A 1,125,493-nucleotide genomic window follows, 5' to 3' on the forward strand; every position below is an offset into this window, starting at 1 on the left:
AGGCGTTGGTTAGTGTTGAAGGTCAACAAAGACAGAACTGCTGTGTGGTGTTGTACACTACACAACCCTAGGGGGCACCATTCACACAATAACACTAGATTTCATATTTGTTTCAACAATTTTTCAGGAATATATCAAGAAAATATCTTATTCTAAGAAAGTAGGTATATCAGGACAAGTTTTTGACAAGTGGAAGAAGGGGCACCCATTTCTAACTCAGGAAAAGAGTGTATAGGGGCCAGTGGCAGCCCCCTCTTTAACTTCCTTTTCTTTCTCTTTTCCTTTTGATGGCTCTTCCCACCTGTTGCTCCAAATGGCTTTATGCCATTCTTTCTGGAAAGACCTCATTTCGACCTGGGAGCTCCATAGGGCCTCACACCTTTTTGTGCTGTTCTAATTGTATCCACTCTAGTTTCCAAGTGAGCCTGATGTGTTTAGCAATTGACATTTTAGAAGATATCCCTCATGTTCCACCTCATGGTTTTTCTGAGGAAGGCAGTGCAGATGTAAATATCCTGACTTTACAGATAAAAACACAAGGAGAAAGTGTGAGGACACAGTAAGATGATAGTTGTCTATAAGCCGGGAGGAGGACTCTCACCAGGAACTGAATCTGTTGGCACCTTGATCTTGGACTTCCCACCTCCAGAACTGTGAGAGTACATTTCTGTTGTTTAAGCTACACAGTCTATGGTATTTTTGTTAGAGCAGCCTGAGCTGACTAAAATAGTCTCGAAGCACTAAAATCAGGCTTTCAGTCTCGCTCCTTTCACTCAGACTGCTCTTGGCAAGGTCCCCTATGACCTCTCTGTTGTTAAATCCAGTGGTCACCTCTTAGTCCCTATCTTACTGCCCCATCAGCAACACCTGACAGAGTTGAGAGCTGGCTTCTGCTTGAAACTTGTTATTTACTTGGCTCCCAGGGCAACATGTCACCTGTGGCTCTGCTATTCCTTTTCACCGGTTTCTCATTCATCTCCCTGACCTCTGAGCAGGTGGTCCGTCATCTCAGTCAGCTTCAAGCTTTCTCAGAAGTCCTGTGTGCTGGGAACCCTCAGCCCCAGGCAAACCAGCAGAGCTGCTCACTCTACCTCTGAGTGTTTAAGTGTTTACCCTCTCCCCCAAAGCTGTTCTCCATACAGCCTTTCCAGTAGCAATAAATGACAACAGCCCTTCTCCAGTCGCTCAGGCCCCAGACCTTAAGACTTCTTCCGCATGCCTCTTGTGCTCTCTTACGCTACCTGTTGGCCAAACTTTCAAAATATATTCAGAGTGGGTCATCTCTCACCACCTTCTCTGCTGCCACACTGGTCCAAGCTACCATTATTTCTCCCTTGGATGATTGTAATAGCCTTTGAAAACTAGTCTTCTGTCAAACTTTCCCCCCATCAGTTATTCTCAACAAAATAACCAGGGATGTTGTCAATGTGAATAAAACTCACCAGCTCAAAATTCTTCAACAATTTCCATCTTATAAAGGACTAGAGGCCTGGTGCATGAAATTCATGCACTCAGCGGGGGGTGGAGGGGGGCGTCGCTCAGCCCAGCCTGCACTCTCTCGCAGTCCCGGAGCCCTCAGGAATGTCTGACTGATGGCGTAGGCCTTCAGTTGGACATCCTTAGGGCTGCTGTGGAGGGAGGAGAGACTCCCGCCAATACCCCTGCGCTCGCCTGCTATAAGCCCGGCTTCTTGCTGAGCAGCGCTCCTCCTGTGGGAGCACACTGACCACCAGGGGGAAGCTCCTGCATTGAGCGTCTGCCCCCTGGTGGTCAGTGCGTGTCATAGCAACTGGTCATTCTGCCGTTTAGTCGATTTGCATATTAGCCTTTTCTTATAAAGGATAACATGTTTCTAAAATCTACAAAAGCTTTCTGAGGCCCAGGCAATGGGTCTGCTCAGAGCCATCTGACCTCATCTCCTAGGGCTCTCCCTTGCCTGCTGTCCTCCAGCAGCAAAGGCCACCTTGGTACTGGGGACATACTGGCAGGCCTTGCCTCAGGCAGGCCTTTAATCTTGCTATTGCCTCTGCTTAAATGCACTTTCTCTGGGTAGTCCCTCTGCTCACTTCCGTTAGTCCTTCTGGTCTTTATTTAAACATCACTTTCTCAAAGAGGTCTTGCAGGGCTATCTACAATTACAGCTTCCTTTTATATTCACACACTTCCTAGTACTATTTCCTACTGTATTTCCCCCTTAGCATTTATCTAATATGTATTTATTTTTCTTACTAAATGTTTCCCCTGTTGGAATCTAAGCTCCACAGGGCAGACCTTTTTGTCTACTTTGTTCATGGCTCTGCCCCAATGCCTACAACTGTGTCTGGCACAGGATAAGTGCTCAATAAGCATTTGTTAAATGAATGAGTAGGTGAAGTCCATAAAGATGTGTAGACAAAATTCTACACATCAGAAGCACAGGTGACTTCTCTCTGAGGTTAGATGGGCGAATGTGACATGAGTTGTGAAGGAGTGGGCACTGTATTTGAATCTTGGAAAATATATTAGTCCATAACACCCAGGTGGCACTCAGGGTAATTTGACTTTTCTCTCCCCCCATAACAACCCTGAGGATACTTCCAGGCGTTCTTACTGCTTCGGACCCTCCACTGACACTTAGAAAGGCCCTTCTCTCCACCAGAAAATATTTATTATCTTACTCTCTTCCTGTCTGACTTTTAGCCAGTGGCCCATTAAAAAGGATCTGACGTCGGCATGGACTTCACACCGACAAAGGATGCTGCTGTAGTCCAGGCATTTCAAACATCAGTATGTCTAACACTTACCTGGAGAGTTTCTTGAACTGCATATTCTTAGTCCCCTCTCCCACGAGTTTGTAAACAAGCTCATTTTGATCCAGAGACCAAAGGACCACACACTGAACAACGCAGAGGAAAGAATTTGTAAGGGTGGCATCCCTGAAGGCCCACAGCGAACGTAATTTTGGTCAGAGTCCTCTTTGGGGTTCCTCAAATTGCTACTGTCTTCCTATAAACAATCATCTGTTTGTCTGTCTGCCCACCCATCCATCCAGCACCCAGCCATCCAGCCGTGTCTCAGTGTCTTAGATTCCGTTTGGATGTGAATTTTCCCACAGGGTAGCAGTGTGGGAGGAGCTTTCTCCTTTCAAACCACCTCCTCTCTCCTAATTACCATCTGCGCCTCCCCCAAAGCCAAACCGCAGCCTACGGGCAGTCTCTCCTAAGGTGCCAAGCAGCAATTTGCTGCCATTCCTACCTTGTGTTTATACCTAGCTGCTCCTCCTCCTCCACTGTCAGCCGGGCTCTGTTTCCATTCGCTCCTTCCCTGTTACCACTTCTCTCTCTATCACCTCTGAACAAACAGCCTGTCCCCAGACACCTAATTGTAGCCAAGCTACTGTGGTGAATTCCCACCTCCCTTAGCTGTGTTGTGTTTCCTGCCTCCCACACCCACTGCTCTTTATCTGGCTTTGGTTAATGTCAGCCAAATACATTGTCTAACCAAATTAAGAAGAGTGATGCATTAAAATATAATAACGTTGATAATTTACAATGAAATAAAATGCCGAAGGGAAAAATACACAGTAGAAAGGTGGACCCACCTTTGAACACAGTCTGTCATGCATATCCATAGGGGCAAAGTCCAAAATAAGCAAAATACCACAACTAAAAACACTGACAAAATTCCACCTGGAGGATAATACCATACAACGGTAGGTAAGCTAATAATTCAAAGACAATGACAATTCCAGTAGAGATTGATCGTGTTGCCACCAGATAGAAGAGCCATGAGATTCTGTGGAGGCAATAAAAGCTTGTGCTTGTTAAATTAGTTCACAGAGTCTCTATGCTACTGGCAGCAGGAATATTTACTCTAGCTGTTACCGTCCCATGACTTATTTCCCTCATTTCTCTGCAAAAATCTCTTCTGCTGTGGGGAGGTTCCTTGCTCTGCCAGGGAGGCCGTGGGTGAGCCTGTGGATCCAGCAGGCTGCTCTAAAAACCCTACCTTCCTCATCCTTGAGCATGTCAGCTCGCCAGGCACAGGCCGGTCTATTTTTGTGCGTAGTAAGACCAGTGCCCCCAGCCATCCAGCCTAACACAAGCACAAGTGCTTCCAGGTGAACAGAAGTGTCTGTTTGAAAAGCATATAAATAGATCTTAATACCCAAGGCATCCGCACATTTAGCCAAGTGGCTCTAGGACAGAATTTAATATTGTATGTGTTTGTCCCATCAAGAGAAAGGGTAATTAAATCCATGAGAAAGAAGGTTTTCCTTGCTCTGAGAATAACTTCATGTCTCACCATTAACATATGTGAGATTCTGTGCCATACAAAACTCACCCCTGAAAACCCCCTCTGGGGCCCATTACGTCAGCATGTGCTACACACCCGCATCTGCTGTCCAGGAGGCCTGACCTTGCAGGAGTCTGGGTACCTTCCCTTTCCCCTTCTAGCATGGTTTATCTTTTAAAAAGTTAAAAATAATTTGGTCCAGTACATTTTTCCCCTAGAAATTTGTGATCAGCTTTTCATAGGTATAGAAATAACCAGACCAAACTATAACACAAGGGGATAAGAAAAAAGTCAAGCATTTACTGAATGCCTACTATCCACAGAGCACCGTGTGCATGTATTTGTATATTTACAGTTCAGGTAATTCTCACAGTAACCGAAGGAGTTGAGTATCCCGGTTTACAAGTACCCATTGAGGAACCGTCTCAGAATCACACAGCAGTGTGTCTGACAGAAGTCTGTGCTCTTTCCCCCTTCCCAGGCTACCTGTGTTTGAAGTCTCTGTAAAACGTCATGCTTTCCTGCCCCTTCCTCTTGGCATCACTTCTGCCCCCTGCCAGGCACCTTGTGTGTTAGATGCTCAAGTTCTCTGCTGAATTCACACAATCACTCACTCACTCATTTATTCTGGCAGCCAGACTTACACACTTTCAAACTTCTATTGGCTGCTTTCTAAGTACTTTTCTGGGCACTGGGCATATAGCAATGAGTAAAACAGGAAAAAGCCCCTGCCTTCTCTGACATTCTACAAGGGAATTAAAATAAGCATGCAGGCTTTCAAGATGAAGTCTGATAAAAGCAGTTTAGAGGAAAGCAAAGACTCTGTGGCAGTCCAGAGGAGAGCAGGCGGCAGCCTACAGCGGAGGAGGAAAAGGGAGGACGAAAGGAAAAAGACTTCTTGGAAGAGGTGACCTGAGGGGAGTCCCGTGACCCGGTGGGAATTGTTCCCCATAGAATAGAGGAAGCTTGTGCTCGCTTCGGCAGCACATATACTAGAATAGAGGAAGCTCGTTTTCACTCAGTGAATGCCCATCCTCATGGCAAGTAGAGCAGAGTGGCAGGAACAGGAGGGTTGATAATCAGATGAGGCTGTTCAAGTGAGTAGAAGCCAGACTCAAAAGGGGCTTGAGTCTTGTTTAGACAAACTAAGGACTTTAGAATTTACACTGCAGGTGGCCAAGAGCTGAGTGGCTGGGTCCTTGAGTCCCGTGGTTGTGCTGATGGGTTAGAACAAAACCCCCAAAGAGGCTGGTGAAATGTAAACACAGGCGAACGTATAAATGCTGTTTCTGCTTCCTTGTGGAGGAACTCTTTTTAAACCTTAAGACAATAATGTAAAACTACGATTGCTCTACCTGGTTTGGCTCAGTGGATAGAGCCTTGGCCTGCAGACTGAAGGGTCCCAGGTTTGATTCCGTTCAAGGGCATGTGTCTTGGTTGAGGGCACATCCCCAGTAGCGAGTGTGCAGGAGGCAGCTGATCATTGTTTCTAACTCTTTATCCCTCTCCCTTCCTCTCTGTAAAAAAAAAATCAATAAGATATATTAAAAATAAAACAAAAACTATGATTAAAATCTTGTGGAAAACTCTATTGAATTTTTTTCTTTTTGTGTCTAAAATTGCATTGTATAAACCATTTGAACTATTTGGAATCTTGAGCCGCTGATTCCACATTATTGCGAAAGCATTTAATGGCACTTTGTTAAAACTCTTAGCATGGTGATTTTGTTTTTGTAACACGAAAAATTATGCATGTAAAGTGATAAACTTCTCTGTCCAAAACAAAATAAAGACATAAAAAATAAACTCTGAAAAATTATTTTGTATGAATTGGGGTTTCTCTGTAATTACTTTTATGTTTAAAATGTTATATTCAATTTCCATTTATATACTAGTACGTAGGTATGTGACTTTACATAAGTGCATAAATATATATTGTAGAAATATCATAAAGGATTAATATACTGAATATGTAAATATATAACAAAGCATACAGGCAGAAACACTTAAAATCATCCCCTCTGAAATTATCACTGAAATAATCATTGTACATATTACAATGTGTTTTTAGCTTTTTTTATGAACATATACATATATATATATATGAGATCATATATATATATATATATAATTCTACATACTGACCTTTTTATTTAAACTTAATGATATGCTGTATTTTGACATTTCACCTGTTGTTATGTATTTTTTGAAAATAGGATTTTAATGGTTGTAAAATGTACATTCTATGGCTACCATAATATTATTTAATTGCTTTTTAATTTTTGGACATTTATAATGTGGCCAAATATTTTAGTAGTGGAAATAATGATATAATAATATTGTACACAAAATTTTATATATTTTTGTACACAAAAATTTTATATATCTCTGATTGTTTTCTAAGAAAATAATGGATCAAAGAGTATGAATATTTGTAAGCATCTTGACACACACTGCTAAGTTGCCTTAAAAATTATTGTATTTTTGCAAAGTAAATTGAAAATATGTAGCAAGAGACATAAAATTTTTATACCCAAATGCAAAAATTGCACATATTAAAATATGTTCTAGGGAAATATCCCAAAATACAGAAGAAGACATACAAACATGTTTGTCATAGTGCTAAAATAACCAAAAAGTGATTATTTGTCTTAATTGTTCAACACTATGGAAATGCTGAGTATTATTTTGTATGACTTAATTATTATAAACATTAACAATGACATTTATTGATAATTATTTATCCTATTTAAAATTTGGATAATTAAGTGGATAACTAGGATGCAAAATGTAACATACAGTTTGATTTCAAATATGTTAAGAAATATTACAAAAGGATTTTTATCAAACTTTAATTATTTGGGGAAGGTAAGATTCTGAATAACTTTTTCTTCTTTCCAATTTACCATGATTTCCTTACCAATGTCCGTTTGTGATTAAACTTCAGCCACATTTTCATGTTCTAATGCTGTGTACCACTTTTTACATTTTTGAAAGAAATGATACTAGAACTCATAAGTGTTTGCTAGCTGCATGCTGCTTTGAAGTAAGCAGGCTGAACGTGCCTGCTAATTCCAGAATGTTTCACAGATTCCACCCGACAGATGGACATGGGGTTTAGGAAGGGAATCTTGGTTGGGTTCCTTACTTGCCGGAACCTCCGCTCCTCTTAGAAAGTAGTGGCAGGGAAAGTTCTTGTCTGATCTATGATTGATCAATGGATAAGTAGGCGGCAAAGCACGCCTGGAGCAAAATGTTCAGCTTCAGGCTGACAAAGCACTTTTCACTTCAAATCTCAAACTCAATTTCCATCAGTCAATAATCTGCTTTAGATTTTAGTTTGCTTTTATTTTTTAGGATGGGAGGGACAATTATTTGATGAGACATGAAACAAGAAATGTTTTGAAGGGGATTCACTTGGAGACTTTAAACATTTTTGTAAGAGATGAGGTGTCTCTGTAATTATTTTTTACATTTTATTTATTTTTGTTAATCCTCACCCTAGGATATTTTCTCGTTGATTTTTAGAGAGAGTGGAAGGGAGGGGGAGAGACAGAGAGAGAAACATCTATGTGAGAGAGACACATTGATTGGTTGCCTCCCATACACTCTTCGACTAGGGACGGGGATCAAACTTGAAACCGTGGTAGGTCCCCTTGACCAGAATTGAAACCAGACCCTTCAGTCCACAGGCTGATGTTCTATCCACTGAGCCAAACCCGCTAGGGCTTATGTTTTACATTTTTAAACTCAATTTACACGTATATACATGTATCATTTTACATAAATGCATAAATGGGATATCACATTTTTAACTGAGTCTTTTTTTTCCTTTCCATTTTTGCTTCCTCCTCCCACTAGCCCTTTACCCATGTTAACTACCTACCATGTAGCCTCAGTAGGAGACCTTTATAACTTCAGAATATGTCAGAGGTTTAAACACCCTTTTCCACTCAGATTTTTGGGTGAAGGTTACACTTCAACTGTAGCCAGGCTTGCAAGCTCCGTGGCAACGGCTCCTTATTAGTAGCTAGTCTGTGTGAAAACTGTACTCAGAGAAGTGTTATCCAATTTTAGGTTAAGAATTGAAGATCTAAATGTTTCTGGCAAGTAACCAGATTCATTGCTTCTTCAATTTAAAAATGTTCAAATAAATGTTCTATGACTTAAAAGGTATCTTCCTGTGGGCATTGACATGGAAGGGCACAAGGGAACTTTCTGGAGTGATAGAAATATTTTGTATTTTGACTGTAATGGTGATTACAGAGGTTTGTGTAGTCAAACCCTATTGAATTATAGACTTAAAATGGGTGTATTTTGTGACAGGTAAACTCTACCCAAATAAATTCACTTAAACTCCAGTTTTTTAGAATTTGCTGTGAAGACATTGTGATTTCTCACTACAGTCCGCACCCCTCCCCCATCTGAATTGACATGTGGATTTTAGATGATGTATTTTCCATGGGGCTGTTTAAGGGCTGAAAAGTGATGGAGAAGCAAAGGTGGCTCCACAGGTGTAAGGGTGCCACTCAAATAAGTGACATCAGCGCTGCTTGCATCACGCCCACATGGTGCCGCAGAAGCCACTCAGCTCTTTCCTCTTCTACGAGCAGCTCCCAAGTGGTGGCGACAGATGTAGAACAGTGGTTCTAAACCTTCTGGCCCTTTAAATACAGTTCCTCATGTTGTGACCCAACCATAAATTTATTTTCGTTGCTACTTCATAACTGTAATGTTGCTACTGTTATGAATCGTAATGTAAATATCTGATATGCAGGATGGTCTTCGGCGACCTCTGTGAAAGGGTCGTGCGACCACCACAGGGGTCGCAACCCACAGGTTGAGAACTGCTGATGTAGAAGGAGGCAGTCCTTGTTTTGGTGTCATGGAGACAGAGTCCGATTCCTTGTCTTAATATTTCTTTTTTTATTTTTATTTTATTTTTTTAAGTATATTCCACTGACTTTTCAGAGAGGAAGGGAGAGAGATAGAGTCAGAAACATCGATGGGAGAGAAAGATCTATCAGCCGCCCCCCGCACATCTCCCACTGGGGATGTGCCTGCAACCCAGGCACATGACCCTGACCGGAATCGAACCTGGGACCCTTCAGTCCGCAGGCCGACGCTCTATCCACTGAGCCAAACCGGTTTCGGCATGTCTTAATATTTCTATCTTCTCTCTCTCTCATGACTATATAAGCATAGGTCAGCAGAGAAATAGGTAGTAGTTAATAAAACAAATATAATGATTTCTGAGCCAAGCATCTCTCAAACTGGTTGCTACAGTATCTCTTAAGGCAGTTTTTACCTAAACTTAATTATGCTTTTTATTCTATTGAATCATGGTGAAAAATAAACTATTTTTCAAGGAATGGCTTTATAATGCATCTCACTCTAAAGTGCTCTGTTAGAAACAGTGAAATTTATTTTTTTATTTTTTAGTATTTTTATTGATTTCTGAGAGAGGAAGGGAGAGGGAGAAGGAGAGAGAAACATCAATGATGAGAGAGAATCATTGATTGGCTGCCTCCTGCATGCCCTACACTGGGGATTGAGCCTGAAACCCAGGCATGTTTCCTGACCAGGAATCAAACTGTGACCTCCTGGTTCATAAGTTGACGCTCAACCACTAAGCCATGCAGGCCAGCAGAAACAGTGAAATTTAGACTATAAAATGGATGAAACAATCTCATTTTCCCTACTCCCCAACATTTTGTCTAATACTGGACACTGTTCTTGAAGTTGTATGTTGTCGGCGAGACCCTGCCTTCCATCTTGGCTCTTGTCAAAAGCAACAGAGATGTGGTTCCCTGTACTCTTCATTCATTGTTGCTAAATCACACAGAGGGTCCACTCATCCTGGCTTCAGGCAAAGCTAAGGAGCAGAGCAGTGTTCACTGGAAAGGAGATCGTGTGGGCCTGGGAAGTGCAGAAGGCAGGAGAAGAGTGTGGCCGCCAGTAGTCTGAAGGGGAGCTGGGCTGGGAGTTGTAAGGTATGTGGGAGCACCTGGGTGAATGTGGAAAGCAGGCTACCTATCAAATGTCTCTAGTCACCTCTCAACCATGTTTCATAATTAATTTTTATTATTTGTAAGTTCAGTTTTAAAATGTCAGTTTTGAGAAACAATGCAAAAATATAATCTAATATTGGGTGTTTAACATAGAATAAGTAAGTTTATGTAAATAACATTGAGTAAATCTTGACTAAATTAAATGTATTTAGTAGAATCTGGAATATGGGGGTTGGTTGAAGTTTTTGCTAATATTTTTGGTAAGCTCTTTTTAAAAAGCTCAAGAGTTTAGATAATTTAGCAAGTAAGTAAAATTAAAGGGGGTTATTGAAGATACTTATGAGAAAATACTTCAACTATTTTGAAGAAAGTAAGAAGAATTGATTTGTGTATGTATGTCTGGTACATGTATACATATATATTTATTTATTTATTTTTAAATCTCTTCAACAAAATCCTTGGGCATTCCACTGGATAATTCTTTGTAAACCTAGTATGCTTAAGTAATAAATAATAAATAAATAAAAAGATGTTTAGGTAACAAAATAAATTATTCAATAATGCAGAGTTTCAATTTGTCCAAATTGAGTGAAAGATAATAAAAGATATTTACATTATAACACTTAAATATATACTAGTATAACTAGGGGCCCAGTGCACAAATTTGTGCACCTTGAAAGGAGCTGTGGGCCCTGAGGCTGCGGTAGGCACAAAGGCGGGTCTTGGCCCATCCTCTGTGCCCCCACCTGGCCACTCCTGCCATGGCCCCTGGTCCCCTATCTGCTGGCAGTCCTGCCACTCCCACATGCTGACAATGTGGAGCCATTAGGGCTGGCACCAGAAGCAGTGTGAGTGGGGCTGGCGCTGGGGCTGTCAGTGGGTGCAAGCGGTGGCTGCTGCCCCAATCACCCTCAGGGGCAGGGGGAGGTAGAAAATTTCTCAGGGATGATCAGGGCTGGCAGCCGCAGCTTGCAACCGCTGATAGCGCCAAGCAATTGGGACTGGTGCCGGGGATCGGCAGCGGGTGGGAGCGGGGCTGGTGCTGGCAGCAGGTGCGAGTACCGGACAGGACCACAGCACATGGGAGCAAAGAATTTTCAGTAACCACCAGAGGCTCGTCCCAATGACAGCGACTGGTGCCCTGCTTTGGTCTGGCACCCCCACTCCCCTGCTCCACCATACCATCATGGCTACGCCCGCCATGCTCCGCACCCCCCCCCCCCACCGGTGGTCAGCGCACGTCATAGTGACTGGTTGTTCGGTTGTTCCACCATTCGGTCTATTTGCATATTAGCCTTTTATTATATAGGATAATAGTACTAACAAAATGATGAATACTGTCAAAAGTCATCCAAATATCCAATTCGAGTTTGTTCTTTCCCATCTCTCTGGGCAGCATGCTCTGGCGGAAGGGCCTAGAACCTGCTGACACACAGCAGGAGTTTGGGGCATGATATTGTGCCTCTCCAGGTCTCAGTCCCTGTAGGGGCCCTTCCCCTATATGACTGGTGTGGTGGGTGTGCCTCCAGATGGAGCCAGTCATTTTTTAAAGGGTAATGCCTTCATTAACCACTGGGGAGTGTGCTTGGTGGTGACCTGGATTCTGAGAGGATGGTGGGGAAAGCCCCTCTACTGGAAGCTGGGGAGGACTCATTTGCTCCTCAGAGCGAAGAGAACAGCTGGGATGTGTGCGAAAGACTGAGGAGAGAGCATCCAGGCATCGACCCGTTAGGGCTTGAGGTGACCCCACCTTTGACTTCACATCTTGGTTTCTAGATTCATTAAGTACTTGGGGAGAATGGTATTTCTGTCTGTCTGTTTTGGAAACCAGTGAACAGTCATGGTTTTGTGCCTGGTTGATGTGGTGAGGCAGAGATCCAAGCACATGGATGTAGGTGCTGGACACAAGAGAGGAGCATGAAGAAGGAAGCCGCATCCACCTTTTTGTGTTTTTTTTTTTCTTTTTCTTTTCCTCCTTTTTGTAAAAAACCTTTGTGGGGTAATGACTCCAGTCTTACAATAAAGCAAAACCTTGAAAAGCGGAGCAGACAATGAAAACAATATCAGAGCCTCGGTGGCTTCACTGTGTACTAAGTCAGATAACGTCCAGAAACTTCTCTATTTTAGACTTTCAAGTTTTATGAAACAGTGCATTTCCTTTATTGTACGATCAGTTGGAATAGGATTGTCTGTCACTTGCAATAGAAACATCCTAATTGATACAATAAAGTATATTATTACCATATATGTAGGTCATACTGTTTAGATCCTAGGTGTACAAATAAGTAAATGGCTTATTTATTTTTAAAAGCGTTGGGTAAGCGAGTCAAGGTATAAAACAGCCCACTGACTTTACTTGTGATATAGGCATTGAATCACTTGATGTGGACTAGTTTTTAATGTTTTAAATATCTTTTATGAATGGTTAGTTGTACATTAGAAAGTATAAAAAATTACCTCATCTTAGCAATACTTTTAGGTCTCAATTCCAAATTTATTTTTATATATTCACAGATTTTTTTCATATACTGATAAAGCATGATAAATATAGTCTTGGATAAACTTCAATTAACTTCTCTCTCTGAAGTAGAAAATTCATTTCAGAATTACTCATAGTTACTCATGGACTTGTGGTGTTTAAGAGATGTGGATTAATTTCCCCAAAGTGCAAACTTAATCATTTTTCATGTACCTTTTATAATGATTCAGGTTTTTAAAGCTTCCGGAATGAAATGTTCCTAGTAACAAAAGTATTATTGGGCTGAGAACATAGGTAAAACCTTGCCATTTCAAGTACAACTTAATTACAGACCATTTGAACATTAGAAAGCTTAAATTTTCACCTCCAAACGGGAAGCAGTCCTGGGTATTTGAGCCCAGATCCATTTTCCCTACCGCAACTTTCATTAACCTTTAAGATTTGTTTTCTCATTTACTGAATAGCTGTGGCTTGTCCTATTGGAATCATACTTTTGTAGTATGATTCTCTGTTAGGGACTTGCTGCAAGAGAGAAAGAAATGGGTAGAGAGAAATTGACACATATGCATTCAGTGTTCTCTATTCAGTATTCTCCATTCAGTATGCACCTGTCCATAGAACATATGTATTTCTCTCTGTATACATGAGGAAGGATGGATTCAGGAAGCAGTGAGTCAGCCAGGCAGTTCTGGGAGGAACTGTACCAGAACAGGAGAGCTCATAAGCCCCACTGGTCACAAATGACAACTAGGAAGAAAGAGCATCAGCTTTACTGCAAGGAGATGGAAGTGCCAGCTGACCCCAAGGGACATCTTACTGCACAGACTCTATGTGTAGCACTCCAAGGAGAGTCTCTAGCTGACTCTTCTAATTAGAGTGACATGACACAGGAAAGAATAAACTAAGATGGGGCATTCTGTGACCAATATTTAAAGGACATAGGGATGGAAAGAAGAGGTTTCGGGGGCAGGAGTTTAGAGGTGCTGAAAGGGAGAAGTAAAGGTGGCGAGGAGCCAGACTCCGCACTGAGTTATGGTCTTGGCTTGGCTCCAGCTGGTTCCTAGCTCCCTGGAAGCAAGAATTTCAAGTAGGAATCTCATGAAAAGAATTCTGCCCTAATTTTGTACTTTTACTAGGAAAGACCCTGCCAAAGGTGGTTGGTTTAAGAACAGAGTGGCCAGTTCCAGTTTGTCCAGGGCTTTTCTCGGCTTTTTGCACGGAGAGTCCCAAGTCTTGGGAAACCCCTCAGAGGTTGGTCACCCTAGAGTCCTGTGGAATGTGATGCGGGGCTGGTGGTTCAGGCCTTACAGACAGGAGCTCTCTCGGCAGAATTACTGGCCAGGTCAGGTCAAAGGAGGAGCAATGGGGGCAAGTGTGACAGCATGGTTCACGTAAGAGATTTACTTTTCCTCTCATTTCAATTTGAGTTTCTAGATTCCTTGATCCAAAGAAAGGACAAAGCCATGCTGTTGAGGTTTCAGACCACACTTAGGTAGCAGGAAGCCAACAGACCTGTGCTTTGGTTCAGGGGACAGAGATGAAGGGATTAGAAATATGAGATGCAGGGGGTAGTAGTAGAGGCTTGGCTATGAAGTTTTTTATACCCCCACCTCTGACATGGAAAGAAGCTGGCTGTTTGTCCAACTTCACTCTTTCTCCTGACAGGAAGCAAAACACATTTCATAGCTCCTGTTGAAAGAAGCCATCACTATTGAAACATAGACATGGATGAGACAATCAAATTAAGAGAGGAAAACTTCCACTGATTTCAGCCAAGACATGTGTGTGCATGGGAAAGACACCTGGTGGAAATATGTAAGGAGATAAAGTGGTGCCACGGAGCATGTTAGAAGCAGCTACCGGTCCTTTAAGAGAATAAAACAATTACATTCTTTCACCAAGAAAAGGCTTTGCAACGCATGGGGTGAGCTCTTGGTGATGCCAATCCAGGCAGGATACACAGCTAAGGGTAAGGGAATCTGGAGAATCGCCAGTAAGCAGTGGTGCAGTAATAGTGCGGCAGGGGTATTGGGAGTGGAGTAGGACATAGAAGAAGAGCCAATTTACCTTTGAAGCTGTCTTGGTGGCTTAAAATTCTTCATTGGGACATTTAATAGTTATTCTTTGAAAGAAGAGTTTTGTGGTCAAATATGGTTAGGAAACACCATTTCCCTTAGCTCCCTCTTCAGCATGTACTTTAGCATGTCAAACTGCTTAACTTTATTTTCAAAAGTTACATAACCACCTAATTTTAGTTTATCACCCCAGGGAAATAGCGAGCCATAGAACATACTTGCAGAAATACTGCCTTAGAGAATTTGTTTCTGAGAATAATCTCAGTGAATAGCTCAGAAAGGAATTTTCTGGAAATTCTCTTAGGGATCAATGGCATCTTCATTGGTGGACTTCCACCATGGGACCCTCTCCCCAACCAGAGATACAGGACCAGCATCAATACCAACTGCTGGGGAGCTTGGTCTCTCTGTTAGACTCAAGTTTGACACCGGAAAACCTGTCTGGTCTTTTAGAAAGGAAGGCTTGGTGCTCTGCATGACTGAATCTGTGTGCATCATCTCTTTGAACAGACATTCAGTATCCAAAATCTAAAAGCACTAATCTAAATCTACACACACATATATATTCTACATGAGTCTTTTAGAAATGCTGCAAACAAGAAAGAGTGAAAAAAGCAAACATAAAAATTGAAGATCAGAATAGTATTTAAAATTAAAAACATTATTACTTGAAACAGGTGTAAAAATTCTTTCTAAAATTTGGATGGAATTAAAAACATGATGTTGGGTAAGGACCCATGAGGAAAAGGTTGCTATTTACTTGGGAAAATGGCTGAACTAGTAAAATACAAATGTAGTTGCTACACAAAACACTATCTTTATAATTGCTAACCTGTTGAAAGGGCAAAACATAGAAAAATTACTTTTATAAATATTTTATAACTAGAGAACTCTTTAGCTGAGCAGCTTAGACATAGTCTTTTAGGCTAGAAGCAATATACTCTTATTTTCTTATGATATAAGTAGGTTATCCATCATTATTTGAGAACACTTTTTTTTATACTGAATTAAAAAAAGAGGAGGCTTTATCCAAATGAAAGTTATCAATAGGTATTGGTTAAGAATAGTTAGGAGGAAAAATGTGTACTATTTTTCAAGAATTCTGAAGACTTATCTTGATTGAATTGTCTATTCCAAGATAAATGAAACACTGAAGAGGTTTGTTATCACTTGACTCTAGTATTCTGGAAAAATAGTTTCTGTCTAAGAGTAATGAGACAGAGGGGAGTTTGGGGAACCTATGTGCTCTTTATGGGGTTGTCACATTCATACACAGGACATGCCCAGGAAAATTGTGAATGGTTGGTTGTTCTTGGGGATTTCCTTCTCCCCATCTTAGTATCTCCTAGGGGTCCAGTCTTTCAGTTCTCCAGCTGCCAAGGGTCCCTTCTTTAGTACTGCATGCTGGCCTGCTTATATAATGCACCTTTCCTGAAACTTCACATTTTACCCTCTTTCCTATTTACAAGAGCAAAACATTGGAAAAAACACACCAATATGAAACAGTAAGAAGATTTAAAAAATAGATTCTGGTGAAATACAAATAAATCATTAAAATGGTGATTTTGTTTACTGAAGAAATGTTAAGTGAAAAAAAGATATAAATTATATGTATTGTATAATCCATATATAAAAATTCTCTATATACATTCTCTACACACACATATATTCTACATGAGTACTCTCTATACACAGTTACACATGCATGCACACACACACTAAAATGTTAAGGCACTTATCTCGGTATAATTATAGTTGATTTTTGTCTTCTGTATGTATTTTATTCCAAATTTCTTACAATGAACACACATCACTTTCCTAATAAGAAAATAAACTGTTTAAAATAACAGAACTATTGGTCCATTTCTTTGAGTCCCTGTTTTTTGCTAGAGGAACTGAATTTATTTGTGCAATTATGTTAATATTTGTGGCGTAGACCTTGATTTTCCTGTCAAAAAGTCTGGAGACTGGACCTTGCCCTCTGTGGTCAGCTGTGACCTTGTACAAGTTCCCTGGCCTCTCTGGGCCTCAGTCTTCACATCAATGAAAGAAGTTTGGAGGCAACGGATGACCCCTGAGGAGTCTATTGCTTTGACTCCCTCAAATAAGATACGGTCGCTTTAACGGGCTTGGGCATTTATCTCAAGGAATATATATATAAATGATAAACATTTTTGTAACGTAAGTGGCAGTCTTGTATGAGAAAATCTGTGGGTTTGTGAGCTTTCCCAGGCCCTTTCTTAATACTTTGGTACAATGGGTCTCTAACGTGAGCCTGCATTATAATCACCTGGAGCCTTGTTAGACCACTGGGCCCAGCCCACAAGCTTCTGATTCAGTGGGCCTGGGATGGGGCTGGAGAAATTGTGTTTCTAACAAGTTCTAGCTAATGCTGGTGGTCTGGAAGAAGCCAACCTTAAGAAAATATCCTGGTTAGGGGAAGGAATTTCTAAAACCTGTGTCTTTTTTTTTCCTTTCCCCAAATTATTAGGTAAGTGTTCTGAAGATTACTCAAGGATATCTTCAAAGCCCCTTTTAAGTTTTAAAAATAAGTTTATTTGAAACATTATTCCTCTGGATGCTCTTAGTAGGACAAATGAAGAGATTAATGAGAGGCCAGTGTCGGAGGGTGGGGCAGGGACCAGAAAGTGTGTTGCTTCAGTTGACTAGAGTCTCTTGCATGTAGCAAACACCCAGTCTTTGATGAATTAGAAAGAAAGTCAGATGACTTTTTTTTGTGGAGCACATTTAACCTGAACACCAGGATGGTTACAGGATGTCACAGTTACTTGATTGGTACTGGGTAAAGCCCTCACAGACATTTCCTCTTGCTTATTACTCAACTTAGGAAATCAGTGTCAGCCTGTAGGTGTGAACATGAGTTGGCAAACCCAGACAGGGATGCTGATGAGGCAGCCTGCTCTGCCTGAGGGACTAGTTCCCATTCCAGAAATGACTCATGTGTTGCCACTTCCCATGTCTTTTGCACACACCACTCCGTCTGCCTGGAGTGCCTTGGACTAAGCCACTTTCCTTTGTTCTTGTTCCAAGAGCCCTCTCTAAGTGACTTTCACTTACCCATCTTACTGGCATTTTTCAATGGTATGCTGTTTCTTCCAGGGAACGGGAAATATCGTGAATGTGCAGCTGGTCTTGGATTCAGTTGTGTATCTCCAGAACCTATTAGAGTATCTGGTAGTTGTTTTCTGTTCAAAATAGGGTCATGGATATTCAAAGACAAAATTTCACCTTTAATATACGTAAAAGGATCTATCAAACAAGACCATAACTCAAAAGTAGGCAAGCCAAGTGTGAAAGAGCAAATATCTTTGTACTCCCTTCTTGTTCAAACTAACAGGCCTGCAAGCCTCCTCTATTTCCACACGTTCTCAGCCCTCAGCTTCCCACAGTCTCTGGCTGCTCCAGGATCTGCCAGTGCTCTGTGGAAGTTTCAAGAACTACCTTGGGTTTCTCACCTGACTGCTCCCGTGCAATCTCTGAAAGGGGATTTCATTGTCATTTTGTTCTCCTTAGAGACAAACAGAGCCCCAAATTTTCACAAATAAATAAAATGGTGGGTAAAGTACTTGGTGCTTAAAGGAAGCTTGGAGATGTTTGATACTACGTTAGATTTTATTCTTGCTTTTAAAAGAAAGAATGAATATTTCCATGTATCTATGTAGCTATTTATTCTTACATTTGTATGTTATGTATTGAAAAGTATTTGAAATGATGTTTACCTCTTGTTAGTCACCAATAGTTTAGAAAGTTGGATTCAAAAGACTTTTTAAACACTGTTCTTTATCCTGGTCAGTATTGATTCTTATGTATTGTTTTTATAATTTCTATTTCAAAATAATGAAAGAGCGTACTGCCCCTGTAAGTGTTTAGAAGATCACATGCCTCATCGGATATCAATATGGATTTATCTGTCCTGTTACTCAGATACCCAAACATAGAAATGCATAGATGCAAATTACCAAACCACAGAGTAGAAAGGCGGCTTGTATTTATTTATAGCAGTTGACTCTGGAATTCCTGCTGAGCCGAACCTGTGTGCCCTCTCAGTCTGCAGTACATGGAGCCTCTGTGGGGAGGAAATCTGACACTTACAGGTGGATCGAGACGGGAATTATTTCAGTCAGTCAAGGTGGTTCTGTCTTTAGAATGAGTCCAAAGCAATGTTCTTTGTCAAACTTTCCCCCCAAAAGGCATGTGACCTCGTGGATGAGAAATAGAGCACAAGGTGGTCAGGACCTGAGTTCTCTAGGTAAGACATAATGAAGGATTGTTTTTCTAAATGTGCTTGGTAAAGAATCTTTTACATTTTTATCTGCATGACTTTATGGGATTTTGATGCTGCTCAGATAACAATATGAGTTGTGAGATAGAGTATCCTATAGGAAGTTCCAAGTGAATATCCAAAAATTATAAGCTTATTTTATATAAATAAAGTTTGTTTAGAAAGTATAACTGAATTTGATAGATTTTCAGTTCCAACTAGAAATTGTTTATAAAGAACCAGGAAAGAATGGCAGTCTGTTGACATGATATTTGAGAAGACAAGACTTAAATCAGCCATTACATTGTGACAAATAGTTTCAGAACAGTTACTATAGGTTAAATATAAACTTATTCTATATCTTGTCATCATAAAATTGAACATTTGTCTCTGTTTGCTATGAAGTGCATTCAGCTTCCTTAAAATATACGAGATACCAATTTGAGTAATTTCAATAATTGTTTTGTAAGTTTCAAATGTAATTTATTAGAATGCTGCAAAAACTGTCTTTCCACTTAAAACTGTAAACTGTTTTTCATGGAAGGTTGATTTACTATAGGAGGTTGACTGTTAATGATAATTAATGGATGGTATTATTAATCTAGCTCAAATTAATTCAATTAGCAAAGAAGGACTGTAGATTTTCTTAAAATTAGACACAATGGAAGATATAACTCTTCTTTGTTTACAAGTACAATCAGGAGTCTAAGACATTAACTTTGACACACTATGAGAATCTCAATTTCTTTGTATAGCATATAGTAACTTATACCCCTATTGAGTCAACAATACTCATTCGTATCAGATCTGACCCTGAAACCCAAGGATTTTACTGACCCATTTTGGTCTCATTACTTGTCTATGATTCAGAATTCTTTTTTGTTGTAATTTTATAGATAATTCCACTCAAAATGACTCAAGCAAAAGAGCTTATTAGCTCCCAGAACTATAAAGTCTAGGCAACATGCTAGGCAAGAGCCAGTGGTCATAGGATGGTGTTAGGTTTGGCTCTCTCCATCCTGGTTCCGCTTCCTCTGGGATGGCTTCATTCTCAGGAAGCTCCTCCCATCGGTGGTCAGATGGCCACTTAGAGATCTAGACGATCATCTTATCAGTTCAGCAATCTCAGTGGAAAGAAAGCTTCTATCCCAACAGTTCCAGGGAAAGTTCTGGATCTGAAGGTTATTGGTTCTGATTGGTTCAGTTTGGTTCAGCCCAATCCTGCCACAGGATTGAATTGTCATTGCTTTGCTCTCAAGAAGCAAGTTGTGTATTTTCTGTTACATGAATCATTATAAACAGCAGCTTTGGGAAGGCACTCTAAGGCCAGTAATTATATGGATGAAACAGAAAGACTGTATTCCAAGTGAGGTTAATTTTAGCAGAAGTCAGATAAAAGTGTTGTCAACAGCAAATGTGCTGGCAATAGAGCCAAAATTCCTGTTGCCAATGACTGGTTGATTGGGCTAGTCACTAGCCGCTAGTGGTTCACAGGGTGGTCACAGAAAGCCAGACTGGACCTCCTGGCCATCCCAAAGATGCTTTAAAGTCTGAAGTAAGTGTATGGGGCTTAGTACATAATAACCTAAGACATCACAAGGAGAACTTGTGTAATCCTGAATTAGAAATTAACTTTAGAAATTAAAGTTTGTGTGTGTCTGTGTGTCTATGTCTGTGTCTGTGAGTGTTCTGGGGAGAGGAGGGCTCAGGAACCTACATTGATAACTGACCCAAACTTCAATTTATTTTCTCATGGAGTAAGCTATTCTGTGAAGAAAATCTCTAAATAGAAGGAGGAAATGTTGATTCTCACTATGAAAGCAATTTAGATGCTTTTAAAAAAAATCCATGTTTAAATTTTGTTCAGGGTTCTGTTTTCTACAAAGGATACAGTATTTTTAGAAAATCACTTAGGCTCCTTGTAGATAGTGTCTCAACTCAGTTTACTGAAATGAATGTTACTGGATAATTAAACAAATGAGTTATTCTGGGAAAAGAAATTAAGGCTAAAAATGCAAAGGTAATTGGAAAAGAAATCTGCTACTGAAGAGTACTTTGGCATAAGAAGGAAAGGTGCGGCTACATTCTCATTGCAAAGATGCCACATGTAGCTTTTTCTTATTTTCCTTATGTGAAGAAAAGCAGAAATTCTGATCACAAAAAGTGTGAGTACAAAATAAGGTTTCCTCTATGAATCAGTTAAACCAGGATAATATAATAACCTGGCATCTGATTTATAAATTAGAGATAAGTTGACAGATAAACAATTTCATTAGTAAGCAAAAATATAAAAAAATCAAATTAGCCTAAAGAGAGTGAATCGACCTGTGATGGCAGTGAGATGAGTCTGCTTTAGTCTCTATCCATGGTCAGGCAAGACGGCCATTCACAGTGTGTTAGACAAACAACAATGGTAGAAAGAGATTAAATTTCTCAACATCCGCATGCCAACTTTAGAAATTCCCATAATTGTCTCTGATAGGGCTATATTCTCATGCTTGAAAAATCTCTGTGGTCAGGGGAATTAGTACTCAGATTGATCTACTATAGTGGACTGAATATCTGCAATCTGTGACTATGCTACCATACAACGTAAAAGGGACTTTGCAGATATGATTAAGGACTTTGATTATTATTATACTAGAGGCCCAATGCACAAAATTTGTGCAAGGGGCTTGGCCCTTGCAGCCCCAGCTGCCTTGGCCCTCATAGCCCTGGCTTTGTCTGGACGGCCATTCTGCTGTTTGGTTTAATTAGCATATTAGCTCTTTATTATATAGGATTTTTTTTATCCTTATCTGAGTATATGTTTATTGATTTCATTGATTTTAGAGAAGGGATAAAGAGAGAAACATCAATGTGAGAGAGAAACGTTGATCGGTTGCTTTCCATATGCGCGCTACCAAGGATCAAACCTGCAGCCTAAGTATGTGCCCTGACTGGGAAGTGAACCCACAACCTTTTGGTGCACAGGATGATGCTCCAACCAACTGAGCCACCTGATCAAGGAAAGGGAAGGATTTTGAAATGGAGATTATCCTGGATTATTTTGGCAGGCCCAATATTGTCACAAGTGTTCTTATAACAGAGAAGCCAGCTGTTTTAAAGTTAGGGCCCAAGATGAACAATTAATTTATATTTAGAATAAAGCCAAGAAGAGTCTCTCTCACACTTCTATAATTGCCCACAATTATTTTTTAAGTTCGATGTTTTTAAGCTGCAGTTACTTGTGAATGAGATCAGTGATTTTTGCCACATTCAAGCACCATCTTTTCTCCCATTAATTTTTTTGGCAACTAATTTTTTAACTTTACACGAAGGAAAGGCAATTATAAAAATCGATACATACATATTAAAATTTAAAAGTTTGTTTGCCGCCTAAAGTCATTTCAGGTATTACTAAGTTTTTTCAGATTTAAAACTTTTGAATACTCTTAGTTCACAGAGAGAATAGCTTTAATTAACTTTTGCCCTAAATATGCTGGTAATCTAAAAGCATAGACATCATGCGTTAGCTTCTAATAAAGGCAGAATGGTAAAATTTCCATTAAGAACAACAAAAAGTTTGAACAAAATATGAAAATCATCTTTTGAAAGCAACAGAGAGCTACCAAGGCTGCAAAGAATTACGGGCCTAAGATCCAGGGTAGGTAAACCCAGAGAGGTGAGCTTGGAATTTTGGGCTGCTTTTCCAAAATTACCTACAAAATCCAGAAACGGTTGAGAACCTGAAGAGCTGAACAGATAGTTCAACAGACTCATGTGGCTGGGAGAAAAATGGAAGGAAGCAGGTCTCTGATAAACCTGTATGCATTGAATTGGCACTTCACAGATCCATCCACTGCCCAAGTAAGGTGTGTAGAAATTAGGCCAGTGCTCTCAGGTGCTGAAGCCCAGGTTCAAATAATTTCAACCCCTTATTGTTTTAAGCGAATCCTTCATGGTGCTAACCAGAAGTAAAGGTAAATTCTTTTTGGAGAAAGATAATGATATCATAGGGCTCAAGTTACATCTATTATTTTAAATTTGTGATAGCTGGCATTCAATAAAAAAGGTATAAAAGGAAACTAGAGAATTTGATAAAAAAATACTAACTAAAACAGATCCTCACTGGATCTAGATAATAAAATTCAAAACTATATAATTTCATTAAGGAAATAAAACACAAGGTTACGAACTTTTGCAAAGACCTAAAAATAAAATGAAATGAGAAATACAGTGGCCTCATTTATATATGGAATCTAATGAACAAAATAAATTGACGAACAAATAGAAACAGAGGCATGGATACAAGGAACAGACTTGTCAGCTGTCAGAGGAGAGGCAGGAGGGGACTGGGTGAAAGAAGGCGAAGGGATTAGCCAAAGAACATATATGCATAACCCATAGACACCACGGTGGGGTGATGGCCAGGGGGCAGGGTGGAGGTGGGCAAAGGGGTGGAAATGGGGATATCTATAAAAATAAAGTTAAAAAGATAAAATCAATGGCTCCAAGGTTGTACTTTACAGAAGAGCAGATACCACTGAAGGGAGAATTAATGAACAGTGATAGATCAGAAGAAAATATTAGAATGAAGTACAAAGGAACAAAAGGTTGGAAATAAGGAAGAGAGTGAAAGACACAGAGAAGATACAGAGAAAGGTAATATATGTTCCACCGAAGTTCCAGGAGAAGGAGAAAAAGAGTGGAGCAGAGGAATTATTTGAAGATGTAATGCTTGAAAAATTTGCCAAAACTGATGAAAGACATTAAGCCTTAGTTTTTTGTTTTGTTTTGTTTTTAAATATATTTTATTGATTTTTTACAGAGAGGAAGGGAGAAAGATAGAGAGTTAGAAACATCGATGAGAGAGAAACATCGATCAGCTGCCTCCTGCACATCTCCCACTGGGGATGTGCCCGCAACCAGGTATATGCCCTTGACCGGAATCGAACCCGGGACCCTTCAGTCTGCAGGCCGACGCTCTATCCACTGAGCCAAACCGGTTTCGGCAAGCCTTAGTTTTGAGAAGCATTACGCCTTAAACAAGTTAAATACAAAGAAAATCACACCTAAAGAACTCATGGTAAAACTGCTGAAAAATAAATGATGACGATATAGACTGGGATGTGTTCTTTATACAAGAAAAATATGGAAGTTTTGGTGGATCAGAAATCATAAAAGCAATGAAATGATTCTAGAAAGCAAGCCATGGCTGGGAAACAAGAGGCAGTTTCTCAGATGAGGAGAGACTACCATTCCACTGACTGAACGCAAGCACTGGCTACTTTTTTATGCACTGAAATTTCAATATTACTAGTAGCTTCAAGCTGAAAGCAGAGGAACATGAATTAACCCGTCCATGCAGCATGTGTTTAAGTGTCTACATATGCCAGAGACATTTCTAGGTATTGGGGATCCATGGTCAAGGCTACACATAGCCTCTGCCCTTATGAACTTACAGTCTAAAAAGATGTTGAACGGGGGAAATAGACCCCCTCAAAAGTAATCTAATTAATTCATTAATATTTAAAATTGTGATAGATGCTATAAAGAAAATAAAAAGGAACTGAAAGAATAGCTAGACATGACTTCAATGATATGAGTTGGCCATGTGAAGAGCAGACGAAAAAGCAGGGCCAGCGGTTGGGGTGTAAGCCCTGTGCATTTGCTCAGGGCACCGAACCTGAACAAAGGGTCCTAAGCCTTGTGTGAAGGCTGCTGTCTCTATCTTTAAGTTCTTGATAAGGTTGGAAGAAAAATGCCTGCATTTTAAGTTTGCACTGGATCCTGCAAAGAATGTGCTGGTTCTGGGCAAAGCATTCCAATGAGAAAAAAACAGTATGTTACCAGACTTGAGGCAGGGAGGAGCTGGTTGTGTGAGAAGAATTGAAAGAAGGCCAGGAAGGCTGAGTAAGGAACAGAGTGGCAGGAGGTGAGGGCAGAGGGAGGCAGAAGCTCTGGCAGCTGTGGGAGTGGACTCTCTGTCACTGCCATGTACTCAAGTGTTTCCCGTGGCACAGGGATGACTCCCTTAAGAGGTTCTTCAGTGGAGGGCTTTCCAGATAATCCATCACTAAAATGGGGCTAAAGCCTTGGGTCACAGGCCAAGAGGAGATCACAAGCGGTTGGAAGAGAGCTAGCGCCTCGAAGCTTCCTGTCGATGTTCGCATCACCCGGTAGAGGCAGCTGGATCTGGATGCAGAGCCCACTGGGGCCATTGCTGGGATCCTAGCCTTTGGAAGCCCATTATCAGTGGTCGAGGAAGGTGCCAGCACCAAGTAGAGGGATCTTCAGAATTGACTGGGAATTGCTTTTCTCTAGGTTGTTGCTTTAAAGTAATGTTTCAAGTCCTGAATTCTTTCTTTTTAGGCAACTTGGCATTTTAACAGAGCCTGTTTTGATTCGAAGAAACAGAGTGGTTCATAAGCTGATTGGCTGCTACTAAGTTATGGGTACAAGGTTGTGCTATCAAGTGATGAGTATCTGAAATCACTTGTAAGTTTCAAGTGTTTCCCTCTATATCCAGGGTAGAACGTTCTAGATCATGTGTGAGAAGCAGCTATTTTAAAAAAATTCTTTATTGTTGAAAGTATTACATAGGTCTTCCTTTCCCCCCATAAACCTCTTCCAGCTTGCTCCCATTGTCCCCTCCCCAACCCTCCCCCACAGGCGCTCACTACCCCATTGTCTGTGTCCATGGGTTATGCATATATGCATACAACTTAATTGGTTGATCTCTTCCCACCCACCCTCCCCTGCTTTCCCTCTGAGGTTCAACAATCTGTTCAGAGAAGCAGCTATTTTATTTCTTAATTTCCCTCAAACTTGAGATCACCAGATATTCAGGAGACAGTGCTTTAACAGAGCTGTGTTAGAACTGGTAAGTAAAGAGAAGTTGCTACCCACTGCTAATTTCTCCACTTGGGAATCTAGGTGACCCTTGGAGAGAAGGCACAGGGCAGTAAGAAGGTCATGTTGGAATCACCTTGCAGGGCATTTCTCTAAAGTGTCTACATCTGAGGCCTCTCATCATTGGGGGACCCTAGGTCAGTGGCCTTTCTGAGGTCCCTAGCCTTCAGGTGGATGTAGCAATTGAACTGGTGCAAGGAAGCCTTGGTAAGTTGGTGGACTTACATACCCTCAACACCTGCTGTATCTCTATGAGGATGGGAAATTGCTTAGCAGGTATTCCTCTACTCATCTGAAGAATACAATTTATTATCAAGACTAATAAAAATGATACCTGCTATTGTTCACCACCCAGTGCCACATACTTCATGTACATTCTTGCACTTAATTTTCACAACAAATCAAATCCGTAGTTACTATCCTTCTACAGTTGCCAGAAGTGAATCTTGGAGAAGTCAGGTATGTTACCTGGGGACTGAGTTCTCAATGCCAGTGAGTGCCAGCCTAGAATTTGCACTGAAGTCTCCCTGATGTCAAAGTTCATCCTTTCAATGATTACCCCATTCCTTGCCCAGGAAGCATCTTCTCCCTGTTGCTACAGAACTGGAGCAGAGCTGGGGAAGCAGTCAACATTTGTCCTCTTCAAACTGGCTGATTCCTGATTGGCCCAGTACTTATAGGAAGCAGATGGAGCAGACACTAGGATCCTGCTGAGCTCAAAAGAGACAGTAAAGCCCTGCTCATTTAGTCTTGTGTACATGACATTTTGCTAGAATGGAATGGTATTAAAACCAGGGCACTTAAAGGCTTAGTTGAATGGATGTGTGCATTTGAAACCTAGGTTGGTTGTATTATGTTTTAAAATACTGGCCAGTTCTGCACAATTCGATTTGTTTTAAATACCAGATGGCGACAAATACCCAAGCAGATTGTCTCACGGTATATAGGATTTCTTGGCAGTTAACTGGGCATTTTGGGAGGTGTATTAACTCTTTCTGACCACTAAAGTGGTAGCTGATGCTTTTAAAGGGTTGACTCTCAAAAGGCTTCTCTAGAGTTAAAGACAGACTCAATCAGAGAATTCAGAGCTACTTCACTGTGTAAGTCATTATTAAAGTGAAGGAGCAAGTTACTTTCCAGGAAATTAAAACGATGTAATCGATACAAGAAAAGTATTTTTAAGTTGGACTTCATGGTGATCATGGAGATGAGTGAAGATGATCTAGCCACACTGGCTTTCTGTCCCCTGACTTTGGTGAACCCTTTCCAGCCTCTAGACTTTTGTTCAAGTGTTTTCTCTGCCTAGAAGGTAGTCGCCCCAAGCTCCATTGTGTGGCTGTCTTTTTCTCATCCCCTTGGTCTCAGCTCAGATGTTATGTCCCTGGAGAGGACTTCCTTAGGTATTCTCCATCACTTACTCTTAACCTCTTTACCCAGTTTGTTTCTCACAAAACAACATTTTGTTGTGGTTGTTCATGTGTTTACTTCCTGCTTCCTTTTCTAGAATATAATCTCTATGGGGGCAGGATCTAGTGTTTGGCGTAGTGCTGTGTCTTCAGCTTTTTGACCGTAATGCCTGGCACAATCAGGGACTCAAAAAAACATTTGCTAAAAGAATGAATAATTGATTAATTCAGAGTACTTTAAAAATGTCAAATATCTTAGGAAAGTCTGCAAATTTTATCTTTATATTTGATCATCATAGTTAATAATTATGAATGCTCAATTTCCAAAACAGAAATTAGAAATAGCAAGCAGATGTGTAGTACTATAGATTTTTTTCTCTTTTTTGAGGAAAAATATAAAAGTGCAATGTCACATGTGATTCAGGGCAGAGGGTCTTGAAGCAATAAAGACAAGAGTTAGCCTTTATGTTTGCCTGGGAGAAAAGAGTATGAACAGAAGAAGCAGAAAAATATTTATTACTACATTGAGCACTTGTATTGAAGGACTCTTGACTGAATTCTGACAGCAGAGATGAAAAGAAAAAATAGCCTGAAGAACAGCAGTGACTGGAGAATAATATTGTAGTTTTTATCTGAACTAGATTTGAAAATTCTTCATTGTCTAATTATTTCTGGCAGATATGTACTAGGTTACATTTTATGAGTCCAGGCTAGACTGTTAGAAATAGGAAAATAAATCCAGTATCCTAGTGTGATTAGAATGAAAGAAACAAAAATGATAGTGCAGGTCTTTCAAAGGAATTGGAGAGATATTAAATTCTATTGGACTTGAATTGAAAGCCTGAAACTCTATACTAATCTGGGTAAAGAAAAAGAACATTTAATTATACCAAGAATCACCAAGTTAAGAATGAAGAAAGGCAACAGATTTCAGGAGAGAAAACAATTATGTGGACTCAGTAATACAAAGTATTGCATATCTTTAGCTTGAATCTTTTTTCACAGTTGGTATGACACTAATAGTATGTAAAAATATTATGATAGATGGAGAAACTGTGTTTTTAACTATCCCAAATTTATCTCATTTGTTTCTATGCTCTTAAGACTAAACAAAGCTCACATTTTACATTAATAAGCCCAAGAATTTGGCATCTACATCTATCTTGGTATGGATAAGAACACATTTTATTTGAAATATATTGCTTGCTTGATTACTATACATTTGCCCCTCATCTTCAAAGTGCTTCATTGCAAACTAAAATTCCTCTCCCACACTTTGTTTTAAATCCCACTGAAAAGCCAGGCAGAATCTTCGCTGAAGGTCTTCCGCACATTATGGCACCAACTGTGAGGAATCCCATATGGTACTGTGATCTTCTCTCAGCTTCTCCAAGTCAGATTGCCCCAGTCACAAGCAGGGCTTCAGAACTGGAAGGGCACTGGGAACTGTAGTGGGGAGTTGCTGTTTTGGCCCCAGGGGGCTCATTCTCCTTTCTTTGGGTAACAGAACACACTCATTTTCTATGGGGAATCAGCCCTGGACATGACCCAGGCCTGGCCACACGGCACCTCCTGTCCTGCTGGCTGCAGTGTTTGGTTAGGGTGAGCACTCACTGACCCTGGGCCTTTCAAGGAGCTATGCTCATGTTAGCCTGGAGGCTGGAAGCTACCATGTAAACAGAGCCTGCTGGAAATGAAGCAACACAGAGATAGAGAGAGGCTGTCCCCTGGCAACTTTACTTGAGCAGGTGAATTCAGCCTGTCACTTGAGTTCTGACTGAATGGAGAGTCACGTGTCCCACAGGTTCAATGTTGGTTCATGGGCCAATGATTGTCTGCAATGAAGTTATCACTCATTCATGGTGAAATAAGAAAAATCGGGTTCAAGGCAATGAGTTTTTCAGAGAACTAGCTTTTCAATCTGAAGGACTGCTCCTGTTTCTAGAGTTTGGATGCTTCCTACAATTTTTATTTAAAAATGTCCTTTCTTTGTGATAGCAGATGGTATCTTTTTAAGTGTCCTCACTTGGTATATATGTTACGGTAAATAATGACAACTGCTGCAATTCTTAAATATCCATGGATTAACCCAATAAATTTCTTGTTTTCCTCAAGTGAAATCTGAATACAGGGAATATTACTTATGTCCACTCAGAGAACCAGCCTCGTTCCACCTTGTGGCTCTGCCCTCACCTAGGTCCCCAAAGTCTTCTCCATTCAGCCAGCAAGGGTAGCAAAAGAAGGAAGATTTAAGGAGGGAGCATTTTATTGGTCATGGCTGGAAGTGGAGCACATCACTTCTATTCCCATTTCACTGGCCAGAATTCACCATGTGGCCAAACTTAATAGCAAAGGAGGCTGAGACATACAGGTTAGCTGTGTGCTCAGGTGGAAGGAGAAGCAGGATTAGTGATAAATTACCTGATCCCTGCCATATTTGGAAATATTAACCTTTAGGCCTTTCATCATATCTTCTTTTGTTCTTTGAAAATTTAGTACTGCATAAGATCCACAAACATTTGGTAACCACTGACCCAGTTCATTTTCTTCATTTTATGAATTACTACTGACTGTTTTTCCTCCAAGACAACTCACTTTTAAAATTGAAATAAATTTACTATCCTGAGTCTTTTGCCAAATAGCTGAACCCCTTCATGGTCCCATATCTTCAGTCTGGGTGACAGCCCCCACCTGGCCTTCCCAGGCAGAGTACAATGGGGGTATTGGGTCTCCAGTAATGGGGGAAACGTACAATGGTTGCTCTAGTCCTGAGATTCGTTTATTGCTGCACTCCATCAGAATGTCCTTGGTCCTGGAGTTTACATGGGTGCTGAGGACTCTGGGAGACTTCCTGAGGAACCTGAGGTGTCAGATGTAGTGCTGACTAAAGGCGGGAACTCACGAATGGGATTCCTTACCTCTGTTTGTTTTAGATAAGTCTAGCCTCTTTTTATATGTATGGTTTTCAACTATTAAAATATGAAACAGCCCTGGCCAGGTAGCTCAGTTGGTTAGAGCATTGTCCCCAATATTCCAGGGTTGCAGGTTCGATCCCTGGTTAGGACACATACAAGAATCAACCAATGAATGCATAAATAAGTGGAACAGCAAATTGATGATATATTATCTCTCTCTCTCTCTCTCTCTCTCTCTCTCTCTCTCTCTCTCTCTCTCTCTAAATCAATAAAGAAAAAATATGAAATAATTTTCCTTGTATCAATTAACATCATTTAGTACCTCTCATGTTACATGGTCCGCACTTTGGGAAATATTGCCTCAAGCTGACAGCTCCTGGCTGAATGGTGCTTAGATTTTTCCATTCTCCATACACTTACCCGCCCTGAATCTCCTACCTGGGAAGTTCTCTTCTCTTCATTCCTTTATCCAAATTCTTTAGCTCCCAACAAGGCCTTTTCCCTAACAAAACCTGTCCAGCCCCCTCCGACCACAGTAGCTTCCTCCTCTTCTGGCCCCACAGATCCTCCTCATCTCCCCATGCATGTGCCTCCTGTAGCAAGACTGCACTGCTTCACCTTCAGTATCCTTGTCTATGGTTATTATTGACTTTTCATTGTCTCATATCATATAATCTCTATATCTGCACACATTTTGTTGATTAAATATTTATCAAGCAGCATGATAGATGTGATAAATGAAGTTAAAAGGAAATAAAAACAGTGATATCTCAATCTATTTATTTTTGTTAATCCTCACATGAGGATACTTTTTCCGTTGCTTCTCAGAGAGAGTGAAGGGAGGGAGGTGGGGAGAGAGAAACATCAATGTGAAAGAGACACATCAACTGCTTGCCTCCTGCACCCACCCTGACCAGGTTAGGGAGTGAACTTATAACCCAGGTATGTGCCCTTTACTGGGAATCTAACCTGTGACCCTTTGGTGTGCAGGCCGACATTCTAATCACTGAATAGCACCGGCCAGTGCTCAATCTACTTTTTAAAAAAGAACCAACACTCATAAAGATGGAAGATACTAAGGAGGCAGATAACCCGAGAGTAGAAATAGGAAATACCAAATGGCTCAAACCTATTCCAGCATATTAACAATCTAAAAATGATCTAGGAAACAGAGTGAAAAATGGTAAATCATAGGTAAAGGGAGATTGCCTTAATCCAGGGGTCCTCAAACTTTTTAAACAGGGGGCCAGTTCACTGTCCCTCAGACCGTTGGAGAGCCAGACTATAGTTTAAAAAAAAAACTATGAACAAATTCCTATGCACACTGCACATACCTTATTTTGAAGTAAAAATACAAAATGGGAACAAATACAATATTTGTATTTGCATGTGGCCCGCGGGTCGTAGTTTGAGGACCCCTGCCTTAATCCGATAGAAAAATTGGAGGAAAAATTGAAAATACAATAAAGTTGAATTATTCTGTCCATACTCCCAACTGCTTGGATTACTGGATTTGTAGCATTTTTGGCCTCTTCCCTTTCCTGGAACATTTTCTTGTTTGTTGGCTCTTCAATTAAAGAAATTTCTGTGCTGCTCAAAGGTGGCCATAAAGGCCAGATTGGGAGAGGAGGCTAAATCCAAACAATGACGTGGCTGGGCTCTGCAGGCAGAGAGTTCACCTTGTTCCCTTTTTGGAAGTACAGAGGTGTCTTGAGCTTGTCCTCTCATTTCTAATGTCCTTGAGTTCAGTTTGGGTTTGAAATGGGCTATATATCTATACTAATAATAGCCTAGGTGGTCGTCAGGCCCTCATGCCGTCACAAGGAGGCTGCGTGTGCAGTGGGCACACACAGGTGGGTGGGACTGCGTGTGTGATGAGGCGCGTTGGTGGGCAAGGACTTGATGCTGCGTGTGTGCTGCGGAGGTGGGACCCCCAGCTCCGGCCTACCTCTTTGGGACAATCCATCGAGGAGCCCTGGGGTCCCAGGTCTCACGCGATTTCACGTGCCGGGTCACTGGTGTGTGTGTGTGTGTGTGTATTCAGAACCTGCTGAAAGATACAGGATTCTATTTTATTTTCTGCAATTGATGCCATAGGAAAATATGGATTTAAAAAACTGGCAGATTTCCTGTTTATTTTATTTTTTTATTATTTTTAATCCTTACCCGAGGATATTTTTCCATTGATTTTTAGAGAGAGTGGAAGAGAGAGGAAAAGACAGAGAGAAATATCAATGTGAGAGAAACACAATTGGTTGCCTCCTGCACATGCCCTGACCAGGGCCCGGGCCAGGGAAGAGCCTGCAACTGAGGTACGTGCCTTTGACAGGAATCAAACCCGGGACCCTGGGGTCTGCAGGCTGATGATCTATCCACTGAGCCAAACTGGCTAGGGCTACTGTTTATTTTGTTTAAAGGAGGAAATCAAATATTTGAAATTATTGGAGAAATTAGTAAGGGTTAAAATGTATATATTTAGTTTTAAAATAATTTAGATCGGTTGGCAAAGAATAAAAACTAAGAATTTTTGTTTGCTTGATTTTTAGAGAGGAAAGATAGAAGAGAGAGGGAGAGAGAGAAACACATCTACGTGAGAGAGATACACCTGTTGATCATCCTGACCAGCGATTCAACCAAAACCCAGGTATGTGCCCTGACTGGGAATCAAATCTATAACCTCCTGGTGCACAGGAACAGGCTCTAACCAAGTGAGTCACACCAGCCAGGGATGAAAGCTATGCATTTTTGAACACTTATTTTATGCCAGATATTGTGATTCATTCATCCATCTATTCTTTCTTTATCAAATAGGAGATATGTTTGGTGGTTCAAAATTTGAAAGGTACAGAATGGTTCCCAGGGAATCTCCCTCTGTCTTTGAGTCTCCCACTTTCCCTCCTCCAATGTCACCAGAATAATAGATCCTTGTGAGTCCTTATAGTAATTTTCATATATATATATATATATATATAGTGAGTCCTTATAGTAATTTTCATTCATATATATATATATATATATATATATATATATATATATATATATATATATATATATATATCAGACTACAGTATTCCTCAAGGGAAGCAGGGTGGAAGGTGGTAAAGGGAGCCAAATATATGATGACAGAAGATGATTTGACTTTGGGTGGTGGGCACACAGTGTAGTATACAAATCATGTGTCATAGAGATGCACACCTGAAATCCATTTAGCCTTATTAACCAATGTCACTGCAACATATTAAATAATATAAACAAACAAACAAATAAATAAAATACAGAGAATTTTGTTGCTTACCTAAGGTCATGCAATGACTTACTACTAGAACTGGGTTTAGAAACTTGACTTTCTACTATTTCACACTATATTATACATGAAATGTGCTGGGGCTAACTCTCTACCTGGCTGTAACCTCAACTAGCAGGAAACAGGGAGGAAACAAGCAAGTATACCCATTGTTCTTCTCATTAGACAGTGATGATCCTCAGGTCTTTGAATATGGACAAGCAATCACATGTAAGTTCATAATAATGTTAATCAAGGATTTAAAAAAAATTAGATGTATATAGCTTTTGTTTCCCCTAAAGAAAGAGGCAACGCTCCTAAGAATTGAGGGCTGAGAGGCTATGGTTACAGTGCAAAATATAAGAAAGAGTCGAGTTGTGGAGAGCATACAAGACTACAACCTCCTTAAGGCATAAACTGGTTAGTTGTTCCATTTTAAAATGAATATTTGACTGTAAATAAAGTGTATGTATATTATAAAAGATTATAATAGAACCAACATCTGAAGACTTACCACCCAACACTGCCCACACCATTGCAGCTACCTGCATATTCTTTTCCCAGCCCACCTCTCTACCTTCCCCAGAGGCAGCACTATTGTGAATTTTGTGGGTTTTAAAATCAATTAGAATATATATATATATTCCTAAACAATACATGATTTATTTTTGAAGGAGTTTCATAATTCCTAGAACATTACACAGCTTAATAAATATTTGTTGAAAGAATTAATAAATCAATGAGTGCGTGGCACATAAGGAAGCTCAATCTATTCTCTTAGGTCAGCGATGGGAACTAGCACAGATGTGGTGAGTTACTAAAACCTCTTTTCTAAACAGTGCTCTTTTATACTTTCAAATGTATGTTGCTGTCAGTAACAATAGAAGACATTTCTATTATTAATAACTATTGAGAGTATAGTTATTAATAATATAGGACTCTTCACTCTTTGTAGGCATAAAGATGAATATTGCTTAGATTTGGGATATCTCAGAGGATCCCAGAACCTATTAAAAATAAAAAAGACTTTATGTTTTATGTGTCTAACAAAACTTTTCTCTTGTGAAAATGTAAATTATTTAAGTTAATCAAATACTGCAAACACTTATTACATTTCCCAAATAAAATGGCTAAATGTACCATAAACACACCAAATATAGCCAACACAATACGTTTAAGAAAGAAAGGTTCAGAAAAGGCCACATCTGTACTAAGTATGAGGTCATTGGCAAGTGTGACTAATTTTATCCCATTGTCACAGCCTTGCCGACAAGCTAATCAGAGAATGCACTTTCACTCAGTTGTATCAAGGACTGAAATGACTGTGTTTATTTCAAGGTCTTAGTTTACAATGCAGACTCATCAACCAGCAGCACTGTAATTAAGTCCTCAAGAAGTAAAAACGTTCTTTTAAAAAATGGTGTAGAATAGCTTGTCCTAGTAAGTTAGAAATAAGCAAGATGATTTAGGTGTTCAAAGCTAAAAACAAAACATCCTACGAAGGTACTCCAGGCAGTTCAGGACTTTAAAGCTATTAAAAGTTAGCAAGCGTTTTTCTTGTGCTGCTTAAATGAATTTTTAAAAACCCCGTACATTTCACATGCAGTTCTTAGGTCAAATCATGATAAACATCAAAGAGGAAGGTAAATACAAAACAACAATAATATTACAATAACAGCATTTAACATTTATTGAGTACTTAATATGCATCTGGCATTGTTTTAAATATTATTTCACCCTCAAGTAGATAGTATTACTAATCTCATTTTACAAATAAATAAATAGGAATAGAAATGTTAAGTAATTTTCTCAAACTCCCACCGGTGCTGAATGATAGTCAGAAACTGACCCATGTAATTTTCTATTGCTGCCAAAGCAAATGGTCCCAAATTTAGCATCTTAACCAACAAAAATTTAGTATCTGATGTTTCTAGAGGTCACAAGTCTGACAAAGGTTTCCCTGGGTTAAAGTCAAGGTAGAGCAGGGCTCTATTCCTTTCTGGAAGCTCAAGGGGAGAATCCATTTCCTTGCCTTTTCCAGCTAGAGGCTGCCTGCCTTCCGGACTCCTGACCCCTTCCTCCACCTTCAAAGCCAGCAAAGGCAAGCGGGGTCCTTTCCATGGTGTTGCATCACTCTCACCTCCCCACTTGCCTCACTTGTATACTTAAAGGACCCTTTTGATAACATAATTCAGGATGATCTCTGTATTGTCAGGTCAGCTGATGAGCAAAGATAATTCCCATCAGCAATTTTTTTGGTGTGGGGGGGTGGGGTGGGGCACAATTCTGGATACCACACAGTCTTATTCCAAAGATCATGCCCTTAACAATTTCACCCTGTAAGTAGAATATAGAAATGTTAGCATTCATAATTTTTGAAAACATGGTTTGCAGATTTTTGGTTATATATGGCCCAAAGTGAATATATCTTCAGAGAAAAATCATTGGAAATGATTAACTCAGTATTGTTAACTCATTGTTGCTTTAGTTGGCAATGTCGCTTTGTTGTAGGCATCTAAGCATGAACTATTTTCAGAATGTAGTCCATTAAGTAGACGGATGGCGCCCTCGCCACTGAATGGAAAGCCTGGGGGGCCAGCCACGTTCTGCTGGGAGAGAACGGCCTGTTTGTTCACCTGAGCAAGAGAAACTGTGCTTGACAGAGTTATAGGGGATCCGGCTGTGGGCCTGGGCTGAGTCCTCTCACTGTGGCGCTCCTGGGACGCTGAGCCATCCCGTTCAGCATATTTCTCCATCCAGATCTGTCCTCTCCCTCACTCTGCTATGACTTCATGGCACGTTCCCCTCTTCATTTTTCCCACTTCGCTGTGGAAGGGCAGGCCAGGCCAAGCATAAAGAATAAGTGGTCTGTTGGGTGCCGTCCAGGAGTCTGTGAGTCGTCAGGGGCTCTGAGTATAGGTCAGTTTTCTTCTCCATGTTCTTTTCGTTCTGTTCCCATGGTCTCATGACCTGCTTCTTCTTCCAGTATGGATCTTGGCCTTCTCCTTCCCCTTCCCTTCTAGGGTGGCTGCCACCAGCTGATACTTCCAGCCAACCTTGTGGCTTCCCAGATATGCAAATTCTTACATAGTGTTTAGGTGCACAACCTTGAGGGCACCAGAACGCACCACCTGCTTTTTTTTCCATCATAGGGCAACAGGATCCCATCAGACCTGCAGGGGGTCCAGGGCAGCCTGGCTTCCCTTGGTCTTGAGGGGCAGCGCACCTTGTATGGTCTGCCTTTGTTTTTGTAGAGATTGCCAGAAATGTTGATGCCCTTATAGTACACGGCCACCATCTTCTGGCCCAGAAGTACCTGCTTGCTCATCATGGCCCCTGGTGGCCAGGAGATGGCATCAGTCATTGAGCAGCGGGACCTACCTCTCTGCCATCTTTGGCAGCCACCTGGGAAAGTCACATATTTATTATCTTACAGGGCAAGAGGTCAGAAGTCTGAGCTAAATTTTATGGGGCTAGACTCAAGGCATCTGCAGGGCTCTGTTTCTTCTGGAGGATCCAGGGGGAGAATTTGCATCCTTGCTTTTTCCATCTTCTCGCAAACACCTACACTGTTTGGCTCATGACCCCTTCCTTCATCTTCAAAGCACACCACTCCATCTCTTTGCTTCTGTTGTCACATCTTTTCTTTTGTCCCTTAGGTCCACTTGGATAATCCAAGATAATCTCCCAATTTTAAAACTTTTAACTTGGTTTTTTTTTTTTAATATTTTATTGATTTTTTTTACAGAGAGGAAGTGAGAGGGATAGAAGAGTTAGAAACATCGTTGAGAGAGAAACATTGATCAGCTGCCTCCTGCACACTCCCTACTGGGGATGCACTCACAGCCAAAGTACATGCCCTTGACCGGAATCTAACCTGAGACCCTTCAGTCCACAGGCTGACGCTCTATCCTCTGACCCAAACCGGTTCGGCAAGACTTTTAACTTAATCACACTTGAAAGTAAGGTCACATATCCCCAGATTCTGGGGGTTGGGATGTGAGCATCTTTGTGGGGGCATTATTCTGTCTGTAGAAACTTTACATATGTAATGCTTCCAGTAGATAAAAGTTGTGAAATCTCTCCAATAAAATTAAACGTGGCAACAGTAATGGCAGAGAAAGTAAATTGTTGAAAAGATCCAAGTTTAGGGATTGTTAGGGTAGGGTTACGGTACAAGGTCAAGTAGGTAAGTACATTTTGGAAGCTGGAAGATATCATTGAGTTGATTGACTGAGGGGTCTGGTAGGAAGGGAAGGAAATCCAGGAGGGGCTTCATAGCTTTAGAGAAGAGTGAGATTTTCCTTCAACTCCTTACCTCTGTTTTCTCTCTAATATGGCTTATACATTTCATTAGCTCTCCCTCCCCCCACCAAATAAGTTTCTTTTTTTAATTTTTTTTTATTCCCCCCCCCACCAAATAAGTTTCTAAATGACTGCAATAAAAGGGCTTATTTGATTTCTATTATGAATATTTTCCTCTGTGTTGGTAACACTACAAAATTGTTGTATTCAGGTCATAGCAGTCAGTGTTTGAACTCAGGGGAAATTTCTGTGAGAGGTTGTCTACTCTACTCAGTACAGATTTCATGGCATCCCAAGAAAACTAATGGCATCAGACATGGGAATATAAGTTCTTTTGCTGAACATGAGGTTAACTCTGCCCATACATTTTTCCGGAATAATTAAGGGTTTTTATTCCTCTTAAAAAGAAATCCAGTGAAATTAGACCACTTTGACAGATGTTTTGTAAGTTGTAAAAAAAAGAAATCATTTTGCTGTTGTTTTCTCATAGGCCTTAACCAAGCTGGCCTTAAAGTTCCCTTAGCTTGACTAAATGTTAGACAGGCTTCTTCCTGACTCTAGGCTTCTGACCTCCCCATTTCTACAGCATTTACTGTAGAAAATGTGTCATTGTAAATTCTTTCTCTGTCCCTTTGAGAAGTAAATCTTTTTAAAAGCCTCTTGAAAGTTGTATGCCCAGGAATGCATTTCTCAAGAACCTGGGAGCCTTCCCTCTGAAATGTGATTGCTGAAGGCGACAGACCCCATCTCTCCCAGTCTCTGTAGGAGGGCAGGAGCCTAATTTTCTCTGGCATCTTGCTCCAATTTTGAAGGTGTGAGAAAAGTTTACTTTTCCTTTGGGTAAGGCCAATTAGCAAACACAGGTGGCCTATGACCCCCCCCCCCCCCCCCCCCCCGCCCACCCCATCCCAGCTCCTAAGAACTCTTCAGCCCTTTGTTTGGAGCTGGGCATCCACATGTGGTCTCTGCTCCCTCCCCTATAGTATCAGAAGAACACCAACTCTCTGCTCATCTTGTAGGGTGAGATTTTTTTCTCTAACAATCTCCTGAGAAAGTCAATTGAATAATCCTAAAGGAAGCGGGCATGAAGAGAGTGTGTTGGGTTAGCTGTAAGTAAAGAGAAGGTAGTAAAGAGCTATCATTTGATTTCTAATTTAAGTCACAGACAACTGCACTTGGATTTATTTCACCTAGTCCAAGGGCAGGTGGAATATTGTGCTACCTTATGAGCACAGGCTTTACTGGGGAAGGAATACCCCAGGAATGTTTTATTTTGTTGGGATTTTGGGGAAGGTGGATTTATTTAGCAGGGTGGTATTTCAGTTAGAACCTTAGTTGCAAATGACTGAAATCAGACTTCAAATGGCTTAGTCATTAAAAAAAAATGATTGGCCCATGTAATTGAAAAGTCTAGGGATAATGCTGTATCTGAAGCTCAAATATTTACCAAGTGCCTCCTAGGTGTCGGACATTGTTATAGGCACAGGTGATAAAATACTTGTCAGTAAAACAGGTAGCATTCTGAGAGCCTAGTGTCCATGTCATCAAGGCCTTTTCACTATCCGCTTGCTGGGTGGGTTCTGCGTTGCCTTCTGCTGGTGTGTGAGAGATCGAGAAGCTGGCCTGCGCAGAATGGGGAAAGCGAGGACCACGAGCCCTAACTTCTTAAGGAGACTTCCAGGCAGTCTTTCTCTGGCCAGGGTCCCATTCGTCTATTCCAGAGGTGCTGGTGCTGTTAATTCCTGAGACTGTAAGAATCTGTGATATAAATCTCGTTTTAATCTCCAGAGCAACCTCCTGAAGTAGGTAGGACAGATTATTCTGTCATTCCCATTTTACAAATGGGGGTCATGTAGGACCAGGGCTAAGGAACTCATTTCTCCAGCTAGAAAGAAGCAGAAGAAGGATTTTAATCTGAATCTTCTAGTTTCAAAAGTCACGGCTATTTCTCCCATGCAATATGTGCTCTATCTTGCCTAGCACCATCCTTCAGATAATAATATTTGGATGAATAAATTTGAAAGGTCCTGGAGTCAGAACTGATGTTCAAAAAGCAATAACCAGCCGAAACCAGTTTGGCTCAGTGGATAGAGCGTCAGCCTGCGGACTGAGAGGTCCCGGGTTCGATTCCAGTCAAGGGCATGTACCTGGGTTGCGGGCACATCCCCGGTGGGGGATGTGCAAGAGGCAGCTGATCGATGTTTCTCTCTCATCGATGTTTCTAACTCTCTCTATCTCTCTCCCTTCCTCTCTGTGAAAAATCAATAAAATATATTTTTAAAAAAAGCAATAACCATAACGGGGAAGAGTGACAAACATTGTACAATGTTTTTCTTCACTTCTTTGTTCCAACCAATTGCCCATAACGACACCAGGAATAATGTATCTCTTAATAAATGGCTGAAGTTCTAATTATTGTAAATTTTATGCTGCATATTGCTCCAAATAGTAAAAGGAGTGCATGTTTTCTTTTTTGATTATATTTGCCCTAAGTTGTTTGGAAAGTAAATCCATTTTTATAGAAACTAACTGCTGAATTGGATTTGATTTGCTGAACAACTTTTATAGTTGTTTACCAATTCCTGAAAAGTGAGAATGTACCAAGGCTGTCCTTACCTTTGAGTATGCGTAGATTGCAAAATATTTTTCATTCTTTATTACTGACTAATAGATAAATAGGTAATTAGTGGCAATGGATAAATGTCTGAAATGCTACTATTCATGGTGAGATTGGGCCCAAGCTCACTGTCATGGAGCTTCTCAGGAATCCTATATAAATAAAGCGTAATATGCCAAGTGTCCAACCTATCAGTCGACTGTTCAATCGACTGCTCGACCAGTTGCTATGACTCACACTGACCAGCACAGGGCAGATGCTCCAACCGGTAGGTTAGCTTGCTGCTGGGGTCTGGCCAATTAGGACTGGGCGAGAGGGCTGGGCACACCCTGGAGCCTTCCCGCAGTCCCTCCCCGGCCAGCCAGACAACCTCCCATGGTCCCTCCTCGGCTGGCCAACCCCCATCAGCCCCTATCGGAACTGGGCGAGATGACCCCGATCGGCCCTCAGCTCCAGCCAGGCCGAGGGACCCCACCTATGCACAAATTTGTGCACCAGGCTTCTAGTATAGTTATAAAAATCTTAAAAACCTTTGGGTATTTCTCATAGATGATTATTTATTGAATTGATTTGGATCTAGTACACCTTGACCAATTTGATAAATTTCTCAAAATATATTAGTACTACGCAATTCTTAGCCATATACCATGTCATACATTATGCCTAGAGCTTTTTGTTTGTTTGTTTTTAAATATCCTATATAAATAAAAGCCTAATATGCTAAGTGTCTGGTCGTTTGGTTGGCCATTCAACCAATCAAAGCATAATGTGCTAATGATATGCTAAGGCCGCTCAGCTGCTCGCTATGACTTGCACTGACCACCAAGGGGCAGGCCGTCAACTGGTCGACCAGTCACTATGACATGCACTGACTACCAGTGGGCAGACACTCCAACTAGTAGGTTAGCTTGCTGCTGGGGTCTAGCTGATCAGAACTGAGCAAGACGGGCCAGAAACACCCTGGAGCCCTCCCGCGGTCCCTCCCCGGTCCCTATCATGCACTGGTGGGGTCCCTTGGCCTGGCCTGCGCCCTCTTGCAATCTGGGCTGAGGGACCCCTCCCCCCCTGAGTGCATGAATTTTGTGCACTGGGCCTCTAGTCCTATACCACCAGGAATAGACGCCCCAACCAGTAGGTTAGCTTGCTGCTGGGGTCCAGCTGATCAGGACTGGGTGAGAGGGTCAGACATGCTCTGGAGCCCTCCTGTGGTCCCTAGCTGGCTGGCGGGCCCCGATCAACCCCCATCAGGGCTGGCGGGCCAACCTCCCTTGGTCCCAATCAGGACTGAGTGAGACAGCCCTGATCAGCCCTGATCGCTGGCCAGGCCGAGGAACCCCATCCGTGCACAAATTTGTGCACTGGGCCTCTAGTATATATGTTTTTTTATTGATTTCAGAGAGGAAGGGAGAGGGAGAGAGAGAGAGAGAGAAACATCAATGATGAGAGAGAATAATAGATCGGCTGCTTCCTGCATGCACCACACTGGGGATTGAGCCCACAACCTGGGCATGTGCCCTGATTGGGAATCACACTGTGACCTCCTGGTTCATAGGTTGACATTCAACCACTGAGCCACGTCAGCTGGGCATGTCTGGAGTTTTAATAACAAAAAAAGAGGACCCAGTTCTTTTGTTTTGATATTAGTTGATGGTACTTTTTTGTTTTTATCAGTTTCAAATAAACATTAGTTGCATTAGGCTCAGAGTGCATTTCTCCTCAAGGCAAGTATCCTTGGATAAGTGAGTTACTGTGTAAATAGAGCAGTGTCTAGAAATCATTTCTGAAGACTTTTAAAATTTTTATTGTAATAAAATACACATAGCATATAATTTATCATTTTAACCACTTTAAAATGTACAATTCAGCGGCATTTAGTACATTTATAATGTTGTGCACCCATCAGCACTATCTAGTTCCAGAACATTTTCATCACCCCAAAAGGAAACTCAATACCCATTAAGCAGTCACTCTCCATTCCCCTGATCCCAGCCCCTGGAAACCACTAATCTGGTATATGTCTCTATGGATTTGCTTATTCCAGACATTTCATATAAATTAAATAATTAAATACATGGCCTTTCATGCCTGGCTTATTATAATAAGTGTAATGCTTTTATTATTTATTTATTTATTTTTCTTTATTGATTAAGGTAAGTGTAATGATTTTAAAGTGTATCCATGTTGTAGCACAAATTTCATTCTTTCTTATGGCTGACTCCCATTGTTTGTATATACCACATTTTGTTTATTCATTCATTTATTGATGGATATTTGGTTGTTTCCACCATTTGGCTATTGTGAGTAATGCTGCTATGAATGTTTGTATACAGATATCTGTTCAAGTCCCTCCTTTCAACTAGTTTATATATATATTTCAGAGTAAAATTGCTGAATCACATGGTAGTTTTATGTTTAACCATTTGAAAAACCACCACACTGTTTTCGTAGTGGCTATACCATTTTACTTTCCTGCTAGCAATGCATGAGGGCTCCAGTTTCTCTGTATCCTTGCCAATACTTGTTATTTACCGTTTTTTGCTATAGCCACCTTGGTAGGAATAAGTGGTGTCTCACTGTGGTAATGTTCTGTTGCGTTTTATTGAAGATAAATGTACTCTCCATGCCACTCTGAACTGAGACATTCATTACAAATTGTAGAGCAAAGGTCATGTGAGTGGCACCTTGAATGGTTTCACTTGACTGAAAAGCTATCCAGGTGTGGGGGCTGGTGGAAGATGAAGCTGAAATATTGCACTGGGACTAGATTGTACATGGCCTTGAATGTTAAGCAGAGGCACTTCAGAGGGATAAAGGTAATTTTTAAGGCATGAAATGGAGTAGGGAATTAAAACAGTAAAAGGCACCATGCTGTAGGCTGAACTGGAAAGAACAGAGGCTGGGAATGATTGATTACTCCATTGCTGAAGTAGTTCCTAGGACTTTAAATATGTTAATTGCCCATGTCGTACCAGATAGCACCTTATAGCATCAAATTAGCCAGAATTGGTGGATTATTCCAGCATTCCACAAGAATGCCACATTATCCCCAGTTAGGTAGAGATGAATGTATTTCACACTCAGAAGTGTAGAATTCTTTCATTATAAGTAGGAATCTCCTTTGAGCTGATGTACGCTGATGTACATTCATTGTAAATTGTAGAGCAAAGGCTCAGGTCATGTCAGCCTCTGGTGTTCTAGAGAATGTGCTGAAAACCAGGAGACTTGACTTGGACCCTGCTCAAGTACCTTACCTTCTCTGAGTATGTCTTCTGTCTTTAAGATGAGTAGACCATCTAGCTCGCCGTGTTGCTGGGGAAGAAATTGAGATTACGCATGTAAAGTGATGGTGCATGTGAAGCACACAGCAGAGAGCCTGGCAGGAAGCGAGCGCCCAGGACAGAGCCACAAAGCCAAAGATACTTAGGTCATCTCCCCTTTAAGTCAGTGCCTATGTTATGGTTCAGAGGAAGGCCTGTAAGAATAAAAATCATCCTGGAATGTATAAAAAAGATATGAGAGAGAGAGGGAGTTAAAGAAGAAAAAGGAGATGAGAAGGGAGAGAAGGGGGAGAAGGGAGAGAATGACAACTTTGTCCAAAGAAAACCTTGGGCCACTGTGATGTGAGGATAACCTTGGAACAAAGAGCAGGTTGATGGGACCTGATTCAAGTCCCTATTATTCATCTTAAATTTGGCTCCTTTTTTATTGACATTAACTGACATGAACTAATCTGTCAGCTGAGATGATTTGCAGATGGTCTATGGTATAGCTTTTGTTTCGTTGGGAAATTAAAATCCTTGTTAAACTGTGACTGCAGTTTATTCTCAGAGCAGACATACAATGGTAGGCAGGGGATTGCAGAAGCGTGTAGCACATAGCTGGGCCTCTGTCCAGCTCAGTTCTCTTCTCTGAGAGAAAGAAGTAAACAACATAAGCAAGATAGAACACCATCCCTGCTGTTGGGAGGTGGTGGTGATATTTATAGTTCTTGAAAGTGCCGATTTGCCTAAAATTTCTAACTAGGTATTTGCCAGAAAATGTGACATCCAAGGGACCAGGAAATGCAGTTCCTGGTGCCAGAGTGTGTTACCCTCAGCTTCAGCCTGGCACTTCAGCTCTTGGCTGGGGTATTGGCTAATACTGCTCAGGTGGTTCCATTATTACTTACTTACCCTTTCCAAGGGAAATTCCCAATGACTAATAATGTTAGCAGCTATCACTTGGCAAGTGTCAGGCTGGGCTTTTACATGTAATTGTCATAACAACTAAATGAAGTAGGAAAAGAAACTGAGGCTCAGAAAAATTAATTGGCTTGCACACAATCATGTGGCTATGATCATGGAAAAAAAAATACTGTTCAAAAAGATGACTACAGTCATTGCATTAACATTCCAAGACAGCAATATATTTCATTTCCAGGGAAGAGAGCTTGTTCTGTTGTAAAGGCACCAACCACCAGTCTAAGATGAATTTTTACTGATTGTAAAGGAACTAACAGCTAGTCTAAGATGAATTTTGAGAAATGGAATGGCTCTGCATAATAAAGTAACAAATTTTTAGGTTGATCCTAGTGACTGGAGAGGAAGACAGGATTTCTGGATGACAGAGGAGTGAAGAGAAAGGAGAGACTGCAGGGAGACCAAATATGGCCAGGCACCTAGTAGCAAATCAGAATCTGAGGAAGAAAAGATCATCTGATTGGTCAACGCATGTGAGATATGCATTAAATTCGAAGCTGTATTTTGCACTATGTTGGATTATTCTTGGTTGCAGTCAAAACGTAGTAAAACCTTGTTACACTTAAGAGTATTGTGTTGCTAGGGCTTTGGTTGTGTGGCTCATGTTTAGGGTGAACTGAGGAAGAGAAAGAAGAGCAGTTACAGGAGAGAAGGTATGAGGGGGGGTGTTGAAAATTGAACTCAGAGCAAGAATTTAAAGCAAGAAAGAATGGAAACTTGAAGGTCTCTCCTAAAATTCTCAGAAATATTGGAGAGGTATTGGACCTCTCTCAGAGTATGTCATTTTATTTAAATAGTCAAAGAAAGCCTAATCCCAGAAAGTGAGAGTCTTGGACTTTTTTGATCACATTAGTGTGTGACAGAAGCTATCTTAAGGCCAGCTCTGCCTGTCCCCAAAGCCTAGTTCTGTCCATGTTGCTCAGTTGTCTGCACTGTGCCGACAGGATGAAAGGCAGGTGATTGATTTGCACAGTCTCATACTCTGTCTTGATGTCTCAGGCTGGAATGGACCCAACACTGGGGAATCTAAACGTTGAGCCACTGTCCTATCAACACTCTGCTAAGTGATGTCTATACCACGGTGAACAAAATAGACATGGTCCCTGCCCTCCTGGTTCTGGCCTCCTGGAAATTAAACTCTAACAAAACCTTTAAAATTATAACATTTAGAAGAAGAATAATGAATTCAACCTGCGCTTTTATACAGAGGCTAGAAATTAAACCATAGATTTCTCATAAGCATTTTTCATATTAACCATAGTAGACATCATATATTTAAAATGTCATGGAAAGGAAGACTGTTAATCTGATGTCAGAAAAAAAAAAGCCCCTTAAAAGACAAGAAAGAAAAAGGGGGGATAGTGTACAATTGAAAAAGTCCAGGAAACTCAAACAGATATAAATGGTTAACAGGTTGGTATTCAGGGATATTCCTGAGACTGGTATCAATGAATTCATTCTCCTATGGTGTTTGTGATTTAGAAATGAACTGCAAGGGATGCTGGTTGGGGATTGTCATCAGGCAGATTGGACCATCTTACATGAGGCCGTCTGACCTCTAGCTGAATGGGGCCATACCTGTGCATCCTGTCTTTCCTGCTGGGTTCGCTCTCTGAAGTCCTTGTTTGGACCTGAGTCACTGCTGCTCTCCTCTCTTTGTTGCTTCCTTGGCATCAGAGGATTTACATATGGAAGATGCTGAACTTTCTTACTGGCCTTTGTTCTCTCCTCAGGCCCCCCAGGAGCCAAACTGGCTTTTACAAAGAAAAAAGATACTAATTTATTAAAAGCAAGAAACAAACCTGAGGGGACTTAGTGATCTTGTAGATAGTTAAATATATTAGAAGCTTTGAGTCATTTTCTTCTTGTACTTAATTTGACTAAAATGCAATTAGTATGGAATAAATGCCAAGTTGTAGTGATATATATTTTAGTCTCACTTTTCTGGAACCCTTTCACTGGGTTAAAGTACTTTGCTGAGGTATTGAGAATTCTAGTTTCTTAAGAGCTAAAAACACGGGGGGGGGGGGGGAAATGGACACATATGTAATACCCTTTGTAATACTTTAAGCAATAAATAATAAAAAAAGAGCTAAAAACATTTATTTCCTGTTAGTTGTTTTGGGTTATTCAGATAAATTTAGCACTTAATGTGATTTGCTGAGACAATTGTTATTTACCTCTAAATGTGCTGTGCTTTGTTAGAATCAGGAAAAGCTTGTTTCAGCAATGGGGGAATAATTATCTCCAAAGTACAAAGCAGACACTAATCATAATAGAAAACTTTTAAAAAATCCTCACCTGAAGCTATTTTTCCTATTGATTTTTTAGAGAGACTAGAAGGGAGGGAGGAGAGAAAGAGAGAGAGAGAGGGAGAGAGAAAGAGAGAGAGAGAGAGAGGCATTGATGAGAGACACATCAATTGGTTGCTTCCCACTAAACAACCTGACCAGGGCCAGGGATTGAAGCTGCAATCAAGGAATGTGCCCTTGATAGGGAATTGAACCCAAGACCCTTTAGTCCACAGGCCAATGCACTAACCACAGAGCCAAACTGACCAGGCCTAGAGCTTGTTTTTTTCTTTTGTTTTTAAGAGAGGAAGACAGGAGTAGTGTTTTATGTAATATATTGGATTCTCATGTTTGTTTAATTTATATTGATTGAATTTACATTAAAAAAGAAGGGACCAACACCCAAAGAATCATGCTTACAACAATGTCCTTAGTTTTCTGATATTCAAAGAATATACCCCAGAAACACTAGTCCTATGAGCTGAAAGCACATCTTCTTTCTCAGAGAAACAACTTCCTTCATAAAGCTATTTGGGGCATTTTCCATGAACTGTGCCAGAAAAATATTTTAAAAAAATATATTTTATTGATTTTTTACAGAGAGGAAGGGAGAGAGATAGAGAGTTAGAAACATCGATGATAGAGAAACATTGATCAGCTGCCTCCTGCACACCTCCCACTGGGGATGTGCCCGCAACCAAGGTACATGCCCTTGACCAGAGTTGAACCTGGGACCCTTCAGTCACAGGTCGACGCTCTATCCACTGAGCCAAACCAGTCAGGGCTGAAAAATATTTTTATTTTGCACTTGACTTTACTGAAAAAAAAAAAACCACAAAAAACTCAGGGAACATAACACTTTATTTCATTAATTAACTTCTGAATTTCATTAGCTTAGATATTAATGTTTTTCATAGTTATAATTTATTTCCTTGTACTTTTAAATTTTCTTCTAATTTATATTTCATGTTATGTTTTATATATCCTTCAAAGTGACCAAATATATTTTGATGAAAGCAGACTTCAAATAAATAAACTAATAATTTTAAACAGATGCACATTATATTTTGCAGTCACTTTTAAAATGAACACCATTTTGTTACATATTTCCATATACAATATTAACAGTTTACCGACTTTTTATTTTAATGAAATACTGCATTTCATTGGTTGATGTATCATTATTTGTTTAACCATCTTCTTCCATCCCATGGTAAAGCACAGGTTTGGGGAAAAGAATGATGATCATCACCATTAACAGTATAATCTGGCATGTTTAATCCAGAATTGTGTACTTGAACATCTTTTCATGATGTCCTCAAAAGTAGAGCCACCATCTCTGTGAAGCATTTTCCCATCTCTCATCTCATTTAATCCTCACAGAAGTCCTGGAGTGGGTAGATATGAGACTTGGTGGAATCCTGTTTTCTTTTCATTAGCCAGAAAATAGAGATTTAGAAAGTTTAGAAACTTGACCCAACTGAAAAGAAGTAAGAAATGGTGGACCTTGAAAATGACTTCAGGTTTTCTCACTGCACAGAATATAGTCAAACACTGCTGCAGTTAAAGATTTTACCCTTTGTTCTCCCTGCGTGATCTACAATAATAATGTGCTTTGTGTTGATATTTACTGCTGCGTTGCTGACAATTATCTGAAAGAGAAGTTGGGGTGTTTCACTGGGCTGGGTAAAGTTTAGCTACATCAGAAAGCAGGTCTAATTAAGCAAGTTTATTCTATATATATAAATGGCTAAGTTGACACGTGCATGCATGATACATATAAAGCTCTCATTAGTGCCAATCACATGTTTGTGTTTCAACCTGTCATTGTTGATAGTGAATTGGTTGACATTTCTATTAGAGAGAAAGGGCAAATAGCCATATTAAAATATTTCTTCTAATTAATTTCCTTCTAATGTGTATGAATTCATGCACCGGCCACTAGTTGCTTTAATAACTGTTCTTTTTAAAGTCATACTAACTTTTGAATATAGCCACCAAACCTAGATACTAGTTGTGGTTCTTTTTCTCCTCTACTATTTGCTCTCCTTGACACTGTGAAAACCCCCTTATTTATGAAAATTTCTTCTCTCTATTAAGTTGCATGCTCCTGATTTCTGAGCCTCTCCATCTATCTGTTGTTGGAGTCTGTTTTTCCCAAGATTCATCAGTAGTTGACTTTCTTTGCCTTTGTGAATTTTTTTCGCTCCAGTATTACACATATTTCCACAATTTCAGCTATTAAAATTATTTTGGTGACTTTGAAATATATTTTTAACATTTTTATCTGAGCTCCAGATCTACTCAGAATCTTGAATATACTAAATACTCACTAAATATTTCTTGAATTAAATGTCTGTTCGCAAAAATCGCATTTATTCAATGGCTATTTACCGATTATCTAGTAAGTACCAAGCAGTGTTGTAGGTGCTTGGGATACATCAGTGAATAAAATAAAATGACCAGCTCCCATGGCTTTTATGTTTTAATGTCAGTAGACAGACAGTAAACCTTAAAAAAATAGAGTGTATATGAGAAACACTATGAAAAAGAAAAGATGAAAGAGGATAAAGGGAATTCTTTTTTATTCATAAAGTTAGCAGGAGTGGTGATGGGACTGCTAATGGCTCTCTTCTAGAAGGTGATCAAGGTTGGCCTTGCTAAGAAAAAAATACTTACAAAAGCCTTAAATAATGTAATATGGCTATTTGCCCTTTCTCTCTAATAGAAGTGTCAACCAATTCACTATCAACAATGACAGGTTGAAACACAAGCATGTGATTGGCGCCAGTGAGAGCTTTATATGTATCGTGCATGCACGAGTGAACTTAGCCATTTATATATATAGAATAAACTTGCTTAATTAGACCTGCTTTCTGATGTAGCTAAACTTTACCCAGCCCAGTGAAACACCCCAATTTCTCTTTCAGGTAATTGTCAGCAACACAGCAGTAAATATCAACACAAAGCACATTATTATTGTAGATCACGCAGGGAGAACAAAGGGTAAAATATGGGAGAAATGCATTTTGGGTAGAGGAATAGCCATTGCAAAGATTTTAAGGCACAAGAGTGTCTGGTTTATCCAAGGAATAGTGGTAGGAGAGAAGGTCACAAAGAAAATGAGAAATTAGATTGTGTAGGATCTTGTCAGTCCCTGTAGAGACTTTGGCTTTTATCCTTAATGTGGGAGCTATTAGAGAGTTTTGAACAGAGAATGACATAATGTATTTTACATGTTTAAAGGATCATTCTGGCTACTGTTCTGAGAATAGGCTATAGAGGTAAGGGTAGCACTGAGAGACCAACTGTAAAGCTATTGTAGTAATCTGGGCAAGGCATGATAGTGGCTTGGACCAGAATGGTAGAAGTAGTGTTGATGAGAGGTGGCCAGTTTGTGGATATATTTTGAAGAGAGAACCTAGAATTTCCTGATATATTAGATAGGTTTAGCCTGAGCAACTAGAAGGATGGAGTTGCCATCAGTAGAGACTGGGAAGGCTGCAGGTAAAACAGGTTTGATGGGAAAGATCAGGAGGTTACATGTGGACACATTAAATTTGAGGCATCTATTAGATGTTTAAGTGGAGATGCTGGATAGGGGGTTGAATTATAGGAGTCTGGGACTTAGGAGTGATATTGGAATAGAAATAAAAACATGACCATTGGGGGCACATAGATAGTATTTAAAACCACGACTCTGGATGAGATGACCAAGAGGATGAGCATGGATAGAAGAGACAAAAGGACTGAGGACTGAGCCCTGGGGCACTACAACATTACAAGTTTGGGGAGGAGAGGATGGACCAACAAAGGAGACTAAGACATTTATCTGTGAGGTAGAAGGAAAAGCAAGAGAGCACAATATCTTAAAAATGAAAACAAAAATTATCAGGGAGGAGAGAGCACAGTTGCATCAAATACTGTTGATAATTTGAGAGTGAGTAGAGAATTGGCCTTTGGCTTTAACAGGGAGGTGGTCATTGGTGACCTTCACAGGAGCAGTTTTGGTGAAATTGTAGGGATGCAAGCCTGATTTGTGTGAGTGACTAACAGTGGGTGACAGAAATTAGATACAATGAATATAGAAAAAAACTTTTGAATTGATGCAAACTCAAAGTGTGTAAAACTGGACTATCATCCACATCCTAAATCTATTTTTTCTCTAGAAATATATATATATATATATATATTTGCTTAATTAGACCTGCTTTCTGATTTAGCTAAACTTTTTCCAGCTTAGTGAAGAACCCCAACTTCTCTTTCAACCTCCAACCTCCCTGTCACTCATAGTCAAAGCCAGAGAGTCATCCTTTACTCATATCTCTCACTTGTTAAACAAAATTAATCAATGAGCAAGTCCTGTCAATTTTACTGAAGAAGGCAGAAGGTACATTAGAAAAAATATGCACTTTCAATTCAGACATACTTAGCAAGTTATTAATCTCTCTCAGCCTCTATTAAGAAGGATAATATTATTTAACTCCTAGGATTCTTGGGAGAATTACAAAAACTCATATATAAACACCTACAATAAAATAAGATCTCAATATGTGTTAGTTTCACTTGCCCGTGGGTTTTAAGACTCTTCCTTTTTGTCACAACCTGAATCCAAGGCTCTAAGACCCTTGTTACTCATCTCCTTGTCATTGCAATTCATATCCATTCTCTCATCTTCTAGTTTTACCCTTTAAGTGTAATCTCTAAATCACAGCTCTAACCATGTCACTTCTACACCTAAAAAGGACTCTAGTGACTCTCCATTACTTGGACATGCTGTATAAATTGAGCATACTGTATAAATTAAGTATGGCAATATCCTGCTTCTACATAATATATGGCTCATCCATCCCCAAACATTTGCCAAAGTACGCTGGACAAACTAGATCATCTGCTGATTCTTGTCCATGATCTTACTTTTCTACTATTGTGCTTTTACTTCTTTTCTTTCCTCTTTTCTCCATTTTGCATTCCTGCTCCTCATCTCCACTGGTCAAACAAAATCTTATCAAATTTTCGAGGCTTAGCTTAAGAGCTATACTGGTTGTGGAAGCTCCCTGACCCATATCACCCCTGCCCCCAATCTGCCAGCCAAAAATTCTTCCTTTTCTATCCCTCCACCATCTTTTATTTCCCTTAAAGAAAATGAATCATTCTTTATTATTTAATAGTTATTTGTGCATGTGTCATAGTTCCCTTTCTGCAAGGTCAAAGATCAGGTCTGACTCATCTTTGTGTCTACTTAGGACAATCTTTGTACTCTGGAAGTACTTATAATGTGTATGCTGAATTGATTTATTGGGTCCTTTTACTGCATTTTAAAATTTGAGATAGTCTTAAAAGTTACTCATGTCACTCAGTCTTCCTAGTTGTTCAGTTTACTACCAGAGAGAATAAATGATAAGAACAATCAAAAAACACTAAAAAAATAAAAGCCTTGGTTGAGGTAAATGCAATCCTACATCACCAAGTCTACTACAGTAAAATAGCAGAGTCACCTCTAATTCAAGTTGACCAACTGATTTCCAAACTAAAATTCTTTTTTATTCATTGCATGTAAAAGTTATATTGGTAAAACAATTGTATTTACTGTTTTCAATGTGTTCAACATAAGTAGTACCTATTCTCTCTTCCTCTTTACCTCTTATTGATTTCATCTCTTTTCACTGTAAAGTTAAGTTAGTTAAGCAAAGCAATAAAAAATAGTTGCTTCAAAATAATTGGCACAGTATCATAAACAAAGATTGTTAAAATGCATTTAAAATTAATATTTTAAAACCAAACTTAGGTTAGTCAGTATTTCACAAAGTTATATAATACCAGTTTTACCATCTTTTATTTATAGATTTAAGCTGCGAATTCCAGGATGTGAGTCTGGCAATAACCAGCAAATCCAAACTCATCTCAAGAGCTTTTTATTTTTATTAATTGTTTGTCACGTGGCCACTGAAAAGTTCATTCAAATAAAATAATATTTACTCATCTTGGCTGATTCTCAGGAGGAAGCAATATCTTCTCATGCAATGAGTATATAAATATTGGTATCTTTGTCTTTCCCCAAATTCATATGTTGAAATCCTAGCCCCCACCCTGGTATTTGGGGGTAAGTAGATTGGGAGATAATTAAGTTTAGATGAGGTCTTGAGGGGTAAGACCTTTGTGTTGGGATTAGTGTCCATATAAGCAGAGGAAGAGACCAGATCTCTCTCTCTCTCTCTCTCTCTCTCCCCCCGACCCCCCCAACCCCCCCCCCTCTACTTGCCCTGTGAGGACACAGCCAGAAGGTGGCCATCTATAAGCCAGAAAGAGATCTCTTGTGAGGAAAGGAATCTGCAGACACCTTGATCTTGGACCCCCCAGGGTTCAGAACTGTGATAAATAAATTTCTGTTGTTTAATCCACTCAGTCTATGATATTTTGTTTTACCAGCCTGAGGTAAGTAAGATAGTATCTATCTATCATTTATTTTCCAAACAAAAATAGAAAGACAACTTTTGTTTTTTCTATTTTTACTAAAAACCTAGGCTAGTGAAGTTAACTGTGACTGCACACACTGATTCACATTCAGGAAATGTTTCCTAAGTGTTTAACATATTCCAGGCACTAGAAAGATACTTTCACATGCATTAACTCATCTGGTTTTCATAGTAACCTAAGGTGAGCATTGGTACTCCTATTTTAATGATGGCGAAACTGCAGTTCAGATAGGTTAGTGATACAACTAGTCAACGGGATTGTTAACTCCATATGGAAAGCTCCGTTCTCTTGCATTCGTTGCTAGAATTCTAGTAGTCAGCACAGAGGTACTAGTATATCAGTAAATACATTGAGAGTAAGTAAGGGATAAAGCTGAATTCACACAAGGTCTTCTAATGCCCACTACATTATGTCCTGTATCAATGTATAGTTGATATTAATTAACATTAATATAGGTTATGTCCTACATTCAATTCTTTATTATTAAAAATGTTAAGGCTTTTCCAAATTGTCTTAAACTTTTAAACTGTTTATAGAAGGTTTTTATTATAAAGCCAACAAATGGATGTAAAGATCTGGCAGTTCAAAATTATGTGATGTGAGAAATCCTCTGTGCCTCATACCAGAAGTAAGAGTTAGGTGTGTTTTCTTTCAGGTGCCCTAAGTACACATATATGGTGTACATGTACCTACCTATACACTTTTAAGATAAAAATAGCATTCTCATGTTCTGTGATTTTTAAAATTTAAATATATAGTATAGTTACTTGTCATATCTTGCAGATTTATTTTAATGGCTATGTGCTATTCCCTTGTTTTTAACACTGCTATTTGACTAGATCCCTACTGATGAATATTTAGTTTCCAAATTCTACTACTATAAACATATTGTAATAAATATACATCTGTGAATATTTGTCACAACTATCTGTGGGACAAATTCTTAGAAAAACTTCCTATTTAAGGAGACCAACAAGAGGATATAACCTTTGGTTGACCCGATAACTAAGCCCCTCCCCAGCCCTTGCAATGTAGTTCTGTCGACTATTCCTATACAAGCAGCTCTTTCAAGGAGGTCACCTTGCTGGTGTAAGGCATTGTTGAGACCAGCTGAACTCAGTATGTGATTGAACCTAGTGAAGGCCTCTATGTAGACGTACAAGATTCTAGTGGGCCGGTGCAGAGATGGACTTGTCCTGTGGCCACCCAAGACAAGCTTCATACATAAATTCCCTGCTTGTTAAACCTTGTGAGGGGGCCAGTTTTAAAATACTAGCGGAACTCAGAGGATGTGAACCAACACTTCCTGGATCAAATGGTAAGCATTTTCAGCATCATATATAATAAAAGGCTAATATGCAAATAGACCAAATGGCGGAACAACCAGAACAACTGAACAACTGGTCACTATGATGTGCGCTGACCACCAGGGGGCATGTGTGGTACATGGCGGCTGTTGGCCGCAGCAGGATGGTGGAGCAGGTGAGTGGGGGGTGCCAGAACAAGGTGGGGCACTGGTCACTGTCATTGGGGTGAGCCTCTGGTGGTTGGCTGCCAGCCCTGATGGCCCCTGATGGCTTCTTCACCTCTCCCTGATCCTGAGGGGAGATCAGGGCTGGCAGCTGCCTCTTGCACTCATTGCCAGCGACGGCCCCACTCACTCCTGCAACCAGTGCCAGAGCTGCCACTCCTACCCACTGCTGGTGCCTGGTGCTGGTCCCAATTGCTTGATGCCATCAGCAGGTGAAAGTGGCAGCTGCCTGCCCTGATTGCCCCTGAGGGCTTCTCTACCTCCTCCTGCTCCTGAGGGGCAATTGGGACAGCAACTGCTGCTCACACCCGCTGACGGCCCTGGCCACTCTCGCGTCCACTGCTGCCGCCGGCCCCAATTGCTCCACACCTTCAGTGGGTGAGAGTGGGGCACAGTGGTGGCAGGAGCGGGGCGGCAGGCAGACAGGGGACTGGAGGCTGCAGCAGGAGGGGCTGGGCAGGGGCGCGGAGGGTGGACTGAGACCTGCCCCTGTGCCTACTGCAGTCTTGCGGCTCACAGTTCCTTTCAAGGTGCACAAATTTGTACACTGGGGCCCCAGTGTGTATGTGTGTGTGTGTGTGTGCGTGTGTGTGTGTGTGTGTGTGTAATATATATAATTTTAGAAGCCCAGTGCACAAAATTCATGCTCTGGGGTTGGGGGGGACTCTCAACCTGGCCTCCGCCCTCTTGCAGTTTGGGACACCTCGGAGGATGTCCGCCTGCTGGGTTAGGCCTGCTCCCACAGGAAGCGAGCCTAAGTCAGCAGGCGGACATCTCTCTCGCAGTCCGGGACCCCTTGTTCCTTACCACCTGCCTTCTCACTGCTCCTTACTGCTCGGTTCGCTGCTCCTTAGTGCCGCCACGGAGGCAGGAGAGGTTCCTGCCACTGCCGCTGCACTTGCCAGCCGTGAGCCCGGCTTCCTGCTGAGCGTCACTCCCCCTGTGGGAGCGCATTGACCACCAGGGGGCAGCTCCTGCATTGAGTGTCTGCCCCCTGTTGGTCAGTGCGTGTCATAGAGACTGGTCGTTCTGCTGTTCGGTTGACTTGCATATTAGGCTTTTATTAGATAGGATATCCTATCTAATAAAAGAGAAACATGGTAATTGGCATACGACTGCTACCCTTCCCATTGGCTAATCAGCGAGATATGCAAATTATCTGTCAGCCAAGATGGCGGCCGGCAGCCAGGCAGCTTGAAACTAACATGAGGCTTGCTTGCTTCAGTGACGGAAGACTCCAACGTTCCCCGCCTGCCTTGCCGGCCTCTGAGCCTGCAGTCTGAAACATTGTAACAAATATAGAAGATAAACAAAACCCCAGAAACCAGCTTTCAGTGAGCCGGGATCTCAGAGCTGGAGTTGATACAGTGTCTCGATTATAGAACCGAAATAAACCAGATACCTACTTTCAGCAGCAGAGGCCTCAGAGCTGGAGCCAGAGCTAAAGCTGGCTCAGAATTAAAAAAAAAGAAAAAAAGGAGCAGTTGGGAGCTTCAGTCACCCGCGAGCCTGAAAACAGCCACCATCCCCTCATCCAGGCTGTCCAGGCACCCCAGTGGGGACCCCCACCCTGGTCCAGGACACCCTTCAGGGCAAACCAGCCAGCCCCACCCATGCACCAGGCCTCTATCCTATATAGTAAAAGGGTAATATGCCTCCCAGCACCAGGATCAGCGTGACAGGGGGCAGCGCCCAAACCCCCTGATCGCCCTGCGGCTCTGTGTGTGACAGGGTGCGGCGCCCCAACTCCCCCCGCCCCCCACGGGCCCTACTCTGTGTGTTACGGGGTAGAGCCATAACCTCCCCATCAGCTCTGCCCTGAGTGTGAGAGTGGAAGCACCCCAACCCCCTGATCCGCCCTGCTCTGTGTGTGATGGGGGCGGTGCCCCAACTCCCCTATCGGCCCTACTCTGTGAGTGACAGGGGGGAGCTCCTCAACCCCCTGATGGGCCCTGCTCTGTGCGTGACAGGGGGTGGCACCGCAACCTCCCCATCAACCCTGCATTGAGTGTGTGTGCCAGGGTAAGGAGCCCCAACCCCCCTGATGGACCCTGCTCTGTGCGTGACAGGGTGCGGCGCCGCAACCTCCCCATCAACCCTGCCTTGAGTGTGACAGGAGGCGGTGCCCCAACCCCCCAATCGGCCCTACCCTGAGCATGACTGAGGGTGGCATTGCAACCACCCAATCCGCCCTGCTCTGTGCATAACAGGGGGCGGCGCCCCAACTCCCCAATCAGCTCTGCTCTGAGCCCGACCAGGGGCTGCACCTAGGGATTGGGCCTGCCCTCTGCCACCCGGGAGCAGGCCTAAGCCAGCAGGTCGTTATCTCCTGAGGGGTCCCAGACTGCGAGAGGGCACAGGCCAGGCTGAGGAACCCCCCTTCCCCCCCCCCGAATGCACAAATTTTTGTGCACCAGGCCTCTAGTATATATATATTAAAAGGGTAATATGCTAATTAGACCAGGCATCTTCCGGACATTCTTCCTGACGAAGCCGGGGCCCGAGGGAAGCCAGCCCAGGTCCCAGATGCCTGGGGGAAGTCGGTGCCGGCAGCCGGGGGGAAGGAAGGCCTACTCTTGCATGAATTTTTGTGCATCAATATAATATAACATATATATTATAGCTAATTTACCTTTACAAATGTGTTGCTGTTTGTACTTTCACTACTAGTGCACGACAGTTCCTTTTGTAAAAAGCAACACATGAACAATGTAGAATCCATTTAATTTATCTTTTCCAATATTATAGGTGAGACTATGTGGTGTTTAAAAATTTTTGTATTATTGAAGTTGTTACCCATCTGTACTTTTTTTATCTGTATATAGCTTATTTCCTATTCACTCATTTCTGCTAATTTTTCTATTGAGTTGTTGGTGTTTTATCATTAATTAGTACATTCTTTTTGAATGTTAAGAAGGTTTGTTTTTTGCCTCTCATGTATATTTTTGATATATGAGAATTTTGTGGGAGTGAAGTTTAATTTTCATTTTACCACACTTGGTGCTTACCAATTTCTTTTTTCTCCTCATTGATTTCTAGGTTTTCTATTGTAATAAAAAAGATCTGAATTCAAAGATTTTTAAAAAAATTATTCATATTTTCTACTATAGTTTTAATCTTTAATAATGTTTTGGTCTATGATTCATGCATTCATCAAACAAATTTGTTGTACACCCACTGTATCAGACATCATATATTAGTGAACAAAACAGAAAAATGTCTGCGTTCACTGAATGAGTTTGATTCACTTAGATACTCCCTTAATATATTCAATTTGATTTGCTATGCTCTTGTTAATTATTTTAGCATTGGATTATAGCTGAGCTGTTTGAAATTTATTTTGATAAAAGGATGAGATAGGAATCTATTTTTGTTCTGTTTTTCTCCATAGGATTGTCTATTTATCTCAACTAAATATTTTATCTTTTACTATTGGTTTTCAAGTAGCACCCTTTTAAAAACCTAAATACCTGTAGGTACCTGGGTTTTTTTCTACACTCCATTCTGAACATTGATTGGTTGTGTCTGTTCCTGCACCGGAGTTATACATTTAGTTACTGTAGCTTTATAATGAACTCTGATTTCTGAAGAAACTCATTTCCCTTTGATATCCTTCTTTAACACATTTAATCTTCCAAATAAACTTTGTAAGTATTTACTCATATTTTTTAAATTCTTGGTATTATGATTGGGATCATAGTGATTTTATGGATTCATTTAAGTAGAAATGATTGCTATTCAATAGTGAATGTCCTCACCCAGGTGTTTTAATTTAGTCATCTTTCATGTCCCACAGTAGAGTTTTAAAGTGTTTCCTTGTGTTGCTCTTGGGTTTATCTTATTTTGTTCACTTAGTTTTTATTTTTTGTTTATTATATTTAACAATATGATTTTTTCTATTTTATTTTATACTTTCTTTCTGTAGAAAGCAAAACTATTGATTTTTGTAGATCAATTTTATAGTTTACTCCATTACTGGCTTTTATTGTTTTCATGTTTTTTCCTTCAGTTTTTCAAGTACACAATTATATTATCTATAAATAAAGAATATAAAAATTCTTTTCAATATTTGCGCATTTACTCCATTTTCTTTTTAAAATACATATATTTTTATTTATTTCAGAGAGGAAGGGTGAGGGAGAGAGAGATGAAAACATCAATGATGAGAGAGAATCATTGATTGGCTACCTCCTGCACACCCCACACCAGAGATTGAGCCTGCAACCGGGGCTTGTGCCCTAACTGGAATCAAACCATGATCTCCTGGTTCACAGGTGGACACTCAAGCCGCTGAGCCACGCTGGCTGGGATAGTTCATTTTCTTAGTGAAATACACTGTTTCACTTGTGCGGAGCATGTAAGCAGCTGTGTTCTTATTTGGGGTCCTTGCCTTTTCTTGACTTGCAGAGGATCGTCTCTATCATTGCTTTGCTCTAAGGCAGTGGTTGGCAAACTGCAGCTCTTTAGCCCCTTGAGTGTGGCTCTTCCACAAAATACCACGTGCGGGTGCACACGTACAGTGCGATTGAAACTTTGTGGCCCGTGCGCAGAAGTCGTGGAAGAGCCACACTCAAGGGGCCAAAGAGCCTCATGTGGTTCTCGAGCTGCAGTTTGCCGACCACTGGCCTATCTCATCCCTTGGGTTGTGGGTGTTGAGCTGAGAGCCAGGGGGCTGGATGAGGAAAATGGCAGATAGATGTCAGGGATCCTGACACTGGGAGCCAAGGGAGGCTGAGTCATCTGGGACCTTCTCTGGGCTCAGATTCAGGTGGGAGACCAGGTCGTGTGAGTGCTGACTTGCTTGGGAAATGTCAGCAGGCAAACCAGGTCACAAGGGGCAGCTCCCTCAGAGCAGATGGGGCAGATGGCACTGCCTGCCCTCAGACCCTGACTCTTTCATCCACATACAAATTTCTAAATTCAGAATTTCTAAATTTCTAAATTCTGAATTTAGAAATTTGCATGTGTATGTGACCTTGTCACAAACATGAAAAGGTCACATCCTCTTCCCATCCACCCAGATTCCTTCTTAGGAAGAGTAACAAGGGAAGAGAAAGCTACTTGAGGGACAGACATATTGTCCCAGGAAGACTGCAGACATTTTCTAAAGGAGTTGTCTAAATAATTAAATCTCAATGAATGTTAAAATTTTATGTGTTTTTTCTCTACACTAACCTCTGGTTGATTAGTGTTACTTTAAAAGGAAACCAGATTTATTATAAAAAAAATAAAGGAGATGTATTTTTTCTGCACATCTGGATAAAAGTTAATAGGATGGATTTCTTTTTCTCTCCCAATACACTGCTTATTTGCAATGTGAAACCAGCCCTACAGGTCCCTCGTCTTCTTGCCATATAGCCAATCTCATTAATGTCCAGAAGTCCTATATAAAGATGACAGCCCCTATCAATGGTACATAATATTGTGTCTATTTATGACAACTATTTTTCTGCCTTAAATTAGTTTTTTACCCAGTGTCGGAGGAAAAGTGCAGAGTTCATGGGCATTGCTGTCCATCCTGAGCCAAGGTTGTGCAATGCCAGACCTGATGTCATTAGTTTAGGCTATGGTCAGATCTATCCTGACAGAAAAAAAACAGTTCTTGATCGTGGAGTGGTTAAGTTGTGGTTAGATCCAATCGGCTGAATCGTGGGACTGAATGAGAAGTAGATTCGCAAACACTGAGCATCATAGTGAATAAGGATGGCTCAAACCTAAGGCCCCCTAAAAGATGTTGCTGCCTATAATTACCTCATTGATCCCACCACTGACTTTAGAAGAGATCTGGGCCAAGTTCCCTTGAATCTTGGGTTCTTAGTTGTTCTAGCAAAGGCAGGCTACAGTAGCTGTACTATCTATATAATTTCATGGCCAGACTTTAGAAATTTGCATGTGGATGATGGTAGAAGTCAAGGTTAAGAATAAACCTGGGGAATGGACTTACAGGCTGTAAATCAAGGTCTGAGAAACCTATTTCAGCCAATGTAGTTTCATTCAAGGTAATTTTTTTCATAAAAGACATTATACTTGATTTTATCTTCCCAAGGATGCTTTTGTACACATTTAGGTACTCCATCTTTCCTTCCACTTCCTATTTTTCACATGAGATTCAGAGAGAAGTTCATCTCAGAATAAAACTCTACAAGAGTTACTTCTAACTAGTTCTTACTTGTGCATTTTCTAGGCAGGCATTTTTAAAACAGGGCTTGCCAGAAACGCAGCTACATTTTCAGGCACTGGTTTGAAATCAATCATGTATATTTCTTAAATAACCATTTTATCTCACTCAGAGAAAAATGTGTGAGTTAGGGGATTGGATTTGAAAAATAAGAAATGCCAATTGGAACCTGGAAAACATCATGTGAGGAAGAAATAGAGGAGCAGTATGATTCTAATTAGCAAAATGGGCAGATTCAAAATAACAGAGCGAAGAGGAAGGTCTGCCCGGTTTAGCCAGTCTCTCACTGTTCTCATAGTTAATGAATGTTGGTCTGTCTTGATGCTGTTACTTTGCAACACTGAGCCAGTTCCTCTGGGTTTAACACTGTGAATGAGGCAGTCTGGGAAGATGTGTCTTTCTTTTGGTCTACAACAAGGACATGCCAGTCATGATGCTTTGGGCTCAAGGCAACTTGTGATAAGCAGAACCCCAAAGACGTGCCTCCCGAAGACTCCTGTCTCTTAGCTACTCAATCAAATGCTAGTATAGTTACAGATGTAAAGGGGCTTTATACAAGTAGTTATGCTTCTTTTTTAAAAAATATATATTTTATTGATTTTTTACAGAGAGGAAGGGAGAGGGATAGAAGAGTTAGAAACATCATGAAAGAGAAACATTGATCAGCTACCTCCTGCACACCCGCTACTAAAGATGCACCCACAACCAAGGTACATGCCCTTGACCTGAATCTAACCTGGGACCCTTCAGTCTGCAGGCCTATGCTCTATCCCTGAGCCAAATTGGTTAAGACTGTAGTTATGTTTTCTAATTAACTGACCTTAACCCCTAGAGTGCGGGAGCGCTACCGCGCTCCTCCTGCAGTGTCACTATTAGATGTTAGTAGTTCACTCTTTATTGACAGATGGCACCTAAGTGCAGATTGCTTATGATGCCGAATGTTTGTAGTTCTAAAATTGACCACTGGCATTTATCTGCCTAATTTTTTACAGGTACTACGATTTTATGAAGTTTACTCAGATTTTGTAGCCCTAAAGCTTTGAAATGGCGTCCAGTTCTAAGTCTGCTTTTATTAGTGATATTGCTAAATATGTCAATTCTTGCTGTGAAGATGACGATTTTGTGGAAGATATTGGAGAAGGGTGTCCTTCTATTTTAACATTATATGTTTTGTTCAAATATTTTTCCTACTAGTATTTTATAATACAGTCAGCAAACAATATATGTCAAAGATGAAAACAAATGTAATAAAGGTTTCCTTTAGTTCTTGAATATGTAACTTCATTTACTTGCGATTCATAATTTTTTTCCTAAACTGCTGTAAAATCACCAAAAATGCCTTGGCAATTTTAGCATAGTTCCTAGGATATTGGTTGGCACTCAAAGGGTTAAAATAGGAACATTATGCTGAATTATCCAGGTGGGCCCAATGTGATCACATGAGCCCGTAAAATTAGAAGAAAGTTGAAGAGTCAGTAAGAGATAGGAGGCAGAAGAAGAGGTCTGGGAGAGTTGAAGTGTGAGAAGGACTCAATCTGCCTTTGTTGGCTTGGAAGACTAGGAAGAGGGCCATGAGCCAAGGAATGCGGCAGCCTCTGGAAGCTAAATGTGCCTCTCCCTCCCCCCATTCCTGGAAACCAGTGAGGAAAGAGGGATCTCAGTCCCCCGAGGGTAGGGAAGTTAATTTTGCCAGCAATCTGAATGAGTTTCGAAGCAGATTCTTCTCCAGAGCCTCCAGAGGGGAGCAGAGCCCTCCCAGCACGTTGCTTTTTGTCTTGTGAGACCTGAAACACAGGAGCCAGCTAAGTCACGCTGCACCCAGACTTCTGACTCACAGACATGGTAAGATACTAAATGGATGTTGTTTTAAGCAGTTAAATTTGTGGTAATTTGTCTTGACAGCAATGAAAGACTCATATAAAAGTCAGCTAAAAATGGCTAAAAATCTAGATAAATTAATTTTCTAATTAATAGTTAACAGATAACTACATGATGATAGGATCAGAGTTAAGGAAGGCTGATTCTGTAGCACAATGACATCATCAAGAACTGGGGCTGTTCCCATCTCTTTTTTGCCAACCTTGGTGTTCACTTCATCCTCACGCTTATAAGGAGAAGACAGCCGCAGTTCCGTGCATTTCACCAAATACCTAAACATGTAGACTTAAAAAGAAATCCTTTTGTGGTGCTTTTTCTTTATGAGTGAAGAAGTCCATCACATGACTACTGGTCTGTGTCAGAGTCTCCTTGTTCCCAGTATCCACCTTCCTCTTATTCCTCAGTAGCAAAACCCAAATTTTTAGCAAGTCACAGGACTCCCCAGAAGAAAGCTTTTTATGACTAAGCATGGCCATAACCCTTGGATGTAAGAAGAGTTGGGAAGTAACCTTAAAGTAGCGGTTCTCAACCTGTGGGTCGCGACCCCTTTGGGGGTCGAACAACCCTTTCACAGGGCTCGCCTAAGACCATCAGAAAACATATATAGCATATCAGATATTTACATTAGGATTCATAACAGTAGCAAAATTACAGTTATGAAGTAGCAACAAAAATAATTTTATGGTTGGGGGTCACTACAACATGAGGAACTGTATTAAAGGGTCGCGGCATTAGGAAAGTTGAGAACCACTGCCTTAAAGGAAGGTAGTTTTATTTTATTTTTTTTTAATAACAAAGTGATAAAAACATCTCTCTTGAGGACAAGCTTAACTCATTGAAAATGCTGTCTACATTTGACTTTTTAAAAAATTTCTTTATTGATTAAGGTATTACATATGTGTCCTTTCCCCCCATTACCCCTCCAAACTACCCACTCATGCCCTCACCTCCCTGTTATCTGTATCCATTGGTTAGGCTTATATGCATGCATACAAGTCCTTTGGTTCATCTACCCCCCTTACCCCCACCCTCCCATACCTTCCCTCTGAGGTTTGACAGTATAATAGATGCTTCTGTCTCTGGATCTGTTTTTGTTCATCAGTTTATGTTGTTCATTATATTCCACAAATGAGTGAGATCATGTGATATTTATCTTTCTCTGACTGGCTTATTTCACTTAGCATAATGTTCTCCAGTTCCGTCCATGCTATTGAAAATGGTAAGAATTCCTTCTTTTTTTACCGCAGTGTAGTATTCCATTGTGTAGATGTACCAGTTTTTTAATCCACTCATCTGCTGATGGGTACTTAGGCTGTTTCCAAATCTTAGCTATTATAAATTGTGCTGCTATGAACATATGGGTGCATATATCCTTTCTGATTGGTGTTTCTGGTTTCTTGGGATATATTCCTAGAAGTGGGATCACTGGGTCAAATGGGAGTTCCATTTTTAGTTTTTTGAGGAAACTCCATACTGTTCTCCACAGTGGCTACACCAGTCTGCATTCCCACCAGCAGTGAAGGAGGGTTCCTTTTTCTCCACATCCTCGCCAGCACTTGTCGCTTGTTGATTTGTTGATGATAGCCATTCTGGCAGGTGTGAGATGGTACCACATTGTCATTTTGATTTGCATCTCTCAGATGATTAGTGACTTCGAGCATATTTTCATATGTCTCTTGGCCTTCCTTCTGTCTTCTTTTGAAAAATGTCTATTTAGGTCCTTTGCCCATTTTTTGATTGGATTGTTTATCTTCCTTTTGTTAAGTTGTATGAGTTCCCTGTAAATGTTGGAGATTAAACCCTTATCGGTGATAACATTGGCAAATATGTTCTCCCATGCAGTGGGCTTTCATGGATTGGTACAATCAACATCATCAAAGTGTCCATACTACCCAAAGCAATCTATAGATTCAATGCACTTCCCATTAAAATACCAACGGCATATTTCACAGACCTACAGCAAACTTTCCAAAAATTCATCTGGAAAAAAAAAAAGACCCCGAATAGCTGTGGCAATCCTGAGAAAGAAGAAAAAAGTAGGTGGGATCTCAATACCAGATATCAAGCTGTATTACAAAGCCACTGTTCTCATAACAGCCTGGTACTGGTACAAGAACAGACATATAGATCAATGGAATAGAATAGAGAACCCAGAAATCAACCCAAACCACTATGCTCAATTAATATTCGACAAAGGAGGCAAGAGCATACAATGGAGTCACGACAGTCTCTTCAATAAATGGTGTTAAGGAAATTGGACAGATACATGCAAAAAAAAAAGAAACTAGACCATCAACTTACACCATACACAAAAATAAACTCAAAATGGATAAAGGACTTAAACATAAGATGGGAAACCATAAAAATACTAGAGGAATCCACAGGCAGCAAAGTCTCAGACATATGAGGAAGCAATTTCTTCACTGATACTGCTCCTAGGGCAATGGAAACTAAAGAGAAAATAAACAAATGGGACTACATAAAAATAAAAAGCTTTTGCACAGCAAAAGAAACCATCAACAATACATTTGACTTGTAATTGGGTCCATGTAGGGTGTGGTCAGCCCAGTTGATGTTATTATCCCTATTTTAGAGAGAGGAAATGAGGTCCTGAAGGCATCTGGCCTGCATTGGGAGCTGGGATGGCAGCCAGGCTCCACTGAGAAGAGGACGCCTGAAGTGCCATTTAGTTGGCACTTTAACTCACATAGTCCCATAAATGTTGTTTTCGTGCTTGCATTTATGTCCTTGAACTCATCAAGTGGACGTTGTGGTTCTGTTCACAACAGTCTTGTTGCTCGCCCAGGGCAAGGGCATAGATCGGTGCGTCTTTGAAGTTTCTTTCAATTATTTTATTCTATTTATTCATGCATTTTAAACCTAGGAAGCTGTGTGTTTTTGGAATCCTGTGGACCTGGGATCTGTTAATTATACAAGAAGTGACCTTGCAAGATCACTTAATATGCCTCAAAGCCAGTTCCTTTATCTATAAAATGAGCTTGCTGTGAGAATTACATATGTTAAAGGAGGCGAACCATTTAGCATCATGCTTGCGTGCCCCATGTCCTAACTATGTCTAGTCCTGCCAGTTCTATCTTCAAAACATTGCCTATCTAGAATTTAACCAGTTTCACCACTTCTCACCTGCCCACTCACTCAAAGCCATCACTGCCCCTTACAGGTAGTAACAGCTGCTGTCTAAACTATGTTCCCACCCAGTCCTCTCCTCCACTTTATTGTCAACAAAGAGGCTAGAGTGAAACTTTAAAATGCAAGTTAGATTATAAAGAAACTCTGCTCAAAGCCCTCCAGTGGCTTTCCATCCCACCCAAGTCCAGAGTCCTCACTGTTGCCTACAGAGTCCTACAATGATCGCTTCCTTAGCCATCTCTGCAATATCTTCTCCTCCCATCCTGTTTCTCTGTTCCATATACTTTGTTTTCCTTATCATTTCTCAAGCTGAGCAAGTTCCTGCTTCAGCCCATTAGCATTTAATGTTCCCTCTTCTTGGAAAAACTTTCCTTCAGATTCACTACTTTGTTCCCTCCCTCACTTCCTTTGGGTTTCTGCTCAGATATTGCACTATCCATCACCTTCCCAACTTCCGCTATTTCAATATGTGATGCACATATTAATTTCATATTAATTAAATCAATAGGTGTTCTGTCAGTGTTTAAGATGGATAGTAAATTGTAATAAATAGAAGAGGTAACATTTATTGAAGTCTTGCTATGTGCCACGAATTTTGCTTGCCTTTGCAGGTGGCCATCTATCTTATTAGTGTACTCTGTCGCCTGCAATAGGTCTTACCTCAAATGATACCTCCAACAAGAAACCTTTTATTAGTCAAGGCAGAAGTGACCTTCACACCTCTTTATTCCCCACAGGGATCAGATTGTACTATTCAGCTTCCCCTTGTGTTGTAGAGTTTTTATAAGTATCTTCTCTTAAATACAATAAGACATTTAATGACAGAGATCGTATCTAGTACAAATTTATATAATGCATAATTTGTAGGACAGCCTCACATTTTATAATCCATCTCAGATGTTTAGAAAGAGTTAAATATGCTCTCAAGTTGTGTAAATGAATTCACATGGATGGAGAAATGTGATTTGGGATCACAGATTTCAGAACCTGAAATCTCAGGGATAGTATAGTCAAGAAAAAATTTAGTAAAGAGAGAAGTGGAAATATTAAGGTATAAAAGTCAATTAAATGCATCAGTATGAGACTAAAGGTTGAATTGTGTAGAGTTATCTCCATGGGTCCATGGGCCCTTATCATATAAATATGACAAAATTGACATATTTATAAAGAGTTCTGGAAGAAGTAGTGGTCATTTCTTCTCACTTTTCTACAGTTAATTCTATATTTTTTTACTTTTCTTCTTCATACTTTGTTTACATGTCCTAGAAAAACTAATAACAAAATACTTTTCCTATGTTAAAGAGAAGAACACTTCTGGATATTTGCTGTTTCCTTTTGGGCTATCAGAGAATCTCTATATTCAGGTAATTTTTTGTGGTTGTGATACTTTCAACTTGCCCCTGTGAAAAAGTCTGAGGCACTGAGCTAAGTCCTCAGGGAGACTTTCTCTATATACATAAGGTAAGAAAACGTAACAACAAAATAGCAAAACCCCAAAACCCTTCCTATTGGGTTGCCAGATTTAGCAAATAAAAATACAAAACACTAAGTTAAATTTGAATTTCAGATAGACAACAGATAGCATTTTAGCATGTCTCATGCAATATTTGGGACATATGTTCACTAAAAAAATATTCATTGTTTATTTGAAATTCAAATTTAATTGGGTGTCCTGTAATTTATCCATTAACCCTTCCTCCATAGACACCATTATGGTAGCCTGTTTTAATGTCTCCATGGGACTTTTCACTGTTAGACATTGTGTTTATTGTCTGACTCACAGGCACTGGAAGATGAGCTTTATTAGGGTAGGGTCCTCTTTCCCTTGGTTACAGCTGCATCCCCAGAATCTATCAAAGAGCCTAGTACATAGTGGGTGCTCAATAAATATTTAAGTATTTGTTATAAAGGCAAGAAAAAATAGAAAAACGAAAAGGTTAGAGAGTCTGGTAACATCTCGAGGGCATACTGTTAGCTAGATGAGATTGGAATAGGCGTGGCGGGGGGGAAGCCCAGGTAACTCTTCCATGCTTTCCACATTTAGGGGTGCGGAGGGCAATGGAAGAGGGAAGGGGCACTGTGTCACCAGCCTTTCAAGAGACTCTCTCAGTAGAATTAGAAGACCCGCGGATCAGTAGATTTGGAGAGAAGCAAAGGCTGAATGAGCTAAAAAGCCTTTTCTATTTGCCTTGGCAATGAAGCAAGTGAAGTAACCACAGGGAAATGCAATTCAGTGAAAAGAACAAGATTCCCTGCGTTTGGAACGGGGGTCAGAGGCAGTGCGCATCTTTCCTGGCCTCGGCCACCTTAAACTTCCTGCAACTTCGGGGCTGGCCTTATTGTCAGACTCCAGAAATCTCTAGGCCCTGATCGTAGGAGAAACACTGCACATATAAATAAAGAGCGGGGAGGGGTGGAGGGAGATGAAGTCAAGGCAGAAGAAATCTAACTCTCCTTTTGGACCGGAGCGCAACCGGGCGGGGGCAGCGGTGTTCAGCCCCAGAACTCAAGCGTGTTCATCTCGCCTGTGGAAGCTCGGCGTCCCGCAGGACCCACCGCAGGCGCACGGTCTCCGCTCTAGCTCACTTCATCGGACCCAGACGATGGCTGGCTGGTGCGTCCGGCAGCAGCCCTGAGCAGGCTGCGCGGGGAACTGTGGCTGGAGCCTAGGAAGCAGTCTGGCTCCACCCGGCTCTCGCCGGCCCGTCCTCCCATCTGGGAGCTGCAGGATGGTCCAGGAGTCTCCCTCGGGGCTGCTGGTCCCGGGAATCTTCAGCCCCACGTTCCCGGTGGTGCGAGTCTCGCAGGGATCCAGTTGACAGGTGCTATCGACAGGGCACCGGGTGCCGTCCCTGGCGCACGCCCGGGGGCGCGTAGCCTCTGAACCTGGAAGCTACAAGGAGAGGGAGGCAGGGCGCGGCCTGGGGGACTCCGGTGGACTGGAGCCGTGGAGGTCGGAGCTAGAAACTTTGCAGGCTTGGCAGCTGAGACTCAGCGACAGAGCCAGCCCACCCGGGCAGGTGCGGGGGGGAGAGGCAGCGCGGGAGTCCCACGGCCGGAGAACCGAGGCAGCGGCGTCTGTCCCCCGCGCTGGCCTGAAGCCCCGGGGCGCTCCCTGCTTCTGCTGCTGCGCCCCTCGCCGCCGCCACCACCGCCGCAGGGCTCCGGGAGGAGGCACAGCCAGGGAGGGCGGTGGAGCCGGAGGAGGAGGCGGAGGAGGAGGGAAGAGGAGGAGCGGGGAGTGGAGGATGGAGCCCCAGGCTGCCGCCGCGGGCTCCTCCGAGCCTGCCGCTGCGCCCTCCTCCTTCCAGGCCCGGCTCTGGAAGAACTTGCAGCTGGGGGTGGCCAAGAGTAAGGGCGGCGGCAGCAGCGGGCGCGCCGGGGGCCAGGAGCAGCGCACTGCGGCCACCCCGTCGCCCTCCCCGCCACCCCCTGGGGGCAGGCGGGAAGCACTGGCCGGAGCGGGTGGCACGGGCGGTAGGTGGATCGGCTTCAAGAAACGGAAGCAAGTGTTGGACCGTGTCTTCTCCTCCTCCCAGCCCAACCTGTGCTGCTCCTCCCCAGAGTCTCTGGAGCCCGGTGGCCCCGCCGGAGGCGAGCAGGGGTCCACGCTGCGCCGCAGGATCCGCGAGCATTTGCTCCCCGCGGGAAAGGGGCCCGCGGCAGCGACCGGAGCAGGCGGAGCGACGCCTCCTGGCGGCCGCTCCCCAGACTCAGCTCCCTCTTCGTCCTCCGCTGCTTCTTCCTTGTCCTCCTCGCCTCAGCCACCCCCGAGGGGGAACCGTGCCCAAGATGAGGGTGCACAGCGTCGGGGCGCCGCGGCGCACTTGTGCCATCAGAAGAGTTCCTCCCTGCCAGGCACTGCCAGCCTGGAGCAGCTGCTGGAGCCACCTCCACCCCCGGCGGGGGCAGAGCGGGCACAGAGCTGCAGGGAGCCTTGGACCCTGGAGAAGGGTGGGGAGTGCGGCGGCAGCCAGGTGAGTGCTGGGTGCCCGGGCCACGCCTCCAGCTTTGGGGGGACCGAGACCCCGAGACATGCGAGGGGGTGTGGGTGCTCCCAGGCAAATCAAACCGTGGAAAGAAAACGTCCCGCACCTGCTTAGTGAAGATAAGTCTTGCACCCCGACTTTACTTTGGTCAGAAATAGCTTTATGTGGTGACAGTGAAAGAGGAAGCATTAATGGTCGCCAAACAGGGGAGAAATGAAGTTAGACATAATTCAGGGTACTTTTTGGAGGTCTTCTAGAAGGACTCTCCACCTTGTCTCACTTTGTCAAAAGAAAAACAAACCCCCAAACGTGAAAAGGATGACAACCATGGATGATGGTGGTGTGGAGGGGCCAGCACTGGACACACATGGTTTGCAGGAAGGAATAGAAATGCGAACAGGTGACTTAACGGTAAACGCGAGGTAACGGAGTGGGGAAAGCCTTCGAGCAGAGGTTTGCTGACTGACCCACACTCCCTCCCTGAAACTTCCCGGCAAGTGGGTCGCTGCCCAACAAGTGAGCAGCCTGCGCGCGTCTCAGCCGAGTTAGTGAAATGTGTTCCTGTGGCCTTTTCTAAGATGGAATAGTCACCTGAAGCGGCTGCGTTGTGAGCGCGCTGCTTCCTGCATCATGACTCGGATCACAGAGGTGTATTCGGACAAGAATCCAGTAAACATGTATGCAGGGCCCCAAGGCGCTCCGCGGAGCGGCTGCCTGCACTCCCTCTGTCTTCTGGAGCAGTGGTTCTCAACCTTGGCTGCACATTAGAATCACCTGAGAATCTTTTTAAAATCCTGATGTCTGGGCCTCATCCTCCGGAAATTCTGTTTCTTTGTTACTAATGTTGTGGCCCCACCCCATAACAAAGAAACAGAATTTCCAGAGGATGAGTCCCAGGAATCAGGATTTTAAAAAGATTCCCAGGTGATTCTAATGTGCAGCCAAGGTTGAGAACCACTGTTCTAGAGGGAGGCTCTCCTTTTGTAAATGTTATTAAAACTTTAACTACAGAAAACATAAAGCTGTGTTTAGAAGGATAAGATATGGGAATAGATGTGCTTTCAGTTGAAACTCTTCATAGTTTATTAGTATGGTTTCAGAAAATAGAGCAGAGTATGAGTGTTTTATTGTTTAATAAACACAGTTGAGTGCAGCAACCTGATGTTAGCTGATGTTGGAGGAAACTCCTGATGTTCTCAGAAGAGGAGGCAGGGATATTATTGACAAAAAGCCCAATTAAACCTACTTTTCCCTTCATCTTGAAAAAGAATTTGAGAAGTCCTGTTTCTGGTTCCAAAAGTAAAGTTAAAAAGTCATTTTAAAAGGATGTTTTAAATTCAGTAAAGATGAATACTATGTATTTAAAAAGTGTGGGTTTTTTTTTAGTGTGTACATAGCCTAATTATAAGAATTTTAGAGCTGGGGTACTGTTTACATTTGTTTTGATGAAATTTTGCAACCAAGAGTAATAAGACAAATAATAATTGGATTAGATTGGATGGTAGAGATATTACTGCAAATGTTAACTTATTAAATTACTTTGCAGCTCACTGAAGCAAGATATTTTCAAAGCAACAGCAGGGAATTCTGAATTGGTATTTATGTTTATTTTTACCTGAAAGTTTTCAGACACCATCAATATTTATTTCAAAAATGCTGCTGTATAAATATGAATTTCATATTCAAAAGACCTAAACCTATTTTGGAGAAGACACTAAACATTATTGTGTGTGCCTTCACCATATACTGGCCACTTTATAGCCATACATGGTTTAATCCCTGTTGCAGTCCTACATGATCAAAGTTCTTGTTTCCATTTTTATGGATTAGGGAACCAATACTTGAAGAAATTAAAATAACTTTTCTAGGGTCACATGATTGATAAATGATAGAGGTTTTGTAGTCAAGTCATTCTCCAGAATCTTTTCCCATGACTACAGTTACCTTTGACAAGTTTTAGAACTTATGTTTCTGAGATGACTTCAGTCCTATTGATTAATAATACTTGCAAGTTTATGTATGTCCTGGAGTTTTTTTTTTTTCCATCCCTAGAATCAGTCCTATGATGGATTCGCTATATTGTTCTTTGTTCTCTGTGATTCATTCATTGTTGCATATCTATTATGTCATATTTACAAATGACAGTCATACCATGTATAGTTCTAAAGAAGCTCTTAATGATAAAGAACTAGCATTTTAGTGAAGACACAGAAGAAATAAAAAAGCTAAAATATCGCCCTAACCGGTTTGGCTCAGTGGATGGAGCATCGGCCTGCGGACTGAAAGGTCCCAGGTTTGATTCCGGCCAAGGGCATGTACCTTGGTTGCGGGCACATCCCCAGTAGGAGGTGTGCAGGAGGCAGCTGATTGATGTTTCTCTCTCATCGATGTTTCTAACTCTCTATCTCTCTCCCTTCCTCTCTGTAAAAAAATCAATAAAATATATTTTAAAAAAAAAAAAGCTAAAATATCTTTCAAAGAATAGGTGAAAGGTGGGTATAGGCAGGACAGTAAGCCCCGAGGGGCTTGTCCCTTGCCGGACACAGTCCTGGGGAGAGGCACTGTTGGTGGTTTCCAACATCTGCTAATGGAGCCTTGCTCTCTGAGAATTGGACAGTTTTCTCTGTCACGAGTCACAAATCCAGGTTTGAGCAGCCCTTGCTCACTGATGCAGAAGAGAGGATTCCTGAGTCCTCTAAATACTTCTCTGCCCAACTCAATGGGCCCACTCATCTCTCTGAATGGGGAAGAGGAAGAAATAGGGTTGGAACCTGGAACAGAATGAGGACTCACCAAGGTGCCCAGGAGTAGGCTTAGCTCTGAAGCACCCTTCCAAGCTCCCTTCCCGTCTCAGAGATCTTCCCTGGAGCTCTGAGCACATCATCTGCAAAAATACTTGGGCATGGGATAGAGTGTGTAGCACATGTAGATTTCAGTTTTATTCACAGTTCACAAGAACAGATGGGAACACATGAAAGAAAAGACAATGAAAGCATAAAATCCATCTTCAGATGGCCAAGATAAAAAGAACTTTCTTTTAAGGGAGAAAGAACATTTGTTGCAAAAAACAAGACAAATTGCTCAGTTTTTCTCTTGTTCTCTGCTTGTTCCTGGCATCAGCCATGTTCTCCAAACATTCCCCACCTCTCCATCCCCCAGCCCAGCATGAAGCCCCAACAGCATATGTGCACATACTCTGACACTGGGTAGAGATGTCAAGCCAAAAATCAGATTGGGTTGCTGGGGCAAGAGATTTGGAAGTCAATGCTGAACAGTGATTAAAACGGAACAAGCTACCTCCCATGCCCCTGCCAACCCTCGTGCTGTTATGTTTTCTTTAGCCAAATATACCTTTGCACTGCACTATAACACATTTGATACTGTCTTGCATGTTATATAACATGCATTATTTAAAATAATCTGCTTTGGAAAAGAAAGAAACTCCTTTCGTCCCACTGATTCTCGTTCACGTGCTGGGCCATATTGTCACACCAGATGCATTTCATTTTCTGCAGCACAGATGGGAAAGATGCTTTCTCAATTTGTGTGCATATAAAAAATATGCCAATTTTATGTATTCTGTCTTGATGAGTTACTAAAATTATATTCTGCTAGAATCAGGGAATCAGTATTTTAAGATAAATAGTGAAGAATGAATATGTTGCATTTCTTAGTGTTTTAACAAAAAGCTTGTAGTGTTCATGAATGTTAAACTTTTATTGTTTTTCCTTTACATTTATTTTGTTAAAATTGTCTTCATAGAGGAATAAAAATGTTTTATTCAAGGTGTTATAGAAATGTTTCAAAACATAGTAAGAGGAATATTCATTCACTGGGATGAAATTCCTGAAACACATCTCTATGCCCTGACAAAAAGTGCCTGACAAAATGTGGAACAATATCTTCTTACATTCAGTCTATATGTGAAATGGATCTCGCTTTATTAATTAGCTGACCTTTTAAAGAAAGCCTGTGTTTTCAAAAATTATTTTAAAAGGTGATTTGAGTTATTTTTTTGCTGTTTATTTTCAGGTATCTTTAATATTACTTCAAAGAACATAACTTAATCTTGGGAAGGTCCAAATTAAAAAAAGAATTCCTAACAGAAATGATTAAAACCATTTTAAAAATCTATAATTACAAAAAGCCACCCCGAATAACATTAGTAGCTTTTTCAAAATGTGTGTGTGTGGGGGGGGGGGGGGGCGGTCAGGGGGGGGGGCAGTCAGGGGTGGGAGAGGGGGGCGGTCAGGGGTGGGAGGGGGGGCGGTCAGGGGTGGGAGGGAGATGAGACATTAGGACATTTTGGAGCAGGCTGTGCAACAAACATTTTGTTTGTTGTGTTGTAGCATTCTTGAAAAATACTGGGATCTTCAGGTCATTCCAGAGGAAGGGAGTGAAAAGCATGAGTAAGAGGGTTAAAGTGGGTGTTAAAAAAGCAGGGAGCTTTGCTGGTCCATTTAATTTAATTTCAGGTATTTTACTTGCTGTGGTGGCCAAATAGCTCAAAATTAACCAAGGTAGTACTGGTGACATAATAAGTGAACACAGTAAAAAAAAAAAGAAAGAATTTTACATTACTTTTGGTAAGTACACACACATTATCATGGAAAAATGAATAAATACTTTGAGGGATGAAATAGGATTAATAGATTTATAAAGGAACTAGAACAGACATTATCTCTTTTCTTTTGCCCCATTTTTTGAACATAAGGGGTGATCTCACAAATTAAAGGTTAATAATCTATCTTTGGTACCTTAGGAAGCATGTAGTGTAATTTCTTTGCTCATGATGATTATCAAAATGTTTGTCAACTCTACATTGATGAAGAGTAAAAAACATGCCTGGATGACATTGTAAGCATTGACAAAATCTGCAGATTCAGAAATTAGGATCATACATTTTTTTGTTGTTAATTCATACTATTTACAGTATCACAGCACACACCTGTTTTAGAAAGGGAGACATTGATCTTTTGAAATCTGAAACTTTTGACTTCTTCTTTTGCTGGAAAACTTACTAAAAATACATATTTCCCTGCCTCAATAAGCCAAGCATCCTAAATAAAACCCTTTCTTGATAAGTGGGGATCATTGTTTGAATATTGACTTTTGGAGGTTTTATTTAATGTGAATGAAATAATGTCTTAGAACTTGTTTTAGATAAGCTTCCCTGTTTTCATAAAATTACAGTATAAAATATACCTACCTATGACAAGTTTATCTTTCTATAAAGTTAATTATTGAAAGGTGTGAGGCATCCTTCCTCAAGCCAATTTTTCACTTGACAAATAATCTTTCCTGTATTTGTGAATTTTGATTTGTCAGCACCATTAAAAATATCATATATTTTATTTCCTGCATGATTAACTTTATGTGCCATTTTGATTTCCTTGTCATTATCAACCTTTCCTTTTAACTGACATTGTTTTTTGTAAATCAGGTGTAGAAAGTGATGATTATCCTTCAACAATTCAAGGTTTTATGCAAAGAGATTTTCCCTCCAGTGTAACCAGTTTCTTTCCTTTTTAATATGTTTATTTTATTTTATTTATTTATTTATTTATTTTTAAATATATGTTATTGATTTTTTACAGAGAGGAAGGGAGAGAGACAGAGAGTCAGAAACATCGATGAGAGAGAAACATCGACCAGCCGCCTCCTGCACACCTCCCACTGGGGATGTGCCCGCAACCCAGGCACATGCCCTTGACCGGAACCGAACCTGAGACCCTTCAGTCTGCAGGCTGACGCTCTATCCACTGAGCCAAACCAGTCAGGGCAATATGTTTTTATTGATTTAGAGAGAGAGGAAAGGAGAGGGAGAGAGAGAAACATCGATGATATAGAAACATGGATGGGTTGCCTCCTGCACTCCCCAATAGGTGTAGAGCCCCCAAAACCTGGGCATGTGCCCAGACCAGGAATTGAACTGGTGACCTCACCGATATACAGTTGATGTTCAATTAACTGAGCCACATGTAACCAATTTCTAATTAGAATTTTGTTTCAGCAGAATATCAGGCCATGATTTCCCTGATGTCTCCAAATATTTGTATTTAACATTAGTCTGAATGTAAGCAATGCAAAAAACTCTGTTTTTTTTTTGAAAGTCCTGCTTACTGCCTTCTTAAGAGAACAATTTTCCTGTGAAGTCTTTTTTCTGATATTTTATACCAGCCTAATTTCCATTCTCTTGGATCCTGGCTGATCTGGAAAATTGCAACACCTGATAGACAAATGGACCTCTGGGCATTTTAGGATCAATGCCTCCTCCTAATCCCACCATTTTCACCTATTCTGCTTCAGCCTGAGCTGCCTGCACCAGCACTGCTAGAGTAGAATTTGGCAAATCCTAGTACCATTGACCTATTTAATTGACATTGTAAAAACGGTTCAGGGAGAACCATTCAAAAAATGGTTGCTGCCGAAACCGATTTGGCTCAGTGGATAGAGCATCGGCCTGCGGACTGAAGGGTCCCGGGTTCGATCCCTGTCAAGGGCATGTACCTTGGTTGTGGGCATGTCCCCAGTGGGGGGTGTGCAGGAGGCAGCATATCGATGTTTCTCTCTCATCGATGTTTCTAGCTCTCTGTCCCTCTCCTTTCTTCTCTGTGAAAAATCAATAAAATATATTTTAAAAAAATGGTTGCTGAATGAATGATGCAATGAATGGATGGGCTAGAGCTGTTCAGAGATAAGGTCTCTAGAAAAGTTTTAAAATCCTTTACAGCTGTGTAATGCTGTTAATGCCTTCATGATTCTGAGTCTTTTTACGCCTGACAGATGTGGCTGATATTTCTCTCTTCTCCCAGCTGGTAGCTTGGCAGTTTTCAGCTTGCATTTTAACCTGGTTTATGCCTGTAAGCGTGAAGGGAGGACCTGAGCCTACTAAGTGGCTGCCATATTGTGCTCACATGGACTATGGGGGAGTGGTTTCTATTTCTGAGGTCTCTGGCTCAGGGATGCATTTCTTGGTGCTGGTCTCTAACTCCCGGAATCCGATTTTGCACCTCAGTCTCCTTGTCTGGCCTCTGCCATTGCACCCCCACATCTGGATTCCAGACACCTGCTGACTATCCTTACCTTATGATCTCTGAGTCTTAAACTCTGCTCTTGAATCTTAGCTCAAGATACTTTCCTGCTGCACTGCTATTTTTCCTCAAACCCATTTCCTTGCAATTGGTTAAAATCCCAGTCTTGATCAGGAGTCTTGCCCTCCCTAGCCTGGCCCATTCTGCTGCCTCTTGAGTGCCAAGGGTGTGAACTGGGGTTCAGAGACTTGGCCAGTTGCTTTTCATAGCAAAGCACATCCCCTGTCTAATGCTGAGACTATTTATAAAACATTAAAGCTTCTCTCCAGAAAATCTGCATTGCCAGTCAACTGCACTCGCCTATAAAGGGGTGTTTCTTCCTCCCAGGAACAAACTAGAGCTGATCTTCTGAGTTCCGTTCACTTTCTCCATGTCCCTTCTCTCCTATTTTGAAAGCACTCATATGCCCATTCTTTAGACTCACCACCTTTTTATTTAGTCCTGCCTTCTTTCTTCTTCTTTGTTTCTTAATATTTTCCCTTCTGTCTCTCTGCCTGCAAAGCTATTTTTGCATCTGGATCTGTGCTGTCCCATGTGGCAGCCACTAGCCACACATGGCTGTTGAGCAGTGGAAATTGTGTTATAAGTGTAAAAAACACACTGGATTTCAAAGCGTTTGCACAAAGAAAGTAAAATATCTAATTACTATTTTTATATTGCTTGCAGTTGAAATATTATTTTGGACATAATGAATTAAATAAAATATTATTAAAGTTAATTTCATCTGTTCTTTTCTTAAATGTGGCCACTAGAAAACTTAAAATTATGTATGTAGCTCACATGTTTATATTTATTGAACATCACTGATCTAAATCCAGAGTTCAAACTCCATTGATAACAGGGGTCAAAGCAAAGAGGGTTTGGTGGGGCCTGTGGTGAACCAGGAGCCCTTGCCCCTTTGAAGGGGCAGCTGTTTCTCAGCCCCAGATGACTGTCTCAGTGAAAAAAGCAGTGTTGCCAGAGTTTCTGCCTTTTTTGATAGAAGCCGAAAGTCTGAAATTTTGTGTGAAGTCTCCAGAATTTTGAATTTTATTTTTAAATTTATCTTAATGTTGAAAGTATTAAAGATGTCCCCTCTGTGTTTCCCTCCTGCCCCCCAGTAGCCCCTCCTCCACACCTGCCCCGTCCCCCCCAGGGCCTGGACCACTCTATTGTCTGTGTCCATGGGCTATGCATATATGCATATTACACTCTTCTCCCACCCACCCCCACCCCTGTCTTCCCTCTGAAATTCATCAGTCTGTTCCATGCTTATCTGTCTTTGACTAATAATTTGTACTTTTAAAAACACAGCACAAGGTAAATAAAATATATCTCTGGACTGAATTTAGTTATCAGTTTGAGGCTATCAGTTTGACCTTCGGACTCCAAGAGCTCATGTCTGATTTCTCCTCCCCTCCCACTACTAGGAATGTTATTTGGGACATAGTAGGTGTCCATACATTTTACAAAATAACAAAACCAGGAGCGGTGGGATGGAATCCGGAATGCAGTGTGTTGAGGGGTGCGTGGAAAGAGGAGGTGGGGACAGGGAGGGGGCCAAGCAGTTTGGTTCTATCCAGAGGATTAAAGAAAGTGGTAGTAGGAGAGTGAGAACAGGGTTGGGATGGGATCAGGGGAAGGTTTTTAGTTTCTTTAATGGATAGTACCTGAGTGGGCTGACGAGAAGTGTGTAGAGAAGTTGAGGTTAAAGGGGAAGGTGGGGGCAATCAATGGGATGAGGTCCCTAAGGAGATGTGTGGGGGTGGGTTCCAGGAGAAGTGGTAGCCTCAGCCAGAAGGTAGATGCAGGTAAGAAGCATGTTTGCTGGCAGCAATTTAAGGGTGTTTCCACCTGATGGCCTCTGCCTTATTTCAAAGTTCAGTTAGGATTTGGACATAGGGGCATGGGGGAAAGAATATGGTCCTAGGCACAGAGATGAATAAGTGCCCGGTGTATACGAGGAATGGAGAGTCAGTATTGGGCTGAGGCCCAGGGCGTGGGAAGGGGGGTAATGGGGATTTTAGGGGCAAATGGGCCAGACTGAGGGCGGGTAGGGAAGCCTGGAAGCATTTGAGCAGAGGAGACGGGGTCAAGTGAGCCTTAGAAGGGCCAAGTTGGGAGCAGAGGCAGGAGGCCATGCCCATGCAGAGGCCGCCCCAGTCCCAGTGAGAGCTGGGCAGTAACCTGACCTGGGGCTGGGAAGATGGAAAGATCTGAAAGACCAGCATGTGGCTGAAGCTTCAAAGGGAAAGGGGAAGGAATGAATCAAAGCATGTTTTCTTTTTTTGGTTCAGAAATGCTTTCCCTGAAAAGTCTTTTTCTTGGAAAGGGGAGGGAGGGTTGACTTCTGAGTGTGCATCATGCAGAGTGGTTGAGGGTGCCAACTCCTGAGTGGCAGATTGTTACTTATTAACTGTAAAAACCCATATTCTTTATAGTTATTTTGGATTTTTCTTGAATAAGTCTCCTTTTCTCTGCAGCATTAGGCATTGCATACAAAGAATGGAGTAAAAGAAAGGGCAAAATGTATGTTTGTCAGTTAAAAAAAATCAGGCAAAACAAGAAAACCTCTTATATATCCCTGTAACGTAGACTCCTATGGAGCCTGATATCAGAGTGGCTACATATTTGAAGAAATAGTTATAATTAAAGGGTTTAGAATCCATGGACTCTGTTGGAAATTTTTATTCTTAAGGCAATGTACTTCAAACGGTTCTCTCTCAGATGGAAGGTTGGTCTGTGCATGGCAAATGATCAGTTTTTGAAGATTGCAAGTAGACATTCTCTCAAAATGGAAACCATAGTCTATCTTTGCCTTTAAGTCACATTTGACTCCTATTCTTGCATCGAAATGTAAAATAGCGTTTGATAAAAGAAAAATTCACATTTTTAGGGTTGCCTTTGAATAATATTTTCACCACACCAAATTAGAAGTTTGAATGTTTTCCAAAATATCGTTTGAGATTGGAATAGATTTGCAGACAAGTTCTATGTTGCTACAAAGCTGTTGCCAGACCCCTGACCCAGAGCAGATATGGCTGCACCTTCCCCTCTCCTCTCTTTGCACCCCTCTATTTTTATAAGGAAGCTGGAGGTGAAGGACAGGGGTGGGGTCCAGCTGAGGCTGTGATCTCACCTGGTTCTCTCTGGTCTTGCATATATGCCAATTCAACTCAACAGTTTCTGTAAAAAACATTGATTTAACCATTTTTAACAAATCCTCACTGGAGGATATTTTTCCCATTGATTTTTTTTTTAGAGGAAGTGGAAGGGAGGGAGGGAGGGAGGGAGAGAGAGAGAGAGAGAGAGAGAGAGAGAGAGAGAGAGAGAGAGAGAAAGGTAGAGAGACATTGATGTGAGGGAGACACATCAGTTGTTGCCTCCTACAGTCGAGGTATGTGTCCTTGACTGGGAATCAACCCGTGATCCTTCGGTCCTCAGGCCAAGGGTATAACCACTGAGGAACCAGCCAGGCTGACTTAACCCTTTTGGTCATCACTCCCCAGCCCCTCTCTGCTCTTTTGGCCTCTCAGGCAGCATCCATTTACTCTAGACTCGGGCTGCTGCTTTTGTGACTTAATAGCTGGCTCTGTGGGAGTCAACTGAGCGAGACTCAGGGGAACAGGCAGGGACACCTTTATTTTGCAGTTTCCAGACCCCATACTATTTGCCTCTTTTCAAGGAAGTTAGAACTTTGAGAAGTGTTCTTATATCGGTTCCTCTCTACCTGACATTTCACTTTCTCTGGCTTCAACATTTTTCTTCCTGGGTATATGCCAGAATATGAGGGAGAACTATATGGAACTTGTCATGAAAGGATTGCTGTCTCTTGGACGGTCAGCCGTGGTTAAGCTACTTACGCCTCTGTCACAGGATTCCCCAGGTGGTGTGGTATTTGGTTGGCTCTTTATTCTCTGCACTCCTACTACTTGCCATTCAGTTATTTCAGTTCTCTTTCTTTCCTGGGAAAATTAAAATAAAAAAAGAAAAATCAGGAAATTTTTTTATTAAAGGCTTTTTATAACATAGTTTTTCACAATGAAGTTTAAACAATAGGCTTCTATGATGTTTTGATGTTTTGTGTGGCTTTGGCATATGCTGTACACACACACACACACACACACACACACACACACACACACACACATTAGGCCTTTACCAGGAATGGCTTATCCATGTACCTATCTTTTCACACACATCGTATTTTCCACCGGAGTCAAAGATAATCAGACTAACTCCAGTATTTCCCCACGTCTAAATTTAACCTGATAGTACTACATGTCAATGATAACATAGTATTTACAAATGGTTTAAGTTTATCTAGTTTGAGTGGCTGTACAGTAACCAGCTCAGCCAAAGAGAAACACACACACAGTTAGAAGACAGCTTTTGTGGTTTGCTACCGGTGCGTTCTAGCAAGGGAATGAGGAATCTTGCTTTGTATTTAAACTAAAGTGTAAAGAATGCCTGTTCTTCAGTAGAATAATCATTCTTCTTTAAGTACCTATCTTACAGCCACCACGGAAGAGAGGTCATTGAATTATTCCCTTAATCTTTTGAAACCTAGCTGTCACAATAACTAATGTCTGTCATTAGTATTTTCAAGCCTGGCCTGGCTTTACCATCACAAAGTGATCCTTACAAGTAAAAAAATAATGAGGCACTTTGCTAAGCTTCTTTATTGATATAATTCAGCTTTTAATTAGAGAAAAAGTGAGGCCTTTAGGATAATAAAGATGTATTGTCATAATCACAGGAATCTCACTTTTTGGAAATCACCTCAAAAAGAGGGTGGGAAAATAAGCTGAATTAGGAACCATGGGGTCTGGGCAGCAGAGCCTTTGTGCTATTTCTGTTAATGTTGCTAACAATTCTTTTTTTTTAATTTTAATTTTTATGGATTTCAGAGAGGGAGAGAGGGAGACAGAGATAGAAACATCAATGATGAGAGAGAATCATTGATTAGCTCACCCCTGCATGCCCCACACTGAAAATTCACCCACATGTGCCCTGACTAGGAATCAAAAAGTGACCTCCTGGTTCATAGGTTGACACTCAACCACTGAGCCATGCTGGGCGAGTGCTAATGATTCTTAGTGGCTCTTTTTAAAAAAAAGAAAATTTCTTAACACCATTTTATTACTTTATTCATTCTCTTAATCATATCTGAATTGCATCCTGAGTTGGTGTACAAGTGCCCATTTCACATTTGAAATTTTCTTTTTTTCTTCCTTTTAGGAGTATAAATCTAATGTGAGTTTCAAGCAGCTACACAAAATTTGTATTTGGTGCCAGAAATTGGTTGTGTGAATTAGTTTGCATAAGTATCCATGAACTTCTTCATAGTGGTATCTATTGTGGTAGGGTTTGACTTTTATTTCTTTGCTTTTGAATGAGTTTTGTTAAATTACAATGCATAGTCCATCTTCTGAAGTTGCATTACAGGAGGTAGGACACATCACTGTGGTCCTCCCCAGACCACTCTGTACTGGGTTCTCTTTGCTCAATTGTTCTTACTTCTGATGTAAGGCTAACTAGCAGGTGGGGCCATTTTAAAATGACACTTTAAAACTAGTATTAATCCTAGCTAAACGTACAGCACATCTATTATGTATCGGCACTATTCTAAGTGTTTTCTATGTCTTAATTGACTGTAACACTTTCTGTTGCATTTTCTACATGAATAAACTGAACCAGGAGATTAAGTGACATGCCCAAAGTCACACATCAGTATAATTGAATACAGGTTGTCCGGCCCTTACGCAGTACAAAGGAAGGCTGTCTGAAGTAGTTGTGCCTGAGATGCCCAGCTTAGGGAAACAGAACTCCAAGTGGAAGTTTGGGGTGAAGTTTTACAGTCTCATCTGCCTCCCCATCTCAGTAGTGATGTTACAGCTCTCCTTTGCCTCCACCATTTCCTTCCTATCTTTCTTATTTTGGAAGGTTATCTCACAACAAGTACATTAAATAAAAACAGATTTAGTGGAATAGTTAGAAGATTTTGGTGTCAGGCTTAATCCTGGCTCTATCACTTACTTCTTGCTGTTGGTAAGTTCTCTTAAGTTCTCTTTGATTGTTAGATACAGATATGGCTAGCAACTTTCACATACCAGGCCTACTTAAAATAATTCTTCCTCACCAGGTACCCCACAAATTCAATACTTCTGTTATTGATTTGTTATTAGAGACAAGTTATAAGTTACAGGACCCTTGTAATTATGCATTTTCTATATTCTGTAGTCTCATCTCTTAATATAACTGTGGGGTGATTAGGAAGACTGCTTGTTGAAAAATCTAAAGCATTTTGGTCATTAATGCTTTCCTGTTCCACGAAAGGAATGGTATCAGAGGAAAGAAACAAAATAGGTCTGTCTGCTAGGCATTCTTTATGCAGTATCTATATATATAAAAGCCTAAGCGACTGTTACGACAGAATGACCAGAACGACCTGAACAACTGGTTGCTATGACACGGACATGCACTGACCACCAGGGGGCAGACACTCAACGCAGGAGCTGCCCCTTGGTGGTCAGTGCACTCCCACAGCCAACCTCCCGTGGCCAGCCAACCTCCGCAGCCCTTCCCTGCGGCCAGCCAACCTCCCATGCGCCCCCCCCCCCCCAGCTGGCTGGCCGGCCAACCTCCAACTTCCCCCTGGCTGACCAACCTCCCAGTGCCCCTACCCCCCACCAGCCGGCCCCTATGGCCCATTGGACTGGATGAGATGCCCCGATTGGCCCCAATCGCTGGCCAGGTCGAGGGACCCCACCTGTGCACAAACTTGTGCACTGGGCCTCTAGTCTTACTAGATGTACCAGTTAATAATGCGGATTTTTTTTCAATAGATGGAGTTACACATATGTCGATATATATGCGATTTGATATGTATACTATTTTGTTGTATTGACAGCAAGCTTCAAAACTTCATATGTCAAATTTGCTGAAGGTGTTAACATCATAGATATTTTTATGCTTAAAAATGTTGAATTTCGTGCCAAAAAAAGAGCATTTGCAGAAAGTTTTAATTTATTACTTTATTTTGAAGAAAAATTTATCCTATACTTTGGGAAGCTTATGGTGAACATGCTCCATCTCAAGATACTTGTGAACGCTGGTTTAAATGCTTTAAAAATGATGATTTTGATGTGAAAGACAAAGAATGTCCAGGTCAACCCAAAAAGTTTGAAGATCAACAATTACAAGCATTATTGGATGAAGATGCGTGTCAAACTCAAAAACAACTTGCAGAAAGATTAAATGTTGCTCAGCAAACAATTTCTGATCATTTACAAGCAATGGGAAAGATTTTAAAAGAAGGAAAATGTGTGCCACATCAACTGAATGAAAGACAAATGGAAAACCGAAAAGTCATCAGTAAAATGTTCCTTCAACGGCACGAAAGAAAGTCTTTTTTGCATCACTGGCAATGAAAAGTGGATTTTTTTGAGAATTCCAAATGCACAAAATCATGGGTTGATCCAGGTCAACCATCAACATCGACTGCAAGGCCAAATTGCTTCGGGAAGAAGACAATGCTCTGCCTTTGGTGGGATCAGGAAGGTGCGGTGTATTATAAGCTTCTAAAACCAGGTGAAACTGTTAATACTGATTGCTACCGACAAAAAATAATCAATTTGATCCATGCTTTGATTGTGAAATGACCAGAATGTGCCAGAAGACACGACAAGTAATTTTGCTTCATGATGATGCATCATCACACACTTCAAAACCAGTTAAAGACACATTAAAAGATCTTGCCTGGGAAGTATTAACCCACCTGCCGTATTCACCAGACCTTGCTCCTTCAGATTACCACTTGTTCTGATCAATGGAACACACACTTTCTGAGCAGCACTTCAAAACGTATGAAGAAGTGGAAAAGTAGGTCTCTGAATGGTTTTCCTCAAAACAAGAAACGTTCTATTGGGACGGTTTCCACAAATTACCTAAAGATGGGGGAAATGTGTAGCTAGCGATGGACATTACTTTGAATAAAGCAGTTTTGATGTTTCTCTTGAAATTATCATGTTTTCTTTGGTTACAAAATCTGCTGTTATTAACCGGTACACCTAGTAAATAAACATTAAAGATTAAATACATTATCTTACTTAAAACCTCACAGCAGTTTTGACAGAGCGGTGTTATTATTTGTGGCATTTTTACCTGGAAAATGGAGAGATTAAGTAACTTGTCTGTAGTCCTGGTTCTATCCATGGTTAGTAAGTGGCAGAGCTTGGGTAACAGACATCTGATTTCTGCCAGGGCCATAATTCTTAGGGTACCCACTACTCCACCAATTAGTGAGGCCACATCAGGGCATTGCTATCAATTACAAGTGTGATAACTGATTCAGAGGCGTACAGAGAACTAGAGGAGTGAACTGTAAAAGGTTCCAACCTAATCTTGAAGGAAGGGGAGGGGCGGGGAAGACATTCCTAAAGAAGTGGCATTTAGGATGAAATAAAAGAAGGAAGAGGAATTGGCCAGAGTTGGGGGGAGAGGGGAAGTAAGGGATGAGGCAGATAGTTCTGGGCAGAGGAAACCACAGCAGAAGGCACTTAGAGAATTGCCCAGGCAGCTGGAGTTTGGTGAATAACAGGCCAAATGAGGAGGGATGGGTCTGGAATGGTTGGCAGGGGCCACATTATGCAAGGCCTTGTGGTCTGTGGGAGATTTTGGACTTACAAGTACTAAAGCAGTTTTGAGAGCCTGGGTGCTTGGCCATGAAGAGGAGAACCAGTTTCAGGAAAGTTCATGATCTTTGTCTGGGAATAGCTTTTCTTTGCCGCTATGTGTGGAACCACTTTGCACTCATAGAGTTGCTTTGTAAAGAGATGGAGAAGTATGTTGGGGCTACCATTCTTTACTAAGACAATGGTATTTAAAAATGTCTATAAGAATTAGAAATACCCAGTGGAGGAAAATATCTTTCCCTCTGAAAAAACATGCCATTTCAGTCTTCCTAATGGCTTTTTTTACCGCGCTCTACTGGCAGGTAAATGAAGGCAGGAAAGGCACTCTAACTTCCCATTGTCAGTGCTCAGGGGAGAAATGCTCATAGCACGTTTCAGCACCTCAGGATAGATGAAAATGAGATGAAGCTCAGTGATCCAGATGTTATAGCTGTAACTTATGGAGAACATATTTGTCATGAATTTCAAATTTCTTTCCTGAAGTTAGAATGTAAGAACTTTGGAAAGGGATTCTATAAGGAGAGGTATACATTTAAAAGTCTACATTGTTTGTTAACATAACTGTGGGGTGAGTAGGAAGAATGCTTGTTGAACATATCTAAAGCAAATAAAGATTTGATTTGTTTTATACTTTTCTATCTTTTTAGATAGAAAACCTAAATTTTATGTTTTCATGTACAGCCAACATTCACATTTATGAAACATATTTGTAAAGGTGCACCAAAGCAAGAAAGAAAATTTGAACTGTGTAAAATCTCACTGCTATATTTGTAAACACTATGTTATATCATGAAAAAGAGGAAATGTCAGAATTCCTCACTGAGACTATGGCAGCCATTAGCCAGCCTACAGCCTTTCTGTGAAAGCTCAGGATATAGATGCTAACATGCCTGGTAGGCAAGTGTACACGCTCAGGAATTGTACCAAGCCCTGCCCAAGGCAGCCTGGCAATCTGTGCTTGACCTCCTAGCCCCGTGGTTGGCAAACTGTGGCTCTTTGGCCCCTTGAGTGTGGCTCTTCCTAAGCCTTAGGAGTACCCTAATTAAGGTAATAACAGTGTACCTACCTATATAGTTTAAGTTTAAAAAATTTGGCTCTCAAAAGAAATTTCAATCGTACTGTTGATATTTGGCTCTGTTGACTAATGAGTTTGCCGACCACTGTGCCAATTACAGTAAAGAACAACCACCAGACAACATGGGCTGCCCTAAGCACCCAAGCACTACCGCCACCTGGAGTAGGAAGAGCATGTGGTAAAAACTCAATGACACAGCCATGTCCAAGTCAAAGTAGTATCTACAATTTACATATTCTTTATCTGCTGTCATGGAAACCTGTAATGTGTCTTTCTCTTTTTGGGAGCCTTCATGTAGCATTTTGCTGGAGTCATAACCAAGTAAGCACTATACAAACAGCAGAGAAATTAACATTTATTCTCATTTTGTTTGGGGATCACAGACTCTTTTCAGAATCTGAGGAAAGTTGTTGTTGCATTCTCCCCCTAAAGAAACACAGTGTACACAAAACCAATATTATACATTCACTTTCAAGCAAGGAAGTCCATGACTTTCAACCCACGGATTCCAGAACCCTCCTTTGGTATCCTTGGGATAAAAGGAAAACCTCAGTGATAATTTTCATGAAGTAAGATAGCCTCATTGGCACTAGAAAAAATTAAAACTTGAGTCTTTGCATTTTCAACGATGACCTTGTGTATTTATTTATCCCAGAACCTTACAGAGCCCATGATTGATTCTTAGGAAAGAACTGTGGACTGGTGTCCTAGGAAGAAGTGCAGTCGTGCCTACAAATAAAAAATCAGTTGTGACCTGTAGCTGTTTTGCTAAAGAGACCAGCATGCAATTAGAACCCTAATTTGGTCACAATTGGAGTTTCCTGTTAATATTGAGAAGTTGATTTGTATTCCCTTATTAGTTCTTATATAAAGACTCTTCTGTGGGTTTGAACCACTGAGAAGTCAGATTCCTGTACTAGAGTGCTGTAGTCATGTACCGTTAGGTAAATGATACAAAGGGAGTTCCCTATCTCAGGAGATACAGAGGCGTAATTACCTCACTGTAACAGCTGTTGGGATAATTGGTCTGATTTACACCAGCATTAGTGTGAACAGACTTTTATCCTCTCACCTCTCTCTACTCATTTCCTCTCGATGATTACATGGCCATCTTTTAGAAATAAATGTGCTAGAAAATGTAAAAGCTCACAATCTGAAGTCATTTTGAAGAAAGAGCCTTGTTCAAACCTCAAAGGTGGATAATTCAGAGAGATAAGAATCTGTACTGTGTGCTCTGGGCCTTGACAAATGGAAGTACAATGATTCCCTTAATAATAAACAGAACAACCACAGGCCCAACTCAGAGCTACTTGCCTGGAAGCCTGATTCTCTGCTTGGGCCAGTGGCCTTTGGGAAGGAAGATGGGTGGAGCTGGGGGTGGAGTGTAAACGCCTTTTGGAGAATTGATGCTTGGTGTAGCAGGATGAGGAGACAGACCTGCTTCCAGGGTTGGCTGCACAAGGGCCTTTCAGGCAGGCGAGACTTGGGAGTAGGAGAGGTACTCGTGGTTCCCATCATCATAATGTGAAGAATGGCGATGCCCAAGGAGACAGATGGAGCCCAGGCATCAGGGATGTCTTATCCAGGACTCTTTCCTTGGAAGTGACAGGAGCTCAATTTCTTCCTGGATCTGGCTTAGGTTTCTCTGTCTTTGCTCCTCACCTCCTTCTTTTCTTCCTTCCCTCAAATTTCTTGGCTTTGGACATCTTCTCTCTCAGATAGACTCTCTCTTCCTGGTGGCCCCCAGAAGTTCTTGGCCTATAACCTCCTTAACAGTTCTTGGGAGTGAGTCTTATTGGAATGATTTGGATCCATACTCTGCCCATCGTGGCCAGGGCTTGAGGAGCATGGCCAGGGCATGTGTGTACCCTTTGAGTTCAGGAGTGAGGGATTCCATCTAAACAATGTGGATTGAGAGTGGAAGGGAGGTAGGTTCTTAAAGGCAAATCAGATTGCTGTTGGCAGGCAAAAATCTCCAGTGTCCACTTGGGGTTTGGCCAATAATCAGCAGTTGCAGAAGATGAATGATCAGTCATTCAGAAAATCTATCTCTGAGTTGCTGGACCGAGCTACTGGACTGAGACACAGGGCTCATTCCAGCCATTCTGAGGGAGACTGTTTTTCCTGTGTTATTAATATAAAATGAGCATAGTGTATAGAATAAAAAAATATGTCAACTAGTTTTTTTATGCCTTCTTGAATGGATTATACTATTTACAAAGACAGAGTAATGAAATAACTAGTTTTAAAGTCAGCTGTGGTACGAATGATAGCACCCGAGTTAACCTAAAGTTTAACTCATTTATTGAGTCCTGGAATGTTGGAAAATAACCTATAAATCATACTCTACATTAGGGAGATACTGATCCTTAGGGGATAAATACACTAAAGATACTCTCTCTTCTCTTTCTCAGAGCCTAGAATACAAACACTTCCTGATCACGCCTTCTTTAGAAGCAATTTCATTTAAACGAATATGCTTCAGAGGTTTTCACCTACTGTCCCTGTCATCACATTCTGGAAAAAAAAATACAAAACGTTGCCTTTAGAGGATCTGTGGTTTCAGTACAAAGGAAGAGAAGAAATAGTGCAAAAGAATAGGCAAGTTGTATTCCAGAGCTCAGTAAGGCATTACCTCTCCACACCTCACATTTCTCTTCTGTAAACCTGGGAGAATAACATACCTATCTGATGGTGTTTTTAAGAGAGTCCACTGAAGAGTATAAATTCTTGGCACATGTAAGGGCTCAGTATATACTGTTGTTTTCCCATGTCTCTCCTAACGCATCATTGCTAATAGTCTGTTGATCTCCACCTTTGACTTAACAAGTAATTTCTTTTAAACTCACACCAGTGTCTTTTTGAGCCTTAAGTGATCATTCACACTTTAGCATAAATTAATTCGATTATATTCTTTCTAATTCCTGGATAGAAAACTATAAATTTGAATAAGTGGTGGAGTGGGTGAGATGGAAGTGAATGAGCTCAATCTATAGAATTTGTGGCAGTGACCTGGGCCTAGGTGGGTGCTACAGGACTTTGAACGAGGGAGAAGGTACTAAGAGACTGGAAAATAGGAGAGCTTTGAGTGGAGGGGCATGAGGAGAAAGAATGTTAACTAAAGACTTTCTTTGATGCAGAACTTCGTCATAGACTGGCTCTGAATATGGCAATGGACTGAGAAACTGCCATTTTCTCCTTCTGTCACTCATAAGTCTTGCTCCCAGAACTTCAGCGGGAACTGCTAGTACCAAATGAGGCGGTCTCATCGGCAAGCCAGGCTCCTTTTAGGACATTACTTCTTGGGCAAATGAAGTCAGTAAACAGCTTCCTAATGAACTTCTGGAAGCTCACCAGTTCAGGAAGCCAGGGGCTGCCTGCACTTTACAGATGATATTTTTATAATTATTAGCTTTCCTAAACGTGGCACATTTTATTTTTTACCATATCTTAGACTGGAGGGTCTCAGAAGGGTTCACTTTTAGTTACTTTCTTTGCTTAATATATGCCTTATACTTAGTAGATACCCCACAAATGTAAAATCAAATTGAATAATTAACATATTTTTTGTATTAATTGAAATTTTTTAAAATTTTTGAAGTACTAGGATAATTATTAGGGGTAGATGATATGACATAAATGGTCTTTAATTCTCTAATATTTATTGAATAGTTTCTTATTAATTTTATTAAAAATATCTCAAGGAACTGATTACCCATAAGTTTTAAAAATATTTTATGTTTCTTCATTAATTTTCTGATATTTGTACAATAGTGAACTTTTCCAAATAAAACATTTTATAAATCCTAAACTCTGTTTTTAAAGACAAGATTTAGTTACTATGTTTGAAATTGTCAGATCCAGACAATTACAATAAAATCTGAAAAATATCAAACAGATAAACCTAGCATAAGAAAGTTGAATACAAGCTTTTATTTTCCAAAGTTAAATAATCAGTTTCTCAAAATAGATGTTTTAATGTGATTCCTAATTTTTCTAAGCACACAGTCATCTATCTATAGGGTCCTCCCTCAGGTTTTTGTGCTGGGAACCGATTTAGATGTCTTTATCTCATTGTAGGTCCTTTCCTATATTTATATTTTAGTTTTTATGTTGTTTCCTTTCACTTCCTAAAAAATGAGTGTAATGCTTAAGAATAATGATGCTTTTGGTATCCTTTAAAGATATTTACAGAGTGCTTGCCTAGGTACTGTGCTAGGAATTGTCTGCGGGAGTGCCTACTTCCCTTAACCGGTTCACATGTTTGATACGAAAAACTATGTGCTCTCAAAGCCTCTTTGACTTGAGAGAGTGTTTTATTATAGATTTCATCTTTAAGAGCTTGATCCTATTAATTTCATATCCACTGGTGAGAGTAAACGAGCAGGCAAAGATTTAGTGAAATAGACATATAGTGAGAACTTTGATGCTTCACCCAGATCCCCTTGTCTGGTTGGTGGTGTGGCCACCACCCCATCCCCCGTCTGGTGGTTTGACCCCAGCTGCTGAGGTGATAGACTGTAATGGTTTCACAGCTGTGTCCCTCCCTGGGCATTGCCTTGACCACAGAAAAATGCCTCTCCCAAGGTTGTCCTGCTACAAGGGGATGCTCAGAGCCAATGACTACATTTAAAGGCCCAGCCCTCTTTCTTGCCTTGATTGGGGAAATCTCTGCATTCCCAGCTCCAGGCCTCCCTGTAGGATCGTGCAGGCCTCCATTGGAACCTCCATGTGGGTCACCTTCTCCCTCTCTCTAGTCTGGCCTCCCTCACTTCCTTACAGGTGTATCTCCTGGGGCACCCCGTCACCCCAATACACCATCTGCATGCAGCTCTCCATTGCGGAGTCTGATAGACATCATTGCTGATTTTCTTGAAGTGACCTCTCTGTTTTGGAAGAAACAGTTAGAAGTCATGGAAACAGTGACAGCAGTTTTGAAGAGATGGTGACACATGGACATTTTGAAGACAATGAAGGGAAGTTTTAGTGATGGGGTTACACCCAGTCTTAAAATAGCATTTATGGGAAGATGAAGCACAGAAGTGCCAAAGGAGATGGGCGTTAGGTGGCACCAGAGGGCAGGAAGTTAAAGGAGATGAAAAATAATGCAAATCTATAATTAATTATAGATTTAAAATGTTAAGTTTTTAAGTGTTTTCAAAGATCACCAAATGCTAATGTGGGAAGAATCTTTTTCAGTTACAAAATTACACTGTGGCCTGGAGTATCAAGTGCTGCAAAAACTTGTATAATAGCGTTCATATACACTGTCGTTGCAAGGATCTGGAAATGGTCTTTAGCTGTCCAATGGAAGATTTCTGTAAGCGTTCCTATATTGTGTATCAGAAGGTATAAGGTTTTAAGGTGGTTAAATGATTTTCCTAATAGAATATTTACCTGGTGCATAATAGCTACTCTGAATGAATATACACACGTCAGTGAATAAGGCTAGAAGCTGAATCCAAGTTCTGAACATTTTCCTTACAGTTTAAAGGAGCAGAACTTACTTAAGAAAAGTTGCTCAGCCCTAATCGGTTTGGCTCAGTGGATGGAGCGTCGGCCTGCAGACTGAAGGGTCCCGGGTTTGATTCTGGTCAAGGGCATGTACCTTGGTTGCAAGCACATCCCCAGTGGGGGGTGTGCAGGAGGCAGCTGATCGATGTTTCTCTCTCATCGATGTTTCTGGCTCTCTGTATCTCTCCCTTCCTCTCTGTAAAAAATCACTAAAATATATTAAAAAAGAAAAGAAAAGTTGCTCAGTCTAATGGGACTTAAGATGCTTTGGTTATTATTGCAGTTAGAGCTAATGTAGGTGAATGAGTTATTTTGACTTTTTAAAAAGTAGAAAGAATCTATAGAAATCTATTGTTAATACATAATCAAAGGTCTGACCCAAATATGTATGTAGAATTATTCTTCACTCTGTTACTTTTAACAGAGAAAATTTGGCAATGGCTCAAATTTTCATCAATAGGGAAATGCTTAAATAATTATAATAAACTCTCTGGGTTATTATGTGGGAGTTTAAAATGTTTTCAAAATGTTTTTGGTATGCATTTAAAATAAACTTTATTTTAGAACAGTGTTTGATGTAAAAAATATTGCAAAGGAAGTGCAGAGAAGTCTTAGGTATTCAGCCCTCAGTTTCTCCTATTATCAGCATCTCTCATGACTAAGGGATATTTGTTACAGTTAATGAACTGACATAAGTACATTATTATTAACATAAAGTCTAAACTTATTCAGATCTCCTTAGTTTTTACCTAATGTCAATTTTTTGTTCCAAGATACCATTGAGGACACCAAGTTAATTTTCATCATGTCTTTTTATGCTCCTACTGGCTATGACGGTTTCTCAGACTTCCCTCATTTTTGATGACTTTGATAGGTTTGAGGAGCACTGCTCAGGTGTTTTGTAGAATGTGTCTCAATTGGGATTTGTTTGATGTTTTTCTTAGAATTAGGCTGGGGTTATGGGTTTTGGGGAGAAAGATCTCAGAGATCAAGTGCCATTTTCATCATATCTTATCAAGGGTCCATACTATAACATGACATCATGGTTAACCTTAACCTTGACCCCCTTGGCTGAGGTAGTGTGTGTCAGGCTTCTCTGTAAAGTCATCCTCCTCCCCACCCCACACTGTACTCCTTGGAAGGAAGTTACTCTGCACAGCTTACACTGAAGGAGTGGGAAGTTATGTTTTATTTCTTTGAGGATGGAGTATTTACATAAAGTATTTGAAATTTACCACAGGAAATTTGTTTATTCTCCCCAATTATTTACTTATATCAGTATGAACTCATGGATATTTACTATATACTTTGGGTTATAACTTAATACGAATTTATTTACCCTTTTGCTCAGATTGTTCCAGCTTTGGCAGTTGGGAGCTCTTTCAGTTGGCTGTATGCCTTTGATATACTCCCATCATCCCGTGTGTTTGTTGCTTGAGAACTTCCTTACTTTATTACTATGGATGCTCCAGGCTCATCTGATATGTTTTCTGCCCTCTTCCTAGAAATACCGTTTCTCTAAGAATCCGTGGTTCCTTTTATTTGAGAATGGTATTAGAATCCAAGATCTGGGCCCTAGGTGAAATGATTACTATTGGGGAACAATGGCCTAGAAAAATGTTTATTATAATCCAAAATTTAAAAACCACATAAAACTTGATAAACAGTTATATGAATTGTGTCCATGTATAAGACATAAATATAAGTTCATAGAAAAATAAAGAAAAAATACTAAAATGTCAAGAGTTCAGTTATCCAAGGGTTGTGAGGTTTTTTTTATACTGCCCCAGTTCTGAATCATGAATGATCTACCTTGCAATTAGAAAGAAAAAAAAAGCTCGTTTTTAACACTAAAATTATTTTTAAAAAGTAAAATGTAGCAGATCTTGTTAATATTACCCATCTCCCCAGGCTGTATCTTTAGTAATCATTAAGCTCCTATATCCCACAAGTTCTCACTGTATCCACCAGGAATTATGCCAGAAGCTGTTATTAACATCTGTTTTGAGGAGAATTTGAGGACAGTTAATGTCATGATGGAAATTTTCCAGTAAACCACGATATTGAGAAATGTTCTTACTGGTATTGAAATTATTGAGGAACAATTTTATTTCTTATGTCAGAGTTTCTTAAACTGCATTAATTGATAGTTTCTACCATATCTACTCAATACTTGTACAAAATGTATTTAATAGTTTTCTCTAAATTGATTTTTAAAAGATTTACATTTACAAAAACCTTTTTCAAGTTTTGTAAGTAAAAATCTCATGTCAAGAATAAAACATAGCTCAGCTGGCATGGCATGGTGGTTGCGCATGGACCTATGAAGCAGGAGGTCACGGTTTGATTCCCAGTTGTGGCACATGCCTGGGTTGTGGGCTCAATCTCCAGTGTAGGGCGTGCAAGAGGCAGCCGATCAATGATTCTCTCTCATCATTGATGTTTCTATCTCTCTCTCCCTCTTTTTTCCTCTCTGAAATCAATATAAAATATGTTAAAAAAAGAAAGAAAACATAAATATAAAACAAAATGCAATGGAACAAAACAGTGTTATTAAAGTTAAAAGGTAAAGTGAAGGTTGTCCTGACATAAAGTCAACATGTAAAAATGCCCTAAAAATTCCTGCATGGTTTTGGACCCTACTTTATCACCTCAATCTTGATGTTTCTTGTTCCCTCCCACTAACCCACACTGTTCTTACTTTAGAGCTTTTATTGGTCATAGCCTTCCCTGCTATGCTGTTTTTTTTCTGTCAGGAACATTTTGTTAATGTCTACTCATTTTCCAGCTCTCATCTCATCCTCAGAGAAGCCATTCCCCATCTTCCAGACTCCGTCAAATCCCCAATTATCATCCTCTTCTTTACATACTCTGCTTTGTTTTATTGTTCTGAGTAGGAATCTTATAACAACGAGAGTATTTGATTGCCTATTTCTTTCCTCCTTTCCCTACACAAAGGTGTGGAGGGTATGAATCTGGACTTACTGTTGTATTCCCAGCTTGTCAGATAGTGCCTGGCTCATAAAGGAGCTCCCTGGATACTGAAATGAGTGAATAAAGGAATATAACACTCCCCAAGGTTTTGAAATTATAAATTAGTGAATTCCATACTTCCCTTTTGAGTTTAATTTTTTCTCTCTATTCAATTTGTTTCTCTCCCAGATTATGTTCAGCATGACTAAGCAGTAATGAAGGATAGGGAATATAAACCAGTTAGCTTTTGGTTCTCCTCAGAAAGATTTTGATGTTCAGGCTTTCTGGATCCTCCATTGCTCATGCTATTCCAGTTATTTCTCAAGTCAGTGGCCTAACTTTCCTATAAAATGCCTGTAATGTGGCACAGAGAGAGCTTTAAGTCATTTAAATACATGCATGACTGTTAAAATAGGAAAAAAAGAGATTATCTATGTACCCCTTAGAGTCATTTTGCATAGCTATAGTGGTATGCTTATCAGGCTGTGGGCCACAATGACTGTTATAATTTAAGTAATGAAAGCAGGGAGAAAAAGACTTTTAAAAGAAGTTATTTAGTCTACTAAAGAAATTATCTTATTACAATCACAGTTAATAGTGTACTGGTATTTTTCTTGTCTCTTTTTTTAGCACTGCTGCTGACGAGTTATGTTAGGGCCCAGTTGGAAAACTCATACTCCTCTGAGCATTCGAAGCAGAGGGAGCATCATGTGGGGAATTGGTTACACAGATGGTGGAAAAGCTGAGAAGCCAAACAAGGATGAATGGGGCAAAGCAAGAGTAGGCAGTCATTCTTACCTTTGGGCTGGACGGACAAAGGGAGGAGGTGATCGAAGCTCAGTGGTTGGGATCACCCAGTGAAGTAGGTACCACATTGGACTTACTGGGGAGGGGCCTGGAACCATGGGAGACACACACCCTAACCAGAGCCTCCTCCAGAGACATGGGGGTGGGAGGAGAAATCCTCTCGCTTCTCCCTTCCGTCTCCTCTCTCACTGGCTGAACCCCTCAGATGCCAGCTGACATACATTCATCAGGAGTGTGCCATGAATAAGAGGAGGACAAGCACTGGGTCTGCTGGCAGACAGGCCCTGGGCCATGTTCTACTCCTGGTGGAAGGGGTACACTTTTTACTCTCCCAGAGCTGCTCCAGAATACTCGCCTAACACCTACGGAAAGTGTATTTTCCTTCTTTATTTTTTCTTCCTTTCCTCTCTTCTTGCCTCCCTCCCTCTCTCCCTCCCTTCTTTTCTTTTTGGAAAAATATCAAAGAATAAATCAAGAAATAAAGCAAAGGAGGAAAGATGTAAGTAGATTTAAGTGTCACATGGCAGGACTTGGTGTGTGGATTTTGACCCAAAGAGTTCCATGAAGTCCAGTGTTTAGCCCTTTAAGAGCCTCCCATGCTTCTGATGTGGCATCAGTGCCCTGGGCTACAAAAGAACCACCTCCCTCTGTGCTGGTTTTTGACTGAACTTCTGCCTGCTCGGTGCTGGGATGCACAGATTGCTCAGGGAGAGCAGTGACTCACTGATTTCTCTGGAAAATGGTTTGAGAAGATCTGGGGGCTAGTCCAGGATGCCTTTAGATGCTAAGCAAATTAGTCTGAGCCTTTAATTCCCGGTTCTCTGACTCTGGTTTTTAGGTACTATATAAACCTTTGTTCTCTGTACTCCTTTTAAAATAGGAAACGTGAATCACAATCCTCTAATTTTATCTTTTCTAATAAAAGAGTTATCATTGGTGCTTGTCATTGGCCCTTGTTAGTGTCCTCAGTGCATCTTTCTAGCCTCAAGCTTTAGGACCTGCAATCTTCCCATTATTCACAGGGATGGGGGTGGATCATGTACTGGGGGGACCATCTGACTGTATGTCATTTGGTTTATTTTCTCCTCACTCTGAGCAGAAAGCTTTTTGTTCTGTTTCCTTCCCAATCCTACTATAAGGTCAGGAAATGAAAGAATGAATTCTAAGAATGCCCACTACTCTTTTCTTTAAGTTATTCAAATCCCATCAATTCTTTAAAATCGAGGTAAATTCTAATTTCCTAAAATTTCTCTGGCTATTTCCATTTACCATCTAGCTCTCCATCATTTATTGAAAACTGGCTCTGTGTTAGGCACTGTACTAGCGCTGGGAGTGCAAATATTATTAGTAAGACATGGTCGCCGCTCCTGAGAAGTTTAAAGTGAAGAGAAATCTATTTGTTCAGCTTTTAAAAGCTCTTTATAGGAATAAGAACTTCTAACTTATATTGTCTCTTTCAACACCTATCAGTTTGAAACATAACAGTGGCATTCAAACTTTCATGACCATGCCCGTAGTAAGAAATATAGTTTACTTAACATACTGTAAATGCACCCATGTACACAGATATACTTTCAAATTTAAGTAACTTACTAGAGTAATCTTGATATTTTCCATTCTACTCCATTCCATTTTTAAAATGAAGTGGCTGGTTTTGACCTATTTTATTGATTTTATGATTCAGCAATGGGTTGAAACCCATAATTTGAAAAAAGCTGATATCAATATAATTTGGAATTATTGTATACATCAGTGTAACAGTGTTCCCAGAAGCTAATTGACTTAGGTAAAGCACAGGTCTGGTGAGTGAAAGTGTCAGGATTGGAGCTCACATCATGGAGTTATCTCTCCAGCCTCTAAATTTCCATGGCACCTATATAGATAATTAACTTGGCAATCAATATACACAGTGGTTTCTGAAATGCATATTTTATTGTCTTAAACTTTATGTTTTTGACTTTAATTGATTAATATACTGAATTTATTATTTTGTCTCTTCTCATTACATTGTAAGCATCTTGTCATAGGAATCCATGCTTACATTCTCTTAAGTTGCCATCTTGAATCAGAGCCCCTGGAAGTTTCAATTTTTACAGGAACTTTCATGATTTCTTTGTGGGAATGGCATTTTATAATGAGACTAGAGGGCCGGGGCACAAAAATTTGTGCACTCGAGGTGGGGGGGCGGGGGGGGGGAGAAGGGGGGAGATCCTTCAGCTCAGCCTGTGCCCTCTCACAGTCTGGGACCCCTCGGGGGATGACGACCTGCTGGCTTAGGCCCGCTCCCCGGGGGATTGGGCCTAAACTAGCAATCAGACATCCCTCTGGCAGCCTGGGAGCTATAATCAGACATCCCTCTGGCAGCCTGGGAGCCCTCGGGGGATGTCCACTTGCCAGTGAGGAGCAGGCCTAAGCTGCAGTCGGACATTCTTAGTGCTGCTGAGGAGGCAGGAGAAGCTCCCACCACCACTGCTGTGCTGGCAGTCGTCAGCCTGGCTTGTGGCTGAGCAGAGCTCCCCCTGTGGGAGCACACTGACCACCAGGGGGCAGCTCCTGCATTGAGTGTCTGCCCCCTGGTGGTCAGTGTGTGTCATAGTGACCAGTCATTCCCAGTCGTTCTGCTGTTAGGATCAGTTTGCATATTACCCTTTTATTATATAGGATAGAGGCCTGGTGCACTGGTGGGAGCCAGCTAATTTGCCCTGAAGGGTGTCCCGGATCAGGGTGGGTGTCCCGCTGGGGTGCCTGGCCAGCCTAGGTGAGGGACTGATGGGTGTTTGCAGGTTGGCCACACCCCCTTTATGGTGGGGGATCCCCACTGGGGTGCCTGGCGAGTCTGGGTGAGGGGCTGAGGGCCGTTTTGAGGCTGGCCAAGCCCCCCAGTGATGGAAGCTCCCAGCCTCTCCTTTTTTTATTTTTTAATTCTGGGATTTATGTACCTTCTATAATTGAAACTTTGTTGCCTCTAGTGGAGCTCAGAGCCAGCCGTGGCAGGCGGGAAGCTTGGCTTCCTCCATCACTGGAGCAACAAAGCCTCCTGCTCGCTCCAGCTCTGTGGCTGCCAGCCACCATCTTGGTTGGGTTAATTTGCATATAGTCGCTCTGATCAGCTGATGGGTGTGGCTTAAGGCATAGCAAAGGTACAGTCAGTTTGCATGTTTGTCTTTTATTAGATTAGATAATTTTTAAATCTTCTTTTGCAGAAAAATTACCATATTTGCTTCTTAAAAGTGTACAACTTGATGAGGTTTTTAAATTTTTATTTATTTATTTTAAATCCTCACCCAAGGATATTTTTTCCACTGATTTTTAGAGAGAGTAGAAGAGAGAGGGAAAGACCAAGAGAAATATCCATGTGAGAGAAACACATTGATTGGTTGCCTCCTACACAACCCTGATTGGGGCCCAGGCTGGGGAGGAGCCTGCCTGCAACTGTGGTACATGTCCTTGACTGGGAATCAAACCTGGGACCCTTCAGTCCACAGGCTGATGCTCTCTCCATGGACCCAAAACAGCTAGACTGATGAGTTTTAAAATATGTAGTCCCCTATAAAATCTTCATTATAATCTAGATGTAAAAAAACCCACACACCATTTTTGTGGATCCAGAAATTTCCTTGAGCCACTTCTTTTAAAAAAAATATCTATTTTTATTGATTTCAGAGAGGAAGGAAGAGGAACACAGAGAGAGAAATATCAATGATGAGAGAGAATCATTGATTGGCTGCCTCCTGCACGCCCCCTGCTGGGGATTGAGCCCGCAACCCGGGCATGTGCCCTTGACTGGAATGGAACTTGGGACCCTTCAGTTCGCAGGCCGATGCTGTATCCACTGAGCCAAACCTGCTAGGGCCTTGAGCCACTTCTTAATCCCTCCCTCCCTTCATTCCCCATCCTGGGCTATTACTGATCTATGTCATTGTAGATTTAGTTTGCATTTTCTAGATTTTATATAAGTGAAATATATAGTATGTGTATTTTGTCGGGCTAGATTTTTTATTCAGTATAAAGATTTTGAGATTTATTAATGTTTCAGATATTAAACAACATAAATAAATTTCAAAATCTTTATACTGAATAAAAAAATATACTCATTGCTGAGTATATTCATATGTGGCTATAGTTCAATTTGTCCTTCCATTCACCTGTTAATGCATATTAGGGATCTTTTCACATTTGTGCTGTTATAAATAAGATCAGAATTATAAAACATTATGGCTTCCAGTAGAATATAATCTTAATGCTTCTCACAGTTCAGGGACTTAGGGACTCATTAGACAGACTGGCTTTAGATTCCAGGCATTAGCAAATTTTCAGAATCCCAATTAAATTTCCAAATGATTGAGTGTATACTTTTCCTTTTTGCTTTCTTTTATTTTTTTAAATTAACACTTCACCAGAAATAAATGGGAACAAAAAGGGAAAAAATGGTGAAGAGTGACATAGCAAATTAGAAAAATTTAGTTTTTGTTGATTAGAGATGAATTTGTTCATTTCTTAGATGAAAATTGCTCCAGAGTTGTGTTTTAAATGAATAAGGGCTTTTTCATTTGAATAGACTACAGGGTAGGGTAAAAGTAGGTTTACAGTTGTGAGTATGCAAAACAGAGTTTATTCTTGTATTATTATTCATTAATTTATTATATTATTTTCCATATGAACAACAACTGTAAACCTACTCTTACCTCACCCTGTATTAAAAGCATTTTTCTGTGGATTTTTCCATACTAAGCCTTTTGCATAGGCATTTTGATTCATAAAGATATTGATGTTCATTAAACCTTATACTCAATTTATATTTTTATATTCTCTGCCTATTTTCTCAGTGAGAGACCATCGTTCAGTTTTTCCTTTTTTGGTAAGTATGCCACTTTCTATCTCTTCAGACTATTTTGCTTTGCAGAGTTGTGTTTTAAATCTCCTCCAGAAGAGGAAATGACTCATTTCTATACAGTAGCATGTAGGTGTTGGATGAACATCGCTGCTAGGTAGAAATAGACGATAAAACTCCAGTGTGGAGTTTTACAGCTACTAAAATCTGAGGGATTTAAACTTTCTTAGGAATTTAAATTGGAGGAAAAATCAGGAGTTGGTAAGGGCTCTGTTATGAGGTAGAACTTTGGGCAAATTAAAAAGAGGTATGAATATTATAAAATTGCTGATGGCTTACTGCAAGAATGATATAATCTTTGTGATGCTTTTTCCCTCTAAAACATTGACTAGAGACTGTGCATGGTCCAGAAACATTGCAGGCCTGATGTGTCAGATCATCCAGATCTACTTTTCTGATCCATCATCAGATGTGTATCCATTGCACTACTGGTCCGCACCTTAGATCTAATTTTAAGACTTCTAACTATTGGGAATTCATAGAATCTGCCAGGCTATGTGTTCTTCAGATTACTGTGGTATAAAGAAATGAGGAGGAGACAACCAAGATGGCAGCATAGGTAAACACCTGCACTTGCTACCTCACACAACCACATCAAAATTACAACTAAAATACCTAACAACTATCATCCAGAACCACGGGAAAGCTGGCTGAGTGGAAGTACTACAACTAGAGGGGTAAAGAAGAAAGTGCATTGAGACTGGTAGGAGGTGCAGAGGCATGGAACTGGCTGACACCCAGGTGTGCCGCTGTTTTAATCGGGAGGGAGATACAAGCTCCCGCTTGGCTCTGAGCTCCATTGCTGGGCCAGTCTTGGGGGTACCCAGACACATACGGGGAGAAACTGGTCTGTCTGGCATCGGGGAAGGAACACGGGGACAGCTTTCTTTCAGATAGAGGTGCTTGCAAGGGTCATTGTTCCTGTGCTGGGACCTCCCAAGTACAGGGTTGACTGGCAGCCATTGCTGTTTGCTCTGCCCTGGAGATTCCCTGAGACCCTGCCCTACCCAATTTACAACCCCACCCAAGCTGTGCACAGCAGCTTTTGCATATGAATGGCCTGTCCTTTCTCAGCCTAAAACCTGTCAAACAACCTGCAGCTGGGTCAGGGGGCCTTCAAAGCTATCAAAAGAAGGCCACATTAGCACCAGCCTGCCTTGCTTTAGCACTGGGCCTCATCTGGGCACTTCCAGACCTGATACAAAGAGGAAGAATCTGCAGATCTCTCTGTAGCTCCTACTGGGTGGCCCCAGGCAGTGGCTGACTTTGCAGCTCCTTGGAGATTCAAGAGCCAGTGTACTCAGTGGTCAGTGTGAGACCATACCAGAATACAACTCTTCACATCCATAAGTGACACACTCAAGGGGCAGGCTCAGTGAGCACCAAAGCCCCAATGAAGCAAGTCCTGCCCCATAAGGGTGTCTCCTGCATAGCAGCTCTTCCAGTGTAGACATAGCTGGTCCTCACAGCCAATTGGCCTGGAGGTCAATTCCTCCCAGTGATACCAACAGCAATCAAGGCTCAACTACAACAAGACTGTGCACACAGCCCACAAAGGGGTGCACCAATAGTGTCCACCTCAGGTGATTGGGGAGGCAGAGACACTGGGCCCTATAGGACATCTACTACACAAGGCCACTCTGTCAACTCATGGAGACTTAGTAGCTACCCAATACATAGAAACAAACACAGGAAAGAAACCAAATGTGGAGACAAAGAAACATGTCACAAATGAAATAAATGGAGGAAAGCAAAATACTGGATATAGAGTTCAAACCACAGTTAAAAGGTTACTCAAGAATCTGCTAGAAACCTCCAAGGAACTTAGTGAGACCTTCAATGATCTTAATGAAAATGCTAAAAAAAAAATGGAAATGGAACAGTCAGAAATTAAGCATACACTGACTGAAATAAAGAATAATATACAGAGTTTCAACAGTAGACTAGAGGATCCCAAGATTCAAGTCAAAGATTTGAAATATGAGGAAGCAAAAAACACCCAACTGGAAGAGCAAAAAGAAAAAAGAATCCAAAAATATGAAGATAGTGTAAGGAGCCTCTGGGACAACTTCAAGTGTACCAACATTCGAATTATGGGAGTGCCAGAAGAAGAGAGAGAGAGAGCGAGATATTGAAACCCTATTTAAAGAAATAATGACAGCAAATTTCCCCTATCTGGTGAAAGAAATAGACTTATAAGTCCAGGAAGCACAGTGAACCCCAAACAAGAGGACTCCAAAGAGGACCACACCAAGACACATCATAATTAAAATGCCAAGAGCAAAAGACAAAGAGAGAATCTTAAAAGCAGCAAAGAGAAAAACAGTTAGTTACCTACACGTAGTACCCATACAACTGTCAGCTGATTTCTCAACAGAAACTATGCAAGCCAGAAGGGAGTGTCAAGAAATATTCTAAGTGATGAATAAGCAAGAATCTTCAACCAAGAATACTCTACACAGCAAAGCTATCATTTAGAATTGAAGGTCAGATAAAGAGCTTCACAGACAAGAAGAAGGTAAAGGAGTTCATCACCACCAAACCAGTATTATATGAAATGCTGAAGGGTATTTTTTAAGAAGAGGAAGAAGAAGAAAAAGGTAAAGATAAAAAATCATGAACAACAAAGTGGCAACAAATACATATCTACGAACAAGTGAATCTAAAAATCAAATGAATGAAAAATCTGATGAACAGAATAAACTGGTGAATGTAATAGAATCAGGGGTGTGGAAATGTAGTGGACTGACAATTCTGGGGGGGTGTAGTGTGGGGAGGGTGTGGGAAGAGATTGGACAAAGATCTTATATGCATGTATGTAGTACCTATGGAAGTGGACAGTGGTGTGGTGAGGGCCTGGGGTGGGGTGGGAACCTGGTGGAGGGAAGCTCTGCTGGGAAAAAAGAGGGACATCTGTAATAATTTGAACAATAAAGATTTTTTTAAAAAATGCAGCACAGTGAAAAGTTAAAGAAAAGAAATGAGGAAGTGGGTTGTACAGTTATCTTCCTCTGCAGACTTCTTCATGTTCTAAAAATAATGGCATTGTCCTTATTTTGGAGACAGTGAAAAGATGAGTTGCAAATATCACACTGTCTTTCAAAGCAGCTGCCATACTGAGACATGAGAATGAGCTTTACATGTGTGGAAAGGCTCATGTTAGCATTTTAAAGCACAGTTCTCACATGGATGGGGCCTATGGAATATGAGGGACAATGCTATGTAGTCACTATTTGGCTAATTAAAATATTTTTTGAATTTAAGGCAGTACCTAGAACTACACCTTATACACAGTATATACTTAATAAAGTTTCATAAAAATGGATAAGTTAAAAACTGAAAGATAGTGCTGAAAAATTTCAAGTTCTTCCTTGGGGTATGACTGGGAAACTATGTTTTAAACTTTGTCATGCATAGAAATACATGGAACCATTTTGATTTTTTACAACTGTTACACTTTTATTATTTTATTTTGATCATTTAAAAAGTGTATAGTATTACATGGTAGCATCTCCTTGGATTTGTGCAGTCTGGTCATGAATCTGAATTTAAGATCGATATGTGAAAAAATGGAATAGCTGGTTGCTTTAAAATAAATTATGATAAGAAATATTTATAGTATAAAATACCTACTAAAATGTTGTCTCATATGTGCTCATAATTAACATGAAAAAAGATGTGTGACTCTAACCGGTTTGGCTCAGTGGATAGAGCATTGGCCTGCAGACTGAAAGGTCCCAGGTTTGGTTCTGGTCAAGGGCATGTACCTTGGTTGCGGGCACATCCCCAGTAGGTGTGCAGGAGGCAGCTGATCAATGTTTCTAACTCTCTATCCCTCTCTCTTCCTCTTTGTAAAAAATCAATAAAATATATTAAAAAAAAGATGTATGTGTGTGTGTGTGTGTGTGTGTTTGTGTGTGTAGATAGCAAAGAAGGAAATATTTGGATTAAACTGGTCAGAATATAAGCTATACCTATGAAAAGAAATGTGAACAATAAGAGAATTGTGAGAGCGTTGTCTAAAGCTAGAGGGTTGTTTTGGTTAAATCCCAGATGGAGTGTTGCTAAAACTTCACTGTGCATGAACAAATTGGAATCTGTCCAGTACGTGCAGCTAGCAAAGATCTGTGGGCTGAACCTGCTCTCAGGTCTCAGCCTTCAGAGAGTTCAAGAGCAAATGCCCACTTACACTGTTTCTGTCAGTCCTGAACTTGTGTGGGAACACCAGGTTAGTATCATATCTCACCCATACAACATCTCTTACATATGCAAGGTATGGAATTCAAATTTAAGGTTGATGTCTGAATATTAACTCTTAAACATAGGTAAGCGTTGTACATACAACTTGAACTGATAATAGCCTTATATACTTTTTATGTTAAATGTTGCTGAATTCCAAATAATTAAGTAAATAGAGGAATAGATGGACAAATAGCACAAAGCTAAGAGATATGACATTAGCTAGGTAACTTTATAAGGGATATTGTATATTTAAAAAAATAGATGTTCATAAAAATATTCCATTTATATATATTATAAGAATTTAAAAACAATATATGAAGCAATAATACAGATGAGATCAGACTATATTTCTAATCTTTAAAAAAAAATATTTCTAATTTTTATAGAATTCCTAATCTTTGTAGAAACCTTTAGGACTCAGAATTTCATGATGAAGAAAAATTGCACAATATTGTACAACAATATCCATGAGAAATTTTTTTTAAATCAGACATAATAAATAACATGAAATGTGAAGAAGAAAAGTGGTATATCTGGAAATCTCAACTTATCTCTGTAGAAAGTGAGCATCTGCCTAGTAAAGTAGATGCAGCAGAGTAACTGTAGGAGCAATCTAGTGACTGTCAGAGCTGAGAAAAAAATTGTAAAACAAGTTTAACATGAAATTAAAATTATTCTAATATTAACATAGCTGATAAATTCTCATAGTTATTCTTACAGTCCAGAAACTCACTGTATTATGGTGAAATCGACATCAACCTTGTGGCTAAATATGCAAGCCAGAGAGCACAGCCAGAACAAAGGCCCTGACCTGGGAGCCTGACTGGGTGAAGGGAGCATGGAGGAGGCCAGCATGGCTGGGATGGGTGGGTAGGCGGGAGGGGAGTGGAAGGAGGGAGGATCATAAAGACAACACAGGACCAGATCGTATAGGGTTTTATAGTACTTTGTGAGCACTTCTGACTTTTCTTCTGTATGAAATATGAAACATTGGAGGGTTTTGAGCAAAGTAACGGTATGACCAAGTAATGACTTAGGTTTTAAAGAAACCACTATGGCTGCTGGGTTGGGAATAGTTGGGGGAGGGGGACATGTAGAAAGCAAGCAAAGACCAAAGACCATAAGGAGCCTAATAGAGCAATTCAGGGAGAGATTCCAGCTTTATCACCTGCTGGACCCTCAGCTCATGGCACATGTGCCCTCTCCACCTCAGGATCTTGGCACATGCAGATCTTCTCATGTAGTTCCCTTCTCCTTGCCATTCATCTTTGCCTCTTCCGGCCCTTTCCAATTTCTTTTAAACATCGCTTTCTCAAAAAAGAGGTCTTCCCTGACCATCTCTCAGGTATATTAGGTGCATGTTGTTATGTAGTATCAAGGCTCCTAGTGATTACCCTGTCTGTAGCTTGTTTGCAAATATATGAGTAATGAGTGTACACACCTTGGAGTCTTTTACTCTATGTGGAATTTGCACCTCATGAGGACAGGAATTATGACATCCAACAAATTTGCTAAATGAGTGGTGAATGAGTAAATGCATGATTGAATGAATGACATAATAAAGTGGAAAGACAACCAAACTATTGAATAAATTGGGCTCCTGGCGTGGTGAATGCAATGAGGAGGGAGATAGGGTATAATCAAATGTAAGGAGCCTCACAGGAGGAGAGGTCATCTGTCTTGACCAGCTATTGAAAGGAATTGCCCTTCGCTTTTCTCATTTTCCTTGGTCCTTTAGAAGTTAGAAAAACAGAGTTGTAAACATGTAACTGAATCTGTGTAACTAGGAATGCAGGAAAATGTCTATGGCAAGAGAAAATGATTAGCAAATTCATAAAATACCTTTAAAGTAAGCCAGATAGTTTCTGAATTAGGACATTCAATTTTTTATTACAGATCTCTAGGAGTGAATGCTGTTTGCATTTTATGCTTTATTTTCTTACAATTAAAATCCAGGTCTTATAATTCAAATCCAGAAATAGATTCACCAGGTATGTCCTGTGATAATAGCTTTAATTAAACTTTTATTAAAACCTACAGCTGTAAAATAAACCTCAAAACAAAGTAAATAAATATGAGAGGACTTATTTTTTTTTTTATCAGCATTACCTGGAAGAGAATTTTCCTGAAAATAGAATGCTTGGACAATGGTCATTATTATACATTGGGCTGATTGTGCTTCAGAAAGTTTGTGAACTTGAAAAACTCCAATCCCCTGAACCAACTTAATATTTTTTGTGCTGTTTCCACCTGCCTTTAAGAGCGTTCTTCAGGGTGCTTGAATGTACATCATAACATTTTCATAATTTTGCCACTGGAGGGCTCAGTGGCCTTTTTTAATGTTCTCTTTAGGAGACCAAATCTTATGTTTGTATAACAGTGAGACTTTGAGATAAATTTTCTTCACCCTCTTTTGGGGAAACCAGTTTTTTTGTTTTTTTTTAGGGGTGGTACATTTATGTGCCCAAATGCATGCGTCATTACAGCAAAACAGCTTTTGTAAGTGCCCTCAAAGATGGAAAGTCTTGTCATTGCTGCACGTAGATTGAAATCAGACTGGCTGCACTTATTTCTCTTACAGAGAATACAAGGAATCAAGATTATGCTGGGCATGTACATGTGCAGCAGCGGTGTGCCTGCATGTGTGTGCTGGTGGCAGTGTGGAGAAGAGGTGGAGAAGGGAGGGCTGGGAGATCTGCAGTAGTCCAGGAATTGTGATTAATGTCCTTGGGGTGGGAATGGGACTATTCTTAAGGACTAACTGAAAGGATATAGGGTGAGTGTTAGGACAATAGTGGCCTATTTCAGGATTCCTTGGTGCATATTCTCTTATAAAAATTGTAAGTGTGGTCCAATTTCTCTAGGGCCGATGCTGGAAGATGGATTAAGCAAAGGAATTCTGACATGGGTGCCACATCAGTTTGCACATAATTTTTTTAATGATATTTAGGAGGATTGCAGGGGATAACAATGAGGCAGTATGCAAAAACTTGGAGACGGTGCTGGTCCTCAAGTGGAAGTATAAAATCAACATAAATCAGAGAGTTGGAAATATCAGAATGGCTCTCTGAAATATGGTAAGAGTTAACTATAAACTAATTGAAGAACTAACGTATTTAAACACAAGTGATATGCCAATTAGAAGGGAACCTACCTGTGCCAGACCAAAACCTACATAGGCTTAGGAGAGAGTCAAGTAACTTTGGAGGGACTTGGCTAAAAACTATTCAAGAAGACTGGTCAGAAATGTCATTTCTTGTGATTTCCCCACCATGTGATGGATGCTTATGCCTCTAGAGTTCTGAATAATCAATGAATTCCCCTTGTTTTGATTCCATGCTTATTCAGCTACATCTAGTTTATGGCCTGACCTTCATATATTTGCTTGTTGCAGGGAATAGCATTCAGAGACATGTTTCAGTTATGACTGTCACATTAGCTCAGCATCTGCAAGTGTGGTGTGCTGAAGGAATCAGGTTCTGAGCTGGCGGAGTTGAAAGCAAGGCCCTGGGTCATGGCAAGGTCTCCAAGGTAAATGCCACTTTCTTAGGCTCTTTGCAGCTTGCCAGTGGTCCTGTCCTAATGACGACTCTCACTGCCCACCTTCCTTCCCATCTCAGAAAATCCCACTAAATGTTTCACAGAGTCTGAGACCAGGAAACTATGATTTTTGAAAGGAAATACCAAGTCCTTCAATTATAAAATGTTCTCATATTTTATTCATAAACCAGAGAAGGAACTAGTGAGCATTTACTACGGGCTTAACATTTTATGTTTTCCACATTGTGGTCCAAGGCAATTTTGCCAAGAAAATAAAGTGGCCGATCTCTCTTCCTTGGAAGCTTGGTTTTCTTGTGGAATAACAGCCACACCTTCTAGAGAGGCTCCTTGAGTAGAGGACAGCCCGCCAGGGGCTTAGCTTCCAGCTTCTACCTTGCCTAGAGGAACTGAGGCAGTTCCTTCACTCAGTGATTTGTGCTCCATCCTTCCAGACTGATTTTCTTCTGGGTGGTCCAAGCTTTGCCCAATTTAATGTGTTCCTACGAGCATATTTTGTAGCCACTTTCATCAGGTGTTTCTGGGGAACTTCAATCTGGGCTCAGCAATGGTGCCTGGTGGTTCTGGGGAAGCCACCACCTCTTCTAGATCGCGTATGTATGAATATCTGGTCTGACAGGGTGCCACCTTGCTGCTGGTCCTTAGAGGATCTTTGGGATTACTGGTTCAAGGAACATGCCATAATTATAAGGAAGAATCAGCATACCCAACTAAAACTGGCTTCAATAAGAAGGCCATTTTAAATCTCACTTAATGGCCCTGACTGGTATGGCTGAGGTAGTTGGAGTGTAGTCCTGTACACTGAAGGGTCAAGGGTTTGATTTCCACTCAGGGCACATACCCAGGTTGTGAGTTCAATTGCTGGTCGGGGTGTGAATGAGAGGCAACTGATCAATGTTTCTCACTCACATAGATGTTTTGCTCTCTCCCCTTCTCCCTCTCTCAAGTCAACGAAAAACATAACTTCAGGTGAGGATTAAAAATAATAATAAAATTAAAATCTCACTTAATGGGGAAATTTTGAAATTCCAGGGTCAGTTGGCAGCTCAACAGCCCTCAAGGACTAAGGTACTCTTATCTTTTCCTTCTGGGCCCATTAGGGCTTCATTGAAGTCTCCTATCCTGGTCATGGGATGATTCTGGCAGTTCCAATTGTCTTGTGTTTCTGGATGTGTTATATGCCCATGTGGTTCAATCACTTGAGGCTGATTCAGAGCATGGACTGGGCAAAGGAATTCAGACATGTGTACCATATCGATTTGGCATCTGCATATATTTTTGTATTTGTGAATGTGTGATTTTTAGCAGGGAACAAGTGGTGAATGTCTTTGTGCATCTCCCTTTTTACCAAGAAGGAAAATTCTTTCCATGATCATCCAGCAGACTCCATTTTAAGTTTTTTTGGTCAGAACTGGATTGCATGCCCACCTTTTAGCTAGTTAGCAGCAAAAACTTTTTATAGCCTCAATCTAGACCAATTGTCATTGACATCTAGGAATGGGCACATCATTCATTACTCAGCAGTCCTTTCAGAAAATAAAGGATGCAACATAAAAGGAAGATGGCCAGTTATTAACTATATTTTCCAAGATTTGAACAGAGAAAATTCATTTAAATGATGTTTAAAAGAATTTTGATAAAAGCTGTTGTGGTCTAATGAAAATAAAGGAATTTAGAATTACCAGACAATGTTTATATTAATTGATGTGGCCTGATTATACACTGGAGGCCCCAGAACACCTGTTGGGATTAAAACCCAACTTGCTGCCCTAGCTGGTTTGGCTCAGTGGATAAAGCATTGGACTGTGGACTGAAGGGTCCCAGGTTTGATTCCAGTCAAGGGCACATGCCTGGCTTGCAGGCTCGATCCCCAGTAGGGGGCATGCAAGAGGCAGCTGATCAATGATTCTCTCTCATCATTGATGTCTCTATCTCTTTCTACCTCTCCCTTCCTTGCTGAAATCAATAATATATATATATATATATATATATATATATATATATATATATATATATATCTCCTATATAATAAAAGGCTATTATGCAAATCGACCAAATGGCAGAATGACCAGTTGCTATGACATGCACTGACCATGAGGTGGCTGACGCTCAATGCAGGAGCTGCCCCCTCATGGTCAGTGAACTCCCACAGGGAAGCATTGTTCGGGCAGCAACCAGGCTCATGGCTGGCGAGCACAGCAGTGGTGGCGGGAACTTCTCTTGCCTGGCATCAACACTAAGGATGCCTGACTGCCAGCTTCAGACATCCCCCGAAGGCTCCTGGATTGTGAGAGGGTGTAGGCGACGTTGAGGGACCCCCTGAGTGCACAAATTTTGGGCACCAGGCCTCTAGTATAAAAATAAAACCCAACTTGCTACCAAATAGTAGCACAAATGGAAAGAATAACCAGGACCGTGGACCTCTTAACATTAGATGTGCCTCCTGGCTTACTCATTCCCATGACCTTGCAGGATTGGCAGAGACTACATAATAAACTAAAATATAAATTAGCTTTTTTTGTGTAGAGTCATTGGATTTCCTCCATAAATGATTATGTTATCTGTGAATAAAGACAATTTTACTTCTTTTTATTGCCTTTTCTTTCCTTATTGTGCTGGCATGAACTTCCAGATAAATACTATATAAAAATGATGAGAATGAGCATCCTGTATTATATCTTGTTTTAGGGGGGAATCATTTAGTATTTCATCATTATGATGTTAGCTGTAAGGACTTTTTTTTCTTTTGGGCAAATGCTCTTTATTAAGTTGAGGAGGTTTCTTTTTATTCTTATTTTGGTGAAAGTTTCTATTAGGAATAAATGTTGGATTATTGTCAAATGCTTTTTTTGCATCTATTGAAATTATTATTTTTATTGTTTTTGGGGTTTTTTTAGAGAGGAAGGGAGAGAGAGATAGACCTGTTGTTACACTTATTTATGCATTCATTGGTTGATTCTTGTATGTGCCCTGACTATGATTAAAACCACAACTTTGGTGTATGGAAATGGCCAGGACTTGCATCTGTTGAAATTATCATATGGGTTTTCTTTTTGAGTTTGTTTAATAATACAGTGAATTACATTAATTGTTTTTTAAATGTTATTTCAACTTTGCATTCCTGAGAAAACCCTCACTTTATATATTGATTTTTATATATAAAAATACATGTGCTAAAATTTTGTTTTAGACTTTACCATCTATGCTCATGAGACATATTGGTCTACTAGAGGCCCGGTGCACAAAAATTTGTGCACTCGGGGGGGAGGGGGGGCCCCTTAGCCCGGCCTGTGCCCTCTCGCAGTCTGGGACTCCTCGGGAGATAACGACCTGCTGGCTTAGGCCTGCTCCCTGGTGGCAGAGGGCAGGCCTAATCCCTAGGTGCAGCCCCTGGTCAGGCTCAGAGCAGGGCCAATTGCGGAGTTGGGGCGCCGGCCCCTGTCATGCACAGAGCAGGGCGGATTGGGAGGTTGCGATGCCACCTTCAGTCATGCTCAGGGTAGGGCAGATTGGGGGGTTGGGGCACCGCCCCTGTCACACTCAAGGCAGGGTCAATGGGGAGGTTGCGGCGCTACCCCCTGTCACGCACAGAGCAGGGTTGATCGGGGAGTTGGGTAGCTCCCCCTGTCACACACAGAGCAGGGCGGATCAGGGGGTTGGAGCGCCGCCACTGTCACACCCAGGGCAGGGCCGATGGGGAGGTTATGGCTCTACCCCGTCACAGAGCAGGGCCCGTGGGGTGGGGGGGGATTGGGGCGCCGCACCCTGTCATACACAGAGCCGCAGGGCAATCAGGGGGTTGGGGCGCTGCCCCCTATCAGGCACAGAGCAGGGCTGATCAGGGGGTTGGGGCACCTTCCCCTGTCAGGAACAGAGCAGGGCCGATAGGGAGGTTGTGGCCCCGCCCCCTGTCACACACAGAGCCGCAGGGCGATCGGGGGGTTTGGGCGCTGCCCCCTGTCACGCTGATCCCGGTGCCTGGAGGCCTCACGGCTCCGCTGATCCCAGTGCTGGGAGGCATATTACCCTTTTACTATATAGAATAGAGGCCTGGTGCATGGGTGGGGGCTGGCTGGTTTGCCCTGATGGGTGTCCTGGATCAGGGTGGGGGTCCCCACTGGGGTGCCTGGCCAGCCTGGGTGAGGGGATGATGGCTGTTTGCAGCTGGTCACACACCCTATAGGGTGGGGGTCCCCACTGGGGTACCTGGCCAGTCTGGGTGAGGGGCTGAGGGCTGTTTTCAGGCTGGGACTGAAGCTCCCAACTGCTCTTTTTTTCTTTTTCTTTTTTTATTCTGGGCCAGCTTTAGCTCTGAGGCTCCAGCTCTTAGGCCTCCGCTCCTGAAAGCAGGTGTCTGGTTTGTTTCGGTTCTACAATCGAAACTCTGTATCAACTCCAGCTCTGAGATCCCGGGCTCGGGCTCGCTGAAAGCAGGTTTCTGGGGTTTTGTTTCGCTTCTATATTCGTTACAATGTTTCTTAAACTGCAGGCTCAGAGGCCGGCAAAACAGGGGGGGAACGTTGGTTTCCTCCGTCACTGAAGCAAGCAAGCCTCATGTTAGTTTCAAGCTGCCTGGCTGCTGGCCGCCATCTTGGCTGGCAGTTAATTTGCATATCTCGCTGATTAGCCAATGGGAAGGGTAGCGGTCATACGCCAATTACCATGTTTCTCTTTTATTAGATAGGATAATTTTATGTTCTTCTATTGTCTTTATCTGGTTTGAGATCAGGGAAATGCTGGAAATATGTAGAATTAGTTGGGAAGTATTTCCCCCTCCTCAATTTTTTGAGAGGAGTTTGTTGTAGAACTCATACAATTTCTTCTAAATGTTTGCTAGAATTCACCAGTGAAGCCATATGGCCTTGAGTTTTTTTTGTGGAAAGGTTTCTGGCAAATTCCATTTCTTTATTTCAGTTCTAGGGCTATTTCAGTTATTTCTTTCTTCTTGAGTCAGTTTCAGTAGTTTGTGTCTTTCAAGGATTTTGGCCATTTCTTCTAAGTTGTCAATTGTGATTGGGATCATCATTTACAGTATTCACTCAGTATCCTTTCAGGATTTGTAGAATTTATAATTACGTCACTGATAGGTTTTAAATATCTATATTTATTCACATTATCCTGAAAGTAGACACAAACTTTCTGAGGCAAAGACAGACTATTATCACTTACAGCAGTAACTACATTGGTCACCCCTCTCCTTAGCATTCCCCTCTTCTTGGGAGATGAAAGCCAGAGTCACACAACATGAACTGGGGTCTGAACTGTAGTTGAAGAGCTAAGAAAATTTGAATCTGAGAACTGATGTAATTGTTGAGCCCTTCCCTCGTAAAACTGAAGTCAAAGCCTATCGTCTTTGCTAGCTCCTATCACATAGGAATCAGGAAAAAGCTTTATATCCTGAATTTAGGTTGATATCTGAAGACAAAACATTTTCTGTCTTTGAGCCATTATGGCTTTTTAGTGTTACTAAGCTGCAGGGAAGTATGGAGCATATATATATATATAAAAGACATAGAGAGAAGGAGAATTAGTCTAATTAAGAGTTGTTAACAAATTTTATTTCTCTGGGCAGTGTAAACCACATTAAGTTGCAGAGTATTGTTTGGAAGTTGTCCACCTTTTTGCTAATTGTGGTACAAACACACAGATACTGCATTTTGGTATAAAGGGGCCATACTCTTTGGAAATGAGAAACAATAACTCTGGGTAAAGAACTAAGGGGAGAAATTCTCCCCTTTCTTTCTTAGAGGCAGCGTAAGACTTGTGCCTTCATTTAGGCCAGTGGTTCTCAACCTTCCTAATGCCGCAACTTTTTAATACAGTTCCTCATGTTGTGGTGACCCCCAATTTCATTGTTACAAATTGAACATAATTAAAGCATAGTGATTAATCACAAAAACAATATGTAATTATGTATGTGTTTTCTGATGGTCTTAGGTGACTCCTGTGAAAGGGTCGTTCGACCCCCAAAGGGGTCGTGTCCCACAGGTTGAGAACCTCTGATTTAGGCCAATCTGTGTGCCCCTAAAATTGTATTGATTCAGGGTCATTGACTTGCTTGGTTAAATTTGATTTGCAGTTGTTTAAATGCAGAGAAATTGGACTGTGGACTGATTCTGGATGCTTCAGAGTGCTCTGCATTATTTGCTAATAGTTGAATCTAAATATTCTCATAGACATTGATAGGGCAAGGATGAATCTTGGAAGTTCTTTTGGTTTTAGCAGGAACTTGCCTAGAAGACTAACTCCCAGCTCTGAGAGGCTGTGAGGAGCTGCTTGTATAACACAGAACCCTTATCCAGGCAGAATTGGCTTACCTCCCTGCGGCCCTGTGGTTACTTGGTTATTCTGGGCCTACTGTGTTTGAAAAGGGAAATTTCATAACGTGCTCCTTACAGAAGCCACCGCTTATTTCAACATGCCATTTTCCATGTTGCTAAAGATTAGAGTTTCCTCTATTTGTACTGCATTTCTCAAAGTTTGTACATGATTTCCTGTTATTTAGATATATTTCCTTGAAATATATGAAAAAGTACCTAGAAAAACAGAAAAATGTTTCTATGCAAGCTGACCATAAATGTTTAGTATGATCTTTAAAAACATAGCAGATACACGGTTTTTAGGCAAAATACAGGTTATGGCTTAGAGACTTGAGAATTAATTTTTAGACTTATGATCAGGTTACCTTTAAAAAGGAGCTGTTTATAGAATTATGTAAAAAAGAATTATGGAACCATCATTAACAAATATTAAAGTTTCTGGTTAACTGTTATAACCAACAATGAGCCATTTGTTACACAAAAAGTACCTGGTTCCCTCCCCCTTAAAGGGGAGTTAAATGAGTAGTTATTCTCATAATGTTATTGCTATATAAAAAGGCACAATGAATATATATTATTTACATGTTTTTAGAATGTGAAAAGTTATGCAGAAAACTTGTGGCTAAAATATTTAAATGGTTTGTAGAAAAGTGATTATTTTAACTGGTCCTAAAATTTGAATTTAATAAAAGCAAAGGCCTTAGTATGAAAAGCTTAAAGTTTTAACTTTTATTATTTCATAAACATTTTACTTTCCCTTGCACTTTGTGATAATATAAATAAATAAATCCCTGTGGTATAATAAAAAATAAAACCATGAAGCTGAATTTCTTAAAGTGAAAAAAATAGGAAATTTTATTCTGGTACCAAGCTCAAAGAAACTGTGTTGAATAAAAGAGTTGAGAATCTATTTAGTAACCACAGACTCATGTTAAAATAATATTTAAAATTAGCAAGATTTAGGTATTAAAATATGATTCTTATTCAAAACTAGTTGCCCTCCAGCATCTATTTTGTCTTTCTTATTTAATAATAGACATACTAGATCCCCTAATTTTTGACTGGCACATGGATTACTAGAGTAAAGACCTTTTTTTTCTGTTGCCTTGTAGCTGGACATGGCCATGTGACTAAGTCCTGGCTAGTGGGCCCCAGGTTGGATGTGCATTGCAGAATCAGCAGCCATCTGGGACTATGAGGGGGAAGCCACATGCTGAAGTTGGCGGAACAACACAGTAGACAAAGCCTGGGTGCCTGCTATCATGGCATGCCATTCCAGACCGGGCATAATGACTTTCAGTCTTTTTCCTTCTTTTGGTGGAGAGAAACAAACTGTTTCGTTCAATCAACTTATTTTCAGCTACTGGATCTAGAGCCCTTATTAGGGTCCAGGGCTACTGATGGGTACATCACATCATATTACTTTTCTTTTTCATCACTTGTAAGATGATTTCCTATATACCAGTAAATACATTCCTTGGGGGTGATAAAGTTTAATGGTGTGTTCTTGGATCAACAACAACATTGAAGGCCTGTCTAACATGAAGAACTCATGTGTCAGACCTCATTGATCAGAGAACTCAGGTGGGTAGAACAGGTGAATGTGCCTGGCTTCTGACAAAAAGAGAACCTATACTGAGTTCATCAAGACCTTATACTCAGCAACCATTGTCTGTCACCCAAACAGATAAAACAGCCAGCATGTGTATTGGGGGCCAAGAGGGAATAAATATCTTCTGACATTAAAATGTTTTTATATTAAAACTGGGTTTAAAAAATGGGTCAATATTTCCCAAAGGCACAGGTTAGATTACAGACGTGGGCAAACTACGGCCCGCGGGCCGGATCCGGCCCGTTTGAAATGAATAAAACTAAAAAAATAAAGACGGTACCCTTTTATGTAATGATGTTTACTTTGAATTTATATTAGTTCACACAAACACTCCATCCATGCTTTTGTTCCGGCCCTCCGGTCCAGTTTAAGAACCCATTGTGGCCCTCGAGTCAAAAAGTTTGCCCACCCCTGGGTTAGAACATAGAAGATGGAAGTGTGGTGGGGGTGGCAGAGGAGGTGATGTCAATGTCTACTTTATTCTGCTACCGCTGTTACAGATGGTATTACTAACCACAGAAATGTCTTGATGTACCCCATTAGTCACCATGGGGCATAGAGGACAAACTCGAAGCCACCTGCAGCCTCAAGCACAGCCCTCCTGAGACACATTATTTCTGTTTGGTCCATATGCCAAATCTGCCCGGACATATGGCTCTGCCTAAATGGGAGACAAATGTAGGCTTATAAAAATGCTTTGGATGAAGCAAGTTTACTTGGAATAAGCTTCGTTAATGGAACTTTGTGTTCTTCCAATGTTACAAATGTACAAATCTAAACTTCTCATTGGCACTTTCTAATGCAATTATAGATCCTCCCATATTTATTAGAAGTTTTATACATATTCAGCTGCTAGTCCCCCCTCCCCCTTCAAAGAATGTTGGCATGTTACTTGAATATGAAGACTTGAAAGTGATTCTGGCTTGCATGTTTTTACATGCTGGTTGCAGCATCTATGCTAGACAGTATAATTTGACCCTTTAAAAAAATGTCACTTTCTTCCATAGAGTTAAAAAAGAATGTTTTGCTTTTATTTAAAGCATGTTAAGGTTTTTTTGCATAATTTTTCTTGCCTTTACTGATGCTTGCAACACTTCTCAATTTAATACCATCTGTGAATCCATCAGCTTGCTATTTACTGCCTCTTCTAGATCATTAAGGGATATGTTATGGTAATAATGCTTTATTTACATCTCACTTTTCCAGGAAACTCAAAGTATATCTATAAAGTTATTGCATTAAACAATGGCATCCATGTGAGGTAAAAAAAATATTACATTTAGGGAAGTTAGGGAGCATTTTAACACTATTATGAATTATTTTAAGTAGAAAGAAATATTTTAGTGATTCCAGAGTTTAAACATATCTGTTATTAGGTATTCTTGTTGCCCTGAGTCATTAAGGAAGTTGTTTCTGTAGTTTGGTGGCTGTGTTATTACATGGGAGGAGGGAGATTGGATTAGATTGATGAATGAGTTTTATATTTTTTCCAAGCTCCCTTTTGGCCCTCATAACAAGTCTTAATTATTGTGACATGGCAAAATGCTAATAAAGTTGGTATTTTGTGGAAGAGCCACACTGAAGGGGCCAAAGAGCCGCATGTGGCTCACAAGCAGCAGTTTGCCGACCACTGGTATAGGCCATTAGCAGGTGTCTAAGGAACCTCAGCTCTGGTTTAGCCTCTTTTTTATCTCTGGGTTTGAATGTCAGAAATTAAATGTCATCTGTTAGCAACTCATACTTTCTTTGCAAGTTAGTTCAAGAACTTTGGTCTCCCAATTTAGATAATGCAGGCTGTAGCTGAATTTAATTTGAGATCTATCAGTTACTTATTATGGAATTAAAGTTATATGCATCCAAGCAAATCATGTGGTGTTTAACAGGATTTCTAGCTGATATTTGACTTCTAAATTTATATTTTCTCTTATTTCTTCAGGTCATTAGTTAATTAGCTTAGTATTTATAAATTAGCTTAACAGTGGAGAGTCATAAGAATATGAGGGGACAGTTAACAGACATCTCTCTCAATCTATGTATATCTAATCTAATAAAAGAGAAACATGCAAATTGACCATACCTTCGCTATGCCCCAAGCCATGCCCACCAGCCAATCAGAGAGACTATATGCAAATTAACCCAACCAAGATGGCAGCTGGCAGCCACAGAGCTGGAGCAAGCAGGAGGCTTGGTCGCCCCGGCAATGGAGGAAGCCAAGCTTCCAGACTGCTCTGGCCAGCAGTGGCCTCCACTAAAGGCAACAAAGTTTCAATTATAAAAGATAAATAAATCCCAGATATCTGCTTCCAGCCGGCCTCCTCTGGGAGCTTGGGTGGCTGGGGGCTGTGGCCAGCCTGCAAACATCCATCAGCCCCTCACCCAGGATGGCCACACCCTCATGGAGTGAGGGTCCTTGCTGGGGGACTTGGCCAGCTTGCAAATAGCCCTCAGCACCTCACCCAGGCTGGCCAGGCACCCCAGCAGGACCCCCCCCCCTCTCTGAAGGGGGTGTGGCCAACCTGAAAACAGCCCTCAGCCCCTCACCCAGGCTGGCCCGGCACCCCAGTGTGACCCCCCCACCCTGATCCAGGGCACCCTTCAGGGCAAACCAGCCAGCCCCCACCCATGCACCAGGCATATAATAAAAGGGTAATATGCAAATTGACCCTAAATGACTGGGAATGACTGGTCACTATGACACACACTGACCACCAGGGGGAAGACACTCAATGCAGACGCTCAATGCAGGAGCTGCCCCCTGGTGGTCAGTGCGCTCCCACTGGGGAGCTCTGCTCAGCCATAAGCCAGCCTGATGGCTACCAGCACAGCAGTGATGGCGGGAGCCTCTCCTGCCTCCTCAGCAGCGCTAAAGATGTCTGACTGCAGCTTAGGCCTGGTCCCCGCTGGCAAGTGGACATCCCCCGAGGGCTCCTGGGCTGCCAGAGGGATGTCTGACTGCCAGTTTAGGCCCGATCCCCCTGGGGAGCGGGCCTAAGCCAGCAGGTGGACATCCCCCAAGGGGTCCCAGACTGTGAGAGGGCACAGGCCAGGCTGAGGGACTCGCCCCGAGTGCACACATTTTTGTGCACTGGGCCTTTAGTATATATATAAAAGCTGAAGAGACCATTTGACTGTTTGACCATTCGACGATAGCTATGATGTGTACTGACCACCAGGAGGCAGACACTCAATGCACAGGCATGGAAACATGGAACAGACTGATGAATCTCAGAGAGAAGGGGGGAGGGTGGGAAGAGATTAACCAAAGATCTTATATGCATTCTAGAGGCCCAGTGCACGGATTTGTGCACCAGTGGGATTCCTTGGCCTGGCCTGTGGGGATCGGGCCAAAACCAGCCTGGTGTATGGATTCATGCACTGGTAGGGTCCCTCGGCCTGGCCTGCAGGGATTGGGCCGAAATCGCCTCTCCAACATCCCCTGAGGGGTCCTAGATTGCGAGAGGGCACAGGTCAGGCTGAGGGATCCCACTGGTGCATGAATCCATGCAATGGGCCTCTAGTATGATTATAAAATTTACTGCAGATTTTGGAAAGTGGAGTTTTTGTATTTGCTCACCAAGACGCTGAAGAATTGAAGTGGATTTGTTTGATGGGACTTTTGACTCAGGTTGCTTTGTCTAATGGGGAGGCAGTGGCTTCTGGACCAATGGTTTGTTCAGTACACTGAGAGAGGGCTCTTTGAGAATCATCCAAAGCTGACATTAGGTATCTGTTGTTAGAACAGCAATGAGACATAAGACCCCATGTAAGGTCCAAGGCAATTAAAACAGCCTCCCAAATTTAATTAATTTGAGCATCATCATCAGATTTTTGCCATATATACACATGATCTTTATTATTCATCTAATGTTTTTCATTTAAGTCAACTCAATTTTGTGGGAGAAGGAAATTTTATATTACTATCATAAATTGAAAAATTAGTATCTTTTCCTAAATTAGGTGGTAGCTATAAAAGTAGAATGAAACCCAAAGTATACGGTTCTAGCTAGATGGTATTACTGGGCAGCTTGATAACACCTTTCTCCCTATTGAAATAAGAGTGGAGATATGTTAAAGACATCTAGCACCAAACTGAGATTTTTTTTTTCTTGGTATGAGAACATTGAAAAGGGAAAACTCTGTCAATCACTAATTTACAGTTTTTAATGTACCCTTACCACATACAGTGATATCCTGGACCACTCTTTGGGTGGATTAAAGAAACAAAGACCATAGATCCAATAGCCTAATCAAGGCATTCATTCATTCATTGAGCTTACCACGTGCCCCCAAATTGGGTATGGAGTGTTGAATAAAACACACAAATCCCTGGCCCCAATGGACTAGCCATCAAGCACAAATCTTTCCTTTCGATCTGTTCTATCATGCCTCCAGTACCACTTTCTCTAGTTTTTTTTTTTTAGTCCCAGCTTTTCTCTCTTTGTTCTCCCAGTCCAGTGTAACTTATTGTGAGGCCTAGAAAATACTTAGGGTCCTTGTTCTCTTCTGACAGCAAACTAGTCCCCTTGTCTAGGACAGTCTTGGAATGTACCTTGATTCTGACATAATCTGTATATATAAAAGGCTAAGTGACCCACCAACTGGCCAACCGGCCGGTAGTTATGATGTGCACTGATCACCAGGGGGCAGACCCTCAACGCAGGAGCTGCTGAGCAACAGCAACTTTGCAGAGTGCCCTCTCCCACTCTGGGGCCCCTTGGGGGATATTGGAAAGCCAGTTTCTGCCCGATTTCCACAGGCCAGGCTGAGGGACCCCACTTGCTGGAGGGACCCCGTTCACTCTGCTGATGCCCTTCGAGCCCCAGAGCTGCCCCAGGTGCCGCTGGCTAGGGAGGGACTGCGAGAGGTTGGCTTCAGGGAGTGTCTGGCCCCTCTCGCTTGGTCCCGTCCTACTTCTTTTTTTTTTTTTTTTTTTTTTTTTGAGGCGCTGGCCGGGGAGCGGCCACCGACCACCGCCCCCCGCCCCCCGCCCGGGCCCCCGCTCCCACCCAGGACCCCACTGCCCCCGTTCCTCCCCCGACCCCGGCTCCCGACCTCGGCTCCCGACCTGCACCCCCAGCCCGGACCCCCGGCTCCCTCCCGGGACCCCGCTCTCCCCCGTCCTACTTCTAATTAATTTCCTTTCAATGTGCACAAATCTGTGCACTGGGCCTCTAGTCATCTAAGTAGACAATCCAGTGAATCTACAAAAAAGCTACTTAAATATTTCAAGTTTCTTATGTACTTTTTGCCAGTCCTGTGAGATCAGAGGAATGAGAAAGCCAGGAGGCACATCTAATGTTAGGAGGTGCAGGGTCCTGGCTATTCTTTCTGTTTGTGCTACTATTTGGTAACAAGTTAGGTTTTAATCCCAACATGTGCTCTGGGGCCTCAAGTGTACAATCAGGCCACATTAATTAATATAGACATTGCCTGATGAAACTGTTTCACTGAAAGTGGTCAATACAAAAGATATTTATTTTACTAATGTTATTTAGTATATTAGTAAGTGCTTTTCTAGGTTTGCATTAATATCTTGTTGCCGGGGTCCAACCCCAGCGGGTCCAGGGGTCCCCAAAGGTGTGGACGGAGTCGGCGAAGAAGGAATGACACAGAGACAGTGTTCAGTTGATCAGCAGCCTAGCCAGGATCTCTAGCCAAGTTCTGGTCTCGATCTCCAGAGAGGTTCTGCTTAGGATCTCCAGCCAGGTTCTGTGTCCATGTTGTCTTGCTAGGTTCTCCAGCCAGGTTCTGTCTGAGATCTCCAGCCAGGTTTGGTCTGAGATCTCCAGCCAGGTTCGGTCACCAAGTTCTAGTCAGGCTCTCCTGCCAATCTCCGCAGTCAGGTTCAGTCCAGGATCCTTTGTCATGTTCTCTCCAGCAAAGTCCTTCTGTCTCTAGAGAACGTTCTGTGTAGGTTCTGTGCCTAGGCTCTGTCTCTCTTGGTCCTGTCTTCCAAGCCCTGTCTCTGAAGTTCTGTCTTATAAGTTCTGTCTTCTGAATTCTCTTCTAAGCTCTGTCTTCTAAATTCTGTCTCTCTGTCTCTAGCTTCTGAGTTCTGTCTTCTGAGTTCTGTCTCTTGCTGTCTTGTTGCATCTGTATTTATACCAGTTGATTCCAATCCTATCAATCTCTATTACAAAGGTTAGGGCGTTTCTTATCTCCATTCCAGGGAGTAAAGATTATGTAGCTTAAGCATGATTGTTCGTAGTTAAAGTGATTAATTACCCGCCTTGCACTTAGTTGAGGGGTTTTATCCCCTCCCTAACTTCAGGGGAAAATCCCTACCTGGGGATTCAACCTTTCTCGGAGAGGTGACCTTGGTTAAAACACAGTGCCAAGAAGGTGAGCAAACATATTAAGAACCGTATGCCATATATGCCAGGTCCCTTGAAACAGCAAGGATGGACCGGCTCCCGGCAGTGACCTTAGTTAAAACACAGCGCCAAGAAGGTGAGCAAACATATTAAGAACTGTATGCCATATATGCCAGGTCCCTTGAAACAGCAAGCATGGACCGGCTCCTGGCATCTTGTCTCCAGTGTTATTACCAAGCCTTAAAATTTCCTCAGAGTCAATACCAGTGAACTCCCCAGTTAAGTCTCCATTATCTTCATAGAAATAATTAATCACAGTGTAAATTATCTGATGTCATGAGAGTTTAATAACCTCATGTTCCATTTGCCAAAGGAAAGCAGTTGTGGCCAAGACCAGCTGTGCTAATACCCACCCCCCATCTTTTATTGGAGCAAATATAAAGTTGTCTGTAGTTACAGTGTAAAAATCCCCAAATTCCAGTTGTTGTCCTGACTGAATCTCAGAGTAATTACATAAAGTGCTTTGAGAAGAGGGTATACCTTTCTCATTATCTTTCTAAATTTAGTTATGATCATTTTTGACAGCCTCTAAGGGAAGAAAAATCTTGAGAACTCTAATGAAAGCAAACCCACGAACAAATTTAAAAGGTAATGTCAGTGGTAAATTCCAGGAAAGAAAAGCTATTTATGGTGAATGCTGGGAATTTGAAAACAATACTAGGAAATACGAATGTGCTAGATTGCATGAGTGTCAGTATGTTTTAAAGTTTGTAATTGCGCCAGTGATCGTATGTCTGAGCTATTATTTGGAAATGAATCTGTCTTGTTGCTTTTTAAAAGCTTTATTGTGCATGCTTTCAATTGTGGGTTCCACTAGGGCTGTATACAACCTATGCAACCTGGGGTAGTCACTAAAAATGTGAGCTGAAAAAGAGTTGACTTCCTGTCTTTTTATTTCATCTTTTTCTTCCAGGGATAAATTCAGGAGACATGATACTGGCTGTACTCTTGTACGTTACTAATGATAGTAATTTGGAGATGGAGTCTTTGAAAAACTTGGCATGTAAGACAGGGGAAACAGTTGCACCGCTTAGATTGAAAAGACAATAAGCACGTTTGTTTGCTGCCAGATTATCCATCAGCTTAATGCAGCTCTGCAATCTCTCACTTGGGTATGACAGTGTGTCTATAGCAAGAATTTATAATTCTGCCATCTCACTCCCCAGTGTGTGTGACCCGGTCTCTTGTGAATGGCTGCTTCTGAGAGTGCTGTGATGGTGGAGCAGGCCTTGACAGCTGGTGGAGTTTCCTCTGAGTGCCTTAGGAGAAACTGATGAGGATGTTTCTGTGGGGTCATCCCAGCAGGCACCTGTGAGCCTCAGGAGCCTTACTCTGAGCTGGAGAGGTGCCAAGACAAGAGAATAAGCGTAGCTATAAAAAAAGGACAGCTTACAGGATGAAGTAGTCTCTTAGTAATTCTCTGGAAAGGCAGGGAGTGACTTTCCCAGCTCTAGGTCCTTGGACCAAAGCCCAGGCTTCCTACGGACACATCATAGCAAGAATTCCTGTCAACAGAGCAGTGTCTCCAATTGTGCCTCACAAGGCATTTACAAAGTCATGACTATGTTATAGATAGCATTTAGTGTACATTTTTCTTCATTGGAAAAGGGATCTCTATTTATCATAGAATACCATGAAAAAATGTTTACAACAAATGCCAAACACAGACCAAAGGGTTAATTTTTTGGTGATTTATTTCCATTTAATCAAGGTAAACTCTCGATCTAACAAATTGAGAAATATATTAATTTGTGTTCATAAATATTAAGAAAATATTGCATTGTTTCAGAACTGTTATTCCTATTCCTTCAGGTAATATAAAGGTTTTTGTTTGTGTTTTTTAATTCTTTAGGTAATAAAACTGTGCCCAGGCTAATATTAGCCAAAGTGTCGAGGAATTCTCAGTGTATAACCTCCTTTATTTAAAGATAAATATTGTAATAGTGTGGTCAAGGCCTGGAGTGGGGGTCAATGGGGAAAAAGGGTACATCTGTATTACTTTCAACAATAAAGATAACTTGAAAAAAATGAAAATAAAGATTGTGAGCAGGTGAGCATTTAAATTTGGGGCGTTGAAGATGGTAGTTCTTAATTAAACAGAACTGAGGCAAATATGCCCTGAAAGTGTTCCTGGGTCAAACTTTACTAGAGGCCTTGGCTGCAAAGTAACAGTGGATTATCTCTGTTATTTGCCTTTAACATTCTAAAGGATCCTTTACTTGTCCTTGAAAAACCATCACTTATGGGGGGATTGGTTGAAGAATGAGAGAAATAAGTGAAATCTGAAACAGTTTTAATCCTGATTACTAGCCAAAGACTCGGTAGCATTGCATTGGACTTGAAGCCTTGCTTTCCATTTTTCTTTATAGTATCTGAAATTCCTGGAAGGGCAAATAGGACAACTCCTGAGCTATGACTGAATTCCAAGGTAGAAACCCTATTTAAGAGCAAGTCCGATATTAAGATGGTGGAGAAGCTAACTAGCATTTAAGTTGTCCTTTCTCAGGTCTCTAATGAAATAACTCTGAAAATAAATAGAACATTCAAAATGGTTCTACTAACTTAAGAGAAAATCCAGGTAGATTCTGTTGACTTAAGCATGCTCTATTCCCGCAGGATATAAATAAGAGGAGCCATGATTCAATGAGGAGTTGTATTCTTTCTATAAATGATCCCCCCCCGCCAACAACAACAACAAACAACCCCACATGATGGTCTAAATACTATTTTGTTTTATTTTTCTCACCTAACTAGAAGTTGGGAGGTAGGTGGCTGCTGGCTCAAGGATTTTGAATTCTGGCTAATTTAGGAGATTCTCCATCAGTGGGTTTGAATTTTGTCTTTGCTAACTCATACCTGTGTCTGTGTCAGAAGCCTGTGGAAAGGTGAAGTTATCAGGAATTGGGTAAGTGGATGCAAACCTTCAAAGTTTTATCCTTTAACACAGCAGTTCTCAACCTGTGGGTCGCCACCCCTTTGGCAGTCGAACAACCCTTTCACAGGGGTCGCCTAAGACCATCCTGCATATCAGATATTTACATTACGATTCATAACAGTAGCAACATTACAGTTATGAAGTAGCAACGAAAATAATTTTATGGTTGGGTCATAACATGAGGAACTGTATATAAAGGGCCAGAAGGTTGAGAACCACTGCTTTAACACATTAGTGGAGTTTTATTTTGGGTGAGAACAAATGCTGCAGGTTGATGAAAGGAACCAGGACTACCTTTGGATCAGGCAAACAGCACAGGGAGATGGGGAAAGTGGCAAGTGCATGAGGGCATGAGATGTATTGAGGACATGGGAATTCAAGGGACAAGGAGGAATCCTCCTTTCTCACAAAACCCTTTCATTCTCCCCTCCTCCCACTGTTTTCTGCTTGATTCGCTAAAATGAGATCAAGAGTCATTGTGTATTGAACACCTGCTATAACCCAGGCTTTGCTTTAAAGGTACCTCCATGTCCAACTTCTGACCAATCCAACAACAGTCCTGGGGAAACTTAGATGACTCTGCATAGCAGAATGGTCTGTGGTGGTGTAATTAGTGTGAGCTCCCGCCTCCTTAGTGAAAATTAACCCAGGTGATTATGGAATTAGAAAAGGTATATTCATTAGGAAGACTTAGAAATTACATATAGAGAAGTTGTCCATTCCTGTGGCTGGGCACATATATTTTTGGTAGTTTGTACTGAATTTATTTTTTCTTTGCCAAGTATTTTTTCAAAACAGAAGCGGAGAGAATTAAGTTCTGAAAATCTAATTACTTGAAAATTATTTCATTAGTCAACATGAGCAGGCATCAACTTTGAGGCCTTTACAAGAATTATCAATTACAGTGAGTCTCAGGTTGCAGTTCCAGTAGTTCCAGCATTTTCTACATGAATGCAATCTGTTTTCTGTATCCCAGAGGCCTGCGATGTTCCTTTGTGGTGTTCCTCTGCATGTAGTGCAAATGAATTATTTGATTATAGAAGTTAGCAGTTCAGTCTGTTTGCTTCAAGAAGAGGGGACAGTTCTCTTGGGACAGATCAACTTTCACCTCTGTATTATTAGGGATCACTTCTCTGAGAGATATCTGGTATACCACAGTACCCAATTTGTTGTGCTTTTAGGACTTTGAAGACCTTTATTGGATTGTTTCAGGTTTCTGATTGAAATTGAATTTATTGTAATTTTTCTAGACATAAATTATTGTTTGATAATTATCTTCATTAGAAACAAACTATGAAAGAAAATATTACCAATGTTAGTTCATTATTTGCACTCTGTTTTGTGGTTTTTATTTTTTTAGCTTCATTAAGTGGTCTGAAATAATGTGGAAAATAATTAATATGTGTTGTTGATAGAATTAATTAAGCATACAAGAAAATCTGTTTTTGTATTAGAGAACAGATTTTCTAGTTACCTACTTTGCATTGAGAGAAATTTATGAATGATAAGGTTAGGTATGTTTATATTTATTTTTAGTAGAAAAATGAGGTTTGTTTCCCAGAAGAAGACTTAAAAATTAAGCAGAGCCTGGCTGATGTTGCTTAGTGGTTGAGTGTCGACCTATGAACCAGGAAGTCATGGTTTCATTTCTGGTCAGGGCACATGCCTGGGTTGTAGGTTTCGATCCCCAGTAGGAGGTGTGCAGGAGACAGCCCATCAATGATTTTCTCTCATCATTGCTGTTTCTATCTCTCTCTCCCTTTTCCTTCCTCTCTGAAATCAATAAAATATATTTTAAAAAAATTAAGCATAGAGAAAATTATTATATAACATTCTGATTTATAATTTTATAGATTGTCATTTAAAAAGTGGACAAATGGGTGAATAAAAATATTATTTCTCTGACAGAAAAACACTAAAAATAAAGGTAACTCCAAACCAATAAACTCCATGTAATTAAAAGAACAATCTATTGTGAAATTTATAATAGATAATCTAATATGAATGACTTCACTGAAGTGTTAGTTTTTCTCTGGTGGTGAGTTATTAGTAGAGATAATTCAAATGGCCATTGATTCAAAGAAAATTATGAAATTTATGCAAGTGATGCCTTGGAAATTCATAAATTTATATTTCTTGGTAATATAATTAACACACTGGAGAGGGTTTTGTTTGTTTGTTTGTTTGTTTTTTTGGTTTTTTTTTTTTTACTTTTATGTGGTAATACTTTATAACATCACTTGTTATAGCAGAGGGTTTTGGGTCTCCAAATGGCCTCAAACTCATTGCAATTAAAACTTGCAACTCGTCTTTCTGTGTTTCAAACTATTATAAATTGAAGTTATTTATACTTGAAAGTCAAGCATTTACAGGAGGATGTCCCTGTTTAATAGTTTGTGCTCTCTCCTTTTCATACGCTGCTAAGATGTTTTCTTGTGCTCTTTTGGCAAAGGGGGACGTTAGCTTAGCACTGCCCCCCCCGACCCACTTTATTTCATTCTTTTAAAAAATCCTTAGTGTGTTTTTTTTAACAGCATCAAAGTAACAAAACTGGAAGAATTTGAATGCACAGTTATGGAGTCTATAGCAGGTCTAGAAAACAACCCTCAGCACACAAGTTAAAGCTGCAAGTCAGTGAGGAGACCTGAGCAGAGGGAGTCAAGTTTCTAGGTCTTACTCCTGATTGTATCTGAGGGTCATGAGGAGGAACTTTGAATAGAAACAACATCATAACTGGTCTTCTTTTACTCCTCAAAGTTGGTGTTGAATCTATAGATCAATTTGGGGAATATAGCCATTTTTACAACATTAAGTCTTCTTCTGATTTATAAAAATAGGATGTCTTTCCATTTGCTTAGGTATTATTTTTTTTTCAAAAATGTTGTATAGTTTCAGAGTATAAATTTTGTTAAATTTATTCCTAAATATTTTAGTTTTTTATGCTATTATAAATGGAATTATTTTCTTAATTTTATTTTCAGTTGTTCATTGCAACTGAAATATAATTGATTTTTATATAATCTTTTAAAATCCTCCCCTGAGGATATATTCTTATTGATTTTTAGAGAGATATAGAGATAGATAGATAGATAGAGACAGATAGGTAGAGGCGGGGGAGAGAGAGAGAGAGAGAGAGAGAGAGAGAGAGAGAGAGAGAGAGAGAGAGAGAGAGAGAGAGAGAGATCGGTTCTCTCTGTATGTGCCCTGACCAGATTCGAATCCACAATGTTTTGGTGTACAGGACAACACTCCTACTATAACTGAGCCACCAGCCAGGTCTATATATCAATCTTGTATCCTAAAATCTTGCTTAACTTATTTATTAAATCTAATCATTTTGTAATGGGTTCCCTAGGATTTTCTATATTTAAGATTTTGCCATCTGCAAATGAGATAATTTTACTCCTTCCTTTCCAATCTGGATGCTTTTTATTCTCTTGCTAATTGTTCTGGGAGGAATCACCAGTGCAGTGTTAGAAGTGAAAGAGAAGACATCCTTGCTAGTTCCTGATCTTAGGGGGTTGTATACAGTCCTTCATCATCAAGGATGATGCCAGCTATGGGTTTTTTATGGATGCTCTTTACAATGGTGAGGATGTTCCCTTTTAATCCTGGTTGGTTGAGGGTTACTATACTTCCTCTGCCTGGAATGCCCTTTCTTCTCTCTTCTACTTTGTATATCCCCTCTTATTCTCTAAGACCAGCTTAAATATATCCACACAACAAAGCTGATCACTCTTTTTCACTACTGACTTGTAGGGATATAAGTAAAAATGGATTGGAAGAAATTGACTTTGAATCACTTTAAAAGGCTTTTTCAATTTGGAAAATGTCAAATTATAAATTCAAGATACTAAAATCACAGAGCCCCCACAGGTAATTCTATTTAACCTGTCCTGGTATTGATTTTACAAGTGTAAAACTAAGACAGTGAGTTTACATAAATAGGAATATTTTTATAAAGTACAAATTGATACACTTCTGTTTGCACAGTTAGTAATCTATGCATTTGCAAAAATCTAATAAAAATATGTCTAGAATAATCCAGATCTAAAATAAGAAATATTGAATAACCTGTGATAGAAAAGAGATTGTGAGCTATCTGATTCAGTGAAATGAATTTTTAATTAAGATTATATGCTAATTGAGAGCTGAGGATTAATGGTTTTACTTACATGCATATTAAGTCATAATTCATTTCTGCCAGTTTTCTCAAATAGTGAAAGTATTGAGTTTTCCATCACTTGGGCAGATCAGCTTTTAACTTTGTTTTTTTTAAAATATATTTTATTGATTTTTTTTACAGAGAGGAAGGGAGAGGGGTTAGAGTGTTAGAAACATTGATGAGAGAGAAACATCGATCAGCTGCCTCCTGCACATTCCCTACTGGGGATGTGCCCACAACCAAGGTACATGCCCTTGACCGGAATCGAACCTAGGATCCTTGAGTCCGCAGGCTGACGCTCTATCCACTGAGCCAAACCGGTTAGGGCTTAACTTTGTTTTGATGGCTTTCCTTCACTCATTCACTTAACTTATCAATTCACTTATTCAATTAATTTAAAAAATATACATTTATGATTATTTCTGTATGAGATGTAGATAAACACAGAAATCCCTATATTACAGGAATTTATAACTTATTAGGGAAATTAAAATAAATAATATAATATGCAGTAGTTTATAGGAACTTCTAGTTCAAGATGGCAGTCTAAGTACGTGTGTCAGCTTCCTTTTGTCCCAACACACACACACACTTGCAGACATGCACACACATGCACACACACAAAGGGGAGGCAAGGTGAGAAAGTAGTCAAATATATAACCATAGAAATTTAATCTTGTTGTTTATACTAACTGGTATAGTGTGTAATTCACAAACATAAACATAATATGCTTTCTCAAAGTATATTACTATATACTTTGAGAAAACAAGAGCAAATGAAAGAACCAATAAAAATGACTCTAACCCCCCAAAAATAATTCAGGGAGCAAAACAGAAATTAAAAATTTTAAATTAATTTCTTCAGAAAGATTCTAATGTTTCTTTGCATTCATAAAATAAGACAACTATGATAAAATGACTATCAAAATTAAGAAAATCTGGGAAGGTAAATATAAACTAGTAGTAATCAATTGCAATCAAAATTTTGAATTGGCTAAATCACAAGATACTTATAGTTAAAAATAAAGTAAGAATCCGAAAGATAAAATCATGGAAACTGTATTCAGTTCTTAAGACTTCCATAACAAATGCCCTCAAAGAGTATAAAACAACATTTTATCCTTTTGCAGACCAGAAGTATGAAATCAGGTGTCAGCAGAGGGGTCCTTCTAGGATTTCAGGAGAATCTGTTTCATGGATCTCTCCTATAGCTCATTGCATATTTCAAAGAAATTTTCTCCAGTTAAATTATGTAATTCAAATACAAAGCTTCTAATATATATATATATATTTCAGAGAGGAAGGAAGTGGGAGAGATAGAAACATCAATGATGAGAAAGAATCATTGACCGGCTGCCCCTTGCACGCCCCACACTGGGGATCAAGCCCACAACACAGGCATGTGTCCTGACCCGGAATTGAACTGTGACCTCCTGGTTCATAGGTCAATGCTGAACCACTGAGCCATGCGACTGGGCCACTTCAAGTATATTGCAAGCAGGGATGTATTCTTTTTCTGGTGGCTTCTGGCAAGCCTTGGCGTTTCTTGTCTTGTAGATTCATCACTCCAAGCTCTGCCTCCATCTTCTCATGGCTTCAAAACCTAACAACATTAACAAGGCAATTTTCATGGCTAGAGAAGAAAAAAAGTCTCAGATATAATCTTTAACATGCTTCTGGGGTCTAATCGTTAGCACTGTTAACAAAATCAATACAGTAATGTGGCCCAGAATAAAAGAGATTTTAGCTTTTTCTTGAATATTCTCTAATTCCTCTCTGTCAATTGCCAGACATTTAATCCTGACCAATGCTGAGAAATAGGATGATAATATTTACTGATATTGTCATTTATCTGTTGGTTGGTTTATTTTTTTTGTTCTTTTACATTTATTAGACATCCATTTTGTGGTGCTCAGTAAAAAAGGAGGGTGTGTCCTGCTCCCACTGATTCCCGGCCATACTGAGACCCATCAAATTAAATTTTCTATCAGGAAATGAGCCTTGAACATACAAGTTTGCAAATGCAAAAGTTTGATCTTTCTTTTAAAAGGAGGCAAAACTGTAAAAATTCCAGGCTAGTTAACTTTAATATGTTGATTAAAAATAGAATGAAGTAAATTAATTTATGATTTACATGAAATTTTAAAAAATGTACCATTTTATTTTAATTATACAAGTAATATATTCATTATTATTATAGCAATAAATGAGGACAGATAAAATCTCCTTTGAATACCCCAATATCTATGCATTAAATGTGTATGTGTATGCATGCATGCATGTATGTATGTATGTATGTACATATACACATATGGATAAAAAAGGGATCCTTATGTAAATACATATGTGACTGGTTATGAGTAGGTGCTGTTTCTACATAATAAGTACATTTTTTTCATTAACATGTTTTGGAGATCTTACTATGTTAGTCCGTATAGATTGACCTATTGTCTTAAATTGTTACACGAGATCTTTATTGAACTGGTGCCTAATGGGTGGTCACTTATGTTGCTTCTAGCTTTTGCTCTTACAACATGGTATTGACCTCCTCGTGCATGCTTCATCGTGCCCCCCATGTGAGGATTTCTGTAGGGTAGCCACTGAGTAGTCAGGTTGCTCTATTATAGGTTATATACCTTTTATATTTTGTTAGATACTTCTAAGTTGCTAAATTGACTTGGTAGATCTAATCTTATCCACATTATGAAGTATTAAATCTTAAAAGTAGGCTTTGTCCCTGCTCAGTTTAATTTCCTCAGTAATAAACTGTGGCCCTGTAGAAAAGGGGGGAGAAAGAAAATCAATATATTTGAAGGGAAACTTTGGATTTGAATTACATAATTTTCTTACTAGCAAACTTGGGAAAATTGCTTTGAAGTAGACAATGATCAGACAATGATCATTTAGCTATAGTTCCAACACCAAAAGCCAGGAATTAATAATAGCATCAATCTGAGGGTTTTTATTTAAGTTCTTCTGGTTTGATACTCTTAATTTTTAAATGTATGGAATAAAAAGCAGACAATAAAACTGAACATAGCTTAAGAATAATGAGGACCTTGGGTTGTTTTGAAAAAGTGATCATTAAAACTAGAATCTTCTTCATTGATGATTCCATCCAATGATTCATTCCAGTGATGTTTCGAATGAATTCAACCAGCTGGATACTTTCCTGGCTGGATCCTTTCCACCCCCAGCTCTCCACAGCCTCCTTCTCATTCTACAGTCCAGTGCAGACATACCTGCCCTCACTTTTCATACTCAGGCTGTTAGTGCTGAGTACTACACAAGTCTTTTGTATTCTGTAGAATTCTTTCATACTCTTATGGGTTATACCCATTCTTTTTCCTATCTTTCCTCACTACCCATGTGGACTCCTAAAACAATGAACTGTGACTTGTTCATTTTTGTGTTCCCAGTAGGCAGCACTAAGCTTAGGATACTAGTGGTTAAGAATGTGGGCTTCAGAAAGATCTGTGTTGAAACTTCTGTTCTGCCACTTTCCACTTTTGGGTATTCTTGGGGAAGTTTCCTAAGACACCTATGCCTCTGCTTCCTTTTATGTAAATTTGTGCTATCTACATTAAAATATTGTTTGGGGAGGATTAATTTTAATATCTCCATGCTTAGCAGAGTATAAACAGAGAAATGATGGCTGTTATTATTGTTTTTGTTTTTGAAATATAGTTTAAGAAGAAATAAGTATATAGGAAAAATTCTTATGACTAAAAGAGGGGTCATTTATTATAAAAATGTAACACAAATTTCCCAGTCATTTTATTTTCCAATATAAGGAATAGATGTGAGTTACTTTTGTTTTCATCTGATAAGTTGTACCTCTCTGCATTTATTCAGCACAGACTTAGGGAGCTCAATGCAAAATATTGTGAGGTTTCTAAGATGTATGATTAATCTAACACTTAAAATTTGGCAGAGGGTACAGACTTAATCTTAATAGAGATGAAAATATCTAGGACTGACCCAGCACACCTAGTGTAGTGGTCTCCTATCAGCCCCAATGTAGAGATTTCAAAAAAATGAGAGGTCACAAATTATGGAAACAACGGAACATTTTCAGAATTCAGTCTTATGACTAGCATTGTCATCTTCCCAGATCTTTAATCCTCCTCTGAGAATCAACTCACACATCACTCTAACTTCTATACATATAAAATATTTATTCTTCCCACTAAGAGCTATACTGCTGTTTTTCACAATGGAATACTACTCAGCTGTAAAAAAGAAGGAAATCTTACCTTTTGCAGCAGCATGGATGGACCTGGAGAACATTATGCTAAGTGAAATAAGCCAGAGAAAGACAAGTAACATGATTTCACTTATATGTGGAATCTAATGAACAAAATAAAAACAAACTCATAGATACAGAGAACAGACTGGCATCTGCCAAAGGGGATGGGGGTTGGGGGTCCAGATGAAAAAGGTGAAGGGATTAAGCAAAGGAAAAAACCCTCATAGTTATGGACACTAGTATGGTGATTACCAGAGGGGAATGGGGGCGGGGGTAGTAGAAGAAGGTAAAGGGAGAATACATGGTGATGGAAGAAGACTTTACTTGAGTGGTGAACACACAATACAATATACAGATGATGTATTACAGAATTGTACACCTGAAATGTATATACTTTTATTAACCAATCAATTCAATACATTTTTTTAAAAATATATTTTATTGACTTCCTACAGAGAGGATGGGAGAGGGACAGAGAGTCAGAAACATCAATGACAGAAAAACACCGATCAGCTGCCTCCTGCACATCCCCCACTGGGGACGTGCCTGAAACCAAGGTACATGCCCCTGACCGGAATCGAACCCGGGACCTTTCAGTTCGCAGGCCGACTCTCCAGCCACTGAGCCAAACCGGTTAGGGCTCAATACATTTTTTAAGAAAAGAAATTTGGGTCTAGGAATTATTTACCTTTCAGTTGAGTTATTTTATTTCTACTCCTCTTTATGTTGTTTATTTCAGAGAATCCCCGGGCTCTATTGACTAGGCATTTGGATCCAAACCTGTACCTTTTCTATTGTGTATATTTCTTTTAAAATTCTCTCCTTCCTTCTGGAAAAATGCAGGCCACCCAGAGAGCCCCTTTCTGTCATTGTTCTGCAGGGAGCTTCTTTTCCTATGCTCCTCGCCCCCTTTGCTGAGCATCTTCTGCTCTTTATTTTCTCTTTTTTTCTGTCACAATAATTTCTCTCCTCTATTTATTCTCTTAGAAATAGATATGAAATATTATCTCACATTTTTCGAAGAGAGACTTTTTATTTTCACATCCCCTCCGAGCTTCTGTGGATGGTAGTATCAGGTAAGGAGATATTGCAGCAAAATTGTCACTTCCGGTCACGTTGCCTCGGGGGCAAAATAAGATTCTGTGAAGCTGCTGTGTCCCAAACCTTTCCCGGGAACAGCAACAGCAAGAACCTCTTGTTCTTCATCAGTCATTCTGTATCCCTGAACTGCCTTGTAGGGTGTGCTGTGATAAGGACATCCTCAGTGCCAGCTCCTGCATTTTGGTCACCTGCCGTCTCTCGTTCTCAAGATGCAAGGTCTTGTAGGCCTGGCTAGAATCCACCTCACACTTCTGCTAGTGCCAAATTAGCCAACCTGCCTTTCTATGTTGAACCTCCTCTGAAAGTGTCCCAGCAGTTTCTTACTGCCAAGGCCTCTGCTCCCCGTTTTAAAGCCTTAACGGCTTGCCTTGTCCCTCCCATCCCTCTGGCCTCGTTTGATCAATGGCCACCCCTCTTGCCAGGTCTTTGTTTCGGTGGGACTTCTCTATGTGTTTTGAAGATTCCCCCCATGCAATCTATGCCTACCATGATGATGTCCAGCCCAAATGCGGAGCAAGCTATTCTGGTTGCCTTTCCTGGGTTCAGGTCTAGGTACAACCCTGAATATGGGGTTTTATTTATTTTCCCATGTGGGTATCATAAAATAAGGATCATTGCTATCTCCCTGATATTCGTTGAAAACTACGGTATTGGATAGTGACTGTATATGTCCCCGAATACCTGCGTCATGTAGGGGATTTTTGAAAGCAGACCCTAAGAAGGAAACTCCTAATGGAGAAGAGTCGGTGAGGTGAATATTTTAGAGGTGTATTTCTTGTTTTTCCACTCAAATCATGCCTCTGGGTACCACCTGATCATAAGATAAGCCCTTCCCTGCCCTTTCCTTCTCACAGTTTCAAGTTCCAGTTCACACTAGTAGATTGCTTCTCCAGGCAGTAGAGTGGGGTTCGGGAGACGTTGTAGGGACCTGGGTGGAAGTCTCACAATGGCCATGTCTTAGGTGTGTGATGTCAAGTGACATTCCTTAATCCCTGTTCCGGAGTTTCCCTAGGCATAAAATGGGCATGATAATAGCACCTGCCTCATAGGGTTCTTGTAGGGATTACTTAAGTTAAAATCTGTCTCATTATATTGAACCAGATAAGTAAGTGATAAATTCTATCTACTTACTATCACTCCTATGCATCTGTGCTTCGACTGATAAAAGACTAAATTATTTTCTTGCGATTATGTACATTTGTTCTTTACTGGTCTTCTCCTTGTATGTTTGTCCATGTTAATAGTTTATACTTTATCCTGGAGAATAGTCCTTCATACAAATATTACTTAATTAAAGCTTTTCAGTGTACTCGACAATAAACTATATTGTCTCGGGTTTGCAAAGCTCAAAATGCCTAAATTTTATAGTCTTAATCAGCCTGATTTAACTCTGTTTCACATTTGGTCTATTTGTTAAATTCATCTAATGCTTATTATGTAACTCTGTTCTCACAGACTGATGAAAATTGAGTGAGGTCATTTATAAATGAAAATCACTTGTAAACAGAAAAATTCTATGCCAGTATAAAATATATTAATACCAAATAGCCATATGGGCTATTTTCTGGTGAAAGTTAAGCAGCTATAGTTAAATTCATGCAGTCAAAAAAGCCTTGAAAATGATAAAAATGTGCATGAGATGTTTGCCTATAATTTGCTGATCAATGACCGTGATTACTTATTTGCTTGTAAATATCTTTAAATATTTATTAAACTTTTACTATGTTTAACATGATTTTTAAAATATATTGAGTTTAGTAAAGCACAATTTTGTTGTCCACTGACATTTATTAGGGTACAGTTTTGAGGAAAAGCAGTGACCCTCCCTTCATCCTTAAGATAAATCCATTTACATAGCAGGTGAGACCTTCTGTGCTTTACATTTTCTAGCTTGCAGTTTCTCACCTAGCTTACAGTCACTGGCAGAAGACCTGGCCAGCAAATAGCAGTCTATTCCCTCAGGCTGTTCCTGCTGACATGGAAAAATAGGAAGAGAATGCCACTGGAACCGGAATAGGCCTTTATAAATCTTGGCTTCAGTATTGGCACAACCATTATGCTTTAAAATCTTCTAATATTCTTTAGTTAAAGGTCTCTCAGGCCTCCCAGTAAGCTAAAAGAAAATCTATTTTATGGAAGGTGGTTTTAAATGCCTTTTAAAGACATGTAAAAGTATTGCTCAACTTCTGTTAATTTTTATTAATATTAAAACTTACCTCCTTGCGCATGTTTTTTGTATGTATGCACTTTCATTGTTTCTTACCAGTTCCTTAAAAGAGATTTTAAAATGATCACGATATATAACATGTTCACAATAAAACTAATGAATTTTTACTAGACTGTAGTCTAGTAGTTGGGAAAGAAAAAAATCACAAATTAGTTTAAAAAGAAGCTAATATAGTTTTGTAACGAGGAGTTGGTCTGACTCTCAGCTTCCTGGAAGCCAGGTTATAAATGGAAATAGGCTGAAGTATATATTCTCAATATCAAATGAAAAAACATCAAATCTTAATGTCTTATATTATGAATGTGGTTATACATACATGATTCCTCTACATTGGAAAAGTCATGCCAATCCAAAACATAGTGTGTCTGTTTTACTAAATTTGCATTTTTAATCAATACTAATTAGATTAATGTGAAAGCTTTTCACATTCCTGGGCGTCCTTTGTCTACGTACTGTATACACTTTTGGTAGCAGCAGGCTGTGGAGGATAGGAAAAATTTTTGCATAGAGAAAAAAAGTGAAAATTTTGAGAGCATATAATATTTAAAATATTGGCTGTATAGTTAGGATTCTGACTTGTTGCATAGTAACTAGCTGACTCAATAATTGGGAAGTAAGGTTGAACAAAAAATAAATGTATTTTAAAGTTTGGGATTTATATAGGGAATGAAGGTCTGTATCTTCACTATGCCTACTTGGATTTTGATTCCTAAAACACAAGTTGCTTTAAAAACTTAGCGCAGGAAAAATATTTTATGCAATAGGAAGGGAAGATCAATGGATTACTCAAACCAAATATTGGGGTGAGAGTCCACTCAGGAAACATACCTTTCAGTTAAAATGCATGTTACTGATACACTATTAACCACTTCAGAAAGAATAGTGGGAAAATATTTTCCAGGAAATGAATACACTTATTTTTACCTTCCTAGAAGTGTTTGAAAAATTAAGCAAAGGAAAGCAACTCATAGGGACTCATAACTGAGGGCTATGAGATGAATAAGAGGGCGTAGTGGTAAAAAATAAAATAAATTTCTTCTTTGGGTGAAATGATGAAGACTTTGGTGGATGGCTTCTTAGATTAATAGCCTCCTTATCAGATTCACATGATAGAAAGTAGTGTGACTATAAATTGGAATATAGTGTATTTTCATTAGCAGCATTAAATCTTCTGTTTGAAACCTAGGGGCATTTAGAAGTTTCTTTTAAAAAATGTTTATTCTGCTTAAATTGAGTTTGAGTCTAAACACAGATAGATTTATGTGAAGTCTTTGTACAGATATTTGAATAGTGTTCCTTGACATATTTTAATAAATCATGATGAGTAGATTCTGTGTTTTCATTATAAAAAGTAAAATGGAAAGAATAGAGGACATTATTTACTTAACAATTTGTATGTATTTCTATTATGTACTTTCATCTTCCGAATCTAATAACTAGCAATAAAGTTTTGAGGTTTGTGAATTTGCTGTGAGTTATTTAACTCAACAAGACTTTTCTTTGTGTTTGACTGACTCGGTTTCCACACCATTATCTTACTCCTTAAAACCAAATATATAAGGTAATTTTTAACTCCTTTGGAATTTAAGAATTTTAGTCCCATGGAGTAGTATTATTTATTTTTGTTTTCAAAGGTTGTCAAAACAAAAGTGAATTCTCAAACTTTGTCAAGTATCACGAGTAAATCTATCTCTTCTGTCCAGTTTCTTCTCAAGTATGCATCAAATAGCTTTTATGTAATACTTAATATGAAATATGCGTTGTGTTTCATGTGCATTCATTCATTTGATCCTCTGAACAGTCTTGTCAGGAAGATAGGGAAGGAATTATTATTTTCCTGATTGCCATGTTGGAAGTTAACAGTATATTTGTCCTCAATTTTGCATGGTAGGAGAAGAAAGTTAATATCTATATATATAAAAGCCTAATATGCAAATTGTCCCCACGGGGGTTTGACCTGGAGACTGATTACTTGCTATGACATGCGTTGACCAACAGGGGGCGGCACGGAATGAAGGGAGGCCCTGGTTGGCAGCCAGCAACTGGGGAAGGGAGCCCCCGGCTAGCAGCCAGAAGGGCTCGATCGGCCCTGATTGCTGGCCAGGCCTTAGGGACCCTACCTGTGCACGAATTTCATGCACCGGGCCTCTAGTAGAATATAAGAGTTTATAAAGAAGAGGTTTAGCAGAAAGAAAACATAAAACATACATACAGAGCTTGGTGTATTGCTTTTAATAGTGAAGAACTGATCCTCCAAATTAGATAACAGACTCCGGAATAATTGAATACTGTCTTTATAGTCAACATCTCAGATATCTTTTCCTCATGCCTTAATTTCTTTCCTTTAAAAAATTAAGATGATGATGCAGTTTCCTAGAATGGACTCAGCTGCATGCTAGTGGGATATTCCAAGTATCTGGGCATCAGAATTCTATGGAGATTCCAGAAGACAGTTGGTGGCGAGCTGTTTGTATCTTTTCCAGATTGCCCTTCCTGGCTGTAGTGTGCTGCTGGAGTGTTTGTGTTAAAACACATGCTGTTGCTTTAAAAACACAGCAAAATCGAGGCGGTTGAAGGCCATTAATAAGAGGCTGATAGCTTCATCTTTTAAGCTTACTTTTCCCTGGAATGTATTTCAATCTCTTTGCCTCAATTTATATGTCTCTCCTGCCAAGCATGGATATTAAAACCACCAATCAATATTTTCCATGTCATTCAGTCTCCCAGTCTATTTGTTGTTTCTCTGGAAGTGCTCAGTAATCAAAAATGCACAGTCACGGGAGGGCATGATAAGGTAGGTATGTTCCTGAACCGACAAGTTTATTTATTTACATCATAAGCATAACACTAATTAAGCATATGTGGAAAAAGGCAAATTATAGCCGGTGCAAAGGATAAGCCACCATCCACAGTAACTCACTTAAGAGTAAGCTTTAGTGTTTCCATTCCCCATGGTGCAGAGAAGTATGATAGCAGAAGAGGCTTTATCTTTCATGGACTTCTTGGCTTTATTTTTTAAGCTTCACTGAGATATAATTGTCTTATAACATTATGTAAGTTAAGATGAACATGTGATTTTATTCATGAATATATTGTAAAATGTTACCACAATAAGTTTAATTAACATGTCCTTTACCTCACATAATTACCATTGTGGTGTTGTTGTTATGGCGAGAACATTAAAGCTCTACTCTCACAGCAACTTTCAAGTAAACAGGACAGTACTGTTAACTGTAGTCACCATGCGATGCATTGCATCTTGTACCTGAAAGTTTGTACACTATGACCAACATTTCTCCTTTCCCCCCAACCACTCAGGCCCTGGCAATCATCATTCTACTTTTTATTTCTATGAGTTTGATGTTTTTAGATGCCACAAATGGGTGAGATCATACAACGTTTGTCTTTCTCTAATTTATTCCAACCATGTTGTCCCAAGAGGCAGGGTTTCTTTTTGTGGCTGAGTGATGTTCCTCTCTGTGTTTTGGTGTGTGTGTATGAGTGATTAAACTTCTCTACATCTCAATCAGTGTTTGATGTTGTCCCTACTTTTTATTTTATCCATTATAAGTTTGTAGTGCTATTTCAGTGTGGTTTTCTTTATTTCCTTAATGGCTAATCATGCTGAACATCTTTCATGTGTTTATTTGCCATCTATATATCTTGTTTTGGTGAAATACCTTTCTTGTCTTTGTCCATTATCTGATTGGATTATCTGTTTCTTTCCTGTTCAGTTTGATAGTTCTTTATATGCTAATCATTTATTGATTATGAAGTGATATTTTGTATAATTATGGAAGAGCTAATTTTTAGAGCAAAGTGACCTAAATGAAGTGAAGAAATAAAGCATTGCTAAGATGGGGGAGGGGACTCGGGGAGGTATTTCATGGAGGGAAGAGCAAATGCAAAGTCCCAAAGGCAGGAATAAGCTTGGAGTGTTCTAAGAATGTAGTCCAGTGCAGCTCGAGTGAGCAAGAACAATCAGAAGACAAGTTGGAGAGGTAGGCAGAGGACAGATCATATCAGGCCTCATAGACCGTGATGAGGAGCTTGGATTTCAGACTTCGTACGATGGGAAGCCACCAGAAGGTTTTAAGCAGAGGAGTGATATAATTTTATTTGTATTCTTAGATCATTCTGGCTGCTGAACTAAACTTTGACTATAGGTCAGCTATAGGCGAAGCAAGGAAACCAGCTGACAGGCTTTTGCAGCAGTTCAGGTGAGAGAAAATTATGGTTTAGACCAGGGTTTTAGCAATAGAGATGGGGCAAGAGGGGAGCTCCAGAACTGAAGACAGAACTGAGCAGACTTGTTACTTGATTGGGTATAGGTTATGAGGAAAAGACAGGAATTAAAGATAATTTTTTAGGTTTTTGTCTAACGCAACTGAGGGTGTGACAGCATTATATACAAAGAAAGGGAAGCAACAGATAGAAATAGAGGATGTAAAGTTCTCTTTTAGACATGATAAGTTAAAATGCCTGTTATCACCTATGCAGAGCTTAGGGAAGTGATGGGCTAGAGATATAAATTTGGGACTCATCTGCTGGGGTCCAGCCCCAGCGGGTCCAGGGGTCCCCAAAGGTGTGGACGGAGTCGGCGAAGAAGGAATGACACATAGACAGCGTTCAGTTGATCAGCAGCCTTGCCAGGATCTCTAGCCACAATCTCCAGCCAAGTTCTGGTCTGGATCTCCAGAGTGGTTCTGCTTCGGATCTCCAGCGAGGTTCTGTAGCCATGTTCCCTCACTAGGTTCTTCAGCCAGGTTCTGTCCAGGTTCTCCAGCCAGGTTCAGTCACCAGGTTCTAGTCAGGTTCTCTTGCCAATTTCTGTAGTCAGGTTCAGTCCAGGATCTATTGCCATGTTCTCTCCAGCGAAGTTCTTCTGTCTCCAGGCTCCGTGTAGGTTCTGTCTTCTGAATTCTGTCTTCTAAGTTCTGTGTTCTAAGTTCTGTCTCTCTCTGTCTGGTTACATCTGTATTTATACCAGTTGATTCAATCCTATCAATCTCTATTACAAAGGTTAGGGCATTTCTTATCTCCATTCCAGGGAGTAAAGATTATGCAGCTTAAGCATGATTGTTTGTAGTTAAAGTGATTAATTACCTGCCTGGCACTTAGTTAAGGGGTTTTATTCCCTCCCTAACTTCAGGGGAAAATCCCTACCTGGGGATTCAACCTTTCTCGGAGAGGTGACCTTGGTTAAAACACAGCGCCAAGAAGGTGAGCAAACATATTAAGAACTGTATGCCATATATGCCAGGTCCCTTGAAACAGCAAGGATTGACCGGCTCCCGGCACTTATCAATGAATGAAATAAATTGGAATAAAAAATAGTTTGTGAGTCCTTTCATATCAATGAGCTCATTTGATTTTCTCAAGGATGCAATAATATTTTGAATAGGAGTCACCACTATTTAAAGAGAAGAAATGTAGACCCAGAAAAACTGTCAGAATTTTCTGTAAGAACTGAAATTCTTGACTCTTAGCCTGTGTGTTGTCTATTGTATCCTGATGTTCTGGTATCATTTTTGGAAAACAAAGGGGCAATATCAATGTCAGTTTTTCCTGTTTTTGTTTTGTTTTATTTTTGATAACTTCTTTTAACTTTTGTTTCTCTTGGGCTGAACTAAATAGGCTGGGCATATTGTTTAGTGGGTAGGAGTGTTGCTGGTGGAGGCTGAGCAGGTAGGAGTGGGTGGGCCTCTGACGCTCTCCTGAGGACACCTTGTTTATATAGAGGAAATCTGACTGCAGGAAGGCGTTTCCCTTTACACTTAAAATGCAATTGTGCTGAAAACCTAGACCTAGCCAGGAGCTATTTCAAGCAGACTTTACCAAAAGTCATCCTTTAGAATGCTGTAATATTTGATTTGAAAGTGGATTTTTCTGTAATAGAGGAGTCTTTTTTTTTTTTTTTTTTGCCTGGTAGGAGGAGGGTTTTGCTTTGGAGATTGTTCTAAGTTTCTTCCATGTGCCCCCAGTTAAAAATGTACTTCAATTTTCTCCACAGCTGAAAATATAGTTTCATGAAGAATAGAGATGAAGGTACTAATATTTGTTGAATGGGTGCTAATCTGCCACAATGAATGCAAAAGAAACCGAGTCTAAGAACAGGAGGTTGGTTTAAGCTTGCGCTACTTCCTGCATGTTTATTCTGCTAAAGGCAGCGAGTGTTCAAAGCTATCCCTCCTAATTTAAAATTCGCCCGACAGTAATGAAGCATGTCAGTTCAGGATGGCATTAAGAACTGGAGAGGTACCAAGTGCTTGTATTCAACACGGGTGACTGAACTGCAATCTCACAGGGTAGGTTTCACGTATAATTTTTAACTTAAAAACATTGGTTTTAAAGGACAACATGAGTTTAATTCTATTTTTTCCCTTTGTATCTGAAGAACAAGTATTGTATTCTTTTCTTCAATGGTATTAAAATTAACTTATTTATTACTTATTGAACTAATATTTACTTATTACTTATGCTGATTTACTTAAGCATGAATCTTGACATAAGCATAGCTATTTTCTTAACATTTGTGCCAATAACATAAAATGAATGTTGAAGTAAGGAAGACAGGGAGGCAAAATGAAAAAATATAATAAAGGAGAACTCAAGGTCTGGCTCATACTATGAAGAGAGAAGAATACAAATGGCTTTATAATAACCAAATAAAATATGTGTGTGAACTTAATAAATACCCTGAAGACACTTGCCTAAGGCCACATTGCTATAAAGAATGTATTTTTAACATTAAGCTAATGCCAACCAAGAAATATCAATACATGGCATATATATTGGTACTACAACACACTTAATAAACATTATCTATCTAGCCCCAAAGGTCACAATATATCCATCATCTTGGCAGCTGAGATCATGATCTTGATCCTGGGTGACAAACTTGGGCTTGTCTAAGCTTCTGCTTCACTATGCTAAATGTTTAAGTTCTCAAGAACCAATATAAAGCTAAGATATTTGGATCAAAATAGTAATTAGAAGAATGTATTTTTGATAGATTCACATACAGAAAAATTTCTGATGTGTAATTTTTTAAACTCTACAATATATTTTAACAGTCAACAAAATTAAAATTCTGAAGGTCTAGATCACATGGACTTGTCCAAAAGGCAAGAATGACATTCCTAATATTGCTTTCCAATTTTGGCCCTCTTTTAGATATGACTTGGTAGCTAATCCTAGTTCCTGCCAATATTGTGCCTTTGCTGAGTAGAGCCAGAATATGGTGCCAAATGATGCTGTCAAGTTTGTATGTAAATCCTCAGGGAAAAGCACAATGTTCAGTAATGTTCACACTTGACAGATTAATGTTGATGGTGACATGGAATCTCATTGTTATAGAACTAAGTAGGCTATTATTGAAGCTGGGAGAAACGAAAGTAATCCAAAATTTCCCTTGCCACCAAAATGACACGTGTGCCACTTTTACAGTGTTGCACTGGATCATGGCATTCTATTAATATTTTGGCTGAAATGTCTCATAGCAATGCAATAAGTCTTTTTGGAATAATCCTTTAAAATAGATTAATAACATTTAGCCACATGTGCTTGACTGTTTCCCTTATAGCCCATAAAGAATCTGAAAGAGGAAGTCATATTGCTTTGTTTTCTTTTAAGTCTTTCCCCCTTCCTGGCTTTCTTCTCCAATTGATTTTAAGCCCACAAAGAAGTCTTGAAAAATCGTGTCACGTAATTGTTACATTTCTTTTTCAAATCAATTTAAATTATCTTTTGATAAATGAAAGGCAGTCTTCTCTTTTAAAGAAATGAAATTCTATTTATAATGGAACAGATGGAGATAAGTAGATATAAATCTACATATATCTCTTATCACCTGGACATGTCATTATTACCTGTCCCCCAATATGTTTTATCTGTCTTTCCATTTTCCTTCTAATATCACTATTTTAGTTTAGGTCCTCATTATTTCTCACCCAGGATAATATGTCTTCCTGCTTCTAACTGGTTCTCCCTTACTATTTGCAATTTGTCTAATTATGTCACTTCATCCTATCTAATAAAAGAGAAACATGGTAATTAGCCATACCTCCGCTACCCTTCCCATTGGCTAATCAGGGCAATATGCAAATTAACTGCCAGCCAAGATGGCGGCTGGCAGCCAGGCAGCTTGAAGCAAATATGAGGCTTGCTTGCTTCAGTGACAGAGGACTCCAACGTTCCCCGCCTGCTGCTGCCGGCCTCTGAGCTTGTAGTTTGAAACATTGTTACAAATATAGAAGCTAAACAAAACCCCAGAAACCTGCTTTCAGCCAGCCGGGATCTCAGAGCTGGAGTTGAAACAGTGTTTCGATTATAGAACCCAAACAAACCAGATACCTGCTTTCAGCAGCCGAGGCCTCAGAGCTGGAGCCAAGCCTCAGAGCTAAAGCTGGCCCAGAATAAAAAAGAAAAAAAAGAAAAAGAGGAGCGGTTGGGAGCTTCAGTCACCCACCAGCCTGAAAACAGCCCTCAGCTCCTCACCCAGACTGGCCAGGTACCCCAGTGGGGACCCCCACCCTGATCCAGGACACCCTTCAGGGCAAACCAGCCGGCCCACACCCATGCACCAGGCCTCTATCCTATATAGTAAAAGGCTAATATGCCTCCCAGCACCGGGATCAGCGGAGCCGAGAGGCCTCCCAGTACCGGGATCAGCGTGACAGGGGGCAGCGCCCAAACCCCCTGATTGCCCTGCGGCTCTGTGTGTGACGGGGGGGGGGGGCAAAACCTCCCTATCCGCCCTGCTCTGTTCCTGACAGGGGAAGGCACCCCAACCCCTGATCAGCCCTGCTCTGTGCCTGATAGGGTGGAGCTCCCCAAACCCCTGATCACCCTGCGGCTCTGTGTGTGACAGAGTGTGGCGCCCCAACCCCCTGATTGGCCCTGCTCTGTGTGTGACAGGGTGCGGCGCCGCAACCTCCCCATCGTCCCTGCCTTGAGTGTGACAGGGGGTGGTGCCCCAACCCCCCAATCAGCCCTACCCTGAGCGTGACTGAGGGTGGCATCGCAACCTCCCGATCCGCCCTGCTCTGTGCATGACAGGGGGCGGCGCCCCAACTCCCCAATCAGCCCTGCTCTGAGACTGACCAGGAGCTGCGGGGCAGGCACCTAGGGATTGGGCCTGCCCTCTGCTACCCGGGAGCAGGCCTAAACCAGCAGTGGTTATCTCCCAAGGGGTCCCAGACTGCGAGAGGGCACAGGCCGGGCTCAGTGCCCTCCACCCTGAGTGCACACATTTTTGTGCACCGGGCCTCTAGTTAATTATAAAACTTGAGTAGCTCCACATGACCCATAAGATAGAATAAAAATTAACAGCAGTGCATACAAAGTCCTTCATGATCTGTCCTCCTGCTTACCTTTTCAAATTCTTGTCCTGAATTTTCCCCTTACATGCCTTCATTCCATACTGAGCTATTTGCAATTCTCCAAATATACCATGCCATTCTCCTGCCTTCATTTATTCCCATATGGATTGCCTCCCCCCCCCCCCCCCACACACACACATAATAACCTCTGTCTGCTTATCTGCTTGGTGAATTTCTCATTTGTTAATAGTCATCTTCCAGGCTACTTCTTCAAAGAAGCTCTCTCTGATCTTTTTGGACAGAATTTGATGCTTCCTTCCTCTATTTTCATTTTATTCATGGGACTTTCCTTATCTGTATCTATATGGTGTACATTCCAGATAAATAACTATCAAATTCAGCATTCCTAAGAATCATTAGTGGATCTTAAATTCAAAGTTATGGGTCCTACCACCAGAAATTCTAATTCAATGGATCAGGATGAAATCCAAGCCTCTATATATTTATGAAATCCCCATATGTATCTGGCGTACAACTACCTTCTAGGACCCTGGTTTTATTTTAGGTGTCTCTTTCCCTTAGAACATAGCACAGTATATAAAGTATATTATGTGCATTTAACAAATGTTTGTTGGGAATAAAATATAGCATTTTGTTTCTTGTGAGCTAACATACATAGAGATAGAATAGTTAATGTAGCTGGCACATGGTAGGTCATCAGAAAGTGTGGGATATTTGGACATCTGAATGAATGATTAAATGAATGAGTGGAAAGAGCTCAGGGAAGCTAGGTAAACTGTTAACAAAGCCCCTTGAATCTCTCAAATATTGCAAATATCACATATGATACCTGGACTTTGGGTAAGTGAGATTTGAAGTTAATTTGAGACATGATATTGTAACTTAGATTGTTTTTTGTTTGTTTGTTTTTACCATATGGACAGACACATGCTCTTATAAAGTTGACAACTGGTAAAAAATAAGCAGGTATCTTGACTGGAATTCTTCCATTGAGATGGTGTTATTTTACTTCTATGTGTTTGTAGACTAGGATGGTTGTTTGTAGGCAAAATATTTTTGCAAAACATAATCTTCTCAAGGATATGGATAAGTACTCAAGAGACACTAAAAAATTTTGCACCATAAAGAAAAAAAATAACATATTTAAGTTTTAACTATTTGCTTTTTAGCTTAACCATTTATCTAAAGTTACATAGGCTGTTTAAATATATGCCTTTTGAAAAATTCTGGGAATAGGCCTGCAGTTCCTTGGTGCTATTTTTTTCCCCTGGATCCTTAACAATAATGTCCTTAAAATATACTAGATTTAATTTTTATTACAAAAGCATTCTATAATTCCAAAAGTATCATGGCCTTTGTAATTTCCATTTTTTTTTAACTGTACTTTTTATCTCAGCCAGGTCCTAGAATTAATTTGCACACAGAGAGTTGTAAAATTTTTATGGAATTGTATTATACAAAGGACTATGAAGAACTGAAACCTATCAGGAATGTTTTATGACTAAAATATCAAGAGGAGATTTGTAACAAAGGAAAGATATGACATGACTTATATGTAGAACCTATGGACATAGACAATAGTGTGGTGGTGGCCTGGGAAGGGGGTAGGGAGGGTGGGTGTGGGTCAGTGGGAAGGGGAAGGGGAGCATCTGTAATACTTTAAACAATAAAGATAAATTTAAAAAATACCAGTGGAATATATTTATCATTTTAGGATGCTAACTAAAAAGAGCATAATTCATATTGTATGGGTCTGTGTTTGTGGAATCAATGTATAGTCAATATATAAAATTTTGGTTATGTATACTTAATGTCAATTCCATTTACTTACTTAACCAAAGACTTTATATAGGATCATGTCTAATTTTTTCTAGGTGTTGTTGATATGGGAGATATAGGCTTAGATGAAATGCTGATTTTGATGAACTAGCACAGGGATTGTAACATGTTTTCTGTGAAGGGTCAGATATCTTAGGCCATGCAGTGTCTGTCACATCTACTTAATGTTGTCATTGTAGCCAAAACAATTCACAAAGGAAAGGGTGTGGCTGTGTAGCAGTAAAATGTTATTCACACAAACACGGAGCTGGCCAAATGGGCCATGAGTCGTAGTTTGCTCTACATAATCATATTTTTATTCCAAAAATGAGAAGTGAGAAGAGGCCCTGATTGCATAGGGCTTTGTTTGTGCATTTTCTATTTATCTACAACTAGGAATCTTAAATTTTCTTCCTAGTATTTCATTAATTATATAAACAGTATATATAGTAACAACTATACTGAACAACTAAATATATCATTAAAATACTAGAAAAAACTCCTCGATCAATTTCAGATCAATTCAAAATTTAAATTCAATGGATTTTATGCAAAAATAAATTAAATGCAAATCAGCCCCATATCCTGGGGAGGGTGCTAAAGTTTTCTATTCCTCAGTTTTTTATATGGGCAATTGAATTCCTTTGATAGAATAATATAAACTAGAAAATTAATTTTCAATATCATATCTTTATCTAGAGTCAGTGCATATAAATCCGTGAAGTAAATTCATCAGTTATCTGTAAGGCAACCTTGGGTCCAGAGCCTCTATCCTGCCACAGAGCTCCCCACAGCCTTTATGGCGGCACCCTCTTCTATGGAAAAGCAGAAACTAGCCAATTGCTTAATGTATTTGAATGCCTAACACCTACTTTATAATGTATTTGAATTTCTATAGGCTTTATTAAGGCAATTTTAACCTGAGAAAGTATAATTCTCACTTAAATATGGATTTGTTCTTGCTTATTTAGAAATTTCACATATTTATTTCACAAAAGTATTTGGGAACAGAGCAAATCTTGATAGCAATATTATTAGTTGCCTTATTAAGATGATGTGAGAGCTTTGGGTTAAACTTTTAGTTACTCTAAAAGCATCTCAATGAGCTTGTCTGCTCTGGGAAGCCAGAATGCCTGAGAAAGTATGAATTAATAAAGGACCAGCCAAAAATGCATGAAAAAATATGAATTAATAACGTTTTACCAGTATAACATAGATTGGAGAAATTATATTTTATTGTCAAGTCAGTGTGCTGAAATCTTTAGTTTTTAAATTGTGTTGTTTTAGTTGACCAGTGACATGGATATAACAATCTCTATATTTTTATAGAACTATTTGATAGTTAATTACAGGAGGAGGGAAAATATAATAATTGGACAGATTTTGACAGCAGTCCAGATTTCTCAAGTTGAAATCACATTAGGAATGCATTCTGAAGTGAATCATTTATTCTACTTTTCTTTGTTCTTTATCTTCAGATCCATTATCAGGATGGCTGTGAAAAAGTAGATGAGAGTTTTAAAAAAATCCTGTAGAACATATCGTGCTAGTGAAGTGGTGTTTGTGAACAAGACTGGTTTTGAGTGAAGGTAGATAGAGAATGGTGATCATTGCTGAAACTTATCCACACTGGTGAGTAATGCATATGCAGTATAATTAAAACCCACAAAAGAGGTTTCCAAAGTGGTTGGGCATTTGATGCAGGATATCTCTAATTCACTTTGCAGTTGAGATCCAGCTTATGAGATGTGTTTGTTGGCCCTGAAATGTAGCACAGACACTCAAGTGTTGTTCATTAGCTTTCCATTGCTATGTAATAAATTATCATCAACTTAGGAATTTAAAGCCACGCTAATTTATTGTTTCAGTTTCCACAGGTCGATTCAGGCTACCTCTTTCCAGGGTCCTCCGACAGGGGTGGGCAAACTTTTTGACTCAAGGGCCACAATGGGTTCTTAAACTGGACTGGAGGGCCGGAACAAAAGCATGGATGGAGTGTTTGTGTGAACTAATATAAATTCAAAGTAAACATTACATAAAAGGGTACGGTCTTTTTTTTTTTTTTTTTTAGTTTTATTCATTTCAAACAGGCCGGATCAGGCCCGCGGGCTGTAGTTTGCCCACGGCTGGCTTAGAATCTCTCTGGCTGTATCAAGGTCTTAGCCACATTGTGATTTGTATCTAGAGCTGGGGGTGCTCTTCTAGGTGCAGTAAGGGTACTGGCAGAATCCAGTTACTTGTGGCTCTAGAACTAAGGTCCCTATTGTCTTGGGGGTGCTCTTAGCTCCCAGAGGCCAATTCAGAGCCAGCCATGTGGTGATCTCACAATATGGAAGCTTGGGTCTTCACAGTTGGCTGGAGAAAACGCTCTCCTCTGTGCCACTAGAAAGCCTTATGTAATGTAACGTAAGCAAGGAGTCACTGTCCCATCCCCTTTGTCACACAGTGGAACGTAAGCAAGGGAAAGTCTCTTCTATCATATTCACAGGTCCCCCCACTCAAGGGAAAGAGGTTATACAGGGCATGAACACCAGGGGGCAGGAGTCTTGGGAGCCATCGTAGAATTCCGCCCACCACAGTTAATGTGCAGTTTAGGTCTCCTTCCATGGCTTTGAGGCTGTGCAGGTTCTAGCCGTCTTGTTTGTAGTTTTTTCTGTGTGTGTCTTAGAATATGATTAAACTTGATGGACAGTCTTAAGTTTTTGTCTTTGTTACAGGTTATATTTTAGGCTCAAAGTTAAACAATTTTAAGGATTAAAGTGTCAGTTTGCAAAAAAACAACTTCTGATTTCCACCCTAAGTTTCCCTCTTTTATTAACCATTAAAAAGCAAAGTCATACACATACTGATTTCAAATGTTTAATATACACTTGAAGGAATTTTCTGTGCAAAGAGATTAGGTGAACAAGAGTTCAACAATCTTGCCCAAACCTTTCCTTGGAATGTAGGAATGTGTTGAGACTGATATTCTACAAACTATATGCTCACTGCTTCTGGCTTTTCCCTCCTTATAATATGTACCTCTGTAATATGCTTTTAATTTCAGCTCAACATCTCCTCGCCTATGTCTTAATGTTCTAATCATGCAGTCCTTCCTTATTTGTTAATCATTCATTGTATACACTGAATGATATGAGTAGAACTCTAAATAGCTAATTTTTCCTTAAAGTCTTAAAAGGAAAATTTGATTTTATTAATAATTATTGGTGTGGTTATATTTCTAATGCCATCTATTTTATTTCTGTTCATATAATTGAGTATATTAACTATTAAAATATGCAAGCTTATACTTTCTATTTGTAAAACATAGTTACACAGCCTAGTACCTAAATTATGATGACTCTCTTCCTCTCTATAAACCAGCAGTCGCTAACCTTTCAGACCTCATGGACCACCAGTGGTCCACAGAACACCGGTTGGCGACCGCTGCTATAAACCATATTACTCATCATATTTGTACTTTAACCATTTTTTTTTATCTATTGAAAAAGAAAACTTCAATTTCTCTAAGTATGATATACATCAAGGATAACCCTAATAAATCATGGGAAAGACAAAATTATCACAAAATTTATCCATCCGAGTCACACTTTTCTTTCTTCCTTCCTTTGATCCTTCCTTTCTTTCTTCTTTTTTTTCTTTCTCTTTCTTTCTTTCTTTCTTTCTTTCTTTTTAAAATACACACCATTCTGGTACTTAATTCTGTTATGAAAAATACATCATAAAGTTATTTTTTGATATTATAGGTGCTCTAATTTTTATTACCATTCTTTCTTATTTCACTTATATTAAAATCACTTCATGTAGGAATTTTGGTCAATAGTCACAAAATTTTAGTTATAGGATTCAGTTCTTTGCCATAATTACACAAAGCCCTAGTCTTCTAGTTTTTAGTTAGGATCCTGTATAATTTCATTTTGAGGGAGTTAATTTATGTAAGTTAAAAAAATTCTTAATTAGTATGTAAATGTGGTGGCAGCTGTCTTGTCCATTATGTTGGATACTAGAATTGTATAGCTAAAATGGGACTTAAAGTTCATCTCATTCTATTCCTTTATTTCACAATTGAGGAAATGAATACCAGGGGAGCTAACATCTGGTAGAAAAGTGGTCAGAGGTTGAGAATGGTCCCCTGGCCTCAGGTGTCCGTTGCCATAAAAACCTCCTTTTGCTGCATGAACACACTGCACTTTAGATTGTATTACCCTAAACCTGTGGGCTTCTTTCTGTTAGGAATGGTACATCATAGTTAAAGTTAGCTTTTCCAGTACTCTAGGTGCTCTGATTTCCAGTAGTTGCTCTAATTCTTTTATTTCATAGAAAGAAGCTCACATAATAGCTATTAGCAAGAAACAACTAAGTTCTGGGCATGCACCTAGTTCATTATTGAGGGGGACACCATGTGTCAAATATATGTTGGTGGCTGAGGGACACAGTGTGACAAGACAAGCTTAAACACAATACAGGAAAAACAACAGCACCACAACCACCGCAACTCAAAGGTGTCTGTCCACAGCACCGCTGTTATGGCAGCAGTGTCTAAGCCAGTGATGGCGAACCTATGACCCGTGTGTCAGAGGTGACATGCGAACTCATTTTTTGGTTGATTTTTCTTTGTTAAATGGCATTTAAATATATAAAATAAATATCAAAAATATAATTCTTTGTTTCACTATGGTTGCAAATATCAAAAAATTTCTATATGCGACACGGCACCAGAGTTAAGTTAGGGTTTTTCAAAATGCTGACACGCCGAGCTCAAAAGGTTCGCCATCAATGGTCTAAGAGCATAAAATGGCAAATTTGTTTTATCCAAAAGGAATGTTTCTTTCATCATTAAAAATTATTTAGCATTTCTTCCCGGCATGATTTTTAGAGAAGAGAGATAAAAAGTTAACTTTTTTAGAAGTATAATAAAAATGCTTTGACTTTAGAAAAGCAAACACTAATAATTCAAAGGCTTCTAATTTCTTTTCTGAGTGGAAAAAAATGCCTTAAAAACAAAGACTGCTCCAAATGAGGCTTTGGAATCCTGCAGACCTTCCTGGCAACTGAGAGCTTTTATTTCCTCTTCATGAGAAAGCATTTTGGCTCGCTACCTCTTGATCACTCTGCAGGGAGAGAACAACACAGCAGATCTAGGGACATGTTTTTCATTACTTTGAAACTTTATCTATTGCCATTTCACTGAGCTTTTCAAACTTCTATGCAAACATTCATGTTTGGGAGCATTTTCTCTCATTTCATTCTCTACTGTTGTCACCACACGATGTCAGTACCTGCTGTCCTGGGCACAGCGTATTGTGTACTTGGCTTGCTGAGCTGGTTAGTTCAACTAGCCAGGACTCAGTTTTGGTTAATTGATCTTATATGTACACAATGGTTAGTATAATTGCATATTATTGGCTATAAGGATTGTGGCTGTTTTCTTTTGTTTCCACTCAATGGAAATGACAGGAGTTAGAGGACCACATGCCCATATCCATAAGAATGTGTGCTCATCTCCTCTTCATGAGATGACTGGTGAGGAAAAGGGATGTGTGTATTCTGTCTATAAAGAAAAGGCTGTTTGGGACCAAGTTCATGTCTTTGGGATCTGTAGCAGGTGTATGAGGCAGCTGAGCCAACCATGCACAATGCATATGTTGACATTTATTCCTGTACCTGATTAGTTAGCATGGTATCTTTCCCCTTTGGCAAACTCCACCCAGACACAGAATATAAATAATTAAGTCAAACGCTATCTTTCCCCTGCCATCCTGTCCTGCAGGAGTATTTGCCAAAAGAACAAAACAAAGGAGGAGAATTTAACTATAATTCTTATTAAGGAAGCTAAATAGATCTAGATTCACTTTCTGGGTTCAAATTAACCACTTATAAAGTTAATATTTTCTCCATATCTGGTAACATTCTCTAGTTTCTAAATAGAGAATGATTCTAGATATTATCTGTTTATCCTGTGATGAACCTCCAAAAGTTAGTTTGAGGTTTAGGTCCAGGATGTGAGAGAGATCTTGTAACCTACACATCAAATACATTTTTCTGGCTTTTGGTTTTCAGTCTGCTGATCCAGAGACTTCCTGCCCAAGCTCATTTCCATTGCATGCCTAATTTGAAGATGCAAAAATAGTGGAATAGTATTTGAAATGATCCTGCTATTTTGATCAGATTTAAATTAGGAACAAATCCAAATCATTTCACATTTCTGAATCTTACTAGGGTAATGGAGAGCAAGTGACATATTTAGGCTTTAGTTCAGTTTTTCTTTAGTTACTGTTTAGACTCCATTGAATGATTTTAGATTTTAAAAACTGGTGTTAATTGAATTCATAATCCAAAGCTTTTTAAAAAATGCTGTTTAGCTAGTTTAGAGAAAAGATAAATGGCAAAGTGTTATCTTTTGCTATAATGTAGAATATTCATCAGAAAAGACATATATAAGTGTTGGCAACTGTTGGTTGTCTACGGAGGGAGCCATAGAGATGTGTGTGTGTGTGTGTGTGTGTGTGTGTGTGTGTGTGTGTGTGTGAGAGAGAGAGAGAGAGAGAGAGAGAGAGAGAGAGAGAGAACGAGAGAGAGAGAACGAGAGAACAAATGCACTTGGGGCTGTTCTGAGAGTGCTGGCATCTGTTTGGAGGCATTGGGTGAAATGATGGAGTACAGAGGAAATGCCAGGGACTTGACCTCTGCTCATCTGTGTAGAGAAGGATTTATCCTGAAAGTTAAAACAAGTGATAAATGGTATAATCTCCTAATCCCAACTGTCAAGTCAGAGGGAAGGAGGTAAGAGGGAAAACAGGTTGAGATAGGGATACAGCATTGCAGAAAGTCCAAGATGGTGTCAGTGGGCTGTATATAGTGATTAAGTCCATCTCTTGGGTGGAACCCTTTCAGAAGCTATCATATGATAATAAGGTTACTGCAATAATATTACAGTTAAAAATATAGATTGTCCCCATGGCATCATTTTTTAGAACAGAAATTCAGTTGAACTTGAGTGCTCTACTTTCTTAGAAGAAATGCTAAATAATTCTAATTTTAATATTTTTGTGGTGTTAGAAAATAGTATAACCATATTACCTAGTAGAAAGATATTCAATTTATTAATATGCCTATTTGATATTTTATTGTTTTTGTTAACTTTTTAAGTCTTTGTTTTAATCCTAAACTAGTTGGATATGACTGCTAATGAGGAAACCTCTCAGCTAAAGTTAAAGTGTTTACTCCTAGGCCTCAGATATGATTCATTGATTTTTAGTTAGACTATCATAGCATAAAATTCAATTATCTTTTTTTCCCCCCAAAGCTGATCAGAACCAGCAGTTTATAAGGAGTGTTGTTCTGCTAGAGACTGGCTCCATGACAGCAGAAGGTATAATCTAATGTCAAGAGAAAAGAGAAAGAAATTAGATAGCAGAGACATTCTTACATTAACAATAAAATAAAGATGCTTATAATGTCCTAGCCATCAATAAAATTTGATTCATCATTAGATTATATACTTAAATATGGAGAAGGGATACTACATTTTAGAAAGCTTTCATCAAAAAAGGTTAAAAATAAAAGCACTCCTTTTGTTACCTGAGGACTTGAAAATCTCCTTCCTAGAACTTTTATTTAGGTAGAACAGTTTATTTTACAACTTTATAGCAAAATGTGTTGTTTGTAGAGAATTGGGCCTATTTAAAGACTGTAAAACAGGGAAAAGTTTTTGTTAAAACCTATATGTCATGCTACCTCTAGGTTCGCTTGAATCCTATATAATAAAAACCTAATATGCTAACTATCCAACCATTTGACCTTTCAACCAGTTGCTATAACATGCACTGACCACCAGGGGCAGATGCTCTGACAGGTTGGTTAGCTTGCTGCTGGGGTCTGGCCAAAGGGGACTGGGCAAGATGGGCCAGACATGCCCTGGAGCCCTTCTGTGGTCCCTCCCTAGCTGGCTGGCCCTGATCAGCCCTGATTGGGACTGGGCGAGATGGGCCAGACACAACCTAGAGCTCTCCCACAGTCTCTTTCTGGCCCCAATCGTGCACCAGTGGGGTCCCTCAGTCTGGACTGCACCATCTCGCAATCCAGGACACTGCAGGGGATGTCGGAGAGCCAGTTTCGGCCCAATTCCCACAGGCCAGGATGAGGGACCTCACCATTGCACGAATCCATGCACTGGGCCTCTAGTAATTCAATAAAGAGGCACTGAGCTGCATCCTGTTCCTGTGTCCGTGTACCAGAGGTGAGTGTGTTCTGTGTGTGGGCACCTGTGGGAGAAGGGACTGCCGTGACACATGGCAGTCAGCCTTGGCAGAGTAAAGTGGGTGCTCCTTAGTAACCCATAGTTTTGTAACTTTGGCATTGGCCCTTCTGTCTTTCCTATTAAAATTTTTAATTTTCTTATTATGAGGAAATATAATACCTTTTATTTGCACAGTAATATTTATGGTATATATTCTCTTCTGTATCTGTCATCACTATTTAAAGCAGTAGGTTCTTTTTCACTGGCTTGAGTCACTCTGACTTTAAGCTGCATGGTTACTGTCTCTTGCCATGACTTCTCTTCTTGCTCTTTTAAATATTAAATGTTAGTGTGTATAACATAAAAGTTTCATGCTATACAGCAGAGGCTCAAGGTGAAAGGTCAGAGCAATCACTAGTCAGTGTTCAATGAGCTCTTCTCATTCCTATTGGTTCTAGAAAAATAGTCTCAATTTTGACACTGAAACAGGCTTTTAAGTTTTTTTATTAAACAGAATTTAAATGTATAACTTTTAAAACTTTTTTTATTGATTTCAGAAAGAGGAAGGGAGAGATAGAAACATCAGTGATGTGAATCATCAGTCAGCTGCCTCCTGCACGCCCCCTACTGGGGGTCAAGCTCACAACCTAAGCATGTGCCCTGACCAGGAATTGAACTCTGACCTCCTGGTTCATGGGTCTGTGCTCAACCACTGAGCCACACTGGTGGGGCTAAGTTTGTAACTTTTTATGACTGTGTTCTTGATTCGCAGTCGCTGATTATATTATATTATATTATATTATTTATTTATTTAATTATTATTTATTTTTACCCATGGTGACTATCATAATGGAAACACACAGTGGTAATTTTCGGTTTTCTGGGAACTGAAGACTTTGAGCACATATGCCTGCAAGGAAATATGACACAGGACCTAAACAGAATGAAATTTCCAAGCATGCCAAGTTAGTTTTTTTTTCTTGTGTAGAAATCTCATGTTTGATTTCTAATTATAAGCACAAGTTCTATTTGTAAAAAGTTATTATTTTTCCTGTCAGCTTTATTTCTTGGCAGGCAATTCAAATTAGTATTACAATAGAGACACATGATAAGTTAGGATTCTTGTTAACTGGCGACTTGGCAACCAGGAGAATCACATGATGACTTTCTGGAGACAGTGACCAAGCTCACGGCTGTGTTTTAAAATCCCTAATAATGGAAGCTCACACCGTGTATAGCCTTCATGAGGCCAACAATAGAGGCTTCAGACAATTATCTAATACAAAATTATAGGTACAATTCTAATGGCAAATCAATCTGAGTCAATGAAGAATGAAATTTTGAATACATTTTAAAAGAAATGATGTTTTAGTTCTTTTAATTCATAGTAGCTCTTCTATAAAAAAATTTGGGGGGCAGTATATGAATGTGGTCCTTATTGTTTAAAATGAAAACTAGTTAAAAGTAAAGTCTTATTGTGCTTATTTGGGTATTTTCTTAAAGTTTTAAAGTCTTTTTCTAAAGAAAAGCATTTTGACAAGCATCTTACTAGGTGTCTAACATGCTCTAATCATAATTCTGGTCTAAAGGTAAAAGTTATTATCAGTGGAAGTGGGGTGTCCACCAGTGGAAGTAGGGGATCCCTTTCCCCACTGGATGCTGGGAGGCAGGTCCTTATGATATGGCTCTCAAGGCAGGATGAGTGATTTTTATTTGCATGGAATTACATTCCTGGGTTTGCAAAATCACAGTCCCCTTAATTCGGTCCTGGAAAATGTGCAGCTGAGGCTTCGAAGATCTAAAGTCAAAGCCAGTGTCCAGAACTTCCGTTCCATGTTGGGACAGTGCAATTCAGCATTAGGCTAGCTTAGCTTGTGTTTCCAGCTGCAGTCCAGTAGTCCCCTGCATGTGGGGTCCACATGGCCATGGGCCATGCAGGTGAATGCACAGAAGCAGGAATGAGAGAGCCCCATGAGCCATGAGCCATGAACCAAGAACCAAGAGAGACAATTAGGGCAATTTAGGGCAGTGGTCGGCAAACTGCAGCTCGCGAGCCACATGCGGCTCTTTGGCTCCTTGAGTGTGTCTCTTCCACAAAATACCACATGCGGGTGCACACGTACAGTGCAATTGAAACTTCATGGCCCATGCGCAGAAGCCAGTATTTTGTGGAAGAGCCACAATGAAGGGGCCAAAGAGCCGCATCTGGCTTGCGAGCTGCAGTTTGCTGACCACTGGTTTAGGGGATTATGTATTCCCAAATTTTAATGGGCTTGTAGTGGCCCAACCCATTCTGGCCAATGAGCTCTATTCCCAGGTATGACTGTCTGGCATCTTCCCAGGTATCGCCCCTTTGTTGAACCCCTTCTCCCAGTGATCTGTGGGAACTGAGCCAGTGATTTCCTGGGGAGTGAAGTTGCAGCTTCCTGGTGAAGCTGCCCAGATGGCATGCCTATAATGTCTGGCCTCCCCTTTGTTCCTTTCCTATCAACACTAATAAAAGAGAAAAATGGTAATTGGCGTACGAGCTACCCTTTCATTGGCTAATCAGGGCTATATGCAAATTAACTGCCAACTAAGATTGGCAGTTAACTGCCAACAAAATGGCAGTTAATTTGCATATGTAGGCACAATGCAGGGAGGTGAAAGGGAAAGCAGGAAGAAGCCCCCTGCCCCTGACAGTGATTGGAAACCCAGGGGGGAGCCATGATCGGAGAATCAGGTGCCTTTTCCGCCCTGGCCAGTGATAGCAGGAAGTAGGGGTGGAGCCAGCGATGGGAGCTGGGCACGGTCGAAGCTGGCAGTCCCAGGAGCTAGGGGTCCCTTGCCTGGGCCTACAGTGAAGCCCACGATCGGGGGCCGCTGCAGCTGTGGGTCCCCGCTGCCCGGGCCGGACGCCTCAGCCAGAGGCATCCTGCAGGGGCAGGGGCGGAACCCGCGCAATCGCGGCGTCCCCCACTGCCACTGCAGGTCTCTGCTGCCCGGGCCGGAAGCCTAGGCCAGAGGCGTTAGGCCCTGGGCAGGGGCAGAGCCTGCAACCATGGGGAGCTGGGGATCCCCTGCCCAGGCCTGACACCTCTGCCAGAGGCCTCAGGCCTGGTCAAGGGGCTGATCCGGTGATTGGTGATCGGAGGGTGATGAGGGTCAACTCCTCTGGCCAAGGCATCAGGCCAGGGCGGGGGGCAGAGCCGGGGATTGGGGGGATATGATGGTCCCCTTGCCCAGGCCTGAAGCCTGGGTCAGAGGCGTCAGGCTTGGGTGGGGGGTGGAGCAAGCGATCAGAGGGAGATGGGGGTCCCCTGCCCAGGCATGATTCCCGGGCCAGAGGCCTCAGGCCTGGGCGGGGGCCAGAGCCAGTGATCGGGGGAAGATGGGGGTCCCCTGTCCAAGCCTGACACCTCTGGTGGAGGCATCAGGCCTGGGCAAGGGGCTGATCAGGCGATCGGAGGATTATGGGGGTCTACGCCTCTGGCCGAGGCATCAGGCCTGGGCAAGGGGCAGAGGCAGCAATCGGAGGGGTCTGGGGGCAGAACCAGTGATGGGGGGAAATGAGGGTCCCCTGCCCATGCCTGACGCCTCTGTCAGAGGCGTCAGGCCTGGGCAAGGGGCCGATCCTGCGATTGGAGGGTGATGGGGGTCAACGCCTGAGGGCTTCCAGGATGTGAGAGGGGGCAGGCTGGGCTGAGGGACACTCCCCCCCACACACACACCCAGTGCACGAATTTCGTGCAGCGGGCCCCTAGTTATTAATAACGAGCTGATTGCAATGATATCATAGGTACTTGTAGGTTTTTAAAAGACAATTGTCTTGACTGACAATTGTCAGAGGGAAGGGAGATTGGGAGCTGGATGAAAGAAGGTGGAGGGATTAGGTAAAAAAACATATATATTACACATAAACACAGACAGCAGTGTGGTGATAGTCGAAGGGAAGGGGGTGGAGGGTAGTTGGAGATGGGCAAAGGGGGAGGAAATGGGCACAGAAAGATACTAGTACTTTGCGTGGGGTGATGGGCACACGATGCAGTGTGCACATGATGTTTTATTGAGTTGTACATTTGAAACCTGTATGGTTTTGTGAACCAATGTCATCCCAATAAATTCAATAAAAGTAAATTAAAAATAATAAAAAATAAAATAAAAGACTGTTTTCCTGAGTAGCCAGCATATCCCCATTGGAAATTTTTTGCCGGGAGCCGGTCCATCCTTGCTGTTTCAAGGGACCTTTCATATATGGCATACGGTTCTTAATATGTTTGCTCACCTTCTTGGCACTATGTGTTTTAACCAAGGTCTCTGAGAAAGGTTGTTTTCCCCAGGTAGGGATTTTCCCCTGAAGTTAGGGAGGGAATAAAACCCCTCAACTAAGTGCCAGGCAGGTAATTAATCCCTTTAACTACGAACAATCATGCTTAAACTACATAATCTTTTCTCCCTGGAATGGAGATAAGAAACACCCTAACCTTTGTAATAGAGATTGATAGGATTGAATCAACTGGTATAAATACAGTTGTAACAAGACAGAAACACTCAGAACTTAGAACAGAATCAAGAAGACAGAACCTACACGGAGCCTAGAGACAGAAGAACTTTGCTGGAGAGAGCATGCCGGAGGATCCTGGAGAGGGACTGGCCTCGGAGCCTAGAGACAGAGCCTAGCGGGAGAACATGGCAAGGGATCCTGGACTGAACCTGACTACAGAGATTGGCAGGAGAACCTGACTGGAACCTGGACACTGAACCTGACTGGAGAGCCTGGACAGAACCTGGCTGGAGATCCGAACCAGAACCTCTCTGGAGATCCAGACCAGAACTTGGCTGGAGATCCTGGCTGGAGATCCTGGCTAGGCTGCTGATCAACTGAACACTGTCTCCGTGTCAATCCTTCTTCACCGACTCCGTCCACACCTTTGGGGACCCCTGGACCCGCTGGGGTTGGACCCCGGCAATTTTTTACCCTTTTTATTTGCTTGGTTAAGTCCTTTTAAAATGTCCATAATTAAACCAAAGGTTAACTTTCTAATGATAAATTCCAAATGTGTAAGAACCAAACTAATGAGATTTTATTAAAATGTCAAATTTTAAGTATCTTAGTTAGCAAGCTTGAGTAGGTTACAGTGAAAAAAGTTTCAACTTGGTACAATCCCATCTTTGAGGCTTTTTAGGAAAGAGAAATGGCATGGGAAATCACTCTCCCCTAACGTGAAGGGGATATCTGTGTTGGGTTATGTGCTAATTAAGATAAAAATTGTTGACCATTTTCCTTCTTAAGGAGCTTTCAGCTCAGCTTAATAGTGAGTGGGGTAATCGCACTTGATGCTGCTCATGAGGAGACAGCTTTTTAAAAATATGTTTGATTTTGGAGAGGAAGGGAGAGGGAGAGAGAGAGAGTGAAACATCAATGATGAGAGAGAATCATTGATGGGCTGCCTCCTGCATGCCCCACACTGGTGATCGAGCCCGCAATCTGGGCATATGCCCTAACCGGGAATTGAACCAAGTTCATAAGTCTATGCATAACCAGTGAGCCACGCTGGGCATGAGGAGACAACTTTTGTGCATCTGTAGTTACTTAGGTTTAGGACAGTGCTCCTGGGTAGGTAGCTACATGTACAAACATTTTATGTAGAAACTGATCTTTTTTTTCTGGGGAGCAAGAATTCTTATTATCTAGTATCAGGCTCAAAATATCTTTTATTGTTAAGTTTTTCATATTTTCATAAGGTTGATTTTGAGACTTCTTATAAAATTCCCTTGACTAAAATAGTTATAGGAGGAAGAGAGAAATGTAAAAAGAAGCTCTCCTGTTCCCAGAGTGAGAGGCAAAGATACTGCAACAGGCAAATCTTGCTCTCACCTGTACTTGTTCTCATTTGACATGCTGCAATTTTTAGATCATTTTATTTCCTTAAGAAATTTGCATTTGCCAGAAAGAACACCATGCAAATATCTGTAAATCACTAACCCTGTTCCTTCATGTTGGGTATATTCTTACAAAGCTCCCTAGAATACAAAAACATTAAGAATAATTTATTTAGTTGTATTTCATTTGTTTTGACCAGGACACATTTCTGGCTGTTGGCATGCAGGCATTAATTCTTCTGTTCTTAGCATTTATATTTTTAACTTTGACATGAAGATCTAACTTTTAGGATGGGTGTACTGAGTCTTGTTTACATTTATGAATTGATACTAAACTAATGAGTATTGAAAGATAATATTTTAAAGCTTTTAGACAAGTTCTAAATTTTTTGAAGATTTAAACTAATTTTAAGATAGGACAGTAAGCAATTCTTTAAAATATATATATATATATATATATATATATATATATATATATATATATATATATATAGATAAGTAAATATAAATAAAGTTGCTGACAAATGTAACACTTCAGAAAAGAATCTAATTGAAAATAACTGATAATGGATTGTCCAGATAGATTACAAGATACTAGTTAAAATATGTTACATGATTTTACATACATAACATAATGTAGTATATACCACTTTGTCCAGAGATTATGCAGATACCGGTTACAAATTGCTCATCCAGGTAATGCCAAAGATCTACATTTTACACAGCAGAGGCAATGCCAGTCAAAACAAACAAAGCCAAACCCAAACAACAACAAAACAAATTAAAGATAAAGTAGATAATTATATATTGTGATAAGGACTCCAAAGTTTGTTATGCTGGGGGACAGCTAGTGGGGTGAAGGCAACAGGAGGCACAGCTGTTTACATGGATTGTCAGAGAAGGTCTCTCTGAGAAGGTGATATTTGTTTTGTGAGCTGAGAGGTGAGAAGGCTTTTGTTAGCAGACCTTTTCCTAAACTTTTCTGAGGCCCTGCCAGACCAACACATCTGCTCCACAGAATTTCTGTTTAAATAGTTTGTTTGTGTAAGTCGGCATTTTAGAGAGGAAAACTGAAGTGAGAGAACAGCTGATTCTTTCTTTGTATATTTAGATAACTTAGTGTTCTGTCAGATTGTTCTTGGCTTTTCTAGAAAGTTGCAACTGAGTATAGTGAGAAGAACCTGGATGGAGACTAACGAGCTTTCCTTCTTGTTGAGCTCTGCTGTCACCATCTTCAGATCATATAAATTCTCTGCACCTTATTTCCTCATCTAAAGCAGGATACCGTGGCTCTCTCCATTCCTAGGCAGCTCCAACATTGTTGCCATTCTAATGGGGGCCTGACAGGAAAGCCTGTGAGTGCATCTTGGTGTGCAACCACGGTGTTCACTAGCAGGCTCAGCACAGCAGTTCTCCTGAGAGAATGAGAGGGGTATTAATTGAAATGATTCTGAAAGATGACCCCAAATGGGGAAAAACACTTCTCATTGAAAAATAAATTCCAAGTAATTTGAAAATCTTTAAACCTGCATAATTGTTTATCTAGAACTAGAAATGTAATGTTTTTGGTAGAGCTTTCATTTAGTATTATATCCCCTGTAATTCAGTATTCATGTGCTAATTCAGTGAACATTTTCTAATAACATGTTGCATACAGATCATCAAGTTCAGTTCAGGGGAAATCAACATGTTCACAACTTTAGGGGAACAGTCTTTCCTGATGGCTGAGTAAACACAAATAATACTATTCATTCATTTATGGTTTTTTATATATCCCACAAATTTGAAACAGCCTACAATAATGTATATACCAATTTAAACAAATAATCTGGGTGAGGGAAAATATAGATGGAATGGAAAGCAATGTTGGATGAGGGATCAGCAAGCAACAGAATTGCACAAAGCTGCTAAGGTTGAGATGAAATTTTGGTTCGGATCTTAGTAGTGACCAGGACTAAAAGAGAAGCTCAGTGTCCATAAAAGAAGTTGCCAGAGGGAAAAAGAGTGTGTGTGGGGGGGAAGGTGGGAGGGTTTGGAGGGGTAGAGAGGGTCAAATATATGGTGACAGAAGAGGATTTGACTTTGGGTGGTGGGTTCACAATGCGATGTATAGATGATGTATCCTAGAAATGAACACTTGGAAACTGTATAACCTTATTAACCAATGTCACTCCAATAAATGTAATTTAAAAAAGAAAGAAAAAAATTCAAATTGAATGTAATAATAGGAAAAATAAAAAAATAAAAGTATCTCAGCTCTTCAGGAGAGGCAAAGCCTTTCCTAGAATGAACATTTTAAATAAATTACATGGAATTTTTGTATTGAGGGATATGGCTTGATGACATTTACTGAACACTTTCTATGTGTGAGGCATGGTTCTAAGTATTTTACAAGCTTTTTCTCTTGTAATCTTCACAACCCTATGAGCTAGGGACTATCATGTTATTGAGGATAAAGCTAAGTCTTAGAAACTCCAATAAACTAAAGGTGGCATGGTAGCAGTTGGAGGTAGGGCTTGAAGAACTGCAGAGCCTTTCTCTTCGTCACTAGATTATAGCTCCCCTGTGCAGTGTTCCCTGCCTCCTCTAGCAGGGAGCAAGGTCACAAGCAACAAGCCAGCAACAAATACAGCATTAGATTTTATAAGTCTGTTGCTTATGACATCTCTGAAGGTAAGCTTGGAGCAACATACTGAAGGAATTTCTGCTACAAATTGAGACTCAGTAAGTCAAATACTTAGCAATTGTTTTTGTTCACTGAGATTTAAAATCTAGCCTATCTTGATGAAAAGGTGGGATGCACTTTACAAAAAAGTCTTTGCAAAATACAATTTCTCTGGATGTGATCTTGATAACATTGATCAGGAGACTGTTCCAGGCAAGAGTCTGGAGTTACTCTGTTGATTTTAAGGGCAGATCAATGTGAGGCAGGAATGCTTACTGGCTACTGCTCTGGGTGAGAATGTCTAGACCTTTGTTAAATCTCTTTCCTCCACCCTTTCTTAACTGTGAGATTCCGGATGAGGTATTTATTATCTCTGTGCATCATGCTCTTTGTCCAAAAAATAGGGATAATAATAGTATTTACCTTATTATGTATATAAAAGGCTAATATGCAAAGTGTCCCCTCAGGAGTTTGACTGGGAGATGGGGAGTTTGATTGCTTGCGATGATGTGCACTGACAAACAAGGGGTGGTGTGGAATGAAGGAAGGCCCCGGCCAGCAGCTGGCAGCCAGGGAAGGAAGGCCCCTGATCTCCGGCCAGGCCTATGAACCCTACTCGTGCACGGAATTTGTGCTCTGGGCCTCTAGTAAGATATAAGATTATTGTAAACATTAAAAAGACAGTGTGTGTAAAATCTACAGCTGGACACATTGTAAGCTCTCTGAAAGCTGGTGCTGTTCTTTTCTCCTCACTTCTTCTCCCTGGATTCCTTCTTTCCCCACTTTCCCCTCCTTGATTTTTTTCATCCTCTCCTCTCTCACCAACTTCTCATTTTTCCATCTTCCTTCTGCTCCTTCACCCCCATCCCCACCCCAAGGTCACCCCAGTTCTTCCTCTTGTCTTCAGTTGAGCAGATAGCTTGAGCTGACACCTTGTCATGAATCTGTTCTCTAACTCAGGTTCTTCTGAGTGGACAGAGCCATCCACCCAGGAAACCAACCAGAGGGGGGACAAGATCTGTTAGGAAGACAAAGGACCTACAGGGCTTTGAGTGTGGGACCTAGATGAGCGACTGAGCAGTCATCTTGGCTTGAGGTCACTCACACAGGAAGTGACATTTCTCTGGTTCTTCTGAAAGAAAAAGAATGGGTGCGATTGAAAAGAGGGGGAGGGGATGTCCAGGGGTAGAAATCATGATTGTCAAGATGTGAAAATTTGAAAAAATGAAGTGTTTTGTTTCTTTACGTTTTTTTATTGATTTTAGAGAGGAAGGGAGAGGGAGAGAGAGATAGAAACATCAATGATGAGAGAGAATCATTGATCAGCTGCCTTCTGCACATCCCCCACTGGATCAAGCCCATGTTCCTGGACTGGGAATCGTACTGTCACCTCCTGGTTCATAGGTCAACGCTCAACTACTGAGCAACACCAGCCGGGCAAGAATGAAGTGTTTTAATGCACTTGGAGGGGGAGGGGATTTATCAATGCAGGAGATGAAGATAGCAAAGTAGTTTAGAGATAGAGTTTTGAAACCTACTCCAATTACATTGAACTCTAATTGCAGACTTCCAAATGCATGCTAGAGACTGACTCTTAATGTTTGTTTATTTTCAGATATAGAGAATGCTTAATGAACTGGCTTGAAAGATAAACCAGGCTATGTTTTTTTCTCAGTTTATTGAACCAAAATACTATAATGCTCACTAAACCTAATAATGATATTTCGTTTGATTTGAGAGCTTGTTTATTTCATAGGACTTTCTGAATCCAAATTATAAATGTTAAGTCATAATTATCATTAGTATCCTCACTTTACCAGGATAATATTTGTTTTTCTATCTTTGTGGTTTTTTGTAATTCTGGTCCCTGAATGAAAAGTTGAAAATAAGTATTGTTATTCACTACATTTTTTCATAGTTATAGACACTGTCTCCATATTTGTTCTGCAAAAATACATTTTTTCCTTTGGTTTTATTTCTCTACATTGGTACTGGGGCTGTGCTTTATCTAATTAAATATTGATTTTCACATACCCCAGTGTCTGAGTCTGACCTTTTTTCTAATTTTGAAAAAAAAGTATTTCTTTTGCCATCAGAAAAGTGAATCAAGTCCCTAGAAAAGCAATAGAAGTTATAATAAGCCACAATTGCTAACATTGAGGTTATGATAAACCACAATTGCTATCCAGAGATTATGTACTATTTAGTCAAAGACAGTGCTTGCAATGGTATTTTTAAAATGGGGAAGAAAGATTATTTAATTTAATTATTATATTCTGTCTTAATTGTTAAAGTGATAGCCTTTAATTAATCAGGCCTCCCTGTATCAATGTCCTACTCTGACACTGAGATGACCATGCATTTCACTTTAACCAATAGGGTATTAGCAATATGTTGCAAGTAGCCTTGAAAAGCACTTGAGCTTTGAAACTGTGTTTCTCGTGCTGCTTTTGGAACCCAGGTGCTGTGTGTTTGAAGAAGCCCTGGCTAGTCTGCTGGAGACTTGTGGCCCAGCTAACAGTCAGTACCAACATATTTGAGTGAGGTCATCTGAAACCATCCATTCCCAGCTGAAAATCTGTCTGACTGAAACTTCATGAGTGAGTCCAGCAAAAGGCCTGCCTGACTGAACTCAGCCCAAAGTGCCAATCCACTGAACTTTGAGCTAGTAAGGTGATTGTTATCATAAAACAAGATAGAAAGGCTTATTACACAATACTGATGTATCATATGCCGTTTTTATGTTATCTTGCTTATAACATATATAAAGATATCAGAATTGAGGCTAGATTAAGTATCTGAATGCATTTAATGGAATAATATTTAATAACTCAAGATATGAAAAATAGAGTTTTTCCCTGACTGGTGTGGCATCTTCCCATGCACTGAAAGGTTGCTGGTTCAATTCCTGGTCAGAGCACATGCCTGAATTACAGGCTAGATCCCTGGCAGGAGATGTGAAGGAGGCAGCCAATTGATGTTTCTCTCTCTCTCATGCTCCCTTCCTCTCTCTCTAAAAAATCCATGAAAAAAATTAAAAAAAGAAAAATAGAGTTTCAAAAAGCATTAAATAATTAAAACACTTGACTTTGAAACAAATAATTGTCTAATATTTACTTATTATTTACACTCTCGCCTATTTGCAAAATAGATTTGAAGTATTTTATGTATTAAAACATGTAGACCCAAAGTAATAGGAAGCAACAAAAATTCATTTGAATGGCAAATCTTTTTTTTCATAGGAGAAATTTATGACATGGATCTTAATTGCAGATAATAGGTTTTGATTTTTTTTCCAGAAGATACACAGATATTTTTCTAATATACATTTCTTATAGTATCTCTTGAAAAAAGCATAATATGTATGATCAAATTTTATTTTATTTTATTTTCAGGTTTTTTAAAATTTCTTTACTGATTAAGTTATTACATTTGTGTCATTATCCCCACATTACCCCCACCCCCCCACTCATGCCCTCACCCCCCTGTTGTCTGTGTCCATTGGTTAGGCCTATATGCTTGCATATAAGTCCTTTGGTTGATCTCTCCCCTTTACCCCCACCCTCCCCTACCTTCCCTCTGAAGTTTGACGGTCTGATTGATGCTTCTCTGTCTCTGGATCTGTTTTTGTTCATCAGTTTATGTTGTTCATTATATTCCACAAATGAGTGAGATCATGTGATATTTATCTTCCTCTGACTGGCCTATTTCACTTAGCACAATGCTCAAATTTTAAAGCAGCTCAGGACCTCCTCAGAGGGACCTGATAACCAGATGTAATGATTTCCATATGAGCCAAAGAGCTTGGCTAGAATCAAGATATACACATCTCCAGTTTTCCCAGCACCTCACCTGCTTCCTGTCAGGCAGTCATCCCTTGAAAAGTGTGTGCAGAGTGGAGGAATGTATTTATTGAGCAGCTATTTGCACTGGGCCCATCGAGAAACACTGGAAGGACTACTAGTGAGCAAAACAATAATGGCTCCTGGCCTTGTGTTACATAAATAACAGTGGAGACAGGTTTGAATCAAATAGTCACCCATTCTATAACCATCCACTGTGATTAATGCTACAAAGCCAAAATAGAAGGAACCTAACATATCTGGAAGTGACAGAAGGCTCCCCTGAGGGAGCAACGTGGAAGCTAGGATCTGTTTAGTGAGGCGGAGCTACCAGATGAAGGGAAAAAGGGACAGCACACCTGGGAGAGGAAAGAGCCATTAACCAAGGTGCTGAGGCAGCAGAACCAAAGGCGGGGCAGTCAGGGAACTGCAGTAGGTGAGTGTGCCTGTGAGTGGAGAGCCAGAGTGCAGGTTGAGATGGAGGTGTGGCCAAACTGCCTGCCTCACACTCATTTCCTGCACACCGTGAAATTCCATCAAAACACTTCTCTGTTCTTTTATGTGTCTTTTGAGTGTTCTTTTATGTGTCTTTTGAGTTTTCCCCATTAAGCATGCAATACTTTTTTACTGGAAAAACGAGATTGTTTGTAAAAGGTAGCCCCATGAAATAGCTTCTAAAGATGTCACTTTGTTATTTTTTTATGCCTTTGCTGCTTCTTGTACTTCGTATCCTACACATCTCAGTACTTAATTAAATATTTTAATTAAATCAGCCAGAGATGGAAAAACACAGGTAAAAAAGAACAAACTCACTGTCAAATGTGATCATCCAAATGCTTCTTGAGAAGCAATAGTTATGTGTCCTGCCCCAAATGTTATATGCAGTCTGTACTGAAACTAATAACATTGTAGAATGTTGCTGGGGCTCTATTTCTTCAATTCTGGTGATTGTGCAAGGAGAGATTTTCATGGCTGTTTATTCTCTATGAAATTGTCACAAATCTTTGCCTTTTCAGGTTGAATTTGATTTTGGGTGAGAACTGCAAGTCATTTCGAACAAGGTTGAAAAAGAAAATAGATGATTGAACTAAAAATTAATTATATTGAAAAATAACATATAACTATAAGGTAATAAGACAATTTCTTATATGGCTCATAAACCAAAGATTAAGAAATTCTTATTTTTTGAGTAATGGCATCACTGGAATAAAGATAGAGCCCCCTCCCTAGGGTGACTATTTCAGGAGATGGCATACTTATGTAATTATAAATTCTGAAATACATGTTCAAGAATCAATTTACTTCACTTAATGAAACTTATATTCATTCACTCATTCTTCCAATCTTGAATGTCTACTCCAAAACCAGCTTTATTCTGGGTGCTTGGAATACATCAATGAATAAAGACAGAGAGACCTGCCCTAGAAGAATTTACATTTTAGTGTGGAATTGAGAGATAAAAAAAAGTTACAAAGAAAATGAAATTAAGTAAATCATATAGTATGTTAGAAGTGGTAGCTACTATGACAAAAAAGAAAGAGTAGAACAGAATTAGGGTTTGGAAACCTGGGACTCAGGTGGCAGCTGCGGTTAATTAGCTAGTAGCAAATAGTGATATTGTGATCATTATTGCTTTGTCCTCAATATAAGTTTATATGTTTAAAATGATTTCATCAAAACTCAAACCAGACAATTGACCTACCTAGAAGTAAATAAATATATACTTGTGTTAATCTGCTTGAGCTGCCATATCAAAATACCATAGACTAGGTGGTTTAAGCAATGGAAATTTATTTCACCACAGTTCTGAAGACCCAAGTCCAGGATCAAGGTGCCAGCACATTCAGTTTCTGGTAAGAGCCTCTTCTTGGCTTGCAGATGGTTGGCAGATGGTTCTCACATGGTCTTTCCTCTGTGCTTGTGCAGAGAGAGAGGGAAGGAACACATTCTGGTGTCTCTTCATCCTCTTATAAGGGCACTAATCCCCTTGGAATAGGGCCCCGCTTTTATTACGTTGTTTCCCACTAATTACCTCCAATAGCATTGCATTGGAGCTTAGGGCTTGATCATATGAATTTTGGTAGGACTCAATTCAGTCCATACAATACTTGAGTCATTAGAATACACTAAAAAGATAACTACCATCAATTGAACAAGCAATTAGGTTGGGAGGTACAAACCCAAGAGTTGCACATTGGACTAATTTCCTAATAATTAATGGACATCATTCCCCTACCTTCCTCATAAAACACATACATCCTAATGATTAATGTGTGTGAAATTTCAGTGTTAAAAATGATTGACCTTTTAAAAGGTTGGCTTTTTAAGGATAAAAGTCCAATGCACCCCAATTCTTGATTGCTGATCACTACTGAAGTATATTGAAAGAAAGATCTTATGTTTAACTATAATCTGTTCTATGTGAAGTAATATCTTTGATGTTTAGATAAAAGCACTTTTAAATTCTAAAACAAGATAAAAAGACATGTAGATGATGAAAGTCATGAGGTAATGTAAGAAGAGAAAGAAAAAAATGGGAGAAATATCTTTGAGGCCTCTAACAACCCTTTAGATTTTATTGAATCATTTGACTGAGTGGTTTTCATCATCATAAAATCCAGGATAATAGGATTATATATTTATGGGAAATAATAGAATGTGTAAGTTCCACAAACATAGGAATTATGACTTTGCTTTTCTGTAAAGGCTACGATAATATTCTACTTTCAGCATATGTATCATAAATGATAGTGATGGAACGAACAAGGATTGCAAATATGAGGATAATTTTAAAGAGAAAACATATCAGAATACAGTTTGGGGATCCTTCTTAGATTCAAACAAGAAAGAACTGCATTTCAGAACCTAAAGCATAACAGACATTCAATTATGGGTGTCCTGAAATATATTATCTGACTAGAGATGGCCCTAATACTGATTTATTTGAAAAATAATCATAATCTTTGAGAAATTCCATGTTTCTGCATGAAAAATGAATGTTTTAATTGAATAATGAAATATTTATATGTAACTCCCTGTGTATTAAAGAAATAATCAAATTCTTAAGTCAAATAATAACATTTTTAAGTAAGTTATATTAAAGTGCAACTATCTAAGGTGGAGAGAATACAAGAGAAATGTGTTATGTATTTTCTTTATATAAAGCACTGGAAGTGCTTTTGAAAGGATATTTTGGAATAATGCTGACCTGACTCACTACAATTTATTACTACAAATTTGAAATAGATGCTTAACACTGCCAGGTGATCCTACCCCTCTTATATAATAAAGTCACCTTCTCTTAGACAATGTTTTTACTCTTCTTTCTTCTCAAAACTCCAGAAACCTTTCCCAGTTGATAGTGTCTCAAAATATTTTCAGAGAAATAAATACACTTAGACATGCTGTACTTCATCTTCCCACTACCGAAATCTACTGACCTATGGCCCTGGCTGACCGTCTTCTTATGATGATGGCAGGCAAAGTCCTGCTCCATTTAGGCTCCAGATCCCAACCACTGCTCAGAGCTTGACTCTTGCAATGATCTCTTTCCCTCTTATTTCTGGATTTTTCCCCTTTTTCCTGAATAATTCCCACTTTGCATATAAACGTGAATTAATATCACTCATTTCTAATTAAAGGAGCAAAAATTCCTCTTTCAACTCATGTCATTCTCCATCTACGTTTCCATTCCCTTCATAGCTTCAAGTGTTTCTTCTCACTCTACGCTTTTCTTCATCTCTTACTGTCTCAATATAGTAAAGTAGGTTTTTATTCTTACAATGTCACTGAAATGGCTTCTACCCAGGTCAACATCTTGCCAAAGCCAAAGGTGATGATGATAATAATAATAATAATAATGATAATAATAATAATAATACCACCTCTATAATGCCTACTGTGTCTCAGGCAATATTCTAATTACTTAATCTATATTAACTAATTTAAATTTTACTATCACCTTTATAAGGTAGGTATGATTATAATACCCATTTTACAAATGAAAGCACGGGAAAGCTAAATAACCTGACAGAGGTCGCACTGTGTAAAATGATGCAGCCAGGATTTGAACCTGAAGCCGTCTGGTTTAGGATTTCTCCTCTGACTGCACTGTTCTTTATCAATACCCTACTTCCCATCTCAGCAGCACTTAACATGAACCACTTCATCTCTAGTTCTCTGTGAACCATCATATTTTAAATTTTATTTTAATTAACTCATTAGTTTTAATTTCTTGCTTTCTTGGTTATTCTCTCTGAGTCTTATTTGCTTGGTTCCTTCTTCTCCATCAGCCCTTCAAAGGTTGCAGTTCCCTAGGCTGTGTTCTCAGCCCTGTTCTTTACTTTGCACCCTGGTCTCACAGTGTAGAGTCCCATCTCTACACTGCTGACTCTCAAATGTTATTTTTCCCCATGAGCTCCATCCAGACTTTACAGTCAAAATCCTATGTGACTTCTCTGCTCTGATTTCTGTTAGGCATCTCTAACTTCACATTGGTCAGGACAAAACTATTGATTCTTCTCTCTACTCACTCCTGCAAAAATCCCCTTCCCTCAGTCTTTCAAGTCTCAGTGACAGAAAGGCCATGGAAAATGCATGATTATATCGAGTGAAAATTGAACCAGATTCTCTCCGGAGTGCTGCTGGGGATTCCTAGGGTCGGTTTTGGTGCTAAAAGCCTACGGGAGTGTTCTGGTAAGGGGGAGAGTGCCCATAATGCAAGAACTGGTTTTCTAGCCAGATACATGCTGCAGATACTTTGAAATGTGTACTTGGACACAGCATCACGGCCCAGAGGATTGGGAATCAAAAGCAGAGTAGTCTCTGAGATGTCAGGAACGCTTTAAAGCATCGTTTTGAGTCCTTTGTTTAATCCATACATTTTGAATCAGATTCTCCCATTTTATAGAGTGACGTTTCCCATTTTATATTTTCCCATTTTGTAAAGACAGTCTGACAGATATTATGTGTGTTCCCACACAAATCTGTCAGTTCACTCATCTTCATCCACTACCCCCTCCTATGGTTCAAATTTGAAACTTTCTGAAGCAGAGAATGCTAGGCGGCTGGAGGTAGTCTGGTGAAAACTCAAAAGTAAAAATTCGTCTTAAACCTTCATTTATTTGGAGTCCTAATCTACACCACAGCAGGCCACTGCTGGGTGGAGAAATGCAGGACTTCTGTGGCCCCTCTGAGGCCACAGGCAGGGTACACAGGATAGTACTCTTCAATTTGTACGTATAACCCTTAAAATTCTTTTCTCTTTTGTGCATTTAGACATCAAAGAATGTCCCAGAAAACCCTTATTTGTACACTGCTACTTGGCTTTATCCCAAATGATCAGATCTTGTTATAATCCAAATTATTTCTATAAACTAAAAGTATCATCTTGTTCTGAAGGTAAATTCTGCCTCTCCTGAAGCCCAGTGATGCTTTCAGTGAAAAGGCAGACCGACATTTCCCATGCAAAGAGGTGGGTGTTTTTCTTGCAAACCTCAGGGCGGATGTCATTTCTTTAAGGAAAACTGTTTTCTCTTCTGAAATACACTTATGGATCCTCAGTGACATCTAAACTTTGGGTAAACCCTGCAATGAGTCTAAGCTCATAAACCCTGTTTGTAATTGTTGTTTTTTTTCCTAAACCAATCATTAGAAAAATCAAACATTTTACATATTATATTCTCTTTTCCCAATTTTTTTTTAAAAAGAAGCTATTTTAGTTTTATTTTTTAATTTGCAGAGTTAATATATGCACATGGCAGTTAGCTCAAAAGGTACTTAAAGACAGTGAAGATTCTCTTTCCTATAGTGTATTTTATTACCCAATTCTCTTTGGAGGGAATCAAGTTTACCAATATCTAAGTATATACAACACTCTACTCTTGACCTTTGAGGTTATACTAACATAATAGTTAACATACATCACTAAAAATCTGACTATATATTATACTTTTAAAAGTATAGACACTATAATTATATAAATAATGATATTAAGAACAATAAGTAGACATCATAAAAGAAAATAGTTAACTCTTAATAAGTATTTCTTTCATTCTTTTCATATTTCCATGTTTATTTCATCTGACATGTTCTCTGCTAAGTAACTCATTTCATTGATTCTGAAATTAAAATGTTTCTTATAATTGTTGACATCTTACAATTAGTTGGCAATGCTTTTATTTCTTAATGGCACAATAAATAAATATCTTAGATTGGATAAAGTATAATTTGACTTCTTATTACTTCTTGGGGAAAAAAGACAAATTAGAATTGTGGTAGATAAATAAATGAGGAGGGTTTGCTAGGCTTCTATTTAGACCTCCAAACAAAAATTAAAAACATTTAACAAATTGCTCCCAATCTTTAATAATTTTCAGACTTTTGGCCACATTGTGATGTATGTAACTAGCATTTAAAAATATAATATTCTGATTTTAAAATGTCACCTAATGATGTAGGTGAAATACTGTGGAATAGTTCCAACACAACATCTAATAAGGTGACTAAGTCAGTATCTTTTTAAAATGCTAGTGTTTGGGCATTTATTCTAGTTACAGATCTACTGATGTTAACTTGAGAACTGCTCTCTGGCATTATTCAGAGCAAAGTTTAGTTATTAGGAAAATGTCTGGCAGCACCTCCTTGTTATGCAAGGCACAGAAATGGTGTCCTCACCTGTACTGAAACGTGGAAAGGGATTTTTTTCTGTAAGACATTACAAATGGGGTCCAGTTGATAGTGTTCTACAGTGTGTGTGCTTCTTTCAAAACATTTGTTTTAAAAATGTTTGGCTTGGCACTATATGAGGTAGAGATGTACAGAAAAGGCCAAGGTAAATTAGATGTGCTTCCTCAGAGCTTGGGTCTGCTGGTATAGATAAGCTGTGTGCAAATAGCTAGAAAAAACAAATTAAAGAGGTAAACAGTGCCATAAAAGGTACATCAATAAAAGGAAAGACATGACATCCATCAGAAAAAGATAAGGAAAGCATCTCGAAGGAAGTATTTTTACAAAACTGATAAAAATTAACACAGGAAATTAATTGGTTATTTTGTCACAATTATTGGAAAAACAATTTTACTGATTTTTTAATAATCATCACCCAATAAGTGAAGATTTTTTTCTCTCCATTGATTTTTAGAGAGAGTGGAAAGGAGGGGGGAGAGGGAGAGGGAGAGAGAGCTGATGTGAGAGAGACACATGGATTGATGGCCTCCTGCCCCAGCCTGGGATTGAATCCGCAACCGAGGTACATGCCCTTGACAGGGAATCGAACCCTGCAATCCTTCCATCCTTGGGCCAATGCTCTAACCATGGAGCCAAACCAGCCAGGGCTTACTGATTTTTAATGTTCAATTTAGGTAAGCTAGACCCTTTTCCAAGATCATAAGGTTTTTTTTGTATGTATAGTTTTAAGTAAAAAGTTCTGTCTACATCAAAACTCTTTCTGGGTAATCTCACCTTGTTTTTTTCAGAAGTGTGACACGAAGTTAAAATGGGTGAAATTACTTAAGGATTTGAGAATGTGAGAATGCAAGCAATGTCTGATATTAACTAACTATAAGCTAAGCTGAAAAATAGATTTTGGGTTTGGTAGGAAGTAGAGGGTCTCAGAATCATCATCCTGTCAGCCACATCTGTGACAACACTGTGGGACTCCACTCTTCCCTTTATTTCAAGCCTTTGGTTTTCAGCATGCCCCGTGGGAAGGCACCTTCCTGGTCAGATTTTCCTAGTTTAGTCCAAATCAAAAACTAGCGCCTCTATTTTTTTCCTTATTCTTTCTAAAGAGGGAATCACCATTACTAGTTCTTATAAAAGCATGCAAAATAGACAATAAACATTTCCATTGGTATTTAAATGATCATTTGAACAAAGACTTATTGGCCACAGGAGATTTATACCTTGTGTATTTTTTTAAATAAAAAGGAGGCACACGTTTAATTTTAGTCAGAACCTTGAACATATGAACAGGTTTTAGGACCTCATTTAGTACAGATTTGTAAGTTTCCAAAAGAATCTTACACCTTAGCACCTGGAATTAATACTTTCCCCCCCCTTCAAAATAGTATAATCTCTCACATGGATTTCAGAAACTTAACAGAGACATAAATGATAGCAGAAATCTAAAGTCAGGTGTTATTTTGTAATAAATCTTATCACTCACCATAGTGACAGAATAAAAATGTCTTTTTAAATGCTTGGCTTGACTCTAAGAACTTCTGAATTTGAGCTGAACTTATTTTAGCCTAGCCAGTGACTGTGATCTTGGAAGCAAGCTAGACAGGGGAAAAATCTTCTATATATATAAAAGCCTATGCAACCTATACGACTGAACAACTGGGATGACTGGATAGACTGGACGACTGGCCGGTAGCTATGACATGCACTGACCTAGACCTTGCTGCTGGGGCCCTGACAGCCCTGAATCTGGTTCACCTGCACCCCGGACCCATACTGGAGGGAGGAGAGAGCCTGATTCCTTGTGGGATCGGCCGTTGGTTAGCTTGCTGCTGGGGCCAACCTCTCGTAGTCCCTCCCCCCGGCAGGCCATCCTCTCCCCGCCCCGCCCCCGATTGGCCCCAATCTCTGGCCAGGTAGAGGGATCCCACCTGTGCATGAATTTCTGCACTAGGCCTCTAGTTTAATAATAAAATTGATATGTTCTATTCCTTATTTATTGGCAGCAACTAGTATCAGAATGTCTGCTTTGCCCATAGATGATAGCTAGTAAAGTCAATGTGTCACGTAGGGTTTTGCTAGTGGTTATAAAAAAATAAACAAAAAAAAGTCAGTGGCTTAACACAATAGAAGTTGATTTCTCACTCACACAACATGTAGTGTGTGTGTTTCTGAGCTTTCCTGGAATCCAGGTTCCTTTCATATTTGGACTGTTGTTTGCTGGGGGTCTTGGAATCCTCGTGTTTAGGCAAAAGGAGAAGGATAAAGGACAGAGAAGAGAAGACACAGACTCTTTCATTCACTTTGGCTATTAAGTGACATACATCTCTTACACCTACATTCTGGTAAAATATGGTCCCATCTAGAATGCAGGGGTTGCTGGTAAATGTAACTGGCAAGGCAGCTGCTTCCCAGAAAAACACACGAAGTAAGAGTGGGTAAGTTTGCTGGATTCACAGTATCTGTATTGTGGTGGTGGTGGTGGTGTTGATGGTGGGGTGACAGGGTCCTCAAATTTTGTTGCAGAGTAAGCTGTTTCTGTCCAGTGCAAGTTGATCCCACCTGATTAGAGAAGATTCTGTGGAAAGCCCAGTGGTAATTTGTTTTGAAAAGCCACGTTGCTTTGGGGAGAATATTTCATGCCCATTAGCTAAGTGTAAGAATTCTAAATCCAGTAACCTACCTACTCTTTTTTTTAAAAAATTTGCATATTCCTTCTAAAAGGAAATGGGATTTTATGCAAAAGTACTTCTGACTTGTTTTGCTTGTCTGCAAACATTTGAACTGATGAAGTATTGATATAAGTAAATTGTCTTCTGACAAAGGTATTAATTAACCTACAGCAGAATGTCATGACCAAGAACTGCTGAGCTGAGATATAAGGTAGGTGCATAAGAAAATGCTCCCTCAGGATACATATGTAATACTTTAAATAATTGAAAGGAAGGAAGGAAGGAAGGAAGGAAGGAAGGAAGGAAGGAAGGAAGGAAGGAAGGAAGGAAGAAAGAAAGAAAGAAAGAAAGAAAGAAAGAAAGAAAGAAAGAAAGAAAGAAAGAAAGAACTCCCTCGTTGAAATCAGTAGATTTGTCTTCTGATCTTATTTTCTGCTTCTGTGTGACCCTAGGCAAGTTCTCACCATTCTCAATAGTAAAATTAGACTTGAAATTGATGGTCCAGCTCTGACTCTTTCTGTACTAAATTTTTTTTCCAATCTATAGTTTAAAGACTTTGTAATTTAAAGGGATAGCCTAAAGGGGTAAGAGTAAAGAGAATATGGCTAGCAAATCAAGCACCTCACTTGGTGAGCAAAAATGTCCCCATCTTCTGAGAATTTGTATTCAGAATAAAAGATACTTAAAATGTAATTATTCTGATAATGATTTTATTAGTATCTGCCAGTTTGAGGGGGAAGGGCTTTTAGAATTTTATTGGGCATCTCAGCATTGTAAATTGACTCTAGTTTGTATCATTTTTATATTTCCAATGATATCTGCCTTGCTTTTTTTTGTTGTTGTTAATCCTCACCCGAGGATATTTTTCTATTAATTTTTTAGAGTGAATGGAAGGGAGGGGAAGAGACACAGAGAGAAACATCGATGGATTGGTTGCCTCCCCCATGGGCCCAAGCAGGTCAGGGCCTGCCACTGAGGTACAGTCTGACCAGGGCCCTGGCCTGCCACCGAGGTATGTGCCCTTGACGAGAATTGAACCTGGGACTCTTCATTCCCCGGAGCCAATGCTCTATCCACTGAGCCAAACCAGCTAGGGCCTGCCTTGCTTTTACTCAAAGAGTGCATCCCCCTCTATTGGGAAATATAGGTGGTTTCGTTTTTTTGTTTTCTGTTTGTTTGTTTTGGTGTTAGGGAGAACCTAAGTGATCAAGACTGAATTTGTTGAATGCACATCCCTGAATTCTGGATAATCTATGAGAGCAGCTGAGCCTCCTGATGGAAAAATGTCATGGACCTTAGTATGTGTGCTGGTTAATTCAGACTCTTGGTAAATTTGTGAATGTGCTGAACATGTCCTTACAGGCAACCCTCACGTGCCAGGCATCCACTAATTTTACAATGAAAATAATTTTACTTCTTTTGTGATTCCTTGAAATGCCATATTAAGTGTTGTTTTAATTTTTTTTTAAGTAAAATCAGTCATGTAGTAGATACTGAACAATACATAGCTACTTATTGTTTCTACCAATTAATATTTCTTTCTGGATTTTCATTCTTTTAAGGCTATGTTGATTGTTTTGGATTTCTTTTAGCCCATGTAAGGCTCCTTCACAAATATTTATCAGCACTCACTGTATGTGAGGGACCTTCTTACGTGTACTGGTGGATATTATGACCCATGAAACAGCACAGATGGTACAAAAGGGAAAGGTATGTGGTTGACTTACTAGTTGTTAGCAAGGCCATTCTTTTCTTTATGAGAGATGGGATCACTTTTATAAAATTGATTTTATTGGAAGGCTTTTGGGATGCTTATTTGTCTACAAACTTTACAAGCTGCCTCAGTCGTTGAGGTTCCATTGTAATATCCCATCCCCTTTGTTTTGCTCTTTTAAAATATATCGTTGGCTCGTTTCTGAGCCATAATACATTAAACTTACTATTAATCATTAACACCTGGCTGTGAATTATTTGGTGAGTTTGCTCGGTGCCAACTAATGGAGAGTGTCAGTGCCTGAGACCTGGAAGGAGGGAGCTGTCCAGACTGTTAGCAAAGGGTCTTGATTTCCATCTGGTCCTCCATGTGTGGTCCAGAGTCAGGCTGGCTGCTCCCATAACTGTACCTGAAGCAAAGAGCACTTGAAGAGAGTGAAACATCGCTTTCCTAAGGGCAGCTCAGGTAAGGCTCAGTCTTTTAAAAAAATTCCTAGGATACTGGAGAAAATAAAATAAACCCAAGGTATGGAAATAAAAAGGAATGTAGAGCACTGATGTCTTATTTTTCTGAACTGTAGTTCACACTCGGATTGGTTTGGCTGATTACTTTGCCCTGTTGTAACCATGTTATTGGAAAGTGAACTGCGAAATTCTCTTTTGATACAGCCATTCATAGTGCCTCTGAATGGTGAAACTAAATGGACAGAAAATTGATTGAAGCTTTCCTAGCCATATCCCACCTGAGGAAAATTGCTTTTCAGGCTCTGTACCAGCATATCATTCTTCCTTGCTTAAGAATTGTGGGTGGTCAATTCTTGGACAAAAAGGAGATAAATACCTTTAGAATTTGGAGAATTTTACAAATTAATAGAAGAGAGGGGCACAGGGCAGCTGCAGAATAGTATAAAATAAAGCTGAGAGCTCAGAAAAGTTAGGGCTAAAACCAAACTTTACTTCTTAGTTTTACTTAGAGTTTTCTTTTCACCGGATTTATTTCTGTAAAAGTTATATGCTAATTCTTATTTTATCTTTTTTATTACGCCCTACTTAAGAAATTTTTGTGATCAAGTGTTACTATTTATTTATAAATGGTGAATGATATTAATACAGGATCTTTGGACAGGGTCTCTTTGGACAAAGCTTGAAGTTCTCAAAGTAAATTATTTTGAATACAAAACTATGTACATGAACTCCTAAATTATTGTGTAGTCGTGTTTCATGCTCTATCTGAGCTAATTTTTTATCTCCCTCATAATTAACACTCAACTAAATTTAGTATGAATCTATTTTTCTATGTGGTTATATTTGGTATAGTGAGCTCTGAATTCAGTATTCTCTATTATGTTTTAGAATACTGTTTTTAGATGGTAAATATTGCTCCTGATAGAATAGTGTCACCAGGACAATTTTATTCTTTGATTATTAGTCTGAAAAACTACATAGCCAGTTTTATGTTTTCTAAAGCGTCCTTTCCACTAGAGTGTTATTCCCTCTCCTTGCCCTTCAAAATGACTGTTCTGGTCCAGTGAGATGGGGTCAGTACAGACACCCATGATTTGTGCTTTCAAAACAGCATGTGGCCTGCTAACCTGGAGGGAACCTCTGAATCTTGGGTTTACTGCCAAACACAGAACTCCCATGAGATGAGCAACTATATTTCACTCATATTGTAGTCCCAGCACCTAGCACAGGTCCTCGCTCTCAGCGGGTCCTCAATCAATACTTGCTGAATTGAAGTGAATAGAGAAATATAAGCAAGTCAGTCAGGATTCTCTGATTTTCAAGTGATGGAAAAACCAGCCTGAACAAAATGGGAATTTATTGGCTCCAGTATTTGAGCTATCCAGGGATACACATCAGACTTGTCAGGACCCAAGGGTGTCCTCATTGTCATCAGTACAAGGTGCTTCTCCCTTTTTCTTTCTGCCCTGGATCCTGCTGTCCTCTGTGTTGGCAGGCTCCCTGTATGTGGAGGCAAAGGGGATCCCCCCTGCTGCTTTGGACTTACTTGCCCCGACAGCTAGCCTGCTCAGGAGAACTGTCTATGTAGGTATCTTTAGCATAAGTCCTGGTCTGATCCTGGGAGTCTCAGTGGCCTTACGTGGCCTCATTGTCCCTGAACCCATCACTGTTTGCAGGGGAATAGTGTATTCTGGCCAGACCTGGGTCAGGAGCAGCCACCTGTGATCAGCTCCACTGAAATCATATGTTCTAAGAATAGGGCATGGTGGTTCCCCAGAAAGATGCCTGCAGGTGATCCCCACCCCCAGGAATTGTTACAAATAAGGAATGGTAGCAATTGGCAACAGATCACAAATGCAAAATAGATCGTAAGTTTGAAACTAGATTACTCTCCTTCTAATGAGCTCTATGGTCCTGGTACACTTGGTGTTTTTAGGGATTCAGTAATAGATTTAAGCCTCTACTTGGGATTGCTGGGCCTCTACACCTACTAGATGTGGTGGGAAAATGTATTCTCCCTTTGTGGGGTGGAGAATATTGAAAGCCTAGTCATCATATTTGTTCTGGATATTGTGCCCATTGTGAACCAAATTATTCTCTTGAAGATGAAACGTGCTGGAACAAACATCTACTAGCACCAGTTCTGCTTAGTCTGACATGTGTTCCAGCTGTTCCTGGTGGAAACTCATGTAGGGACAATTCCTGGACTTCCCTCTTAGCCGTGTTCCCAGGCTTGATGCTAGTGCCAGAAGCTCCTGCATGTCCCATTCTTCTCAAGAGGGTCTCCTGGAGTGTGAGGACGAGACACTGCCTTCCCTGCAGCCCAGCCTAGGTCTCTTGGGAACTTGGCAAAAGTTCCCAGTGTCCTATTTAAGTGTCCTTTTTGGGCTACAAGTGCTCGCATGCATTTAATTCCCATGAAAAGTTTTGAGGGTCCCAGCATTCCCCAGACAAGACAGACAAAAGAGGCCCCAATAATGACCCTAAGTTCCATGAGGAAGTCCATTTCTGAGGTAACACTACGCTGCATTGTCTTTACCAGGTACTGTCTTAGGTTCATGAGGTCAGGCTAAGTAGAAGCTGAAACTTCTGTAGAGTCATATAAAAAAATGATATGACTCTTTTCTCCCCTTGGCTTGTAAATACAAGATGCACTTTCAAGTTGTCTGGGCCCTCTATCACTCCTGAGGTAGTACTTCCTGGTAACTTGTGTATTTGCAAATGTCTGCAGAAATCATACTAATTAAGAATATTGGAAAGTAAGGTTCTGCTGTAGCAGAATATAATAAAATTTCAGTCAGCACTCAAAATACACTTGTTTTCATTATATCAAGATGTTGAGCAAATCGGTATGCTACTTTTATTTTGTTATGAATATTTTTATTTATTAAAGAAGATTAATTGACCTTTAAAGAATTTTATATCACTTATTATATGAAAGTAAAATAAAACTTTTACTAACTGGTGGAATATATAGTTATGATAAAATAATACTGTTTCATTTATTTTATCAAAAATTAAGTTTGTTAATATATCCACATGAATGTAGCAATACACTGCGCCCTGGCTGAGTAGCTTAGCTGGTGAGAGCGTCTTCCTGATAGGACAAGGTTGCGGGTTCCATACCCACTCAGGCACAGACAGGAATCAACCAATGATTGCATAAATAAGTGAAAACAATTGATGTTTCTCTTTCTCTTTTTCTCCCTCCCTCACTCTTCTCCTTCATCTTGCTCTCTAAGAATAATAATAATAATAATAATAATAATAATAATAACAGCAACAACAACAATAATAATGAAATCAGTAAAGTAGCAATACATTGGGAAAATTTTCTTTTAGAAAATTAATTCAAATTCTATGCAAGAACCTTCTCTTTTAAACAGACCCTTTTAAATAAAAAGTTAAGTGGTAAGTGTTAAGTCCACACCAACAGGAGCCAGGCCAAGAGATGTTGTGAGAGTTTAAGAAATTTTATTACATTCTCTCACAGTGGGCTAAGACCAGTGTTTCAGTGTCAGCACCGAGGGAGTGTTTCTGTTCTCTTACATAGGGCCTGGGTCAGGTTGCACCAGCCAGCTGGGGTAGCTGCCTGAGCAACAGGACGTCCTTGGAAGATAGCAAGATATCTGGTGGGCACACAACTCAGTCAGGGAGAGGGGAGTGCCTGAGTCAGTTGGGGAGTGTATCCTGTCTTCTGCAGGTGCAGGCTATTTGCTTCAAGCTATGGAAAAAAAAAGTATAACAATATATTTCAGAAAACATGTCCAAACAGGAGAGTCAGGGATATACTAGGAGTACTGGTTAATAATGCAGATTTTGTAATCAAAGAAAACACAATAATTTCAAGAGAAACATCAAAAGTGCTTTATTCAAAGTAATGTCCATCACTAGCTACACACTTCCCCCCATCTTTCAGGTAATTTGTGGATACCGTCCTAATATAACTTTTCTTGTTTTGAGGCAAACAATTCAGAGACCCAATTTTCCACTTCTTCGTACGTTTTGAAGTGCTGCTCAGAAAGTGCGTGTACCATCGATCAGAACAAGTGGTAATCTGAAGGAGCAAGGCCTGGTGAATACAGCGGGGGGGTTAATTATTCCCAGGCAAGATCTTTTAAGTGTCTTTAACTGGTTTTGAAGTGTGTGATGGTGCGTTGTCATGAAGCAAAATTACTCTGCCATGTCTTCTGGCCCATTCTGGTCATTTCACGATCAAAGCGTGGTTCAGATTGATTATTTGTTGCCGATCAGTATTAATGGTTTCACATGGTTTTAGAAGCTCATAATAAACCACACCTCCCTGATCCCACCAAACGCAGAGCATTGTCTTCTTTCTGAAGCGATTTGGCCTTGCAGTCGATGTTGATGGTTGACCTGGATCAACCCATGATTTTGTGCATTTGGGATTCTCAAAATCCACTTTTCATCGCCAGTCACAATTCGATGCAAAAAAGACTTTCTTTTGTGCTGGTGAAGCAACATTTTACTGATGACTTTTCGGTTTTCCATTTGTCTTTCGTTTAGTTGATGTGGCACCCATTTTCCTTCCTTTAAAATCTTTCCCATTGCTTGTAAACTACCAGAAATTGTTTGCTGAGCAACGTTTAATCTTTCTGCAAGTTGTTTTTGAGTTTGACACGCATCTTCATGCAATAATGCTTGTAATTGTTAGTCTTCAAACTTTTTCGGTTGACCTGTGCGTTCTTTGTCTTTCACATTGAAATCATCACTTTTAAAGTGATTAAACCAGCGTTCACAAGTATCTTGAGATGGAACATGTTCACCATAAGCTTCCTGAAGTATATAATAACTTTTTCTTCAAAATAAAGTAATGAATTAAAATTTCCCACAAATGCTCTTTATTTTTGGCATGAAATTCAACATTTTTAAGTGTAAAAATGTCTATGATGTTAACACCTTCAGCAAGTTTTGCTGAAGTCAATGCAACACAATAGCATACATATCAAATCGCATATATATATCAACATATGTGTAACTCCATCTATTGAAAAAAATCTGCATTATTAACTGGTACACCTGGTACATCCTAACCATAAGTCTTCATATTATCATTTGAATTCATGCATGAATGCATGGATTCATCAAGATCCACATGAGGATATGATTGTTAAATGTGTAGTGCTGGGTATGCCTTCTAAGAAATAAGGGATTCTAACATTCCTTAATAATAATAATAATAATAACAATAACAATTATTATTATTAGTTTGTCTCCTAGATTTCCTAGCTAGTTACTTGAGCCTCCACAAAGTTTTATCTTAATATTCAGCATGATATTCTTCTTTTGTTTGTTTGTGGAAGATCTGGTTCAGTACTATCACTTTCGTGCTATTTTTGCAGTTATCAGGGTCAAAACAGTTCACCAAAAAAAATAAATAAATGGCCATAGTAGACCAAAGAAAACACATGGCAGAAATACTGATCATATATTTTATTTTCTTTTAATTTCTTAATTTACTTATAATATTTTAATTATTTCTCCTTTGGTTAGTTTTTTTCATTGTATTGATTTTTAAAAATTATCACATTTACATATTCATTATATATATCACAGGTATATATATATATTTATAGACAGATATATATCACAGATATATATGTATGAAGATATATATATCACAGATATATATAGATATATGAACACACACATATATATCTGTATATATCTCACATCAAACAATAAAAATAATAATAGCTAACATGTACTAAGGACTTTCTCGGGATATCAACCTCAACTTCGGTGATAGAACATAATGGTTAAGAGCGAAGATTCTGGACCTGGACTGGCTGTGTTTGACTCTCAGTCCTGCAGTTTACTAACTGGACAAGAGCTGCTGAAATAGCTCTCATCGATGAGAATATCTCAAGTATAAGAATTACACGGAATATATACAGCATATTGGAATGGGTTGGTACAGGTCTAATTTTAGGAAACATTTTAGCACCACTTGAAGTAGCTTTCATTGGAGTACATGAATATGTAAAAATAATTTTTTCATAATGGATAATGGTGAAGGACAAGCTTAGGGATTTCAGTCATTCAAAAGAACATTATTTTATGTTAATCTCATTTATAGTCTTTCCTATTTAAGGGTACAGTTGATGAGAGACAGTTTAAAAAAGGAAGAAAGCGTCACTAGATGTTAGAAAAGATGGCCTAACTTTTCTAACCTAGTCAGACATTTGATAACTTCTGAGGATTTTTCCTATGTTATAAGAAAACCCATGGCATCTATTCTGTACTTGTTCTTGCAGTATACTTTGGTGTAGCAGATAAATTTAAAACAGCTAATGTGATAAAAGGGCATATTGTGCTGTTAATAGACACAAACTGAACACAAGTGTGAAACTTGAAAATATGGATCCACAGGTGAGGGTCCCTAGTGAAAAGGGTCCCTGTGAGCCACCAGTTGTGAGACTGCTGATGCCTGGAGATTGGAGAGGTGTCCGGTGGTTGCTCTTGCTAAACTGACTATTGTAATCCATACAATAACAAAAGTTATTCAAAGTTTTTCATGTTGGATTTTGCTCCTTAATAGTTTTCACTGGGATTTTTATTTTCCCAAACATTTCAGTTTTATGGGATAAATTATAACATGGCTCTTAATGTATGATCGGACATTCAACAAATTTCAAACTTATGAAATTCAGAGCCACAGGGTTCAAAATAATCAAGTTGAAATTTTGAAAAATTGTGTGGTTGGGTGACTGAGTTTAGAGAGCTATTTTTAAGTTTGGGTTCCTTTAACAATAGAGAAAATTTCTAACTTTCACTTCTGAGACTTGAGGATGGGGTAAATCTAAGTATGCAATCTTTGTAATTTAATTCTATTTGGCCTAAGTTATATAATATTATATAATGATCATATTCCTTTTATAATTGGTGTCTAAGGCATTCATGTTGGCAGTCTTAAGCACTAGATGCAAGAATAGAAATGGCACTTTGATATAATGGAGAGGGTAATAGGAAGGTGTGGCATATAGACACATTGGAGATCACAGGAATGGGCAGTGATCACTCAATATATCACTCAAATCTTAATGTTTAAAGCTTTGTCCATAGCATTTCTGCATCCCCCCATCTCCCAGAATTAGCGCTTCCAACCCATGATACTCCTAGAACTTGATCCATTTCCCTATAACAACAGTGCATATTGAATTGTGGCCGTTTGCTTCCAAGGCCATCTTATCTACCAGCCTGGCCGCTCTCTGAGAGCAGGACTTAGGTCTTGTTACTTGGAATCCCTTATGTTGGAGAAGTGCTGACATATACAGAAGGCACTCAGAACTTGAAGAAAGTTGAATAAATGAAATTGTCTCACCATTACTTAAATAGCAAGTGTTTATTTTGATTGTCTTCTAAGACTGCTGCATACATTAATGCCAAATAAAATGTAGCAATGGCTCCTCATTGCCTTTGGAATACTTTTAAATCCAAAGAAATATGTGCTTATTACCACAAAACAAAAAAACCCCAATAATAATAGCCTTTATTGAATAAATGTTATATGCTGGCACTATGCTAGTACTTCACATAGAATATCTCATGTCCAAGTACCAGTCATATCCTATTTTGCTGATGAGGAAATGAACACTTAGCTGAAATAATTTGCTCAGGTCCACATAGCTGATAATAGAGCAACCAGTAACAGTTATTCATATTCCCTTCCTCTACTCCAGTCTCATTTTTCTGGGCAGTTTTGTTTGTGGCCTTCTATACCTTTCTCTATGTTTGTATAGTACACACACACACCCCACAACTTCAGCTAGTTACTTCTGTTAATTATTTTTAACACTCAGTGAATGAGTTACCTCCTCATGGAGCTTCTTCTAATCTGGGTCCTGGGGATCTCTCACATCATCCCAAACATACCACTGTCTCGGATTGCCACGATATCTTGTGCAAATATAATCTAATTGTTTATCTCTTCTGCTATCTTAGAAGCTCCTTAATGAGAGGTACCATGTCTGTTCTCTCTGTACCTTGGTACTTAACACGCCATGGGCATATTAGATTATTCAACAACTATTTATTCAAATTGTGATATGTGCCTGCTAAATGTCTGGTTCTGTAGCAACCACTAAGTATCGTAGTGTACCAGTTAGCTTTTGCTGCATAATAAACCACCCCTAAACTTTGTGGCTAGAACAACAGCTATTTATTTAAATCTTAATTCTGCAAGTTGGCATTTCCGCTGGGCTGAGCTGGCTTTTCTTCTGGTCTGGGCTTGGCTCAGTCATGCATCTGCAGTTAGCTGTAGGGTCAGCTGAGGCTGGCTAGACTAGAGTGGCCTCTGCTTCTTCTGTCTTACCCTCAGCCAGCTAGCCTGGGCTTGTTCACATCAGCAAGTTTGTAAAAGCATGAAAGACCTTTTGGGCCCTGTGTTTGGAACTAGCAGAGCATTAATGATGATGCATCCTGTCATTCAAAATAAGTCACAGGCTAGCTTTCATTTAAGAAGAAAGAAAAATTCCACCTCTTTACAGGAGTAGCTGCAAAGTCACATTGCCTAATATGTGAATGCAAGGAGGAATAAAAGATTGTCACCATGTTAGCAGTTGACCACATGTGATGAAAAGAAACACACCATGGTAATTCCTAGCCTAAGAGAGCATACGATCTCGGGGATGAAATACTGAATTATTTGTAAGGTCAAAAAAATAAATATGCTCTTATATACTACCTAAAATTAGAAGCCATTGAAGCCATTTATTTAGTCTCTGATGGGGGTTCCTTAGATGAACTAACTCTTTAGCCTGTTTGTGTATAATTCAGATTCTCTGTGTCCATCCTCTGCATTGGCACATCTGCCCAGCAGAAGGCATTCCCCACTGGAGACCTGGGAACTGCAGGGATAGTGGGATCACCTTCTGACACAGCTTAGATCTGACTCTAAGTTACTTCTCTCCACCAGGTGAACTTAGGGCTCTATAAACCCTGCCCTTCGCTCACACACAGCCCATCACACACAGTCTGGACCAAGCTGGTGGGTGGACTAGGGTCTTGGTGGAGTGGGCAGGGAATCACTCACTCCCGTGGCTCTGCCTCAGAATCCCATTAGGTTTGTTGTACTGACCATGAAACATACGTACAGGAGAAATGGTATGAGCAGAGGCTCTATACTGCGATGTACATTGCTCTTCACACAATCGAACCCAAAGGATATTTTCGCCTCTCTGTATGCTATTTTGTCTCTTGACAGACAAAATATCTATTTTGAAATAAGAGGATTTTGTATCAGGATATAGAGCTTTATATAAATTTATCAGGTGTGGACTTTTTGTTTATATTTTAATTTTTTAAAAATTCTGTATTATTCTGTCTGTGTTTTTTGGCATTTATCTTGTTTGGTATTCTGAGAGTTTCCTGAATCTGTGGTTTGCTGTCTGACATTAACTTATAGAAATTCTCAGCCAGGACTGCTTCAAGTATTTCTTCTATTCTTTTTTCTCTTCTCCTTTTGGTATTCTAATTATACAACAGGGTACACTTTTTGTAGTTGTCCCACAGTTCTTGGATATTCTGTTCTGAATCTTTTTCTTTGTTTTTCGGTCTTTTTGTTCTCTCTTTGTTTTTCAGTTTTGGAAGTTTTTATTGACATAGCCGCAAGCTCAGAGATCTTTCCTCAGCCAGGTCTTGTCTAGTACTGAGCCCATCAAAGGCATTCTTTATTTCTGTTATGGTGGTGTTGTTGTTTTTTTTATCTCTGGCATTTCTTTTTTATTCTTTTTTAGAATTTCTGTCTCTCTGCTTACATTACTCATCTTTTCTTGTATGTTATCTACTTTTTCCATTAAACCCCTTAGCATATTGAATTTCTGATCTGAGAATTTCAACATCCCTTCCATGCCTGAATCTGATTCTGATACTTGCTCTGTCTCTATAGACTGTGATTTTTGCCTCATAGTACGCCTTTTAAATTTTGTTGAAAGGTGGACATGATGTGTGGAGTAAAAGAAACTCCAATAAATAAGCCTTTCGTAAGTGGTGAAAATGTGTGAGTGACTGTACATATTGTGTTCAGGTTCAGTCTTTTTAAAATATATTTTTTAAAAATACATTTTTATTGCTTTCAGAGAGAAAGGGAGAGGGAGAGGGAGATAGAAACATCAATGATGAGACAGAATCATTGATCCGCTGCCTCCTGCACTCCCCCTACTGGGGATCAAGCCTGAACCCGGCAGGTGTCCTTGCACATCCAGAATCCAACCCAGGACCCTTCAGTCCACAGGCGGATACTCTATCCACAGAGCCAAATCGTGTAGGACTTGGTTCTGTCTTTTAGGGAGCCCCTGCCCCTGGGCTATGAACTTCCCTAGTGCTTCTCAGTTCTCTCTCCGCCACTCCCCATCCCCCTTTAGATGGACAGGATGGCTAAAGCGGCTGGACCTGGGTATTTCCCTTCCTCTAGGTCAGTGGGACCTCTCTGATTAACTGGTTTCCCTTAAGGGCAGGCCTCATTAGGAACAGAATGTTCCTGTTTGTTTCAAAGTAATAGCTTCCCCCCTCCCTCCCTTCCCCCTGCTGGAAGCACGGGGGATTTTTCTTTGATATTCTGTGAAAGCTCATGGAGGTAAAACTCACAAAAGTCTTCCTCTACCCTCTTGACTAGGCCCATGGAGTTCGACTCACACGGAGCCTCCAGCCCTTTGTCAGTCAGTTAGGGTTTTCCTTTCCCTGCACTGCTTCCTGCAGAGGTTCCTGCTGGTGGGTTTTTGCTCAGAGATTCTCTGGATCCGCCTGTCTCTCCAATTTTTGAAGCATTGCTTTGCCGGGTGACTCCACTTCTCTGTCATATGAGAAGAGTAATTTTTTAGATGGTTCAGCATTTTACTTGTTGGGATGGTGTGATGACTTCCAAGCTTCTTATATGCTGGACTGGGAACCAGACACCCCCTTCTGTGTTTATCAGCTGGAATACTTTGCAAAGAAGAGCTTCCTTCTACCCCCTGTTCTCTCTCAAATACCTCTGTGGACTCATAGTTTAGGGATCTTTTATTCTTATGGCATAAACTGCTGTTCTTTTAGTGCGTTGTTGTTTTCTGGCATCGAATGTCCCAAATTCACCTTGTGCTTTCCCTGCCTCAGACCTGGAGTCAGTCATTTATTTAGGAATCTCTGGTTCCTTTTGGTGGAAATATTTGGAATAAATGTTTGCTCTATATGGCTGCATGCTCTATTTGATAAGCTGTTTGTTTCTATCCATATTCAATTTTAGTTCCTGCTTGATTTCAGGGGTGTGTCTTGCTTTCACCCCTAATGAATTGACTTGATGTTCTGAACCGATTTGATACTTTTATTTCCGATATATGTGGCGATAAAATGGAAACATCACTAGTTGGTTGGGGTGTTATGATCTGCCAAGTAAGTAGGCAGTGAAAATCCTGGGGGACAGAGCACTCAAAAGTAGTGCTGGGAATGATGCGGTTATTTCATGAAAGAATAAGATCAAGTCCTTAGGACCCAAGGCCACAAAAAAACCCGTTTCATGAATGATTGATTTAGTCTCAAATAGTTTGGAAAGATAAGTACAAAAAGTGAATATCCACTATTTAAGAAAGTAAACCTCCCACTGACCTATAAAATAGGATCTCAAATAAATAACAACAAAAACATAAATTATGTAGGTAGATAAAAAAGTCAGAAATCTCAGATGCTAGTAACTATAATTTGAAGCTAATTGTGTCTCTGAGCTCCTTAGCAGCTAACTAAAAATGAGTACAGCTTTGATAATGTATTTTTTATTGTGTCATGAAAGGACCTTTACTTATAAAATTTTGCTACTTGGTAAATAGAACCACTAAGCATCTGATTGCTTAGACTTGAGACCTAAGAATCATATTAATCCCTTCTTTTTCTTTACACTCTGATCTATTCTATTAGCAATTCATATCACCTTTATCCAAAATAGATCCTGAATCTTCTCACGTTCATCTGAGCCGACTGGGTTTCTACAGCACCCTCCCAACAGGTGCACCCACGCTACTCGTTTGTTTCCTGTGCTCTAACCTGCACACAGCAGAAGGAGCATTCTATCTAAAAGAGACCACGTGACTCCTATAATAGAAATCCCCCAAATGGAGTCCAATTTTATTTTCATTGTTTCTAAAACCCTTCACTATTAGGCCCTCAACCAGCTCTTCAACTTAAAAAAATGTTTTTATTATATTTTATTATATAGCTTTTCTCCCCCTACCAAAAACATCTCAGTAAGTCACAGTCTCCACAGTGTAAACATGAACACTCTTGTGTGACACAGGTGGAACACTGGTGTGTGCTTTTCCCATTTTACTTTGCCAAAGATGTGCCACTTTTAAATGTGTCTCTGCCCACAAAATCAGTGTGTGGTAAAGATCACATTTCTTTGCGGTCTTTAAATCTGCTTGGTTCTAACTCAGTCCCCATTTGGAGTGTCTAAGGTTCCACTTTTGTAAGTGTAATGGACCAGCCTTCCCCTTGGAGGTCTTGTCACCCCTCAGGGCTAGGGACCCACGGAACTCTCTTCACTGCCCACTGTGCCTTCCTCTATTTCAAATCCACTGTCACCCCTCCTCCCCCAGTGTGGAATATTAATTCATTGCTTTCATGAGTTTAAATGTGCCAGAAGTCAAGTAGAGTCATTAACTTCAGGCTACTTCCGCATTTAGCCTTGCTTCACTCCAGCATGATAAACACAGAGCAGGGACTGCTATTGAATTTCCTGTTCTTGACACAAATATAAGAGACAGGAAAGAGCAGAGTAGCCTAGAACTTGGGATCCTGAAGTCAACTTGAAAATGAGAGATCACAACACCTTCTTTTCCCAAGGGAAGCACTGTGATGGAGTTATTTTCACAATTCCCCGAGTTCTCACTCTCTACAAATAAACTGACCCCTGTTCATTTTGACCTTGCTACTCTGTCATTCACTTGTGATCTTTTCCTTCTAACTTTGTTGTTCTTTGCTATTATAGTGCTTGGAAGATGTTCATTAAAACAAAAAACACACACATTCACACACACACACACACACACACACACACACACACACACACAATCTCTGTATGCCAGGCACCTAAACCTCTTTGGAGGAAATGGGTTTTATAAAAATCTAATATAAATAATAAAAGAGAAAGTAGCCTGCCTTGGGAAGAAATAATTACTAAGAAGCAAAGCTGAAAAGAATGTGCAAATACCAAAAATTTGTTGCAGTGGAAATTTTGGAGTAGTTGTGTGTTACACAGGGAATAAAGAAATATTTTCCTAAATATTTAGAAAAAATATATAGTATTTTTTCTAACAAAAAGTGTGAAATCCTCAGAAATGGTAATAGCAAATATTATACTTGAATATTGAAAAATGCTTACAATGCTATGCTTTTATATAATAAAGCAGAACTATGTTTGTATTTACAGTTCAGTATTTATCAAAGTCAGATTTTTAAGGTTTAGGAAAAACAGTATAACATCTCTTCATGAAGAAATGTGTGGTGATTTTTCCAACCATAGTTTCTTAGTCATAATGTGTTTTCATCAAAGGTATCTCTCAATCTATTAGTACAAATTATTTTAACATTGGCAAGTGAATTAATTGTGTTACTGTTTTCCTCAGATTCATTTAAGGGAAATTAGCAGTATTGTTAATTTGGCAGTCAGTTTCACAGAATTTACCTGTTATGAGTCAAGACTCCATTAAAGATCCTGATAAAGGATCTTTATTAGAGATCCCAATAAAGTTCCAGGAATAAAATACTTTGATAACTGATTTATTAATTAAAATTTTAATGCTATTATAATGCTAAGAAATCATTTATGGCCTCAAGGTGAATACAGTTTAGTGGCAGAAATCCAAATGGAAAAATAATAAGAAAGGCTTGGGACATGAATTGATCAGCTTTATATTCTAGAAAAGAAATGGGGAATAAGGAGAGACAGAAGAGAGCAGGTAAGGGAAGCATCAAGAAGGTACTCAGCTACACATCATATATAACATGCTACCCCAAAGCTTACGATAGCATAAATCATCTATTTTGTTCATCAATATGCAATTTTGGTAGGGCTTGGCAAAGGAAAACTATCTCTGCTCCATGAAACATCATTCAATTGGGAGCTAGACGATCCACTTTCAAGACTTATCAAACACCTGGAAAGTTGCTGCTGGTCTTGGGCCAGGAGCTCAGTTGGGCTTCCTTATGGTATGGTAACTGGATGCTAAGAGCCAGCCTTCAAGAGAACCAGATAGACACTGTGCCAGCTTTTATGAGCAACTCTCAGAAGTCATACAGCATCACTTCTGCTATAGTCACAATCCTGTCCATGTTAAAGGGAAGGAATCTCTTATCACCTCTTGACAGGTGGAGTGTCCAAGTCACAGAGTGAGAAGAGCATGTGTAATGGGAGAGATCTGTGTGTGGCTTTCTTTGGAAGATGCACTCTTCCATAATCTACCATGCAGCTAAACCTCACATCCCCTCACATGCAAAATATACTCACCTTCTCTCCCAAGACCCTCAAATGTAAATATCTGCTTGGAGTCCAGTATTTTATCATCTCGGGTCCAGGGGAAGAGGAGGCTCCTTCAGTGCAGCTCCTAAATCGAGGAATTGTGACCAAAAAAGAAAAGTCATCTGCCTCCCTACCTCCCACAACCAACTCCCTCCGCCCCCCGCAGCTTTATTAAGGTATAATTGAAAAATAGAAATTATATATATTTATAGTATACAATATGCTATTTTGATCTATGTATACATTGTAAAATGAATACTACAGTCAAACTGATTAACATATGCATCATCTCACATAGTTATAATGTTTTGTATGTGATGAGAACATTTAAGATTTAAAATCTTGGCAAATTCTAAGTATGACATAGTATTATTAACTATAGTCATCATGGTGCACATTAGATCTCCAGGTCTTATTTATCCTGCATAAGTGAAATTTTGTACCATTTAACTAACATCTCCCTATTTCCCCAAACCCCCACAATACCCAACTTTCAGTGTCTAGATAGGCATAGGTAAACTGCTGTAGACCCACTCATTTGAAAGGACTGGGAAAGCAGGAGACAGACAGCAATCACTGGCCCATAGCAATCATAAAATCCAGCCAGGCTCATCCTGCCAGTTTCCTCACTAACGTGTGGTGTTACTGTTGGGAATTGTTGCTCCTAGCTCTTGGTTCCACTCCCTAGGCTCTTGGTTTTGCCCTTTGAGTCAGCCCTTGCCTTTCATTAAACAACAAAAACAAAAACAAAACAAAACTGCATTTGCAACTAAATAGCATTCTCAGCCTATCTACTATTCTTAGAGTGTCCGTAGTGTTCAAAGTCCACTTTTTTTGTACTGTTCTTATCTCTTTTAGTACAAATTAGTGGTTTCTATTCCAGGACAATTCTCTTAAATACTTTGTGGGCTAAGTTGAGAATTCTATGAAGTACTATAAGGCTAGGAAGAAGTATTACTAGGGGAATAAGCTATGTTTTGATGACCAGTCTCTCTCTCTCTCTCTCTCTCTCTCTCTCTCTCTCTCTCTCTCTCTCTCTATATATATATATATATATATATATATATATATATATATATATATATATATATATATATATACATACTAGGGGCCCGGTGCACGAAATTCGTGCACTGGGTGTGGGGTGGGGGGGGAGTGTCCCTCAGCCCAGCCTGCCCCCTCTCACATACTGGGAACCCTCAGGTGTTGACCCCCATCACCCTCCAATCGCAGGATCGGCCCCTTGCCCAGGCCTGACGCCTCTGACAGAGGCGTCAGGCCTGGGCAGGGGACCCTCATTTCCCCCCATCACTGGTTCTGCCCCCAGCCCAGGCCTGATGCCTCTGGCCTAGGCGTCCGGCCCAGGCAGCAGGAACCCACAGCTGCAGCGGCCCCGCGATCGCGGGCTCTGCTTTAGGCCCAGGCAAGGGGCCCCTAGCTCCTGGGACTGCCAGCTTCGACCGTGCCCAGCTCCCATCGCTGGCTCCACCCCTACTTCCTGCTATCACTGGCCAGGGCGGCAAAGGCACCTGATTCTCCGATCATGGCTGGGGGGCAGGGCAAAGGCGGCCCCAGGGCCACCTTTGCCCTGCCCCCCAGCTCTTAGCTCCCCCCTGGGTTTCCGATCACTGTCAGTGGCAAGGGGCTTCTTCCTGCTTTCCCTTTCGCCTCCCTGCATTGTGCCTACATATGCAAATTAACAGCCATCTTGTTGGCAGTTAACTGCCAATCTTAGTTGGCAGTTAATTTGCATATAGCCCTGATTAGCCAATGAAAAGAGTATCGTCGTACGGCAATTACCATTTTTCTCTTTTATTAGTGTAGAGATATATATATATAGTGTGTGTGTGTGTGTGTGTGTGCAAAATGGTTGGACTATTTTGGAGAACAGAGGCCTGAGAGAAAGAGAGGATTCTAGGTATGGTCCCTTTGTGTTCAATGCCAACTTATGCACTGGTTTAGTAGCATTCTCCCAGATGGCGGTTTCCTGAAGGAGTTTATGGACTGAGTCAAAAAGCAGGGACTGTGGGGAACAAAAGAGATCCAGGACTTAACGAGACTTTCTGAATTCAGGATGGAGTTACCTTGTTAGGCCCTGGATGAAAGGGTCTAAATTGCTTTAAGTGGCACAGGAACCAATCAAGGCCTTTTCTCACCATTTAAGTAGAAAAGTTTTCTTCACATCTACAATATGAGTCAGGTGTTATTTTTACCAAATCAATTTCAAACTATTATTCTCAATAAAAGTCAGCAATTTATGGATCTAAAAGTTCCATTTTAAGTTTAACAGAAAGTTTGGCTCAAAGTAGGCGGTAGCCACATCGATTTTTTTAAGTTCAATGTGCTTTTATTCTGAAATTAAACTTTTTAAGTTTCTAAGAAAAAATGACCTTTATATTAAACTCTGGAATATTTGCTTCTCCCTAGATTTCTCAAAAATTTTCCAGTCTTTACCTCTCAGGATTTATAAATACAGAAATAAAAAAACATTCCTTTCATTTCCTCTGCAGTAGTGAAGAAAAAAAATAGAGGCTTGAATTTGACTTCCTCCTTATATGTATCTTCTAAGAATGATATATACAGGACTGTAGAATTTTATGGTTATTACTTGCTCTGTATTTCTCAAATACAGAAGAATTTCAGTTTCTCTAGTTGGTATATAAAATAAAGAGAAATGATTTGACATAAAATATTTCTTTCCCTTTGTTTCTATCCATCCTCCTGAAAAATTGTACTTACAGTAGTGAGGTTAAAATTGAAAAATTTGAGTCTTTATTAATTCTTCTTAGGGAGCATTTTGTGAGTAGCACAGATGAGGAGCAGGGACTCTGAAGCCAGATTGCCTGGGTTTGAATCCTGGCTCTGCCACCTGCTAGCTGTGTAACTGTAGGCAAGTTAATGAACTTATCTTTGCCTCAGTTTCATTATCAGAATAGGAATATTTTAATGCCCATTTCATATTATAAGGAATAAATTAATTAATATTTATAATGTATTTATTTTTTAATATGTTTTTTAAAAATATATATTTTATTGATTTTTTTTACAGAGAGTAAGGGAGAGGGATAGAGAGTTAGAAACATCGATCAGCTGCCTCCTGCACACTCCCCACAGGGGATGTGCCCGCAACCAAGGTACATGCTCTTGACCAGAATTGAACCTGGGACCCTTGAGTCCACAGGCCAATGCTCTATCCACTGAGCCAAACCAGTCAGAGCTTTATAATGTATTTAAAACAATGCCTGGCATATAGTAAGTGCATAATGCATGTTTAATGTGTCTTATTTTAAAGTGAAATAAAATGTACAGAAACAGTGTGGTGTTTGATGTGCAGGCTTTCATACCAACTCATGAATGGCCACATTAATCTCCTTAAGCCTTAGTTTCCTCCTTTTTAAAATAGAATAATTGCCAAAAGTAATACCTACTTCAGAGTTTCTGGGGATTACATGGGATCGTCTATGACAAGCACATAGCACAGTGTTTGCTTCCTAGGGCTAATTATTACAAATACATTTTGTGAGCTTCCTGACCCTGTTCATTGGGTTTTATCTTTAACAAGAGGCCTGGTGCACAAATTTGTGCACCAGTGGGGTCCCTTGGCCTGGCCTCTGCCCTCTCACAATCTGGAACCCCTTAGGGGATGTTGGATAGCCAGTTTTGGCCTGATCCCCGCAGGCCTGATCCAGACAGGAGGGAACCTGATTCTGTGCCTTGAGCGTCTGTCCCCTGGTGGTCAGTGTGCGTCATAGTGACCAGTCGACCAGTTGTTTGGTCACTTAGGCTTTTGTATATATAGAGAGTCTCCACTTTACACTTCTAGGTCTATTTTGGACCTTCAGAGAACTAGGTAGGGGTGCTTTGAAAGGGATGGCCATGGGGGCAGAGTGAAGGTAAGTGAGGCTCTAAGAGAAATTATTGAAGCTCCCAAGAGTCCTTGTAGGGTGGACCTGTGTTAGGGAATTTGCCACTATCCATGGTCTGGCCCCAAAACCATGTGGGCCCAGAAACCTTACTTGTCAGCAGTTCCAGAGTCCATCCACCCCCCAGAGCTGGGCTCATATTAACAAAGCTCATACGACTAATGTACAGGATCAGAATGCCAATATTTCCATTTACAATAAGAAGTGAAACTGCAAAAATCTCAGAGGAATCCACAGGCAGCAAAATCTCAGACATATGCCGAAGCAATATCTTCACCGATATAGATCCTAGGGCAATGGAAACTAAAGAGAAAATAAACAAATGGGACTACATCCAAATAAAAAGCTTCTGCACAGCAAAAGAAACCATCAACAAAACAACAAGAAAGCCCACTACAAGGGAGACCATCTTTGCCAATGTTATCTCCCATAAGGGTTTAATCTCCAACATTTGCAGGGAGCTCATACCACTTAACAAAAGGAAGATAAAAAATCCAATGAAAAGATGGGCAACAGATCTAAATAGATACTTTTTGAAAGAGGACATAAGGAAAGCCAAGAGACATATGAAAACATGCTCGAAGTCACTAATCATCCGAGAGATGCAAATCAAAACGACAGTGAGGCACCATCTCACACCTGTCAGAATGGTTATCATCAACAAACAAGAGCTGGCAAGGATGTGGAGAAAAAGGAACCCTCATGCACTGCTGGTGGGAATGCAGACTGGTGCAGCCACTGTGGAGAACAGTATGGAGTTTCCTCAAAAAACTAAAAATGGCCCTAACCGGTTTGGCTCAGTGGATAGAGCATCGGCCTGCGGATTCAAGGGTCCCAGGTTTGATTCCAGTCAAGGGAATGTACCTTGGTTACGGGCACATTCCCAGTAGGGAGTATGCAGTGCCGGGGTCCAACCCCAGCAGGTCCAGGGGTTCCCAAAGGCGTAGACGAAGTCGGCGAAGAAGGAAGGACACGGAGACAGTGTTCAGTTGATCAGCAGCCTAGCCAGGATCTCCAGCCAAGTTCTGGTCTGGATCTCCAGAGAGGTTCTGCTGTTTATTGTCTTGTTACATCCGTATTTATCCCAGTTGATTTTAATCCTGTCAATTTCTATTACAAAGGTTAGGGCGTTTCTTATCTCCATTCCAGGGAGTAAAGATTATGTAGCTTAAGCATGATTGTTTGTAGTGATTAACTACCCACCTGGCACTTAGTTAAGGAGTTTCATCCCCTCCCTGACTTCAGGGAAAAATTCCTATCCGGGGAAACAACCTTTCTAGGAGAGGCATCCCCTCCCTGATTTCAGGGAAAAATTCCTACCTGGGGAAACAACCTTTCCCGGAGAGGTGACCTTGGTTAAAACACACAGCGCTAAGGGGAGCAAACATATTAAGAACAGTATGCTATATACGCCAGGTCCCTTGAAACATATGCTGTGCAGATGTTTCTTTCCTGCAGCGACTGTGTCAAGCAGCAAGGATGGACCGGCTTCCGGCAATGCAGGAGGCAGCTGATCGATGTTTCTCTCTCATTGATGTTTCTAACTCTCTATCCCTCTCCCTTCCTCTCTGTAAAAATCAATAAAATATATTTTAAAAAATAAAATAAAAATCATCATTCTCCCCTTTAAAAAAAACAACTAAAAATGGAACTCCCATTTGAACCAGTGATCCCACTTCTAAGAATATATCCTAAGAAACTAGAAACACCTATCAGAAAGGATATATGCACCCATATGTTCATAGCAGCACAATTTACAATAGCTAAAATTTGGAAACAGTCTAAGTACCCACCAGCAGATGAGTGGATTAGAAAACTGTGGTACATCTACACAATGGAATACTGGGCTGCTGTAAAAAGGAAGGAACTCCTACCATTTGCAACAGCATGGATGGGACTGGAGAGCACTATACTAAGTGAAATAAGTCAGTCAGAGAAAGATAAATATCACATGATCTCACTCATTTGTGCAATATAATGAACAACATAAACTAATGAACAAAAACAGATCCAGAGATAGAGAAGCATCGATCAGACTGTCAAACCTCAGAGGGAAGGCAGGTGAGGGTGGGGGTAAGGGGAGAGATTAACCAAAGGACTATAAGCATAACCGATGGACACAGACACTAGGGGCGTGAGGGCACAAGTGGGGGATGGGTGGGTATTGGGGGGAAAAGGACACATATGTAATACCTTAATCAATAAAGAAAAAAAAAAAGAAGTGAAACTGCTCGGGCCTGATAACTCGTGCTCCCACCCCGCCCATTTTTGCCTGTAAGCAGGCCACCTCTCTAACCAGGCTGTCAGTTTATTAATTTACTGTGCACTGGTGGGGTCCCTCAGCCTGGCTTCTGCCCTCTCACAATCTGGGACCCCTCAGGGGATGGCGTCTGGCACCCGTCAGTCAGCGAGGCAGTGCTCCCACTGTGGGAGCTCACTGACCACGAGGGGGCAGCATCTTCATTGAGCACCTGCCCCCTGGTGGTCAGTGAGCATCATAGCGACTGGTCAACTGGTTGTTCAGTATTTTGGTTGCTTAGGCTTTTATATATATAGACAATGAAGCATAGCTGCTCAGTTGTGCCTCAAGTCCCTCAAATTTCCAGCAAGTGCTCCCAGAAAGCATTTAGACAAGATACCAACTTCTAATCAGAAGCAGCTTGGTGAGTGTGGAATCAGAAGGGCAGTTTGTTTTTAGACTCACAGGTTTAATGGAATCAGAGGCAGATCTGCAGTAAAAAGGGACATGCCACCAGCCCAGAGCATTGTCTCTCAGCGTTTCAATGACCACTGCCTATGCTTGCTTCAGAGAGTGCTATGTACCTATTTTCTTGTCTGGACTCTGTCTTTCTATCAGATTCTTTCTATGCTGGAGGTTGTATTATTTAAGCCCAAGTCCAAGACTGGCTGTCCACAGGGCACATATGGCCTTCAAAAGCTTTTGCTTGTCTCTTACACTGTATAAAGACTAAGATTTAAAAATTCTGAGTATGCACATAACAACCCAGATCTCTAGCCTCTTTTGAGGAATCCAGAGAGCTGACCTACCTGGGCCTTCCAGGTCACTTCTCTGGAGCTGGGTAGAGGCTGTCCCCTTTACATGAGGCTTGAGTGCTCCCCTTCTTTCGGTTCACTGTGGTTCCTACCAGGTCCAAGACATTGATCTGCATTACTTACTGGTAATGTACATGCTTCTAGGCCAGCGATTTTCAACCTTTCTATCTCATGGCACACATAAACTAATTACTAAAGTTCTATGGCACATCAAAAACATATTTTTTGCTGATCTGACAAAAAATAGATACAAATTTGATTCATTCACATTGAATGGCTATTGTTGTGTTGGCTGTTGTCATTTTTTTATTTGACGATCTAAGGAAAAGAGATCAGTGCTCCTAACTAAATAGTCAGGTATGGCATGTTTTAAAAATTCTTGAAGTACACCCATAGCATACAGGTCTAGGCCTTTGAGTTTGCATCAATTAAAGTCGCCTTCATTTATCAATATGCTCTGACCTACTGCATTATTATTTCAAAGTTTAATTCCTTGATGGTAGTTTTATCTTCTCATTTCAAGGTTCATTTCAATGTCACCCCCAAGTATGGAGAACACATTTTAGTTTGTATGTCCAAAGAGTTACAGTGATAGGAAGACTGAAGTGTAAAGTTTATAGCTTAGAAGAAATCTTTCCTCAGGAAATATGTGATGCTGCTGGCCACCCTTCTCTGTTCCTGGATGAAGAATATTAAGGACCCCCATAGTCTATACTTTTAAAAAGGCTATAGATATTTCCTGCACTGACAGAAACATAATGTGAACATCATATTTATTAAACAGATGAATTTAGATGCTTGGTTTACAAATGTTTTACCTTGGAGTGTTTTCAAGGAACAAGAGCTTATTTTTAATGTCAGTGTTATAAATAATAATGGATACAGGAATATATTCCATTTGTTATGATTCCTAGGAACTACTGGCTATTTTTTAAACTTTGTCTCTAATGAGTGGAGACAATGTCATTGTGTAATTGAATTTCTGATTGTAAAAATCAATTTGTTTCTCAAGGAAGCATTTTTTCCCCAAATGAACAATTAGCCCCTTAATTTTTATTAATCTTCTAAATAAATTAGGATTAGTTTATGAGTGGTCTATTTGAGAAAAGAAATCTGCTTGAAAAAACAGGAATGTCAGTTGTAGATCTTACTACTAGTATATCTCATACTCTATAACCCTGGAGAGTTTTGCTTTGTTTTCTATTTTTAAAGCCTGGAGAGTGTTTACCATTGGAGAGGAAGGAAAGAGATGGAATAGAGAGGTGAATCTGGGGCCTTCAATTGTATCTGTAATATTTTACTTCTTCAGAAAATCTGAAGGAAACTTGGCATAACGTTAATGTTTTAAGTGGAGGCAAGAATGAAAGGAGAAAGTTAATAGACTCTGGAGTTTTAAGATATTAGGAAGTTTAGGACAGGAGGTTTAAGCTGGGCTGGTGTGGGTCACTGGATGAGCGTCAACCAATGAACCAGGAAGTCACACTTCAATTCCAGGTCAGGGAACATGCCCAGGATTCAGGCTCCATCTCCAGTAAAGGGGTGTGCAGGAGGCAGCCGGTCTATGATTCTTTCTCATCCTTGATGTTTCTGTCTCACTCTCCCACACCCTCTCTGAAATCAACAAACATATATTTTTTTAAAAAGACAGGAGGTTGAATATATTAGGATAAGTGGGATTCAAGAATAAAGTAGAGCAGGTATTGCTCAACAAACTCATCAGTTTGTCATTACTGTGTAAATTCAAATTCTGATTAGCTCTACTAAAAATCAAAAGGACCCTGAATCTCACCTCAGACCTAAGCATCTTTAGCTGTGTAAGTTCTAAAGAGGAAATGCTGTAGAAATCAAGGGAAATACAGAAGTATGAGGTGGTATGCACATATCTAAGATAATGTGAAGATTTTGGAGGACTAGTGCAAGCCAAAAAAGCAGCAAAAGATTTTGATTTTATGTTAATTAGGAAGGCAATTGTGCTCAATTTAGAGAGAAATTTTCCAGAGAATTGATAATAAGCAAGTTTATTTACTCTGATTCAGGACTAACAATTAATATAAGACATATTTTATACACATTTGGCTGTTATGTTGACAGTTGAATAAATCCAAGCTATATTTTATTGAAGTCAATAAAAGAGCTTTCAGAAGGCCAAGAAAAAAAAATCGAAGACCTTGGCCAATGTTAGAAGGTACACTGGAGATTTTAATGCAGCTTGCTGTCTGTTCCTGTCTCTCTCTGTCCTATCTTTGTCTCTCTCTTGGCAAACCCTTTAGCCAGAAAAAGACCAAAGAATACATAAATTTGGGCTGGTAAAGAATGGAGACAGTGGGGCAGAGAAGAGCACTCTTATTTGTTACATTGTTTTTGAAAAAATAACACTGAATAGTAGTCCCTTTAGAGTGCGAATAATGTAGTGCAATATGGAGGTATAATATATTAGTTATTTTATTTTAAAGAGTAACATATTTTCTCAAACTACTTGGAGAATTCATAAATTCATTTAATTTTGTAAGATTTGTGTAATAGGTAATACACTGAGCAATATTTGTCCTCCATCACTTTATTTCAAATTTCTTTCCCAGACATAACCACTTGTCCACAGTTGGTTTGCAGTCATCCAGGGCCTTTTCCATGAATTTACATATAAAAGTGTATGTACCATTAACTGGGATGATGTATTTTTCTGCAACATGCATGTTATTTCCATTTAAATGGGTAAATTTTTTTAGGGAGCTTTGCATGTCAGTGCATCTAGATAACCTGTTTTGGTTTTTTTGTTTGTTTGTTTGTTTGTTTTAATAGCTGCATAATATTCTGTAGTATGGTTAACCCATTTTTTATTTAACCCTTCCACTCTCCATGGCCTATTGCAGTTGCAGTTTCTCACTATTACATAAAATTCTGCAGCACACATTCTAGCACATCCATCATTACAGTAGAAGGTGGATGTGACTTTGTACATGGCCAGCTGTACATGTACAGTTGTGTTGTTTGGAATATGTCTTCTACATCTTTGACTTTGTTTTCCTCTGGATTGGCTTCATTTCCAGACAACCTCACTTCATGTAGTAGCAAATATATCAACCAGCAATTCCAGGCTTATGTTCTACAAACTTTACAACTTTTTTCCAAACATTAGCAAAAGTGGAGGGGTTGGCTCTCCCTGAATTAGCTGGGTCACATGCCCATTCTTAACCCTATTACTGTGTCTCTGTGGATAGTGTATATACTGATTGATTAGGCAGGGGTCACATAACCGCTTCTGGGGCCAATTCAAGATAGCCCAAAACATGTGAATTGAGGAGGAAAGAGTGGGTGTTTTGCAAGATAAAAATGAGGTGATGATAACATGAGGAGGAAGCACATATGCTGGTCAGGCAAATATATCAATGTTCCCTACAAACGTCTTATCATTTTATGATTTTGTGAGTAGGAGAAAAATAGACATCCTTTTGCTATCCAGACTTATGTCATAAGGACCAACGTATGCTTATAAGTATCTTTCCAAATCTTTTGTAGAGTAATAAAACAAGTATACTTACATGTAATATTATTGTACATGAAAATAAAGCATGTTATAGATTGAGGATCATTAACATTATAAAAAAGAGGTAATTTTTTCAGTGCAGAAAAGTATGATATAATATTTTGCTAAAAGTTTGGTGATATGATAGATCATTTGGCAAACTATAGCACAAATCCTATATTTTATTTACTCATTTATAAAACAGTCATTATTAAATTCTGCTATGTACTGGTCACCATGCCAGAGGCTGGGGATAAAATATTGTCTATATCAATATTTTACATTGGTTTCTTACATTATTGTTAAGGGGTATATATATATATATATATATATATATATATATATATATATATATATATGCCTAATATGCAAAGTGTCCCCTCGGGAGTTCGACCGACTGGGAGATTGATCGCTCGCTATGATGTGCGCTGACCACCAGAGGGCGGTGTGGAATGAAGGAAAGCCCTGGCCTGCAGCTGGCAACTGCTAGGGTCCCTACCCATGCAAGAATTTCGTGCACTGGGCCTCTAGTTATAAATAAGTAAACAAATGAGTAAAGGAGAAAATTCCAGACTGTGATGCACTGTGAAGGAAATAGAGGATCATGAGACAGTAATTGGGCAAGGTCAATTCAGGTAAGATGGGAGGGAAGACCTCTCTGTCTGAGGACTAAGAATGAACCTTAAGCTTTAGACTTATGCTGTCCAAGGTGGTCACTGCTAGCCATGTATGGCTATGGAGCAGTCAGATGTAGCTAGTTCCAATTAAAATGTACCATAAATGTAAAATCCACATCAGATCTCTAAAACTAGTACGAAAATGGTAAAATATTTAATTTTTATATTGATTACATGTTGAAATTGTAATATTTTAGATATATTGGAATAAACATTAAAATTAATTTTACATTTTTCTTTTTACTCTTTTAATATGACCACTAAAATTTTTAAAGTTACATATGTGGCTCACTTTATATTGAACAGTCTGGTGTAGATAGTTTCAGTCTATTTGCTATTATTGACATGTGTATATTCTTTTATCTTTTTGTCCTTGATGATGATGTTGGCAATTAAATTTATGTAGTAGATTTTTCTGCAAGGTGTAAGTCTGTCATATTTATTGGCTGAGGTGTCCAAATATAATGATTCAATGTGTGATCAAGCTTAATATGGCTCAGATTTAAGAGACAAGAGAAAGCACAGAAATTTGTTACATTTACTAGAGGAGTTGTGGCATTAGTCATATTCCTTCAGAAATGTTCACGAAACAGATGAAGGAGAGCTTGGAGTTGGAGAGGTAGGCAGAGGGAGCATCACAAGGTAATGACAGCGTGGGACAAGATTTCTGTGGGGATCAGCAACAGCAAGCCATGAAGATCTATTTCCAATTCTCTACTTAGTCAAGGAGATTTGTGCTGTATAGAATTGCTCCCTCTTACACATTAAAATATAGTTTTATTCTACACATTACCTTTTCACTGAACAGAATGTGAGTGACTTTAAGGTGCCTTTTTTTATATCTCTGTGAGGGAGATGTCGATAAGTTCACACAAATTTAATAACATTAAATGAATCTGCTGCAGATGTCAAGCAGAATAACTTTTCTTCGTGCCATTTATTATTCTCATTTCTGTTTGTGGCATGTGCCACAGAGAAGAGGTTAAATACTAAAAAAATGTATGTTGAACAGGTGAAATTTTAAGTGTTAATTTGTAAACACTTTAGGACCCCTCCAGCGTGATGTTTGTTATATAATCTAACAGTTTTTGAAGGGAAACTCTACCCCTACTGGTTTGTGAGAGAGTTGAGTCATATCCTGTGAACGTGAAGCGACGGTATTTAAACATGACGGGTTCCTCTTACTTTCATTCTGAGTCGCTGCAGTTCAGAGCAGCAAGTGCTCTCTGCGAAGAAGCAGCTAATAGTCTGGGAGGCGGATGGCCTCCCTTGCTGGGATTCAGTACGGAAAGCCTGAATATGCGGCTCTCTCGCTGGAGTGAAAGATGTTTTTTTCTTTCTAATCAACTATGCTAGACAGCTGCAAGCTGAAAAGTGCCTGCAATTTGCCTCTTATTTATAATAAGGTAAGTTCCACATTTTGGTTTACTCACTGTATTGTGGCAGCCTTGAATGAATGTGGCAGTTTTAGGACATGATTATACCTCTGAAAATGCCTTCTCACAGGGTGGTGTTTGAGATTCTAATGCAAGTAATTTTAAACTTACAGTGCAATCCACTTGCAAACTACTTAATTTAATAGATTGATATTCCTTTTATGATAGTTTTTTATATGTGCCTGGGATGTGGAAATGTTGTAGTAGAATATATATATATGTAGTACCAGGCCAGGACCTCTTTTTAAATTTATTATTATTTTTTGGTGCTACTCCTATCATCTCACGATCTTGCTTAAAAGTAAAACATGCATAAAATTTATATGACTATGCTTAGATTTTAGTATAAATAGTTATAGCTCTACAACTATGTATCTCCATTGAAGTAAAAAGTAGTCTTAGTAATCATTAGAAAATTCAAAGTTGAAAAGGAGTGGAAGTCTCTCACCCCTTCATTTTTGGCTTTCTATTTAAGTGGAAGGCCACTATAGTTATGCACTTCTGATTGATCTGTTCCTTTTAAAATGTGCATGGGTTTATCACCACTTCCTCAGTGGCTGTCAGAGACACTCAGATATAAATTGTGTGGATACAAACATCTGTGGATGGAGAAGTGAATTTCAAATTCTTTAAGCTGGGAGGTTGATGGGAAAGATAGGAATGTTGTCTTAGTTTTTACTTATTTATTATTATTGATTAAGGAAATGACATCAAATTAGAGCTAAAGGTGGTGTGTGGTGTCACATCACTTTGGACATTCATGTTTAAGGCCTTTTGATTATTTTGAGGTAGAAAAGGTTAATTTGAAAGATATTAATGAATTGAAGGGGTTTTATATGTTCAATGACAATTAGCATGATAGTAATTGCCTCACTATCATGCTTAGAGATGGTTTCATTTCTATTCAAAGTTATAGCCATTACAAAATTGCTACATTCAAACCACAAAATGGAAATTACTTTTTATTAGCTATATATTTAATAACTCATTTTTTTGTGTGCAAAGGTAGTAGGGTTAATGAACTGATGGAAACCATGTAGCTTTTCTATTCTTTGAAGGGAAAGTTAAAATTTGTTCAATTTCCAAACATATTTGAGGACAGTATTCCAAATCTGAAAAGAAAAACTGTAAAGGAAATGACTTAGTGCTGTGAGAACCTTTGGGACCTTGCAGAGTAAAAAGGTACATATCCCAAGAGATTAGAATACCAGATGTTATAAAAAGAATATCAGACTCCACTTCTTGTTTTGCCAGGGCAGGGAGAGAGCTATTATCATTAGTTAAGTAGTCTGCTTGAGAATTTTTCCTTATGATATATGTGAATTATTAAACATCAATAAAAAAGAATAGAATAGAATACATCTTTATTAGCATGTAGATGACAAAAGTATGTCTTATTGCACTTTGCATTGTTTCAGATTAATTATGGGTTATACAAACTGTTGTTATGAATGATAACTCAGACTGATAAAATGTTGTAAAATTAAGGTTTTATAGTATGCTGTTTTGATATGGACTTAATTATTTATGACATTGTGCAGCCAACTGGTAATCACCTGATTAGATTAGCAAGGCATCTTGTTTCTGCCCTTTCCTTCCTGTCTCCCCATCCTTTGGCTGTTTTCCTGATTCTTTGCTCTTCCAGAAGGGGTGTAGGTAATGGGCAGGGAGAGAGAAGGAAAGGGAGCAAACACAACGAGAGTAATGTTACTGTTTTTCATCTTTAATAAAGAAAGAGGTTAGATATATGGCAAAAATGAGTCTTTTAGAAACCAATTATTTAGGAAATTCCTTGACCTTTGGTGATGAAGCATAATGAATTGGATGCTTGGTTGGGACAGTCTTACCTACCTTATAGGGTTGTTGCAAAGATGAAATAATACCATATCTATTGTTATATTTTATTAATTGTAAAGTATTAAACATATTTCTGGGGCATTGTTTTTGTGTCTTCCTGAAGTGAGGAGCTGATAAGACATCAAAGATATTCAGAATTCCACTCTGGATTCAGACTATTTCTTTATAATAATGAGGGCTTCCTTTCCCCCCTCTTTGTAAGAGATCTTACCTGTGATTTTCCACCTTATCCTATCTAATAAAAGAGAAAAATGGTAATTGGCGTACAACGATACCCTTTTCATTGGCTAATCAGGGCTATATGCAAATTAACTGCCAACTAAGATTGGCAGTTAACTGCCAACTAAGATTGGCAGTTAACTGCCAACAAGATGGCGGTTAATTTGCATATGTAGGCACAATGCAGGGAGGCGAAAAGGAAAGCAGGAAGAAGCCCCCTGCCACTGACAGTGATCGGAAACCCAGGGGGGATGTAAGAGCTGGGGGGCAGGGCAAAGGCGGCCCTGAGGCCGCCTTTGCCCTGCCCCCCAGCCATGATCGGAGAATCAGGCACCTTTTCCGCCCTGGCCAGTGATAGCAGGAAGTAGGGGTGGATCCAGCGATGGGAGCTGGACACGGTCGAAGCTGGCAGTCCCAGGAGCTAGGGGTCCCTTGCCTGGGCCTAAAGCGGAGCCCACGATCGCGGGGCCGCTGCAGCTGTGGGTCCCCGCTGCCCGGGCCGGACGCCTCAGCCAGAGGCGTTAGGCCTGGGCAGGGGTGGAGCCTTCAACTGCAGGGAGCTGGGGGTCCCCTGCCCAGGCCTGACACCTCTGCCGGAGGCCTCAGGCCTGGTCAAGGGGCCGATCCAGTGATTGGTGATCGGAGGGTGATGAGGGTCAACTCCTCTGGCTGAGGCATCAGGCCTGGGTGGGGGGCTGAGCCGGGGATTGGGGGGATATGATGGTCCCCTTGCCCAGGCCTGAAGGCTGGGTCAGAGGCGTCAGGCTTGGGCGGGGGGTGGAGCAAGCGATCAGAGGGAGATGGGGGTCCCCTGCCCAGGCATGATTCCTGGGCCAGAGGCCTCAGGCCTGGGCGGGGGCCAGAGCCAGTGATCGGGGGGAGATGGGGGTCCCCTGCCCAAGCCTGACACCTCTGGCAGAGGCGTCAGGCCTGGGCAAGGGGCCGATCAGGTGATCAGAGGGTGATGGGGGTCAACGCCTGAGGGCTCCCAGTATGTGAGAGGGGGCAGGCTGGGCTGAGGGACACTCCCCCCCCACACACACCCAGTGCACGAATTTCGTGCACCGGGCCCCTAGTATAAATATATTTTAAAAAGATAAGCTCTAAAAATAAAAACCCAATTTTACCTAAGTCCCAGTACTGTCTTAAAATTTGCAATACCTCAAGGAAACTCATCCTCATGCAAAAGATATTTATTAAGTGGCAATTAAATTTTATTTTCAACCCCAAATCATCATGATTTCCCTCCATTAGGGACTGCATTGGCAGAAGCACATAGATGATATTTTTTCTTTCTCTTTAAATATTTTCCTTTTAAGTAAGACTTTGAAAGATTCGTGATGAGGAACCACCAGGTAGGAGGGAATTTTTTTAATAGAGCATTTGTTCTGACTCCTGAAAATGAAATCTTCCTGGGTGGTGCTTTAGATCCTACTGTCTCTAGAGAATTCTGCTAGATAACAAGGTAGCACACTTGCTAAGAAAAAAGAAATAGGATGACATCCCCACCCACCTCTGAAAATCAGTTATGGGGATCAAATGAGAGAGTTGGTGTGAAAGTGCTTTTGAAATCCACAGAGCTTACAATATCTCTATCACAAAGTTATATATATATATGTATAATTAGGCATTTGGAAGGGAATTTAGATGTCTTATTATATTTTCTCATTTCACGAAGAAAGAAACTAAGGCCCAGAAGGGTTAAGAAAGGTGTCTCACTTCACTTACTAGTATCTGAGTCAAGACCTAAACCTGGGTCTTTCTGTCTGCCCACTTAGCTTGAAGTTGATCAGAAGACTAGTGGTTTCTTGAGTCCTACTGTGGAGGGTTTTAAATAAGGTAAATAATATTCCTCAGATATTGATGAACATCCTTATAGGAAGGTATATCCTTGAAGAATCATAAAAGACATGTCTATAGATTTTATGGGCTGAGGATTTTCTGTTGAATCTAGTTTAATGGAGCATGGGTTGGTGGCATGTTTATCAAACTAGAAAATCTGACTTGCAATCCCTTAGCTCAGTGGTTCTCAACCTTCCTAATGCCACGACCCTTTAATACAGTTCCTCATGTTGCGGTGACCCCAATTTCATTGTTACAAATTGAACATAATTAAAGCATAGTGATTAATCACAAAAACAATATGTAATTATATATGTGTTTTTCTTAGGCGACCCCTGTGAAAGGGTCGTTCGACCCCCAAAGGGGTCGTGACCCACAGGTTGAGAACCGCTGCCTTAGCTTTTGCCATAGTAGAAGCATCCAATCCCTTACTGTGAGGAATTGAATTACAGAAGTAAATATTCACAATGGATAGGGGTAGGTTTTATAGTTTTAAAAATTGTAGGCAGTATGGTGGATTTTTTTTGGTGTGTTTGTTGAGAGTGGTTAGCAAAAAGGGATTCCCCAAGAGCTTACCCTTAAGAAGAAATTGGGAAAAATTTAAATAACCAATGAACTTTCAACCGTTTCTGTTAGAATTGATCTGGCTATTTTATATTTATGGGACACTACTCTTTTCAGCGAGATGAGATGGGAAAAGATGACTTTTAATCACTATAGGTGTTCATGACATATCTTACTGTACTAATGAGCACAATAGGTTTATAAAGACATTTGTTTTTTAAACCTTTTAACACTAAGATAGGAAGAGAGATTATCTAAAAGGTTTTGTTTTTGTGTTGGTGGTATTACTTGGGATCCTTTATTACTCCTAAGAATTCAAAATATGGTCACTATTTATTTTAGTTAAAATGTAACTCTTATGAAGGTAATGCTATTTTCATATCCTGTGCTCCAACTTGTATCTTCAGTAAATAAGTGGACTTTATTATCATGCTCTCTTATAACAAATCCTGGCCCTGCTTTGTAATAAAGTTTATGTTTCCTTTGATTCCAAAGTGAATCTGCCATGTAACCATTAAGAGATAAAGAAAAACAGATGTGATAAATAGATAAGTGTCTTAAAAACTTTACTAAATACAAATGCAATAGGATAGTGTGTGGTCTCAGGCACAGAGCACTGGGATAAGAGTGTGGTAGGAGGAATCAATATTTCTTTGTAATATTGACCCCTCCTGTGGTTTTGGAGGTGACAGTGAAATTCTTGCCTTTTTCTAATTTTGTTTTTTTCTATCCACAAAGTTGAAAAAACATTTTAATGCCAGACAGTCGTCCCACACATCCCATAGGTGCTTGGTAAATATTGAGCAGTAACCCTGTGAACACTCAGTTGGGTGAAGTGCTTTGAACTCACTCCGAGTCCATGGATGTGCCATTTGATAAGTGCCAAGGTTTGTAATGAGCATCCTTTTGAAGAAGCCCAAGTAAGGGAGCTTTGGAGATGGTTTGTTGGGTTTTAATTCTATCTTAATTTAGTAGAGATACTCAAATTAGTCACTTGGTCTCCCTTGAGTCATTGTAATGGTGGGATGGGATTAATAAAATTTATTCATGGTAATTTATAGCATACTCAAATATAACTAATCAAGTTCCAGATCATTCACTCTGCAGGTTTTTCTCCAGTATGAAAATAATAATAATACTTAACATTTCAGTCAGCCTACATAATGGCTTTTTATGAACTATGTAATTTATTTCTTAAGACCACCTTGTGAGATTTGGACACTATTATTATTATTCCCTCTTTTACAGATGGAGAGACTGAGATAAAGAGAAATTAAGTGACTTATCCCCGACATTACACAAATGACAGCAGAGTGACCAGAATTGAAACTAGGCATTCAGGCTTCAGAGACTGGGTTTTTAACTACATTCTATGCTTCCTCCCATTAGAATCCTTCATCCCAGTAATATGAAGTTTATAAAGTGCTACAGACAGAAAAAGAAATCTTTGCAATGCTACTTTATTTCATCATAATTTATATGCATTTTTAGGACTTCATTTTTGATGACTTAAACATTCTCATTCTTAGTGAAACTCAGGCCTTTATAAACCCGAAATAAACTGAGGTTATTTGGAAGTTCATGTAAGATGAGGCCAGTAATAACGCAAAATTTGTCTGGAATGAGCAGATATAACAGAGTTTTCCTAGGTGATCATAGCCTTTGGCAATGTGAAAAGATTTCTTTCTTTCTTTCTTTCTTTCTTTCTTTCTTTCTTTCTTTCTTTCTTTCTTTCTTTCTTTCTTTCTTTCTTCCTTCCTTCCTTCCTTCCTTCCTTCCTTCCTTCCTTCCTTCCTTCCTTCCTTCCTTCCTTCCTTCCTTTCTTTCTTTCTTTCTTTCTTTCTTTCTTTCTTTCTTTCTTTCTTTCTTTTTGAGAAAGGGAGATAAAAACAGCTTTCAATATACACATAGTCAACAGTCCCAGGAAAGCTCATGGGATTTTTGCATTTAGAGGGAAGATTAATGTCATGTCTCCTTTTCTACATGCACGTCCTAACATTTCCTGATGGAAGTCATTTGGGTGAAGGAGCACATTAAAGAATGGTAGAAGGAATTTAGTCCATTATGTAACTGGGTTCGTTTTGATCTGCTTTCTCTAGAGACCATACAAATTATGCTTGAAATTCTTGGATAGTTTTCAAGCCTTCATTTTTCGAAAGTCTTACAAACAAGAACTTGCTTGACAATGTTGTGTACTTTTAGTGCTACCACAGTGCCTAATACATAGTAGACTATCAGTTTGGCTTCCTGGCAGGTTGACTGGATGTGTGTGTGTGTGTGTGTGTGTGTGTGTGTGTGTGTGTGTGTGTATGGATTGCTGGGATAAACTGGAGCATGTCCAGATCTACTCTGAGTCATGGCTCATGTACCTGAGACTGGATTGGAACCAGACTGTCACTGAGCATGTGGGCACAAGTGAGTGATATATGAAAGAATTTACCTCAGATAATATCATACTTTATCATGTGATGGTTTTCAATGTAGAACTGACATATTAAATCATTTCTTGCCACAAGCCTTTCCCACTATTTCGTAGTAAAGTTTCTTTAATGCACATAGGAACCATAATTGCTTTACTCCCTTGAATCAAAAGGTAAATGTATGCAGATATATACATATATAATTTATATGCATTATACACATTCATAGAGAGATTAGGTAATAAAACTAAAAGGTCAAAGTAAATTTGAATGTCTAATTTAATGGGTATGTCAAAGTTTAACTATTTTAGAATTTCTTGTGAAAAAATAAAAATGCAGAAAAAGCAATTGAGGCAGAGTGTCAAAGGAAACAAGGTTATTTTTTAATGCTTATTTGTAAAAAATACATTTTTCAATCTTTGAACAGAATAATTGTGGTTTCCACACAATTTCATTAGAGAGTTCAAACAAAGAAGTTTGGGCAACAAAACTTGTTTATCATAATCTGTCAAATGTGAGGGATGGTTTCCAAAATGTACTCAGGGCCAGTGACTAAGGGCTTGGGTTAGGAAATGCAACAGATTTCAAGAGAGAGTATTAATATGGTTATTGTTTCAAGTTTTCCAAGGGCAAAAAACCAATCAAACACAAAATATATCCAAGTTTTAGACAATGGTAGAAACTCTATTGGAAAAATTACACATCTGGCCTTGACCCAAAGCACTTATTAAAAACAAAACACACAAAAAAGAAAAAAATTGAATTGGCACAAAATCATTTGATGGATTTTCTTTTCTCTGGTCCTAAACACAATAGCATATGTTCACTATTTGAGGATGTTTTATTCCATTTTGTACAGGTGCCTTTTGTTATTAGAAATGCATTTGATTCCCATGACTCACTGTTTTCTGGGAGTGATTTTCTGCCTCATAAATGGCATATTCCAAGTTGGCAATTAGTGGAAAGGGTTATTACCTGTGGCCAACGGCACACTTGGATTCTGCATTGTACAGTCTGGGCCTCATTTTTAATGTCCCTCAAATGAAGGATTCATCCTCTACCCTTCTCATATTTTCCAAAGAATGGGAATTATTTTAAGGTGGGATTATTTTTTTTTTCACTTTCAACTCAGTGGTTGCTGTGAATCTGGAAATCAATTCTGAAACAATCACTTCCAATTTTAGCCAAGTGGCTGAAAACTTTTTGCTAAGCTCATACCTGGAGTTTGAGAAATCTTCATGCAATAGCTGAATAGATGATAGATAGATAGATAGATAGATAGATAAATAGATAGACAGACAGACTAATGGACTCTCAAGGTATAAATAGCTATGAAGAATCATTAATACACCAGACAAAAGAAGACTTTGTAGCCTTATTACCTGTTTAAAATAATTGATAAATTACACAGTATATGAGTATTCAAGACTTTTTGAAAAGTACATTGCAAGTCCAGAGGTATCCAGATTATTACCAGGAAGCCACTGATATCAATGTCTTCCTATAGTCACTTTCAAGAGAAGATATTAAGGTGGTATTAAGGGAAGAAGAAACAGAAAATGTTCCTATAAAAATATTTGGTCAAACACAACTAAATAGGGTCAAAATATTTGCAAGTTTTACACAATGGAAATAAATCTATTGCAAAATTGTACTCCTTCTGGATCCTACAAGGCCAGTGCTTTACAACAAAGAGCAGAGTCCCCATTTAGGTTATTTGTATATATAAGATGAACTAAGATCTGAAATCAACTAAGGTCTGAAAACGATTTGCTGCATTAAAATACTTTTCCCATTCTGACCTCTTCTCCATGGTGTCTATTATTTTTATATTTCCATGAAAGATGACTATGACATTTTACTATTTTAATTGAAGTTTTTAAAACAAAAATTTAAGATAAGTTAACTAACAACTGAACATAATTTTTATTTTAAAAGTATAGTTCAATAAGTCAAATTAGTTAAGGGTATTATATCAACTGTAAAAGTCCCATCATTCCTTCCTTTACCTAAGTAGCATATAATTCATAGAAACAAAACTTTGGAGTTAGAAGGTCCTTTAGAGATCAAGTAACTCAACTCTCACATTTTTGCCATGAAAAAAATTCTGGCACAGGCAAATTAAATGACTTTTCTAAGGTTATATATACCTTACAGAGCTAAGCTGGACACGGGATTCCTAACACACAACTCTGCAAACTTTTCACTACGTGAGTCAGTGAAAGCATCATTATCTGGATTGGTATTCAAATGGTGCATTGGATTTTCACTTTTCATTACAATGTTAATTGTGCACAGAATAAATCAATTTAAGTTTGGCCTAATTTTATTTGGGCCACTAAACATTTTTTACCATATTTTTTAGAAGGGCATATTTTATCCACAGATTCTACATAGAAGCTTTTCCGAATACTTAAAAATTGATCTTTAGTTTAATCACTTGGCAGTGCAGATACACTTGTAATTGCAGAGAAAAGTTCACATTTAACCACTTGTGCATATCTAGGACTGGATATTGTTTTCCACCCCTTCCACATTTCCAGATCTTCAAAATAAATGCATACATCAAACTGACAGAAAACTCCATAAATGCAATTTATTCTATTGGTAGACAATATATACACTTATTTGAATCATTTAACCAACTAAATTGAAATGATTACTAAACAATGCTCTATACTAATAACTGTACTTTGAAATCAAAGCAGTAATGCACTGGAAGTTCCCAGCCCCCTAGCCTCTCTCGGCGTCTCCTTTGGGAGCTGGATGGACACACTCAGGAAGTAGCCTTCCAGATGCAGTGTCTCTACCTCCCTAGGGGAAGGTCCCTGAGGACATGGCCCAGTTGCAGACCAAGCCAGCTAATGTGGTCTGACCCCCTTCTTTCTAGGTGAGAACCAGCAAAGATTGTGTCTCATTTGTTTTCTCATTTGCAACTGCAGTGGGAAATGAGGGAAGCAGGTTTTTTCCAGAGTATTCTTCGGAATGCTAGTTCTATGAAAACGGCATATTGGATTCCCCCTTTGAATATTCACACTGAAGACAAAAGCCAAACACTTTAAAAGCGGGGTTTGTTTAATATTCTTTAACCCGATATATTCCAAACCAACCCATTTTCAAAATATTATCTATGCTCATCATGGAGCACACTTGGGAAACGCAGGTTAAACATCCTCCACGTGACTATTTCCTGGGAAGAGGGTGGATGTGGGAGGTGCTGTTCCCTCAGGGTCTCTGTCCCTGTAAGTCTCTCATAATGTGAGCTCAATACAGAGGATAATTTTGACTTTGAGATTTTCACCTCATTTTCAGTAATGTCAGAACCACCTAAGATACTGTTTTGCTGAACTGGTTTTCTCACAAAACAAAGGAAGCTCGGGGCAGGGAGTGACAAACCTCTGAAGTGGGAGGCAGAGATTTCACAGAAATGCTATTTAAGGTGGATCTATTCTAGAGGGATGTATTGGCATTTTCCAGGTGGATGAGAGCACAAGCAGCGAGGCCTACATGGCTTGGCATAACAGGCCTGGAAACTGGCTTAAAAGTCAGCAGCAGTATCCTTGGAGTGTACTAAGGTGGAAAGAGGAGAATGGCTGATGAGGAAGGCGGCCCAGGTCAGCTCATGAAGGTCTTTCAATGCTGTGCTAAGGAGGTTAGCCTTCACCTTGTAGGACAATGATTCTTCAACTGGATGGTTCATCAGATTCACCATGAATCTTTTTCAAACTGTGTATACCGAGGTCTTACACACAACACAACATGATTCATTAGGTTAAAGGCAGAGCTCAAGAAAGTAAACTGTGGGAAAAGCACTCAGGTAATTTCAATGAACACATCTAATGAAAACTTGAGGCATCAAAAAAGGGTTTCAAGGAGGGGGATGCTGCAATTGGAATTTTGAAGACTTTGAGGATGGAGGTTTGAGAGGTATAATTCTAAAGGCAAGGACACCCATTTGGAGGCTCTTAGAGCTGTCTGAGCAAAGGTGAGTAGGGAAACAAAGGCAGTAATGTGGGAGTGAGAGGGGCTGGATGCCACAGGTCTGGTCTAGATCTGACCCATAGTATTTGGTGGCTGACCGAACGTAGGTGTGAGTGAGGAGTGTCCGGATTCTGGGTGATGATGCTGACAACCAGGGCAGGAAACACGGAAGGGGATGCACCTCAGCTCCTGTTCATTCCTCACTCTTCCCTTCCCGCCTACCACTTTGCTACCTGTGGCAATGTAGCATGGCCCTGCCTCAGAGCACCGACAATGTCCTTCATAACTTTGCAGCCATCAGACCTCTGTGCAACTGAGCACGTCCTTATTGAAAAGACAACAGAGAAGCCATGGAATATTGGTAGAGTTGTCCTAAGACCAAGGGGGCACTTGAAATATGGGAGTAACCATATGGGAAAACAGGTGAATGAGAATCTTTGTAGGGGAACTCACAGAATACCCTGCACTGTGAACCTAGTCAGGGCTGTGATTAGTCACTTTCCCATTCCATACTTAGAGGTTGAGGAGGTGGGGAGGCGGGTGGAGGAGAATAGTCACAAAATGCTTAATGAATTGGTGCTCTCAGTCCTCTTCCAAGCAAGTCGCAGCAGCAGAGAGAAGGTGAGCAATGGGTGTGGGTGAAGAGAAAACCAATGAAGTGAGGAAGCTGAGATTCTGCTGAATAGCCAAAGAATAGCTCGGGCAAGTGTCATTTTATGGGCGTGAACCCTTCTTTTGCCAAGGATACAAGAGAATTAAAAGAAACAGTACTGTGAGGTTTGGTGAGTTCCCTGAAAGGGAGGATGGTTTATCTATACAGGATAGCAGGACTGGTGAAGGAAGGCCCCGTGAGCTGCAATGTGGCTGTGGGGTAATGTGGTGAGCTAGGTAACAAGGTGGTAGAATGCTTGAGAAAAAAATCTCAATAAATTCCATAAAAACAGGTAAGGAGTGGAGTCCAGATTTGTAACTGGAAAACCTGGGTTCAAATACAGACCCCAACACATATTGTGTGAATTTGAGAACATTATTTGCCATCACCAGGCTCCAGTGTCCTCCTTGTAAATTATAAAAAATACCTTCTTTGGAAGTAGTTGGCATAGGTTGGATGTGGAGTACAATGTGGGTCCCCTCATGCTGCCAGTATTTCCACCTGATCAGTGCCCAAGCCCATTCACATTATTACAGTTCCAGCATACAGTAGACTAGTGGTCTGTGGAGCAATCTGTTCATGTGAGACAGTTTTGGGTGAAAATTGAAACAGACTTTTTTGTATAGGATAAATTTGACAGCAGAGAGATTGATTAGATTGTTGTTTTCAAGCTCTTGTTTATGTTTCCTCAGCCTTATGTAATTTGTTTTGTTCAGGATTTATACAACAAGGGTTAGGAGGGTAGGATTGCATGCACTGCAGAACTGACAGAATGCTTCCTAATACTGATTTTACTGGAACACAAGGGAAGCTTGTGAAACTCTGTTCTAGAGAGAGGAGGGGAATGGGGTTTATTGGTGCCTCCAGAACCAAAGCCAAATATGCTTAGCATCAATATGCCAGTGACCCCCACAACACACACACACACACGCACATGCACACACACACACGCACATGCACACACACATGCACACTCAGGAGATTTGTAATAAGTAGTCTCATATTAGAGTCTAAGAAGTCCAATAGTTAAGAATCTGTGTATCAGTTAAACTGTAAAGGAAGATTTATTTTTCTCATGGACCTATTATAATTTCTTGAGCATGGAAATGCTGGAAAAGAGCACAAATAGGTGGACTTTTATATGTACATATTTTTATTTATTCTGTTTTCGTAGGAGCCCAGCAGAGAAGAAAAATATACAACTCACCTCTCATGTGATTGGTAGATTTTAATAAAAATATAGTCAGTGTTAAATTTTATTTAAGACAGTTTATGTGATCCTGGATGTTGTTCTGATTTTTAGATTTATTAGTCTGTTCAGTGGCCACAATACCGTGAAACTTTGAATGTACAAGGGCCTCTATACCTCACATGAAAAATTCACTGGTTGCTTCAGTACATTCTCTCCATGCATTCAAGAGTAAAAAATTAATTTTTGAAAGCTTTCATGCCAGATACTATGGGGACACAGTTAGCAGATGAAGTGTACATAGTGTATGCTAGCAAGGATCTTCAATCACTCTCATGAATTTCAAAGTATAAGCTTTGCTGAGTAACATTACATGACGTAGAAGGTAATATATAATATAATAGGGGATTATATTATTTTGATTATGGGCTCAGGAAAGTCTGCTCTAAGAAAGTGACTTTAAACTGAGACTAGAGATGTATAGAGTTAATTCTGGATATCCCCATTGTTTGAAAGTTTGTGAGGATTAGAGAAAACTTAAGTAAAGTACCCAGCACAGTATTTGGCACAACGGTATCCAGGAAATTCAGATCCACTCTACCTCCTAATCAATGACTATCCAGCCAGGCAATTCTCTGGGCTGCAGCTGCTGCCTTCACTCCAGGTTTGGTGAGTTGTAGGTGAGTCCCAGCTTAGCTGTAGACCTACCTGGCCCACAACATTTCTGGTGCAGTCTCACTGAACATGCTCTGCGTATAAATTTCTGCACCGATCAGCTCTGTTCAGGATTTCCCTGCAGATATGAGCACTCCTTCCTCTCCTTTACCCTGCATTTTCCAGTCCATTCGGCTTGGCTCGGAGTCTCTGCCTCCTCTGCCTAGGAACAGGTTCATCTCCTGGAACCCCGCTGCCACAGAAGACATTGTCATTTCCCAAATGAGAGATGTCAGCATGTTCCCCATCCACCCCACAAACCACCTTCACCAGGTCACATCCCTCCAGTGCCGTTCATAATTACGATCAGAATGAACTTTATCTGCCCACTAGACTTTGTGGCTCCTACTCCTAGGGAGATGGGACTAATGCTCCATGAATTCAGTACGTCACAGCCCAGGCCTGCCTAGTCCTCTCTCCCACAGTCAGCCTGCCCTTGATGATACAGCCTTGAACACGGCCAAAGTCTCGTGGGTAGCTGGTGAGGTCCCAGCATGTTGCTCCCTGGGCATGGCAATACAGGACGCCTCCCAAAGCAGAGGAGATGGTAGCAGAGCTTGTATTGGGCTCAGACCACACTGGACTTCCCTGAGGAGAGTGATGCCATCATCTGGAGTGGGTTAGAAATGGACTGGGTTTGAATGAGTTGTCAGAGGTTCCAAGGGTAATTATGGAAGAACCAGAGTCATTGTGGATGCACAGAGGTTTGGAGCTTCCTAAAGGTATTCCTCAGTCTGTACCATAGGACTAGAGTTCCTCCTAACAGAGAATGAGGGAACTAGAGGAGATGGAGCAGGCCTTGTCCTCAAGAGCCATCAAAGGGCTGGGGGCACTCCAGGCAGCAGGAAGCAGGTGCACTTCTAGCCTCATGGCTCCAGCACCTCTTCCCCACTCAGGGCGAGAAGCAAAGCTGGGATCTGGGCTATCAGGAGAGCAGAACTGGCTTGTGACTACAGACTAGTGGGCCTTTCATGGACTTGGTGTTGGTCGGTGTGTAAGAAGAGAAAAGAGAACTTAGGTGCCAATCAGAGAGTGCTTTGACATGGTGTGAAAATGATAACCCCCACCACAGAGAACAGGAAGGCAGTTTTAACAGTTTTCTTCTCTCTGTGGCTTCTGACACAGAGAGAAGAAAACTTTTTGTAGTTTCAAGGCTGCTGGGACCACTTATGGGAAGGGGTGGTCTTTGTTTTTCTGTCCGAAGCTCCCACAGTAGAGATGAGCTAAAGGACCAGGAGCAGCTAGAAGAGTATGCTCTAGGAAAGGATGCCTGAGCTGCTCTTCGCACGTGCTTCCTATTTTCAGAGTCACACATAGACAAGCATATCAGATTCTGCCCTTGCAGGAAAGTTCCCTGGCCTATTCATCATAATATAGCATATTTCTACCTGTTATTCGGGGTGGTGGTGGTGGTGGTTTTTAAGGCTAATGATTTCAAAGGCTGGGTTGAGTAGGGGATGGTCCTTGTTAGCAGTTCCTTTATTATTTAATTTATTTCTTTAAAGTATATTTTTATTGATTTCAGAGAGGAAGGGAAATAGGTAGGTAGGTAGGTAGGTAGATAGATAGATAGATAGATAGATAGATAGATAGATAGATGATAGAAACATCAATGATGAGAGAGAATCATTGATTGGCTGCTTCTTTAACACCCAGCACTGGGGATAGAGCCCACAACATGGGTATGTGCCCTGACTGGGAATCAAACCATGACCTCCTGGTTCATAGGTCAATGCTCAACCACTGAGCCATGCCTGCAAGGCTCCTTTTTTGTTTAATGTGATCAATTTGACTTCTGTCATGGAAGACCCACAAAGCCAGTGAAACTGTGATCTGCAAAGTTAGGAGTTCATCAGAATACCTATACTCTATGGACTTTAAAATGATTTTATAGTCAATTTATGTACACTTACCATTCACTGACCTACTAATAATATTAAAGAGCTCTAACCATGGCATCAATACCCTTCATCACATCACCCCTTTCATTCTGAGTAACCAGAATAGGCGATGAGAAAAACAGGACACATTTCGAGAAAACAGGTGACTACAAAAACAAGCACAGTTCTTTGGCTGTCAAAATTTGCTATGAAAATTAAGATTGAGAACATCGGATTTTATTATGTATGTAGCACAGACTGTTCTGTTGTTTCACAGTTTAAGAAAAAAGGAAAACAAAGAAGAGTTACCTGCTAGTCTTGTGATCTTCTCCTAAGTCTGATTTGCTTTTAGCTATAAAATGCTACTACTGATATTACATCAGGCTGTAAATGTGCAAATATAATGTAAAATTTATACAATTCCTTTTGCAGGCCCTATATGTAAGATTGGAGAGGGCAGACTAAATAGAGTAAACAGGCAGCTGAAGCTTTGAAATATTTACCATTTACCAAGTGTCCCCAGATGCTACTATAGAAAACTAGTCCAGATAGCTGCAGGGCCTGTGCAACTGCCCTCTGCCACCAAGACTTTAGCATACTAGACTAGACCATCTTGTGTTTGTTTTTTTATAATTTTCATTTCTCTTTAAAAAATAATTGTGGCCAAATTCCTACTTTCACTGTCCCCAAGAATTAAATATTTATTTTCTTCTTCCATTTCCATACCCTCTCACTTGTTCTCCTTTGCAGTAAGTTAAATCCATTTTTTCCTCATTGGATATTTCTTAAGAGAACCTATCCAAGACCTGATCCCTGCCTTTGAAAAGCTTATAGTCACATGTGGCTCGGTTCCTTTTGCAGTCTTGCTGTACATATAATTCATTTTAATTTGATTTGGATAAAGTAATAATTGAATAGAATATTTGCCTCTTTTCCCTATAAATAAAGTATTAAAAGATTAAATTAATTAAATTATTTGTTTTTAAATTGAGGTTAAGAAATGTTTAAAGTTTATTTTCAAAACGTATATATTTAAAATATTTGAAAATACATGCAAATATATTTTGTAGGTTAATAGTAAGTATACTTTAGTTTATTTTTGTATAATTATTTTTAGAAAGTTTTTAATTTTAATATATGATTTATAAATCCTTTTGAATTTTCAATAGAGACAATAGAGGAGATAATATATAGGTTAGAGATAGTTTATGAATAATATCAATATTTATTTCTTGTTGTCTAAATTTTTTAATTTTATTTTCATCTTTACCACTATGCTCAGGACCTCTAGTAAAATATTGAATTGAATTGATAGTAGTGGGAATCCTGTCTTTTTCTCTATTTCAAAGATGAAGATTTAATATTTTACCATATACTGCAATGATATTTGTTAACCACTTTTATCAGATTTAGAGAGTTCTCTTTATCAGGCTTGCTAGAATTTTTTTTAAAGAATTAATAGATATTAACTTTTATCAAATGCTTTTCCTGTATCTTTTGGGATGGATTTCTGGATTGAGTATTGCTGTTAGTGTACTGATGTTGTCATATTTGGTTGATCATGTTTATCTGTTGCAGCTATTCTCATATAAATTGCCATCAGTTTGCTTCATTATCAATTCCATTTGTAGTAGGTTATCTGGTTAACCCTATAGTGCATACTATATAATAAAAGCTTAATATGTTAAGTGACCGGTCATCTGGTCAGCCGTTCAACCAATCAAAGTATAATATGCTAATGATATGCTAAGGCCTCTCAACCGCTCACTATGATGTGCGCTGACCAGCAGGGGGCAGACAGTTGACTGGTTAACTAGTTGCTATGACATGCAATGACCACCAGGGGGAAAACACTCCTATTGGTAGGTTAGCTTGCTACTGGGGTCCACCTGATTGGGGCTGAGCAAGACAGGCTGGACATGCCCTGGAGCCCTCCTGTGGTCCCTTCCCAACTGGCCAACCTCCTGCATCCCTCCCTGGCCCTGATAGTGCACTGGTGGGGTCCCTTGGCCTGGCCTGCGCCCTCTCGCAATCCAGTATCCCTCAGGGGATGTCAGAGAGCCGGTTTCGGCCCAATCCCGCAGTCCAGGCCAAGCGACCCCACTGGTGCACAAATTCATGCACTGGGCCTCTAGTATATTTATAAACAGTTGTTGGAATCCTATAATTTTCCAATAATTAGACCTTAAAATGTGTTGTAGTTTGAATATAAACTATTCATCCATTTAGCGCTAAAGCTGATTTTTACATAATTAGGTCCACCCTGATACTTCATTGTTATCAGTCTTTCTTGAACCTCATTGCCCTGTCTCTCACTGGAAAGTAGAATAGGTAGGGTAGGTTGGCTGTGGAGTTAATTGCCTTGTTGCAATTGGCTTACTAGTAAGTTAACAACCTTTTGTGGATCACACTTTAGGGAACTGTAGGGGTGAACATTCTATGCTAAAAACTGAGAACTAGTGATTTTTAACTGAATTACCCAAAGGGGTAAAGTCTTGAAGATTGTTATTGCCTCTGAGATGTACTCTCAGTCAAATTGTCTGGGCTCAAGCCCTAACTTACTGGTTATGTGAGCTTGGTCATGTTCCCTAACATCTCCTTGTCTCCGTCTCTTTGTAGAGTCATTTGTAAAGATTAAATGAGTCAATATTTGTACAATGCTTAGAAAAGTGCATGACACATAGTAAATATTCAATAAACATTCATCTTTATTACTACTATTGACTATTTCCCGATATTGCCAAAAACTTTTTATTGTGTTGAATGTGCAATTGAATAAATAAATGCCTGCATATATGCTATAAAAAGTAAATATTGATATTTACTTACAATACTAGAAGAGGAACTACAAAACTGGAGGAGCCAGTAAATAAAGATATTACTAAATAGGAGAGTCATTGGAAATCCTTATTTTCCAAACCAGCACAAAGGAATTCCATTGAACATTTATGGATTACTTTGTAAATATCATGGTTCCAGAGTGTGTATCAAGTGATGGCAATAGAAATATACTGCAGATTTATGTTTTCCTTATATCTGTCATCTCTCTAAGGGTCTACGTCTCTTCTTATTTGTTCCAATTAGTACCGAGTAATTTTCTTCCATATAGTGGGGGTTTGACAGTCAGTGACTTGCGGGTGGGGGAGGCTTTCACTGTGATAAATCATATCAAATCAGAAATTAATCTTATCTAGGAGTTGTTCTCTAAGTGGGGAAGGGTAAACACTGAGGGGTGGGGATCTATTGTGGGTAGCAGATCTCTGTCACATCTGTCAAGTGCATGATACCTGGTCCTCAGAGATCTATGTAAGAACTGGAGGAATTTTCATTTATCCATTTTTATGTCTTCTGCAGGATCTACACAGAATAATGATTGCTAACTTGAATCATGATTTATTCTTTTAAAAATCTCAAGAAGTTAATCTTCCTGATTACTGTTCTCTGTTCAGAAATTATTTTATTTAGTTTTATAGTAATGAGGTATTCAATTTGGCCTCTGGGGACATGGAAACATGTCCTGACTCCACTAAAACTAACTGGATGACTGTGGACAGGCCTCTGCAGCGGTGGGAGCATAACTCTTCTCATCCATTCTGTTGTATAGTGTCTTATTTCTTGAAAATGTTAGAGCAGGCTAAGATCACTTTAAGCTTTAAATATTCAATATTCCTAAAAGAAAAAAAAACCCCAACCCAGTATTTCCTAAACTTATAGATTAGAAGAATGATCAAAATCAGCCTGGGCTCAGTCAGCAGGGCAGTGGAGCCTGATCAGATGATTCTTATGACAGGCCAGTTTGGAACATTTAATCATAGAAGACAATTGCTTTTCACTGGCTGCCTAATGTCTTTTTTAGTTATGAATTCAATCTTAGTATTACATAATACATTCCTTCTGCTCCAATATTCTGCTTTTTACCTTGGACTTTTGTGAATGGTTGACTGCCTCCTTGAATTCTCCTCAGTCTTTTGAGTTGTGGAGGCCATACCTGGGCACAATATCAGTCAGCGTGATTGTGTTTCTATTTGTGAATCAAAGTCCATCACCATCTGCTTGGTACCTAGTAGGTATTCAATAAGTGTCACTTTCCTCCTTTTTGTGCTCCTTTAGTTTCTCATATTCTTCTTTTCTTTCCAATTCAAAGAAAATTGGTTAGGTAGAGCCTTTCTTTTCAAAATGTGGTCTGTGGACATCCTGGGAGCTCAGGCCTCTCTCCAGATCACAGAATCCAGTCTGCATTTTGAAGAGGTTGCCAGGTGCTTCCCCTGCACATTAAGATTGGAGAAGTAGGAATTAGAGGCTATGCATGGGGATTCTCACAGTCCTCACTGCTACCCCCCAAAGAACCCTGCAGGCCCTGATCTATGTTCCGTCACGGTTTTATATTCATGTGAAAATAGCATATTCATAAGCACATTCATACCTTGAGTTGTGTCTACTTTGGAGTGCATGAATTTACAGGAACTGTGCAGCTTGTCATTCTGATTTAAGGTGGTGGAGATATGCTTATTTAAACCAATGGAAAGAATTCATGCTTCACATGCTCTTCTTAAAATCTGGAAAGAATTCTGTCACTTCAAATTTTGGTCTGCACTTCCCCAAGCATTGTTTTATTTCTCTAATTTAGATTAAAAAAAAACCTATGGAACATTCACAAATATATTTTTTGTGTCTAAAAATACATCTATTGATGTATTTCTTTGTCACATTTTACTTGCTATAGTAACTTTCTGAGGTAAAGAAAAGTATAAAATGTTTTTCCCTGTTGAGATATTAGTTTGTTTTCATTTAACTGTTGCAGGGCCAGAATTAAGTGAAAACCTCTGGATTTTCTCTTTGTACTAAAATTTGGGTTCAACTGGAAGTCTACTTTTATAAAACAAGCTTAATGAAATTTTGTGTTTAGAAACTATACCTTAAAAGTCCTATGGCATGGCCAGCATGGCTCAGTGGTTGATTCTGAGTAAGGGCACATGCTGAGTTGTGGGCTCAATCCCCAGTAGGGGGCGTGCAGGAGGCAGCCAATCAATGATTCTTTCTCTTATCATTGATGTTTCTATCTCTCCCTCTTCCTTCCTCTCTGAAATCAATACAAATATATATATTAAAGTCCCATGGCCCAATATCATAAATTTAAGCTGGGACCCCTAAGCAAACAAGTTGAATAGTGCTTCCTTTGTTCATTATCCATTTGATTTCTAGACTCTACTACCCACAAGAGCCACAATCCTTTAGTCTGGGGTCCCCTCAGCCTCCTGCTGCAGCTATAAGCAGATGTCTCTTAGAAGGTAGGTTTAGATCTTAAGATGTTGTAGCTATTTGATTGGAGACTGGAGATAAAGAATCTAATTTGTAAACATGTAGTAAAGGATTGTCAGGAGAATGTTCAAACCACCAAAACACTTCAAATAATTTCAAATCTCAAATTTTAATATGCATAACTATCTCTCTGGGCAAATTCCTGGATCCCCTCCCCAAGAGTCTGGTGGTAACATGTTAATGGAGGATTAGTGGACCACAGTTTGGGAACTACCTGTTAAAATATTTGGAATTAATCTAACTTGATAGTAAGGCTTACCAGAAAGTGTTTAATTTTATTTCCTAACTTCATAGGACTGAGAAAATAACTTACTTACTTTCCCAAATATTCAGATAAAACTTAAACTCAATGTTATGAATGCCTTGCAGTAAGGTTACCTTCTGTATCCGTTTGTACTTTTTCTAAGATGTGTAGAGATAATATTGGAGACCCACCCTTTCATAACGACTATTCTACATTTTAACCTTTTCGGTTTTTGCATCTCTGGGTGAAATATTTTATCATCCTTGCTTTCTCTTCCTCATTTGGTATTATTTCATTTACTTACACTATTTTAGAATGATTATTTAGCCTTTATGATATTCTTGTTTTTGATGTGTTCTCCTGAGGTCTCTGCTTCAACAAACTTTGCTCTTATTAGTGGGCAGTCATTCAAACCTCCTCAAAAGAGTTTCGGTTGTTTTCCTTGAATGAGAGTGTTGTTCCTTCGGGGGCAAATGTTATGAAACATAATGGGAAGTGCTACACCCAGAAGTGCTTTGCTGGCGTTTTGTTTTGCCAAGAAATGACCTCATGCTTATACCCAGCATCGTGCGCTCCTCACAGTTGAGTTTGGTGAGGAGAGTAAGACTCTGGGGGTTCCAATGCATCATTCTTTAATTAAAGATGATGCCATTAAAGAAATTAGAGGCGTGAGAGCTCAATGGCTAATGCCCAAACTTGGGAAGCTTTGCCACCAATGCCTTTTAGAATTCAGTTTGTCCCAGTATATGAAACATTTTTCCTTAATGCAACTACCTGGCTATCCATTCTCTTTTCCAAAGATTGGAATAAAGTTCTTTGGAAGTGGACTCAAGCAACCATGCAGCAAGAGCTCTTCTGTTTAACATTTGAATTCCTCTTTCTTTTCTGCAAAGAGGAAGAAATTAGCCTTGATCCTGTGTCACTCTCTTCCTCTCCCCAAACCTGCCCTCTGCTGGTAGTGAACCAAATTGTGGAACTCTATTCCTATTGTAACTTGCTATAATGAACACTCTTCTTAATTGAGGAAACTCTGAGTTGGACCCTCTAGTCACTCAGCCAGCAGCCATGGAACACTGTTGCTTGAAGTCAATAGCAGGAAATCTAGAATTTGAACATCTTATTCCTATTTCTTTGGTGTCACCTTAGTTGCTTAGTAAGTGGGAAATTAATATGTGTTTTGGCCATGGTGAACTTTTCTGACAATGAGTTATCTATTTTAATAGCTTCTCATCTTCCCTCAGGATAGGTAAGTGACATTTTGACTGGATTCTGTAACCACATTTATCATGATTATTTGGTATTCTCAGCAAACAACAGTGGGCATAAATTTGTAATGAAATTAATCCCAATGACAAAGGACTTGTCATTATAATGATTTGTGTCTTTTCTTCTATGGGGTGCAAATTCTAGTAAATATTAAGTCAGTCAAAATAATATTTTTTTGTAAAAATTTTATGTAAGCCATACGTTATGGGATTCTTTTTGCCATCTTTAGTTTATGACAGCAATTACAATTAATGGCATGCAAAGATTAAAAGTACATCAGAAAATTACTCATACTCTGGCTCTTAGATAATCTATAATTTTAAAGCAACAAATTTTATTCGTTTGTCTAATTTGTTGGAAAGAGAGGAAAAGTAATTATGCTGCAGTTAGTAGATTTGTATTATTCAAGCACAAATATAATAAGCTCTCTGTACTCAATGTATTTTAAATGCAGTAATGATCAGAAAGCTTACTTTGAATATACATCTTATTTAATAACTTTCCTGCTTAACATTTCATTACATTATATGCAACACCAAATGTATGAGCTCCCTAATGTGTGGGAGGCGTGGCTTAATCTATGTTTGTGTATCCATTCCCTAATGAGTGGATGGATGGATGGAAGGAAGGAAGGAAGGAAGGAAGGAAGGAAGGAAGGAAGGAAGGAAGAAAGAGCGGATGGGATAAAGAGGAAGAGAGGGTTGGCAGGCAGTTCAGAATTCATAATCCTCAGAAATAATGATAAGAATACCTTGACTTGGGGTCAAACTACTAACATGCCACCATTGTTAATTTCATAGGCGGTACAATGTTTTCATAGAACATAATGGTTATGGCCTTTTACTTTCTTTATTCTTTAAAACTTGCGTTAAGTTGTTATTGAGTGGAAAAAAACTTCAGGCATACCTTGGAGATAGTCCAGATGCTGTTTCAGACCACTGCAATAAAGTTGGTATTGCAATAAAGCAGGTCAGAATCTCTTTGTTGGTAGAGGATCTTGCCTTCAATTTGTAAGAAATGCAACATCTGTGAAGCACACTAAAGCGCAGAACAATAAAACAAGATATGCCTGTACTAGTGTTTATTAAAAGGTCCAAAGTACTGAATTTCCTCATTTTTATTAATTCAGTGATATAATATTTCAGTAGCGGCCAACCAACCATGACATACCATATGCTACCAGTTAGGAGCTTAGGTGACCAAAACCTCCTTCCAGGACTTGACTTTCAAAGGATTAATTGCCCATACTGAGGAGCAACATTCACTGGGAGAAACGTGAGTCTGTGAGATGGTGCCTGCGGAGTGTCCCAGGGACCATTTAACCAGGCTTATGTGAGCCACTACGCAGAGAGGATGTCCCAGGGGCCATGGGTACAGGCTTAGGTGTCACCTAGCAGCCACATTAGGCATTTTTTTTTTCTGAAGAATGAAAATATCTCTTTAGTTAGTTCTTGGTACTGATTTTTAAAGTTCTCTTCACTTCACACAATTAATATGAAAGTAAAAATGTTGAAGCAGTCTCCAACAAAAGGGACATGATGCACAAGTTAATCACTACTCTCAAGCAAATCCTGAGTTTCTAGCGAGGAGAACTTCATGCAACCTGGGACACCTGTACAAATGCAAAAACAATGTCCTGGCAGCCTGGTTCCAAGCTGGTGCTTAGCTATTTCTAAGGCTTTGGAAATCCAATCCAGTCTTTGGAAATGTAAATAAACCAAGCATTGTGTAAATTAAGCCACCATTGGAATAGTAAGTGAAACACTGTAAATTTGAATTTTTGTAATTTTTGCATATTAGGGTGGGACTGAATGCATGTTCATAGATGATCTACAAGGTGAAATGGAGACTAGTACATAGAAAAAATAAATGGTCTCATCCTCTACTTCCATAGTGGTTGCAACCTCTGGTTAATTCTCAGACCTGTTCTGATATAGGAACCATAAATTGCACTTTAGGTCACAGGTATCTTTTCTATTCATTCCTTTAATGTGTATTGAGTGCCCATCATGTCAGATTGTTGTGGATAAATACTGGAGTGAACCAAATAGATAAAAATCATTGCTCTCAAAGAGCTTTTCTTCCAGCAGAATGCTGTTTGAAACACTGTGTTAGTGTCAAATACTAAATATGAATATACTATACTAGTAGTCTTTTATGAACTTGAAATCAATTGATAAACCCTCATTAGGGTACCTGAGAATATGAGTCAGTCTTGGCCCTCGAATCTAGGAATTTATAGTCTAGCAGGGTAAGTAGTGCACTGTGGTCAAGAGTTGAAATGCAGTAAGACAGTAACAGACATAGCACAGAGTGGAGGGTAACTAATTGCAGGGAGAGGAGGGATTAGGGAGGGAGGTTGGTAGGGTAGGGATGGTCAGAAAGGCTTCTTTGAGGATGTTACCTTGTCTGGTGAAATTCTAATTAGCCTTTGAACACTCATAACTTGACGTTTTAAGGTGAAAGTGGTGAGATAATATTTATACTGGTTCTCATATTCATTTATTCTTTAGTCCTTGGATATTTTTAGCATTTCTTCCGAAGGGCTGTGAAAAATAAAGAATTGAGTTGATCTATAAGGAGACTACTAGCATAATTAAGTAACATCCAAATAGGTACATTTGTTTCTAAGAGCTCTATCTCTAGAGTTATAGAGGGACAATCAAATTGTGAAATTAGGTATATATTTCACATTACTTAGATGACTGTAGCTTTGTTCAAGGTTCCCATGCATCTTCTAAAGAAGTGCAAGCATGGCAAATTAGCCTTTCAAATGAATTCTTTTCAAGGTAATAATAGCAGTGAAATTATACCATCTCTACCTGTGCAGATTTTCATGGATTGCCTCATGTGGTTTGGTCCATGGAATGCTGTATGCTAGGAGACACGTTGCCAGAGTTCATCCTCTCCAAATACTGCCTTTCCTGCCATTTCTGGAAATATGACACAAATAGCTAACATTTCTTAGGGTTTACTATGTCCCTGACACAATTATAAGCATTTCGCTATTATTAATGCATCAAATTCTGGAAACCCACTGAGGTGTGACCTGTTTGTTATTATCTCCATTCAAAGGAAAACTGAAGTATAAAGAGGTTAAGCCACTTTCCCATGGTCCCATAGCTAGAAATGTGAGACCCAAGAGTCAAACTCAGGACACAGAGTTGTGTTTTTAACCACTGTATTATACTGTTTCTGAAGTACAGATTAAGGACTCTTATCATGAGGTTATTCTGAGAACTTTAAATATTAGACATTTCTATGTGACCATATATCAGAAGTTAGTATGTGTTTGCATATTAAAAACAAAGTCCCTATCTAATAACAAGGGCAACATAGCCTTTTAATCCCACTTGGCTCACACATGACCTCTAGCACAGACCCCCTTCACTCATGGCGCTGGTTGACACATGACTCAAGATTCACTTCACTTGTCCTGAGACACTTCACCGAATCCAGAGGGTTTTTCCCCTCTTACACTAGCTCTCCTATTCTGCAGAAGGAAAAAGAAGGAAAAGTGTGAGTGGAACAATATAATCAAGGGATTAGGAGTCAGGGTAGGAAGCAAAAAGGGACACACAGGACTCAAGAAAGAGGAAGCCTGGCTGGGCTGGGATAAATTGGTATTAGCAGGAAGTACTACTAAGGGGCTGGTGCGTGAGAAGATCTAGGGGGAGGAAGACCATCTTGAGAAGTGTTAAAATTAATTATAAATTGAATTAAAATTTTGATAAATGCAAATAAATAATGAAATTTGTTGTTTAGTTTTGGAACCATTTAACTTTAAATGTGACCTTCTGCAGCAGATTAGCTTATTGGAATTATCTGATGACATGTATTTTTGGTGTGGGATATGTGGGAAACTCTCAAGTACTGTTAGTGGAAATGTAAATTGGTGGGATATTTTTAGAGGGTTGGTGATTTGACATGATCTCCCAAAGTTAAAAACACAACCCTTTGATCTAGAAATTCTATTGGTAAGAATTCACCCATCGATGGATACAAAAGTGTACACCACAATCTGCATAAGATGAAATTTTTTGCAGCATTGTTTGTAATAGTATGAAAAGGTGTGGGTGTGTGTGGGGGAAGGCTGGTATCCATCAACAAAAGCCTGATTAAATAAATTATGGTGTATACATTTAATAGGATCCTAAGGGTCTGTTATAAAGGGTGAGGTAGATCTGAATGTGCTGAACATCAAAAGATTGTCTAGATGTTACTAGATGAAAAAAGTAGAGTGTACAACAGAGCATACAATATATTCATTTCTATATACATACATTTTTTAAAGGTATGTGCTAACTTCTTTTTCTGGAGGATACTCAAGAAAATGTTAATGGTGGTTACCATTGAGGAGGATCACTGGAGTTTATATGGGAGATGGAGATTTTTACTTTCCCCTTTACATTTGTGTACAGTCAGTGCGTATGTTTTAAAAAAATGACACCCTGAGACAGACAATGTGAATTCTACATATGGTGCTCCCAACTACATGTGTAAGCTCTGGTTTAGCTTTGATAAGAAGATGGTCTATCAGTCTATTATTTTTTAACTGTGTTTTTTTTCTTACCTATCACCATCTATAAATCATAACTCCAAGTAGATAGCAATTTCTGGATCTCCCACTGTTTTCTTGTAATGTTATGTCATTTACATTTGTTTACTGTTCAGTCCTGACAGTTTCCTATGGAGCCATTTGAATTGCCAAATGTATTAATCCTTTGTACGACTTAACGATAACTTGATGCATATATTGGCCCAGTAAATAGGCCTAATACCTATTTGATTTGATTGTATAAACAAACTATTCCTGACTGGCTTTGGAAAATAGGCCACTCGCTGTGAACATATTTGTGGGTATGCCAATTGTCAATAATTGGGAACTTCTCAAAGAACTGCACTAAACCGATAAAAAAGCAGCTGTTTAATATCTCAGTTGATGAGGCAGTGAGATTCAGAACCCAAGATAAGAACTCAGGTCTTCAGACTTTTGCAATTTGAACTAGAACTTCTGTAGAAAGTAAAATGTGAGTTCGCGGATAGTGTTCTGTCTTTGCAACAGAAATGGGACAGATTCTACTGTAGGTGTGAATATGTAAAAGAGCTTTAATAAAAGAAATGGGCAACATTTTCCTGTGATTTAAAAACCCTTGATATCAGAAATTTAAAGTACTTTTTCCTTAACCACAAGCAACCCTTTCCTTTTGATGTGAACTTTTAGCTAAGGAAAATTATATAATTAGAGTCTGAGAAGTTAAAATTGCCATCTAATGTCAAATGTCTAATTCACTCTCTGATTTTTTTTTAATCTGGGAGGAAAGTGCTAGCATAGTGGTTACAGCATGAGCTCCTGGTATTAGAACAGTTTGACTTTTACTTCCTCGCTGAAGCAAGTTACTCATCTTTTCTGACCTTCATTTTCCACATCTGTGTTACTAGGATAATAACAGTGATTATTTCTTAGGTGTTTATGCAAAATAAAGGAGATAATGTTTGTGCTCCATCAATGTTAGCTGTTCAGTCAGTTGGGATATTGTTGGTTGCAAGGAACAACACAACTCAAACTGACTAAAATTATAAAGAGAATTTATTGGCCCATATAACTGGAAAATATAGTGGTTAATTCAGTGGTTTAATCAAATTACAACAATCTAGTGTATTTATGTCTCTCCATCCAGCCTTCCTCATTGTTAGCTTTATCCCAGTTTTGTTCCACTCATGAACCCAAGGTGGCTACCAACACTCTCACGACAGGCTCCGTGTTTCCTCATTCTCTTCCAGGAGGATGAGGAGCCTGCTTGTCCCAGCATTCTCAGCCAAGTCCAGAGATTGACCCTGACTGGAGGAGCGTAGGCCACATTCCCAACCCGAACCAGTCATTGGAGTCAGGGGGTTGGATTGGCCAAATCTTTGTGATATTCTCTACCTGTAAGCTAAGGAACAGCAGCTTCCCACAACCACACTGGTTATCAAGAGGAAACAGAGCTCTCCCAGGAAGGGGAAAAGTAGAAATACCTGCTTGGAAGGTCATCAGTTCTTGCCGCCATCCTGATCACTGTTATCCAGGCACCTTAAACACAACTGCCCAGGCAGGATTGTATCCATGTCCCCACATGGGCTTAGGGAACACTTAGCTCCCCCACCAAAAAACAGACAACAACAAAAACTTGTTAAATTGCTATTAGAAGTCATTTCACAGAAGGAAAGCACTTGCTTGCCAACATGAACAGTATACATTTCTGTAATAAGTCAAAGCTTCCCTATGCTGAATACCCATTAATGAGAAACATTTGACCGTTTTAGATTAACATTTTAATGCTAAACTATGAGAAAATTTTAAAAAATTAGAAGTGACACCTACCATTTACTCATGATAGCACTTAAGTTTGGCAGTTTAGAAAACCTCTTTTTTTGCAAGTGGTACTGAAAAAACTCAAGCTATTGATCACTTTGCTCTAGCAAGGTTTTTTGGAATGCTTAAAAAGTATCAATTAATTGAACAATTTAAGTCACACATTTGTTATAATTGTATTTACTTAGCTATTACAGTCAACTCTTGGTAATTTCCAGGATCTATAATTTATCCTTAGTACATTCTGTTTTAATATTTATTAACCCTAAGGTTTGATTTATATATGGAAAACCCTTATAAAATACCTTTCTCTATGGCAAACTTGTGTCCTGAGTAAATACAATGAACACTCCTCCTGTGGAATGTATGCCATTTTAGAATTCCAAATCTCACAAACAAGTGTAAAAGCATATTTTCAAGAGGAAATATAAATGTATTTTTGATTTATTGTCTCTCTTTATTATTCATGACTTGGCCCACAGCCCTTGCACCCACTGTGAGAATAATTGCAAATGCAACACTTTCCTCACAAAACCGCACTCAGGTGAGAGTATTTCAATTTATGGTGAAGGGCTCTGAGGATCTCTGAAAACAGAGAAATCTCAATACTTATCCCTGACATGTGACTTCCTACAACTGCTCAGACTTTTCTCCTTTAAAGCACTTCCTTTGTGAATGTGTCTTAAAGTTTCAACTAGATACTAATCTATCTTTCACACCATGTAGTTTATGTTCTTATCTATAGTCATTTTGGGAGTACAAGGCAGGATAGAAATATTACATGTGTAATATAGGATACTAAGTGTTTCACATATATTATTTTACTTACTCTTTACGACAATTCTGTCAGGTCGGTACCATTTAATCCCCATTTTTAAAAATTTATCTTTATTATTGGAAATATTACAGATGTCCCATTCCCCTCCCCCCATTATCCCTCCACCCCCATTAACCCCCAGGCCTACCAACCAAACTATTGTCTGTGTCCATGGGTTATGAGTATACACATATAAATTCTTTGGTTAATGTCTTCCAGAACCTCCCCCCCACTCCACCCCACTCTTCCTCCCTTTGAGATTCGTCAGTATGTTGAATACTTCTGTGTCTCTGGATCTATTTTGTTCATCAGTTTATTAGATTCCACATATAAATGAGATCATGTAATACTTGTTTTTCTCTGATTGGCTTATTTCACTTATCACAGTACTCTCCAGGTCCCTCCATGCTGTCTCAAAGGGTAAGAGATCCTCCTTTTTTTACTGCTGCATAGTATCCCATGGTATAAATGTATCACGTATTTCTTATCTACTCATCTACTGATGGGTACTTGGGGGGTTCTAGATCTTAGCTATTGTAAATAGTGCTGCTATGAAAATATGGGTTTCCTCAAAAAATTAAAAATGGAACTGCCATTGGACACAGTGGTCCCACTTCTAGAAATATATCCTAAGAATCCCCAAACACCAATCAGAAGGAATTTATCCCCCCCTTTTTTTTAAAGGTGAGAACCTAAGCCACTGAGTGATGGAGCCAAAATTTAAAGAAGAAAAATTTGGACAGAACCTCTCTTCTTTTTTTATTAAAGCAAATTTGGGAGAATATAGATCTATCTCCTCTTTATACCAATGTGGAATTGAGAGTCAAAGAGAGTAAGTTATTTGCCTAATCTAATGAAGTTAGTTTTATGGAGGAGTAGGAAGTACACCCAAATCCTGTGACTTATAGCTTAATGTATAATTACTGCTCTACTCCTTCTCAGTTACCTGCAGTTTAAATGTTTACAGCAGCAGAACTAGCAAATTTATTTTTATGAAACATAATTTATATATGGCTGTACCCTTAAATACATAATCCTCAGTCTTCTCATCTGTTCTATGGTGGAAGGGAAAGGGGATGGTGAGGTAGATTAGGTTAATTTATCACTAACATGCATTCTATGAAGTTTATCATTATACTTATTGAACAAAGACCGAATTAGAATAGTTGTGCCCTACCAAACACTAGGTTATCACTCAAAACATTAACTATACAGAAACATTCTGAAAATTAAACTGTTCATTTGAGTATTTTTAGATTTACAGAAAAGTTATGAAGATAGAATGGAGAATTTCCGTATACCCCACATCCAATTTCCCCTATTGCTAACATCTTCCATTAGTATGGTACATTTGTCAAAACTAATGAACCAATATTGATATATTAATATTAACTAAAGTTCATACTTTATTCAGATCTTCAGTTTTCAATTAAGGTCCTTTTTGTTGTGCCAGTTTTGAGTAGCATTAGTCAGATATTTTATAAAATGTCCTTCAGTTTGGATTTTCCTGATGTTTTTTCTCATGGTTAGACAGAGGTTCTGTGTTTTGGAAGGAAGACCAGAGAGGTAAAGTGCCATTCTCATCACAAACTGTCAAGGGAACCTACTATCAAGTTATCAGTATTGATCAAACTTGAGCGCCTGGTGGAGGCAGTAGTTTCTCCATATTGTCCTCTTTGGGAGGAAGTCACTATGTAAAAGGTGGGAAGTTATGCTCCGCGTCCTTGAGGAGCAGAGCGACAGAAACTACTTTGAATTCTTCTGCACTGTAGACCTGCCTTTTCTCCCCCATTCAGTTACTTATTTGTTTAATTACTTATTCAAATAATTTGTACCAGTATGGAATCATGAATATTTATTTATACTTTGAGTTGTAATCCAATACTATGTTTATTTTGTTGCTCAAAACTCTTACACTTTTCTACCAGTGTTTGCAAAGATGGTATATATGTGCAGAAGCTTTTGTCTCAGAGGTTTTGTTTTTTGCTGGTAGATCTGCACTTTTTAATGCAGTTTGGTTTTCTTTGGGGAAGTAAGAGTATGCTTGGGAACTCACCGAAAGATGAAAGTCAGATGAGTTAATGCAAATAAAATCTATCAGGTCTGACAAATATTACTATAGTGAAATAGTAAGGATAACAGTGATTAAGTAATATGATAGTACTGGGAGCAGAGACAGCCCGAGTGTGATTTACTTTCTAATCTCCGATTAACCAAAGGTGAACACTAGCAACAGTGTATACAAAATATATAATTTGACAATAACAGGAAGAACCTACTTTGCATTTGTAAAATCACTTGACTCTTTATAAAACACTATAAATTACATTATTTCTTTTAATTTTGACAAGTCTATTTTTTAAAGAGGAAAATGAGGCCCTTAGAGCTAAAAAAATACCTTTCCTCTGCCTCAGACCAATTTCATAGTCCAATATAAACAGTAGGCCTGTTTACAGGTTTTTGTGATTTAAAAAAATATATATTTTTATTGATTTCAGAGAGGAAGGGAGAGGGAGAGAGAGATAGAAACATCAATGATGAGAGGGAAACATTGATCGGCTGCCTCCTGCCTGCCCTACACTGGGGAATGAGCCTGCAACCCGGGCATGTGCCCTGATCTGGAATCAAACCATGACCTCCTGGTTCCCAGGGCAATGCTCAACCATTGAGTCATCCCAGCCAGGCCAGATCTTTGTGTTTTGACTTCTATAATCTCTTCTTTATTTTACAATAGCTTTCCTTATCACCTGCCTCCAAATAAGTACTTATATTAAATAATTTCTTATACTTACAAAGCAGTTTTATATATTTTATCTCATAATCGAAACAGTCCTTAGTCACGTATCTATTAGCCCATTTTAAAGATTAGAAAACAAAGGCAGAGAGGGAATAAGTATTTTTGGCTGAAGTTACATGGTTGATATAATGCCTGCCCTTTATCATCAGAATTTGTAAATACAAAGGCTGTTTGCACAATCTAATTTTAAAAAGGAGTGATCCATGTACAGAGGATTTTGTTTGCTTTCCTTTGGCACGGGTTATTTTACAAACTGTGTGTGTAGGTGGACAGGATACCAGCAGGAATGAAATGATGCTGTGCAGAACAGTCAATTTAGCAGACAAGCCAAGGGTGAGTAATCTTGTTGTGGGAGTCCTGGAAAGGACGCTTAGGTTGCACTGAACTTCATACTTTTTGCAGCAGCCATTAAATATTGCCATTTAGTGGGTCCAAGATTTATAGGCCCATTTTGTTTGGCTTGGCTGTTGCAAAATAAAAATCCCAGAATTAACCCAGGATTGTAGTTTGGTTCCAAAACAAGCCATTGTAAACTTGATGTGACCAGAGAATTAGTCTTTTCTGCTTAGTTTATTTTTCTGGTGAACTGAAGGCTAACATATTAATTATTACAACCATGCATCCCAGTTTACCAGAGACTATTTTGTTTATGCCTTTTTATGCCATCCTATATAATAAAAGCCTAGGTGGCATCACGCCTGCGCGCGACACCCTCGTGCGACATCATCACAAGACAGGCACCACAAATTGGCTGCATGCACAGTGGAGGCAGGGCCTGGTGGCCGCTCCATGTAGTGAAGCCTGGGGGTCCCGTGGTTCTGCATGGCATGGAGGAGGCTGGTCCCGGTGTCTCCGCCACCTCGTGTGGAGAAGGCGGGTCGTGGCAGGGGAGGGCATTGTGGGCAATCAGGCCGGCAGGGGAGGGCAGCTGAGGACCATCAGGCCATCAGGGGAGCAGTTAGGCGTCAATCAGGCCAGCAGGGGAGCAGTTAGGGGGAGAACAGGCTGGCAGGCACAAGCAGTTAGGGGCAATCAGGCAGGCAGGCAGGCAGGCAGGCAAATGGTTAAGAGCCAGCAGTACTGGATTGTGAGAGGGCAGTCGGAAATCCCCCGAGGGGTCCCAGATTGGAGAGGGTGCAGGCCAGGTTGAGGGACACCCCCCGCCATGCAAAAATTTCATGCACTGGGCCTCTAGTGTAATTAATAATAGCACTCCCTTTCATTCTTTACAGTATCCAAACTTGAATGATAAATTATATGGGTACCCTAACCGCTAGCCTTTTTCCAAGTTCTTGTTGAAAATAGTCATAAAAACAAAAAATTTTCCTCACATAGTAACTGCAGAGCACTGACCTTCTTTGACCTCTGGGTAATGAGCTAGCACCACACAGGCATCTGTATGGGAACATCAATGAACACCGCATCGTACCCTGGAGGAAGAGGTTGAAGACACAGAGCAATTTCTCTCTGTAGCCTCTCTGTGCGGCTTTCTCCCATATCACTGTCTGCTGACTGCTTATGCATTTACTGAGTTACCTGGCTGCTTGCTTGTTTCTATGCTTCCTTTGCTCATTCTTGTTGCTCTTTTTGTTTCTCACTCCGTTCTAAGAATCAAAGATTCCCTCATCTCTCTCATACAAGGTCAAAGGAAGTAAGGAGGTGATGGGGAATCACAAAGATATCCAAGAACACAGAGCCCGGAGCAGATGCCCCTCATGACCCAGAGCCTCTCCAGGCCTCCAAAGTGGCAGTGCATAGATCTTCACTCTCCTGCCTAGGCACTGTCATATGCTGCTTTGGTTAGTTGGTCTGTCTGTATGTCCTGCTATAAAGTCACAGTCTGCCCTCTACTATATGTATTTTCCCACCCCCTACTCCTGCTTGATTATAGCACCTATTTCCTGATTTGGGGTTATACAAGGGCCATTATGGCCTCTCCAGTCTCTCTAATGGCCCTTTGGCTTTAGGAGCCACTTTTAACTTTTATTCTCTCTGAACTCAGTCCAAATAACCTTTGCCTAATAACACTTTTGCTAGAAAACTCACCAACCAGCCTATTTATTGTCTAAGGGTCAGATACCAAGCTCTAGTCTAATCACTATGAACAAGGGGCAGGAAATTAAGTTTATATAGAATCAAGCATAAGCTGTTCTTTCAGGTGGGGCTGTAGATTACTCAGGCTCTATGACTGATGTACCAATCAGGTGTGCTCATTGGTTGCCATGAATTTTCTCCATTCTATGTGGTTTCAGTTTTTAAAGTCATTTATTCATTTGATGTCTAAATAATCATGATGTTCCTTTGGCAAGTGGATCTCTGAACTTCATTGAGCTTTGAATATCTCAGTGACTTTTAAGTTCTGTTTTTGAAAATTAAGTTTTTCACCGAAACCGGTTTGGCTCAGTGGATAGAGCGTCGGCCTGCGGACTGAGAGGTCCCAGGTTCGATTCTGGTCAAGGGCATGTACCTGGGTTGCGGGCATATCCCCAGTAGGAGATGTGCAGGAGGCAGCTGATCAATGATTCTCTCTCATCTATGTTTCTAACTCTCTATCTCTCTCCCTTCCTCTCTGTAAAAAATCAATAAAATATATATTTTAAAAAAAAGAAAAAAAAAGAAAATTAAGTTTTGATTTCCATTGGAGATTTCACTGTACTAATATTTTCAAAGTCATTGAAACTACGAGAGATGACTAAGTAGAAACTAGTAATGACTAAGTAAAAATCCTCAGAGACACTTCTTGATATCCTTGACAGGGTTGTTCAATTTTAGAAGTTGAAAATGTAAAAGCTTTCATGAAATTTTAATTTTAAGGAGATTTTATTGACAGATAAGGTTAAAGCTAGCTGCATTGAGCATGGCCCAAGTGTATGAAACACATATAGAATAACTTAAGCAATACACAATCCCCTGGGCATGGCAATACTAGATAGAGCACCCAAGAAAATCCCCTGTAATGCAGACATACTTTTCCTTCCTTGTACAATGCTACACTAACTCTACTTGCTATTGACAATAAGGACCAACCACAACAAACTAACAGAGTAACCTCATTTTTTGCTTATAATGAAAAGCTACAAAAGGCCAGGTGGCACTCACAAGTTTGAATTCATCAGCACATTGTGTCTTCTATGGAACGCTTTCTTCACTCAGGGAAAAGGCCTCCTAAGCAGCAGAGCTCAAAGTCACAAGGACCCTCCGATCAATTTCCACACATGTTCTCCAGGTGTTTCAGGGTGTAAATAAGAAAAGTCTGGAAATTCTTCGTGGATGAGCCTTCTCAAAGACTGGCTTCTATTACTGGAACAATGGGTCAGGCTAGGCTGCATATTAAAATTACCTGAGGATCTGTAAGGAAAATGTCTAAAACCTGGGTTCCCAACCCACAGTTCCCTGGTCCCTAGCCACAGCCCTCAAGTTTAAGTGCTACTGTGATGTATAAAATGAGGGAAAGAGAGTTAGGCATGAGGAAACGTAACATTACCACGGATGGGAACTGCTGTGGTTTAAGCAAGCCAGGAACTGTAGAGAAAGGGCTTCTGCAAAAATGGTGACTTGCCCTGGCCGGTGTTGCTCAGTGGTTAAAATGTTGGCCCACATACTGAAGGGTCATGGGTTTGATTGCCGGCCCCAGTTGGAGCATGTGCAGGAGGCAACCAATCACTGTGTCTCTTTCACATCTATGCTCTCTGTCTCTCTCTGTCTCTCTCTCTCTCTCTCTGTCTCCCTCTCTCTCTTTTCCCCTCTCTTCCTCCCTTCCACTCTCTCTAAAAAAATCAATGGAAAAAATATTCCTGGGTGAGGATTAACAAACAAACAAACAAACAAACATAATGGCTTGGTGGAGTAGAAGAGGTGGGTGCTCTGGTCATAATAATCCTTCCAAATGCTTTCTTTCTAATTCTCAGACTTCCTCTCTTCCACAGTTGTTTGTTTTGTGTGTGTGTGTGTGTGTGTGTGTGTGTGTTTTCCTGACTTTCCCCTAGGTGACTGAATAAGGCAGTGTATTTGACTTATGTTATAATCTACAACTTCAAACATTACATCTACTTTTTGGCTTCAACAGCCTCAAAGTTTGAGTGTTGTCATAGAAACCTCCCTGATCCTCTAATTGTACCTAGAACTCTGAATTTAAAATTTTGAGATTATCATTTTTTTTTTTACATTCCCACTAAAGATGTACAAGAATTCCCTCTTTTCCATATCCTCACTAGCATTTTATCTTTTTTAAAAATAATAGCCATCCTTACAGGCATGAGGCATGAGATAATATCTCATTTTGGTTTTGATTTGCATGTCCCTGATGATTAGTAATGCTGAGCACCTTTTCATGTACTTGTTGACCATTTGTATGCATTCTTTGGAAAAATGTCTATTCAGGTCCTTTGCCCATATTTTAAGTGGTTTATTTTTTTTGCTACTGAATTGTATGAGTTCCTTATATACTTTGCATATTAACCCCTTATCATGTATATTGTTTACAAATATTTTCTCCTGTTTCATAGGTTATCTTTTTGTTTTGTTGATTATTTTGTTTTCTGTGCAGAAGCTTTTTAATTTGATGTAGGCATACTGATATATTTCTACTTTTGTTTCCTGTACTTTTGGTGTCATATCCAAAATTTCATCACCAAGGTCAGTGTCAAGGAGATTTACCCCCTGTGTTTTCTCCTAGGCATTTTATGATTTCAGGTTTATGTTTAAGTCTTTTATCCATCTTGATTTATTTTTTTGCATAAGGGTCTAATTTCGTTATTTTGCATGTGGATATTAAGTTTTATTAGCATTATTTGTTTAAGAGGCTATCCTTACCCTAGTTTGTATTCATGGTGTCCTTATAGAAGATTAGTTGACCTTTTATGTGGGTTTATTTCTGGGCTCTTTACTATGCCGTGCCAGCCCAGCCAAAGGTTCGGTGAGCCTGAAGAGGGGCGGTGAAGGATTAAAGAAAAGACAGAGAAGAGAATACAGCTGGGGCTCAGTGGATCTCCATGCCTGGATGAGGACACAGAAAGACCCAGCCTGTAAGCTGAGGCTTTATTTTATAGTGAGATCAAAACAAGGGTAGTGGTCAACCTGTTTACAATGTTCTTGTGAGTTTCACCTTGTTTTGGCAGCACTTGCTGTACCTCCCACAGCCCATTAGCTACCTAGGAAGAAACTAGGGAGGGCTATAAGGTTAAGCTTAATTATGCTAAGAGGGCTCTGCCCTACAAGCTGGGACTTGTTTGTGCCCCTGCCACAGGTCAGTCCAAGACTTACCCCTAGAGCCGCTCCCTACACTTTACTCTGTTCTTTTGGTCTATATGTCTGTTTTAATGTCAGTACCATAGCTGTTTTGATCACTACAGCTTTGTAGTATAGTTTGAAATTAGGAAGTGTGATGCCTCCAGCATTGTTCTTCTTTATAAAGATTGCTTTGGCTATTCAGAGTCTTTTGTGGTTTCATATAATCCAGCAATTTCATTTCTGGGTATTTAAGCAAAGGAATTTGCACAAGGATCTTGAATAGACATCTGAACTCCCATGTTTATTGAAGCATTATTCACAATAGTCAAGATGTGAAAACAGCCTAAACGTCCATTGGTGGATGAATGGATAAAGACAATTTGGTATATACATATTATCGCGGGGGATTTCTCTTCTCTGCGAGCAGCACAGAAAGAGAGTGAACCGGTTCTTTGAGTAGAGGCGCTTGGGATTGAGAAATGAAATAAAGAGACAAGACACAGAAATAGAAGGAGAAGCAGGGACAGAGTGGGCTTCTGTCCTCTGATGGAGGGACAGACAGGGGGCCCAGCACCGGAACCACGCGTTTAATTTATACTTGAAGTAACAGGAAGTTCCATCACATCTGGGTAGGCCTTGAGTTTCTGGTGACATAGTGAGATCCACCCCCTTGCACCTGGGCCGGAAAGGTCAGACTGATTGACGTCCTTGCCTTTGGGCTAGGACCGCCTCCAGGGCGTGGCTCTGCCTGCGCCCTGGGTTCAGTTGACAGTATTTTTAAGAACGCCCATTGTGCCTTGCCAGGGCACAATGTAGTATCCCCCACAACGTATGACAGAATGTTATTCAGCCTTAAAAAAAAAAAAAAAGGAAAATCTATCATTTATAATCATATGGATGGACCTGGAAAACATTTTGCTAAGGGACGTAAACCAGACACAGTAAGACAAACATTAAATGATCTCACTTATATGTAGAATCTAAAATTCTTAACCTCATAGAAGCGAAGAGTAGAATGGGGGTTGCCAGAGGCTGGGGGAAGGGGAAATGGGAGGTAATGGTGAAAGCGTACAATGTTTCAGTTATTTGGGATGAATGAATTCTTAAGATCTACTGTACAGCATAGTGCCAAACAGCTAACAATACTATATTATATACTTAATTTTCTATGGCAGTAGATCTCATGCTAAGTGCTCTTAACACACACAAAAATTATAATGATGATGATGATGATGATGATGATGATGTTAATAATAAAGAGAGCAGGAAGAAACTTTGAGAAATTCTAGATATGTCTGTGGCCTTGATGGTAGTGATGGTTCCATAGGTGTATAAACATCCCCAAACTCATCAAGTTACATACACAGCGTTTTACATATAAATCATACTTCAATAAAGTGGTTAAAAGATAATAACACACATCTAAGTGTGGGGCACGGCAGTTTAGGGAAAGGAGGGGTATATTTACAGTTCTAATAATATGACACAAAAAATGTTAACTTGGAAAAAAAAGATTTAAAATGACAATGTTTGTATTAGAGCTACAGTGTGCCTAGCATTTCAGATATATCTTTCCTAATACATACTTACATTTGGTAAGTTAAACATTTATTAAAAGGTACTTTATAATGAAAAATATATGTATTTCTAGTATCTCTCTATAACTGGCCTACCAGATTTCTTATTGGAACCATTCAGTGAGCCTGAGGAGAGATGCCTCTCTAGATCTACTTAAGTTCTTGATTTCCTTCTTTTATGGAGTTGGCAATATCCTTGGAACTAGACACAGTGGTGCTTTCTACTGTGGACATTACCATTCTCCCAGGAGCTCAGCTCAAACTTCTGAGTAACTCAGGTATCCATCCCCCCCCCCCTCACATCCTGTCAGTTGACACATTCAGCTGATTGAATCGCCTCAATATCTTTCTAATTCATCTTTTATTTCCATTCTCCCTGACAGATGAGGCCCTTATGACTTAAACCGGACTGTTATAATAAAACTTTTCAAATAATTTCTATATCCACAAGATTTCTCTGATCTCTTCCATCCCACAGAGAGAAAAGGCCCGGTTTTGTTCATCTGTGTAATGTAAGCACTTAGTCCAGAACAGGAAAGATGAAAGATAGGTAATACATGTGTGTTAAACGAGGCCTGGCTTTATTGCTTCTCTCTCCAAAGGCCTGCGATGCTGTCCTGCTGCCCACAGGAACTCTCCTCAGCCTGGCATCAGTGGGCATCAGGCATCCTTTCCACTGCATTTGTCACACATGCCAGGGATGCCCTGCTGGTGACTGCTCACCATTTGGCTCATGCGGATTGTCTCATCCTTTCTTATTTCAAATCTTCACTTGTCAAAATTCACATTTTCACACCCTGCTCTGTTGTCACCTCTAGAGAGCTCCTCAGATTCTTTTCCCGTTATAATTTGTCTTTCCTGTTCTCCTATGAACTTATAGCACAATCTGTCCTTATTATAACTTTTGAGTGGATGAAGTGAAGTGCCAATGTTGATCAGTTGGTAATGACAGCGTAGAGCAGTGGTCGGCAAACTCATTAGTCAACAGAGCCAAATATCAACAGTACAACGATTGAAATTTCCTTTGAGAGCCAAATTTTTTAAACTTAAACTATATAGGTAGGTACATTGTTATTAACTTAATTAGGGTACTCCTAAGGCTTAGCAAGAGCCACACTCAAGGGGCCAAAGAGCCCCATGTGGCTCGCAAGCCGCTGTTTACCTACCACAGATAGAGCATTGTATTGAGGAGGATTCTAAGGTTATACTTAGGTTCCTCACAAAAGAAGGTGCTAAGACAGATTGGATGCCTTACTTCAGTACAGAAGAAGTTAGCAAACTGCCCACGGAATAGCCAACTTTGTTACAGATCCCCATGTATGTGTCTACTCAGCTAGATCATTTGTCCTTAAAGGCATATTTCTGTCCTCATAGCCTCTATCACAATTTCTGTTGAGTTGATCCTTAAAAACTCCATTCCCTGATTTTAAAAGTTTACAGTCTAACATGGCCAATATAAATTTGTGATAGGATGTGATAATGGACAGAAATAAAACACAAGCATGTAAAGTGCTGATGAAATGGCCCTTGAAAAGTAGGTAGGAAGACATGGAGAACAGAGGGGCAAAGCAGCATTTAACCAAAGGAAATTAAATCAGTACCTTGAAGAGATATCTCCATTGCTATTCTTTACAGCATTATTCACAAAGCCAAGATATGGAAACAACCTACAAGTAAATGGCTGTCATCAGATGAATAGTCAAATAAAATATGATGCACACATAAATACACACACAAATGGAATATTTTTTAAAAAATATATTTTTATTGATTTCAGAGAGGGAGGGAGAGGGACAGGGAGAAAGAGAGGGAAACATCAATGATGAGAGAGAATCATTGATCAGCCGCCTCCTGCATGCCCCACACTGGGGATCGAGCCTGCAGTCTGGCCATGTGCCCTGCCTGGGAATCAAACCATGACCTCCTGATTTATAGGGTGACACTCAACCACTGAACCATGCCAGCCAGGACACAAATGGAATGTTATTCAGGCTTTAAAAAGCCAATTTATGTAAATTCAGTGAAGTTATCATTTAACAAGATGTTAAATTCTAAATTTTTCAAAAGTGAAAAATCTAGTATAGTTAGAATTACCTTTGAAATTTCTTAACTTGCCCATAAAGTGGGAAGGTAGATAAGGGTAAAAAAAGTTCAAATATATGGTGATAGAGGGAGACTTGATTTTGGGTGGTGAACACACAATATAATATACAGATAATATATTATAGAATTGTACACTTGAAACCTGTATAATTTTATTAACACATCACCCAAATAAATATAATGAAATTAGATGTATATATTTTTAAAATATGAAACCAGGTACTCTATAAATTATTCACTTTAGACTTCAAGTAGCACTGAATAGAGCAATGAAAGCTACAAATACTGATATCTGTGCATTCAATTTTTCCTGTAAGATACCTATCAAGACACTAGAGGAGGATGCAGGGTGGGTTAAAAAATGTCTCCTTTCCTATAGATTTTATTCTGGTTTTAGAAAGAAGTAAATCTATCTACATTTAATATTTATTGTTAGGTTAGGTGGCTCAGGAGGCGGTGTAAGAAATAAAGAGTCGGGTGAATCAGAAAAGGAAAGGTTTATCGCATCCCCGAGAGACCCACGGACCCCAAAGACAGGGCACGTGGATTCACGCCAACAGGGCGGGGGCACTTGTTTTATACTGTGGTTGTCTGCATGTATCTGATCCTGGGCTCTCTCCGACCTAACATTTATTAATGGATTTGTTTATTTTGAAATAATGTATATGAAAGAACCTAACGGAAGCCTTAGAACATACTCGAAGTTTAACAGATGTTCGTTGGATTTTGCTTTTGCTTATTGATTGGCCCCCATACAAACTGTTCTTGGAAAAGTAGTTCGGAAGCCCTTGATTGGCATCTTCTGTGTGGCCCAGTGAACAGCCAGCTGTTCCTCTCTTGCTGTTTACACCAGTTTCCAGACACCTTATCATAGTTCAGGAAATCTATATAAAGGAAGATAAACAGTTTTTTCCCCACAAACCTTGAAAATTAGTAACATCCTATGCTGGCTAGGACGTGAGAAATAGGCACTCATAACTTTCAATAGGAGTATGAAGTATTTAAATCTTTTGGGGAAGATTTATGTTCTAAAAAAATAAAAGCCCAAGTCTTTGTAGTGGCATATAGTGAAACCAACTCAGATTCACCAGTAGGGAGATAATTAAAGATATTATGGTATTCCTACACTGTGAAAAAATGATGTATGTAAAAGAAAAGTAGATAAATCTATGTGTACACCAGAAAAGTGCCATGATATTTTAAAATTAAATAAATTATAAAATAATAGACAAATATGCTCTTTGTTAGCAACAAACAAAAACTGAAAACTCAACCACAAAAAATAAACCTATATGTATGTATATTTGTTTATATAAGAAGACAAATAAAAGTGTGGAAGGATATTATTATCCTAAGTAAGCCTAAGGAGGTGGGACAATTAGATGTTTGCCAGAAGAGCAAGGCAATCATTTTACCTTTTGCTCCTCTGTTGTTTGAAGATGTGATCCAAATTAGTGGTAACAGGGAAATAAAAGGCAAAGGCAACTGCAGGATGTAATATGGAAATGGAGTGGATGGAATTTGGCAACTATTTGAATGTGGTAGAAAGGGAAATGAAGAAATCAAGGCTAGCTCATCAATTTCTAGCCTGAGTAACTGCGGGAAAATTCTGTCATTCATAGAAACAGAGATGTCATGAGAAGGAGTGAATTCTTTTTTATTGTTTCCAGAGGAGAAATGATGAGTTTGAGTTATCAGAGTTGCACTGTTTCTAATTTTAAATGATAATTTTTTCTATAGGAAAGCTTCTTTATCTTGGCCTTAAAACCTCAAACAAAATGATGCTTTATAGTTGTATTTCATGTAAATTTTGGAACTGAAAGAATCAGTCTGGTGTCTAATATTTTACCTTATCCATGCATACTATTCCAAAACAAAAGAACATTTATTTTTTATTTGGAAAAAAAATTATAATTTAAAATCATCTCAACATGTGAAAAAGTAATTTTTCCTGCTCTATCAGATTGACAGAAAGTATAAACTGCGACCTGTAAAATTTTTACTATATATTTCTTTTGTGTTATTTTAATACTAGAGGCCTAGTGCATGAATTTGTGCACCAGTGGGGTCCTTCAGCCTGGCCTGCGGGATTGGGCTGAAACTGGCTCTCCAACATCTCCTGAGGGGTCCCAGATTGCAAGAGAGCACAGGCCAGGCCGAGAGACCCCACCAGTGCACGATTGGGTCCAGGGAGGAATGGAGGAGGTTGGCCAGCCAGAGAGGGACCACAAGAGAGCTTCCGGGTGTGTCCGGCCTATCTCACTCAGTCCCGATTGGCCCAACCCCAGCAGCAAACTAACCTACCAGTCAGCGCATCTGCCACCTGGTGGTTAGTGCATGTCATAGCAAGCAGTTGAGAACGCTTTGATTGGTTGAACGGCTGAGCGGATGACCGAACACTTAGCATATTAGTCTTTTATTATTAAAGATAGTTATGCCTCTTCAAGTGTATTTGTAACTCAATGACTATTAAATAGAGTATTTTGTTGATATTCTATAGAAGTAGCCTTGAAAAGATTTTTAGTTCTAGCAATAGCTTGTGCACTTTTATTCCATAGAAAACAGCACTAGATATTGTCTCTATATTTATACTATTTGCTTGCAAATACTATCAAATGCTACGTGAATTTATTTATATATAATTATATCATATTTCATGTTGGAGCCAAAATAAAAGTATGTAATTTACCAGATTGAGCCCTTTTGCATAGATAAAGGAGTCAACAAAGTCACCTGAATGAATCATTTTAATTTTCAGCTCAGTTATGTGGAAATTAACTGCTCTTGCATACCTTTATTCTCTATTCATCATTGATTGTATTTTTACTTCAGAAACTATTCCTATGTTAGTTTTTCTTAGTTGAATTATGTGGGGCTTTCTCTTGGAAATGTTTTTCATATTGCATTTGTTATTTTTAATTTGAATTAATACAGGGATTCCTATAACTGCCATTTTTTATTGAGTCTGAAAAATTTCATGAATTTTAAAACCTTCAGAGAACTGGGTGATTATGATGCTGTGTGAATTCACAAATTATATGGACTAATTCTTATAGTTTGAGTTAAACTCTATATGGCCCCCTTTGGAGGAAAGAGAAGAAAGATAATTATTTTAATATTTTGTATACTTCTTGTTTTCCAGAAAATAAATACTTCTGGAACCAGTAATGCAGATGTCCCTCTGGCTGATCCCGGAATGTACCAATTGGATATTACATTAAGAAAGGGTCAAAGTTTAGCTGCCCGAGATCGAGGAGGTAAGGTCATAAGAAGAAGATCACTTGGAAGTTTATTCTGTGTGTTTTTGACAAAATTCTTTTTAATGGTTGCTTAAGTTCAAATAAATTAACTATAATATTATAATTTTTAGAAGGTTGGGTCCAGTGATGTGGTTTGAAATGTTATCTGACTCCTGTGACCACAGGAAGAGGTTATGATGCAAGTTTGCAACTCTGAACTGGACCCAATCCAGACAGCAAAATCCCTACAAAACTGCTGAGAAATTAGACTCTGAGTTATATGTAATTAGTGACACAGTTGGTGAAATAGGTGAGACAAATATTTGAAGCCATACAGAAGTCACTTTTGGCAGGCCTGACATTCGTTTTGCTGCATTGATTTGCTCAGTTGAATCGGCTAAACTTGCAGAAACCAGAACTAGCATCTCACCAAAACTTTGGTGATTCCCAGCAAGCAATTTTCTGAGACTTAGTTGGATCTGACAGTAGTCTCATCGTGGCTTAAACAGGTCTTTGTAGGCTATAATGAAGGAAAAGACAAGGCATTTGGAATCCTTAGTTCCTGGATTCCAAATCCCAAGGCAATCTGATGAACTAGCCTGGGCTCCTTGAACCCAAAATTAGAGGCAGGACCAGAGATAGAGATAGACCCTAAACAGACAGTATAGCACCCTTTGCACATTTCCAAATATCAGCTATTTAGAATGTGGAGAACTGAGGGCCCCAAGGGCCCAGAATCCCAGAGGAAACTGAATCTGGTCTAACTCCTCGCACTGGGACGGAGGAGAGTCCCTAAGCCTCCAACTCATTGTCAGAGCACCTGGAGAGCACTCCGGCATTACATGATCTTCTTCTCGTCCATCCCTATTGACATCCAGACCTAGGGAGTGGAAGGAACCAAATTAGGACTATAGTTTGTACTTTTATCTACTGCCTCTGAGAGAATAAAATAGAAAAAATAATATAATAATGTTTTTACACTAGAAACTATACAAATAATGGATTTAGTTTTTAAGGAAAAACTAGTAAATATCAGACATTCTTAACGAATGAAGGTATGATTAGAATTGTTAAAATTTAAACACATGGGGGGAAATTTGAAAATTAACCATTTGACTTAATGACTGAGGACAAATATTTATTGACTTTTTACTTCTTGCCTCAAAATAAGCTATAATTATATAGAGAAAGAAAATAATGCTATTAACATGGCTTTATTCTGCTATATTTATATATTTTTTTAGTTTTTAGAGTATTCTTCATTCCATTATATAACATCATTTCATCTAAAACAGAATTGAACCAGACATCAGGAAATCAAACTTTTCATCCTAGATGCGTCTCCCAACACTAGTAAATACATATGCACACAATTATTTATTACAGCACTAGAGGCCCAGTGCATGAATTTGTGCACCAGTGAGGTTCCTCAGCCTGAACTGCAGGATCGGGCCAAAACCGGCTCTCCGACATCCCCCAAGGAGTCCCGGATTGTGAGAGGGTGCAGGCCAGGCCAAGGGACCACACCGGTGCACGGTTGGGGCAGGGGAGGGGCGCAGGTGGTTGGCCAGCCAGAGAGGGATTGCAGGAGGGCTCCAGGGCATGTCAGGCCCATCTTGCTCTGTTCTGATCAGCCAGACCCCAGCAGCAAGCTAACCTACCAGTCGGAGCGTCTGCCCCCTGGTGGCCAGTGCACGTCATAGTGAGCAGTTGATTGGTTGAAGAGACGACCGGACAACTGGACACTTCGCATTTTATTATATAGGATTGTTTGCAATTATAAAATACCCATTAGTAGGAGAGGTGACTAAATAAACCATGGTGCATCCACATGATGAAATACTATGTAGCTGTAAAACAAAGAATAAGGAAAACCTCCAAGAATTGATATGGAAATAGTTACAGGATATATAATTAATTGCAAAGGTAAAGTGCAAAAGAGTATTGACAATTTGTAATATTTCATGTAAAAAATGAGTGTAAGAAATTATGTATTATCTGCTCACTTGTTCAAAAAGATATATTAGAAGTAAACTCCAAAAACTAATGAGATTGGTAGCATATATAATATAGGTAAGAACTGGTGTCAAGAATGGAAATGGGAATGGGGTAAAATGAGGAAGGTACATTTCTCTGAGAAAATATTCTTACGTAGTTCTCTTTAATCATGGCAATATTTCAGCACTGACTGACTGACTGACTGAATGAATGAATGAATGAAATCAAGCTATGATGTGTGAGGAACCCAAAATGGAATATAACTATAACTACACCTCAGGAGGATGGGGAATAAGATGATTAATATAAGTTATTATGTAAAACAATATTTTAATTATACACTGTAAAACTCAAGAGAAAAAGAACTAACTATGCACAAATAATGTACTCTAGAGCATGAGTATCAATTCTAACGCTATTTATTGTGTATGCTGAGGATGAGCAAATGTATTATAAATGTATTGTAGTTGAGTGTCAGGTTTCTCACTGTTGGAGAAAGAAGTTACAATATACAACAGGGGTCCCGGCCAGCATGGCTCAGTGATTGAGTGTTGATCTTTGAATTAGGGTGGTCATGGTTCAGTTCCTGGTCGGGGCACATTCCCAGGTTGTGGGCTCAATCCCCTGTGTGGGACATGCAGGAGGCAGCCAATCACTGATTTTCTCTCATCATTGATGTTTCTATCTCTCTCCTTCCCCCTTCCTCTTGAAAAATCAATAAAAATATATTTAAAAAACAATATACAATAGGGGAAAGAGGGGATGAACTTTGTGGTATTCACTGGTATCAGTATGAACTAATGGTTTTTAATAGAGATATAGGTAACAATTAAAATGGACAGAGGGGTGTGTGTGTGTGTGTGTGTGTGTGTGTGTGTGTGTGTGTGTGTCTGTGTGTGTCTGTGTGTGTCTGTGTGTGTTTACTTGTGCGTGTGTGTGTAGTATATTGTATTTTCCTAAATCTGTCTCCTGGGAGGCCCTCAGAGCAGTTATAAAGGTGTAATCAACACACCTTTGGCCCAGATCTTAGTTTCTAAATACAGTTTTCCCCATAAAAGTAAAGAGGGCTCCTGGAGAAATGGTTGGTTGCAGATGTAGGGCAGCAAAAGTACAAGATGAGCCTGGAACATTTTGCAAAGCCAGAGAGTAGGGAAGTACTCAAAAATTGATGGCAGAATGTCAAAATGATATAGGAGCCAAATTAAAGGAGCTCCTAATGACTAGAGCTGGAACAATTTTGGCAACAAAATAAATAATGGCAGCAATAGATTATAAATCATAGAATAATATAAATATATATGTCTTCTTACTAGTAAATCAATAATTGAATAAATAAATGGGCGAGAAGGCACAGCTTTTGCTTATGTTAGAATTGCAATGAGTAAATGTAGAAGGGTAAATAGAAATAGAAAACTGTCTTTTAATAAACAATGTAGTAACAGTTGTAGCAAAAATCACCAATTGATGCTAAATTTGTAGGTGCAAAATTACGATGAGTACAGGTATTTGCATCATTAAAAGTACTTTTCCACTAAATATGTATGAACTACAAAGAGGAAAATAATGACTTACAGTGGAGAAACTTGGAAGACACCACCTTTAGCAAGTAGTTAAAGACAAAATCAGCAGCAATGAGGCAGACAGATACCATGGACCTGCTGATGTGATGTACTGAGAAAGGCACATTACGTCTGTGGGATTCCGTCATGATGCATAAAGCCATTGTAATCATGAGAAGACATCAGGCAACTCTGGCAAGATATGATGCCAGTTTTCTGAGCTGAGTAGCAGCTACCGTTTGCTCAATCTTGTCCCACAGTTTAAAGTTTGGATGGCACTGTGCATGCACCTCTCCCTTTCTTAAAGGAGCAAATTATTCTCTAGAGATAACAATAGGAATTGTGTTAAGGTAGAATGAGAGAGCCATGTTCTTAAGAAAAATATTACTTTGTGGAAATAAAGAATATCCCAGTGTTTAAAATGCAAACTTTGATCCAACTTCACTATTTTACTTACTTGCCTGGAATTCATGAAATTTTTTATTGGGTTGATATGAGAAGATAAATTAAACACGGGAAACAACCTGAATTAAGTTTGAGATTGATTAAAATTCATTTTAGACACACCTGTGAAAAACAAATGTGTTAAGCATATGCTTATGTACTTGGAACACTTTAGATCTGTAAATATATACATATAGGATAACTAGATGTAGATTAATAGTTTGAAGTGATAAAATCAGTCAGGAAGTACTACAGTGATGTAAGAGTAATAGTTTTGAGGGTCTGAACCAGAATTATGGATGTGGAAAAGGTGGTTCAGGAGAATGACCAGTAGCACCTGATATTAATTTATGAGGAGGTTAAAAACAACAACTATAGAGCCCTGGCCAAGTGGCTCAGTTGGTTGGAGCATCGTCCTGTACACCAAAAACGTTTCAAGTTCGATTCCTGCTCAGGGCACATACCTAGGTTGCAAGTTTAATCCCTAGTCTGGGTATGTAGGGGAAGCAACTGATCAGTGTTTCTCTCTCACTTAGATGTTTCTCTCTTACTCTCTCTCTCTCTCTCTCTAAAATCAATAAAAAAGTATATCTTCTGGTGAAGATTAAGAAGCTATTGAGATTTTTAAGGCTGATGGTACCTGGAAGCCAAGTGGATTTTGGAAAAAGGTGAATATAAGAAGAAATATTGTATTACTATTATAATTAGCAGAAATTATATATTTTTATCATTCATTACATTGATGCCTTTACCTACTGCCCAGCAAAACCAAAATCCTATGACCCCTGTGTTCCATATTACCCCTGCACAGAATAGTGAAAGAGAAAAACTCATTTCCATCCTCATAATCATTGCTTGAACTTTGCATAGCCAGAATCTTCCTTCAAAAATAATAGACATTGAGTTTGGCTTAGCAGTCAAAACTGGTCATTGTTCTTCCATTTTTATAACCTATTTTGCAGAACAATAACCAGATGGCTTCTTGGGATGGGTCTGCCTTTTCCTGTTTTATCATTTCAGCTTTAAGAAGCCTAGTGGAGTAGAAAGCACACGATTTGGGGAGTCTGACACACATAGTTTCAAAGCCAAGCTCAGTATTATATTAGCTGTGTGACTTTGAGATCTGCATTTTTTCTGCTGAAATTGTAGGGCTCCAGATGTAGCAAATAAAAATACAGGATGCCTAATTAAATTTGAATTTCAGATAAATAGTGCATTACCTTTTTAAACAAATTCCATATTTTATCTGGCAGCCCTATGACAATTGTCATGTCTAGTTATATTTTAACTAGAGGCCCAGTACACAAAATTCGTGCACTGGGAGGGGGGGCGTGTCCCTCAGCTCAGCCCTTGGGGGATGTTCAACTGCCAGTTTAGGCCCGATGCCTGTGGGATCGGGCCTAAACCGGCTGTTGGACATTCCTCTCACAGTCCGGGACTGCTGGCTCCCAACTGCTCACCTGCCTGCCAGCCTGATCACCTCCTAACCATTCCCCTGCCAGCCTGATTGACACCTAACTGCTCTCCTGCCTGCCCGATCACCTCCAACTGCCCTCCCCTGCTGGCCTGATCACCCACAACTGTCCTCCCCTGCTGGTCATCTTGTGGTGGCCGTATTTGACCACATGGGGGCGGCCATCTTGTGCAAGGGCGTGAGGGTCAATTTGCATATTACCTCTTTATTATATAGGATTGGATTGGGCCTTTCAGGACTATATTATCATCTATCATAAGTTGAGTGTAATGTCTTGACATGATTATTTGTATTGCTAGAAAAATAAGAACAATCTTTGCAGATATATTTGGTGATAGTAATTCCCTATAATTGAACTTAAAATTTGTATTATGGAGGATATTTTAATTTCCTAGGGCTGCTTTAACAAATTAGTATAAAATTAGTGGCTTAAAACAATAGAAGTTTATTATTTCACAGTTCTGAGGTTCAGGAATCAAAAAATCAAGATGTGGTAGGGAAACACTCCCGTTAAAGGCTCTCGGGGAGAATTCTTCCTTGCCTTTTTGCTGCTGGTGGCTCCAGGCATTCCTTGGATGGTGGCAGCATCACTCTGATCCAGGGGTCCTCAAACTATGGCCCGCGGGCCACATGCAAATGCAAATATTATATTTGTTCCCGTTTTGTTTTTTTACTTCAAAATAAGATATGTGCAGTGCACATAGGAATTTGTTCATAGTTTTTTTTAAAAACTATAGTCCAGCCCTCCAATGGTCTGAGGGACAGTGAACTGGCCCCCTGTTTAAAAAGTTTGAGGACCCCTGCTCTGATCTCTGCTTCCATCTTCACGTGGTGGCACTCTTCTCGTGCCTTCATGTCTCCAGCCTTTCTCGCCTGTCTCTCTGAAGGACATTAGTCATTGTAGTTAGGCTCGCCCTAAAGCCAGGATCATCTCACCTCAAGGAGAATGACCAGTAGCACCGAGACTGCATCTACAAAAACCCCATTTCCAAATAAGGTCACATTCACAGGTACCGGGGTTTAGAACTTGGGCATATCTTGGGGAAAACCCATGTCAGTCCACTACAGAGGACAGTTGCTTCTCTTCAAATACTCAGAACAAATTTAAATCCTCAAAAAAGTGATCCATGTGAACTAGTCTATTGTGTTTCTACTAATAACAATGTTAGAAAGCCCTGCATCGAGTAGAGTGAGGGAATCTCAGTCTACGCTGTGAGTCTGATGTGTCAAATGTTAAAGGAAAGTGTTTCTGAGAATAATATTTTCAGGTTGGAGTAAGGATTATAGAACTGTGGGGGCTGGGAAAAGACTTACAAGGCTATCCCTGGCCAAGCTTCATTTTTCTCATGGTTTAACGAAACCTTGCTAATTGAGAAATGCTACTGATTATACCACAGCCAGATTTGAGAATAGAGGAAGTCAAAGGTTTTCCTTTTTACTCTATCACATGCACCAGGAAATCAATACAGTGAAAGGACAAAACATCTTAAATGGTTAATTATTGCTCTTGAAACACATTCATGTAGCATATCAGTAATGGAAAAAACTGAACAAGATTACATTTTAGCTTTTTACATGAAAATAAGGAACTGTCCTTAACATTTCATTAGCAAAGACAAAACATTTTATTTTAAATATGTTTTTATTGATTTCAGAGAGAGAAAGGGAGAAGAAGAGATAGATAGAGACATCAGTAATAAGAGAGAATGGTCAATCGGCTGCCTCCTGCATGCCCCCTACTGGTGATCGAGCCTGAAGTCCAGGCATTTGCCCTGACCAGGAATTGAACTGTGACTTCCTGATTCATGCACGGGTTGAGCTCAACCACTGAGCAACACCAGCCAGGCAACAAGAACATTTTAGATTTACCAGTGCTTAATGATACATGTCACTTTATAGATTTTTAATTTTGATAGCCTTGTAAAGACAAAGCAGTGCACATGCTATTTTTAAGAAGTCCAGCATAAGTGTAGGAGAAAAGGTCGAGAAAGTAATATGGCAAATCCCTAGGGAGAGACCTGGCTATCCCAAGGAGGGCCTCAGAGTTGGTAATTCTGGGATTTATCTAAGCTTTGGGGCTGTAGCTGAAGAACTTGTGGAGAGGTCTAGAAAATAGGATGTAGCAAACTGGTTCAATAAAATTGGGTTTAGGGCCTGTGGTATATGAAGAATTCTACATTGACCCCTGATGATCTGTGTCCTTATTTATTAACCCCTTCCCTTTTAGTTTGGGTGGGATCTGAGAATACAATGGATATCACTCCCATAATTATGCTATTTTATGTTAGTGTCAAAACCATGGAAATGTTTTACAAATGCACTTAGTGCCTCTAATCATTGACTTGGAATTAAAAGGGAAATGATCCTTGGTGGGCCTGACCTAGTCAGGTGAGTCTTTTGAAAGGAACTGGTGCCCTCTTTGAGATAGAGAGCTTCTCTTGCTGGCCTTAAAGAAGCAAACAGCCATGTGTGGACTGAAAATGGAGAGGGATGGCCTCTAGGAGCTAAGGGCTTTCGTCCTATAGCTGCAAGGATCTGAGTTCTGCCAACAACTGAGTGACCTTGGGAAAAGATCCCAAGGACCAGTGAGAACTCAGCCCAGCTGACACTTTGATTGCAGCCTTGTGAGACTGTAAGCAGAGCTCCCAGTTAAGCCAAGCCTGGCCTGCAGAAACCTTGAGATAAGAAATGTGTGTAGTTTTAAGCTACCTAAAGTGTACACTAGTAGAAAACTACTACAGGGTCTACTAGTAAGTTAAGCAGAGAGACAAAAGGACATTCACTGTTTTTCCTTTTATATTGTCCAAACTGTTTCAATTCTACTGGAAAATACTGTTAAAAAAACACTCTTTGAACCATTGGAATTAATCAAATCTTAAGTAGTTTCCCTTAATAAGGCTAGAAGGTAGCGAACCAAATGAATTAACATGTGGAATTATTAGATGCCAAGTTGCTTTAAAAAATCATTTTTACCACACCCAATGAATAGAATTGCTAAAGAGCACTTTCATTTCACTAAAAGATTAGCATTTGGAAAATATTAATTCTTGAGGTAGCAATCATTTATTTGAATACAATAGAAATCAATTGTCACATTTCTAAATGGAAATGAGGATGTTAGTGAAGGTTGAAATGACTCATCAAGGATACACTTTTATTCTGCGAAGACTTGTAAATCAGCCCAGACCCCCCAAAAGGGGAGGGGGGACCTCAATATCTGTTGGGATAAAGATTTTCTTAAAAGGTAATTCTAGCTCAAGAATATATATGAATATAAACCTCCAGAGCTTTTAGTATCCATGGAAAGTAGATTAGAAGAAACTGCTTTAATCAATTTATAGTGAAACAACTTTAAAGAAAACAAGTAAATCAAAATATAAAAATAGACACATATCCGAGGCTAAGAGGACACAACTGCTGATATTTGATTACAAGTCTGCCTTGTTGCAAAGTGAGGAGTATCTTTAGCAAACAGGATAAATGTCTTTGACAAAGGCAAAGAGAAAATCAGTTATTTGAACTTCCTAATTTTTACATAGTTTTATAATGAGAATGTAATTAAATATGAAAGGCTGAAGCAAACAGAGAAAGCCCATAAAACTCTTCTGTGTAAAACTGCACTCAACATTAGGAAGTTGGCCAAGCGATTTTATGTGTAACAGTGAAAGCTTTTGGGCTTTCATGGAATCGTGCATTTGACTTATCAAAAAACTGCACTGCCTCTGAAACACAGGTCATGAGGTGCAGCTACTGTTTTCCATGCGTAGGCAGTAAGTTGTGTGTTCAGGTTGTGCAGAGTCCCTAAGGCGTAGCCTCAAGTACTTCATCATTCAAAGACCTCCATTGTGCTATTTTGCCCCTGAAATATTATCCCCTGTGCCAATCTAAGACAGATTCTACTTTCAATCTGTACTCCCTTTTAAAACTTTATAAATGTGGTGTTTTTTAAAAAATATATTTTATTGATTTTTTACAGAGAGGAAGGGAGAGGGAGAGTTAGAAACATCAACGAGAGAGAAACATTGATCAGCTGCCTCCTGCACACCTCCTACTGGGGATGTGCCTGCAACCAAGATACATGCCCTTGACCGGAATCGAACCTGGGACCTTTCAGCCCGCAGGCCAACGCTCTATTTCACTGAGCCAAACCGGTTAGGGCTAAATGTTGCTTTTTCAGAGCTTATCTTCAACATAGGTCATAAGAATGCCTCAGACACCATGGGTAAGAAAAGGGTCACAGAAAAGAGTAAGTGTTAGGAAATCAGTTTCCAGCTCTGCAAGAAAAAACACCACACAAAATAACATTAGGTCACATCCTGCATTTCTATAGCATTTTTAAATTTTTCATACGTTAAAAATTTATTCTGGCTCCAGAGATAGTTAAAAGTCAGACCTACTCTATACATGTTTTGAGAGTCAAGTAAACAGAATTTATAAAGTAATTGTCACAATCACAAATTGATAAAAAATTAGAGAGTAGGACTTGGGTTTGGAATTTGTTTTTTAAATGAAAAGCTTCAGAACTGGGAGAATTTATAAATCTGAGATATTTTGATGATGACAGTGTTGTTACCAGTCCTTTGGGCAAGGCCTTTGATCTCTGTACTGAACTTCCAAATAGACATTGAAGGTGTGAAAATCTAAAGCGAAGAGAGAGAAAATAAAAATCTTATTTCAAACAATACAAAAATTGAAACCATTAATGAATGGGGCTGCAAATCATTGTTGCATTTAATACGGCACTCATATTCAGTTATCAGCACTGCTGAATGATGTTTATGTCACATATTGATATTAAATGGTCTGTTTTACTGGCCTGTTAGTATTTAAGGGAAGATGAGCTTTTATTCAGTCCCAAAAAGGTACATGGTTAAATTTACTTCTCATACACTTTTCCCCCCCATATCTTTTATTGTTTGATCAGATTTGTTTATTGGGATAATCTTTTAAGATCACTATAATTTGTTTGTTTTTCATAAAATATTATTTTTTCCAGCTTCACTGAAATATAATTGACAAAACTATATGTATATTTAAGGTGTGCAATGTGATCTTTCAATATATGTATACACTGTCAAATAATTACTCCAGTCAAGCTAATTAGCATATCACATACCCTTTATAAGAAAGTCTTTTTTAAAAAATATATATTTTTATTGATTTTTTACAGAGAGGAAGGGAGAGGGATAGAGAGTTAGAAACATCGATGAGAGAGAAACATCGACCAGCTGCCTCTTGCACACCTCCTACTGGGGATGTGCCCACAACCAAGGTACATGCCCTTGACCGGAATCGAACCTGTGATCTTTCAGTCCACAGGCCGACGCTCTATCCACTGAGCCAAACCGGTTTGGCTATAAGAAAGTCTTTTAGCCTGGCCAGTGTGGCTCAGTTGGTTCAGCATCGTTCTATGCACCAGGAGGCCTCCGGTTCAATTCCCAGTCAGACTTGATCCCCAGTAGGGGACATGCAGGAGCAGCCTATCACTGTTTCTATCTCTCTCTCCCTCTCCCTTTTATTCTCTGAATCAATAAAAACATTTTAAAAAATAAAAAATAAAGTATTTTATTCATTTCAACAAGTTTCCTTCAAGCTTTTTAAAATTTCTCCAACTATACTATAGATGTGCTTTTTAGGGTAGACACATTAATTTTCTACTGCTTTCCATGAGTTAAATAGCTTAAAACAATATCTATTTAATAGTTCACAGGTTCTGTAGGTCCAGAATATGGACACAGCATAACCGAGTTCTCTGCTCAGAGCCTCATAAGGCCAAAATCAAGTTGTCACCCTGGCTGAACTTTTATCTGGAGCTCAGGGTCCTTCCAGGTTCATTCTTGGTGTTGTTACTGGAATGAAAGACTGAAGGGGTCCATTTGCCTGTGCACATCAAAGTTTAATAAGACACAAACAGGAGTTTGCAGCCAAGAAAGTAAACTAAACCGGCAGTCAGACATCCCCCAAGGAGTCCTGGATTGAAGAGGGTGCAGGCTAGGCTGAGGGACCTCCCCCTCCCATGCATGAATTTCGTGTACTGGGCCTCTAGCTGTATTATATGTAGCTTATAAAACTAAATTTTAAAGGATGCAGTGTAGATGTAAATATGAGAACTGTAAAAATTCACATTCATTTTATGTGCATTATTAACCTTTAGGTTGGCTTTGTCAAATAATTTTAGACCAGCTATTCTTAAATTTAGAAATTACTTTGAATAATTTAAGAACACAATAGACTTACCCTTTTATAATTGGCCCTTTTTCAGGTGTTGGTATATTCTTTAATCAAAGGCAGATCATTTGACATTAGATAATGCAGTCTTAAAATATTTTTATCTATTTAATCATTTACTATTCTATTTTGACTTGAAGAAGAATTCCAAGTCCTAACCAGGGATCTGTAGATTCCCACATGATCTGTTATCCCACAAAGCTCTGACTTCTTCCACTTACTTTCTGGTCACTCTCTCCATCCACACTGGAAACCTTCAGGGCCTCTGCACTTCTGCTTCTTCTGCCTGAAATTTGCTTCAGGCCCTTTATGTGTCTGTAAGTGAGGCTTTCCCTCCACACCCTATCTAAAATAGCAGGTACCTCTGACCTTTACCTGTGGTTCTATGTTCCTTCGTGCACCTATCACCACATGGCATATTATCTACCTCTTCATTGGCTCCTTGCATGTTCCCCTTCACTAGAAGGAAAGTTCCTTTGGAATAGGGACTTGGTTTTATGCTCTGCTGAATACCTAGTGCCTAGCACACAATAAACATCTAGTAAATATTGTTGAGAACATGAATGTATTTTAGAAAAGAAAAAATATTCAGCTAGAGAATTTATAATATAAATCTTGTATTAAGAAAGAGCCCTGCCTTCTTTTAAAAAGTAGCAAAATGTCAATGGAAATGGAAAAGTAGGAAGCTTGGCAGGAAGGCAGAAGGCAAGAAAGAGTGGGTCGTTACAACGTAGTGCTTAGTTTGGTCCTACAGTTGTTCTTATGTTGTTCTACAGTTGTTACCATGCAGACCTAGCCTTTCCCACACCCCACTAGAGAGTTGAAGGGGGAGTGAAAGCAGAAAACACCTACTATTATCCCTAATACTGTCTTTTCTTCTAGCGGAGACAACATGCTTTAGAAGGATAATTGCAAGTTTTGAAGTCACTTGTCACATTAAACATTTATTAACTGTTTTTAGCCTTCGGGGCAAAGGTTTTTTCATTGTTCCTCAAGTATTTTAGTTACATGGTAGGTGTTAATATTTCACTTTGCTTATTTTCACTTGCTTATAAAACTTATATAATCATTGACACATGTCATCTTCTGGGTTTATATTCAATTGGGAGCTGTAGACCAGTTATGTGCCTGGGAAGAAGATAACATAGCTATTGCCAAGAAATGGCAGTCCTGGCAACAATCTACCTTCCTAGTCACCAAATAACTGGTTCACTCTTTTTTTCTGAATATAGAAGACATTCACCTTTCCCAAGGGAAATAGTCCAAAGTCCCATGAGGTCATTGTGTCCAGCTCTACGTGCAGGATCTCTGAGTAAAAGGAAATCCTTTATCAGGTTCAAATGTGGTTCTTGGGAGTCCATTGAACTATTAATCCATCTGCCACTTTGTCATACACATCTACACTAATGCCGGCAGACAGGGGAAGGAAGGCCTATTGCGTGAATCTTCTAGTCTAATATATAATGACCACAGAAGGCATGGGACACTCATAACAGTTACTTGTCTTTAGTAATTTTGAAATCCCAAGAAAGGCCACTTACCTGGAGGTTGAGGAAATTCCTTAGTTAGAACTCTACTATTTGGAGAGAATCCTCTTACCCATTGTTTTCTGAGGAAACTGGTTCTACCATCTGAGAAATTCTTCCTTATCTATTATTATCCTCTGTAGCCATATCTGAAATGGGTGTGAAAGAGCCTGCCCGCTTGGGCATATATAGCTTTCACATTCTGCTTCCTGCTGGCACAAGATCAAATATCTCAACCAGCTAAGCTCCTTTTCTCAAAAAATTTAGCAGGCTTCCATGTGCCAGTAGCCACACCCAATGTTCTTTCTTAGACATACTCCTCAAACATGATTTATTCCTTTGCTCCTTTTTAACATATGGCAACTACCTTACGACCATCATGCTTGGGTGGGAGAGCCAATCTGACCTTGGCCACTAGGCTGTTTTAATGATATTTTGTTGTTTAAAAGCTTTTTCAATCTTATTTTCTATTATTTGGGGCCTGAAGACAGTTTTTCCAGTTCTTTACATGTAAATGAGCCTATTTTCACCTGAACTCATTGCTTTCTTATGATTTCTTATGAAAGCCAACCAGTTTGAAAACTACACACCTTTCTTCCATGTTCCCTGAAACCTAGGTTCAACAGCAGGTGGTCTGCCTTCCAAGTTCTCACAGGAACAATATTACCAAATATTTACTATGGCCTAACAAGACTCTTGAGGCTCCCAGGGTTACCTTGCTATCCACTATCTGACTGCTAAGTCAATGTCATATATCTTAGGGATTTTTTTTAATAGCAGCTCACATTCTTGGAATTAATTTTTGTATTATTTAAAACTAGAAGCCTGGTGCACAAAAATTTGTGCACTCTGGGGAGTCCCTCAGCCCGGAGTGTGCCCTCTCACAGCCTGAGACCCCTAGGGGGATGTTCACCTGCTGGCTTAGGCCCACTCCCGGGGGATTGGGCCTAAGCTGGCAGTCAGACATCCCTCTGGCAGCCCAGGAGCCCTTGCGGAATGTCGACTTTCCAGCGGGGAGCAGGCCTAAACTGCAGTCAGACATCCTTAGTGCTGCTGAGGAAGCGGGAGAGGCTCCCACCACCACCGCTATACTGGCAGCCGGCAGCCTGGCTTGTGGCTGAGCAAAGCTCCCCCTGTGGGAGCGCACTGACCACCAGAGGGTAGCTCCTGCATTAAGTGTCTGCCCCCTGGTGGTCAGTGTGTGTCATAGTGACCAGTCATTCCCAGTTTTTCTGCTGTTAGGGTCAGTTTGCATATTACCCTTTTATTATATAGGATAGAGGCCTGGTGCATGGGTGGGGGCTGGCTGGTTTGCCCTGAAGGGTGTCCCAGATCAGGGTGGGGGTCCCGCTTGGGTGCCTGGCCAGCCTGGGTGAGGGGCTGATGGCCGTTTTCAGGCTGGGCCAGGCCTGGGGGCTGGAAGCAGGTATCTGGGATTTATTTAACTTCTATAATTGAAAATTTGTAGCCTTGAGTGGAGCTCAGGGCCAGCCAGGACAGGCAGGAAGCTTGGCTTCCTCCATTGCCAGGGGCAACCCAATCCTCCTGCTTGCTCCAGCTCAGTGGCCTCCACCATCTTAGTTGGGTTAATTTGCATATTCACTCCTGATTGGCTGGTGGGTATGGCTTGTTGGTGTAGCGGAGGTGCAGTCAATTTGCATGTTTCTCTCTTATTAGATTAGATAAGTAACATTAAGACCTGTCAAAGATAGACACCCACATCTCAGGGGGTTAACAAAATAAAAATATATTATTTATTTAAAACTTTATAGTGTAATGTAGATGGTGGTTCCATTCAGAGACTCCAGACTTGCAGGCCCTACCATCATCTAGGTTTCTAGTGTTGGGGAAAAGGAGATAGGATTGTATATGGAAAGATATCATGGGCTAAGCCTAAAAGTGGAATATAACTGACTTCTGCTCACATTGGCCAGAAGACAGTCCTCAGTCACATGGCCACACATAAGTAAAAGGTCTTTAAAATGTAGTTTAGCCTGGCCAATGTTGCTCAGTGGTTGAGCATCAACCTATCAACCAGGAGGTCACAGTTTTATTCCTGGTCAGGGCACATGCCCGACCCCTAGTAGAGGGCATACAAGAGGCAGCCAATCAATGATTTTCTCTCATCATTGATGTGTCTATCTCTTTCTCCCTCTCTCTTTCTCTGAAATCAATAGAAACATATTTTTAAAAAGAAAATGTGGTTTAGCTACTTGCCTGAGAAGAAGAGGAAAACAGCTATCAGTGAAGAGCAGTAGTTTAAGCCATAATTTATCTGTACACATAAAAGTAACTTTCCTTCCAAATATTTTGTGCAAAAACATAAGTTTTTACTGTATATTGAGTGTATCTACATAGTAGACATATGAGATAATAATAGATGTCATAAGCATATTCATTCACCTTTATCATATGGTTTCTAGTTTTGTTCTGAGTAAATCCAATAAATCAATTAAGTAAAAAAACTCTAAGAAGATTGCTACTAAAATGAGATTTTTTTAAAAAGCATTTTGTAAAACCAGGGTAGATTGACCATTTTTTAGGAATAACAATGAATATCAATTACTATAGTTTGGGAAAGTAGCAATGGCAAAATGCTTATTGTTGTAGAAAGTATAGCATAATGCTTTTGTGATATTAAACTTTATGTATTTCAGAATCAGTATTTGTCAATAACATTAAAAGGAGATCCTTAGACTCATAGTGAATGACAGTGGAGGGAAAAGAGTGGGATTATTGAGTATACAACTTAAGTACTAGTTACTTTATTAGCTTCTGTTATTAGGAGATGATACAGGCACTCATTCATTGAGCGATACAGGAGTGTTTTCAGTCAACCAACACTTTTCTTGATCACATATAATAACTTAGGTGTTGTTGCCAGACATCAGGGATCAGAAATAAACAACGAGGCCTGAATGTGATAAGAGCTGTTATAGAGGATGTTTGGGGGCATAAGACAAGAACTTGTAATGTCCATGGGATGGGTCAGGAAAGATACCCAAACAGCAAGGAGGCTTGAATTTAGTACTGGGAGAGGACAGAGGGTAAGGGGTGGAGAGGGGGCACACGCATTGGAGAGAAGCTATGGATTTGAGGTGAGGTATCCTATAGATGAGTGGCCTGGTGAGAGATGAGTCTGCAAAATTAGTAGCAGACCACAATTTGTATGACATACTCAAAAGTTTCAATTTATTCTGAAATCAGTAAGAAAGCAATGAAGAATTTTAGAGCAAGGTAGTAACATCAGATTTTTATGTCAGAAAATATACCTAAGCCTAAGATTTTGGAGAATGAATTGGAGTGGAGAAGACTGAAAGCAGGGAGACTAATAGGAGACCATTCCTTTTTTTTCTCACAAATTGAATATGTGAATGTGCTAAGGAAAGTATTATTCAATTACCATGCATTTATGAAGCCTTTTAATAATATTGTAATATAATTATCTTAAAATTCTTTCAGTTAATGATAGTAATCAATCAAGAGTCATAAAATGATTTTCAGTGTTATCACTTAGAGTTTTAATTGACAAAGAAGATTTTTTCTGTTTAGGGTTGTAATAACATTTTCTAATGGATGTGTCCCATGGGGCTCCAGTTATTTTCAGACACTTTCTTTTTTTTTTTTTTTTTTAAATATATTTTATTGATTTTTTACAGAGAGGAAAGGAGAGAGATAGAGAGTTAGAAACATCGATGAGAGAGAAACATCGATCAGCTGCCTCCTGCACACTCCCCGCTGGGGATGTGCCCGCAACCAAGGTACATGCCCTTGACCGGAATCGAACCTGGGACCTTTCAGTCCGCAGGCCGACGCTTTATCCACTGAGCCAAACCAGTTTCGGCCAGACACTTTCTTATACTACTGTTTATTCATGCAATGTTGATAGTTATTTACGGGCTAATTTTTTTCTTGATTTAACAAATCTAATAGAATTGCTATTTCTACACAACTAGGAAGGAGAAATCTGAAAATAGACATTATTTTTCTGCTATATATTCATATATTCTTAAATGATTAAAGAAAGTAGTGAAATAGTAAATGTTTTCTCAACTGAAATGAATTATACAACATACATTTTCAACAGATAATTTTTTCTTGCAAATACTGAACTTTGCACTTTTTAAAAATGCCAAAAAATTACTCATAAAAGTCAATAATCTCTGTCATTTACACTTTTTCCATTTCATGGCCCTAAAAGTGCCTTCTCCTCAAAGAAAGAAATTTTCTTAGTTTCGTTCTCTACTGCAGTTTACCACAGCATTATTTTTAATTCATCTATGTGCTATATCACAGTAATGCCATTTAAGAAATCTAAAAACCACTGAAATATTCATATTACTCATTATGGAAAAAGTATTATTTTATTATTTTATCACATTAAGCCACATGTGATAATCAACCTCTGGCATTTGAATTTTAATATATTTAATCATTTAACCCATGTAATATTTCCAGTGTTGGGCATTACAAATCTTCAACAAAAATGAGAAGGAATGGAAGAACTTTAGGAAATGATTTTAACACATAAATATGGTAGCTGTTTTGAAGATATAAAAATTATTCGTGAAAATTAATTTCCACTAAGACAACCTATTGCTGAGTATATTTTTAACATCACTGTTTTTACAAGCCTTTTTCTAGTATGAAGGATCTAATTATACTGTTACCTTCTTTGTTGTCTTCTTTTTTTCTTCTTTCTCTTTCTTTCCTCTGTCTGAATGTGGAGTGGAGGTACAGTGATCACCTAACCTTAAAGACATTTTAAGACAAAAACCAAACAAACAGGAAACTCCATAGAATATAACGGAATTTATTATAGGGTAATTTACTTACAGGGATGTAGGATCGGAGTGGACAAAGGACCCTAGCAGTTCTGTGCTGCCAGCTAGACAGTTGTTACAATAAATGTTCTCTAGAACAGCTGGATACCAATGATTGACAAGACAAAGAATGCAGTGCGGGCTGGGACCATACCTCCCGGTGGTGTTGTGGATCATTTACTAACTTAACATCAGTGTGATAGTCTCTCAGCTTTTATGTCTTTCTGGCCATTACTGACAGGAATCTTTATGGTTACATTGTGTAGGCTTGCAGAACACAGCTAATCATTAACTACAAGCCTGTGTGTGCTGGCCAGGACCAGTTAAGGCCAAAGTTAAATCAAGAATAGAGAAAGTGCAGGGTTTACAAAGATGGGGCTATTTTGTTCACACCAACAACCTATACATCCTCCTTCTCCTTTTTTCGATTTCTAATATGGGGACTGAGTTTCAAATCGGCATTGTTTTTATTAGGAGTTAGCATTATTGAAAAATTAAAGTTTCCTTAAATGATAGGTTTGGGATAAGATTGATTTAAACCTCCTAACCAGGAGGCTTATTTATTCTGAGAGTGGAAACCAAGAGACTCAGCATGGATGGCTATCTACATTTTAAATAGCTCTAATACCATTTTAAGAGAGGAGAGGCTGCCATCTTGTGTTTGCTGTGTTCAGTGCAGCACAAAAGGAGACCCATTCAAAGTTTAGTTCTGTTGGACTTAAATTTAGTTCTGTTGTTCTAACCCAGTGGTTCTCAACCTTCCTAATGCCGCGACCCTTTAATACAGTTCCTCGTGGTGACCCCAACCATAAAATTATTTTTGTTCCTACTCCATAACGGTAATGTTGCTACTGTTATGAATCCTAATGTAAATATCTGATATGCAGGATGTATTTTCATTGTTACAAATTGAACATAATTAAAGCATAGTGATTAATCACAAAAACAATATGTAATTATATATGTGTTTTCCGATGGTCTTAGGTGACCCCTGTGAAAGGGTCATTCGACCCCCAAAGGGGTCACGACCCACAGGTTGAGAGCCACTGTTCTAACCAATCACATAAAATGTTGAAGTGCTTATCAGAGCCCTGGCTCTGAAAAAAATATGAAAATTAAATATAACATTGGCACATGTAATTTTTTCCTACATTATATAAACCACATAATTCTTCTTTTTTAAACAATTTGATCTTAGGGTACAGAAATAAACACTTGATATTCTAAATTTTTTGAAGCAAGGAATTAACAATAATAAAATATTTAATAATGTTTACAAATAAATTCTGAAGTGAACGCTACCTGATAAAATGAATGTTGAAAAGTTGCTCTTGAATATGACATTAATAACAAAAGGCTGAATTTTATTTTAGGGCTAGCACCTCCTATTTTCTTCTCCCATGTTTACTTGCCTGTTTTAATTTCATTATTACCATAAAAAATGTTTTATGAGGGTCATGTTCCAGCTAATGACAATAAAGCACAGGAAAATGCCTGAGAACAAGTGTGCAGTACTGATGCCTTAACTTTGAATTTGATAAGTGTTAGTGCCATCTCGTGGTTGAATGCAATATTGCAACAAATCAACACAGGCACATGAATTTATTGTTTGGGGATTTTTGTGGTTTTTTGTGTGTTTTGTTTTTATACCAACAAACTAAAAATTTTGGTATAATATATTTATTAGAGATTAACCACATGTTAATGGCTTGGATTTATTGGGGGGGGGGTTATTGTAATAAAATTCCCTGATTTCATTGGGAAGTGTATTACAATAAAAGAACCTCCAAAAACATGTGAAACTTTCTGAACTACAAGATATAATAAGGTAGCATTTCCTAAAGAGAGACAGGGGATTATTAATCTTGAAACATGAGCTTAAGAAAAGTAGGCCCTATGGTCAAAAAAGTCTGGTAAATGCTGCATGTCCTGTCCCCTTCTTGGAGAGCCCATTTACTTATTGAAAGGCCATAAGGGGTTAATTTCCAAAATATGTAAAAGAACTTACACAGGAAGAAAACAATCCAATTAAAAATTATTGAGAGATAACACACATTGAAATAAAACTGCTAGAATAAAAAGAAAATGGGCAAAGGACTTGATTAGACACTTCTCCAAAGAGGACATGCAGATGGCCAACAGACATATGAAAAAATGCTCAACATCATTAGTCATCAGAGAAATGCAAATTAAAACCACAATAAGACATCACCTCACACCTGTCAGAATGGCTACCATCAACAAATCAACAAATGACAAGTGTTGGTGAGGATATAGAGAAGAGGGAACCCTCATACACTGCTGGTGGGAATGCAGGCTAGTATAGCCACTGTGGAAAACAGGATGGAGTTCCTTCAAAAAACTAAAAATGGAACTGCCTTTTGACTAGTCCTAATTCTGGGAATATATTCTAATTATCCCAAAACAATCATCAGAAAGAATATACTCACCCCTATGTTCAGAGAAGTGTTATTTATAATAGCTAAGGTCAGGAAACAGCCCAAGCGCCCATCAGTAGGTGAGTGGATAAAAAAAGATGTGGTACAGTTACACAATGGAATACTATGCAGCCATAAGAAAGAAAGGAACTCTTACTTTTTGCAACAGCATGGATGGACCTGGTGATTATCATGCTGAGTGAAACAAGCCAGTCAGAGAAAGACAAATACCATGTGATCTCACTTATATGTGGAATCTCATGAACAGAATAAACTGACAAATAAAATAGAACCAGAGGTATGAGTACATGAAACAAACTAACATAGATTGGGGGAGGATGGGGGTACTAGATGGAGGAAGGTGAACAGATTAGCCAAAGAAAACATATGCATGGCCCATGGACACAGACAACAGTGTGGGGAAGGCCAGAGGAAGGAGAGGCAGGAACTGGGTGTAGGCGGGTAAAGAGGGGGAAATGGGGGACATCTGTAATAGTGTCAACAATAAAAAATTTTTAAAAAGCTATAGAAAACAAATCCATTTAATTTTATTTTAAACCAGCATTTTCCAAAAACGCTTGACCACAGAACTCTTTTTTTTAATGCTAATAATATCTATTCATGTTATCAGATAATAAATTGCTGAAGTAAGTTTGGAAAAGCACTTTCAAACATAGAAGATTACATGCAAAAGTTTTACTCACTCTCAATTAAACAATGTCTTCCAATTCTGTAAGCTGTAATCATAAGCTGAAGGTTTTGAACTATTAAGGACTCTAAGTCACTAAAGGTCCCCTAAGTTAATAACTTGAAAACAATTAGAATATCTTAAAGAAACACGACTATTAAAACTAAATTTTAATGATTGTCCCAGAGGGCTAATCAATGGTTGCAAAGAGAAGTACAGCAAATTTTATCCCATGAAGTGAAAACAAAGTGAGGAAAGTCAGGTGATTGGCGCCCATGACTCTGTCACTCCTATAGTTATGACTATGAAATTTGCTAGCATATCTACTATCTCCAATCCAGGTCACCCTGTGGCCAAATCTTCACGTTAATAAAATATTTCATCATCATAACTTGTTTTCAGAATCCTAAAAACAGCCTTTCTCTTTCTATTATACCAATCCTTGAGATTTTTGTGCCTGTCACGGGCTAAAATATCTATCCCTAATCCTTAACTGAACGTTTAGACCTACTCTTGTTAGCTGGATTGTTATTTCTTCAGGCTGTTGGATATTTACTACCTCAAATGGCATCATGGATATGATGACAAGTTCTGATTCTGTACTAAGTACTGAAGATTTTATAAAAGGGACCCCAAAGGCTCTGGTATTATAGAGCTTATTATATTTTAGCAGGTAGTAGCAGTTATGTCGATGCTTTTCAAAATGAAAGACAATAAATTGATGTAGGCCATGACTGGGAAAATACAAATGGGTACATGGATTTTAATAACCCTCAATATATGTTTTACAACACTCTCAACTCCCAGGATCCTCAGCCCTAAGTTGGGAACTGCTGTTAATAATAGTCATTTTTAAGTACTGAACATTTTTATTGCATTGAGTTCCCTAAAGAATACATTTAAACAGGTTACGATGATATAGCCTGCATTTACATTTATAAATATTTTTTAAAGTTTGTACCATAATGATAAAATTAAACTACCCGAATGAGAATTTCGCATGGGAAATTGGGATCATTATTTCATTATGCCCAGGTCTACTAGTAGGTGCATAAGAAAAAGGGCATTACATTTATTTGAGGAATGTGGAGAGTTTTGAGAGAGCCTCCAAGAGATTCAATAAGAAAAGCCAGATCCTATAAGGCACCGTACATTTCCCGTATATATTTATATGTCTTTGAGATTAGGGGAGAGTAAGGGAGGGATATAGATAGTGAGTTTAAGGAGATCAGTATCATAATTGTAATGCCTAATATTCATATGGTGCTTTTCAGTTTTCATAGGCCCACTCATACTTTCTTTTAAATTATATAGACATAGTTACCAACTATAACTTCAGTTTGGGGAGAAAACTGAAAAATCAAACAAAATTTTATTATAAGGGCCTCGTATAAAGAGTTATTTCCTGAAGATGAAGGTTGTCACACACTGGAATAATTTACTTGGAGTCATTAATGATACACCTTCTCTAGGAATTCTTTTTTTTTTTAATATATTTTATTGATTTTTTTACAGAGAGGAAGGGAGAGGGATAGAAAATTAGAAACATCGATGAGAGAGAAACATCTATCAGCTGCCTCCTGCACATTCCCTACTGGGGATGTGCCCACAACCAAGGTACATGCCCTTGACTGGAATTGAACTTGGGACCTTTCAGTCCACAGGCCAACGCTCTATCCACTGAGCCAAACCGGTCAGGGCTCTAGGAATTCTTAATAAGGACATAGACTCATTAGGCCAAGACTGGTCTCATTCATGAGTCAAAATGGGAAATGGTATATCTGTGTAAGTATGTAAAGGTCCTTCTCTCTTGCAGGTGTAGTAGAAAAAGCACACGCATTAGAGTCAAATAGTCTTGGTTGCAACCCTAAACATCTCTTGCTGGCTGTGTGTCCATAAGCAATTTACTTGACAGCCCTGATTTTCTTTATTGTAAGAGGCTGTGGGTCTACAGGAAAGGCCTGACTCCACTCCAAGTCATGTAAAGGACATGCAGTTGGCTTGCACCCCAGTTCTTGTGATCTAGGCAAGTAGACATTTTGTCATAGCAACTGTTTGTTATAGCAACTGTCAAACATAGATGGAACTAGACAAAGCTTGCCCAGTCTTGCCCAGTCTATAACGATCTGCTACTTCCCCATGGTAGGCCAACCCCTAGCAGTGATCTATGAAGCTTAGCTATAAAACAGTGTGTGTAAAAAATAAAGTTACTGGTGCCTTGTGCCAATCCTCCTAAACCCCGGTCTCTGGTGCTTTCATCCCATGCCGCCATTACCCTACGGGACCATTGGGAGCGGGTCTCCACACTTTATTATTTTGGGAGCTTGGGGGATGTTAAGGGATAATCTTGAGAGGACTTCATAAACATTTGTTCCCTTCCCCCTGATTCCTTCCTCTGAGACCTTCATTCCTTCCTAACGTGTTGAAACTGAAACTTCTGAGCAAAAGAGAATATGGAATGAAGGATGAAATTGAAGCCCAATTTGAGACTCATCTTTTTCTAATTAAGCCCATTAAACTAGTATACAATTTTAGCAGCATATGTAAGTCTAAAACTACTTAAATCAGCCAAGATTATGGATCATCCTTTTTAGAGTTAACCAGATGATACCAAGAGAATGTCAGATTAATCTCTATCATTTATAACATGAATTACATTTACACATGCAGCATGCAATAGAGTTTTTTAAAATACCAGAACAGGGTTACAGTATTGAGTATAGAAGATTGATAATGATAATTATTATAATAAATAATTTACTGTCACTTTAATATTTCAGGAAAAATTTAGTAAAATACTCTTAGCCCTTATTTTCCAGGTGATAAGCTTTGTTTTTATTCCTTGAAATACTTGTTGGTGAGTAGATGAGCTATTCTCTTGCCTCCATAGAAAGGCATAATTAACATGGATCAATCTTTTTTTCTATATCAGGGACAAGTGACCCGTATGTGAAGTTTAAAATTGGAGGAAAAGAAGTTTTTAGAAGTAAAATAATACACAAGAACCTCAATCCTGTGTGGGAGGAGAAAGCGTGCATTCTTGTCGATCATCTCAGAGAGCCATTGTATGTGAAGGTGAGCCATTTATTTGTTTTTCACTAATGCAATTTGACAAAAAAAATCCCTGTTTAATGACTTTTTGTCCTGTCTCTCTGTCTGACAAGATTTTTCACCAGAGATGTAGTCTGCTGTGCACAATTCTAATCTGTGAATGATGTGATAAAAAATGAGATCGAAGGGAGGAGGAGGTGTGGGAGCATGTTCTTCAGGACAGTACTATTGCCAGTCAGTCATTTAGGAGGACTACGAAGTCCACCTCCTCCTGCTCTGTGTGGTCAACTGGTTGAGTGCACGTTGGGAACATATACAAACAAGTCTCCGTGTAAGCTAACAACAAGGAAAGCTTACACAGAGCCCAGCCTTTCTGATTAAGAATTATATCAGGGCATCTACCAGTCCTGGTTGCAAACCAAATGCTTTACTTGGAAAACAAGAAAGGTAAAGATAATAGGGGGAGAAATATTCCTGTCTCTATTGTATTATCAAAGATGAAAAAAAGTCTATTCTTTAGCTGAATGTAGTTTTTCAAAGAAGGGTTTAAGGAAAGGGTTATAACCCTAATTCCTTGTTTTAGTTTCATACTTGACTTTCCTTTAATTCATATCTCTAGGTACATATATTCGTTTGGCGCCTATGTTCTCAGGACCTGTTCAGTGACTAAACCTTTTTCTATCTTTTCTACCACACCCTTCATCCTTTTCTCTAAATTGTTACAACTGGCACATGAGCCAAATATCTCATATCATTGCTCTTTCAGCAGTCTCTGGTCATCCTCCTTCCCCTCAACTCTCCATTTGTATTGCTTCCAGTTGTTTCTCTTCTCCACATAAAGAAAAAAATAGTCCAGGTTTTATTAAACTCATAGCATGACCATTTATAAGAACAATGGATAGAGAATTTCCTGTCTACAGTTGATAAGTTTCTAGAATTCATTATGGGGAGAATAGACTTATTTCACATAAGAAATAGTCTCAAGTGGATTTAGCTAAAGGGAATCAATTAAACAAGATTAGTGAGCTGTACTTTAATATATACTATGTGGTGGCATAAGAATGATTGTGAGAGTATCCATCACCAACTCCTCCCACCGAAGAGATGACCTTCAGGGACAGAGATTTCTCTCCCTTGCTCCTCCCTTCTAGAAGGAAAGAAATGTCTACATGAGAAAAAAAAGGAAATACCTTCATAATCGGAGATGAAAAAAGAATTGAAGAAAGACGAGTGGGATGTAAAGGAAATTTTCTTTCAAGGGAGGTTCAGAAGAGATGAGTTAGAGCAGCTGCAACCATGAAGAAAATGGGTTGAAAAAGAAATCGGGGGTGAATAAGGACAGCACTGGACAATTGGATCTCATTTAATGTCCCTAAGAGAAAAGTCGGGGGGAGAAAACAAGTAACTTTCATTTACCTTTGTTGTGGCTCTGTTTCTTTAATGGGATACTATGGCATGACAGAAGGGTGAGTCTTTACAAGGTTTACAAATGAACTTCCCCAGCAGATAATTGGGTGAGTTCTTTCGCTTTTCTCTTGTATTCAAGAATGAGTATTACCCTATGTGAAAATCCACATGTCAAAATGCTTATTTCAAGAAATCTCCTAATTGGGTCAAAAAGAAATTAAAAACAAGAAAATGATGGGGGGAAAATTTTGTCTAGGTGTGAGAGAGCCAGAATCTATACACACAGATACACTTGTACTATAAATGGAGACAGTGACCTGTGTGCAGATGGACGACACACTGTGAACACAGAGGTGGGAGAGAGCACCCAAGGGTTGCTTTTGTTTCTCTACTACTTTGAGTTCTCCGTGTACAACATTAAGTAGCCACGGCTTCACTGCTACCATACAGAAGATACACAGTGAATTGTAAGTTTTCAAGTTAAACAGAAATCACACTGGCCTCTCAAATACTAGTACAACCACAAAAATGATCATATTTTACTTTATGTATTATGTTATGATTTTTAATATGCTTTGATATTTTTTATTTGATTTTCATTTTCTGTTAATTGCATAGGGCTTCTTTTGAAAAAAAAATCTCTAAATTTTTGCTTTATTTTTTTGTTTCATTTTATTCACTTTTTGCCTAACCTTGGACACACAAGGATCTAAATAAAATACATTGGTAGAAATGATATTTGAAGTTAGTAGAATTTCATGAAAATTGCATCATTTTCATGGTCTCCACACAGCCTTGTGTTGCTGACTGACTTGATTTTAATATGATGCCCACATCCTCCATGAGGGGAGATTAATCTTGCCTGAAAGATTTCTTAGGGACTAACCAATTCTGTAGTGACAGGGAATATGAAAATGTATCCATGAACTGGATGGTTATAAAATATTAAGTGCACGACTTTCCCATATCTAGTCAGAGGAAAAAGAACCCATGTCTACCGTGGGGTCTGATTTCTATGGATGGAAAGCTCACCAAGGGAAATACTAGTAACATAGTTCTGGACGCAGGTTACAAAATCACATTAAAGTTTCAGTGTTTGTACTGAAACTTTCTAGTAAAGACAGATTTTTTTTCAAAAAATACTGGTACTGGATTTCTGCACAAAATAAATAAGATTATACTTTGCAACTGGTTGAGATTTGTATGGCTTTTAGTTTAGTGGAAAGAAAATATTCCTTCCATTCTGAATGCCTTCACAGTAAGGGCAGGAGGTGAAAACTATTTTGGAAAAAGGGACTAAAAAATCATTTATAATAAGGTAGGGGTAGAAGTAGGGAGTTAAAATGTGGTACTTCTAACTGAGACAGGAGCCTCTGGAGCCTGCTCTGTACCCTCAGGGATGCTCTGGCACATCATAAACAATGGGGTAAATTCAGCATCCATTTCCACTGAATTGAATTAAAATTCTCCATTGTCATTTCACTGACTCTGTTATCTAAGGTACACAGTGAAAACCCAGGGTTATAATGGAAGAGACAGAAATACTATAAAGGGGGAAATGCTTGTGTAAATTGTTGCGTGTTTGGCCTAATCATGAGCTTGTAACCTGGGTATTAAATTGGAGTGCTCTCCGGAATAATAGAAATATGTTGATACTTAGGAAAACAGTTCCATCAGGGGCTATATTACTGTTTCTTAGATAGTCATTTTAACAAAAGTGGTAGTTCCTTAAATGACGCATGTCTGTTTAAGCTTAAGATATAAGATTGAAAAGGTACTATATGGTTGGTTCAATTAAAAGACCACATTCCTGTCTTAGGTAAAATTATTCCTCAGTAGGTTTTAAGGGCCCTAAAAGGATGTCATATGCCAATAATCTCCCACCCCAGCTGTGCACAAGATTATCCAGAAAGCTTTACAGACTCTAGATGTTCTCGTCTCTTTCCTAAAGATTCTGATTCAGGACTTCGGAGACAGAGCCCATGTTTCTGTGTTTTAAAAAAACAGAAGTTTTTTCTGATGCACTGCTTAGGTAGGGAGTCACATCCCTAGACATTTACATGGAAACAACTGAACAGTTTGAATGGAAATATGTTTGCAGTCATAAACCACAGAGAACCCAGAAGAAATTATTCTGAGGTTAGACAATGTTGGTATTATCATGTGTGTTTTTGTTTGTTTGTTGTTGTTTTCTTTTTTGCATGATTCAAAAACACTTCCTAAATGCACGAATCAAGAATCTCCACTATTTTAGATTTTAAAAATCTATAGGAAAACAAAACAAAGAAACAAACAAAAAAACATGATTGTACTTGCTTTTGCTTTATGGGCAAAGAACGTGAGGTTATTGAGTCTTGGGACAGAATTTAGAGTCACATCATAGCTGCCATTTACTGAGCATTGTGTTAAGTGCCTGAGCTATTGTATCTCATGTATCCTGATAATATCCCTACAAGTAAGTAACTGCTATCATCTTTTAAATTTTATTAAAATTATTGGAGTGTTATTGGTTAATAAAATTACGTAGGTTTCAAGTGAACAATATTATAATACACATCCATATATTGCATTTGTGTGTTCACCACCCAAAGTCAAATCTCCTTCCTGTTAGGGTCGGGCAGGTGACAGGGGCTGTGAAAGAATTCACAACTAAAAGAAGAGATAGAGAGAGAAAGTTTATTTTACTTTCCACTAAGGAAAAGGGCCAGTGCATTGCTAATCAATACAGGACAAGAAACTAAAAGCAGCTTCCCCTTTTAAAGGGTAATGGCTGCTGTTGCTAGGTGACGAGGAGGGGAGGAGGATTTGGGGCTGGAGTGGACTTTGTTTGTTTTTCAGGAGACCGTCTGGACAGATGTCCTAGGGAGGCGTCTTATCAGTATTTTCCCCAAACCTATAAAACATGCTTAGAGCAAAAATTATGAAGAGTTCAAAAGAGGCCTGTTTGAAGGGAGGGAATAAGGGAATTTTCTACAACTAGAGACTCCTTGGTGCAAATTATCCCTGATTTGCAAAAACACAGGAAGGAGTGTTATGCAAGACTGTAGCCTTGAGAGTAGCTTATCTTGTCTTGCAGTTTGAACAGAGGGGCTGTTTGAGTCAGAGGAGCTAACAATCTTGGGGTCTAATTACCAGGTGCTTCTCATAAATTGTGGAAGGCTACAGCAAAGAAAAAGAAAGGCCTTTTTTCCTGTCCTTACACTTCTGTCACCATATATTTGACCCCCTTTATCCTTTTATACCTTCCTTCACCCCCCTCCCCTTTGTCTCTGGTAACTACCATACTGTTGTCTGTCTGTCTCATCTCCTTTATATAGGTAAATGAGTCCCAGAGGGATGAAGATTGCTATGTCCACTCAGCAATAAAGCAACATAGCTTCTATTTTTCACTAAAAATGATTAACTGCAATGGCCACAGTTAGGTTTTGTTTTGTTTCATTTCTTTGTTTTACAATGTCAGTTCTATTCTTTAGAGTTTAATTGTTCTTTTATAGTAAAATGGTTATTTTGAAGCTGCCTAGGTATGAAAATGAGTCATGGATATATTTTCTGAGAAGAATCTTATATCTTGGGTCATAGTGTATGATCTGGGTACCTTCCCACTTTCTATTCCCATTAAGCCTCCTTACTTCATTCTATTGCCAGCTTCTCTTATACAAACAGCAGTTCCCATTATTCCCCTACGCTGAGATATTTTTCTCCATGGCACTTGTGACTACCTAACATGCATTTGTTTATTGTCTGCATCTTTCCCTTATACGGAAGACCCAAGAAATCAAAGACTTTGTTTAACTGCTATATTTCCAGTGCCTAGAACAGTACTTGGCAAATGGTAGGTGCTCACCAAATGTTTTTTTCACATAAATGAATGAATAAAAGTATGAATCATTCAAACCATCAAATTAAAACTCCCCCAAAGCCATAATTACCTAGGAATATTTCAGTAATTTGAGCTAACAAGTCCCCATTCAGGCTGATGTCAGTGGGAGTTGTTTTCTGTTATTTGCATAAAAAAGCATTTTAACTGATCCACAACCTAATTCAGTTTTTATTGGGAGACAATTGACTCAGAAGCTAAACAAATGCATTTAGTAGAATATTTGTTATTTTAAACTCATTTGAGAATGAAGAGAGGTGTTACTGAGCCCCCAAGCAATTTCTATCTAAATTTACCTCGTATTTCCAACACAACGGAGTGGAGGGTTCATGAAAGCAAAGATCCCATTTAATTGTTCACATTTGAATTCCCAGAACTTCACCCAGAGTTATGTTTGTTAAATTTCTGAAATTCAGCATAACAATATTTGAATCTGACTCCTTTCAATCCTGGGATTTAAGGGAAAGTAACATATTCTTTTTAAGTTTTGGATTCATTATTTGCAAAACGGAAACAATACCTTGTTCACTGAGTTGTGTAAGAATTAAATTTAAAAATCTATGTAATGCATTTAACACAGTGCCTAACATATAGTAAATATAGAAAAACACACCATTCATCAGAATTAACTGTGCATATTGTGTAGTGGGAGTATCTTTTCCTTTTATTTATTTTCTATGCTCTGCATTTCTGAAGCTCCACCTAAAACAGTGTTCCCTCTGACAAATGGTTTATAGAACTTGAACCAAGTAACATAGCTAATAATTTCATAACAAATGAATGCTGATGTTTCCATTTGGTCCCAGGTTTATGCCTTTGCTGGTTAATAGGAATTGAGAATTAAAGTAAACATCTAGCATTAAGACAGTAGGAAAGGCTCTCATTATGAGAGTAAACTGAGTTTAAATGTTGAATCACCCAGCTGGGTTGTCTATACTTAACCAATTCGCTAGTCTCACAGCTCTTCACTCACATGTACAGGTGTACCCCAGGTGTTCTCATTGATTATACTTCACTATAGTCTCCCAAAGATTTTAAGCCTTGGGGTAATGCAATTAAAAGATTGTACAAGAGAAATTTCTCTAATTTTTAATGTAAATTTTATGTTGTAAAGTACAGTACTGCAGGCACTTGCAAATACCGAGGTGGCAGTTGCATAGATGTGCAATATATTCATGTGATATGCCACTGAGTGATGACTAAAGCTCAGAAGTGTAATTGATCAAGGAGAATATTTATTGCAGGGGTGCTGTGCTTTCTACAACAAATGTACTTCTGAAAGATTGTAGGTAAATCAAATGACTGTAATTGAATAATTGAAGAGGCATTAGGGAAACTTATTACTTAAATAAATCCCCTTATGACTCTTCAAATTTAAGAATCCTTTTGTAATGCAAAGTATTTATCTTACTGTTTTAATATTGATTTTTTTTCACGTTAAGAAGTACACCTGCACTAGAGAAAAAGCAGTAACTGATTCAGGCTGTTGTGGATACTGTTACCGCTGCTTCCAGCTTTCAAACTTAGACCGAGAATTGGGCACAGGAGCACCGGGCTATGGATTCTCACATCCCGGAGAGTCCAGTGGCCTGGGTTGTCCTTTCAAGAGAGAACTTACCTATTTATACTCATGTGCTCCAGTATAAGAGTATATGCTTTTCTGTTTCAAAAGGTCAAGAAACACAGCTCAAACTTCATCTAGTAGCAGTTTTTTCATCTTAAAAATTTCCGTGACCTCCACTGTTTTTCTTTTCCTTTCAGTCCCTGTTCTTTTCTCTACAACACTTATCAAAATGTGTAATCACCTAGGCACTTCCTTGTTTAATATGTGTTTCCTTCACTAAACTGTAAACACTGACAATGTCAGTTTTGCTCACCACTGTTTTCTCAATGCTTAGCATAGTCAGACACATGATAAGTACTGAATCAATCTTGACTGAGAGAATGAATGAGTAAGAAAAACTTAAATACATAAAAATTAGCCAAGTCCCATTTACTTAGAGCAGTGGTTCTCAACCTTCTGGCCCTTTAAATAAAGTTCCTCACGGTGTGACCCAACCATGAAATTATTTTCGTTGCTACTTCATAACTGTTATGTTGCTACTGTTATGAATCGTAATGTAAATATCTGATATGCAGGATGGTCTTAGGCGACCCCTGTGAAAGAAAGGGTCCTTCGACCGCCAAAGGGGTCGCGACCCACAGGTTGAGAACCGCTTATTTATTTATTTATTTTTTTTTTTTAGAAAGGCCCCTAACTGGTCTAGTTCTGAGCTTTCTCTCCAATCTCCTTCCACTCTCCATCTTTCTCAATCTGCTTCAACCACAATGGTTTCTTAATAATTATCCTTGAATATGCTAATTGCTTGCTGTTTCCTCCACCTAGAGTGCTCTCTCTCCTTACTCACAGAGGTTAATCTTTCTCAGCACTGGGTCTCCATAAGAACACACTTCCTCCAAGGGGCCTTCCTGAACTCCCTGTCTAAATGACAGCTTCCAACACACCCCTTAGATTTTTTTCTCTCCATAGTGTCCATCACTAAACTGTACATGTCTGTTTGGGTATTTATTGACTGTTGCACCTCTAAACATAAGGAAGTCAGGGACATTGCCTGTCTCATTCACTGCAGTAGGGATAAGAACCATGAAAAGCACAGAGAAGATACTGGGTAAATTGTTTTGACAGATGGAAGAAATATTCTCTCTTTTCTTGACTTTTCTGTTGTTAGTCATGTTAGCATTTTCCCCTTGTCATTGCTTGTGATAATCAAATTAATTTAACTTAACGTTAATATAACATTACTAAATGCTTCAATCATATCTCAATTTTCACCTATTTGTATGCTTCAATGATATTGTCCTATAATATTATAGAATTTATCTACAATGACCTGAGGCATATAAAGAACTTGGAATTACATTCTCATCATCTGTAGCTCAGTTTGGAAGACATCTTTGTTGAATTTCTTACAAACTTACTCTGCCATCCAGGAATGCTATGCCCTTCTGTAATATGAGGAAAATATTCGAAGTCTGTGTTTCCCACATTTTTAATGATTTATTGTGTATTGATGATTTATTGTATTTTATTGTATTGTTATAAATCAATAACTCTAAGTAGGAAATTAAATACCATGTTCTTTGAATGCTTTCTGAGATCCTAGTATTACACAACACAGAAATAAATTTTTAAAAATAAATATTAGGAAATGACATTGTTTAGGTGACATTGACAAAATCCAATACCAAGATGTTTTCATTTAAAGCTTCTTTTGGAATTTTTTATAATAATGTCTTCTTTTTGGCTTCTTAGGTATTTGACTATGATTTTGGACTACAGGATGATTTTATGGGTTCAGCCTTTCTGGATCTCACACAGTTGGAGTTGAACAGGTGATCGTTGAACTGTCATAATATCACTACACCTTGTTAGGAAGCTGGGCCAGTGTAATAAATAATGTCAGCAGATCTGGATTCTAGTCGCTGTTTAGTCTTGTATGGTTGTGAGCCCTCATGCTAGGCAGACTTTCTTAAGTACATTTTTCTCATCAACCCAATGGAAATATAAACATCTTCCCTGATTATCTTACTCAACAACCATTCAACAGAAAAATTCTTGGATGCCTGCTTTGTGCCCAGCACAGTGCTAAGTACCAGGAATCTAGAGATAAATGACACATTCCTTGCTCCTGCATTGCTTGTATGGTTGTATGGAGAAGGAATTCTGTTTCAGATGATCATGCTCCGTCATGTGGCAGGAATAGAGGAAAGCAATATAATGGGCTAGATTACTACTCTATATTTCTATAAATGTAGATGTGCGGAGAAATATAAATTATGGAGAACCCTTAACTGTTACAGTCAGCTGAATTTGAGCACAGCTTATTGGTCTCCCAAAGATCATTTTTGCCTCAAACTTGACAAAAGAGGGGCCTTTCTGTAATTCCCACGTGTCCTTCATTGCAACCGAAAGTGCAGGCTTGACCTAAGAATAGAAGCCAAGTGATCGCTGGTTCCCCACCTCACTACAGTTGAAGGAAGTGTCCTAGATGGTGGTGTATGTAGTTCATTATCATGAAAACTGAGCTCCAACTGGGATGGACTGTGCTGTAGAGACCATATTATTCTATAAAGACCATATTATTTTCTCTGAAGACTTCTACATAAGGATATGCAAACTATTGGACTTAATCACAGAGCATAAATTTCTCTTCTTCTCTATTAAAGATAAAATTATTGTGAAAAATAACTTTAAGTAGAAAACTATGGGATGATTAAGAAAATAAAAAGATATGCAAGCATTTGGTGTTTCTGTTGACACATTATTTATTTTACATATTAACTAATCATTTCATTTTCCCCAAACACTTTTTAAAATCACATACTGCTTTTGAAAATTGTATATTTATAATTATGCTGTTGCATTCCATGTATAAATAAATAGCCTCTGGGTGTAGAAAAATGGGTAATAATAGTAACATATAAATACTTATGCTACTATATAATGCATTAAGGTATTTCTTTGAAAGAAAATAATAGATGTATCATAAAGCAATTGCAAATGTCCTTAAATCTTTATCATGCAATCATTATAAAAATGTAATAAAGTTTTTCCTATTATTTTGTATATGTAATCATTATAGGAAAACAAGTCAAACCAAGTTGTAAACCCATACACATACATGCCCCCCCCCACACACATATATATATACACACATGCACAATATAATACTTAATATATATTTGTTAAAATAAAAAGAGTAAGTTTGTTATTACCTGAACATAATTAGCTATAACTAAAATCATATAGGAACCATTTTCATCACATGATTATAGCGTATATATATTATCTTTCTAACAGGTTACTTGTGTTTCAGTTAAAGCCACTGATATTAGAAATCTGTTTATATTTTTAATAATGTCATTCCTTGACTTGGTAAATTAAGCATTATTTGAAAGAGTTTCCTAGTATTATAATAAACTACATAAGGTTCTGAATCCCAAATCCTCGTCCCAGTGTTAGATTCCAACTGTATCATTTCCTAAAAGTTAAGCTCAGTGTAGGTAAGGATCTTATCTTTGGTCTTGAGCTCTGGTTTTTACCCATAGTCTAGCATAATGTGTGACATTTAATATGTGCTTAATACATGTTTTGTGAATGAAGTGAATGAGCAAGTGACTGAACAAGCAAAGGAACATTCCTAATTTGCCAACATTTCAAGATTCAAGTTTAGCGCCAAACGTTACACAGTCACTTGGGTTAATGAAGGGCATGAACCCTAATTTGTTAAATATAAATTAAAATGTGGAAATAAGATATTGCCTATGCATTGCTTATTGAATGTATATTTTGCTTATTTTCTAAAAGTGATTGTGAGTAATAAATACTAAGCAATTCATAATGTCTTCCTCAGATACCTAACTGTAATGATTGCAGATAAAGATGTAAGGACATTCTAAAGTCTTCTAAGTATTGACCAAATTATTGATTTTCTTGTTTTTCTGAACCTTAAAATGGTTCAGGCATAGGTTTAAAAAAACCTACAAAATAGAAGTACTGTTTTAAATATTGGAATTTCTTTCAAGTAATTAGACATTGTTTTTAAAGTATGTCTGTAATATATAGCAGGCAAAGTATATTTTGTATTTTCCTCTTCTCTCACTCATTTATTTACTCAATATCATACTCCTGATTTTTAAAAAAATCTTAAAGATTTAAAAGGAAAATAGTGGTCAATAAGTGACCCTATTTAGTTCTATGACTCAAATTTATAGAAAATACCCACCATTACATTCTGTGTGCTTCATAGAGCAGGAACGTGTATGTTTCTCAATACTGTTGTGGTTTTTTGGCCTTTCCCATGACCCCATGGCCTTTCTAGAACCCCGTACAGGACTGAAGCTTATCTAGTGAACCCAAGTATACCCTGTTGGCTCAAAACTTATTGGACAACTTAATTCATTGATGAAATGTTAATAACAACAAAATTGTAACAGGAGTGTAAAGGAAGACCAAAATATTGATATAAAATATATTTTTGGCTTATTCATTTTATAACTGTTCAGAATCTTAATATTTTCTACCACAGGCCCACAGATGTGACTCTACCACTGAAAGATCCCCACTATCCTGACCATGACCTTGGAATCATTTTGCTGTCAGTCACCCTTACACCTAAGGAAGGAGAACACAGGGATGTGGTAAGTCGCCCCACAGCCTGGTAGGGCTGTTTTCATGCTCTCAAACTTGCCCTCTGGTGTCCATTCAAACACTGTTTGAATGTTGTGAGCCTTCTCTGAGCCCAGAGGTAATAATAAAGAGAAGCAGCGTATGAAAATCTGGCCTGTCCTTTGTTTCTGTGAGTATCCTGGTATCACTAGTCCTTGTATATTGCATCTCTTGAACTCAAATCTCCTGTCCTATGCTCCAGATCAGAACCTCTTGTTGTAAATAAGAGACACATTTGCATCTTTTATTATCATTTGATTTACCCAGTTTCAGACATGTTGTGTTGCAGACAAATGATAGTGTTCATTCAGGGAATACATTTATTAATGAATTAAATATTTGGAGTTCTACCTGGAGGTATCCAGAACTTACCATTTTGACTATATCGTCAGGTGTGCCATAACAAAGAAAGTGAAGTGAAATGATAACAGAGTTTCTGCTTTCTGGTATTTGTTTGCTGAATGATAAGTGAGCACTTTTAATCTTTTTGATGGACTACCATATCAGTGCTACCCATTTCCCAGCACTGGCTGTCTCTACTTCTTTGCACATCATGCTGCTGTGAGAAGCTGACGAGGGATACAGAGGAGCCAATTACTATATCACTGCTGAAGGGATATTAAAAATGGCAGGTTTGACCCACATTGGTATGCTGGCCAGGGCACTTTCTGCCACAATTTACCAGAGATTACTTATTAGACTCCATGTGGTTTTGTGTACCGGGAGCTACTCTCGCTAGGTCTGATTGTAACATATTTTTGGAGAAGACATAATCTCTTAGGCAAGTTCAAATGTTCTTTCAGCAATGTGTGTGTTGCTGTCTTAAAATAAGGCATGATTAGAGTAGGTATATATCATTTTCTGAAAGGTATTATTGATATTTTCTCTAAATTGTAGATGAAAATAATGAATTGCATCTTCAAATTAGTGTTTTAAAATCATTGAAAAATTCACCCTTCTCAATAAGTACTTTTCTCTATCTTTTAAAGAATTAAAAAGTAAATGCACATATTCATAGGTAATATTTAAGTATGATTTAAGTGTCTATAACTATTCAGTGAGGAAGAAATTTCTATTTTCAAGCAAGTATTAGCAAATAATTTCTACTGTGAGAACTTAGCATGATGGAAGAATATATGTATGTGTGCACAGGCCCATGTGTGCAGACAGAAGAGTGGGTGAGGACGTGGTACTCAATAAGAACCTACTATACACCAGGTCCTGTGCTAGACCCTAAGGATATAAGAGAACTTATATCCAGTGGAGAACTCGGGAATAAAAAAAATCACTGAAGAACTCATATGCTGACAACTGTTTTAAGTGTCATGAAAGAGAGGCACGTGTTGCTATAACAGCAAATACAGGAGGAATTGTTTCAGTCTGGGGGATGGGATTCTCTAAGGAGGTCAAATAGGAGCTGAGGTCTAAAGTATAAATAGGAGTTAGTTTGGCAAAATCGAGGAAAAGAGGCAATATTTTAAGCAGAATAAAAGAGCGTGTGCAGAGGCCTTATGGCTAGAGGAACCATGCTGCATTTGAGGAATTTAAAAAGTATTGGAGCTTAGAGAAGGTGAAAGCAGAGTGTGTGGAAGATCATAGTACACGATGACAATTGGAGTGGAAAGGAATGCTCAGATTGTGTAGGGACCATTGGCCATGTTAAGGTTTGTGGTCTTTCCTCGGAGAGCAGTGGGAGCCATTGAAAAGTCTGTAACTGGGAAGTGGCATAATCATATTTGCTTTTTGAAAATAGCTCTGCATCTGCACGATAGGAAACCAATTAGAAGGCTATTGCAAAAATCCAGGTGGAAGATAATGGAAGTTTAGATCAGACCTGTCAGAGACAGAGATGGAGGGAAATGATTAGATTTACCTAAAGGAGGTAAAATCAACAAAACTTGGTGATAGAATGTTTTTGCGTTGGGATTCTTTGGTATTTTAATGAAGAACAGCACTTCATACATGAAAATACCTAAGTGGCTGGGGTCTTGTATATCCCCGAACCATGTAGCTATTCGGGTGATTTGATGATGAAAGGTCTACTAAATTTTTATATTAAAGAGATGTTTATTAAGTACTCTCACATCAAACTGAGGGCTGGAAGGATCAAATAAGTATCAAGTGATCTTATGATGGAACTGCTGTTTGTTCTAAATTCACAGAAATAGATGTCAGCACAAGCAAAGTAGTTCCCAACTCTATTTCTTCTTCAACAATTCTTGCAAAAGTCCTTCAATCCTCATAGCTGCTCAGACTTATTTAGGCACAATGTCTTCCTAATTAGAAAAAATCATTTAAAACAATTTCAGTGCCTGGTTGTTGATCACCAGTGATTTCTCAAACATGAATAGGGAAGAAACAGGTGGGTTACATAAAACAGTTACACATCAAAAACCTGGCATTATTCATCTTTTTTTCTTCCTTTCCTTTCTCTTTATCATATCTCTCCAGCACAAACAGTTCTTTTTGAAATCCTCATGTCATTTTCTTTACTTCAATCCCTGTTTTTTGGAAGAAATATTTTACTGCCAAGTATTTTTCATCCACTGCCTTACTTCATATCTTTCCCCTTCAAAGTCCTAAATAGCACTGGATTTATTCTGTGCCAACTGAAAAACTGTCTTTTTGCCTCCTGTATTAATGTGGATTCTCACCTGTCTTCTCTCTTCTTCGTCAGGGAAGCAAGTGGCTTAGCCAGGACTCAGTGCCTCAGAAAAGGCCTGACAGCTGCAGCCTATACCAGGCTTGCCTCTGGCTGGTGAACCATGCTGACCTTGGCCACACCTGAGGAGCAGAGAGGAGGGTGACAGGTGTGGCTATATTGGCTCCTCCTCATGGGTGTGATCATGTGATTAGTAGCTGGGAACATGAGTTGGCTATAGAGAAGTGGGTCAAAAGGTGGGGAGGAAGGTTCAAATGTTCCTCATAGGAAATTCTATTGAATTTCTCAATATCCTGGTGAGTCTGATGTCCTAGATTTGGATCTGGGTTCCTAAGCATATGTTTTACTCAACATCTCTAACAAGTACATAATAATTTGCTTTTTCCTCCTTTTCTTTGGTCCATGTAGCAGTTCTTTGGCTATTTTATTAATATTTCTAAATTGTTAAGTAACACTAGCTATGAGATTTTAAAACTATGAACAAGGACCCTTTTTTCTATTTTGAAAAAAATCAAAACAAAAACCCTCTTACTGATTATCTACTAAGCATTGTGCTAGGTTCTACCTTCCTCTTTTTTTTCCCCTAAGTGTTCAGTAACCTGTGGTTACTTCTCTGGTTAAACAGAAACTCCTGATGAGGAACTTTAAGGTTCTTCAATCACCAACAATGTTCCCTCACTTGTAACTTCTGTTCCAGCCATGCAAACTCTTGCAAAACTCGCCTTCTCTAAGTCCAAGCTTTCTTCAATGTCACTTATACTTCTCCAAATGTACCTATACTATACTTCTGCTCACCTCCATCCTATATTCTATCAGTCCGGTTTTTTTAAAAAAACATGCATGTAAATTATTGCTTCTGATTTCCTTATGATAACATCTCTCAAAACCTAGCCCCGCTTTCTGTACCTAATGATTGTTCAATGGGTTGTAGCTGAATATCTATGAGGATTCGAAGGAATGGATGCTTCGAAGGTGCAGGAAAATATACTATGTAGTTTTTTTTTCTTACTTCAATATTCAAATCCCTGAGGTTGTCACAAACAATATTAAATAATGATTTCAGTTTCCTTTTGAGTTCTTAAAATTAGTATGTTAATGATAATGTGCTTTAAATCAGTTTATATTGCTTGTCTCAAGATTTCTAAGGATGACAATGAATTAGAAGCAGGTCACTATATTTTTTTTTCATTTTGTAACATGTTTACATTAGCTAAATGCATTTCTCTGGAATACATTTGAATTTTCTTGGTTAAATCCAGCCAGAAATCCAATATGTCTTCAAATTAAATTTTTATATTCCTGAATACATAACATATTGCTACAGTAACAATGACATGCTGAACTTTCACCCATTATCAAGGAACAAATCTTGTTTAGAGAAACCCTATCTCAAAATGCAGAAAACCAGAAATCAGTTTGTAAATGATCACAATTCCATTTAATATTTAGAATGATATATGGGGATGAAATAGAAGGTGATTTTTTTATTGACTCTCACACAGAAAAATTAGAAGAATTCTGTTCTCTTTGTTAACTCAGAAATTATTTAAGCTTTTGGGACTTAAGACTTTATTTTAAAAGCCACATGTTTATTCTTATGCCTATGTTTACTAAAGTTAACTTATGTGTATTAAAAATGGAAAATGAAATATGAGTTTCAAGAGCCATTAAGAAATAAATGCTAACAATCAAATAGGAAATAGAGCACTGATGTTAAGAAAATGCTGTCAAAAGTAGGAAAAAATGAGTAACTGGAAACAGAGTATTTAGCATCCGAAAGTGCTAAGATTTCTAAATCAGTTATCTTATGCCTTTTTTATACACTGTCAATAAATGTCATGAATAATGCAGTTGGGTGACTTCTCTTTGTGTGGACTGCCAGTTCTGGAAATCAGTAAAACTAAAGAATGCATTGAAAAACCTATCAGCCTGCTGAATCCCTTAAGGCCTCTAAAATATGCAATGTCCAATCACAGCAATTAAGAAATACAGTATAAGTAACAGCCAAAGTATTTCATAGTTGCTTATATTAAAATCTTCTTCATTGAGTTAATGAGTCTTTTTTAAAATCCCAGATGTGTGTATACATATATGTGCGTGTGTGTCTATATATATATAAGTTTCCAGCATTTTGTGTAGGAGAACCCAAAATTTTCATGGGGGCATGCTGATGAGTTGCATGATACAACTGTCATTTCTGTTTGAATGCACGTCTTGTTTTTGAGCTCTTAAAAGTGTGTCGTGAATACATATGTGTCCTGTGTATGGTATTTTGGTCTGATGGTGTGTTTGAGTTCTTTCTGGCTCTTTTTCTAGCAGAGTTCAATCCACAACTTTCTTCATTGGAGAATTTGTGAAATAAAAGTGAGTTAATTTGTGTTATACACTCTCTTAGATAACCTAGATGTAAAAATTGCTTGGCTAAAGCAAAAAAAAGAAGAAGAAAGAAAGAAAATTCTAAGAAACATATGAATTGACCCTAATTGGCTTTTAATAAATTAAAAAATTTTCCATTTTGGTTTATTTTTTATTTTTTCCTGAATTATTTCATAGCTAACATTTGAAAAAACATCCACCTATAAAAATGTGATACATATATTTTATGATATGTGTATAAAATAATATCTACTCATTCTGTAATTTCTTTCTATAAAGCCATGTAATTGCCTAAAAAACCACAACAAAATATAGAAGCACAAAGTGGATTGAGATTGTGGAATCTTTAAAAAAAGTAATCAGTTTTGCAGCTCTATCACAGGCCATATTTTTATGCTACTTATTTATTTTATTGGCTTCAAAGAAAGTTGAGCTGCTAATAAATTTTTTTGATTATACTCTAATGATATTAGGTAATGACACTTTCAAAAACAAATTCATATGTTTCTTAGCTGAAGATCATATAGCAAAAAACAAAATCTTCTTTTTCTATAATTTGCTTCATCTCCTATCTTTAACATTCCCCAAACAATCTTTCTTTTCTAACATGTTTCAAAAATAGCAAAGGAAGCATAATAGTATGTCTGTTAAATTCACTTTTTAAAAATTTTTCTACTGTTTTCAGTTTAATTGAATATACCTTAACCCAACCATCTAAAGTAAAAAGAAGACTTGCGAGAGGGATACTCAAAGTTATTATTTAGTTATTTGTTTTGGTTAAAGAAGCAGAAATATTGTTATAAGATCTAGGACCATTCTGAGAGTCACTGGATCTAATAAAAAACTCAAGATACTCAATCAAGAAAATAATGAATTGGTTCCCATAAATGCCAGATCTTTCATATTTACACTTAGGAAAGTTACTACTGACTTTCTGTTTGTATCAGTGTCTCAATCTGAAGAATAATACCATGCCGCCTGTTTGTAAAGCCAATTTTGAGAGGCAGGAAAAATACCAACCCTATAGTTCGTTTTACGTTTTAATAGTATGCGGTAGTTCTGAGTCAGGAGATGTGACTTTGCCAGTAGTAGTGAATCCGTATACTATAGAGTAGCATTACCCTGAAATTCAACTCTCTCTCATGTTCTTAGCTTCTTTTTTTTTATATATAGTACAACATTTCTTACAGAATGGAATTTTATAAGATTCTTAGGTACTAGATGATGATGACAAATGGCCATGAGTTAAGAGATTTTACTTTTCAATTTATTTATCTTAATTGTTCTGTTTATTTGACTCAAAACATTGTCTCTAAGAATTACCATTCTTTGTTCCTTGAAACTCTGCTGTCTGTGAAAGTTGAACATTTATTTTCTGACTCCTAATGGGACTGTTTTTATGAATATGTCATACTACAAAAATGTTTGGTTTCCAATTACCTTTTAGTGATGGTGGAAAGTGGTAGTGGTGATGAGGGTGATAGTTGCAATAACTTATTTTACATCAACAACAAACATTCACCACATGTCCATTACATGTGCATCTCCACAACCCAGTGGTGGGTTTTGTTACTTTAAAATGAATTGGACATTAGTACTTAGAAAAAATCTAAAATCGTTTTATAATAGTACTTAATAGCAATGCTTTGCAGTTTCCTGGCTCCATTTGGGGCGGGGGGGGGGGAATGGGAAATTATAACCTTAGGAAATCTATTATTCTTCCCTATTTTCATCAATATTTAACTCAGCAAGTATATAGAGAAAGTATAACCCATAAAACCACTATTTATAGAAAGTAGGAATGTATCCTTATCTTTGACAATTTTATGCTTTTCTCACTTTCTACTCTAGAAACGCAACATAATTTCCATATCTTGGTTTAGGCCAAAGGTTCCCTTTTTATGTAATTAAATCTTGTATTAAAAACTTTTCTTTCTTGTATTTTTGTAATTTATGAATGGTTTCTGAAATGGTTTTACTTTATAGTGAATCCTGTTGAAAGAGATATAGTTCTTAAAGGTATCAGTACATGTCCTTGCTACACAAATATGGCAAACATTCCTATAAGTTATATTCTTTGCTCCAAATATTCCCTATTCTACACTTCATCTGCCTTAAGGATAATAAAAAGCTAAGAGAGGGTATAGAGGTTAATTAGAAAGTTAATACCTCAGTGTTTATTGAAAATTTTTAAAAACTGAAGAGCAAATAAAATATTCTTTGGATTTTTATGACTTACTTTATACAAAAGACCAATGATCTTGGGCACTCATCACAAACCACCATAACCTTAGTTAAAACTTGTATCCATAAATACATCTTACTAAGTAAGACACACACACACAAACTCGTCTTTAGGTATGTGTTATGACTGAACATTTAGATCTACCAATAGCCATCACAATGTGCAGCATTTTTCTCCATTGAAAGCACTTACAGATCCTGATGTAAAAGATTAAGCAGAGGCAATTCTAAGATGCCATCAAAGCAACAGATCTGAACGTGTTTGAAGAGAAAAAATTATTATAGACCTAGTAAAGTCATGGTATATCCTCAACCTGTACCACCAAAAGGAACAATCGCCAATCATGAGACTCGGTGTGTTTTTTCCCCAGTCAACAATTAAGATACTTAAAGTGTTCCATTCTATTTAAAATGTACTGTCCCTTTATTTTTTGTAAAAAATATATATCAGTAAATAATAAAACAAATGAACTCTCACCAGAAAGACTGCTTGAATGTTAAAGGTGCTTCTTCTAGCTGTGAGTATGTGAAAAACAATTTTTTTGTCTTTTATAGTTTGTTGCTGGAAACTGTTTGCTGTTTAAATGTTAAGCTTCCTCTTGAAACCAATTGGCTGCCCTATTCTGTACCTGAGTGATAACATAATTAAAATGCTTTATTTCATTTGCAGACAATGCTAATGAGGAAGAGTTGGAAAAGATCAAGTAAGGTAATGCTTAGCATGTGATCTTTCAGCTTTTCTTGTTGAGAACTATCAGTCAAGCTGCTTTCCCAAATCTCTCTCATACCTCTTCAAATTATACACAGGATTTCATCATTCTTCAATTATTTATTTTTTTTTCATAAACTTTCAGCAAACCATGTGTTGCTTTTTAAGTAAATAGAAATCACACTGATCAATTGCACCCAAATCATCCTCTTGCTAATCTCTGGTCACTTCTCAGCACCATTCTCAGCATCTGGTTTCTGTTATCTGTACCACAGGGTCTAGAAAATGTCTGCTCTAGATCAGGAATGAAATGATGAGACGAGGGTAGGAACAACTTCAGAGAGAAGGAAAACCATGGAACTTACTGTTTCTGTTCACCGAAAAGTCAGCCTAAGTTTTTCTAAACCCAAAAACCCCTGAATTGCTACATCTTTGGAGTGTATAATGAGAACAACTTTCCATCATTGCCTCTTCTCACTTCAAGAAATAAATACTCTTGGAAGTGAGAGGAGTTTATGGCTCCTATAACTTACTAAGCCCTGGCTCTCATAACTTGTAAAAAATATAAGATGTAAACTAAGCTTCTAATTTGTTCAGTGGTGGTATCACTCTTGGACACAAATAAGCACCAAAATGAAATGGACTTTTATGTGAATCCTCCTTAAAAGAAATCAAAGAGATTGTATTTGTAAAAATCTTGTTTGCTCAAATTTCTTAAGTCAGTACTCATATTTACTAGTGACTAATTTTTTTAGACCCTGGAACGTGACAATCTTTTTTCTTCCATTCTGACTGAATCATGCTATTAAATTTTTCTTTGATTTTGCCATTTTTATTATTGTGAATGAAGAAACACATATCAAAATGTCTTCGCACTTATGGTAATGTCTTAACTTGCTTCAATAAATATTTCTTCCTATACATTTTCTTCCTAATTTTTGTAGAGTTAATAACCAAAAGATAATGTGGTTCACAAAAAAAGATTAAAAAATGCAAAACATTTTAAGGAAAGTTGCTGAACATTTATGATTTAGTGTTCACTGTGTTTATATACTGACCAAAATAAAGTTTCAAGAAGTCTTAAGGAAGTGTTTGAACTGTTCATATTTGTATTACAATTTTTTCATTGTATTTCAAAATTAGTGTTGTATTAAAAGTATATATCTTTTAAAAATTCATGCATTTGGCTTTCCTCATGCATTTTCTATTTATGATATAATATCTGTATAAAAACTTGTAATCCATTAATATGTAGCAATATTATCTCTTCCAGGTGTAATTAAGATATAATGTTAGAGCAGGATATTATGTAGTATTTAGTATTAATTGGTAAGAATGATCCATTTTATTGTAGTATAAAAATAATAAATATAAAGTCTTTAAATAATTTATTTTATCCATATTTAATTTTAATGATAAATTAAGTAAACATAAATCTACTTTTCCTTGGCTCTACAAAAATAAAAGTAATAATAAATGTCTAATCTCCACTATTTTTATATGTAAAAATTTTCAAGTTTTTATTTATTATTAATAATCCATTTGTACATTCAAACTGGTACTTTTTTTTAGCTTGCCATTAAAGATACAGAATTCCTTGTGTCTAACTCTGCACTCATTGGGGTATGCAGTGGATTATTTTTAGTGTATATTATAACATGGATTTTGGGTTTTTAGCCTAAGGGATTTCCAACTTTATAAAATTTAGTGGGGATATAGAATTCTGAATAAAAGAAAATCAGTTCACTCATTTGTGTTTCCTATGAGAACATACTGAACACTTGATAATTCATGCAAATTGTCACTGTCCCTTAAAACATTTTCCATATTTGTTCATATTAGAGTTACAAGAGCAGAGAGAGACCACATTCGCATAACTTTTATTATACTATGTTGTTATAAGTGCTGTATTTTATTATTACTTATTATTGTTAATCTCTTACTTGCCTAATTTATAAATTAATTTTTATGTGGAGGAAAATAGCATAGTATATATAGGGTTTGGTACTATCTGTGGTTTCTAGCATCACCTGGGGGTCTTGGAATTTAACCTCCACAGTTAAGGGGGCACGACCATAAATTGTGCTTCCTGAGAGACTAAGAGATAAGTAACTATACTGTATAGTTTTACATTACTGTTTATTATGTTACTGTTTTGTGCAAATGAATCTCTTTTCTAATTATTTCAATCTTCTCTAAAGGTCCTTGGGTAAGGATTTTTTCCTCTTTCATTTTTGGAAAGAGGATACACATTTTTGGCATTACATTCAAATACAGGTATCTTATTTTTTATACAACTATGCTCAAAGTCAAAGGTGACTCTTTCATACAAGTAGGTCATTTTATTCTTTGGAATCTTGCTTTATGGAATGAGGTCTCTTGCTTTTTTACATCAGGGCTGTGATATGCATCCTATCTTTGAGCACCAAAAGTGAATATAAATCTGAGAATTACAAAATTTCTGACAAAGACTTACATATCATTAGATAATGTCATTATTTATTCTCTCCACTAAGGAGCTCTTTTCATTTCCTTGTATTTTTTTCAGAAGTAACCTTGGAGAGGGGAAAAGCTAAATTGACACTGTTTGTAATATGCGCTTCTCCCCTACACAAGCGAATCAGCTTATGGACTATCTCATTACTTATATATCCGCTTGTCATTTTCTTTGTCTTACCAATAATGGATTCTTTCCATGGAAATCTTATTATTTGTGGCACTCATATAACATGGGGTTGTGTTTGCTGTTGGAAATAAGAGATGAATAGCCAACTTGATGGCAAGGAAATTGTCATTGCTGTTCAGGACTGACATGTATTATTTGGATAAAATGTGTTACCACCAAATAATGAGTAGAAAAAGAAGTATACCTAGATTTACCTCTATATAAAATATATGCTATATTTGAATGGTATGTTAACTAGTAAATAATTATGAATTCCATAACATCTCCTCTCCTAGGGATGGTAACATCCTTTAAAACACTTATTCTGGTTTTCTATTAGCATAATTTCCAGCGTGTATATTTTTAATTCTCCCCAGATTCAGTTATTATAGAAAAACATTATTTTAAGAAGAAAGGGATCAATGTCTCCCTAAATGTAGGCAACTGGATAATTATCCTGGTCAGAGAGTTTTACTTACATGACAAATGCATTTGGCAGAGAATGGTAACACTTTGAGTTAGTGCAAAATTTTATTCTTTAAAAGAAGCTTATCATTGATAATTTATTCTGAGGTTAAATTATTCAACAAAAAGGTTTCATGAGCTCAGAAGAGAAGATGCATATGTATTTTGTGAATAAATTTTATGGGGTCAAATAAATGGAAAAAATTATGAAATAATTGCCTCTATCAGAGGGTAAGCAGGAATTATTTTGTACTCTATTGTGTGTGTGTGTATTGTGTATATTAGTATGTGTATGTGTTCATGTAGAAGAATGAGTTTATCAGTGGATGTGATAATAATAAACTTATGTGCTTTCAACAAATCACTTTAATTGTATGAGAAATAACCATTGTGATAATATATACACGTGTTGCAATTCATATTCTCAACAAAAGCAGTTTAGAATTGTTTTAAGAAGAGTTCATCCTTTGAATAATATAATATAGACTATGTGATGATGTCTCATTAGCATATCTCCTGTTTTTTAATGGCTTATTTTTCAAGTAATATATCTTTTTATAAAGATTTTATTATAATCACTTAGCATAATTTTAATGAACTATAAAACACTTTATTTACTGGTTGAATAAAGCAATTTTTAATAAGACTTTGGCAAGAATATTGTTAATTTAAACTAGAGAATAGTTTCAACTCTGTAATTCTGCAGGGCATAGTTAAACCTGACACCTTGGATGACACATTAAAAATGCATCAGTGAAAACTTCTAAGAGCTTTAATTTAAGAAATGGTAGAGAAACAAATGAACACATTTTTAAGTATCTCACACAGTCAGCCATAGTAAAAAAAAGAATAAGTCATTATTTAACAATTATCAGGCCCTTTCTACAAAAACCTCATCTACTGATAATAAATAGGTAATATTTTAAACACTGCAAAAAATAGAAACTTCCTTGTTCGTTGATTCTCTCAACTGTGAGTGACCAAATTGGCTTTCCTTTGGTGCCTCATTTCAAAGTATTATGTTTATGTATATGAAAAAATGAGATGCTTATATGTTTTTGAAGGAAGTATGAAATTCTTTTTAAAATCCTTATTTTGTCACTATTTATGCTCCTAAATTTTTGTTATTTAAAAATACTATAAAGTCAATCTCATAATGAAGGCTTCTGAGATTCAGATTCTGAAATGCAGCAATGAACAAAGGGCAAATGGCATGAACATTTCTAATATAAAAGACTGTATTTTTACCTCAATTAATTAAACTCCTAAAACTTAAAAAATTCTGATCAGCCCTGGCCGGTTTGGCTCAATGGATGGAGCATCGGCCTGCGGACTCAAGGGTCCCAGGTTTGATTCCGGTCAAGGGTATGTACCATAGTTGCGGGCACATCCCCAGTGGGCAGTGTGCAGGAGGCAGCTGATCGATGTTTCTCTCTCATCGATGTTTCTGACTCTCTATCCCTCTCCCTTCCTCTCTGTGAAAAATCAATAAAATATATTTTTAAAAAATTCTGATCATTAAACCCCCCAATTCATCAATCTCATTTTGCTCTTTTTATACCAGTCACATAATTAGGTCATTATTCTCTGTGTCAATTAGAGGATGAATGGAAAGTATGGAGTTGGTGAAGTTTCAATATTAGTCACCTTAGAGCACCTGACACTTAAATGAATTTACAGTAATTATAGATGCTAAGCGGTTGTCTTATTTGTTTCAAATATCTTGAGTCTAGAGCCAAGACTTCCACATCCATTTAAGGCACCTTAACACATTTTACATTAAGATAAAAGTTACTGTTAGTTTCACAGCCTTTGTTATTGATTCTGGGTAAAGTATTTGTGTAAGGAGACTTTAAGCAAGAATTTCTTGAATGTGATACTTGAAAAATTTTCTACATGTTGCTAACTATGCTGCTTCATTTTAAAAGAACTGGGGATCAAAGTAAGAAAAGAATTGGCAATAAAAAAGAAAACATGCATCTTTTCTAAAAATCAGAATAAGCTTTTTGAGTTAAACAATAGTATAGTATCAAAAAAGACAGCAGCCATTTCACCTAAGGTTTATGCCCCAATGTTCAAATATAAGTATATTCCTTAAGGATTTTTTTCAGAAATTGATGTGACAATGTGTTAAGTGTGACAAAAGAGAACCATACTTACAAATGTAAATGAATTATAACTCTGTAGTGATAGTAAAAGAGTCTTAAACTCAAGATATTTTCCCCTATGACTTCTGACATTAATCATGCTACCTGACCAAACCTTATGCAAGTAGTTTCAAGAAATAGATTTCATATAAAAAGCACAGGTAGATTGTATAGGTGATCTCTGATTTAATTCTACTTTTAAACTTGAATTATTTAAATTGATGCACATCCTAAAGTACTCTAGTTCATTATTATTTTCTGACTAGAGGCCCAATGCACGAATTTGTGCATCAGTGGGGTCCCTTGGTCTGGCCTGTGGGATCGGGCCAAAACCAGCTCTCTGACATCCCCTGAGGGGGTCCCGGATTGCTAGAGGGTGCAGGCCAGGCCGAGGGACCCTACCAGTGCGTGATCAGGGCTGGGGAGGGACCACAGGAGGGTTCCAGGGCATGTCTGGCCTGTCTCTCTCAGTCCCAATAAAGCTAACCTACTGGTTGGGGCGTCTGCCCCCTGGTGGTCAGTTCACATCATAGCAACTGATAGACTGGTTGACTGTCTGCCCCTTGGTGGTCAGTGCATGTCATAGCAAGTGGTTGAGCAGCCTTAGCATGTCATTAGCATATTATGCTTTGATTGGTTGAATGGCTGACTAGATGATCGGACACTTAGCATATTAGGCTTTTATTATATGAGACTAGAGGCCCGGTGCACAAAAATTTGTGCATTTCGGGGGGAAGGGGGGGGTCCTTAGTCTGGCCTGTGCCCTCTCGCAGTCTGGGACCCCTCAGGAGATAAGGACCTGCTGGCTTAGGCCTGCTCCCGGGTGGCAGAGGGCAGGCCCAATCCCTAGGTGCAGCCCCTGGTAGGGCTCAGAGGAGGGCCGATGGGGAGTTGGGGTGCCACCCCCTGTCATGCACAGAGCAGGGCGGATTGGGAGGTTGCAATGCCACCCTCAGTCATGCTCAGGGTAGGGCCGATTGGGGTGTTGGGGCACCGCCCCCTGTCACACTCAAGGCAGGGTCGATGGGGAGGTTGCGGCGCCACCCCCTGTCATGCACAGAGCAGGGCCAATCAGGGGGTTGGGGCGCTGCCCTCTGTCATGCACAGAGCAGGGCCCATCAGGGGGGTTGGGGCTCCTTACCCTGTCATGCACAGAGCAGGGTCGATCAGGGGGGTTGGGGAGCTCCCCCCGTCACACACAGAGCAGGGTTGATCAGGGGGTTGGGGAGCTTCCCCCTGTCACGCACAGTGCAGGGCCCATCAGGGGGTTGGGGAGCTCCCCCCTGTCACGCACTGAGCAGGGCCCATCAGGGGGTTGAGGAGCTCCCCCCTGTCACGCATAGAGTAGGGCCGATAGGGGAGTTGGGGCACCGCCCCCTGTCACACACAGAGCAGGGAGGATCAGGGGGTTGGGGCGCTGCCCTCTATCACCCACAGAGCAGAGCCCATCAGGGGGTTGGGGCACCACCACTGTCACACTCAGGGCAGGGCCGATGGGGAGGTTATGGCTCTACCCCATCACACACAGAGTAGGGCCCATGAGGGGCGTGTTGGGCGCTGCACCCTGTCACACACAGAGCCGCAGGGTGATCAGGGGGTTTGGGTGCTGCCCCCTGTCACGCTGATCCTGGTGCTGGGAGGCCTCGTGGCTCCACTGATCCTGGTGCTGGGAGGCATATTACCCTTTTACTATATAGGATAGAGACCTGGTGCATGGGTGGGGGCTGGCTAGTTTGCCCTGAAGGGTGTCCTGGATCAGGTTGGGGGTCCCCACTCGGGTGCCTGGCCAGCCTGGATGAGGGGATGATGGCTGTTTGCAGCTGGTCACACCCCCTTCAGGGTGGGGGTTCCCACTGGGGTGCCTGGCCAGTCTGGGTGAGGGGCTGAGGGCTGTTTTCAGGCTTGCGGGTGACTGAAGCTCCCAACTGCTCCTTTTTTTTCTTTTTCTTTTTTATTCTGGGCCAGCTTTAGCTCTGGCTCCAGCTCTGAGGCCTTTGCTGGGTTCTATAATCGAGACACTGTATCAACTCCAGCTCTGAGATCCCGGCTCACTGAAAGCTGGTTTCTGGGGTTTTGTTTAGCCTCTATATTTGTTACAATGTTTCATACTGCAGGCTCAGAGGCCGGCATGGCAGGCGGGGAAACCCGTTGGTTTCCTCCGTCACTGAAGCAAGCAAGCCTCATGTTAGTTTCAAGCTGCCTGGCTGCCGGCTGCCATCTTGGCTGTCAGTTAATTTGCATATCTCGCTGATTAGCCAATGGGAAGGGTAGCGGTCGTATGCCAATACCATGTTTCTCTATTAGATAGGATATATAAGTTTTGGTATTACACTTGGAAGGAATATATATCCTCACCCAAATGAAACTCCAAGTGATTAATAGTCAACAAATATTTATTGAGCATCTACTATGCATGAGGCATCATTTGAGGGGGTTGGACCAGTACAATCTTAGTTGCTAACACAAAATCATGGAATAATCAAATAAGTTACAAAACTACTTCCTCTTCATCACTGTGTCAAAGGTTGATACTTTCCCATAACTATCACAATTTCCCCTTAATTTTACTGTAACCAACATCTAGAAACAGCATTAAAGTTTAAAGGGTGCATATAATTTAAATTTTCTGTTTAAAAGTAAGTAACTATGTTTGTTTTTTTTAATTTTCTAGAGTTGAATTGGTTTCACATTATAAAATCTCAGGATTAAGTAATAAAATACCCAACATGAATGCACTGCTTTGTTTACAACCCAATAACTACCTTTCTCAGCATTCATTTATTTTTAAATTTATTTTTGGAAAGCTCAAGTTAACTAGGTCATTTATATTATATATACATATATAATAAAACTAGGAAGATTTAGTAAAAAATTAAAGCAAATTTGACTAGGTGTGTGCTTATAAGTAAGATTTCTGCTATTATTCTTTAAAAACACTCTGAAGGTCTATAGTGTTGTTTTGTAAACAGGAACATGTATTATCTGGCTTATTTCAAATTCTTAAAATATGTTTAAACAGTTCTTTTTAAAATAAAATGTTAGACTTTCAGGTACATTAATCAACACTTGAGAATTAAGAGGTAAGTAGACTTTTTTAAAAAATTACAGAAATAATCCTCTCTATACTTAATCACTATTGATATCAGACATGAATAAGAAAAGTTTTAATTATTTCAAGGAAAAAAAATTTAGTTTGTAAAGACCCAAGGTGTACTTAGAATATGTAATTTTGGATTTTTTTGTTTGTCTTTTGTTTTATTTTTAATTTTGGAGCTTTTATTTGTTTTGATTTTGTTGGGCTAATAAAGTATTCTCAAAAGCACCTCAAAATTTAGCTAAATATTTGTTTATTTTTAGGACCTCTCAAACAATGAAGTGGTTGGATCTTATTTCTCTGTGAAGTCTTTCTTTTGGAGGGTAATGTCTAAATATTTTTATTAAAAATCTTGATTTTTGGTTCTAAATAGTAATTTTAAAAGTTAAATATGAACGAAGAAATTTACTTTTTTAAAATGGGCTCTCAAATGTATTCACTTGCCTTCTTTATTAACTTTGATTTTAAGTCATTCATATGACTGATTTATTTCTTCATTTGTAAAATCCAAGAACTTCATATACTTAATATATTGCTTGAAGTCACTTCCTTGTGGGACCAAATTTATCTCAAATTCTTAACAGCTTAGAGGCCCCCAGACCTTGCAGGAACATGATGGTGAGGTCTAAAGGGTCCATTGAGGGTCTTAACCCTTCTTTTAAAATCTGCTTCATCTGTTTGAGAAAATTTTCTTCTATTACAGTAATTTTATACTACATAGATACTAGATACTTGGTGTTCTTTCTTTGAAAAATCTTATAAATTAGAAAACAGCAACTCTGCTTTTGATTTAAATAAAAAAAATAAAAATTCCACAGAGAATTTGTTTTAAATGCCACTGCAATTTAACATTATTTACTCTTTCATGACTTAAACATAATGAACTCTCATCCTTTATTTCCTCTACTATAATTCTGCATTGTGCACAGTATGATTTATTACTAACGCACTTATGATTTTGCTTGCAAGAGTTTTTCTCTTTGAAAATTCACGCTTGGTACATGACTCTCTTAGCAATTGATATTGCAATGAAAATTCTACACTGGTAGGTCTTTGCCATCTTCTTTTTTGGGCTCTTTAACTGCTCATGATTGAGAACTACCTTTCTCTTTTAGAGTATTAAGATTTGTTGTAGTGTCTCTTAAGATGACTGGCAGGTACTAGATTAAGTCATGCACTGACTTGACCAGTGAGCAAGAATAAGCCACATCTATTTATTATCTGTACCTTCCACACACAGTTTTCTTTAGAACCTTTTATTGTTGTGAGCTTATTTTAATTATTATAGCCTCTTCATTTCCTTTCAGTCTACTGCTGGCTGCCTTCACTGATATAATTCTGTATCTTTGCTAAAATAATAATAACTCCTTTTATATGTCCATGAACAGAGTAACTGCTTTTGAATTGTCCCATTATCCTAAATAGAAAATGGATTTTTTCAAACATTTGTCTTTGTTTTCTTAAGACCCACAAATATGGTGAATTCATATGGCATACTCCTTTGCCAAGAGAGCAGAATTCAGGGGTGTTCTGCATTGAGTTTGTTCTTTATGCATCAAATGTGCAGACTGATTATTATGAATGAAGTCTTGTCATCAGGACCAACTCCATAACTGATAGTTTTTAAGGATTTCCCTTTCAACACCTTCTTTCCATTTTGCTACTTCCAAATGAGTCTTCCAGTTATCAGTACTTCCCATTTGGTTGCATTCATCCTTAAGTATTCTTTATTAACCTTTCTCAATCCTTGAACTATCTTATTTTAGAATAAGAAATATGCATATTTAGAAGGTAACTTTTTTTTTGTATTTTAGGTATAGTGATCTAATGTCCTTTTTTTTCTGAAAATAAGTGACAAATTGAATCATAAAGGCTGAACCGTTAGGAATCATTTATTTTGTCAATGAGGAAACTAAGGCCCAGAGAAGTGAGTCCATTGCCCTGAAGTCCCTAGATGATATGATCAGGACCAATGTTTTTCTCTCTGAATGTCATAGAAATAAATGTTTTGGTGAAGATTTAAAGCAGCAGAGTTCCTTTGGGAGTCAATGGTGAATAGATATATGATGTATAAATTGAGTTGCCTCTTGGTTTGTCTTTATTGACACCCTTTCAAATTCTTCTTGCATTATATGAACCTTCTCCTTGCTTCTTAAGCCCCCAGTGGATGGATGTGTTTGAGGGCTATGATGTAGCTAATGTTTGAGGTCCCATTTTACCAAATCAGTGACCAAGTCTCTGTAAGTCAAACCTAGAATTTATTGTTTCACACCATATTATTGGTGAAAACTGATAGATTACTTTTGCAAATCAACAACATTATAACATATATGATGATTTTTATTAGTGTATATTTGGGGCAAATATAATAATAGATTTAGAACTTTTGTTTGGCCACAATTAAGTTTAGGGAGGGTAGTTAAAACATCTGAAGTAAACATAAATACCTTACTGACACTGTAAATTGTATCAAGAAGCAATAGAAATAGGAAAGAAACGTTAAGGATAAAAACCAGGAGAATTTCTCTAAGGATTATAGTGTCAGTGAATCATCTTCTAAGAATAAAAGGGATTGAAGCTCTATTATTAGATGAGATACTTCAAACTAGGCTGCACAAAGCACTGGGAGGGATTTCTGTAAAGGCAATCCTGCTTTGAGAGGGTGGATGGCTGTAGAGCAAATCTACTTGTTGAACTTCATCATCCAGGTGCAATTCACAGGAATAAACTCAGCAGGAAAAGGAAACGATAGAACATGCCTGTGCCTTGGTATTGAGCTAATAATTGCTCCACACTCCAGGCTTTGCAGCACAAAACAGTCATTCTAGGCTGTCATTATCTTTTCTTTGTAGTGTCTCAGCGAATCATTTAATTAAATAAAAGCATGTGCACCCTCTGTGCTAAAAATAGAGGAAAGGACTGACTCCACACACAGCTACTGTAAAGGCACAAGCAACGTCTTTCATTCCAGATTCACCGTGTCTGGGTCTCGTTTGGAAGGATTAGGTTGTGTGCAGGTAATAAAATCCAGAATAACAAAAGCCAAAGATTATTACCACATTTCTGGAGATTAGTATAGCTGAGTGTTCCTATAGCCACATGTTAAGTCTAAATAGATTTTTTTGTTTTGATCTGTTTTTTAATCAGGATCTAGAATAATAGGATATCTCCTGATACTAGTGATTCAGTTTTTCAACAAATGGAATTAATAAACTTTATTAACTAGAATTGGAATATATGTGTTCTCAATTTATATGCAAGATTCTACAACTTCACCACCTTATTAATAGACATTGGGCTATAATTTCTTATGGAATACAGTTAATACTCAAATGCTTTACTAAACATTATATGCTACAGTTATTACCACCTGCTGGCTTCTACTTCTTCTAAGTCCCTGATTAGCCTTTCTCAATAATTAATACCCAAGAATGTATTTCCTTTAAATGTAAGTCAAAATATTTCAACAGATCCTGTACAAATTAGTTTCTTTCTTTTGTATCATGAACTTAGACTCTGTCTAAAAAATAAGATATCATGGGAAAAAAGAATCAATTAAGTATCAGCAATCACAGATTTAAATTTCAGCTTTGCCAATCTGTAGCCATTTGGCTTTGAGTCGGGTATCTTTTCTGTGCCTCAGTGTTTGTTTTTTACCTTAAAAATACTTGTCATGGAAAACACTGGAGCATGAAAACTCCAGCACATAATAGCTGCTCAGTACAAGTTTATTTCTTTCTGTGTGATCTAATCTATCTTTCAGACTGGCCTAATCTAACCCTTTTGATATTGTTAAACCTGATAGCTCTCATCTCATCATACTGTTGTTTGGAAACGTCTAGCTGTTCTAGAATTCATTTAATACAAGCTTTTAACTCACTATTTCTTGATGTTCAGCTGTATCTTAATCCATCTCTTGCTGCTCTTGGTTATAGCAGTGAAGGGACACTTGGGTTGTTCTTTTAGTAACAAAGGCAAGTGTTATGTGGAGCAACATTTCTATTACTTTAGAGATATCTCTTTAATCATTACAAAATATTAGCATGTGGGAACAGTTAACATTGTCATAGCTTTTTTCTGTTCATGTAACAATTGTTCTTCTAGAGCTTTATCACTTTATTAAAAATATATACACACATATATAAGTGTATATGTGTGTTACAAGTGTATAAGTATATATGTGTGTCTATATATTACATATATTATGTTTTTTCCCCATCATCATTTATCCTCCTTCCTCCTCCACCTTATCACCTTTTTGACATTGGAAACAAAAGATATTATAGGAAACAGTCTCCAAAACTTTTTGAAGTGGCAGACTTGGGAAAATGATTCTTTCTATGATTTATTTTGCTGTTTCTTTTTCTGCTACACCTATTAACGAACACCAGAAACCACCCAAGCGGGATGCATCACCATGTAATCTCTGCCCTTTATGTTCTTGACCACTGCAGCATTTTGCTACTAAAGAAAATAGTGGCTGGAAACTATATCATTGCATTGGCATTTATCTTCATTTTGCCAGAAGACATTTTCTGACAGTGATTTAAGAAGCAAATAAATATTTTTTTTCAAATAACGTTTTTTGAAGAGTAATGCTAACCTCTGATTGAGGCGAGGTGTTGCTAGGGGCACCAAGCTTTCCCGTACAGCTCTGACCGTTCATTTCCATCCAGACGTGCGGCAGGCCTGCGTTCCCTGTCCTGGGCTTCTGCAGAGCAGAGCTTCAGAGTGCTTATTACCAAAACGCACAAGTAAGTTCCACCATTCCGTTTATGTATTTATTTTCTGAGTTTGCATGAGCTGTGAATTCTCATGCCCAGCTTACTATTCTGAAAACCCACTCCCTATCCTCACCTCTTCTATGCATATAATTAGGAATTAAAATCGTGTATTTCTTTTTAAGGAATAATATACATAAACTAATATTCTCTTTAAAATGCCAACTCACTGATTCTAAAATCCTACTAAAGGTAAATGTCATTGACTCAGACTTTGAAATGTATTTTGTTGTCTGGCATCCTGATATCCTTTATGAAGTCTCAACTGGGATGAATATTCCCTTTGAGAGAGGATGTCTCACTTCTGTGTGTGGGAGTCACGTGGGTCACATGTTGGAAATATACATGTGACTCTGCTCCACAGAAACTGATTCTCATCCAGGAGGATCAGACCCTCTGATTTCAACAAATTGCCCACTAAAACTTGGGGACCACTGCTTTAAAAATCTAAAGATTATTTCTACCTTTTGCAGAGCTGGTTCTTTGCTTTGAAGCTAGGTTGGTCTTCCATTTTATTTTTTCTCCTCTTTTCTTTCCCTCCTCAAATAGAATTCTATTTCAACAAGGGCATAGTTGAAAACAGTATCTTAAGTAACTACTAGTAAGTACCAACTGTAATATGTTAATTTTATTGAGGGACATGTATTTGTTTAATGCTCCTTGCCCTTTAGCTGCTCAAAAAGTAATTTTCAGTTGACTGGTCAATATTTCAATTAATATGTATTATATTGATGTATTTTATGAGGGGAAAAAACATTAACAAAGGAAGGAAATAATAAACTTCACCTAGTTTTTCAATAGGTCCCTACTTCTCTCGGTAAACCCTCCACATGTCTAGATCAATATGCTTTCCTAACCAGTAAATTTAGAAGCAGGACTAAAGAAGGTCTTTAATTAGCATGCATCATATCCATGCCAGTGAGTGGATAATTTTATAATCATAGTGATTAATTATAGTTATGAGAACACAGGAGAAGGCCAGTGTGCATACACCTTAGAACTTCTAACACAGCAGTTCTCACACTGAGCATGGGTCAGAACCTCCTGCAGGTGCAGCCAGAATGTGGGCCCCACCCCAGAGCTTTGGATTCAGTTGGCCTGAGATGGGACTAAAGAATCTGAATTTCTAACAAGTTTCCAAGTGACACTGATGCCATTGGTCAATGGACTACTCTTGGAGAACTGCTATACAGGGGAAGGAACCTGAACAGCGCAGCAAGTAGACTCAGAGGTACCTTGGAGACCGAGTGGTTCTCAAAGGTTTTTCTTTCTTTAGTTTTGGAATTCCACTTGTCCCCACCCATTTGATGAGCTTTCCAAAACTTCAACTAAAAAATATAAGTAAAAGTAATAAATTGCTATCTTAAGCAGGTTAAATCTTTGTTTATGGAATATATTTTTTTCTATGCAGGCCCCTCAACACATACACACACCCTCCCCAACCACCATTACCCCTAACACACACAGAATTGCTCTCTTAGTACGCTTGGGGCCATGGAGTATAGTCTGGAAAACCATAGATAAGAAAACATGCCAAGTTACATAGTCAGAAATTGCTAGAAAGATGCATGTGTATATGTATTTTAAGCACTTACCTTTTTACTGTTGGTAGTCTAACTTTATCTCTTCCCCCATACCTTATAATTTTATTTCAAGTTCTTCCACTTAGACTACCTATCTGTTTCATGTCTATGCAGTTAATTAAATCATAGCTACATTAATGGAGTTTCTTTTTAAAAGAATACCATTTAAACAAAGAAAGTTGAAGAAGGAAAAATCACTTTTAAAAATGATACCTGATCAGTGTGTCTTTGGAGCACCACCCCTATTTGCTCTTTAAACCTTTTACAGAGATCAAGTTAATCTCCACATTCAGTAGCCCTGTTTTTGTATAGAAATATTCTCTCTACACCTCCCTCTTAGCTCCCCAAGTCGTTTTGGAAATGTTCTTCCAGGTTATAGAAAAGCATTTTGTAACAATGAATGAGAGTAGGTAAAGCCTTCATTAAGTTCATCTTATTTCTGTGAAAACATGAAGAATCCCATGGAAAGTATTCTTTGTCCTTCCACTCCATGTCAAGTTCTTGTCCTCATGTGAAAAATGGGAGGAGGAGCGTGTGAATAAGGGTTTCAGACATGGTACCATTCAAGAACCTAACTTAGCCTTGCTGACTGCAGATGCTGTGTAATCTACTCTTATTTTACTGAGTGTTATGTATGGCTTCTGCTTCTAGAGTGCATAGAAAATGTCATTAAATATATTCATCAGCTGGAATATTGTAAGTATGAATACATGTGCTTATATAATAATGCTGTATAAGGTGATTTCATGTATCAGCCATGTAGGAAAATCTAGCCTGGAATTTCAAATATATTTAACTCATTAAACTGGGGGGGGGGGTGATCTTTTAGCAACCTTATACTTAAATGATTACTTTTAAACCAGGAGAGAGTCTCTGCCCTAAAGACAAATATTGGGAGAGGCTCAGGAATAAAGGTCCGAAATGCTGGGTTCTAGTCACATATCCTCTATTTATTAGCCAAACCACTTATTTCTGGGAAAGCATGAAGGTTCCCATGGAAAGCATTATTTGTCCTTTCCACCCATAAGTCAACTTCTTGTACATCTAATTCCTCACCAGTAAATTGGGAATAGCAGTCCTTGCCTTCCTGCTTCATAGGATTTTAGTGGAAACTACAGGACACAATGTACACATATGCACTTTTAAATTCTAAAGCTCTCTATAAATAGGTAGTTTTTAATTCCTTGGTCTTCGCTAAGATAATTATTTCTTCTTGCTTGTCAAAAAATGCGTTTTCTTCTTTCCTTCTTTGTCACTCTTATTTTTTAACAAAAGTTTCAGACTCAAAGTTTAGAATCCTATCTTTAAAGTCCACTGTCAGAGGCGGTCTCAACTGTAGTGGAAGGGGAACGGTGAATAGACAGACAGATGCTGAAATTTATTGCTGCATTATATAATAACTAGAGGCCCAGTGCACAAAATTTGTGCATGGGTAAGGTCCAGGTCTGGCTGGCAATCAGGGCCAATTGGGGCCTTCCTGCTGCTGGCCAGGGTTTCCTTTGCTCTGCGCCACCCCCTGGTGGTCAGCACATGTCATAGCAAGCGATTGAACTCCTGGTCTCCTGGTCAAACTCCCGAGGGGACACTTTGCATATTAGCCATGTGTAGATAGATAGATAGATAGATAGATAGATAGATAGATAGATAGATAGAAATATAGATAATGAGTATGAAATTTAGAACTAAAACAACCCCAAAAGCCTGAAGATCGCTTGGTGCAATTAATTCTAAACAATTATATTAATCTGAGAAATCCCTGATTCAAAGACAATCCAATGTGTAAAACAGATGGGAGCAGTGGGGCTCTAGGTGAAATGGGCATGGAGTCCTGTGGAAGTTACAGGTGCCCCATGAACCTGTGTTGCACTTCAGAACGCAGTGGAACACTGCTCTTGGATCTCACAGAGGTGAGGAATGTGGAGGCCAAGGTCCATGTTGCTATCAATAAGGCGGAACCATGAAGCAATGTTGTTCAAAATTTGCTGATCACCAAGGTAGGGAAGTATATAATGTGCTTTAGAAAGCTCTCCACTGAAATGTTCAAATATTAAAAGTATTACCTTTTAAAGAATGTAGTTTTCATTTTCCTAATAAAAGCCCCTGAAATGCATGACTTTTGATGATGACAGATAAAAATGTCTGGCATTACTATGATGTAAAATAAAAATAGTAATTCAAAGTGGAAGGGGGAGTTATACAAAATAGGCTTTAATATTATAATGTTACATAGAAGGAATTGGGACAAAAAATGGAGCTAATCCATAATTTAGAAGTGGAATAATATGAAGTTGAGAGGAAAGTTGAATTTTTTCATGAAATGACGATGAGTGAAGAAAACATACTTGACAATATGAAACAAATAGCAGTCTCTGTGTTTCTGAATCCAGAATGTAAAGATTATAAAATATAGCCACTTTTTCTGGTTTCTTTTATGAGCTATTTAATTCAAAGAGAACAGATAGTCATCTTTAGTAGACTTGTTAATTTTCATAATTTCAGCTTTGGTTCACTGACTTGAATATTGTGACTCAGAATTGAGGATAATAAAAAACATTAAAGAAAATATTTAAATACTAGAATGAGAAATAAACATACCATACCTGCCAATATAAGTCACATGTGTAATTTTTAAAATTTGTATTGCAAGTTTCAAATATAGGCAAGACATTTTGTGTGGATATATTGATTTTGTCTTTTATTGTACCTTAAATACTTCTTTAGTGAGCTGAAACTCTTTTTTTTTTTTGAATATTAATTTTTTAATTACTGGGGGAACCAGAGGACAGCCTAACCATAGCGGTCAAGCTCCGAGCTGAAACTCTTAATATGGCAATAAAGACTTTTAAAAGTGACTGGAACTTACAACTAACCTTACAACTTAAAACCACCTGTAAAATCCATTTGCAACATGAAAAAAAAGATATTAAAAATCCATACATAATTAAAAATTAATATCACAGTGTGGATAATATTATATTTCATATTTATATTTATTTTATGCTAATCTTGACACAGGCATATTTGATACATGTAAATGTTCTCTGGTATTCTTGAAGTACCTACAGCTTGTAATATAAGGAGCTGAAAAACTAGACTTTATTTTGAGCACTCACCATTTTTACATAACCTTAAATTTATCATGAGATGATAATATAGTATTAATAATTGCATAATTAATAATTAATCCATAAATAATTTTTATTTAAAATTTATAACTGCCTCATTTTTATTTTTGAAAAATTGTTACAACATTGGAAATGGTAATGCCAAATGAGGTGTTCTGGTATAAAACACTATAAGCTAACTCTCTTTGGAAACGGTAATGCCAAATGAGATACTTTGGTTTAAAACACAATAAGCTAACTCTCTTTTCTTTTGCCAAAAGTTTCAGACCCAAAGTTTACGTCTGTCAGATGTACACAGAAAATCGCATCTTTGGCGAGGAATAGTCAGTATCACGTTGATTGAGGGGCGAGACCTCAAGGCCATGGATTCCAATGGGTTGAGTGACCCCTACGTGAAGTTCCGGCTTGGGCATCAGAAGTATAAGAGCAAGGTGACATGTCTCTTTGTGTTCCTGGCGATATTTGGAAAGCAGTGGTTAGTTAATAGCTATGCTTTGGAAGATGAAAACTTTAAAAAAATGCTTCACAGAACTTCTTTGAACGTCATGTCAGCAAAGAAGACCAGTAATTGTATTGCATCTCTTACTTTATGTGCTGTGGGACCTTGGGTAAACTACTTAACTTCACTCTGAATTTCTTCATTTATCACACAGGAATAAACGTAGGAACTATCTTTCAAAAAAAGAAGGCTGCAACAAACCTAAGTCAATGCCTGGCACATAAAGTGTTCAAAGAGTATTGGCTGCTCTTATTATTGCAACAAGTATTAGTATCAGTGCTACAAATGCATCATTTTATGTGCCATTACAATCTGTGCAGATTACTCTGAGTCATTTTATTCAAACTGATTTTCACCAGTGCAAGTTGAAAGTTGTTTTAAAATTTATTTAGAAAACAAAGAGTCAAAATTCCCTCTGTGGCTACTAGCAGTGAGAAATGGCCATCACTTTGCCTCTTCATGCCCTAATTTCCCCATCTGTAAACATGAGAATTAAAATAGTGCCTACTTAATAAAGTTATTGTGACGAATGAATGAATATGTTACACATGTAAAGGGCTTGGAACACTGCCTTACCCATAATAAATAATAAGTGGAAGTAACAGGAGGAAGAGGAAGAATAGCATCAGTAGTAATAAGTATATTGTGTAATACCCATTATATTAGTAGTAACAATATATTAAATAACCATATTGTTATATTAATGAGAGGAGTAATGATAATTAGCAAAGTCGTAGTTATGCTTGGGGCACATGTCTTATCTGTGTTGTATTCCATTACAACCTCTTTAATGACCAGCTCTATAGACATCAGCTTCATAGACAGCTTGGGACAATTGATCACATCCATCTCGTATTAAAAATCGCATTCTGCCTCCAGGGGAATGTCTTGGCCTTGACATCACTGTTTTCAGGAAGTTTTGATAGACAGCCTACCTCGGTTCCTTCTGGCCCAGGAAGTTTCATCAGTAGTTAGAGATATCACAGAGCTTACTTGTCTGAGGTAGTGAAAACTGCTAGCGCCCTGATCAGTTACCTGACTGAGTGCCCCCATGGAAGGGGAGGGCGTCATTTCTGACCTGAAGGAAACCAGATAGGAAGGGCAATCCTAAAAACGAAAACTGAAAATTTAGGCACTTTATGGCCAAATAAGTAAGATAGACCACTCCCCAAAATATCATAGGCATTCATCCGAGCCCAGTTATGAGTCACTTGAATTATCATAGCATCCACCCAGTGCCATCTTTTTTTCTGCTATGGGCTTAATCACATGTTTTAAAGAAACTACTGATTCCAAAAATAGGTATCTATGGCCACATCTGTCTTGTCCTTTATCAATTAACATCATTTCCATGTTCTGGTAGGCTTCAAACATTACTTATTTTTATAGTTCTGCTCTTTAAGTATGAAATATGAAACCAGGCTATGGACACATGTCGCTCTTTGCTCTTTCTTCCCACGATCTATTGCTGGTTAATTTCAGATGATGAACTTTAAAAATTGTGATTCATTTGCATTACCTTTGCACATAACATACTTCATTGCTTTCAGAGTCTTCACATCGGAAGATCTGTCTCCCATACATTAAAAAGAAAAAAAGCCAACACATGCCCTCCTGCTAAAATGAAAGAACAGGGAAACAAATGTGAATGTTGTTTAACCCAATGGGGAATGGAGTTTTACATCAGTATGGGTCACTTGATTCATTGATTCCACCCAATGTCTTATCTGAATACATGAAGTTACAAAATTGCACTTCAGATAAGATATCTTTCTTGTATGTGCAACATGGAGATTATATACACACATATTCATATTAACTCACAAACATTTCTGGCATATTGTTTTGGGGAAAGAGATCTGAAGCTCTAATCAAAGACTTGAGCTACAGTCTAGATAACTAAAACATAATGACCCAGGATGGGTCACTTGGTCTCCAGGTCTCAGTTTTTCCATATATAAAATGGAGATGATACATCAATGCTCTAATTCTAAGATATAAGTTTACCTGGCCACCCCAAAGCTACTTGTTTTTCCTCCTGTTCCCATAGAACTTTATTTTGTTTAATGTATTCAGCTCAAGAATCCCCATGTGTAGGGAAGTAAGAAAATAAAAGAAACCCTGGGAATCGTCAATCTTTGTGTATTCGCTGGTTGTGTAAAATAAATGCTAGTGTCGGAGTGAGCTATTTCACTTATAGACTGTGTTTTTGCCTTTTCTATGTAATACATACCTCTCAACTGTTATTCATGATGATGAGGGGGTGACTTCGGTTCTCAAGACACATCCTTCAGGGTCCTTTCAGACAATATGCAATAAAGATGCTAATGATTCATTTTCAGTATTTCTGGAAGCTTTTGTCAAATCTCACACTTACATGCTTTTCTAGACAGTACCTAAAGTTTGATTTAATGTCTCAAGTTACATTGTATTAAAGACTGATATGGGTGAAACAATAATTACTGTTTTGGTTTTGCAGATTATGCCCAAAACTTTAAATCCTCAGTGGAGAGAACAATTTGATTTTCATCTCTATGAAGAAAGAGGTGGAATTATCGATATCACTGCATGGGACAAGGATGCTGGGAAAAGAGATGATTTTATTGGCAGGTTTGAGCAATTTGATATTTTTGGTTCACCCTAAGGGGGGAGAATTTTGTTAAAATAACATTTGCTTTAATTCCTGTTATTGTAAATGATCCTGACTATTTTGAAAGAAGGGATCTTACCATAGTAAGGCTGTGCTTGGGTGAACTGAAAACTAGGTTTGAAAACTGACCAGTAGGTGGCAGTTTTGACCAGTTGATGGACAGGCGATCCAAACTTGATATCCAGGAATTTTCTCCAGATGTCAGAAACATTGTGCATAAAAGTTATGGGAGTTGAGAAAGAGGAATCTCACTTGATATAAGATACTTAAAGGGACAAAGAGCATATTCATAGTCTGTAAAGTGATCTGAGATTATATTACTTTTCATAAAGCATATTGTGACCATAAAATGCATTGTTTCCTAAAAGTCCCTACAAGGCAAAGAGTCTTTATAATCTCCTGCAAGTTCATAAATTGGTAGAGTTCCCAAGTTTTAGTGAAGGAAGCATTAAGTGGGGCAGATCCCCGTTAATCTGATAACGCGGTGAAGAAAGGACTATTCTGAGGCTCACATGACATTTCTGCACAAAGACAGAGTCACTTTGAACACCTGCTTGGTTACATGAATTGTTTTCTCACCTTCAAAGCATATTTTTATATTTCTTGATAGTTTTATATGTGTCTTTATAGCAAAACACTGAAACCTGCCAATACTGAAATAAAGGATGCTGTACAGAAGAGTCTGTTAGTTAAGGAAATTCTTTCCTCATTGTAGTTCACATGATTCCAAGTCTGTAAACATACAGCCTGAAGAACTGCATGCATACTAATAAACAGAATTTTATGCTAGAAAAGCAAAAACAGAATCCAAACCAACATATCTCTATCTATCTATCTATCTATCTATCTATCTATCTATCTATCTATCTATCTATCTATGTTATTCTGATCTATATTGTTTCCTTCACGGGATTTTAAAGTGAGAGGTCAAAGATTAGCTTTCATTAACCTTTAAAATTTAGCTTATATGATGAAATGAGAAAAACACCACTGTAACCAAATAGTATGTTACATTTCAATCCTTTTGAAAGGGCAGGCCTTTGTTGCATTTTTTTCCCTCTAGTGAAACACTATTCTCTGTTTTTTCTTGAGGTTTATCTTGTTCTCTAGATAACTACCAGTTTAAATAGCAGTATACAGTTGTTAATATTAAATACATTTTATTATAATTATGTGTCTATATTTGTCTCCCTCAATACACTGTGAGCTTTTTCAAGTAGATATTATCTAGATTTTCCTTGAATAGTTAATTTATTTTCATTATTTGTAACAACCTTAGCTATATTTAGTGACCAAAAGATAACTGGAGTCCAGTGGGCGTGGCTCAGTTGTTGAGCATTGACCTGTGAACCAGGAAGTCATGGTTCAATTCCCAGTCAGGGCACATGCCCAGGTTGTGGGCTGATCCCCAGTGTGGGGCATGCAGGAGGCAGCCAATCAATGAGTCTCTCTCATCATTGATATTTCTCTCTCCCTCTCCCTTCTTCTCTGAAATCAATGGAAAATATATATTTAAAAAATAAAGATAATTAGAATGACTGTCACATGCAACTTGCTATCTTAATCTTATTACTTTTATTCCACAGAACATTAGTAAAATCATTTAACTCCTTTTCCCGGTAATTCATGATGCTCTTCATGGGCTGGCTCTATGACCCCTCTCCCCTGAACTTCTGCTATCCTGTTCCTTGCTCTCTTTGAGCTGTGCTAGCCTCTTTGCTATTTATCAAGCACACTGAACACTCTCTCACCTCAGGACTCTTCCCTCGTCTGTAAGACTCTGCAGGTGTCCACCTGCCATGTTTCTTTCCCTCCTTTAGGTCTGTGCACAAATGTCATGTCAGGGAGGCATCCATACCAAATCTATTTAAACTTGAAACCCCTTTTCCTAAATATTCCCTCTCCCCTATCCTGCTTTGTTTTCTCAATTGAAGAATCACCACTTGACATACTGTGCATTTTTTAATTTATGTTATCTTTTATTTCCCATCACTAGAATGTATGCTCTATGTGGGTTTTGTTCCATGAGGATTTTGAGTGTTTTGTCCAATATGGCATCTTTGATGCCTAGAAAAGTATTTGGCACATAATAGGTACTCAGTAAACAGTTGTCAAACTTTAATGTAAATACCTGAAGCTTGATTTAATACTCAAAATTATGGTTCTTCCCTCTCTAAATAAATACTCAATTTGATACCAGATATTAATGAAACGGCAGTTAGAGCAACATGCCTTAGTGGAAGGTACAATTATACTTTATACTTCAGTATAATTGAGGAAAGATATTTGAATATAAAAGGGGAGAATTGATAAGTTAAAATGTGAAAGTGCCTGAGTAATTTTTATACTTAAAAAGTACTGAATTGTTTTTTGAAGGAAAAAAAAGGTAGCCTATACCTTTATCAAGTTACATATATCATAGATGTTATGCTATCTAGGCAGTTAATGCCCTCTGGTTGTTAAATTTTGTGCAAAAAATAAATTCACCATTTAAATAATAATAATGTTTTACAACCTAAAGGGCACCATTACACCATCAGCTCAACATTAGGCAATAATGAAGGTGGTTCATACAACAATTTTCCAGATGCACAAAGTGAGGCAGCTGGAGGTTTAAAGGTTGCCTAGTTATTTTGAAACTGGATGATCTGAGACTCAAATCCAGGACTCCTGACTCTAAAGGCCATGCTCCTTTCACCTTGGTTTTATATTCAGAATGTTCTGAAGCACTTAAGTGCTCAATAAAATGCCGAGTAGTCAGTAAACCAGCTTGGGTTGTGTACATCATACTGTAAGTTTAAACAGCAAATTCTGCCTGTCACTGAACTACAGATGTCAAATGAAGGTGAAATAATGTTAATCTGCAGGTAATTATTTAACTTTCTGATCACCTGCATTTTGGCAGGCAAGACGGACTGCCACCTTTACGATAATCAGCTAATAAATCCTCACGATTGTTGCACTTTTATGCAGAGCAGTAATCTGAACAAATTGGCTGCTGACAGCTGTGGTAAATTGCCAAGAATGAGTGCTGTCAGAAACAAGTTGTTTTTATGAACATGCAGAATAAGAAATCCCGTGCCAAGCAATTTTATCCAGTTGGAGTTATTTGTGATCCAATATAGCAAGATTTATAGCATTACTTATTAGTGTGCAAAATATTTATTTATCTGTAAACTGGCATTGATTTGGGGTACATTTATTTTAGGTTGGTGAATTGCTACTGACTTTATTTGTTGCATTGTTATCAGGGCTGGGGCTGCCCATGACAACCAAGATGTAAGCTTGAGTAGAGAGCGCTATGTCAACAACATTTTTATTAATGATATAGGGTAAGAAAAACTTCTTCCAAATGGGCAACTTGTGGGTGAAAAACAAATGCTTTGAAATTCTACAATCATAAAACGAAATCTGTACCTGAGCACTTCATGCTGAGAGAGAGAAATGTGGGGTGTGCAGGTGCACTCACTGGTGTATTCATGTGTAGGGCGGCAAATGAGGAAAACAGCACTTGATTGGATATTAACCAAATTAATGTTTTCCGAAAGTTGAAGGTCAATGCATTTGAACATTAAGCATTCTATAGATTCTGATTTGCAATGTTTCTTATTTGTGATACCAGTACTACAATAATTCTTTTACTTCCCATGTAAAAAAGAGCAGGAGCAGTCCTGATGCATTATTCATCTGAAAGCACATAGATAGATCATCAGAAAGTTCTATACTGAAGAGAGTGCTTTTACAAAATCATAATGTTTCACCATTTTTCTTACTAGGGATTGAGTACAATATTTCATTAGGAAGATAGACAATATTTAAGTAAAGAATGGAGTGTGTCATTGATGTTCCTCTTGGTTTTTCAAAAACTCAACCTAAACCAAATATATTAAGATTTTAATCTATTTGCTTTTGTGGCTTACTATTTTTCCTTCAAGATTTTCTTAGAAAGTTTATACTCACTGCAATATTTCTTATACAATGGGCAAAGTTTCCAAAGTGTATATTAAATAGTTTGTCTTTGAGTCACTGAATGGGAAATTTCACAAGCTTACAGAAGAATGCTCTGATAAAGTAATGCCCCTAAAAGATGATTGAATGGTGACAACCTCTGACAGGAGAAAGGTAACAGCATTAGCATTTTATAGTGCCAGAGATGGCATAAAAACTGCATAATTGTGAAACTTGAAACATTTTTAACTGTAACATATTGAATTCTTTATAATGCAAAATTCCAGGGAATTAGGTATTGTATTGATTTCTAAGATTTTATAACATATCATGTATTATTACTTTCACTAATATAAAATACAGGGTGTCCCAAAAATGTATTTACTCATTAACATCTGATAGCTCAATTTTGAAATGTATTTTAATACATACTGCCTTTATGATTATTCACAAAGTATGTGTTTACATCTTGGGGGACACCCCATAGTTCCCATATATTAAGGAATCTCAAAAAAGCTTCATAGTACTATTATTAAATTTGGTCAAAATTATATAAAATATGTTTTTAAAAAATAACCCCCACCAAAGAAATTCAATGAAGTCTTGTGTTTTTATTCTGAAGGCTTTGTTTTTATTTTTATTTTTTATTTTATTTTATTTTATTTTATTTTATTTTTTTAAAAATACATTTTATTGATTTTTTACAGAGAGGAAGGGAGAGAGATAGAGAGTTAGAAACATCGATGAGAGAGAAACATCAATCAGCTGCCTCCTGCACATCCTACTGGGGATGTGCCCGCAACCCAGGTACATGCCCTTGACCGGAATCGAACCCGGGACCTTTCAGTCCGCAGGCCTACACTCTATCCACTGAGCCAAACCAGTTTCGGCTGAAGGCTTTGTTTTTAAATGTCTTGCTAATCATGATGGCTTCATAATATCATTAGCTAATACTTGGAGGCACAACATCCCCATAGTAGTTCATTGTCAATGAGAGTAGAGGAACATTTCTATTGCTAATATTCTTCTGGATAACTTTGACTTGTCTTGGCTGAATTCCTGTTAGACCTGATGGTAGCACCTTCGGTGTGTAAGTCGGAAGGTGGCTGACAGGGAGCTCTGCTGGAAGCGTCAGCTCTGCATATTCTTGTTTATCATTCTGTTCACTTGTGCTTGTTCAGTTAGCACTCTCTTCTATCCACGGTTTACTCACTGGGATCTTTTAAAGCAAGTGGTGTCCATCTTGTGAAGATTAGTTCAGTTACATGTAGATTACATAATCTGTAAATCCACTTGCCAGGGCATATGTGAACTGCAATTTAGTGAAAGCAAGTTAGCAAGTGAAGGGCCACTGTCAACCCCTCCAGGTTATGCAGCTCCTAATTTCCCCTCAAAATACTTGCAGGCCATACACAACATATCAGATATGTGGGCCACCTGTGTTAATGCATGTGTAAAATATTTATGAAATTTGATTCCTCTCCTATTTTTAAATTACTTAAAAATACAAATAGGTCTAACATTTATGTCCTCTGTTAATGGAGAGGAGCGGTTGCTAGTAGGGATGAATTTCTTGCGGTATCCTAGGAAAAAGAATTTTTCTGAGATTCACACCAAAGGATGGGATATAATAGAACGCTTTAGTTCTGTGGATCAAACACCTGAGTTCCCAAGGTTTCATTTCCATCAGCCCTACCAGGAAGAAGTCCCATGTTGCCTTTAGCAAGGCTAAAAACAGAATTTCCCGTCCTTGTTTGCACAGTCCAATACAGCATCAGGCTAGCTTGATTTGTGTTTGCCCGCTGCAATCCATCGGTCCATTGTATGTGGGGTCTGCAAGTTCACATGGCTATGAAGGAAACATGGGCGAATGCAAGGAAGCCAAGAGCGAGCCAAGAGCACAGAGTCATGAGCCGCAAGAGCAACAAGAGAGCAACAAGAAAGAGAATTTCTTTGTTCAGGAGATTATGTATTCCCAACTTTTCATGTGCTTGTAGTGGCCATGCCCATTCTGGCCAATGATCTTTGTTCCCACATGTGACTGACAGACAAGTAGCTTCCCTGTGTCACTCCAACTTTACTGGGCATGTGTCTTCCTTTTGTTGGATCCCTTCTCACAGTGTTTTGCTGGGAATAGGCCAGGGGTTCCCTGGGGAGTGCTAAGTTGCAGCTTCCTGGGGAATCAGCCCAAAGGATATGCCTATAAGGTCTGGCTTCCCCCTTTGCTCCTTTCCTATTATTAGTAACTAGCTAATTAAACAGTATCACCTGCACCCCAGTGGTCTCACACATGTAATTAGCACCCAAGTTGCGCAAGACTATTTTATCTGATAGGAGTATCATTGGCCACTAGCTCAGGTATGGCAGATAAAATGGCAGGGGAGGGAAAAGGTGATAGAAACACTGAAATTTCTCTCTTTGAACTCGTAGGGGAATATGTCCCCAAATAAATATTCCTTCCATGTGGCTAGATAAATGCATAGAGTTGTGTTTTTGTTTTTTTAAAGTGCAAAGAACTTTAAGCTTTCCTATGGGAGACAGGAAATGTAGTTTGATTTCTTGCTATCACTTAATCTCTCTGAGTCTCAATTTCCCCATTTATGATTACAGTAGCTCTGGGATCTTCAGTTTTGACTTTGTTTCAATTCTCCTATTGATTGATTGATTGGTAAGTTGGGTTCAGTACAGATAGTAAGATTTGTAATTTTTCAATATCAAACTAATAAGGCATATGTGATAAAACTACAAACTCTGTGGTAGTTCTGAAAATTGAGATGTGAGAAACTAGAAGGCTTACAAAAAACTGATTCCCGAAACCTAACAAAGACCTGACAACTCAAATACTTAATAAATAGCGAGTAAATGAATGAGTGAGTGAAATAAGTGTTGGAAAGAAATTTTTCTAGGAAGACAATATAGGAGTGGTAAAGTGGGCACATTAAATGCCAGTTCCACTCTGCCACTCTGCCCTGGGTAAATTTTAGCCTCTACAGTGTCACCTCCTTGTGTGTAAGTACTTTAATACATACAGAGCACCAACTATGTTCCAGGTACTGTGCTAGGTGCCTACCCTCAACGTGTGTCAGGATATTGACAAGGAAAGACAACTGCAGGTTATTTAAATGAGAATTAGTAAAAATTAGTGAAGCAAAGATAGAGCGGTTGTCTTGTTCAAACACAAAGAAACAGTTGAGCCCTAGCATGGATGGTGAAAGAATTACAAGCTGTCTGGAATGGTTTAAGGAGTGAGTCAGCAAGTGACACTCAAGCTGAGGGCAGGCTGTGGAGGGCACCGTTACCTTGCTCAGGATATTTCACAAGAGGTGGGAAGCCACGGGGAGGACAGGGGCAGGTTTGCATGTTAGACATCTGTAACTAAGGGGACTGAATGGTACCAATGGTTTTTGCCTAGCCCATGTCCCCTAGAAACAGAGCTTGAGGCAATGATTAAGTGCTGATACTTTATTGGGAGGTACAGTCCCAGCCGCAGAGTGAGAGAGAGAAGACGTGAGGCAGGGAAGACTGGGAAGCAATGTAAGGTGATATGTTCCTGGGCTGGCCACTGTTTCCCGGGTTTCAGAGACACCGCTGACTGCTCAGCAGGGGCACCTACTTGGCCACATGTGGAGAGGCAATGTGGAGAATTTCACTTAAAATTGCACCAGAGGATTACTCCTGAGCACAGTTTTTAGATGAATAGGAGATATGCATAACCTCAACTAGCAAAAAGAACCTTGAAGTCATTAATACTCTCTTGTCCAATGTATTTGTATAAATAGACATTTTCTGCATCAGACTGATTAAAGTCAAAATTCTGAAACATTAAATATAGGACAGGACCTGAGACTATTTCTATGAGTACACTCAACATGGAAAATTTAGTTGTAGCAGAAAAGCATAATCCTCCCTATAAATTATAATGCTAATTTAAATATTATTGGTTTCAGAGTTTTAAAAATTCAATTTGTAAATTTTTCTTATTTTATTATCTTACTAGAGGCCCAGTGCATGAATTTTCATGCACCGGAGGGGGCTGACCCTCAGCCCAGCCTACTCCCTCTCACAGTCCGGAAGCCCTCAAAAGCAGGAGGTGACACCCCTATCACACCTCTGCTGCTGCTGCTGCCAGCAGTGCAAGCCTAGGCCAGCCCTGGTTACCTGAGCCTTGGCTGGCCCTGAGCAGATGGGCAGCCGCCATCCGAGGCTTGCCTGCTCCTTGGGCTGGCCCTGGGTGACTGGGGGGGTGATGGGACTGGGGGACTCCAGAGGCAGGTGCTTGGAGCGGCCGGACCCGCCTGGAGGCGGGCTCGGCCGTGCTGTGTGCCTGCCACCCCGGCGGGGCTGAGGGGACTGGGTGCCACCATCTTGTGGCTGTGGGCACCGCTGTCTTTGAGGGTGTGGCAATCAATTAGCATATTCCCTCTTTATTGGCTGTGGACGCCACCATCTTTGTGAAGGTGTGATGGTCAATTAGCATATTCCCTCTTTATTAGATAGGATAAGAGCAATAATTTACAGCTTTCTTCCCTAGTGTATATATATTTAAAGCATAAAAATTACATAATTCCATACTTTAAAATTGAGATAATTGTTCTGTCTAAAATGAATAGAGTTTAAGAACCACTGCAAACAGCACACACTTCCTCCTGGGGTGCATGATTACTTAATGACAGACTGGTCAAGAAAAAAGAAAAAGAAAAAGAAAAGCCTAGATCTTGGATTCCAGAGTCCCAAGTTCAGGTCTTGGTTCTGCTAATAACGACTATGACTTCTCTGGCCCTCAGTTTTTCATTGGTAAATTCAGGAGATTTCAAGGACCACAAATCTTTATGTCTATTTGAACCAGGAACAGAATTAAGTGAAGTAGGCCAGTTATAAATAATGACAGTATTGGGAACAGTAACTAAGTCAGAGGACATTTACTCTATCTTTAAAATTATTTAACTTCAAAACTTTAATACTACAAGGAAAAATCAACAAATCCCTGGACCTGATTTGGGTCAGATTACCTTTAGAGCACCTTCCCCAACTCTAAAGTATTAAATGCAAAAACTCTACTATAAACAAGGAGTAGCCCAGCATCTATATGACCAATGTGAAATGGGAATAGGCATAGAAGGAAAACCCCCAGAAAGCTTCAATTTGTTTTGTGTCTTATGAGTGATACAGTGTCTCACCAAAGAATAAGGCAACGACAGGACAGGAAAATGGGTGATCAAAGTGAGTGAGAGACCCTTCATGACACCAACTTTATCCAACCAGAAGTACTATCTAAATTGTAATCTCTATTCAATTCTTTAACCCCTAGAGTGCCGGGGATCGCGCTCCTCCTGTCTTTTGCCAAAAGTGCCAGGAGCGCTATTCAAATTTTTTTTTCTACTAGTATTTTATAATACAATCAGCAAACAATATATGTCAAAGATGAAAACAAATGTAGTAAAGGTTTCCTTAAGTTTTTGAATATGTAACTTCATTTACTTGCAATTCATAATTTTTTTCCTAAACTGCTGTAAAATCAGCAAAAATGCCTTGGCAATTTTAGCATAGTTCCTAGGATATTGGTTGGCACTCAAAGGGTTAATATCATATGCCTAATCTGGTCCAAAGATTTATTCACATTCAACAAACTACAGGCTAGGCACTGTACCAGATACTGAAAAGATTTATAGAAAATGATATTGATATTTTTCTTTTATTAGAGAATACATTTGATTGGCTGTTTTTTCCATTGCATTTCTTTTACGCTCAATTTGTTCCAGGTGTCATTGACCAGAACTTAATTGCAATTAAAATGAGAGTATTAGAGCCCTGGCTGGGTAGCTCAGTTGGTTAGAGCATCATCCTGATACACCAGGGTTGTGAGTTTGATCCCTGGTCAGGCACATACAACAATCAACCAATGAATGCATAAATAAGTGGAACTACAAATTGATGTTTCTCTCTCTGTGTGTGTGTGTGTATGTGTGTGTGTGTGTCTTTCTCTCGTCCTCCTTCTCTCTAAAGTCAATAATAAAAAAAATTTTGAATTAGAATATTATATGGCATTTGATATGTCCTTTCATCCTTTAGAGTTTAAAAGACAGCATGAGAGTATATTGAAATGGATGTTGTATTTACAGAAACAATGAGGTTTTTTGACATATATTCTAACTTTAAGAAGCTATTTTTCAGACTTGCCACAGACTCATTTCTTTCTTTCTCCATAGTTACCATTTAGCACACACACATTTTTCTGTCACTGACCAGGGTGTTTCCTTTCTTTCTTTTATTTTTTCCATTTCTTGCATCCATATTCCTCTTCCCCCCAATGGTTTCTAGCCCTGATTATCTCTGCTGTCACAAAAAGAAAAGGTAAATGTCAAACTTTGGATTCAATTCCTAAAATCAGTCATGCTTAAAAAGATGTTTGAGCACAACTGTAAGCTTTGAGGCCCTACTCATAATAGTTTAATTTAAAAGCAAAACAATAAACAAAAATAAAGTGAAGAAAATGAGCAAAAATTTAATTTGTCCCTGATAGCTGAGCATCCTGTTTCTGTTACCACATTGATTCTTGTAATTGGCTATTTCCTGTTTTAAATGCCTTTTATTCATATCTGCCCCTATCTCTCCGTTTACTGGCCTTGTGGTTACCACAGTATCTTTCTCTTCCAAATCAATTGTCCTTTTTATGAAAAGAGCTTGCAAGGTGTTCAGCCCCGAGAGTGGCTTGTGGTCCATGGGCTGCCACGTTATGAAACCTCCCAGGATGGTTCTACTACATAACACTTGATGTTTTCAGAGGATTGGTTTGCTTTTTATTTAGATTTATAAGTGCTCTATGAATAAATTGGCATGGTTTTAAAAATGTAAAACGTATGGCATCACCAGAGTGCATATTCTAATCATTGCTTTATACATTATATTTATAAATGAGGGGGAAAAACACCCATTGGTTTAAAGGTGATACAAAAATTCAGACTCACGGTAGCCTTTCTGTAAGCAAGGCCCCACTGACCTAGGCCATCCAGGCATTGGAAGTCCCTGCCGATTTATGAATATGGTGACAATGGGCAGTAAGTGAATCAGATAAGCATGCTTTTGTATCTTACAGGAAATCAGCAATTAGACACTAAGATAGTCAGGGTCTGAATTTTGCAAAGAAAGCCAGCTGACATGAGGGATGTATTCTTCCAATGGTCCGAATACTATTTCTATTGATTTACTTTTCACATTGCTATGAGCAGCCTGAACTTCCACTGTTTGATGTTGGGGGGGAAAAGCCACTTGCTAATTCAAAACATTTGTGTCCAGGTGCCAGGTCGACCTGTCGGTCCTCAGTAGGGAACAGACGCACAAGTTGGAATTGCAGCTGGAAGAGGGTGAGGGACACCTGGTGCTGCTGGTCACCCTGACAGCCTCGGCCACCGTCAGTATCTCTGACCTCTCTGTCAACTCCCTGGAGGACCAGAAAGAACGGGAGGAAATATTAAAAAGATATGTACGTATGTGACCCTCCCCCCTCGAGGCATGTGTGACCAGTGAGGTTATAAATAATTTACCTGGCGTGACGGAAGTACATCTGAAAAGCTGTCTGACAGATCAGTCAGCAGGCGCAGAAAACTGGGCAAATGCAAATGCCACGCCTATCTTTGCAGACGCACTTGCATTCCCCACCGATGTCTAGACACCAGGTCTTTTCTAGAGCCTCTCCCAGAACAAGGTCTAGATTCTGAGATCCTCCTCAGTGATTCTATCAGGCAGTACAATGACCATGCAGGGAACATCCTATAAAGGAAAGTTAAATTTACACAATATTACTTTAAAATTAATTCATTGACTTTTTGTCATTGCAATCCATATTTCTTTGTCTTTCCAAGTTTGAAATAGAGTCAGTGGCACTTACATTAATGAGTAGCTTGGTAACTAGAGGGTATTCTGAGAAATCATTCTTATTTTCAACTGTTTAGAAAAGCCTCACTTGTTCCTTTACTTTTTTAATTGAATATGAAGGATAATCAAAAGGAAGCCTCCTTACCTTTAAATCAAGTGTAGAGTGAGGGGTTGGAATAGTGAGTCACTAAAATAAGTACCCTCTTCAATTTTCACCAAACCAAAATATTCACAACCAAAGCTGCCTCTTTCCCAGCATCCTCACACTTTCCATTTCCCACCATGTAGTTTTCTTGAATCAACAGAGAGGGGAGCTCTTACTCCACCATTCTCTCAATGGAGGCTCGGAAAGTGAATACCTCAGTACCCATGAAACTGGGGGAAAAGCTTTTCCACTTAAAATGACAAAGCTTGTATTGTACGATGCTGCCAGGTGTTTAGAAGGCTCCTCTAGACACTCAGCTATGAAACCAAGCTCTGACTAACAAAGGACCGCTTAATATTTTTTTTAGATTTTTAAAATATTCCTATTTGCTGACTGACATCCTTTCAATAACTGAATTTAATAAAGATGTACCTTATCAGGCTGTGCAGATAACATGAAGTGCTGGTACTAATGCTCTACAATATTCTTCAAACAGATTAGCAGTCTGTGCACTTCAGCAAATTTATTCTGGCTATCTACACTGAATCAGCTGTCTGCTAATGCTTGTACAACTCATCCTCCAATGGTGTCCTAATAAACAGTTTAATGAAGGTGACTTAGCAAGGCTAAATAGTATATATTTTTCAACTACCTAAGAGCCTAAGGTATTGTGAAGCATCTTCTAATACACAGTTGCAATTATGAAAATTGTTTCACATTTTGGTACCTACCAAAATATAGTCTGCTGTTAGCAGAAGAGACCCTCATGGATTAAAAAAATGTAAAGGAATTAATATATGTGTTAATATAAAATTATTCTAGGTATTATAATACTATATTTCTCAAATTAATATTTGATACTATGCCAAATTTTGGAATAATACTGCAGGCTAGGTAATTAGAAATAATCCAACTATTATTGATTTTTTTTTTCATTTTGCTGGATGGGGTTCCTTAAATTGGTGATTTCCATTCAGAATGTGAATATTTGTTTCCACACCTTTTTTCAAATGTTATTTCAATAAAATGTAAAATATTATGTGGATGTTCCAGCTAATTCTAAGATTATATTCTTCTCATTATATTAAAAAGTGAACCATATTTATACATACTTTTTTTTTAGCCCTAAATTTCAAGCATAGGCCTGTATCTGTCTCTACAGACATACTTGCCAAAAGCCACTGTATGCAATAGCTCATGTGTTATAATTAGGCATAGCAATACAAGGGCAAAGCCCTATATTTTAAGGTTTCAATGTGTTTCCTTTTTATTATATACATTATGAGATGGATGAATGAATGCTGTATCATATCTGAACTATCACTTGTTTTAGAGCAACATATAAAGGAGGTTATTTGGGAAATTATTGATATGTTTTCCTGTGAGAACATGTGCATTTTTGAAAATTTAGGTTAGATTTAAGAATTTGGTTGTGGTAAGGAAGTAAATGAACTGTCCCACTCTCCTATGAAAGAGCCTGCAAAGGCTTTCCATTGCTGTCAGTCAGCGGTTCATTGCAGAGCACTGAAGCCCCACAAATTAAACAGACATTACTGTGTGAGCCATTATTTGATCACCACATTCTGAAAAGATGGCTAATTCCATTTTTTTTCTTTTTCCCCCCTTCTTTTGGGGGGAGGAAAGCAGGGAAGGTCAATAGGGGGCGAGTAGTAATGGGTGGTAGACCAAGAGCGATTGTCTGACCTTTTCAGAACGGGTATGCTGAACCCTTGCTCCCCCTTGTCACAGTTTAAAAACCAGAGGAGCTAGTTTAGAGAAGAAGTTGTTAGCATTCCATTTTTATTATGACATTTCACAGTCATCTGATTTAATGTCCCTTGACCAGATTGTCCACCGTGAGACGATGGGCTTGAAATGTTATTTAGAGCATTGATAAAAGGTGAGCGGTTCTAAGATGACAGCGAGTCATAAGGCTGGTGGTGTGACATTAATTTTCTCCATAACAGAGATGGAATAAGACGTCACGGTGACAAGCTGTCAATCAGCCCTGGCCCCTCAGAGCATCTCGATGCCATAGGATGGGGCATTGCCTCTCCCGTAATAGAGCTGAACTGAGATGCTCTCCCTGACAGCTGCTGCGGCCATAGAGAAAATATATTATACAGCCTTTCATTAAAAAAATAAAGAGGACTCCTCTCCAGAGCATTTCAATCTTTTCCCATCTATTGAGGGCTGAAAGGATTCACAGCAAATCATGCATTCCTCTACTATGGAAATTTCTGGCTTCAGGAGCCATCTAGGTTTTGAAGCCTTCTGAAATAACCATAAATAACAAGGCAGGAATACCTCTTGACGAAGCATTACTTAGAGTTGTAATTTTTTTTAACTGGTATATTTCGGTCTTGGGCTTTTTTGGAATTCTTATCAAACTCAATATGTCACTAGCCTAAACAGCTGAAGTTCACAATAGATGACTGAGCGTCAGCTGATTCAAGGGAATGAAACCCACAAACAGTAATTACCTCTCCAAAAGGGAAGCAGAACACCCGGGCCGGAGCCCCCGAAGCTGTGTCTGTGCAGTGTGGTTAGCGGTACCAAGCGATTCTCAGACACGAGGACTGATGTTTGTTTCAGTCACAGTGGAGCTTGGTTCAAATGGCTTAAGAACAGGAACCTTTTCGGAAAATTCTTCCCCACCGTTAGGACAGGGGGCTGACCTGGCTTACAGCACTCAGTGAGCTCCGAGATAAGAAGCTTCCCGAACCTGATCGTGACCGCATTAGGGAGACGACATGCCTACAAACCTCTGGATTCTAATACTGCTGTCCACAGTTCCCACTTTAGAGCCTTGTTTACAGTAATTTAAATGGGGAGAGAAATACCTTTTTATTGAATACCTATTATCCGGTAGCTTAAACTATTTGGGGAGATAAACAGCCCTTTAAAAACAATAAAAGATTAAGAGCTAATCCTTGGGCTAAACACCTTTTTTTTAAAGTTAGGTTATGAGATTGCACATATATCTGCATTTCCTGCTCTTGATGTGAGGAAGTCATAGCTCCAGTGTAAACAGTGACTGGTCATATGGGACTGATAAAGTTAATATCGCCGTAAGCTTCGCTTCTCAGTATTCTCACATGCTTAATACAGGATGCAAATGTTCTTTGGTAACATTTGAATAGCTAAGTTTAATACAAAAGTATGCTATGTTCCCTGGTCATAAAGCATTTTAAAGATTATGATAAATACCTTTGATTTACTGAGTAGAAATGCTGATCTTGGCATAAGAAAAATGCTATAATTTGTAAATAAACAAATGCATATAAAGTTCTATAGGTTTATTTTACTCGTTAAGTATTTGTGCACATTAGAGCTTTGAATTATTGTATTAGTATCCCTCTTTTAATTCCTTCTAGTACTATACTTATTAAAATACTGCCATTATTAATTTATGAAATTAAATAGGTTTTATCATCTGGGTCTGATTCTATCACAATTTCTCTACTTCTACTTCTGTACATACTACATTCGTAAATAAAACTGCAAATTTAAGAAAAATTACTCGTCACTTTTTAGCTCATTTGTAGTGGTCAATTTTATTTATTTATTTTTATAAATGTGTGATTTAAATTGATTTTAGAGCGAGAGGAAGCGGGAGGGAAAGAGAGAAACATCAACGCTTGCCTCGGGTACCCATAGCAAACCCCAGATACGTGCCCTGACAGGGAATGGGATCACTGGCAAACCTTCAGTGCACAGGACGATACTCAACCCACAGAGCCACATGGTCAGGTCCAGTTTGATTTATTTTTGAGGATTTTATGTCTTCTACCTAAAAGGTTTATAGAATACCTCACCAAGTCTTTTAAATTAAATATAGAAAAGTCTTTCAATAATTTAATCTCCATTTAGCACATGCAATTTCCAATGCTCATTAAGAAGAAAATAGTAGAAAATGTAATTAATTTAAAGTTGACTTTTTTACTCCCAAAGTCTGAAGTAGTATATAACCAACAATTTAAGATTCAGTATTAAGAAGCGTGAGTCTCCAAACCATCATACTCATGAGAAGCTTTGGTAAAGGAGATCAAAGGAAAAAAAAACAGTTATATACTATTTTATAATTTATTGTTCACCAACTACCGATAATTATTTATGGGGAAGAAATGTTGTGGGGTTTAAATGTGTGTGTATGTGTGTGCGTGCCTGTGTATACACACATTCATAATGGTGGAAGGGTAGTCTGTATTGAAGAAATACCAATATCCTTTGAATCACCTAAGCAGCATCCTGAAATCAACCATAAAACTTACTGTTTCCTCAGAACACTCTTTGAGACTGTTTAGGACCTTTCTTTTCTAATACTGATGTTGGGGTCTTTCAGAGCCCATTGCGGATATTTCACAACCTGAAAGATGTGGGATTTCTCCAGGTGAAAGTAATCAGAGCAGAAGGATTAATGGCTGCTGATGTGACAGGTAAGAAATGATGCAATTGCCCTGTTGTGTGTACATATAAATATAGGTGATACAGACTTAGATGTAGATATAAATAGAAGTCAAGCAGCATGCAAGGTCTGTGGCATTTAATGACTGAACTCTTCGGTTTACCTGGTTGGGTTATCAAAGTAGATAATATAAAGTTTCAGTGTTGATCTTACAAAGATTTGCCAGCCACCAATTTTTATATTGCCAGTACATTTTAAAATAAGGGTAATATATTAAAATATAAATAATAAAAAATAAAATAACTTTTGAATTGTTGTCTTCTCCAAAGTTCAGTCAGCATAGGGGGGATTTTTCTTCCAGCTTTTGTCATTTTGGAGTAATGCTGTATCTTCTCTCAGGGGGTATCACCTAAGATGATACCATAGCATCAACACAAGCATGCATAATATTCATTGCATAATTCATTGAAAAGTTTAGATGCATAATACTCAATTACTTGGTATGAACTCTTGGTATTTGGGTTGCTGATCAAATTTCTTAGTTGCCCAAATTCCTTAGCACATTCCAGAGATAATTTTGGATCTAAGCTAAGCATCCACATTGTTCTACATATTTTAAAACAAGAAATATGTCTGTGAAAATGCCAAAATTAGTCTTCTCTCTTAAAGCTTTCTGATTTGGGTATTGCTGTTTCTATAACATATTAATTGGCTAATGGTAATTATTTTATCATATTCCAGAATTAAATCATTATTTTGAATTTGCAGGTATGTGATCATTCATTAGTTGTTTAATTTCACAGGATTTTGGGATGTTTACTAGTATACAATTTCTTAAATTGTCCATCTCAAAACAGATAATAAATAGGACTGATCTAACCAATTTTTATGCAAATTAAACTGTTTTTGAAAGAAAGATACACTTATTTGTGGAAATATGCTTACCATTATATGTTCAGCCAGTTGACCCTAAAATGGTAGCTGACTCATTTGAAGGGGAGAAATGACCCTTCTACTATCTAAAGGCTTGTAAATCCATTACATGATGAGTGGAACCCTTCTTTAGTTCATCAAATCAAAACCTAATTAAAAGATCACATGCCTTAAAACTAAAATAGCAGATTTCTGCTCAAAAACAGCAATATTTAAATAATTTCATATTTGCATACTATCAAGAGACTATTTAATGTGTGATAAAAATTAAAATGTTGAGAGTTTACAGTTTCTTTAAAGAGGTAATTGCCAACTTATTTGTAGGCCAGAAGATAATAACAGTTATCAAAATATTCTTTCAAAATAGGCCTACCTGAAAATAGCAGGAGAGAAGGTAGTTTGTCATCTTTCTGGATTTATGCTGACTTGGCTCCTGGTACTAAATAATTAGTGACTGCTAAGTTTATTCGTTTTCTTTTTTATCTCTGATGTAGTTATAATCAAATTAATCTGGACATGATGATTTCTTTTTTATTATTACTATGCTGCATATATTATTGGAGCTAATAGTCAACGATAGATAGATGATTGGCTAACTACTCGTTTTCTGTTCACTTTGGACATTAACTTGATGACTGGAACAGGAACACAGTATTGCTTTTACCCCAGGGAGGTTTCGCCTAGCCTGCGATTCCCAGGTAGATTCAGGAATTCAGGGCAGTGACATTCTCTCTTGGGAGACACCTTCACTTTCCTTCAGGATTTTCTGTAGGGGAGGGGAGCACCCAGTGTTTGGCTGAAAACGCCTGAAGATAGAGAGAAAAGCCTAGATAATCAGTATCTCAGAGGGCACCTAAGTGATCTGAACTATTACTGAACGTTTATAGCGGGCGCAATAATTTGTTATAGAAAAATTCAAGTCCCATTTACTTTACACGCTCAGCTACCTGCCCATTGCACAGGTTGCATGCAATTATGTAGTTTGTTTTTCCTGGAGAGAAGCTATCATTACTTTCAAAACTCATGAATATGCACACTATGTTAACCCCGTTGGCCCATATGCTACTATGAAGGTTAAAGTACAGTCTTTCAATGCTGAGAAAAATAGATATATTTCTTTCCAATGGTTATAATGTCCTAATATGTAAATGAATGTGAATAACAATAGCCTTCTTCCTAGGGATTCAGTGAGACATAATTTTTATCTGATAAAATAAACCTTAATTTGGGGAGTACTAAATAACAGATTCTTCATTTTCCCCCCACCAGTTTTAGGGATATAAATCTCATGATTTCTCATTCCACACTGACTTTATAATTTAATGTGCTCTGAATTGAACAAGAGAGATGTTGAACTATTCAGGGGCAAGAGGATAATTCAGTCTTTGACCTTGCTCACTCTTGGACCTGTTGTGGTCTTTATGATATTTGTGATGGTGGCAGAAACTGAGGAGTATATATTTACATCAGAAATATCTGAATACAATACCAATTTTTAAAATAATCCTTACTTCTGAAAAGGATAAAGATTTATATACTGATCCTTCCTGGTCTTTATCATTAAGGTTGGGGCACAAATAAGCTTCTTATATACTTCATCTCTTACTTGTTCAAAGAAGTACTTAAAAAATGTGTTGTATATCTTCATGGATAATCATAGTCAGGCTCTATAAGATATTCAGCAACATTTTTTTTTTTAAAAAGGGAATTGATTCAATGGTGCTGTCTTCAGATCCACAAATTAGCATCCATTTAGGAGTATTGTGGATAGAGAGGGGAGATTAAAAATCTCTGATAACTCTCTGTGCTAAGTGAAGAGTATTTTCTGATATAAATGAAGCTATTACTATTAGATGCTCAGTTGGCTTCAGAACTTTTTTTTTAATAGACAAGTTGAACAAGACACACTTATATTTGACCAACTTTGCTGTATTTAAAAAATATTTTTAATGATCCAAATATAAAGTTAAACTTCCATAATTTACACAATAATTTTAAATTACAGTATTTCATCATTTAACATGAACACAGGAAAAAGAGAGGCTATAATCTTTTAAGTAGCCATCAATCTTACCGCACTTCCAAAGAATTTTTCCCTTTCAAAATGTAAAATTTTTCTTTTGTTACAACACATTCATTGAGAAACATTGTGATACTGTATTAACTCTGTGTGAATAAAGAGCAATTGAGACTCTTTGAATGAGTGCGCATAAAGCACAAATTACTTTTTAATGAAGCCCTCAATTCTTTCCCTTTCCACAGAAAGCCTATAGACTTGTTCAGCTGAGCACCACTACAGTAGGTCACTTCAGTTAAGCCCCCAATAAACTGTTGATCGTTGAGGGTAGTTTTTTCTTCAGTCTCAATAGCCTAGTGTTGGACAGTGCACTTCAAATCATTAAGGTTAATACAGATTTTAAAAAGAGATTAACTCTGGTGGTTAAGGCCTCAATTTACAACTCCCACACATACACATGCATTGAGCAAGGCACAAGAGTGGACTGAAATTTCAGTCAAATTGTGGGCTGCCTTTCACAGCCTGAGAAAGTGGCACTCTGGTTTTCAAAGTTGGTCAGCTAAACTCTTTGGGAGGGAAAAAGTTTGATTAACTGAAAAATACTGTGCAGTACAACTTACTTACCTCTCAGGCAACCAGTGAAAAGGTCAGTATCTCTCTGTGCCATCAAAGCAAAACCTAGAGACTGCCTGGCCCTGTGTTCACTGGGGAAGATTCACTCTCCCAATAAATCAAGTGTCCTTAAAACTGAATAGATTGTGAGAGGAGAGAGACCAATGGGGGGGGGGGCTATTTATTCATTTATTTATTGTTGGTGGAAAACAGTTCATGGTGGATTTGCCTTTTCTAGCTTCTAATTATTCTTTTCTTTGGACGGGTCCTAATTTCTGCTTTCAGCAGGACATATAAAGTTTTCTATATTGAGTGAGGCTTTCTTTGCAGAATATTTAGACCTGGCCGATTAGTTCGTTCTTTTAAGTTCTAAGAGAAAAGAATTCTTTCCTCAGCCCCTCCCCTTAGCTCCCAAGGAAGAGGTCACAGTGTCCCCAGGGATACCAGCCACTCAGTTTCAGAAACAGTGATATGGGAGCACTGTGAAACCCTTTCAAAAGATGCCCTACCTTTTCACTCTGTTAAAAGGTGCACTACTCTAAAGCTTCTGCACCCAGGTGAATTGATATATCAAATGAATGAACCACCTCATTCAGGAAATGAGAGAGGGGAGAGAGAGAGAGAGAGAGAGAGAGAGAGAGAGAGAGAGAGAGAGAGAGAGAGAGAGAGAGAAAATTTTACAGTTAACATAATCTGTCACTGAAATGGTCCGTTTAAATGAGCATATCTTTTTCTAAAGCAAGGCTCTGAATATAGACTGTGTTCAGCTCACCAGTCCCATAGTCTGGAAACCTAGTAGTTATTAAGCGAGATGTTTACTACCCCTTTATTTGCACAGACTTCTCTCATGTTTTTTTTTTCTTTAGGAAAACCATCTTCATTGTTGGAAAATATTTAAGTAGCAAAACAGCAGAAAAAGACATGCTACAGTTTCCACCCCCCTTCCCCCCAGCTTCCATGAGAGTCTTATTATCTTAAGAAATAACAGTTAGCAGCTCAGATTCATTAGCAGAGCTAAATTTAAGCCCCAGTTGACAGGCTGCCTAGAAAACATTTTGTTTTGCTGTCTGTGGGCTTTAATTAAGATGTGTTCAATTTCAGTCCTCTCAGTCTAGCCCTCCCCCCTCCCCAACTTGCTGTGTCACAGACGGGCGATCAGACACTTTTAGATGGTCCGGCCCATGACTTTGACCTTCTGCGCAGTCCAGCGTTCCCTGGGGAACCGTTCAACTCATGAGGTCTGATTTCACACTTCCAGGATGCCTCAGCTCTCTTAACAATGACAGGGAGACAAAGCCCTTTAGAGCAGGCCGCATGGGGACTTGTTTAAATTGGAAACCAGAGAGGAGTCAAGGAACAAGGTTATGGGCTACAGAATAGTGCTTTTAATAAAGAGCTCACAGCTCTGGCTCAGCTCAAAGAGGTCTACCTCTGTACAATTAATTGAGCCATTTATCTGGAGCATCTTAGGCCTCTACTTTCTCACAGAACTGCGTGGTAAATATCAGCTAAGAAGCAAATGAGATATGCATGAAATGAATTTTAACACTTTGATTACTGTGCCTCCAGTCTTCATTAAAAGTAAATTTATTTGTATTTCTGACCTCATTATCAGTAAGCTGCCTGCATTTTTATTGGTTGCTGTGATTTCCAGCGTGAGTGTGTCATGAAGGTGTATTTTATACAGAGATTTGGATTTATTATTCTTGGTATTTTCCCTGAACATTATGAGTCTATTCAGAGAAAGAAAGTGAAAAGGTATCTGTACAGAAAAAAAGCAAGTCTGTTCTTTGAAAGTTTTATGTACAGTTGGAGGAATGCTAAGCACATATACATACTATTGTCTTTTAAAAATTAATTTTTGTGGTTTGCTCAAGCAAATTGTATAAGACATATGCAATTGTTGCTTGAGTGGCCCTCAGAATACAATAGGTTTACTGGAAGAAGTAGGTATGTTGCTTCTTTTACAAAATTGTAGCAGTTTGAATTTTTAATAGCTGGTTACTCGAATTACCATTATCACATTCAATAACATTGATTATATCTGATAAATGCAGCCTTGGGTTTTATGGTCATTATTTAAAATCTGTGTTAGAAGAGGAGAAAATATATGTCCTTTAAATGCTGCATAGTTCCATTAAAAGTACTATAATGTATAAAATATAGGGGAAGTCCTTCATATTTGTAAATTAACAGGTGTAAAATCATTAACCAAATAAAAGGGGTTATGTATGGATGTCATTCTTAATTGTTAAACGTTTACTGTCTGAAAATCTGAAAATTATACTGCTTGGAAAAAAAACCTACATCTTACACAAAATGTATTGAAAATTGCCAAAGCAAAGTATGCTTTATTTCCATTACATAACAAATAGAGGCCCGGTGCACGAAACCCATGCATGGGTGCGGTCCCTAGGCCTGGCCAGCGATCAAAGCATGACTGTCTGGCATGGAAGGGCAGGTCCCAGCTGACCTCTGGGCCCTGGGCAGTACCTTGGCCACCCGGCCCCTGTGCTCCTCCCTCTACCTGAGTCATGGTGCCCAGGTCCCCATGTGGAGATGTGGTGAACGTGGCCGGACGCCGTGGGCTGGGGTGCAGCGTGGGCCTCTGGGCCGCTCAGTGGCTCCACACGGAAGCCGGGCGGGCAGCTGGCTCTCGCCCGGCCGGCCTCGCAGACCAGCTCCTGTGCGGCGGGCGGCGGCGCGTGTCCCCATGTCCGCCGCCCTCCATGGCGTTTATCCAGAAGCAGCAGCAGGAGCAGCAGCTGCAGCTCTACTCCAAGGAGTGGTGAGCACGGGGCCGGGTGGCTGGAGAGGGTCTGCGGGTGCAGAGCGAAGGACCCGGCATGGTACCTACTCCGAGGCCACGGCCACAAGCATGCTTTGGCACCTTGGCCGGGGCCTCGGCCGGAGCTCAGGGTTGGGGTGGAGGCCGAGACTGATCGGGCCGAGGCCACTGGGGCAGGGCAACACCTGCATTCTCACCACACTTCCATCCCCGTCACCCCCGCCCCCAGGTAACCAGTGAGAGGTCACAGCCCCCTGCCCGGGCACACGGGAGGTTGGTTGCCACCACCCACGCCCAGTTCCCCATCCCAGCCCAAGGCCCAGCCCTGATCTGGCAATCAGGGCCTGCTGTCCAGGGGGAGGGGCCAACTGCCACCATGACAGGCGGGCAGTCGGCCTATTGGGGCCTGCCAGCCGGGGGAAGGGACCCGGGAGGTTGGCCACCAGCCCCAAGGAGGAAGCCGGCCCTCACCCCCCTGGGAAAGGAGCCATGGCTGCCACCACCCACCCCCGGTTCCTAGTCCCAACCTGGGGCCCAGCCCGGATCAGGCGATGGGGGCCTGCTGGCTGGGGGGAGGACCACGAGAGGTTAGCTGGCAGGTCCCATCCGGTGAAGGGGCCTGGGGACCAGGGGCAGCTCCTTTTTGAGTGCCTGCCCCCTGGTGGTCAGTGCACGTCATAGTGACCACTCATTCCAGTCATTCCGGTCGTCCCCTCGTAAAGGTCGCTTAGGCTTTTATACATATAGCTGTTACCCCTGTTTGCTTTTTAATAATTAAGCTTATCGAGAAGATTATAAAGCAGATAGTATACTTTGAGAAGAAATCTCATCCAATTTATAATGCATCCAACACCTGACATTTTTATCATTATAATATACCTAATTTAGAAGGCAATAATATCACACACATATATGTTAAGTATCTTAATACTATATAAATTTCTTTCCTAAGAATGAGACTAATGAAAGAATTAAAAGTAATGAAAGCAAATCATTGTTTTCATCATTTTATGTCACCACATAGATATAAAAGTTGCTTCATTTTTATAATTGCATTTTAATAATCATAATCTAATTGTAGAAATGCAAAAGTGTCCTATCAGTTGATATAAAAATATTTGTGAAAAGAAGAATTAGAATGGTAATTTAACACAAAGACTGGTGAGGCCTGCGTATGAACTAGTGTTTTACAGGGAATTGCAGAAATCATGTGTGATTCATATGCAGGTCACATGGTTTGAAGATACTGCTCTGGAAGAATAGGTAGGATGACAAAAGAGATTAATAATTGGGTTTGATATGCTCTAGAGGTGAAGGACTATCGGCTGAAAAAGTAGTGGTCCCACTATCAATGGCAAATGAGGGGAGGAGAAATACTATAAAATAATTAATTGAGTTCTGTGGAACTAAGATTGCAAAATGATCCTCTGAGTGAAGAAATAGAGAATTGCTGATTTGCTTTAGAGGGCTAGTGCAGGATTTCACTCGGTGCTTGAAGAAATGCTTTCAGATGCTAGCACCATTGTTTAAAATTAAGCTATCATTTATATTTTGTTACATGATGATACAGTTGTGTAGATAAGCAATGCCTCTCCTAGAAAATTGGATTTGAAAAATGCTGCAGAGAGCATCTGAAAAAAAAATTACTAGAAGAAAATTTGGATTATATGATAATACAGTTAGATACATAAACAGTCAAGCCCAAAGAGTGATTGTATGAAAGGGTTGATGTCAGTGGGGATGCCAAGCACAGGAATACAGGGCTCTGTCCTTGGTATAACCCAGCTGTGGGCAAACTACGGCCCGCGGGCCGGATCCGGCCCATTTGAAATGAATAAAACTATTGAAAAAAAAGACCGTACCCTTTTATGTAATGATGTTTACTTTGAATTTATATTAGTTCACACAAACACTCCATCCATGCTTTTGTTCCAGCCCTCCGGTCCAGTTTAAGAACCCATTGTGGCCCTCGAGTCAAAAAGTTTGCCCACCTCTGGTAACCTGTTAAGCCTATTTACTAATGACTTTGAGGAGATAATTGGCTGCTTCTTTATCAAACTTGCTGAAAGGATAGTTAATTCATTTGATATGAGCCCAATCTATATATGTATATTATATATATTATATATCTATCTGTATACACAACATTATATAACAGGCTTAATTCAAACTGAAATAGGCTTAGATCAAGAAGATATTATTAAAAAGTACAAATGAATATAGTCAATAATATTGTGTCAAGTTTACATGGTAACAAATGATTACTAGAATTAGTGGAGTGATCACATTTTAAGGTATAAAAATCACTATATTGTACACTTGAAACTAATATAGCCAATATAAAATTGTATACCAACTATACATAAATAAACTAATAAAAATACAAATCAAAGTTTTAACTGGGTACAAAACAGTGATGTCTTGTTTTAACAGTAGGAAACATAGAAAACATTTTAGGGTTCGAATTAAGGTGTTTTTTTTTTTAAATGTATTTTTATTGATTTCAGAGAGGAAGGGAGAGGGAGAGAGAGATAGAAACATCAATGATGAGAGAGAATCAATGATTGGCTGCCTCCTGTGCGCCCCACACTGGGGTTTGAGCCCACAACCCCAGGATGTGTCCTTGTCCAGAATCGAACCTGGGACCTTTCCGTCTGCAGGCCGACGCTCTATCCACTGACCCACACTGGCTAGGGAGAATTAAGTTTAAACTCCATGAGAGTGAATTACACATGCATCAATTTTGTTACATTGAATAAAAAGGCAACGTTGATAATGATACTCTTCTGGACGCATCAGATGCACTGTGGTATGAATTTAGTTTTGGAAGCTCTTCATCTTTAAAGAAAGATATTGACAAACTAACCAGAATATATTCTCAATTGGGATATCTGGTGTTTAAAGCCAGCTCTACTGAGAATAGTTCAAGGAAAATGATAATAATAATAATAACAACTAACATTTGTTGAACCCTTATCACATGTCAGACACTACCCCAAACTAATTTAATTAACACAATGATTGGGGGCCCTTATCACATGTCAGACACTACCCCAAACTTGGTAAAAGGATTATCACCATTAATCTCAGTGCAACCTAATTAGATACTGTTATTATTCCCACTTTACAAATTAGAAAACTGAGATGTGGAGAGGCTAAGTAACTTCTTTACACTGGCATGCTGGGAAGACACCATTACAACTGTTTACACTATTCCTGCTTTCTGTCTGCAGCTACAAGATAGACTCCACATGCTCAGTTGACTGAATCAAATGCCCACTCGTAGTGGTATATCTGATTGGTACAACCTAAGTTACATCCGCAACCCCAGCTGCAAGAAAGCCTAGAAATGTCACTTTGGCCTTTGTGGCCTCTCTAATTCTAAAGAGATGCTAGAAGGTAGATAGAAAATATGCTCAGCAAGGCATCCACACTAACTAGTACAGGAGGGTGGGTAATGAACATTAGTCAGATCTAAGTAACAGATGCTGTGCCCCACTTTACACCCATTAATTTATTTAAATTTAAACGTTATTACAGTGGGAAAGTCATAGAGTAAATAAAAGCTACAAAGACATAGTTTTGTGCACAGTGTAAAGAGGCATTTCTCAAAAGTTATAATTGCCAAAAACTAGATGAGAACATTCCAGTGGAGGTGTGTATTTCCTTGTCACTGGAACCGTTGAAACAGAGCCTGTATGACCTCATGGTTGCAGAAAGGTTCAAACCCGAGATGACCTTTTGACCTTGGCTTCTAAGGCTGCTCTCCTGGCCCTCAGAACCTGAGTTTTTGCAGTAGGTGCCAAGATGAATAACAGACTTCTGAGTGAGTGCATATTCTGTAGAAGAGAAATCAAAATGACAAAGATATCATTCTAAAGACAAAGCCGGGCAGATGACAATTTTCAGCTTTATTGCCCCAAAATATATAAAGATTTAATCACTTGAAATAGTACTTAATTTTTTTAAGTTTAAAGAATTTTATTTCACTGCAAGAGGTCTTTTAAGCTAACTACTTATGGGGAAGATTATCTGAAACATCAGACTTTTCTGTAGAGCACCTAATTGAATATATATTTACTGTAGGTCCTAAAGTATCTACAAGATACTTTAAAGACAAAGGAGTTTGTAATATATTTTTATACTCATTTTTTTTTATATATTTTATTGATTTTCCACAGAGAGGAAGGGAGAGAGATAGAGAGTTAGAAACATCGATGAGAGAGAAACATCGACCAGCTGCCTCCTGCACACCCCCTACTGGGGATGTGCCCGCAACCCAGGTACATGCCCTTGACCGGAATCGAACCTGGGACCTTTCAGTCTGCAGGTCGACGCTCTATCCACTGAGCCAAACCGGTTTCGGCCTTTATACTCATTTTAAGCCAAACAATGTTTGTGTTCCTAATCTTGGAGTAAATACTTGAATATCATTTCTATATTACATATTAATTGAAAATGAAGTAGTCAAACATTTTACCATAATTATCTAGATTCTTAATAGCTTAGACATAATTTCTTCATAGTCTCTCCTCAAAATTATAGATTTCATAGTCTTCCTTTTCTTACTTTTCAAGTTTGTCTGTTTCATTGTATTTCTTAGTCTTTTGTCATAAATTTTAAGCTTCCAAACATATACCACGATGATTCAATTCTAAGACTCAAGAATGCATCTAGTTATATACAATACTATAAATATTCTTTTCAGCTATTTTCTAGATTCCAGGAGGAATGAACTCATATTTACACAAAGCTTTATTTCCATTGTTCTTTGTCATGGTTCTCAAAGTGTGGCCCAGGAACCTGTGGCAATCCCCAAGACTCTTCCAAAGTTCTATGAAGTCACAACTACTTTCATAATAAGACTAAGATGTTCTTTGCTTTTTTTTTTCACTGTCACTCTCTTATGAGGACTCAATAGAATTTTTCAAAGGATATATAATATTTGATCACTCTGATATTAACATGTCATGAATTTATTATGAGGCCTATTCCAACCACCCTAATTAAATTTATAAGCTGTGCTCCTCCTCAACATTCTTCAAACCCCTAATCCTTTCTATTTTTTCCTGTTTTGTATTAAACATATATCACTCTTTAACATACAACATAATCTAGTTATAATATTTGTTCTCTTTCTCTTCCCTCACCACTGCAAGTGAATTCCAAGAAACCAGAGACCTTTCCTTTTTTAAAAATTGATATTTAGAGAGTGAGGATGGGAGAGAGAGAAAAACATTGATGTAAGAGAGAAACATTACTTGATTGCCTCCTGTACCCACCCTGACCTGGGATTTACCTGGTACCTATTGGTGCATGGGATGACACTACAACCAACTGAGCCACCTGGCCAGGGCCAGAGACTTTTCCTTTTTTGTTCATGTGGCCAGTCTACTGACACTCAATAAACACATGTTAAATAAATCAATATATAGTTTTATTATAGTCAAATTTTTTATTTTGTCCTCCTTTAGGCATTCTATTAAATATTGAAATCATATATGAATAGTTTTATTTCATGATAGTAGGGAGGGCATTATAAAATCTTCAATATGAAAAAAGATAGATTAGATCTAGTGGGCCAACAGCCACAACTCTAAGGGGTCAATTTTCCTGCTACAGCGAAACCTGCTCATGACTTAGTGAAAAAAGAGAAGCTTTATTATTATTATTATTATTATTATTATTATTATTAAAATATATTTTTATTGCTCTGCTGCCTCCTGCATGCCCCCTACTGGGAGTTGAGCCCGCAACCTGATCATGTGCCCTTGGCTGGAATCGAAACCTGGGACCTTTCAGTCCGCAGGCCGGCACTCTATCCACTGAGCTAAACCAGCTTGGGCAAGAAGTTCTATTAATATTGTTCAGTCTCTGAATCAGATCCACTGGGAACCTAGGGAAGAATATCAGTTAATGTAATTCTACCAATCAGACATTTAAAATATGTTTAGGTCAGACAGTGAAGAGGGCTAAGGTCAAAGCCCCCACTCCTGTGATAAGGGGAGGATTGGAAGATGTCTCCAACATACATTGTTTTTTGTTCTGGTGGATCCTATGAAATTTCCTCACCTATCACATTGGTACATGTTATGGTTGAAATTCCAGTTTGTAGAAAGGACAGATGGCAACCTTGATTATAATTTTTTACTTTTTATTTATTTATTTTTATTTTTTAAATATATTTTTATTGATTTCAGAGAGGAAGGGAGAGGGAGAGAGAGACAGAAACAATGATGAGAGGGAATCATTGATTGGCTGCCTCCTGCACGCCCCCTACTGGGGACTGAGCCCGCAACCCGGCATGTGCCCTTGACCAGAATCAAACCTGGGAGCCTTGAGTCCGCAGGCTGATGCTCTATCCACTGAGCCAAACCCACTAGGGCATTTTTTTTTTTAATTAAAGTATAGCTATTTCAAACTGTGGCAACTAAGGAAATTAAACCACAGAGCTTAGTTTGTGCAAGGTGGGCCCAAAATAAAAGGCCCCTGTGGGTATGAATTGCTTTCCAAGCTGCTCAAAGTCTTCTGTGTTTACAGAGACATGGCAACAAAGAGGTGGTCATTGGATTCCTCCACACCCCCCCCCCACACACACACATTTTTATATAACATCACATCCTCAAGCAGACTGTGCTACTTGTCAGCAGCAAAATGACCCTGGACAAAGCCCACCACTGATGGATCAGGATTAACTTTCTATTCTGGGAGTAAGACTATATCATTCAGTATCTTCTGAGTGACTTTAATGTTCAAACCAGTAGTTTGCACAAGCTGAAGTCATTCACTTGCCCATAAAACAGGTAGCAATCAAGCAGGGGTGGTACAGACTTTCCCACAGTTCTTTATAAGTATGTCAGTGTTGTGACCTCAAAGATCAAGGGCTAAAAAGTGAGAGAGAATTAGCCAGTCCATGCACCTCATTTAATCCTCAAGGCCGTTTTGAAGTTTGCCAGAAAGGATGCCCATTGGAGATAATTCTGACATTTGTTTTTATTGTTGTAGGAATGCCTTTTCACCATCAGAAGAATTGAGATAATAGAGGATATGCTTTAAAATCTGTTATAGATTTAGTTTTATGAGTTAGGGTAAAAAAAAAAAAAGTATCTTTCCAATTTTAATTCCCTTGGGAGTTTTTCACCTATAAAAAACTCTAAAGAAAAAAAAATAGCTTCGTGTATTTGCATTACAGAGACCCAATGAAAAGGATACATAAATAGATTTAAGCTAAATATCCCTGATTATAAATTGTTAATCTTGTTTTTATATAATTGTCTTTCACGTCTAAAATTGCTAGTGCTAGAGGTGTGTAATCACCACAGATCACCAGGGCCATATCCATTGGGGAAAAGTCTTCCCTTCCTTTCCCCTTCCTGTTCTAGTATTAGAGCCTGAGATGCTTCCTTCTCGTTGCTGCTCTTAAACCCATCCTTTAACTTTATTACAGTGCTTACAACCCGGCTTTATGATTGTGTATTTGTATGTCTATCATGCCCACTAAATTGTGCATGCTTTGAGGGTTGGACTATGTCTTAATCATACTTGTAATTCTGGGGTAGGATTAAGAGAAGACACTTAGTAAGTAATTAATGCTTCACAAGGTATTCCTATTTCTTCCCAGAAACTTGTCAACATGGAAAATTGCCATGTTCTCAAGGAAAGCTAAGATTCTCTGCTAGCTGTCATAGCACTTCCTGAGACCAGCCCCACTGCCCTCCCCCTCCCCCAGCACTGCTGCATCTCCTATCTTGCATCCAAACCCAAATCCCCAGTTTCATGTACTACAAAGGGCAGGAATAGGCACTTTTTGGCTAAAACGGTGCACGTTAAGGAAGATCCAATCGGTACTCATGGGTCTGCTTTAGTCTTATGACAAGAATGAGTTAAGAGGGAAACAGAGATTATGTAAGCAGTGTTCCCATACATTTAGGCTCCTTAAATAGCCAAAAATTATCAGCAACAAAATACCAATTTTGGATGCTGCCTTTATTATTTTGCACCCCTAGCCGTACTGCACTGAATAAAAACATTACAGAGCATGGCATTGCATCACTCTCTAGAGCAGGGGTGGCGACTGTCCAGCCCTCAGGCCACAGAAGGCCCGTGAAATCATTTGGCCTGGCCTGGCCCTGCCAAGGCATTAGGGGTGAGTGAAACAAATGTTTGACCAAATATAGCAGGCTAATTTTTAAGTTGGTAATTTTGCATGGCCTGCAAATGATGTTATAAATATCCAAATGGCCCTGGACAGAAGAAAAGTTTCCCACCCCTGCTCTAGAGCTTTAGAGTACAAGGCACTTTGTAGCCATCAACACTCCATCCTGTAGTCAACCTCCCTCTATCAGCAAGCAATGCAGCACAGCACAGGGCCTAACTGGAATGATAAAAGGATGAAAGGAAGGAATAATTAAGGAGATAATTAATGGTTAAATCCATCACTGGCATTTCTGTGATTGTTTTCATTTGTTTAAGTGGCACATAATCGGGGCTGCAAAATTTAAGAACTGAAAAGCCAGTCATTTAAAGCATCATTTAGCAAACCAGATAAGCACATTAACTGTGTGTAGCCACTTTTTAAAAATAAAACTGTAGTGTATACTTTTTAGTAGTAAGTTTATAGAATTCAGTATTGTACGTTTACTACTATTTTGGTTGAAATTGCTGTTAATTTTATTGCCTTTGAATCATGCAGTGGCAAACGGATAGTTTCTAAATTGGTCAAAAATAACACACTGTGTAGGTAATGACGTACTCTTGGCATCCATTACTGATACCTGTAAAAAGATAACTTTTTATATGGAAGGGATAAATAGAAGGCAATGTAAAATTGCCTACTTTTCCTCTTTGTCAGATTTTAGATATCCGGTCTACGTACTTTGTTGAATACATCTTGACCATGGGGAAAAAAACACAGGCTTGGCTAAGGTCAATGAATTGTGTTTTTTTTTTTAAATCTCCAAATAATAGTATCAGGTATAATAGATTGTCCGATATTGACATTTGCAAATCCTGTTAGTTTTACCTTCAAAATATATCCAGAATCTAACTACTACCCATCACATATTATTGCAGTAGCCTCCTAACATTTCTCCCTAACACCTCACCTCCATTGCCTTCGCTCTATCCATTCTCCAAATAGCAGTCATCAGATCATGCCACACATCAGCTCAGGGCCCTCCAAAAGCTTCCCCTTCCACTTAGAGTGATAGCCACATTCTACAGAGGCCTGCCATCCTCCTCGGACCTCTATGACCATGTCATCTGTCGCTGTCCCTGGCACAATCCATTCCTTAGTCACACTGGCTTCCTGGATATTCCTAGAAACATCAGACACAGTCACTTCTCTGACTTTCCATGACCTGTTCCTCTAGGTAACCCAAGGCTCACTTCCCGCCTCCTTCATTCCTTTGCCCATGTCACTTTGTCAATGAGACCTTCTTTGGCAGCCACGTTAAAAACTGCACATACATACCAGCACTTCTCATCATCCTTTCAATTTTTATTTTTCTCTATAGTATTTACCACCTTATGATACACTCTAAAATATTATTCATTATCTACCTTCTTTCTGAAGGTAAATTTCATGTATCCATGGTTGTTTTTTTTAATTGTTTTATGCACTTATATCTCCTCAACACATAGAATACTGCCTGATACATGATAAGTAATAAGTGTTTATTGAATAAATGAATCCTATCTAATAAAGAGGGAATATGCAAATTGACTGTCACACCATCACAAAGATGGTGGTGCCCATAGCCATAAGATGGCAGTGCCCCATCCTCTCAGTCTGCCTGAGTTCCCCCAGTCCTTTCAGCCCTCCAGGGGGCAGCAGGCACGTGGTTCAGCTGGATCTGCCCTCAGCCAACCAGCTGCCCACGGCTGGCCCGAGGCACAGGCACGCCTCAGATGTCAGCTGCCCAGCCACCCAGGGTGGGCCCAGGGCACAGGCAAGCCTCCAATGGTGGCTGTCCAGCTGCCCAGGGCCGCCTGAGGCTCAGGTAACCAGGGCCGGCTAAGGCTTGTGCTGCCGGCAGTGGCAGCAGAAGAGATGTGATGGGGCGTCGCCTTCCCCTGATTGCCGGGTCGCCTCCCATCCCTAAGGGCTCCTGGACTGTGAGAGGGGGCAGGCCAGGCTGAGGGACGCCCCCCCTCCAGTGCATGAATGCACTGGGCCTCTAGTCTATGATAAAAATGTTAGCCAGTTCTTCTGTGTGTGGCCTACTAACTACTAAGTTATGATACAGCTATTTGGAAACGTCTTACCTAGTGACTTGCATTTAAATATATTTCATTGTAGGAAACAGGGACCATAGGGGTAGAGCAAGGGCTTTGCGGGTCAGATAGACCCGGGTTTAAAAAACAGCTCTACTACTTATAACATATGACCTGGTGAGTTACATAATCTCCCAGCCTCAGTTTCCTCATGTGTGAAATGGGGATAGTAAAAGTTCCTTTCCCATGGAGTAGTCATAAAATCTTTAAGCAAATGAATATAACACATAATATTGGGCTTATAATAATATAAAACCCAGTAAATGTTCGCAATTATTATAATAATAAGCATTACAACTTCTCTTTATTTGCTATTTTTTTGTAAAATATTTTACAAATGTTTACTCTTTTAAGTAGGAGATTTAATTCAAAATATGAATTATCCCTTATATTTTTTTGTACTTTAAGGCACATTTTTATGTTTTAAATATTTCTGCTTCAAAAGACATTACTTAAAGCTCTTATTTATTGATGCCCTGATAATGTGCCAGACATTCTGCTAGTTATATTCTAACTATTATCTCTGCAAAGAGCCATTATTGTCACTACTTTTTACATAAGGGAAAGGCCCAGGATCATGGAGTTAGTGTTCAATCCCAGTTTGTTCAGCCTCCAAAATTTAGGCCTTTGCCCCCAGGCCTCCCACTTTGAACTTCAGTTTCTTGCCTGGTGCTCTTGGAAGTACATGGAGTGTTTGAGAATTTGAAAGGTGTGGTATAGCTCAAGTGAGGGGCTGTAAAGATCTTGAGATTGGAAGTAAGACTGAAAGGCTATCTCTCATGCCATACAATGTGGATTTTAACCTGTAAGCTCTGGAAAGACATCAAAGGTCTAGAAAATAAAGTTTCAGAGAAGAGTAAAATGTCAGAACTTTCCAGGATTGTTCATGTCAATGACCAGAGTTCAGTCTTTCATAAAACTGTAAGCCCCTTAGGAGTGATGGATTTTAGATTGAGAAAAATAAGTGTAAATTAAAGCCATCTTAAATAGGAATTTGGTCTATCTTAGGCAAAGACTCTCTTAAAAAGATGTAAGTACTGCCCTAACCAGTTTGGCTCAGTGGATAGAGCATTGGTCTGCGGACTCAGGGGTCCCAGGCTCAATTCCGGTCAAGGGCATGTACCTTGGTTGCGGGCACATACCCAGTAGGGAATGTGCAGGAGGCAGCTGATCGATGTTTCTCTCTCATCGATGTGTCTAGCTTTCTATCCCTCTCCCTTCCTCTCTGTAAAAAATCAATAAAATACATTTTTTTAAAAAAGATGTAAGTACCATTATATTGCACCGAGTGTCGAATGATATGGCCTCTTAATGATATTGCTTACCCATTTCAAGTTATAAGATAAGTGCAGATAGGACAATATTTTTGATAATGATAGCATGCCACTGGAAATTAGAATAGCAAAATGACTGAGAAGTGGCATCAATGGGTGCTCAAATTATTTGGGGCTCCTCTTACTTTAACACCTTTATTCCAATAGAAAAGAGTGACTGAGAGAATCAAGTAATGTGATGATAGATGACTAATAATGGTTTTCCCAAGGAATTGCTTTGAGAAATAATCAACTAAGAAAATGTGAATAGCCACTGCCTTGTGGGCATAGGGTTTGATAAATATATTTGTTTCTTAACAAGATGTGGGAAGTGTTAAACATTAAGAACAGATTTAGTTTCTTTAAGATCTTTTAGCCAATCACGAACTCCAGATCTCTTTTTGTCACCAAATAAAGATATAGTAACAAAGAAGGTAGTGATTTACAAGAATTTCCATGGGTTAAATGAAAAGAATTGAAAACTATGTACACAACTGAATATAATTCCTGTGAAAAAATCAAATGAAGATTTTCAAACTCTACTTGTATATGTTTAAAGTACATTTTTCTCCATAGATATTGGTCTGTGGAGTTAGTCTTGGGTTTTACTAATGGAAAGGTGGTACAGTTTTGATTGAATCTATTGCATATTGTTTATCACTTGAAGGCAAGTAAAACCGAGTGAAATGAGCCAGAAGAGTAATTGAAGTAAAACAAGTGAAAATGGGGGGAAAAATACCCCAAATTGCTATCTTTATATAACTTTTTTTACTGAATTAAGATTAACATTAAGGTATGAGAAAAAATCAAAGGCGATCCAAGAAAGAGTATGAGTTACACTTGTCTTTTAAGTATATGCCTCCAAAGCTAATTATTTAATTAAAGTCTTGTCTAAAGTGAAGTTGTTTCTCTTTTGACAAGGAATTCTATCATAAACATGGCTTTAATTTTCTCTCTCATTGTTATAGTAGATATGTTTTAACCTTCCAACACTTTTATAAACTATTTGAGGTTGTAGTTTATATTTTCTGCTCTTTTATTTATACTATAGTCAGTACTCACAAAGCTAGGTGGAAAGACGATACCTCATATGACCCTTAAGAATAAGTAAGACTTTGAGAACTGTTTGAATGGAATTTTTATGCTTGTACATGAAGTATATGGGAGAAAATAAAGTTGCTCATGTGCCAAATAAAAGTTATTACAATGTGTTTTAATGAATAAAATATTCTTTTTTAATACAATTTTCCATGGTGTGTGACTATGGTTGCAGGTAGGGCAAAAGGAATGAAGGTGGGGGGAAAAGATAACATCCTAAACCACAGGTAAAATTCACACCAGACCTCGAAGACTTTCAGTCGTCTAGTCTTTATTGAAAATTATTTGCAAGACCAAAAATTGAGAAGACTACTATAATGTTAAATTATGCAATTATCCTGGGGTATGTGAGGCCACTGAACTAACACACATATACTAAATCTCTTTTTTAATGTATAATTAAATTAAAGGTGAGTCAAAGTTTGTATGGCTCATTTTCAGAATTATAACATGGAAAGTAAATACCTTGCTATGTGGGAATACATAGCTTATCTGTCACTTATAGCTAATGAATTCTTTCCTATTAAAATTTAATTGAAAATCTTCACTGATATTTAAGCTTTCACAGAAGTGTAAACTACTGTGACTATAATTCACAATTCATTTAAAACAATTATTCTTTATCATTAAAGTTAATAATATTCACATTAACCTCTTACGTAGTCTAAATCAATATTGTAGTTTAAAAAATATGACCTCTGAACAGCTTTGTCCAAATATTGATTTCATTGTCATTTGTATAAGGTATCAAACAAATTACATGCTGCAGTAATATCATTAATGCTGCCCCCATAGAGCCTCTGACTTTATGAGTTCTTATAATACAGCTCGTGACATTACAAAATATTGAGGACATCACATAATATAATTGCTGAATGGACGATATTTGAGTATGGAAAAACAGACTTGCTGTAAACAGATAACTTGCAAATCCTTTACTCCAGTGGACAAAAGAAATAAAAATACTGCTCTTTACAATGTGGACTGGTTGTTAAGGTTAAGTTTTAAATAACCATTTTTTTCTTCTGCCTCAGAGGGGCCTAATTTACCTTCTTGTGATGCCTTAGATATTTTAGAAGAGAATCTTAAATTAGATTAAAAAGTTATAATTCTGAAATATAACAGTTTTCCCAAAATCAACTTGTTTAGAAAGTCTGTTACAAGTTACAAGTTAGTCAGATAAGTTGAAAAATATATGGATAAAAAGAGAGGGCCTGAACCTTTCAAGTGGTCACTATAGAATTAAATAAAAACTGACATGGGGATGGGCGTGCATCATAATTAGCCATTATATTATTATTTTTGTAAAAAATTATAAATTGAAATACTATTAGTTATATAATTTGCTTTCTTTTGCTTTTTTTTCTGGTTCTAAATTTCATTGAGTCACAATGGTTAACATCATCCAGTTATAGCTAACTCTATTTTGATGTTGTTTTAATTTTTTAAAAAATGTTACCTCACTTTTTGTGTTCTATTAAATTGTTTAAAAGAGATGTAGTCATGATTGTGACACTCTGAGCTGTGGGTGCTATTTATACTAAAAATGTTCTCCCCAAATCTCTTGTAGGTAAAAGTGACCCATTTTGTGTAGTAGAACTGAACAATGATAGGCTTCTAACACATACTGTCTACAAAAATCTCAATCCTGAGTGGAACAAAGTCTTCACATTGTAAGTAGTAATTACTTTGAGCTTATTTAAAAAATGGTGCCAAATGATATTTATTTTTGAGATTTTGTGTGTACATTTATTCTTAACTGATTAACAGCTCAATGCATCTGGGCTGCCTTTGCTAGCAACAATGAATATCATAATTACATCACTGTCCTGATAGTGAAACCTGGGGAAAGGTTTTGCCATTTTTCTTTTGTTTTCACAGATATTTTTTTTAAACTGTGTTTTCTTTATGATTTGACTAAGGATTTTGCTCCCTTTAACTGAATTGCCATACTGCTTCTTCCTTTTATACTTCCTATTGAAATTCTCCTGGATTGCACTGACACCAAGGAGGACAAAGCTCTATTTGTTCCATTGCTCAAATCAGCAAACAATCCCGTCTCCACTTCAGCAGATGCTTTAGTTTTGGTTTGTTGCATTTTAGCACAATAAGAATATTAAGTATTGGTCTAGGTACCAAAACACCCTATGAGTTAATTTTTCTTTTGTTTCAAAAAGTTTGTAAGCCATTTTGATTATGTACTGTAAAAGCTGCCAATGCTACACCATAGTACCCCCTAAAATCGCTGTTGTTGTTGTTGTTCCTAAACTGGGCTTTTAAACTGAACAAAGGAAAACTCCAAAAGAAGTGCTTCTTAAAAGTTTTCTAGCATAGGGTGTTTTTTGTATTTGAAAAATTGCTAAATTCCTTACTAATGTCTTATAATGTCTCTGCTTAACAACCAGTAACTAATCAAATTTAATTATCTGACCAATTTATCTTTAAGGAATTCCTCATTTTTATAAAAGATGAAAGCCCTGGTCAGGAGACTTGTACTTCTTAGAAGGTTGTGGAGAGTGTTTTTCTCTGGAATGCATAATTGAATGAATAGGTTTGATTATTATCAAAGCCATTAATTGATTGTGCCCCGATAAAGCCTTTTCTCACATGTGGTTGCAGTCTTTCAGTAATGAATATATTCATTTTTGTCTTCTCTTAATGCATATTTTCTTGGTAAACAGTTTGATCGGAGAATAAATGCTGTCAACAATTGGGGCTTATTTTTCCAGAAACAAAAATATGAAGAGCTTGCACAGTTGTTTATTAACAAATGTTGTCTTTGGAACACAATGGAACACTATTTAATTTCTAAATCCTAGGGTGGTACAGTGGCTATCAATGCTACATTTTCTCCATTCTGTTTTCTGTGTTAGTTAATTTTTACTATAAACCCAACAGAAATAACTCAATGTTTTCATGAGAGCTGTAAACAAAAAGATGTCCTATTATAATTTTAAAAAACACACAAAATTAACTATACTGTGACTCTTGCTAATATCAAACCTGATGGTGTTTTATGTAGGGTAATAGGAAGATAGAAATTATTGCAATAATGAGAAGAAATAAAAGTCTAAAAAATATCAGTGCCACATATTGGTGGTTTGTTGTTGTCTTTTTAATAATTTATTCTGTGGCCATACAGGTGGAAAATTATATTTCATTAAAGAATTAGAACTTGAAATTATGTTGGTGCTCAAAATTCCAGATAATAGAACCATCATTGTAGTCTACTAAGGTGCATTGTGGGAAATTCTATCACATACCAAACTACCTTGTATATGTGTGTATGCAAATAGCATACATAAAAACATATACACACAGAATCAGCTGGAGCTATCTAAATTTTCAAAAGCATTTTTATTCTTGTTCTCCACTGATGAAGTCTTTTTTCCTTTATATGTTTATTATGCAGCAACATTAAAGATATCCATTCAGTTCTTGAAGTGACAGTTTATGATGAAGATCGGGATCGAAGTGCTGACTTTCTGGGCAAAGTTGCTATACCACTGCTGTCTGTAAGTTTTATGCACCTGACACACAGCTCTGTGTTGCTTTTGCTCAAGGAGAAAAAAAAAAACCCGTCAGCTCTATATCTGTCATTTCTCAACCAAGGTCTGTAATAAGAACACTAAAAATTTTAACATACTCAATTCACGGCCATGTTGAATCCCATGATAGTTAATTTTTCCTGACAGACTTGATCCTGGTAATGAACAGGTACTTGTCAGAATTGCCACAGTTGTTTTGGGTTCTCTGTCAGTTTCAGCAGCTGGGGGTCAAAGGTCACCGAGGGAGTGTATTCAGTGGAGACCGTGAGACAGACGGCTGTCATGTCCTTTTCCCGCAGATTCAAAATGGTGAACAGAAAGCCTACGTCTTGAAAAACAAGCAGCTGACAGGGCCAACAAAGGGGGTCATCTATCTTGAAATAGATGTGATTTTTAATGCTGTAAGTCTTAACTTTGGCTTTTTTGTACTGCTAAAGAGTTCAGTTTCATGAAAGCTTTTGTTCCTGATTTGTAGAGAATTTCTGTCATTCCTCATTTTCTCTAAACCTTGATGTATCCTGGAGAATACGCTTCTGCCACTGCCTGGCACACCCACACTTTCTGTTATGTTGGCGGCGGCTGCTGCGGCTGAACTGGGGCCGCTGCCTGCCTGCGTAAGCAATGTGCATGCATGTGCCACTGTATACATTTATATTTTATGAGCACAGCAGCCAGGCCTTTGAAACTTTAGAAACTATTGCAAATTGAACTGCATGAAAAACTTGTAAACATTTGTACTATATTAATCCATAACAGACACATTATGTTGATGTATAGGTGAAAGCCAGCTTACGAACATTAATACCCAAAGAACAGAAGTACATTGAAGAGGAAAACAGACTCTCTAAACAGGTAAAAAGTAAGGAAAGATTAATCCCTCTGGGAAGACCTGATTAATCTGTAAAACATCTAACTAAATTCAAATAAACTTTGGAGGTATGGAGGTGGGGGAGGCTATACAATTTTTTAACATCTACTTATGTGAAATGACTTTCTTTTTTCCCCTTCTTTTTCTCTCTTCCCTTCCTTTCCTTAAATGATCAAACAAGGGCAATACCAAACTAATAAGTGGGATGGGGGTGGTCAAAAAGGAAAGGGGATACTGTAGACACTGCATAGAATGGATATGTATTCATGCATTAGCAAAAGAACGATCATTTTGAACATAAAATACAATTTGATTGCCATGGAATGTGTAAATGAGAACACCAAAAGCTAAGGTTCAAATATATGTCCAGACCACCCACAGGTACGACGCAGGTGTGTGTAAAGCGAGCCCAGCATAGAGCTCTTCCCTCTAATCCACAGGAGAGGGGGCTCCATCTTTTAAGGGAAACCTTCTTAATTAGATTTTGACTATGATCTTTTTGAAGTGAACTTTTATTGACATTTTCAGCTAAGAAAATAGAAAATCAGGGACTCTGATTTTTCTGTCATGAAGAAATTTTAAATTAGGCTTGATAGCTTGTAATTAGACTTATAGTTTTAAATCAGGTTTGAATCAATTTAAGAAAGAGTACTAAGCAACCCCTTTAAAAATGTTTACTTTTAACTAACACAGCTAAAATAAAATGAATTTGATATGTCTATAAAGTTTGCAGAACTTGTTTGTGTTAAAATATTTAATAATTTCTTGTGCTATTAGAAGACTAAAAATATTTTATTTTTAATCAAATCAGTCACCATAAACAGTGGGATTTCAGGTTGTTTAAAGACAATATATGAGACAAATTCAATATCTGTCTAAATAGAAATACAGATTATATTTTTCCATAATTATAGATAAAATTTATAAAAGCAGCTCTTAAAGTAAGTGATCAGGGGCCCAGAAGAAAAACAAGTAGGGAGACTCTTAAATTTGACTGAAAGGAATTTGAATTTGAATAACTTATTAAAGCTGGTATGCATGTACTTGCATCTATATTTACACATATATATTTTTCCAGATGGCCTCAGTAAACTTTACATTGCTACTTTGAAATACCAGATCAGCATTGAAGTATATCTGGAAGTAACAAAATATTAACCTGCCTACACATTATTCTAATTATTAACATAGCTGTAGATAAATTTTTGAACAACATCTAGTATATGGGCTGTTCTTTTTATAATTATAGTCATGCCTTAATTTAAAATTTTAATTATGTCAATTCTTATATATCTTTTTTAGTAAAACATTTTGTAAAGCACTTGGTTGCCATAAAATTTTCCCTAACTCCAAAATTATATGAAAATATAGGTTAAATATATTGTAGAAAAGAGAAAGATAGAGATAGGAGAGAGGGAGGGAAAGAGAGAAAAATGAGAATATGATAGTAAGAAAGGGAGAATCCTACTAAAATGGTAGGGGGAAAAATGTTTTCTATAATAAAGTAATATTTGGCAGGATTTTTCTCTAAGACCCTAAATAAAAAATTCCAAGTTATCCATTTCACTTTGAAATAGCCTGAAATTAAAGCACTTAAAGAATCTTTAAATCTCAACAAGATTTAAGAGGTTAACAATATATTTAAGGTCTGCAGTAAGTAGCAAAAAATGTTTTGAATCCTTTGGAGATTTTTTTTTTCTTTTGAACAAAGGTAGTCCATCCTACCTGATAATATTATTTAAAGAAATTTATTTAGCTAAGAAATTGCTCTTATAATTCAGTCTCTCCCACTTCCTCCAGAAATACTTTTTTTTCCTTTAACTCATGAGCCAAACTGCTTGGTATATTCTTACAACTTTATTAACTTTCTGAATCCTTTGAAAATCACAGTAAGCTTGAAGACTTTGCAATATATCTGATGGTTTTTAGTCCTGTAATTTCTAATAATATCTCATCTTCATTACAGCTGCTACTAAGAAACTTTATCAGAACGAAGCGCTGTGTCATGGTGCTTATAAATGCTGCATACTACGTTAATAGTTGCTTTGATTGGGACTCACCCCCAAGGAGCCTTGCTGCTTTTGTGGTATGATCATACTGTATTACTTACATTGTTATTCATTAAATTCAGTAATCATAGCTGCATGTTTCTGTGGCTATAGTAACAGCTATGTTGATGTGGCCATTTTAAAACTCCTATTTTAAGACTTGACTGGACAGATTTGCCGTGGGCAGAACCTGATGGATTGTTCAAGGTCTGAGTCCAAGAATGCCCCCCTCCCCCCGCAGACTTCCGGAACACAGACATCTCCACTGCCAATGTATAATTTTCTCCATGACAGCTAAAAAGTAAAATTTTATATATTGCATAATCCAAAATCCTAATAGCAGAGCCAAGAAAAGTCCTTGGTGTTAAAAACATTAATATAATTTTGACCATGCTCATTTTAACTGTATTCATTCTATTGATATATATTTTTTCAAAATATGAAATGATTGACAGTAGAATGCTAGATGGTAATACTTTAATATGTAGATCAATTGGAAGTGGATGTGACCTATGTAAGCGGCATTTTATTATTTCTGAGATTTCCAGTCTTCACAAAGGCACCAGTGAGAATTTGATAGATCCAAATAGTCTTCTAACAATGTTCATCTTGTAGCCTTTTACTTTGGTTATTTAAAAACTGCTGAGGAGACCAACTTGCAAAACTAGAAAATCCAAAAGAATTCTTTCCTCTGCGCTTTAGCAGGAATTTTCTGCTTTCATATTATTTTTGCTTGTTCAGGATTTCAGTTTGAAGTTTAAGTGAAGTTTTTCTTTTGAAATCCTTTATTTTATTGTCATATTTGTTAGAATATGAAGACCTTATGCTTCCTTATAGTTGCCAGTTTAGCAGAATATGACTTTATTAGGGGGTTTACATGAAGAGCCTTCATTATAGTAACAAATCAACATTTTAGTATTACCATTCAAATGAGTGTGTGCACATCTGTTTAGTACTTTGAGCTCTGTCCTCCTTTCAGGCCTTGTATGGGACTTTCATTAATGTCTGAGCACATGGAACAAAGAGTGTGTATGTCCCTTTATGTTGTAAGTTACCAGAAAGTTAGGCAGCCGGCTTCCCATAGACATCTTGTTGTCTTCTAAAGAAAGAGATTGTCATCATCGTTAAGTTTTAGAAAGGAAACTGCTCTTTCAATATTCTTTTATTTAGTTCTTTCACATATAAAGTACATAAGGCGGGGTTACTGTTAAGCAAACTTAATTGTGATTTTTCACTATCATAGAGGTACTTTGACATAAATGAGGAAAAATGACATTGAGTTTCTTTGTATATTTTATGCTATTATGTGCAAGTTCCATGGCATCTTATCAAAGACACAATATTCTAACAAAATATTATGCTGCTATCTGTGATTCGCTGCTTCCAAAGTCATTCCCGCATAGCTGTTTACAAAATTGGAAAATAGAGAAATCTATGTAATTATATAATTTGTTGAGGAACATTCCTGTTTAACACTTTAGCTTTACAATGTGTTTTGTAAGTCATCAGAAAAATTCATCTGGCTTCTAGATGTCACTCATGTGCAGTGAATTCAAGATGGCAGACTTTGTTCAAAACTTCTTTCTGATTAAAAAAAATCAGACACCAAAATTTTGAGAAACTTAGGTATATGTACATGATAATACTTGAATGATTTCACTGTAGGAGGGTCAAAGTTCACTGCATAAGAAAAGTAGTATCTCTTTTAGCTGGTGGTCAGCTTGTGAAGCACGCTAAATGCAAGATGCTTGCAAAAAAGGGAGGGAGGGCACAGTAAAGGTAGGAAAAGGGACTGCTGACGATGATGAAAAAAAGGCCAAACTAATATGAGAACACACAGTAAGAGTACTTTTGAGAAGAAACGATAATATTAACAGTTTCATTTTAAGAAAATAAAAAGCGCTGAATTACATTCTGTTGAATGTGATGAAAACAACAAATAACGAAACCAAACTTCACTTATCAAGATCTGAACTGAGAGTTCCATGAAAATGGGCACCCTGCCTGTTGCACCTGTACTCCACCATCACCTATGGAGTATCTCGCATTTAGTAGGCTCCTATTATAAAATGGCTGTCTAAATCAGTCGACCAACCAATGAACCAGTATGAAAATGTTTCTTATGTGGAGAAACTCTTTATACAGTGATGCCAGATAAATAAGGGTTTGCTCTAATAAAGCTACTTTTTAAATGATGAAAGACATAGCTTCATGGTGTTGTAGCAATTTTCCCTAGACGTTCCATTTTATATTCTAAACTATTTTATAATCAATCAATCATTTATTTTAACCTCAGATTTAATTCTGATGCAAAAAGATTCTTATATAATAGTAACAACTAATGTTTATTAAGCATTTGTGTGCCAGGGGACTGTTTTTCAAGCACTAGTACATGAAAGTGCTTGTTATGTATTAATCAATTTAATATTTCCTTATTATGAGTTAGATACTATTATTTTCCAATAGACAGAAGAAAAAACAGAGGCACAGAAAGGTTAAATATATTGGTCAAATTCACACAGCAGATATTATTTTCTTTCTAAGAGAAATTTTAAAAATGTACTGTGTAATCTTAGTGTTACAACAATTCAAAAAAAAACTTTTGTAGGATTTTATTTACCTTATAGACATTTAATGATGTGAGTACTTAAAAATGAAATGTTTCAAGGATATCATTGCATAACCAGAGCCTTTTTAGCACAGTTTATTGAAAAGAACTGCTTTCCATTAGGAGAAGAGTGTGAGCAGCACCCCATTGTTACAAACATATTGTTCCCATCATTCCCTGTGGCTGGATCATGAGTCTATTATTATAATATTGGTTCCACTTGGCCCACTTTTTCATAAATGCAGCTGCCTCGTGGAGCATGTGCATTTGTACCATTATGTGGCTTGGTTTTAGGCCCAGATCAGTAAACTTTATAACGTTTAAGTGCCCTTTTTCTACTCTGTTTTATTCTTCTTTTCTAATTTACTACCCAAAATAAAAGTAGAATAATGAAATCAAAATGGAGAAACGATAACTTTTTGTCCTAATGTCAAGTGAAGTGCAGAGGATGAGAAGCGCGGGGTTAGAGCTGCTCTGGCCTCTTTAGCACTGTGCCTGTTTGCTGTGGGGAAGCTTCAAAGCCAGCTGCTGATACTAGGAGCTGAAATCGGCCTAGAAGGTGATGGGGAAAATATAAGCAAACACTTTCCTGGGACTGTGCTTGTTTTTGTGCTGTGAATTAGGTTTTTAAATTTTACTATGAATATTGTATGCCTGAGAGCGAACACAGACGGATGTGGCGCAGAAGGCCCGGCTTGTCTTTTGGAAACATCTACTGCAGGCGTGGAAATGTCTCATACCCTGAGCCTAATTTTCATCAGGCTCTTGACCAGACATTTGTGTTCTATGGATGTCAGTGGGTGCAACATGGGGTGAAAAAAAGAGTGCGCATTCTCTCTTTCCAGTACTGTCATTTCTCACTGTAATGAGCACAAAAATAATTGGACAACTGAGCTATCAGTAAAAGGACACACTTCACTGTGCGTCAAAGAATTATTTTACAGGACAAACTTTAATCTTTAAATGTGATTGTAGATAATTTGTGGTACCATCTGTCCATTTGGAATTGTTTTAGCCTTTTCTGTCATTATACAGTAAGTGCCGCTGTGTTTAACATTAACATTTGATATTTTACACATTTAATTTCTGTTCTGCTGTGTGGTCCTTGGGGAGCGGAGTGCTAGTGCTACATGAGAGAGACACAGTATTGATCAGTTAACATTTCAGCTACATTTATGTATGTCGCAAAATTAATGAAAATGCCAGACAAAAATGTCAGAGTGCACAAAAAGGTAGAATTTAAATTTGGTAGTTTAATGAAAAGTTTAAGACGTGCATTATCAAAAATGTCCTCTTGCCTTTAAAGTACAGTTCCTAACAGAATAACTACAGGGAGACACATATTTTACTTAGAGGAGCAATGAACATGAATTATGAAGGGATGTCAACTCCTCAAAGTACCTTGTGTTCCAACACGGTGTGTTTGAATGCTTTACTGTTACTCATAAAATACATTTGTTCCTGCTCCTGTCTGGAGGGCTCCTGGCTTTAACCCTCTATCCTGACCAGCCCACGAGGCAGACTTCACACTGAGCTTCTCTCGCTAGGTTTTCCTTGGTATCCATGTGTGTGCTCCTTTTGCGTCAAGACTGAGAATTCCCTCTCCAGCAATTCATCGAGGCCACTCTGGTTCATTACTCGTGCCTTTCTGGGTCCTTTTCAAAGGCCTGGTTTTCCTTTGCTTCCAGATAATTTGTGCTCCACCTTCATTCAATCCCCATTTTAGTAAAGGATCGCACTCGGGACAGCTGAAACGCGGGGCCATTGTGCAGGAAAAGAGAAAAAACAGAGATGATGTATGCAAAGAATGACATGAGGCAGCTCTGTGTAGCCAAATGATTTTTAAAAAATGGAGGAAGCACAAGCAGAGGAGGAGGAACTGACTTGCAGAAGCGATGGGATATCATATAATGCTCTGAAGACAATAGGCCCCAAGGATGTCTTATCCTGCTTCCTGTGTGGAAAGCCCGGTGCTAGTAAACAACATACGAATTTTTCTAAAAGTTATTACAAACAATAAGGACATTTTAACGGGCCTTCATGTTCAGTGACTAAAAAGGGAGCATCGCTTTAGGGAGAAATAGCAATGTGAAAACAAAGGCATGCCTATGTCACCTGTAGTTCCTGTCTTAGCATTAATATTACGGAGCAATTTAGGGTGATTGTACTACATATGGGAGGTAACCTTAGTCTTGCAATAGAAATTTCTACCTTAAAAATTTTAGAGACATCAGTAACACCACACTAACAAAATTATGCTTCAAGTCCATAGCAATTTTCAAATGATTGTAATGGAAACTTTAGGTTGTCGTTGCTGCAATTTTATATTAGGGTTAGCAGAAAAACTGGAAATATTTCAGATATAATTTTTGTTACTTCCCTACAATAACAAAGCAGAAAGACCTCTGAAAATCAAAGAAACAAATACTAAAGCAAAATTATCTATAACTGTTGGTCCTACCCCTGCATTGTTGATTTTTCCTAAAGTTATGTCAATCTAAACTTCCAACCCCTTCTTCATTTATGTTTTCCGCTGACATAAACACTTACTAAGTTTATTAAACAATACTTCCAAGTTGATGTATACAAATTGTAAAGGTACTTTAAACATTGCTTCACAAATGTGCGAGGAAAGAAAAAGAGCCTATATAGAAATTCACTGACTTAGAAGATAGTATACCTCCAAAGTTGCCTAAAATTTCTTTTACAAAGTCAAAGATTATTGACACCAAGAAGATTATAGTACTACAATTTATTTTTTTCAGTAATAGATTGTGTGCCCAAATAATATGAATATGCTGGCATATCAAGTTGATACTCAAAATATACATTTTCCTTAAATTTACCTGGATTAGAATAATTTTTTTTTCAAATATTGGCCTATGAAAAATTAGGTTTGCTTAATTGGTGCCTCTCACGAAGCACTGCATATAAATTCTTACAATTGCATCTAAAACCACAATTTGGAAGTAAATTGAGTTTTAGGGTTGATCACAATTAGCTAAAATCAGCCCTGAATCAGGAAATGTAGCAAATCAGATATTAAAAGAACAAAGCATTTTGACTAGATTTCTCTAATCCTTTTTGAGGAATGATGTTCTAGTTCAGTTTGGAGATCTATTTAAATGTATAGTGTTTAAAAAAATAAATGTATAGTTTTTTTTGTTTTGTTTTTGTGGCTGTTATATATACAGATACAGAACTTCCTCAAATCACTGCTTAGTTCTCTTTAAATGATGCCAATGCATTTTTAAAATTTATTTTAATAGATATCAGCAAAAACGGTCTCCTGCTCTTGGAGGAAGATAATCACATAAGCCACTTTTGAAAAGCTATTCCTTTTAAATTCTATTTTATATTTATAAGAAGAATTTAATTCTTATAGCACAACATACACATTCTACTACCCTCCTTTGTCCTCTAAAGCAGGAAGATGCTGTAATCTGGGGACATTTTCTTCCATGGGTGAATTAGAGAAAAAATAAAACTATTTCGCTTTTTCTCAGGTATAGTGCTGGTGTGCTACATTAAAATCAACCATGAACCACAGATATCACCAAAATAACGATGATACAATACTGAATCTAGGAATTAGCCTTCTCATAAAGCTTAATGGTATCTGCAATGACGGCTTTCCATAGTTAATATTCTATACAGTTCCTACCAAGCAGACTCAGGCAATGCTCACATGATTGCCTGGGTGTAGTGCCTGTCTTGCTGTGTGGCTGCAGTTTCACTTCACCTCTTGCAGCCTCCTTGCATTACTTATCACATATTTTCATCCTCAGAACCTTTACGAGACCCTTTTTTTTTTAAAAAAAAAAAAAGGTGCATTGTCCATATTTTATAACAGAATTGACTAAGGATCAAAAATTATAAAATCAGAGATGTCTCACTGTCTGTCCCCCTATTCCTAAAGCAAACTTCTTGCCCAATGAAGAATTTTCTACCTTCCAGCTTTAATTTAAAGTGTTAGGGACATACATTCTGAATAAACTAACAAGCCATATTCCATTGCAAAATATTTTCATATAAAGTGACTTGCAAAGAAAAATGTTTAAATGAATGAGATAAATATATAATTTATGTTAGTAAAATTTTGGAAAGTAAGAGTAATCACTTCTGAAAGATTGTAAATTATAATAGGAGTATAGTCATTAATATACTTTAGACAGTAAGTTCACTCTCCACATATTTTTATGCTAAATATTAAGAAATAGGAATAGAATGCTTTCTGTTGTCCCATTTTTCTATTTTGACCAGTTTTAAAGACATTCCTTAGAATTATGAGTGTATTAGAGTTAATTTACCAGGTGAGAAGCTAACCTGAAATGTTGTTAAGGAAGTAGATCCTGTTTTCCATTGCCCCTTTTCTAGTCATCTGACCACATTTTAACATGACAGTCAGAACTGGATATAAAGACAGAAGTCAGTCTTGCCACAGTAGGGTTTGTTATGACTTCTGCTTTGCTGTGATGACCGAGGTCCAACACTCAGCAACTGTAACATTAGAGATCAGTAACAGTGAAGATGAGTGGCCATTTCTCATGTTCACACCAGTCATCAGCTACAGGCTCAAAGGGAAAAAGTGAAGAGCAAAATAGAGAAAGCTAAGAAGCAAGGAAAGATGGAAATCATATCAAGTGTAAACAGGTAATTGGATAAAAATGAAAGTCAACCCTGATTTTAAGGATAGTATAAAAAATTTAAAGATAACACTTGGCTTTTTAAAATCTTAAATCAATGCTTCTCAATTCTTTTTTTTTCAGATTCTCCATCTAAGGAGAAAAGAATTATTTAATTAAATGAGAGAAACTAACTGCTAAGAAGTCAGGAGTATTAAGTTTCAAAAGGCCACAAATCATAGTGATATTTTAAGATTTTTTTTCTCAATTATAAAAATAGAAAGATCTCATGGACATGAACAACAGTGTGGTGATTGTGGCGGGAACAGTGGGTTGGAGTTGGAAAAGGGTATAGTGGTGATAAATTGTGAGGGAAGAAAATATTAAAATCAAATTTAAAAAAACATATTTTTTTCTCTCTTCAAAGACCCAATTTTTACACCCTTGGTTGCCATACAGCCTCCGTTGAGAATGCATGCTCTAAATGAAGTTTAATGTGAGTTTAACTATGTTTACTTTCATGCTGTTGATGATAAAATTTACTTTGTATTTACTATAGTTTGCATACAATACAAATTATTCCCATACATATTCAGTCTGCAGAAAGAGAATTTTTAATCTCTATACAAAATCATCGACTACATTGGAGTCTAACTAAACGAAAAACTTGGTTTGGCTTCGTATAGAAATAAGTCTTCCCCTTGTGAAAACCCATAGGAGAATTTTCTTCTTTTCACCAGATCCAGGGGCGCATTGTTGTGCTTCACGGAAATGACGAAGTGGGTGAACATTAATTCTGGCCTAAGTAATATAACCTCCCTCATTATGAGGATTTGATGGGCTTTGCCCATACTTTGTACTATATTTATGACTAACAGATAATCTTTATATTCTTAAATGCATATCATTATGTCACAGATATGAAAGCATACTTCATTAGGCTCAATTACCTATTAGCTCTTCATTGGAAGGGCAGGAATAAAGATTGTGCAGTAGGAAAGTCATTTGAAACAGTAAAGATACCTGTTCTACTGGCTATTCTGTATGACAGCCCCCCAGTTTACCATAGGAATTAATAAACTACTATTGCAATACTATGTAAATATATGATGTGATATATCCCACTTCACCAAATACAAATAATTCTACTGCATTTTCCATGAATATCATTCTATACAGTTCCTACCAGGCAGACTCAGGCAATGCTTACATGTTTCAAATACAATAGACCATCCAGATTTGCCATAAAATATTGGTTAATTGAATATTTTTCCCTTAATTAATTAGAGAAATATTTTTTATTTAATTTAAAATAGTAGATCACTCCCTAATCGGTTTGGCTCAGTGGATAGAGCGTTGGCCTGTGGACTGAAGGGTCCAAGGTTCGATTTCGGTCAAGGGCATGTACCTTGGTTGCGGGCACATCCCCAGTACGGGGTGTGCAGGAGGCAGCTGATTGATGTTTCTCTCTCATCGATGTTTCTAACTCTCTATCCCTCTTCCTTCCTCTCTGTAAAAAAAAATCAATAAAAATATATTTTAAAAATAAAGTAAAATAATAGATCACTATGGTTTAAATCCAGTCCATTAATTACCACAAATTAGTATACTGAAGTTATGTAAAAGAAGTGTTATATTTTTGAAGTGATATTAGTAAAGTGATGGCTGCTACTCAGAGAAAATTAATTCATAAATATAGATGCTCAGATAACTGAGTTCACCTTTTCTAGATAGAGGGCAATAATGAAAACTTATCTGGTTTTGTTTAAATTATTTCAAATGGAATTTGGTTCTTCCATTGCAAAAGCCTATTGAATCCCTCAACTAGGAAGCTGGTATTTATAAGAAAGACCTTTTAAACCTAGGGGCTACTAGTTTATCTGGGTGTGTACTGTTTCCTTCATTCTTAAAATTCTCAGGATATGAGCTTCCTACCACAGTTTTATTTCTAACTCCTATATTTTTCATATGGGCTCCCAACTCCAAATAAGAGGTACAAGTCTGTTTGTAAGACAGTTGCTTAGACCTTGGAACTCATTTCCGCATAGAAGCAATGTCATAGATTATGACATAGAAGCACTCACAAAGCCTATTGAGCCCTTCCTAGAGAATTAGCAGTAAAATAGGAACATCGTATGTAAGAAGTAGATCCAGTGGAACACATCTGTTCAACCTCAGCTTCAAGACAGAGCACCTTCCTAGCGGCAAAGGCACGGGCCTACAAAGCTGGAGACTGTGGAGCTTTGAAAGGTGCAGACAAAGTCGTAGAATACAACAGTGGGAAAGGGAGCTTAGAGATCATTTACAGTAGAGGAAATCAAAGTGCTAAAAGGTAAAGGGACTTACTGAGACACTCACTCTGTTTCTCCCCTACTTGGCTGGTAATGGAGGCCACAAAGACAGCAGCACTGAGAAGATAAGAAGGGCAAAGAGAGAGACAGACAGAAAGACAGGGAGAGGTCTATCTCTATATCCTGAAGTTCATAAGTCAAGTTGTCCTTAATTAAGAAAAACCAAGTGCCTGGCATTGTTCTATAGAGTTCTAAGAGTGTAAAATTGGTTTACCAACCCTTGGTATTTCTTGTTTGATTTGGGAGGGCTGGAACGACCTCCTTGAATTAGTAAATCTGTGTTCACTTTGCTTAGTATTATCCCTGCAGTTTAAGTAATACGTGTATATTTTATGTTTTGATAAATCTGTCTGTTAGTTGAGGTCATACCACGTTAAAGCTCCCACAACACTGCAGATCTGAGTATGATAATAAAGAACTCTTAGAGGGCACTGTGTGTTTAAATGAGATACATTTTAGACAAGTAAAAAAATGTCATTTGGCCTCTCAGAAGTATAAGTTACTTATTCCCAAAAGTAAATGTAGACTCATTAAGAACGTATTTCCCAGGTTTCAAACATATATTATCACTGAGTTGTTTAAACAGTTTAAACCATCTATATTGATCCATATTGATTTAATTGTAGCTAAGATGAACCTGTACATGGCCTATATTTCCATTAGACTAAATAAATGCCATTGGGCGGGGGGGAGTATATGTATTCTGAATTATTTAGAAAAGCTGGTGATCCCCCTTTATTGTATTGCTCTTATCCTAAAGTAATAATTTGGGCATATTTTGAGATATTATTAGAATTTGTAGGGTGTTGCCCACTTCATCATATAAATTATGTGAGGTATAGTTTGCTATAAACTTGGTGCAGTAATTTATTGCAATTGGAGTTACTAGGGTGAAGAAGACTAAATTAAATCATCTGTATGAAATGCTTTGAAGTCCTTAACCACAAGGGCCTAGGGATCATTCAGGCTTGAGTAATGTACAAAATCACAACCACACAAATTTTGGTTTCTGAGAGCTATGTATTAATCTTGAAAAATTATTTTGCTTAAAATTCTTATTTGAAAAAAGTCTATGTTGGACCTAAGAAAGAGAGATAAATCACAAGGGAAAACATCCCGTCAGTGTTTGCTGAAAATGCATGATTTTTCTTCCAAAAATATACAGGAGACATACTTAATAATACCTCAGTTCTATTTCTAATTGACTGGAATGTTTAACCTAAGTTTAAGGAACTAGGAAATAAAATAGATTGTAAACTTAAAAATGCCATTTGTCAGTATTTTTAATCCATTACCAGAAGCAGCGACAGGAAATAAATCCAGGCTGTTCTGCCTGAGATGTGCTTTCGTTGCCATTAACAGATCTTCCCCGTTTCCATGCACACTCAATAAAACTGTTGAATGACTGACTCAGATGACTTCGGCGGCAAAACTTGAAGTTAAAGCTGTAATACTGTAACAGAAACCCCCAACAGTAGTATCAGATGAAGCTGAGAATGAATGTAGTATATCAGGCATCATAAAAGGGTAAATGCGGGCTACATTTATGCTCACCTCTATCTACTACGAGATTCATACATAAGATTCACACTCATTATTTTCGTCATCTTAATGAGATCAGTGTGGGAACATTTCTTGGCTGTCAGAAATGGGGCACTCCATTATTTCTCCTTCCCCTCTGCACTTTTAAGGGACTTGTGATATTTTCTTGGAAGGCCGGAAATGTTAACTGTTTACAGCAGGCAGCCCCAGAGTACGGCATAAATAGGACTTTAGGTAGAGACCACAATGTTAGTCTCTCTTTCTCTCTCTCTCTCTCTCTCTCTCTCTCTCTCTCTCTCTCTCTCTCTCTCTCTCGCTGTTTTTCTTTTATGTGTGCACTTTTATTTATTTTTTCCAGATTTTTCCCATCTGCCCTATTTCCCACTGGGTTTTCTTGGAAAGAAGGGAAAAGATATTTTCTCCATGTGGAGGAAAATATGGTACCTGCCTATTACTTCTAGTTGCTATCCTCCTTCTCATTGGCTCTATTGCCCTAATTGATTTTGCACACAGGCTTCTTAAACCAAATCTGAGTGTACTCGATTCATGTGTCCAAGTCAGACACACGTCTGGCCTTGAACTGAAAGAGGTAAAATGGGCAAGGGGCCAACTTCTAATGCATCTTATCCCCAAATTTTCAGATCTGTCAAGAAACAGTCGCTGCTTATAATTAAAGTGCCAGGAAACATTTTTATCATGATTCTAAATCACGAGTCCCCTTTGTCCTTAAGGACAAGGCAGTGGGAACTTATGGAAACAATATTTAAGCCACCTGGGCTATTATTAATTTACTTGGTAACCACACTGGTTCTGGTCTGTGCTCCTTTAGAGGAACTCATGTGTTGGAGGATTCCCTTTAACGTGATTGAAGAATTTTAAAGTAGGCATTTTTAATATTTGCTGCCCTCTTAATTATAACTTGTTTAATGCACCACTGTTAGCACAGGGATTATGAGTTAATAAAAGTGTCAGAGTATTAGTGAAAAAAAAAATACTATGTAATTTTCCCCAGGTAATGATTAACAGCATAAGGCTATATTAACAATACTCTTAGTGTATACTTCCTAAATGTATTTGATTCTCATCTTTTAGAAGGTAATTTTGTGCTGAAATTCAATAATAAAATATTTGAGTGATTTAGTAAGCTAATTAATGTAAAATTCTTAGGTGCATGCATTTTTTCAAATGATCTGCATTACATTGCTCTGTAAAACACCATCCTTTTCTAAACTGAATCTGAAAGTTTTTTGTGTTTTTTTTTTCTGGAAGTTTTAAATGTTAGCTTAATACTCACCAGAACAACCTTATTGAGATTCATACAGAGCTTATTTATCTCATCACGGGTTATTTGTTAAAACAGTCAAAAAATGAAATTAATAAGCCATTAGGTCATTATTACGTAATGGTTTTGCTCACATAGAAAAATAGGTTTCTTTTTTCTCTCTTTCTTTTTAAATAATGTCTTTCTGGCTTTGTTCCGTGGCTGCAGCAGGCTGTTAGCATGTATCTTTATACTATCAGAATGAATGAGATATATCTGTATAAATTATTGATTCACTTGAGCTTACCTCTGTAATTCAGAGCTGAAAACTCTGGCAGCTTATCTAATAGAATGCTATAACGAGGAGACTGAAGTTACCTACCACAGCAACAATTGCCAGTTGGGGGGTCAAATGCCCTTTTACCTTTATACCTGAACACCTGCAAATTGAGCTGTATCCCATTCAGAATTTTAAGAACAGGCCCATTGTCGCAGGAAGTAGAGTTTGTTTCTCGGAGAAAATTATGCCAGTTCTAGTTCTGAATGAAAGACAAGGCTTTTATTACTCAAGGGATATTAGGGCTGACTGCTTTTTTGAGAAAACAAATTTGCTGTAACTTTATCTGTAATTTAGTCCTGAATGGGTGCAAATAGACTGCACATTGTATGGTGCAGAAAGAAGAAAATAGGGGTTTGTTAAAGCCGTACAAGGACTATGTAACCATTATATTTCCGAGGGAAGTCTTATCGGAGTTGCAGGTTATAAGGGGGAATATTTTGGTTACAGCCTTAGCATCAAACACCTGTTTTGAATTTTAGTTTAGAATGACATCGGGAAAGAAAGATTTTTGTCTAACACTGTGGATGATGAAACAGCCAACTCCTGAAAGTTACTATACAGGTTGCCTTTGACTTCAAGACTGGCCCTGTCCAGAACCTTCAGAAATCATTAGAATCACTCTTCATGAGGTTGAATGTTAGACTTGGAGCTGGTTGGATTATGTTGCTTTGTTTCCCTTATACAAGAAGATTACATTCATAGGATTATGAACCCTTTCAAATTAAAAAAAATCTTCTATAATATTCTTTGCCCAAGAGGATGATTCAAGCCTTGCCTAGGCTGAGAGCAAGATGAATGTTTTGAGTAAGAGACAAAAGTATACCTCACCTGATGAGCTTCCAGGTCACACAGAATGGGGACTAATGGATCATATATTATTTGGAGAAACTCATCCCTCGAGTTGGTCACCCACTCCTTAGCAAGCTCAGTAGTTACCATAGAAACACTCATTTTTACAGTGTTATAGTTGATCAGACATAGAACCAGACTAGATCATCAAACATCTTAGCCATATGCTTGTTCTAATCTCCAACTCTTCAGTCTATTAGCACATTTTCTATTAAAAATTTAGTTGTATTAGGTCTTCATTAGCTAGCAGTTGCCTTAATTGAATAGTTACTCAATTATGTTCTTCCCCCACCTGATTTCCACTTCCTTTTAAGAGTCCAAGTAGAAATATATCCAGGAACTTTCATGAGCCCTATTTCACTAAAATTAATGACCCCCACCCCAAACAAGCTAGTAGAGGTTGAGCCAGGGTTTAATACTTAAATTTTTCTTGCTATGTTTTGGCATAGATAACTAGGCTCTTGGACTTTCTCTTTATTAAAGGATTTCTAGTGTTTCTTCATTGAGTAAGAAGAGGAAAGAAGTGTTAAATGGTAAAGGCCATTATCAATAATGTATCTAGGATGTGACCACCTTTCTGCTCTTAAACCAATCCCTTCTTTCACTATTCTCCAGTCTCCCTACCAGATACCCATCTGAGCACCTCCTCTTCCTGGGATTACTCCCCATGGCATGCTTTATGGTCTCTGCTACCCTTTGCCTGTGTATGCCATACTTTATGTCACTAAAATTAGTGACCTGTATCATCAGGTGATAATGTCTGTTATCTACAAGTGGGAATAGGCCCACCCCTAGATAACGTATGCACATCTTATCATTGGCCTTATGGACAAAGTAGTTCTGATTTCCCTTGCCACTCAAGTCTTTATTCACAAGCAGGTGTAAAAAGGTTGTAATTGGGATATCAGAAAGCACATAGAGCATGAAAATAGACCCAGTCCCTCATGCCGATGCTATTCTTGGTTGGTGAGACTTGTACCTCTGCTTTCTTTGAAACAGTATGGAAGAGAATTGTCCATAAAGGCTTTTTGAGGTTGATAGCTTCATTGTGCTTTTCTCTATGTAATACAAAATAAACAAAGGCAGGTACCCACATAAGAAGTGCAACAAACTGCAATTAGCTTTTAAAAACATAGGGTTTAAGTTTCCCTGCATAATGAAGCATGATAGCTGCAAAATTCCAGCCATCGGCATGGCACATCAAAAGGAATGGTACAGCCCTGGCTGGTTTGGCTCAGTGGATAGAGCGTCGGCTTGCGGAATGAAGGATCACAGGTTCTATTCCAGTCAAGGGCATGTACCTCAGTGGCAGGGCCCTGGTCAGGGTGTGTGCAGGAGGCAACCAATCAATGTGTGTCTCGCACATCGATGTTTCTCTGTCTTTCCCTCTCCCTTCCACTCTCTCTAGAAATCAATGGGAAAATATTCTCAGCTGAGGATTAACAAAACAAAATAAAAAAAGGAATGGTACAATCAAAGTCATACTAACATTCCTGCTGCTGTCCATTGTCTGGAACAAGGTAGATCCTTTCTCGGGCATCTATCCTTGCTGACCAGGTCTTTGCAACTTAGATTTGTAGGCTGGATTCAGTGTAAGAATATAAATTGTTTCAAGGATGACAGATTATACATCTGGTTTCTTCTCCTCCCCAATACCTGTGTTCACCTTTATAGCAATGTTTTTTCCAAAAGTAATGTGGTTTTAAAATCATTTTAAGTTGGCCAACATAAATGATAAAAGCAAATATTGGATTCACAAACAATAGCCTTTATTGGTTTGTGACAAGTGATCCATCTTTTTACATTAGTGCAGCTTTCTGAACCAGATTATTTTTCATAATTGATAATTTGTGAGTCATATATTTGTTATCTGTTCTTTTATGGCTTTGAAAATAGTGAATGATGCCAAAGATCACTGTGCTTTTATAAAGAAAATTATTTTAGTGTAGTTTATTGGCTGGCATTTTCTGAAAGTATGTTACCAGTAAGCTTTTCAGAGAATGTAACAAAGATAAAAGTAACATCCCTTTCTAGCAAGAGACCTGATGGGTTTAGCATTCATAATGATAATGTGAATTTAGTTTTAGAATTCATTCATGTCTAGCATGAGAACAATGAAAAATACAAATAGAAAAAAATGTCAAATGCAGTTTTGCAAGCTAAGAAAAAAAGTTATATTGCATATATGGGCAATTTTCACAATACATAATCCATATTAAAACAACATATAAATACAGTCGGCAATCTTGCTATGAGCATTACAATTGTGCCAAAGAATAGTGATACTGTATCTTATGATCAATAATTTTAGGTGATTTTGATAGATGGCTTTAGGATAATTATCTACCAACCATAACACAGTTCTTATTATTCATCTTTATACCAAACCTTCTTAAATGCAAATAGGAAAACCTTAATAATGGTTTATAATTATGTTATGGTAGAATTAGGACTACATATGAATTTATTTGCCCCAGGTAAATAATAATAAAGCCTGTATAGTCTATTTTGTCTAAGAGGGCAATATTAAAAATTTTTTCTTTCCTTTAAATAATAATTCTCTCACACATCCTGAAAATTTTCAATAATTCTGTTCACAATTATACTGACTGACAAAGTATAAATCAGTTGGCAAGTAACAACACAATTTACTGAGAACTATATAAGAAGAAAATATTGTTAATGAATTAAATATTAATTTCACAGAAAATTTACTATTATCTGCTTTTAGAAATTAGATGGTTCATCTTTGATCTTTATTAAAATTTTTCCTGAACAATTTAATTATAGAAAACTGTTTTTAATAAAAAGATCATCTATTTAATTAAAATAAAATTGAGAGCATTTAATCATTACATAATTGCATTATGATTATATACAATTAAACTCCATATATAAAAAATTTGCTCTTCCCAGACTTAAGAGTAGGGGGGAAACACCTGTAGGTTGATGCCTTCACCACTCCCACTTTTAAAGTTATAGATTCTATAACACTCATTTATTACATCACCTAATTGCTTAAAATTCATATTTTAATTGGGGAAAAATGCTGAACCATATACAGTTGCTATAAATCAGAATATACTAACATATATATGCCTAGTACAATTACTTTTTCATTGCTTATTTTGTTGTATTTGAGCACTTTAATGGAATTTTACCTAAGATTATAACATCTAAGTATATTTAAAGATGTGTTGTAAAATTTTACTATCCAAAACCAAAATCCAATGATAAAGAATAGTATTCTTTCTTTATTTAACCTGAATATGTCCTAAGTTGTGTTTAAAATTAAGGATGTGTAGGACATCTTATCAGATGGGCGATCAGAATGTTTGAACTATAAAAATAACAGTATTAAAGAATGGTAACTTTCCTTTATGGATATCTTAGAAAATGGTGACAATAGTACTTAGCATCTAAAACAGTATGGGAAAGAATTTGTTCTACCTTTTCAGATGTTTCATTGGCTTCATTTATAGCATGTGCAGTAATAGTGGAATATGTTTATTTGTACATATGGTGTGACAGATTGTTGATGTGTTTTAACCATAACATATTATTCAGTTTTGAAACCTGCTCTCCTTAGAGTTGGAATTTCTTTATACTTGAAGGGAAATTGCATTTCTAATAACATCATTTTCAAGATCTACATTTTAAAAATCATCCTTTGTATTTTAAAATATGTGGGCTGCTATATAAATTACTGAGAATTCAGCATAAATTTTATGTTTTCTGGCAAATAAGAGTCAGATTCCTTTATTGTAAGATAAACTATTATCTGACTTCATTACTACAGTATTTGATATTTTCTTAAAGAAGTAGTACTAGTATAGTTTAAAATATACATAATCTTTAAATTACTCAAAATACTGAGAGTAGATCGTTATTAAAAACAAATGAATTTTAAAAGCTATATAAGGTCATGGAATATGCAGTATAAATAGTTCCCTCCCCTCATCACCCACCGCATGATGAGATTTGTTGGGGGGAGACCATGGAAACTAATTCCAAATTTTGTGATTGATCACTGTACCACAAACAAACAAAACCACCAACTTAGATTCTGCATAGGACCTATATTTAGTCAGTGTACATTCAGAGCTATTAGAATATATCATTGAAAGAGAACTTTTTCCCTACCAGAAAAGCATTTTACATTTTTCAGAAGATAAATGCCCCAAAAGAAAAGAGTGGGAAATAATAGAAAACTCTAAAACTGGACTATAGTATTTTTTAATTGTCAATATTTATCCCAATATTTATTATGCAATCTTACATGCTCCTGGTCTTATCACCTTGTCAGCAAATAACTTATGTGCCGTTGTAAAAAAATGTTTACCTCTTTCTCCCCTCCACCCCAATCATATTGGATGTCATTCTGCAGTTTGGCCTGTAGGTAGCAATCTTGCACCATAAAAAGCTCTCCATTTACTCATTATTTAGGCTAGAAAAGCTTACACCATTAGATCTGTTAAATGTAAGCAGTGTTATTTGCATAAATTCCAGACTTTGATGATGGTCTGTGGCCTACAGAATATTTATGCAGTTGTTTGGCCTTGAAGTTCACGATTTTGCTCAGAGGTCACTTTACTTTGCATCGTGACCCCATGTAGGGGGGAGACAGCCAAATGGCTGGGTACATAACCTGGAATCTTGAAAATCATAAGGCCTCTTGTCTGAAACATAATGTTTTGTTTCTCATACACCCCTTCATATAACAGAGAAACCCATTAGTCTTCTAAAATATAGAATCATATTTTAGTACGTATGTAGCAAAGATGACGAAAAGTGCTTCTGAAGTCAGGGACTCTCATGTGCAAGGTGGCAATTGCTGTTAACGTTTCAGAGCTTCACCAGTTAGACCTCTTTAGTCTTATTTCTCTGTTTTCTTCTAACTAAGAATAGCTACAAGCCAAACAAACGAACATTATTATTGTGATTTGTTACTTTTAAACAAATACTACAAAGTGCCATTGCATATATATATATATATGTGTGTGTGTATATATATATATATGTTTTAATGGCAAAGAGGATCATTTCCTTTCTTAGCCAACATTTTTTAAGAACTGATAAGTATATTGATTCAAACAATTACAAAGCACATACCAAAATGTACCTTTATTTCTAATTAATGGATTGAAAATAGGGCATGATGTTTGTAAACTTGAAATATTAAAAAATATTAAAAAGTATAACTTCTGATTTTTTCAGAAAGATGTTCTCTTTTGTTATCAGGGCTGTTTGTCCAATTTTGATCTTCTTTCTTTTGTTCCTTCCTCTCATTAACGAAGTGCCCACTAAGCGTCCAGGCTCTATTCTAGATTGGGTTTCAAAATTGGTTAGGACCTGACCGTGAAAACACTTACATTTTTATTAAAGTCACATCTTACTGAGGATGGAAACGGAGTTTAATTACATGGAAATCTTATCAATCTATTTTACTTTCAGGTTAATATTTTATATATATGAATGTCTAATTCCATGTTATTTTTGTGGAGCTCAAAAAATTATAAACCTTCATCCTTATGTATATTCCTTTGCTACCTAGGAACTTACTGAATTTTAGAGAATGGAGCTTGGTTTATTTCAGGGATCCTTTGAACAAATTGTTTCTGAATTATTTTATTTCTTAATATAGAATATTATATTTAAATGGGTGATAAACTAACCTTTGATCATCACCGCTATATCATATATCTCAAACTACCAGCATTTCAAGTTTCAGCTATTGACAAAATTGATAGCATGATACATCTTATTTTGCAAAAATTGCTCCATAGTCCTAGAAATTGTATCTCATCAGTTATCAACTTTGCTGATAAAACATCAACTACTTACTTTTCTAAAGCTTAAAATTAATCCAATCATAAGAACCTTATGGCTGTGCTTGCATTTTTGGACCTGTCATGCCCACTCTTTATTATACTTTCAGAGGTTACAGAGTGCAGTTTCGGGAACAAGAAGAGCGTATTGTTTCTGAGGAGCGGCCTTTGATTCCATGGATCAATGGTTATTAGAGCTGCAGCTGGTTCACAGCAAATATTCACATCTTAAGTGGTGAGATAGAGAAGTCATTTTCTCATAGGGTAACCCCTAGGGCTGGGGGTAGGGGAGAAGCTCAGAAAGAAGTAACTTGAGTGACTAAGAAGTTTCAAACTGGGATGAGAAAAATAACTTTAATATGGTAGGCAGGCTTATTCATTTCTTAATGTTACACATTTGATTTTGAATCCTTTATTTTCCCAAGACTTTCTGATTATAAGAGCCAATGACATATTCCTTTATTAGATGTAGTTGATTTACATGTTGGTTTTAATCAGATTCAGGCATACTGTGAAAACATTATTTTTTAGTGTGCTCTTTTTAATCCTGAAAATGTTTTCCTAACAATGTAGATCATCCAACAGTCCTTCTCTCCACCTACTCTCCACCTCTCCCATATCCAGGTTTAGGCTAGGATACCAAACATGTGAAGGACCTGCAGTTTCAAGGGATCAGTTCTTATCTGAGCTAAATGAGGCTGAAGTTGCAGATGAAAATAGAAGAGCGGAAAAACAGGTGCTTGAGCAGGTGGGTTTGTGATCTTTTGACATTACACTGGTTCTCATAGTTTTAGAATAATCACAAGAACAACAGAGCCCCCTCTGTTATAGAGAAGTCTGGGGCATCCTCACACCAGGGCATGACCTTACGGGGTGATGAACTTGACTTAGTGGGGGATGACATTTCCCTCTCTCTTTCTAATTTACCCCAATATACATACAAATGCACACACTGCTGTCTCCTAATACAGCCAGTACAGATTTTTGTTTTATCCCCAGAGATCTCTTCCCATGTATAGGAGAGGACACAGCAAAGAAACCTCTGTGTTCTTTGTCAAACCCAGGAGATCCTATTTCCAGGGGAATAAAGTGGACACGTCTCAGAACGAAGGAAAACATCAGGAATTTTGACCTTTTACTTCTTCATTTTCTCAGAAGAGAAACAGAAATATAGAAACAGACTTAGACCTGTCACCATATTGTTTCTCTTATAATAGCTCAAGAATTAGAGGGTTCCATTTTGAGAAATGAAAAATTATTACATTTATTCTTAAAACTGTACCAGCCAACTCCTCGGCAGAGTGCACGGAACTTTGGATAAGTTCTTAAAACAGTGCTTCTCAGCTTTTGATCTACGTGCACATCACCTGGGGGTCGTGTTCAAACCCAGATTGCAAACCTCAGTGGACCAAAGGTAGATCTTTTAGGTGATCCTGATGTTTCTGGTTGAGGACCACACCTTAAATAAAAGCTTACAAAAGGTCTTAACTCAGACAAAAAATGTCACGACCTACCACATAGTTTATCGAACTTTAGCACATTGCAGAATCAACAGGAAGGCTCTTAAAAACACAGAAATCTAGGCCCCAGTCCCAAGGTTTCTGATGTGGTAGGATGGAGGTGGGGCTCAGGTATTTGCATTTTTAACAGGTTTGCAGGTGATGCTGATAACGGTGCAGGGACAACACTTTGAGAACCACTGGTTTTCTATAGTCCACTCACCTGGATGCTCATTAGAATCACCAAGGATGCATTAGAAGAAAACACACACACACACACACACACACACACACACACACACACACACACACACACACCTCTGTTTCTGTCTTTCAGTGACTCTGATGTAACTGGTCGTGGATAGGGCTCAGGTATGATTAGTAAAATCTAACTACCCTCAGGTTATTCTAATTAGAAGCCAGGATAGAAAATTCAGCTGGGTTCCTTCCACAAAAGGATATATAACACATTGGAAAGGGAGAACTAAACCAAGAGAGGAGAGGAGGCAGAGTTGCAAAAGGCCGAAGAAAGAAACCAGATATTGCTGGAGGAGAAAGACGGTAAAGATCCTTTTTTTTTAACATTAATACAAAGTAAAACTTGTGACTGAAGGAGGTTCAGAAAAATGTTCTTAACGCCTAGCATTTGGTGAGCTGCCAGGATTTCACCAACACTGACATCCAGACACTCCTCAATCCATCTTCCTCCCTCGGTGCCTCTCTGCACCTTAGACCAGAAGGGAAAGCAGCCTCTTGAAGTGGCATCCGTAGAGTTTTAGTTCTTTTGGAGCAGATGAGTGTAGCTGTAGACGGCAATTAATGAAATGAATAAAAATGAAATGTCCACACATTTCTTAAGATATTTAAAAATTGTTCTTATCTCTCCAACTCCTTTTAAACGTGAAGAACGAAAGCTTTGTCAGTTCTCAATGTCCCTTGATGACAGTGTTAATAGGGGAACGTCCAAGAAGCAGATTGAGGCGAAATATAGGAAGAGGGTGATCTTTCATAGTCCTTTTTGGTGCTTGGTATCTGTTCTATTTAGAGTAGATTGAGCAGCTGCTTCCAGCTCATCTTTTTTAACATTTGGAGACATGGCCAAAAAAAAAAAAACTTTATTTTTGCCAAAACACAACCTTTCTCTCTACTTAATAAGGTTTCATCATTCAGATATGCTGGTCCCACTTTGAAAAGTCCCAGAACCCACAAATTCTCCTCCAGTATTGTGTCCAGTTCAAAGCAGTCTCTCACTTGCATTTACATGACACATGTAAAGTTTTGTGTCTTCAGATTTAGTATTGAACATTTATTTTATACTTTTATTTTTATATAAACCACTCTATAAGTCATAGAAGGAAGCACAATTAATGGCCCCCAAATCATTGTTAATTTGTTGGTTTAAAAAAAGATACTGAAAATAAAACCTCAGAAACCACTCTAAACTTATTTCTTACGTATAGTCCCACCCTTAAATTCTATTTTCTAGGCCAGAGTTGGCAGTGACATTGTCTGCATTCTCCCACTTCTGATGCTCTTTCTCTTGGCAGACATTATAAATTAATCCCAGCACGTGTGCTTGTGCACATGCAGGTATCACATCTCAACAAAACAGGCCAAATTACCACCGCCAGTTATTTAGAGTTGGTTCTCAAGATGAACTTGTTTTCTGTTCCCTAATTCTTTGCAAATGTGTATGTCTTCACTCCTGGGTTTCAGCTTATAAAGAATGGAGAAAAGGTTGTATTTATTTTTTTATTCTACTCAGGATGTGGTAGAGGGCTTTGTACATAACAGATACTCAATGTCAGTGCATTTTTGTTGAATTTTTTTTTTTTGCAAGCTAGACTAACCTGATGGAAAAATATACTTAACAGAATATTTTTCATGGAGGTTTTATTCTTAATAAACCATGCCTCAACTTAATGGAAAGCAAAATATAGCCAAATAGAATTACCCTTAATCAAGAAAGATTTCTAGCTATTTTGGATACAAATGATACAACTAAAATAAAAAGTGGATTCTCACATCTAAAGTAAACATTCTCTCCCGTGAAATCCTTTTTATGTCGTTATAATTTTCTTTAGTAAACCCTTTTATCAGGGCAAGAAATCAATGGCAACTCTCGAAATTTTCACAAAGCCTGATTTAATGGGGTTTACACTAATGGTTTTTTTCTACATTACTTCCATCATGTTTCAGTAATAAAAAGCAAGTTGCAAAAGCCTCTCTATTTACTCAGTTGTGATATTTCACTATCATTATTAAGGACATTGTTTATTCATAAGATAGCATCCATAACATTCACTTTGAGAAAGAACATTTTTAAGTAGTTAGATGTATTCTGCCCTGATCATATCACAAAGTTTAATAAGAAGGAATTGTTTGTGGCCCTTTATTCCTTGATCATTTTCCCCAAGACAGTACTAATTAATAACTTTGCTGAAAATCTACATAAATCAGGAAGATAAGATAAAGGGAGAAGTAGACATGGAGAGAGAAGTTTGCTGGTTTTTTCAGATGACACAATCCATATGTCAGCAGTTAATGAAGAGTTTGTTTGCTTATGAAGTAAAACACGCCCTTTTTCTTAGTCGCAACCTATAGACTCTGCTTGGGGGGAAGGGAGGGTATATTTTGATGTGGGAGGAAACATAACATCAAGTAAAAAGCTTTCTTTACTGGATTACTAATGGTTTCTCAATAACTTTCTCTAATGTCTTTAGGGATGGGAGGGGGACCTTAGCACCTTTCAGTTTTGCAGCTGTTTTTACACTTTTCTTTCCTCTTCTTTCCTCCCACATTTACACAAAAACCTTCTCGCGTCTCTTTTAAGCACTGCAGCAACTAAATCAATCCTAAGTGGCAACCACTTCTAACAGCGCTGTGTATGACTGTGTGTTAATTAGCTCCAATAGATTATCCCCCGGTGTGCGGCAGGGTGTTGGTGGGACCTTCTCAATGTGCACAGAGTGCTGAGGATTTCATGTTTATTTTCATGTACCGAGGCAAAGTCTCAGTATGACTTCAAATTATCTCCTTGGGGGTGTTTTTCTTGAGCTAATCCTGACAGAATCTTTCTGTCAGATATGCCCATCATCAAGAACAGGAGAACGGTGCACATGCAGGAACCTCTGTGCTCGGGGCTGTATGCAAATTTAATGCCCGGCTCATTTCTGTTTCTCTTACATGGATGACAGACATTTTAACAATGTGTTCCACATTCCCCCCTGGGAATCCGGTTGGATTCCTATATGTATATGAGTGCATATATACATCCATTTGGAATGTGTCTTTGACTACGGCGTTGGGAACATATATACATTCAAATGTGTTTATATATGTACATACAAGCACATTTATTATCAGTAATGTGGATACTGGGATGCATGTGTGAGGATGGGAAAGAGTCAAGCAGCTCTTGATCAGATGTGTCTACATCCCAGGGAGACTAATCAGCTGCTGAAAAACGGATAGGGTAGAAGGACTGATGAACAAATCTATTCCGAATGCACTTCCACAACATTTGGGGTGGGAGTTGCGCCACTATGAAATGATGAGTAGCAACGGCATAGAAAATCAGTTTTGTTTTTCAGCTGTTTTAATAGAAAAATATTGTATCCTTAGAGCTTTTCCAATCTAAATGCCAATCTTTGTGATTGACCATAGATTTGGGACTTTAGTTATATTTTGCCAATCTATTAAATGCTTTCTTTGCAATGCCATTGTTTTATTTTTAGATCAAAATTTCAACCCCAGGGATGTGTCCTTGAATCTCTATCTTCATTCCCTAATGAACAGCGCTGGCATCCTGGAGGGACAAGGGAAGGGCCCATCTTCTAAGCCTAGGATGCATGCCGGAGAGCCAGCTCTATGCTTTTCTGTCTCCTGTAGTACGCTAGTGTCAAAGGTGCTTCTCATATTGAGCACTAACAGTGTGCCAAGCACTTAGACATTTTATCTGAAGTGGCCAAACCTAAGGTGCTACTCTCCATCAACAACTTCCCCCACCCCCAAAAAAGAAAGAAAGAAAAGGGAGGCCACCTCAAATGAACACAGATGCTCATTAAAAACAGCCTGTTTGCCCTGCTGGTGTGGCTCAGGTGGCTGAGTGTCAACCTATGAACCAGGAGTTCATGATTCAATTCCCAGTCAGGGCACATACCTGGGTTGCCGGCTTGATCCCCAGTGGGGGGCGTGCAGGAGGCACCTGATCAGTGATTCTCATCATTGATGTTTCTATCTAACTCTCCTTCTCTCTTCCTCTCTGAAATCAATAAAATATATTTTAAGAAAACAGCTTAATATTCAAATGCAACTTCAAACCTAGCTATCTTTCTGATGGTAATACCACCTTTCTATAAGTTAGGAGGTATTACTATCTAGATTATATTGCAAATACTAGATTATTTTCCTCTAATAGGAGTACTTATACTTGTGATAGTACTCCTATTTTAGAAATGGAAACTAAATCCAATGAGTTTAAATCATTTGCTCAATAGCACATGGCTAGTAAGCCCTGATCAATCCAGGTATCTTCTCTCTCCCAACCCAAAATAAAAAATAAAGATAAAGGAGTGACAGGAAAAGAATGAGAGCCTTATGAAATCTAGAGCAGCCCAAGACTCTAAAAGCCCCAACCAAGTGACCCTAGTAGGTCAAAATATCTTCTCACTTTGTAAGCTCTTCTCTTGGGAGACCCAAGCATAGCTTTTCTCTCACACTCACCTTCCCAGGCCCTTAGTGTTGCAAATCAGGAACAAGAAAGGAGAAAAGAGGATGTGATTTGTCATCTGTTCCTCTCTATCCTAGGCTTCTTAACATCCTGTTTTCCTATTCAGCCATTTACATTCTTAAATGTGAAACAACTCTCATTGTTTTTTCCACTATCAGACTGACTTAGGTGGCTCTGAGAAACCCCTCTGAGAGTTGAGGAAAGGGGGATTTTCCTTAGCTACATTATGTGGGGTGCGGCTACAGTGTTTTGGCCAGGTTTAAGCCTCGGACTAATGAAAGGACAGGGTCCTCTCATTGCCACGTGCAAGTCCCAGCTGGAGGGCAGCCCCTCCCCTGCCCCCCAGCACAATCATAGCCAACAGCTGTGGTTGTAAGCTTGAACCTATGGACCAAACACATGGCCCCACGTGCCTTGTGCTAGAGTTCAGGTGCATGTAGTTGAGTAGGGTTGAAACTCACGAGAATGCTGTAAACAACGTGATCATGCCCCTACTTTGCCTCGTGGCATCTGCTATAAAATAAAGACATGGTTTGTGGGCGCTGTTGTTGTCTCCTCATCAGGGAGGCAGCATCCCACCGAGACCCAACTATTATTCTCTTGTCTGTCTTTTCCTTAATCCTTTCACTCCTCCACTCAGTTTACCTTTGGTCCCAACAACATTATTTGAGTTCTAGGTGGGTGTCACTTTGAACCCAACCCAGTTGTAGCATCTGCAATTCATTTTCAGTGATTCCAGGTTTATTCAAAGGACTTGGCTTTGTGTCCCTGGTGGTGGTCAAACGCAGCCATATTTCTAGTGCTTAGCCTGAGGTCATTATTCTAGATCTCTAATTATTACCAGAGGACATAATTAAGTACTGCATCTAGGGTATAGGAAGTCCTAGAATTTGATGTGTAAATTAATTTCTTTCAATTAAGGAGAATGAATATTTATTGAGCATGTATTATATGCCTGGCAGTGTGCAAGTGTCATCATGTGATCTTTATAATCATCTCTGAAGGAAAGTGCTGTTATTTTAGCTGAAAGAGAAATTTGTCTAAGATCATAGAGTTAGAAAGTGCTAGAGCCAGGCTTCAAATCCGTTGTTTGGGTTTGTATCTCAGTTTTTTCCAAATTCCCCATCCACAGTGCAGGGTGGACACCCAAACCAAGGAGGCCTTCCCTGGGCCTGAGAGAGACCATTGCGAGCAAGACATTTTTTTAACATTATCTTATAATACTTTGAAATAAATATGAATTAGCCATTCCATTCTGAAACATTTTCATTTCATTTTTTTTTTAAATTACTGCCAATTAGAAAAAGAAGTCTCCTATTTGCTTAGTCTTATTTTGGCTTACCTTCAGCAAACTTCTGTGTAAACCCTGGAGGTTTTTTTAGTATTCCAGTGTGAAAACTTTACTACAGGGAAAATACTATATATTGTCTTAACATCCTCCTATTCTGGGTTAGCATGTACAGTAGAATCTGAGAATAAAGGGGTATTTATCCAAAGGCATGGCTAGAGTTGATTATAAAATTTTCTGGATATTCAGCTGTGATGACTGCAACATGTTGATAGCCAAGTACCAATACTGGGTACAATCTGGGTTTTGTTTCCAAAGATTGAATTTTGACCTCTTGCATTTCACTGTGTGCTTGCTGACTATAGGGATGGCATCTGAGAGGAGTATGCATGAGAGGAACACATGGCTTGATTGGTTAGTTGGCTGATTGGTTAGTTGGCTGATTGGTTAGTTAGCTGATAAGCAGGCAAGAATAGAGCTTCACAGTATTCCTGCCTAGATAATTCCAGAGAAATTCAATACCATAGAACTAATTCTAGGAAAAATACTGATGGGATTTTGTCTTGAATCACACTTTTGTCTTAAGTCACATATACTACTTAGAGAATTTGACATTAACAATTCTTAGGATCCCTTTGGTCCAACCAGTCCACACATGCCCCTGCCCTTACAAAACCTGCCATCTTTTTCCTGTCCAGCATCACCTTATTGTCTTTTCTCTATCCCAGTTCATCACATCTGCTCCAAATATATATATACATATATATATACACACACACTCTCTGGTTGTTACAGTTGCCACAGGTTAATTATGCATTTATTTGTCCCCTCAATATTTATTTATTGAGCACCTCCTATATATCTGGCATTATGCTGGATGCTTCGAAGCAGGTCTGATAATCTTACAGAAAATTTCAAATTAAGATGGGTAAGGACTTAAGGTAATGCCCTTAAATGTCCCCACTGCCCAGACTTTTCTAATGCATTTTACAGGAGTTTCTGTAAATAACTTCCCAGTCATTGTTCTGACTCTGATCCAATGTGTCTCATAATTTAGTTGAGTCTTCTCTGAGAACCAAGAAAATGATCTTGGTCCTCCGTGCCTCCCATCTCTCTTCCATATCATAGGAGTTTACAGTTTAGACCAGCCGTGGGCAAACTACGGCCCATGGGCCGGATCCAGCCCGTTTGAAATGAATGAAACTATTGAAAAAAAAGACCGTACCCTTTTATGTAATGATGTTTACTTTGAATTTATATTAGTTCACACAAACACTCCAGCCATGCTTTTGTTCCGGCCCTCCGGTCCAGTTTAAGAACCCATTGTGGCCCTCGAGTCAAAGAGTTTGCCCACCCCTGGTTTAGACTATAAGTTACAGCAATACCATCATGACACTATTATGGACTTTGAGAAACTTTTATGGAGCAATCCTGTGTGAAACAGCTAACCAAAACATAGCAGTTAAGTAACTGTCCTTTTGGAATTAGGGTTGACACCTCTGTCTTAATGAAACTTTTACAACATATAATATTCTGGCAGGAAAGATGCTGGGTAAGTGTAAAGTATGATGATGGCTGCTGCTGTTGCTTGTGTGACATTTGGACAACTTAAACCATATGGCCTAAGTGTAACTCTAGATAAGTGTATAATTTTAGGTTGATTCTGTTTCAGAGAACTTGGAGGTCTGTTTGAATTAGGAGCCAAATCAAATCCCAGAAACAGGTGTATTTCCAAAAAAAGGAAGGGCTATGTGTTGCAGTTGACCCAGTTAACCAATCACAGCCTTAAATCAAATAGTGGTATATAAAGGAATGTTTAAATATTATTGCCAAAAGTCCTGTCCAAGAGCTATGCCTCAGAATGTCTGGCTATCTGACTGACTCCTTGCAAGCAGAACGTAATGTTAAATATACAGAGTAATACTTTACCTTACTTGTGCATGAAGAGTCAACTGACTTGAAGGTGTATGTGTATATATATATATATATATATATATATATATATATATATATATATGTATATATATCTTTACTGATTTCAGAGAGGAAGGGAGAGGGAAAGAGAGATAGAAACATCAATGATAAGAGAGAATCATTGATTGTCTGCCTCCTGCACGTCCCCCACTGGGATCAAGCCCGAAACCCAGGCATGTGCCCCCCACCAGAATCAAACCTGGGACTCTTCAGTATGAAGGCTGACGCTCTATCCACTGAGCTAAGTCAGCTAGGGCAAGGGGGCCTTATTGAGACTCATTCTACTTTAAGAGATGACTTATCAATTAACCAGTCTCCCAATTTCCACCCTCAAACCTGAGGGCTTCACACTTCAGATATTTACTTTTCTCATCCCTCTGACTGGAGAGAAGCCTTAAAGAAAATTAACAAGCAAGCTCAACTCCCTTGTGTGCTTACCTAATATGCCAGGCGTTGTTCTAAGGACTTTATAGATAGTAACTCATTTAACCCTCATAATCTCATGAGGTAGTTAGTTACCCCTGTTGTTCTTACTTTCCATACAGATGAAGGCTGAGGGACAGAGAAGTGAATTAATTTACTCAGGCACACAGAGGTGCTAAGTAGTGGACCATGTACCCGAACAGACTAGCTCCTGTCTTTGTCCTGAGCCACCATGCTCTGCTACTCCTCCAGGGACACCGTGACTCATTTTTACTTTTTTTAAATCACAGAACCTTCCTGGGAAGAGATTAAAGATCAGGTTTTCAACAAGGAGATTTGCTTTTAGAGGGGGAAACACTCTCAGATTGGCATTACTAATAATAATACAGTAGAGCATATTCCCAATCAAAACCTCTTTGCTTCCCGAGATGCAAATGACCCCATAATTTTAAGTCCTTGATTTTTAAACCACAGAGCAGAATCCAATAATTACCTTGCTTATCTTCTTCTTTTGTGTAAGGGAAGCAAAGATGTTATAAATAGGAAGTTGCAAATTTTATCAGCTCCAGTTATTATAAGAAACTAAGGTTGCCACTTAGAACAGAACCATGAGCAATCAGGTGGGTCCTTTAAATCGATTCCAAAGACAAAGACCCAGACTGTGAAATCAAAATCACGAGGGAAAGGGAATTTCATAGCATAAGCCTTCCAGCATTACATCTCAACCCTGAGTGTCTTTATAAAGAATCTAAGTTGATTCCAGCCGCCATGGTAACCAGAAAAGCTCTGGAGACTGGAGGAAGTGAAGAAATATAGTAATGAAAACCCCTCAACTCCTAGAGTGCTTTCTGTCTTTGCCATTCATTCCTCTGCTTAACAACACAATATCATATTTTATGTATCAGTCCTACGTGTGTGTTTTTTCTCCCCAACCAGATAGTAAGCCCTTGAGGACCGGTTAGCACTTGTATACCACTGGCACCTCTCAGTGGCACAATGCAGGCATACAGATGGGTTTGTCCTTTCATTCATTTCTTCCCGTAATCCAGTTTGAGGAACTCTATTAAGGCAAGGGCAAGTGCTTTGACATAAGACAGCCTGGATGTAAATTATGACTCTGCTAAAAATGATTCCAATGATGCTGTGGTTATGGGAGGTCGTGATATCACAGCTCGCAGAAGCAACATTTTTAGTGGGGACATGTGATGGGTCAGGCACCCACAGAGTTAGGACAGAGCCAGGGTTCACACCCAGGCCATTGTAACTCACTTCTTCCTGTTACATTTCCCACCTTTGATAACTTATCTAACCCCTCTGACCCTCTGTTAGCTCATTTGTCAGAATAAGAAAACTCATACCTACCTTGTAGGGTTCTGTGAGATTAAATTAAGAAAACTGGTATCTATCCACTGGACCACTCCCAAGTTTACCTTCCCTCAAAGTCCCCTCCCCAGATCCCAAACCTTCAAATCTGTGCTTTCATAACTGCTAACTAAACCAAGAAAGGTGATGTGGAATAACCTTACACTATCACATAATCCAGTTACTATGTCCTCAAATGAAGTTTTATTTGGGCATAGATTATAGTGTTAGATTGTTTCTGGAAAAGACGAAAAAGCGCTGAAAGAGACAGAAGAGCATATTCCCTGACTTAAGAAACTGGCAGGTCAATGAAAAATGAGTATTGAGCCCTGGTCAGTGTTCTCAATGGTTAGAGCATCGGCCTGCCCACCAAAGTGTTGTGGGTTTGACTCCGGGGGTGCATGTAGGAGGCAGCCAATGGATGTTTCTCTCCCCCTTCTTCCTCCCTCCCTTCTACTCTAAAAATCAATGGGGAAAAATATCCTTGGGTGAAGATTAACAACAACAAGGAAAAAGTATTGAGTGAAGCCATGTTAATGAGATGGGAAGGGACCCCTTTCACAGGCTCCACCCTCCTTGCACTGTGTGGATTGTCACCTCTGCAACCTAAGCTCTTCAACTCTAGAATCAGCTGCCTCTGGATTGCTATGTGCTGTCTCCTTGTTCTTGATTATTGCCACCTGGTCTGAAAATGAATTCAATGCAACTTTGAGATTTTTATAAACAAAAATTACTAAATATCTTAATATCTGAGCCCTTCATAACCCTCATAAGGCTTACAGCAATTAGAAACTAGTACTAGTTTCAGCCTTGAGAAGCACATGTCCAGGGTTCAGTATCTTTCTGTGCATTATAGACTATATATGTCTTGAAAGGATTCTAGAATATGCTAGAAAATTCAGGAAGGACAACTAGCTCTGGGAAGTGTTAAATGTTTTTCTTCCCTCCCCTAAAAAAAAAAAAGTCAACTATCTATTTGTCTGGAGCTCCTCTCTGTTGTTTCTTCACTGTGGACTGGACAGGCAAAATCGTAGTTAGGAAAGCTTCCTCTAGTTTGCAGGGGTGAAACTTTACTGCCTTAAAGCCTACATTTCTTACTTTACAAACTTGTCACAAACTTTCACCATAATGTCCAAGTCTCCCCTAAAGATTGTGCAAAGCGAAAATCAAAATTCTTGCACAGCTTTAATGATGACATCAGTGGTGAGAAAAAGATTATGCACGCACATACACAAATCCAGCTGGCACATGAGCATAAATAACAGTTTGGTGACAGCAGAAAAGTATTGATGCCTTTCAAATTTGATGTCTTTCCCTGAAGAAATTTGCTGATTTGCTGTGTTGAATTTAGGATAGTTCTCTCTTTTCTTGATAAATCTATTTTTTTCTCACTTTCTTAAGTTATTATGCATTCGTAAACTGCATCTTGAAAGATCATAGTTGTCATCACCCACCCGTATTTTTCTTCTGTAGATAATCTAGGGAACTTTTTTAACCTTTATTTTGGCACTTGATGAATAGCAAGATATTAATACATTTAACAGAAATGGGGAAAATAACTTGAATAGCCAACATCAGAGCTCCAGGGGGAAAAAAGTTTTGACAGCACAAACAAAGTAATATTACTGGTAATAATTTAGGAACATGCATATATTAGTATGCCTCTAATTTAAGAGATAATTATCTTTGTTTTCATTCTTAAAAACAAATTTGTTTTTTTTTCATTAAATATAAAAATGGTTCCACCTTCTAGCAACCCCTTCATTAAAACTGTGCAAATAATTAAAACAAAGAAATTACCACATAATTGGGCCATATTATGCATAATTTATTACACTTTTCCAGTCTTTACATAATAGTTTATTTATATAAATAATTTTTATAGTAATCTGGTGTTGTATAGAGAAGATACGGTATCTAGGATTAAAAAAAAAAGCAGTGTGATTAGTTGATGAGGTGTTGACATTGCCTTTATTTTATTATAATATAGTTACACAGGTCGATTAGCATCTGAACATTAGAATAAATCTGCACACAATTAAAGTAAGACATATTGCAGAAAAGGCACTCAGAACTTATGGCCTGATTCAATAAATTCTGGCATAGCTGAAATTTTGCTTTAAAAAAAATTACAGCTCTTCTTTTGCTTATATTTTTTGGATGTGTTTTCTTGGATTGTTTTTTCTTTACCTTTAGAAAGATATATATAACTCTCTGGGGTGCACCATCCTACTGAGATAACTATGTTCTTAGATGCTCGAAGACAAAGATGAACAATTCACTTGTGGTATATGGTTATCTCATTACATCTACCCACACTGTTGTAGGGTATTGCTTGAGCTGCAGTGAACTGTTTGCCCTGCTGGCAAACAAGCCCCTTGCAACTCATGACACGTGTTTTAACTGTTATTTAGGCTAGCTCTTCGCAGTGAGCCTGAATATGCCCTTAGGCTCCCAATGAAGAGAGAGCTTAATGATGTGTCAAGAATTGCACTACAAGGGCCTACAATAAATTTAGACTTTGTAAGTACAGGAGCCAACAGGGCGGCTGAAATTTAAGGTAGTGTTCAGAATCAGACCACTTGTCATGAAGTCATTCTGAAGGCAAGTGTGTGTGTGTGTGTGTGTGTGTGTGTGTGTGTGTGTGTGTGTGTGTGTGTGTGTTGTGTTGTGTTGTGTTCAGATAGCCCAAAGAAAGAGAAGAGAACCTGTGTCAAAATAACTGAGGGAAGAAGCCAAAGGATAATTGGGGACTGTGAGTCAAAGAGGCTAAGAGGAGATTTTCGAAGTAATTTATAGAAGGAGATCTAAATGTTGTCGATCAAAAAAGTCATGGGCATACTTCCCCAGCAAAAATAACCTTAGGTAGAAATGAAGCTGTGAGAGCTGGGGAAGAAATGGCTCTGTCTTCTTGACGTGGTTGTTGGTGGTTACTTGAAAACGTTCTTGTCATATACAGAAGAAAGTAGAGGTAGAACTGGACAACTTTTCTCCTTTGGCAATGGAATGAGGAGTATCCTCTCTTAATTTAGTTTAGAACAATAGCTTATGCAAGGAGGACTGTATTATAAAAACTCCCAAACATTTGTGTAAAGAGATACAGACCTTTTATTTTCCCAAAGCAGTTGTTGAATAATGAAGTCAAAGAGGAATTAATTAAGGATATCACAGAAACTGCAGAACCCTTGGGATTGCCCCAGTTTTTAGAAATCTTTTAATTCCCTAATCAAACATCAGCAGATTCATTAAAGAGACTTTCCTAGGTTGCTACTTGATCCATAAGTATTTCTTCCTTAAAACTTTTCCCTTCTCTGTAGCCTGAATATTATTGACATTAACAAATTTCTTATCTTTTTAATGTTATTTGAAGAACTAAATACCTATATCTGCCACCAGAAAAATGTATATATTCATCCCATGAAATCCTTGTGGACATTTATACTCTTAAGCATCTTAACTCAAGTTTAATTTATAAAGAGGATTCTTATTTAAGCACCTCTGACAAGATGGAACACCATGCTCAATGGCTAAAATGTCAGGTGTCTGTCAGCTGTGAGAAGAAAACTTGCAGTGTGCCCTTAAAAGGACATTCAAAGATTATTTCTGACATTAAGTTTAGGAGTTTAAAAACTAATCAAGGGTCTTCTAAAAATTCTTTGTAAGCATATTTTTATTTGTATATTGTTATAAAAGATAAAATAAATTATTTATAATTTGTTGCAAGTTGGAAGCATATAGCAGTGGTTTAGAGGCTCCTAACCTAGTGATGAAAAACTGAATGAACCTGAACATGCTATGTAGGCCCAATCTATGCTGTTTAGAGACATTCTTGACTTAATGTCATAAACTCTGAACTATATTAGCCTATAAGCATATAGTAGTCTAGAATATTTTTTGGCATTCCTACTTATATACTTAATTCTCAGTCTTTAGTCTACTGACAATGATGGCTGCTTTACTGATATTGGTGTTGAGTAATTAATGTGACCCTGCACTTCAGTAGCATACACTTGAAAGAAGAAATCTGTGGCTCCATGTGTTCCTGCATAATCCAACAGCACTCAATAAATGTTAGCTAATTGGCAGCAGCAGAATGAAAATCCAGAGTCTTTTCTTTTTTTATATGTAGATATGGACCTCGGTCTGGATTTAATTATCTTTAACTTGTTAATGTTTTACCACTTATAAAGCATGTTCACATACATTATCTTCAAAGCAATCTTGTATGATTGGTTGGGTTACAGTTTACCCAGAGTAGCCCACATCATGGGTGGTGAATTTTGGGCTAAACCTGGGACCAAACTCAGTCTTGCCTCACCATTTTATAGTTCCTCTCAGTTTAGAAGAGCCAATGCAAGTTAAGAAATGATCTATCTTGTCTGTGTCTAGAAATCTCTTCAATAGAAAGAAGGAAAGAAGCCCAGAGTGTGAATGTTCACTCTAAACTCACATTTCCTCCATGAAGAACCAACTTAATAAAAACTAGATTTGATCTAAAAAATAAGAGAACTCAAAGAAACTTATGTTTGGAATGTCAAATCCAAATAAGACGTAAAAAAATTAGTAATTATATAGCTTAATTTTCTCAAAGACTATCAGTATGACAGATATTAAATCTTAAAGGTATTTCCAGCTGGTAAATTTACAGATACCTGCTAGTTCCAATGTGAACTTCAATTAAGCATTCCTTAATCAATAACAAATCATTTAAAATTTCATGAAATAAAACCAACAACCTTTATTTGAAAAATAAATCTTAAACATAAAAGTAAAAGGAGGGAAGCTCTTTTCTAATAGAGCAAAGGCTATTTTTAATTTTTTTTGAGAGTTCATTATAAATTCTAATTTTAGGGATAACTTATTCTAATCTATATAAGCCCATATAAATAGGTGTACTTCTTGAGAATGATTTTTCACAGTTACCTTTTATGTCCCTACCTATGGAATGACACTAAAAAGTGATATATTTTGGACGGGCATTAAAAAAACAAAGAAGTTGGTTTTGATTTTGTTTATATGCTTGAATATTCTTTTTGTTTACTTCTATAAATGGTAACAGAGATGAACTTATTTGCAGTGAAAAAAATACCAGGCTCTTTCCTGCAAATTAACATTATGAAACCTCATGAATGCTGCCTCCAGTAGCTCAAATGCAATAAAGACTATCTTCCACTAAGTGGTAGAATCTACTTGGGTTGAGAGCAGAAACACAAAATGATAAATAGCAATAGAGAGTAGCATATATTTGTGCAAAGAATTCTGAGAGTTCAGACAATTAAACATGTTTGAGGCAGAGTTGTGAACACATCCCTTCCCTGTCCTGTGTCCTTCCTTTTGTCTGTTACCTTCGTTTTTTCTATCTTATTTTTCTCTCATCTACTTTTACTTGCCCCTTTACTTCCCTTTTGGGGTATTTGCCCCCATCCTTTTTCTTTCCCCATGTCTTCTTTTATTCCCATTCTATTGTGTCCATCTCTTCTTGTTAATTGATCATGATATAGAGCTAAAGAGGCACATGCATAGTGGTTAGGAGTTCAGATGCTGGAGTCAGCCAGAAATCTGGCTCTACTATGTGAATGTGAGCATTTTACTTAATCTCTCTGAGCCTAATATTCCTCATCTGTAAAAGGGGCTAATACTATAATCTAATTCACAGTAGCTATAATGATTCAAAAAGAAAATATCATGAAATACCAGTTAGCATAGCTCTTAAAACTAAATGGCTAGTAAGTGCAGACTTCTTATTTGAGTTTTATTATATCCTATCTCATTCCAAAAAAAATAATAAAAGTAGGTTACAAAAATATATGCAGTATAACAGTTCAAGTGTAAATAAAGGAAACACGCTGAAGGCCAGAAAGTGGTAGGATATGGTAGTGGGGAGGGTGGCACATTAAATGCGTAGCTCAAGTACTAGACAGAGGAAGGTCAAAATTTGGCATCCAAGTGTCCCAGACAGCAGATTAAGGAAAAATCTATCAGTTACGTGACTCACATATTCTTAATACTTTTATATTAAGCCCATCAGTTACTCAGTGATAGCCCCACTATTTTCAGTACTAAGACCTCAAGAATTCTTAAGAATCTCCATAAACACACACACACACCCCTCCATAAAGTTGACACTGTATAATGTAAACAAAATCTCCAGAGTTAAAACAATGTGGTATTTTATAGAATTCTTTCTTCTAATTCCCTTCAATAGAGGCTGCTGCAACACCAAAATGTATTTTAGTCAAAGCAACTCTAGTTCTGTATACAGAGCATGATATTTGCAGCCAGACATGCTTTGGTTTGAGTTGTGACTCTGCCATTTACTTGTTGGGTAGTCTTCAGCAAATGATTTGATGGGGCCAGGACCACTTCCCCATCTGGAAAACAAAGATATAGCCTCTTCTTTGCATGATTATTTTAAAGATTATTACTCATATATGAAAAAGCACCTAACTCAGTGAGAGGCACATGACCACAAATTATAACTTATTTTGTGATGACATAGCCATGGGGTTTAAGTATGTGTTTCTCAAATGGTTTGGCTAAATCCAAGATAAAGTTGAGAATATCTAAAGGGGAATGTATGTCCTTTAGGCAACCTTCTGTAAATACAATTTATCATGACTGATTTTTGATAGGCACTGGGCAGCAAGCATTCAGCGTTATCCTCTTTTGACAAGCACTTGGAGTGCAAATATTCTGTTGCCAATTAGGGACAGACCAGGCTTTAAGCCTCAGCAGAGATGGGAATATAGTTGACAACTCTTTTAAAAGTTGAGAAACCGAACCAAAACATAAGTCTGTAAAATGCCACCTCGCCTCCACATGGACACAGGCTGAGAATGGGACAAGATTTTTCTCACAAACCTCAAAATTCTATGCCAAAGAGCATGACTGTGATTATTTTAGCCTGCAAAAATGTTAAAGAGAGTGTTATGAAACTCCCACTGCCATAGGCATAAGGAAGGTCCCATTAGAACACTCATAGAATAGCTAACCTTAGAACTTCCTGTGAGTCCTCCGCCTAAACTTATTACCCATAGATGATAAAATCCTGTTTAAAGTGGTTAGCTATAAGTGAAGGAAGTGTTACAGAGCATCTGCCAAAAATAATTATTTGAGTTTTAGCATGATTAATCTTAATGCACTTTTTATAATACTAATTAAATAGTAGCTGTTTTTGTTTTTTGTTTTTTAACTCACACCTATTTTGTGACAAAGAGCCATAACATCAATACATCAATACTTTAGAAAATGCTTTTTCTCTCTCCCCTTCCCTTCCCTTCCCTTCCCTTCCCTTCCCTTCCCTTCCCTTCCCTTCCCTTCCCTTCCCTTCCCTTCCCTTCCCTTCCCTTCCCTTCCCTTCCCTTCCCTTCCCTTCTCTCTTCTCTTCTCTGTCATAAGAAATGCCATTAAGGTACAAATTTAAGAAGTGTGGGCTAGTGTGAATGAGGGTAGAATACATCCTATTTTATTTCAGTGGAAATTCCTACCTATCAAGACAACTTGCCCATAAAACCCAACTCAAGATGACAGAGTGTCAGGTCCTATAGGATCTTTAATCGTTGGAGACCCGGAGGACCTCATGCAGCTTATCCATAGTGAATTCCTGTCCATTTTGAAAAGTCCCAGAATGAACCATCTGAAAGAATGCTGTGTGTGGCCAGTTCCATAAAAAATACAGTTGTCAGTGGTAGCATACTGTGCCTAGAATCTACCTGCTCCTCAGATAAAATTATAGCCTGAGAAGTTTGACTTCAAATTATTATGGGGAAACTAGCCCAGAATGCCTAATGATATAAAAGAGGCTGATCATTTTGGAGAATAAACAGTCACCTCTTTTGAATGAGCTGGTCACATTGAGCCTATTGCCTAAAATTAGATTTGATATAGATGTAAAATCTACAGGGATTAGAAATTACCCTTAAGCAGACCTGAAGGTAGAAAATCTTTCTGGAGAATTTGTTTATCTCAACCTTTTTAAACTGTACTGTGTGAACAGTGTTACTGGAAGCCAATCAGAAACACGGGAGGGTAAATTCAGAGTAATCTCTATTGCTAGAGAATGGGGGAAAGAAACACAGCCATTGAATTGAGATCTCACTCCATTTACACCTCAGGAAGCTCTGTCCCAAAAATAATCCCTTGTCCAGCACTCAAAGAACTAACAGACAAGCTCGCTTCCTTCTATACAGTTTACCTAAAATTTCTAAGACAATGAGAACAATTAAACTTGGTTGTTCTCTTTCAAATTATATTGAACCTGATCATCCCACTTTGACTTGTCCTAGTCAAACAGGTACCAGGAAAGTAAGCTCCCCATTTCCTAGAACACAGAGGGGTTAGGAGGCTGTTTTAATTTACCAGGAGGCTATTGAAAAGAAGAAAGGAGACCTCCCTTTATTAAAGTCTCTCCCACATAATTGCAGTCTCTTCCTTGACTGGGGAAAAAAGGGGTTGGTGGCATTAAAGCTACCAGGAAGAGAATAACTGACCCTCAGCATACTTTATCTGTTTTATAGTCTGTTCTCTGGGGAGCCTCTGGGGCTTTATGTGAATTCTATCCAGGCTTTGATGGTGTTAGAAAAGGAGTGATAACCTTTGATGAATGCCCACAATGGTTCATTAAATTAACTGGTCACCAGAAACACTGCAAGAATAACTAAAAATGCAGATTCTAGGGACCTGCTGCCTCAGATTCTCATTCAGTCAGTCTGGTGGGGGCTGGGAGTGGTGGATGAATTCTAAATTTTTAAAAAACTATGAGAATTACATTGAGATGTTTGAATTTTTGAATTATCATTTTTACCTTCGTGTGTGTGTGTGTGTGTGTGTGTGTGTGTGTGTGTGTGTGTGTGTAGAAGGCTAAATACTTTCAGATAGGTGTGGTAGAGGCTCAAATGATTCAATCAGAGCTCAGCTTCCTGTCATTTCTTGGCCTGGTTTTGGCTGTGTTAGCATTGATCTTAGGCAGGATTTCTCCGAAGTGGTAATCGGCACCACCAGTCTTACATTAGTCTAGCTTTTAGTCAAGAAAAAAAGAGAGGTTCTCTTTTTCAGTAGGCCCAAAGATGCAGAGTTGAGTTTCACTTGTTTTGATTGGCCAGTCCTTGAACCAGTGACTATGACTAGGAGCCAGTGCTGCTCTCATTGACCAGACTTGGTCAAATGTCCATCCCTTTGCAGCCAAAGTTGGAATCCACTCTGTCAGAAACCATCAGATAATGAGAGTGGTAAAGGGTTTCCACCAGGAAATTCAGGGTGCTGAATAAAGAAACAAGAGAAGTCGGCTACAGATTGATGGTGGATGGGCCATCCATCTTAATAAAGACAGTAACCAACAATTATGGGGATAGGAACGACCATGTGTAAATAATAAACGAAGTTAATTTTGGTAGGGCGTGGTGGTCTCTCACTCTCTCCTCCCACCCTAACTTTCTGGTGTTGCAGATAAGTCAGACTCATAACTAGAACTTACCTAAAATTGAGGATGAAGTATAGCAAAAGAAACAATAATGAAAGCAACACCCAAAAAGAAAGCCAACACCGTAATTTTTTAGATATCCAGTGCATCAGGGAACTAAGACCTTTGTAATTTTCAAAAAGATGTGGAATTGAAAGGTTATGATTAAGCAAATTTCAACCACTCTGTGGTAGGCCAGTTACATTTTAGCTGTGCTAAGGCGCTGGGTGAGTCTTGAAGATGTGAGAAGATAAGAGATTTTCAGCAAGGTACAGGATTTCTCTGTTACAGGTTTTCAGTACCAGTTATCAAGAACATTTCTTACCTTTGACACCTTTTATCTTGAACACAGTCTTTTAAGTGGATCTTAAAATCAGAAGGGAGAAATTCTTAGATTAATAAAAAGATGTCTTTAAATCATATAAGAATTTTTTTACCTTTAATGAGTTTTTAAAAATATATATTTAGGATCTTTTTTATGATCTTGAAGAGAGGTTTAAAAAATTGTTTAAAATCCTGTCCAATTTGCCACCTTATTTCTGGAAATAAGATAGTGAGGTAGAAATTAAAAGTTAGGATGAATATACATGCTAGAAAATACTTTCTTCACCCTAAACTCAACTTTTCTTTCTGCAATATGGGAATAAAAATAATTAAAAATTATAAAGGCAAAAAAAAGTTAAATGGTCCCTTAGGGCATAGAAATGCTTAGATATAATTTTACCTTCATGGTAATAATTTTACTTAATTAAAATTATTTAAAGCAGGCTACATTTTTAATTTCTATTAAGGAATAATAAAATTCCTTAACTATATTAATAGTACTATATTAATCCCATGTAAAATTATTACTTTAGAAGTGAGATAAACTATATCATTAAGAGCATTTAATGAACTTTCACATTATAATTGAATTGATATTTCCATTCTACAGTTGAGGAAGAGGGGCCTATAAATAATCACTTAATATTTATGAATACATACTTCTCAAGGAATAAATAAATAAAAGTATAGATAGATATAGATACAACATAGCTATAAATACACACACATGTTATATCCACATACACAAACATGTTCTTTTCATACACACACTTGGTAAATGTATACATAACCTATTTTCCCTGAATGCCGAAATATTTCAGCTGATTTAAGGTTCTCATGCATAAAGTTTCTCAATAGAAAAACAGATTTAATCATTTTATGGGAGAAATAGTAGAACATATTTTTTCAGCCCTTTCGATTTTCCTTTTTCACAGTGTTCCCTTTTTGGCTCTGTGGGAACCAAAACAGAAAGTGTATGCCAGTTACCCTTTATTTTGCACAGATTAGGCATAAATGAGAGGGGAATTATAAACCTGTAGAGACAATCCAGAGAATTTCATGATAGTTTGTATGACACGTGTTTTTGTTTTAAGGGAGTATATAGCCCTCTCTTTGACATCAACCCCAATCCATTTACTTTTGCTGTAATTTGCATTGAGGGGCTCTTTTCTAGTTGATATTTAGAAGCCGTACAACCTCTTTTTTTTCTCCTCAAGATCAACATACCATTTCCTCTCTATTACACTAGTAAACATTGAATCCAGGGTTGCCACTGAGTTGATGTCTTTATTAAAGCAAGAAATGCGACAAACACGCCTGGACAAAAGTGTGGTCAAACATGCCTGAAAGGCAAAGCCGTAGATGAAAGGCGCGCAGAGTTGCCACACCAGTGAGCTTCTGAAAGGTGAGCTGAATTTTGCCCAGTGTCATGCACTTGGAGGACAAAGCCACACCTGTCGTCCTGGGAGATAGAATAGCTCTGTGGCACTGACAGCAGAGCAGGGAGCCCGTGTAGATTGCAGCAATTGATAGAGAAAATGGCTGTAAAAACAATGGGATTCTGCCAGGGTTCACCTGCTTCTCCTTGCTTGATATAATTTAGTTAACTTACGAGCACATGTATCCAACATTGTCGTGAAAAAAAAAAAAATTAAGAAATGTATGTAGCAGTGTGGGAAGATACAGGATTATCCTAGAGTTTTAAAAGTGCTTGAATACAAACAGTTGGAAGCGGTTTTCAGATTTATTTCGCTCTGCCTGCTGTGTTCAGCAGTTTTCATTTCTTTTTTCTTGATGTAATATGCCGAGCAAAAACAAACCCAATCAACCAAAGGGAGCTGCTGACTGGTGCTGACCAGGAAAGAAAACAAATCCCTCCTAACGTTTTCCTGCTATTTTTGTGGGTGGGGGTGGGGGTGAGAAGCTTCCCCTCCTGATAGGTGATCCTGTAGGTAACTTGGTAATAGAGATCCCTGAAGAATTCCAATGAAAGCCTAAGACTTTAGGCCCAGATTAAAAGGCCTCCCCAGCATGATTGCAACGCAAGAGAAAGAATGTCATACTCCGCAGTGCTTTCTTCCGGGCAGAGAAGATGGCCTTGTATGCTCTATTCTCATCCTCTGGTGCTAGCGTGTTCTGTTTTGCTTTATTTGACTTTTTGTCTTTTAGCCAACTGCTCTAAGCCAGTGATGGCGAGCCTTTTGAGCTCGACGTGCCAGCATTTTGAAAAACCCTAACTTAACTCTGGTGCCGTGTCACATATAGAAATTTTTTGATATTCGCAACCATAGTAAAACAAAGAGTTATATTTTTGATATTTATTTTATATATTTAAATGCCATTTAACAAAGAAAAATCAACCCAAAAAATGAGTTCGCCTGTCACCTCTGACACGCGTGTCATAAGTTCGCCATCACTGCTCTAAGCTGTCCTTCCTCCCCTTTCTATTCCCCCGCCCCCATATCTTTTCTGACTGAGTTTTCCTTAGCATTGTTTTTCACACCTTTCAGACATTTCTTATTTTTAAAATTGATCATATTTTTATGGGAATTTAGAACTATTTGTATAACTGTCTCACCTTAGGGTGGGAGCATTTTACTACCATTTTTCATTGCCTGCCTCTAGGAACTTGCTGTCCTAACTATAATTAGCAACGATTGATACTGATGTTTGCTTTAGCTATTTCCTAATAACCTTTGCAAAACTTCTCAAAACTCAAAAGGAGTAGCAACTGCCCAAAAAGTTACCATGTACATAATGTCATCAACTAGGATTTTAAATATTTTGAGAGTGTTGGCAAGATATATCTAAGATCTATGATCATTCCGTGCCTTGGCCTAGATTCTCTCAGTTCTTTGGATTAGAATTTACCTTCACAGAAGTTATTGCTTATTATTTTAACAACTTTAATGAAGTATAAAATATATATATATATATATATATATATATATATATGTGTGTGTGTGTGTGTGTGTGTGTGTGTGTGTGTGTGTGTGTGTGTGTATAAAAGCCTAAGCGACCATCACAACCAAATCGACGGCCGAACAGGCTGCGTGGGGCAACTTGGCTGGCACCAGGGTTAGTGAGTGACGCATGGAGCAACCCTGCCGTCAGGGGGGTGGGGTTAGTGAGGGGAGACCAAATGACAAAACAGCAGGCTGCGTGGGGCGACCAGGCCCATGGGGGGGGGCAGTTGGGGGCGACCAGGCCAGCAGGGTGGGGGCAGTCAGAGGCAACCAGGCTGGCAGGGGGGCAGTAAGGGGTGACCACGCCGGTGGGGGGAGGGCAGTTAGAGGCAACCAGGCTGGTGGGGGGCATTTGGGGGTGATCAGGCCAGCAGGGAGGCAGTTGGGGCAATCAGGCAGGTAGGCAGGTGGGCAGTTAGTAGCCAGTGGTCCCGGATTGTGAGAGGGATCCCGGATTGGAGAGGGTTCAGGCTGGGCTGAGGGCCGCCCATGCACGAATTTCATGCACCAGGCCTCTAGTATACCATAAAATTCATCCATTGTAAGTGTGTAATTCACTGCACTTACTAATTTTTAGTAAATTTACAGAGTTGTAAAATCATCTCAAAAAGATTCCTCATGCCAAGTACAGTCTCTCCTGTTCCCACCTCAATAAGTGATTTACCTTTTCTTGACATTTCACATAAATGGAATCTTACAAGTGTGGTCTTTTACATCTAACACTTCACTTAGCATAATGTTCTGAGTCCATGACGTCATGGACTATGTCAGTAGTGTCTTCTTTTTATTGTTGTGTTCGATTGTATGGATATAGCACATTTTTATTAGCCACTCACCAGTTGATAAACAGGCAGCTTGCTTCTATTTTGGGAGTATCATGAATCATGCTGTTATAAATGAGCATTCAGGTACAAGTTTTTATGTAGGCATATGTTTTTATTTCTTTGGGGTAGATAACAAGGAGTGAAATTATTGTTACTTTTATTTGTTTACCTTTTTAAGAAACTCCAAACTGTTTTCCAAAGTGACTGCCTCATTTTAAGACCTCGCCAGAGTTTGTTTCTCTATATCTTCACTATTTAGAACTTTCTACCTAGATTATGTTTATTATAGTGGGTGTGAAGCAGTATCTCATTGTGGCTTAATTTATATTTTCCTAGTGACTAATGATGCTGACCATCTTTTTTTTTTTTTTAAATATACTTTTATTAATTTCAGAGAGGAAGGGAGAGGGAGAGAGAGAGAGAAACACCAATGATGAGAAAGAGAAATATTCTCCTTCTATCCTCCTGCACGCCCTCTACTGGGGCGTGTGCCCTTGACCAGGCATGTGCCCTTGACCGGGAATTGAACCCGGGACCCTTCAGTCCCCAGCCCGGTGCTCTATCCACTGAGCAACACCAGCCAGGGCCTGACCATCTTTTTATGTGCTTATTAACCATTTGTGTGTTTTCTTTGGTGAAATATCTATTCAAATCTGTTGCTCATGTTTTAATTGGGATTATTGTCTTTATATTAAGTTTTACATGTTCTTTATATACCCTGGATTCAAGTCCTTCATTAATATGTATATGATTTGCAATTCTTTTCTCCCAGTATGTGGCTTGTCTTTTTATTTTCTTAATGATGATTTTTGAAGCACAAAAAATTTTTAACTTTAATGAAGTCTAAATTTTAGAAACATATTTAGGTTGTGCTTTTGGTGTTATATCTATGAATTCTCTGCCTAGCCCAAGGCTACAACTATTTTTTCCAATGTTTTCTTCTAGAAGTTTTATAGTTTTAGCTCTATAATAATTTTTGTATTAAGTTTTGTATATAATAATTTTATTAATTTAAAGGTAGATCCATTTATATGATCCTGCTTATTCCCACAAGTACACCTGAAAGTATCATTGGAGAAGTTTTGAAAACAAGTGGAAAGGGGTAATTTTTCAGTACATCTGACCTAATCTCAACTTGCACTAACTTTTGATTAGTATTTAAATATACTTTTTGAAATCACTACCTACTAATTGCCCATATTTTTCTTTGACAGGACATTAAATTCCAGAGAGCTCCAGAACGCTCCTAAAGCTTGTGAATAATATAACATTGAGCAAAGTATAGCCAATTGAGTCACTGTCCTAACAATAAATATCCAAGTAAATCATCAGTAAGAAACTGATAATAATCCCAAGAGAGTTAACATCAAATTTATCTCATCTGATTATAGGATTCTGCCTCCCTAATTAAATCTTCTTTTGTTTAAACAGAATGCACTATTTAGTTATTTGGGAAAACTGATAATGCTAACACACTACTAGAAAAAATTCAGAAAATCTTGATGAGAAAACTACTCAAAGAATTATTAAGTGTTGGGAATCATACATCAGTACCACGTGGCTGAACAAAATGCAGAAACTCCCAACAGGTCATTTTTATTTTTTTAAATATACTTTTATTGATTTCAGAGAGGAAGGGAAAGAGAAATAGAAACATCAATGATGAGAAAGAATCATCAATCGATCAGCTGCCTGCTGTGTGCCCCGCCCCCCTCCCCGCCCCCCCCCCCCACCCCCGACACACACACTTAGGATCGAGCCCAAAACCTGGGCATGTGCCCTGACTGGAATCAAGCTGTGACCTTCTAGTTCATAGGTTGAAGGCTCAACCACTGAGCCATGACGGCCGGGCCCAACAGGTCATTTTTAGAAGTGAGGTTTTATAGGCAAATATAACAACAAAAATGTCTGAAAGACAATACATGTCAATGCAATGAAAGCTTTTCTGAAAATGAAATGGCCTTCTTTTAGAACTCTGGAATCCTAAACTACCAGACATTTCAGGAACTATTTTAGCTGAAAATGAGATGAGAGATTTTTCTTTTTCGTAATTTTTATTACAGTGGAAATGGTTTTTTGTATTTCTAACAGTTTGACAAGAGCTAATTACAATGCGCTCATCTGTTTTGTGGACTAATTTGAGCCATCGGGCATCAACACCATAGACATGCAGCAGCATTGCAAATGATACGCATGCTTCCTTTGCTCCAAGAATTTGTACTTGCTATAAAAGAAAACAGATTTGGACAGCCCTGAAAAAGTTGGGCTTGGTTTGAAGAAAACATTTCAGAATTACATTAGAGCTGGCCTACAAGTGAACTAAAAATACCTGCTCATCTCAGTGGTCTTGGCCCAGGGCCTTCCCTTTTACTGTAAAAGTCAGGCTGTTTGAACAGTTGGAGTTCGGCTTGCTTGCTGTCTAAACTAGTGTTCTCTGATAACTTCTGTTACCACTGAAACACAAGCCCTGTTGCTTTTAAAAGAATGTGTAGAGGCATGGAAAATAGCCAAGAGAAGTGTATACTTAGTGTGCAAACCTCTAGGCTTCCCATACAGTAACTAGACCACTTAGACCTGTTAAGAAATGGGAGAAAGACATTCATCAGTAAACATTACACAGCAAGGGTAAAAGATGGAGTGGAGTAAAGGAGGCTGTTAAAAGCAGCCTAACATGATTATTTGAATTGCAAAGAGAAATGTTCAGACATAGCTAGAGCTGCTAAACATAACTCTTGAAGTTTTTCCAGAACAGAGGGATTGGGGGAAATGAGACCAGTGAAGGAGAAAATTAGAAAATTATAAGACAGAATGGGAGATGAAGTTTTTCAGAAGCTGGTAAGATAGCTGAAATATATGATATTATTAAGTCTTAAATCTATTTCTGAGGGTGAACCTTTAAAAACATGCTCTGACTTTGGCTCTGTGATTTTAATATTGAAATGAAGATATTAAATCTGGACAAAGAATAACCAGCAGTAACTGCGATGTTACATTATGAAGGATTAAAAAGATCAGAAATCAGTAGTAGCCCAAAGAAGATACTCATGATAAGCTGGATGTGTCTGAGTGAGATAATTTGAGCGGGGATGAATCAGAATGGTACCAACTAGCCCAATACTTGGCAGAGTGCAACCTCCTGCTTACCAGCTACTGTACAAAAAGCAGTCACTATAATGGATCATCTGCTTTTTGAAAGGTGTTCCTCCTGTTCAGTGATATAGAAAGGGGAATGTAAAGACTACAGGACTAATTTTTAAGGTAACTTGTATCACAGACTTCACTCACATGTGTTTGGCTGGTAGCTGGGTAGCCTATTTCCTGGCACAGTATACAGAACAGAGGGAGTTTCCCCCCATGAGCAGCTCAGTGCCAGCTGTTGCTCTAAATATTGTACCTGCTCACCACAGAGATCGCTTTAATGCCAGATTTTAAGCTGAGAGAAAATTTTACGTTTTGTACACCAGTAAACATTGGTGTCAGATTTGCGTGTCTAGACACAGCATTTGCACACACAAAGAGGGAAGTTGATCAATAACCTACTTTGAAAATAGTAATGGTTACAGATCTATTTCTTTAAACATGTAAAAGATAACTATCTTTAATAAGCTCTAAGAAATCTTTACAGAACTTCTAAAGTCCTAGAAAATATGTAGAAATGGTACATTTGCATGACAATATCCCTAAATACAATATCACATTTAACCCAACAATTCTGTTAATTTTAAATGATAGTTTGTGAATTTAAAAAGACATGAAGGGATATTAGAAAATTATATAATGATTGGAATAGAATGGGGGAAAGGGTGATTTTTCATTGGCACTGGAGGCACACTGTCAATAAGATAAAAATTGTGAAACAACATTAAAACACTTTTTTTTAACTCAGAAAAACAATTACAGCATGGACTGCTTCTTACCTATACTAGTGAGATGGTCATGGGTCCTTCCAGAACCTGTTGGATTCTGGAGAAATGGGAAACCAGAGAAACACAAGCTCCAGTGAGCTTAATAGCCTTAACTCATCCTTACGTGTTTCTTCAATGTAGCCCTTAGGTGTTTTTTTAAGAGGATTTGTTATTTGATACCAGCAACCTCTTCATGAGCCAAGTAATACCAATCACCAATTCCACTTAATTGTCCATATTTGGTCATTTATAACAATAAATATGTGTTCATCTGTAACCTGCAAAAATGATTTGGCATGCAACCTGATTTTGAAAGCAGAATTTCTATGAACAATAAAGCTATTAAAATGAAAAAACATAACTGTGTTTGGTACCATAGTAGGCATGACAAACTTCTAGGTAAAGTACTAATTTCTAATAAAAGGGACCTCAGAGAATCAGCATTCTCTAGGCATCTATAAGCATTTGTAGCTTTCATTCTACATCCAAACTTTGACTAACATTGAACTCACAGCATTGCAGGGATTTCTTATCAGTCATTCATATGTGGTTAATGTTCTCAGAGCAAAGCCAGTGCCTTTCTTCTCTGACTGATAAAAAATGACACAAAATATCAGTGCAACTTGTAATCTGAGTCAGAAAGATAAAATATCTAAATAAATAAACAACTTCCCAAGCCTTCTGGCTGGCAGATTCTATTGATACAATATTTCCATCAAAGAAAATAGTGTGCATTATGCTGTCATTAGCTGACAGCACCATCTTTGAGGGTTTTTTGGGTCCATTTTGTTGTGGGGATTCTTCAGTAGGTGTTTCCATGGGTCATGAGTAAGACATCTTCAGATGAGTCCTATCTAATTGTCACACTTGCTTCTTTAATAGATAGAGTCAAGCCATATTTTTTTTAATTAAATGTTTATTGTTCAGATTATTACATTTGTTCCTCTTTTTTCCCCCCATAACTCCCCTCCTCCCAGTTCCCACCCCACCCTCCACCCTCACTCCCCACCCACTGTCCTCATCCATAGGTGCATGATTTTTGTCCAGTTTCTTCCCGCCTCTCCCACACCTGTTGTAAGTGTTTCCCTCCACGTCCTGCGTGGTTCAGGGTTCGGGTCTGGAAGAGGAGCCGCACAACAAATGAAAAAGAAAAGACACAAGATAATTTGGGAATATTGGGGGACCAGGCGGGACCAACTCAAGAGGAAGTCTCGCCCGCCTGGTTCCCCAATATTCCCAAATTATCTTGTGTCTTTTCTTTTTCATTTGTTGTGCGGCTCCTCTTCCAGACCCGAACCCTGAACCACGCAGGACGTGGAGGGAAACACGACACACACCCCTTTCCCCCCAAGAATAGTCAGTCCATTCCCTTTCTATGTCCCTGATTCTATTATAATCACCAATTCATTCTATTCATCAGATTATTTATTCACTTGATCCTTAGATTCACTTGTTGATAGATGCATATTTGTTGTTCATAATTTGTATCTTTACCTTTTACTTCTTCTTCCTCTTCTTAAAGGATACCTTTCAGCATTTCATATAATACTGGTTTGGTGGTGATGAATTCCTTTAGCTTTTCCTTATCTGTGAAGCTGTTTATCTGACCTTCAATTCTGAATGATAGCTTTGCTGGATAAAGTAATCTTGGTTGTAGGTTCTTGGTATTCATCACTTTGAATATTTCTTGCCACTCCCTTCTGGCCTGCAAAGTTTCTGTTGAGAAATCAGCTGACAGTCCTATGGGTATTCCCTTGTAGGTAACTGAGTTTCTTTCTCTTGCTGCTTTTAAGATTCTCTCTTTGTCTTTTGCTCTTGGCATTTTAATTATGATGTGTCTTGGTGTGGTCCTCTTTGGATTCCTTTTGTTTGGGGTTCTCTGCGCTTCCTGGACTTGTAAGTCTATTTCTTTCACCAGATAGGGGAAGTTTTCTGCCATTATTTCTTCAAATAGGTTTTCAATATCTTGCTCTCTTTCTTCTTCTGGCACCCCTATAATTCGGATGTTGGTATGCTTGAAGCTGTCCCAGAGGCTCCTTACACTATCTTCGTATTTTCGGATTCTATTTTCATTTTGCTTTTCTGGTTGGGTGTTTTTTGCTTCTTCGTATTTCAAATCTTTGACTTGATTCTTGTGCTCCTCTGGTCTGCTGTTGGGAGTCTTTACAATATTCTTTATTTCAGTCAGTGTATGCTTAATTTCTAGTTGGTTCTTTATCACAACATCAAGGGTCTCATTAGATTTCTTGAGGATCTCAGTGTCCCAGCAACCACTGCAAACCTCGGAGAGAAAGCTGCCCTTGAGTTCCGACCGATGCCAGACAGTCTCGCTTCTCCCGTTTGAGTCTGGGTCCCCAGAGACTCGCCTGGAACTGGAGCTCAGAGCCTGAGGCTCCCTCCCGATTGAAACAGACAACCTCAGCTGCCAGCCTGCTCCGCATGCACCTCCGCACCTTTGTATTTTACTTCTACACTGCGCCTCCTCTGAGTCTCGGTATGCTTTTCTCTTTCCTTCTAGTTGTAGAATTTCCACTCAGCCAGCCTTCCTGTGGTTCTGGGTGATGTCCATTCCGTCTTTTAGTTGTATTTTTGAAGTGGTTGTGTGAGGCAGCAATCTCCGGTGTTTACCTATGCTGCCATCTTGGTTTCTCCTAGTCAAGCCATATTTTTTGAAAAGGCATGAATGTACTAAGATTGTGGACTTTAATTTTCAGATAGAAAATTCAAAAATGCAATATAGAATTTCACACAGTAAGGAATTGGGACTTTCTGATATGTATTTTATAAGTAGTCTCAGTAAATCTGAGTATACAATGATTTTTAAACACTATCAGTAAATAAATGAGCTGAGTTATTGTATATGCATTTGATTAAAGGCTGTGCCTTTGAAATCAACCCATTATTTCATTTTTTCTAATCCTAATCATATACTCATTATGTCACCAGAACAGGCATAGATGGTTCTGCTGACATAATTCGTCTAATTAATATAAGGAATCATTTGGTTGAGAATGTACTTTGATTTTATTTTTCTCTAAACACATAAACACCCCCCCACACACACACACCCCAAAACAAAAGTCTTGTCAATTTGGTGTCTGGTTGAAACTACTCTAAAAGCAAGCAGCAGAGGGAACCATGTCAGTTCTCATCCGATATAATAAAAGGCTAATATGCAAATTGACCAAATGGTGGAATGAGCAGTCGCTATGACACGCACTGACCACTAGGGGACAGACGCTCATGTAGGAGCTTCCCCCTGGTGGTCAGAGCACTCCCACAAGGGGAGCACTACTCAGCCAGAAGCTGGTCTCATGGCTGGCGAGCGCAGCAGCAGTGGTGGGAGCCTCTCCCATACATGAGGCAGCGCTAAGGACCCCTCGGGGGATGTCTGACTGCCGGCTTAGGCCCGATCCCCTAAGCCAGCTGGTGGATATCTCCTGAGGGGTCCCGGACTGTGAGAGGGTGAAGGCCGAGCTGCATGAATGTCGTGCACTGGGCCTCTAGTTCTGAGAGAGGAGAAAAGCCACTGTATATGAACATGTATATGAGCATGATAGGCTCCATGGGGCATGACCACAGGAAACAGCAGAACAAGTTGGAGTGATCTAGTGGGTCTCGGGTTGTCACCAATTCCCTGCTGCTGTTTATTTTAGAAAATTGTCCAAGCAAATCAAAGCCTCTCTTCAAGAGAGCAACATGTCAGCCCTAGCTGGTTTTTCTCAGTGGTTAGAGCAACAGACCATGGACCATAGCGTTGCGTGTTCAATTCCCAGTGAAGGACACATACCTGGGTTTCAGGTTTGATCCCCAGCCCCTTCCACTCTCTCTAACAATCAATTTAAAAATATATCCTTGGATGAGGATTAACATCACTGCCACCACCACCCCCAAAAAAGAGAGCAGCGTATCATACTTTAAAATTGCCTTCATAAGTCTATCAAGATATATCATGATATTGGAACTAATCAGGTTAATTTGCCTATCTTCTCTCCCTGTTGAATGGTGGTAGTACAGACTTTAGAACAGGTGGTGATGCCATCTGGCTATTTAAATCAAGGTGAAACCAACCCCTTCCTGAAGGTGCAGTTGTGAAAACTCTAATGATGTGTGGAGCTTGACTTAATCTAGAGGGGAGTAGATGGCAGAGAAGGTTCACCTCCAGTTCTTCTTTAGGCGCATTGTTAAGAAATATTAAACATTAATAGATGGAAAAAGAGAATCTAGTGCAAATGCTTATGAGTGAGCACAGTTTTCCCCTCTAATACTGTTTTACTCTAAATCCTTAAGTCATAATTCATGTCATCATCTAGGAAATATATCTAGCCTTCTTTCTTCTAACTTGTATATATATTCTTTAAGTTAATTGTAGGATTGTCTATGTGAGAAATTGTCAATGTTTCTCAAAGAGGAGTGTTAGCATTTGGACAGGAAAATTTCTCCTTGTAGTGGACTGTTCCATGTGTTTGAGGGTGTTTCATACCCTGGCCCTACTCACTAATTGGCAGTACCTCCTCTTTCACACCATGCATTAGGACAACTAAAACATCCAAACGTATTTCCATGTGCCCTTGGGGAGAGAAATGTCAGCACAGCTTTCAAATGTTTGAAAGTTGGCCCTCTTCCCTTCCTTCTCTCCTTTCTTTCCTTGTACCAAAAGGGTTTAAGAAGGCCATTGATAGGATTAATTCACAATAGCATGTTCATTTGCTTCTTAATATGCTCTTCAATCATGTTTTTCATTTAGGAATTTTACAACCTCCATGATGGCTTTGTCCCACCTATATTTGAGGTCCCAGTTGACATTCTCTAGCTTTCATCTTTAAGGCTAGTCTCATTGGTAGAGGTGAAATCGTTTCCTTTTAAGGATTGATTAATTAATTAGTTAATTAATTAATTAATTAAAAATAACATATTTTTATATATTGCTAGGTAACTTTAAGTTTTTATTTTTTAAAGCATTGTTTGGTTCCCCCAAAAGCAAATACTATGCATTTATTATCTTTCTAATTTGAGGTCTTTCTCACATCAGAGAATATATCTATACCAAATGTTCTCTGTTAGGTTATGCATATATGTATTTTTTCTATATTTCCTCATTCTATTTTGTCCAAAAAAGGTATTTCTTCATTCTATTTTATCTGAAAAAGATATTGTTGAATAATGAAGCAGAGAAACCTCAGAAAGTGAAGATTGGGTGAAAAATGGGTTAATACTGTGAAGGCCTGGGTGTAAATGTGTTAAGAAAAAAAAAATGAATTGAAATTAGGGAGGAAAAAGATTTTCTAAAAGGGCCGTGAAATAATTAATTGTTTTGTAGGAGATGGCCTTTCCATGTAGGCAGAGAATTTTTTCTTCACTTCTTTCTGAAGAGACAGTCAAATAGAGAATCTCATCTCTTAATTAGAAAGAAAAATACTCATCAAACACATCTCATCACTGGAGAGCTAATGATCCACAGCTGTTAGTCTGAAAGGGCAGGCTTTTTCCTGAACAGTAGGAAGTGTTAATCATTTTGGATGAGATTTCTTTTTAAAATATACTGTAGTTTGCAAAAGAATAGGATATTCAATATTCCAACTTAAATGGTTTTTTTGAAGTGCGCTCCCCTAGGGATACTGTCATATGTCGCACCGAATGATCATTGAATGCAGGCGTCCTCCACTGGACTTCAATGAGGCATCAATAGCTGGGACAATGTGAATGGCCGTGCCTGTCTGGGACACTAAAAACCCCAGACTCAAAGAAATAAAAATCATGCCTGTCTTGCACCTACTAAGAAATGTTAAAAAGTCTTAATATTTCAAATTGTTTATGTACTTTGTATATTTACCTGGTTTAAACATGAGTGAGAAGCCTTAGCCCACCTTAATTAGCTTCTGAGTAGAAAAGGTTTTTTGTTTGTTTAGTCTTCATGAGAAAAGGGCTTTTTTTTTTTAATCTGTAAAAATATAATTGGCTCATTCATTTTATAATCTTTGCCTTTACAGCCACCTTGCTAACCCTCTTCCAAACATTTTGGATAGAAGAAAACCCCATTTAATAGAAACTTTGTGAATAGCCAACTTTTGATTATTCAAAGCCAAGTGAGAGAATGAAAAAAAAGGGGGGGGGGAGGAAATTGGCTTCACAAACCTTATTTCAACCATTAGTTTTTGACCTCTTTTCCATACCAAACAAATTTTACACAGGAAGTGGTATTCCATTTCTTTCCACTAATGAAAAAGTAGATATCCCAAAGCAAGATGAAGGAAAAGGAATAGAGGAACAGAAATCTACAAATTGAATAATCAGCTCCTAAATAATTGATACCTCCAGGGCATCGACATTTGCTGTCAAATCCTTCACCTTAGAAGCAGCAGAGCATTGTGGGAAGAGCACACAGGTTGGGAATCAGAAGACCTGGGCCTGCCACTCTGCAGAGGGTCAGCTTCCTCATTTGTAAAATAAAGATAGTCTGCCTTCCCAGCCTTCCTCTCAGGACTTCTTGCCTAAAGTTCATTCTGTGCAATGTGATATATGATACATGATAGGACAAATTATGTTATTTACCTTTCAGTACATTACAGATTTTCCAAAAAGCCATTCTGAGTCATTATGATTTAAATGTAGATTGCTCATAAAGCCTGGCCCAAACAGATAATGAAGGATTGCATTTTGTGATGTTGATGCTAATAGCATTGGCAGGATAACATTAATTTAGATAAAAGGTATGTAGATTTAAAGTGGGAAAAAAATTATAGACAGGAATTGACATTTATAAAACCACTAGTTCAGAACAAGATTCTTTTATATCTAGGGGCATCCGGTTGTTAAAATTTGTTAACATTTAATAACTTAATTGTTTCGACTTCAGAGTTCACAAAATCCACACTGCATGCTAATGCCATTGACTAGTAATAATGAGTTTCTGTAAAGATCTGGGGTTTTTATTAGTAAAAATTTTAACTGCAGCCCCTGTGTTTAACACATATGACATCCTTCCAACAAATTCCTTCCTCCCCCACCACACGCATTCCTCTAAGGAACACCACCCATCCTCTTTAACTGCTCAGAGAACAATTATTATACTGACTTAACTTGTATTATTAGTTCATAAAATCTCTGTAATTTTTCAGAAATAATTTTAAATATGGAAAACATTAAATTGATAGTATTTGCACTTATATAGTACTTTGAGTTAAAATATTTTCACATATATTGCATCACCTCTTTCCTACAGCCAACCTGTGAAGTAAGCAGGGATTATCATCTCCATTTTACAGGTAATAGACTAAAATAGAGGAGGATAACTGACTTGCCCAAGGTCCTATGATGATCAAATAGCAGAAATAAAATTAAAACCATTTTTTCAGGCTTTTGGTCCATACCACATTGTCTCCTTGGAGAAAGAACCTGTATCAGCTAGCTTTTGCTTTATAAAACAAAAACACTCCAAATTAGTAGTTTAAAGGAACTACCATTTATGTTGGGCTGATTCTTTGGGTCAGCAATTTGGACCAAGCTCGGCTGGCATTTCCTCTGTTCTCAGCAGGATTAAGTCCTGAATCTCTAGTCAGCTTCTGGCCAGCGAGGCAGCTTTACTTCTGGATGCTGTCCGGCTCTCACCTGGGGAGATGGAGGTGACTGTGGACATGTCTTTTGTCGTGCAGCAGGCTAGCCTGGGCTCATTGACATGGTGGCTCAAGGTTCTAAGAGTGCAGAGGGCAAGGCGTAGTGAGAAAGTGCTTTTAAGTCTCTGTGTTCATATTTGCTAATTTTCCCTTGGCCCAAACAAGCCATATGCCCAATCCCAGTGTCATTATGGGAGGGCATTACAAAAGGCATGTACTCAGGGGGACATAAACAAATGGGGTCATTATTGCATGCAGTTACCACAAACTAAATATAAAAATACTGAAAATGGCACTCATCACATCATCTTTTCCTGCTGTAGCTGACATGGCATCTTTACCTTAGCTCTTATGGTTGAAACAATCATTATCTATAGATTCTAGGGAGATATAACCAAAGTGATGAGTTGCAAAAGGGGCCCAAAGTTTTATATGTAGTATGAGCCAATATGTTCCTGCTTATCATAACACCTACTGCTCATTGAACATCTTCTAGGTGTTAGGCACTAGGCTAATTCCATCTCAAATCTTCAAAGTCAATGCTATAATTTCCATTTTTTCAGATGATAAACTAAGAGAAATCTAGTGACTTGCCCAAGGTCACCTAGCTAGTGACTAGAGAGCTTGGATGCAGACATGGGCCTGATGCAGACATCCATGCTCTTTCCGCTACACCACGCTGCAGCAGCTCCTGAGAGATCCTGTGGTCAGGGCTGGAAGTCCAAGGCAGATTGACAGAGAGCTTCTAACATCTGGGATAATGGGTAAAACTCTCAGTATCCGTTTTCTAATGAAGGAAGTTATGTGTACTTATTACCATTTGACTAATGTCTCATGAAGATTTTCTGCTGTAGATTTCTAATTGTATGTTATAACAGCTACCTTGTGATTTCTAAAAGAAAACCACCAAATTTTTGGAATAGTTTTAGTCCATGTTGTTGCTGATTACTAGATTTCATTCTTTTTATTGCTGAACAAGGATAACTAATGTAGGGCTAGGTGTTTTATTTGGAATGGGGGCATGAGTTCCATTAAAGTAAAATGTAGGTAGTGCTCTGTTTACTTATTAAAAGGATGGGGAGAGAGAAGAAAGGTGGGAAGAATATGACAGAGAAAGAAAAAATAAACAACGAATGCCATGGTGATGGAGTCAAAGGAAATTAAATACTGTACAAATGAGCAAGAGTCCTTATTACCTAACTTAACAATGAGAAAATTTAGAATCATCAAGTTCTCTTTCCATGTCCCATACAGGCAAAAGGGGGTTCTGAAAGTATTAGGTCAGGATAAATGCTAGGCATTTTATGGTTTTTATCTATTCTATGGATATGTCAGTGATTTTGTTTTATATCTTTGATTTTTTAACCTCATTTTAGCCCATTATATCCAACCCCCCCCATCCACCCACCCATCCAAATCTATGAAAAAGTATAATCAAGGACATCCTGCATTTTCTTGGCCTTCCTGGTTTTCTCTGAGCTGCCCCTTTCTCCTGTGGCCCTAAAAGTTATCTTGGCTTTTTGTAAGAAAGAGGAGAGGATCAATATTAGTGCAGGTGGGGCCCAACGAGAAGAGAAGCTCAGTGTGGAGAGAATTAACTAATCAATGCTCTTCTTTCTCTAAAAGTTCTCTTTGTTAGGAGATCACCCACCCACCCACCCACTACCACGTATGAGAAACACCACTAATACTATAGTGAACGATTGTTTTTTTTCTTAGTGATTCTTAGCAATCTGAGACTAGAGACCATGTCATTTCTTAATTTGAACACCCAGTATTACTTAGCACATAATACGTGTTCAATAAATTCATTTTATTTTTAACATATGAACTTTTGAAGTCTGCAGTTGGATATTCAGAAAGAAAAAATGCCTTTGTATTTAGAACTTATTCAAATACCTTGTATGTATGTATGTATGTATGTATGTATGTATGTATGTATTCATTATGTTTTTATTCCTATCCCACTATCACTTCCCCTTAGGCAACTATAAGCTTGTTTTCTATGTCTATGGGTCTGCTTTTATTTTGTTTTTCAGACCCCACATGAGAGATCCTGCTGTATCTGTCTTTGTCTGACTTTATTTTAGTTAGCATAATACCCTCTAGGTCCGTCCATGTTGTTGCCGATTACTAGATTTCATTCTTTTTATTGCTGAATATTATTCTTCTGTATATGTGTACCACATCTTCTTTGTCCATTCATCAACTGATGGACATCCAAGCTGATTCTACATATCTTGGCTATTACTATTAATGCTGCAATGAATGGGGGTGGGGTGTATGCATCTTTGCAAATTAGTGTGTTTTTTTTTTTTTCTTTAGATGTATACCCGGAAGTGGACTTGTTGGGTCATAAGGCAGCTCTATTTTTAATTTTTTAGGAATATCCACACTGCACTAATGTACAATCTTCTCCCATTCAGTAGGTTGTCTTTTCATTTTGTTAATGGTTTCCTTCACTGTGGAAAACTTTTAGTTTGATTTAGTCTCATTTGTTTATTTTTTTTTTTGTTTTCCTTGCTTGAGGAGAGATATCCAGAAAGACATTGCTAATGTCAGAGTTTGCTGCCTAGGTTTCCTTCTATCGTTTTAGGTTTGACATTTAAATCTTTAATCCATTTCGAATTTATTTTTGTATATAGTGAAAGAAATCAATTTTTTTTTCTTTTTTCTTTTCTTTTTTTTTTTTTTTGCAATTACATGTCCAGTTTTCCCACCACCACTTAGTGAAAAGACTATCTTTATCTCATTGTGTATCCTTGCCTCCTTTGTCATAGATTAATTGACTATGTAAGTGGGGATTTATTTCTGGGCTCTACTCCATTGGTCGGTGTATTTGTTTTTTGCCAATACCATACTATAATGATTATTGTAGTATAGTTGATATCAGGTTGTATGATACCTCCCACTCTGTTCTTCCTCAAGATTTCTTTGGCTATTCGGGGTCTTTTGTGGTTCCATGTATATTTTAGGATTAGTTGTTCTAATTCTGAGAAGAATACCATTGGTGTTTTAATAGGTGTTGCATTGAATCTGTTTATTTCATATAATAAGGACATCTTTAACAATATTAATCTTTCCAATCCATTATCTAGGTATATTCTTCCATTTGGTTGTGTCTTATTTCATTTCTTCTTTGTATCATAGTTTTCAGAGTATACACTTGTTTTTTTAAAAGACATTTTCAACATCATGTGCTCCCTGCTTAGTTGCCTAAACAGTAGATTCTTAAAGAACACACAACAGGGAAAGAAACTATTTTTGCACTGCCAGATCCATAAAACTAATGCAGCTTCTTCCTTTGTCTCCCTCCTATATTTTTCTCCATCCTGAGTTCTAGTGCTCATGTTGTGAGGGCATATCAATAACCTATGGTTTTCATGAGAAGTGCTGTGTCTGTTCTGAGTGCTATATTTTAAGAAAGCTACGGATGTATTGATTTGGATGTGATGAGAAGACATCTGCTATGTAGAATGTCAGAAACCACACTTTGTAACTGGTAGTTGAAGCAACTAGCGATGTTGAGCCTAGAGAAGAAACTAACATGACAAATGTCTTGGTTTCTTATAGGATTATCATATAGAAAGTTTATTCTATGCACATCTAGCCTACATCTAACACCAATACATGGACACTACAAGGAAATTTATTCTGAGCAACAACAGGCCTCTATCATGAATGAGTAGACATTACAAGGGGATATATTCAACAGGTTAACAATTATTAGGATTGGCAATACTTAGCAATGGAATCATATGAGGCCAAAACACACTGAGTCAAGTGACTGTCCCCAGAAAAAGCAACCATGTAGGAAAGACTGTGGTCAGTCCATAATACACAAGACAGTTTTTGCCTGCATTGAAAGGATAGGAGAATCTTTATGTGCCTCAGAGAGAAATTTGTTAGTGGCATTCCAGGTTATAATTCTTTATATATTTTCTTGAATTCACTTGATTTTATACAGTGGCTCTACAGTACCTTTACTAATACAAATAATTAAGAAGACTTATGTTAAATGACTTGGGAAACTCAGGATCCATTTATTCATTAATTCAGCAAACATATTTATTGAGTACCCATTGTGCCTCAAACACTACTGTTCTAGGCTCTGGGGATAAAACTGAGAATGAAAATGTATTAATCCCTACCCATAAGAGCTTATGTTTTAGTGATTACCTAAAATTTATAGATAAATGTGTAAAGAATTAGTATGAATTCTAACCAAAAATAATTTCTCTTTACATGTGTTGATGATGGCCAAATTTGCCTTAATTCACTACCTGAATAAATAATTATCTCTTAAAAATACATTTTAATAGAATCATAGTCATCAATTATAATTATATCATCTTTATAAATATTGTATCAATTTCAAAAATTAAAGGGAAATATTTCCTTCTCTGGAAGTCTTTTTACTTTTCTGGTGAAAGAAAAAATATGGCTCATATTTGATGCATTTTTTTTATTCAGGAACTTGAATCTATAGTTACCATGTAATTCTGTCCAAAATTTATTTCTTGGGTTACTAAAGCATTATTTATGCTTTTGGTGTCTATCTGGCTCATGAATATCAAATAATTCAGTAAAATATATAATTTTCAAAATGTAACATTTGAAAAACCCTGATGGATACAGTAATATCATAAAGTCACTTTAAATATTAGGGAAAGTATGTTAGAGGTGGTTAGATCTATAGAACTCTGTTTAGACATGAAAACAGTGAGGTAGAGTGACTTTCCAAGGCTCAGAACCTGTCTTCTGACCTTTAGGGGTCTGTCCCTCCACCTCTCCACACAGGCTCTTTTTCTCTGCCATTTGAATAGACTGTAGACTTGCTCAGGTTTATTAAGAAGACTGCAAATGGCCTGTGCTGTTGTTCCCGACACTAGTGTTCTCAAAGTAAAGTTCCTACCCCTTCAGGTCTATCAAATACAAGGTGTCTGTGTTACCATCTGGCTCAAGTTCCCAGTTCTACTATGGTGCAGCTAAATCCTAGCAAGCAGATGACTTTCTAGTTTTCACTATTAAAATATGCATTACCTGAGGACCTTAGTCAATAATTAACTTTCTGAGTTTTGTAAGGTATTGATCTCACTACACAATAATGTGTTTTGAGCACTTACTGGATGCTAAGCAGTGTGTTAAATCCTTAAAATGTTTCAGCTCTTTAATTCTGACAACCTCTCAAGTAGATCCTCTTGTCATCCCCGTTTTACAGAGGAAGAAACTAAAGGGAAAATATGCATGGCGCCAAAGGTATAAGGCTAGTTAGCATCAGGAGTAGGATCTGGCTCTCAGCTACCATCTGACTTAACAGGACCTTAATGTAGCAGCAGCTGCCACAGATCCAGAAACATCACTGATCTGTCCAGCATTATAAGAGCCTGGTGGGGATGTGGGAGAGTCACACTATATAGCCAATGCTAGTTATTTGCAACGCAAATGCTCTTAGAATGGTTCCTTCTGCCCATCTAGGTGAGTTCTTAATCTAAGGTGTCTCATAATTTAAAAAAAAAAATCATTTATATACTTAGAGAAGTAGGTAGTTTTACAAGATAATAGAAATAGACATTTAAAAAGTTTCTCTGGCAAAATTATTCTTTTTTTTAAAAGAGCTTTTTGATTTCTATGGTAATGCTGAATGGTAAGCCAACCCTTTTTTTACACTTGTTGGTAGCAGTGCTTTTATTCATAATGTGAAATCTTTGAGGTTCTCTTGTATAGACTTGGTATTTTCATCTGCCTATTATGCTTGTGTCATTGTATTATCCAAGTGAGATTTTTTTTAAAGTCCCTGATATTAAATAGGGATTCTTTCTTTATTATCAAGGCAGCTAGACCAGCTATTTCTTACAATGTAGTCTCATTTTGCTGACTTTTTTTTAACTTTATTTTGTTCAACCTAACAATAATTTCACTGAAGGAGAAAAATTAAAATTGCCTCATTGACAATGTAATGATATCAGTTTTTTCTTCATAGAAATGAAACAAAGTAAAACTCTTACCTGTGACTTTCCAGAGGTCACTTGTGCTTTTAGAAAAATGCCTACCAAGTTTTAAGGCTTTGTTTTCAAGATAAAATTTCCATTCTGAAACATTTTGTTTGTTGTGTGTGTGTGTTTTAAAATGGAGTATTGATAAGAGAGTCCATTTAATGGAATTTAGAGCTGACTCATCTTTTTTTCTCTCTTCTCTCTCCTCCAGCTCTTCCTCTTTGTTGTGTGGAACTTTGAGCTCTACATGATACCGCTGGTGTTGTTGTTACTATTGACATGGAACTACTTCTTGATAATATCAGGGAAAGATAACAGGCAACGTGATACAGTAAGTCTCTATTTTCTTAATTTGTCTGTGCTTTTGTTCTTATTCCTAGTCTCTCTGATAAGATTAACATTGAGTTTGGTTTTACAAACCAGAAATTCTGCCCATAAATACTCAGTTTGGAGAAAAGTTTTTATCAGTTCAGAACTAACAACTCTTTGGTTCTAACACAGTAGAAAATATTCACTATTTCAACATTACTCATCTTGATAGGAACAAAAGTCAGGAGCACACCGAAGGATGAGCTATGATTTTTAACTATAAATGAGTTCTTCCAAATGATTATTTCTTTCATTCTCTTTGTTGTTATTTTTTTGTCTTAATGAATTCTGAATTAAGACATAATATCACAAAATTACTAGTGACCAGACCAAATGAAATGTATTGTATTTAAGGCATTTCTCTGTTGTCTGTCATTGGAATGAAGGAAGGATTGATGATGGTTGTTGGCCTGGAAAAATACATAAAGTACCTAAATTCAATAAACATTCACAGAACTATAGAAAACATACTTCTCTGTGTCAGAGTGTATCAGGATTCCTGCTCAAGGATAAAGAGCTTTCACTTAACTTAGGGAAAGTTATACTGAACCCCTGCCCTCTCTAGCATTTTTGAAAGTTTTTAGGATGTGTGAGACTACCTTCTTTCTCTGGAAAAGAGTTTTAGCTGAGAAGCAGAAGCTAGCCACATAATTATATTTGTTCTTCTGCCAGCCTTCATTCCTCTTAGATTATCTCAGTCGCTATATCCTTAGCAAACATACAACTTCAAAAAGCTTTCTCATATGTAAATGGGGGGGTGCTACTTCTCCAAATAGGACATTTGTAATTTGATAACTCCATAGACAACTATTGACAAGAATTTATAGTTTTGTAAAACATGAGAAAACTTGGTAGTTATATGTCCTCATCAGATTACATAGATTTTTTTTCACTTGCCATCAAGAGTCTCCATTTGATTTATAATCAGGACTTTTTGCCAGCTACTGTGTCCATAATAATGCAGAATAGTTATTTGATCATCAGCTTAATAGCATTATGTGATATCTATATGTATAAAAGCCTTAGCAACCTTTACAACCAGACAACCGGATGACCAGCCAGTAGCTATTATGTGCACTGAACACCAGAGGGCAGATGGTCAATGCAGGAGTTGCCCGCTGGTGGTCAGTGTGCTCCCACAACAAACCTCCTGCATTCCCTTCCCCCTGCCAGCAGGCCCAACCAGGCCCTGATCGCAGGTCAGGTTGAGGGACCCCACCCATGCACAAATTCATGCAGCGGGCCTCTAGTGTTATTATGTTAGCACCATAATGGTTACAACGACATACCTGTGACATAAAATAATTTCCCTTTTAAATAACACAACAAAGCACACTTTAAATTATAACACAAGCAAAACATACTTCCAATGGTAACACAAGCAAAATATACTCTGTAAAATAATTTTCTTTATCAAAATAAATGAAAAATCCTGATGCACAACCATCAAGTACATGGCAAAGTCCAACAGCACCATTGTCTGTATATCTCACTAGATTATAAATGTGAGGGAGGACAGTCTGTTCATCTTTGTACTTGCCACTGTCTCTAGCACGTGTTTTGCAAATTAAAGATGCTCAAAACATTTTTTATAAGGTTTAACAAACTAAATGTGAGGTTGCTAATAGAGATTTTAATGGATAGACAGCATCAACAGACAAGAAGTTATTATTATTGGCAAGGATTTTATGGATATATTTTTAAATCGCACACTGAGAGACAAGCCCCAAATGCCATAAGCATTGGTGTCATGGGGACTCAGATACTTTGTCAATTAATACGGGATGTTTTCTTTAAGAAAATAAGACTGTCTCAGACAATTGCTTTCTTGTCCCATTTATTTCTGGGAGATTGTTGAGGGAGAAGAATAACTACTTTTCATTCAGTTGCCTTGAGACAAATTTGCAAATAAGATTATTTGCAAATAGAAAAAAGTGGTAATTTAGTTTCAGCTTCCTAATCCTATAAGGGGGCATATCTTCAATATGTAGTCATTAGTTTAAGTATTCTTGGTGAAAAATTCAGAAACTATAGACTTTTCTTGTTATTTTCTCTTGAATATACCTGCTCTAGCTGGAAAGGTTCACTTCTAGAAGTGAAATAATAATATATAATGTATCCCCTTGTACTTAAAATTCCCTAAGAATTTTTATAAAGCTATTGAGACGTTATATATTATGTAAGTTTTTTTACTTCCTTTCTTCCCCCAAAAATATAACTCCAAGATAGTATTTGTCAAACCTTTCCTTTTAGGCACATATCTAACAGATTCCCCCTTTAAGCCATGGACGACATTTTATTCCCAGCACAGCCCACTGCGAAACATTGAATAGTCTAACTTTCATGGAATGCCAACTACACCCCATAACTCCCAGTAATTGCCTTTTATTTGCCCCAAACACACATTTCCACATATTCTGTTCTTTCAAGGCACCAGAGCAGCAATCACAGAGTTTCATTCAGCTTCTCATTCACCAGCTCAGTTGAGACCTTATGTAACTCTTAAATCCAATTTGTCTAATTATGTGTTTCTGCCATACCCAGCTGTGCATTTGAGCTGGTTGCTCCTTTTGAAAAGAAACCTGGATTATACTTTGTCGGTTACAGATTTTATACACGTACACGTACACGTACATGTACACGTACACATACACATACACATATACACGCACACATATTCACATATATTCACACATCTGTAAATTAAGGTAAAGTGTTTGTAGGGTTGCCATGCTGTGCTTAAGAGAACCTCCAGCACAATGCATAGCCCTGGTAGAATAGTATTTTGCCCTAAGTCCTTATTGGTATCCCAAAACAATGCAGAATTTTTTCAGCTTGTGTGAAAATTTTAGGGAATGTCTGAAGTGCATTAGTCATACTGTTGGCTTATTCCAAACTATGAAACTTTTTTGGGGGGAGGTGGGAAGGGGTGGGAAGGTGGTAGAGAGAAAGAGAATATGAATTAATTCTAAATGAATTTTCTGTCATGAAAAACAAAATCGTCTGTACATTCAGCTGAGAAAATTCAATTAGGGTGAAAATTGTAAAAATATATAAATCAAAATGACTTTCTGGTTTGTATAGCAAAGAGAGAAAAGGAAATATTTCTTACATAAGAAGTTAAAAAGAGAATAGAGCCCTCCCTTGAGAGAGGAGAATCCAGTCTCAGAGAATGAACGAAATGGGTTAGCCAAGCAGAGAGGGGTCCATTGCACCCCCTATGAGATGGGTATCACTATCACTACTTTACATCCAGGGGAACAGAGTAGAGAGATTAAATACCTTAGCCAAAGGCACACAGTTAGAAAGTGAGAGAGGGAGTGTTAGGACCTGTCAATCTGTGTGATGTGTGCACTGTACTCCTTACCACCAGTCAGTCCCATCTCCTCTTGGGGTTGTGGTTTGGTACATCCTAGGTCTCCCTGGGCACCGTTAGAGCAGGTTTCTCACTGAAGTTACAGAAAAGCACTTACTCTATCTACCTTGAAGCAGACTGATGGAAGGAAAACCCTTATTTCCCTCACTCCACCACCCCATATCCTTCTTACCTCTCGTACAGCGAAACAGAGCAGATATTTGTTAAGCAACTTTTATGTATCAGGTGTTCTACTAAGCCTTTTAGAGACATAACCTCTTTTTTTGTTTGTCTTTCAATTTTATTTTTAAATGTATTTTTTATTTTATTCATCACCATTTATGCCCTATATGCCCTTTCCATCCGGATCTACCACCCACCCTGCAATCACCACACTAGGAGACATCATGTCTTTTTATTCTTTACAATAAGTGTATCAAGTAAATTATTCTAAGTGGTGTTATCCTCATTTTACAAATGAAGAAATCAAAGACGATAAAGAATGAACTCCATAGAGTAAGTGGGGATGCCATGTTCTGAAACCCTGGCTATTCCCATGGTACAGGCTTGGGCATGACTTTCCCAAGGGATCATTTTCTAAGTGTCCAGACCTTTACATGGAATCCCAGGTTTCCTGAAATTCCTTTTTATGAGGTACCCAGTGACCTCTCAAGAACTAGTGCTGGTTATCTGTTTGATCCCAGGTGACCCCAATAGTTTCAAAAACATTCCTGACCTGGAGGACTACCTTCCATCCACCCTGGTGATCATGGGAGGAGTAATTAAAGTTGAATCCTTCACATTAGTAAAGGAAGTCTTTGAATATCTCTGACAAACAAACATTTTTCAACAGCACTTTTAAATTACACTTCAAAGGAACATTCATTTTTAACTGTTATGATATTCTTCCCACATAATCTCAGTTGCCTAATCAATGAAGGCATTAAAACTGAAGAGTAGGGTAGATCAATGAAATCATTTCTGACTCAGGATCTGACTGTGACACAAATTGAGCCAAAGTCTGCTTGCTAAAATACTTAGTAAATACTGGAGGGTTTGCTAGCTCCCTCAAATGCCAGAAACCTTGGTGCTGATTTTCTCTGCTTGAGTATTGTTTTTTGTTGGATCTGTTCCAATTAGGACCAGAGCACTTATCTCTAGAAATGCATACAGCTTATAAGAAGTAATTTTTTCTCTTTTAAATATATTAATTTAAGTATATTAGGGTAACTTTGGTTAATAACATTATATAAGTTTCAGGTGTACAGTTCTATAATACAACATCTGTATATCGCATTCTGTGCTCACCAGCAAAGACTCTAATCTTCTTCCATCACCATGTATTTGAATCCCTTTACCCTATCAACCTCCCCTTCCTCTCTAGTAACCACCATACTGTTGTGTGTATCTATAAGGATTGTACTATTTGTTTGTTTGTTGCTTTCTGTTTTATAGCCTATGTATGAGTGAAATAATATTTTTCTTGCCTTTTTCCACCTAACATTTCACTTAACATAATACTCTCAAGATGCATCCATGTTGTGGCAAATGGCAATATTTTGTCTTTTTTATGACTGAGTAGTATTTCATTGTATATATGTACCGCATTTTATTCAATCATCCACTAAAGGATACGTAAGTTATTGCCATGTCTTGGCTATTATAAATAATGCTGCAATGAACATAAGGTACATATATCCTTACAAGTGTTTTCAAATTTTTCTAGTAGACACCCAAAAGGGATTGCTGGGCCATGTGACTGCTCTATTCTTAATTTTTTTAAGAACCTCCATACTGTTTTCCATAGAGGCTGCACCAGTTCATATTCCCAGCGGCAATGTACAGGGTTCTCTTTCCTCAACAGTCTCTCAAGCATTTGTTATTTCCATCCTATTGATAGTGGCCATTCTAATAGAAGTAAGATGTATCTAATTGGGGTTTTGATTTGCATTTCCCCTATAGCCAGTGAGGCTGGGCATCTTTTCATGTATCTGTAAGTCTGCTTAGGAAAAGTATCTGTTCAGGTCCTTCGTCCACTTTTTAATTAGACTGTTTTTGTTGTTGAGTAGTATGAGTTCTTTGTATATTTTGGGTATTAGCCCTTTATTGGAGGTATTGTTTGTAAATATCTTCTCTAATTAGGCTGATCGCCTTTTTATTTTGTTGATGGTTTCTTTTGCTGTGCAGAAGCACAGTTTGTTGTAGTCACAATCATTTATTTTTGGTTTTAATTCCCTTGCATTTGGGATCATGTTCACAAAAATCTCTGAGAACAAGGTCCATAAATTTAATGCCTATGTTTTCTTCTATATATTTATTGTTTTCAGGTCTTATATTCAAGTCCTTAATCTATTTTGAGTTCATTTTTGTATATAGAGTTAGATAGCAGTGTAGTATCATTTTTTGCATATGGCTTTCCAATTTTTTCAACACCATTTATTAAAAAGGATTTTCTTTCTCTGTTGTGATTTTGGTTCCTTTGTCGAAAATTAGTTGCCCATGTATGCATAGGTTTATTTCTGGACTTTTAATTCTATTCCATTGGTCTGTATACCGGTTTTTCTGCCAATACCATATTGTTTTCATTATTGTAGCTTTGAATTCATGGAGTGTGATACCTCTGGCTTTGTTCTTTTTTCTCAGGACTGCTATGGATATTCAGAGGTTGTTTTTTGTTTGTTTGTTTGTTTTTTGTAGTCTCATACAAATAGGATTTTTTGTTTTATTTCTTTGAAAAATACCATTGGAATATTGATGGGGATTGCATTAAATCCTGTATATTGCTGCAGACAATATGGCCATTTTAACTATGTTAAATCTTCCATGAACATGGACTATCTTTCCATTTCTTTGTCTCTTCTTCAGTTTCTTTTAACAACGTTTTGTAGTTTTCAGTGTATAGATCTTTCACTTTCTTAAGTTTATTCCTGGTAGTTTATCCTTTTTGTTGCAATTGCAAATGGATTGTGGGTTGTTGTATTTTTCACATTTTTTTCTAATAGTTCATTGATGGTATATAGGAATACACAGATATTTTTGTATATTCATTTTCTATCCTGCAACTTTACTATATTTGTTTATGTTTCTAATATTCTGTGGTGAAATCTTTAGGGTTTTCTATATAGAATTATGTCATCTGAAAATTATGACTGTTTTACTTCTTCATTCCCTATTTGGGTACCTTTTATGTCTTTTTCTTGCTCTAGCTAGAACTTCCATTACTATGTTGAATAACAGTGGTCAGAGTAGGCATCCTTGTTGTGTTCCTAATCTTAAAGGAACAGTTCTCAGTTTTTCACAATTGAGTAGTGTATTACCTGAGGTTTGTAATATTTGATGAGGTACTTTCCTTCTCTATCCATTGTATGGAATGTGTTCATCATAAATGGGTGTTGTATCCATGGTGAAATACTTGAATAAATGAATTATTGAATAAGTGAAATATTCCTAGCAGAACCTAAAGAGACTGGCCAAAGCTGAGCTGAGAAGAGAGGACTCCTATGTAAAGCACTTTGGATGTACAGTCAGACCCTCTGAGCTTCATCAGGGCTTTATCATTCAGAGATAGTGGCATAGACCACAGCCTCCTGTGTTTGCATCTCAGTACCAGAAGAGAACACATACTCACTCTTAAACAGAAGCAGCACTGAGTCATACAGCCTGTAAACACATCTAAAAATGGATGATCACTCTCTTCTTTTTCCTGCTTATTCCAAGAGCAATTTTCTCAATTTTTTCAGAAGGTCACCAGCTTGCAAAAAATACGAGGACATGAAAAGAATCAGACCTTTAGCTTTCCAACAGAATCACTAGCATAAAGAAGTAGAAACCAACAGCCAATCAGATGTCAGCAGAAAAGTTCATCTGCTGTGACCCCTTTCAAAGCTGTTCACCAACTGCTTAGCTATGCCAACTGCTCACTGTACAGATTGGTCTCCCCACACACTGATGACCATCACCTCATGTCCCTGGACATGGACCAACAGGCTTTCCACATTTTATCCATTCTTCACCACCACCATACTACCATCCTCCCTCTCAGTAAATGACCAGGCCTTCTACTTTACAAAATCCCCTCAAACTCCAGCCCCTGAAACCTCCTGCATTTGTCCTTAATGTAGATTGCCTATAAACCTATTTTTAGCAAATAAAAATTCAAATGCCCTTTTAAGTAAGAATTTCAGATAAACAATGGGAGATGTTTGCCTATACTACAATAATAGTCACCGGTTATCTGAAATTCCTCCTGTATTTTTTCTGGCAACATTACTCCAAATTATTTGCTCCTGTATTCCTACCTCAATACCTATAGGAAGATGGTAGTTCGGAAATAACATTCTGACTGTCTTCATCTGCTACTTTGGTCTTTCCACAACACCTTCAACCATTACATAGAAGATTCCTTACGAACAGGCTCCAGCCAAACCATAGCTGCAGCTTTATCTCACCTGTATTCCAGGAGAATCGTTTGCATGTGTTTTGTTTTTTAGTCCAGAATGAGCAAAATGTGGGAGTAGTAGGAAGACAGGAGTGGGAGAGAAAACTACAGAAATGAACCAGAGGGTGCCATGTTCTTCTGTAATCTCTTTCACCTGAAATCAACCATTCATTGATTGGGAGAGCATGAAACCAAGACTCAGATAGGTTATGTCAGCTGCAAAGGCTCACACAGCACAGTGTGACCTAAACCCAGTTCTAACTGGTTCCCAGATGAGCGCCCATTACACAGGCTCCACATAACACAGTAGGAAGCAGAAGAGGACAGATGCTTCTCTCTTTGTATTGATGGGGAAACTGAGGCCTAGGATAAGGCAGTAACCTCTGGAGAGACAGTGATTATTATGGGAGTAGCACTGATTGAGACACACATGGTGGCCCAGGGAAGGGCAGCACAGCCTGGGTCTTAAACTTGGTGGAGGTGCACGTACTGCACCAGCTCTGAGCAGTCCTGGAAGCCATGTGGGCCCTGAGGGCAGACAGTACAGTTGCCCGGCCTCGGCGTGGTGTGTGGCACCATGCTGGACAAGTGGCTGGAACACTTGAGTCCTTGCTGTTGGAGCCATACATTACAGTGATTGAGGTCCAGCCAATACAGAGATTGAGTGGCCAGTGGAGGCTCAGCTATCCTGGGGGCACCTTCTCAACCTGCACTGTGAACTTTTAGGGGACCCTGGCTTTGATGAGCAGGTGTTGGCTTCTATTAGCCATGAGGGTTAAGGCCTTTCCATAGAGGAGGGGGTGAAGGAGGGGCCTTCTGTCTTAGAAAAAAGGAAATGTGGCACACCCTGTGTGCCTTTTATGCTGTTCTTTAAAAATTTGTTTATGAATCTAGTGTCTATTTCTTGCTTGACATACATATTTTGTTTTGTCAAAATTGAATTATATTAAATGTACTATTAACATACCTACTTTTTACATTCAGCAATATATATATGAAATATTCCTCAAATTACTGGAAAACCACATTTTGAATGTTTTTGCCGCCCATAATGTTTTAATATTTTATACATATATGCTTACATAATTACCAGTTATCGCTACCATTTTCTCTGGAGAACCATCCCTGACTTCCCTCCCTACCACCAGCCCACCCTACCAACACGCTCTCTAACAGGTTAAGTGAACTCACCCCTCTGAGTTCCCATATCCCCCTTGCTGTATTTTAATAATCACTGCTGGTCTTCCCCACCAGCCCAAAGTTATCCTAATTATATCTTCCATTTCTGTATCTAATTCCAGCACAGAGCAATATGTCTCAGACATAGCAGGATACTAGCTGCTCAAAAATTGTTTGATGGATAAGTAGTCCAATCTTTCTTTCCAAATAAAAAATTGTCTAAGTTTTATGCCTAATTATTTCCATTCAACAACAGTTTATTGAACATTACAAGGCACTGTGCTGGCTGTTGTTCAAAGATGATTAAGCCCTGGTTTTGCTCATGATAGTTTGTATTGTAGTGAGGGAAACAACTAAATCGACTACATGAATAGAATAGGCACAGTGATAGAGGGCTGTATATAATATGCAGAGTGTGCAGCCAAAAGACATGCAGATCATCCCAGATATATGTGTGTGCTGCATATATAAAGAAAAGGGGTCTAGCCCTGACCGGTTTGGTTCAGAGGATAGAGCGTTGGCCTGCGGACTCAAGGGTCCAGGGTTCGATCCCGGTCAAGGGCATGTACCTTGGTTGCGGGCACATGACCAGTGGGGAGTGTGCAGGAGGCAGTTGATCGATGTTTCTCTCCTCTCTATCCCCCTCCCTTCCTCTCTAAAAATATCAATAAAATATATTTTTTAAAAAAACAAAGAAAAGGGGTCTAGCTATCTGCTAGACCACAGCTCTTATTCCACACGTCAGTCTGTCCCTTTGACCCAGTAACTAACTCCATGTTTGCCTTTAATACTTCTTTGGTTTATTGGCTGTTCTTTTACTCTATTCTCAAACTGCAGTTAAACTTTAAATGGAAAAGATAAAATTGTGGGATGGTAGAAGATGAGTGTTACCTGTACGTGACAATTCAGTTCACATAGAGAAAGATGTAAAGATAAACACTTCTATTTTTAAAAGTCAATTTACTAAGGACTTTCCTCACAGGAACGTAAACTTCTTGCTTTATATCTAATAGGGCTCAGGAAAGAGACTTAGAATTTAAAGTTAGTGATAGCTGCCATAGAGGACGTTTATAGTTAATCTTATATTTTTGTTCCCCACGATCTTCCTGAATCTCTTCCACTTTGCTCAGATTCTCCAAAGATCCATATGAGAATATAACAAGGTAAAGAGATGCTCTTCATTTTTTTAGAGGATTTCTGCCTTGAAACCCAGCTTCTTTTCCACCCAATAAATTATCTTTGCCATCTTTGAAGGCAACCTTAAGATCTTGCCCCATAAATGGCTGATTGTCTCTTATTTGAACCCTAGTTGACCCCTGCAGTTCAGGAACTCATTGGAAAACCAACTTCTTAAACTCCCCTCAAAGCCTCCCATTGATCCAAAGAATTCGCCATTCTAGAATGGTTCTCTAAATGTCCAAAACAAGCATTTATCCATATGTCGGCCATTTTTTTTTATCTCTGTTACACTTCCTAAAGATCTGCTCCCACAATCTTGTGAATTCTATAATCAAAGAATGTGACTTAGAAAAGGAGAAAAAAGGATACCCGCAGTATTGTTCTCAGTTCTCAGGATAGATGTGTTATCCTATCTATTTCTAGTGATGTCCTGTTTGTTCTTTCTGAATGACTTTGCATACTGCTCTTTGCAGGTAGCCAAAACTCTTTGCAACTTTATGGTGAGGAAGGTAGGATGTAGGGCCAGCAGAAGCACTTTCTTAGTTTGCTTCACTAGTGTTGAGCATCATACTCTGTGTGGTGGGTACTGTTGGCAGGTGGTCTGTTATCCTATTTGTGTAGAGTTATTGCCCCTGGTTTGGAAAGGTGACAGGAAATTGCAAGACCTCCATCAACAAACCAAAAGTGGAAGCCAAATGATATGTCTTTATCTGCATGTGAAAAATGTTTATAAATCAGAACTATTATTAGGAGTCCAATAATCCTGAGAGATTTGTATTTATTAATCTTTTTAGTGTTGCCTGAAATACAACACTAAAGTCTTTAAAGCCTTTCCACCCCAGAACTGGAATAGTACACATAGGTAGCCCAACTTCAATATGCCTTCAAAGGCATTTCCGTCATTTGTTACTGAACTTATTTCATCATTCAAAAAATAATAATTACTATATCATATCGTTTATCTTTTAAATTATCAAATATTTTGTTAGCAAGTTTAAATAAAAGGAAATTTTCCTAATCAAATTTTCTAAATGAGTTACATTCAGATGGGCAAAGTGAAACATCTTTAAAAGGAGTGCTGTCACTACACATTTCCAGTTGGTAGAGGAGCTCAAACTGTGAAATTAGAAAGACCTGGGATTAAATCCCAGACATTCTATCTGTTACCTATATGAATTTACTCATTCCCCTAAGCCTCAGTTTTCTTACCAGTTACAAGGTTGATAATGCCTACCTTGTCGAGGTCTTATGATGATTAGAGACAGTTAACATACTGTATCAAGCATATAGTAAGTGCTTAATAAATGGCAATTAGGCACACAACCCTATATAAAATAGGACAACCCAGTGTGAGTATGGAGTTTAAACACTATATAAGTCACTACCTTCCTTGGAGGGTTGTTCCCTTGTAAGTACTATTGGAGAGGATGGATTTCCATGGTCATTAGTCTTTCTTGGTTTTGAGGTTGTAGACAAAGACAATAGCATTGTCACCGAAAGATTTCCTGTCCAGCAGGCGTAACTCAATGTTTAAGCATGAACCTCTGAACCAGGAGGTCAGGGTTTGATTACCGATCAGGGCATATGCCCAGGTTGTGGACCCGATCCCCAGTATGGGGCATGCAGGAGGCAGCCAATCAATGACTCTCTCTCATCATTGATGTTTCTATCTCTCTCTCCCTCTCCCTTCCTCTCTGAAATCAATATATATGTATATATGAAATACAACACTAAAGCCTGAAATACAACACTAATATTATATGTATATAGTCTATGATCCCCCTGCTATGTACATGATAGTCACACAGGGACAAAAAAGTAAATTTATCAACAGAAAAAAGCAGATGCAGATATTTGACCAATTTTCTACAGATTAAAGGTTCTTAGAAACTGAATTTTACAGAAATATTAGAAACATATGCCATTTTCACAGATCATGTCTATAAATATTTGAAAGAAACATTTTCTTGATTATTGTTATACAAATCTACACCATGCACAATGCATAAACACAAAGGCTGCCTCCCCACCCCCAGTGAGTAAAAACAGGGCATTTCCCTGAAACCATCACTAAATTTAAAGCAAAATACTTCTTCCTAACAGTCCTACTCTGGACGCCAACTAAGAGAAGGGGAAAGGTAAACCTATACTAGTGTACCAGGCCTGGGCTCAGGGACTAATTTTAATAAATCAGAATAGGACATGAAAATGTCAACTTAATCAAGCATTTAAATTTTATTAATCAAGCCTAATTTTTATGAGTGCAAATAATCACTGAAGCTGGACAAATTTGTTCTCGATTGCATCAGAAACATAATTTTAATATTTAATGGACTGATGAATTTAAATAGAGAATTATCTTTATGAAACATGCTCTTCATAATTTGCCATTAAATGAGAAATAAAAAAATCAACATAAATCTTACATAAAGGTTATTTAACTAAATGTTGGTACTATAAGTATTATAAATGCATTATGCACTAATTTAGCAATCACACAGTACACTACATAAAGCCGAAATGATAAGTGGACTGGGCCTGCTTTTCCTGGAATGTAGAGCTCTTGTGTTGTATTGTGGGAAGCTCACGATAAAATGGGTATGGAGGTTTTGTGTGAGGTTTCATGAACATTCTTTTCATTCAGGCTTTTATGCTACAATTCACCATTCACCACAGACATTCTTCCAGTTCAAATGTAGGTCCAAGCCCACAAGGGCTGTCCTTTGTGAAGTGATTATTCTTTACAAAGAAAAAGGATAAAAACTATTTTTCATTATTATTTATAGAAAAAGGATATAAGGGGGAAAATGAAGTTTTCTGACTATATGATTTGTGACATTCAAAACATGCTTCATTTTTGAAGTTAGATTTTTTGACAATATTCTCAGGCCTCAAAATATTCTAGGCACAAGAAAAAAAATCAAATTAGCATCAGAATATTTTTCTCTTCAAATGTCCACCGATTCCCCTGACCTCCTTCACTACTTCCAATATATTCTTTCAAATAGGCAGTAGCTGTGAATTTTTGTAAAAAGTGAATCAAACCTTATAAATTTTCCTAATGTTAATCTCCAAGGTAAATGATTTTTTTTTGGTTTTCCAATCCTATTCTTTAAAGGTCCCTGATGTTTCAAAAGTGTAGCATTTTCCTGCATTGCATGTGCTAAACTATATATTTACCTGACAAAGAACTTCTTGCCTATTGTGGCTTTAATGCTCCCAGAACATATAAGATGGGGTTAGAGCAAAGGGCATCTCTGGGAAGACTGGGGATTGGAGGACATGGTGCTCACAGAGGTCAGAGCAGCTCCTCTTGCTTTGCAGAAAATGTTTTACAAAGGCAATGCAGACTCTTCATTAGACACAAAAAATAAAATTCCTTAGGTTGTTTTTAACATTTAAATATTTCAAATTATGCCCTTTTTTGTTACAAATTGGTGACTCTGGAGTGGAAATTTGATTTTATATAGAGAGGCTTAGATACATAAATTTCCTTTTAATTTAAATATGTTTATTATTAATGGAAAAATGTTTTGCTTTACAAATATTAAATTTTATAAAAACAGATGACTTATAAATCTAATGGGTATCTTTTCATTTCATTTGCAAAGCACATTAAGCAATTCAATAATTTGACCTTTTGTGTACATTTTTAACCTGAAAAATAATATAGTTTCAAGAAAGCATTATTATTTAAAAAGCATACTGTAGGTTAATAGTTGACCTATTTTCCCCCAACTGAATTGAATTAATATGCAATATCCTAAGAACAATCAAGATTAGAATTTCCCCTGTAAGCAAAAATACAATACATTGTGAGGCCTTTAGATGGAGACATAGTTCAAATAACCACAAGAATTCAGTTCACAGTGCTTTGTGTAAGTATAAGAATGAACATTTAAGAATGCCAAGAAGGAAATACAAGAAATTCATTTAAGATGCTTATACTGATCATAGAATTTATAATATATTTAGCCTCTCTGAATGGAAGGGTTTTTTCTGTGTATTAGGCTGACACTTAAAAAGTAAAAGGTTATGTACTCTTGGCCAGTAAAGTAAATTCACTGTCCTTGCATCTTACAGCAAAGCATATTACACTGCAAATAAGAATGCTATTGTTGATGATGCAGAATACAGGCTGTATGTAATCAGTGGCATGCATCAAAAGTCACCTGATAGCCACATTAAAGCCACATTTCCTATTAAGAATCAGACTAAATTACAACATGGCACTTCCCAGAATGAGCCAAGGAAATGCATTCTGTAAGAAGAAATAATTGTGTTTGAGTGTCTCTGTAAAAATCGGGAAGTCTTTTAGCAGTAAGTAATAATGCTTTTCTTTTTAGTCTGCCTTCTTTTGGACTACAATATATTCAGCCTCATAGGCAAGTCTACCACACTAATTATTATTACATCTAGTGGCTCAGTTATCTTGATGACAACTATGGCTGAAATACTCCAAGGTCAAATTCTTAACAGCGTGAATCAGACTAAGCAGCCATCATATAGGCATTTGCTTTTGAGATATGCTCGATGAGACAGTATATCCCAGACCTGTTTATGAATCTTACTAGTTTTTTCAAAAGTGGAGTAAATTATATGTACACACCATTCATTTCGCAAAAGTTCCTCCTCAAAAATCTCATGAGAAGCACATGTCCTGTTCTGAAAATGACAGCATAGGCTCACCTACAAAAGTGTTCAGCTCGACCTCCAGTGCTTTTAAGAGATCTGAAGTAATCTGAGCGATTATATGCATCTTCTCAGTCCCTGTGATACTTAACACATGTAATAAATCCACTGGCACACAAATGCATGCTCTGCTTGGATTCTGCACACACGGAATGGAATAAATGGACTCCAGACCATGTTGAAGGATGCTACTCTCCCCAGATTCTTCCACATCTCTAGGGTGGAAATGGGCATTTACTTTGCAGTGTATCCAAATAGCATGTGTGCACATTTGGATGTTCTATGAATATGAAATTAAATATGAAACTTCTTCCTTTTGTGACAGTTTTCTTTTTGAGTTTTAACATCACAGTTGCACATCAGGACAGTAGTGATTTCTTTAACTTAGTATGTTGCTTTTTTTATAGACTGAGTAAAGCGATTTGAATTGTGCAACTGTTCATTCTGAACATAGCAAAACATCTACTTAACTCAAAGATTATTTCCTAGGAGAAAAGTAAACATACAAAAGAAACTGGTTTGTGTCGGCTTTGGCTTTTGAGGGTTTTGGGCTTTGTGGTACTCAAGATAAGGGTAACATAACCCAGATTCTTTGGGTTCCTTTTTGTTTAAAGGGGTATAAATTAGTGGAAGGCTTTATCCCTGGGAAAATCATAATATGACATGTTTTAATACTTATTCATGGAACTTTAACCCCCCCTTTGAAACTTTAGTCTTAAGACTTGCAAACTAAATTGATGTTAAAAAGCAATAAGTAGTACCCACTGTCCCATAATGATGTTAATTTGAAGTTTACCGAATTCACTTTTCCTCATCCTTTCACTGTCTTGGTCTTCCTTCTCTGCATCCGTCTGGTTCCTCACTTATACATCTTTGTCTGGTGGAATAATTCTAAACATGTCATATTTTTATTCAGATTACCAACATTATTATTATTAACATTTTCAGCCAGATAAAATTTATTTCCTTGTAAATCATAGTGTTTAGCTATATTGAATTATAATTAAAAGTCATAATGTTACAAAGAGCTGCCACACAATGATATAAAATACATAGATTCTACAGATGCAGTTTTGTTCCATTTTGAAAATAGATTTTTTTCAATGTACAGCCACATATTATATTTTATATGCTAATGACAAATGTCCAGCAAATATGGACTAGGAAAGGAGAAATGTGCTTTTAAAAATAATGTTATCTGCTTATTCTGTGGGGCTTATTCTGTGTAGCTGGCATGCTGCATTTGGGGCTGTCTACGTGTGTTTTTTAAAATGTCATCTTTATTAGTATTACATTCAAGGAATAGTACCAAGAATCAGTTTCTTTCAAGACCTTCCTCCAGTGTGTGGCATATAAGTCTGTGACGAGCGACATTACAGAAGGTCATGTCACTTTTAACTGCTTGCATTACATCTTTCTGATTTCCCTGGTGCCCTTCCTTTGTTTGATTAATACTACTTGTTTTCAAGCAAGGTATCAGAAAGCATAATTTGGAAAGAGAATTCTAGAGACCACCTAAGTTATTCCCCCTTAAGAATAAGAGCAGGGGGGAAAGAACAACTACTGTAAAAATGTATGTTTTCTAACCTATGCATTTTTCTCACTCTTCATTATTTTCCTTAAGGAAATATGTATTGTTATTGAATTATTGCTGACAAATATTTGGGCAACTGGACTTTGTATACTTGAAAACAAAACTAAGTAGTCATTTTCTTTTTTATTTGGAGAGAAAAGGCTGGAATTTGACACTAGGACTCTTTTATTTTATTTGTTTTCCTTAGTTAAGTGTTAAACTCTAGCACTCTCTTTCTAAATAATAGGTGTTATTTGAGTTCTCTGGAAAATGTTGCAATTTTGTGCAGTCATTAAATGTACTTCAGTGAAATATACAGTTTGTTTTTAAAAGCTGTTTGCAGTTTCTATATTCATTGTATTTGGCCAGGGCTCATGTCTTAAAGCACAGACTAGCTTCTGAGGCACTCTTGCCTTCAAAGCCATCTATTTCATTGGACCATTAAAGCCTGAAAATTAGTTGTGAAAGCATTATCATTTTAATTGGAATCTTTATCCATGCCTCTACCTGTGCCCTTCTATGTGTTTTTTAATGTTAGTAAAACATGAACTGAAATTTTGAATGTGGTTAAGAACACTGAATATTTTTCCCAGAAAAAAAATTTAATCTCAGAAAATAATGTTTAAAATATTATTAAATTAATATTATTTTTATTGTTATTAATAGCAAACATTGTTGAGTACTTCAATACAGAACTTTGCTAAGCACTTTAAATATACTATCTCATTGGATCCTTGATTAACACGTGGAATAGGTGCTATTATTATCTCCATTTTTCAAGCCACCTTAAACTTCACCTTAGCAAAATAGTGGGATACATTCTGAAGCAACTTAGAGGCATCGATAGGAAAGCCACCTGTATATTATAAATCCTCACTTGTAGATATTTATGGTGTAACATTAAAAGGGCGCTGGAGGAGGGGAAAGCCCTCACTAGAGCACTAAACACAACACAAAGGCCTCCTGCTAACACAACACTCTTCTGCCAAATGTAAAAGCAAATGGTTGCATTGGGTTGTTCCGCCTGCACATTTGTGGAGCAATTGTGCATAACCAATTACCCACTTGTGAAGGGTAAGAACAGTTTTGGTTTCACAAATGAAGAGCCTGAATCTGCAGATCACTTTGAGTCATTCTTGAACATAAGATTTGCAGTTGATTTGTAAAATGTGTAAATTAAACTTTTGATTTTTTTATGGTTCAGTAATACTTTGAATTTTTGAAAATCAACTAGAAGATGCTGGAGATTGCCTACTTGGTATTGAGCAGTGGTTGAATCAAGCCATGAACCAGGGGGTCATGGTTCAATTCCTGATCAGGGCACATGCCCAAGTTGTAGGCTGGATCCCCAGTACTGGACAGGCAGGAGGCAGCAGATCAATGTTTCTCTTTCATCATTTATGTTTCTATCCCTCTCTCTCTCTCTCCCTTCTTCTCTCTGAAATCAATAAAAACATATTTTCTTTTAAAAAAAAGATAGTAGAGGTCTCCAAATCTTAAAATGAAGGTTAAATATTCATGGATTGTATTTCCAGGCAACTATTCCAACCATTTTGAATATTTGCTTTTATTAATCTACATCATTGATTAGGTATAAGTCTTCCCAGGCCAGCTAGTTCTTCTGTGGGATAAATGATAGGCACTTTACTGAATTGTGTTCAAGGATACGAAGAATAGATGATGCATTCATCTATTCACTCTATCAAATTTCTTGAACACCCACTATGTATCTTGCCATCTGCTAGGCACAATTTAATACCACCATTCTGTCTTCCTAGCACCTGCAGGATGATAGTAAGTACTAAAGAGGGGAGGCATATAATACATTCTTAATAACTTTTAAAAATATTGCTGGAGTTTGTGCACAGGAGTAAAAGTATAGTATTTATTTTATTTTTCTTAAATTTTTGATAAATGACTTTGCATGGGTAATTTTAGTAAAAAAAATCACTTAATCTAATGTATATCAAATCATCGTATGGTGTGGGTCAGTTGGTTGGAGTGTCGTCTCATACACCAAAAGCTGGGGGGTTAGATTTTTAGTCAGGGTACATACCCAGGTTGCAGGTTTCATCCCTGGTCAAGGAGCATACAAGAGGCAGCCAATCAATGTCTGTCTGTCTGTCTCTCTCTCTCTCTCTCTCAAATTAATTTATAAAAATTATGTTGTATACCTAAAATATACACAATTTTTATTTGTTTATTTTTATAATAATTTTTTTAATTTTTCAATTACAGTTGACATACAATAGTATATTAGTTTCAGGTGTACAAAATAATGATGAGACATTTATAGTCTAGTACCCAGCTGATACCATACACGTTATTGCAATATTATTGGCTATATTTCCTATACTGTTCTTTACATCCCCATGACTATTCTGTAACAATCAATTTGTACTTCCTAAGCCCTTCCCCCTTCCACCCATCCCTCCAACCCTCCTCCCATCTGGCAAACATAAAAATGATCTTTATATCTATTAGTTTGTTTCTGTTTTGATTATTTTTTTAGAGTCCATATATAAGTGAAATCATATGGCAATTGTCTTTCTCTGTCTGGCTTATTTCACTTAGCATAATATTCTCTAGGTCCATTTGTGTTGATGCAAATGGCAAGATTTCATTCTAGCTTATGGCTGAGGCGTAAACTTTTTAATCTATTTGTCTATCAATGGCCACTTAGATTGATATCGGAAAAAAAAATAAAATAGATAAGTGACTAAAACATCATTTTATTAGAGATACAAAATTATAATCATTTTTTAAAAATCTTGTGAGAGGTGAATTTTTTTCTTTTTCTTTTCTTTTCGAACTGGGTAGGGGTTGAGAGGTTGCTCTCTACTGTCCCACAGTCTGGTTTAATTTCTAGTTCAGCTATTTGTGAGGTGAATTCTTTAGATGCAACATATATACTGAAATATTGTGACTGCTTTTCCTACTTAAATTTCCATCACAAATAGTCCAATTTGGAATAGCCTGGCATATAGCACCTAATTATTGTTGTCTGTATACTTAGTATATGAATACTTAAACATTTCAGTAAATTAAAAGTCAACATGAAAAATTATCTGATAGTCCTCATTTAAATTCTACTGGGTTATAAGCCTCTTTAGAGCTGACATGAGTAGAGATGAATTATCTAGGTGTTCCTCATTTTGTACTCCCACAGTACCTAGCACTGTGTTCCTTGGACAAGGGGGTTTATAATAGTGCTATGGAGTGGCAGGATATAGTTATAGAGCGAAGGTCAAGAATCCTCCTTTCTTGCTGAGGCTGATTGCTTTGTATGTCCCCAAATAAGGGTAAACTCTCACCAGATATCGGAAACAGATATTGTGCTACTACGGTTTCTTCAAAATGCTGAATGTCCAAACGAAGGAGTTCTACCATATGATAAAATATTTAAAGTATGATATTAGGAACCATCTCACAGGTTGTCAGATGCTGTGAGTTATATCAGTTCTGAAGGCTTGTTTTGGGGCTATTCTTTTAAAGCAGTTAATGCTTTTAGAATATCTGAGAAAAATTATTAGAATAACTGGGATTCCTGACATATTATCTTAGTTTATGTAACTGTTTGCATAATACAGTCTTAGTTATTGAAGTTTTCATTCGATAATTAAGCATATTCCTGTTTGTATCAGAAAGTCATGTGAGAGGACTGGTGGTCTCTATCTTCTAAAGTTATGAGCTTTGGGAGAAAGGTTAAAATATTTGTTAATCACTATTCTATCAAGTTTATTCAGAGATGGAGGTACAGACTAGATAAAAAATAAAAAGGTCACAATAATGAGAATTGACATAAATAGAATCATAATAAATCGCCACTTACTTGAATAATGCCCCCACCAATTTTTTTAAATATATTTTATTGATTTTTTACAGAGAGGGAGAGGGATAGAGAGTTAGAAACATCAATGAGAGAGAAACACCAATCAGCTGCCTCCTGCACACCCCCTACTGGAGATGTGCCCGCAACCAAGGTACATGCCCTTGACCAGAATCAAACCTGGGACCCCCCTCAGTCCGCAGGCCAATGCTCTATCCACTGAGCCAAACCGGTTAGGGTGCCCCCCCCCAATTTTTTTAGTTGTTGGTTTCTAAGGGATATTTTTGTGTGTGTAGGTATGTAAAACCAAAATACAACACCTGAAACAGGTTGAAGTTCCATTAATAATGGCTGTACGCCCTGGCTGGTTTGGCTCAGTGGATAGAGTGTCAGCCTGTGGACTAAAGGGCACATGCCGGGGTTGTGGGCTCGATCCCCAGTAGAGGGCGTGCAGGATGCAGCCGATCCATGATTCTCAGTGTGGATGTTTCTCTCTCCCTCTCCCTTAGGCCTCTCTGAAATTAATAAAATAATATTTAAAATAAATAAATAATGGCTGTAGTTATATACTGATTGAGGCAAGCAGAAATTATGTGGTGAATCCGAAATGACTATTCCATTCTGCTGAGGTAGGTAAGCCAGGAACCATTTAAAAGACATGCATGTGCCCTAACTGGTTTGGCTCAGTGGATAGAGCATCAGCCTGCAGACTGAAGGGTCCCAGATTCGATTCCTGTCAAGGGCATGTACCATGGTTGCGGGCACATCCTCAGTAATGGGTGTGCAGGAGACAGCTGATCGATGTTTCTAACTCTCTATCCCTCTCCCTTCCTCTCTGTAAAAAAATCAATAAAATATAAAAAAAGGCATGCATGTATACCCACCTACATACATGCATATCCACCTATATTATATACATATTACACATATTTGATTATTGAATATATTTCTAGTTTTCAATAATAATGTTCATTCTTGTTATAAAATCACAGAATTAAAGTTAGCATATCAGGTAATTCATAAAATTAAAAAGTAATACAGAGATAGTTAGAACTTGACATTTATACATAAGAATTAAAATTTGAGTCATGAGAGATATTGTTAGTTTTATGCCATTGATCACCAGCACGAATCAATGAACAGATATAGTTCTTTATCTTAGAGTTTGCTGGAAAGTAAATTAAAAATAGCAGAGCTGTTTTCTGCTTAGTTATCTAGCTCCAAACTTAAAATGCCTAATTAATATAGACAGCAGTGTAGGTAAAAAGGAAATTTCCTGATTTAAAGCATCTCTCAAATTATGTTCATTTACCTTATGCATTATTTCAAATTGTTTCAGTTGTCACAGAATATTTCACACAATGGGTTTTCCTGACTGGGATTCAGTTCCCTGGTTTTAATCAATTAAAGGCATGGCATTTCCCTCATCCTTATCTCTAGATCAAATATTCCCTCTCCATGCTTCTGTTTCAAATGTTAATAAAGTTTTCATTTCCAAAAGGTTCAAAATGACAGAACAAAACTCTCTCTTTTAAGAGCATGAAAACGACTTCTGTTTCTGTCTGCAGGTAGTGGAGGACATGCTAGAGGACGAGGAAGAAGAAGATGACAAAGATGACAAGGTAATTATCTTTCCCAGCACTTGGGTGCCTGGGGATGGGGAAATGTAGGCCTGACACTGTTTTCACAGACAGTTAAAGAAGGAGTTGAAGTGTTCGAGTCCAGAAAATTGGACAGTGCTGTTTATCATCCTAACAATGCCACCGCATGTTGCAAAGGGGAGAGAGGGCTATAAATCCTCTTCGCTTTTGTCCAGAGCTGGGTCAAATATTTTTCTGCTAGGAACAAAAAAAAAAAATAAAATAAAATAATTCAGCTTGTCTGGAACTTGATAGCTCGCGTGAAGATAACGGCAGTGACAACTGTTTTTGAAGGGCAAAAATTTGTCCTATCTTGAGTATTACAAATCAGGCTACACTTTGGGGAAAAGAGAGAAGAGAAAAAATAGCAGGCTGCATGAGCTGAACATGGATATTGTCATCTGTAATTTTCGAAAAATTGCTCATCAGAGGAACACATGTGAGCGGAGGGCATTTAAATAATCCCAGCGCTACTGCCCTCTGCTTAGACTTGACTTGGAACGGCCCCATGGCTCCTTGGTCAGGAAAGTGTGGTCAGAGAGGCTCATTTTTCAATTGCTGGTTGGCTTGTGGATGGTGACCACGGTAAATAACAGCTAGTTTCTGGGACTGCTTGGATTGGTTGTCCCCTGGGGAGGGAGGACAACTGGAGGGAGGAATTAGAATGACCTTGCACCACTGCAGCAGCGGCTGGGGTTGGAAGAACGGCTGTCTGTGGCAAGGAGGGTAGCGATGCTGGTTTATAGTGCTTGGGCAGGTCAAGATCTAAAATGGAAAAAGTCCTAGGGTGAGATTGGGAGGAGGGAGGGAGGCTATCATTCATTATTTCTGTGCTGTTCGGCATCTAAAACCAGATTTTGACCTTCACCAGAAACTATCTGAATTCTGTTCTAGTAAAGCAGTGAAATTTTTTTGAAGAAAGGAGGAAAACAGTGTATCTTCATTTATACCCTTGACCTTTGGTTCCAGTAGAGATGTACAGTTATATTTTAGTTTAAGATTTTGTGTGCTGGAAGTTAGCATTGAAAATGTCAAAAAAAATTCACAGTGATTAGTTAACTCCCAAATGATTTTTTCCCTAATATTTAATGCTTAAAGGAAAATGGAAACACACACACACACACACACACACACACACACACACACACACTTTCTCCCTTCTAATGTGATTTCAAACATTTTTAACTTGATAGAGCTTTTATGTAAAATTTTTCTTATGTACATCATTTAGTCATTAGTGACATCATCAAATATAAACTAACAAAAATCTTTCTGCAAAAACACCTATGTGCTTGTTTTTAATGTTAAATAGCATAAGCATACACTTATGGCAATAAATGATATGATTTATTGTTAAGGTCAGTGGTAGAGCTGTAGAGAGACTGTATTTTAAGGCAACATGCCAGCTCTGAATCATCATTTCTCTGCTGATAAACACTGAGCTGCCATCCATTTATGGCCATTTTCCCTCGCTTGTTGCTGCTTTATTATTAAAGCTACTATAAAGATCCATTCTGACAGCGGGCATTTCCCCAGAAATGTTAATAAATGGAAACCCTTAGTGAAGTCTAGTACTTCAGTGTCCTGCTTGAAGTCGGCCTGTATTTTATAGCCAGTTTGTTGGTATTCTATACCACTAATCCCTTCTTTATGGTCATTTTTTAAGAGAGAGGATGTTAGCCGTGGGAAATCAATAGCACACCTGGTTAACCAGCTTACCAAAACATAGATGCCAAGTAGAATACACCATGGTGGACATAAGAGCAAATCTCTGAAGTGGCATCTTTGTGATCCAGTGTTTGGTGGTCTGAAATTGATAACGCCTTGCTAACTCGTTTTTAGATCTAGTTTCTAAAGTTGATTGAAAGGAGTGCTTAAATTACTATGTGAATTCAACTGTATTCTTCTGTACAGAATGCCAGCGAACAGTGTGTTTTCCATCTGAAAGGACTGTGAGCTGATTTCCATACATCCAGTTCTTTATTTGAGTGATATATAAGGAGGTTTCTCTTTTTATTCGTAATGTAATTTATAGCATAAAAATCACATCTGAACAAAAAGAAAATCTCAAATGTAATAACTTATAACATACTTTAAGGGCTTGCATGATAGAGAAAAGAATCTTAGAGTGGATATTTTGAAATACAAAGTTTTTACTCTAAGAAATGGAAATATGAGGGGGTCCTTCAAGTTTCTGTTTATCAGCTTCCATCACTTGACTGGCTCTCACAGCGGTAAATTTTGTAAGTCTTGGCTATCAGTGTGTCTGAGTGGGAGAAGGGTAATTTCCTACTTTCAAAAATGCATTGGTTCCTCTATTTAAAGTTTGTGTATAGAGTCATGCGTAATGGAATTTCATGAGAAAACAAATGTATTTTTTACCATACGAGCAGGTGCTGACCTCTCGCTCTCATTATTTCTCTGTTTTCTCATATGGTATAATATTAGGGTCAGGTCAGTGGGTCCTCTTATAGGATAAAAGTAAAAAAGATTAATAAATGTGCCAAAGCCTCACTTTAATTGAACCTGAAGCATATGTTGCAAGTATGTAAAATATGTCCCAGATGTTTCACCAAGGCCAGTGTCTTGGCTTTCCCTGATTACCACAAGGCAACTATTAGTCCTATAACCTTTGGACTTGGGGGTAAATGGGGTATTACGTGGCACAGAATGAGAGCACCTGTTTTCCATTCCGCAAAGACCCCTGGCAGGCTTTGCCTAAGCCTATCCATATGTTTTCACTTAGCAGATTGTTGGGCGATTATGAAAAGTGTCTTTCTTTAGAGCCAACATTGATATTAGTCACTCACAATGAAAGGGCAAGTCATTGGCTACTTGACAAGGTCCGTGTGGGCATAAACTGAAGTCATTTATTTCATTTGAGCTTGGAGTGTTTTCTCTCAACATAATTATATAGATGGTATAAGAAGTTGAAGCAGACAAAGCTCTAATTACTTAACATAGTGCTTTTATAATAGCTTTTCTCTAGTGCTGACTTTAGCACCTGGGAAGACTTTGGTTAAAATTGGTAAAAGCTAAGTCATGGTTTACCTGAATCCCCAGACCTTGAAGTTTTGCACATTATGGCCTTTTGAGTATTTGTATGTGTCTGTGTGAGAGTTCTTCCTTTTTACTAAAACGGCTAACCATTCTTCAGCTGAGGGTTTGTGATCCTCAGACTTATTCCAGAATCCATTGTTGGCATTTACTTAAATCTAAATTTCAGTGGCTTTTCTCTTAATTCAATTCTATAATTTTCACAAAGGTAGAGAATATAGGTTTTAACTGGTGGGTTTTAATCATTAACGTTTTGATATTTTCACCTACCTGCATTACGTTAAGCTTTGCTGGAAATGCAGTGCTTCCTGAATTAAATGTTAGAAGGACATCATATTGCTTTCTCAGCTCCCTTTGATGTAGAATATTTTTTTCTGCCATCAACCACAAAGTCACAGTTTGTTCTGATTTTGACCTGACACCAAATCCTGCCTTTGTGGTTAACAGACTCTCAGTAAATAAGGTTTAGTAAATTACCTAGGAGGAGCTATCAACAAGCCATTTAATAGTGACTTTCACTATGTTGTATATAATACAGTGGTCAATCTGCATAATGTAGACATATAATTAATGAATATCAACTTTCATTTTTGTAGCCTAAAAAGTTTAAGCATGTTCCCCATGGTGTGTCTTACTCTTATAATAGGATCCAGCTGCATGTCAGGAAGCAGAAGGTAATATACAGGTTTTCCTTGGGAAAAGCACGGATTCAGATGCGTGGCATTCTACTGTTGTTTATTGGTAAAAGATATTAAAATGTCCAAGCACTTATGCTCACATTACTTCTCCTTTACCTTCAACCGCTATGTCAGGGTTGCTGTGTATCAAGATAGCTGGATGCTGTGAATGAAACATATCTGAGTTACTTCAAAATGCACACATTGTCTGCTTTAATTCTTGAAATCCGTGTTTTCCAGTTTGATTCTCCAGCCCAAAGCATGCATAGACATCTTTGCATCTCAAATCAACTGTGAGGGAGAAAAAGTTGTAACTCTCATATTTGATATGAGAGAAGATTTTAATCTAACAATATGGCATTTTATTTTATTCAATGAAATAACTTCGTGGAGGGGAAACAGAGCAACACTTTAAAGAAAAGCAGGGAAACAGGATATAAGAAAAAGGTCTTTTAAAAAATCCCAAGTCACACTTAACTAGAATACCATTTTATTAGTTTGTTAGTTTTCTATTGCTGCACAACTACTTAGAGACTTAAAACAACTAATTAGCCGTGAGTTCAGTAGGGCAGAAGTCCAGGCATGGTTCCCGTGACTTCTCTGCTCGGGCTCACATGGAAGCCGGATTCTCATCTCCAGGCTCTACAGAAGAATCCACTTCCAAGCTCATTCAGTTTGTCCATAGAATTCAGTTCCTCATGGTTAGGAGACCGAATCCCTTATTTTCTTGTTGGCTTTCACTCTTAGTGACCACTTTCCACTCTTAGTGGATCCCCTCCATAGTTATAGCCATCAATGGAGCATCTTCCTTGTGTCAAACCTCTCTTACACTTCAAAACGCTTTCTTCAGGAAGAGCCTAGTCCCTTTAAGGGCTTGCTGATTAGGCCAGGCCCACCAAAGATAATCTCCCTTTATTAAAGGAACTGTGCCATCATAACCTAATCACGGGGAAGACAATCTTATCATATTCCTAAATCCCCTCACACACAAGGATTATACAGGACATATACACTAGGAGGTGGAATCTTCACAGCCATCTCATAATTCTGCCCAATATACCAATCAAGACCCATGCTCTAGAACAGTGGTCCTCAACCTTCTGGCCCTTTAAATACAGTTCCTCATGTTGTGACCCAACCATAAAATTATTTTCGTTGCTACTTCATAACTGTAATGTTGCTACTGTTATGAATCATAATGTAAATATCTGATATGCAGGATGGTCTTAGGCGACCCCTGTGAAAGGGTCGTTCGACCGCCAAAGGGGTCACGACCCACAGGTTGAGAACCGCTGCTCTAGAACAAAAATGGGACAATATCTGTGTTCGTTGTATGTGTTTATTGCTAGGTCATGACATAACTATTATTCAATAAACAAATTAGACATGTCCTTTCAAAGATTATAGGAAATATCTCATACCAGAGGAATAAACAGGTATATTTCACAGTCATAGCACAACATGTTCCACTTGTTTATTATCTAATTCTGCTCCTGTGTGAGGGGAGCATGGGCAAGCAACCAGCACCACGGGCTCTTTCCCTTTGTTGTCTCCTGGGTGGAAGAGCAAATAAGAAAATTGGCAAAAGGTGGGGATGGGGCCATTCCTTCTTTTGGGGGCCTGTTGGTGCTTAGACCCATTGAGGTCACAGCCCACTGACCTCGAGACGGTAGAAACACTTCTGCTTAATCTAGAATCACAGTAGCATTACAGCTGGAGGATACCTGAGATAGGTGGGCGTCAGAAGGCTGGAAGCGATAGGTGTTCTGCCTGTACACATGCACTTTGCATCCTTGTTCAGGCTTCAGCTAGTGCTGCCCCCAAGCAGTTCTGAGGGCAGAGCCCAAACGCCTCACCGAGCTGAGTCCCTGGCGAGAGGTTCCACAGCACTGTGACTCTGGCTGGGGTATCGGGGGAAGTTTCCAGTAGGACTGAGATTTGGTTGACAGCTGGTGTGAGCCAGACTCCTTAGCAGAAGTCTGGGGTTAGGGGCCTCTGACAGCAGAGGCACCCAATTGTTTCTCATCCCAGGACTCCCTTCAAAGGCCGGTGGAACTTAGGAGATCCCATGAGATCCACTTTCCTCCCAGCATCCCTGGCAGTCAGCACATCCCAGCACATCTTCTCCCTGCCGCTCCTAGTTGAAACTGGTTTTACAATGAGGAATCGGGGTTCAGCCAAACTCAAGTGAATTGCCAAAGGTGATATAGACAATAAGTGGCAGAGTCAGGATTAACACTTAGGTTTTCCAAGATTGGCATCTTTACCTTCCTTAAGACTAGGTTTTCCAGGGGTGGTGGGAGGGGGGGTAGGAATCAAGTACAGATGCAGATGACCTCAAGCCTGATCCTTAAATATTTTGGTAGTACAGTCAGGGAACAGCCATCCATCCCACTAGGGGCTGTTTACTTCTGATTTCTGCTTCTCACTGTTCCCTGGCACTTCCAGTCCTCTCCCACCATACTAACTGAGTGGGGGGGGGGGGGGCTGTGATAGGCAGAATAATAGCTCCTCAAAGATGACCTTGTTCTAAACCTTGGAACCTGTGAATATTTTACACTGCATGATGAAGAGGCATTGAGGTGTCAGCTGGGATGAAGATTGCTAGTCACCTGACCTCACAGTTGGGAGATTATCCTGGGTTATCTGCATGGACCTGATCTAACAAGTATCCTTAAAAGAGGAAGAGACCATCAGAGTGTCTGGCAGTTGACGGCTGTGTGCACAGCTATGGCCAAACCAGTGCTCACGCCCTCAGGGCAAGAAGGAAGAGCTCTGAAATACCTGGGTGAATTGAAGGTGGAATTCCCCCAACAACTCCTTGCCAAATGACAGGTGGCACCAGGTTCAAGCTCGCCAAGAGCTGAGCTGTTTGCAAGTCCATTGCCCTTGTTATCACTATTATTAAGCAAACTCAGAACCTCAGAAGTGCTACAAGCCCCCGTGTCTGCAGCCCAAGAAAGTGCGTGCCCTGCACCGCATGCTCAACAAGCACAAGACCCAGGATGAGCAGTGGAAGTACACTGCCAAGGCCAGAGCCAGGGCATTATGAAAACACAAACTGACTGGGGTGCGGGGAGGGGTGGTGAGTTGCTGTATTGGCTTTGAAAATGGAGGAAGCGGGGCACAGGCGAAGAATGTGGGTGCCTCTACCAGCTGGAAAAGGCAAGGAATGCTTTCTCCCCTGGAGCCTCCAGAAAGAAATGTAGCCCTGCCCACATCCTGATTTTAACCCAGTGAAACCCACTTCCGACTTCTGAACCGCAGACCTGCTGCGATAACACGTTTGTGTTGTTTAAGCCTCTAGGTTCATGGTAATTCGTCACAGCAGCAATGGGAACTAATACAGGGGCCTTCCAGAGGCCTTTTCTATACTTCTCAAGAAAAGACGACACTGTAAAGCACTAGATCTGAGCTCCTAATTTTTCCTTATTAACTTAGTCCTACTCTTCAACATATCTGTGGCTACAGGTTCTTCATTGAATATGAGAACTAAAAACAGTATCTAACAAGTCGAATATTTTTATCCAGATTGCTTCCGTTTTTATTCTAAAACCTTGTCCCAAAATGAGAGTGGGTTAGTGCCCATCTCCAGTGCAGCTGGTCCCTTTCCCGTTTAGATAGCTTTATTTTTCAATAGAAGAATTTCACTTCCTCACAACGTTTATTCTGTTCCTTAAAATGTTTCACTCTACAAAGCACCACGGCAGAGGGTATTAGCCTCATTTAGGCTGCAGACACTTTGAGAGTCTAAAGACAGCTGTAGACTTCCTCCTCTGAAGAAAACGCATAAAAACATGTATAAAAACTGTTTAATACCATTTTTTGTCATGGAAATTGAATTATTTTACAAAGACAATAAAGTAACTTTATAAAGGCATGTTTCTCCAACGCTTATCACCTTCCTCATGATGTTAATGCCTGAGATAAATGCAAATTTTGTAAGTAAAAAAAGTAAGCCTCTACAAGAAGGCTGATGTTTGGCTTTGATATTGACATTATGGAGTGGTTTTTGACATAGCAATAGGCTTATTTACTTTTTTTTTATTAAATGTATTTTATTGATTTTTTACAGAGAGGAAGGGAGAGAGATAGAGAGTTAGAAACATCGATGAGAGAGAAACATCGATCAGCTGCCTCCTGCACATCTCCTACTGGGGATGTGCCCGCAACCCAGGTACATGCCCTTGACCGGAATCGAACCTGGGACCTTTCAGTCCGCAGGCCGACGCTCTATCCACTGAGCCAAACCGGTTTCGGCAACAATAGGCTTGTTTACTTTTGACATCTGTTTGACTATGACTTTTCAGTTTCATGGCAGCAGGGGTTGAAAACACTGACTTGGCAAAGGAAACAGTCACAAACAGCATGGGAGCCCCCGTGGCTTTATTAGAGGAGGGCTAGAAATGGTGGGATTCTTGGCGTTCTCCAGAGTCCTTGTTGAATCCATACTGTGGCAATGAGATCATCCTGTGAAAAGTCTGCATCGTCAGTGTGCTACATTATGTCTTTTAACACGGGTTAAGTATTCATGGTTTCACGATAAGATCATTGGAGGCAGAATTAGCGTTCAAAGATATTATCTAATGGTTCCAGCTGTCTATGGGTTTCTATCTGTAAACAAACTGGCGACGTTTGTCACTCCTTGCTCTAGTTTGCCAAAGCACTTACCCAGCCTTGGAATGTTCAGGTGGATACCTGCCTCCGACATGCCCTTCCAGCATGACAGTTGAACTAAAAGAATGTAAAAGTGGAAAGAGTTACCTAGATAATTTGGCAAGAATATCCACCCAGTAAAGCAGACTAGGAATGGACTTTTTCCTATTGGATTATTCTGATAATTGAATTTCCTCTGCCTCAAAAGAAAGCAGAACTTTTCCTCTGAAGGGCAACCAAATGCCTCACGACAGGTCCTCTGGAAAGCAAGTTAATTGCTGTATTGCAGCAGTGAACTTCCTCCCGTACTCCCATTTCTTGACAAAACCTCTCGAAATAGCAGCATGTCAGCCCTGGCTCTCAGGAAGTTGACAATGTTCGTAGGAATAGACACGATTTTTTTCAGGGTTGCTGGCAGAGTCGTTGACACCGGCTGACACCACTGCATGTTGCGATAAGGAGCATGTTTCTTCACCAAAGCAGCAGAACCAGATGTGTTGCCAAGCATCACAGATGCTCCATCTGAGCCCAGAGTGCCAAGATTTTTATTCTGCCTGAAAGTTTGTTTGGCAAAGAAATCCTTTACCATGTTAAAGACATTGACTCTGCAGATTCTAAAAGGAGTTCATGAAATAGGAATTCTTTGCCTGTAATAAGTTGGCTATGCAAATAGAGGTATCTATTTTCATCAGGTTATATGCAAACGAGAAATATTAAAGCAAATGTCAGAAATTCTCATAGTGTTGACATCATTTGATGGGAACACGACTTCAAATGTGCGCTTCTCCAAAATATTTTCAGTGGCATGTGGGTTATTTTTCTTGGTGATATGCGGAACTAAAAAAACTTTTTTAACACAAGTCTTTTTTTCTTAAGGAAAATCCAAAGCCAGGTAAACTCTGAGTCTTTAAAAATCAAGATTTTTTTCTATTTAAAAAATCCACTATGTCTAATAGATGTCCAAAGTAGGCAGTGAGAGGTCTTCCTTCAGTTTTATTGGGCCCATGCTTCTATTATCCGGAATCTTGCCACAATACTGTACTTTTTGTGTTTCATTATACTCCATATTTAATATAAAATAAATAGATATGAAAACTGTATGATACTTTTTTTAAAAATTTCAACTTAAGTTAGACTCAAAGTAAACACAGATGTATGACTGTAATCACGTTAGCAGGGTGTTTTCTTAAATGCCTGTCAACAAGAAACTATGCTAAAGGATTCAACATGTTAGTGACAATGTCACCTGTTTGTCTTTAATAGCATCTTTGGCAGATTGCTTTCTGTTCAAAATATCATTCCCTGCCTCCTGATCTCAGGCTTTGATATGTAACTCACTCTTGCTAACCCATGCCACTTCCCAGTAGGACTAGCAAGAGTTATCCTTGGCTCTGTGGTCTCTCTTTTCCTTCTGAAATAAAGTTGGAATTGTCCACTTTGGAGGTCCTCCTTTAGCTTGGGTTCTGGAATAAAGATGTCACAACACCTACATGGTCCTGTAGTGTGAGCAAAAAACAAACCTGTGTTTCTATGGGCCCCTATGATTTTGAGGTCTTTGTTACTGCAACATAATTTAGTCTAAGCCAGTGGTCGGCAAAATACCGACTTCTGCGCATGTGCCACGAAGTTTCAATCACACTGTACATGCGCGCCCGCACGTGGTATTTTGTGGAAGAGCCACACTCAAGGGGCCAAAGAGCCGCATGTGGCTCATGAGCCGCAGTTTGCCGACCACTGGTCTAGGCTGATAAATACATCATTCCATTCCACCGACTCTCTGTGAATCAATGTCTTAATATTGTAATTTGAAATAAAACATTAATTTTTTTAAATAAAGTCAGTCTCAGAAAGGATTTAAAATTTTTTTCTTTCTAAGTTCACAGACCTACCCCAACCCCTTGAAGCCCAATCTCAGATATAGGTTTAACCATTTTGCTGTTTGTCTCTCTAACTGAAAAATAATACTTTTTTCCCCATTAACATATATATTGAGGACAAATCACTGAGTAGACAAAGATAAATGTGACACAGTATGGGCTTTCAGTAGGCACTGCCTGATGGGACCCTGGGTGTTATAATACAGTGAGAAAAAATGTTAGGAAAACGTTATGAACAGGATGAGGACAACAGGAGGGTGACTATCTTCACAGAGTTGTCAGCAAATGTTGCATCGAGGAAGTAGCACTTTCTTTTGTCTTGAAGGATGAATGAGGATGTAAGAGGAAGTGTAGTATGTAAAATCAAGAAGTATATGGTGTAGTATGAACATAGAGTACAGGTGGAATTGGAGGAAAATGACACTGGAAAGATAAATTTAAGTTTGTGAAGGCAGTCATGTGCTGTGGACATCAGGCCTCCCACCAGCATGTCTTGTAGCTCCTTTTTCATTCCCTCCCTCTGCTTATATTTCTCAGGTACAAAACCAAGTTGTGGGTTGAAAGTACATTTCTCGGTCACCTCAGGGAACTCATGGGTCTGCCTCGCATTCAGTCAGCAGAGCACCTAACCCTGTCCCACAGGGTTCTGCCTCTCGTCATCTGGTTATATGACAAAAATGAGAAAAGGAAAAATGGAGAGGGGAATTGAGGCAGTTGAATGTGTTGAGTTTTATTTATTTATATTTTAATTTGTTTTGTCTCCAAGACTGCCAATCTCTGAAATTAGAACAACAGGCAGTATGAGATGATTGTGTTGAGTCACGTGATTCTCTCAGCTTAGTGGAAGGGCAGGTTCTGCCCCCACAAGAAGGGTCATGCTTTATGGATTTGTCTTGTGTAAAGTCTCTAATTTCCCAATGTATTGAACCTCATATTAAGTTCCATGTATTATTGTTAAAGTCTTCTAGAAAAAAAGTGAACCATGAAAAGGTATTAATAGCCAACCGGGGGGGGGGGGGAAGGGGGGGAGGGAGAGAAAGACTGAAGGTTTTACCCATCATCTAAGGAATTTGAATTATATTCTCCAAGCAATGGGGAATCAAAGGCAATTCAAAAGTAGGGAATTATCATGGTGAAATTTGTGCTTTAAGAAGAAAACTTTCGCAATAGGACAGAGGATGGAATAAAAAGGAAATAATACTTGGAGTAGAGAAATATGTTATGAGGTGCCACAGTGGTCCCAAAAAGAAATAATCGCATCTTTCTCTTGAATAGTAATAATGAGAATAGAAAGAAACAAATTTGAAATAAATTTTTCATAGTAAATATAGTAAGATTATTGAAAACAAATTTATGTTGAATAGACTAGGGAAATTTTGGGTGTAGATGACCGGGAGATGCCTAGCTGAGATATCTTTATATTTGTGTAGCACTTCACATGTTTCAAAGTACTTTCCCTCCCTTACCTTATTTAATGTTCACAATAACTCTGTGTATTGGCTTATCAAGTATCATTCGCATGGTTTAGTATCAGCAAGATTAACTTGGCTGATGGGGTAGTAGCTAAGATTAGAAACCAGATGATGTTTTTAATATCTAGAAACCAGATATCTAAAATATCTAAAACAGAGAAGTAGTTGAGCCTAAACACAAGTTAACTTACCTAATAGAGAAGAAGCTAAGCTAGAAATAAGGTAACTTGTCTGATGATGAAGAAAATGAGATCAGAAAACAAATCTTCTGATTAATTTTCCTTCCCACTCATGATGTAGCAAAGCCTGTTGACCCTCCTGGAGATGACAACTAGGTCACTTGGAATGCAATTTTGCATAGCCACAGCTCATTCTCATCAGTATAGTCAGAGAAAGTGTCCTTTATGCCTGCCCAGCCCTCTTTTCCCTGGGCACTAGGTCAGTGAGCAAACCTATGACACCTCTGACACGCGAACTCATTTTTTTGGTTGATTTTTCTTTGTTAAATGGCATTTAAATGTATAAAATAAATATTAAAAATATAAATCTTTGTTTTACTATGGTTGCAAATATCAAAAAAATTCTATATGTGACACGGCACCAGAGTTAAGTTAGGGTTTTTCAAAATGCTGACACACTGAGCTCAAAAGGTTCACCATCACTGCACTAGGTCTTAGGAGAGCATTTGGAAAAATGATGGTAATCGGTCCTTATACAGTGCCTTTTACCGTTTTCGTGTGCTTTTAATAAGTAAACACAGATCCAATGCAGAAACAAGAAGTATCAATGTAAAAGGAGACAAAATATATTTACTGCCTCAAAAGTTGATTTAGAGGAAAGATATTAAAGTAACCATGCTTATTCTGGTTTTGATCTAAGAGTCATTAGGAAAATATGATGCTGGAGGAACATGGGTCAGTTGAGAAGCAGTTACTATTGTCACTATTTTTTAGATGAAAAGATTTACACCTCTGAGACCTAGACTAATTCACTAAAAGTGACAAAAGAAGTGAAACATCCAGACTTCAAACTCGTCTTTCTCCCTCTAAAGCCCATTATATTTTGCATAACACCACACACACACACACACACACGCAAATTAGTGATCTAAAGCAATAATTTACCATTCTTTCATCATTCAGTGGGTTGACTGGGCTACCTGACCAGTTCTTGCCCAAAGTTCTCCTGTGGTTCTAGCCAGATATCTAGGGGTTATGGTCACCTAATGGCTCGACTTGGCTGAATATTCAAGGTGGCTCTGTCTGGTGATTAGAGGTTGTTTGCCAGCTTCTTATAACATGGCAGTTGGGTTCTCAGAGGGAGACCCAAGTGGAATCTGCAAGGCTTTTCATGACCCAGCCATGGAAGTCCCAGAATGTCACTTCTGTCATATAGTATTAGTCAAAAAAGTCACTAAGCCCAACTTAGATTCAAAGAGAGGACAAATTCTATTGTACTTTTTATTTTAATCCTCACCCGACAATATTTTTCCATTAATTTTTGGAGTGGAAGAAAGAGGAAAAGACAGAGAGAAATATCGACATGAGAGAAACACATTGATTGGTTGCCTCCTGCATGTGCTCCAACCAGGGCCCGGACTAGGGAGGAACCTGCAACCAAGATACGTGTCCTTGACTGGAATAGAACCCGGGACCCTAAGGTCCGCAGGCTGATGCTCTGTCCACTGACCAGGGCCAATTGTACTTCTTAACCAAGAGTGTCAAGGCCATTCTCAGTAAGAACCTAAGGAATGGGAGATATTCTGTGGAACATAAATCAGCCACACTTCCAGAGCAATGCTTCTCTACTAGACATCTTGTAGCAGAAAGGAATATGAAGCCAGGCTTCTCAGCACACAGGGCTGAGTTAGGTTATCTCAAAAATGAAACAAAGTAGGACTTTTAAATTGCCCGATGTATCCAAGTTTTATTATCCTACATGTTTTTATTTTATTTTATTTTTATTTATAATATGAGAAATAACCAAGAATTGTATGAATTGTCATTCTTCTTGCTGAAATCTCAAAGGCTACTTAAATCTTTTGCTTTGTTGATAGATAAAGATTTAGTTCCAAAATTTCATCTTCTACCTAAGCTCTCCCTTGAAGCTAGTTGGAGAGTAGGGAGAAGTTGTAAATTCCTAATTAGCCCAGCCAGTGTGTGCCTCAATGGTTCAGTGTTGACCTATGAACGAGGAGGTTACAGTTCAATTCCTGGTCAAGGCACATGCCTGGGCTGCAGGCTGGATCCCCAGTAGGGGGCATGCAGGTGGCAACTGATCAATGATGCTCATCATTGAGGTCTCTATCTTTCTCTCCCTCTCCCTTCCTCTCTGAAATCAACAAAAATTATATTTTAAATCCCTATTTAAATTGTAATGGACATCCATTGTCCTCCATTCATGAGCAAGGACAAAATGCCACTGCCCTGTGTCCTGGAGGTTAACCAGGCTTTACTTGCTTCCTGGCTGCCAAAAGTAAAAAGCCAAGTCAGGAAAAAAGATTAGAAAACGTTTTTTTAAAACATAAGCAATCCTACTTTTTAGAAAATATAATTTGAAATAGCCAACAGTTCACATCTGGTACTTTACTGATTTCTTCAGGGACATTTCTCAAAGGATTTAAAAGATCACTGATATCTCTAAAAATTTTGTTGTAGAAACTATAAGTAGCTCGGTCAAGACTCTTTTCAGGGATCCTTGGCGCTAACATTTTTCTGCTGGAGTGAGGTAGCATATGTGGATGTTAAAAATCGATATCTGGCACATTGTGCACATAAATGCTATTTCTTGGTTCTGGTGTCTTAGCTGAGTATTCTGATCAGCAGTGATTTGGGAACAGGGCCAGCATCTGTATTCTCTGTGATTCCATGCTTGAATATTTTGGAGACATGCAAGGAAATATGATAAGCGAACATACAGCTGTTGCAGTCTGATAATGTTAAGATTTTATTGATTATCCAACAGAGGAACTACTCTGGGTATTAACGTTTGCTTGTCACAGCCTGCAGTGCCTGGGGTGCTTGAACAAGTTCTTTTTTTCCATTGAGCTGACCTCAAAGTCACATAGTTTCTGAATCAAGGTCCTCAGATTTCATACTTTGGCAATTTCTTTCCTTTCTAATGGGAGATATTAGAGAAAATGTTTCACCTTTTGCACCATGTAATACCAAATCAGATCAAAATTCATGCACAATTATGTCAGTAGAAATGTAATAGTACAGGCTGGCTTATCTGTAGATAACACATGGAAAAATAAACTTCCACAACTGACATATTTGCTTGATTTTTTTTCTTCAGATAAGTTATTTGTAAGCAATCAACCTAAAGAATGTAACTGGAAACTGGAATATATATATATATATATATATATATATATATATATATATATATATATATATATTCCAGTTTATGTCCCTCAACAATGAAATGGTTGCTAAGTATTCCAGCTCTGTCATTTTGCCTCCTCCGACCAACCCCTTTCTCTTTCTAAAAGTTACTGGATAATGAATGCAAAGAAAGAACAAAAGAAAGAAAGAAAAAGACATTTTGCATTAGCTATATTTATTAAGAGAGCTAACAACTTTTGGAAAACAAAATTTACATAAAACACTTAATATGAAAATGCCATTCGTTGATAGTTAATGGGATTTAAGTAACACAGGTTACAGGGCGCTCTACCTGGGAATGATGTTAGGCTGCCTAAAAAGCATTCATCTGTGTTTCTCTTTTATAATCAGAAAAAGTCAAAGCCCATCATTAATCTGAAGTCTTCTTGAAACCAATTAAAATAATTTAAGATACGTTGTACTGCAAATGTGCTTTTTAAGTGTTTTAGACTTAGGATGTCTTAGGAATGTTGTAACCCCTTTTAATGTTACTATTTATATATAACTACCATGTGTATAGTATTACACCTTTAATGCACTGTATTAGCTGTCACTTGAAATTAAGTGCAGGCGTGTTCTTTTTCGGCCTTCAGTTTCTCCTACATTAAACATTTAAATAATGATACCAGTAGTAAAAGGGTAGGTAGCATTCCCAGTGGAAACGGGCTGCTGCATCTGGTTGGGTTGTGTTCAGGTTTCTATGTGAAAGATATTGTAATATCAGAATCTCTACATGTTTACACACCTGGTATCCAGAGCTCTACCTGATGTCTTTTCTTGAGGAATTAATGCAATCAAAGCCTATGGTAGGCATGTTTGACAGATATTCCTTGCCTGTAGAGATCTGGTGATAATTCCATCAAAATTTGTCCCTAGTTGATCATATATCTATGCATTTTTATATCTTTGTGGTTTTTCACCAACTCTGTGCTTGCATCAGTGCCTTCATTAGAAGGTCAGGTTTTGAGGATTTAGTAATTCACCTTGAAAATGTACTATAAGTTGAATGTATCAAGCCTGAGTTTTCTCCACTCAGCATGAATTTCATAGCGTTAAAAAAAGCCAAATCCATATCTAAAATAATTTTTTTATATCTGTTTCTCATTATATGAGGAAAGATAAATAGATGCTTATTAATTTCAGGTGTTCTTTGTTTCCATAAGTCATGTTTGCTTTTCATATTTTAATATTGTGCAGATTTTTCTCTGTGATGATAAAATTGTACATTTTCCAAACATACAGAACAATTAGTTTTAATAAAAGAAACTATCCAGATGGAGCCACCCACTTGGAGGGGTTATAGCTTATACTAAAACAATCAATATGAAAATTAAAATTCCTTGTGTTTGTTTATAAATATTCCCCTCCTCACAGTCTAAATCATAGTGTTATAACTTCCTGTGTGGGTCTTTTCCCATAACGACAGATAAAGGGGTAATATGTTAGAAAGAGATGACTTTTTATCAACTTTGCCACTTATAGGTATGTGTGCATCTATTTACACACTCTGCACCACAGAAATAAAGGTGGAAATTTCTGATTAAGTAAAAAGAAATTAAAATATGGCATTTTCTCATTCAGTAGGAATAATTCACTCCATTCTTTCACATATTCATGCATGCATGCACTTAATAAATATTTGCATACCCATGACAAATAATCTATTTTTCACATCATATACTGATATATTTTAAAAGAATGTAGTGAGTTTTCTTTGTTTTTAAAATTTTGTTAAATTTATGGGGTAGTGTTGGCTAATAAAATTATATAGGTTTCAAGTACACATTCTATAATACATCATCTATATGTGTTCACCACCCAAATTCAAGTCTTCTTTTGTCACCATATATTTGACCCCCTTTAACCCTTTTCTACCTCCCCTCCACCCCCTTTCCCTCTGGTAACCACCATACTGTTGTCTGTGTCTATGAGTTTTTGTTGGTTTATTTGTTGCTTTCAGGTTTATATTCCATATACGAGTGAAATCATATGGTTCTTGACTTTTCCTGTCTGACTTATTTCACTTAGCATGATATTATCATAATCTAATGAGTTTTCTTTTCCTTCATTCCACATCACTCTCAGGAATGCTTTATATCAATGGCCTTCATTTATGCCCCACTTTTGTCCTATCTTAATTCTTCCTTTGTGGCTTCTATTACAACACTTTACTAAACTTGCTCCATGAAGACATCAATAACTTCACTTGGTGTTCTACCAAAAATGTGTTTATCCCATTTCCTTCTTGACCACCATTTAACATCCCTCTACACTCTTGTTGTTTTACTCAAACACTAGAGGCCCGATCCACGAAATTCGTGCAAGAGTAGGCCTTCCTTCTCCCAGCTGCTGGCATCGGCTTCCCTCTGGCACCCAGGACCCAGGCTTCTCTCTGGCCACCAGCAGGCACCCAGGACCTGGGTTTCCCTCGCAGCCCTGGCTTTGTCCAGAAGGATGTCCGGTCTAATTAGCATATTATGCTTTTATTATTATAGATTGATTTTTGTCTTTGTCTCAAATGTTTGGGTGTACCTCCCAATTTTGTTCTTCATCAGAGAATTAATATATACCCACAGTTTTAACTGTCACTTCCGTGAATATAACTCCAAAATCTTTATTTTCATCCATTTAGTCATTCATTTATGCAATAATATATTATGTACTTAGAATGTTCAAAGCACAATGCTAGGTCCTCTAAGGGATAAAAAGAGAAATGAGACCTAATTCTTCTTCTTGAGAAGCTAAAAACCTCTGGTATGCCTTTTGTCCTAAGTCTGCTGCCTCTTTCACCCTCTTGGACATTGAAAGTTGTCCCATCATAACCCCAAATTCAGTATATTTCAATTTTAACTTGAATTCTTCCTCTTAAAATACTTTCCTTTCCTAGCTCATGGATATCTACCAATAGCACAATTATTTTACTCATGAAGACTCAAAAAAAATCAAATCCTCTTTGGTGATTCTCTCTGCCTAATTCTATAGATATTGCTGTTGTAATATTCCTCATTTTTTCCCTTAATTTTAGATTCTCTTGATATGCTATGCCATGCTGTCTACATGAAATGCCCTTTCTGCTTATTCAAGACCCATCTATTCTTTAAGATCCAACTGGAATCTGCCTCCTACCTCAACCCCAGCCAATAGTGAGCTCCACTTCAGAACATATAATGATGTATTTGTTCTCCTCAGTTGACATTTATTATTTTTACCCTTTCAATTTTTTGTAGACATGTGTCAGGCATTGTGATAAGCACTTCACATGCATCATCTAATTTATTCTTCACTATTGAGAAGGTTCTATCATCCACATGTTGCAGATGAGAAAAATGAGACCCATTTTTCTAGGCTAATTGACTTGTCCAAGGTCACAAAGAAAGGCTGGAATTAGACCCAATTTTATCTAGACTTCAAAGGCCATGATTTAAACCACTATGCAACATTGTCCTATGACATTTACATGCTATTTATTAACTCATCTCATTTAATTTTACTGTGTGTTGATTCCACAAAATCATAAATTCTAGTACCAGAAATAAGTATTATGGTACATATTATGCACAACAGTAAAAAAAAGTAATCCTTTAGTTGTGTATGCAATAAATAGAAAGATAGCTATAAATGTAAAATAGCAATTCAGTTATGAGTCCCATAACCACTCAAACTAGCCATATTGAATGCTAGATATTATTTAACAAAAGAAAGGTTACTGTCAAATAATCTTCATTTCTTTATTTTGCCAATATCTTCCTGATATCCTCTCTAACATCTACACCTCCCATTAAAAAAAATGCATCTACCATTCCCAATAAGATAGAAAAAGAAAATTTCTACTTCCTAAGCATATAACTCATTCCCATCCCCAGCTACTACCTTTGTTGCTATAGATGACTCAAAACCAGTGCAGTTCCTGTTGTCAGAGCTCCAGTGTGATCCCATTAATTACTCCCCTTTTTATTCCCATAACTGCCATCCAAATTCAAGTTCCCCATACCTGAATGAGACACATTTCAGTCATTCTCAGCAATAACATATATTAAGAATATTGCCAACAATACTGAAGTTTGTTTCCTTCCTTCCTTCCTTCCTTCCTTCCTTCCTTCCTTCCTTCCTTCCTTCCTTCCTTCCTTCCTTCCTTCCTTCCTTCCTTCCTTCCTTTCTGTCTAAAGTTTTACATATGTCTCCTTTTAACCAGCTTGACCCGCCCCCCCCCCCTGCAACCATTTCCACCCTGGGCAAGCCCCCATCGCCCCAGTGTCTGTGTCCATTGGTATACTGAAGATTTCTTGAGGCAACACCCTGGTACCAGACTGCAGTGTGGTCTTGGGCAAAGTACTTCACCTCTATCCCTTAGTTTCCTAATCTGTAAAAGGTAGTTAATAATAGTCCCTGCCTTAGAAGGTTGTGAGGAAGATTAGGTGAATAAATATGCATAAATATTAGTACAATGTCTATGACATAGTAAGAATTTTATTAGTATAATATGATTAGTAGTATCATTACTGTTAGCAGCAGCAGCATTATTAGTGCCCAGGAAGATTGTCATGTTATTAAATGGAACAGAAGGTCTGAATAGGAACAGATTTTAGAGGGGAAGAAAACTATTTCTGTCTCTCAGATACTGAGTTTGAAATGTCATCAGGGCATCAAAATGGATATTTCAGCAGATATTAGAAATAGAAATCTCTCCATGGTCAGTTTTCTCAGTGTTTAGAGCATGATCCTGTTGGCCAAAGGGTAGTGGGTTTGATTCTGGTCAAGAGCACATACCTCAGTTGTAGGTTTGATCCCTGGGCCCAGTCAGGGCACATGCAGGAGGTAGCCAGTCAATGTGTCTCTCTCACATCAATGTTTTTCTCAATGTTTCTCTTCCTCTCTTCCCCCTCCTCCCTCTCTCCCACTCTCTCTCTAAAGATCAATGGAAAAAATATCCTTGGGTGAGGATTAAAAAATAAAAAGAAGTAAAAATCTGGAATTCAAAGAAGAGGTTATAGATAGAGACTTAAATTTGAGAAGTACTCATTAGAGATAAAAGTAATTACTGAGACAGGTTATTGAAAGTGAAGAGGGGGAGAACTAGAACATTTTTGTGAAGAATGCCTCTATTTAAGGGGCTGGGGAGGGTGATGAACAGAGCAAATGCTGAGAAGAAATCATCTGAGTGGCAGGAGGGAAATTAGAAGGTCTCTCTCTAACATGGAAGCCAAAAGTTTTGAAAAATATATCACTAGAATTAAATATGGCAAATGCTCATGGGAGATGAGAACTGAGGAAAGCATTATGAATATAGTGCAGGGGTGGGCAAACTTTTTGACTCGAGGGCCACAATGGGTTCTTAAACTGGACCAAAGGGCCGGAACAAAAGCATGGATGGAGTGTTTGTGTGAACTAATATAAATTCAAAGTAAACATCATTACATAAAAGGGTACGGTCTTTTTTTTCAATAGTTTTATTCATTTCAAATGGGCCGGATCGGGCCCACGGGCCGTAGTTTGCCCACCGCTGACATAGTGGTTAGATCAGTCATGACACTGGTGCTTATGGTTCCCCTAGAGTGGTGAGAGCAGAGCACAAGGCAAATCAAACCAGTTTGTATGAACCGCCCTTCAAAGTGGTTTGACGCTGAAAGGGTAGAGGAGAAACAGGAACTTGTGGAGTGTATTTTGGTAATGGAGAACTTGTGCTATTTCAGAAGGAACCAGTAAGGAAGGCTGAGTTCCAGAGCTAGAGGATCAAGACTTCAGGAGAGACAGGCTTGGGTGGAAGAAAGAGAAGAGCAGGGATGAGTTCCATGGAGAGATTCTGGGTGAAAGGGTGGGTGTTGAGGAAACACATGTGGCCTCATCTCTTTCCAGGAAAGTGGAAGAAATAGTCGCCGATTGTGAGTTGAAAGTTGAAATGGAATGCTCTGGAGAAAAGAGGAGGATTGAAAGAATACTTGGGAGGGATGTAATTGCCTGTCAACACAAGATAAATGAATGGATACTCAAGTAATTGTGAAAGCCTGTCTGGGGCTATATGACATAAAAGGAGTATGTAGCGCCAACAGCAGAACAGTTCACAGCCCAGGGTGATTTGTACAGAAGCAGGGTAATACAGAAAGGACATAATGACAGGTACAATAAAGTCCATGGGAGTGAAAGGACAAGGAAAGCCAAAATTGAGTGGATGGGGTGGGAGAATGGTGAAGAGTTGGAAGGAGGAAGTCTCTTAATCAGTAGGATAAGGAAGGCTTGCCTACCAAGCGAAGGTATAAATGGCAGAATAAGATGATTATGTTACTCTGAACACTTTAAATTATATTTAAAAGTTAAATGTACTTTGACACTTCTGAAAGCATCAATTAAGCTGTTTGATAAAGAAAGTTTAATTTTGTAATCCATCTTTAACTTTTCACCTATGGCCTTAAATGAAGTCTGCATTGAAAGAAGACAAAAAGTTATCAGAGAGAGTTGTGAATTATAGAATGACATCTACCATATGTTCCTCAGTCTCTTTCACTAATATTGCTTAGCATTTTGAGTTTTAAAAATAACACAGTTATTGGGATTTAAAACTCTGTGGATGCAGAATACATATTTGAAAATAAGACTTTTTACTATGCATAGCCAATTATAGTCCACTGAGAAAATAATGGATTTTTCCAATACATTTTTATTATGTACTTAACTGACGGACTTTCCAAGCTTCTTCATAGGCATTCCACTCCATCAGCCTCTGTACATAATATACTTCTTAGGAATCTACTTAAAGTTGTATTTACCTGGGAGGCTCAATTGGCTCCAGGGGATACAGATCTTTTTTCCTTGAGTAAATTATACATATTTTAGAAAACTATCTAAAAACGTATTTACCTCTTATGGAATTCTGGCCTCAAGGGTAATTAAGAGCAGTTTTTTAAAAGCATAGGCAATGCACTTTAGCTCTCTCAGGTAAATGAGATAGATATCTATAATAATAAAAGTGTAATATGCTAATTAGACCGGACAGCCGACAACCTTCTGGACGAAGCCGGGGCTGTGAGGGCCGAGCCCCTTATACGAATTTCATGCATCAGGCCTCTAGTATTTTATAATCATCTAAGAACGATTTTTCTCTTCCTTACCTTCTCTTTCCCTTCTCCTGTAACTATCACTTGCCTCTTTTATACACATATTTAGTAATTATTTCAATGTTTCCTCAGATGCTGCTTTTCTCTGGGGGTCAGCACACCAGTTATGCTTTCCTTCCATTCCATGTACTGGCAAGTATGCACAGAAGAAGTGTAGTCCACTCTCTATGTAATTTCTAGAAGGGAAGTTACTTTATGAAGATCCAGATTCTTCCGCATATACATTTTCTTTAGTCTTCATATTCTACGAAGGCGTTTTCAATATTGAGGGATTTACTCGTAAAGCTAAGAGTAGAGTTTTATTTGCAAAGAGATGCATCATTGAATGAAAACTATATTTTGAGTTTATTTGAAAAAATGGAAGAGATATCTGAAAGTAAATATGCAATAACATCATTGTAGTTATTTGCAAAAAGTAACTTTGTACTACAATCATTATTAAACCTAAAAAAAAATGAAATTTCTTAGAAATATATGTCTTTGCATTTAGCTATTTTGCTCTTTTAAAATATTGTTTACATGCTGATTACTTTGTATAATTGAATAATGAAAATGCACAGCCCATTCTTTCTTTGTCCTAAAAAACTATTATAATGGTTCCCCCAGGAAGAAAGCAGTAGGAAATCTATGTGACAATAATTGTTAGGCAGTTTGTGCAAAAGGTGTGAGAATAAAACTGAAAACTTGGGGAAAAGGTGTTTTCTAGAAACTGCTAGATGAATATAAGGAGTAGAATAATGCCAGGTTTATTTATCTTCTCTGCCTCGGAGGATGTCCTTTACGTTTCGTGAAGTGGCTGTGGATAAATGTCACTGCTGTATGCCCTCTTCCACTGTGAGGTCAAGGTTTCTCCTTGTCTCTTCCAACTCAGGGTAATTGGGACCTGAGAGTTTATCCTGCCCTGTCCAAGCAGTGCAAGCCTTTAAAATAGATCCTCTGGATTTAGGGCTTGTAAACCCTCCCTATTAAAATATTTGCAGTGAATCGATAAGCCTCAAGACTTGGATGAGGGCTGTGTGTTGAGTTCGTGGCCTAAATTCTAACTAATCAACTTTCCTACCTAAATTATTCTTACAACTCAGGTGACCAGGGGTCTTGGTTTGCCTTAGCAGATCCCCGTTTACACTGGTATCCTACTGTATATTAATAGTGGCCAGTTTCACTTTCTGAAGTGTCTTGGTTTAGATCGAGGGTAGGGAATGCCTGGCCTGTGAACCATATAAGGCAGTGGTTCTCAACCTTCCTAATGCCGTGACCCTTTAATACAGTTCCTCATGTTGTGACGCCCAACCATAAAATTATTTTTGTTGCTACTTCATAACTGTAATTTTGCTACTGTAAACAATATGTAATTATATATGCGTTTTCCGATGGTCTTAGGCAACCCCTATGAAAGGGTCGTTCGACCCAAAGGTTGAGAACCGCTGATATAAGGCCTATAAAACCATTTGGTCTGGCCTGCCAAGGCATTAGGGGTGAGTTAATTAAATATTTGACCAAACAGAGCAGGCTAATTTTTAAGTTGATAATTTTGTATGGCCTTCCAATGATGTTATAAATATCAAATGGCCTTTGGCAGAAAAAAGTTCCCCACCCCTGGTTTAAATGGTAAAGGATATATGATTTCTCTACTCACATGAGTTCTTTGGATTGAGGTGGGTTTTTTTCCACCTTGGGTGCTTTTGTGTTTGTGATTTTTATGTCTATGAGGAGTTGTTTTCTTTTTACAACTCAGCTAAATTTGAGGCTATCTTAAAGAAAAGGCCCTGATGTTCATCAAAGTCATCTAGGGACCATTTTAAAACATAGATTCTTTAGCCCCACCCCAAGAGATTTGAATTCGGTAAGGAATTTTTTTTAACTAGGTGATTCTTTGTCACTTTAGAGTTTGAGAACTTTTGTTTCAAGCACCTGAAAACTCATCCTAGCTATTTGACCCCTAACCTCTGAACTCAGGTACATACAAAGGCACATAACTCCAAGGTTCTCTGGTGAACATTTGGTCTAGTTGATCAGCTGCAGTCTGACTGGGTGATGCTGACAGGTTTGAACAACTAATATTTCCCCAGCTGGCTTGGAGGGCTTGTCCTCGTACCTTGTGTTAGCTGGAACTCAGGTCATCATTTTGGATGAAATTCAGGCCAAAGAATTCTTTCCCAATTATCTTACAAACACATAAGCACTGCTTCATCCAGGAGAATTAATTGATATACCTGAGGAAGCTATGTTGAATATTTTACAAGGTGAGTGGTGAGTAGGGATTGAATAGTGGTTCATTTCTAAAAGGTTGATCTTGGAACAAAAGACAGATCATTAAGTGATTCAGCTCCCCCACTCTGCATTCCTTCATGCGGCATTATGCGTGCACAATCAAGGACACATGTCATTCAACAGCGGCTCAGTTTTGCTGACACTCTCAAAGTCATTTTTTTTTAACAGCTGTCAGGGCTCTGCACAGTGTATGCATTCCTTCTGGGGACTGGATCCTCACATCCACCAGGCAGGAGAAGCAAGCACCTGAACAGAAGGAAGCAAGGACACTGGCCTCCCAAAGATCAGGGCTGTAGGCCTCGCACATATTAACAAACTTGTTTACATTCTCCGGGTCATTTTTATTAGTTTTTCAAGTGCGCCTGTAACAATTTTTTTCCCTTACATCTTCATCCCCTTCCTCCACCCTACCTTGACCCCTCTGTCATACACTATCTTCCATGTCTGGGCTCTGTAGAAGGAAATTAAACTGTGATTTGGTATGCTAAATTTCCTGAACTAAAAACTATAATTTGCAGTATTATTAAGTCATCACTGTCATGGATTTCAATTTCTTTCTGTTTAAACCCCTAACTCCAGCATCGCTCTTTTCGATTATCACTGAAAGGAGAAAAGGAGAGAGAAAAGCCCTTGGTTGCTCTATTGACTGATCATGTCTATCCAGAAAGCTGAAATAGTATGTTTCCTACCTCAGAGCCTGGCCAGTTTTCAGTTAAACACCCACAGTGCTTTCATGGACACAGTGCTTGCTAGTGTCTATGGACACCTGGGAAAGGTCTGAGGCTTCTTGGGTGCTGCTGACAGCTTGGGCCAGTTGCAGGAAATGGAAATTCCAACTTCTACTTCCAGAGAAACCCTGACCAGGTTCCAGTCCTGGGTGATGAGGGATTTTCTTCCTGGACTGCTGTTCCCAGTCTTTATGGAAACACCTGGATATTTTCTGTTAGCTGGTAGCATCAATGGCCTTTGCGACAGCCAGAAGCCTACTCCCTTCTTTGCTGTATTCTCTATGTTGCTGCTGTGAGTTAAGCATCACTATTTTCTGCAGGAGTGGACCAGTAAGGTTAGGATTGGTTTCGCTGCAGTGATGACTCCAAATCTTGGTGGCTCTGAACCTCAGTGCTTTATGTCTGCTTATGCCATGTGTTCATCGCAGTGGGCAGGGGGCTTTGCTCCTTCCCTTGGCTGTCATCCTCACCTAGGCTGACAGCGCAGCTGCTATTTCACTAGTTACCAAATCGAAGGGAGAACCGTGGCAACGCATGCATTGACTTCTGAGGCTTCCTCCTGGAGGCAACACAGACCATTGCTGCTCACCTTTCATTGGCCAATGCAAGTCACTTCCAGGAGCTAGAAAGGTACAATCCTACCACAGGCCCCAAAAGAAAAGGCCAGAATATTTGGGCAGGGCCTTCATGATGACTACAAAGGAGTAGGAGTTGCATGCGTCTAAAATAATGAAGGGAGAAAATAACTATAAAAAACAAGTCTTATCTACCCAAAAATATGTCATTGGAGCCATTAATAGCTTAATGCTTCCCCCTTCACTTAAATAACTTCACAAAAGCAAGGTGCAGACTCCCATCACTGTTGGGAAATAACAATGTTGAAATGTGATCACAGGTTCCTGTGACTGCCCCCTCCCTCTGTGGCTGCCCAGGCATGGACAATAGCACAGGGCAGGTGCACTCTTTGATATGTCAGTAGGTTCTAGGGAATAGGGAAACTGGAATATGCTATATCCTCTCTTTGTTTCTCACTCATCAGGTCTCCACTGAAGAATATAGATTTTACCAGCTGGTTGTACAGATCAGGGTAATCGTTCTTTCAGGCTCTGGACTCAGATTTTCTCGATTTAGATCTTAGCTCCATCATTTACCAGCTACATGACCTTGGGTAACTTGCCTAACCGCTCTGTGGTCTCAGTTTGCTCATATGTCTAGTGGATCTAGTAGTAGTATTTACTTTACAACATTGATAAAATATATGTATAGCTCTTGATCCAAGGCTCCACCAATGTTTTCCCAAACAGGAAATCGCTTCTCCTTTTCTTATTCACTTTAATACAGTATTATAGGTTCTGAAATTTAGGGAACCTCTCTCTTTTCCCACTGCTTTGACAAAATATTTTTAATATTTTCTGTTCTTCAAAAGCAGGTTTCAGGCCACAGGACTGTATATATCTTAAGTGCTAAGTGGTGTCAACTATTAAGACACCATTGCAGGTGTCTTTTGCCCAGGCAACCACAGCAAATGCTTCTGTCTACTCAAAGAAAAAAAAATTTCTTTAGTCTCCTTAATGACAGATTGGACTAGCAAAAATTATATAGGCTGGCGAGGATTCTGAACCTCCTTCAAGGTTGATCTAAGTATTTAAATGTGATGCACATCATCTATTAAGATATGGACGCTGAGAATCAAAACATAACCCAGGTCATGACAAAAGCCAAGGTCAAGAATGCTGTGAGGGCCACAATTACAGCGTCCGTTTGAAGGATAGCTATTTCTTGACCTTCTGTGTCAGCTCCTGTCCCAGATTCTGACTGTGTTGCGTGCTCCTGCGTGGGCAGGCCAGACTACTTGTGGTGGTCCTCTGTGAACCGTCAAGGTCACAGCAGCTTGTCTTTACCCAGGAGAGTAAACTATAATAATAGGTACAAACTACTTCTCTCATTTTTTTCTTAGTTTGTGGGCCCAAGAGAAAGCTTGAAATATGTTACAGTACTTCAAGAAGAAATTCTTGAAAACTATTAGTTTCATCACAGAATCCTAAGACAATAATAGAGAAACTTAAGAGTGCTCGTGACAGTGCCCAAGAGGTGGCGTGGCCCTGACTGGCTTGGCTCAGTGGATAGAGCGTCGGCCCATGGACTGAAGGGCATGCACCTTGGTTGTGGGCTCAGTCTCCCATGGGGGGCATGCAGGAGGCAGCTGATCAAGGATTCTCTCTCATGGATGTTTCTATCCTCTCCCTTTCTCTCTCTAAAACATCCATTAAAATATTTTTTTTAAAAAAAGTGGATGTGCAAGGGAATAGTAACTATATTTTTCCAGGAAATTCCAAAGCTATTAATAGAAGGAACAGAGGTCACAGAATAACAGCTTGCCCACCGATTTCAATCAACAATGCAGAACTAAATTTTTAGAGCATGGGGCCAAGGAGGTCAAGCAACCATGGGTGTTGTTCTGTCACCACAAAGGCCCCTCTAGCCATGTCAGAATGTCCCTGGCAAAATAGGAGCTCGGCACGGAGCCATGTGCCACTCTGAGGAATCTTGTCAAGGGACTGCTGTCCTGACAGTGTTTTGGAGTACCAAACCCTGCTTGTTAACAGCACTAAGTCCTACCTGTGCATGCCACTGTGGCACGTGATTGTCTGGTCTGGGAAATGCTTTCCTCTGCAAGATAAATAAGGAAACTGAGTTTAAAAGTCCATTTACCTCTGGAAGATCCAGAAGTAGAATAAAATCCACATGTATACATCAGTATCTGAGTTAAAAATGACCTAATTTGACAATAGTATCAGATCTTCCTTATGGCTTCAACAGCTTAATTTATTATGGAGTAATTATCCCAATTCAGTTAGTAGCAAAGACCACTAAACAACCAATCAGAAGGCCTGGATTCTAGATCTGCCTCTGGTGCAGTCTAGAGCAAGTGGCTTTTCCTCTCTTGGCCGGATACATAAAACGGGTTATTTGGACTAGAGCAGAGGTCAACAAACTACAGCCCATGAGCCAAATGCAGCCACTGCCTGTTTTTGTGAATAAACTTTTATGGGAGCACAGCTACATCCATTTGTCTACTTAGTGTCTATGGCTGCTTTTGCACTACATTGGCACGGCTGAGTAGTTGCAACAGAGGCTGTATGTCCTATCAAACAAAAAATGTTTACTATAGAGCCCTTTACAGAAAAAAAAAATTTACTGACTCCTGGATTAGAAACTAAGCTATATTTTCTGTTGCCTCATCTGCAAGGTGGGAATACAAATAGTACCTCTTACTATTATAAGGACCAAATTCTATTTCTTTGTACAGTTCCTATATAGTAAATGTTAGCTAACATACAATTATAGCATTGTTAATTAAGTGGTGATATGACCACTACCAGAACTCTAGCAAGCCCAGCTGCAGTGCTCTGCCTGGAAAGGTTACGATGCTAGTTTACCATGTGACTCTTGGACAACTGGGGTAACAAAACCCAACATAGGCAGACGATATTCCATAGACTGACTGTATGTCCAGCCTAAAGAATGCCGGAATATCACATTATCTAGTTATTAACTTGGTATTTGAGCCAACTTTTAAAGGCTAAGTCAGATTCAGAAGAGCCAAGATAGGAATCCAAAGTATCCAAGGTCCAGGGAAGTAAGATGCCCGGGAAATAGGAGCAGTGAATAGAAGAATTTGACTAGAGCAAAATAATGGAATATGAGAGTCATGAATGACAGAGCTAAGAAGGTTTGTGGGGGTCAGTTTGTATAGTTCTGAGCACTGGAGCGAGGAATGGGGGGAAGTCTTTTATGTGCATTGAGTAAGGTTTCTAAACTTGAAAGAATTAGTATTTCTAGAATAATTTATCTATCTTTAGTACAGAATGCATTAGTGAAAAAAGAAATGAGAAGTTCACTTCATTTTATAGAGATGATTTTCAGTTAGGTCTGCACTGTTATTACAATTATACGGATGTTTTATATTTGTTGTTTATATTTTTTCTTGCATCCCTTTCTGAAACTTCACTTAAGCCTACTTTAATGAGTGCGTTTGAAATAGAGTAGTAGCTAAATGCACAAATGTAAAAATGAATTCATGGTTTTTTCTTCTTTATTGCTACTTAAAAAGCATCATTTTACATGTACTTCAAAAAACATTGATAATGGTTTTTGTTTATTTAACAACACTTATTGAGGGCCTACTGTGTAAAAGATAGGGGGAAATTAGTAAAACACAGGTTCCGCCCTCACAAAGTGGGGAAAAGTGACAAAAATAAGTTAATACAGGGCCGTACGTAATTTGAGTTTTCAGAAGGGGTGAGAGGTTGGAAGGGCTCTAAAAGTGTGACACTATTAACTGTCTACCCAATGCCCATTTTCCCTTGCTAACAGAAGACTGGTTTTATACATGATGCCAAAGAATGGCTAAATACTAATTTTCTAAAGTTTCATTACAGCTACAAATGACCATCTGATAAAGTTCTTGCCAGATATGTTTTGTGGAAGAGATGTTTTCTGGGGGGTTTTGAAAAGCGTGTTACTTTCTTGATAAAAAGGGCAGATATTGCTGGCTCCATCATTTCTCTTTTTTTTCAGTTTTGAGTGTGGATGTAATGCCTAGAGCTGAGGTAACCATCCTACCACCATGAGAGTGAAGAACATGTGGGAATGAAAAGATAGTTCTTGGGGCCCCAATGATGTCTTTGTATGAGGAAAATGAACTCTATTACCTAAACCATTAGTCGAATATTCTGTTACTTGCAGCTGTTCACTAGAAGATTCACTGAGTGTAGTTGACTCTGTTTATTCATTTTTATAAACACTCCTACAAATATTTATTTTTCAACACATTTATTTCCGTAAGTATTTTAAGCCTCTACTATTTGTCAGGCACTGTGCTAGATGCTAGGAATATAAATGTAATGATTCTGCCCCAATTTCACTCTGCAAAAGTACCTGATGCTTTTGTTGAAGATACTCAGAGAGCAATAGAATGTCTTTTCTCTCCACCTCTCTTTCATGTACTCTAACTGCCCTCCATCCCTACCCCCTGAAAAGAAAAAAAGAACAAAAAAAGAGAGACTCAAAGTGAAAATGATGCCAGGAGGACCCAATCTTTTTATATGTATTACACATGTCTCCTCCCCATTCCCTCAGATAACATGGAAAGTAATGGCCGCTCTGTAAGAATAAGTTAAGAAAGGCAATGTAACTCCTTTATCCTGTTGTGTATCTTGAACCACAGAGCTCTCTCTCAGCTCTGGCATCGCCGTGGAATCCCCATCTAGATACCACGATCCGCTCGGGGAAAAGTCTAGTTCACTTGTGGAGATACTGTTCCCAAACAGGAAGCGGGTCATTAAGCAAGTCCTCAAGCCCGAGCCCCGGAACTCCCTCCTGGACCTCGCTGTACCTGGGTTTGCGCGCAGGCTGAGCCGCAGCTGGAGAGCGTTTCTGTTTCATGCAGGCGGGGGTACCTCATAGCAATGCTCTGGAGTCTTCCTTCTCATCTTGGCTTTCACCATCTTAAGAGCGAGTGGTTGTCTGACAGGAAATGCTTTGTGTTCAGGCTCTGTCTTTGATACTGTATTTGGGGAAAGGAGCTGAACATAGGTTTAGTCAGTCTTGGTACCAAATCTGTGGATGTAATTTAATTAAGAGTTACTGTTTGGTAAGAAAACCCAACTGCTTCAGAAGTGATCATGTGGCTTCGATGCCGCGGCAAGGAGGCCACTCACAGCTCAGTGTGCCCTTTATCAAAACTCCACGGGGGTCAAGCGAACCCATCGTTTTTTGCCTTCCTTGCATCTGCTAATGCATCACAACTGCCCTGTCATCCCAAAACCCGAGTTTCGCCAACAACTTCTTTTGCCTCTTCCTCTTTGTCCTCTCACTGCTGCTGCCTTAAATCAGGCCCTCATTATCTCTTGCTGGGACTGGCAATGGCCTCCCAACAGGCCTCCTCAACCCCAGGCCCCTGCCATCCAACCCGCATCTGCTTCCTATAACCTCCAGCACAAAGGATCCATGGAGTAGGGACCTTTAAAAATCAGATCTCACAGAAAAAAAAAATGGAATTTGAGCTTCTCTTGAAAAATAGGAAGTTTCTGGCAGCACTGGGTCTGGGTTCACCCGTGGCCAGGATCCAGGGGAGCTGTGGTGGGTGTCCCTCTTCAAGGTGCTTGTTCTCTCGTCCAGCCTGGCCTATGCAGCACTGGAGTTTGCGTCCCTGAGAGCAACTCACTGGCACCTGTCAAAAAGCAGGTTTCAGATTCTCCCTTATTTCATTGCACTTTCCTGAGGCTGTGGCTTTGTCCTGTATTTCTAGCTTCTCTGCTGCTTGATCCCCTCCCTAGCATGAAGTCAATGTTTGGCATATCAGAGACCCTCAATTATGTTTTTATTGAGATGAATATAATAAGTAAGTTGACAGGCTGGCTAATCAGCCCCAATTTAATAGTTCTCCAGATCTAGTTTTTGGGTTAATTTTAGTGTAATAAGTTCACACTTAGTCCCATTTGTAGAAAAATAGTAGGAGTGACAAAGCAGTGAATAATTACGTAGATTTTTTCTTTTACATTGGATTACAGTGATGTTTTCATTAGATTTTCATGTTTGTTGATAGATGGTAAAATCACTTCATTGTGATGTCTTCCCTGCTTCCACTTGTTACCATCTCCCCATCTTTCTCTGCTTGTAGATAAGATTCTAAGGATATATTAGCCTGTTGTCTTCTGGGCCAGAGCTGAGTATTATTACCTTTGTATCACTCTCACGCAGCATACAGCCTGGTGGATAATAGGTGTCAGTATGGTTTCAGTGACTGACTTATCGAGTACGTGCACAATAGATAGAAAGGTGATCTAATTGACATTTCCTCAGTCTGACATGAAGGGACATAGATGCTACTTCCTCAAGTTAATCAATGGTATTGATAGTTTAATATAGTATTTTCTTTATATTTCCCTCCACTTAAGAATTTAACATTAAGTTCTTAAACACCAAAGGGATATTCTGTTGTCCAGGCCTTGACAAAGCCAAGAAGCTTCAGAAATTCCTAGTTCTTCTTTTGGAGGGCAGTAAGTGGGTTCCTTAGCCTGTGCTTAGGAAGCCCTGGGGAAGGCTGTGTTTGAGCGGATGCTCAGCCACCATCATTCCTGGCTCTGCTCCAACTTCATTGAGACAAAGGACTGCCATGGCACCCTATTGTCTTAGTATCTATCACCAGGCCCCAGAAATGAAAAACCAGTAGAAATAATTAAAACTAATAACAAAGATGTGCACTTTCTACTACAGCCAGCAGCAGAAAGTAAAAGTGCTAGAATAATTTCTCCTTATAGTTTTCCACTTTCCGTAACTTTTACCCTAATATTTTATTGCCGTAATGACATTCAAGATTCTGCCTTAAAGTGCACAGCTTACATGATACACTTTAAACATTCTGGAAATAAAATAAATGCTAACATTTATGGAATATTGCTGTGGGCCAAGCACTGGGACGAGCATTTTAATTTCATCACCCTAAGAAACGGGTATTACTGTTAACCAGATCTTACATATGGAGGCGACTGAGGTTTAGAGAGGTTATGAAACATGTAGCGTCACAGAGTGGAATTCCAGTTCAAGTCATGCAGACATGTGCCCCGCTACTCTCCCAACGTTCTGCTCTCCCAGGCCGCTTAGCAGGGGGCCAGTGACTCTCCCCAGAGGAAGTTGCTAACGTGGTGGCATGGCTGCTGTTATTCAACTATCACTGAAGCATCTGAGAGGAAGCCAGACACAAGTTCAATTAAAAAAACCACAAGGTACGTAGTACCATTAGCAGAGCCTCCCCAAATAGCTGTCGGGCCTGAGTCCTGAGCTTGCATTATTTCCCTTTTCATCATCCAGGATTGAGTTTGTACTGGACTCCATCTTGAATTTAGCACCATAATTATTAGTATAAGAGAAGATAAGTCACTCTGTTTACTAAAAGCATACACAAATATTTTAATGTTGGAAGCCAGAGTCTCTCTTAATGTCTTCTCTTCTACTTTGGTTTAGGAAGGGAAGTACAATTAGAAATGCATAAAGGAGGGTTACATTTTTATCCTTCTATTGTGAGAGATCATTAATTCCTTTTTTAATTTAAGATTTTGATTTACAAGTGTCACTACGTGAGAGTATCTCCAGAAGCTAAGTGTTTTCTGTGTAATAGCTTAAAATTTAAGTTTATATATAAAAACTAGGGGCCCGGTGCACGAAATTCGTGCACTGGGTGTGTGTCGGGGGGAGTGTCCCTCAGCCCAGCCTGCCCCCTCTCACATACTGGGAGCTCTCAGGCGTTGACCCCCATCACCCTCCAATCGCAGGATCGGCCCCTTGCCCAGGCCTGACGCCTCTGGCCTAGGTGTCCGGCCCGGGCAGCGGGGACCCGCAGCTGCAGCGGCCCCACGATCGTGGGCTTCGCTTTAGGCCCAGGCAAGGGACCCCTAGCTCCCGGGACTGCCAGCTTCGACCATGCCCAGCTCCCATCGCTGGCTCCACCCCTACTTCCTGCTATCACTGGCCAGGGCGGAAAAGGCACCTGATTCTCCGATCATGGCTGGGGGGCAGGGCAAAGGCGGCCCCAGGGCCGCCTTTGCCCTGCCCCCCAGCTCTTAGCTCCCCCCTGGGTTTCCGATCACTGTCAGTGGCAGGGGGCTTCTTCCTGCTTTCCCTTTCGCCTCCCTGCATTGTGCCTACATATGCAAATTAGCCGCCATCTTGTTGGCAGTTAACTGCCAATCTTAGTTGTCAGTTAACTGCCAATCTTAGTTGTCAGTTAACTGCCAATCTTAGTTGTCAGTTAATTTGCATATAGCCCTGATTAGCCAATGAAAAGGGTAGCTCGTACGCCAATTACCATTTTTCTCTTTTATTAGTGTTGATAATTTATTTCAGAGAGGAAGGGGGCAGGAGAGAAACATCAGTGATGAGAGAGAATTATTGATCATCTGCCTCCTGCACACCTCACCCTGGGTATTAAGCCAGCAACCTGGGCATGTGCCCTAACTGGGAATCGCACTGTGACCTCCTGGTTCATAGGTTGACTCTCAGCCACTGAGCCATGCCGGCCGGGCCTGACAACAGGATTATAATAAAGACTCTAGTGGACTCCTCAGGGTTCTCTCACATGTATGGACTGAAGATGAACAGTGAACACTTCACACCTCAGGGAGGGAGGAGATGGTGTCAGGGTGGCTCAATAGGTGCTCTCGGTCGTCAGGCTCTTGGCAGCTTGCCCATCAGTTTCCTCTCACCCCGGTTCTCCTTGATGTGGTTCTTGGCTTTAATCCAGCACATTGATTTCTCATCCTCATACATAATAATAATTTGTGTGTTTCTACATCCTATGTCCTCACCTTCTCCAGGAAGTCTTCTTTGATTAATCCCACCCACCTGATAATCGCTCCCCCGAAAATTAATGGAAGCAAGATTCTCAGGTATTTGAGAGCAGGTAGGGATTGTTCAGCTCCTCAGGGACACGAAAGTCCTGTACCTTCAAGTGCCTGGCTTAGAACACTGCACACAGTGGGGAGCAGGAAATACAGACAGGCTGACTAAATAAACAGAGGTAGGGGCCTCTATCAGAATGAAGCCTTATGTAATTTGCATAAAAATTGCTAAGGTACCAGGAATAATTCATATTAAAATTATAAAACCCAACAGAAGGAGTTTCTACCGCTTATAACCACACCAGACTTACTCCCAAGGGCGGCTTGTTCACTGAGAGACCTGACTCAGCAGGTTTAAATTATTCCTTTTGAGCCACTTAACTTCTGAATTCCCTCATTCAGTGGCTTAAACTAGGCTTTAATACTGCCTGCACTCAAAACATTTGCATGTAATTGCAGCAATAGTATGCTTTCCTGTTGCCATCTGAAACATATTCATTATCAGTATCAGGCTTACATTGAGAGTTTGGTTATTTATATCTAAAAAATCAAATTCAACAAAGATAACTGAAGGCATGTAAGTAGATTTTTCCACTTTTTTATTGTAAGAATATGGAGCCTGTAGATACACAAATTCAAATCCTTGGCAAATCTTATTTTCAATGACTGTTTGTCTAGAGATAAATGGATATGAGTAGAGAAAGTTATTTTAGGAATGATAAGTCAACATGAATTTTATTTTTGTAATATATATACACATATATTCTCAATGTGTATGATTCAAGGAAATATTGTGTCTGGCAAGTAATTGCTGTAGCACTTCCTGTGATGAAGAGATTTGAGCCTTATAAAAAAATGTATTCAAAACTGTCTTAAACCTTATTCCACATTAAAGAACATTAAGATCCTGTGGTATGCTTTTAACTAGAGGGTTAAAAAGGAGGTTAGGGATGCCAGGGGGTTATCCATTTCATGAAGACCAACACCAAGCAGTCTTCCTATTAGAGTGCCATGCCATTGTGGGCACATGTGGCAAAGTTTAATACCTTTTGTTATTCCAGGATGTATTTAAATTAATTTAAGAACAAAGTGTTTCCCTAGGTCCCCTAGTTGTTGTGGTAGTGGTTTTAATCTGAACCAGCAGCGTGCTGGCTGCCTTAGGCGATGTCACAGAAATAAATGTTGATTTCATGCATCCTATGTGCTGTTGATCAAACCACATTCTTGCCTAACGTGTTTGTGAAACAGTAAGTTTCTTTCTTCAAAGTGGAAGGTTGTTGCTTAAGATTGATGTAGTTTAAAGATGGATAGTGACCTTTGAAAAGTACCCATAAATCACAACTGACCCGCAAATACAAAGTGAAATGAATAAATGAGACAAATCCTTGCCAGTATCAACCCTAACTTTCACCTTAAATACCCAGGTAATCAAAGAACTGCTCTCTTAGCCTAAATCACTAGGAAACATCATGCCAGTTCTCCTCCTCCCTGAATATGCAGATCTATCGACATGAAGCTACTGCTGCTGTTGAAAAGATCACATGTGTTTAGCGAGGGAAAGATGACAGGGTGATCCGAAGCCACACCTGGGAGTCATCTGCAGCCTGGAGAATGAGACGCTATTGGGATGGGTGGATGCAACCCTTCAGTATTTACTGAGCTTTGTATTCTTCACTGAGCTGGGTGCAGTGGGGAGGAGAGTCTTTAAAAACACACAAGAACAATCGCTACACACAGGGTTTTCCAGGGCCAGCACAGTAACTGTCTACAAGGTCGCAGACATAATCAACACGAATAAGAGGGTAGTAAAAACAAATCCAGGGTAAAGCTAACGTCACAGACAATCAAGCTTAAAATTCATCCCAGGGAGAGGTGAAAGGACTACAGTCTTCAAGGAAGGCTTTCCTGCTGGCATTAGGCTTGGAGCTAAGCCTTGTAGATGGGTGGGGATTCCCCAGGTGGAGGGGACAGATGAGGCCGGGAGTTTCAGGCTGGGAGCTCAGTACAGGGACAGGCTGGAGGTGTGATGTGTATTCTCAGAGTGGTCGCATGTGGACCTCTTGCTAGAATTCAGCTTGCTGAGCAAGTTCAGAATCAGTCTAGATGCTTCTATTGGATGTGCTACAAAGCAACTTAGTTCAATTTTTTTAAGCTGGGAAATGACCTGATTGGCAGTGTTTAAGAGGCGTTGGAGAATCTGGTCAGGAGGCTGGGACCACAGTGGCCAGGTAAGGTGAGGGTGATCTGCACAATAGAAATTAAGAATAAAAAGAGAGGTTGTTTGGCTAAACAGTGTTTAGGGGCTAAAACATTATAAGTTACGTAGAAAATGGGAGTTATCCGTAGTTTCTAATATTAGCCATGAGTTAAATTAGCACAATACTGTTTCAAGTGTGAGCACCTGCAGTTTGCTGAGATGCCACTGGGGGGTGAACGTGCATTATTCCTGGCTTTAGATGAACAGCTCTTTAGGTGAAAGGAGTTTAGCTAATTTTGAGAATTCAATTTCTAATTGAATAAAATTAGATTTTCTATTAGTAAAATATACCTTTATAACCTTTATAATTTATGCAACTAGTTATTAATAAATGAGAAAACTGAACTATTACTCGGTGGTAGTTATTTCAAACATAAGAACCTGTGTACAAATTTAAAGTGATCTATATGGCACTCCTACAGGATACTCTATTTTATTTTAATTTTTCCTATTGGCTTACTCAGGAAAAATTCTTATTTAGCATTCAGATAATGGCAAGTATCTTTGGTAATAAAATCCAACTATTTGGGTGCTTGGAGGTTTGGAAATCATGCTTCATTCTAATATCTGAGCTGACTGCTCTGGGTTACAGCCTAGTTCTTCACTGTTGGCCTAATGTGTTAGCGAAGACCCTATCTGGCTGTGCTTCTACGACTACCAGGGAGCTCAGTGAAAGTGTGTCTTACGTGCCCTGTCTCCCTCGTGATGTTTTGCATGCCCATAAGCATCCGGAAGGCAGGGTCCATGCCTGTTGGGCTTAGAACTCTATCCCAGGGCCCAGGCTGATGTGCAGCACAGAGTAGACCCTCGGTGAGTTAATGAACTCTTCCTTCTAGTCAAAAGCAACAACGCAGTGTCCTTTCTACCTGAGCTCAGTCAGTCAGGTACAGCTGCATAGTATTTTTGCCTATCAGGCAATCAGAGCTTACCTCTATTACCTTCTGAAAATGAATCAAAAGAAGTTCATGCAAAGATATTCATGTATCCTTTTTTGTGCAGTCTTTTATTTAAAATATTGTCACATACACACTGTGACAATATATTCAGGCTGGGAGCTCAGTACAGGGACAGGCTGGAGGTGTGCTTCATATCCATCACCGTGTCCTGGCTGTGGAGGAAGAGCTAAGAGTTGTTTTAGAAATAGGGGCGGAACTAATGTTTTAATCAAACATTTTACTTAACCTTATGAATAGCCCTTTAAGATGTGGGTCACCCCCCATTTCCTTGGTGTGGGGGTGGGATATTGTCGGGGATGCTGTGACCATCCTAAGACCACAGTGATTAGCACCTAGGAGTGCTGATACCGAATATACACAGAGCCCCTCCGTGACCTCCAGAATTGTGTTCTAAGGAAAGAAGATGGAAATCTTCTATCGATCGCATTGCTGTGCCTGAGGACACTGGAGAACTTATTGCATTAGTATGGGTTTTGGATGTTTGCCTAAAGCCACAAACCTTTTGATGTCCACCTTCAAGCCCTGAGAAATTCCTCATTGCTCATATAATTCCCACCAATCAGATAAAGCAGAACTTTTAACAAAAAAATTCTTTGCCCTATTTTGCTCTTTGACTCCAATTAGATTTAAAAAAATTCAAATACTAATTTCATAAAATGATTTTCTAGTGTGTTCCAAATAATTTTTAACACTCTCTAAAGCAGTGAGTTTACTTAAATAATAAAGTAGATGAGAATGATCAAATTTGTTATATTTGGACTAAATAAAATCATTCTACAAGCAATTATGCACAATTCAATTTATTTAACCATTATAGGTTTAAAATGCCAATATGTAAAACAAAATTTATAGACCATACTTGGATGATTTGACTAATTTTTTTAAGCAACTAAAATGCTGGTTATATTTCTTAATCAAGCTAATAGAGGGCTACGAAGAAATATACAAGCCTTTAGATGGATGGACATTTCATACTGGCAGAAAAAGTCACAGCAATCAGCAGTGTTAAAGAAACATTGCCTGTCATGAACCCTTTCTATAAGGTGATAATACTGCCTTTTAATATTTTTTAAACTGTTTCTTAACTGCAATCACTGGGAACAATTTTCTCCCCGTGTGGATGGAACTTACAGGACATTATCCACCAGGTGGCTCTTCCATAAAATGACCTTACCTTGCTACCTTGCATCAATGACTTTACATTTTTAATTGGTATTGCTGGCTACCTCTACTAAGTTAATAGGAATAACTAAATGATAATTTACTTAAGAGAAATATTTAAATGATTCTCAGAAATAGAAATAACAAGCCAGAAATTACAAGGAAAATTTTGGCCTTTAGATTAATACATTGAATAATAAAAATTCTTTTTTTAAAAAAAAAAAGTCAATTTATAACATCTATTCTGTTTCCCCCAGCTATGGTCTTTCTAGAGAATGAACTTCTATTTGTATTTCTACAAGTAGCAGTTTGGCTTAGGTGAAATATCTAATTCATAATACTGGTAGATGTGCCAAAAAGTCACACAAACCAGAATGTTCAAAATAATTTCTATCAACTCTGCACAGTGTGTTTGAGGATGAGCAGATTGTTGCAACTTTCCTGCTTACAACCAAGGCACATTTGTCAACAGAGGCATTTAAATGTTTGTGTTTATCTGATAGCACAGAAACAAAAGATCAGGTAGGAGGAAAAGTCAACATTTATTGTAACCTATCTCCCAACACTCAATAATAGTCACATGGTAACATTTTTGAGAATTTACTAAATACCACACAGTAGGGGAAACACTTTATAAATTAAGGATTAAGTTACCTTATTTGACTCAGAACAATCTTAAATGCCTCGAACTACATAATGGTTTATTAAGCTCTACAAGAAAACATACCAAAAATAATTTCCTTTGTCCTCCTGGAATGTGCACTCAAAGGAAAGAATTGGAAGTAAGGCCACGCCCTCTTGCAGTGGCACATGTCCCACTTCCTTCCCATTGGAGGCTTTCTTATGTTTCTAAAACGTACTTGATTTTATGTTGGCCAGCATCTCCTGCAATCAGTGTGTGCATGTGTGTGTTTGTCTTTGGCTAGAGTTGTTAACATTAACTGTGGTCCAGAACTCAAAGTGTTGAATTTATTACAGAGGTTCCCAAGTGGTGATGAGTATCTATTTCTAATTCCCTTCTGAACCTTTTGGGAGTGGGGGTTAGCAGGTAAGAATGGGTGTCCCAGGATGAGAGGAGTGCCATTTACAGACAGCTGGCAGGGGCACTTTTGTGTGATGCCTATGAGCTCCATCCTCAAGGTATGGCTTGGACACTTGTCTCTGGGTCACCACCTGTGTGCAGGGCTTTCTCTGTCCCCAATTCTTTCCAGCTTCCATTGAAACAGTTCCTCTTATTTGATGCTGGGATCTCCAGCACAAACAGGACTGGGTAAAAGGTCCACTCAGAATATAGACTTGAGGCATGGTTAAAGAGCCAGGACTAGGAACACACTTTACTAAAATGAGAGCAGCTTGTGGCGGGACAAATAGTCCTTTAATATGATATGATCAGTCAGATACAAATGGGTCCCGAAGTCAACAAAGCTCCTTTTTGGCGGCAACGAATAATTCCGATAGACAGTATTAATGTTCACATACTTTAGAGACTGGTTCTCTGCCACCTCAATAAAACAAACCTAGATTACCTGTGACCTGACCACATTCTAGACCAGCCGTGGGCAAACTACGGCCCGCGGGCCGGATCTGGCCCGTTTGAAATGAATAAAACTATTGGAAAAAAAGACCGTACCCTTTTATGTAATGATGTTTACTTTGAATTTATATTAGTTCACACAAACACTCCATCCATGCTTTTGTTCCAGCCCTCCGGTCCAGTTTAAGAACCCATTGTGGCCCTCGAGTCAAAAAGTTTGCCCACCCCTGTAATCTAGACCATTTATCCACTTACTTAGCCAAGAACTCTTAGGTCTCCCTAGAATTCAAGAGCCAGGTATAAAAGCAGGACTTAGTGAGAAAGAAACAATGATAGACCCATATATTTTTGTTTGTAGGTGCCCAGTTTTGGCTCAGATGCAGGCTGGACCGCCTCAGTTATTCTGAGACAGGGCCTGCAAAGGTTGAAAAGAAGGGCCCATTTTCTCCTTATGGGAACAAATCATGGCTATCGAACACAACAGCGGCTTAGACATTTTAACTGCAAGGGGCATGACATACTTTTAAGCTTTATAAAAGGGGGTTAAATAAAAAACTGGCTAGGCAAGATGAATAAAATTCTTTATTTTATTAAGGCAGTGAAAGAGACTGAAATGCAAAATCAATAGCAAGTAGGACACTGCAGAGCTCCTATGAATCCCCCCCACAGGGTCCAGGGACAGGCCCGAGGACAGTGTATTTGCCAATGAGAAGACACTTTCACACCTGCTGCTATCTCCACCCACCCACTGCTGCTGCTGCTCACTCTCAGCTGATGCCTTCACCTCCTGGATCACTGAGAAAACAGAAGCAAGTAGGAACTCCCACACCTTCACGTCTTTCTTCTGCCAAATCTAAGACCAACTTCATGCACCCCTTCTCTTACCTTCCCTCCGGTCACAAGGGCGGAGGGATCCTGCTTCTCTCCACTTGGGCTCTGTCCCACCCCTTCCCAAACACAATGTTCCTGCCGTTAGTGCCCCTTTCCTGCAGCATCCCTTCCTCCCCTAAAGGACATCATTCCAAGAGCAGGTGAATGCACCCTAGAATAGCGCTTCTCAAACATGGGCATGCATATGAGTCACCCAGGGATCTTGTTAAATAAAGACCACAATTGGAAGTCAGGCTGTATTTCCCATCTTTAAAATAAGTCCCCTCTTTTGACCCAGGCGATTGCTCTGTAGCACCCTCCCCATTTCTTAGCAATACTTCTGAGGGAGGTGTCTGCAGTGTGTCCCCTCTCATTCACTCTCTGCTCAGTCTAGCCACAGCTTCTGTCCCCACCACTGAACTGAAACATGTCAATACACTCCGTTTGTCAAATCCACTGGCACCTCTTGACCTGACAGCGGAGTTTCAGAGATGTTACCTCTCCCTCCTTCTGGAAATACTTTTTTTTTTTTTTAACTTCTATGAAGCCTCTTCCTAATTCTTCTACTTCAGTCATTTTCATTCTTCCTTCCTGGCTCCCCCTCATCTGGTCAACAGCTTTGTCTGTTCTGGGCCCCTCTCTGTCTGTATTCTTTCCCTGCATGACTCCTTCTATTAGTGTGATCTGAAGGACCTTCGACATGCCAAGGACTTTCACATCTGCATCTCCAGCCCTGACTCCTACATCCATCCACCTCTTGATATCACTTCCTGCATACCCACCAGGCCCAATCACAGCTCTTCCTCCACTCTTCTCTAGCTCAATAAAACCAGCCTCATTTACCCAGTTGCTCAAGCCCAAAATGTAGGCAATTCCTTGATTTCTCTTTTTCTCTACTCCCAGATACAATCTATGAACATGTCTATGGTGACTTTACTTCCATAACATTCAGTATGTCCACCCTGGTCTCAGCTATCATGCCCTCGTGGACTACAACAGTCATTTCCTATCTTGTTTTCCCTCTGCAATGCATTTTGCCTAAAGGGCTTTTAAAAATGTAAATTAGATCATGTGATTCCTCTGGTTGAAACCCTGATGGCTTCCCATCACACTGGTGACAGGATCCCCGCTCCTGACATCTTCCTGGGCCACTCCCCCCTTTGCCTGGCCACCTGTCCTAGGCACCCTTTATTTCCTCAACAAGTTAAGCTGGTTTCTCCCGCGGAGCATTTGCATCACCTACACTGGTTCCCTGGGCTGCTCCTGGTTGCCTCCTGGTCATTCAGAGCTTGTTCTGGTTATTGCCTTTTGCTTCTAGGTTGATCCCTCACCCTTTCTCCTGAAAACCACATTTCCCAGCTCCCTTGACAATGGCTTTTGGGGAAAAGAAGGGAAAACATGACAATTTCTTTCTCCCTCTCTCTCTTTCCTCTTTGCCCTCCCCTGGGCCCACCCACCTCACCACCTCTGAGTCAGGGGGCATTTTCTAGGAGTGACTAGGTACTGGATCCCCTCGGTGTGTAGCTCCCCACCAGAGTGAGACAGCTTCTCCTCCATGATCACAAATACTGCTCAGCAGCCCTGTCCATGGCTCCGGCTTCTGCCAGTGGGTTTGTGTATCTAGCATCTGCGCCCCAGAAACATCCCCTTCGTCTGGTAGTGGCTTCCTGCATTCCTAACATCTGTCCTAACATTCATTTGATTCTCAGTTCTCCCATCACCAGCGTAGCTGCTTCACTATGTTAAATTCATTTGTGTGAAACACCTAGAGCAGTTTCGATTTCTCAGACTGAAACAGCTCCCAACCACACGGTTCACTCAGGGCAGCCCTCTGTCCACTGGCTTGCTCTCCAGCACATGCACCTACTGTGAGTCTCTTCATTGCACCTTCACTTCCTGCTATTTTTCTTCTTGATTTCTCTTTGTTTGGTGCTGTCTTACTTATCACTGTATCCCCAGAGCCTAGAAGGGTGTCTGATATGTAGTTGGCATTCAATAAATATTTATTGAATAAATGAATAAAAAGAATAGACTCAGATTTAGCTCCACAGGATACAGTTCAAATGGGGAGATGATGCGAATGGAATGAATGATAATCAGGATTCTAAATACAAACTCCAGGACAAAAGAAAGGAAAATAAGAAACATTAGGGGAACAAAAAAAGTTACCCTTTGAGAAGAAAGACAATTAATGGGGTGATGGAAACATTTATTTAATATCTATTAATGTGCCAGCTGCTTTATATGCATGGCTTCATTCTGTTCCCACATCAACACTATCAGGTAGAGATGATCTCCATCTTACTGATGGGGATACTGAGTAGCTAAGAGGTTAAGTAACTTATACAAAATCACACAGCTGTGAATGTACAATGGGCTTCAAGCCCACAACATCCATCTGCCTGATTAGTACCAGGCCAGGCAAGTACATCACAGCCTCAATCCATGTCCGTCCTTTTATTTTATAAATGCAGAAATTTAAATGCCAAAGTATAAACTACTATTTCTGAAGCATGTATTGTATCCTATTAAACTGATGGCCATCCCCAGTGAAATAATTTGAGATTTTTTTCAAATTGCTTCCCAAGGTTTTCTTGCCCTTTCCCACTGCCTTCCTCCCCTCCCCAAATACACTGAAAGACAGACCATAATCCAGATAACAAAGTAAAGAACAATGTTGCTGTGAGCTGGATAAAGTGGGCCTTTGGTGCTTTCTTCCAGGTTGACCTCAGAAGCCTGTTTTAGTGTTATTTAGTCTGCAGTAGGGAAGGTGTAGGACAGGCCCGCCCCATGTATCAGCAGCATCCCATAGAGCAAGAAGTTGTTCAAGTATGTGCTCCATATGGCATTAATAGAGGAGGATGGCATAGTTCCCTCCAAATTCGCCAGGCCCTTTATTTGTACCAGCATCATCCCTGTTTTGTCCGCTTTCATTGATGAGCCCTATTGTCTTCTTAAGGAAGACAACTGAGTTCTCAATCATGTCTTTGATTTTTCTAAATTGTGCCAAGGCCTGAAAACGGTAAGGTATATTATATTATGCAGTTTATAAGGTCAATGAAGGGGAAAAGCCCCTAACAGTAGAGCAAATCATTTTTTCCTCATGCTGGCTTTCCTTGTTTGGTTGTTCAAGTCAGGCCATTAACATGGCTTTGCCCTGATCTGTTCTTAAGAGTTTTCTCTATCCCCAAACATCTTGCTCTCAGAACACCCAAAACATACAGCAAACAAACAAATCATGGAAATTAAATAGCAATAAAACTGTTGTTGGCTTCATATAAAAAAATATTATCCAGTATTTAAATGGCGATTATTTCCAGAAACTTGGCAACTGTAATCATACAAATGATGAAATTGATTCCAGTCACAGTCCATATTTGTTTGGAAAGGAAATACCAGTAGTGTTTGAAAAATGGATTATTAAAGACCTTGGTTTTCTGAAGGTGGTTCATATGTTCTATTTGCTAACACAGCATCTTGTTGGGGGAAAAAGAAATAATAAGTGCAGCTTTTCCCTAACCCAGATTATTTTCACTACAGATCTTTAGAGCAGGAAATAAAAAACAGCTAATGGTTCATGGGGCATGTGGAATTAGTTTAAGCAAAGCTGAGCCCTGATCCTGCTGACCGCCTCCTCTTTCCTGTGCTGTTTTGTCTATGCCGGCCTTAGAATATGTCAACAAATCTCTTTTAAGCTCAGATGGGAAGAAAGGATGGTGATTCTCTCTCTTTCTGTAAGGGAGTAATTTGCAACAGATGTGCTTTTTTAAAAAGGTACAAGTTTGTCTTGTAAAATATTTGTAAAGAAAAATAGCCTCCGGATTTCACGAAGTAATCCTGACTTGGTTTTGGAGATGTCACAAAGAGCATTGTTTTTATAATACTAATATGATTCTTTTCTCACACAATTTGATTATAGCTCAAGATTAGTTTTTGGGAAGAGCCAAGTTTAAATATCTAAAACAATATAGTGAGGAAATACCATATGTGACTTGATGGGTTTTTGACAGTGACCTGAAAGGAGCCCCATTTCAGTCATGAGATATTGGTGAAAGTCCCAGAAACTCTTTTTAATTGGTAACAAGATCTTAACTTCTCCAAACCTCAGTATCCTTATCTATACAGTGGGGGAGCCCCCTGCCCCTGCAATCCAAGTGGTAAGATAAATGAAAAATGCTTTATAAACCATAAAAAGTCCTATACAAAGGTAAATGAATAAATGATTTTTTTCTTAACAAATCTATTCAAGAAAAAAAACCTTTGAGGGTTCCACACTTCGTGTGTATATCCTTTTGTACATATAATAAAACTAGAGGCTCTGTGCACGAAATTCATGCACAGGTGCGGTACCTAGGCCTGGTCGGCAATCGAAGTGCGAGTGTCTGGTGTGGAAGGGCAGGTCCCAGCTGACCGCTTGGCCCTGGGCAGCACCTGGGCCCCCCACACGCCCCCTTCTGCTTGAGTCACGGCACCTGAGTCCCCACGCAGAGATGCAGTGAGCGCGGCCAATGCCATGGGCCAGGGCACAGCGTGGACCTCTGGGCCACCCAGTGGTGTCACACGGAAGCTGGGAGGGCGTTGCACGCCCTCGCAGACCGGCTCCTGTGCAAACCCACAGGGAGCCTGATTGGTCCCTGCAGCTGCAGCCCAGCTCTACCAGAAGAGGCTGCGCAGGTGTGGGGCGGGCTCCTCGTGGGCGCCCAGCACCTGAGTACAGGGGCTTCCCCGGCGTGCAAGCCCTGGCACCCCGAGGGAGGGTAGCAGGGCGAGTGAGAGCGAGCTCGGCGGACACCCCGCATTCTCAGTGCACCTCTGGCCCCAATCATCCATGCCCCAGGTAGCCAGTGAGAGGTTGGGTGATCAGGGCCTGCTGGCAACCATCTGTGGGGCGATTGGGCTCCCGCTTGCACCCACCTTGGCCTGGTGCTGCCCACTCACCTGCTTCACCATCCCACTGCAGTCCCACTCTCATTGGACCTCCACTACTGCCCGCTGCCAGCACCATGTTGCCAATGCCTGCCATGTTCCGTGCCGCCCCGGTGGTCAGCGTGTGTCATAGTGAGCAAACTCCCAGTCAAGGGGACAATTTGCATATTAGGCTTTTATTATATAGGATGAATAGTTTTTAAAATTAAAAAATCTACACTAGTAAGTAGATTAGCAACAAAGCTTATGCTGTTTGAAATTAAATAAGTTCTGGCCCTGATTCAGCCATAAGGCTTGTTGAAGGACAAATCACTGGTTCTAATGGGAAGTTTTACCTGCATAGGCACATTTCAAAACCCTATGATGAAAACGTGTGTGCCTTATATGAATGAATATGACTAGCATTGGTCTAAGAAGAATACGTAACTTTCAGCAGGGAGTACTATAAACTGAGAAACTTTCTGCTCAATTTTCTTTTCTCCCCCAAATATTTATTGTTAAGAGTATTACAAATATCCCCCTTCCCCTTCCCATTACCCACTCCTCCTGGTTCCTGCCTGCCCCAGGTCTTCACTACCCTATTGTCTGTGTTCATAGGTAATGCATATAAGGTCTTTGGTTAATCTCTTCCCTTCCCACTATCTCCCCTTCCCTCTAAGATTTGTCAGTCTGTTCCATGTTTCCATGCCTCTGGTTCTGTTTATCAGTTTATTTTGTTCATTAGAGTCCTTGTTCATTTATTTTGACTTTTAGATTCAATTCTTGATAGATATGTATTTATTGCCATTTTATTGTTCATATATTTTATCTCTTTTTTTCTTCTCCTTCTTCTTCTTAAAGAATAATCTTCAACATTTCATGTAATGCTGGTTTGGTGATCATGAACCCCTTTAGTTTTTTGTCTGTGAAGCTCTTTATCTGACCTTCAATTCTAAATGATAGCTTTGCTGGGTAATGTAATCTTGGTTGTAGATCCTTGCTATTCATCACTTTGAATATACCTTGCCACTCCCTTCTGGCTTATAAGGTTTCTGTTGAAAAACCAGCTAACAGTTGTATGGGTGCTCCCTTGTAGGTAACTAACTGCTTTTCCCTTGTCGCTTTTAAGATTCTTTGTCTTTGACCTTTAGCATTTTAATTATGATGTGTCTTGGTGTGGGTCTCTCTGGATTACTCTTGTTTGGGACTCTCTGTGCTTCCTGGGTTTGTAAGTATATTTCTTTCACCAGGTAGGGGAAGTTTTCTGTCATTTCTTCAAATAATGAAGGTGTTTTAATATCTTGCTTGCTCTCTTCTTCTGGCACCCCCAACGTGCAAATATTGGTATGCTTGAAGTTATCCCAGAGGCTCCCTACAATATCTTCATATTTTTGGATTCTTTTTGCTCTTATTGGGTGTTTTTTTCCTTCCTCATACCCCAAATCATTGACTTGATTCTCAGAATCCTTTACTCCACTGTTGAATCCAAGTCTCGATGTACTTTCTTCTTTACTTCTGTAGTTGTAGGACATCTATTCAGCCAGATTTCAGGCAGGTCTGGATGATGGTTGGTCTGTATTTTAGTTGTAATTTTGATGTGAATATGGGAGGTGAGAGTACTGGCATTTATCTATGCTGGCATCTTGGTCTCTCTGCTCAATTTTTAAATGCCATGTCTCAGGTGAGAACAGATATGGCTGAAGGCACCAAAGAAGAGGGAGCGTAGACTGCAGTAGAAGTTTGAGCTGAAATATTAGGCAACTGTTTCCTCATGTGGGGAATGAAAATAATACCTATCATTGTAAGGATCATGTGACTGTTGGATCATGTAAAATGGCATGCATATGATAATCCATGATTCTATTAGATGACAAAGAAGTTATACAAACATAAAGTAATATTCCTGAGAGATATCACAAATAAGAAGGGAGAAAATCCTGTCATCTTTATTAAGATTTAATAAGGTTTAGCATTCAAAAGTTTTATAGTATTTCCTTTTTCACTCTTTGAATTGTTAACGTGTATTGAGTACTTCCTATGTTCCAGACATTTGTGGTAAATGCTATAAATGGGTTAAATTCATTTAATTTTATAACAATTACAAATATAGGTGCCATTATTAACCCCATTTTACAGTTGAAAGTAAGTAAATTGCTCAAAAAATCACATAGCTAAGAAAATAATGGAGGTGGGACTTGAACCATGCTTAGCAATAGAGCCAGTTAGTCAGAAACCTAGTCATTTTCTAAGTAAGCTCGTAGTCATCTAGAATAGAGCACTCACAGCCTTCTCTAAACTCTCAACTGCCCTCTCAGCTCTGCATTTGAACTCTAACCATATTAAGACTCCTTTACCACTCACTTATTTTCCTCTCTGGTTACTTGGGAACAGCAGCCTCACAGCTTGTTGTGGCTTCTATCAAGGTTAGTCTAGAGCCAGGCTAGCCCTTTCACTTGGGAGTCCTTGTAAAAGCAGAGTGTCTCATGGGACCAAACCTGACATGGGATAATCTATAAAGCCACTCACTGGAAAGTGCGCTTCCTGCCTGCTGGCAAGGAGATTAAGTCAAAGGTTTTGATATTGATAGATAGTCCTAATCTTTTAAGAGCTTTCAAGTACTAGCAGGGCAGTTAAAAGAACTTTTCTTAAATCATTAGGAAGAGGGAGATTTGCCAGTCCCTTAGGACCTACAAGATGAGGGGCTTCAGTATCAAGAATTGAACTTCAGGGAACCCTCTCCCTGACCACAGGTACATCCCTGGACGCTATCTGTAAGGTTTATTTACATTTGCATTAAATGAAAATGAAATGTTTTATGGGCAGCCTTTTACAAATAATTATTTTGGCTTAATTAGAAGGTAACAAGATTAGTTAACAAGTTTTGTTTTTGCCTTGGGTTTGTCATTTTTGTTTCTGATCCAAGATGTTTTCCTTCCCTTCCTCCCACTCACCCCCAAGCCCTAGGTCTCCTCATCCCCCTTCAGTCTCTGGAAGTGTCTTTTCTACAAGTCTTTCCCTCCCTTCTCCTTTCGCTTTGCCTCAGTCTCTGCCACTCTTTTCGCTTTCCTTCCCTTCTATCTTCTTGCTCTTTTCTCCCTTTCTTTTCCCTTCCTTCTTTCTCTCTGGGCTTTCAGCATAACCCTGACAAGTGCCAGCTGCCATTTCAAAAGTGCCTATTGTTTACACTGTCCAGCCTTGAGGACCCTTTTTATTTTAAGTTACTCTTTATCACAAGACACTTTTTTATAGGCCCACAGTAACAATATTATAGGAAAAACAGATTGTTTTAAAGTGTTAGATTTTACATAAGAAAATGCTTAATGAAAAATTAAATTCCTGAAGAAATGTGATCCCCCACCCCCTCTGTCAAGAACAAAATTATCGAGTCATGTTCCTCATGGCTTATTTCATGAACTATTGAACAATCTATCACATTTGTTAAACACATGTCCTCTCATCACTGGCCCCATGGTTGTAGCTTCTGCATGGAATAAATATGGCTGGTGCCAAATAAAGTTGTTTTTGTTACTTCTGGACTTCAATTCTGCTGCAGTAAATGACAATCTTGTCATTTCAGAAAGGAATAGAGTAGGGTTGTGGCTTGTAAGGACACTTTTAATGTTATATGCAAAATGTACGACATTAAACTAACAGGCCAAGGCACAACTACATGTGATTAAAAATTGCACTGTAGAAAGTGAGTTCTGAAAAGCATAGGCTTACCTTGCACAGAGGAAACAAAAAATTAAGACCAGGTAAATGCTCATTCTGCACAAAATATGTGCAGAGTCAGCAGAAGGGGGAAAAAGATTTAATGTAACAAAGAATCTACCATCGTTTTCTGAAATGGAATCTGCCACATTAACATTATGTCATCTGGGGCAACACTGAACATGTGTGAAAGGTGTCATATACTAGGTATTTGGGAATTCAAATATTTCAAAATTTTGTTTTTAATATATGCATAAAAATAATCTGAATTCTTTTAATAAGAAATTTTAGCCATACCTTTAATACTACTACTGATACAATACTTATTATAATAATTATAGACAGTGTATTTGTACCCAGCATTGTACAGAGAGCTCTACATCTCTTATTTTAGTCGTCTTTAAAACCCTGAAATGCAGATGTTTCTGAGAACTGTTTTATATTTTAAAAGAAAAAAAAAAGTTTTAAATGGTGTCCATCTGTCCTCTTAACCTGAAATATATCTCAGAATCCTTTAATGTCTCAATGGAGGGTTCCTATTTTTAATATGAGGAAAAGAGCCAAGGCACCAAGTAACCTGGGTGGGACTTGATCAAGTAATAAGAACTGAGTAAGACACTGAGCTAAGGTTCAGTAGGTCAAGGTTCTCTGTGAGTTGCTAAGCTTCTGTGAGAATTTCAGTATTCTAGATTTCAGGCTGAAACATAATTTTCTGTATCTGAAAAAAAAAAAAAAGGGAATAATGGCACAGAGAAAACATTTCATCACTTTGTGTGCATTTATTCAATTTATAGCTCTTATCAAATATATTTTCCATGGGTTAGAAGTATAGATCTGAGAGGAAGTTTGTTTTGCAGGACATTTTCCTGAATGAACTAAGAAAGTTGTGCACCAAAACTATCTTTAGCATAAAAAATAAATCACATCAAACAAACATATTCCAAACACAACTGTACACTTTCTGCTGTGTGAGGCTATATTTGCTCATAGAAGAGCTATAGTCAATAATAAACTATAACAGTTTCTCATAGCAAGTATCAATCTTGTCACTTACCTTTTGCCAGAAGCTACCTAGCAAGTAGACTTTAAAGGAAAAGCAAAATTATGAACAAGATTAGCTTTGGGGTGGCAAGTCTGAAAGCCTCTGCTAGGAAGTAAGTACGGTGAACAGATGCCCTGGTTTGCTGGGACAGTTCCATGTTATGCTAGTTCTGATGTTAAGATTTAACAACTGTCCCTGTCCTCCCCCCTCCCCCTGCCAAACCTTGCACTCTTAAGACAATCTCACCCTAGAAAGTGAAATAGCAATTTTATAACATTAATATTTCAAGCAAACTTTCTGTATACCTGCTGTGACTGATAGAGCACAGGTGTTCAACAGATTCATTTTCTATAATGTCAACAGGGCTGACAATGACCACTTTGGCAGGCCCTACGTAGCATTAATTACCATTATAGGATGCATGAGGAGCCTACACCCTCAATACATATCTCAACACCTATATTGTTGGCTTCTTGTTCCCATTTGGAACAGAATCAGTGAATGGAGGCACTTGTCATTTGGTTTGAAATCAATTAACAGGATTCTCCAAATATGTAAAACTCTCCTATAGATTCTTTAGGCCTTTAGATTTTCCTAAATATCGCAAAGCCAGGAAGAAGATACTTCTTTGGAAAAATATAGTAACTATCTGTTGTGATATGTGATAGTAAAGTAGGTGACAATTAAAGAATCATTGTATTTCATGTTGCAGTTATTGATGTTTTATAGACTATTTAAATATAATAAGATTTTAAAGATTATATAGAATCATTAGAAAAAGTTGTACAAAATAAATCTCACGTTCTCAGATTTATAGTTCTAGCTCTTTTTTTATGGGTAATTTTTTTTTTTTACATCTTCAAAAAGAAACCTTAATAATGCTTTTTTTTTTTAAACAACCAGTGAGACTACCAGGCCTCTGGATGATTAACTACCCTATGATATTTCTTTCATCCAAGCTGGTTTATAAAGGAAAGCAAAAACGACAATAAAAGAAATGTACCAATTTATTCTATACTAATAAAGTATTGAACATTAGTGAAAAAAGTATGAAATATTGGAATGCAACACAGAGCAATTCTATTACCCGTTGCAGTTTTGGGTCATATACCGTATATAAAGAGTAATTACTTCACTGGTTGGAGACCACAGTGGAGGAATACGGAATTTGATGAAAGATTTTAAAATAAAAATTTTATCCCAAAGCATTTGCTTTTCAAAACTTTGCCAACAATACAACTATCTTATTTTGGGTTTGGGTGGCAGGGGTGAGGATCTAGGGATCTAGGGAGTGGGGTGAAAGTGCAGGAGAAACAAGAATGAACAGATTTTAAAAACTCTTTAGCCAATAATTACATATCAGCACTTTAGATTTTAAAGTGTATACAAAATATAATCTTTGAGATGCCTTAAATAACACATCTTATTCATAAGGATTTTTGTTTTCCTTATTCTCTTTAAACAATATTTTGCAATTTCATATTAGTCTATCAGTTGTATCATATTAGTGATTTTTACTTTGTTATTATAAACAAAACTGCAATATTTTTTTCAGGTGTTAATTGAATATAGTGAAAATCCCATTCCTTGATGTCATATTTGTTGCTAATTTTTTCCCCCACTTTGCCTTTTAAATTTATGACTTTTGGCATAATGTTTTTAATTTTATGAAACTTTTGCTGTCAGTTATTTTCCTTGGTGACTTCCTTTACTGCTTATATGCTTAGAGAGTTCTTTCTCATCCTTAGGTCAGTAAATAATTTACCTGTAGTTTCTTCTGTTTTTATAAGTCACTTAGTGTTTCACTTTTTAATTAATCTAGAATACACTGGGCTATTTTAGATAGATGCTAAGGTAGATTTTGGGCTATCTCAAATAGATTTGAGGCTCTATTAAGGTAAGAATCAACATAATTTTCCCCAAACAGTTAACACAATTACCAATAACATAATACTTCATTCTTTATGATGGATTTGTTGTGCTTTAATCATACACCAGTCTCTCCTTCAGTGCTCCTCTTTCATACTTTAAATACTTAATGAGAAGGCATTTATTGTACTATATCTTTATTTCTCTTTTTCAAAATTTCTTGGTTATCCTCATTTATTCTTCTAAACAGATTTTGAGTACACCATTTCACTCCACTTCAGACACATTGGGATTTGTTTAAAATTGCATTAAACCTGTACGTTCAACTGAAAAAAATAATATTCTTTTAATATTCAGTGTCTCGATGCAGAAACACAGTACTGCTATTTTCTGCACATGTCTTGTTAAGGTCATGCCTAAATATTTTATATACTAGAGCCCCGGTGCACAAAAATTTGTGCACTGGGCGGGGGGCAGGGGGGGTGTCCCTCAGCCTGGCCTGTGCCCTCACAGTCTGGGTCTCCTCGGGGGATGCCCACCTGCTGGCTTAGGCCTGTTCCCCGGGGGGATTGGGTCTAAACTGGCAGTCAGACATCCCTCCAGCAGCCCGGGAGCCCTTGGGGGATGTCCACTTGCCAGCGGGGGGCAGGTCTAAGCTGCAGTCAGACATCCTTAGCACTGCCGAGGTGGGAGAGGCTCCCGCCACCACCGCTGTGCTGGCAGCCATCAGCCTGGCTTGTGGCTGAGCAGAGCTCCCCCTGCCGTAGGAGCACACTGACCACCAGGGGGCAGCTCCTGCATTGAGCGTCTGCCCCCTGGTGGTCAGTGTGTGTCAGTGACCAGTCATTCTGCTGTTAGGGTCAATTTGCATATTACCCTTTTATTATATAGGATTTTTACTGCTATTATGAAGGAAATATTTTTCAAGTCATAATTTCAAATAGGTAAGACATTTTTCTCAATGAGCTTTTGCTGTATAACGAACATGCTTCAATTTCAGCTTGATTTATTCTGTATGTAGAAAAGTATTTATAAGAGTACTTTACTTCATAGACATAAATGAACTCCATACTTGAGAGAGGACACTGAAGGCCATGAAGATGATTACAGCAGATTAACTTTGTAATTATGAAAGGAACTAAAAGGAGCCACTGGTTATCCATTTTATTCTAAAGTGTAAAATTGCGTAGGTGCAATTACACATTTATTTTTATTACTGAGGAGGGAAAAAAAAACAAGAAATTGATTCACCCATGTCTGTAATAACAAGTAAAAGGCGAATTGAAGATAGTGGGGACTCAGAGTACCTAATTTTTCCTTATACTTTGAGCCTAATGCACCTCATCTACCTCATTGTCTGACAGTCCATTGTGGCATAAGCAAGATGAATAATGTAGGCAATATCTTCCATGGGAATTAAATTAAAAACAAAGGCTCTAAGTAACCGGTATCTAAAGATCATGTTATAAAACTGGTCCCCATGTCCTCAGTCCCACTGGACCCTGTTGTCCCTGGAGGCTGCATACACACCTGTCATTCACTTGCCCTTGGCTTTGAAGGTGGCAGGATGCCAGCCTCAGTCAAGTGTTCACAGTGCAAAGTGCTTCAGAGACTCCTCTGAAATGAAAGTCAGTATGTAAATGTGCAACATGACGACATTATTATTCTAGCTTCCTGGCGGCTTTCAGCAAGCACTGCCTGCCACATGAGGTCTCAAGTGTTCTGGCACAGTGTGCAAGCGTTCGAAAGAAGTTAAAGGAATGAAATTGGAGCTACATTTTCAGAGCTATTCAAGCTGGCATGGAGGAATGGAGTCATGGAATCAGGGTTGGATGGTCTCCACCAAACAGCCCAGGCGAGTGCCTGTGATGCCAGGCTACTAAGCAGAATTTTCAATCGTGAAAGGCCACCAGTATTTCTTCCTCTGGGTCTAAAATTACAAAATGTACACACCTCCCCCAGGCTCACACCATTCTCTGGGTGCTTTCTGTTCAATCCCCATCCACCCGTTCCCTGGAGCACACCAGTTTGCTTAAATCCAGCGTTAAGTTTTAAAATGAAGAACTAAGTACAAAGAGGAGAAAAAAGTTTAGTTAGAACCCTAATATAGCATAAGCTACTGTATGACGTCTGTGGCTATTATTTTTCAAAGGGGGCCAGGCTTACTGTATATCTCATCTGTCTTCGGTACTATCCTAGAAATTGTCCACTTAGTGGATTTTAATTGACTTTGTCATTTAACCAATCAGAAAAGATATATGCACCCCTATGTTCATAGCAGCACAATTTACAATAGCTAAGATTTGAAAACAGCCTAAGTGCCCATCAGCAGATGAGTGGATTAAAAAACTGTGGTACATCTACACAATGGAATACTATGCTTCGGTAAAAAAGAAGGAATTCTTACCATTTGCAACAGCATGGATGGAACTGGAGAGCATTTTGCTAAGCAAAATAAGCCAGTCAGAGAAAGATAAATATCACGATTTCACTCATTTGTAAACTATAATGAACAACATAAACTGATAAAAACAGTTCCAGAGACAGAGAAGCATCGATCAAACCTCAGAGGGAAGGCAGGGGAGTGGGGGGAAGGGGGAGAGATCAACTAAAGGACTTGTATGCATGCATATAAGCCTAACCAATGGACACAGACACTGGGGGATGGGGGGGTGGGGGGTGAGGGCATGAGTGTGTGTGTGGGGAATATATTTATTATTTCAAAGAAGGGGAGGGAGAGAGAAACATCAATGATGAGAGAGAATTATTGGTTGGCTGCCTCCTGGACTTCCCACAGTGGGGATCGAGCCTGCACCTGGGTATGTGCCCTGACTGGGAATCAACCATGACCTCCTGGTTCAAAGGTTGATGCTCATTCACTAAGCCACACTGACTGGGCAACCTTGTCATTTTTGTTTGCAGTTTTCATTCCTGTCAGGTCCTCTAATTTGTACCCAGCAGTCTCTGCTGATGAAATATCTGAAGCTAAAACCAAACTCAGGTGTGTGGGTGGTGGGGTCAAAAAATAAGGTCTACTAAGTAGTGAATCATGGTGGGTCCAGGGTCAGCACAGATCCTGGTTGTGGTCATTCTGAGACACGACCTATCTCTTAAACCTTTATACTTTCTTTCCCCCTGGCTGACATTTTTCTGTTCATCAGGGCACCAGCAACAGAGTCTGAGTGCCCTGCTTTGCAGCTACCTTTTATACTAGCACAGCTCCACAATAGTGGCTACTCTTCCTCCTTCCCCTCCCTTTATATCCTGAATTCTCAAGTGATCCTTGTATGTAAGAAGACATAGAGTTTAAATTTAAAAATGTTAAGACAGGGACAATGCAAAGAATTCAAGCACTGAAGAATACCATTACTCATACAGAACCTCTCTTTTTATTATGTTTTAGGACAGTGAAAAGAAGGGGTTTATAAATAAAATCTATGCCATCCAGGAGGTATGCATCAGTGTCCAGAACATCCTAGATGAAGCGGCTTCCTTAGGCGAAAGGATAAAGAAGTAAGTGGTGCTGACACGTGGACCTGGCCTTCTGTGGAGACAGAGTGTCCATTTGTTTCTCAGAGGGTGAAATGCCAGTTCGTTTTGGCAGGGGACACTCCTTCTGGATGATCTATTGCTCAGTTTCATCATCATTTACTTTGTTTCTGTCAGCCTTTGGTTTTATGAAAGTTCTGTCAATTTCCTTCCTGAAATTTAGAACATATTGGTTGGAAAGAAATTATACTTGTAGCTTTGGAGAAATAACACCATTCTAAATTTTAGCACATTTTCACAGTGAAAGGCTTTGTTCTTAAACAGAATATCAACTCGTGATAAAAAAAAAAAAATAAGCAAAATGAGGAGTTCGGGTAAGGAAGACACACATTTTATTGTTGGCTGAGGTATATTTTCAAATTAATCTAAAATTTTTTGAAAGTGATATTATATATAGCACCTTACCAAAATATACTTTCAAATTTGTGTATTTATATAGCTAACATATTATACATGAAATAAACTAATGCTCGGCCATTAAACATTTTTTAATTCTGTGGATTTTTAAAAATCACCTTTATTTTTTTGAATAAGAAAATATCTAATGCAAAGTTAAGAAACATTCTTAATTTTATATTAATTGTGTTTTACTTGAAATGCTATTTTACTAATCTACTTTTTAAAACAACTGTTTAATTATAAAAACAATAAGGTGATTTACAATTGATTATCAGTAAAAATATACTAAGGCCTCATACTACTACTGAACTATATAAAAATTGGCCCACTCAAGAAGGGGTGCTGTATATCCAGTTAAGCCTACATTTTCCTAGTTTCATATATCCACTCATTGTTTATTGTTCATAACCCAAAGTGTTCAGATTTGACTCTTTGGGCGTAAGTTGAAGAGGAGTAAGTTATTTAAACTAAAGGTTTGAGTCATTCATTTAGTGCCTTTGATGTTTCAAGGGATAATGAGTCTTATTTCATGTAATTTTTTTGTTTAATACATTTCCACACATGCATAGATGCTGAGTTTCCACATTCTCGTATCACATTAGACAGAACAGCCTCCCTCTCACTCCCAAATGTGCCTCGAAGCAACAGTCAGTCTTAGACTTCTGAAAATTGATTCCCATGTCTTTCTTTTCCCTTCTTCCTCTCAATGTTTTTTTTTCTCCATCCCTAAGAACGACCCCCTGTTCTCCACGAAGCACAGGGTGAAGTCCTAAATGGGGGCTTTCCCTACTGAGTGAGTATTGTCCTTTCTGAGGTACGCTGGGTGTTAATACCTGATGACAGCATCTCATTGATACCAGAAGACCCTGGGTCAGCTCTCGGGCCAGGCTAGTGAATGCCTGAGGGAAAACGGTTCTTTATCTCTCTGGATGCTAAGAGACCTCAGAACAGGTGCTGGCTGGAAAACATGAGGGCCAGTTGAAGCATAGGACCAGATCCTGGCTGTGGACCAGCCTTGTGGTACACGGGGTTTTGCAGAACTTCCATAGGTACAGTAGTGATACAGGTATAAGTATAGGCTGAGGTGCAGCCATCTTCTCTGCACAATCTTTTGAATATTAAAAAGAGAAATTCCCCTTTAGTCACATGGGATATAATGCATCTATTCAGAAAGCAGCTTCAGAAGCAATATTTAAGTACAAAGTGAAAAGTCTCTATAACTGCATTTTGTTATTCATTCCAGAACTTTCTTGAATGGGGATCATATTCTAGATTTAGATTCCACAATGCATTGTGGGAAAAGGACAATCTTATTTCCCCTGACATTAGCTACACTGGTAAGGATTCTTATTCTTCCAAGAGGAGAAAGAAAGAACACAGGGAGCCCTTCTGTGAAGCTGCCCAGAAGACGGGTTTTCTGAGGGAAGAGCCAGTGCCCTTCACAAGGAACAGTGTGATGGATGGCTCTGAGCTGCGCCCCAGGAGAGCAGGCAGACCCTCAGCCTTCTGTTCTCTCCACAAGCAGCAGAAGCAAGGGAAGCACAAGTGTAAGGGAGGGAAGACATGATTCTCTACCTGGCAAGTTATAAGTCGCTCACTCTAGCCATGGGAGGAAAATGATAAAGTCCAAAAAGTCAGACCCTGAAAGTCATTGAAAACAAGACAATCAGATTGATGCAACTTTGGTTGTTTTACTAAAAAAAATTTTTTAAAAATATTAAACATTTGACCTCAGGATACAATAAGCAAGCTATATGCTACAAAACTAAGGAATAACTAAGTTATGCTGAGACACAGTACTGGAAGAAAATCTCTTAAAAACCCCACTCTGAGTGAATATCACACACATTACCAGGAAATTCGAACAAAAACACTAACATTTATCCACATCATGTACAATTTCTTATTCCTTTAAATATCTTTTGAGGCCTAATCCCTTCCTGATAAGAAATGCTACATTGCTAATGTTAACCTTTCATTCAGTACTTTCAACTGGACGGTCCCATTCCTAAGCTGGCTGGCCATCGTGGCCCTCTGTGTGTTCACAGTCGTGCTGTACTTCATTCCACTGAGATACATTGTCCTGGTCTGGGGTAAGTAAAGCCTTTTTCTTTTCTTTTTTTACTGTCTTAGCTGCTAAGAACAAACTATTTTTAAGGGATGAATTATCCTGTCAGTAGTTCCATATATTTATGGTCATGAAGCTACTCCATGATGAAAAGAGACAGGTCGGTTAAAAATCACAACAGTATAACGATTTAAGTCTACCTGCAAAATGCATTTTTCTCATCTGGCACCATAGGCTCCATCATACTATAAACATGTTGCTGTGCAGATTCTTCATATATCAAAGAGTAGCTCGGTCTAGATATCACTCTGATTTATTTTCACCACTTATATGTAACAGAGGCATTTCAAGCCATATGGTGCGTTCAGGACAATATGCTTTTGTGCTATGGTGCTTTGTCTTGTGGAAGTGTCTGTAAATATGGTACTATATATGGTCACCTGTAGGATACAGAAAAGGGTCCCTGTCATTGACAGGCTGCTTAGGAACAAGAAACCTGCTTTATGTGTACTAAATAAGAATGCTTCTGCAAAAACCCCCTTTAAAAATAGTTTCAGGCCCTAATTTTTAATGCAGTTATGCCGCATGCCAACAGTTCCCATGTACCAAGTTTCAGCATTCTTGATAGTTTTGAGGTTCCTCCCGCCCCCCGCCCCATGTCTGACAAAACTCTTGGTTTGGAAAATTCAATTCTTAATCTCTAAGAATGACTAACATATAAAACTATGACATTAATTATATACATACATACATATATATACATACACATATGCATATACACACACATGCATACATATTACATATACATATGCACACACACAAGACTGGGTAGAAGTAGAATTCTCTACTTGCCCCTGGTCTCCACACACCTAAGCTTGCTAAACCTATACAAAATGCAAAGAACTGAAATGGGCCTTAACTCCAGACAACATGTGCTCATACAACAAAAAGACCAAAGAGAATGTTTTGTTCTTTTCTTTTTAAGGCTTTAACGCACTATACTGGAATAACGGGAGAAGGGGTCAGATGTCTCTAAGCCCTCCAGTTTTAGGATTCCTTTCTCCCTACTGTTTTTGGCCTCTTTTCCTATCATGAATACGCCCTCTTACCACTTACCATAACCTTACCTCCGTATCTTGGGTGGGGAGTAGGGTAGTGGGAATAGTGACTATTTGTTCTTAATTTCTATAGTTTAAATAAATAGTTTCACCTAATACAGTACTTCCACTATACTAGGGAAGAGGCTTTTTCCACCATGTCCTTTTTCCCTAGTGCCGTGGTCGGAAAACCACGGCTTGCGAGCCACATGCGGCTCTTTGGCCCCTTGAGTGTGGCTCTTCCACAAAATACCACGTGCGGGCGCACACGTACAGTGCGATTGAAACTTTGTGGCCCATGCACAGAAGTCGGTATTTTGTGGAAGAGCCACACTCAAGGGGCCAAAGAGCCGCATGTGGCTCGCGAGCTGCAGTTTGCCGACCACTGCCCTAGTGTATGCTCCAGCCCTCATCTTGCATTCCTTTCTCTGATATTTAAAACAGATGCTCTTATCATGAAGGAATTAGAGTAGAGCATTTGGCAGTTTATTACCTCTAACCAACTGAGAGCCACTCCTGCCATCTAGGTTGTGATAGGTGGTGAACCTCTGGTTTCATTTGCCCAGGTTCTTAGAACCTGGAGACCATGGCAGACATCTCGCTCTGTAACTTGGGAGCCACTGGCTGTCTTAAATGTAATTTTTAGAGAATGTGTTTGGGCCTCTTGTTTCATTCACTGAAATGAAACAAGAACAGTATTCCCTTTAGTAGTACGTGATTGCTGAAGTACTAACCAGAAGTTTCAGAGGGACCTCACATGGGGACACAGGAAGAGAAGAAAATCATTCTGCTGCATACCCTAAAGAAGAGCCACAATGCTCTAGCTTATGGCCCAGGTCTCACCAGACCACTGCTTTCATATCAAGTTGCTTATGTATTTCTATGTGCATGTTTGGTAATTTAAGTGCCACATAAATTTAAAAACAGACTTTTCGCATTGAAATTCTACATTATCACACAGAATATGTAGGATAGATACTTCTAAGTTTTATACATTGTTTTTACATTTCACCTGCATTGACCCTTTATCCACACTGACTCTTCAGGTAGTACAGAGGATTAACTACTGAGTAATTTAGCATGGGTAGATGTTTATCTCTAATGATTCTTGGCTGTTGTGATCCAAGTTAGTCAATCATGGCAGCATCTTTTGCAAGAATTTAATGTACACTTCTAGTAATTTAAAAGAAAAACTGGTTTCTAAAAATCCCAATGCCAGAGATACATTTTTTTCTTGTGATGAGAACTTTTGAAATGTACTTTTAGCAATTTCAAAAATGCAATTACAGTATTATTAACAATAGTCACCATGCTAGTCATCAAATCCCCATGACTTATTTATAACTGGAATTTTGTACCTTATGACCCCTTTAGCCCATCATCCAATTCCCTCTTCTAGTAACCACCAATCTGTTTTCTGAATCTATGAGATCATTTTTGTTTTAGATTCCACATGTGAAATCATACAGTATTTGTTTTTCTCTGACTTATTTCACTTAATGTAATGCCCTCAAGGTCCATCCATATAGTTGGAAATGGCAAGATTTAGACCTATTTTTATGGCAGAATAACATTCCATTATATATCACATTTTCTTTATCCATTCATCCATTGATTGACACTTTGGTTGTTTCCATTATTTTGGCTATTGCAAATAAGGCTAAATGAACATGCAGTGCACATATATTTTTGAGTTAGTGTTTATTTTATTCAATTAAATACTCAGAAGTGGAATTGCCTGTTGATACTGTAGTTCTATTTTTAATTTTTTGAGGAATTTTCTATAGTGGTTGTACCAATTTACAATCCCACCAAGAGTATACAATGATTCCCTTTTTTCCACATCCTTGCCAACACTTACTTTTTTTTTTAACAGGTGTGTCATTTTGGTTTTGATTTGTATTTCCCTGATTAGATTCCTGTTGGCCATCTGTATGTCCTTTGGAAAAATTTCTATATACAAATGGCTCAGTTGGTTGGAGAGTCATCCCATATACCAAAAATTGTGGGTGTTCTCCCAGTCCAGGCACATACCAAAAGCAACCCATCAATGTTTCTGTCTCTCTCTCAAAATCAATAAAAACATCCTTCAGCGAAGATTAAAAACACAAACAAAAAACACCACAATGAGATATCACCTTACACCAGTAATAATGGCTATTATCAACAGGACAAGAAATAACAAATGCTGGTGTGGGTGTGGAGAAAATGGAACTCTTGTGCACTATTGGTGAGACTGTAAATTGGTATAGGCACTACAGAAAACAATATGGAGGTTCTCCAAACAATTAAATTAGAGCTACCATATAATCCAGCTATTCCACTTCTGGGTATTTATCTAAAGAAATCCAAAACACTAATTTAAATAAATAAATATATATATAGTGGTACGTGATTGCTGAAGATCATATATATATATATATAATCTCCCTCTGTTCATTTTAGCATTATTTATAATAGTCAAGACATGAAAGCAACCTAGGGGTCCATCAGTAGTCAAATTACTGGTACATATCCATCTAATGGAATATTAATCAGCCATAAACAGGAATGTAATCTTGCCATTTGAGTCAACATGAATGGACCTAGGGAGTATTATGCTATACATATTTCCTATATATAGTAACACTGCTGTATTATATAAAGGAAAGTTGTTAAGAGAACAGATCCTAAGAGTTCTCATAGCAAGAAATATTTTTCCTTTCTTTGCTTTGTAGCCCTATGATAGATGTTAAGTAAGCCTACTGTGATAATCATTTCATATGCTATACACCTTATCCCTATATAGTCAAGTATGTCAATTACTTCTCAATAAAATTGGAAGGAAAATAAAGCTAGGTAGTTTGGGGGCTTCTCTCTCATGTAAAAGTCTTTAAAAAGTGGGGATGCCTGATATGGGGTTCAGATCCTATGCTCCTCAGGGAGAGGCTCTGGATTGGAGTTCCCTCCAGACGGTAGGTGCTGCACCGGGGGTGGGGTTTATTGTGACATTGTGCCGCAGACACTCCTACCTGTTTCCATGTGGGCCTTTTCTTGTCCATCCAATGTGTAGTATTCACTCAGCCAGTTTTCAGAGAAAGTTTTCCCATAAGCAACTGTAGATCTGGTGTGTCCATGGGAGTTCAGGATCCTTTTATACCGCCATCTTCAGAGCCGGTGATAAATCCTTTCTCATTTAAAGTAACTTTGAAATAAAATCAAGGTCTTCTACACATTTAGCCTGCATAACAGTGACACCTCCCCGCCCCCCCCCCCCCCACACACACTTTATCTTTTGAAAAAGAGAAAATCAATAAATGAGACTTCTTGCCTTAAAAACAATCCCAACCAAAAATGCAGGAAGACAATTTTCATCATAGATGGGACACTAAAGCAAAGCTGCTACGTACAGTAACACTGAGGGGAGAAGCAAATAAGGTCATTGACTATTCTTGTCAGGTGGCTTTTGTTTCCCAAATGCAAAGGAAGCCACTAAAATACAAAGAGAAAAACAGCATCCATTGGGTTGGGAAGGAGAGAGGAAGGGTACAGGGAAGGAAGAAAGACAGTAGGATTTATTGGTTCATTCAAGGTTAAATGGCACCTTAATCTAGAGACCTTCGAATCACTTTAATACATTTGCCAGAAATGTGTTTTCTACAACAAACTTTGGAGATTTCAAAAATCTATCACTTTTTCAGGCATCAATAAATTTACAAAAAAGCTTCGGTGTCCCTATGCAATTGACAACAATGAACTGCTTGACTTCCTTTCTAGAGTCCCTTCAGATGTACAAGTGGTATGTAGATTTCATTATTACTACTATTTTAATGTTGGGTAGCATTAGTTTTTACCTTTATATTCTTTTAATTTCAAAGGTTTCAAAGAGACAGGTAAAGTTAATAAAGCCTATAGCTGATCGTGCTGTTGAGAAATTTAGCCTACTTGGGGTACTAACCTAGCAGAACTCATAGAGAAGAATGGGGAATGAGAGGGGTTGCATCAAGAACCTACCAGAGCCGTCAGTGACTAGGAAGGTTCAGCTGGAGACTGTGAAGGGAAGTCACCATGACCTGAAAGGAGGAAACAGGAATATTAGATGATGAAAGCAAAGTGTGCCAGTGGACATTTGGAGAAAAACACCTCTGTGCACAATCACACAAATTGAATGAATTTTAAAGATGCATATTTGAAGTCAGTGAGTGGGGGAGAAGGCTTTTTGAAGACTAGAGCATATCTCAATTCTTTAAAATCCTTGCAGGTTAATCAATACCCATTAATCAACTATTTTCAAAGTAAAATGAGAAATGTTTTTAACAAAATCTTGAAACTGGGTTACAGTGATACCTTTTTCCTTTGTTCCAGCTGAGTTTATTTAGTATCAGACATGAGAGTGAGCTGGATATTAAACCTATATTAAACAATAATCTGTAAAGAACCATTATCCATCCCTTCAGAATAGATGAGATGGTTTTGCTTTTAATGTTATGTCTTATGGACAGTGAAAACCCAAGTCTGTTACCAGAGGTCACATCGGGGCTCTCATGTAGCTCCTGGCAGGACTTCCCTCAGACTCTTGCTGTATCACTCTATTGTTTTCTGTATCCCAGCTGCAGATCTCATACAGCTTCCAGAGTGAGCACTTTTTTCCTCCAAGCAGTCTTTCCTTCCTTTGCCAGAAAGTGGCCACCTGACCAGTCTTTCTCTGAACTCTGTTTAAACAGGTGCAATACCAAGAATTGAAACCAGATCCCTCTCACAGCCCATGTAAAAGGAAGAAAAACAATCTTGGCTAGCTAGCTCCCAGCACTGAGAAGACCAGCATCTGCTCGGGAAGATAAAAAAGCCTTCCAGCCTCAGCAGCATTTCCTTTCTTTCTGCTTTTTATTTATTTTACCTCTTAAAAAATGATCGTGAGAATTTGTAAATAGTGTATAAGGGCATATGTCTTTGAAAATATACTTCCATTGTACAGAATCAATTTGATAAAAAGTTTACTTACTGCTGTATGAAAGCCTTGTTAGTGGTGGTAATAATATAGCACACTGGAACAACAAATATAAGGATGGTAACACTGGGAGACACACACTTCTCTAATTACAAGTGGAAGAACCAGATTAGATTATATGCTTTGTTTTGCCTGATAAAATCTATATACATGTTAAAGTTTTTTTCATGTGACTATTTTTTATCTGAAAAGTACATTACAGTTTTCTATGTTTTACACTTTTTAAAAGGGAGGAGGGAGTCCCAAGACGTGAATAATGGAACAGATGCATTTCAATTTCACATAAATTCTGATTTCAGATCCTGACATTTATTCCTGAGCAAAGATTTAGATATGACTAGGCTGACTTTAAGCTAGTAAGTGAAGGTATATTCACCCCTCAAAAGAATCTTCTATACTCTGAAATCCTGCAAAGAAAACTTTCCTTCTATCATTCCATCTAAAACCTTAAAATCTTTACAGGATTACACATAAATACTGCCAGGTTTATAAATGAATGCCTATCTGAATTTTTATACCTACCACTACTTTAATTTGTATCAAGTTAGAAAATTAGCAAAATTTCAGTAAACATACTAGCAAACTAAATCCATATTGCTTTTGGTGTCAGATTATACCCCTGTATATCTAAAAATATTTAATACTCACATGTTCTCACAGAAAAAAGTTATGTGCTTTCTCATTAGATTACTGAAATCTTTAATGCATACTATGATTTTTGTTATTAGTGTGAATTGTAATGTAGAGGAGAATGCAGTGTGCTAAGTGATATGCCAATGTTTCATTACATTCATTTATAGAAAAAAATAATCATTCTTGAAAATATGAATGCATGAAAACCTATTTTGTAAAATAAACTGTATGGGGAGGGGGAGTTTGCCTTTAAAAAGATTTCACTACTTACTATAGACTCTATATTTAAAAATTGCATTCCCAAGACTCTTGTGGTAGTTTTTCTATTTAACTTCAAGTGAGTATACCTCTGGAAAGAGAAATAATTTGGTGAGTATGTCTTACCCCCTCCCGACTTGGTAGGGGATTAAGCTTGCCTAAAATTGCTACAGAATATTTTGCACTACTTTATTAATAATAGACTGAGATAGGGTGAAGATGGGGGTTGTGTTGGAAAACTGTAGAAAAGGCTGAAGCAAGAAACATATCTCTCTCTAAATTCTTTAACAATAAATTTAATCTCATCAGAGCTGATTTTTTAAAGTATTTTTATTTTAAAGCTATGTTGTTAAATACTATTTCTTATGATAGAGCTATTTTGATCTGTTTATACACTATGGTTGAAAGATTGTCAATTAAATCCCTTTCTATAGAAAGGCTTTGACCTCAATAAGCTCCATTTAGTGCATCATGTTTGTAACGACATGCTTATATTCACACATCATCACTATATGTTGCTAAGACAATACTCCATGAAGTTGATGTTACTACAGAAAGTTTGCTGATAGAATAATTTGTTTGAAATTACCTTTGATTATATCTTGTGTGAGGTTTACATTTCATGCTGACAGTGTCTGCTCAAATGTCTACAAGCCTGATATTCTATGACCCCAGATGTACCTAGTGGATAGTAACCATTAACGGATTAGTAAGTTTTGTTTCATTCTATGAAATTTCAGATGTTTAGTTCAATGGTAATGTTGACTATACATTCACTGCATTAAATAAAAAATCTTTTCTAAGTAAAATCAGTACTCTTTTTTTGGTGGCTGAGGGAGGATTGTGTGCATATTCTTATAAGTGACACTTAGAGAAACTCATGTTTGGTTTGAACATATAAGGCTTTCCCTGATCCTAGACTTTTTACAACATTCAGTACCTTCTGAGGGGTGAGCATCCAAGGAAGCTGACAGAGGAGTAAGAACTCTCTGGAGGTATGAAAGTGATATTCTAGGAATCTTCATTGCTTTTAGAAACTACTACATTCAAGGCTAAAAACAAGAGACTATGTCTAGTAAAATTTTAACTCTTTCCCCTATGTGAGGGGTTTACAGAGCTGTTTAACTTTAGTTTTGAGAGATTTGCCATGTAAATATTTCAAGATGTCTGACACCTATTTAGATTGCTAAATACAGAAATCATGTGAACTACTAAATATGTTCCTCAGTATTTTTTTAGTGAGTCAACTCATTGAAGGTCATTCATAGTCCAACTATGATACTTCATAAGAAATGCGTATTTTAACTTTTTTTCATCTATAAAAAGAATTCAGTACTTCTGGTTCATTTTGGTACTGTTCCACAGACTCAAATTGATAGATTCTGTAGGGATTCCAAAATACTTTTGAATCATTCTATGCACAAGGAAAATCTGAATAGGCAGGTTCTTTAGATGACTTTGCTCTGTGGTATATTTATTGAGTACCTACTATATGACTTGCCCTGTCATAGGCAATGATCACCCCAATGACGGTGTATTAAAATCAAATCTGGAGCTAAAGTATAGTGAGAGCAAAATTTAACTGACATGTTTCTGAAAGTATCTTTTATAGAGTTTTATTCTGTATTTAAAAGTGAAGAAAACTTCAGTGGTAAGCTCTCTTACTCAGGGACCGTAGGAACTTTTCCCCCCCATTTTTATCTCAATATCCAAATGTCCCTAATACTGAATGTAGTCTACTCTTGTATTAACAAGTCTTACTCCGAAGCTTTTAGTTTCTACATTTGTTAAATGTAACTGAATATTTATCTTTGACTTTTGTATTCACTTAGCTTAAAAACAAACCAAAAAAATATATATATAAGGCAGCTAATGCTCTAGAAATACAAATAAAGACAGCCACCATTACATTTTTTGCAAAAGCCTCAGATTATTATTAAGTTAATACTTATTTAAATTCTGGGACATATATCAAGTGTGAGTATGAGTATGTGTAAACAGATGCCTATTCATTTGGTTAGAATATCTAGAATCATCCTTTTCTAACTGCTCAGACAAGTATGAATTAAAACCACGAGAAAATAAGATAATACTTACTTACAATAGTGTCATTCCTTTAAATTATAATTCTCTTTCCTAGGATGACTGGTATAACTCACTGAAGACAACAACAACAACCCACAAACATATTTTTTTTTAGTGGAAAATGTAACCTCTTATACCTCAGGCTTTTTACTTTTGTACAGTGGCAGTAACAACATAAGGTTTATTCTAGCTGAATCTCTGAGATTTAAGAAATATCAAGGAAAATCTCTCATTATGTAAGAACATTATGGAAATAAAAATGTCACATGCTACTGAAACTCACAACACTGAAAAGTTTGCTGAAAACATAATTTTTACATTTGTGCTTTTACCAAAGGATCTGGATTAACCCCCACCCCCTACCCCAAAAGTGAAACAACCAAATATATAATTGGTCTCAAATAAGTTTCAACTTATTGGTATCTTCTGTCCTTCACATTCAAAACTGACAATATAAAACTGTTCTATGCACAAGCAATGTTTTTGTAGACAGGTTTATTTATATTATGGTTGTGTCTCCAAATGTCACTGAAAAATTATATGACTCCATTTTTAAAAAGGAAACCAACTAGCACAGCTGCTCTGCTCAATTAACAGTGTTACTCTAAACCAGGGGTGGGGAACCTTTTTTCTGCTAAGGGTCATTTGGATATTTATAACATCATTTGATGGACATACAAAATTATCAACTTAAAAATTAGCCTTACTATATTTGGTCAAACATTTAATTAACTCACTCCTAATGCCTTGGCAGGGCCAGACCAAATGATTTTGAGGGCCTCATATGGCCTGTGGGTCGGATGTTCCCCACCCCTCCAAGTTGAAACCTTTTTTTTAAAATCAAGCTAAACAAATAGTTATGAAAGTACCTGTGCCAAAGTATTTTCAGTTGTAGCAAAAATAAAATAATTCTCCCAAAGAGAAAAGGAATGACCAACCTGAAAGTCAATGAGCAAACCTTCAAACCACCTCTTAGTTTCTCAGGAGGAATGCATCTGATGAAATACCAAGATCTGGTTGAGTATGGCTGCTGCTGCTGCTTCTAAGGCAAGGTGATAATATAACCTCATTCCACTTTCTAGTCAAAGACAAGCTTCATAATGCCAAGAGTCAACTTGAGGCATGCCATCTTACCAGAGTTCAAAATGGTAACAAGTTTAGGGGAAATGCTACCTGTATAGCGAAAGGTGCACACCTGGCCCCAACCACTCTTGATTGTCTCTTGATTACTGGAGACATACCTGCAATAACAGTGAAGAGAAATTATAGTTACAGCTGGACCACAGAAAAAAAAGGTAAGGGGGAGGAAATGCCATTACTTGTTCTAAGTTCAGAGATCTTCTTTTATAAAGCTACTCAAAGAAGTGGAAAACTTTAAACTCTACATCATCTCCACAAAACATTCTTCCTTTTATATAGTAGTGAGTATGACAATTACAAGTCAAAATTTGTGTCTAATATGTAATACTGGAACCATGTAAAACAATTTATTGGTGTCAAATTTGATAAAGATTGAAATATCTGTTTTCTACTGTACAGCGAGGGATGTCTGTGATTTTGTCGTTTTATAATAAGGGAGGTAGATCACTCAAGTTCTGACCCAACCTTACATAATGGCATATCTACCACTTACCTTTTTCCTGGAACTCTTAGACTTCAGATTCCATTAACACAGAGAACTAGCAAACCATAGCTGGGTTTTTGAAGCACATGGGAACGCACCTGGAAAATCCCACATACTATGAATACTTAAAGTAGTTTTAAAACAGACCAAATTGGTGTTCTACTTTATTTGAAGTTGCTGAACAGGACTTTATAAATTTCCTTGGATGAAAAAAATGCATTTTCAGGTATAACAGAGAAAAACATTTTTTTAGGGGGTGGGGGGGAGAGGGGATGTTATCACAAAACATTCAGCACTTGATAACCAAGAGTCAGGGAAGTGAATCTTGTGGGGTAGGGTGCCAGGTACACACCATCCATTCTTGTGGCACTCTGACGCTAACACAAAGAACACACACCAAGTTACTTGATTTCCCACAATCTCTTATGACTGATACATTCCTGGGAAGCAGGTGAGAAATCTCCCCCTCAAAAACACCTTGATGTGATATTCTCTCCAGCATTCTGTAATTATGATGTAGGCACCCAATGCACTTATAGAAAACAACTGTTAAAACAGTATATTTTCATTGTACTACTTAGAACAGAACCTTAAAAGAAGCCGTTTCCCTGGCCTTCAAAGAGGGGCAAAATAAGAATCTCTGGAGCACTGTAGGAAGATACTTTGACTCAGATTTCTCCGTAGATGGCTGGCTGTTTGTACCTGCACCGATGTTATAAATAATAAGACCTACATTAACACGTTAAGCGCCGAGCCTGTGTTGTCTTCCGGACAGAAAGTATAGGTGTCAGTCACCGGTGACTGACTGGGAGCTTAACGAGCTTAACACATTCACTGTGTTAAAAAGTGAATGTTTTGCAGATCTATGATGATACAAGAAAAAAATTCTCTATTTAATATAGTAGTGAACTCCTTTCAAAAGTCATTTAAGGTACAACCTTTGATAAGTGTAGCCATCATTTAATCTTCCTGTCTCACTGCTTTTTGGTGTTGAATCTGGGGTGGGGGGGGGGGAGGTGGGGGAGACAACCCACCAGAGGAGAATTTTGAGGTTCCATGGATACTTCTAAAGTCAGAAAAGGTGATAGTGAAGACATGTATGACTCCACAAGGCATCTGCATGAAGTTCAACCTTTAGCAACTTAAGAATCCCACTAAGGAGTCATGACTCACCCAACATGGTGAGGCAATACTTACAAGGGAATTACAATAAAGATTAAACAAGTATATGAGTGACAAGATAAGCCAGATTTACTCTCAAAGGAGGGGCATACAGTATAAGTGTGTTATTTGAGATTTGCAATAGGTAATATTATGTTTAATTAAATCCTACACTGACAAAAAGTGGTATATTTTAAAATATACTTTATATTTTAAAAATCCAGTAGATGCCAGCTTAAATATGACACCTTTAGAAAACTTCAGGACTGATCCTCTTACCTATATCAGGAGCATTACTTTCAAAAATAAATTGGCTATTGGTATTAAAAACAAATATGTTTCATTACAAAGAAATTTGGGGAAGTGAAAATGAAATATTCAAAATTATATCACAAACACAACCATTATTAGCAATGCATTTGCTTACAATCCTTTCCCCTGTGTGATTTTACTTAGAGAAAATTTTAATTACATTGAAATAGTTTCTCTTTTTAAATATTACTAAAATTAGTCAATAAAAATATCATTGAGTGGAACCAATTCAGCCACTTTTTTATCAGCCACTTTTTGTAAATGACGTCGAACCTCCTATTAAAACCATTTCCTCCAATAACATGACAGTATGAACTTAAATGTATTTTGAAAAGAGTAAAAGAACTGAAATCACGAGAAAATAAAAATGAGAAATCTCGATTTGCCTAAACTTGAGAAGAAGACTGAATATTACTAGTGAAAATATCCTATTTCTGATGATACCATTAAAACTGGTATTTTTCTTATTTTTTGTTTTCTATAGAAATTCACTTAAAAGACCCTACCACAAAAGAATTACCTTCAACCTTGATATATTAAACATTATTAACATTTTTTCAAAGACACAATTTATTCCTGAGATTAGGAGATTTGTCTATATGCCTTACATCTGATTTTATACCTTCCCTAACTTCTCAATCAATATATTAAACAGCATCTAAAAATTTTAACCCTTTTAATTCCTTTAAACCAGAATGATTACTGCCCACTTTCCCCCTCATCCCTTTGCTCAGTTTTCATTACAATTCTTTTTAGTTTTCATAAAATGCTCTTTAAAATGTGTATTTTAATTCTACCAAATTTCAGTTATTGCTTTAATTTTGTCTCTAGGATGCAAAAGAGAAGCAATACAAAATTTTAAAAAATACATTTTCAGGATGAAGTCGGAACAAAAACTATTATAAATCAAACAATTCTGGTCACTAGAAAAATTTATCAGTGTCATGACATAAACCATTGCTGACCTAACCTTTAAGTTGAGAAGTACTGGCAACAAACTAAGTTCTTTTTTATCTGTCACCACTTTAAGATTAATGATTTTATTCAACATGACTATTTCATTTGAAGATAGAAGAATGGAGAATCATTGGAAATTTTAGTTCATCTACTATTAAGATAAATGATAGCATAATCGGTGTAAATTCAAAGCTGAACTCCAGATTTTCAGTTCAGTACAATTTACCTGCTGGAAGTGCTAAGCACATTTTTAAAAAATGTCCATTCTTTGGTAGAACTAAATCATATGTTCCAAAGGAGTTAGCCATTCTCTATTAATGTGTAACACCCATTATGCATTAAAGTTCACTTGATCCAATTTAGATACTTTTGAAAGGAAGTAAATTAGATTTACCAAATCTGAATTAAACATTCTATAAAGCTTGGGGGTCATAATAAAAAAAATGGAGGAAATAGTTCAATTTTAATTGGAGACAGCTTGTGTTTAAACAAGGAACTTTTATTACTTTTTTGGTCTATGTTAAAGGCAATATTATATAAATAATAGATACTTATTAGAAATACGTTTATATTAAGTTTAATATAAATATTATATACTTATTAGTTTTTATAAGTGATTACTAGTTACTCTGCTAATTACACTGTTTGATCGTAATTCAGCAGGTAGTTTAGAAAACCAGAAGAGTTCACTATTTACTTGTTTTAAAAATGAAAATATATGTGTATATTCAATAGTACAAAGACAGCATTTAAAAAAAATCAGTCAATTGTATCTAATACTAAGGGTTATATACTATATTTCAAGATTTTCATGTTTTTTAAAAATGATAGTATAAGTGCATCTATAACCAAAAGCACATAGCTAAGCTAATAAAAAAGACTTACAGTACTGAATTCAAATATAAAAATATTAGAAAATATTTATATATAAAATATGCAAAAAATGTAATTTTATTTGTAATTTATAAGTACATCCAAAGAGATTATTAAAAAGCTTCTTTTTCAAATAATTTAATAGAATTTTCCCCCCTCTAAATATTCACATAAATTCACGTCTCAAGAAACAAAGATGTTTATGAGTCTTTGTTGCTTGGTGCTTTTATAAACTGGAAAACATGATTAAAAATGTTTTGGATGTTCTCAAATATTTACTTAAGAGGGAAAACTCTTTTCTAAACATCTAACAATCAATGATGTCAAAATATCTTACATTTGTTTCTTCTGAAAAAATATTCTGTTAGTATTTTTAGGATTTGTAGTATCTTGAAAGATGGATGCCTGGAACTAAATAAAACAGTACCACAACTTTTTCTAATTAATTAATAGTCTAAAAATATTTAATTCTTTATCAGAGCAAGCAACTACCAAAATATATCCTCCCAAAATTCATTTTAACATACAAGGTGAATTTTTTGATAGTTAACTATTGCATTTCTCCAGTTTTGACATCAGCAGCCATTAATTTCAAGGATGCCATCACTGACTTTCTAACTCAATCCACATTTGTTATAAAAACAATTATCATTCTGAATTCTGCAAACTGCACGTCAAAAAGAAGTGTGACTGGTGTGGAAGCCACAGGATAAATGCCTGAGGGAAGGAGTGCCTCATGTCACTCAAAGATGACCCCTTCCTACTGATTAAGGAGCAACAGTGACAGGCTCTCATCAAGTTTATCACTTAACTGGAAAGGTGTGTAAAGTCATATGGATTGCACATTCCACCAATAATGGAGATATTCATTTCATTTAATTCTCTGTAACAGCATAAATAAAACGACAAGCATTTCCTGGCATTTATATAAACTATACTAGCATTAATGCATTTGTGTTTACCTAGGAATGAGTACTAGTTCATTAAGAATGCAAAAGCATACCCTATGTTCTATTCACTCTAAAATAAAATTGCTAAAATCATACTGATCAAAGGATTAAATTCTTAAACCTTTGTAATATTCACATTTAAAAGCTAAAACAGAGCACCATTAATGCGAATTTTAGAAATGTGCAAAACTGGAATTTATTCAATAGCCTATACAGAAGACAATAAAACTAACAATATTTGAGGCCAGTTTACCTTCCTGGACTGTACGCTTTCCTCCTTTCATGGTGGACAGCCCATCAAGCACACCACCTGGTAAGTAACAGGTGTTCAAGAAACGAAGAATTTAAGACAGTGGTTAATTTCACACTTGATTTATACAAGGATTAATGTTTTCCTAGTCATCTTGGAGTTAATGATATGACAAAAAATGTATATACTTCAACCACTTTATTGTGCCTAGGGAATTAAGAACTAACAAGCTAGAAAACTCTAATTTTAGAGACCCTTCCTAAGGAGTTTCTGGGACCTATTTTAAATTTTTTATATTCCAAATATTTGTGGGGACTACACATAATGAAAACTGAATTTCAACAGCTCAGAAATCTCTTTTTCAAACTGTATTGAAATAAATGCTTTTATGGGCTCCTTAAAAAAAATTCCATTGAACTATGATATGAATTCTGGCAGAGTAAAGTGAAGAACAGCATTACCCAGCCTATCTTCAGCCACTAACTAAAAAGCCAGGATTCGAAGACTATGAATTTTAATTTATTTATTAAAAATTTGACTTCCTCAACCTCTAAGATAGATTTGAGGCAATTATGTTTTCTAAATTGTAAGAAATTATATTGGGAATGTTCTCATTGCAGGTTTAGTTAGGTTCATATACATTTATTGGTATTGCTAACTAGGCCACCGAGCATAGTAACTTATGTTGGGCCAAGTTGTGCTTCTGCAGAAGTGCAAAGCTGCAACACCTTCTTAAAGACAGAGACCTCAATGGCCTTAGAGTGTTTAATACTTCGTGTCATCATGGCTTGTAGAAGTTGGCAATTAGGAATTCAAATATACTAATTGCAACTAAATGAGTATTTCTTTGGAATATTAAATTTAAAAAGCTTTTTCTTAGCAGTGCAAAACCTTAACTTTTCACTTAAATAATTCATAATAACTAAAAAAGGGAGGTAAGAACTAGAAAGGAAGTAACTTTTATTAGTGCCGTATCAGGTGTTAGCACTAACAATTCTTCACAACAAAGATACCTGGTGTTATCTCCATTTGATAGTTAAGGAAACTAAAGCTCAGAAAGGAACTTGCTTTGCAATTTAGTTACCAGTAAAGAAATTAGACAAGGATTTAAAACTAAGTCTGATGTCAAAGTCTATATTTTTAAGTTTATATTAGTTTACAAAGCAAATGTTATTTTGGATTCCTTCAACTAAAAAGTGGTTACTCTTTAGAATAAAAATGTTCTTATTCATTATCTGGGGAATCTATGAACATTTTAATGTACCTTAATGTCCTCTCATCACTGGGATTTTGGCAGATTAAGATTAAAAAGAAATTTGAGCCCTAGCTGGTTTGGTTCAGTGGATAGAGCATTGGCCTGCAGACTGAAGGGTTCCAGGTTCAATCCTGGTCAAGGGCACATGCCTGGGTTGCTGGCTTGATCCCCAGTAGGGGGCATGCAGGAGGCAGCCAATCAATGATTCTCTCTCATTATTGATGTTTCTATCTCTCTCTCCCTCTCCTTTCCTCTCTGAAATCAATATATTAAAAAAAAAAAATTTATATGTCACATTTGAAGGCTAACTAGAACTAACATATTTATAAGTATGTGTAAAAATAGAGAAAAAAAGCTTTGATTTTAATCGGAGCTGATATACTAATATAGTTTTCAGTTTAGATTATAAACTCAATAGTAAAGCACTCAGCATTCGTATTTTATTAAAAGATCTATTTCTAAGATAAAATTGAAGTGTGTTTCTTTAGCAGATTAATTGCTGGAAGATCATGAATATAGTTACATAAAAGCTAAATGTAAGTTTTAATGTTTCTTTTCCAGCTGTATCACAATGTAACTATTCCCACTAGTGAAGCAACTCCAATTTCAAAAGTGGCTATTATCCACACCCTTTCTTTTAGTTTTACAATAAATAGCTATTATGAAAAAAAACTGCAAATTGAAATGTTATTGCTCTGTAAATTCATACTGTACATTAAGATTTTAGATAATCTGAAATCTATTACTTAGCTGTCACTTATAATCTTAATATTTAATAAAACTTATTAAAGAGAATGTTCTCACTTATAGAGTATTGGTTACACAGAGTAAAAACACTTTTATGTGAACTGATATAATAAAATAGACCAAGGGATCATATTGTTAAATTCTGCACATCCACTGCACTAAAAAAACAAAAGAATTATTGTAATTTTAGAAATGTTTATTTTAGAAACACACAAAACTAAAATAGATACTTTAGTCCAAGAGTCTACAGAGAAGAAACAGCGAACTACATGTTTATAGGTGAATATTTGCATGAATATCTTTGCCATGATTCTAAGACCTGGAACACCTGGAATAGAGAACATTACAGTTTGATTGGAAAAAAAAAATATTTAAATTAAAAAATTTTTACAAATACAATATAAATAGATAAATAATATCACTTTTGGAACAAAAATAATCATAAAGATGAAAGAAATTAGTGTATATCAAGCAAAACTATTTTTTTTTAACTTTTGAGTCAAATTCCACACTGGAAAAAGACAGAAAAGCCTAAACTATAGTTTTGTACAAGTTGTTTAAGTGCTTTTAAAATTCATACAGGATGCAAATTCTGTCAATAAATCAAAGCAAAATATGTTAATGAGCAGGTAAATAACAAAGCAAACTGAGCAGGTTTAGAAAGTTGACTCATATTTTTTGGCATCATCATGAAAACTCTGTGACTGACCGACACATCATTTCCAATGTCACAAGTAAGGCCTCAGTGTGTACTCCAGGACAGACTTTCAAATTCTCAGGGAGTTCCTTAAGAATATTTGGGAGTTTCAGCAAAGTCTTTATATTTTTACCATAAAGATCCAACAACCAGTCAGTATGAGCACTGGTGGTTTCCTTATAATTCTTACAAGCCATAAGCATTTCATTTAACTGAGTTAACCCTTTGAAAGCTAAGAGGAACTCTGAAGATAAATCAAAAATTGAACAAAAATTTAGCAACATCCTACTAAGTAAAAATGAGCCGAATTCAAGTTGCTGGTGGTAAAAATGTTTCTCTGTTTGTGCATGAAAGTTCTCCACTGTATCTTCTATTTTTGTGATAGCAAAGAGTTCTTCCTTGACGTGAGATGATAAAACATAATCCAAGGGCAGTTCCCCCTTAGAGTTCCTTTGCTGTAAGAGCACTGGGCCTGTGAAAAGAATGCAAAATGTTAAACCATTTTTATTTTGGCAGCTTAAGAGCTGTTTTCTCTCTTCTTTTATCTAAAGCACCCAGGACTCTGTTTACAATCATATTTTGTACTAATTCATGTTGACATTAACTGGCTATACATATTGACTGACTAAAGGTATGTTTAGAGAAACCAAAATTCTAGTCCATTGCCTAATGAGAATTGTCTAAGTAATATATATGGTTATAATTTAAAAAAAACTTTTATGAAACTTCATACATTGTTATCTTGAAATAAAAATTTCATTGTTCCTAGAATACATTAACTAAAATATTCATCTTAAATTGTGTAAGAGTCTTAAAGTATCTCATAAATCAAGGGGAAAAGTAGTGCCCCTTCCATTGATGACAGGTGATTGCAGCAGTGCAAAGGCTGCAAAACCTTGCACAAACACAGAATCTTTCATTATCATTGTTCATGTTCAATTTTTAGTATAGGTAACTGATGTTAAAAAAATAAAGTGTTAACTCTTCTGGGTCAAACTCAGATTTCATCCATCTATTCTAGCTAAACCCATCTTCTAACCGTCTACTTAGAAACCACTGGCAATAGAGTGTGTCCTCTACATAGTAAAGGATGATGAAGGAAGAGCAAAACAATAACTCCGTATTTGGTCACATAGTACAGTACAGAAATATTTGTATATATGTCAGTCAACTCTTGTAATTATTTATATACTTTGCCATAAAATACAAAGTTTTTAGTGTTAGCAGGCAATAAGGTCTTACTATATAATATAGATCATATTGACACAGAAAGAGCATAGTTTATATCTACTAAAATTTTTAATGATGTGATCAGATATATGTGGGGGTCTATATGAAATATATTTCATATAAAAGATCAACCACTGATGATATGATTCATATGTAATTTATGAAAAAGAGAATTCTAAATCAGTATTACGTTTCTTTTCATTATGTTGATATTTCAAAAAAATTGCTACAAGTTACTCCTGTTAAAAGAAATTACATTGCCTGGCCAGTGTGGCTCAGCGGTTGAGCATCAACCTATGAACCAGGAGTTCATGATTAGATTCTTGGTCAGGGCACATGCCTGGGTTTTCAGGCTCGATCCCCAGTAGGGGGCATGCAGGAGGCAGTTGATCAATTTAATCATTGATGTTTCTATCTTTCTCTCCCTCTCCCTCTGTGAAATCAATAAAAACATATTTTTAAAAATTACCAAAACATTGCAGATACACGAGATACCAAAAGTAAAGATTTTGGAGACACAAATAAACTCTTAAAGTTATTGCTCTTAAGACTGAGTGGCTCACAATGAAAAAGTAATATAGTTATTAAAACCATGGTATCAAAGCATTTGACAAGTCCAAACTTAGAATATGACTAAAGCACAGATAAGTCTGTATGATTGACAAAGGACCTTGATAAATGCAAGTACAAGTAGATTTCCTCTTAGGGCAAGGGACTCATTTTAACCAAGGACCCTAGAAAAATTCACATTGGTGGGTATAATCCTGTTCTGAAGATTTGGACTTAATATAATAATGGCTGTTATATCACTTAGAATATTTGAAGCAAGGACAAATATAGGCTTGGGATGTCAGATACACGGTTGAATAGAAAAATAAAACACTTAGAAGATAAAACATTATGTTTCAATAAACATATAGTACTAAAAAATGTACTGAAAAATATATTTATTATAAAATGGTGTCAGTAAAACACACACATGAAGGCCTTTAGGGGGCAGGAGAAGACTATAAATAACCAAATATCTTCAGCTGCCAAGCTGTACAGCCTTTCTTAGAGAGAGATATAGTGTAAAAAGACATCAAAAGAAAATTAGCTTTTTATTTTCATGCAGAATCAAATAGCTTTAATTATGAGAGAAAGAAATTTTAAATTTCAAGTTAAAATTAGTATTAAAAAAATCCCAGTACATCTATATAAATCTTTACTTTTGCATTGTAAGCTAGTCATCAGTTTTCCTTTGTTTTTCTTTTAAAATGCAAATCTGCTTTGAATATTTTGATGTAAAATTTATATTATTAAGTTCATATATAAGAAGAATGTCATTGAACAGGGGTGGGGTAATGAAAGCAAAGATTAAAATATCAGCAGAAAAAGCAGTAGGTGAATATAAGCTCAAGTTGCCTCCATTACCAAATCCCTGCACAACATTTATTACCTTTTAAAAATCTTCCTACTTTAACTTAATTGACTGCAAAATGTGAATGAAGATATTCTAGGATACTTTTTTTTTTAACAGTCTGTAAAGAAATGACTCATTAAAAAAATTGAGTTAGCAGTTATATATAGGAAATGAAACAAGAATGAAAAATCCAAGTAATCACAATTGAACATTTATATCCATTTATTAATAAGATAATAAGATTTCAGAAATGGCTATTTCACAAAGACATTACACACTTTAAGTATGAGGATTAATTTAAAACAAACACACTCAATTAAAAATACATTTTCATACACAAACTTAAACAGGCTTAGTTCTACAATAAATAAATATTATGAAAAGGCTTTTAATTCCTTCTTAATAAAAGGTGCTCAGATTCTAGGAGACTTTTCTTCTTTATTTTTTCATTAATATTAAATAAAGCATCTTTCCTTACAGATCTTAAATATATAAAATGCTATCTACCTCTGAGAGATTCATAAAAAACTGGATAATTTATCAAAACCCGTTTAGCATAAATGCACTCACCCCCATGCTGGAGCAGCAGCTTGCCAATTTCTACATGTCCGTTTGACAGTGCATCATGCAAAGGAGTCACCCCGTCCACTTGAGTGAGCAGATCTACCTCTGGACAACGTTGCAAAATTTCCTGGACACACACTGTGTTGCCATAGTTACAGGCTTCATGCAAAGGCGTCCAGCCAGCATTGTCTACATTAAAAATCAAGACAAGTTTTAAAACAGCAAAAGTAGGACTTTAGGTAGTGAAGTAATGATACTCTACTTTTCTTGTCAGTGCGACTTTCTAGGTGCTTCATATACAAATAGAATGCTCTGATAAAAATGCTTAGGGTGCAATCATATTTATAAATGTAAGGAAAATAAATTTAAATATATTAAAACAATTTTAGAACATTGATGTTGGGATCTGATCAAAATATGAACATCAAAAAATGTTTCTGCACTACTAGCTATAAATCAATTTATAATAAATTTCTTGGTGTTGCTATTGGTAATATTTTAAATATATGTTAGGAAAATATACTTAAATTATTTTTCTTAACACTGACATTTAATTATTTAATATCACAAATATTAAGATATTGGATTAGATCACAAAGATTTAGAACTTACCTTTAACATTAATGTCTATTCCTGGCAAAGAGAGAAGAATAATCAATTTCTCCACTTGGTTATTTATGCAAGCTCTATGGAGGGCTGTTTCTCCTGCCATAAAATATTAATAGATTATTCCAGAGAAGACAAGATAGCAACTAAAGAAAATAATCAAAGGGCATGAACTAGGAGATCTGGCCCCATAACATAATTTATTGACTATTCCTTTTCACTGGTTTAAACATCTCTCATTAAATAAAGAGGGGGAGGGAGCCCCACCAATCCACAGAGCTTCTGTTCTATCAGCAATTCAGCAATGAAATTCTACTGCAAAAGATTTAACACAGGCATTGTCTCCCCATAGTTCAAGGTTTAAAGCTTCAATCCTGCTATAAAACCCCAAATGATCAGAGAACACCAAAAATACTAGGTTTTGTAGCAATAAAAGTTTAAAGTGCAATTGCCCTCTCTTAAATTTATTCATGAACCTACGTTAAATGTATGGCTCTTTTTAATACAGCATTTATAGCTTAATTCAAATGAATGTTTCTGGCTAAGCACGAGTGCCTCTACACACTCAAGAACTTCAAATCCATTAGATGGTTTGCTGCTTCTCAATAGGCTGTCTGGCTTGGCTACAGCAGCACAGAGAAGGAGAAATGGAGGAATCTTAATATAAACACACACACACACACACACACACACACACACACACGCACACGCACACACACAAATCCCTAGCACCATTTAAAGCCGAACAAGAGTGACAAATAGAATGGCAAAGTTTTTTCTAGGAGAAAAGCAATTAGTGCCTGCTGGCTAAAATAGTCTACATCTATCAATGCTATAACCAAGATTAGTAAGATATAAGTGATCTTTTGAAGTAAGGGGAATAAAAGAAAAACTTAAAAGTACTTAAAAACAAATGAAATGCTGAATCAAATTTTTTCTTGCTGTAAAGTACTAAGCACATTTTCAGTGTTGTCCTTTATAGACTATCTCTGTAACTTCTACCAAAACATTCTTTTACATACATTGAAAAGCTTTTAAAGTTTTTCTCTACTACTTTTCAATTTTCTTTTCCCTCCCAGTTCCTTCTGCTGTTCAGCCTAGTCATTCATATTCATTTTACTTTCTGACACAATAAACAAAGAAAAAGGACACTGTTTTGTGATGTTAATACCTGAGTTTTCACTTAATACATTTTTTTTCACAGTTCGAGCTAAATGAGCAGTTATTTTGAATTTTTGATATGCAATTATGAACTTATATCATGTTGTATGGGTATAAGAGCTTCACTATTACACTTTCCACTGGTGTCATAATGATGTTTGAATTAAAAAGACAATACTACACATAAGAGACTCAGAAGTTTACTTTGACCAAAAATAGACATGTAAAAGGTAACTTATATTTGTGAGTTAGGAGATGCCTAAGTAAAAGAGGTGCTGGAGTGAATTATTACAACACTATTCTTGTTACTCCATCCTTTAAGTACTGAGGTTCCAGTATAGTTAGAACCAAAAGCCAAACACATTTCATAGTCTGGGCTCAATGCCTGGAAGAAAAGAGTCCATATGTTTAACACAGCTATGTAACATAGCCTAGTCCTCATTCTTTGTTCACAAAATGTCTAGGACTGAGAGAGATGAAGACTGAATTATACTTTCAAATCAAAAGACACTGATCCTAAGCAGCACAGGTTGAGATAGAAAAAGTAAGGAGGGCAAGTCTGGGAAAACCAATGTGAGCTATATACACTGTGTTTTGTATTTGAGAGACGGGGAGAAAAGAAGGGAAGGAATACTCTATTTTACTGGGTATTAAAAATTACTTTCTTCAAATAAATGACAGTTCAAAAAAATAATACTTTTCAGAAAAATGTTTCCAGGACCTACTCTAACAGTTAAGTTCAGGTACTCGTCAGGGCCAGTGTACAAAACTTGCAAATACTGATTACAACCATGAAAAGTTACTAGCATATATTATACCTTTTAAATTAGTCTTGTGGAAATTCATCTTTTTTACTAAAGAGGGGCAATTCTCCTTAGAACAAGACAATTCTCCTTCTGACTTCTTTTTCCACCTTTTTAATGATGAGGAACATTTAGCAAGGTTCAGTTCTCTGAAAAGAAAGAAAGAAATGTAAAAGCCTTTTTTTTTCACCAAGGCATGGCAGTATACATTAGATGGTGGGTATTTAAAAAAATCTGGCCCTCTTTTAATTTAAACCCTTTTATTCATTCAAATCTTTACTGCTTTCTATTTTTACAATTATTTCAACTGTACAGAAACAAATTTTATATATTAATTGTTATATTATTAACTTTGTATCCCAACTGCCCACTGAAAAGTTTATGAATATGAAATGTCATGTAGAGAAGGACCAAATAAATGATATTTGGCAGAGAGAATAAAGCAAAATGCAAAAATTAAAATGCAGGCCTCTGCTGCCCATTCTTGGTTTAATATCTGATCCTATTCTCTTCTTCCTAAAAATATTTCTGGTTTTCTGAGTTTTATATAACAAACTTCTAGAGAAAAGTTTCTCATTTGGGAGGTAGCTATTATACCAATTCAAAGTATCTCACATGACCATATATTCTGAAATCCACCTTTATTATATTCAAGTAGTAAATTAAATCATAGGACAATAATGTGAGGAATAGTTTTATTTCTTTTGGAAAGCATTTAATCTTATAGAAAGAAAGCATGTGCCCTGAATTAAAGAAAGGGAAACTCTGGATCATGTGCATTTATAGGTATAAAACTGAGTTTCGGCTAATCAATATAATTCAGAAGATTTCACAGATAACCATAAAATTCAAGGAATGTTTCAGAAAAGAGCTGTCTCTAAAACAAAGCATATTTGGCATATAAGCATTACATACCGTAACTCTGGTAGCCCTTCAACTTGTTTCCGTTTAGCGCCATTCAGCATTAGTAAGGCCCTCTGAGATTCAAGACAAGGCCGCTGTTCTTTTTTCTTTAGTATCTGCATCTTTCCAATACCATGCACACCAGTTTTCCCCACAGCTGGCAAATATGAATATAACTGTTGAAAAAGAATAATATATTAGCTTATCCACCAAAAAGACCTGGGAAGCAGTAAAAATTACTTGATTCATTTCACCATATAATTTTGTTTATATTTTCTTGTCTTCATCACTATGGTGATCGCCCAATCTAATTTGAACATGCTAATAAGAAAGCTACGAGTTCCACAAATGACGTACATAAAAAAAATGCCTTCTTAAAAATAATTACTTTTTCAAATTCAATTGTGATGCTCATTTAGAAAAGTTCTTTTGATTAGTCTTATTCCCAACCTGTTATAATTCATTTGCATATTTTAAATATTTATGGTTTATGTACAACTGGTATTTTGTCACTTCCATTTTAGTAATGTCTTCCTTCAACAGAAAACAAGTCTGGAATAAACAGAATAAAGAGTGCAAAAGTTGTTAAAGACAAGGATTGTTGCAAAAACAGATTTGCCCAATCTGACCAATTAAAAACAATGTTTCTCATTTGTTGAAGAAACTGCTGGAAATACTAGATATTAATGAGGTAAACCACTGCACCACTGCCAAGTGGTTTGTCTGGTGTGGCTCAGTTGGTTGAACGTTGTCCCATGTGCACCAGGAGATCTCTGATTCGATTCCCAGACAGGGCACATGCCTGAGTTGTGAGCTCAAACCCCAGTAGCGGGGTATGCAGGAGGTAGCCTACTGATATTTCACTGATGTTTCTCTCTTTCTCCCTATCCCTTCCTCTCTTTCTAAAATCAATGTCTAAAAGAAAAAAAAGCCAAGAAAAAACTGGAAAAAACTTGGATCAAATGTAGCTTACGTGTGTGTATATACAGAATAAACAGGAACCTTGGGAACCATTTGTAATTTTAAATACTACATAGAATATTTTTCAGGTCTAGGTCTTTTTTTTATTAAATTTATCGTGGTGATATTAGTTCATAAGATTATATGGTTCCAAGTGTACATTTCTATGATATGATCTGTATATTTCATAGCGTCCCCACCACCTAAAGTCGAATCAATTTCTGTCACTATATATGTGGCCCCCTTTACTCTTTACTACCCCTCACCCTTTTCCCTCTGGTTATCCCATACTGTTGTCTGTGTCTATGAGTTTCAGCTTTATATCCCACATATGAGTGAAATCATACGGTTCTTAGCTTTTTCTGGCTGACTTATTTCACTTATCATAATATTCTTAAGTTCCATCCATGTTGTCATAAATGACAGTAGTCTTTCCAAAAATAATAATCTTATGTGCTATGGCAAATGATTAGGACATGAAGATTCTTGTTTTTTTTTTTTACTATCAATCCTTAATTACTCTCAAGTATTTAAACTCTCTATTCACTAATTACTCAATTATTACATACTCATATATAGATTTAAAGAGTTATGATTAATATGCTATAATTATTAGAAACAACTAAGAATATTTTAATGTTGAATTTACAGACTCACTTCTTGGGAATTAAAAGTGGTGCTTACCATTTTCTGAAGAGAGAGTGGCTCAGAAGAAATACTGATGGAACTCTGTAAACACAACTTTTTAAAAACTGCCTCTGCAACAAACATTTGAAGCCAAGAGGAGGAAAAGGAACAAATGAAAATCTCTAATTCCTGTGAAGAAAAGTCTGTAGAAAACAAGAGAAGTAAATATAGTTATTGCTACACCCGATAAAATTTCATTCTATAGACTATCTCCTTCATAGATTTTATTCATGATTTCTACACCAGTAAAATTCACCCACATAATTTTAAACCATGAAAAATAGATAATATTCCTATTCCTTGCCTTTGATGATAAATTGTTTTATGGTAATGTTCTCACATTTGAAACAATCATTACTTTTTATTATTTTAAATAAAAGTCTCGAAATTATATATGTACATCTGAATAGACTGATGATATATGAATAGATAGACATGGGATTTATTACTATACTTTCCAATTAATGTTCAAGATCTCTTCCCACAACAGGGTTGCACCTTTGGAAAACCAGTACTTGTTTTTTACATGGGTACAAGTGTATTTAATTTGCAGTGATCAATCTTGAGCTTATAGGAAGAAATAAATTATACCCCTTCCCTGACAAAACCCATGAATCCTGACACTGCAGAGAAGGAGAAAAAACAGAAAAATGTAACACAGGAGAATGTATAAGGATTTCATAGAAGTTTGTTTCCACCCTACTGTGGTAAGTGGGAAGAAAAGTATAAATTTTAAATGACAAAACAGAAACACCAAGAATCTCAAGTCTCTTCTTTTCAAAATTCTCCAATAACATGGAAATGCATAAAAGTACACATGACTCAAAGTGATAAAGAACCAGAGTGACTATTTCCCATGAAATATATTTAATATGATGAGTTCTCCACTAATACTACTCTCTGTATAAGAGAATGGATAATACAGTGGAATGATAAAGAATTAGAAAGACCAATCAATAGGACACCAAAGAGCTAAAATTAAGCAAAAACAAACAAAATAAAAAAGTTGTGAAATATAATGAACAACATAAACTGATGAACAAAAACAGATCCAGAGACAGAGAAGCATTGATCAGACCTTCAAACCTCAGAGGGAAGGTAGGGGAGGGTGGGGGGAAGGGGGAGAGATCAACCAAAGGACTTGTATGCATGCATATAAGCCTAACCAATGGACACAGACACCAGGGAGGTGAGAGCATGGGGGGGGGGGGGGGGCATGGGGAGATAATAACACATATGTAATACCTTAATCAATAAAGAAAAAAATGTTGTGATATTATACAATAAGGCAGATTAAACTACAAACACTAGAAAAATATAGAATTAGAAAAAAGTCAATAAAATTAGCAAAATAAACATAATAGATTGAAATACATTTTAAAAATTGGATAGAATGGCCAGATAGTTTTGATGTTCCAGCCAAGATGGTGGAGTAGGTAAATGTTGTACTTGCCTTTTTCCACCATCATGTCAAAATTACAGCTAAATTATAGATCCCTGAAAACCACCTGAAGACTAGCTGAACAAAAGACCTATAGCTAAGGAAATATAGAAGTCATCACATGGAGACAGACAGGAGTAGGGAAGATCCAAAGGGGCTGGTCCTACACCCATGTGCGGCAGTAAAGAATTGGGTTTGCTGTGGCGGTGAAATAAGGGATGCCAACCCCACATGGGACTGACTCCCCAGCCTGGAGCACCAGGGCCTGGAGGAATATCCAAAACATCTGGATGTGAAAATCAACAGCACTCCATCTGTGCAATGGAGGGCTGCTGCAGACCCAGGCTTCCTCTTAAACAGCCTGAGCACACTTGTTCACAAACACTCGCCCTAAGTTCAAGCAAAGGGTCAGCAGCTTGAATAGCAAGGACCATGTTCTGTTTCATTTTTCCATTGCATTTGAAGTGTTTAGATCAATGACTGCTAGAGGGCCAATAAAAATATGTTAAATAAATGAAAGGAATAGAAACATTTTGACTGAGACAATTAGTAAATCATAAAAATTTAATTTGCGGAAGAGGTTTGAAGTATGAAGAAGGATTAGAATAGAGATTTTAAAAAGGAGAAGAAGGTTTGGAAAAAATACTTATCAGCAAAAGATGATGATGATGTTGTAGGCTAACAAAGGCAAAGAAAGCTTTATTAAAGTTATCTAAAAATGTGAAAAATACAGATTTTGATAATGTTTTCTTCCCACTGAAGAGGAAAAATAAGCTTAGAGATATGCAAACTATGTCTTGTTGTCTATTATTATGAATAAAGTTTTACTGGAACACAACCATGTTCATTTATGTATTCTGTATCACTGCTTCTTACTGTAACTGCAGAAGTAAGTAGCTGGGACAGAGACTATAGAGCAAGGGTGGGGAACATCCAGCCCACGGGTTACAAATCATTTGGTCTGGCCCTGCCAAGGCATTAGGGGTGAGTTAATTAAATGTTTAACCAAATATAGCAGCTAATTTTTAAGTTGATGATTTTGTATGGCCCAAGAATGATGTTAAAAATATCCAAATGGCCCTTGGCAGAAAAAAGGTTCCCCATCCCAGCTGGAGAGTTTGTAAAGCCAAAACTATTTATTACCTGCTACTTTACAAAACACAGTTTGCCAATCCTTAGTTTAAGCCAATACATCAGAATTTTCAAGGAGGCATAAAAAAACAAAATTCTGATCACTTGATTATAATATATAAAAAGAATAGAAGGAAACTCTGTTCAAAGTGTTTAGAAATAAACAATCCTCTCTGTGGGCTTGATGGACACTTATCTACTAAAATATCTTCTGCCTTAATTTTCCATAAAACAATTAACAACTAACAACAATTTTATTAAACTAAAATTAATTAAATAGATCTGAATCTGAGTAACTTCATAATATAAATTTTTTCCTTTTGGACTAGGAAAAACTAAAACATCCAGTATGCCATAAATGAGAAAGATGGACCAATATCTTCAACTAGAAGTTACAGAGCAGCCAAATTATAACATCTTTACTAATGACTTAGGAAAAGCAAAAAATAGTAACTGAGCTGAAGAATAATACAAAGGAATATTTTTTTAAAAGAGGGAATATTCTCAGAGAAAAAAAAAGTGGTTCATCAAAATATCAAAATATTGACAAAAAGAACATTATTAGAACATCTTGTTCACTTTTTGGGACAAGTGTATTATTATTCTACCAGCTCTATAATAAACACTTTAATTGTCATGTTAGCAATGGCAATGTTAAAGTCTAATTTTAGCTTAAGTCAGTTACAGGCTCAAACTTGTTGTGTTTAAACTTGTCATGTGAAAATTGGGAATAACAGTGGATAACATCATCTTCCTTTAAAGTGAAGAGAAATTCAGAATATGAGTAAAAAAAGCACCACAACTAATGTACCCCATTGATAGTAGAATCCTGTTAATATAAAGGTTCATTATTTCATGCTTTTGGCTAAAATATATTTCGTTAGATACTGGAAACAACACATATAACTATATTGTTGGTCTCTAAAGCCACTGCTAATCCTATCCTGAGCTACCAAAATCAAATAGGTTTCCACTATGGAATTAAAACAGGGAATCCCTTTAACTGAATGTTTAGGTGTCGTGCAAGCAAATACTGTCAGAATCCTGCTGTATTTAAAATGGGAAGAAGGGAAAGAAAAGGAAAAACTACCTAGTAGGAATGGTGGGAAAGAAATGATAAGAAAGGGTTCTGAAGGAAGATTGAATTTGAGCTATGAAATGTTAAAAAGTCATGCAACAAAGGACAGCTACTCCACAAAAGGAACAGTAATCACCCCTCAGCTCAATGAAAAAGAAAAAAGAGGAGATAAAATGCTTTAGATCAAAATCTTCTAACCTCAGTAGTGTAAGAAGAGACCTCACTTGCAGAGGGCATTATTGAATAAATCCTGAGCCCAGTTATAACCTGGATTCTTATTCTAGATTCTCTTTACAAAGTATTAAAGTGATTGACAACATATCCAAGAACTTTTTCTTTTATATAACACAAAGACACATTAAAACACATATAACAAAACAGAATATTTTACTTGGCAGTCTAAAATATTTTTAAGTATATACAAATCATCTTTTATATTTGAGGGCAAGAAAAAGCTCACTTGGTTTAAAATATGTTCATTTGAGGAATTTAGGATTACAAAAATAAAGATAAAAATACAGATAGGCAGGAATAAAAGGATTCATAGCTCCCTAAACTGGCTTTGTAGTTTAGGAATATACATAAGGCCTTATATGGAAGCCTCCCTTATTCTGGAAACCCAAAAAAGTTAGGGAGAAATCTTTTATAAGGTGAGCACTAAAAATGAGTTTTGTCACCACACTGCTAAAATAATATTCTTCCCCCAACTTATGTGAGAGAAAACCTTAAAGTAGATAATGGGAAGAAAGATTAAGAAATATATATACATATCTATTACTTCTATTTGCTTCATCCATGCTCATCTGTTAGATTACCATACTCAATGGGGCAAAAAATAGTAGCAGCTCTTTATGTTATAAATAGAGGCCCGATGCACGAAATTCATGCAAGGGGCTTGGCCCTTGCAGCCCTGGCTTCGTCTGGAAGGTTGTCTGGATGGTCATTCCGCCATTTGGTCAATTTGCATATTAGGGTTTTATTATATAGAATTATATAGGATAAGAAAAATTATACAGCAATAGGCATATAGAAAAATGTTTTAACTAGTGATATAACCAAAGTTAATATAAGTTACTTTAAAACGTAACTATTCTGATTCAATTTATTTCATTTTTTAATACTGTTAAGTATTCATTCAAGAAGAGACCTAGGAACTGTTCATATGGCATAGGTAAGGATAGAGACGCACATGCTTTCTCCTCAACTTGAAGAACCAGAAGTATTAAAAGGTACTGAAGAGTTCCTACCATGTGAGATTCAAAAGCACCATACATAAAGAAGCAACATTTCTCTCTAATGAAGAGGATAAACTGATAAATGATGTGTGTTGGGGAAGGCTCATGGAACATTTGGAGGAGAATAATAAAATTACATATACACTATGAACTCAACTATATAAAAATGCTTAGAAATACTAGAAAGACATATATTAAAAGCTCAACAGTGGTTATTTGTGCGGGAGCATTCATTATGGGTAATTGTTACCTTCCTCTTTATATTGTCTACATGTATGTGTGTGTGTGTGTGTGTGTGTGTGTGTGTGTATAAATATTTTAAGGAAAGCTTCACATGAAGATATGTTGAAGATTACAGACTACCTAAAGGAAACTCAAAACTAATTTCCACAATGGGTCTAAGAAAAACAAAGCACAGACAAACTTACCATCACACAAAAGGGAAACATAACTTCCTAAGTCATCAGACATGTGGCGTATCACATTTCTACCCATTTTAAGACCAAGGAAGATCCAATAATCTATTGCTGCTCCAAGAATTCCAGTCAATAAGTAGGCTAGTTCATGTTTGAAGACCTAACATTAAGATGAGAAATGTATTATTAAAATATATGAATTCTCAGCATTTATTATTAAATTATATCCAATATTACCTTAGAGATGTATAGAGATCATAGTTTTAAAAGTATGAGTGTTGTTTATATTATCACTTCTATAATAAAAATTATTAAATTCCTATAGCAAGACATACAAACCTTACTTATTTATATTAAGTGTGCTTTACCCTACTGTTTAAAAATCTTTCTAATACGTCCGGCTGGTGTGGCTCAACTCATATTAGGAGGTTATGGTTTGATTCTGGTCAGGGCAAATGCCCAGGTTGTGGGCTCAAACCCCAGTAGGGGGGCATGCAGGAGGCAGCCAATCAATGATTCTCTCTCATCATTGATGTTTCTCTTTCTCTTCTCTTTCTCTCTCTCTCTCTTCCTCTCCCTGAAATCAATAAAAAAATATATATTTTAAAGAGTCTTTCTAATACATAAGCTATAAAAATGAAGTATAGAAATAATATTTTTAAATATTTGATTGAAATATAAACTCTTTTTCACGATGACATTAAAACTATGTCACTGAAATGCCTGTATTTTTGGTATTTTGTCTAGGCATGAAAAAAATCACTAAATTAACAGTAGGGTATAAGGCATGTGAAAAGGTTTTAATAACTATTAGGGTATCCAAATAGATTATAACTGCTAAATTCTGCCATCATACTACATCATACTATGCCTAATAGGGGATTAGTGACAGAGAAATCTCTAGCACTTTGAACCCTCAGTGACTACTGGGTTATTTCCTTTGCCCTTAGCAGACAAGGCTCTTACAGGTATATATACCTATAATATTTCACTAAGGTATCATTTGTTATCTCAAGAAGCTACTAGTTAAATAATTTTAAAACTGAAGTTCTATTTCTGTTTTTTGTGTGCAAACAAGGAGAGTGCTCAAACAGCACAAACATCAGGCATGGCAAACAATGTTTACTGAGCAAAAAACCAGTCAGGATCCTTAGTAGGTGTGCAGGTCCCCTGTTGCCCTATCACTCTGTGGAGCAAGCACACTGTATTCTCTCAGGCTAGACATTAGAATCTAGGCAACAGACTCTGAAGAATGGGGCCACGAGGATTTTCAGTTTCATGATTAGGGAAGCACCGCTCTTCCTCTGAAATGATCAGGGACCACATACAGAATCTTGACTGCAGCCTGATCCTGACAGGTCAGACTTCATGAGAGGGTGTCGGCACCACTTCCTCTCCTGTCTTGATTAGAGGACTGGATTTAAGCCATTGCAGTTATAGTTGTGTGACTTGGGAAGCAAGCAGCAAGACTGGCCTTAGTAAGCGGGAAAATTACCAATGTCTCCTCTGTACCCTGGGAGGGTCCGAGCATTGCAACTGACCAGAACTGACTCCTTAACCACTAGGTCTTAGCCAGAACTTTGCAGGAAGCCAACTTCATTCCTTGTAAAGCCAACGTGTACATGGATCACTCTGAGTAAGTTTTACTTCTCCTGGTTCAAGTTATCAAGAGAATATAAAACAGAACAGTGAAAATCTATATTTAAACAAGCAAACTGATCATGTTAAGATCCATGCCACAGAACTGTTCCTTCTAATAGAATGTGAATCTGAGTATCAGCCAAGACAATACTCAGAAAGAGACTGGTAGATTTTTGATATCTCAAAGTACTCCCCAGCTTAAGCAAATAGTAAATCAGAATCACTTCAGATCCCTGGTCATAGGATGCTAAATAGGTAAAAGGGAGGTTAGCCCACAGAGCTAATAAGCCTCAAAGAAAACCACAATCCAGCACTTCTAGCAGTTAAAAATAACAAAATCAACCAGTTGGGACTTTTCCTCTTTCCTTACACAAATATATGTACACATGTACCTGACACAAGAAAATACCAATATTGCTTAATCAATTTTCCCTGATATTACCATTATTAAACAGAAATAGGTAGGCCTTACAGTACTTTCAAGAAATAACTGTAGGTCCCCTTACCATGATTAACCAAGATCCTGCCAAAGTATTCTTATCTGGGTGCCATTAGCTAAACATACATAACATATAGCACATATCCAAAATAGAAAATTTTACATAAAAAGACACTTTCAAATCCAGGTTTTAGATCCTTTTATAATATACTCTTAACTGTGGCATTTAATATAAACAGAAGGCCAAGACACTGTGCTATGGTTGTATTCACTGTAACTTTAACAGGGTATAAACAATGCTACTATTTCTAGCATAGTGGATATATATATGCTCTAGAAATGGATTAGTGAAAAAAACAGCAAATAAACCACCAAAATAGAAAAGTATCATGAAATACTAAAATGACTGCTAAAACTTAAAGAAAAGAACATGAATACCCTAAGAATTTAAAAAATGAAAGATAACATGATTTGCACATATGACTTATTTACCTTAGAACTCTAGTATGTTAAAGTTTATTACCAGACAGTCTGTCAATACAGTTCTCTATGATCAGCCAGTACAAGTAATCTCCAGTTTAGAAACTTGGCGATCATCCAAAAATTGACTAGCATAAAATGTAGAACAAACTAGAATCTTGGACATCTGACTCCCAGGTAGGGCTGTCTACAATATCCCACTGCAACAAGATGACAAACTGCTCCTCTAAGACCTCTGTCAGGAAGATGTAAACATAATGCACACACTGTGCCTTTTCCTGTTTTAAACACTTGCATTTGAATGAAACCAGAGAAAATATGATACAGTAGAGACTTGGGCTCTATTAAGGCTTTGCCCTAACAGGCTGTGATATCTTGAATAAGTTACTTAAACTCTTTATCCTCAAATTCCTTATCTTTAAATGTAAACTGGGTTCCATTTCTACCTATAATTGTAGGGATATCATGAAACAGCACTTAAGGACATCATAAAGAAAAGTAGGTCTAACCACCAAGCTTAGTAAAATTTGTACCTCAATAACCTTGACACAATCCACCTCTGCTCTTTGCCAAGGAAAGCCCAAAGCTTTCTTAGATTAATGGCAATGAAATTCACTGCCATGGTGTCACTCAGCAATACTTGCTGACTGGCATTATGACAAAATGATATTAGCATAAACTGAGGAAGTCTGTTTAGCTAATGACTTAAATTGAATGCTTCAACTTAGCAAATCAAGAAACAAATGCTTTATAGCACAGAAAATGATGTCTGTGAACATGCATGGAATTCTTGAAATTGGAAACTGCCAAAAAGATTTAATTAAGTACAAGACTGAATTCTAACAGATAAAATAACATAATACAAAGACAGTTTATATGAACTTAAGCAATTAAAATGAAAAATAAAATATTAATTTGCAAAGTTTAAAACCAGTTCGCACTTATAACCGATGCAATAATTTATTGCACATTACTTCACAAATATGTTGACTTTATTTATAAATTTGAACAAAAATCTTCAAGTTAAAAATCTATAAATCTGTTACTATTGACATCAGTATTTCCTGAGTAAATTCTTTTTTTGTTAATCCTCACCTGAGGATATTCTTTCCATTGCTATTTTTTTAGAGAGTAGAAAGGAGGAAGGAAGTGGGGAGAGAGATAGAAATATCAATGTGAGAGAGATACACTGATCCTGCATGTGCCCGACCAGGACCTGGGAACGAACCTGGAACCCAGGTACATTCTTACCCATGATAGTCCTTTGGTGATTTAGTAAAATTATGAAAACATTAGTTTTATTACTGATTTTATTCATAAGTGAGCCATTTCATTTATATAATCAAGTGGATAAAAAATAAACATTAAAAATGAGGACATATTTTCTACCAAAGTACACACAAAGGCAAATGAAAATTAATAAGAATGTTTTTAGTTTTAGTTTAGAAGTACTATCCTCAACTGGCAATGAAGTAGATAGTTCTATTTCTGTTGACTATTTTAAATTTATATACATTTACATAATCATATTTCTTTTAAAATCAGATACATGTACAAGAAAATGGCTATTCACCTGATCAGTGTTACTAGTATATACTAGGATTACTTGATCACAAAGTCTAGCTACACAGAGAAATAATTTTCCTTTTCTAATGTCAATTAAAAAATAGGACCCTCAAAAGAATTTTCCTCTTTTAAGCATGTCTCAGAAAGCCCTCTAAATAGAATTTTTAAAACCAGTAAGGGCTTCTGTTTCAGATAAGGGAGGCCTCGATTATTCAGATAAAAATAACTATTACAAAAGAAAACTAAAAATATTGAATAAAATAGATAAAACATCTTCTGCAAAGTTATGAGAAATAGCTAAACCAAGATCAGAGGGAAGGTAAAAACCAAGTGAAGCACTCAAAAGTAGCCCTAAGAATATTTTCTAACTCCAGAAAGAGAGCTGAGATACAGCAGTGTGGTTTTTGGAGCCTTGGGAAAATGGAGTATAAAAGTCCTAGCCCAAGACCTTACACCTAATACTCTTAGACCCTGAAGAATTTCACCCTCTGAGTAAGTGAATCAGAAGCAAAGACATGCATTTGTAACCCCGTACTTCACTTGGACTGTACAGGAACCCTCTAAATTAGACATTGGATTAGGGTAGTCATGAACTGGTAGGCACCTGGCAGAAACAAACAGAAATTTTCTTTGGAGAAAGATATTCTGTCTTTGCCACAAAATTATTGTTACAATTTCTGAAATGCAATTTACAGCACTCAGTAAACAATAATTAGCTTGCAAGGGAATATAAAATATGTAAAAGAAGCAAATAACAAAAACAAATAAAGGAGGTCCACAAAGACTACAAATATGGAATTATCAGAAAGAGACCATAAAATAACTACTATTGCCATGTTCAAAGACAAAAGAAAACCTTGAAAATTTTGTAGGGAACTAGAAGCCATAAAAACATGTCATAGTAATTTGGAAGTAAAAAAGTCCAAAACTGGAAAAAATATTCCAAGTATAACTGTCATGTTTACCAACATATTAGACACAGCTAAAAAGAATAGTGAACTAAAAATTGGATGAAAAGAACTATCCAGAATGTTCCAAGTATATACACAACTTGAAAATGTAAATAAAAGGGTAAAAAACACAGAGGATACAAAGAAGAGGTGAAATATTGGAATTTTAATAGTAGAGGAGAGAAAATGGATCAGAAAAATTATTAGGATAGAAATGATTTTCCTTACTCTTAACATAGAATAGACTTTATGGCATTTGACACAAGAGCTCTCCACCTTACTACCATGCTTACTGATCCTGAAAAAATATTACCTAGCTGGCAATTATGATAATTTATCAGTAATGAATAATAACAAAGCCTAACTATATATAAGGCAGAAACTGTTACAAAAATAAATAAATAAATAAATAAATAAAACAAATCCACAAAGTAGATTCAGAAGAGTTAATTAAAACAATTATCAAACTTGATAGAAAACACTGTAAAACAACAGAGAAAACACATTTGCGCCCCTAATATTTTAAGGAGTAAAAAATAAAAAGTTCAGTTAATTTCAGAAATCAGAAATCATGTACGGCTCATTCTTTAACCAAAATTCACTATTAGAAATGAACAACAAAAGCATAGACAAACCAAGAAAATCCATTAACAGTAAGAAAACCCATTAATTTAGATGTTGTAAAACACTTTCTTAAAATAATTCTTGGATCAAAGGGGAATTCATTATTGAAAGTAAAAACTACTTTGAAAAAAAAAATAAAATAAAAGCAGCCTAAAGTATCAAAACCTATGGAATGGATCTCAAAATGTACTGCAAGGGCAATTTACATTGTGTATGTAAAATGAGCCCTAGCCGATTTGGCTCAGTTGATAGAGCATCAGCCTGTGGACCAAAGGGTCCTGAGTTCAATTCCATTCAAGGGCACATAACTAGTTTGCAAGCTTGATCCCAGAGCCTGGTGGGGGCATGTGCAGGAGGCAACCAATTGGTGTGTCTCTCTCACATTGATGTCTCTCTCTATTTCTTCCCCTCCCTTCCCCACTATCTCTAAAACAAACAAACAAAATCAATGGGAAAATATCCTCAGGTGAGGATTATCAATTACAACAAAAAAAGAATAAAATGAAAAAAAGAAATCCAAACATTCAAGTACAAGAGACAGTAAAAGAATAAAAAAATATATATGAGCAGAAATTAATGATATAACACACGAAAAAGTAGGTTAAGTCCCAAAGGCAGAGATCATTTTGAATAGGAGAAAGCAACTTTTATGATGCACCCAAATTGTGACACAATATGTTGCCATGCACTTTACATATTTTACTGTATTTAACCTTTCCAACTATCCTTCACTAAAATCACTCTATATTAAATTTCTAATGACAGGCAAAATCTACCTACAAAGAAATAGTTCAGGAAATAACTTAACATCCAGAAAGGTAGTTTTAAAAACAAGTAGGAATTTTTATTAACACACACAAAGAATTTATAAAAATTATAGGTTTCTTGGGAATAGAAATGTATAAAAGTAAAAAATCTAGAATGCCAAGAAACTATAGATTTCTTATTAAAAATCAAATAACTGTCCCTAGCTCCTGCATCCAAATGTGAGATGACAAAGAAACATGTTTCCAAAAATCTTTTACCTTAAATTTAGACAAACTAAATAGAAAACAATGATATATTTGGTTCATTTTAATATACTCAAGTAATTGAAAGAATAAAGAGAAGAAAAACATGCACCATTCAAAGATGTACTTTTTTCATAAACAATTATTCATTTATAAGTTAATCCTACTTACATCATTAGACTTGCATTTTTCCTTGTGAGAATATATAGTCCACTCCAAAAGCATATATACTGGTCTGGTCAAAAGCCCAGAGGTCTCAATTCCTGACCAGAAGATTTCAAGGAGAATTGCCTTTCCCGTTATTTTCAGACTCTGAGAATCTGAGCAGTCACACAACCTAATGAAAATATTAACAAGAATTATGTATTTACTAGTGGCCTGGTGCACGAAATTCATGCATGGGGGAGAAGGGTCCCCTTAGCCCAGCCTGCACCCTCTCTAATCGGGGACATCCCTCTTGCAATCTGGGATTGCTGGCTTCTAAACGCTCACCTGCCTGCCTGCCTGATCGCCCCTAACTGCCCTCCCCTGCCGGCCTGATCTTGCCCCAACTGCCATCCCCTGCCACCCTGGTTGCCCCCAACAGCCCTCCCCTGCTGGCCTGATGTCATCCCTAACTACCCTCCCCTGCCAGGCTGATCACTTCTAACTGCCTCTGCCTGCCTCATCACCCCTAATGCCCTCCCCTGCTAGCCTGATCTCGCCCTCAACTGCCCTCCCCTGCTGGCCTGGTTGCCTCCAACTGCCCTCCCCTGTCAGACTGATCTCGCCCAACTGCCCTCCCCTTCCGGCCTGATCGCCTCTAACTGCCTCTGCCTCAGCCTCAGCCGTCAACACCATGGCTTTGTCTGGAAGGAAGTTGGATGTCCAGAAGATGGCTGGTCAACCTGGACTAATTAGCATATTACCCTTTTAGTAGTATAGATAGATTATATAGGATAGGATTGCTTAAATGGGGTGGAGGAAGCCTTTTTCAGCAGAAGGAGATGCTCTTGGCAGACAAAAACATATAATCCCTATATCTGGACTGATAGCTAGCCATATACACTATACTATTAAACCGGTCATGAAAAAATTGAACCACTTTCTTACACCTTACACCAAATAGCTGTTGCCCTTAAAACCCCTCCTCAGCCCCCACCTTAGGTTCTGCCTTCACAGGTCACCCAGGTTAGGTTCTGATTGGTCGGTTTCTATGCCAGTCAGCGTCAAAAGCTCTGCCTCCTAGGCAGCCATTGGCTCCTCACACTTCACCCAGATTAGGTTCTGATTAGTCGGTTTCTATACCAGTCAGTGTCTTTGGGCCTATCTCTGGGCCTGATCAAAGAGGAGAGGCTGATCAGCAGCCCGCAAGGCTGGGAGAGAAACAGAGAGGCAACAGCTGATCAACAGCTTCCACGGAGGCTGTGGATCAGACCCTGCCTCTCTCTCTGCAGGCCTCTCTCTGGGCCTGATCTGCAGGCCCCTCGGCAGTCAGTGCTGGATCGCTATGCTGGCACCACTGGCTGCAGTCGGTGCTGGGTTGCCATGGCTTCCAGTATTCAGTTGAGCCTTGGTCATTGTGGACTTTATGGACCCTGGCTCTTTATATATATAGACTAGAGGCCCGGTGCACAAAAATTTGTGCACTCAGGGGGGAGGGGGGGGGGGTCCCACAGCCCGGCCTGTGCCCTCTCGCAGTCTGGGACCCCTCGGGAGATAACGACCTGCTGGCTTAGGCCTGCTCCCAGGTGTCAGAGGGCATGCCCAATCCCTAGGTGCAGCCCCTGGTCGGGCTCAGAGCAGGGCCAATTGGGGAGTTGGGGGCTGCCCCCTGTCATGCACAGAGCAGGGCAGATTGGGAGGTTGCGATGCCACCCTCAGGTATCTGGTTTGTTTGGGTTCTATAATCGAAACGTTGTATCAACTCCAGCTCTGAGATCCCGGCCTCGCTGAAAGCAGGTTTCTGGGATTTTGTTTAGCTTCTATATTTGTAACAATGTTTCAAATTGCAAGCTCAGAGGCCGGCAAGGCAGGCGGGGAACGTTGGTTTCCTCCGTCACTGAAGCAAGCAAGCCTCATGTTTGCTTCAAGCTGCCTGGCTGCCAGCCACCATCTTGGCTGGCAGTTAATTTGCATATTGCCCTGATTAGCCAATGGGAAGGGTAGCGGATGTACGGCTAATTACCATGTTTCTCTTTTACTAGATAGGATGGTCAGTATGATCACTATAGTTATTAGACACAGTATCTTGTCAGTAGACAAAAAAAAATTCTAGCTAGGGCCTAGGAGGAAGGGAGGAAAAGGGAGATATCTGTAATACTATGAACAATAAAAATATATTTTAAAAGTTCTAGCAATTTCTGAATAGAGAAAGGTCATAATACATAGAATTTATCTTTATAATAAAAGCCTAAGCGGCCATTATGGCAGAAGAACCAGAATGACCGTTCATTATAATGTGAACTGACCACCAGGGGGCAGACTTTCAAGTCAGGAGCTTCCCCCTGGTACTCAGTGCGCTCCCATAGGGGGAGTGCCACTAAGCCAGAAGAGAGGCTCATGGCTAGTGAGTGCAACAGCGGTGGCGGAAGCCTCTTCCACTTCCGCAGCAGCTCAGAGGAGCAGGGAGCCTAGCAGTAAGGAGCAGTGAGCAGGCGGGCGGGTGATAAGGAATGAGGGATCCTGGACTGTGAGAGGGATGTCTGACTGCTGGCGGGGAGCAGGCCTAAGCCAGCAGGCAGACATCCCTTGTGGGGTCCTAGACTGAGAAGGCCCAGGCTGGGCTGAGGGGATCCCCACCCCACCCCCACCATCAGTGCACAAATTTCATGCACCAGGCCTCTAGTAGTTTTAATAAAGGATAACATATAAAAAAATGTCCTGAGTTCAACATAACCACCAACAAGTACACATAGTAATCTAACTTTAAGAGCATACACAAAACTTATGATTATTACAGATTCAGTGTCAAAACCTAAAATACAGCTTTTTACTTAAGCATTCAGTTACTTAAAATTCAAAAGTATATAAATTATAAAAAATAAAAACACTCTCACATACCTAAATGTATAAGCTGGGAAAAATTAAAATCTGAACTAAGGATACAAAAAAAGACCTCTAATGCCACTTAAGGACTGTGTGTAGAAATATGTTTTAAAAATAAATCTACTTCAAACTGGAAAACTAGGTGATTTTTAAAAAATATGTATATAGCCCTAGCCGGTTTGGCTCAGTGGGTAGAGTGTCAGCCTGGGGACCAAAGGGTCCTGGATTCTATTCTGGCCAAGGGCACATGCCCAGGTTGAGGGCTCAATCCCCAGTAGGGAGCATGCAGGAGGCAACTGATCAATGATTCTTTTTCATCATTGATGTTTCTGTCTCTCTATCCCTCTCCTCTCTGAAATCAATAAAAAATATAAAAATAAATAAAAATATGTATATAAATGATTATAAAAATGGTATGTAAAACAATGTAAATATAAAAAAAATGGTGTGTTTTTTTGTGATTAAAACTTACTTTTGACTCAGTTGTCGTACTTCACTTTCAGCTAAATTGAAGAAAAATTTGAGCAGTGTCAGGTAGAGTACCTTAGAGCCAGTAATATTTTCTGAAATCTGATGACAAAAATTTTCATTGAAAAGGCAAGACCTGAAAAACATGAACCCAACAAAAATACAAACAATTTACTGAGTAATTTGTGGACATAGTATTTTTTAGAGTATTACTGGAATTGTAATAAAATTTGCTTCAACAAACTATAAAGGTCAGTAAAATTTATTACTATTTTCTTCCTTTAAAAAATTAAATCATGTCAAGTATTTCATAATATTACATTTTTAATAATACAGGTCTAATTTCTTTTTCAATGATAGTAATGTTTAATAACCATCTGGTACTCTCCCTCTGTACTCTTTATATCACTGATAAAGAATAAAAAATAGCCGAAACCGGTTTGGCTCAGTGGATAGAGCATCGGCTTACAGACTGAAAGGTCCCAGGTTCGATTCTGGTCAAGGGCATGTACCTGGGTTGCGGGCACATCCCCAGTAGGGAGTGTGCAGGAGGCAGCTGATCGATGTTTCTAACTCTCTATCTCTCTCCCTTCCTCTCTGTAAAAAATCAATAAAATATATTTTTTAAAAAAAAGAATAAAAAATAATGAATTTCATTAAACCCTTTTGATTCAGATGACCAGCTATACTCTCAATATATAATACTCTCCATAATCCCCCTCTTACTCAAGAGAATTTTATTTTTCATTATTTAGTAAAATGAAGATTATTTTAGGGCTAATTTTTAGAGTTCCAAAAATTTAGAATTTATTTTCTTTCTGACAGTAGTCCTGTCCAACAGAATGTTCTGTGATGATGGACATGTTTTACTGAACTGTAAATTGTGCAATGAAGGACTTAAATTTTTATCTAACTTTATTATTAATTATATTAACGATATACTTGTAACTTTGTCCTTCTATCTCTACCTTCCTCAATTTCTGTTTGAATACCACATTCTCAGGTTAGGAAGGTTCTTAGGAGGTATTAAATTTGACAATTCATTTAATATTCAAATCTTTTCTACAAGATCCTCCATGCCCACAATCAGTTACTCAGTGTATCTGAAAATTTCCAGAGATGGGTACTATAGTATCCTTTCTTAAAAAAAAAGTACATTATAAAAGACTTCAAATATATTAAAAGTAGACTAATATCACCCCACTCACCCATATTCATACCACTTCTCTAGGTTCTTTTCCCCAACCCTCATCAAACCCAATTATTTTGAATCAAAATCTAGATATTTCTGTTTATCAAAAAATATACTTTAAGCTGTCCAACTTTCATTTCCTATAGATTCAATTAATTCATCCAAACATTTATTAAGCACTTTTTATGTTTCAGGCATTAAATTTAAAGCACTGAGGTTAAGGCTTAAAGGTGAGCATCTACTCTTATGTCAAAGATTTCTTTGGAAAGAGCATACTGGGGTACTTTGAATATAAATTAAGAGGAAAAAGTGAAATCAAGGTCAATAAAGCAGGTATTACAATACTTTTACATAAGAAGCATTTAGGGCTTTTAAAATAAAGGCAATGACAGTGAAGGAAGAAACAGATTTGGAAATTAGAAAGATGTCAGTTACATAAAGCATATATCCTCATATCCTCTACCGTGCTAGGCTAATGCTATTGTGTTAGAATTGTATTTTCATACCAGTCACCTTCAAAAGTGAAAAAAACTGTTTGTTATATTTATCTTCTTATCCGTGAAGCGTAGCACAATGCCTGGCTCCCAGTAAATATTCAATAAACATTTGCTGAAAGAATGCATTAAATGCATGCTAGCTAGTAGTTTACTAGGTGTACCAGTTAATAATGTGGATTTTTTTTCAATAGATGGAGTTACACATATGTTGATATAGATGCCATTTGATATTTATGCTATTTTGTTGTATTGACAACAAGCTTCAAAACTTCATATGTCAAATTTGCTGAAGGTGTTAACATCATAGATATTTTTACACTTAAAAATGTCAAATTTTGGCAGAGACTACGCCATCTTGAAGGGGAGAGTGGCTGTGATCAGAAGCCTAGCCTTATCTTCAACCAGAAAGAACTCAGACACCTCCCAGGACCCTACAACCACAACACCCAGGGACCAGCTGCAAACCCACAAACACAGGGTCTCACGCAGAGCGAATACTCGACGCAGACGAGCCCAGCACCTTCTCAGGGAAAGGTCAAATATCGCCTAGAGAAAGTCAATGCAGGAGACAAAGAGCTACATAACCAGACACCCAGAGAGGAGCAATCATGGGGAGACAAAGATACAGCCCGCATACGAAAGAAAAAGAGACATCACCAGAAAAGGAAGTAAACAAAATGAAGGCAAGCAACATGTCAGAGAAAGAATTCAGAGAAATGGTCATAACGTCGCTGAAAAGGTTGGAAGACAAATTTAACAATATGTGTAAGAACCAAGAGGAAATGATAAACCAAGAAGAAATGAAAAATGACATCGCTGCGATAAAGAACTCAATAGAAAGCATCAACAGAATAGAAGAAGCGGAGGACCGCATCAGTGAGCTAGAAGACAAGGTAGGAAAAATACCCAGGCAGAGCAGCATCTAGATAAAAAACTTAAAAAACAGGAGGAGAGCCTAAGGTAACTTTGGGACAACATGAAACAAAACAACATCAGCATAATAGGGGGGCCAGAAGGAGAGGAAACTGAGCAAGGAATAGCAAACCTGTTTGAAGAAATAATGACAGAAAATTTCCCTGATATAGGGAAGAAAAAACTTATACAAGTCCAAGAAGCTCACAGAGTCCCAAATAAAATGAACCCCAAAAGACCAATGCCAAGGCACATTATAATTAAATTGGCAACAACCAATAACAAAGTAAGAATCTTAAAAGCAGCCAGAGACAGAAAGTTACCTACAAAGGATCCCCCATCAGACTGGTGACTGATTTCTCAACAGAAACACATCAGGCAAGAAGGGAATAGAATGAAATATACAAAGTTATGCAAAGGAAGGGTCTGAATCCAAGAATACTATACCCAGCAAGGCTATCAATCAAAATTGAGAGTGAAATCAGGAGCTTCATAGACAAAAAAGGACTAAAGGAGTTTATTACCACCAAACCAGCAATGCAGGAAATGCTAAAGGATCTGCTGTAAAAAAAAGAAATAGGAAGTGAAGAAGGAACACAGGCGTAAAGAATAAAAATGGTGACAAACAAGTACCTATCAATAATAACTTTAAATGTAAATGGATTAGATGCCCCAATCAAAAGACATAGGGTAACTGAGTGGATAAGAAAACATGACCCATATATCGCCTGTCTAGAGGAAACCCAATTCAGAACAAAGGATTCACACAGACTGATGGTGAAGGGACAGAAAAAGGTTTTTCAGGAGAATGGAAATGAAAAAAAAGCTGGGGTAGCAATACTTATATCTGACAAATTAGACTTCAAAGTGAAGGCCATAACAAGAGATAAGAAAGGCCACTTCATAATACTAAAGGGAGCAATTCAACAAGAAGATATAACTCTGGTACACCCAATACAGGAGCACCCAGATACATAAAAAAACTTCTGGAGGATATCAAGGTAGAGATCGACAGCAATACAGTCATAGTAGGGGATTTTAATACCTCACTAACACCACTGGACAAATCCTCTAAACAAAAAATCAGCGAAGAAACATCAATCTTAAATGACTCACTAGATCAAATGGAATTGACATCTTCAGAACATTTCATGCCAAAGCCACAGAATATACGTTCTTCTCAAGTGCACATGGATCATTTTCAAAGACAGACCATATCACAGGAAAAGTCTCTTCAAATTCAAGAAGATAGAAATCATATCAAGCATCATCTCAGATCACAATGGCATAAAACTAGAAACCAACTACAATAAAAACAATCCAAAAAAATCAAACACCTGGAGGCTAAATAGCATGCTATTAAACAATGACTGGGTTACCAAAGAGAGCAAAGAAGAAATAAAAAGCATCATAGCAACAAACGACTATGAAAATACAACAATCCAAAATCTATGGGACACAGTGAAAGCAGTCTTGAGAGGGAAGTTCATAGCTCTATAGGCCTACCTCAAAAAAAAAAACCAAAAAACGGTGGTAATAAATTATCTAACCCTACAACTCAAAGAGTTAGAAAGAGAGCAACAAGAAAAGCTCAGTGTAAGCAGAAGGAAGGAAATTATAAAGATCAGAGCGGAGAAAAATGACATAAAGACCAAAAAAATAATACAAAAGATCAACAAAACCAAGAGCTGGTTCTTTGAAAGGATAAACAAGATTGATACACCTCTAGCCAGGCTCACCAAGAAGCAAAGAGAGAGGACACAAATAAACAAAATCAGAAATGAAAGAGGTGAAGTAAAAACCGATCCCACAGAAATATAAACGATTATGAAAAAATACTATGAACAACTCTCTTCCAACAAAATGGACAACCTAGATGAAATGGACATATTCTTATAAAAATACAAGCTCCCAAAACTCAACCAAGAAGAATCAAAAAACCTGAATAGGCCGATAACTACCGAAGAAATTGAAATAGCGAACAAAAATCTTCCAGCAAACAAAAGCCCTGGTCCGGATGGCTTTACAAGCAAGTTCTACCAAGCATTCAAAGAATAACTAAAACCTATCCTCCTCAGACTATTCCAAAAAAATTCAAGAGGAAAGCAGACTTCCAACCTTTTTCTAAGAAGCCAGCATTACCCTGATCCCAAAACCAGATAAAGACACCACACACACACACACAAAAAAACTACAGGCCAATATCCTTGATGAACATAGATGCTAAAATCCTCAATAAAATTCTAGCAATCAGATTCAGTAATACATTAGAAAGATCATACACCATGACCAAGTGGTATTTAATCGAGGGATGCACGAATAGTACAATATCCGCAAATCAATAAATGTGATACATCACATAAACAAACTGAGAGACAAAAATCACATAATCATATCAATTGATGCAGAAAAAGCATTTGACAAAATCCAACACCCTTTCTTGATAGAAATTCTCAGCAAAGTGGGAATAGAGGGATCATACCTCAACATAATAAAAGCCTATATGACAAACGTACAGCCAACATCATACCCAAAGGGCAAAAACTAAACCCATCTCCCCTAAGAACAGGAACAAGAAAAGGACGCCCACTTTCACCACTCTTGTTTGACATAGTACTAGAAGTACCAGGCATAGCGATCAGACAAGAAGTAGAAATAAACGGCATCCAAATTAGAAAAGAAGTAGTAAAACTGTCCTTATTCCCAGTTGACATAATACTATACAAAGAAAACCCCAAAGACTCCATCAAAAAACTACTAGAACTAATAAATGAATTTGGCAATGTAGCAGGATACAAAATTAACACTCAGAAATCTATGGCCTTTTTATACACCAATAATGAACTCACAGAAAGAGAAATGAAAAAAAAAAAACACACACACAAAAAAATACCATTTATCATTGCAACAACAAAATTAAGATACCTAGGAATAAACTTAACCAAGGACATAAAAGACCTGTACTCGGAAAACTAAAGGACATTAAAAACAGAAACAGAGGAAGACATAAACAAATGGAAGAACATACCATGTTCGTGGATTGGTAGAATCAACATCATTAAAATGTCCATACTACCCAAAGCAATCTATAGATTCAATGCAATACCTATTAAAATACCAATGGCATACTTCAAAGATCTAGAACAAATTCTCCAAAAATGCTTCTGGAATAAAAAAAAGACCCTGAATAGCCACAGCTATTCTGAGAAAGAAGAACAAAGTTGGAGGGATCACAATATCAGGTATCAAGCTATATTACCAAGCCACAGTTTTCAAAACTGCCTGGTACTGGCACAAGAACAGACATATAGACCAATGGAACAGAACAGAGAACCCAGAAATTGACTCAAGCCATTATGCTCAATTAATATTTGACAAAGGAGGCAAGAGCATACAATGGAGTCAAAACAGTCTCTTTAATAAATGGTGCAGGGAAATTTGGTCAGATATATGAAAAAGAATGAAACTAGATCACCAACTTATACCATACACAAAAACAAACTCAAAATGGCTAAAGGACTTGAATGTAAGATGGAAAACCATAAAAATCCTACAAGACTCCCTAGGTAGCAAAATTGTAGACATTCGTTGTAGCAATATCTTTACAAACACAGATCCTAGGGCAAGAGAGACTAAGGAGAAAATAAACAAATGGGACTACATCCAAATAAAAAGCTTCTGCACAGCAAAAGAAACCATCAACAAAACAACAAGACAGCATGGGAGAAAATATTTGCCAATGTTATCTCCGATAAGGGTTTAATCTCCAACATTTACAGGGAACTCATACAATTTAGCAAAAGGAAGACAAACAATTCAATCAAAAAATGGGCAAAGGACCTAAATAGACACTTTTCAAAAGAGGACATTCAAAAAGCCAAGAGACACATGAAAACATGCTCAAAGTCACTATCTGAGAGATGCAAATCAAAACAACAATGAAGTACCACCTTACACCTGTCAGAATGGCTATCATCAACAAATCAACAAATGACAAGTGCTGGAAAGGATGCAGAGAAAAAGGAACCCTCCTTCACTGCTGGTGGGAATGCAGACTGGTGCAGCCACTGTGGAAAACAGTATGACGTTTCCTCAAAAATTTAAAAATGGAACTCCCATTTGACCCAGTGATACCACTTCTAGGAATATATCCCAAGAAAACAGAAACACTAATCAAAAAGGATATATGCACCCCTATGTTCACAGCAGCACAATTTACAATAGCTAAGATTTGGAAACAGCCTAAATGCCCATCAGCAGATGAGTGGATTAGAAAACTACAGTACATCTACACAATTTATATCCAATAAATTTTCTTAATTTTTAAAACAATATGCAAGCTTAGCATTTTGTTAAAAAACAAAAACAAATAATGATTTGGCTTTCTGTGAATCCATTTCAGGCATTCAATAAACATGTTTTAAATCAGCGGTTCTCAACCTGTGGGTCACTACCCTTTCACAGGGGACGCCTAAATACATCCTGCATATCAGATATTTACATTACGATTCATAACAGTAGCAAAATTAGTTATGAAGTAGTAACGAAAATAATTTTATGGTTGGGGGTCACCACAACATGAGGAACTGTATTAAAGGGTTGCGGCATTAGGAAGGTTGAGAACCACTGTTTTAAATAAACTGATTGACAAACATGACCAATTCAGACGTGACCTTTCTATAAGAGTTCTGCAATAAATACAACACAAACATTACATATCCACACATACAATAAATTTTGAAAGAAAACATTTACTGCTTTCATGAGTTCCTAAAAATCCAACATAACTACTAAATTAAGTTAGATCCTCACATGTGAAATTCCTTACCTGACAAGCACTTCTATTAGGGACCACGCTCCTTTCATACAAGTTGGACATTGAAACAATTCTAAGTAATATCTTGACATCGTTGGGGACTTCCAAGGAGGATGCAGGTGAAGAAGAGCTGACAATATATGAAAGTATCGACCAGAAAATGTATCTATATTATCCTATTGTTTAAAAATAAACAAACAAATCAAACACTTTAGCCAAAAGTATACTTTCACCAGCTAATTCAGTCTAAAACTATAGTAACTATGGCCTAACTTTCTTGCTAAATAAATCTATTTGAGCAAAAGATCAGATAGAAGTATGTAGCTAATTAAATACTACAACATATTTATGTACACTCTAAATATGTATCTAAACATTAGATCAGGGGTCCTCAAACTACGGCCCGCGGGCCACATGCAAATACAAATATTGTATTTGTTCCCGTTTTGTTTTTTTTACTTCAAAATAAGATATGTGCTGTGTGCATAGGAATTTGTTCATAGTTTTTTTTTAAACTACAGTCCGGCCCTCCAACTGTCTGAGGGACAGTGAACTGGCCCCCTGTTTAAAAAGTTTGAGGACCCCTGCATTAGATAATACTAGCTTTGGGGACTAACTTATATAAATTGCCCATTTTACTTTTAATGATTAGAGTGAGATAAGAGTTCCAAAATGTGATCTGAAAGGAACTAAGGGTAAGAAGTTTTTCATGCAACATTCTTTCTTATCCCCAACATTCAGCTGACATAGCTTCAACCTGTTATTTCTTCAATTTGGCACCTTGCTTTTGAACATGATTAGAAAGCTACCTTTGAAAAGCTATTCCTATTGGTTTTCACAATTTAAAAGGTATGTTGCCGAAACCGGTTTGGCTCAGTGGATAGAGCGTCGGCCTGCGGACTGAGAGGTCCCAGGTTCGATTCCGGTCAAGGGCATGTACCTGGGTTGCGGGCACATCCCCAGTAGGAGATGTGCAGGAGGCAGCTGATCGATGTTTCTCTCTCATCGATGTTTCTAACTCTCTATCTCTCTCCCTTTCTCTCTGTAAAAAATCAATAAAATATAAAAAAAAAAAAAAAAAGGTATGTTATCTATACTATAAATAAAAATGGTTATTATCAATGTACTAAAGGAGTAATTTACCAAATGGCACTCTAGGTCATTGTAGTGTAATGTTGTCTATTTTCACTGCCATGACACACACACACACATAAAAAAAAAAAAAAGATAAAATTTTTTCCAAGATAAAATTACCTTGGAAATCCTGAGAAAATAGTAAGTTAAAAGCACTCAGAGTAATACCTGGTAAATTATTTAAAAACAGAAGAGAAATAGTAATAAATGGGCACCACATTTCCTATTAAAATGAGGCAAGAAGTACTGAAGAGAAAATAAGCTGTAAGCATACAAGAAATGAAAAAATTTTCATATTTTACATTCTTTGAAAGACTGTTTTTACCTGTAGAATATTCTCTAGAAGAGCATGAAGAAGGCATACAGGAGGGATATAATGTGCTTGCAAAGAGGAAAGCTCTTCAATCGCTTCTTTAAAAAACTGGCCTTCGATGAGACTTTCAATTAAATTTAATATACCTCTGGGAATTTCAGCATTTTTAGCCTAAGAAAGGAGAGAATCTATGACTCAAACAAAGTAAGGGTAAAATCCTGGGATCAAATCTTGAATTATCAAGGAGGCTTACTTTCTGCATCTGTAAAGTGACAATAAGTCCTGACTTTATAATTTCACAGGATTGTTACATGGTTCAAAAAGGATGATTTATCTAAATGTGTTTGACAACTATAAGGCATTGCAAAAAATATATTACTGCTTTACTTATTCTCTGTTGCCTTAAATAGTAAGGGGAAATACTACCTCTAAAAGAAAAAATTTAAAAGGCATTTACAAAGTCTGGCTGATGATGAGGAAACCTAAGTCAGAGCTACAATTACACATAATTCTTTAGGTGCAAAATTACTTTTTATTTTTCTTTTAAACTTATAAACAAACTATGTCTATTAAGATATACTAAATATATAAAAATTTTTCAAGCACCATCAATATTTGCAAAAGTAACAACTGCATAATGTCATTAAAAATCACTCTGAGAATGCACATTAATACAGTTCTAAGAGTTCCACGAAATATATTCCCCTTGGTCAAAATATTTTTAACAAAGCAAGTTAACCAGTTTGAACTACTCAAGAATCAAAAATACTCTAAAAGACTACATGGAATAAAATAATCATTTTAAAGAAGTGAAAAAGTATATAAAAGATATATACATTTTTAAATATATTTTAATCTATAAGTAGTATTTATAAAAGCTATAAAATATGAGAACAGGGATACAAAACTCATCTATGATGAGCACAAGGTTTTAATTCTTGTTATTAGATTTTACTACCATATAAAAAATGTTTGAGGCTTTGACAGACAGTATTTTTAATTAGGAAAACTCCATTTAAAATTTAATAGGGGCCCTGAAGTCATCTCAATACACCCAGGTGTGGGTTTGGCACATACAAGAATCTACCAATGAATTCATAAATAAGTGAAACACCAAATAGACGTTTCTCTCTCTGTCCCCACCCTACTTCCTCTTTCTTTCTCAAATTAATAAATGAAAAAAAGGAAGATTTGTGGGCAGATAATACATTCCTTTACATCAAAACACTAAAAATAACAAAACATAAAGCTCACTTTTTCCACATCACCACCATACTGCAAGCCCCTTACCTCCACATTGTATACTGGTTGTTTATCTATCTTAATGCAGCTGTATCTGATAGCCTACAAAATATCAATCATATAATTAAAATTTAACATTTTTTTGGTCAAAAAATACATTTCAGTTTACAAACTTCAGCCAAACTTACAAAACAAATTTTGATACTCATGTTTGCTCAGGCAAGGGACGTCTATCATTTTAAGGTAACGGTACTCTGATGAATATGAACATTCTCTATTTTCTCCTTCTAAATTAAAATAACTTAAAAGGCAAAGTCATATTTACTATGAAGATCTGGAGAGGTCCACTGTCCTCACTATTTTAATAATTATGAATATGAATATGAATATGAATATGAATATGAATAGAAATATGAATAGGGAAAACATTTCATATAAGGGTCCATAGAAGAAAAATATGCAGTCATGTTTTCTATAAAGTCACATATATACCTTCCTCTATTCTTATAAAATACCTACAATTATATATTTGTTTAAAATATTAAACTAGAAAAATAATCTTCCACAAACATAAAGATAATATCCTGATTATATGAAAAGCTAAAAAATTTACCAAACCATAATTTTTCTTGAGCTTATCATATAGCAGAGGCCTCTTAGTGCAATCAGCTAAACTGAAATATGAAGAAAGACAGGAGCCTCCAAGGAAACGGGACATGAGCACTAATTTATCTGAAACACAGCATGGTAGAAAGAGAAGGCCTCCATTAAAGAGGGTAAGAAAGTTTCAGCTAAAATTTCCACCACTAGCTATAAGTCAAGTGAGGGCTGCATGAAGACAGCAGAACCCCTGGGAATCAAAGACATAAGGGGAGTTAGCACTCAATGGAAGTATTTTCTCCAAGGATCTCATCAAGGGCACATGGAAAAAAAGGAGACAGGATGGGAGACTAAAGAAATCTTCCCTAGGCCTGGGCAAGGTGAACAGCAGTTGCTATGAGAAAGGCAGCAAACCATGTTACATATAATTTATCTGTAATCATGGAGGTATTAGCAGAGAATTCAACATATTTACTAAGTGGCCAAATAATTACTGTCCATAACAAATTAATAAAGAAAAGTATTTTAAGAAACATTAAACATAATAAGGAGCCATTTATTATTTTTATTAAAATAATTATTATTGTTTTGGATATGTTAAGAGAACAGGAAACGATACAAAATCTTTAATATGCCAAGTTCTACCTGAGTTCTATATATGTGCTTCCTTAAGGCATTTTTTATTTCAACAATATCCACATTTGTCCTGATATCCTTGGTTTTTGATTCTTTGGCACGATCAGCAAAAACAGAAATCTTCCTTTCTTTCTGCATACATGGAAAAGTACATTAGACAGTGTACTATAGATAGTGTCAACACAAGTGATTAGTATCACAATGGACAATATAATGCAAGAGCACATCCATGCAGTGTTAACCACAGCAAGTATCCTTCCAATCATATTATATAAAGATTATACAATGAAAAAAAAGTTTTTAAAAAGCAGACAGTTCGATTTGGAAAGTTTTACCTGATACTTACATATGTATTTTCTTAAGGTATTTTTCATTTTATTTAGCCTGTCCCAAATCTTTCCTAGAATCTCTCGTGTTTCTTTGTTGCCATGCTCACGAAAAATATGATCCATTATTTATTTACCTTTATCATTCTCTAAAGAACCTCCTGAATATATGTATACAAATTTAAATCTACAATGAAAGCATAATATGCTAATTAGACTGGACATCCTTCCGGATGACCTTCCAGACAAAGCCAGGGCTGTGAGGGAAGCCTGGGTCCCAGGTGCCAGAGGGAAGCCGGCTTGGTGCTGGCAGCCAGGGGAAGGTAGGCCTATTGTTGCACGAATTTTGTGCATTGGGCCTCCAGTTGTAAAATAAAGTTATAATCTAGAAAAATTAACTCAAGAAGGATCCTGTTTTAAAGACAAGCTATCTTATTAAAATGGTCTAAATTATACTAGAAAAGAGAACGATAAAAACTAAACTTTAGACCAGAATGTGTTAACCAAACTACATACACATGTAATCTTAAGGTACTTTTCATTTTAACAATTTTAGCTTCTTTTTTCAGAACATTTGTTTCATTTTTTGTTTGTTTTGTTACATTCAGGCAAAACAAAGTGTATTTGAATATCCTGATTATTAACTCAAATTTCTTTGTGTATATGTAAAAATACTTTCATTGTGAACCAAAGTTAACCATAACATTATGTATATCACATCAGATTAACTGAAGAAGGATTTCCTGTAAGATGTGCAGGTTAATATTTAACATAGCAAGAAATCATAAAAATCAGACTATATATGTCTACATTATACTAGGGAAGAGCCAGAAAAAATGAAAACTATTTAGCTTAGCTTACAAAGTTTTACCTGATCTCTATATGTATGTTCTCTTAAGGTACTTTTAATTTTATCATGTTGGACGTCCTTCCTGGAATCTCTCTCTTTTTCTTTTTTGGCTTTTTTCCTCCAAGTATAACTCCTTTGAATTTCTTCATCCTTTTTCTTAATTCCCTTCTACATGTATTTAGATAACAATTAAACAAATCTTAATATATGTTATAAAATCCAAATAAATTTAAGATGAGTCTGACTTATAACAAAATAATACATTTTAAAATTAATTATATATAAACACAATAGGAAAACTCATCCACTGGAGGGGGTATACCATACGAAACATATTTTAGAAAACAGTTGGGTATTGCTGAGTACAACTGAACATGCAGTCCTTATTCCCAACATAGGAATTCTACTCCTAGGAATATATCTATATTTATATATCTATCTATATAAGCTATAGAAACTCTTAAACATGTACACACCAAGAATCATGGAAGAAAATGTTCATACTGCTCATGGCAGAAATGTTTATAATTGCAAAAATCAACCAATTAATCAAACACCAACAAGAAGAAATCCAGCAAAAAAGCAATTCACAGAAAACTATAAATAACATAAACTTTAGATTATTTAAAAACTGTACACAAATGCTTTATAAAAACTTTTGTACATATAATTAAAAATAATTTCATAAATAACATATATAGTAAACTTAGAAAACAGGTGTAAAATAGAAATTATTTTTAATTTGAAAGATCTTACCTGATTTCTGTATATGTGCCTTCCTAAGGCATTTCTTGTTTTAATAAATTTCAAATCTTTATTGGACTCTCTGAATTTTTCTTTTTTGTGATGTTCAGTGAAAACAGAACTAACATTAACATCTTCATCATGCATTTTTTTCTGCATATTTATAAAAATATTTTAGTTACTGTTGATTAACCATGACCTCAAAAAACCAAAGCAAGTCACAACTGAAAAACCCACTCAAAAAGATAGGTTTTGGTGTCATCTCCCTCCAGGGAGCATGTCCACCATGACTTCCCTCTCAGGCTTATCTTATACTCTAAGGGTCCCCATGAGACTTTTTGCAACCAGGGGAGCAATAAGCAGCAGCAGCTTATCCCCAGCTGACTCCCCGAACCTGTCTCCAAGGCCCCCTTTTCTCTGACTTTTCCATGCGCCAAAGCAGCCCTGCCCAGGCTCATTTCTTTCCTATAACATTTCCTATAACATTCCTATAACAAAGCAGCCCTGCCTAGGCTCTCTCCTACTGATTCTTCTATCCCAAGACCTTCCTTGTTTCATTATCGCCAGCTTTAATAAACATGCTCTCAAAATAAAACAATTTAAAAAGGATTTGTAAAACATACATGAGATTAAAGAGCCTTGTGAATTATATTACATCATAGTTATACTAAGATAAAGCAGAAAAATATAGGTTTTTAGGCTTACATTGTGTTTACATAGACATTTAATTAGGTACTTGCATTTTACTAACTTAATCTTTCTGGGAATCGCTGCACTTTTTTCCTATTTGTCAGTTAAAACTGAATATGGTTTTCATCATTATTTTATTTTTCCAAATGTTTGTAAAAATAATTTAGGCTGTAGATCAAATAGAATCTTGCCATTATTAGGCATATAAAATGAAACATCTCAAAAAAATCATATTAAAGAACATAGGTATAATAACATTGAACAGAATAACGTGTATCACAAACTATACGGTTTTTTATTTTATTAAGACATTATTTTAGCCCTGGCTAGCATTGCTCAGTGGTTGAACGTGGACCCAGGTGGTCATGGTTTGATTCCCCATCAGGGTAACATGCCCGAGTTGAGGGCTCGGTACACAGTAGGAGGCGTGCAGGAGGCAGCCGATCGATGTTTCTATCTCTATCCCTCTCCCTTCCTCCCTCTAAAATCAATAAAAAAAACGTACTTTTAAAAGCCTCAAAAAGTCTCTTATTAGGACACTAGAGGCCCGGTGCACAAAAATTTGTGCACTGGGTGGGGGGGGGGGTCCCTCAGCCTGGCCTGTGCCCTCTCGCAGTCTGAGACCCCTCCGGAGATAACGACCTGCTGGCTTAGGCCTGCTCCCGGGTGGCAGAGGGCAGGCCCAATCCCTAGGTGAAGCACTGGTCGGGCTCAGAGCAGGGCCGATTGGGGAGTTGGGGCGCCTTCCCCTGTCATGCACAGAGCAGGGCAGATTGGGAGGTTGCAATGCCACCCTCAGTCACGCTCAGGGTAGGGCCGATTGGGGGGTTGGGGCACCACCCACTGTCACACTAAAGGCAGGGTCAATGGGGAGGTTGCGGCGACACCCCCTGTCACGCACAGAGCAGGGCCCATCAGGGGGGTTGAGGCTCCATATCCTGTCACGCACAGAGCAGGGTCAATCAAGGGGTTGGGGAGCTCCCCCGTCATGCACAGAGCAGGGCCGATTTGGGGGTTGAGGAGCTCCCCCATGTCACTCACAGAGTAGGGCCGATAGGGGAGTTGGGGCACCGCCCCTTTTAACACTCAGGGCAGGGCAGATCAGAGGGTTGGGGTGCCGCCAATCTCACACTCAGGGCAGGGCCGATGGGGAGGTTATGGCTCTACCCCGTCACACACAGAGCAGGGCCCATGGGGGGGGGGGTGTTGGGGCACCACACCCTGTCACACAGAGCCGCAGGGCGATCAGGGGGTTGTGGAGCTCCCCCCTATCAGGCACAGAGCAGGGCTGATCAGGGGGTTGGGGCGCCTTCCCCTGTCATGAACAGAGCAGGGCGGATAGGGAGGTTGTGGCCCCGCCCCCTGTCACACACAGAGCCGCAGGGCGATCAGGGGTTTGGGCGCTGCCCTCTGTCATGCTGATCCCGGTGCCGGGAGGCCTCGGGGCTCCGCTGATCGCGGTGCTGGGAGGCATATTACCCTTTTACTATATAGGATAGAGACCTGGTGCATGGGTGGGGCTGGCTGGTTTGCCCTGAAGGGTGTCCTGGATCAGGGTGGGGGTCCCCACTGGGGTGCCTGGCCAGCTGGGTGAGGGGATGATGGCTGTTTGCAGCTGGTCACACACCCTTCAGGGTGGGGGTCCCCACTGGGCTGCCTGGCCAGCCTGGGTGAGGGAATGATGGCTGTTTTCAGGCCGACTGAAGCTCCCAACTGCTCCTTTTTTTCTTTTTCTTTTTTTATTCTGGGCCAGCTTTAGCTCTGGCTCCAGCTCTGAGGCTTCTGCTGCTGAAAGAAGGTATCTGGTTTGTTTTGGTTCTACAATCGAAACACTGTATAACTCCAGCTCTAAGATTCCGGCCTCGCTGAAAGCAGGTTTCTGGGGTTTTGTTTAGCTTCTTTATTTGTTACAATGTTTCTTAAACTGCAGGCTCAGAGACCGGTAAAGCAGGCAGGGGAACGTTGGTTTCCTCCATCACTGAAGCAAGCAAGCCTCATATTAGTTTCAAGCTGCCTGGCTGCTGGCCGCCATCTTGGCTGGCAGTTAATTTGCATATCTCGCTGATTAGCCAATGGGAAGGGTAGCGGTCGTACGCCAATTACCATGTTTCTCTTTTATTAGATAGGATCTACATGTAGTTAATCAAGAAAGTAGTAGTCTTCTAAGTCACATGAATATCAATTATACTTTGGAAAAGCAATAAAAAATTGCAAGAACATTTTAAGCTCTTATAAAGTTTTACCTAATTTCTCCATATATACTTTTGTAAGGTATTATTCATTTATGAAGTTTCAAATTGTTCCTAGAATTCTCCTTATAAAATTTTGAATAGGTGCAATAACAATAATTTTTCATTTTTTTCCTAGTCACATTTAAAAACATTTTAGTTTAGACTAATAATAATTACTAGGCTAATTAATGATTTGGCAAATCAACTAAAGAGTCTGTTTTATAAAACAGTATGAAATTGAACTAATCATGCCTTTTTTTGGTTGTTGCTATTTGAAAATTTTTGAGACATATGTTTATATCTATCTAAATACATATATTATCTAAATGCACACACACACACACACATATTAGAGGCCCGGTGCACAAGATTCGTGCACTGGGGGTGGCGGGGGGAGGTCCCTCAGCTCAGCCTGTGCCCTTGCATAGTCCAGAACCCCTCGGGGGATGTCCGCCTGCTGGACGGACATTCCCCGGGGATCAGGCCTAAGTCGGCAGTCAGACATCCCGCTCGCAGTCCAGGGCTCTCGCAGTCCAGGACCCCATACTCCTTACCGCCCGCCTGCAGCGGAGGCGGGAGAGGCTCCCGCAACTGCCGCTGTGCTAGCACGGCTTCTGGCTGAACGGTGCTCCCTTTGTGGGCGTTCACTAACCACCAGAGGGCAGCTCCTGCATTGAGTGTCTGCCCCCTGGTGGTCAGTGCACATCATAGCAACTGGTCGTTGTGCCGTTCAGTGTATTTGCATATTACGCTTTTATTATATAGGACTAGAGGCCTGGTGTACTAAAATTTGTGCACTGGCTGGGCAAGGGGGGGTGGAGGGGTGTCCCTCAGCCCCACTTGTGCCCTTTCACCATCTGGGACCCCTCGGGAGATAACCACCTGCTGGCTTAGGCCCGCTCCCCAGGTGGCAGATGGCAAGCTCGATCCCTCGGTTCCTGCCCCGCCTCCCCGGGTCTTGCACACAGGTCGGGTCGCACACGGGACGCCCCGGGTCGGGTCGCACACAGGACGCCCGGGTGGGCCGGCAGATCGCTGCTGCCCCGCACGGCCGCCCTGGGTTGGGTCGCACACAGATGCCCGCTGCCCCGGGTCGCAGATAGCAGGCCTGGAGGGTGGCAGGGCAGGCGGGATGGTGCTGTCCCACCTTGCCTGTAGTATGCAAATTAGCTGCCATCTTTGTTGGCAGTTAATTTGCATATCATTCTGATTAGCCAATGGGAGGCATAGCGAAAGTATCATCAATTACCATGTTTGTCTATTATTAGATAGGATATGCTGTCGCATACATATATGTGTGTGCATATTATATATAAATATATATATATACTAGGGGCCCGGTGCACGAAATTCGTGCACTGGGTGTGTGTGTGGGGGGGAGTGTCCCTCAGCCCAGCCTGCCCCCTCTCACATACTGGGAGCCCTCAGGCGTTGACCCCCATCACCCTCCAATCACAGGATCGGCCCCTTGCCCAGGCCTGACGCCTCTGGCCTAGGCGTCCGGCCCAGGCAGCGGGGACCCGCAGCTGCAGCGGCCCCACGATCGTGGGCTTCGCTTTAGCCCAGGCAAGGGACCCCTAGCTCCTGGGACTGCCAGCTTCGACCGTGCCCAGCTCCCATCGCTGGCTCCACCCCTACTTCCTGCTATCACTGGCCAGGGCGGAAAAGGCACCTGATTCTCCGATCATGGCTGGGGGGCAGGGCAAAGGCGGCCCCAGGGCCGCCTTTGCCCTGCCCCCCAGCTCTTAGCTTCCCCCTGGGTTTCCAATCACTGTCAGTGGCAGGGGGCTGCTTCCTGCTTTCCCTTTCGCCTCCCTGCATTGTGCCTACATATGCAAATTAACCACCATCTTGTTGGCAGTTAACTGCCGATCTTAGTTGGCAGTTAATTTGCATATAGCCCTGATTAGCCAATGAAAAGGGTAGCTCGTACGCCAATTACCATTTTTCTCTTTTATTAGTGTTGATGCTGTCTTAAGGTTCATTTTCTTTGCTTTCAGTTCCAAGTCCTTCCTATTTTTTGTTTTCTATTTTACCCAAAATAGAATTCATCTGTGTCATTTAAAAAATTTTGTTCTATATGCAGTAACATATTTGAATTTAGACAATAAATTATGAACATATATATTGCTGACAAAAATCCTTTATGAGACACGTTATATTAAACATAGAGAGAAGTTCTAAGTAATTACCATGTGTTGAGATTACACTATGTATTAGTAACTATGTCTCTATATACATATAGGCATTATTTCAATTAGAATCTCAAAACAGACATAAGGTAATATCTTAATATGCTCAAATCATAGACTTTAAAACACTGGGTTCAAATACCAAATGTGATTCTAATACCCATGTTATTTCTACCATATATTACCTCTCAAACAATTTTATAAGATCCAGAAATGTACATTTTTTAACCAATAAAGTTTTACCTGGATTCTACATATAGTCTCTCTGAAGGAATCTTTCATTTTAAGAAAATCCACATCTTTCCTGAAATCTTTGTTTTTTTCTTGATTGCTATGTTTAGTACAAACAGAATTGGTTTGGGAATCTTCATCATTTTGAATTTCTTTCTGTATATATGTAAAAATGGTTTAGGCAATCAATTAAGTATAATTTCAATGTAACTGTACTTCTTATGGTATTCAAAATTATCTATAATTGCAAAATACTTTGACAGACAAACAAGTAGATAAAATGCTCTCTCCCAAATTAAAGATTATTAAACCCTAGTGAATTCTTTCAGGGAAATAGCATTACAACAAAGGTTGTGAATAATAAAGTGATTTCTGTGTATTTCAACAAAAGCTATTGCCTTGTTGCTCTAGTAGCAATGCTTTTTACAACTAATCATTGACAAAACTATTTTATCTAGTCTCTGTTCAAATCTACATCAAAATTTTTCAGATTATAGATTACATCTCACAGTATTTTTCAGTTTTTTACTGATAAGACTTCTCATTTGCAAGAATATCACAGAGAGGAAAAGAGGCTGAGTAATGGCTGAATTCACAGCTCTGATTTTATCTGAATAGCAATAAACAATTAACTTCACCCAACTATATTTCAAACATATTTCTCTTGCCAAGAAATCCAAACTGATTCACAAACCACCAATTTAAAAAATACTTGCATATACATAATTCTATAAGTTTAGTAGAATAAAAAGTTGGAAGTAAAGATGAGTGCATGACAATTCCCAAAATGTATTTATGAAAAGGCATTCAGAGATTCACTATCTTTACACAAAGATTATAGAAAACCACTGTCATCCTAGGGAATAATTATGATATAAGCCAAAGTGTGGTAAGGCTTATGGTGTGATCTTTGGTTCCCTTTCACATGTACAAAGCTTCCTATGTGGACACGAGGACCCTTTAGCAGGCTACAATCCTGCAGAGAATGATACCCGAGAGTAGCTGACTAAATTTGTTCAATTATTCAGAAAAGTGAAATAAAAACTAAGAAAAATAAAAACATTTATTCCTTCCAATTCCTAGCATCAAGAAAATAATTACTCTGAATGTACAAAGAACAATTTCTGTTGTGGACAACTTGAAGTGAAATCAAAGTTGTAGACAAAAAGCTTGACATCAAAATGGAATTAACTATTTTCTCCTCAGAAGTGATCATAAAATGCCTTTCTTATTTGGACTGAATAATAATGAACTCCTAGCTATCTATGCCACAACTTATAAAACAATGTATTCTACAAACAAAAATAGAGATTATTTACTTTTTTTAGTTGATAAACTATTGCTTCCCTCCGAATCTGAATCTGAATGTTTTCAGATTACTGCAAAGACTAATGTGGGTAAAACATACTACAAATTACACTTTAATCATTTCTTTCCATAGAAAATAAAAATTCAGATACTTTTACTAATCTATGTAGTTAAGAATGACTTTCATTCTGTTGAAAGTTAATTCTACCTTTAAACTGTTCAGACAGATAAATCAGGATGCTTCTGGCTGCAACAGAAAACCAACTCAAACTAATAAACATGGAAATGTACTGCCTCACAGAATGGCAATGTGTTCTTAGCACTAAGGTTTCAGGGTTGGTTAATCCAGCAACTCAAGTATCTCAACAAGGGTACAGATTCTGTCTCTATACTTCTCTATCTATACAGTTAGTTTTATCCCAAGGCTACCTTTCCTCATAGTCAAAGAATGACTGCTAGTGGTAACATTTAGGTTACATTTTCCCATCTTCATATCTTGTAGGAGCAGGCTGCCAGGGGCTCTCTTTTCAGAATGAAGAATAAACTCCCAGAAACTCTTCTATACCTCTTTTCATGTTCCATGGATCAGAACTGGTTCAAATGGCCATTCCTAATCCAATCACTTTCAAGGGCAATAAAACTGTTTATAGTTCAAGCAGGTCCATCCCTTGAGCTAAAGTAAAATTTCCACTCTACAATGCTGCTATTCAGTAAGGAAAAGATTTATAATAATAAAAGCGTAATATGCTAATTAGACTGGACGTCCTTGCGGACGAAGCCGGGGTTGCAGCTGTAGGATCGAGGCAGACGCAGCGGCTGTGAGGGAGGGATACAGGCAGCTGCCGCGGCTTCGAAGGCCTACTCTTGCACGAATTCCATGCATCGAGCCTGTAGTAATTATCCTATCTAATAAAAGAGAAACATGGTAATTGGCTTACGACCGCTACCCTTCCCATTGGCTAATCAGCAAGATATGCAAATTAACTGCCAGCCAAGATGGCGGCCGGCAGCCAGGCAGCTGGAAACTAACATGAGGCTTGCTTGCTTCAGTGACGGAGGACTCCAACGTTCCCCCACCTGCCTTGCCGGCCTCTGAGCTTGCAGTTTAAGAAACATTGTAACAAATATAGAAGCTAAACAAAACCCCAGAAACCTGCTTTCAGCGAGCCGGGATCTCAGAGCTGGGGTTATACATTGTTCCGATTATAGAACGAAACAAACCAGATACCTTCTTTCAGCAGCAGAGGCCCCAGAGCTGGAGCCAGAGCTAAAGCTAGCCCAGAATAAAAAAAGAAAAAGAAAAAAAGGAGAAGTTGGGAGCTTCAGTCGGCCTGAAAACAGCCCTCAGCCCCTCACCCAGACTGGCCAGGCACCCCATTGGGGACCCCCACCCTGATCCAGGACACCCTTCAGGACAAACCAGCCAGCCCCCACCCGTGCACCAAGCCTCTATTCTATATAGTAAAAGGGTAATATGCCTCCCAGCACCAGGATCAGCGGAGCTGAGAGGCCTCCCAGCACCGGGATCAGTGTGACAGGGGACAGCGCCCAAACCCCCTGATCGCCCTGGGGCTCTGTGTGTGACGGGGGCGGGGCCACAACCTCCCTATCCTCCCTGCGCTGTTCGTGACAGGGGAAGGCGCCCCAACCCCCTGATCAGCCCTGCTCTGTGCGTGACAGGGGGGAGCTCCCCAACCCCCTGATCGGCCCTGCTCTGTGCGTTACAGGGGGCAGCACCCCAACCCCCTGATTGGCCCTGCTCTGTGGGTGACGGGGTGGCGCTGCAACCTCCCCATCAACCCTGCCTTGAGTGTGACAGGAGGCGGTGCCCTAACCCCCCAATTGGCCCTACCCTGAGCGTGACTGAGGGTGGCATCGCAACCTCCTGATCCGCCCTGCTCTGAGCCCAACCAGGGGCTGCACCTAGGGATTGGGCCTGCCCTCTGCCACCCAGGAGCAGGCCTAAGCCAGCAGGTCGTTATCTCCTGAGAGGTCCCAGACTGCGAGAGGGCACAGGCCGGGCTGAGGGACCGTCCCTCCCCCGCAAGTGCACAAATTTTTGTGCACCGGGCCTCTAGTATAATAATATATTTCATATACTGTAGGAAGACTCAAAGTTTTTTCAAATGTTATGTTTGTTAACTTAACAAGATAAAATGAGAACTCATGTGCCAGGCTTTATGAAAGATGATTCAGATATAACTACAGAAAAGATAGGCATCATTCTTGATGACATGGTACTTTCGGTTTAGATGGGGAAATAGACATTAGCTAAATAATCAGGCAATTAATTAATTAGGATTATAGTGAATAGTATAAAGCAAAATAATTCTTAAGAACACATAATAAGTGAATCTAACTTAATATGGTGATCAAGAGGAATCTTTGAAGAGGCAACATTATCACCAGAACCTGAATCATGAGCACAGGGAGTGAGAGCGTAGTGGGAAGAACCTTGCCAGTCAAAGAATGTATCTTTTGAGAAGACACTGAGTTAGAAAATACCTTGGCCTATTAAAAATTGGGAAGAGACCATTTTATTACAGTAGAGCAAGCATAGAAAAAAGTGAAGCAGGATATAGTTTAAAAGGTAAGAGTGACAGGAATCCTATGGGAACTTGTAAGCCATGTAGAGGTTTAGAACTTTATCCTAAGACAATGGGAAGCCATTGGATGGTTTATTTATTTTTTTGTTTTTGTTTTTGTTAATCCTCACCTGAGGATATTTTTCCACTGATTTTTAGGGATAATGGATGAGAGAGGGAAAGATAGAGAGAAACATTAATGTAAGTGAGACATATCTATTGGTTGCCTCCTGGATGAGCCCCACCAGGGCCCAGGGGAGAAGTCTGCAACCAAGGTACGTGCCCTTGACCAGAATCAAACCTGGGACCCTTTGGTCCACAAGCCGACACTCTATCCACTGAGCCAAACCGCTAGGGCCCTTGGATGGTTTAAATAGGAGAGTGACAGGATCAGAATTGTTTTTGAAAGAATATTTTGGCTGTTCCTTCTGAATGAAGTAGCATGGACTAGAGAAAGAAAAGATAAGACTAATTAGGAAATTAGCAAGAGCATAAAAGTAACAGGAAGACTAATTAGGAGTCTACTCCAAGGGCACAGGGTAAAGAGGATAAACTAAATAGCATCTATATCCTCCTATCTAATAATAGCAAACATGGTAATTAACCGTACCTCCGACACGCTTCCCATTGGCTAATCAGGGCGATATGCAAATTAAGTGCCAACCAAGATGGCGGCCAGCAGCCAGGTAGCTGAAGTGAATAGGAGGCTTGCTTGCTCCATTGAAGGAGGAAGCCAAGGTTCCCCGCCTGCCCCTGCTGGGCTCTGAAATTGCACTCTAAGAAACAATGTTGCAATTATAGAAGGTAAACAAACCCCATGCTTTCAGCCAGCCGGCCGGCTGGAGTTGCAACAGTATTTCAATTATAGAACCCAAACAAACCCAGATCCCTGCTTTCAGCAACCGAGACCTCAGAGCTGGAGCCGAGCCTCAGAGGTAAAGCCGGCTCTCAGTTCTAGTGACAGCCATAGAAGGTAAATAAATCCCAGAATAAAAAAAAAAAAGAAAAAAAGGAGAGGTTGGGAGCGTCAGTCACCTGCCAGCCTGAAGACGGCCCTCAGCCCCTCACCCAGGCTGGCCAGGCACCCCATTGGGACTGCCACCCTGAAGGGGGTGTGACCAGCTGCAAACAGCCATTATCCCCTCATCCAGGCTGGCCAGGCACCCAAGCGGGACCTCCACCCTGATCCAGGACACCCTTCAGGGCAAACCAGCCGGCCCCGACCCGTGCACCAGGCCTCTATCCTATATACTAAAAGGGTAATATGCCTCCCAGCACCGGGATCAGCAGAGCAGCAAGGCATCCCAGCACCGGGATCAGCTGAGCAGCGAGGCCTCCTAGCACCGGGACCAGCTGAGCAGCGAGGCCTCACTGCCCTGTGTCAAGCAGAGCCGCGAGGCCTCCCAGCCCTGGGATTAGCGGAGCCGCTAGGCCTTCTGGCCCCTGGAGTAGCGTGACAGGGGGCAATGCACAAATCCCGATAGCCCTGCGGCTCTGTGTGTGACAGGGGGCGGGGCCGCAACCTCCCTAGCCGCCCTGCTCTGTTCGTGACAGGGGGTGGGGCCGCAACCTCCCCATTGACCCTGCCTTGAGTGTGACAGGGGGTGGCGCCCCAACGCCCCAATCGGCCCTACCCTGAGCGTGACTGGGGGTGGCATCGCAACCTCCTGATTCGCCCTACTCTGTACATGACAGGGGGCAGCGCCCCAACTCCCCAATCAGCCCTGCTCTGAGCCCGACCAGGGGCTGCACCTAGGGATTGGGCCTGCCCTCTGCCACCCAGGAGCGGGCCTAAGCCAGCAGGTCGTTATCTCCTGAGGGGTCCCAGACTGTGAGAGGGCACAAGTGGGGCTGAGGGACACCCCTCGCCCCCGCCAGTGCACAAATTTTTGTGCACCAGGCCTCTAGTATATATATAAAAGGATAAGTGTCCATCTGTCTGACCAGTAGTTATGACGTGCACTGACCACCAGGGAGGAGACAATCAACGCAGGAGCTGCCATGATGTGCACTGGCCATTTAGAAATAAACGGCACCACGGACCTGGTGCTGACAAATCAACACTTGGCTTCCCCCAAGTGGGACACAGGCCCCGACACCACCCCGGAGTGACACCTCACCAAATCGCAGCCAATGCTGCCAAGACCCCATGGCCCATAGCCCAGCCCAGCCTGGAAACAGTCATGGTGGGCTCCAAATAATGATGTCAAGTACCAACGCCTGGCTTCTTCTCCCTAGCGACTAGCCTCCTTAGAGTTTCTTCAGCCCAGGAACATGACTTGCTTTAAAGCCAGGTGCAAACATTTTATACTTTAACCAAATGTCTGTGAAGCATTTTCCCATGCCTCATCTCATTTGATCCTCACAGGAGTCCTGGAGTAGGTAGATAGGAGACTTGGTAGAATCCTATTTTCTTTTCATTAGCCGGGAAATGGAGATTTAGAAAGTTTAGAAACTTGACCTGACTGAAAAGAAGAAATGGTGGAGCTTGAAAACGACTTCAGGTTTTCTCACTGCGCAGAATATAGTCAAACACTGCTACAGTTAAATATTTTACCCTTTGTTCTCCCTGTATGATCTACAATAATAATCTGCTTCGTGTTGATATTTACTACTGTGTTGGTGACAATTACCTGAAAGAAATTTGGGGTGCTTCACTGGGCTGGAAAAAGTTTAGCTAAATCAGAAAGCAGGTCTAATTAAGCAAGTTTATTCTATGTATATATATAAAAGGCTAAGTTGACTTGCGCATCATACACAATACATATAAAGCTCTTGCTGGTGCCAATCGCACACATGTGTTTCGATCTGTCATTGTCGATCGTGAATTTGGTTGACACTATTATATTATAGAGAAAGGGCAAACAGTGATAATAAAATATTTCTTCTAATTAATTTCCTTTCAATGTGCATGAATCCATGCACCAGGACACTAGTATTAGTATAAAAGGAGAAACATAGATTGCTTTAAGAGGTATTTGAAATAAAATCAATAAAACTTGGTAATAGACAACTGGGAAATAAGGAAAAAGAAGGTTTTAGGGTGATTCCCAGATCTCTAACATAAATTATTGAACACTTAGGGTATCTATTGAGATGAGAAACACTGAAGGAGGAGCCAGTTTTTCTTGGAATATCAAGGTTCAGTTTTTAGACATATAAGGTTTCTCTTCTATCTTAAGTGACCCCTCTTTAAGATTCTTCTTCGTTTAATTCCAGAGGGTTTCTTCCATTTGAACTACTTAAGGAGTAGTATTTGTACAGGAAGAAGGAGGCAGAAGAATAGAACAGAAAAATATTTCTAAATCCTTAGAAGTAGCTCCCTTTTTTTCCAAATGGTACAAAATAACCCCAAAATTCTCATATGATACTATAGTCCACTGTTATTTTATTTATACCTACATTAAAACACTTAAAGTTATTTTGTAGTAAATATCACTAAAGCACTTGAAAACAAACGTAGAAACTCAAAATAAGACAATTTTAAATTTAATAAGCAAGTTTCTGTTGAAATTATCAAAAGTATTCTTGAATACTTAAATAACTGAGAGCAACTGCCTTAAAATATGTCATTTTAGCCGAAACCAGTTTGGCTCAGTGGATAGAGAGTCGGCCTGCGGACTGAGAGGTCCCAGGTTCGATTCTGGCCAAGGGCATGTACCTGGGTTGCGGGCACATCCCCAGTGGGAGATGTGCAGGAGGCAGCTGATCGATGTTTCTCTCTCATCGATGTTTCTAACTCTCTATCTCTCTCCCTTCCTCTCTATAAAAAAATCAATAAAATATATTTAAAAAAAAAGAGAGAAGCCGTAAAGTGCTTCCTTTAAAAAAAAAACAATAAAATATGTCATTTTAATTACCTTTCATCATTATAGTTTCAAAATTCAGAACATAATTTTACTATGTATCACTATATCATTATTTTATTTTAAAAAACATTTGAAAATGTCTATTATTTATTTTACTTACCTCTAACAGAAAATCCCCTAGATACTGAATTGGATAAAATGGACCCTTAAAGTTATCTTTTTCTTGCTCAGCCTTGATTCTTGCATTACTGGCAATTACATGAGTTATTCCAGTTGGTGAACTTTTTGGTAAAATAACATTTGCTTTTCCAGCCTCCAAAACTCTAAATAAAAATGTAAACAGTTTAGAAAGTATTTTTTAAATAAATTTATTCAGTCAAATTATCTAAATCAATAACTTCCTTAGAGTAGCATTGCAATTTCTGAAAGGAGTTATATTCTTTTGGGGTATATGAGTGCCATGAAGGATAATTATTGCAATGATTATAAGTTGCTCAAGTAAATGTTTAAGAAATTGGGCTATTCATTCTACTTATCAATTTCTTGATATGGGAGAAATTAAAAGCCAGGAATATTAAATTCACTTCTTAAAGAAAAGTTACCTTAATAAGCCAAAGAAATAATGAAAGAAGTCTAAGGAACTAGCTACTTCAGAAGGCAACATACCTCCAAGGAAATCATTCTGAACCATACACACACACACACACACACAAAAATGGAACTAGTTGCCAACCTTCTTCTAATAATTAGGCTTTGAAAAAGTTAAACATTAATCTATATTAAGAAATACTTTACATTTAGATTCAGAAGACACACATACAGACATGCATATCCCAAAATCAAGAAAGTTCTGATTCTGGTTAAGAATTTAGAAAGCTACAAGAGAACACTGCTACCACCTAACAATGAGAAAAAGCCAAATAAGCTACAAAAATTATAATTTTTCCTGAACCTGTCTGAGAACTAAGGTAACAAGCCAATCAAGAAACTAAATTTCCATAGATTAATAAGCAGGTTTGTGAAGAGACCGGACACCCGAACTATTTCACTTTGCCAGAGCGCAGGAGAGAAGTTATTAACATAAAAACTGGTAAGAATCAAGAAATTTTTAAAAATTTAAGGCCAAGTGAAGGTAGCATGGCAGTTTAGTATAACTAGGAGTCCCTGGCCCTCTTACTTGCAAACCTCTTTGCCACAGACCTCCATTAAGTATTCGTGGAAGAGTGTTGGAGCAGGTAACAAAGGAAGCCCCTATTGGTAGCACAGATGGGCCATCTGGGTCTGGCTGCCACCAAGTAATAGATATAAAACCAGATCCACTCCCCTGGATCCTTCTCTCATATAAGCAAAAGCCTTAAGCTATTAGGGTAAGGTAAGAAAGTTTTCTATCTTCAGAATTCAGGAAAGGTGCACTGCTTGTGTTGGAAGAGGAAATAAAACCCACCTGCCTCTGTGGAGGGACAGGAAAACCTGCTGTGCACCCCAAAACAGATTCACTGTTTCTGTTTGAGGGATAGAAGCAAAAGCCATCTGTCCCTGGAAGAGGGGCAGGAATGCCACTAGGGTTTAGGATCCTGCACCAATACAAACTAGACATCTAATACTGGGTAATGGTTAAAAATTCTTTCTTGCCAAAGGCCCTGCCCATAGGTAGCAGGCAAGAATATGGCTACCTGGGGGACCAAGACACAAACACTGAGAAAGTACCAACCAGGAACTAAGAACACAAAGAATGCTTAAGAATAGAGCTATCCAGCAGAACTGACAATGCACATTTCCTTAACCCCACCCCATAAATGAGCAACAAAGCCGGAGACAAACAGTATGGAGAGAGAGTCCTTTCAGGGGTCCTTTTAAGATTCGTTCAGTAGTACAGGCATTACCAAAAGCTCAGAGTGAAGAAAACTAATTAAAATCTTTCTAGAACCCCAGGCTCCACACTAAGCCCAAAGAAACTGTAGCCCATTGCAGCAGTAAATTGAAATAATGCATTGAGGGTGACTATAGCATTAACAAAACCCCAAAACAAGCTCAACCACCCCTAACCAACTCGATTACCCCTACTAACTGTCTTATAGAAGAGGTAGAATATGTTTTTGAATATAAATATTATTTACCTCTTTTGTATGTGATGTCTATGCATACAATAAAAAAATACAAGACATACACGAAAAGCAAGGGGGGGAATTACTGTCAAGAGATAAAGGAATAAATAGCAGAAAGATGATCCAGATGTTGAAATTGTCAGAAAGTGATTTTAAAATAACTTTGGCTGACATGGTAAAGGATATAGGAAAAAGGTGAACAATCTACATGAAGAGATAGGGAATTTAGGAGAATACTTAAAAAATGGTAGAAATGAAAGATACTATATCGAACAGACAATCCAACCTCAAGACGGAAGGTGGGGGGGGGGGGCGGGTGATGCGGCGGGGGAAGAGGGGTGAAGGGCGTGAGAGATCAACCAAAGGACTTGTATGCATGCATATAAGCAGAACTCATGGACATAAACACCAAGAGGGTGAGGGCATGTGCTGCGGGGATGGGAACGACTCGGGGGGGTCAATGGGGGAAAAAGGAGACATATGTAATACTTTAAACAATAAAGAATTTTTTTAAAAAGATACTATATCAAAGGCGGCTTATTAACAGACTGCCCATAACTGAGGAAGGAATATCTGAACTTGATGGTAGGGCAACCGAAATTATATAACTGAAACACAAAAATTAAAAAAACAAACAAACAAAAAAACAGAACAAAGCATGCAAAAAATGTGGGATAGAACCACTTGGTCCAAAATATAGAGATAGCACTCCAGAAGGAAAAGAACACAATAGAGTAAATATTTAAAAGATAATTGCCAAGAATTTTCCATAATTAATATGACACACTAAAAAAAACCAAAAACCTGAATGTGTTCAGGAAGCTCAGAGAACCCCAAGCAAATAACAAACACAGATAACAAATAACAAATAAACACACACACACACACACACACACACACACACACACCTGGACACGTAATCAAAACATTAAAGAGCAAAGGACATATTGTTATTTAAATTTTAATTTCCAATTGTTCATTACTAGCATATAAAAACACAATTTTTATATAGTGAATTATCCTGTGACCTTGCTAAATTCACTAATACAATAACCTTTTTTCGATAAATTATGTAGTATATGGCCATTACTTTCAGGATAAAAGCAATTATTTCACATTTTTTCTTTACAACTCTAGGTTCTTATTTATTTTCTTTGCCTTATTGCACTGGCTAATACCTCTAGTAAAATGCTGAATAGAAGTGGCCACAGTAAGCATGCTTTGTCTTGTTCCCAATTATGGAAGAAAAATATCCATGATTTTAAGTTTAGATTTTGTCATACATATCATTTACCAGGTTGAGGTTATAAAATTCTTAACAAAATATTTGCAAATAGAATCAGCAAGTATTAAAAATGAATAATAGACCATGATAAAGTAGAATTTATCTCAGGAGTATCAGTTTGGTTTAACATTTAAAAATTGACAAAATAATTTAGCATATTATCAGAATAAAAGACAAAAGCCAATTGTCTCAATAGATATATAAAATTTTCAAAAAAGTACATTTATAATAGCATCCTAAAACAATAAGTACCAAGGGTTAAATTTAACATGTGCTAAACTTATGCAATGAAAACTATAAAACATTGTCAGAAATTAAAAAATGATTTTAAAGAAAGAAATTTAAAAATACTTGAAGGAATATACAATTTGTTGAGAGAACAACTCAATATTGTTAAGATCTCAATTCTCTCCAATTTGATCTTAACTTCAATCCCAATCCCAATCACAATCACAGCTTGTATTTTTGTACAAATTGACAAACTGATTCTAAAATGTGTATGGAAATATAAAAGATCCACATCACCAAAACAAATTTGAAAAAGAGAATACTGGAGGATTCATACTACCTGATTTAAAGACTCATTATAAAGCTACAGTAATTAAAACAGTGTGCTGTTAATATAGGGAGAGACAGTTATCAATGGAACAGAATAAGAAGTCCAGAAATAGACCACACAAATAAGGTCAACTGATTTTCAACAACGCCAAGGTAACTGCAAAGCAACTGAACCTTCATACGATGCTAATGAGTTTGTAAAATGGTACAATTTTAAAACAGTGTGCTGTTAATATAGGGAGAGACAGTTATCAATGGAACAGAATAAGAAGTCCAGAAATAGACCACACAAATAAGGTCAACTCATTTTCAACAACGCCAAGGTAACTGCAAAGCAACTGAACCTTCATACGATGCTAATGAGTTTGTAAAATGGTACAACTACTTTAGAAAATGGTTTGGCATTTTCATATAATGTTAAGTGCACAATGGCCATTTGAGCCAGCAATTTCATTCCTAGGTATTTACCCAAGAGGAATGAAGACTCGTCTACCTGAAGACTTGTACTCAATGTTCATAGCAGCTTTAATCACATTAGAAAACAAACAAAAAATGCCACAAAAGTCCATCAGTGGTTGAATAAATAAATGGGTTGTGATATATCCACAGAGAATACCACTCAGCAATAAAAAATAAAGTGCTGATTCACACAAAGTACATAAATCTCAAAATCAAATGCGTAAATACAATATGATCCCATTTACATAAATCACTAAAGGAAAATGACAAATCTAATCTACAGTGACAAAAGAAACCACTGGTTATCTGGTATTGGTGGAACAAAATTAAATGCACAAGGACACAACAAAATGTTGTAATGTTAATGTTACAGATCAGAATGTAGTGGGTTAACATAGATGTATAACTTTGCCCAAACTCATCAAAATGAACACTTAAAATGTGTGGATGTTACTATCTATAAATTACACTTCAGTAAAGGTGACAAAAAAAGTCTTTCCAACTCCCCTCCACCAAAAGTCATGGCAATCTTATAATTAGTTTACCCAATAAGAAGCCTTTTAAAAAAATGATATAAAAGATTAAAAAAAATGAAATGATAGAAACAGTATTAACCATGAAAAATGCACTACATAAACCCAGAACAAAGCCTCTGTGATAACATAATATTTCATCTGCAAAAATTAAAAACTGCTTTAAAACTTAAAAAATTTGTTTGACTCACAGAAAAAATGACATGGAAAGTAAAATAAAGACCACAAAAATAATTTAAAGTAATACTATAAAATACATTTTATTCCATTAGATAGATATACTTAAATGTTAGAACGGCTTAAGTAGGAAATCAAAGAGTAAACCACATGGCTCATTTAAACTAAACTAATAATAGCAAAGAAATAGAGAAAGGTATTCAAGCAAACCAAAACTGTTTTCTCATTAATTGCTTTAGCTTTCATAAGGTCTTATCTTACCTTACAAGAGAATCACTTCGCTTATCAGCTCTAACAAGGAGGACAACTTTCCATCTGTGAAAGGCTCCGGGAGCACCAGTGCGTTTCAGTTCTTCACGCCATCTTTTAGGTGCAGATTGCATTTGAGGTGAGTAATGGGAATTCTTTTCAATTTTATATCCCCATTCGTAAGTTGTTTCATCAAGCCATCTACCACTTTTGGCACTATGAATTATGTAGTCCTTAGTTAGTACCCACTTTCCTAAAAAGTAAATAAGCTATCAATAAGAATTTTGTTCTGATAAGTGGTAAACAATAAAAACCAAATATCAAATAGAATTTAATCTTTCTGAAAACTAAAGACACAAATAAACGGAAGCATATACTGTGCTTATGGACAGAAAGAATGAGCACTGCTAAAATGTCCACACTACCCAAAGCCATCTACATTTTCAATGCAATCCTTATCAAAATAGCAATGTCATTTTACACAGAACTATAACAAATGATCCTAAAATTTATTTGGAACCACAAAGGACCCTGAATAGACAAAGCAATCTTGAAAAAGAAAAAAAGTATATTACAAGGCTATAACAATCAAAACGGCGGGGTACTAAAGTAAAAACAGACATATAGATCAATGTAACATAAAAGAGAGCCCAGAAAGAAGCCCATAGCTATAGGATAAACTAATTTATAATAAAGGAGTCAAGAATATATCCATTGGGAGCCCTGACTGGTTTGGCTCAGTGGATAAAGCATTGACCTGCGGACTGAAGGGTCCCAGGTTCGATTCCAGTCAAGGGCATGTACCTTCGTTGCAGGCACATCCCCAGGAGGGGATGTGCAGGAGGCAGCTGATCGATGTTTCTAACTCTCTATCCCTCTCCCTTCCTCTCTGTAAAAAATCAATAAAATATATTTTTTTTAAAAAAGAATATCTATTGGGGTAAAGAGATTATCTTCAATAAATGATGCAGTCCCATTTGTTTATTTTTGTGTTTATCGTCTTTGCCTTACGAGATATATCCAAAAAAATATGCTAAGACCAATATTTTATTGCCTATGTTTTCTTCTAGGAGTTTTATGGTTCCGGGTTTTATATTTAAGTCTTTAATCCATGTTTAGTTTATTTTTGTGTATGGTGTAAGAAAGTGGCCTAATTTCATTTTTTTTCATATATCCAAAAAAAAAAAAAGGCAACTTACTGAATCAGAGAAGATATTTGTAAATGATATATTCAATAAGGGGTTAATACCCACAATATATAAAGAACTCATACAATTCAACACAATCCAATTAAAAAATGAGCTGAGGACCTGAATAGACATTTCTCCAAAATATAATGTTGTATATGAACTATAATTGAAAAAAAATTAACCTTATTCAACATGAGACTCAAACTATTTACCAACATCATCTTTGAATGATGTTGTGTTTCCTAAATTTTTTTATGAGAGGCCTACAACATGACTGAACATTGTATGTAATCTTTCCTATAATTATAATTGTTAGTAAATAAAATATAGATATAAGGCTTAATAAAATAAAATGTGGTATTACTTAAACTATAATTATTATTATTAAACCCTATTTTGGGTTAGATTTATATTCTTCCTCTTATGCTAAAAACTTTTCCCATAATGTTTATGGCATTCTTATGCTTTGTAAAACAAATTTATTGAGTTGGAGAATTTTTCAGGGTACTGAAGTAAAAACCATTAGATCAGGGTATCTACAAACATTCTATAGTTGCTTTATTTGGGCATCAATGATGTTTTTAAACAGCAGGGACAATGTATGTTTTCATTTGTGGAGTTAATAATGAATCCAAGTGTTTTTATAATAAGTTACTCTAAAAATGGTAAATTCACCTGAGTTAAATACATATTTTTTTTGCAACCAGCAGACTATTGAGAAGCCAAATCAATCACAGAAAACTATAAAAGAAACATCAATGACAGAAGTGACATCAGTGACAAACACAGAATTTAAAAATCTTCAAAAAATAAAATAGCATGATCATTGCTTCATAGAATGGGTGAGAGGGGAGGCAGCAGTTGAACAAAAACATTAACTATTTCCAATGAAAGATCAAAGAAAAGAAACTTGGCTGACAACAGCTGAGATTTCAACAGGCATTTTTTTTTAATTTTGTGCCAAAACTTTCACTTAAAATACTTTTTCTTATATAAAGTATTTACATGAAAATATTTGTTGAAGGAAATATTTCTGCCTATTTAAATGCATTTCTCATGTATTGCAAAGTTTTACTCAGAAAAATACAACAAAAAGTATATCAAATATAAGTATTTTAAGAAAAATGCCAACATAAACATACCATCTTCCTAGTGACTAAGGTACTTTTTCTTTAACATGAAGATTTTTTTTTCAAAGATGGATGGAAGGCCGTTAACTTACCTGCTGCACAAGCCGCTAAAAATTTTTCACTCTTACATAGGCGTTCAGCTATAAGATGTGTACAATTTTTATATTTCTGGAACAAAAAATCCACATAAAAAAAATGTTACTAAGGGAATATTTCATACATAACACATTCTTCTTATTCTTACACTATTATGGGGGCATTTTATCATTTTTAGGTCCGTACTTTAATTTTAGTTACTTTACATTTGGTAAGTAAAGTTTCTGTACTCACCTCACTCTTAATAAAAGTACAATCTAGTGTTAAAAGCAATTTTCCTAGAGCTTCCTTTTCTTCCATTTTAAATCCTGTCATCTGAATGATATGCTTTGGGGCACCATCTTCCATCTAACACATACACATAAAGAAGATAACATGTTAGATATTATTCACCAGGTTGACTTTATTATTTTTCCTTATTTATGAGTGCTAAAAATAAATGCTGAAACCATTAGATCAGACATATAATGAATTAAACACATAAGACTTAATTATAAATACCAATATTAAAATTGCTTATGTAAATAGAAATTAGTTTTAAAAGTTAATCTTCTCAAAATGTGACCTTAAGTAAAATGAGATTTTTTGTCTGATTTGAACACTGAAAGTTTGCATTACTTTCCACTAAGATACAATTAAATGAATGTAATTCTTCAGAAATATATACAATTACATATTAATTATGTTATATAAATATTAGCATAATATCTTCATTTTAAAAGCACTGTTTTTGCTAAGAGCTTGTGAAGTACACTCATTGACAATGAAACTTAATCAGATTTTATACTGATTTTTAAAGTCTGTGGACAGGTATTAAAGAATATGTATAAGTTATTGGAGAAACTGATAAAAACTCATGGTCCCACAGCCTTTACACCAAATAATTTAGTATGGTAGGTATAAGTAAGAAGCCTGGATCCCATTCCCAATCTACATTTAACTCATTACCTACAAAATAGACCTAAAAAAACACATGGTTTTAAAATTGGTTTTGATAGGGACCTTAATCCATATTTAAATGCAGTGCATGAAGCAAGTTGTATCTGAGATGGCACATTTATTAGACAAGAAAACGCATGTTTCCAATTATAATACAATTTTTTGTTTACATGAAGTTACAACTTAAGAAGTAGCTCCTTAGAGAAAATTTAGTTTCTTATTACTGACTAGAGGCCAGGTGCACAAATTCGTGCATGGGTGGGGTCCCTCAGGGTGGCCTGCAGAGATTGGGTCCAGCTCGCACCCCCAGCTTGCTCCCCAAGCCTTGCAGTGCCACAGCCGTGCTGGCACCCGCCTTGGCCTGGTGCTGTCCCCTCACCTGCTCCAGCATCCCATCTGCGGGGCGATCTATCGGGGCTGCCCCCCACCCCCCGGCTCCCTCAGCTCCTGGGAGCCGCGTGGCGGCCCCACCTCCCACTGCTGGTCACCGTCTCTGGGGTGATCAGTCAGGGCCCGGCTCCCTCAGCGCCTGGGAGCCACATGGCGGCCCCACCTCCCGCCGCTGGTCACCGTCTCTGGGGTGATCAGTCAGGGCCCGGCTCCCTCAGCGCCTGGGAGCCAGGCGGCAGCCCCACCCCCCGCCTCCGGTCACTGTCTGCGGGGTGATCGGCGGGGCGATTGAGCGCCCACTTGCACCCACCTTGGCCTGGTGCCGCCCGCTCACCTGCTCCACCATCCCACCACGGTCCTTCCTGCTCTTGTCGGGGCCCATCAGGGCCAGCAGTGCCTCCACTGCTGCCCCCTGCCAGCGCTGGGTTGCCAACACTCGCCATGTTCTGCGCCACCTCCTGGTGGTCAGCACACATCATAGCAAGCAGTCGAGCTCCTGGTCTCTGGGCCGAACTCCCAGTTAAACGATTGCCCGAGGGGACAATTTGCATATTAGGCTTTTATTATATAGGATGAGGAAAGTAGGGGTTAGAGCAATTGGGGTAACTTCCCATTTCTCTTATCAATTTTGCCACAAAGCTCTACATTAGTCTTTAATGTCATTGACAAAGCAATAGTATTTTCCTTCTTTCAAGGCAATTAAAAATAATTTTACATTTGAAATTCTTTTTAAAAAGTAAACCTCAAAAATTAGCACTGTTTGAACCCAGGACTAGTAACAGACAACTGGTGAAGTAAAAAATGTCCTCTATAGAAAGTCTATTTTCAAAGACTAAAATATATACATTTATTTTAAATATATATGGACCACATACAGTAATATTTGAAAGAAAGTATAACTATAAACAAATAAAGCATTACCCAGGGTTAAAATTGACCAATGCTTCATTTCCCTTGCTTAAAGTTTCTAAGAGGAAAAACTTCAGTGAGAGTAAGAACACTTCTGGTTTTTCTCTACCCTTCATCACTCTCTGGCTTAGAGAGGAGAAATTACTTGAAAGAACTAACTGGATGTGCTTTGCTCAGCATATCTGTATATTTGCAATGACGTTCCTATTAATGCTTTCTGACATGTCCTAAGGAGCTGCCAGTAGTGGCCTGTACTGACTGCCTGGGTGGGTAAATCAATTCAGATGTTATATACTAAGAATCACACTGCAGTTGTATATCAAAGTCACCTCCTCCAAAATAATTTTTATTCAATAAAAAAAGCTGATACTTTGACCTCAATATACCTGACTTTCATATTTCTCTATTGATTCCAAAAGAGAAAAAAAGGGTGTAATGTATTAACCCTCTAATATCCTAAAATTCAAGATACAGAATAGAAAGTGTCTTAATCCCTTTGAGTGCCAACCAATATCCTAAAATTGCCAAGGCATTTTTGCTGATTTTACAGCAGTTTAGGAAAAAAATTATGAATCGCAAGTAAATGAAGTTATATATTAAAAACTTAAGGAAACCTTTACTACGTTTGTTTTCATTTTTGACATATATTGTTTGCAGATTGTATTATAAAATACTAGTAGAAAAAAATTTTGAACAAAACATGTTAAAATAGAGGGACACCCTTCTCCAATATCTTCCACAAAATTGTCATCTTCACAGCAAGAATTGACATATTTAGCAATATCATCATCACTAATAAAAGCAGACTTAGAACTGGACGCCATTTCTAAGCTTTAGGGCTACAAAATATAAGTAAACTTCATAAAATCGTAGTACCTGTAAAAAATTAGGCAGAAAAATGCCAGTGGTCAATTTTAGTACTACAAACATTCGGCATCATATATAATCTGCACTTAGGTGCCATCTGTCAATAAAGAGTGAACTACTAACATCTAATAGTGACACTGCAGGAGGAGCGCGATAGCGCTCCCCGGCACTCTAGGGGTTAAGGATAAAGTTTTTCAACGAAACAAAATTTTTAAAAAGTTACAAGGATCTGGTCAGCACAAAATCAGAAAGTGTACATAATGAGGCCTGGTGTCTTATGAAATAATCATACACACAAAATACTATCATCAGTAAATAAAATGTATATAGCTTCTTGCAGAATCATCCAATTGTGTTAATCATCCAATTTTTTAAACCATTTTCATGGGTTATAAATAACACAGCTCTTGAGTAATAATACCCAGTAATATAGACTGGTAGCACATAAAAACTTTACAAACATGCTATTTTTAAGAAATAATAATGATTTAGTCTGATGCAGAACAGATATTGGCACACATACAATAAAGCCACATGTGGGTTACAAGGCATAGGATCATAACTAGGGAGAAGTGCTTTCATTAATTCTAGAGAGTTATTATTTAAACAAATCATTTAAGCAAATTTCCTTTAGAAAATGATAGGCCCTTTCAGAAATACCAGACAAGTGAAATTCATCTGTGAATATCACCTTGGTATTCAAGGGAAAAGGCAAATCTAAGTGTTTTTAGAGTTCTTGAAAGTCATTTTATCAGAGAAATATGTGTTTTAACCATATAAATTTTACCTACTACATATATTTTATTTATGTATTCCAGAGTTTAAATAGCTACTTAGGAAGCTATTTCAAGAAATGTTGTCAAAGAAGGGAAGTTTAAAAACCTAAAATCTGGTGTAGAGAAACCAGTGTTAAATAATTAGCATATACAGAAAGCAATAAGAAAATCACTGTAATGTTACAACTCAAACAGTTTTATTTAACGTTGTCCTTTAAATTTTATCCTTCTGATTCCTGAGATTTAAATGTATGTCCTATAAACCTGTGAGAAAAGCAATCGATCATATTATGTTCCTCTTCTAGATCAAATTAATAGTTATTATATAATTTGAATGTTTATCATTAACGAGGTGACATTTTAACATATTTTGGTTTAATGCAAAAATGATTAAGTTATTAAGACTTACTAGAGTCAGTGTATAATACAGTTTTCATCTTAAATTATATTGTCTTTATAATGGGATATACCCAATTTATGTATTTAACATTTTCTGTCAAATAGTTCACAGTAAAATAAGAACAGAACCACCTGTGCTTAATAGAAATCAGGAAAGGCTTTGTAAAGCAACTAGTTTCCTCTGAAAAACAATTAAACATGAAACTGAAATTAAACGAGCAAAGAGGAAATGGAAGAAACACAGGGGGAAGAATAGAATGTCCTGATTCAAACATTATGAAAATATGAAAATTAAAAAATAATAATCAGAATATACATTTACTCACAAGTTTATCAGAAAAACTGGGCTATTTGCTAAACTTTCACAAAATTTTAAATCCCAGTGATGGCACACAGTAAGTAGCACAGATTAAAAAAACAAATTCCATTAACCTAATCTAATAGCTTCCTATAATAAAATGATCTATTTGAAGCAAAAGCATTTACAATATATTCAGCAATTCTTAATATCATATCACATGACAAACTAATAGCCTAGGACCTAGGTCATAGATCTAATTCATACAGTTTCATGAGAAAATTGTTATCTACATATATTTGACATAGACATATATAAATATATGGACAGATTTTTGTATTTATAAAATCAGTGGTTTAGTGGTTCTTCCTATGACCCTGCAGGATTAAGAAAACAATAAACAATAGTCTAATCTAATATGTAATAAACCCAAAGAGAGCACTATACAAAACTAGTGTAATAACTATCAATGACCCAAATAATTCCAAGATCTTAAAAGTAGGGTCAAGTTTTTTGTAGAAGATGTGTTATGGGGTATGGAGGATCAAGAGCTAACTTCTAGAAGACTTCCAACACAAGAAAGAAAATATACTGCAAGGCAATTGTATCAGTGGCATTTCTGGGGAAATTATATACTTTTCTAGAACTTACAGGAGGTGGTCCTTCGAGATTACACAGTAAAAGGGAAAAACCAAAACGAGCACTTACTTAACAATTAAATGTTATTCTTACTGTCAAAAAATAAAAATTATATACTAGATTCTTAAAGAAAATGCTCTGTAGTAATTTTGTAAAATATTATAGTAATTTTAAAAATCTGGTCACTTACCTTGAACCATTTAATACACAAACTAAGGAGATAATGATTGAGAGCAGAGCTGGCATTTATGCAGAGCAAGCAACTGTCTCTGTGGTATGGACTTTCCCAAAATATCTCCCACATGGGCCTATCCCTGATGCCTGAAATTCCTTTGCAGTTGGTGCCAGTCAGAAATGCAAATAAACCTATAGCACTCATCGTAATTAAGAACATTATGCACTAGCTTTTAGGTCCTATAATTCTTTATGACACAAAGCTAGAACACACTTTAAAAATTTGACACATAGCCATAAACTGTTGAAAAGTGAACACGGAGAAAAGTAGAGGTAGGAATACAGATATGAATATAAAGATATGGTCCAGGAGGGAGATGAAAGTGCAGGATGCAACAGTTGGGTTAAAGAGGAAAATGTTACACAAAAAAAAGAGAAGGGCTAGAGAGATGCTTTCAAGAGGTCTATGGTAGAAAAATAAGGAGAAACTTTTCCTAATCTGCATTATAATTTATTTTATGAGCAGCCATGGTGTATCATACAACTTTGAGAATATAATGCATCTTATAAGTTGTATGCTATTAAGATAACGAAGGGATTTTTTAAAAAGTTTAATTTATAAATTTGCATCTAAGAACTAAAATTTTTCCTCAAAATAAGTTTTATTGATTTGTCTTTTAATTAACACATGCTTATTAAAGAAAATTTGAAAAATACTACAAAGTATATAGAAAGTTTAAAATCACTTCTAAATTCCTTCACCCTGTAATACCACTGTTAATATATGGGGAAAAGGAAAGGATTTTGACTTGTGTATGAAAAGATACATATCATGAAAATTAAATATTATACAGTTCTGTACCTTTTTATGTAAAATTATAGCGTGATCACTTTTTCCATGCCACTGAATATTCTTCATGGTTTTAAGGCTCTAATGTTTTAGGGCAAACAAGTAGTTTCTTAATGTTTGTTATTCAAGTGAACTATTTTAATTTTAAATCTACTTTTTTTAAAAATTTTAAAACCTAAGGAAAATGAACTTTTATACTCCCCTCTAGGAATACAACCAATATTGTTACTTTGAATTCAAGTTTGGAAGATTTTCATGGCTTCTGTTACCTAAGAAATTTAGCTGGGAAAGTAAAAAAAGTTCTAAAATTAAATAGGGTCAGTAAAGTATTGGATCTTTGTTTTAAACAATATTGCAAAAGGTAGACATAAATCCCAATACTCACACTGTATGAGTCAAATACTATTTGGCTCTGAATGCTATAACATCACATGGAGTTTAGGAATTTTGTATTCTTTTGGCTTTGGCTGAATTACATTCCGGTGGCCTTCGGATTTTCTTTTTTATTTTTTTTAAAGATGTAGCGTCTGTTTCCTGCCACATCCTTCAAAGGTATGGGATGTGTGTGTGTACTAGAATATACAAATATAAATTTATTTTACTAAGGTCTCCAGTGGCAAGACTTGTGGGATGTTCTAACTTCAATGACATTATTAAGTAAAGAAACAGTCATGACCAGGCTCTTAGATGGTATATTTGACAGTACAGGAAGGAAGTGGAGAAGCAGCAGCACTGTAACTGTAGTGAGGAAGAATTAAGCAGCTAAGAGGATTTATGGAGATATATCCAGTACTGTACAAAAAACAGACAGGACTGGAGATGCTAGCTTTAGGGATAAAGGGGCCCTTAAGGAAAACAAGAGTTATGACAGGGCAAAAATAATGAATGGACAGTAGATACTGGTTAGTCAGGGGGGCAGGGGAGTGAAAGGCACACCTGCTTCAGTATACTAAGAACTTTGTATTACTTAGTAGGAGCATAAGGTCTAAGGTTGAACAAGCTGGATTTCAATTGAGCTGTGATCTAGGCACTTCATATATTTTAGTTCATTTCCTTCTCAACAATGCAAGTGCTGTTTACCCTTCATATACAAATTAAGGATATTGGAGAACCTGAGACATTAAGAAACTAGCTCAAGGCTACACAGCTAGTCAATGGTGAAAACAGGATTCAAAAGCCTAAATCTGTTTCTGCAAAAGACTGTATGCCTTTCTACAACATCACTAATTATCAGAATTTTGTCTAATACTTTTAACTACAATATAATTTTATAAAGCAATCTATTTTCAGTTAATGCAAGAGAAAAATACATTGCATGAAAAGGAATCTACTATGAGGGTGGGGAGACATTTAGGTAATATCACTGAAAATATTTATAAAATAATTTCAGAAAAATAACACTAATATCTAAAATTTCAAAGCATTTCTAGAAAGTCAAGAGTGCCATTTTTTAATAAAAAAGAAAGTTTTCATTATTTCTCTCTCAAAACAGATTTGGTATTAATCACCAGACTAATTCATATGGGCTTTTCTTCTTCGTAAAAAAAAATTTTTAACTATTACTCAATGATAAAGTACAATTGCTAACTTTGAAAAAGTGTATTGTTATTTCAAATAATTTTGATATAAAGTAAAAACTATGTGAACCTAAAAGTTTTAGGGATATTTTTACTTTTAAGCAGCAAGATGTCCTTCAAAGGTAAGAAACAGTATATAGTGTATTTTATAGCATATTTAAGGAGAGTCAATCACAATAGTAAATATTCCATTTTAGTTATATTCTTGAAAAATATGATTCTTCACTATCTTTAGCTTTTATTATTCGGAAGATCTACGGAATTGTTGATTTTATTTTTAAATTTTTTTCTTTAAATAGTGAAAAGACTATCTTAGAATAGTCAAGAAAATACTGTCTAATTAATGAAGCCATATATTTGCTTTTCTAAAACCTAATGTTTTTAGACATTAGTAAAAACTGTGGATAACTATTATGAAATCTTCAGAGTTTTGAATTTTGATTATGAAAAGTACCCACATTTGACCACCTTTTCAAAGACTTCCACATGATTTATGTTTTCTGCTTCAGGGAAGCAGGAAAATATTCAAACATATAAATGAACTTAAGTACATAAGGCAAGAGAAACTGTGGATTTAGAGAACAGCTCTAATAGGGGCTTATTTGCATTATTGAAGGCTGGCTTTACAATAGAAACTTATACATTCAAGTAGTTGAAAAATGTATACATTCAAGTATACATTTACAATGTATATTAACCTTTGGGTTAACTTAGAAGACACGATCAAATTCCCCTTATAAAAGTCTACCCCAAACTCCCAATTATGTACTGAACAACTGCAATACAGGTTAAACTTTTTCTAAAATGGGAACATCTTGCCTATCAAAAGATACTTCTAGTAACTGAGGCATAACGTACTAACAAACGAAAAAGTTCACAAGGTGCAAGTGCGTCATTCGTACACTTAAGTACTGCTTTAATTTTAATTCCTACGGTTTCCATGGTAAAATTTTCTTTTTATTTTGTTGATATAGGATAGTCATTTGTTTAAAAATAAAGAGCTTCCAACATCAAGCTCCATCTAATTTCTGGGTCCAATTCTGATATGGAGTACCTGCGACAGGCCAGCTTTTTTTGCCACTATTTAATCAGAGGCGTTGGGAGTGGAAGAAACCCCAGAATTACCGTTAAGTCTTGTTCCCAGCCTTTTAGGTCGCTAAAATATTATAACCCACAGGAACATGGACCCTCCCCACCTTCAGGGAAATGCGTGTGTGCCTGTGCCTGTGCGTGTGTGTGATCGTTACAGACGTATCGGAGTTGCTGCACCACCATTTGAACATGTTTAAAAATTCTCCTAGGAAGAGAAGAATGACACCATTTCCCCCGTCACAGGGAGGTGGGCCTGGGAGATCCCCGCCACCTGCTGTGACGTGAAAATACAGAAAGCGGTCAAGAAGCTGGGGTTCTGGGAGAAGCGTCCCAGTCGGTTCTATGGAAACGGGCGACGCCGGTGGCCTAGCGCCCGGCTGGCTGGAGACCGAGCTGCTGAGCGGCGCAAACAGGGGCGGGAAAACGCTCGGCCCCCCGCACAGCAGAGAGGGGCTCAGGGCCTTCGCCTCCCCGGCGCTGGCGGGGCAGGGCGGGGTCTGCCGCTACCGCGCACCCACGCGGGAGCCTAGGCGCCGCGCACCCCCGCCCCTTCCTAGCGTCTCAACTGAGAACGGCAAACTTCGGGGGCACAGAGGATTCATCCCCACGGAGTCAGGGTACACTGTATCTTCCGAGTGGAGGCCCTTTACCTTCCAGGCCGGAGTGTCTGGCTTCCTTCAGGCGGTAGCAGGGGTGACAGGGGAGAAGACTGCCGACTGCCGCCGCAGCACTGGCTGCTCCGCTAATCCGGGCTCTGGGAAATAATTTCCCGCCGCGCGCTCCGTGGTCCCGGAAGCTATTGGATCACTTCCGGTTGGTTGTCAGTGACGCTGTCCAGCCGTTGTCAGGTGGGCTGGCCTGGCTCCTGCCAGATCCGCGCTGGAGGTGGGATAATGGTAAGTGATTTTTATGCGTTGCCTCCTGGGCCTGGTATTTCCGGTCAGGGCAACGTACGGCATTTTGGCTGGACCAAGGAGCAAGCGGCCGAGGGTTGCACCAGGAGTCCCCATCCATCCATCCATCGCTGTGGTGTTTAGCCCTCTATACTGCTAGAGAAGGCCCTGGGAGCGCGGCTTACCCGCTTCTCCACTTGCAGTATCCAGCCCCAAGTTGGAAATTGACCTCCCGTCTCCAAAAGTCCCTCAGCAAGGGTGACGACCCCGCGTACCGCAACTCGGTTTACTGCCGAGTGTCTCTACTAATGATCAAAGAGTGTTCTTACTCTCCCGTTGTTGGCAGGGTTTCTCCAGAGCTGATTTTTATACTTTTCCTGAATACCCTTTCCGTTGCCCTGGGTTGCAGTGTCTGAAAAGCAGGCAGTCCTGGACACCTTTTACAAACAATTTGGAAGTGGGGTGTGAGGGTTGTGCCTGATCTAGAATTCAACATCCTCGCAGCTGTTTTGAATTAGGTGAGAATGGTCTTTATTTTCCTGGCTGCTATGAGCTCATGAGGTAGAGAACAAGCTTAAAGTGTAAACCGTGGGCTTTTAAATGCATGCTTTACTTTTTGGAAACACCAGTGATCAGGAAACAGGTGCACTTTCTTGGAAGGTGTCCTGGCTCACCGCTCCAGGCTTCCTCAATCTTGAAGGATTCAGGAGAATTTTAGATGGAGGTCCGGGGTAGCCAGAAAAGTTGTAAAGAGGCAAGGTGCTCTCATTCAGCCGACGATTTAAAACAAACCATGATGTAGTAAACCTTGGAGACTCTTGTCTTTCTTGAGTAATGCAGTTTCCTGAGGTAAGCAGTTTTCACTCACCACCTTATATTTAAATCACTTTTTTTTTTCCTCCAGAAAAGCCAGCTGATTTTTTTTTTCTAAAACAGCCAATTACAAAACAAGTTCCAGGGATAACTTTACCATAAAGAAAAAGGCAATAAATATGTCCAATTGAAGGCCTCTGATGCATCAGCAAGTGCCTTGTTACTTTTTGAAAGCAATGCACCATGTTTCGAACAGCACATGGACCTTCTAATCTTAATACTAGTTCACCAAATTCTTATAATCTCCTTTCATCTCAGTTTTGCCATTTTTATCAAATCTTGTGTTTTCCCTTTATGTTTCCCATTGTGAAAGGATTGTAATAATTTAATGGATGTTACTTGTTTCCATATAGCAACATGTGTTTAGACAGGCAGTGATTTTGTAAATCATTACTCTTGACTTGTGGTATCTCCTGTCAAATTAATATAGCCAATCACTAATACTAACCACAAACAGCTATTGTCTGCCAGACACCATACTTTCATTATTTTATTTAAACTTGCTACAGTTCTACAAGAAAAATCATATCCCTATTTTGCAAACATTTTATATCGAAACTCAAAGATGTGTTACTGAGACTCAGAGACATTCCCACAAATTATACAATTAAATGGCAATTGACGTTTGAACCCAGACTACCCGACTCTACACTTGGGCTCTTTTACTGTGCTCTCTACTTCCTCTCATAATAATAACAGAATCATTTTCACTCTCAGGTAAAATTGGATAGATAGTATATCAAATTCTTGTGCTAAGGAATTACGAAGTTAATTTTTTATGTTAATGTTTTAAGGGTTAAGGAATGTTTTAGGGATTTTAGGAATTAACATAGGGTATGACTAATGAGATTATATGAATAATCTGGTTTCTGTGTTGATCCTTGGCCAGTTTTATTATCCTAATTCAAACAAATATAAGCAATCTAAGAGATTATCAGTATATTCGTGATTCTACGTCCAGAGTATCAGCTATCTCTTTAGGCAGCTTTTTCTACATATTTACATACATATATACTTATGCATGTGTGTATATGGAGAAAGAGAATGATCACAAATTCATGAAATTAAACTTTGTACTGCTCTGTCAAGAACTGCTATTTGGTGGTTATTAGCAAAACTGTTCTCTCCTGCTCATATAACCTTCAGACAGATGGTGATTATCACATATTTTAAGGGAATATGCTTAATTAAACATACCCATTCCAATATTCTATTTAATGTAGAGAAATAGAAATAACCTAATTGTCAGGGAATTCACTAAAATATAGTTGAAATGACCAATACTAGAAATAACAGAACTTAATTCTAAAGAGTATCTTGTTTTATTGAAAGTCTCTCTCTCTCTCTCTCTCTCTCTATATATATATATATATATACACACACACACACACACACACACACACACAATATATCTCCCACGTTCAAAGGCTATTAAATTGCATTGTTTACCCATATCTTCAGAAAAAAAAGTCACTCTGTCGTGGTAAACAACGTGCTTCCCTATTTATAATGGTCTGACCCTCTAGCAACTTCAGTGCGAAATTATAGCTAATTTGCCTACAAACATCAGGTGGTCATAATAATCTAGCCACTCAGTGTGTGAGTGTGTGTGTGTATAGTCTCATTGTGATGTGTACTTTATTATATTGTATTAACTATATGAAAGATATTTGCTTTGCATGCCCCATAGGTAGACCTCAGTGATGTTTTTTTAATTGATTTTAAAGAGACACAAAGAAGAGAGAGTGAAAAAGAAAAACATCGATTTGTTGTTCCACTTTATTTATGCATTTATTGGTTGCTTCTTAATGCCCTGACCAGGGATTGAACCTGCAACCTTGGCATATCAGGACCATGCTCTAACCAACTAAGCTACCTGGCCAGGGCAGTGATACTTTGTTTTTAACCACATTTCAATGCTTATGAAGGTTGAGATATCAGTTTTTTCATTATCTCACACCCAGCATCTAGCACTGTGCCCGACATATAGTAAGTGTTCAATAAACACTTATTGAATGAACAATTCCATTTTCAAATGTGCTGTTCTTGTTTTTATCTTTAAGTGTGTTTTTTAAAAGGGACTTACCACATAAATAAATGCATATTTATTGTTACTCACTTTGCCCTCGAAATATGTCCACGTCAGTCATCTAAAAAAGGCAATGGTGGTATCCTGTAAAGAAGATTGGACAGTGAGATAGGCTATAAGAGAATACCTAATATTAATATTGCTTACTTTCTGCTATTCAGTGTTACATTGAATCCTCACAGCACTATAGGGTTTTATTATCCTCCTCCTACAGATTAAGTAACTGAAACAAAGATCTGTAAATCATTATAGGTTATACACAATCTTGAAGTATCAGACCTGTGATTTGGAACAATGCTGACTCTAAAGGCCATAGTATTCACCACTTTACTATACTGCCTCCAATTGGGTTTTAATCCTGGCTCCTCTACTAACTAGGCACATGTATACACAGGAAATTTTATTTCTCTGAAGATCGTATTTCTCATTTATAACATACAGGGGTTGGCTTAGATGATCTATCAGGTCTCTCCTAGCTCTAAAATCCTCTGACTTTAGTTGGCTACCATGTATTAACGGAATACAGCAATTCTAGTGTGCTAGAAAACATGAGTGGAGTTTTATCTGCACTTATTGGTGTCTCCAACATTGGTAGATGTACAGTTATGTTCTTGTAATAGAAAGAACAAGACCAAAATATTAAAACACACGCACACACACAATCCTCAGCCATGCTTTTTGCCAGTAAGACCCCAGTAAGTCAATGAACTTGTGAGCCTATGTTTTCATATGTAAAAAAGACCTATGAAACTGCTGTGAGGGTTAAGTGAAATGATACACATAAAACCTCAAACACACTGTCTGACACACAGTTGCCATTAAGTAAATATTGATTCTCTTTTCCCCTAATCTTGTGAGCATGAAAGAAGATTGGTGGATATAAAAATGCTTTATAAGTTAGCCAAAGGTGACAAATTTTTCCTCTTGTTATATACACAAATAGGTATTATGAGCAACAATTTACATATGACCATTGAACACAAAACATGTTGGCAACACAGACAAAAAAATTTTGCTTCCAGGAGGACAAATGAGGAAAGACATAATGATGAAGGTAATGGTGAGGATTTCGGTAAAGGGACAAGATGGAAGAATTCCATTAGAGGATGAAAAGGTGTCAGAAAAGAGAATAATGACTAATTCACTTCAGATAAGTAGAATGGGTGAAGGCTAATAGTAGAGGTAAAAAAGCTGAGTTCAGGGCAAGCTCTGGATAGCAGTGTGGTCAGGTTCAACATATTAGGCTTCTTATAATAAGCAGTGATTTGTGGGTATAACCAGGATAGTGTGGGGGGCTGGGCTTGGTATTTAATTTCTTTCTTGTAGAAATAATACCCATTTGTTACAGAAATATAAGAATATACAGATAAGCCAAAAGAAAAAGAAAGAAATGAAAACTTGCCCATAGTTCCACTCCAGCCCCAGGTCTTCACTTGCCCACTTACCACACTGGTTCCACTCTTGGCTGGGGAACATCTGCCTCTTTCCAGTGAACTCTGCTTAGCTGGCCCAAAGGTAGGAGGTGCCTCTGAGGGCCATTTGTCCCCCTGTTTCTAGGCCTCCACCCTGAGGGGATGTGGACTCACACTGGGACTGGTCCACGAGCATACAGTCCACAGGGTGGAGGCTGGGCACTGGGACCCAGCTGTGGTGGCAGTGAGGTTCTGAGTCTCTCTCATGGTCTGAGGTCTTCTCACCTCTTCTTGCTGTCTTCTCCATGTCTCCTGCACCTTGCTGATGTCTGTGACTCTAAGCAACCACTTGCTCCTCTCTGAGCCTCAATTTCCCACTGAAAGTCACGGGGTGAACTGGATAGAGGACCCGCAGGCTCTTCCTTCCCAGGAGTAACTCTAGGATCCCCTATGGTGGGGTTAGACTTAGATCTGCCTCCCCTTCCGGTGCCCTGCTCCTCCAGGATCACCCTTTTCTGTTCCATGACTTTGTGAGGCCTTATCTACAGAAAACAAAACAAGAAAATACAAAAATCCCACCCCCTTTCCAGCATTCGAATACTGTGGAGTTCCTTCCAGGCTGCTCAGCGTCCGTCTGCCAGGCATAATGCGGGCTCTTGCTAGGCTGTGCCCTTTCATAGGCTGGGAAACAGGGTTTTGTCATTAGAAGTAATGATTCTGCAGACTGCTGACTCACCTTCTCAGGTGACGACTGGTTAAGGGAAGTTTTTGAGTGGTGAACTCAAAGGCCGCAGTTGAGTCAGGAGGCAAAGGCAAAAAATCAGCATAATTAAATTGGAAGTGGGAAAAGAACACTGCCTCCCAGCTGTCATTGTTGATATGTTATTGGAGACAGGTGTTTGAAATGATGCTCCTGCTATAGCCCCTCAGACTTTGATTAAAATACAGGGAAACAAGGGGAGAGGCAGCTCAGGAGATATTCTCAGTGCTAGGATCGTGCCTATAATATTTGTGCTTACTCATACCCCACCCCCAGAAATTAAGAACAAACATATATAGTTGTTTAAATCCATTGCGGATTTTTTGCTGAGTAAATTTCTCATGAAAATTATCTAAAACTAAAATGAAAAAGACAGACCATTGTAATTTTTATTAGGCAAAAGAGCATAATGTGGAACAGCTGAACTCAGAGACCACATGAGCATGAGCCCAAACTCATGAACTTATATAATATGATCTTGAAGAAGTTACGTAAGTTCTTTGAGCCCCAATTTGTTCATTTGTAAAATGATAAAATTAACTTTATGAATTTATGAGGATTAAATGTGATAATGTGTGAAAGCACAGCGGCATCAGAAAAACTAGAGATCGATCTCATGTTTTTTGTTGTTTAATAATAAAGTCGAATTGCTTTCAAATAAGGTCTGTGGCTCCAGTTGTGAAGTCAAACAGACTTGAGTTCTAATTCCAGTTCTATCACTGGTTGTGAAACACTGGGGACACCGGGAAAGGCACTTTTCTACTCTTATTTGTAAAATGGGAATAGTAATAATGTCTTTATAGGGCTTTTGTGGAGATTAAATGAAATAATGATGAATAAAGTTTAATATGGTGGCTGGACTTGTAAGCACTTTATTTGCTCAAATTATCAAAGAAGCAGATGCCAAGAGAGGCTTAGATATGCAAGAGGTTTTTTGGGGAAAGTGCCTATGAAAGATAAAGGCAAAGGGAGCAAGAGTGGGAAGAAATTGCTTTCAGGCCTCAATGCAGGTCTGACAATCTGAAGCAGAGGAGGAAGGAAGGCAGGGGAGGAGGATAAGTAGAATTTCAAACTGCTTCTTCAGCCAGGCCCATGAGCAATCCTGGAGCTAACGTCACGTTAAAGGAGAGCCGTGTCACCCCAGCACTTGGCATAATGTTAGTTATTAGTAAAAATAACAGTTGTCACAAGCTATCATTTAGAAGTGTTTTTAAATTTCAACTCTTGATGTTTACAGCCTGCCCCAACCTCCCCTAAGGAAAGTACAATCCCTGCTGCCACACATTGACCTTATCATTTGAGGCACATATCCTCAGATGAAAAACTTATTATCTCTCTATATATAATCTCTCTATATAAAAGACTAATATACTAATTGTCCATCCTACCGGTAGCTATGACAGGCACTGACCACCAGGGAGAAGACTCTCAACGCAGGAGCTGTGGAGCTGCAGTGATTTGGCAGCAGTGGTTCTCAGGTGATGCACCCCAAAACCAGAGAGGAGGGAGCCCGATTCCTCATGGGGCCACATGATTCCACCTTCGGGCATGGGTTATGTTGTTGCTGGGGCACTGTCGGCCTGAATTTGGTTTACTGCACACTTGCTTTTGCGTCCCATACCCTGTATGACAGCAACTTTGCAAAGTGCCCTCTCACACTCCGGGACCCCTCAGGGGATGTCGGAGAGCCAGTTTCAGCCCATTCCCCACAGGCCAGGCCAGGCCAGGCCAAGGGACCCCACCTGCCAGAGGGAGCCCACTCAATCTGCAGACACCTTTCGAGCCACAGTGCCACCCCAGGTGTGGCCAGCTGGGGACGGACTGTGGGAGGTTGGCTCCAGGTTATGTCTGGCCTGTCTCGCCCAGTCCCACCCTGCCAGCCACCTTGTAATTAATTTCCTTGCAATGTGCACAAATCCGTGCACCTGGTCACTAGTACTTTATAATACTTTTTTTTTTTAAGCCCAAGAACTGTTAAAGGAATCAAAAGATGTCTTCCAAGGAACAGTTGAAACATGCAAACAGTAGCTAAGCAACCGATTTTTTGATATTACATGATTAAACACAAACGAGTCTAAATTTCTAAATTCAGCTGTTTAAATTCTTAAACAGCTGAGTAATGTTAACATCCATAGCCTGAACTTGAATTTCTATTTTCTTTCTTAACAAAGATACCTCTGTGGTTAAAAAGATCAAGATATTATAGTTTTGTGCATCTGGCTCCCCTACCCCATTATTGTTTTTAATAAGCAATTGTAGAGACCAATCAATTCAATGCTTTTCAAATGGCAGGTCACAGCCCTATCAATTTGGTGACTATTAGCTTGCATTTTTGTTTCAACTATGTGTGGCTTCAGGTTTTGGACATAAAATGTGTTTGTTACTGTGAATCACAGTTGAATTTTAAAGCAAAAGATTTAAATTAACTTCATTTATCTTACATTAGGACTAAAGAGGTGATTTAACTTGTCCACATAACTCAGGAAACATGTGACTTGAACCAGAAGCTAGGTCTTAAGAATCTAAATTTAGAGCTCTTTCTTTTATATCATGCTTCTAGGAAAAACCTTCTTATTTCCAAGAAGAGGCTTCTTCTTTGCTCTACTTAGAGCACATAATCACTGTTTTCTAATTGGTTAATCTGATAGGTTTTTTTCCTGTCACTTTCATTATTTTTTTGCTAAGCTCTCCTCTTCCCTGACTCTGGCCATTAGGTGTAAGAGGTTGTTTTAGCATTCAGCAGCGGTGCTGAATTTACTGTCCATTTTCCCATTGGGGAGCACAGCTAATGCAGCAGTTTAATACTTACCTGATTTAAGTTGTGTGTGTGTTTTCTTTAATCCTCACCTGAGGATATGTTTGGATATGTCTCCATTGATTTTCAGAGAAGCATTGATAAGTTGCCTCTCATACTCACCCCCACCCGGGATCTAACCCGAAACCTAGGTATCTGTCCTGACCAGGAATCAAACGGGAAACCTTTTGTTGTACAGGACGATGCTTCAACCAACTGAGCCAGAGCTAGAGTTTACCTGATTTAAATTTAGGATTGATGGAAGATCTTTTTGAGGCGCATTATCCTGAGGAGGTCTTAATTTTTACTAATTTCAGTGAATATTATTTTGTGCTTCATTGTCATGACATTCTTTACCCATTTTCTTTGCTTTTTTAGACTTCAGCTCACCAAATTTTTTTTCAATTTTAAAATGCAAGTTTTTTATATAATCACATAATTTATTCCTCTATAATTTTAAAAATATCAATTTTTTTTTATTTTCTAGCACATATTCATACCTACCCTTAAAAATTCCAAGGGGCAATTTAGCAATGGTGAGCTCTCTCCACTAATATTCAGAGATTAGAATCGGGAAGAGTTTGAGAGGGGGCTGTTTGTAAAAGGAGCCCTCTTCCTAGGCCTTTTGTGTTGCCTTCTGTCCCATGCTCATTGTTTTGATTGAATTTACCTGGTAAACTCTTTCTGGGCTTTCTCATTTATCTAACTCAACAGTTCTCAAATATTTGGTTTCACAAGTCCTTTGCATTTAAAAATTATGGATGACCTCAAGGAGTTTTAATGTATATAACTATATCTACTTATAGTTATTATGTTATAAATTTAAATTTATTATTTCAAAAAGAAATAATAAAGCCATTATATGGAAATGTAAGTAGCATTTAAAAAAAAACCACAATATTTTTTTTTCCAAAACAAAAATTGTAATGGAAGGGTGACATTGTTTTACGTTTTTGCAATCTCTTTAATGTCTGGCTGAATTCACAGATCTACTTCTGGTTTCAGTTTGTTATGGGATGTTGTTTTGGTTGAAGTGAACAAAATCCAACCTCATCAGACATGTAAGTTGGAAAAGAAAGGGTGTTTTAATATCCTTTTCACTAGAACTTTAACAAGTGATAGTTTCTTAAAGTTTAATTACAGTGTGGATTCTGAAATCAGTTAATTTTTTGTGCTGTGTTACTTTAAAATCCTTTAGTTTGGCCCTAGCTGGTTTGGCTCAGTGGATAGAGCATTGGCCTGTGGATTGAAGGGTCCCGAGTTCGATTATGGCCACGGGCACATGCCCAGGTTGCTGGCTCAGTCCCCAGTGCAGGGCATGCAGGAGGCAGCCGATCTGTGATTCTCTCTCATCGTTGATGTTTCTCTCTCTCATCATTGATGTTTCTCTCTCTCTCTCCCTCTCCTTTCCTCTCTGAAATCAATAAAAATACTTAAAAATAAAATAAAACAAAATCCTATGGTCTGTCTTGAACTTTGGATGAATCTTTGCAAACACCTGATTTTGTTACATAATGCATTGGCCATATGTAAAACATTGATTCATTGAGGTATGCTGATCTTTCAAATCTTAATGCACTTTATTATGCAGTATCAAAAAAATGCATATGTTAATATCACCAGCTGTCTCATCAGGAAATCTTAAAATACTAGGAAACTGTCCTTATGACAATATGAATTATCAAAAATTTTTATTTTTGCTTTGAAAGTTCTAAATTTATCACTGTCTAATCTTTTCCTTGAAATGACAGTCAAATTTGGTTGATTTTTGAGAAAAATCTGGAATACTCAAAAATTATTAATTTTTAATAGAATTACTAATTTTAATAGAATTACTAATTTTTACTGCCTCATCAAAGCCATTAAATGAACCTGTCATTCTTTTTTTTTCCAATTGTGTGGGGGTGGAAAATATGACTACTGTAGTAGCCAGGATAATGACTACCCTAAATATGCTTATATTCGAATCTCTGGAACCTGTGAATATGGCAAAATGAAATTAAAGTTGTTAATTAGTTTATCTTAAAATAGAGAGCTTATCCTAGATTATCCAAATGGGTTCAATGTAATCACAGTGGTTCTCAAAAATGGAAGAAGGAGGCAGAATAGGAATTCAGAGTGATTCCAAGTGAAAAGGTCTCAACCCAGTTAGGTGGCTTGAAAGTGGGGCAAGTGGGCTAGGGGCCAAAGAATGAGAGCAGCCTCCAAAAGCTAGAAAATGCAACGAAACTGGATTCTCCTCAGAGCCTCCAGAAAGGAATGAAGTCCTGCCAATCATTGCTTTAGCCTAGTGAGACCCAATTCAGAATTATGACCAAAAGAACTGTAAGATAATTTGTGGTTTTATGACAACTTATAGAAGCAATAGAAAAACTATTACAACTAATACAGTTTGAGAACTGCATTTTGTGCTAGGGCATCATTGCTTTTGCACTATTAGTACAAATGTTAACCTAGCGAAATGTCATACAGTGTCTTTTATGAAAATAGTTTTGACCTTGAGAACCCCCTAAAAGAATATCGAGGCTCCACCAGGGATGTGTGTACCACACTTTAGATTTCTTATTCAACTCTTTCTTTGTACTTCCTCTGTGTCAACCACTAGCTTAGGTTCTGGGATGCAAAAATAAAGAAGGCACAGTCTCTGTTTTAAGATAATCTAGTGGTTGAAAGTGGTAAGTAAATCAGTGGTTGCAGATTGCATAGAATGACAAGTACCCTGACTGATATACTGTATATTCAAGGGAAGGAAAGAGACCGAATTAGTCTTCATGTGCTTGCATTTGGTGGGAGAGATCACAAAACTAAGTACTAGTACATAATGCAAAGTGCTATTAAGGAAATATCTCTACTGACAAGGCAAGGGAGACACCTTTATATTCTCATTTAGCAGTAAATGGGGTTTCATTTTCTCCACATCCTCCCCAACACTTGTTATTTTTTATTTTTCGTTTATAGCCATTCTGGTGAGCTGTGAAGTTGTATCTCATGTGGTCTCAATTTGCATTTATCTAAGGTCAAAAAGTTTGACACCTTTGATTTCTTCTAAGGTTTTTATATATGTTAGCATTTATATTTAGGTCTCTGATCAATTCTGAGTTAATTTTTAAACATCTTTTAATGGAGTCCGACTCCATTCTTTTGCATGTTACTATCCAGTTGTCTCAGGAACATTTCATGAAAAGGCCAATCTTTCCCTATTGAACTTTCTTGAAACCCTCATCAGAAATCAGTTGGATATTGTATAGGTTTATTTATGGACTCTCAGTTCTATTGCATTGATTACGTCTGTCCTTATGCCTATCCTGTTACACAGTCTTGATTCTTGTAGTTTTATAATAAGTTTTGAAAATGGAAAATGTGAGTTCTCTAACTTTGTTCTTTTTCGAGATGTTATGGTTACTCTGGGTTCCTTGCACTTCCATATGGATTTTAAGATCAGTTTGTTAATTTCAGCAAAATAGGCAGCCGGGATTTTGATAGAGATTACATTCAATCTGTAGATTGGGAAGTTTTGCCACATTAACAATATTAAACCTTTCAATCCATAAACATGGACTTTTCATTCTTTAGATCTAATTCAGTTCCTTTCAGTGATGTTTTGTAGTTTTCAGTGAACAGGTCTTACAGTTCTTTTGTTAAATTTTTCCTAAATATTTTATTCTATTTGGTACTATTGTAAATTAAATTGTTTTTCTAATTTTATTTTCAAATTGTTAATTGATAGTATATAGAAATACAATTGATATTTGTTTACTAATCTCATATCTTGCAAACTTTGTTGAATGTATTCATTAGCTCCAATAGTTTGAGGGTTTTGTTTGTTTTAGGATTCCTTAGGATTTTCTACATATGAGATCTTGTCATCTATAAGTAGGTAGTTTTACTTCTCCCTTTGCAATCTGGATATTTACTTTTCTTACCTAATTTTCCTGGATAGAACTTCCAGTACAATGTTGAAGAGGAGTGCTAAAAATGGACATTCTTGTCTTGTTCCTGATCTTTAGGGAAAAGCTCAGTCTTTTAACCATTAAGTGTGAAGATAGCTGTGGGTTTTTTATAGTTATCCTTTATGGAATTGATACAGTTCCCTTTTATTCCTAGTTTGTTGAGTTATTTTTTATCATGAATGGTGTTGAGTTTTAACACATTTTTCTTTGCATATACTTAAACTATCATGTATTTTTTGTCCTTTATTCTATTAATAAAGTCTATTACATTGTTTCATTTTCCTGTGTTGGAGTCAACCTTATATTCCTGGGATAAATTTCACTTAGTCATGGTGTATAATTCTTTTTTATACTTGTTAATATTTTGATTATTTTTGTCTCTATGTTTCTAAGGGATATTGGTCTATAGTTTTTTGTAATCTTTTTGCCTTTTTTTGGTGTCATGGTAATACTGGCCTCAGAAAATGAGTTGGGAAGTGTTCTTTCCTCTTCTGTTTTTGGCACAGTCTGTGAAGGATTGGTGTTAATTCTTTACATTTTTGGTAGACTTCTCCAACCAGTCATGCCATCTGGCCTTAGGCTTCTCTTTGTGGGAAAGTTTTTGATCATTAATTCAATCTGCTTACTTGTTATAGGTTTACTCCTATTGTTTAAATCTTCCTCACTCATATCAGTACTTTGTGTCTTTCGAGGAAGTTGTCTGTTCATCTAGGTTATATAATTTGATGACACAATTGTTTTAGTATCTCTTTATAATCTATTTCTTTAACATCAGTAATAATATCCCCTCTTTAATTCCTAATTTTAGTAATTTGAGCTAAAAGTTTGTCATTTGAACCTATTTTCAAAGAATCAACTTTAGTTTCATTATTTTTTTCTATAAATTTTCTATTCTTTTTATTTATTCCCAGTCTAATCATTGTTTCCTTCCTTCTGCTTGCTTGGGTTTTGCTGGCTTTTTCTAGTTTCTTAAGGTTGAAGGTTAGTGTATTGATTTTAGATCTTTCTTTTTTAATATAGGCAGTTAGACTGCAGTTTTATGTTCTTGTGGTGTGTTTGTTTGGCTTTGTTATCGGGATAATACTGTCATAGCATGAATTAGGAGGGTTTCTTTCCTTTGTTTTATGAAAGTCTATGAAATGTTAGTATTATTTTGTAGAATTTACCTATGAAGCTCTTGCAACTTTTCCTTGTAGGAAGATTTTTGAATTAGCAATTTAATTTCTTTACTTGTTTTAACGTCGATTCCATTTTCGCATTTCTTCTAAAGTCAGTTTTAGTCATTTATGTCCTTTTTTTGAGAAAATAGAAAAGTTTTATTATAGTAACAGTAAGCAAACAATTGAAGTGGGAAGGGGAAGCAGTGTGGGGATGACCCACCTAGCAGTATGTAATCAAGGTGTGGGGTGATGGAGGTGCGGTGGCAACAGTTAATTTCACAAGAAAAGGAGAGAACTAGTTATTCAGAAAAGTGGTTACCTTGAGGTTGCTCAAAGACTTTCTACAGAAACATCTGAATACACTGAACATTGTTCTCTTAGCTGTTGAATCTCTGTCTTTTACTCTTTCTGGCATTTCACTTAGTTGAGTTCTGAGAAATCTTTTTTTCAGACAACTCTTTTTTCTTGAGTGGATAGATAATAAGGAGCTATTTCAGTCCTTCGAAAGAATGTAATTCAACAAATTTATGTTCATTTAGAAAGAATTCTATAAGCATTTCTAGCTATCCATTACCGAATGCAAATAATTGATTTCTTTAACCACATGGGTAAAAAGGTCATTGTCATCCCAAAGGCAAAAATGTGGAGTAGAAGCCACAGGCAGAGATTATGTGTCAATCTAGAAAGACTCTAGAGAATCATTCTCTTTTGGTCTCCTGCATTCCCTTTCTCTTTCTCTAAGAAAGAGTCAGAAGATAGGGAGCATCCATACTTTCTACTTTGGAATTTTACAAATTGAGAATGTGTCTCATCCCTGTTAAATAAATCAAACAGATATCTACCAAATGCCAATAAGAAACTTTACTAAACACCCAGTCCTGAGAACTTGAAGAAAAGAAATAGAGAACTCTGACTTTGGGGAATGAGTTATATATATGAGAAGGAACACTTGAAAATATGCAGGAAACAGATTTTCAAAAAGCTTAAATTCCCTCGAATAGAATTTTAAAAAAAGGTAAAGTGATCACTGTTATACCTGTGATTATGTCAAGTATACTAGTATCTTGCTGACTCTCAACTTCATCTCTGGCTTCTTGCAGCCTTTTTAGATGGCAGATCTCCCTTTCTGCCCATTCCCTCTCCATTTCTGCCTTTCTCTTTTCTTGCTCCATTTTATCCTTGAGGTTTCTGATTTTTTTTTTTTAATATTTCTCTCTTACTTGCCTTTTCTCTCTCTCCAGTTCAGCTTTGTATTTTTCTTGTTTCACTTGAATCTGTTTCTGAATCTCCTCCTCAGCCCTTTGGTACATCTCGTCAGTGTAGAATTCTCCCTCATTCTGCATCACCATGCGCTGGACCAGGTCCAACAGCTGTGCCCTCTGAGCCTCCTGCTCAGCTCCTGTTGCCATATTGTTGAACTCACAGTGACGACCGCTGAAATGGTCCATCAGATCTTGAATGCCTTGTGGAGCTTCCTTTAAGTAATCATGGAACTCCATGCCATCCGGCCATCTTTCCAGGTGAATAAGAGAATCATGTATCTCCTAGCTTGGGATCCAAACATTGACAGCATCTTCTCCATGGCCTTTTGTTCTTCCTTTGTATACCGGCCCAGTGGGACCACCAGGAGCACAGCATGAGGGCCAGGGGAAGTCAGGAGGATGCAATTAGCAATCTCCCTTTGTGTGTCAGCATCCCGTGCCTCAGTGTGGAAAATGCCAGGTGTGTCCACGACAACAATTTCTCTCCCATTCCACGTGCTACTCCCTTTCTGACAGACCTTAGAGATGGATTTTGCTACCATGCTGGAATGAACTGCTTTCTTTCCAAGGATGCTGTTCCCCGTGGCACTTTTTCCTGCTCCAGCCTTACCCACTAAGACAAGTCGCTGTTGTGAATCTCTGGGGTCTTGGTTTCCAATCCCATGGCCGGTCCTGGATTCACTGAAGTTGAAAGGAGGAATGTCTAATTGAGCTGCCATCATAGTTTGAATTTCTGCAGTTGAGGTGCAGGAGAAGGTGCGGACTTGTGGAGGCTGGGGAGAGGTTGGGGAGAGGTGCCATTTATGTCTTTTTAAAGGATATGTCCATTCCTATTGTGTAGACATTAAAATGTGTCTATTTTGTTGGCATAAAGTTGTCCATTGTGTTGTCTTATAATCCTTTGATTTTTGTACGTTCAGTAGTGACATCTTTTTCATTATTTTGATAATTTGTATCTTTTTTTTTTTTTACCAGTCTAGCTAAAGGTGTGAGATTTTGTTGATCTTTCCAAAGAACCACCTTTTCTTTTCTCTATTGCTTTTATCTTTTCTATGTTATTTATTTCTGCTGTACTCTTGTGTTGCTCCTCTTCTTGCTTTGGATGTGGTTTGCTCTTCTTTTTTTTCTGGTAATTGAATCTTATGTTATCTATTTGTGATCTTTCTTCTTTTCTGAAATAGGTGGAATTAATAGGTTTCCTTCTAAACACTGCTTTTTCTGTATCCTATAAAATACAACATGTTACGTTTTCACTATCATTCACTAAAAAATATTTTCTAATATCCCTTGTGATTTATTTTTGACATTGTTATGTAGAAGTGTGCTCTTTAATTTCCAAATCTTGGGGTTTTTTTAAAGATTTACTTTTGCTATTGATTTCTAATTTATTTCTGTTGTATTCTTAGAACATTTTATACTTTCATTTATTGAGACTTCTTGTGACATGGCATATAGTCTATTTTGAAAAATGTTTTTTGGAATTTGAAAAAAAAAAAGTGTCCTCCTCCATCACAGAGTGAAGTAATCTATATATGTAAGTTAGATTGGACAGTGAGAGAGTATTTAAATATTCTAAACTCTCGCTGATTTTCTGTTTAGTCTTGTCCATTCCTGAGAACAGAGCTTTGAAATATCTAACTATAATAAATGATTTATTTCTTCTTTTGATTCTGTCATTTTTTTCCTCCATTGATCTTGGTGCTTTGTTTTAGGGGGATATACATTTATATCTTTTTTATGTATTTTTCCTTTTATCATTTTGAAATATCATGTTTTCCTCAAATATTTCTTAAAGCCTGTTTTGTCTACTATTAGTGTAGTAACATCAGCTCTATTATAGTTACTGTTTGCTTGGAATATCCTTTTCTATCTATTTTTAATCTATTTTTTGTATTTGAATATAAAATGTCTCATAAATGACACATAGTTGGATCTTGCTTTTTTTAAATCTATTTTGACAATTCCTGTTTTTTAAAAAAATGTTTTTTATTTTAGAGAGAGGAAGGGAGAGGGATAAATAGATAGAAACATCCATGAGAGAGAAACATCAATTGGCTGCCTCCTGCACGTCGCTGGGGATCCAGCCTGCAACCCAGGCATGTGCCCTGACCAGGGATCAAACCAGTGACTTCCTGGTTCATGGGTCACTGCTCAACCACTGAGCCACACTGGCTGGGCCTGCTTTTGATTGAGATTAAACCATTCACATGTAATGTGCTTATTGGTATAGTTAGGTTTACATTTTCCATTATACTTTACTTTTATATGACTCCTATCTTTTTTATTCTTTCTTCTACCTTCACTGCTTTTTTTGTATTAAATGAATATTTTTAGTGTATCCACTTTTAAATTTCTAGTGTAACTTTACCTTTTAAAAAGTTACTTTCTAAGTGCTTGTTCTGGAGAATACATTCTACATTTAATTTACCACAACCAACTTAATACAATCTAGTTAATGTCAACTTAATTTTGACAAAATATAGAAACTTTTTTCTATTGTAGGTCTAGTCCTTTCTCCTTTTTCTGCTATTACTGCCATGTGTATTAAATCCCTACATGTTATAAACTAAATAATACATCATTGTAGCTATTGTTTTATACAATCTATGCTTTTTTAAAAAAAATCAAAGAAAATAAATGAAATAATATTTCAGAGTCTTTCATATTAGCCTACATTTTTACCATCTGGTGTTATTTTCTTTTTTTGCTTTTAAATATATTTTTATTGATTTCTGAAAGGAAGGAAGAGAGAGGGAATGGAAACATCAATGATGAGAGAGAATCATTGACCAGCTGCCTCCTGCACATCCCACAGTGGGGATCGAGCCCACAACTTAGGCTTGTGCCCTTGACCAGAACCGAGCCTGGAAGTCTTCAGAACCGGAATAGAACCTGGGACTCTTCAGTCCACAGGCTGACGATCTATCCATGGAGTCAGACCGGCTAGGACGGGTGTTATTTTTTTATAGATTGAAGAATTTCCTTATTTCCTTTACTATTTAAGACAGATCTGCTTGCAACAAATTCTCAATCTTTATTTTGTCTTCAGTTATTAAAGTGATGGTTTTATTTTGCCGTCAACTTAAAATATAGTTATTCTTAATATAGAATATTTGGCGGACAGTTTTTTCCTTGAGCATTTTTAATTTCTCATTCCACTGACTTCTGGCCTCCATGGTTTCATTGATGCTTACCTGTGTGTGAAGAGTTAGTTTTCTCTTGATGCTTTTAATTTCTTTGTCTTTGTCCTTTAATAGTTTGATTGTGTTATGTCTAGATACCTATCTCTTTATATTTGTCCTATATGGAGTCCTTTGAACTTCTTTGATGAGTAGATTAATGCTTGAGAGCATATTCACAATGGCCGAGTGCAATTATCAAATCATATCTAATTTGATATATTTTTGTTCCTTATTCATGTATTTTTTCTACTCCTTTATCTGTTCCCTCTCCCTCTGGGATACTATTAACAGGTTTTTTGATATGGTTATGATTGTCCCAAATGTCTCTGCATCTTTGCTCATTTTAAAAAATATATTTTCTCTTTTTTTTTTTTAGATTGGGTAATTTACATTAACTCTCTTTAATTCACCAATTCTTTTTACAGGTCATTTTGAATATGCTCTCAAGTCCCTCGAGAATTATCTTTTCATATATATTGGACTTTTTAACTTCAAAATTTCCATTTTGTTCAAAAATTTCTGTCTCCTTACTGAGAATCTTTATTCTTTATTCATTGTTTTACTTTTTAAAATATGGTTATCTTTGGTTCTTTAAACAGATTTAAAATAGCTGCTTTGAAGTCTGTTTAAATTGAACTTCTAAGGACACTCAAAATGTTGCTATTGACTGCTTCTCCTCCCTCCCCCAGTTCTTTGCATGCCTCATAATTTCTTGAAAACTGGACATTTTTAGATCATATATTGACACAACTTTGGATTCTGGTTTTGTAATCATTGAATGTTGTTGTTGCTTTGTTTGCTGGTTTCTTTGTTTGGTAATTTGCCCAAACTAAATCAGTGGCATCAATCTCCTCTGTGATGTATGGCCACTGATGTATCTGGGTTTTCTTTTTTTTAAGATTTTCGTTTTGAGTTTTACATTTACCTTCCTAGGACTTGCCCCTGTGGCTGTGTAGCTTAAATGATAAGCTGATGGCTGGGCAGTGGTTGTGATTAAACACTTCAGGTCAGTGAGTCGTCTCTCATCTCGCGAATCTCTGTAATAGAGGAATGCATTTAAAGTTTACAGTTTTCAATTGTGTCCCAGTTTTTGCTTTCTGCTGGGCTCTTTCACATTTCCTCTGTGCCCATGATTGTTCAGCCAAAGCAATCTCTGCTAGCTTTGTTCCTCTTCAGTCTCTATTGCACATACTCAGCCTTAGCCAAGAATATGCTTGCCCCAGTTATGACCACGGCCTTGGGCTAATAGAGGTGTGTGGCTCTCCCTGCTTGCTGTCTTCTTAGATCTTCACTTCTACTGACACCATGATGGGCTTAGACATTACCTACCATTCAAACTCAAGTGACCACAGCAGATACATTTCCAGTCCTGTGATCTTCCCCACCCTGGGAGGACCTCTGTGCTGTCTGAGCTGTGGTTGATGGTTATAAGGGTAGCTCCAGGCCAGAATGCCACAGGGTCCTCCTGTTCTTACCTAAAGATTAGCAGTTTTTCACATGTGAATGTTTCTCAATTTGTTATATTCTTTTGGTCAATTTCTAGAGCACCAAAATAGTTGTATTTGTCAATTTTGTCTTGCTCCTTGGTTTTTTTTGGGGGGAAGAGTATTTGCTAATTGCACTCGGCCATAGGTGGAAGTCCTGTTTATGGTCTTGTATTATGTATACTTTTTTTTTTCTTTACTCTCTTAGGATGATAGGAAGTTTACACATTCCATTAACTGATTTATCTCTATTTTCTTTGGAGTAAATTTTTGTTTTACATTGATCTCAAATGTGAAAAAAGAAAAGATTTTTTAAAAATGCCCAGTGGTCCTTGGCTTTGCATTCATATTAGAAAAGAGAAAATAAAAAAGCTGCCTGGAAATTATATTTGGGTGGCACTGATTTGACTTGTATGCTTTGCTTTAGAGTGAATAGATGGAACCATGAATATACTTGAAGTCAGAAGGGGCCAGAAAGAGGCCATCTTGTTTTGGGAGTACCTATATTTATGCTATGTTTTCTACTTTTCTAGACAATTCATTTCCTCAAACACAATTAATTTCCTCTCATTTACTTTTTTTTTTTTTTTTTTTTTTTTACTCAAAGTAGATATTTAACTAAAGACAAAAAGAAAGTAGTTGCTTGTATATAAAGATAGGGGAGGGAGAATCAGGACAAATCTTTAAGTGATATTTCAGCATATTTCAGCTTCACTCCTTACTCCACACTGCGCCAGGGACATTAGCTCATTCTTTTAATTGCAGTGCTCCCTGTACACATTCTATCACTTGGCTTTTCCTGCTCTGTTTCTCCTATGAATGTTCCTTCATCTGTCTTACATGTACAAATTTGTACGGAGGGCTTGTTCAGTCTCTTCACCATTATGGATTTACATCCTCTTCCCCCACCCCAACACACACCTTTATTATCTTAAGAGGATTGCTAGAGGGAGATGGGGAAAAATACACACTCAGTGATCTTCTTAACCAAAAATTTGTGCAGATTTTTTTAAACTAGAGACCTGGTGCACAAAATTCATGCACTTGCAGGGGGTGGGAGGGATGAGGGATCCCTCAGCACAGCCTGCACCCTCTTGCAGTGCAGGAGCCCTTGGGGGATGTCCGACTGATGGCTTAGGCCTGCTCCCTGTTCTCTTTGAGCCCGGCTTCTGACTGAGCAGCGCTCCCCCCTGTGGGAGCATACTGACCACCAGAGGGAAACTCCTGCATTGAGCGGGATCAGGCCGAAACCAGCTCTCTGACATCCCCTGAGGGGTCCCAGATTGCGAAACGGTGCAGGCCAGGTTGAGGAACCCCACTGGTGCATGATCGAGGCTGGGAGGGATGCAAGAGGTTGGCCAGCCAAGGAGGGACCACCGGAGGGCTCCAGGGCATGGCTGGCCTGTCTTGCTCAGTCCCAATCGGCCGGACCCCAGCAGCAAGCTAACCTACCAGTCAGAGCACCTGCCCCCTGGTGGTCAGTGCACATCATAGCAAGCGGTTGAGTGTCCTTAGCATATCATTAGCATATTACACTTTGATTGATTGAAAGGATGACCAGGCGACCGGACACTTAGCATATTAGACTTTTATTATATAGGATGGTTGCAATGCTGTCTGGATGCTATTTTCACTTCTCCATTTTAGCATGTTCTACATTGCTGTACTTCATAATTATTGTTTGTAGTTGATTATGAACATACTTTAATGAAACAGTTTATTGTGTTTTTATTATTATTATAATGGTTATTATTTTTGTTATTGCCTACTGTTTCCTTACCCTTTCCTCCATCCCACCATTATGTACATATACCTTTCCTCAGGTAACCAATGTTAACAACATTGACAGTTTGTGAAACAGTAAGTGCTACTATTTTCCTTTGGTCAAACTGATTGAAAGCTATCCAGAAGGATAGTTCACCCTAGAGCAGGCTGACATTGTCATCAAGAAAGTAATCTGAGTTATTTGTGGGGTTTCCAAGAAATGCTGTGATTTCAGCTGTGGAGTTTGGTGGTGTGTTGTGTCTCTGCAATGGCCTCCCTGGGTTGGCACCTCCACTTTAGTTCTTCAGTGGACGTGAACCATATTCCTTGTAATAATTCATCTGTTTCCTTTTGTTCAGATTCATTTCCCCAAGTGGTCAAGTTGACTGTGAGGGTTTTGTCTGTTTCTGATAAACTGGAAATCAGCCTGGGATAGTAGATGTTAGTAACATTGAAGCACTTATTTGTTAAGACACCAAAGAAAAGCCGAAAATTATATTTATCAAAAGGAACACTTGGGATCTTCTTCATATCGGTTTTCTAGTCAACCTAGGCCTAACTAAAAGAAGAGTTTGGCTGATTATGGATAACAAAATAGTCTTTTCTATTAAAAAGTACATTTATTGCTTATTGCTTATTTTTTTTCTTTTAGTAAAGCAAGATAAAGAAGTATAGATTTTTGAAATGAAAAAGTAAAACTCATCACTCGTACATAATGTAAAACTACAGAAAATAAAGAGTTTAGTAAATATCCTGGATAAAAATATCAATATACAAAAATTATAGGGATACAGATATAAACAAAAATGAAAAAAGCTTTGTAAACAGATATTGTCTAAATTAGCATTCAAAATATGAAGTGCCTAGGAATACATCTATCATAACAAGAAATATGCAAAACTCCCTTGGAGAAAATAGAAAAGCATTACTGTGTGACAATAAGACCTCAATAAGTGGAATGATATGTACAATGCACATGATGGAAAACTAAACATTTTGCAGGTGCCTAATTTGATCAGTGCAATATCAACCAAATTTTTATCTGTTTTGATAGGGAAGGGAGAATACTTGATGAAAGAGTCTAAAATTATATGGAAAGACAAAGGTCAGTAGCTAAGAATAACAACAGTGTACGTTGGTTCACGGAAAGACAAGTAGTCTGGTGGAACCTTATTAGTGAAAGTGTATTCTGTGGACCCACCCACAGCATTGGTGGAGTTACCTGGGAGCTTGTTAGAAATATACAATCTCAAACCCCAACCCCAGATCAATTGAATCAGAATCTATTTGAACAAGATAACCAGAAGAGTGGAAAAGGATGTTTTTAATGAATTGTTATGGAGGAACTGGTAACTACACAGGAAGAAAGTAATTGTATTGAAAGGCACTGCTTGTTTTATGTCCTGCAACCTTCCCTTACTCTCTGTGATCTACATTTCTTCAGGGACATTTGAAAAATCAATGAAAATAAAAAGAATGTTTTGAATATGCATTTTCATAGGAGCCTCTGTTATCCATGTGCTTGTGAGCTGTGGATCAGCTTGTTAATAAGGTTTTCTTAGGTGCTCCAACTTCACCGTGTCTTTATGTATGTTCAGTATCTCTTAGATCTAGCTTGTATGTCATACCTAATGATAGTACTGTCACTACCAATGTACAGAACTAATGTTGTGACTATATCCCCTCCATTGTAGCAGTGACAAAGTATTATCTAATTATTTTATAGGTGTGTTTTGTGTATTTTGGAAAAAACTCTGCTGAAGAGCCTAAAGAAAGGGTAGTTCTTTTACCAACAAACCAGAAGGAAATAACTTTCCACCTACTTAGGATTGGAAGACCAGCTCATTCTTAGCACCTTCTGAAACAAAATTAGGTAAGAAATGTTTTCATCATATTTCAAATAATTTGTGCCTCACCCACTTCATTTCCTTGAAGGCTTCTATAATTCTATTCCTTTGGCCTCTAAGAGAGAATATAGCTCACATTTTCCTTTAGGAAGTTAGTGTGCCAGCCAGCTGTCAGCCTTATGATGTGCCTGATCTCCCATGTCAGGGGAAGCACAATTCAATTTTAAACTAAGTCTGCGCAACAGTGCAGCAGGGCTGCCAGCATCTCCCTTTATGTCTCTTTCTTTGAAATTCTTCCTTCCACCTGAACAGTGTGGCTTTATTTTTAAATCCTTTGTATGAGATGAAACCAACCACTAACTAACTTTGCTTGTCTTTAGTTAAAAAGCAGAGAATTGAAAGAAATAATCTGTAACTATTTCTGCAACCCTTTCTCATTTCTAGAAAAAAAGTACCACTGCTTGTTTAACTTATGACTTGTCTAAACATGTTGAAAGCATTGACAATAAGGCATAACACTCAGACTCTGAAAGGGAACTGTGAAAAGTTCAGTCAAAAGGGAAATGAAGAATAATTTATAAAAGGCGCTACAGATAATGATGCCAGCCAGTTATTTTAAAATGCATCCATCTCACCTTGTAATGAATTAGATTTGTCAATAGCAAATGTTTTATGCACCACTTCTACGAAAAGTGGCGTGCTGGGGCTGCAGGGCTTTGAGGGTGGCTTCTTCAAAGCTTTACAAGTATCCTCGATTCAAAGACTTTATTTAAATAATATATATTAAAAAGTTTATTTAAATAATATTAAGGTTGTGACACAAACACCAAATGACAAAAATCAGGAGTTTCAAAGCAGAGGCTGACATGCTATCACTATTTCACACAGTAACTGTTTTTCAAATGAGGGGTGTACCGGGCTGATTTGGGGATTGTGTGTCAGTTTAACTTTAAATTTTCTTGTTATTTTGGTTGTTGTCATAACCTTAATGTCAGTTTTTCAAATAGGTTTCTACATTTCCTTTTGTTTTGAGGTCATTAAAAAATGCATATGATAAATCTAACAGGCATAAATAGGTCACACGGAAGTGGAATTCCTTGCTTCTCGGGTGTTAAGAAACAGCTAATACCTGCCTTGTAAGTGGGGAAAGTTAGCTCAGACATTTCAGTGAATTTCTGTTTTTCAGGAATTCTATTCAGACTAATATAAACCCAAATAACAAGACATGATGTTGAGATAATTCTGTTCACATTCTATTGTTCCTGTACCACTAATGCTAACCATTTGATCTTGGTGGTTATCACCTCTGTAGATGTTAAAAACCACAATTGATACTTTTTTCACTAAAATTACAAGTTAAGCTTGATAATTATTTCAATTGAAGAATTCATTTTGGAAAGACATTGAGGGGAAAGAGGAGGGAGATTGTCAAGGGCGGGAAAAAAAGAGAGACATATGTAATACTCTTTGTAATACTTTAAGCAATAAAACAATTTTAAAAAAAGAATTCTTATTCAGTGTAGTTGAGTGTACGTAAACACTGCCTTAAATTTTTTCATATGGCAGTCCTTTTTATAAAGCACTGTTATGCAGAGTTTTGAAAATAAAATCTTGCTTTCTAAAGTAACACTTGTTACTTGTGTTAAATTTTTCTCTAGTACCACACCAGACGTTAAAGGAGCAGCCAGGAGCATTCTGCAGGGAAAGACAGAAAGGGGAACGAGGAGGGAGAGAATAATCTACTTATCCACATTCCTCTCTCTTTTTTTTTTATTCTTTTGTTCAAAATGAGCTGCCAGGGCAGGTCTGCATTGCCTATGCTGAATCTACTTTTAATTTAGAATAAATATATTAGAATCTGTCCCACAGTTGTCTTTTTCAGCACCTGTGTTAGAGAAATCAAAGATGAAAAGAGAAGCAAATTGTTTATTGATCTTTTTCTGCTGACTCATAAAGATACTAACCAACCCAAAACACTTCCATAGCTATCATCTCCTCTTTGCTTGAGCCACCAGATTTTATCCTTACTGGTTTTTTATCAATGACTGGGAAAACTTTAATCATTTTTTTCTAGTGTACTTCATTTCTTATCTCTTTATTATATACTAGAGGCCCGGTGCACAAAAATTTGTGCACTCAGGTGGGAGGGGGAGTCCCTCAGCCCGGCCTGTGCCCTCTCACAGTCTGGGAGCCCTCCTGAGATAATGACCTGCTGACTTAGGCCCACTCCCGGGTGGCAGAGGGCAGGCCCAATCCCTAGATCCAGCCCCTGGTCGGGCTCAGAGCAGGGCTGATTGGGGAGTTGGGGCGCCGGCCGCTGTCATGCACAGAGCAAGGCGGATCAGGAGGTTGTGATGCCACCCTCAGTCATGCTCAGGGTAGGGCCGATTGGGGAATTGGGGCACCGCCCCCTGTCACACTCAAGGCAGGGTCAATGGGGAGGTTGCGGCGCCACCCCCTGTCACGCACAGAGCAGGGCCAATCAGGGGGTTGGGCACTGTCCCCTGTCACGCACAGAGCAGGGCCCATCAGGGGGTTGGGGAGCTCCCCCCTGTCACGCACAGAGCAGGGCCCATCAGGGGGTTGAGGAGCTCCCCCCTGTCACTCACAGAGTAGGGCCAATAGGAGAGTTGGGGCACTGCCCTCTGTCACACACAGAGCAGGGCCAATCAGGGGGTTGGGCGCTGCCCCCTGTCACGCACAGAGCAGGGCCCATCAGGGGGTTGGGGAGCTCCCCCCTGTCACGCACAGAGCAGGGCCCATCAGGGGGTTGAGGAGCTCCCCCCTGTCACTCACAGAGTAGGGCCGATAGGGGAGTTGGGGCACCGCCCCCTGTCACACACAGAGCAGGGCGGATGAGAGTGTTGGGGCGCCACCCTCTATCACCCACAGAGCAGGACCAATCAGGGGGTTGGGGCGCTGCCACTCTCATACTCAGAGCAGGGCCGATGGGGAGGTTATGGCTCTACCCCGTCACACACAGAGCAGGGCCCATGGGGGCTGGGGGGTGTTGGGGCGCCACACCCTGTCACACACAGAGCAGGGCGGATCAGGGTGTTGGGGTGCCACACCCTGTCACACACAGAGGCGCAGGGCGATCAGGGGGTTGGGGAGCTCAACCCTATCAGGCACAGAGCAGGGCTGATCAGGGGGCTGGGGCGCCGAACCCTGTCACGAACAGAGCAGGGCGGATAGGGAGGTTGTGGCCCTGCCCCCTGTCACAGAGCCGCAGGGCGATCAGGGGGTTTGGGCGCTGCCCCCTGTCACACTGATCCTGGTTCTGGGAGGCACATTACCCTTTTACTATATAGGATAGAGGCCTGGTGCATAAGTGGTGGCCGGCTGGTTTGCCCTGAAGGGTGTCCTGGATCAGGGTGGGGGTCCCCACTGGGGTGCCTGGCCAGCCTGGGTGAGGGGATGATGGCTGTTTGCAGCTGGTCATACACCCTTCAGGGTGGGGGTCCCCACTGAGGTGCCTGGCCAGTCTGGGTGAGGGGCTGAGGGCTATTTTCAGGGTGGTGGGTGACTGAAGCTACCAACCGCTCCTTTTTTTGGGGGGGGGGGCAGCTTTAGCTCTGGCTCCAGCTCTGAGGTCTCTGCTGCTGAAAGCAGGTATCTGGTTTGTTTGGGTTCTATAATCGAAACAATGTATAACTTCAGCTCTGAGATCCTGGCTCGCTGAAAGCAGGTTTCTGGGGTTTTGTTTAGCTTCTATATTCGTTACAATGTTTCTTAAACTGCAGGCTCAGAGGCCGGCAAGGCAGGCGGGGAACGTTGGTTTTCTCCGTCACTGAAGCAAGCAAGCCTCATGTTAGTTTCCAGCTGCCTGGCTGCCAATCGCCATCTTGGCTGGCAGTTAATTTGCATATTGCCCTGATTAGCCAATGGGAAGGGTAGCGGTTGTATGCTAATTACCATGTTTCCCTTTTATTAGATAGGATATGTACAGTGTTGAATTTGAGAAATTTCTAATCGTTTTCATTTGGGATGTTGATGTGGAATTTTCTCTTCATTTCTGGTCCTAACTTTACTTTTCCTACTCATCGAATCCTCCCATATCACATCATTATTAAATCATCACAATTCTAACAAGTAATATTTTTTCTAAGCCCCAGTCCTCAACAATAAGAGGTAACTAGAAGAAAAAAACAAAAACAAACAAACATAATAAAGAGGTAATCATGCTGCATTGTATAGAGGTTTGTAAGTGTATACACTTGTGTATAAAGGTTTTGGCTAAGTTCTCCAAACTCATTAAAACTATACTAGTGCCCTTGTTTGACAAATCGTTATTATTTTTTAAAAAAAAATATTTATTTTTATTGATTTCTTACAGAGAGGAAGAGAGAGGGATAGAGAGTTAGAAACATCGACAAGAGAGAAACATCGATCAGCTGCCTCCTGCACACCTCCTAGTGGGGATATGCCCGCAACCAAGGCACATGCCCTTGACCGGAATCGAACCTAGGACCCTTCAGTCCACAGGCCGACGCTCTATCCACTGAGCCAAACCGGTCAGGGCCAAATCATTATTATTGTTCATACTAATACAAGTTCTGATTCCTATTTGATAAAAACGAAATTTTTAAACAAAAATTCAGAGGAAATTTTCTAAATTCAGAGGAAGCTATCAAATAAATGAATTGTAACTCAGTTTATACTGTAATATTAAAAAGTTTTCTGACAGAGAAACTAAATATTATAGGCTCTTACAAATTCATTTAGGGCACTTTCAGATTTATGCATTTAATAAACTGGGTAGTTAATCTGACATATATTTAATGTCCTTCAATGAATGGTGATGTTCTAGTGACTGCTTGGCAGAGAATGATGAACTTTTGTTTAGTGTTTATGCTCCATAAGTTAATTCTATAAATGTCTTTCTAATGGGGTACAATATATGCTTTTAATAGTTTTCTGTAATATTAAGAGGTAATATGCATTGAGTATTTTCTATATGACAGCAACTGTTCTAAGTACTATCCATGGATTATCTCATGTAATCCCCATAAAAATTCTTTAATGCTATCACTTTTATAAATGTTGTGGGGGAACATGAAAGGAAATATTACAAAACTAGTAAATAATGGAACTGAGATTCAGACACAAGTAGTGTGACCACAGAGCTCCCACTCTAAGCCCTCACTACTCAAAGTGCGATCTTCTGGCCAGCAGTGCCTGGGAACTTGTTAGAATTTAAAATCCAAGGCCCACCCCAACCCTACTGAAGATCTACATTTTTTAAAAATATTTTTATTGATTTCAGAGAGGAAAGTATTGGAAGAGAGAGATAGAAACATTACTGATGACAGAGAATCATTGATCAGCTGCCTCCTGCACACCCCCCACTGGGACCAAGCCTGCTACCCAGGCATGTTCCCAGACCAGGAATTGAACCATAAGTCGATGCTCAACCACCAAGCCACATTGGTTAGGAAAAATCTACTTTTTTTTTTTTTTAATCCTCACCCAAGGATAGTTTTCCATTGATTTTTAGAGAGAGTGGAAGAGAGGGGGAAAGACAGAGAAAAATATCAATGTGAGAGAAACACATTCATTGGGTGCGCCCTGGGCCATCGAGGAGCCTATAACCGAGGTACATGTCCTTGACCAGAATCAAACCCGGCCCATGCTCTATCCACTGAGCAAAACTGGCTACGGCTACATTTTAAACAAGATTCCTAGGTTATTGGGAACCTTAAAGTTTGGGAAGCACAGCTCTAAACTATTATGCTATCCTGTCCTCATGAACAGAATTAAGTATCTTTTAAAACAGATTTGTATTTTATGCACAGTGTGTTACTGAAATTCCACCTTTATGCTATCTTGGGCATTCCTATCTATACTAATAAAAGGGTAATATGCTAATTAGACCGGGTCAACCAGCCATCTTCCAGACGTCCAACTTCTTTCCGGACAAAGTCATGGTGGTGGGGGCCAAGGCAGAGACAGGGGCAAGATCAGGCTGGCAGGGGGTGAGGGGCAATCAAGCCGGCAGAGGAAGGCAGTTGGGGGAGAGATCAGGCCTGCAGGGGAAGGTAGTGGGGGCGAACTGGCCTGTAGGGGAGGGCAGTTGGGGTTAGCCAGGCCAGCAGGGGAGGGCCATTGGGGAGACCAGGCCAGCAGAGGAGGGCAGTTGTGCGTGACCAGGCCAACAGGGGTGGGCAGTTGGGGGCATGACCAGGCCAGCAGGGGAGGGCAGTTGAGGGCGACCAGGCCAGCAGGGGAGGGCAATTGGGGGCATTAGGCAGGCAGGCAGGTGAGCGGTTATGAGCCAGCAGTCCTGGATTATGAGAGGGGTCCCAGATTAGAGAGGATGCAGGCCAGGCTGAGGGACACCCCCCCCCCACTCCGTGCACGAATTTTGTGCATGGGACCACTAGTCATAAATAAAGTACCTTATATAATGAGCTCTAATAACTAAACATGAGCAGGGATCTAAAGTAGACCCACATTATCTTGAAATCAATTATATAAAGAACAGAAAAAAAAACACCCAGATTATAAACAGCAAGTCTTTCTACAGTGGCAACTAACTTCAACATCGGAGACTTTCTTACAATCACAGTGAAGCACATTGCCTAGAGTACAGACTCTAGAGACAGACTGCCTGGATTTGAATCCTGGTTCCTACTTCCAGCTCAGGGGCCTCAGGAAAGTTACACAGCTCCCTACACCTTGCCTTCATCATCTGGGAAGTGAGGGCCAAAGGGGTAGGTACTTACTTCACAGGATTGTTGTGAAGATGAAATGAGTTAATCAGTAAAGGATTTAGAACAGGGCCTGATATGAGGTAAGAGAATACATGTTAGCTACTTTAGTTGTTATTAGCTATGCTTCCCAGCTTGGAATAGAATAGATTCATATCTCACTCTTCTTGGTTATCAATTGGTAATAAATTGACAAATATATTTGTTAGCAGAACTCACCACATAAAGGCATGTTTTTGCTGTTAGAGTCTAAATTACAAACTTTAGTTTCTGTATTTTCTGAAAACTATCTCCTGTGGCACTTCCTACCTGTAACTTCTGCTAAATGTCACTTGTTTGTGGTACTTAACCTGTTAAGATCAGTTCCAAATCAGAATGAAATGTGTTAACAGTATATTGAATTTTATTATTTTTTAATTAAAATTGTTTAATGTTGACATTATTGCAGCTGTCCTCTCCCCCACCCCTTGTGAATAAAGATCATGGTTGTAAGTTCATTTGGCCAACTACCTGCATAAGCAATACAGAAAAAATTAGATGGATAAATAATGTTTGTTTAAAGGCTGAATGCTTCAAGAAACTTGTTTCCTTAGGGATGAACATAATTCTGAAATTAATCATGGAAGTCTTTAGGAGAATAATGGCTTTCTATGCAAGTACTCACTTAGCAACTTTTCAAGAATACATCTATAGTATGAAGTGAGATTGCATGTTCCTGGAAAGTACCATTTTGAAAACTGATTTGTTAAAAGGCACTGAGATCAAAATACTTGGTGAAAACAATGCCCTGGAAAACTTTTAAATTGCCAGCTCCAGGACCCACATCCAGAGTTCCAGTTCACTGGGCCTGGAATGAGGCCCGGGTACTTGAATTTTTAACAAGTGACTGAAGTAATTCTACTTAAATTATTCTTGAACTGCACTTTAAAAACACTGCAGGGACATCGAACAGACTGTTGTCAAACTATAGCGGGAAGGCAGGGGAGGGTTGAGGGGGGGGCGGTAAGAGATCAACCAAAGGACTTGTATGCATGCATATAAGCCTAACCAATGGACACAAGACACTGGGGGGGGGGGGGGGGAGGGGAGGGGAGGTAGGGAGGCCAGGGGAAGGTCAAGGGGAGAAAAACAAAGGAGACATATGTAATACTCTTTGTAATACTTTAAGCAATAAAACAAAATTTTAAAAAAAAAAACACTGCAGGAGAGGAAAATACAAATTGGAAAACACTTTTGCTGACTACTCATTTCTTTTTGCAGCATTGTCCCCCTTGCTACTTGTTTTTCCCATCCTCTGACCCTCTTACTTTACCTTCTTTGGCTTTTCTCCCTCCTCACATTAGTGTTCCCCATGCCAGTCCTTAATATTCTGCTTTTCTCTCCTTTACCCTTTCTCAAATAACATCTCTTCTGGATTTGCCGATCATATCTCTGTAATAATTCTACAAAAAACCACAAAGGTCTCTTTGTAATCTAAAATCTCAGCCAAAATGCAGATGTTGAAGTCAATTTGAAGGCTGTGGCAGCATTTAAAAAAAAAAAAATAGGAAGAGTGGGGAGAGAGGAAGAAAAGGACTAGAGTAGACTAGAAAATATCAAAGGAAGTATTAAGGTTAAGTAATGTTTCATGAAGCTTTTGTTTAAGATATGTGAGTGCACACATACCCATTAGATTACAATGCATTTTGTGGATCATAGTCCACAAAATTGAAAGACACTGTCTGAGTCTTGGTGTTCTGAACTTCCATGTGACATTATGTTTCCTCACGCATTTCCCTCCTATGCCTCCTCCATTTCTATTCTGGACATTTCTATTCGTATAATCCACTCAGAAATATCATGCCTATAACTGAATTTATAATACCTTCTTATCACAATTTTCCTCCTAAGTTTTAAAAATCTATTCATAAATTATCATTCTGTCATCCAAATGAAAGTTTCAGCATTTCCTTTGTAATAATTTAGCCTTTGCTACATAAACTTCCCTATAGCTTCATCTCACTACCCTTGCCTATCCTAGGGCTATAACCAGCAGAAAACCTATGGGCAACCATAGAGTTACCCACTCCTCAGCTAGCTTCCTGAAGCTAGCATGGAGCACTGCCTGGTATTTTTTAGCTACCTTCGGTTTTCTGGAAATCTTTTTATGTCATGCCACATAGAGCTAGATTATCATTTTTTATAGATACATAAGTTCCATTTTATGTATGTCATATTGTCATTTAAAGTAGCACATCATAATGACACCCTGTCATATATACAGCTTGCCCAGAATAGTCCCATTTTATGCCTTTTGTCTTAGCATTACATCTGGTTTAGCATTTGTCTCAGACTTTTTACTTTTGAATGAAGTATTATTTAAATACTTGCATGTAAATAAACTAGGTTAGGTTTAGGTAGGCCTACACTTTGTATTTCCACACTGTGACACGATCTCATATGTGAGATGCCAGCATAGCGAACGGAATTCTCACTTTAACATATGGTTAAATTGGCAATAACCCATTCTCTCTTCCAGATCCTTTCCAGAGGTAATACTATATGCTAACACATCTTTTTCAAGGGCAGCATGAAGGGTGCTTGGTGATAAAGTGAATGCACTCTGGCATGAGCAGAGTGATACAGCTAACTTATTCAGCTTTTGTGTGATGGTGATGGCAGAAGTATCCTATGCTGCCACTTCCGCTGGCCACTTGATGTGCCAGCCAGTTGTTCTGGACAGCTGCCCTAGCCCATGGATTGCACAGTTTCTCAGACTTTATTTAATCTTGCCATTGAGGGAATACAGTCTGGACTTCGTTGCCACATGGTTTTAATCATGTATCATGTAGTATAAATCCACAACTACCTATTTATTTTATTATTGGGTAACACATTTTTATTTTATAATAACACTTTTTGATGACAGCAATTAAAAAACACACACCAGCCCTGACTGGTTTGGCTCAGTGGATAGAGCGTCGGCCTGCGGACTCAAGGGTCCCAGGTTCGATTCCGGTCAAGGGCATGTACCTTGGTTGTGGGCACATCCCTTGTAGGGGGTGTGCAGGAGGCAGCTGATTGATGTTTTTCTCTCATCGATGTTTCTAACTCTCTATCCCTCTCCCTTCCTCTCTGTAAAAAAAATCAATAAAATATATTTTAAAAAATAAATAAAACACACACCAGTACAAATTTAACAGTTACGATTTGCTGAAAAGAATTTTCATGTGTAATTCACACATGAGGGGGCTGTAATGACATCACTGATCACGTGAAAGCAAGAAGACATTAGTCTGCTGAAGAAGATCAACATCTACTACACAGTCTTCTTTTGTTTTGCTTTTTATAGCAAAGGTGGAGATTTATTGAAGAAAAAATACAGACTCCCACTTGGGGAGAGGGAAAGAGTCCCACAGAATGGACTCCCAAGTAGGGAGGGGGAAAGGGTCCCTACACAGTCTTCTTTTAAGACCATCCCTGCAAATACTACATTTCCATACCTAGCTGCAGAAGGTACATTTATGTACCATTCTGTGAAACATGACTTTTCATTTAGATAAAGTGATGGTTCTCTCTTAATTTTGGTTTCACATTTTCTTGTGCATGTATAAAAATGTGAAACAATAACTGTTAATGTATTAGCTCCATTAAAAGAAATTTATCAATAGTTAAATGATACCAGTTTTACATGAGTATCATTGGATATTTCTAATTTTAAAAAATCAATTCCAGTAGTTCAAGTTTTGTGTCTAATTCATGGGATCAAAGTAAAGCATTTAGAAATTTATCCTGTAAAAGGTGAAACACTTGACATTATTGTTAATACTGTTATAATTTGTTTTAAAAACTGCAACATGATAAAATTATTTGGTTTTTGTGATGTCAAAAGCATGTTGTGGTAGAACATAACATCATGAACATTTTAAAAATAAATGTAGAACCTATGGAGAGAACTATACTTGAAATATATTGTGATGCACATTGTAATTCATAATAGCATCAACAACTTTCAATATCTACGAACCTAAATAGAAGTTGTAGTTGTCAAAAAGTACAAATGTGCTTATACATACACAAGATAACCAGCCTATAGATTTTTGTGATCAGACCGATGGAAAGAAAACAAAAATGATTTAAGCATGGCAGTATACGCTTCCTCTCTTTGGATTTTAGAAATGTTTGAGACTTTAAAAATTGCTTTGTGTCCTACCACCGTATTAAATACTCTTATTAAAATGTCCTCTCAATTTTGGTTGCAATTTATTCAAAACCTATTAGAAATCTGTAATCAAAGCATTTATTACATGGAAGGCAAAAATTTAGTTTATGTGAAGCTTTTAGAGAATTGCAATTATTGGGGGGAAAAACTCACAAGTAGGAAGACGTTAAAATATATCCCTATGAAATCATAGTGGGAACTAAATGAATTAAATCATGATAACTTGAATGGTGTATAAGATTTAATTGTGAAATTCCAAGATTTTGTTTTGAATTATATAGACTTATGGGGAAACCCTTTTGGTGGAGCTCATCTTTTTAACTGAATAAATTTAAATTCTAATTCAGAAGAGGATGACTTTTCTCCTGGTCACTTAGACTTAAAATCCTGCTATAAACACTGATTCTTCTCTTTGTTTTACACAAATCATTCTGGTGGTAGGCTAGAGAATGAGTTAGAAGGAGGTAATACAAAATACTATAAGGGAGACTCTTTAAGAAACTGCTGCACTAATCCAGAGGATGGAGTTTTAATCTACAGAGGAGCAATAGGAGATGAATGGATGTGAGAGAGAGAGTTAAGACTGATCATTTCGCTTTGAGTTTGGTGAGATAATGTTGGAATGTGGGAGATGACTCTCACATTTCTGACTTGAGTATATAGGTTGATAGTAGTGCTGCTAACTATCATAGGGACCTCACGAAAAGAAAGAAGTTTCAGAGAGAAAATAGTAATGTTGTTTGGGAGTATGTGAGTTTAAGGTGCCTATGGGACATCCAAGGGAGTGATGTAGCATGGAGTGGGATAATTAGAACAGGAGTTCCCACACACAGGTTATAGTGGTAGACATGAATGTAGATGAAATTGCATAGTCAGAAGACAGCGGGAAAGAGAAAGAAAGGAACTGTACAGGAAACTGGGCTCTGGTATTCAAGATAGAGTTGGGGGAGAAATCGTGCTTGAATGGCCAATGGATTGGCCTTTGGAGAAGGAAGACCCTAATACTAGAATTAAGTATAGCAAACCGAGGGAACACGACATTTGGGAATTGTGAGGTTCTAATAACTATAGGAGAAATCCAGGCCTAGCTTAGACAGGAAATGTTCCAGAAATATTTTACCATTTGAAGTTTCTAGACTTAAGTTTAATAAATCAAACTTCAAAGACATAATTGTCCATAATGTAGTTTTACACTACACCTTTTATTCTAGTACTCTTCTACAAGCTTACTATTCATTTTTACTCTGACCTTTGGAAGTTTTACATTGTGTATGCAAGGATACATTAATTAGTATAGAGTGGACTTTTTAATATCTTGTCAAGAACATCAGTTGTGTTATAATTTGATACATAGAAGTGTTCTAGAAATTTGACTTTGAAGTCAAGTCAGTCTAAAACAATTTAAAAGTCTCTTTAGATTCCATTCTTAGAACCTGTTTCTCAATGGTATCGTGGAGTACAATTTTAACTTTTTTCATTTCATTTTAGTTATGGTCTGTTACTTTTCAAAATTACATCAAGATGTGTTATTTGTCTTTAGACATGTTTAGTCATTAAAGCACCTAATTTAAGTAGTTTTTTATTCCTGCAACCTATGCCTCCAAATTATCTCTTATATATCCATTTTGATCCCTCAGTTTGGGTATATGATTTATCTTTTAGTATAAAAATGTTGAGTTCTTGCATCACAATTACAGTCATTGGTCTGATAATCCTGCAAGTCATACTACACAAAACAAGAAGCTCATATCAAACTCTTGGCAGGTTTAGTTAAAATTAAAATGCATGCTTAACTGTAGAGATTGTCAAGTGTGGAAATAATATTTGTCCAGCTGGACAGCTTTCTTTTGTACTTGCTAAATGAAAGTTGAGATTCTGTCTGCTCCTTGAAAGCTTCTGTGTCATGAAGGTAATTTGGACTGTTTGTGGTTTGACAGGGATTATTAAAATCAGATGAAGTGAAGGGAAGCAAGTGTGAGAAAGCAAAATTGACACTGACATTCTCTATTATTTGCAGCTTGGATCATGATGACTATGTTGATATGATAGATTCACTGTTGAGATATGTTAAGCAGCAAATAAAGTAAAAAGCAAGTATAGTGATGGATTTTTAGATTTAACATGAAGAAATCCAATATTTACTTTCACTGATTGCTTTTTAAATAGATTTTTCAGGTCATTTTATATGAATTTGCTTTAACCAACAACGAATTATCCTATTGAACTAAAGAATTAAAAAGTGTACTGCAAAGGCAAGATTAAATATTAAAGAAATAGATCACTCAATTAAAATGATAGAATTTTAAAACTGTAAGAGTCTTTAAAGATTATTATTATTATTATTATTATTATTATTATTATTTTGTAGATGGAAACTAGGAAGAGTTTTAAGGCATCACATTTAAATTTCATTTGATAGCTTAAATGTTAAATTCTGATATTTCATTACAAGTATATTTTCTAACCATTCACATTTTTTAAAAAAATGATTTAAGTCACCTGGCTGGCGTGGCTCAGTGGTTGAGCATTGATCTGTGAATCAGGAGGTCCCAGTTCGATTCCCAGTCAGGACATATGCCTGGGTTGAGGGCTCGATCCCCAGTGTGGGGCGTGTAGGAGGCAGCTGATCAATGATTCCCTCTCATCATTCTCTCTCATCGTGTTTCTATCTCTCCCTCTCCCTTCCTCTCTGAAATCAATAAAAAATATATATCTTTAAATGGTTTAAGTTGTTAAAAGGCATTTATGGTTTAAGCCATAATTGTAGAAACCTTTTCTTGTTTAAAGATAATGTACAAATTATGTTATTATAGTTATATGTTGCCTACAAATAGTATTATGTGCATTAATGAAGTAAATGGCTTCCACAAATGTGATTTTCTCCTAAAGCATCCTTAGTAGAGGGAGGTATAGCTAGGAAGTTATTTCAAGATGTCAATTAAGGTTAGTGATAGCATAATAATGTAATTAAATGTGAAGAATTATATATATAAAAAAATAAGGTAAAGAGCCTGGAGTCGTCCTATGCGTTGTGGAAAGTCTTCCGTGTTATTTAAACAGGATAGTGAAAGATCTGATTTGATTTATAAAAAGAGAAGTCTAATGCCAGTATGCAGGGTAGATACCAACTGGGTGTCCTGTGATTCAGCTCAATTCAATTCTAACACTAACTACATGGAGTTGGTGCAAACTCCAAAGTTAAAGGCGCAATCCCACAAGACTGCCCCTACTTCTTCCTGGCTCACTGCAAATTTGGGGGCTCCCACACCCCTTCTCAGGTTCACTAATTCATTAGGATGATTCACAGAACACGAAAGCACTATACTTCTGATTACAATTTTATTAGAAAGGATACATTCCAGAATGGCCAAATGGAAGAGATGCATAGGACAAAGTAAGGAAGGGGGTAGGAAGAGATGGGGGAAAAACCAAATATATATTTCTCATTATGCCACAATATGTGAGTCCTGAAGGCGAGATAGGAGATTTCTTCAGCAGGAAATAACATCAGTTTGAGAATACTGGTAGCAGACAGAGAAAAATTTGAGAGCATATGGTGACCATTTAAGATACAGAGAAAGAAAGGGTCGAAGAATTTGATGACTATTTAAGACAGAGATTTTAGGATTTATATACCTTATATGGACACTCCAGCATCTCTCTTTTGTGTGTTTTTATTTTTATAACTGGTTAGAAATGTAAAAACCATTCTTAGCTTGCAGGCCATAGAAAAAACAGACTGTACCATAGTTTGCTGACCCTGATACTAATACTAGGGCAAGGGAGGGGAGATTAGGGTGCCGGTGACTCCATAATATAGGAAGAGAAGCGAGTTTAAGGGAAAGATTTTGAATTAAGTTTTGGACATGTTGATTTCAGGGGACCTTTGAATCAGTGAAGTGGAACTGCCTAATAAGCACTTGAAATATGTGCATGGGTTTTGGAGGAAGAGGTAAGGTTAGAGATATAGACTGATTTTTCAGCATCGAGATAATAGATGAATGAGGTTGAAATGAAAAGCATGTGGGATACAAAAGAGGACCAAGAACTCCAGCATGAAATGGATAAGAAGAAATTTTTCTTTCCCTCCCCTAGTCAGGCAAGGGGAAAGGAAATTTGGGAAGACGACAAAATGAGAACTAATAGGAAGAGATTGTTTTTGAGGTCTGAGAAGAAATATCCAGTAAATAAAAATAAAACAAAAAATGTTTAAATTAAATGAATTTAATAACTTTAGAAAAAAATGAATCTAATATTGTAAAATTACATTAAAAAGAAGTCAGTGGCTTTGAATGAGGCATGCTCAGGGAAAGTATTTAAAATGAGAAGCTGGTCTACAGAGATCCCTGTGGCGAATAGCAGTGTTTAATGGCAGAGATGAAAGAGGAGCCAATCAAGATGTTTATTAGTTTAATAAAATCTACTCTGGTTAATTTAAGCAAAAAACAAAACAAAACAGAAATGTTACTCTTGGGCCGAGGAGCAGGGAGAGGGTTTATTGTGCATCTCACAGAACCAAAAGAAAATTATATGAGCAATCAGCCAGTTAGAGGAAAGAAACTAGCAGTTACAGGGGCCTCAGCCAAAAAAAAAAAAAAAAAAATTAATGCACCTTCTCTTGGAAGGCTAGAGTTAACTTGATGGCTACCACCAGCAATTCTCTTTCCCTGCATTCATTCCCAATCTCAGAATTCATTTAGTCGCATTTGATGGTTCAGCTTGGGTCAAATGTATAAGCCTGGATCAATTACTTATGATCAGGAAAACTGAATGGGTCCTCTAGCATAGAAATGGACAACCATTGTATATCTGTGTATAATATCTCAGATTAAAAAAAGAAGATATTATGTGAGCTTGCCAACTAGCTAAAGTGAATAAATGTGTGAGAGACAAGAGACCTGGGAACCCATGATACTTAGGAAGATTGGCAAGAAAGGAAACAACTGTAAGGAAGGAGTAGTTATCAGTACCAAATAGTGCAGAGATTACGTGTGATAGGAATTAAAAAATATTTGTCAGTTTCAGTGTAAGGAAATAGGCAGAAACCAGATTGCTCTGGGTTGAGAAATGAATGTCAGATAAGCATATAGTAGGAAATATGGACTGCAATTTTGAGATGCTGGGCTATGAAGGGAAGGGGGTCCTACAAAGGGTTCTGTTGGTTTCTAAAGAGCAAGAAACACAAACTTACTTATAGTTAGCTGAAAGGGATATTGATACAGCATGTGATAATCGATGGAGTCAAAACTCTGGAAATCATAAAAGGGTATTTCAATGGAAATAGTAATTTATCAAATTAATGTTAAGTTAATTAATAATATTTTGAAAATTTAAGAGAATAGTATCACATTAATATAACCAGCTAATTAATACTAGTAACATAATACTAGTAGAATTTTTAGGAGAAATTCTTAAACCCTTGGGACATACTTTAAGAATCCTAATTTTTTTAGAAGTACCCATTTGTATACAACGTACATGCTAAGTTCAAATCATTCTACTCTGTTAAAAGGAAATTCCTTAAAATGTAATTGACATCTCATAAGCTATGTATGTTGTTATTCCCACTTGATACATAGTACAACTGCCTTTTTAAAAGTGTTCTGTAACTTAAACTTTTTGCTATTGCAGTTATTCTGTTCTCCAAACTACTAAGGTTTTATTGCACTTAAAAATTCATTCATTAATCATTAGTTCCATGATTTGTGACATTATTTAGGTCTAACCTCAAATTGTGTGATAATTTTATGACTTTTAAATTACATGAAATATGTACATGCCAAGTTACAAAAAATGAAAAAATTAAAATTTGTTTTCACATATGGTTTCACTGTTATATTAAAGCAAGAGATGGCTAGGATTGCATGTTGAAGATTATAAAGAGTTATTAAAATGAAAATATTTTCTAAAAAGAGCAGTACTTTGAAAACTAAAGAAAGCAGTTTCAGGTTTGGTGAGTAAAGCATATGACAATTAATTCAGTTTGCTTGTCAAGTTGCAATAGTGTATTCTGACTGATCCTGTCAATTTCTACTTCATACATACACGATGTAAATTACTAATAGAGGAGTTACAATGAAATATTTTATAATTTATTGAAGGAGATTTTAATAGCTGTAGTATGTTTATGTAAGTATTTACTGACTGTATATTAATATTCTAACCCATATAATTTTAATAGTCAGAACTTCCCCAATTATTTGTGGAAAATATAGTAGTCTGTGGAGGAAAACCTAATATATATAGATCAGAGTTGAAAAATAAATTTGAATAGAATAAGAAGTTTTTTATTTTCTAATTTAAGACTTTAATGCTTAAGGTATTCTAAATGACTATCAACAAATTGAGATTTGCTTAAATTGTTTCTCATTCTTCGGGGGAGACTAAAATATTAGGATTTTAACTTCCAGTAACTGATGAAATAACTTACTGATGACTCTGAATTATCACAGGGAAAGATCTAGCCTTAAAAAAAAAAAAAAGAAATCTGGGGGAGGGATTATATAGGTTTAATAATAAAGAAAATTTATAATGGTCCTAGGGGACACTGTCAAATATATAAGGCAGTAAACAACCAATACAGAGGCATTTTATATATAGTTTTGTGATTAAGGACAGCCTTTGAAGCAGTCTAAATCCCAGCTTTGCTACTTCCTATCTAAGTGATTTGGGGCAAGCCATGAACCTCTCTGTGCCTGAGTTTCTACCTTTTTTCATATGGAGATTATAACAGTATCTATTGCATAGGATTATAATAGGAATTAAATGAGTTCATATATATAAAGTACTTCAAACAATGCATAGCCCATATAAAATACTACGTAAGAGTTGGCTATTATTAACATTAATATTACTTGGCCCTCATACCTGTAAATTATATCTCAATGAATGAGTTCACTGAACCAAATAAAATTTTTAAGATTTAGTAAAAGTTGAATTTTGAGTTATATAAAGTTGGCAGGACTTTGTGAATGATACAGGAAGAGTACTTTCTGACTAAATATTAATGGGAAAGTAAAAATGAACCAGGCCTGAAAAGATTGGTTCAGGTTTAAGAATAATGATCTGGTCAAAGTTTATTTTCACTTCGTTTTGATATCAAACCAGCAACTCAAACCAATCCAGCAATAGAAAGAACAACACAGATAATATAAAGAATAAGAGATGAGGATACAATGCCTCTGAAAATATGATTCTCTAATGTCTTCCTTTTCCTTCTGGAGACACAATGCCCAACGTCCATTGGCCTCAAAAATTTTTGTTGAGGGAAAAATGTGGCAAGTCAGAGTAGCCCAGAGACATGGGCTAGTTGCTTCTTAGAATATTTTAGGGAGATTGAGTTTTGCAGGCAGAAAAGCAGTACAGGGCATCTATTTATTACCATAGAATAATATCTTGATGCCTCACATTTCTTGTTTTTGCATATTATTTCTTGCTATGGGTTCTACTTTAGCTTTCCATGTAGCAGTCCTGGAGAGCTAAAGTGGCTCTGAGAGTCCAAGATGCAGGAAAAATGATGGGATTGACAAACAAAAAAGTCCATTTTAAGAGTGAATTTGGGTGGAAGGGTTCAGAAATATGTATGCCTCTTATAATTTCTTATAGAATACAACAAATTTATTGCTAGAAGAAACCTCAGGGCCTAATAAATCCATTAATTGAGGAACGTGAGCCCCATCCTTCTTGAGTAACTTACCCAAATGCACATAGACATTAACAGAACCAGGATCAGGACTCAGATCTATTGCTTCTTGGTTCAATAATGTTTATAGTTAGATGTGTTTTATCATAGTGCAACATTTTGAAACTTCTTTAGTTTCAGGTAGAATGTGTAATTATTTTTAATTAATACCAACACCCCACTTCCTTGCCATGCTCTTTCGCAGTATTTATTTTAGGTTAGAGAGCATTGTTGAGTAGTCAGACTTCCGGTGAGCCAGAGCTGGTGGACACATTCAGTCCACATTGAGTTCACAGAAGGTATATAACCCACCTCACTGGGCTTTTCCACAGAGGAAAAATCACACAGTCCTATTTTTCCCCTTTACTAACTCAGTTGTAGTGTGGATTTCTTCCCAAAGGTTCAGCCTTCTTTTTAGTACTTTTTAACATTTATTAGTTGGTTATAAGAAGAATGGCACTCCAGATTTTTATTGTTGAAGAAACAGAAAAAAAGATAAAATAAGGACTCTAACCATTATATGTTTTAAATGAGAGAGAGAGAGAGAGAGAGAGAGAGAGAGAGAGAGAGAGAGAGAGACCCTATAGTAGAAAAGTATCATTTTGAAATATGTTAAAAGATTGGTGAGATTCCAAAATTATTTTTCTGGGGTTTCTTTTGATCACATAAACTATAATTTTTTTATTGCTTTATTGTAATGTTTTCTGGCAGTGCTTATAATATGCTCGTATTTTCTTATAGTCACTGTTCTTAGGAATTTATAACTCAACTGTTACATTTTGCCTACGGCTGAAACATGATCTACAGATGTTTGGCTTAGATATAATTCTTCAAACATAACTCATTTTTACAGGCAATAATTAATATTAGATTGGATTTTCATACGTGTTTGAAATATTAAGCACTGTGTTTTTAACCTTATAAAAAATTTCGGAAACATTATAGGAGAATGAACATTTAAAAACAATGTTGCAGAATAGCAATTTCAAACACAAAGTTATTGTACTTTAAGGAGGTGCAGCTCCCATTTTTGATTTATCACGGAGTAAGATAAGAGACTTCATTCATTATGTCAAATTATTATAATCTTCCTGATGACAATTTAATAGTTGGAAATACAGGAACATAAAGAGACTGTAAAGTTATATCCTGACCTACAATTTCACCGCCTCTTCCTTTTCCTCCCTAAATTTTATAGTTAGTTCTACCTTTCTAAAATTTCTAAAATACCCCTGGAGTATTTGCCAAATTACATTCATCCCTCAATAGTTTACTTTTCTGTTGTTGAAGTCATAGTTACCTTTTAGAGAATAGCAGTGATCTTTCTATGGGCTCCTTTTTTTTTTATGGCCTTATTCTTTTTACTGTCTCTGCTCCTTGTGAAGAGAGACTGTCCAACCTTTCCATTCCATCATGATGCCCAGCAGTGGCAGACACACTGTGGCACAGATAAGGAAATGGGAGGATTGGCGCCTATGCCCATGCCCATTTGGTGCATGCGTCTTTCTCACCGCAGTCCTGCAGGGATCACTGCCAATTTAAGAGACATTTTTAAATCCAAACTTCAGCATTACTTACCACAGTCTACTCTATTTATTTCTTATGTTCATCTGTGCATCACTGTTTATTCAGGTTAATGTTTTCATCCCATTAGTTATATTTTGTCCATCAGGTTTTGTTTGTTTGTTTTATTTTTTTAATATATTTTTATTGATTTCAGAGAGGAAGGGAGGGGGGGAAGAGAGAGAGAGAGAGAGACAGAGAGAAATATCAATGATGAGAGAGAATAGTTGATTGCTGCCTCCTGCATGCCCCCCACTGGGGATCAGGCCCACAACCCGGGCATGTGCCCTTGACCCTGAATCAACCTCCTGGTTCGTAGGTCAACGCTCAACCACTGAGCCACTCCAGCCAGGCTGTTTGTTTTTTAAATCCTATCACACAGCATCTTAGTCTTGCTGCCTTTTACCTAAAAGGTGACTCTTGCTTCTCTTATCCTTCATCACCATGGAACCATATAAATAATGATATGGAAGCATCACAAGATGTATGCCAGTCACATGAAAACTCTGAACCATCATCATTCTGCGACTCCATCTTGTCACAGCTTTAATGCATTCTTTGTGTTTGTTGATTAACTTCTTTACTGAGGTTAGATAGAGAAAAGTCAGACAACCATGTAGATTGGGAATCCTTCAAAATCATGATTTCCAACCTTATTTTAATGCTCAATATGTTTCAGTTTATTATCAGTTTACTCTAGAACTGATTTCAAAGAAGGACATAAAACACACATTATCAAAATAATACAAGAAACATTTTCTTTTAACAGCATTTGGAAGCACAAATAAAATAATACAAAAAGATTGGTGAAGTGGTCATATTTAATCAAAAGATATTTAGGAATTATGTAAGTTTTGAAATAGATTTTGAATAAAATGATAAACACAAATTTCTAAGAGAGAAGTTAAGGATGGAAGATGTCTAAAATGAAGAGAGATAGGGAATGTAAAATAAAAAATTATAAGTCCCACTGAGAGCAGGGGTAATTTCTTTTTAAAATATTTTACCAAAGGCTAGTATGCAAAGTGTCCCCTCGGGAGTTTGACCCGGAAACTGGGAGTTTGATAGCTCGCTATGATGTGTACTAACCACCAGGGGGTGGCGTAGAAAGAAGAAAAGCCCTGGCCGGCAGCTGGAAGGCCCTCATTGGCCCTGATTGCTGGCCAGGCCTAGGGACCCTACTAATGCATGAATTTTGTGCACTGGGCCTCTAGTTATATATGAAATGATAAATACTTATTGCAAAAAAAAACAAAGCAAACAAAAAACAATTGAGGGAATCAATCAGGTAGACCTAGAGCAGCTTGTAGCAAATATATACCCCTGGACTACAAGGCTTGAACGGGCAGCCCATTCTTGGGTCCCCCTCCCCTTGCAAGGAGTCTGAATCTGCTTGTAATCAATTTTCCATACTTTTGCTTAAATCTTCTGGTCCGTAACTCATTCTTCAGTGTCGTGAGACACGACCCCGAGAAAAACACCTCTGCTCACCGTTCTGGTTATCAGTTAGACAGACATGAGCAGAGCCAGGATGATGGGACAGATACAGAAACTAGATGCCTAGCAAGCGGCAAAACTGAGAAGACAAGAACCTTGCCCCCCGAGAAACCTTTCCTCCCCTGGCTTATTGCTGGTCATGTGGTTTAGCTCCTCCCGCCCTGACCTTTTCCTCCCTAAAGATAACATCTAGGCCTCAGTTGTATTTCAGCTCCAGGGCCAGAAAAGCAGCAGAAGCAGGAAAGCGATGCCATGGCTACCTCAGGACCAGCTGCATTGACTATTGAACCTCTGCCCTCGTGCTGACCAATCAGTGGAGACCACAACCCTGAAAGATCACACCCTCCCCTGAGACTTCCCCTAAGATTTCCACTTACCAGAGAGAGAAATACACTCAGAGTGAAGGGCCTAGTGTGCACTCTCCCCAGGGGAGCAGGCTCACCCCATTCCCTTTCTCCTTCTTTAGGGACCCCATGAGACTTGCAACCAGGGGAGCACTGGACAGCAGCAGCTTGTCCCGAGCTGACCCCCTGAACCTGTCACCAAGGCCGCCTTTTCTCTGACTTTTCAGTGAGCCAAAGCAGCCCAGCCCAGGCTCTCCTGTTGCTTTTTCTATGTTCTTCCTTGTTTCACTGTCCTAAATATATTTTTAGCTGCAGCCAATAAATTCTTTCTTATTTTGCTATACTTTGTCTCTTGATTGAAATCTTTCCTTCAAGAAAACAAGAGCCAAGATCTCGTGGTCTCATCGGTAACACTATCAGTCATCAAAATATTTGCTAAGCACTATTGTATGTCCCAAAACAACATATCCCTAAATAAAATAGTTCATACACTGTACCAACTCATCCTTCTTAATCTGTCCCATTGCCCTGACCCTACATGTTCACATAGCACTTCTCACCATGTGATCTTTTATAAAATCTGTTGATGTGTTTCTAAAATGTACCTTCTCCACCCGAATAAAACTTCATAAAGGAAGGGGCTTTCACTTGTTGCAGCTATATCCCAAGCTTCAACTGCAATGCTTCTTACTTACCAAACATTCAATAAATATATATGGAATGAATGGATGAATAACTCTTTGATAGTGGGAAAAATGCATATCTATAAAAAGTAGCAAATTTAAGTTTTAGTTATCAGAGAGGAGATTTTTTTGCCTTTTTCATATATGAATAGGGCCTGGGTATTAAGGCATTAACAATTCTGAGGTTATCATTTCCAGGTTAGCTTGTGGGTAAGAGTGGAAGGAAGGTGTTAAATTCTTTCTGCAGCAGCCTTTGTTCACAGTGGTCTGTGAGGCTATGTGATTTCCTTTGCAGTGCTGGGTTACAGTGGGAAGCAGCAGGCTGTTTATAAGTTCTCTCTGAGGGGTGCTGTTTTGTTCAATTTTCAAACTACAGAAAAGTGTGAAAATTAGGTCACACCTCATGAACTTTAACAAAACACTCTACCCAGTTTACTAATACCCTAGTTCTTCTATTGCTATATTTCATTTTTCCTAGAAGTGGGAATTACTGGTTTTGATTTAGTATCACATCTTGAGGTAGATTTTTCCCTTTATTTTGAAGTAACTAACATGTTTTTTATTCTTGTTCCTCAGAATGGATTGGGGAGATGAATATTTCCATAATTCCTTTGACCTACATTGTTTGTTAAATTCATTTCCTGGAGACTTGGAGTTTAAGCAGATCTTCAGTGATATTGATGAAAAGATAGAACAAAATGCTGCAAGGTAAATATTGCTAATTAATTAAAACAAGTTAGTTTCATGTTTAATTTACACAAACGTTACCTAATCTAGTTTTATTGTTTTTACTGTTAGATAATTTTAGTTTTTCATTGTCATTAACTTTGCTGGAAAAAAAAATGATGAGACTTTCCTCCCTAAAATTTAATGTGATTTTTCTTATTTGATTAGTACTGTATTAAAACTATATATATATATATATATATATATATATATATATATATATATATATATATATATATATATGTGCGTGTGTGTGTGTGTGTGTGTGTGTGTGTGTGTATTGGCATTGACTTTGTTATAGGTAGAAGTGCAGTTCTTGGGATGCCACAAGGAAAACAATTTTCTGAGGTCCCTCCTGAGGATGGGGATTCATGGAAAGCTTTATTGATGATGTAAAATTAAGGGGTTCCCTTCGAAAGTCCCATCTCTGTCTGTCTTGCCATGGAAGAAGTCCAATCTTGTCTTCAGCAGGGCCAGAATGAAAGCCACTGCACAGAATTTCTGCTCCATATTAAAGTCCAGTCCAGCATCCTGCGTGCCATGTTGCTGCTTATGGCCATATGACTACTGTAGGCGAGCGCATGAACACAGGGCAAGTGCGGTTCACAGAGCAAGAGGGAGCACAAGAAGAAGAAAAAGAAACTCTTTGTCTGGGGATTTTACCCTTCCAGGATTTTGTGCACTTGCAGTAGCTCCATCCTCTCAGCCAATGATCTTCTCCCTGGCTAGTCTGAGGTGACCTTCCCTACGTCACTTCAACTTCACTGCACATGCGTCCATCACCCCTTGTGCCATGCGATTCACAGGGAATGAGCCAGTGATTCCTGGGGAGCATAAAACTATGGCTTTCTGGTGAAGCTGCCCAGATGACCATGCTAGATAGGACAATAACACCTTCAAATAGATAAAATTTATTGAATTGCTATTAGTGATTTCTTAGATTTTGCCAATATTGTTGGTCTGGATTTTTTTAATATGTTTAGAGTTAAACATTGTTCTTTGATGGCTAAGCACAAAAATTTTAAATTAAGGTATTAAAATAAAATGATAGTATAAAGCAATGGATTGCTTGAGTTGCTGAAAACAGAATGTTAAAAATAAATTATTTATATGTAATGTTTGTCATTTTAACTCTCTTTCTCACTTACTTTGGGAGGCTAGTGACTCTACAGAGAATTGTTATGCCATATCAGTCTTCATTACCTACTTCAAAAGTGTTACCAAACACTGAGGGAAGCTAGGGAAGCTAAGTAGTTTCCCATTAATACATGTACTTTGCTAGAATAGACTTTGTCTTCAAATGTATTTCTGGACTCTTGAGTCAGTTTACTTATTTGAATCTTTTTGGTCAAAGATTCTAATAATTCCCCTAATGTAGGTTATAAATATGAAGCCACAGTAAAAATTTCTATTGTAGAATGATAACATAGTATTTCCTTCTTAAAAATTTAAGGTATAGTTATATTGAATTGTCAAAGAACTGAACCAAGCAAGTGAAATGTTCCTATAATTTTTTCCTCAAGTTTTATATGAGAATGTGGTTAATTTTTATCATTATATAAATGTGCATTGATAACAAATTCAAAAGATAGCATACCCACTGAAATTAGGCTCCTACGCTTCCACAGAAACTGGGAGATACAGGAGCTATCTCCTTAGTGTTTGCATTTGGAAAAGATGGCTCCCAGGTTCTTGAGATAGTCCTGGCTTGGAAAGTTGACAAAAGTCCTATCTAGTCTTCCAAGGGATACATGTCAAAGAGATGGAAAAGTGCTTATAATTACAAGTTTCTCAGGTAAATGCTTTTAAAACAGGAATGGAGGGAAATCTTTGTTCTTATTTAAAGCAGAGAGAATTAAGTCTCTTATTTTTAACTTGTATTTGCCCTTACACTATATGTATATTTTTAATTTAAAAATTATACCCTTATATTCTATGTCACAGTTGATGAATGTAATGTTTTGTTGTTGTTAATCTTCACTCAAGGATGTTTTTTCTTTTTTTTTTTCTTTTTTTAAATATATTTTATTGATTTTTTACAGAGAGGAAGGGAGAGGGATAGAGAGTTAGAAACATCCATGGGAGAGAAGCATCCATCAGCTGCCTCCTGAACACCCCCTACTGGAGATGTGCCCGCAACCAAGGTACATGCCCTTGACCGGAATCAAACCTGGAACTCTTCAGTCCACAGGCTGATGCTAGCCACTGAGCCAAACTGGTCAGGGCTGTGTTAATATTCTTTTTTTTTTTCTTTTTTTTTATTGTTTTATTGCTTAAAGTATTACAAAGGGTATTACATATGTGTCCTTTTTTTTCCCCCCGCCCTTGACAATCCCCTGGCCTCCTCTACCTCCCAGTGTCTTATGTCCATTGGTTATGCTTATATGCATGCATACAAGTCCTTCGGTTGATCTCTTACCCCCCTCCCTCCTGCCCCCCAACCCTCCCTGGCCTTCCCGCTGCAGTTTGACAATCAGTTTGAGGCAGCTCTGCCTCTGTATCTATTATTGTTCATAAGTTTATAATGGCCTTTATTATCCATGAATGAGTGAGATCATGTGGTATTTTTCCTTCATTGACTGGTTTATTTCACTTCGCATAATGCTCTCCAGTTCTATCCATGCCGTTGCAAATGGTAAGAGTTCCTTCTTTTTTACAACAGCATAGTATTCCATCGTGTAGATGTACCACAGTTTTCTAATCCATTCATCTACTGATGGGCACTTAGGCTGTTTCCAGATCTTAGCTATGGTGAATTGTGCTGCTATGAACATATGGGTGCACATATCCTTTCTGATTGGTGTTTCTGGTTTCTTGGGATATATTCCTAGAAGTGGGATCACAGGGTCAAATGGGAGTTCCATTGATTTTTTTTTAGAGAGAGTGGGAGGGAGGAAGGGGAGGGGGAGAGAGAGATATGAGAGAGACAAATCCATTCATTGCCTTCTGCACTTGCCTCAATCAGGCCTGGGATCGAACCTGCAACCTAGGTATGTGCCCTTGGCCAAGAATCAAACCTGCAGCCTTTTGGTGCCTGGGCCAGTGCTCCAACCACTGAGCAACACCAGCCAGGGTTATGAATATAATTTTTAAATTTAGCATGTATATGACTTAACCATCTTTTAGTGTATGTTATAATCTATGCTATATATAAGTATAAAGTAGCTATATTGAACTTTAGTTGATTATATACTTAGATAATTTATATATTTATATATTACATGACAGAGTTTCTAACTCAAAGGAAATTATAAGTGAAAATAGGTTAATAAGTCACTTATATAAATTTCAGAGATGGTTATATTAAAACAAATTTTTAATATTTTTAAAAAGATAACCTTTATTCATAATAGCATTTAGATTCCCTCAAAACAAAACCAGCCACTGAACTCTGATGCTTTTGTTGTAGACTGCTTCAGTTTTATTTGCTAACCCATCTGTAGTCAATTTCCCTCCTAGTCAATAAGAAATCATATTTAGAAGTAAAACAGTGATTAAAATACTGTACTTGCATTCATAAATTGTTATGGAGGTCAAAACTCAGATGTTGGTATTAAAAAGAAAATATGACAAGGAATATAAGGATATAATTTTTAAATTAAAAATATTTTATTGTCCATATATTAAAACAAACCTTGAGCAGAACCACCTCCAGTGACCATTGATCTTTACAGCGCATAAAATAAGGCAGTAGCTGTATGTACTGTATGCTACATTTAGAATCAAGTCTATTTTTCATCAAATTCAATTATGTTTTTATTATACTCTAGAGAATAAACATAATAGTATAGGGTATATATATTTTTAAAAATAAAATACTGAATAATAACTATAGTGCAGAAGAGCGTAAATCACTTATGCACTCATTTATTGCCTTCTAACAGAATAGCTTTTAGAAAATTGTATGTCATGACGAATCAGTTATGCCACACTTACAATGCAGTAGTTGAATTACCTTTGGCATTTTTTTATTTGAACAGTTCTATTTATCTCTCAATGGTGTACATTGAATAAGAAATGTACATCTCCATGATATGGGTTTTCCCAATACTTTTTAAAGAAAAAAAATCATCGGTAATTCATTTTTAAATATGGTATTTTTATTTCCGCTTTAATTTTTAAAGTTGTATTTCTAACAGTCACCTTGAATTCTAAGTGCGAATTCCTTCCTTTCTTCTTAATGTCATCAGGTTTTATGAGCCACAGGGTCTGTGCTTCCCCAAAGCAGCGATTCACCAGAATGGACCAGGGTGCCCTAAGGTCACTGAACCTTCACCTGCCCTTTAAGAGGCTGTCATTCTCTCAGATCGTTTTCACTTTTACATCCTTGGTTCTATTCAAGTCAGAGCTAGGTGGCTCTTAGGTCTGACCGTGGAAATCAGTGAGAGTGAATTATTTACTTTCAACACAGATCAAATTTGGGGAAAAGAGGCTAAATAACTGACCAAAGAGGAATATATGAATGTTGTACCCACAGACTCAGTGAGTTCAGTAACTGAAAAGTGCAAACACAGTGAAATATTTTTTTAACCAAAGGACTTGTATGTATGCATATAAACATAACCAATGGACATAGACACTAGGGGGGTGAGGGCATGAGGGGGAGAGGGGGGATATAGGGGGGTAAGGACACATATGTAATACCTTAATAAAGAAAAAATTAATTAATTAAAAAACTGGAAAAAAATTTTTTAAGGTGAATGGACCTTATTAGTTTAACAAGATATTGGGGTATAGAAGTTCTCTTGGACTCACAAGTGACATAGGACAATTTTTCTCTTCTTAATGTGCAGTTGAACAGATAAAATTGTATCATTAAAAGTTTATGTTACTTTCTATTTTATAATTATAGACAATCTGTGTGAACCTCACAGGACATCAGTTTTGCTGGTCCTGGTACAAGATTACTTTTTTTTTATGTAAAGAAAAAAATAAATGCTGCCATTGATAATATTTGTCTGAATCCAGGAGCTCTGTTGTGGGAGTGGGGTGGAGGTGGTATTAACTTTTTGTGACAGAATATTGGATACATGGCTTCTATAAATTTAACCACGCTTATTCATAGAAGATACCTATTCTATAGATTTCACTTACTTCTCACATAATACTTCAATGTTTGTACTTATATACGAAAATTTTCTTTAGACTTTCCACATGATGGCATAAAGGTCTAAAAGTAACCAAAACAAATCTTCAAATATGCTATCAACTTTGGATTTGTCATGGCATAACCACAAATCTGCCAGTGGACACACACACACATTAATATATTTTATGACCAAAGAAAATTATGTTAAGGAGATATATCCACGCTGTTCCTTGAAGCTGTAGTACATCCTTTTTCTTTGCTGTGGAGTATTCCATTCTACAGTTTTGTTGTTTCAAGTCTGGGGCTCTTCTAAAAAATCTATTTTAATGTTTAAATTTCTCATGCTATAAAAATAATCTTTAATCTCTGACATGATACTGCTACCCTGATTCTAAAAATAAAAATTTGAACTTTCCATGAAAGCACCCATATGTTTTCCAAAACATTTAGATAAATTTCTCATAATTTTTGCCAGTGAAACATTTTTTTCCTTTTAACTATTTTGTGACTGAATAATAAAGACTGTGTGGTTTAAATCATGAAGTGTTTTATAAAAAGCTTAAGTTTCAAGATTTTATGTCTCTTCTCTTTTTCTATTTCTCTCCTTATCCTCAACTGCACCAGCCTGATATTAATAGGCTCTTGTGCTAATGTTGTTTTTAAATATGTTTGTTTAATTGTAGGACATCTCAATCCTTTGGCAGTATGATGGTGCATATATACATACACACATATATACATGCACATATACATACACATACATGTGAGCATAAATGTAGCTGTGAGCATAAAAAAATTCTTATTTTTTATTATCCAAATAAATATAGTTTTAAGGTGACATGGCAGTAAGATTAAATATTCAGCACTGAATTTTCAGGGGTCAGGGTATTCGAACTACAGTGATTCAATTAATTCTCTTAAAACATTAAGACCATTGCATATAATCTTTTTTTTTTTTTACAAGGAGAAGCCTTTTCTTTACCTCCCACAGGTACTTTTAGTGGCTTCCTCCTCTGCATTCCCTTAACACGTTATACATAACTCTTATCAAGTCTTACTGTATTACAGTTATTTATTTACATGTCTCTCTCACCAGACAGAATTCCTTTAGGGATGGGACCATGTCTTATTCATGTTTTCCTCTCTAGATTACAGTGCCTAACACATAGTCACCGTTTAGTTAATGTTTGTCAAATATGCCTTCATTCAGTAAGTAATTTTTATATTTAAGGAACCTAGGTGTGAACACTGAATGAGAACATTACCACAGGTCCCTTTTTAAAAAGCATACTGCATATTGCATTTAAAAATGTTTTATAAATTGATTACATACAGCCACTCAGTAATGCATCCACTTGCACACCTCATTAACTTGGATAATTCTGAGTCATTATAATTAAGAACTTTGGGGTTCAAATTTATTAAGAAATGTTGAGACATGAAAAGGCATATAAAGTACTATAATAAACATTCATACACCCACTATTCAGTTTAAGGACTAAAACATTACCAGTACTGCTAAAGCTCTTTGTGTACCTCTAACCAATCTCATTCCACTTCCATCCCCACCCTGGATTTGGTGATGTTGGTCATTCCAACACATTGCCCTACACTTTTACCACCTATACTTGTAATCCTGAATACTGTGTAGCACTTATGTCATAGTTTCAATCTATTATATGGATAGTATCACAATGTGGTATTCATTGGTACCATTTTCCCCTTGACATTTTATTTGTTAGATTCAGCCATGTTGATAACAGTATTTCTACTATTCTATGGTTCTATTCTGATGAATTAATATAATTCACCATTCTCCTGTTGATGGATATCTAGGATATTTTCAGTGGCTTAAATATTACAAATAATGTTAAAAAGATGCTTTAAAACGTCTTCGTGTGAATGTCCTGGGTGCAAATTTGGAGATTTAAACTATTAAAGGAAGAGATTCTACTTCTGTTTTAGACTTTTTACATTTTTGGCCTAATGCTTGGGAACTAACAATAAACATGCTAATTAGATTTATATTTGTGTGGTTAATTTCTCATGACTCACCTTGCTTCTAAAGAAAACTTGAAGCAACTTACAGTTAAATAGAAAACACTTAAAATAAAGTCAAGTACCATGTTTTTTGGAAAACCTAGAGTAAAATCTGTATCCTCTAAGTCTAAGGTATGTAGACCTCCTCCCACGCAAGATTACTATCCCCATATTACTGTCATACATAAAAATATTACTACTGTATAAAAAATGTTACCTCTTAGATGTTGAAAATTAATTTTATAAAATTCTTTATTGTTTAAAGTATTATATATGTCTCCTTTTTCCCCCAGCACATGCCCTCACCCTGCTACTGTCTGTGTCCATTGGTTATGCTCATATGCATGTATACAAGTAGTACTTTGGTTGATCTCTTACCCCCCCACCCCCCGACACACACCTTCCCTCTGAGGTTTGAAGGTCTGTTTGATGGTACTCTGTCTCTGGATCTATTTTTGTTCATCAGTTTATGTTGTTCATTATATGCCACAAATGAGAGAGACATGTGATATTTATCTTTCTCCAGCTGGCTTATTTTGCTTAGCATAATGCTCTCCAGGTCCATCCATGCTGTTGCAAATGGTAAGAGTTCTTTCTTTTTTACAGCAGTGTAGTATTCATTTTGTAAGTGTACCACAGCTTTTTAATCCTCTCATCTGCTGATGGGCACTTAGGCTGTTTCCAAATCTTAGCTATTATAAATTGTGCTGCTATGAACATAGGGGTGCATATATCCTTTCTGATTGGTGTTTCTGGTTTTTGGGATATAATCCTAGAAGTGGGGTTACTGGGTCAAATGGGAGTTCCATTTTTAACTTTTTGAGGAAACTCCATGCTGTTTTCCACAGTGGCTGCATCAGTGTGCATTCCCACCAGCAGTGCACAAGGATTCCTTTTACTCCATATCCTCGCCAGCACATGTCATTTGTTGATTTGTTGATGATAGCCATTCTGACAGGTGTGAGATGGTACCTCATTATTGTTTTGATTTGCATCTTTCGGATGATTAGTGACTTTGAGCATGTTTTCATATGTCTCTTGGCCTTCTGTATGTCCTCTTTCAAAAAGTGTCTATTTAGGTCCTTTACCCATTTTTTGATTGGATTGTTTATATTCCTTTTGTTAAGATGTACGAGTTCCCTATAAATTTTGAAGATTAGACCCTTATCGGATATAACATTGGCAAAGATGTTCTCCCATGCAGTGGGCTTTCTTGTTTTGTTGATGGTTTCTTTTGCTGTGCAGAAGCTTTTTATTTTGTTATAATCCCATTTGTTTATTTTCTCCTTAATTTCCATTGCCCTAGCAGCTGTATCAGTAAAGATATTGCTATGCCAAATGTCTGCTATTTTGCTGCCTATGGCTTTTCTAAGATTTTTATAGTTTCCCGTCTTTAATTTAAGTCCTTTATCCATTTTGAGTTTATTTTTGTGTATGATGTAAGTTGGTGATCTAGTTTCATTTTTTTTGCATGTATCTGTCCAATTTTCCCAACACCATTTATTGAAAAGACATGTTAAAATCCTCAACAAAATTCTAGCAAATTGGATCCATTAGAAAGATTGTACGCCATAACTGGTTTGGCTCAGTGGATAGAGTGTTGGCCTGTGGACTGAAAGGTCCCAGGTTCAATTCCGGTCAAGGGCATGTATTTTGGTTGCGGGCACATCCCCAGTAGGGGGGGTGGAGGAGGCAGCTGATAGATGTTTCTCTCTCATCGATGTTTCTAACTCTCTATCCCTCTCCCTTCCTCTCTGTAAAGTATCAAAAATATTTAAAAAAGAAAAAGAAAGTTCGTACACTATGACCAAGTGGGATTTATTCTGGGGATGCAAGTATGGTATATTATTGGCAAATCAATAAACATGATACATCACATAAACAAATTGAGAAAAAAATCACATAACCATTTCAATTGATGCAGAAAAAGCATTTGACAAAATCCAATACCTTTTTTTGATTAAAAAAAAACTCTCAGCAAAGTGGGAATAGAGGGATCATACCTCAACATAATAAAAGCCTATATGGGATAAACCAAGATGGCGACATAGGTAAACACCGCAAAGTGCTGCCTCCCACAACAACTTCAAAAATACAACGAAAAGACAAAAAGGACATCATCCAGAACCACAGGAAGGCTGGCTGAGTGGAAATTCTACAACTAGAAGGAAAGAGAAAAGCACACTGAGATTCAGAGGAGGCGCGGAAGTAAAGTGCAGAGGTACGGAGGCTCAAGCGTGGAAAGGGGCTGGCAACTGAGGACGCGGCTGTCTTTTTGAATCAAGAGGGAGGCACAAGCTCCCGACTGCTCTGAACTCCAGTTCCGGGAAGTCTCTGGGGACCCAGGACTCATACGAGGAGAAACTGGACTGTCTGGCAGCGGCCAGAACTCAGAGGCTTTCCCTCAGAGGTGCTTGCAGCAATTACAGGGACACTGAGACACGTGGCCCCTTAGGGCAGGGCTGAGGATCAGCCATAGCTGTTTGCTCCTCCCTGTTGATTCCCTGAGACCCCGCCCCACCTAGACTGTGGCAGAGGCTTTTGCATATGAATGCCCTGGCCCTTTGCAATCTGAAAATTACCTAACAAATTACAGCTGGGCCAGACAGACCCAGAACTTCCAAGAGAAGGCCTAAGGCCCCACTGCAGCTTGCATTGCTTCACAGCTTGGGCTCATCTGGGCACCTCCAAACCCCCAAAAAAGGAAGGGGAATCTGCAGATCTCTTTGTAGCTCCTGCTGGGTAGCCTCGGGAAGAGGCTAAATTAGCACCTCCTTAGATCCAAGAGCCAGTTTACTCAGTGGTCAGAGTGGGACCATCCAGATTACAACTCCTCAGATCCATAAGACACACGCTTGAAGCAAGTCTTGCCCCAGAAGTTCTCCCACTGCACACACAGCTGATTCTCACAGCCACTTGGCCTAGAGGTCAATTCCTCCCAGTGATAACTACAACCATCAAGGCTTAACTGCAAGAAGACTACAACAAAACTTTGCACAAACCCTAAAAAGGGGTGCACCAAGAGTGTCCACCTCAGGTAATTGGGGAGGCTGAGCCACTGGTCCCTATAGGACACCTAGCACACAAAGCCACTCTACCAACACAGGAAGCATAAAAAATGCGAAGACAAAGAAATAGGTCACAAATGACAGAAATGAAGGAAAGCAAATGACTGGATATAGAGTTCAAAACCACGGTTATAAGGTTTTTCAAGAATTTTATGGAAACTGCTGATAAATTTAGTGAGACCCTGGAGGATATGAAAAAAGGCCAACTAGAAATTAAGCATACACTGACTGAAATAAAGAATAATATACAGAGATCCAACAGCAGACAAGAGGATCTCAAGAATCAAGTCAAAGATTTGAAATACGAAGAAACAAAAAATACCCAACTGGAAAAGCAAAAAGAAAAAAGAATCCAAAAATATGAAGATAGTGTAAGGAGCCTCTGGGACAACTTCAGGCGTACCAACATCTGAATTATAGGGGTGCCAGAAGAAGAGAGAGGGCAAGATATTGAAAACCTATTTGAAGAAATAATGACAGAAAACTTCCCTTACCTGGTGAAAGAAATAGACTTACAGGTCCAGGAAGCACATAGAACCCCAAACAAAAGGAATCCAAAGAGGACCACACCAAGACACATCATAATTAAATTGCCAAGAGCAAAAGACAAAGAGAGAATCTTAAAAGCAGCAAGAGAAAACAAGTCAGTTACCTACAAGGCAGTACCCATATGACTGTTAGCTGATTTCTCAACAGAAGCTATGCAGGCCAGAACAGAGTGGCAAGAAATATTCAAAATGATGAATAGCAGGAACCTACAACCAAGATTACTTTATCCAGCAAAGCTATCATTCAGAATTGAAGGTCAGATAAAGAGCTTCACAGATAAGAAAAAGCTAAAGGAGTTCATCACCACCAAACCAGCATTATATGAAATGCTGAAAGGTATTCTTTAAGAAGAGGAAGAAGAAAAAGGGAAAGATAAAAATTATGAACAGCAAATGCATATCTATCAACAAGTGAATCTAAAAATCAAGTGAATAAAAAATCTGATGAACAGAGTAAACTGGTGAATATAATAGAACCAGGGGCATGGAAAGGGAGTGGACTGACAATTCTTGGGGGGAAAGGGGTGTGGGGGTGCAGGAAGAGACTGGACAAAAATCGTACACCTATGGATGAGGACAGTGGGAGGGGTAAGGGCAAAGGGTAGGGTGGGAACTGGGTGGAGGAGAGCTATGGGGGGGGGGGAGAGGAACAACTGTAACAATCTGAACAATAAAGATTTAATTTTAAAAAAATAAATAAAAGCCTGTATGACACACCTACAGCCAACATCATACTCAATGAGCAAAAATTAAAACCATTTCCCCTAAGAACAGGAATAAGACATGGATGCCCACTTTCACCATTTCTGTTTGGCATAGTACTAGAAGTACTAACCATAGTGATCAGACAAGAAGAAGAAATAAAAGGCATCCAAATTGGAAAAGAAGAAGTAAAACTGTCATTGTTCGCAGATGACATGATATTGTACATAGAAAACCCCAAAGACTCCATCCAAAAGCGACTCGACTTAGTAAATGCATTTGGCAATGTAGCAGGATACAAAATGAACCCAGAAATCTATAGCCTTTTTATACACCAATACTGAACTCACAGAAAGAGAAACTAAAAAAACAATCCCATTTACCATTGCAACAAAAAAATTAAGATACCTAGGAATAAACTTATCTAAGGAGGTAAAAGACCTGTACTCAGAAAACTACAGGACATTGAAAACAAAGATAGAAGAAGACATAAACAAATGGAAGAATATACCGTGTTCATGCATTGGTAAACTCAACATCATTAAAATGTTCATACTACCCAAAGCAATCTATATTAAAATGCAATCCCCATTAAAATACCAATGGTAATTTCACAGACCTAGAAAAAACTCTCAAAAATTCATACGGAATAAAAAAAAAAAAAAAAAAAACAAAAAAAACAAAAAAAAAAGATCCCGAAGAGCTGCAGCAATCCTGAGAAAGAACAAAGTTGGAGTGATCTCAATACCAGATACCAAGCTATATTACAAATACACTGTTCTCAAAACTGCTTGGTTTGGGCACAGACATATAGATCAATGGAACAGAACAGAGAACTCAGAAATCGGCCCAAGCCACTACGCTCAATTAATTTTTAATTTAATTTTTACCTCAATTAAGGAAGATAAATTGTCAGATTACATACAAAACATTCATTTTAAATTTTGAAAATATTTCTTTTGTATAATAATCAGGCAATAAATCTTTAGACTTCAAACAATTGCACTTTGAAAATAAGACCGTGGTGAATGGCAGAATGACAAGATGGTTAGCCAACTAAAAAAAAAAAAAAAAAAAAAAAAAAAATCAGGTGCAGATGCGTTCTGACATTTTGAAGTTTGTGACAAAATACTTTTAAAAGACAGCTCAACTGTCTTAGTGTCTATCAATGAGGGAGGTCCTCTGAAATGCAACTGCTCGGTCTCTGTATCAGTGCTTGGACAAATTACTAAAATGTCTAGCCCTCTATAGGCTTTACTGTATATATAAATTGTACTTACTGGCCTCTACCCAGAGTCAGAGGTTAGAGATTAGCCCAAGAGCTGAGTCCTTATTGAAACAGATGTGTTAGGTAGACCAACACATACCATTTTGTGTTCCTTCAATACCATTTTCTCTGAGCTCATTTCAATTCACATTGCTGTGATCTTTTGGAATTCATTGAATGTGACACATGAGGATGCTATAATAAAGACTTTGATAAAGGGTTTCTAGAGTCAAGGTGCATGTTTAGGGCATTGTGTTTCTTAGTCCATAGAAGTTGTTATGAGAGTTAAGAAAATATATTCCGATCTCAAGTCAGACTTAGAACTGGCATCCCTGAATAAGGCTGTTTCACGAGGAAATTGAGTACCCTGTGGTCAAAGGAAGTGCTGTTTTTCTTGTAAGTTCTTTGTTTTCATGAAAAGGCTCTCTGGATCACAGAGTGTATTTGTTTCAAGATAATTCAATTTAAAGTCACTCATGCTCAGAAGTCTTCTGAAAAGCCTTCCTTCAAGTTTTATAGTGAATGTTTTATAGGTAACACATACCTGATGAATTTTGAAAAGTCATTCATATGCCATCAATTTTAATAATCAGAGCTGGGTTTCCAAAGCCTACATGGTTCTGTCATATGGCATCTGTAATTAATAACAATGCTATTTTAAAAACAGTAAGAATATTTTAATAATAAATCTTTCTTAACACTATTAAGAGGCAAATGCTTAGCTGTAAATTATGGGTTGAGGAGATTCAGCTTCAAATGAATTTTCCTTTTTTTTTTTTTTTTTTTTAAGCTTTCTTGCAGTTTAGATATGCTGCCATCAGGTGGTAGTAATATGTCACATCCATGTGGCTCCACAGATGACATTCTGCTTAAGGTCACCAGTTGAACCCACAAAGATTTATAATCATGAATGTACAGATTTTTATATAAAAAATAAAATAACATAGTATATCTATTTCATATCAGAGCTAAGGATACTTTGAATGAAACTTTAAAAACTGGTATACATTGGAAGGTTCAATTGGATACATTTTCTCTGTTCCTAGTTTGCTTGTTTATTTAATGAAGATTTAGAAAACTTAGAAAAATAAAATTAAAAGCACCAAATTTTATAATTCAAAGATAATTGCTTTAAACTGTTGTTTCATTTCCTTGTAGTCTTTTTTAATTTGCAATATTCAGTATGTTTTTGTTTTTTGGAGTAGAGTTCAATGGCAGGAAGAGGTACTTAGCTATCGTAAGAGTGTATATACAGCATATATATTTTCCAACTTTTAAAATGACAAGCTCATGGTATCTGCTTTGTGACCTCTTAATATTTCATTTATTGAAGTTTTCCATAATTTTATGTGGTCATTGCCTATTAGTAGACTATGTACGTTTCTGGTCTTCAGCCATCAAGAGTATTTTGTCTCTGCCTTTTATCCACTGCCTATCAAGAAGACCATTATTTCATTGTATCTATACTTCATATTTGTTTTAACACAAAAGAATTTCTGATTTATCTCTGAGCAGCTAAATATCTTGTATTTCCTCTATTGCATTTGAAATGAAACTTCCAGAAAATTTGAACTTTCAGTTTCAATTATGATTGAAAATATATAGTCTCTTTGTTATTATTTCATATCATATGAATGTTTTATAATTTTATAAATTGTATGTGATCAGGTACCACATATAAACATTTCAGGGCCTGTGATATTATGAGATGAAGCTATTACCTACTTTCTACCAAAATAATTTTTTCTTTTCTTTTTTATAGCATAGAGCATTGCATTAAAGAAATACAGTCCGAAGTCAACAAACAGTGTCCAGATGTGCAGTTGCAGACAACAGCTGACTGTTTTGAATGGTTAAATCACTATAATCATAATTCATCCAAGTCACCTTCTATTCCCCATGGAGATTTGATAAAATTTCTCAAAACACTGGTAAAAAAAATATATATATATATATATCTTTGCTTTATAGTGGAGTGGGATGGGTGAACAAGGAATACAATTTATTCAATTTCTATTTGTAAATAATATTTATTTTAGTGACCATATTAGCTTGGCATTTCTAGGGATTGGAGCTTATGTTTTGTTTTGTTATTGTATCCCCAATGTAATCTAGTGAACTATTTGGGGGTTTTTTTCTATGATTTTTATCAATAAAATGAAGTTTTATATAAGTGGAGATTAAACAAAACTCTTGGTTGATTTATAATGTAACGTATACCACAAAGTATATATCTACCACATTTGTTTACCAGAAAAGTTTATATTTATTACATTTTGTGTTCCTTCAATACAATTTTCTCTGAGCTCATTATTAAGCATAATCAGATCACAATTGATTGCATCTATTAAGTAGCCTTGTCTTATCATTCCCTTCATCCTTAACCTGCAGGTATGCCCAGTTATTTTCAATCAAGGCAGCAATTTATATGAAGCCACCGTTAATTGGTAGAGAATTATTACATTGGTAATTTCTTGATACTGACAACCCTCTATGTTAAATAAGATTTTGTAGTCTTCAATAAAAACATTTATTTTATGACTCCTGTATCCACAAAGGTGGTTAGCTTGCAAAAACTATTTCCCAAGAAACAGCACAAGTGTTAGAAAGCAGTATTTCCATAGCTATGGTTTTGATTTAATTTAGGGAAAAAAGGGGGCACCGTTTTTGTCTAAACATCAAACATTGACTAAGGCAGATGTGGAAAATATCTTGAGGTTGTAGATGGCTTAGGATGATAGAATCAGATGAAAATAGTTTTTGGCTGTTGTTATTATTGCAGATGTCTCTTTAATGTTTAACAAGTAATAAATGAAAGAGAAAGGAAGACTATGTGCCCTGAAGCCTTATTCTTTTAAGAAAATCCTCTCACCCATTATCTCTTGAAGGTGGAGCCTTGAAGAATAAATATGGATATAGTTATTCCTTTAATTTCTATTAAGAGGCATGTGTATTGAATTTCATTAATATTGATGTAATAATGCTTTCTCATTTAATTAAAAGCAAAAGCTTTTAATTATCTTTTAATCTGTCACACATAAGTCATTCTGTATTCACTGCAGGGCAAAAGCTGCCTTAGTTTTGCTCAAATTCATTAGACTGATAGACTTATTTGAGATCTAGGTTTTTTTCACATAATTGATCATGTTATTTTGAGGGAAGAGCACATTATTAAAACAGATCCAGATTAAAATGACCTTATTATCAAGTTTTTACTTGATAAAGTTGTCCATCATTTGTCCAGCATTTTTCATACAAATATTTTTTTCATAGAAAATTTTCTATTTATTACTTATCTAGCTGTTTAAATAAGAAACAGAGGTCCTCATTTATAGCAATTATCCTGAAGTTATTTTCAAAATGTAGGCAATCATACTAAATACATATTTTAAACCTCTGTAATCTATTATACTTGATCAAATATTTACAGTTATTTACCACCCTCTATTTTAAATGAGAAACCCAAGATTGCAGCACTAATATGATTCACTTGCTTTATAGAATTTACTAAAATACTGATGTCCTGGACTCTAAGGACATTTCTTTTCCATAAGTATCAAAAGAACTCAATCCATGGAGAAGAAAGAGAAGGTGCCAAAAGGCCAATACACTTTATGGCTCCATAGAGTGTAGTAGGTTGAATGGGGACAAGGAGAACAAAGCTGGGGATTCATGCTGGATTCTACACTTTATTGTATGTGATGTTTAGAAAGTCACTTAACATGCACTTCAGTGTCCTTATCTGTAGATTGGGATTTTAAATATCTATGCTACATTTCCATAATGAATAAGATAGAGACTGTATAGAAAAGTGCTTTTAAAATGTTTGTTTTTATTGATTTCGAGAAGAAGAAGGGAGAGGGAGAGAGAGATAGAAACATCAATGATGAGAGAGAATCATCGGTTTGCTTCTTCCTGCACACCCACTACTGGGAATTGAGCCAGCAACCCCGGCATGTACCCTGACCAGGAATCCAACTGTGACCTCTTGGTTCAAGGGTCAACACTCAATTACTGAGCAACACTGGCCAGGCGAAAAAGTGCTTTTTATATAATAAAATACAGTATTAAATCAGACATTACAGTGCTTACAATGACTGAAAGCACATTCCTGGAATTTGTCCAGGAGTTGTAATCTGTGGTATCTTTGTCAATAAAAATTTCAAAAACTTCCTGATCTTATGCCATTTGAACCTTGCTTCCATTTTTCTTGCATTCGGCTTGTTGCTACCTAGAGAATATAAGCTAATTTCAGTATTAACTGAAATACACATAATTAGGGAAGTCATCATGTAAAGGGAATGTGTACATGTAAAATTTAAAGTCCAGAAAGAAAGTAATTTTTTTTTGTCCCTTTACTTTTCATAATTACACCTACCATTGTTTTCTCTCAGCATGAAAAGTATAATGAAATTCTCTCATAGCATCTTTTGGGGAATGATTCTGAGAGTATTGTTTCCCTATTTTGACTTAGTTATTTCTTTGGAGAGAATTGAAATTTTCTCAGATTAATTTCCAAAGTAAAATCTTTCTTGACATGGCTCTCACAAAGGAATTTAAATGAAAGTTAAAGTCTTTAAATGTGTTAAATTTTATTTCTCAGGATGGCAGCTATTAGTAACCCCTGGGCACATGCTATATTTAAAGGTCTCCATTTTTATATTCATTTGGAGTTTTATAATAAGTATACTCATTCAGGCATGAAAATTATCCACCAGCAACTAATTAGGGTGCGATCTTGAGTTTTATTTTAGGAATACACTTCAATTGATATTTTACTATAGGTTTTTTAGAATTTTCAAGCTGCGGTTTTTATACTGCCTACATTATATCAGTGGTGGATAACAATGAAGGCTAAAATCTATATGTCTAGAAATCTAATTGAAAATATAGTTCATCCTCTGGGCTTTGCAAATTTAAACAATTCATAAAGCTAACACTCTAAAATGTCTGACCTGATTAAATGTCAAATGCAAAAATAAAAAAAAGCCCACCTTGAAGAGCATCAGAGTATTAATTCTAATTTGAAATGAATTATCAAATTTTATATGACTGTAGAAATCTTTTTTCCTGCTACTCCTTTAATTAATCACATTTCTAACATTATAATTTCCTTCCATTAGCAAGATTTGTTGAAGAATGAACAAAATCAAGAAGAAATGATATTGGATTTACTTTGGGACCTCTCCTGTCAGAGCAGCATTTCACTTCCATCAATTCTAAGTTGGACATCTTTCCACTTCCTCTCTAGGACTTCTCTTCATTCTGTTGAAGATCATTCCTCTATGGATGTAAAGTCTATATGGGATGATATCAGATTACATCTTCGACGCTTCTTAGTGGGCAAATTACAAAGCCATAATGAAATAAACCATTTGCAGCAGAAAATTCTGTTGAAAAATCAGTGCATACGACAACTCTTGTTTCTTTATCCAGAATCAGAAGTTATAGTCAAGTATCAAAATATACAGAATAAACTTCTGCAGAACTGCTTTCCTTCTTATAGCAGGGAATCAAATTTAGATGTAATGGTTCATGGATACCAAAGTACAATGCTTAGGTTATATTCAATGATAGAAGAGGATTTTAACACACTGCATGAAATTTTAGCTCCATCCTCAACAGTGAAATTCATTAAAGAAACCTACCTGGATACTGTTACAGAAGAAATGTCAAAATTTCTTGCAAATTTTTGTGAGCTGCAGTTCAAAGAAAGTGCTGCCCGAGTGACTAAGACAAGCAAGAGTTCCAGCAGGCATAGAGGAGCAGTGCATGCTTTGGGTTAGTGATTTTTAAAAATTTCTGTTTGTCTTAAGGCTTTTGATATCTTTAATTTTCTAGCATTTTTCTATTTAGTTAAACCTAATTGAAAACTTGAAAATAAATAAGAAAATAAATATTATGAAATTTATTTACACATTTTTCATATGCATTTCCTTTTCTGTAAGTATAGTAATAGAAGTGTTTTCTTTCCTGTTATTTAAATTATTAAAACTAATGGAAATGTAAGACAAAAATATTGCCAATAGGAACTTTGATTTTTTGATTGCATAAATTTTTCAATGAAACTGTGTGTCTGTGTGTATATATACAGTGCATATACATATAAACACACACATATATCTATATAATGGAAAAGTATTATTTTTAATCCATTGTATCTTCCAAAGCCGAAGTATTATTACATAAAAAGAATTATTGAAAATTTGTTGAAATTGGCATTATTTAGAACTGGAGGTTTAAGATTATAATATTTCAGTCAGTCAATTCCAATAAAGAGCTATTATGAAATACTAATTATAAAATTATATATAATTGGTTACAGAGGCATAGCAATTTAACTACAGCTGATTTTAAAAGTTCCTTTAATATTGCTATAAAATATATACAAATAAAAGATGATTTGAAAATCCCTAATTTTATTCAAAATAGAGACAAAGGAAAGAAACTGTTGTGATGCAGTTAACTCTTTCCTGTCATCATTTAAATTTCCCACCAGTGGAGAAAAATCAAGGTAAAAAACATAATTATTTTGAAAATTATGATTAGACATGCTTTTACGTAAAACTCAGGTATATTTCTAAATAGGTTTATAAACTATATTTTTTAAGTATTTGAAAATTATCATTTGCTGAATTGCTATTTTTGACTTCGTGATCACTTTATACAAATTTATATAGCTCACTATATTTTTGCTTATCTTCCTTAATAAAATGCAAGAGTACCAAATTACTTACTCTGCTATATGAATTTTCAAATAATTGAATGTTTTCTCTTGAAATTTTCTGTTTTCCTCCAGAAGTTGTAACACATCACAAAGTAGAGCTGCGTCAGCCAATTGTAGGTGATGTCAGAACATAAAATAGGTTAATTCAGTAACAGTACAATTTTACTCAAAGCAAATAGATTTTCATTTTAATTGTTAACACAAATTTTAAAAGCACTACATGAGTGTACTTATTTTCTAAATTTCTTATATTCTCTAAAAGAATTTCTGCTTTCTTATAACGTGTTTTCAATGTGAAAGTTTTTTATGTGCTAAAAATAGTTTATAACAGAAGAAAAGATCCATATGGTTGAAAATATGTGTAAGTTACTTGGTGTCTTTAAGGCTGATATTAAGGTGTTTGCCCGTTTGTGAGAGAAAACTATGTATGTCGGCTTTAATAACAAAATTTGAAACATTTTCCACAAGTCCAGGTGCACTGATCTTTCTCAAACTCCTTTATCTGAACTTTGGTATAAATCACTTGTTACATGAATGCGTTCCATATGTCAGGCACTGTGCTAAGTACATTACATTCCTTATTATCCTAATTTCATAAACAAGGAAAGCAGCTTAGATTAGCTTGCCTTGGGTCATGTTGTACAGAGGCAGAATTCATATGGAGATCTTTATGTCTCTAAGACCTATGCTATCAACCACTATACTATTGGACCTTTTCTGAAAGTGTATAGCTAAATGCTTGTCATTTGTAAGAGAAATTTTAAACAGTACTGTTTGGGTGGGCTCCCTGAAAATTCAGTTCAGCTCTGTGAGGCCGTTACCATAAGCCAGCCATTGAGCAGCTACCAGGTCTAAAGTTCTGAGCTAGACATGTTAAGGGAAAGAAAACCAGATGAGTAATTGCCGCTAATGCTGTATATACTGCTAACCCAGCTCCAAATTGATCAACATTACTAATATTTGACCCAGTGACCAAATTTTATTTATTAAGGAAATACAGTTTAAAATGAGTAAAATGATAACAATTTATTCATATTTATTAATAAAACTTATGATAATTTATTTTAAATAAAATCTAGATTGGTTTGAATAGGTTGTATGTTATATTATCTTTAATATATGATTACTAGAGATCCAGTGCACAAAATTCGTGCACTCTGGGCCGGGGGGGTGGGTGGGTTGTTCGTCAGCCCAACCTGTACCCTCTCACAGTCCAGGAGCCCTGCAATCGATTGCCCCAAAGAGGTAAGCCCTGCCCACCCGGCTGGGGCTCCAGGATGGATAACCCCTGCAGTGGGAGGCCCCACCCACCCGCTACAGCCCATCTGTCAGTGGCCTGGGCCTCCCTCTTTGGGGTGATCATTGAGCTCCCCAATTGATCAATCGCTCTGCCAACCAGTGGCCTGGGCCTCCCTCTGCAGGGCGCTCATGAGGCAGTGGCACACACCCTCCTCCACCAATTGCATCGCACCCACCTTGGCTAGCCGGGCACCAGTGCATGTCATAGCATGGTGGTCCAGAAGGTCATCTGGATGGTCATTCTGCTGTTCAGTCGTTCGGTTGATTTGCATATTACACTTTTATTATTATAGATATCTTTATGCTCACCAAGTCCTTGATATTTTTTCTGAAACTAAAGAAAGACATTCCTTAAGCAACAATAGCTAACATTAATTGGGTCAGACATTGATGTACATTATCATATTTAACCTTTCATTATCTCAACTACCCAACAGGCTAGGTACCATTGTTTATTATTTATATTGGATAGTGAGAAAACTAAGGCATGGAAATATTAAGTAATTTACTCAAGGTTCCCAAGTGAAGCTAGGATTCAGACTCAGGTCTGTCTTACTCCAGAGACCTTACTCTATGACAGTGTTCTACTGCCTAAAAAAACAGGACGGAAATAGCGCATTCCATTAAAAACACTCTTCTGTGTGCTAACTCTACTTTAGGGTCATCTTTGTTTTACTTTTATCTAAACTATCCTACACTCTTCTCATTTGAAAACTACATAATGCCAATTTGAAAGTTTTTGCTTATAATTCCTATTTTGTGATCTGTTGATATATCTTAAGCCAGGGGTCCTCAAACTACGGCCTGCCGAAAACATTTATCTGGCCCGCCGGGTGTTTTTGCTGCTGCTGCCTGTCCTGCTTAGCAGCTGACTCGTCCCGGACCCGCAGTGCGCATGTGTGGAATATCTGAGGGACAGTGAACTGGCCCCCTGTTTAAAAAGTTTGAGGACCTCTGTCTTAAGCTATCCTGGTATGTATGTGAGCCTCTTTGTTTCAAGATTTATTGAGATATAATTGACATCTAACATTGTATAAGTTTAAGATGCACAGTGTTTTGATTTTATACACTTATATATTGGGAAATAGTTACCATTGTAGCATTAGCTAATACCTCCATCACATCACATAATTAGCATTACTTTTTAGTGGTGAGGAGGGCAATTGAGATCTACTCTTTTAACAGTGCTCAAGTATATAATATACTAGAGGCCCGGTGCATGAAATTCATGCACGGTTGTCGGGTGGGCGTCCCTCAGCCCAGCCTGCAATGATGCCAGTGTCCCTCACCCCAGGCTCTGGCCAGAGGCCCCTCCCCCACTCCACACAGCCGGGTGCGGATACTGGGCTTGTGTCGCCAGGGGCAACGCGAGCCCAGCATCCTGCACCCAGGGGCCCCTTCCTCCCCCCAGCCGAGGAGCGGATGCTGGGCTCCCATTGCCAGGTGACGCTGCCAGCGTCCCGCCCTGGCCGCTATGGGCACCGCCATCTTTGTTGTGGAGTGATGGTTAATTTGCATATTACTCTTTTATTAGATAGGATAATTGCTAATTATAATAATAATTCAGCATATTTGATTACCAGAACTTATCTTCTAACCCAAAGTTTATACCCTCTAACCAATATCCCTTTTTTTTCCTCATCCCTTGATAACCACCCTGATACTCTCTGTTTCTACAAGAAAATAATCAAAAAGTCTAACATTCAAAAATTCTTTCTTTAAGGAATTTGTGGTGTTTTAAGTTCTTTCCACTAAATGTTGTATAATCTGTGAAAATTATTTATTTTATTAAAAGCTATCGGAAAAAATGACTGACTGTATATGTGTATGAGAGGCGGGTGTATGTTATGTGCTTGAGTAAATATGTAGTATTATGCATAAGTGCATATATCTTTATTTACCTAAAATGTTTTCTGCTGCAAGGACTCTATTTTTCTGACCCAATTATTCACCATTAAATGTTATGAGGCCTCTGAATTTTTGTTCTAAAGACAGTAAGACAAGGAAGATGGAACATGTACTTTGTAAGAGAAAGTAGATACAATTTGAGTTCTATTTTTGCTTTCATACAGCAACAATTAACAAATACTAAATTGCACTCAATTATTGACTTCCTCCCTTTTTAGAACACCTGTGTGTTCTTCCTAAGGGTAGAAAGAATATTTCACTTGTTACATCCTCTAATTATGACATTCAAATACTGAGGATGATAGATAAAAATGACTCATATTTTGGTTTCTCATGAGGGGTCATAGGTCAGTTTGAGATTTATATACCTTATTAACCATTCAATCACATTTTTAAAACTGATAAACTAAAAAAGAAAAGATTAAGATACTGAGATTTTAAAATCATATTTTTAATCTGGACAAAGAAATTGTCTAAAGCTATAAGTATGTTAACAGCAGGATAAAAATTACTGCAAAAATACTGAAAAGTTTAGACTAAAATTATTCTAAAACTGGACAAATTCACTTTGCAACTATTCTATATTAAACAAAGAATATGAACAAATAATAAACATGAGGTTGCTGCAAGCCAGACGGTCACATGCTATAGAAAGTCAGTTACTAACTCACTATGGAACATTCTTGAAATTTTTCTGAATTCTGTTCTCTGTGAAAATTATTTGTTACTCTATATCTTGAACTTATGAGCGTAAAAGTAAGTGCTAATTCTTAGGTCTCTTGTTTTATATAAAAACTAGAGGCCCAGTGTATGAAAATTCATGCACTGGATGGTGGATCCCTCAGCCCAGCCTGCCCCCCTCACAGTCCGGGAGCCCTCAGGGGCGGGAGGCGACCCGGCGATCAGGGGAAGGCGACGCCCCCATCACACCTCTGCTACTGCCACTGCCGGCAGCACAAGCCTCGGCCGGCCCTGGTTACCTGAGCCTCGGGACAGCCCTGGGCGGCTGGGAGGCTGAAGGGACTGAGGGACTTCAGAGGCAGGCATGCCCCGGCGAGGCTGAGGGGACTGGGCACCACCGTCTTGTGGCTGTGGGCGCTGCCATCTTTGAGGGCATAGCAGTCAATTAGCATATTTCCTCTTTATTGGCTGTGGGTGCCACCATCTTTGAGGGTGGGGCAGTCAATTAGTATATTTCCTCCTTATTGGATGTGGGCGCCGCCATCTTTGTGATGGCATAAGGTCAATTAGCATACCCCCTCTTTATTAGATAGGGCATTTATAGCTTTTTATATGTCATGAATCTCTAAATTCTTGTTTAATAAACAGTGGGACAAAAGTTCATAGTTGTTCATCTATATATATAAAAGCCTAAGTGACCATTACGACTGGTCGACTGAACAACTGGTTGCTTTGACGCTCACTGAACACCACGGGGCAGATACTCAATGAGGAGCTGCCCCCTGGTGGTCAGTGGGCTCCCACAGCCAACCTCTCATGGTCCCTTTCCCTTGCCAGCCAGCCCCTATTGGCCCCAATTGGGACAAAAGATGCTGGTGGAGACGGCCCTGATTGACCTGATTGCCAGCCAGGCCAAGGGAACCCACCCGTGCACGAATTTGTGCACCGGGCCTCTAGTGTGGAAAATAATTAGTAAATAATAATATAAGAATAAATTCTGTTTCATGTACTCACAACTGTAAACTTACTCTTGCACCATCCTGTATGGTCATTTTCCAGTGGACTATGATAATGTTGAATATTATTCAATTAACATTTTTTCTCAGGTTCTCAGAAAATGTAATCTGTGGCTCCTATTATTATTCTGTTATTAGAATCGAACTTTTTTTTCCCCATACATTTTCAAGAAAAGAGGGTAAAAAGAAAGATTGGTAAGATTCCTTTAAAAATGCAATCTTTTTAACTGGAGACTGAGAATTTGAATGGTTGACCCAACACTGCAACCTTCTTTATTAGGAAAATCAACTTGGAAAATGTACATTATGATAGAAAAATTTCATCATAATTAAATATAAGTATGAAAATCTTTGACCATCAATGTTACATCTAAGTCAAATATTTGGTATAAAGCATCTTTTGTCTCAAAGTAGTTGTCATTTAACATCTTCACCTATAATTTTTGAACTTGAGAAATCTGTGCCTTTTATACATGGGGCTGTTAAAATTCTTTATCTAAAGAGGCATTTTCTGAATATGGACTGATCTCTCTGCACAGGGATTTATACAGGAGAAACTGTTGGTAGCTTTGAGAGTCATCCAATCAGCCCCCCACAAGTGGAAATAGAAAATAATTCTTGGCTTAAGGTAAAATGTTTAAAACCTATAATAGATTTCCAACCAGAAGTCCCTTTGCCTCTGTCCTGGTTAAAATTTAATCTCTATTCCTTTGTTTAAACATATATTTTTAATTTGCTTCTGGTCTTACCAAAGCATTCATACGAACTTTGATGGTTGGGCTATCTGAATGAAGATCATGTAAGGAAATGAAAAATTATTGAAAATTATGTACAGTATATTGTCTCAACCTAAAGCAAAACTGGCCCATGTCTGTTTGAAATTTCTTTGCAACATTGAGTAAAAAAAATATAAAACCTTTGCCTATTATTTAGATAAATGTAGTCTACCCTATTACTAGTTTAAGCATAATAACAATAGGAAGTACCAAGTTAGCAGATAAGATCCAGTGAGAGATGAGAATGTAGTAAGGGTTTGTAATTATGATGACAGTGATATAAAAGACTAAATAATTTGAATTTTTTATATTTTAGATTTCTGTAACATGATATACTGAGCTGATTTTAGGATAACTGGCATTATATTGTTTGTCCTCCAAGGTAGAAATTACTTTCAGTTTAAAATTCAGTATTAGCATTTCTTTTAGCAAGAAATAACAGTGCTAATTATAATGATTACTGGAGTAAAGAATTACTGAGGTTTGAGAAATAATCTATCCTAAAAAGAAGAGAAATTTCCTGCAAATATTATGAAGACCGTTGTCAGAGAAAGTTATATTATAAAATTGTTTCATAGTGTCTTTCTAAATCTTTTTTCCAAATTATACCAAAATCAATTATAATCATCATTTTAATGTTCTTTATATTTTTTTAAATCTTTATTATTGAAAGTATTACATATGTTCCCTTTTTCCCCCATAATAAAATCATAACCCTTCAGCTGTTTGAAGAGGTGTACTTTTAATGGGCATTGTGCTTATCGTTTTTCATAGTCATGGTTACAAAAGCCATAAAATTCACAGTGATTGGTACATTGGTCTAGTTAGTGGAGCCTGAGCCCTCAAGAGAAATAGGACGATACAGCATTCACATCCCTTTGAAGATTTATCATAAAATGAGAATATTTCTTGCTCAGCTTTATAGACAAAAATTACTGCACAGATTTGGGTGAAGCCTGTGTGTAGTCAGTCCCTCTAAAGAGACTTGTGTTGTCTTTATTGAACTTGAACAGTTGGCCTTAATATTTCATTATTTGGATTAAACATATACAAATTTATACAAGCTTTCTATGTTTATTGATGAGTGATAATCGTGTTTTGCCTTATTTTTTTTTGACATATACAGTAGAGAACAAAATATAAAACATTTGTAGGGATTTGAGTTACAAAAACTACATACTTTCTGAACTTTTATGACTATATCTGAAAACAGAATTACTAAAAACAAAATTTAGTGGTCATTTAGTTATGAATCAATGTGAATTTGTTTTTTTTTATTTTTCGTTAAATTTTGATAAAGGTTTCTGGGACACAAAAAGGAAACCAGAAGTCAGACAGATGTTGGAAAACATTAAATACCCTGATAAGGTTTGCATCCTTGTGGTTTTCTCTGCTGTCCTGATAGTTCTTCAAGGTTCTGTCATTTTCAATCAACAGAGAGTGCATTTGATCAGTATATCTGATAAACTTGTCAATGCCTCTAAAGCAGGATTCCCCAACCTATTCAAGTCAGACCCCACTGCTTCATTTCAAGTATCATCTTGATAAGACAGAGTCATGTCACGGGCATCTGTGTATAGCCAGCTCAGTCTACAACTAATTTGTGCAGGAAAAAATTAAATCAGGAGGTAAATTATTTCATGATTGCTCATTCCCAACAGAGTTGGGCATCATTCTGAAGAAAATATCAAATAATTGGTTTCAGGCCGTGTCAGACACATGCAATTCCCTTCTCTAATGGCTGTGTGTGGTAGCAGCAGGCCTCAGGGGTCAGCAAAGAACTGGAAATAGCTTAGTGCCAGGCACCGCAATAGAGAGACGGAGCACATAGGAAATGAAGTGGCAATAAGTACAATCCATAGGGGAAATGTGCTTCACTTGGAGTTTAATATATCGGTTCAGAATCTGGCAGGAAGCCATGCAACAATTGTTTACCTTTTTGTCAGCATCTGCATCTGTTCTGTTTTGTAAACAGCACTTAACTCTCAGTCGGTAAATGGTGGAATCAATAATAACTGTTAAGGGATTTCCTTATCCCCCCCCCCCTTTTTATATTCTATAAAAAATAACAAATATAACAAATGTACGCTACAAACAATGTTTGCCTTAGTTTAACAAGAAATAGATATTAACAAGGTCAAAAGGATTTGGTCAGGAACATTTTATAGCTTCCTAGGTTTACAGTAATTATATCTGTGTGATTTGAATGTATTTTGTAACCTATCCAAATTAAACTGTTAAAAAAATGCTAGCAAGCAGTAATGAAGATGATTTTTTACAATTATCTTAAGTACTGTTTATAGAAAACTGCCGGCACTGTTTGTAATAATTTAGTTCTGTGCAATATTGTATATTACAGCTGTTATGCAGAAATATTAAGTTGCCTTTTTCAGTTTTAGGAAATTAGTGATTGTATCCAGCAGTACTAATTATTTTAAACATACAGTTATTAAAAAAAAATTACACACCACAGTGAGACATAAAAAAGGATCTATCTGTGACTAGTGGCTATAAAACTAAGTGTATCATTAGTAAATGCAAAAGAAAGAGTAACACTACTCCTAAGTTCACTGTCTTCAGGGACCCGAGAAGATGGATGCTATCATAAATGCAGGATTGTTACAGTAGTTACGGCATCACTTAGAGTGAATATCACCAAGATCAGAGGAACACATTATTGCTAATGGGATTTGTGCATGCATCTCCCCATGTACTACTTTGAAAATTTGCTCCTTAAAATTTCCCCATACACAATTGCTAAGTTTCCTTGTTTTTACTTTATAAAACTACTTCATATCTCATTTAACCCAAACCTAATTTTGTTTTCTTCTGTTTTTACTTACCTAATAAGCACTAAACCTTGAGCTTTTCGGTTAATTTTTCTCAATGTATGACTTCTTTAATCTTTCATTCAGTTATCATAAACCACAAATAAAATTTGGGCACTTAAAGTTTATATTCTTCTCCCTTTTTTAAAATCTTCTATTTCAAAGTGTTCGGTATGAATTTTTTCAATTTTCTTGGCATCATTTTGCTGTTTCACTTTTATCTAAATTATTTTGGCCCACATTTGTTGGTAGCTCATCATATGTTTTTATTGAATAGATTGAATTAGAAATTACAATTTGGACATTTGGATACTGTCTTTCTTAACTCCTCTTGAGACTAGAATGAACTTTGGCTTCATTTTCTTTTTTTTTCTTTCTTTCTTTTTTTTTTTTTAATATATTTTATTGATTTTTCACAGAGAGGAAGGGAGAGAGATAGAAAGTCAGAAACATCGATGAGAGAGAAACATCGACCAGCTGCCTCCTGCACATCTCCCACTGGGGATGTGCCCGCAACCCAGGCACATGCCCTTGACCGGAATCGAACCTGGGACCCTTCAGTCCGCAAGCCGACGCTCTATCCACTGAGCCAAACCGGTTTCGGCAGGCTTCATTTTCTTGATTGTGCATATTCATTTATTTGGCATGCTGTCACTGTATGACTAGTTAACTGATAGTAATATACATGCAAACAAACTATATGTACATTGTAAATTCAAGGTTATAACTTAGAATATCCAGATTTTGGTGCTTTCATTGTCATCTGAATCATAATCCAGATTTCATAAATTTGGACTTCAAACCTATTTACTTGAATGAAGTATAGCGTGTTTTTAGGCTTAGAAAATAGAAAAGAGTTGCTTTTTATAAGTGTACATTCTATCATAAGATAGAGAACCTACTTTACTAAATTCATTCCATTATGACATTTACATGATTCAGTAAAAATGAAATAATGTTGAACACTATTACTTAACATTGTGTAATGTATGTAATTTATACTTTATTTTTTATTATTGAAAGTATAGAAAGATTTGTCTCCAGATTAGAGTATGCCATTGAAAACCATAGACAAAATTTAAAAGTAAATTCTCATCTTTTATAATTACTTTCTTTACTAAGAAAAATGGTCACATGTTATCAAATATCTCTACAAATTTAGAGAATATAAAGGTGACAGACTTTAGCCTTCATTATCTGTGCTTTGCCGCTTTAAAAATCTACTTGATAGAAATTATCTCTTTTGCCATCTCATATTAAATAAGTCACACCCTACTAGTAATCTTTTAACATGCAAGTTTAAAATTGTTATGGTTGAAATTTTCATATCAAAGGTCAAAATGTTCAAAGTTTTATAATTCCTAAAATAATCCAAGTGGTTTATCCTGCATTATTATGATAGTATTAACTATCTCTAGCAGAGCTTGGAAATTGTAATGGTTATTATATTATGAAGGAATATGTAAGGCACTCATGGAGCGATGGGTGTTGTCTATGGATCATTAGCTAATTTAAAAAATTGATTCTTAAAGGTACTCCTTTGTTGTATTAGGTGAAGGCAATAATCATTATTCCCCAAGCAAAGGGAAAATTAAGTGCTAATTAGCAGGTTATGAAGTGTGCAATTGTAGTTAGAGCCTAAGCAGTATTTTCCCATTGGTAGCAAGTGCTATCTGGGGACACTAGAGTCAACAAATTGATTGCTGATAACTAATTGTGTTTCCAAACCCTGCAAAGTATTATTAAAGGTCATGTTGTTACCCAATACCATAGCAAAGCTTGGTATTGAAATCTTAACTTGTAATAAAGTTTGAATTTTCTCCTAAATTATTTTAGAGTTTATCCTATGATTATTTACATGTATGTTTATCATTAATTGGACCTTTTCCTTTAAGTACTTGAAGTTTTTATTCAATTATAATTTATTTCCATGTGTTGTTGTTTTTTTAAATTTATGATAAACCTCTGGGGGGGAAAAAAGATAAATGTAGCCCTCTTTATACTAATTTGAAAAGAAGTTGCATGTAATTAGCTTTCATAGTCATCACATAAAATTGCTTAATTATCTATGTTTTCACAGTTTGGGGCATCTAATCTTTATTGGTGATGTGATGGAGCTGATGTATTTCATGCTTAATTATTATGCCATATATTTGATCTTGAAAATTGGCTTTTAAGATATTTTAAGTTGGTATCTCCATGAAATATAGGGTTGAGTACTGAGATTAACTTTTTAATATCACATGGACATAATTCTAAATGTTAACTTTGATTTATAATTCCTATAAGAGAATTCTGAAAAGGCAATCTCTGTTAATATAGTTTGTGTTTTCTCAGGGAAAGAACAGGTTTGTACTTTTTTCTCCAATAGTTAGACTTCATAAAATCTGGTCTTCATCTTGAAACACTCACAGAAAGGATTGTTCATCTCATATCACTTTGGAATCACTCATGCCACTTTGTGATAAAAACAAAGAGACATAGCTGCTTCCCCAGTTCCTCACATCTAGCCTCCCAGCCTCCAAGTGAATTCCAAGCGAAGAAGTCTCACTTTGGCATCCTGGAAATCTCGGCTCTCCAAACAACTGTAAATGGCTGCTTTCCAATCCTTTTACTTGGTATGAGTGAAAGCAAACTCCACCAGTGATTAAAGAGAGGGACTTTACAACTTTCGCTCCAGTGTATTATTCATTGTCCCTTTTGAGACAAGGACCTCAGGGCAACCTTTAGTCTTACACGAAATGCCCATTTCTCGCTCAAATTTACTTCTCCTCTGATACTTCTTCAAACACTTTGGAGAAATGTGATCTTATCAATGAATGCTTTATTTAAGGTATCTTTAAGGGCCTGATAATATTCTCTTTATTTCGCTTGTTAAAAGTAGAGCGATTTGCAAGCTCATCTAATTGAGGCTCTTTTCTCCTTTATGCTCCTTTGAATTTTAGGTGTCTATGATCATAATGCTTGGTACACAGGCTGAAAGCATAGGCATCCCTCACAGCATTCCTTTGCAGAGCCCTGTCGCTTTGGACCAATGGTGAGGCAGTCTGGCTCCCTGGAAGATGCCAAAAGTTGGAAAAATCAGAATGGACTCTTCCTCATTAGGAAAATACTCATATTTGCTTCTCAAGTGGCAGGGCCTTCCTTCTGAACCCTTAGAGAAATCAGGGAGGTTCTTGAATTGAGTTTCTCTAAAGATAACCAATAAGGGATAAAGGAATGCTTACTGGATGAGTAAGAGCTTAGAAGCAGGACTAGACTGTCAGATAGATAATGGAGTGTGAGTGCTGTGGAAGGAGCCAGAGCAGAGATGAGACATTCCTGCTGACGACCGGCCTTAAGGGGAAGAAGACCATAAGGGGAAGACTGCATCCTGATTTGTAGGGCAGTGGGGTCTCCCCTGGGGCTTTCCCAGTTAGAGAAGAACCCAAAGTTCTATGGTCAGGAGAGAGGAGGTGGGCCAGCGGGGAGGTGGCTGCACTTCCAAAATGAACACTGGGAGCCTTTCTGGAGCCCTGGTTTGCTTTGTTTGTTTCAGAAATAACAATACAAATCTGTGAAAAAAATGAAAGCCTTGAATATGTTTCAAGAAATGATAAAATTGAGATCGTTTAGCTTGTTCATGAAAATGTTATGGGAGACTCATTCATCTAGGAAATTATGTGAACAGGGCCAGATTTACATTGGCAATGGGAAGAAAGAACAACTAGGATTTTGAAAACACATTATAGTATTTTTACTTTTTGTACAGTCCTTAGTACACAATTAAATATGTAAAGTTATGCTAAATTATAGACACCTAACATAAAATGAGAATAAAATGATCTACTGCTAGAACTACATTTTTAAGGAATGATTTTATTACTTAAAATTATCAGAGTAATAAATTTTTTTAAACTTAAAACCACCAAATATATATTAAGGAGAAAGTAGAGTCCTCACATTTTTTCCCCTCCATTCCCGATCCCCAGGATCACCAGTCTTACTTAAACTTTGTTGAATATTCTAGAATTTTGTTATGCACATATAAGAATTAATATATAAATCTGTATTTTAAAAAATGAGATCAAACTAGACATATTGTTCTGCAATGTGCTTTTTTTCATTAATATTTCATGACCTCCTCCCCTGTCAGTGCAATCTGGTCTGACATTCTTTTCAGTAGCACCGTGGTATTCCATAACATAGCTGTAGCATGATTTATTTGCATATGGCTAAATTTAAAGTGATTTTATCTGATTTGTTGACTCACTGGATTTAGAAAAATATCAATTTTTTTCTTCCAAAAAGGAATACATGCCCAATGTTATATAAATACAATACACATACACACATATAAAAATGTGTGTGTGTGTATGTACACAGTTTAAGTATATAAACTAAAAATTGTTAGATCTCTTTCACCTCTCTGCCCTTAATTGTAGCACCCCAAATTAACCCCTATTAATGGTTTGGTTTGTACCCTTCCACACTTATGCATGTGCATGTACTATATCTCTACATTCTATAAATTCCTCTACAATTTTTAAAAACTTACTATATCATGGACCTCTTTTGTCTCAATATGCACAAAATGATCTGCATTATTCTTTTTACAGGCTGCGAGTCATTGTGTTGTATGATTATGTAATTATTGATAGATAATCAGGCTTTCACAGTTTCTTTTCTTTGTATGCTCATGTTAGTTGAAAGTTTTATTCCTAGAAGTGATATTCCTGAGCCAAAGAATAAGCTAATTTAAATTTTGATAGGTAAATTAAAATTGCCCTCTAAAACCTATATATATATATATATATATATATATATATATATATATATATGTATGTATATATATATATACATATATATATATATATGTATATATATATATACATATATATATATATATATATATATATATATATATATATAGTGTCCCAAAATTCACGCAAGATTTGAATTTTGCTTGAGCATTAACAGCAACAACAACAACAAAAAATAAAAGCCTAATTTTACTTGGTTTATTGAATCAGATTCTAATATCTGTTGCCCTTTGATTTCAATCCCTTCAATTTGATAAGCATTACCAAATACCAGTTATGGCCCAGGAGCAGGGACAATGAAGACCAATGAAGACCACGGCTTTGCGTATGTGCCAGCAAAGCCATGGAGGCCATTTACCCGATGTGCTATTCCATACATAACCCTATACTGTATACTTTATGAATCAATAAAAAATTTACAATTTTTAATTATAAACCCGTGTTTTCTATCAAAATTACTTCTTGCGTGAATTTTGGGACTATATATATATATATATATATATATATATATATATATATACACTCACTGAGTTCTAAATATAAATATTCAGAAGCATAAATATCTAGGTTGATGCATGTGTTCATTTAGACATCAGTTCATTATGATTTTGTGTGTGTGCTAAAATTTCTATGCTTGCCTGCCTCCTGGATTGTCAAGGTTATTGCTTTCTTGTCAGATATCCTACATGGCAAAAACCAAAGGTGGGAAGTGTCTGGGCAAAGGGATGGAGAGGAACTTAATGCTCAATGTCTTAGAGCTTTGGAGTCAGACAGACTTGGCTTTGCATTCTAGCTTTGCTACTTGGCAGCTGTGTGGCCTTGGATAGGTTGCTTGTCTTCTATGAGTGTCAGTCCTTTAATCTATAAATGATAGATTTATCGATTATCAGAGATGCAAATGATAATAAAACCTACTTCATAGTGTCTAAGTATTAACGTTGTTATTATATATAGTGTCTGGCACAAACTGAGCACTTCATTATATCATTATTTAAAACATATACATATATACATAAATACATATACGTATATAATGTTAAACTGACAAGGTGACTTACCATCACATATCAGTACGGTGTTCCTAAATACCACTGTAATAAAGGGCTGCATGTTTGTTATTTCTAAATCAATTTCTCATTGCCTACTTCATTTTCTTTAAAATGCTTCATATAATGTTCTCTGGAAGTGCTGTATTAACTTTTCAACTTAAATAATGGTCATTGAATGAGACTGAATTAAAATAGTAGAGGTACTAGGGATCTCTTTTGTTTATCCTCATGACTCTGACCATCACAACATGTGAGTGACTGCCCCCTCGAGCTCCAGCACTGACCCCACCCCACACCTCCATGCTTCTAATCTAGAGCTAAATGCCTGCTCATTTGGTCCCTCAGGTGTTCCACAGGCACTTCAAACACAGCATGGATAAACGAGAGCTTTTGATTCCCCTGATCTCTGCTCCTCTTCCCCAGTTCAAGTTAATGCCACTAATAATTTCTAAAGCAGAAACTGTGACACATCTCCCTGTCTGCCCCCCTTCCTCACCATCAGAATGATCCCCAAGATTATTTATTTGCTTCACCCCTTGAATATTTCCAAGTCTATTTCTTCCTCTCCGTTCCTGCCATCAAGGCCCAATTTAGGTCTTTATCACCTCTCTATTTGGGCTGTTAAAATGGATTTGTTTTGTTTTACAATTGAATTCCTTACCATCACTTGTAGTTTCCTCCAAAACATCTGCCCAGCATACACCACTCTCCTGTGTGCAGCTCTTCAATGGCTCCTCATCACTGTCAGCATAAAGCCCCAACTATTCAGTATTAGAAACCAAACCCTCCTTCACCCAGCACCTGCCTTCTGCAGCCTCATCTCGTGCCTCTCCCCACCTCATATTTCTCAGTCTCTAGTAACAGTGAACTGACAGAAACCCTGTCAGTGCAGTGTTGTGTTGCTGTCTCCTACCTCTTTACCCTCCTCCTTCCTTTCTTGGCTAATTCCCATTGATCCTTTATGACAGCTCATGTGTCATTTCTTCCAGGAAGTTTTATCTGAGCTAGAGCCCTTATTCCATGCTCCCACAGCATCTCCATATGCCTTTCTCAAAGCTCTTAGCATATTCTATTAAAATATCTAATTAGGGGTCTGTCTCCCCATATGGACCCGAAGCACCTCAAGGGCAAGTATTATTTATTTTCCCCAGCACCCAATCCACTGCCTAACACACGACAGGAGTTCAATGAATATTTCTTAATTGATTCATTTTCTTCATTTCCTTGAAATAAATCAGTATCTGGAAGTATAATGTACTCGCCAACTAATCAACTTATTAATTGAGCCCCTACTATTTAAAAAATATTCTGCAAAGATTAATAGGCATTCCAAAAAGTAGAAGAACCTTCCCATCTAGACTGAAAAATAAAATATGAATATATAAAAAGCTGTTGGGAGTTATGCAGACAAGCCTCAGTTCTGAGAGAGTGATTTCAAGAGGTCCAGGTTCCCTTCTGACTCCCGTGCAGGGTGATCAAGATGAATTGGGACTGTGTTGGTTGCAAACGGATAGTATCTGAGTAGCAGAAAGAGATGAACCACAGTGTTCACTTTCTGCTGCTTTCCTATAATGCAAAGCAAAAATTGGGGTCCAGATGGGAGCCCAACGCAAGAGGAAGGACTCCGCTTGTGCTCAGGCTTTGCCGTCCTTTTATTCAGTTTGGGATACACCTGGAGTCCTTAGGCAGGCGATTTCCAGTAACAGACAGACTCTCTTATCAGTAAGGATTTACATGACTATCTGGTCGGGAAGTTGCTTCAGCTACCATTGTCTCTAGACTAAACAGTCATTGCATAGCTCTGACCTTTGCCAGGGCTCAAAGGTCACCAGCATTCCAGGCTCCTTGTCCACACCTCTCTGCTAGTGAGGACAATAGGGGCCTTCCCACATTCCTCAACTCTGCTTTAGAGCTAAACAATGAAACCTCTGGAAGAATAGAAACTGGAGGATTGCTAGAGACCTGAGCAACTTGTAATTAGCTTTCAAGCTGTATTTCGGCATCTGTTGCTTTTGTTTCTCCCTAATGCGATGACTTCATTCTCAGGACAGTTTCTCCACTCAGTAGAGTATGTACCCCTGGCAGCTTCCTGCTCCTATCTTAACCGCTTTCCTGTTAACCTGTGTTCAAAATGTCTTAAGGGGGCCCTGGCCAGTGTTACTCAGTGGTTAGAGAGCTGGCCTGTGCACCAAAGGGTCTCAATTTCCAGTCAAGGGCGCGTACCTCGGTTGAAGGTACAATCTGTATGTGTGGGAGGCAACCAATGGATTTCTCTCTCACACATCGGATGTTTCTCTCTCCCCCTCCCTACCTTCTACTCTCTCTAAAAACCAATGGGGAAAATATCCTCAGGTGAGGATTAACAAACAAAACAACTAAGTCTCAAGGGGGATCTCTGATTAGCCAAAGGATCAGCTTATCCCCAGAAAGGGAAAAACAGTGCTGGGCAGACAAAAACTGTGCCAAATAAACAGATAACTGTGAATGATGTGATATATAGCATAAGGGCAGATGACAGAGTCTTGAAAACCAGTCTTTGATGTTGGAATTACACATGTTTGTTCAAGTTTTTGAGCAGAAAAGTAACTTGAAAGAAGTGTTTCAACAGAACTTGTCCAGTGATGTATAAGATCTCCTGAGCTGGGAGAATAAGAAAACCTCCTAGAAGATCATTTTCCCCCAAGAATCCAAGTGTGAATTTTGATGAGCACTTATACTGAAGCAAAGCCTTAAAAATTGAGAACAGGACTGCTAGGTGGGAGGACACAGAAATCGTAGAGAGGCGTTAGAGTAATAGTTCTCAGAATGTGATTTCCAAATCAGCAGCCACAGCATCACCTAGAACATGGCACCACTCTAAATTCTCATCGGGCTCTCCCCCAGACTCACTCACTCAAAAACTTAGGGGGTAGCCTGGCAATCTGTGTGTTAACTGCTCTCCAGGGAATTCTGATACCTACTACAGTTTGATACCAATAAGGTGCATTTCAAAAGCTACCGTTGAGTTTTGTGACCTTGAGCAATTTCTTTGACCTCTTCATGTCGTGGAGGTAAATGCTAATATTGGTGCTTTCCTCACTAAGTTGATATGATTAGTGTAAATATACAAAAAAACACAAAAAACAAAACCCAAGTATTTTCTATTATTATTATTGATAGAGCTTGTTGTTTGAAAGACAGAGGAAAATAAAAGATGATTCCTAGAACTGGCTGAAGTATAGATTGGCTCTAGTTGATGGCCACTGTATTATTCCAGTATGGATCATACAGATTCAAACTGTTCATAGAAATTGCTTCCCGACATTCATACTTTGTTCTTCCCGTAAAATCTGGTGTTGCTGCTGTTTTTCACAAAGACTATGTTTACTGTGTTCCTCACTGATAAGTAACTTACCTTCTCTGAGCCTCAGTTTTCTCCTTATGGTTTCACTGAATATTAGAAATAATGCGTATGAGGTTTTTTACCGTATAGTATGTGTCCAGTAAACGGAGCTGTAGTTATTTGACCTCCATTTCATCTTTTCTCCTCCCCGCCCCCCATTTAACCAGGGTTTCTCCCTCTGCGTGTCAACTTCTCTGTGACTGTCTTGCATTCTTCCTATTCTTCTCAGGGCAGAGCTAGCCCTTTCTCTGAAGGGACAAATAGTTACTACTTTAAGCTTTGCAGGCCACATAGTCTCTGCCTCCACTACTCAGTTCTGCTGTTGTATCACAAAGCAGCCATAGACAAAATGCAAACAAAGCAGGGAGGCTGTGTTCCAAAGAAACCTTGTTTGTGGGCCCTGAAACTTGAATTCCATATCGTTTTCACATGTCCTGAAGTATTCTTATTGTTTTGATTTTTCCACTCCTTTTACAAAGAGAAAAGTCAGGTCAGCTCACAGACCATTCCAAGATGCATCCCTCACACTGTATGTGCCAGCCTCCCCCCAGCCTCCCTCTGCCTTTCTCTTTTTCTCCCTGTCTATCTACTCTTCTGTCTCTTTTTTGTCAGAACCCAGTCACCAATAACACTGGACCCAAATACAATACAAGCAGATTTTTAAGTATTTGTGTTTGTTGGACAAAGTTTTATGTTTTTTATTGTAGCATAAAAATAAACTAAATCAAAGATTTGTTTATATCTTCAAAAAAGCAACTTAGGTCCAGTTGCATAAATTTTCATGTATTTTCTATTTACCTTTCTTTTTTAATTAAAAAAAAAATGTTTCCATGAAACAAACCATATCAGAATAACAGAGCCCAGGATCAACCATTTGTATCAAAATATGATGGCAATCAACTGATATTTTCTTCAATTAATTTTTTATCCATATACTTTCTTAGCTCTGAATTCTTCTTCTATGTTGAACCTAATACAGTTCTTCTTGCCTGAACTTAAATAGTTAAAGAGAGATAAATATACTTTGAAGAGACAGGACTGGCCACAGGGAGCTGGTGGTGATTGGTCTGAGCTGTGGCCCTTGTTAGTCACCCTCTCCTGTTTTCAGATTCGCTCTGAGCCTCTCTCTGTCTATCTCCTTTCTGTCACATGGTGCCTAATACATGTATTATTTGCTAATTTGTTGAATTAGCAAGTGAAACCCACTTTAAAATGCTATTTGCAGCTCCTAGGCCTTTTGAGGCAAAAGGGTGTAAAAGACAGTATCTGCCACCAAGGTGCTCCAACGTCATATTTGAAGTTGGAGGGAAATATGTCTTTGCCTTTTGGGTTAAATAAGTATTTCTTAGGTGAGGAAGGCAGCTAAAAAGGTAAAATTGAACTATAGAAGTTGTTCTATGAAGAGCCCGCACACCTGAGAAGTGGCTTCCCTGCTCTCTGTTAGAATGCTGAGTTCATGAGCACACATTTCCGGGTGCGTACAAGAGATTTCCATCACCACTACGGCTACCATTTCATATTCGTTTTAACATACAGTCGTTAGGTATTATAATCTGCCTACTTGATAAAAAAAAAAGTGTAAAGAGTATCTTATTCTTTATTTTTTAGTATAAAAAAGGGAAAAAGTCCCATCTCTTTTGAAAGGTTTATGATTCAATTAGAAAATATATTAGGAAGCACACTCAGCAGGTGTCAACCTAAATCCATCTTTTTGATGATAGCTTTATTTTTATTCCAGTGCTAAATTTTTAAATTAATTTTAACGTGTTATATTAAGAGCTGATAATGGCACATCTTTGTCATAGCATATGTCTTTAAAAGTGAATTATCAATTCTCAGGTACAACCTTAGATTATAGTAAAAATGATTGTTAACTTAGTTTAAGTGTTTTCCATAGGTTAATTTTTAGTCGTGATAATAGAAGTAACACATATGAAAAGAGATAATGAACTGAACTCTAGCAAAAATTTGAGACCAAGAAACGAATATTAGGAAAATATGTCATTAATAATGTGCCATTAGCATATATTACTTAGAATTTAAACCCCATTTATTACACTATAGATGTCTTCTATATTAAGATGTTCCCCGAAAATGTCAGCATATCTAAGTATTTAAAACTGGGAGTTAAACTAGCATAAAAGAAAAAAAGGTCAGTTGAGAAAATATTCAGAAATTTGTCCAGGGTACAATTCTCAATCTTGGCTGAATTCAAAGGTAAGCCATTCTTTGATTAGCATCTTCAATTAACAGTGACCGCATCAGGAGTCAGGTATTCTCTCTCATGTTCTCAGTCAAATAAAGCAAAATAAGAGAGAAAATAGGAGAGGTACAGGAGTATCATACCCTTGGCAACTGAGAGAGAAGTCCGATCCCTTGCTAATGTAATACAGCTTTTGCCAGAGAAGATGGAATAGAGTGTGGGAGAATTTTGTTATCATTTAACAGTGCGTTTAGGTAACACCCAGTGGTGCCAGTGCTGGCCTGGGAATCAGAAAAGGGTAATAATAGAAGTAGTTTCTTTTCAGTTTTTCTCACTGACCCAGAAGAATAGCTTCCAGGTCACTCTGTTGCCACTCCTTTCAGCCAGTTAGGTTTCTCTTGGATGGTGAAGCAGGGATATTTTTGCTGCGTGGGCCCCTCCAAACGGAGCAGCAAACTTCCCTGTCACATGGGGGCTTTTGGTGCGTTGTCAGGATTTATTCCAAACATGGTGGTTCTCTCTGTCCATGTGTCCATGTGTCTACCTGTCTTTAGATCACTATTGCCGATCCTGTCAATGGCTGCAAAATTTAAGTGTAACAACTATCTTGTCCTAGTAGGCCCTAGACCAGTGATGGCGAACCTTTTGAGCTCGGCGTGTCAGCATTTTGAAAGACCCTAACTTAACTCTGGTGCCGTGTCACATATAGAAATTTTTTGATATTTGCAACCATAGTAAAACAAAGACTTATATTTTTGATATTTATTTTATATATTTAAATGCCATTTAACAAAGAAAAATCAACTAAAAAAATGAGTCCACGTGTCACCTCTGACACGCGTGTCATAGGTTAGGTTGACCATCACTGCCCTAGACCAATCAGAGAAAGAAGTTACAGAAAATGCAGGCATAATACATAGTAGCAATTCATTCTTTTTTTTTTTTTAAATATATTTTATTGATTTTTTACAGAGAGGAAGGGAGAGAGATAGAGAGTTAGAAACATCGATGGGAGAGAAACATCGATCAGCCACCTCCTGCACATCTCCCACTGGGGATGTGCCCGCAGCCCAGGTACATGCCCTTGACCGGAATCGAACCCGGGACCCCTCAGTCCGCAGGCCGACGCTCTATCCACTGAGCCAAACCGGTTTCGGCCAATTCATTCTTTTTAGTAGAATGTTTTGGTTGTCATATACCACTTCCAAAACAGTGGCCACTTAGGATTAGTCTCTGTGTTTGTCTAAGTTCCTGAAAGGGTGGAGCATTAGTTATTCCTCATTTTTTAAATATATATATTTTTTATTGCTTTCAGAGAGGAAGGGAGGGGGAGAGAGTGAGAGAGAAACATCAATGATGAGAGAGAATTATTAATTGGCTGCCTCTTGCATGCTCCACACTGGGGATCAAGCCCACAACCTGGGCATGTGCCCTTGACCGGGAATCGAAATGTGACCTCCTGGTTCACAGGTCAATGCTCAGCCACTGAGCCAGGCCGGCTGGACTAGTTCTCCTCATTTTATCCCCTCACCTTTGGCAGGGACTAGGTCATAGTTAGCAAGAGAGTTAGTTGTCTGTGTAAATGTTTTGAGGCCTTTTATTTTATCACTTGAAAAGAGTAATAAGATTATTAAGTAGAAGCTAAATGGGACCTATTCTTCTTGCAATGGCAAGTAGAAGTTTTTAGGAGTTGTAAATCTCCTTAGTGGGAGGACATGCTATGGGTGCTACTTCTTATAAAGTCAGACAGACCAAGGAAGAGATCCTCAACCAGGAGATCAATCCCTCAGGCCTCAGAGGACCTGGGACCCTCCTAGAATTATATTCAAAGCGCTGTTTTTGTGAACATCAATGCATAGCTTGTATTAGATTCTCAAAAAAGATGATGACCCCCCCCCCCCCCCCACACACACACACAAAAATACCCAATGTTTTAAAGGCTGACACATAAAATAAGCAGTGGAAGGTTTTGGAGTCGGACTACCATTCAACTTTATAAATGTTTAAGCTTAGAGATGGAGTCCATTAGAGATCAGTAGTACTTAAAGTAGTTAATAATGATATGACTCATAGGTCTCTGATATGATGTTTATTGTTCTTTCTTCCCAAAATATTTCCTGTTTGGATTGACATACAGTAGTTAATGTTCAACTCATTTAATATTAGTATTTTACTAAAGAAACATGTTAATGGCAGGAAGAAAGTGCAAAACAAAATGAGTAAAAAGCAGTTAGTTTTGTCTCTGACACTCAGAAATATGTATTTTTTAAAATATTTTATTGGTTTTTTACAGAGAGGTAGGGAGAGGGATAGAAAGTTAGAAACATTGATGAGAGAGAAACATAGATCAGCTGCCTCCTGCACACCCCCTACTGGGGATGTGCCTGCAACCAAGGCACATGCCCTTGACCGGAATCGAACCTGGGACCCTTCAGTCCGCAGGCTGATGCTCTATCCACTGAGCCAAACTGGTTAGGGCTATTTTTTTTTAAATCATTCATTCATGTAGATACTCTGATGAATAGTGGGAATGCAATCATGGGGGAAAGATCTCTGTCTTTCAGGAGATTACAGTTTCTGGAGACATCTCCCAAACTAACAATTAGAATGCGACATTGAGCTAGAATGAAGGTATGATGTGCCGGGTGAAACAGGAAGGAGCATGGAGAATAGGAAACTAAGCTGGTCTGGGATCTGAGGCAGGCTTCATAGAGGAAGTGACTCCCCTCAGTTGCTGCTGTAAGATAAACTTCATACACTATTGAGGCACAGAGAGACCAAGCAAATGTCCAAAGTCACAGAGCTAGTAGGGAACAGTGCCAGGACTTTAACCCAGCCATCTGGTTCCTAATTCTACATGCTAACTACTTTACTCTAAGGCCGCTTGTGCCACAGGTAGTGGTATTATAAATAGCAGCATGCCACCTAATAAAACATGAAGGGGGTGGTGAGGGGCGGGGGGGCGGGGCAACAGAAGTGGGGAAACCAGAGAGAGTTGGAGGAATCCAACTTCCATCTTCCAAGAGTTAAATGTTTTCTGACTTCAAATTCAGATTCATTAACTGCTAGGAGGCTCAGCTTCCCCTGTAATCCTCTCTCCAATCTCTCACCACCCAGAAGAGGTGTTCTGATAGCCGTGGAAATCTAAGTTTCCATATCTTCATCTTGTGTTGGGTTGCATTTTCACTCAACCTCAAAGATAACAACTTCATGCTTTTAATCATTTATTCACTCATTTATTTACTCAACTTCTCTAACAGTTTTGCACTGACTGTTTTGAGTGGTACCTATGGAAGCTTCCTCAAAAGAGATCAAGAAACAGTTCAGTTTTTAAAACTAAGGTGGAACTATTTCTTATCTTAGTTTTACCTCAGATGCTGTCCTAGTCAGTCAAATTTGAAAAGTAAGTTACAAAAATAATGCTGGAGAAAAGAGGAAAGAAACAGCTTCCATTACTTCTTGGTGTTTGTGACAAAAACACAAGGGCATGGTGCTTGTATGCAGTTCCTTCCCCTGCTACCCGGTGCCCTGGAGGCAGGTGCTCAGGGAGGCACAGTGCTCCTCAGGCCACTGCAAAGCCAGTGTGCTCCCAGGTCCCACCTTCTCTCAGGAAGTCACTTGGGTGATGGCAAAAAAATGCTGCTTATTTTTGTTCCTATGTGGTCCCTCTGGAACAAATATATTCCATTTGGATTATGTCATGAATTTCATCTGAAATAATGAGACTCTCAGTACCTTTTGTGTGTCATCTCTCTTTCACATCACTTGTCTGGTGGCACCAAGAATACTTCCTCACTGGAAATAGATCCTTTCACATTCAATAATAGGGTGGCTAGTGTTCGTTTTTCTTGGGAAAACAAAAATGTGCGCCTTTTATCCTATTATACTGATCCACCAGCTTCAGATTATCTGATTTTCTAGCTTCTCATTTTCTCCTGTATCTTAATGCTATTATTAACAAGAATTCTGTTGCTAATGGTTTTGAAAAATAATATGTGTGCTTTCAGCTACTACCTCTATTTTTATGGTTTGTCTGATTTAGCTGGACTTTGATAATTATTCCAAATGTTGCTTTGTTGTGGATCAAATGTGAGGAGCCCTAATGCCCGTCTAGATTTATTTTCAATGTCCTTACTTTTTCTATAAGAGAATGGAGTTAATATTTTAACTATTAGCCACTAGATGAAAAATACCTCTAAGTGTATATTCTGTAGTTTATGTCATATTTTTGAGTATATATTTTCTATTTAATATAACATTATTCTCTCTCTCTCTCTCCCTCCCTTCCTCCTTCTCCCCCCCCCCCCTCGTTTTTATGTATTTACTTAGGACAATAGTTCAATGAATATCTGTGCATATTTTTTTCATGGTGAAATTTTATAAGAGTATAATCCAGAGCAGTTTTCCCTTAATTTTTTTTTTTTTTTTTTAGGAAATCCAAGATGTTAATAAATGTATTGGTAAATGCATTCTTTGGTCAAAAAAGTTTGAAAAACAATATTTAAAAATCACATTATTATACAAGTAAATAGAGACTTTAACATACTAATTTGCATTGTGAATCACTTTAAAGATTATTTTCTATGCAGCAGTTCCCAAACCTATTTGATCATAGAACCCTTTTCAAATGATTATCCAGTTGAGAAATGCCCTTTAACAGGACAGACATAGAAATGCGAGCAGCATAGAAATAAGTAGCTTTCATCATAACCATCATAAACAAAAATTTATATTGTGTTCAAATACTTTAAATAATAGGAAAGCAGAGAATTTTAAATTTTAGGAAAAAATTTATTAAAATTGTATAGAGGGAAAAAACCCCAACTATCTAGTTATTATTTACATGACTTACTCATTGTTAGTTGACAGTAAATTAAAGTTTTACTTTAAAATAGAAATTTATTCTTTTCTCTCTACTAGTATTAGGATTTAGGAGAAATTTTTATTTCCTGAGAATCATAGAACTCATCCTACATAAATCAGCAATCATTATTTTAGATATTTTATAACAATGATTGATGGCCAGCTAAACATAGTTGCCTATATATAAACATAAATGTCCAAAATGTCTTGAAGCAAAATATTTCCATAGTGACAAACAGGCAAACAAACAAATAAGTAAACAAATACAACGAATAAAGGCCAGGTTGGCTTAGGGGAGGAAGGAGAACTGGATTATGTCCAGATAAGGTTTTCTGTAAAAGGTGACTTGGAGGAGAGCAGCAAACAGAATCTTGAGAAGGAAAAGAGATTAATTTAGTGATTTCTGCCGAAAGAAACTTTCCTAATTTGGTTAACAGTGAAGACTCTGAAGAACAGAAAAATAGATATGCTTAGGCAAATAGAAAGCATGAGCTAAGGTGTGATGATTAAAACACTAGTCCTGTGAGATACTGTGGGGAAAGTAAGAGAAATAAGTCTGGGAAATGCTATTTCATCCTTTGTGTTTAATTTTGCCTTAATTGAACTTTCACAAAATTAATTTATAACAGAATTATTTTCCCCATAAGTTAAGAATCCTCACAATACTCCTTGGGAGAACACTGAGCTAAAGGTAATAGGAAATAAGGACTGCTAGTTAATGCAGTCTATCATTATCATTGCTTCTTTGGGACAAAAATGATGAAATTTAGGTCATACATATTATTCTGTCCTCTCTCATTGTTAATTTATAAAGATAAATTGAATTGAAATGGATTTATCTTTCAATATTCTTAAATTTCTGAAATATAAAATACTTCTAAATCCAGGATATGTAGGTAAGACTTCTTCAGGTAGAATCCTCATACCCTATATAATTTTTAAATAAGTAGCACTATTAGATTATAGTATTTTGACTCAATTTCTTTTGTGGGAAGGGAGGGGGAGCTTTTTTGCTTAGTTTATAAACATACACAATACTTCTGATTTAGAATTGAGCTACACAAAACCTTCTTAAATATATATCATTTCTATTAAGGAAGTAGGACAGACTCTTAATCATTGAAAAGTGGGCTTATAAGCATTTACTTTGAAAATCAACATCTTTAAGATTTAGAAGGTTAAACCAACCCCTCCATCTATATGAACAAAACTTAACAGAGATCAAATAGAGTAGACCGAGTGAGAATCAAGCAACTGCTAAACAAATGGTAATCTATTTATTCTCTTTTCATTTTTAGGTCATGATTTTAATAACAGAATCTTAGCTATATATATTGGTTGTATGTGTTCTGTTCTCTGGCTTTCCAATGGAAGAACAGTAGATGTGAGTAGGGCTGTTTAGAAACAGACTTTGTATGTAGGACTAACATCAATTAGAGATGAAACAGAATTTTTGTAGGTACTCATAGATTTTTTTCAAACCTTTTTTTTTTTTTTAACTCTTTAAGAAGAGAACTGCCCTGTAGGGTGGCTCTTTTAGTTAAAGCATTGTCCCGTCCACCAAAAAGTTGCGGGTTCTATTGCCCGTTAGGGCACATACCTAGGTTGTGGGTTCTATCCCTGGTTGGTGCGCATATCGGAGGCAACTTATCGATGTTTCGTTCTCACATCAATCTCTCTCTCTCTCTTTCTCTCTTCCGTTCCCTCTCTATAAACTAAAAAGTAAACAAACACACATTTCCTTGGGTGAGGATAAAAAAAAAAAAAGAATAGGACTAAATTCCACAGTTTAAGTTGGTTGACAGGTTTCTCTCATATTACCTGCAATGATACCATGACAATTTTGGTCCTCAGTAAAAAACTGTTATATGGTTACAAGTTTGTTGTAAACATTTTAAAGTTTATGAATTACCCATAAAATTGCTACATTATTGGAATCTTCCTTCTAAATCCATATGATAAAGGTAACCAATTTTTACATGGAATCGCCAGAACTAACACTCTTAATTTTTTCTCTCCAAAGGAACTTGATGCTTATTTTATAATAGTACTCAACATTTTCAGTTTGTAATTAAGTATCTTAAGAAGTGGCAATAATAAAGAAAGCATTCTTTAAATACTTGAAAACTTGGTCAAAGGTGCTATTTGGTGAGGTCAGTCTTGGTCTCCATATTCTTAAAAAGTTTAAGATATTTTTCTATCATATTAAAATTGTAGTGTGACTTGAAAGTAGCATGATTATAAAAGGAAAATAATCAACTTTTGTTTATTTTAAGGTGTACTGTTCTTTAGAAAGCAATAGATATTACAATTATTTTTACAGGTTAATTTTTAAAACAAGGCTTCATGAATTATATAGTCTAGCTTCAACTACTAAGTCAATTTGCTTTGTTATTAGTGATATAGTAATGACACTTCTAAGATCTTGAAGATTTATGTATTTTATCTAGTCTTTAAAAAAATCTTTGTTTTAATTTCAGACTACAAAAATATACAGATTCCTTAAATGTTACTATTTTGCCACATTTTCACATTTGCATTCTCTTTCTCTTAAAACTGTTCTTTTCCCTGAACTGAGAATAGGCTACAGACATTTGCCTTTATATACTTTAATGTATATTTCTTAAACAAAAGGTCATCCTCTTTCATAACCACAGTAAAGTTATCTAAATCAGAAAATTAACAATCATGCAATAATAGCATTGAATTGTAGACATTACTCAGATTTCACCAATTTACCCCAATAAAGTCCTTTATAATAAAATAAAATACTAATAGTGTATTAACTATTTTACTAGAGGGAGGGAGGGAGGGAGGGAGAGAGACAGAGAGAGAGAGAGAGAGAGAGAGAGAGAGAGAGAGAGAGAGAGAAACATGGATTTGTTGTTCCACTTACTTATGCATTTATTGTTTGCTTCTTGTATGTGCCCTGACTGGGGATAGACACCCAACCTTGGTGTATCAGGGCAACACTCTAGCCAACTGAGCTACCCAACCCGGGCCTGATTATGTATTAATTTCAATTGTCATGTCTTTTTAGACTTCTTTGAGTAGATCATTTGTCTAGTCAAAACCTAGTCTGTGTTTCTGGACACAATACTTTTGAAGAGTATAGATTAGCTATTTTGTAGAATGTCCATCAATTTGGATTTTTCTTAAGTTTCCTTGTGACTAGATTAAAGTTGTGCCAGACTTTTTTTTAAAAATAAAATTGTATAAAATATGATTTTACAACAACAAATCACATTCCTGTTTATACTCTGAGAATAAATACATATTTATTTATCATATTTGTATTAAAGAGAATACTCATCTCCAGTTCCCAGAAGAAAAGACTCTCCTAGGAGATTTTATATGTATTTCTTAAAGAGCAAACTTGGTTTATTTATTGAAGGTCTAATTAGTTTTGATTGTTTATGTAATCACATAGATTATTATAGCATTTACTGAAAAAAAAAATACAATGTACTATAGTATTGATCTTCTCTTTTCACAGTTACTCCTGAATGCCCACAGAAAGGACAAAATTTTTTTATTTCCTTAGATGAACTTGAATTCTTATCACAGCTTATAAAATCCTTTTTGAAGCTGGAAAAAAATGTTCAAGAACTGTTTGAAGAAATTTTTTTATCACTCAAGATACCAAGGAACAATAAATCAGGTAACGTGCCCTTTTGTTTAAATTGTAAATCCATTATTCTCCCTATTTTTGCTTCCAGCTACTGAATCTATACCATTACTTGAAAAAAATTTTTTTATAGAATTCTTTAAAGAAACATAAAGCCTGAGAGAAACATTAAGAAAATTCTATTAAACCATAGAATTACATTTTTATCCTTTATACATGGCAAATTCCATAATTCTAGTTGACAAAGCATTATAAGTCAATTCCAGATAATTGCCTTTAACTAAAATCAGATCTTTTTTTTTTTTAATTCGAAGAAACACAGTCTGGCCTATGAAAAAAATAAGCAGACTTAATGATCTAGTGTAGCTCCTCTTCTACTACTAGCAGCTGGATGACCTTGAGCAAAAACAGTTACCTTCCTTAAACCTCAGTTTTCTCATCTTCCCAATGATGGTATAGGACGAAAATACATTTCTCTTTGTTTTCTTTTACAATTAGATGCTTTATATTGCAATATGTTATGTAGGGCTATGAGAATTAAATGATTTATTGTATGTGAATTCTTGAAAAGAAACTCTAGCATTTCATAAACAATAAATGTGTTGTTCTAATAGTAATTAGAATTATATAATATGTTACTTTAAGTTTAGTATAATAAAATCTTTTAGAAGAAAGCAGTGCCATGTGTGTTGGAAGAATGTTTCTAAAATTAAAGGTAGAATTCAAAGCCATAATATGTTCTGTGTGTTCATATCTATACTTATACCGATTTTCACCTACATCAGAATGAACAATACAAAATTATCTTTTACATGATACTATATATCATTTGAAGGAATAAAAATAGATAGTGGTTGTATTTGTGAAACAAAGTTAGGCAAGCAAATGAATCTGAAATTTCAGAAGCTAATGTCTTAGAAAGGAATTACACTTGCTTTAATATATTTACTTTTATGTTTTTAAATTTACTTTGCCTGGGTAAATAATGTTAGAAAAGTGATAGGGTTAAAGTTTGTTTTATATTAAGCATAGCTTACTAGCCTTCTATGTTTCAAGTTAAGTTTAAGTAATACTATTAAGTTATAAAGTAACTAATGTAGAGCACTTTTCCAAATTTGGAGATAATTTGAAGAAAAATGGAGATGGACTATACTAGTAGAATTTGGATGCTGACAAAGAAAAACAATGAAAAAAATAAAAATATGACACAAAATATTGAAGTTAAAAAACAGAATAAAAAAGTAGATTTGATTAGGAAATCATGTGAGCCCTAGAGGGTTTTCTAGAAGGAACTGACTGGCCATGGAGAGATCTGAGTAAAGAAATATGACATCCCAATTTTTTATTGCAATGTTGATTTCTCGAGTGGTTGACACTTGGTATAGATACTCATACATTATTCCTGGCTAAGATTTGCCATCCCTCATCCACATCTGTAGCAGGTCTTTTCTGAGGTGTGGATAAAGAAACAGTGCATTTCAACAAATCTAGATCCTACCCATTTAGTCTCATCTTGTATTGGTCCTAGGACAGACCTTAGAAAATTTAGGTCAATTCTGAGAACTTTATTCCCCTTAAGAGCAACAAAAATTGAAAATTAGAATTGTGTTAGATAGGTATTGTAAAGATGTAAAACTGCCAAGGCCAAGAATTGAAGCAAAAATTTGTCATAGTGATTTCAGAAAAAAAGAAGAAAAAGTGGGTTTGACGTCATTAGATTAAAATTAAGCAATGTTGAGATTTGGCAAATGCTGTATATTTAAGAATAACAGTTGCCATTATTGAATAAATCAACAGAGAAAATATATTATTATGCCACAATATTAATGTCTTATTCTAAATTTAGCATCATGGCAGATAAAAGCAACTTCAGCCCTAGCCGGTTTGGCTCAACGGATAGACCATCGGTCCTTGGACTGAAAGGTCTTGGTTAAATTTCTGGTCAAGGGCATAAACCTTGGTTGCAGGATTGATCCCCAGCTCCATTCAGGGTGTGTGTGGGAGGCAAACAATTGATGTGTCTCTCTCACATGAATGTTTCTCTCTCTCTGTCTCTCCCCCTCCCTTCCACTCTCTCTAAAAATCAATGGAAAAATATCCTCGGGTGAGGATTTACAAAAAATAAAATAATAAAAATAAATACAGTGGGGCCTTGACTTACGAGTTTAATTCATTCTGAGACCGAGCTTGTTAAGGAGCTCATTAAGGAGCTCATTAACTCAAATTACTCTATCAACTCAATGCAAAAAGAGACAGCTGGTATCTCAAAAAACTCGTTAGTCAGGACACTCGTAAGTCAAGGCCCCACTGTAAAAGCAACTTCAATATCACATTAATAATAGTGTACTATAGATATGTATTTGTGGATTATTGAACATAGTTTGGAATGAATTTTGAAGGACAGGAATAAGAAATGTCTAAGTACTAGAGCACCCCTTGTGATATATATCTTTTTTATTGTTAAAATTTTTAATTTTTTGTAACAAAGCCAAGATTGATTTAATCTGACATAACTTTATGGCTCCCTGAAAATAATGATCTTGGAGGAAATTGTCAAGAAAAAAATGTTTTATTGTGTGCAAGCCAAGCTAATCAATTTTTATCAAAAACCTTTGTTTCGTAAATCAGAAAGGAAAAGATTCCTTGAAATGGATGATTAAAGAAACCAAATGTATCTTAAGTTATCCTGATAGTTCATCTTTTGCTTAAAAATCTTGTGTGGGAGAGAATGGGGGAAAAAGATCAAGTCATTTGGTTTCCTGTGTATTTCTTTGATTGGAGCATATTTTGCTAATAAAGATCTTGGAAAGAGTTACCTACTATGTCTATGTAACCAAAACAGTGTGATGAAAGGTAAGTTTTTGTGTGTATTTTTTTATTGTCCAGATGTTTTAAAAATATCCAGGTGCTTAACATCACATAAAGAAAATATAAAGATGTTTAACCAAATAATTTACTTTTTACTTTGATGTTTTCTACTATGTTATAGAATTAGTCAAATTGGCAGTGTTCTTAGTAATTTGAATATGACTCAATAGATGTTATAGAGACACAAATTTGTTTTTGAGAAATAAATGGTATTTAGTTACATTTATTTGCTTTTATGGGTCATAATTTGATGGTTTTCTATTTTGGTCATTTCAGAAAAAGATAGGACATTATTTGATGGTTACTGTATTTCTTTTAGGTGATTATATCTTATGAAGTAGCTTCAGGTTTGATTCTTTCAAAATAAAGTTGTTCTTCAGGCAGTTCCTCAAATTTTCCAAAGGTGGCATCTGAGATTTATCTAAACCAGGATTTCTTGGCCCTCATTTTTCTTTAGCCCCAGCAATGACAAAGAGCAATGGCTGCTTCAATTGGATGTAAGAAGAACACTTAGGGTTTGTCTCAGAAGAATCAAAGATTTCAGATCTTCTGAAAGATTGTTTGTACTCTTAGGGGGTCTTAAGAGGGGTCAAATGGCTTCTAAGAGTTCCTTAGCTAGATGGTTAAGGGATTGTATTAGGGAGGTGTATGTAGTTAAGGTAAAGAGGCTCCTAGGGTTTGTAAAGCTCATTACACTAGGACTTTAGCTGTTTCTTGGGCAGAGAGGTCGAAGGCTTCCACATTGGAAATTTGCAAGGTGGCCACCTGGGCTTCTCTTCATACTTTTTCATAGTATTATCTCTTGGATGTAGTCTCTTCTACAGATTCAGCTTTTGGTGGGAGGTTACTTGTGAGCCAGAAAAGAGCAGTGAAGAAAAGAAAGACTTGTAGTTCCCACTTAGAGCTGCCAACAAGGCAAGTTGCTTTGTAGTATGCACAATGGGAGCCTATGAAGACCAATTTGGGTGTGAAAGTGGATGTCACAGGGAAGTACTGCCAACCTCTACTCTCCATGAAAGAAAGCAACAGTGTGGGAACTAACCAGAAGTGTAAAATGAACCACAGTGAACTCTGTGGGGAAGGCTGCTCAGCAGCTACCATTCCTGTGATGCTCTGCACTCTACTGAGGTCCTTTATTTGGGCATGCTCCTAAAGAAATCAGTGTTGACTGCATGCAAATAACCTGTATTTTAGAGCATTGAGTCCAAAATGGGCTACCTTCTCTAGACGATGTGAATAAGTGAATAGGATTTTTAATGTATTTTTAAATAGGTGAAGTAATTTGTCACATGTTCACAGAATTTATGAAGTTTGACAATGTGGAATTTTGAAGTTGACCATTTTGAATTCCAAACAAATATAAAATGCCACAATTTGTTAAAACCATGAGATATTTTATTAGTATAGAGTCAATGTTACGAATCATGTCTTAAAATGATTCTTTTTGCTTCTCTATGTAGTATTCAGTTTTTTTAATCTTTTTTTAATTTGGAGGGAGACTATATTATAAAGATTATCAGAATTGTTTGATAATTCATTTTCTGTCTTACTATAGAATTGCCCATCAGCAAGAAAGGCTTGGGAAGCTTATCTTCTTATTTACTAATCTTGAAAATAGGCAGATGGTTTATGTAAATATCAAAGCATGTTACTTTGAATGAATAGGCATATTGTATTTAGAGTGTAACAATAAATATAAGATAATTAACTTTTTTCATAAACTTAAATTATAGCTACACAACAGCAGATAGTTATTTCCAGATATAGATTTGCAAGCTTATGCTTCAAACTAGTGTCATTATTCCAGTGTAAATACCTTTTAAATTGGCTGGTTTTGTGAGCTATCTGTAGAAAAGCAAAGTGACATTAAGAATCCAGGTGTTGCTCCTTCATGTCATTAACTTGATCTTCATTATTTTTTCTTCTTTAAAAATGTTTTTGAATAATAGTTCCTCATATGGTAAAGCAGTTAAAGAGGACAAAAGAATGTATGCTGAAAAGTATGTCTAGTTCTATTCCAGTTGTCTAGTTTCACTCTCTAGAGGCAACTACTTCCATATCTATCCCTATGTTAAAATAAAACAAAATCTGTACATACTATGCAGAGATTCTTTTTCACTAACAGTTATGTAGAAATACCTCATTCTTTCTAACAGCTGAATAGTTTTCCATTGGTGCATTTAACCAGGTACTCACTGATGGACATTTAGGGTTTTACTTTCCTGTTTATTTGTGACCACAAACAATGATATGGCAAATTTTCTTGAATGATGTCTTAATATTGCACATGTATATCTGGATGATAAATTTCTAAAGTGAAATTGTCAAGTAAAAAAGTATGGTCATTAAGAGGATGAAAATACTAACCATAGACTGAGAAAACTATTTGCAAAACACATATCTGATCAAAGACTTGTATCCAATATATATATATATATATATATATATATATATATATATATATACACACACATACACACTTTTAAAATTCAACAAGGAAACAAAAAACTCAATTTAAAAGTGAGGGGAAAAAAGTGAGTCAAAGATCTGAAGAAACACCTACCAAAGAAGATATACAGTTGGCAAGTAAGCGTATGAAAAGATGCTCCACATCATATGTCATCAGGACATGCAGATTTAAACAGGAGAGCACACTACACACCAATTAAAATGCCTAATGCTAGAAACACTAACAGTATCAGTTCTGGCAAGGATTTGAAATAACAGGAACTCTCATTCATTGCTAATAGGAGTGTAAAATAGTATAGCCTCTTGGAAGACAATTTGGTTGTATCTTTCAAAGCTAAACATTGTCTTATATGATCCAATAATCATGTTCCTAGCTATATACAAAAATGGATAGAAAACTAATGTCTACACAAAAATCTGCACACGAATGTTTGTAACACTTTATTAATAATTGCCAAAGCTTGGAAGCAACCAAAATGACTTTCCTTAGGTAAATTTGATAAACTATGGTACATCAATACAATGGAATGTTATTCAGTAATAAAAAGAAATGAGATATCAAGCCATGAGGAAACATGGAAGAATCTTAAATGCACATTGCTAAGTGAAAGAAGCCAGTCTAAAAAGCTTACATATATGATTCCAACTATATGAGATTTATGACATTGTGGAAAAAACAAAAGTATAGGGACAGTGAAAAGGCCAGTGGTTGTCAGGAGGAGAGAAAAGGAGAAGAGAGGTGAATAGGTTGACCACAGGGGATTTTAAGAATAGTGAAATAATTGTCTATGATATAATAAAGGCAGATACATGATGTTATGCATTTGGCAAAGCCCATTGAACTGCACAACACAAAGAATGATGTGCAGAATCTAAAAATGCTCTAAAAACTAAAGTCTATTAATTTTTTTTAAAGTATGGATATTTTGAGAGAGTATCAAGTCAATTTTTATATCTGTTTTGCTTGCTAATGCAGAATTGTTTATGTGATTTAGATCTTTTGAAAAAATAATTCATATTTTTAATAACTTTATAGTTTCCTTTTTCTTTTAAGAAATATTTTTATTATTTGCATTACAGGTATTCCACATTTCCACCTCATACCCCCTCCTCCCAGCCCCTGGCCCCCTGCCCCAGTCCTTCATTGCCCTATTTATTGTCAGTGTCCATGGGCTATTCATATAAGTATATAAGTTCTTTGGTTTATCTCTTCTCATCTCCCCTATCCCATACCTAGGAATAAACTTAACCAAGCAGGTAAAAGAGCTATACTTGGAAAACTCTAGGACATTGAAAAAAAGAAATAGAGGAAGATGCAAAAAAAAGGGAACCATATACCATGTTCATGGATTGGAAGAATTAACATCATTAAAATTCCATATTACCCAAAGCAATCTATAGATTCAAAGCAATCCCTATTAAAATGCCAATGGCATACTTCACAGAACTAAAACAAATACTCTAAAAATTTTTGTGGAAACAAAAAAGACTATGAGTAGCTGCAGCAATCTTGAGAAAGAAAAACAAAGTTGGAGGAATCACAATACCAGATATCAAACTATACTACAAAGCCATTGTAATCAAAACAGCCTGGTACTGGCACAAGAATGGGCATATCGACCAGTGGAACAGAACAGAGACCCCAAAAATGGACCCATACCATTACAGTCAATTAATATTTGACAAAGGAGGCAGGAACATACAATAAAGACAGTTTCTTCAACAAATGGTGTGGCAAAAAGATGAAACTAGACCACTAACTTACACCATACACAAGAATAAAATCAAAATGGATAAAAGACTTAGATGAAACCATAAGAATCCTGGAAGAAAACATAGACAATAAAATCTCAGACATCTCACATAGCAGAATTTTTATCGATGCATCTCCTTTTTCTTTACTTAAAATCTTTGATTAATCTGGATTTTATTTTAATGTTAGAATTGATCCTTATTTATATGTATTATCCTCTTCTTAAGAAGACATTAAAATCCAGGTCATAGAGAAAATATTTTAGGTTAACTGGAATAACACTGATCTAAAACCTTCTTATCGTTGTTGTGATATTTGTTGAGAAATGAAGTAGGATTCCTAAACTGCAGTCCATGGGCCCTTGAGGTTCATGAATGCACTTTACAAGGGGCCTTAATTGTGTGTATCTGTGTGTCTGTGTGTAGTTCCCATAGATTTATATTGTGCATTTTGGATGGAGTGTTCTCTCACTTGTTTTCAAAGGTGTTCATAAATCCAAAATGATTAAAAAACACTGGAGTTAAGGAAAACATTTCCTCAGAATAGATAAATTCTGATAAGTTTTCCAAAAAGGATGTTATCACCTACCAAATAATCCCCCTAGGGAATGTTTCAGTCAACTGTGTTACTTAGGAATCATTCATGATTAATTTATAGAACCATATTTAGAAAAAAAAACCCCACAAAATTGCCAGATGGATATATTGGACAGAAACCTTACTGAGAAGAATCAGTAAGATTTTCAAAATTTGTTTGCTCAGGACATAAGGAGAAACTGACTATTTCATATCAAATTGTATCATTTATATCAAATTAAACTAATTAATAGAGCCTTATTGGAAAAGTGGAATAATTTTTTTTTGGCATATGTATTCATTTTTTCCCCCAGGGAAAAGATTTCCATAATTATAAAAACTGAGAAACTTAATTATAAAAGTGGAGAAAATTTTTTCCATTTTAGGCGTTAGAGATTATTGTGTTTTAAAAATTTATTGATTAATATGAGAGAGAGAGAGAGAGGTCAGTGTGCATCATAGCTATCAATTTGTTGTTCTTTACTTGTGTATTCATTGGTTGATTCTTGTATGTTCCCTGACTCAGGATTGAACCCACAATCTTGGTGTATCAGGACGATGCTCCAACCAATTGAACTACCTAAACAGAGCTAGAGATTATTTCTTATCTGTTCCAGTGTTTGCATTTTTCCAATGAATTATTGATATACTTATTAAGAGTGTAATTTTTCCTGATATGTTGATGTTCACCCATGTACTTTTGTTCTTCCTTGTTTCAAGAAAGGAAGTATTGAAATGCTAAGGAATACCACCAGTTTTAAAATGCAGTACTTTAGAATTTAACTTTTTACATGAGCAAGGAAATTAATATTTACATTGTATTCTTAACTTACTCTACATTATCAATATGAAAATGAATTAATAACAAACAGATCCATATTTAACAGATTATATATGTATGCAAATCAAATATGAATGTAAATAATACAAAAATATCATAAGTTGAATGTCTGGAAGAACTCAGTATATTTTGATACTGTCATTATTGTATGGTGACATCATCCTACATCTTGTTGACTATATTCTCAGCATCTTGATATGCATGAACCAGTATGTGTGTATATAGTATGAATAGAGTTTTTCTACACAATTAATTTTAACCTGACTCTATTAATTACATCTAGTATCACTTGTTTGTATTAATGTATGTTTGTATGTTTTCTTTTTTATCTATTGCATAGGAATTTTGGTCACATCCAATAGAGAGACTATAATAGAGAAACCTAGAGCAAATGAAACCAATATTTCTTCAGAGCAATTGCTACTAGGAAAAGAGGTATGTGAGGGGGAAAAGGGAAGTATTTCTTTATTCATAGACTAGAGGCCCAGTACACGGATTCATGCACCAGTGGGGCTCAGCCTGGTCTCCAGGGATCAGGCTGAAACCGACAGTCCGACATCCCCCAAGGGGTCCGAGTGCAAGAGGGCACTCTGCAAAGTTGCTGTCATTCAGCAGTTCCTGTGTTGATGGTCAGTGCGCATCATAGCTACTGGCCACTCAGCCGGTCACTTAGGCTTTAATATCTATACTAATAAAAGGGTAATATGCTAATTAGACCAGATAGACCGGACATCTTCTGGACATCCTTTCTAACAAAGCCAGGGGCATGGCCGGCCTGCAAACTGCCCAAGGCCCCTTGCCCAGGCAGGCCCCTCCCCCAGCAGGGACCCCCATCCTGATTGGGGCATGGCTGGCCTGCAAACCCCTGGTGCACCCAAGTTCAGGCTGCCCTGCCCCCCAGTGGGGACCCCCACCCTGATTGGGGGTGGGGCTGGCCTGCAAACCACTGGAGCTGTCACTAGAGGCACACTGACCTCCTCTCGGTCCCTTTCCCCAGCTGGCAGGCTCTGATCGCCTAATGGCCACCCATGGCAGGGGTGGGGCCAGCAAGCAGGCAGGAACAGCAGACCTCTCGGTTCCTTCCCCCACCCATCAGGCACTGATCACCCAATGGCGAACAGGGAACCGGGAGTGGGTGGTGGTGGGGGGCGGGGCCAGCTTCGGGCAGCTGGGGAAGATGGCCCTGATCACAGCCAAGCCTAGGGACTGTACATGTGCACAAATTTCATGCACCGGGCCTCTAGTATATAGATAAAAGCATCATCATATGTCTGTGAATCCATTATAAATAAAAATGTCTTGTGTTTTCCCTTTGACACTAAAAGAAATAACTCTTGGTTGAAAATTGGCTTATACATTTTGACGAAAATTGAATAGATACACTGCTCTTTTGCACAATCTGTTCCACGGACAGATTGCAAGGAGGGAGCTGGAAGTGAGGAGGTCTTTGTTCTCATCCCAACTCAGGGTCTACACTTTGAGAATTTGGACTGTAGAAAGTTGCTGAAAAGGGAGAAAATGGAGATTCAAAACGAAAGGAAAGAGGAAGTAATAGTTTGAACTGGTCTCTTAGTTTAGTGTGTCCAGCATCTCCTATTTGTGCTCAGATCCATTACCACTCTTCTGCTGCTCTGTTCTGTATTATAGAGAATTACATCTTCCAGGCTTCCTTGGTTACTAGGAAAGTTTGGTCAATGAAAGGCATTGATGGAAGACCTGAATGGTAGATGTTAGAGAAAAACCCGAGTATTTCTTCCCCTCCTTTGTTTTAGAGAATATCTTTATGTACTTATTTTTATTTTTTAGAGAATATCTTTAGTAGTAGTATCTGTGACTCCTTCATTTCCTCCATGGGCTCTGCTCCCACCACACAATCCTCTCTCCATGATTCCAGTTCCAGCTAGCAGTCTTACCTTTAGCTTTGACTGGTGGCCCCACAAACTGTATTCCATAGATAGTCCTTTTTCTTTGTTCCTCCAGCCCTTGGAGAAATAGTGGCTTCCTGCTGCATTCATATCTGTCTTGCTTCACAGCCCATGGTTTGGCTCCACACAATTTCATCACCTTAGTAAACTACATTAACTTTTGTTTTCCTGTTGAAATACCTAGAGTGGTTTCTATTTTCTGAGTGGACCTTGACTAATAGTAGGTAAACATTTAAAAAGGTATAAGGACATAGGATTTTAACAGGTTCAATTTAGAAAGCAAGAACAATACTCAGGAAACTGCAAAGTCATACATTATGCTTTAACCAAAAGTCAGAGTAAGTATTAAGAAATTAGCCCTGACTGGTTTGGCTCAGTGGATAGAGCGTCGGTCTGCGGACTGAAGGGTCCCAGGTTCCATTCCAGTCAAGGGCATGTATCTTGGTTGTGGGCACATCCCCAGTGGGGGGTGTGCAGGAGGCAGCTGATCAATGTTTCTCTCTCATCATTGATGTTTCTGGCTCTCTGTCCCTCTCCCTTCCTCTCCCTGAAAAATCAATAAAATATACTTTTAAAAAATGAAAAAATGAAAAAAAGAAATTAGCATTAGGGTGATGGAAGAAAGGGATTCAACGGGTACTTACTTTGTGCACAGAACAGAAAGCCACATTATTTCCTCTTTCTTCTTGGATCAACTAGTAAATATTCTCTATTTCAACTGAAATATTTTTGGCGCCAAACATCAGATGAGAAGAGTAGAAGAAAACAAACACTATTTTATGAAAACAGATAGACTTCTAGGAGGGCATTTGAGTAGTAAAGATTTTCAGTTTTCTTTTTAAGAGCAGCTATTAATGTGCTTGGTTTTCTATATTTTGAAAAGAGAATTCAGAATGGCCAAGATATTATAATCACATATAAATTATCATGGACTAGGGTAATCATCATTGTACACACACACAAAAATTACCACTGCAGCCATGGCAATTACTGGCAACTTTCACCAGAATATATTTTCTTGGGTGAATGAATGAATGAATGAATAAATAATTTTAATGAACTGATATGACCTCATTGAGAGAACAAAAACCAGAGTTTTGTTGTTGTTTTTAATTTTCATGGAGGTGATATATTTTTTTTTGCATTTTTGTCATAAATGTGTCCCAAGAAATACTATTCTAGTACAAGACTATACCCATGGTACTTCTAAAGTTTCACTTGTTAGAAAGGAGATTATATGAACTGCATAGATTAAAATACTGAATAATTTTGTGTAAAATAAGATGAGAAATGTGTTCTAAGGCCCTCTGATGTTAAAGGTCCAAATAAACTTTAGAAGTTCAATTACAACTTAATTATAAGCATCATGAGAATGAAAGCCATTCTTTCTGATCAGAGAATCATGGAATAATAGAATTTTCATTCTAGAAGAAGAATCACCTTTATTACTTTGTACAGTATATACAAAAAGCATTAAATTAATGCTGAATGGGATGTGTGTGAAAGAAAATGAAGCTAATGATAATAATCTTAGTAATTTTAGACTGAAAGAGACCATAGAAGTCATTGAATTTAGCTCTTATATTTCTAACAAAAAAGTTGAGACCTAGGAAAATAAGTAATTTAGTCAGTAATATTGAACCTTAAGGTCTTCTGAAGTTGGAGTAGGTAAATTATTACTATTAACAAGATTACATTAAACAGGGAGTCAATTCTAAGCATAGGTTCAGCCTACTACCTATAAAGCTTTTAGTACTATAGAGAACATTAGAGGACTTGGGGGAGATAATACATTCATAAATATATTGCCGTATGAGACAAAGACCAAAATTTAAAAAAAAAAAAAAGTACCAGTGTCCACTCCAGCCTCGCTGTCTCCCAACACACAGGGTAATGCAGATTGTTTTAATTTTTCATTTTCTGAAACAGAGTAGTGCCATGTACCAGTCTGTGAGTGGAGAAACTAAAATTCTAAAGATGTAAAAATCTGGAAAGGTGCAGTGGTGTATTTTCTGTGAGAAATTTGTATTTCTTATTGCTATTTTTTCACTTGTCTGGATTTCTGAGAGTGAAAAAGAAATAAAAGATTGAATATAAAATGCTGTCTTATGTTGCAATACTTGTTAACAATAAACTATAAAAAAGACTATAAAAATCTAATTTAGACTTTATTAAATATATTGAATTTAAAGTTTGCTTTATGTGATAAATAGTAAGAGTAACTTTCAGCTCTCATAAAGATGGTTTTATTGAACTATATTTAAGAGATTAAATTTTGAAAAAAGTTTTTTATTAAATCCACTGATGAATTAAAATGAAATGTCAGTATATTACTGTGTGTAAAGAATGCACATGTTTTTCTATATTGCTTTATTCACTGGGTAATATTTTTTAGGTTGTAAGGGTGCCTTTTACAGTTTATCAAAGAATACCTATATTCAACATGCTGAATGAAAATAACAACTTTATATTTATATAACAGTAGAAACACTTGTTGAATTAAGATGAATATGACTTCATATACATCTATATTTCAGACTACTCTACTAGATTTTGGCTGGAGAAGTGCATTTAAAGAAGTGTCTCTTCCCATGGCACACTGTATAACGACAGCAATAGAAGATTTTTCCATAAAAATTCTCCAACAGGAGCACAATGAAAGGTCTTCAGCTGTGACTTATGCTATGAACCTTATAAATGTCCAACAAGTTTGGCAAGACAGCTGTGTGGCTCCTGAGGAGGACCAACCAAAGAAAATTGCAAAGGCAAGAATCAAATGAAACCCTTTCAAAACTGTATGTAGATCGGCATAATGAGTTTTGTTGTTTGTTTTTTAATATAAGCCATTGCAAAGGGGAAAACAGTGGAGCCTCTTGGCAAACACTTAGCACTGAACCCAATACCAGTTGTTTTCTCTGGTATCATGGCCCACTGCTGGTGAAAGGGACTTAAACCTGTTACTACCTTGTTGCTCCATGAGTCTTGGGCAACTAAAGAGGAGGCCTCTGTGACTTCCTGGGGAGCTGGGAACATGCTTGCTTGGGTTTATCTTTTTTATCATTAGTATTTTAAATCCTTATTGTAGAGAGTATTACTGATGTTCCCCCTTTTTCCCCCCTGTTGCCCGCCTCCACCCGGTTTCTACCTGCCCCAGGCCTTCACCACCCTACTGACTGTGTCCATAGGTAATGCATGTATGCATATAAGATCTGTGGTTAATCTCTTCTCACCCCCCTCCCCCCTTTGAATGACTTCACTAGACATTTAGGAGATTGAAGGAGTTACTGTCTTTTATTGGTTTAGGCAACTTTTTTTTTTTTTTAAATATGTCTTATGGATTTTTTACAGAGAGGAAGGGAGAGAGATAGAGAGCCAGAAACATTGATGAGAGAGAAACATCGATCAGCTGCCTCCTGCACATCTTCTCCTAGGGATGTGCCTGCAACCAAGGTACATGCCCTTGACCGGAATCAAACCTGGGACCCTTCAGTCCGCAGGCCGATGCTCTATCCTCTGAGCCAAACCGGTTTCGGCAGGTTTAGGCAACTTTTAAATCTTTGTTTACCCCTAATGCGAACTGCATTTCATTAGCATCAGTCTGACATGTTTACATGTGCTTTGAGAGTCACAGAACATAATGAGAAAATACAAAGTCATCATGCAAATAGATAAATACCGTTACTCAGTATGAAGCCCACACTGAGTTCAGCAACCTATAATTTAAATGTTTTTTAAAAGAGAGGTCTTAGAGATGGCCTCCTATTCTGCTACTGCCACCCTGAAACTCCAGAACATTCCACAGGGAACACCATTGGCTAATCTAGAGTAGAGGCAAGTTTTGACTTCTTATCCACCACACCTTCTCTGCCATTAAGAAGTAGATTCATAATAACTAGTGAAAAGCTACACATATTACTTCTAAAAGTTGCTGACTCCTTACCAATAAGGATGCTACATGAGGTTATTTCTGGTGCTTCTAGATTTAGTTAAACTGATATAACCTTATTTTAATGTGATGACTAATCACACTTTATGAAAATTTAGCAAAAGAAAATTAAAAGAAATTAAAAAATAATCCAATTGTATTAATATCAAGGGTACTTTTTTTTTTTTAGCTCTATTAACTGCAAATAAAACTGTTGTCATGTAAAGTTACTTCCTGAGTTTTTCATGATGTCTGCAAGGTAATCTTTTTGGTATTTCTTTATCTGACAGTTAACTTTCTACAATCAATTACTATAAAGTTGTGTGATTATATTTATGTTTGATGCCAAATTCATTATTTAGGAATTTGGCTCCCCTGTACATAAATTACACGGTGCTGTCAGAGTACCAATAACTCAGTGCTGCATTCATTTCTCCCTAGTTTTGTTCTGACATCATGGAAAAACTTGACACAATGCTTCCACTGGCTCTGGCATGCAGAGATGATTCTTTCCAGGAAATTAGAGCACACTTTGTGGAGGCCTGTTGTAAAGTGGCAACAGCTGTCCTGGCGAGACTGCAAGAGAGAAGCCAGGAGTTTCCTTCCCAAGCTCCCCTGGAAAACCTGCACACTGTGCTCTCCACGGCGGTGTATATCTTCCAGCATTTTACTCGATATGATAATTTGATGAAAGAAAATACTAACAAGTAAGTGCCATTTATATTAAGTGGATGGCCATGTTTACAGTAATGTGTAATCCTTGAATATCATAGGAGTGAAATTTTGATGATGGTCTTTGAGGAGAAAATAATTAACATGGTGAATTATTTTCATTTATCTTGACTAGGAAATGTCAAAAAGGTGGAGCATGGGATATATTAAACCAGATGCATAGATTCTAAGAAAGATACGTATTTTTCTAAAGGTTCATTCAAAAGACTGATGCATTTTCCACATTCTAATCAGTAGCAATGATTTTACCTTGTGAGGCACAAGGTACTGCCTACACTGTAAAGGAAAAATAAACTTATTTTTGTCTCATGTATACACAGTTGGGAAATATGCACGCCTCTCTTTTGTTTCAAAGTCAACAGGATGTTGGGAGCTGACATAGAAAATAAATGCATTTTAATCTATTCTATTAACTAATGTGAACATATTATTTCAGAACATCAATTTAGTGACAAACTACCTTTAATATTTGAGGAGAAAGCATCTGGCAGTCTTAATTCTCACGTATTAGTATTCTAAAAAGATTATATATATATATGTACAGAAAATAAAAATGACCACAGGTATTATCACATGGCCTTCCTGGCTGTCCTTGTACTCTCTAGAACAGTGGTTCTCAACCTTGGCTGCACATTAGAATCACCTGGGAATCTTTTTAAAATCCTGATTTCTGAGCCTCATCCTCCGGAAATTCTGTTTCTTTTTTATGGGGTGGGGCCACAACATTAGTAACAAAGAAACAGAATTTCCGGAGGATGAGGCTCAGAAATCAGGATTTTAAAAAGATTCCCAGGTGATTCTAATGTGCAGCCAAGGTTGAGAACCACTGTTCTAGAAGATAGCGTGGCCCCTTGCAGAGGGAACAAGCATGTGGACTTGGCAGTCCACTGTGAGCCCAGGAATCTATTCTACATTATTTACTCAGCCTTTGCAGTTCCTTAGTTATGAGAGAAAGCATACTATAAATAGCTAAAGATAAAAGTAAAATAAATTTAGCTTGATGTAGAATATAACTATGGCATTTCTTTAATTCTCATAGTCAGATGTTGTGATTCATACTTGAATTTATAAACAAAATGTGCCAGAAATCACTTTATTTCTGTAGAATATTTTAGAACTGTTTATGAGATAATTGACATCTACAAAATTACAATTTTTAAAATAAAAAGAGTATGTTTGTGGGACGTGTGATAGCTTTATAAAAGTTGATTCTGACAAATGCCTCTCTTCTTTATAATAATGATAACCTAATGCCTAAATAATGCACTGATCTCTAATAATAGGCTTACAAAGAATACTTTTATTTTTGAATGATGTATTGACAATGCAGTTTGTCTCAAGTTGAAGTGCATATTTGTGGAACAGCAGATGTACATTTTCAAAAGACTTGCAAAACAAAGACCCGCTTCCCCCCCAACCCCCCCCTTTTGGAAAGTGAATGTGGACGTAGACTCAGCATTAGGAGGAAATGAATGATTGATATCTAATAATCAAAACCATTTGTAGTACTGGAGATTGTTACCTCCTACTACACAGGCCTTAAATCTCTGTCTCTTTGATCATTCCCTCTGAACAGACCCATATTCCTGGTGCCTGTCCAGCGATATCAGGAATTCATCAACACTCTCCAGTTTCAGGTTACGGACTACTGCGTCAGAGTTTGTGCTACAAGCGTTTTACAGGATGCTGAGAGCCACCACTGGGATGACTACAAAGCTTTTTATGAGGTGTGAAGTTAAGTTTACTATCCCTCCTTTTTACACAAATATGTTTTACTGCCTACCTGTTTTCTGGCTAATTAGAAACATGAGCTCAGCATTACTAACACACGAAGGCTGTTAGGATAATATTTTTTAAATATTGAATTTGTACTTAGGAAAAACACTGTTTCAAAAAACCTGAAATAATTAGACATCAGAACTCTCCTTATGCTTAGAAATAAAAATAGTAGCTTCATTTGAGCTACAGTGTTTGAGTGCTATATAATAAGTTGAAATATAATGGGATGCAATGAAAACTGGAAGAGATAACAATGCCAAAATGCCACAACCTTGTACTTTTCCCCAAAGGGAACAGTTATAGATATCCTTGCTTTTTTTTTTTTTCTTATGTATTTCCATCTGTGTTTGATGAATAAATTTTATTAAGCAGTTTTATTCTTTATACTTATTTTTTCCTTCTCAAAGTATGTTCTTATGAGTGTGTTTTAAGACCCATCTGATCATTTATAGCTTACCTATTTTCATTGAGCCCATGTTTTAAAATCCCAAGTTTCTACTGAATTCTTCCTAATGATTTCCAGTGCAACCAAACCTACGTTCAATTAAAACTATTCAGCATCAGGCTTCATTAGTTTCCCTTCCCCTAAATTCCATTGATTATACATTAGCCACAATATTTGAAATTTTTTGAAGTTGATTCCAGGGCGGGATGAAACATTTATAATACCTTAATAAAAAATAAGATAAATCAGGGTTTTAAAATAATTTATCAGTCAAGCCCAGCTTCGTTAGCTTTTCCCATTTACCCTTTCCTCTGCATTGAAGCTTATGATTTTTGATTTGCTTGATTGTTCTCATCACTATGGAGCACTGAGAAGAACAGAGTGGAGTTTTATTCAATGGAGTCACTCTCATCAACTTCATGACGCTGAAGCTTCTTGTGGCGCCGTTTATGCCTGAGTTATTATCATAATAAATGTTGCCACGGCAGAGAAAAGCAAATAATAAGAATCTCTTTTAAGGGACTTTCCACTTCTTCTAAGACCATTTCATCTCTCCTTTAGAGGCCCTTCCTAGGTAGTTTTTCTTTTTTGCAGGAGCATCCGTACAGACTTTTCCAAACCTGCCGTGCTTCTCACAGCAGTGAGCAGAATGAAAACAAGACGGTGCGGTAGTGCAGCTGGTAGTCTGAGAAAGTATTGGTCTTCTCTCCTGGAAGCATCGCAGCTTCCTTATTTGCAGAGGTTGAAAATGAATCCATCTCCTGTTTCAAACTATTTCAATATGTCACTGTACTAATGAGCAATTTTATATGATGTTTTCATTGAAAACCGGGTCTTAGCTCACTATTTGTCCAACATAGAGGTATGATGTTTCCTCTTATGCAAATTGGGAACTAGAAGAAGTATACAGTAAAAATAATAAGTGGATGCATTTCAAACCTGTTATTGAAGTTACCAACTATTTAAAAAACACACAACAAATTACCATGTAACATGCAGCTTTTAGATCTTATGACAATGCTTTAACTTCAAAGACAGGAATAATGAGATAGTTACCCTGTGATTACATGGTACTGTCGCTTCCATATACTTACATGGTCAGTAGTTACAGTTTAATTGCAGAGTGGTTGTTATTTCTGCTCAGAAAAATAAAGTGACACTGCTTTTCTATTTACCAAAAATAAGAACCTTCTAAAAATAGTACAGATTTTAAACTGTTTTGATAATGGAGTACCTGACATGGTTTTATCCCATTTACTGCACCCCCTTCTCCTCCTCTCCCCATTATTCCATCTGATTTGTGAAACAGGACTAGTTTTTGGCAAGGCTGCTTTGGGAGGAAAGGAGATGAAATCTGCCAGACTCAAGGCAAAGAGTAGGATAGAGATCGCAAGGGAACCTATTGCCATGTGCAAGCGTGTAGTAAAGAAAGAGTGAAGTAATTTACAAGATATGAAACAATATTTGCTCATGTTTTGTGAAATCAAGTGAGGCCTAGACACATTATTTCCATTTTCTAAGCTGTCAGGTTGAGAGAGTCAACGAGTTCGGTATCTTTCTGATGAGGTGCTGGTCAGATGGCACAGTGGGTGTTCAGATTACATGTTTAAAACTGAGCATTTAGTATAGTTGACATCTGCTCAATTTTAGCAACTTGTGTTTTCCAACAGTCAAAGAATAAAGAATTGTCTGTTCAAAGATAATATTGAGTGGCTTATATAATAAAGCCCAGCTGCTTGTTTCCTGATATATAATGTAAATAAAAGCTCACATCTGTTTACATTGTAGTGGGCCTACAAAAATAACAGATGTTTACTAGCAGAATACTTTTGAAATGACAATAAATAGAGAAACAGGTCAGGAAAATAAATGAATAACATTTAGTTTAATGAAAACCCTTGCATACATTGAAGTTATACACATTTTGAAGAGAATTGTATGAATGATGACCAGTTTGAAATGTAAAGTTGACATTTATGTTTTAAAAAGTCTTAAAAATTAGTGTTTTTCACTTTTAGGAGAAGAAATCTGTGTACCTGAAGTTATTTTAATTTTTCTCATTTATTGCTTAAAGGTAGCTATTAAGGACATTTTTTTATATTTTGAAAAAAGAAAAATCATGTTGGCCACATTATTATAAACATCTACCTATCTATTGCCATGAAAAATGTTAGTGTAAACTATTCAGATATCAGCTGAGGTCAGTTTTGCTTTAATTAACATACTACACCACAAGTATAAGAAAATCTAGCTGTAAAACTTTGTTCTTACTTTAGAAATTTTAAAACACATTCTTTATTGCAGAACACAACAAAGAAAGCATAAGGAACTATAATTTTGTTACTTCTCATTAATTTTGTAATTTTTTTTCTTAATAGTTTTGATACACAGCTAGTCAGAAAGTCAGAAGCCAGTGGTCAAAGTCCCCCCCCCCCCCGCCTCCAACCCTCCCCCCAGTTTGAATTTGATTCTTTGACATTTGATGCCCATTTCCCACTTAAGGATAACAGTTCTACTCATTTATAAACTCCATTTGAAAGTCAGTAAATAATAACTATACATTATTATTATGCAGTGATTATAAAAGATTTTAGTAATCAAAGAAATTACCAGAAGAATAATTTGTAAGGAAAACACTAATAGTACCATATGCCTAAGAAACTGTCCCCTGTTGGTATATGAGAACAGATTTTTTTAGATGACAATTGTTTGAGAAATATAAGCAGTGGGTAAGACAAACTTTAAGTCAAAGAGGATTGCTTAGAGATAAAATGGGAAGTCTTACTAGCTTAACTTTTGATATAGTAACATAATCAGTATAATGTTTGAAGAATGCGTTCTACTCTTTTTCTATTTCAAACAATCTTTTGATCTGTTTTGAAAGAAAATGAGGTCAAACTACTAGCAAACCTCCCTACGAGCAAGTTAACTAATTAATGCTTGTAAGTCACTTGAGGCTATCTTCTCATTTCTGCCTGTTCCCCTTGGCCACGGCCACTGTTGGGTCTCCCTCTGTGGTCAGGGAAGGTTTGTCACACCAGAGATCTATAAGGGGATGGAAGGCAATGAGACTCTGGCCCCTTGGAAGTATAAAGTGCTGTAAAAATACTAAGAAATAATGAGATCTGCCTAGGCTTTACAAAAAAAAAAAAAAAAAAAAAAAAAAAGAGTAAAATCAGACTGTTATAGTATTTGTTTCTAGTACTGTTATTAAAACACCATGAATAAAGGAGCCTAATGTAATAATCTTCAATAGTTACCCATCCCCTTGGTTTCATGCATGTTGATAAGTATACAGTATGTAAGTTAATTTTTGCTCCTGTTCATTTCATTAAAATGTGAAATCTGAAACATTTGTAAAATGATCTCAATGATGCTAATACTTCATTTAAATAATTAAATTTTAATTATGGAAGAATCAGCCCACTATCTTCAACTAGCACGACATGTTTAGCAACTATAAAGCCTATTGCATAGAAGCAAATTTTAAACTGCAGGCCCGGGGTAGGTAAATCGAGGATATGCTAGGTGAAACGCTTGCAGGCTGGATTTTCATGAGAATATCTAGTCTTGTGATTGAAATAAAACACATGTTCCTTTGTCAGTAAGGATGTTTTACATCTTGTCAAAAATCTTTCTTGGTCATCTAGTGTGTCAAACTCTCCAGCTATTTCCTTTCAGCCTGAACTAATTAGGTTCATAGAAAGCAAACTGACATTTTGGAAGATGTGATTCCATTGTTTAATGTGTGTTGTTTTTGCCAGGGGGAAAGATGCTCCTTCTCACTCCAGATGTGGCATTATTTCTTCTGGGCTCTCCGTCATGATCTCTGGACCATTCTACCCCCCAAGTTAGCCCAGAAGATTCTAACAGAAGTTCTGGAGAAGTCTTTGGGTCTACTGGCCTCCAGATATGCTCGGGCCTGTCCCAGCTACAAGAGAACTCCGCAGATAAGGTACCTGGCACTGTGAAAACCATTGCCTTTCAAGAAAACCTTTTCACCATTTACTATAAAGTAGAATGTAATTCTGAATCTCAGGACATGATTCCTTGTATACTTGACATGTTTCTAACATCTGAAAGGAAATCATATTCAATTATCTTGAGATATTTAAGAGGAAATATGGAACTTGAGTCAAATCATTTTGCTCTTTTTTCTTCTTAAAATCATGTGTAGAAACCACTTGTTTCTAAAAAATGATTGAAGATATATCTCGATATATATCTTTATTTTTTAACCTTCATTTATAAGAAGGTTAATAAATAGATGAGAATATTAAGGCACTAAAATGGAGAAAAAAAGCAGTGTTGTGATAGAGCAGTGGATTTGACTGAGGTTCTAAGCCACCAGGGGATTTTAGTTCTTAGGGTTTTTATTTTTTAAAGCCTTTAAGTAGTGTGTCTTCATTAAGGAAACTCCTTTGTCATTTTTCTCCTTAACATATTCTAATTACTTCTTTCCTTCTTTCCTTTATTTTGTTTCTTCCTTTTCATTATGTGTAACTAAAAGCCAGTTCAACAATAAGTGAAATCACAGAATATAGGAGACAGAGTCACTGGATATTAAATTAAAGACTGAATTATAGTCCAATGCCACAAGTTATCTATGCAATGAATATTACAAAAATGTGCTTACATGACAACAAGTCTATATGAACAGAAGGCTTTGTTTTATAAATATTCCGACTAATGTGATAAAGACCTGCCTTTTAAGTATAGGTATAGGTACATACAGATATTTTAGGAGGAACCTGCAGACCTAGGAGGCTTTTTCTTTTATTTGGCAGTAGGAATCATTTTCTGATCATGTGCTTGTAAAGCAGACTGCATTTGAAGGGCATGTAGGTCCTGCTACAATGTTTCATAAATATGGTATTTCGCACAGGCTGTTTTGAATTACTGACCAAGCTTTTTTTTTAATGAACTCCAAAGAATAGATGGAAAATTCCTTTTGAGAGCAAAGAATACCTTCATTCTTTTTCCTTATGTAGAATAAATCACGTTTGACTATGAGGTGACAAGTCATTATAAGATGTTTACTATTAACTCACGAAATAGGTAGCATATTTAATTAAATAATTGTACTATAGAGACTTTTGGTTTTTATTTTCTGGGTGGTTACATAATAATGCCATGCAGAACTAGAGTGATTTCTTCTAATTTTTCTACATAAAATAAATTTATTTATTTATTTTTTTTTTAAATATATTTTATTGATTTTTTTACAGAGAGGAAGGGAGAGGGATAGAGAGTTAGAAATATCGATGAGAGAAAAACATTGATCAGCTGCCTCCTGCACACCCCCCACTGGGGATGTGTCCGCAACCAAGGTACATGCCCCTGATCAGAATCGAACCTGGGACCTTTCAGTCTGTAGACTGACGCTCTATCCACTGAGCCAAACCGGCCAGGGCTAAATATATTTATTTGTATGTATGCATATATTTTAGATTTGAAATTACTTAATTAGCAAGTAGAGTAAATGGATGCAAACACAAACCTTCCTAAAGGTGATTATTGATGTGCTTAGTATTCCAGTAGCCTCCAACTGTCAAATACCACAACCATATTTATGATTTACACCAATAAAAGACAAACATGCAAATTGACCATACCTTCGCTATGCCTTAAGCCACACCCACCAGCCAGTCAGAGCGACTATATGCAAATTAACCCAACCAAGATGGGGGCTGGCAGCCATGCAGCTGAAACGAGCAGGAGACTTGGTTGCTCCAGTGATGGAGGAAGCCAAGCTTCCTGGCCGGCTCTGAGCCCCACTAGAAGGTAAATAAATCCCAGAATAAAACAAAAAAAGAAAAAAAGGAGAGGGTGGGAGCTTCCGTTGCGGTGGGGGCTTGGCCAGCCTGAAAACGGCCCTCAGCCCCTCACCCAGACTTGCCAGACACCCCAGTGGGCACCCCCACCCCACCCTAAAAGGGGTGTGGCCAGCCTGCAAACACCCATCAGCCCCTCACCCAGGCTGGCCAGGCACCCCAGCGGGACCTCCAACCTGAAGTGGGACACTCTTCAGGGCAAACCAGCCAGCCCCCACCCGTGCACCAGGCCTCTATCCTATATAATAAAAGGGTAATATACAAACTAACCCTAACAGCAGAAAGACTGGGAATAACTGGTCACTATGACACACACTGACCACCAGGGGGCAGACGCTCAATGCAGGAGCTGCCTCCTGGTGGTCAGTGCGCTGCCACAGAGGGAGCTCTGCTCAGCCACAAGCCAGGCTGATGGCTGCCAGTACAGCGGTGGTGGTAGGAGCCTCTCCCACTTCCTCAGCAGCACTAAGGTTGTCCGACTACAGCTTAGGCCTGCTCCCCACTGGCAAGTGGACATCCCCCGAGGGCTCCTGGGCTGCCAGAGTGATGTCTGACTGCCAGCTTAGGCCCAATTCCCCAGGGAGCGGGCCTAAACCTGCAGGTTGTCATCCCTCAAGGGGTCCCAGACTGCAAGAGGGCACAGGCCAGGCTGAGGGACCCCGCCCCCCGCCACGAGTGCACAAATTTTTGTGCACCAGGCCTCTAGTTTATATATAATATGTGATATATTATTAATATACTAGAAGCCCAGTGCATGAAATTCAAGCATGGGTAGGGTCCCTAGTCCTGGCTGGTGATCAAGGCCAATCAGGGCTTTCCTTCCCCCGGCTGCCAGCCGGGGTCTTCCTTCCTTCTACGCCACCCCCTGGTGGTCAGCACACATCATAGTGAGTGGCCGAACTCCTGGTATGTGGAACTCCCAAGGGGACAATTTGCAAATTAGCCTTTTATTATATAGAATGTATATTTCTTCAACACTGAATATAAAAGAAAAATGAAGAAATTAAATGAGGTCTGTAAAATTAAGTTGTACACCAAAATAATATTTAAACAGATCTTTGTGTCCCTATTAAAACTCAACAAAGATAGAAACAAAGAAATGATATAGCATATTTGCCCCAAATTTATGTATTATTGGAAATTTCTGACACTACATTAGTGCTTCTGGTGTCATTTCTTTCTCATCTCCCATGTACTTGGAAAACATGTGACCCACCCATGTAACTTTTTTTTGACAACTTCTATTTAGATGAGGAGAATTGTTCTACTATCAAATTTTTTCCTGTTTTATATATATATACTAGAGGCCCATTGCACAAAGATTTGCGCAATAGGCCTTCATTTCCTGGCTGCTGGCACTGGTTTTCCTCCGGGACCCAGGACCCAGGCCTTTGGTCCGGCCACAGCTTGGCTTCTCCGCTCCAGTGGAGAAGCCAAGCCTCTTCAATCTTCAGTTGTCTTCAGTCTTTAGTTGTCTTCAGTCTTCGCTCCATGCCTGCATATGCAAATTAACCCCCATCTTTGTTTGGTTAATTTGCATACTCATCCTGATTGGCTGGTGGGTATAGCAGAGTGATACCAATTTGCATGTTTCTCTTTTATTAGTGTAGATACTAATACATATATATATATGTAATAGCAAATTTTCTTTTAATCTGACTTTTCTTTTACTGAATGTAATTTCAATGAAATTTTCCTGAACTTCTTGAATAGAATCCTGATAATGCAAAATAAAAACATATATTTTTTAAAAGCACCCCTAAAACTCTTCACTATTATAGACCTCACAATCCCTAAATATAATGGTATTATGGAAACATAACCTAGTTTTGATGCCTTCTGTCTTTAATCTCCAAAGATCTAATATCTGAACAAATATTTATATTCTTATATATATTTAATACAAGAAATATAAGATAGTATATATACCAAGTAGAAAGGTACTTTTTTTTAACGTAATTTTCTTCTTTTTCTTCCTAATAGACTTGATGTCACAACAATTTTAATGTGCACTGAGAACATGTTATGGTCAGTTTGCACATCTGTACAGAAACTTTTGAATCCTCATGAATATATAGATGATAAAATTTTTAAAATTTATACCCATTGTAATAATCTGTTGACAACATTAGTCATTTTGACTTCACCATTAACTGACTTATATCAGTAAGTATCAAATATATTTTCTTTTTAGCTATTACAATATAGAAAATAATGGGATTTAACAGTTATTTTCATTCTACTTACTGAATTGTGTAAGTAGTAAGTATAAATTTTTTGAAGTATGTTTTTTATATTGTGAATTGGGCTGTTGTACAAAACTAACACTAACCAACAGGGATTTCTTCATTCTCAAAGCAAGTTAGTCTGAATACTGTGTTATGTCTCTATTGGTAAATTTCATTCAGTTGATAAGGCTCCAATACAGTCAGGACCATTTTAATCTTTACTCTTTGAGTTATTTAAATGATCAAATTATATTAATGAGTTGGTTATTTCAGTCATAGCTTGAAACTCTACAAAAAAATAAAATTATATCTAATGGCTTTTTAAAAAATATTTTTAGCTTTTAATTTTATATAGATTGATTTGCTCTAATAAAAATTTAACATTAAAAATTTGTTCTAAAATATGCCCAAATCTGGAAGAGACTTCATAGTTCCACAATGTCAGTTAATCTACCATAGATTTTCACTTTTAATATTAGGCTCTAGTGTCTGAGCTAGTAATGGCAAGTTGGAATAGGACTAAGCAATTACTTTTTAATAATGTTGATGTATTTTACTTAGCTAAATAAGTAATATTTAGGGAAATTAAAATTTCTGAACTACTTTTCTGATTTATTTTATTCAAATTTGTAATAGAGAAAAGTTTGAAGTAGATTTTCTAATATAGTAATATAATTTTGTTTAAACCCTCCTCCAACATAGTCACTTTACCTTGAAAAACTAGATAATTTCATATTTTATTTCTTGGATAGTAAAAAGTTAGACATACAGTATTTCTGTTTTTTAGGATAAACTAGGTAAAATATTCCTTTCTTAGCACTCCGATAAGGGCAATATATGAATCGTGGTTTTCAGAAAATTTTGAGGTTTTTTTTGTTGTTGTTGTTAGAATTTCTGAGTAAATAACTTGGATTTCAATTTCCCATAATTTTCACCTGCTGTTTGACTTTCAACTAACCCATTGTTTATAGATTGTTCCTTCTGGCATTGAAAATTAATTTTAGAAATAGAGAATTCTTTTAGAAAGGGGGAGAAACAGTGAGATAAACTATTAGACATTTGGGATTAAATATATAATGGTTCATAATCATAAAAACTCAAGGTCTGAAATCCATAGTAAATCTTGGTAAACTAAACTGATTTACCATATGAAAAAATCGTTGTGTTCTTAGTTAAATGGGTCATTTCATCTAAGGGGAAGGCCCTGTGAAAATCAGGAACAAAGTTGACAAATTTCATGGATTGGTCATGGTGAGCAATATTGAATTTCATGGTTAGTCACAGATGAATAGAAAAATTTTAATCCCCAATGCATTTGTAAAACAAATAAATTATTATCAAAGATTGCATATTTTAATAATAATAATGTAATGTACATTTATTATTGTTAACCTATAGCCTTTTAATACATTTTTAAACAACTATGCAAGTACTCAAATCTCTGTGATTTGTGCATTAGATATTGCACTATAACCTCATTCAACAAATTTAAATTGCTAATTTCAACCAGTATTATAGGACATTTTACACCATCTACTGCCTCTGGTTTTTCTTTAGAAAACAGATAGCTATGTTGCTTTGAAGTATGAACAAAAATCTAGATATACTTTAAGTCCTTTTTAATCTCACTTTATAAAAATTTTCTCAAATTTTATACAGTCATGTTGGTTTAAATTTTATGTTTGTCTTCCAAGATTATAAATCCAATCTTTAAAATATATTTTGATTTTGTCTTGGCAAATAAATCTACAGGACAGCATGTTCTCACCAATTAGGAAAAAAATGTACAGACATTACAAGAACCCTATTGACTTACTTAGCTTCCCTTCATAGACAAGATATGAAGTTGTTATAACTATTTTAGAAAAAACTATATTTCCACCTCACATTAAAAAATTAAACTACATGCTTTGAGGAAGTGGTGAAAAGTAACAATAAGATGTTGATAGTATTGACTTTTTTTATAAACTATACCTAACGTTTTCACTCTATTCAGCGGTTGGCAAACTGCGGCTCGGCAAACCGCGGCTCGTGAGCCACATGCGGCTCTTTGGCCCCTTGAGTGCGGCTCTTCCACAAAATACCGGCTCTTCCACAAAATACTGACTTCTGCGCATGGGCCATGAAGTTTCAATTGCACTGTATGTGCGCGCCCGCATGTGGCTTGCGAGCTGCGGTTTGCCACCACGGTTCTATGTAATATGCCTTTTTAGAGGGTGACTGCCTTTATTCCGAGCAGTTCTGACAGATAAATTGAATGTATTTTCCTTTCTGAGTTTAGTATACGACCACTAAATCCCAGGTCAGGAATATATGATTTTAAAATCTTTTCAGGAAGAATGAAACCTGTTTGCAAAAATGTTTGTTCTTTTTTACCCTCCTTCGTAGATTTCTTTTATAATGTTGTAAAAGGAACACTTTAGGTTTGCCCTCTAGGGCAGTGGTCGGCAAACTCATTAGTCAACAGAGCCAAATATCAACAGTACAACGATTGAAATTTCTCTTGAGAGCCAAATTTTTAAAACTTAAACTATATAAACTCTCTCCCTCCTTCTGTCCAAAAAACGCTCGCTCGCTCTCTCTCTCATCGAACCTCAGGCCCTTCACCTTCAGTCCACAGGCCAACGCTCTATCCCCTGAGCCAAACCAATCTGCGCTCTTCTCCTCTCCTTTTTTTTTTAGGGCATAAGGCAGAGGGTTTTCAAGCCATACCAAAAGGAAGAATAAAGAACTCTACTTCTCTACTTGGACACAGAGCAGTCCAAGTAAGACCCCAGAGGCTTGAAATAGTGTACAAGTTGGGGAATTATGATGTGTTCCAACCATAAAGTGAAAGAAAGGATGGAAGGAGATGAGGTTGGAGAAAGGGGTCCCAGGCTGTCCTCACATGGAAGTCATTACAAAGCCTCTTTTTCCCACACTCCCTCTTCACTCTCTTTCTCCCTTTCACCAGGTTCACCTATTTGCTTTAAAATAACTCCTCAATTGAAAATTGAAAACAATTCAGGCCTTAGTCAGGATTTCCACCTTTATCCTGAGAACAATAGGAAACCATTTGGCAAATGGTTTATTCTCGTTGCTGCATTGAGAATGGTCTGAGGTGGAATGGACAAGAAAGATTTGGACAGAGCAGTCAGGTGGTGATAGGTAAGAGAGATCAGGGTGAACTGAAGTGGTGGTAGCAATAAGATAGAAGGAGTATTGGACAGGTGTGGAAAGTATTTCTAAGGTAGAATGGATAGATTTTGCTGATGGGTTGAATGATCTTTCACCCTCTCTGCATCCACCCCTTTGGGCATTTAACTTTGAAGTGTCCTCTGCCTCTGTCTCTGGACTTGTCCATGTGCCTGGCTTTGGGTAATAGAATGAAGCAGAAGTGCAAGTATGGTGCTTCTAAGTCTACAACTCGAGAGGCCTTGCTCTTCCTTGTGTTTCTGTCATCTCCATGAGGATATTCCTGAGGTAGCCTTCTGGCATGGAACAGATATGTGGCAGAGACTGGAAGTGCCCAGTCAGCCCAGTTGAGACTCGTCTAGATCAGTGGTCGGTAAACTCATTAGTCAACAGAGCCAAATATCAGCAGTACAACGATTGAAATTTCTTTTGAGAGCCAGATTTTTTAAACTTAAACTATATAGGTAGGAACATTGTTATTAACTTAATTAGGGTACTCCTAAGGCTTAGGAAGAGCCACACTCAAGGGGCCAAAGAGCCGCATGTGGCTCGCAAGCCGCAGTTTGCCAACCGTGGCTCTAGGGAAAGAGACCTGCTGAAACATAAAATATTCACCATGTATTTTCTAAAGTGCTTATCACTCGTAGTTCTTTCATAAAGGCGTTAAACTACACATTCAGAAGGGTAGTCAATGTGCATTCATGCATACATTCAGACAATGGTTTCGTATCACATTGTGCCTGCATAGAATGCTAGTTGTAATTTGTACATAACAAATTAACAAATTAATTCTTAGAATTTTATCATTTAGTTTCAACTCAATTAATGTTGTTGCCTCCCTCGCCCCTGTGATTAAACACAAGGAATACAATGCTGCAAAAGAGGAAATAACCTGTCTTTAATAATTTCAGGAAGTCTGATAAGTTTTAATGATAAAAATATTTTGATGTGTCATATAAAAACTCTTATAAGTGGAAACTTTTTGAAGGTATACTGTCTCCAATGTTTTAACATTTAATAACATGAAAGAATATACAATGTACCAAGCAAAGGCCGAAGTCATCACAACTAGGTCAGAATGGAGATCACTAAGCCAAAAGCAGCAGAACTGTCTTAGAGTTCACTTGGTGTCACTCATATGGCTTTTGAATGACTAAATTCCAAGATATCCCAATGTTGTGTGTCTAGTTTCAAACTCATGCCAGATCTTTTGAAGCTATGTTCTTCTTAGGCTTTTATTTATTTATTTATTTATTTTTAAATATATTTTTATTGATTTCAGAGAGGAAGGGAAAGGGAGAGAGAGATAGAAACATCAATGATGAGAATCATAGACCAGCTGCCTTCTGCACACCCCACACTGGGGATCGAGCCCACAACCTGGGCATGTGCCCTGACAGGGAATCGAATCATGACCTCCTGGTTCACAGGTCAACGCTCAACCACTGAGCAATGCTGGCTGGACTGTTATTTATTTTTAAAAACTATTTCACAGTCCCTCACAAAACAAAATATATTGGTCTAAAACTTTGTTTTTTACACCTCCAGAATGTCTGGAAATCTTTGGAAAACAGTTAGGTACTTCCTGAAAATAGAAAGCATAGAATATGCATAAGTAAAATGCTGAGTATTTGGTCATACGACTCAGCAATTTTACTATAGGTTTATACCCGAAATAAATAAAAACATATGTTTACACAAAGATTTGCACACAAATGTTCACAGCAACATTTTTCATAATAGAACAAAGTGGAGCGAACCCAAATGCCCGTCAACTGATGAATGGATAAACAAAATGTGGCATATCCATGTAGGAGAATATTATTCAGCAATAAAAAGAAATAGAGTACTGATAGATATTACAACAGAGGTGAAATCAAAAACATGCTAAGTGAAGAAAACCAGACATTAGAGCACACAAATTTACTAGAAATGTCCAGAATAGGCAAATCCATAGAAACAGAAAGTAGATTAGCGGTTGCTTAGGGGGAAAAGGGAGAATGGTTAGTACCTGCTAATGGGTGCTGGGGTTTCTTTTGAGGCTAATCAAAATGTTCTAAAATTAGATAGAGGTGAAGGTTAAATATATTAGAACCCATTTTATTGTACACTTAAAATGGGCAGATTTCGTGGTATGTGAATTATATCACTCAATAAGCTGTTAAAAGTGAATAAAGACTGAATGGAAATAAAAATAACAAATACTTAGAATGTAGAAAAAAAATGATGTCTGCAGGATGCAAAATAATCCAGAAAGTGAAGTTTCTTGTCTTTGCTATTTTGTTTAAGATTAAATGACTGACTCCCTTTGTTCCCATTCCCTCTAAACATTATTTTAAGGGAATATTACTATTTTAAAAACCCACACCACTGAAATCAAACAGCTTTATGTATGGTCCTAATAAGGTAAAAACACTGGTAAAAGGCTAGTAATTAACTTTTGAGAAGGCCTTTGTTCTGAATCTTTGACTAGCTGGTTTCCGCTCTGTTCTCAGGGATCAAGTCTTATTCTATCTCTCTACCATATGTTCTCTTCTCAACCTGCCCCTTGGCTGTGTACCACCCAAGACTGCTCTTCACAGATGGCCCCCAAATTCATCCTCCTTCCTGCAAAGCAGGGTCTGACAATACCTTTTATTCATATTTCTTTTTTTATTTAACCAGTAATTACTATGGTTGACCTTTACTATGGTAGACTATAGGCCAAGCATTGTGCTAGTCATTTTCTAACTTTAATTCATTCATCATTTTCTAACCTCGAAGAGTTATTTTCATCATGAGAAACATAAGCCAAGGGGACAAAAGAAATATGGGGAACCGTGTTTTACTTCAAGTGTATCTTTATTTCTCCCACTTAATGAAATTTAGGCAACTACTTACAGTCCCAAGGGTAACACTGGTTTATGAAAGCAAAGCAGTGACTTAATATTATGTCTAAAATGGTAAAGTAGATTGAATTTGGCTGTCTCTACATATTCGTGATTAGTTGCTTGTGATTTTAAGGCAATCAGAAAGGCTCCATGGCCTCAGTTATCTCAAGTATTCCAGGGCTTTCTCAATAGTTTAGTTTCAAACCAGTTCTACTTCTTGATATTTTTATTTACTGAGCGCCTCTAATGGCTCAGGCACTGTGGTAGGCACAGATGATACAAGACATCTGACCTGACCCTTGGGCTGCCTTGTTTCCATGTTGGAGGTTTATTTCATTAACATTATATATTGAGACACAATTCTACTGGGAGGGCAGCCAAAAGCAGGTGGGCATAAGAGAAGCGTAAAACCCAGCCAGCTTGTTCTCACTTTTTATGTGCATTGGATTTATTTCATTCTAGCAGCTGGCTGCATAAGCCCAAGGAATAAATCAATTTATTAATGCAAAAAAGGAAGGAAGATAGCATAATTGTAGATCTGAGGACCAGGAGGCTGCAACTGGGGGAGAGTGCTCAACTGGTAAGGTGTGATGAGGCCAGAGGCAGTATGATATTAACGGGAGAGAAGGGGCCTGGGTTAGTTGATGTTGGGAAAAGGGCAAAGGCAAAGAATGTCCCATATTCATTCTACTACCTTAACAAAGCCATCTTTACAATATGCTAATTTGGGAATGTGAGTACATGTAGTCTGCTTCAACCAGCAGACAATTACTTATTTTTAAAGGAGTATTTAAGTTTGCTATGTCAAAATTCTTTTATGTCTGGTGAAAAATACACTTCCATAGCTCAGACAATTGTATTTTACTCTTCACTATGAATTATTTAGAGTATCCTCTCTTTTAACTGCATACGCGAATATCATTAGAGGTTATCTAATAGCTAGCTCATCATTTCATTCTCCCATTGAGGCTTGTGGGCCAATTTCCACCCTGTTATACTCTCCAGAATAATGAAACTAATTTGGGATCTTGCTGTGGAATTAAATGCTCATACAGATCCCACCCCCTCTGAGACTATAAACATCTGCCATTACATTTCTTATAGCCAAATAATCTTACTATTACCAGTACAACTGAGAAACCATCAGTGAAGTAAAAGAGGTTAGGTACTGGCAGAAATGTTCTGAGAAGTATTAGATTGCCAGTGGTTTGTAGTCTAAGAAAATTTGGCACCAATAACCATTCCGTTATTATTAGATCCTCCATTATTTTTCTAAACTTGAGGATAAAACTGTAACTAGGCAACCGTTTAGACTTTTAGCAATTTCACATCAGTTTTGAGATGGTCATAGACCATAAGGAGTATTTACAACTGTCATTATACCAATAATACCTTACATACATTGAGTCCTTATTATATACAACGCACTTGGCACTTGGCTAAGTCCATTATATGCATTATCTGAATCATCACACTGAGGTGACTGTTATTATTATCCCCATTTTACAAATGAGAAAACTGAAGTGAAATAAATTGAAAAACAACATTACACATCTAATAAAAAGCACACTCATGGTGCAAACCCAGGCTGTCTGGCTCCAGAGTTCCTGCATGCCTTTAAATGATCTTCAGTGGCTAGCTGAACATGACAGAGAGCACATTCTAGAAAAGGTATTTATTCTTAGAGAAATAGAGTGGCTCCAAATAACTGGACACATGGTAATTTGTGCAAAGAGCTCAAAGAGGTAGGCAAAGTAGGCAGAGGCTATGATCCTGCTGTCTCCAGTTCCTCCTGCTCTTTCACACCAAGCCCCTTCTCTTTTGTCCCATGCTTCCCCCCAGTCTGTCACTGCTTTGAGACTCCCTTTCTTTCCCCACCCTTTGCTGCATCTCCTCTCATTTTATACCAGGTCCCTCCTTTTTTCGAGCCCCCTGGCTATTGCATGTTCCTGCTCTGCACCTCTCCTTCTTGGCCTCTCTACCCAAGACTCTGGAACACTGCTGGCAGAAAAGCACTCAGCTGTCCTTTTATATCTTTTGACAATGTAAAATCCCATTTTGTCCAATCTCTAAAGAGCTACCTGTTCCATCACCTACCTTGGTCAAACCCCCTACTAGCCCCCATCCTACTATTTGTTAGCAGATGGCCTTGCCCCTGTACTTTTCTGAGAAAACCCAGACCATCATGAGTGCACTTGAACTTCTCATCTCCATTCATAATAATGATCTTGATCCCTACTCACCTCGATATCCTTTGATAGGTGATCAATGTATCTCTTTTCCCAAGCAAAGCAAATATTTTCACCTAGCCACATTTACATCCATTCCACAACGTTAGAATATTCTTTCTACTCTGGTTCTTCCCCAATCTCTCCTGCATTAAAATGGATCCCTTCTTGACTACTGTTTTTCCCTCCTAAAAATATAGTTTGTGCTCATAGTGTCTCCACTTTGACACCTACCATTCACTCAATGCATTCATCATTTAGACTTTTAACAGAATTGCATCACTGCAATTGCCCTCATATTGCTAAACGAACAGCATGGGTCAGGTTATCCATGCATACCCAATCACTAACTCCAGTTTTTGTTTCTCCATTTCCTTATTCTCTCTGCACCTTTTGACACTATTAACCATTTGTCTTTTTTTGGCTTCCCTATTGTCACTGTCTCCTGGTTCTTTGCCTACTTCTCTGATTATTCCCTCTTGGTTGCATTTGAGTGCTGCTTTTAAATATCATTGTGTTCTTGAGTTCTTTCCTTGACCATCTTTTCATTTTACACTCTTTCTTTGGGTACTTCACCCATTCCCATGGCTTCACTGTCATGCTAATGATGTCTACATCAGTATCTTCAACCCAGATGTCTCTTGTATAGGTTAGATTAATAAATCCAAATTCCTGTTGTATGTCTCTTTTTTAATGTACTTCAACTGTCTGCAGCTCCTTCAACATATTTAAAACTTAAGTAAATATCTGCAAGTCATTTACAGATCTTCTTTTTCCTCAATTCTTCTCACTTCTGCTTTTCCCTCATGCCATCTCCAACCACATATCATTAGGGGATGAATATTGTTAACCATATTAATTTAATTTATATTGACATTTGTCTCCTATTCACTATCTCCTCTGTTTCTAACTTTAGGACCTTGCCATCTTCTACCTATCTACCACAGTATCATCTTCATTATCTCCCTTCCTCCAACCTTGATCGTCACTAGTCTATTTTCCTCACTTGTACTCAAGTGACTTTTCTAAAATGTAAAATAGGTGGTGTCACTCTGATGTTAATGGTCAATGGTCAATTCACTTCAGTGAATGCTCATTGCTGATGCAAAATCCAGACTCCCTAGAAAAGGATATCCTGGTATCCTGACTAGCTTCTGCTTATCTCTCTAGTTCACACAATGGAATGCATGGAGTAGATATATGACCACCTGATTTTGAAACCTATTTAAGGAGTTTTGTTCTATTTTGAAAATTAGTGAGAAAATGGCTTTCAAAGAAGAGATGATATATTAAAAGTATAAAAAAAGTCTAAGTATATTTAATTAGAAGGTGTTTTACTTGACAAGATAAATAGGAGAGAGTCAAATTTAGAAAATGCAAAGGCACAAAAAGCAGGATGTGAAACGAAAAACAGGGACTGGCATTCAAAATGAAATTCTATTCTACGTATTATCTAAAAGATGCTATTGCTCCTATACTTTATAGAAAGAGAAATAGTACCACTTCAAACAATTCCATTTCTAAAGTGGTCCCATTGTCGCTCTTAACTCCATGTGGGCAAATACAGCCTCCTGTTACTATAAATTTTTTATTAACCAGACTATCTACTAAAGATTTTATGTAGCAAATCCTTTTGTATTACCTCAAAATTTATTGTTGAATTTGGGCCAATCTAGAAAAATGTTAAAGTCAATTCTCCAAAGATAGTTGGAGACCAGGTAGTCTGGCCAAATTGTTCATATTTTGAAATAAAAATCAAATATTCTACAGTTAAATTCTTATTTACAAGCTCTCTGTAGGCCTTTAAGAAAATACAAAATTAATTATAAATTTTCATTAATTGTTTAGTTTTTGTAAATCTCTTTAAAGAGTAAAAAGAGGAACCTTTATGCTAAACATTTTTACATTAATGAAGCAAATGTGACAAAATATTGCCATTTATTGGATCCAAATGAGGAGGGAGAGATAAGAGGTATTCATTGTACTATTATTCTTTAAATATTTATTTTTGACAAATTTGACAAATTTTATAATGTGAGTTTTAAAAAAATTAAATGATAATGGTATTGTCATAACCTTCCCAAGTGTAAGGATTCTTATATAGAGGCCTCTGACTCACCTACTGGCATAAATCCCAAGTGGATGATATGGATGCATTGTCCATTCTAGCACAATACAAAAAATCATTACATTGAATACTGAGTAAAAATAAAAACTGTCAATGGTCTCCATAGTTAAGGCTTCCTGTATACCCTGAAATAATTTTTTTATTTCCCCAGGGCCTTTCAGCATGACATAGATGATTCTGCTTCAGATTCCTTAAAACCACTTTTTAAGCAACCATTACATTGGCTTTCTTGCATATCGCATTTCCATCCTTCTTCACTCAGGTGAGAACCTCTAAATGCTATCCTAGTTATAAATCTATATTTTTAAACTTTAATGGAAACTTTTATCCACAGAGGTAAGTGCATCTTACAAAAAGAACTTACACATTTTTATAATACCACAGGTAAGTAAAGAGTATTGTTTTTGTTGGTTTTTTAGATCAAATATCCAAGGCACAGGCCTCCTAATTATTCTACTAACTTATAGCTTTACTGATATAGCAGGAAAATGTTATTTTTTTTGGAGTTTAGTTCTATTTTAGCTAATCTCCTAGTCACTTAAAAATTCATCCTTCTTGACCCATAACTGGGGATTTGGCAGTTCTCCAATTAATTATCAAAAAAGACAGCAAAACTGATTAATTCATGTAACTAACTCACAGCCTTAGTAAAAGTAGAGAGAGGAGTAATTCTTAAAATTATTGATAGGGTAATTCACTTTTATTATTTTATTAGCAGTATTTACTAGTAAATATAAGAAAAGTCATTTAAAGCATGAGATGTACTTCCAGAGTAATCTGATGACATTTTGTGGCCTCATGTAGAAAATTAGTTTGATTCTTTGGTAAATATATCATTAGAAAGTATCTTTCCTAGGTATCTGTGAGTAACTAGATTATGTGTAGCTAAAGGACATATTGTTAATCCCCATACATTCTTGATTCACCTAGGAAATACACTCTCAGTGATTTCATCATCTGAATTGTCTGACTGTATCTTTCTCTTGAGGAACAAGAGTCCCACCCATAAATAGAGGGTTGTGAGAATCTTTTTCTTTTTCTTTTTTTTTAAATATTTTATTGATTTTTTACAGAGAGGAAGGGAGAGAGATAGTTAGAAACATTGATGAGAGAGAAACATCGATCAGCTGCCTCCCGCACATCTCCTACTGGGGATGTGCCCGCAACCCAGGTACATGCCCTTGACCGGAATCGAACCTGGGACCTTTCAGTCCGCAGGCTGACGCTCTATCCACTGAGCCAAACCGGTTTCAGCTGTGAGAATCTTATACACAAAGTTATTATAGACATAGCAAACATGTATGATCTACCTGTTACATGCATATCCTCATATAGTTAATGGGGACTCCAAGATCAATGAGACACAGACCTTACCTTCAAAGACCCCAATGTATTGTTGTTACTTCACTTAAATGTAAAACTTTTTCAACATCTTAATTCCTTAGGGTTGATCCCTAGAAGTGGAATGCCCTCAATACTCTGTCCACTTGCCTGTAAATACACACTTATGTCATTGAGAATTCAATTGCCAATATTTTAATATTCATTATTGGAAAAGTAACAAATTAAACAACTGAATCTTTTACAGTATCCAGTTAAGCAAACAACCTGGTCATTTTGATGAGTTCCCAAACTTCTAAACATGTTTGTTCTCCATATTATTTTCACATTTGTTTTAATCCATTTGTATTACCTGCTTTTATCTTAATCTATAAGACTTCCACCTCTAGGCTTGCTCTGTTCAGTCCAGCTAGAGGCCTGGGAAGTCAGCACAGAAATGGGATTTCTACCTTTCAAATAGCTACTTGTTATAATTAAGTTCTTTCTCTTTTTCATACCTAAAGCCAGCATAAATGTAGTAAGACATTTCTTTCTGCTCTGTGTAGCAACCAATCTCCAGTATTATCCTAATAGAAAGATTAAAACATGGGGTGGCTAGTCAGACCATAGTAGAAATTTAATTTGATACAAGCTTCTAGAGGGCATTTTAGTAAGCTGTATTAAAAACCTTAAAAACATTTATGCCCCTTTATTCAGCAAGTCCATTTCCAGGAATCAATCCAATCATAAAGAATTAACCAGCCTGACCAGTTTGACTCAATGGATAGAGCGTCGGCCTGCGGACTGAAGTGTCCCGGGTTCGATTCCAGTCAAGGGCATGTACCTTGGTTGCGGGCACATCCCCAGTGTGGGGTGTGCAGGAGGCAGCTGGTTGATGTTTCTCTCTCATCGATGTTTCTAACTCTTTATCCCTCTCCCTTCCTCTATATAAAAAATCAATAAAATATATTTTAAGCCGAAACCGGTTTGGCTCAGTGGATAGAGCATCGGCCTGGGGACTGAAAGGTCCCGGGTTCGATTCCGGTCAAGGGCATGTACTTGGGTTGCGGGCACATCCCCAGTAGGAGATGTGCAAGAGGCAGCTGATCAATGTTTCTCTCTCATCGATGTTTCTAACTCTCTATCTCTCTCCCTTCCTCTCTGTAAAAAAAAAAAAATCAATAAAATATATTTTAAAATATATATATATATATATATATATATATATATATATATATATATTTTAAAAAAGAATTAACCAGAACTGTTGACAAAACTATATGTAAGGATGTTCAAGGAAGCATTATTTGTGAATGAAAAAAAATGTAAATAAATATCCCACACTATGGAATTAGATAAATCAATTATGAGATGGCCATATAATTGTCTAATGTGGAGTCATTAAAAAGATTGATTTAAAAAATATTACATGACAAATCATTGTAATTTATAGTTAAGGGCAAACTGCAGGTTAGTAATTATGACATCATCAAAGCTGTCCCAGTTTTTAGAGAGAACTGAATACTAGACTTGAAGAGTGCTTCATGTATATTATCTCTCTCAAACCTCACATGGGTCTGTGAGATATGCACTTATGTGCTTCTTTTGTGGAGATTGAAGTAATAAGAAGAAAACAAAGCTGGGAGCAGACTCTGAACCTAAGTTTGTCCCCTTTAAAGTTCAAGCTCCTGACAACTACACATCCACCTTTCAAAGGGAGAGCAGTTCAAGGGGATGTTAACAGGTGTGCATGGGAAATCTAAGATTGTTAGTTTTCCATTATGTACAGTCTTTTTTTATGGTTCAACTTTGTGGAGTCTCTGCATGTAGAGTGTTTATTTCCAAGGCGGCGGGGGCGGGGGGATCTAGTAGGCTGATTCCCCAAACTTGCAGAATAAGAGAACCCCTACATCCCCGAGGATGAACAGTTATTAGAAGGTGGGATACTATTGAGAAGTAGTGAGCCTTAGCATTAAAAATGTATGTATAAAAACAAGCACTGAGAGGATATATACTAGAGAGTTCATAGTTTTTATTTTTGTATAGTAGGATTGCAAACGATTTTAATTTTTATCTGTATGGTTTTCTATATTTTCCAAATTTCTTATAACAAGACAATTTCATTTTATTAAGATAAAATCATTTTTAAAATTAAGAAGAAACCCAATTTTTATTGCTCTTTTGTTCACATGATTTACCATATGATCTCTGTACAGATGATTTCTAGGTCTGCATTCTAGCTCTGAGCACTTGCCTTTACCGGAACATTGCATGTCCAGCAGCCCATATTTCTTGAATGATCCACTGTATTACTAAAACCCAACGTGATGTCCTCAACTGACCCTTCCACACATGGTGTCTTTTCTTCTAGGAGTGTCTGTTCTTCAGTGCTTTGGGGCAGAACCTTTAATATGGTTCCATGTGGAGCGGCTTCCTTGCCTGTTCCTAGAGTGTCACCCTCTTCAGCTGATTCCTCCTTCCGAGTTTTCTTAGAACCATCCTTTCTCTCCAACCCATTACAACAGCCTTAGTCCATTTTATTATTGTTTGGCATTTTTAAGGTACTGCGCTCATTCTACCAGTCACCTGCTCAAGAACCTAAGGTAGCTTCTGTTTCACCCACACTGTCCATTCACGGCTTGTTTCCTGGAGCACACAAGAAATTCCTGTGCTCCAGCTGTCACTGTCCTTGCTTGTCTTCAACACACAGTTCTTTCATACCTTCAACCTTTATTTATTGGTTATTATCAGATCCAGGCCTTTTATTTATGTAGTTTTATCTCCCAGAACGCCTTTGTCTCTCCTTTACTGTTCTAAATTCTCCATGTAAGGTACAGTATGAGCCCCCACTACACTGAGTGCAATATTTTCTGACAATTATTGTCTAAGAGGTCCATATAATCTGCTTAGAAAGACATGGTCCATGTGATTTATGATTCACCATGTTCAGAGCAGTGATATAGTCCAAGTAACCCAGGGCAGCAATAATAGTAATTTCAAAATAACTCAAGTTCTTGATTAATATTTGTCAGACATTGTGAGGGGAATTCCTAGACCACCATCATATAACCTTAAAATTCTCTGCCTTGTCATCCATCTCTCTCACATGTATCAGCTGCTTCAGTGTGTCTTTTACCCCAAATTGTTATTCAAAACTCCATTTTTCACCTTAGCAACTAAAATGAACTATTCAGGAAAATAAATGGGTCAGATGAAGACAAACTAAAAATACATTGGCTGTTCTTTTTTGAAAGGGGGAGTCTTAGAGAAGAGGTGAATGAAGTATTTAATATTATGGAGGATCTTAGTAATTTATCTAGTTGTTTATTTATTTATACATGTGCGTTGTTTCAGGAAGAATTTCAATCAGCTTTCAACAGTATTAAATATATTAAGACTAGAGGCCTGGTGCACAAAAATTCACGCACTGGAGGGAGGGTCCCTCAGCCCAGCCTGTGCCCTCTCACAGTCCATGAGTCCTCAGGGGATGTCCTACTGATGGCTTTCTAAGCTACAGTCTGGCCTCCCTCTCTGGGAGGCAACTGGGGGCTGGCCAATCAGGGGATGGCACCTCCCCCACCACCCCACCATTGCTGTCCCGCCTCCATCTGTGGGAGGTGACCTGACAGGATACGGTGCCAGCCCCCCTCATCACCCCTCCGCTGCGACTTGTCACCATCCCTCCCCATTGCCATTCCCTCCCTCTGCCCACTGGCACATGCCTTGGCTGGCCTGGCACCACCTGCTCGCCGGCCCTGCCCCCCACCGACTGTTTATTCAGCTGTTCAGTAGATTTGCATATTAAACTTTTATTATATAGGATAATGAACTAAAGATAGGTAAAAAGGAAGAAACAGAACAAGGAGGAAGATTGAAATTATTACTTAAAATGATAGTTACAAATGTAAAACCAGTTGTATGGGCCATAAATTTGTCTATAGGATTTCTAGAGAAAATTATAAAGTATAAACTTGGTTAAAAAATAGAATTTTCATGTTCTCCTAGAACCCCTGGAACAGAGTTTAGAAGACTTTGCTTTAGGAAAAGTAAATGTATTTTCCAAGCAATAAGTAAAATGTGCTGTATTCATTATCCCTAACAATAGTATAGGCTAACAATGTGAGTTGATTTAGAAAGGGTAATCAGTTTCATACTACATTAAACAAAGGCATGGAGAGAATATACTAAGCTCAAGGTTAATCCTATGACACCATACTGTCCTTTTATGTAATGTTTGTCAGAATACTATCTTACTCAATTATACTGTGATACATTGTCATGCTTTTTATTATTTTCAAACTTTCACCTTCTTGCGTATTTTAAAATATTTCCAAATATTTTTCAGGTCTTTCTTAGCTAAGTAGGTCATAACTGCACATTGAATCCAATGAGCACAATCAGTAGGAGTAAATAGTCCACTTATTTTATACTATCATTTTGTTTTATGATGGCAACATGATATTTTGATCCGTGGCCAGTCCATTCTGAGCTATAGATACTTATTTCTACTATACTTTTGTTTCTATTATGCTTTTACTACATGTAATCCTGTTTTAGATTTATATACTTTTGCCCCTCCCCTAAATATATTAATCTGTCTTTGACTTCATTATATTGTAGACTATGTGGATCTTTTTTTTAAAATATATTTTATTGATTTTTTACAGAGAAGAAGGGAGAGGGATAGAGAGTTAGAAACATCGATGAGAGAGAAACATCGATCAGCTGCCTCCTGCACACCCACCACTGGGGATGTGCATGCAAACTAGGTACATGCCCTTGACCGGAATCGAACCTGGGACCTTTCAGTCCGCAGGCCGACGCTCTATCCACTGAGCCAAACCGGTTAGGGCCTATGTGGATCTTTTATTCAGTTCGCCAATTTGTGCTTGCTTATTCTTTCAATAAACACATGTAAATTTTTTTCTCCAGGTAAGGCATTGTGGTAGGTGTTAATAGTAAGAGAAAAGTTAGGCAGTGAAGTTTGAGACAATGTTCTTTTCCCCAAATAGTTACATATTGGTGAGAAATAACATCTTAGTGACCTCCTTAACATATAGTACCATTGTCCAGTTTCTCTACCTTGAGATACACTCTCCTGAGGTAGTCTCCCAGTTTTCTTCATTTTCTGTTTCTGTTTCTCTGTCTTCTTTGCAGGCTCATCTGCTTTGACCTGGCCATTAAATATTGAATATCTTCAGAGTTCTATCAGTTTTTCCAGGTGAAATCATACATGCCTGTGGCTTCATGTACTACCTATGTACTTCCCAAATTCATATCTCTAATGTTAACCTCTCCTAGGACTACAGACCCATATATCTATGGGTGCCAATAATATATGAATGTTTGAGTATTCACCTGGAGATTACGAAGACACCTCAAACTCAACATGACCCAAACTTAATTTACGAAATTCCCCTTCAATTGGATCCTCTTCTATTATTTCCTATTTTGGGTAATGGTACATCCAGGCAATTGTAGAAGCCAGAGACGTAGGAGGCCAACTAAACACCTCCCCCTTTCTGTCCTACTATAACCAATCCATTATTAAGTCTCATTGATTTTAACCCCAGATATCTGTTATCCATAGCACCACATTTGCCATCAACTTTCTCCTGACTATTGCAATGACCTCCTAGTTTTCTTTCCATATGTATATGGACTTCCACTTGCAATATTCTGCAAACTGCACCAATAGATTTCTCACACCCAAATCTAATTTCAAAACTAAATTTTACAATTTCACACATATGGCTTAAAAACCTTCCATGAATTTTTCTTTTCTTTAAATATATTCAAAAAAAGTTAGCCTGCCCTATAAGACCTACAGAGAATGGATTACCCACCTCTGCAATATCTTCTAATACCACACTACCCTGGATTCTGCTTTCTACACCTTAGCCTTTTTACATTTTTTTTTTTTTTGCCATGCCATGCTCCTTTCTGCCATAGGATCTTTGCACATGCTTTCCTCATTCTTCGAAATGTCTTCTTCCTCTTTCACCTAGTTGATACCAACTTGTCTTCCTATCTCAGCTCCAATATGACTTCTATAGGAAAGCCTTTCATCAACCCCAAAGATAGTTCACTACTTCTTACTACATCTTCTATAGCACGTTTTGCTTTTCCTACACTGAGTTTTCATAGCTGTAACTTTATGTATATTTGTATGATCATTTAAATTATATATGTACTCTCCTCTAAATTCCATAAAAATAGAGACTGGTTTTTGCTTGCCATTGTGTCTCCATGGCCTACCACATAGTAATTGGCCAACAAATATTAGTTGAGGGAATGAATGAAGAAACAAATGTGTTCAAAGTAGTGTTTTATTAGATACTAGAGGCCCAATGCCCAAAATTTGTGCAAGGGTAGGCCTTTGCAGCCCTGGCTGCAGGGGCCCTCACAGCCCCACCCCCACCCGCACCCACCTTGGCCTGGTGCTGCTCGCATCCGCACCATATACCCTTGGTTCCCCGGTTCTGTGAAGCCCCCTGATCAATCACCCATAGAGGGTGGACTGGGCCTCCCTCTGCAGGGCGATCATGGAACCCCCGCCCCATCAACCACTTCCCCCCCACCCCACCCGCCAGTGGCTTGGGCCTCTCTCTGCAGGGCAGTCGTAGGGCAATGGCGGCCCCCGGAACAATTGCTTCACACCCGCCTTGGCTGAGCTGGGCCAGCGTGTCATACCATGGACATTCGCACAGTCATTCTGCTATTTGGCTGTTCGGTCGATTTGCATATTACACTTTTACTATTATAAATTACCATATTAATTGGTACATTTAGCTGTTTTCACACATTTGATCTGAGTAGTAAAGCTCAGTCATGGGAAGCATGGTCTTATTGAGGAGATGTCTTCTAGTATCCTGAAGAGAGAACATCTGGGGAGGAGGATGAAAAAAGAGCTTTGCCTCCCAGCTGCTGCTGACAGCTGTTCCCCAGGACTGAGGAAAGGAGCTTAGAGAGCTTACAGTCTGATGAGGTGCCAAGCTTTGACATGGAGCCAACAGGCAGGGGAGAAGTAATGAGAGCTTTTTAACACCAAACCTCTTAAGTGGCTGTTCCTGAGTGCGGATGGACAAGCAGCTGGATCTTTGAAAGATTTTCAGAGAGAAAGTCACGTGCTTATGGAGCAGTTATTAAAAGAAGTGAATACATCAAATGAACTAGGTACTGAATGCACCTAGATATCTTAAGGTTTACATATTTTTTTTCTATTATGGTTTAGAGGTTCTTATGTCAATAAGAACACAGCAATGGAACCAGCAATGAGATAATAGAAGAAAACTATAGGTTTTCCCATGAGACAGATGTGGTTTTTAGATGCATAGTTTTGTAGTCTTGGAAAGTGAGTTAACCTCTGTGAGCTTTAGTTTTTGTGTACTATATGAAACTGTTTATATTTTGGTGAGGAAGTTGAGACATAAATACAATACAATCTTGCTGATCTATTTGAAAACAGCAGGCGATATCATCATGTGCTTCTTGCATCTTGAGACATCTTATATCTTTAACTTCTAAGATACTCTTATGGCAGAGTCATGAGGATTAAGTGAACTAATGTGCCTCCATGGCACTCGTCACATAGGTACTTACTAAATAATCCATCAGTTTATTGTGTTAGTGAAGAGCTGTATGTTTCAAGAAGTTGCAGATTTTATCAATTATCTAAACATGTTTAAAGGACCCACTACAAGTGTGATAAAGTATAAAAAATATTGAACTGCTTCCTCATGGGGTCTCTGCACTTATCTCAAGTGTGATGCCAGGAGAGATCTTTCTTTTTAAAAAAAATATATTTGTATTGATTTCAGAGAGGAAGGGAGAAGGAGAGAGAGGTGGAAACATCAATGATGAGAGAGAACCATTGATTGGCTGCCTCCTGCACACCCCCCACCGAGGATTGAGCCCACAACCCAGGCATGTGCCCTTGACCGGAATTGAACCCAGGACTCTTCAGTCCACAGGCTGACGCTCTATCCACTAAGCAAAACCAGCTAGGGCAAGGAGAGATCTTTCTTGATCTCCCTGTAACAGGCTATTAATTACCAGTAGATGGGGACCAATAATATCTAAAGCTCTAGCCAAATTACTCTGCTCCTCACAAGGAGAGGCTGAGGTATTCATTAGTGTCCAGGGTCTCAGATGCTAGATTAGCCTTCAGAGTCCAAAACCGATACCTGAAATGTAATATTATTTTAAAAATTAAAATTAGATTTTTAGAAATAGGATATGCTAACTTGTATAACATTAAAGTATGGAGCTAAGGCTATGACTTTTAAGTACTAATATCTTTGGGTGATTTGGGGGAAATGGGGTCATCTCAAGTGAAAAAGGTTAATTTGCTAAAATCAGGAAATATCCTAGGTCTTATAGGTTGAATGCCTACCCTCTAAGTTGTACACTAGATAGTGTAGATACAACCAACTCTGAAAAAATGAGACTCTTTGAGTGTCATCTACCTTATTAAACAAATCCTCTGTATAAACATTCAGGCAATTTTCTGTTTAATTTATGTTTATTGGATCATCTTTAATTATAAGGCTCAGAGAGACTTGGCTATACCCGTTATAGAGATTAAAATATATTCAAACATTTCCAATGCTATAGCCACATATAATTTACACAATCTTGGTTAAATTGATAAAATATTTTGGGTTTTCCCCCCATTAACCTTTTTCGCAGGTATTAAAGTTATTTTCTTGGAAAAAAGATGACAAGTTTGCTTTAAAGATCTGTCTTTACTTATTTTCCTAGAAAGATTCTGAAGAATCAGTTTTGGAAAGCCAAGAGTAGTAACAGTAATTCAGGGGCTTCTCCCCCGCTTTTATTTTCCCACTTTAGGGCTTTTACTCTTAGTTTATCTTTAGTTGTGCCCTTGCCTTTGTTCTCTGAATCATGTAACTTATGGTCTCTGGTATAAATTTGGCCCAGGAATCCTTGACAGGAACCATCTGGTTGAAATCAGTCCCTAGATACCTTGAATAATATGTCTCCAATTTGGGAATAAGCCTTGAGACCACAAACTTGATTTTGGGTCAAAAACATGGTATCTTCAATCAGAAGATGAAATAGAGCCAACATCCTCAATGCTGGAAAATACAACTGACCCATCAAATAACAACCGGGTTGAATGGACAGAAACCTGGAGTAGTCGAATGAGCATAGGTTTTAAAGTCAGAAAGACCTGGATTCAGAGTCCAGCAGCCACATTTATTAGCTAAATGAACGTGAACTCGTTTCTCAAAAATCCTGAAACAAGGATTAAGTAAGATGAATATTAAGTGTCTCCACTCATGTGGATTTCCCCAAGAAATGGACCCTGACACACGGATTTAAGAGACAGTAATTTATCTTCTAAGTGGAGAAAACACTGGAAGGGGCGTGAGTCAATGAGACAAAGGAAGAGAGGAAAGAAAGATTAGTAAAATCAAGCCAACTACCAAGGAGTAACCAGAACTTAAACCTTCTGAGGAAATTCTTGAAACCAGTGGGAAATTCACATCTGAGTCATCCCACCAAAGGAGCAAGGATACTGAGATACTTACACAGCAATTTTCATACATTTTTGATTGAGAGCTGCCCTAGGGTGTTAATTTGCTGGCACTTCCAGCCTGTTTTCCTGGGAGGTAGAGAAATACAAGTTTTTACAGTCAGAAGTCAGGCCAGTGTCTGTAGCAGTAAAGGCAAGAGAATGTGGGGAAATGGACCTCTGCTTTGGTCTCCCCCTTGCACCATGGAAATCCACCCATTCCCCATGTTGAGTTCACTCAGTCCTGTCATTGATTCTTCTCAGTGATGGCTGGTCAAAATGTCTTCTAAAAAATTATTACGGTAGAGTTAGTGGGACAAGCTAGAGTATCCCCTGCTGCAGTAATTTCAGGGTTTGCAAGTGATATTCATTATTACATTCCTCTACCTCTTAGTTCAACTTCCCTTTACCTAATTTGTGTTGTTGCCCAGTGGAGTCACTGAGACCTTACCTGTCTGAATATGGTTACTTCGGTCACCTATTTATGGTGCTTACAAGTCATGAAAGCAAAAAAGAGAATCCCTTGAACTACAGACATACTCCTTCCTAATCACCTTATGATAGCTCACCATGATAACTAGGGTTAATCTAGCTTCTCATGATAATTAAGGTTAATCATCCTTGCCAGTTTAGTAACTCCTTTCTTTGCCCCATAGACTGCTGGCATGGGAAGCCAACGATGCCTAGATGGCAACTATAACGTAAGTTTAGTGGAATTGTTAATGTTCCCCTGATAGAGGACCACCACAGAACCAGGACCTCCACTCCTGCAATGCCTACAGGGCTCACACACATTCCCCAAGTGGATCAGCAGGAGCACTGGTGAGAGTTGCCCCTTCCACTTTCACCTGTTAGTTCCCTGGTAGTTTATCTATTGGGGACGCAGTATCACATAATGGCTTATGGTTCAAAGTAAGTATCAAATCCAGAAGCAGAGTGTCCTAATGCCATCCCCAAGCTGTGAATTTCAGAGTGCATTCCACTGTTCTACTAGTTTGGCAGCTTCTATGTGATTTATTTCATACACACACACACACACACACACACACACATATCAATGAATCCCATGGTCATGTGATCTGAGCAGTAAGGCTTCTCATCTTGCAGTGGGAACTCAGCTAGTGTGCACTAATAGAACTAAGATTTTTAAAAACTTTCTATTGCAGTATGAGTACATATTTTTAAATTTCAGAAAATACAAGTGAAGTAAACACACCTGTAGACAGCTAAGATTTTGTTTGATGCTTCTATAAAAGTAATTTGTTAGTTTCATAAACCAATAATGATTGAATCTCATTATTGTATCACTGCTTACTACTGGATTTGAAAAATTCTTTAGGTCAATTCATTCCCTAGAAATGTTGTACTTATTAGAGTATAAGTCTAATATAACCCAGCCATAAATTCATCGTGTCTCCCAGTACAAGATTTATACATTCCAATGGATTTATACATTTTGGTTCTCTTCTTTGTATTATAGTAAAATTCAGCATGTACACATTTGATACATATATAAATATATATGAAATTCCTCTTTCTGTCATTTTTTTGTGAGGCTAATCTCACTTTCACAACTCCACCAGCTCAAAGGATGAGGGAACATATGCTTCTCCATATGCCCAACACAGACTCCTCAATGCATTTATTACTCGGAGCTTGGAGACTGAGGAATCTTTGTAATATTTTATTTTTTCTCATAGTGAGTCATTTTACTGTACATTTCAAAATATGTGAAAAATTGAAAGATCCCAAAATTAAGGTACATTTCAACAAACAGCTTCCCATCTGCCAAATGAGAGGTTTTATTTATAACCAGGTATTTAAATACAGTGGAATGAAATTACACTCAAATTATTTTGCTTTATTACATGTTTAAAGGGCTGAGCATAAACACTAACCCCTCTAATCTATTCTCCACACTGCAGTCAGATCAGGAAACTCATCTGCCTTAAACTCTTCAGTGGGTCCCAAATCCCTACAAATGAGGCCCTCTATGATCTGTCTCCAATCTCTTTCTTCAGATTGTCTCTCAAAGACCCTCTTCCCCCTTTCTAGACTTTATCAAACTGGATCTTTCAATTCATTAAATGTATTCTTAAGTCAGCACTCAACTCAAATAAAATGTGTAGGAAATGTTCAAAAACTAAGTCCATTTTAATATATCACTTACAACCAACTAGTTGCTTTTCATCTACTGAACCCCAAAAAAGTTTCCAGAAGTTAGCCCTTGGGATTGAGGAGAGAAATAGGGACAACAATTGTAAGGATCTGCTTCAGTGTTTCCATCTGAAGGACTCTCCTAGTGGATTCTTCCCTTTGAGAATCTTTATAATATTTTATTTTTACCATATTTGAACTACTGCAAGAGGCAGACCAATTTGGGAACACCCAGGTAATTCAGAGCACCGGAACTGGTGGACTCGGTTCCTCTGCAACAGAGTTTAAGTAAATAACTCCCTGCTTCTCTCTTCCCCACCTACCCGGAGCAGGAGTTTCCATAGCTAACATTGCCCCACCAATTGTCCAAGGAGTTTCCCTACTTCCAGTTGTGTTTATCCGAGTCTCACAGGGGAAGTCTGAGTTGGCCCAAAGTTCAGATGCAGGCTGAAGGATTTTGCGCATCATAAGGTTGTGTAATGATCCAAATGCCAAGCCAAGCCAAAGAGTAGGTGCTTTGAAACTTCTTCATTTTCATCTTTGGATCCTCTCACTTTCGCTTAAACCAGCTTTTTGGCAAAGCATCAAAAAAAAAAGTTGCTTTGCTATTTGTGAGCCTACTTTTCAATCAGCTAGGTTCACTAGTAGATTTGGAGGTCTAAAACAAATTCTTGTGTCCTCACAAGACTTGAATCTTGTATAGAGAAAAGTTTTAATTGATTAAATAAAAAAGTGCTAAAATGTGTATATTTGTCATAAGTGCTTTAATTCACAGTGAGATAGACCACTGTGGAGAGAAATGTTTAGTGAAGACTTTACAGAGAAAGCAACATTTTTTTGCTGTAGATTGAAGGATGGGTAGAGTTAAGTAAAGGACTATTGCAGGGCTGGCAGCCACAGTGGACCCAAATGGGCACAAAGGCTCAGAGTCAGGAAAGATGATGCCAACTGGGTCTATCCTTACAAACTTGCACCAGAAAGCACCTCTTACCATAGTGGTTCTCAAATTTTAGCATACATCAGAATCTCCTGCAGAGGGTTGGTTAAAGCACACATTTCTGAAACCCATCTCCAGAATTCAGATGGGATGAGGCCTGGGAATTTTCATTTTTACAATTTCACAGGTAATGCTCACACTGCTGGTCCAGTGCCCAGGCACGAAAACTAATGGTTTAGACAATGTTGATAACTGGATGGTTCACCATAAACCACTCCGTAAATTTCATGTTGAGATGATCCCATAAATTGTTTCTCTTAGCAATACCCTTTGCTCTGCCTTTTTTTCCCCACTGTGAAGTTAGGTCCTTTCACTCACATGCTCACATTGCCCAATCATACCTTTTCTTCCCAATGCCACCTTATTCCCATAGTCCTTATGGCTGCAACCAAACTGAGTTTGATCATTTCCTGCCTTTTTGTTGTTGTGGTTGTAAGCTGATTTTAGATGTTGTGACCTTTAGCCAATCTAAACTTTAAGATTTTAGAAGGAAAACATGAATTATGTTATCAGTTTTCAGTTTCTACTTTACTTTCTTATCTCCAGAAGATCCATTAATAAATGAACGTGGTGATATGGTAGACCTGACTTTGATTTTCTGTCCAACACTGATGATAATTTCCCAAATAGAAGCTTATTTGCCTTGGGATTATTTCTCTTTGATGAAACAATTACCCAAGTTGGTAGCAGTGTGATTGTTAGAGTGGTTCTGATAATTGCATGCTGATTTAAGTCTTTACATATTAAATAATTAGATTATGGTTGACCCTTGACAGAAACTTTGAATTCCTTTAGTTTTATCAGCAATCGTAGTACAGGACAAATTACAAAGCAGTCAAAACCCATTGAAACTTCTTGCCATGAATAATAAAAGGAGTTAATAGCACCTAGTAGGCACTCATATAGTTGGTATATGAACAAATAAATGCATTCTAAATAAATGCATAAGTTATTTTTATTTGCTCCATGAAACTAAAACAGACATAGTTCTGTGAAATATAGGCTATGGTGATTTTGTATCAGTTTTAAACTTGGCAGGCTACCAAATGTTAATTTGCTTTTAGCTAGTTGAGATTAAATGTATTCCTTCCCTGAGCAACCCTAAAGTAAGCAAGCATGAAAGCATTTTCCGAGTAATCTTGGAGGAATTGACATTTAAGGGAGTTAGCATTACATCTGTACTTTAAGGCTATTAATTTCATAGATAAATTAACTTCATTACTCCATCTTTATCTTGCATTTGAAAGGACTCCATCAGCTGGACAACTGACAACTGAGGGTCAATTGAAACTGCTGTTAGCCCAGCCAGGTTGTAATTGGAACCTGCTTCTGGAAACTCTACTGCATCAGGATGGTTTTTTGCTGAAAATCTTGCTGAAGAGCTCAAGTGAGTATTTGTAATTATGAAAATGTCCTCAAAAAACCCAGTCATTGTTTGAGTTGAATGAAAATGTTTTTCATACTTGAATGTTGGCAGAGGGATGTAAACCAATTGCACTGTATCAACAGTCAGTGGGGTTAGCAGCAGGCAAAATATTGAATTGCTTTATAAAACTCTGGAAATATTTTTTTTCAGGGACTCTAAATGAGAGAAAACAATATTTTTATATAATACTATTCTGTCATAACTAACATTATATAGAAGTATATAAATGTATCAATATCTGGTGTTTAAAATGCCTAAGTAAATTATAGAAGTCTCAATAGACCTAAGAGAGAGAGAGAGAGAGAGAGAGAGAGAGAGAGAGAGAGAGAGAGAGATTACATTAGAATCACACTAGAAATTTCAGTGCTTGAAGAGCGCTTATGTAACTTACAAACAAGCAAGCTGTGGCTTAAGCCATATCCACTGGGGCATGGAGACATAATCATGAGAAAATTATGAATGGATATTGAGGAGTAACCAAAGACCATATTTCTCTTAATTAGATTTTTTCCCCGCTGTAAGTGCTATTTTAGAAAATGATTAGTAATATTATGCCAATCTAACATTATATCCTACTCCTCTCCTGCTACACCTGTGAATAGTTTTCTAACCATTTTCACATACCCCTACACATTTCTCCTTCTATACCACATGAGGCTAGATTGATCTTTCAATCACTAGTTTCCCAAATCAAAATTGTTTTTTTCTCTAGTTCCCCATCACTGGGACCAAATCCATGTCCTTCAGCCATTCAGATATGATCCAACCCTAGTTTTCTAACCTTGTTTCCCACTATTTTCTTGTTCTCTCTCTCTCTCTCTCTCTCTCTCTCTCTCTCTCTCTCTCTCTCTCTCTCACACACACACACACACACACACACACACACACACACACACTTCAGCCAATGTCCCAAAGACCCAGGTACATGTTCCCCGTATAACTTGGCTCACCCATGTTTCCTAATTAACTCACCATGACAACTTGGTTTCCACCCGTCTGCAAGGACCAGCTGATGTTCCAGATGTTTTAAGGTGCCAGTTCACACTGATCTCTTCCTTGCACTTTACAGTATCCATTACCTTCACGTCTTATTTGCTCTTAGCACATTCTGTCTTATATTGTTACTGTACTTGTATATGAATGAGGCAAATGTCACCAGGCCCTTCCAGCCTGTTGGTACAGAAATGATGTCTATATCATTCCCCTGTCCAAATCACTCCAGTCATTTCTGGGAATTTTTTGGTTTCTCAGATCTGCTCAGGACCAGTTTCCAATGTTTTTCTTTCTCACCCATCTTTTTTGTTTTGTTTTGTTTTCAAAGAAAATGTTTCTTTTTATTATTATTTTTTTAATATATTTTTTATTGATTAAGATATTACATATGTGTCCTTGTCCCCACGTTACCCTCTACCCCCACCCCCGCTCATGCCCTCACCCCCCCCGTTGTCCGTGTCCATTGGTTAGGCCTATATGCTTGCATATAAGTCCTTTGGTTGATCTTTCCCCCTTACCTTCCCCTCCCCTACCTTCCCTCCAAGGCCCGACAGTCCAATCAATGTCTCTCCATCTCTGGATCAGTCCTTGTTCATCAGTTTATGTTGTTCATTATATTCCACAAATGAGTGAGATCCTGTGGTATTTATCCGCTCTCCAGTTCCATCCATGCTGTGGCAAATGGTAAGAGTTCCTTTTTCTTCTTCCTCTTCTTAAAGAATACCTTTCAGCATTTCATATAATGCTGGTTTGGTGGTGATGAACTCCTTTAGCTTTTTCTTATCCGTGAAGCTCTTTATCTGACCTTCTATTCTGAATGATAGCTTTGCTGGATAAAGTAATCTTGGTTGCAGGTTCTTGGCATTCATCACTTTGAATATTTCTTGCCACTCTCTTCTGGCCTGCATGGTTTCTGTTGAGAAATCAGCTGACAGTCGTATGGGTACTCCCTTGTAGGTAACTGACTGTCTTTCTCTTGCTGCTTTTAAGATTCTCTCTTTATCTTTTGCTCTTGGCATTTTAATTATGATGTGTCTTGGTGTGGTCCTCTTTGGATTCCTTTTGTTTGGGGTTCTCTGCACTTCCTGGACTTGTAAGTCCATTTCTTTCACCAGGTAGGGGAAGTTTTCTGTCATTATTTCTTCAAAAAGGTTTTCAATATCTTGCCTTCTCTCTCCTTCTGGTACCCCTATAATTCTGATGTTGGTACGCTTGAAGTTGTCCCAGAGGTTCCTTACACTATCTTCATATATTTGGAATCTCTTTTCTTTTTTCTTTTTCAGTTGGGTATTTTTTGTTTCTTTGTATTTCAAATCTTTGACTTGATTCTTGGGATCCTCTTGTCTGCTGTTGGATCTCTGTAAATTATTCTTTATTTCAGTCAGTGTATGCTTAATTTCTAGTTGGTCCTTTTTCATGTCCTCCATGGTCTCACTATACTTATTGAGGGATTCATTAAATTTATCGGCGGTTTCCATAAAATTCTTGAAAAACCTTATAAACGTGGCCTTGAACTCTATATCCAGTCGTTTGCTTTCCTCCATTTCTGCCATTTGTGACCTGTTTCTTTGTCTCCGCATTTTGGCTGCTTCCCTGTGTTGATAGAGTGGCCCTGCGTGCCAGGTGTCCTGTAGGGCCCAGTGGCTCAGCCTCCCCAGTTACCTGAGGTGGACACTCTTGGTGCACTCTTGGTGCCTTGGTTGTTGTAGGATCACTGGGAGGAATTGACCTCCAGGCCAATTGGCTGTGAGAATCAGCTGTGTCTGAAGTGGGAGAACTTCTGTGCTGAAGACACCCTTCTGGGGCAAGACTTGCTTCAGTGGGGCTTTGGTGCTCACTGAGTCTGCTCCCTGAGTGTGTCCCTTATGGATCTGAGGAGTTGCAATCTGGATGGTCCCCCTCTGACCACTGGGTACAGTGGCTCCTGGATCTAAGGAGGTGCTAATTCAGCCTCTGCCTGAGGCCACACAGCAGGAGCCACGAAGAGGCTCAGCTGTGAAGCAATGCAAGCCGCTGCGGGGCCTTGGGCCTTCTCTTGGAAGTTCCGGGTCTGCCTGGCTGGGCTGTAGTTAGGTACATTCACATGCAAAAGCCTCTGCCGCAGCCTGGGTGGGGCGGGGTCTCAGGGAATCAAAGGGTGTAGGAAGCAGCTATGGCTGATTCTCCGCCCAGCCCTAAGGAGTCCCGAGTCTCGGTGTCCCGGTAACGGCTGCAAGCACCTCTGAGGGAAAGCCGCTCTCAAGTTCGCCAGCTGCCCGACAGTCTAGCTTCTCCCCGTATGAGTCCTGGGTCCCCAGAGACTTCCCGGAATCGGAGTTCAGAGCAGTCGGGAGCTTGTGATTCAAAAAGACAGCCGTGTCCTCAGGTGCCACCCGCTTTCCGCGCGCGCGCGAGCCTCCGTACCTCTGCACTTCACCTCCACAGCTCCTCTGGCTCTCAGTGTGCTTTTCTTTCCTTCTAGTTGTAGAATTTATACTCAGCCAGCCTTCCTGTTGTTCTGGATGATGTCCGCTCTGTCCTTGGCGGTATTTTTCAATTGTTGTGGGAGGCGGCAATTTCCCGGTGTTTATCTATGCCGCCATCTTAGTTTCTCCCTTTCTCACCCATCTTGATGTTTGCTTCCCAAAAGCCACTTAGGGGAGGTGTCTCATTGCTGATCCCTTGTGAGGATATTGCTTCTCCCCTGGTGCTCTCAAATCCTTAAAATTTGTGGTGTCAGTATCACCACAGCATCTCAAGCTTCACTATTTTTCACACACAAGTTTGGAAATGACCTGAATGTCACCTTATTCCCTTAGAACCCCAACAATACTGTTTGGGGCTTACACCTCCCAGGTTCACTTGGAAGCCATCTCTTCAGCTTCAGGCTGTAACTCCACTCCCCTAAAGGAAAGACAGGTGCTTCCTCAAGTAGCCAACATTTATTGTTGACTTGTTTAGGTGTCAAGCACTGTGCTAAGCATTTTACATTTGTCGTCTAATTTGGTTCTTATCATTCTTATATAATAAAAGGGTAATATGCCAATTGTCCCCTCAACCAGGAGTTCCATTGGAGTTCGACCAGGGGGCGGGGACGGCCTGCCAACCTCCTGCATCCCCTCCCTTACCCCCCCCCTTACCCTGTCCTGCCCAGCCTGATTGTCCCCCACCTGTGCAAGAATTCGTGCACTGGGCCTCTAGTAACCTTATAAAGTATATACTATTGTTAAAAATAATGGTATTAGAGATTAAGATAATGTTACTTGCCCAGAGATACAGAAAGCTGATAGATAAATGGTGGATAGACCTGAATTTTGAACCAGCCAGAGTTTTTTTGCCCCCTGCTTCCTATACAAATACTTACACATATTAAATCCTGGAGTGGGCTAGGAGTATCAGGAAGAACTGCAATCTGTCTGCTCTCAGGTTGGATCAATCAGGACACTCTGATACATGTGTATTTAACTGGTCTTTCCAGCTAGGAAGTCAGGGCCGATCAGAGATTTTTATATTCTTCCTTGAACTAGAACAGTGCTTTAATAGGGAAAGTCCAGTAATTGGCCAGTCAGTGATCAGTTAGGACATAAACTATAAACAAGGTGGCTACATGACATGGATAGTCTCTGACACAGCTGGAGAGTTACTCTAATAGAATTATTGAGACTCGTGGGTGTGGTCCCAGAAGAAAAATGGTCTCCTATTGATAGAGTTATATAGAACAACCTGGAAAATCAATTGAGATCAAACCTTTTCACTATACTGATATAGTCACCAAGTACAGGAAAAATTATTGCATGCTAAAATATTTAACCATGTTTTCCTGCAAATACATCTCACATTTACTTATCAAAAGTATTAGATCCACCTCCTGGTGTGTATGAGAGACTTCAGTTATCAAAGGTACCATATAATGCCACCTTCAGTTTGGTTCTTATAGGGTACACATGTGTATTTACCCAGTCTGCTCAAATACCCATCATTTTTTACAAATGCTATTGGGTGTTTGATTAGGGTTACATAGCCACTCTGGTATTGTCTTGTATTGAATTCATTAGCTACTTTAAATACTAAAAGGATGAAGTGACAGAATTTACTAATCAATTGATTGACTGACTTATTAAGTTCTAGTGGAAGCCTTGTCACTTTAAGTTAGAAACAATATACTCATGAAACCTTGTTAACCAGACAACGATGGAAATTATTATGTAATAAAAATGAGTTTGTGATATTTTTGCAGAAATTTTCTTTCATTTGTTTAGAAATCTCGGGGTATTTCAGAACACCATTTGGTAATTTAGAAGTTTAATCATATTTTTAGGAAAGCAAAATTTTAGAATAAAATATGCTGAATTCAGTGCTTCAAGCAACCTAATTATCAGTTTTCTTTTTTTAATGGGAGAGTTTTTCTTTATAAATAGTGTCTTTTCAGTCTAAGTGATAAAATTTAACTTAGTGTTAAATTGGTTCATGAATAAGAATAAAGAGATTTCAGCAGATTTTTATTATACATATTTTAAAACAAGGTTCTCTTTATTCACTAAACAGTTATTAAATTCTGTTAGTTACAAAAATTTTTTGATATACAACCATACAATAAAGATGAAAATGTGGGGTTTATCTTTTAGTTAAGGTGATATCTGTAGCATTTGGGATGGCTCTATGAAAGTGATTTATCAGAATTTCTATTTATTTTAAAAGAGTCAGCAGAACATTTATGGAAAAACTACCTTGTAATATGAGGTGCAGAAAATTGCCAAACTAAATAAATGAATTGTGAAATTTTAATTTATAATATATGCTTCATAGGCTGCAGCTCCTAGGAAATAGAATCATGTTTTTGCCATAGATAATAATTCCATGTGTAAATGCAGTATTTTGAGGGAACACTTACACTGCTAAAACTTGATAAAAATAAACTGATTTCACGTGGTAGGTGGTTTATAACATTTGTTGGCTACAGTTCAGTTGGCATGAGAACGTAAATGTTGGTTTCATTTTTAAATTGGGCCCCCTTAAATTTAAAGAGAAAATCTCTTTACTACAAATGTATATAGAAGACTTTAAAATTGTAAGACACTATTGTGCATTACTGACTTTAAAAACCCAGGGCAATTGTTTTGGTAATTGCCTCACTGAGGCCACATGGCTTAAGCAGTTTCTTACATGTGGCATCAAAGGAACAAATATTTGGCAAATTTCCCAATTGTTAGCAGGTGGCCTTTTCCTGTTATGTGACATTTGAATGAAGTGTGACTAACATTCTTTCCTTTGCCCATTGCCCCAAGAATGATTTCCAGTGAAAACTTCTTGGCTTCTTGTAATTTGCAGTTGTAATATAATAACAACAACAAACTAGCAAATACATAATATTTAACATGTTCCAGACATTGTTTCTAAGTGCTTTAAATGTATTCACTCACTGAATCCTCACAACAATTCTGTGTAGTAGGCACAGTGGCCATTTCCAGTTTACAGATGAGGAAACTGAGACACATAGAACTTAAGTCAGTTATCTAAGTCACATAGCTCTTAAGTGGCAAAGAAAGATGCGAACCAGACCACTGGCTTCAATAGACTTCTTCCACCCACCACACCATGCAGCACCCAGGTAGAGCCACAGAACGTTTACCAAATCGCAGGTGGCACAATTCATGGGAGCTATCAGGAGCCTCTATAATGGAGGTACATTTGATGGTACATTTTGTACTTTCAACCTTATAACAAAGTGCCTAAAAATAATCAAGAAACAGAGCAGCAGAAAATTCTCGCTAAAAGGGCTGCCATCCCTACCAAGCGGTGATTGACGCAAAATGAATAAATTCAAATTTTCTTATGTTATAGTTAATATTTTCCTGATCTTTTGAGTTGTGAGGGGCATCTTATGGATGAAGCTTGGTATTCTTGACTTTCAAGTTCGTACAAACAGACCACCTGGGGGAGCCGGTTAAAATGAAAGATTCTGACCCAATAGGTGGGCCTGAGATTCTGCATTGCTAACAAGCCCCCAGGTGTGCTGCTCCTGCTGCTGTTGGTCCCTGGACCCCCTTTTAAGTAGCAAGGTCATCCAACAAAGTATCTGTTTCTATAAAAGGCAAAAGAATTGAGTATGTGGCTTGTCCTTCCAGTGTATTGAAGACTTTTAGAAAGACACAATGCACTTAAGACTATTTCTAAATCATTTTATCAGGAAATTCACAGCAGTCAGAAAGCACAGTCTTATTCAAATACATCTCTGATTATGTCACTCCCCTGCCAGAAACCTTTTAAGGCTGCCCACTACTTATCTAGTAAGGACCCTAATCCTTGAGGTAGGAGCAATGCCCATAGTGCTCTGGCCGTGGGTGATGTGTCCAGCGTATTGTGTCCTGCTGCCCCAGCTTAGCAAGCTCCAGCTCATGCACATTGCCGTCAAGGTTGGGCATGCTAGATGTGTACCTTTATATCAGCAATGTCCCCCAGAAATCTCTTCAGGAACAAGGCAGCTGCTCCAGCACCAGTGACCTTTCAACTGTCCCATATATGTACCAAATTCTTCCCATGTGCAGAATTCTTGAAATAGGTGATCTAGAATCTTCTCACCCACCATATTTTGGAGTAGCATGTCTCAAGACCCATCAGTTGTATTCTATCTGAACTTTATTTATGGACACTGAAATTTGAATTCACATGGTTTTTGCATGTCTCAAAGCATATTATATTTCTAATGCGTTTTAACCATTTAAGAACCATTCTTAGCTCTGGGCCATAAAAAAAGTGGGTGGCAGGCTGGATTTGTTGATTGGGCTATAGTTGCCAACCCTTGTTCTAGAGAATTGTGCAGCACCCAGGCTCCCAGGTGGCTTTCTCACTTCTCTGCAGTTTATTTTGTTCATTAGATTTCACATATGAGTGAGATAATGTGATATTTGTCTTTCTCTGACTGGTTTATTTTGCTTAGCATAATAATCTCCAGGTCCATCCATGGTGTCTTAAAGGGTAAGAGCTCCTTTTTTTATAGCCAGATAGTATTCCATTGTGTAATTGTATCACAGCTTTTTAATCCACTCATCTACTGGTGGGCACTTGGGCTGTTTCCAGATCTTAGCTATTGTAAATAATGCTGCTATGAACATAGAGGTGCATATATATATTCTTTCTAATTGGTTTCAGGATTCTTATTATATACTAGAGGCCCGATGCCCAAAATTAATGCACTTGGGGGGTGGTCCCTCAGCCCAATTGCAAGGGACCCCACTGATGTACAATCGGTGCCAGAGAGGGATGTGGGAAGTTGGCCAGCCGGGGAGGGACTGTGAGAGGGCTCCAGGGGGTGTCTGGCCCATCTCGCTCCATCTCAATCGGCTGGACCCCAGCAGTAAGCTCACCTACTGGTCGGCACATCTGCCCCCTAGTGGTCAGTGCACATCATAGTGAGCAGTTGAGCAGCCTTAGCATATCATTAGCATATTACGTTTTGATTGGTCGAACAGCCGGCCAGACAACTGGACACTTAGCATATTAGGCTTTTATTATATAGGACTAGGGGCCCGGTGCACGAAATTCGTGCACTGGGTGTGTGTGTGTGGGGGAGTGTCCCTCAGCCCAGCCTGCCCCCTCTCACATACTGGGAGCCCTCAGGCGTTGACCCCCATCACCCTCCAATTGCAGGATCGGCCCCTTGCCCAGGCCTGACGCCTCGGCTAGAGGCGTAGACCCCCATCACCCTCCGATCGCCTGATCGGCCCCTTGCCCAGGCCTGACGCCTCCGCCAGAGGTGTCAGGCTTGGACAGGGGACCTCCATCTCCCCCCGATCACTGGCTCTGGCCCCCGTCCAGGCCTGAGGCCTCTGGCCCAGGAATCATGCCTGGACAGGGGACCCCCATCTCCCTCTGATCGCTTGCTCCACCCCCCGCCCAAGCCTGACGCCTCTGACCCAGGCTTCAGGCCTGGGCAAGGGGACCATTATATCCCCCCAATCCCCGGCTCCGCCCCCCACCCAGTCCTGATGCCTTGGCCAGAGGAGTTGACCCTCATCACCCTCCGATCGCCAATCACCGGATCGGCCCCTTGACCAGGCCTGAGGCCTCCGGCAGAGGTGTCAGGCCTGGGCAGGGGACCCCAGCTCCCTGTGGAGCCAGTAGGCTCCGCCCCTGCCCAGGCCTAACGCCTCTGGCCGAAGCATTAGGCCTGGGCAGGGGACCCCCAGCTCCCCGTGGTTGCAGGCTCCGCCCCTGCCCAGGCCTAACGCCTCTGGCCTAGGCGTCCGGCCCGGGCAGCGGGGACCCGCAGTAGCAGCAGCCCCGCAATCGTGGGCTTTGCTTTAGGCCCAGGCAAGGTACCCCTAGCTCCCGGGACTGCCAGCTTCGACCGTGCCCAGCTCCCATCGCTGGCTCCACCCCTACTTCCTGCTATCACTGGCCAGGGCGGCAAAGGCACCTGATTCTCTGATCATGGCTGGGGGGCAGGGCAAAGGCGCCTTTGCCCTGCCCCCCAGCTCTTAGCTCCCCCCTGGGTTTCCGATCACTGTCAGTGGCAGGGGGCTTCCTCCTGCTTTCCCTTTCGCCTCCCTGCATTGTGCCTATGTATGCAAATTAACCGCCATCTTGTTGGCAGTTAACTGCCAATCTTAGTTGTCAGTTAATTTGCATATAGCCCTGATTAGCCAATGAAAAGGGTAGCTCGTACGCCAATTACCATTTTTCTCTTATATTAGTGTAGATTCCCAGAAGTGGGATTGCTGGGTCAAATGACAGTTCCATTTTTAAGAGGAAACTCCATACTATTTTCCACAGTGGCTATACCAGACTGTACTCCCACCAGCAATGTATAAGGGTTCCCTTTCTCTATATCCTTGTCAGCATTGTTTGTTGATTTATTGACAGTAGTCATTCTGGCAGTTGTGAGGTGATACCTCATTGTAGATAGCCAATACACATATGAAAAAATATGCTTCTTTTCTTTATCCACTAAAGAGATTAGCCTATATTTTGGTAGTCCTTTCCGATAAGAGCGTTATCCTGTATAATAAAGATGTAATATGCAAATGGTCATTATGCCATGAAGCATAATGACTGACTGCATAACGACCAGATCACGGATCAGCAGGAGGGTGGGGCAGCAAGCTACAAGTGGGCAGTGGAGAGCTACAGGAGGGGGCAGGGCAGCAAGCTATGGGGGGGGCGGGAGCTACAGGAGGTTGGGGCAGCGGGTGGAGAGCAATAGGAGGGGGCAGGGCAGCAAGATATGAAGGGGGCGGGGGGGGGGCAGAGGGAGCTACAGGAGGGCAGGGCAGTGGGCGGAGAGCTACAGGAGGGTGGCAGTGAACTACTGGCTACAAGCAGGTGGCAGAGAGCTACAGGAGGGGGCAGGGCAACAAGCTATGAGGGGAGGTGGGGAGGAGGGGCATGGGGAGAGCTACAGGAGGGCAGGGCAGTGGGCAGGGAGCTATTGGAGGGCGGCAGTGAGCTACTGACGAGCTATATATATATAATCAGTTTGCTAATTTGAGCTGTCTAGCAGAGGGACTGGCTACCTTGAATGTCAGTGGCTATCCCAACACTGAAAGATTTCAAAAAGAAGCTAGGCCACTATTTTGCAGGTGCTAGAGGAATTTCATTTACTCACTCATCAAACATTTATTCATTTATTGACCAGACACTTACTGGCCTCTCTGTAAGGCACCTGCCTGCCCATGATATAATCTCATTATGTTTCTTAACCAGATATAACTTGGTAGAAATCTGTGGGTTCAGGAGGCAAAGTTTTTAAACACCTCCTTTGGCTGTGCTTTGTTATTCTTGCCAGTGCCTACTGCTAAAGCAAAATCCCTCTTTGCTCCACAAATAATTCAGTTGAATTAAAATAAAATCCAACATTGGTGACCTGATTAGCAATCATTTCTTTTCCAATTGACTCTCTTAGTAGAATACCCCTTGTGTTCCCACCTTGCTTCCTTACCCTTAGAACTGCTCACCTAAAGGGCTTGCAGTTAATTTGAGTCCATTTGCAAACATTAGAGCCATGATTCCTAGGCTCAATTTTATAGTAGTCCAGCTAGATGCAATATTAGAAAAGGGTTTCATGGTCAAAAAATACTGTAAAAACACTGCTTACTATATGCTAAAATTCTTCTTGGAGATTTATAGGGCACGAATAACTAAAGACTCTGAGAAGTCCTACAGAAACACACACACACACACACACACACACATCTAATATTGTTGAAGCCAGCATTTCCAGAACATAAGTACTACTCATTAACATCCCATGAAATGCACTTTCAAAATCTCACCTTATAGAAACTGTGGAGGAAAACTCTAGTAGATACAAGCAGATACAGCCAAAACTGTTCCCAAAAGTTCTGCCTATGTACATTTATAAGTATGTAAAATAATACAAAATAATTTTTAAACATACAGAATTCTATACAGATCAGTTTATCAGTTTTCAAGGAATTGGAATCAACTGCCCAAGTATAAACTTTTACTGAAGGTAGCTATTTTCTTGATGATTGAGAGTGTTTTTCTACTTTATTGTGTCAGGTTCTTTAAGACTCAGCTCCTTCATTAGTTAAAAAAAAAATGGAGATGACATTCACCTCATAGAGTTTTTGTGAGGTTCAAGACAAATTGAAAAATCTATGTAAAACACTTCACTTAGTGCTTGTACCATGTGGGTATTCAGTAAAGACCTGTGTCTCATCTCACTATAATCATAGCACTGAATTGAGACAGTGGGTATTCAAGAGAAATCTGATATTTAGTGTTTATTTGGGTACTGAAGAAAACAGCATAGAATAAGTTGTTAGTGCTGCACTTCAATTTGTAGATGAGCATTTTAGGATAAAACTTGGGAAAGAGGATCCCTAAAAAGAATGATTATTTTGTCTTCATATGTTTAAGACCCATGACATGGGATTTTCTTTTTAAAATTCCAAAATTTGCCAAAATAAGAATAGTTTTAGGGAAAAAAAGTAATAAAGAAGTAATATTTAATTGAAAACAAGTATATGGTAGGTCTTTATATCAATTGTTAGGCTTTTATTTTAAAAAACTACAAGATTTTCAAAACTATTTTTTTAAGACAGGTTTCAATTTTATATTTGTTAATTTCTCGAATGGACTAGTGCTTCCCTAAAGCGATTTTCATGTGATACTCCACCCCCTTTTCCTCAGGTATTAATTTATTGGTCTAGTGTTTTAGGTTTGGAGTCCTTGTATTGTATGCTACACTTTCTATTCTTGCATTTCTCTCTCCTACTGTCTGACATGAGTCTCTGACTCCCTTCGGTTAGGGATGCCTGTTAGTGCCTGGTTAATTCAGCATCCCTAAGCTCATAGCACACTCTTCCACAGCATCGCTGCCAAATCCATTTCAGTGACTCAGCAGGAGCTTGTCATTAACAGCATTCTCGTAGAAAGAAAACATTAAGCAGTCTTGGAAAGCAAAGTGCTAGCGCACCATGTATGGTAAATCTTTGGTGGCAATAAACAGAGTCTCCTGGTGGGTTGTGGTGGAGTTCCTTGCCCGACACCACCCTTCCTTTGAAGCACTAAAAAGTTCATTTTTCAAAAGGAGTTTAAAATAATGACTGCAGTGAAAGGGCCCTCCAGTGTTATTGAAAAGACAATCTGTTTCCAAATCTTGCATTTGTTTATATAATGTATAAACCATTTGGTAGATAAAGGAGAAGGCAGATGGAATTCAAAATAGCAGCTTTATTATTGGTTAACCCTGGGTCAGAGAATATGGCTTTAAATATGTGGCTTGTCAACACTGCTCTCCAGGCTAAACTCATCCCTCCACCCCTCCAGCCACCCTAACTTCCCCCTCACCTCCTACTAAACCACCAGCAGAGCCGAAATGGATAATAGGAAAGCAAGAATAAGAAATTTCCTCTACATAAAGTCTATGGTGCTATTTATTAGTTTGCAGATAACATGGAGTTCTAGATCATGAAAATCAAATGACAGAAATAAAATTATCAGGAAGAAACAAAGTGATGAGCTTCTAAATGAGCAAGAAAAAGAAATGTACTCATTACAAAATAATCCTATATAATAAAAGAGAAGCATGCAAATTAACCATCCCTCTGCTACACTCAAGCCATGCCCACCAGCCAATCCGGAGTAAGTGTGTAAAATAACCCAACTAAGATGGAGGCAGCCATGGAGCGGGAGTGAGTAGGAGGCTTGGGTTGCCCCCGGCAATAGAGGAAGCCATGCTTCCCGCCTGCCCTGCTGGCCCTTGGCTCTGCTCAAGGCTACAAAATTTCAATTATAGAAGATAAATAAATCCCAGAAAAAAAAAAAGAAAGAAGGACGCCCATCAGCCCCTCACCCAGGTTGGCCAGGCACCCCAGTGGGGACCTCCAACCTGAAGGGGGTGTGCGCAGCCTGAAAACAGTCCTCAGCCCCTCAGCCCCTCAGCCAGGCTGGCCAGGCGCCCCAGTGGGGACCACCACCCTGAAGGGGGTGTGCGCAGCCTGAAAACAGCCCTCAGCCCCTCACCCAGGCTGGCCAGGCACCCCAGCGGGACCCCCACCCTGATCTGGGACACCCTTCAGGGCAAACCAGCCAGCCCTCACCAGTGCACCAGGGCTCTATCCTATATAATAAAAGGGTAATATGCAAACTGACCCTAACAGCTGAACGACTGGGAATGACTGGTCACTATGACACACACTGACCACTAGGGGGCAGATGCTCTATGCAGAAGCTGCCCTCTGGTGCTGAGTGCGCTCCCACAGTGGGGGAGCTCTGCTCAGACACAAGCCAGGCTGACAGCTGCCAGTACAGTGGTAGTGGCGGGAGCCTCTCCCGCCCCCTCAGCAGCATTAAGGATGTCCAGCTGCAGCTTAGGCCTGCTCCCCGCTGGCAGGTGGACATCCCCCGAGGGCTCCCGGGCTGCCAGAGTGATGTCTGACTGTCAGCTTAGGCCCCATCCCCCGGAGAGTGGGGGACATCTCTCGAGGGGTCGCAGACTGCGAGAGGGCACAGGCTGGGCTGAGGGATCTCCCTTCCCCTGAGTGCACAAATTTTTGTGCACCAGGCCTCTAGTCTAGATTATATTTATTTAAGATATTTAAGTATGAGATAAGATATGAGTCATTACCTTTAATTAAATAAATGGTTACATTATGATACTGAGCATGTTATTACTTCACTTTTCCAGTCCAACCTATAGATGCAAAAGTATAGGAATTTTTTTAAAAATATATTTTTTATTGATTTTAGAGAGGAAGGGAGAGGGAGAAAGAGATAGAAACATCAATGATGAGAGAGAATCATTGATTGGCTGCCTCCTGTGCACCCTGCCCTGGAGATAGAGCCCACACCTGGGCATGTGTACTGACTAGGAATCAAAACATGATCTCCTTGTTCTTAAGTTGCCACTCAACCACTGAGTCACACTGACTGGGCGGAACCTTTCTTTTTTTTTTTTAATTTATTTGTATTGTTGAAAGTATTACGTATGTTCTCCTCTTCTCTCCCCATTGACCCCCACTTCTCCCCAGGCCTTCCCACATTATTGTCTGTGCCCATGGGTTATGCATATGTGCATATAAGTTCGTGATTACTGATTTTTAAGGAAGTTATAATAAAACCAGAGGAAGGCCTTAAAGGGCAATTAAGATACCTCTAACTTTCTGAGAATTCCTAAACTAGTTTTATTGAGAAATCAGTTGATAAACCTCTTAATTCTGAAATGATAGGGCCTACAGGTTTGAAAAACAAATTTAAATTTATTTGTAGAATTGGTAGCATAATTCTGAGAACACTATAAATGTGAATATTCCATGAATTTTATGTTCTGAATAAAGGGTATAGTAGTATTCAGAACACAAATTGCAAAAAGAGATACAACGATTTAACTAGTTTTAAAGAGATTTTAGATAACAAATGGGTGTATATAGAATAATTATATTTGTCATTTAAGCTACACATACCTATATTCATTTATATATTTGTATATAATCTTAATAAAATACTATACCAAATATAGTGAATATCACTTATGAGTAGAATTTTAGTTTCCTTAATAGACTTTTTTATGATTTCTATAATGAATGTGTATTACTTTTAAATGAAATAAAGGAATCAAAATGTTTTCTTAAAGAGAAAAAAAACATTTTTGACATAAAAGGAAACTAGGGATGCTCATCAAATGACTAGTGATGTCATTGTGGTCCTTCTCACAATTTTTCTTCCACATATACCCATGAGTACCTCAGAAACAATGCTGGGTTAGATGAGCCATTGCTCTCAAAGAATGTGGCATTTCTCTTACTATTAATCAAATGCATTTTTATAGCATTATCCCAGGATAAGTTATAAAAAGGTAATCACATTCACAGATACCTATCTTACTAAGTCATTTCTATTCTTTCCAAGAATGCACCTTTCAAGAACAAGGTCCTGATACAGAAAATACTGTGAAGCAAGTACCCACGTTGGTGGAAGCCATCTTTAAAATACTATATTATTGCAATTTTTCTCCACAAACATTTGGGAATGTTTTTGTGAGCTACATGGAAGAAGAACAATTATGGGACTTTTTATATAACATTCCAGGTATGAGAAATCTATAATTTTAAAAGAAGCATTCTAATGCTACTTAAATGTATATTTAAAGGTGTTTTAAAAGTTGTAATGATATCAATTTTGCTGGATCTGTTATTTGTAAAATTTTATCATTGTTTTTGGTTTGTTTGTTTGTTTGCTTTTTCAGTCTAAAGGCTTCTTTTGCAAGTCATTAGCCATTAGTTCCTATAAAAATTAAGTATACTTGAGACAAGGTGAGGGGAGGGGAGAGGAAAAATTATGTGATGCAGACTATTAGGGAATGTTCTCTCATAAAAATTTAATTTAATATCTGCCAGAGATTATGCTTTTCTATTTAACATATAAGACCCTAGTAAGATGTGAAAATATATCTTCTGACTTTAGGGTTCATTTATTCAATGAACTGATGGATAAAACTAATGGTCAATTTTCTTCAAATGTAAAAGGCACTTATTATTATGACAATGGTGCCTCTCTCTAGAAGGCATCCTATCATTCCTTTGGGGAAAATATATTTTCCCATTTGTATTGTTATGCCTGTAGCTAGAGCAGATAATAAAGAACAGTTACCATACCTGAATAGGAAATGCTCATGGATTGCCCCATGTTCAGGGCCAGGTATAAAGATTCTCACATTGTTTTCTTGACTTTAAATCTCCATACTTAAAATCTTGGTAAAACAAAGGATGAGAACTTAGACAGTGGTTATCATGTTAGTCCATTAATCAATTATATCATTTACATTTCTCTTTTCTTAGCATATCAGTTATACTACTTTTTTTACTTTATAAAGTGGTTGCCCTAGAGTTTGCAACATATATAGAGAAAGTTTGAAACTAATCCAAGTCTACTTTCAAATAACACTATAACAATTCACAGGTGTGTGCATACCTTATAATAATAAATAATTCTAATGTCTCCTTCCCATTTCTTGTATCATTGTTATTCATCTCACTTATATATAAACATACAGAAGTATAAACATATGCAAATATAATCAATGTGTGAGTTAATACATTATTGGTAATTATTATTTTGAATAAACTTATCTGTTAGATCAATTATGAATAAGAAAAATAAAAGTTTTAATTTTACCTTCACTTATTCCTTCTTCAGTGCTCTCTCTTTATGTAAATTTGAGTTCCGACATATATTATTTTCTTTCTCTGTAAAGAACTTCTTAACATTTCTTGCAAGGCTAAGTCTACTGGCAACAAATCCCCTCAATTGTTGTTTGTCTCATTTACTTTTGAAGGATCATTTTGTAGGATATAGAATTCTAGGTTGATTTTTTTTTTCTTTCAGCACTTTAAATATTTCACTTCACTCTCTTCTTAGTTGCATGGTTTCTGAGAAGTCAAATGCAATTCTTATGTTTGTTCCTCTAAATGTAAGATGTCTTTTTCCCTATGGTTTCTTTCAGGAGTTTTTTGTTTATCTTTGATTTTTCTATAGTTTGAAAATAGTATGTCTAGACATAGTTTTTAAAGTATTTATCCTGCTCGTAGTTCTCTTAACTTCCTGTGATTTGTGTTTGACATTAATTTGGGGAAATTTTTGTTCATTATCATTTTAAATATTTCTTCTGTGTGGTTTTTTTCTCTTTCCTCTACTCTATTTCCATTATACATATGTTACACCTTTTGCAGTTTTCCCATAATCCTTGGATATTCTGTTCTGGTTTCTTTCTTTTTTTAAATTTTTGTTCTCCTTGCTTTTCCGTTTTGGAGGTTTCTGTTGACATATCCTTAAGCTCAGTGTTTCTTTCATCAGCTATGTTCAGTTTACTAATAAGCCCATGAAAGGCTTTCTTCATTGTTGTTAACAGTGTTTTTGATCTTTATTATTATTTTGGGAGGAGGGGTAGTTCTTAGGACTTTTATCTCTCTATTTATATTGCTGTCTTTTTTATGCTGTCTATTTTATCCATTAGCACATTTAACATATCAATCATATGTGTTTAAGTTCCTTAGTCTGATAATTCTAACATCTTTGTTATGTCTGTTTCTGATGCTTGCTTTTTTTTTCAAGTTGTGTGGGTGTTTTTTTGTTGTTGTTTTGGGGGTATTTTTTTGTTCGTTTGTATATCTTTTAATTTCTATTTTGAAAAGCTGGACATAATATACTGGGTATAAGGGACTACTCTAAATAGATCTTCAATAATGTGATGGAGAGGTGAGCGGGGAAGGTAGGCTATCTATAGTCTGATGATTAGGTATCAGTTTTTTAGTGAGTCTGTGTCTCTGTATGGTACACTTCATAAATGTTTCTCAATTTTTTTCTTCCCCCTTAGACAATAGAGCAGCCGTGGGCAAACTACGGCCCGCGGGCCGAATCCGGCCCGTTCGGCTGTTCTATCCGGCCGGCGGAGCCGAAAGAGCGGAGGGTTCTCTTGCTCTCCCCTCTGCTCCTTCACCGGCAGCAGTGTTAATACGTATTAGTTCACACAAACACTCCATCCATGCTTTTGTTCCGGCCCTCCGGTCCAGTTTAAGAACCCATTGTGGCCCTCGAGTCAAAAAGTTTGCCCACCCCTGCAATAGAGTATGGCTGGAGTGGGCTAGAGTTGGGCATTTTCTTTCATCCAGGTTAGGCTCTGATAATCCCAATGGGCTAGTGTCTCTGTTTTAATAGTTTCTCCTGAGAGCATGCCTTAAGAAGAAGAGTGCTCTGGCCTATTTCAAAATGTTTCTTTCCCCATCCCCATGCCGGAAGCACTAGGGACATTTACTGTGGGAAACTAGGGGCAGCTCCCCTCCCCAACAGGGTCTTTCTGGAGTTTTAACTCTTAGATTTCTCTAACTGAACCTCAGCCATTCATCACAGTTCAGATTTTCCCATCTTGGTACTGCTTTTCATGGTGGTTTCTGCTTCTGAGTCTTCACTCCCAGTCAGCCGTGACTCCCTGTATTTGCCTGTCTCTCCAGTTTTCCTTGTGTCTTCACCTCTTACCAATTCAAGAAGAGTTGTTGATTATTTTTATCTGTTCAGCTTTTTATTTGTTGTTAGGACAGAATGGTGACTTTCAAGCTCTTTTTATGCATTCAGAAATAAGGCCTTGCCACTTATTCTCTTTCCTCTATTTCCTCTTCTCCCATTTCTCCTTTTTTTTTTTTTATCTCTATCTTATTTCTACCATAGGCATCTGTGGCTATTGTTTAATCCTCCCTTTAGTATCTCATTATCAAGGTGTTGCAGAACCCTGAATCAAGAGAAAATTGGGCAGCCCCAACACTGTAACATTGCAAGAAAACTTTTATCTTAGGTAACAATTTTTTTACTACCTACCAGTTATTTTACAAAAATTAATTTCTATAAACTTTAAATAATTCTTTGAGATAGAGCTATTATTTTTCTCTATTATTTTAAATATTTTAATTTAACTTTAAAAGGAATAAACATACCCTTTTAACAATAATAAATAGGGCAAATTTTGGCTCTCTAGAATTTGTAGGTACCTGAGATTATTTTAATCCATGACTCCAAAGAGTTGAACCAAAATGAATATTAATTTTAATGTAGAAAGAAGGTATCTTTATGTCTTTCAATGAATTAAAGTCTCAAAACATCATTCAAAAGACAGACATCTATATCTTCTACCATTCTCATAAAGAGCAATAGCTTACCTGATGATGATGATTGTGTCATGTTAAAAAATTAAACTCTGAATATTTGCTATTACCCAGATCTCCTTCCCCATAGTTGTTTTAACAATAGCTTGAGTCACTTGAGAAATATCACCTTGAAATTTTAGAGAGAAAAAAAGATATAGGTGCTTTTCTGTATTAATTTAAGTGATGGCTCCAGGATTTTGAAGTTATATTTTTTAAATATTTTATTGCATTTATCACACAATAATATATCATAGTGAGTAATACAAATAATCTATATATATAAAAGACCAATATGCAAAGTGTCCCTTCAGGAGTTCGACCGGGAGACCAGGAGTTCGATCACTTGCTATGACATGTGCTTACCACCAGGGGGCAGCACAGAACAAAGGACGGCCCTGGCCGACAGCTGGCAGCAGGGAAGGAAGGCCCTAGCCAGCAGCCGGAAGGCCCCGATCGGCCCTAATTGCCGGACAGGCCTAGGGACCCTACCCGTCCATGAATTTTGTGTACGGGCCTCTAGTAAGAAATAAGTCAGGGTAGCAGAAAGAAGGGAGAAAGAAAGGCAGAGGTAGAGGGAAAAAGAGAGAGAAGGAAGGCAGAAAATTTAAAAGAAGAAGTAATGGAAGAGGAAAATCACTATTAACATTGAAAAGTATATATTTTAATTTTTATGTTTGTATGTAGATATATATTTTTAATAAAATTACATGTCATACTCGAATCTGATTTTATTTTTATACTAAACATTACATGGCTTTATTGTATAGATAGATTTACCTTGGCTAATTAAATAAATTACCAATTATTGGACATTTAGATTTTTTCCAATTTTTATATCCTTTCTATAACCATAATTAATTTCTGAGAATGAAGTTATAGAGAAGAAATAAGTGAATTAACAGATAAGTAAAAGTTAGAGCTTTTGATATTACTGCCAAATTGTCATCTAAGAAGGTCATTTATATTTGCAGCAGTTGAGTTCCAAACTATCAGGAAATATATTCAGTGTTATTTTAATTTCTATTCACTTTATTATCAAGAAACTTTTTAATGATTTCTAGGTTAAAAGCTGCTCTTCTTTCCTATATTTATATTAGATCATTGAGAAACTGAATTTCCAATTGAATAAGGCACAAAATATTGCCATATTCTGCTAACTATAATATGCTATCTGGTTTTGAAGTCTCAACGTGCATGGAGTCTGAGCGAGAGGTCATCCGATGCTTGAGATTGGCACTGACCGATGCTGTCAAGGACATTATACAGCAGATCACATCTGTGATGAGCTCTAGGAGAAACTTCGAGACAAACCTAAACAAGCATAGTGTTCCTGAACGTCTGTGTGAGAGCATTCCAAAAGAATGGAATTATATTCCTAAAGAAACCAAAAGGAAAGAATCAAGCAAAGGTATATTTGTTTTTCTGTAAGAACACATTTTAGTAAAATGCTGAAAATAATAAGATTTGTAAATGATATTAGTCTTATTTTTACCATGTATATTTGGGACCTGTTATTTTTTTTTCTGTGAGTCATATGATCAAGGAAACTAGAAATGAAAATGACTCAAATGGCCATTTTCTTTATTTAACTACCATTCTGAAATTTCTGTAACATTTTGTGTACATGCAGTAATCAGATTAGTCCTTTAAATCTACTGAGTAATATCAAATTCATGCTCTCAAGAGGATCGCTATGATATTCAGCTTTGTTATTCTTTCCTTGAAGTTTTTCCCCTCAACCACCAATTATAACTATCTTTCCTCTTGTTAACACACTTATATATGTGGCTTTTAAGTAAAAAATAGCACCCCATTTAGTAACCACATATTTTTCTGACAGGGTATTTTTTCCTCTAATTCCAAAGGTTTTGAATTTAGTGCATTATTCCTATTCAAGGCAGTGCATGTACCAAGTGTACTTAAGAACCATCAGTTACTTACATTATTAATTGACTTTATTAATCAAGTCCTCTCTTTTTTAAATGGTTTATTCCTACCTAGATGTTCCTTTTTTATAAGAAATTCACAAGATTCCTTTGAACATATATTATGTATCTATCTGTATTCATGAATCTGCTTTAGGATTTTTAAAAATATAACTTTCCTTTTTATATTCATTTTGATAATTATTTAAGACCTCTATTAACGGATGCTTGCAGTTTGTTGACGTTTTTGAAAAAATCAAGTTGTAAACTTTTATTACAAATTAAAAATGAGGTTCTTAAAATTTTCAACTTGATTAGACAAGAAAAAATTTTAAAACCTTTAAAGATATATTGAGAAAAAGCAGGCTTTTAAAAACACGTTTGTCATTACCAAAAAAAGACAGCTTTAGGTAAAAATAAAAACCTCATGCTACATAAATAATGCTGATAGTTCTAATTATCTGGTCAGTGGGCAAAAAGCAAGCACTTATGGTCTTCAGCTCCAGTCTTTTATTCATTTCTTGAACAAATGAAAAGCAATATATTCATCTTTTAAAAAGAGTATTTTTTCACTAACTCTAAAGTAACTGTCAACAGTAAAATATTCCAGCTAAACCCACTCAAGTCAATTGAAGGGACTAGCCTTTCTTTCTTCTTCATGCAGATCCTAAATAAGATGGCTCTTATCCAACAACCTTACATTTGAAACAAATCAATTATCTATCTGTGACCTTTCATAGTAATGTTTTAATTCTGTCCAAGCCCTATTAAACTGCCTCTGAATCTAGTAAAGCCATTTAATTGAAAATGGAAAATGTCACCTTTTCATTACTTAAGTTCTGCCTTGTCTGAGTTCTTGCCATCACTCTTCATTCTAGCTTTTGGATATTTCATAGATTTTGAACAATTCAGGAGGCATGACCTATTGCTAACATAGCACATCATAGGAGTGCCACCATTTTTCTTGTGGCTTTCTAGTCATTCTATTCATGAACAATTTTCTTTCTAAAAACATTTTGAAATTCTTCCATAACAAATTAACAACCTCTGGTTCCAAAAAAATACTTTGTAGATCCTAGTTCTTGTGGTTTTCCTTACTAAATAATCTTTGTAAAATGATCATTAGATATCCAATAGATAGCCATGAAGGGGTGCCAAGTCACATAATTATATAAAAGACTTTATGAAGCATTTAGTGCATTCCTGGTGGATATGACAGTAGGAGAACACCACTGTTCTTCATTTCTGCCCTCTTTTAGACTGAGAGTGCTCAACCTCTCTTTTCACTATCATATACAAGAAAGATAATATTTTACATGCCAGACATTGTCACATATTCGTTCAGTAGATATTTCCTAGGTGAATTACTGTTACTACTAGGCACTGGGGTAGAGGCCAGAGATAAACTTTAAATAAGATATCTCCTCTTGGTGCTTGAAAGCTTGTATTACTATTTTCAAATAGGTACAAACATCTTGGGGGATGTACAAGACAATTCCTTGTTGTGTGAGCCAGTCATGTGTTGGGGGCAATATTGTTGGATAGTGGATAGACAGGGTAACCTCACTCTTTCATTAGCTTTTAGCATACAGTAATGAATTAAGATTGTCCTTTGCAGTACAGAATCTAGTTCTCACAAAAATGAGTCATCACAAAACAAACCAGTGGCTTTAACATATTCCTGTAAATCAACAAATCAAATGCAGTTTAAAATTAATGCTGAGAAAGCAAGAAAGATCAAACAAGGCTAAAGTGAAAAAGCTCACACACTTCTATTGTTCACTTGATCTTAGCCAAAAGGCCGAGAAGTGATCATTTCTATTCTTAACATGAGCTCTTTCTCAGCCATAGTATAAGGAAAAACAATAATAATCTCATCAGATTTGGCAAAAAAAAAAAAAAAAAAAAAAAAAAAGGAATAAAAAAGTAAATGTGAAAAAAAAAATGAAATGTGTAGAAAAACCATTTGAAATATAGCTTCCCTTACATTGATGTTAAATATGAGACCTTCCTAAATGAGTATTGTGCCTTGAGATGTTAACTAGTAGTAGTTTGAAGTCATCTTGATTAGCAAAAGATTTCAAAACCAAGCATTCAAAACATGAAGACAAACCGCTAATAGTTTCCAGCAATGTTTTAAGTCAAATGTATTTAATCCAATACTTTGCAGATTTTGTTGAAGTAAAGATAAATGTTTAGAGAGCGTTTTTGAAGATTATGACTTATCAAAAGACAAATAGTCACTAGCATAAGGAACAGTTGCTCCTCCTGACACAATGAAAACGACAGAAAATGGAAAACACTATGGTGACAAACAAAAATGCACATCTTTATTTCTTTGTCAGCAAATACCATTGCATAGAAAACACCAAGCTTTAAAGAAATAAATATTACAATAAATTATACGAAGTAGGAGATTTATGGAAGAGTTGAATGAAAGTTCAGCTGTTTCTTATATAGATCAGCTTAGGTATTTGCTACCTTATTTCAAGAAGCAAATCCATAAAGAACTAGTTGTTTTGTTTCTTTGTCAACAATTAAATGAAAAATATACTGGAGAACATATTTTCTTAGCGGTAAATTACTTTTTAAATAAAAAGAATGCTTTATGGAAAACTGTTGGAGTAACTGCTCTAACTGAAACTGGATTCTGGAGAGAATACAGGTAGCACCACAAGGAAAGTGTATACACTGTTCACATGCAGATAGTTGAGAAAGAAATTGATGGCAAAAATATACAACATGCTATCAGAAGTCATTAAGGGACTTTATTTTATTAAAAAAAATTCATTTTATAAAAACCACCATCACTTATACAAATTTTATGCTGCACACTTTAAGAACTTAGAAATAGAATTTTCTAACATGATTAAAACATTTCAAATAAGAGTTTAAGTGATTCTTGAACATTTTGCTTAAAAATACAAAAACAAAATATTTTTCAGTTTGTTTGCAAGAACAACTAATTGACATCCTGAATGATGAATAGTTATGAGTCACATTTCAACAACAGCTTACACCTATTTGGTGGCTGAGATTGAAAAGCAAGTGCCAGGTGGCTCTATGTGTATATTCAGGTAGTGGTTTTCCCCCTGTGACAGCCATTAAAACCAAGTATGAAAGCAAACCAAACTTTGAATCATTTTTCATAGAGTATTAAGCCTAGATTCAAAAAATAAGAAAGCATATTAAATCATATTATCCTTACTCAATAAATTATTGTTGACATTTTATACTATTAGTAAAAATTTTTAATTAATTTTAAGATATTATTTTGTCTTTATCTCATTCATTGCAAATTTTCCTTTTGCATATTTTTAGAAATATATTTTATTGATTTTTTACAGAGAGGAAGTGAGAGTGATAGTTAGAAACATCAGTGAGAGAGAAACATTGATCAGCTGCCTCCTGCACACCCCCTACTGATGATGTGCCCACAACGAAGATACATGCCCTTGACTGGAATCGAACCGCAGGTTGACGCTCTATCCACTAAGCCAAACCGGTTAGGGCTCCTTTTGAATATTTTACAATACAGAAAATATATCATTGTCAGGAATAATATGCATTGGAAAAAAGAAATGACAAATACATAAATATAAATGTTACATTGCATTTATTCTATGACATAAATTTTTTTCGTACTTTATCAGCTTCAAAATCAGATGGCTCTTAAAATATGTTACATATATGTGGCTAAGATAGAAATCATGTTATTTAAATAAAGACAAAAATAAGTGGCATTCTTACAAGATCCCTCCTTGGTGTGTTAACGTCATCATAGACTAAGAGCCCCTGTGATTAGTAGAATGAATTTATTAATTTGTTATCAGCCTAAAGGTTCTGGTACTGGCATTTGCCTTAAGCTTTAATGAAGTAGTTGGGGATTTGAGTACCTCGAGTGCTCAGATTTTATGAAATATAAGAAGTTCAGGTGTGAAGAGAATTGCAATCTTTACCTGAAATCTACAAATGTGTACTTGGTGTCTGCAGTTAAACCCTCTCTAGTATAAGCAGAATATAAGATACTAGAGGCCCAATGCATGAAATTCATGCAAGGGCCTTGGCCCCAGCTCCCACCTGCCACTACTGCGGCCAGGGGCCTCTGCTGCCTCTGCCATGGCCCCCGCCCGCTGCGGCTTTGTCTGGAAGGAAGGAAGTCCAGAAGGACATCCAGTCTAATTAGCATATTATGCTTTTATTATATAGATAATCTTTTAACTCAAATAAATGACAGTAGAATGAGGAGTATGAGACACAGACACATAAAGAAGCATAAAATTTAAAATAATTTATGAACACAGAGAAGAGGGGTCACAAAGGAGTCTCTTAATTTGTTTATGTTTTAACCCTTTTACTTATGTTTTAACCCTCATCTAAGCATATATATTTGAAGGAAAAGAAAATATTTATTGAGAAACTATTTTTTACCAAGTATCTAAGTAGTTTTATGAGATCATTCAAATATATGTTAGACCTAGTTTACAAGTTAAAGAAAAATGTGCTCTAGTTAGTTAATTTTTAAGATGATTCTGAAGGTGTCATGAATTTTTGAGTCCAGACATATGTTTTCCAAGAGCTTCACACTTTATAGAGCAGATTGACTTATTTAAATCAAGGTAGAGATACCTTGAAAAATTTACTATTTTTGTTCAGTAAAAACAATAAATGTTTTATTGAAGGACTCAAAGCTATGTTCTTTTGACTTCTCAGTACCAAGGTTCAAATTAATTTATGTAGATAGTGGATTAAAACACTGTGCCCAGTTTTATGGGATACTCAGGAAGCAATGATTTTCCTCATGTTCTTGAGGAACTTTTAGTCTACTGGTAAGGGCAACTCATGATAACATAAGTAATAATATAATGTAAACAATAATAGATGATAATACAAAATATGGTGGACCATGGCACATTATGGATCTAATTCCCAATATAATCATATGAATAATAAATATGTTCAAATAAATTCATAGAAGGAGAGGACTTTGAAACAAGAGTTGAAGAATGTGGGTGACACATGAAAAGAGAGGGCATTCCATGTGAGAATGATATTCAGAAGCCTAAAGAGGACCAGCCCAGTTTGTGAGGAAAACAATGAACTTGGTTTTAATTATACTGAGTTAATGATGACTAGGGCAGAGAAATTGGATACCCAACAGGAAAGTAAAGTCTTAGGATTGCTACCCTAGAGAAAGGCCAAGATTGAAGATTCTAGAGTCATCTAGAAAATGATTCTCAGCCAGGGAAGCTTTTGCCCCCAGGAGACATTTGACAATGCTTGGTCGTCACAACTGAGGTGGGTCCTACTGGCATCTAGTGGATAGAGGCCAGAGATACTGTTCAAACATCCAGCAGAGCCCTGACCAGTTTGGCTCAGTGGATAGAGCGTCAGCCTGCGGACTCAACGGTCCCTGGTTTGATTCCGGTCAAGGGCATGTACCTTGGTTGCGGGCACTTCCCCAGTGGGGAGTGTACAGGAGGCAGCTGATTGATGTTTCTCTCTCATCGATGTTTCTGACTCTCTATCCCTCTCCCTTCCTCTCTGTAAAAAAAATCAATAAAATATATATTTTTTAGAAAAAACAAAAAACATCCAACAGTGTCAGGACAACTCCTCATTATCCAGCCCAAAATGTCAATAGTGCCCAAGTGGAGAAGCTCTGATATAGAGAGGGAGCATCAGCTAAGTCCTTCAGAGAAATAACACTAAGCAAAGGAGAGTATGCAGAATCATCGGTTAATGAACCACAGACTTCTTAGCTTGGGCTGGAATAGGAAGGGCGTGAAGGGTCTGCTTTAGATGGGATGGTGAGGCGGTAACATTTGGGCAAAGAACTAAGGGAAGTGGAGCCAGTCTTGACAAGAGACGAAATGATTCTGGCATGGATTCCAAGGGAGCAGGAGAAAGGCTTATGGGAGTGTAGACCACAGAGTCCAGCAGCAGTGCTCTGCATTTATTACATTTATTAGTTGAGGACAGCTGGACCCTTGAAACCCACGGTCTTAATAGATAAAAATATAACTAATAATTCTGAATTTTCTCATCTTTATTTATAGGAGAGAAAACTAAGTTTGACATTTGGGAAATTTTAGGCAGTACTGCAGGGGACCCCAGTAGAGTTCTGTCGGAATATGTCAAGCACTTGTTCTTCTCAACAATTTTCTCCACAAAGATTAGACGTCCCCACACAACACTCAAGACAACACAGTGATGGAACACAAATGCTAATACTAATCATACCTTTTCTTTCTTTTCTTCCCCAGGCTTCACAAGGCTTGCTGCTCAGGCAGTATCTATTGTAATCAGCAAGTTACCTACTGTGATTGCATGTTTGCCTCCCCCAATTAAATACTTCTTTTTTCTGTCTGAGAGAAAAATGTCAGAAAACTTTGTTGACTTGAAGAAAGCTAGCCTGCTTGTCTGGAACTTGATTGTAATTATATGTCGGATATTTGAGGATGGAAACACTGTGGAACTTTTAACAGGTGCTTCCCTTGACAGATGGAGTAAAGAGAAACTCAGTTTAATCTGTGTGTGTTTGAAAGGCATCATGGGAGAGCAGACAAGTAGCCCTAATCAAATGACCCAAAAGGTCATACAGAGCATTGAGCAGCAAAAACCCAACTGGATTAAATGCCAATTGCTGAAAGCCAGGAAATTGAGCACCGAATGGTAAAGCAATGTTTTTGTGTGTTTTTTTCCACTAAATTTTCATCAAGTACATTCACAATAACAAATTATCAATAAACAGCAAAAACAAAATATTGTCAGATAGGCAGCAATGGTAACTTCATGGTAATTTGATGAATATCAAAAAAAAAGATAAATATTCCATTAAAAACTGGATTGTTAGCCGTTCCTTGTCTTATTAAAATTTGAGACCCATTGATACACTGGAACATTATACCTGTTTAGTCACCGTCTTAAGGTTTCTGATTAAAGGGTTGGTAGTTAAACCAGGAGAATTTGGTTTCACTCCTTTTCAGTGTGCAAACAGGTATCTAGTGGATAGCTTGGAGCATTTTGTAAATGGATTGGGCATGGAGATTAAATTAAGAAGGAATTAATGGATATAAAAGGCTTTTTATTGCTTTCTGTGTACCCGATTGTCAAAAAGGTACACATTTTTCATCTGGTAATGTAAGAATCCCAGAGGGCAACTGGGGCATATCACACTGGAGCTATAAACACACCCAGCTGTTTCTGTATGAAAATGTCAGCCTTCTCATAGGTTTGTCACCAAGAGCTAAATGATTTGTGGTATTGCTGACATTTTTAAGAGTCCCTGCTGAATTTAAATATGTACATAGAGTCCTCCCTTCTTCAGTGTAGAATTGCATGATGTGGATAAAGGAATCGCGGCTCATATGGCCTGCAGATCACTAAGTTCAGCCCCACCTTTTCTTTTTTTTACACCACTCACACACACACACACACACACACACACACACACACACACACACACTGCCCCCCATTTTTTTTAAAATATACTCATGTTGTCAGCAGATACAATTATAACTTTCTTCCTGAAACGACTACAAGTTGCTAATTTTCCAAGCACATGGTAGTGATAAAGAGCTCAGGCTTTGGAATCTGATGGACAAATACAAATCCCTTGTACGTGGGCCGTCTTGTGCAAATTATGGAATCTTTCTCAAAGCCTCATTTTCAGGGATGATACCAACCTGACAGAGTTGTTTTGAGAAATTAACATCCATAAAGTTCTGAGCATCAAACTTAAAACTAGTAAGCATTTGACCCTGGTTGGATGTCTCGGTTGGTTGGAGCATTGTCCTGTACACCAAAAGGTTCAGGTTCAATTCCCGGTCAGGGTATATGGGAGGCAACCTATTGATATTTCTCTCTCTTCCTCTCCCTCTAAAAAAAAAAGTAAAACAAAACAAAACCAGTAAGCATTTGTTATTGATAAACTCTATCAAAATACATTGATTGACCTTACTGGTTACTTTTATGATAACAAATTACTCTTTACTGGTTTATATTAATCTGTAAAACATTATGTTAATACAAATAGGGAAGTGCCAATAATCATGATTTTCCTGGCCTTCTCATACTGATTTCTAGAAATTTAGTTCTAGGGTGTTCTGTGGGTAAAAATAACAATAGCAGTCAGGCAAAAGCTTAGTAACATTGACAATGACCTTCTTAAATCTTTACATTTGTATTTGATACCGATTTACAGGCTTTAATCCAATGATTTAAAGATTAAGGCTAGATGCTATTCTCCATTGCAGTGGTTATGAAAGGGAGAGAATAAGAAGAGTAACAATAGTTGATCTGATTATAGTTCTGGAGTTAAATTGATGGTACTGCTGATTTAGGAGGCCCTATAGCAGTGGTTCTCAACCTTCCTAATGCCGCAACCCTTTAATACAGTTCCTCATGTTGTGGTGATCCCCAACCATAAAATTATTTTCGTTGCTACTTCATAACTGTAATTTTGCTACTGTTATGAATTATAATGTAAATATCTGATATACAGGATGTATTTTCATTGTTACAAATTGAACATAATTAAAGTATAGTGATTAATCACAAAAATAATATGTAATTATATATGTGTTTTCCGATGGTCTTAGGCGACTCCTGTGAAAGGGTCGTTTGACCCCAAAAGGGGCCTCGACCCACAGGTTGAGAACCGCTGGCCTATAGCAGTAAGATCAGTTTCAAGTATGTCTCAGTCATACACCTGGGGCCACATACAGGAATCCATAAGTAAAATTGTTTCCTTAAAAGTCTATTTTAGTTTAAGTATTTTACAAACAACACCAACACATCTGGTATCTCCTATGTAGGGAGTTGTCTAGCTAATATTGGCTGTTTAGCTATCTGTTGCAACATGCAACCAAAATGACGAGTGGCTGACTTTTAAAAATGTTTGACAGCCCTCAAAGATCCTGAATATATATTACATAATCTTGTAATTATCACAATGTTGTGTCTTTCTCAATTTCTCAAGTAACATCAATATTTTGAAAAAACAGATTTTAAAGTTATTATTATTTTAAAGTTATTTAAAGTTACATTTTTTTGGAAAAGCGTTCAATCTGGCTTATTCATTGACTGTAGGTAATTTCTTACAGGATTTGAGAGCTATAGAAATGTTTCTTCTTTGATGTGAAGTTGAGTATCTGGTATACAAGTAAACTTTCAGCTCTACATAGTTCTCATAAATCAATGATCATTTGTGTCATAGATCTATACCATGAGGAAAATGTATTTTAAACAATGATGTCTGTGTATAGGTGGAAAGTTGCCTTGGCTTTACCATAATTTTTTTTTTTTAAGTATGAGAATGGAAGCATTTAAACTAAATAGTTCTTCTGTTAAGATCAATGAAATCTTAATTTTCCATGAAGCTTTTCTTGGAAATATCGTTTAGCTCGATTTCTTTCACTTGCATCCAGATTTAACTTTGATTTTATGGAAATTGTGCAAATAACCACAGTGGAAAGGTGGCAGCTGTAAGCATTGCTTGTCTTGCATCCTGCCTGAAAGCATTACTATTCATTAAAATAACCTTCACTTTGTAGTAACACGCAAGCTGTAAACAGTCAACTTAGATTCTGGAGAACACACAGCCCCAAAAGTAAAGAAATGTCTGTCTTTGCAAAGTAATTTGTCGAGTTGAAGATTATTGTTTTTCATCATGGTGACCCTGACTTGGCTGGCTGGGTGCATATACAGATTAAGATTAATGCAGTTATTCCTTGGCTAAGGTCTGCCTCTTTCAGGGCACATTCTCCCTAATGACATGATTGATATGCAGTCCCAAATCCAGAGAGGAACTCATTAATCACAGCATTGACTGAATCCAATCATGTGCTTCACCTGCACAGTGATGGACAGGAAAGGATACAATTCCGGAGCTGACACTGAGGCACTCCTTTGTCAAAGGACCTCAACTTTTTCAATGTCAGCCTGTGCAAACCCTGATGAGAAATTTTGCTCGCATCCTATAGGCAGTTTCAAAACATTGACAGACTTCTTTTACTGAAATGAGGTCTTTTTGTTTGTTTGTTTGTTTGTTTGTTTTTTTGTTTGTTTGTTTGTTTAAAGACTTGCTCTAGCTAATGAAAATCTCTAAGAGTAGGGTTTGCTTTATTTTTTAGCAAGGCTCATATGAACATAAAGTTTTTGGTGTGTTTTTATTTTAAGAAGGATGTTTTGCAGCTACATGTGGAAGCAATATAAAAGTTAATGTCCAGCAGCTGGGTATCATTTGGTTCAGTCTTCAGGTCAGCGGCACTGACTCTTAGCAGAACTAATTTTATAATCATGGCAAAATCTCAGTAATGAACTGCAGTATATAGCTGATTACACCACATTAAATTTCGTTTAGTCTGGGAAACAGTGGAAAAACCATGCGTTTTCTTTAGAATATTTAGATTGCAAAACCTAACATGATCCAAATAGAAATTGCAATAAGAAAATTAGTGTGGAATATGTATGATGTAAGTTGAATATCATGATTTATTTTGCACTTTTTGTTTGGGAAATTTAAAAAAAAGTATGCCATTCATTATTACTATGTATATAATCTTTAAAAGCAATAATAAGTATATGAGTTCTTACATAACAAAAATATTTCCCAAATATAACTTGAACATTCCTGGGGTAATGGTAATAGATCCTTTTCCTAGAAGAATAATCGGGGTAGTGACTTTTACTAAATATCTGTTACCAAGAAGAAACAGGAGAGGGAGGCATATATTTTAAAGAGGCAACAAGTGTCAAAAGGCCAATTTAAAACACCCAGTGGTAAGCACAGGGCCAGGAAGCACCCAACCTATATTTAGCATAATAGGCTCTCCCTTTGACACTTTAATTAGTCTCTAATGTCTTCTAAGACAGGTGTAAAAAGGAATGGACCAAAGACAGAATACCAAAGCTATTTCTGGCATCAAAGATACTTCTTTATCCTCAAAGAGAAAATACAAATTATTTCTTACATGTTCTTAAAAAGAAATGTTTTGTTTTCATCCCATGATTATTAGCAATCTCAACAATTGCAGTAGTGGGAAAATGTTTTATAGGTAGGAATGTAACTGCAATAAAGAAATGTTTTAAAAAGAAATGATTCCGTTTTTACAAAATGTTTCAGGGGCTTAGTTCTAAGGCACTGTTTATATGAGCAGCAGCGGTGTGGGAAGGCTTACCTATTTGAGCAGAGTCTTTATGGGTGGTTTGATACGAGACTTGCATCGACTCTCCACACTCAACCTCTCTGATTATTTTCCATCTTTACAGTTCTTTATCACTGATATGTCTATGCGTTCTTTGTATTTAGGGCATTCATGACAATAGAGAAAAGTACAGCCTTAGAAGAAGGAGATATTGCTCTTGAACTGACTGAGCAGAAAATAAACATGATGGTCCTGGATATCTGCCACAAACCAGGTGGCAGCGAGTACCTGAGGCAAATTTATCACATCATGCGGCTCAATGAGGTAGGGAAACGGCCTTTTTACCGAGCAATTAGGTGTGTACTGGCCTGAGGCAGCGTCTGCTGGCAGCTAAGGGTTAGTCAAGGAGGCGATAATACTTCTTAAAGTCAATACCAAACTCAATATTGCATTATTAATAGAATATATTCAGCCCCGGCTGTTCTGCATTTGTACAGCAAAAGCTTCACCGAAACAATGTAGGTTTTATTTATACGGTTTAAACAATAACACGGCTCATAAACTCAGTTCAGTTCTGAATCCTATAGACTAGAGGTGTAGTTTGGGAATTGCGTGTTTGTGACTGTTAAGCCAATGTTAAAGTCTGGTATTTGTGAAGAATTTTCTGGAGAGAATTTTCTCTAGCTCTTCTCCTGTAGGCGTCATACTTGTGTCGGTGAAGTTGGAGATTTCTCACATAAAGAGAAAACTTCGGAAGAATATTGAGCCATATTCAGGAGCAACTACTTAACCCAAGAAAATGCATTAATGCACAGACACTGGTTAGAACCAATGTTATGCTTGTCCACCCCTCAGCAGGGTTAAGCCTCTGACCTTGCATGCTTCAGGCTGTTCTAGTAAAAATGTGAAGAGCAGCATCTGTTATTTACTTAAATGATACACGAATGCTCATCGAATGAGGTTTTTAATTTGATCATATATATATGAATTATATGACATCTAATGTGAGTAGAATTATGTTTTTATTTGCAAACAGATGAATGTATTTTTTGGAATAGTAAAAAATGTATAATATGAATTATGCGAAGATACACTGTTTATGTCAATGAGATAGGCCTTAAAGACCCTAAGTTTCTAAGGGATTGAAACAAAAATGTGGGGTGTTTGAGTCCCAGTTCATTGTCTCATGAAATCGAAGAGTGAAGTCAGAGGACAAAAGCCCTTAGTGGAACTGAAGAATATTGAAAGAAGCCAGTCCTGGAAAAGGTGCAGCTGGGGTCCCAGGAACAGCCCAGTGTCCAGTCTTCTTTCCATGTTACAGTCATGTGTTCAAGTCTATTAGTCCATGTGTAGAGTCCCACATGGCCTAAGCCACGCGGGCACAGGGGAGCATGTCTCCTGCGGGGGAGGAGGGGGCCGAAGCAAGTACTTTTTAACCTAGGGGTGGGTACAACCTTGCTAGCTCCTGATTGGTCTTTTCAAAGAAGTCTGCCATAGCAACATCCTTGGGATTGGTTTATGCCCCTTACTGTCTGATGATTGGTTATCTGCGAGCTGCCTGTCTTAGCAACATCCATACATTTTAAAGTTTGTCCCCTGTATGCTTCTTTCCTTCCCTGCCCTGGTGGGTTGCCTTAGTAACTCCGCCTGGTTCGGTTCCGGTTCTACTTCCACCGCGTTCCCGTCGACATAGCTTCCCTCTGTCTCCTACGAAAGAAGTACATTCTCTCACAGCACTTTATAACCGAGCCATGTAAATATTCTTCCCACCATTATCTATCTGAAAGTTACTTCAAGTAAATCTTGTTTCCTGGCTTTTCACCAGCTGATCAGCCCGATAATGGACAGGTGGTGTAATCGTGTGTTCAGCGGTCGCCTGAGAAGGAACGGCGGCGTGTGTAGCTATGAGAACACGGTCCCGTCCCTGACGGGCTAAAGCTCAGGATGAAGTTGTTCCAGAGTCATGGAACCCCTTCACTCTTGCTAATTAATCATCGTTCACGGCTAGTGGTGGGTTTCTACTCACGGAACCTGGGGACTCTCTCACTCCTGACCTTGGCTAACCGAGCGACCTCCGTTTCCAAGTCGCGTCCCCCACTGGCGCGCCCGCCCGGCACCCACACTGCTGACCGCGGAGGCGGGGTGCCCGCGGGGCCCACTCTGGCCCCGGGTAGGAGGGCGCTATAGTCATCCTGAGGTCAGCACTGGCTGCTGGTATCGGTGGCCTAACGGAGAGGCCGGCCCTCTTTGTTAAAAGGCCTGTAACTCGAAAAAGATGAGTAATCGCGGGTAAATAAAATCAACACAAATTGAGTTGGCCCTTCAGGACATTCCAAGGCTGTTTCCCCCGGACGCCGGTGGAACTCAGGCAGTTGTTCCGAACAGGTTAAGCCTGGAGGTCGAATGTGTGAAGACCCTTTCCCGAGGCACCAACACATTTTGATTAATTAAGTTCAAAGTGATGATGGTTCTTCCATTACAGCTGAATATACTGTTACGGCAAGGTCTAGCAGATGGGGGGGGGGGGGGGGGGGGGGGGGGGTGTCGAGCTAAGCGCTTGGTGGTTTGCGGTGCCCAGTGAGACTTGGTGCTGCCGGAGGGGGAGATGCAGATGGAAGGTGGGGCTGGAATCAAAGGACATAGTGAGAATGTCGCCTCCTTATACTAAAGCAACGCAGGCATTAAGCCCAAATAACAACACAAGCATGATTAAGTGACTGGTGTAATACTTATGGTGGTGAATTTGCATGGTGATGTTTGTTGATTCGATGAGTGTTTCACAAAGAATACAATGGGTGATCTCTGTTCCTGGAGTTATAGAGCAGCAGGAAAAAAAGCACAGTGGACTGAGACCAGAGTGTGGCTTCTGCCACTCACCCCTGAGTGACCTTGGGCTTGTCCATGACCTTTCAGAGCGGACCACGGAATGTGTCGCGAGCTCGAGTTTCTCTAACTTTCCTGTGCCAGCCAGTCTCCTGGGAAATCTGGTCAGATTCTGATTTGGTGGGACCTGAGGTTCTGTTCCAACCAGCTCCCTGGTGAGGCTCATGAGACTCATCTGTACATCTGACCTAGAGTAACAAGGGTTTTCTAGGTAACGTCTGAAGTCCTTTCCAACTCTGAAATTCTGAATCTAGTCTTAATCCTAATCTTGGAGAGAAAAAAATTATATTGTGACATCCTAAAAATTAGGACAACAGTTATTTATTGCATGACTTGCTGATTAATAGTACACATTTGATAGTTTATTGGAAACTTTCATTTTTATTTGTTTTCCAGAGAATCCTATAAAATAGATTAGGGTTGCTCATCTTATTTATTTATGGATGGAAAAACGGGGAATAATGCTTTAAATTGACTATTTTTTATTGTTGGCCCTATTATAGGTGTCCCCCATCTCCCCTCTGCCCACCGTCACCAGACCCTGCCCTCCCCTCCCTTTAGCCCTCACCCATACTGTTGTCTGTGTCCATGGGCTTGTGTATATGTTCTTTGGCTATTCTCTTCACCTTATTGCATCCAGTCTGCCTCACTCACCTCCCCCCGCCCCCCCCCCCCCCCCCCCGAGACTGTCAGTCTGTACTATGTGTCCATGCCTTTGGTAGATTGACTATTTTTGCTCAGGCTAGTACTGGCAGTTAGGGGATTAGAATTACATATTTTGATCTTCTTTTGTACCTTGATATTTTTCAGGCCACAGCATGGAAATTGAGTTTAGGTGCATGTTTTATAATCAATTCTACATAGAGTGAGGCTGCTTGTCATGAAATATCAGAGTACTTAGCACTTCGCTGAGCATAGAGTAGATAGCAACGACACTTAATAAATGAATAAGCAATATTGTCCTGTGAGTAATCATGCACCTGAGTTAAGTTTTGGTAACCAGGGATGTTAACACATGAACCAATGACAAGACAATGCCTATTAAAAAGACTCTGATTTATCAAGCATACATTCCTTATGTGAGAATTTGCTAAAGGGTTTTCTAATCTATTCTATATATCAGGTGAACCTGTTTTTGATGGGTTTATTGCAAAACTGATTAGTACTCTGCTGTGTTTCTTCTGAAAATGTATTCTGTCCTGAGGCAAGTAATACACTGTAATCGGCAAATGTGCTGAAAGAGTAGATTTGGATATTGATCGGTTTATTTTGAAAGAGAATATATGCTTCCCACCACAACGACTTGTAATTTTTTTTTCCCTTGAAGGAGTATTTAAAAGAACAGCTGTTTTCTATGAATGGTTCAGAGGAAAAGCCATTACCCATCCGACCTTTAAAAACAACCTTGAGGAGTGTGGAAGATCAGCCTTCTGCCTTTAACCCTTTCCATGTGTACAAGGCGTTCAGTGAAAACATGCTAGATCAGGTATGTAATGGTAAATTTAATTTAAATGTGTGATTTCTTTACACTAGTAAAAGAAAATGGCTTGTGTTTGAATATTTACTCATAAGCCTCTTTTCTCTGAAGCAAAAGACCTTATATTTATTTATATGGTCTGCAAAAATTGACTTTGAAAAGTTATTTTACCTTCTTCCTATTTGTCAAACTGATTCATATGTTTGGTCTGTAAAATTTAGCTTTTGACCAGGTCAGTTCACCGCGGGCAAAGGGAACATCTGTTTGGCTGTGTCTACAGAAAGACTGAAAAACCAGGCTTTTTGTAACAGTCTTTTCTCCTTCCCTTCCCCCCACCCATACCCTGTAATACCCACACTCACATAACACCTTGGAATCTTTATCAATTTACCTAATTTATCAGCTAAGTCATAAAATAGTTTACAATTAATTCTAACTAGAGCATTGAGCTATTTTAGGTAGCATGTGTAAATTCGCTTTTTAAAATATATAACCCTACACACATTCCTGAATTTAAAATGAATTTGCTAATGATCCTAAAGTCGGGATGTTTGGAACAAAGTCATTGTGATAAACACCACACATTTTTAAATGTTGGATTATGCCATTGTTTAAGCTGAACGTCGCAGTAGTTATATTAAAAACATCACCTTTATGCCAACATATTTGAAATCTGCAGTTGCTTTTGCTTTATTCTTTCTTTTGGTGACTTTTCCAAGAAGGCTCTTGACAGACTATTTGAACTAACAGGGCAGAAGAGAAGGATTGCTTGACCTAGAGCTCTGACGAAAATAAGAATTAAAACAATGGCCTAATTCGGGATGCAGATAATATTTTTACCATGCCAGTTACAGCCCTAGTCTACACTCATCAATACTGTAGTAGAATAAGACCTTCAAATGCTGACAACCCGGGGCAGAATCTGCTGCTCTATGACAGGACTGGAGTGCTCCATTAATCAGCAGGTGACAGGGCAGAGTTCTTGTTGGATTTTAAACATCAGCCTGGACTCTTATCATCAAAACTAGTTTAAGGAGTTTAAACATCTATGATACTTTAAAGCCTAATATATTGTATAAGTTTGAACTTATTGGCTGCTTTCCTGTATTGTACATTAGATTACTCTAAGCCATAAATAATCATTGTGGCTGTTGAATTATCCTCACTTCATTTAAATAAATGGCATGTTTTATTCAGTTCTGAAACATGAGATTATCTTTCAAAGTAATTTTTCTCCTTGTTCTGTTGTGAAATTATCTATTAAATTAGAAAAAAAAGAATCACTTATTTTATTTACATTTATAGGTCCTAATAATTTCCCCTTTAAAGCATTTTCTTAACCAAAAAGATAGCATTAATATCACACTGTAATTAAGCTGTGTCTATAATTTGTCATAGCACTTCCAAGTTTGTTTCCTTTTTTTAAATCCATAACGAGAGGGGGGGGGGGAGAGGGAGGGAGGGAGAGAGAAACATCAATCCGTTGTTCCACTTATTTATGTACTCATTGGTTGATTCTTGCCCTAACTAGGAATTGAACCTGAACCTTGATGTATTGGGATGATGCTCTAGCCAATAGAGCTACCCAGCCAGGGCCCCAAGTTTGTTTCTTAATCAAACTTCTGGGTACTTAAAAAGACTATAAACTGATGTGTGGAAAAAGTTACCAATTATTTTTCTTTGCTTTGCAAAGAGTCACCCTCTCAGAGAAACTTGTTGGGTAAAAGCCATTAGCACTTGCAAGAAAAACGACTCAAGAAATTGATTTATGTTTTTATAAATAATGACTATATCTCCAAATGGATTTATAAATTAATTTCTGTCTTATTGGAATAAAAACCTTCTTCTGTGGACATGATTGATGTTATCTGTCTAAGTCCTTGTTCTGGACCCCCCTCCTTCTTAGTTAGTCTATCACAGCTGGAGCTTTAATTTACTGATCATATTAACTCTGATTAATAACTAACAATAGCGTCTTCTCATTTATCAACAGTCAGCCATCACAAAATGGAACTGGAATTGGTCAAACTTGCTGCCAAATTACCTGGGACTGGATAAGATGACCTTCAATGTACTGCTCAGAAACAGGTTAGATTGAGGATTTGAGGGATCTGGTTGGGTAAATTGGTAAATTGATACCACACACACACACACACACACACACACACACACATATATATTATACATATTATCCTTCTTATATAGGTGTCTATAGGTATATATATCTGAAATTATATGAAACATACTTTCTAAATGTTGTTTTTACATTTGGAAAATGTAAACATTTGCAAAAGGCAGTACATTTTTTTCTGAAAATAAATTAGTTGATTTTATTTTGAATTTTAAATATTTTGACTGTGTATATAATAGTCCAGTATTGTAAACTCCAAAAGTTATTGACTTGCATGTCATTATAACACTGTGCCTTTGTTTACAACAACTTAATGAATGCACACAAAATGCCAAGCCAAATCAACTCCTCTAACCAGGGGAAACATATAAGTAAAACTGTCATGATGAATTTTTGCTGTTCAGCCAGTTAGTTTGGCCCTGTCTTGCTATTTGACTCTCTCGGTATATTACTTACACACACATGGGCATACATATACACACATACCTCAGAACTACCCAATGAAATAATGTGTGTTCAGCCTAGAAATCTAAACATGTAATTTATTTTGCACAAAAGTATAAACATTTTTCTTTATATTTTGGGTCAATTAATATAGTTTTTTAAAATACTTTTAAAGTTTTCAATGAAAAGTGTAAGGTATACATTTTAAAAACTGGATTTCTCTATTAAGTATCACATTTTCACATAAGATATATATGTGTGAGACACCTTTTATTGTTCTAGTATCTATTTGTTTATATTTGCATCTTTGTGACATAGAATGTATTTCTATATTTTAAAAAATATATATTAAGTATCATTTTTCCTGAAAGACAGTAATGACGATGACACAAGTACAATTGTCAAATCATCCTTCAGAAATCTGGGTGCCCAAAAGAAAATATCTTGAGAGAGAAAAAGAGAGACCAGTATTTCCCAGATGATTGTTACTATTGTTGTTTTCTAAAGGCAATTTTATTGTCAATAACAGCTGTAGCTTAGATGTGTGGTCACAGTGGTATTCCTAATATTTTACCCCTGAAAGAAGTTCACCACCCACCCATCATGGACAAAGCTGAACAATCCAGAACAAACCCCATCAAGGGCAGAGCCTTCTCCCATCGAGCTTACACCTTGGCAGGCAGTAGTCCAGAATGCACGCTGTTCGTGCACTAGCCCCCAGAGGTGTTCCTGTCCTGTCCCAAAGTTGCTTAGAGAGTTGGAGGTTGGAATGGTGGAAGAGAGGCCAGGTCTTGTGTTGAACCAATGGTTACATGATGTTTATTCAATGTTAAATGTCTATCTGGAAACAAACTAGTAAAGGTAAGTCATTTGTTCCTGCTATTTGGAAAGTTTGGGGTTTATATATGTTAACTGCATTATATTTTGCTAAGTTTCTTCAGTGAATTGAGGCTTCCAATCCACTTAATGGTATTCTATTGGCAGTACATCCTTCCAAACTTACTGCATTTGCTCTGAATAACATTCACTTTTATGTGAATTTGTGTTTGCACCAAAGTTGCATATTGTTATTTTTGTTTAACAAATTTAGATATATTTAAATTAGGTCAATAGCTATTAAAATTTTTTTCCTTGAAATATTACTGCAGGAGTGAGTGGAAGAAAAGAACTCCAAAAAATTTAGCCAGAAGTAACAGGTCAAAAACAGTTCTCTTGGGAAAGGATCATGGATTTTTAATAGAAACAGCTAGAATCTCATCTTAATAAGAGTCTTAGATTTTTAAAGAATGGCATGCAAAGTATTCTGATCCAAACTACCACACACCACAACTACAATGAATATAATTGATCTACTTTGGAAGGATGAAAGACACCTGAGAGTCTTTAATCTCTTAGCACTTTCCCATTTATTTTCAGAACATTAGTTATAAGACTTGATTAATATAGAAATGGTAAGAAAATTGTTTCCGGTGTTTTCTCTAAGAGACTCTCTTATTTGAACTTATCTAAAAATGATTTTTTAAAAAATATTGCATTGAACTTTTGACAACATGGTTATCTGAAAATAGTTATTTGAAAGTGAAACTGCAGAAATTTGTACTTTTAGAATGTAAGTTATATGTGCCATCTTACATCCTCTGCTCACTATCAGGCCTCATCTCAAAACATTCCCCTCCAGTTCATGAGTTTGAATTTCATTGCCTTCTTCCTGGTCAATGGATTCCCTAAGGTCTTTCCCATTTTTGCCGTCTTTATAATTGCAGTTCCCTCAGCTCTTCACATGGCCAGTGCTGGCTTGTCCATGTGGGGCACGTTTCCTCCTCAGAGAGGCCTTCCCTTAATCCTAACCCCCAGGGTAGAGTACAAACTCCATAAGAATAGCGCAGAGCCCATCTTATTGTGTGTCTTCAGTACCTATAACATCCCTTGGGCATATAATAGTCTCTGAGTAACATTTGTTGAATTAATTAACAAACAAACGAAGAATAAGAATGCAGAGAACAAGTCAGCTCCTGACAGATGAGCTCAGAGTTTGCTTTCTCTAAATGTGATGTTTGATCAATAGTTATGTAGGTACCAGTTGTATACCCTGGAATAATCTCAAGTAAAACATTATCTGCATGCATATTCATTCTCTTCATTTCCCACATTTGGTTGAAAATCAGGTTAATTAAGCTCTACATGGTTAAAATGCCTATTATTATTATGTAAAGTTTGGCTCAGATTCAAAGCACAAAACACTGGTCTTTATTTTTAATTAATTGACCCAATTCAAGCCATAACCTCTTCAGCAACAGTCTGTTCTTTACTCCTTGGTTCAGTTCTTTGGCATTTGAGTGATATAGGGTTAGTATTTGTTAAATGAAACTAAAAATGCAAGTTGAACATTTTAAGGTGGAGTTAGCTGACAAAAGTATTCAAGCAAGCCTTTGTAAATTTGTGACTTATTTTTTTCAAGACATTTGAGGAAATATGCAGTTGCTGAGACCTCAGGAAAAAAGATACATATTAATGATATATGTTTTTCAACTTAGAAAGTTTGCCATTGTTAAAAAAAAAAAAAAAGGCTTCTTAGAGGTTCAGAAAATCAACATATACATCAGCTCCACACCTTTACTTTTAATGCTACATAAGATTGTGCTTTGATCTTTGAAATTACAAAGGAACTTTTCCCAGTTTCTTACTATTAGTTTCTTGCTTGCTTTCTCGCCCTGTTTCAAATCAGCCTTGTGAATGAGCCTGCACCAAGAGGAACCTCTATCTTCCTTCACTCGGGCAAATCTCCAGATTGCCATTTCCATATTGTTTTCTTTGTCACTGGAACAAATTTATGTTGTCCCTTTTCTTTTTACCTTATTTATTCCAGACTAATTCCCAAGAATTGTGGTGTTGAAAATAATCTGTGAATACAATGGAATGCTATGCTTTTTAACCATCTAAATATACTGCATATGAGCTTGGCTTCGAGTTGAGCAAACATAATTAAACATGATGGCAGGAACAGCAGAAGGGGTGGTGGTGGCAGATTCCTGGCCATCACTTTGGGGCCTTTCCAGGGGACAATAACCATAAGTCTGAGAGGAAACAGAGGTTAGAAAACATGTTTTAAAAGAGTCATTGATCTGTAGAGTTGATTGTTTGCTTTTAATAGTAGTAATTGTTAAGGTACCTTTATGCTCTATCGGGTTGTAATGTGTGTGCCCTGTGGTGTGTAGAGAGTAGAAAAGACTGCCTCTGGCCTGTCACTGCCCGCACAGCACTCTCCAACGACCGTTCTCAGGCAGTGCTGCCATTAGCACTGTGTTGCTCACAGCCGTGAATTCCTGATGTAGCAGAGGCTGCCAGTTCTGCAGAGACGGGTTTCAGAAAAAGGGGAAGCTGATTTTATGAATACACACCTCAGGACCATTACATATGTCATGACATTCATGCTTTAGCTCCTTAGGAAATCCTTTTCTTCCCACCTCCACCAAAAGGCCTCAGACTAGTGCCTCTCCTCACGTCACCATCTTCTCAAGCAGGAGCAGGCTTCCCTCCAGTCCTGCAGCCCTAGTGCAGTGTGTGTTCTGCAGAGATCATCGAAGACTTATTTCAGATGTATACATTTAACACTCTGATCCTCGGGATTCCCTCAGGTTAGGGTGCTAGTACATGAACGAGACAAACACATGCATGTGTATTGGTTTCTGTTTGACGACTTGTCTATGTTGTCCTTTACGGTGCATAAAATACTTTCACTCAAATCCCCTTTGACGCTCAGTTCAGCTATGTAAAAGAGACAGATACCACAGGTTGCAAAACATTAAATGACATGCCCAAGGTCACTGATCTCAGATGACATCTGGAACTCAAAATGAAGTCTCCTTACCATGTCTGGGCTGGCACTATATTTCTAGTCAAGGCTCCCCCCCTACTTTATTTAGATATAATTGACATGTTCCATAAAAGTTTGTGTTGATTTGATGCACAGATATTGTGAAATGATTACCATCATCTTGCTAACACCACCAGCACTTCACATAATTGCCATTTATTTTTTGTATTGAGAACATTTAAGATCTAGTCTCTTAGCAACTTTCAAATACAGATGATCCCCAGCACACATTGATTTAATTTAGATTTTTCAACTTTATGAGGTGGTGCAAAAGTGATATGCGTCAGTAGAAATCATACTTCAGATTTTGAATTTTGATCTTTTCCTGGGCTGGCGATATATGATATAACATTCCCTCATGATGCCTGAAGCAGCAGTGAGCTGTAACTCCCATCAGGCATACGACCAGGAGGGCAAACAACCGATACTCACAGTGTGTTCAGTGTGTCGGCTGATTTTGCCCAACTATAGGCTAATGTAAGTGTTCTGAGTACATTTTAGGTGGGCTAGGTTAAGCTATGATGTTCAGTAGGTTTTTCACTTGCAATGGGTTTATCAGGATGTAACCCCATCATAAGTTGAGTAATGTCTCTATTTCACACAGCCTTATTAGCTATAATCACCATGCTGTACATTAGATCTTCATCTTAGAACTGGAAATTTATACTTCTTTATTAGCTGTATATTCACTATAAAAATACTGATCATGAGGACGGCAAAGGGAGAGAGCACTTGCCATGGCTGGCTTGTTTTAATGAATTACATGCACATGTTTAACTGTGAAACCTTAAAATAACCTTGTAAAACTAGGGCCACGTTACCATCTTTTTTTCTGGTGAGGCAGGGAGCTCTAGGAGCTGCTGCTCAGCTTCGGGCTCGCATCCACCTTCTTAACCACGTCTCTCTTCTGCTTCTCCAGAGCTTTGCTTACTGTATTCACTCAACAAATATTTTGGAGCATTTACTTTGTGAAAGGCTTTTATTTCGAATAAAGTAACAATTTGCTGGAGAATGTCACATAACTCAAAGGGTCCTTGAGTGCTGCTTCACAAAATCCTAATTCATTTTTAATTTTTACTTTGGTTGTCACAACATTTGTCTCCTCTCTACCTCCCTGTATCTTCCTCAGGAACTGGCTTCCCACCACCACTCTATCAGGACAATAAAGCCATCTAATGCAGGGTGGGGCAAAAGTAGGACTACAGTTGTGAGTGCGAGAAACAGAGTTTATCCTTGTATTATTACTTATTAACTATGGTATTATTTTCATATGAACAACTGTCAACCTACTTTTGTCCCACCCTGTACAAATCTCCCAACTTTCCTTCCCAAACCTCAGTTTTGTTTCTATCATCTCCAGTCCTTTGTTTCTTGTATCTAAGTTTGAAGAAAGAGAGCTTTCTTCTAGTTGAAATTTGAGAGGTAAGTTGACTTTTTGGATTGTGGAGGGCCTGAGGGCTAAGATGTTTGGACTTTACTAGAATTGAGGGAAACACCAAAGCCTTTGTACATAGGAGTGACAAGAACAGAGAGCTTCTTTAAGATATTAATAACAGCTGGGGTAGAGAGACAGCATAACTAAAAAGAGGGAAGGCTGGGTTAGGGACTATAGCTAGAGACGGAGGAAGGGAAACCACATATCATATATAAAAGATGTTCCCAAGGAAGCTTGGCGGCTCAGCTAAATCTATCCCTAATTTGTAGAAGCGTTAGGTGTGATTCTTTCTCTTTGAAGACAGTGGCCCAGGTATTCTTCAGGTGGAAGGAGTGCCATCCTTACCATTTCTTCAAAGTGCAGGAGTTGGTTCACATTCTCCAAGCCGGTGCTAAGATGGAATTAGAGTTACAAGAGGTTTTTTGTTTGCTTGCTTGCTTGTTTGTTTCGGGGGCGGGGGGGGGGGGGGAGAGATAAATGATAAAGAGTAGGAAGGGATAATAGGCCCAAAACAAACAAACAACAGCACCCCTCAGACCGAGTTACAGATCTGTACTGTGAAAGGGGGTGGGGTTGGGTAGGAAGAGTCTCAGATAGCAGGGTCGTTCTAAGAAAGTTTTGACAAGGCCAGTGGGACGCCTTGAGCTAACGTCACACGCTGGAGGAGTCTCATGTCCTGCAGGACTGGGCTGGCGCTAGCACCTCCACCGTACCCAGACACTGACCGTGACCAGCTTGGGAGAAGCATGGCCTGAGCGTAAATGTGATGGGAAAAGCAGAGGAATAACAGCTGGGGCCATTAGTCACCATGCTCTCTGCAGCAGATGTGCATGGTGCATTTCCATGGCTACCCTGGTGGGGATAGAGTGATTCTTAGATATGGAGAGATTTTATGTGCATGTGTTATATAAGTTAACAGGAATGTGATTTAAGTAAAGGTCTCTATTACTTCAGTGAGGTAGAAATCAGACAACCTAAATAAATATTTTAAATGCTATTGACAGAAATGCAAAATTGGCAACATTTTGATGAAAGGAAGGTATATCAATTTTCTCAATAGCAGCCACCGGAGAATTATTGGCTTGTCAAGTTAAACCAAAATTCACTTTGTAATGAATTTTCTTCTGACTAATTATGCATTCATGTACTGGCACTTTGGGGTTCTTGCAATGGATCAAAAGCTATTAAAAAGTTGCTCACATGGAGTACATTCCTTTTTCAGTAACTATTCTTTAATTCTTCCTCCTGTCAAACCTTGTTCAGACCCCAAAGCATCTGAGATGTCTTTCTACAAAAGTTCTAGCAGGGGTTCCATCAAGAGTAGCTGTCATAAGCCCATTGATTCAGTTTGAAGATGAAAAAGCCATTGACTGCTTTCAGGCTAATAGGTCATCATGGTGTATCTCAATTTGTTTATGTTCCCATATCAGCATACAAGTAAAGAGAGGAAATCATCTCTTTGGAGATATTTTTATTATGACAAAATTATAAAAAGTTAAAATGTCTATTAAATATAACAAATCTGAATAACTAATAATATTGTTCACTTTATATATTAATATTTATAACATTTTTATTATTTATCACAGTACTTCTGGTGTCCTATATACGAAATTAGTCTGAATACCTATAGTATTTTCTTATACTGTAAATGAAACTCTCACCTTTATGTTCATTGAGTATAAAGTTCTAAATTTGATAATCATATGAAATCTGGAGGGAAATTTTTAAAATCAAGATGTTTTTGTATTCAGATTATCTGTATGAATTTAATTTTGAAATTTATTTTGTAATAATACACATGTATTATTTCAAATGGTACAGGAAGATAACTATATATATATAAAAAAGTCAGTGACCGTAACGACCATAAAGACCGGTCCCTATGACACTCACTGTAGCCAGCGAACTGACCCCATCAGGGGGTGGAGCTGGCCAGCCAACCTCATGGCCCCTCCCCCCTGCTGGCCTGCTCCTGATCGGACCCTCCCACCCCAATCAAGAGTGGGGCAGCCAGCCAAATGCCCCCTGCCTTCCCTTGGCCAGCCCCGCCCCCAACCAGCCTGCCCCACCATGATAGGCCCACAGCCCCTCCCCCTGGCTGGCCCTCCCCTGATTGCACCCCCAACCCCAATAGGGGGTGGGGCTGGGCAGCCAACCTCCTGCAGCCCCTCCCCCTGGTTGGCCATGCCCCCAGGGGGCCCCCACCACCCCTGATTGGCCCACAGCTCCTCCCCCAGGACGGCCCTGCCCCTGATTGCCCCCCCACCCCAAAAGGGAGTGGGGCCAGCCAACCAATCTCCAGCCCCTCCCCCCACCCGGCCCTACCCCAGATCAGCCTCCCCACCCTGATCAGGGGCAGGGTTGGCAGGCCAACCACCCATGTCCCCTCCCCCAGGCCACTGGCCCCCAATTGGCCCCCCAACCCCAATTGGGGGCGGGGCCCACTGGACAATCACCTGTGGCCCCTTCCCCCAGCAATCAGGGCGGGCGGACTGGCCAACCTCCCGCCATCTCCTCCTCCCAACAGGCCCAGCCCCTATCTGCCCCAATTGGGGCTGGGCCGGCTGGACCCCACCAGTGCACGAATTCATGCACTGGGCCCCTAGTAAAATATAAAAGTTCTGCTCTTCAGCTCCCAAGTCACATAAATCCCACTCTAGTTCTAACCATTTGAACCATTTCTGTTTTTATTTATTTTGGTTGAAAAATATAAGGGATATGCTATACCATTAATGTTTAAAAATTTATCAACCTAGCCCTAGCCAGTGTGGCTCAGTTGGTTGGAGTGTCATTCCTTACACAGAAAGGTTGTGGGTCCTATTCCTGGTCAGGACACATACCTAGGTTGTGAGTTCGATACCTCATCGGGGCACATGCGTAAAGGCAACCAATTAATGTTTCTCACAGGGATGTTTCTTTCTCCCCCTTTCCTTCCCCTTTCTCTAAAATCAATAAGCATGTCCTCAGGTGAGGATTAAAAAAAGTTATCAACTTAATATTATTGATTCCTTGCAATGAAAAATACAGAATTTTACTGATGCTACCTCCTACTCTCCTTCAAGCTCTGCTATCAAAATTTTAATTTCATTTCACTTCTTCTATTGGCCACATTTATGTGATATATTATAACCCCTATTTTAATCAATTTGGGTTTTTAAATATTTCATTAAGTTTATATAAAGTCAAATTCACTCTTCTTGGTGTACAGTTCTGAGTTATGACAAATGCATCATGTTGTTTGACAATCCTCACAATCAAACTCACTCCAAAAGATCTCTGTGCCGACCCTTGGGGTCGGCCTAACTGTATAAAGAAACTGTGTCTTCCCGTGTTGTGCGATGCCTGTGAGAAATCGGATGCCGGGCTGATTCTTCTTCCCCTTTTCATCTCCCTGGATGCTTTTTAAAAGTAACTTTTTCCCCCTGGTCATTCTGAAATGAGGTTATGTCTGTGTGTGAGTCTTTGGTTTCTCTTGGTACTGAGTAGAGCTCTTCAATATTGTGATTTTCTTCAGATTTGGAGATTTTTTCCCCCTTATAATATTGATTATTCTCTTTGCCCCCATTCCCAGTTACATTTATATAGTTTCTGGAATTCCCATTAAAGACAGATGTTCTGATTTATTGTTTCCTCAGATATTGCAAAGGTTTCCTTTGCCTTGGTCCTCCATTCTCACACTCTCTATATCCTTCCCACCTCTTTTTCTGCAGCCAATTCACTCACTTCAACAGCTTTAAGGGATTATTCCAGGGATAAAAATCAAATGCCGTTAAGGGCTGGACAAGTAAAAGTAAATATGTGACCACAAAGTATAATACAAAAGGGAAAAGTGAGTACATTCTTAGGTAAAAACATCCAACTTCTATCTTTAAAAATGCTATGTTAGCAAGATAATGCATGTCTTCAGAATGGATTAGGCTCATCAATATGAACCTCTAAATCTATGCCCAAGTCATCCGTAGCTCTAGTTCTAATTGTTGAATAAGGTTCCAGATCACATACACTTGGATTTTTCACTGTAATAATATTTTAATGTAATAACTCTCATTTTATATAGAAGCTCTAACATCATAATTATCTTCATTAGAAACTGCCTCCTCCCCTTTAGAGTTGTGAGATTTCAATTTATGACACTAACATTTTTCTAGCTTCAGCCTAGAAACTTTGAATCACTTTGCAGAGTTTACATTTTTGGTCATTTATATCCTGTTACAGACCAAATACCCTCTTAACATTCCTCCCAGCCATTACTTTTTATCTCCTAATGTCCACTCTCGAAATCCAGTGTCCTCATCCACTGATGCCTAGACATCCTGCTTATCCTTAACTTTTAATCATTTATCTCTGCTGGATTAAGGGGTTTTTAGTTTTTAAATGTTCCACTATTATGAAAACAAATAGAAATTAACACTAACATTTTAAAATACAGAAATGGTATGTTTACAATTGAATCCCACCATCCTGTTCCAGCTCTTCATTTCTCTTCCTACTCTTCACATATACACAGCACACACCTCCTTTTGCACAGCCACGATGAGGGGGTATCAATACCTACAATTGTGAACTCTACATTTCTTACAAAACTAGGTTTGCCATTCATCCGGGGGAAGGCATAATTTTTATTCTCAGTGACAGCATTATGCCAAATTAATGCAGCACAATTTAGCTAGCCTTTCCTCTATTACTTCCAGATTTTTCTTTGTTTTGTTTTTTCATATCACACTCCATGAATGTGTAGATTACTTCCTGATGCTGATAGAATAAAGGTGGAACACAAAAAGACACAGGCAGACTTGTTTTACAAATTACCAAATAGTCCAAGGAGTAAAAGCTAGAGTGAAATATATACATATATATATATATATATATATATATATATATATATATATATATATATATATATATATATATATATATATATATTGCCATTCTTCTGCTTCAAAACTGCAATGTGGCTCCATTGCCTGTAGGACTAAATCCAAACTCACCTCCAATTTCAAGGCCTCCTTCTTCTTCTCCCATTCACCAAAAGCCTCCTTTAACACAGGTCCATTTGCCCATTCTGGACCATAATAACCCATGTTTTAAAATCTTTCTCCACCAGTTTACCTAAGCCTCCTTTTTCTTAGCTATATAAGAGATCATAGCAGCATCTTTCTTTTTGTGAGTGGACAGGTCAAAAAAGGTTAACTCCCAGCAAATATTCAGCATAAGGTCTGGAACATAGAGAATGCTCTATAAATATTATACAGATGCTTTTGCCTATTATTTAGTCCTCTCTTTTAGAATAGTTATAATGGTAAACATGAGGCCAGGGACAAAATAGGAAGACACAGCTCAAGCATCCTGATAATTGAAAAATGGGCAAGGGAGGACAAAGGAAAAAAAGCAGAAATGAGAAAAAAAGACATCTAGGGCACTCTTTATCAGTTGCTGGCTGTGTGTGATGAATGGATGCAAGGTGGAAGTTGAATTTAGAAATGATGTCTGCTATTCCTAAGCCCAAGGCAGGGAAGGTGTGGTCACAAGGGTCAACATTTGACACTTAATCAATAAACATAGAAGTCTGTTGTGTAGCCGAAACCGGTTTGGCTCAGTGGATAGAGCGTCGGCCTGCGGACTGAAAGGTCCCAGGTTCGATTCCGGTCAAGGGAATGTACCTAGGTTGCAGGCATATCCCCAGTAGGAGATGTGCAGGAGGCAGCTGAACGATGTTTCTCTCTCATCGATGCTTCTAACTCTCTATCTCTCTCCCTTCCTCTCTGTAAAAAATCAATAAAATATATTTAAAAAAAAAAAAAGTCCGTTGTGCACCAAGTCCTGTGTTCAGTTCTGGATTTTGAGTTACTCAGAAATTAGGATCTAGACATGGATATCTGAGTAGATGGTGCCAGCATTCATGATGGAACTTGATCATCCCTCAGACTGTCATCCCCCAAGTTGGCCTTCCAAGACTGTTCAGGTTCACCATCAGGGTCCTCTCCAGTCCGTTAGCTCTCAAAAAGCCCACCTTGTCCAAGTTCTCAGGGCGTTTATAGACAGTTACACATGTTCATGTTCAGCATGTGTTATCTTGTGATGCTCACTAATGTTTTTTGGTTGTCTCCTCAGATAGACTCTCAGCACAAGGAGAGCACGCATCTCGGGCTCTTCTTGCTTGACACTTAACACACAGAAAACAGTGGTGAAAGCATAGGGCTGTACAGGTCATGCTTTTTGCCTCCCAGTCTAAATTTACTGTTTCAGAAGGATTTTCATTTGCTTTTAGACCTTTTTGAGGTATAGAAGGGATCACTAAGACAAAGAGGCTTTGTTAATTCATTTACTAAAAACTTTATTAAACTATTTTAAATTATATCAAATGCTCATTAGAATTTAAACAATACAAACGTTGTGTAAAGTAAAAGTTACTAATCTCTTTCTCTGCCTCACCGTGTATCTTATGTTTCCACCCACCTGAGGTCACAAAGCTGACCTTTTCTTTTCTCATTTAAACCTTCAAATGAAGTCATCATTCTGAATAGAATTTTTAAATAAAAAATTATCAGGATAAATGTTGTGATTTAAAAAAAAACACAGATAAAAATAGAATATTCAAGTAAGTTTTCTACAAAATAAAAAATTATCTAAAGTTACAAAGAGATACAGGATCTAGCTAGCCATTGACCTGGAAGCTGGTGGATCTCTTATTGTCAAATAATTGATATTCCAGGTTAATGAATTAAAACCTATTAATAGAGCCCTAGGATAAAAGAATTGGTCTGTCTTCAGAAAGGAGTCAGTAACCTGATTACGATTTTGTTGTTTACCTGTCTCATTTGCCCAGAAGGCTCTTTTCCTCAGGATTATGTCTTTGCTGTATGTGTTCATCTAACACAGCCCAAAGCCAGTCATAAACATCTACTTATCCATTTCAGCAAATCAGATCTGTAAAGAAAGATAGTTAGGACTGCCTGGAAAAAGAAATCTTTGTGTAAAGGACAGTCCAGACTCTTGTTATTTTATTATATAGGGAACACATTTGCTAGCAGATGAAATAAAGTATTAAACCCACAAAATACAATGTTGCTTATAAGAATACCTCCATCCCATTATTCAGTCCAGCAAGACTTTGAGTAAATAGGAGGCTCTGTGACTGTTTGTTAATTCATCCATCCATCAAACATTCACTAGGCACAGCAGATAAAGAAATGAGCCAGACACAGCCCCTGCTGTCAAGAATACAGAATCTGGTAGAGGAGACAGACTAAAAAATCAGTGGTTATAGCTATCCTAGAGGGTCATGCTAGTTACCATAGAAGTTCAGTAGGAGATCACAGAGGAGGGAGAGCTAATGCAGGGACAGTCAGGGAACATACCCAGGAGATGGGGATACTTCAGCTGTGTGTTGGTTGAACATGACTCAGCCAGGTAGCCAAGGTGAGAGGTGGTCTAGACAGGGTTTGACACAACGTAAGAGAGATAGTACGTTGTATCCAGGTAATTTTGGCTAGAGTAATGATCTCTTCCGTTGCATCTTTCACTTTGAAATCAGTCCTATCTGCAGCATAGAGACCCAGTGAATGAATGTTAGGCTGCTTAGGACAAAGTCGAATGCTGAACTGAGTGAGGGGTGGTGGGAGGAGAAGGGGACAACTGTCCGATGTAGGCCTGTAAGTGGAAAATGTTGAAAGAGCTACAGATTCTTCCTTTTGAATCCTGGGCCTCATCTGAGCCTGAAGGTTTTCAGGCATGTGTGAGCAATTGCGGGGCTGTGAAATTCATAGACCAAATGGCCTTGTAGTCTGTCGCTAAAATTCTATTTGCCTTCTATGGCTCAGATGGGATGTACCTTTATGAAAGCACTCTTGGTGCATGATTGATGGCTCTTCAGACAAGATGTGCTAGTTTAATACCAGTCTTGATCAGGAATGAGAGTGCACCTGATTTGTCCTGCTCTTCACCTCTCAGTGTGCTTGTTCTGGAGCTGTGTGGTTTGTTCTTTACTTTCTCTCTCAATGTTGTTACCTACAGAGGTGGGAATAGCCACAGGTGGTAACAGCACCTCCACGTCAGTGAGTTCATATTTGTTGCTCTGAACTGGCTGGTCTGAGATGGCCCCAAACTAAACTTATAGGCCCCCGGGGTCTCTGGAGAAGACAGTGTGTGGACTGATAATCTTAAAGACTTGTTCATTTTTCCCATTTTTGCAAATAGTCTAACAGGAATTTTAGGACTGAATTTTTATTTCAGCAAAAGTACATACATTTCAGCTATAGATATTTGTTCCTAACAGCTCTGAGAATGTGGATTATATGTGTGATTTTAGTGCATTCGTTGGAAATAATGTTATTTTTCACAAAGTAGAAACATTCGTAATTTTGCTACAGGGAAGAATATTTGCGTCCTCTCACACATTTTATTTAATAATTTTACTTCTTTAAAAGCAAAACAGCACACAATTTGAAAATGAAATTTCCCCAAAGTGTTCAGTTTGCTAATATGTTTTTCATTTTCTTCATTATGCTATAGTGGAATGTTGCCATGCTTTGAAGTGTGCAACTTAGCTCCCTGGAGGCAGCAGATGGTGTGACTAGCTGTCTTTTGGTACAGGATTTAGCATGAGATTGCATCTAGGACTGGCTGAGACGGGGCCCTGCCCTCAAAGAGCATTGACTTTTGTCCTAATTAAATCATTTTAACATTTATATGAATTATTATTTTTAAATATGAAAAACCCTGCAAAGCTGGAAAGGTTTTGGTAGTTTTTTTAAAGCACCCCTTTTCTATGTTTATGTAAGGAAGTATTTTATCTAAAACAATTATATTTGCAAGTGTGTTTTCACCGTATGTATGCCTCATTGCTAAAGGACCAGCTGATCTCGTGGGTGGGATATGATTTTGTTGGCATTTCCACCCTAGTCTGTGATCCAGTCTTCAGCTTTGAAAGTCTGGCAATTTGATTTCATATAGGAATATTGAGTCACAATAACCAAACTCACAACAAACTTTTGCAAAATCAGAGTTTTATTTTATCAACTTATTGTGAAAAATACAACTTCAAGCAGATTGGTCATTCTCTCTCATGAGGTGAATTGACATCATAGGTTAGGTTATGGCAACAAAGTAGGAGTAGACCCTTCCTTATTAGGACCTGATTCACATGTTGCCAGTCATGGTGTCCTTGCTTCTGAACTGTGTTAATTTTTTATTCTTTCTGTGAATTTTTAGTCCTCTGCTGACTAGCCTCTTATATCATCTCTTTAAATAGAACAGTGCAGGAGAGAAAAATCTTTCCCTCTACCCCCCCTAGATCAGAAAACTGGGTCTATGAAAACTATGGACAACAGGCAGATAGATGGACAGGAGAAAAAGTAATACTTTTTAAAATATATATTTGTATTGATTTCAGAGAGGAATGGAGAGGGAGAGAGAAATAGAAACAATGATGAGAGAGAATCATTGATCGGCTGCCTCCTGCATACCCCACACTGGGGATTGAGCCCACAACCCAGGCTTATGCTCTGACCGGGAATCGAACCATGACCTCCTGGTTCACAGGTCAACGCTCAACCACTGAGCTACACCAGCCAGGCAGTAATACTTCTAATATACATGTACAGGGCCATTACAGGGGAAAAAAATTAAATATCTCACAAAATAATAAGATTTGAAAACTTACATACCACCTTAATGAGGCAAGGGGAGAAGGGATGTAGTAGGCCTCTTAGGGGAGAGTAAATGATTTTTAGGAAAGATGAATGGGTCCTTAGAAGAATAACGGGAGGTGTGATGGTTTGTGACAAAGTTTGGACTGGTGTGGACATCTAGTCTTCTCTCCTGTGATGACTCAGCTTCCCTGGTTGATGAAACTCTCAGGGAGGGGATTTATGTAACCACTGAGTTGTTTTTGGAGCATCTATCTTCAGGCAGATAAAGGGAGTTCAAAGAAAACCTCTCTCTGCATTTGCTGTTTTTCAAGTGCCTTCAGAACTAATTAATCAATATACCAAAGCAGTGGCATGTCCTGAATTCCTTCCACAGCTAATAAGCACTAACTTGAAAATGTAAAATAATTTTATCTTGAGGGCAAACTCCAGGAGAGGAGTGTTTTTCCAGTAGTGCTGTGATCTATTAGCAATGTCTGCCACAGACATAAGAAAAAAAATGGTGATGCATAATTAAGTGACTCACATTTGCTCATCCTGGCTCAAAGCCTACCTTAGTATATAGAATCAAATCACACTCTGATTCACATTTAGGGACAGCATTCTGCATTCTTGGAAATTATTTAAGAACATGCTTTTAAAGCTGGAAGAAATCTTAATTTTCTCATTTTATAGTTGAGACAACATTTGTCTTAAGGGACTTACTGAAGTTACAGAGCTAGCAACTGAGCAATGATTTAAACCTAGCATTTCTAACTCCGAGTGGTCTAGCTTATTTTCTTATAAACCACAGTAAAGATCTAAGAATCCCGAAGACTGACAATTTCATTTTCCAACTTAATTTGATAAATCGCTTTGCCCTGGTAGGATTAAGATTCTGATTATTTTAGGTCAGCAAAATAAAAATGAGGATAGCTAAATAGACCAGCTAGCTATGCCTGATCTGTGGTGCACATTAGAATTATTTGGGAAGAGAATTAAAAAACAAACAAACAAACAAAAAACTACCAATGCCCAGGCTTCCAACTGACCAATTAAATAAAAATCTCTGGGGTGGACGACAGTAGTTGGTACTTTAAAAAAAGTTTTCCATGTGATTTAATCCAGGATTGAAATAACCACTTTGTGAATGTTTAAAGTCATTGTTGCACAGAGAGTGGACTGGTGATTGCCAGAAGGGGATTGGGTGAAGAAGGTGAAGGGAGTGTGGACATGGACAACAGTGTGGTGATTATTGTGGAAAAGGGCATAGAGGGGATAAATGATGATAGAAACAATAAAGTAAAATAAAAATAGCCCTCACCAGTTTGGCTCAGTGGATAGAGCATCAGCCTGCAGACTCAAGGATCCCAGGTTTGATTCTGGTCAAGGGCATGTACCTTGGTTGTGGGCACATCCCCAGTAGGGAGTGTGCAGGAGGCAGCTGATCAATGTTTCTCTCTCATCGATCTTTCTAACTCTCTATCCCTCTCCCTTCCTCTCTGTAAAAAAATCAATAAAATATATTAAAATAAAAAAAATTTAAAAATAAATAAAAAATTAAAAAAAGAATAGTAGACTATTAAATACTTTTTATTCCTTAATTCTAAGAACAGGTATCAAATGAGAAATTGACAATATAGCATTTATTTTAATGATATGAACAATTATTTTCAGATTATTCCATGGCAAAATTAAGAAAAAAATTTATTTTTATGTCCTGGATAACATGTATAGAAATAGTATTCACTCCTTATTCAGTCAATTTCAGTCTTAGAAGACTTCATACATGGTGGTAGACATCTGAATAACTGCCCAGAAAGTCATGCAAGTATGCCCTTCCACAGCAGAGGACTGCTCACTGATCATGTAGAGTAGACAGTGACACAACAGTTTTGCTACTATACGGATCAGAAAATGAGCATTGATAGAATGGAAGCTTTTGGTTTTTACTGCTCATTTATTGATAGTACTGGGAGTGTCGTGAATCCCTCTGCCACTTAAAGGTAGCTAAACCTTGTACTGTATATGTAGCTACTGGAGGGGATGCTGGTCGAAGATCCAAGTAAAGAATAGCATATATTTACCTTTAAAATGAATTTTAGTATTTATTTAAGGACTGTTGATGTTTGAAAATTCATAGCGCTCCAAAACTGAAGCCATAGTGTGAAGCCCTGAAGAGGACAAGGTTTCTATCTTTCATGTTTCCTTAGTTTACCATTACTTTGCCCCATACTAGACTTCTTGCAGAAGGCCTCCAGTGTCCATTCTTCCTCCCTCCCTCTCCCTCTCTCCCTCCCTCCCACGCCCTTCTTCTCTAGTTCACAATTTATTATAAGAGGATAGGGAGGAAAATAAGTGTTTTTGTTTTAAAAGGCTTTTCAGTCTCCAGAATAGGACTGGGGACAGAGCAGCTGCAGTTCTGCCTTGCACTTAAAAAGTTGTAAGTACACCAGACATGCTTCATTCAAATGGACCATCTAAAGGTGAGGAACTTGAAATAAGGCTCAAACTTTCCTGGTTGGATTAATCATTTATAGATAATTAAAGCTTAATGGATGTCTCACCATGAACTAGAACTTTTCTAGATTTGAGACTGCGTACAGCAAATGAGCTGGCATTATAGAAACCCTCTTATAGCACAGAGAAGTCCAAATTATCACTCTAAAAGTCGACACTGAAATGTGTCACTGAGGAAAGCTTTTTTGTGTTGGTCTTTGGATTGGCAGGTTATGCCAAAACTACATTCATGTTACTTGAATACATCTTTTGTCCAGTTTTACATGCTTTTTTGACATGTCTAGAAAATGACATATTGAGGTTTTCATTAGCTTTAACCAGGTGTGGTTTTCTTATGGAAGACACCCCAGCAGGACTGCAGTTTAAAGCGAATAAACCAGTGAAGCTCAGAAAGGCCATTGCCCTCCTTCAGATGGTAGCAATGAGCTGAAAGACTCATTAATCAACCACAGAGTCACAGGTGTGATGGCTGGCCTACAAGCCGCCAACAGACTGTGAAAGTCACATCCTACAGGCTAAATTGTCAAACTAGACCCATCCATAAACATTTTAACATAGCAAAATCCCAACTCTTTTGTCGCTAAGACAAAATGAAATGTTCACTAGCCTCCACACCTTCTGTGAAATGTTGCTTATTTTATTTTACAAAATTCAAATTTCTTGAAAAAGAGTCAAATTTTGCATTATTTTATTTTATAAACATGTTTTAGTGTCTTTATTTTTCTTAATGCTTATTTACTACTCTTCTTGATTTGAAAAATTTGTTCTTGTGTTACATGAAAGGGTGGAGGATGGATTTGCCTGTGTCAAAGCTTTATCAGTCGTGAAAACCACTTTTTAGCATGTGTGTTAGCTTCAGTTGTACCATTCAGAAATGTTTTGTTCATAAGGAAAAGTCTATACATGTTTTAGTGAAAGGACTATGTAAACTACATTTTTTAACTAAAAGAAATTCTCTACTCCAAGTTAATTTGCTTTGATTTTTGTGTTCTCTTTCTTTTGATCTTCAAGGAATAATCTTTATTTTGTTTTAGTTTATTTTTTTTTAATGGCACATCACTAAAGATGTCAACTTAAACCTTAAATTTTAATGTGTGGTTTGGTCAGGAGACTTGCAAAAAAATGACAATAAGCTTTCAAATGAATATGTAGTTTATATTTGGGTTGGGAGTGAAATCCGGTAAAATATATGGGATCCCTTTGAGTAAGTTTGACATTCCCAGATCTATTTTGTAACTTCTATTTTTTATTTTTGTACAAAGGAAAATTAATACATAATATCAAATGATTCATAGTTTCCCCCTCACTATAATTTCATTTTATTCCCTTGAAACACGTTGAATTGCTCGTTGGTGCTCATTGAGCAGTGGAAGTGAATTAAGCATGGTGCAGTCATAAGTTGTGCAGGCTCTCTAGGACCTTGCCCCTCGAAGCTTGTCTGAGAACGGCAGCGTTAGAAATGCAGAATCTTGGGCCCCACTCAAGACCTACCAAAGGAAAATGTGCATTTGTATAAGATACTCAAGTGATCGTTGAAGTTTGAGATGCCTTAGGCTAAGGTGAGTTGGACAGTTCTTTTCTCTTATTAATTTTTTACCTGCCATTCAAATATCATCTGAATAAATACCCCTATAATGAGAGCTCTCATATTTTTTAAAAAATTCAAACTGTATTGATTTTCTAAATGTTTTAAGCAATATCAAACTCAATGAACACTAAGTTGAAAATGGAATTAAAACACCTCAATAACATTGTTTGATGTGGGATTTGATCCAAACATATAGCTAAGAGAACATTAAATATGCAAAGGCCAATGGTGTTATACAAAAGCATCTAATATTGGTCTGCATATATTACACCAGTATAGGAAAAGGCAGAGTGTACACACAAGTGTTACTTGTTCATAAAAAAACTTACAGACTATATTTCATCCACTGAAAAGCAATTGATTACTAAGTTCTTCCATGGCTTCATTTTATCTTCCATTCATGTTTTAATATTGAAAAAGCAGAAACATTCTTTAAAATGTTTTAAGTATGTTATTGTTTAACTTTTTTGAGTTATTTCTCTGGGGCCCCCGGTTTTTTGGGGAAAAAATACGAATAAATATTTAGACTAAATGGACTAGAATGTCAAAAAGCTGATAGAAATCTCACCTTATATCCTCCAGGAAGTCATACTTTAATTCACATTCTTTGTCAATCTCTGCTTTGCCAAAATACTAGTATATATACTAAATTTCCATAAATATTATGATTACCACTCTATATTGACCTAAAGTTATTAGGATAAGTTACTTGAAAGGAACTATGCAGGGGCAGGGAGGGGGGCAGGGGAGACTTTTACAACTGGAAATTAAGGAAGTTCATTTGTGGCCCATTTCATGGATGCCTAAATAAAACTGAAGAAGAAAAAATAAAACCTCTGATGTTTCTACAGTTTGTATATACCCAAGATTCTCCTGGGAATCTTGGATTGGGGAGACATCAAGCTGATTTACTCTAGGTGTAGATACTTGCAAACAGGAAGCGATCATTAACTGCTTATTTTGATTTAAAAGTAGTTGGAGGATTGATAGCAATACAGGAATGTAACAGAAAGGGAAAGGAAAAATTGTATACTGAGAAGTGACTCAAGTTATACGAATTCTATTTCATCTGTAATCCTTATTCACTGAATATGTTTAATAGAGAACAGTATATAAGACAATGTGATAGATTAGACAGTAAAGTATCCTATTAATAAAAGCCTAATATGCAAATCAACCAAACTGCAGAACAACCAGTCGCTATGACATGCACTGACCACCAGGGGGTAGATGCTCAACGCAGGAGCTGCTCTCAGCCGGCAGGCCCTAGGCCAGCCAAGGTGGGTGCCAGTGCCCCCCACCCAATTGCCCCATTGGTCACCCCACAAAGGGAGGCCACCAGCAGCGGTGAGGAGCAGGGCCAGCGAGTGGGCAGTGACAGGCAGGCCAAGGCAGGTGCCAGCAGGGGCCCCCGGATCACCCCAATGGTCGCCCCACAGATTGGCCCTGATCACCAGCCAGTCCTAGGGACCCTACCCGTGCACGAATTTCATGTACCGGGCCTCTAGTTTAATAATCAACACTAATAAAAGAGAAAAATGGTAATTGGCATACGAGCTACCCATTTCATTGGCTAATCAGGGCTATATGCAAATTAACTGCCAACTAAGATTGGCAGTTAACTGCCAACTAAGATTGGCAGTTAACTGCCAACAAGATGGCGGTTAATTTGCATATGTAGGCACAATGCAGGGAGGCGAAAGGGAAAGCAGGAAGAAGCCCCCTGCCACTGACAGTGATCGGAAACCCAGGGGGGAGCTAAGAGCTGGGGGGCAGGGCAAAGGCGGCCCTGGGGCCGCCTTTGCCCTGCCCCCCAGCCATGATCGGAGAATCAGGCGCCTTTGCCGCCCTGGCCAGTGATAGCAGGACGTAGGGGTGGAGCCAGCGATGGGAGCTGGGCACGGTCGAAGCTGGCAGTCCCAGGAGCTAGGGGTCCCTTGCCTGGGCCTAAAGCGAAGCCCACGATCGTGGGGCCGCTGCAGCTGCGGGTCCCCGCAGCCCGGGCCGGACGCCTAGGCCAGAGGCGTCAGGCCTGGGCAAGGGGCCGATCCTGCGATTGGAGGGTGATGGGGGTCAACGCCTGAGGGCTCCCAGTATGTGAGAGGGGGCAGGCTGGGCTGAGGGACACTCCCCCCCACACACACCCAGTGCACGAATTTCGTGCACCGGGCCCCTAGTATAATAATAAAGATAAAATTTCTAATTAAGACATGTGTTTGAAATTTTTATTTATAAAATACAATATTCTATGCTCATATTAACCTCAAAACATTTGTTTTGAGCATCTTCATAAATTTTCCTCTTTTACCACCCTTTTTTGCTGTCTATGTATGTCAATGTATAATTTTTAGCAACTATTCTATTATTTGCAAAGACTAGAAGAAAGGGCTGTCAAATCACAAGTCTCCTCGTAGGTGAAATATGTGACTGAATTGGCTTCATTTTAATGGAAATATGCATAAAAAGATATTGTCATTGGAATCACTGAAAAATATGCTTTGAAGTAAGCCTAATGACCATTTATTTTTTATCTATATTGTTAGTGGTTAATAATTTTGTTATTATTTTAACTTAGTAATTATATACCCCCCTCAAAAAAAGGAAAAGAAAATGTTCTCTTTACTTGTCATAATAAAACCTCTGAGAATGGCATTTAAAAACACCCAGACTCCTACCGATAAAGTGTAAATAAAATTAATAATAAAAATATATAGTGATTTCTACTGGTATAATTACATGGGTAATTTAGCAGTAGATTTCGATGAAACTGGAAGCATTTGTATGATGTACAGTTAAACTCCTATAAATAGTATATAGAAAATTAAAGATTCCCAATGTCTTTGGATACAAAAGGAATTATAAAAATGTTAAGTAGTAGCAGTTCTTAACACATTGTTTGTGGGTAGTTTTTATCACGCGCTAACAGGTGGCGCGGGCCATTTTTGCTAATTTTTTGCGCAAATGGCAATGTTCAGTAAAATTACAATAACTTTAGTTTACGTATTTATACGTTACCCGCATTCTACCACTAGTCTATAAAAAACGTATTAATACGTGGCCCGTGCTTTACTACTACACTGGTAGAACATATAAATACGTAAAACGTGTAAACACGTTTCCTGCATACAATGTGTTAAAAAGTAAATTTTCTCTTTCATTATTCTGATAACCAGCTCTTTAAAAATATTTGACCAGTGTTATTTCATAACTTTATTGTCTGTTTATATTTTAAAAATATAACTTTATACCCCCTCAACAAAGTTATAAATCCAGCCTTCTTTGTTTTTAAATTATATCCATTAAAATGAAAGAATGAACTAAAACTTCTCAGGAATAACTTACTTTGGGGCAATTTTCAATTTGATCTATACTCTTCACAGCTGGTTCCGTACAAAAATATTCTTGACTGTCCAATTATAACAGATTTAAAATGTGAAGAAAGTTGTCTTCTAAAAGGGAGAAAATACTTGACTGGCAACATGCTGTGTATTTTTACATGAACTTTTAATTCTCAAAACTTTCTATAAAATACTTGCCATGTTCTTAAGTATCAAGATAAGAGAATAGATTTAAAGAAAGTAAGAATTTGCACACTTTGTCCATACATGGCTAATCTGGAATTCAAGTCCAGCGCCTGTAGTTAACTCCAAAGGTGTGTCCTTTTCATTATAGACTGCTGGCAAAATACAAGTTGTAATGACATGCAATGTGAATATTTTGTTTTCTGTGAATATGCATGCCATATATATGTTATTGTAAACATTTTATTTTAAAGTATGACAAACAGGAAAGGACACAAAACTTAAATATGAAACTTTATAAATTGTCATAAAGCAAACATTTATTTACCCACCATTGATAACCAATGTCCAGGAGTAGAACATTGTCAACACCCTTGAAGCATCCCCCATACTCCATTGTAAAGATTATCATCTCCATCCATGTACTGTTCAGTGGTGTTAAATGCATTTGCATTATTGTACAATCATCACCACCATCCATTCCCAGAACATCTTCACCTTCCCAAACTGAAACTCTGTACCAATAAACAAAAACTCCCCATTCTTCTTTTCTTCTAGACTCTGCAACTACAATTCTATTGTCTGTCTCCATGAATTTGACCATTCTAGTTACCTCAAAACCATTCATGTATTACCAGGATGAAACTCAGTTCCTCAAAAGTCTTTGCTTTCTCTTATTTCCAGGCATTTTCCCTTATAATGCCTTTTGGTTGGTGCCCTCTTATTCTGCACATACTTCCACTGGCTAAATACCATTCATTCTTCTGGTCTCAATTTTAGTATAATTTCCTATGGGAAATGTTAATTTACCTAGGACTAGGTTAATTAACTCTGAAATGCATCTCACCAACTCAAGGTGCGATTTGGGGCTCATTGGCCTGTCTGAATAGCAGAGTTAAGGCCTAGTGGCAAGAGGAAGCACAGAACTTTTAAGAACTGGGAAGCACCTAAAGTGGAAGGAATAAAGCATGCATGGTGGCAAGCATTCTTTATGAGTCATAGAGAGAAATTCTACAGGTTTTGAAGTGCCATAAGGTTTGCAACTTTAAATGAAGAATCTTTTTAGTGGGTGAGCATGGATGGGGAAATTAACATGATCAGATTTGCATTTTGTTATTAACTCTCATATTGAACGTATGTTAGATACTTTCAACTTTCAGTATGCTCAATTAATATTTGACAAAGGAGGCAAGAGCATACAATGGAGACAAGACAGTCTCTTCAATAAATGGTGTTGGGAAAATTGGACAGATACTTGCAAAAAAATGAAACTAGACCACCAACTTACCATACACAAAAATAAACTCAAAATCGATCAAGGACTTAAACGTAAGATGGGAAACCATAAAAATCTTAGAAGAAGTCATAGGCAGCAAAATAGCAGACATTTGTCGTAGCAATATCTTTACCGATACAGCTCCTAGGACAATGGAAACTAAAGAAAAAATAAACAAATGGGACTACATCAAAATAAAAAGCTTCTGCACAGCAAAAGAAACCATCAACAAAACAACAAGAGAGCCCACTGCATGGGAGAACATATTTGCCAATGTTATATCCAATAAGGGTTTAATATCCAACATTTACAGGGAACTCATACAACTTAACAAAAGGAAGATAAACAATCCAATCAAAATGTGGGCAAAGGACCTCAATAGATACTTTTCAAAAGAGGACACTCAGAAAGCCGAGAGACATATGAAAACATGCTCAAAGTCACTAATCATCTGACAGATGCAAATCAAAACTACAATGAAGCACCATCTCACACCTGTCAGAATGGCTATCATCAGAAAATCAACAAATGACAAGTGCTGGAGAGGATGAGGAGAAAAAGGAACCTTCCTTCACTGCTGGTGGGAATGCAGACTGGTGCAGCCACTGTGGAAAACGGTATGGTGTTTCCTCAAAAAATTAAAAATGGAACTTCCATTTGACCCAGTGATCCCACTTCTAGGAATATATGCCAAGAAAACAGAAACAGCAATCAGAAAGAATACATGCACCCCTATGTTCATAACAACACAATTTTCAATAGCTAAGATTTGGAAACAGCCTAAGTGCCCATCAGCAGATGAGTGGATTAAAAACTGTGGTACATCTACACAATGGAATACTACGCTGCTGTAAAAAGGAAGGCATTCTTACCATTTGCAACAGCATGGATGGAACTGGAGAACATTATGCTAAGTGAAATAAGCCAGTCAGTGAAAGAAAAATACCACATGATCTCACTCATTTATGGATAATAACATTATAACCTGATGAACAAAATGATAGTTACAGAGGCAGAGAAACATCGAACAGACTGTCAAACTACAGTGGGAACACTGAGGAGGGTTGCGGGGGTCGGTGGGGGGGGAAGGTGAGAGATCAACCAAAGGACTTGTATGCATGCATATAAGCATAACCAGTGGGCACAAGACACTGGGAAGGGGAGTGAGGTCATGTGGGAGTGAGGTGAGTAGGGGAGGCCGGGGGAAGGTCAATGGAAAAAAAAAAAAAAGGAAACATATGTACTACTATTTGTAATACTTTAAACAATAAAATAAAATTTTTAAAAAAACTACTTATCTTTTGAAGTGAATAAGTGAAGCCATAAATGTAGTGTAAAAATCTAAAGTTAGCCCTGACTGGTTTGGCTCAGTGGATAGAGCATCGGCCTGCAGACTCAATGGTTCCAGGTTTGATTCCGGTCAAGAGCATGTACCTTGGTTGCGGGCACATACCCAGTGAGGAGTGTGCAGGAGGCAGCTGATCAATGTTTCTCTCTCATTGATGTTTCTATCCCTCTCCCTTCTTCTCTGTAAAAAATCAATAAAATATATATTTTTTAAAAAAATCTAAAGTTACAAACAGATGGATAGTGAAAAAGAAGGCCCCTTTCATGTCCTCAAGCTATTCAGCTTTCCCCTACAAATTGTTGTTTGCTGCTGTTAATTCTTTTAATGACTACTCTGAGTAACTGTAACTTTATATAACATATTTAATCATAGTTCTTAGTCTTATCTATTGACTCCCACAATGAGCAATGATGAAATTAATATCTACAACTTTCTCCCTCCTTTTCTATCTTCGTACTCTTTACTGCCTAATTTTAATTGAATATGTTATTTCTCTTGGTTCTTTTACTGTTTATAGTTAATTAAAGAGCTGTTGTAAATAATGCTGCAATGAACTTAGGAGTGCATATGTCTTTTGAGTTAGTGTTTTCCTATTTTTTAGTTAAATACCCAGAGGTAGGATTGCTACAGTTCTATTCTTAAGGGTATATTTTGACCTCTAATATATAGAAGATAAAGAAAATGTACTTTCTTAAGTTCAACCTTATTTCTCAGTTTTTGTCAAGATGTTTTACTTATATTATTTACAAATCATGATGGTTTTAACATTTACATTGTTTCTGAACCATAATTCTCATAGCGATTTTAATATTCGTTGTATATTTAAACGGATTCAATTATCATTGTCATCCTTTGATCATGGTTTCTCCGTTTATCTCTCATCTGAAATTCTGCCGGGAGCCGAAAATTCAGTCTTTAGCAGTTTGAGATGGGTTCATGATAGTTGTCATTCTTCAATATTGCACATTTAAATATTCTTTGTTGCCTTTATTTTTGAATGACAGCTTAACTGGCTATTTACAGGGTGTGGAAGGTGTGGCAAAAGTAGGTTTAAAATTGTGGGTACACAAAACATAGAGTTTATTCTTATATTATCATTTATTAATTATTATATTATTTTCTATACAAACAACTGTAAACCTACTTTTGCCTCATACTGTACTTATTGGCTAACTAGTAGCTCAGTGCATGAAATTCGTGCACTGGGGTGGGGGGGGTGAAGGGGGCCCCTCAGTCTTGCCTGCACTCACTCTAATCTGGGACCCCTCAGGGAATGCCCGACTGCCTGTTTGTGCCCACACTTTTAACAGATGACAACTCCATTTTTGTTTCTTTCTTCTCGTGCTAAAACCATTGGAATTAGTAGGTATTCAAAGTGTGTATACATTCTGGGGAGACACCCTGTATATCTCCAGTCAGCGGTGAAAGGAACCAACAGCAGATTTGGAACCCTAAGACAGGGAACCGCGCTCACCCCCTATATGTCCCCCCAATTCATTTTCCACCTTCGCGGGCAGCGGGAGAATCAATGTTTTCTCTCATCAACTTGAAAAAGCACGGCCTGTCACCCGCTGCCTGCCAGGAGTGTGCTAGGCCCCAAGCAAGTGAGGCTCAGTCAGGGCGGCCTTCGCTCATGGGCGCCAGCACCCAAAGTGCACATTCCTCCTCTGCAGTCACCCTGACTATCCCACTGTTTCACTGAGAGGACGGAACTCCTTGTCGCCTCTGGGTTCTTGATCTTAAATGCTGACCGCTGACTGAAGGCACCTCAGAGAGGACTGCCCGCGCCCACCAGGTGTGTCTGTCTGCACCTGCTCTCACCTCAGCACCTGCATTAGCCCCACAGAGGTGATCTCCTCGCTGCACTGGCCTCCGAGGGAACAGGGTGTCACCCCTCCGCCCTCTCACTGTCATCTCACAGGTGCCCACCCTCAGCACCCAGAACACCCAGACATTCTCCAAAGGACATGAGCATGCCGGAAGGGACGTGTGCACATCCTGTGGGGGACTTAGGCATGCTGGGGTTGATGGAAGTGCGGCAGAAGGGCGGGGGGAACTTGTGCATGCCTTGGTCTGGGACTGTTGCAGGCGCCCTGGGGGATGTTCGCATGCCAGGGAGAGAGGATGTGCGCACTGGAGGCCTGTGGCTTCACAGATTCACAAACCCCTGTGGCGTGGCCAGGAGGATGTCAATCTGGCCCGTCATGGTGGCGGTCCCTCTGCGATCACACACCTTCTGGGCCAGTAGGTGGGACTTGCGCAGCCACTCCTCTGCTGATGGCCTGCAGGCGCTACTTCAGCTCAGCCTGCAGGCTTCGCTTGGCGCACTCACAGCTGCCACCGCAGCCATGTGGGGAGTGCAAGCTGCCCTCCGCTGGCCTGCCTCCCCTGCCCAGAGGCTCTCCGAGTGCTGCCCACAGGCCTGGAGCGGCCTGGGTGGGGCGGAACACCAGTGCACGCTGCTCACCTGCCTGGAGTGACCGGGGCAGGGCAGAAGCCTGGCGTCCCGCCCCGCCCCAGCCGCTCTTTGCCTCCACTGGCTGTGCACTGGCCTGGAGTGACCAGATCTGGGTGGAAGCCAGGCATCCTGCCCCACCCAACCCCAGCTGCTCTGTCCCTGTGTGCGCTGCCCACAGGCCGGGATCTGCCGGGGCAGGGTGGTGAGGGTTGCCTGCTCACCATCTTTGTCAGGTTAATTTGCATATCACTCCTATTGGCTGGTGGGTGTGGCTGGTGGGCATGGCTTGAGCATAGCAGAGGGATGGCTAATTTGCATGTTTCTCTTTTATTATATAGGATGTTTTGTTTCTCAGAAGACTTTGTAGCCATAGCTCTACTATTTCAATACATAGCTTTGGAGCTAGCCTATCTTTTCTTCCTTCAGAAACTTGATATTTTACCTGAAAGGTGAAATAATTATTTCTTTGTCTTCAAAAATCAGTTCTATCACCAGCATGTCTTGGGTTTTATCATTCTGTGTCAGTTTTCCCAAAGACATGCATCCTTTTGATTTGTATATTTAAATATTACTTTATTTCTTCTAAGTTTTCTTAAATTATATCGTTAGATATTTTCCACACTGCATTAGTTTAATTCTTTTCTTTAGGGGTACCAATTATGCTTATGTTGGATTTTCTTCAACGCCTTCCACCTTTTTATCTTTAGTTGTTTGGTAATTTCTATTTTATTTTCCTACTTTTCTGAATCCTTCTATGTTCTCTTTTTGCTGTTCCAAAATGGCCTCCAAAAAACAAAATAACTTGAATAAGTACTTAACCCATTGTACGCCATAAGCGTCTGTAGATGCAAGCAGCAGACCTTCCCCACAAGCCACACGCGTCTATTAAAAAAAATGTGTTCCCTAAGTGGCAGCCCTGACCAACTTTAAAATCATTTTTTGTGAGGATTTTCAGCTGAAAATATTCAAGAACACCTGAATTGTAATATATTTATTTTTATAATATCCATTGCAAATTGATTTTCTTAAATTAAATTCAAAATATCGTGGCGCGTGGGGATGATTTCTGTTTTGGACACGTGGCAGTTAACTGGTTAAATAAGGTGGCAAAATTTTCAATTATTTGTATTGAGAGTTGATGGCAGAATATATTTTCATATTCTTCTTGTGGTTCTTAGAAGGTGCATAGTAAAATTTTTTCATAATGTCCTACAATCTGTTTCTAAAAGACATACTCAAGAGAATAATAACATTTATTTTAGACTTATGACTTTACTTTTTATATCTATATGTATAGTCATATGAGAAATATATTTTGCTAATGTAGTTTCTAATTATAAATAGGTGAATTGTATATTATTGTTATCCCTGATTAAAATTATTGCTTTAATATTTGAAAAGATTTAAGTCTTATTATTGTAAAGGTATATCTGTGATCATTTTTTTTCTAGTTTACATTGTAATGTTTATTTTTATATGTATAGTATATTTTACTCAATGTATCACATTATAATTTTTACTTTATTATTTATCAAACCATCTGTTAGTCTAAAATATTAGTAAATAATATAGTGATAATGAATTATTTTACACTTTTCATCTTATTCTTATTTTTTAAAATAATGCACAGTGGCATTTTTTATGGCATACTATTTACTCAACTAAATAAGATCCTTTTAAACAATACCAAGAGAATGCAATATCAACTTCTAAATTGAGACTGTTTATTGTTCTGTATGATTCCATATCATTAAAGTGAAGAACATTGAATAATTTTAAAACATAAGTATTTATATCCATTTCAAATTTCAATCTATAAATACTATCAAAGAAACTTATTGCCACTCTAAGAACAGTGTGAAACTAATGGAAGACGCCTGAGAAATTTTTATGCCCATGAATTTTTTTACAATTGCATGTAAATTCAAACTCATTTTTACAGGGCCAGCTTTTATATATTCTTTATAAAAGAAAAATAAATTGATTCAGTTATAAAACAAAAATACCTCTGAGTGTAACTCAGTAATGTGTGCATAAATATGGTCTTAGTACTGTGTCAGGAGAAGTGAATCCACTATGATAGTTACTGTCTATAAACTCTTAATTACTTTAAAAAATCAGAAATGAGATACATATGAAATATTGATCATCAAACAAAATCTGAAAAACATGAGTTTTTATTCCCTGGAAAACTCTTGAAAGGATTAGTTTATAACCAAAATAATATAGCTTTTCAGATAAATATTTGAAAAGAAGGTTGAAAATAGAGAATCAAAACAGTACATTTAAATCTGATCTTTTTAAAAAATTCTTTATTGTTTAAAATATTACATATGTCTCCTTTTTCCCCATTGACCTCTCCACAGATGCTCCCACCCCCCAGCACATGCCCCCATACCCCAGCACATGCCCTCACCCCCCCTACTGTCTGTGTCCATGGGTTATGCTTATATGCATGCATACAAGTCCTTTGATTGATCTCTTACCCACCCTCCGGCCCCTGGCCTTCCCTCATAGGATTTGATGCTTCAATGTCTCTGGATCTATTTTTGTCCATCAGTTTATGTTGTTCATTATAATCCACAAATGAGTGAGATCCTGTGATATTTATCTTTCTCGACTGGATTATTTCGCTTAGCATAATTCTCTCCAGGTCCATCCATGCTGTTGCAAATGGTAAGAGTGCCTTCGTTTTTACAGCAGCCCAGTATTCCATTGTGTAGATGTACCACAGTTTTTAATCCACTCATCTGCTGATGGGCACTTAGGCTGTTTCCAAATCTTAGCTATTGAAAATTGTGTTGTTATGAACATAGGGGTGCATGTATTCTTTCTGATTGCTGTTTCTGTTTTCTTGGCATATATTCCTAGAAGTGGGATCACTGGGTCAAATGGAAGTTCCATTTTTAATTTTTTGAGGAAACACCATACCGTTTTCCACAGTGGCTGCACCAGTCTGCATTCTCACCAGCAGTGAAGGAAGGTTCCTTTTTCTCCTCATCCTCTCCAGCACTTGTCATTTGTTGATTTTCTGATGATAGCCATTCTGACAGGTGTGAGATGGTGCTTCATTGTAGTTTTGATTTGCATCTGTCAGATGATTAGTGACTTTGAGCATGTTTTCATATGTCTCTCGGCTTTCTGAGTGTCCTCTTTTGAAAAGTGTCTAATGAGGTCCTTTGCCCACATTTTGATTGGATTGTTTATCTTCCTTTTGTTAAGTTGTATGAGTTCCCTGTAAATGTTGGATATTAAACCCTTATTGGATATAACATTGGCAAATATGTTCTCCCATGCAGTGGGCTCTCTTGTTTTGTTGGTTTCTTTTGCTGTGCAGAAGCTTTTTATTTTGATGTAGTCCCATTTGTTTATTTTCTCCTTAGTTTCAATTGTCATAGGAGCTTTATTGGTAAAGATATTGCTACAACATATGTCTGCTATTTTGCTGCCTATGGCTTCTTCTAAGACTTTTATGGTTTCCCACCTTACGTTTAAGTCCTTTATCCATTTTGAGTTTATTTTTGTGTATGTTGTAAGTTGGTGGTCTAGTTTTATTTTTTTTTGCATGTATCTATCCAATTTTCCAACACCATTTACTGAAGATACTGTCTTGTCTCCATTGTATGCTCTTGCCTCCTTTGTCAAATATTTTTCCATTTATTTTTTAATTTTTTTAAATTCCTTTATTGATTAAGTTATTACATATGTGTCAAATATTAATTGAGCATAATGGCTTGGGTCGATTTATGGGTCTCTGTTCTGTTCCATTGGTCTATATGTCTGTTCTTGTGCCAGTAGCAGGCAGTTTTGAGAACAGTGGCTTTATAATATAGCTTGATATCTGGTATTGTGATCCCTCTAATTTTGTTCTTCTTTCTCAGGATCGATGCAGCTATTCTGGGTCTTTTTTTTATTCCAGATGAATTTTTGGAGAGTTTGTTCTAGGTCTGTGAAATATGCCATTGGTATTTTAATGGGGTTGCATTGAATTTATAGATTGCTTTAGGTAGTATGGACATTTTAATTATGTTGATTCTACCAATCCATGAACACAGTGTGTTATTCCATTTGTTTATGTCTTCCTCTAACTCTTTTTTCAATGTCCTGTACTTTTCCAAGGTAATTTGCCTCCTTAGTTAAGTTTATTCCTAGGTATCTTAATTTTTTGTTGCTATGGTAAATGGAATTGTTTTTTAGTTTCTCTTTCTGTGAGTTTATTATTGGTGTATAAAAAGGCAATAGATTTCTGGGTGTTAATTTTGTATCCTGCCACATTGCCGTATTCAGTTATTAAGTCTAGTATTTTTGGGAGGGGGTTTAGGGTTTTCTATGTACAGTATCATGTTATCCGCAAATAAGGATAGTTTTACTTCTTCTTTTCCAATTTGGATGCCTTTTATTTCTTCTTCTTGTCTGATCGCTGTGGCTAGTACTTCCAGTGCTATGTCGAACAGGAGTGGTGAAAGTGGGCATCCCTGTCTTATTCCTGTTCTTAAGGGAAATGGTTTTAGTTTTTGCCCATTGAGTATGATGTTGGCTGTAGGTTTATCATATAGGGCTTTTATGATGTTGAGGTATGATCCCTCTATTCCCTAAAACTCACTTTGCTGAGAGTTTTTATCAAGAAAGGTTATTGAATTTTGTCACATGCTTTTTCTACATCAATTGATATGATCATATGATTTTTTTCCCCTCTCAATTTGTTTATGTGATATATAATGTTTATTGATTTGCGAGTATTGTACCAGCCTTGCATCCCTGGAATAAACCCTACTTGGTTAAATTTGATTTTATTGCTATCAAGTGTGGTACTTTACCAAGACTCAGCATAAATGAACAAGCAACTGTAGAGTACATATAATTTTTTCCTATTGAGCGAAGAATTAGCAAAGTCATGATTTCTCAATGTGGACACAAACATACCTGTAGAGACTGACAGAAAGATAAAAATAAGTTTTTATTCCCCCTCTCTCATACTGAATTGCTTATAGAACAAGAATGAAAATCCAAAAGGTAGTGTTTTTCACTGCATAAAGTAACATGAAAGTTCTGTGCTCTAAAGGAAATATAAATAAAGGCAAAAACATGTAGCATGAGTATGGCTATATTAATAATTTTAAAAGGAACTAAAGATTGCATAGAAATATGCATCTTGTGACTAGCCATGTGGCTTATTAACATTTGCTAAATATCAATGTATAGAAAACCAGGACTCTTAGATCATTTAAAGCAGTCTTGCTAGAAATCTCAGGGTGGTATTTAAGTCTGAGAACTATAGGTATCCTCAAACACAGTGTTTAGCTTCTGCGTAGAGCACTTAGCATATTTCTTTTTTCTCTATAGTTTTAAATGTGTGGGAACATGTGATCAGGGTCCTTTTTATATTCAAAATGGATCAGCTTCTGTCTAGAAAGTGTCTTATTGTCATGATGTCACCACATCTCAAGATTTGTGACCTTTTGCACCATATGGATTCATGGTAGTCCACGTCCTAGCTTACAGGCCAGAGTGCTTTTGTGCCCCCGCTAGAGGGTATCAAAGGCTTTTGGACTGGAATTTCAAGTACCAATAGATTTGGAGAAACAAAAAGTAATTTTTATATATCCTAAGGACCGCCAGATGTCGCAAAGGCATCATTGATGAAATGGTTTTTATCCAAAATGTGGCACTTATATAAGGAATACTAGTATTGTGTTTGAGAGTCGTAGAGGCCATAACAGGTCAGTGAAATGTCCTTCAAACATTTGATTTTTACATTCAAGAATGGGCCCAGATGAAAAGATAACCACATATCTGACATTGACGTTACTACCATTTAGACAACCGATTCAATTGCCTTAGTCAGTAGGATCAATCAGTCCTTTATTACTTTGAAAAACCACAGAAATATATATATTTTCTTTTTTTAAAAAAAAAAACAACATGGTTTGGAACTACATTTAACCACTATATTTTAACTATAAATATTAAATACTGTGTAGAAATACATATAAACTTTTGTAACTTTTCCTACCCTCTAAGTTTAAGATATCTTATGAAATGTACAAAATTATAATAATGAAAGAAATGGTGCTGAGTTAAATTCTGCTGAGCCAAATTGGCAGTTTAATAAGTAAAACTTGGAAGCAAGCATTTGATGATTGATTTTCTTTGAGACAGAACAGGCATGATAGTGGGGAAAGTAATTTTCCTTATTGAGAGAAAATATAGTGTTTTTTAACATGTCTCTAGTATGAATGGAAGCCTTGTCAAAAAAAAAAACCAAAACGGAGCAACACATAATATCTTTAAAAAGGTGAATTAACATAAGTATATCTCTTATTTATATATCAAATTTTATACTTGTCAGTTTTATTCAGAATGTCATAAAGTTTATTTCATAACAATGGTATTATTACCTCTGTTATGTCCTGAAAAAATCTGATATTAACAGTTTTGTAAGTAGATTATAAAATATATTCAGTTGAAGAAATGCAATGATGAAAATTAAGGCCAACATATGTAGTCATGTGCAGGTCTTAGGCAACTCCAAGTAATTTTAAGTACTTAAAATACATTATTCAACAGGTAACCTGCTGTATATTTGTATATAATATGCTGTGCTTGAGAATACAAGAACTGTCAAGATAAAAATAAGAAACATGCATCATTCTAACTTAATTACAATTCATCAAAAAATTCCTCTATTGTATATACTGCAGGGAGATGTGTAAACTTACTTATTAAAAATAAGCATATACTAAAGTTAATTGAGATTTGCTGTTAGAATTTTTTGTCTATAGTTTTCTATTGCTTAAGGAATACACACACACACACACACACACACACACACAAATCAACATTGTATATATATACTAGTACAGCCGAGTATTTGGTTTACATGTACTCTTACTGCACCTATTTTATAGTCACATCCATGGGAAAATTTAAATGATGAATATGAATTTGTTTGTAGAGGGTTCTTTCCAAGTTTGTAAATGTACATTTATTTCCAATTGTGTTTTCTAGCTATATTTTGTAATTCTACTTAGCTGTGGATATATTATTCCCATTTGGAATGAAATGTATAACAACATACGGAGGACATTCTCATGCTGTTTTTCTGGATTTAATTAGTAAGCAACCGGTGAATCTGTGGTTCCCATTACATTTGAGTATGTCTATCGTGAGTCCATGTTCTGTGTGAAGGATGATCTCTATTTTATTCTAAGACTTTATGTATATTTAACCTTTAATTTGACTAGCAGGTTGTGTGATTTACATAAAAAATAGATCAGCTTTGAATTCACTGAACGTTATTGGTATAACATAATCAATCATCTCTAAATGTTAATGGTGTTAAAGAGCAATGAGAGCATATGTCTTATATTTGTAATCCTGTGGGTTTACGACATTATTTAGGACGTCTAAGAGCATTAGATCATGGCATTTCTCTGTGGTTATGGGCTTAAATTTTTTGAATGGTGGGTATCATTCTAATAAAGTTGATGAATCAGCCAAATATAAGTACTTTATTTAAACCATGAATTACCTAAGGAGTGTTTTGATGACTAGAACATTCTTATGAAGGAAGGTATATATACAATACAGTACTTTAAATGCTGTGACTTTGTCTCATTCTCTTTTTACTATCTTTTAATAAAATATGACTTTCATTGGTGTTATCCTAATTACATCGTACACACAATTCCTCAATGAAATAAAAAGTCAATATGTGAATGACAGTAGTGAGGGAAGAAAATAGGATTTCGAATGGTAAAAAGCCTGTTCTGGTAACAAAGACTGAATCAATCCCTGTGTTGTATAGCAGCTTGATCATATCTTTAAAACTGATAGTAACAAAGAATATTTATTTGTAACCATACTATTGTAGGATTTATTTGAAAACTCAAATCCCAATTATCAGGAAAATTGCGTCCTCTTTATCTCACAGAAGGGCTTACTGAATCATAGCATATTTGGTTATTAGGACTATAATATTGTTACCTTGCTTGAAACACATGGTCTCTCTTGATATACAAGAAAAAAACTGAATCCATTTCAATAAATTAATAGGGATGAGAATCCCAATCCATCCTTCTTTTCAGAGGTTCGCATACATTGTAATGAAATGCATTAGGAGTTTCCTTCACTTGAAATCCAAATGAGACCCATTTTGGCTCACACCCTGACAGTCTCTTTTATAAGCATTGCTGTCTCCTGTTCTTGTGTGGGCCCAGTAAAATGCTTCCTTTGTGAGATGCACAGAGACAATATAATGCTACGAAAGACGAAGGTGTCAAAACACTAAGTTAGAGGCAATCTAATCAATGCCTCCTGATTTAGCCTTTGAAGGCTCTCTTCATTAAAACTCTTTAATGGTGAGGCTTATCTTGAGGTAGAGCTGTTACTTAATATTTTTCAGTGTCATTCTTTGGACAGTCATTTGTACCTTTTAAATGTATTTTCAGTATTCATTGTTTAGTAAATTGGATGTCTTGTTAGCATGGTGGTGGTATGAATGACTTGCATCAAAATGATTGAAGGTAATAGTGTATGAATTCTTGGTACATTTTCCCCTATCCCTTTATCCCCATCTTTTCCTCTAATAAAAAATCTTTATTTCCTTTGGAAATGTCAGGTGTAGGATGTCATTTGATGCTTTCCAAAAACAGACATTTATACCATTTGTCATATCCAATAATATGAAATCTAAAAATAACACAAAGCAATTAATTTCTATTTGAGAGTAGTTTATTACCATTGCCATCCTTTTACTAAATGCACTTTTTAAAATAATTATATTTTTATCTAGAGCTTTGGGGTAAAGCAATGAGAAGCTCACTAAAGTGATGGGGAAAATCCCAAGATGTCCCATGCTCTCCTGAGTTTTTGTTTCTCAATAAGTATATTAGAAGTGCTGAGAGATAGAAGAGGAGACATGTAATGCCTACCAATACGAGATAGGATTGTGAACTTAGGAATAATGTCTATATCAGACATCCTTTAAAATGTTCTGTTTTCTTAGGTGTAAGTAAAAATGTATAAAATATAAAATGTTTTGACTCTTCAATTCACTGGTCCCCTCCCCCAGTAATTTGTTCAATTTAATAATTGGAAAGCTTTAAATTTTCTTTTATACATGGACCATATGGCATCATGATTTGAAAAATATATAGAGAGAATACATTGAAGAACTTCTTATTAATGACATATGTGTGTATTATACTTAGACCTGTTTTATCCACACACAATGTGTGTGGAAAGCCATATATATATACAGCAATGAAAATACTTTCTTGTTTTTTGTTTGCATATTTACAGAATGTATAGTCTTTCCTATAGACAGATTTAACAAATACATATGGTTTTGGACCAGAAAATTATTTCGGTCATCTAAAGAATCTGAGAAATCAGTTTAATTTATTTTAACATGCCCAACTTAATATATATATATTTAAATATATATACATATATATGTATATATTCACAAGATGCCCTTACTCTTCCTTCCACCCCAGTCTACCATTACCAGTAAAAATAAATAATTGAAAAAATGCAGAAAATATAAAAAGATAAACATTATAGAATTTATGCACACAGTATCTTGAAAATGGAGACAAGCTCAAGCAACTTTGACCTGATTTTTAAATGACTACTGTGGTGACTACAGCTGCTCTAGCTTAGTAATTATTTGTGATAGGTTGTTTTTGAGTCCCATATGATTAGGAGCTCCAGGCTCAGCTATCTCATTTGCTGGCACACAAACAGATTCTTCCAGGTGCTGAAAATTAAATTTTAATATATTATTTAAATATTAAGAGAATTACAGTTTCAGTAATTTTACAGCTACAGCTGGAGTGCAAGGCATGCCTGTAGAATGCAGTGTTGGGCAATAGCATATAGGAAGTTTATAGTGATTTTTGAAATTATTAGCTTATGTAGTTAATTAGATGATGGCCTTATCTGGCAGTTAGTTAATATATAGGTGTCAAAAAAATGTATATATACTTTAACAGCTAATAGCTCAACTGATGTTTCTTTCGTTTCAGATTTCCTTTCAGATTAACCCATTGGAATTAATAACTATTCAAAGTTTGTATACATTTTTGGGGACATCCTGTATAGGTAACCTTAAGTTTAGGTTGTTTTAACACCCTCTAAATTATTGCAGATTTTTTAGTTTGCATGTTGGCTATGTACAGAGAACATATTTATGACACAGAAATTTAAAATTTTGAAAGGTAGATGGTTAAGAAATCTGTGCTTCTTATGTTTTTTTTGTATATGTAGTATCCTGTTCTGAAAGGGGTTTTATAGCCTGAAATATTTTAGATCTATTATTTCTCCTTTTCAATAAGAACAAACTTAAAGTTGCTAGAAATTAGGGGAAAAGGCAACAAAATTCTAGTCTTTTAAGACCCAAGAACAGGATTCATCATTAACATGCTTCTTGAATTTTTTTTCTGTGGCTTTTGACCTGTTCAAATTATGTAGAAACCAATTTTAAATAATATGTGTGTTTTGGTAAGATGTCCATAGTTTGTTTGGAATTTAGAGTAAGAAACAAATTTAATAATGGACTTTTATAAGTTGCAATCATTTGTAACCTAATTTGTATGATAAAATCTTTTCTAGGCATTATACACATTTCAGTTTACATTTAAAGAACCTCTGTTTTGCTAACATAAATACACTTTGCTGGCAGAATCATGAGCAAACAGCCTGTAATATAATTCCATGGCAGCTAATTTTACTTGCTCTGGAGCCAAATCACTTAGGTTCAATTCTTAGCTCTGCCACCTTCTAGGTTTGCACAGCCAACCTTTCCATGCCTTAATGTTTTCATCTGTATAATGGAGCTATTTTGGAATTGTTAGGAGTAGGAGAATTTATCAAATAAAAGATTACAAATAGTACCTGACACAAAGTAAGCACTTTCTATTAGCTTTTTTTTTTAGTAGTATTCATGCCATTAATTTTAAATTCATGGTATAAATAAATAAAATTAATGCTCACTTTTATAATTCTTGAAAGATTTTAGCATTTATTTAGAAAACTTCTCATAGATAGTCAATAACTTTGTTAATTAACTCATTAATATAGATAAATTCTTTACCCTTGGGATTTCTATTTTACCTACGCTTAGAATTTCTAGTACACTTACATTTTCATTCATAAGTCCAGATATAGTGTGAAACACTGTGACACACACTGTCAAGGAGTAAATTATTTAACAAAATCTTTTTAGGAATAGTTATATAATTACTTGTTAAATCTCAGAACACATTTTAAAAATATAAGAGTAAAGAATTTGTCAGTCTTTTCATTTTTTCTTCTCCTAGCATATAATACTAAAAAGTACTTACTTTGAACTGATGAACAAAAACAGATCCAGAGACAGAGAAGCATCTATCATACCATCAAACCTCAAAGGGAAGTTAGGGGAGGGTGGGAGTAAGAGGGAGAGATCAACCAAAGAACTTGTATGCATGCATATAAGCCTAACCAATGGACACAGACACCAGGGGGGTGAGGGCATGAGTTAGGGGGTGGGGGGGCAATGGGGGGATAAGAACACATATGCAATACCTTAATAAAGAGAGGGGGGAAAGGTCTTAACTGCTTTTGAAAAATTCAACTGGTTTTGAAAATGACTATAAGAAAAATCATGCAAATCATTTTTGAAAGATAGAGTAAAAGCTATGTAGCAAAAAATAATAATAATAAATAAATAAATAATAAAAGCTATGCAGCATAGCATTTTTTCCTCTATAAAACATGATTTTTATGTGTTGATATGAGTTAACTACTATTTTTTCCATTGTGTCAAAATGAACAATTAACATACATGTACTGAGTACCTTCTGGATCAGGACTATTTTAGGCTCAGAGTGGGGCAGTAAAGAGCAAGTTTACACTCAAATGATAGAGTAGATAGTAAACTGATGAATATATAAAATAATGTCAGGTAGTAGTAAAGGCTATGATATAAATTAAAGCATAGATGGGTATGGAGGGTAGGTGACTCTTTTAGATGGGCAGGAAGGGTAGCCAGGGAAGGAATCTATGAGAAAGTGTATTGCCGGGGTCCAGCCCCAGCAGATCCAGGGGTCCCCAAAGGTGTGGACGGAGTCGGCGAAGAAGGAATGACACAGAGACTTCTCCAGCCAGATTTGGTGGCCAGGTTCTGGTCAGGTTCTCTTGCCAATCTCCGCAGTCAGGTTCAGTCCAGGATCCCTGCCATGCTCTCTCGCCAGGCTCCGACGGAGACAGGGTTCAGTTGATCAGCAGCCTAGCCAGGATCTCTAGCCCCGATCTCCAGAGAGGTTCTGCTTCGGATCTCCAGCGAGGTTCTGTAGCCATGTTCCCTCGCTAGGTTCTCCAGCCAGGTTCTGTCCAGGCTCTCCAGTCAGGTTCAGTGTCCAGGTTCCAGTCAGGTTCTCCTGCCAATCTCTGTAGTCAGGTTCAGTCCAGGATCCCTTGCCATGTTCTCCCGCTAGGCTCTGTCTCTAGGCTCCGAGGCCAGTCCCTCTCCAGGATCCTCCGGCATGCTCTCGCCAGCGAAGTTCTTCTGTCTCTAGAGAACGTTCTGTGTAGGTTCTGTGCCTAGGCTCTGTCTCTCTTGGTCCTGTCTTCCAAGCCCTGTGTTCTCAGTTCTGTGTTCTGAGTTCTGTCTGTTTCTGTCTTGTTACAACTGTATTTATACCAGTTGATTCAATCCTATCAATCTCTATTACAAAGGTTAGGGCGTTTCTTATCTCCATTCCAGGGAGAAAAGATTATGTAGTTTAAGCATGGTTGTTCGTAGTTAAAGGGATTAATTACCCGCCTGGCACTTAGTTGAGGGGTTTTATTCCCTCCCTAACTTCAGGGGAAAATCCCTACCTGGGGATTCAACCTTTCTCGGAGAGGTGACTTTGGTTAAAACACAGCGCCAAGAAGGTGAGCAAACATATTAAGAACCGTATGCTATATATGCCAGCTCCCTTGAAACAGCAAGGATGGACTGGCTCCCGGCAGTGTATTTGACCTCAGGGAGAAGCTATGGATATTTCTGGGGAAGAGCACATGAGACAGCACATTTCATTCTGTTCAGAGACAGAAACAAGCTCCAAATGGTGTAGGAAGAGCAAGAAGATCATTATGACTGGAGCTAAATGAGTGAGGGGAGAGAGAAAGGAGAGGAGGGCAAAGAAGCAATCAGAGACCAGATCACATAGGAATGCTTTCATTTTGTGTGATAAGAAGTCACTGGAGAGTATTGAGCTTGAAGAGTAGTAGTGTGACCTATACTTTTAAAACATTGTTCTGATTGCTATGAGAAGAAGAGAATGTAAGGATGAACGGGGTGTAAAAGAAAAATTAGAATGCTGCAAAAATAGTTTACATGGAATTAGATTGATGGAGAATTTAGGAAGTGGTTGGCCTTTTCCTCTATTTTGAAGATACTGAGTTAAACCATATAAAAATAGAAATTGAGGATTGCTGTTGGATTAAGTATGAGTTGTGAGAGGAACAAATCAAGGATATTTCCAAGGCTATTGGCACAAACAACTGTGTGAATAAGGGTGTGGTTTATTAGATGAGGAAACATGGAAGAAGATTGTGTTTTGGGGTTGGGGGGTGATCAAGAATTTACATAGTGCATCTGAGTTGCCTTTAAGACATCTAGGAAAAGTAGGAGATGGATATAGGATATGGTAATATGGAACTCAAAGGAGAGATTGGAGTTGAAGTTATTGTGGTCATGATCATAGTTCAGAGGTTATTTATAAGACATGATGGAACTGATTAACATCATTTTGATTGAGATCTGAGGCCCAGGGCACTTTAACATTGAGAAGTTGGGAGGAGGAAGATCCAATTAGGTCAGTGGTGAAGAAATGGTCAGTGGAGGAGAGAAAAACAGGAGAATGTGGTGTCCTGAGAGTCAAGTGAGGCTCTCAGAGAGCAGAGGGAGTGGTCAAGGGCCACTATCCATCTCCCTTGAGCCCTTGCCTTTGTCACTTAGATCACAAATGTTCACAGACAGCCCATGGCTTTGGGGGACCCCTGTCTCTCCTTTTCAGTCACCGCACTTTGACTTGTTCCCTTTCTTTTCTCCCTCAGTACCAACTCAAGTACTGCCATCCACAGAAATGCACCTTTCTTATACCCAGGTTCCTCATGATGCTCCTCATTTTTCTCTTGGGCGGATATAGGATTAACCCCAGACAAACTTTGTGGGAGCAAAAAATGGGCACCGTCAGGAAGGAAACATTCCTCTTCAGCCTTTCCTCTTGCTTCCCCTACCAAGGCTGCTGCAGCGCCGCAATTGCAAGGCCTGTCCTAATTCTTCCACCTACTGCACCTCCCACAGGTCCCAGCCTGCTTAGTTCTTCTGTTTAATATATTTTGGCCAATATTTGCTAACCCTTTCTTATATGCCAGAAAATAGGATATCTACTCTCTGCCTTCATTTTTATTCCTGTCCTGGTCATTTGAGTTTGGTTCTTCCTCTAAACTGGCATCTGCTCTCTGTGCTGTCAGAGCCCAGGCCATTGTAGCACCCTCTCTTTGCAACTCCACAATGGTTGGTGGGAGAGTCTGGAGTCACCAGCAAGGGCAGATGTGTATTTTCTACAGCAAAGTCTCCATGCTTGGTTATTAATCTTGTGGTAAATTATGGGTCAAATGGATTTTTTTTCTGAGGTAGTTGGGGACCACCATATCATATTAATGTTGTTTCTATGATAAAATATATTGTTTTAATAAGCAGTTTACTTACTAATAAAGTTTCAAAATATAATTTATATTTGAGGGACTGCTTTCTGTATTTATAGCCATCTTGCCATATTTTATATTTGTTATATGTACATAGATATAGCACACATGTTTTATGTATAATCTATAATACACATAATTAGTAATGATAAATCTAATAGATAATTCAGGTAATCATTTTCAGAAATGTGAAAACTAAAATTTTATATCAAAATAAATTATTTTCGATTACTATTAGTTTTATTTAAGTAGAATTTATTGAATCATAGAACATTTATTTTTTGCCTTGGACTATCTCTAATTTCTCTTACTTTATAAATTTATGAATTCAAAAGAATATTCCAACACAGAAACAAAAATGGCATATAGGAATTAGACATTTTTAAGTTAAATACTTTCTAAAGAAAACACTTTCCATACTAACATCTTAAAAATTAATTTTTTATAATTTAATGTAATATATTATAAAACTAAGTTAGTTATGATTGAGTGTACATTTGAAGATTTTAAGGAAAAATGTAACTTACATGGAAAAAATTAATCTGCTTGGTTCACACTTTTTGGAATATAGAGAAAATAGGATTCAAATACAATGTATAGATATTTTAAAGCACATTCGCATCTGTTATCTCACTTTCACTGCACAATATCCTGGTAGGAGGGCTGATATTAAGAAATCCCTATTTTATAAATGAAGACGTAATGGCTCAGGAAGGTCACTTAAGGTCTGGGTGCTAGTGAGAAATGTCTGACCTTGTCATTTCAACTCCAACTCTAGGTCTCTTTTCACTGCTCTGTGCTGCCTTATATTTTCCGAGGTAAATTGTCTTTAAGTTACATCCCTGTGTTGTGGAATGCGGCATAGGTTTAAGTGGCAACATGTTTAGCTTTCATTTTGGCTTACCGGATGCCTCTGGGGCTGATTTAAGCCTTGAGCACCAGTCAGCGAGCCACTCTGCATTTGGAGTAGATCTGTGCAGTGCTGAGCAAGACAAGAAACTGACTTCATCATGCTTTGTATTTTCAAAATATTTTAAACACTTATGGGCAAGGCTTTCCTTTTACAACCCAGCATGACAATATGGTGCTCCGGTGAGGAGTAGGCACTACCGCTTCTGTATCTTTAGTCACATCAAGGAAGTTTCTCCCACCCCATGTGAGACATGGAGGGTTGTGCCTTCCACGCTTTTAGACTGTGGGGGAAGGAACCACCTGAATCTATTTCCTCCCTGCGTCGGGGTTGTGGCCGTTGATGATAGAGAGGTGAAACAACTACTTTACCCGTCTTACTGTCTAATTTAGGAATAGGAAAAAGAAATAGAAAAACTTTTCTGTTCTCTTTTTCCTTTCTCATATGACTTTTTATCATGGTCATAAGGTAGAGGAGAAATGAAACGAGGTGCTTTCAAAATGGTTTTAATATAAAGAGGTCTGAACAGAAGCATAACCAATTATTAACTTTAAGGTGGCACTTTTTTTTTTTTTTTAGAGTGGTTAGCTTTGGGGATAAAGGGAAGCTTTCAAGGTATTTTTTGGCTTTCCTGTGATAAGACTTAATTACCTTGAATTTAAAAAAAAAATCAAGGAAACTTTTAAAAATTGTTATCCTCTTTGAAAGAATTCAAGGAAGATATACTTCATTAACTTAGAAAAACAGCTAAAGCCTTATTTTGGAAGAAGAGTACATCCCCCTTCCTCAGAGTGGACTGTTTCTATATGACCCTTAAGATAGCCAGGTGAGGTGACATGTATGCCCGGACCGCCCAGGTATGGGCTCACCCTCCAGGAGAGCTTCAGGAGGCCACCACTTCTCATGGGAACTAGACGTTGATTTGGATTTACTGTCTTCACTGTGGGTTTTTTTTATGAAATCGAACAGGGAAGAAATGTTCGCTTATCAATAGAAGCATAGATGTCCTTTGCTAGTCCCCTGCAGTTTTCCATGTAACAAGGAAGCCTTTTTTCTTTTCTTTTGGTATTTTAGAAAATACTACACTTCAATTTTTGAGAAAAAAAAGTAATATTGCAACTGGTTTAGTAACATAACCTAGAATAAAACTTATAATTTGTCATATATTATTTAGATCATAGTAACAAAAGTATTATGTAGGCAGTTATAATAGAAGAGTAGAAATTAGTAATTGCTAATATAGGCTTAGCTTTTTTTATCTTTTGCTCTAAACACAAACTTTTTATTTAATATGTACAGATATAAAGTCATATTTAACAAGGGAATACTCATGTATTATAGACACTCATTTCCATTTGGATTTAATTTGTGTGCTGACATTTTAAAGTTTGAGTAAGATTGATTTTCTCAGACAAACCCACAATATACATGGATTTGTTTGATCTTATTAAATTGATTGTTTTAACTCAAAATTAAAGAAAGTAGTACCATTGCCAGTTAATATCAAAAGGCTAAATTCTGCATTTTGACATATAACCTAGTAACAGGTACCTAATAATTGAAATATGCTAAAAAATAGTTTACAGAATAGAAATATCCATCTTGCTTTTAATAATCCTCTTATAATGCGATTGCACATTAGGTCAGATCCTTGAAACTGTCCACTGTACATTGAATTTCATTGTTCCCTGAGCCCCGCATTGGGGAAACAATAATATAACTTGGGTTGTATATTTGTGAATAAATTAAGTTTCAAAAATAATTACAATTTATATCATATACTCAAGTATTTCTATTTTTGCCTTGTGTTTCAAGTAAAATAATAAGAATTTGAAGACTGCCATTGTTAGATGATAGTGATCTATAAAACTTATGTTTACCATCCATCCTTTTTTTCATGCTCAGTAATTAAAAATGGCTATGGGCATTTTTTATCCACTGAGATTTACCAACTGCTATAGCTTTCAACATTTACAGAAAGATTTCTACACCTGCTTTTTTTATGAAATAACCAAATATCAGAGCAGCTTGAAGTATTTTCTTTAAAAGAAATAATAATAAGTTTACCTCTAGGCCTCTGGTTTTCAGCAGATAGAAAGCACTATCATTAGCCTACCATCCGTTTTAATTTGAAATCCTAAGAACAAAAGTCATTAATAAGTCCTTTGTCATGGATTTTAAAAAAGAAGACGCCTTTTTAGTATTTGTATGTCATCATGCCAGGCCTAGAAAATTAGGCTAATTTATTATTTAAAACACTGGTGGGATTCCTAATTGCATTCATCATTAGATATGACACGTTTAGGACTGAGAACCATATCCAGTGAGAATTTTCTAGTTTGAATTTTGAAAAAAAAAATATTTTTCAAGAGATCCCTAGCTATTGCCTGTTACCATGGCAACAGTCCTATTTGTCTGTGAGCTCTGTCCGCTGCCAATGAGAGAGCAACATCAACTAAACATACGAATACATCAAAGACAAATTCATATGCTCAATCTGATCAGCTCAATTAATGTAAGAACAGAAGCTGAAGGGGGTTAAAAGAGGGCACCCATTCAGGATAGATGAAGCCCCTTTTAGCAGAATATACACGCCGGCCTTTTGGGGGAGGAATTTAGCACACTGTCAAAAACATTATCAGAAAAAGAAAGTACTAGGCCTCCTACACCTAACAGATATGAAGCTGTCAGACAAAGAATAGCACTATTCATTAAATGACACTTATTTTCTCCCACTTTACAAGAATACAGCGAACAAAACAAGCAGGGGAGCAGCTGAGAAAGACACTTTTTTCTCTTGCTAGTGATGACAGACATGCGGCAATTATGGTGATAACTAAGGAATACTAAACCAGAGGCCAGCCTCCATTCTGTTTATCACCTTAAATTTTATGTTACTAAATTTGCATGCAACTCCTGTCTTGTTTTATTATTTATGTCTGGGAAAAACTAGATGCCTTTGTTTTTAACATGGTGCCTTGAGTTTTGTGTAGCATACCTCTGTACTCTGTGAATTCTATCACTTTTCTTGTTAAATGGCCATATCAAGTTGAAATGCTTTTGAAGTAAGACATTTCCAAAGCACAACAAAACTGCTATTATCAATGAGAGGTGTGTTGTGGGGCTTGGGGGGAGGGGTATCTGTGTTGATTAGTGTAAAGGGAGATAGTCTGCATTACTTCTGCACGTTTTTAAAGAGATAGAGCAAAAGTTATATTAATTGCCATCTTTGCTTTTATGCTTCATTTTACATGGTGCTATATGGTATGGTGTGTGTTTAATACTCCCTTTTTTCTTTCGAAGAAGTTGTAGGTGGTGGGTGTAGAAACTGGTTTGTAGGGTTTGTAATAGGTACAGGCAAGTAGGAGTTCCTGGGAGATTGCTGCCTCTTAAGAATTTTATGCTTAAACCATGATGATCTGATGTAAGGTCTATTATCAATAGTCTGCTACTTACATCTGCGTGATCGTGGGCTGATTGGTACTGACTTTGTGGCCATGTGCTCCGTAATGCGCTGTCAGGAAATGCTGACAGATGCAATGAAAGAACAATAAATGTGGGGCAGCCGTAACGTAAAGGTCCAGCCAGGCTGTATGAAAACTGATAGCTAGGATATTGGCTCCTATGTTACCATATACACCAGTCCCTGTGAGAATTTAGCTGGTGAGTGAATTAAAACGGTCTCCTGATACTCAGAAGGGAGGAAAAAAAAGATCTTCATTTAAGGAACTTGCCGACTTTGCCAAAACATTGCTTTATAAGAACAGTGCCAAGATTTAAAAAAAAAAAAATTCTCTTACTCAAAAATCTAGGCATGTCTGACACATCTGAGAAACTATTTCTTAAAAGTCAATACACACAAAAAAGCACTATATCCACCTTTTATGATACTTAATCTATTTGTATATAATTACAAAAGGAGACATTTTGTTAAAACTCCTATTTTAAATGTAAGGCATTTGATACTTATTTTTAAAATTCTTGATCTTAAAGTTGGTGCATGAATATAGCTGGCATTTTGCCAGTGCAGGTTTTTAACAAATAATTAGGATGAGCAGTCAACTTATTAAGCCATAAAAGTTACTCTCTTCTTCCTAAACTGTAGCTTTAAAAGAAGTTAGTTGGACTATAACACAATACTTTATCATGCTTTTTCTTGCTTACCTATTATTTTACAGATAACCTCTGCTTTCTTAAGTATCACTTAATAATTGTTAGTATTTAAAGATATAATCAACATTCCAAAATTGATGTCTCAAAGTAGAATCCTAATACATTTTTTAAAAATCGTTTTTTCAAAAGTAAAATTATTTATGATATCTTCAAAAATAAAAATAGACTCATATGTGACCTTAATTTTTCTTTGATTACAGAATGTAATACTTATATATTTTCAATACTGAGCCCCTTGTATTGGCATGAATTAAGGTCAAAGCTGCTGATAATTTTGATTGATTTCCTTCATTAAGAAAAGTAAAAGGTATCTTCTTTATTTACAAAATTATCTAAAATGTTTTGGAGGACCCTAGAGAATATACTTTGACTTGAGTGGAGGGTGAAATAATTTGCTTATGTGAATTTAATTTTTGATCCAATCTTTTTTATGCTATTAATTTGCCACATTTAAAAGGATATTTAAAAACAAAGTTTTCAAATGAAAAAAAAATTATTCAAGCAAGATTTCAAAGATGCTGTCTTCTAAGAGTACTCAAAAAATAATCTAAGTGGGTCATTGACAAAACAGGCCTAGACAGACTGTGACTGTATACATTCAAGAGAAGGATTTTTTTTATAACATATTATTGACATAATAGATTAAGTCATCATTACTGACTGATATGCAAAGGTCTGGTTTAGAACTCTTCTGTGGATCCTCTTTAGCACACAAAATATTGACACAATAGACGATAATGGCTCCTTTGGAACCATTAGGGTCCATCATGTCAGGGCCGCCTCCAACATTTCGTAGCAGGTAGCACACAGACTCATGACATGATAGATCATAACAAGGCCAAAGGAATAATTATCGTTCCTTAGGTTATACTTGGGAATTTCAAATTTTATTAAAATTACAGGATATTATCACCAATGTGAATTTTAAATAATTCGTTAATTATATTCTATTAGTAATAAACATGGGATGCACATACACATACACCATGTATATTATACATTATATAAACAAACCTGATCACATGCAGTTATGTACACTTTTCCCTGTCTAGGAACTTAAGAAGTTCACACTGATTATTATAAATATTCATAAAAAGCCATTCATTTTCCGCCTTATACCTTTTATGCCAAGAGTCAGCCTCAAGCAAATTTTACCATCCTGGCCTGGACCTTTGAAAGCAGAGAGGCCTAATGGAAAGAGTGGCAGAGCTTGAGTGACACTGACTCTGACAGGCAGGAGCTCTGGTGGGCACCCATATAATTAGATCTTTTGTGTGGTCTGGTTTGCTAAGGCAGAACTTATGTTTTACTAACAAAATCCTTTGAAAAGAAACCTCATTTCCCCAAAGTTTAGGTTGTTTGCCAAGTAAAGAAATGAAAATAAAATCTGCAGAGAAAAATTCCCTGATAGTTCTGGATGATTTGTATTATCTGCAGTGTAAAAGATGCAGCGAGTGACGCTGGATTGGCTTGCAAGGAAAGCATCACGCTTTTTCTTTTCATGTGAATAGTTTTTATTGTGTTGAGATTAGAGGCAAATAGAAATTATATAATACAATGTGGCAAGCCATTAGCTTTCCATAAAAAAGAAATTTTATCTACAGTGAAGAGCTTCTGATCTTGAAGACTTTCTAAAAAGCTTTTTAAGTTTGATTTTTGGTGGTGGTAGTTTGTCATTTGATGTAAGTGTTGGTAACAGTGTATGGAAATTTTATCAGGTGGGTTCACTGTTTGCATGGCAGTGTGTCGCACTTAAAGAATGCCCTTTTGGTATTTTCACTAAGATGTAAATTCAGCTTATTCTTTAAAGCTTTAATGAATATAAGTCCTAATCAGAGCATATATATGTAAAAAATAGTTTTCTTACTTTTATTGGCCATACATTCTTTTTCCATGGTTTTTGCTTTTTTCAGATACTAAGCAACATCATAAGCTTTAAAAAAAAAAAAAAAGCAAACAAACAAACAAAGCAATGGCTTTGAACTTACAAACTCATTTTGACTCAGAAAATTCCCTTTCCTTTATCTTCAGCACTCTAAGAGAATTGGAGCAGGCCAATGCACATTTTCTGTTACTGAAAAAATGCAATGGCATAAACCTATTGCACACTGGAGGTCACCCTTGCTATTTACAAATGTTCTACAATTTTACAAAACAAAAGTAGGTGCTGCATTATTTTAATATGCACCACAGTTTGCATATTTTGGTATAAATACATGGATGTTATGTGTATTCCATCTATAGTTAGTCATATTAAGTGCAATTAAGGAACCCATTATAAAAATCTTATGGTTGTCTGATTTTTCTGATGAAATAAGCAAATGACAAGGAGCTTTTCAAAACAAAACTAGAAGCTTTCATTATATATTATATGTAATGGATTTTGAAAATCTTTCCTAATTGTTAGAACTCTAGAATAGAGTTTGTAAGCATTTCTTATTCAATAATTTGTCAGATTATTTTTACTACATTCATTTCTGGGGGTAACTTTAGCTTAGTAATACTTACAGCTTGTTGATAAGAAAAATTACTTCTGTAGTAATTTTATTTTCACATAATTTATTTTGGTATGCTAAATAGTTGACCATGTTCTACTGTTTTCCCACCATGTTACTTTTACATTTTTATGTCCATTCAAAATAAAAATAATGACATGATTTGAGTATAAACAAAAATTTATTGCTTAAAAATCTACTTAGAAGAAAGGGCATATATAAAAACAAATTTATTAAACTCAGTAAGAACTCTGGTATTTGCAAATATCTCAATAACAAAACATAAAACTGAGGAGGAAAAAAACATTTTGCCTTCATCTTAAAGTCATTCAAAATTGGAGCCTAAGATAGATTGAGAAGTATCTGATTCCATTTCAGTGAGAAGAATATTCTGAAAATGGGAGGGTTCATCATCTGGAAGCTGTAATGAGCAAAGTGTAACATTTACAGGGGAAAATACATTTTATCTATTTTTTTCTTAAGATGGAATAGGAATGCCTTGAATTTTTCCTGATACGTATTACCTCGGTATACATAGCTAGTTTTCTTCGAGTTCTTTTATTGCATTTTTTAATCCTTCATGAGAAAGGACTCTTCTATCCAGTTTCATAAATGTTTAACACAATACTATGTCAATTATCTGGTACAAGAGTCAGAGGTCAGAAGTGAGTTAAATATAGGAAGATGCCTTTAACAGATTCGTATGAGGTGGCAGGATCAAGGGAGCAGAGGGCACACCATCATGCGCCCTAGTCAAAGCCTAATGACATCCAAGGGTATTTGTCCACTAACAGCAACTGGAGCCTTCTCTGCTGTTTATACCACAAGGGGCTTCGCCCACTCTCCTTGCCTCTCCTTATTTAGGGTTCATTGGAAGGAACTGATGAGCCATAACTCAGGCTCCAGCTGGTTGATTTTTACAAAGAAACAACTGCATAGCATCTTCTTTTTTTCAGCTTCCTTTCTGAGACATCCTATGTCTCAAATCCCCCTTTTTAATCTAGTCATTCTGTCCATTGTGGAGCGTTGGATGCTGAGTGTCCCGTGAAGCCTTTCCCAGACACCCCTGCACCAGGAAAATCTCTCACATGAAGACAGCGTAGCAGAGTACCCCACTCATTTTGGATTTGATATGTGCATCATTCAGTTGTTATTTAACCAGAAACTGTGCGTTCATTTCACCCCATCAGTGAGTTTGTATATCCAGTTGCAGCACTATGTCTCTTATCCCACAATCCTTACTGCCGAACACAGGACGCTGAGCAGCTGGAAGCAATCTCTTCCTCCTCTTACGCTCCTAGCCCTTCCTCAGCACCACTTCTCTGACCCTCATCACTTCATACGTTGTATTATAGTTATTTAAGAATGTGTTTTATCTCCTCAGCTACAATGGGAATTCCTGGGGAGCAGAACTATGTCTTATGCATCTTTATATCCCACACTATAGTCTCTAAAACAACCACATGTAGAACCATGTTTTCAGTTAAATTTTTTCACCATCTTAACTAGAATTTAGTGAATAGCTTTGTACAGAGCACTATGCTAACTGCTGAGGATGATACAACATAAAGCATTATTGTCTATACCAAAAAGGAGCCTAAATACAGTGGTGAGAGTAATGAATGGAAAGAATGCAAGAACATGACCAGAGCAGAGTGAATGGAGAGAGCCCTAGTTGTGGTTGAGAATGGAAGTGGCCAGTTTTAAGCTTTCAGTTGGATATTTGCTGGTATGGTGTATGTTGCCTTTAAGTCCAATGTCAGTGGCATGGTCCATGGTAAAGACTTCTCTCTGTGGGAATCAGAGAAGAGCCTCAATAGAAAAGATTTTCATGCAACACCATCCCACCAAAAAAAGGGATGGCCAAAAGGCTGCTTAAGCTTGAGAACCCAGATCTATTACAGGCCAGATTGAAGGAAACACGGCACAAAGCCAAGCACTCACGTGTTGGTTGAATGAGTGAATAAATACGGGTATTCACTCTGATGTTTACTGGCTGAACAAATAAAGAATAAATAATCCCATCTTGAAACATAAGCATTCTTTGTATTCATCAGGGAAGTTTATGCTTTATATAGTATCATAATAAATTTCATTTTCCTTCTGGAATTTTACTAACTTCCCTTTTACTTCATCCAATAAACTGGGTGGCTGCTTGATCTTTGAAACCAATACTACTAGATTCAAAGCTACTTAAAAGAAGAGGCTGCGGCTAATCATTCTCTCTCACACAGGTGCTTAAATTCTTACTTAAATTAGTTTTAGAATAGAAAAGAAATTCCCAGTATGAGAGATATAAAGCACTCTGTTAGGTTCTGAAGGAGTGACTATCCCTCCAGTACCTGAGGTCAGAGTATCTTGCCCTTTGCAGAAACACTCCATGAATGTTTTTCAGATTTAATTTTACTTTACTACTAGAGGTCCAGTGCACAAAATTTGGAGGGGGGGTCCTTCAGCCCAGCCTGCACCCTCTCCAATCCAGGACACCTCAGGGGATGTCCGACTGCCTCTTGCAATCTGGGACCACTGGCTCCTAACCGCTCACCTGCCTGCCTGATCACCTAACCGTCTCTGCCTTGGCCCGCACCCGGGATCCAAGATTCCCTCCTCTGGCCGGTCACAGGCACCCTGGACCCGGGTTTCCCTCCCTCTGGCTGGCCACAGTCACCCAGTACCTGGGCCAGCTTCACCCAGGCTGTAGCCGCAGGCTCCCAGAACCATGGGGCGGGTGGCTTGTCCCTCTCTCGGGCCACAGACACAAGCACTGGTGACCAGGACCATGGGGTGGGCGGCTTGTCCCCCTCCCAGGCCACAGCCTGGCTGGTCCCCATTCCTTTCTTGTGAGCTCATTTGTGCCTGGCTGGTCCCCATTCCCCTCTCCCCAGTGTTGAGTGTCTGAGCGGTTACAGCGTGATGGTGTGATGACCATTTGCATATTAGCTCTTTATTATATAGGATGAGTAACACCTGAATTTTTCTGTGTTGTGGTGATGCTGAAAGATTTAACATTGAAAAAACCTTTAAAATCTCCTATCACTCTACCATGAAATGATTAAACCCTTGCTTATCTGTAGTGAAAGAGGCACATCCTCTTTGATCCTGTAGCTTTTTTAGTCTACCAACAGCAGTTTGATTCTTAGTATACCTCCTAAAGAAGTAACTCTATAATCCCAATCAATAAGGATTTCCTGAAAGTATGATTTCCAAAAAGAACTAAAGGAAATTTAAAAATTGGGAGTGGGGAGATCCTGCTTTCAATGTCACTGTATTTGGCAGAAAAAAATTTAATTTAATGAAAATATAATATATCATGTATTAAGCCCCAAATGGAGATTGTACGAGGATCCAGAAGAAGAAAGTATCTCTTTTCGGTAGGGGAAAGAGTCTAATCCAGAATGAAGTGGAACTTGAGCTGGAATTTGGAGGATGGACTCTGGTTCAGAACGGGCAAAAATTTACAAGGATGGTCATTAGCATTTTTGAACTTTGAGCTGTTAACCATAGCAGTTGAAGGACCATCATGCATCAGACTAACAAGGTTGAGTTAGTGAAGGGACCATAATCAGGAGCCAAGATGAAAGTGAGAAGAGGCACCGTCAGGCACAAGGAAGAGCGAAGGCCGTTAAAAATATACTGTATTCTAAATGGAGTACTTTTTATGCTTTTCTTCATTTTCCTAAACCATAGCCCTCTACACTTACCTTTATTTATGCAAAAAAGGAAGATTACACTTAAATATTATAAGGGATGAACAAGGGAATGCAGACTACAAGTTTTTAGAAAATTGACCTGAGAAGATCATATTAAATTCTTTATCAGCATCTTGAGGGAAAGGGTAGCAAGTGTTGGTATTGATCAGAGTGACCTGTAGAGATGGTTACAGATACATAAACCCAAGCCCAGCCCAGGAGGTACCTAATCAGGATGCCTTGGTGTCTATATAATAACTCTCTGAAGATGATTTGGATGCATACTAAAGTTTGAAAACCAGGACTGTGTGTTCTTTCTATCATGCTTTCTTCTCTTATTATTAAGGCAATTACCATTCTTATGGAGAGGAGTGATGGCTGCAATATCCATACTTCAAGATTAATTAATATCAGTATTGTTAATGACATCTTGATAAGTTCTCTTTAATATCTCTGTATTTTCTCAGTGATCCATTAAAGATCACTGAGAAGGAATGAGTTTAAGTAGCTTTATTTCCAAGTTTAACTGAAGGCTGGGTGACTACAAGGATAGAATTTAATAGTAAACCTACCAACCTGGTCAGGATTCTTAACATGCTGTGAAAGTTCTATTTAATGGGACATTTCACTCATGTGAAAAAATATGACTGTTACTTCCATAGCATTTTTATATGGTTCTGGAATTTCCTAGACAATTCATTATACTAAATCACTTTGTTAATTCTTAAATGATGAGGGCATATAAAAACCAAACAGATTCTTTTCCAATGTATTTATCATCTTCTAAGTTCAGGATTTTGTAGTTATAGTTGTATACTTTTGGTTTGGATGACTCTGAAAGGCAATAAAATATAAACATATTCTTGATTTGGGGAATTAGTGATGTAATTAACTTTTCTAGGAAATAAACTGTCAATTGAATCTCATATTCCTATTTTTTATCTCTAAATAAAACCTGTCATATGGTCATATATATATTATATACATTATTCAAATTGTTATCACTATTGTGCTTTATTAACAATTTAAGATTTCCCCTTTATGGATGTTTTAAGCATTAAGATCCTGGGGCTATTAGGGAGATGGGGCATGCATGGTTCATGGAGAGGTACTAGTGCGTATAGGCTTCCAATAGGCAGAACGTGTCTAGAGCAGCTTTTAAGTTTACTAAAATAATTTTCAGTGTGACATGCTATCACTTATTAAAATTAAAAGTGATTGCAGAGTTAGACATTATCTTTGCTTCTGGCACTGTCTGAATCTCTTGATATCTTTGGATCTTTCCATTGGTACTTGCATAATCATCTTTTGCATTCACAAATAAGTTACTGAGCCTCTCTCTGTGTTGATAGTCATGAAAAAAAAATTTAATTGAGTTTAGCATGTCAAAACACTTTCTTGGGTTTTACGTTTGATATACCATGCCACAGTTTCAATGAGTAAAAAACTGCCTCCTTGCATATTTATTATGAATTCTCAGTTAGTGAGATTTTTGTTACACAAGCAGTTGCCTTATTATTTTTTACACCTGCACTTTGATATTACAGTGGTTCATTGTCAATAGACATAACAGATCAGAAGTGGCAAAGCTAATGAGCACACAGGTTGCCTTTAGTTCATTTTACATTGTGAAATCCTACTGGGGAATAGGCTGTAAAAATTGGGGGAGGGGTGCTGACATTTTATAAATGTCATATGTCAATCCTACATTGTGGTGGTTGTGAAGCACTGCATTTGATGGTATCATAGTCATATGATTGGCCATTTTCACTAGCGGGCAATGAGGTGTTTTTTTATTATAGCCCCAAAGAAAGGTAGGGGTGTGTACGTGTGAGGCGGTTGGGGAAGGAGGGAGGGAGAGAGGGAGGTTTCTGTTTTATACGTTAACTGTAAGCCTTTGGGCCTGTGTACATGAATCAGGAAATATTGGTCATTTTATTAATATACATAAGTAGAGACAAAATTTTGAATAATTTAAAGTAAAAAAGTAACATGAAAACTTAAAATTTTATTTTCTACTATACAATATTTTGATCTTAAAACAACTAAAATTTTGATATTTTCTAGTTTTATAAATTGAAATTGAAATTTGTATTGGAGGAGAAATTAGTCAGAGCATATTATTTAAACTTAGCCTTTATTTATTTATTTATTTATTTATTTATTTTTGTTTAAAGTATTATATGTCTTCTTTTTTCCTGATTGACCCCCCCTCCAGCCACTCCCACCCCTGAGAGCAAGTACCCACCACCCCAGTGTCTGGGTAGCCTTTATTTTAATGTATGTGTTTAAAACTTGTTTATGGCATAAAATGAGATGTAATTTCATTGGTTATTCCTTGGTGCATGAGGGTTTGGATTTTGAGAATAAAGGGAAATACATTACTAATTGCAGAATAATGTGTCTGTATTTTTATTGCTTTTAAGATTTTATGGTCTTGTGGTAACTATAGAGTTATGAATTCAGAATATAATAGCAAAGGGTAAGTGGAATGTTTTCAGTTCTGAAATTCCTTTATTTTTAAACTAATTTAAAATTCTAATTAATTAACTAATTTATTTATTTATTTATTTATTTATTTATTTATTTATTTATTTATTTATTTTAGTCCTCACCCAAGGGCATGCTTAGAAAGAGGAAGCGGGAGGGAGAGGTGGAAGAGACATAGAGAGAGAGCGAATGTGAGAGGGAATCATTCACGCCGGACCAGCAATAGAACCTGAATCCCAGGTATGTGCCCTGACCTGGAATCGGCAACCTTTCAGTGCACAGGATGATGCTCAACTAACTACCTGAGCCACTCTGACCAGGCTCAGATATAATTATTTTAAAATTGGAAAATTTCTTTCCTTCAAGGCCAGTTGTGTGTGTGTGTGTGTGTGTGTGTGTGTGTAAAGTTGCCAAAAAAATCCTTGAATGGCTCGCTTTGGTCATTATCTGACCAATCGAACGCATAGACAAAGCAAAAAGGGAATGTGTGAAATTGTAGCTGAGAGGGGAAATAACGATAACACAGTCAAAAGAGATCCAGCAAGTCTTCAGATCTACAAAAGTTTTATCAGAAACATTGTTGACCAGGTCAGCATCTTCCAGTGTTACCTCTTTCTAGTTGGCATGGGTCTCCCTTCATATTATCCCCCCTCTTCCCAGACCAAAAAGAGCAGTACTACCCTGCACGTACGCAATGTCTTATCATCATCAGGGAATGATCCCCACTCATGCCACAGGGAAGTAGGCATTATTTTTTCCAGTTTCAGAGAAATGACTTGTCCTGGTTTCATAAAATTCGTAGGTGGCAGTGACAGGAGTGTACTATGACTTATAATTTCTACCCCAGTACTTTATCTGCCACACCACGTATTTGTCCCATTAATATATCCAGGTTTCTTCCAAACAATAGATTTTTATGTAAACTTAACAATTCATAACTTGAAGCAAAGGTGAGTTTTATTAAATATCTCCTAGGCCAAATAAATGTGTATCACGTGGGCCCTGTTTTCTGGGTCTGATCGAATTCTGATTGCAGTATTCAATGGTTATCTTTCAAAGAATGTGAAAAAATCAATTGCTTTCTAAAATCATGATATTAGAATATAACCTTTTTAATGAATCTTGTTGTAACCGGGTTTCAACCTGGTGACTTGAGTGTGTGGCACAGCTTGGGAGCTCCTGCCCTGCTTTATCATGGACAAGTTAGGTAGGGGTGGAGAGGAGTCTCGCTATGGATAGATCACCACAGCGTTCTCCTCTACCATCCACTGAATGCTTTTTTTTGTTGCTGTTGCTAATCCTCACCCAAGGATATTTTTTTCCATTGATTTTTTTGGAGTGGAAGGGAGAGGAAGAGACAGAAAGAATACCGATATGAGAAAGACACATCAATTTGTTGCCTCCCACACGTGACCCAACCGGGGGCTGGAGATGGAGCCTGCAACAGAGGTACATACCCTTGACCAGGAATCGAAATCAAACCCTTCAGTCCTAGGGCCGACGCCCTGACCACTGAGCAAAACCGGCGAGGACAATCATCCACTTAATGTTTTTAATAACTGCATTGGAATTGTGAGCTTTAGTGGAAAGGACAATGGGAATGATTTGTCTTAGTTGTGATGACTCTGTTAACTTGCCAAATTTGAGCATTATACTTTATGGATTCCAGCTCTTCTTTATAATAAAACAAATATATATTTCCAATTTAAAAAATTAGCCACTCAAAAACATGACCCATACATCTGCTGTCTACAAGAAACCCACCTCATTAGAAGGGACTCACACAGACTGAAAGTGAAAGGATGGAAAAATATCTTTCAGGCAAATGGAAAGGAAAAGAAAGCTGGGGTAGCAATACTTATATCGGACAAAATAGACCTCAAAGTGAAGGCCTTAACAAGAGATAAGGAAGGCCACTTCATAATATTAAAGGGATCAATACAACAAGAAGATATAACCCTGGTAAACATATATGCACCCAATGTAGGAGCACCCAAATTCATAAAAAAACTCCTGGAAGATATCAAAGGAGAGATCGACAACAATACAATCATAGTAGGGGACTTTAATACACCATTGACAGCACTGGATAAGTCCTATAGACAAACAATCAGCAAAGATACAGCAATCCTAAATGACTCACTAGATCAGATGGACTTAATAGACATCTTCAGAACACTTCACCCCAAAGCCAGGGTATATACGTTCTTCTCAGGTGCTCATGGTACATCTTCAAAAATAGACCACATATTGGGTCACAAGCAAAGTATCCCCAAATTCAAGAAGATTGAAATCATAAAAAGCATCTTCGCAGACCACGATGGCATAATACTAGAAATAAACTACAATAAAAACAACCCAAAATACTCAAACACCTGGAAGCTGAATAGCATGCTATTAAATATTGATTGGGTTACCAATGAGATCAAAGAAGAAATTAAAAACATCCTGGAAACTAATGACAATGAAAACACAACAATCCAAAACCTATGGGACACAATGAAAGCAGTCCTGAGAGGGAAGTTTATAGCTCTATAGGCCTATCTCAAAAAACAAGAAAAAATGGTAGTAAATCATCTAACTCTACAACTCAAAGAATTAGAAAGAGAGCAACAAGAAAACCCCAGAGTGAGCAGAAGGAAGGAGATAATAAAGATTAGAGCAGAAATAAATGACATAGAGACCAAAAAAACAATACAGAAAATCAACGAAACCAAGAGCTGGTTCTTTGAAAGGATAAACAAGATTGACAAACCTCTAGCCAGACTCACCAAGAAGCAGAGAGAGAGGACCCAAATAAATAAAATCAGAAACGATAGAGGCAAAATAACAACAGACCCCACAGAAATACAAATGATTGTTAAAAAATACTATGGACAGCTCTACTCCAACAAACTAGACAACCTGGAGGAAATGGACAAATTCCTAGAAAAACACAACATTCCAAAACTCAATCAGGAAGAATCTAAAAATCTCAACAGGCCAATAACTATGGAAGAAATTGAAGCAGCCATCAAAAAGCTTCCAGCAAACAAAAGCCCAGGACCAGATGGCTTCACAGGGGAGTTTTACCAAACATTCAAGGAAGAACTAAAACCTACCCTCCTCAGACTACTACAAAAAATTCAAGAGGAAGGAACACTTCCAAGCTCATTCTATGAAGCCAGCATCACCCTAATACCAAAACCAGGTTAAGACAACACAATGAAAGAGAATTACAGGCCAATATCCCTCATGAACATAGATGCCAAAATCCTCAACAAAATCTTAGCAAATCGGATCCAGCAGTACATCAGAAAGATCATACACCATGACCAAGTAGGATTTATCCCAGGGATGCAAGGATGGTACAATATCCGCAAATCAATAAACGTGATACATCACATAAACAAATTGAAAGAAAAAAACCACATGGTCATATCAATTGATGCAGAAAAAGCATTTGACAAAATTCAACACCCATTTTTGATAAAAACTCTCAGCAAGGTGGGAGTAGAAGGATCATACCTCAACATAATAAAAGCCATATATGACAGGCCCACAGCCAACATCATACTCAACGGACAAAAACTAACACCATTTCCCCTAAGAACAGGAACAAGACAGGGATGCCCCCTCTCACCACTCCTGTTCAACATAGTACTGGAAGTGTTAGCCATTGCAATTCGGCAAGAAGAAGAAATAAAAGGCATCCAAATTGGAAAAGAGGAAGTAAAACTGTCCTTATTTGCAGATGACATGATATTATACATACAAAACCCTAGAGATTCCATCAAAAAGCTACTAAACTTAATACATGAATTTGGCAATGTAGCAGGATACAAAATTAACCCCAAGAAATCTGAGGCATTTCTATACACCAATAGTGAACTTTCAGAAAGAGAGATTATAAAAACAATCCCGTTTACCATCGCACCAAAAAAATTAAGCTACCTAGGAATAAACTTAACTAAAGAGGTAAAAGACCTCTACTCAGAAAACTACAGGACGTTGAAAAAAGAGATAGAGGAAGACATAAACAGATGGAAGAACATACCGTGTTCATGGATTGGTAGAATAAACATCATTAAAATGTCCATACTACCCAAAGCAATCTATAAATTCAACGCACTTCCCATTAAAATACCAACGGCATACTTCAGAGATCTAGAACGAACTCTCCAAAAATTCATCTGGAATAAAAAAAGACCCCGAATAGCTGCAGCAATCCTGAAAAAGAACAAAGTAGGTGGGATCTCAATACCAGATATCAAGTTGTATTACAAAGCCACTGTTCTCAAAACTGCCTGGTACTGGCACAAGAATAGGCATATAGATCAATGGAATAGAATAGAGACCCCAGAAATCGGCCCGAACCAATATGCTCAATTAATATTTGACAAAGGAGGCAAGAACATACAATGGAGCCAAGATAGTCTCTTCAATAAATGGTGCTGGGAAAACTGGACAGATATATGCAAGAAAATGAAACTAGACCACCAACTTACACCATACACAAAAATAAACTCAAAATGGATAAAGGACTTAAATGTACGACGGGAAACCATAAAAATTCTAGAAGAATCCAAAGGCAACAAAATCTCAGACATATGCCGAAGCAATTTCTTCACTGATACAGCTCCTAGGGCACTTGAAACTAAAGAAAAAATGAACAAATGGGACTACATCAAAATAAAAAGCTTCTGCACAGCAAAAGAAACCATCAACAAAACAACGAGAAAACCCACTGTGTGGGAAAACATATTTGCCAATGACATATCTGATAAGGGCCTAATCTCCAAAATTTATAGGGAACTCATACAACTTAACAAAAGAAAGATAAACAATCCAATCAAAAAATGGGCAAAGGACCTAAATAGACCCCTTTCAAAAGAGGACATCCAGAAAGCCAAGAGACATATGAAAACATGCTCAAAGTCACTAATCATCCGAGAGATGCAAATCAAAACAGCAATGAGGTACCATCTCACACCTGTCAGACTGGCTATCATCAACAAATCAACAAACGACAAGTGCTGGAGAGGATGTGGAGAAAAAGGAACACTTGTGCACTGCTGGTGGGAATGCAGACTGGTGCAGCCACTATGGAAGACAGTATGGAGTTTCCTTAAAAAACTGAAAATGGAACTCCCATTTGACCCTGTGATCCCACTTCTAGGAATATATCCCAAGAAACCAGAAACACCAATCAGAAAGGATATATGCACCCCTATGTTCATAGCAGCACAATTCACCATAGCTAAGATCTGGAAACAGCCTAAGTGCCCATCAGTAGATGAATGGATTAGAAAACTGTGGTACATCTACACGATGGAATACTATGCTGCTGTAAAAAGGAAGGAACTCTTACCATTTGCAACAGCATGGATGGAACTGGAGAGCATTATGCTAAGTGAAATAAGCCAGTCAATAAAGGAAAAATACCACATGATCTCACTCATTCATGGTCAATAGAGACCATTATAAACTTTTGAACAATAATAGATACAGAGGCAGAGCTGCCTCAAACAGATTGTCAAACTGTAGCGGGAAGGCCCGGGAGGGTTGGGGGGCAGGAGGTAGGGGGGTAAGAGATCAACTAAAGGACTTGTATGCATGCATATAAGCATAACCAATGGACATAAAACACTGGGGGATAGGGGAGGCTAGGGGACTGTCTAGGGCGGGGGGATAAAATGAATACATATGTAATACCCTTTGTAATACTTTAAGCAATAAAAATAAATAAATAAATAAATAAATAAATAAATAAATAAATAAATAAATAAATAAATATAAAAAATTAGCCACTCAAGAATTTAAACTTGACCTTTTGTGAAATTTTTACTTAAAAGGCATTTTTTGGGAGAAATTATCGAATCACATTTACTAATAAATACTGGCATTAATGCCAGAAACAATTTCAGTTTATTTTTTAAGGAGGAGATGGTTTGTTTTTATTGCAATTGAAAATTATTTCAAATGTATGACCTGACTTCATTGACTAAATAAAATAATAATATATGTTTTAGTAAATATATTCTTTTTCTATCTTTTGCTGAAGTCTGGGGTTAGGATTCCTAATTTCATATTTTAAATTTAGGCTTATGATAGATTTGAGATATAGTTAGGAAAAGTTGTGAGATATATTCTAACTTGAGAAGATTTAGAAAATTCTTATATTAAGTGCAACATGATATTTCTTTTAAAACTGAAAGTACCTAGAGCTTTTGTGTGGTAATAGTTAGGCCTCAATTATTTTTCTTCTTTGTTACCAAATTGTCTCCTTAGCAAATATGCATATATGCAATTGTGTGTTAGTTGAGTTTAGTAATTTTAACTTGTCTGTCAATGTCTTCTTTTGAGAAGTTGATAATATTAGTTTTTATTTTAAAATGTAGTTGTTACCTGACAGAGCTTGTTACTCTTCCATCATCTGAAAGTAATTATAAGTTTCATTTTCATTAAGTGAAGGAGGCAACAATTTTAAAATATCTTTTTCTCATAAATGCTAAAAATAAGAACTTTTTTGGCAGTATTATTATAAATAATCTGCCTAAATTATTAGCTGTAAATATGTTGTTAGAGACTTGCCAAGAGAAGACAACCCATTAAATTTTTTTTTGTTTAAAACTATCCAGTTCTGTTGTTGGGTAAGACAATTTATTCATACAATCATATAAAAATCATATTTAATAAAGAACAATCCAAGGCAAAGAGAAAAAAATGTCTTTATCCATAAGCAATCAGATGAGAAATGGATTTTTATCCAGTCAGATCCTTTTAGTCAATGAAACAGCATTTTCATGCATATTGCACTCAAGTGATAATTAATATAGTCTAATTCAGGACATGATGCCTGAATTGATGTACTGTCATCAATACCCCATGTTAAAATCAAACCTTGACAGGGGTTTAACACCCTGGAACAGGTCATCATACGATAATACTCTTTGCCTCTCAGTATTTGTCTTCAACCAAGCAAAGTATTACAAGATAGGGTAAGAAAAAAAAGGGAAATAATTACAAATGAAGAGTGACGCGGGCTGTGAATAGAACATATGTTAGGCTAGGCAGAGGCATCAGTGAATTATATCATTTCATGATGAAGCGGCACTGGGGCTGAACGGGCCTATTTTAAACCTTGATGTATTTTATCTCTACTGTATTTGGACTGTCATCTTTAGAGAAAGACTTGGTGTAATTGAGAGTCAACTTCAATCTGCATGACTCATGCATGAAGTGGGGGCCAGATGAGCACTGCTGTGGAGGCCAGGGAAGCTGCTAATCAGATAAAATGAACAATCACCTTTTATTCCTTACAGTTACAAAGGCATTCTGTGAAATACAGTGTTCAAAGTTATGGCTTACAAATGCCATTCGCATTAACAAAGTTTGGGAAGTGTTCTAATAATTAGTACTTAAAGAAAACTAGCTCATCTTAATGCTCATTTTAGAGGAGATGGAATCAAAACCTAGTTTATATTAGGCTTTCCTTGTGAAAAGTGATTAGATGTAATCAGCATGATTTGGTCATAATGTGCTCTTATTATATTTGATTTTATTTGGCTGTTTTCCTAAAATCTTTGTCCCTTTTGTACATATTAAGCTACACACTCTTAACACCCACTCAAATGCCCTCTTCTTTCTGGAAACTTATCTTGATAACTTCTGCCAGAGAAATCACCCCATTCTCTGATTCCTGTAAGCACTTAGCTTCACAGCTGGAGTCCCTACATGCTTCCTCTTTTACTAGGATGTATAAGCCTCATCTCATCAAGGAGACTTACCAGTAAGCTCCTCAAGGGTACAAACCCTAAGTTCACACTGTGTATCTACCGCAGTTCTAGGTATTCAGTTAGATGAGTAAACAATTTTGTTTTGTGGGTATACCTATGTGATAAATACATTCTATTAGATTTGGGAATAGTTCAGCATTCTCACACTCATCCCTTTCCAATTAATCAATCAACATTGCATTGTTTGGTTTGGAAAAACTGTTAATTGTCTATCTGATGCTAAGTTGGAGGCTAGGGATAAAACTGAGTGTGAATGGTTACCTCTAGTATCTGCATAGAATTTACATTATTTTTCTTTCTATCCATAAATTATCTTCCCTCATTATTGGAAATTTAGCAGGGAGTAGCATGAACTCAATCTTAGATTCCTAATGGAGAGTTTCAGAAGTGGCATGGGCTATGCAAAATTGTTATTAATAAAGAGGGTCAGAAAAACTATATAATTCTATAGTAGGTCTAGACAAGCCATGTTTCCTATGCATTTCCTATTACCCACTATTAATGTTGTAGAAAAAGTAAAAATCTATCCATACCAAAGCCAAGTGCATTTCTGCTCACTTCAAGGCAGCTGACTTCATGGACCCAAACCATCAAAGTAGGGAGCATTGCTGTCTCCCCCTCTTTAATCCCCTGCCCTCCTCTGTCTTCTTTCTTCCTCCCCCCTAGATGGGGCTACGTGTCTATTGTTTTCTTGCTCTCCTATACCAGGAAAGTACTGAAAGAACAATTAGCAAGATCTGAAACCATAGTCATCATTCTGTTTAGCTATGGCCTTTGAGCCTCACCTTTATAAAGGCAAATGCAAATAGATCTTGCTATTTTTTTCAGACTTTCGAAAGTTTTATATAAACTTTAAATAATAAATTATCGCTGTTTCCTGTTGTAGTGTAGTATATGTCTTGTGAGAGCATATGTTTGTGTTCATTGTCTTTAAAATATAATTGAAATATATGTTACCATCTCATTTTAACAATTCTACAAACCCCCAAATAATTAATTTTCTTAAAACTTTGATAATAAATAAATTTAATTCAAATAAATTAATGTATACTATATCATAATTGGGGCAATTGATTCAGATCAAATTACAAATTAAAAATATGTATAATTGGGAGCTATTTCTTACTTCTTAGGAAATGCCTTATCATATGAAAATGAATAACTAGATTTTATCATTTTAATATAATTTAAACCAATGTTATGTATGTACACTTTTACAAAGGAATTAAATTTTAATCTTCAGGGAGAAAGACAGGGATTATCTGACTTTAGTGTATGACATTTTTTATCTTAACACTTAAATTATTTTGAAGTATAGATAAAATATTATTATGATCTTCTAATATATGACTGGTTAAAATATTTTATTTGGTAATATGTGCCATATCATAATACCAATATTGTCACTTAAATTTTTAATAATACTGTTATTCGTATGCAAAATATAACAAGAAGTTTCAGGGAAATTATATATATATATATATATATATATATATATATATATATATATATACTGGTGGCCCAGCGCACAAAATTTGTGCACGGGGGAGGGGGTGTTCCTCAGCCCAGCCTGCACCCTCTCCAATCTGGGACCCCTCGAAGGATGTCCTACTGCCGGTTTACAGGGATCGGACCTTAACCGGCAGTTGGACATCCCTCTCACAATCCAGGACTGCTGGCTCCTAACCACTCACCTGCCTGCCTACCTGCCTGATTGCCCCTAACCACTCTGCCTGCTGGCCTGCTCGCCCCCAACTGCCCCCCGCCACTGGCCTGCTTGCCCCCAAATGCCCCCCACCCACCAGCCTGATCACCCCCAACTGCCCCCCCTGCTGGCCTGTTCACCCCCACCTTCCCTCCCCACTGGCCTGTTCGCCTCCAACTGCCCCCCTGCAGGCCTGCTCATTCCAAACTGCCCCCCTGCTGTCCTGATAACCTCCAACTGACCCCCACTGATGGCCTGCTTTCCCCCAACTGGCCCCCCTGCTGGTCTGCTCACCCCCAACGGCCTCACCCCCCACCAGCCTGATCACCCACAACTGCCCTCCCCTCTTGGCCTCTAACCGCCTCTACCTCGGCCCCGCCACCATGGCTTTGTCCAGAAGAACGTCTGGAAAGTCTCCTGGAAGGTCTCCCAGTCTAATTAGCATATTACCCTTTTATTAGTATAGACTAGGGGCCCGGTGCACGAAATTCGTGCACTGGGTGTGTGTGGGGGGGAGTGTCCCTCAGCCCAGCCTGCCCCCTCTCACATACTGGGAGCCCTCAGGCGTTGACCCCCATCACCCTCCAATCGCAGGATCGGCCCCTTGCCCAGGCCTGACACCTCTGGCTGAGGCATCTGGCATGGGCAACGGGGACCCGCAGCTGCAGCAGCCCCGCGATCGTGGGCTTCGCTTTAGGCCCAGGCAAGGGACCCCTAGCTCCTGGGACTGCCAGCTTCGACCGTGCCCAGCTCCCATCGCTGGCTCCACCCCTACGTCCTGCTATCACTGGCCAGGGCGGCAAAGGCACCTGATTCTCTGATCATGGCTGAGGGGCAGGGCAAAGGCAGCCCCAGGGCCGCCTTTGCCCTGCCCCCCAGCTCTTAGCTCCCCCCTGGGTTTCCGATCACTGTCAGTGGCAGGGGGCTTCTTCCTGCTTTCCCTTTCGCCTCCCTGCATTGTGCCTACATATGCAAATTAACCGCCATCTTGTTGGCAGTTAACTGCCAATCTTAGTTGGCAGTTAATTTGCATATAGCCCTGATTAGCCAATGAAAAGGGTAGCTCGTACGCCAATTACCATTTTTCTCTTTTATTAGTGTTGATAGAGGCCTGGTGCATGGATGGGGGCCAGCTGGTTTGCCCTGAAGGGTGTCCTGGATCAGGGTGGGGGTTCCCTTGGGGCATAGGGTGGCCTGGGCGAGGGGCCTGGGGTGGTTTGCAGGCTTGCCATGGCCCCTTCAAGGTGGGGGCCCCGCTGTGGGGGCGTGGCCAGCCTGAGTGAGGGGCTGAGGGCGGAGTTCAGGCTGGCCACACCCCTTTCAGGATGGGGCGTCTCGCTGGGGTGCCTGGCTAGCCTTGGTGAGGGGCTGATGGCTGTTTGCAGGCTGGCCAAGCCCCCCAGTGGGGACCCTCACCCCATGAGGGTGTGGCCTGCCTGGGTGAGGGGTTGAGGGCTGTTTGCAGGCTGGCCACACCCCCTTTAGGGTGGGGGTCCCTGCTGGGGTGCCTGGCCAGCCTGGGTGAGTGACTGATGGCTGTTTGCTGGCTGGCCACAGCCCCAGGCAACCCAGGCTCCCAGAACCTCCTTGAGCAGAGGCCGCAGCGGCTGGAAGCAGGTATCTGGGATTTATTTATCTTCTATAATTGAAACTTTGTAGCCTTGAGCGGAGCCCACAGCTGGCCAGCGCAGGTGGGAAGCTTGGCTTCCTCTATCACCAGGGTCAACCCAAGCTTCCTGTTGGCTCCAGCTCTGTGGCCGCCACCATCTTAGTTGGGTTTATTTGCATGCTTGCTCCTGATTGGCTAGTGGGCGTGGCTGGTGGGTATAGTGGAGGTAAGGTCAATTTGCATATTTCTCTTTTATTAGATAAGAATTTGACCCCAATTGCCTGTTTTATAATAATTTTGTCTAGCCCTTGCCAGTGTGGCTCAGTTGGTTGGAATATTGTCCTGTGCACTAAAAGGTGGCAGGTAAAAAAAAAAAAAAAAAAAAAAAAGTGGCAGGTTAAATTCCTGGTCAAGACACATACCCAGTTTGGGGTTCGATTCCCTGGTCAATGCTTCTCTCTCACATTGATGCTTTTCTCTCTCCCTTTCTCTCTCTCTCAAATCAATAAAAACATATCTTTGTGTGAGGATTAAATAATAATAATAATAATAATAATAATAATAATAATAATTTTGTCTAGGTCAATTGTCCTTAAAAAATTAAAGTTAATTTTGTTTTAGGTATGTGCCTTCATGTTTCAAATGAGAAAAAGGTACAAATATTTAGTAACTTTTACCAGACAAGCTGAAATAGTTAATGACTCTAGTTAAGACATTCATGAGTGCTGATACCCTGTTCCTTACTCTGATACATTTCAAAAATAAATTCTCTCCTTTTACTAAGGCTCCTTGAAACCATTTAAAAGTTCATAATTATTATTAGTCCCATATCTTTTGTCTTTAGTATTAAACTTTTAAGTGTTGAAATAAAATTCACATTAGAAATTCCAAATCATGAAGGTGAGTAGAATTCACCTTAACAATTTAATAGATGTGAATTTGAGTAATATTATATATAAACGTGAAACAGGAAGGGTTTATGCATATTAAATTAAGAATGAATCCATAGTTATCCAGCCTGTTCCCAGTCATTAGGAAGTTGTATAGGTTAGCTTGTAGAAATTTGTTCAGTTAAATGGGGGTGGGGGAAAAGAGGTGCTCTTAAAACTGAATGGAAACAAACAAAAATAAAGCCTTTTGCCTTATAGGTAATTGTGCAATATGCTGAAGAGAAAGTAGTGAGTTTATACAACTGAGCTACCTGCTTATTGTTCACCTACACAGTGTAATATGGCGGTTCCCTTACCTCTTCCATGCCCTCATAACCAATAAAAAAGGAAAGGTTGGGTCATACCAAATATTTCTCATAGTGACACATTTTTTATATCTTCACAACTAACTACCTTGCCAGCTGATTCTCCTGCTTCTCACATATAATATGAACATTTCAAAGGAATCTCACTGCTGACATTTTCTGGAAGAAGGCATATCATGAGTTCAAAAACTAAAATACTCAAAGGCATCTGACTTTGGCACCAGAACCCTTCTAATGCAAAAGTGACATAAACCTACATAAGTGAGACCTGAGACAGGAGGTGGGGAGAAAAAGAAAGATAAAGTAATCCAACAAATAACCTGGAACCTCAAAAATAAGATGCACAAATTCCCTGGGGTAGCTCAAATGAGTTCTTTCAGTTCCAAAATGAAGTGTGCTTAAATTCCACACAAATAAGCACTGCCTTCTAAATTCTAGGCAGTCTTAATTGCGGCTTCCTCTGAGCTGACAGGAACTTGAAGAGATCAGCAATTTCCACTAGTCTTCTAAATTGTGCATTTTTATCATAACTGCAGCATGAAAGAAAGAAGAAACTAATGACGTCAGTCAGTGGCATGAAGTTCCTATTTAAGTCAGTGGCACACTAAGCACATTTGACAGCGGGAGGAGATCATTCTTCACACCCACATTCTATGCAACACAATTACTTCTAGCAACAACCATAAAGTGAAATAAATAATAACAGTGAGGATGGTGATGTCTGGAGGGGAACATATATAGTGAACTTTTTTTTCAAAATTTCAAATGATTAAACCTTGGGCATATAGTCATGTCAATAAAAATTTGAATTATAAATATTTCAGCACCATATACGGAAAAAGACTAATAAATGCCTTTTAATTGCATTGACATATTTTTGGAAAAAAGGAAAAGCATCTTTACATTTAAAAAAATTTTTCAACACCAGTAAAAACTCCAAGTGGTCATAGAGATGAAGAGATTGAAGTAGTAAAACAAGTTCTGTTTTTTCATCTCTATCTCGCTGTGCTATCTTGTTGCGCTGTTGTAAGTTATTTTCAATCCACTGTTTAAACACAGCGATATGTCATAGCATGGGAGTTGGAGACACCAACCGCACTTGAAGCCAGATTGAACAATTTGGAGTGGTTATAATCCTACTCTTGAACTTAGTATTGCGATGACCGCATGCAGCTGGGCTTCCATATGTCTGAGCCGAATACATAACATTTAAGTTCTCTGACTTATTTCCATGTTGAATAAAATGGTTTTTTAAAGGCTAAGTAATAAAAATGTACTAATTTTTTAGAGGTTCCCATTTTTTTCTTTTTCAATTTTTTAGGTTGTCTATTTATTCTTTAAATTTTATTTTTCAATTACAATTTACATTCAATATTAGTTTGTTTTCATTTCAGGTGTACAACATAGTGGCTAGACAATCATATACTTTAGAAAGTGTTCCTCCCACTATTTCTAGTATCTACCTGGTACCATACATAGTTATTTGAATATTATTGACTACATTCCCTGTGCTGTAGTTTACATACCCATGACAATGTGGTAACTACCAATCTGTACTTCCACTAAATTTCAAACCACAGTCACTCTTCCTTTCCTTTGGTATAATGGTCATTTCTCTTATCTTTTCCTAAAACTGTTTACATTATTAGAGTTGTGTAAGAAATAATGAAAACTCTCTGTCTTCTGCAGTGCTGTTTTTAGCAAGCGACGGAAAGAAAAGTTATAGAAAATATCTCTGCTAGGAGTATTCCTGTTCTTAGCCAATGACCTTTCAAATGCACTATTACCCCCAAATTGTACAGAAAAAAATAGAGGAACAAGGACACAGGCCTTAAATTTCATCTGTAACAACAGAAGTTCCCTAATATCAGTCATTCAATTAAGGAGGTTGGTTGATAAGCATTACACCCATACATTGAGGGCTGTCACGGGAAATATGACTCACTGCCAATGCAGCTCATGTTTAGAGTAGGCCTTTAATTCAGAAGCCTTAACACAATTTTAAAAAGTAGTTGATAGTACTGTAATCATTCTTATATTTAAATAATCTCTGGTGACTGTCAGAACAGTCCAGGTTCCACAACTCTTGACAGAATTGGCATATTGTTTCACTTGGCAAACAGAGTGTTTAAAGCTGTTTTTACAAAAGTTTCCATTATTTTTATAAAAGCTGCTACAGAATTTAAGCTATTTTCACATTTCAAACATATGTGTATTTGTTTGTGGACAGATAAAACCAAAGAGAAAATAGGAAAGCATCCCAGGTTTTGAGCTAAATTTCTACCCAAATAGGTGTGCATCAAAAATACTTGTAGCTAGCCCTAACAGGTTTGGCTCAGTGGATAGAGCATCAGCCTGCAGACTGAAGGGTCCCAGGTTCAATCGGGTCAAGGGCATGTATCCTGGTTGTAGGCACGTCCCCAGTCGGGGATGTGCAGCAGGCAGCTGATGGATGTTTCTAACTCTCTAGATCCCTCTCCCTTCCTCTCTGTAAAAAATCAATAAAATGTATTTTTTTTAAAAAAGACTTTCAGCTAGAGCTCTACAGATTAATAAATATCTCTATTCATATTAGCTAAATAGACACCGGATTTCTCCAACTCGAATTTTTCTTACAGTGTCTATATTCTTTAGCCATAATCCTTTTCTTACAACCATCCTGTAAATATACCTGAAACTCTATTTGGAATTGATGTTTTATTTTTTATTTTATGATTTTATGATTTTTTCCCTTGAGAGAAACCCCAACTCTATTTTAAATATTTTTTTATTAGGAAATTAATGTGAATCAGAGATGAGAGAAAAAAATCTGAGCTGGGGATGGTTGACAATTAAGGACTTCGAGAAATGCTCTAAACTACCCATCCCTGGGCTCACTGCTGCATTTCCTGCTTCCAGCTAGAACTCTCTCGATTTCCATCATTTTAAGTTCCCCCTTCTAAAAATCAGTGGGTAGCCGAAACCGGTTTGGCTCAGTGGATAGAGCGTCGGCCTGCGGACTGAAAGGTCCCAGGTTCGATTCCGGTCAAGGGCATGTACCTGGGTTGGGGGCACATCCCCAGTGGGAGATGTGCAGGAGGCAGCTGATCGATGTTTCTCTCTCATCGATGTTTCTAACTCTCTATCTCTCTCCCTTCCTCTCTGTAATAAAATCAATAAAATATATATATTAAAAAAAATCATTGGGTAAAAATAGAGTTGGGCTAACTCAATTGCCTTTAACCATTTTTCTCCAGAAACAGCCTTCACAAGGAAGGTGAAGGTTGTTGTGTCCTTTAAACCTTCCTTTCTGTGATCTTGGTTAAAGAGTGAGTAGAACCATTCTCAGGAGGCCCCATGTGGTTGTAGTGCCCCCAAGGACATAGATGTCTGAGGGGTTCCTGGAGTAGTAACTCCAGGCGCACAGTGACAGGTGAAGTTGCCATTTGGCCTGGCACCACCAATAAGATAATTTCTAACATTTATAACTTAGTGATGACTATGAAATGTTTAAATTTAGCACACCTTTCTAGAGATTTGGTGAGTGGGAAGCAGATATTTCACAAAGTTTTTCATTAAGATGTTCAGACTGAAGACTGTCCTTAATATAATAATTTTCTTTGGTTTCTAAATATATTTTGGGGAAAGGAAAAAAAAATGCCTTATTTTAGTTCATCGTTTCTCAGCACTTGAAATTTTAACATGAGTAATATAGTCTTGTATGAACATATAGAAATTTTTTGTAAAGTCTTGATTGGACAAATAAGCTGTTGAACATATTATCTCGGGGCCTCAGAATAATTATACTTATTTTCCAAACAGAAGGAAGATCCAGCAGCTGAATTTTTCCCCATTTTAATTCATAAAGTGATAATTAGTGAAGGTATAAAATCTGGCATGCCAGGATTCAGGAAAGAATGTTTGTTTGCATTTAAGCATCTAGTTATGTGCTAGTTGCCTTTTATATTTCAAGACAACATTGCAGACCTTGGTTTGGATGTGTCTGCAAAGACTGGTGTGTGTTAGCATTCTAGCCAGAGGTCATCTGAAGACTGACCTGTATATTTGTCGCTAGAGGTGATGTTGGTAGAAATGGTTTTGTAATATTTACCATTTATTCAGGGTCTTCTATGTGCCAGGAACTGGTGGCAGGGGGTTTATATACATGATCTCATTTCATCTTCCTGATTACCATTCAAAGTATAAGCATTATTATTCTCATTTAACATATGAGGAAACTGAGGCTCAGAGAAAACAAGTTATTTTCTAGAGCATACAAGGCTAATACAATTGGGGCCTGTGCCAACTCCTATTCTGGACAAATGAAATCCTGGAACTCCAGGTGTGAGGTGAGCACAGGGACATGTGGGACTGGCCGCCAGGCTGTAGGGGTCAGAGTCATGGGTGAAGCAGGACAAAGAGTTGTCAGTTCCCCTGCTATATGCTATATGGGCCATAGCATTAGGCTACTGGCCTTCAACCAAGCACTATCTAAGTCAATTTTCTCTTATTATCTCTGAGATTTGTGAAGCACCACTAGGTGCCAGTACTATGGGATGCAAAGGCTGTCCCTGGCCTCAGAGAGCCTACAGTCCCAAGTGGGAGACTGACACATACAAAGATATTACTCATTCATGGTGTTTGGTCACTGTATGTATATATCACATATCAAGGAGCAAGGATCTATAGGAGGTGGGGGTGGCAATTATTGAAGGCTTATTGAAAAATTTATCTGAACAGAATTCTGAATAACAAGCAGTAAATACACATCATGGACACATACATGTATATGCACACACACACATATGGTGTTCATGAGCCTTGATATGCCACTTTGTCCAAGTCTGTTAATCAGAAAGAAAGAAAAGAAACAAATTAATGTTGTCAGCATTCAATATTTTGCTTGGTTTGACTTTGTAGCCATGTTGACACTGCACTTGATATACCCTTGTCCTTAGTAGCATGCTGACTTCTTGATTAGGGGTTTCTGTTTTGCTATCAGTTCATTAGGCAATGTGCTGCTCAAGTAGCAGAATTTGATTATAGTTTTCATCTTTGCTTTCTGAATTGCTGTGGGTTTGCTCTGGTGTTGACTGACATGTGACCTCTGCAGTGTTTTATTTGAAAAGTTTCCTTCAGAACTTGTAGGATAGACTAACCCCTCCCCCCCACCCCCCTCAGCACCAGCTTCAGGTTTTCTTTACTCTTTCTGATCATGGCTCTCTGTGCTGTGTTTAGGAAGGCTAAGCCTATGATTACAGGGCTGCTTTATCTGGAAGCTATGAGAAATGGATCAAAAGTGGTTCAGCTCAGGCATGACTAGTCATTACCTAATGGACTCTTCAGTCTTCATAACCCTCTCAGCTCAGTTCTACTTGGACAAGAGCTAGAAAAGTTTAACATGCTGACAAACTTGAGTTCAATCCTTTCATAAGGTCAAAATATAGACAATAGTTCTCTTCATCATTAACAACCTGAAACCAAATTATCTGCTCAAAAAGTTCAATGGCCTCTCTCTTTCCAATAAAGTATTTCAGTATGCGGACCTCATGCTCAATGCTCATAGTTTTGGTTTTTTTCTTAATATCTTGGATAGAGACATTAGCAGATACATTTAAGAAAATGAAATTGGACTAGATTTTTTTTAACTGGAATGTTAGGAAATTGATGGTGAGAATAAGTGTAAAGAACATATAAAAGCCAGAACGTATTTTAAAATAACAATTTTTAGTATTTATTGTTCATTCATTGAATATTTATTAAAGGCCTACTGTATGCCTGACATTGCTCTAAGTACTTGGACTATATCAGTGGACAAAATAGACCAAAATTCCTGCCTTAATATGTTTATTACCTTCTAAAATTATCTTCCTTTCTTTGGAGAAGTAAATAATTATTTTAATACCCAGACTGAGCTATAAGTTCATGTAAATAACATGTACAGCTTTTGATTTTATTTACTTTACCAATTTGACTATCTTGCATAATACCTCTAATTTTTTTTCTTCTCCTGTATTCATTCATTTAACAAATATGTACTGAGCACCCAGTGAGTGTGAAACACCAGCATGCCAGGATGGAGACCTGCCTCAGGACTCTCACAGTCCAGCAAGATAAACCAAAACTTATACACAATCAGCCATACAGGAATTAATACATGATACATTTAGTAAAAGTCCTGAAATGTTTCTACAGAGTTAGCGGGGAGCTGGGGCAGGGGAAATAGGAGAGATGAGACATGAATGGGTTGATCAAGGAATACTGCACAGAGAAGGTAACATTTAAGGTGGACATTTGAGGAGCTATTATTGGGACATAGCAAAGGTTCAAAAAAAAGGCAAGATGTATTTAAAGAATAGCAACACAAAATTGACTGGTGCATATTAGCACTGGAAAGTTGTATTGAATCCAGATTGTGGATAGAATTGAATGACAAGCTACAAGTTTGTACTTACTTAATAAACATTCGGTAGAAATTAAGGGAGGGGAGGGCACTGACGAATTTTTGCTATAGAAATGACACTAAACATATCATGTCTAAAAGAAGCTAATACGTTGTCTGCAGGACGACTGCTCCAAGCTAAGCACACTGTGGTCATTAGAACAGAGAGGATTCTGTGTGGTGGCATCTAACACAGTGTGTTAAGGTGTAATTATTATTTGGAACAAGTCACAGTGGAATGACAAAGGCAAAGATGTCAGTGGACTTTTCAAGCATGCTATCTTTCTATAATTTCAGAACATAATTCTTTCAAGGTGACACCTTTATTAAAGACAAATCAGTTATAATTAGATATTGGGAAACTATAAAAATTTGAGAACATGAAAGGTCTGAGAGGAGAAAAATATCAAATGGGAAAGTGACTGGTGATTCATGTCTCATTAATTTATCATAGGGAATTCAGCTCAAATGTGTAATTTTCATATAAATTGTATGATATAAGTTTACTTGGGATGGTAGTTTTAAATGTCACTGTTTTCTGTTTATGTCAGATCCAGATGAATAATTATGCATCAGTAGACTGTTCAATCAGCAAAGGATCAATTATTTGTAGTCAGTATATAATTGAATAACTGGATGGATTCCTCACTTAAAAATATATCATCACTAGATTCCATAAACACTTAGAACATCAGAAGAGTATTTCTGTGGTGCCAATTTAGGCGTTCAGTAATCGTGTTTGTGTTTAATTGGTAACCACTCTCTTCTTGTGAATGTTTACTACATCAAAAAGATGTGTTAAGCTTAAAAAGTCATAAGCTATACATGAAGTTATTTCCTACTTTGGAAGCAGTTGCTTTTAAAATACTAATTGGACTTTCCAGGAACTCATTAAGAAGACAATTAAATAAATTATTAGGGAATAAAAAATAGATTTTAAATGTTTAAGTTAAAATATATTTGAATTTGCTAATTGCTGTTGAAATTTTGCCATGTCTCTAATTGGTCTTATTTAAATAACAAATTAAGTTGTTCTTAAAAAGTATTTAAGGATTTGGGTATTTTATGCTTTTATTAGTTATATAACATAAGCATATATCTTAACCAAGGCATGACTTTCATAATTATTCTTTAAGAATCTACTTTATTCCTATAGTGAGTTAATTATGGATCATTTAACATGAGATGAAAAACAATCTCTACACAGAATAGCAGAGAAATCGAAATTCCATTTTCAGCATTATTATTGATTAATTGTGCCAATGAACAAGTCACATAAGTTCTACATAACCTCAATTTCTCCACCTGTAAAAAGGAAATAATATCTGTCACAAGATATTTTCAGGGCACTTTGGAATCACTAGTATAAAGCTATTCAATAAATCAAAAGCAGTATTATTACTCATCCAAAATGTAATACAAGAGTTTTTTAATGTAGTAACCAGTCAGCTCAGATTTAAAGATAATCTCTGATTTTAGAATTTCTTCCTACTCCTGCCTTTTAGTCTTGAATGTTTACACTATTTCCTTGAATCTTTGATCCTCTGGGGGTAATTATTGCATTCTTCTGCTTTCTTGAGAATCATTTTATTTTATGGCTTTCCTTAGCTTCTATTTCAGGTGCTTTCTTCTGCATTTTACATACCCTCTCTCCACCCTCAGAATTTTAACACCTTGTGTCACTTTTGTACTCTGTACTTTTTATATTTTCATCTGAAAATATTCCTTATTATTTCCTTTTCTTTTAACTAGACAATTGTTTACCTTGAAACTGGCTACACATTTGAAAATTAAGTCAAAGTTATTTCCTTGTCACTGGACATTCCTACAAACATTTCTTACAATAAAGTGGCAGGTTGCATTTTATGAAAAAGCAACCAGCTGAAAAGCAACTTGGTTTTGAGGATGAAACTGACAAAACAAAAATTAAGAGTTGAAATTATTTGAGAAAATCGAACGGTAACCGAATTTAAATATTTCATATCAAAATAATTAACTGAATAAAATTTCCTAGTTGGTAATTTCCTCTCCTGTGCTAAAATTGATTTGTGGTTCAACTTTATTCGTATATTAAATTCATATCTATGCATGAGTCTGTCTCTGAGGTCTGTATTCTGTTCCATTCTTCAGTTGGGCTATTTCTGTGTACGTTCGGTATGACTTTTATTATTATGGCTTTATTGTGTAGCTTAATATCTGGCAGGACAAGTCCTTCTTTTCTAAGGTGTACTTATCTGTGTGTGGATATTCCTCCATATAAGTTTTAAAGTAAGTTTGAATTCCTTAAAAAATATTCAACTGGAATTTTAATTGGGAGATACAATATTGTATTAAGTTGTATATGACTCTGTCTTACATATTTCCTGGTAAAGTCAAGAAGTGCAATAAGATGACATTTTAAAACCTTTCATTTTTACCATTTGCCTGCCATAAGTGTCTATAGACCAACTTTAAAATCATTTTTTGTGAGAATTTTCAACTGAAAATATTCAAGAACACCCGAATTGTAATATATTTATTTTTATAATATTCATTGCAAATTGATTTTTTAAATTCAAAATATTGTGGCATATGGACACGTTGCAGTTAACTGGTTAAAACAAAGTCTGTGATTCTAAATTAAGCAGACAGTGCCTCCATTCGTTCAGTGGATTACAGTCTAATTTAGAATGTCCTCCACCAGAAGAGACAAAAATATTTGGGATGCCGCTTGCTCACATTCTGTTGGCAGATGTGCCAGATGATGGAAGGAAGAGGAAGTCAGGGTGGGTGGGATCACTGGGGAAGACTTCTTGATAGAATTCTATGTCAGAGGTGGAAGGTAGGGAGAACATGGAATAAGGTGAGGACAGGCAGTTTTAAAGAGAGCAACATAGGAAACCATGGAGACCACAGGGAGGTGTCCACATAGCAGCTGCTGAGAGTCACCCAGGAGAGGGCAAGGGGGATTTCCCCCTTAAAACAGTGGTTCTGCAGATGAGTAGATTAAAAAACTGTGGTACATCTACACAATGGAATACTCCGCTGCAGTTAAAAAGGAGTTCTTACCATTTGCAACAACATGGATGGAACTGGAGAGCATTATGCTAAGTGAAATAAGCCAGTCAGAGAAAGATAAATATCACATGATCTCACTCATATATGGGATATAATGAACAACATAAACTGATGAACAAAAACAGATACAGAGACAGAGAAGCATCAATCAGAACGTCAAACCTCAGAAGGAAGGTAGGGGAGGATGGGGGTAAAGGGAAGAGATCAACCAAAGGACTTGTATGCATGCATATAAGCCTAACCAATGGACACAGACAACAAGGGGGTGAGGTCATGAGTGGGGGAGTGGGGGGGATAAGGATACATATGTAATACCTTAATCAATAAAGAAATTAAAAGTAAATAAATAAAACCGTGGTTCTGGATAAGGGTTAATTTTGCCGCCCCCCCCCCAACCCCCCAATCAGGGACAATTGTTAAATGTTTGCAGATAGTTTTGGTCGTCACAACGGGTCAGAAGGGATTGCTACTGGCATGTAATTGGTAGAAGCCAGGAATATTGATAAACATCCTACAACGCACAGGTCAGCCCTCACAACAGAGAATTGCCAGCCTAGATTGTCAATAGTGCTGAGGTTGAGATTCTGACTTCCTGGGTCCAGGATGCGGCCTTGGGCATTAGGCTCTTAGGCAACTCTCATGTACAGCCTAAGTTGAGAACCATTGTTCTGGATCCATGTAGTTGAGAGGGAGAGGCAATTTGATTTAATGAATTATATATTCATACTCTTTACTCATGCCACCTTTTAGAAAATTCATATTTCTGTACTCTAAATGACACAAAGTACAAGGTAAAGCTTTTGGGTATGGCGTGTGTGTGTGTGTGTGTGTGTGTGTGTGTGTGTGTGTGTGAATTCTATTGGAATTCAGGATGATTGTATGTAGTTAAGATTTCACATTCTCCCCCACCTCCAACAAATGACCCCATGCTCAAGTAATGACCTCATGACGTCTTGTAAATGAATCCTATAGATGCCTACTTTAACTCTATTTATTTATCTACTAAAGTAAACAATATTTTTGTTGTTTATGGCTTTCTCTCTTCATTGAGATATTTAGAAGGATAGTGTTGCACAAACTGAATTGTCAATATTTTTGTCAAGTGATACAACTATTTATTATGGTTTGGACATCATCTTGCTGAAAACACGGATGTAACTTGTTTTCTCATGTTCTGGAGTTATGTTATTGATTTTGAAATGGGCTCCCATTTCCAAACTCCAAATCTATTGAGCAGCTGGTAGTGGTTAGTGACTGACTGCACCAGCAGTCTCATCTTTTTAGCACTGAAAATTAATTTTTCTCATCTTGGCACATAAAGAACTCAAGTGTGCTCTTACCTCATTACCTGAGATGTTGCAGTGGTACCAGCAGTGGGGGTAGGCAGGTGATGGAGCAGCTCTTTGGGCATCAGAAGTGGCAGCATTGGGATGTTATGCATAAAGAAATTAAACCAGGAGAAGGCCTTCACCCTTTATGGTGGAAATAAGAGACTTATATTCACGTGGATTCCAAATATCTGATAACAGTGAATATAACATCAAAGGCTCTGGTTGGCATTCTCCTTCCACCTCAAATGGCACATCTATATGGGCAAAAGATGAGCATGCTGTGCCAAATACTCATGGTAAATGAATAGTGAATTGCTCCTCATAAAAAAATTGCAGCTGAGCTCCCAGAGCTCGCTAATCTGGTCATTCCCAAATCGTTATCCTTTATGAATTTACATGTAGTTAACAGAGGCTTCAACAAAAATGTTTTCGTTTCACCACAGGATATGAAACTGTATTTCTGGTATAGTGGAGAGAGTTTTGGACTGGGAGTGGAGAAACCTGGGGTTTGATTCTGAATCTACCAAGCATGTTGTTTAATGCTCTTTATTTTATGATCAGTAGGCATTACTCATCCCTCACCTGGAATCTGGTAAAAAAAATGTCCCCAACTGTTTTTCAGAACTCGTTTTATTCTTCTTAAATCCACCTTCCACTCTGCTGCTGGCATGACATTCTAAAATATAAAATTAATCCTGTCACTCCCCAGGCCACCAAGTGGGGCTGTGCAGTCTGAGTTTCTCATACAGATATTGTCTGATGCTTTCTGTTCCCTTGGTCTCCATTCATGATTTCCTCTCTGCCTGGTACATATTTGTCCATTTTTCCTAGATAGTCTTCATCATGCGTTAAGATGCATCTCAGGCTCCCCTCCCATCAGCCACAGAAGCACAGGAGCCTGAGGTTTGGGGTGTCTCCAGGTTGCCCCTTACCTTGTTTCAGCCACCAGTAGGCCACTGCATTCTATCATTCCCAAAGGGCCAATGTGGGTATGCTGCCACTCCGCACTTTTCTCATGTCCTTGGGATGTGAATGAGCTGACTTTGTTGCTGATTCTTGTAATGATATTAATTTCTTGTATTAATTCTAAAATTCTGTGATTGTGTTTCCTTTCACCTCAGTTAACACATAAATCAAGGTGACCCTGAATCTCCTGAAATATTAAACTTCTCCCCAAATTAACCAAGGGAGGGAACTATGCAACTTCCTTATTCTTGAGCACTTATGATAGGATTTCAAGCTTTTTACTTAAGGTAGCAATTAAAGATGTGTGAGTGTGTGTACATACTTATATTTAAAGATATATGTACTTACCGATTCTGTATATAAAAAGAGCTAGTGAATAATCTGCCAGTAGGTTTTTAAAATTTTGTGATACTCCAGTTAAAGTTTTTATTAGTTATCTATCACTTCACAGACAGTGTGAAATAGATACACAGGCTATGTTACTTTAACCACACTTTTATAAATAAAGTTGGGAGCATGAGTTTTGTATCTAAAAGAAAAAATGCATCTCAGAAATCACTCTTCCAGAAAGCCAGCTAATTTAGGTGCCCTTCCTCAGATTCCCTTTACTTCCATTATAAACATCACTTCCCTTATAAATATCACACTGCAATTACCTGTTTAGGTGCTGGCCCTCCGATAAAGATGGTGGTATGCTCTTTGAAGACAGATAACTGATTCTAACGAGCTTCCCTTGGTATCCAGCATGATGCCTAGCAAGGAATGGTCATTCAGTGGGAATGGTATACAAAGGAAGGTGAGAAGAAGAAAGAGGAAAGAAGGGTGAGGACAGAAAGCAGAGGGAAGGGATATGATGGAGTAAGATCAAAAAAATAGGATAGGAAATATAAAAAGGAAAGGGAGGACGGATGATGGGTGGTATAGTTGGTCTGTGGTGATTTCTACGGTCTAGCCCATTTTTAATATTTGTGACTCTATACCATTACAATATTCCATGCAAACCCTACTCTTTCCATGCTGTTGTACATCTTGTGCCACACTCATCCCTGCACTGTCCTTTGAGTTTGAATGGGTTGTCTAGCAGTGAGTCTGATAGAGGGCAAAATCAAGACCAGGAAGTAGATGTTCAAACCTCTCTAAAATTTGCTTTTTCGCACTAAACTTCGCTGATCTCTTTGAGATTTTTATAGTTTGTGTGAGTCTCTTGGTATCTCCTGAGCAGCTTACTTAGATATTATGCCATTTGATATGTAAATAGTACTTATTTAAGAATATATAAGTAGAAAATTTGGTAAATTTTTTAGAGCTTATTGTTAATACTTTATGATCATTAATTACCTAAAATATAGGTGACTCATTAAACCTACCCTTTAAGTGGCTTAGGCTAATGTGTATAGTTCTGACAGGGAAGCATGTTATATTTCATTTTGATAAAAATAAAGGAATAGTATTAAAATAGCTAATTTATATTATGTGACCATTTGATTCCCATCTTAGAGAAAAACTAAGGGTAAAAGATAGAGAGATCTGTAATTTATGGAGTGACTTCCCAATCAGAGGCCCACATGTGTGGGAACAAAATTGAAAATTGAGGAAATTATTCAGATAACTTAAGAAAATGCAGACTTGTCATTTATGCATATCTAACTTTCACTATCTAAAAAGATATATTTTAACATCATTTACTATCAAAAATCTGACTTAAGAAGTAGTGATCATTCAAGATCACTTAACATAAAACTTATTTTCACCTACAAGATACTATCATAAATATGAGTTGCCTAAATTCCTGGACCCTCAGTGCTACAAGAAACTTGGATGGAACTCTAAACTCAGGGTCCCTGACTATAAGAAAAAGCTCAACTAAACAACTGAAATTAGTGTCAATAATTTTTTAAAGTGCTTGATAGAATTATATAACTTCATGGTTAGACTTTATCTTTTCTGGGTCCTTGAAAAATATAGCAAACATTCAATAGTATAGATTAGTGTTTCTAAACTTCAACTTTTTATACCTAATTTGTATATAAAATACTTAGAAATCAATGCCAACAAATTGTGAAATGTTGCAACCAGAAATACTTTAATGTACTTATTTCCATAGTACATTAAGATTAATTATTAGGTGCAGTTTAACTCATCAACTCAAGGAAAGTGTTTTTACAACTTCAATTCTTTGCTTTTACATATTTGGACTATTATAAAATCAATATGTCTCATTGTCTTTCTGGCAGAAATAAAGTCACCTTTAAACCTGGCTGACTTAGTGGCATATTATTTATTTCTGCTTCAAATTCATTAATAAGCTAGGAACCACTAAGCAATTCAGTGTCTCACTAGATAGGATCATAAGATAGTTCAAAGCTAATTGTTACATCCTGTGCATTTTTATTGCATTTGTCAGTACGATATTTTTATACTGATTTTAAAATTCAATAGCATAGCATAGCAGAACTAGAAAAATTTTCTTGATGAATTTGTCAGAGTCAAAATGCTTAATTCTGTTATCTGTAAGTTTTTAATTACTATATTGAAGTTTAGTCCTCCAGTTCATTCAACCTTCTGTTTTGATAGACAAATTTGATCTTTCCTAATGCATTATGTTCTTTTGAGTAAGAACGTAATTTAAATCAATATGTAAAATTAGAAGAGAATTAAAATTTTATATAGGCACATAAAAAAGAGCTAAAATAATACAGATTTATGAGAAGTAAAAAAGAAAGTCTGAAATAACAACAAGAAAACATACTATTTTCCCCACACTTTTTTTGTACAGCTTTTCCATCTATTTATTTCCTGCTATTTATTTGCTCAAGCGTCAGTCATCCTTTAGAGCCATTTTAAAGGAGGCAAGCACCATCCCCAGGCTTTCTACATTCCTCAAGGGCTGGCTGGCCTAATTATCTGGGCTCATCTCTTTGATAGAAATTAGTCACATTTTATTATAGTTATTTTTACTTGTTTCTCTCACTTCTCCAGAGAAGGGGCCATGTCTTATTAATTATTGCATTTCCAGGTCTAGCACAGTATCTGGCACATAATGCTGAACAAATTTATTGTAATAAGATTCATCTATTTTTTTCTCATCTGAAATAATGTTCACATTGATATTTTCTAAAAATACTACACAGGCATTTCCCCAAACTAGTCATTGTCAAGCAGAGAACAACCTCACTAATTAATAATGGCTGGAGTTTTCTTGAACCTTCTAATCTGATATATAAGTGGCAGAACAAAAATTGTCATCTAGGCTTGTCAAAGCTCACACTCTTTCTGCTACCCCTCTGGCTTCCCATGACAAATGGCCTTGCATAGCAAATGTAGTCTTTTCCATATTCTGTGTAGAAAGAGCACCTTTACTCCATCAATCCCCTTTTCTCAGGAAAGAAATCTCTGTCAGTTAAAAACAACAACAATAACAACAAAAAACCCACAATAACAACAACCTGGGCATTTGGGAAGCCCACTAGGTAAATATTAAAGGAAACAGCTATAAAGCCAAAAGTAACTAAAACAATAAATAGCACAAGGCAGGATATTAAACAATAATATTTGCCATGTCCGTAACCACTCACATTCTTAGTCTAATTTTCCTTCCCAGTTTATGTTATTTCATTAGACTCTGAGTTAGACTTCTATACATTACTACACACTTAATAAAGATATTTCATTTTTCCTGGTGCGCTTCCAGAGACCTTGCATGCAGTGAAGGTTTTATGGTCCTGTGCGGTGCAGCAGATGTCATTCCATTTGCCTCAGTCCTGCTGACATTTGGAGATGTGGATTAATTGAGCTACAGAATGAAATTTAATTAAAATTAAATACAGACTTGGCCATTGTATCTGTTCATTTCCTGCACTCTAGTGTGCGTATATGCAGGCAGCGCCATAGTTAATTTGTTTAATCAGGATGCTCTGTGGGGGAAGCTGCACTTTGTTTTATGCTGAAAGGCTGAAGGTGTGGTGGATGCCAGATTGGAATTCATTACACACAATGCGAGCTGTGCAAATGATGCTACTGATGGGCCCCGGAGGGCTACCTGAGGGAGCAAGGTGGCTCCGTATGAACCTGTAGAGGAACAACTTGTCGTAGACAAGGTTTAGCGATGGCTTTTAAATTGACATTACAGGACCACAGGAATCTCGTCTATTACCCATTAACATGTTGCCATAGTATTTGTCCATTCAGACATGTATTCATCAACTAATTCAACCAAGATTTCTTGAGGCCCTGAATTTAAGGTAAGCACCATATTTCTTCACATATTTTTTAGAACAAGATAATATAGATGTTTAAAGGTCATTCCAAAGTAAGGAAAAACTCTTGTTACTTTAGGTTCTGATGAAATTGCATCAGAGCAGATAGGTCCATCCCACCCTTCCTTTGGGATCCTCTGCAAAGCCACAACAGGAAAGGAACTCTATTCCAACTCTCCAAAGGACAAAGGAGGACTTTGGGTTTTATCTACATATCTTCCTATCCCCCTTTCTAAATTAGAAGCTTCTTGTCAACATGCTTTTAATCTTCAGAAATGCTAGTGCATCATCAATCTCTACAATGTGCTCAGAGACACTTTTCTTGATGTTGTCCAGCATGTGTATCCCTAGTTAGTGGACATGTGCTGTTTTAGCAGTCTAGCATCACTTTCTTCTTTTTGAGGCAAGCGTATCCTGTGTCTTCTTTGAGAAATCTCTCCTCCCACACCTATGTGCCTCAGGTAAAGGGGAGTGTGCTGAAGACCGAGCCAATCAGGGCATTTGATCGATCCCCTTAGCCTCTGAAATTGGTTCGGAAATGAGCACGTGATCCACACCAGCCTAATCGGGGCCAATAACACTGCATTCTAAGGCTTCGATTTCTCTTCTGTTGTACGGAAAGGATGCAACTCATGAGCTCCCTTTTTCTGTAAGGGGGGAATTGTCTGAAGATGGAGCCAACCCAAAGAAAGCTAAACTGAAATCAAGAGAATGATCCCCTGTTATGCTTCAAAGTTCTGTTGCTGCTCTGTTATCTTAGCTAATGAGTTTTTTTTTTATATTTTATTGATTTTTTACAGAGAGGAAGGGAGAGAGATAGAGAGTTAGAAACATCGATGAGAGAGAAACATCGATCAGCCGCCTCCTGCACATCCCCCACCGGGGATGTGCCCGCAACCCAGGTACATGCCCTTGACCGGAATCGAACCTGGGACCTTTCAGTCCGCAGGCCGACGCTCTATCCACTGAGCCAAACCGGTTTTGGCAGCTAATGAGTTTTTTAAAGTTGATTTGAGATGGGCTTTCTGGCTCTTAACATGCAAAAGAACCATACCTGACCAGCCTCATTATAACTGTCCTGTAATGTTGGAATCACTAATGACACTTCCTAGTCTGTGAGCTTTAAGGACAGGAACTTTGCATTTAGTGATGTATCAACCAGCCAGTGCCTAGAACAATATATATACTCAAGAATTATTTTGTTGAAATAAAAGAATAAATGTAAATTTATGTGATTATGTGACAATGCCAATAAATAATCTTTGGCTTTGTAATAAAACTAATTCAATTGACATATTGCTGACAAACCCTGTTACATTCTCTTTCACTGACATTCATGACTGAAAGGGTCCTAAATGATTGTTCAACAGTTTCTAAGGGTGAGAGAGCTAGTTCAGTCATGTCATATTAATAATCAACCTTGTATTGGTTGTATATATGGCTGTACAGAAGTCAGTTCCTAACTACTTCGTGGTGATACAAAGATGTGAATACCAGACAACAGGGACCATTGAGAGCCATTGTGCAGGCTGCCTACTTGGGGACCCAAGTGAAGCACAGGGTCTGACAGGAGGTATAACAGGAAATTATAAAAAATTGCATAGCATGGATGACAACATCTGAATATTACTTGATTTTAACCCCTTAAAGGTGAAGACCTGAAAATGTGGCCCAGAGGGGTGCAACTTTCCCAAAATCAAACGAGTGAAATCAGACCACTTTTAAGTGGTATTCCATACTCCGTTCCATTCCTTCTTGTAATTCTGGCATTTCTGAGTTTTTACACTAGATACTAGGGGGAAAACAAGCTCGAAAAGGGAAGTTTGCAACCCTATTCTGTTACATATGCTAATATTAACTAATCTTACCACCTGGAAATTGTTCTTTATATTCCCTATATGAGACATGAAGCTTCTAAGTTCTTAAGAATTCCAAAGTAAGCTTTTTCTCAGTTGAGTTATGTTGCTTCTAGCTGTGGACTTGAATAGGCTCAATAAATGAGCACACCATGTTCTCTGGCACATTTTTCTCTATTCTGTACCAACTACACCTATTTTATATGCACAACATCCTATTCATCCTTGGAGTTTTGGTAAAGTAAGTCTGATATTTTTTCTCCTTACATATATTGTTTATGAATTTGATCCTGCTTTTTCCTAACTCTCTCCATTTTCCATGACTATTTCATCTTAACATCATTATCATCTAGTATGTTAACCTTGCATGTGATAGGGGCTTGATAAATATTTGTTAGATGGACCAATAGATGAATAAGGATATGACAGCAGGTTTTTTGACAGTTTCAGATTCTAATTTTAGACTTAATTTATTCAACAAGTATTTATTGAGCACCCACTATGTACATGGCACTGTGCTATGGGGTAAATAAGTGGTCTCTAATAAGTTTACATTAGAGTTGGAAGAAGCAGGTTTGCACAAATATAACTAGACTGCCAGGCTAAAAGCAACTTATGACATAAGAGGCATAAATAAAGTGTGAAGGGAACTCTCAGGGAAATAAAAAAGATGCCTTACTGAGAAATTATGTGCCATTTATTCATCAGAGTGCTTCATTTTTCGAAATTGGGCTTCTGGTGTCTGTCTGTGCAGGTGTGGCTGAATAGATAAGCAGAACATGACCACCAACCCTTTCCTCATAGAATATGTTACAAAGATTCTCCTTTGATCGGGGGGGGGGGGGGGGGGCTGCAGCTGCGATTTGTCTCTTCGTCTCTTTTGGCCCAATGCCTTCGCTCGAAAAGAGCCACTCTGTGTCTATTTGTGGCAGCACAGACCAGTCTGTCACTGCCGCGGGTTCGCGGCAGTCAACAACTTTGCCACATGTTCTTGACATTGTAATTCAGTGCTCCTTTGAAGTGTTGCTCGTGCCCCCTCCCCTCGTGGTTGCCCCACTTCACTTCCCTGTGCGGCAGCTGCTGGAGTGTTCCTCTGCCATACATTTCCCACCCCCGCCTGCCCAGAGGAGCTGTGTTGGACAGCACAGCCCCGGCGCTGGTCGACTGGCCACTTTCCAGTTTTGTGTGGTTGTGGTCCAGCCTCCCAGGAACATGCTGTGTGGTAGTGTTCATAAGTCACGTTTTCTAAAGCGATTTAAGGGAAGCCCAACAGTAGTTCTTAAAAATCTTCCCTGGTATTTGGAACCAGTGAGGGACGCATTTTCTCTGTGAGTCCTCTTTTATTTGGAAATTTTAAGAATAATTAATCCTGCTTCCATTTAAAACAGCTTCAGTTGACATGTCTCTGATGGAACACCTCATTGCTTTCTGAAATTGAGTAGGATTTAGTCCTCATTCACTTTGGTAACAGCCAACTATTTGAGGCAGCCCACAAAAGTGAACTCCTCCCTATTCATATAATGAGGCTTACACAATCACAACCTTCCTTGTTTCTTTTGTATTATTCCACTGATGCACTAACTCACCAGTCTTATGTTAAGCATCTATTGCAGTGGCTCCCAAATTTTTTGGTCTCTGGACCCTTTTCTGTTCTTAAATATTACTGAGGATGTCAAAGAAATTTTGTTTATGTAGATTATATCTATTAATATTTACCATGTTAGAAATTAAAACTGAGATGTGCTTAAAGTATTTGTTAGTTCACTTGAAAATAACAAATTATTTACATATTGACATAAAGAATGTTTTATGAAAATATATTTTCCGAAACAACAAAAAAATGAGAGAAATACCATTGCTTTATATTTTTTTCAAATTTCATTAAGGTCTGGATTAATACAGCCGGATTCTTATATCTGCTTCTGCATTGAATCTGTTTTGATATGTGGCTTTGCTTTGAAGTAAATGGGGGGAAATCTGGTCTTACACAGATTTGTAGGAATACTTTTATTTCTACTTCAGATAATTGAGGCTATTCTTATTAATAGTGCCCAAAACTCACCAAGTGGTGGCTTCTTAAAGTTTAAACTGCAGCCCTGACTGGTTTGGCTCAGTGGATTGAGTGTCGGCCTGTAGACTCAAGGGTCCCAGGTTCAATTCCAGTCAAGGGCATGTACCTTGGTTGCGGGCATATCCCCAGTAGGGGGTGTGCAGGAGGCAGCTGATTGATGTTTCTCTCTCATTGATGTTTCTAACTCTCTATCCCTCTCCCTTCATCTCTGTAAAAAAATCAATAAAATATATATTTTTTAAAAAAGGTTAGCTGTAGTGGGGAATCTGAAACCATGTCTTGGATTTCGAATGGATCTTTTACCATGTAACATGTAGTAACCTCATGTATTGTTCATTTGGAAAATATCGGTTCACTGAGTTATACAGATTTTCAAATGTTGATGCATTTCATTATATAATGTAAAAATTTATAATTGTTAATATCACCTGTGATCTCATAAGAAAAATAATTAAATATTAGGAAGCTGTCAAGTTTGAGGTGGTAGATACAATTTTCCAAAATTCTGATTGTGCTTGAATGTTTGAGTTTTATCATTGGCAACAAATATTGTCAGTTGCTTTTCTTGAACTAGCTGTCTCACTTTGTCCATTTTTTAGAAAATAACTACCATATACCTATCAATTGTTCTTTCAAGTAAAAGTGGTATTGCATGACAAAGGTGGCTAGGTCAGCCTGCAACTCAATCACCGGAGTGCCTTCTCTAGACAATCATTGTACTCTGGTGTGCGGTGGAAGTGCTTTGTGTGTGCGCTCTCTTTCATCACACAGAATATTAAACAGTGTGTATTCAAGGGTCTTGATTTAATAAAATTGGTTATTTTAACTGCCTCCTCACAGGTGTCCCTAAATCAGACTGGCATTTCTTTTGTTCTGTTTTGTTTTTTAATACAAGTTCATGGCAGTGAAGAGTACAACAGGCACCAGTGGAGAGTGGTACTTCTGCATTGGTTTGTAGGAAGGCACAGTCATTTTACTCACCATTGCTTTTGTACCATGAGTGCAAATTTCAACACTGTGAAAAGGCAAATCACACTTTAGTATGATTATGAAAATTGTTTTGATTTTTATGGACCCTGAAAAGGCTTTTCAGAGCTCATATAGGCCCACAGACCTCACTTTGAAAACCTCTGGCATACTGTCTGCATAGAATTGTAACCAAGAAAAAAGCCAGAAACTTTTATGATATAATAGCCTGCTTTCAAAAGGTTTATAATTAAGCTGAACCAAATGAAATTGCCATTTTTGTAGGTCCAAAACTTTGACTATTGTCAATTTCATATGGTTTCATCTTTAGAAAAAATATACTAGTCTGTGTGGGTGCATGAGAGAGAATGCATGTGTAATGAATCATGTCATACAATGGTGTGGATCTAGGAGAATGGAAACTAGTACACAATCTGCCTAAAATGCAGAGCATTTGAGTTTCTAAGTTGAAGAGAGATGTACTTAGAAACTTCATACAGGTAGGAGAGGGAGAAGTAGGGGAAATAGTGAAGCTTCAGAAGTGGATATAAATGCAAATAAAAGTTATTTATGACCTATGTGAGGCACAGAGCCCAGTCTCTGAGGCTTGAAAAACAAGAAGAAATGTTATTGGGAAAGGAATAGACAATTTGAAAGAGTTCTTCAATTGCCATCCCTACAAAGTTCACTTTGATGTAGAAAAACGCCATAGTAGACAATGCTTATTCCACACATATTGATCCATTTGTCCATTCCAAACACATGTACTAGTATTAAGTGACTATCAGGTGCCAAAGATTGTGCTAGGCACTGGAGGAGTCAAAACTCATATTTTAACAGTGGAACTCCTCGTCTACCCATTGAACCAGCTTTGTGCTTTGATCACACAATAGTGATGGTCCTAGAAAGCTGGTCAGGACACATTGCTATGTGTCCTTAATGTGTTATCAGAATGCAGATGAGCAATCAATTAATTCGGTTTGGGTGGAAAGAGAAAAAAATGCGTAGGAGAGATGACTTGTGAGATTGAATGAAAGGAGTTCTAGGAGTTGTCCTGTTAGAAACAAGGGAAGGCATATGCTGGACTGAGGAAATTGCATTCTCAAAGAAAGGCACAGAGATGTGGATAAACTTGGCAGTGTTTAAAAATAGGGAGTGTGATTCATCATGGTGAGAAAGTAGGAAACATAGGCAGTATAGTTGAAAGTAAAACTGCAAATGTCAAGTGGATTCAGAGAGCAAAAATCCCTATAACCTATGCTTTGGAAAGGCACTGGAGACTTCCTCATATGCTATCCTGGCAATCAGAGGATTATCCAGAGTGGAGGTACTACAGGCCTGGAAAACAGAAGACTGAACTAGAAATTACTAAGGACTGGGATCCCTGCAGTGCAGCAGCATGAAAAGAGCAATGTGGGAAAGCACTGGAAGAAGAATTAGTAAAATACTGTAAGCAATTGTGGAAAACAAAAAGATATTAAATGCTTGTAGCTTGATCTACTACGAACTAGGTAATGGCATTACAAGAGGGGACATATTGGAGAAAAAGCTCTTGGGGAAAGAGAACAAGTTGGGGATTCATTGAGTTTCCTGTTGGGAACTCAGGAGAAAGGTCAGGACTAAAACATAAATTTGGGAGTTGTTAGTGTGCGGGTCATTGTTGAAGAAATGGGAGCAAACAATACCCATGTAGAAAACATATGGAGTGGGAATAGAGTGCCCAGCACGGGAATCACATTCTGGCATACGTAAGGAAAAAAATGGATCTTACGTGGGAAAGAATGAAGTAAAAGGCCAAGTTCTCTGGAAATGAAGTGATGGGGGCCTACATTCAAGTGGCAGCAGTGGAGATGCAGGGAAAGGAGCTAATAGGACAGACCATTGGTAGAAAGCTATGTGTGAAGACTTGCGTTCTGGAATTGAACGGGGGAAAATGAGCCAGAGGCTATTAGTATTACTGCAGCCGGATGAGAAAGACAAGCAGGTCTTCCTATGCTATTTTCTCTGATTGGATTATCTTGCTTTTTCTATTTCAAGGTTTCTAAAGTACCTAGCGGCCTAGAACTCACCAAAATTTTCCTGAAAACGAACATGTGTGAGCCCTATGTATAACTCAGCAATGTTTCTATCCCAAGGGCCAAGGGGAACCTCTAATATGTTTCCCAGCGTTCGTTTATGCAGACCATAGTAACTCTAAACTAGGTCTGGGATGGAGTCCTCATTAACACCACAGAGAAAGGAGGTTGAGTCTCCCTTTGGACAGAATAAAAGCACTTTTGTTGGGGAAATCATCCCCCAATCCCCTGGTTCTCATGCTTACATTCTGATCCTCACTTAGAAAGCCCTTCACATCTATTTCCCATTTATTATCTCATTAAAGATCAAGTGAAAACCTAATATTCATCATGAAATCTACCCTTATTTTCCCCTTCCCATTCTGTTAATTCCCATATTCCACAGTTATGTGGATTTTTCTTCCTTGCACTATACCCCTGGGCTGGGAGGCCTAGTGCAGAGCTGGGAGGGACCCCTTGCTCCTCAGAAGACCTCTGCAGCCAAGATATACCACCCAATTTTTATCCCTCACATGTGAGTGTGGGACCAGTCCTTTCCATGTCTCCACCCCTCCTACTAGTCTTGATGTTACTTCTTTCATTCCCTGGTTGTAGGACTACCTTTCAGTCAGATTTCAGGTGGTTCTGAATGATGGCTGTTCTGCAGTTTAGTTGTAATTGTGATGTGGCTGTGGAAGGTTCTGAGAACCGTGTTAACCTAGGCCGCCATCTTGACCGGAAGTAAGAGAGTACATATTTTAGAGTTTAGTTTAATGTTGGCAGAGTTGAGCCTATATATAAATTACTAATTGGATCCCAGCAGGATAAAAGTGTACTCAAATCATTCAACAAATGGAAGCAGCAGACAGCTACAAAAGCAAAACAAAACCATATTAAAGCAATATTAAGTGTTAATATGAGCAGTAAAAGTGGAAATTTATGGTAAAATACTTTTTTTTAGTAATTCCCTTGTACAATTTTTGTTTAAAACCTGCCCTGTTTAGGCTGCATAGAACATTATTTTACAGGTGACCATGTTGGCCTTCGCTTTCTTAACCTGTCAATCTACCAGTATTCATTTGTATATATGGTTAACCTTTCCCATTTTCTCTGGGTGATTCCACTTCATGTTAATCATCTCAGATAATAATTTAATTTAATAATGCTTAAGGATTAAAGCTGCATCCCTATGTATTCAGTAATATTACAAAAGTGTGATACACTATTTTTAAACTGAATTGTGCTATTATCAAATATTCTGAGTACTATTATAAGATGAGATAGGAAACTGTATCATAATTAAAACAAAAATACAACATTTTACTTAACTTGAAAATGGAAGCTTGGATTTTTAGTATTTTTATTTTATAGTGAAAGCACCTACCTAATTCTTACTGTTGATTTCCTTTGCAAAATTGCCCATCGAAAGTCCTTTTACATAGATGAGTGACAAATCATACCAGCTTAATGCTGTTGAGTTCTCTCACTGTAATTGAAATCACATTAAAGGCAGGTATAGCACCAGCATGAACTACAAACACCTCTTCATTCAAGGAGAGAGATCACAGTAAGCAGCAGAGACCAAATTAACTCTGTCTATCTTGTGCTGTCCTATATTTCTGTAAATAAGAAATGTACTCATGTTGAATATATTCTGACTTCAGAAACTTGTAATTTGAAATTAGAGACCTCCAGCACTATTTTGGCAAGACTTTTAAACCTGGACAACTCCCTGCTGTTATAAAGACTGACAGTGCTTCTGAACCGTAACAAGATTTTATAAGACGGTTCTTACTAGAACCTGTTTTATATATGAACATTCTTAAAAAGCTAATTTCTTTTCTCCTTTTTGCACTGCAATCCACAAAGTGTGACTAATAATAGATTTAAATTTGCTAAGTGCATTCACTCCTTTGTGCCATCATAAAGAGAATCTATTACTGTAAAATTGAGGCTTAGTTCCAAATTGCGCCATTATGAAGTTTTCTTCCAGCAATGTTTTGTCTCTAATACACTTCCCTCATTGTAATTCTATTGCAAACCTGATGTCTAGCATCAAGTCTCACAATAATTATTTTAAATTGCTACTAGGAACAGTAGTCCTGGTGGGATATATTACTACCATTCTAACAAGATGAATTTCAATGCACTTGTAACCATATTATAGTATATTATGAAAGAAAGAAAATCTCTGAGTGTTATATCTATGGACATGCATGTAACACAAAAACAATTTTTATAAATTTCTAAATGCTTTATATTAAACTTCTACTTAAACTAATTATAAGTCACAAGAACAAATTAGGATATCTAACTACATGCCCCATTAATATTATGCTGAGTGACTTGAAATGAATAAATAATTATAAATATAAAATAATAGTAATGTGTAGAATAGTTATGCATAGTAATTATATATTTATATGATATATTTTAATGATAATATAAATTAGATTTCCATAGAAGAAAGGCACCAGTTAACTATTAAAAAACGAAGCTGACATAAACTTTACTTTTAATTTCATCTTTCCCAAGTTTTTAGGGTCATTTAAATAAACTACCCCCAAAAAATTATTTCAAAGTAATTTATGGTACAATAGAAACTTCAAAAAATCATATTCAGCAGTCTAAAACATTAAGTCATTAGTTTGTTAATATGTCATAGGTGGGAATGTTACTAGAGATCAACCTGGAAAGCACTGGCAGACATTTGAAGTCACCTGGAAACTTCAGTGACTTTTTAACAGTAGTATTCTGAAATATACTATGTGTCTCATGCATAATTTTACATCTTTACTGAGAGCATTCTAAGCTGCACCTTACTAATAAGTTGCCTACAGACCTACAAATAATTCATTGAGAAGATGATCACCTTAGATTTACTAAACGCATGAATCTTCAATTTAAGGCATAACAATTATTGTGAAGAAATAGTAGAGCCAATCTTATCTGTTATAGATAAAATAATGGTCAGGGCTCAAAAGCTAGTTCAATCGGTAATTTAAATAAGTTGGAACATAAAATTTAGAAGAAACTCCAAGTATCAATTCTGTATCTGCAGGAATTCTCTTTTTAAAATGTTCACATACACCCCAAATGAAAATCACTTAGCTGCCTAACAAAATTTATAGTTACTCCCTGAAGTCAACCAAATGGGAAAAATAAATCTGCATACTTTATAGAAGGGGCAGTTGAATTTACATGAACAATTTAGCATTTTACCTTAAATTATAAGAGAATGAACTATATTATACACCAGAATGAACTATATTACACACCAGCCAGCATGGAGCTACCAATTGAGTAGTGAGAGATTACACCAAAATGCTGCATGCCCTTCTTTTTATAATAAAGTGGTCCACTGTTATGCAATAGCAACCATTCTGTAGTGTTCCCAGTATAAAGAAACATCTAGAAATATATTTGTATGTCTGGAAATTACCTTGTAGAAACCTAAGAAGGTTATCTTCTCACTTCTCAAATTATTGATACTATTTGGAAGCTTAATTACAATCACTTTTCAGTGATCTAAACCTGAAATCACATACTGTTGATTAGGAAACATTGGTATTTGTCCATACATGTGTCATTACACTTGCTTTCACTCCTTTATATATATAAGCATGCATTTTCTTAAATATACTATATATTACTGGAATAAAACAGAATCTAAGGTAAAAATATTCATTGTCAACAATGTTTTTGGTCATAGATCTGTTCTTGAAGTGATAAAATGTAATGCATTATTATGTGGACAAATGCTTCCATAGAACTAAGTATAAGATTACATACCACACTTTCAGGTTGTGGGGAAAAATCCAAGTTAATAGAAACATGATTAGAAACAGAAGGTGTGTTGGCTCTCAATTTTGTTAATAAAAAAAACCCTCATAAACTGTTTACAATTTTCTACCAATACTGTGCCCTTCCTTCTTTTGAATTATAAGCTTTTTTTTGTAAGATTCATATAGAATCAAGTGTTTAGAATAGCTCAGAATAACATATCAAATGAGTATTTCCCAAGAGCATGACTGAAAAAATATTCTGACCTTGTGCTTATCAGGCCTTTTGAAATCATTACTGAATTTTAAAGGCAGATATAGAAAGCTGTTATTTTTAATATCATATGCATGTTCCCATTCCTTTACATGTCTTGACAATAGAATTTTGAGTTAATTCTTTGAATGCTGTGTTGAATATTCACCAACAATTAATTTTATAATTGGAAATGTATTCCCCCAGCCTCCAGGTGAAATTGATTTTAGGGGATTATATGCTATATTGAAGATTTTCAAAAGGAAAAAACCACTTAGAAACTTAGCCAAAATCCAAAAATCTTAAAGGACGAAGAATATCAGATCTTTGTGAAGTTCCCAAACTTCACGATCCTGAGTCACCTGGATCACTTGCTACACTACAGAAAACAAGGGCTCTTCCTGAGTATTCTGTTTGCACAGACCTGGGCTAGGGACTTAGAATCTGTGTGGGGTTTTGTTTTGTTTTGTTTTGTTTTGTTTTGTTTTGTTTTGTTTTGTTTTGTTTTGTTTTCAATCAGCTTAGATGCACTGAAAAGCATTTGATTTATCTCAAATCAAACTTTTTGTATTTAAGGCAATTGGAAGGAAAGAAAAAAAACATTCAAGGGTTTGGGCAATATTAACTTGATTTTGAGAACTAAGTGAGCTGATGACACAAATCTAAACAGAACCCAATTTTCTATCATTTCACCCTCTGTGTCTGTATTTGTGTATGTGATTGGGGTATTTTGGTTCAAAATAAATTTCCCTTTTTAAAAAGAAGCTTAGTTAAGCATAGCATGTGTCTTGACATGATGTGTTTGATTGACAATGAATAAAAATAGTTAATTTACATATCCCAGAAGCACATAGCAAAAGATCATAAACCTGTAAAGGACCCCAAGATTTCTAGTTTAGCATACTCCCTCCTAGGAAGAACTGCCTGTAATGTCTCTTAGAAGGAGGATTTTATTTCATTTCATGTATCTCACAGAAAGATATTTTCTTAACTGCCCCGTTAATCTCTTCCAAAGCTCAATATAGAAATAATATAATTAGCAAAAATTTCTTAGTTGTCATATATGACCCTTTCCTTTCTTGTGCCTTTTTAGAAACAAAATATAGCACTTTTCATTAATTTGAGTATCCCACTAATTCATAAGGCATTGAACTGTCCTAATTAATAAAAGTGTAATATGTAAATCAACCAAATGTCAGAACAACTGGTTGCTATGACGCTCACTGACCACCAGGGGGCAGGTGCTCAATGCAGGAGCTGCCCCCTGGTGGTCAGTGCGCTTCTGGCGCTCCACTCAGCCAGAAGCCAGGCTCATGGCTGGCAGGTGCAGCAGTGATGGTGGGAGCCTCTCTCCATTGCAGGTAGGCGGTAAGGAGTGAGGGGTCCCGGACTGTAAGAGCCCTGGACTGTGAGAGGGATGTCCGCCTACCAGCTTAGGCCCGATCCCCCAGGGGATGTAAGCCAGCAGACATACCCCAAGGGGTCTCGGACTGCAAGAGGGCACAGGTCAGGCTGAGGGCCCCCACCCCCAGTGCACGAATCTCATGCACCGGGCCTCTAGTATATGTATAAGTATATATGCTACAGATCTAGAGTAGTGATTCATATTTATTTATTTATTTATTTATTTATTTATTTATTTATTTATTTATTTATTTACTGGAAACAGGAACTCCTTTAAGTTCTAAGAAAAGCCCTCTGCTCAGAAACATGCAATATAAGTCTATATACCTCCAAAATTTGCATATCCTTTCAGGAGGTGCATGGGCCCTAAACACTTTCTATGTTAATAAACACTAATCTGGTGGAAAGAGACCATCCCCAAAATATTGGTCCCCAATGCAGTTTATCATTCATTAAAGAGGCAAATTATCATCAAAGTTCATATGGTATAAAGCACTAACTCATTAATATTTTAAAAATCAAAAGGTGAAAATTGAGCTGTATTGACCACACTATAAATTCGTGTAGCATGAAAGTGAGTGCTATATTTCACCTGAGAATAAGCATTAAGTGATTTTAATTTTTTCCAGAGTTTAACAAAGTTGAGCAAGAAATGTATGCTTTCTAATGATTTGTACAGAATATTCTATCTAATAAAAGACAAAAAGGGTAATTGGCCATACCTTCGCTATGCTTCCCATTGGCTAATCAGGGTGATATGCAAATTAACCGCCAACAAAGATGGTGGCCGGCAGCCACGCAGCTGAAGCGAGTAGGAGGCTTGCTTGCTCCAGTGATGGAGAAAGCCAAGGTTCCCCGCCAGCCATGGCCCAGCTATGAGATCCAAAAGCAACAAAGTTTCAATTATAGAAGCTAAACAAACCCCAGATACCTGCTTTCAGCCAGCCATGGCCTCAGAGCTGGAGCCGGCTCTCAGCTCCGGTGACGGCAACAAAGTTTCAACTATAGAAGGTAAATAAATCCCAAAATAAAAAAAAAAAATTAAAAAAGGAGAGGCTGGGAGCTTCAGTCGCTGGCCAGCCTGAAAATGGCCCTCAGCTCCTCACCCAGACTGGCCAGGCACCCCAGTGGGGACCCCCACCCTAACGGGAGTGTGGCCAGCCTGAAAACAGCCATCAGCCCCTCATCCAGGCTGGCCAGGCACCCCAGTGGGGACCCCCACCCTGAAGGGGGGGTGACCAACTGCAAACAGCCATCAGCCCCTCACCCAGGCTGGCCAGGCACCCCAGCAGGACCCCCACCCTGATCTGGAACACCATTCAGGGCAAACCAGCTGACCCCCACCCGTGCACCAGGCCTCTATCCTATATAGTAAAAGGGTAATATGCAAACTGACCCTAACAGCAGAAAGACTGGGAATGACTGGTCACTATGACACACACTGACCACCAGGGTCAGACGCTCAATGCAGGAGCTGCCCTCTGGTGGTCAGTATGCTCCCACATGGGGGAGCTCTGCTCACCCACAAGCCAGGCTGATGGCTGCCAGTACAGCGGTGGTGGTGGGAGCCTCTCCTGCCTCCTCAGCAGCGCTAAGGATGTCCGACTGCAGCTTAGGTCTTCTCCCTGCTGGTAAGTGGACATCCCCCGAGGGCTGCCGGGCTGTCAGAGGGATATCTGACTGCCAGCTTGGGCCCTATTCCCCAGGGAGCAGACCTAAGCCAGCAGGTGGTCATCCCACGAGGGGTCCCAGACTGTGAGAGGGCACAGGCTGGGCTGAGGGACCCCACCCCCCAAGTTCACAAGTTTTTGTGCACCGGGCCTCTAGTTCATATATAAGAAAAAACAGAGTGATTATCCCTAACCACTATAGAAGTCAGTAATAAGACCACCTCTTAGATTTCAGAAGGTTGTTCTTTTGGGGATTCCAATACCAAGAGTTTTAATGGTAGACATGAACAAGAAGGCGATGACTGTATTGAAATGAAAAACTTGGATTGGCCCATGTCTGGGGACATGCACATTGTATCTTGAGTTTGCTGCTGAATTTGCCATTTCCCTCATGGATAATATAGGTGTTAAAACCTATTTCCAAAATAGCAACTCATTTCATAAAACAACTAGAGGTCTGGTGCACGAATTCATGCACATTGAAAGGAAATTAATTAGAAGAAATATTTTTTTTAAATATATTTTATTGATTTTTTACAGAGAGGAAGGGAGAGAGATAGAGAGTTAGAAGCATCGATGAGAGAGAAACATCGATCAGCTGCCTCCTGAACATCTCCCACTGGGGATGTGCCCGCAACCCAGGTACATGCCCTTGACCGGAATCAAACCCGGGACCCTTCAGTCCACAGGCCGACGCTCTATCCACTGAGCCAAACCGGTTTCGGCTAGAAGAAATATTTTAATATCGCTATTTACCCTTTCTCTATAATAGAAGTATCAACCAAATTCACGATCGATAATGACAGATTGAAACACACGTGTGTGATTGGCGCCAGCAAGAGCTTTATAGATGATAGATAGATAGATAGATAGATAGATAGATAGATAGATAGATAGATAGAGATAGATAAACTTGCTTAATTAGACCTGCTTTCTGATTTAACTAAACTTTTTCCAGCCCAGTGAAGCACCCCAACTTCTCTTTCAGGTAATTGTCAGCAATACAGCAATAAATATCAACATGAAGGAGATTATTATTGTAGATCACTCAGGGAGAACAAAGGTAAAATATTTAACTGCAGCAGTTTGACTATATTCTGCACAGTGAGAAAACCTGAACTCATTTTCAAGGTCCACCATTTCTTTCTTCTTTTCAGTCGGGTCAAGTTTCTAAGCTTTCTAAATCTCCATTTGCCAGCTAATGAAAAGAAAATAGGATTCCACCGAGTCTCCAGGACTTCTGTGAGGATCAAATGAGATGAGGCATGGGAAAACGCTTCACGGACATTTGGTTGAAGTGTAAAATGTTTCCACCTGTCTATTAAGCAAGCCATGTTCCTGGGCTGAAGAAACTGCAAGGAGGCTAGTCACTAGGGAGAGGAGGCCGGGTGTTGCTATGTGACATCATTACCCAGTGCCCACAGCCACCATTTCCAGGCTGGGCTGGGCTGTGGGCTGCATTTTGTGCCATGAGATCTCAGCAGCATTGGCTGCAATTTGGTGGGTTGTTGCTCCAGGATGGTAGAGGGGCCTGTGTCCCACTTGGGGGGAAGCCGAGTGTTGCTTTGTGGGCACCAGGTCCACGGTGCCATTTCTCTGTAAATGGCCAGTGTGCATCACAGCAGCTCCTGTGTTGAGCGCCTGCCCCCTGGTGGTCAGTGCACGTCATAGCACACTTAGCATATTAGCCTTTTATATACTATAGATCCCAATAGTCCTTGACTTGATCCTTTACTAAGAAAATCAAACCAAGTCAGTTATTAATGAGGGAAATGGAATTTTTGAAATATTGTAGGTAAATTGATTTTATCCTAAAGATCAATTCAGGCATGAGAAAAGCACAACTCAAAAACATCTTATGAATAATATTTTACACAATATAAATATGTGTACTTATCCTCTGCCACCCCACCATCACGTGTTTTTCTCCTCTATAATACTGAGCCACTGATTTTCTCACAGCACCACTTCCCATGGACAACATGTTACTGGGTTGCACAGGGGGGTCTCTACCTTCCATAGCTGCACCAAGCTGCCTCTTTGCAAGCATTTTTCTTAAGTGTGTCACCTCTGTCAATCCTCTTAATGCTTGGTATCCAGGATATGTGTTGGATATTCTTACAAAGCTTCTGCATGTAATATGTCAGACTAGAATTGCTATAATTATCGAGGCTCAATAGGAAGAATCCACTTTTGCCCACCATCACGAAGCTTATCTCATACCCTATTTTGCCATTCCCATAGGGTATGAAGTCTTATATTCTCCTATTCCCCTTCAATTAAATGCCATAGTAATGAATAAATACTTATTAATACATGTCAACATGGATTCAAAGAGATTTAAAACATGGTTTGGTCCCTGTGCTTACTATCTAGTTGGAAAATTTGAGCATGAAAAAAAAATTGATTAATAAGATGAAGTAGCATAGATTTTGTGAGATATGATACCCTCTAATTTATCTGTTAACAAATCAAAATTTACATATATTTATATTGCTTAAAGGAAGATACATCTGTACTCCTTGACTCACCACAACTTTTCACTAAGCTTGTGTCTTCTAGCATAATGAACAATAATGTGACGGTCTGATGACATATAGCTGTGACTTGAGGCTGTTTCCATAGAGGCAGAGCAGCCTCATTGGTACTGTGGTGGAATGAGATACAGAAGTCAGGGATTCTGACCTTAGACAGTTTTGAGCTTTGTCATCTGTAAAATAAGCTTAATTAAACTTGCCAATATCATTGAGATGTTATGAAGTCTAGCTAATTAAAGCCCATTAAATGTTTTGAAGATATAAAGTGTTTACTTTGCAGTCATAAACAATAAGCAAAAAAAAGGTTTTATATGAAAATACTAATTTTTGTATGATGTTTGCTAAAATGGATGCCCCCTAGAGCCTCGTTGGAGGGATGAATTTGCACTGATCCATTCACACTTTCATTTGGTTATTTTGGTGATGAACAGCACTTAACACATGCTGGATACGATTGGGCATTCGTCTGTGGCCATAAAGCAAAGTTAATCTAACTGGTCCCTCTGGAATTGAAACAATGACCTAGGTCTCATTAACACTATCAGCTAACTGAGCTAATTGGATACCTCATTGATAATAATATATCTGGACATGGTTTGGTTTGTTTGTTCCCAAAGCTTTCCCTAGGTTTAATTTCAATAACTCTAAAAAAATTAGTTTGAGCAATTAGAGCCAAAGGCAATAAGCTAGATATTATTAGATGTCACTAACATCCAAGGAACTAGCTCCGACAGTCCTGGAGTCATCAGTAGGCTCTTGACCACGCTAAGAAAGTGAAGTTGAAGAATGACAAGGCTAATAAACCCAAGTTTCTCCCATTAGGAAGGGCTCTTGTGCATCTCTTGCTCACTAGGACTCTATTGGCAGAATTAGAAATTGTTCTGGTCTCTGTATCCTTTGGCTGCTAATAAAGTAACAATGAAGATGCATTGTGCTACAAAAAACAGTCCTAAGTACTAAGTAATTAATGCCTCAACCCCTGAGCTCCGTGAAGTCTCTCTTGGGATTGATTATATCTTTCGGCTGAGAACATGAAGCGAGCCGTAATGAGGAACTGAGATTAGGTGGGACCATTTCTATAATTCTTAGTTCTTTGAACTTTCAGGCAAGGTTAATATACATACTATGTCATGGACTGAAACAAAAAATACATGATGTTGAAATATTTCCTTTAGAGAAATACGAGAGCAATAGAATTCTGCAGTGCTAACAGAGTAGCATGTAAATCTTGGGGTATATACTTCAGGTTTCAAGGGTAATGAATGGCCTATTTGGCCCAAACTAGATAAACTTGAATTCTGCAAAGCTAAATACTGGAAATTAGCTCCATGATGTATTAACTCAAATAATAATGTTCCTGACGTTAAAAAAGATGAAAATTAAACATCTAGTTATGAATACTGTGTCTGCACAATGTGCCGCATGCGCCGCATGTGTTAGAATTTCTTCTCAGTTCTTTTTTTAATCTTTTATTCATAGCATTGCAGGTGATGAAAAATTTATGCCTTGAGTCTGGCATTGAAATTAAATGCAAAATGAAAACAGAAGCAGTTTATACTGACAGCTTAAATATCTTTATCTAGCATACGGTTGCACTATAAAAATCACTGGGTGACTTTTTAAATCTTCTACATGCAAAAAAACCAAGAGTTGTACAATAATGAATAGAGTTACATATCTAAGATATCAACAGAAAAGTTGTATTTTATTAGCACTTTGTTAATTTCATTTTGCTCTATTTCGCTGTTTTTGTTTAAAGGCATAGACTGATGAATATAAGCTTTTAGAAATACTGCACAACTTCATCATTGATATTAATTCCTCAGAGTTGCAGGAAACAATTGATTTTTGTAGTATATGTAGTGAGTGTGATTTCTCTGGTAGGTTTATATCTTAAGCTGAATAGAAAACATAAATCTGTACCTAAGGTAATTATGCTGTAGTAAAGGTTAATTATTCAGGTGAATCAATTTGTTCATCACTATATTAATATGAGTGATGCTTTGGAAGAATGGCAATAATTACAGTAATATCCACAGTTACTGGGTGTGTGAGTTTTCAAGTGTATCTCCTTCCTTCGAACAGTTGCAGGTAATTCTGGATACGTTATTTTATTAGTCACAACTCTGTTCACAAAATGAGGTTCCCTGTAAGTGGTTTCTGTTTTTCTAGAGATGCCGAGTCTTTTGTCCTAGCCATATGTGTCTATGTTATGTTGCATTCAAATGTTCTCTGTGGCTTTTATTGATGCACTAACGTTGAACCTCAAATAGTTACCTCATAATGTCAATTAATTGAAGAAAATAAGTACCTCTTAGTTTGTGAATAATTCACACAGGTTTAGGATACATTGTCTAGATAGAGTATATATGTGTGTATTTATGAGAATTTAGGAAATAAGTGTAGAGTTATTTAGCATTTAAATAAGTAAAGCGTGAAATTTAGAACTGTCTACAGTTACAGAAAGCACCGATACTAAAACAGCCACTTAGATTTCCTATTTAGAAGCCTTCAGCACATAGCTTAAAATATTTTACCCTCATTCATTTTACCCTGATTGGTAGCTTTTGCCTGCATGTTTTATGTAAACATACTGTGTATAATTATGCAGATAATTTTATACAATATTAATTGTGCTAAAAGTGCAATGAAAGTTAATTCAGTAATTCATTTACATTTCAATTATTTTAGTGGCATAAGATTACCAAATCAAATTGAAATATCTCTGACCATTATTATAGTATGTAAACTACTTTCAATACATTTTTTGATCCAACATTAAATATACTTAAAGAGTGGTGCCCCAAAGCCCTGACACAACAGATATCAGATGTTGAAGTATGCTTCATACCTGCTTTCAGCATGGGAATTGTCGAGCTGGCCTGCATCTTTGAAATGAAGTTGATAAGTTCTATTACCTGTTTTTATAGGCAACCTATACAAAAAAAAAACAGATGCATTTAATTTATTTCTCTTTAATGTAGGAAGAATAAGTCAAGGTTTTTATTATGGGAAGCGAGTGAATATACTAACTTTTACATGTAAAGATAGCATCTAAAGCCACTCTCCAAATCAGCAAATTTCAGGTTAGCATTTGTTTCTTATTTCTTTCATCATGTACAGATTTAATATCATCAGGAATAAATCTAAACTGTTTGCTTCTTTCCTCCTAATTCCTGAAGCAATGTAAAAGCCTAGAGAGGTTTGAAGTGACAGGATTACAAGCCGTCTTTTGCATACATGGCCTTTAGGGATAAGCGGCTACCTTGCATCTAATAAACAAGAAAGTGAATTCGTTGAATAATGAATTAAGTGGCATAAGTTGTGATAACAAGGAGCAAATGTAACTTCAGACGGATGGTATTTGCTTTGTGTGGGGTTATCTGAGAGGGCTGATGCTCTGCCAAGGGAGACTGAAAAAAGGCTCATTATATTAAGATGTTATTTTACGAACAGTCTAAAATGGTCTTGCAGACCCCACTCCTCCCACCCCTGTTTGCTGAACTCCTTTGTGTGCTTCTATCAAATCAACCACCTCCACCAGGGAGATAACTAGGATTCTTTTAGACTTGAGTGTTGTTTAAAAAGAAAATTCCTAGTGTGTTTTAGATGGGTCACTCAACAATTAAAGAGAGATGTCTAATTGGTTCCTCCGTATTAGGGTCAGCAGCTGGTTACAGAATTAAAGGTTGTGGTGCCCCCACTGCATCGTTCTGAACCAAATTAAATTATTAATCTACTCTGCTTCAGTGTAGCTTCATGGGGATTCCCAACCTGCCATGCTGAATGAAACAGAACGACCGCTTTACATTTTCATTATGGAAAATTATATTTTAAATTGCAAATGCTCTCCTATTTAGCTTACATTGCGTATCTCATTGGATATGTAGAAATGTCTCCGACAATCACTGCTTATAAGTTGTTTTGTTAATTTCTAGTTGTAGTTGGAAACTATGAAACGACCAAAAAAGGTGATTTGCATGCAGTTCCAACTCTCTAGCCAGAGCTAATTGAGCCATGAAAAGCAAAGTCCAGAGACTTAGGGGGCCGTTATCTTTGACTCTTAAATTCAAAAGATATAATTAAATAAGTGTGTTATAGGAGGCTTTGTAATCTAACATGATCTTCAAGATAATTCAACCAGTTTTTTTCATGGCAACACTTCCTGCAAGGGATCGGAGTCCTAGTTTTTGTGATCATTTATAATTATTTTGATTTTTTTGTTACCTTACTCTAAAGTGAGTATTATCATTGTGAAAAAAAATGATAGCTGCATTCAGTTTTCTAATAAAGTGTTAACAATGTCTTAATAATGATATCCTATTATAATAATCTAGTTTGCTCATTTATTCATCAAAGCATACTTACTGGACATCTACTATGTACCCAGTATATTTGAAGAGCCATGCAAACCATTGGAAATGAATGAGATAAAGTCACTTCTGTTGTGGAGTTTACAGTGGAAATAAATGGAACAATAAATAAGTCAATAAATAAATTAGCAAGTAAATAACAGAGCAGTGTATTAGAACAGAAGCAAAATAGTATTCAGAGAGTAACCAAAAAAAGAGAACTTTTTAGACAGGATTGTCAAGGAAGGCCTCTCTAAAGAGGAAGCATTTTTGCTGAGACCGTAGACATGAGAAGAGCATTCCAATCAAAGAGACTAGCAAGTGCCAAAGCCCCGCTGAGGGAATGAGCCTGGCATGCATGAGAAACAGAAAGAAGCAACGTTGGCTTCCTGGGCATGCAGCCTGGGTGGTTACACAGGGTTCCATGCTGAGAAGGGCCCAGTTCAATGCTCTCCTATCACCATCTTGGAATTCTCATGTTCCTATAAATTACGCAGCCAGTCTTGGAAAGAAATCTAATATAGTTAAAGTGGGGGGCAGGGATGCACCTGCATATGTGTGTTGGAATGGGGCAGGTGTGCATAAAAAAATAAGGTAAGTGATATCACTAAGCATTAATATAGTTTATGAAGGATTAGTTGCACTTTACAATGCAGCCATTTTTGTCTGCTTGTAGAAAGTGGAAACACTATTTTGTTCTATATTTAGCCACATCTTCACATACGGATGATAAACTCCTCAAGGGTAATATTGGTCTCTTCTGTGTATTGTATACACTTCATAGCACTGTGTGATTAGCTGCTCCACAAATACTAATTGCAGCTAAAAGGAATTTGCCTTCTCTTTTAACCCAATAGGGCTTTTGAGGGGGTTTAGCGGGGGTGGTGAATAAAGCATTTAGTGTTTACATTTGAATTCTGGTTTCCTCCTGTAGTTAAATTGTAGTACCAACTCTGTATGACCTTTTGACAGTCAGGCCAAATCATATCAAACTGCCGATCCCCAACCATATTTTGGACTAGAAAATGGCATTTTCAATAGCAGATTGAAATTGCAAGTTATTTAAGGAGGTAAATAGAAACCTGACAGGCATCTTTGTAACCCCTGCAGGATTTATTTAAAAGAGGAATAAACAATTAGTGCAGGGCTGTTCATTAACGCACCACGCTGAGCAGGGCTGTCAGGTCCGCACCCATGGGCCTCCTTAGAGGTGAATCCACACTGCAGCAAGGCCTTGCTGCCAGTCAGCGGCTGCCCTCCCCCAACAATGGAGTCTGTGACTTGACACCCACCTTCTACTACATTCTGCATTATAGCAAGTGGTGAGTCGCCAGGAATTGCTACTGGAGTAGCCTAAGTCCACGGCATAGTTCAGAGTTTCAACAAGTTACAGGGCTTTGGTTGACACGTTGTTATTTACTGATAACCTTTCCTCTGAGCAAATCTATTTGCATTTGTTGATGGTTATGAGGATTTACCCGATGAGTCCTAAGTGCAATGACATTATGGAGTCATGTAACAGAATCTGGCCAGCAGGGTTTTATGTCATGAGGATTTCTCTGATCAGCACAAAGAGGTGATTTTATAATTCAAGCTGATAAATTCTCAAAAAAATCTGTGTGAGGTGCTTTTGCTGTTTGCTTCTTAACTCTTCTTTTGGTTATTGGTTCTAAATAATTATTGTCTCTTTTGGTTATTGGTTCTAAATAATCATTGTCAAGTTGCTTACTGGGTGTTCTTTTGCATTTTAGCAATACACTAGTTTGTAGTTCTTCCACTTGCATGCTCTGTTTCTACATTTTATTGCTTTCTTTCATTTCCCAAAATCTCCTACATTTTGAACATTTAAACCTAACCACACATTTTTGAGTCAGTAATGGGATTATAAATTACTTCTTAGTAACCTAACAAAAATGAAAAACTCCTAAGAAGACTTAGTCTTACCTCAAAAGTATTTCTTAAATATATTCATTATTTCCCTTTTTATTTTCCTAATAATTGTCTATAGCCTTCTGCTGACAGGTGATTACATATTCCAGAACCTTGAAGTACAAGGTTGTGTTTGATTCTTTTTCTATGTTCAAGCTACACAGGACCTTCACATTATAAAAAATGAAAACATGTCTAACCATTTGGATATTGTAATCTATATAGTTTTCCTCCTGAACTTTACACTGGCACCAGACATATTCCTCAAATGAATGGATGGATGAATGAATGAATTCTCTCAAGGAACTTATGGTCTAGTGATGGAATCAGACAGACAATGGTAGCAAAATAAGATGAGCCATTATAAGGGGAAGTTCAGGTATTTACAAATGTTTAGAGCAGGCACTTGTAATCTGGTTTCGGGAGTCAGGGAAGGCTTCCTGACATCTAAGCTGAGATTAAGCCTATATAAAAGTCTGCACATGTCTCATTTTTCCCTACATTCATGCAACCCTAAATAAACGGCTGATGTACTTCAAGATTACTTTCCACAGAGCGCCATGCCCCTGCCTCTGTTCTGCTCCTTTCAGTTTTCCATTCCCAAAGCATTTCTTCTCCTCTCTGTCTACACAGGGCTTGTTTACACCTTTCATGCTGCTTTATTTCCAACCCAAAGTCGTGTGCTCTGTGATTGATTGCATTGGACACATAAATTGTGAGAAAAGATGTAAATAATGTGATAAACAGCTATGCTAAAAGACAGCACTTAAAGACAAAGTTCCCCTAATCCAAAGGAGTGACTCTAATGTTGGGAGTTTCAGTGGCTGTGGCAGGTGAATGGAAGGTATTTTTTGCATCAGGAGCGTCCCCCATATTCCACTCTAAGTAGCAAACTGCACACATTTGCCACCATTTTGTACCTAAAGAACCAACCTCCTCATTTATTCAATGAGAAAATAAAGATGGGAAAATGAAGAAGGGAGGAAAATTTAAGAGGTTTATGAAAGAAGTGGAAATGTAAACAAGGGAATGATCAAATTTCTTCCCCCTTCGTTTCCAACTGTATTTCTGCTACTTCTTAGAGTAAGTGACATCTTCATTCTACAGCCACCTTCCCCAGCTGAGGCAGCATGTCATGGTGTGGCGGGAACAGGGGCTGTGGTGCCATAGGATTTTGGGTTTGAATCTTGGTTTGGCTACTTGCTAACAGTATGGCCTTGGGGAAGTCACTCAATCTCTCTGCACCTCAGTTTTGCTCAGATATAAAAACATTAATACCTCACTCACAGAACAGGTATGTGGATTATATGAGATAACTAACATCTGCTATACATATGTGTTATAGCAGAGTGATCGTTATAATGGCAAAGTTCTACTGGAATATTTTATGAACAAAGGGGACAATTACCGTAAAAGTAAACAAAGTAATAAGCACTGGGCAATTGTAATTTTTAAGAGAATTCCTGTGGAGTTTTATTTGCTAATTTAATATATGCATCCCACCTGCCCCAATCCCCCCTCAAACCCAGTTCAGGTGTGTTAAATTAGAGCCCGGTAGAGGAAGAAACTTGGTCTGCTATGTAATAAGCTTGTCAGTGCTAATGCTCTGTGACCAGAGATATACTGTTGACTTCTCTCACAACATGTGGTAAAAACTATTGCTCTGGGAATCCCACTTCTGAGGACAAGACACTTTCTACACAGGAGAGACGCTCTTGTCCACAGTGCTACTTAGGAAAAGGTTTTGCTGTACTTCTTCCTGCCAGAAGGAGAAAAGGTAGCTCACGTTTATTATGATAACCTCACATTTTATTGTCCCATCAAAACAATAAAATGCTCCTGAAAATTGTTCCCAGGCTCTGTTTTTATATAGATGGGAGGAAATCTCATTGTTGAACTGAAATACCATTATTATAACATTGCTCATTGAGTTTCTGTAAAGCTTGGCTTCCCAGACAGATTATGAATCTGTGTCGTGCGGAGTTGAGGTCACATTGAAACCTTTGTAAAGGACCAGTTAACTTGGGAAGCTGCTGAGTCAGAACTTCGCAATAGCCTTCTAATAAAAGTTTAAAGAGAAAGGGGTAAACTATTCCCTGACTCTCCATCTCGCAAAAGTCAACAGTAAGGATTGTGGTTTCTTAAGACCTCTTTTATACTTAGAGACGGATCTGTGAGCGTAGAGGTTGTCTTCACCACTGTGTGTGATAGACTGGCATTTCAGCCACATAAAGTTTTGAATTCCCTCTGTCTCTGTATCCTGCCCACAGAGGTAGTTTAACCCCTGTGTGCTAACTCTGACAGAAGGTTAGATTGTCCCCCTGGGAATATGAAAATATTTGTAGCTAGAAACAGACTGACTTGCCCAGGTTCAAATTGGCTTCCCTTTCAAACCTAGGAATTCCATATTTTATTGTGATTTCTCTGCTTAGAAACTGCTTACAGCAAGCTTCAGTTTTAGACCACTCATTTCTCAACCAAAGTCTGGGTACACTCAACCAGAACAAGTGTTTGCCAAGGGATTTCTTAAAAATTTGGAGGTACTTTCAGTTGAGACTCCTTTTGACATATAATTGTGATTGCTGTAAAGGAAATTTTCATTAGATAGCTTGCTTCATTATCTCAGAATATATTTCTAGAATTCAAAAAATTAGAAGGCTAACCCTGTGCGTGGTAGTTACATGCCTCTGTATTGTATCCTTACCAAGGGACCAAGCCTTCAATTTCCTTAAATATGAGGGAGTGTTTCCTTTGAAATATAATTTTCAGTGTTAATTAGCTTTGAACAACTGGTGTGCTTTGGATTCTACAGGTTTCATGACAAACCACTTGGTTAAATTTACAAATATTGAGATTAGTATGTATGTTAAAGAATTAATTATTTGATGAGGGATGTTAAATGGGTGCATAAATACCCGACATAACCATAAATCTATAAAGTTATGATTGTGTCAGTGTATATATGAACTAAGGCTAGAATATTGATATTACTATGGTTTCATAGTATCAACCTTTAAAATAAAACAGCCAGTTATTTTATAGCTATAACAGCAAAATGGGTTTTTGGGGGAATAGCAGAGAATTGCAATTCGGGACAAGCAAGCTATGGCAAAACCACATGCCAATCCAAAGAACAAAGGATAGGGGCTTGCTTGCATTAGGTTTTAGGAGGAAGTTGGGGAGGGCTGTTTGAACAAAAGTTCACTGGAGAAGAACAGGAGTTCTCATTGGCTGCGGGCAGCGGTTAGGGCATTGCTGCTGGGGCAGGGAGGGATCCTCCTCCTTTTTAAAAAAGCAGATGAGCTTCCCATGTGATTCCTGTTCTTCCTTCTTCCTGCTGGTTATGTAGGCTGCAAGGAGTGGTCCCTACCAGAGATAATTCTGTCTTCGGGGCTTCCTAACTCCATTTCAAACAAGGTTTCTTGTATTTACTTTCACAATAATAATTGAAGGGCTGAAGTATCTAAAGTTTACTGTCTATTTTTTGTCAGGCACTTTCTGTTACTTATCACTTAGAGACCTCACATCCGTTCTGATAGCTGGGTATTAGTGTTTTTATATTGACCAAAACTGAGGCCCAGAAAAGTGACTTGACCAAAGTCATACAGTTAGTAAGTGACAAAGCCAAGATTCAGACCCCCAACTCCTTCCTCCCAACACAGTGCTGCCTCAGTCAGGTAAGGCTACCGTAGAATAAAGATGCTGTTCGTTCTAAGAATCGCAGAAACACAGTTGGAAGGAATGACAGTGTTCCCTGGTTCATAAAGCACTTGGGCAATAGCAAGGACAGTTGGGGGATGACTGGAGGATGACTGGCACCGTAACAAACCGGGGAGATTATCCAGAGGGCTGTGTGGATTAGTTCAATAAGGAAAGAGCCGAGAAGCAGAAAAGATCGTAAAATATCTCTAGAGAACCAAACACACACATCGCAAATGTTATAAGACAATTTGTAGTTAATGCTTAAATTGTGTAGTCAGATCTCTAAATGCTTCAGATACTTAAAAGGTAGAGAGATTTGAGGGCTAGGTTAGTCAGAAAGTCTGAGAAGAGGCCAGTCTCTTAATCTTAGAAAGATGGTTGCAGATAAGGAGGATGTTTCCAGAGGTGTGGGGCAGGAAAGCGAAGGCCAGAAAAAGTGTGGCCTCGTAACACACACACACACACACACACACACACACACACACACACACACACACACACCCTCTGAGTTTATGGCTGGGGGATGGGGTGGGAAGAGAGGACCGGAAGCACTGTGAAAGCTGAAGAGAGGGGTTGATGACCCACTGGATGGAGCATGTGGACACCCCCTCTGTTTGGGGAGTGATGCAGTAGGAAGCATTAATCAGCAGTTTTTAGTCAGTTGGGAAGATTTAAGAGAGACTGGGATTGTGTTAAGGGTTATTCAGAAAGCCCTTTTAGAAGGATGTGATAATAATTCAGGGAATTATGCATTCATTTTGATGGTCCTTATTTTTAATATACCACCTAGAATTTAGATCATGAAGCATTGTAATGACAAGTTACATTTATAGAGATTTTGCTATGGGCATGACAGTTTGCTAAGCATTTCACTTTCAGCTAATCTTAACAACTATCTATGAGGTATAGAAACTTCTAATTGCTTGATTTTCCCTCAAAAACAAAAACTGAGTTAGTAAATGGCAATGGCCAGGATACCAAGACAGGCAGTGTGGCTCCTGATTGATTATCCAGAATTCCATGCCCTGGCCCACCACCTGGGATCATAGGTAAATCTTAGTTTAAAGTTCCCTCAGAAATGTCAAACAATTGTTATTTCTCCACATGCGAATGTTACAGCAGACATGTATAAGTCCCTGCTGCATGCACTAATATAACAAGTAAGAATTTGAATATTCATGGGCATTGTTCTATGTATTTTATGTGCTTTATTTCATTTAACCGCACACCCTGTACAGTAATAATAGTCCCAATTTTTATGGAGAAACTGAGGCTTCAGTTGGTTGTATGACTTGCCCACCATCACCTAGCTAATAGGTGGCAGAGACAGGGTTTCTATCACAGTGTGATAAGGGAAATAGAAAAATGCTGAAGTAAGAAATCCCATGTGAGTGAGGGAATAAGAACAATGTACAAAAGGGTTGCGTTGGAATTGGTATTTCAGGGATGCACAGGATGGCAGAGGATCAGAATGGGAGGGTGCTGGCAAAACTGAAGGTAGAGTGACCACTCATGTTAGGCACTCAAAGAATTGTTAAATGAATGAATTGGTACCTGCAAGAAAGTGTGAATGAATTGACAGGAGCTGCAAAAACATGGTGACAATCATAAGTGAAGAGAGAATAACAAGTGACACTGCAAATGCAGATTCACAGGATTTAGCAACTGATTGAGATTTGGGTTAAAGGGAACCAGTGAAAGAGAATGTCTGCACTTAGACAAGTTGGATTTGAAAGGGAAGACATATATTTTGAAATGTTCCTCAAAGAATGGAAAGTGGCATCTGGATTTTGGAAATAAGGTCGTCAGACAAACTTGTCAATTAACTTGGTAGCTAGTATTGCAACTAATGAATTTTAGAAAAATAATTGAAATTTGAAAACACTTTTAGGCCATTGCTAACTTTTTTTTATTGTTTAAAGTATTGCATACGTCTACTTTTTCCCCTGATTGACACCTCCCTGGCCATTCCCACCCCCCAGAACAAGCCCCCAGTGTAGGCCATTGCTAATTTTGTACAACGTTACCTTTGCAAATAATTGAGTTATTTATATTAGAAGAGAAGGTTGAGAGTGACAAAGTGAAACAAAGTGGTAACAAAAATAGCTCTTCATTTCAAGAGAAGTGCCAGGGTTCTTGTCCCAGCATCAAGAAGGGTTCAGGAATCTGGAGAAGGCCACGCAAAGATTAAAGAGTCCAGAGACTAATAAAGAGTCCAGAGACGAGATATAATTTTGAAAGGCATTGGGGGTCAGAGGAGCTTAGCTAAAGGAGCTAAGATCCAAGATCTTAAATCTAAGGTCTTAGGTTCTCTCTTCCCCCGGGCCCCATCCTTTTTATTAACACAACTTGTCCTGAGGCGAGGCAGATATACACTTCAAAGGGTCAGGGTTTGGTACAGCGTCCATTGTCAGAATGGGGGAATTAGCCTACGGCTGTTCAGGTGTTTGGCCAGTAGGAGGCAATAACATGTAGATTAAGATGCCCTTTAACTGTCTGGCAGCCACAATCAGTTTCCTATTCAGGTTTGGGGAAATGCCTTCAGCCATTTCCAACAGGTGACTACATGTGTGACTCAACCCTGTTGAGTCCCCAAGTCTCAGCAACCTTTTGATGAAACTCTTGAAATTATGACATGCTGGAATTGGTCTCTGGTAAGAAGGTTGTATTTGCACATTTTAAATAGCTGCCTTCCATAGTTTTAGGATTATATACCAAGCGAATGAGATTTAGCAAAGAGGATTTGTGACCAGGCCAATTAGAGCATTTCCTTTTAATGTTGAAGTTCTGGGAAACTGATTTACATTGAGGAGAAATTTGAGGTAATGTTCTGGGAATGTGAGACCTAAATGTCCAGTCTGTCAAAAGTCTTTATGAGAATTGTAAAAGTTTTATCTGGAATTTAATCATTAGTGTCACCTCTCTTGAACTCCCCAAATATAGGAAGGTTTTGGGTTTGAGTGTTGACATGCTTAAAATCCTTTACATGAACTACTGGAAAAAGAAAGGATGATGATTCATTCAAAAGTAATCTGTTCATTCATCAAGTAGAAAGAGCCATGCTCTAGCAGGTAGCTCTCCTTAAATAACTCAGCATCTCATAGTCTAAATAAAAACCGTGTTCACAATAGTTAGGACACGTGTCTAGGAAAATATGAACAAGAGGGAACTTTTGGCAAAGTTAAACTATCAGTAGATACGAATTGGGGGGCTTTGATTCTGTCATGAAGTGAAGGCTTCAGATGTTAGTGATGGCTGTAAAACAGTCCAGTATGGAAACATCTTAGATAAAATTCTTGTAATTTTTTGGCCAGGAATCTAAAACTTGTTTCAGTCTGTGGCTGTTGTGCCAAATAAGAGAGCACTTTGCTGGCTCTTTTTAATAGAAGGGCCAAAATGAGATAGATTGGAAATATGTACTTTGAACAGCTAGGCAGAATCTCAGGAAGTTTGCCAAACAAGATTTCCAAATAAAATGTTTGGGACAGAAAACAGGGATGGACTTTGCAGATGTTGGATGGGTTCCACCACCCATCTGTGCAAAGAATTACTTGGTATCACATCAGCTGAGAGCTATGAAGTAGCACAAAACTTTCAGGGGTAACTTCATTGTTGAATAGGTCCATTTATTTACCAGGCAGACCTGTCTTTACCAAGATAAAGTATCTGAATGTATCTGCATTTCCTGTGAGAAACAATAACGATGACCAAAATTATTTAAACATGAAGGGATTTCATCAACCGAACTATTACCTCAGTGCTAATGCATTAGCAGTCAGTGAAGGCAGATTAATTTACTTACGGTGAGCTAAGTGCATTCTTGGCTCACAAAGGGGCATCATTTGCTCACTTAAGCCAGAGATCCCATTTTTGACGGCAAATGTCACTGCCTGGATTTCCCTTTGACAGTCTGGCAACCCCGCACCCCTGTTATAGTATCCATTTATTTGTCTTATTTTCAGCCAGATTAATCCATTCTGTTTTGACAAGAAGACTGATGGGTAATTGATAACTGTGATAGACACAAACAGAAGAGTTGGATGCTGAATAATTCAGCACTTTTCAGTATCAATAAGAGAACAGGTTGAAGAATTTGTGTCTCTATTTACACTTAAACTAAACTAAGTCAGCCCAGACATTTATGCTGCCAGTCTATCAGAAAACCAAACAGTGTACATTCGGTTTCCACCCGACAAAATGTTTTATAAGCTTGTAACAATATGTGTGAAGCTGCCAGAATAATAAATAGGTACAGCAGCCCATGCATGCTAATGTTATGTTGTAAGCAGTTTTGTTGACAAGTGCTAATACTTCTTTCATACTATCATCAAAAGCAGCTAATACAACAGCCATTATTTGCTGGCTTTCCAAGCAAGACATGATGGATTGTGACCTTAATATGGGTTAGCCGAGTTTTGAAAGTTAAACAACTTGCAATAAATCATAGAATTATTACAATGCAGTTTAATTGGTTAAGGACTGTTTATTTCCTAAACAGGGTGAAAAATTTCTGTTTCGGCACTTTTAATTTGCAAAGTGCATTTTCATTATGAATGGCAGTTTAATATTCTGCTCTTTTGTCATGCAAAATATGCAACACACAGGCAATCTATTAATTGGACAAAAATGCATTGCAAGCGTAAATTATCCTTTATATATATCATCACTTGTGAGCTTTTACATCTATTAAATGTGTTAAATGGAACATAGTTAAAGACTGTACAACTTGCAGGCTACTTCTGAAATTTAAGTCAAGCTTCAAGATGATTTAAATGACCTTTATTTTTGGCAAAATAAAGTAATTAAGTAATTGTAAATATAAAGGGCAGTTTAAAGAGTTACTGCTTCCTTAGGCATAGGGGCATATGTTGCATTGATTCAATAGTCTCAGGAAACAGACAGTAGCACTGGTTCATATTGATATGTCTTGAGAAATGGAATCCACCTCAGTATTTACTTCTTTCTTTGCTACAGTATAATTTGTAGGGCAGAAATTTTCATTGGCAAATGTGCAGAAAAAAGGTGAGTAAGACAGTAGCACATTGATATTGCAGCATAGCTCAGCATAATGGAATAATCGCCTCCATGTGTTTTGGTTCAATGATGTGCCTTTGCATGGGGCTATTTATAGCACAGAAGCAGTAACAAAATACCTTGTATAGGAATGTTGATATGACATATGCTCGGTTTTAAGAATGCCAGGTATCTCAATGTGTTCCTGTGAGACTGCCTTAAAATGTAAGCAACCTATTTATTCACACGCAACTCTGAGCCCATTTCTCATATTATTGACACCTGGGCAGACCTTTTATAAACGTCAAGCTTTCACTGGCTTCAAACATTTTACATAGGTTGGCCCAGCTGAAGCAGGAACATTTTTGTGCTGCCAAATCTCCTTCCAAGATATCGATTGTCAGCAATACAAACAGAAAGTTAAAAGTATACTTCAGATAGGCATTCCATTCATTTTTCCTAGAGGAAGAAAATTATTATGTGAGAATGTGCATTCTGTTGTTTTAAAAGAAAAACTAAAGAATCATTCAAAAAACAATACATTGCCCTAACCAGTTTGGCTCAGTGGATAGAGCGTTGGCCTGCAGACTGAAGGGTCCCAGGTTTGATTCCGGTCAAGGGCATGTACCTTGGATGCGGACACATCCCCAGTAGGGAGTGTGCAGGAGGCAGCTGATCGATGTTTCTCTCTCATCAATGTTTCTAACTCTCTATCTCTCTCCCTTCCTCTCTGTAAAAAATCAATAAGATATATATATTTTAAAAAACAATACATTAAAATAAACCGTCTAGAACTTAAATGATGAGAAAAGCGGAGATCAAAATTTGTGCAAATTGAGAAAAATTGTTAATCTTTATTGATGGTATACAATGATGTAGCACAATGATGCTTCAGGTTAGTAAGAGACTTCATACTAAAAGAAAGAGAAATCTAGTTACAGGATTTTAATATTGCACTAATGTTGTTCATTCCCTCTCCCATTTAAATGCCATGCTTACCTAAGCTTTGCAGCTTCTCTGTACCAGAAAAAAAAGAAATGGGAAAGTGGGAGATGGTAGAGAGGGGAAGAGGAGAAGAGGAACGAGGGAGAAAGATGAAGAGGAGAGAGGGAGAGGGAGAAATGGGGAAGAGGGTGATGGGAAAGATGGAAAGCGGGAGAGATTTTTGCTTTATTCTGTTGATTGTATTGTTTTGCTATCACTCATGATTGCTAAGGCAATAATATACTGACCTATAAGTAATATATAATTATTTTGATCAATTATCATTAAGCATCGCAAAACACTAAACTTTGATAATGATTTAATGTTATAATTTTATATTCTGAATTTTATAGATAAGAAAATATCAGAAAGATAACCAATACTTAGGAAATATAGGTAAATATCATCCAAATTCTTAACTTATGAAGCTAATAGGAAGTTGAATTGATTATACTTCTTCCTGGGCTACTTTTCAAAGGCATTAATTAAGACTCACTCTGTATTCTATGGAAGGATTAGATTTCCTGAAAGCTCAGATACATAAAACTGAAAGTACAATGACTATAAACTTAATAATTTTATCAATATGATTTTTTTCAGTTATCATTTTTTAAGTTGTTTGATTAAATGTATTGGGGTGACAACCAATATAATAAAAGGGTAATATGCAAATTGACCCTAATGGCAGAAAGACCAGAATGACTGCTTGACCAGTCCCTATCAGGTGCACTGACCACCTCTTGGTTCCTTCCTCTGGCCAGCAGGCTCCAATCGCCTGATGGCGAACAGGGAACCAGGGGTGGTTGGCAGTGGGGGGTTGAGACTGGCTGCTGGCAGCCGGGGAAGATGGTCCTGATCGCAGGCCAGGCCTAGGGACCGTACCCACACACAAATTTTGTGTGCCGGGCCTCTAGTTGCTTAATAAAATTGCATAGGTTTCAAGTGTACAGTTCTATAATAAATCATCTGTATATTGCATTGTGTGTTCACCACCCAAAGTCAAATCTCCTCACATTTACATGTGACTCCCTTTACCTTTAACTACCACCCCCCACCCCTTTTTCCCTCTGATAACCACCATACTGTTGATGTGTCTGTGAGTTTTATTTGTTTGTCTTATTTAATCAAGTGTTGTTTTCAGTTTTATATCTCACATATGAGTGAAATCATATGGTTCTTGACTTTTTTAGTTATCATTTTCAACTAACTTTTCAACATATGTTATTATTAAGTTTCAAACTTATAGAAAAATTTAAATAATTTTACAGCAAATACTCAGATATCCATTACTTTGATTCTGCTATTTTACTATATTTACCCTTTCACGTATCTATCCTCTTTCTACCCATTCGTCAATCCATGTTATTTTTTTTTTGCATATCAAAGTCAGTTGCAGCCTTCAATACACTTCTCCCTAAATACTACATTATCATTAGTATACTAGAGGCCCGGTGCATGGCGGAGGGGGGCATCCCTCAGCCTGGCCTGCACCCTCTCCAATCTAGGACCCCTCAAGGGATGTCTGACTGCCAGTTTAGGCCCCATCCCACAGGCAGTTGAACATCCCTCTCACAATCCAGGACCGCTGGCTCCTAACCACTCACCTGCCTGCCTGCCTGATTGCCCCTAACCACTCTACATGCCTGCCTGTCTGATTGCCCCTAACTGCCTCTGCTTGCCGGCCTGATCGCCCCCTAACTGGTCCCCGGCAGGCCTGGTCGCCCCCTAACTGTCCGGAAGGAAGTTGGGTGTCCGGTTGACCCAGTCTAATTAGCATATTACCCTTTTATTAGTATAGATCATTAACTAGAGTGCACATTATTTTTACTGTTCTTTTCTTTTGATGGTAAATCTACATATAATAAAATGCACTAATCATAAGTGTAGCATTTGATAATTTTTAATAAACTTTTAGTATGCTCCAGCCATGTTGATGAACTCTATTAGGTGCCAACATGGAATGAGGTTCATTGAATGTAGAAAACTCAAAGGCCCAGTGTCCAGACTGCTCACCATTGCTAGGGTGAGCTAACCTACAGGGCCACTTCCTACTTGGGACATTCACTTCTGGAAGTCTCAAGTGCATTCTGTTTTGCTAGTTTATATAACAGGGCTCCACAAAAATTACTATACTATCTGGTGTGTACCTATTATGTGCAAAGCATTTGGCTAAATGCTGTACAGAGCACAAAGGGGTCTTAAGACAGAAGCCAAGGTCTAAAGTCCATCAAAGAGCATTTAGTCAAGTTGTGTGCTACACAGCTGAAGTGAAATAGTACAAGATTGCATATACTTAAAAGCCAAGTCAGTGAGCAAGGAAGTTCCCGGGAATTCTGAGGAAGGAGTAAGAATGTCCCGGAGTGTTGTAGAGGACTCTCCAGCTCCCACATCATCTATCTATCAGCGAGCAGAGTGACCGTTTAAAAAGTAAACCAGGTCCTGCCAACTCTCCTTGCTTAAAACCCCTCAGTGGCTTTCCATCAAACTTGGAAAAACTGCTGTGAGGCCCTGTGGGATGTGGCTTCCCTCCCACCTATCTCTTCTCACTCCCACATCCTCCTTGCTAGCCTTCTCCTCCTCAAGCATACCCCGCTCGCACCCCCCCACTACAGCTTTTCTCTTGCTCTGCTCTTTCCCTGGAACACTCCTCCCCCAACTTTTAGAACAGCTGGTCCTTTCTCATCATTCAGGTCTCACACCAAATGCTCCCACTGAAAGGTCTTCTCAGCAGAAGGAAACCCACCCAACCACCCTGCCCCAAGTCAAAGCATGTTTGATGCAAAAGTAGACTTGCTTGGCTGTTGCAGTATCGTGGGAAATTAGTTTAGATAGTTTGTGCACAAGATTATTGGAGGAGCATCTGAATGAAATTAGCAATAAACTAAAAAATCAAAGTCACAAAATTAAAAGGAAATGTAGATAGGACTTGATGAGTATAAATATGTGAATAGAAAGGCAAGATATTCAAGTTTGAAAACTAGAAGAAATAGAAACTCTAGCAGAAGTAACCAATATTGATATCAGACTCTTCTTGTATTATTTATCATGCAACATTTGTATAAGGGTATGAGAGAACTGAAGGGCTCAGGAAATTTATTTTGGTACTGTAAATAAGCAGGGTAAGTTTATAAGCCTATCTAAAACTTTTTGCTACAGTGAAAGTTGTTAACATAAATGAGATCATAAGAAAAACCTCAAATTATTCTTTCCCATGAGTGATTATATTAGTATTTAACTTTGGCTATTATTTGTAAGTCTGATGTAGTTACTTGACTATTTAAACCTGAATTTAGAAATGCATAAAAATAAGATTTGCAATAAGAAAATGTTAATGAGTGTGGTGACAGCTGGTGATGATGGGTCAAAGGCATTTGAGATTATATATTCAGATGTCCTTAAGGTTTGCAGTGTTTGGGACCTTCAGAGTCTTCAATGACGTAGGTGACATCTATATTAGGCAGTGTCTCTTTCAACCTTTTTTATGATATAACATTTATTTCTTTAGTGTGTCCATCACATCAGAAATACATGTACAGCTGAAAAAAAACCCTGCAAGACTTTTCAGTGTTACCCAGTTTATGAAAGTGTCCCTATGGATTTGAAACCTTGAATACTTTTGTATATGCAACTCAGAATGGCTTTTGTATATATTACATAATTTTGTCATCACGTTAATCTGTGAGATAAAATTGCCCTTAAATCCAGAGGGAAAAAACTGAGACTCGGTGATTTTATTTCTTCAAGTTGTTGGCACAGCTTAATAATTAGTAGCTATTATTTCTGTGCCTAGAGAACTGAGACAAAGCATCTCGGCAGCAAATTATTAAAATCCTCATGTTCTTCTACTTCCTCTTCACTGTCCTTCCTCAGCTGCAACCCCTCCTCCCATAACCTATTCAGTATTTCATCAGCCCTATAACTTTCCTGGAAAGTTATATTCAATCATGGGCAAGCAGACTCTTTAAAAAAAAAAAATAGGTCGTTTAAAAAATGTTACTAGCATGCTGACATCTTCATAAAAATTAGGGATCCTTGAGGTGTCAAATTGACTAATGCACAAACACCCGAAGAAGCTCAGTATCAAGAAATGGAAGACAAACTTAAATACCTACCTGGGTTTTCATAGGTGTGACCTACTCCCGTGAAAAGGCCATTTTAATCTCAAATTTCTATTACTGTTTATCATCCAAAAACATTGTTCACTAATGCCTCAAAACTATACAAGAGTTCCAGTATTTCTCAAGGAACCATGTCACTATGCTACTTAAGTGTAGAAGAAATAAGTTTAATTTGCTTAGGACATTTGATCTTTTCAAAGCTGCTCCTAAATGCTATGAAAGAGAAAAAATCATAAAATGCTAATTTGTAGATTCCCTATTCTTGTTTCTTGTTCTTGGCTCTACTGTGGTCTTAGGCAGAATTCTGTCAATTATCAAAATCACTTTTGTGTCCAAAATCCTATTATTCAGTACTAAAAATGTATAATTTTGAAAGTTCAAATAGAATTTTGTATAAATATTTATATATTTAATGTATGTTATATATACATAAATGCATATGAATAATTTTATATAAAATAATAGAATTATCCTATAGAGGATTTTGGTCCATACAAATCTTACCTATTACTTATTAATATATTTAAAATATTCTATCACACCTTGATCCCTAACTACTTTATACATAGGCAAATCAATTTATTAAGAAAGGAGAAAAGTATTTTTTTTTCTGTGAGTTGTGCAAGGATCAGATCTACAGCAAGAAATATATCTGTATGAATTTTTTTCATTGCATCTATGGAATATCTCACAACTTTTTATTAAATTGCAATTCCATTACTCTTTATTCCCCAGGGATAGAAAGAATCCACTTTATTTTTTGGCAAAATAAATAAACACCCTAAGTTGGTAAAAATATCAATTACAAAAGTGTCTACTGTAAAAGTCACATTCATTTTGTTTGTTATTGCAAGTTATTAAAAGGCTTCCAGGCATGCATATATAACCTGAAAAACAGTGCTGGATCTATCATACTAAATTAAAATCTCCCCATAAAAAAGTAAACCCACGTAGTTTATCAGTTAGGGAATGTCAGGCCACCCAGAAGTCAATATAAGACTTTGTTAGAACATAACCAAAATGAAGGTCCACAAGAACCCTCAATGGAAATTGTTCTGCTTTAGAGTCAGATGTGGAGAGTGAAAGTATATCAGCTGACCTTAATTTCCTTAAAGTAACAAAGAAAGAAAAGAAAACAAATTCCATGACCAATGATTGGAATTACGCTAGAGAAAGAAAATATGGCCTCATAAAGGCATATGTGAAATATAACAACTCCTCTAATAAATAGTATGAAGTCTTTCACACTGCCTCCCACATATGAAAGGCATGGAATTGCTTCTGCAAACACAAAAAGGGAGTTCTGCATTTATGGTGACAGGTGTTTAAGGACACCCCACTATGCTGCCTGGGTAAACTTATTCTGGCGTTTAAATGAGAAGTGGGCCTATCAGGAGCAATTTCATTCAGCACAGAGGTCTACCGTCAGGCCCTAGCCTGCCACATACAACTCAGATTAATGCTATGACTTATTTATGGTAAAGAAAGCAAAGTAACTGTGAGCCCAGACAACTCTCGGGAACAGTATTCTCTATGTGGTGACTGAGTAACCAGGGCCACCTCCACTTTTGAATCTGCCGTCTCAGCCCGCAGCCTCTTTTGTTGCCATGGCCATGGAAGAATCACTGGAGGGTCCCTTTCCACAGGCAGTCAAATGCTTTGACACGTGGTGAGTCTGCTCAGAGTCCATAGGCCAGTACCAGTCACACGGCTCCATCATAACAAAAGGGACACCTGGACTACTTAGCAAGCATGACTGTCATTGTCACAGACTTTATAATGCCACTTATCTAGTTGTTGTTTTTTTCCTCCTACTTTTTGTCATGGCTATTCCACAAATGTGGATGTTTGAGAAAAACATTTTTTAAATTAATTTTTATTATAAAAGCTGATCTGTATTTTCACTAGTGGTGGCTGAGGGAAGGGTGGGGGGCGGTGGGTGAGCAAACTAAGTTGAAAAGTCTCAGTGAAGATGAACAAGACAGTAATCAGTCCTGGCCAATGTGGAAGCAGTCTGCTTTCCTCTAGCAATAACTTCAGCGTTTCCAGGTTTGTAATTTTCTCTTCTCGTCTCCTGAATACCAGAAGTAGCTGCCATTTCTAAAGATCTTTTTCTCCTATACTTATATTTATACATATGTAACTTGATTCTCCTTGTCTGAATCTAGTAGAACTATCTATTTCACACACAATTGGTATGTTCAGCTTTTTTCGTTTAGGAGGTTATACAACTTTAGTGCCTTGCACACTGAGGGTACTCAGTAAATGTATGTAGACAATTTGATTATGTACATAGCACATGTAGATTAAGGCTATTGACTAAGACAAATGTAGGCAGAGGAGAACTCAGAAATATAGTTGGGTCTCATACAATAATTAGAACAAAATGGAGAGTGAGTTCAGTCGGCTATTAGGGCAGGATGCAGGCAAAGCACAATCCTGGTGTGGAGACAGGTCCAGGGCCTCCTTAGAGATAACAGGGAAAGCAGCTTCCCCTTGAAGGGAGTGAGACTGGGACAGCCCAGGAAAGGGAGAGTTAATCATCAGCAGGACCCAAATGAGAGTCCACAGAGAGGCATACATCTTCAAAGTGCATCTTTGGACACCCAGGGTCCCAAGCTAACCTGTTTATTGTTTGCTCCTGTCCACTGTTAGGTCGTATTGCTTTGCAACTCTTCTTTAAATCCAGTAATTAGCAGAAACATTGATAGTCATCACTTCATGGCTCAGTTGCCCTTTTCTAGTTCACATTAACTGAAGTAGGGAACCATAGGCCTTTGCTGATAAATATTTTAATGCTATTTAAAGAAAATTTTTAAAGTATTTCCTTCTGACAAATTTATATTCTGATAATATTTTATTTGTATCTTTTTAAATGTCATGACAAAAAATAGGTTTGATTTTGAAGATAATCATTTTGAATAATTAACCATGCATCATTCTAATAAGCAGAAAATAATAATAGGTTGGACATAAGCTCTTATGAATGGAAAGGACAAAGTAAAAGACTCTTGGAAAAATAATACCACCTGATAGGTATTAAGATGAATCCAAAAGAGGCCTTTTCTCTGAATCAATCTTCAACTAAGGCATTTTCAATGCCTCCCATTAGAAAACATTCACATTTCTTCAAGACAACAATTGTGAGCAAGCAAATGTTGTTGGTTAGAGAATCTTCAGTGTAACAATTAAAGAAGACATATGTAATGCTTCCTAAAAAGAAAAATATACTTTCCTTAGTCTTTTCATAACATTTTCTGGGTCAGAAAAAAATCTTAGATAGACTCAGAATATCTGCACAGGAATGCTTACAAAACTGCTTGTGGAGTTTAACATTCATTTCACTTGGAAAATGTTTATAGAGTGATTGACATGACAGAGTTGCATGTGTGGTTTCTGTCCTCTGAGAAGAGCTTATAGGGACAGGACCGGTGGCAAACTGATAGGGAACGTAACAGACTTATTCCACTTGCAGTTAGTTTCTCTGAAGACCACCAGTGGGACCTAAATGAGAGCTCACAAATGGGTGTAGTCCACTGGAAACACATTTCTTAGCTCCAGAAAGCCCAGATGTGGGCCTCAGGAGACATGTGCCCAGATAGGGCCTCACAGATAACTTGAATTATACTCATAGTGCTTCTTTACTTGTTTATTATTAACTAGAGGCTTGGTGCATGAAAATTCATGCACTGGAGGCAGGGGTCCCTCAGCCCGGCCTGCCTCTCACAGTCTGGGAGCCCTCAGGGGCGGGAGGCAACCCGGCGATCAGGGGAAGGTGGTGCATCATCACACCTCTGCTGCTGCCACTGCCGGCAGCACAAGCCTCAGCTGGCCCTGGTTACCTGAGACTCGGCCAGCCCTGAGCAGCTGGGCAGGCTTGCCTGTGCCTCAGGCATCAGCTGGGCATCTGCCATCCAAGGCTTGCCTACACCTCAGGCCGGCTCTGGGTGGCGGGGGGCTGAGGGGACTGGGGGTCTCCAGAGGCAGGCACGCTGAGTGGCCGGGCCCACCTGGGGCAGGCCTGGCCTTGCTGCATGCCTGCTGCCCCAGTGGGGCTGAGGGGACTGGGTGCTGCCATCTTGTGGCTGTGGGTGCTGCCATCTTTGAGGGTGTGGCAGTCAATTAGCATATTCCCACCTTATTGGCTGTGGGCACTGCCATCTTTGTAACAGCATGAGGGTCAATTAGCATATTCTCTCTTTATTAGATAGGATAGTCATACCCTTAAAACCACTTCCAGAATCAAGACAGTGAGCATTTCCAGTGTCCCTCCAAGTTTCCACATGTCCCTTAGTAATGTCTCCTACCCACCTCTGCCCCTTTCCCAAGCAACCACAAGTCAGCCTTTAGTCACTACAGATTAGTTTGTAATATTCATTTTTATTGCTTTATTTATTGTTTATGCATTCATCTGTTTATGGACATTGGGGTTTCCAGTTTTTTTACTATTACAAATAAAGTCACTATGAACATTCATGTGAAAATACAAATTCTTAATAGAAGCTGAGTCAAGGATTTGGTTTAGTTAGTTGTCTCTTCTTGTATAAATTTACTACTTTTAACAATATGAATATATTTTTACAATCTCATATAGCTTGTAATATTTTAAAAGTAAACTCTGGTTTCCATTATAACTCATGATTATAGCAAGGTAATATTTATAATATGTTTCTGATATGTCATTATTAAAACTGTTTTTGCCTAAGGTTAATTGCTTACTATGTATAAAGCTTAGTGAACACCAGTGCAAAAGAAAAAAATGGATAGGAGATATATACTATATAAACAGTAAGAACCCAAAGTTGAGTAAAGTGTATGTCATAACAACAACAACAATAAAATCTATAGGTTAAGGTCATAGGATTAATATCCTGTTAAAAAATAAGAAATAAATTCATTGCGAACAGAAATTTAATGGAAACCTTGATGTATGGATAGGATTTTAGCAGGTGTTGTGGGGAAGAAGTGTGCAGATGGAAGGAACATAAATTAGAGCCCAGAGCTGCGATACATGGAGTAAATTCTTGGACAAATCACTCCAATTTTATCATAGCACAGGATCAACTCTATGGTATGTTAGCCTTTTCCTCAGACTTCTTCTGGAATGTTTTATTCTGCTCTTTGGATTAGTTCAATAGCCATTCTTTGAATGCTCATGAAGTAATAAGCACTGTGCCAAAGCAAGGAAATAAAAGATGAAAAGGTATGCACATTCTTTGCCCTCAGATCACTTACAGTGGAGCAAATACTTTCAAGTATTATAGTTTCTACAGATATGTGTGGAATGCTGTTGGATGGATAAGAGCCCCTAACCCAGCCTATGGAGTCACACAAAGCTTTCCAAAGCAGGATGGTTGAAACTCACTTTAGGTGGATGAGTAGGAGTTATGTAAAAAACAAAAGTAAAGGTGTTCAAGGCACAGGGGGAAAGGCATAAAAAAAAAAGCAAAAGATGTGAAACAGCACTTGAATTTGGAAACTACTGATAGTTCAGGATTCCAGAGCATTCTAGTAGTTTCTAGTGTCAGTACTGCTCTAATCCTTTTGTTTTTTTATGTTTGTTTGTTTTTTTGATGTGGACTGAGATAGGAATATAATTCTATGGTTTCTATTGTAGGCCCACATCCTTAATCTAAAAACTTCAGAATTACTAATGGTGTTCCATTCCCTGAATACATACATATTTATGTTAAGCATTATATTGTTAGTATAATGTGTGATGATTTTCTAACCAAATACACTCTATTCAATGTTCTCTAAATGTCATTACTTTGACTCAGTGAGCCCCATGAGTATATACTGTTGGGCAGTATACCCAAGAGTTATAAGAGAACACAACACTGCGATGTTTGAAGAATTCCCACCTTCTTGTTTTGATAAGAAAATCTATTGCTCTATAAGTGACTTTAGTTACAATTTGTACCAATCCTAAATATCATGTGTTTCCAGTCCCATTATGTTCTCAATACTGACACCTACAATCTCCATAATAGAACAAAAAACACTGATATCTGAATATATGAAAAGCAGAAGAGTTCTTCCTAGACTGTAGTTCTCTTTTCTACGCTGATATAATAATTCTCTATCCTTGAAATGTTTTAAGAAAGTAAATTTAAGCCAAGTTTGTTATTTTAAAATATAGGCTTATCTACAATATGGTATTTATAACTAAACATATACTATATATATAACTAAATTCATACCATGCTGTTCTGAGGGCCACTAGTTCAGCCCTAGATGATCCTGAGTTTGTAAATATCATCTGGGACACCAGGGTTTCATTCACTACTTGGTTTTCTGAAGCTCGGTCTGTATAACTCCTCATTGGTGGAGCTCTGCTAACCTAGAATGGAAGCTACTGTGTGCAAAAGAAGTGAAATCAGATGCCACTGGCAATGTACATCTGCACATTCGTAAGAGTGAAGTCCTTTATTGTCTTGCTAAGTTCTTTGATTATGCTATTTAGCTTAATTTTAAACCAATAAAAGATGACACAGGAGTCATTTGAAACTGTCTATGCTCACCAAATAAAATGGAAACTTAGCCCTATCTGGTTTGACTCAAGGGTTAGAGCATCTCCCACAGACTAAAGGGTCTCAGTTTGATTCCTGGTCAAGGGCACATACCTCAGTTGCAGGCTTGATCCCCTACCCCGGTCGGAACACTTATAGGAGGCAGCTGATCAATGTGTCTCTCTCACATTGATGTTTCTCTCTGTCTCTCCCCTTCCCTTCCACTCTCTGTAAAATATCAATGGAAAAAATATCCTCGGTAAGGATTAACAAGAAAAAGTATTTTAATGGAAAATTTAAAAAATATGAATAATTTACATTTGAAATATTTCCTTCAGTTATCTAGTTATTTGAACTCTGACATGTTTGAATAAATCTTTCATATTCAACTCCTACATGTATGTACATTAAAAGAGGAGGGAAAAGCCTTTGAAGTATTCATATTTTCCTGTATCAACATTAGCATGTCATAGTATTTTTTGTTTTATGGGACTCATTTCCAGTTGATACAGAATTTTTAAAGTGAAGATAATCACAATAATTAAAGAGTAAATGTGTATATGAGGGCCTGATTCAAGTTATTTAATTAACATGGATTTATAGAAATTTGGCAATTGAGAATTAAAATATAGATTTTAATCTGTTTCTGTACTTTCCAGTTTCCCCCCTAAACTATCACTAAAGAAAGGACAATAGTAGAGATTTCAATCTTTTTGCTTATATGATTGGGCAAAGTTTGAGAAACATAGGACTACTTTGTGTTTAAAAATTATTATTTCAGCCACAAATCTATGGGGACATATGTGTGTAGCACAAATCCTTGCTATCTAATATATATTAAATTTCACAAGTATACATTCAAATCACACAAGCATATCCATAGTATTGACAGCAATCATTGACAAGATAGCCTAGATCAAGACAGTCATTGGCTAGCAAATGTCAGCTATGTGTTATGTAGAGTACAGGCCATGTGTTTATTTATTTATATATCAGGTGAGCTCTTCTCTAAGTTCCCATTCAGGAATGGGCACATAATTGCTAAAAAGACAGCAATTTTTATTTGGGTATGTGTGTGCAAGTGTGTATATCTCAACTATATCTCAAAATAGTTAGGGGTTAGCTTTATAGGAAATATAATGATGCAGGAGTTAAGAAAGATGAAGAAGGTTCATTTGGATCAACTGTGAGCAAATGAGATGCAGCAGGGAAGTGGTTGCAAACAAACAAAAAAAAGAGATAAATCTTACTTGAATAGTCCCAGACAAATATAAGATAGGAGAAAACAGCCACTGTGCTTTAATAGAGGACTCTGGAAATACTGCACAGGGTGGAAAGAAATAAAGCCTTGAGCTGGCAAGACTTCCTATCACAAGGAACACTCACCATGAGAAAGGAGTTCACCATGATGATATGTGAGTTTAATCCGATGACAAAAGGTAATTTGGGAGCACAAGAACATTATCTCTCCAAACACTGGAAGATAGTAGTGACTCATGCTAGTAAAAAAAGAAGAAACGACCAGGAATTTTGTAAACCAAAATGTCTATGATATGGGGAAAGACACTTATGCATTTGAATCACTGGTACCAAAGAGAGGCATTTTAGTGTTCTTTTGTTGTTGTTGTTGATGATGATTTTAGAGAAAGTGGAAAGAAAAGTGAGAGAGAAAAGTATCTATCAGTTGCCTCCTGACCAGGGATAGAACCCGCAACATGGGTATGTGCCCTGGCCAGTGTTCTTAACCACAGGTGCCACTTTCTGTGGCAGAGGTGAAACCTAAGCTAAATTAAATGAACGTGAAACTACACCAATAGTTTTTCTAAAATGGACATTCTTTGAAAATTTAATTGGGGAATCATCTCTGGCTAAAGACTCGACAAGGAGATGAAAAAAACAGTCCACTAAGAAAGCTGGAGAAAATGGAAGTTAGGAGCTCAGGTAATGATCTTTATTGACAGTATTTTTCCCTCTTTAATCCCTAGGGGGTGGTAGACAAGATAGGGCAATAATAAAAACTGCTTCATTTTGGAGAAATGACCAAAACCTAAGTCACTATCATATTCAAAATAATTAAAATGCCAGACATTCTTTTACTTGTACACTACATCTTTGTTTAGTATTCTGTTAGATAAAGCCTCTTGTCACTATACTGCAGGCAAAGCTATTAACAGGGAATCTCAAATCCACACCCTAGACTTAATTTTTTTTAATACAGTTTCCTCTTTGATCTACTGCATCTCTGAATGTAATTATGAGGTGTAACTTAATGCCTTGCCATTGTATCTTTTGCTCTTTCTGTAGTTTGTAAAAAAAAAAAAAAAAAAAAAAGCGGGGGGGGGAGTTTTTTTCTGTATCTTTTAAAGTAAGCTCATTTTTCATTAGTTCATTGAAAGGTGTCACCTTCTACTTCATGTTGCTTCTTGGTTCTTTTATTCTTTGTCTCCTGAACTGACACAATTACCATCTCTACATTCTGCAAATATAGCTTGTAGAGTGCGTTTCCTAGGAATATCATTTCAAAAGTGCCAGACACAAGAATGACTCTAAAGCCATTTTGAGTTCTCTGTTACATCTCCTCATTTGCTTCCTTCCTAAGGAGATTTTTGATTTCTGCCTGGAATATTCTTATCAGCTTAAAGGTATGCAGCATCATTATGTTATGAAGATTTTCTTCAGCAGCAGGTGCACTAACCTTGAATGAAGCAGTTGCTAATCGTGTTGCACTAAGCAAATAAAAGTCAGAACCGACCTAATCTTGCTTGCCTAATATCAGTTTCTGCAGACTTCAAGTGTAATGTTCTAATCACTGGCGCAAAACAGCCAATTAATTGGCTTACCCTACGTGTTTTTACTGGCCAAGATGCATAGGGGAGCAGTGTGTTCGGTCATAATCATGCTCCACAAAGATGGGAAATGTTCCCTTTGAGCTTCCAATCATTAGGCCAGCTGAAGCGAAGGCAAGCCCATTGACAAGTGAGAATGGCAATAATTTATTTTCTATTGATGGGTTGTGACAAATCATGTCAAAGCAGTGGCTGCATACTGAGGGGCTCTGCTAAGGAAGACTGTGATGGGCAAAGATGAAACCCTTCACAGCTCATTTAGTCCAAATGTAGCCACCTGGGTGGTGAATCGGTTCAACATACCAGCCCAGGCATTCCAGCACAAAATTAGATCGCTAACAGGCAGGCCATATAGGGGTTCCTACAAGGCATTAATCAACAGGGTTGAGCTGTCAAAATGCAGAGTCTGAAATTAAAAAACACCAAAAGGATAAAAATGTGGCAATGCTGTCAAAAAAATCAAGAACGTGATTCCAACGGCAGGATTCTAACCACCATTAAAAAAGCTTAGTAGAAAAAGCATTATAAAGGGATAAAGAGAGGCATTACCCCTGTGGAAAATTGTCCTAAGGTTTTTACAAATGTTAATTAGTAAAGCAGCATGTAGATTTCTGTAAGCATGAGCATACCCCCTTTCAACTTAATACTGACAGGCCAGGTTGCATATGAGTCCTCCTTACCTCCCCACAGCATAGTTCATCTCTTATTTAAATTTCTTTTCTACCCCAACCTACTGATGTGCAGAGCATTTGATGTCTCACGCTGCTTCAGAATATAGACACTTCAAACTCGGCAGACTTCTTGGGCGAGCACAGCTTATTTTCTGAACACTCTTTTTGGTAGAAGAGAGATTCCTTGCATCTGGAGGTGTGAACTGTTCATGGTTTGTGCGCGTGTGTGTAAAAGAGAGAGGGAAGAGAAAGAGAGAGGGAGAGAGGGAGAGAGGGAGAGAGAGAGAGAGAGAGAGATTAAACTTTATCAGTATTCTTTTAGGAGTTCATTATCTGTTTTCATATTAGGAAAAGTATTTAATGTCATAAACAAATCCAAACAACCAGACTTTCTGAAACTAACCCAATTTTCAGTGCTTAAAAAAATGTGCAGAGGTCCTACTACATAAAAATAGAGTCTAAATCTTGAAGAATTTCTCTCCCCACCCCACATAGGTATTTCTCAAAGTGTGGCCCATTGCCCACACACATCAGAATGATCTAGAATGTTCATTAAAAATGCACAGGCTGACCTCAGACCTACTGCAGACAAAGCTCTGAGATGGGCCTGGGAAATGGCTTTCATCAGGATACCCAGCATGATTCTGAATGTACAGTGAAACTAGAAAACCACTTTTTCTTATATGAATAAGCCCCAGTCCATTTTTAAGTAGAAACACTTCTTTCCACTGCTAACACATCTCCCCCTTGCACAACCTGTACTGCCTTTGTTCATAAACTCTCTAATATTTTCATAAACTAACATTTTCACATTTCCATGTATTTGACCATGTTATGTCCTTCATATGCCCAAGCCCCATCTTTCCTGTCCTCTGAGAATCAACTCAAATGCTCCCTCCTACATAAAGCCTTCTCCACATTCCCAGCTAGATGTGAATATTTTGGCCTCCCTGCTATCCTAGTTGTTTGTACCTTTCATAGCATTAGCAACTCTGCCTTCTATTGCAGTTGCCTGTACACATACGTCATTTCCCACTTAGTAGCTTGTCCAATCCTTGTGGAAATGCCTTGTATATCTGTTTATACCTCATACCAATGAACTCATCGCCTTATGCCATATGTATAGTAGACGTCTGTAGAATTGCAGTGTTGAATAATAGATGTTAGTTCATTCAAATCCATGCTTTATACCTTTAAGTCATTCACAGAGATAAGTGCTTTTTCTTACTGTGTACTCAGAATTCTCGTTAGAATTTTGGAGTAGGTTTTCCTGTAAGCAAAAATACATGAGATCTGTTATTTTGTTAGTTGGTTGGTTTTACTTAACTGCACTGTGTCTATGAAATGTTATGCTGATTTAGATTTTCTAAATTAGATTTTCTCTGAAAGAATATTCGTTAATATTTTAAGCCCTTGGTTGAAACAGATATATAAAGTGTATTAATTATGCTTGAAAATAGATTACATTATAGTATGCTACTTTAAACCATTTGTTTTGTATTTCAGATATTCAGTAAAAAAAACAGGCACTGTATAGCCTTAAGTACTTATAATTGTGTACAATGATTAATTAGCAGTTGATGGCTACAATTTTTAACTGTGTCTAATTTGATTTAAGGCTGATATCATAGACCATAATATAGCGGAAAACACTGTTTAGATTTCCATGAGCTACGGAATAAGTTCAGCCTGATTGCAAGCCAAAGATGTGTTTTACTTTGAGCCTCCCTATATCCTGGAAGTATAAAAGAGATATTCTTGAAAGCAGTATGTCAGTTCAATCCATGTTGTAATTGTTTTTAAAACCCCTTTTCACTTTGATATTGCTATGTATTTAGGCACCACAGAACCATGGGGAAAGAATGTGTGCAGGATACTTCGAACTATTATACTTGAAAAAATAAAATGATTCAGTCCAGTGTGAGCCAAACCTGTTCTAGTCATAATAACCCTTTATCTACCTCAGTCTTCAGTTACAGACACGCTATATGAGGAGCATGAGCTGAGGAGATACCCCACACTTTCCTTCAGTGCCAAAGATAATTAGGGCAGACTAGAGCCAGGGTGGGGCTGTTGGAAAAGTCCTGAAGGTCTGGGAAACTATGCTTTTAAAAAGAAGATATTGTAAGCTTATCTCTTTCTGACACCTTGGGTTGTTTTAGGACTGATATAAAAAGTGCTTTCTGGGACCACACATTTCATAAAGTTTCTTTGGCAGTTTAGTAGTCATCTCGGTGGATTTTGCTTCAACTCAGTTGATAATTACAATAGAACAGAGAATGATACTGCATTTTTATTTATATTAGAGTTCTTGCCCATGGGCACCTAGGGAGCCCCTAGATATAACTAAAACCGAATTAGGAGAAAAGAACATTGCTGATTCAATTTCTGAATTGGAGAGTAAAAGAAACATAATAATTGCTGAAATAAAAACATGAAATCATTTCAAAATAAATAACTAAAAAAGATACTACCTTTGAAATATGCCTGCTACTTCTCCAAGCAAAACAGAACACTAACATGGTATTTTCTAAAATGAGCCAGTTTGATCCTCTGCTAATTCCTCCATTTCATTCCTTTAAAACTATTTTCACAAATAGTCCTAGACAAAAATGGTTGATGAGACTTTACGAGGGGCCTAAAGGAATATGATAAATAAGCACTGACAAAGGGAAAGAGATGAGAATCAGCCAGCCCCTTGGTCTGAGTTTCAGGAAACCTTTGATGTGTGAGAAATATTGGGGCATTGAACAAAAAAGTTCTTAACATTGACTTCATGGTATTCATGGTACAAGAATTAGAAGAACTCTTAAAGAAGATAATAAAAGTAAAACTATTGCTTTCTTTGAAGAAACCACAGAACACAAACAAACAAAAGAGAGTCCATCCTTCAGATTTTCTGCCTGCTGTGACTAATGCATGAAACTAGAAAAAAATGGAACATAATTAAAAGACAGATGAAGAATACATTCTAATTGATGCCCTTGACCGGAATCAATCAGTTTATGCTTAAATTCTTCAAAACAACACAATGTCAGAGAACAATGGGGCCATGCTATCAGGTTTGCAGGGCATGAAAATATGATCTAAGAATTTCATTCAAAGACAAGTTATTTTTCAAATATAAAGACAGCATTTTCAAGTAGGTAAGAATTTAGGGATTATAACACCCATGATGATGATTATTAGCAAGAGATGAATCAAAATAAAACACTATGTAAAAAATATCTAAGATTAAACAATCATGAAAATCTTGTTATATGGTTAAATGTTATAAATCTTGAGAGTAGAAAAAAATAATTAAATGCACATATGTGCACACACACATATATGAACTATTGAGGGATGAAGGAAGCAGGGAAGGGGTGCGAGAAAACGTTAATATGTTACAATTAGCTGTTTGAAGTGCTGACTTCAGCCACTTATAGTTCTTTCATGGGATTTTGTTCCTATATTTAAATAATTTTTAAAAAATATATTTTTATTGATTTCAGAGAGAAAATGAGAGATGGAAATATCAATGATGAGAGAGAATCCTTGATTGGCCGCTTCCTGCACCACCCCCACTGGGGATTGAGCCCACAACCCAGGCATGTGCCCTGACCAGAATGGAAATGTGACCTCCTGGTTCACAGGTTGACACTCAACCACTGAGCCACACTGGTCAGGCTAAATAAATTTTCAAGGAATCTAATAATTTAGTGGAGAAAGGTTTCTTGGAAGTCCAATAATTTTCTTTTATTTTAATAGTAAATAAAATAAGTTGATTTGTTATTTACTATTAAAGTAAACATTAATAGAATTATTCCATTAAAAAATATTTCCATATCTTTTCTTTGTATGGACATAGATGCCTGGAAAGACATTCACCAAATACTGAAGTTATTTCTAGATGGTAAGATTCTGAGTGATTACTACCTGCCCTCTGGAGACATGAGCACATAAATAATTTTATGAACAGTTTTAAATATCCAGAAAAATAGATATGAATTAATTACTGAGAAAACTGGAGCATCTTTCTGTTGTTGTCTTTTGTATATTCTTCCTTTAAAATAAAGAAAGAAAGAAAGGAAAGGTAAAAACCATTCAGTCAGAGGAGCACAATGTTAATCTTTTTAGGAATTAACAAAGGAAGCTAAAGAAAGTTATTTTTTCCATGAAAAGCTTACAATTTAACTTGATAGTCTTTAATTTTTTGCATTCGTTTGACTGTGATGCTAACTTTGTGTAACAGAAAAGGATTTTCACAAAATTTAACTGATATCTTAGGAAAGCTCTCTTATTCCTTCTTCACACATAATGCATGGCTCCCTTCTCCATGTAAATTCGTAATTTTTTATTTGGAAATTATTCAAAGTATAAGGCATCATTTTTGGAAGCTACATTAATGTGGGCTTCAAAGGAAAAATGTCTATTATATCTTAAGAATATATTTTAGTATATGTCTCAAGTCACTATTTTGGTTTAAAGGAATCCTTGATTGAATTGGCAATTTTCAAAGAAATAAAAGTTTGTCATATTTGCATTACCCACATCGCCCCAATAAAATAAGTGAAATTTGACTCACATAATGTATCCTAGATTTTGTAAAATAATTTGTTACTATTCTATAAATCCTTTTAAGATGAATCAGTTAAGTTTTTCACAGATTAGCTAGTTATCCAAATGTTTTGTTTATAATTAGCCAGTTTGATCCCCCCCAAATAAACTGTCATGTTTGTGGCATTCTAATTGTATAGTTGCAATGGAGTTAACTTTATTTTTTATCATTTTCATGAGAGAAACTAAAAAATTTTGAAGATTATATTTCATGATTGTCAAAGCTCCCAGCTTGATATATTATTTCTTAAAATTTATTTAACAAGACAGGATGATGGAAGGAATCAGCAGTTACCTAGGCTTATTAGCATAAAATATATGGGAAAGAGATGAGCTGTATTTAATGTGATGGGTAACTTAATATTTGCACAAATCAGATACTGGAGGATCTGCTAAATGGGCAGGATTCCATTTGATTTGTGATCTAGTTTACTTATTTTTTTTTAGAGTAAATTTAAACACCTGATTACTTTCTGTATGCCTTTACCCAGTATATGTCTTCAGTTTAATTGCTGAATTCAAAATGCTTTCTTAAAATCATGATTGTTTATTTATTAAAATTAATCATGATTGATGAAATCACAAAGATCTTCATTCACAGTGAGGACTATTAACACTCTTTAAGTGGATAATTACAAATTGCTTACTGAGGTTGCTTTTACATCTTTTAGTTTTGTATATTATTTTGTCCTCCAAGGTAAAAATGACAGAGTGAGCATATTGCATAAAAACCAAGATCATCACTCTTTCACTGTCTATCAATCAGTTTATGCTTAACCAAGCATTTATTTATTAGTTCTTAATGGTAAGGGCTACAAGGTTACTACACCTGAGAGAAAAATCTGTAAGACAGGCTTTCTAATTAATCACTAGGAGGGTTCAGGAAGTTCTCGCTGTTTCTGTAAACTGAAGCATTTATGCACCTTCTTCCAAGTGTCAAGCACAAAAATGGCAGGTAATGCTTTACTTCTCAAAGTTTCTTTACTTCCATTAGGAATCAGGAATCCTTTACATGTTTCTCTGCATGTAGACATGAACACCATTCTTAAAACTAGGGCCTTTGTTCACCTGAGGACAGATCTGGACAGTTCTAAAGAAACAACAGTGGAACCAGTATCTTAGGAATGATACTAAAATGCCACCCAGTGTGCCCTGAATTCAAGACCACCGCCTCAGAACAAAAGGCTCTGAGACAGCAATTGAGAGCAGCAGAAGCTGCTAGTCAGGAGGCACCATGCCCAGCACCATTTGTGGCTCATCAAGTCAGCTGGAGCACTGTTCCACTTGGTTTATTCTACTAAGTTTACAAACAAAAACTGCAATAACAGTTGCAGCAGTACTTCAGGTGAAACCATAACTTAATTGACATGATTGGCCGGGGTCCCTAGTTGCAACAGGGATAGATAAAATGGCAACAAGTCTTACCATGTTTACAAGTAAGTCTGTTCTCCCTCCAGTTGTTGGCATCTGCTTTGGTGTTTGTTTCCTGGTGCAGAATCGTCTGCAGCCAGAAGCAAAAAGCATTGCAGATCTTAACAGCCTGTTTCTCCTGTGTCTAGTAGGTCCCTGACATTGGCAGAGGTCACCACCCGAGCCACATTGCTGGCACAATTTATCTCTTAAACACAGTAAAGTTTATTTCATAGGCCCAGCACGTGAAAATAACACACAGAGACGTGCCTTCCCTCTGCCTGTGGTCCTGTAGCCCAACAGGCAGGACACCTGTCCTCCATCTCTGCCCATTTATGCAATCCTTACATTCACATTTTAGTTGCAAGAACTGCAACGAACAGTAGCTTTCCAGTGTTTAGCAGCTGTGTAGGTGCTTAGCCCACTCCTGCAATGCTAAGAGCAAGGCTTTGGGCATGAGGTCCTACTGCATTTCAATCAGAGAAAGGTACCTTCCTCAATGGCGGCTGCTCCTGTCCTTGTCCACACCGCCCAGGATTCTCTGGGTCACCTCAGAGCCTCAAGCACTTGCCCTCTCCACTTTAACCAAAACAGCGCCACTGTTCATGGTTTTCATAGCATGTTTCCACAGAATGCTTGTTATGCAGATGTTGCTAGTTTAATAGAAAGAACTCTTTCTAAAATTCAAAGAACTTAAACACTTAAGGTCTTTTTAAATATGTTTAAATTCAACATTTCTGGGGAAGTAGCAGTTCTGAGGAGCAATGGAAGTGTGGTCTGTATGTGGAGAACATAGCAGGGGGAACAAATCAAGAAGAGGAGTTTCTGTAAAAGGGAACACAGGAACAGGAGTGGAAATGAGAGTTGTGCTGGTGTGGGAATTTTTTTCCTTGTGGGTTGGTTTAGTTTGGTAATCACTAAAATGAGAGGTATAACTTCATCTAGTTTGCAGGCAGTGGTCATGAGTTCAGTGCTAGTTCTGTCTTATGGACTGTTGCACACTGGCAAAGAGGTTCCAGCAGCCTGAAAGCAACCCTCCCACAAAGAGGCAGGTGCTGGCCATTGGTGGTCAGGATGTAGGGCATATGGGCAGATTTCCAACAGCATCTGACACAGTTGTCATTTAATTTATAGATACTAATTTATAGATACCACTAGATACTAATGTAGCCACATCCTGTTGGAGAAGAAAAGACTTAAAGAAGAGAGCTGTGAATTGATGACTATGGCTGGTAACTAAATTTGCTTGAGGTATCCTATATAATAAAGAGGTAATATGCAAATTAACCCTCACACCCTTACAAGATGGCTGCCTACCACCAGGCCGGCAGGGGGATTAGTGAGGGATGACCAAATGACTGAATAGCAAGCTGCGTGGGGTGACCAGGCCAGCAGGGGGACCATGAGGGCTGACCATGCCGGCGGGGGTGGGGAGCAGTTCGGGGCAACCAGGCCAGCAGGGGGGGCAGTTAAGGGAGTCCAGGCTGGCAGAGGGGGGCAGTTAGGGGCAATTAGGCTGTCAGAGAGGGAGTTGGGGTGACCAGGCCGGCAGGCCAGGCAGTTAGGGGTGATCAGCCCGGCACACAGAGGCAGTGGGGGGCAATCAGGCCGGTAGGGGGGGGCAGTTAGGGGTGACCAGGCAGGCAGGCAGGTGAGCAATTAGTAGCCAGCGGTCCAGGTTTGTGAGAGGGATGGCTGACTGCCGGTTTAGGCCCAATCGCAGGGATCGGGTCTAAACCGGCAGTCGGACATCCCCCAAGGGGTTCCCGATTGGAGAGGGTGCAGGCTGGGCTGAGGGGACCCCCCCCCCCCCCGCTTCACAAACTTCATGCACCGGCACCGGGCCTCTAGTTAAAAATAATAGCCTGTCGTTTAAATATTAATTTTATACAACTTTGTATTACATGTGACTATAGCATATACATGTCTTTATTGTTGATTCTAAAATATTTCAAATTGGATAAAATTATTATTTTTTAAATATTTGGTAATAGCTTTTGTGTTCTATATTGATAATATTAAATCATTAATTTAAAATATATATTAGAATTTGTTGGATTTTTCATAGAAATCACTGATGCTATATTTATGTATTCCATTGTTTATGCCCTATCTTGTTTAGAATAGGATTTAAGGTAATAGTTATATATATTCTCCAGATTATAACCCAGATTCTTTCATAGGAAAAATAAATCAAACTCAGGAAATTAAAAAATTAGTTTAAAGAAACTGGACTTTAAGAGCAGCATGTTTTGGTCTCCTTCAGCCCTTGTGTTTCTCAGATGTAATCCCCCTAGTTTTCACAGCCAGATGTTATGAGGACTACTTTTCCCACACTGGTGCTCCGGGCTGGCGAGCCCAGTGTGGGCCAGGGACCCCTCGGGTGGAGCCTCTGCAGCTGAGATATCCCTCCCAATTCTTAATCACCACACTGTTGTTTGGGACCCACCCGTCCACTTCTCCACCCCTCCTACCAGCCTCAGAAAGGCTTCTTCTTCATATCCTTAGTTGCAGGCCTGCTTTCAGCTAGTCTTCGGGCGGTTCTCAAAGGTGGTTGTTCTATAATTTACTGTAATTTGGATGCGTCCTGGGAGGAGGTGAGCACAGTTTACCTCCTTTGCCATCTTGGGCAAAGGTTTGTGTTATACCTTTACATAGCAGCAGTGCAGTAGGTTTATTTATAGCAGCATCACTACAAACACATGAGCAATGCTTTGCACTGGGACATCATGATGGCTATGAAGTCACTAGATGATTTTTCAGCTCCATTTTAATCTTTTGGACCACTGTCCTATATGTGGGCCATGGTTGACTGACATGTCATTATGTGGTGCTTGACTGTATATCAAACTCTAAGATGAGTCCCTGGCACATTTTAAGTCTGATATAAGCATTTTCTACTAAATAAATACAGAATACAAAAAACTGAAAGAGTCGTGTGCGTAATGGTTCAGAGCATCAATAGAGCCAGACTGCCTGAATTTAAATGCCAGCTCTGCCATTTGCTGGTTGTGTGACTCCGAACAAATTACTTAACCTCTCTAGGCCTCAGTTCTTCAGCTGTAAAATGTGGATATACTACTAACTATCTCTTAATTTTGAAGATTGGAAGAGTCAATCCATATCAAGTTCTTAGAATGTACTTAATAATGAACAGCCATTATTATTAGCTCTGTGAGTTACCAGTACGGCATTCGGATTGCTAGGGATCAAATGTATCGTCCCATTTTACAGCTTACATGGGCAAAGAGAGGCCTCTCCTGGGTCCTAGAAGCTTCTTTCATGTCCTTACCTCTTCACAGTCAGGAGTAGGATGGTGGAGCCCTTTCTCTCACCTACCTAAGTCTGCTCAGATTTCTTCTCTAAGACATACCCTTGTCTTTGGTGATTGTGTGTACTGATCTTATCCTTCAGATATACCCCTCAAATCAACTGGGGGGTGAGATTTATCTTAGAATAGAAACCATATATAACCACCTTAACTTACCATTCATATAACATAATTTAAGCACAATAAAAATGAAGATAATATAGTCATGAGTGGAGGAGAGGAAAAAGGGAACTTTGTTATAGGAATTTAAGGATCATAGTTCTAAAAGATCCTGTCTCTAAAAGCAGAAACATGCAGGTAAGCCAATTCCACATCTAAAAAGTCTGGAAGTAGGTTGTTATGGCAGAGTTAGGGCTTTTCAAGGCAGGGACAGTGTACCTGAGGGGAAGGAAATCTTGCTGTCGCTTAATCCTGCACTCAGCTCCATTGCCCCAAACCACCATTCCTTGCACTTAGTTCTCTTGTACTTATGGCAGGTAGCTCCAGCCTAATTTAACCTATCATCAGACAAACATTCTGCCACCAGCACACACAAGGGTAGTTGAGAAAAAGTTCTTGTCAACTGGATAAAGAACTGCCTTTGTATCCCAATCATTTGGATGCCTCAACTTCCAGATGTTCTGCAATCAGCAAGTGTCCACATAAGATACTTCAAATAGTCATTTTCTCAAAATAACAATCTATAAAACATAAATAGTAAATTTCTTTTTACCATAAAAGAAAATTAGATTATCAGGAACAGAGGCTATAAATCATATGTGATGTCTGAACTTTTTATGTACCATAATAACTAATCACTTGGCTATCAGGGCACTAGGGAAATTACAATAAATTATATTTCGTGGGGTATGCACCACATGAATGAAGCCAAGAATATTATAGAAGTGACCTTCACCTTGGGTGATGTCATAGAAAAAATGATGCTGCCCTAATAACTTCATAGGGTTAATTAGTTTCGGAGAACACACAAGAGGCAGCGATGTCATAGAGCTTTTTTATTTTCTTTCCCGTGGGAAGTTGGGCTAATAAAAATGAAAAACATTTCAAGTAGCTGAGAAAGAAAGAAGAGTTGCACAGAGTTAGAAGGAAATGCTTTAGTGCTGTCCCCTTAGAAGGCCTAGTTCTCTTTCTCTGTAAGCTGCAAATCTTATTCTTTTCTTGTGCATCTTTTCCCATCAACTTGGGAAACTTTGAAATGACTATTGTTTCCAAAACCTATTCTGACAATGGATTTTTTTCTAATTTGCTGATGAACATGAATCCATTCAATCAGATAGGGACCTCTTCAGATAGGGAGACATTTATCTGTATAAAATATGTGGCTTTGTTTAGTCTGGCCACTTGGATCCCCAGTGGGGGTGGAGGTAAAGTTTCCACAGTCATGCTGATTTCAGATGAATAGGTTTGCTGGTGTCAAAGACAGGCTGTGGCCTTCCACTGGCATCTGGGGTACAGAAGGCTAATTCTTCTGAATAGAGCCATTGATGATTACATTTGGGAGAAATTTAATCAGAGAGTAATTAGACTTTAATTCTTACAAAAACTTACAATTAATTGGACCTTTTATACAACTTTTTTGTTTGATTTAAAGTACCATGTAGGTCAGTTATAGAAACTTATTTAAATATGGATTTAATTAGAATTGTTTTATGATTTTAATGAGTCTTAAAAGTCTTTTGATGAGCAGCTTGTATAATTATGGTATTTAAAATGATTGAGTAAATGCATACTTTTATAATTTACCTTTCAGGAAACTGTATTTTTATGAAGGCTATATTTTTGCATGATGAATTGTTTCATTCCATGTTCAGTTTTTATGGGAATGGGTGCTTAGCCCTGCCTCTAATCACCCAAATGTTTCCTCTTTAGAATGAAATTAAACTTTCACAGAATCAAAAGCATCAGGCCATAGCCCAACACTACAGTTAAATTTAGTCACAGAAATAATTTTGTTTTTATTTAAAAGAGACTGAATTACTACTAAAACTTTCAGGTGGGCATTCAATTTTCTTACATAATCACATACCAACAAGTTACCTGAAGACAGCTCTTTTCCTTTAGAAAAAAAAAACCTGTGATTTTAGGGAAATGACTTGAAATCTTTAAAAAATGAAATGCAGTAAGTATTGAGCTGTCAACACAAATGAATACTTTTAATGTGTTGTCAAAACAAATGAGTACTTTTAATAAACATGAAACATTTGTAAATTAGAAAAGAAAGGAAAACATTAGATACTTGCCTTGAAGTAGGTCCCCTTCCTACCTATACTAAATCAGATAACTACCATTTGAAATTTTTCTGCTGATTAGGAAAAAAAAATACTCTAGTAAGTAATATTAGAACACATGTTTTTATTTTCCATTTTTAATGATATTGTGTTCTAGCCTTCACTTTTTTAGTTTAGGTCAAATTATTTACATGTGTTTGGAAATCAATCAATACAGTTTACCATATCAAAAGAATATAGGAGTAAAACCATATGGTCATTGTAATAGATGTAGTAAAACATTTGACAAAACAATTTCTTGATAAAAACTCTCAGCAAACTAGAAATACAAGTGAACTTGCTCAACTTGATTAAGGGCCCCTATGAAAAACCTACACCTAACGTCATACTCAAAGATATATTTTAATTAACATTTATTGAAGGGTCTGGCCAGTTCAATAAGACAAGCAGAGAAAACAAAAGGCATGCAAATGGGAAAAGGAGAAGTAAATGTATCCTTATTTGCAGATGACATGATTATACAGGTAGAAATCCCTAAGGAATCCAAAATATAGCTATTAAATCTAATGAATAAATTTAAGAAAATTGCATGATACAAAGTCAAAATAAAGGCTTGCATTTCTATATATTAGTAACAAATAATTGACAATAAAAATTGTTTTAATCTCCACTTAAAATACCATAAACTTACTCAGGAATAAATTTTAATAGAAGATCTGCAAGACCTGAAGACTTAAAATTAAAACAGATCGCAAAGGGTACTTTACGGAAAGTAAAGAAATAAATAAATGAGAGATACTATGTTCATGGACTGAGGATTCAATATTTTTATGATGACAATCTTCCCCAAATTGATCTATAAATTCCACGCAGTCCTAATCAAAATCCAAGCATGATTCTTTGAATAAATTGACAACATCATTTACAATGTATACTAAAAAATAAAGGACAATTTTGAAAAAGGAGGACAAGATTGAAGGAATTACATTACCTGATTTGAATACTTACTATGAAGGTAAAAATCAAGACTGTAAAATTTGCATAATAATAGGCATGTATTAAAATAAATCATAATAGAGAGTCCAGAAATTAATCCACACTTTCATGTTAATTATATGATTTGAGAAAGATACCAAAGTAACTTAATGGAGGAATAAAAAAGTCTTCAACAAATGGTGCTAGAATAACTAGATGTCTCTATGGGGGAAATATTAGCCTTGATCCTTACCTTATACCTTCCACAAAGATGAACTCAGAATGAATTTTAGGCTTAAATATAATAATGTAAACTACCACAATTATGAAGAAAATATAGGGGAGAAATCTTTGTGACACTAGGTTAGGAAAAACTTTCTTAAATGGGACACAAGCACGAACAATAAAAGAAGAAATGAAATAAAAATGGACTCTCATGAAGATGAAAAACTTTGATTCTTCCAGAATAATTAGAAAACAAAAATGCATGCCAAGCGTGGAAGGAAATTTTCACAGAACATTTCTGACAAAAGTCTGGAACCCAGAATATATAAAGAACTCTTACAATGCAATAAGAAAAAGACAATTCCATTTTTAAAATACAGGAAAGATTTTAACAGTAGTTCACAAGAGATGATATACAAATGGCCAACAAAAATAGGTAAAGATATTCAACATCACTAATAATTAGGGAAAATGTAAATTACAACCACAGTGAGATACTTGAATGGCTAAAAATAGGACTGGCAATAATAAGTGTTGATATGAATGTGGAGTAACTAGAACTTCATATATTGCTGGTAGGAATGAAAAATGGTATAGCCACTTTGGAAAATAGTCTGACAGTACTTCACAAAGTTAAACATATATTTATGAAAGAACCCAGCAATTTCACTCCCAGGTATTTTACCCAAGTGACGTAAAAGCACATGTCCACACAAAGATTTGGTTGCAAATGTTCATAACAGCATTATTCAAAACAGCCAAAAAAGAATGCAACACAATTATCCATCAACTGTTGAGTAGATAAACAAATTGTGATATAGCCCTACTATGGAATACTTCCCAGCAATAAAAAAAGCAAAATATTAGTAATTTAAAAACATGAATGAATCTCAAAAATGTGTTAAGTGAAAGAATTGAAAACAAAACACTAGGTACTATGTGATTCCAATAATATGAAATTCTAGAAGAAGGAAAACTATGACATAAGCTACATCAAATGACTGTAGAACCAGAGTTGAGAAATGTTATTGAGAGCAAAGAGTCATGAGAAAGCTTTTTAAGATGAGGGAACTCTTGCATCTTGATTGTGGAGATTAAATCATTTTAATTCAACTATATGAAATTAGCAAAATGTGTTAAACTGCTCATGTAAAAATCATTAATTTCCCTGGATGTAAATAATTCTACTTCGATAAAAGGCATTTCTAAGAAGGTTTACATTTGCAATTTCCCGTGAATTCAAATGGTATAATTCATCTGAGGTCTCTTATCTGTGCCTTTCATCTTTAAAGATTTGTACTAGTTTTATATTTTTAACTACAGGATTACAAATAATATTTAGTCAAAATATATGAAATATAAACCTATTACCTATTTAACTATTTAAATCTTTTATTTTTATAGAATATGACAAATAAGGTTCAAAACTGGCTAAAAGCCCCCTTCTTATGGAAATGCTGGTTTTTTTATTGCTTCCTTTTTTTTAATTCTTTATTGTTTAAAGTATTATGTAAGTCTTCTTTTTCCCCCATTGACCTCTCCCCAACCACCCCAACCCCCAGCACATGCAATACTGCTCTTTTAAGAACATACTCAGTGGATCCTGGGTGTTGGTGCCAAAAAATGTAATCATATAGAAGTTATTCTGTGATTTTTGTAGTTTCTTCTCTTTGTTTTTTTAGACTGTAAGTAATTCCACCTAAGAACCTGATAATGGAAATGATGATGATTGATGGGAAACATACAACTAAATGAGATTACAAATCATGCTGCACGGGCAATGTGGTTTTGTTCTTTTGTGGTTAGGGCGCCTAAGAAGTATATTCTTATTCATCTGCCTTTCTGTGTACATCTTTAAAATGCCTTGCCCTAACCTCACCTACCTCGATGCTCAGTTTAATCACCCTGATATGAAACTACTAATATTACTTATAGAAAGTCAAATGTTGTAGAGACGAACCATCTACTAACTAGAAGTTAATACAGGGTGTCCCCAAAAAAATGTACACACATTTTAATAGCTGGTAGCTCAATTCTGAAAATGAAATGTATTTTAATAAACACTGCCTTTAGAATTATTCAAAGTGTGTGTGTACATTTTGGGTGACAACCTATATATTAGTCAAAATGGCACCTTTCCAATATGCTTATGCAAATGCCAAATTTACTGCTTCTTTTTGACTTTCACTCACTCTCTCATGAAGTGTCTCTTATCTTCAATACTATTTTCTGAACTAATACTAAATTACGACAGAGAAAACAGCTTTTCAAAGACGTTGGGCCTAAGCAGAGTCAGTCTATTGAAGATAATCATCTTAAATGAATGACTATGATCTAAAGATGTTATCTAAATAACTATGGAATTGCCTGATTATTTTATATTTTGCTTCCTATTCATTATATTTAAGTTTTAGTATATTTATTGTATTTAAGTTTTTTAGTATATTTCATATATTTTTTCTTTTTAAAGAAAAAATAATTCCCCTGGCTATTCTATGCTGAGTAAATTAACTGGTACATATAGAATTAGGAATTTTGATTTTAAATATACAAATATATACATAGGATTAATAATGAAAAGACATTAATGAAATTAGTAATTTTATACAATTAAATTGATTGTATCTCCACAATCAAGATAAAGAAGAAGTTCCTTTTCTAAAAAGTTTTCTCTTGCCTCTTTGCTCTCAATACCATTTCCCAACTCTGGCTGTAGAGGCAGTCACTACCTGGTTTTATTTTAAGCTGTTTCAAGGGGTTATTTACTAGTGGATATGAGTTAAAGAGATACAGTCCTTTATTTAAACATGTATTTTCTAAGGAAGAACTTTCTAACAATTCGATCTGAACTTTTATCAATTGCAGAGGTCTGAATGCTTGCAAATTATAATCAGTGCCTCAGTCCCTTCCTAGTCTAGGGTTCTAAGACTCCTTCTCCTGCTTTGGAATGACACGTTCTAATTAATTAAGTTTCTAGAATAACCTTAACTCTGAGTAATTCTTCACACGTTTGTTTCAACACTTTGTGAAAAGTCTTTATAAAATGTGTTACCGCAGTGTTCTATCTTGTTACCCTGGTGTACATTGTGCTAGCTTTGTTTTCTTTGATGACTGAGAATGTTGTGGTAACCTGGGAGCTACCATCATCTCTCAATATTAATGTGACTGACAAAATTATCAGTGTAGAATGTGAGGGAGTTTAAGTCCTGTAATTTGCTTTAAAAATAAAACAAAAAACAAACTCCCTGTTCTCAGTTTTCCTTGTTTTTCATCATTTTCTCCTCCACCGCCCCCCTCCCCCCCCCCCGCCAACTCCTAGTGGACTCCTCTTTCCACTGTCCATCCCTAATTCCATCAAGAGGTTTGCCGATCTGAATCTGAAATGAAAAAAAAAAAAGCCAGTTTTCTTCTGCTTCTTGTCTTCATGCCCTCTAACAGGGTTTTTCAGATATAACTTTTCTTCTTCCTATTCAACAACTCTGTACCCTCCCTGCCCCCAGTCATACTCTTATTGCATGTCTGCATGGATTATTTGAACAACCTCCTTGTTTACAGTCTCTTCTAATTCTGATCCACCTTTGTATTTCACTGTTAAACTAACCTTAGACTCCAGATTTCATTCTTCAGTTCAAGAACTTGCAGTGATTTCCTATTGCATGACCCAGTCCAAACTACTCCCAGTAGGTTTTTAAATCCCTCCACATATGGCTCCACTGCATGACCTCAGATTCATTTGTTGCTCTATGGACACAGGCCCTGCGTCTGAAACACATATTCCTACTCTCAGATCTTTGCTTAACATGACATTGTTGCTCAATCATCCATCCTTTCTCTATCCAAACTGAAGGCATCCTTCAAGTACCACTTTCTTTGCAAAACCTTCTCTGGCACTCTTGTTCATACAAATCTTTACTCTTTTTCAATTTCTAGTGAATGGAGAACACTTTGCTCTCACTGGCCTCTTCTTTTCCACATATAAACTCTGTCTCTATGCTGGACTGTAGTACCCAAAGGTAGAAACCAGATCTTAGACTGAATTTGTTTCCCCATATTGCCAAGTACAATGTAGGCACATAGGATATACAGTATTCCTAACTTTATAATGTACTTTTCACATGCGTTTTTTTCACTTACTTTATATTCCATAGATTAAATAAACATAATTAAACATCTACAGATTTATTTATTTGTTGTCATGCATTCCTTGCTTATGTCAACAATACTGTCATTTGTTCTAAGGATCTCCTCATCACTTTTCTTCCAAATGTAAATGTTATTCTCTACTTTATGAGGTCATTAAATATTGCTATTGATGCACCAGTAAAGACAAGAAAACATAAAAACAAAAAAAGAATTATCTATATTATATTATATAAAGCCAAACCTAACCACTAAGATTTGTAGAATTTTTAAAATTTTTAAATGAACTATACTTATATGAAAATAAAATACACATCCACAATCACTTATCTGAAATTCTAAAACACAAAAATTTCTTAACCTTAAATTATTATATGTTTATAGTCTTAATTTATTCCACTTAAAATGAATGTTTATACATTTTGCTACAGATATATTATGCTTGGCTATAGGGAACTGCCTTAGACTGTTGAGAATGTTACTTAATAAACAGAATATGTGTTGTTTTAACTATCATCCTATACTAGAGGCCCGGTGCACAAAAATTCATGCACGGTGGGAGGGAACCCTCAGCCCGGCCTGCCCCCCTCATAGTCTGGGAGCCCTCAGGAGATGTCCTACTGACAGCTTAGGCCACTCCCTGGCCTCCCTCTACGGGAGGCAACCGGGCTGATCAGGGGAAGGTGCCACCCCCATCACCCTGCTGCTTCTGCCACTGCCAGCTGCCTTGGGCCACACAGTCGCCAGGGCTCACAGCTGCCTGAGCCCCAGGCCTTGCCCCAGCCTGAGCCCACAGCTGCCTGAGCCCCAGGCCTTGCAGTGGGCCTGAGCCCACAGCGGCCTGAGCCCCAGGCCTCACAGTCGCTATGGCTTTGTCCGGATGGACATCTGCCCTAATTAGCATATTACCCTTTTATTAGTATAGTTAATAAAAGCCCAATATGCTAAATGTCCGGTCAACCAGTTGGCCGTTCAACCAATCAAAGTATAATATGCTAATGATATGCTAAGACCACTCACCCACTCGCTATGTCGTGCACTGACCACCAGGGGGAAGTTGACATAATATCTAGACGATATTATGCTAAGTGAAATAAGCCAAAGACAAAGACAAATACTGTATGCTCTCACTTATATGTAGAATCTTAAAAACACAAAATAAATGAATAAACAAAGCAAAACAGAAAGTGATATATAGATATAAAGAACAAGTTGATGGTTTCCAAAGGATCAGGGATGGGAACTTTTTAAAAATTAGAGATGTTATTGACTATGGAAAAGATGCAGCCTGACCCTTCCTTTTAGACTAAGAACAAAAAGCAGACAAGACATTCTAATACAAGGAGTATGGGGTATATGTTTATGTGAGTTGTTAATATGATTAAAGGCAGAAGAAAAAAGTAGAGAAACCATAAACGGGATGGCCAGTAGGTTGCCTTTCCAGAATGAGAATGCTTCTAAGAAAATGGCAAAAGAACTACTTTAGTACAAGGACTGCGGCTTAAGCACCCTGGCATATCAGGTGTTTACCTTGCTGCTTGGCCATTAGTGAATGTTCAATAAATGTCCAATAGATGAATGACTACTAAATGAAGCTAAGAATCGGAGCTCCAGTTGCGCAATCGGTTAGCGCACAGTACTTATAAATGAAGCTAAGAATCCATATATATAAAAGCCTAAGTGACCATTACGACCAGTCAACTGAATGACCAGCTGCTATGATGCAAACTGACCACCAGGGAGCAGACACTCAATTCAGGAGCTGCCCCCTCGTGGTCAGTGCACTCCCACAGCCAACTTCCCACAGGCCTTCCCCCCCCCCCCAGCTGGCCAACCGCCCATGGTCCCTACCCCCAGCCAGCCCCCAACGGCCCCGAACGGGACTGGGTGAGATGGCCCTGATGGCCCCGATCGCTGGCCAGGCTGAGGGACCCCACCCATGCACAAATTCATGCACCGGGCCTCTAGTGGTAAATATAATAAGCAAACATTTCTGAATTTAATTGTTTAAACTTGAAAAACAAAACTGCATCAAGTTTAGGATACTCACAGAATGAGTCAGTATAATTTTGTAGAACTAAAATTTCTTTAATTCCCATATTCTAAGAGCACTGAATTTTGAATGAGCCATCTCAGATTTAAATTCTAACTTGGCCACTGGTCACCTGTGTGGCCTTGATACAAATTATATAAAGAACCCATTTTTCTTAACTATAAAAATGGGGAGGGGGGTAATAAAATTTACTTTGAATACAGTAAGTCCTCACTTAATGTCATTGCTAGGTTCTGTGACTTTAAGCAAAATGACATATAACAAAACCAATTTTACCATAGGTTAATAAATCCTATATAATAAAAGTGTAGTGTGCAAATTGTCCCCTTGAGCGGAGTTCTTCCAGGAGTTCGAATAGGGGGCGGGCTGACCTGAGGAAGGGAGGGAGGCCCCGCCTGGCAGCCAGCAGCCACTAGGGACCTACCAGTGCACGAATTTTGTGCACTGGGCCTCCAGTATATCTATATATAGAAAAGCCCAGCAACCAGAATGGCATAACGACTAGAATGACCAGAACGACCTGTGGCTATGACGTACACTGCAGCAGCCAACCAGCCTTATCCAGGCCCCTATCAGCCCGCCTCCCCTCCCCCTGGCTGGCCCCACCCCCAATCGGCCCCCAACACCCCGATCGGGGGCAGGGCCAGCCGGCCAACCTCCTGTGGCCCCTTCCCCTGCCAGCCCAGCTTGATGGGCTCCCATTGTGCTGGGCCAGGTGGACCCTACCTGTGCACAAATTCATGCACCAGGTCTCTAGTATACAAACAAGAGTTAAGTTCCTATGGCATCCATCAATGTTAAAATGAAACAATATTATTCAAGGACCTGCTCTAATTGTTCTATGATTAAATGAGATAATATATATGGAAAGGATAACATAGACCCCAATGCATGGTAATCCTACCTTTGTCCTCCTGGCTTCCTCCCTTCCTTCCTTTCTCCCTTTATTCCTCCCTCTGTCCCTCCCTTCTTTCTTCCCTTCCCTTGACTTCCCTTCTCTTCCCTTCCCTTCTCTTCCCTAACCTTCAGATTTTCAAAAGAGCCAGCTCTGGCTGTACACTTGATGTAGTCTGAGCCTGGGTCAGAAACAATAAAATAACAAAAAATTCTCTGCCTTGCTCTTCTGTGCTCAGATCCACAAGAAATATTAGGGCAGAGCAGGAGGGAAGTAGCTACAAGGAAGGCTGTAACTACTGAGAACCTGTTCTGCACCTTCCTAGAGATTAACACTGTGCTACTTGGCCTACTAATCATGCATTCCCCAAATAATTGCTGAGCAGTATTACTAGGTACTTCACTATCTTATGGAATTATTGAGATAATATATTCATTCCTGTCCTCAAAAAGGTGAGGAATAACATGGTAAAGGACACAGAAGTTTAAAAAAATAAATGCAAATAATCTGTCAAGGTATGTAATATTAGATGTAAAATCACACACCTCTGTATTTTCATAAAGGAAAAAAATAGGATAATTTCCCTGGTGGAAGCTGAGGAGACTAAGGACAGAGGTGGACAGAGAAAATTTGGCCAAAAAGGGGATATTTTAACCTATAACCTGAAAGATCAATGATTCACAGGGAATAATTTGATGTTCTCTGGAATGTACAAAGGATGAATGCAAGCCAGCAGAGTGCAGGGGGAGCTAGCTAAAGGTTTTACTCCAGGGTAGGATGGAAGAAGCACTGTGGAAAATAAGGCTGCATTGTGAGTAGGAATCCCATATAATAAAAATATAGTATGCAAATTGTTCCCTCGACTGGAGTTCTTCTGGGAGTTCAATCAGAGGGCGGGGGTGGGGCTGGCCAGGGGGAAGGGAGGGGGCCCTACCAGTGCATGAATTTTGTGCACTGGGCCTCTAGTCAAATCATAAAGGGATGTATATATAGTAATCAGGAATTTAGCATCATTCTGTCAGCAGTGGTGAGTCACTAATGAAGAGCCATTCAATAGATGCAACTAGACTTGAGGCCGCAGAGACAAAGCAGTTCCCTACAGCTGGTGTCCAGGAGGAAGAGGGAAGACAGAAGTTAGTTAAACCCAACCTGGAGACAAAATTTGTCCCGCACTAAGTATTATCTAAATCAAATGAAAACCTTTAAAGTCTCTTAGGGTTTTTCCATCTTTAGGTGTGGTTAAACTATAAAGTATGAAACTGATGCATCAAAACTTTAATGAATGTTTTATTCTTTGCTGGATCAAGTTTTCACAATATGCTGGTTTCCATTCTCCCTACATGCCTGTAGTTTTGTCCCCTCCTAGCTATCCTCCTGGCGAGAGGTGTCAGGCATGTCTCACAGCAGTAATACATTAGATTAATAATGCCAGGGTCCAGCCCCAGCGGGTCCAGGGGTCCCCAAAGGTATAGACGGAGTCGGCGAAGAAGGAATGACACAGAGACAGCGTTCAGTTGATCAGCAGCCTAGTCAGGATCCCCAGCCAAGTTCTGGTCTCGATCTCCAGAGAGGTTCTGCTTAGGATCTCCAGCCAGGTTCTGTCCAGGTTCTCCAGGCAGGTCCAGTCACCAGGTTCTAGTCAGGCTCTCCTGCCAATCTCCGCAGTCAGGTTCAGTCCAGGATCCCCTGCCATGCTCTCTCGCCAGGCTCCGCCTCCAGGCTCCGAGGCCAGTCCCGGTCCAGGATCCTCCGGCATGCTCTCGCCAGCGAAGTTCTTCTGTCTCTAGAGAAAGTTCTGTGTAGGTTCTGTGCCTAGGCTCTGTCTCTCTTGGTCCTGTCTTCCAAGCCCTGTGTCTTGCTGTCTTGTTACATCTGTATTTATACCAGTTCATTTTAATCCTGTCAATCTCTATTACAAAAGTTAGGGCGTTTCTTATCTCCATTCCAGGGAGTAAAGATTATGTAGCTTAAGCATGATTGTTTGTAGTTAAATTGATTAACTACCCGCCTGGCACTTAGTTAAGGAGTTTCATCCCCTCCCTAACTTCAGGGAAAAATCCCTACCTGGGGAAACAACCTTTCTCAGAGAGGTGACCTTGGTTAAAACACAGCGCCAAGAAGGTGAGCAAACACATTAAGAACCGTATGCCATATATGCCAGGTCCCTTGAAACAGCAAGGATGGACCGGCTCCCGGCATAATAAAGCAATTATTTAATTGACTCTAATTTCATTGGCATCCTTAGTAGCTAAAGGAAAGGAGATCAGTAATTGTTTACATTTGTAAAGTCAATATTATGGTTTAAATTATAGCCTTTGGATGAATTTGAAAAATGAAGCCTGCTAATCCTTAAAACAATATTTACAGAGGACTCTTAGCTTTTGTAGAGAATAACGGGAATGGAAACAGGAGCACATAAATCCGAAGGGCTTTTAAATATTCATTTTTGCAATCAGCTTCACTGGTTTACAGGCCACTGACTTCAAAATTGTGGAGAAATACCAAATCTCTTGCTTTAATTTTCCTGTGAACTAAACTATTGCTTCAAATTCTTATTTTCTGATTGTGGAGTATAGGAATTCTAGATATAATGCTTACAATGCAAATATTCTCCCTCAACAGAAATATCTTGGGAGATATACTAAAATTCGTATTTCAAAAATGTAGACATTTTGGGTGGGTAGCTTCTGACTTAAAATGCTCTCTAGCAGCCCTAATAAAACTCTTACAGCTATCTAATACAGTACAATAACTATAAAACCTCTAAAACTGATAAAAACCTACAACTCCAAAGTCAATCAGTAAATTTGTTGCCAATGGTTTTCTGTGAATAACAGGATGATGGAAGTGGTCCAGATAAAGCTCTCCTATCTGGAAGATGAGTGATCCAATGAACCCAAATGGCACTTGTGAAAATATGCTGTGGCTTAAGGGACAGTGAAAATCACTTTGGAAAAAAATCAACAACAGAGAAACATGCTTAAGATGGGGATCAGACAAAAATGTTATAACACTGTGGTATTCTCAGTTCCTGCTATAAGGCATAGCCTCTGTGAACAAACTGAAGAAAGCCTTGGGTTACAAACTGTAAGGCAAAAAAGAGAAACAATGAGATACAACAAGAAGCCAATGAAAATGAAAGTGGATAAGACTTGAAGGGGAAAAAGGTTTAAAACAAGCCTACAGAAAATCAAATTAACAATATATAAGACTTAGATAATTTCAGTAGAAAATAGATTTAAAACATCCAGGCAAGAAAAAAAATAAAGCAGGTTACGTAAAAAAGCAACAAAAATTAGACTGGCCTTAAACCTCTCTGAAGCACTAAGTGCCTTTAAATAGTGGCACATATACAATATTTTTTAGCGCCATCTTTTTTTATTGTGACTTACAGAAGTGGCAAAAGTAGTGCACAGGTTTCCCATGTACCCTTTACCCAGATTCCCCTTATGTTTACCATCTTACAAAACCAAGAACTCATATCAAAATTAAATTAACCTTGGGACACTACTAACTAAAGTACAGAATTTTCTCATATTTCACCAGTTTCTACTAATGTCCTTTTGCTATTTCAGGATCCCAGATTGCATTTAGTTGTCACATCTCCTTAGTCTCCAATCTGTGATAGTTCCTGAGTCTTTGTCTTTCATGACCTTGATACTTTTGAAGGTTACTGGTCAGTTGTTTTGTAGACTGGGCCTCATATTTGGTTTGTCTGATTTCTCCTGATTAGATTAAGGTCATGCATGTTAGCGGCAATGTGCCCTTCTCAGTGCATCATATCAGGGACTAAATAATGTGAGCATGTCTATTACTGCCAATGCTTGGTCACTTGGTTAAGCAGGTGTTTGCTAGGATTCTCTACTGTTGTTACTATTTCCTTTATAATTACTAAATATTTTGGAGGAGTGCTTTGATCTTGTGCAAATATCCTATTTTTTAATCAACTTGCACCCACTGATTTTAGAATTCTTTGTGTGGAAATTATTGTCATGGTATTTTAATTAACCTGTTTCCCTCATTCCCTCATATTTATTAAATTGGAATTGTTATTTAAGAAAAGTTGTCACTTCTCCCTCATTTATTAAGTTATTTATTTATATTAGTATGGATTAGGATGTTTAGTTATTATTTTGTTATAAAGCAGTGCTATTGTTACATATTTTGTCACGCATGTTCCAACTTTGGCACCTGGCAAATTTTCCAGGATGGCCCTTATGCCCATTTGATATGCTCTCATCCTTCTTTTTTTTTTTTTTTTACCTCCTTATTTTCTGATGCTTTAGGCTCATATTGTATTTTCCTTGCCCCAGCCCTAGAATCAGCTATTTTTGCAGAGTCATGCTTCTTTTATTTGGGAATGAAATTTAGAAACCAAGATTTAGATGCTGGCTGTGCTTATTGCTACTGGGCTACTTTCATACTGATATCTCCAATTTTAATCCAACACAACAGAGCTCATTCTAGACTTTCTCTTATTTGTAATTTCTTTCTCTGACAGTGAGAAGCCTGACTTCCATTTTCTAAATTTACTTGTTAAGTCAACCCTAGTATATAAACATATATAAAATATCTTTAAAAGCATCCAAAATACCTTTAAAATCTTTTTTAAAAAAATTTAAATCTGAAAAAGTAGTTTTAGATTTCCTAATCCATTTCTCTGTGAGGAATAAATTACCAACTAGAGAACAGTGACAGTGAGCAGCTGGTTTGTTTGTTTTTTTGTTGTTAGCCTTAAAGTATTCAGTCAAAACATAGCTTTTCAGAGTTTCATAGCTCAGCTCCTGTCTCTCCCATCCCCTTCAGTGTCATTATGTGATTCGTTTGTAATATAGTTAGATTCCCTCGTCACATTCTGCTTTCCAACCCTCTTTCCCCCCGCACCCTAGTTGATTGTATTGTTGTTTTCATACAATAAAATTCATTTTCAGTGATTTACAGTTTAATGTGTTTTAACAAATGTACAGAGTCATGTGTCCACCACTATAGTTTCCTACAGAACAATTTCATCATCCCCCAAAACAAGAGTTACCCCTTTATAATCTCTCCTCCGACTCCAACCACTGGCTGTCACTGATCTTTTTTAAGAGTGCCACATAAAATGGAATCACACAACATATAGCAACTTGATTCTGTCTTATTTTACTTAGAAAAATGCATTTAAAATGCATTCAAGTTGTTGTGTGAACCAACAGTTTGTTCCTTATTATGGATGAGTGTTATTCCATAATATGAAATGGTTTAAGGACATCTGGGTTGTTTACAGTTTGGGGCTATTATGAACAAAGCTGCCATAAATTTGTATTTACAGGATTTTGTGTGAATGTAAATTTCCATTTCTCTTAGGAAGACACCTAAGAGTGGGATGGCTAGGTTATATGATAGACATATATTTAACTTTTTAATAAACTGCAAAAACACTTTCCAAAGTGGCTGTGCAATTTTCCATTGCCACCTGTCTATTGCATGTTAAGGAGAAAACTTGCAACCTAAGATGTATATGCCCTCCTAGGTGTTTGTGTGTGATGGCAACAGAGTCTAATTACTCAAAAACTTAAAGATTATAGCACCAAATGCCCTTCTTGAAAGAACTTACATAAAGTCATACTCTAGCCAACTGAGAGAGAAATAGTAATTAAGAACATGAAAAAATCCATTCCTAATAAACAAAATCTTAAGGAAAATAAATGAAGAAAGGATACTGCTTCTCTTTTTTTTAAAAAAAGTGTATCTAAGAAGACAGATCACATCATATAATATTAATTATAAAACCAGAGCTGAGAGAGAACCAAGATGGCAGTATAGGTAAACACCTGTACTTGCTGCCTCCCACAACCACATCAAAATTACAACTAAAATACAGAACTGTAGTCCAGAACCACAGGAAAGCTTGCTGAGTGGTAGTACTACAACTAGAGAGGTAAAGGAGAAAGCACATTGAGACTGGTAGGAGGTGCGGAGGCGCAGAATGGGCTGGTCCGGCACCCGGGTGTGCTGCTTTTCTAATCGTGAAGGTGATACAAGCTCCCGCTTACTCCGAGCTCCAGTGCCGGCCGAGACTCTGTGGGACCCAGACACATACAGGGAGAAACTGGACTGTCTGACATCTGGGCAGGAACACAGGGGTGGCTTTCTTCCAGACAGAGGTATTCGCAATGGTCATTGTTTCTGTGCTGGGACCTCCCCGGTGCAGGGCTGACTGGCAGCCATTGCTGTTTGCTCTGCCCTGGAGATTCCCTGAGACCCCGCCCTACCCAATTTACAACCCCACCAAAGCTGTGTGCAGGGTCTTTTGCATATGAATGGCCTTCTCCTTTCTCAGCCTAAAACCTGTCAAATAAACTTCAGCTGGGTCAGGTAGCCCCAAAGCTATCAATAAAAGGCCCAATGCCCACACCAGCCTGTTTTGCTTCACAGCTGGGCCTTGTCTGGGCTCTTCCAAACCCAATACAAAGAGGATGAATCTGCAGATCTCTCTGTAGCTCCTGCTGGGTGGCCCCAGGCAGTGGCTGACTTTGCACCTCCTTGGAGATCCAAGAGCCAGTGTACCCAGTGGTCAGTGCGAGACCATACCAGATTACAAATCTTCACATCCATAAGTGACACACTCAAGGGGCAGGCTCAGTGAGCACCAAAGCCCCACTGAAGCAAGTCCTGTCCCATAAGGGTATCTCCTGCACAGCAGCTCTCCCATTGTAGACAAAGCTGGTCCTCAGAGCCAATTGGCCTGGAGGTCAATTCCTCCCAGTGATACCAACAGCAATCAAGCCTTAACTACAACAAGACTGTGCACACAGCCCACAAAGGGGTACACCAAGAAGTGTCCACCTCAGGTGACTGGGGAGGCCAAGCCACTGGGCCCTATAGGACACCTACCACACAAAGCCACTCTACCAACTCAAGGAGACTTAGCAGCTATCTAGTACATAGAAACAAACACAGGGAAGCAGCCAAAATACGGAGACAAAGAAACATGTCACAAATGAAAGAAATGGAAGAAAGAAAAATACTGGATATAGAGTTCAAAACCACAGTTATAAGGTTACTCAAAAATCTTATAGAAACCTCTGAGAAACTTAGTGAGACCTTCAAGGATCACAGTGAGAATGTCAAGAAAATGGAAAAGGACCAGTCAGAAATTAAACACTGACTTAAATAAAGAATAATATACAGAGATTCAACGGTAGACTAGAGGATCCCAAGCATCAAGTCAAAGATTTGAAATACGAGGAAGCACAAAACACGCAACCAGAAAAGCAAAAGGAAAAAAGAATAAAAAAATATGAAGATAGTGTAAGGAGCCTCTAGGACAACTTCAAGTGAACCAACATACAAATTATGGGGGTACCAGAAGAAGACAGAGAGCAAGATATTGAAAACCTATTTGAAGAAATAATGACAGAAAACTTCCCCTACCTGGTAAAAGAAATAGACCTACAAGTCCAGGAAGTGCAGAGAACCTCAAACAAGAGGAACCAAAGAGGACCACACCAAGGCACACCATAATTAAAATGCCAAGGGCAAAAGACAAAGAGAGAATCTTAAAAGCAGCAAGAGAAAAACAGTTAGTTACCTACAAGGGAGTACCCATACAACTGTCAGCTGATTTCTCAACAGAAACTATGCAGGCCAGAAGGGAGTGGCAAGAAATAGTCAAAGTGATGAATAGCAAGAACCTACAACCAAGGTTACTCTACCCAGCAAAGCTATCATGTAGAATTGAAGGTCAGATAAAGAGCTTCACAGACAAGAAAAAGCTAAAAGAGTTCATCACAACCAAACCAGTATTATATGAAATGCTGAAGGGTATTCTTTAAAAAGAGGAAGAAGAAAAAGGTAAACATAAAAAATTATGAACAACAAAGTGACAACAAATACATATCTATCAACAAGTTAATCTAAAAATCAAATGAATAAAAAATCTGATGAACAGAATAAACTGGTGAATGTAATAGAATCAGGGGCATGGAAAGGGAGCAGACTGACAATTCTCGGGAGGAAGGGGGTGTGGGGGTGTGTGAGAAGAGATTGGACAAAGAACTTACATGCATGTATGCAGTACATATGGACACGGACAGTGGGGTGGCGAGGGCCTGAGGTGGTGTGGGAACCAAGTGGATGGGAGCTATGGGTGGCGGGGGGGGGGGGGGGGAGGGACATCTGTAATAATCTGAACAATAAAGGTTTAAAAAACAAAACAAAAAACAGAGCTCTTACTAAAATCAAGAGGTGATGGAATTCCTGATCTTCTTATTCAAATTATTTTAGAATTTCTGGCTAGTGTAATAAGACACAAGTCAGAAGTAATTAACTAACTGCTGAAGAGTAAAATGTTAATAATTGCAGAGTATTCTTAGAAAACTCAAAAATGCCACATAAAATCCTCTTAAGCAGAAATCATTAAGGCTATGAAACACAAGAAAAAATATCCATATCCCAATAAGAAATAGATGAGATAGTGGAAAAAATTCTCTAAATAATAACAACATACACATCATAAAACTTCTAGTAATAACCCTAACCAAAATATGCAGGATCCATATATAGAAAGCTGTAATTATTGAAGTATAAAGGACCTGAATATTGACTTTTGTAATACTGCCATTCATTAATTCATTCAATTGGATTACTTTGTGTTTGCCACAGATAGAAGTTTCATAAAAGAAGGAGCAATAATTGTCATATTCAATGTGTTATCCCCATGCTTAATATATTGCCCGACTCATAGTAGACATTCCAAAAATATTTATTTTGATATACCAATATTTGATTCAATCTGTTTTATGAAGTTTGTATAGCTTTCTAAGACTCATTTGTTAAGTAGCATAGTATTTTTTGAAAGGAGTCTAGATTAGTTAATTATTGCCTAGCACATAATAATAACCATCCATTTGACCCCATTATGGCTCATGGTTTAAAGTGTAAGTGCCCAGAGTCCTACATTACTATCTTTCTTCACTTTCCCTCTCTAATATTAATGGATTCCACAACACAACACAAGAATATTAAAGTTGAGGGAAGTTTGGGGGATTTTAGAAAGGATTTTTCTCTATAAAGAGGTTGGTTATACTTCATCAATTCAATTTTCAGATCCCACAGTCAATTCCAGGTTAGTAGCAAATGAATGGGGAATGGAATTCTAGTTATTAAAAATAATAATAATAAATAAAACAGAAAAGAGATCCAGAGAATGTAGGAGCAGGTTAACACAAAATATTTTCCAGTCTGCAATCTGAACCTTTTATCTGAACTCTTTTCTGCTTTCTATGTAATACAGAATTTAAGGTTAATAATACACAATATTTCATTGACTGATAGTTTACTTTCATAGTTTGACATTTTTCCTTGTATTATTTGATTGCTAATATTTTCTTATATTTTTTCCATCACCATTTATCCCCTCAATGCCCTATTTTTTTTTTTACTTTTTTTTTTAAATAATTGGATGATATAACATTGGTTAAAGTTGGCTGAATAGCTGAACCACAGCTGAAGATAAAGCATTTTCTTGATGATTCTTATCATTTCCCAATGTTTTATTATCTATGGGTGTGTGTTTGTGTTTCTATGTGTTTGCTGGAGGCGGGGCCACTGTGTAGTAATTTCCCTGTTGTGCTTTTAAGTAGGGACTTCCTATGAACACTAGTAATGGTAATGCCATAGTTATTTATTAGAGAACTAATCTGGATTTTATGGAGATGTGTGGAAGTTTTGTGAAAATGAAATTAGAGATGCAGCATGTCTCAGCAATAATGAATCTGTTTATGTTGTATATGCAGGCTTAGAGTTAGAAAAAGCAATTTTTCAAACTCAGTGCTTTTTGATGGTGAAGTGTGTATTCCATTGGGTCATTAATGTACTATATTCCCAAAGTGTTCTCTGGCCAGAGTTCATCCTCTAGCTAATGGTAAAGAAGAACTGGCTTATGACAGGCTTTTTATATTTGCTAATGATAATTCCGAATTGTTAGGTAAGAGCCTCTTGAGTATACAATACTGCTTGTAAATGAAAGAGCTGGCAAAGATCTTGTGTTTTTGTTTGTTTTTATTTTTTGTAAGTGAATTTACAACAAAATTAGATACATTAAACATCAATAGACATTATTGGTTTTACTGCATATTGCTGGACCAAGATAGATTTTAACAGTAAAGAAAATTTAATAAATTAGAAATGGAAATCAGAATTATAGTGCAATAGCAGGAACTCATCACAAAAATTTGGACATCGATGGGGATAACTTGGGAAAGTTTACTGCTTATAACTGAATTTGACTTGCTACATTTTGGACAAGTTCATAGGTTATGGTAAATAAGATAGCGGAACAGGATAGCAATAATTGGAATGATTTTGTATACTAAATATCTCAATGTCACCTGTTTGGTTTTTAAATGCTTCCCAGCTTTTCCCTAAAAATAATATGACATTCACCTGGCCAGTGTGGCTCAGTGATTAAGTGTTGACCCATGAACCAGGAGGTCGTGGTTCAACTCCCAACCAGGGCACATGCCTGGGTTGTGGGCTCGGTCCACAGTGTGGGGCATGCAGAAGGCAGCTGATCAATGATTCTCTCTCATCATTGATGTTTCTCTCCCTTCTTCTCTCCAAAATCAATAAAAACATATATTTTTTTAAAAAATACACCATTCAACCTTTAATTTGTATACTAGTAGCCTCATACAGAAGGAAGTTGTTTAAATTGATCAATAAATGGACTCCTTTTGGAAATTAAAGTTAATGTCAGTCAACTGGTACTAGTACATTTGAAATTAAACTTTATATTACAAAGATAAACTCAGAAGAGAGGATTAAAAGGCAGTGCTGTAGGGCTGTGAAAGTAAGGAAGATGGCTCTCAAAATTTAGTGACGCCTTCTCTCAAGAAATCAGGCAGCCGTGCTGCATTATTCACCTGGAAGTCGTTGAAAGCGGTAACAGAGTATTTGACTTACTCTGGCTCCAAAAAGCTCTGGAAATGTCAGTCAGAGTTTTCTGTATACAGCAATAGCTATAGTGAACCCACTGCAAAAAGAAAGCATTATTAGACACAATCACACCTAAACTGTGATGACAGATGTTAAAATGACTATAAACAGTTGAAGGGGGAAGAGGGTCACAGACCGTTATCTGAAAGCAACGAGACAAGGATGTTTGGAGAAATAATCTATTCGCCAGAGAATGATATGATTTTAGGGTATGAGCGATAATGGGTGAGATAATTGGGAAGCTAGAGCAAAGGGAAAGTTTTTAATTAAATTGACAGCATACATAGGTATTTTCTCAGAGAAAATACCAGTGATCTGAGTTGGGTCCCACTTAGTGAAAGTGCTGCTTTTAGAAGATGCCTCCTAACCTAGGGCTAGAAACACGGCATAGCTTTGGGGGCAAGGCTTCCCCCCGACCCCCACTGTCTATCAAGATAAATACCATTCAAATGATGTGTTCATCCCCCAAATGGTAATGAAATAGGGAGAGGGCATCAAGGGTGATAGCTGTGGGAGTTAGTCAGTGTATAAAATCTGCTTAGCAAGGAAGATGTTTCAATTTTGGAAAAGAAAAAAAAAAGCCATAAGCATTAAAAGAGTATTCATGCTGTGTTCCTATTATGACACTCATCGGCTTAAAAGATATATCAAAGGAAATGGACTGATAGGGTTGGTAATTGGATGGAGTAAGAAAAAGCTGAATAAATGAGCAAAGGACAAAGTTTTTTTATTATTTAAAAGGATTATAGTTTTTAGATGTTGTCTGACCTCTTAAGTCAGGAAGAGGGTGAGGATTTTTTTTTTTTTTTGCAATACTCATATCTGAAATAGTATCACGTACATTTTTAGCTAGTACTCAAACAAATTCCATATTCTATACAAATGGGGAAATGCAATTCATAATTGACAAGGTATGAATTTTTTATATTTTAAGCCATGAGGCTGCCACATCAACAAATGTAATTCCTTGGCAAATACATCTTATGTTTATATTTATGAAATGTACACAATTGACACAGAACTCAAAAGGGAATAAGTAAGCATTTTATATATAAACTTTGATTTGCAAACTCCATTCTGGGAAACATTCATTAAATTAGAAACAAGGAAGGAATGCAAGTAAAATGTGCTTAGAGTTTCAATTTATCTTGGACTTGGTGTTACTTTTATGCATTTTGCCACACCTGGACTCACTTTGGTTGAAAAGTGTTTGTTTGTTTTTTAATATATAGAGAACTACTCTCAAAAGTTAAAATGATAAATTATTAAAACTTAAAATTCATCTATAGGAGCCCCACATTGCAGTGGTGATTTCGTGTTAAATGTCCTAAGCTGAAATAGCAAAAAGTGATCAAGACAAGAATCTTGGAAGGAGTGACCAACTCTGAACATGTGATGCGCTCCACATTTTGTGTAGCTATTGATGAGGGCACCAGAGCTTCCTGAAAGGGCCATAAGATGAAATACTTTCTGGAAATAACTTTGATGTCCATTTGAATGAAAGCTCTGTGAGGGTAAAGGTCTTATTTATCATGCCACTCAACCCCCTTGATGCCAGCATGACATTAGAGAAAGCTGTACTTCTTACTAGTTCCCCAGGAGTGAAGAAAGGGAGTGAGGAGGCAATCCTTTCACCCGGAGGAGCTAAAGCAATGCCAGTTATTTTGAAAGGCTCTAATCTGCCACCATTGTCAAAGCATTGCAACTCAAGTGGGTCTGACACACTCAAACCATATAAAATTATGGCCTGCACATGGGGTGGTTTTTTTCCCCATCAATTAATTTTCTGACATATGCAGAGTGGATAAAAAGTGTTATTAAACTGTGAGCTCCAGGAGAGCAGCTCACATTTGACTTACTGTTACAGAAGACAGACAGAGGGAGGCATATGTTGCAGTAGACTCACTATATGGGTAAGGGCATTTAATTCTGGAGCTAGCTGCTTGTGTTAGAATCCTGGCTCCACCACTAATCAGCTGTGTGACCTGGGGTAACGCCTGGTCTGTAGCTGTAATGATAGTTAACCCATCTCATAAAGGTGTTATGAGGGCTAAATGAACTAATGTATGCAAAGTACTTAGAATAGTGAGTGCCTGGAACATGGAGATCACTAAATAAGTATTAGCTATTATTATACACTCCAAAGCCTCATAGTAAGTAGGCATTCAGTAAATACTTTGATTACTGAATGAATGAAAGAACTTTGCAATCTATATGAATATGAACATATAGGCAGTGACTTAATGAAGAGTAATGGCCCCATAACCATGTAGCGCTCTGGACTCTAGAACAGTTTTAATCTTTATAAATTCTTAGCTAATTTCAAACAAAATATGAACCAAGTATGTATTTCAAATCCTTTTCTAAACACAATGTTGCTATTGGTAACAGAGGTTGCAAACAGGCTCTTTAGCCATTGGACCACGTGTTTAAAAATGGAGCTTCATTCAGATTATTATCCCTACTAGAGGCCTGGTGCACAAAAAATTTGTGCACTGGCGGGGGGGGGGGGCGGTCCCTCAGCCCAGCTTGCCCCCTATCACATACTGGGAGCCCTAGGGGATGTCCTACTACCTGCTCCCTGCTCCCCTTGGGGAGTGGGCCTAAGCCACAGTCTGGCCTCCCTTTGTGGGAGTCAACCAGGCTGATCAGGGGAAGGCCGCAGCCCCATCACCGCACTGTTGCAGCCACTGCCAGTCAGGGCAGCCACCAAGATGTTTTCATCAACACGGACTCCAGTCCCTTTACCATGAAAAAATCCATCCATCCTTCCTTCCTTCCTTCCTTCTTTCCTTCCTTCCTTCCTTCCTTCCTTCCTTCCTTCCTTCCTTCCTTCCTTCCTTCCTTCCTTCCTTCCTTCCTTCTTTCCTTCCTTCCTTCCTTCCTTCTTCCTTCCTTCTCCTCACCTGAGGATATGTTTCCATTGATTTTTAGAGAATGTGGAGGGGAAAGGGAAAGACAGAGAGAAACATCGAAGTGAGTGGAACACTTTGATTGGTTGCCTCCTGCATGAGCCCTGACCTTGGCCCCGGGCCAGGGAGGAACCTGCAACCTAGGTACATGCCCTTGGTCAGAACTGAACCCAGAATCTGTGTTGGGCAGGCTGAGGCATTACCCACTGAGCCAAACCAGCTAGGGCAGGATATGACATTTCTTAACCCTCCAGCAGCAGACCTTCCTTTTTTTCTCCAGGAGTGTAGTAAAAAAAACCTAGATCACCTATTTGGACTCTCATTACCCAAGTTACTAAGAATATTACCAGTGACCACAGGGAGCTTAGCCAATCAGCAGTCAGAAAAGGTGTTTCCTCTGTAGTTCACACCAATTGCCAGTGTGGCCCCTGCCCGGGCCTAACGCCTCTGGCGAGTCATTAGCCCTGGGCTGGGTCACCCCCAGCTCCCCACCGCTGCCACCATCAACGATTGCTGGCTGGCTCCTCCTTGGCCCAAGCTTAAAGCCTCAGGCTGAGGTGTTAGGCCTGGGCCACCATCAATGATCGCTGGCTCAATGATCGCTGGCTGGCTCCTCCCCGGCCCAAACCTAAAGCCTCAGGCCGAGGTTTTAGGCCTGGGCCGGGGCACCCCCAGCTCCCCACAGCAGCTGCCACAGCCATCAAGGATCGCTGGCTGGCTCCGCCCTGATTTCCCGCCGCTGCAGCCATCAGTGATCCCTGGCTGGCTCCTCCCCGGCCCAAGCCTAAAGCCTCTGGTTGAGGTGTTAGGCCTGGGCCTGGGCCGGCACCCCCCGCCCCCCCAGCTCCCTGCCGCTGATCGCTGGCTGGCTCCCCCCCGGCCCCGGCCTAAAGCCTCAGGCCGAGGCTTTAGACCTGGACCGGGGCACCCCCAGCTCCCCGCCACCGATCACTGACTGGCTCCGCCCCGGTTCCCTGCCAAAGTCGCCATGAGGATCACTTGCTGGCTCCGTCCCGGTCCAAGCCTAAAGCCTCTGGCTGAGGTGTTAGGCCTGGGCTGGACACCCCCCGCCACCATGCTCCCCGCCATCAAGATCGCTGGCTGGCTCCTCCCTGGCCCAGGCCTAACGCCTCAGGCTGAGGTGTTAGGCCTGGACCTGGGCACCCCCAGCTCCCCACCGCCACCTCTGCCATCAGTGATCGATGGCTGGCTCCGCCCCGGCCCTGGCCTAAAGCCTCAGGCCGAGGGTTTAGGCCTGGGCTGAGGCACCCCCAGCTCCCTGCAGCCGCCTCGGCCATCAAGGATCGCTGGTTCATGATTGCTGGTTGGCTCCTCCCCGGCCCAAGCCTAAAGCCTCAGGCTGAGGCTTTAGGCCTGGACCTGGGCACCACCAGCTCCCCGCTGCCAATCGCTGGCTGGCTCCGCCCCGTTCCCCGCCAAAGCCGCCATTAATGAACGCTGGCTGGCTCCGCCCCCGTCCAAGCCTAAAGCCTCTGGCTGAGGCGTTAGGCCTGGGCCGGACCCCCCCATGCTCCCCACCATCAACGATCTCTGGCTGGCTCCTCCCTGACCCAGGCCTAACGCCTCAGGCTGAGGGTTTAGGCCTGGGCCGGGGCACCCCCAGCTCCCTGCAGCCGCCGCCATCAACAATCGCTGGCTGGCTCCTCCCCAGCCCAAGCCTAAAGCCTCTGGCCAAGGCTTTAGGCCTGGACTGGGGCACCCCCAGCAACCCGCCGCCACCGATTGCTGGCTGGCTCCGTCCTGGTTCCCCCCTGCAACTGCCATCAAGGATCCCTGGCTGGCTGGACCGGCCCAAGCCTAAAGCTTCTGGCGGAGGCTTTAGGCTTGGGCCCGAGCACCCCCAGCTTCCTGTGGCTGCTGCCATCAAGCATAGCTGGCTGGATCCGCCTGGTTCCCCTCCGCTGCCGCCATCAATGATTGCTGGCTGGCTCCCCCCCGGCCCCGGCCTAAAGCCTCAGGCCGAGGCTTTAGACCTGGACCGGGGCACCCCCAGCTCCCCGCCACCGATCACTGACTGGCTCCGCCCCGGTTCCCTGCCAAAGTCGCCATGAGGATCACTTGCTGGCTCCGTCCCGGTCCAAGCCTAAAGCCTCTGGCTGAGGTGTTAGGCCTGGGCTGGACACCCCCCGCCACCATGCTCCCCGCCATCAAGATCGCTGGCTGGCTCCTCCCTGGCCCAGGCCTAACGCCTCAGGCTGAGGTGTTAGGCCTGGACCTGGGCACCCCCAGCTCCCCACCGCCACCTCTGCCATCAGTGATCGATGGCTGGCTCCGCCCCGGCCCTGGCCTAAAGCCTCAGGCCGAGGGTTTAGGCCTGGGCTGAGGCACCCCCAGCTCCCTGCAGCCGCCTCGGCCATCAAGGATCGCTGGTTCATGATTGCTGGTTGGCTCCTCCCCGGCCCAAGCCTAAAGCCTCAGGCTGAGGCTTTAGGCCTGGACCTGGGCACCACCAGCTCCCCGCTGCCAATCGCTGGCTGGCTCCGCCCCGTTCCCCGCCAAAGCCGCCATTAATGAACGCTGGCTGGCTCCGCCCCCGTCCAAGCCTAAAGCCTCTGGCTGAGGCGTTAGGCCTGGGCCGGACCCCCCCATGCTCCCCACCATCAACGATCTCTGGCTGGCTCCTCCCTGACCCAGGCCTAATGCCTCAGGCTGAGGGTTTAGGCCTGGGCCGGGGCACCCCCAGCTCCCTGCAGCCGCCACCATCAACAATCGCTGGCTGGCTCCTCCCCAGCCCAAGCCTAAAGCCTCTGGCCAAGGCTTTAGGCCTGGACTGGGGCACCCCCAGCAACCCGCCGCCACCGATTGCTGGCTGGCTCCGTCCTGGTTCCCCCCTGCAACTGCCATCAAGGATCCCTGGCTGGCTGGACCGGCCCAAGCCTAAAGCTTCTGGCGGAGGCTTTAGGCTTGGGCCCGAGCACCCCCAGCTTCCTGTGGCTGCTGCCATCAAGCATAGCTGGCTGGATCCGCCTGGTTCCCCTCCGCTGCCGCCATCAATGATTGCTGGATGGCTCAGCCCAGGCCCCAGCCTAAAGCCTCAGTCTGAGGCTTGGGGCTGACATATGCAAATTAGCCGCCATCTTGGCTGTTGACTAATTTGCATATCTCGCTGATTAGCCAATGAAAATGGTAGCGGTCGTACGCCAATTACCATGTTTCTGTTTTATTAGATAGGATAAGTGGTTAGGGCCTTATGCCAACCACTGTTGCCAAAACAAGACTGTTGCCTGTGTTGGCATCAGCTTTACACAGTCTAGTAAAAAAGCACTCAATTTTTTGGAAACTTTAGAGTTATAAATACATAATCTTTTCCTTCTTTATGGAAAGAGAACTTTTCTCATTTTTAGTGCAAGAATAATGTTGCTTGACACAGCTTAAATACCTTTTAACTTAATAGTTTAATAAATGGAATAGACAGAGCATAGTCCATGAACATTTCTACAAAGCACAGTCCATGCACATTTCCAGGTATACCAGATTTAACTAGAAAAAAAGACATTTTTTCTTTTGATTCATTAAATTATACATTACTCTGAGAAAAATCAGCAATGTGGTTCTAGCAGTCCTAACACTTCTCTCAGCAAAGGGCATTTCTTCTACATCAGCACTAAAAGCTGGCCAAATAGCATGACCTTGGTGTTATATGTAAACTCTTACAATTTTAAAAATCCACTGGTGGAAATGAATTCTCTATGGAGATATGGATGATTAAGTAGTAACAGAAAAGTTCAGCTTCCATTACTACTGATGGCTATGCTTCCGTTTATGTTTTCCCTAAGCCATAACTATTTAAAATGTTACTGTTAGCATTCTTGGTTGTCCCATTTGTCAGTATATAATTCTCCTACTTAAATATATAGAACAAATCATATTAATTAAAATAAATTGGTTAGGACAGTTAAGCTGTATTGCAGATTGTCTCTGAAGGCTATAAATTCAAATTAAGGGTTTTGCTGCTTGTTCCTGAGCTTGGAAACAATCCATTAGTAGTAGCAAAAGAAATCTACTACCTTACAAAAGAACATTCATTTAAATTCCTGCAGAAATAGCTGTATAAACTGCAAATATAGCTAGTTATCATAATTATGTAACAAACTAGAGGCCCGGTGCACAAAAATTTGTGCACTCGGGGGGCATCCCTCAGCCCAGCCTGCCCCCTCTAACAGTCTGGGAGCCCTCACAGGATGTCTTACTGATGTCCCTGTGGGGAGTGGGCCTAAGCCGCAGTTTGGCCTCCCTCTGTGGAAGGCAACTGGCCGATCAGGTATATAGATTCTTTCTGAAGATAGCACAGACTCCTTCCTTATTTCTTTCCTCTGTGGTTGGAGAATAGGGGACTAAAAGGTGGAGACAGAACTGTGGCCGGGCCTGGGGCTCTTGTAGGCACCAGAAAGAAGGAGAGGGCTGGGGAAAGTCTAGACACGGTTTTCTTCAATTGTCCTCCCTTTCTCCGGGCCCCTCACTCTGTTCTCTCCTTGTCATCGTGGATGCTTGGGCCTTGGATTGACAGGAGCCCAGCGATGGTGGAGTTCAGCCCCCTCACTTCTCAGCTGAACATACAACTGCCTCACATTCCAAGTGGAGCTGTTTTCAAGTGGCTAAAGTGATGGCAATTCATGCCTCCCTGCCTTTCCCCTCTTGGGTTTCCTCCTTGGATCAGTTGCAAACTTCACCAAGATACTGAAGCAACTCTGCCCTGGTAGTTCTGCACCGGCCCCTGCCCGGGCCCGGCCGGACACTCTTCCTTGAGGTCTCTGGGTCCATAGTCTGAGCTCAGGGAGATCACCCAGAGCCCGCTCCCCCGGACAGGTGGGGCAGGGGGGCTAGCTTGAAGAGCTAGAGGAAGATGGCAGAGTAAGAGTTGGTATGAACCAGCGCCTGCTTAGCCAGACTTCCTAAGCTCCCCACTGGGCCCAGGCTGGGCCGCTTCCCCACATCAGGAGGATCCCAGCTGAGGTCCCCTCCCTGCACCCAGCGCTCTCCTCCCTGTTCTACCACTGAGGGAAAGGAGCAGCTCACCTGCTCTGGACCCTGCCAACCTGGCAGGCTGAGGCACAGGCGGTGCAACCTAGGGTGCTGGTGGCTGCAAGCCTTCTCCCCATCCCTGAAGCATGGGGTGGGGTTGCAGCAGCTCACAGCCACCCCTGGGCACCATGCATGGAGACACTGCTCTCCACTGAGCCACTGTCCGCCCAGAACCTGTGGGGGTTGGGGTGGCCTTGGGCTCCCACTGGCCCCACTGAAGCCAGACATCGCTTAGCCGGCCACCCCCACCACCCAAGGGCTGCGCATGCCCCACGGGCCTCATCGCCCTCATGAATCGCCGTGGTCCGGCCGTCCCATCCCAGGAAGTGGCCATCCCAATCGCCATGGCTCACTCCCCGGTGCAGTTGGGCCTGCCCAGCAAGCATGTAGGCAGGAGCTGGGCCTCTGAGGGGAAGAAGGAGGGATGCACGGGCCAGGGCAGAAGTGGGTAACTTGATTGTGTAAACACAGCCCTCCCCACGTCATGCCTGCCCCTCGCACTGCATTCCCAAACCCCTGGGTGCCCCTGCCCAGCACTGTGCTCTCGGGCCTGGGGTGAGGGTGAGGGACCTGGAGCTGTGGCCTGAAGGCAGCCCTCATTGGCTTGGAATCGCAGTGGTCGATCAGGAAGTGATGCGGGGTGCCAAATTCCGCCTCTCTCTCTCTCTTCCTCTCTCTCTCTCTCCCCCCGAGTGGGCCTCGTGTCCCCGGCGGGCGGGCGGGGCTCAGGCGAAGGCAAGTGATGCCGATCACCTCACCTGAGCCACCGCCCGCCCCCAGGTCACACACGGGAGTGGGCCCCCACCCCCAGGTCACACATGGGAGCCTGGATGGCGGCTTGTGCTGTCCCGCCCTGCCTGCAGTATGCAAATTAGCCGCCATCTTTGTTGGCAGTTAATTTGCATATCGCTCTGATCAGCCAATGGTGGGCATAGCGAAGGTATGGCCAATTACCATGTTTGTCTATTATTAGTGTAGATTCTTGGTTGAAACAAGGAACCAAACTGCTAATTAATTATGGCGGGTATTGATATTTAATAGTCTAGGCATGGATTTTAATAGACATACTATATTTATTTCTATATGTTTCTCTATATACTTATATCTATTCTATTTATTTCTATTTGTTATATATTAAATATATATAATATTGGCATAACATTGGGTGGCAGAGGTTCTAAGTTGTATACTATATTAACACTGATATATTTTTGTAAAATAAACCTTATTTTCTGGATATTAAAGTGTTAAATTAGGTGAAAACAATTTGTGAGGACTTGGAATAACTCACTTGGTTATTTTAAGAAAAACCTATTTTGTATAACTTCCCAAGACAAAGATGTGACCACCATTTATAGTAGTCAATAAAAATGGAAGGTCCTTTACATTTCATGGAAACCTCTATAATAACATTTTTTTAAATCTGTCTTTAAATATGAAAGTAAGCAGTACAAATCAATGATATTACTAACTGTTCTTGACCTTTCTTTGTGGATAAATTTCCTTAATGCTTTTCTATTTTCTACTGAATTCTCCCCAAACTAGCATACCTTAATTAGCTTGAGGGAATAACTTAATTAAGTCATAAATAAGTTTATAAAGCTCTCTTTGCTCCCTTAACAAATCCATTCATTCCCAAATGCCCCTACAGAAAATGGTATAAAGCCTTGTAACTCTCATGTAGGACCCCTCTTACTTAACTATTGAGATTCAATACCAAGTTCAAAGAAAAGCAAAACTTTTAAAGTGTTAAAAATTGCACTGTTAAAAAGAAGGAGCTCTTACCCTTTGTGACAGCACATATGGACCTGGAGAGTATTATGCTAAGGGCAATAAGCCAGTCAAAGAAAAGCAAATATCACATGTTCTCACTTATATGTGGAATCTAATGAATAAAATAAACTGATGAACAAAACAGGTCCAGAGACATGGATATGTGGAACAGAATGACAGCTCTTAGAGGGGAAAGGAGTGGAAGGAGGGGAAGAGATTAACCAAAGAACATATATGCATAGCTCATGAACACAGACAGTAAGTGTGGAGAAGGCCTAGGGTGGGGCAGGGGCTGAGTGGACGGGGGCAAAGGAGGGGAAAATGGGAGGCATCTGTAATACAATCAACAATAAAAAAAATGCAGTATACAAGGAAATTTTTAATTATTCTATTTTAGAGAAGATAAAGCTAAGCAATAAATAAATTATCTAGGTTACATGAAATGAATAATGTTGATTTCTCCATCTCCACTAAATGTATGCTATAGGAGATGGACTGGACTATATACATTTCTGAAAACTTAGCTTTTAAAACATTAGGCAAAAGTGATTGTGGACTGGGATCATCTGGAGAACATATCAGAAAGAGGGTAGGTAAGTAAGTATGAATTGTAAAGACCTGCTTCCAGAGGAAGACACAACTCTCTAATTCTGTGGTTTATGTGGATACAAAAAGGTATAGCTACAAAAAATAGTGGCATTTATATTCAAGGTGATTACATTCAAAGCTGATTTTGCAGTTTATAATCAATTTCCCATAACTATTCATGAATCATAATACCCAGGAATGTAGGATAGCCTTGTACCTGTCTCCTTCTTAAAGTTTGTCCTTTGGGACTAAGTGTGATTCAGCATCACCTTCCTGTAGAAATTTCTTTAAAGAAGAACATCAAATTCTATAGTTTTCAATTGTACCATAAAATTTAATAATGGCTTTATTGCTCAAAAAATCAGGGTTCTTTCTGTCATTAATGTTGCTACCTTTCCAATGACTTAAGAACAAGAATTATTCCCTAAAACTACCTCAGACTACTTCACAAGGAAGACACTGTGTTAGAGTATGTGTGTGTGTGTGGGGGGGGGGGGGGGTATATAAATGATGAATATAATTGGAGTGGAAGTGAAAATTATAATCAAAATGTTGAATTTAGAAAACCTGGGACAAAAATGAAGTTTAAAGATACTGAATTACAGCCTGGGAGAGAGATGAATTACAGATGGAGAGACAACAGTTGACTGTGTGAGTACACGTGAGGCTTACCAAGGGAGAAGAAAAGATGGTTTAGGACTGAGCCCTGAAGAAATCCCACATTTATAGGACAACAGAGACATCCTTTTCCCCTCTGATTTGAATTTTCCTTTGACGCGAGTCTGTGCTGTTGTGCAGAGGAGGAGAGAAGAACAAAAAGGTTTGTTGGAAGAGAATAAAATCCAATATGACTTCATTTTTCACTCCTCAGCTACCAACTGGTAGGACAATTTGAAATCATTAATTTGGCCAGATGGTTAATGTTGTTTAACAGTACAATTAACTAATAAATAATTGTAAAGCACTTTGTAAATATAAAGTACTACATAAATGTTTAATAATAACATTAAATCAGGACACTTATTTCAAGTTACATTTTATATGTTTATTGGTGTATCAGGAGAAATGCCAATAATATGATTGAATGCCATCATTATAGAATGTATTTGAAAACTACAATGAAGGGATTGTGGGAAAACAAAAGTAGTCATGGCCATGCTAGGCTGAACAGAATGAACTATTGTGAAATGAAAGAAAGAAAAGAGAGAACGACCACATGATCATAGAAATGCATAATAATTAGCATTTTCATTTTACCCACATAATTTATAAGAAAATTTGTCAGACAAAACGATGTGAAGGGCACAGAGCAGGAGAAGGTAAATCAAGGCCGGAGCTCTGGGGAAGCCAGTTAATACAAGTAACTTGAGTCTCATAATTATCCACATTTCATGAATTCAGAGCTTACCTAGTCTTTACAATAATGCATGAGACATATACTGTTAACATCCCCTATTCTACATATGAGAAAACTGAGGTACCGAGAGGTTAAGAAACTTGCCCAATACCACACAGTGAAAGGCCCTCAGGATTCTGCAAACGGTTTTACTTCCCTAATACGTAGGACAGGTGCAGCCTGTGTGCCCCTTTCTCCATTTTCCTGCCTCAAAACAAGGACATGATGCCGAAGTCCCAATAACCATCTTGGAACCATGAGATTCACAGAGACGTCAGCCTTGCTATATAACCCATGCTGGCACCTCTGGATTTCTTGTTATATGAGAAAAATAATTCCCTATTGGTTTAACCCACCAGAATCGGGGTTTCTGCTACTGGTAATTTTAACCAATATGCCAAATAATCATGACAATACGTTATCACTCATTGAGTGTTTGCTGTGAGCCATGCACTATTTTTATTTTCTTTTATTGATTTTTTTTTTTTTTTTTACAGAGAGGGATAGAGAGTTAGAAACATCGATGAGAGAGAAACATCGATCAGGTGCCTCCTGCACACTCCCTACTGGGAATGTGCCTGCAACCAAGGTGCATGCCCTTGATTGGAATCAAACCTGGGACCCTTCAGTCCACAGGCCGATGCTCTATCCACTGAGCCAAACCGGTTAGGGCAAACCGTGCACTATTTTATGTTTTATGAGTCCACAGTCATTTCATCCCGATAGCAAGTCTATAAAGATGACACTTCAATGTTCACATTTTGTTGGTAAGGAAACCGAGGTGCAGTATCTGGCTTTTCCACAGCCACATCTTTTAAAAGGGATTCAAATCCAGCACCTGGCTTCTAAACCTCCGCTCTTTAGCAAACCATATTCTAAGCAGCGAAATACTAAAACCATTTCAATTAAAATCACAAACTAGATAGGGATGACTCAATTTTATTTTGGAGATTCTAGAGCACATGCTTCTCAGCAGGGATGCTATTAACATTTGGGAAGACAACTCTTCATTGTCTGGCGTTGTTGCATATTAAAGATGTTTACCATCTCTGTCTTGGGTCCCAGAAGCACTCTCAAGATGGTGTTAAGCAGTAATACTCTCCGTATTTCCTTGTAAGGAGGCAGTGTCACCCCTGGTTAAGAACAGCCATTCTGACAAGTGCTGGCGAAGATGCAGAGAAAAAGGAACCCTTGTGCACTGCTGGTGAGAATGCAGACTGGTGTAGCCACTGCAAAGAACAGTGATCCCACTTCTAGGAATATATCCCAAGAAACTAGAAACACCAATCAGAAAGGATATATGCACCCCTATGTTCATAGCAGCTAAGATTTGGAAACAGCCTAAGTGCCCATCAGCAGATGAGTGGATTAGAAAACTGTGGTACCATCTACACAATGGAATACTATGCTGCTGTAAAAAGGAAGGAACTCCTACCATTTGCAACAGCATGGATGGACCTGGAAAGCATTATGCTAAGCAAAATAAGTCAGTCAGAGAAAGATAAATATCACATGATCTCACTCATTTGTGGAATATAATGAACAACATAAACTGATGAACAAAAACAGATCCAGAGACAGAGAAGCATCCATCAGATGGTCAAACCTCAAGGGGAGGGGAGAGGGAAGGGGAAGAGGTCGACCAAAGGACTTGCATGCATGCATTTAAGCATAACCAATGGACACAGACACTGGGGGGGTGAGGGCACGAGGAGGGGGAGGACAATGGGGGAATAAGGATACATGTAATACCTTAATAAAGAAAAAGAAAAAAAAAGAACAACCATTCTACAAGAGCATGCAGCAAACATTCTCTGTAAAAGTCCAAACAGTACATATTTTAGGCTTTGTGGGACATTCAGTCTCAGTGGGTCTTAGCCACAACTGCTAAACTCTACATTACAGAGTGTGATCAGTCACAGGCAATACATAAACAATGAGCATGGCTGGGTTCCTATCAAACAATTCTGATGCCATTTTATAGATGAGAATCCTGAGGCACAGGGAGGTTAAGAAACTTGCCCGAAGGTGATTCAACCCAAAGATAGAGTCACTCCAGGGCTTATGTTCTTATTCAGGATACTGTTGAGTTCAGAAATTTTAGATACTTTCCCTAGTAGAAGGCACAGTCAATGCCTCAGAGAACTCCTCACACTCCCGATTCTGGCCTTCCTCCTCCTGTCCGCTGTTGACTCCTCTTTCTTACAGTAAGGAGCCCCAGGACTTGCTTCTGTGATAGCCTGTATCCATACTACCAAGAACATACCTTATGCTTACCCACTCCCCAGGCGTGACTCTCCTAGTTGGCTCTGACACACAGTAGCCACAAAGCCCCTCAAAATAAAACATTCTGTCAAACTGATCGTGAAAAGTTACTCATTGATCAGTGACTTTTTATTTTGTACCCCTCCAGGCCTCATTTTAAAGATCCCAAATCCATCACTGCACATTGACATGAGCAGAAATAGAAAGCTCTTAGCCATGGTCTGCTACATGTAAGAGCCCCATAGAATCACCTACTATTCACAGACATACAGAAGATCAGGCTGAATGTGTATGTAAATCCAGGAAGACCCACCAAGGCTGAGAACACACACGCCAATCTGAGGAGTGCTGGTGAGCAAAGCTGTGCCTGCTACTTCTGTTAGAGTAGCTCAGCCAAGGCTTTAGGGTCCCCTGTTGTGTTAGGATAGGAAAAGAGACACCCTAATCAAGGGTGATCCAAACTCCCACATCTACCTATGCAGGAGCCACACAGTTGGAACACATTCCAGAGATAGTTAAGATTAAGGTACAGGTGAGTTGGGGGGTCTTGTGAGATTTTGCTGCTCATCACTAAGACACAACATATTCACTGCCACCAGTAGGAGTAGGGGTCAAGGTACAGTTCCTTTTCAACAGTAGGCAGGTGAGGAATTTAGCAATAGTGGAAGAGAACAGGTTATCTAAGTCAGGAAAAAACAAAAATATAATTACTTCATAAAGCTGATTTAGGCAGAACTTGAATATGCTGGTTCTGACATTTTCTGGTTTCTGTAGGGACATGCTTCCACTATAGATTTTAAATATATAGAGGAAACTAGGGATAGATTGCCCAGTCCATTGTGTTTAACAATTGATAGATTATTTTCTCTTCCAATAGTTTTTTAATATAGTTGCTCTTTAACTGTGTTAACAAAATCTAAAACTACAATGGAATTAGAGATAAATTTTTCCTAAGAACTTAGAGATGTGAAAAATAACAATGCTTGTGATAAACATACATTTCAAACCCCTAATGCTTCTAATCACTAAAAGTAAAATATTAGGGGAAATGTAGTTTAATACTTAGTTTCTCCTATCTTTGTTATAATTTCTTATTGTCTTATGAAATGATTTTTTTCTGAATAAGCACAAAGGATATGTAAGAAATTTGTGGTAGGTAAGTAACTTTGCCTAACATCATTAATCACTAACAGCTCTATTATACTGTGAAGTGCCTGTAATTGTCATGAAGCTTTGATTCTATTATACATTCATTTATTTTACATTAATTATACAGATTTTTAATGAAGCAGAAAAACTGTGTTTTCAGTTTTCACACATAGAGACAATGATCAAAATATTTATGTGCATATTACATATTTTGTTGACATTCAGAAAATAATTCATTTACTCAGTACAATATTAGTACCTTTACATGAGAGAAAAAAGGCATACCCGATTTACCACATTTGGATTTCTTTTGAGTATATGAATTTTAGAAAGTTCTTTTCAGGAAATGAAATATTTAAACTATTGTTAACAGTAATTAATGATACCTGTAAAATGGTTTTAAAACCATGGTTGGTGTGGCATTTACAAGCCCAGACTCCAGAGTTGACTCTCTTATTTCAAATCAAAGATACCTGGGGACATGACATTAACATTCTGTGCTTCAGTTCACTCCTCTGTAGAAAAGGGATAACATTTTGTAGTAAGGATTTAAGGATTGACAGTCAAGTGTTTAACACAATGCTTAACACAAAGTTAGTACTAGGTAAGTATTTTTATTATTTATTTTCCTTCTTGAAAGGAGTTCAATTTAACATACAAATTAATGATGCCCAGGTTCACCAATATAAAATGGGTAGGAAGAATTCTTTAAAATTCCATGAAAGCAGTATTAGGTAACCTTATGGGTTAAATATTACATCCCAAAATACAGATTTGGGGAGTACTCCCCCTTGTAACATGGCTTTGAACAGTGTAGTAGTGAAAAGTCTCTACCCTTTAAGTTGTTAAAACCAATATGATCAATAACTTAACTCTGATTACATGGGAACATATGGAGAAAGGAAGACGGCCAGAAATAGCAGTTTTTAGATTCAGCCAAAGTTGGTGCTAGAAGATGAGGAGAATCCCAGGCAGAGGATAAAGAAGAAATTTAAATTAAACCCAGGTCTGGTCTCTCAGAAAAATACCCCTTTCTCTCCACTCTTTCCTTTTTCCTTCTCCCTTACATATACCACCTCCCAGGGTTGGCCAGGGCATATTGAACCTAGCGCTTCCACAAGGAAACCTGCGTAGGAACAAGATCCTACAGGAGTTTTCTATGAAAATACAATGCCCATGCTTTCTTTTCACCACTCAAACCAAACCACAAAAACAACTTGATATGCTTTCCTCGTGCATGACAGGCTGTTTGTTACTCAAAAGTTCTAACTATAACAAAATAGAGGGACTCCGCCAAAAAACTATTAGAAACAAACAAATACAGTAAAGTTGCAGGATACAAAATTAGTGTATAGAAATCCATTGCATTCCTATATATTAACAATGAAATGTCAGACAAAGAAATGAAGAAAACAATTCCATTTGTAAGTGTAAAATAAAAAGTAAAATACCTAGAAATAAACTTAAAGAAAATTAAGGATCTATATACTGAAAACTACAAGACATTGTTGAAAGAAATTGAAGAAGACAAAAGGAAATGGAAAGATACTCTGTACTCATGGATTAGAAGAATCAACATAGTTAAAATGGTCATATTACTTAAAGCAATATACAGATTTAATGCAATCCCCATCAAAATTTCAATGGCATTTTTCAAAGAAATAGAGTAAAAATCCTCAAGTTTATATGGAACCAAAAAAGACCCCCAAGAAAAAAGAACAAAGGTATCACTCGCCCTGACTTCAAATTATCCCACAAAGCTACAGAAATGAAAACAGTATGGTGATGGCAGAAAAACAGACACAGAGACCAATGGAACAGAATTGAGAGCTGGAAATAAACTCACATGAATATGGGCAACTCATTTTAGACAAAGGAGCCAAAAACATACAATGGAGAAAGGAAAGCCTCTTCAATAAATTGTGTTGGTAAAACTGAAAAGCCACATGCAAAAGAATGAAACTAGACTGCTATTTGACACCATATACAAAAGTTAACTCAGAGTAGATTAAAGACTTAAATATAAGACCTAAAATGATAAAATATACAGACAAAAACAAAGATACTAAATGTATGGGACTTGGTCTCAGAGAGGCTTTTGTGAAGTGGACCTCAAAGGCAAGGGAAATAAAAGCAAAAATAAATGAATAGGATTACATAAAACTGAAAAACTTCTGCACAGCAAAACAAACCATCAACAACACAAAAGGCAACCAACCAAGTGGGAGAATATATTTGCAAACAATACCTCTGATAAGGAACATATTGAAATCCAAAATATATAAATAATTCGTATAACTCAACAAAAACAAACTATTCTATTAAAAAATGGGTAGGGGACCTCAACAGACATACAAATGGCCATCAGATATATGAAAAGATTTTCAACTTTGCTAGTTTTAGAGGAAATATAAATCAAAATCACACCTGTTAGAATGTCTATTATCATTAAGACAAGAAATAAACGTTGGAGAGGATGTGGAGAAAAGGGAACCCTCTTACATTGCTGGTAGGAATGTAAACCTGTACAGCCACTATGGAAAACAGTATGGAAGCTCCTAAAAATTTAAGAATATAGCTACTATATGACCCAGCAGTCTCTCTTCTGGGTATCTACATGAAACTTTAAAAAAACATTTATTTGTAAAGATATATGTACCCTGTGTTCACTGCAGCAATATTTACAGTAGCCAAGACATAGAAACAACCAAAGTGTCTTTCGGTGAATGACTAGATAAAGAAGATGTAGTACATATATACAATGAAATACTACTCAGCCATAAGAAAGGATGAAAAATGGCCATTTGTGACAACATGGATGGACCATGAAAATATCATGCTAAGTGAAATAAGACAGTTGGAAAATGACAAGAATCATATGATTTCAATCATATGTAGATATAAAAAGAAAGCAACAAATAAACTCTTAGACTCAGAAAACTGTAGGATGAAGGGGGCTGCAGGGAGGATAAGGAGGGTAAAGAGGTCAACTATATGGTGACAGAGGGAGACTAGACTATGGATGGTGAGTATACAATGCAATCAATATACAGATGATGTATTATAGAATTGTACAATTGAAAATTATATAATGTTATTAGCTAACATCACCCCAGTAGATTTAATTAGAACAAGAAATCCTATGACCTTGAAGACCTTACAGCAGAGGGTCTTTTAGGATGTATCAACATTGCTTTTAAAATCCTTTTGTGATAGCATATCATGGTGGATGGCTTAGGTCGAAATAGGAGGAAAAGAGAAAGGAAATATATACAGATAAGTACGCCCTGACCAGTCCTGGGCCTTCATATATGAGAGAGGAAGAAGGGGAAGGAAGGGTTAACTGTATTTGGGTTATTGTGATAACATTTACTTTGCAAGATTATATACATACTTAGTTCCATATTCTTAACATTTTGTCCTATATTTCCCAACCATACAAAATTAGAAAGTCTTTAATTTCTTTCTTTTTTTCCCTTTAACAAATAATCTGCAGAACCTTGCTAACCATTTGCTTCTTTTGTTGGGTGATTTATCTTGATTACTTCAAATTTGATCTTATTTCTAGGGGTAGACTGACCTCCCTTTAAGGCATATTCAGTTTAGTTTCATATTCTTCTTGCTGCTAAAGTCTTCCTGATAAACCTCTGCAATTTAAATCTATTGATAGGTTGATCAGTGTGGGAAAAGTAGTTGCTTCTTAATGCCCAATTCTAGATTTTATTTATAGGCATGTAAATCCTGGTAAGCCGTATACATTCTAGAAATACAGAAACCTCATTTAAAACAGTGCTTTAAAACTATACCCTGGAGTAGAGCTCGTTTGACTATTTTCCTCTCCCATTCTCCTGGCCCACTCTGCTAATCAGTGCCAATGAATTAATTGTGTTGCCCAAGAGACAGTTGGTAAAAGAATAAACAAGGAGAAACAGGCGCCTCAATAAACCAGTGAATGAACATTTTTAAGTCTTGAATAATTGAGTGTTGAATGTAGTTTGGACATTCAAAAATACTAAGATGTGATTTTTCTTTTAGGTGGGAAATGAGAAAGGATGAAAAACTGGAAGAGGAAGAAAAAGTAATGTTGGAACATTTGAAACGAATTTGCAACATCCAGAACTCTTCTGCCTCAGATACCAAGGAGGAAGAGTAATCTGCAGAAAACAGCAACAGCTTTATTTTAGGAAATAATCACATATAATGGAGTAGGATTTTTACTACAGTCAGGATGAACCTCAGATGTGCTGTGAAGCATGAAACCAATGACTGAGTAATCTCAGAACTGAAAAGGAATATAACACATAAAGAATAAATTGCTCCACATTTTTTATTTTAAAAATAATTTCAAATGTTTTTCTTCCCTCAATCTTTCTCTTTAGATGACAATAACTGCTGCCATCTCGTGTTCCCTTTGAATTATTTTTTTCTTTTTTCAGTCTTGAAGTATCTATGACAACAGACAAAATGTTTGAAAATCCTTCCCCTAAAGATTTTTAAATACAACATTTGGATGTTAAGTTGTATGGAGTCACATGGGCCTCTGAGAGTCATCTGAAAATTTCAATCTAATTTTGTAGTTGTATTCCAAATCCAGGTCTTACCAGACTTCTTTCTCATAGCCTCTTCCTCATCCAGTTTATCTTAATCATAGCTACAAAAAGCACTCTCCTGAAGTATAGCTTTATACACATCTCTGCATATAGTGACTTTTTAAATATCAGTTCCAATCACATGCTTTCAGATCCTATACCCAATGGCTCCATGTTCAAGCAACTTCCAGCCATCTTCTCGGCTCAAGCCACATGCTTGCCTTTTTCCCAACCAGAAACCATCGTTCTTATAAAATTATGTTCAACACTGACTCCAGCCATCTTCACTCTACAGTTCCTTATCTATGGTTTCTGTTACTTTTTATTCCCATTACATTATATACACTAAGGAAACAGAATATGTTCTAGCGTTCTATATGCCAGGTAAAGTTATACGCACCATATCCTTCCTATCAGTGCCTGATATTAGATTCTAAAAACTTTAAAGGCCTTACAGTATAACATGAAGTCTCCTTTTATACAATAGTCTCCCCAAATACCTACTATAAAGTCATTCATCTAGTTGACAGTTAATAAACACAGTTGTTTTAAAGACGGCTGTTGAATGAAGACATTTAAACTATTGAGCAATCTACAGGCCATCTGGGAGAAGCTTTATATCACAAACTATTTTAGACCATATGACATTGAATATCATGTTTTCTGATGTTCTTACATTTCTGTAATTTTTACAAAATATATGTAGGCATTTCTCTATGCCTCCCTTTTCAAAGAAGTATAGCAAGAGGAGAATGGGATGAGTTGGAAGGAGAGGGAAAAAGAAAAGAGAGAAGAACTGGCAGTTGAATTCTCTTCTATACTTGCTCAGTGAAATTACTGTAGTCATAAGTGCAATAAAATTTATAACTAAAAATGTTAAATTACAAGTTACTAATTTATCAGATCATTTTGACTCCATATTTGATACGTTTCTTAAAGTATGATAAGAAGTGGTATTTCAAAAACAGTTTCCTTTCTCACAATAATTTTGCATTTGTATGTGTTAACAACAGAAATAAATACTTCGTAACTCACCATATGCTTACTACAAAAATATTATCTCCCTGTAAAATATTATCTTCCTCACTATTCTTCTTAACTGTATTTTTGTAATTATAAAGAGGTATCTATTTTATTATTGGTTTAGCAATTACTATAAGTGAATTAATAATTAAACAGTATGAATTAATTTTTAATAAAATGTAGATGGAAATGTGCGTTTCAGATTTAACACTGTTATAGAACTACCAAACAAGAAATAGGAAAAACTATTTTGTCTACCAATACAAGCTTACTCAAAATGTCCTATTAATTCCACTTCAGATAAAATTGTGAGTCATAGAGAAATTCAGTTCATTTGTAATTAGTATATCTTACTACAAAAAAATCTTTAAGATTTTTTATGCTTTTTGTTATACTTGAAATATTTCATAATAAAAATGTTAAAAAGCTATATTCACCCTTATAAAAGAACAAAATCCTGTCATATGTTACATGAGTGAATTTTGAAGACATTATCTAAGTGAAATAAGATGGTCACAAAAAACACAAATAGTATACGATTCCACTTCTACGACATATCTAATGTAATCAAATTTATAGAAACAAAGTAAAATGGTGGTTACTTGGGGCTATGGTGATGGAAAAAGAGTAGGGTAATGGGTATAGGTAGACTTTCTCATTTTTACAAGATGAAAAAGCTCTGGAGATCTGTTTCACAACAATGTGAATAAACAACACTACTGAACTATACACTTAAGATTAAGATTTTATGTTATGTTTTACCCAACTGAACAAGAAACACTGCTGTAGGTGGAATCTCCACAAATAAACATTCCTAACACGATGCCTGAAAGCTCTTAGGTTTTAATAGGAACTGAGGCCAGCATAGTCCACGTAATGATAAAAAACAAAACAAAAACTATCTGCCTTGCCTTTGAGATATATTTTCAACAGCACCATCAATAAAGCAGTACACTCTTGTTTCTCCAGAATTTAAAGAATCCAAAACATCGTAAAACCTTTTCCCCCTCAAAATATTGTAATAATTACTTGCATGAGTAAAAATCTGTGCTAGTTACTTATTGCTGCATAACAATAGTACCACATTTGGCAGCTTAAAACAACATACATTTATTATCTCATAGTCTCTGTGTGTCAAGTGTCTGGACATCGTTAAGCTTGGATCTCTGCTTGGGATCTCACAAGATTACAATGGAAATGTCAGCTAGTAGTGGTCTCATCTAAGGCTCAATTCGGGGAGGATCCCCTTTTAAGCTCACATAGTTATTGATAACATTCCTTACTTAGCAGGTTTTAAAACCTGGGGCCTCAATTTCCTTTCATCTGAGTTTCCCCAATATGGCTTCTGGCTTTCTTAAGGTCAGCAAGGGAGGGAGAGTCTCCTTGCACAATCAATATTACAACCATCTATATGTATAAAAGCCTAAGCGACCGAACAACTGGTTGCTATGATGCGCACTGACCACCAGGGGGCAGACACTCAATGCAGGAGCTGCCCCTGGTGGTCAGTGCACTCCCACAGGCAACCTCCCTTGCCCAGCCAACATCCTGTGGCCGGTCACCCTCCCACGGTCCCTTCTCCCCCTTCTCCAGTGGGCCAACCTTCCATGGTCCCTCCCCCTGGCCGACCAACCTCCTGAGGCCCCTCCCCCCGGCTGGCTGGTCCCCCCAGTTAGCCCTGATCGCCAGCCAGGCTGAGGGACCCCACCCGTGCATGAATTCATGTACCAGGCCTCTAGTATGTAACATAATCAAATGCATGTAACCATGCATATTTAATCACCTTTTCCAAATTCTAGTGGTTACTAGTAAAAGCAAGTCACTCATCCCACCCGGGCTTAGGAGAGAGGGATTAATCACACAATAGTGTGAATCAAGAGGTAAAGATGATGGGAGCCACCCTGAAGTCTGATCACCACAAGTTGGAATTTGGGCCCTGAAATATCCTATATGGGGGGAACCATGTAGGGAAGTGGAAATAGAGTAGACTAGAAATAAGAACAGTTGGGAGTCAGTATTTGGTGCTATTTATTAAGAAGCTATGATAAGCCAGGCTCTGTGCCAGGCTCTCCATAAGTAGACAATTTAATTCTCAAGGGAATTAAGGTCTCATTGAGGTCTGTATTGAGAGCCCTAGTTGAGATAATACATAAATGAGTTGTAGGAAAAAACTGGCCCAAATTTTAAAGACACAGGGAGGTTCTGTTCCAAGATGTGATATAGGGAGATCTACTTAACCTCCTCCCACAAACACATTGAAACTATAGCTACAGGTAGAGCAATTTCCTTTGAGGGGGAAAAAAAATGTAAAAACTACCTGAGTGATGACTACATGCAAATGAGTGGTCATGCAAATGAGAAAGAAAAAAACTCACAATGAAGCAGATGGGCTGAAACCCATCTTGCCAAAAACGCTACCCCCTGTGCTATGACCTGCAATGAGAATGGAACTCAAAACTCCAGATTCTCTTTGAGGAGCAAAGGGTTTGAATCCAGGCATCCCAACTTTTAAGATCTGCACCTGAGTGATGAGCCCCCAAAATATGTAGCTTTGAAAACGAACAGCGCTCATGTCCAAGGAGCCTAGTGATCTGAAAGATGACTCCTAAAGGGCTCAGGGTTCCAAACTCATTCTCCTCAGGGTCAGGCGCAGAAGCAGTCAGTATCACCCATACTTTCTATGAGAGGCTCAATGTTAATCTTAAAGAACTAGCCTGAGGGGAAGGCATCTAACTTACTGCAAATCTAGGGGCATGCTTGAGTACTCTCAGGGACAAAGGCTGACGGGTGCCATCTTCTTTCTTTGAACAATTACTATGAACAATTACATGACAACAAATTGGACAACCTATAAGAAATGGATAAATTCCTAGAAACATAGAAACTGACAAGACTGACTCAGGAAGAAACAGAAAATATGAACAGACTGATTACTAGTTAAGGAGATTAAATTAATAATAATAAAAAAACTTCCCAACAAACAAAAGTCCAGGACCAGATGGCTTCACTGGTTAATTCTACCAAACATTCAAAGAATTAATGTCAATCCTTCTCCATCTCTTCCAAGAGTAGAAGAGGAGGAATACTTCCAAATTCAGTTTATGGGGTCAGTATTACCCTGATATCAAAACCAGATAAGGATGCCAAAAGAATATTACAGGCTAATATCCCTGATGAACATTTACGCAAAAATCCTCAACAAAATCTTAACAAACCAAATTCAACAATGCATTTAAAGACTCGCATACCACTAACAAGTGGGATTTATTCCAGGAATGTATGGATGGTTCAACAACTGCAGACACACCACCTTAACAAAATGAAGGATAAAAATAACATCTCAATAGATGCAGAAAAAGCACTTGATGAAATTCAACATCCACTTATGATAAAAATTCAACAAAAGGTACAGAGTAAACAGAGATCGACATACTAAAAGCCATATGTGATGAGCCCACAGCTAACATCAGACTCAATGGTGAAAAGCTGAAAGCTTTCCCTCTAGATCAGGAACAAGACAAGCATGCATACTCCTGCCACTTTTATTTAACAGAATATTGGAAGTCCTAGCCAGAGTAATTGCAAGGGGAAAAAAGCATCCAAACTGGAAAGGAAGAAGTCAAACTGTCACTATTTGCAGATGACATGATACTATGTATGGGAAAACTCTAAAAGATGCTACCAAAAAAATGTCGGCATTAATCAATTCAGTAAAGTTGCAGTATACAAAAAATCAATATATAAAAATCTGTTGTGTTTCTATACACTAATAATGAACTATCAAAAAGAGATACTAAGAAAACAATTCCATTTGCAATTGCAACAAAAGAATAAAATACCTAGAAAAAAAATTTAACCAAGAAGGTGAAAGACCTGCACACTAAAAACTATGACATTAATGAAAAAAATTAAAGAAGACACAAAGAAAAGATATTCTGTGCTCATGGATTAGAAAAATTAATATTATTAAAATGTCTTTTCTTCCCAATGCAATCTAAAGATTCAACAAAATCCCTATCAAAATTCCAATGACTTTTTCACAGAAATAGAAAAAGCAAACCTAAAATTTATATGTAACCACAAAAGATTCTCCATAGTCAAAAACAATAAGAAAGAAGAACAAAGCTGGAGGCATTACACTGCCTGATTTCAGACTACTTACAAAGCTACTGTAATCAAAACATTATGGTATTGGCATAAAGATCAGTTTGAAGGAACTGCAAAACTACAGGCAAGTGTTGTTGAACAATGGTGATGAATACTAGGACAATGACCAAAAGAAAGAGCAGTCCATACCTCCATGTACCCTATAATAGGATTCCCAGTAATTAGACAGGAGAAATTTCACTGCCAAGGAGTCCAACAGGAATCCAGAGGAACAGAGAGGCCTCCTGCACCACCTCCATGAAGATACTTGAGTTTCCCCTATACACAATACTCTCTTGAGAAGAAAAAGTTAGAAATGGGGCCAATTGTCTGACAGGATGTATTCCTAATGGAAAGTTTAGTTATTGGGATGAGTAAACATTTAGCAGGAAACCATTTTACACTGTAAAAGAAAGTTGGTCTTAACTGGTAAAATTAAGGATTAAAACAAAAATCTACCTTAGCAGAAATGAGAGCTATAGAACAGGAGATCAGTTATCCTATCTAATAAAAGAGAAAAATGGTAATTGGCGTACGACGATACCCTTTTCATTGGCTAATCAGGGCTATATGCAAATTAACTACCAACTAAGATTGGCAGTTAACTGCCAACAAGATGGCGGTTAATTTGCATATGTAGGCACAATGCAGGGAGGTGAAAGGGAAAGCAGGAAGAAGCCCCCTGCCACTGACAGTGATCGGAAACCCAGGGGGGAGCTAAGAGCTGGGGGACAGGGCAAAGGCGGCCCTGGGGCCGCCTTTGCCCTGCCCCCCAGCCATGATCGGAGAATCAGGTGCCTTTGCCGCCCTGGCCAGTGATAGCTGGAAGTAGGGGTGGAGCCAGCGATGGGAGCTGGGCACGGTCGAAGCTGGCAGTCCCGGGAGCTAGGGGTCCCTTGCCTGGGCCTAAAGCGAAGCCCGCGATTGCGGGGCCGCTGCAGCTGCGGGTCCCCGCTGCCCAGGCCGGACGCCTCAGTCAGAGGCATTAGGCCTGGGCAGGGGTGGAGCCTGCAACCGCGGGGAGCTGGGGGTCCCCTGCCCAGGCCTGACACCTCTGCCGGAGGTCTCAGGCCTGGTCAAGGGGCCGATCCGGTGATTGGTGATCGGAGGGTGATGAGGGTCAACTCCTCTGGCCGAGGCATCAGGCCTGGGTGGGGGGCGGAGCCGGGGATTGGGGGGATATGATGGTCCCCTTGCCAAGGCCTGAAGCCTGGGTCAGAGGCATCAGGCTTGGGCGGGGGGTGGAGCAAGCGATCAGAGGGAAATAGGGGTCCCCTGCCCAGGCATGATTCCTGGGCCAGAGGCCTCAGGCCTGGGCGGGGGCCAGAGCCAGTGATCAGGGGGAGATGGGGGTCCCCTGTCCAAGCCTGACACCTCTGGTGGAGGCGTCAGGCCTGGGCAAGGGGCCGATCAGGCGATCGGAGGGTGATGGGGGTCTACGCCTCTGGCCGAGGCATCAGGCCTGGGCTGGGGGCAGAACCAGTGATGGGGGGAAATGAGGGTCCCCTGCCCAGGCCTGACGCCTCTGTCAGAGGCGTCAGGCCTGGGCAAGGGGCTGATCCTGCGATCCTGCGATTGGAGGGTGATGGGGGTCAACGCCTGAGGGCTCCCAGTATGTGAGAGGGGGCAGGCTGGGCTGAGGGACACCCCCCCCACACACACACACCCAGTGCACGAATTTCGTGCACCGGGCCCCTAGTAGAAAATAAAATTACTGCATATCTAAATAGCACTGTGCTGTACATTGTATTTGAATCTAACCTGGTAAGCACTGGCATGAGTAAGCACAGGCTCAAGACACTTCACTTTATGCAATAAAATCTATAAGCTGAATTGGTTATCTTGAAGCCAAATAAAAAAGGAAGGCCTAAGAAGCTTTTCCTTCATGCAGGTACCTGGTGCTGTCCCTGGATTGGTAAGCATAACAACAGGAATGGAATGGATGGCTCATTTCAGTTGAATTGCTTCCTGGAGACCACAGACGGCCTAGAACTGCAGAGGGAAGAGGCCACATCTGCTCTTACAGTTGCCCAGTGGTGAGCCTATGCTATCCGCAGAGGGTACTGATAATAGCTTTCAAACTTCCACTGACTAATGCTTTCTTCAGATGAATTTTACTCCAGCAGACCCCAAATACAAAACAAATATAAAGGTTAAGAAGGTTATGTAGACAGTACATATATTTTCTTATAAAGTCCCTAAAGCAATTCCCCAGCACTTTTTCCATGGAGGGAAGCTTCTGGTTCAAGATGGCCAACTGAACAGAAACTACTACCTTGGACTCAGACACACTGTGGCTGGAATCTCATCCCAGGCTAACATCTTGAGAATGGCTCCCTGAAGAAAGTGAGCAATCTGCTTGGAAAGTGTCTTCCTGGAAATAATATATATGGAAGCCTAAAGCAAAGACCCATTTTCCCTTTTGTTTCGTAGATCAAGGTCATCTAGAAGAAGCAAGATCAAATTTCCCAGGACTTAGTAGCGTGGTAGTTATTGGTCTACTGACCAATTAAATGTAAACAAAAATGGTGTGAACAAATTCTGGGAAATCCTTTGTTGTTTTGTTTTGTTGTTAATCCTCACTGGAGGATATTTTTCCATTGATTTTTAGAGAGAATGGGAGGAGGAGAGACAAAGAGAGAAAAACATTGATGTGAGAGAGACACATTGTTTGCCTCCCGCATGCACCCTGACCAGAGCCAGGGATCAAGCCTGCAACAGAGATATGTGTCCTTCACTGGAATCGAACCTGCAACCCTCCAGTCGGCGGGCAAATGCTCTATCCACTGAGCAAAACCGGCTAGGGTTGGGAAATTCTTAAAGGACATTTTCCCTCTTCCTTTTGGCGGGAATGTGGGCATAAAGGTTAGATGCAGATGGCACATACTGGGCTTACCAGAACTACAAAAAGGTAGAAAGCTGGGTCATGGATAATTGTGGAGCCATAAAAGTAATCCTGGGGTCCTACATTTATGTGTATGAGAAATAAACTTCTGTCTTATGTAAACTGCTGTTATTTGGGTTTTCTGTCAAGCAGTCAATTCTTAACAAATACATGTTGTGGGAGAAAAATATCATATAGCAAAGCTTGACGTTACACTGTGCCTGTAAAAAAGGTATAAAATTGCCCAGGGGTGAGCGGGAAGACCAACAGGGAAATCCTCCTCCACAAAAAATAAAACCCTTATTTTGGTAACTGTGGGAGACTTGAGCTTACCTATGTTTTCCACCCCGATATCTTTAGGGGAGCTGTCACTACTGAAAAGCTCTATCTACTGACTCAGAGCCTCATTCTTTCCTCCAGATTAGAAATTATACCCCCACCTACACAACTAACAGAAAAAAAAAACTATACCATGATTAACTTTGGAAAAAATAGCATTAAAAAAGGAGATAATTTTTGATTCAAATAGTTATATATATTTTAATGAAATTAAGAGGAAAAGTAAACTTTTATATTTACTGAGATATTTTCTATTTCCAATGTTCCTTCTACCCAAAGATCTAAATTTACATCTGCCTTTAGTGCACTTCCATCAACCTTTCTTGTAGTGCAGTGATGGATTCTGTTATTTCTCTTTTACATGAAAATGTTTATTTCACTATTCTTGAAGGATACTTCACTAGATACAAAATTCTGTATTGATGGACTTTTTCTTTTAGCTCTTTAAAGATGATCCATTCTTTCCCAGCCCCTGGTCTTTGATGAGGAAACAATGGAACATCTGGTTCATTGTTCCCCTATATTAACATATTATTTTATTCTCGCTGCTTTTAAGATTTTCTCTTTATTATTGGCTCTAAGCAGCTTGACTCTATTGTGCATATTTATGATATTTTTGTATTTATCTTTCTCCAAGTTCACAATCTCCATTCTGCCCATCCAGTAGATTTTAAATTTTTCAGATATTCTATTTTTTTTGTAATATAATTTCCATTTGGTTCTTTAGCATAGTTTTTATGTTTGCTGAAATTTCCTGGATTTTCATTCAGTATGAGTGTCCTTTCCTTTATGTCATTGAGCATAGTTATAATAGCTCTTTAAAGTCTTATCTGATGATTCTGGCAGTGAGGTATCTTGGGATCAGTCTTCATTGCTTGCATTTTCTTTTGAGAATGTATAATTGTGTTGGGGGAGTCTTCAAGACCACCTCTCCATTCAGAGATTAGCTAGATCTCTCACAGGACTAATCACATAGTTGTACTCTCACTGCTAAGATTTATCAAAGCAATGTAGAATGAGTGTGTGTGAGAAAGAGAGAGAGAGAGAGAGAGAGAGAGAGAGAGAGAGAGAGAGAGAGAGAGAGAGAGAGAGAAGGCTCATTATAAGGATGTGGGAATGCATCTTAAAAACGCATTAACCATATTTAACATCCAATATATCAAATTTCAGTAAATATTGGGAGATAGAGTATGTTTCTGAAGATATATGGGAATAATCAGATTGCCAACAATAGAGACATCAGTGTATAAAAGGATTAGAACAAAGAAGAGTAAGAGTAAAGTTTGTGCTTACAAAAATAATTGTGGAAAACCAGGAATAGAGCTCATATTTGATATATAAAAGGGAAGGGAATATAAGAGAGGAAAAGTACCAATAGGGATTGAAAAATTATACAGTCCTAATATTCCAAAGAGGAAGTACCATTACAACCTTGAAAATAATTTTTATATAATTATTTGATATAATGTATTAAACATTGAAGTTTCTCTAATTTATAGGTATTTAGATATAACTATGCCTCTAAAAAAGGCATATTGAATATGCAGCACTTGGCAGGGGGATGGGCAACAAGCAGAAAACCCAATTTTTCTTCTACTAACTATAATTCAAACCTGCTTTGTCAGATCTTTTCCTCTATCCCTGGTTTATACAACAAATAGGCATTATGGCTTTTCTGGTCATATTAGGATATTTTGGAATGTCTCAAATTTTATCTTATTTAAAAGTCCAATATGATCTAAATCATTTCAAATATTTTCTATCCATTTTCCTTTTCTTTCTTTCTTTTCTTTGTCTTCCACTTTTTCCTGACTTCTCTGATTTTAATTGAATATTGTATATGATTTTAGTTTCTCTCCTCTCTTAGCATATTAATTAGACTTTTTAAAAACTTTTAAAAGTGTTTGCTCTAGAGTTTGCAAAATATATTTACAACTTATTTAAGTCTACTTTTAAATAACACCATTTCATGGGTAGTAAAAATACAGATTATTTCCAATTTCTCCCTCCTGTCCCTTATAACATTGCTGTCAGTCATTTTACTTATCCATTAGCTATCATCACAGAAAACAATGTTGATATTATTTTAAACAGTGTTATCTGTTAGATCAATAAAATTAAGGAAAAGAAAAGATTTTATTTCACCAGCTGGTCTACTGGTAACAATTTTCCTCAATTTTTTTCTTGTGGAGAGCTATTATTTCTTTCCTACTTTTGAAGAATAATTTCAGTGTATACAGAATTCTAGGTTGTTGTTTTTTTCCAACACTTTATCTCATTCTACTCTCTTCTTGTATAGTTTCTCAAAAAGAGTCCAATGTAATTCTTATCCTTTTCTTTCTAGGCAAGGCTGGGTTTTTTTGTTGTTTGTTTGACCTTTGGCTTCTTTCAAGATTTTCTCTGTCCTTGACTTTCTGCTCTTTGAATATATATGCCCAGGTACAGTTTTTTTTGTTTGTTTTTAGTATTTATCATTTTTGAAATTCTCTGAGTTTCCTGGATCTGTGGGTTTGTGTGTCATTAATTTTGGAAACATTCTCAGTCATTGTTATTTCAAATAGTCCTTTTGTTCCTTTCTCTCTTTCTTCTTCTTCTGTTATTCCCATTAAGCATATATTACACCTTGTTTAATTTTCCCACAGTTCTTGGATAGTCTATTCCATCTCTTTCATTCTTTTCTTCTCTTTGCATTTAAGTTTTGGAAGTTTCTATTGACATATCCTCAACCTAGATTCTTTCCTTGTTTGTATTCAGTCACTTATACCTTTCATTTCTGTTATAGTGTTTTTGATTTCTAATATTTCCTTTTGATTCTTTCTTAGTGTTTTCATCGCTCTGTTTACAGTACCCTTCTGTTCATGAATGTTGTCTATTTTTCCTTTACTTGGAAGGCTAGAAAAGGCTGATGTTGAGTCTATCCATTTTCTAGATTGGTAAATCCCCAGTTGGGTAGGCTCTGGTAAATTAGTTTCCCTTATAAGGCAGGCATTGTTATGGAAAACAGAGAGCTCTGGGAATATTTCATAAAGATCACTTTTCCTCTCCCACTGTCAGAAGATTTTGCTATCTTCATTGTAAGAACCTGGCAGATCTCCTGGAGGCAAAACTTACTAAAGTGTGGGTGCTACTCTCCACCTTCCCTCACACAACTGTGATTACTTGGAGTTTTTAACTCTCAATCTAGCCCAGTGATGGCGAACCTATGACACACGTGTCAGAAGTGACACACAAACTCATTTTTTGGGTTGATTTTTCTTTGTTAAATGGCATTTAAATATATAAAATAAATATAAAAAAATATAAGTCTTTGTTTTACTATGGTTGCAAATATCAAAAAATTTCTATATGTGACATGGCACCAGAATTAAGTTAGGGTTTTTCAAAATGCTGACACGCCGAGCTCAAAAGGTTCGCCATCACTGAGATTCTAGCCCAACAATTCATTAATCACAGTTTTAAAGTGTTCCTACCCATACTGGCTCCCACTGCTGGCTTCTGCTCCCAGTAAGCTGTGCTTCTCTTTATCCACCTGTCTCTACAGTTTGGGGGGACAGCAGTTTGCCCTGTGACAATTCTCAGACAGATCTAAGAAGAGTTGTTGACTTTCTGTTTGTATAGCTTTTTCTTATTGTCAGAATGGGAGTGACTGATTTTCAAGTTCTAAACTCTTTACATATTGAACTGGGAACCTCTAAATCACTTTAAAACATCTTCTAAGCCTGAGTCACCCACAAATATGGTTGAAAGGAAGAGGGTATGATCTATTTTGTCCTATTTCCTCCACCTTTTACTTGTCTATGTCCCACACTAGTTTTACTTTGAGCTCCTTCGGGGTCAGTTTAGGTGTGCGAAGAAAAGGCTTTTGTAAATTGAGGTCGTTGTCCCTTCTGTAGCAAATGTCCAAATGCTGGTGCTTTCTGTCCTTTGATACATTTTTGGAGGTTCACCCAAATCCAGGAACTTCAATATTGCCATTCCCTGATCCATGAGATGCATGCTCCACTGACCACCTAAAAATTTCCATGTGGCCCATCTTCTGGTGGCTTAAACAACCTGGTTCTTCTGGTTGGTATGCTTCTCCCTTCTTTCTACTGGAGTTGCTTCTCTCCTTTCAAAACAATTCTACCCTAGTGTCACGGGTTGAATTATGCCCCTCTTCCCAAAAGATATATTGAAGTCCTCATCCCAGTATGTAGGAATGTAACCTTATTTGATAATTAGAACATTAATCAAGTTAAAATTAGTTAAATTAGCTCATAAGGGTGCCGCCCCAAATATGATTATCTCTATAAAAAGGAGAAATTTGGACACAGAGCCAGAACATAGGGAAAATGCCATCTGAAGATGAAGGCAGACATTTGGGTGATGCATCTACAAGTCAAGAGACATGAAAGATTGCTTTCAAACCACTAGAAACTAGAAGGGAGGCATGGAACAAGTTCTTCCTCACAGTCCTCAGAAGGAAACAACCCTGTACCTTAATTTGATTTTGATTTTTAATCCCCAGATTTGAGACAATTTCTGTTGTTTTAGCCACCTAGTTTGAGATACAGAAGGTCCTTGAATAACATTGTTTTATTCAACATCATTTCATTATAACATTGGTGAGGGGGAAAATGATTCCTGGCTGGGGTCACTGTCTATGAGGAGTTAGCTAATTGTCCCCATGCTTTCACAGGTGTTCCCTAGGTACTCTGGTTTTGTCCCACAGGTGTACACAGTAAGTTAATTGGCAAGTCTAAATTATCCCAGTGTGAGTGAGAGTGAGCTCTGCAAAGACTGCGGTTCTGCCCAGGGTTGGTTCCTGCTGTGTTCCCTGAGCTGATGGGATAGGCTCTGGCTGCCCACAGCACTGAGCAGGTTAGAAAATAATTATTTCACTTGTTTTTATTAGTCTTTCTTAAATGTATGCATAGCTCATTCACATTTATTTCAATGTGGACTATTGGAAGTGTTTGCGTCTATTTAGAAGTTTGGTGATGTTTTTGTGATCAGAAGTATACTATGAAAACTTATCTCATTTATATCAATTAGTCTATGGTAAAATGAGTTTCATTATACCTTGCTTTGCTTGAAGTTGTAGTTTCCAACTACAACTATCAATGGATGTTAAGTGAGGACTCACTATACTGCCTATGAAAGCCATAGAAAACTAATACATACAACCATTTGCTAACATGTCTACATGATGTTGGGAAAACTTGACTGTTCTTATCTTTTTACTCTATCATCACAGGTACCCTCAGTCAGTGTCTTGCCTTTAAATATTTCCACTCAAGAGAGTTGTCAATCACTTTTGGGACTCCTGTTTTCCCCAATCCAGGGTTATTGGACAAGTTTTCCTGCTCCCCATCCTCTACCCCAAATCTCTTACCACCCTCATCTTTAGTGGAGGCATGGGGTGGACAGGGGTCAGATGTTATAGATTTATGGAAACAATTCCCTATTCTATTTTGAGTAGGAAGCTTTTAAAGGTTTTGAAGAGGAAAGGAACAAATTCTGATTTGCATTTTCAAAGGATTTCTATAGCTGACAGTAGGAGTCTAAACTATAGGGAGGCAAGAATAGTAGCCTGTAGAATAAGTAAGAGACTACTACAGCATCCAGTGAGGACTGCCTTTTGAAAAGAGAGCCAACAGATTTTTCTGAGAGATTGGATGTGGAATGTCAGAGAAAGAGAAATCAAAGGATGACCTGAGCAATTGTAAGAATCAGCGTGCCATTTACTGAGATGGGAAGATGTGCAACAGAACAAGTTTTGGAGGTAGATAATATGGAGTTTTAATTGCATGTTAAATACCTTAGTAGATATGTTGAACAAGAAGTTAGATATATGAATACAGAACTCCATGAAGGCAGGGCTGGCTGTGGATATTTAGAAGCCATCAGCATAGTGATGCCATATGAAAGACAATGAAGAGAAGGGATGAGATCACCTGGGGAAGGAGGTCGGATAAAGAGGGGAAGTGATCTGGGGCCACACTAACATTTAGAAATCAGGAAGAATGCAGCAAAGGAGATCAAAAGAGCACTGCGATTTCACCAAAGTCAAATGGAAAAAAAAAAATGTTTCAAGAACAAGGATGTGCTTAACAGTGTCAAACGCTGTTGAATGGTCAAGTAAGATGAAGACTGAGTTGCTTTAAGGATTTATCAGGATTGTTTAAACGCCCTGATATCTACATACAAACTCTCCTTTCATTAACATTTAAACTAGCTATGAGACCTCACCTTCAATAGTGCACAAGAATTAAAGATCTAAAATTTACACTTAACAGCATGTATTCTGTACTGATTCTGTGGATCAGTTAGGGCAGTGGGCCACGTACCCTTTGGGGGTCCAACGACCCTTTCACAGGGGTCGCCTAAGACCATGGGAAAACATATATAATTACATATTGTTTTTGTGATGAATCACTATGCTTTAATTATGTTCAATTTGTAACAATGAAATTGGGGGTCACCACAACATGAGGAACTGTATTAAAGGGTCACGGCATTAGGAAGGTTGAGAACCACTGAGTTAGGGCATTTTCATGGGTAATTTTTACTTTCAGGGATTTTTGCCCTAAGGGCTGAGGAGCAAACCCGGATAGCAATGTGGCTATAGCTTTCCACCGCTCTTTCCAATCTAGGCATACCCCCATTTTACATTTCTTTGCAAATTGAAGGCAAGACCCTCCGCCAACAAAAAGACGAGGACACACTTCATTGCCGTGGTCTCGAACAGAGCCTGCAAGGTCTCCAAGCTATGCCTGCGTTCAGCAAACAGGAAAAAGAGCAGGCTCGGGCACCCGCCCTTAACTTCCAGCTTTATCTGAATGGTAATTGAGAGGTCCATTCATCTTCTCTATCACCTCCGGTCTCTTCCGGAGGCGAATGGATCGCTAAAGGGGCTACACCACAGCGGCAGGGAGGGCAGTAGTGCAGGCACACTCAGGAATTGTTACTCAAATGCGGCGGGAAGAACCGGGCTCCGGGGTGGCTCCAGGGAGTGGCGTCCTGCCCTTCGGAAGGTGAGCCCCGGGCGAGCACAGCCGGCAGGTGAGGAACGTGACCGCTCGCGCCGCCCCAGGCCCCGTCCCAGCCCGCCCGGCGCCACAGGAACCCGGCCGGCGACCACGCCCCGCCCACTTCCGGATTTGGCGCGGTCGCGTGCGTGATGACTCTCCAGCCTCTCGCGGACCCCGGAAGTGCAACTTGAACTTGTTCGGGGCGCGGATCCCGAGAGAGAGTCACTCGGACCGCACGAGGGAGTTCGCCGGGGCGCGCTGGAAGGCCACGCCTCCTCCCGCCTCCCCCCGCAGCCCCGCAGCCGCGGGCAGAGCTCAGGTAGGACCTCGGTCTGCGGGGACGCGAGCCCCCGGCAGGCCAGGGCCGGCGTCAGAGTCGGGGGCTGGCTTGGTCCTTCCCGGGTGCGGGTCGCTGGCCCCGGGCCGGAGGTTCCCTAGCGCCGCGGCGCGTTTTGTGCGGACACCTCCGTCCTAGGGCCTGGCCCGCTGACGGGCAGCTCCCGCCTCCCTGGCGGGGCAGGGCCCGTGTGTCCCTCAGTGACTCTTCTTACACCCCGACGCGGGGTGCTGGGAGCCCCGGCCTGTACTCTGTACTCCCAGGCTTCCCCAGATGGGGAGATACCGAGGTTCTCTGGTTCAAGATTATTTTTTTTCTACAGGAATTATCAACTGCCAAAACTTTACCAAGAGTCACGTATTGCAGACAGAAGGTTGAAGTGCGGTTATAAAATGTTCTCCAAAGTTGCCACCCGCGTGGACGCTGGTGGGACATTGAACGGGGCTGATTTTCACTGAGCTGAACGCTTCCGGCTTGGACATAACGTTAGGTGTATTTAGGAAGCAGTCCGTGCTAGTGCTCCAGAGTGTGTGTGTCTGTTGGGCCAAGTCACCCGGTACCCAATTTTTTGACTAAATTTATTGACAGCCTACTTTGTTGCATTTGTCCATTTACTCCGATACTCTGCAAACTTCTAAAGGGAAAATTTTGTGGTTTTTCAGACTACCAAGTTCCTTGTAACTTCTATCACAATACGTGCCATGTGTTGTTTGCTGTGCAGTACATCAGTATCATTTTGTCTTAAAAGCAGGGTTAGAGCGACATTCTTTATTTTTTGTCCTTTACCCAGCATTATGCGGGCTAGATGTACTGTATTCATTTAGCGTATTTAGGAGCTGAGGCAGAGAGCCCTGTGTGAAGAGCTTAATGAGGATGGTACCGTCACTGCTGGTCCCCGGCCCCTGCCTGGGAGGCTAGGTGTTCCTACCGCTTCACCAGTGAAGCCGAAGAGGGATGGACGCTCTGGATGGCGCCCAGGCAGTGGCGGCTGCAGGCTGGTAGATGGTGCCGAGGCCAAGAGGGAATGTGCTCCGCGACGCTGTGAACATCCATCTGCGCATTTAACAGCTATGTATCGGCTACCTTCAGTGTGCCAGGCAGTGTTCCAGGCGCTGGGAATACCATCCCGGCCAATAAAGTCCTTCTGCTTCTGAAGTTACTGTGTACAGTAAACCCTCCGTTTTGTGGACCTCGATTTAACGGACAAAATTTCCGTATGTCCTATGTGAAAATTAACACCCTGTTAATTTCAAAATGACTTCAGCCAAGATTTGCTTATAATGAAAGTAATAGGTTATTTTTTGTTGTTGTTATTAATCACCGTTATTTTTAACAAGTTTAACAGAATAGGCCATATGTTGGAAAAAAACACTGTAGTAATTTCACAGACAAGTAATTATTACATGTCTACAACTATAGACTACATAGTTAAATCTAATAATCACCTCTCGTAAACAGTATTCGGCAAATGATTACCACGTGATCACACTGCATCCTGTGTGGTAATTGGTTCTGTTGTCCTGTGGTGTGATTTTCTCAGTCAGTTTTAACACGTGGGCTAAGCCACACCCCAACCGTGTGTATTTGTTTACTCCCAGTGACTGGTGAAAGCAAGCATTTACTAGACCTATTCAGTATAAATTTAAAATAACAGTAATACATATAGAAAACTTTTCTGTGAAATTAAACTTTTCATACATTACTTAATTTTAATCACACAAATGTGTCTACATAAGTAAAAACAGGTAAATTAGTTGGTCAAATTTTATTACATGCATTTGGAAAAACTACTTTATTACATAAGGGACTTTTGGCTTTAACAGACACCCTCTCACCCAAATTAGTCCTTTCGTTATATTGAGGTTTTACTGTAGTGGATGAAGAAAGAAAATTAACAAGCATATATATCTCAAGTAGTGATAAGAGCTATGAAGAAAAACAAAGCTCGGTAAGGGGAGAGAGAATATTTTAGATAGGGTGATCAAACTCAGCCTCTCTGATAAGGGGACATTTATTTGAGAAGAGATCTAAATGAAGTGAGTGGGGGACAGTTGTTTTAGGCCAGTGGTCGGCGAACTCATTAGTCAACAGCCAAATATCAACAGTACAACGATTGAAATTTCTTTTGAGAGCCAAATTTTTTAAACTTAAACTATATAGTAGGTACATTGTTATTAACTTAATTAGGGTACTCCTAAGCTGGCCTTTGCTAAAAACGTCCTCAATCTGATTGAGGTACTTTCGCTGAGGTCGACCCCTTCCAACTCTCCCATCCACATTCGTCTTGTACACTTGTTTCGTCTATCTCCTTTCCGAAAACCGACTTCTGCGCATGGGCCACGAAGTTTCAATCGCACTGTACGTGCGTGCCAGCACGTGGTATTTTGTGGAAGAGCCACACTCAAGGGGCCAAAGAGCCACACGTGGCTCGCGAGCTGCGGTTTGCCAACCACTGTTTTAGGCTAACAGAAGGCGTGGAGGCAAGAGAACGTTTGGTCTATCTTGGAGTAGCAAGGATGTAGGAATGGAGGCATTAAGGTGCAAAAATCTTGCGAACAAATATTTATTTAGTGGTTTGGTGTGTGCATGAGCAATCTTATTTATGGACATCCTATTCTCAGCTTTCCCAAGCTGACCTCGATGAGGAGAATCTGACATTCTTAGTTATGTAGAGATGTTTCCAACAGCACCAACAAAGTCAAGAACCATTTACTCATTGTACATAACTTGTGCTGTTTTAAAGTCAGATTGGGTTTGCATAATAGCCATGGGTAACTAAGTAGCAAGTACTTCCCTGCTCTATTTCAACTTTATTCATTTTTTTAATTGTGGTAAAGTATACATAACTTTGGCTATTGTAACTATTTTTGACTGTACATTTCAATGGCATTAAGTACATTCACACTGATATACAACCATCATTATCATCCATCTTCAGAACTTTTCATCTTCCTCAACTAAAAATCGGTACCCTTTAAACATTAAATGCCATTACCACCCTTCCCTCAACCCTAGCAACCCCCAATCTACTTTTGTTTCTGCGAATTTTGTCTGTACTCTAGGTGCCTCATATATGTGGAATCATACAAGATTTGCCCTTTTGTAACTGAGTTATTTTACTTAGCATAATGCCTTCAAGATTTATCCATGTTGTAGTATGCGTTAAAATATCCTTCGGCTGAATAATATTCCATTGTATGTATATTCCACATTTTGTTTATCCCTTCATTTGTTTGTGGTTACTTGTGTTGCTCACACCTTTGGTTACTATGAATGATGCTGCTGTGATCATGGCTGTGCCAATCTACTTTCATTTATTTTAGGTATATTCCCAGAAGTGGAATTACTAGATCATATGGTACTTCTTTGTTTAATTCTTTAGGAATTGCCGTATCCACAGTGGCTAAATTATTTTATATTTCCTCCAGCAAAACACAGAGGTTTCAATTTCTCCCCTCCTCAACAACACTTCACATCCTCTCCAAATAGAATTTCTGTTTTTTGGTAATAACCAGCCTAATGGGTATGAAGTTGTATCTCCTGTGCTCTTGGTTTGCATTTTCCTAATGATTGGTGATGTTAAGGATATATCTATCTATCTATCTATCTATCTATCTCCATCCATTTGTTTTAAGATCTGATTTTCATAGAAATTCTTGGAGATTTTTTTTTTGATAAATCTTTTAAGAGTTAAAAAGACAGCCACTATGTCTTCTGTTGCTCTTTTGTTGCTTTTTTTTAACCCTAAAATACTATCATGTAAAAGCTTCAGTGTCTAGAAAAGGTATCTGCAGTAACTTCAAACTTAGAAATAAAAGAAACTATCACATCTTTTGTAAAAATGAATGAACCTTTGAGTATCAGATGGAAATGCTTCAGAAAAGCCAGAGATTATTCTGACATAATTTGATTTTTTTCTCTTTCATTAGAAGGAAAGGAGTGTATTGATTGGCTTACTGTGCCTGTGAAGTAGCTCTCTTTTGTCTAGTAGCTGAGAAGAGCAGGAAACAGAAGAGACAAAAATGATGAAGAAACAGAGAAAAGAAATGTTGGATAGCAGTATAGCATTTGGATGTGGCTGATGGAGAGAGCCAGAGATCAGTAATAGTAATGGATGGTAAGCAGCAGAACTGACAGTAAAGGTGAGAGGACCCAGCAACACAGTGACAGAAAGTAATGTGGCTCCACAGATTGTAATGGATTGTTGGATAGGGTGAGGGAGTGAAAATCCCAGCTACATCTCAGCCTGTGGTTCTGAAGTCAGTTACTTGACCTTGAGTAATTTGGTAAGACCGATTGTACATCGAGTAATGTACATCAGTCCATTTGGTTCAACAGTCAGTGTTTGGGAGGTGTGCAGTCTGTATAGTCCCACTATAAGTTTTTCAGACCAGGTGTCACATAATTTCTATCCCTAAAATAATGAGCCTTAATTGAGTAATTCAATGAGTAACGTGTAATTCAACATTGTCCAGCATTTTGAAAAAACATTTTAGATTATCTGTTTAAGAAAGAAAGGGATTTTTTAATGGCTAATGGCCCATTAGTTAAAGGTGACACATCTTTTTTTTTTTTTTTTTTAATAATTGAATGTTTTGTATACTATCATCGTCTATTAAACATTCTTGGGCTATTTTAGCTATGAAGCTCATTTAAATTGATTATTGTGCTTGAATTTAATGAATGAAAAATTGAACCATAATTTTGCTTATCATTCTTTTGCAAATTAAAATTGATTAATTTGCTACAGATGAGGTGTCAGATGACTGACTTGCTCAAAATTTCACAGCTAAGTCAAAGAAGGTTACAGACAGCAGTGCTGTGCTGCTTTCATATATGATTTGGTATAAGAAAGCAGCTGGAAAGAAACTATATGTGGTTCAACAGATATACTACCTCTACTAGTATTTAAAAAACAATTCAGAATTAATATCGAGGTAATGAAGGAGTGTGAGTGATACCCTTTTAATGTACAAAGCATAGCTTAGTTTTCTGTGCCTTGTTTAGAACATGGAACAAACTAACATGGTGAGCAAGATTATATTTCAAGGTGGGGCATTTAAAAAACGTGAAAAATTTGATTAATTGATGGGTGAGATGCTCATTTGATTTGAATTACCCTAGTCTTCTGCATATCATTGTTTTTTGTCTGTACTATATAAATGATTCTGGTTCTAACTCTAGAAGTTTGGAAATTAATCATCTTGATCCATTTGGCTTAACACCCTCTAATGTAGTTGGAGTACTTATCTTACGTGGTCATATCCAGGAATTGGTTGGGGGATGGGTCAGAAGGATCAGTGAAGAACATTGGGCAAATTCAGGTGGCAAAGAAAGGTAGTCTGTCAGTAGGGATTAGCTCAACAGGGATAGGACTCTGGTCTCAAAAGAGGTAGGGAGGAGGGGAGATAAACAGGCAAAGGCCCAAGCTCTAAACCGAAGTATGAGGGAAGGAAAACAGAGCAAGAGTTAGTTAGGGTCTCAGTTAACTATAATCAGTAAAAGATGGATACCTAATCATAAGACACACTTGAGATCTTGCACGCTGGTTGGCATGTCTGCTATAAAGGTAAGACTTTAACAAAATATTTTGTATTATGATAGAAGTATGTTGGGAGAGGCACAATGTCTTGCTTGGGGTTATATAAAGGCTTTCTGGAGAAAATAATGCTTAAATTGAGAACTTAAGGATCAGTTAGTTATTGCTCCTCAGCCTTTTGGCTAAGATCAAGTGTAGTATCTATTCTTACCAGTTTAATATTGGATACACCCTCTATCCGAAGACAGTATATTAAATGGATTTTTGATGTTAGGAGATGGTAGGAGCTTGTTTCATCCACTCCACACATCGACCAGGTGTCTGACCAGAGGGGTCCGACCAAACCTTGTTTCAGTGACCTCAGTACTTGGGTTCTGGCTATTAAAGAATTCAGAACAAGACCCAACTGTAAGAGAACATTTATTGGGTAAATTACAGAGGTAGAAAAAGTAATTCCTAGAGGAAATGGGCTTAGGAAACAAGTTATAGAGTTAAAGGAAGGGCCCTTAGAGCTAGGGAGTGGGGAAGCTAATGGTAAAGTGCTTGGGGGAGAGGGAGAAGGAAGGGAAAGACAGGGGCATGCTCCCTAGAGGGAGAGTGCACTGGGACCTTCGTCCTAAGGGTTTTAAGGGTGAGATTTTAGGGAAGGTCCCAGGGAAAGATCTTCATAGAATATTCAGCAGTTTTCCAGGTGTGTCCTTTCAGGGTTGTGGTCTCCATTGATTGATTGGCCGACACCAGAGCTTTATTCAATGCAGCTGGTCCTGACGTCAGCAGTGGTTGGTTTGTTGCTTCTCTGGGCCTGGAGCTGAAATACAACTGAGACATAGATGTTATTTCTAGGGAGGAAAGGTTATGGGGTCTAAACTGCATGACCAGTGATATGCTAGAGGAGGAAGAGTCACCCTGGGAGTTAGGTCCAGCCCTACAGTTGATTGTCCATTGTTAGGCACCTGGGGCTTTTCACCCTGGTGACCTTCTGTACCTGACCTGTGGTCTTGTTCTGCTGTGTCTGTCTAACTGCCTACAGCACTTCCAGGAATGGTAAACACACACACACACACACACACACACACACACACACACACACACACACACAAAGAAATACCTCTCAGCAGTCTGATGTTTGTTAAAACAAAAAGGAATTTGCAATTACTAGAGGAAGAAAGTTTGTTGTCATGAGGATGAAAGGAAGAGATAGAAGCCAAATCACTAGAGGTGCGGGACTTAAGAGGAGAGAAGGCTTGTATAGTTTGCTGAGGAGCAGAGACTTGCCTTCTAAGGCATTAGAAAATCCTGGTTGTTTTTTCTTGTCTCTTATGTAGTAAAGAATTTACCCTTGCTCAAAAAGAGGTCTGGCCTTTGTCCTCAGCCTCTTGGTTGGTAAACTCTAGTATCTTTGTTTGCCTGGGAGTCTTGGGTCACGTTGTACAACTGTTGATTTAGGGTGGGATGAGCCATTCTCCTGTAGTCTTAGGATGGAGACTGCCTATGCCAGAAATACTAACTACATGACTTAGGGTGGGGGCTTTGGGTCACATGGTATCAGTGGACCTGGAAACCTAAATCAACCATGTAGCCAATCATGCCTCCATGGAGCCCCACTAAAACTCTGAACACCATGTCTCCTGTTACCTTTTCTGGTTGGCAATAATACTCCATGTACATTGTCAGACATATGGGCAAAGTAGCATGTCCGTGAGTCTACAGGGAGAGGACATCAGAAACTCCATGTTTGGTGCTCTCCTGAGCTCTGTCCTATGTGCTTCTCTTCCCGAGGGTAAATCGTTGTCCTTTCCCTGTAATAAACCATAACTATGAGTATAACAGTTTTTAGTGAGTTCATTGAGTCTTTAATAATAAAGTAATAATAATTTATTATCTGATAATAATTCTAGGGGATTTTGGAACCTTAGGGGACTTTAGGAAGCCTCTGAACTTGCAATTGGTGTTAGAAGGGGGGGTAGTCTCTTGTGTGGACTGTGCCCTCTAACTCTGTAGTTGTCCACGAACTTCCACATCTCCTTTCTCTGCTCCTTCCTTTCTCTGATTAAGGACAAAAATGGCCTTAGAATTTTAAAGCAGAGCCAAATGAGCTGATGATGTTGAAGTAACCTATTTTCTAAGGTTGGAGGATATTTGGGAAAGTATCAAGAATATTATCACATAGATGTCTCTGTACATGATAAAATCCTCTGATACATTTCTTTCTAATTGCTGTGGACTGAATTTTACTCCCCACTGCCATCCAAATGCATATGTTGAAGCCCAAATCCCAAGGACAATATGTAAGGTTAAATGAAGTCATAGTGTGGAACCCTGATCTGTTAGTATGTGTCCTCATAAGAAGAGACACCAGAGAGCTCCCTGGATTGCTTTCTCCACCCAGTGAGGACATAGCAATAAGATGGCTGTCTAAAGCCAGGAATAAGTAGGGTTCTCACCATGAACCAGCCCTGCTCGATCTTGCCCTGGGATTTACAGCTTCTAGAACTCAGAAAATAAATTTCTGTTTAAGCCTTCTAGTTTCTGGTATCTTGTTTTGACAGCCTGAGCAGACTAATGGCTGATCTTTTTTTCTTAATCATTGATTGGATTGCTTGTGCTCTAGTAGAGGAATGTTTAGAGTTTGAACTTAGTTTCCCATAGACCCAGTTTGAACAATCCGAGATTGTTCAAAAACTTGGAAGAAGAAAGTGGTCAGAAAGAAGAAATTAGTGAAGAATTTTGGATTCTATACCATCCAAAGTGACTGAGGGAAAAAAAGAAAGTGCATGAAAGTAGAAGAAAAGAAAGAAGGAAAATGGAATGAAAGATGATAGGAAATAATACATTGTGTTATGCTTGAAAAAGATCCAATTTAATTTTTTTCTATAGTTTGAAAATAGTTTAATTGAAGAAATTTACCTTCTAACAAGATTTGTTGCAGATTTCGTTTAAAGATTATTTTTTGGGACTGTCTTTGGAGAACTGGTGGGAAGTAGGTTACTGATGTCTCACCTGGATAGCTTGTGTTTTATAAGCTGCTACTGGTTATTATACTGGGAGCAGTCTTTTTAAAAAAATATATTTTTATTGATTACAGAGAGGAAGAGAGAGGAGAGACAGAATCATCAATGATGAGAGAGAATCACTGATCAGCTGTCTCCTGCATGCCCCTCCACTGAGGATCGAACACAAAACTGGGCATTTGCCCTGACATGGGAATCGAACTTCGACCTCCTTGTTTATGGGTCGATGCTCAACCATTGCCTGACCCACACCAGCTGGGTTTTTTTTTTTTAATGCTGTATTTTTATATGACTTGCAAAGTAATGGTGTTTTTGTACAAGGAAAAACCTCTTGGGCAATTAAAAAAAAGTCTTTTATAACATTAAAAGATGGATTTACCCAGAGTTTATTAGGAACTTAACCTGCTACAATTTAGGTATTCCTAAGACTTGGAGAGTGAATAGAGTGGTTTCAGTCTATATATATAAAAGTCTAAGTGATCGATCGTACATCTGTCCGACCGGCCGACCGACTGGCCGGTATATATGATGCACACTGGCAATTTAAAAATAAACGTTTACTCGCGTGTGTGTGATACATATAAAGCTCTCACTGGCGCCAATCACATGTGTGTGTTTCGAGCTGTCATTGTCGATTGAGAATTTGTTTTTGTTGACATTCTGAAGCTGTGACCAACCATCCATCCATCTGATAAAGAGCCTGTATCTTACAGCTTAATAAAATGCAAAATGAGAATGAAATTGGGAAAGCAAAATGGTTCAGTCACTATTGAAAAGTTTGGCAGTTTCTATCATCTTAAACATACATTTACCATACAACTGAACAAGTTCACTCTGAGGTATTTACCCAAGTGAATGGACAATTTATGTTCACTTAAAAACCTACACATGAATGTTTATGATGGCCTTTTTCATAATCAACAAAAACTAGAAACAACACATAATGTCCTTCAGCTGGTGAGTTATAAACAAACTATGATACATCTATACAACTGGATACTAATCAGCAATAAATATTCTAATTAATTTCCTTTCAATGTGCATGAATCCGCGTACTGGCCACTAGTTAGATATAAAAAACAAAGGAGAATTTGCCCAGCCTGCATGGCTCAGTGGTTAAGCATTGACCTATGAACTGGAGGTCGAGGTTCGATTCCCGATCAGGGCACATGTCTATGTTGTGGGCTCGATCTTCATTGGGGAGGCATGCAGGAGGCAGCTGATTGTTGATTCTCATTGATGTTTCAATCTCTCTCTGCCTCTTTCTTCCTCTCTTTGAAATCAATAAAAATATATTTGAAAAAAAAGGCAAAGGAGAATTTAAAGAACAAATAAAATTAATAGATATGTATTCATCCACAAATTATGTGTGTTTCTACTATTTCCTAGATATGATGGAAGGATTTTGGTAGGCTATTTTTCAGTAAATAAATCTAGGTTGGAATCTAGGTAGGACCTTCCAAGTTTAGAGGAACTAAATATAGTATTTGAATTATAAGCATTGAGTTTTTACTTATGGGTATTGAAATGGTATAACACTAGAAATTTACCAGTAAGATGTAAAAAATTTGTAGAGTAGAGCAAAATAACACAAAAACAAGAATTGGAGTTATATGTTTGCAAGGAATATAATTACGAGCATTGACATTAGAATTAGTATTACATAGTAATGATATGTCAGTAACCATATTACCCAAATATACATATGGAGATATATCATGAGTTGTCAATGATGAACTTTCAGGCACATGGATATAAACATAGATGGTAAAGACCTGAGAGCAGAGGGAAATATCCTCATGTGAGGATTTGGTGTTATTGATTATTATTATTTTTCTTTTAGAGAGAGAGAGAGGAAGGGGAAGGAGAGAGAGAAAGAGAAACATTGATGTGAGAGAGAAACATCATTCGGTTGCTTCCCCTGTGTTGCCTTCTGACTGGGGGTTGAATCCACAACCTTTTGGTGTATGGGATGATGCTCCAACCAACTGAGCCAACCAGCCAGGGCAAATATTACCATATTTAAAATTTTTATTAACCTGTGCCAATTACAAAAATGGGAGTAATCGTATAGGCTTGGTTTTGGAAAGTACTTTTGACCTGATTCCACTTCCTGAGGAATTATTATAATTACTAGAAGCCCATTGCACGAAGATTCGCGCAAAAGGCCTTCCTTCCCCTGGCTGCTGGCACCAGTTTTCCTCCGGCACCCAGGACCCAGGCCTTTGGTCCAGCCGCAGCGGAGAAGCCAAGCCTCGAGGCTTGGCTTTTCCCCTCCGGTCGCATCGAGGCTTGGCTTCTCTGCTGCACCCGCAGTGAGGCTTGGCTTCAGTCTTCAGTCTTCAGTCTGCGCCTGTGTATGCAAATTAACAGCCATCTTTGTTGGGTTACTTTGCATAGTCGCTCTGATTGGCTGGTGGGTGTAGCGGAGTGACACCAATTTGTATGTTTCTCTTTTATTAGTGTAGATTCTGGAATCATTGCAGGCTTATTTTTATTACTGGTGTATCTCTTTTTGTCTTGGATGTTGCTGAACTGTATAGGAGAATACTACACAATTATGTCCCCTAATACTGCACAGAGCAGAGTTTGCAAATTGTGGGATTCCCCCCTCCCCCCAGGCTAAATGGACTTGAACAATCTTTAATGTTTTAAAATTAGTTTCCAACTATGTAAAAATTTGTGTGAAAATCTAGGTTTTTGGTTCTTCCTGAAAAACATGAACTTTGGGCACTCTAGACCTTCTATCTATGTGGCAGCAGTGAGGCAAAGAGTAATTCCCCTGAAGTGTGCCATGTGTTTTCCAGTTGTTGCTTCACACTCATTCAGTCTAAGCTGGGCCTAACTGCTTGCATTTACTATGAACTTTCTGGTGCCTATAGATGTTTCAATTTTTTATTCTTGCATTATATAACTTTAACATGGATACTGTTTGTTTTTTACTTTCTGTGGCTGTACTGCATGTATTATGTTTATTTTTCCCGATACATATAGTGATTGGGGTATATGGCATTCAGTGTAGACACCCTCTATGAATCTACCTTGTCTGTGCTGTAAATTACATTTTTAAAATCTCATTGTGCTCTAGTGACTTCCCTACACTGTTGTCAAGGTGGTGGTAGGGTCTTTTCTTACATTTTTCTAGGTGACTAATATGATAAGTCAGCTTGCTAATGTATTTGACAGGTAATTGTGATTAGATCATTATTGCTCATAGATAATATTCCATTATTTTGAAAACGTGTGAGTGATTATGATGGTGAAAATTTTATATGCATTAGGAATACTACAGTACTTTTAAGAAAGTAGACATTTCAGTTTTATCATTTTAAAACAAGCCATTTCAAACTAGTTTATTCTGAATATTTTTCTCAATAAAAAATGTATAATTATTTTAATCCAAACAAACATGTGTTTGTATTTTTGACTGTACTAATTAAAAAGTACAGTCTGTTTTTCTCTCTCTCAATGAACAAAATATTTCAGTGAGATCAACCCTTAATACTGAAAATATTGAGTTATGTAAGGTAATTTTCTACTATTTTTTAAATCCAAAGACAGTAAAAGAAAGCATTTCTGTTTTGGTAAATCCAAAGGAAGCTCCTTCTTCACATAAAAAGTAAATTATTGCTGAATTGGAAAATCAGTAAACACTTCCATAATGATGAGAATGAATGAGTCTGGGAGCTTAAGTGATGCTCACTAGTTCACTGCAGATTTAAAGATATATTGTCTATTGCTGTGTAACAAATTACCCCAAAACTTAGCAGCTTAAGATGAAAGATATTTATTATCTTACATAGTCGCTTAGGGTTAGAAATTTTGGAACAGCTTAGCTGAGTGGTTCTGGTTTAGGATCTCTCATGAGGTTGTAGTACAGTGTCATTAAAAACTAAATAAAACCCATCAAGCACATTACCAGCAATGCCACAAGTTTATAGAAGCTCCACCAATTTATGTATGGTCAGATTTCAGGTAGTTACTTAGGGATTAAGTAGTGCCTGAGGTCTTTTGGCAAAACTTGTGGATAATATTTCAAATGAACAAACTACAGATTTATTTAAAATAAAGTATAGGCCTTTAAGTATACACATTTAGACTAAGCATTGGTGCTAATTCTATGTTAGTCCAGGCAGCTTTATCATTTTCTCACTGCTAATTTGTATACCAATAAAGGATGGTTGAATCAACATCTGTTTTTCAGTAAAAGGAAGTTTAACACACGCAGAAAAAGCAGTATTTTCAGCATTTGTCATTTAAACAAATAGAAATGAGTTTAACAAAATGTTATGTTCAGACAAAGCACCAGATAAAATGTTTTATGCTTTTTTTATTCTCATTCTAACAACAAGTCCTCCCTCCAGTGGCTGCTGTTACAGCATTTTCTTTTTTCACCTTATTTTGGGAAAACAAGGAAAGTTATTTTTTTCCCCTTTTTGTGTTATGTTGAAAGACTGGCAGATAATCCTCTGTGGGAAATATTCTTTTGTGACTAGATGAGCTCATACGCTAGTAACCAAGGGGGTAGAATTTTCTGAATTGAATTCTAAGGTCTTGTCTGTCATTTTCAAGTTGCTTATAACTGTTCGTTATGCCAGCGTTTAAAAATTTTAATCGCTTGTATATCTTCAAAGGCAGATTTTACTTGTTATATTTAATAATGGCAGTGTATGAAGCAAAGAACAAAAACATAAATGATAGTTGACACTTTCAGAAGTATGTAGTTGTATTTTAAAATATCCTATATAATAAAAGCCTAATATGCTAAGAGTCCATGAGTTTCAGTTTTATATCTCACATATGAGTGAAATCATAAGGTTCTGAGCTTTTTCTGACTGACTTATTTCACTTAGGATGATATTCTCAAGGTTCATCCATGTTCCCTCAAATGAACACAGGGGTGCATATGCCTTTGCAAATACATGTTTTCAGGTTTTCCGGTGTATACCCAGGAGAGGGATTGCTGGGTCACATGGTAGCTCTATTTTCATTTTTTTGAGGAATTGCCAAACTGTTTTCCATAGTGGCTGTACCAACCTACATTTTCATCAGCAGTGAATGAGGGTTCTTTTTCCTCCACAACCTCTCCAACACTTATTATTTGTCTTGTTGATAATAGCTGCTCTAACAGGTGTGAGGTGGTATCTCATTGTAGTTTTGATTTGCATTTCCCTAATAGCTAGTGAAGTTGAGCATCTTTTCATATATTGTTGGTGGTTTATATGTCTTCTTGGGAGAGGTGTCTGTTTAGGTCCTCTACCCAATTTTTGATTGAGTTGTTTGTTTGGTGTTGAGTTTTATGAGTTCTTTATATATTTTGGATATTAAACCTTCGTTGGAGCTATTGTTTGCAAATATCATTTCCCATTCGGTTGTTGGTTACTTTTGCTGTGCAAAAGCTTTTGAGTTTTATATAGTCCCATAGAAAATTATCTGCCCATATAAATGTGGCTTTGTATATGGACTCAATTCTGTTCCATTGATCTGTGTGTATGTTTTTCTGCCAATACCATGCTGTTTTGACTATCATAGCTCTGTAGTATAATTTGAAGTCAGGTAGTGTAATACCTCCGCCTTTGTTCTTTTTTCCTCATAATCACTTTGACTATTCAGGGTCTTTTGTGGTGCCATATATATCTCATGATAATTTTGTTCTATTTCTTTAAAAAATGACATTGGGATTTTGCTGGGGCTGACCAGCAGCCCCTGAGTGACAGATGAACAGATTACCCTGACACAGTTTCACTGTGGGGGAGAGAGCTGAGGGATGGCCTGGCTGATAGTGACCAGGAATTCTCGATTGCCTGCCTCATTAGGCTGTTATTGGAATTTTTAGATACAAGCAGTAGGGTGAGTAATCTTGGGGGGACACGTGTTTACAATGTCCTCTAGGTAAGGGCATCCAGGGATTAAGCATAAGGATTCCAGTAAGCACCCTGGGGATCTGCACATGTACAGACTTACTTGGAAAGGTCAAGGAATAATTAGGGGCGCCACCTTCGACACTCCCCTAAGTCAGAATTCTGATAAACAGGGCAGGTGGCCTTTCACACACTTCTCTTTTCTCAGAATGTCCTCCTTACAGACTTTCCAACCAAGTCTCTTGTGCTCCCCAACAGGATTTGATGGGGATTGCATTAAATCTGTATATTGCTTTAGGTAATATGGCCATTTTAACTATTTGATTCTTCCAATACATAAACATGGGATATTTTTTCACTTTGTTGTGTCTTCTTCAATCTCTTTAAATACAGCTTTGTAGTTTTCAGTATGTAGGTCTTTGATGTCTTCCCTTGTTAAGTTTATTTCTAGGTATTTTATTCTTTTGGTTGCAATTGCAAAACAAATGTTTTTTCTTTTATTTCTGAAGGTTTGTTGTTAGTATACACAGGAAGGCAGTGGATTTATGTACATGGATCTTGTATCCTGGAACTTTGCTGTATTTGTTTATTGTTTCTAATAGTTTTTTAGTGGAATCTTTGTTTTCTATGTACAGAGTCATGTCATCTACACAAAGTGACACTTTTACTGCTTCCTACCCAATTTGAATGTGTTTTATTTATTTCTCTTGCCTTAATGCTCTGGCTAGGACTTCCAGCACTATGTTGAGCAAGAGTAGTGAGAGTGGGCATCCTTGACTTGTTCCTAATTTTAGAGAAAAAGCTTTCAGTTTTTTGCCATTGAGTATAATATTGGCTGTGGGTTTATTATATACTAGAGGCCCGGTGCACAAAATTGGTGCACTCGAGGAGGAGGCGGGGGCGGGAGTGGGGTGGGGGGCAGTGTCCTTCAGCCCCGCCTGTGCCCTCTCGCAGTCCGGGACCCCTTGCTCCTTACCGCCCGCCTGCTGGCTCCTTACCTCTTGGCTCGCTGCTCCTTAGCACTGTCGCGGAGGCAGGAGAGGTTCCCGTCGCTGAGCTTGCCAGCCGTGAACTCAGCTTCTGACTGAGCTGCGCTCCCACTCTAGGAGCGCACTGACCACCAGGGGGCAGATGCTCAATGCAGCTCCCTGTGTTGAGCATCTGCCCCCTGGTGATCAGTGCGCATCATAATGACTGGTCGTTCTGGTTGTTCCATTGTAAAGGTCGCTTATGCTTTTATTATATAGATGGCATGGCCTTTATTATGTTGAGGTACTTTTCTATTCCTATTTTATTAAGTGTTTTAATCATAAATGGATGTTGTATCATATCAGATGCTTTTTCTGCATCTATTGATATGATCATATGATTTTTATCCTTTTGTTTGTTAATATGGTGTATTACATTGATTGATTTGTATATGTTGAACCATCCTTGTGCCCCTGGAATGAACCCCACTTAATCATGATGTATTATTTTTCTGATGTACTGTAGTATTTGATTTTGTAGTATTTTGTTTAGGATTTTTGCATTATTATTATTTTTTAAATATATTTTATTGATTTTTTTACAGAGAGAACGGGAGAGGGATAGAGAGTTAGAAACATCAATGAGAGAGAAACATCGATCAGCTGCCTCCTGCACACTCCCTACTGGGTATGTTCCCGCAACCAAGGTATATGCCCTTGACTGGAATCGAACCTGGGACCCTTGAGTCCGCAGGCCGACGCTCTATCCACTGAGCCAAACCGGTTAGGGCGCATTATTTTTTCTTTAATACCAGTTTTAAAAAACATTTACAGTTTGTCTTTTGTAATAGCTGGTACAAAAGATTTTGAGGAAATAATTTTTTTTTTTCAAAATAATAGTTCCATTTCAAAACAGGCAAGGAATCAATTGAGTTTTAGCAATACCATATTTTACTGATATATAATTGTTCTGAAATTTACTCAACATTACTTCTTTAAAAAAATATTTACAGAAATATTTTGCTCACATAAAAACTGATGTATTTTGTTAATTTACTTTACTTCTTTAATTTCTTTTTTAAATTTAAATTCTTTATTGTAAAAAGTATTACATAGGACTCCTTTTTCTCCCCCATTGACCTCTCCCTGCTGCCCACCCCCAGAACTTACTCTCCCCCGCATCTGTGTCCATTGGTTATGCTCATATGCATGCATACAAGTCCTTCGGTTGATCTCTTACTCCCTCACCCCCTGACTTTTTGTTTTTTTTCCCTTTATACTTTCTTCCTCCACTAGGGCTTATTTATCATCAGCACCCAAAATTTCTGACTAAATAGCTGGAACTGGACTCTCAACATTATGTTTGGAGAAAAAAGCCCCCCCCCCCAAAAAATTATAAAAAGCAGTGATACTAAACATTGTTATAATATTCTTTTTCTTTTAATGTTTTCTTTATTATTTAAGAAAATATTGTTGATAAAAAAAGATGTTTTGCAACCAGATCCCGTGTGTGATTGTATATGCATTATATACCAGTTCAAAAGTCACCTTTTTATGCAAGTTATAAACCATATCCTATCTAATAAAAGAGAAACATGGTAATTAGCCATACCTCCACTACCCTTCCCATTGGCTAATCAGGGTGATATGATGCAAATTAACTGCCAGCCAAGATGGCGACCGGCAGCCAGGAAGTTTGAAGCGAACATGAGGCTTGCTTGCTTCAGTGACAGAGGAAGCCAGTGTTCCTCGCCTGCTGCTGCTGGCCTCTGAGCTTGCAGTTTAAGAAACATTGTTACAAATATAGAAGCCAAACAAAACCCCAGAAACCTGCTTTCAGCCAGCCGGGATCTCAGAGCTGGAGTTGAAACAGTGTTTTGATTATAGAACCCAAACAAACCAGATACCTGCTTTCAGCAGCCGAGGCCTCAGAGCTGGAGCCAAGCCTCAGAGCTAAAGCTGGCCCAGAATAAAAAAAAAGAAGAAAAGGAGCAGTTGGGAGCTTCAGTCACCCGCCAAACTGAAAACAGCCCTCAGCCCCTCACCCAGACTGGCCAGGCACCCCAGTGGGGACCCCCACCCTGAAGGCTGTGTGACCAGCTGCAAACAGCCATCATCCCCTCATCCAGGCTGGCCAGGCACCCCGTTGGGGACCCCCCCCTGATCCAGGACACCCTTCAGGGCAAACCAGCCAGCCCCCACCCATGCACCAGGCCTCTATCCTATATAGTAAAAGGGTAATATGCCTCCCAGCACCGGGATCAGCGGAGCCGTGAGGCCTCCCAGCACCGGGATCAGCGTGACGGGGCAGTGCCCAAACCCCCTGATTGCCCTGCAGCTCTGTGTGTGACAGGGGAAGGCACCCCAACCCCCTGATCAGCCCTGCTCTGTGCCTGAGAGGGGGATAGCTCCCCAACCCCCTGATCGCCCTGCAGCTCTGTGTGTGACAGGGTGTGGTGCCCCAACCCCCTGATCACCCTGCAGCTCTGTGTGTGACAGGGTGCGGCGCCCCAACCCCCCCTCCCCCACGGGCCCTGCTCTGTGTGTGACAGGGCAGAGCCATAACCTTCCCATCGGCCCTGCCCTGAGTGTGACAGGGTGCGGTGCCCCAACCCCCTGATCCGCCCTGCTCTGTGTGTGACAGGGGGCGGTGTTCCAACTCCCCTATTGGCCCTACTCTGTGAGTGACAGGGGGGAGCTCCTCAACCCCCTGATCGCCCCTGCTCTGCGTGACAGCGGGGAGCTCCCCAACCCCCTAATCGACCCTGCTCTGTGCGTGACAGGGGGTGGCACCGCAACCTCCCTGTTGACCCTGCTTTGAGTATGACAGGGGGCGGTGCCCCAACCCCCCAATCGGCCCTACCCTGGGCGTGACTGAGGGTGGCATCGCAACCTCCCGATCCGCTCTGCTCTGTGCATGACAGGGGGCGGCGCCCCAACTCCCCAATCGGCCCTGCTCTGAGCCCGACCAGGGGCTGCACCTAGGGATTGGGCCTGCCCTCTGCCACCCGGGAGTGAGCCTAAGCCTGCAGGTCGTTATCTCCCGAGTGGTCCCAGACTGCGAGAGGGCACAGGCTGGGCTGAAAGACCCTCCCTCCCACCCCTGAGTGCACAAATTTTTGTGCACCGGGCCTCTAGTCCTATCTAATAATCGACCAAGATGCAAATTGACCGTACCTTCACTACACCCACCATCGGCTAATCAGAGCAATATGCAAATTAACCGCCAACAAAGATGGCGGCTAATTTGCATATACCACAGTTATGGCGAACCTTTTGAGCTCGGTGTGTCAGCATTTTGAAAAACCCTAACTTAACTCTGGTGCCGTGTCACATATAGAAATCTTTTGATATTTGCAACCATAGTAAAATAAAGATTTATGTTTTTGATATTTATTTTATATATTTAAATGCCATTTAACAAAGAAAAATTAACCAAAAAAATGAGTTCGCGTGTCACCTCTGACATGGGTATCATAGGTTTGCCATCACTGATATACCAGCTGAGAGCGAAGACTGAAGACACCATAGAAGGAAGCCAAGCAATGGAGCCAAAGTAGAGGAGATGGGCAGGGTAGAAGCGGCAGAGACGGGCAGGGTAGAAGTGGCAGAGATAGGCAGGGTAGGATCGGCAGAGAAGGGTGGTGTAGGAGCAGCAGAGAAGGACAGGGTAGGTGCAGCAGAGAAGGGCAGAGGGCAATGCGAAATGAATGGCAGAGAAGGGCAGGGGTCTGTGCAAAATGAAGGAAGGCCCCGGCCAGCAGCTGGCAGCCGCTAGGGACCCTACCTGTGCACGAATTTCATGCACTGGGCCTCTAGTTATATAATAAACAACTAAATTCACCACTTCATCCAAGACTCAAAACACTATCAATAACTTGCGTTGACCTGTGTGTTTCTCCCCATCTCATGGCCTTCCCACCTTTCCAAAGGTAACCACTGTTCTGAAATTTTTTTTCCCCTCTTGATTTTTCTTATAATTTCATCACCTAAATTGTGATACTAATTGTTTTAGTTTAGTTTGTTTTTGAACCCTATATAAATGGTATTATACTTTATTTTGCCTTCTGAGACTTGGTTATTTATTCAGTATTGTTTTAGGAAAATTCATCCATTTTTTTAAATTGATTTTTTACATACAGGAAGGGAGAGGGATAGAGAGTTAGAGACATCGTTGAGAGAGAAACATCGATCGGCTGCCTCCTGCATACTCCCTACTGGGGATGTGCCCACAACCAAGGTACATGCCCTTAACCAAAATTGAACCAGGGATCCTTCAGTCCACAGGCCAATGCTCCATCCACTGAGCCAAACCAGTCAGGGCTCATCCATGTTTTTTAGTGCAGTTCTGGTTCATTCCTTTTCACAGCCATTACTTTTCATCTCTATTAATATAATATAGTATATATACCCTTCTACACTTAGAAACCAACCTCTTCTAGGTTTAATAGCCAGATACTAAGATGGCCCCCAATGATCTGTGCTTCTTAATATTATGCCTTTGTGTAGACCCCCTCCCACATTAAGTAGGGTTGCTTTCTGTCAGTAGAGTATTGAGAAAGTGATGATGAAACTTTGGTGGCTTTCCCGGTTCTATCTATCTGGAGAAAGCCAGAAGCCATATCATGGTGATACTCAAGCAGACCTTTGAAGAAACCACTGTGGGAGGTACTGAGGCTTCTAGCAACAATATTACCAATAATTCATCTGTATGAATGAGCCATCTGTGCTCCAATCAAGCCTTCAAATGATTATAGATCTTGCCAATATCTCTTGACTACAATCTCATGAACCTGAGCCAGAACCTCTCTACTTAGCTGCTTCTAGATTTCTAATACACAGAAACTGAGAGGTTATAAATGTTTATTGTTTTTGGCAAATATATTTTGAGGTAACCTGTTATGCAACTATAAATAATAAATAAACTGCCTTGTTGATAATGTGAACATTTTCATATCTGTCTCCAGATGTATATGTACAAGACCGGGTAGTGGACCAAGATGTGAGATTGTTGGGTTGAAGATTATAAAAATGTTTAACTTGGAGATCTCATGCCAATTTTTCCAAAGTGGTTGTACTAATTTATATTTTGATGAGCAGTGTGAATCAGAATCTTCATTCTACTCCATTCTTCTTAATTTTTAGCATTGTCAGGCTCTTTAATCTTGTCTAGTCTGGTGAGTGTAAAGTAATATCTCATTATAGTTGTATTCCCTGCCCCAACATTAAAACAGTAGGCTCCTATATTTTCTCCTAAAAAGTTGTGATTTTCACATTTTTGCCCTTAATCCATCCACTGCTATCACCATGTAATGTCAGTATAATGGAGAGAGGTACTAGTAGGTATTTAATTTTTTTCCTATGTAGTTAAGCAGTTGTCCCAGTTATTGAAAAGTCCTCCCCCCCCCCCAGTGATATGTCAGTGTTGTCTGTGTCATATTAATCTGTTATGTAGATTTGTTTTGGAGTTTCATTCTATTCTATTGATCAGTTTGTTTATTCCAATACTAATGACATAGTGTCTTAATTATTGGCAAGTCTTCTTATCATATTATTTTTCTTTAGGAGTGTCTTAGCTATTCTTGGCCATTCTTCTTCCATAGCATTTTCTTAAATAGCTTTTCAAGTTTTTGTGGGGAAAAAAAAAGTTGGGTTTGAGTGGAATTGCATTGACTCCATTTTATCAACTAGAGGAAATTGGTATATTCACAGTATTGAATGTTTCTATCCATGAATGTGGTATATCTCTTTATGTATTTATGCATCTTTAATGTCTTTGAGTAACATTTTATCATATTCTGCTTATAGGTTTAACTTATCTTTTTGTTAGACTTATTCTTACTATGTAAATTTTATTTTTTTGTTATTATAAATTGTCCTTTTAAAAACCTGTTTTATGATTTATAGTTGTTGGTATTTATAAAGCGCTTCATTATAAATACACTATATTCTCTTTTTATTCCTAATGTAGTTAGAGACTTTTCTTATTTTTTTGATTCTAGAACATCTTGTTTGTTCATTTTTCTTCTTTTGTTGTTGATATTGTTTTAGATAGTCATATCATCTGCAAATAATAACTTTGTTCTCCTATTTTCAATTTTTATACATTTTAATTTATTTTTCCGTATCTTATACTGGCTTTAACCTCCAAAACAACTTTGACTAGAAGTGGTAATAGTAAAGTGATAACGATGGGCATTTTTATCGTACCTGATTTTAAAGAGAGAATCTTTTTAATAAATTACCAAGAAGAGTTGTTTTACTGTATTTTTTTTTTAATCCTCTATCATGTTAAGGATTTTCCTTTTTATTCCTAGTTAGCTATGACTTCTTTTCCAAAAATGAGTATCAAAGTTGAGTATCATTTTTTATCAAATACTTTTCCTGCAGATGTGGACGTTATTATGTGTTTTTTTTCCCTTTATGCTAATTTAATTTGTAAAAATTTTAATATTTTGTAATGTACTACTTTCTGAGTTTATTTTCAACAGATGGGTCTCTCTGGGGACTTTAATGTTTGAAGTGAAGTCTAGTTGTAAAATACTTGACTCACGGCCATAGGAAGGGAATCTACCACCGTGTGCTTATGTGGACAGTAGTAATGAGAGCTGTTTGGCATAGTGTGTTTAAGCACAGATCTAGTAACATAAATGGCTTAATGTTTCACAAAGTGTCCTTGTGCTGACAATTGCAGTGCCACAGAGTTAATTTCCTGTAATTAATCGTTTGGCTAAGTGATGGTTGTCTTCTATGGTGAAAAACTATTTTGTGGGCCAGGAGGGTTCAGAGCTCTTTGCTTTTGAAATAAGAGATTTTGCTGTCTCAAATCTTTTGTTAATTTAGGTAAGGTATGAATTGTGTGTATTGTTTTCTGAATAAAGTAAATAACCACTGTAACTAATATGGTAGCTTAAACAGTTTGCTTGAAGTTTCAGATTCCTAATTCTCTCATTTTAACATCAGATAATTGCACTATCACAGCAATACAGAGCCTCCTCAAATCTTTCTGAGTTCATCTCCTGTTATTCCCAGGATGTGGATATTGTTGAAATATGGTACAAACATGAAATTCTATAAAGCACTATCTTTTCATGAAGAATTGGGAAATTCTAGAAACCAAAAAGAAATTCTTTCTGTAGGCACTTAAATAACATTCTCAGTTGTTAACATATTTAGGTAAAGTCAGGCTCCACAGAGATTTTCCCCTTAAATAAACAATGAGTGCACTGTCAGTAAACATCGGATATGAGTGGAGCTTAAATGACTTATGTGCAATATACTGTGGTCTTCATAAAGCTTAACTTTGCCATTAAACTTTATTGCTGGTGTTACTAGTATAACTTTCTGGGCTTAAGAGTAAATTGCTTGATTATACGCTCAAGTTTTTCTTCATTTTTTTTTCTATAGTAAATGGTAAGTTTCTCACTTTGAACTAATAAGTACAATGTGTGGGATCAGTTGAAATAATCAAAATAATAATAATAAAGCAGTTATTGCATATTTCAACCCTTATAAAAAATTGGGTAAAAGTGGGTACTATTAGATGGAATGTGGCCAAGGAATTAACTAAATTGTGACCAAATGAATCAGTGCTTCTGACCAGATTTTTATTGGAAGATGTACTATATAAGTGATAATGACAGGCCAGGGAGGCAAATTACCATTGACACAGAACCCCTGAACTAGAATTCTAACCTGTTCTAGTTCAATGCAAAGAGCTAGAACAGGTTAGAGCTGAACTCTTTGATTTTCAAAACTTTACATATAATGTTCACCTTGTATACCCAGGAAATAATGTGTTTGCCCCTAATGTCGAGGTAGAACAAGCCTAGGTAGTTGCCAGCCTAGCTCTGGTGAGAGGGATGGTAGAGACATTTGAAGAGAGAAGTTCTTTAAGTGAGTCTGCCTGAAACAGCTTATCATAACTATTTCATGGAAGGAAAAGGGAAGAGTGAGTGAGATGGTCAAGCCTCCTCCCTTTTGAGATTGTGCCTTTACCTTTAGCATTACAGCCATAGAGAAGAAGGGTGGTGAGAGAGTGCCATTTAATGCAGAGAGGGACACTACAATGCAAATGTATCTCTAGGATTACTGGATTCATCACTTCAGAAAGAAACCATTCTATTTTCTGGCAATTATGATCATTTGCTTATAAGTTTTGGTGTGGACATGTGTTTTCATTTCGCTGGTATATATACCTAGACGTGGAATTACTGGATCACATGGTAAATCTATGTATAACATTTTGAGGAGCTGCCAAACTGTTTTCTAAACTGGCTGCACCAGTTTACATTCCCACTAACAATGTATGAGGCTTCCAGTTTCTCCATATTCTCACCGACACTTGTTACTGTCTTTCACGTTTATAGCTATGCTGTAGGGTATGATAACATCTTTGATTTGCATTTTCCTAGCAACTAATGATATTGAACGTATCTCTTTGCACATTTGCATATCTTCTTTGGTGAAATGTGTTTCCATATCTTTGTCCATTTTTAAAACTAGGTTATTTGTCTTTTTATTGTGAAGTTGTCAGTTATTTTGGAGACATTTTGTCTCTTAACATGAGAAGGATTTTTGTTTAACTTTCAGAAATAAAAAGCATTTAGAAAATCTTAGTTTAGATTTTTCAGAAGCAGTTGCTGAGACAAAATTTGGAGTGGATGATGTTTATTAGAGATGGACATTTGGGAAAAAGAAAGAGGACAATAGGATGGTCAGAGAGAAAAGTTGAACTTATTGCAGGCCTGACAAACCTCTGCCAACCTGTTGGCAGTGAGCTCTGGAGCTAATGATGCCTTGCAGGGTTGGCCTGCGTCAGGCGAAATGGCTGCGCCTTCACAAAGCATTTGCTTCAATCAGTGAGTGAGAGTCAGCCTGGGAATGGCATGACCTTGAATGAGGCAAATCTGCATCTGAGGTGGACCCTGATGTGGTGAACAGCTGGAGGCTGTTTGCTGACTGCAGTCACTGCAGCTGAGCAAGTTCCTCTTGATGGGACATCGGGAGAGCTCAACTTTGTGTCTCCCACTTTCATATTTTATTTTATTATTTTATTTTTTTAAAATATATTTTTATTGATTTCAGAGAGGAAGGGAGAGGAAGAGAGAGATAGAAACATCAATGATGAGAGGGAATCATTGATTGGCTGCCTTCTGCACGCCCCCTACTGGGGATCGAGCCCGCAACCTGGGCATATGCCCTTGACCGGAATCAAACCCAGGACCCTTGAGTCTGCAGACCGACGCTGTATCCACTGGGCCAAACCAGCTAGGGCCCCACTTGCATATTTTAAAATCTAGGTTAGACCTTGAGTTCGCACAGCTTAGAAGAGTTGCTAATAACTATATATATGGAATGAGAAAATTGGTTGTAGGCTTTGTGAATATGTTATTACTGCTATATTATGGTATTGGATACTTTGAAATTTAAGAAGTTAGTTTCTACTTGTTCAATTTGGCCTGGAGTTATATACATATATTAGAGGCCCAGTGCATGAATTTGTGCACCAGTGGGGTCCTTTGGCCTGGCCTGCGGGATCGGGCTGAAACTGGCTCTCCAGCATCCCTGGAGGGGTTCTGTATTGTGAGAGGGCACATGACAGGCCGAGGGACCCCACCAGTGCATGATCAGGACTGGGGAGGGACGTGGGAGGTTGGCCAGCCCAGGAAGAACTGTGGGAGGGCTCCAGGGCATATCCAGCCTGCCTCGCTCAATCCCAGTTGGCTGAACCCCAGCAGCAAGCTAACCTACCGGTTGGAGCATCTGCCCCCTGGTGGTCAGTGCACGTCATAGCGAGTGGTTGAGCGGCCTTAGCATATCATTAGCATATTATGCTTTGATTGGTTGAATGGATGATGAGACGACCGGACACTTAGCATATTAGGCTTTTATTATCCTATATAATAAAAGGCCAGTGACCATAATGATTGGAATGACCACTTGACCAGTTGCTATGAGGTGCATTGACCACCTCTCGGTCCCTCTCCCCAACCCCCTCCTGGCCCACAGGCTCTGATCACAGCATGGCGAATGGGGAACCATGGGTGGCAGTGGGGCAGGACTGGGGACTGGTGAGCCGGGCGGAAGATGGCCCTGAAAGCAGCCTATGCCTAGGGACCCTACCCGTGCATGATTTTGTGTGCTGGGCCTCTAGTATAGAATAATATTAATTGTGTTTTATTGTTTATGTTTACCATAGAATTAGAGTGTTCTAAGTGGCTTATATGACATTTATATTTGACCCATACAAAAGAGGCTACTATGTGTTAGTCATATTCTGTTTTTCTAAAATTTTGAGTATATCTTCTTTTTGAGAATTATTTTTTCCTCAGCCTTTGCTCTGCTATTTCTGTTCCATATTATGGAAATGTCATAAATGTCTACTTAAATTATTTTTTCTTGGGGGAAAGGACTCCAAAACAGATAATTGTCTTAAGAATTATCTTAGCTTTCTTTAACTTCTTAACTTCACTTTTAGCATCGTCTTGCAGATATTCTAAAATCTTTGTATTTGATATTCCTTAACTGTTGACTCTTTCTTTTAGATGCTTTGGTTACAAAGTATTGTGAGGAATGATGGGTAGTAATTTTTATTAATCTGAATTCTGAATAGCAAACCAAGTAGACTAAGAGAATTTTAGTTGATATAATTAGCTACCTCCAACTTGCTCAAACTTCACATTATAATACTCACTGATAATATAAATTAGTACATGAGAATGAAAATAAAACTACTGGAATTTTTAGTTTTTCTAGTTGAAGTTGAGTAGTTTGACTCTACCAGGATGGTAGTATAGAAGGAGCTCAGAACAAAGTGTCAGAAGACCAGAGTTAGAATCCCAACCACCCCTTACCATCTAGGTTACCTTAACCAGGCTACTTAGCTTCTCAAAGCCCAGGATATGCCAACTGTGCCTTCCCTTCTTAGTTGTGCTGATGACCTAACAAGATAATGGGTATGAAAGGACTTGGTGACTTTGTGGCCAACATGTGCGTTTAGGAGATAGTTGGGAACAGTGTTCTTTGGACATAACTTTAATATAAATGAAGATGGAACTCATATAGTTGAACCTTTTCTGCCGGGAGCCGGTCCATCCTTGCTGTTTCAAGGGACCTGGCATATATGGCATACGGTTCTTAATATGTTTGCTCACCTTCTTGGTGCTGTGTTTTAACCAAAGTCACCTCTGAGAAAGGTTGAATCCCCAGGTAGGGATTTTCCCCTGAAGTTAGGGAGGGAATAAAACCCCTCAACTAAGTGCCAGGCGGGTAATTAATCCCTTTAACTACGAACAATCATGCTTAAACTACATAATCTTTTCTCCCTGGAATGGAGATAAGAAACGCCCTAACCTTTGTAATAGAGATTGATAGGATTGAATCAACTGGTATAAATACAGTTGTAACAAGACAGAAACACTCAGAACTCAGAACACAGAAATCAGGAGACAGAATTCAGAAGACAGAAAGACTCAGAACTTAGAACAGAATCAAGAAGACAGAACCTACACGGAGCCTAGAGACAGAAGAACTTCGCTGGAGAGAGCATGCCGGAGGATCCTGGAGAGGGACTGGCCTCGGAGCCTAGAGACAGAGCCTAGAGGGAGAACATGGCAAGGGATCCTGGACTGAACCTGACTACAGAGATTGGCAGGAGAACCTGACTGGAACCTGGACACTGAACCTGACTGGAGAGCCTGGACAGAACCTGGCAGGAGAACCTAGCGAGGGAACATGGCTACAGAACCTCGCTGGAAATCCGAAGCAGAACCTCTCTGGAGATCCAGACCAGAACTTGGCTGGAGATCCTGGCTAGAGATCCTGGCTAGGTTGCTGATCAACTGAACACTGTCTCCGTGTCCTTCCTTCTTCGCCGACTCCGTCCACACCTTTGGGAACCCCTGGACCTGCTGGGGTTGGACCCCGGCACTTTTCCAGACATACATTTCATGAGTGGAAAGGAATTTAAACAAATTATATCGTAACTAATTTAAATTTAATTACATTTATCTTCAATATAATCTTGGAAACCTGTCAACTCAACAGGAATTTTTATGGGACTTTATTATTTGTTCATTAAATTTATTAAAATGATGCACACTAAGAGTCTCTCACTCCTGTAAACTGGGCTGATTGGGACATCCTTAGAGATGAGCACAAATTAATTGGAGCCCAGTTAGTTTTGATTTATGTGGATTACAAATATTTGTAAAGGAATTTATGGTTTGCACAATGTTTTTATGTACATTCTTTCATGTAATCTTCATAATCGCTCTATAAAAGGGAAGTATGTTTTGTTGTTGTTGTTCCCATTACTTAGGTTAGAAGTTGTGACTTTCTCAAAGTCATTCACCTACCAGATGGTAAAATTGAAATAAAAAAAACACACAACACTTTTTCTTTTTCTTTCATTTCAAACATACTATATCAAATTGCTTGGGAAACTAAGGAATTATTTTAGATAGGCTTGGATTGGAACCAGGTATTCCTATTCTGAGCCAAATCTCAATCTAAACATAGATTATATTCACTATAGAAGCTACTGTTTTCTATGCACCCAAAGCCCATTTTACCCTGGCCTTTTTCTTCCAGGTCTGTTCTAGCCTGATTCCCTTATTCTCCAGCCTTTTCCCCAGTGTCCATATGTCTGTACACACACACACACATACACACACACACACACACACTCACTCCAAAACATATATTTTTGCACTGGAGCCTCAGAACTATAAGCTATAATAATATATACACAATATAAATACTAATCCTGGGAGTATTCTGAGCTAACCTTTGCTGATGAGCAGCTTTTGAGTAACCTGGATATTTGGATGAGTCTTTTGATTCCTCACAATCCAGTACCGATTCACATATTGTACTTTAATTGCAAGTAGGCTATTGTGAACTGGACTTCCAGAGTCTGATTTAGTGAACAAAGACTCTTTGGGACCAAACCAACTCCAGGAGTTCCAGGAATTAACCCAGTTTTACTTCTCTTGTGATATATTTTGCACATTCATCATTGCTCTTACAATGTGAGGTGGAAAGGCCTTCTCTTGCAAAAATTATCTATATCTAGTTCCATTTATATTTGCCTAAAAGCAAACAGACCTAAAACTAAGGCTTCTGTGTATCTTTCTGTACATTTTATAAGTGCTCAGGCCATATTTTGAGCAAACAGGGCAATAAGAAATATTCTACTGTTTCATGTTTTGAAATACTGGCTAGATAAAGATTATATATGACAAGTTACTTGCAGCTTTATTTATATGTACTCGGATTCTCTGTTGGAATCATAGAAGGGAAGAAGATATGATAATTGCTTTGTGTAGTTCACAGAATGAAATCCCAAACTGAGGTGTTTTGAATCTAGTTTATACTGTAACATTTCTAGGAGACCATATTTAAACAGCAGTGGTTATCATGAAGTATACAACATGTCAGCTGTGTCCCAGTTCATATCAGTAAAAACCTTCCACCACTTTATTCCCTATAACCTAACCTCCATCAGATAATACTAAATAAACTGTGTCGAGTGCACATATTAATACATATCAAATGTATCAAACAGCTTCCTGGCTGCATTTTCAGTAGTGTTTATCTGTGGTCATGCAGGTTATAGCTCTGAATTTTTATTAGGAAAACAAAATTGAGGATTTTAAATGTCCCTGATCTAATTTCACCAGCTGTGCCACAGCCATGGAAAATAACTGGAGAGGGTAAAAATGTAACAGTAAATAAGAGAGCAACAGAGCTCTTCTTTTTCGTGGTGCCTCGGAGGCTGTTGGCTGCTTCAGGATGAAGCCCAACATCTCTTTCCCAGCCACTGGCTGCCAGAAACTCGTTGAAGTGGGCAATGAACGCAAACTTCGTACCTTTTATGTGAAGCGTATGGCCACAGAAGTTGCAGCTGATTCTCTGGGTGAAGAATTGAAAGGGTTATGTGGTTCAAATCAGTGGTGGGAACGACAAGCGAGATTTCCCCATGAAGTAGGGTGTCTTGACTCATGGCCGAATCTACCTGCTGCTGAGTAAGGGGCACTCCTGTTACAGACCAAGCAGAACTGGAGAGAGAAGACGCAAATCTGTTCAGGGTTGCATTGTGGATGCCAATCTCAGTGTTCTCAGTTTAGTCATTGTAAAAAAAGGGGAGAGAGATATTCCTGGTCTCACTGTGCCTCGTTGCCTGGGGCCCAAAAGAGCCAGCAGAATCCACAAACTTTTCAGTCTCTCTAAAGAAGATGATGTCCACAAATATGTTGTGAGAAAGCCTCAAGAAATTTAGGATTAAAGCACCTAAGATTCAGAGTCTTGTTACTCCATGTGTTCTGCAACACAAATACAGGTGTATTGCTCTGAAGAAACAACATACTAAGAAAAACAAGGAAGAGACAGCAGAATATGCTAAACTTTTGGCTAAGAGAATGAAGGAGGCCAAAGAAAAACTCCAGGAACAGATTGCGAAGAGACATAGACTGTCTTCTCTGAGAGCTTCTACCTGTAAATCTTAGTCCAGTAAAAAATGAGATTTTTTTAACTAACAAATAAAGGAGAGCAAACATCAAAAACAGAGAGAGAGAGAGAGAGAGAGAGAGAGAGAGAGAGAGAGAGAGAGAGAGAGGAGAGAGAGCAACAGACAAGTGGCTTTTGCTTCATACTTAGCTACTTTGCATCTGCTGCTGTAAGGTTTTGGGTCTCAAGTAGTAATTAATCTCCTAACTTATGTATCATCGTGCCGGGAGCCGGTCCATCCTTGCTGTTTCAAGGGACCTGGCATATATGGCATACGGTTCTTAATATGTTTGCTCACCTTCTTGGCGCTGTGTTTTAACCAAAGTCACCTCTCCGAGAAAGGTTGAACCCCCAGGTAGGGATTTTCCCCTGAAGTTAGGGAGGGAATAAAACCCCTCAACTAAGTGCCAGGCGGGTAATTAATCCCTTTAACTACGAACAATCATGCTTAAACTACATAATCTTTTCTCCCTGGAATGGAGATAAGAAACGCCCTAACCTTTGTAATAGAGATTGATAGGATTGAATCAACTGGTATAAATACAGTTGTAACAAGACAGAAACACTCAGAACTTAGAACAGAATCAAGAAGACAGAACCTACACGGAGCCTAGAGACAGAAGAACTTCGCTGGAGAGAGCATGCCGGAGGATCCTGGAGAGGGACTGGCCTCGGAGCCTAGAGACAGAGCCTAGAGGGAGAACATGGCAAGGGATCCTGGACTGAACCTGACTACAGAGATTGGCAGGAGAACCTGACTGGAACCTGGACACTGAACCTGACTGGAGAGCTTGGACAGAACCTGGCTGGAGAACCTAGCGAGGGAACATGGCTACAGAACCTCGCTGGAAATCCGAAGCAGAACCTCTCTGGAGATCCAGACCAGAACTTGGCTGGAGATCCTGGCTGGAGATCCTGGCTATGCTGCTGATCAACTGAACCCTGTCTCCTTATCCTTCCTTCTTCGCCGACTCCGTCCACACCTTTGTGGACCCCTGGACCCGCTGGGGTTGGACCCCGGCATCATCGCTTCAATGAGTTGCAGCATGTATTTTTAGTTATTCTCCTATTGAATAAGGATATAATTGTTAGTTGATGTTTAATCTTGGGAATCTTGAAAATGATTTTTTAAAATGTGAATCTTTCCCCTCCTCTATCTTTTACAAATATCCATTGAGCTCCAAATATGCCAGACATTGTGCTAGGGACAGACATTGTGCTAGGGACCTGACCTCATGGAGATCAAAGTCTACAGGGGGAATGTGTTAGTCAACATTGCGGAGTATTTAGGGCTTTTAAAAAGCCTTATTGAGATATAATCGACATATGGTATTGTGTAAGTTTAAGGTTCACAATATGCTGATTTCATGGCACTATATTTGCAAAATGATTAGCACAATAAGGTTAATTAACACATCCCTCACCTAACATAGTTACCTTTGTGTGTGGTGAAAACTTCTAAGATCTACTCTCTTTCAAGTATATTATACAGTATTGTTAACTATAGTCACCATGATGTCCATAGCTCCCCAGAACTCTAAAATATGAATCTTGAAAAGGACTCTAGCACCAAAAATATTTTATAATTTCACTTTTGTTTAAATGGTCACAATGAAATAATTGTATAACTTGTTCTGTTTAGAAATCAGGCATGTTGAGGCTAATGAAAAATAACTGAACAGTTTATATTTAGAAGAAATACTGAATTAGCAGAGTGATAGAGTAAAAATGCAAAAAGTCCTTTGTAGATAGTTAATTTAGTTATGGAATTGCTAGCAAAGAGCACTATGTAGAATCTCTCATTATGAACATTTCTCTTTAATTTGTATAATAAGGAGTCACTGGTGAAATGTACACAGACTTGTGGAACTTTTAACTGATAAGACTAACTCTAGGATATAAATAGCCCTTACAATATTGCTTTTTTATAATGTTTAACTATAAGTTTAAGTCTTATATATTTTACTTGTGGTTGTTTGGCAGTTTGATTTGGCAGCTAGAGAGTAAGTCCCACTTGGGCCATGGCCATGTCTTATTTGATTAACCATTTGCAACCTCATATCTTGTAAAGTGCCCATCGTATAGACTAAGATATGTTCCTTAAGAAAATGTAGACACATTTTATTCATGTAGAACTTATAGAATTTTAAGTTAAGTATTCACAGCAGAAAAATCAACACTAATAAAAGAGAAAAATGGTAATTGGCGTACGAGCTACCCTTTTCATTGGCTAATCAGGGCTATATGCAAATTAACTGCCAACTAAGATTGGCAGTTAACTGCCAACTAAGATTGGCAGTTAACTGCCAACTAAGATTGGCAGTTAACTGCCAACAAGATGGCGGTTAATTTGCATATGTAGGCACAATGCAGGGAGGCGAAAGGGAAAGCAGGAAGAAGCCCCCTGCCACTGACAGTGATCGGAAACCCAGGGGGGAGCTAAGAGTTGGGGGGCAGGGCAAAGGCGGCCCTGGGGCCACCTTTGCCCTGCCCCCCAGCCATGATCAGAGAATCAGGTGCCTTTTCCGCCCTGGCCAGTGATAGCAGGAAGTAGGGGTGGAGCCAGTGATGGGAGCTGGGCACGGTCGAAGCTGGCAGTCCCAGGAGCTAGGGGTCCCTTGCTTGGGCCTAAAGGGAAGCCCACGATCGTGGGGCTGCTGCAGCTGCGGGTCCCCGCTGCCCGGGCCGGACGCCTAGGCCAGAGGCGTCAGGCCTGGGCAAGGGGCCGATCCTGCGATTGGAGGGTGATGGGGGTCAATGCCTGAGGGCTCCCAGTATGTGAGAGGGGGCAGGCTGGGCTGAGGGACACTCCCCCCCCTCCACCCAGTGCACGAATTTCGTGCACTGGGCCCCTAGTACTTCCATATTAAGTAAAAAAACATTCTCAGTCAAAAATAGTCTTACATTCATTCTAGTTATTGCTACACTCTGCTGACTATGAAAATGACTCAGTTTTTAAAGGTAATTATAAAATGTACCTTTGAATGGAAATGGGGGTTTGCTTAGTGGTAGCAAATCAATTGGGTGCCTCAACCAGAGGAATATTCAGTCTTATTGTCGTGAATGTAGTTTTTATATGATTTCTTTAACAGTTATGGAATGACTAAATTAGTTTAATTTTTCCATTGTATGTGTTGCAGTTTTTTCTTTTAATTTAGGAATAGTGGGTTGTTGTTTTATACTCTTCATGGAAAAGCCATCTATTTATAGTTTAAGTGCAGAATTAGACTTTGATAAATCATAATTTTATATTATTATTGTTCACTGGGCTGCCATTTGTAGATTATGGTTTCCAGACATTGAATGTAACAGTTTCATTTTTAGAAAATTAAATTTATTGGGGTAACAAGATTAACCAAATTTATCGCTTAATAAAATTATATAGTTTTCAAGTGTCGATTTCTGTGACACATGATCTGTATATTCCATTGTGTGCCCACCACCCAAAGTCAAATCATCTTCCATCACCATATATTTGGTCTCCTTTTCTCTTTCGTACCTACCCTCTTACCCCCCTTCCCTCTGGTAACCACCATTCTATTGTCCATCTATGAGTTTCAGTTTTATATCCCACATATGAGTGAAATCATATGGTACTTAACCTTTTCTGACTGACTTATTTTGCTTAGCCAGTAGTTGGCAAACTGTGGCTTGGCAAACTGTGGCTCGCGAGCCACATGTGGCTCTTTGGCTCCTTGAGTGTGGCTCTTCTACAAAATACCGAATTCTGCACATGGGCCACGAAGTTTCAATCGCACTGTATGTGCATGCCCGCACGTGGTATTTTGTGGAAGAGCCACACTCAAGGGGCCAAAGAGACGCATGTGGCTTGCGAGCCACTGTTTGCCGACCACTTGGCTTAGCCTAATATTTTCAAGGTCCATTCATGTTGTTGCAAATGGCAGTATTTTGTCTTTTCTTATGATTGAGTAGTACTCCAATGTACATATGTACCACATCTTCTTTATCCAGTCCTCTATCGCAGGACACTTTAGTTGTTTCCATGGTTTCATTTTTAAAAGGGCTATTTTTTTCCTTTAGAGTTGTTTTTTAATTACATTAGATTGAAATTATAACTACTTTTTGTATTTATATATTTTTCTCCTTCTGACTGCATGTTCCAGGAGAAGAAATTCTAACCGTATAGATAGCATATGTTTACAATTTATCTTAAAAGAGTTACAGTTTTTGAAACTACTTGGAGATATTTTTAAATCAGATGATAAAGAAAAACTAAATAGTAAGTTTAGCTAAGTTCAATTCAGCAACATTAGGTATCTGTATGTACTATCAGGTATTGTGTTTTGTGACATCATAGATAATAATGATGAAAAAACTTGATACCTCTGTCCTGGTGCTTGTAATCTTTTAGCTGACCTAGACAAATATATAAATAACTACAGTGCAAGGCAGCCTTTGATGAGTACTGTAGTATAGACATCAACAAAGCACTGTGGAATATTAGGATAGATTAATCTTGACTGGGAGGATCAAGGAAGTTCTCATGGAGTAGGCAGGATTGAGTAGAGCTTAATTTATTGCTTTCATTCATTCTAGACTGTCTTCTGAAGATTGATGTCTATTTCCTTGAGCTCTTTAATTTTGTGCCCAATTTGGATAAGCATGGCACAAATCCAGCAGGGAGGTCCAGATGAAAAAGAAAAGACTACAGCACTGAAAGGTACATACTTAAATTGCTTTTTTAGGATATTTTCATTGTGCCTGATGAAGGTATAGGAATATTTAGGTGACCTGCTGTTTATTTCAGTTCTAAAATAAAAACAGTACTTAATCTATTTGTAATTATTTGTGTCCCTACAGCAACTATCTCAGTGTCTGAGATATAGTCTGTACTCAGCAAATAAATCATAGAATCAAGTAATTTTACAGCCAGAATTCTTAATGCTTTTCTTATTCAAGGCCATATAAATTTATGGTAAAAACTAAACTACAGGTAGTGACCTTATCATATTTTTGTTGTTCTCAATGTCCTACTAATTTAGGATAGTGATCTGCCTAATTCTGCATTTTATCTTTGTGGCATTGGCACTAGGGATATATTATGAGAGGCCCTTCGTGTTAACACCTCAGAAGGAATCTGCCTTAGACATTTTTTGGAATTTTTGAGTTCTAGACTTAAAAAAAAAATAAACCTGCTATCTAAAATAATTTTACCTCTAAAAGAAGTATTCATTATGGGCCTGTAAGTTTTCTTCATATATTTCAGTCTCACTGTCTAGTGACTTGCCCAAGATCAGATTATCTGAGTAACTTGTGCAAGGTTTCACAGTTACTTTGTTTGGTAGTAGAAAAAATATATCTTGGGTTTTCTAAATGTTGAGATGCCAACTATGCCAGCTGATAAAAGTCTCTTTTAGCGGGAGGAACCCGCTAAAGAGTCTGAAAATGAATCTCTAGCAAGATAGGCTGAGAACCAGGAGCAAGAGAGAGGTCCTGAACCTTAAATGAAGATTATGGGAATCATTAATTTAGTCATGATGATGAGTCAGGCTAGGTAAAAGTCTTTTTTACTCCATTCAGCATGGAGTCTATCTGGTCTTCAAGATGCTATGTAGGAGATGCCCCTGCTGAATATGTACCAGACTGTCTTGGCTTTGGCCACTTCTCTGAATATCTAGCTGCTGTCCTACTCTGCAACGCTGGCCTGGATGATAAAGATACTTCAAGAACCTCTTTTACTGCCTTCTTTTATCTCTTTTCATGAAATCCTAAAGCATACATAAGATAAAGCAACCAGTTGACTTACCTTGTCCCTGCTTTTAATGCAAATGATCTATCAAAGGGATGGTGTAACTAGCTCTCATCTACAAAAATGGCAAATGGCTTTCCATTGCTTTCTCCTCACAAATGTGAGGTCTTTGATTAGGATGATAAAGAATGGACAGATTCTGGTTATGTTTTGAAGGAAGAGATGACATGACAGAATTTGTTGTTGGATTAGACATGAGATGTAAAAAAACAAAGATAACTTTGAAGGCTCTTGGCCTAAATAGCTTTAAGATAGGTGCTATTAATTATATTAAGAAAATTGGAAAAACCTGGTTGCAGTGAAAGTGGTTGTAATGGGAAATAAGAGTTAGCTTTTATATGTATTAAACTAAGATGCCCCTTAAACATGAAGGTGGAGAAGTTGAGTGTGGAGTATGGGAGAGCATGTGGTTTAGAATAATAGTTTTGGGAATCATTAATGTAGAGATAATATTTAAATATATTTTATTGATTTTTTACAGAGAGAAAGGAAGAGGGATAGGGAGTTAGAAACATCGATGAGAGAGAAACATCGATCAGTTGCCTCCTGCACACTCCCCACTGGGGATATGCCTGCAACCAAGGTACATGCCCTTGACCAGAATCGAACCTGGGACCTTTCAGTCCGCAGGCCGACGCTCTATCCACTGAGCCAAACCGGTTTGGGCAATATTTAAAGTTATGATCATGATTGACATCACCAAGAATATCAGTGTAGCCAGAAAAGAGAACACATCTGAAGTTTCAGCCCTGGGGCATCTCAACCTTAGGGTCAGGAAGATAAGGAGGAACCTGCTAAAGAGTCTGAAAATGAATCTCTAGCAAGATAGGCTGAGAACCAGGAGCAAGAGAGAGGTCCTGAACCTTAAATGAAGATTATGGGAATCATTAATTTAGTCATGATGATGAGTCAGGCTAGGTGAGGACTGAGAATACTAGTATACTCTTGGATTTGACAGTTTGGACATCATTGGTAATCTTCACAAAAAGCTGTTTCAGTGAATTGTTGAAAATGAAAGCATATTCGAGAATCTGTGTAGAGAATTGGAAGAGAGGAATTGGAGACAGCTGTAGTCAACCCTCTGGAAGGTTTGACTGCATGCTTGTATGCTTCAGGAATGACCAGTACACTCAGAAAAATAGATTTCCTGCGTTTCCACATAGATAGATTTTGAGCATCTTCAGCCTTACATTGTAATGTGAAAATTTGGTGTTCCAATTTATACTTACACAAGCAGTATATATAGGCAGCCACCTTGTGAGGGTGTGAGGGTTAATTTGCATATCACCTCTTTATTATATAGGATACTTAAGTTTTAATTCTTTAGAATGATTATAAATTGTGTTTTTAATTTCAGTTGCCACATGTTTACTGATAGTTTATGGGAATATAACTAAGTTTTGTTTGTTGATATTATATCCTATGACTTTGCTGATGTCACTTAGTTCTATGAGTTGTTTTGGTAGATTCCTTGGGCTTTTCTTTGTCATTTACAAATTGGACAGTTTTATTTCTTTCTTGCCAATCTATATGTCTTTTATTTTCTTTTTTGCTTTTTTGTGCTGGCTAGGACTTTCACTACTATTTTGAATAAGAATGGTCAGAGTGGACATTTTTTTTTCATAGACTAGTGGCAATAGTGAGTGGTGCCGCACCCATTGTTCACCCTTAATTTCTAGACCTATGAATACTGGCTATAATGGGTGGCTGGGGAAATAGAATGACTAGTGTCTACAGAATGGATCACTCTAGCCAGTTAATTTTTAAAATATTTTATTGAACATTCACTTTGGAAAGAAATATCTTTAAATTTGTTGCCCATTCAGAGATGTCTGTTCACATACCTCTTCTCCATATTTCCTTGTCACCAATTTTCCAATCATGTTCATTCCAAGTTCCCTGACCATCCAGCCAAACCATTGACCACAGAATATGAATCAATATATAATCACATGTCTGGCCATATCTTTTTCCAAGCAAACTAAAAGCCAGGTGCACAGCTCTCAGTTCTGCTCATTGGGAGGATTTCCCTTCATCACTGTCCTTCAGGGATGCCCTAGAAAGGGGCTGTAGTGTTTCAGCTGTCCACTTTTGAGTGGTGCTTGAATATACTGCAGAACTACCTATAAACCAGACCTGAGTTTGGGTAGGAAGCCAGTTGATGGTAGGAACTTTCCATGAGGAATTCATGCTGATAGATAAAAGGCAGTGCAGTAGGAGTTGATGACCATAGGCATTTGTTCACTTAGCCCATGATTAAGCATTCAGTCTCTACAAAGGCCCAGTAGCAGACTACCAGCTGTTTCTTAAAAGGAGAATAGTTATCTACAGTGGATGTCACGACTTTGCCCCCAAATCCTTAAAGGCTATGCTTTGATTCTTCAAGAGGCTTCTGCCAAAGATTCCAGACAGCGTCCTGATCGGCCACTGACACCATTGGATCTGCTGGCTTATATGGCTCAAGTAGCAGAGCAGCGTACACAGTTGCAGAGCTTTCTCTTATTCTGGGCACCACTCAAAAGTAGCAACATTTTGGCTAAATGGCCCAGGGTAACACACCCAATGAGGACTATGTTGCCTCCAACGTCCAAAGATACCTGTTAGGCATTGTGCCTCTTTTTTATTTGTAGGAAAGGCCAGTTGCAACAACTTATCCTTCACTTTAGCAGAGATATGTTGACATGACTCACATCATCACCCACATCATTGGACCCCTAGAAATTAGACTGGAATAGAAAGCCCCTGAATTTTTGTCAGATTTATTTCTCACCCTCTGACATGCAAATGTCTTGTCAGTAACTCTAGATTGTTACTTTTTGCTTACTAGGTCCAATCAGTATAATGTCATTAATGTATTGGACCAGCGTGATAATCATATTGAAGGGAAAGGTGATCAAGATCAAGCAAACTAAATTATGACTTACAACTGGAGAGTCAGTATATCCCTGAGGTAGGACAGCAAAGGTATGTTGTTGGCCTTGCCAACTGAAAGCAAATGGTTTCTAGTGGGTGTTATTGACAGAGATGGAAAAAAAGGCATTTGCCAGATCAGTAGTTGCATACCAGTTCCCAGAGATGTATTAATTTGCTCAAGCAATGAAATTACATCTAGTATAGAAGCTACATTTGAAGTCACCATCTGTTTAAGCTTAACGATAACTCACTGTCATTCTCCAAGTTCCATCTGTCTTCTGGACAGTCCAGATAGGTGAATTGAATGGGGATGTGGTAGGAATCATCACCCTTGCATTCTTCAAGTCCTTGATGGTGACATTAATCTCTGAAATACCTGGAAAGTCATACTTCTTTTGGTTTAGTTTTCCTAGGTAAAGACAGTTTAAGGGCTTTCACTTGGCCTTTCCTGCAATAGCCTTAATTCTACAGATCAGGGAACCAATGTGGGGATTCTGTCAAATAATGATTCTGGAACTGGGGAAATAATCACAGTGAGTTTAGGAACCCACTGTGAGATGAATCTGAGCGAAAACTCCATTAAACACCTGTCTTCCATCAACCCCTACTCTGATGATGAATCACAGTGACCTTTTGGGTTTCCTGGAATCAGCTTTATTTCAGAGCCAGTGTCCGTAAGTCTCTGAAAGGTCTGGTTATTTCTTTTTCCCAGTGCAGTTACCCTGGTAAAAGGCCATTGTTCCCTTTGGGGGAGGATGGGAGAAAGCTTAGCAGTGCAATTTTTGACAGTGTACCTGGGTCATTTCTTAAGGTCATTCTTTTTAAGAGGGCCTCCTCCCAAGAGGTTCTGGGTCTGTACACTGGCTTAAGTCTGGGAACTGATTATGACTGTTTTTGTTTAGGTTAGGCTTTGTTCATTTGACCTAGAACTTTTCTGCTTATACGTATCAAGTAAGAATTTAGCAGGCTTCCTGTCTTATTTCTAGGAACAATATGCTCAACTAGCCAATGCCATAGGTCTGTGTGAGTCAGATTATTCTGATTGCTGCTCTGACTCCGCTGTCCATTACGGTAACCAAGTCCAACTTGCCTCTGGTGGTAGAGTGATCCCACTTGGCTGCTGCCACCCTATGAACCAATTACTCCCATTTCATTTATGTTTCTTAATTCAGTGACTTTAGTTCCCACTGTAAGGTGTAGCGTAAAAGAAGTCATCACATAGCTTTTTAAGGATGCCAGGGTTCTCACAGATTTATTTCTCATAGTAGTGGTTTAAGGTATGTCTCCTGGACCTTTCCAGGGTGAGTAGATCTTCAATGATAAATCCACTTTAATATTCCTATCTCCCTAAACCTTTGAATTGCTTCCTCTACATTAAACCATAGCAAACCCCACTCACTGTTGGCCAATTTTTGGCTCATGTTTAAACCAACCAATGAAACTGTTAGAGCCCTTCCTAACTCCTCAAGCTGCAGCATTAAATACAGAATCTGTGCTTGGTAAGCCTTTATAAATAAATATGACCTGATTATTCCTTCCACCATTATCCAACACCCTTAATATTCATTCCCACACATGTTCCCTGGATTTCTGTTTGTATAAGTTTTTGTTCTGTTCAGGCCTTCAATGGATCAGATCATGTTCATCCAAATAGGAGAGAGGCAATTTGCTTTACTCAATCTATAGATTCAAATGTTAATCTTATTCAGAACCACCTTCACGAACATACTCAGAATAATATTTAATCAAATATGTGGGCACCCCATGACCCAGTCAAGTTGACACATAAAATTAATCACCACACCATTTAGCTTGGGTTGTTCCCACCTTTTGGCTATTGTGAATAATGCTTTTATGAACATAATGTACAAACATTTGTTTGAGTGTCTGTTTTCAAGTCTTTTGGGTATCAAATGGTATTTTTATCCAGTTATTGCATATGCTTAGTTGAAGCTTAGAATTCTAGTTGCTGAATCATTTTAATCACCAGAGACATGTTTTAGAAAACAAAAAAAAAGTTGTGTCACATCTGATGCATGCTTAGGTTATATGGGTTTACTTGTACTGTATTTTATAGGTGATTGAAGAGGTTTTCAATGTAAATGTTTTATTATGCTTGAATTTTACCTAATTCTGTGGAATTAGTCTCTCTGTGTAAAATACAACTATACAGTATTGGTTTCTTTTTACAAAGCAGAAAAATAGTCTCTGACAATTCCTTTCCAGATGAATTCAATTCAAATCAGAATTCATCATTTGATGCTTTCCAACACTGCTTTGGTTGTATGAAGAGTAGTCTGTGTTCAGGAATGCTGCTATGAAGACTGCCCTGTTCTTGTAGGGTAAACCCAGTAGAGGCCCACAGGCCTCTGAGATCTATCATGATAGCATCTGGAAGACTTCACCTTTGTGTTTCCTCAATGTTAATGAAATAAAAAGTGTATTTGCTTCTCTTGTGGACAGAGAAGTTTGAGGAATGCCTATTTATTTAGTTGTTCATTTTATCATTCAAAGGAACATTTTGAGCAAAGTAAAAATATATTTCTATATTTATAACTATATTTATCTTTATAAGGCAATGAAGAGAGGGGAAGAATATTTTAGAGTTGATATGGCACGTAGAATAAATGGTGATTTTGAAAGAGCAATAAGTTAGGTATTGGGAAATATATTTATTTTACTAAGCCCACTTTTCTTCCTTCCTTCCTTCCTTCCTTCCTTCCTTCCTTCCTTCCTTCCTTCCTTCCTTCCTTCCTTCCTTCCTTCCTTCCTTCCTTCCTTCCTCTCTCTCTCTCTCTCTCTCTTTCTTCTATCTATCTATCTATCTATCTATCTATCTATCTATCTATCTATCAAAGGCTAAAATGCTAAGTGATCGACCATCTGACCGGTCACTATGATGTGCACTGACCACCAGGGAGCAGTTGCTCAACACAGGAGCTGCCAAGCTGCAGTGACTTGGTAGTGGCAGTTCTCGGGTGATACACCCCAAAACCAGAGAGGAGGGGGCCCGATTCTTCGCCGGGCCGGGCCGTGCGATTCCACTTTTTCCACCTTCGGCCGTGGGTTATGTTGTTGCTGGGGCACTGTCAGCCCCGAATCTGGTTTACTGCACACTTGTATTTGCCTTCCACACCCTGTACAACAACAACTTTGCAGAGTGCCCTCTCACACTCTGGGGCCCCTTGGGGGATGCCGGAAAGCCAGTTTTGGCCTAATCCCCACAGGGCAGGCTAAGGGACCCCCACCTGCTGGAGGGACCCTACTCACTCTTCAGATACCGGGGAGGGACCATGGGAGGTTGGCTCCAGGGCGTGTCTGGCCCATCTTGCCCAGTACCATTCTGCTGGCAACCTTCTAATTGATTTCCTTTCAGTGTGCACGAATCTGTGCACCGGGTCACTAGTTAAGGTATAATTTTGGACAATCCATTTTACTTCTGTGAGCTGAAAGGCAATGAAGATAATACGCACTACTATTTTATAGGATTGTGATGATCAACTGAGGTGAAGTAGCGAAATCTTTAAAATTATATATAGATGTTAGGTGTCATTTTAGGTTCTAACCTGATAGAGAAAATGGCTATTAGACATAATACGTTTGCTTATATATTGACTGGTTTCTGTGTGCCTGCTTAAAAGGTTTCTGCGTTTTGCACTGTGGAAATGACTGTAAAGAGAAAGAATATGATTTTGTCCCAAAACCTCAACTCATTGGAAGAAGAAAAGTGAGAATTTTGTAGCTACTCCAAGCCAATTTTTGACATTAAAAACTGTTCCATTTTACTCAGCTTTGTACAGATTACATGGTTTTCCCACCTTTACTAATGAATCAGTAATTTGTCAGCATATTTCAGCTTGGTATGCATATAATGTAATATTTCAATTTTATTAGAGAGTTTGCAAATTATTTTTGTTTGCATGTTGAAGATGGTATATTTTTGAGTAAATTGAGGTTTATTTGATATAGCAGTTTGAAGAGTACCAAACACTGATTCTTTTTGCAAGTTTTTTGTTGGCTTACCTTTATGTCTTACAGAGAGACTAGAGAATTGAGGTAGACAATTTTTTTTCTCTCTAACATATTTTGATGAGCCATACAGATGGGTTTGTTATATCCCTGTGAGAACAGAAATAAAGTGTTACTTCTGAGATACTTCTTTTATAGAAAAAGGAACTGGTTTGTTTTACTACGTATCCAAGGAACTTTTTCTCATCAGGAACTAGAGTTAGAATGAAAAATCTCAAAACTTAAACTTAAAAAAAAACCCCACAACTTTCTGGAACTGAATAAATTTGAAGTTTATCTTTTTATTTTTCTGAATTTCAATATGACTCTATGATTACTTATAGTGAGTGAGCAATTTGCCTCATCCCATAACATGAGCCAAAAAAATTGCATTAAATGCTTGCTGACACACTGATTCTAGGGCTGGGGAGGGAAAACACAAGATAAGCCTAGAACATCTTGTAGTAGCAAAAAGTAAGGAAATGCTCAAAAAAACTAAAAAGATGGAATCATGTACATCAAAGGGATATGAGAGCCAGCAGAAAGAGCATGAGTGGCCAACACTGTAACAATTTGAGCAACAAAGTAAATGATGTAGTATTGAATTATAACTCAAAGTATATAATAAATAGCAAATAAATGATTAAATAAATATGTAAATAGATGAAGAAAGACAAACTTCCGTACAAAAGAATTACAAATAATGTTTGCACATGTTCTTTTCTCCAGGAGATAGAGCATAATTCCTCCTCTTCGCTTTTGAGAGTGGGCTAGACTTAGTCACTTACAAGAATAGACTGTAAAAATGGAAAAACAGTGGCTTCATCGTGAAGAAGACTGGTAAACATTACGTTAATCAGCTGATGAAGATTTACACCTCAGTGATATGATGAGAAGGGCAGTTTATCTCTGTGACATTCTTTCCAAAAACTTGTAACCCTAGTTTAGTCACAAGATAATACAGACAAATTTAAATCCAGGGTCATTCTACAAAATACTCGATCTGTACTCCTTAAAACAGTCAATACCACAGAAAAGAAGCAAAGACTAAAAACAGTCACAGACCAGAGGAGATAGGAGAGACATGATGACTACATCTAGTGTAGTATACTGGCTGGAGTCCTGAAATAGCAGATGGACAATATGGAAAAATGATGAATAATAATAACTGGGCTTAGTTGATAGTAATGTACCAACATTGGTGTCTTCGTTTTGATAAATGTGCTGTTGTAATGTAGGATGTTAATGATAGGGAAAACTGTGCGAAGGGTATATGTATACTATCTGTATGATCTTTCAACTTTTCTGTAAATCTAAGATGATTCCAAAATAAAATGTTTATAAAAAACACCTTCCTGGCAAATTTCTAGATCATATCAAATCAAATAATGTGAAGAATAAAAACTGCTTTGTGTTTACCAATTTTTCAGTTACCATTTTTTAAAATACTGTAATTTTCTCCTAAAATTAAATAATAAGCAGTATTGCCACTATTTGGATTTATAAATTTTCTTATCCATACCAGTAGTTTAATTTATATTTAAAATGTAGTTACCTTTTAGAAGTCATTAATATCTGAAAGTTTGAAAACAGTAAAAGGAGATTAATAAAGTATAGATTAATAGCAGTGTATTTTGAAGTGAAGAAGTTAATAATTTACTATCATGGTGCTTAGGATGTGATTTGTGATTCTTTTGAGGATTATAATTTTGAACAGGGGTGGGCAAACTTTTTGACTCGAGGGCCACAATGGGTTCTTAAACTGGACCGGAGGGCCGGAACAAAAGCATGGATGGAGTGTTTGTGTGAACTAATATAAATTCAAAGTAAACATCATTACATAAAAGGGTACGGTCTTTTTTTTTTTTTTTTTTTTTTTTTTTAGTTTTATTCATTTCAAACGGGCCGGATCCAGCCCACGGGCCATAGTTTGCTCATGGCTGATTTTGAAAGTGCTTAGGTTATGTTGATATTTACTTCATTATAATATAGCAATCTGGGAACTAAAAAACTTAACGGTATTGTCAGTTATGGCAACATCTAAAAGTAATAAAATAGAACAAAAGAATACTTAAAAGAACTTAAAAGATAATATTAACTATGAAAATGAATATAAGTAAATTTATTGTCATTTTTTTTTCTAGATTTATTGTCTAGGATAGATTTGGATGAACTAATGAAAAAAGATGAACCACCTCTTGATTTTCCTGATACCCTGGAAGGATTTGAATATGCTTTTAATGAAAGTAAGTGGTGTATGCTACATACAATATTTATTTAACAATGCTGATAGAATTACAGGACAGATGTTATTTGCTACTTTTATGTGCCAGCATAAATGTTTTATGTATTTCTTTTCAGAAATACTTTCATGGCAAAATTCTTCACTTAATTAAAAGAACCAAGTCATGATTTCCCATAAATTGTGAAGTCACTTAAACCAATGGACATGAATTAGATTCAGCTTATATATTTCAACTGTGAGCATTCAACTTCCTAGTATCCAATTGGAATTCCCAATTATCCTATCTAATAAAAAAGTAATATTGCAAATTAACCATCACTCTGTCACTCCCTCACTTCGTCACAAAGATGGTGATGGCCACGGAGCTGGAGTGAGCAGGAGGCTTGGGTTGCCCCCGGCGATGGAGGAAGCCAAGTTTCTTGCCTGCCCTGGCTGGCCCTGAGCTCTGCTCAAGGCTACAAAGTTTCAATTATAGAAGATAAATAAATCCCAGATACCTGCTTAAAAAAAAATAAAAAAAGGACAGGCTGGGAGCTTGGGTCACCGGGGGGCTTGACCAGCCTGAAAACATCCATCAGCCCCTCACCCAGGCTGGCCAGGCACCCCAGTGGGGACCCCTCACCCTGAAGGGGGTGTGGCAGGCCTCAAAACGGCCCTCAGCCCCTCACCCAGGCTGGCCAGGCACCCCAGCAGGACCCCTACCCTGATCTGGGACACCATTCAGGGCAAACCAGCCAGCCCCCACCTGTGCACCAGACCTCTATCCTATATAATAAAAGGGTAATATGCAAATTGACCCTAACAGCAGAACAACTGGGAATGACTGGTAACTATGACACACACTGACCACCAGGGGGCAGACACTCAATGCAGGAGATGCCGCCCTGGTGGTCAGTGTGCTCCCACAGGGACAGCTCTGCTTAGATACAAGCCAGGCTGATGGCTACCAGTATAGCAGTGGTGGTGGGAGCCTCTCCTGCCTCCTCAGCAGCGCTAAGGATGTCCGACTGCAACTTAGGTCTGCTCCCCGCTGGCGAGTGGACATCCCCCGAGGGCTCCCGGGCTGTCAGAGAGATGTCTGACTGCCAGCTTAGGCACGATCCCTCGGGAATCAGGCCTAACCCAGCAGATGGACATCCCCCGAGAGGCCCCGACTGCGAGAGGGCATAGGCCAGGCTAAGGGACCCCCTCGAGCGCACAAATTTTTGTGCACCGGGCCTCTAGTATTATATAAACATATGCTACTGTTTCACATATTATTTAAAATGAAGTGACTGGCAGTGATTATCTGTGATGATATTTTAAAGCATACTACTCAGTTTTCTATGACTTTTTTCAGGCAACATTCTTATTTCAAAGTCTATTAGTTAAATTCTAAATTAAGTAAACTTTGCACTTGGAACTTAGAGGAACACACCATAGATTGCAAGAATGTTTTTGAACAAAAACTTATGATTCATTGGATTAATAACACAGTTTTTACTTGAACGGTAATGTTATTACAGATTAGGTAGCATTTGAGGTGAGGATTTGAAAACAGTAAACTCGGTCTCAATATTAAATCCCTAAAAGGTTAAGTCCAACTTAGTATCTTTGGGGACTTCTTTTTTAGGTTTATAAGGACAAAAACTCTTATGAAAGCCTCAAAATGAAACTTTAATTACCTGACTGGAGAAGCTGCTAAATTTTTCTAAAGGATTTTAAAATTCTTAATTGGATAAAAGTAAAATTTGGAAACAAGGCTCACTCTAAGCAAAAGGGAAGATATTCTTTCTTCTGAGTCAAACTGATACATGTTCTTTCAAATCACTGTGCCTGTTTAAATGCTCCTTGGGTTTAAGATGTCTTCTTAGCCATTCTCTGGTTGTAATTATATAAGGCCCAGCTGAAATGTCTTTGCTTTGGATGATGAAGAAGGTGAAGGTTTTCCCCTTTTTACCCTCACCCACACTCCCTAGGCCCTAGTGCAGTATTATGAGGAACACACTTTTGTATCACCAAAAAGTAATTGTACTTGTTTGTAGACTGTTCAAGTTTGAATCTTGTCTTTCATTATATCTGGCTAGAGGCCCGGTGCATGAAATTTGTGCACTGGAGGGGGGGGGAGGCGGGGGGGATGTCCCTCAGCCCAGCCTGCAACCTCTCAAATCTGGGACCCCTTCGGGGGATGTCCGACTGCCCGTTTAGGCCTGATCCCACAGGGCCTAAATCTGCAGTTGGACATCCCTCTCACAATCTGGGACTGCTGGCTCCTAATCACTCGCCTGCCTACCTGCCTGATTGCCCCTAACCGCTTCTGCCTGCCAGCCTGATCACCCCCTAACCACTCCCCTGCCAGCCTGATTGACGCCTAACTGCTCTCCCCTGCCGGCCTGGTTGTCCCTAACTGCCCTCCCCTGCCGTCCTGGTCGCCCCCAACTGCCCTCCTCTGCAGGCCTGGTCACCCCTAACTGCCTTCCCCTGCAGGCCTGGTCCCCCTGAACTGCCCTCCCTCCCCTGCAGGCCTAGTCCCCCCCAACTGTCCTCCCCTGCAAGCCTGGTCACCCCTAACTGCCCTTTCCTGCAGGCCTGGTCCTCCCCAACTGCCCTCCCTCTTCTATAGACCTGGTCGTCCCCAACTGCTCCCCCTTGCTGGCCGATCACTCCTGACTGCTCCCCTGCCAGCCTGGTCATCCCCAACTGCTCTCTCCTGCTAGCCCAATCGCTCCCAACTGCCCTCCCCTGCCGGCCTGGTTGCCCCCAACTGCCCTCCCCTGCCAGCCTCGTTGCTCCCAACTGCCCTCCCCTGCCAGCCCGGTCACCCCTAACTGCCCTACCCTGCCGGCCATCTTGTGGTGGCTGTCTTGTGACCACATGGGGGCAGCCATTTTTTGACCACATGGGGGCATCCATCTTGTGCGAGGGCATGACAGTCAACTTGCATATTACCTCTTTATTCCAATAAAGAGGTAATATGCAAATTGACTATCATTCCAACACACAAGATGGCTGTCCCCATGTGGACACAAGATGGCCCGTAGGGGAGGACAGTTGGGAGGGACCGGGCCTGCAAGGGAGGGCAGTTGTGGGGGAACCAGGCCTGCAGGGGAGGGCAGTTGGGGTGGACCAGGCCTGCAGGGGAGGGCAGTTGGGGTGGACCAGGTCTGCAGGGGAGGGCAGTTAGGGGTGACCAGGCCATCAGGGGAGGGCAGTTAGGGGCAATCGGGCCAGCAGGGGAGCAGTTAGGTGTCGACCAGGCTGGCAGGGGAGTGGTTAGGGGGTGATCAGGCTGGCAGGCAGAAGTGGTTAGGGGCAATCAGGCAGACAGGCAGGCGAGCAGTTGGGAGCCAACAGTCCTGGATTGTGAGAGGGATGTCCAACTCCCAGATTGAAGAGGGTGCAGGCTGGGCTGAGGGACACACCCTCCACCCCTGTGCACAGATTTTGTGCACCGGGCCTCTAGTATAGGATATTTATTAAACTCTTACTACAGAAAGTATCCTATATATTTTCAATTGTTTGATTTATTTAGACCAGTGATACCCTATTTTAGTTCCTAGACTACCATTAATCTGATAAAAAATATGTATGCATTTCTTAGAATAATGCACTTTTGTGTATACATATGAAACTTTACAGCTGATTTTAGAGGACCCTGAGCTCCAGTGTCCTAAATCAGACCTTTGACAATTAATGGAGATATTTTCTAAACCTTTGAGAAATGCCAAATTTGCAGATACCACTATAACAAAAGTGATACTGATTGCTTTTCTGGATAAGAAAACTCACTTTTTTCCCCCCATCTTTATCTTCTTTTCACTTTTAACACTAATGCTAACAGTTAGCTCTTTGTTGGGGCTTATTTTTTCCTAAAGAACCAAGATCTTTATTACATTATGAGAAGTATTATGTCCAAAATGAGTAGAGAATTAATAAATAAAACAAAAAAACTTCTCTTTGAGATGTTGATGAAAGTGGTCTGTTAAATTGACTTACCAGCTAGGTAAGTCAGTTCTCTTTCACACAGTAGTCTCTCAGAAAATACACTTCAGATTTCTGTTACACATTACTATGTCTTGTACCTTTAAGGCTGCTTTAGTCAAAATCACAATTGTTAAACTTGTAGGTGTCATCAATCTACTTGTATTGATATTTTATATGGGAATTTCCCTTTCCTAGAAAGCAAACCATAGATACATCTATTTTTACGACATCATATGACATAAAGAATATGATAGTGATTCAGTGTAGTGTCTCATGTCAAGAGTACTAAAAAGAACTTTATGATAAAGGATTAACCTTTATTTTATATATTAAAAATATCCATTTTTATGTGAGGTAAAATTGATACATAAAAATAGTGAAGTAGTTTTACTTGGAGTAGTATATTTCCTGGGTTCAGTTTTAGTGCCATAACTTTCAAGTCTTTCTCCACTCCTGCATGCCCTCATTGGATAAAAATCATATACTAACTGCACTCATCTTGGTCATGTTCCTCTTCTGCCTCTAAACCTCTTCTTGTGTCTCACTACTCTTAGGACAAAGTCCAAGCCCAGTAATTTGGGCCTTCTACTATTTGATCCCAACATGTGTTAATAGTGTGAAATCATAGTATTTGCCTCAATATTCCTTTTGTTTCTATTAAACTGAGTTGTTTCCTGTTATTTGAATTGCTGTCCATTTTTCAGAATTTTGTTTACGTTGCTGGGAACCAGGGGGAGTTAAAGCAATTGGCCTGTGGTCTATTTCTCTTCTGATTTCCAGGGGAATATTAGGGAAATAAAGAAGACAGGTGGCCTGCTCTTTTCTCCTTGACAACATGCTGATAATTTAATCTTTTAGTGAATACAGACTAGTGTTTGCTATGAAGAGAGTCCTTCTCCATGGAATAAACTCAGCAGGATAACTCATTTGGTGTTGCTTATGGTACACAAACCTTTAATCTATGGATCTGTGAGGTGTGCTTCTTTGAAGAATATTACATAGCAGTACCACTCTGTGGCACATAAAATGGAAGTATTTATGTAACTAAATGCTCACCAATGTGTAAGGTAAGCTGTATGACCCACATAGAGACTTCACCTATTCTGGACCAGAGAGTGCTGTCCACTGAGAGGAAAGGGCCTGGGAAGAAATTCCCAGGCTCTTTGAGATCTCTCTCCCTGTTTTGTCTGCTCCTCTTGGTCACTTATACCCTTGAAATTATTAGTAAAGTTATTGATTATCAGTAAAAGCTCTCAATTGAGTGAGTCTGCCTTGACGGTCCAAGCCAGTATTGGCTCACTCACTTCCTCTCTCCATTTTTCTTTGAAATTCATCCCATATTTCAAAGCCTAGTTGAGAAATCTCACCAAAACCTTCTGAACATATTCTAGCCTATAGCAATCCTTCAAATGAATCCAAACTCATCTTAGACTTGACTACATAAATTGCCTGTGGCAGTGTTTAGATTATTAACTTAACTTCCTTCTTGTTTAACTTCTTTTTCATACCTATGCTTTTACTCTTCAGGTAGCCTGTAAGCTTAAGAACTGGTATTTTATATATTGTGGGTCCTCAAATACTGTTACTTTACTTTAGATTAGAAAATGAAGATAAAAAATCATAGCATTTGAGTGCTTGGAGCCATTCTTTTAGTGTATTTATATGTTTGTATCATACTGATATTTAAAGAGAAAATCTAATGAAAAAAAATGAAACAGTTCTGAGAAAGTTCTTTTAAATTTTTAATCAGACATTAGCTGTACTTTTGATATTATTATGCATGTACTCTGAATCATAGCAATATTGTTTGTTTATCTTCTAGAGGGACAGTTAAGACACATAAAAACTGGGGAACCATTTGTTTTTAACTACAGAGAAGACTTGCACAGATGGAATCAGAAAAGATACGAAGCTCTAGGAGAGGTATGGTCATATATACAAAGTCTACCGTATATTTTTCAAATTTTGAATAGTCCAAATAAAAGTTTTAAAGTTGAAGTAGTTTATGGACTTGTTCTACAAAAATATTTTGTTAGATTATATTTTTAGGTTATTTTTAATGGTTGTTAGAAATACATTCTCAGTTTAAAAGTTTGTTGTTCTACATACAGATTCTTCCTGTGACCTTAATATTTTGTAGTGAGTCATTATATTAGAACACAATGCCAATTTTTTTTTCTGTTAATAAATCTTTATTGTTCAGATTATTACAGTTGTTCCTCTTTTTCCCCCCATAGCTCCTATCTACCTGGTTTCTAACCCACCCCCTGCTCTTACCCCTCCCCCGCACTGTTCTTGTCCATAGGTGTACGATTTTTGTCCAGTCTCTTACTGCACGCCCCACACTCCCTTCCCCCCTGAGAATTATCAGTCCACTCCCTTTCTATGCCTCTGATCCTATTCTATTCACCAGTTTATTCTGTTCGTCAGATTTTTTATTCACTTGAATTTTAGATTCACTTGTTGATAGATATATATTTGTTTTCACTTTGTTGTTCATAATTTTTATCTTTACCTTCTTCTTCTTCTTCCTCTTAAAGAATACACTTAAGCATTTCATATAATACTGGTTTGGTTATGATGAACTCCTTTAGCTTTTTCTTATCTGTGAAGCTCTTTATCTGACCTTCAATTCTAAATGATAGCTTTGCTGCGTAGAGTAATCTTGGTAGTAGGTTCTTGCTATTCATCACTTTGAATATTTCTTGCCACTCCCTTCTGGCCTGCATAGTTTCTGTTGAGAAAGCAGCTGACAGTCGTATGGGTACTCCCTTGTAGGTAACTAACTGTTTTTCTCTTGCTGCTTTTAAGATTCTCTCTTTGCCTTTTGCCTTTGGCATTTTAATTATGATGTGTCTTGGTGTGGTCCTCTTTGGATTCCTTTTGTTTGGAGTTCTTTGCACTTCCTGGACTTGTAAGTCTATTTCTTTCACCAGGTAGGCGAAGTTTTCTGTCATTATTTCTTCAAATAGGTTTTCAATATCTTGCTCTCTCTCTTCTTCTGGTACCTCTATGATTTGAATGTTGATACGCTTGAAGTTGTCCCAGAGACTCCTTGCACGATCTTCATATTTTTGTATTCTTTTTTCCTTTTGCTTTTCTGGTTGGGTGTTTTTTGCTTCTTTATATTTCAAATCTTTGACTTGATTCTTGGGATCTTCTAGTCTGCTGTTGGATTTCTGTATATTATTCTTTATTTCAGTCAGTGTATGCTTAATTTCTAATTGGTCCTTTTTCATATCCTTGAGGGTCTCACTATATTTCTTGGAGGTTTCTAGAAGATTCTTGAGTAACCTTATAACCGTGGTTTTGAACTCTATATCCAGTAGTTTGCTTTCCTCCATTTCTGTCATTTGTGACCTGTTTCTTTGTCTCCGCATTATTTATGCTTCCCTGTGTTGATAGAGTGGCTTTGTGTGCTAGGTGTCCTATAGGACCCAGTGGCTCAGCCTTCCTAATTACCAGAGGTGGACACTCTTGGTGCACCTCTTTGTGGGCTGTGTGCACAGTTTTGTTGTAATTAAGGCTTGATTGCTGTTGGTATCACTGGGTGGAATTGACCTCCAGGCCAATTGGCTGTGAGGACCAGTTGTGTCTACAATGGGAGAACTTCTGTGCTGGAGACACCCTTATTGGGCAGGACTTGCTTCAGTGGGGCTTTGGTGCTCACTGAGTCTGCCTAGGTTTTTAGGCAGAGAAAGGCCAAGCCATCATATGCAAAAGCCTCTGCACACAGCTTGGGTGGGGTTGTAAATTGGGTGGGGCAGGGTCTCAGGGAATCACCGGTGTGGAGCAAACCACAATGGCTGCCAGTCTGCTCTGCCTTGGATAGGTCCCGGGGGTCTGTGTCCCGCGGCCCCGTGCAGGAACAATGACTGTTGCAAGCAACTCTGTGAGAAAGCCGTCCTCACGTTCCTGCCCGATACCAGACAGTCCAGTTTCTCTCAGTATGAGTCTGGGTCCCCAAATTCTTGCCCGGTACTGGAGTTCAGAGCAGTTGGGAGCTTGTTTCTCCCTCCCGATTGAAAAAGACAACAGCATACCCAGCTGCCAGCCCCTTTTGCGCACTTCTGTACCTCCACACTTCCACACCTCTGCAGCTCCTACTGGACTCAGTGCACTTTTCTCTTTCCTTCTAGTTGTAGAATTTCCACTCAGCCAGCCTTCCCGTGGTTCTGGATGGTGTTCATTTTGTCTTTTAGTTGTAGTTTTAATGTGGTTGTGCGTGGCAGCAAATTCAGGTGTTTACCTATGCGGCCATCTTGGTTGTCTCCCCATAATGCCGTATTTTAAAAGTGTTTTAAGAAGATGAATCTCTGCTGTTCCAGGAGTAGTAAGTACTCTTTAAGTGCTTACCAAAAGAAAAAAAAAAGAGTTACCTGTTAGCTATGAGGTGATGGGTATGTTAATTTTCTTGATCTTGCTAATCATCCTACATTGATATGTATATCAGTTCATCATGTTGTACACTTCAAATATATCCAATTATATTTGTCAATTACTCCTCAATAAAAATATTTTTTAAAGTGTTTATCTATTTGAAGAAGATTGATATTTTGCTAACAAATTGTGTCTAACCTACTTACTTTGGGCTTGATAAAGCATCAGGCCTTGTAACCATTAGGTACTTCACATGGTACTGCTAGTTGAAACCTTTGAAAATATCATTTGTCATTAAGGTGAATGTTTTGTTAAAGCTAAAAGTTTTACTTATCCTGTCATATTAAGTATTTTTAGTAAAAATGCATACTAGTGTGGATAAGTAGACTACTATTTTACTTCTCTAAGGAAAGCTGACATTGCTCTATTTTTCTTTGGCTCCTTAATAAAGTAGTCAAAATGGATTACTTAGTTAAACAAGAGCATAAGAACATATGAAACTTAATCTATGTTTGCTAGGAAACAATCCTCTGTAAGTTTCTTGCATTTTTACATGTCTCTGAGCACAGGTACTGACAGCTTTTGTTCTGGACTTTTTGAGGGTGTTTGTATAGGAAACAATCTTAGAAGACAGATCGTTTCCTTGTCCAAGGCTGAGGGCAGACTTAGTTGCCATCTGAAGTACTAAAAATAATGTTCTTCCCTTCCTACACTGGAAGCAATGAGTGGGCAGGTTTGCTAGCAACCAGCCCCCTTATCCTAGTAAGATTGGTCTTTGTGAGCTTGAGGTTCCTCAGCTGTGATACAGTACCACTGTATGCAGCTTCTACCCTCAGCCTATCCATATTGCCCATGTGGGATTTGGGGGGCAAGAGGAAACGATGAAGCCCTAGCCGGTTTCACTTGGTGGAGAGAGTGTTGGACTGCGGACTGAAGGGTCCTGGGTTTGATTCTGGTCAGGGGCACATGCCCTGCTTGTGGGCTCAGTCCCCAGTGCGGGGCTTGCAGGAGGTAGCCGATCAGTGATTCTTATCATTGATGTTTCTATCTCTCTCCCTCTCCCTTTCTCTCTGAAATCAATAAAAATATATATTAAAAAAAAAAAAAGATGCCCAAACCAGTTTGGCTCAGTGGATAGAGCGTCGGCCTGTGGACTGAAGGGTCCCAGGTTCGATTCCAGTCAAGGGCATGTACCTTGGTTGTGGGCACATCCTCAGTAGGGGGTGTGCAGGAGGCAGCTGATTGATGTTTCTCTTTCATTGATGTTTCTAGCTCTCTATCCCTCTCCCTTCCTCTCTGTAAAAAATAAATAAAATATATTTTAAAAAAAGAGAGGAACCGATGAAAACATGAAGCTCATGCTGCCTGCTGTTTTCTGAGTAATAAAGTTCTATGTCTCTGACCCAGGAGTTTAGTGTCTTCTGTCAAGATCCATGCAACTATAGAGGTTAACTTGTTAGCTTCCAAGTGGGGTAAAATGTTAGGCCCTTCATAGTTTAGACATTGTTCTACTACATTTATTACTTAATTATATTTAATGCCCTTAATAATTTCTGCTGCACATAAAAAAAGTTTTCCCGTTTTCCTTGATTTCAATAATCATATGCTGCAAACTGGTAGTGTCTTTATCATAGAATATTCATACTTATGGTGTTAAAGAAGACTAGGGTTGTTATTGGTTTTTAATGGGGCTTACATTTTACTGTTTTCCGTAAGCCATGGACCCTTGTTCTTGTGGACAGGTTCTGTTCTCCAAATACACCTTGTCCTTCTCGGCATCTGCATCTTTTTTCCTTTAACCTATGTCATCCAACATCATGTATAGCAAAATCTTGATTAGATCATACCATGTATACATGATTCCTTTCTCCTAGGACCTCCTATCTAAGTTTTGGACAGAGGGAGAATCACAAATTTATTTTTGGTGGACCTTATTCCATGACAATAAAAATATTTTAAGTTTTCGCTTTAATGACTACATATATAAAATATTCTGCATTGCCTAGATTTCTACCTCCTCTGCCTGCATTTACACTTGTGTTCATGATCACATTGGCCCCAAGTGATCACACAACATTGCAAGATTTAACTTTCAATGCAATATTTTTCAAATTTAGATCATTGGACCCCTGTGTTTTATGTACCAATCCCCCTTATTCCCCAAAATTAGCACAATAAAAGTGAGCACAATAAAAGACCCAAGGGTTGGAGAAGGAAGTCCGGTTGTTATAACATTTGTTGCATGTCATCTTGCTTCCATGTGTTATTTGAAATACTTGTTCTCATTGCTAATTTCACTGTCAAGAGTTGATTATTAAATTGAATTAAAAAAATAAATTGAATTTAATTTCTTACATGTTAGGTGCTAGATATACAAGTTCTAGTTATTTACGAGTAATGACACAATTTTCACTACAGTGAATTTATTTTTGGTTCATTATACTGGGATTTAATGCATTTGTGGACCTGCCTTTTCATCCATATTCCTTAAAATCCACATCCTAATGTGCCTTGAAGTTTCAAGTTAGATTTAACCCCTTATTATCCTTCATTTGCACCTTGTACTTTTCTTACGCTGTTTTCTCTCTTTGAGATACCCTTCTTCCCTTGTTCATGATCCTCCTTCCTCCACCTGCCTTCAGGTTATGGCTCAGATGTCTCCTCCTTTAAGAAACCTCCCCTCATCTCCTCTGCTATAGTCTTTCTCTCTGCTCAGTTTCCTTTCTTCTCATATCTTTTTCTTCCTATCTTGTCTTCTTCCCAAAAAAGAAAATTAAAGATGAATGCCATTTACTAATAGTAAAAATCAAATTAAAAATAAATAAGAAAATAGAATTTAAAAAATAATGCTAGTAAACCAAAGATATGTTTGCTTTATTTTTCTTAAGGTATTTCATTCTGTATTATAGTACTGTTTATGCATATCTTTCAGCAGTTTGGGAAAATTTTCTGTATCAGAATACTATTTATATGATAGTTGTTGAAAATAAAATGAGTATGATACAGATATATAAACTGTTTAGTACACATTCTGGATCTATGGATTTTTTAGGGAATTTTTTAATGTTAGGAATTTAAACATAAAGATATGTAAATTTTCTTATTGGAAGGAAGGAAAATGATTTGTTAATGATAATTTTTCTACTTGTAAAGCTAAATCATTTTAATTATTTTATTCTAATTCCCATTTAAGTTCTAAAAGTTTCAGACTCCTAAAGCTCTGCTGATTAAAATTATTTATAAAAAATAGACTCTATTTGTGGCATATTCTTTTGGAAAAATTTTAACCTTCATAGTCAAACTGTAGATTTATGAACTTAAGAATATGTAAGTTCTTATATAACAGCTCACAGTTCTTAAAAACAAATAAACCTTTGTATTTAGTTTCTGCAAATAATTTAGTACTTATATTACCAATAATATCTCTAGTTAAGCAAGAACCTATAGAAAGCATGTCACCATGTCCTGGACATAAGAAGCACTGAAAACCTCCTGCTCCTCCTTGATGGATAGGGCAGAATTCAGAAGATAGTGCAAATTTGAGTTTATCACCTGGGAGACTGCCTTAATAAACAGCTTTTGATATGCATAAGATTGAAATTTAGAGGAAAAATATTTTCACTTTACCCAGGAATCTAAACAAAACCCCTTCTGTTTTCATAGTGTTTGCCTACTAAATCAAATTATATTTTGTCTTCAATTGAGAGCTACTGTAGGTTTGGGCAAAGGTAGGTTTACAGTTGTTGGTGTGGAAAATAATACAATAATTAATAAACAATGATACAAGAATACACTCTGTTTCTGTACTCACAACTGTAAACCTACTTTTGCCCAACCCTGTATGTTTCACATCTGCTGTTTAATTTATGTTTATTTCTCTCTTAAGGAGATTATTATAGCAGTTATTCAGCAGAAATTGTTTTTAAGACTTGCTCCTGAAATGCTCTATCATTCCTATGTAAATTTAATTTATTGTGTAAGTAAAATAAACTTAGATGTCACATTGTTTTTAGAATATAGTGCCATCAACACTAATAAAAGAGAAAAATGGTAATTGGCGTACGAGCTACCCTTTTCATTGGCTAATCAGGGCTATATGCAAATTAACTGCCAACTAAGATTGGCAGTTAACTGCCAACAAGATGGTGGTTAATTTGCATATGTAGGCACAATGCAGGGAGGCGAAAGGGAAAGCAGGAAGAAGCCCCCTGCCACTGACAGTGATCGGAAACCCAGCGGGGAGCTAAGAGCTGGGGGGCAGGGCAAAGGCGGCCCTGGGGCCGCCTTTGCCCTGCCCCCCAGCCATGATCAGAGAATCAGGTGCCTTTTCCGCCCTGGCCAGTGATAGCAGGAAGTAGGAGTGGAGCCAGCGATGGGAGCTGGGCACGGTCGAAGCTGGCAGTCCCGGGAGCTAGGGGTCCCTTGCCTGGGCCTAAAGCGAAGCCCACGATCGTGGGGCCGCTGCAGCTGCGGGTCCCTGCTGCCCGGGCCGGACGCCTAGGCCAGAGGCGTCAGGCCTGGGCAAGGGGCCGATCCTGCGATTGGAGGGTGATGGGGGTCAACGCCTGAGGGCTCCCAGTATGTGAGAGGGGGCAGGCTGGGCTGAGGGACACTCCCCCCCCCCACACACACACCCAGTGCATGAATTTCGTGCACTGGGCCCCTAGTAACTACATAAAAGAATACTGTTTATATTCACATAGTTACATTTTTATAGTAAAAAAAAATGCTCTTGCTAATCTGTATCTATATTTTTTACTATCTACATATAGCTCGATAAAAACATGCAGCCTTTAATAAGTTTGTATAATTTCTCTAAATTTAGAAAGATTCTATCAGTTGAAAGAGGCAGGAGTGGTATGAATGGGTAATTTTGAAAATAGAAGTCTTCAGTGTGTATATATATATTGGGGTTGAATGCTAGAGAATGTTTCTGGTAGACTAAATCAGAAAAACTAGAAAGGCTATTAGGTTAAGTAGTAAATAGAATGGTAAAAACTCTACATGTAACTTGCAAAATTTTCTCAACTCTTTCATGTCAATACTGAATTACTATTAGAGAATTTATAATTCTGCAGATGTTCTAATGGAAGAGAGATTTGATTTTCTTGCCTAATTTGGGTCTTTGCATTTCTTTTTATATTTAACTTGAGTACCTCTGTTAGAAGCAGTTGTCAGTGTGCTTAAGAGAATAGCAGTGATTTGGTAGTCCGATAAGCTGGCTCTTTCTTTATGGAGAGTATCACACTTATAAAAAGAACTAAGGACATACTTTTTTTCTCTGAACCTGAATTAGTAATATGTTTTGTAAAATAGAAAATTATTTTAAAATGTTACACTTTAAAAAATGGAATTTGTTGAAGAATATAGGCCAGTGGTGTCTTAAAGGTTCTTATAGTGATCATTATTTTAATATTCAAATATTTTCATATAATGTGATTATCAGTGTATAATTAATGCCTTCATATAATGTGTGATTCACATGTCTTATTATGTAATAGAAACAAAGGGCTGGCCATTAGGAAATCCGGTCTTACTTTTGTCTCAGTCACCATCTGTTTGACTTAAAACAATATATTTCTGAACCTCCACTGTAAAATGCGGATAAAATTTTCTGTACTGTTACAAGGAGTAATAAGTAAGATGCATACATGTGATATTTTATTTTCTTTAATGTGCCCAGCAAATATTAGAAGCAAGAATGAAGATAGAATTTTACTATGTAAGATTTCTAATTTACCTTTGTTATTAACATTATGGAGGTTTAATTTATTGTTTTTCCTCTCCCATTTCTCTCTATCTACTTATTATTACTGGCAAAATTTATCTCTCTATGTTAGAAACAAAGAAATGACCACTGGTCCAGAGTTGGTTAGCAATCTCCTTGACTTCCATCTCTCTCGCATCCAATCCTACAAGTTGGGTACTATATCCAGGATGGTATTAGTAATTAGACATCTTAGAATTGAAGAAATAGTCATTGAAATAATGAGAAAACCCAATTGAGAAAAATTGTGAGCCTCTTTAAAAACAAAGTAGCATTGACTTATGAACAGACACACAGACCAATTGAACAGAATAAAAAGTCCAAAAAGCTCAAATACACATTGAAATATAGTTTATGTTATGATGCAGTCATAAATCATTGGAGGAAAAGGAACTTTAAGTAATGGATAGATGATAGTTATACACTAGAATATAAAATTTGACTATATATCACAATGTATACCAGAATGAACTCCAAATGGATCAGAGATTTATTTTTTTTTTATTTTTTTTTTAATATATTTTATTGATTTTTTACAGAGAGGAAGAGAGAGAGATAGAGAGTCAGAAACATCGATGAGAGAGAAACATCGATCAGCTGCCTCCTGCACATCCCCCACTGGGGAAGTGCCCACAACCCAGGTACATGCCCTTGACCGGAATCGAACCCGGGACCCCTCAGTCCGCAGGCCGACGCTCTATCCCCTGGCCAAACCGGTTTCGGCTGGATCAGAGATTTAAATGCAGAAAATGAAATAACACCTATCAACCCTTCAGTAGCACTGACTATAGTTTTGAAATACCAACCCACTATCGATGATTGTGATTTTGAAATACTACTTCCCATTAAAGCAACCTAAGTTCTTTGGAGAAATGTTGGGTTTCAATCTGGGCCAAGAAAGAAATGACATGAACCTGGAATATTTTGTCATATCAGATAGTTAGGAAGCTGCCAAAGATTACCATCTCTTCTAAAAATTGAAAAGAAAAAGATGAAATCAAACAAACAAAAATCTCCACCAGTGGGCAATAAGCACAAACAAGCTGTTAAGAAGAAATGCACATAGCCTTTAAATATACAAAAAGATGTCTACACTAATTATAGAAGACATGTTAATGAAGAATATACTGAAATAACATTTCTCACCTGTCATGCTGACAAAAATCGATAAGCTTGACAGCAAGCACACTTGGTGTAGATGAAGCCATAGAGAGAAAGGAACTCTCACATGTTGCTGGTTGGAATGTAGTGGTGGGGAAAAGCCAATATTTACAAAATTATAGATGCATTTTCCCTTTTGTGTGAGAAAGGAGGGGAAGTAAATGTATATATTTGTTGTTTGTTTATTTTTATGGGGAAAAACCTAGAAAGATAAAATTAATGTTTATCTTTTGGAATGTGGAGCAGCCCTTGGACTTCGCTGAATTTACCAACCAAATTATTACCCAAATAATGACAGTAAACTGGTGAATTCAGGTAATCTGTGGCAAAACAACAAATATAAATTAGAATCCTTCCCATATGAAGATAACTCTTTTCTTATATCAAGAAAAAGGCATTTGCATGAAGATAATTGTCCTGTTGCAGCAACCATTTGCTAAAAATCATGTTATTGCCTCTGTCAGTAACTCCTGTGCCTCACAGAGCAACAGACTGGCCTCAGCCTGCTGAAGTGAGTGTCCACTCCTCCTCGCTCAGAGATTTAAGACAGTGTGTTATAAAGCTAAGTGAGTTATTAGGGTTCAGCTGGGTTCAATTTGCATAAATTTTGTGATAAATTTTAAAGGAATAAAATTTGTTATATGCTATCTAATTGCATTATTTTTCATTTTTAAAATATTTAGGCTATGATTTTTCTTTTATTAATAAAGTTATCCCTGAAGCATTTTTATATACAAAATGTCATCTATACATAGATCTTCAGGACCTAATCTCTTTTATAAGTAGGCAGTTACCTATATTAAATGTGAACTGTAAGTTGATATTTCCCTTTTTTGCGTTCTGACCGTTTACACCTTGTAAGTTGTTTCATGTAAGTGTGATGGTAAAGGCCATGCATGTTAGCTACTGGAAGTGGGAATGAGAAGTAGGTATATGTTTTGATAATATTTTGTTAATTGCCACAGTTACCCCCAAAATTATAGTCGATATCATAGGATTTAAAGTAATATGCAATGTGCACATAAATAATTCTCTGGGAAATAACAAAAAAAGAAATTTACCTAGCTTCTCTTTCTCTTTTATTCTATTTTGATGTGTCCAATTTTCCTGTGACTTCTATCAGTTATTTGCTCCCCTTCATTTTCCATCACACTTTCTGTACTGCCTTTTTCCAGTCAGCATTGAAGCATGCATAAGTCTCTCTCATCTTAATGATTTTTAGTCCTTGTTTTGTTTGCTTGCTTAGCAACATTTGACATTGGGATTTGTTTTTCTCAAAATACTATCCTAAGTATGCTCCCATGTTACGGTAGTTTCTGGTTTTCTTCTTACCTCTGTGAACACTCATTCTCCATCTCCTTTGCAACTCCTTTTATTGGCCCCTTAATGTTAGATTGTCAAGGCTCAGTTTTTGGTCTTCTGTTTTTCTCTGTAAATGATTTCACTCTCATACCTTCTGATTCTATCTTTGTGCTGATTTCAAATGTGTATTTTTTTTTTTTGTAAAACGGGACAATTTGACATTATAGTAATCTACTTTTTAAAAGACTTCATTGTGTATACAAATTTAATAGGGAAAAATATCCACAAATCCAAATGTGAGATTGAAATATAAGGTGTAATGCATTCCTACACTTATATAAATGAAGGAGGGAATTTTTTTATTCTCTGAAGATTGTGGGAAGGCAGTCATTGCCTGTAGCTAAGGAAAGAAAAGTTGAAGATACAAAAAGAGTTCTCTGTTTTATACACTAAGAGAACTGATAGACAATGGAATAGCCTTAGAAGCACTCAAAGCAGTGGATTTTGAAGGTACCATATTCAAAAATAATTAGCTGTAGCCTTAGGGAAGTACTGCTTGCTCTTGGGATATTCTGAAGAACTGATTACACTTCATTTACTTTATATTTGGAACTTATCCTGTGCTGCAGGACTTTTAAAGTGTCTTGTGAAGATCTGAGATATGATGAAATAGAGCAAGAAAAAGATAAATGACTTGCCTAAGAACATTTAGTATTATGATTAGATCCCATATTCATATTCTTAATCATACTGGTTTCCAATATTGTACATCAGAAACTTTGATCCAACAATATATTTGTGAGGAATTTTTTTTAGCAAATTAGGCCTGGTATATGGTAATGTAATGCATAATTTTTACTTTAACATGTTTAGATTTTGTACCTTAAAATGTTTAAGCTAGACCATTCTTTGTAATGCTCTCAATCAGTATTTTGAACATGGTAAATTCCTCCTATGAAGTTAAGCTGAGCATTTAGAAAGGTCATCACTTCTTTTCTCTTCAAAGTACTTTTAGTAAATTAGTTCTATAGTTTGTTAAAGGATAATTTAATTTAATTTAATTCAAGATACTGAGTTTTTTAAGGGTTCTCCAAGAAAATCTAGCTAATTTGTCATTTAAAAATTATATAGGTAATATGCTATATATTCCTATTTGGTAATAACTGATTTATTGGTACAAAATCCTATACTGACATGCTCTTGCTACATTAGGCTGTTTGCCACACTGTGAACACTGGTGATTGTTGTCTGAGAAATTGTATGTGCCATCCCTTTCCCCTGGTCTGTTCTTCCTATCACACAAATTGAGTCCTTTGTCTTCTTTAAAATGCCTGTGTTTTTTAGTTTTACATGATTCCCTTTATTGGGGACGGTAGTGGATTCTCTAGCACACTTTCCTTTTTGAGTTCTGGGTTCTTCTAAGCACTTGCCATTTTATGAGGCTTACTTTGTTTGGTAAACAGATTGTTTTCTAATAAAAGCCTGTAGTCCTTTGATATTAAATTATATGATACAACTTTATTATTATAGGATAAGCAAAGTGTGGCATATTCATATCATGAAATATTACTGGCAGTACAAAGTAATAAAGTACTGCCCAGCAGGTGTGGTTCAGTGGTTGAGTGTCGACCCCTGAACCTGGAGGTCACAGTTCCATTGCCAGTCAGAGCACATGCCTGGGTTGCTGGCTCCATCCCCAGCTGATCAGTGATTCTCATTGATGTTTCCATTTATCTCTCCCTCTCTCTTCCTCTCTGAAACAACACCATTACCTAACATTAATGAAAAGATATTTTTAGAACACTCCATCCACCAATATAAGAATAAACCTTTTTCGAGTGCACTCAGAACATTTACCAGAATAGACCATCTTCTTGGTCATAATGGAAGTCTCAACAAAATTAAGAGGATTCAAGTAATAAAAAGTATATTTTGTGATCATGCACAGTATGTTCTCTCTGATAGAGAGCTATTTGAAAAAAAAATCCTAATTTTATTGTTTAAAACTAAACAATACAATTTGAATAACCGATGAGTCAAAGAAAATATTCTAGGGAGAATTAGAAAATATATGTAATTTACTAAAAATTGAAATATAGCATACTAGTGGGGTACAGCTAAAGCAATGCTTACAGGAACACTTATAGCATTAAATGTTTATATTAGAAAAGTACAGTTTTAAGATTGATGACCTCAGCTTTCACTTAAAAAATATATTTTATTGATTTTTTTACAGAGAGGAAGGGAGAGGGATAGAGAGTTAGAAACATCGATCACCTGCCTCCTACACACCCCCTACTGGGGATGTGCCCGCAACCAAGGTACATGCCCTTGACCGGAATCAAACCTGGGACCCTTCAGTCTGCAGGCCGACGCTTTGTCCACTGAGCCAAATGGGTTAGGGCCCTAAGCTTCCACTTTTAAGAGACTACATAAAGAAGAACAAACAAAACCCAAAGTAAGTTGAAGAAAGAATAATAAAGATAAGAGCAGAAATGAATTAAATAGAAAACAGAAAGGCATTAAAGTGAAAAAAATCAATAAAACCAAAAGCTGTCTCTCTGATGATATCAGAAATTTTGAAAAACCCTTAGCTAGGAGACACATATTGGCAATTTAATGTGTAAAAGAGGGGTTATCACTACATGTAGTACAGACATTTAACAGATAGTAAGGGAATATTAATATGAAAAACTCTATTCCAATAAATTCAACAACTTAGCACAAAGTCCTTGAAAAACAAAGTATAAAATCTCAGAAATAGATAAACCAAATAGGTCTTTTTAAAACTTTTTATTAAAGTATTCTAGTTTTGTTTGTTTCTGGTTAGGAAATATTTCTTTAACAGAAGTAGCTAAAAATCTTTTCTTAAAGAAAACTATAGACCTAGGATGGTATCAATGGTGAATTCTACCAAACATTTGTAAAGGTCACACTGGAGAAATTATAGTAATGTTAACATAGATTTTAACCCTTTCTTTAAGATGGCTCTGGTTTTAATATGAGAAAAAATAATGTATTAAAATCCTATATAATAAAGAGGTAATATGCAAATTAACCCTCACACCCTCACAAGATGGCTGCCTATGACCAGACCGGCAGGGGGGTTGGTGAGGGACGACCAAACGACTGACCAGTAGGCTGCATGGGGTGACCAGGCTGGCAGAGGGGATGCAGTTGGGGGCGACTAGGCTGGTGGGGGGGGTAGTTGGGGGTGACCAGGCCAGCGGGGGGGTGGGGAGGGCAGTTAGGAACAACCAGGCCGGCAGGGAGGGTGCAGCTGGGGGCGACCTGGCCGGCAGCAGGGAGCAGTTAGGGGCAACCGGGCCAGCAGCAGGGGCAGTTAGGGGCGATCAGGCTGGCACGCAGAGGCAGTGAGGGGTGATCAAGCCGGGGGTGGGGGGGTCAGGGGTGACTAATCGCAGGTGAGCAATTAGGAGCTAGCGGTACAGGATTGTGAGAGGGATGTCTTAGTGCCAGTTAAACTGGCAGTCGGACATCCCCCGAGGGGTCCCAGATTAGAGAAGGTGCAGGCTGGGCTGAGGGGACTCCCCCCATCCCGTGCAGGAATTTCATGCACTGGGCCTCTAGTGTTAATATAAATATAAATATGAAAAAAAATATTTTTGCTTATCTTGGTTGCCTTCAAATCTGTCTTTTTAATGTATTTTAGCTAGATCAGCAGATAATTTGTGGAATAATTTTGTATTAATCAGTTTTATCATTCATTAGAGTTATTGATTATATGATGATTAGCTCCTTTTAAAAGATTTTATTAGAGGATTACATAAGGGTGAACTATTCGTATTCGATTAGTTCTCAGGATCTTGTTATCTAGACTTTTGTGCTTATAATGAGGAATTTTGAGTAGCAAAATCACAGACAAAATAATAGTAATTGTGTATTATTGATATATTGGTTCATTTAATGATAACAGATGGGAGCTTGGGTTCTTTTGGATGAGTTAATTTTTTTACAATACTTAAAAGAATTAAATTGCTTTGTATATAACTACTTGATTCTGAATAGTATCCTTTACTAATATTCTAAATTATGTGAGGATAGACAGATTTTTGAGTGTGAACAGAGCCACTTGCCATTATTCTCTGAAACAGTCATATTTCTTGGGATTTCTAAAGACAAATTAATTTTGAGAGGTATAATACTTAACACATGATCCTGACATTTCTTTCTAGAAATCAAATTAGTTTATTCTCAACATGCAAGTTTTTACAACCCTGTTAAAATGAGTTTATTCTCTGAACTTGTACAGAAACCTACATATTGCTAAAATGTTATCAAAAGACCTTTTAAAAAGTGCCAAGAAATGAATTATATATTTAGGTTTATTCTTAATACTAGCAGCAGGAAGAGCACATTGTGAGCTAAATTGGTTAATTGAAGTTGGAATCAGTACTACCTTTATACATAGATCACATACCAGAAGATAATTAAGAACTACATTAAGATAATTTCAAGGACCAATGTGCTCCAAATATTTTTGTGTGGAGAATGGCACATAGATTTATTATGCAGAACATATAATCATATTAACGTTACTTAAAAACAAAGTTTTTAATTATTAGCCACAAATTAAAGGCAGAATACATAAGTAACGATTTTTTTTTTCCAGCAGCATAAACTTTCAGATCTCATCTGTTGAACAAGTTTAGATTGTAATGTACCAAAGACTTTGCATAGGCAGTGGTTTGACAGTGAGTTAAAATCTTCTAACCCTTGTACACAAAGTGTGTCTACTCAAAGCAGCATCTGACAGCTTATTAGGAATCTCCATTCCCAGGCCTTATCCCAGACTTACTGAATTAGTCTATATTTTAATACTATTTCCAGGTGATTAACAGGCACATTAAAATTTGAGAAGCATCAAGCAATTTCTTTTGGAGAGGTGAACTTTTTTGGGACTATGTTGCGTGGCCTTCTTTCTGAAAACATTTTTAGAAATGTCATCCCTCTTTATTTCCAGCTATTTCTCATACACTTCTAACACTTCTTCAACTCATGTCTCAGACTTTGGAAGTTAGGTTGTTTTATAGCAATTTACAACCTCACTGGTGAATAAAAGATGGCAAAGGAATGCTGATTCCTTTGTAGATTCCAGACACAGGTTTATTTTGCTTACAGTGAACATGTGTACTGAATCTTTCATGTTGTGTGAAGGTGAACTAATATTTATTTTCTTTGTGTATTTCACTTTAAAAGAAAATACAAAGGTTTTTTAAAAAAATATGTTTTTATTGATTTCAGAGAGAAGAAGGGAGAGAGATAGAGATAGAAACATTAGTGATTAGAGAGAATCATCCATCAGCTGATTCCTGCATGCCCGCTACTGGGGACTGAGCTCACAACCTGGGCATGTGCCCTGACCAAGAATGGAACCATGAACTCCTTGTTCATAGGTCCATGCTCAACTACTGAGCAACACCGGCCGGCCAAAACTTCTATTTTGTAGTAATTCCATCGTTTAATTTCTTAATGCATCTGAAGTTTCTCTGAAGTCTTCTGTGTTGTGTAAACATTGTTACTTAAGAAAGAATAAGTGCTGTTGTTGAAGCAAGCCCCTGAACCTTCCTGTACATTCTTGCTGAGTGTCCCAGATTGTAGGATTTATCCATTTACTAATTTGAGCCACTTTCCTAGCAGAGTTTGCAACAATATTTGCTGCTTATTCAAAGTGCTGGGCCCTGGCCCAAGGCTCCACAATAGTAATGCAATCTGAAGATGCAGGTATCATCTGAGCCCTTTGTGTTTCCCCATGGGATTTTGGAGTAAGGGGAACTGATACAAATATACTCCTGTTGCTTGCTGTGCCATCCTATATAATAAAGAGCTAATATGCTAATGGTCGTGATGCCCTCATTCCATGATGACTGATCAGCAGGAGGCTGCGCGCGCGCGCGCGCGCGCGCGCTGCGTGCATGCGTGCGTGCGTGTGTGTGTGTGTGTGTGTGTGTGTGGCAGGGCAGAGCCCCAGCGTTGCTCCAGAGAGGGGGCAGAAGCGGGGAGGTGCCTGGAGGAGGCGGGACCAGCCCGAGGTGACTTGTGGGACTGAGGGCAGGGCTTGAAGGGGCCAGAGAAGGCCAGAAGGGTTGGGGTGGGGCCAGGCACACTGGAGCTCTGGGTAGAGAGGTTAGGGTGTCAAGGTGGGGTGGTGGGCGGGGCCATGTGATTTCACGTGCAGGGTCACTAGTAAGTAATAAAGACCTTTGTTTCAGACCCATGAGTCTTGTGTCTTCTGCCAGCATCCTTGAAACAGTAGTATGCTAATTTCTTAGCTTGCAGGCTCTTCACAGTTCTTGAGAGTTGGAACCTGTTAAACTTGATCAACCTAGATATGGTTGCTATATTCTGTAGCACAGATGTTAAAGTTTTTATTGCAGATAGTGACTTTTTTTTTCTTTCACACTTAAAATCTTTTCTAACCAACATGTATAATTGCTGCATCATTTAGAAATAGAAGGTGGACTAACTTTTCCTTGATGAACTTTTGTAGCTTTTTGCGATATGTTCTAAAGATAGTGCCAACCAATCTAAAATCTATTAGTTGTTTTTACTCTTTTCTCCTGATTTCTTTTGTGAAGGAGAATTAAATTTGGGTATAGTTTCAGTCCCTTTCTTAGGGGGTATACATTTGTCAGATGGTATGTTAGAGAAGCAACCAGTTGCCAGAAAATAGAACAATAACTATTTATATAATTGGATCAAATTTGTGACATTAGATTCTTTAAAACTAAATTAATGCTATGCTTACACTCTAAGCCAAAAAGATCCTTACTTTTAGTTGTAATTTTTAAATAACTATGATTTTCTGTTGAAGAAAAAGAATAATGAAGTACTTAAATTGATGTTGCTCTGGAAGTTTAAAACCAAGTCTCTCTTTTTTTAAAAAAAAAAATATATATATTTTATTGATTTTTTACAGAGAGGAAGGGAGAGAGACAGAGACTCAGAAACATCGATGAGAGAGAAACATTGATCAGCTGCCTCCTGTATACCCCCTACTGGGGATGTGCCTGCAACCACGGTACATGCCCTTGACCGGAATCGAACCCGGGTCCTTTCAGTCCGCAGGCCGACGCTCTATCCACTGAGCCAAACTGGTCAGGGCTAACACCAAGTCTCTTTTGTATAAGCAATTTCATTTCAATATTTTACTTCATTATTTTACTTTAATGTATTTTATCTTTCACTTTTTAAAAAGCGTATACCTCTTTTAACTTATTAGGTTTATTTGAAGTAAAATAAAGAATGAGTTTCAGAACTAAATAATTTCTACCTTAAGAAAACAGTATGATATACTGAGTAAAATACCTGAAAATGTAACTGCATTTCACTGTTTTAACTTGTGATGGTTGTAGATTCATATGCTGTTGTTAGAAATAATACAGAGATACTGTGTGTCCCTTTACCCCATTTCCCTCAATGCTAACATCTTGTAAAAGGATAGTACAGTGATTCAACCAGAATATTGATATTGAAACAGTCAAGATACAGAACAGTGATGGCGAACCTATGATAGCGTGTCAGAGGTGACGTGCGAACTCATTTTTTTGGTTGATTTTTCTTTGTTAAATGGCATTTAAATATATAAAATAAATATCAAAAATATAAATCTTTGTTTTACTATGGCAAATATCAAAAAATTTCTATATGTGACACGGCACCAGAGTTAAGTTAGGGTTTTTCAAAATGCTGACACACCTAGCTCAAAAGATTCGCCATCACTGATATAGAACATCTCTGTCACCACAAGGATTTTCTGTATATTCCTTATATAGCTACACCCACTTCCTACCCACCTCAGTCCCCTTCTTAACCCTTGGTAATCATTTATCATTTCTTCAGTTCTATAATTCTGTCATTTAATGTTATATAAATGGGGCCATAGAGTTAGTATGGAACCTTTTGGGATTATCTGTTTTCACTCAGCATAATTCTCTGAAAATTCATTCAGGTTGTTCCTGAATGAATGTGTCAATAGTTATTATTTTTTTTAATCTTTGCCTGAAGATATGTTTTATTGATTTTTGAGGGAGGAGAATAGGGGTGAGAGGAGGGGGGGAGAGAGGGGGGGGGGAGAGAGAGAGAGAGAGAGAGAGAGAGAGAGAGAGAGAGAGAGAGAGAGAGAGAAACATTGATGTGAGAGACAAACATTGATCTGGTTGCATCCCGTACATGCCCCGACTAGGAGCCAAACTCACAACCTTTTGATGTTCTAGTCAACTGAGCCACGGTGCCAGGGCTATGTTTGTTCTTTCTTTATTGCTGAGCATTATTCCGTGGTATAGATGTACCACAATTTGTTTAACCACCCGTTTATGGACATCTGGATTGTTTTAAGTTTGGAACTATTATGAATAAAACTGTTCTAAACATTTGTATACAGGTTTTGTGTCAGAATAATTGCTTATTACTCTGGGATAAATGCCCAGGAGTGTAATTGCTGGCTTGTATGGTAAGTTAACATGTTTATATTTTTAGAAACTGCCAAGCTGTTTTCTAGAGTGGCTGTTTCATTTTATATTCCCGCCAGCAGTCTATGAGTGATCCAGTTTCTCTGCATCCTCACCAGCATTTGTGTCATCACTATGTTTTATTTTAGCCATTCTCATAGATGTGTAGTGATGTTTCTTTGTGGTTTTAATTTGCATTTCCCTAATGGCTATTGATGTTGAACCTATTTTCATGTGCTTATTTGACATCTGTATATCCTCTTCAGGAGAATATCTCAATGTCTTTTTTGCAATTTTCTGATTTGATTCTTTGGGTATTATTACTCTAACATTTTGAGAATTCTTTATATTCTAGATAATAGTTCATTTTCAGATATGTAGTTTACAAATACAGTCAATGTTCATTGTTTTATGGAATTTCTATTCGCAAATTTGTCTACTTGTTAAAATTAATTTGTAACCTTGAATTAATACTTGTGGTGATTTTACAGTCATTTGAAGACATACACAGAGTGGCAGAAATTTTGAGTCACCTGACATGCACATTTCCAGGTGGGGTCAAGCAAGGTGATGCTCTGCCTTCTTGTTTTAATTCTCATATTGTAAACAAGTGTTAATTTCATAAATTATTTCATACCACACTTCTTGTATCTTTGTACTGTGATGTGCCCTACAGAGAAAATACCTGCTTTAGATAAGCTTTGTTCAGGCATGAGTGATAGTCCTATATTGGGCATGATTTCAATCCTAATGAATCACTATGTATTAAATAAGGTGACTTTAAACAGAAACACACATAAAACCAGTTTATGTATTGGTTGGTTGATGATAATGTTGTTGCCAGAGACTTGCAGGAATTTGTATTTCAGTTTTAGCTGGTTCAGTGTTCATGGAGAATTCATAGAAGATAATTACCATAAATAATGAGAATCAGTTTTATAGTCTTTTCATTCATTTAACAGGTCCTTCACAGAGCAAAAGTTTTTAATTCTGATAAAATCCAGCTTACCAATTTTTTCTTTTATGGATCATGCTTCTGATGTAAAATCTAAAGACTGCCTAGTCCTACACCCTGAATATTTCCTTCTATGTTTTTTCTACTAGAAATTTTACAGTTTTATACTTCACATTTTGAATTGTTTTGTATAAGGTGTGGGACAGGCTAAAGTTCTTATTTTTTATTTTTATTTTGCCTATGGATATTCAATTACTCTGCTACCATTTGTTAAAAAGACTATCTTTTCTCCATTGAATTGCTTTTATACATTTCTCAAAACTCACGTGGGCATAATGTGTGTCTACTTTTGAGTTTTCTATTTTGTGTCATTGATCTGTATGTTTATCATTCTGTCAGCACCACATTGTTTGGATTTCTGTAGCTATATAATAAGTCTGGAAATTGGGTAGGACTGATCCCTCCCACTTTATTTTTCTTCAAAATTGTTTTACCTATTCTAGTTCCTTTACTTTTTCATATATTTTTCCATATGTATTTTATATATTTTAAAAAATAATTTTTTGTTTATCTAAAAAAATCATGCTTGGATTTTAATAGGAATTGCATTAACGTGCTTATCAATTTGTAGACATTAGCATCTTTATTATGTTAAGTCTTACATGAACATAGTATTTCTTGCATTTCTTTATGTCTTTTATTTCTTTCACCAATGTTTCATACTTTTCAGGTTACAAGTCTTGTACACATTTTGTTAATTTTGCACCTGAGTATTTCATTTGTATAAGTAGTTTTAAATGGTATAATATTTTTAGTTTTAGCATTCATGTTTTCATTGCTGTATATAGAAATACAATTGATGTTTATAAGTTTATCTTACATGCTGCATTTCCTGCTGCACTCATTTATTCTAAGAATTTATTTTTTCTTGCAATATTTTTTGGGATTTTCTGTGTAGACAAACATGTCATCTGTAAAAATAAATTTTTATTTCTTTTCCCCCCCCTTATTGCATTGGTCAAAACCTCTAGTACTATGTTGAATAAGACGGTGAAAGTGAAAAGTTTTTGCTTTGTTCTTAGGCTTATGGAGAAAGCATTCAGACTTTTACCATTAAATATAATGTTAGCTGTAAGTTTATTGTGGAGGCTTTTTATCAAGTTGACTAATATAATTGAATATGTGACTGCATTTCAATTTCAAAATGAAGTATTTATTTTTGCTTTTGAACTCAATCTGTTTTGTTTGTTTGTTTGTTTTTTGTGGGAATTTTTGGCTTATTTGTCATGGTGCCAACCACTAGAATTTGTGTAGTTATTAACATTAAATAATTTAAGTGGCCTAACAATATTATTCAAACTCTCCAAATATGGAGTAAAAATTTTCCATCGTTGATACTATGGAGAATGTTGTTTTATATGTCCAGGTTTAATCCCCTCATCATCTCCCCACCCCCCATATTGCCACCTGATTCCTTAGAAATCTTTCTTTGGCCTTGCTGCTATAATTGGTTATGCCTTCTCTTTTCATGTGCCCACTTAAAATCCATAAAAGTCAAATTAGTTTAGTAGTTGTAAGGGGCTGGGCAGAGAGAAGGGAGGGAAATGACTGCTAATGGGTGTGGATTTCATTTTGGGAGTGATGAAAATGTTCCCAAAACATTTGTGAACATGTTTGGTGTGAGACAGGCTAAAGTTCTTATTTTTTATTTTTACTCTGCCTATGGATAGATAGATTGGTGATAAATACATTACTTTGTGAATAGATCAAAAGCCACTGAATTATATACTGTGAAAGAGTACATTTTACTATATGTGAATTGTATCTTGCATTAAAAAAAGTATATAAACACAAAAAGTGCAGTTAGTGAAACTTACTGATATATTAAATGATATCTATTTTAAATACTTTATCGAGCATGAAAACCTATCCATCAATACATCTGAGAAACTTGTTTTAAAGGAGGGCCAAACATATGGTGACGGAAGATGATTTGACTTTGGGTGATATACAGATCATGTGTCATAGAAATGTATACTTTAAACGTATATGATCTTATTAACCAATGTCACCCAACAAATTTAATTTAGAAATAAATAAAAAGAAAAAAATGAACATATATTTAGGATTAATGGTATGCTGGACCATATCCTGATGTTTACTTCTTATAAAGTATATTAGCTTTCTGATTCCCTATAACTCAGAATTTTACAAGTTATTTCTTTCAGTCCACTGAATGGAATTTTTTTATTTTAAAAGAGTTGATGTAGATTTTTTAAAAACCAGAACATTTTATGGGCAACACAAGGGCTTCTTTCTGTGAAATGGTTTGAATATTTTAGATATAAGGACTTTTGTCATTTAATAAAGTTAAAATAAAATGCATTGGTCAGTAGACTACTGATGCATTGTTCATTAGATCACTAAACAACGAATGCTCTCGGAATAGGATTTACTCAATTCAGACATTTGATCTGCCCTTTCTAACCCTTGATAGCACTCCAAGGTTTTGACGCTACATGTGAGAATGCAAGATAAGCCTAAAACTTGGATTCTTTCTGAAGGTATAATGAGCTACTACCCCAGCCATTTGGCACATCACCCATGTTATTTTAGAGGGGGAAAAAAAAGCCTTTCAGTGGAATGGGATTATTTTACTTTAGCGGTTTTCTATGTTATAAAGTTTAATTGCAAGTTTAAATGAACAGAAGTAAATTTGTGCCCATATGGCATTAAAGTATGTTAACTTTAGGGGAGAGAAATAATATGAATAATGCTTAGAGATGTTTTTCTGTGCCAGAAACAAAAGCATAACATTCTTAAAATTGTATTTTCACTGAATTGTACCTGTGTAAGAAAAGAATAATATGTCTTATGCGATTTTTTTTTCTTGGATCATGGTTAGTTCTAAAAGTAGAATAAAATTTGTAGCCTAGTAATGGTTTTACAAGCATCATAGTAGCTGGGCAAATAACCGATTGTAAATTTTCTACATGTCTATTGATGTCATTAAACACAAGCATATTGTATTTCAGAATCATTTAGTCATCTTCACTGTTACTAACAGTTGGTGCATTAGTTCATGTTAAATGGAATATCTCTTTAAACTATTCTTGGCATTTCCTAGATTAGATGAATTATGAATTTGATTATTAAAATTAACCTTTTATGTTCATCTGGTATGTTGTTCTGAGCCAATGTCCTTTTGTACTAAATCTTTATCAGTCTGTGCTCTGGGAAAAAAATCTTTATTCAGGTAGATATTTAATGCAAAGTATATTTTGCATGAAATGTAGTTTGCAATATTTGCAGTTTGTTTTTACATGCAAATATTTTACAAATATATTTTGCATGAGCCAGAAGAAGGACGGGTTTATTCTAAGTTTATACATATTTTTATTTATTACTTTATTTCCTCAAAATTGATTAGGATGTTTGAAATAATAGAAATAAAAACTAGTCTAAAATCTACTATTACCAATAAAGGTAAACTATATTGAACTTCCAAAATATATGCTAATTTATACCTCCCTATCACATCTCCATCTCAATACTCTCTAGGTTTTAAGAACATTTTGTTAAATTAGTTAAAGGAAAAAGATTCTAAAAAATCATGCTTGGCTATTATGTCATAGGCAGATGGGACTCCTCATTACACTCTTTATTTTATTCCGCTTCATGAATTTGTCAGTTTTGTGGGGTTTTTTTTCTCTTATTTTTAAAGAAGAGACTGCACAAATTGTTCTTTGAACCTCTTTCTCCTTTGGGGATATTCTTACGCATTCACACATATTCATATGTGTGTGTGTGTGTGTGTGTGTGTGTGTGTGTGTGTGTACAGACACATATACTATTGGGAATCTCTTTTTGGGTTGTACACTATTTGATCAGAACAGAGGGATTCCACCTGGCCAATGTGGCTCAGTAGTTGAGAGTTGACCCATAAACCAGGAGGTCTCAGTTTGATTCCTGGTCAGGGCACATGCCCAGGTTGGAGTTTCAATCCCCAGTAGGGGCCATGCAGGAGGCAGCTGATCCATGATTCTTTCTCATTCCCTACCCTTCCACCTCCCCCTCCCCTTCCCCCTCCCCCTCCGCCTCCCCCTCCGCCTCCCTCTCCACCTCCTCCTTCGCCTCCCCCTCCCCTTCCCCCTCCCTCTCCGCCTCCTCCTCCCCCTCTCCCTCCCTCACTCCCTCCCTCCTTCTCTTCCTCCCTTCCTTTCTGAAAACAATAAAAACATATTTTTAAAAAAAACACAGCAGAGGGATTCTGATTATTTTACAGTGTTATGAGATTTAGAAAGAATTCTGGAACTTTATTCAGAATAAGTATTTGAGGTCAATATAACATTATTGAAAGTTTTATGGAATAATTTAACTAAAATTGTTATAAGCCATTGACTATATATTGATTTTTGTGTTTGGCCATTTTTACCAATGAAATATTCTGAGGTAGAGGTTAACTGATTGCATGAGATTATTCAGTCTTGAATTAAAAAGTCGAATATTTTAAATCATATACTCCTTTTCAGAAGTAACTTTTTCTAGGAGGGAGAGCAGATGTAACTTGAGGGAGGGAAGAGCAGTTTGTGAAAATGTTTGCAGGCATTGGTTTTGCTAAGTATGTAGACTGTATTACATAAAAAGACTGTATATACTTTTTTGCTTAGGGTCCTGAATGTCTTTTTGAATATAGAATAACTAGTTGAAGCTATGTCAGAGTTCTTAAAAAACATAATCGGGGTTCACCTGTACTAATTTCCCATGTAGTTCCTTGAGTATTTGTCTTCATGTTAGACTAAATGTTAAAATCAACTGAGGGATACAACCAGTTTATCAAATAGAATATTTGTTTGCTAAATCCTAAATTGTCTGAGCTAGATATCTTTTGGAGCTTGACAATAAGTCACTCTAACAACTTATATTTAGTAATGGTGGATTTGCTAGGAAAATATACTGTGAGTGTTGACAGTTGGGAGTAGAAATAGCTGGCAGATCTACCTGTCACACAGAAACTAGAGGTGAAAGGTTCAGTCAGGAATTATGTAGTCTGTGAAGTAATAAAGAGCTATCTGATTTATTTGTTTGCTTTTAGTATCTGTATCCTGAGAGCAGATGTTTGTATTTTCTCTTCTATAACCCCAGTGCCTGGATCAATGACTGGCACATAGTAGCTTCTCAAGAAATATTTGTTGACTCAACAAACTACCTGACAGAGAGCATGAATTGGGCTTCACATTGAGCAGTGTTGTATTTATTGCTGTAATCAGGGAAGAACACTTTATGTGGAGGGTTAAGAATTACTTTTGTTTGCTTTCAAACAGGATATTACTAAGTTATCTCAGATCATAATTATTTCTTAGAAAATAATCACAAATTTATATATTTGTAAATGAGAAACATTTTCAAAGCATCAGTTCCTTGAATAGAAAAGAATAGTAAAATGGGAAAATTTCACTTTAGGAAAGCAATTTCTTTTTCAGGTTTGTAGCAGTGTAAGTCAATGGTTATAGAACAATTTAGTGGATCCCAGAATGCAGGCTGATCTTAATTGAGATATTAGAGGGTCCTGTGCAAGAATTCAGACTTGAATGTGTAAACCAGTGAGAGTTTATTTGGGATGCCTCAGTGACACTGCACAATCCCTAAACCTTAGAACTAGTCCAACACTCTGCACCCCATACAAACTTTAGCTTCATAAACAATGCACTGCCCATAAATGTAAAAAGGATGCTGCCCATTGTTCTAATGATTTCATAAAGATATCTGTTCATATTTTAGAAACCTGTGTATATCTGTGGTGAAAGTTATTAATTTATTTTTCCAAAGGACAGTAACTTATTTAATGCCTAGACTGTATATGTATGTATGCATGTTTGGGTATATTCATTTAGGTAGGTAGGTAGATATAGGCAGAGGGATATAGAAAATACAAACACACACACAACACACACACACACACACACACACACACACACACACACACACACACACACACTAGAGGCCCGGTGCATGAAAATTCATGCACTTGGGGGGCATGGGGGGAGGGCATTCCTCAGCCTGGCCTGCGCCCTCTTGCAGTCTGGGAGTCCTCAGGGGATGTCCTACTGATGGCTAAGCCACGGTCTGGCCTCCCTCTGTGGGAGACAACCAGGCAGGCTGATCAGGGGACCACGCTGCCCCCATCACCCTGCTGCTGCTGCTAACGGCCTCCCTCTGTGGGAGGCGATGGGGTGGGCTGATCACCTGCCACTCCTGCTGGCCTCCCTCTGCAGGAGGCGACCAGGCGCTGATCAGGGGATGGCGCTGGCCAGCGAGGCTCCACCCCCCATCACCCCTCCGTTGCTGCTGGTTGCTGCCCTTCCCCCCCCATTGTCGTCCCCTCCCTCTGCCCGCTGGCATGCAGCTTGGCTGGCCTGGCGCTGCCTGCTCTGCTCGCCTGCCCCACCCCCTGCCAACTTATTGTTCCGCTGTTCGGTTGATTTGCATATTATGCGTTTATTATATAGGATATTTATTGATTTCAGAAAGGAAGGGAGAAGGAGAGAGAGGTAGAAACATCAATGATGAGAGAGAATCATTAATTGGCTGCCTTCTGCATGCCCCACACTGGGGATCAAGCCTGAAACCTGGACATATTCCCTGATCGTAATTGAACCCTGACCTCCTGAGTTCATAGGTCAATACTCAACCACTAAGCCACACCACTCCGGCTATATAATATATTATTAGATTAAAACTGTCACATTATCCCTAATTAGTGGTATTTTCTGAGTAGTTCCAAAGGTGATGTGGGCTGACAGTCTTGGTCTGCAAATATTCTTACAGTCAGTTAAGAAGAGACTTTGTCTCCACATTTGTGATAATTCTTCAAGCATTGTCCATCTATTTAGGGAAGAGCATTTGGAAGAAAATGAAGAAGGGACCATAGTTTCTGTAACTTTGTCTTCAAATCACTGCATGCCCAACATTGTACTGCTCTAGAAGTTTCTTTTAGTTCCAGCAAATCTTTTGTGTTTGTAATGATATGGGACAGGGCTATGAGATTTTTATATTTATCATAAACTATATATATATCCTATATAATAAAAGGGTTATATGCAAATTGACCCTAACAGCAGAAGGACTGGGAATGACTGGTCACTATGACACATACTGACAACCAGGGGCAAATGCTCAATGCAGGAGCTGTCCCCTGGTGGTCAGTGTGCTCCCACAGGGGGAGCTCTGCTCAGCCACAAGCCAGGCTGATGGCTGCCAGCACAGCGGTGGTGGCGGGAGCCTCTCCCGCCTCCTCAGCAGCACTAAGGATGTCCTACTGCAGCTAGATCGGCTCCTTGCTAGTAAGTGGACATCTCCCGAGGGCTGCTGAGCTGCCAGAGGGATGTCTGACTGCTAGCTTGGGCCCAATCCCCCAGGGAGCGGGCCTAAGCCAGCAGGTGGACATCCTCCGAGGGGTCCCAGACTGCAAGAGGGCATAGGCCAGGCTGAGGGACCCCCCCCCCCGAGTGCACAAATTTTTGTGCACCGGGCCTCTAGTATGTATGTATGCGTGTGTGTGTGTGTGTGTGTGTGTGTGTGTGTATAATCCTAAAAATGTACACACACACTTTGAATAATTATAAAGGCAGTATTTATTAATATACATTTCTTTTTCAAAAGTGAGCTATCAGCTGATAGTGTGTATACATTTGGACACCTTTTTTATAATTGTAGTAAGAACACTTAACATGAGCTCTATCCTCTTGAAAAAAATTTAAGTGCCAAAAACAGTATTGATACCATAAGCACTATTTGAACTGCAGATCTCCAGAGCTAACTAATCTTATAAAACTGAAACGATATACTCATTGAATAGCAACTTCCCATTTCCCCCTTCACTAGCCCTTGGCAGCTACCATTTTACTCTCTGTTTCTTTGAGTTTGACTATTTCACTCAGCATAATGTCCTTCAGTTTCATCCAAGTTGTAGCATATGGCTGAATTTCCTTCTTTTCTAAGGCTGAACAATATTCAGCTATATGTATATAGCACATTTTCTGTATCCATTCATGCATCCATTGATTGGCATTTGGGTTGTTTTCCTATCTTCGCTGATGTGATAATGCTGCACTGAATGTGGGAATGCAGATACCTTAGACATCCTATTTCCAATCTTTTGGATATATACTCAGAGTAGGACTGGTGTGCGTGCGTGTGTGTGTGTGTGTGTGTGTGTGTGTGTGTGTGTGTTATGCATCTGCCTCAGATGGCCTGTGCTTATGTGCTATAATTCTCTCCAAATAATTTATGAAGGTGATTTACTTGTATCAATAGTAAAAACACCTTGCACTTAAAAACTGATTTTCTTTTTTGAAGCTTTTTTATGTATATTATCTCATTTGATTCTTATAGATTCGATTCTTATGTGTGATCAGTGTACTCTTAGAGTTGTTACGGGTAATTTTCTAAGAAACTATTCGTTTAAAATTTGAGCATTATTGTCCAAACGATTCTCTCTGCAAAATTGTGAGCCACTTACATTGTAAAATCATTTGGAAGTTCTTATTTTATTAAAATAGGTTTGCAATTTATAATTTTTTAAAGTAAACTTCCACTAACATTTTTATGTCAGTGCATTTATAGAATTGAGCAAAATATTTTATAGTAGATAGGGTGAATATTTTACTTTAAGTCTGCAATGCAAAAGAACAACAAAAATGTGTGGGGAATTCTGTTATGATCTAGCAAGTCTGTGGATTTAATTTGAATTCACTGAAGAGAGTGGACTTCGTAGATTTACAGTTAATGAGCCATTTTTCTTAAAGTATTCTGTCACTATGGGATTGCATACAGTTAGAATTGACAGTTGGAAATGTGCTGAGATAGGGAAATTAAAAAAAAACAGCTGTCTCTCTGGGCAAATGCTACCAGCTGGTGAGGCTCTCCAAAGCAAAATATTTTATATAATAAAATAGCTTTCAGATATCACTGAAGTTACATATTATATATTTGAGGTAATTTTTTTTTAGTTTGCTTTTATTAAGCCAAAATACTAAGATACTTTTTCAGTTTAAGAAGTTTTCTATTTTAATGACAACTAATCTCTTTAGTATGTTTTCATTAGACTAATATATATGCCTTCAGAGTTTACTTTTTGAAATTGTATAGGACTCATTCAAAAGGTGTTTTCATTTCTTTTTTCTTTATTGATTAAGGTATTATATGTGTCCTTATCTCCCCCCCATGGCCCCCCTCCCCAGCTCGTGCCCTTATCCCCCTAGTGTCTGTGTCCATTGGTTTTGCTTATATACATGCATACAAGTTCTTTGGTTGATCTCTCCCCCTTATCCCCACCCTCCCCTGCCTTCCCTCTGAGGTTTGACGGTCTGATCGATGCTTCTCTGTCTCTAGATCTGTTTTTGTTCATCAGTTTATGTTCATTATATTCCACAAATGAGTGAGATCATGTGATATTTATCTTTCTCTGACTGACTTATTTCATTTAGGATAATGCTTTCCAGGTCCATCCATGCTGTTGCAAATGGTAAGAGTTCCTTCTTTTTTACAGCAGCCCAGTATTCCATTGTGTAGATGGTACCACAGTTTTTTAATCCGCTCATCTGCTGATGGGCACTTAGGCTGTTTCCAAATCTTAGCTATTATAATTGTGCTGCTATGAACATAGGGGTGCATATGTCCTTTCTGATTGGTGTTTCTAGTTTCTTGGGATATATTCCTAGAAGTGGGATCACTGGGTCAAATGAGAGTTCCATTTTTAGTTTTTTTGAGAAAACGCTATACTGTTTCCATAGTGGCTGCACCAGTCTGCATTCCCACCAGCAGTGAAGGAGGGTTCCTTTTTCTCTGCATCCTTGCCAGCACTTGTCGTTTGTTGATTTGTTGATGATAGCCATTCTGATAGGTGTGAGATAGTACTTCATTGTTGTTTTGATTTGCATCTCTCGGGTGATTAGTGACTTTGATCATGTTTTCATATGTCTCTTGGCCTGTATGTCGTATTTTGAAAAGTATATATTTAGGTCTGTTTCCTATTTTTTGATTGGGTTGTTTATCTTCCTTTTGTTAAGTTGTATGAGTACCCTATAAATGTTGGAGATTAATCCCTTATCAGAGATAACATTGGCAAATATGTTTTCCCATGCAGTGTGCTCTATTGTTGTTTTGTTGATGGTTTCTTTTGCTGTGCAGAAGCTTTTTATTTTGATGTAGTCCCATTTGTTTCTTTTCTCTTTAGTTTCCATTGTCCTAGGAGCTGTATCTGTAAAGATATTGCTACGACAAATGTCTGCTATTTTGTTGCCTATGGCTTCTTCTAAGATTTTTATTGTTTCCCATCTTATGTTTAAGTCCTTTATCCATTTTGAGTTTATTTTTGTGTATGGTAAGTTGGTGATCTACTTTCATTTTTTTGCATGTATCAGTCCAATTTTTCCAACACCATTTATTGAAGAGACTGTCTTGATTCCATTGTATGCTCTTGCCTCCTTTGTTAAATATTAATTGATTATAGTGGTTTGGGTCAATTTCTGGGTTCTCTGTTCTATTCCATTGGTCTATATGTCTGAAATTTAGAATAGAACCAGATTTTTCTTGTTAGGTCTTCGATAGTATGAAATTTATTTTTTAAATGTCATGAATTGTATTAGAGGTGAATCGTTATGATCTCATACTCTGAAATAAGATTTAAACCTCTGAACATATAGTTGCTTGTCTTCCAAAAGCTTAAAGTCCAGTGGCAAAGATATTGGAAAAGACATTATTAATAACCTAAGTGTTGGGAAGGAGGAATTCAAAATTCTTAGCTATGTCTGGGAAATAGGTTGGAATGCCAGGCAAGGAAGGTGTTAAAGCTAGGCAAGGAGAGAATGGGCTAGCATTCCAGGCAAAGAAACACAATTTGCTAAGGCTCTGTGGTGGAAAAGTTCCTTATGCGTTTGCGAATTCAAAAGAAATGTGATTACACAGTACAGAGAGTGAGGAAAGCGTTGTAAGATGAAGTTTGAGCAGTAGGCAGGGGCCAGATCTGGTAGGGCATTTCTGAATTTAAGGACTCAGGTCTTATCCTTCCTTATAGCACCAGGAGACTATCAGATTTGCATTTTTAAAGGGGTAACATGTCTGCTAACAGGAGATATGATCTGAAGGGAATTGTGCTATATTAGATATAGCAGAAGGAGGCTTCAAAAGTAATCCAAAGAAGAGATAATAACCCGATAATAGACTAGAATGGTGTTAGTAGAGGTGGGTAGAACTAGGGATCTTTCAAGATTAGCTTGAAGGACTTGATGATTGATTGTAAGGAATAAAAGAAGGACAAGGAGTCATGATACTTAGGCTTTTGGCTCGAGCAGTTAGGTGGATGGTAGTGCCATTATGGAGTTGGTGAACACACTTAAGGAGAAATAGGTTTGGACATACGTAGATGGATTCAGTTTGAACATAGTGAATTTGAGGTGCCTATGAAATCGCTGCAAGGATACATGTAGTTAGTTGGACACATTTATAAGTCTATGTCTCTGGTAAGCTATTTAAGAAGCTATTTAAGGATGGCTTAAAGGAGGTCTCTTCTTTAGAGCAGGTAAAAGGAAAATGTGTGAGCAAATGATCTGAAGCTGATGTAAATGAAGGACAGCTGGGGATATAGACTGGACTCCAGGGAATGCTAATGGAAAGTTGCAGGAATGAATTTTATTTCAAAGATATGCTGAAAGAGCAGTTACTTCAAAAGATTTTTTAAAGTTTAGAATGTACTCACTAAGAATGAAGTATAAAAGGTTTTAAAGGGGGAAAATTGAGCCAAGATGAAGATGATTTTAGTGAAATTTAAGATGTAGTTCTGACTTAAGAGGATATACACCCAGGGTAAATGTTCTTTAGTTCTAATTAGACAACTCATTGCCATTCATATCATAGTCTCTTTAATGTAAAGATGCTAGAGGAGCTCTTTTAGGCTTAGCCAAACTGACATTATTGAATAATATTAAATCTTAATTACTAAGAAAATTTTTCTTTCTCTTTCTTTCTCTATATTCCTCCCTCCATCTTTCCTCCTTTTCTACTCTCTCTTCATCCCTACCCAGGAGGAAGCTAGGATGAAATGTTTAGATAAATGAGACATAAAAGGGAAAAGTGTTTTCTTTTTAAAATAATTAGGTAACTTGCAGGGTGGAAAAAATAATTTTAAATGATCTCTAAGTTCCAAGGTAATAACTTTGTGTACACTTAATTTGCATAGGATTTAAGAAATAATGCTTAAGGTTATGTATGTTTTTCTTAGTGACTATTTTTTGTGAAGCATTAAATAATTTTTAAAATTTTTACTAAACTGTGGTACATCCACACAATGAAATACTATGACTATTGAAGTAGAATAAAGGTCTCTATTTCTGAGAGAGTAGATCATTAGTATAAATTTTTAGATGATAAGTAACACAGTATTTGGTCTTCAGAAGATAGGAATACATTGTGTAACACAGTATGAACAGTATTCTGTCTTTTCTAAGAAACAGTGGGAAATAATACATTTTTATTTGCTTAGACTGCACTAAGAAACACGGGAAAATGCATAAGAAACTAGTAAGATTACCAGCAAGGGTCAGAATGAGGGGGTATACAATGGAGGAAGACAGGGGTGGGAGTGAGACTTCTCAATGTCTATTGTGTTCTGTTTTCATGTTTAAACCTTGTGAATTTACTTTCAATACAAAAAGTAATTTTTAAAATAATTTAAATGTATTGCTTGTGTGTTTTTATAAACTGAAAAGTCACATTTTTGTGAGCACTACCAATTATTTTTCATTCATTCATTGTTCATGTGGATCTACAGTGTGGTTGTTGCTACAATAAATTAGGATACATGTAATTCTTATTTATTAAGGGCTCACTTTGGTGGGCAAATGAGAATGTGAGGTAATCACTGTGGAGCACTAAATGTCATAAGAAAGGCATAGTTATTGGCAGGATCAGTGAAAACTTTAGGTAGGAGGTAGCATTTGAATTATTTTTTGAGCAGTTGGAGAAAAATGAGAAAGTTAAGAGAATTTTCGGTGGGGGATGAGCATAGTCACAAACATGGAAAATTATAGGACTTGCTCCAGTGAATCTTTTGCTTTTGACAGGCAATATGGATGAAAATTATCCTTGAGAATAGCTGTGGCCTTCTAACATTTCAAGAAATTAAAATATTTTGATGAAAGCCAATTGTTGTTGCCCTGTTTGTCATTGGCCACATCTACTAGTGCATTGAAATACTTGTGAAAATACAGGCAGTCTCAGTAGCACCTGAACTAGGAATTTGTACGGTATGGGAAATTTTTAAATAACATTGTATTTTGATATAATTTTACACAGAAAAGTTGAGTGATTACAAAGACCATATAGATTACATATTACATAATTTTTTTCTGAACCATTTGAGAAAAAAGTTGGAAATTTTATGACCTTTTACCTCTAATACATTGGTACATATTTCCTAAGAATATTATTTCATAATTACAGGGCATTTATCAGAATCAGGCAATTTTACATTGATTCAGTATTATCAATCTATAAGCCATGCTTGAAAGTTCGTTAATTGTCACATAATGTACTTGATAGTGATATTCCTCAACTCCAGGACTAAATCTAGGTTCACACTTTGCATTTAGTTGTCATATCTCTTTATTCTCCTTTAATGTGGAACCATTCCTTAGTCTTTTTAAAACTTCCTTGTTATTGACATTTTTTTTTGAAGTATAGGACATTTATAGAATGACCCTCAATTTGAGTTTGTCATATGTATTCTCATAAGTAGATTTAGGTAATGCTTTTTTTGACAGAAGTACCTTCGATGTGATCTTTATCTTCCATGCATGATATCAAGAGTACACAATTTTGGTTTGCTCCAATATTGGTGATGTATGTCAGGTCATACCATAGAGTTACTATTATTTTACTCTTTGTGATTAATCAGTAATTTGGGGGGAAATACTTCAGACTATGTTCTTTATGGAACTTCCACCTTTTAATTTTAGAGTCTATTGCTGATTCTCTAACTCCGTCATTTCTTCTGTATGCATTAGTTGACTTACTATTGCAGGAAAGAACTTCCTTTCTCCTTTTCTTATTACTTTATTTATTTCATTATGGAATCATTGATTCTTATTTTATTCAATGGATTATATAATCCATGGCTATCATTATTTTGATGCATAGATAATTCTAGATTTGGCCAGATGACTTATCATCAAGCAAGTTTTGTGTTCTTTTAATATTTATTCATCAATCTTTCAGTATTTTCTTATTTTTTGGTGCAAAATTTTATTTTCTGACTCACCTTGCGCTTTCTGTGCTCCAGGCCCTGAATCAGCCTTTCCTCCTAGGATCTTTGGATTTCCTTCCATCTTGAGAATCAACAAGGCCAATCAGGGCTTTCTCAGTTTGCATTTTCCTGACACAGTTTTTCCATAATCTTCCACTTTTAAGGCTACATGATTATAGATTGGATCCACTCAGATAACCCAGGATAATCTCCCCATCTTGTATTCTTAACATTAATCATATCTGCAGAGTTTCTTTTACCATCTAACGCAGTGGTTCTCAACCTTCCTAATGCCGCAACCCTTTAATACAGTTCCTCATGTTGTGGTGACCCCCAATTTCATTGTTACAAATTGAACATAATTAAAGCATAATGATTAATCACAAAAACAATATGTACTTATACATGTGTTTTCTGATGGTCTTAGGCGACCCCTGTAAAAGGGTCGTTCCACCCCCAAAGGGGTCGCGACCCACAGGTTGAGAACTGTTGATCTAACGTAACACATTAACAGGTTCTGGAAGTTAAGATGTGGACATCTTTGGGTAGCCATGTTTCTGCCTACCCATGTTACGGACAGTAATACTACCTGGTTCCTGTCTTTGCTGAATCCTTTTTTTTTAAATTTAGAATTACCTCCTACCTTTCCCTCTTTGATTCAGTGAATACAAAAGAGGTGTTACGATTCAGAGTAACAACAGTATTATCTATTTATATAAAAACTGTGGTGTAAAGTGTCACGACCAAGGCTCGACCAACCAGAAGGAAGTCAGTCCTGCAGGGGTTGTCTTGGAAACGGCTGTGCCCTCCCCGAGCTGTTTCCTATGAGGGTGAGGTTTGAGGCAGGAACCAGCCCTTGGAGCGTGGGTGCACTGAGTCCTGGGTCGCCTTGCCAAGGGCTGCACCCCCCCCACCCCCTCACCCCTCCCCCAAGCTGTTTCCCGGGAGGGCAAGGTTTGAGGCAGAAACTGGCCCTCGGACCGTGGAGGCATATCTTTATGAAGTTTTAGTACATTATATCAGAGGTCATGGTAGTACTATTTTACCCACAGCGTCTACTGGAATTGCTGCAAATTTACTTCTCGGTGGAAGCACCTTTCATTCCCAATATAAATTACCGATTCCATTAAATGAAACTTCAATTTCTAGACTCTATATAAACAGTAAAGTTGCTAAAACTATTAAAAAGGCCCAACTTCTCATTATTGATAAATGCACCATGGCATGCAGTCATGCTATAATGCCATAGACAGATTACTAAGAGAAATTATGAATTTGAATGTTGTATTTGGTGGGAAAGTTCTCCTTCTTGGAGGGGATTTTCGACAATGTCTCAGTACTGTACTGTGCTATGCGATCGGCCATAGTACAAACAAGTTTAAAGTACTGCAATGTTTGGGAATGTTTCAGAAAGTTGTCTCTTACAACAAATATGAGATCAGAGGATTCTGTTTATAGTTAATGGTTAGTAAAACTTGGAGATGGCAAACTTGATAGCAGTTTTCATTTAGGAATGGATATTATTGAAATCCCCTGTGAAATGATTTGTAATGGATCTATTATTGAAGCTACCTTTGGAAATACTGTATCTATAGATAATATTAAAAATATATCTAAACATGCAATTCTTTGTCCAAAAAATGAGCACGTTCAAAAATTAAATGAAGAAATTTTGGATATACTCGATGGAGATTTTCACACATATTTGAGTGATGAGTGATGATTCCATTGATTCCACAGATGATGCTGAAAAGGAAAATTTTCCCATCGAATTTCTTAGTAGTATTACTCCTTCAGGAATGTCCTGTCATAAATTAAAATTGAAGTGGGTGCAATCATCATGCTATTGAGAAATCTTAATAGTAAATGGGGTCTTTGTAATGGTACCAGATTTATTATCAAAAGATTACGACCTAACATTATCAAAGCTAAAGTATTAACAGGATCTGCAGAGGGAGAGGTTGTTCTGATTCCAAGAATTGATTTGTCCCTATCTGACACTGGCCTCCCATTTAAATTGATTCGACGACAGTTTCCCATGATGCCAGCATTTGTGATGACTATTAATCAATCACAAGGACAAACTCTAGACAGGATAGGAATATTCCTACCTGAACCTGTTTTCGCACATGGTCAGTTATATGTTGCTTTCTCTCGAGTTTGAAGAGCATGTGATGTTACAGTTAAAGTTCTAAATACTTCATCACAAGGGAAATTAGTCAAGAACTCTGAAAGTGTTTTCACTCTTAATGTGGTGTACAGGGAGATATTAGAATAAGTTTAATCACTTTATCAGTCATTGCATCACTTGTTTTTATATCATGTTTTTTTTGTTTTTATATCATGCCTCTGTTGTTGTTATATCCTTTTGTTACTGTTTATTTATTAATAAATTTATATATTATTTTCATATACATTTTACTAATTTCCTTTCATCTCTCACACTTCTATTATAGAGAAAGGGCAAATAGCAATATTAAAATATTTCCACTAATTAATTCCCTTTTAATGTGCATGAATTTTGTGCACCGGGCTACTAGTTTTAGATATAATATCTGTAAGTAAATTATAGGGGAAACAGATTCCAGAAATAACTGGGGGGAAAAATGCTCACAGAGTATTGTTTTGAAAAATAGGAAGTCCTTATTTATGAGTTTACATTAACTGGTCCTAATCCATAGTATTAAGGTTCATAGTTATTCACACAGAAACAAGAAATAAACTATTACAAGTAATCAGTAAGGAGTCTCTTAATTTAGTATAAGAACATTCCAAAATAGAGAGATACTCATTCAGAACAATAAGTGATAATAATTTATATGAATTTGATAATGAACAACATTGCATCTTAATGTGTTATTTCTTTCCTACCTAGATCATCACAAAGTATGTATATGAGCTTCTGGAAAAGGACTGTAATTTGAAAAAAATATCTATACCAGTAAGTCCAATTTTTAAAAATGTTCATACTTCCAAATAAAATAGTTTTCAATTCAGAAGAAGATTTTTGTTTTAGGTTAACTGTGATAAGTTTAAATATTAAGGTTCCAGTGTTTTGATATTGATAAAGATGATATTAAGTTGCTGTTAGTATTCCTTATCTCACTGTGTACAATAGTTTTTAAAAAGTAAAAATCTTCAGAAGTATTGTGCACAATGAGATAAGGTATACTACAAAATAGACACGGGATATTAGGTACAACATGGGGCATATAGCCAGTGATATTGTAATAATTGTGTGTGGTACCTGGTGGTACTTGAAGTGACAGAGGGCAGCACTTGGTAAGATGTATGATTGGCCACTAGGCTGTATGCCTGAAACTAATGCAAAATAATGTTGAATGTAAACTGTAATTGAAAAATATAATAAGATATATGTAGGTAAGAAACACTAATACCCCCCTTCCCAAAAATAAGACTGGTTTCCATCCTTTTTTGAAAATGATAATATAATTAGAAGGACCACCCTTCTCTACCCTTTCCCATTTATTGATATAATTTATTATTACTTATTTGAAGTGAGGTAGTACACTGGAATGACCTTTATAAGTATGTATTCCTAATGAAAGCTCAGCTTAATGAATTATTATTGTTTGAAGATAAATGGACTTGGAACAGCCATTTCCAAACTTCAATTAATGAAGAGAAAAATATTTTACTCATTATATAGAAATTTTGCTAATGGAAATTATCATTAACGTTATACAAGTAAGTTATAGTTACCAATTGCAAAGTCAGAGTTCTGTGTCAAATTGATATGATACTAGCCAATAACCAGCTCAAATACTACCCGTACTCCTTAATCATTAGTACCATTACATAATTCAGTTTCATTACCTTGAATTTTCTAATGTTCTCATATTTTTTAAGTTAACATTTCGGGATGTTTAAGTAACATGGCTTACTCATGGTTATCTTAATTTATAGCCCCTTAAAATATTTTAAATGTTATAATTGAAAAACCACATTTTTATCTTCTGAAAAAAAGTACTTTTCCAGTTTTAAAGTGATTACTGTGGAATTTAAATTACGAACATTTCATTCCTCAAAAAATTGACTGAATTTCTTGGTAATGGGATTTAGTCAAATAGTAAAAAGAAACAGTGCCCGGCCCCTACTGGGAAGTCCAGAGCTAAGATAAACAGATGTCCTTTTCCATAGCATTCTGGGCTCCATTAAAGCCTCACTGACTTTAAGAGGCATTTTTATTTGTGCATGTTTAGATGTACTCTTTGGGAAATGCATGACTAGAAACCTCCATGGCCTCATTTTTATTACACACTGACAACTTTGCTTTTTAATTTTTTCTTTTTTCTTATCACTATTTTCCTTTTTTATTTATTTTTTTAAAGCCACTTTAACTGAGTCATTCCTCTGTTTTCCTATAATGGTTTTAAGTAAATTGGAATTACCTAGATTTGGTTTTCCACTTTCTCTCATCCTCTTCCTTCACTCTGTGGCTTCAATCATACCTGCTGTCACTGTAATTTGTTTACTCAGGACATCTCAAGCAATTGAAGCTAAAGTGATTCTGTTACACTTCATATCTCTCTTTCTGCATACTTAATTACTACTAATAAAGATACAATTACATAATTTTATTTCTTAGCGTGTGTAGCTCTTTTAAAATTCTTTTTAATTATGTACTAGTTTAATATTCAATATATATTTTCTGAACCAGGCAAGTTATAACCAGTTTTAGGATGCATTGTTTAGTTAAATACCTTTTATCTAACGAAAGTCACTGGTGATTCTTGATAAGATTACTTATTCCAAAAGTTTGTTCATTCCTTTATTTACAGAATGCCTACAATATGCCACCTCTCCTTTAGGCATTGGGAATGTAGCTAGATACAAACAGAAAAGTTCATGCCTTCCTAAACTTACATTCTAGTGGAGGAAGCAGAAGGTTAATAAACAGTTATACGAACAAATATATAAAGTAAAGCATACAATTTATTAGATCATGGCATGTGCTATGGAGGAAAATAAAAGAGAGAAAGGAACTAGAGAATTTTTGGGATATTAGTTAAAAGGGGTGGTCAGGGAAGGTTTTACTGAGAAGGTGGAATTTTTTCTTAAGCTCTGTGGCCATCCTCTTGTTGATGAAATAATTGCCCTTTGTGCTCTGTTTACATGAATTTCTAAGCCTCTGTTATATCAGTCTGATTGTTTTAGAAGTAGAGGAATTTTGTTTTTGTTCTCTCAGGAATAGTGACTGGGAATACTTGGAATCCAGGGCATTTTTGGTATCTAGAGTTTTTGTTTATTTCTTATTTTGATGGCTGCAAGGATATACACCATTGATGAAGTGAAGAACTATTTAATTACATAGCAGGTGGATTATCCTCTCTGTTCGAGGGTGTGTATTACCTGCCATCACAGCTGTAGTTTCTGTTTCTGACCAGGCTGCATAGAGGCTTCCATTCCTAGTTACTTGCCACTGCTGATGAGGAATGTCACTCAGTGCCTGCTGTGGCGCATGTAGTAAATGACTGGGGAGTCATCCCTTCATTTAGTCTTTCAAATCTAAATCATATATCATCTAGTTTAAACCTAAGTATTTAAGTACAATCAAAATGAATAAAAATATTTAATTTTCATCCATAGATAGCTGGTATATAAAGTAAGGTATCGGAATACACAAATAATATTCCCTTATTAAATAATTATTATATAACCTTATGTTCATACTCTGAATGAAACTTTAAAGTCAATTTGCATAGAATGGTAGATTTTTGAATTTTTAAATAGTTTCCTCTCCACCTTTAAAAATCTTAGTGGTATTTGTACGCAATATATGATTTTCCAGTAGGTGTATCCTCCAATTGGGTCTTTCTGTTTCTATTTTAAGTGCAATATTCTTCTATTATAGAATTACTAGAGGCCCGGTGCACGAAATTCGTGCATGGGAGGTGGGGTCCCCTCAGCTCAGCCTGTACCCTCTCCAATCCGGGACTCCTGAGGATCGGGCCTAAATCGGCAATCAGACATCCCTCTCACAATCCAGGAATGCTGGCTCCTAATTGCTCACTTGCCTGCCTGCCTGATCACCCCTACTGGCCCCCCTGCCAGCCTGATCATCCCTAACCGCCTCTGCTGCAGGCCTGGTCACCCCCAACTGCACCCTCTGCCAACCTGGTCGCCCCCAACTGTTCCCCCCCCTCGCCGGCCTGGTCGCCCCTAACTGCCTCCCCTCCCATCAGCATGGTCGCCCCTTACTGCCCCCCATGCCAGTGTGGTCGCCCCCAACAGCCCCCCTCTGCTGGCCTGGTCGCCCCTAACTGCCTCCCTGCCAGCCTGGTCACCCCTCACTGCCCCCCACCCCCGCTGACCTGGTCACCTCCAACTGTCCCCACCCCCCCACCGGCCTGGTCACCCCTCACTGTCCCCCTCTGCCGGCCTGGTTGCCACTCTGCCCCCTCTGCTGGCCTGGTTGCCCCCTACTGCCCCTCCTGCTGGCCTGGTCGCCCCCAACTGCCTGCCTCTGCCGGCTTAGTTGCCCCCGCTGCCAGCCTGGTTACCCCCCAACTGTGCCCCCTGCTGGCCTGTTCGCCCCTCACTGCCCCTCCTGCCAGCCTGGTCACCTCACACAGCCTGCTGTTCAGTTGTTTGGTCGCCCCTCACTGCCCCCCCTGCCATCTGATCGCCCCATGCAGCCCGGTGTTCAGTCTTGTGGCCACCCCTCACTACCTCCCTGCCGGCCTGGTCACCCCACACAGCCTGCTGCCCAGTCGTTTGGTCGTTCCTCACTAAACCCCTGCTGGCCTGGTCACCCCACACAGCCTGCTGTTCAGTCGTTTGGTCGACCCTCATTAACGCCCCTGGCGGCCTGGTCGCCCCATGCAGCCTGCTGTTCAGTAGTTTGGTCATTACTCATTAACCCTCCTGCCGGCCTTGTTGCCCCACTCACCCTGTTTGGTCGTCCATTCAGTTGCGATGGCCCACGGCTCTTCATATATATATAGATAGACTTAATAGCTCTGTGACCTTGGGCAAGTTATTTAAAATCTCTTGATCTCAATTTCTTCATCTATAAATGAGTATAATAATAGTACCACCTTAATAGTATTGTGATTGAGATAATATTTTAAAAAAAATTTGCATAGTATCTAGACAATAGGAAGTACTCAAAAATTAGTTATTCTTATATATAATGACACTTAATACCCTATATAATAAAAGCCTAATATGCTAAGTGTCTTGTTGTCTGTCAAACCACTCAAAGCATAATATACTAATGATATGCTAAAGCTGCTCAACCGCTCACTATGACAGCGATGGCGAACCTTTTGAGCTCAGCATGTCAGCATTTTGAAAAACCCTAACTTAACTCTGGTGCGTGTCACATATAGAAATTTTTTGATATTTGCAACCATAGTAAAACAAAGACTTATATTTTTGATATTTATTTTATATATTTAAATGCCATTTAACAAAGAAAAATCAACCAAAAAAATGAGTTCGCGTGTCACCTCTGACATGCGTGTCATAGGTTCGCCATCACTGCACTATGACATGCACTGACCACCAGGGGGCAGACGTTCCAACCAGTAGGTTAGCCACTGCTGGGGTCTGGCTGATCGGGACTGAGTGAGATGGGCTGGACATGCCCTGGAGCCCTCCCGCTGTCCCTCCCTGGCCCTGATTGTGCACTGGTGAGGTCTCTCTGCCTGGCCCGCACCCTCTTGCAATCCGGGACCACTCAGGGGATGTTGGAGAGCTGGTTTCGGCCCAATCCCACAGGCCAGGCCGAGGGATCCCACTGGTGCACAAATTTGTGCACTGGGCCTCTAGTATAACAATAATGTAGGAGACATATATTTCCAATATTTTTTTTCATATTTTTATACTATCATGTCTTTTTTTACTCATCTACTGTATATGTAATTGTTACTCTCTAATGAATATTTTAATTTTATTTTAAACTTTATTACTCCTATAATTCTATAATAACCATTTTATAATTTATAGTAAGCATTATTTTTTTTCATTTTTATTTATGCCTGATCAATAAACATTTATTTATTATTTAACTTTTTTTAATTACAGGTAGATGCCTCTGAGAGTGAACCAAAGAGTTTTATCTTTATGAGTGAGGATGCTTTGACAAATCCACAGAAACTGATGGTTTTAATTCATGGTAGTGGTGTTGTCAGGGCAGGTCAGTGGGCTAGAAGGCTTATTATAAATGAAGATCTGGACAGTGGCACACAGATACCATTTATTAAGAGAGCTATGGATGTAAGTGCACTTTCTTTTATATTTTTGGGGGGGTCATTTTATAGCTCTGCTTTATTACGTTTATAGTTTATTTTAAAATGTTTCTTCTAACGTATCTCCTATACATGCTCTTATCCTTAAACTATTATTTATTTGTAATGAAAAATTGTTCTGCATTATTTTGCAGTTATAATAAAAACAAAATATCTTAGGTTTATAAAAATTTAGATAATGTCCTTGAAATGAATATTTTTTATTCTTAATTTTTTTGTTTATTATTATTTTAAATATCACTTAAACTACCAACTACTTATCAATAAGATTGAAATACTTTTGAAAAAAATGTGACTGCTTTTGTAAATCTTTTCCTATTTAGTTTAATGATGTCAGAAACTAAAGGAAATCTGCTACTTTAAATTAATCTTTTATTCTTTTAAAGAAGAGATGGAATAACTCAGTATTTTAAAATTATTTCTTTGAAAAATACTCTTTAGAGGCACATATAAAATGCTTTAAGTGTATAACATACATACAAAATGGTAAACTGCAGTATTTACTGAATTACTGTTTTGAATTTAAATCTTTTAAAGTCCATTTCTTTTAGAAATTGTTATTTTAAAATCATGTTTAAGGTTTCCTTTCCTATAATAGTGAAATTGTGGGGTTTTTTTCTGGCCTAGTATTCAATATCTAACTGTTAGGCTACTTTTGTTTTATTGACTTATTCTTAGGCTTTGTTGAATAGCCAAATTTTGCCAAGTATGGATTTTTTTACATGTAAATAGAGTTTTGCTTCAGAATAAAAGTAAAGTGGCATCTTGTATAATATAAAAATGTAAGGTTTATTTTTGTAATTAAAATTGGGAAGGAATTCCTTGATACACTGATTATTAATTACAAAGGTCAAAGGTAATATGTTCTCTACTTTGTTAACGCTGAAATGTTAATACAGTTGGCCCTTGAACAATCTGAGCATTAGGACCACTGTTACCCCATGCCCACCCTATGTGCAGTCAAAAATCTGTATATAACTTTTAACTCACTCAAAACTTAACTATTAATAGTCTACTGTTGACCAAAACCTTACCTATAACATAAACAGTTGCTTAACACATATTTTGTATATGTTTTGTATACTGAATCTTGGCAATAAATTAAGCTACAGAAAAGAAAATATTTTTAGGAAAATTATAGGAAAAAAAGTACTTCACTGCTATACATATTTATTGAAAAAAATTCACATATAAGTGGACCTGTGCAGTTCAAACACATGTTGTTCAAGGGTCAGTTGTATTTAAGGCCCAACCCAACTCTTAAAGAATATTTTGGTTAATAGATTTTGAGGCTTTTAAATGCTGTAGATAGAATTTCTTAGGTAAGCTGTATATTTTTTTCAGCCTTTATGAATATGCAAAGAACATAAAGGCATTACTACTTTTGATTGGTTTCAAACTTCACTGGTGTGTTTTTAGTAGAATTTAACTAAAAATACTGAGGTTTATATTTAAGTAACTCACATGAAATATTATTTAAACTGTTTCATACTTCAGGATATGAACAGTAGTTTGTGGTTAGAACAGACCTTGTTGATGTATTTTTACATTATACATGAAAAGTGATCACAATTCAGTGAATATTTGAAAATTTAATTTAGTAAGGAAAATCAGATGTTTGTATGTTTGAGAGCTAAGTGAAATACTCTATGTAATTATATTATTCCTGCTACTATATCAACTAAGCCTTTCCCATTCTTGTTTTTTTTTTATTGTTGCATAAGGGTTTTTGAGGTGAAAGGTGTCTGTGGGAATCCATACCAAACATCTTTGAATTGACTATCTGTTAATATCCCAAACAGGAGGGAGCAAGTTTGTCAGTGACATTAGAATAGTCGGTCATCTTGTTCTTTCTTGTAAGTAGGAATAGTGTTTTGGAGATAACATTTCATTGCCTTGACTTTTTTTTTCTTTTCTTTCCTTTTCTCAATCATAGCAACTCATGATTCCTTGAAAAAAATAAGAAGAAGCTGATTTCTAAATACTTTTTTAGTATTTAGTATATTCAGTATGTTATGTACTTTGAAATTTTTAATTTATATACTTTATTCTTTTATAGTAACTGAATATGAACTTTATTGTGGTAATTTTCTACATGCTGAATATTTTAAAATAATATTTCTTTTTAGTGCAGATAAAATGATTTTATTATTTGGGTTTTACCTTTTCATAGTGTTTCTCTGGTAGTTCTTCAAGGGCTGCTCTGTGTTTGTTGGGGTGGGGGGTCAGTGCAGGTGGACAGGTATGGAGAAAAAGGAACCCCAGTACACTACTGGTAGGAATGCAGATTGATATAGCGATAGTGGAAAACAGTGTGGAGTTTCCTCCGAAAATTAAAAACAGACCTGCCTTTTTGACCCAACAATCCCACTTCTAGAAATATATCTTAAGAATCTCGAAACACCAATGCAAAAGAATATATGCATCCGTATGGTCATAGCAGCATTATTTACAGTAGCCAAGATCTGGAAACAGCCCAAATGCCCATCCATAGATGAGTAACTAAAAAATCGGTGGTACATTTACAGAATGGAATACTATGTGACCATAAAAAAGAAGGAAATCTTTTGCAACAGGATGGATGGATCTGGAGAGTATTATGCTAAGTGACATAAACCAGTCAGAGAAAGACAAACACCATATGATTTCACTTACATGTGGAAACTCATGAACAAAATAAACAGACAAAATAGAAACAGACTTATAAATATAGAGAACAGACTAACAGCTGTCAGAAGGGATGGGGATTGTTGGGGCTGAGTAGAAAAGGTGATAGGATTAAGCAAAAAAAAAAATCATAGACACAGACAACAGTATGGTGATTACCAGAGCTAAAGGGGTGGGGGGAAATAGAGGAGGGTAAAGGGGGAATAAACGTTGATGGAAAGAGACTTACGTTGGGGTACAATACAATATACAGATGATGTATTGTAGAATTGTACTCTTGAAATCTATATAATTTTATTAACCAACTAGAGGCCCGGTCCACAAAAATTCGTGCACTGGGAGGGGTGGACCCTCATCCCGGCTGCCCCCTTTCACAGTCCGGGAGCCCTCAGAGGATGTCCTACTGACGGCTGAGGTCTGCTTCCCACAGGGAGGGGGCCTAAGCCACAGTCTGGCCTTCATCTGCAGGAGGCAACCAGGCCGATCAGGGGAAGGTGCCACCCCCATCATCCCGCTGTTACTGCCACTGCTGGCCACTGCAACTGCCGGCCCTCCTTGGCCCTCGCAGCTGCTGCAGCTTTGTCCGGAAGGACGTCCGGAAGACATCCAGTCGATCTGGTCTAATTAGCATATTACCCTTTCATTAATATAGATGTCATCCCTATAAGTTCAATAAAAAATTAAAAAAAACAAATAAAACCACTTTTTATTAAAATTAACTGCAGAACATCAAAGGATATATGCATATAATCTTTTCTCTTGTTTTACTTTTTTTCTTTTCTGCATGCATATAATCTTAAAAGTCAAGTAAAAGCCAAAGGCATATATCAAAATAATGATTATCCTTTCCTAATATTTTTCCCACCTATTAGTTCTGTTCTCTAGATATAATCACTCTCATTATTTTTAGTTTTACTTATATTTGCTATTTCACATTTAGAATTATAGCACTGTTTCTTGATATATCACTCATTTTCTGTTATGGATAAACAGTTTTTAAATTAAATCAGCAATCAAACTTTATAATACTACTACTGTAATATTGCTTATGGCTTAGCCATGTAGGTACTATGATTACTTTTCATTTTTTGCTATATTTATTTTTATGGAATTAATTTCATAGGTTTTTATAATTATTTTTTTGTAATAATTATTCAGCTCTTGATTAGTCAGTAATTTTTTACATGGTCAAATTTGTCAGATAATCTTCTAGTTTCAGGTTCTTCTAGAGAACTCTCTTGGAATTCTGTGGACTTTTGTTCCAGTCTTGACTGGTCACTTTCTAAACCTGCCTTCCTTTCTCTCTCATCATAGGACTCCCCTTTGATTTTGTCTTATGTTTGACCTGTTTCCTGGATCTAATAACCCTTGCTTTTGGATCTATGCCCTCATTTTGTTGGAGTCATCAAAGAGTGAATACAAGATAAAATTTTAAAGCTTTTATTTCTAAACAATGCCTTTATTTTACATCTTCACTTTATTTTAATAATTCAACTAGGTATAGAACTCCACTTCAAAAATCATTTTCATTCAGAAATTTGAAGGCTTTGTTTCATTGTCTTCTAGTTTTCAGAGGTTTAATTGGAAAGTCTGGTACCATTCTGATCTTGAATCCTTTTGTTCTCCTCTATAGAGGCCTCTTTTCCTTCTTTATATTGGTTTTAAGAAATGTCCTATGCTTTAGTATGGGTTTGTTTTTGGTGGTGTTTTTTTTTTGATTCGTTGTGTTGGGCACTTGGTGATGATTACTTTTTATCTCGTGATTCTCAATTCTGAGAAAGAAATTGTGGTGTTTCTTGATAATTTAAATCTTTCTTTTAGCATACGGTTTGGGAGTTCTGGATAGAGTCTCTAATTTTCTTATCTGTCTTATCTAATTGTATATACTTTCTTTTCCATCTGTTTTGGCTCTGATTTCTGGGATGTTACCTACTTTTTTTAAAAATCCTTTTATAGAATTTTTAAAGTTCTTCTATCATATTGGTGTATGGAACTCTTTATTTACTTTGTAGACTTCTACATAGTACACCTGATCGAGCTTTGTGTTGCTTTCTTCTCCTTTCATGTTCTGAATATGTTTCTCTGAAGGAAAAACCTCTTATCTCTTGCAGAGCTGGCTGCACAATGTTATTTTGTTTTTTGTTTTGGGGTTTGCTTTTGTGTGTGTGTGGATTGGAGTTAACTACCTTATGTGAACTTACAACTAAGTGCCTCTGTTTTTAACTCAAGGCTACCAAGATAACTGACACCCCAATTTCTGAGTTATTCTGAAATTCTGTAAGTTGGCATGCTTCTTGTCATTATTCCCCTCCAGTGGGAATTAAGTTTGAATTTATGCTGTAATACAAAGAGTGTTCCACAAGCTTATAGTCTTTCAAAAATTTATTGGCATCTGTATCCTCTAGTCTCTCCCTTCCCATTTATTTTGTCCTGATGAGATAATACCACTCCAAGTTTTTTTAAAAAATATATTTTTATTGATTTGAGAGAGGAAGGGAGAGGAGAAAGGGATAGAAACATCAATGATGAGAGGGAATCATTGATCAGCTGTCTCCTGCACACCCACTTTTGGGGAACGAGCCTGCAACCTAGGCATGTGCCCTTGACCAGAATTGAACACCGGGACTCCTCGGTCCACAGGCCGATGCTCTATATCCACTGAGCCAAACCAGTTAGGGCAACTCCACGTTTTTAAACTATTTTACTGTAATCCGTGGAAGAAATAGTGGCAATCTAACGTATAGCATTTTATTAGGTTAATATCACTCCTACTTTTTAGACTAATACTTTACTCTGATTTGTGGAAGGAATAGTGGTAATCTAAAGTATAACATTTTAAGTACATTTCTTATGTGGTTGTTCCAGTGACAGTCACTTTACAACTCATATAATTTTAAAACAAATAACACTAATTTTCTATATAACATGTGCTATGTAGACCCCAGGAGACATCCTTATGTGGCAATATTCATCACACTAGAATATTTTGGGATTTTGTTTTAGATATCAATATGAATGTAAGGAGACTAATTAAAGAATATATAAAGTGTTGCTTAACTTTGATATGAATCACATACTTTAAAAGTTGATTTAGAGCTTTTTAGTTTTTAAATCACTTGCTTCTCTTTTAATAAGGTACAGCTTTAACTTTCCTATTCTGTCTGTTGACTTTCTGATTCCTCTTAATTCACTTTGGGTTTTCTCTCCTTTTTCGATGGGCCCATTTATAAAACTGATTGATTGCAATATTAGGATTTTTTTCTTTAAATGTACATAGGACCATTATAGATGGGTATCTAAAAAGAGGGTATAGTTTTTGTTGTTTTTTTTCAATATTTGAGTAAAAAAATTTTGGTAACATTTTTGTAACTATTACCTTGCATTCAAAGTCTTCCAACTAAGTACTGCAAGCTCTTGCTATTTCAACATAAGTAGTTGACAAAATAGTTAAGCAACTACTTTGGAAATGTGATAGGATTCTTTCTAGTGGGTTTTCCATGGTTAGTTGATTGTAACAAGAAGTACCATAACAATTTAGAGCATAGCTCTTATTTTTAACAATAGCAATGCCATCTAGTAGCTTATAGGAAATTATTTAGCATTTATGTAGTGCAAGCAGCATATAATTTGCCAGGAGATGTATTTTTACGGTCTCAGAAGCTTCAAGAACATGAAAATTTCTTCAGAGCTTTTAAATATACTTTTGTTAAATTGATTTATATGCTTTTATGGTTTTTATAGTCATTCAAAGTATTTGTGGAATTAAAGACATGCTTGTTAAAACAAGGTGCCACTTTTCAAAATATAAAATTGGCATATAAATTGGTAATACATTTTATGATATACTAAGTTTAGATATTTGTGGGAATGTAAATCGAAGCAATCTTTTTAGATGGCAGTTTTGTTATATTTTCCAAAATTAAATATGTGTACCTTTGACCCTAAATTCCATTTGAAGAAATTTACTCTAGAGTAGCCACAAAGTATAGATTGTCCCCCAAAATGTGTACATACACTTTGAATAATTATAAAGGCAATGTTTATTAAAAAACATTTCATTTTCAAAATTGAGCTATCAGCTGTTATATATAGTGTGTACACATTTTTGGGGACACCTTGTATATGTATGAGAATCCTAATCACAGTAGTGTGTAATACTGCAAATACTTCTAACCACCTCAGTACTCACAGTAGGGAACTATTTGATTAAATTATGGTATATAGTCATATTGTAGAAGACTGGTTATTAAGAAGAATGAATTGTAGTTTATTTATGTGTGTTCATTCATATGGAGTGATGTCTAAACATTATCAAATTAAAACACAAGAATGAGATTACTTGTTAAAAATTATACTTGCATACACATAAAACTACATGGATATATATTAATGTTCTTAGACGTTTATGTAAAAAAAATGAGATTTTTCTTCTTTTACTTTTCATTTTCAATTTTTCTATTTAATTCTTTTGTTCCTTTTTTACTTTGAGCAGTTATTACATTTATAATTTTAATTTAAAACATTTTAAGATTAAAAATGGCGGCAGAGTAGGAAGATGCTGCACGGCATGCTCCCAGGAACAAGCTGGAATTACAACTGAAATGCAGAAAGGCTTTTTGAATAAACAATGGAAAACTCACAGGAGAAAACCCTGATATCCAAAGACCAAAGGTGGAGACAGCATAGAGACTGGTAGGAGGGGTGGAGGCACAAAAGGGCTCGCCAGGCACCCACAGGCAGCAACTGAAGTTCCGGAGAGATATCTCAGCTCTGGCGGGTGCCACTGAGAACTCTGGGATCTAATCCCAAAGCTGGGCTCCCCAGCAGAGAGCACCAAACTGAGAGGGTACACACATAACATCTAGCTGTGAAAAGCTGTGGGGTGCTGTCTACCAGGGAGTGGCAGCTGAAAGTTCAGGCACCCTCTTAAAGGGCCAATGCAAAAAAATTTCCTGTGGAGCCACCCACCTTGTGCTCTGGCAGAGGGAGGGTAAAGTGGACTGGAGCTGTGCAAGCAGAACCCAGGACTGGGGACTCGGGGGATAGAGCTCAGAAGGCAGACTCCACAAGTTTCCTGGGCTGAGTCATTCCCTCACACAAGTGAGGACATCTTTCCCACGTAGACATCTGCCTTGCCTGGCGGGAAAACAGTCCACACACCCTATTGGTAAACACCTTGTCCTGAGGCCACTTGAGAGATTAAAAGTAACAATAAGCCTCCAGGCAGAAGCAGCTGCCCCACCCTGTTGAAAAAAAAACTCTTCGCCACACCTGAGGACGATTGCCTGGGGGCAATTCAAGTCCGAATCCTGTTAGTCTGTAGACAGAGGCAGTTTCTGGAGGCTTTGAGTGTTTGCCTGATCCAATTAGTCAGAAACAGCCTTTAACACTGTCCTGCACTAGAGGTTGAGTGGTATAGAGCAGTGGTCGGCAAACTGCGGCTCGCAAGCCACATGCGGCTCTTTGGCCCCTTGAGTGTGGCCACGAAATTTGAATTGCACTGTACGTGCATGCCTGCACGTGGTATTTTGTGGAAGAGCCACACTCAAGGGGCTGCAGCTTGCCGACCACTTGTATAGAGGGTCTACCTAAAACATAGTCACAAACCCAAACAGACAACCAAAATGGAAACAAAGAACAACCCCCAAATGAAAGAACTAGTGAATTCTCCAGAAGAAGAGATAAATGAGGCAGAGATAAGAAATTTATCTGAAACAGAGTTCAGAGTAATGATGTTAAAAATGCTTAACAGTATGAAAAAAGATATAGTAACTATGAAAAAATAAGTCTGAGATAAAGAATGACATAACACAAATAAAGAACACATTGGAAGGAATACACAGCAGATTAGGGGAAGCTGAGGATCGAATCCGTGAATTAGAAGACAGTTGAAAATATCACTCAATTAACCAAAAAGAAAAACAATTAAAAACAGGACGACGGCTTAAGGGAGCTGTGGGACAATGTGAAACGTAACAATATCAGAATAATAGGTGTGCCAGAAGAGGCAGAAAGGGAGAAAGGCATAGAGAAGATGTTTGAAGAAATAATGGTAGAAAACTTCCCTAACCTGGTCAAGGAAAAAAATTACACAAATTCAGGAGGCACAGAGAACCCCAAACAAGAAGAACCCAAACAGACCCATGCTCAGACACATCATAATTCAAATGCAAAAAAATAAAGACAAAGAGAGAATCTTAAAGGCAGCAAGAGAAAACTGTTACTTACAAAACAAAGGGGTTCCCATAAGGCTCACACCTGATTTCTATTCAGAAACTCTACAGGTCAGAAGGGAATGGCATGAAGTACTCAAGGTAATGGAAAGCAAGGATCTGAGACCAAGATTACTACATCCAGATTACTATCTTTCAAAATAGATGGTCAAATAAAGAGCTTCCCAGACAAAAAAAAAAAAAAAAAAAAAAAAGGCTAAAGGAGTTCATCACCACCAAGCCAGCATTACAAGAAATGCTAAAGGGATTGCTATAAGGGATTGAGAAGAAACATGTGAGAAACCTAGCCATACAGAATTAAAATGGCTATAAATAAATGCCTCTCAATAATAACCCCAAATGTAAATGAATTAAATGCTCCAATCAAAAGGTGTAGGGTAGCTGAATGGATAAAAAAAACATGACCCAACTATATGCTGTCTACAAGAGTCCCACCTCAAAACAAAAGACACACACAGGATGAAAGTGAAGGGATGGGAAAAATTTTCCATGTGAATGGAAAAGAAAAAAAAGCTGGTAAAGCAATACTCATAACCGACAAAATAGACTTTAAAAGCATCATGCTCAGTGAATAAAGCAAGTCAGAGAAGGATGAATGTCATACAATCTCACCCATTTGTGGAATATAATGAACAACATAAACTGATGAACAAAAATAGAGCCAGAGGGGGAAAATATTCTAGAATATAATAGAAGTAATCCTGTTATTTGCAGATTTTTAGTATTTCCTACAACTTCTGTGATACCATACTATATTAGTCCAGTTTTGGTAATATGCTTAAAATCCTTTTATTCTTGAAATATTAATACTTATTGCATGTAATAATATATGTACGATCATTTTTCTTGAATAATTGGTGTTTATTGCATGTAACGTATTTAAAATTGTTTTTCTTGAAAAAAACACAAAAAACATTTTAAGAAAATATTTCTAAAATATATTACAGGAATATTATTCAATCAACCATTTCTAAAAGAATTTAATGTTTTATTATAAAATTGCAAACAACTTCTTTAAATAATTATTGCTTTTTCCCATTAAAGACTGGCAGAATTTAGACTACTAAAATTTACATTTCAGACTTTTTAAAAATAAATGCAAATTTTATTCCTGTTTGAAATATGGACTACTAAACTATAGGTTGAAATCAACAGCATTAATTCCAAATTTTAAAAGTAAACTTTGAAATTTTCCGGGGAAAAACTATTTAAGAAAATAATAATAAAAAGAAATAAAAGTAAACTTTGAAAGAAACCAAATTAACTAAAGAAAATATTTTAAGTTGTTACATTATAGACTTCATCAAAGATGGTTCAAGTCAAGAATTCCTGGAAAGGTTAAAAGCTTAGCACATTACTAAACTGACAAGGTATATGAGGTCACACCAGCCCCCATGCCAGCAAAAGAAAACAATGAAATGACAGCTCTAGTGTTTGGAGAGAGGTTGTTAACGACAGCTTATTCCTTTATGATTTCAACTCTTGACAGAAGACAGGTCTGCTGGTTGCATCAGTGGCAGATATATCATTACCTTCTGGCCCTGTCATGACTGAATGGGGGGGGGGGGGGACTACATTCAGTTTTGAAAATCCAATTACTTTCTGGAATTTTGGTCACTGTTTCTGAAATACATGTGATTAAGCCATTCTGTGATAGCTCTTTGCATCTACATTGTTTTCTAATACTGAACTAATAAACTAATTAAGTATATATTTTCTATAGTCAAGTGGAGAGGAAGCTATAATAGCATAGAGCACCTGGATATCCTGAAGTCATCCCAGGGAAAATATTACAGGCCTCTTACATTTAATATTTATTCCTGTACCTATGTTTATACCTAATGTCAAATAACTTATAAAGTAGACAGAGGCCTTTTCACTAAGTGCAAGACGAAAAATACTGAATTTTAAAACAATGAGGCACCATTTTTACATGAGAAAATATTGGTTATAATTTAATTATAATTTAGTCTTATTAGATGCACATTTGAGTTACTTTTTTTTTTTTTTTTCCCTACCTAAAAACTGACTCTGGAGACTTAGAAAGAGAGGGTATGGGTTTTGAAAGTATGTCAAAAGCCTTGGGGTTTGTGTATGATCAGAATTTCAATGGAGGTTGAGATGAATTCAAATGCATAGAAGGCAAACATAAAAATCTTGTTTAATTTCTGTCATGTTGTTCTTTTTGGAATCACTCTGATGTGTTTTTCAAATCTGCTTTTCTCTTGAGCTTTGTGCCGTTATATCCATGATCTGTATTTCCCCGCTTTTTATTTCGTTTTAACTGCTGATTCCTTTTCTGTGGTCCTTCCTTTAATATCAGCTGAAGCAGTTTGAATTGCAGAATCAAAGCTGTTTTGGGAGTGAGAGAGTGTGTAAGATTGTGCAGGGTGAGATTCTCTGGGTAGAAGGTAACACCTCCTGCAGTTATAATCAATGCTCTGGATACTTTCAAAGATTGGAGAAGCCATGACTTGCTCCAGGGTTAAACTTTTAAAATAACTTCCCTAGAGAAAAATGTCATCAATAAAATGGAATAATTAGTTGACAGTTCTTGAGTAGCCTAGGTTTAACAAGAAAAGATTAAAGATAGTCAGCTTTGCATTTTTCACTATACTTTGAATTTCTTTTGTTTTTTTAGACTACACTTTTGTTTATATCGAACATAATTTTTTTAAATGATAACTTCCAGTATTTATTGGTTTATCCCCTGAGTTATTTTAATTTGAGGAGAAATAAATGGAAAGAGTGTTTTCCTTTACTCATAGGAAATAGTCTAAACTTTTACTTGAAATCATTGAAACAGTAAATTAGGAATGGTAAGTAATTTTTTTATGAAAGTGTAGTTTGCACATTAGTTTAAGTCACCAAACATTAGAGTAAATGTGTGACATTTACATAATCATTAAGATAAGATTTTTTAAAAATAAAATAATGTTAAGTGCATTTATTAGTTTCCAGGAGCATTGTTTGGTAGCATTTCATGCTCCTGATGTTATTTGGTGATGATTTTATTCAACTATTTATATGATCTAAGTAAAAGGCATATTTTAAAATATTAATTTCTAGATAAGTTGCCTATTTCTAAATGATATCTTTATAGATTGTAACTAATGCCTAATTATAAATTAAAGATTTAATCTGAAAAAGACATCTATTAATTACTTTTTTAAAATTTGCAATATAATGTTCTTAAATTAAAACTGAATTTCAACAGTAATTCTGGATAGTAGCAGGCCTGTATTTTAATTCTTTTTCCTGGACATAAAACAAATCACTATTAAAAGTTTGTAGTGAAGTGTTGTAAGAATTAGGTGGAGTACCTTGACATACTTTGTATATTTAGAATCGTGTTCTTTTATATTTTAAAGTAAGTAAACTTTAAACTTTTATTAGTTTACTTCAAATGTAAGTTAAATCAGTATCCCTCTACTGTCATGTGTTTATTCAGATGTCAGCAATCTTAAGAGCTATGTTGCTGCTTTTTGTTAATAATCCTTATTGAAAAGGAGAACGTATCTTGTTTATGAAATGGATACAGTACAGGGATGAGTATGTCTCTTAAAGCTTGAAGTGTTATTAATAATAATTAGTATTAATAAAATATAAAAAGGACAAATACTATTGTGTTAGTAAAAAGCACACAGTAGTATTGTGTTAGGTATACATTATGCAATTAAAAAAAACCTGATATCATTTTTAGGGTATTCATATTTGATTTAAGAAGATCATAAAATTTAAGCCAATTAATTAGGTTAGGAATACCATACAGAAATCTATTAAATAAGAGTAAGCATAGCAAACTGTTATGTTTTACCTAGAGTTTAAAAAATAAACATGTATGCTATAAGTTAAATTCTGGATGAAAAAAGTTATTGTACAATTTATTATTTTTAAATCAGTACTACAGAATAAAATATTCTCTTAACATCAGTGGAAAAAATTAAATTTGTAAGGAGCTCTTCTTTGACCTTTTGTTTCTATAATAACACAGTGATAGTGATAAATAATACAAGTGTATCTCCAAAGAAAACTTAACTTGAAAAATTAGAGAAAATATAAGCAAGCAATTCAACCTTGCTCCTTTTGATAAACAAGACCATTACTTTTTAAATAATTTTTACAGTTTGTTGATATTTAGTAGTGTGACTGAAGCTTTTAAAAGAATTTTATTATCTTTATGCCTGTTTAAAGCAACTCTATTAAAATATTATTTTTATGATTACTTGTATAGTTGCAAACTTACTTAAAATTAAGATAATGAACTTATATGTATAGCATCTATGTATTTCTGTTAAACTGCAGTTTTATGTTAAATAGTAACTCACATTACTAAGGATCAATTTATTTCATTATTAAAAATGGGTGTGTTTTGAAACATTTGTATTATATACACAAACACACTTACAAATTTCTGTGTATGTCAAAATTCCAAATTGCTAACCCAGTAGAGTTGATTTTTTAAAAAAAACCATTATTTGAAAGACTTGTCAATTCTCTTGGGAAATGAGTACTTACGTATTCATACCATGAGCTGCATATTTGAATAAAATTATCTTTCTATGAATTGATCTTGAAAATATTTAAGAGTACATTTTTTCCAGAGAAACACATGCCAAGAATCATTTTAAACTTTCTTAAAATGTTCTTCTTAGTTTGCATTTTCTGATAGACAATGTGTTTTTGTTGAGCTTCTCATGCATATTTACTTGTATTGTAATGGTTTGAAAATGTATTGCCCTTTTGAACAGTGTGTATTGTTTGTGATCAGAAATTTAAAGAAGTTAGCTACTTCTTTCAGAACAAACTTAAACTATTGGTAATTGTCTTTTCCTCAGAAATTAACAAATTAGAACATCAAAGCCAGTATAGAGAGGTATGTAGTAGGTCATTTGCTGCTGCAGGCATTTTCCCTTCCTCCATGATGTATTTGTTTAGTTTCTCTCACTTCCTGCCTGTGGCACTGTATGGTGAAATTCAGACATGTTCTTCCCCTCCAAGGAATCTCAGGGGTGGAGGATAACTTATACAAAATTAATAAATGGTGTTGCTTTTTCATTATCACCCATCCAAGGCAATTTGCAGTGTTCACTTTAGAGGGAAAAAAAATTGAGTTGTGTAGGAAGCATTTACTTGTTAACAATACATTAACAAGTTTAAAGCCATGAGTCAGTTTTTAAAAGAAAATATATTTTGAGATGGTTAATACTATAAACAATGAAGAATACTGACCCAATAATTTCTTTAAAAAAATATTTTTATTGATCTTAGAGAGAAGGAAGGGAGAGAGAGAGAGAAACATTGATTGGTTGCTTTCCAGATGTGCCCTGACCGGAACCGAAACCTTAACCCAGGCATATGCCGTGACTGACTGGAAATCCTACAGACAACCTTTTGGTGAACAGGACGATGCTCAATCAACGGTGCTACTCTGGCTGGGTGACCCAATAATTTCTTAAGGCTCCTCCTTTTATTATTTTGGTATAGTAAAATCATAAAGTTAACATTGAAAATTAAAAACTAGTGCAGTGTTTGTATTTTATGATGACTAAATTAAATGAATTAGTTCATTTAGCTGGAGAGGAGTTTTAGCTGTTAGAGTATGCCAATTAGAAATTTTAATTTTACTCTGCAACTGAATCATTTTGCTGCAACATACTATAGAAACAATTTTATAAGAGAGAGAATGGTGTTAACTTATTGTATGTGTTCTTTGTGATGCTCAAATCTGTATAAATACCATAGCAGTAGGATTTAAGATTGCTTTTGAAAAGGAATTATATATATAACTAGGAGCCCAGCGCACGATTCGAAATCACGAGGTGCTGCCCACCCTCGAGTTGCCCATCGGCCCGCCTGGCTCCCTGGGCCCCGCAGCAGCCCGACCACTGCTGGTCTGGTCCTGCTTCCCTCTCCGGCCCTTGAAGCAACCGCGGCCGCTGCTGATCAGGCCCTCCCCCAGCCCAGGTGCGGAGGCCCCTGCTGCCCTGCCCCTGACGCTGCAGGCAACCTCCTGTCCGGTCGACCCATTACAGCGTCCCGGTTAATTAGCATATTTCTCTATTTTATATATATAGATAAATTGTTTGTAGATATAGCCTTAATTCATTTTTTTCTGTTTAATCCCTAAGGATACATTTGAATTATGACAATTTTTACCTTAAGAATTGTTTCAAAGAGCATTTAGAAGGAAGCCATGTCGTCTCATGTTAAGCTTCTACAACTCAATTTGTTACTTTTTTCATGTACAAGAATGATACAGTTAAGCCTCCTATATACTATAGCGTAAGAAATACCCTTTTACTTTGTTTAGGATATGTGAACCACACTGCACCTTGTAACAACTGGAATTTTAATAGTAATCTTATTTTGTCAAATATTATAGGTGTGCTTTTGTTTCCCACTAAACTGTGAGCTCACTGAGGGCAGGGATCATACATTTTTCACCATTGCCCAGCAGTACAGTGTAGTAGATAAGTATATAAGCTTTGGTTTTAAATATTCCTAGTTATCAGTTTTAGCTTTCCTAAAACATTCTCCTTTTAAGCATTTCTAGTCACTAATTTTAGTGACTTAATAGTTGTGTTATATTTTCAAGTGTTTTGGTCTGTTTAGTCTTGTTTTTCTTTTTTAATCCATAAAATGATTATAATAATAATGCAAACTCAGAGGATTATCCTGAAAATGAAATGACTAGATATATGAAAAGCACTTACCACTAGGCATGAAGCTGATTTTTAAAACTTTTTATGGATGGAGGGATAAATGAATTTCATTAAGAAAAAATAAATATGATGGCTTATTGGAAGGCACAATTCTTTTTGTTAAATCTATTAAAATAGTACATGATTTCAGTTCCTCTGTTCTTAAATAGGAACATGAGGTACACAAGTTCTTATTATAATAGCTGTCACATAATGAGTACTTAATGAATGTTAATAGTGAGGAAGGTAGAGATGTAAGAAGGTAATTAATTACTTGGTGTATTGTTTTGTTTTTGGTTTACTTCCTTTTCCTCTACAAATCCTGCCACTTTGCATTCTATTTCTATAACAGTATGACTGGATCTTTTATTTGCATCTAGTTGTATCGGCAGTGATTTTTCTGGTTCTATATTATCAACTATTCTAAGGACCCAGAGGGCATGGGATTGAGTTGGTTTTAGCTGTAGAGGTATAGATAGGCTTCTAAAATCATCCTCCATGGATAAACTGCACCTAGAAAGTAGAAACATAAGCTTTCGGAAAGTGATTTCTTTTTAACTCAATTGTAAATGGGAAAAATTTTTTTCTAACCCTCTTAACTCCATGAAATGCACCCTTCTATCCTTCCATCAATCTTCCAATTCATTTATAGATCCATCAAGTATTTATTGAGGGGGCAAGCACTGTTCTTCAAGTGTGGGGAAATACAATAATGAAAAAAACAAAGTGCCTGCCCTCAGTGCATTCTGGTTTAATGGGGAGACAGGCAAATTCAGTATGGTGTGATATGTACCCCCAAACTGTAAGCATTGAAGGTATCTCTTAATGCCATCTCTATAAAAATGCTTCCCAACAGACTTGGTATTTACATAAAGTCCTCAATTATGAGGAGGAACTTGTAGATTGGAGAGGTATTCCAGATTGAGGGATTAGTTGAATAAAGCTTGAACATAGAGTTTGATGTGAAATGGAGAGCATAAGACCGAGACTACATGAATCCTCTTACTATAAATATATTAATGAAAAGTTATTTTCTTATTTCTTTAACAAAGGTGGTATACTAGATGGTCTCAGTAGGTTTTTCTAGGTTTTAAATTTATTCTGTATTTCTATTTTTATAATATTTTGTTCTGACACAGGTATGTCCCACTTTATGAAATCAAAACAAAAAATTTGGTTTTATTTCTCAAAAATATTTAATTTTTTCTATTCCTTCTAATATTAAACTTTCCTAATTACAAATATTGTTTTGCAAAATATTTATTATAGAGGTCTTATCAATATTAAATTATTTGTATTAATTAATATACTCATTAAGATATCATTTACTGCTTGGGGAATGGAGAGAGGAGATTGCTATACTGAAGTGTTGCTACTAATTGAAAAAGCAGAACTAGCAAAGCACCTGGCATATAAACAGTCAGCAGGTTTTCTTCCAATATGTATGTCCTAATTGAAAAATTTCAGGTGGTCAATAGGCTCTCCCATGTCTAGATATGTATAGTAAGTGCCTTATAGGAAGAGACTTTGAATGGGAAGAGCTGGTATGGAATAGACAGTATTAAGTCAAATAAAGGTCCTCTGGCTAGATAGACATTGGAAAGTCGTAAGCTAGATATTTGGATTGTCAGCCCTGGGGATTGGAAAGAAAAGGAAGGTTGGGAAGAATAGGAGTTGGAGACGTGTAAAGTGGGAATGAGGAAGCAGGCTTCAGGAAATAACCTTTTTGTAAGAAGGGGTACATACACTCCTGCTTTGATAAGAAATACCTATTTGCTATCTCTCATTGCATTTGAATTTTTTAAAATTATTTAAGAAGAGCAGCTCTTAGATCTTTTGCTCATTCTGTCATCCCTTCTGAAATACCCCTATTGCTTCTTCTAAAGTAATATCTGGAAATAAATTGTAATTCAGCCTTAGCTTAGGGTCCTACTTCTCTTACTAACTTGCTCATTAACTTAGAAAAAGTCATTTAGCCTAGTTAGGCATCTTTTTCTTCTTTTGTGGAATAAAAACAGCATACTTAGATGCCTTTGTTGCATTGATAGTTTCAAGTATATAAAAGTCAGATTTTATATTTTCAGGCCTCCAAGTGAATAATTAATATGGAAATCTTTCTTGCATGCTGTTATAAAAACAAAAAGAATTGCTATAAAAATTAGAGAAAACTCAACCTTTATTCATTGTGTGACATGTATTTATCAGACACTGGATACTAGAAGCTTTGGTAGGAAAGTTATCCATTTGTTAGTGTTAGTAAAGGGACTTTCTTAGCTTATTATTTTATTGTCTATGTAATATTAGCATTAGTAAAAGTAATCTCTTAGTTTAGAATCTTATTGTTTATGATTCTTTGGAAGGTATTGTTGATTTTGTCTGTTGGCAATGCAGATTAACTTTGCTAAAATAAAAAGTGCTTTTCTTTCCAGAGAACTCAATTTAGGTGCTAACAGTATGAAGAAACACAAATTGAAAAATGGAGCAATTTGTTGATAATTTTTCATAAGGCTATATATGCATGAAATAATTCAAGATTTGCTGTCATAAGTTATTTAGAGAATGAGACTTGATTTTTGAAAATGAAATAGCTTTATTTTTAGCCTAGGCTTTTTCTCAACCTTGATTTTAGTATCTGAGCCTGCTTCCAGAAATTTATATCTAACCGTCTTCATACTAGTATCTCATACTCAAGTTGTAAGTGGTAAAATATAACACCAGGAGCTAAAAAATACTCTAAAATCATAAATTCATGAACTACTTGTATATGAAAATAAGTTAAAGAAATCTTAATAGGCAAAGAATAGAAGGACTCATAATTGTATGGACAACTATTAATTTACCTTTTACCATCAATTTAAATTCAATGTGCCTTATATTAAATGTTTATAATTTTTTACAGTTATTAATTGTTGCTAAAACTATTTCTGAATTGGCATTTTGGGATTAAGAGCAAACAAACAAAATAGTTGGTGACCATTTGTTCTATATAGTTTTAACCAAAACAATCAATACTAGGTATTTTATTTTTTTCTCTCCTCAAAATTATATTCCTCTTTTGAAGCTGTTGAAAACAGAATTATGGTTATGAAGGAGATTAAAAGAAATAATATAATTATGGTCCAAAGTTTTTTTGTTTTGTTTTTTTAAATATATTTTATTGATTTTTTTTACAGAGAGGAAGGGAGAGAGATATAGAGAGTTAGAAACATCAATGAGAGAGAAACACTGATCAGCTGCCTCCTGCACACCCCCTACTGGGGATGTGCCCACAACCAAGGTACATGCCCTTGACTGGAATAGAACCTGGGACCCTCCAGTCCCTAGGCCGACGCTCTATCCACCGAGACAAACCAGCTAGGGCATGGTCCATAGTTTTCATCTTTCTTTTATAGCATACAATAATAGTGATTATACTTTACCACTGAGCACTGGTCATACTCAACAAGTACACTTTTTTACTGCCAAATAAGATTAATTTTTTATCATTTATAAATCTGTTCTTACTACTGAGAAATAACTGTTAATTACATTTCTACATTCAGATGTTTTCTGATAATGAAATGTATTTGTTGGTGATATCGCACACATTTTTTTTATTGAGTTATTCTTATCTCTGGGCTTGCAACTCACTTTACTTTCAATTTCAAGAAGCAGTGTAAAGGTAATTTCATTAAAAATTTTATAAAACTTTTCAAGTTTTTCATTGGCTTTCATAATCTCTTATCTTATATTCTAGCAATCACAAATTTTTCTTAAAAGAGGAAATATCCATTTAGAAATATTACTAAAGTGAAGATTTCAATTAAAAGGATTCAAAATGCTTGGAGGTTTTGAAAAAGAACAAAATGAGTTTTTGACTTTTCTTCATATTGTTAGAACAATAATTTTAATTTCTCTTTATGTTTATTATTACTTTTAGGCATACCTCTAGTATACCATGTTCAAGCATGGTAAATATACTGAAATAAAGTCAGTTCATTTATTATTACTCAAGAAAAGTACTGATTTATTTTAAGGAATTATAAATAAATATTTTTATTTAAATAGCATTATATTTCAAATGACAATATAATGGACTAGCCATTAATTTTTGTATGCATGTGTTAGCTGACATTTTCTCCTTCATTTTTTTATGCTATATTAATCTAAATATAGTGGACTGTTAGAAAAAAAATTATATAACTTAAACATTTTTTTAAATGAAACTAGACCACTAACTTACACCATACACAAAAATAAACTCAAAATAGATAAAAGACTTAAATGTAAGTTGTGAAACCATAAAAATCCTATAAGAAAACACAGGCAGTAAATAATTTTAAATTCAGATTCTATTTTTCGTGGTCTATTACATAATAGTAAAATGCATTTCTGTCTCTTGTGAGATATAAAACATTGTAATCTTTGATTAATTGTTTAGATAACATTGATGCCCTGTATGCATGTTATAGATTCCTTGGACATAATTAATAGAACATGTATGTATTGAATTGTTTATACTAATGATGTTCAGTTAGAACATTTCAGTCTCACTTGCTTTTTTTTTCTTTTCTTCTCAGACAAGAATATGTATTTAATAAGGAATTGGTTAGATTTGAGCAGGGTTTCTCAGCTTTAGAACTGTTGGTTGGCATTTGGGTCAGACAGGTCTTTGTTATGTGGGCTGCCCTGTACATTGTAGGATGGTAAGCAGCATTCTAATAGTACCCTGGCAGTTATAAGAACCAAAATGTTTCCAGACATGGCCAAATGTTCCCAGGAAGTGGGAATGCCCTGATTTGAGAACCACTGGGTTAAAGGTTAATGCAAACAAACGCTTTGCTGTCTGTATGTATATAGTCTGAGATTTGGGGCAACCAATTTTTTCATTAAAAATACTCTTTTATAATGCATAAATGTGTATTTTTTATTGTTTAAAGTATTACATATGTCTCCTTTTTCCCCGATTGACACCCCCCTGCCACTTCCGCCCCCCAGGACAAGCCCCCATCGCCCCAGTGTCCATTGGTTATGCTTATATGCATGCATACTAGTCCTTTGGTTGACCTTTTGCCCCTCCCCCCGCCCCCTGCCTTCTCTCTGAGGTTGGTTGTTCTGTTCAGTGTTTCTTTGTCTCTGGATCTATTTTTGTTCATCAGTTTATGTTGTTCTTTATATCCCACATATGAGTGAGATTCTGTGATATTTATCTTTCTCCAACTGGCTTATTTCGCTTAGCGTAATGCTGTCTAGGTCCATCCATCCATGTTGATGCAAATGGTAAAAGTTCCTTCTTTTTTATAGCAGCTTAGTATTCCACTGTGTAGATGTACCACAGTTTTCTAATCCACTCATCTGCTGATGGGCACTTAGGCTGTTTCCAAATCTTAGCTTTTGTAAATTGTGCTGCTGTGAACATAGGGGTGCATATGTCCTTTCTGATTGGTGTTTTCTGGTTTCTTGAGATATATTCCTAGAAGTGGGATTACTGGGTTGAATGGGAATTCAATTTTTAAGTTTTTGAGGAATCTCCATACTGTTTTCCACAATGGCTGCACCAGTCTGCATTCCCAACCAGCAGTGCATGATGGTTCCTTTTTCTCCACATTCTCGCCAGCACTTGCAGTTTGTTGATTTGTTGATGATAGCCATTCTGACAGGTGTGAGATGGTACCTCATTGTTGTTTTGATTTGCATCTCTCGGATGATTAGTGACTTTGAGCATGTTTTCATATGTCTCTCGGCCTTATGTATGTCCTCTTTTGAAAAGTGTCAATTTAGGTCTTTTGCCCATTTTTTGATTCCTTTTGTTAAGTTGTATGAATTCCCTGTAAATTTTAGTGATTAAACCCTTGTTAACTAGCTTCATCCCCAATAAATTCAATAAAAAGGAAAAACAAAAATTTTTTTAAAAAAAAATCACAAAAATTGCCCTGGCTGGTTTGTCTCATTGGATAGAGTGTCAGCCTGTGGACTGAAGGTCCTGTGTTCCATTACGTTTAAGGGCATTCAAAATAAAAAAGGGAAAGGGGCTTATTTTGAATACTAAATTAATATATTTTATCATGTTTATGAACTGTAAAAAATTGAATGACACATACTCTTACCATTTAGAGATAATCACTTGTTAGCATTTTACCCTGTATCCCTTCAATTTTTACTCTGACCATTTCTAAGATGACATTTTATTTTGTAGTTTCTCTTTATTACTTACATCGCGTGCATATCTTTCCATGTAATTATTTTTTACACATCATATTTAATGACTATGTTACATTCCTTAAAAAAGATATGCATATATATTAGCATGTAATAATTTATTGCTTCAATCTTGTCCTATCTAATAAAAGAGAAACATGGTAATTGGCGTACGACCGCTACCCTTCCCATTGGCTAATCAGGGCAATATGCAAATTAACTGTCAGCCAAGATGGCGGCCGGCAGCCAGGCAGCTTGAAACTAACATGAGGCTTGCTTGCTTCAGTGACGGAGGACTCCAACGTTCCCCGCCTGCCGCTGCAGGCCTCTGAGCTGCAAGCAACTATGTAACAAACATAGAAGTTAAACAAAACCCCAGAAACCTGCCGGGCTTCAGCCAGCAGGATCGCAACATTGTAAGCAAAGGTCAGAAACCTACTTTTAGCAGCGGAGGCCTAAGAGCTGGAGCCAAGCCTCAAAGCTAAAGCTGGCTCAGAATAAAAAAAAGAAAAAGAAAAAAAGGAGCGGTTGGGAGCTTCAGTCACCCGCCAGCCTGAAAACAGCCCTCAGCGCCTCACCCAAACTGGCCAGTCACCCCAGTGGGGACCCCCACCCTGAAGGGTGTGTGACCAGCTGCAAACAGCCATCATCCCCTCACCCAGGCTGGCCAGGCACCCCAGTGGGGACTCCAACCCTGAAGGATGTGTGACCAGCTGCAAACAGCCATCATCCCCTCACCCAGGCTGGCCAGGCACCCCAGTGGGGACCCCCACCCTGATCCAGGACACCCTTCAGGGCAAACCAGCCGGCACCCACCCATGCACCAGGCCTCTACCCTATATAGTAAAAGGGTAATATGCCTCCCAGCACCGGGATCAGCGGAGCCGCGTGGCCTCCCGGCACCGGGATCAGCATGACAGGGGGCAGCGCCCAAACCCCCTGATCGCCCTGCGGCTCTGTGTGTGACAGGGTGCGGCGCCACAACCCCCTAATCAGCCCTGCTCTGTGTGTGACAGGGTGCGGTGCCCCAACCCCCCAATCGGCCCTACCCTGAGCGTGACTGAGGGTGGCATCACAACCTCCCAATCCGCCCTGCTCTGTGCATGACAGGGGGCAGTGCCCCAATTCCCCAATCGGCCCTGCTCTGAGCCCGATGAGGGGCTGCACCTAGGGATTGGGCCTGCCCTCTGCCACCCGGGAGCAGGCCTTAGCCAGCAGGTCGTTATCTTGCGAGGGGTCCCAGACTGCGAGAGGGCACAGGCCGGGCTGAGGGACCCTCCTCCCCCCGAGTGCACAAATTTTTGTGCACCAGGCCTCTAGTATTATTATAAAAACAGATTAGTCCAAAATCACAAATTCAAACATCACCCTCTCCAAAAACAACATTCTCTCAGTTCAGCCCACTGGCTATGTAATTATTACAATTCTTTAACCTCATCTACACCAGGAATTCATTGACTCTACCATTTTTCTCTCCCATCAACTCTCCTATCTTTTTTTAAAAGTTTAAAAAAATTTTATTTAAATGGTGGGATTGAAATTGGACTACATCTCTAAACAATGTTAGAGAATAACATCATCATTAGTAATAATATTTTGGAAAGCAAAATTTTATAGAAGACATGGATCCACTGGAATGTTCACACAATCCTGGCAGAAGTGTAAATTAACTGCTTTGTAAACTGTTTAGAAGTATCAAAGTTGAATATACATGTACCTGGAGACCCAGTAGTTTTATTTCCAAATAATGAAATATACAACATTCAGAGTAAATACCATATAGCCAATTGAGTCTCTTAGAATGCTCTTGTTGATTTTTTCTGAACTCTTATAGTTAAGCCATCCTATGATTATAAAAATGGTTGAAATTTTCATTGTGTTACCCTAAGACAGAAGTGAAAACAGACTACTTATATGTGAGCACTTTAGATTACAGTTTTCAAATACTGGAAGAACATTTCCTTAATGATATATGCTATTCATAGTGTAACAGCTACAGACAAGACACAGTTTCAAGTTTAATCCTTACAATTAACACTTTACCTCACTTTATTAAATCTACACTATCAACAGAATAATAAAGGACACCTTGACTTATACTGTTTGTCAGTTTCTACTGTGTAAATACTAAATACTCATTTAAAAAACCATAGTTGACTTAGCTGTCAGCTATAAATTCTAAATGTACTATATTTATAAAATAGAATATTATATTGCAATAAGAATTAGAAAACTTAAAACTACATGCAACAGCATGAACTATCAAACTGTTGATTTAAAAGAGCCAATCACAAAAAGTACAGATTTTTATGATACCATTTAAATAAAGTTTAGAAACAAGCAAAACTAATTTGTGTGTTAGAAATCAAGGCAAAGTTTATGCTTAAAGGGTGGCTTCCTGGTGAGGCCTTCCGGGCTGCTGGTAGGTTTCATTTTAAAAATTTGACTGTTGGAGTCCCCATCTTCTTTGCGCGCGGGTTAGAAGAGGCGACGCTGCGGCGGTGAGGCGTTCTCAGTGGTCGTGTGGCCCGGCTCTGCGGAACCGGGACCTTAAAGGTGGCCTCAATGGCTGAAAATGGTGATGAAAAAATGGCTGCCCTGGAGGCCAAAATCTGTCATCAAATTGAGGTTAAACCGTCTAACAACAGACTTTAATGTCATAGTGGAAGCATTGAGCAAATCAAAGGCAGAACTCATGGAAATAAGTGAAGATAAGACCAAAATCAGAAGATCTCCAAACAAACCTCTCCCTGAAGTGACTGATGAGTATAAAAATGATGCGAAAAACAGATCTGTTTATATTAAAGGCTTCCCTACTGATGCAACCCTTGATGACATAAAAGAATGGTTAGAAGATAAAGGTCTAGTACTAAATATTCAGATGAGAAGAACATTGCATAAAGCATTTAAGGGATCAATATTTGCTGTGTTTGATAGCATTGAATCTGCTAAAAAGTTTGTGGAGACCCCTGGACAAAAATACAAAGACACAGATCTGCTAATACTTTTCAAGGAAGATTACTTTGCAAAGAAAAATGAAGAAAGAAAGCAAAATAAAGTGGAAGCTAAATTACGAGCTAAAAAAGAGCAAGAAGAAAAACGGAAGTTAGCAGAAAATGCTGAATTGAAATCTCTAGAAGAAAAGATTGGCTGCTTGTTGAAATTTTCAGGGGACCTAGATGATCAGACCTGTAGAGAAGATTTGCACATCCTTTTCTCGAATCATGGTGAAATAAAATGGATAGACTTTGTCAGAGGAGCAAAAGAGGGAATAATTCTATTTAAAGAAAAAGCTAAGGAAGCACTGGATAAAGCCAAAGATGCAAATAATGGTAACCTTCAATTAAAGAACAAAGAAGTGACATGGGAAGTACTAGATGGAGATGTGGAAAAAGAAGCATTGAAAAAAATCATAGACGATCAACAAGAATCCCTCAACAAATGGAAGTCAAAAGGTCACAGATTTAAAGGAAAAGGAAAGGGAAATAAAGTTGCCCAGACTGGGTCTGCTAAAGGAAAAGTACAGTTCCAGGGCAAGAAAACTAAATTTGATAGTGATGATGAACATGATGAAAATGGTGCATCTGGACCAGTAAAAAGAGCAAGAGAAGAAACAGACAAAGAAGAACCTGCATCAAAACAGCAGAAAACAGAAAATGGTGCCGGAGACCAGTAGTTCAGTAAACAAATTTTGTATTCATTTTAATTAGGTTTTTAGCTGCATTTGTCTTTGGAGGCTTTTAAAAAGAAAACCGAATTAGGTCCACTTCAATGTCTACCTGTAAGAAAAGAAATTTTTTTATTGTTTAGCTTGTCTTTTTGTTATCCAAATGAGGATTTTTTTTTAATGTACAGTTGTATGTTATTCAGATGATTCAAATATCAAAAGAAAGATTCTTGTACTAAATTGCCTTTGTAATATGAGAATGTATTAGTACAAACAAATAAAATGTATACTATATAAAAAGAAAAAAAAATAAAAAATAAAAAATAAAAATTTGACTGTTGGTTACATGGGTGTGTTCACTTTGTGAAAATTTATCAGGCTGTACACTTAGGGTTTGTGCAGTTATCTGTATGTATGTAATACTTTAATTAAAATTTTGCTAGAGCAACGGCCAGATGGTTCAGTTGGTTGGAGCACTGTCCTGTACACCAAGAAGTTACTGGTTCAATTCCCAGTCAGGGCACATACCTAGATTGTGGGTTCAATCCCCAGTGAGGGCATGTACAGGAGGCAATTGATTGATGTTTCTCTCTCTCTCTCCCCCCCCCCCCCCAATGAATATATGGTAGATGGTAGGAAGTTTCAAACCTTCTTTCCATTAAGACAGTTTATAAGACACATATGCCTTATTAGTAATGTGGGTCAGCCATGATCTAATAAAAAAGTAGATCTCATAAAGATTATCATGTTTCTAGACCTCTGAATCTGAAATTAGTTAAAAGTCTCAAGAACAATTTGAATTGAGATTGGACTGAAGGAGTGTCATGTTTTGTGGGGTCAGGTAAGTATCATAACCTGCTGATTAGTGAAGCTCATGTTGAGACTATCGGTGTCTCTAACAGTGTGGTGTGTACTTACAGTACTCACCAGTCCACTTAATGGACACCCTCCAGCTGGTGGGCATGTGTCTGGTTTAAGAGTGTATGTCAGTTGGCTTGTAACTACTGTCTGCCATTTTGAAGAGAATTAATTTGTACTTGTATAGTGATAAACTCATTTCTATCTGATTTTATCCTCAAGTGCTCTGACAGTTTATATCTTAACCACTTCATTTTTGAGAGGGTCAAATGTTAGTTTTAATATTATTTACTTAAGTTTTATAACAGGTTTAACTTTTTACATTTGCTTAGTTTTGTTTCTCTGGGTTGTAAGAAAAATGAAGTTGTTATGTTGCCTTCAATTTTCTTTCTAAATTCTTTTAAAAATGTTTCCTAATTCCCTTGGTAGGAAGAAGCCAAATATTCTTTCCTAAAGCAACTTGTTTTCCTTTTCTACTCCATGCTTCTGGTGTCGGCACTCTTGTTTTTATTAGTCTCTCTTGCATGCAGAATTTTAGATTTTTACAGTATAAAGGTTATAGGCAAATAGCCAGCTGTCATATTCTTGAGGTCAGATACAACTACTATATCTGAGATGCTCTGTTTTGGCTTCATACTACTTGCCAGATTGCTCAGCAGATGTTCTAGGCTATAATTCAGGAAACTGGGACCTCTTGAAACATTCCCTTTGAGTCGCTTTTGACATCTCTGAATCATTTATTTAAAGGTAATTAGTTCTAGTGAAAATGGAAATGCATTGATATGAAAAGAACAAAATTATTTTACAGTATTTGGGAGTTGTAGCATGATTAGAAACCTGATTCTGAATATGTATCTAATGGTAGGAAGGTGTTAATTTTAACATAAGAATGCGTTACAATTAAGCACTTTTCCACTTTTAAATAATTTTAAGACTATCACAAAAAATGTCTTCATTTTTATAGAATTTAAGGATTACCAGGTGACTTTGTTTTACATTGAAGAATTTCTAAGCTGCCTGTTTTTATACAGAAAACATGTACAAAGAGGCTAAAAGAGTATTATTATTTTTCTCTAATATATCCAAGTACATGTGTTGGTATTTCTCTCATATATCTCATCAATATTTTTGTGGGCACTGCTATTTTTTATAATTAATACATAGCTCCCTTATCTATATTTGCAACTTTTAAAAATACTATTGTAAATCTGTAGTTTTTTTCTCCTATGTGCCCATTATTAACATATCAATTGCACAAAAGATAAAAGTTTAAGTCATAACCTAAAGTTGGAAAAACTTTTTTTAAAAAAAATCTGTCATGATATGTACATTTAGATCTCTGTGAGCATATCCTATCTAATAAAGAGTGAATATGCAAGTTGACTGTCACTCCGTCACAAAGATGACAGCGCCCAGTCCCCTTAGCCCCACCAGAGAGTCCCCCAGTCCTTTCAGCCCCGCTGGGGGGCGGGGAGGGGGGAGGCATGTGGTGCAGCCAGACCCACCCTCAGACCCCCAGCTGCCCAGGGCCAGCCCAAGGCACAGGCAAGCCTCGGATGTCAGCTGCCAAGCTGCCCAGGGCCACCAGAGGCTTGCACTGCTGGCAGTGGCAGCAGCATAGGTGTGATGGGGGCGTCGCCTTTCCCTGATTGCTGGGTTGCCTCCCATCCCTGAGGGCTCCGGAACTGTGAGAGGGGACAGGCTGGGCTGAGGGACACCCCCCCCCCCATTGCATGACTTTTCATGCACCGGGCCTCTAGTTTAGATAATAAAGGAGCCACATTATTTGTGTTCATATCCGTATATTTCACTTGTGGTATGCATTGTGCTTTAAAGAAAAGTGCTTTATACATAAGTAGTATGAGATCCAATATCTTGTTATTGGAAAAGTTCTTAGGTCACTATATTTTAAGGAAGGTGAGAATAAATAGTAGGAATAAACATCTAAATCTCATTTATATTTGCCTATGGATGAATTTGTATTTAAAATTAATGTGGGTTATTCAGTTATTCAGGATACTCATAACGAACACTTCAATCAAACTAATGAACTCTCTATGTCAAAATCGAGCTCTAAAATCACCTCTGTTCTTCCTCCTTAAACAATACTTTCATTTTTTCCACTTCATACTTTGGATAAATAGCATTACAGTGAGATTGATGCAAAAGACCAATCTCAGCAATTTTTCCAGAATTTTAGAAAAGTAATTAAGGGAGTTAGTTTGTGAACTAACGCTAGACTCTAGGCCTAAGTGGATATATTACCTTAACTTTCCATAACTTCCAGGTCCTGCTGGACTAAAAGTTGTAGGAAAATATAAAGAGATTGGTAATGTCAGTTTTAGAATTAAAACCCAAGCAGAGCTACTACATCTGCAGAAAATTTAGGTATTTTTGTAGATAAGCCCTTATTTGGATAATTGATAGTTGAATATTAATAATCTGTCTCCCTCTCTTCTTTTTCTTTTCTCTCCTCTCATATATACACACACAAATTAGCACGTCATAATACTAAAATATCAAATTACTGTGTTTTGTCAATTCTAAGATGCACATTTTCTTTACATTTAAACACCTCTGAAATTGGGAAGCAGCTGTCTTTTCTCCATCCAAATTTAGAACCAGTGAGAGAAAAAGAGTCAGATGATGGAGATGATCTTTATAACTGATAAATAATGGGTTGGGGGAATGGGTTTGATTTACTAGCCAAATTGGTTAGCTGATACATCTTCCCAGAATTTGGCAGACTTAGCCATAGGCTTCGCCTGGTGAAGCTTATGGCACTGAGAAGCAGAGAATGATGTGTGCTTTCTAAGGCTTCCCAGGTGGGAGAAAGCTACTAGGTCACCAACAGCAGTTTACCAATCACATAGGTTGCATCCCGATACCAGGGAAGAATGAGAAAGGGGGAGGAAAAAGACAAGAATTATTAGTCCATGTGGAGACTAGTGGGTGGCAACTAACAGAATGAAGCTGAGCTCTGTTATCCAGATGTCACTCCAAAGCCAAATCCCCTGCCATCCTCTCACAAGTTTGAAAAATGCATATTTTGCCCTAACTGGTTTGGCTCAGTGGATAGAGTGTCAGCCTGCAGACTGAAGGGTCCCAGGTTTGACTCCCGTCAAGGGTATGTACCTTGGTTGCAGGCACATCCCCAGCAGGAGGCAGCTGATAGATGTTTCTCTCTCATCGATGTTTCTAACTCTCTATCCCTCTCCCTTATTCTCTGTAAAAAATCAATAAAATATATTATAAAAAGAAAAATGCATATTTTAAAATATGCCCTAGGAGCACATTCATTTTTTTTTTTTACTCTCTCCTTTGTGTCTCTAGGCTTCTCTTTGCCTCATCTTTCTATTTTCATATACTTTCCCTTGTGGCCAACACCTGCTGAGTTCTCTTGTTTCTGTGAGCAGATCCTCTTCTGGCAGACTTCTGGCTCTCTTGTTGTGAGGTGAGCCTTTTCCTCTGTCTCAGGGACCTACATTCCAGTGGAATCTCCTGTGATATTTTCTTCCTCTGCCTTTGCTTATGTTGTCTTGCTCAGATCCCTTGAGATGCGTTTGTTGTTACATTGACCCTTCTGTTATCTTCGCACCTTGCCTTTTACATTTATTCAGTTGTACAACTGCTCCACTGGTCTGTCACATGCCTACCTGCACCAAAAGCTTGTCAGTACCTTACAAAAATAATCTTCACTTAAAACCACATGTTGTTAATATTTCATTTGGTCCACGCATACTTCCTTAGGATTGGCTTCTTTCTTGAATTAGCATTGAAGAAACTCATACTTGTATTTTATCACATCCACCACAGTCCATCTGGAGTGAACCATCAATCCACAGTAAATTTTTAAAGAAGAGGGTTTTGCTACCTGAATCACCTAGATAAATGCACAAGAATGAGAGCAAAAGAAAGTTTTTAAAAAAATTTTCTTGAGAATAAAAGTTTAACTATGCTATATATGCCAGTGTATAAGGCATATTAGGATTATACTTAAGCATTGGAAATTGTCTGAGGCAGGAAAAACATTCTATCTGTTCATGGACTGTGCAGGCATGGCTTGGCAAATGGAAGATATCTGCAATGTATTGCATTCTATATTTTTGTACTGTGATCTGAAACTTAGTAGCATACATTGTGCTTATTAAGAAAATTGATATCCCCACTCAGATAATTATGAAACTGATTCTGTAACAGAGAAGAGAAAGTCATGGCTCTTGGGAAACCAGAAAAGCTGGTCTTTAATAGTGAAGGCCCTTCATTAGTGAAACAGGATTAGGGCTCTTCTTCAAATTTAATTTGAGATTATTTTTTCACCAATTGCATTGGAGATGTTTTTCTTCCTGGGTGGTAAGAGATAGGTTGAGCTTCTTTTCTAATAATTATTTCTAGAATACTTATTCATTCACTTAACATATTTACTGAGTATCTGATATATATATATATATGAAGCACTGTTTTAGATAATGGGGCTATTTCAATGAATGGCCCCAAACACCAGCTCTTCTGTGGCTTTCATGCTATTGGAGTATCATGAAAATTAGAAGTGCTTTAAGTGTGACATAGTTTAACAGTTAAAAAATTGGTACTTTAAGTAGTAATACTCATATTTAATATGACATGGCATAACAGTCTTGGAGTAGTCAGACTTTGTACATGACAGCTCATGTAGGGAAGAATGCAGAAACTGCCAGTCCTCTTAAAAGTTAGGCCAGGAACTGGCACAGGGTCACTTTATCATGCTCTGTTGGTCAAAGCAGTCACAGGCCAGCCCAAATTAAGAAGCAGGGACTTAACCCCAATGTCTCAATTGAAGGAGTATCAAAGTTTTCATAGCCATCTTTGATATGTCACACATACCATTTAACTAGCTCTGTGACTTAGGAAGTTCACTTCAGCTGCCTGACCCTGGGAATTCGAAACTAATCTATCTTAGCGTGTCATGGAGAGTGTGAACAAATTTTGTAAGACTCATGTACTAATCATTGTCCACCCAATGTAGTGATTTATTTTGACATATTCTGTTTACTACAGCTTCAACTTGGATACTTTACATGAAATTGGAAGTTTCACATTCTCCAGGGTCTTTAAGACAGTTTCTTACCATCACAGTCTAGTACAGTACTATGTGTATATGACATATTAAGGAAGAAGTGACTTAGTAGGGTTTTCTTCTTAGTATCAGATATTTTCTGTGATCTGTCTCTTAGTCATCATTCTTATAATTAATAGATACAAATAGAATAAGACATTATAATTTATAGCGATCTAAAGTTTATCAGCCCATGGGAAAAATGCCTTATAAGCATTCTTTCTTTACATGACTATACCTTTTGAAAACTTGGAAATTCTTCCCATTATTGCTAATGTAAGATTGTTCACCTTCATCTAGTGATAGTTAAACATTCAGGAGAAACATTCAGAGTCATTTTACATTTGACAACACCCAAGGTCTACATTCATTTTCCACTCCCCAAAAGCATGGAATAAATTATGTGGATGTGTGAGAATTAAGTTATTTCTTTCAGCGAGCTAAAGTGGACTAGGCAAGAGTAGAGATCTGGTTAGAAGCCTGTATACTTTAATATTTTCCCTGTGTCACCTGCCCAACCTATTTTTGAGTTACATGTTTCTTCCCCCAAACTTAAGCTAAACCCTCTGAGTAGAGCCACAGAACAAGGCTTGAACACTTTAGTGTTGTGCGGATATACTCACTCTTACCTAGTTGTTTCTCCTATCTCTTGGTTTTCTTTTCTTAGAATTTTATTTTATATTGGGAATATATCCTCCTATATAATAAGAGAGGAATATGCTAATTAGCCATTACACCCTGAGGTGTAACAACCAAGCGCCTCATGACCAGATCACGGATCAGCAGGAGGGTGGGCCAGCGAGGTACAAGCAAGCTATGAGGGGAGGAGGGGGGTAAGGGGGTAGGGGGAGCTATAGGAGGGCGGGGCAGCAGGCAGGGAGTTACAGGAGGGCAGGGCAGCGGGTGGAGAGCTACAGGAGGGCGGGGCAGCGGGCGGAGAGCTACAGGAGGCCAGCAGTGACCTACTGGCGCACGGATTTGTGCGCAGGGCTACTAGTATACAGTTAAACCAATTGTGGGTTTCAAAGATTCCTCAACTCTCTCGATGATATTAGAAGCTTTTTCAGTGGATTACAAATTGGCACTTTCTCTGCCATTCTCGCTAAGTGGTCCAAATAACCCATATACCAATATTTATTAAGAAGATTTACTTTCATTTCTCTGGTTATCTATTCAGTATACATTTCCTGAGGGAGTGCAAGAAGGTAGTGGCATATAACAGCTAAAAACTTAGGCATTAAGTCTTGGATTTATCAGTAAGTTTCTATGTAAAGTGGAACCAGTTACTTAACCTTTCCTAAAGCAACTTGTTTTTCTTTCTCACAGCCCTTCAAGGAGACTGTACTATAGCAGTTTATTTATTCTTCAGTAAAACAATAGAGATTCATGTAAATTTTGGTTTGATTTGATTTAATGTATTTCATGCCATATAAATTTACTTGTTATTTTCTTCCAGAAAGTCTCAATACAGGGGGGAGAAACACGCAAATTTATATATGGGGAGTTAGATGTTCTGAGAAGTAAGCTTACCATCAATTGGGAATATATTTAATTCAAGCCTTGTTCCTTTTGTATAGGAAAAGGGCTTTCTAAGTAAAGAAGTTCTAAATTAAACTTTTATTTGACTTTGTAAAAAAAGAAATCGCATTTGAAAGAGGCAGGATTCTTTTTAAAAAATATATATTTTATTGATTTTTTACAGAAAGGAAGGGAGAGCGATAGAGAGTTAGAAACATCGATGAGAGAGAAACATCGATCAGCTGCCTCCTGCACACCTCCTACTGAGGATGTGCCCGCAACCAAGGTACATGCCCTTGACCGGAATCGAACCTGGGACCTCTCAGTCCGCAGGCCGGCGCTCTATCCGCTGAGCCAAACCGGTCAGGGCAGAGGCAGGATTCTTTACTTGCCCCCACTTACAAATAAAAAGGACAGAGATGTATTTATTAATCTTATTGTTTGTAATCCCAGCAATTTAGGGCATCTAATAGAAATTGTGCTCGGGACAAGACTCAAGGATTCAAGGGTCAGCTGTACTCTAAGCATCCCAGGTGATGACAATGTACAGCCAATGTTAAGAATTGCTATTTTAGGTAATCAGGAAAGAATTCAACAAAAGTGGGAAAGGAAAAATCTTTAGTATGTAGTGACTGCATGTAGGGAGCAATAGGGGAACCAAAGAAGAGAGTTTTAAATTTGGAAGCAATTCAATACCCAGTCTAACCCCCTCATCCTATATATATAGTCAACTGACTTGCTCCGTGAATCTCATCTGATAGGTGGACACCAACTCCACTACTTTCCACACACAATTGCCCTCTACTTCTCTGCTTCCTTTCTGTAGAGCTATTTTTTATTTTTTGCTTGACATTTGGTACAGAGCATGACACTGGTGTTATCAGTGGCAAAAGTCGGAAAGGTGGATTATTGTTTTGGATATACCTTGATGCGTTTAGTTGTTGATTGATTTGGTTTGAGAAAATAGATATCTGAAAAGGAGATTATTTGTAAGCAGTTAAGCATAAGACAGTAATACTCAGGTAAGGTGAAATTGGGACCAGATTGACTGGGAATCATTAATAAAAAAAAGACTAGTTAAAACCATAAATGTGGCTGAGGAGAGAATATAGAAAGAGGGCACCTGTCTACGGCCATACCACCCTGAACGCGCCCGATCTCGTCTGACCTCGGAAGCTAAGCAGGGTCGGGCCTGGTTAGTACTTGGATGGGAGAAAGGGGGCACCAAAGGGCCGAGGGCTGAGTGTTTGAGAAGCAGTCACATTTGGGAGCTGCTTGAGGGAAATGAAACAGGAAAAGCAGAGGGTAACAGAATCACAATTTTCTGTTGATAAAAAGAACCAGAGTACTCTTTTTACAGTGATGATACATAGTGTTCAGTAACTTGGTGAATGCGTAAGTTTAACAAGAAAACACTATAGTGGGGGTTTGTTTTTTGTGTGTGTTGGTATTGGTTTTCTAGGACACAATCACTATTGAGTAGTAGAAAAAGCATTGGACTTAAGTGAAATGATGTGGCTTCTGGTTTCTTCTTAACTACTACTAGCTATGAGAATTGTGATAAATAACTTGACCTTTCTGAATCCATTTTCTCATTTGTAAAATTGGGATAATGTCCCTTCATTGAGTTATTCATGATTAAATGAGATGATATATGCCAATCTGTAATGTGCTGTAGGGATGCCCATGCAGTGTTATTATTGGAGAAGTCAAAAGGGGTTAAAATTTGGAGTTGTGCCCTAGCTTGGGTTGGCTCAGTGGATGGAGTGTTGGCCTGCGGACTGAAGGGTCCCAGGTTTGATTCTAGTCAAGGGCACATGCCCAGGTTGTGGGCTCGATCCCTAGTGGGGGTGTGTGGGAGGTGGCCCATCAATGATTCTCTCTCATCATTGATGTTTCTATCTCTCCCTTTCCTTTCCTCTCTGAAATCAATAAAAACATATTTTAAAAAATTTGGACTTGGACAAACACAAGGTCAAATGCAGGATCTAGCTACAGTGCCCAAGAGCAGATTACTTAACTTCTCTGAGGTGTATTAGGAAATGGAGAGGATGTGAATACCTTTGTCATAATTTTGTTGTGATTAATGAGGATTAAAGGAGCTAATCTGGGTGACTCATAATAATATAGCTAACTACAAACTTACATTAAGCACATTGTTATAGCCATTGAAAATAACAGTTCAAAAATATGGGTTAGCTCATTGTTTCTTTAAACCTTTATATACCATAAGTGACTGTAGATGCAAGGATGGTTTCTGTTTTGGATGCATGGCAGTTAACTGGTTAATGCTGAAGTTTGTCTAATGACATACCTTTAACATATGAAACATATTTGGGCATGGCACCAGAAATCCTTCAGCAAAGTATTCTTCATAGCAAAGTGTCACTTTGGCAAGTCCCTCACATTCTGTCTTGTTTGCCTTTGTATCTGCTTTTTGAATATTGGACATTTCAGCATTTTGTTGAAGACCCTTTTCTGACCTCACATTCTCTCTCTAGGCAGTGTCTTCCACTTCATGACTTTAATTACCGTTGATATATTAAAGCTCCCAAATGTAAATCCCTGCCCCAACCATTCTTCTGAACTCCAGACTCATCTAGCCAAGTGCCAACATGGCTCCTTGGATCTCCTGTTGACTTCTTTATATTAATGTGACCAGAAGTGAACACATTGCTCTCTTTGCATCATCCCTTACAAACTTGTTCCCCTATGTTCTCTGTCTCTGTAAATAACAACAACATTTCCACCACAGCACATGTAAAAAACCTGGGCATCTTCTCTTCCTTCATTCCCCACATGTAACCAGTTTCCAAATTCTGCCACTGCTACTTCTTAAATGTCTCTTGAATTAATCTCGTGTCCATTTCCACATCACATCGTAGTCAAATCCACCATCAGCTCTCACATGGACTACTACCTTTGTCTACAATGTAACTCCACATCCACCTCATTCCTTTTCCATCCAGTGCCACTTAGCAGCCACAGTGATCTTTGAACACACATACTTGAGCATGCCACTTTCCATCTTAAACCCTTCTATTGCTCTTAAGTGCATTGACTACCTGAGTTTTAGCTACTTTCAAGCTATTTTTCCCTCTATTTCTCTATGCTTTAGTCTGTTCAACCTTCAGGTCTTAGTTTACATGTCAGGTTTATGGGGAAATCTTCCCATCCTCTTTCCGCTATCCCTAACTATGTTAACACCTGTTTTATGTTCTTATGACACATTTCTCCTTTGAAGGAATTTTGACAGCTATCTGTCTTTCTCTTTTCTATGAGGATAAGGGCTATGTTTGTCTTATCAGTTATCCCTGGCCATTAACTCTGTGCCTGGCCTGTAGTCTGAATTCAGTAAATATTTCAAATGAAAGAATAAATAGAATTAATTTTGTGGATGGTGATACCAAGAAGGGAAAGGATACCTTTGTTAAGTCCTAATTCTGTTTCCACTCATGCTACAAATGGAATAGTCCAAATGTTTATGGTTTTACCTTTCTTTTACTCTAACATTCTCATACTTTTCTTTGTAAAATTTCAGTTTATCAGCTACTACTTGTCTTTGTTATTAACTGTATTTATCTTGTAAGACCTTTGTTATGAATATTTTAAATCCTCAGTAAAGAAATTCCTTGACTCAGTGTTCCTTAGGATCTGTTTAGAATGGAGAGTTTTGAGTTCATACAAGGCACATTGTATGGAATGTTTCCTCCAGCTTGCTGTTACTGAGGTCAGGAAGGTATAGCAGTCAGGGATGTAAAGCTAGTAATTAGTATTAGCCATCTGCTCAGAGCCAACAAAAGCCAAGACTGAGACTTTCAAAATTGCAAACTGATGGGACAAAATATTACTCTAATGCTAACCTAAAGTGTTCGTACTTTTGCCTCACACTACACTTGAAATAGGTCACATTCCTTTTTAAAGCATAAATACTATCAATTGAAAATACTATTTAAATTGCCCTATTAAACTTAGTAGAACATAGATAATATAAAATATTAGTCACTTTTTAGTACATTGTAAATATACATTTTATGCTTTCTTTAAATGTACATATATACTTAATGATAGCAGCTTTGCTTTTTGTTTGGCATAAAACTAAATGCCAAACTGCACTTATATAGTAATGCTTAGTTTCTGTTTATTGCTCTGATAAAATTCTTCTGGTTGATGGTTTGCTTCTGCCTGTTTTTCATGCTTACAAACATACTATCAGTTTTTCTCATAATTCACAGTAATAGGAGAGTGTGTCCGTGTAATAACATTTAATGCTCTTACTCGCAAGAGTGAATTAAATTATCTGTAATAGTATGTGGCACTACATACAATAAAGACTAATGAATAGTTTCTTCTCTGCAAAATAGGGGTAACATCTATACTTCAATCTTCCTGTGGTATGTAAGGCCCAGCCCTATTCCCTGTACTTGAGAACATTGCATATATTGAGAACACTGGTAGAGAGACATGAGTGCTGCAGACAAATATCAAAAATATAATCAAGCCACGGTAGAACTGTTTCTCATCACACTGGCTCTCTAATCTCCTTCAGGGATGCTTCTAACAGAGAATCCTATCATGATCTTGCAGCCAGTGTAAACATCTCTCCTCGTTATCCTCTGCATTCTCTTTTAATGTCCATAGTTGACAAACCTAATATGTACACATTAACTGAGTGTTTGGGAATGGAGTAGAAAGGAAATAAAATCACAAAGATAGTTCACTTTTTAAGACCATATTCATTGCCTACATCAGTGGTTCTCTGATGTTTAGATTTCAGAGGTTTATGTGAAAATGATTACATTATCATTATTTTTCTCATCTCTTTATGATCTTCATATATACATGAAAACATCTTCAAAGCTTTGTGAACGTGTGTCTGGAAGCCACTAGACTACACCTTTGTGATTACCTGGTTCAGCCAAGAATTTTACCATGAATAAATTAATTATATGATGAGGTAAAAGTCTTTGTTTGGTGTAGAGTAAACCCTTGGTTATCTGGCACACTCATGTGTCTCACTATGCATAATACCTAGAAGTAATACCTATTTATGCCTGTTGTTAGGAAAATGCAACTTACCTTTGATATCTTTACCAGGAATATCTTTAGGTCCACAAGATGGCAGTATTACCTTATCAAGGTAAACAAGGCAGTGAAGACCAGGATTGCTTGGTTTTCCAGTACAAATAAAGGATGCTTTTGAATGTCCTAGAAAACTCATGGTCATTGATAGAGCATAGAAGACAGTGCTAATTGAAGGCAAGGGGACATCTGAGGAGAAAGTTGCTAATTCAGTAAACAAGGAAGTAAAAATAGTAATCATGTCATGTTATAGGAATCTTTCCTTTTTTTCTAGTTTCTACTCTTAAAGAAGTAAACATCAAGTAAACAAATTTCATAAAATGCTTTGACCTCCACCGTACCTCATACCACTCACATTTATAGCATAGAAATAATGGTTGATTACTTAATGTTCAGTAATAATGACCCCAGTTATTGAGCCAGCATTTGTTTAACTCATTTACTATGGGAGGTAACACATTTTAGAAAGCTTTTCACAATTTTAAATGAAAGTTTGGAGTTAAAAGATTAACCCTCAGTAATTCAAAATACCTCCTGCTATGCTGTATCAATAAAGTTCTATATAGGTCCTTTTAGGAAGAATTATGAAATTCATTTCATTCATGATCTGAGGTATAAATTTAGTATTATAGAGATAAGAGGAACTATGGTTCATTATTTCTCTTTTTCATATTTCTGATACTGTATCTTTTATTTTTTTAAATATGTTTTTATTGATTTCAGAGAGGAAAGGAGAGGGAGAGGGAGATAGAGACATCAATGACGAGAGTGAACCATTGTTTGGTTGCCTCATGCACACCCCCCACTGGGGATCAAGCTCACAATCGGCATGTGCCTGGAACTGACTGGGAATCAAACTGTGACTTCCTGGTTCATAGGTCGATGCTCAACCACTAAGCTACACTGGCCGGGCCACTCTCATTATTTATTTATTTATTTATTTATTTTTCTAGTTCTCTCTTTTTTTTAAATTAAATCTTTATTGTTCAGATTATTACATTTTGTTCCTCTTTTCCCCCCACCCATAACTCCCCTCCTCCCAGTTCCCGCCCCACCCTCCGCCCTCACTCCCCACCCACTGTCCTCATCCATAGGTGCACGATTTTTGTCCAGTCTCTTCCCGCATCTCCCACACCCCTTTCCCCCCCAAGAATAGTCAGTCCATTCCCTTTCTATGTCCCTGATTCTATTATAATCAACAGTTCATTCTGTTCATCAGATTATTTATTCACTTGATTCATAGATTCACTTGTTGATAGATGCATATTTGTTGTTCATAATTTGTATCTTTACCTTTTTCTTCCTCTTCCTCTTCTTAAAAGATACCTTTCAGCATTTCATATAATACTGGTTTGGTGGTGATGAACTTCTTTTGCTTTTCCTTATCTGTGAAGCTCTTTATCTGACCTTCAATTCTGAATGATAGCTTTGCTGGATAAAGTAATCTTGGTTGTAGGTTCTTGGCATTCATCACTTTGAATATTTCTTGCCATTCCCTTCTGGCCTGCAAAGTTTCTGTTGAGAAATCAGCTGACAGTCATTTGGGTATTCCCTTGTAGGTAACTGAGTTTCTTTCTCTTGCTGCTTTTAGGATCCTCTCTTTGTCTTTTGCTGTTGGCATTTTAATGATGATGTGTCTTGGTGTGGTCCTCTTTGGATTCCTTTTGTTTGGGGTTCTCTGCGCTTCTTGGACCTGTAAGTCTATTTCTTTCACCAGGAGGGGGAAGTTTTCTGTCATTATTTCTTCAAATAGGTTTTCAATATCTTGCTCTCTCTCATCTTCTGGCACCCTTATAATTCGGATGTTGGTACGCTTGAAGCTGTCCCAGAGGCTCCTTACACTGTCTTCCTATTTTCGGATTCTTTTTTCATTTTGCTTTTCCGGTTGGATGTTTTTTGCTTCTCTGCATTTCAAATCTTTGCCTTGATTCTTGTGCTCCTCTGGTCTGCTGTTGGGTGTCTGTATAATATTCTTTATTTCAGTCAGTGTATGCTTAATTTCTAGTTGGTTCTTTATCCTAACATGGAGGGTCTCATAAGATTTCTTGTAGATCTCATTTAGTTTATCGGCAGTTTCTAGAAAATTATTGAAAGATCTTAAAAGTGCGGTTTTGAGCTCTATATCCTCCATTTCTGTCATGTTTCTTTGTCTCTGCATTTTTTATGCTTTCTTGGTGCACCCCCTTGTGGTCTTTGTGCGCAGTCTTGTTTTAGTTAAGCCTTGAATTGTTGTAGGTAATACTGGAGTGGATTTGACCTCCAGGCCAACTGGCTATGAGAATCAGCTGTGTCTACAGTGGGAGAGCTTCTGTGCTGGATCTCTAGGGTGGTGCTAATCTATCCTTTGCCTGAGGCTATCCAGCAAATGCCTTTGTGAAGGGCTTGGGCGGGGCGGGGCGGGACCTAGGGGATCTACAAGGCAGGCGGAGCGAGCAGTTATGGCTGCTCTCAGTCCTGTCCCCAGGGACTCTGCCTCTCAGAGTCCCAGCAACTGCTGCAAACCTCGGAGATAAAGCTGCCCTCGAGTTCCGACCGATGCCAGACAGTCCCGCTTCTCCCGTTTGAGTCTGGGTCCCCAGAGACTCGCCCGGATCTGGAGCTCAGAGCCTGAGACCCCTCCTGATTGAAACAGACAACCACGCCCTCAGCCACCCGCCCGCTTCGCATGCACTCCACACCTTAGTATTTGACTTCAGCCCTGTGCCTCCTCTGAGTCTCGGTATGCTCGTCTCTTTCCTCGTAGTTGTAGAACTTCTACTCAGCCAGCCTTCCTGTGGTTCTGGATGATGTCCGTTCCGTCTTTTAGTTGTATTTTTGAAGTGGTTGTTCGAGGCAGCAAACTCCAGCGTTAACCTATGCCACCATCTTGGTTTCTCCCACTATTTAAACAAATACAAAAACAATCTATTTTTAATGAGGTGGTAACTATTTTGGATGCTGTATTTCAAAGTACAACTGTACCCAGCTTAATAAGAAATATGGATTCCTACTAATGCCTATAATGTTGTTGAAACTTAAAAACATTTTGTTGCATCATAGATTACTATTACTTAAGGTCAAATTCAGTATCTTACTGCCAGTTTTTTATTGATGTCTACAATATTATTTTCTTAGATGGTTCTCATCCTATATAATAAAAGGCTAATAGGCAAATAGACTGAATGGCTGAACAACCGAACAGCCGGTTGCTATACGTGTGCTGACCACCGAGGGAGGGGGCGCACACGGAACATGGTGGGCGTCAGTAGCAGGCTATAGAGCACACAACATGGTGATTATCAGCCATCGTGGGATGTAGAACAGGTGAGCAGGGGCGCCAGACCAAGGTGGGGAGCTGGTCTCTGTCATTGGGGTGTGCCTGTGGTGGTTACTGAAAATTCTTTGCTCCCGCACTCCGCAGTCCCTCCTGGCACTTGCACCCTCTGCCGTTGCCTGGCACTGACCCTGATCACTTGGCTTCATCAGCGGGTGCAAGCGGTGGCTGCTGGCCCAAATCACTCCTCAGGGCTTCCCCACCTCCCCGTGCTTCTGAGGGGTGATAAGGGCTGCAGCCCCCATGCATACACGCTGCTGGCGCTGGCCCCAATCGCTCCCCGCTGTCAGTGGGTGCTAACGGGGCTGGTGCTATCAGTGTGTGGGAGCAGTAATAGTGGTAGCGGGGCTGCTGGCAGATGGGACTGGGGGCCTTGGCGGGATGGGCCAAGGCCCACCACAGCCTCACGGCCCACAGTTCCTTTCAAGGTGCACAAATTCATGCCCTGGGCCCCTAGTCCTATTAATAAAAGCCTATGTGGTTGTCATGTCTTCATGCCTTGACGCCCTCACACCACAAGGAGCTATCACCAGGAGGCTACGTGCGCAGCGGGCGTGCGTGGTTGGGCAGGGCTGTGTGCGCACGCGGGTGGGCTTGATGCGTGTACAGTGTGGAGGCGGGGCCTGTGGCTCCGCGCAGCGTGGAGGCAGGATCCCCGGCTCCGGCCTTCCTCTTTGGGGCAATCCATTGAGGAGCCCTGGATGGGTGGGTGGGGCCTACCTTTTTGGGGCTATCGATCACGGGGCTCCCGCACTGTGAGAGGGCACCGGCCAGGCTGGGAGACACCCCCCTCCCTAGTGCACGGATTTCGTGCACTGGGCCTCTAGTAGCTTTATATTAGCCATGGTAACAGAGATTTAAGTGGTACTAACAAGTAAAACCCACAGATTCCTAAACTGTACTTGATCATTAGTCATACCTTTTATGACATCTGGTAAAACAGCAGATCTTAGTGTATCTTCTTTGGCTTCCTTTACTCACTATCTTGAGTAGGAAGAGTAGTCTAAATTAGTGGGGTGGCAGCCTTGTAATGGGAATCTTCTGTGGAGGGATATTCTTGCTTAGAGGGAAGAGGATATTTAATGCAGACTGGTCTTGAGAGTGTGGTTTGGTATTTGTTCCACACTCTGAAACCAAGCTCTTTCTAGTGTCTTATTAATTAAACTAGCTTTGCATTAATTAAAATTATTCAATGTTATAATAGTTTATTCATCGTAATAGCTCCTTTATATTAGGTTTTAGCATAGTAGTTAATATTGAACTGGCAGCCATAAATTTTAGTTTACTATACAGGCTTAAAAATGAATATTATAAACTTTTATGAATTGACCAAAATGAAAGTTACTTGGAGTAAATATTAAAGTTGTGTTGCTTGAAAGTTTATATCTTCATGTTATAGCTCAGATGAATCTGTTGTTGAGAAAGACCATTCTGAACTTTGGACAATCTTAGTGCCTGCTCTCTTTTATTTATTTCTAAGGAGGTAGACAATTGTCCAGAAAAACTGACTTGGAGTCAGTTTAATTCAGCTCATGCTCCAAGCTACTCTCCCGTGCAGATGGTGTTGTTATTGGCTCTAGTATCTGAAGAGGACAAAGTAATGAAGGAAAGTGACAAGGTCAGAGAGGTAGAAAGGAGGAACCTGCAAGAATAGAAGAATAGAGAAGTAGGAGGTTATATTAGTCTTAGTGGAACATGACCCCTTGCTCCCTGTCCTTGATGCTGCTAGTTCTGTGAAGACAGTTCACAGCACTGGGAGACTCAGAGCATCATAGCTGACTTTTCTGCAGGCCAACTGGAAGTCCTGCTGATTAGTTTAAACTCAGAAAGAGGCTGTTTCAGTCCTTTTCTCTACATATAGGACCTTTTTAGGAATATGGAGTGTGGAGAATTAGAGCAGTCCACCACTCCCACCAGCCTAGAACTAGGGCAAGGTCTAAGCACCAGAAAAAAGTGCAGGGGAAACGGGAGATTATGGGAAAAATAATAAAGGTGAAAAACATTATTGGGAAGAACAACCCAGAGGGAAAAGAAAGTTATCTTGAAAGAACTGTGATACTAGTTATGACCGTTTGGATATATATTCAACATTAAAATGTTTACTCAAGCTCTCTTCTTAAAACTATCTTGCTTTACATAAAAAATTCATGCATAAAAAAATCTTAGAGGTGTGGCAGATTACCTGGAAAGCAAACACAGCAACATTATAAGATATGTTGTGTTTAAGAAATATGAAAAATTACCTTTTCTCTTTATTCTTATGAAGCACTTGAGAGCATATGATTAAAAATTGTATGTAGGATTTTTAATAAAACACATTTAATTTTTCTTTGAAAATATTTTATTTAGGATTTTTAGCATTTTTGCTTTTCATGGGGATATGCCTTTTTCAGAACCAAAATAAAATTTCTATAATTTTTATGTTTAGTTTCACAATGTTAGGTTATAAATATAGTATATTTACAGTTATTGTATTGGCTTGCAGAACTTTTTTTAGATAAGTAGCGAATAGAAATAAGTTATATAATGGAGATTTAGATCACAGTGTGATAAAAGTCAAAGTGGACAGATTGAATCAGATAAAGGTTTAATACCTTTCAAAATGTATAAATTTGTTTTAAGAATTTGGATTACATTAATCATATAAAGTGTAAACACAAAGATTCACAGTACTATATACCTTTTATTTTGCTTTGGAAACTTGTTCTGAACATGTTGGGAACAAGTAAATTAAGATAAAATATCAAAATTGATGAATTTACTGCAGAGTATGAAGAGCCAGAGTAAATTAGAATTCTGCTCACTAAGTGCCTCAGAGCTTATTCCACCTGACTCATCAAATGAAAAATTCATCAATTAATCCTCTGACAATAACGATATATACACAAAAATCAATCTGGAATTGATTTTTTTTTTTTTAGTCTGAACATGAAAACCAAGCTTTGACTTATACATAATGTGAAATTTCTCTTTATTTTGACTTTATTATTGAGTATAACAGCTCAAGTGTTCATATAGTTATTTGTTCTAAGTCAACTACAAAAGTGTGATTGTTTGAGAAAGGGTGTATGTGCTGTGGAGATGGTCTGAAGCACAATCTGAGTGAGCTAATAAAGCTGTCACATGCGTGTAGGAATACAGCTGATAGGAATCCCTAGACGGCAGCCAATAGAGAGGGATACGGTCACTAAGCCCTGATGGGAGACCACCCAGGACAGTTAACCGTGAGCTGAGTACTGAGGAAGATCAAAGGAGGAGACGAGTAACATACAATAACCTAGATTTCAGATACCGATTTAAAAGAACATTGTTAGGCATGTGATTTTTATTAAATGTATTTGTGTGTGGTGACTAACTCAGTAAACAACATAAACTGTAGAAAGACGAATCTTGCCTTTTCCTGCCTGTTTCGCTCTATTTTATATATAAATGTTTCAGAATGCATTAAAATTCAGATGATCTTTTGCTTTAATTCAGTAATTCTGTGTAGTTCTTCAAGACTTCCAAAGAAGTCTTTGAAGCTCTTTTCTAGTTGTTAAGTTTCTTTCTTCCACAAGGTCAATGCCACAATAACATATATACAAATATCTCAAGAGAATAATCCAAGCCAAATAATAGTGGGTGCTTTTTGTTTGTGTGTGTGTGTGTGTGGGGGGGGGGGTCTTGTTTTGCTTTGGATTTTAAAAATCCTGTAAAATTTTATTCAGATATATTACTACAAAGGAAAAGAGTTGAGGGTCAAATTGAAACTTAGAGTAGTCTGAATCTTTTTACCTTCAAATTAGGTAGTTGCAAACCTGTTATTGGTACTGGATTCTTCATTTCCATATTGCAAATTCTACATTGAATCTTATCAGACTGCATTGAAAAGTTTTCTGTATTCCTACAGAGAACCTAATATTGCTCTAAATGCTGTAAGTCAGCACACTATAGCAAAAACAAATGCACTCTTCCAATATACAGTAATGTTAAACAAGAAGATGCAAAGGAAATGTTAAGCTAGATAACTCTGTCAGTATTACGATTTCACATGTAGTAAATTTTGATGACTGTCTTCTGACTGTGGATTCTTGTAGGAAATGAACATTAAACTGTTTTTATGTTTTATAGATGTTTTAAAAAAAGCTGAATACATATGATTCTGAAGCTATTAGAGTTTTTTCCCCTGTCACAATAGCTGTAAGAAAATTGCAATAGAAATGTCTTCTTCAGTGCATAGCATCTGAAATCATGTGGTTTTTTTTCTCTGTAGTTTAAAATATTAACTTGTATTTTAGGTTTAATTCTTTGCATATGCCTTGACAATTATGATTGCTTGATTAAAGGAAGAAGTTTAGTGCTTAGTTATATGTCATAATACCAAATATATCTGAGCAGTATTTATAATGTTCTATTTCTGATCAAATCAGATATGCCTAGTGGAAAACTAAGCAGGATAATATGTATTGTTAAGATCCTTTGTTATTAAAACATTTTGTTTTTTAATTTTGCTCTTTATTGAAAAACAATCTGGGGAAAATGCTTATTTTTAATGAAATAATACATCCAGTAAAATAGTCTTTATATATTAGTTTAAAGCATCTTAATGGGTTTAGAAATAATTTTTGAACATTTGTAGAATCATATGTAGAGATCATATATTATCGAGTTAAAAGCACTCATATATACTTTTTTCCGGCATTTTTGGCCTTTATCATTTTCTGTATCAGACGCATTTTTAAGGCTTATAAAAATTACATATTTATATAATTGCCACTCCTGGGAAATATGCATTAACACCAGAATAGATAGTAAAGAGTAACTTTTAGTAATAAGCATGTCTGTATCAGGTTACTTTTTGCTCTGTATGTCTTCTGTAAAGCTGTATTTTGTTTTGTCATTCAGTCTCACTAGAGATAAATATTTAGTAAATGAAATCAGTGATATATGTCACTAGTTATAAAATAAATATAACTGTACTTCCTGACTGCTTTGTCAATGTTGTTACTAATATTTGAATATATTTAAAAACAAAGAAGTCGGATTTTCTAATAATTCATATAGTTTATACTTGTTCTCTTTGTAACAATTTTTATCACCAAAGATTTGCATAGCTAAGAATTAGTCATTTTGTTAATCGTAATTATCTTCCTCTGCAAAAATTTTAAGTACCCTTTTTAAAGACTGAAAAAGTTTTATGTGTAATTATATACCGCTCAGTAGAAAAAGAATTACATTGGTTTAGTACTTAATTTTGTATTTTAATGTGGGTAGGGTAGAGTGATCCTGTTATTTTTTTAACTGTTTATGCCACAGAAAAGGATGAAAATATTAATAGGGAAAAGGAACATTAAATATATTCAATTAAGGTCATTTTAAACGTGTGTGTGTGTGTGTGTGTGTGTGTGTGTGTGTGTGTGTGTGTGTGTCTATGTTCTACATCCTACAGATTTTATTTAACAAGTCTATTTTAATAAATTAGATTATATTATAACTAATTTGTGGTCAGAGGAGGTCATAAGGAAGTAAAAAATTTGTGATTGAGTACAAGAATTTGATCTTAGTAAACATTATTTTAATAGACTCTTAATACATTACTTTTGTTTAGAGGCTTCAGGAATGTTTCATGTTTTTCATGATTATCCATTTTTACCTTTGTTAATTCTAGTTCATTCATATTGTAAAAATAATTGATGAGTTAATCGTACATTCTAATCAATCTTATTTAATGCAGCTATTACTTAAAAGTTAATCTTTTTTATGCGTTCTTTCTTTCACAGTATTTATCTTTTGAAATCACAAACTGATATCCCCCACTGAAGTGGCACTTAAGAAAAGGAAATATACTGACATATTTCACTTTTCTCCATGGCAAGTAATTCCCTGTGATATATCACTGGGTAATTATTTTTCACAACTCAGTTGTTATGTAATTGAAATGTTGGAAAATTTGGAGGTACACTTTTTATGTGCAATTTCAATATCAGAGTAGTTATCTTTAAATTATTTAAAAAAGCCTTTGTCACTTTGTCAGTTGTTTGGTCATGCTAACAGCATTTTTGGAAGATAAATTCTGAAATTTTTAAATTAATTTTTGATACAGTAACATATTTTAAAAGAATAGGAATAGAGTTTACTTTTTTTAGAACAATAACCCTATAAAGTCTGAGGATGATTCTTTTAAGTGAGATAACAACTCACATTCATTAGAAATCACCTACTTTTGCTTTAATAATCTCTATACCTAAAATTGGATTTATTAGGTAATAATTGGGATTATTAGGTAATATGCTCTTGGTAAGAACCTTATTAATGTTCAATAGAAAGTATCCTATTTAGAACTGCTTATAAAATTGACTTCAGTAAACTTTATCATTACATTTTAACAGTATAAAATGTCATAAGCTTAAAATGTGATAGTATTATTTTATACTTTTAGACAAATACCTCAAAATAGTATACTTTAAAAAAAATGGCTTAATTTACTTTACTTTAGGGATCAGTAAAGTACAAAATACTTTTGAATTATGACTTTATTGTGTCAAGTGACATTGTTATCAGATATGTTTAATTTTCTTGAAATGAGGTGTATATCTCACACCTTTAATCATGCCAGTATATTTTGTATGTATCATTTGAAATATAATTTTTTGAAATAATTGACATATTTTTATTATAGTTTAATATGTCTTATCTGGAAAATGACTATAAATATAAAATAATTGGGCTAAGTTCCTTATCTAGATAGTATCCTTAATCTTCCAATTAGTTTATACTCATCGGAATGTTTATTAAATGCTAACTGTGTGCATAGAATTCTTTAATTCACATAAGTTGTTTTTGAATTTGGTTTTATGTAAATATAGAGAATGAATTTTAACTCTCCTGTCAAATATATGATGATGGCAAACTATAGTATTTCCAAAATATTGACAGGTTATGCTCTACCAATAAAATAAATTAATTCCTATTTTTTGGCCTTTTCCAAAATTGAATTTTGCTATTTTTCAAGTTTATCCTATTAAAGAAGAAATGTTTGAAATGAATATTTTAATTAGATTGAAATAAAATATGAAGACATAAACAAATTGCACCATGCATTTGAAATTGACCAAGATACATATTTCTTCCTAAGCATTGCATTTGAAAGAAATCTTACACCATTAAAAGAAAATTTTCCCCCCCAACAAAACCAGCAAGTTTTAATGTTACTTGTAAAAATATGTAAAGGAAATTTTTTCTTTAAAAAAAAAATGTAACACATATTTTACTCCTACAATGACCAGGTATATTCAAACTACAAGTAATATTCTGGTTCAATAACAGTCTATTTTATCTTGGGAATATTACAGTTCACTTACATAGTTTTGAATATTGGGAGTCAAACTTCATCTTTGTGAACCCAAAATCCCAAATATCATTGTTGGTCTATTAGAAGTCAGAATCTCAGCAAAAAATAATAGGGTATCCTAAGATAATTTTATACAACTACAGTTGAAAGAGTTTGAGAATTGTATTTGGGGATGGTGCTCTGAAAGTAACTAAGATTCCTTGAGCATAGTTGATTGAAATGATGTAATTTTTTTTCATTTATCCTAAAGGCTCTTTTTTTTTTTTAAGTGTATAGATTTCTTGAATTTTATTTCAGCACTCATAAAGTGTTATAAGTTACAGAATCAAAATTAATCATTCACTGGAGTATCTCTTATTAGGAGTGCTTTCACAGCAGGGAACTTAGATAGGAATTACTCTGATTCTTTGGCTGACTCCCAGAATCACTAGCAGGGTCAAAGTTAACCAGCAGATTCTGTGCCTTCACTAACACAGTGGCAATACAAACCATACTTGGACTTTGGGTTTACACTTGGATGTGTGTATGTGTGTGTACACGCACGCGTGTGTGCTTGTACATCCACATGTGCTTACATATAATACATAGAGAGAGAGCAAGTGCCCCAAATCTGTATTTGCTAATAGTAGAAAAGGGCAGCCAGGTGAAAATATCTGGCATAAGTATTTGGAATAGGTAGAGCAAATCGTAGGACTACTTCTTTTACCTACTGAAGATCCATTTTTTCCAGAAAATACCTAGTATACAGATTCCTAGCTTACTAAAAATGCTTTGTTTCGTCATTTAGCAAATTTAGCAAGTCCTTTGGGTTAGCAGAAAGTAAGGTACTAGATTATCTTTTCAGTTATTGCATGTCCAGTGTAATTAAATCTTCATACAGTGAATATGTAAATAATTTTAACGTGCTTACATTTTACCTTAACATTAGCATATACTAAAAAAAGTATGTAATTTTGAGAATTTAACCCCTTCTTATGATAAACAAAAACCAACAGCATTTTAATGACACAACCTTTCTGCATAATGCTTTTCTCCGTTTTCCTGTTCTAATTTGAGATAAAAAAGACAGCACATGTCATTATCCCTATTTTGCAGATGTGGAAATTGAGGCCTAGAGTGTTTGAAGGGATTTGCTCAAGATATCATAGCTAGTGAAAGGCCAAGACAAAAATAGAAACCAAATCTTCTGTATCCAAACTCAGTTCATGCCCTTTCAACCATCTCATAGCCTCCTCTTTATGTTGGTAATTTTTTAAAAAATCATTAGTACTTTAGTGGTTCAAAAATATGAGGAGAAACAGACATGAAAAATTTCCATAGACAGGTAAATGGAACACTTTGTTTTATTTATTGATTTTTAGAGAGAGAGAGAGAGACAGAGAGGGAGACAGAGAGAGACAGAAAAACATCTATTTGTTATTTATGTATTCATTGGTTGAATCTTGTATGTGCCCTGACCAGGGATTGAACATGTAACTTTGGCCTATCATGACAATGCTCTAACTGAGCTACCCAGCCAAGGCCTGGAATACTTTGTTATAGTTGCGATATTCTAATCTATGCATTGCTGGTTCTAGTAACAAATAAAGATCTGTCTTTTAAAAGAAAATATATAAAATGTAAAATAGCAAAGACTTGGTTGGCTCATTGCTGTGTTAGTTACTACTTTCTTTTTACTACTTTCTTTTAATATAGTATATAAAAATGAAACATAGTGTTCTAAAAGGCCATCTTAATGCAAGAGACTCAAGTAGCATCAAGGAATACAGCATTTGGCAAAATTTAAAAATTTTTAGAAGTACAGTTTTCTTTAATTCTGACATATATCCATAAAACAGCATCAATATATATTATGTATATTTTTAGGGGTTCTGCAAAATACTTAATTTCCATTATGCAGGTCTTAACCTGTAATGCCATTGAAATCCAGAAGAAAACAATTGAATTTGTTTTAAAATAAAACTTTATGCCTGAATTTGAGAAGGAGTAGCGATAAACAAAGACAAACACACACTCAAGACCCCGATATTATTAGTATCTTTTATTGATCTGATTACTCTTAATTTGATGGTTTAGCTAACTAAAGTAGACTTATTTTTAAATACCAGGTACCATACATATATACCCTGAAGAAATTTTATTTAAGTGATATATTTAGATTTTTCTTCAGAAAAAAAATCACTTTATTCTTACTGATTTTAATCTTTTCATCTCCACTTTTCTAATTTTCATTTAATAGAAACTGCCTTTGCAGGTAAGGAATATCATAGATATTTGCCAATTTGCTTCTATAAACCACACTACTATGCTGGAATGAATGGAGGCTGGGAATCATAACAATCTATTTATTTAACTGTTTAATAGTCCCTTTCATCAACTGTTACGTAATTTTCATGGCTGTCTTCTGATTCTATCTAAATTTTCCACATCTATCCTAAATTATGGAACCAATGGTGGTATATATAATGCTACAAAGTTGAATAATAAAGATGCTTTCTACTGTATTTTTCATGTCTTCTCACTTTAAAATAAATACTTGATTAAAACTGTTAAAGCAATAATTGAACATCTTCAGCATAGTGTTTGGACAGAAACCATCAGTAGGACAAGCCTTGGGTAAAAATTTCAGGAAAAAGGATGCAGAGTAGCATTAAATTAAGTGTGGAGCGAGAATTGAGGAGCAAATAGTACTATTTTGTCCCTTTAAGTGCTTAATTCTCTTACCTAATATATTTTAGGCTTATGCTTCTAATCCAGGCCTTACTCAATAAAGACTTTAATGCTTTCATTAAAAAATTTTTTCAGGGTGTAGTAATTTACCCACATAAATGAAATTTTCCTTTTGACATTCCAAGGTTTTTCAACTTCATTTTTTAGAATATACTTAAAACAAAGTGTATTTTCCAACTTCAAGTCTCCCATTTTAAGTGGGATTGTGCATAAGATAAATTTAGAGAATATCATTAACCTTTTTTTTTTTTATTATTATTGATTTTTTACAGAGAGGAAGGGAGAGGGATAGAGAGCTAGAAACACCGATGAGAGAGAAACATCGATTCAGCTGCCTCCTGCACACTCCCGACTGGGGACGTGCCTGCAACCAAGGTACATGCCCTTGACCGGAATCGAACCCAGGACCCTTCAGTCCGCAGGCCGACGCTCTATCCATTGAGCCAAACCGGTTAAGGCAAGAATTGACCTTTTATGGCCAATTAAATATTATTGTAAGTGGTCTGCACTATACATGTGACCCGTGTATTTTTAAGACTTAAGAATAAAAAGTAAGGTCTTTATTTATACACAAAGATATAAGATTTTAATTTAAGCAATCTCCATTGACAATTTTCCATTGTCAACATTTCATAAATTTTAGACCATTTTTAAACTCTAGTATGTTTTCACAGGGCTCGGAGGGAATAACGAAATCATTACACAGAACTTGAATACTGCATTCCACGATGAAGAGTGTCATACCCTTCACCTTTTACTAGGACTGAAGGAGAGGCTTCTCCCTCATCCAACCGCGTCTCCTTAATAGCTCTCTGGTATAGTCAGCTAGTATTAATTGAAAGATACAATTTGTTCCCATCCAGGCCACAATTTTTGAGTCTAGTTATTACTTGTATATTGCCTTATGGAAAGGCATAATGTACACTGTACAAGCTACCATTAGCCATTAGCCCTCACTCAAATGAATATGATGCTTAGTAGATGCTATTTCCTTTAGTCTACACAATAGTGCAGAAGTCTGCCTGTTACCTACATGATTTTTCTTTCCTTCCTAACAGATACCTTATTCTCTGCCACAAGTTAGAATTTTACAAAAATGTTTCAGTCTGTACCTCCCAAATTTCTAACCATCCAATTTAGAAACACTTGTTAAACAGCCAGACAGGACAAAACAATGGCTTATAAAACTAAGTATGAATTATATTTGACAAAGGAAGTGATTGTGTTCTTCATTAGTTTTTGTTTTTACTTTTTTAATGTGAAATTACTGAACTGACCATATCAAATGTTGCACTTCTTATGTATCAACTCATGCCAAGTCATTGCTTTTAAAAACTGCTATGTGTGTAGGACTATACAAGGATGTACAGAATTTTCAGTTTAATGGTTAATAGTCAGTTTTTTCATTTGTACATACTCTTTTGAATAGTTTACACTCTATACCATAACTTTTCATTCTTTCTGTATAATTTTCAATGGAAAATCAGTAACTGAAATGTTATTGCTACCATATTTACTGAAAAATATATGGAAGAGAAATTAGCTAATTTTAGCAGGTTCTGCTTTTGAAAAGTACATATAATTTGGTGTTCTGTAAGTATAAGTATTTTTATACATATATAACTTTGGTTTTATAAACTGTTAAAGTATTTTTAATATTTTAAAATACTATAGTATGTAATAATAAAAAGATAATCAGGTATAATTAGCACTTTAAGTACAAAAGTATTCTTTATTTAGTAATTATTTTACAATATTTCACCCCCATTTGTACAGAGTAAAAATGGAAGAGACACAAATAAAACATTCCAATTCTTTGTGGCCTAGTTCACAAAATAGGAAATTATTTTAAAGTCCAGGTACCTTTGCTGGTGTTATAAAGAACAATTTAAGCATGTGAGAAGACTCCTATGGCAAAATTGCTGAGTAGTGCTTTGACCATATACCCAAGCATGTTATTATAATTTATAAGATACTGTATATTCCAACTGGAATTCTCAACATGTGCTAAGAATAGAATTCACTCCTACTAAATGACCCATAAGAATAACGGGGAAATGTACAACAAAGCTCTTGCTTGGCCAGCACTTATGTGGGAAGAGCCCTTTAACTGCCCTTTTGAAGGTCCCATGTTTGAGACGGAATATGGTGGAGGGACAGCTACAAAACTGGACATGTGGTGAAGCTCATGCTTCTTGCCGCATGCCAAATAATGATTCTTCTTAATAGCTTGGGTGGACACCAGATTGAGGTATTTTTGTGGACATGAAGAACAGTTACTAATCATACATTTGAAGAGTCTTTCACATGCTGCATCTGAAAGAAAAATGATCTTTTTACAAAATGGCATCTGATACTCTTAACTAATCTGATACTCTCCTGATGCTACTTTCTTCACCCAACTTTCTCTCAACAGACTTTGCAAGTATATTTAGATTTCAAACTCCTAGCCTTCTATTCTTTTTATGGCCTATGTAGGCTGTCAACAAACCTCTTGTACACAAATTCTGCTCTAATTTGATATGGCAAAGCATGTAACCATGGAAACGTTCTTTGTACCCTATCTCAAGCCCTGGATGCTTTATTTACCCTTTATAGAGTCGAACAAACAATTTACATACTTCTATTCCCTTTTTTTTTTTTTACTAATTCTCAGCCAAATAGCAAATGTATGATTGAAATATATCTTCACAAAGGCAATATTTTAAATCATACAAGTGTTGGTAGTTTTACTTTATTTTGCTTAAAAAGATGAATAGAGTAGCCTTTCTTTTATCATAGTAATTATGAGTACAGTTTATAGGGATATTCTGATGATGGCTTACTTAGAATAGTTTTATTTGTATATAAAATAGAAATTTTCATAAACAAAAAGCATCTATTGAACTCCTAATATGTTATTACGATAATATATCTGTGGTTCTTATATTTAACATTTCTACTACTACATTTGAATTTTAGCAGATACTATTCTTTCGTTCCTATGAAATAATTCTAGATTAACTGCTTTTATAAGTACGTTTCAGGTTGATACAAATTAAATCTGAAGCACTCTTAACTAATCTTGTTCATTTTCCAAATATTTTGTTACTCCAAATATCATTTAACTTTCAGGAACTGTCATCTTCCTTATGTTCATCCCAATATTGTTTTTACCATCAGAGGTCCCGCTGCCTGAGAACGGTTAAGCAAGTCCGTGCAGCTCTTTACAGAAATGTGCCTGAAGTCATAAGCTAACCATGATGATATGCCAATCATGTTAGAATTACAGATAACTATCACACTCGTTCTCCATCTACCCCTGCAATGCCTGTATCTTTCTTCTTCATATTTTACACATTTAGCTTGAACATGTAACAAAGGACCTCAAAATTCTCAGTCATGGACAATGCCTTAGGACTTATGAAAGAGTATTATAATTCAAAAACTTTTTGAAAGCATCTTACAAAGTTTTTGAGGTACTATAAAATTTGATAAATAAATATTAATGAATATACAATATTTCCTTATAGTGAAAATGGCATATTGACACCTAGCCAGAGAAGGACTGTTAGTGGAATTTATTAGCTTCATTAAGTCATCTAGTTTTCACAGGGTACCTTATTTACAGCCATGTGCTGATTTTGCTATCCAAATTCACACTCCTCTACTCCATGTAAGCATTCTCAGATTTCCCTGAAGAAGAGGGATTTTATATCCTCCACCACTTGTAGACTCACTTATTCATCTCAGGTTTCCAAAATGTCCCCTTTTCTTTTTGACTGTTCACTACTTTTTAAAGTATTCCTAATTATTACAAACTCATAACTTAAAAGGGAATAATCACTGTGCTTTCAAATTTAGAACAGAGTTCTAAAAATGTAGCTAGCAGTCATGATACCTTTGTCTCACAATGAATACGGCCCACTTCTCTTGCATCAGGTTCAAGGAGGTCTAGGGAAGGGCCCAGAGTTATGAAAGCTATAGGTTGAATATAGAAGTTAACACAGAGAAAATGCCAGAAATTGTGGAATATGGGATAAGCCAAGAGTAGTTAATTCTTAGATCATTTGGGTACTGATCAGCTTCTTCCTAAAGTAAGACATCACACTCCAGAATTTTATAATTAAAGCTAACTGTTAACAACAGTTTAATTTTATATACTATTTCTAATTTCTCAGCTCAGTTTTTATTGTGTGTGGTTTTTTAAATCTAGTGGCTAATAAGTTTATCTGAATATTGTTTGTACTCCATTTAAAAAATGCTTAGATAATGGGGGGATAAGGACACATATGTAGTACCTTAATCTATAAAGAAAAAAAAAATGCTTGGAGTTATTTTATTCCTAATTTTATCATGATTTGTGATCTAACCTTCAAAACCATTACGTACTACTTAATTTATATTGCCATAGGAACCTATGTTACATTTTAATCTCTAAATTGGGAGTTTACTTTTTATTTGCACTATGTGACTGTATTAGATAATATCTGAGCAATGTGCTTTGCACAAATAAAAAAAAAGACACAGAATAGCATTTTTTCAAAATAATACTCTAAAAAAGTAATTTTTACTGTGTTACTTTTAAGCTTAGTACCATGTTTGATGCCTAGTAGCTAGTTAGACACTACTTGAGTAATTGATTTATGGATCCCGGGAAGAGATGTTCATATTGGTTTGGCTTTTTAAAATCACTACATATATATATAATCAACTGTCTAGCATTCATTAAAGTAATGACATTATGTTTTTGTCAGTACCTCTATTCTCACTTGAATAGTTCTCTCTATTAGAGCCAATTAGTATATCTAAACAGTATTTGTTGAATATACGAAAATGTGCTAATATTTACATTTTTTCCAAAATAATTTTGTTCTTTTTCAAGCACTACATGAGATACCATTGAGGACAAGTTACGCATTGCACCCTTGTCATTATGACTAAAAATATTAATACTGGCAAAATCTATGTGATATTTAACTGACCTTTTCATTAAACCTAGCAAAAATAATAATGTAATTAAACTGTCCTAATTGCCCAGTGACACAGACACACTTCAGTTCATGTAGTCACAGTTCAACTGTAAAAGAAACTATTTTCTTGATATCGCAAGTAACTTTATAGGGATTTCTTAAGGCATCTGTCTTCTATCCCCAACTCAAATTCTTTTTGCCCCTTCCTTCAAATGCAACTCAACAAACAGCAAAGCAACTTGGTCTGCTTGTAACAGTCAGCCACTTTCAGATTCAACCCAGGAAAAGAAGGACTAAGTAGCCAAAATATTTTTGCGGACGCCTGAACCCTTGCTGCTTTGTTCTGCCATTAATCTAGAGGGTAGCTTTATCACCAGAAACAAAAGGAATTTTAAAAAGAAGAGTTTTTCTTATTTTAGAGATCTTCTTAGGAGCTTTGGTAAAGAACACCTGAAACACTTCATGAAACTGTACTTGCTCTAAGCTGACATTTTAGCAATATGACAGTTTGTAGAGAAATATTTATTATTTCTATATGAGTTACTTTTTTAGCTGATTGGTGCCAAATGCTTCTAATATTGCCTTTTAAAATATAGCTGACCCCTAGGGGTGACATATGGTCATTACAGAGCTAATGCCAGGAGTGCTATCAATCTGTGTGTTACAGAAAATCATATTTGTCATTTGAGAATTCAAAGGCAGCCGGAGATCACCATAATTAAAATTACTTATCACAAGGTAAAATAATAAACATTATATAGTACATCATATTGTTCAACAGTGTGATTCTGGAGTCAGGTTGGATTCTAATCCTAGTTCTACCACTTACTTTGCTGTGTTAACAGTTATTAGCTAAGGATACCAGCAATAGCTCTACCTTGCAGTGTTTAAGGAATGTTTAAATGAGATATACATGTAAAGTACTTAATGTACTTACCATGTAGCAAGTACTCAATTGATGGTAGCTATTATTGCTATTTATAATTTTTCATTCTTGTGCCATATATTAGACATTCTAATAGCTGTACACTTGCTTTTAGCAATTTATGTGTGTGTGGCGGGGGGAGTTGAAATTACTTGAGATACAGTCCCTGAATGACTCAGAAGGAAAATGACCAAATGAATATCTTTCTTTAGCCATTTGGTTGATTTAGGGCTTTATTACTGTACACACGTGAACCAGTGGTCTTTTTCATTCTGGTTAGTAACAAGGTTTATCACTACCAAGAGCTGCCACTAGCCTAGAACAAGGTACATCCCTAAAAAGAGAGAATGAAAGAGGAGAATGAAAGGGAATGGGGGTAAGAATACATAAAACAAAAGAAGATACAGAAAGAAAGGTGCATATGATGAGCAGGCGAGTACCATAAATAGATGTCACCTTGGTATGGGTAAGGGAAACTGCTGCTTAAGGTCTGGCTCTAAGAAATTTTTAATAAATAACCTCCACAGACCAAAAATAAATAAATAAAAAGGAAAATCCCTGAAGATCATAAAGATTCATAAACAATGATAAAGGACGCAAGGAGTACCTATAAGAATATACTCAGTAAGAAATCATAATATATCTACTTTTGCACATAGCAGTTCTTGTAATGTGAATAAAAACATTTTTGGGGCAGAGGGCAAGGTGGGTATTCATCATAGGAAGACATGGATTCCACACCATTATATCCAAACCACTAACTGCTAGAATGGCCCTAGATTTACAAATTAATTTTAATCTTTGAATATGGTGCAGCAAAGCATTAGGGAAAGGAGGTGAGATAAATTTTTTTTTCTCACAATCTGAAATTAAAAAGGATGGAGATTCTAAATATCCCTGGTATCCACTGAACCCTTCTTAAGCCAAAAATATGCCTTATGCATTTTAGCTGTATTGTCTTTTTTTGACTCTATAATTAAGATTTTTAACTTCCCAGTGGTAGTAAGCAAATCTGAAACGTGGTGGAATATGCAGGAAAGCAAGTGTCTCTGCCCCACATATTTTTAGTATGAAGATCTGACAGTAACTCAATAGAGGTACTGTATAAGAATTAGTGATCTCTTTGAATAAAATAGGAAGCTAATATTCCATTATAATATGTAATTAGCCTGATATTCCTCTACCCTAGTTTGCCATCCATTGACTTTTCATAATTTTAAACTACATCATTTAAGTTTGAAGTTTTTTAGAATAAAAGTACTTTGGCAAAGGACGATTTGTAGTCTCTTTGGCCTTTTTTCTAATTTATTGGGAGCATGATTTACTTTCCTTCATAGGGGAAGCAGAGGAAATAGGAAAAAGCACAATTGTATTTTCTCCAAGTTTCCTATAAATTATTTTGTTTTTAGTCCTTTTCTTTCATATAAGCTCTACTCTATAAATTATATCATGTTGAGCTTCCACTTTAGAAAGATCAGAATCTTACCTATAAGTAGCTTAAGGAAACTCATACAAACAAAGTAACTTTCATCAATAAGTAAGTGTGCATGTGTTTTATGTTGGGGAGAAGTAGCTTCTTTTGGGGAGCCTCTGGATCATGTAAAGCATGGAGGGGCAGTTTGCTTTTAATAAAGACATAACCTTTTTGTCTGACTGTTTTTGATCCAGAATATTAGGGACACTCCTGCCCATTGATATTTGGGAGGAAATCAAGTGATTTCACCTGAATTATATGGCTTGATTTTTTCACATTAAATGAGTCTGCCATTTTTGTCCCAACTTACACTCTGCTTTCTGTGTTATGGACTTGATATAGGATGGGAAAGGCTTTAAGGTGTCCATATTCTAGGAAACGGAAGAGCTAATGCTTTAACCACTTCTTGAAATTTTATTTAATTAGCATTGTGTAAATATTGACGTTTATACTTCAGGTGGAAGATGTTAAATTGCCTTTTTCATTCCTTTCTATAGTGCTCAATTTAAGGGGGGAAAAGTGAGCATATGTCATAGTAAGTTGCAGAAACTTGCTAATGATATTACCTGTTGAGCTCACTTCTTTTTTTGCATTGGGAACCAGGGATAGTTGAAATTTTACATTTGGAATAAATGTTAAAATTTAAACTCATTGAAATTATAGTTTACATAGTTCTTTTCCTTTTCTCTTAAATGAGTTATATTCTGAAATAATTACAGTTATTAGGCTGTTGGTATCTCTTTTGTTTCCATCTTGAGAGTTATTACAGTGGATTTTTTTAAAAAAACAGGGTCATCTGTTTTTAGGGTGACTGTAATCATATCTTCTCCAGTCATCTACTTAAGAAAAATTCTTAGGCATAAATATCTCACTGAATAGTATTGATATTATGGCAAATTCTTTAAATATTAAAAAAATTCCTTTATTAAAAAATATTGAGAAAAATGATGATGAATCCTATTTTGTTTTTCTTTAAAACAAAATGGCCTGATGACCTGAATCTTATATAGGATTCTTTTCTATTTGTTATCAGTTATATATTTAAAACTGTAATATTTATTATTTTATTTATTAAAATTTTTAAAGTAAAATAGCTAAAATTAAGAGTGACTTACATATTTTAATTTTTAGGGTTACCACTTAGTTTTAACAGAATGGTTTAACCTTTGCACCAAATTTTGTGGGAACTAGTGTTTCATTCATATTTTCTAGGCAGAAAAATGCAGTCTCTCTACATTTTAGAGATTTGTCACATTACTTTTGTTCAGTGATTTCTGTGACTAATTAGGTATTTTAATGAATGACGTATATTCCTGATTGCAGTTTTACATAAAAGCACATTAAGATATGATATACATATATAACTTAAAAAGTTATTATTTTTATTTTATGGATTTTGTGCTGCCATGTCTTTGTATTTCTATTAAAATATGCAAAGTTGAATTTTGGTGTAAATATCTAAACAAATTTTGTAGAGTAGTAGTGCAGTAATTCATTCCAATTTAAAATTTGGACAAATTAAAATATTTGTAAATAGCTACTTGATTAACTAGAGTGTTTGCCAGAATTAATAGATCAATTCACATTTCTCTAATGCAGAATGTTCAAGTTCTTTTCAAATTTGTACTGCTTTCCTTATTTTACCCTTCTGTTGATATCCACTTGGAAGATTTAGAAAGCAGAAAACATCTCCTACATATACATGATCAAAAATGAACGCCTGATGGCCTGAAGGTTGAAATAATTATCTCTGGTGGCCGTGCAGATCTCAATGTCAAAGCTAAGAACCACAGGGCAGCTGAATTAAAGCATGAAAACTGGCATGAGCACAGACAACTGCTTGAGGCTCTTTATTACTGTTTGATACAGCAATCCTTTGTTGAGAATCTTGTTTTTTTGGTTCCAAAGCAACTGTGTGTGTCTAATCTTGCGTTTGCCTTTATCATCAATTCCATTCCTGTGATATTTACAAAACTAAGCAACATCACTTGTATTTATCCCGATTTCTGAATTAGCGTTTCTGAAGCTTTCTACTAATCTGCAGATAGGTGGCACCGTTCATACAGATTGAAAAAGCAGTGCTTTCCCTGTTCACACTATTCCATGCTGTAAATTAACCTGTCACTTTATTATTTGACAAGATCTTCATTTTTATTCATCAGGACTTGGGCCAGGATGGGTGCATTTATGGCCATTTGCTTTGCACGGCTCTCAGCTGAGTTTGTAGGTATTGTAAGTGAGATCCATTATCCCTGTTACAAGTGCACACAATGCAGATGCTGATCTGCGATGATGATGAGAAACCAAAGTCAGTAAAGACCACATAAGCCACCCTTGATGAAAAGATAAATGAATGCATAAATAACATTGTGCTCTGCTGTGTTTGCTGAGATCAAGGGTAGATTTTGAAGGTTTTGAGAGATCAGACATACAGAACCTGGAGAAATTCATCCTCCTTCACTTTGCATTCAGCAAGCATTTCACTGTGTACAGAAAAGCTGAGAGACATTTTAATACATTACTGGAAGCTCAGAAATGTTTGGGCACTTCTCTGTGTGTATTTTTTTTAATGTTAAAATAAACCACAAGGAAATGGCAGAGGCATTAGAGTTAATAAGAATTTAACATGGTACAAAGAAAGCCATGCTTGCTGTAGACAATTTCTAACTTAGTTCTTTATGTAAATACTCTTGTGTCTATTGTGTCCTAATTATAAATGTAATTAGAGAGATAAATTAGTAAATTATGTTTGTAATTGTATTCATAAAAATTAATGACATTTAAACAGACATATGCATGATAATATAAGATATATTTAGCGGATGTACTTCAACTTTATACAACAGATGTATTTTTAAATAGTCTATAGAAATAATTTAGCTAATTGAGTACATTTTTAAAAATTGGCAGCACAGCAGCATGCATGAATATATACTATTGTGTGTTTATGCATTGTTCTGAAATACATATTTTGAAAAAAGTTTAGCTTCATGGTACCTAGAAGAAGTAAGAAAATTGGAGAACAACCTCTGATGATAATGTCTGTAAGTTTTAGAGGGGTCATTGTGCTACACTATCATTAAAAGAGGGTAGTTGATCGCAAATAGTCCAAACTACATGGTACAGCTTTATGTTTTGCTGGTTTAGAAGATTTCCCCCCCTTTTTTAGTGTAAAAAGATACTTTTATATAGTTTCCTTTCGCTAAATGTCATGTCGTTATTAAAGTATGTTCTATGAAGAAAATAGGATCTGACAGTGAATATGATATAATGTTATATTTTCTTTAATACATATTCATTACATACTTTGTTTAGTCCTAATGCCTACCTAATTATTATAATCACTCATTACATTGTTTAAAAGTGCATTTTGAACCACTGAATGATAGTTCTGTAGTGGCAAATAGCATGTGAAATTTATTCTACTTTTTATTTTGTTCTATATGTGTGGTAGATAATAACATGGCATTCATTTAACCATTACTGGACACCCGGTGACTAGTCGTATTTTCTGTCAAAAGACTGTTTGCAGTTAATGTTAGCAAACCCACCACAGTCTGCCAGTGTAAGCAGATTATCAGTAATTGTATGTGTGTATGCATTTTGGGGGAGGGTAGGGGGCAACATTTTCTTCAGGTCTGAATAAGATAT

The 1,125,493-nt window shown here is 38.0% G+C and overlaps 5 protein-coding genes, 1 long non-coding RNA gene and 3 pseudogenes across 29 annotated transcripts in view; 6 read left to right on the forward strand and 3 right to left on the reverse strand.

Annotated features, from left to right (window-relative positions):
* The first annotated feature begins 68,877 nt into the window (after window positions 1–68,877).
* MCTP1 (multiple C2 and transmembrane domain containing 1) lies at window positions 68,878–510,145 on the forward strand. 12 transcript variants are annotated; one of them, XM_059694087.1, is made up of 24 exons: window positions 68,878–70,262; window positions 252,674–252,788; window positions 276,881–277,023; window positions 285,597–285,676; window positions 288,373–288,484; window positions 293,491–293,538; window positions 296,465–296,503; window positions 305,138–305,197; window positions 309,551–309,628; window positions 314,624–314,794; window positions 317,342–317,472; window positions 328,754–328,940; window positions 333,823–333,916; window positions 354,492–354,594; window positions 356,334–356,436; window positions 356,769–356,870; window positions 357,247–357,321; window positions 359,304–359,423; window positions 421,364–421,483; window positions 443,335–443,388; window positions 499,749–499,858; window positions 502,277–502,386; window positions 507,139–507,236; window positions 508,162–510,145. In XM_059694087.1, exons 1-24 carry the CDS (start codon window positions 69,534–69,536, stop codon window positions 508,231–508,233), a joined length of 3,054 nt encoding a protein of 1,017 aa, XP_059550070.1. In that variant the 5' UTR covers window positions 68,878–69,533; the 3' UTR covers window positions 508,234–510,145. The 12 variants fall into 12 exon arrangements, with proteins under 12 accessions (XP_059550070.1, XP_059550074.1, XP_059550073.1 ...); XM_059694097.1 differs by lacking the exon at window positions 68,878–70,262 and adding an exon at window positions 181,228–181,388; XM_059694096.1 differs by lacking the exon at window positions 68,878–70,262 and adding an exon at window positions 208,276–208,476.
* Window positions 499,852–507,697, reverse strand: LOC132233420 (uncharacterized). The gene is made up of 3 exons (XR_009452624.1): window positions 506,470–507,697; window positions 501,869–501,934; window positions 499,852–500,046 (listed from the first exon to the last, which is right to left on the reverse strand). It is a non-coding gene; the product is annotated as an uncharacterized LOC132233420 (long non-coding RNA).
* Window positions 510,146–519,725: 9,580 nt separating the features above from the next.
* SLF1 (SMC5-SMC6 complex localization factor 1) lies at window positions 519,726–587,847 on the reverse strand. 3 transcript variants are annotated; one of them, XM_059694104.1, is made up of 21 exons: window positions 587,720–587,847; window positions 578,394–578,507; window positions 578,156–578,231; window positions 575,756–575,996; window positions 570,538–570,700; window positions 562,688–562,831; window positions 557,344–557,484; window positions 556,609–556,755; window positions 555,421–555,543; window positions 554,224–554,277; window positions 552,946–553,104; window positions 551,499–551,662; window positions 544,074–544,205; window positions 540,746–540,911; window positions 533,877–534,024; window positions 528,561–528,706; window positions 526,929–527,092; window positions 526,029–526,162; window positions 524,056–524,148; window positions 523,450–523,632; window positions 519,726–520,719 (listed from the first exon to the last, which is right to left on the reverse strand). In XM_059694104.1, exons 2-21 carry the CDS (start codon window positions 578,505–578,507, stop codon window positions 520,238–520,240), a joined length of 3,174 nt encoding a protein of 1,057 aa, XP_059550087.1. In that variant the 5' UTR covers window positions 587,720–587,847; the 3' UTR covers window positions 519,726–520,237. The 3 variants fall into 3 exon arrangements, with proteins under 3 accessions (XP_059550087.1, XP_059550088.1, XP_059550089.1); XM_059694105.1 differs by lacking the exon at window positions 562,688–562,831; XM_059694106.1 differs by lacking the exon at window positions 556,609–556,755.
* On the forward strand, window positions 587,612–955,425 carry KIAA0825 (KIAA0825 ortholog). 3 transcript variants are annotated; one of them, XM_059694100.1, is made up of 21 exons: window positions 587,612–587,965; window positions 610,419–610,565; window positions 633,795–633,926; window positions 648,421–648,589; window positions 651,782–652,439; window positions 681,689–681,853; window positions 690,667–690,761; window positions 694,789–695,016; window positions 696,618–696,883; window positions 698,485–698,635; window positions 702,897–703,087; window positions 706,950–707,132; window positions 717,746–717,856; window positions 732,854–732,993; window positions 748,378–748,557; window positions 753,346–753,570; window positions 760,354–760,762; window positions 765,402–765,561; window positions 769,448–769,606; window positions 771,591–771,685; window positions 953,419–955,425. In XM_059694100.1, the coding sequence occupies exons 3-21, from the start codon at window positions 633,796–633,798 to the stop codon at window positions 953,534–953,536; spliced, it is 3,834 nt and encodes a 1,277-aa protein (XP_059550083.1). In that variant the 5' UTR covers window positions 587,612–587,965; window positions 610,419–610,565; window position 633,795; the 3' UTR covers window positions 953,537–955,425. The 3 variants fall into 3 exon arrangements, with proteins under 3 accessions (XP_059550083.1, XP_059550084.1, XP_059550086.1); XM_059694101.1 differs by lacking the exon at window positions 953,419–955,425 and adding an exon at window positions 806,830–807,383; XM_059694103.1 differs by lacking the exon at window positions 706,950–707,132.
* LOC132233427 (GTPase IMAP family member 4-like) lies at window positions 601,133–603,004 on the reverse strand (annotated as a pseudogene).
* A 14,107-nt stretch (window positions 955,426–969,532) lies between the features above and the next one.
* The window catches only part of ARB2A (ARB2 cotranscriptional regulator A), a 381,447-nt gene continuing 225,486 nt past the window's right edge, over window positions 969,533–1,125,493 (forward strand). For 3 of the 9 annotated variants that reach the window (XM_059694107.1, XM_059694109.1, XM_059694110.1), the window contains exons 1-6: window positions 969,539–969,696; window positions 1,004,162–1,004,285; window positions 1,014,440–1,014,541; window positions 1,020,326–1,020,426; window positions 1,057,717–1,057,782; window positions 1,062,894–1,063,085. In XM_059694107.1, coding sequence (XP_059550090.1) covers window positions 1,004,180–1,004,285; window positions 1,014,440–1,014,541; window positions 1,020,326–1,020,426; window positions 1,057,717–1,057,782; window positions 1,062,894–1,063,085 — 567 coding nt within the window. In that variant the 5' untranslated portion in view covers window positions 969,539–969,696; window positions 1,004,162–1,004,179. Of the gene's footprint in view, window positions 969,697–1,004,161; window positions 1,004,286–1,014,439; window positions 1,014,542–1,020,325; window positions 1,020,427–1,057,716; window positions 1,057,783–1,062,893; window positions 1,063,086–1,125,493 lie in introns of those variants that run through there. The other 6 variants (XM_059694108.1, XM_059694111.1, XM_059694115.1 and 3 more) reach the window with 6 other exon arrangements.
* Window positions 975,416–975,581, forward strand: LOC132234023 (U2 spliceosomal RNA; annotated as a pseudogene).
* Window positions 998,468–999,653, forward strand: LOC132232414 (small ribosomal subunit protein eS6-like; annotated as a pseudogene).
* On the forward strand, window positions 1,087,388–1,088,874 carry LOC132233426 (lupus La protein-like). The gene is given in 2 exon segments (XM_059694116.1): window positions 1,087,388–1,087,522; window positions 1,087,524–1,088,874. Coding segments are annotated over 2 exon segments (1,110 nt in total). The 5' UTR covers window positions 1,087,388–1,087,463; the 3' UTR covers window positions 1,088,575–1,088,874.

The sequence above is a fragment of the Myotis daubentonii genome, chromosome 4, assembly GCF_963259705.1.
Source record: "Myotis daubentonii chromosome 4, mMyoDau2.1, whole genome shotgun sequence".
Taxonomy (NCBI): Eukaryota; Metazoa; Chordata; class Mammalia; order Chiroptera; family Vespertilionidae; genus Myotis; species Myotis daubentonii.

Coding starts and splice junctions, on each gene's coding strand:
- MCTP1 (XM_059694087.1), top strand. CDS start 69,534: ATGGAGCCCCAGGCTGCCGCCGCGGGCTCCTCCGAGCCTGCCGCTGCG. Junction 356,871..357,246: donor TAGATGTGATTTTTAATGCT/GTAAGTCTTAAC, acceptor GTTGATGTATAG/GTGAAAGCCAGCTTACGAAC. Junction 359,424..421,363: donor GGAGCCTTGCTGCTTTTGTG/GTATGATCATAC, acceptor TCTCTCCTCCAG/CTCTTCCTCTTTGTTGTGTG.
- SLF1 (XM_059694104.1), bottom strand. CDS start 578,507: ATGGAAGATGGTGCCCCAAAGCATATCATTCAGATGACAGGATTTAAA. Junction 534,025..540,745: donor AAAAATGCAAGTCTAATGAT/GTAAGTAGGATT, acceptor TCTTAATGTTAG/GTCTTCAAACATGAACTAGC. Junction 523,633..524,055: donor AATAGACATTAATGTTAAAG/GTAAGTTCTAAA, acceptor TTTTTAATGTAG/ACAATGCTGGCTGGACGCCT.
- KIAA0825 (XM_059694100.1), top strand. CDS start 633,796: ATGGATTGGGGAGATGAATATTTCCATAATTCCTTTGACCTACATTGT. Junction 690,762..694,788: donor AATTGCTACTAGGAAAAGAG/GTATGTGAGGGG, acceptor TCTATATTTCAG/ACTACTCTACTAGATTTTGG. Junction 707,133..717,745: donor CCATTAACTGACTTATATCA/GTAAGTATCAAA, acceptor TTATTTCCCCAG/GGCCTTTCAGCATGACATAG.